This window comes from Natator depressus, chromosome 3 (genome assembly GCF_965152275.1).
Source record: "Natator depressus isolate rNatDep1 chromosome 3, rNatDep2.hap1, whole genome shotgun sequence".
NCBI lineage: Eukaryota > Metazoa > Chordata > Testudines > Cheloniidae > Natator > Natator depressus.
The window spans coordinates 151,279,682-152,400,797 of NC_134236.1; the positions used below are offsets into that span (position 1 = coordinate 151,279,682).

Consider the following 1,121,116-nt stretch of genomic DNA (forward strand, 5'->3'; position numbering starts at 1 on the left):
CTCAAAGCAGGACCAATCCCCAATTAAATCATCCCAGCCAGGGCTTTGTCAAGCCTGACCTTAAAAACTTCTAAGGAAGGAGATTCTACCACCTCCCTAGGTAATGCATTCCAGTGTTTCACCACCCTCCTAGTGAAAAAGTTTTTCCTAATATCCAACCTAAACCTCCCCCACTGCAACTTCAGACCATTACTCCTTGTCCTGTCATCTTCTACCACTGAGAATAGTCTAGAACCATCCTCTTTGGAACCACCTCTCAGGTAGTTGAAAGCAGCTATCAAATCCCCCCTCATTCTTCTCTTCTGCAGACTAAACAATCCCAGTTCCCTCAGCCTCTCCTCGTAAGTCATGTGTTCCAGACCCCTAATCATTTTTGTTGCCCTTCGCTGGACTCTCTCCAATTTATCCACATCCTTCTTGTAGTGTGGGGCCCAAAACTGGACACAGTACTCCAGATGAGGCCTCACCAATGGCGAATAGAGGGGAACGATCACGTCCCTCGATCTGCTCGCTATGCCCCTACTTATACATCCCAAAATGCCATTGGCCTTCTTGGCAACAAGGGCACACTGCTGACTCATATCCAGCTTCTCGTCCACTGTAACCCCTAGGTCCTTTTCCGCAGAACTGCTGCCTCGCCATTCGGTCCCTAGTCTGTAGCTGTGCATTGGGTTCTTCTGTCCTAAGTGCAGGACCCTGCACTTATCCTTATTGAACCTCATCAGGTTTCTTTTGGCCCAATCCTCCAATTTGTCTAGGTCCCTCTGTATCCTATCTCTGCCCTCCAACATATCTACCACTCCTCCCAGTTTAGTATCATCCGCAAATTTGCTAAGAGTGCAATCCACACCATCCTCCAGATCATTTATGAAGATATTGAACAAAACCGGCCCCAGGACCGACCCATGGGGCACTCCACTTGACACCGGCTGCCAACTAGACATGGAGCCATTGATCACTACCCGTTGAGCCCGACAATCTAGCCAACTTTCTACCCACCTTATAGTCCATTCATCCAGCCCATACTTCTTTAACTTGCTGACAAGAATACTGTGGGAGACCGTGTCAAAAGCTTTGCTAAAGTCAAGAAACAATACATCCACTGCTTTCCCTTCATCCACAGAATCAGTAACCTCATCATAGAAGGCGATTAGATTAGTCAGGCATGACCTTCCCTTGGTGAATCCATGTTGACTGTTCCTGATCACTTTACTCTCATGTAAGTGCTCCAGGATTGATTCCTTGAGGACCTGCTCCATGATTTTTCCAGGGACTGAGGTGAGGCTGACTGGCCTGTAGTTCCCAGGATCCTCCTTCTTCCCCTTTTTAAAGATTGGTACTACATTAGCCTTTTTCCAGTCATCTGGGACTTCCCCCGTTCGCCACGAGTTTTCAAAGATAATGGCCAATGGCTCTGCAATCACATCCGCCAATTCCTTTAGCACTCTCGGATGCAACTCGTCCAGCCCCATGGACTTGTGCACGTCCAGCTTTTCTAAATAGTCCCTAACCACCTCTTTCTCCACAGAGGGCTGGCCATCTACTCCCCATGTTGCGATGCCCAGCGCAGCAGTCTGGGAGCTGTCCTTGTTAGTGAAGACAGAGGCAAAAAAAGCATTGAGCACATTAGCTTTTTCCACATCCTCTGTCACTAGGTTGCCTCCCTCATTCAGTAAGGGGCCCACACTTTCCTTGGCTTTCTTCTTGTTGCCAACATACCTGAAGAAACCCTTCTTGTTACTCTTGACATCTCTTGCTAGCTGCAGCTCCAGGTGCGATTTGGCCCTCCTGATTTCATTCCTACATGCCCGAGCAATATTTTTATACTCTTCCCTGGTCATATGTCCAACCTTCCACTTCTTGTAAGCTTCTTTTTTATGTTTAAGATCCGCTAGAATTTCACCATTAAGCCAAGCTGGTCGCCTGCCATATTTACTATTCTTTCGACTCATCGGGATGGTTTGTCCTTGTAACCTCAACAGGGATTCCTTGAAATACAGCCAGCTCTCCTGGACTCCTTTCCCCTTCATGTTAGTCCCCCAGGGGATCCTACCCATCCGCTCCCTGAGGGAGTCAAAGTCTGCTTTCCTGAAGTCCAGGGTCCGTATCCTGCTGCTTGCCTTTCTTCCCTGTGTCAGGATCCTGAACTCGACCATCTCATGGTCACTGCCTCCCAGATTCCCATCCACTTTTGCTTCCCCCACTAATTCTTCCCTGTTTGTGAGCAGTAGGTCAAGAAAAGCTCCCCCCCTGGTTGGCTCGTCTAGCACTTGCACCAGGAAATTGTCCCCTACGCTTTCCAAAAACTTCCTGGATTGTCTATGCACCGCTGTATTGCTCTCCCAGCAAATGTCAGGAAAATTAAAGTCACCCATGAGAACCAGGGCGTGCGATCTAGTAGCTTCTGCGACTTGCCAGAAGAAAGCCTCATCCACCTCATCCCCCTGATCCGGTGGTCTATAGCAGACCCCCACCACTACATCACTCTTATTACTCACACTTCTAAACTTAATCCAGAGACACTCAGGTTTTTCTGCAGTTTCGTACCGGAGCTCTGAGCAGTCATACTGCTCCCTTACATACAGTGCTACTCCCCCACCTTTTCTGCCCTGCCTGTCCTTCCTGAACAGTTTATAACCATCCATGACAGTACTCCAGTCATGTGAGTTATCCCACCAAGTCTCTGTTATTCCAATCACGTCATAATTCCCTGACATCACCAGGACCTCCAGTTCTCCCTGCTTGTTTCCAAGGCTTTGTGCATTCGTATATAAGCACTTGAGAGAACCTGCTGATCGCCCCTCATTCTCAGTATGAGGCAGGAGCCCTCCCATCACAGACGTTCCTGCCTGTGCTTCCTCCCGTGATGCAGGAGGTCACATAACCAGGAAAATTCTAAATACATGGAAGAAGAATTCAAATTGCAAGGAAGAACACTGCATAAAAACAGATTTCTTGTAGCTTATAATATGTATGGAAACAAGTCAGGCGGTGTAAACACTGGCAGACAGCATTTGAATGAGCATAAACACGATTAAATCACTTTACATAGCATTTGTAAACTATAAAGATGAAGCTTTTATAGAACGGGAGCAAAAGTTATGCATAGAAACAAATTTCTGCAGTCTACAGGTTGGCACAGGGGATTTGGAGGGAGGACTTCTGAGTGCCATTCCTGGCTCTTCTCCTGACTTCCTAGGTGATCCGGGACATGTGATTTAACTCTTTTACCTCAGTTTCCCATCTACAGAACGGAGATACTGAACGATACTAATGTTCAGACACCTGTTTAAAGATATTTTACTAGGCTTGTCTGACAGGGGGCTACATTAATTTAACTTTTCAAATGTATTTGAAGTCTTCACAATTTTATTCAAGGCATCACAATCTCATACATTTCAATCACCAAGTGCAAATCATTATTATTTATTAATTGCTTGCCTCACTGCCTGTTGTGCACACCATTACCCAGTTGATATATGCAAATGCCGCTTACAAATGCAGATACAAGGTGCTGAAGGCACACCTAGTGCATGTACATTTGTGGGTCTGAAATCTTTGCACAGTAGCTTTGAAAATGCAGCCCTTAAACTTTCATTACACTTACTGATGTTAGTGCAAGTCAGCATAAACACAAGTTTACCTGTCTTTACTAACAGAGAAAGCTGCAAGTTGTATTGTGAGAAAAAGTCATCTAGCCATTTAAACTGTGGGGCAGAATCATTGAAACCCACAGGCAACACATACATTAGAGAAGGGCATCATTTGCCTACTTGTGTAAATAATAAGTGAAAGATAATGTAGCAGATGGAATAAGTTTTAAAAAGAGCCCCAATAGTTTAGTTCCTATCCACTAACCCCCAAATTAACAGGCACCCTATTGTTCAACCATGTGTGTTGCAAGGAGTCAAGTCTGAGCAAAAGGCAAAAAAATGAAAAATGACAGAAGACAACTAAGAGCTAGATCCACAAAGGAGATTTTGGCATCGCAACGCTTAGCATTGCAACCCCTAACACCTGGGAGCCTTGCTGTCCAATGGAATTCACACCCCTGAGATAGGCACCCAGATTCCCAATACAATTTATGGGGAGAGTTAGATTCTAAGCAATGGATTCACAGAAGTCAGCAAGCAAAGCATGGAACTGCCTAAGCTAGCCAAAAGTGAAATGCAAAGGAAAGTGGCAGATCCACAAAAGGACAGGCACACCTGAATGAAGGGAGATGCCTATCTTCAGTCAGAATTCACAGCTGTGAATCTTCCCCGGGAGTTAAGTACCTAAGCCAGTTCAGCCTTTACTCATGAGGAAGAGAAAAAGAAGAAAAGGCTGGGGGGAGGAGGAGAAAAGAAGAGACAACCCCTCCCCCCAAACACATATCCCATTACAGCCAATGGCCCAGTGGCTAAAGCACTCACCCAAGTTGTGGGAGAATAGTTTTCAAAGTCCTTTTCTGCCCAGAGCAGAGATCTGAACCCAGCTCTCCCACATTGCAAGAAAGTGACCTTATCTGGGCTACTGAATATTCTCAGGTGGGCTTTTCTCAATTCCTCCAGTTAAAGCTGTTCCACTTCGCATACATAATTAAATTTTCACCAGGGCGCCCAGAGAAAAAGCAAAAGATTGAGGGTATGTCTACACTGTCGATGTTAAAGTGCTGCTGTAGTCACAGCTCCAGCACTGGGAGAGAGCTCTCCCAGTGCTGAAATAAAACCACCTCCGCGAGGGGAATAGCTACCAGAGCTGGGAGCGCGGCTCCCAGCACTGGTGCACTGTCTACACTGGCACTTTACAGCGTTGAAACTTGCATTGCTCATGAGGTGTGTTTTTTCACACCCCTGAGTGAAGAAAGTTTCAGCGCTGTAAGTGGCAGTGTAGACAAGGCCTGACTATATACCCAAGTGGTTAGGACACTCACCTGGGATGTGGGACAGTCATGTTCAAGTTCCTGCTCCAATGAATATTTAGTTAGTTAGTTAAATTTTGTATAACTGCTTCAAAAAGAGAGACTCACGCCACAACACCCAATAGTCAGGGCACTCACCTCAAATGAGGGAGACCTGGGTTCATTTCCCTGCTCCAAATCAGGGAAAGAGGATGCAAAGAGTCTCCCACATTCCAGGTGCGTGCTCTAACCACTGGACTACTGGATGGACACATATGGACATAGACACACACGTCATTTGCATGGGGCCTGATTCAGTAGGTTGGTTCAGAGCACGCCTACTGTATCAGGCAAGAAAAGCAGTGGAATGCCTAATTTCAGAAACCCAGTAGGGCATACGCATGAGCTAGGGCACTCAGTTGTTTGATGGCATCCGGACTTAGGTGATTTTGCACATGCCCACCAGCAGAAATTTAAGTGCACACAGGATTAGGTGGCAGCTAAGCAGGTGGTCTGAGGATCTCAGTTATGCCTAAATGTTGGACTTAGGTGCCTATAGTGGCAGTAAGCCACTGAATTCCCTTTGTGGATCTAGCCCGAAGTCCAAAAGTATCTGCTACACCAGAATATAAATGGGTAATTCAGTCTATCATGTCTTTTGCAAGCAAAGACAAAGAGGTACCATAGTTCCTTGCTCTTCATTAGAAGTTAAAGGGAACAGCTAAACACCATCTTTGCAGCCAGGAAAACATTGCAATCCCTCAGAATTAAAACAAACAATTTTTTTTTAAAAATGATCAACTGTTATGAAAGTCATGATTAGAGAAGCAAAGATAACAGATAAGAAATGAACAAATCACAGGGAATGTCTTGTAAATAAATGTAACGACAATGGAATTACTGTCAAATCAAATTATACAAATTACAGGTCGTAAACAGCAGCTCCAAAGCAGCCCAATTGATTACTCAAAATGAAATGAGAAACAACAGGAAGAAATCTCCAGCATACTAAGCACTTTCTTATCCCATAGGCACACTGCATCATCCTTCTGCAGCCAGCACAAGCCAAAAACCACAATCTGTCTTCTGCACAGGAGGTGCCTGCCAATCAACAAGAGCCAGAGAGTCACCCAGAGCAAGAAGCCAGGGTAATGCCCCTGAAGATTATGTCTACACTGCAGCATAAACCTGTGTTTGAGCCCAGCCTCAAGTCTAACTCCCCTTGCGTCTACATTGCAATTGCACTAACCCAGTGCTCGGACCAGGGTCCCAGAACCCTGCAGGGCTGGAGGGTCCGAGCTCAAGTGAAGCCGAGACCCAGGGTCAGAACTCTACTGCTTTGCAGAGTAGCTGCAGCCCTGCTTGACTCAGGTCCTAGGAGTCATCCAGAAGTATCCCACAATTCCATGGGACAACTTCCTTACTCCTCTCTATCCCAGCAATCTGCAATCCACCCTGTTGAAAATAGAAGCCATCCCCCTCCTTGGAGAACAGTAGTAGCTCAGGTCAGTGTTAACCCATTCTCTTCTGATCACCAATCTGCTCAGACAGCCTCCTGAGTTTGCAATGGGTTTGGTGGGCTGTTCAAACTTTTACTTTGACTCAGAGTCTGCAGACTACAGTGTGGAAGCCATAGCTCTGAGTTCGAGCACAGTTATATCTTGGTTTAGATACAGTGTAGACACTCAAGCCCAGGGTACCCTACCACAGGTCAGTTGACTCAAGTCTCACTAACCCTGGGCTTACACCGAAGTATAGACCTACTCATCGACACCCTCAACAACAGAACAAGATAATACACCATTAGCTTACAGAAAAGGTGTTACACTAAGGGCTGACTTACACATGGAAGTTGTAATGCTTTAACTATACCAGTATAGTCAAAGCAGTACAACCTGCACGTTTGGGGACACAGTTATGCTAGTATGAAAGTGCTTACATCGGTATAGCTTATTCCCATATGGGAAGGGAAATAAACTACACCTGTATAAGGCACCTTTACACCAATATCACATCCCCCCAAGGAGCTGTATCAGTATAACTATGTCGGTTAAAAAAAAATCACTCCCCTGACATAGTTAGTGTAAACCAGGCCTATGAGGAAGTGACAGGGCTTCCACTTATTCAAAAATTTGACCATCTTAAAAATTATTAGCCTAACAAGGAAACCTTCTGGAGCCTAAAACAACTATCTGCCCCTTCATCCATCTACAAAAAATGAACATATTTATGGTGATAAATTTTCCTTATGTTCTTTCAAGGTACAAATAACAAGATACACACAAACCCTTGCCAAGCCATAGTGCCCACATTTCTCACTTCCACAGTAAAGACTATTTTAAGAGTCACTAAACTAAACTTGGTCAGTGCTTGGTCAAGGAGCCATTAATATGGAACAGGAGAGAAAAATGTTCGCAAGGTCCATCACGTGAGGGACCAATATAACCAGTCCCTTATCAGCAGGGCTACCGGATCCTCTGGGGCTCTCATCTGACTCATTCTGCAGGCCATTTCAAAAGAGAGACCAACCCAGAGACCATATCCCCAACCTCTTCCAAGTCCCTCATCTTTCCCACCTCCCAAACCCAACCAGCCAATTAAGGTCCTACCTTCTCAGCAGTCCTTGGTTCTCAAACCTTCCATGCTGTGGGTCCGACCACTGGCCATGGCCTGCGAAGCTATGACTGAAGTGTAACATCAGAGAGGTTGCTTGGCTGGAAAGGTTCCCTACTTCCTCCCCATGCCCTCCGTGGCAATTAAAAACACCCCACACAAACTCTGGGCTCTGGGCTGAGGGATTTGGAGTGTGGGAGGGGACTCCAGGCTGGGGCATTTGGGTGCAGAGGGGGGGGGGTGAGGGTTCCGGGACAGAGTTTGGGTACGGGAGGGGGCTCAGGGCTGGGGCAGTGGGTTGGGGTCTTGGAGGGGGTGCGGGCTCCAGGAGGGAGCTTGGGCAGGAGGTTGGGATGCAGGAGGGGGTTTGGGCTCTGGGCGGCACTCACCTCAGGTGGCTCCTGCAAATGGCAACATGTCCCTTCGGCTCCCAGATGCAGGGGCAGCCAGGTGGCTCTGCACGCTACCCGTGGCCGCAGACAGCACTGCGGAACGAGGGCTCAGGGTGGCGCAGGGGCAGTGTGCAGAGCCTCCCGGGCCGCTCCTGTGCCTAGGAGCCAGAGGGACATGTTGCCGCTTCCAGAAGCTGCACAGAGTCAGGTAGGGAGCCTGTCAGCCTTGCCGACCGGACTTTTAACAGCCCGGTCAGCGGTGCTGACCAGAGCTGCCAGGGTCCTTTTTTGACCAGGTGTTCCAGTCAAAAACCGGATGCCTGGAAACCCTATCTGAAAGGACTGAGAGCCTAGAAAGCTGTTCCACATAGATCCTTCTCCCATTTTGCCCTAACACACATTACAAACATATCAGAAGATAGGGATAGAATGAAGTTTGGTACTGGAGAGGAACAACAAGCAAGGGGCCAAAGCCAGCTTGCCTTACTGACAAATCAATAGATCTAGTGACATTATTTATTATTATGTATTTGTTTATGATAGTGACCATGATGTGTTAGGGACTTTCCAGACATTTCAGTGAGCAGGCATGGGATGACATACAGCTGATTAGCTCTCAGAAGAAAAATATTCAGGAAAGGAAATTTTGTGCTGTTGATTTGGATGCCTGCTCCCACCCCTTCCCACCATCTCACTTCTCTCACCCTTCCTTCAGGTAGCTTCCTTTTGATTTGCCCTGCAATTGCTTGATGATATTAATCTAATCTACATAGATATTTCTAATGTGCCCATGAGCTTGGTAATCTGGTAAGAATGGCACCTTCAGCCAGGACAGATACATCACCATTCTTTTTTACAAATACTCGTATGTTGTATTTGAACATCTGTCCTGTCTAATAAAATAATTTGTTTTATTTTTTAATTCTGCCTGTACAAATCACACTGCACTGGTGCTGACAAGACACTAGCTGCTTTGGGGAAAGTGATAACCAAAGGGTAAGATTTAACACAAATACCAAAGGATATCTCACAAACCAGTACTCAGTATAAGCCTGACATAATTAATGGCAAGGAAGGAAATTAACTGGCCTTAGTACATTAGCCACCAGTGGGGAGAAAGAGAAATTGCCCAAAGCACATTTTATAAGAGACTTATTCTGGGCTACGAGGAGTCCTGATCAGGTTCCTTCTCCTTGTTGAGTTGAGGATCAGAGAGCAAAAAAATAACCTTAAGCATGTGATCATATTAAGCTAACAATGACAACCTCAATATATCACCTTGTCGTTTGTCTGGCAGAGAGGATAAAGATCAGAAAGCAGAGATAGTTAAATAATTGGCAGGGTTTGTTTCCCACTCTTTGCTTGCAGTGCACTGGGTCTGCATTTGTTTGTAATGTTCTGCAATAAATTATGTGAAAGGAAGAAAGAAAAACAAACACTTTCTACTTTGACTTCCTTAACAGCGTGAAGTCTGCAGTTCACTTAAATCTCCCTTTGAGTTCTCGGCCGGAAAAAGGTTATTTAACTCACCTCCTTTATTTTTTAATAAAATTGTCTTTAAAATATATGAGGCACATTGAAGGGGACAAGTTGTATGAGGACAGAAAGTGCAGAGTCAGCTGAATAAGCTGCTAAATGCAATAAATAAGTAACAAGATGAAGCAGAGGGCTTGGGAAGACGTGCTCACAAAGATGTGGAGAACGCCCAGAGAGTTGTCTCACAAGGAAGGGAAAGGCTACCACTTTGGTCCCAGACTGACATCCAGTACCGAGAACGTGGAATAGAAATCTGCTACTTTCAGGGCAGGGGCAATAAGGCAAGTCTAACCGCAATCAGTTCTAAGACAACAAATCTTAATGTCCTACACTGGGGAAAGAGAATCAGTTTCAAGACACTACAGTGATAAGCATCATTTGACTGCCCTACACAAATAGATTAGACTCAGATTTTTTAGCCTTATAAAAAGCTTATTGTCCAATGATCACTAGCACCAATTCAAGCAAACCTGGGCCCCTGCAAAGCTATTAAATTAGATCCCCTGGTTGCAAGGTCTGAGTTTCACTATGTGACATTAGCCCATCCTTGCCCCCCACTGCCCCCAGACTCCTATAACAAGCTAGGAGTTTAGACCAACAATGGGAGAGCAAATACTAATGTGTCCAGAACTATGTGTATGTTTGTGGAAAGAAATGAACAGGAGAAGTGGGAGTGCACAAGTCCATGGGGCCGGATGCGTTGCATCCGAGAGTGCTAAAGGAGTTGGTGGATGTGATTGCAGAGCCATTGGCCATTATCTTTGAAAACTCATGGCGATCGGGGGAAGTCCCGGACGACTGGAAAAAGGCTAATGTAGTGCCCATCTTTAAAAAAGGGAAGAAGGAGGATCCTGGGAAGTACAGGCCAGTCAGCCTCACCTCAGTCCCTGGAAAAATCATGGAGCAGGTCCTCAAGGAATCAATTCTGAAGCACTTAGAGGAGAGGAAAGTGATCAGGAACAGTCAGCATGGATTCACCAAGGGCAAGTCATGCCTGACTAATCTAATTGCCTTCTATGACGAGATAACCGGTTCTGTGGATGAAGGGAAAGCAGTGGACATGTTGTTCCTTGACTTTAGCAAAGCTTTTGACACTGTCTCCCACAGTATTCTTGCCAGCAAGTTAAAGAAGTATGGGCTGGATGAATGGACTATAAGGTGGATAGAAAGCTGGCTAGATTGTCGGGCTCAACGGGTAGTGATCAATGGCTCCATGTCTAGTTGGCAGCCGGTGTCAAGTGGAGTGCCCCATGGGTCGGTCCTGGGGCCGGTTTTGTTCAATATCTTCATAAATGATCTGGAGGATGGTGTGGATTGCACTCTTAGCAAATTTGCGGATGATACTAAACTGGGAGGAGTGGTAGATATGTTGGAGGGCAGAGATAGGATACAGAGGGACCTAGACAAATTGGAGGATTGGGCCAAAAGAAACCTGATGAGGTTCAATAAGGATAAGTGCAGGGTCCTGCACTTAGGACGGAAGAACCCAATGCACAGCTACAGACTAGGGACCGAATGGCGAGGCAGCAGTTCTGCGGAAAAGGACCTAGGGGTTACAGTGGACGAGAAGCTGGATATGAGTCAGCAGTGTGCCCTTGTTGCCAAGAAGGCCAATGGCATTTTGGGATGTATAAGTAGGGGCATTTCCAGCAGATCGAGGGACGTGATCGTTCCCCTCTATTCGCCATTGGTGAGGCCTCATCTGGAGTACTGTGTCCAGTTTTGGGCCCCACATTACAAGAAGGATGTGGAAAAATTGGAAAGAGTCCAGCGGAGGGCAACAAAAATGATTAGGGGACTGGAACACATGAGTTATGAGGAGAGGCTGAGGGAACTGGGGATGTTTAGTCTACGGAAGAGAAGAATGAGGGGGGATTTGATAGTTGCTTTCAACTACCTGAAAGGGGGTTCCAAAGAGGATGGCTCTAGACTGTTCTCAGTGGTAGCAGATAACAGAACAAGGAGTAATGGTCTCAAGTTGCAGTGGGGGAGATTTAGGTTGGATATTAGGGAAAACTTTTTCACTAGGAGGGTGGTGAAACACTGGAATGCGTTACCTAGGGAGGTGGTGGAATCTCCTTCCTTAGAAGTTTTTAAGGTCAGGCTTGACAAAGCCCTGACTGGGATGATTTAACTGGGGATCGGTCCTGCTTTGAGCAGGGGGTTGGACTAGATGACCTCCTGAGGTCCCTTCCAACCCTGATATTCTATGATTCTATGATTTGTGACAGGATTCAGCCAGTGTAGTGACCCTGGTCAGCATGAAAGAGCTCATCCACAACACCATACAGCACCAGACTACAACCAGCAAACATCATGGTGTTTTAATCTATAAACTGGGGCATGCATGTGATTAGGTTTGGCAGCACTGCATGAGCTAGTCCTGGTAGTCATACAACACCCTGCAGTTTCAATTTCAGTGATTGAGAGCGTTATTGTAGAAAGCTGTACTACATTTACTGAGACATTGCAGACATTGGGCTAGATCCTCAGCTGGTATAAATCAGTTATTTGGCCTGATATTTTGAAAGAGGAACAAGGTGTGATACAGAGGTCCCTTGGCCCCAGATGGCAAAGGGTTCCCTGTTTTATACCAGCAACTCATAACAGGCCTGACAAACTCACTACACTAGCACACTGCTTTCATAGTGTTTATCTATAAAGAATGTCACGGAAGAACAGAGGAAAGTCAGGATCACACTGGTATTAATATTATTGTGAAATGTATGTACTGACACTATGTAAAGAGTGATGTGTATATATACTGGAAAATATGTTTTAAAGTCTGAATCAAAGCAGGGTTGACAAACAGGTTCTTGCAAGACAAAGGGCATATATTCACCTGTCTATCTCAGTTCCCATTAATATTATGCATTGTAAACCAACTCAGTGGCAGCCCAATTTACATATGAAGTCAAGAAAGGGATGGGAAGACACTGGAGACTAAACCACAGGATACTGTCCTGTCTCTGGGGGCAAAAAAAGAAACTTTGAAGAATGTACAAAGAATGCAAGGAGACATTTTGTTATCCTTTCACTGAGGAAAACCCTTGACGTGCTTCTTGAACACTTGGATCCTGGTTTGTCTGAAACCAGCTAGCTCTGCAAAAAATTGAAGCTTGGGGGAAGAATCTACTTTATTATATAGGAAAAGGAATCATTGATAAGTGTAGACCCAGGTTTGTGTTTTATGATTTTGTTTTATATGTTACCATTTCTGTTTCCATCATTAGCCTTTTTCACTTCTCTTAAATCTTAATCTTTGATAATAAACTTGTGCTTGTTTTCACAATAAATACAGATATATCTCCGTGCTGTGATATTTTATAGGAGTTGATCCTCGGTTGAATCGAACACACTCATGAGTACACTGTCCCCTTGGATATAGCAAACCTGCTACTACTGTGAGTGTTCAGTGGAGAAGGGGTTGGACACTACAGGGGAACTATTTAAAGGGGCTCAGGAACTGGGTTGCATCTATTTTTAACCTGCAATACAAAGTAAGGGCTGGCATTGCCCTAGGGAGATTTTTTGCATGGCTAACACACCAGAGGTGTCAGGGAGCTGACACCCAGTTAAGCACAAGAAATTCTCCCTCTCACTGGAGGCAGGGGAGCAACAAGGTGATTCACAGTCCTGGGCACCCCAAGAACTGTTATACTAGGGCCAAAGTTTTCAAACATGGCCGTCTTAAAGATAGGCAGCTAAATCAAAGTGACCTGATTTTCAGAGGTGCTGAGAATTCTCAATGTCCATCGAAGTAATAAGGGCACTTTTACTTGGGTGCCTAATGATGGAAATAGAACTTTAGGCACCCAAGTTTGAACATTTTGACCTGGATTTTTAAAATGCATCAGTCTGATACACAAGTTTCAAGTGGCATGTGGAGAAAATCCTCACTCATTTCCCCACTAATACTAACAGCAACAATGCTTTGTCTTAGTTCGTCTTTGTTAGCACCACAGGGTGCTCTGGAAATTAATGGGGCTGTTCTGTTATGTTAATACCTGGCTGCTCATTAATAGAGCTGTCCCCTTTCTGTGCAGGGGGACGATTGATAGTTGAAAATTCTGACACTGGCAGTGGAAAGCCCTTTTCTCTGTTCCTCAAGAGGGAAAAGCCTATGAATAGATTTATTTTACCATGAAAACACAAAAGAGCCCATGGTGCATTAATTTTTCATACGGAGAGGATATAAACAGGTTGCATGTTTAAATAATTTACTTAGAGCCCTAGAAGAGGTAACATTTTGTTTTTATCTAACTCATTCATTTTTTTGAGAAATAGGCTACTTCCAGCTCTGGAACTTTTTCCAGTGGGTATACTCCTACAGACTTGGTGGAACCATTTGCCAATAAACTTTAACCAAATATGTGACTGATTAATAAATCATCATCACCATTATCCAGAGCTATGAGTTAGTCATATAGAATAATTCCTTTGTATATAAAAACAAAATGGAGGTGTAATGGACTGAATTCTAATAGTTCTTCTCCTTTGGTCATCATTTTTTGTGGGGAGGAGGTGAACACTGATGAAGGATTCCCAACCCTTGACTGGCTAAGCAATAAGACATGGTTGGATCTGATAATTTCTCTATTATCACTTATAGGATTAGAAATAGGCTAGAGTTAAAAACCGAACAAGAACAGAAAGTCCTTGAAAGGGAAAGAAAAGTTAAATATATAACAACATAAAATGAACAAAGTGGGAGACTTGTTTTATTTGCCCTATGTAACACTGGTCTTTGAACATCCTCCAGGGCAATCCCTTCTTTCAGAAATCTCAGCACAAACAACAATGCCCAGTTCCCAGGAAACATCTCAGTTTCAAGAATTGACTCTAGTTGGAGAGATTAAGGCAGACAACAAACTCTCCTGCTGCTTCCAGTAGGTCCCCCAACAAGAAACAACATCACAAAAGTAACAATGCAGCATCTCTTCCAAGACTGCACATTACTTGCACACTAAGAAAAAGAACTTTGCTTTGTGTAACAGCACCACTTGGTTTCAGAGTAGCAGCCGTGTTAGTCTGTATCCGCAAACAGAAAAGGAGGACTTGTGGCACCTTAGAGACTAACAAATTTATTTGAGCATAAGCTTTTGTGAGCTACAGCTCACTTCACCACTTGGTGACTCCCACCATAATAAGGATAGTAATAGTGAGGCAGCAGGTAGGAACGCGAGTGTCTTCAGCCACACTCTCTTAAATTAGACAGCCTAACCACATACAAAGTGCCTCTGTCTATCCTAACCATAAGACTAAGGGCTTATATCAGTGTCTCTTATTGTTTGCTATAAAATGTCTCGTTTAAAAGAATAGGATAGAAAAATCATGCGGTTTCAAGATCCCTGGCCACAACACCACATGGCAGATGGCACATGGCAGGGTGTGTGGTTATTGTGAGCTAACTGCATCACCTTGGTGAGAAAAGACCCCAGCACCCAGGGAGGGTACTTATCTGTATGCCCACATGCTGTTCTGATGGGGATTTCACAAGTGCAGATTAGACATTAGCTGTGTTCCCAACAATCACATGACCTATTGTGGCCTACCATGTGACTAATGTGCCTAATCAAATAAGCCTGAATTCCAAATAGCAGATATTGCCACACTCTCAACCATAGTTTGTGAGCAATTCCCAGGCTGAAATATGTTCACACAAAACATTCGAGGAGTAATTTCGAACAGCAGACTCATTTGTAAAAATTGTGATCCATTTGCAAGGAATTTACAAACAGAAGACAGGGCTAAACTCAGTGGATAAATAATTTGCTGCAAATACTTTGGCCAGCTCTAATGTGTCAGGCTGGAACAGCTAACATCACCCTCCTGTGTATCCACAGAATACACCTGTAAAGACACCTACAGCAGATCGAGATGCAGCAGAAACAGAAGGTTCAGTGTCCTTGGTACCGAGAAAGTTAATGCAGTGCCTTGTCAACTGATTCAGATATAAGACATGGACCTATGGGCAGGAAACAGAGAGCGATAATAGAACAAAAGGGCAAGCCAAACACTCTACATTTCCAAAAGAACAAGCACATGTATTTATAAACAAATCCGCTGTCCGGCTGGATCTGTTTACCACCTGCCTTATCTCAGAGTCACAGCTGAAATAACAAGGGATTTCAATGCTGGCAGGTAGTTTTAAATATGAGTCATTAAAAGCCAAGGTGACTTGGCAATGGGAAATGTCTGCTGTAAAACACACTAATGCAAGTATCGGAGACTGAAATGTAAAAATGTCCTCCGTTCTGGCTGGTTTGTTGTTCAGTGCTACAGCACTGATTGAGTTTCATGTGCTTAGCCCTGAGGAGGGGCAGAGAGGCAGATGGGAGGAAAGGCGAGGCCAGTATACAAACCCTGTAAGTTAAAGATGGAAAAGATCAGTATTAAGTCATATACTACATCCCCTGTGGGCCAGGACAAGACTGACTCTTGTTGGGGTGTCTGAAAGGAGCTGCAGCTCAGATGCAGGTGGGAGGAAGAACTTGTGCACAACATATCACTCCCCAAATTAAACAAGTACTAGCCTTTTGCATGACTTCATTTTTAGATCCTGATAGATTCAAAGCCCCGGTGCCTGCTTCTCTCCTGCCAACTGTGCCTGATTGAGTCCTGTTCACAGATCCTTGCTGAGAGGGCTGCCACCTGCCTGGCAGAGGTGATTAGTGAGAAAGAAAAGGGAGAATCTCCTCCACTGACCATTGTAGGCAAAGGCTGAAACCTCCACCAGCCCTCAAGGCAAAAAGGGGTAGATGCTGATCAGTGGGGGGGGGGGGGGGCTCACCTCTGACACCAATGATGTACACCCACCCTTCCTGAAGGCTACCATTCTCTTACATCCTCTGAGGAAAACCCACACATCCTCTGGCTCCTGGATTTTGCTTTTTCTCATAAACATAATAGAGCAGATAGATATTCAGTGAGATGGAGGATATTTAGCTATAGCCTGCCTATTGATATTCATTCTAAAACCTTACCCACCAGGGTGAAGTAGCTGGGGGGAAGGAGGGCTATTTCCATTCATTTTTTCTCATATATACAATAATTGACTCTTCAGAGAAGTTGCACTGATACTGAGGTATCAATCTGGTTCCCAGTCTCTAAGGCCTGGTCTACACTACGGGGTTAGGTCAAATTTAGCCACGTTAGGTCGATTTTAAAATGAATGCGTCCACACAACCAACCCCGTTCAGTCGACTTAAAGGGCTCTTAAAATCAGCTTCTGTACTCCTACCCAGCGAGGGGAGTAGTGCTAAAATCGACCTTGCTGGGTCGAATTTGGGGTAGTGCAGATGCAAATCAACGGTATTGGCCTCCAGGAGCTATCCCAGAGTGCTCCAATGTGACCACTCTGGACAGCACTTTGAACTCCGATGCACTAGCCAGGTACACAGGAAAAGCCCCAGGAACTTTTGAATTTCATTTCCTGTTTGGTCAGCGTGTCGAACTCAGCAGCACAGGTGACCATGCAATCCCCCTCAGAATCACTCCAGCATGGACCGAAAGGGAGACACTGGATCTGATTCCTGTATGGGGAGAAGCATCTGTGCAGGCAGAACTCCAATCAAAAAGAAGAAATGCTAATATATTTGCCGAAATCTCACAGGTCATGTTGGAGAGAGGCTACAACAGGGACACACAGCAGTGCCACGTGAAAGTTAAGGAGCTGAGGCAAGCCTACCAAAAGACAAAGGAGGCAAACGGTCGCTCCGGGTCAGAACCCTGTAAATGCCACTTCTATGATCAGCTGCATGCCATTCTAGGAGGGGACCCTACCACTACCCCACCACTGTCCGTGGACACCTGCAAGGGGGGAGTCTCACGCAACAGGGAGGAGGATTTTGTGGAGGAGGAAGAGGAGGAGGAGAATACGCAGCAGGCAAGCGGTGAATCCGTTCTCCCTGACAGCCAGGACCTTTTCATCACCCTGGAGCCAATACCCTCTGAAGGCAGGATCCCCGACTCAGAAGCTGGAGAAGGCACCTCTGGTGAGTGCACATTTGTAACTACACTACAGGGTTTAAAAGCAATAGTGTTTAATGTTTGATTTGCCCTGAAGAATTGGGAAGCATTCGCGGCCAGTACAGCTGCTGGAAAAGTCTGTTCACATATCTGGGGATGGAGCGGGAATCCTCCAGGGACATCTCCATGAAGCTCTCCTGGAGGTACTCTGAAAGTATTCTGGAATCATTGCAGCACAAAGCATGACAGTGAATGGTCCTGGGTTTTGATTGCATTCAAGCAACATTCGGTCTTTATCTTTCTGTGTTAGCCTCAGGAGAGTGATATCATTCATGGTCACCTGGTTGAAATAGGGGAATTTTTGTAAGGGAACAGTAAAAGGACCCCATTCATGCTGGGCTGTTTGCGCTTGGCTAAAATGGATCATCCTGGAGAATAGCCACGCGGTGGGGTGGGGGGAGGTGTGTGCTGCACATCCCTCCAAAAACCGCAGCCCCTCCTTTTAAATGTGAAACCCAACCCATTGCTTACTATGGGAAGGGATGGCGTTGCAGTTTGAAACCATTCCCACATGTTATGCGTAAGAAGCCAACCCCGCGTACCCTTTGCCTTACCATGGCTGCATGGAAACCGAATTCTGTTGCCCAGCCGTGTGTGATGTGTCACCATACCGGCAGGCGCTCAATATAAAAGACAAAATACGACTTTGTACCTAAAGCACATGTGCTGTCTGCTGTGAATTGCTTGATCACTGTGAAAGAGTCACCCTTTTGTTCTCAGAAATGTATCATCTTAAATTTTACTCTCCCTTTTTATCTTCCCCCAGGTGCAAATGTTTCTAGGCTCCCCCTATCATCTCCGTCCCTGAGGTTATCGCAGATTAGAAGGCAAAAAAACGCACTCCCAATGACATGTTTTCCGAGCTCATGCAGTCCTCCTGCACTGATAAGGCACAGCTGAATGCATGGAGGCATTCAGCGTTAGAAGCTAGGAAAGTGAGTGCAAAGAGCAGAGGCAGAAGCGCGAAGAGGGGAGGCAGGAGGCAATGCTAAGGCTAATGGGGGAGCAAACGGACATGATGAAGTGTCTGGTGCAGCTGCAGGAAAGCCAACAAGAGCACAGACCCCTGCTGCATCCATTGTATAACCATCTGACCTCCTCCCCAAGTTCCATATCCTCCTCACCCAGACGCCCAAGAACGCGGCGGGGGAGACTCTGGGCACCCAGCCACTCCACTCCAGAGGATGGCCCAAGCAACAGAAGGCTGGCATTCAAACAGTTTCATTTTTGTTGTTGCTACAATAAGCAATGTGGCCTTGTCCTTCCCTCCTCCCCCACCCCACCCCACCTGGGCTACCTTGTCAGTTATCTGCCTTTTAAAAAAAATAATAAAGAAAGAATGCATGGTTTCAAAACAATGGTTACTTTATTTCGAAGCAGGGAGGGTGGTTGGCTTACAGAGAATTAAAATCAACAAAAGGGGCGGGTTTGCATCAAGGAGAAATACACACAACTGTCACACCGAAGCCTGGCCAGTTATGCAACTGGTTTTGAAAGCCTCTCTGATGCACAGCGCACTTTGCTGTGCTCCTCTAATCGCCCTGGTGTCTGGCTGCTCAAAATCAGATGCCAGGCGATTTGCCTCAACCTCCCACCCCGCCATAAACGTCTCCCCCTTACTCTCACAGATATTGTGGAGCGCACAGCAAGCAGCAATAACTAGGGGAATGTTGGTTGCGCTTAGGTCCGACCTAGTCAGCAAACAGCGCCAGTGATTTTTCAAACGTCCAAAGGCACATTCTACCACCATTCTGCACTTGCTCAGCCTATAGTTGAACTGCTCCTTACTACTGTCCAGGCGCCTGTGTACGGCTTCATGAGCCATGGGAGCAAGGGGTAGACTGGGTCCCAAGGATAACTATTTGCATTTCAATATCCCCAACAGTAATTTTCTGGTCTGGGAAGTCCCTTCTTGCAGCTGCTCGAACAGCCCAGAGTTCCTAAAGATGCAACTGTCATGCACCTTTCCCGGCCATCCCACGTTGATGTCGGTGAAACGTCCCTTGTGATCCACCAGTGCTTGCAGCACCATTGAGAAGTACCCCTTGCAGTTTACATACTGGTTGGCAAGGTGGTCCAGTACCAAGACAGGGATATGCGTTCCGTCTATCACCCCACCACTGTTAGGGAAACCCATTGCAGCAAAGCCATCCACTATGACCTGCACATTTCCCAGAGTCACTACCCTTGATAACAGAACATCAATGATTGCATTGGCTACTTGGATCACAGCAGCCCCTACAGTAGATTTGCGCACTCCAAATTGATTCCCGACTGACCGGTAGCAGTCAGGCGTAGCAAGCTTCCACAGGGCTATCATCACTCACTTCTCAACTGTCAAGGCAGCTCTCATCTTGGTATTCTTGCGCTTCAGGACGGGGGAAAGCAACTCACAGAGTTCCAGGAAAGTGGCCTTACGCATGCGAAAGTTTCGCAGCCCCTGTAAATCATCCCATACCTGCAACACTATGCAGTCCCACCAGTCTGTGCTTGTTTGCCAGGCCCAGAATCAGTGTTCCACTGTATCAACCAGTCCCACTGCCACCATGATGTCCCAACTGCCACATCCCATGATTTCAGGAACGTCTGTGTCCATGTCCTCATCAAAATCGTCCTCGTGCTGGCGTCTCTTAGCCCGGTTCTGCTTATACCCCAGGATAATGCGCGAGGTGTTTACAATGCTCACAACAGCAGCGGTGAGCTGAGTGGGCTCCATGCTTGCCATGGTATGGTGTGTCTGCAGGAGAGCAGAGTTGCAGCGGAAGCGGTGGATGACGACAACATGGAGAAATTTGCTATTGAGACTGAGCTCATTTACAAGAGCAGGAGAGCAGAGTTACAGCGGAAGCAGTGGATGATGATGGTTAGCAGTCGTACTGCACCATCTGCTGACACAACAGCAGTGGTGACGGTGAGTTGAGCTGAGCGGGCTCCATGCTTGCCGTGGTATGACGTCTGCACGTAAAAAAGGCACAAAACGATTGTCTGACGTTGCTTTCACGGAGGGAGGGGCAACTGACGACATGTACCCAAAACTACCCGCGACAATGTTTTTGCCCCATCAGGCATTGGGAGCTTAACTCAGAATTCCAATGGGTGGCGGAGATTGCAGGAACTGTGGGATAGCTACCCACAGTGCACCGCTCCGTAAGTCAATGCTAGCCACGGTAGTGAGGATGCACTCCACCGACTTAATGCGCTTAGTCTAGACATACGCAATTGACTGTATAAAATCGATTTCTAAAAATCGACTTCTATAAAACCGACCTAATTTCATAGCGCAGACATACCCTAACAAACAATAGCGCTGGGGGATGTGTTTACCAAAGTGACCAGAAAGTATATGCCTCTGCCTCATTCTTTGTGTAACAGTAACCAAGCATTTCTGATATCAGATCTGACCTGCTTTTCTCCCTCATGTCTCTCTGAAGCAGAATGTGCATGAGCTGAGCTGCCCAATTCCAGGGTTAAAAGTCAAGTTGAAAATTGAGAATAATGCTTTGCATTTCCAGCCAATCATCTCAAAGCACTTATCAAATATTCATTAATTCAGCCTCACAAACCTCTATGAGATAGGGCAGAACCATTATTCCCATTTTACAGAGAAGAAAACTGAGGCGCAGAGAAGGGAAGTGACTCACACAGTGAGTCAGTGGGAGAAGCAGAAACAGAAAACAGAAATATAGGAATTGCCATACTGGATCAGATTGGTCCACCAAAGCTTGATACTACACTCACTGAATTCAACAGCAAAGCTCCCATTGACTTCAATGCTGCAGAATCAAGGCCCTAGTCCAGTATCCTGTATCTCTGACAGTGGTCATCACCAGGTGCTTCAGAGACAGATGTAAGAAACTCCTCTATGGGCTATTATGGAATAACCTGCTCTCATGGGCAGCTTCTTCCTTGCCCCCTTCAGTTAATGATTTGTTTATGTCCTAAAGTATGAGAGTTTATATCTGTCACAGCTACAGGGCTAAGTGCACCTCTGCCCCTTTCTGATCTCCCTGAATGTACCCCCTCAGACATTGGTCCACCTGCCTTTAAGTCTCTCTGGGTGGCATTTTACAGTTCTGCCACTCTGAGACTCGGTACAACACCCCACCTATGCCAACTGCTTATTACCCTGCAGGCCCAACTGGGTTCAGGCACCTGCAGTTCACCCCTTTGAAAGTCAGCAACCAATGATATATAGTGACCAACAGCCTTCTTAAAACAAAAGCAACAGGAACAGAACTTTAGGGGAAAAGGATTTTAAAACAACAATCTACACGTGTCTCTCCTTAAGTTGTATCATCCCATGTTGATGACCTAGGCAGGCCTAGTTTCTCAAGACCCCCTAGGGGTTCCTGTATCTGAGACAAGTTTCTGTCATAGATTTCCCTCCCCCTACCAGAGTTTTTTGTTCTCCTGTGTCTGGTGGGTCTTCTTGGCCATTTCTGGTCAAGCCAGTTTTGTAGTGTGTCCATAGAAAGAACCATTGAAGCTAATAGTTCTGGCATTGTCCTTTACCAACTCTTAAGTGATAGCTACCTATCAGCAATCTTAAGCAATTCTTTTCCTTTCTGCCTGTATCCAGACAGTCACCTATTGAGTTAAATTATTATATCCATACAGTAAACACCATCCCAATATGGAGGCCAACATACAGTATTCACAAATTATCACAGGGAGCTCTATATCCATCCCAATATCCCAACTAAAGCTGTTATTTATCCTGTTCATTCTGGCTGTGGATGTTCTCATTATCAAAGCCTTTTTGAAAGTCCACATAAAGTTTCTCCCTTATCCATTATTATGTTGACATTCTCAAAAATTCTAGATTAGAGTGGCATCATTTTCCTTTACAGAGGCCACTCTGATTTGTCCTTGTCATATCATGTTCACCTAGGTGTTTAAAAACAGAACTGTAAATTACTCAGGTATCCTGAATTCCGATCTGTGCCTTCACTATAAGACTGTTCTTTTTTTCATGGATTATATTTTGCTTAGTACTGGATTCAGATTCCAAAAATTCTAGAATTTGAATCAGCAGAGCAAGTTTTTGCTAATACACTTAGATGAGCCACGATGACAGTAATAAAATTTAACAAACCTGGTAGAGCAGTTTCTAAATGAGTTTCTAATGGTGTCTGGAGAAACCATTCTCTTCCTTGCGCGGGGTGGGGGGGGGGGAGAGAAGGTACTTTTATTTTTAAGTGAATATTCTTCTCGTGAAAATGATAGACAAATAATCCTGGATGTTAAAGTCCTTTGAAGCAGTATAAGCTCTATTCACGCACTATCACGATCAATTGGCCTCAGCTCTGAATTGCAGGGACATACCTTGGTTTTTTAAAAGACAATTAGTGTTGAATGGGATGGTATTTATTGTGATGCGGATACCTGCCCACCGGGACTGCGACTGAGATTCACCAAGTCATTTCACATAAGCCACCAAACAGCCATCTGAACTAATGACTTTGTGCCTTTGAGGCTGGATTTTTACTCAGGCTTGGTGGTGAAATGTGGTTTATCCTATTCCTAATCTCTCAGCCTTCCAGAAGGCCTCCAGTTTATTATTCAATAGTCTCAGACCACTGATACTGAGGAACTATAGTAGTCTGGGGAGTTAGCCCATTCTATCCTGAATCTCATAGGGAAGGGAAAATGACAGAATTTGACTCTGTGTACATGAAAAGAGGAAACCAACAAAAACAGAGCAATGAAGTCCTACACAGGAGGAGAAGTTATATCTACAGCCTCTCCCTATATACGTTTCCCCATAGCATATCCCCTGGTGCCTAGACTCATTTAATTTTGGATAGTTTAGCTTTGCCCCTAAGAGATAAATTTTTCCAGGTGATGAGTACAAACAATATTCCTCTGCCCTTCACTAAAGTCTTCCATATGAGGATCTTTAAACCTATTAGTGAATTATGCCTGATAGTCTCTCTGAAAGGTAAACCAGTATTATATCTATTTGTAGAGAAGGGGAAAATGAGGCACAGAGAAATGAAACAATTCTGTCAGGGTGGGCAGGGAGAATAAAACCCAAGGGTACTGAGTTCCAGTTCCCACCTGAACATGAGACAACTCTCCCTTAGGTATCAGAGAACAAGGATGGTCTGTTAGCATTGCTGGCGTGAAAACTTTGCTTTCCTTGGCAATATGTAGAATGACAAAGCAGCTGTTTTAGAGATTGATTACTTATTAATTTTAATGGCTTTTCCCTTCCTTCTACAGAACAAGTTCCCTGTTAGTGTTTGTGTTAGCGGAGGAGGGAAACTATTCAGAACACTGTTGTCCCTGTAGTTTGCTATGTTCTCTCACAGAGAGAAATGTATCCTGGAGCAAATTAAATTTAGCTTGGTTCTCTCAAAATATTTGAATACCTTGGTTTTCTCTCTCATGCTTTTTCACTTTGTTGCCTCTAATCCAGGATACATATTTTAGTGTAATGTCTAAGGGGTATATCATACCCTCCCACAGAAAATCCCAATGGAGATGTAGATTTACATATGAAATGCTGCAACTGGGGCAGGTCGGTGGACCCACACATGGGGCTGGGGAGAGGCACTTCAACTGCATCAATGTACCAAGATTGATGGAACTATGGGATATCTGTTGAAGGCCTGCACTTCAATGCTACATCCCAGGACACACTTGTAGCACAGCTCCCTCAGAGGCTAATCTCTCCTATCTCTGCAGAGATGGAATCCACAGAAGTTAACCCTTAGGTTGTTTCCACATGAGTATGCCGGGGGATGATGCTATGTAGACTGGCTCTCCCACATCTTCTGCCCAAAAGGATTTCTGTGCATTGGGAGTGCAGAATATGGGAGCTGAGATCTGAGAATTTTGCCCAAAGATTGTAACTACAGAGCACAAACCACAGCACAAACTTTCTTCACATTTAATTGGCTACATTTCCCACTAGGTAGGGTTATTATGTTTCAAAGAGGACACTGCCAGAGGAAGTGGGAGGAGGGGTACAGTTGCGGAGTGCTGGAGAGGCGCGTGTGTACCTGGGGGGTGCTGGAGGGGCCTCACACTTGAGGTGAGGGGGCACTGTCGCTCCCTGTCACGGTGGCAGGCACAGATATGGGATGCAGAGACAGCTATCAGTCAGCATGGCTCTCCCTCTCCCCCAGGCTAGGAGCTGGGGCCTGGGTGGGAAGGACCTGGCAGCTGTGGGGAACCAATCAGATGAGGAAGCCGGAGTGGGACCAATCGGGGCTCTTTCTGAGCTGGAATGTCTGCTCCACAAAAACCCCAGACATTGCCTCTTATTTGAAAAATCCGCTCTGACAGAGGATCACAAAAGAGGCAATGTCCAGGAAACCCTGGACCCTACCACTAGGGGACTTTCAAGATGAAAAAAATCCTCTGTTACCTCAACTCATGATGAATCATGAACCTTACAGACATGACTCTATCAAACTTCGCTTTGTTCTCTGCACATTTGTCATCTCTGGCGCTTCACTTATTTATACACAAATGAGACAGAGAGTTCCACTCTGGAGTGGAGCCAGTTTTACATTTCTGAGGGGCTTGGAAATGAGCAGGCAAAGAGCCAGCACTGAGAAAGCTACCAGGGTGGCCAAACTGACATAGAGGGAAATGGGCCAGGTCCGTCCAGGGGAGGTTAAATCATTAACTAGAGTTTATAATGAAAATGCATTTCATATACTTTGGATCCTAACTCAATGACTTCAAGGAGACAGTAGCCTGAGGAAGGACTGTAAATCACATACATATAAAGGAAGCATAATACTTTGGAAGGAAATGTCCATAAAATAATTTTTTAAAAGTAACTTACTCTAAATGTCTCGGTTTCTCCACGTTTATTCGGTCATCCTTGTTTCTGAAATGGGCTGCCTCTTTTGCTGTGTGTAGTTTTCCTCTAGCTTATTTTGTTTTTTAATTCTCTTTTACATTCACTTTCTCTCATACTTTTGTATAGCTGCCAAATTGGGCTTCTTTGCTCTTTGCCTTCCTGGCGTTCACTTTTTGCTGCAGCTTCTCATTTTTCTCTTTATTTCCTAATGACACAAAAAATCGAGACCCTGACTGCCTGTGCTCATTAAAAATCCACTTTTTGCAAGAGTTGGATGAAAAAAATGGTTTCCTAGTCAACTTCCAGTTGCCAGTTTCCCTATTTACTTCTCTCCAGATCTCTTCGCCTCACTCTATATTAGGGGTCTATACTGCTCCCCCTCACCATAATCTCTCTCCTTCTTGCATATTTCCCTTTGTCCTTCTCCTCCTCTCTCCTCTCCTTTCTTCTCTCCCTCCCTTCCTAATTCTCCAGCCAGTCCCACAGCATGGCCTAAGAAACCCTTACCCCACAAACATGTTCAGAATGAAGGATCCTCCATCTAGCCATGTTTAGAGTGAAAAACACTCTTCTCCCTCTATCCCAATCATTGGCTGGGTGGCAAAAGTCCCTCTCCATGCCACTTATGATTGTCACTTGCAACAAAAGAGACTAAAGAATGCCTATGGAAGGACACAGCCAGACTTATACAGGGGTTTTTGTTCACAGGTGGGGTCAGCTCCATTATCTGCTGCACTATGACTTTGCTGGGGCTCATAGAAGTGCTAACTGCCCAAACGAATAATCTCAAGACACTGGACTGACCTTTTTAACCAGTCTTTAAATAGCTGCCCTTCCAGTGATGTTTAAATGACTAATTGACAGATAGCTTAGAAAACCAAGATAGATACACAAGCTGCCTTTCACAGATGGCAAAATTCAGGTATGGGGCCAAATTTTCAAAATGGTTCCCTCCCTTTGACAAGTATAATTTGTATCTGCAAAACACGAGCTGGTATTTTTGCATCTGCAATTATATGGAACCCACAAATTGTACTTGACCCTCTAACTACCCTATTGCAAGTACCAGTCTGTAGTTAGACATGCAAATATGTTGCTTTGCTCCTTCAGTTCTCTTTGCAGGTGCTTCTCCTACCAGAGGGGAAGCCTGGGTTCAAACCTTTTGAAAATTTAACTCAGAGAGAGCATCAGTAACCTGCCTGCGCCCGTGCAGTGTTAGTCTATGGCAAAAGTAAGATTAGGATTCAGGACTTCCTGGCTTCAGTTTCTTGGCTTAGACCATCAGACCTTGCTGCCTCTTTCTCAAAGTCCAGATACTTCCACCTATAGGCCCTCATGTTGGTTGGTAGATTAGTTGACCTAACAGAAGATGAAAGAAATACAAAAGGGTGGTATTATGTTCTTGGTTTTTCTAGCTTCAGGCATTAATGAACACTAGCCTCACTGCAGTTATTCCAAGTCCATATTTTTACCAGTTGTTAATAACACTAGCAGTTGCCATCCCATCCTAGCTGTGATGACAGTTACTGTGCTAAGCTCCCTCTTTCTTTTAATGAATGAATGGGCACATTTGCCAGTTATGAATCTTCTTGCAAAGTCTCAGGCAGTCATGAATTTGGTAATTACAGCCCTAAAGTCCTGGTCAGTCAAGTTTCACTGAACAAACTGAGCAATGCTGCTCACGGGAAAATACTTTGCCCTCATCTTGGGATATCGATATTCATTTCTCCTCGATAAATCAGATGGCAGCCATTTTCCTGGGAGAACCTAGTGTCTGGCATATGCTTTGCCAATGGAACAGTTCAACAGATGAAGTGGTTGTGTGTGCAATAAAAGGATCAGCCAGGAGAGCAATGGAAAGGGCCGGGAGTGTGTGGGGGATGTGGGAGCAGAGACGGCAGGAATATACATACAGTATATGCCCTGCTCTGAGCAGCAACACTCTACCCCCGACCCTCTACCTCAGCAGGGTCACACAACACCACAGACATCCCTTACCAGCCTGCTGTTGGCTTCCAGTTCCCATCTCCTGAACAGGGCAGATTTGGGCTGTTTTCTGGGGAAGCATAATCCCAGGCTGAGCATTTCACTCGTGATACAGCCTTACTTTAAATATCTTCATTGTTTCCTTAGCAGAGTCAAAGTCCTGTTGTAGTGGGACATTCTGTTATAAGGGACATTCAGAAGAAACAGAAATTGAACCACCGACATATTATTTGAAAGGCAGCCATCATAATCTGTTTTACCTCTAGATATGAACGAAAAAAAATTCAACATCCCAGCTAAGTAAGCTAAATTGTCAGTGAGCTGAAGAAAATCTGTATGCAGGGCCAACCCAACACTGTGAGGATTGGCTGCTTTCCTTAGATTTAAACTGAAATCATATCAGGATATTATGCAGGGAACTGGTGTTTTTTGTGATTCCTGTTGTCGCCTAAGAGATCTTTCAGTAAGTCATTTAATTTTTGTACAACTCAGTGACCCAGACTGTAACATAGCCTCAAAGACATACATTTATTTTTCATTATTAGTGCTTGTTGACTAACTATGATCTTACTGTTTTCCCCCAATCCTTCCTTCCCTAGCATTTACCTACTACTTTGCTACTCCCTCTATGACCTCATGACTGAGATTAGATTGCAAACTTTTTGAGGCAGGGACATGTAATATGATTTGCGTTGTCCAGGTACTTAGTACACTTTTGGGTGATTTAAAATAAAATAGTAATAATAATAATATGATGAAGATGACGATGGGAAAATTATACTGATTTACAGAATATCACAGGGTTTCATTAATTAATGTTTCTACAGTGGTTTGCTTCTGGTACAAAGGGTTCTGGGGCATGTCTTGGAATTAAAGGTGCTAGGCTGTCAGTGGTTAAACTGTGAGCAATGAAGACCATATTTTTAAGCCACAGTGTTGAGCTTTTAAAGTATTTTTTCTTATGCATTGTTTGTTTTATGCCAATATTTAATTGTATTATATTTTAAAATATTAGTGCAGGACCCCATGCCCATTGGTGGGGGGAGAACAGGAGGTGCTATACAGATGGCATATATACCAGTATTTTTTTACTGAAGGAACAGGGAAAGGTAGAAAACTATGTTCTCTTTCCTGCTTTGATGGCATCTGCTAAGCAGCCACCTCTGTCACCCACCCGTAAAGATTAACCCCCCAGCTGACTGAGTATAATAACCTCAGCTTGTGTCATGGATATTTGAGCACCAGAGTCTCTTGTTCAGCAGTCTCTTCCTACTGTTTCTTTGGTCTTCATTACTTTAAATACCCACCCGGTGGTTTAAGGCTTGCAAGTGGATCTCTACCCACTGCTCCTAGGATCTGAGACCTTTTCTATAAACTGTACATACTCTGCTATATCTGGACCCTGGAACAGTGCAGTTGTGCCTTTTGTCAGGATGGTGGCATTTCCTCCTTTGTTACAGTAGTCTTTATTTTCAAATATTTTGTTTATTTCTACACTATAGACATTTCTGCACTGTGTTGATTCTTCATATCCTTTTAAGTTGCACCCTTATCCCACCTATCAAATCCATCTCCATCTGAGTGCCTTGACAGTAAACCACATAACAGGTTTCACTAAGATTAAATGGAATAGAAACAAAACAATGATGCAGTTTCAATGAGATCAGACGCATCCCTCAAAAGCCCCTGGGACTTCACAATGACTGTTCTGCTCCTCTCATCACTTTTGCCAGGGTTAGTTTCCTGCATGACATGGGGAAACAAAGAGCATGTGGGAGAAATTCTGAGCAATCACTGCCCTCTTCATTTCTGGGCAGTGGCGGCAGCAGCAGTGAGCTGACCTTATCTATCACTGATAGATGCTCCCCATAAATACATACAATGCAGGCAAGCGGCTGATATTGCAACTTCTTTGATAAAACTCCATGATTTAGTGTGTAATACAGTGGAGCTTACTGCGTACCTTTACTATAAAACTCAGGATTTACAATAGATCACATTTGTGCAACTTCACCACCAAACTCTGTGATTTATATGGGGGGACGAATTGTGGGTAAATATAAAGCATGGTCTCTGCTGGTTTGAGCTGCCTTGTTACATCTGTGATAGATATTTTGCCAGTCATCTGTGAGACTTGGGGAGCTGACTCATACAAAGCCCTCTCCCCATAAATTAATTTATTCATACAGCTGTATCCCTACTTGTCAAGAAAGGTGTGTGAAATGTTCCATTTGTACAGGCTTGTATAACAGTGGTGACAAGTGCAATACCTATAACCAACCGAGTATTCCAGAAGAGACCCTCCGATACCGTCTTTCACTAGACCCTTGTTTTTATTTTGTTCTTTTATTCATGTGGTGTTTTAGAAAACGGAAGGACTGACAGAGAAAGTATGGGCTGTGACTATGCAAGTGGCCTAGCTCTGAGGCGATACCTCATTCCTGACCTGCAACACTTGTATACCCACCAACATTCCCAATTTCTGCAGGAGGCTCCTGGTTTATTTGGATGCTATCCCATTCCAGGATTGCCTAGAAAACAACATGCGATGCAAAACAATTTTTCTCATGCTGTCATTTCTTTCTTACGATGTTTTATCATTGCCGATATGCCGTATTGTATTGCCTGACAACCTACATGGTGACCTCTCTCATGGTGCTGTTTGTTGAGATCAGTGATGCCATTATATAAGGCATCAAATGTATTCCCTTTAATAGCTTTAAAAAAAACAGGAGAAATTTTCTAGTCCTCATGCTGGCAACCATATACCCCTGTAATTCCCATCCTGAGCAGATACCTCAAACCATACCATGCTGTATTGTGATATGTCTATTAATTATTTACTGGATGAACCAGTAAACTCATTTTTCATTGTGGTCTAAGTTGGCTTAAACCCTGTTCTCTAGTAGTGAAAAGTCACTGAACTATCTCAATGCTCCCTTCCCATCCGAAGTGCCTTAGTTGGTCTATCTTTCCTTGAATGCCTTTGTCTTGGAACTCATCATCAGTATGAATTGCTGCCTTTATAGGATGCTGCTGTATGCTGCTGGATCAGCTTAAAGCAGGCCTGTGTATGCTCCCTCCTCTACTAGAATAAATAGCATGAGGTCATGTTGTTACAGCATGATCTAGCAAAGAACCATGTGTTCTTCAGGATGGACTCAGTGAGCCAGCAGGCAAATGCCCAGGTTTGTGAAGAGAACTTTTTATTACCATATTACAAGGAATTATATTTGAAATGATGTTTTCCTTTATTAAAAATCTTTTAAGCTCCTAAATTTGACAGTGTACTTTAGATACCCCATTATTTTCATCTTGTGTGGGTGGCACTGTAAATCAATCTCTCAGGTATTTCTAAGGTCTCCATTATAGAATATCTGCACATTATTCTTAAGCGTGTATCATGCTGTAAGTATCCTAAACTAAAAGATTTGCTAGTCACTTCACTGGGGAGCCTTTTTACTATGATTCCCCAAGTTTTGCTGAGGAAATCTGTGCGTGGCAGTGACAAGCTGTCCTGCAGTGGCTCAAGGGCATGAGTATCAACCTCAAGGCAGACTGTTAAGAACTAGGACACAAGCCCCAAATTGGTTGGGAGTGCTATACTTAGATATCACCAATTATCAACTCCTCATGCACTATCGCAGCCATAACATGGAGTCACAGACCGTTCCATTGGGTACTCTGATCTGTTTTGCCACCCAGGTAAGCTTACCTTTGTGATAGATGGTCTCTTACACAAAGGATCACAGCAATATTCATGTTATTCCCAGTCTCAAAGGACCAGTCACTTACCCCAGGTCAATTGCACTTTAGATCTCACACCAAGGACAACGCTTGTAGCCAATCCTATAATAAACTATCTAAAGATGTATTATATAGGAAAAGGAAATAAGAGAATCATTTACAAGGTTTAAGCGGATGAACATGCACACACAAATGACATCTAATCTTAAATTTCAAAAGGTAACAGAAGCTTCTATAATAAGCAATCTCTATATGTCCTTGCTTATGCCTAGGGTGACCAGATAGCAAGTGTGTAAAATCGGAACGGGGGTGGGGAGTAATTGGCACCTATAGAAGAAAAAGCCCCAAATATCAGGACTGTCCCTATAAAATCGGGACATCTGGTCACCCTACTTATGCCTAGAAAACCTTGCCCTTCCAGAGTCCAAGCAGCATAGAGATGCAATTCCTTCTTGTTAGGGGTTTTTATTCCCTTCCCCCTGTGTGCTTTGAGCTGCCAACTCAGCTGATGTGAGTGATTCACTTGCTTGACTTGTTTTCATGGTGGGGAGGGAAGAGTAATCAACAAAGTCTTTTGCCCTCTTTAATGTTCCACAATACTTTGTCTGGTGTTGATGGGTCTTCCCTGTTGGACAGGACGTAACACCATCTGTTGGAGACCGCATTTCACACAGCCAATGTCTCTCTCCTGTCTGGTGATTTACACAGTTACAGAGGCTTACAATATAAATGCTCAAATATTATCACATAACATGAGATACACATGTTGCAAATGAGATGAATGCAATCGTTTAATAAAGACTGAACCCTAAACACATTTTTATAATGCTAATACCTATTTTAACAATACTAACACACAGGTGAGCCAGACTGATTCCAGAGACACATTTGTCAGTGTTCAGTTGAGACATGGGTACAGTGGCATGAGCTGGCACCTGGTCTGCTAGCCTCACAGACAGCTGTATTAATGGGACGACTAAGCAGCCCGTTTGGGATAACTTTGGTTTAGAATGCTCCTGTTCAGTGTTTGATGCCTTCTTTTCATTCTTTGATGTTTCCACAGCTTCTCATTGCTCAAATATTCAACTTTAAAAACTCTTAGCAATTTAACACAGCACCCCAATGCATTTATAACTAGGGGATAATTAAATGAACCAGGCACACAACACTGATTTGCTAAGGATATTCCCTGTGAAAAATGTTTGAAAAGCAAAAGATAAACTCCTGCTGGAATACTCAAAGCAGCAGCTACAAAATACCATATGGGGATTGTGATGTTGAATATATCAGAGAAATCAAGAAAAAATGTATCTCAGAATAAGTCAACATACGGCATGAATCAGCAAGGCTCAGGCAGTTCCCAGCTAGGGCTGTGTGCTTCCTACACAGGTCACAGAATAAATCTTAATGCCAGGAAAAAACAAATATATGGAAGATCAAAGTTTGCATGTGTGCTAAAAGCAACTCAACACGTGGCCACAACAAGTAATCCATGAAACACAATGAACAGCCCACTACAGTCCAGACTGATGCCTCTGTTCCCCAACTGAAACCACAGGAGCACAGTCACCTCAATTCCTCAGACTGCAACCAAGTTTTATGACCACTAATAATTGCAGTTAAGCATGCTAATAAAATGGTCAGCAGAGCTCATGCTTCATGGCATCAATTGATCCCTTGAGGAGGTAAAAGAGGCATTTCTGCTTATTTAATATTTTTATACTATGCCCATCACCATGATATCTATATATCTTAAGCTATATTTAAGTGTAAACACAGATCTCTCTTTGCTCCCCCTATTCTGTAGGGGATTGCCCCTGACATCCCTCCCGCTCATTGGCAGTACTGGAGAATAGGCCAGGTACGTTACAGGAATCTTGCAGGTTCCAGAGTAGCAGCCGTGTTAGTCTGTATTCGCAAAAAGAAAAGGAGTACTTGTGGCACCTTAGAGACTAACAAATTTATTTGAGCATAAGCTTTCGTGAGCTACAGCTCACTTCATCGGATGCATTCAGTGGAAAATACAGTGGGGAGATTTATATACATAGAGAACATGAAACAATGGGTGTTTCTATACACATTGTAACGAGAGCGATCACTTAAGGTGAGATATTACCAGCAGGAGAGCGGGGCGGGGGGGACCTTTTGTAGTGATAATCAAGGTGGGCCATTTCCAGCAGTTGACAAGAACGTCTGAGGAACGGTGGGGGGTGGAATAAATATGGGGAAATAGTTTTACTTTGTGTAATGACCCATCCACTCCCAGTCTCTATTCAAGCCTAAGTTAATTGTATCCAGTTTGCAAATTAATTCCAATTCAGCAGTCTCTCACTGGAGTCTGTTTCTGAAGTATTTTTGTTGAAGAATTGCAACTTTTAGGTCTGTAATCGAGTGACCAAAGAGACTGACGTGTTCTCCAACTGGTTTTTGAATGTTATAATTCTTGATGTCTGATTTGTGTCCATTTATTCTTTTACGTAGAGACTGTCCAGTTTGGCCAATGTACATGGCAGAGGGGCATTGCTGGCACATATCACATTGGTAGATGTGCAGCTCAAAGAGCCTCTAATAGTGTGGCTGATGTGATTAGGCCCTATGATGGTGTCCCCTGAATAGATATGTGGACACAGTTGGCAACGGGCTTTGTTGCAAGGATGCGTTCCTGGGTTAGTGGTTCTGTTGTGTGGTTGCTGGTGAGTATTTGCTTCAGGTTGGGGGGCTGTCTGTAAGCAAGGACTGGCCTGTCTCCCAAGATCTGTGAGAGTGGTGGGTCGTCCTTCAGGATAGGTTGTAGATCCTTGATGATGTGTTGGAGAGGTTTTAGTTGGGGGCTGAAGGTGATGGCTAGTGGCGTTCTGTTATTTTCTTTGTTGTGCCTGTCCTGTAGTAGGTGACTTCTGGGTACTCTTCTGGCTCTCTCAATCTGTTTCTTCACTTCAGCAGGTGGGTATTATAGTTGTAAGAATGCTTGATAGAGATCTTGTAGGTGTTTGTCTCTGTCTGAGGGGTTGGAGCAAATGCGGTTGTATCGTAGAGCTTGGCTGTGGACAATGGATCATGTGGTGTGGTCTGGATGAAAGCTGGATCTTGCACTTTCCTCTGAAGCATCAGGCATTGGTCATTGCCAGAGACAAGATACCAGACTGGTTAGACCAATGGACTGATGTGGTTGGGAAAATCTTATGCTCCTATGAGGCAGCAACTCTGCTCTGTTCTTTCTGGATGCAGTTCTGTAAGTTTATGAACTCGCACCATTTGCTCTGTGATTTGCACCAACCTATCTAACTTACTTCGACCTTAGTCCTTCCTGAGCAAGTGACACATTGGGCAGTCCATTTTTTCCATTTATGATGATCATTTGCTAGTTGTGGTAATTCTTTCTAAGTGATGCTAGCACATTCAATACCCTCTCTCACTGTCTTCTGCCAGTTTTTTCTTGGCCTTCCTCACTTTCAATATGTGCTTAGCATGTCCTCCCATGTTCCATACAAGGTATGTGTCCCAACTACCTGAGCCTTCTTTCTTTGATGATACTTTCTAACATGTTCTGCTCTGTCAACTTCCTTACTCTCACATTTTGTCTTTTCATTAACTGCATAATATCTTCCTCAGGATCTGTGATGGGCAGCCTTCAAATCAATTTGTTAGCCACCGTCATCGGCCAGGTGTTACCTCCAAACAGTAGTGTGCTCACTACAGTCACATGACTGTTAGTTTGGTATGCAGACCGATGTTTGACCAGACGTTGTTCATCCTTCCAGAAGTGGTGTTTGCTTTCCCTAATCTTACATGAATATCTTCAGATGTCATCACACTCCCCACATAGCAGAACTTCTTCTACCTGTTTGAGTTTTTTTCTATCCAGGTATGCCTTTGCACCTTCATAATTTTGGTTTTCTCTGCATTTACTCTCAATCCAATTTTTGCTGCTTCCTGTTCTACCTCTGATGTATCTGATCAACATACCAAGGTGTTTATATGATGGAAGAAGATGTGCAGTAAGATTGGATATAGGCCTGGGTAAGTGGTTCGAAACGGTGACTGGAGTTAGACAAGGGTGTGTATTATCATCAATTACTCTTTGCATTTGCAATAGACTGGGTGATAAAGCAGGCAACAACAGCTTCGTGGATGGTGTAAAATGAGTTAGTGGAGACAAGCTACACAACCTTGACTTTGCAATGACATTGCTTTACCTGCCTATCACTCAGAGAAAATGAATTGGCACTATCCAAGGCAACTCTCCCTCCTCCCCCTGCCAGCAGCTCTGACAGAAGCCCCTGGAAAAATAACCATTAAGCAAACATCTGTGCCTTTCCTTATCAATCATCATCTCAACAGCGCCAATAGTGAGGGCTGACATAAAGGATCTGCCAATTTTACCAGAACCCAAACTTGGAGATGGCAGAGATTAGCGGAAACTCTGACACAAGAGTAATTAAGACCTAGAGATGCACCAAACTGTGTGAAGCAGCAAATTGCAGCACTCCTAAATGCATTATGTGCACCCTGGTACAATATATGTCAATTTTTACAATAAGACTCTCCCTTGAGAAGTTGCTGTAGGATTAGTATTGTCATCTGTCTAGTGTCATCTGTCTGATCATTTTGGCAGATGACAATACTAAGTGAGCTAAAAACCTAAATATTTTAGCTTTCATGATAAAAAAATCCATTACACAAAGGATTTCTTTTTGTTAACAGTGTCTGTGCTGCACTTAAGTCACGTGCCTGTGGAAGAGAAGGGGAAAGAAAGTAGGGACATGGTTGAGCAGGAGACAGGTGAATAAAATTATTCCCCTTGGGAAAACTAGCTAACATTACATGACCTGCCTGTCAGCCTCAAGTCAGAATCACTCAAGAAACATGGGCAATTTAATTTGCACGCAAAGAAAGAAAATTATGGTGAAGGCTGCTGTTCTAGGCTCCCAGAAGTAGAATTCATATGGGGACTGTTGTCTAATGTCTATATAGCGTTTTCTGAGGGACAGAACTCATCAGTAGTAACTTTGCCATAAGATGGAGATGCCACTTAAATTATGGATCTCCCCAAACTCTATCAACGGGAGGCTAAACTGGAAACTTGCTAGGCTTCAGGCGGCTGCTCAGAGTTGGCAAAGTACAACCAGATTGCCGCTACCTCACCTTTCACATGGAGATGGGACCTGTGGGGAATACAAAGCCCAGCATGGAATGTGGGCTCCACATGGCTCCACACAGCAATGAGTGCTGGCACCTGCTGTCTCCAAAATCTTCATTAAAAATGAGTGTTGACATGACCCGAATTTTGCTGCAGGCTGAAGTTTGGTCACATCTGACTGAGACAACAATCTATAATCCAAGATGAACTTGAAAAAAATTTGGACAGTTTGTGCTGGATGCTCAGACAAGAATTTCAAACTGAACAGAACCATCATATCACTTGAGATTTGCTCATCGCTAGTGAGAACAAGCTTATTAAACACAGATCAGTGCAGGGATGCTTGTGTTTCATCAGCTCCTTTCAGCCTTAACTCCCTAACTCAATAAAAGGCCTTTACAACCATCACTAGAGTGTCATTCTGATTATGTATCATGCCAACCTAATCTAAAATGACCAGCCAAGCTCCCTTACAACTCTTCCACATGCAATGAGCTTGGATTCGCAGAAGCTCACAAGACTAAGGGATCATTCTCTGAAGGATGGCAGAGGGTCTTTTCCTCACCATCCCACCTTCTAACAGCCAAGATAAAATAGTTTGTGCCTGTTGGCATAGCTGTTCCCCTGTGATAAGCTACCACAGGGGAGTCATTTTCAAAGTAAATAAGTTAGAAAAGGAAAAAGAAAATATCCTGGCATACAAGTGAACATGAAGCAGGTGTTTATGTGACAGAGGTTGCCAGTATTAATACAGGCATGAATGGAACAGCAATCTCTCTCTGTGAGAAGAGGATTTAATCACTCCAGCCATGTGCAGGGAACCACAACTGCTGGCCCATCATCATCAATGAAACAGATTATTTGTGAACTCAATGTAAAGAGATAAAATTCTTGAACATTAACAGTCAGTCAAACCTCATCTCCACAAATGCCTGAAGAGCACTGGATTTCTTGCAGTGAGTCACAGGGTCTGGGATAGGTCTGAACAGATAAGGAAAAGGTAGTGGGGAATTAGTATTTTAGAGTCTAGGCTCATTTGTTTATGCTTGGGCCATTGCTTCCAAGACCACAAGAGTTGAGGGAATGATGTGCTCACAGATTGGTTTAATTTTGGGGCATTAGCACCACCAGAGTGTAACAGCCACAAAAATCTTCTCTAGCTACCTTTTAAAAAGCTGACCTTCAAGCCTGTATTTAGTCTACTCCATCCTGTTACTTCTGGTGGCCTCCAGTCACAGGGGGATGGGGATGTCTGGGATCAGAGAACAGTACTTCTACTGATGGGAAGTCCTTAGGATGAGGGTTACCATAGCATCCAGAAGAGGACATTTTCCATCCTGTCCAGCTTTCAGTAATACCACTATCCATGGGAGAAAGCTTTTAAGTATGTATAAGCCCCTGAAGAACTGTAAGGACACAATGACAGCAGAAGCTGTGATTTTATGGGGGTTTCCTTCTACCCACACCACTGTGTTCTTCACAATCATCTGAAAAGCACATTTCTTCTAACTGGCTGAGTTGCAGAGACATCACTTCCTTGTATAGAGCGAGCAAGCCAATGCCACAGCATCCTCTCAGTGGATTTCATCTGGAGAAAACTTATGTACCAGCAACAAAAGTATTCATTTCCATTTTCATATTATTTACTTCCAAGTCTACCTAGGGCTATTATTTAATACTGATACCAATAAGCAGGGAAATACAAGTAAGACCATAGTCTAACTTGGACATTTGTGACAGACTCCTATTGATTCCTTACATGGAACCAGGCTAGAATGTGGCCCAATCTCCTTAACATAGTTTTTCCTTTATATTAATAGACTGTTATCAGGAAACATTTACTAAAGGTGAGATATGTTAGGATGTGAAAGTGTCTCCTAAAGGAAGAGGTGTAAGCTCCATTATGTTAGCCATTTCAAACTGTGTGGGGCAAGGCAATGAAAGAAACAATCCTGCACTAGTTCCTCAGGACAGGAGACTAGAAGAGCTGATAGGTCTCTAACTAGTAAAAACAGTTTTCTCCCAGCAGTCTATAATAGAACAATTTTTGTGCAGTATTCCAAAAAAGAGTATTCTGCTAAGAAAAACACAGGCCAGAGGTGCATCTATTTGTGCTATATTACAATTACTTATGGACAGTCTAATATATTTAGATTATGAAGTGGTTAGAAAACAAGACATCTTCCAGTTCCTGACACTGACATGAATTATGTTAATGCATCTCAATGATGCATTGATAGTTTACAGCCTCATTAAACTGAATGGACTTATAAAGCTTCTTAGAGCCTCAGTCTTGCCCTGGGTAGCTTCCCATTCCTCTGTCTGCTAGTTAGGTTCTTATAGAGCACGCATCACTATGGTATGTGCACCTTCTGCTTGCACGCACGCACTCTCACAGACATTGTCTCATGAAATCAGGATGTCTGCTCAGCTGGAAACTTCAGAATGCAGCCTGGGCTCTGCCTTATGTGAAGTACCCAGAACTGGGTGTCTGGGATTACGTGATGATGAAAGACATTTACTTCTATATAGTTGCTTTAGTCCAGTGATGCTGCCATCCTCAACAAAGTTTATAATTTATAAACAACAGGCCAGATATTCAAAGTTCACAGTTGTAGGAATCATCTACGTAATTTAGAAGTCCAAATACCAAAACCACACTCACAACAGACCATATGTGTGTACACCTGATTTGCTCTTGCCCACTTGTGCATGCCAGGTCTGAACAAATGTATGTGTGCACCTGCATATGCTTCACCTTGAAACTTGGCTCTAGACATACAAAGGAATAATTTTTCCCACCACCAAAATGCAGCTACCTCTTCACTGAAAGTGGCCACTGTTTACCAGTTTACAGAAGTACAGCATTCACCTGCACTTCCTCAATGTTGCTTTACACTGCTAAACAGATTCAGTCCTAGGGATAGCTGTATTTCAGTGTTAAGTCAAGCAGCCCCATACGATTTGCCTACCTCACCAAGGTCTTCTGAAGTTTAATATTCAGAGAGCACTTTGAGACTGAAAGGCACTACAGATGTGCAAGGTTCTGTTAATACTTCAGTCAAAGCTTTGATCTGTGTACTGTTGCTGTGCAGGAGTTGTTTCTGCAGGCCAGGAAGAAACCCATGCAGTAGTCAGACATCTTGTGGCTGGTGGAACAGAGAATCTGTGTATTTCTTCTGTTTCTCCCTGAATGTCTCAGTAAAACAAGTAGAAATCAAAAGAAACAAAGAAAAATCTTCTCTGCAGGTTGATACTGTAGTTAATTCTGTATCTGCTAGACATAGGCAACTGCCCAGTGATTGCTTTTCACCCAGAGATATTCCTGTGGTGTGCCTGCTGTTTGTTAAAGGCCCCCTAGGACTCTGCCTCTCTCTATGTCCATGGCACTCTATTGCTGACTTTTAGAAAGTCATGGGGAAGATGGACACGTTTTCTTTTCTGGGAGCACTGTATATTGGGGGGAGGAGAGGGACTCAGGAAAATAGGAGACAGGCTAAGATCTTTATATGGATGGTTTCTTGATCCTGCCTTGAGCTGTGATGCAGCCATAGCCCCTGTTATTGCTCTCCTGAAAGATATTAATTTCTTTAGTACAGCCTACAGGGGTACTTAATCGGCAACTAATAGAGGGTGAGCTACAAAATGAATTTGAAACCAAAAATGTTCCCTGTTTATGTGAATTTTGTTCTATATTGTGAAGGTAAAATTATGTTTCCAACAAGATCTGTACCATTTAGCCTTTCCAAATGGGATTCAAAGGACCTGTCATGATGTTGTTACAAGCTTAAACCACCACTGATTAAAAGAGGTGAGTCTGTCCTTTAGAATTACAATCAAACTTTGGAAGAAGGCTCCAGGCTAGAGTTTCAAAGCTGACCTCTCCACTGTGCTGTCATTTGATAACTTAGCTGCATTTCCCCTGTATTTTCTGTTTGGATCCCTACCAGTAGATGGTGAGACTACTAGAGCAAGCTGGGATCTTCCCAGAGCAGTGAGAAATTAAGTACATTCTCCTCAGCACTGTCCTTCTTTAGGTTTCTTCCTCCTTTCATACTGAAGGATATTTTTGGTACTCTGTCTGCTAATACTCATGTATGCGATACTTGCGATGGGCAGCATTACATTGTATGAGCTGGGTGAAACCTTGTTATGAGTTGCATTAAAACGTTGTTGAGATTGATGGGTGTGAACACAGACTTCAACAAACATAACTGTAAGGATTAATTAATCAAAATCCCCCACCCAAGTCAAGAATGCTGGCTGAAAAGAAGTATGGGCCTGTAAGTTAAGAATCTACTCCTTTTGCTGTTGGTTTCTGCTGCATTTGGAGAAGCAAGACTTCGTACATTCCTTATAAATAAACAAGACTGCACCAAAGAAAATACCAGACTCCATCATCAATTTCTACTCCCAACTGGAACATAAGTGATGTTGGTGGAGCCCTGGTTGTGTGCAGATTTTGGGAGAGTAACATCACTTATCTTTTCCCCCTCAGTCTGAGCCCTGCACTATCTAGGCAACAGGGTTTGCACATTTGTGTACAAGAAGAGAAGATAAAAAACTAGCAAAGCACACCACAACCAGTAAAACTCTTGAGTTCTCCATACACAGAGAGCCACCACTGACATAAGATACATGGAATTAAACACTGATGCTAGAGCATTAGTTGCTATCAGACAAAGGGCACTTTGAAATCCATTCAAAGCACACAAACCAGAATTTTTATATCTGGGGTTGCTAAAGTTAGGCATTTAAAGCCCTGTTTAGGGCTGCAGATTAAACTGGCCTGATTTTCTGAAGTTCTGAACACCCAACAATTTTTACAGTGGTCCAGGATAACTGTCACCTCTGAAAACGCAAACCATTTTTATTTAGGTCCAACATTTAGGTACCCATATTTGAAAATGTTCTCTCTCTCTCTCTCTTTTTTTTTTTGGTAAAATATAGAATATTCTTTTGTAAAATATAGAACATAATCTCAATTTCTTCTGCATTGTTCTCACACATTTTCCCTCCAGAGACAACAACGGTATGTTCTGGCAATAAAAGCAAAAGTGCACTGAGACTGTGTACTACAGCTATTGAACTCAACATTCCCATTGGCTTCAGAGATTCACACTTTGATAACAGAATACTTGTATTTTGTGTTATATGCCAAAACGGGCCTTGCCATTAATTTGGAATTCTGCCCAACTCTGCCCGACTATCTCCATTCACAGAAGCAACATGTAACAGCACCAGATTCTATTTGTCAAAACTGGTCATTATTTTCAAGAAAACTCCAGACGAGAGATTAAGCACAAAAGATCACTTTATTCCTAAAATCACATCCATATCACCTTGTAGGGGTGCACTTCTAGTTTTCAACACTGTAAATATATATCTTTTTTTCTTGTTTAACATATATATTTTAAAGGAAACAAACTAAGAAATAAATACAAAGCATAACAGTTTCAACTTTACATTTGCTTTGAGCATTGTCTGGTCTGGCATTCACTCTGAGGAGTTTTGCTCCTCTTTGAAACACTTAAAAAAAAAAAAAGAAAGAAAGAAAAAAGAAAGAAAGAAAGAAATCCAGAGCTAGCTCTCCAAAATCCTCAGGTAATCAGCTTTTTCATCCTCTTTCAATACAAAACATTCTGGAGCATGCTTGGATTGTCTTATATCAGTTTTACAATTCTAAAATCCTTCATTACTAATACACATGCTTTCTGGGAGACAACGTACAAGGATGTAAATGTTCACAGAAAATTCCAGGTTACAAAATGTTTGTTTGGTAATGTACATGTCCACTGGTGAAGAGTTCCCAAAGCAGCAAGGAAATCAGTACTAAAGAAGTTTGCTGCTTTGATCGATGCGAAACTTACAAGACCAGACAATTCCCAAAGTTATTGATTGCATAACTGCAGGACAATCTGGGACTGGGGCTCTACATCAAATCTAATTAGTCAAAATGGTTAGCAATGCACATAAACTGCAGTATAAAATATGCCACCAAGGTCATCAAAGCATGCTGTGGATGGAATTATTCTTACATGATCGGCACAGCTCACCACAATTGCACAGCTCTTTCTCACAGCCAGGCATCAAGGACTGATACAGCAATTTTTATAAGGGTTTTACAGTTAAAGATGGGCTACAATAGTCAATTGCAGAAAATGTCATGTTCCTTCAAACACAGAGAGGAGATTGGATATGGCAAGCGTTTTGCTAAAGGTTCCACTTGGAATGAGGGACAAGTATGGGACTGAATGGGTGTGGCTCTGAGCTCATCCAGTAAGTACCTCTTTCTGGGGGGCAGTATTCCCAAAAATGAAATCACCGCGTGTTAGGCTGGTATAACTACATCTATATGGGCATCTTAAGAGCACCCAACAGCTCCATCACAGAGCAAGTATTTTAGCATCAGCGCATCTCTGTTCACAACAGGGTGTGAGGTAGTTTAGAACCAAGCTATGGAAGCCTATTCTCAAGAAACCTGGTAAAGGGGGAAAGATGGCAAAGGACGGTTAATGCACAAAACCACCATTATATAGCACAACTGGCAGTCTCTGCTGGGGAGGAATGGGACCAGGGAGTCTGCTGCAGGTCAGGAATGAGGACCATTGACAGATGAGTGGAGAAATTCATAACAGGCCCCACATGCATTAAGCCTGGCCCTAACATTTCTTTCATGAGCTTTGAACCAAGGGCATTAAAATTTACTCCACAAAGAAAACCCAACTATTAAAAAAATTATAATAATAAAGTCAATATAGGAGAGGAACCCAAAATATTACAAGAACCTCGTGTCTCAAGATTCTCAGAGTAAGTTAGTAGAAATTGGGCCCTAAATGAATAGATTAGCTGTATGGGATGTTTGAATCTAAAGATAATTATCTACTTTGTATTTGTTGCTCTGGCAAGACATGCTCAATGGATACTTTCTTTTGCCAGTGCAGCTGACTGAAAATATTCTCACAATACAATAAATGTATCAGTGTATTGTACTGGTGAATTCCAGGAGTGGAGAAATGATGGTAACGGTGCATGATGTAAACTACACAATCCCACACAAAGCCTGATCCTGCACCCCTTGAAGTCAATGGCAATCCCCTCATTGACTTCAGTGGTGAATGATCAGAGCCACAACGCATGCAGACTGTGAAAGCGGGTGCTTCCCTGGTGCCTGGATAGATTGGCTTAAACTTTGCACCTTAATAATTCTCAGCTTTCTACTACTTACAATGAAAGTTTGGATTCTAATGAATTGGGACTTATATACATTACTCAGGTATGGGGCAGAGAGGTGAACAGCTAAGTCCCTTTAGTTCATCATCATTCAGAAAAATATATGTTAGGTGCAGAAAGGAGAAAAAAAACAGGAGCAGTGAGTAGAGACAAAAAAAGAGGAGCTGGTAGGCCTGGGGCATCCCTGTTGAACCCTTCCCCTAGAAACTATTTCTGCATTGTTCCTTACAGTCTATTCTCCATGGCTTTATGTTCACTTTTGTTATAATCCTTTCCATAACAAAATCTAGATTATAAAATTCTTTAAATTAAAAGAAAAAAATATGAACGAGAGTCTAAGTAAAAATAAGACTCAAATGAATTTCAGGATTCTGGTGACATGGATTTATGAAACATCTACATATACTTTCTAAGTTATATGTATGCATATATGTGCATGTTTGCAACTACACGACAATCTCATCATCAGATGGCTCATTATGAGAGCACTCGCTAATATAAGATTGGTATACCTCGACTCTTAACCATGTTAAACCCCATAGTCTTGTTATATAATCTCTCTTCATATCATTTAAAATATTTACTTCCTAATGCCTGTAAATTGCATTTCATCTGTACAACAGTCCCAAATTAGGAAATGTTAATAAAGTCTTTGTTATAAAATGAGTACAAGTGGACAAACACAAATGTCAAAGCAGAATCTTATCAACCCTCTGTATCAGATTAAGAAGTTTTGGATTTCCCAGTCCTCCTACCAGCATTTAGCTTTAATCTGTTACTTGAAGCTCCCTTTGCACCCTAGGCTGCATCTCTGCCCACTTTTAATAATAATCCTATTTTTTCCAGGTCACATCTATATTTTCCTCTTGCACCACATAGTCCTGAAAGGTAGAAAGCAGAAAGAACCTGCTTCAGGTCCTTAGTAATGAAGCCATTTGTGATTCCTTTGAAAGTGTAGTTTCTGCATGTGTCAAATTCCTATGAGAAATTCCTGTGAAGAATTTAGCAGCTGAATTAAACAAAAAGCAATAAACATATGTAGAAGGTGCCAGACAACAGTTCTAGCGGCTGACTGTACTTCCAGGGAAGTACAATATCTAAATGTTTTCATAAAAGGAGAATATTAATTGAAGGGGAACTCTTTATACCATCTATCTATACACATAAAGGTATGTACATGCTAGGTATTTATCATAAATCACCTGCATCACACAGAGACTACAGGTATTTGTATAGTCTCAAAACATTACCAAGAAAAAGAACTACTGTATTTCCTTGTAGGTGTGTAAGTTTACTAGTGTTTGTTTAGAGAGACGCTTCAATAATTGTTATTGAGTTAGATTACATGGTGCACGGTCTCAAGGTGTAGGCACTGGTCTGAATAAGTACAATACAACCCTGCTTATCCAAAGGTTTCAGGAGACATTTGACACCTTCAGATAAACAGCATTTTGTTTGATAGGATATTTAAGTCAGTTCTGTATATGCCCCAGAACCCTCACACGAACATACCATAGAGTGTTGCTGATGTTTCTGCCAGCTTTCATGACTCACCAGACAGCACTGAAAATCCTGGGAAACAAGCTTACCTTCTGTTAACTGGGGTTTGATTCATTGGGATTGCACACAAATAATGCATGGGCTGAGGTGATCAATAAGGAAATAGTTCTAGTGAAAGTTCTGGGGATACATTGTTAGTTTTTATATTGCACCAACAATGCAGTCCCACAGCACTTCCATTGCCTCTACTACAGCTCAGGGCCTGTAGTAACAGTGGGGGGCTCCTGTTTACTCCCTATATGAGGATTTTAGTGGTTTACCTGATGGAGTCTGAACTGCAATTCCCAGCACACTTATGTAAGGGATACAGCTCAATGCTCTGAAAAAAGTTATACTTATCATTCTATTAGACTGGGGGTGAGGAGGTGGGCGAAGAGATAATTCTCTGATTTCGCTAATAATGACTTATGCCAGCAGGGTATTATTACTCTGAGTAAGGTTTGTTATTCAGTTACTGCCACCATTCATATATGTTACAGTAATAAAATGCATGAGTAACTAAACATAAGTGATGTGTAACTCAACTTCCATCAGCTGTAAATTGTAGCCATCCTATGGGAAAATGGCAGGAATTTTCAGTTTCCCCCCATGAGAATCCCATATATCACAGTTGTCATCTTGGATTCCCTTTGTCTAAGATAAGCTACATGGCAATTTCAAAAGTTTAAACTGCTACTGAAGCATTTTAAATCTAAAACAAAGGACCCAATTTTGCCGTAATATGTGGGCACAATTCCTACTCATATCATCAAAGCTTTCTAATGAGTGCTTGTGGATTTCCAACTGACACTCACAAAAATCACGTGTAGGAGAGCTGGCTAAAGTACAGCCTGCACACTTCCACAAACACCCTAATTTTTAATATGGACGTTCACTCCAGGGAGACAACAGGTCACAGCATACAAGGGAGTCAAGTGGGACCTGTAGTGTCTACGGACTGCACTATTGTCCTGAAGATGGATATATGCAATTTGCTCTATTTTATGTGTGTTACTTACAGCCAAATTACAAACATCCCTCAACTGGGAACAACATGAACACCCCGGACTTGAATGTCCACTGTTTCACACCTTGTGTACATCACTTTTAAGTGACCATAAAAAGGGTGTAATATGCTACCAAATTACAATAGTAGCATTTTATACCCAGTTGCACAGGTGCAAGGCCTCATCTAGACCAGAGTACCTGATTCTGTTGTAACTCAAGTTCATCAATTTACCTATTAGCCTAAGTTCACTAACAAAACTTTAAATGCTTGTCTAGCTGCCCCAAGCTTTGGAATACACTGAGAGATCGGGACCAGAAATAAGCATTTGTATCTTAGAACACAGGTTTTTGGAGCATCTAGATTAACTTTTACAACTGTCTAGGCAAGGTGGGTGAGGTAATATCTTTTACTGGACCAGCTTCTGTGGTGAAAGAGACAAGCTTTTGAGCTACACAGAGCTCTTCTTCAGGTAGAGCTCTGTGTAGCTCAAAAACTTGTCTCTTTCACCAACAGAAGTTGGTCCACTAAAAGATATTACCTCACTCATCTTCTCTCTCTAATGTCCCAGGACTACCATGGCTACACCACCACTGCACTTTACAATTCTATTAGTTAATTCAAATTAGCAGGCAATCAATTAACTTACAAGATCAAGACTGTAGCTTAAATAAATCATTAATAGATACACAATTGGGAAGCAGTGGGTAATCAGGCCCTAGACTCTGGAACCTGTAAATTAATATTTCCAAAATATGTCCTTGCACCATGGCAGCTAATTTGACTTTATGCATGCAGAAGATTGTTGTTTTTAACTGGCTTTGATGTTTCCTAATGGCTACAACCATCACTACTATAACTTCCTAAAAACGTATTCCAAACTCACCCCAATGGTATCTGAGCACCTTGCAAAACTTATATAAAGACAACAAATACTTCCTAAAAGGAAAATAATTACAAAATTCCCATTTGCCAGAAAAGTTCAAAAACTGAGTTAGTCTAGTCTCTGATTCCATATTTTATATTCTTGGGTGGGCATCGCATACATTTTGGTCCAACAGAACTAGTAGCTCTATCTAACAATGCAATAATAAACTCTAGTAACTTTACCTTCTAGTCTCTGCACTGACTCTGGCTATGCATAATATTGTTAAATGATCTATAGATATTAAAACTTCATATTTTGTCAATTGAAGAAACCCAGAAAAATCGGTTTCATTTACCTACAGTATTGAATTACCAACATCATGACTAAGGCCCTACTTATATTGCAGACATTGGGGATTCTGCAATATAAGGTTTCCACTGCAATTTTGTCAGTTTGGCAGCTGACAGCAGGAGTCTATCCATGCGCGGGGCTGACAGCGGAACCCGTCCATCAGATGGGCGCTGACAGTGGGAGCCCTGGCCCTCAGCCCCGTGCACGGCTGACAGCAGGAGCCCCGTCCATCAGCCAGGTGGCTGACACTGGGAGCTTCCACTGTCAATCCCATGCACGGCTGACAGAGGGAGCGCATTTTCCAAATTACTGCAAATAATATAGGCCCATTATTACTTTTCCGCAATTTCCCATGTCTTGTCCGCGACTCAACCGCAATTATATGACAATCATCCCACAATTCAAGTAGCACCTTAATCATGACCTTTCACCTTCTTCCTCTATCAGAAGAGCCTACCAACTTGTCAAAGCAGATACAATACAGAAAATTCTCTAATTTAATGTTATAATAATAAAAATACATTAAGGTGAAGATACATTAACTGCATTAAAATTTTCCACAGCACTAATAAGCACTGAACTCCAGTGGGAGTTGTAGTCAGGACAAACATGCAGAATTGATTTCTAAAGAAAGAGAAATAAATGGAGCTCCAGAGGAAGCAAACTGCACTGAAGCACCAAGTTTCCTCTACATGAAAAAGGCTAATTTCACCTCTGTGCTAAACGTCTCACATCAGCCTTGGATTCACTTGTTTTGTTACAGTTCAAACTGAACATGTTACTTTTGCAGAAGATAACGTAAAAATAAAAAGTACACACTGCAAATTCCTGGAAGAAAACAAATTTAATTTTCTTTGCTTTTTACCACATTGCTTCATTGTCAAAAGGAACTTCTTAAATGAAGGCTCATGAAATGGGAAACTGTGCCTCTGCATTATCAAATGTCCCTCCATGGAAAAATAAAAATACTTGCTTCTTTCAGTGGTAGTTTCCTTTGCTAGAGAAAGACAAAATTATATTTTTGTTGCTTTTTAAATTAAAGAAAGTCTAAACTGATCTTTCAGGAGCTTGTTTGTAGGGTTGTTTGACAATGGTTTGGAAAACAGAGCCGAGCAATTTTTGCTCAATTCAAAAACTCATTTTCCCAGAGAAATCAGTTTTAAAATACGGCCTGCTCTTGCTGAAAATATAGTTTGGTTTGGTGCCAGACGTTTCTGGGAATAAAAGTGTTTTTAATGTATTTGGAAGAAAGAGACACTTAATTAAAAAAGGAAACTTTAAAGGTAACTCTGCTGAGCACCACATGAGCTTGATGCTAGTCTAAACTGAAGCTAGCATTGGGAGAAAACAGAGGAAATGAAAAAGAATAGGGAAAAACTGAGGGTGGAGTTTATCGTTTTTAATGTCAAAGTCAATTTAAGTGCTAAATAGAAACAATGTCTCTAGAGTGAGAATATAAACAAATGCTATTAGCATAGAGATCTAACAACAAAACTCCTACAGTCTGACAGGAGACAAGAGAACATCTGGTCAGTCCTGTTCTATCTCAGTCACAGATAAAATATACATGTATGCTATATAGTTCAGAGTACCTGTATATATCCCATCATCCTGAAGGGACACACTTTTTAATGGTACATCTAAGCAGCTCAACTATGCTTTTAGTTCTTTCCATCAAGAAACAAGCTAAAAACTCAGAGCAGGGTTGACAAAAATCATACATGAATACCAGAATTCAATTAAGCAGCAATCCCACAATGAAGAAAATCTATAAAAGAACTGGAAAAAGCTGAGACTTTATACCATTATACCATATACATTTATACCAAAATATAAATTAATCCTCCTGCCTCACCACTGGCACATTATATTGGAAGAGAATGTTCATGGCAGAAGAGCATACCAGGCAATAAATAGATTTTGTGGGTTTTTAAAGACTGAGCAAAAATGAGATGCTCAAAACATACAACTCCAAAACCACCAACAATACTCGTTATACAAGACTAAAAGATCCAAACCACAAAATGGAAAGTGGTGGGGTTATTTTGGCTTGCAAAGGTTTGAAAATTCTGTGCCAACACAGATACAATGACTCACTTCAGAGACAGGTTCAAAACACAAATAATTATCAGAGAGGGGACTAACAGGTGTGTGAAAGTGGCATGATGTGATGGGGAATCATAATGTTAAAAAATTCCTATTTGTTTGTGAGGAAGGATGAGGTAATTTATCTCAGCTGTGGCTGACATACTTTTTTTGGATATTTGAAGTTCTACAGATCCTGTTGCTCTGCACTTTGAGAATCTCTCACATGTACTCTGCTATAGGTTAATCTTTCAAATTCTTCATGTCCCAAAACTGGGGTGAATAGAGGCCTGGGTGGCTAGTAGATGTAATAAGAAATCTAGAATATATAGATATCTTTGATCTATGAAGCCTCAGAGGGCAAGATCAGAGAGAATGCCAGAAGGAAGGGTATAGACTGATGGCTTCTAAAGAGTCTTTTTTTGGCTCAGCAGTATTCTACAAAATAATTGTCCATGTCTGGGAAGTATACATTCAAAACCCTGCATTTTGTCTGTGAGAGTCTAAACCCAGGGACAATTGGTATAGATCTATTTCATTCTTATGTTACAACACTCCCTACAATGGTGGCAATTAGAGCTAACAAAACTGGAAAATGATGTAATTTGTTTATTCACAGTCTGAGAATGGTGAAATTAGTTGTTAATTTATTTGTAGTCTCTTGCCAATGTCAACTCTGATGCTGAAGGATCAACCCAAGAAAGACAAGGCAGGCTCCATGCAACTCAATAGGTCCAGCAAAGATTACAATTGTCAAGGGATTTTTGTTTGTTTCTTTTTAAATAAAAGTTTAGTCTAAAATTTTCTACCTCTGTACTTGAAGTTAATCAAAGAGCTCTGTACCCAATACTTAGTCTGAATTCCACTATGCTAAATAAATGTGGTAATCAGCAGCCAGTGCTAGCTGATAGCTCATGAGCAACATTCCACATGCAGAGCACCTCTATTAAGCACTATGAGGGGTAGCCATGACACCTAATAAAATGTATCACGTAATGTCCATGCATCTCCAATAAGAACCATCTTGATTCAGGCAATGGGGGCAAACGGTTTGGGGAGGGAATACAGGAGCTAACATGAGAAAGACTGAAGATGGGTCTGGCGATAAGGAAAAAAAGATAAAATTGCCAAAGTTATTCAATTTTACAGGAAATATATCAGAAAGAGGAAACATTTCTTTTTTTCTCTGTCAAGTCTCTGCTGTTTTGTAGCCACCATGCTATCTGTTCCTTCATGCTTTCAGCCCAACTGGTATTCAGAAAGAAATTCTTTCAGGTTAAGCAGTGTGATAGATTGATATACAACTCATTATATCATTATGTTCAAGCAGAGGAAAATCATATTTGACTTGACTAACTCTGACTTGTCATCTTGTTTTGCTCTGGCAAAGGTGTATTAGACCAACAGAAAAAAAATTCCAGGTCGATAAACTTGAACAGTAGATGCTCCAAAGATCATGTACTTCAGAAGAAATATCAATCTTTCCTAATTATTTTTGCCAATGACATCAATATTGTGTGTAAAAACAGAACCTCTTCTTCCCACACGGGCAAGCCCAGTGAGATGTGGAGCTTTTGCTAAGTCACATGGACTGGAGATTAGAGGATCCTGGTGATCACAATGTGAAAATGCTCAAGATTAAGAAAAAAAGCAGATAATCTGATCAAGTTACAAAGGACAAGTAGGACAGTTAACACGGAGATGTAAATTACTAAAGCAAGAACCAATGAAGAGTCAGATCAAACTACAATAGTTACATTAATTTTTTTCCATGAAGATTATGAGAAAAGTGTATAAGCGGCTTTTTAAATCCCTAGTTGAACACTGTAGTCTATTATTTTCTTTAAAATATTTTTGACTGCAAATTCTCATTTTTGTATTGCTGAGTCTGATCAGCAGCATGCCAGTGGTCAGCTGTAATTCTGCTTTTCTAAACACAAACACCACATTTGACAAATTACAATAATTTTTGTAGAAATTTAAGTAAAACTTGAAGAATCATCTTTGAATTAAGCAGATAGTTATCTACTTGTCAAATTGGAAGCTTGACTAGGAATTTCCCACTTGGAACATAGATAAGAAATGACAATTTCGTAACTCAACAATTCAAGTAAAGTCAGAATTAAATACAGCATCCATGAATTGATTTGTTTTTATCATGAGGGTTTTTTCCTTGTCATACCAGGTGATACACATGCCTGTTACTTCCCTAATCTATTGTACTGTATGTAATACAGCCGAAAATTAGGGAAAAGTCGGACACCCAGTCAAAATGATTTAGAAAACAGCTTATCATTTACAAAGGAATATGGATTAAGAATAATTTAAAAAAATAAAAATAATCTATTTTCCCTAGTGATGTCATAAAGATCATCATTCTGTTTCCTAATCGGTGCCTTCAGGTAACAAATACTTAATTTATATTCCTTCCAGTCTACGGTTCATATGCCATTTTTGTATTCCAATCTGGCTCTGCCTTTTATTTCCTTCCATTCTCCTTTCCTTGGTTAGATTAAAGAGGTAGGGTGTTAATGGGGGACTTGATATAGATTGAAGATCTATTTTATCCCCCCGGAGACCAGCCTGATTTGAACAAATTGAAGAGAGTGAAGCAGCCCCTTTGTGTCCTTGGAAAGCCTTTTCCATTTCAGCATTTCCAGCTGCCAGGCATGGTCCCCTTTGTTCACTGAGAGAACAAGAAAAAAGGTGCCTGTACAAGAAGGTTGTGAATAATTTCGTATAGCATCATGGAGACTGCAAAAGCTCCTTTACACTCTCCTTTATGGTTGGTGAGCATGTGTACGTGAGGTGGATCCAGTGAGGGAGTGCAGAGAACTGGTGCTTGAGGCTCGAACTGGGCGAGAAACAAGCTGTTGTGTGCCAGTGCCCAGTTCTGCTGTTGCCACTTCCTCGTTACCCTCTTCCTTGTGGGCACTGTTTTGTGCTGGACACTCAAAATGCACACAGTGAAACACCTGGGGAAAAAAATGAAGAGATAAGCAAAACAATTAACAGTAGCGAAAGCGTGAACAGAACTAAACAACACCTTCAGTGAAGCATGCAGGCAACGTGCCAGTGCCAAAGGGCTGATCCAAGCTAGAATGTTTCATCATGGGCTTAACAACCTATGTTCAGAACCCACAACTGTTAGGGTTGAAACAAATGTGAGTAACAGCCATGTAGGGGGAGAAGGCCTTAGCCGATAAGCCTTTATGTCTGGTAGCCTTTAGTTTGAGGTGCTGAGCCTGAATTCAGTCAGATAGATAGTTCTGAGGCATATGGGGACATTTTGGTGATTTGGAAAAATCCTTTAGTTTGCAAAGCAGCACATCTATAACCTAAAAGCTATCAAATGACAATGAAAATGACTTAATTAAACTCCAGAAAGGCTGAACATCTACATTATCTATGAATTAAAGTAACATTGTAATGCAGATGATGCTATCTCATGAGTGCCCTCTACTGTATTCAGCAACACCTCAGCAGATGCAATATTTTGCAGTACACAGAAATACAGGATTTGCCAGGTCCAAGGAGACCATTGCTTCATCAAATGCAGTATTCTGCTTCAAGTAGCAGCCAACAATTGATGTTTCAAGATGTGATCATTGTGCAAGCAGTACATAGGGGAACTCCTTCCAGACCCTGCAGGTGATTATCTTAGGCCCTAAAACAGGAGGATTTCCCTTTCAACATTTTTCACCATATTTCCTAGGTTAGTATAGCTGCTTATAGAACACCTGTTCACATAGCTATTCAGTGGGTCCTTATAAATGCCACTAAACTGTTTGCTTCAATGATTTTTCCATGACAGTCAATTGCACTGGTTTACCACCAACTGTGTAGATAAATCTTTCCTTCTATTAATTTTAAATTTGCTGCCAATCAATTTCATTGAGTGTCCTTTTGTTCTTCTGTCATGGCACAAGCTGAAGAGAGATGCCTGTTTAGTTTTTACTAATCCATTCATTATTTTGTATGCTATCATGCTTCTTCTTATTCTCCTCTTAAACAGTCCAAAACATTTAAATCTCATCTCATAGCCACATAAACTCACTGAAACCTCTTCGAATCTTAGCTGTCCTTTCCCAGGCCTTTTAAGTTCAGCAACATCCTTTTTGAGGTCAGATGACCAAAACCAAACAAAGCACACAAAGTGTAGACAGATCATTGATTTATACAAGACCAGTATAATATTATCTATTATTTTCTACCCTGTCTTTAATACAATCTAGAATCCTATTAGCCTTTTTCACTGTGACTGCACATTGAGCAGACATCTTCATTGAACTGTCTACAGTAACCCCTAGATCTTTTTCCTGAGAGTTGCTAGCTAATTTAGAACCCAACAGCGTGTATGAAACCAAGAGAGCTTTATTCACAGTCATGTTCTCTGTAGCTCTCTTATTATAATTTCTTGTGTCTTTCTTGGTGCCAGAATTCTTGCAATTTTTTTTTGTCGTCTGCTCTGTTATTTTCTCTCCATTTCTAGGTGTGATATATATAATGTTAGCTTCTTTTGTAGAGTCAACTCATCTCTGCATTTGCAATTGCGTTGCTGTGCTGTCTTTCATTAAATAGATTCCTCAAAGACTGTGATTACTTGCTAAGTTTTAAAGTTTTGAAGGTAACAGCCACTGTCATTTTTCTAGCTTCCATTACAAGTATCAGGATTTAAGGAAATGGACTATAGCTGATCAATGCATCTTTATAGTACACTGCTTTCCTAGCAAGGTGGTGTGGTTAAAACGGGTAGGGCACAGGTCTCGAAATCGAGACACTCCATGCTCCCACAATGTCCTATGCAAATAGTGTTTCTCATCTAAAATTTCATCTTCTATTTATATAGTGATACATCTTTTTATACAGTAGCTATTACTAACCATTAGCTGATATCAATCTATAAAATCAGAAAAACTTGGCTCCTAAATTATACCTTTCATTGTTACCATTTCTTTTTCATACCAGGCTGTAATGTTCACCTCAGAAGCTGCCACATTGACACTACTGTGGACTTAAGAGGTGTTTTATTATTGTTTCACTTTAACATATATAAAACAACGCTGCTGAAGGGGAGGAGGATTCAGAAGAACAGTCCTGGATGTATCAATTCCACTCAGTATTTGATTTAGATATGTAACCACAGATAAAGTAAAAACAAACAATGATGCATGTGCTTCTTTATAAAAGCAGGAACCAAGAACTCAGTATTATCCTCTAATCTGAGGATTTCTTGTGCTTCTCTTGGGAAATTTGATGAAGTTCTGGCATCCAAATAAGGAGAGCCAAACTCCCCTACATTTGTTTGAGGACAAGAGGCCTCTTCCAGCAGACATGGCACTGGTCTATCAGGGACATCATCCAAAACTTTCAGTCACAATAAACCAATGACAAAAGACCTGAGGAGAACAAATGTTCTTTTTTCTTATTTATAAAAAAATAGAAAGACTGATAAGTACAAGGAAAAAAGCCAATGAAAACTTTTTGTACTGAAATATACAAAAAACCAATATTTCATCTGAAATTTATGGCTTTCAATTCTGTCAACAAATGGAAAAAACATAGGAATGGACAGAAGAGTTTATAATAATTAAATAAAAACATTTACAAAATGGTTTAATGTCACCTACCAACTACAAAAAACACTCAACCATCCACTGCCATCCTGAGAAAAGTGTGGAAAAAACACAGATTATGCTCTAAAAGTCATAAAATCCAGGCTCTGACAGACCAAGTAGGGAAGTACATCCTAGAGTTGAGGACTCCTCATTGAGAACAGGCTGTCAGCAGCCCATTTTGTTTAAAATTACACTGTTTCAATCAAGAAGTCTACTATTTACGGGCAAATAAATCTGGTCATCTGAAAAAGAATGATACACAAGCGGCATGTGCCCAGATTAATTTCAAAGCATGTGCCCAGATTAATTTCCTATGTAACTGAGACAAAAAATTGTGAAGGAATAAAATGAAAGGAGCAGAATAATTTATGGCTTGAATATAAATATGATAAAGGCAGGAAGTGAATGGTAAGAATTTTCCAAAGAGCATATGATCTGATTGATTAAAAGGATGAGGAAGTCATGTAACAAATCAAAACAAATTTGTGAAAAGAACAGAACAGTAACAACGAGATACTGCTGTGTATCAATAATCTAAACAAACTCGGACACATTAAACAGGGGGAATAAACTGAGTAACACATTTATAGACACTATGATAACAGCAGCTTAGGTGTGGCATGTTATGTAAAGGAAGGAAGTAGGGACTTAATTCTTCTCTCTGTGAAGTCAATGGGAGTTTGGCCATCAGACTTCAAAGGGAAAAGAATACAACCCTTTAAGAAGAGCAGTCATTGACTTCTGCGTAATAAAAGGACATGATAAAAACAGAATAACAAATTTTGGAAGACTGTGGGAAAATGCTGGTGAAATCGGATCAAATAAAAAAAAGGAAAGACCACAGGAGAAATGGGAAGTTTTCAAAAATATATTAATGTATGCCTGCCATCTAGTGATAAGCACAGTAAGAGTAGAAGAAAAATGCTAACATGAATGAACATGGTGGTATAAAATAAAATCAAGACTAAAGGAAGAGAGACAAAGTCGGTGAGATATACGATGTCAAATTCAAAAGAGGATTACAAAGTGAAATTAGGGGAGAGAGGAAAAATGGAGGTAGAGAATACAAGAAACTTTTAATAAGAAGTTAAGATAAATGAATGGAAGAGCAATTCTAAGTACATCAGGAACAAAAGGTCAGTGAAGAAGGTATTAGGGCCTCCAAGAGATAGCATTAGGGGAATTTGACAGAAGTAGTAAATTCTGCTAAAAATTTAATGAATTAATTGCCTTATTGTTCACAAAAGATGAGAACCAGAAGTAGACACACGTTTCCCAGAGGAAGCAGATACAATGCTGAAGGAAATCAGGATCATGCTAAATAGGTAATTAAAACAAAATCTAACGTCCAAAGAGTAAAAAAAAAAAAACAAAAAAACTTTACAGTCACATGCTTATAAAGACCAAAGCTCCAAAGGAAATGGCAAATATTCATGTTCTTCAGACATATCTCAAATCTTTTGGAAACAGGGAAGGTAGTGGCAGATTGGAGAGAAGCTTTGTAATACCTATAATTAAGCAGGAATCAGATTCTTTATCTTTTAAGACACCTTACTCAAAACATACAGGTGGCAGCCTGGCTTGTACCAGGCTGCAATTCAAATTAGAGTATTCTTGAGCTCATAAGAAGTTGCATATCTTTGTATTTGTGCAACATTTTTTTACTTAATGCTTACTAATACATAGCATTTTACATTTTTTAAAAACATTTTATAAGCACTAACTAGGTAATAATCCTTACACTCTTACCTCACAGGTATGTAAGTATTATTCACCCACTTTACAGATGAGGAAAACAGGAAGGAAGAGAGTAACTTGCCCAAAGCCACACAACATGGAAAGGGTAAAGCTAGGATTAGAACACATGGAATGAACTCCCATCCCCACTGAAATCAATGGCAGTTTTACCACTGACTTCCATGGGGCCAGAGTTTCATCTACCAGCTCTCAGCTCCTGTCAGGAACAAGGAATCCCAGCCTGCTCACCTGCTAGGTTAACTCTCAGGCAGTCTAACCAGTGCAGCTGGGCCCTAACAGAGCTGCCTGATTGGCCAAACCACCCAATTGCCTGAGGATATCAGCAGACATGCTCTTAAGACCCACAGCAGCAGCAAGGCACTAGCTGCTCAATGCATCCACTCACGGCTGTGATCGCTCCTTAGCCTGCTTGTTCCCATGTTCTAAACTCAGATCCGGCCCTGCTCCTGCCATGGACTCAGCCTTGCCTCACTCCAGGTAATCTGGCTCTGACCCTCAGCTTCAATTCCTGGCCTGACTCCTGCTCCAACCACTAGATCTGACTCTTGCTGCAACAACCAGCCTTTACTGCCTATTTCCCAGTCCCTAACTGTTTGATCAGTCCACCAAGAGGAACCCATCAGAGGAAAAGGGGTTCAGTTCTCTCTGGCTTAGATCCCACCATGACAAATGTCTTCCCGTCACTGATAGTGGGTGCAGTGTAGGACCTGCAGGCTCAGATTGCTGCCCTGCAGGTGTAGAATGTGGCCTTGCAAACACAAGCTGCACAACTTGCAGCTCTGTCCCCTGCTCCCCATGAACCAAAGATTCCACTGCCAGATAAATTCAACAGTGACTGTAGCAAATTCTGTGGATTTCTGAATCTGTGCTGGCTTCTATTTCTGTTGCAATGAAGAGCACTGACCAAGCCAAAGTAGAATTTATCATCCGCTTGCTGACTGAGGAGGCCCTGGCCTGGGCTTCCCCTGCTCATGGAAAAATCTAGCCCTCTCTTGGGTCAGTTTGAAAACTTTGTGCAAGCCATGGTGGTAATCTTTGATGACCCAAATCACATATGCACAGCAGAGACTGCGCTTCAAGCATTGCGTCATGGGGGCTGATTGGTTGCCAAGTTTGCCACAAATTTTCAGGGCCTGGTAGCAGACACTGAATGGAAAGAGGCTTGCAGTGTTACCACTTCCAGCTTGGCCGCCATGAAAAAACCGAAGATGACCTGGCACAGATGGAGTCCTTGCTTGGCCTGGACAGTATAATCGAACTGTGCATTAAGAGTGATCACCATCTGACGGAGCACTGCCAAGAGTGAAGCTCAGCCTCTTGTGGCCCAGTGGTTTCCCTAACCCCAGTTTGCTAACCACTGGCTTTGTCCCCAACAGACTGCCCATGCCCAGTCCTCCCTTTCCAAGGCTGAAGAAAAAAAAAAGACATAAAAAATGGCAGGTTTATGCCTGTTCTGCAGAGAACCAGGACACTTCGCATTGGGCTGTCCTGCCCCAGCAAATACCATGTCTCAGCCCCAACAACGATGCCTGGGTTGATGTTCTTCCCCTCCCCCGAGTACTTGATATTGATATTTGTCTGCCCGTACTTTGGCAACAGCTAACCAGAACCTGACACATTTCCGACTCTCCCTCTAACTTTGACACCCCACCATATCTGAGGTCCGCCTGGAAGTGCTGGTTGATTTGGGTGCTTCAGTAATTTCATGGACTTGGACTTTGCATGAGCACATGCAATGCCCATCCAGGTGTGAAAGCTCTCCATACTTGGTGGAGTGTATCGAAGGGACACTTCTCTTGTAGGGCCTGGTTACCCACCAGACTGCCCCCTTGGAGGTTACTATCCTCCAGTTTGGGCTCATCCAAGCACCACACTCTCAGATTCTCCTCAGCATGCACTGGCTCGCCACCCACAATCCGCATATCCATTGGCGGGCAGATGCAGTACATTTCAGCTCCCTGCATTGTCAGCAATCATGTCTCCCAATACTCAGCCCTGGACCAGAAGATCTCTGTGCTCACTCTGCCTCCTCAGAAAATCTGAGGCCATTAGTTCACAGGGAATCTCTGTACTCTCCGCATCCCTTCCTGCCACCTCAGTGATACCTGCTGAATACCAAGAGTTTATAAGAAGAATGTGTACACCTTGCCACCCCATCCACTTATGACTGCTCCATTGATCTTTATCTGGAAGTGGAGATCTCTTTTGGTTATACCTACTCTCTTTTTGAAGCTGCCTTCAAAAGAACATTCAAAATGATTTCATTCATCCATCCATATCTCTGGCTGAGGCACTGATCTTCTTTGTAAAAGAGGAGGATGGATCTCTAATGCCCTGTTTGGAATACAGCAAGCTAAACAAAGTTATCAAACAGAATTGGTAACCCCTGTCCCCTATCAGGGAATTCTTTCAATGACTTAGCTCTTCCATGGTCTTCACAAAGTTAGACCTCCATGGAGTTTATAACCTGGTAAGGGTTAGGAAGATTGACGAGTGGAAGTCCACCTTCCATACCTGGTAGAGACATTTCAAATAGCTAGTTATGCCGTTTGGCCTGTGCAATTCCCTGGCAATCTTCTAGCATTTCATCAATGATATCTTCAGGGACATGCTACACCGTTTTGTATTATCTTACTTAATCATAGAATATCAGGGTTGGAAGGGACCTCAGGAGGTCATCTAGTCCAACCCCCTGCTCAAAGCAGGACCAATCCCCAATTAAATCATCCCAGCCAGGGCTTTGTCAAGCCTGACCTTAAAAACTTCTAAGGAAGGAGATTCTACCACCTCCCTAGGTAACGCATTTCAGTGTTTCACCACCCTCCTAGTGAAAAAGTTTTTCCTAATAGCCAACCTAAACCTCCCCCACTGCAACTTGAGACCATTACTCCTTGTCCTGTCATCTTCTACCACTGAGAATAGTCTAGAACCATCCTCTTTGGAACCACCTCTCAGGTAGTTGAAAGCAGCTATCAAATCCCCCCTCATTCTTCTCTTCTGCAGACTAAACAATCCCAGTTCCCTCAGCCTTTCTTCATAAGTCATGTGTTCCAGACCCCTAATCATTTTTGTTGCCCTTCGCTGGACTCTCTCCAATTTTTCCACATCCTTCTTGTAGTGTGGGGCCCAAAACTGGATACAGTACTCCAGATGAGGCCTCACCAATGTCGAATAGAGGGGAACGATCACGTCCCTCGATCTGCTCGCTATGCCCCTACTTATACATCCCAAAATGCCATTGGCCTTCTTGGCAACAAGGGCACACTGTTGACTCATATCCAGCTTCTCGTCCACTGTAACCCCTAGGTCCTTTTCCGCAGAACTGCTGCCTAGCCATTTGGTCCCTAGTCTGTAGCAGTGCATTGGATTCTTCCGTCCTAAGTGCAGGACTCTGCACTTGTCCTTGTTGAATCTCATCAGATTTCTTTTGGCCCAATCCTCCAATTTGTCTAGGTCCCTCTGTATCCTATCCCTACCTGCCACCGTATCTACCACTCCTCCTAGTTTAGTATCATCCGCAAATTTGCTGAGAGTGCAATCCACACCATCCTCCAGATCATTTATGAAGATATTGAACAAACCGGCCCCAGGACCGACCCTTGGGGCACTCCACTTGATACCGGCTGCCATCTAGACATGGAGCCATTGATCACTACCCGTTGAGCCCGACAATCTAGCCAGCTTTCTACCCACCTTATAGTGCATTCATCCAGCCCATACTTCTTTAACTTGCTGACAAGAATACTGTGGGAGACCGTGTCAAAAGCTTTGCTAAAGTCAAGAAACAATACATCCACTGCTTTCCCCTCATCCACAGAACCAGTAATCTCATCATAGAAGGCGATTAGATTCGTCAGGCATGACCTTCCCTTGGTGAATCCATGCTGACTGTTCCTGATCACTTTCCTCTCGTCTAAGTGCTTCAGGATTGATTCCTTGAAGACCTGCTCCATGATTTTTCCGGGGACTGAGGTGAGGCTGACTGGCCTGTAGTTCCCAGGATCCTCCTTCTTCCCTTTTTTAAAGATGGGCACTACATTAGCCTTTTTCCAGTCGTCCGGGACTTCCCCCGATCGCCATGAGTTTTCAAAGATAATGGCCAATGGCTCTGCAATCACACCCGCCAACTCCTTTAGCACTCTCGGATGCAACGCATCCGGCCCCATGGACTTGTGCACGTCCAGCTTTTCTAAATAGTCCCTAACCACTTCTTTCTCCACAGAGGGCTGGCCACCTACTCCTCATGCTGTGTTGCCCAGCGCAGCAGTCTGGGAGCTGACCTTGTTTGTGAAGACAGAGGCAAAAAAAGCATTGAGTACATTAGCTTTTTCCACATCCTCTGTCACTAGGTTGCCTCCCTCATTCAGTAAGGGGCCCACACTTTCCTTGGCTTTCTTCTTGTTGCCAACATACCTGAAGAAACCCTTCTTGTTACTCTTAACATCTCTTGCTAGCTGCAGCTCCAGGTGCAATTTGGCCCTCCTGATCCGCAAGGATTTCACTGTTAAGCCAAGCTGGTCGCCTGCCACATTTACTATTCTTTCGACACATCGGGATGGTTTGTCCCTGTAACCTCAATAGGGATTCTTTGAAATACGGCCAGCTCTCCTGGACTCCTTTCCCCTTCATGTTATTCCCCCAGGGGCTCCTACCCATCAGTTCCCTGAGAGAGTCGAAGTCTGCTTTCCTGAAGTCCAGGGTCCATATTCTGCTGCTTACCTTTCTTCTCTGTGTCAGGATCCTGAACTCGACCAACTCATGGTCACTGCCTCCCAGATTCCCATCCACTTCTGCTTCCCCTACTAATTCTTCCCAGTTTGTGAGCAGCAGGTCAAGAAAAGCTCTCCCCCTAGTTGGCTCCTCCAGCACTTGCACCAGGAAATTGTCCCCTACATTTTCCAAAAACTTCCTGGATTGTCTGTGCACCGCTGTAGTGCTCTCCCAGCAGATATCTAGTAGCTTCTGCGAGTTGCCGGAAGAAAGTCTCGTCCACCTCATCCCCCTGGTCCGGTGGTCTATAGCAGACTCCCACCACTACATCACTCTTGTTGCTCACACTTCTAAACTTAATCCTGAGACACTCAGGTTTTTCTGCAGTTTCATACCGGAGCTCTGAGTAGTCATACTGCTCCCTTACATTCAGTGCTACTCCCCCACCTTTTCTGCCCTGCCTGTCCTTCCTGAACAGTTTATAACCATCCATGACAGTACTCCAGTCATGTGAGTTACCCCACCAAGTCTCTGTTATTCCAATCACGTCATAATTCCTTGCCTTCACCAGGACCTCCAGTTCTCCCTGCTTGTTTCCTCATCTTTTCAGAAAATCAGGCCTTTCACAATCATCACGTATGCAATATCCTAGAGGGACTCTGTCAAAATCGTCTGTATCCTAAGCCTGAGAAGTGAGAGTTTGACCAAGATACAATTGAATTCCTCAGGTATATCATCTGTCCCAAAGGGATAATCATGGACTAAAGATCATGGACTAAAGAGGCCGTAGGCAACTGGGCCTCACCAAAGGACTTCCATGGGGTACAGCAATTTGTGGGCTTTGCCAGTTTTCACAGGAAATTTATCAAGGGCTTTCCTAGTTTAGTCACCCTATGATTGTCCTGCTAAGTAAGGGAGCCTGGTTCACCTGGTCCCTAGAAGCCCAATCCAACTTCAAGCAACTAAAAGAGAGCTTCACTATGGCACCCATACTGACCCCACAAAACCATTTACAGTAGAGGCCAAAGTGTCAAACTTTGCTCTGGATGCAGTGTTGTCCCAGCCAGCAGATGACTGCACCCCCATGCCTTCTAGTCACATAAGCTAATTCATATGGAGAGAAACTTTGATATATGGGAAAAGGAGCTGATAGCCATAAAGGCAGCCTTTGAGGAACGGCACCGTCTTCTAGAAGGGCCCAGGTTCCCTGTACAAGTCCTCAGAGATCACAAGAACCTGGAATACCTTTGGAGAGTCAGGCACCTTAACCAATGAGAGGTCTGCTGGTCCCTCTTGTTTGCCTGGCTCAATTTAATAATTACCTGTCATCCAGTGTCAAAAAACCTGTCCCGCAAGGATGAGTACCTTGACTCTGGCAGGGGAACTCCTTCAACAGTTCTTAAGGTGTCCAATTTTGTTAATGGGACAACAGACAGCAACCTGATGTCTTCCTCTATTCCTTGCAGCCCAATGACCCATTCACAGCTTAGATCCACCCATCACTTGATGATGCCGGTATCCAACCTGTTGCAGAGTTTAGAATACAGGATGATGTCCTCTTCCAGAAAGGCTGTATTCATGTTCTGGGGGGACAGCTTAGGCTTTAAGCCATGAATCACCACTTCTTGGTCACTTTGGCCACTTCAAGACCTGTAACTTGGTGTCAAGGACTTTCTGATGGTTGGGCCTGCACACCTCTGTCAAAAAGTGATAAAACACGCTGCAATCTTGGTGCCTGAACCAAGAGCCCATGCTTGAAACCGCTTGCTCTTCTCCAACCCCATCATATCCACTGTGGATCACCATGTCCATGGACTTCATAGTGGAGCTGCCTTGCTCTCAGGGGTACACAATGATCTTGGTTGTGGCTGATCTTTTCATCAAGATGGCACAAATCATCCCGTTTTGTGCCATCCCTATTGCCCCAGAAATGGCTTGCTTTTTCCTAGAGAGAGTTTTTCATTACCACAGATTGCCAAGAAGACCAGGGACCTCAGTTAATCTCCAGTTTCTGGCAGGAGCGTCTAATGCTCCTGGGCATAGAATCCCTCATCTCATCTATATACCATCTGCACACCAACTAGCAAACAGAATGGGTCAACCAGATCCTTGAACAATACCTTTTCTGCTTTTGAACTATCATCAAGACGACTGGGTTTCCCTTCTTCTCTATGTTGAATTTGTGTATGATAATTCCTCCAACCAACAAAGTCCCTTCTTTCCAATGATGGGTTTCATCTTTGTTTTCACCCAGCTATTCCTGCAAAGTCTCTTGTACCTGCTGCTGCAGATTTAACTTCCCACCTATGTCAAATACACCAAGAATCGAAGGAACACCTGACATCTGCTAAGGAGGCTTAAACCCCATGCCAACCAGGATTGCCAGGCTACTCCCACTCTTGCCATACACTACAAGGTTTGGCTACCCACTTGGAAACTTAGGTCAATGCGCCCATTGGCTAAATTAGACCACCAGTATCTGGGTCCAGTTAAGATTCTGGAACAGGTCAATCCAGTGGCATTCAGGTTACAATTGCCTGAGTCCCTCTGGATCCACACAGAGTTCCATGTCTCCTTCCTCAAGCCTTATATCAAGAACCCATTTCTGCCCTGGTCCACCTCACCACCCCCACCTATCACTGTCCAGGGGCAGGAAAAATATTTGGTTTGACAGATCCTTGACTCCCGACACATCAGAGGGAAACTCCAGTACTTAGTGGACAGGGAGGGTTATGGTCTGGATGAATGATCCTGGGAACAAGTGGAAAATATTCATGCCTTGGGCCCGCTTGCGGGAATTTTACAAAACCTTTCCTGACAGTTCTGGCCCTGATGCCCCTGGGAAATGCCCTTCAAGGAGGGGATACTGTCAGGAATAAGGTCCTGCAGCTACCTGCTAGCTTAACCCTCAGGCCATATAATGAACACAGCTGGGCCCCAAGTGAGCTGCCTGATTGGCCAAACTGCCTGATTGGCTGAGGCGATCACCAGACCTACTCTTAAGACCAGTAGCAGGGTGCTGGCTGCTCAAACATTTGCCCACAGCAGCTATAGCGCCTACACTTGCTTGTTCCCAGACTTGATCCTGCCCTGTTCCTAGCCTTGCTTCACTCCAGCTAACCCAGCTCTGACCCTCAGCTTTGATTCCTGGCCTGACTCCTGCTCAAGCCACTAGACACTACTCCTGCTCCAGCCAATAGGCAAGACTGCCCACATCCTGGTCCCTAACAGTTCCCAGTCTTTTGTTCATTCTACTAGGTCATTCTGCTTCCTTAGTTTGTTGCATTAGTCTTGTACATCCACTTCAACACCATAAAATATAATCATTTTGCCATTTTCACATGTTTTCCAGTAACATGGAGTATGACTGCCACTTCCGACGGTGTCATGTGCAGCAACATGCTGATGAAAACCCTAAACCAGCCCTACTAATAATCTAGGAACTATAGATTTGAAATATTAAGCTTCACAGTGGAGAAAAATAATGGAAATGTGAATCAGAGAGAATATGAGAACACCTGGAAAGGTGTGAATTAATGAAGTGTGCATGCATTCACAGAACGAAGATCACGTCAAACAAATACTATATTGTTTTCAAGAAATGAAATAGCTGATGGGGAAAGGCAAGCAATAAAAATAATTTTTTTTGGTCTTGAAGAAAAGTTTCTGATAGAGTGCAACATGAAAGAGCCAGTTTAGGAAGAAAAGTTCAGAATGTGAGTGCTTAACATTTTCTTTCCTGATTTGTAACCATATGTAAAACACAGTACGTTAGCGGCTTTTATGAACTAAGAGATTAAAATAAAAGAAAAAGGACCTGATTCTCATTTACACTAAGGCCCATTTATATTGGTCTGGGAGCATAAAGTGGCCCTAAAATGGATGTAAATTGTATTTGTGGTCTTAAACTTCGTGTAAATATAATTTACTCCCACTTTAGGGCCACTTTACACTGTCAGAGCAGTGTAATAGAGCTGTAGTGTAAATTAATATTAAGTGCCAACAATTAAGGTATATCCAAAAGGAGACAGTGCAAGGTAGATGGAGGAGGCTATTGGGTTAGAGGAATGATTTTACACACTATACTGTATCTGTGACTTAGACAATTCATTGCATTTCAGTAAATGCAGAGAAATTTAAGATATGAAACTCAGGAGAAAACCAAAAAAGATTACAACCTCAATGATCACTGAGGATGTGGGGTAGTAGACCATAAGACTGTAGATCCTGTTGCATATGGCTTTACAAAAAATAAAACAGCGGGATCAAACACTATATAAATCAGAGGAAACTGCTTTGGTTTTTATTGAAGATACTATTGAGGCTAGCTTTGGAATACTGTGCAATGTTCTGGCCATCTTATTATTTAAGAAACAACAACATAAGGGCTCACAACTTAATACTAGTGAAGAGGCAGGCAATACGGAATTTAGATGGGATTCTTCTGAGCAGTTACTTAATATACAGCAAAACAACCAAGTGGAGTGATAGGTGCAACTCTCATAATATTGCTCTTGTAGAGTTTAACAGAAATAAAATAATTATTTGGAACAAAGTTGACTTTGGAATACAGTTCTTAGTGTCAAAAGAGGGAATGACCTAAATGGGCACCACGGTCTCTTTCCGACCTTTATAATACAAGCTACAGTGTGGAGAGCCAGAATGTGCAATGAATTTGCACAGACAGAAGGAATTTTCACCCCAGGCAATGTGCTCTACATAAACTACTATACAGCTCCTTAGAAATAGCACCAATTTCTACAGAGAATTGCACTAAAAAGCCCCCTGAGCCTCAGGTCTTAACCAACCTTTAGCTATTGGGGGTCAGGATGAAACTTATCCTATGGGCAGAATAGCTCATAAATGCCTACTGCACACTTTCTTGGCCTTCCTCTGAAGTTTCTGATACTGGTTACTGTTGGTGACAGGATACCACCTAAACTGATCTCTGGTTTGATCCAGTACGGCAGCTCCTATGTTCCTAAATTACTGCAAACTTCATTTATGGTTTGCGGAGAATGAAAGTTATCTGCTTGATATTAACCTTCTGAAATGTCAGGAATTAAATCAAAGGAGTCTGTAAAGAATGAAACCCACAGGGAACAACACAATGGCAAAGAGAAGGCTCCTTGAGGAAACAATGGGGGGAATGATGAACTGCAGAATATCCTGTCTGGCTCCATCCAAACTAGAATGGTTTACTCTTTCCAAGGCTGGGCCTAGGATCAGAGGGGATCCTAAACCTCACAAATGTTAGGAAAGAAAGGAGTGGTTACCCAGGTTGTGTCACTGAAAGCTGACAGATGGACTGAGGCACACTGATACATAGCCTGCTGCTGCAGGATTGGCTGCTTTTCCTGCCAGAAAGAGAGTTAGGTGGCCTGAGAGGAATTCATAAAAGATGGCAAGGAAAGCTGAAGGTGTAAGACAGATCCATTTGTGTAGGCCTTTTATTGTTTTTAGCCTTTGCTTTTCTTGCTTTTGTACCTTAAAAGGAATGAAAACATAATGTCTTGTTTTAGGTGCTGTTTCTGTGAACGTACAAACATGCACTATCACATATGCTCCCGAAGAGAAACTCTTGACAGGTACAACACCAAGTTGGACTTGTGTCACTAACATGATTGGGAACCAGGGAGATTCCAGACCAGAAATCCAATCTAAGAGTGGTTGGACTGCATTGTTCCTCCCAGAGTGAGGTGCAAGAAGCCAAGCCTGTCATCTAAAGGGTGCACTCCATGAGGAAAAAAGGGGTTTAAGATGCAGTTTTCCCTGTAGGCAGGATACTGTGCCTTTCATTGAACAGCTTTATATAACGGGACAAAGTATTCAGTGGTGAAAGTGAAATCAGTTAGAAATAAAAACAAGAAACGGGTATTGGAAATGATCATCCAAACTTATGAAATATTCTTTCACTGATACTCAGTCCCAAAACCAGGACATAATCACAGAGTTGATTCACAGCTTTAAAGTAAATTCTGCATCTGTAGCTCATCTATTGCTTTATCACAGGAGCTAGTACAGATGAATTTTGGAGGGAAAGGGAATTGATTTAACTTTTATCACCATTTCAGGTGCAGTCTCCAAGTCCAATGTAGTGTCACATTTATAATGTCCCCAGAATTCTAATGTTATAAGTATATGTATAGGAATAAATCTATATTAGTGATCTTTAGTAAAGAGATGATAACCAAAAGAGACTGACGAGTGTAAATATGACAGTCTACATAAAGCAGAAATGGAATAAGCTTTCATGGTGTACTTTCAACAAATCCATGGGAGGCAGGAAGATATCCTGGCTCCAAATTTCGGAGAACTCACTAATGAAAACTGAGCTTCACAACAAGATGTAGATTTTTAAAACATTTTTAGTGTTTAAAATATTTTTGATCTTTGTTTCCAGGGTGTATTTCTTCCCATTTCAGTCTCTTGCTCATTCTCTTTCCAACCTTCTGCTGAGCGTTGGCAGTGTTGACTGCTGATTCTGAAAGGTATGCATGATAGCAACCATTGCCTCAGCAATTTGTACTGACTTGACTTGTGAAATTTCACTCTATATTCCTTCTGTTGCCTTGCCTAGGACAAACATCCCCATATAGTAAATAAAATCAGAAATCTTGACTTCTAGTACCACTACAGTTGCGAGAGTCCACCTGAAAGTCACATAATACACTTTACTGATTACTTATTATTATTTGAATCACCCCAGGAGCCCGTCACGGACCAGGACTCTATCATGCTTGGCACTGTACAAACACAGAACAAAAAAGACCCAAAGAGCTTACAATGTAAGCACCGGACAAGAGACAACAGATGGATACAGATAATTGGCACAGGAAAACAAGACAATATTGGTCAGCATGATAGGCAGTGGTCTCAGCACACCAGCAGCCTAATCATTGTCAATTTTTTTGAAGGCAACACTGCAAAGGAGAGTTGGAAGGAGGAATCTAAAAAAAAATAATGAAGTGGCTTTGCAGATGTTGACGGGGAGCTCATCCCAAGCATGAGGGGCAGCATGGCAGAAAGCCTGAAAGTGCTTGTTTGAAAATTTAACAAGTAAGTGATAGTGGCTGACATCATGGACTGATTGGAGGCAGGAGTCAACCTTACAATACTAAATAAGAAATGACAGGAAGGGTGGGGAGAGACTGTGAAGGGCCTTGAAAGTGAAGACAAACGGCTTATGTTTGATACAACAGAGAAGAGGGAGTCAGTGAAGGGATTTAAAGAGAAGGGTGAGATGGTCACAATGATGGGATAGGAAAACGATCTTTGCAGCAGCATTCTGAATGGCGATGAGTGCTACAAGATAGCATCTGTCAAGTCCAAAAAACAGAATGTTGCAATAACTGAGACACAAGATGATGAGAGCCTGGATGAGAGCTTAAGCTCTGTGGATAGATAGGAAAGGTTGTATCTTACAAATGTTATACCAAAAACATCTGAAAGACTTAGGCCTTGTCTACACTAAAGGGAAAAGTCGATCTAAGCTATGCAATCTGAGCTATGTGAATAGCAAGTCTTAGAGCCTGGGGATCACGGCATGCCCTGGTGACAAATTGGAGGGTGGGGGTGGGGAGAAAAACGGGGGAGGGGAGGAACCCACCGTAACTGAAATTTATAAGTGAACTAACTATGCTATCCTAACCAACTAGAACTATCTACAGCAAAAACCAAAAGTACTGCTAAGCCACTTGCCGAAGCAGAGCAAGGGGAAGTTCCAGCTATCGTCACTGGTGGTAAGAAGGAATTGAGGGCCCTTTATTGGGTGCCATGAAGGCACAACTCCAGGAGGTGCCCAGGCCGACCCCACGGATGCTGCTAGGTGAAAAATGTTCCAGCTACTGTGCACATGCGCGCGCACACACCTGATTCAGAATTGATATGAACAGGTACTCAAAGAAGAACCGTTTCTTCTTCAAGGAGTGTCCCTATGGGTGCTCCACATTAGGTGGCTACCAAGCAGTTCACTCTAAGGTGGGTGTGGTGCGGGGTGCTTCAGAGTTGATTCCAGTACCAAAGAAAGCACAGCCGAGCTGAACACTCAGAAGGCAAAGTCATGACCTATTGAGTAGTGTTCAGCGAATGTATGTATAGATGCCCTTACATATTTCAATAATGGGCACATTTTTGAGGAATGCTGTAAAGGTGGAAATGGACCTTGTAGAGTAAATACATATGTTCAAAGGTATTTGAATATTACAAGACTCGTAGCAAGAATTAATGCAGAAGGATATCATCTTGGAAAGACTTTGATTAGAGATTACAGACACTTTTAATCTACCAGAAAGCAAGACAAACAATTTCAGGGTCTTTCTATCCAGATAGAAGGCCATAGCTCTTCTGATGTCAAGGGTGTACAACTATGCTTCTTGATTATCGAGGGGAGGCGTAGGGTGGAAGAATGGCAGGTGAAAGAATGGGTTGGTTAGTATGGAACTGGAAGAAATTTTAGGTAAAAACATTTTGGATGGGGTCGCAGCATGACCTTGTCCTTAAAAAATACTGTGAAAGGGGGGCATGCCATAAGGGCCCCCACTTAGCCATCACTTGGAGATCAGGAATGTCGTTTTCACTGACAAATGGAGCAGTGAGCAGGTAGCCATTTGTTCAAATGGGGGTTCTTGTGAGACATTTAGGTATTAGATTAAGGTGCCAAAGAGCAGTAGGGTGCTTGACTGGCAGATCAAGGCTCCTCAGGGAACTCGGAAATCTCTCTGTCATTGGGTGGGCAAAAATGGAATAACCCTCTATCGGAGAGTCGAAAGCCCTGATGGCTGCTAGATGGTCTCTGACCGAGTTCAGTGAGAGTACAGAACTTTTTAGTGTTAGGATATAGTCCGGTATATCTGGCAGTGATGAGGTCATCGTTGGAATATATCTGAGGTCACACCAAAAGAGAAATCTTGTCCATTTTTGAGAGCATGTGCAGCGACCAGGCACTTTCCACCTGTGTAATAGTATATATATATATTTTTTTACACTTCCTCTGATCAGGTGGGTCTCTAATCCCATGAACCATCGACCAACCATGCTTTGAGACAAAACACTGTGAAACTGGAGTGAAGGATCTTCCTGCCTTACTGGGAAAGGAGATGAGGAGCGGCATGAAGAGTGATCGGGGAACAAACGGCCAATTATATTAAGTAAGGAATACATGTTAGTCTGGGCCAGGTCAGAACTATTAAGATGACTCTGACTTTGTCTCTTTTTATTTTGAGGAGAACATTGGCTATTAGAGGAGTCTGTAGGAATACATACAGGAGATCCGACAATCCAATGAAGGTGAATAACATCCCTCAAGGATCAGTGACCCAGTCTGCCTCTCAAGCAAAACTGGGTACATTTCTTGCTTAACTCTGTGGCAAACAAATCTGAGGAGTGCTGCATTGATGGAATATGTGGTGTAATAAGCTGGGGTCTATTTCCCACTCATGGTCTTGGAAAAAGTGCCTGCTAAGTGCATCCACAGTCACATTTTGAACCTCCAGGAGATAGGCTGCTGTGATGATGACCTGGATGCATATGCACCAATTTCAAAGCTTGACATCCTTTGCGCAGACAGGGGGAGGGTTCTTGCTCCTCCTTGCCAATTAATATAAAACATGCATAATATGTTGTCTATCATGATCTTTATGTGTTTGCCCCTGATTAGAGATAAAAATTGGAGACTCGTACCTGACTGCTCTGAATTCTAGGAGGTTGATGTGCAGCGTGGTCTCTTGGAACATCCATTTGCCCAGGGATTTGCAAGCATCTAGGTGTACTCCCCACCCTAGTAGAGAGGCATCTGTCATTATGATGACCACTGGGAGAGGATGTGCAAATGGAACTCCTGTGCACACATTGTGATAATCTTTCCAGCAGTCGAGGGATTGTTTTACTCAGGTGGGTATGGAAAGAAGCACATTTTAACTGTTTGTTTGGTGAATAAACAGCCTGAGCCTAAAGCAGTTCTTGACTGGAGTTTGGGAACTGAGTTGCATTGTACTGGCTATGTTGGAAATGGCCACAAACCTGTGCAGAGGAAAATAGGCTCTTCCTGTTAATGAACTGCGATGAGCCCCTAAGAATTCTAAGTTTTGCACAGGGGTCAAAGTGGACTTTTGAATGTTGAACTGTAGGGCCTATTTGAGGAAGAGATCTATGGCTTTGGAAGTTGTCTATGATGTTCAGGTAAGGGAATACTAAAATACATTTCCTGTAGTGCTGTGCTGCTACTACTGATATGACTTTCGAAAAGACCCTCGGGGCAGATGACAGGCCAAAGCGAAGCACCCGATACTGAAAGTGGTCCTGACTGACAGTGAAACATAGGAATCGTTTGTGGGATGGATGGATCACTATGTGGAAATATGCATCCCAAAGGTCGAGGGCTGAGAACCAATCCCCTTGCTCTAGTGATGGAATTAGTAGCCTCAAATCTAGGATGAGTCTCCAACTGCCATTCTTTGCTGGTACCAGAAAATACCCAGAATAAAATCACTTTCATCTGTGTTGCATGGGAACTGGTTTTATAGCCCCCAAGCATAGGACAGAATCTATTTCTTGATGAAGCAAGCTCTTGTGAGAACGGTCCCTGAAGAGCGATGGGATAGGGGGTTTGTTGGTGGAAGTTTAGAAAGTGGATGGTGTACTCTGTGGAAATAATCTCCAAAACCCACTTCTCTGTATGATTAACTCCCCAGCCCACCTGAAGCAAATGGAGGAAGGCAGGTGAATTGGTGCAGCTGGTAAGGAGAAGGAGAAGGATGGTAATTCAGGCCGTTAACTAGCCTGTCAAAATTGCTGCTTGAAGGTGGAAAGAGAGAGGTGGAAGGCTGAGAGGTGGAAGGTTTCCTTTTCTTGAATCGATGTCTCTTCTGATGCGGTTCATATGACATCTGGAAGGTCAGGCATTAAGCAAGATGGGATCTCCAAGCCATCTGGGACTTGCTGAGCTTTCTCTTGTGGGCAGGTGTATAGATACCAAGAGAATGTCAGGTAGCCCTAGAGTCCTTTAACATTCACAGAGTTTCAACCGTGCTGTCCACAAACAATGCAGACCTATCAAAAGGGATGTCCTCCACCATATTAGAATCATAGAATCATAGAACTGGAAGGGACCTTGAGAGGTCATCTAGTCCAGTCCCCTGCACTCGAGGCAGGATTAAGTCTTATCTAGACCAACCCTGACAGGTGTTTGTCCAACCTGCTCTTAAAAATCCCCAGTGATGGAGATTCCACCACCTCCCTAGGCAATTTATTCCAGTTCTTAACTGCTCTGAGAGTTAGGAAGTTTTTCCTAATGTCCAATCTAAACTGCTCTTGCTGCAATTTAAGCCCATTGCTTCTTGTCCTATCCTCAGAGGTTAAGAACAACAATTTTTCTCCCTCCTCCATGTAACAACCTTTTATGTACTTGAAAACTGTTATCACGTCCCCTCTCAGTCTTCTCTTCTCCAGACTAAACAAACCCAATTTTTTTCAATCGTCCCTCATAGGTCATGTTTTCTAGATCTTTAATCATTTGTGTTGCTCTTCTCTGGACTTTCTCCAATTTGTCCACATCTTTCCTGAAATGTGGTGCCTAGAACTGGACACAATACTCCAGTTGAGGCCTAATCAGCGTGGAATAGAGTGGAAGAATTACTTCTTGTGTCTTGCTTACAATACTCCTGCTAATACATCCCAGAATGATATTTGCCTTTTTTTTTTTTTTTTGCGCAACAGCATTACACTGTTGATTCATATTTAGCTTGTGATCCACTATGACCCCCAGATCCCTTTTAGCAGTACTTTAGCTGATGGCTAGACATCCATGAGCAGATGTTAGAGAGATGGACTGAGATTTTAATTTGGATAGAAGAAGACAGCGTAAACAACAAGCACGAGAGGTGCTACAGATCAATCACAACATCGCTAACATGGTAGGAAATCGCTTTTCATGCTTGAAATACAAGCCATGCCAAGAAGCAGAGCCACAGAGTCTTCATCCAGTTCCACAAAGGCCTTATGAAAAGGTAGGCACTGACTTATTTACCTCGCACTCAAAGGATCATTTAATAGTCACAGATTATTATTCTCTGTATTCAGAAATTTGCACAATGCACAGTACTAATAGTAAGTAAGTGACAGCCAGTGTGAAGGGTATCTTGTCCATACATGGAATTCCAGATGAAGTCTTTACTGATAATGGGCCACAATTTTCTAGTGCAGATTTTAGGCAACTTGCAATACATTGTGATTTTCATCACAGAACATCAAGTCCAAATTACCCCCCAATCAAATGGATTTGTGGAAAGGTATATATGGACAGTAAAGAGCCTTATGAAAAAGACTTCTGACAGCGGGGGTGATTTGTAGAAAGCTTTACTGGTTTACCAAAGTGCACCCCTGGAGAATGACTTTTCTCCAGTACAGCTGTTAATGGGAAGAAGGATCAAATCTAATTTACCAATTACTGATAACTTGCTGAAATCTCAGAACAATGAAACTATAAGGAAGATGAAAGAAAATCAGAAGTTGAAGCAGAAATATTATTTTGACAAAAGTACCCGTGATCTCCCAGGTGATAGAGTGTGCCTGAGGAATCACACATGGAATATTCGGGGCCAAATGGGTACCATTAAAGAACAGCTGTATCCAAGGTCATATGTAGTCCAGACAGAACAGGGGACACATTTCGATGTAATATAAGGGATCGGTGAGTAATCCTAGAAAGTTCCAACACACTGACACTACATGTGGACTCTGCTATTTCCCATCTGACTGATCCTTTATTATCAACACACAAAGGAGAAACTGTCAAGGAACAAGAGAACAACTCAGATTCTAATGAAAGAGTGATATTGAGAAGATCAGAGTGGAGATTAAGCATCCTGAAAGACTCATAGAGACTTGCTAACCTGCCTGGAGAAGTGGTATTTGAGGAAAGTGAGTGGTAAAGACACTCCAGAGTGATGTACTGGTAACCTCTCCTCTCTAGGTAGTTGACAAATTGGGTTTATGGAAATGCACGACATGGGTAGAGAATTTAATGCATGTGTTATTAGATAATTGTTAGCTCTTTTTATATATGTATATAAGAGTTAATTTGTTTTTCTTTAAGATGAAGGATGTAGAGATATGTTTGTAGAAGACTACAATTTAGAGACGTTCCCTCATAAGTGACAATATTATGAACATAGGAATTTGGACATGTGCTCTGGAGGCGGGGATTGAGAACACCACATGGCTGTGTGCAGCAGTTTATCAGAGACACTCTCCAGTTTGTTTTATCAAAGTTTTATTTCTTTCTCATTCACTGGTTTGTTACTTAATGAACCCCACATTGTTAGTGCTGAAGACAGCTGACAGGCCAAGGACGATGAGGATGGGGTACTGATTCTGACACTTGTCTAGAAAAAGATAATTCGAGACTTTGGTGAGAGCGGTTTCAGTGGAATGCAATAGGCAGAAGCCAGACTGGAGAGAATCAAGGATGGAATTGAAAAGGAACTCCAGACAGTGATTGTAGACAACACATTCAATGAGCTTAGAGATGAAAGGGGAAAGGGTAGTTGGAGATAGAAGTGGGGTCAAGGTTGGTTATTTTTTAAGATGGGAGAGATTAAAACATGCTTGGAAAGAACCAGACAAAAGTGAGAGGTTAAGGAGAAGATTAAGGGAGAGGATGAGAGTGGGCACGAGAGTGATCAAGAAATGTGTGGGATGGATTCACAGGGCAAATAGAGGGGTAGGAGCTGGAGAGCAGATAAACTTCTGCATCCGTGACAGTGGAGGAGGAGAGTTGTCCTGGGGAAGGGAAGGGAAACTGAGGGGAGGGGGAAGGTCACATTGTCTTTTCTCTTGAGAGAAATCAGCAAGATCCTGTGCTGAGAGAGAAATGGAGGCAGGAGGAGCGGAGGGTTTGAGGAGTGAGTCAAAGGTGGCAGAAAGGCAGCTGAGATTGTGGGTGTGAGATTCACTTAAATTGAAGTTGTTTACCTAGGAAAATGGCAGAACTGAAGGAGGAGAGAACTAATTTGCAAGGGAGGAAGTCAGCCCAGTCACAGGATTTTCACCAGAGATGCTCTGCAGTGTGAGCACAGGAAGCAGATGTTGGGGGTGGGCTGGGGGTTGACAGAGGAGACCTTGTGATGGCAGAAAGGGGCAAAACAGTCCAGGGTGGAGGAGAGTGAAGCATGGAGAGAATCAAAAACCCCATCAAAGGAAGAAAGGGAAGAGAGGGCTGAGAGCAGATGAGAAGTTATCCACACTGATAGCCTGGAAGTCACAGAAAGACTGAGTGACAGGATGTGGGGAGTAGGGGGACTGATGGGTGATGCTGAAAGAGATCAGACAATGATCGGAGAAGGGGAACTCAGCAACAGGAGATCAGAAAGAGAGTGGTGCTTGGGCAAGAACAAGTAAAACGAATGGCCATTTTCATGAGTGGGACAATTGAACCGGGGCTGCAGGTCAAATGAGGGCTTGAGGGTGTGGAAACGTGTAGCTAAGGGATCAGCAGGATTGTCAACATGGAAGCTGAAGTCATCGATGTGGAGTGTGGGAGACTGAGAGGAAAGAAAGCGAGAGAGAGCAAGGAGTTGAAATCAGAGAGCATGGCTGATGGGGAGGAGTTCGATGGATGGTAGATGACAGTAACATGGAGGGGGACAGGAGAATAGTGTCGGATGCAGTGTTGCTCAAAAAAGGCAAAAGGGTGGAAAGAGGAGGTGTTGGAAGTGGCATGAATGGAAGAGAAGACCAACACCTTCACCATAGTCTGATCCAGGGAGTGTAAAAATCCTCTGTAAGAGAGGGCAGAGGCAGTGTCTGAATTATAGCTGTATTACAATAATGCTGAAAGGGCCATGAACACAAACCACACATTGTGTGGCTCTGCAAACACATAGGAAAACATGGTTCCTGCCCCAAACAGCTTACAATCTAAGACTCTGCTAAGACATACACATGTACTCACTTAACTTTACACATTTTGAGTGGCACCCCAAAGATAATTGCAGAAATAGGGTCTGATTTGAGACAATATGTAATCAGAGTCTCAAACTAGTGGGGAGGAGCAGGGTAACAACAGAAAGATCACATAGTTACATACTGCAGGGTAACTAGTGCACAACTTGATGTTTCTAAATATTCTGAATTAAAAATAAATAAATAAATAAAATCAGCTATCCTGATTACCACACAACATAGTCATTGCTGACTGATTGCTTGGCTCACTGATTTATAAGTAGAATAATCCTATTTATACATGATCCTCTTCTGGAAAATGAGACTTTTTATTATTATTTACAGGGCACCTTAATATTGTGTGATAAAAAAACAAGCAATCAGAGTCTACATTGCTTCCCCAGTGCATTTATAATTGTGTGATCATTCCTAAAAATAAACATTTGTATGCTAAGTATTACTCCTAGCTTACAGCAATGTTCAACAATGCCATGATGAAGGCCAGACAAACATTTTGGGCTGGTCTACACTACAAAATTAGGTCGGCTTAACTTCATCACTCAGGGCTGTGAAAAAATTCACGCCCTGTTGTGATGTAATTAAGATGACCTAAGCCCCAGTGTAGACACTGCTAGGTCGACGGAAGAATTCTTCTGTCAACCTAGCTACCACCTCTCAGAGTGCTACAGTGGTTTTTACATTTGGCTGTAAAGAAACCTGTACAGTCTGGAAAGATAATGACAAAGTGACCAAAATACTCTTCATTACTAGATTGCTAGAGCAGCAATAAACATAGGTACATTTTAGGCAGCATTAGCAGTTTACTATGGAAATAGAATGAAATCTGTATATTCAGCAAGAATATAATAGTTTTTCCTCTCTTAAAAACTGTCCCATACCTCGTTAGCTGTGTTGTGAGTTCCAACTATTCTGATGAAGGATGCAGGTTGTCTGTCAAAAGTTATTGCTTGCCAAGATCTACAAAAGAAAGCAGAGGGACATACTGTATTAGGCAGTCACCATAGGTTGCAGTGAAATACAGAAAGAATCCATTGAAGTGACAAAACTGGCTGGCATTTAATGGGACCAGAAGGGGGACACACTTTTCATAGCCTGAATTTCCAGCAGTCTTGGTTCAGTTTAGATTTTTTAAGTGCCTTGACTCTACTTAGGTGTACTCCACACACAATTCAGTGCAAAAATTCATACAGAGAAGTTAAGCTCTAACTATTGTTAAAGACCTTTAAGAAAAATTGTAATAGAAAAAAATATTGGTCAGAATTCTAAAGCTCCTTTGAATTAATTTCTGACAGTATCAATAATAGAAATATACAGGAGGAAATGGATGTTTGCATTAACTACCTGTAGAGACCAAAGGAATCACCAGGGCTGGATTAAGCCAAATCGGAGCTGTAGGCACATGATGACATGAACTCCCCACCTCCTGCATGGCTCCATCCCGTGGCCTCACCCCCAGTGCTGTGGCCTCATTCCCCACTTCAAATGGCAGTGGTGCCACCCTCCCTTTCTAAAGGCAGCGATATGGGGTCCCCTTCATTCAGCCAGGAGTGACAGGAGCAACTCCTCCCGCTGGGAACAGCAGGCCCCCCACCTTTATCCTCTCAGAGGGGCAGGAGCTGGGGTGTAAACGTTGGGTAGGTGGGGAAAGACTGAGTTCACTGTACTCTTCTCCTGCCACACACACACTCCTCTGTTTTGGAGGGTAGGGAAGAAACTGAGATGCATAGGCTCTCTGCAACCATAAGGGCTAGAAACATTCTTCTGAAGTGATCACATGATTCAAGGTGCTGGGGCCCTAATATTGGTCTTTAGTACCTATGCCTTTATCTGGCCCTGGGAACCACCCAAGTCTTTCAGGGTATGTCTCCACTGCAATTAGACACCTGTGGATGGTCTGTGCCAGCAGACACAAGCAGGCAGGGCTAAGGCTAAAGGGCTGTTTAATTGCAGTGTAGGTGTTCGGGCTGAAGCCCAAGCTCTGGGACCCTCCCACCTCGCAGGATCCTAGAACCTAGGCACCAGCCTGAGCCCGAATGTCTACACCACAGTTAAACAGCCTCTTCACCCAAGTCAGCCCCAGGTTTTTAATTGCAGTGTATATACACTCTTAGTTACTCTTTGCTTGGTTGTTGAAAGTTTCAGTCATTTGTCTGTGCATTTTTAGTGCATCCATGACCATGGTACCTTGGTCCCATAAATCCTTGATTAGTATAATGATTATTGCAGTTTACACAGCATATTTCTAATCAGTATGTTGGCACCCACAACCGTAAAAATCACACAGTATTTTTATCTAAAAGATTTGCAGTCCATAATTAGATTTCTTCCTTCCACATCAGATAGTTGCAGACACATGTTTTTCAGTGATTATTGCTAATTACAAATGAAAGATCAAAAATTATTTATATTTAGATTTATGTCAGTTCATTGTTCTTTGGACCCTTTACTGAATCCTCACTCTATAAAGCAATTTTATAGAAAGAAAAAGACCACTTATTCAACATGTTAACTTAGTACTTATTCTTCATTATAACAAAGTGAAATATATCAGTTATTAAGAAAGGCAAGAGGTAGAAAATCATAGGGTATATCTAAACTGCAGTTGGGAAGTGTGACTGAAGCACACTCACAGATACCGATGCTACCCTCATCTCACTTTCAGGGATCCCACTCATTACAAAATCTGAGAGAGATACAGTTGCCTTAGTATTATGTCAACGGTTTTATATGCAGCAAATTGTGTAAATTGGAACTTTAGTCAATTTATATTTTGTCCTCACTCTTAATCCTGTACTCCAGATGGTTTACTTACAACAATTAATAAAGAAACAATTGCATGCAATAGGACAAATTAGCTCCCATAAGGAAAGAAACTTTGTTTCAATTTTTATGATATACTGTAAAATCATCCCTGCATTGTGATTTTTAAAAAGAAAATTGCTTCCTCAACTTACTGCCTTTGAGTCTGACTTTTACATCATAATCCTTTTCTTGAACAGGAATATTTGATTTGCAAACAGTGTGGGGGTCATAATGTTGTGTAGCAGACTTTGCATGGGATTGTGAAATCTCTACCTCCTAATAAAATAGAGCAGCATTACCCCAATAAACAAGACGCAAAGCACTCTGATTCCCACCATTCCCTCAAGCTCACATATCATGCTAAAAGTGAAAGAGGAGGAACAGGAAAGAATAATACGACCTGAAGGTCTCAGTTTAAGAGCAATCTTCCATTATACTGGATTTTAGAGAGACAAGGTGAGTGAGGTAATATCTTTTATTGGACCAACTTCTGTTGGTGAAAGAAATTTTCGAGCTACACAGAGCTCTTCTTCAGCTCAGCAACACTGCAAACATCATACTGGATTAGCACTTAATTGCATTCAAATTTATTTTCAATAATACAACCTGAATGCTATATACAAAATTAACCTTAATTAAAACTACCGTTACAAAGGGATTTGAATGATAAAAAAGTAATTAATACAATTTGATGAACTTCCCGAAGAGAAAAAAAATCAGACATTTTCCTGAATTTATTCAGAATAACTTCAAATGTTATTCATAGAAGAAACAAGATAGCAACAGAAAAAGTGACAGGCACATCAGAGCCAGTCTGTTATAAAAGCTTTGCTGCTCAGAGGGCCATTTGACTTGAACTAGAGTTTTATCCTGATAGTAAACTTTCGATCTCTTCTTCACAAAGATGGTATTACTGTGTCTAGGTTTTACTAGTTTTATTATCATGAGGTTGTATTCATTTAAAGGAGACTATCAATCTCAATCTGTTCCAACTTACACTAGTTTTACTGCATTGACTTCAGTGGAGTTATTTATGATTTACGTAAGTGAGATATGAATCTGTCACCTCCCCCCCTCCCGAGGTACAACATCTATCTGCACTCATGGCCTGCACATAATGTATTGTTTATTTGTACTCCTTATGGGGTTTGGGTCCCTCCTATTGTAGAGATCTGGCTATCTCTTCATGCTCTAAATCTAAATGAGGGAAGCGGCGCAGGACGTGCAGGCCGCCCTTCCTACAGCCCCCATTGGCCTGGAGCGGCGAACCGCGGCCAGTGGGAGCCGCAATCGGCCAAACCTGCGGACGCTGCAGGTAAACAAACCGGCTCGGCTCGCCAGGGGCTTTCCCTGAACAAGCGGCGTCCCAAGTTTGGGAAACACTGCACTAAATGAACATGAAATCAGATAGGACTCTTTCACTGACTATCCCTATCTTTGTACGTCTATGGGAGTGCAAGTATGTTCTCAGTGGGGTATCCTTGCTTCTTGAGTTTGCTTCCCTTATTAGTCTGACAGAGCCTGAGTCAATTAACGTTCAGGGCCTATTGCAAGTCCTACGTATTCACTTATGCTTTTGTATAGGTGCAAACTGCCAAAGTTGAGTTTCTGTTTTATTTTGGAGAGTTGTGGCACTCTTACTAGTAATAACCCATCACTTCAGTTTGCATTAATGTATGTGCTTGCACATATAGGTATATGCAATTCATGTACTGAAAAATAAATATTTCTTTTTACAGACTGAACACTAAGAGAAGAAAAAATGATCTGGAAAGGCTAAATCTGCCTCTCTCCACAGTGATCTGGAAAATATTCTAAAATTATGCTACGTGAAGGTGTTTAAATTGCTAGGAAAAGTTATTAGGAAGGGGCTATGTCTTTGTGGCTTCCCAAGTTAGGAAACTTGTAGTTCTGGGACCAGGAAAAAGTTAGTTCAGGAATCCTAGTATACAATGTAAGTAGAAATATATCTATTTATAGCAATTCTGAGCACAGGTCAGATAATAGTGCCATCCTTCAATACAGATTCCCCCCAAAATGGGAATAAGTAACACAGACTGTCATCTCTCAGATGAAGTGGAGACAATGGGGCAGACGCATCCACCCAGTCATGCAGCAGTGGGATGTGACTGATATTAAAAGGCATTGAACAAGTGGTAGAAGTCCACTGAAGATCCTTTCAGTGACATTTTATGCAATTGCTTCCTGCAGATACCTCACAACCACTGCCATCACTGGCAGGTAGGAGAATCCTTATTGGCTGCCACAATGCTGTGATTGGAAAAGTACCACAATCACTTCTTTAATCATATTGAAAGATGATGTAACAAATCTGAAGATTTTCTCGAGGATTTGAGATTTGAGGGGAGACAGGGTTTTTAACTTTTTATTAAAGTTGGTCCAGAGCATCTTTACTATTTTTTGGTACATACAACACCTATTTCCATGCTGGTTCAACACTTATTTACAACATTAGAGAATAAATTTCATAGTTATCAAACAACCTCCCAGTATCCACCACCATTTTTCCCCTAACCTACTGACAGACTCTAACACTGTGTGGCTAATTATAACTGGGAGGGCTGGGATAAGGATTCCTCCAAGGTAAGTTACTAATACAGTACAATCACTCAGCAAGATTCAGTTCCAGAACTGATACAAGAATCTGCTGAGCACGTCACCGTGGTGTGTTTCCTCTTTCCTCCTTGTTTTTTAAACTTTATGAAAGCGTTGATCTTTTTTTACCCTCGCAGAGTGTCTGACTGGTTGATTCATTTTATATTTTCTGCTCAAGCTGAGGCAGTCCTGGTCATCACTTTAACAGTAGACATAATCATTACCTCCAGCTGAGGTCTACAGCTTGAAGAAAAGACTAGGGACCAGCAACATACACTGACTTACACTAGGGTCCTCAAGCTGAAAGGCAGCAGTGCAAGTTGCTTGGCCTGCGGAATTCCCCTGGTACCATTTTTAAAAAGCTTCATTTTTAAAAAGAAATTAGCCTTGTTACAGCCCTAAGGTGTTTTATTTAATACTCTACATCTCACCTCAGCCACACACCCCCAACTCTCTCACACTGCCTGACTCCCCTAAGGAGATGCAGTAATTGATAATTAGCATTCCAAAGCCAAGCTTGCATCCTGTGAGCCCGTCATATTTAATTACATTTTAACTATATTCGTCTTCAATAATAGCCCGAACATAATTTAGATAATTATCTCTCACTCTCTTATTCTCTTACTCTGTCTGTCTCACTTAAAGCTCTTTGCAACAAAAATCGCTTCTTCTGCTCAAACACATAAACAGACTCTCAGGCCAAGTGCTTTCATCTCTCCAACAGCAACAGCTGTCACTAGAAAACTCAATGGCTTTGCGCATCCAACAATCGACTCAGGAAAAAAAAATCTTCATGTTTCTTCCTACTTCTTTATTTACTGGGGCAGGTGGGAGAAGAAGAATGGAAGAGGCATTACTATCCAGGCAAATTATAGCCTGTATCTCCTTTATGGCACTTTACCTCTTACAAGGTGTAATGGCTTTTCTCACTGGTTTAAACTCTTGCCTGGTAAGTCATCTGAAAAGGTGCAGTCTTTCTAATATGATTTATTGCACATAAATAATGACCTTTCCCCTTTTTGTGTTTCCCTCCAGAAGAAAGCAAGTTAAGAAAGAGGGAGAAACATATCTGTTACTGAGGTTTTCTAAGGATCCACTGACACTGTGAAGAGCTACTATATGGCAGGATCTACTTACAACACAGTAGTGCTGGACGTGGTTAAAACCCAATTCATTCTTGTAATGTAGAAAGGACTGAACCATACTTCAGAATTATGCTCCAAGCAGGCTAATTCCAAGAGTTTAGCATGACACAAGAACACTTAAAATATGGTTTGGTTCTTGCTACACTGCAAGACCAAACCTATTTTAACTGTGTAAGATACTACCATGTTGTAATGAAGTCTAGCATTATGCTACCTTTCCATAACACAGACAGGGCCCAAGCAACAGCATTAATGCACCTAATTTCTACGGATATCCACTAGCACAAATTCCCCTTTAAAACATGAATGAACACAAATTGAATTTACATCAAACATGGAGTTCTTTCATGGGTCCAGCCTATTTGCAATCTATGGTGCTAAACTGGAAATCCAAATTCTACTTATTCTCATGGAGGCAGGACAGAGGCAAAAGTGCCAGTCGCCAGGCTAGGTAGCAGTAGTGGGGATGGCAGTTTCATATGCTCTTCTAGATGGTCTCTGGGATCACAGGGAACCAGCCTCAAAAATCTGATGAATGAATCAATGATTGTGGCTGAGGTATGTACAAGTAGCTTCTACTGGAGTTGTGGTAATAGGGAGACTTAATGGCAAAAATGGACAATAGGATGAGTAAAAATTTCAAATGGCCTCCTGTCTGTGCACACATAAATCTGATAATTGCATTAACATAAAATTGGCATCAAGCACCCAACTAGTATGTGCAAACTGCCATTTGTAAACACAAAAATGTGTGTACCACACAAAAGACAAGCCCATTGTGTCTACAGCAAGCAATGCAGCATGTTCTGCACAAGTAATATTCATCCTGTATTATAACCAATACTATATCAATTTCTACTATGGAACAACTACAAAATTAATATGGATATGTGTATTAAAAATGCTATGAAAACAGTCATTGCAGTTCAACAGCAGCCAATTTTCAAAGGTTAATAAGTTGGAAGTTTTTCTTTTCCTTTTTAAATACCAAAAGAGACCAAACCATTTTATAGACAAATTGCCTGTAAATTTCCAGTTTATAAAGAAAGCTCATTTTCAGATACAGTGGTGCCAAATAAAATAAAATAAAATAATCCCCAATCTGCCCACCCTGGGAAATCTCTAATTTAGCACTTTAACGTAAGAACAGGGGAGATCCAGCTAGCAGCTGCATGACCACATAAGGCGCCCAAGTTAAGGAACCAGCTCAGTCCTCTTCTCTAGGGGACCAGCAGGGACTGCGTTGGGGCATAGGGAAAGGAGAAAATATTGTAAAGGGACCTGCATAATAAAAGCTAAGGCCATTTTAATTTTATTGTTTTTTCATTAAAGTAAAACTCAGCATCCCTTTTCTCCTCACCTCCCTCAGTTGAGGACTATGAGAGCTTCAGCTCAGATTCCACCCATTTGTGATGTCACCGTTACAGTTTTCCAAAGAGCTTGGCAAAATTCTCCCACAAAAAGAGGACTGTCAAACCTAGCACTTCTAAAGGAGCAATAAGGATGCCAGCTCAAGTAGTTGTTTTCCCTCTGTAACTCTCTTTTCTTAGCCTCTCTTTGGTTAATTTATTTTTAGTAGAGACAAAGCTAAAAGACATCTAATAGTGCATCTTGGTTACATTTATGTTATATTCCTTGATATGATAGTAATGAACAATGAAGAAAAGTAGAGCAAGAGGACTTGAAATGGCAATAGAAGTCTTTGAAGAAAGATACCATGAAATCTCTGAAGTAAATGCAAGAAGAATAAGCACTACACATTAGTCATGGCAATATCTGTCATGTAACTGCAATATGTATTAACAAACAAACATGTTACCCTCTTTATAAGAAGTCCCTTAACTTTAAAATACATAAATACAAATTAATTAAAAACACCAACAAGACTGGCATTCCAGTAAACATTATACATCATTCCTCAGTGGCGCTCCATCCAGGATACCAAAAGATCTATACTCCCTGAAGAGTTACCAATTAGCCTCTCTTTGGATAATTTATTTTTAATACACTTTATCAGACTCATGTATTGAGGCATCTGTCTGTGTTTAAAATACTCTGACAAACAACACAGGAAACAACGTTATTTATAAATGAACATAATATAAAAGCAGTCCACTAATTATCACTGGAGTATCTTTTCATCCAGAGTTCACTATGGCATTGTGAAGTGAATGAGAATTACTTCTGGGGGAATCCTGTGCCAAAAAATTAAAAATTCTGTGCACAATATTTTAAAATTCTGCATATTTTTTGGTCAATATAACACACTATAATCAAGGTGGTTTCAATTATTTTGGTAATTTATTTAAACTACAATACAATGCATGGAGAATGGCAGTGGGGAGCACTGGAAGAAATCCCCAAACTCCCTCTGTCTAATAGTACTGTTGCTAGTTGACCCTTTACTTCTAGTTATTAGTCAACAAATATATGCAGCCATATGCTCAGTGTTAGATCATAGGCAACTGAAGAGCAAGTGAGGGCTGGGGACTCAAAGTCACAATTTATATTGGCTACTGAGCATCTCCAAAAAGGTCAATAACAAACAGTTCATGGAGCACATTTTGATAGGAAATTTTTTCAGTCCAAAAATTTAGACCAGCTCTAATCACTAAAGAACCACAAGTATTTATAAGGCCATACTGTCCTTTACAATAATGCTCCTTTACACCACTCTAGCAATGTAAAGGGGACTTAAAATTTGTACACTTGTTTTATACTCCTGGGGGAATTCACAAAGACAATGGGAACAATTCACTACATTCTGCTCTGCCTGAGGGAACAGAGCCTGCCCCACGCCTACCTCTTCAGAAACACTGCCAAGCCCTGCCCCTACACACTGAGCATGCCGCAATAGTGAGCGAGAGGGACAGTGTCCCTCTCTCTCTCTCTCTCTCACAAGTATGACTGCCCAGCTCCTCCCCCCATGGTGATTTATGTCTCTACCAGCTGCTCTGGGTGCCCAAACTGACCTGCCTGCACTGCCAGGGAAGCGGTACATGACTGCTCTTGTGGCTTCCCTTTGCTTTCCTGTCAGAAGTAATTTTTCTGCGAAACACAGAAATCTGTGGGGACCATGAATTCTACGCACGTGAAGCAGAATTCCCCCAGGAGTAGAGAATGATGTGGGATGAGATGTTAATGCACTCTGGACCTGGCCTAAAAAACTGACAATACTGGACCCACACTTCTTCAAATTTTTACTTTTCTGCACATAGACTTACTGGATCCCAGGATACAAGTGTTGTGTGCTACATTATTTACATTTGAGGCTTCAAAACCAGAGGGTAATCACAAAACAGACAACCTAATTTTGGCATTCTGTCCAATATGAACTGGGCTTTCTAAGATTAAGTTACTGTGAGCATTTCCTTATGGAGAAAAGCTTCTGACAATCCCCCAAAAGGTTTTTATTCTGAATATTTTTCCCCTGTGGAAGACATGCAATCCTGTAAGCATTTGCACACGGATTTGAAGCTATAACTTCTACATGAATTAAACAAAACAAAACAAAAACATCCCCAACTGTTAACAAGGGATCTTTTAATGAACTGATATAAAGTTTTACAATGTGTGATTTATCGTAGTCATAAAACACCAGCTTGATAATGCATATTTATTACAATAAAAAGACTGACTTATGAAAGAGATTTAACGAAGTCTATACTGACTTCCTGACATCTTTAAATGCCGCAAATGAAAAAAATACATCTCTTTTTAACGTAATCTCTCCTTTCACAACTTCAGTGTAATATACAATAAAATAATGAATATTACAATAAAATATTTTTTTAAATGCAGCAAAGAATGTTTTATAAAATAGTCAAAGTAGAGCAACAGTAAAACAGAACCAGGTCACTATGGGGCAGATTTTCAAAGATATTCAGACACCTAAAGATGCTGATAGATGCCTGGTGGGATTTTTCAAAAGTGCCAGTGAGAGTTAGGCACCTAATCTGCTTAGGAGCTTTTAAATATCTAGCCCGGTGTTCATCTGCATCTTTAGACACCTAAATACCTTTGAAAATCTGGCCCTAAAACCTACGGTTCCTGATTATGTAACTTTGTTAAACAAAACACTGGGAGTCAAATTTTCCAATATTGCCTCAAAACTTATGCACACAAAACATACGTATATACACCCACTTGGGTGTCTGCAAACCCAAACATATAGAGTGAGTATCCATCTGATTGGCACACCCCTGGTGCACACAAATTCTTGCAGGCAGAAAATTTGCAAGCACAATTTTGGAGGGTAAGCAGATCCCATATTGAACATTTTGTTGTATATATTTATTTCCACTATTTTGATGGATTGTGTATCTGTAGCCCATGGTTGTTCATGTAACCATTAAAAGTAATGAAGGGCTTTAATAAGATCATAATATATGCAGTAACACAATGAATGAACAGGGTGCTGCTTATGACTTTTCATCCAACCCCCACTGTGTGACCAAATCTTGATTATTTAACTTTTCAGATAACTAGAACAGAAAAGTTGATTGACAGAAAATTAAATAAATAACATTTTGGTGTGTGAGATAGAATCATGTTCCCTATTAATCAGTTCCTTTGTGGTGTGCAGGGTAACATGATATTTATCACTCTATTCTCACACACTCCTTTGGGGTGTCATTTCATGGCCTACCCATAAAAACTTCACATTTACAGGAACTGGCCCTCTATTACTGTCGATAACATCTAATCGACATGTCAAACTCCAAGGAATGTAGTAAATTGTAGCATCACCTCAAAGATGAAAATAAACTGGTAAAAAGGTAAATCAACATCTGTCTCTCTGTAACAACATACAAACATGCTAGAGATTGATAATTAAGGGAGAAAATTCTTCTTCCACTATTCTCACCACACCGAATTAGCTATTAACCTGATCTTTGGAAACAAGGCCACTCAGCTTGTAATTCAGTTTTGTGCAATTTGAACAGCAAAAACACTGACCCAAGTTCATAGTGATTCAAATTTGAACTATTTTAGACATGAAATATGGCTGTCCAAAAAAATGAGTGCAATTTTTGGTTTGCATCATGTCAGAGAGCAGGGAGATGATAGGTTATCTCTGTATGATTCTGGTGAGACTAAACTTTGAATACTCATTCAACTCCCTGCACCTCAACACCAAAAAGATATAGACAAATTGGAGGGAGTTCAGAGAAGATGACAAAAATGATTTAGAGGCTGGAGGGATTGATTTATGAAGAAAGATTAAAAACTAAATATTAGCTAAACTTGTACAACTAAGGTGGTGGGAGAGACAGAATGACTGTCTATAAATATGCTATTTGAAGAGTGTGAAATTCAAGAAAGGAGAGTAATTGTTTAGTGTGATATAGGGGAAGCAATTAAGTGAAATTAGATAGGCACATTCAGACTGAATATCAGGAAGGATTACTAATGGTAGAAATCTACTAAATTGGGGAGTAGTTACCATCAGAAAGGGGTGAAAGCCCTGTCACTTGAGTCATAGGAAATTGTACTGACTGAATATAACTCTAGCAAATATACTGTAGGGAACAATCCTGCAGCAGCCCCCAAGGGATGAACTTGAAGACCTAATAATTCTGCTCCATCTCGTATTTCTATGATTCATGTATTTAATTTTTCCGGTACAAACTTTACTTGGAATGAATCAATAGTTTAATATTGTGAATGCGTTATAACATTTTGTGCCAGCCAGGTGGTGTTTTCAATGCTATAAAAACTACACATGATTTGGTCAGCCAAGGCAAAATTGTGATTTTTCAAGGGTGTAATGAAATTAGATCCTGCATGTCAGCAATCTAATTAGGACAAATCTTTACGGAAGAGAACAGAAATGCCACCTTTAGCAGAAGATACATTAACCTTCGACTTGGTTTGTGTCTGTACAAGTGATTCTAACAGTCACTGTGGTTTAATGGCCACTTCTATAACAAAGGGCAGCTGCAAACACTAGCGGCACCAGGCATTTGAAGAGCAACCTATCACCTAGTTTGTGAACATTCAGACAGTTTCTATTAATTAGATAGCTAAATGACTATCTTATACAACAATCAACTCCACAGCAAATAAACACTACCACCAAATAAAAATTGCAACATTAGGTAGGCCTTCCGTTACACCACAGGGTAATCAACCCTCTCTCATAGGGAATGCCTGATGTTTGGATTATTATTTTGTGGTAACAATTATAATGGCGTTGGTTATGGGGGTATGTGTATTTATTTATATTCAGATGAAAAATATTTATTTTCAGAATACCACAGCTCAGCAAAAGCAGTCTCTCAAGATATGGTTGGCCATGAGATGCCTTACAGATCCAAATTTAGCCAAAATGTCATTATTTAAAATATACAACCACGAAATGGAAGAAGAAAAGAAAAAAGTGTATTCATGAAAAAAGCCAATGATATAAAAAGACTTTTTAGGTCCCATCCAGGCCATTGTCCCAGGGATCAATGCAGGATTGTTTCTATTATATTTTCTAGTGTTTTGTCCAGTGTAGTTTTGAAGATATAAGAGCAGGAACTCCATTCAGTACTTTTCCAAGCATTCAAATATGGGCAGGCAGTCACCAGTACTCTCCAACCCCTGTTCCACCAACTGTGAGTGTGCCCTTGACAAGGGGATGGGAAGCTGTATTAATGGAAATGGTGTGTTCAGGTTTCAGGTGCATAGGTTTCAGTAACACGTAGATTAGTTTAGCAGCCTATTAGTATTTGTTAGGTTCACCAGAGTTGGCAATAGTTGTACAAGGTTTAGCAGACATCTCCAGAGCTGCTCGAGGCTGGGAGCGAAACTGAAATGTGGTATGTTAAAGGTGCAACATACAAGTCAGTAAGATTCATATATTCACAGACTTTAAGGCCACAAGGGTCCACTGGGATTGTTTAGTCTGATCTACTTTATAGCACAGGTCATAGAAGTTCCTTGAATCTCCAGTATGATGTCATGATAAGTCCATGAGTCTAAGTTATTGTAATGTACATACTTAGGGGCCATGTGATGGGGCGCCTGCCCTGCACTGGCCCTGATAGGGTTAAAACCCAGCCTGAAGGGCTGCAAGGAACAGCCAATTAGGGCAGTGGCTAGCACCATGAACAGGGCTGCTAGGGCTTGCAGGCCCAAGGCCCTGGGAGGAGGGTGAAGGAGCCAAAGGCAGGAGCCAAAGGTGCTCGGGCTGTGGGGAAGTGGCCCAGAGAATTGAGACAGACTGCTGGAGAAAGAAAGGAGGGGCAGCGGGAAACTGTTGTTTGCTGGGGCCCAGAGTAGTGGGTGGGCCTGGGCCTTGGTCTCCCCCGCCACCGGTGAAGAAGTGGCCAGGCTATGGACTGCCAAGCCACTGTGAGGAGCGGCTAGACTGTTGCAGAAGGAGTCCCCCGGAAGAGGGGAACCCGGATTGTGACATGGCCGGAGGGCTGTGATACAAAGCAGAGGCAGTGAGACTGGAACTGCAGTGGGTCTGCAAGCGGAGACGAGGACGGGAGAGCCACCACCACTGGAGGGCACACCCGCTGACCAGCGCTAATTCCCGAAATGGCCAGCAGGAGGCGCCAGTGTGGTGAGACAGGCCAGAAGGTGGTATAGGTCCCTGAGGCTCCTTTACAGTATCTTATCCACTATCTCTAGATTTGGTCCTATGACTGTATTAAACAGTAAGGCAGGTGCAAAAAAACATAGCATCGTGGAATATTAAATTGATGGACAGTTGTGCCCTCTACAAAGCAAGCCCTAATCGAAAAAAGAATTTCTATAAAGAAATATTATTTGCACTATAACTACAAACAAGAAATCCTGGACTAATGTACAATTCCATTTATTTTCTTTTTACACACAATTTATTGTAAGAATATTACAAATGTTTGATCAAACTGGAGATTGTCAATCACTAGCTATAGAGAAAAGGAAAACTAGAAAACTTTCTAGTTCAGAAAAATAGATCATGTGAGTCCCACGTAAGAGGAAAGGGTAGCTTAAGTGAAAGGACACCACCACAATAGAGGAAAGTCACAGAGGTATGGTACAGCAAGTCAACTAAGTTATGAAAACCAAGAGTATAGTTTTGAATTGGCTTTGGCTAAGGAGCCATCAACAATGATGGAAGATGGCAAAAATATCTTGTTTCGAGTAATAAGAGAATAATCTGGCTGCCACACTGTGGCATTCCTGAAGTTGGAAAAGTAAGGATTTAAAAAAAACCCCATAATGAGGTAATTGCAATAGTTGAAATGAGAGGTAATTAAGACATGAATATAGATTTCTTGTCAGGACTGAGTAAGGATAAAATCTGGTAATATTCAGGAGATGGCAACAAGCAGACTAAAGCAGGAAAGATACGGAAGTATAAAAAGGGAAAAATCAAGGGTCCAGGGCTGGGTCCAAGTTTTCTAATTTTGGGAGTAAAGTTAAAGTCTGAGGCACAGCAGAATCAGATACACTGAACAAACAGGATACTCTTTCTCCGTAGGAAAAAAAAAAAAAGGCAACACATTTTTTAAAGCCAATTTATCCAGAATAAATGAGTCAAGCATCTAATGGCTTTTAGTCAGAGATGGCCACCATTGGAATAACCACAGAAATTAATGATTTAAAAATGTCTGAGATACTAACTTCCTTACCAAAAAAAAAAATCTTCCATAACAAAAATATAGAAAAGAACATTGACAATGAGGAAGTGATTAGACATTATAAAAATAGCTATTAATAAAATGCAATTAGGAAATATGTAGAAAGTTTGAACACATACAGAACTGATTAATTTACACTAAGGCCCCATTTACACCTCAACTGACAATGAGAATCAGATCCATAAAAGTCTGGGTAGTCTATATCTTAAGCTATTAAGCAAGTTAGCAAATAAACTTACTACACACTGCTAGAAATCAGTTTTGAAAACTAGTGAAAAAACTGGGAAGTACCAAGAAATTGGAGAAAAGCATATCTAGTACTAATCTTCAAAAAAAGAAAGGATTCCAATTTCTGTCTTCAGTAAACAAGGGTAATGGGTGTGGTGGGCAAGGCCCCCTTACTCCCAAATGATTTCTGGGTGTTGAAATGGTCTGTTGGGGCCGCTGACAGCTGATGTAAATTGCCCCATTTTATGTCGGGGAGCATCCTAGTGCCAAAACGTCTCCCCAAGTAGAGGCACGCACAGGTGGCTTAAAACCACCATTTTCCAAATCTCTCAAACTGTGCCAAGTGCTCTTTGGCCACAACTCAGTATTTGGGCCTAAGTGTCCAATTAAAAAAGCTAGAATTTGACATTTCAGTTCATTGAGCCCATACAGAGTATTGTTCATAAACACTCTATAGAACAAGAATTATTCTCCAGAATTATTCAGTGAATATTTCTGAAAAATGATGAATTGAAGATCATAATCTGTTTATGGACAATTTACAAAATGAAGAGACAAAATTCATTTTCTACATTTTTCTATAGCAATTATTCACTCAGATTTCTGATATATTACTCCTAAAAATTAATTCCACTTGGCCTGGAGAAAAACACTATCACACAGATTGGAAACTGGCAAAAAGAAGGTAAACAAACAGTAAATGGCAAAATCTCAAGAATGGAAAAGGTTTCTTATGGAGTACCCCAGGGATCCATGTTTTCTCTGACCTTGTTGATGATCATGGGGTGGGCTTTAACAGCATGTTAAGGAAGCTCACAGATTACATCAGTTTGGGAGGAGATGCCAGTACCAGTGATGATCAATATAATACATCTATGGAAAAAATAATGCCACACATATATGTTTCCTGGGAAGGAACAGTGATACCAAAAGAAAACCAGGGGCTTGTCTACACAGCAAGTTACTGTGCAGAAGCATTTCTTTGCTCTTGAAAATGATTTGGTTGCAATTACAATCCATGTCTTGGTTGCATATAAAGAGATCACATCATATAATGGCTCCACACTGCACACTTTGAATATTGCACTCACTCTGGACACCTTGTTAATAAAGATATACTAGTAAACTGGAGAATGCTTACAGAAGAACAACAAAAATGTGGAGCTGGAGGGTTAGATTTTTGAGGAAAGATTTAAATATGCATAGCCTGCCAGAGATGACTCAACAGTGGAACATGGTAACCGCTAGAAATATCTGAAAGAGAGAGGAGATATTATTTAGTATGATCTATGGGAGTATAACTAGAAGTAATGGAATGAAGTTAAGAAAGTAAAAAACTTACAGAAGGCAAATTGTATTAGATGACAGAAAAGTCTCTGAATGAGAACTAATGAAAATACCAACACTTAAACACATTTAAAGTAAGTTGGCCACTGAAAATAATTCCTACATCTTGAAAGACAAAATCAGTGAAAAATCCTGGGCCATAGTCTGATTTTAGTTTAGTTTTGAAAGACATAATTGCTGCCTGCTCATAAAGTGACCTATGAGTCTAATCTGGCTAGCACCATACCCACGAGACTTAGAAGATGTATTCATAATTTATTGTCATCTTCAAAATACTGAGCTGTACATGCCAAAAAGAGTTACGTATCCCACAAAAAATATGTAAAGCTCTACCTGACTGGGTTTCCCAAATATTAGACTGGCTACAGGCTAATATAAAAGGGAAAGAAGTATTCATGATGCAATTTACAAGAAATGTACAATTCCTTCCACCTCCAGATCACAAAGTACACCTCTATGAATTTCATATTTCTCCACAGGAGTGGTCTGTCCAGGTGGCCATATCAGTTTCTCAACATCTTAATTCTTTAATATCTGCAGAAATGGCCATATATTAAATTTCTCTGCTTTGCACCATTTCTTCAATATCCTTAAATATCTTTACCAAACTAGGCATTAAGATCTTAACTACATTAAACCTCTGAGTAACATCTACAGAATGTTGATTTTAAATATAAGCCTATTCTCTAATGGCCCAGAACTGTGCAATGAGCAATCCTGAGAGTGATAAAGAATTAATCCAGTACTGTAAACCAGAAGAGGTTGAGTGCAGCAACACATTCAGCTGGGAGGGTGAGTCTTTCGCCCTCATTAGCTGATTAAGAAGCAAAATTGAGAGGATTAAATATTGAGGGGAAAGTTTTTAAAAAAAATCTCATACATCTTATTTTCATAACCATGGAAGAAGATCTAAATAATTAGAGTGAGAGCTCATACAGCAAAAAAAGAAAATGATGACTACAATAAGCTCAAAGTATTCTAAAATAGATCATTTCCGTACTCCAGCATTTGTTGCACAGAATATATAATGTTTTGAAAAGCCTGAGAGACTGCTAACAACTAAGTCAGAATCTCTCTGTTTAACGACAGATCAGCTGTACATCTGGCAGTCAGTGCATTAATCTTCCCTTCTCTAATGAACTGTGCATGCCACTGGCCATGATCTCTTGTGTGTCAGCACAAGTCATTTCTGCTTTCATATAGTTCTAACTCTTAGGTTATATTGATAAAATGGGAAGCTGTCTGGCAACAATGTGACATCTATAGCTCCAATGGACATCACTGTGGGAACGCTATATCCATTTCTGCTGAATTTGAACTAGATAAGAATCAGTCAAATATTGGACTGATTAAAACATCAGGATATTTCTTTATTTCTGCAGTAGCTTCTGATGTAAGTTTTTGTAAAATCTAAATTTTAATTCAGAAAAAAATCTACTTTAACCAAATTAAGCAAATTCTAAAAGGGTGTATATGTGTGTGTGTGTGTGTATATATATATATATATATAAACTATTTATTTATTTAGGAATTTTTAACAAGCTTACAAATTCTTGCCATGTAAATATCAAAAACAAAACAATCATTACAACAGTTGTTTTTGTTTAAAGAAACATTATATAGGGATACAGTCATCAGATCTTTCTATTTAATGGGGTGTTACCACATTACAAAGTGAGCACCATTATGACACATATGTCACTTCAGGGATTTTATTGAGTGAAATCTCAATATACACATATTAACAAAGCAGGCATGTCTATCAAATATTATTATTCAAAAAAATTGACAGATGTGTTGGGTTTTTTAAGGTGAATGTACTATGTCTGAGTATTGAATAAAAATAACTAAATATTTAAGTATCAATGTCTGTTTTGCTCGGTACATAGTTAGTGTATTAATTTTTCCATAACCACAACCTCCCATATTTTTTGAACCATTCCTCTATAGTTGTACTATTTTTCTCTTTCCTATGAGAGGCTACCAATAGTTGACCGGTTACTAGCAGATGAAAGTAATTTTTCATTTCCTCGTCACCATTTCCACTAGCAAGCCCAAAGAAGATTACCAAAGGATCATTCGGTAATAAATATCCAACAATTTGTGATATTTGGTTACGGATTGCATCCCAGTACTCTGTAATGACTGGACATTTCCACTATATATGCATTAATTCTCCTCTTTCACCACAATTTCTCCAACATGCATTCCCATTCAATCTCTCTCTCTATATATATATTTAACCTAACTGGTGTGAGGTACCACTGAATCAGAATCTTATTATTTTATTGTGCTATCTATTAAAGTTAGCTTTCCGTATAAAAAAGAAATTTTTTTAGAAATTTCTCTCTCTAGAAAGCTAAGAAATATAATGCCTGACTCAAAAGTACTGGAATCGGCGAGAATGGGCCAGTTGTAGTTAGTTTTGCTCTCTAATTAAGTTGGAAAATTTTCTCTACTGAATAGCTAGTCAACCGTGAGTGCCCATGATTCTCCCAATCTTTGAAGCTTTCTGGTTTGTGATACGGGTTAAGATGTGGATTATTAGCGGTAGGTGTCATTGGCAAAGGAAAAGAACTGATCTTATTTCTATCCCAAACCTACAAAGTAGCCTTTGTTAAAGGATGTGTGTAAATGATGTGTGGGCATGATTTTTTTTATTAATCCATACTAGCATAGTGATATTTACACTGCCACAATTTTCTTGTTCTATGAAGACCCAGTGTTTGGCTGGGTTAGCGCATTCCAACTCCACTTCTGCTTAGAGCTGGCTGGCTTGGTAGTACCATAGAATATTTGGAAAAGCTAGTCCCCCATGTTTAATGGGTCTGTAAAGGGGAGATATTTGTCATTAAATGTGCTATTGTAATGTTACCCAATTACAGAAACAGATTTAATCAGTCGACAAACATATGTGTTTCTATATAGTTTCAGAACAGCCAATATTTTCAGCTGAAATTAGACCACTTTCACCATCTTCCAAAGCTCTGGAAGCTTTACATGTATAACTGAGATTGTTTGATATGATTATGCACTCAAATGTCGAGAAATGTCAATGGTAAGGTTATATTTGCAACTCTAACCATGCCAAAGAGAATCATGGCATACTCATGGTTAACTAGCTATTCGGGAAAGAAACTTTTCTAACTTAATTAGAGAGCAAACTGACTATAACTGGCCCACTCTCCCCTGGTACCAGTATTTTCAAGTCAAGCATTATGTTTCTCAGCTTTCTTGAAAAGCTTTTTTATACAAAAAACTCAAACAAAGCCATATATCCTCCTGAAGTACTTCCAACAGCCTAAGACATACATGAGTAGCATCTTGTAATACCATTCATTCTTGCGTACTTTGCTTTCATTGTCATAATGGTCCAGTGTATCTTTATTGAGTTACACTTAAAATTCTCTTCTCTCTACAGTATTACATTTTAATAATTTACAGTTACAATGTATATGCTTATGCAACCTTAACTACGGCTGCTGCTGCTACATCTGCTAAAATAATCTAATCTAAAGAGAAAACAGGTTAAATCAAGAAGTGAAAAAAAAAAACCCAGTATGAAGAGATATTATGCCCCTTGAAAGGCTTTTTAACATTTTGATCTTCACTGTGGATATTTCAATTTCACAAGCCTCATAATTTACATTGCTTAACATTTACAAATATCAAAAGAACAAAACAGAAGATAAAAGGTTGTAGGCTATATTTTCCAAAAGATCTACTTATATTGCAAATGTAAAAGCATCAATTATACCTTTAAACGGATGTGTGCAAGTTGCATTTAGGAGTGCTTTTAATTCTCTTCAGGTGACATTTAGTAGTAAAACTACTGTAACCCAAAAGAAGAAAGTAGAAATACGTGTGGGGAGGAGAGGCTGGGAACTGTCTATTTAAACAAATTACATATTTCAACCTTTCCCAACTGTGATTAGTCATTGAGTACCCAAATTTAGTTGAGGCTTCTGCATACATAATTATGATTTATTTAAAAGCACTCGTGGTAATAGTTTGTTCTCCATCACCTACGAATGAAGTTACTGAGGGAGACATTTGATTCTGAAATTGGAAAATGTTTTACTCATTATGATATGTAGTAAAGATAATCAGAAGGAGGAGACCCACACCCCCTTTTTTTTTTGCGCTAAGAGGGCAGTCAGACATTGGGTTATTTAAACTTTCAGGAGAAGAAGTTTCATAGACAGAAATTTGGCAAACTATACTTGATAAATATGAAAAGTTAAAAGTTGATTTGGTTGGGGGGGACTGTTTACATTTTGATATCCCTATAATTAACTTATCAGCCTCTGAATTAATAAAATCAGGTTTTCACATTGTACTGATTTTCCTTTAGTCACAGAGACACTTGACTGAGTGAAGCGGACACCAAGCTGTAAAAAGTGCAAAGAGGAGAAGCCAAAGATAATCCTGTGGTTAAAGCACAGAACTAGGAATGAGAAGATCACGGACTTTCTGTGAGAAATGGGGTACGTCAGAACCTCAGGGTACTTCAGCATGCCCATCTATAAAATGCAGATGATAATATTTACATACCTGACAATGATACTGTGAAGCTTAAGTCATTTAACAACTGTAAAGTAACTTGAGGTCTTCAGATGGAAGGTGGTAGAAATGGGCAAGTACTGTGTTCTAGTGAGAGAAGAGCAGTGATCAGGATGCAACTCTCTGTGTTAAGTTTTCTTCATCTATTTCTGGAAAAATCCCCATGTTACTTCACATATGTATCTGAGCACCAAATATGGGGTCATGTTCTTTAGGCTAACAGAAAAGTATGACTATTCTATATACTTGAGATATAGCCAAGAATTTCTGAATTCTTTTCAACATATTTAAAAAATAAAATCACATTGATATGAAAGACTACAGCAGTCAAATAGCTATCTTTCCATAAAAACTGACAAAAGTTAGTTCATTAATAAACATCCATACTTATTTCAGGTCAGTAATAACATAAAACATACTTTTTTTGAGGGAATAAATATAATTTTAAAAATATTCAGGAAGACTCTCCTAGATACCACTTTTGTTAGGGACCAATTAGTGTATGAAACTCATAATTTTATACAGTGAAAGATTAACCTCTTTGCTCTTTTTCAATGAACGATCTTTATTAGCCTCATGTTTGAGAATCTATTGCTCTTTAAAGGAAATGAGACCCTCAAATTTGAGATTTCTTGTTATATCTAAAATTTTCCCAGAATTACAGTTTGTAGATTAAATAAGCCATTTTCTTTGTGATAAAGGGAAAATGTTGCCTGGATGCATCAAGATTCTAACTTCCTCCATAGAAGGCTTTGGCTCTTTCATTTGGCCAAATCCAACAGTCCTTTACCCAGGTCAAGCTCCCAGAGAATTCAAGAGTTTTGCCTGTATAAAGATGGCAGTACTGACAAAGGTTAAAAATCACGGTCCTAACCCTGCAGTGTCTACTCATACAATATTTCAGACTTCTGTGAGCGTTTTGCCTGAGTAAAGATTGGAGAATCAGTCTCCATATTTGTTGAAAATGGACACCTCTTCTGCTCTGTGCCTGCACTGAACATATTTTAATAAAAGATAGTTACCTTTTCCATAACTGGTGTTCTTCGAGTTGTGTTGCTCATGTCTATTCCACAATAGGTGTGCGTGCTCACCACGTGCACTGGTGCCGGAAGTTTTCCCCCTAGCAGTACCCGTGGGGGGGAGTGCCCCAGCAACCCCTGGAGCGGTGCCTCCATGGCGCGGTATAAGGGGAGCTGTGTGCTTCCCCCACCCTCAGTTCTTTCTTGCCAAACAACTCCAACATAGGGGAAGGAGGGTGGGATGTGGAATAGACATGAGCAACACATCTTGAAGAACACCAATTATGGAAAAGGTAACTGTCTTTTCTTCTTCGAGTGATTGCTCATGTCTATTCCACAATAGGTGATTCCAAGCTATATCTGTTGGAGGTGGGTAGGAGTTCACAAAAATTCTCGGGGTGGTGTACAGCCCTGCCGAACCCGGCGTCATCCCTGGTTTGGGAGATGATCGTATAGTGCGAGGTGAACGTGTGAACCGAGGACCACGTGGCAGCCTTACAAATGTCCTGGATGGGGATGTGGGTCAAGAAGGCAGCCGACGAGGCTTGCGCTTGAGTCAAGTGCGCTTTCACAATCGGTGGCAGGGGGATACTTGCCAAATCATAACAGGTACGGATGCATGAAGTGATCCGGTTGGAGAACCACTGAGTGGAGACCGACCGACCTCTCATGCGCTCAGTCGAGGCGATGAATAGTTGCGAGGACTTTCTGAATGGCTTGGTCCGCTCGAGATAGAAAGCCAGCGCCAGTCGCACATCGAACATGTGGAGACGGCACTCCTCACTGAATGCGTGGGGCTTGGGGCAAAGGACCGGTAGAAAAATGTCTTGACCCATGTGATAGGTGGAGACCACCTTCGGGAGGAACGCAGGGTGTGGGCGGAGCTGGACCGTGTCCTTATGAAAAACCGTGTATGGAGGCTCAGAGATCAGGGCCCTGAGCTCCAAGAACCGCCTGGCCGACATGATCCCGCCACCAGGAAGGCCAGCTTCCACGAGAGGTGGGACTAGGAACAAGTGCCTAGCGGCTCAAACGGGGGCCCCGTGAGATGGCCCAACACCAGATTCAGGTCCCACTGCGGGACCCGGGGCCTAACATACAGAAAAAGACGGTCCAACCCTTGAGGAACCGGCCAATCATAGCATGGGAGAATACCATGTGACCCTGCACCAGCGGATGGAAGGCTGATATGGCCGCCAGGTGCACCTTGACTGATGAGGGTGCCAGGCCCTGGGCTCTAAGGTGGAGAAGGTAGTCCAGGATAAGCTGGATTGGGGCGGCCACTGGAGAAACGCCCCGCTCATCCGCCCATCTGGAGAACCGAGACCACTTTGCCAAGTAGGCGCGTTGCGTGGAGGGCTGCCTGCTTTCTAGGAGGACGCGTTGAACTCCTTCTGAGCACGTCCTTTCCTCCCTACCTAACCACTGAGCAGCCATGCCGTGAGGTGGAGAGCTGCTAGGTTGGGGTGGAAGAGGCAGCCCCAGTCCTGGGAGAGCAGGTCCAGGCGAAACGGCAATGGCCACAGTGGAGCAACCGCCAGGCCCACGAGGGTCCCGTACCAATGTTGCCTGGGCCATGCTGGGGCAATCAGGAGGACCCAGGCCTTGTCCATCTTTACTTTCTCCAGTCCTTGCTGATCAGTGGGAATGGGGGTAAGGCATAGAGAAACTGGCCTGACCAGGACAGGAGGAAGGCATCAGAGATAGCGCCCTGTCCCAGTTCCCCCCTGGAGCAGAATCTGGGACAGCGCCGATTCTGCCGAGTCGCGAACAGGTCCACCTGCGGAGTCCCCCACACTCTGAAAAGAAGCCTGTGAGCCACTTCTGGGTGGAGAGACCACTTGTGCTGAGAGAAGTCCCTGCTCAAGCAATCCGCCCGTGCACCCGGTAGATGGAAGGCCTTTAGGCAGATCGCGTCAGCTGTACAGAAATCCCACAGCCTGAGGGCTTCGCAGCAGAGGATCGGGCCCCACCTTGCCTGTTGATATAGAACATCGAGGCTGTGTTGTCCGTGAAGACCCTGACCACTCTGCCCTCTACGCGCGAGTGGAAGGCCACGCACGCCAGCCGTACTGCCCTGAGTTCCTTGACATTTATTTGTAGGGTCAGATCCTGAGCTGACCACAGACCTTGGGTCTGAACGTTCCCCACAAGGGCCCCCCAACCCAGGTCCAGGGCATCGAACACCAGTTCCAGTGACAGGGCCGTGTCCCTGAATGGGACCCCTTGGAGCATGTTGCTTGGGGCGGACCACCACCGTACGGAGGCAATCTCCGAGTCAGGTAAGGTGAGGACTTTGTCCATCCTGTCCCTGGCCTGGGAGAACTCCGAGGCCAACCAGGGCTGGAGGGGCCTCATCCTGAGTCTGGCGTGACAGACCACGTACGTGCACGCCGACATGTGACCCAAGAGCTGGAGGCACGCTCTGGCTGTTGTCACCAGGAACCTTGTGGCCGTGTCAATGAGCCCCTTCAGGGTCTCGAACCTGTCCGGTGGGAGGGAGGCTCTGGCCGACAAGGCATCCAGGAGCGCCCCGATAAACACTATGCGTTGAACCGGGACTAACGTGGACTTGGAGTTGTTTACCAACAGGCCCAAAGCGGTATACGTGGACAGGAGGAGCGTCACATGATCCCTTGCCTGCGGCTGGGAGCTGCCCTTGACCAGCCAATCGTCCAGAGAGGGAAAGATCTGGACCCCCTCGGCACCTGAGGTAGGGCGCTACCACCGACATACATTTTGTAAATACCTTGGAGGCAGTGGACAGGCCAAATGGGAGGACCGTAAATTGGTAGTGTTCCTGCCCCACCACAAAACGGAGGAAGCGTCTGTGCCCCTTGAATATATGAATGTGGAAGTATACGTCCTATAGATCGAGGGCAGTGTACTAGTCCCCGGGATCCAGGGAGCGGATGATGGAGGCCAGGGAGACCATGCGGAACTTGAGCTTCACCATGTACTGGTTCAGACCTCACAGGTCCAGGACAGGCCTGAATCCCCCTTTGGCCTTCGGGATAAGGAAATAGCGGGAGTAGTACCCCTTGTCTTTGAACTCCCTGGGTATCTCTTCCACAGCTCCTAGGCCCAGGAGCCGCCCCACCTCCTGCTCGAGCAGAGCTTTGTGCGAGGGGTCCCCCAGGAGGGACGGGGGCGTGGGATGGTTGGGTGGGGAAGAAGTACACTGGAGGTTGTAGCCCTGGGAGATGGTGTTGAAGACCCATCAGTCCGAGGTCAGCTGCAACCGCTCTGGGAGGAAAGCACACAACGGATTGGAGAAGGGAACTTTATTGAGAGTGCATCCCTGATGAGAACTGGCAGGGCGCCCCCGAGTGTCCTGTCAAAACCGCTTTTTCCCCGCCTGCTTGCCCTGGGAGGACCCAGGTTGGGGGACAGGCTGAGACTGCCTCTGAGGGCGCCTCTTATAGTTCCGCGACTTCTTATAGGCGGCCTTGTATTTCAGGTGGGTGGCCTGAGTGGGAGTCTGCTGCAGCTTTAACTTAGATTTAGCCAGAGCTGGAACACAGAGACCCAGGGTCTGGAGGGTCGTGCGGGAGTCTTTCATGCCATGCAGCCTTGTATCCCTTTGTTCCACAAACAGAGCTTTGCTGTCAAATGGGAAATCCTTCATGGAGGTCTGTGCCTCATTGGACAGCCCAGAGAGCGGGAACCACGACGCCCTTGTCATGGATGCCGCGGAGGTCGTGGACTGCGCAGCCGTGTCTGTTGCATCCAAAGCTGCCTGTAGGGTTGCCCTGGCAGCCACTGTACCCTCCTCCACCAGCGCTTTGAACTCCTTCCTATTGCGCTCCTGGAGTGAGTCCTTGAACTTGGGCAGGGAGCCCCACAGATTGAACTCATACCGGCCCAGGAGAGCCTGGTGGTTTGCCACTCGTACCTGGTGGTTTGCCACTCAAGAATGAATAAATTTTTCTTCCAAAAGAGTCCAGCCTCCATGAGTCTTTATTTTTCGGCGTAGGGGCTGGCTGACCCTGCCGTTCACTGTGGTTGACTGACTCAACCACAAGGGAGTTGGGCGCTGGGTGGGTGTATAAGTACTTGTGTCCCTTGGCAGGTACAAACTAGTTGTGTTCCACCCTCTTAGAGATGGGGGCCAACGAGGCCGGTGTTTGCCACAGGGCATTTGAAATTTTTGCCACCCCCTCATGGAGAGGCAAGGCTACCTTGCCCGGTGCCAAAGAGGACAGCACATTAAACAGGGAGTCCGAGGGCTCCTCCATCTCCTCTGCCTGGAGATGAAGGCTTGATGCCACCCTTTTTAAGAGTTTTTGGTGGGCCCTAAAGTCCTCCTGCGGGAAGGAAGAGGGTGAGGCCATAATCACCTCATCTGGGGAGGCCAAGGAGGCCGGTGCGGTACTCTGGGTGTCCACCGGCACCAGAGGGTCCACCACCTGGTGGGTCTCCAGGCATGGTGCCAGGGATGTACGTCCCACCGACTCCTTCCTCGGAGGTCTGGAGAGGGAGGCCGATGGTTCTTCTGAGGCTCCGGCCACCGGGGGCTGTGTCAGAGGTCACGGTGCCCACTGGTACCATTGGGCCGGCCACTGGGCCTGGTGCCCCTGCACCTGCTGCAGCACCAGCGGAGCCAGTTGTTCAGCCTGGCTGGCATAGCCCATCAATGGACGACTACGAATGGAGGCCGCGCTGACGTACGACCTGCCACTGTCCCTGGACCAGGAGGAGCGGCAATGCCTGAAGCGACGTCGACCACGGAACCATGATCGTGACATGGAGGACTGGTACTGTCGGTAACAGCTGCTCTGCGATTGGCTCTGACGGGTGTACCTGCAACGGCAGGACACCGGCGATCGACGCCCGGGGCTGTGGAGGCGATGCCTTGGCGGGGTCTTGGAGAGGGATTCCGAGTGGGAATGGCGCCAACATCCATGCCATGACTGGCTACAATAACCCCTCTGAGACAAGGACCATTGGCGACGTCTGCCTCGGTCCCGTCGGTATTCGCTCCTTGAGGTGGAGCGGTGCCGGGAGTCTCGGTCAGACGGAACCCAACCAGTCTGGTGGGAGTCGAGGGCAATCCACGTGGACTTTGCCCTGAACGGTCGCTGGGTGGCCAACGAAGTCGGGAACATTCCCTCGACCGAGACCAGTACCGAGCCGGGGTGACTGCTGAGATCCCAGCAGCAGCTTGCCTCTGGAGCGTGGAGCTGACATCGGCAGTGCTCCTGGTAGTGTCATGGACATAACATCCCAGGCAGCCTGCAGGGCCTCAGGCGTGGAGGGCGTCCGGACATCTGGGGAGGCCTGCTCAGAATGGGCCGGGCTACTCCATTCGACCTGAGTCGGAGACCTAGAGGCCGGTGGGGATTGAGGACTGCCCGACATGGGTCTAGCCTCTGTCCTGGGTTTACTTAGGTGCTGCTGCGAAGAAGGCATCCTTCTAGCTTTCTTGGCATGCCCCGTGGATGGGAAGCAGTGTCAACTGGTCGATGGCGCCGGAAGGTCGCTGCGCACTGATACCGTGGTACCCAGTGCCGACTCGGAGAGGCGGGCTGGAGTCGGGGTCAGCGCTGACTCCATCAGAATGGCCCGGAGCCTAATGTCCCCTTCTCTCTTGGTCTGAGGCTTAAACAACTTGCATATCTTGCAACGATCGCTGATATGGGCTTCTCCCAAACAGCGCAGACAGTTCGCATGCGGGTCACTCCTTGGCATAGATCGCCTACAAGTGTTGCACGACTTAAAACCTGGGGTGTGGGGCATGCCCTGGCTCAGGTGCTCTAACTAACTGAACTAACTAAACAGCTAACTAACTACAGGTACCAACACTGAATGAACAAGCAGGGCTGGGGACGAGCTACAGAAAAGCTGGAGCAGAATAGTTCCGACACACCTTCACTGGCGGCAAGAAGGAACTGAGGGTGGGGAGGGCATGCAGCTCCCCTTATTCCACGCCATGGAGGCGTCACTCCAGGGGTCGCTGGGGCGCTCCCCCCTTATGGGTACTCCTAGGGGAAAAACTTCTGGCACCTCTGCACATGGCGAGCACGCACACCTATTGTGGAATACACATGAGCGATCACCTGAAGAAGAACCTAATTTATTTTTCACCATATATATTATATATTGAGATTTATTTTAGTGGTCTCTGTATCTGAGGTCTGAATGACTCAACATCTTGGTCTCTCAGCCTTTCACCTTTGCATTTCTTATCGCAGCCATTGCATAAATCAAAGATATCACAGAATAAGTGAAATGATCTAAAATGCTGAGAAGTCTTCCCTCAGACATACAGCATCAGAAAGCAGGTTGGATAAAATCCAATGACTTTTTTTAAGTGGGGGAAAGCTTTTATAAATTTAAATAGGATTTTTTAGATTGAAGTTAAACACATTTTCTTTGTAAAAATAAACCTATTTAAAATTTAATATGAAATTATGACAATCTATGTTAAGGCATAATTTTACCTCAGTCTATTAAAATTATTTAAATTGAATAAATATGTAAGATTCAAGTAGTACATGTTTGTTGCTGAAGTTTTAAAGAAAGTCAAACCACTGCGCTGGAGGAAGTCATTGTCTAAGCACCTGGAACCAGAGTTTGTTGAAGAGCTAAACCAGCTTTTGACAATAGTAGCTACTTCTACAGTGAAGAGAGAATATTTTTTTCATTTCAGCTCATAGTTGAGAAACCAATTGGGACTAGGCAATAAAGCTTGTTCTTCTCTTTCCATCTATGAATAAAAATGAGGTTTGAGAGGATGCAATCTACTAATTCTAAAATCTTGAAGGACATGGTGACTAGAAATAATCAGTTCAATTCACTATCTACTGATAACGCTTCTTTTGTTTAATAAATCAGTTAGTTTTAAAAGCAAATCATGTTTTGATAAACTTGCTTTTTCCCTCTTATGTATCACACATGTGTAATTTAGTTTTACTTATTTAATTAAAAAAAAGTTTAAAATTCTGTTTTTGTGCATTTTTAATTGAATTTAAATTTCCATCCAAATGCAGCCTGACACAAATCATGATTAAAAAAAATCTAATAAGCAATACATCATTCACCATTTTCTAATATAATAAAAATGTAAAAATCAAGAATCTGAATGAATATATGTTCAGCTATATAATTGCTTAAATAAATGTGTATAGATGTCATGAATCCTTCTGATTCACAAAAAGTAGTACCAATTTAGTATAAAGCCTATATTTAGTTGCAAATCAACATGTTTTAATGGTTATCAACCAGTAAGAATCAATCTTTCTTTTGGAAAATAACTAAAAAGTACAAATGCAAAACAAGATTAAAATTGATTATTTAAATCAATACACCTAATGAGAAAGTAGAAAGAAAATGGAGTGAAGAAGAAGGTGGACATCCTGAAACAACATAGAAAGAGGAGAGTATATAAATTTGCCTAATGTAGATGTGGACAGTATAGCGAGAAGCCTATAATATGGTTGGTATCTTACAGCTACAAACAAGTCTATCTTGTATAAAATCAAAGGCATAAGAAATACAATTGGTGAAGTAGTTTGAAATAAATGCAAATTGCTTATCTTATTTAAGAAAATAGAAGAGAAATCATAAGTCTCATAAAACTAACAAAAAAGCTGTTCTTTAAAAGCACCTGAATTCAGGTGGTCAAAGCAGAACTTTCTGCTGAATTATGAGTTTGAGAGAAAGTATTTAATCCTCACTTCTGTGGACAGTGATTGAGAAAAGTCACTAAGTCTGAAAGGAAGATAATGAGCCGTATACAAAGAAATAATAGAAGGAACAAGTTTGACTCTATAATCCACGATTTTGCTTTAAAAGGTTATCAGCAGAACATGGCCAACTCATACAAATTCAACAGATCAACTACATGTTGGCATAATACTTTTAAAAAGTCACAGGCATCAAAACGGCAGGCAAGAAATCTACAGGAGGGCCATGTACAAGACAGATAAACGACAGCAATGGCTTGTGATGAAAGCACCATGGCATTTCATCTCATCATCATGATTTACAAGACTTACAAGGTAGCACAAAATCAACAATTCTGGCAGCAGCTGGCCTTGTTCAAACCCAATAGGGATAAGTAGTTGCAAAGATGAATATATATACGTGAATGAATGGCTAATGCAGAGTTTCGCTATCTTGTTCTCCAACCCCTGACTATGTCGTAGGGTCTGAGTTGTTTTACAGCTTACCCAAAGACATAACACTCCTTTTCTATTACAGAATAATTCTGTTCGGTGGGAGACAGTTTTTTGCTCAGAAATGCAAAGGGGTGTTTCTTGTTATCCTCCCCAGTTTGCATCAATACAGCTCCAAGATATGTGCTGGGTGCATCAGAACACAAGTCAAACTTTTTCTTCAAATCTGGACTGGCTAAAATGGGTGTCTTTGATCAAATTTGTTTCACTGCATCAAAACCCTTTTGACAGATGTCTAATCAAACCACTTTTTCTGCCTTTGTATTCTGGCATAGGTTTGTGATAGGACCAATGCTGTTAGAGAAACCTCCCACAAATTTTTGATAATAGATCTATGAAAGACTGAACCAGTTTTTAGTTTTGGGCCAATTCACAATAGCTTCCACTTTCAGGAGATCTGGGTAGATTTGGCCTCCACTCACCCAATGACCCTGGTTAAGAGATCTTTGCTGACCCCACCATACATTCTGACACCTTCACTGTGAGGCCTACCTCCTCAAGATTTCTCAATACCTTTCCCCACTTGTGTTTTGTGTTCTTCTCAGGTGTTGCTAAATAGAGCAATATCATCTATGTAATTTATAGCAAAGTCCTGGAACCCACATAATATCTGATTATGCCTATGGAATGTATCCCCTGCATCAGTTAATCCAAAGAGTAGTATCTTAAACTCCAAAAGTCCCAAATCAGTAATGAATGCAGACTTTTTCTGTGACTCAGTATCCAAGGGAACTTGCCAAGATTCCTTGGTTAAATCCACAGCAGTTAAATATTTAGCTAAGTGTATCTAACATATCCACACAAGCATCTGGGACTGTAACAGCATTACATTTTCTATAATCCACACAAAACCCTACTGTACAGTCTTTCTGTGGGACACTAGGATAACAAAGAAAACCCAGGGGGCTGTCTGAGACTGCTACAATTTCCATGTCTAGCATGCTGTGCATCTCCCCCTTGATCTCTTCCCTCATCCCTGTTGTCCTGTAAGCCCTACTGGTTACTGGGTGTGCTTCATTGGTGTTAATCTGATGTTCTCTCACGTGAGTCAGGCTAGATTTGTTAGAAAACACCCCTTTCTGACTTTGTAACACACTCATGACTTCTCTCTTTTCTAGTTGGGTTATCCTTTCACTTCAATTAACACTCTCTAACGGGGTCTCCCCCTTACTCTCAAACATTAAGTCTAAGAGAGGCAATACTCTGCAGCCCTCATCTGCATAGCATATCATGTTTACTATAGCCTCCCTATTATATTTTCAGTATGTTAATGTGAGCAGTTTGGGGTAAGCCCTGACGGTAGGTTTCTGTACATGCACTTAATTTAGTCTCTTTATCACCTCAAAGGATCCTCCCATGAGTTCTGCTCTTTTTCAGGGAATAACACCAGAAACAAATCACCTGCATCAGTGGTTCTCTACCTTTCCTGACTCCTGTACTCCTTTCAGGAGTCTGATTTGTCTTGCGTTCCTCAAGTTTCACCTCACTTAAAAACTACTTGCTTACAAAATCAGACATAAAAATACAAAAGTGTCCCAGCATACTATTACTGAAAAATTGCTTACTTTCTCATTTTTACCAGTAGTGGAAGAAGCAAAGACTTCAGTCCAGAAGTTGACTAATGAAGGCATTTATACTGAATCCTTAAGTGAACAGGACAAGAAGTGTTTGTTAAGACAACTGAAAAAGTACACAGACTTGATTCTTAAAAATCTACAACAGCGACTTCTAGATTCTACTCAACCTCTACGTAGCTTTTACAGATCCCTGTCCTATAAAACACCAACAGTTGAGTGGAGTGAGGCACTACCAACAATGGGGCTGCCATGTGCTCAGGACAGAATAGAGAATTTGAACACAGAGTGGAATATCATACGATGAATGAATGAAGATTTGACTTCAACTTCTTTTTTATCATCACTAGTGGCTTGACCTGATCTTTATGCTATGTTTCCTGGGCTGAAAGAAGTAGGAATTCATCTCTTGCTACTCCCAGTCACAACAGCTACAGCTGAGCGTTCTTTTTCATCATTGAATAGAATTTTGTGTTCTGAAAGAAGTCGCCTTCTGCCTGATCACATGAATGAACTAATGAGCATATCAACTGAAGGAATGGAAGTACCGGACACATGAGAAGGCACCAAAGATGAATGCATTGCATTCAAGAAGTTAATTAACAGAGTTGTGCAAAATTATAACAAGAAACCAAGAAGGATGTAGAGCTTCATAGAAGGCTTGAGTAGCCAACTTGAATTTGTGTGATGATTTTAAAAACTAATAAAATGATCATGAAGCATTTTTCAGTTTTTACTATGGTGCCATACAGCCCACCTTCACCCTCACGGTCTCACCCCTCATCGGCCCTGACCCCCCGGCCTGTAAATTTGAACACCCCCCCCAATTTCAATTCCTGGGGAAAACACTGGGCTGGGGAATACCTTTCTGCTGCTCTAGTACTCAGATCTGTATTTTCTGTGCCTTCATTTGCCGCTTGTATGTTCTCTCTTCTATTTTGATTGCTGCCATTTGTCCTGTCCCTTGTAGTTGGCCTTGGCTGCCTAGGTCGCCTCCATTCACCACTGGTGAACCCGCTCCTCTGCCTCATTGTTGGCTTTGGCTGCCTCGATTATCTCTAAGCACCGTTGGTGAGATTCTGCTACCACTGCAGCTTTTCTTTTTTGTGCTGCAGCTCATGCAATCATCTCTCGGATTGTCATCTTTGCCATCTGCACACACAGGCCTCTGTCTCTGTGGAGCTGCAATTTAGCCAGCTCTACCTGCACAGCTGTCTCCTGCAGGGGTTAATGTCTGGCTGGTTTCCCAACCCTGGGTCACCTTCCTCTTCCTCCTCCTGCTGCTGCTCAAAATACTGGATGAACAAGCTTCTCAAATCCTCTGCTGATCTTTCTTGCTCCAGAAAACCATATTTCAAACATTAGCTCCCAAGCTGCTTTTTATCCATTGTGTCCAAGGAATCTGACTCATTTCCCTCTTTCTGTGTTGTATTTCCCTTAACCCAAAATAAACAAAAGAAAATAATAAGCCATAGTTCGTACTTCGCTTCTTCATTTTTGAATCCATTGGGGTCTGCTTAGCAAGTGTTTGGACTGTGAACCTCAGTAGGCTGATATTGGTGTGCAACTCCTATAATGACTATACCACTGTGACATTTTGGAGATCACCCAGACTGGGAACGGGTTTTCATACAGCCTGCCCTGGAGTTCCTTGGTGCCATGAGGCCACAATTCAACACCCTGACACCAGCAGCCTGTTTACAAGCACAAGGTCTCACCCTGGCTTCCACCAGCCTAGTTACTCCTTGCAAGGTAACACCAACAGCCCTTCCAGCCCCCAGTCTTCCTAAATCCATCCTCCCAGAGTTCTTAACTACCAGATACTTGGACCATTCCCCTCTGGTTCATCATTCCTGACAGTGCAAAATCAGTCCCCCAGTTATCAATTCATTTTGTGTCACATACACACACAACATGCAGTCTGCACATCAGAGACCCGTTTCACATAAAAATAAACAAAAAGTTTATTTAGCAGAAAAACCACAGATCTCCGCTGAAATAGTGAGGGAAAGCAAATATATACATGTTACCCAGAAAATAAACAAAGACGCGACTTCATGCTTTACCACTTTCATATTAGATAAAATCTCTTTTCTATTACAAGTTACTTATTGCCTTAAAACAGTTCCATATTGTACCCACTAGCTATAGGGCAGGATCCAGTGTTCACAGGCAGGGTCCCACTAAGTCTTTGTCTACACCAAGCAGCTTTTAGAGACATGGCTGTACTGCTTATGCCATGCTGCTAAAAGGTGCACAGAGTAGCTGCTGTTTGTCAAGCTCTCCTTCCTACAAAAAACTTCCACCCCCCACGAGCGGCAGCAGCTTTGTCAACAGGAGAGCGCTCCTGCTGACAAAGCGCTGTATAGACCAGCGCTTTTCATTGGTAAAACTTTTGTCGTTCGGGGGTGTGGTTTTATTTTATTTATTTATTTATTTTTTTAACACCCCCGAACGACAAAAGTTTTGCCGACGAAGTTCCAGTGTAGACAAAGCCTTAAAGGCTGTCCCTCAGTTTCTGGATGAAAACTTCACTTTCAAGCCTCCTTTTTAATAGGATTTCTCCAACTGCACCCACTTTTTTTCCTCTCCAGGTATGGTGACTCAAGGTTATTCAGAGTGGGATAAATTCCCTCTTGAGTTGATAGCCAGGATTTCTCAATGTCCTCCCATTCACTTTAATGGCCCACCGTTGTCTTTTTCTGGGTTGTACAATGGATTGCTACTAGAGTGCAGTTTTGTGTAAATATGTGTCATGCGAAGTGCCTCTCCCTGTCTGGCCACTCATTGCCCTGCCTGCAATGAAGTCGAGCCAAAGATTATGGACGCAGTTCTCTAAATACACAAATACAAAAATTCATAACCACAGTGGGTATACATAACTCAAAATGACCTTGAAGTTCAGAACATTACAAGCTTTCATAAAAGACCTTACTTGATATACTTCCATAGTACAATAATATAGCATTCAATCAATCAGTTCAGCTGCTTATTTTTGGGGCCTAAACCTTCTGTTCTCCCTTTGGGACATCTGTACTCTGATCATCACAAAGAGTATGCACCTATAAGTACTGCAGACAGATACCAAAGAGAGCAAGAGAGACAAACCCATGCATATTCAAAACAAGAAAAATAAATTCCTCACTACTCAAACCAAAGCATTATTATGCTTTATGAGCTAATGTCTAATAGGAAGTCAAAAAAGAGAAGAATGAGGGAGAGGAACAGAGAATGCATTTGTGTATGAGCAATACAATTAGGTCAGTATAACTATGTCTCTTAGGGGTGTGAAAAATCCATACCCCAGAATGAAGCAGTTAAATTGACCTAAGCCTCGGTGTAGACTGTGCTAGGTCAATGGAAGAATTCTCCTGTCAACTGAGCTATCGCCTCTCAGGGAGATGGAGTACCTACACCAATGGGAGAACCCTTCCCGTCTGTGTAGGCAGTGCCTTCACTGAAGCAGCGCAGCTGCACCACTATAGTGTTTTAAGTGTAGATAAGCCCTCAGCAGGCGCTAACTGTGGAGAGAGGGAGATAGTTTGTATTTAAGATATAATCTCTTGTAGTAAAATAAAAACATTAACTTGAGAGTTGGCAGTTTTATCATAGTAGCTGTTGAGCTGATCTTCAAGATTCATACTCCATGAGAGGCAGAAAGTCAAAGCCACTAGAGAAAGTTAAAGCTAGTTTAAGAATGTATAAAATGATTTAATTAAAAACATCTCCCCCTGAATATTTTTACTTTGTTTTTAAATGCAAAACTAAGCATTAGACATACTGGACATATTTAAACTTTGCAATTTCTCATCAATCTTTGCAAAACATAGATTTAAAAATTCAAAATATTAGATGAAAAATGCATAAAAATCTGATCTATTTACCACCACGGAAAGCAAGTACAAACCTCTTCTTATCAAAGACAAGTGGAAAACTACCAATTATTCTGCAGTATTACAAACTAAACATCCTGCTTATCCTGTTGCAGGACTAAAACTCATTCAGTTCTTCCGGATTCATGTGGCTAAGGTTATTTTTGAAACAACAAAAGTAACAATAATGGCCCGTGGATTGATTCGATATTGTAAAAGCAATGTTGCCTATTACCACAGAACATTGAGCTGTTAGAGGGGCCCTGGGGGTTTCACTCTTGTGGGTCCAGAGGAGGAACAAATATCCTTTTCCCCAGCCAGTACAGCTGCACTCACCCCAGCATCTTTTTTCAGTGGTGCTGTCCTGGGTAAATAAGTTACATTCTCCTTTCCTCTGGGATATTAACTAACTAAAAGTTTGTTTTTCATCATCAAAATGGAGTCCTTCTAAAAAAAAAAAAAATTCTGTGAATTTCAGTTCATGCACATTCCTTGTCACGAAACATTAAAAAAAAATGCATCCAGCCCACTTTCAGCTGTGATCTTGTCAGATTTTACAAGCTTGTAAGGGTAAGCCCAGGTCAGTGCTTGGGTGAGAGTAAAATCTAATACCTGCAGGAAATTGTATTTCTGATTCAGTCAAGGGCCCTCTTTTCTCTGAGACAATATGGGACCAATACCCCAGCATGGTGCTAGGGTTACTGTGTTGTCTTTCAGAAGAGATATAAAACCAAGGACCTCACTACTTTTAACGGTAATACTTTGCACCTTTATGCTGCCTTTTTATACTGCGCTTGCAGAAAACCCACAAGATTTTTGTAGCTGAACAGCAGCAATCAAGAGTATTGGGTAAAAGCAGGCAATGAAAAAAACAGCATCTGAGACTGACCAGGGACTGGAAAACCTTTTCCGTAGCCTCTCTAGGTCACTGTTAGAGGACACAGAGAAAAAGAGCTAGATATTAACCACAACTGGTTAAAATAAAAGCTATCAAATGCAACTTTAAACACAGAATATTCAGAATTCTGAGTGCCTCCTTAAATACTGAAATGTAATACAGGTCTATTTTTTATCTGTGAAACCTTATTATAGAATACCCTTTCCCTTTAATATACCACGTACTTGAGGCTGGTACTCATTTTCTTTCCTTTTGCTTCCCTGAGAATCCTTTACAGTGTGAACACATTAGCACAAGGAACAGTAGTTCAGTACTCTATTGTTCAAGGATCTTATGTTCAATAATTAAACAAAGTGACCCCTTTATGCCTATCTGACTTGTTTCAACACAAACACTGCCAGTGGTGTAATGAACAGATTAATGAGAAGACTTTTTTATTCTTGTCAAGTGAGACTTGAATGTAAGCTAAGCATTGGGACAATTTCCCAGCTGTCTTGCTATAATTTGTGTTATTTTTTTTTCATTCAACAAACAAGGCTAACAGTGAATCTTCAGAATCTTGGGCAACACATTCTGGAGTACACAATACTGGGGTGAGGATAATTCAATGCAAAAAAGACATAATTATGGTCAAAACCTACAATGTTTGACTCCAGAGGTCCAGGGCAGTTCCTTCTCTCCTGCTCCATTGGACTATAAGCCATATATGAGAATACATAACACACATGCAACACATGACTCTGAAACATGGATATCTGGGCTGTTTGTCTCCCTTTTCTCTGCAGAACAACAGAATTCATCACACCAAGTTATAGATTATAAATGCTTGGCAATTTATTTTTAGAAATTAAATCCAAAATCCAGTTTTCAATAAAAGATATGTAACTAGTAAGTATTTTTTCTTCTTCTAAATATTTGAACAATCTGAAAAAGGCCAAACCATGTTTTTTGAAATATGGTTAAAAATTATGGCTTTTAGCCACTGACCTTTCTGCATTTCTTGACACATGATGATTTATTATATGGGGGAAAGGACAGAAAAGTGGAACACTGTAGATGGACAGATAACTTCATTGGGAAAAGTATACTTAAATCCCACTCTAGAAAATGTAAACTACAAAAATAAGTGGACTTATGAAGTATCCTCCTCCCAACAGATTTTTACATGGGATTCACTGATTCAGTCCTAATGGTGGCAGTACAAATGGCATCTACATAGGAAATGAATGCTGGGAGATGAGCTCAGAATTTGGGAAGTGGAATAGCTACAGTAAGCAGTATGCGCATGTTGTAATAATAAAGAGGTCTGGAAACTTTTGAACATGTACCACCACAAAGCACTCTAGTATGGAAGACAAACAAAAGTCAAGTGGGAAAAAAAGGTAAATAAAGACAATGTGCCTTTAGTTTTGCAATAATGAAACAGTACTTTCCGTTATGAAAAAGATAAAACTGGACTGAAATAGTCACACAGATAATTGGTGTCAAATTTCTAGGAATTGCATATGCATAAGCCATATGTTTGGTCTTATCTACAAAATAATTCCATGGATAGAACTTTCCACTGGGAAACTGAGCACTATAAAATAAGTACCATAGATTAGAATCCATTTCACAATAACAATAAAAAAGAGTACTTCAAAGATCAACATTTCAGGGGATATTAATCTTGGTGATAGTCTGTTTTGTTTTTTTAGTCATGGTACTTATTTTATCAAAAGTAAGAATCATTAACCCAAGGAATGATTCCTTCTGGCCTTTGGTTTCTTTTCTTTTTAATATGAATTTTAGACTTCTTGTCAGTAAATTCTTCTAACAAGTACATGTCTCTATTGTTCAAAACTAACAAACTCAGGCAAACTTGTCACAAATGTCTGCCCTTTAAAAAAAAAAAAAAACAAAAAAACCCCAGAACCTGACTGGTTTTCATTACTGTCATACTGCATAGAGAAAAACAGGGTTTAGTTTGAAAACCGAAAAAATTTGCCTACATAGAGCATCTTTAAAATGACAATTACACAGTCAGTGTGCATTAATTGGCTCCCATTTAAGGACAGCAAGCGTTCCCTGTGAAGATAACAACACCCTGGCTTCTCTTCCTCGATCCTCAGCCTTTTGAGACTGAGTGAGAGAGAAGAGGTTAGGAATAGCCTGTCACTGGAGGCTTTGAGCGCTGAATTACTAATTCAGGCAAAATACTACATTAAAATACCATTACCCTGACCAAAGGCAACACATTCAGAGTTTAAAAGGAATTTTCACACTTGGGTAGACTATCAAATACAGTATATGCTACTTGAACAAAATTCAATTTACTTTCCCTTTGTTTCTTATTATTTTCTTTGACATTCTTACTGATCATCAAAGAAGTTGGCTGAAGTTTGAGTTTTCTACCTTTATAGTTTGTTCTACTCCTCCTGCTGGGAGTCCAGCAGGCTAGTTTGGGGACCTCACAATCACTTTCAAGACAACAGTCTACAAAGGATTAGAATTTCAGTACAGGATTAGGCAGACAGACAAGCCAGGGTGCAAGGGGAAAAGCTCTTATCCAAGCACATCTTTAAGAACAGCAAAAGGGATACAGAATATCTCTAGCAAAGTAAATTGTTTTGTTTTGGTTTAAACATTCACCTTTTTTCCAACTCTGCGAGTGTATCTCTCTCTCTAAAGCTGAATTTCATCCCTAATTCTCCCCATTTTCTTTTGCTATTGTAACATATGCTGCATTGTAAGAGACATCACTCATTTTTCTACAGTTCACAATAGAGAACCGTATTAGCTGTACAACTTGTGCTAAAGACAGTAATTGGAGAATTTCAGACAACCACGAACATTAAACGGTTATATTATATAAAGCTTTCTGTAACTGTTATTCTTTGAGATGTGTTGCACATGTCCATTCCAATGTAGGTCTATATGTGCTCTGAGCACAGCTGCCAGAATTTTTTCCCCTAGAGGTATCTGTCAGGTTGGCTACGGGGCCCTCTGGTGCCGTGTGCTCATAACACTGGTATAAAGGGCCCTGCTGATCCACTCTTCCTCAGTTTCTTCTTACCAACTGACTCCGATAACAGGGGTTGGAGCTTGGGTTTTGGAATGGACATGTACAACATATCTCGAAGAACAGTTACAGAAAGCTTAACAACCATTTTTTCCTCTTCAAGTGCTTGCACATGTCCATTCCAGTGAGGGTGACTCACAAGCAGTTGTACAGGAGGTGGGCTTGAAGTTCAAGGACAGGCTGACTGCAAGACTGCACGGCTGCAGTTGGAGTCATTTCTAGCCTGCCGGGTGATGGCATAGCGCATTGAGAATGTTGCTGATCTGCAGATGTCCTGAATAGGAACTTGCGCTAGGAAAGCGGCCGAGGGGGCCTGTGATCTTGTGAAATGAGCAGTCATGTTAGCGGGGGCCAAGAGTTTGTAACGCCCAGATGCATGAAGTAATCCAGGATGAAATTCTCTGGGAGGAGATGGGAAGGCCCTTCTTTCTCTCTGCAAATGCTATGAACAGCTGAGTCAATCTGTGGAACGGTTTGGTAGTTTATATACAGAAAGCCAGAGCCTGTCTAACATTCAAAGAGTGTAGGCACTGTTCCTCTCTGTTCGCATGCAGTTTAGGATAGAATACTCAGAGGAAGATTGCTTGACTGCAGTGGAATTGCGAAACCACCTTTGAGAGGAACGACAGGTGTGGATTCAGCTGAATCTTATCTTTGAAGAAGATCATACATGGGGGTTCCAATGTAAGGGCCCAGATCTCTGAAACCCTTCTGGCCAGAGAGATGGCTACTAAGAAGGCCACTTTCCAGGAGAGATGTAACAACAAGCATGTTGCTAGTGGCTCAAACGGTGGACCAGTGAGTTTTGACAGGACAAGGTTTAGATCCCAGGGAGGAATGGGTTCTCTAACCTGGGGGTATATCCTCTCCAGGTCTTTAAGAAAACAGATAACCATTTTGTGCGAAAAAATGGATCGGTTGTTGACCTTGGGATGGAAGGCTGAAATGAACCTTAAGTGAACCTTGACTGAAGAGAGGGACAGACCTTGTTGTTTCAGAAGCAGAAGGTATTCCAAAATGAGCTGTAGTGAGGACTGCATAGTTGAATTCTCTGTTGGTAGGACCAGATGGAGAACCACTTCCATTTTGCAAGGTAGGTGGCCCTGGTGGAGGATTTTCTACAGCCCAGTAGGATTCTACAGACTTGCTCCTCATGATTCAGCCATGGAGCTTCCAGGCCATCAGATGAAGAGAGCTAAGTTTCAGATAGGAGCTGCAGGGTTGGTGCATAGGAGCCAGAAAAGGGACACGCCTCTGCTTCTGGGAGCTGCTTGAAGTAAGAGCTGCCTGGAGCCTGCATCCCTGAGCCTCTTCCCGTGCCCTAACCCCATTCCCCCAGCCCTGATCCCCCTCCTGCCCTCCGAACCTCTCGATCCCAGCTCGGAGCATTCCCCTGCACCCCAAACCCCTCATCCCTAGCCCCACTCCAGAGCCCACACCCCCAGCTGGAGCCCGCACCCCTCCCCGCCCCCCAAACCCCTACCCCAGCCCTGATCCCCCTCCTGCCCTCCGAACTCTTTGGTCCCAGCCCAGAGCACCCTTCTACCTCCCAAACTCCTCATCCACAGCCCCACCCCAGAGCCCGCCCCCCACTACTGGAGCCTTCATGCCCTCTCCCCCGCACCCTATTCCCCCACCCCAGCCTGGAGTCCCCTCCCGCACCCTGAACTCCTCATTTCTGGCCCCACCCTGGAGTCCGCACCCCCTCCCACAACCCAACCCCAATTTTGTGAGCATTCATGGCCCACCATACAATTTCTATTCCCAGATGTGGCCCTCTGGTCAAAAAGTTTGCCCACCCCTGCTTTAACTAGTACAAAGTATATGCGCTCTGTATGCTTTGCCGTAGGAGGGAGGGAGGCAGGGGTTTGCCACAGTGCCCTGACTGGGTCCATAATGGTCTTGTTGAGTGGTAGAGCCACCCTAGAGGGACCTGCCGCTGACAACATATCTAGAAGTCTGTGTATTGTCTCCTTGACCACCTCTGCTTGTATACCTGAGTTTGAGGCTCCCGGCTTTACCAAGTCCTGATATGCCTTGGGTTCATCTTGCGGCGGGGAGACCCCTGCTGCCACCATTGCCTCATCTGGGAAGGAGGAGGAAGAGGCGATGACCGGCTTAGGAGCCTCTGTCACTTCCTCAGTGTCAGCCGAGGCCTGCGGGACTTCTTCCTGAAGGTTGGTGTGGATTTGGTACTGGAGTCTGGGTTGGGGTCTCTCAACGCAGTTCTGGGGGTGCCCTGCTCTCTGAAGCCACAGGGTATGATCGCCTTGAGAAGGTGCCCTGGGCCGGGGAAACCCCATGGGTTCCAAAATGGCCATTGCATAGGCACTGGTGCCCATGGACCTGGTGGCCAAGTGTTTGGTGGCACCCCTGTACTTGGGGCCACAGTAGTATAGGATTGGTCCGGGGAGCAGTGCAAGTGGCTGTGACGATAGGGAAAGTAAGACCACAGTTTGGACTCTGATGAAGAGGATGAACTGCAGTGAGGAGACCAAGGCGGTGCCATTCCCTTCAGTGCCGGTGATTGGCATCATGGAGAAGATTGTGCAGGTGCTGCCAAATGGGGTTTCCCCTATAGGGCGGTCACCGTATAGGGCAAAGTCCAGGAGATGGCTCTCTAGCTGCTCAGCAGGTACTGGCACTGCTATGTCTTGAACACACAGGGACACAAATATCAGTAGGGAAAGTAGATCCATGACCACTGCAAATACCTGCGGAGTCGACAGTACCGCGAACTGGCCAATACATTGTCCGCGTGAGGAAGGTGCCAGTGTCAGCGGAGCTTGCAGTGGTACTGAAGCTGAAAGTATCTGTTGCGATGGTGGGGAGGAAGAGCGGTCCGACGTGAGTCTCGCTCTATCCCAGTCCCCTGCCTGCTTGTCTTTGGCACCGGGGATTGGCTCTTCTCCTGGTGCGTCTGGTGTTTCTTCTAAGGCACCAAAGAAGAAGATTGGTGCCCGGACTCTCAACTGGTGAGAAGAGCACCCCGCACCGAAGCTGAGGTGCTTGATGCTGAGTCTGAGCATGGCTCCAAAGCAAGTCTTAGGGCTGCCTCCATGAGAAGCACCTTCACCTCGCTTCCCGGTCCTTCTTGGTGCAGGGTTTGAAGTCTCTGCAAACCTGGCAGTGGTCTTTTCTGTGAGATTCCCCTAAGCACCTGAGGCAACTCAAATATGGGTCACTCAATGGCATTGACTTGCCACAGGAAGCTTGAAGCAGGGCTTGAAGCCTGGCAACCAAGGCATGCCCCAGCACCGAAATGTGAACTGCCTTGCTGACTAAGTGCACAGGCATTCAAAACTATCTATTAAAAATTATTAAACTATTAGAATTAACTACTAACTACTACAGTACAATAACTATTTACACTAAGAGGTAGGAAAAAGTCACTAGGAGAAACTAAGAAGAAGGAACTGAGGGAGAGTGGGGTCGCCAGCATTATGAGCACGTGGCATACACCTGGAATGGACATGTGCAAGCACTCAAAGAAAACCCTGCATTTTGCGCATGCGTTCTCTCTCTCTCTCTGTGTATATATACACACACACACAGATTGTGATAGGGTGCTGGACAAAGAGTTGCAGATTCAGCCCTCTGTCATGCCCGCTCCTCATTAGAGGAACAAATTAGAGTGGGCTGGAGGTAACCTGGCCCTAACTGGGGACAGCAGGAGTAAAGGGAAAAGGCAGGGAATGGAAGCAGGGAGGTAGCTCTCCCCTCCCACCTGCCTGCAGACGGTGAAGAGTGACTTGTACATGGTGAAATGGTGGTGGAAACAAGCCTGAGAATAAAGTGCACCAGTGATTACTAAACCCAGGGTGTCCCAGAAACTTTGTGAACCTAGCAGAGGCAGAAGCAAAGGGGGCCCTGCCACGCTCTGCTACATATGGGGGCTCGTCCGGGATCTCCTGTGCCAGAGCAAGTGTTTGGCAGCCCGGAGATGGAGGAGACTCTGCAATAGATGGTCAAGCAGCAGGAGGTGGTGCAGAAGGCAATGCAAAGTTTTCAACAAGCCCACCATCTGGAGAGACAGGCCTTGCTCACCTGGCAGACAGAACAGCAGAAGAGCCTGCAGGACTTCATTTGGGAGCAGGCCGGCATCCAACAACAGCTCCTGCAGAAAGTGGTGAATGCCACGGCAGGGGATGGTGTTTGGGCGCCAGGCCAAGGACTATGTAAAATGGGCCTGACAGATGATGCCGACGCCTTCCTAGCCGCTGGAGCTGGATGGGACAGGACAACCTGGGCCAGGCAACTGGCTCCCTACATAGCTGGCAAAGCCCAAGCAGCCTACATGTGAACCCAACCCTAAGTGAAGGGCAGGCCAGAAATTATGAAGTAGTGAAGGCAGCCATCCTGGATTGGGTGGGGCTGTCCGCGAAGTACCGGCAGAAGTTCCGGGCAGCGAGGTGAACGGCGGGTTTGCGGTCCCGGGCATTCACCCAAAAGTTAATGGACTGGGCCACCCGCTGGCTGAGGTCGGACACCCAGACTGTGTGGGAGATCACAGACAAGCTCGTCCTAGAGCAGTTCTTACAGGGCCTCCCCGAGAACATAAAGGTGTGGGTGAGGAGGCACCAACCAAATATGGTCGAGGCAGTTGTGAAATGTACAGAGGAGTAGGTGGAGGCATCCTTTCCCAGGAAGGAAGGATGGCCAAGCAGGGATGTGGAGACCAGGAGAAGGCCCAGAGAAACCCCGCCTGGGAAGGACCTGAGAATGAACGGGAGGACACGTGAGGGGCTCTCCTGGGGTCCCGACCGGTGGTCTGCTTGCAGTGTGGACAACCAGAACACAAGAAGGGGGACTGCCCACACATGAATTGTGGGTGGGCGGAGTTGTGTGGCTGGGCAAACACTGGAGGGCAGGGAAAGGGGCAGAAGCTGTCCACCATTCCAGGGATGGTGGGGAGGAAACTCCAGCAAGGGCTGGTGGACTCAGCCTCAGCCTGCTCCTCAGGGTGAAGATGGATATAGAATGTGTCCACAGGGATAGGAGGCAATACACTATGGCCCAGGTGCCCCTTGAGGTTTGGGGCAGGTTTAAGCGGCAACGGGTTGGGGTAGTAAAGGGCCTATCCCATGGTAGCGGGTATGGACTGGGACCCCTTCCCAAGAGGGAAGGTGGGCAGAGGGAGAAGCCCAAGACAGGGAAAAGGGGAGATTCCCCTAAGAAGGGGCTAGAGACCCCCAAGCAGAAAACCTCTAGAGAACAGAGCACGAGAAGGAGAGGGAAGCTATGGGCAAGACATCCACCCTAGGGCCCTTGACTGGAGAGCAAGACCCGGTGGAGGCACTTATTAGCAGACCCCCAAAGGAAGAGACGCCGGCTCTGTTGGACAAGCATGGGGGACAGGAAGCCCTGAGTGTCCAGGAGGGGGTCAGGACCAACCCCGAACCCTGATGGAAAGGAAGGGGGGGAAAACAGGGGAACACCCAAGGGGCTGTGAATTGTGCGAGGACCTGTGGGTCACGGTGGAGCTGTGGGGCCATCCACCCCCATACAATGTAGTTTCTGTGGGTGGGGGATGAAGGAAACCCACACGGAAAGCCCTGGTATTGACCTGAAAGAGGGGAAAAGACCCCCCCCCCATAGAGGGCTCCCCCAGGAGAGGAAGGAGAGGACATGGAAGTGTGAACCTGGCGGTTCGAGAAGGGGAGGAGGTGTGTGACAGAGTGCTGGGCAAAGGGTTGCAGATTCAGCCTGTCATGTCCGCTCCTTGTTAAGGGAACAAATTAGAGTGGGCTGGAGATAACCTGGCCCTAACTGGGGAGAGCAGGAGGAAAGGGAAAAGGCAGGGAATGGAAGCAGGGAGGTAGCTCTCCCCTCCCTCCTGCCTGCCTCCAAGTGACTTTGTGAAGCTAGCAGAGGCAGAAGCCAAGGGGGCCCCACCATGCTCTGCTACAGGGATTTATTTATTTTTAAATATAAATGCTCTTTCAGAATGAGAATTGATATGCCAAGTTTCAACTGAAAGTAAATATTTACATGTAGTTAATAATATAATACACCCTCGCTATAACGCCCACTGGAATCCTAGTCTTTTGTTCGTTAGCGCCAGGGATTCATTATACTGAAAAAAACAATCAAAACGAATGATAAATTACTGGAGTAAGTTAATGAAGTTGCCTTGGATAAAGGCTTTATCATTATTAATTAATTAATTAAGCTAACAATAACCATTTGTGACATGCATCCAGTATTTTGCATTAATTCACTGAAGAACACAGCATAAAAAAACTCAAATCTCAAATCGAAATGGAACATTCAAAACCAGTCAAACATGAAAAATTTAAAAGTGCATCAACAAATTTTCAGTTTTGTTTCAATTCAAAAAAATAAGAATGCCAAATGTTGATTTAAGTCTCAGTTCTAAAAAAATTAATTAATTTTGCTTTCCTGCGCCGGTTGCATGGAAGCGGTACAAGCCAACATCAGCATTTGATGGAGTTGCAGGATTTTTATTGCCTCAACATCCTGTGTTTACATCAATGCAAAAGCAGTCTCTAACTGCGTTACTGCCTCAGATGCAAGTGGGGCAGGGGATGCTGGTTCGTCTGCCTCATCGATTTCATTTTCTTGGGCATCTGACCTCCCAAACACGTTGTTAATGATGTCCTCATCTGTCAGCCTGATGGTAACTGCACACTCATCATCCATGTGAAGCCAGTCATTCACAACAGCTTCAGGATTCTCCACTCCATTTGGCAAATGAAGCGTCTGGACATCCAACAGAAGTTGCTCATTGTTGTCATTTTCTAGTTGGAGCGCTTCTGCATCATGATTGACAGTTGGCAGGGAGGACCCTAATGTCTTGTTCCAAATGTTTATGAAATTTCCTGAATGAATATCGGACCACGTGTCAGCTGCAAGATATATCAAATCTTTCAGAGTGAAGGATGTCAAAAAAGTCAGATAAGCTTGTATTCCTTGTGACTAGGATTTCCCTCAGTAGCCTTTTTATATACTGCTACTTGAATGCTGCAATTATCCCACCATCCATCAGCTTGATTTTTGACGTTGTGTTTTTAGGTAAGTAGACAATTTTTCTGGCAGATGTCACTAACTGGTGTGCAGGGAGTGCGCTGGGCAGTTGTCCAGGAGTAACAGGACTCTTCCATCTTAATGCACTCAACATTAACGTTTCTTAACAGTAGGGACATAGCCCTCAATATACCATGGATTAAAAATTTCCCGTCATCCAGGCTTTTCTGAGTTCTTGTAATTCACTGGAAGTGACTTCATATTAACGTGATGAAAGCATCGTGGCTGTCATGACTTTCCAATGAAAAGTGGGATAATTTTGGAACTTCCACATTTGCATGTTAACAGAACAGAAACATCACCCTTTCCTTCAGAATTCTATTTCCCTGCACCATATCTGTTCTTTGGGACAATGTCCTGTCAGGCACACATGTCCAAAACAACCCTGTTTTATCGGCATTGTATATCTCAGGGGTTCTCAAACTGGGGTCACGAAGTTATTACATGGGGGGTTGTGAGCTGTCAGCCTCAACCCCAAGCCCCGCTTTGCATCCAGCATTTATAATGGTGTTAAATATATTAAAAGTGTTTTTAATTTATAAGGGGGGTCGCACTCAAAGGCTTGCTATGTGAAAGGGGTCACCAATACAAAGGTTTGAGAACCACTGGTATATCTGCTCAAGCATATAACCTCCTTCTAACAAAAGTTGCTTTAGCTTTGGGAGAAAGCTGTCTACAGCCTCATCATTACATGAACGGGACTCACCAACAATTTTCAGTTCCTGAATGCCATGCCTTTTTTGAAATCCCCACAATCAGTCACAAGATTCTTTGAATGTTGTTTCAGGATTAATTTGCTGTGCCACGATGTTTGCTTTTTTGCAAATGATCAGTCCAGATACAGGATTACCATTGCTTCTGCACAGCTGGAACCACAAGACTGCTTCATCTAGTGCATCGTCATCGGATTTTAACTTCTTTTGTGACAGTCCTTCGTCAATCTTGACTTTATGGACAAATGCTTGGAGATTTTTCCGTTTTGTTTTTTTTTAATGTTCCAGTTGTGCTTTTTGACAGACCATACTCACATCAGAGATCTGCCTGCATTGCTCCTTTTTTCAAATGATCAATAATTCCTAGCTTTATTGCAACAGAAATTGATTTTCGCTTTGGAGGCATGGCTCATATTTTAATGACACTTTTGTTTCAGAGGCACAATGTGACACTTCTGTTTTGGAAGCACAGCATGAACATATGGCACTGGATAAAAATTGTGCATGTATGTGCAACATCCTTTTGTTATTTATTTATTTGTTTGTTTACAACACTGTAGTTGGGATCCAGGGACCAGGACTGTTATAGCCGAAGGTTCGTAATTATGAAAGGCATTACAGAGTGTGTACTGTATCTTAATGGTCATCTGCTATTGTAATGTTGTAGTGTACTGTTGGTATAGAAGGCACTGGAATAATATACATAGCCCCAACACCCCCATCTGGTGACAAGTCTCTTATTTTCCTTAACAAAGGAGTGCAAACATACACCAGTTTAACTTGTACATCAGTGAGTAGTTCATTTTCTTCTCTTTGTTAAGATTTCTTTCCCTCATCGAACACTAACACCCTGTCCAAACTAATTTTCAATGAGGACAGCATGTCACTATTTAGTGCATAACTAAATGACTGGGTATTCTCTCAGAAACACTATTCTGCATTCAATGAAATTATTAGGAATTATCAGATAGGAACTAATTCAGTGAAAAACTCTGAATACAATACTAATATCTTTCTGGGGTGTATTAACAGAAGTGTCAGATGTAAGATATGGGATGTAATTGTCCTGCTCTACTTGGTGCTAGTGAGGCCTCAGCTGGAGTACTGTGTCCAATTCTGGGCGCCGCACTTTCAGTGACATGTGGACAAATTGGAGAGATTCCAGAGAAGAACAACAAAAATGATAATAAATGTTTATTTATTAATAAATAAATAAACCTATGAGGAAAAGTTAAGAAACTGTGCATGTTTAGTCTTGTGTATTTACAAGCTTAAGATCTATGCCCTCAAAGTGGGATTTCCAGGAGTAGCTAAGTTACTTAGGCGCACACATTTCAATGAAAGTCATTTCTGCTTTTAAGTCAGCTCGGCACTCTTGAAAAATCCCACTATTTTTTTTTAAATTACTTTAAAGATAATTCAAGGGTTTTTCAGCTCTCCTGTGACTGTCTGCAAAAGAGAACCTGACTAAATGACTGAGTATGCAGGAAAGATAGTGAACATGATTGTACACAACGTCAAATACGAAATAAATTAACCAGAAAAAAAACCCAGAAAAAATATTGCCCCTTCCCCCGCATTTAACTTTTTCCATGTATATTGATGTTAGGAGTTATTTGTAACTATAGTAGGTACAAACATTTCAGACAGAAAGGAGATTTTTCAAGTTGATGGTGTTTCTTTAAATGTTATTAACTCCATTGGATTGTACTGTTTTTGTATCCACTGTGCTTTTGTAAGTTTGAGCTTCAGGGCAGAGACCTTTATTTGTTTAGCACAGATCATTATCAGGGGAGCTGATAGAATTGTCTATACTTAATGTTGCCCAACACTTCCCACTACATGACCTTTTTTTAGTTGATTATACCATTGCCAAACTTAAAATTATTCAGGCTGATATTTTCCATGCCAGGTGTCAGCTTCAGGTTGATGATTTCTTTTGGAAACTTTCAGCAAAAAAGGTTCAGCAGTTTCTGAGCATGAGAGTAGTGAAAAATACCCTGTTTAGCCCACGTTAAAACAATAAATCCATTCTTTGAGAACTTCTAGCACCTCTGTGCTTTGGATCTTGGGCTTGAAATTGAGTGAGGGGGTGCCATGGAAGTGCCATTTGCTATTTCCATGTTAAAAAAAAAATTCCAAATTTGGCCAAGCTATAAACTTTTTTAAAACCTCACTTCAAACATGTTCACTAGAAACTTTGTTCAAGTTTGACAGCTAATATATCTGAAGATTCTGCTTGCTCTGACCATGGTCTTGCACAGTAGTAGTTCTTTCCTTGCAATTGCTCTTTCTGGCTGCTGTAGGGCTGCGTGGTGGTACGCACAGAGAATGAGAGCAGAGAGACTGCTTCTTCTGTGCTCTCAGTCTCTCATTGCTTCCCTTGATGGTGACCAAGCAACATGGAAGATGATGCAGCCTGTCATGAATGCAGAGGGAACAAAAGCCAGGCCTGGTAGTAAAGTTGCCAGTTTGGTTGGATGTAGTCCTGGAGGTTTCATCACGTCATATAATCTTTAATTAATCCTGGTGGGTTGGTAACCCTACCTGAGAGCAACAGGTTGGTGGCAGAGGGAGTAGATTGGGATGAGGTACCTGGGGAAGGAAGGGGGGTGGGTGGGTGATAGGGAATATGGTAGAAGATGGGGGGGGGGGGAGGAGGGGGGAAAGACTGGGACTGAGAGCCAGCAGGGAACTGGGAGTTATGGGTGGGGGGAGGAAGGAGACTGAAATCAGATGTAGAACTGGGGGCACTGGATGAAACTGACTGCGAGTGGCTGTGTCCAAGGGGTGAAAACTGGAATGAGGAGCAAGGAGCAGGACACAGGTCTGGGAGAGGGACAGACTTGAATGGTTTAAGAAAAACAGTATGTGATCATGTAATTAAAGACGATCATAATGCATATGCACAAGGGGAGAAAATTAAGGTTGCAAGAGCTTGACCTAGCAACCTTAATATTCTTTCAATGTAGTTTTAAAAACGTAATTTTGGTAGAACAGTAGCTACACTGTAGTTAAAGTTGTGCTACAAAGTTCAGATTTAATAAAAATTTTCAATCTTTATTTCGTAAAAATTGCAGTGAAATGGCAAAAACCTTAACAGAATATAAACTTTGAGCACTATTTAAATTTTTTATGGTGATTTGATGAAAAATGAATTGATATAGAAAGAATAATAAAAGTTCAAAAATCACCCTTTTTTTTCACTGGATTGTTCTCACTTTCATCCCTTTTAGAGGAAACAACACACACTGGGACTCATCCTTTGGCCACTATGTTGCTCCTCATGTGCTGATTCCAAGAATATCATTTATACATTTTTACCTATCACAGAAAATATGTGAGCCAAGGTGAATCTACCAAATTTTAATTTGATGACAAATTTTCTGTAGCATGAATGCTTGCACCCTCTCTCTCTCTCTCACACACACACACAAAAGTTTCCTGAGCTACAAAAGAGGAGACCAGAAGTTCAGATCTCACTTCTTCTAAATGCTATTCTCATGCAATTCACTACCCTTATTACTGACTACAGCCATAAACTCCAATCTAGAAGACAGGGAAGAGATGCTGATCTCCCTTCCACACCCTTTTTCAAAAATAAATTAGCAAAGATATTATGCAAGATCACCGCAGGCAGAAAACCCAGGTTTCTAAAATGACAGTAACCAATCTAATCCACTACACTAATCTGCCTTTTAGAGGGACTAAACCAGTTTTAGTTATTCTTTCACTAAACATTATAAATCACATCCTCTATCCCAGAGGCAGGCATAGACTCCAGGATTCCTGATCACCAGTATTCTTCTGTTGACTAGTAAATAGTTATGTAACTCACTGTAAAAGTGTGCGTGAAATCCCCCTCCCGTGTTAGGTCTAGAAAGGGTCTAGCAATTACTTGTGTAGCTCAAACAGTAAGGGCCTAAGATAGGGATGTGTAGGTCACGGAATTCAAACCCTACTGCTGATTTATGTGGCGGGATGGTATGGTTGCATGTGATTCACACAGTGAAAAGGCCACTTTCAAACAGGTGTTGTAATTAAGAACCATCACATGACTTGAGCAACATTAAGGCAAAATAATTTCCCAAATGCACGGATTATGGGACAGTCAGATGTGCTGATCTGTTGATATAATTGTTATAAAAACATATGAAGTCACTATCAAGGTGATGCACTAAATTAGATTAAGCTGGGTATGGCATATGTGTATCTGTTGGAGCTAGAAATGAAAGCCTATGGAACATTGGAGTGTATTATTGACAGTGTGTAGGCAATAAGGTAGAAAGGAATGTACCAGTCTATCCCTTTCTTATTTCCATGTGTGACAGATTGTGGATATATCTTTATCAACTTGTAAACTTCAATTTGTTTTGTGAATCCTATTTTGGTTCAGAGGCTCTACTTTGTACTGTAACCTCCTTTGTGTATCCATTTTGTAGCCGGATGTAATGGGGTTTACAAACCCCACAATAGGCCTGAAGGGATTAAAAGGCAATACTGGGCCCAAGTAGACCTGCTCCTCCAGGCCTGCTGAGCATGCTCCTACTGGAGAAGTGGGTTGAAAGGAGCTGAGAAGCCCATGCAAATGGTGATGGGAAGGAGGATGACTCCTCTGGGAAGCCAGACAAAAGACTGCCTGAGAGGGCACACAGATCGGGTAAGGCTCATAGACAGTGCCTTCTCCAACCACCACTCCCTTTGAGGTCCTGCAGAGCCTTGCTCCTTTGGTCTCTTTGTTAACTGATTGACTGGCTCTAGAGGCCATGCCCCAAACTGAAGGGACATATAGGTAGGAAGTAGCTCAGGGCAGTGGACTTAGACTTGCTGCAGCGAGGATCCTGGTCTGGGACCCAGTGGAGTGGGAGGGCCTGGGTCTGGATCCTCCTACCACACCACTTTAAGGTCTGTTGCCCAGATGTGGGTGGAAACCAGGAGATTTCCAGCTTAGAGTCAGGAACCAGGCATCTATACTATCCTGAAAGAGATGCAAGGGGCTGGAGGGCCAATGGCATACCTGCTAGGCTGTCTGGTCTTCCAAGTGACCTATCACACAGGGGCTTGAGACCTTTGTCTGAGAAGCTATGACAGAACAATCAAGGGTCAACAACATAATGACTATTCCCTACTGGGTTTTCTATGGGTAGGGCCCCTGACTCTCAGCCCAGAAGCTGACAGGGGACATGGAGCCTGAAACTTTCCTAGGAAGAAGCACATGGGTAAATGGAGGACACAGGCTGTTTTAAAAGGGTGTTTTTCTAAGCCAGAGGCCAGACCACAATGACAGGCAAGACCACTGGGTTAAGGAGGGCAGAAAGGGCTACCAAGCCTAAGGATGCAGACCAAGCCTCAGACTCATAGGAGGGCATAAGGTCAGGCTTGGGGAGTGTGCTCAGGATTTTGTTGTTTTTCAAAGATCTGTAACTCTCCAGCATGTACTTTATTAAGAAGCAAGTGGTTAAGAAATTCTTTTGCTAGGCCAGTGTTCCTTGCCTTCCTGTACCTGAAGGGCTAACTGAGAAATCAGAGCTCCCACAGCCTGAAGGGATTGTGGGAGAAAGCATCTAATCAAGTGGGAGCTTGGGAGTGTTGTCAGACACAGGGTCTGTTTGTGGGAGTTTGCTGGAGGGACCCAGAGCTAGAAAAGTGATCAGTCACTACCCTGATAAAGGGCTCTTAGAAACTTAAGGGCCCAGAATTTGGGATCCATTACAACAGACTGTGTCCATCCAGAAAGGTAGCCTGGGCCAGGTTAAGACACCTTGCTTGTCAGGTTTTGGGTAGACAGAGTGTGTCCTACTGCAACCTTAACTGTAACTAAACATTGTTTTTGTTTGCTAATAAATATTACATTGGCAAACCAGTCTGGAAAAATGTGGAACTGGCTTGACTGGCAGCATCCACAAAAGTTGGTTTTGGTTTGAAAGAATGGCTCTTGAGCTACACTTGAAGTCTCCACTCCCCAAAATCACATTTGTTGGGGTCTAGTCTCAGTTATTTGCAAGTTATAATGGTATAATTCCAACCAGTGTTAGTGAGACGTAACCATGTAAATCTCTCACAGATCAATGGGTAATAGTTTGCTTAGTTTCTCCCATGGGCAAATAAGCGGAAAAAAATTAAACTCACTTGCAGGAAACTTTTGTTCGATCAGCCACCATCGTCCATTGCTGCTGATTAGTGGAAACCTCAATGTAGTAACTATAGCTCCGATCATCACAGTCCCAGAGAAGTAACCTGGACAGGGAGAAATAGAATACAGAAGTGATCAGTAAAATTACCACTAAACCAAGATGCTCATTATTTTTTTTCAGTCTTTTCTATCTTCTTCTTAATCCTTGTTTAGCTAAACTCTTTGGTCTACAATGTGCCTCTAACAATCAGTGTTCCCTGTTGATACCCTTTTCCTTTCGCACATTATTTCGGGTATTCCTCTGAGTCCCAACTATTCACACTACTTTATGTTAACGCCAACAATCAATCTATAATATATTCCCTATAGTCATTCTACAATATTCATACAGTTTATTTTTAATTTATTTACTAATCTATATATACTCTATTTCAATTGCCAGGTGGAACTGCCAGTGTATCACTGACTTGAAGATCTGTTTGGATAATGTGGCTCTGTACAGAAAGCACAGCTCAAGAGCCAGAAGAAAAATAAAGCAGATCCTGATTGTGTGGAATACTGTCTTCTTGCATATATTCTCTTATTGTGGCGCAAACACAAGGATTACTCACTAACAGAGAACTCAAGGCCTGCATATGAAATGGGAATTTCTCATCTCTATGGATCAAATTGGCAAAGAAAGAAAAAGTAAAACTGGCCTATTCAGGTCAGGTCAGGTCAGCTCTTAAGAAGGACCCCTTCTTCTATTCATACTACCTAATGAGTGTGCTGTCCTTCAGGAAACACATTAAATGCATTGTTAAGGAGCTCCCTTCACCTTATCTTGGTCTTCCTGCAGTGTCCAGGACACAAGGCATCAGGAATATGGTTTAACTAAGCTCCAACTTTATCAAGTGAGACATCTGGGAACTATAAGGCAATAGCTTGTCCAGAGCAGGACAACCTTCCATTGTAACCTGTGCCACCTGGAGGGAGGTGGCCTTCAGCCTCCTACTCCTAAAAGTGTCATATGCTACCTCTGTGATTATTTGTACTGCATTTATGCCTCCTACTCCTCTGTTTCATCTGCTGTAGGGCTGTTGTCAGCTTCCGTTAACCTGTCTCGGAACCATTTCTGGGACTCCACTGCCCTTCCCTCCCAATATGAGGTTTAAAGGAGTGCGAAAGAGAGGGTCGTCTCCTCACTGTACCAAGCCCCCAATTAGAAGCCCCATCCCCATTTCCCACCTTCTTTATGAGATGTGGCTTCCTATTTCTCTTCTAGGTCTGGTTTATTAGGTAACTGAACCTCATGCTCAACAATTACCTGCACTGGGCACCTATGAAAAAAAATAATTTTACAATCTAACCTACCTACTAGGTCCCTGAGCTGTTCACAGGAAGATGAAACCACACCCATCTCAGCCCAATCTGGCAGTGAGATAAATTCTTTTCCAGCACTAAAAAGGCAACTAGCATGATGTCTACAACAAGGTCCACAAGCCCAGACCTACCATAATGCCAAGGGGGATGAGGGGGTGGAGCAGGAGCCCCCCCACCCCGCTGCAGAATGGTACCCTCAGACAGGAGGAAAGATTTATAGACCTTCCCCGTGGGTGCATGGGAGTCAGTAGGCTTATGCTGAGCCCTTGTCCAACCAATAAGCCACAGAGCTCCGCCTCCTTCACTCTTCAAGCCTGAAGGAGCAGAGGGTGTGTGCGCAATCCTTGAAGGAGCCAAGGGTTTTCTTTCCCCTGATATTCCAGACAAAATTTTCCCAAGTCTTGAGGTGGATTCTATGCTACAGGGACTAGTACACCATAGCTATGGCGCCATAGCAATGTCAGCATAACCCTGTAGTGTAGATGCAGGCTACAGGGATGGAAAGGGTTTTTCCATTGCTGTTGGAACACCACCTCCCCAAACAAAGGTACTACGGCTGATGAAAGCATTCTTTCATTGACCTACCTGCGTCTGCATTGGGGATTAGATCGCCATAGCTATGGCCCTCGGAGTGTGCTTTTTTTCACACCCCAAGTACTGTAACTATGTCAACCTAAATTTTAAGTGTAGACCAGGCCTGAGGCTTGGGGGTGGTGGGAGGCAATCTCATTACCTATTTTTCTTTAGAAGCAGTGAAGCATTTTTAAAAATTAATAGATGTGATTTTGTTTATATCGTACATATGTGCCTGGGCTGGCTGCATACCATTGATTAGCAGGGGTTTGGTTTACAACTACTTGCTTTCTTTGCTGTTGTTTTGATACAACACTCAATAGCAAGTATGTTTTCAAAACGCTTATCTTTGCTGCTTGAATTAGGAGTGACTGTAGACAAACTCAACAAACTGCACTTCCCTTTCTTCAAAATAATTGCTCTCTCTTCAGTCTGTGAACCAAGTTTTTAAATGGTAATATTCTAATTGGAAAGCCTGCATTATGCATGTTATGGCAAACTAGGTTATGCTGAATGTGTTTTTTTTTATCTTCTATTCATTTCCTTAAGGGATTAATTCTCTATCAGATTAAGAGTTACAAAGATTGAAGTCCTTTGCTTATTCACTGAACTGGGTGCCCTTTAAAAGCTCATAGAAAGTGCCTGCTCCATATTGTTTATGCAGTATGCCTAAATTTGTGCAATACACTAGTGTAAATATTTAGCCTTTGTGATAATTTGGCTAGCAGATTCTTGTCAGCAAATGTTGCTAACACTAAGGCTGGTGCACACTAGGAACTTATGTTGGTATAACTCTGTGGAAAATCCATACCCCTGAGCAACACAGTTATACCGACCTAATCCCTGGTGTAGACAGTGCTATGTTGACAGACCGCTTCTCCTGTTAATGTAGCTACTGCCTCTCTGGGATGTGAAGTACCTATACAGAAGGGAGAAGCTCTCCTGTTGGCACAGATAGTGTCTTCACTAAGCACTACAGTGTCACAGCTGCACTGGTGTAAGTGCAGACAAGCCCTAACTGTAATGAACATTTGGTATATTTTGATTGCACCTGCTGTCTGCTATGAAATCCAATGGGACCTGTTCCTACCACAATAATCAGAGCACAACTAACCAATCAAAAACAGCTAGAACTACACTGACCATCTAAATCACTATAAGTAGAGCTAAACATACAAGTAAAAAGAAAACTGCGGAATCTAGTTAGCACAATTAACAAAAGGGGCTAGTCCGGGTTCTTTCCTCAACTATGCACAGCAAACCCTTTTCAAACTACAGTGGGTAAGGATTGTTGCCAGTCACTGAAAATATCAAGAAACATCCAAATTGAGCCAGTTAGATTCTAAAAGAAAATAAACTTGGTCACATTTAAACACTTTTCCAGGAGCAAACTATCAAGCTTGTGTGTCTTTAAGGATCTCTTACCAGAATGCTTAAGTCTCATATAATTTCACTTCTCCCCAGTGAGACAATCTTTCTTGCTTTCAGCTGCTACCTCTGCTGTGACAAAAATTACTGTTCAAAAATTATTCCACTCTTCAGAGTTAAACAATGCTGCCGGTAGAGAGGTGAAAATGACCTAGCTGGGAGCTGAACAAAGAGCCCTTTTCCTTATGGGAAAATGCTGTCCATAGCTGAGCCTGCCTTGCTTTAGGAATTCATTTACTAGGAATATATGGGTCCAATCCCTGACCCAAGAATAGTGCTAAGGCCTCATGCTTCCATGATCCTGTGCAAATCAGAACCTGGTAAAACTTTAGGTTTAGCATTATATTTCCTATTTCTCAATCTCAGAAAATTTGGGCTCAGGTAGGCTGAACAAACAGATTTTACAAAGAGACTTCAGAATCTCTCAACTCAATCCCAGACCATTAATATTATTAATAAATAATAATTTAAGACACTAAAATAAAAGGCTTCCAAAAGAAGCCTTTTAGCTCTCATTAGTTCTGTCTATCTGCAAATTAAAAATTCAGAGCTGATTCTGTCAAATTCCCAGAGGCATCTTTTCAGGACTTGGTCAGAAGAAAGATTCAGCTATGAGAAATTCTGCTTCCTCAGATCCTCACTCACCCTGCTTTTCTACAACTGTTAAGGTTGTTTGCCAGCTCAAGACAAGACAGACTTCCTTGTTAAAAGTCTGACAACGTAAGGGTAGAATCCTAGATGTGACGAGTACTTATAAACAACAGATACTGAATCTATTTAACAATTTCTAATTGTAGGCTAAATCTTCTGAAGGATTATAAAGAGGGAAAAAGGCAAAAACATATGTAAATTGTTTTCTTTTAAAAAGGCTGTAAAAAAAGTAGCTAATTACGTTTTTCAATAGATTTCTTTCATTATTGGGGACTCAATGCAGTTTCCTTGTGCCAGGTCTTCAAAGTTTTGATCAGGAGTTTAAAATTCAAATATTTCCAATAGCACAGTGGTAATTATAATTATTCTAACCGCTAAATGCTCTAATTAAAACACAAGTGGTGTGGATTGAGAGCAAAAGACTAAGTGGACATATCTCTTTTTTTGTGAGTTGCTCTCATCTCAGCAGTACTTGGCCCAGGTTAAACTACTTGAAAGAGGACATGGCTTTGGGTTATCATTAACAAACAGCGTATTAATTTAAGCCACTCCCAAAGAGACTTAACATGAATGATAAAAATAGACACTTCCTCCTTTGGGATTTGTGAAAGATGCAAAATAAGAGTTTGGCCTTTGCCTCCACATTTTTTTTTTTTTTTAAGAACAAAGAGAGAAAAGAAATACACCCTGTTTGGAATTTATTCTGCAAGAGCTGTCTTTTCAGAGAAAAAAAGCAAAAGCCTGCCAGGCACTTGCATGAATATTCACCAGTGCACACTGGGCACAAGGGCCACTTTTCATGCCACATGCACTAATCCTTCAAACGTATTCCAGGCAAGTTACTAGGGTAAACTTCTATAGAGGAGCTGTGCTTTGCTGTGATGAATTTGGGATGGCTGAAAGGAGAATGTCTAACTACAGAAGGCAGAGTTGCGTACACAACAGGAATACATCAGTCATAGGCAAAGCTGATGATGATACTGGGGCTTCCCATATTAGAATAAAATGTTACATTAGCTTTCATTAGTAAATCTTGCCCTGTGGGCTGAGAGAGAAATGCTGAGTGACTTGAAGGTTCCTGCAGCTCATTCCTTGCAATAGCAGGAGCATTAAACATTTGTTTCTCTTATATTAACATTCCCAGAAACCCAAGGCTTCCCCTATTATTCACTTAACCACTAGTGTTTATTTAAATTACAAATTTGATAACACACTGCACTTTATAAAGTGCATTTAAAATACAGGTAAATATTTCCATGTTACAGGTGGGGGAACTGAGGCATACACAGATTAAGTGATTTGTCCTAGTCCACGCAGCAAAACCAGGTCAAAGCCTGGCCTAGAATCCAAGTGTCCTCTCTCCTAGCCTTGAGCATAGAGTAACCATGTTGCCTATCACATTTAGTAGCCCTGATATTCACATGCAGCTATATGCAACATTCACTACTGGGTGTCTTAGCAAATGGCATCAGTCTGCTATGCCTTGTCCTCTAGCTCAAGAAATGTATATTGTAAATACAGTTATGCTGGAAGGTGTTAATGGCTGCCACCAAGCAGGTTGTTGATCTACAGACAATCACAGACCTGGTTAAAGCTGGTATATATGCTAAGCACCCTTCTCTCAGGAGCCATAAAAAGAGCAATTAAGCCCATTTATGTAGTGACATAGCTGGAAACAGTAGAAGCTGCCACTCAAGGCAATGGGTCCTATGTTATGGCCTGATACTAAACCTACTAAAGGGTTCCCTGATTGCAATTGTAGAGGTACACACTTAGTAAATAAACAGGATTCCACCAAAGAAATAACTGAGTTGTATCATCAATTTCTCCTCCTAATGGAACAAGCGTGCAAGGCCCCAAATATTGGCTAACTATGCAGGGCAAAAGAGGCAACAATACTTTTTTTCAAAACAGCTAAAAGTGTCATATGCTACCCCTGTGATTATTTGTACTGCATTTATGCCAGTATTTTACATTGCTGCTGCTCAGATTAAAAAAAAGCTGGGCATGTTTAGTCTTGAGAGGAGATGACTGGTGGGAGACCAGATAACAGTCTTCAAATATGTTAAGGGCTGTTATAAAAGGGACGGTGATCAATTACTCTCCGTGTCCACCAAGGGTAGGACAAATAATGGCCTTAATCTGCAGCAAGCGAGATTTAGGTTCGATATTAGCATAAATTTTCTAACTATAAAGATAGTTAAGCACTGGACTAGCCTTCCAAGGGAGGTTTTTAGGAACTGGTTAGACCAGGGGCGGGCAAACTTTTTGGCCTAAGAGCCGCATCGGGTTTCTGAAATTGTATGGAGGGCTGGTTAGGGGAGGCTGTGCCTCCCCAAACAGCCAGGCATGGCCCGGCCCCTGCCCCCTATCTGACCCCCCTGGGACTCCTGCCCCATCCAACACTCCCTGTTCCCTGACAGCTCCCTGTCCCAGTCCCCTCACCACTCCCGGAACCCCTGCCCCTAACTGCCCCCTGCCGCCCCATCCAACCGCCTCCTCCTTCCTGATTGCCCCCCCAGGACCCCTGCCCCACCCAACCACCCCTTCTCCCTGACCGTCCCCAGACCCCTCGCCCCAACTGCCTCCCCATCCCATCCAACGCCCCCCTCTCCTTCCTGAGTGCCCCCCGTCCAGAACCCCTGCCCCCATTCAACCCCCCTGTTCCCTACCCTCTGACCATCCCGACCCCTATCCATGCCCCTGACCACCCCCCGAACTCCCCTGACCTCTATCCAACCCCTGCTCCCTGCCCCCTTACTGCGCAGCCTGGAGCACTGGTGGCTGGCGGCACGGCTGCGCCAGGATGGGCAGCCGCGCCACGCAGCACAGAGCACCAGGTCAGGCCGGGTTCTGCAGCTGCGCTACCCAGAGCATTGCGCCGGCGGTAAGGTGAGGCTGTGGGGGAGGAGGGACAGCAGGGGAGGGGCCGGGGGGCTAGCTTCCCAGGCCAGGAGCCGGGCAGGACGGTCCCACGGGCCAGATGTGGCCTGCGGGCTGTAGTTTGCCCACCTCTGGGTTAGACAAACACCTGTCAGGGATGGTCTAGATATATGTGGTTCTACCTCAGTGCAGGGGGCTGGATTAGGTGACCTCTCAAGATCCTGAGCAGCCCCATAATTCTATGGTCCTATACTTCCAATCTGTCAGCTTTCTGGGGAGGGATTTTTGTTCCCTGAACAGTATGTTCTGAATGTGGTAAATAACTGGGAGCTGAGAAAATACTTAATAATAACGCACCTCACAAGAACATATCCCCTTCTTGAATACCTTAAAGGCAGTTCATGACACACAGATACCAGATTGTAATATGTCCATACAGTATGTGCAGTTTGCTAGAAAACCAGCTGTAGTTCAGAAAATATTCAAGCACAAGGTAACAACACTCTTAAAGAAAAATGTAATGAGCAAGCTTTAATAAACAGAATATTTTCATGGAAAGACACTTAAATTACCTACAGTTTCTGTAATCTCCCTTTCTGTTACTGCATTTATTTGTGTTTGAATAGGTTTTCCTGCAGCCAACCAGTCCCTTTGCTGGATCCTGTAGAGGAGCCATAACCCTGCACACTTGTTTTGTGCTAATATCATCCTTATTTAGACTTATGACTTCACTGCAGGATCAGGAAAGCACAGAAGATTAGCAGAAAGGGAAGAAAGTGATAATTAGCAAAAATTGCATGGGATAATTGGAAATAGAATAGGTGTCTGGGATGATGAAATACAGAGAAAATATTAACAAATTAATTCAAGAACCTTTAATGTTAGAAGATACTTTGAAGATGAAAAGCACCATATATGTGCCTATTACTATTATTAAAGAGGGACAAGTAGTTAATATATGTTTACAGAGGTATAAAATAAGCCTATTTATTTTAACATGAGGAAGAAATTAAGATGCAGGCAAATACCATATACACTGTTACAAATTATGTACTTGTGGATTGTCTTTTCTTCCCCTTTGGGAAACTGTAGAAAAAAATCTATACGGTTATCAGCCAAATATGGAACTATAATATCATTAAAATCTCCAATTCAAGGATTGTTAGAAGAGAGTTACAGCTACTCAGCTGATTTTGATACTGCAGCACTTTCATTACTAAAAACAATTTTAGCAGCTAAATAGGAAGGCACTTGCATTGTGTTTGCCATGTTAAATACACAATTTACCACATTTCTGCTCCTCATGGGATAACTTACTTTTTTTTGTTACTGATAAGGACCAACCAGAGGGGAAAATGTGAAAGACATTTTTAGTCCAAGTAGAAAACAGAGTATGAGAAACTGGCTAAAAGGGATGTTTTATGTTCTGCATCAGCTACCTGCTTCAACTATATTATTATCTGCCACATGTGTGAGCCTTAACTTTTTCTTAGATAAACTTCATAAATGATAATTTTGTATTTTCCTATCCAAAATCTAAAAGATACAAATAAACTCATTTTCTTCTTTAAAAAAAATTCAAAATGTTTACAGGTCTTTTGTTGCAATGGCTGCTTACTATGAAAATATTTCTAAGCTTGTAATATTCATTAGAATTTCTTGCTAAATGTTTACATCTGGGAGTAAAGTGCTTCTCAGTTTATAAAGAATCATTTGAAGGAGACAAATAAATTAAATCTGCAGTAAATCACAAGCACAAAACAGGTTCCTAAACGGTTTAACCTTCTGCATTTCCAATGCAGATGAGTTTCAACAGCCCTTCTGTTGAATTTAGTTGCCATAGTAATTTGCCATAGTAGTTGCCATACTAGTTGCCATGAATTTAGTTGCCATAGTAATACTTTCTAACCCTGAAATATGACTTTAATGGAATTCCTTCCAGTTTCTGTAGACTACAAACATCTACTACTCTTTTTAAAGAATCACTGTTCTTGATCTCTTTGGATTTACCACATAATCTGAATATAGTAATGCTTATGAAACTCAAAACATATTTTCATTCCTAATCAATAGTTTAGGGCCCAGCCCATTGGTCTAGTAACAAATTCAGCTTCTGAAAGGAGGAACAATTCACTCTATATTGACTCTCTATAGCCTACCTAAGAGAAGTGCTGCTGAACTTTGGAAGGATCCTTCTCTCCCAGCTGAAAAAATGGGATCACTCAAAGTGCCTTGAGGGAGGTAGCTAAAGAAGAATAGACAAAGATTATGGAGGATCCTCCATCTTTCTCAAAAAAATGCAGGTTTAAATGAAGGGGAAGCTTAACTGACTGAATTTCTGTACTAAATTCAGCTTAACTCAATTCTGGTTTCTCTTTCAGGGACTCCTGATAATAGCAGCACCTTTGACCTTTCAGGTTTCACACTAAGGGAAGCTACTAGACAGCAATAGCAGCTAAACAATATGAGAACGGACAGCAATAGTGTAATGCTGATGTAGCAGAATGGTAACAGAAGAAGGCCCTCCACAGTCTATGTTTATAGTTATACTATTTGGGGACAAGACACCTTCACTAGTGACCAAGGCAGTATTTTGCTTCTTCAGCATTTGTCTGTGGTTGCCTTGCATTACTTTGGGAGACAGTAATTTTTTTCACACTTGTTTTAAAAAGTCTGATGTTAGGTTTAATGCTGAACATTCATCAAGAGGTTAAAAGGTTTATGAACTGTGAAATAAATGCTGCTGTCCAGGGTGACTGAATGGACATTTCACTGGAGGCTGCTGTTAGGGCTGGTGAATCTTCCTGCAGTAGCAAATGCAATTACATAAGCTAAACCCATATGTATCTGGTTTTAGTTTGGTCTATAAGGAGGCAGTGTCGTTTCTTTTGTCTTTTAAAGGGGGCGGGAAGATGGGAGGGGATATAGGTGGTGTAGCACTACCTCTTTAACGCTACACTACTCGAGGGTTCGCCTCTCTCAGAGGAATCCCTGGATGCCCCTTTAGAGTAGCTTTCCATCTGGTTTGTTCTGTTGCAGCAGCAAAAAGCTGGCAGAGTCCGAGTTGGGAAACTGACCCCATGTTTTCACAGTTCACTCTCATTACAACTGACTAATAATTTTATAATATGGAATAATATAGTTTATATTTTAATTTACGCTATTACACAAACCAATTATATAACCATCATTTTCTGGCCCCAAAAGCTATCATTCATCTAAAACTGTTTAATAATGAGAATTATTAAAATTGGTTCTGCTGGAAGACAATAGAGGGTGGCACAGAGCTTAATTACAGAAAATAGTCAATTTCTTGCACTAACCTGAAAATACTGAAAAGGATATAATGATTAGCCAATTGAAAGATGATAGGCAAAGGAACTATAAACTGAGAAAGTATATAAATTAGTGATTAGTCCCCTAATCTTTTATGTTGTCAGGCTTCTGCAGATTTTTTATTCTTAAATTTTAATGTTTTTTAATTGGTATGAAAATGATGTAATTACTTCTCAATCACCAACTTCTAAGACATTCTGAGTACTGTATTTTTCCTTTTTCTATGTAAGCTGTGATAGTTGGTTGAGGATATAAAAGCCCAAACTGAAGAGTGTGAACTGTTCACTGTACAAAGCTACTGACCGTAATATCATTGCTCATTGAACGTTCACCAGCAACATCTCTGGACTCAAATTCAGTGCAATTTCTATAGCAGTATTATCATAATTGCTAATGTTATGGTTAAGAATCTGTCAGGGTGTCTAACCCCTACACAGCTAACTTCAGTTTTATAACAGACATAATAGTTTTGTAGTTTCAACTTGTAACAGACACAAGTTTATCAGGAGGAAAATAAATATTTCCTGAAATTTATAAGGTGCAGGAGTACTAAACTAAGTGGTTCACCAATTCTGCACTCGTCCAAAAATAGCTCCACTTCTAAAAAATGCAAATGTACAGACAGTTAGTGTATAATGTGAATAAGAGGAGGACAGGACACAAGAGAAAATCCTTAAGTCTCAGACCTTGTCCTTGTGCTTTTACTGATATTTTCCTTCAGGCTGGATCAACGTCCCAAATTTTGTTTTAATTAAAAAAGACAGAAAAAAAGAATCAATTGTTGCAAGGAGTTTGAATCTCACTGGCTAATCAGTCAGGTACCTGTCTTAATAGGGAGAGGGCACAGATCTAGTTTCTAGCAATACATGTCTGACTTTGTAGATCAGCTATTGCTAACCTCTGAGGGTGCCAAGATTTCCAGCTTCATCCACAAGCACTGTAAATATAGAAACCTCTCTTATAAAATGTCATATAAGACACAAATGCAGTTCCTGACAACATACAAGAACACAACCTGATTTTCTTAGGGCTTGTCTATATATTGAATTATTCCAAATAGCTATTCTGGGATAGTTCCATGTGCATACACTCTTATTCCAGAATAAGAGAGCCTTGTTCTAGTTCAGCATAATCCACTTTGAAAGTAGAATAAGAAACAGGAACAAGGCACTCTTATTCCAAAATAATGGAGTTATTCAGGAATAACTATTGCACTTTAAATTCCCACCCTATCTTAATCCAAATTAACTTTCACATGTAGACAATCCCTTCGTGTGAAAACAATCAGCTCAATGGGGTAAATCTACACTGTAGGTAATAGTAAGCCTCCCACCCTGCGTAGACAGAGTCAGGCTAGTGGGGCTTGAGATAGCGTGCTAAAAATAGCAGTATGGACATTGTGGCTTGAGCTGGAGCTCAGGTTCTCTAGCCTAGGGTGTCAGAATCCATCCTAACTCTGCAGTGAAGACATACCCTAAGAGTGGGCATATAATTTTAAGATGACTCTCTCCTTTCTTCAGTTGCTGCTATCATTTTTATCTAATAACATGTGTATTACAGAGCATCTAGCTGCTCCATAGTTAATGTTGAAACTAATTTTCTGTTTTAATACAGTAGACTTTTTTTCTGCTTTTTATAACTTTTTTTAAATCTTACTTTTGTATTTTGGTGCTATCCATACAGATGTACAAGGCAGTCATTTGACATCATGTAACTTTTACTTTTGTTCTGATATTGTATTACTGTATTTTGACATAAAATTTGATAGATGTTGAGAAATTAAACATACTATGTTACATTGGAACAAAAATAAAAAACAAATAGATAAATACTAAAATATCCCCAATGATACAATTACTGACCAGGAAATGTTTCACATTTCAGAGTTGATTTACAAGAAAGCAATTTTATCTGTAAGGCTGCTGAAGCCTCATTGCTACTGGGTCTTTAGAGAAGAAGAATCCCCTTACCGTATTGATCCAATCATGAATGGCTGTGCTAGCTGTACCACAATAGCACCACTGCCTAGCTGATGACACGTGTACCCGGAATCCCAGTCATAATTCTTTGTATCTCCATTCAACAAGGCATTGCGACTTCGACTTACACCCTCAATCACACTGGCACAATCTGCAATTGTTGCAACATTTTCAGCGGGAACTGTAAATTAAAACACAATGAGAGCAAACGTGATCAAATGGACAGCAAATGAGTTATCCAGTGTTAACAATTTTTATTTCTGGTGAAGAATAAAAAATAAGCATAGAATTATCGCTAACACAGGGAGCTATGGATCTGTTTCATGGCATAAATTAAAAACACGTGTGATCTCTGAACCCAAGCAGTAAAATTTTTACAGCACTGATTCCAGCGTAGTCGTGTGACAAAATAAGCATTGATAACTAACATTCGGGGATAACTAACATTTGGGATATCATAGTTGGGACATTAACATTCTGCTTCCTTTCCTGTTGGTGTGAAAGGACCCTGTTGATAGTTTCCGCTAGACAAGCATGCCCAGGCTCAGGCAGCGTGAATGGAATGCCAATAACAGGAGCATTCCCCAACTAATCAAACAGAGGCAGGTAGGGGCAAAAATAAAATCCTGCATAGAAGTTATGTCTCTTGGCAAGGAGAGGAAAAAAGAGACCATATGGACCTTAACTTAATGGGAGTGGAGGAAAAGAGAGTAGACGCTATTTTCCCTCCTGGGGGTAGTGTTGCAGTATTATGAGATTTTTGTTTTCTTTTTTACACGGACTTTTATCCAAAACTCATTTTGGATCATGTGTCCATTTATATGTGACTGCAAAAATACCACTGCACCACTGCTGTCACAAAGTAAAAGAGTTTACTGGAGAATATGGGGCCCAGCTAATACAATAATTATAATTATTAATAAAATACCTATCTCTTATGTAGTAGAACTGCAATTATTTGAATGTCACAGCAACCGTGAATAAGTTCAAAAAATTGAGGAAACCTTCATTGTAATGAATGGATGACTGAGATGACAACAGAGAGTTTCAGATAATCAACGTTAGACTGCAATTCTATAACAAACTAAAAGCTGGAATTAAAATATTTTCTGTAGAGGTTTAGGAAGCTTACAAACTCATTTGTGTCAGAATAAAACAATGTTTGAGTATTAGGGGCATTTTCCTCTGATTCAGGAAAGACATTTTCTTAGAGATTGTTCCTTTGCATGGACTGGTTCTTTTCCTACTCATTCTATTCTGTTTAGGACTGCATGCTCAGTGGACTCCAATCTGTTTCATCCTTCTGAAACAGCTTCCCCACCTTTCCAGAGCAAACACAGCTCATTACAGTAATAGTTTATTTATGGGTAGAGGCCATTTAAGCAATTTCCCCAAAGATCAAAACAATAATAACGTGAAGGCTTTTAACTCCTCTCGGAGCATGTTGACAGGATGGGGTGGGCTTGTGTGTGCACGGGTGCTTTTCTCTACACTGTGTTTTACAAAGTGCTTTCACAAAAAGCTCTTATTTCTTGAATTCCCCAGTATTTACCTTAAGCAACGGTTAAGTGGGTATAGTGCTCTCTTAACTAGTTCCTTTCTATAATTCATTTGGCCTAAAAGCTGCTGTCAAGTTTTCAAACTTCATCTTGACAGTAAAGAGACAAATACATACACTTTTACATTTATAAAAATGGCAGAAATCCCTTCATTAAAGATATACTATTCAAGTCCAGCACCTTCTTAACAGTCGACACATGAGTCTTAAGATATTCCTTCTTTCTTTAGCTAAACCTTTCATATTTTTATCTAACACCACTGCAAATGCAAAAAACAATGTTAAAGGAATGCCTGGATTGCAAAATGAAGCTCTCAAGTTTGGAAATGCAAAAATTAAAGTTGTTTGCTGAACCGTAACCATGACCATTTGCATGTATGTATTATGATACACAGTTTAATTATATGATAATATATTATTTTTGACAGGGCCATTGCCTCCTTTGGTATGCAGATGAGATATTACGCAGTGAATAAAGCAGCTGTTCAGTTTTTTATTTTATATATATTTTATATATATATAGCCTCACTATATAAATAGGTGGTGCCTTGCCTTATTTACTGCACACAAATAACCCTTTCCCTGTTTTGCTACACTCAATCTAACATGTACTGTGAGTCCATATAATCCTGCATCCTTTCATAAGCACCTTCACTTATTATACAGCATGACGCATGCCTCTTTCCATATTCATCTTCATATATTAGTCCTGTCTTCACTGTAGCGTTAGCTCAACTTATCAACACTTGAGAGAACTCCTCTTGAGTTAATCTAGCTCAACTGAGAGTGGTCACACTACAAAACAGCACTCAAGTTGCACAGAGTGTTTAGATTAGCAAACAGAGCAATTGTCAGCAGCTCTCAGCTTTAACCCATACCTTCTGAGAGGCCAGCTAGCTCAAGTTTAAAGCACCACTTAACTCAAACTAGAGATTTTTGTATGTGAAGAGGGGTCAGCTTAGGGGGCAACATACTGAAGATAAACCCACTGTATGGAAAAATGCTGGGCTTCTTCACATCCCTGCTTCATTCCACAAGTACCCTCACAAATCGTATTCCATATGTACATACACATTTAAAATAAAATATCTCCACCTGACTTTCTTACATATTCCTGTGCATAAGCAATTGTTCAGAGATCATGTACTGCCTGAAAATTTTCTAATCTATTTACATACATGTGTATGTGCAGTGCCAATAATAAATAATAGAAAGGATGTGCACATACACAAAATATACTTTGTTAACTCTTACAACTAAAGCAAAGAAAAACTGACTTTTCTCAGACCTCTAAAAGGCACATCATGACCTAATGTCCCATTCAAGTTCCTATTTTTTTTTTTTTTTTTTACCAGCTCATGCTGAAGTACTATACCTATTTAAAAAGGGGGAGAAGGGTGAAATGTTTCATAAATGTTTCATACTTCTTCAGTACTGAAAACAGTTGAACCATTTTTGCTCAGGCCTTCAAAACAAAAATTCAACCCAACCTATCCCCAATTCCTCACACTAGAACTAAGAACAAATGTGCAAAATTTCAGCCCAAAGAGTAAAACCTAAAGTTATGAGCAAATGAAAAAGATCCTTTAGAATTGGACCACTAGTGTAACTATTTTAACACCACAACCTTAACTCTGCCCCACTAGGAATGCCACCTGTTCAGTGCCACCTTTTCCAAATTACCCCCTCCCACCTCAGCCAGAGTACTCCCCTCCTCAACTTTCCCTTCAGCATGCTCCTTTCCCTCAAGTATCAGCTCCAAATATTATTAATTGTGGGTGTTTTGTATAGGGGGTACTGGAAGGTTGGTGTCCCTAAGGAGACAGAGTTAAGATTGTGGCTTGTGATCGGTAGCATATTTTAGCTGTGGTGGTACTAAGATGTGAGCTTCGGGCGGAGGAGTAGAGGTTGGCTATCTTTTCATTTCCTTGCTTTTTTGGTTTTGTGAGGTATATTATGTGTGTAGCAACTGCTTAACAATGAACAGGATCTGGCGAGGCCAAAGTGGCAAGTGTGGATTGTGGTTGGGGATATGAGGAAGGGCAACCCCAAGTATTGCCAAATGCAAGCATTTAACACCATGAAACAGATCCCCCAAAACTCACGAGACTGGATTAAACTGGTAGATGTATATTTATTTATTTTAAATCACATTTTTTGTTTGTTTCCTCTTTTTGAGTCGAGGACTATGTCTTCACTGGAGTGTTAACGCTGGTGGTCAGCACCTGGTCTTAAGTACCCACACTACAAAGCCACAACTGAGTTACTTGTCCTCACTGGTGCTGTGTACACACTTGTATATTGCTAGGATATTTGGGAGGCGTATCCCATGTTACTTTGCACTGCTGCAAGCTCAGCTGCTCTATGATACTTTCCCAGTGAATTGTGGGAGCCTTGTCTGTTTTTCTGGGCACATGAGGAGAATTAAGGGAAGGCAGTGGATGACTATCAGCTCTCAACTGATTTAGCCTGCATCCTCTCTGCAAGGTGGGCATGTTGCCTCACTTGGGCTTTAACTGATAGCCTCAGATGAGCCAGCAAACCCAGGTTGAAAACACCACCAAACTTGGCTGAGAGGGTTTGGTGTGTGGACAGGAGGGGAGGGATCAGTGCAAAACCGAAGTAAAAACCCTGCAGAGAAGACATAGCCTGTAGCGAGAAGTACCCACCCCCAGTGAGTGTGGGATCATTTCAGGCTTAAAAGCCAAGTTTAAATGCATTAACGCAATCCTCCCTGTTGGCTACTGGAAGGGGGATTCAATTTACTGTCTTCTAATTCTGTCCTTCTACATCCCTTGTCCCTATAACTGGTTTCAGAGTAACAGCCGTGTTAGTCTGTATTCGCAAAAAGAAAAGGAGTACTTGTGGCACCTTAGAGACTAACAAATTTATTTGGGCATAAGCTTTCGTGAGCTACAGCTCACTTCATCGGATGCATTCAGTGGAAAATACAGTGGGAAGATTTATATACATAGAGAACATGAAACAGTGGGTGTTACCATACACACTGTAACGAGAGTGATCACTTAAGGTGAGCTATTACCAGCAGGAGAGCGCGGGGGCGGATGGGGGGGATGGACCTTTTGTAGTGATAATCAAGGTGGGCCAAGTTGTCAACTGCTGGAAATGGCCCACCTTGATTATCACTACAAAAGGTTTTTCTCCCCCCCCGCCGCTCTCCTGCTGGTAATAGCTCACCTTAAGTGATCACTTGCGTTACAGTGTGTATGGTAACACCCATTGTTTCATGTTCTATGTGTATATAAATCTCCCCACTGTATTTTCCACTGAATGCATCCGATGAAGTGAGCTGTAGCTCACGAAAGCTTATGCTCAAATAAATTTGTTAGTCTCTAAGGTGCCACAAGTACTCCTTTTCTTTTTGTCCCTATAACTGTCTCCCTTTCACCTGATCCTCCCTGCCCAACCCTTCCTGTCTTTCTCCCTAGTTTATCTCGTCTTCTGTCCCACTCATATGCCCTCACTATGATCTCCCATAATCTCACCTTCCACATTTCTAATATTCATTTACTCTGCAGAGGTGCAAGTTGGATTCACTCCTTTTCAGAAAAATGGAAGGCAGTGACCATCTTAGCTACCTGCAACACAAACTTTCTTCTGCATAGGCTTTAGAGAAACACAACCCTCTGAACGGAGGGCAGCCTGTGGTCTCCGTCCACAGAGAACAATGTGAGATGGTAATCTTGTTGAAAAAGAGCTATTTATTTTATTTTTATTTATTTTAATTTTATAGTTGCAAACCGAGTGAGTGGCGAACAGAGGACAGGCAAACAGAGGGAGTTTGCCTGGGGGTAGTTCCCACAGAGTGTTTTTGCCTTTCAGGCTTCTGTGAGCAGTAAATACAACATCTGAAGAGGCTCTTAGAAGGAAGACATTATGGATAGTGAGTGACCAGCTGTTGTGACCTGCACAGGATGTGCCATGTTTGTCAGAGGATAGAAGCGACTTCGTCTGTACGAAGTGCAAGCTGGTCTCGATAGTGGAAGACAAGATTAAAGGACTAGAGACCCAAGCATCAACCCTGCATTACATCAGAGAAAATGAAGACTTTCTGGATAGAAGCCAGCATTTGGTACTGCAGGCACAACATGCTGAAGAATCAGAGAGGGCAGTGCAGAACGGGGAAGAAAATTGGCAGCATATGACCTCCAGAAGAAGAAAGAGGAGAACCCATGTACTTCAATGAAGATAGAGGTAAGAAACTGTTTTCAGGCTCTCTGCACAGGTACTACGGCGGAGAATGGTTTGGAAGAGTTATCCAAAGGAAGGGATCAGAAGGAGACCCCATTGATCGGAAAGCATGGGATGCATTGTCCTAGGGATGGGGGTTCCACGACCACCACTCTCAAGAGGAGGAGACAGGTGGTGGTGGTCAGGGACTCCCTCCTAAGGGGGACGGAGTCATCCATCTGCAGTCCAGACCAGGAAACTCAAGAAGTGTGCTGCTTGCCTGGAGCTAGAATTCAGGATGTGACAGAGTGTCTGCCGAGACTGATCAAGCCCTCGTACTTCTCCCCCTTCCTACTTCTCCACATGGGCACCAATGATACTGCCAAGAATGACCTTGAGCGGGTCACTGCAGACTACGTGGCTCTGGGAAGAAGGATAAAGGAGTTTGAGGCGCAAGTCATGTTCTTGTCCATCCTCCCTGTTGAAAGAAAAGGCCCAGGTAGGGACCATCGAATTGTGGAAGTAAATGCGTGGTTATGCAGGTGGTGGCGAGCAGAGGGCTTTGGATTCTTTGACCATGGGATGTTGTTCCATGAAGAAGGATTGGGGGAAAGATTGCTAGGAAGAGATGGGATTCACCTAACAAAGACAGGGAAGAGCCTCTTCAAAGGCTTGCTAACCTGGTGAGGAGGGCTTTAAACTAAGTTTGCCAGGAGACGGTGACCTAAGCCCAGAGGTAAGTGGGGAAGTGGGATACCGGGAGGAAACACAAGGAGGAGGGTGCAACAGGGGAGGCCTCCTGATTCATACTGAGAAAGTAGGGCAATCAACTAGTTATCTTAGATGCTTGACACAAGAAGCCTGGGAAAAAAGCAGGAAGAATTGGAAGTCCTCGCACGATCAAGGAACTGTGATTGGAATAACAGAGACTTGGTGGGGTAACTCACATGACTGGAGCACTGTCATGGATGGGTAGAAACTGTTCACGAAGGAGAGGTGGGAGAGAAAAGGAGGAGGAGTTGCACTGTAGGTAAGAGAGCAGTATGATTGCTCAGAGCTCCAGTATGAAACTGGAGAAAAGCCTGTTGAGAGTCTATGGGTTAAGTTTAGAGGCGAGAGCAACAAGTGTGATGTCGTGGTGGGCATCTACTATAGACCACCAGACCAGGAGGATGATGTAAACGAGGCTTTCTTCGGACAACTAACAGAAGTTTCCAGATCGCAGGCCCTGGTTCTCATGGGGGACTTCAATCACCCTGACATCTGCTGGGAGAGCAATGAGCAGTGCAGAGACAATCCAGGAAGTTTTTGGAGAGTGTTGGGGACAACTTCCTGGTGCAAGTGCTGGAGGAACCAACTAGGGGCCATGCTCCTCTTGACCTGCTGCTCACAAACAGGTAAGAATTGATAGGGGAAGTAGAAGTGGGTGGCAACCTGGGCAGCAGTGACCATGAGATGGTCGAGTTCAGGATCCTGACAAAAAGAAGAGAGAAAAGCAGTGGAATACGGACCCAGGACTTCAGAAAAGCAGACTTTGACTTCCTCAGGGAACTGATGGGCAGGATCCCCTGGGAGGCTAATTTGAGGAGGAAAGTAGTCCAGGGTAGCTGCCTGCATTTTAAAGAAGCCCTATTGATGACGCAGGAACAAATCAACAGAATATGCAGAAAGAATAGCAAATATGGCAGGCGACCAGCTTGGCTTAACAGAAAAATCTTCAGTGAGCTTAAACACAAAAAGGAAGCTTACAAGAAGTGGAAACTTGGACAGATGACTAGGGAGGAGTATAAAAATATTGCTCAAGCATGCTGAGGTGTAATCAGGAAGGCCAAAGCAAAATTGAAGTTGCAACTAGCAAGGGATGTGAAGGATAACAGGAAGGGTTTCTACAGGTATGTTAGCAACAAGAAGGTCAGGGAAAGTGTGAGACCCTTACTGAATGGGGGAGGTAAACTAGTGACAGATGATGTGGAAAAAGCTGAAGTACTCAATGCTTTTTTTGCCTTGGTCTTCACAGACAAGGCCAGCTCCCAGACTGCTGGACTGGGCAGTGCAGTGTGGGGAGGAGGTGAAAGAACAAGTTAGGGACTTTAGAAAAGCTGGACATGCACAAGTCCATGGGTCCAGATCTAATGCATCTGAGGGTGCTGAGGGAGTTGGCTGATGTGATTGCAGAGCCATTGGCCATTATCTTTGAAAACTCGTGGCAATCGGGGGAGGTCCCGGACGATTGGAAAAAAGCAAATATAGTGCCCATCTTTAAAAAAGGGAAGAAGGAGAATCCAGGGAACTACAGACCAGGCAGCCTCACCTCAGTCCCTGGAAAAATCATGGAGCAGGTCCTCAAGGAATCCATTTTGAAACCCTTGGAGGCGAGGAAGGTGATCAGGAACAGTCAACATGGATTCACCAAGGGCAAGTCATGCCTGACCAACCTGACTGCCTTCTATGGTGAGATACTGGCTCTGTGGATATGGGGAAAGCGGTGGACATGATATATCTTAACTTTAGCAAAGCTTTTGATATGGTCTCCCACAGTATTCTTGCCAGCAAGTTAAAAAAGTATGGATTGGATGAATGGACTATAAGGTAGATAGAAAGCTGGCTAGATTGTTGGGCTCAGCAGGTAGTGATCAATGGCTCCATGTCTAGTTGGCAGCCGGTATCAAGTGGAGTGCCCCAGGAGTTGGTCCTAGGGCTGGTTTTGTTCAACATCTTCATCAATGATCTGGATGATGGGATGAATTGCACCCTCAGCAAGTTCGCACATGACACTAAGCTGGAGGGAGAGGAAGATACGCTGGAGGGTAGGGATAGGGTCCTGAGTGACCTAGAAAAATTGGAGGATTGGGCCAAAAGAAATCTGATGAGGTTCAACAAGGACAAATGCAGAGTCCTGTACTTATGACCGAAGAATCCCATACATTGCTACAGGCTGGGGACCGACTGGTAAAGCGACAGTTCTTGAGAAAAGGACCTGGGGATTTCAGTGGACGAGAAGCTGGATATGAGTCAACAGTGTGCCCTTGTTGCCAAGAAGGCTAACAGCATATTGGGCTTCATTAGTAGGAGCATTGCGAGCAGATCGAGGGAAGTGATTATTCCCCTCTATTTGGCACTAGTGAGGCTACATCTGGAGTATTGTGTCCAGTTTTGGGCACCCCACTACAGAAAGGATGTGGACAAATTGGAGAGAGTCCAGCAGAGGGCAATGAAAATGATTAAGGGGCTGGGGCACATGATTTATGAGGAGAGGCTGAGGGAACTTGGCTTATTTAGTCTGCAGGGAAAAAGGAGTGGGGGTGGGGGGGATTTGATAGCAGCCTTCAACTAACTGAAGGGGGGTTCCAAAGAGAACGCAGCTAGGCTGTTCTCAGTGGTAGCAGATGACAGAACAAGGAGCAATGGTCTCAAGTTATAGTGGGAGAGGTCTAGGCTGGTTATTAGGAAACACTATTTCACTAGGAGGATGGTGAAGCACTGGAATGCGTTACCTAGGGAGGTGGTGGAATCTCCATCCTTAGAGGTTTTTAAGGCCTGGCTTGACAAAGCCCTGGCTGGGATGACTTAGTTGGGTTGGTCCTGCTTTGAGCAGGGGCTTGGACTAGATGACCTCCTGAGGTCTCTTCCAACCCTAATCTTCTATGATTCTATGATTAATTTATCTGAAATAGAAGATTTTATGTGCCAGCCCCTGATGAAGGACAAACTTTCGGTGACGAAGAGTAATGGCAAAATGTTATCCTTTATGCTAAACATTTATTTTCTGAAACTACCCTCTGCACTAGAGCTACTCAAAATTCATTACTTTACAAATTTTGTGTAGCTGATAGTGGGGGGGGGGCTTGTCCCCCCCCCCAAGAAATCAGTTGACTAAAAGGCTAAATGGTCAAAAATAAATTTCTCTTGGAGACCAATTTCAAACACTTCATATTAAAAATTTGTGAAAAGAAACCAAAGAAGAACTACACAGAAAATTCTGAGGGCATAATAAACTAACACTGAAATTTCACATGGAAAGACCACTAGAAGGAGGTAAAAACAGGAATTTATGCTATTTTAAGACCATGTCAGAACACAAACAATTATAGAGTTGCAACTGCTGCTTCTATAATGTTCTTTTAAAGTACTGCATCGTTTGAAAATGGTTGAAACACAGTCATGTGAAACTTGAGAACTACTCATGAAACTCTTCAGCTCTAAAATATCATTGAGATCAATTTTAAATGAAGAGCATCCCTAGAATACCATTTTTACTATACTGCTCATGGTTTTTGTAAAAAGGAGTGGGAATATGGCTTTTCTTATTGCTGAGACAACCCACCATACTCTGCCGAGACAAAATCAATCCCTATGCCAGAAATGTACTGCACTAACCCTATGGTCCATGACAGAAAGCTACCAAGTACCATCTCATCATGTGCCATATCAAAAGCTACCAAGTGACCATACATGATATCCAAAAAACCATCTGGTCCTTAATGCCTGAAAACAGTTATTCACCAAATTTCTGATTTATAAGTAAAATAAATAAAATTGTGGCAAACATTGGAAATGTTTCAATAGGAAGGACTCAAAATGTGTTACTGTGTATAGACATGACAAAGCCTTGGCTGGGATGATTTAGTTGGTGTTGGTCCTGCTTTGAGCAGGGGATTGGACTAGATGACCTCCTGAGGTCTCTTCCAACCCTCATCTTCTATGATTCTAAGACATGAAATTGTCCTTCCCCCAACAGTAAAAACTGCAAGTGCTGGCACCAAAAAAGAAAGTTCTTTGGCTCTTCTCTCCCCTCCTTGCCTTGCAGACAGAGGAGACTTCCTTGGAATTAAGAAAACATATAGACTGCTGCTTTCAATTTAAGGGGGAAAACTACTGACCTTTAGGTTAGAAAAGGGGTAGTGGGGCAATGCCAGTGTAACAATAATGCTTTCAGTTTGTGGTTTGAGGCTTTATATCCCATTTCTAGACATTTTGTGAACTGTGCAAGACATTAATTTAGCATTGCACACCTCAACTCTATTCAAAAATTTACTTGCACACACCAAGCCCTACCCTCCCTCTGTTACACTGAATGATTTTTGAACTACTCCACAACCTCCTCACTCCTAAAAAACTATTACCTTGCCAAGCTGAACTTCCCAATAATTGCCCAGAAACCTGTCTCACTACACATTGAATGCAATACTGTGGTCCTTTTTACAGTGGTAAATTAAACAGTGACTCTAACTGCAACACACAGAAGGTTTTTGCTCCCAAGGGGAGTCTGCCACTCCCCATTTTGAATGTTCATTATCATCTTTCATACCCGCCTGATAAATTTATTAAAAACACCATCTGGATGGGACTCTGCTCTGTGCAGTATTTTCAGTCTTCTGGCTCTCTTCCTTTTCCCCCCTGGAATTTCTGCCTCAATTTGTGTCATTTTGTTTACAAAAATGCACTGCCAAAAACAACAGTCTAGTTTCTATCTATTTCTGTGTTTCTTTTTCTATGCTTCAGCTATCCAACTATTACAATAACCCAAGCTGCAAGAAAAAGCAAAAGAGGAATGACTACATGGATGGGAATTACTTTTTTCGCCTTCTGTGCACATAGCAATTTTGCTCAGACAAATTTAATTTGCTGTTATGGAATGCAAAGAATGCATGTTAACAAAGTGTGAGCATTCAGTAAGCAAACAAAGTAAAAAATGACTGTGGCAGTGGATAACAGCAAGAAAATACTTATCTAAAAATGATTTTACTGTTCCCCACTCTTATGTTGCAGCATGGAGTGGTCAACAGCTTGCCAGTACATTTAAGGGCAGTGTTATTTCCAGGACATGAGCTGGGGGCCACCTATACCAACTATGTTTAAAAATAAGACTGACATGTTATTTAACTACCTTCCACCTCCGAGAGAAAGTGGTAGAGAAAAATGTCAGTCAGATATGTATATTTTCCCTTCTTTTTTATTTGGAGGTATTCTTTTTTTAAAAAACTATTTTTAACACCCAGTGTTTTCTGTAGGAAAAACTGGTCCCTAAGGTTACAGTTCTACTCTGAAAAGTGACTTTGCAAAAGTAACACTGTGGATTTCCATATTTATATCTCAGTGACTTCCATAGATGAGACTAAAGCTGGGTTCTTTCCATCTCAGGCATCACCACCAGTAATAAAGTCTGTTAAGGCCAAATTCTACCCTCAGTGAAACCAGTGCGTCTTTATTGCCTTCAACTGGCTAGCATGGGTGTAAGCAATTGGTAATTAGCAATGTTGATGAACGAGAAGGAATAGATAGAATTCACCTGATTTTTGTATTGGCTCTCAGGGCTAACAGGAGTAATAAAAACATAATGTGGTTAATAAAATAAGTAGATATGACTCATACCCAGAGAAAGCAGATACATGTAAGAAGGTACCATTTTTATATAATCTATTTTCCTAAGAGAACTCACTTTAAGATACTGCAGACTTTATCTGTTGGACATGTTTCTGATGAAATCTAGACTTTCCTTTCAACTCAACAATCGGGGTTTGAGGCTAAAAAGTTCAGTTAATAGAATGGATCACTCAGATTCCACAGAATTGTGCTGCTGATTTGCAGTCAGGAAGGTACACAAATGCTAGCAGGGGTTTCTCAGAGACAGTACCTGAATACATTTCAACCCATTGCAGATCTATTATTTCAGTTAAAAGAACTGTATGACTTTATTTCTCCACAGATTGGAAGGACAACAATCAACATCCAATCACACTAGAGGAAAGTGTTGCTTTTTTTTAAATGTGAAGTGACCATTCTTTCTCCTTCTGTTGCCTGTCAGACTGCCCATTTACCTTCCCTCATATCAGTGGCAAAATTATATTTTCTCTCTATTCAGCAGTAGGTTAAAGTTTCCTCACTGGCAAACTACACACGTAAACACTTAATGCTGAGGGCAAAGAAAAAGAAAGGAAATTAGGGTTGCTAACTGCTGTAACCAGTTTTGCTCTTTCCTATTATGTTACTTTAATCTTTTTCCACTTGGCAAACATAGGGATTTTTACCAGTATTTTGGGTGGAGATTAAATGAACATCTCTTGTTCATTTTATTAAAAAATAAACAACATTAAGTATCCAGACTGTACATTTAACTACTGTATGAAAACATGTGTTCCTATTGCTGTCACCCCCGTCTTTCCTGACTCCCACAAACAGGATTTTACACCCATCTATTGTTACATCTGGTCCCTATTAAGATCATAAGCTCCTTCAGGCAGGCACTGGATGATATGTTTGTACCTCACCCAGCACAACAGGCTCTGGTTGGCGGCTCCTAGGTGTGGCCCCTGTTGCAACACCACAGTACATAAGAAATTAACATAGTTGGTTTTGATATTTATAATAGTTTATAATATTGTATTAGGCCAAAACATTTTTGAGCATGAAAATCAAAGATGCCAGCAAAGCTCTGGGGAGAGTGTACTTGCTACTTAACCTCTGCTACACAGGAAGCAGAAGGGCTACAATGCATTTTTTTTTTTAAAATGAGCCATACAAAACAATATAGCTATTTGTTTGTTCAGAGTTGTTTTTTGTCTTCTGATGAAGGTGTAGATTTTGTTTTCTTAAACTAGCTACGTAGGGATAGATGGTGGCTTCTGCAACTGCAGCCATAGTGTATGTGTGTGTGTGTGTGTGTGGGGGGGGACGGGACACGCAGCAGTCCCTGGAGGAATTCTGCTTAAAAGCTGTTGTGGCAGATGGAATATATCCAGGACACTGGGAGAAGGTGCTCAGGAACAGCAATGATTACATTCTTTTAAAGGGTGGAGTCTCTATTTTCTCCACCACACACACACTTACTTCTCAGTAATAGCTGATGCAAAAGAGGCCAGGGTGCTGTCCACATTGTACCCAGCCGTACCCCTACTGAGGTGTGATATGCCATTCTAGTCTGCTTCTTCTTTCAGTCCAGGAATGTAAACACCCAAATTACGGCTGCTTCTGAATTAATTAAAAAATCACTTTAGTGTCAATCAACTTGTTCCTAAGAGAAATTTGATGTGGTCCCTAAAGCACACTTGAAACATACCTTGCAACCACACACGAAAGTGTACTCAAGAGGGAACAAATGTTGCAACCAGCATTTAGATTACACTTGCTTAGAGCAAAGTTCAGTACAGTGTGGTCCTCAACTATGCCAGTCTCCATTGTGCAGTGCCAGTGCGGGCAGAGATAGATGGTGTATTAGTCCCAAGAGAGAAGCAGCCAGGAACTTGGGTAACAGAAGGGAGGAACTAGAACTACTGATGCAGGAAGTGAAACCAGATATTACAGGGATAACAGAAACATGGTGGAATAGTAGTCATAACTGGAGTACAAGTATTGAAGGCTATGTACTGCTCAGGAAAGATAGAAATAAAGGTAAAGGTGGTGGAGTAGCATTGTATATTAATGATGAGGCAGACTGTAAAGAAATGAGAAGTGATGGAATGGATAAAACAGATTCAAAATCACTTTGAGGAAGAAAGCTACCAGAGGCTGCCCCAGGAAAATGCTTGAGGTATGCCACAGACTCCCCCCCAGGATCCAATCTGGATATGGATGGAGACCTCTGATGCTTTTAATGAAATAAATACTACTGGGAATTGTGTGATTACGGGAGACTTTCATTTCCCAGATATAGATTGGAGGACATGTGCTACTAATAATGGTAGGGCCCAGATTTTCCTGGATGTGATAGCTGACAGATTTCTTCACCAAACAGTTACCAAATCAACAAGTGATGATGCCATTTCAGATTTGTTACTAGTTAGTAGTGGGGACCTCATAGAAGAGCTGGCTGTAGGGGACAATGTTTGCTAAAGTGATCATGAGCTAATTCACTTACAAACTAAATGAAAGAATAAACAAAAATAGGTCTGCAAAAAGAGCAGACTTAAAAAAATTAAGGGAATTAGTGAACTGGACTAGACTGAAGAACTCATGGATCTGAATGTGGAGGAAGCTTGGAATTACTTCAAGTCAAAGTTGCAGAAACTATCTGAGGCCTGCATCCCAAGCAAGGAGGAAAAAATTCAGAGGAAAGAGTTACAGACCAAACTGGATGAGCACGCAGCTCAAACAGGTTATGAAAAGAAGGCCTACAAAGAATGGAAAATAGGATGCATCAGTAAGGAAAGCTACCCCCTTGGAAGTCAGAAAGTGTACAGAAAAAGTGAGAACTGCCAAAATCAGGCAGAGTTGGACCTTGTAAAGGAAATTAAAACAAATAGTAAAAGGTTCTATAGCTATATAAATAAAAAGAAAACAAGGAAGGAGAAATGGGCCCACTAAGCACGGAGAATGGGGTGATTAAAGATAATTTAGGCGTGACCCAACAACTAAACAAATACTTTGCCTCAGTTTTTAATAACTGTAATGAGGAGTTTAGAGATAGTGGCAGGGTGGCTAATGGAAATGTGGATATGGAAGTAGAAATTACCATAGCTAAAGTGGAAATCAAACTCAAACAGCATAATGGGACCAGATTGGGGGCCCAGATCATCTCTGTCCATTAATATTATAGGAACTGGTATATGAAATTGCAAACCCAAGAGCAAGAATTTTTAATGAATTAATAAACTCAGGGGTCATACTGGAGAATTGCTAATAGAGTGCCTATTTTTAAGGACGGTAAAATAGTGATCTGGAAACTACAGGCCTGTTAGTTTGACCTCAGTTGTATGCAAGGTCTTGGAACAAATTTTGCAAGAGAAAGTAGTTAAGGACATAGAGGTCAATCGTAATTGGGATTGTCATAAATATACAGCTAAGGGTAGCATAAAATCCCTCCTTACCTGTAAAGGGTTAAGAAGCTCAGACAACCTGGTTGGCACCTGACCAGAAGGACCAATGGGGAAACAAGATACTTTCAAATCGGGGAGGGGGAGCTTTGTTTGGTGCTCTGTGTGTGTTCTCCCCAGAGACAATAGGAGAGACCAAGCAAGTAATCCAGCTCCCACTGAAATGATACATCTAATATTACAGAAATAGTAAGTAATAGCAAGGAAATGCATTAGAGTATCTTTTGTTTTAACTTGTGAATTGTCCCTGTGCTAAGAGGGAGGTTTATCCCTGTTTTAATAACTTTAAAGTTTTGCCTGGAGGGGAAATCCTCTGTGTTTTGAATCTTTTTGTTACCCTGTAAAGTTATCTTCCATCCTGATTTTACAGAGGTGATTCTTTTTTTTTTTTTTAAATAAATTCTTCTTTTAAGAACCTGCTTGATTTTTCATTGTTCTTAAGATCCAAGGGTGGGTCTGTGTTCACCTGTACCAATTGGTGAGGATATTATTCCCAAGACTTCCCCAGGAAAGGGGGTGTAGGGCTTGGGGGAATATTTTGGGGGAATACGACTCCAAGTGGTCCTTTCCCTGATTCTTTGTCTTAATCACTTGGTGGTGGCAGCATACTGTTCAAGGACAAGGTGGAGTTTGTGCCTTGGGAAAGTTTTTAACCTAAGCTGGTAAAAATAAGCTTAGGGTGTCTTGCATCTGTACCCCAGAGGTCAGAGTGGGGAAGGAACCCTGACAGGGATAAAATAAAACATGGTTTTATAAGAGGTAGATCATGCCAGACCAACCTGATCTCTTTCTCTGAGAAGATAACTGATTGTTTAGACAAAGGAAATGCAGTAGACCTAATCTACCTGGATCTAAGTAAGGCATTTGATACAGTTTCATATGGGAAATTATTAGTTAACTTGGAGAAGATGGGGATTAATATGAGAACTGAAAGGTGGATAAGGAACTTTTTAAAGGGGAGACTACAAAGTGTCATACTGAATGGTAAACTGTCAGGCTGGAGGGAGGTTACTAGTGGAGTTCCTCAGGGATCAGTCTTGGGACCAATCTTATTCAACATGTTCATTAATGAATTTGGCACAAAAAGTGGCAGTGTGCTAATAAAATGCGTAGATGACACAAAGTTGGGAGGTACTGCTGATATGGAGGAGGATCGGAATTTCATACAAGAAGATCTTGATGACCTTGAAAACTGGAGTAACAGAAACTGGATGAAATTTAATAGTGCAAAGCGGAAGGTGCACTTAGGGACTAACAACAATTTTTTTCTATAAGCTGGGGACTTATCAGTTGGAAGCGACTGATGACAAGACAGACTTGGGTGTACTGGTTGATCACAGGATGACTGTTTCGCCAATATGATGCAGCCAAGAAAAAAGGCTAATTCAATCCTAAAATGCATCAGGTGAGGTACTTCCTGTAGATACAGGGAAGTGTTAGTACCATTACATAAGGCACTGGTGAGACCTCATCTGGAATATTGTGGGCAATTCTGCTCTCCCATGTTTAAGAAAGATGAATTCAAACTGGAGCAGGTGCAGAGAAGGGCTACTAGGATGATCAGAGGAATGGAGAACCAACCTTATGAGAAGAGACTCAAAGAGCTTGGTTGTTTAGCCTAAACAAAGGCTGAGGGGAGATATGATTGTTCTCTATAAATACATCAGAGGGATAAATACCAGGGAGGAAGAGGAGTTATTTACATTAAGGGACTATGTTGACACAAGAACAAATGGATTTAAACTGGCCATCAACAAGTTTAGGCTTGAAATTAGATAAAGGTTTCTACCCATCAGAGGAGTGAGGGTCTGGAACAGCCTTCCAAGGGAAGCAGTGGAAACAAAAAACCTAACTTGACTTCAAGACTGAGTTTGATAAGTTAGTGGAGGAGATGGGATTATGAGACTGCCTAGAATGGCATGTAGCTGAGTTGTGACTGCTAGTAGCAAATATTCCCAATGGCTGGTGCTGGGACACCACATGTGGAGGGTTCTGAGTTACTACAAAGAAGTCTTTCCCTGGTGAATGGCTGTTGGGCCTTGCCGAAATTCTCAGGGTCCAACTGACAGCCATATTTGGGGTCTGGAAGGAATTTTCCCCCAGGTCAGATTGACAAAGACTCTGGGCGGTTTTCACCTTCCTCTGTGGCATGGGTCACTTGGCAGGTTTAAACTAGAGTCAATGGCGGATTCTCCGTAACTGGAAGTCTTTAAATCATGATCTGAGGGCTTCAGTAACTCAGACAGAGGTTAGGGGTCTATTATAGGAGTGGGTGGGTAATGTTCTGTGGCCTACAATGTCCAGGAGGTTGGACTAGATGATCATGATGGTACCGTCTGGCCTTTAAGTCTGAATTTATATCTGTGTAAACTAGATCACACCAATTAAGAGCTCAATGAGACTATTATAAGACACAACCTTTCTTCAGAAGTATCCATTATTACTGAAACCTAGTTTCCTCTAGAGTATTGATAAAGAGGGAGATGTCCAAAAGGCACAAATGGGAGTTTAGGGCCAAGTATCTGATTCCCATTGAATTTCAGTGGGAGTTAGATGCTTAATTCCCATTTATTCCTTAACAAATCTCCCCCCAAAACCTTACACTGCACTTAATAAAAGGCAGTTTCATTTTGTGGACAGAAGACCATACTCGGTGTCAGGAGACGTGGATTTTAAACCCTCAATGTGCCAGTGATTCACTGTGTGACCATGGGCAAGACACTTACTTCTTTGAGCCTGTTTCCTCATCTGTAAAATGATATTTAACCACCTACATAGAGCTCTTTGAGATCCATATTAAGTGCTAATTATTATATTAGCAGTGTTTATTAATACTTAGCATGTATGTAACATAAATCCTCAACACCGTTTGAGATAGGTATGTGTTATTTGCCCCATTTCACATGAGGAAAGACACGGAAAGATTAAGATATTTCTCTAATGTTACTCAGTGAGTAAATGGCAGAATTGGGATTAGAATTCAGGAGATCCTGGCTCTCAGTCTTGTGCTTAAGCCAGTAAATAATGCTGACTTTTTAGATTGCCAACAGTCCTTCCTACCTTTAAATATTGAAAACCCAAGGTCTGACAAATTATCTGCTGTAGATGGCAATTTTTATGTTTACCACGACTAGTAGTTAGACAAGCCAGTCAGCACCCTGGGTATTACATGGGAATGTAAATTTTCCCATACACTCCTACGTAGTGGAATTTGCTACCTGGAAGAAAAGAGGGAGGAAGTTAGAATCAATAAGGTTTCTACTGACCTGAGAAAAACTAGTAACACTTGCTAGCGTTGCATGCAGTTGGCTGGTTTAGAATAACAAAAGAGAAGTCTGCTTTTTCTGGTCAATATCTGCTGGGGCTTGCTGTTTCTGACCCAACGAATCAGATCAAGATCATTCAAGTCATTAGAATGAAACACACTTTTCACTAACACCATAGTGGCTATAGAGCTCTTTCATTAAACAGGAGGCCTTCCTGCAGCCTGCTTTCAGAAACAGCAATTGCTTCAGAAAAACTTAGGAAATGAGCATTGTTTGCTGCAGCATTGGAAACAGGGAAGAAAGAAAACCTAAACCATGGGAACAGATCTTTAGATCTACAGAGAAATGGGCAGCAGTAAATAAAACTAGGCATGTGGCTGGTTTTTTTACTGTAGAGGGAAAAAAATTCCCAGCAGTATTTAGATAATCTTAAAATTTTCATAATTTCCTAAGGGTATGCTTAGTGCAAAGCTGACAGATGTTGCTGGGAAAACCTGTTCAACTTTGAAAAAAAGCTAACCTTTAAAAAGGGGAGCAAGAACAAGATATGACAGCTTTGTGTAGATTTGACATTAAACTGGACAAGAAAACAGCACCTCTCACTGCTTCACCATGGGGGAGAGAGAGTAATATTTCACAAAGCTGAACTGCATTACTAGGAAATTGATTTGGCTATTTTCCCTTTGCTATATGCTTAAATGATTTTTTAAATAACTGCCATTGAGCAAAAGACAAGTGAATGATTATTTATTCCGTTTCTTTCTTTCCTTCCTTTTTTCTTTAAAACAATTTCTCATAAGGTACAGGATGGTCTGCAAATGAGGGTTCACAATGATTCATAAGTTTTGAATAGCATTCCCCAGAGGGTAACCAAGGGCATTCTATTTTTTATATCCATCTCCTACTCTTTACCCATTATTCACTGTTTTCCCCTGGTATGTTATGTAGAAGTAGAAAGATAGGCTGATAAATTGAGACAGGCCTGAAAAGCCAGAGATAAGTACAACATATAATATAGGCTTTTCAGATTGTACTCCCAATGATCGGGACCAGACCTCAAGGTGAGGTGAGAGGTTGCTCATACCCCCATGCTTGCATAGTCCTTGACATTCCCTAAGCAGAAGATGCCAATAGTGCCAGATTTGAGGATTTCAGTAACTCAGCCAGAGGTTAGGGGTCTGTTACAGGAGTGGGTGGGTGAGGTTCTGTGACCTGCAGTGTGCAGGAAGTCAGACTAGATGATCATGATGGTCCCTTCTGGCCTTAAAGTCTATGTGTCTAGTACAGCAGGGATATTATAACACTGACTACTGTCTCCTGGGACTGAGTTTAGGTAATCAAATTCTCTTCACTCCAAAGCAGAGAAGGGCAAAAGGAAGCTCCAAGACAAGAAAAAACAACAAATGTATAAGGAAGCTCCTGACCTTTTGTAGTAGACCCTTGTCACGGTGTAGTTAAAGAACTCTAGCAAGGTCATCACATCGCAGGGTCCTGACTCTGCATCCAAACTAGTAGTTCTGTCATTTGCTAAGACACTGGTATATTGTGCTTTACATTTGTAAATAAAGTCTCAGACATAACGCTGTTCAAAATTTTTGATGGTGAAATTCATGACAGCAATCACTGTGTCTCTTTTTTAAATTTTATGTACTTGTTAAGCAAAATATTTATGTCAATACTATAAGGATGTATGTAGGGCTGCTTAACAAACGTATGCATTTACAGACTAACAACATGCCATAAGGAAAATTAAACCTCAGCCCAAACATCTGCATTGGGGAACAATTTCACAAGATCTCATTCATTTATATCACTTATCTTGTTTATCAGGACAATGAATTATAAATTGGCACTAAAACAAGCAGTGCTAGAAAGAGCAATTCCATCTAGCTTTCCCTTAAAACTGCTAGACAACTGCCATTAGAGCTTTTTGGATATTGATTACAGTACCTGTTTTACATCTCTCTTCTCACATTAACTTTTAAATGTCATATGTTGGGAGCTAATGGTTTTGACATGAAAATGTTGTATGTAAAACACAGTGATATAAAATTGCTATTATCAATCTACTACATGAAATTACACTTCACTTTTATTACTTGTTTGCCAGGCCCCTAATCTCCACTTTACAGCGATGGCCATTATGTAGACACTACACACTTGAAAATAATATGTCTGACAAATGTCCCTCCCTGTATGGAAAGCTACCTGATCCAATTGAATAAGTCTAATAAAGAGATTAAATAACAGACTATATGCAGTTGCAAGAGAACCCCCAAAAAGCCTCTCTCAGTGACCCAATTTTTTGTTATTCCTTTGATTGATGCTTTAAATAAGAGGACCCTTTTGTATCATTCCTGGCAATTGTCCAGGAAGTTGTTAAAGGTCACACAGCTCTTCCTAAAATGGCTGTGTCCCCATGATGGACTAGCCAACATGCATTTTCTTAGTAAAACAGGCTCTTATAATGACTGCATTGTAATCTCTTGTAGAATTTAATGGCTGCCACACTGTCTACACAGTCAATGCAGTAACTGTATCTAAGAGCTAGTCTAAATAAACAGTGCACAGCAAGATGGGATGTAAATCCACAGTGCACTAGCCTGCCGCACACTAATTGTCCATGTGGACACTGCTATCATGCCCTAAAAGTTCCCTAGTGCACTTTGAGCTACTCCCATATTGAAACAGGAGGTCAGTGTGCACTAGGAAACCTAACATGGTGGCAGGGTCCACACAGACAGTTAGTGAACGGCAGGCTAATGCACTGTATATTTACACCCCAGATTGCCATGCATGTCTAGACCAGTGGTCCCCAAACTTTTTACCTCACGCCCCCATTACCCCATCTGCTCTTCTCCCCCGCCCCCAGAGCCGGGGCTGGAGCCAGAAGTGGGGCTGGCAGGGGGGAAGGGGATGCAGACAGAGGTATGGGGTCTGAGGCTGGGGCCATAGCTAGGGGTAGCGGGGGAGTGGAGCCAAGGTCGGCAGCTGGGGCCCCAGGCGTCGAGCTGGCAGCTGGGGCTGAGCCAGGAGTGGAGCTGGGTGGCACTCTGTCCCTGACCAGACCCCAGCTGTAAACCCCCCTCCCCGAAATGTTCCTCTGTGCCCCCCTAGACAAGCCATAACACATTTCTTCTGTAAGATATTTGAGAATGCAAGGTGCTATATGTAACCAAATTCTTTTCTAAACTATCCACTTTTAGCCTTAGTGCCCTCACACAGTTCTCAGAAAATAGTTCTTGTGGGGTCCTTCACACTCTGTGTTACTTGAACACTGCAATATCACTTAGAAAAGTGGGAGGCACTGAGAGATCTTCATTAAGCAGCACAGAAAGAGCTAAATCCTGTGCCAGCCCTCCCACCGGCATCACAAAGGCCTGTATCCACACAGGGACTTAGGCGTTACAATGCTGAGCATCAGGGCACGTAACTTTTAGGTGACTAGAAAATCATTGGAATTCACAAATTTAAAAAGCCTGAGTCAGATGCCCAGGCTTTTATACAATGAACAGGGAGAGATGAGTGCCAAAGAATGTAATGCACGTAAGCCAGCACGCTAGGTGGGGAGATGCCTAAGATAGCCAATGGGAGATGCTGACAAGAGAGATGTGTCCTCAGCCCCTCCCCCTCTGACAGAGTTAGGCACCTAGCTCCAGGATGATGCCTATCTCACTAGTGATCCACAACCAGGAACCCCTACTCTGAAGTCTGGCAGCTTAGGCGCCTAAGCTGTTTCTTGTGAGAATGAGTTAGGCACATGCCTAACTTCACACAAAACACTGGAGGCAGCAGCAGCGACTTCCTTATAACTTCTAGGCCAGTGGTTAGAGCACTCCACTGAAAAGTGGGAGAATCAGATTGAATTTCCACCCCTTCGGCTTGATAGGACGAGAGGAGGCCAAAGGATTTGAACAGGCATCTCGTATCTCTCAAGAGAGTGCTCTAACTAGAGCCCTGCAAATCCGTGGATATCTGCGGACCATTTTTGCAGATAGTGGATCGGATGCAGATAAAACCATGCAAGGCTCTACTCACCAATGGCACCTGGCCCGCGGCATCTGGCTTGGGCAGCCTGGGGAGCACTCGGGGCCAGTGGCTGGGAGGCAGGTTGGAGTCGGGGCTGCCCAGCATCCACTCACCATGCCACTTCCTGGCCAGCAGTTCGGGCCCCTCGGGCAACACCAGTGTCCCCATCCTGGCCGTGCTCCCAGTCCTGGGCCCAGTCTTCCGGCTCCTGGGCAACAAGGCCCACACCCGACCATGGGGATTGGAACACGTGGGGCCCCAGTGCCCCACTCCTCCGCTCCACTGTGATGCAACACATACTGCTGCTGCCGTGTGCTGTCGCTCACAAGCCTCTGGGAGCAGCACAGGATGAGACGCCCCTTCCCCCCAGTTGCCTCCCCCCATGCCGTCCCTTCCCCTCGATACCCTGCCCCCGCGCTTCCCCTTACCTCCAGTCCTCACCCTCGTGCTGCCTCTTCCTGCAAGACCCTACCCCCGCGGTCGCTAGGCTTGTGAGATGGCTTGCTTCTGCGGGGGCGGATACAGGTAAAAGACGGCTAGCGGATCGCAGGTTGGATCATGAGTTGCTACTGGCGGATGTGGATCCACATTTTTGTATCCGTGCAGGGCTCTAGCTCTAACCACTGACCTATGGGATAATTTGATGAGGGTGTTTCTCAGTCTGTGAAAGCTGTTGCACTGTGGATAAATGCCTAAACAGTCATTGGGCCAGAGAGAGAGAGAAAGAGAATGGCTCTCTAGCCTTGTGATTAGGGCAGCTACCTGCAAGGTGCAAGACCCAAAGTCCAGTCCCTCTGCTCCAATCATTCTTTATTTATCAAAAGTGGAATAGCTTCAAAAGGAAAGACTGAGAAAGACCCATATCAGAATATCTCATAGCTCAATGTTCAGAGCATTCTCCTGAGCCATGTGGGAGACCCTGTTCAAAAACTGTTTCCCCTTACCTCAAGCAGAGGGGGAATAGAATCTGGGTTTCCCACATCCCAGGTGAGTGCTCTGACCACTGGGCTAACGGTTATACAGTGGGAAACACCACTTCCTCCTCTGGCCAGATATTGAATGGGGCCTGATCCAGTAGGCAATCTCTGAGCTTGGGGCCCCAGACCCTTCTGAGCCTGGGAGATCATAGACACGACCAGAGGTGGGCTTTTAAATCTGCGATGACATAATCCATGGGCTGTTACCAAGACAGAAGGGGAGCGGGGCAGCTGCAGGGGCAAAGGAAACGGTGTAGTTTCCTCTTCCTCTGCTTCATTTCAAAGGACTGGAAAGCACAATCCAAAAACTTCATAAAATCTGGCCTGTGATTTCTGTAATGAGAAGCAGAGGACACATGATTGGGAAAGCATAAAGGAGCAGAGTCTAAGCCTGTCCCAATGGATGCAGGAGAGATGTATCATCTGCAGAGCCTTCTGACTGAGATCTTACTGAAAATCTAGCCATCTTGAGCTCTGTGTTAAACTTAATTATTAATAAGATGCACAAATAAAAACCATCAAATTGCATTAAGTCACCCAGCTCTACCAAAACACACAACTGAAGTTAGACAGTGAGAGCATGTCCCCACCGTTCCAACAAAGCTTAGAAGAAAGAATATGCAAATATGATTTAAATATTTCTGATTGAAACTTTAACATTTTTCAGTGTTTTGTAATATAATGCATTTCAACAACCCTAAGAGATTCCATGGAAATTTGCAAAACATTAGAACAAATCTCAGGCTTCCTATGGTCAATATAAACATTTACACTTCAATTTATTGCACTTTCAGTTTTGTCTTATAACAGTAACATGGAAAACAAAGTCAATAAAGATCAGGCTAGTTATTCCTGTTATCATCAGGCTAGAATTCAAATACTTTCCTGGCAGAATTCTGTCATTTATATGCTAATTGTATCACAGATAACGGCATGCTTTCGATATACTGTTATTCTTTGCTAAAATCTAACTGTAACTTTAACAGGGTAACTTACCATTTAATGTTGCTATAAAAAAGATATTTAAGTCTTTACAACCTTTAGCAATAGAGATTGCGCAAACCAAGAATCTCCACCACTATATTTAAACTGAAATGCAACTGCTTTTATCAGGCATCCATTGACATGCAACTGCTAAAACAGACAAAGAAAGCAGCAACATGTCACACCAGAACTCTGCTAAAACCAAACCAAGTGTCAGAGAGATATTATCTGAAAGACAAGTGAATTAGGATCTAAGCTCACACGTATACCCACACACCTTGACCCCCTTATTTGTTGGTCTGACAAAGTAGCCTTTAAATATTACAGCTCTCACCTCACAAGTTGAAAACAGACAGTGTTACATGTGCCCTAAACTGTAGATTAAAAAACCCAAAACAGCACCCTAAGTAATTCTTAAAATCCCAGCTCTACTAACACTATAATACACATGTATCTATTACTGATTTGCACACAGTAATAATATGGCTTTATATGAGTAAGTACAAGATTTCTGCACCTTAAATTAGCTAAGACCGTATTTATTTTAAAAATATTTACTCCAACATGCTGGGTACTATTCTCTGTTGAGTAACTGCATACTCTTATTGATATTGCACTTTTTCTTTAAATGCAATTCCTTCCTACACTGCCTGGATACAGTACCTTGCTGACATCAGATATGAGATTATTTTGTGAACTCCTCAGGGCACAGATAAGGTCTTTTTATCTGTATTATGAGGAGCCTTGCACACTCTTGAACCATGTCAAATAAAATTTAGAAAGACTTAACCTGACCTTTCATATATTTTTGTGACTGGCCCCTTTAAGAAAGAGTGGGTGTCCAGTGCACCTGCGACTGATTAGCTGTTACCCAATTGGGTTTAATTAAGTCAAGGCACATGGGCCTGAGGAGACGGAAGACAGGAAGAGGAAAGGGAGAGCTGCCTGGCAGAAGCAAGGAAAGGTGTAGGAAAGAACTGCCTGAGAAATACATAGAGAATAGCAGGTGAGAGCTACCTGGGAGGAGCAAGGGATAGCTGCCTGGGAGAGACAGGAAATTTCTGCAGGTATTACTTGGAAATAGGGAGGAACTGGCTAGGAGACAAGTGGAAAGGTTAGCCTGCTGACCTTCCTGAGCTGGAGAGCCAGTGATAGGAGGCTGAAAAGGGTTCAGTCGTTGGATTGTGTTTGGGCAGAAGTGTCATGAAACTGGTCACTCTCAGGTGGATGGCCAGGAGACTGGAGCTCTGGAACAAGAGCAGAAAAGAACTGGGAACCGAGTGCTGGTGGACTCAGAGGTGGATGATCTAGAAGTAATCTCCCTGAAAATGGGAATGGAAAATTGTAATACATTTCTATGTTTTACTGTGGGTATTGACAGAATGGTTTTAGCATGAGGATTCTATAGATTATTGCATGTATATGTGAATAAAACGTGCCCACAGGTGGGACTCTGAATTGGACAGTGAGAGGAACTGTGCTCTTATTATGGCTAGACCAAGGGGAAACTGAGACAGCCGTACTTGTTCTGCTGCAGCCTGCCGGAAGAGGTCTCCACAGGCAGGGGCTGCCTTCTCACATACTTACAAGCCTAAAAGAAGATTTTAAAAGAGATTTTGTGGTAAATCTCATGAGATGCTGAAGAATGATTGTGAAATTACCTTGTTTCTCCACAGTACATGGCTAAATAGAGGACTGGAAGACTCAGAGACTAGCTCTCCACAGTCAAATCTCACAAAAGTAGTTTAGGAGAGAATTTTTTACCCCTTTTTGAAAACTATTTTTCCTTCACCTTCACTGCTGCATGCATAAAATTTAAAAATTCTGTGAATCCTGAAAGGCCTCCTCTGAATTCTGAATCTTACTATCCTAAGAGGCACTGAAATATACTACAAGAAGCAGTGCTTCTTGTCTGGTATGGAGCATACAAGACGATTCTTCAGATGTTGTCACACAACAGCTACAGGAAGTCTCAAATAATCTTTATAAAAGACTATTTTCTAACAGTTACTCTAGTAATTAAGCATAGTAAGTGTGACACAGAGGCCTACTGGTGATTCATTACTGTGTGTCAGGTCTGACATACTCACTACACTTAACATAGTGTTATCATGATATATACCCAGAAGATGGCATGTGATATATCACTGGAAAACTAATAACTCACTAAGCATTAATATTCCTGCATGATGTATGTATGGGGTGTGTACAAAGAGTTATAAATATGTGCTAGAATTATGTTCCTAATGTGTTTGGCAAGCGATGCATAAGCACAGTTTGCCCTTTAACCAAAGGAACGGATATCTGCTTGTCTGTCTAGCCTTGTCATCAGCCAGACACAATGAAAGTATATTTACATATAAAGTAAACAAAGCTAACAAGCATGGGAGAAGGCAGCAAGGCATCTACATCCCATCAGGAGAGAGAAACTTCATCTAGAGATACACTTCAGAAGAATAAATTTCAAAGGTTTATTGAGTTATAAAGACAGGGCTTTTGAAACGCAACTGATAAGTAATTGAATCAACTGATTGCATACAATATTACTGTATTATAGAAGTGTATTGAGTAAGATCTTTTATGAAAGCCTGTGACACACAGTGAATAATATCGTGAAATGTATGCGTTAACACTATATGAGGAATTATGGATACTAGCTGATATTATGCTTTAAAGTCTGTGACCAAACACAGGGAGAAACAGGTTTTCTCCCAGACAGGAGGGAAGGTAGATATTTACCTGTCTCCAGTGTAAATTAAGCATTATGGAATCAAAACAATGGAACCCCTATTTACATATGAAACTGCAGGGGGATAGGAAGTCAACAGGAAGGGAAGAATAGCAGGTAGCTGTCTCTTGTAACAGGGTCAATGAACTTTGGAAGGTATAAGCAGAAATAGAAAGCCATTGTGGTATCCATCACTTGGGGGATTAAAGGGGCCAGGGTTCCTGAAATCACAGAATGTTGAATCCTTCAGCCAAGAGGCTTGAAGTCTCTGGGAACTGAGTTTAGGTGAGAAACCTGCTTAGGCAAAGATTGTAACTTGCTGAAATTAAGTTTAATGGTAGAAGAGTATTTTTCTTTTGTTTCCTTGTAACTTTCTCTCTTTTCCCTTACACTAAGTATCCCTTAATCTTATGTCCCTTTGTTAAAATAAACTTGTTTTATTTTACTATAAACCAAATCAGTGCTGTGATTGAAATAAGAGCATTTGTCAAACCCCAGTAAAATTAATGAACTACAGTATATTACCTCTTTAAAGGATCAACAAAATTAACTTCAGTAAGTGTTCAGTGAGAGGGATGGACACTGCAGAGAGACATCTCTGAAGAACTCAGAATTTGGGGCTCACTGTTTGTTACCTGCAAGGTAAGGTTTCGACTGGCAGAGTCCTGAAGAATTTGCTGACAAGACAGACAAGCTGGTGTGTCAAGGAGTTGTCACACAGCTTAGCTGTAGCACAACTCTCATTTTCTGAGGCTTGAGAGGGATAACATATGAGATGTTGAACCCCATAATGCTTTATGGGAATATGCTTATGAATATATATATGACATAACTGGAATATGTTTTATGCTACATATGCCATGTAACATATCTCTATAAAGGTTATGATTTACTGAATATATTCATTCTATTTGTATGCATGTATCATTTTTGTATTCAAAGTTATCAATATTGGCTATGTACTTGTTTAATTTTAAGTAGCCTCAGTGAAGCACTTGGTCAGCTTCCTGAGAAAAATCTATTCTCAGTAAGTGCCCAATCAAGAAACACTTAAGCTAACAATGAACTTGGAGATGCCAATCCACATGTGAGTTTTCCCAGGAATGTGGCCTGGCTGGTAAGGAACTCAATCATGCATGGACATGTGACTTGCCCATGTGACTCCAAAACTCCATCTTGGAGCTGAATTCTGGATACGAGAGAGGAGTGGGTCTGCACCCACAAAAGAAAGTCTAGGTAAGCCCCTGGGAGATCCCTCCATTTTGTCTTCAGCTGGCTCAAGAGGTAGCCTCTCCACCCACAAAGGATACCTGAAAGAAACTGGAACAAAGGACAGTAACCACAAGGGTGTGACTGATTGCTGGACGAAGACTAGAAGGAGGCTAGTCTGTAAAAGAAACTTATTGGAACATCTCTGAGGGTGAGATTTCATCTGTAATCACTTTCTTACTGTATTAGGTTTACACTTGCGTGTTTTATTTTATTTTGCTTGGTAATTCGCTTTGTTCTATCTGTTATTACTTGGAACCACTTTAATCCTACTTTTTGTATTTAATAAAATCACTTTTTACTTATTAATTAACCCAGAGTATGTATTAATACTGGGGGGGGGGGCGCGGTGGCAAACAGCTGTGCATATCTCTATCAGTGTTATGGAGGGCAAACAATTTATGAGTTTATCCTGTATAAGCTTTATACAGGGTAAAACGGATTTATTTGGGGTTTGGACCCCACTGGGAGCTGGGCATCTGAGTGTTGGAGACAGGAACACTTCTTAAGCTGTTTTCAGTTAAGCCTGCAGCTTTTAGGTAATGTGGCTCAGACCTGGGGCTGTGTCTGTAGCAGGCTAATGTGCCTGGCTCAAACAAGGCAAGGTTCTGAAGCCCCAAGCTGCCAGAGAAAACAGGCTCAGAGGTAGTCTCGGCACATCATTTAGGGGGTTTCTGTGATCCAACCCATCACAACACAGTAACTCACAATGCTGAGAATCCCAGCAGACAGTCACAGTAAGTCTTTTAGACTTGGCCTCTACTCAAAGCTTGAATGAGCATAGCTATTCTGGGCAGAGGTATGAAAAAAACACACCCCTGACTGACAATTATGGCGACAAAAAGTCCCAGTGTAGACGCAGCCAGAAAAGTGCTTCTGTAAGCACAGACAATGTTCTTTACGGAGGTCATATTCCTACATTCGCAGAAAAATTCCTTCTGTCAATGTATGCTGTGCCTACACAAGGTGGCTATGCAGGCATTGCTATGACACCATAGGCTCTGTAGTGCAGACACATCTTTAAAGTCATGTAGCCAACCTACAATGGAAGCAGACACAGGAATGTTCTTACAAACAAATGGGCTTTGCTTCTACTGGTATGAGTGGAACCCTAGGGTTGCAAAGATGAGTTCAGGCAATGAACCTGAAATGACTGAGAACAAAAGTGTCTTTAGTAATTTACATACAGTAGAGATAACTACAGAATTAAAAAACAGTTGTATTTCTTACCTATAAGACCTTTCTCAAGAGTGAAGGTTTTGTTGGTAAACATGCATTCAAATGCCACAATATGGAAAACTTTGTTCACTGTGTTGTGGGTGCCAACTATTCGGATGTACCTAAGAGAAGAGAGAAAAAACAAGTTAAAGACAATGAAGACCCACTTCCCACGTTACCAATGATTCATTAGGACGCTGTCAGTGCTCTTGCCCTATCAAAGTATTTTGCCCAGCCACAAGAACTGGAGAATTGTTAAGAAGATTATGAATTTGACTACAGATATTGCACCTACTCAGAAATTCTGGCTCCAACAGAGCTTAGAAGAGTTACAGCAAATTTAAGAGCTGTGAAATGTATCAGAATTTTACAGGATTTGGATTAGATTTTATCAAGAAAATCAAAACAAGACATCATCCAGCTCAAACATCAACTGTTTGTCCATAATACAACAACATTTGAGAACTAAAAATAGCTGCCTGATTCTACTAATGGCTACAGAGGCTAATTGACAACTTTCCACCACAATGAAAGATTTCATACACTAAAAACAAACTCAATAAATCAATGTTGCTTCCCTACAGAAGCCATAAATTCTCTTTTATTATAATGCTGCTTTTAATTCCAAATTGCTAAATTAACTCTTGACACATCAGACACCAACTTCTTTCTTGCAATACCTTTTATTAATTCCAGAAAAGTTATTTGAACAGTCAGGCTTCTGGGTTTCACTCTTGGTTATATAGCTTGCACTTCTGAACGCTAACGCAAAGTCACAGGCAGTGGCTGTTGAACAAAGTGGCCTATTCACCCTCTGCATTACCTTGGAGGCTTCACCTTCTACAAACAAGTATTAACCTTGAATCAATCTGCTCCCCTCATTTTCCAAAGGGATCTGACAGTTCAGAGGTTAATGAACAGCTGAAGTCATTATTATGAGTTCTGGAAAATCCCAAATGGGATACTATACGCTGTCTTGGTGGATCTTAAAAAGCAACCAGGAAAATGACTTGAATAGATAGCATTTCTCCAATTATGAATTATCCACACTGAAGGAAGGTGCATATTAAATGAACAGATTTCAATTAAGAGAAAGTAGAAGCTGTAAGACGTCAGCAATATCTTTCCCTCTGCTGTGTAAAATAACCTTTCATTTATCTAATATAATTTTAGTTCTAATCTAATGCCTGTTCGCTAATACAGTAAGCTTGTCTCACGTTCATCATCACTCCAAGTTAACTAGGTAAAGTAAATGATGATTTTTTTTTAGCCCTTAACTAAGAAAGCTTTTTGTACTTAGGGCTATTTTCCCTTCTAGTTTTATTTAGGTCCCATCTACATACCAAAATGATTGTGTTAAAGGAACAATTCTTAAAAACTGCTGTTGATAAATGTTTCAACTAATATGTATTTTTCATTAGTGTAGGCAGAGCGGAATTCTTTAAAATGCTTTTAAATAAGTGGTTTACGAAATTTTTACTACATCCACAAAGGTGGCTAAACTATGTAAGCTGAAAACATTTGAAAGATCAACTTTTAAAATAAATTTCCTAATGTGATTTTATGTTGCAGACAGAATTTTAGTCTATCTTTAGGCAGTCAGCAAATACATTTATTTATTTTGTCTGCTGACTGTTTCAAAGTGTTGACTTACTTAAAATTTATTACTAAATACACTTTTTGGCCAACTTATGTGACATGCTAAATCATACTGAATTTATGAACTTTCTCCAACAGGGAGCTGTAAGCCTCTACCTGCGCTACACATGATGCAAAACATGTAATGTTAACTCTTGTGAGTAACCACAACTTTGGCTCTTGCTGCTGGCAGTCCTGTAATGACAAAAAATTCAGTCATGTGATTTTTGACGGAAAGGAACTCCTTCATACAGGGAAGGTGTACTATACTGCATGCCTAGAGACCAAAGTTCTAGTCCAAGTTCTTTCACTGACTGCTGTTAATATTTCTGAACCCTTCACAATCCTTATAATGAATCAAGGCTTCATGCCACTATGTTGGGGGGAACTATCACTCACCCATTTCACAGATAGATACCTGAGAGTACACACACAGTCATTTCAGGAACAGCTGGGAATAGAATATAACAGAGCCAAATATTATACGCTTTGCCTCACAGCATTTCAGAAGATCTTCTAGTTCTTTAGCTTAAGCGGTAGAAGTTCATGCTTTTACACCTAGCAGTCCCAGGTCTGGTCCTCTCAGATTACCCAGAGGTATTGTTATATTTGACTTTGCTGATGACAACTCTCATATCACACTGCTCCCAGAGCCAGAGCCAGAGCCAGAAACCAAAATACTGTTGCTCAGAATTTTACTGCAGTCTCAAAAATACTTGCAAAGTGTATGTTGTCTCCCTGTATAGACTGGTTCCCATAGAGAATAACAGAATGCTCTTTTCCTCCACCAGTTACTCCTAAAGTATAGTAGGAGAGGTCAGTGCTGTGAATCTGAAGGTTGTCAAACCCTGCTTATGACCCATGTGGAGGTGAAAAAACATATACATATACGTATAAAAGTTAGCGAAACAACCCTGGAGTAACTGCTGGCATGATTTTATATTCCTAAACGTATTTAGAAGTGAATTTGGGTGTTGTATTATTGTTGTATTTCTGGTGTTTGTATCTTTCCCTTTAAGGATAGGGCGTGGTACTCTTCTGTAGAGTCTTTCAGATTGAGACCAAGGGACAAGAGATTTTGCTGGTGAGTCTAGAGAGGGGAAGAACCTGCCTGTGCAAACTCCAAAAAATTCAGAACTTACAATAAACCTATCTTTCAGAAGGCAAGCATTATCATCTAAAGTGTAACATTAGAACTTATGGGGGACTGAATATCTCAGGGCATTGTTAATGAACAAAGCTCTTAGCTGTTGGTATTTACTGATTTTCTCAAAAAAAATTCCGGGTTTTGAAAAAGCCAGTATTTGGGTTTTACTGATTTTCACCCAAATTTTGGCTTTTTTGGAACCCATAAATGTTCAGTGGAAGAAACACACAGGGCTATGCTGAAGGGCCAGGGTTAGGAGGGTAACGGAAGGCTGCACTCCATGAGTACTGATCCCCCACCCATAGACTAAGGCTGACCCCAGCCCTTCGGCACAACCCTGTCCACTTCCCAGGGCCACGCGGAAGGGCTGGGGTCAGGAGTGGGTGCTGTCTGGCAGAGGAAGCAGATGGGCTCCTTGTGGGTGGTCTCTACTGCCAGGACCACCAGGCTCCCTGCCCATCTCGCTCTCCAGTGGTGCAGGTGCAGCAGCCATCAACTGGCAGTTAGCCTACTCTGTGCAGGAAGCCAGCAGGGACTCTGTGAATGGGGAGCTGAAGATAGGACCCTGGAATCTGTGGCAGGATGGTCAATGCTTCTGGCCCTTCAGCACAACCCACTCTGCTTCCTCTGTGTAGTGAGGGAGCGAGAAGAGCAGGGAGCCCATTCCTGGCAACTGAGACCACAACCACATCAGTAACCCCTGCCCCAGGCAACCCTTCTCTGCCCATTGCCCTTTGTTTTAGATTACTTACTTTCTCTGTTTTTAAAATTTAGAATAAACACTAATACATTCCCAGGAAATTTTGAAAAAAAATACCATAAAAATCCAAAACAAAGGGCCTTACTAATGAGCTACCTAGCCTTTCACCTGCAGGTTGTCAGTTTGAATCCTGCTCAGTTCATTAAGGATTAAAAACTGTTCCCATCTATAGATGCTTGGTACCATTTACATGAGATGAGATTGGTGGGTTTCAGTTCCAGCTCCCACATTGCAAACTCACCACTACATTTAATATTAAACTGTAAACTCTTCATTAAGTGCTCATACAGTGCCTAGCTCCCTAATCTCAGCGGAGTCCTTATAAAAGCTCCTGCAGTGGGGGTCAACAATGCATAACTCACTGTACAGTTGCAACAGTTGACAACATTTTAATTGTCAGATACATATTGGGGGTTGGAAGGGGAGTTCAAAAATAAGACAGGCCAAACACATTATTTTATTATTATTTTTATTTCAATCTCATGATTTTGGGGCTAATATCCTGAGTTTTTTGCAGCGTCTGACTCATGATTTTTTAACTTTTGGGGTTAGCAATAACTAACATATCATGCTGTGCTGTGATTGTGCCAGTTCTTACCAGCTAACAGGAACCAGATCAGCATTTGGATGGGATGTTTACAAAGAAAAGCCCAGGTTGCAGGAAATGAAACAGCTGATTTAGTAGGCAACATTCTTCCTTCTGAGTCAGTACTGAGCAAGTCCCCCATCTTGTATGGCTACTAGCACATTGCCTAAGGGAGGTGCTATTTTTAGTATGAACTGTAAAAAAGAATGTTTTGACTACCTACAATTATTAAAAGATCCCATGGAAATATTCCAAGAGGAAGGGTGTTAACTTAGGCATCATGATCAAATTCCAATACAGGCAATTAAATGTTACCTCCTTAAATTCCCCCAACAGTTTCAGCTGGATATGGTATTTTTCTTCACTTCCTGTCCTACACAGTTCTGTACTGATGGTGTGCACTATTAAATAGTCATTGCATTCTACAACAAAAGGTGCTCAAGTGATTATGTATATCTTGTGTATTTATATTCTAAGACAAAACTATGCAGAAATGGCGGTGAAATTGAGGATATATAAGACTAACTTAAGGGTAAAATACTTAAGGGTAAAAATAGAGATGTTGCCATTATCCCCAAACCAAGCATTAGAACACTAGGAAATTCAAAAATACAGCTGCATTGAAAATAAATTCAAACATGTTAAAAGGTATAGAAAGGGAAAGTTGTGGCACCCCAACCATCCTTACTGCTTCCTAGTGATGCCAAGCAATGAACATTTTAGTTTTTGGTTCCAGATTAAACTGATTTTTAAAGATCGCTCTCCCCTCCCCCCAACATATATATATTTTTACCTCCTGATCTATTTACAGGGCAAAGTAAGATTCTCTTGATGCCTTAACTTGGCATTTCCATACCTTAACATGTCTAGATTTCTTTTAAGTGTAATCTTCAGTCTGAATTTTCTAGGTTTGAAATACCTGATTTTGAGATAATTGCAACATTTCCGTAATATTTTTTCACCCCTAAGTTTCTAGCATTTACTTTCAAGCGTAACTCCATTTCATCACAGTTTTCCTGAGTGTCCTTGTTTTTTTTAAAGTTATTAAGTTTCATACATGAACACTAAATAAGAAACTCAAAGATAATATTTCTATACAATATTTCTAATAGCTTGATGATATGTAGTATCAACCTTGAATCATTTTAAAAAGTTTTAACTTTCAAAGGGCAAATTCATTGGTATACCAGAGCACTGCAAAGCAACCAAACTAATTAAGATTTCAGAGTAACAGCCGTGTTAGTCTGTATTCGCAAAAAGAAAAGGAGTACTTGTGGCACCTTAGAGACTAACCAATTTATTTGAGCATAAGCTTTCGTGAGCTACAGCTCACTTCATCGGATGCATCCGATGAAGTAAGCTGTAGCTCACGAAAGCTTATGCTCAGATAAATTGGTTAGTCTCTAAGAAACTAATTAAGCTGGGTTTACAGCTGCTTCGCATCTCTAGAGAGACACAAAGCTACTGAAATCTACTGGTGAATCTGGCCCTTAATTTGCAACTGACTAAATGTTTTAGAGAGCTGTATTACATACACTGATGCTGTGTGAAAGGAAGGTTGCTCGGTGCCTCATCCGTAGGGTCTAATGTCTCTGTGCTTTAAGGGGTAATGTCTCCCTGCTCTCCTGGCTCATTTGTGCTGGCAGTGGACCCAAACTAGCTGGGCCCTGGGGAACCTCCCAGCACTGATGCCCAAGTTACCATGTGGTGAAGGAATCTTTAAAGAGCAATGACAGTTGGACAAGCGAGAACTCTTCTCATCTGTTCTGTCTCCCTCAGATCACTTACTGATTACAACCAAGAGAACTGCTGTGTGCAAATTAGCTGAAGATGAAGGGTGGTGATTGGTTGAGCTACCTCTAATGTCACAAAGATCACACTTAAAAGCTACTTAAGCAGTTCACCTTACCCTTTCTGTAGCTTACTTAAAAGCTTTTAGATAAAAAAATCAACAATAACATGGCTTAATTACAACTACATTTCTTCAAATATAGCCTATGCACAGGATTTCAATTAATTTTAACTAAGTGGAAAGTTTGGAAAGTTTTTATTTCAGTATGAAATAGTGTTTTTTTATGTATGAAAAAACAGTGTCATTATATATATACACACACACATATATACACACACACACACACACAGTTTTTTTAATACATAAAGAAGCTGAATCCCAGCTTTAAATGCAAAACAGAAGTCAACCTTAACTATGGAGTCACAACCGATGCCTCCAGAATATGTATAATATATTATACAAAATTTGGAAAGCACTTGAAAATACTTCAAAATGTAAAGAGATATATAAATGAAAGATATTAAAGTATATTACCTTAAATGCATATTCTTACTACTACACTCACCTATCTTGTGAATATAATACCTATATTGGTCCATGTTTAATTATTCACCTTTAACATTCACTGTAACCTCAGGAAATTAAAATGTAAAATTCACAAAATGACGTATTTTAAAATAACTTCCTCCGTAAAAATAGATAAATACATCATTAATCCTTCACCAGTCGAACTGACCAAATGGAAAGAATATTTTGTAACTTGTCCAGCAGGAGGTGCTACATGAAAAACATCATCTCCATAAAAGATCAATAGCATCCCCACTGAAATATAGCCAGCCTATACAGCTCAGCACCTGAGATGCAAAATTCATGCCAGATCCCAAGCCTTCATCAAAACCTAAGTCTCATTATCCATTTACCCCTGAAATAAACCCTTAGGTAACTCACAGCAATCAATAAAATGGTCTACATTTATTCTTATTATACAATTTACAGTAAAAAGAATGAATATTTTCAAAGCTTTCTGTTCTATGTCATGGCATAGGAACAATGACAACAGATAGCACACTTTCTAGACAATTATTTTTGAATGAAAGCTGGAGGTTTTACTTGTTTCTCTTCCCCTTTCAATGTCATTTATCAAATACATAGGAGGCTGAGATTTAAGCTGATAATAAGGGCACTGCAGATAATTGACTTTATCAAGTCTGTAGAGGGATACTGCTGGAAAAATAGAATGGATGTTCCTCAGTATCTCTAAGGTCCTCTGCAAGAGCTTAGCCAGATGGAAGATAATTAAAACTTAAATAAGGATAGGGAAGATACATATGCAACAAACTGACCACCTCTGATGCAAATGAATGCTAAAGGCATAAATCCTTATCTAGCTATCCAGAATTACATCTTTATCTTCCTCTTCTTTAACTAATTCTACACAATAACTAGGTTCGGTGCACACATGAAGATTAGGGCAGGAAAGGAATACAGTTCAGAGTAGACAAAAAAAGAAAAAAAGAGTGGACAGTACTTGAACTTTCAAGCTAGTTTAAATTAGGAGGGGCAGAACAAAGTGAAAGTTGGAGTATCTAAATCAGAGGTCAATCATCCAAAGACACATGTACTTATACTTCTCGCAGCCATATTAGTGAGTGCCCCTTCCCTCCCTTAACAGAAAGCCTCTATCTATGGTGTGCCATTTTGTAACTTCAGTCTCTGCCTCCTCCATTCATTAGTTTAAGCTCTAACATAAAATGTAGCTTTGCTTATCTAGGATGAAGACTGTGGTTTGGAGCAGCTCATACTTCATTACAGTTCAGATTGTACACAAAGTGAATGGAAAGCAGTGGGCACTCGTACAGATACTGGAAAAGCTTAAGACCCCCTGATCTAAGCACTGGGAGGCCTAGACTACAGGCATCTCTTTGTGAGCCCAACATGCAAGTCCTAATGCAAAGGTTATCATCAAAGTCAACATGGAATTAAAAGTGTGCCTGCCCTGCTCTGCACTCAGTAGTAAGCTTCCCTGTAGTCTGGAGGAACGTTTAGCTCTGGGAGTTGTGTTACATTTCTGCATATTAGCTTGAGCCTCTCTTTGGGGAATTACAGGTGCATGTTTTTTTGTACAACCTTGCAAATCAGTTTCTCTCCCAATTCACAAACACTGACACACCCCTTTACACAGGAAATAAATATTAGGACAATTACTCATGAAAATGACTGCCTATAATAATTTAAGTGTTCTGTATTCACTGAGCACTCAGCTTAGAGTTCAGCAGTATTAGGGCTTCAATGTGGTTGCAGTGCACTATTTAATCAAACACACAGTCTCAGCAATGTCATCTTATAACCTGCAGTCCTGAAGTGAAAATAACTGTACCTACTAAAATGCAATTCAAAATTGTCACATTTTCCATTTAGCTCGTGGAGGGGGAGTAATGCAGCACACTACCAAGCTGAAGATCTAGGTCCAGGGAGTGACCTTGAAATTCTTTTCCCAAAGCCAAATGGAGATTGGTATGTTGCAGCTACATCCAACTCTGTCTGTGGGAAGAATGTGGCAATAGGCAAGAAATGAGGCTTGTACAGAATCCTCTCTAGGCTCATCAACAGAGCATTACTAATTGGGATAATCAGAAACCACAGATTCTGCTCCTCTGTTTTAAGAAATCTGGGAAAGGAAATAAACTAAACTAAAATAAGAGAAAAAGATTACATTGACATGAGATACTGCTTCACATAAGCATGAAAAACCTTATTCTGTTTTAATTTCGTGCTATATAATATTTATCAAGCGATGCCATTAGTCAAACCTGGCAAAGAAAGGGAAAAACAGAGAAATTTCTTGCTCTTTATTTAAAAATATCAACTAAGTACGCAAGAGAACCTCATACAGTATCATGCCACCAACTTTGAAGAGTTTGAGATAGCAGCAGCAGCTTTAATATGACCCAAGAATATTCTATAGAACGTAAAATAAATGGTTTGCAGTGTTCTCATTTGACAAGGGGTAGGAACATATGTTATAATTACACACCAAAGAACGTATCTTATCTTGAATAATAGCTAAAAGTATTTCACACTAGTGATCATCTATAATAAAACCTATTCCATCAGCTATTAACTATATATTTCTATGTTAATCTTCATAGTTAGATTATTTAAATACTATTATCACAAAAGGTACTTACTGTGGTATTACTACAATAAGGAATTAATAATATAAGAACACAGCCTTCCTCCCAATAAATCCTGTATTTTTTTCCCCTCGGGTTTCTCATTAGGTTAAAAAGCAGCACTATTTCCTGCCTTAATCTTGCATTCTTTCATGCGGTAAGAATTTATTCTAGATATAAAATCATTAAATGCACAGCTTTAACAATTTACTCTAGCACCCTGATTTTTAAAATCATATTTTCACCTGAGGGGTATAAATTAATGTCTATGTTTCATTTGATCCAAATGGCAAAAAAATGTCATTGCCTGACACTGGAAACATGATCTCCCTCCAAGCAAAGCAGAACGGATTCAGAATGTCTGGTACATCTTGGTAATGGACAAAATAACTATGTCTGAATGATAAATACCAACAATACACGCTATATTCAATAAACAGATAGGCTTAAAAGCCTCTTATGAACACTTTTCAACCAGTTACACTGAAGAAATTTGCTTTCATATAAGTAATTGTAAACAATTGCCTAAACACTGGAGAGATGGTTCAGAAATACATCAATGATGGTGTGGTAATGCAACCATAGTTAAGGTTTCACAAAGATTTCTATTTTAAGAAGGAAAATTAAATTCTCTAAAATCTATTTAAATCACATTTTATAGTTAAAAACATTATCATCAGTAAATTATGATGCAAGGCAAGAAAATACAGGGGTTTCACATTTTGATCATTTGTCACATTTGGATTGTTCCTGACATACATCATCAGAACTGAAGTTAAGATATATGGTACTGACAACATAAGTTATGATGACAGAATGTCACAGTTCTTTTTCTATAGGACTTGAAAAGATGCACTTGTAACCCACGCTAACACAGTGGTGGTTTTGGTCCTTTAGCTCAAGCAGTAAAGCTTCAAGTGGGGGATAGGGACAGAAGCTGGGATGGAAGGAGGTGTAATAGCAGAGGGGTGTGAGAAGAATAGCTTAAAAGGATGGAGACCCAATATATAATTTTTAAATTTTATATTTCATATGATAGTTTCATCTTGATAAGCTTTAAAGTAACTTTATCAAGATGTAGATGTCAGAAGATAAGATAGAAAGGTTACTGTAATTGCTTTGTTTCCAAGAATAAGAAACTGGAGGTGATGACACTGATCATAAGTTTGAACTTATTTTTAATTTAATTGATGAATGAATATTGAGTGATTGGATGTATTAGGGTTTTTTCCAATTAGCTATTTTTATAGGATTTTAATATTGAACTTTTCATAAACTGGCGACATAACATTATCTTAAGACCTTTCACTCGATAAGACCATACTAGCTTCTTCAAAACTGGTCTCATGTATCTGGAATTTTCATATTTTTGGGAGGTCACAGATAGGGGTGCCCACATTCTAGCGGCACCTTACCTCTCTAACTGTGTGCAACACAAAGGTCAGCTGTAGGCAGGGGGTGCCCTGAAGATGCTGTGCCTAGGGGTGCGTAAGGGGTAAATCCAGCCCTGATGGCACAGTCAATGAAGTCTGCAAACTATAAGGATCAAGGGTAAGGCCAAGAAACTTCACCTACTGGATCAGTGAGCCATGTGAGGGAAAACTGACCTTCTTGAACCTCTAAGGCTAGCCACCTTGTGGAGAAGCAGCCACAACATCAATAAAAAAAGCTCTTGATTTTATTTTTGTGTGTTTTAATAAAAATTATAAAAGAGATACTGAGTTACATTTCTTTCATCAAGCAACATAGGAAATTAAGGGCCTGGCATGAATGCCAGCTGGTCAACCTAAAAGCCAGACCAGCTCCCGCTAATTAGTCTTTGGTGCTTGTAAGCAATCAGAGACAGGCTTGGGGAACAGGGGCAGAACAATCTATAACTGCTAGAACAAACACTCCCCTCCAGGATCTGGAACTGAATTGCGAATTTCCGAGTCTCAACAATCCCCTGCTCTCAGCACATAGCTGTGAAAGCCACCGGAAAATTGTGTCTCTTATCTACCACTAGTGGCTGCTCCACACAGAGGGTGGCAAACTGCTACCAAATACTCCAATAGCTCAAGTGGCAGAGGTCAGTATTGTAGATCTAAAGGCTCCAACTGGGCTGATAATCTATGCTGGGGTCAATATGGCTCCCCACCCTAGAATTTCAGAGGATGGGTCAAGCTTGTTGTTTGAATCTGTGTGTTTTCTTTGTATAATTTCACATGTTATAAGAATATTAATAGGTTTGCAGAGTCAAGCATTCAGGTTAAGAAATAGAAGAATTAAGGTTGCCTATACAACTTAATTGCCCTCGCACCGCGCCCTTGTGCATATGCATTTATGATACAGTCTTTAATTAATTATGTGATCATATATCATTTTTTCACAGAATTCCTGCTTTATTTAGTGCACAGAATGGATGTTGCTCCGAGAATGAAATCAGGGTTGTGTTGTGAAGGAAGCTGTTGTCTGTAAATTGGAAAGCGTGTGGTTAATGGGGCAAGGAACTTTAGGAATAGAAAGTTTGGGTCTTGTGGTTAAGGAACTGGAATGCCATCCTGGAGAACTGGATTCTATCCTTGCTTCTGCCACAAATTCCTTTGTGATGCTGGGCAAATTGTTTACATCAGTGTTTTTTTTTACTGGTGTCCTATAGTTCTGTATCCTTCATTTTCTGGGTGCTCACCTTGAGACATCTGGAGGCAAATTTGCAGAAATGCTGAGTGCTCACAACTGCAACTAAAGTTGATTAGTACTATGCTTTGAAAATATAAGGGGCTATAAAAATGCTAAGTACTCTGAAAAATCAGGCCCTAAGTATCTGCCTCAAGTTGGGTACTCAAAATTAGTGGTCACTTTTGACTATTTTAGCCTTAATCTCAATGTGCCCCTGTTCCCCTTATTCTGTAAAACAGGGATAAAATACCGTCTCTACCTTATAGGTGTGTTATGAAGATAAATTCATTAATGTTTGTGCAGTACTTAGATACTATGTTGGGAACATCACAGAAAAGTCCATGAAGAAAATAATGTTGCATTCAGTGGAAGGATCGGATGGTGAGTGGTAAAATAAGGTCAGGGGCCACACATTGAATGACGTGCATAGAAAGAAATACTGAATGTCGACTACCCATTAGGTGAGCATGGTCCATGCTGTGCGCTGAATGAGGCTAGACGTTCTGTAGGGGAAAACAAGTATGTGATCATATAATTATAGATAGTATCAAAACACATACTCTCAAAAGGGCCCAATTAAGGTTGCACAGGCAACTTTAATTCTGGCATTTATTAATTTTTGAGAGCTTGATTTTAAAACCTTAAAGTTTCTTTTAATGTAGTTTTTTTGTATGTGATATACATATAAGGTATACGACCTAACATTCAAATACACTGTCTTGGAAAGAAAGTTTTTTTTTGCTTAACTTAGTGTTTAGTTTCGGTATTTCATTTATTTTCTCTTTTGTTTATTTTGGTTGTTTTCTGCATGGAGCTTGGAAACAATAGGTGACAAATAAGCAGGGGTGGGAGTGTTGGGGACCAATAACTAATCCCTTTTCTGTATCCATTCTGTGCTATTGACAACAAATCTATCCATGTGGGAATACATTAAATCTTTTTTTATTGTTCAAAATATGTTTGAAACAATCTTACCTATTTTGAAGACTAAAAGTAAAATGTAAAAAGTTCAGTATTTGCGTTTTTTTAAATTAATTACACTTTCACCAACTTAAGTATTCAGAACAAAAAATAGGTTCAACTTTAAACAAGGTAGCCTTCCCCCAGCTTATCAGATACATGTTTGCATTTGTTGTAGAGTTTTGAACTATAAGAAACACTATATTTTTAATTGATGGCATGGTGCCAGAAGTCTGGGACAGGTATCTTTTATCCTGCTTAAATCAACATAAGTTAATAGGTGTATAAATTATCACCTGTATCCATGCAAACTCATTTTTCTGCCATTCCCCATGCTTGATGTGTATCACTGGTTAAAATTTTCTCTCTCTCTTTGTACACAAGATCCTTGCGTAGACTAACTTGTGCATCCTGAATCATATGTTCCTTTAAAAGGTCTGATTCCCAACTGGGGATGGGAGGGAGGGGAATCCTTACACTATGTGCTTGTGTACTCAAGAGTCATGTAAACTTGGGCATAACTGATTTGGTCTATGAGACAGGAATGGTAAAGAATGGAGTGTGCAGCCAAAAACCCGAGGCCGAACTGAATTTGAATGATGTCTCTCTTTTTCAGAGCAATGACAGACACAAACGAGGAGTACAGACACTAAAAACACTACAGGCAGTTTTCCCAATGAAATTAGAAATTGTTCACCTTCCTGTCAGAAATGCAGCATTTACATACAGCACAATTTCTATAAATCTTCTTGTGGTTCAAGGGGAAAAGAACCACAGTTCAAGGACTGTATTAGTTCTCCTGTCAATTAACACTCCCACCCCCATCCCACCCCAAATACAAAGAAAAAATACTTCTTTATAAAAGGAAATCTGTATCACTTTGGCATTTAAAAGATGTTTCTGTAGTGAAGGGAACTGTACTGAACAACTAAATCTTTGCCATTTGACAAAACATTTAATTTTGCGGTTTGATCCTGTTTGAGAATAATGGATACTTCTAGCTGCCTATAAGTTATAAAGGTTTTGCTTGTATTTTTTTCAGACTCCTCTACTCCTAGTTGGTCATGTTCCATTTTTTCCACCAATTGCTATGACAGCAACGCCATGGAGGTCTGCTGTTAAAACTTTCCTTATTTTAATAAAACATTTGTTTCATGTTAATGTGAATACAATAAATAAGATTTTATTTTAATTGCACAGAACAATTAAAGTGGTCTTCTGGCCACTTGGTAGAATATGTATCCATAAACAACTGAATGGACTACATGAACCGATATACACATCAGCAGTAGGAGGACAATCCCCTCAACTTTTACCTCTCACCCAAAAAGTCATCTAACTGCACATGCAACTATCATGACTTGCACACTTTATTGCAGATACAAATGCTTCTGATATTTTCCTAAACAACTGCACTGCATCTTACTTCTGCTGCTTTCATTTGTACAGTTGACCCATTTCATTCCCATAACAGCTGCTGCTGAGTACACTATAGATTAATTTAGCTGTGGATACCCTGGAGGACTTCTAATGCCACACTTCAGTCAGCTGCCTCAGAACAGTACTTGGAAAATGTGTGCTAAGGCACAAAAATGTACCTATTGTAGATCCCCTTTAATCCTTAGAGTAGTAACAGCAGCAATGAAATGGAGACAAACGCGAGTATTGCTTAGGCATAAATTCTAATCCCCTAAAAACAGTGAACAAGACGACAATCTAAAAAGTGGAGAAGGCGTGAATGAGGAATATCGTGCATCAGTATCCCTTTCTAACTTACTGGCTAGTGCACTGAGAGCAGATAAAGTTTTGTTTGCCTTTGACAAAGTGGGTTAATGCCAAAGAAAAATAAATTTGATACAAATAAAAAATAGGTCCAAGTCAATTTCGGGTTTCGTTTTCCATGCGTGGGACAATTTATGGAAGAATGCCACTACCAGGACTACCTAGCTCATATCCCTTATAACTATTTAGGAACAAGTAGCATTCACATTCTGATCATTACCTTTCTTATCTTACAAAGCTCCTGCTTCAGAGGTGCTCTTCAGCTTATATCATGTATAGCCCAGCAGACAAGGGCATTAAAAGGTCATTGTGTGTTTGTTTCTCACTAGAAAAGGAAACAGTGTCATTCACAATCATCTACACTTCTTTTTCTTGGCAACTCTGTCACATGCACAATCCTTCAAACTCACACAGCTGAACCAACAGACTCATGGCAAAGAGATAGAAGAATATGAGGGGGGGGAAAAGGCTTACTAGCCTTAAACAACGTGCAAAATGGGAACATCATACCTTAAAAAGGTATGAAGCCAGAACAAATGTGAAAACAATACACTTGGAACGGAAAATCTTAAAATATACACCAAGTCCATTTTACCTGACTGGAAATCCCTGCTACAAAGATATGAAATAGCTCATAATGGCAGCAAACCACATAAAATGCTTACACAAAACTCAACCATTTAACACTTGCAGGCAAAACATATCTAAACCTGTAAACGTTGTACAGGACCAAATATATTTTCATCAAAACAGCTGATTCAGATACAAGCAGCAGTCTAATAGGTGGTTTCATTAACCTAATGCATTTCTCCTAGTAGATTCACTACACTGTTTACCCCAACCCTTCATATTGCTGCTATTGCCTGGATCAGTTAAGGGAATGAAAACATTGATGCAGTTGTGTGACAGTTACATACAGTGTGTAGTTGCACAAGCAGCTACACACTGCATTTTACTGTCACCACACACTGTGCAACTGATATGGTTCTGGAGATATTTAAACAACTGAGCATCTGCACAGACAGAAGCATAATTAAGAGACAAGAGAGTGGCATGACATAGTTTTCCATTTCCAAGTCAGAATGATGAGCTTGCAGGGAAATAAAATTTTTAAAAGAATTCTTCATTTCTAACTTTAGATTAATTTTCTAAATAGAAAAGAATAAACCTGCCAAATACAAGAGATAAGCCCAAATCATGCAATTTGCTCAAAACTGAACTTCCAAATTGTGTGTGAGAGCGTATGCATTGACATCCAAATCCTCAGATCTGAACCTGTCTCTGGCATTTTAGTTTCAGGTAAGATCCCAAAATGGAATGGACCTGTTCTCCTAATAACCTTTGGATGTGCACCAAAGAAGCAGAAGTCCTGTAACATCAGCTGATCTCATGTGACTTTTACCATTTGGGTGCAGAAATCTTGTAAAAGTGGCTAATAAGATTTTGATGCCATCAAATCTGTACTTGAATCATAGTTCTGGTTCAGCACTAATCCTACATATAAAACCTCCATGACAGGATAAAATCTAACACAAATGCATCGAGAAGATACATATAAGATAGAAGGTTTTATGTGTGCACCAGCACAAAGTTAACGCACACAAAGCGTATACACATTACAAATAAAATTGATGCATAAGAAGTTTATGTGCATGGCATAGAGCACATAAAATTTCTCTGCTGGTAACAGCTGGCACATAAATTTTCAGTTACGACAAATAATGGCTTAAATGACCCAAAATTCAGACATTAAAACCCCCCTACATGTTGCACCATATCTACTGAGGAAACACCTCTCCACTAAATTTTTTCTAATTAGACATTTTTTAAAGATATCAGTAAAAATGGAAGCTTGGATTGCCAAGGACATATTTCAGCCAGAGCCCAATTTTAAAAAAAATCCCATTAAAATTATGAAAGTAATTAAATTAAACCTACAAAAAATTCAAAGGGTACAAAAATTAACACTGTGTGAAATTTCACACTGATTGGCCAGCTAGTGCTGGAGGGGAGAGGGGTGCAGGGAGAGGAACCAACCAACCGAAAAAAACCCAACCCTTCCTAAAAAAATCAAATTCCCCTCCCACTCCCTCCAAAAAACCCACCCAAGAGATTGTACCCTATTTTAAGCCCAGTTTTGAATACATCTTAATGATGAAATTGGTATTAGATTCTATAAAGTTAGGTGTCACTTCACACTAGCCCATATCATGACTGCAAAAAAGACTCAGATTATTATAAATTATATTAAGCAGGCAATAAAATCTCAGGAAACTGTACCATACTGTTAAGTGACTACAGTTATCAACTGTACCAACTAAAGATGGGTCAAAGTCTTACCATGGACTTGGGGGCGAAGGCTCAGCCAAACGCATGCTATGAAGTCACACTTTAAATTTACAAATCCCAGAATTTAGAATAGACAGTTGAAAATGAAGTCCATGCTCTTTGATAGAATAATCTGAATTTCCACTAAATACAACCTATACCCTGATCTCTATAAACTTTTAAAAATGTCATTAATTTATTGTATGCAGTGTAGTTGTAGCTGTGTTGGTCCCAGGATATACAAGGTGGATGAGGTAATATCTTTTATTGCAGTGTTTCCCAAACTCGGGACGTCGCTTGTTCAGGGAAAGCCCTTGGCGGGCCGGGCCGGTTTGTTTACCTGCTGCATCCGCAAGTTCGGCCGATCGTGGCTCCCACTGGCTGCGGTTCGCTGTGCCCGGCCAATGGGGGCTGCGTGAAGCAGCACGGGCTGAGGGACGTATTTGCCGCCGCTTTCCGCAGCCCCCATTGGCCAGATACAGTGAACAGCGACCAGTGGGAGCCGCAATCAGCTGAACTTGCGGACGTGGCAGGTAAACAAACCGGCCGGGCCCGCCACAGGCTTTCCCTGAACGAGCGGCGTCCCAAGTTTGGGAAACACTGTTTTATTGGACCAACTTCTGTTGGTGGGAGCGACCTAAAGAAGAGCTCTGTGTGGCTCAAAAGCTTGTCTCTCTCACCAACATAAGTTGGTCCTCTAAAAGATATTAGCTCACCCACCTTGTCTCTTTTTTGAACTTGTATGAGTTATATAACTGTTCATAAAGTATATTGCTTACTTATTTTCTCATTTTATAAAGCACTCATGTCCAGGGCTCTGTATTTTCATAATCCCTCCCCAAAACTGTGTATGCTAAGAAAACAAAAACAGTAACTGAGTGCTTGTTTACAAACACAGACACACACAAAATTAGCTATATATAATTTATTTTGGTTTTGCTTTTATCTTTTACCTCAGCCTTATTTTACCCAAGTTATTTATAAAAATGTAATACAAATATTAAAACTGCCAAAGTCCTCGTTTCCTATTGGTTGCCATACACCATCTCTGTGATACTGTGTAGTTTAACTCTTTATTGTTTGTTTCTATTTCGTATAGCTATTTTTAAGAGATTGAACTAAAGTTTTCAACTCCTCCAATAACTGCCAGTAAGTACCCTGCTTGATGGCCACTATCTCTTAGTAAAAATTTTTTTTTTAAAAGCCCCAGTGCTGTAACTGAATTTACTTGGGTAAATTCCTATGCCTGTAGAGAGACCCATCATTGAAGTCAACAGGACTCTGCATGAGCACAAAGGTCTACGTGCATGGATCTGATTTTAAGACTAGGGCCTTAGTTTGCATTAGGACAAGAACTGTATCTACCTATGTGTTTGTGCAGCACCCAGCACAATCATTAACCAATCTTGAATGGGCCCTTTGGGAGCTACCTGAATAAATAAATAATAAAATCACAGGGACATAAAATTTGTTATTGGATCAGACCAATGGTGAAACAAGAGGTCTCAGACACAGGCCAGTAACATGAGCAGCAGAAAAAAGTAAAAAACCACTGTTAAGGGCAATTTTGGAGTAACCAGGTCGTAGGGGAAGTTCTTTCCAATGCTGGTCAGTCTGCGGCTGTTTTATACTCTGAAGCACGGAGGTTATATCTATTAAGTCAACACATGGAGGGGTTTTATTCATTTAATGGTGGACCTGTTCTGATGGTGGGGCTGATTATGATTTTTGAAAACTTAAAAAACAGAGAGAGCATGAAATTTGATAACTAACATCTTGAGAGAATGAATTTATGATTTTTTTTTTAATAAACTGGCTTCTTTTATTGTTATCAGATTGGATTTTAGCAGCTTTGTGGAAGAAATATGTAGTTTTATACAGCTCTCCTTCAACAAAGATCTTTTCACATTTGCAGGTGAAAGCTGACAGCAACATGGAGCCACTAAGGAACCTCTTCAGTCACCAGCCTTATTGACACAAGCAGGATGTGACGAGAAATTTTGTCCCAAAAGTGTGTCAAATACATCCTGTGTTTCCTGGATGAGACCAGGGAGCATAAACCCAACATTGGGATTTCTTAGACCAAAACAACTGTGCTGAAGACTATGTCCTGCCTTAAAAGACTTATTTACAAGCCAATATTGTGACATTTTCATTCACAGAAGATGTCTATAATGCAAGTGCTTATGGTATGTTTCCACCAGCTATTATGCGGATTACCCTGTAAGAAGAATTTTTAGGAGAGTCTGACTGAAGTGTTTCTTGCTTCTAAATTGCCTGAGATGAACTCATTGATAGAGCAAGATTGGCCTACTTTTCCATGAGGGGAGTAAATGAATGAATAAAAAAAATAAATAGAAATAAAAAAATAAAAAGCAGAGTCATAATACAAAGATTTCATTGTCTCAAAATAACCTTTCATTCTACATGCAGTTTTAAATTTTCATCTCTGATGTGTTTTTAACTACAGAGTAATCTTTTCTTAGAAGTTCTAAGAGAGAGTATCCTATCCCAGTTTGTGGTTAATAAACAAACCAAAGTCTAGACATTTTGTATGGCCATTTACGGTAACAATGGTAAAGATCTCTGGAAGTTTACAGGGTAGATAGTCATCTAAGATTTTTCTCAATAGATTATTGCTTTGATTTTGTGAACTTTGCTGTAAATGATCATAAATCTTGTACAGACATATTAAAACTTTTTAAAATGAATTTAATACAGACAAATAATTTCACACTTAACGAGCTTCAGTGTCTGGAAAGGCTGATCTTGCTTTCCCCTTTGCAGAACTTGCTGCTTACAGGTCAAACTCTCGCTGAAGGTTTTGGGTTTTTAAAACACAAAACGATCCATTAAAAAAAACAACATACTAACCAGATTAACCAAACTTGATAAATCTGATTTTTTTTTTTTTTAAATACAAGTACTTTAGAAAAGGATTAACAGAGGACTCAAATATATATGGAAGTATACATTACACACTGTATAAAATGGAGGCAAAAGTCATTATAAACTATAAAAAGCATCCTTTTCAGATAAGCCAACCTATCTTTAAACTTCCAGAAGTCCTTAAAAATATATAAAAGAAAATATCAATTAATTGTTCTAGAGCTTTGAACTTCTGTGCCTTATGAAAGAAATTTGGCATTATAGCAATTTGTAAAATCATTGGCTACCTGTCTATAGTTTCTATTCCAGTTAATCAGTAAGTGTTTTGTAGTCTGTATTACTTTCCCAGTACACTCAAGAACTAGCTGCTAATTACTGCGGGTCTGAAAAAAGCAGCGCACAAATGACAAAAGGAATACATTATTTAGGGGGTTATTCATCAGATTCAGACAGTGCATTGGATTCAACCTTGAAAGTGTCATATGACCAGTTATTTTTAAATCAAATTGTATTTTACTGGAAATAATAAAGGTGGCATGGCAAAAGAGCACACTAAATTCACATGAACAGTAGGTCTATATTAATCTGCAACAAACATTTCCAGTTACCTCAGCAAGAGCAGTTCCTTCCCAACCAGAAAGATGGCTGCATCTTAATAGTTTGTGAAGAGCTATATAAAACCCTTCCAAAATCCAACTCCTGGAAAACAAGTTGTGTGTGTTCGTGTGTGTATTATTACACACGAACACATATGTGAACACACACACACACACACACGTGTGCGTGTGTATATATATATAAAATACACACGTACATATTTACGTGTATTAAAGTATTCTTCAGAGCACATATTCAGGAATAACAATTACTTAACATAAAAGACCCTTGTCCTTGCTATTTATTTCTCTCAACTCAAATATCTTTCTTTCTCTGCTGCAATTCCTTTTATCTGTAGAACAAAATCATGTTTATCATCTACAGCTCATCACATTTCTCTTGCTGACTGAATGAAGGGTCAGCAAAAAAAAACTAAGTTGATGAATACACAAAGGGAACAATTGGCACTGCCTCACCAACTTAATGGATTACAATGGGTATTCTTTCATTGAGGGGTTACTCACCAGGCTAAAATAGTTTAGTGTTTTGTGCGTTGTACATGAGATAATTTTCTTTTGCTAAAATTCAACTCTGTCTCTCTACAACTCTAAAATATTCTAGCATTAAAACCATTCTAACAACATGTAGCAGTGAAACACGCAAGCACAGAGGTAGCCGACTCAAGTTCAGGAAGCACCTATTATCATAATCTGTTTGTATTACAGTTGCCAGACTGAGATTGGAACCTCATATTGTGGTAGGTGTTGTATACATTGCAACAGACGACCCCTGTCCCAGTGAGCTACTGATCTAAATAGACAAAACCACCAAGGGGTGGGGGAAAAGTTAGTATCACCCTGGTTTTCCACATAGGGCAATTTACCTAATATCTCTGTTCCTCAAGGTCATATTGGAAATCTATGCAAGAACCAGGAATTAAACCCAGATCTCCTGAGTCCTAGAGCAGTGCCTTAAGCAAAAGATCATCTGCTCTCTCTACAAGCCACACCAATGTTATACCAACTTCACATGGCCAAATATTCTAAGAAAATGTTTTTAATATAATGTCATCAATATTCACTTCAGTGTGAAGGAAGGGAGAGACCAAAAGGACTATTAATCACTGAAAAAAGGGAGAAAGAATTTTTGACCAGAACACTCCTGTTTTGTCTGTAATAGGAAATAAATAAATTTCTTAATTTTCTAATCTTTCTATGATTTGTTCACCTGCAGAATAATTACACTCAGGTTGTCCCACTTCAAATGTAGATTAACATCACCCAGTCATTATCTAAATAAATTGGTATTGAGAATTAGCCAGACAGTTTCAGTCTGTTAAAGACATGTACTATGAATGAGAAGAGCAGAAGCTGTTAGGTTTTTATCAAAATTATGAAAAATTAATGGAATACATACTTTTGGAAGTCAGTTTGCCCTTGTCTGTGTCCTTGGTTGGCATCTCTTATTTTTTAAACTAATCACACACTTCTATTTGGTACAAATCTGTTGTTGGCCACAACTCAGGTGAAGCAAGACTGAGCATCTTTACCCATAGGTGCAATAAAGCATCAGTGAAATAAATTAAAATTTCACATGTAACGCCACATTAACGTAGCCTCCTTCAAACATTTACCAAAAAGCTTTTACTAACTCTGATAATGCATGCAACTCAACCCCTATAAGCCCATCTGTTACCAAAGGTACTTAGAAAAGGGAGCCGAATGAACAATTCCCCTTTCACTGTCTCTAGGCATTAAACCACAGAATTTCTGTTTGATAGTGTCCCTGTACAGCACTCATTTCCACTGGAAAATTGAGAAGTCTGACATTTCACGGAAGTTACAATATAACTTTGTTCCCTGTAAAAGCGGCTGGCTTAAAGAGTGTCACAAATTATCACCCATGTTACCAGAAAAGAATGTGACTCCTTTGGGGCGAATGCAGTAATTTGTCACTTACACAAATGGTTCCCAAACATTTTAGTACTGTGGCTCCCTAACAGCTATTTTAAAACTTGGTGGCTCCCCACAACCAAATGCTGGGTTGTGTTTTTTGTTTTTGTTTTTTTTGTTTTTTTACCAACTCACAACATTAGATTCAGGAGTTCAGAACACCAGAGTTTGGATGGTTTTGCAACTTTATACAACTACATACAGTTTATTAAATTATATAACCCAATGTATTCAGGTTTTTTAAATTATCATTTGAAAATAAGGATTTTTGGCATGTTCAGACACAGTTGAAGATTTTAGTGAGAAGAATGGGCCTGTTTCAAACTGCATAATTGCGCAATGTTTGGTTGAATCTCTGATAGCACCACATGCAAGTTGTTTCCCAAGTTTAAACGATGTCTGTGTTTACAGTTCACAAAATCATTACTGAAAACCAAGACACAGAGATAAATGGAAGCAGCACTTTCATAGTGTCATCACAGAGTTCTTTGTATTTTTCTTTAACAGAAATCCAGAATTCCTGGCTTGTTAGATTTGAAAACTTGGTCTTCAGCATGTGATCAAACTTGGAATAGAGTCAACTCTTTGCCAAGAACGGGTTTTTAATCCAATTGGTACCTGGAAAATCTTGTTCCACTCCAGAAAAAATAGTAATCAAAATAGGAATACAATCCAGACAAATGAATTAATATTTGGTCTTTAACAGCATTTCTATCATTTTCACTCTGTTCTTTTAAAGAGGCTGATTACACTGGAAATATCTCGGTAATTCCCTTTTCAGTGTGGCACCTCCAAAGCCAAAGCTTCTTCATTAATCCCCCGATTCTCTCTTTCATATCTAGTATATTTGTATTCCTACCTTGAAGTTTTACATTCAGCACATTCAGTTTTCTAAGCGTGTCCACCAGGTAAGTTAACATACTCAAGAACTCCACATTACACATGTAATCTGCAAGATCTGTTTCCTCCAGGAATAAATTCTGATTTCATCATACAATACAAAGATGCATTGTAACACTTTCCTACTAGATAACTTTTGCCTGACTTCACTGAGAAACGGAAGCTGAGTTTGATCAGAGCCTATCTGATTGTACAACATGCTAAAACAATGTATTTTCACTGCCTGAGAATTTATAAAACTAACAATTTTAATAACTATGGAGAGGGCCTCATGCACTTCAGATTGCAACTTCTTTAATGCCAAAAATTAGCAAATAGTCATACAGTGTGTCCAAATTGCTGCTGGTGCCATTTTCTTACTTGTGATGCAACCTCACTGATCTTTCTGGTCATGTCTCCTGCCCCTTCAGTGCACAGCCCCACACATGTAGCCCAGGTTAGACCTTCATCTATCATGAAGCTATCAAGGATTTGGTTATTTCCTAACTAGTTGTTTGGGTTGGGATTTCTTTGCAAAATAAGAGTTCTTCAACTATTGTACCTTCTTTGAAAAAATCTCACATAACACAGAAACTGAGCTATGTAGGCTACATCTCTGGACTCATCAAGCTTCGCTACAAAATATTGGCTTTTCCTAACTTGTCTCTCAGCTGGTCCTGGATGTTGTCTGAAGGTCACCTGTGCATTAACAGATGGTATTATTTGACATAGGAATGGTTTTCAGTACCATGGTTACTTGTTTCCCCAGTCATAATTCTATACATTCACTGCTGTTAGAAGTAGAAGGGTCTTACCAATGGTGTGTGCTCACCTGCATTTTGGAATTCACATGGCCACAACCTAAAATGCTTCTAAGGCTTTTTGAGGAACAGCTGGTTCTCTAGGTATGACTCTTTTTTTTTTTTTTTTTGCTGTTATAATTCTTCTGGTTTCTGAAGGAAAAAATTGTGGCTTTTGTTTATGAATTCTGGGTGCTCGATTTCTAATTGTCTCTGCAGATTCCCTGGCTTCACATTTTAATTTACTAACAGCTGAAAACAAATGACACATTGTGGCTTTGGAATTTCTGTAGTAATATCAAAACATGAAAATCCAAACATAATGTAGCTATAATTATTTTGTCTACTTTGCATCCTTTTCTGGTTAACTTTATTACAGTCATCATCTTCTTCAGCTGAACGTTTGCTACATACAGACTTAGCATTTGGTAAAAATCATTCCATTATAAAGATAAGACACACTGGTCTCTTCCTCAGACCCCTTCTCCTAACTCGGCGGTGGTCAAACGTTTTGGACCAAGGGCCATATGGTGGGCCATAAATGCTCATGAAATTGGGGGTTAGGTGCAGGAGGGGGTAAGGGCTCCAGCGGGGGGGTGCAGGCTCTGGGGTGCAGGAGGGTGGGACTGAGGGGTTCGGAGGGGGAAAAGGGGATCAGGGCTGGGACAAGGGGTTTGGGTGCAGGAGAGGGTCGGGGTGCAGGCTCCGGGTGGAACTTACCTCAAGCAGCTCCCAGAAGCAGCATGTCCCCCCTCTGGCTCCTACACGGAGGCACAGCCCAGCAGCTCCACACGCTGCCCTGGCCGCGGGTGCCGCCCCTGCAGCTCCCATTGGCCCCATTGGCTGACCAATGGGAGCTGGAGGGAGGTGCTTGGGGCAGGGGCAGCATGCGGAGCCCCTGGCAGCCCCTACACATAGGAGCCGGAGAGGGGACGTGCCGCTGCTTCTGGGACCTTGCGGAGCAAACCCCCGACCCCAGTCCCCGGCAGGAGCTGAGGGCCGGATGAAAACACCTGAATGGCCCTGGGGCCATAGTTTGCCCACCCCTGTCCTAACTGCTAGTGCTGCCACTGTTGCTACCGGCACTGAGAGGCTCTCTTTGCCCTCTGCACCAGCAGGAGGCTTTCAGCCAACAGACTTTGTGCTTAAAGCTCCTTCTAGCAAGGAGACTCTGAAGGAGTGGAGAGCACAGTCTCCTGGCCCCAGCAGCAGCATAAGACACAGAAGACTTTTAAGCCTCATTTAATAGTCTCTTAATTTTGGGGGGGGGACCCCGAAAACAGCATATTCATTAACAGTTTTTTCTCCAAATACTTATGGCTCCTTGACTTACAGTTAAGGAAGCACTGGCTTACACAATGCCTTTGGGTCGGGTGACCAGATCGCAAGTATGAAAAATTGAGACAGAGTGTGGGGGGTAATAGGCACCTATATAAGAAAAATCCCCAAACGTCGGGACTATCCCTATAAAATCAGGACATCTGGTAATCCTACCTTTAGGTTACCATAGCCTGACATGATATGCCATAGCATTAACAAAATTTTACAAAATATGTTGCAGTGGAGTGCACAATCAATGTGTGAACCTTTAAAAATAAAATATTACTAGAGTACCAAGCCCAGATAAAGGGAATCAAACTGCATATTTGTGTCAATAATATAAAGAGATCCACCTTGAATGATTTCTTTAGTACTGCGTATTTCAACAGTCTAGCTACTCAGTGGCAGAGCCCTATGTAAAATCAAAGAGAACATTAATAAAGAGCCACTACCTGCCTGTACAGAAATATACATACAACTTTAAGGATGATTATGACGACTGCAATGAAATACTTCTGTTTCATGATAACTGAAAATACACAGTAATCATTTCCTTCCTCAGACAGCAGAAACAATTAATTCCAGACAAAAATTATATATCCATTGTGAAAGATATGGCAATTTTGTGCAATATCCTGAAAAAACCTTATTGAATTACATTTAATTCAGTAAGGTTTATTTTAAGTATCTTTGGAATTCATTTTATTAAAAATGCAAATGTTTATGTATTACTGTGGAATTGCATGTAACATGTCGTGCGGGGGAGAATGAGTAATGTAAATACTGGGAAATGTAAATACTGGGAAACGTTGAGTAGGGCACTATCAAATTCACGGTCCATTTTGGTCAATTTCATGGTCACAGGATTTTTAAAATCTTAAATTTCATGTTTCAGCTATTTAAATCTGAAATTTCACAGTGTTGTAATTGTAGGGGTCCTGACCCAAAAAGGAGTTGTGGGGTTGGTGCAAGGTTATTGGGGGGAGGAAGGGGGTTGTGGTACTGCTACCCTTACTTCTGCACTGCTGCTGGTGGTGGCCCTGCCTTCAGAGGTGGGCAGCCGGGGAGCAGCGACTGCTGGCCAGGAGCCCAGCTCTGAAGGCAGAGCCACTGCCAGCAGCAGCACAGATGTAAGGATGGCACGGTAAGGTATTACCACCCTTACTTCTGCGCTGCTGCCTGCAGAGCTGGGCCCTCAGTCAGCAGCCACCACTCTCCGGCTGCCCAGCTCTGAAGGCAGCAGTGCAGAAGTAAGGGTGGCCTGGTATGGTATTGCCACCCTTAGTTCTGTGCTGCTGTTGGCAGAGCGCTGCCTTCACAGCTAGGCACCCAGACAACAGCCACTGCTCTTTAGCTGTCCAGCTCTGAAGGCAGCGCAGAAGTATAGGTGGCAATACCACGATCCCCTAAATTAATCTTGTGACCACCCCCCCCCCCCGCAACTCCCTTTTGGGTCAGGACCCCCAATTTTAGAAATGCTGGTCTCCCCCATGAAGTCTGTATAGTATAGGGTAAAAATCACACAAAAGAACAGATTTCACGGGCCGGGGCTGGAAGGAACTAGATTTCACAGTCCGTGACGTGTTTTTCATGGCCGTGAATTTGGTAGTGCCCTAGTTATGAGCTTCAAAGGATTACTTGAAACAATTTACCAGACAAGAATAAACTTTTAAAGTCAAGTGGGTTTTCCAGAAATGTCTAGTGGGAACTGTATGCAATTGTAACCCCTCTGGTTCTACAAGAATTCAACCTTTTAAAGCTTCACTCTGAGGTGGGGACCTTTCTCTGCTGATCACTTGTTATATGAGGACAAGATCAGAGGCACAAACTGTATAAAGGAGTGACTCTCAGATTCATGAGTGTGCCTGTTCTGAGCAAAAGGTGTTATGAACTCATAAGCACAGAAAACTCCTGCGTAGGGTTTGAAGAACTGATTTCTACCAGAGCACTTGTTGGGGGTTGGGTGATTTCTGATAAGTTTATTAGCATGTGTATAGGTTCTTTTATTGTTTTAGTATGTTTTCTCCTATATTGCTTTCACTTTAAGAATAAATGTTCTTGTTTGAGAAAAGCTGTGTGGTACCTTATAATTGTGGGCAATTACACTATTTATAGCCTCTGAGGAGAAAGCAAAACAGTGCTGCTTAGGTGGCCCAACTTGCTGGGGTATTCACAGTGCAGGCAGTGAACTGTGTAGTTTGGAAAAATCCCAGTCAGCAGGGAGAGAGATGTGTGTCTCTATCCAAGAGAGGTGATGGCTAAGGAGCTTGGATCCTAAAAGTGGGTGCCCTTGCTAGACCACAGGGGGGAAAAACAGGTGCAGTTCCCTTAACTGTGACACCCATCACAAAGAGTTCCAAGCAATCAAACAAATTTTGGCAATAACTTTTTCAGATGTTTGGCTAAGAAAGTAGTAATTTCAAGCAAAAGAGGAATGATTAAATTAACAGTGTTTAATCACTCAATACCCGCAACATTTATGACTCTGGAAATCGATATCCTCAAACGAATTAAATATAAGTTTGTTATGATATGACTACTTTGTTTAAGCAAGTTAAAATAAAAGTAAAAACAGAAATGGCAAGATTCCCCTCAGACAGGCAATGACATCTAATACTGAAAGGATACTTTCGGTAAATTCCTGAGCGGGACAATCTTAAATAGAAAAAAATCAAACCAAACCCTGTTTAACACAAAAGCAGTAATTTGTCTCAGCTCTTTATTTGGAAATCATAGCTGGAATTTTGTCTGGATGCATACTGTCAAGAAAGAGGGATCTGTAAACAAGCACAAATAGCAAAGACAAAAACACTGCATAATGACCACATCCTTACTTGGACACCACCCTCCACAGCACAAACCCAACCCTAACATGATAATCTAGTGGAGATGCACTGTTACAATTGTCTTTAATGTGTGCAATGTCATAGGTACAAATAGAGTGTCTCACTATCCACAAAGAACCCTGGGATACCATGCCTGAAATGGCAGCGCTAATGTCACATAGCAGCAGCAGCAGTATGGACACAAGTATACGCATGAACACAGCATTAGAGCTGTGTCCAGCACAACATAATGTGGGGAGCATGCATGAGCATGTGCATGGTCCAACACTTGAGTATGTGCGCCAGTGCAGACATAGCCTAAAAGACTTATCACAAAGTCTGTGCAAATTTAGAGTCTGTGGACTTCACCTTCATTAACACGTCATGTCTATTTTTCTGAATCTTCTGTATTACTTTTTTATAACCATCCTATTCATTATAGTGAGTGCACAAATTTTAAGTTTGAACTTGGTACTGGTTTATTTCAATATATAGATAAACTGAAGTAGAAGAGTTCTGTGCCTTGTATTCGTGCATATTAATTATCAGAAGACACATTTCAGCGGGCAGCTATTCATTGTTGTTTAATGTTTTTTTCCCAGTGGTAACTGATGTCAGTTATGACAAGAAGACTATTATGAGACTACCACTATCTTTTCCATTGGAATATTGTTCTCAGCCTAATGAAAAAATCCCTCCTATCTGAGTGCAGAGATACTCAATATTATTTATTGTCATATTTTGAATAGCTAACAATTACAGAATAACACTGGATACATTTCAGAGGGGTTATAAAGTTGTGATCAGATTATTCTTTTACTTCAGAAAGTGGGACCACAGCCCTTGTCTTGCTCCATCAGCTTCTTTGGCTTCCTATCTATCTCAGTGCCAGCTCAAAATTTCAGTTTTCATTTTCTGAACTCTGACTCGGTCTACTCTACTCCTCTGAGCTCATATCCAATTCCTCTACCCTTGGCTGGTCACTTATCTCCTATGATCTCCACCCTCTCCTCCCAGAAGGTCAAGTGTAAAGTAACGATCAAGCAAAGTTATCAAGTATCAAGCATAGATGATATGGTCAGAATGAATTATCTCACATCACCACCTTATATTAAATTTTGAGGTCAGTCTGAAGTTAATATTTTACTTGTGTACCTTCACTATAACATTTACTAGACCCATTGCCTCCAAATTCAGCAGTTTCATTCTTGCTATGAAACCAAACCAGTCTAGTGTTCACAACTGTATGATTCTACTGTACCCACCTCCTCCTCAATTACCTAATCATAGAACTCTCTCAATCTCCACCAAATCCCTCTGAGATTATATCCATCAACTCTCTCACTTCCCAATTCCTTTCATCCATGCTTCTAATTTTGTCTCCCTCTATCACCTCCCCATAATGTTTCACATTAGGGTCACTCTCAATTGTACAGTCACATGTGTTTGGGATGCCCCACAATCCTCTGGCCCAAATGAACCAATTTACCTCTTTAAAATGTCACATTAACATCTTCCTATTCCCTTTAGTTTTCAAGATGTTTGTAGAGAGACTCAGTTGCAATCTAGCATATTAAACTATACACAAACAAAAAGCATTGTAATGCATAATATTTTTACTACCCTTCTACTGTATTTAACTTCTAGTACGTTGAACTCCTACGTTCCACATTTTGTATCTTCTGCCTCAATGAACAGTTCCTTGTTATGAAGAATTCAATAAAATAAATATTAAAAAAGATAAAGATTGCTGTCAAATATAAATTCACTTTTATGTTTTCTGCAAACCCATGGCCCTTCACAAACTGTTCTATCTAGTAGTGAACAATCATTCTTTTCCAAGTTACGAATTCTTCATAAGCGATGATACTGGAGTTTCTCTTTGCTAATGAATTAAAATGTGGTTAGGAGTTTTCAAAGTGTGAAATGGCTGTGATCTCATCCAATTTAAAAGGTATAACCTTATAGCCCTTTCTTGATCTAGCTTTTCCTGTAGAAGAGGATCCTGAACATAAATTCCTTTTATTGTCTCTAGAAAATTTATATTCTTCTATCTGAATTGTTGATGGAAACATTTTAAATCTGGTCTAAAGCAAAGATTCTAAAAGATTGATCCATATCTGAAGGGCATATGTCATTGTAAAATTATCTACTCTGCTTGTGAATTCAACAGTACTTGATTTTTCAAGGAGAATCAAGAATTACTTGCGTAGCTGGATCTGGACAAATTTCAACACCAATACCTTTGTATAACTGGAATAGTAACAATCATTTACCCAAAGCATGATTTCTATCTTCTGTAATTATTTCAATTATCACTTTATACAGCAACTACTAAATGAAAATGTTTAAATAAAATCTGATTTAATGGGGTATAGCTGTACGTAAGAAGCTCTTTGGGAAAAAGCATTATCCATTCTGCTGAATGCAAGTAACTAAAGAACTAGTGACTGTAATAGACATGTTATCTATTAAAATATCAGGGAAGGTACCGGTCTTCAAAATTCAAAACAAGGAAAGAGAATACAAAGAAACTGAAGTGTCAGAAAAAGGAAAATCCCACCAAGACTAAGCTTTGTTACTAATCATGTTTGTTATGGTAGTGCCTAAGGGTCAACCAAGAATGTGCTCCCCTTTCACTAGTTACTGTACAATCACAAAGGGGGTAGACAGTCCCTGCCCCAAAGGGCTTACTATCTAAATAGATAGAGGTGGGGAGGAAAGAGTGAAACAAGCAGAGTGAACAATTTGGTGTAATGGACGTCCACAGCATTCCAAATTTCTCAGTGCCTAGGAGCATAGCTTTAATTTTAAAATACTTATGGTTCATATCATCTTGAGTTTATGTACTTGTCCCTTTCTCAGACATCCTTTCTGATAAACATCCAAAAAGGCTTGTGTTTTAAATGAAATATAATCTCAATGTTCAAAAGTCAATCATGGAAAAAATATTTTCCCCTATTTCAAATGAGATCTGATTTTACAGTCCTTCTTTGGAAAAAGTGACATTTTGTTAACATGTTTGGCTTTAAATTTTCATATGTTTACAGAATTTTGTGAAAAAAAGCCTTTCAGCAGAACTGTTTACCTCCTTTGGCACAATGACCTAACATTTCACATTTTATTTGGTTGGAACCCCCGTGCTGCGGGTAAATCACGTATGTAGACATTGAAGGGGCATTCCTATACTTCCTTTATTCCTTATAACATAATAAAAACAGTTGTTTTCCTGAACCAGAAACGGAGTATAATTTGTACAATACCTGGACCAGATGTTAACAGTAATGTTTACCTGAGAAGCACTTTAAATATTTTTCTTATTACTTAGAAAAATCTATAGCTATAGAATGATAATTTGTAACGGGGAAAACCCTATGTTGACACTTTGATTTCTGCACCTACTGTTCCAGTTTTCTGCCATCTTTTCACTGCATTCATAGTGCCCATATATAAATAGAAAAGGAAAAATATACGGAATTCCATATAGTAGGGACATGTGTTTTGGTCCACTATAACTGGAGAACCCTGTAACTGCATCTACACTATGGCTCAAAGCTTATATAGTCTTTTTATATGAAAATGCCTATTCTACCCCTAAAACTTCAACCTTGAAATGATGCAGATTCTCATAAATACTAATCCCAAAGGCATGAGAAATATTTAAAATGGAATTCAGAGTAAAACCTTCCTGACTTTTGAAATATTAAAGCGTCATCATAAAAAATACATTTTAAAAGGGATTACATACGTTTTATTTTATGATGCATCCTGGTGTCCTTTCTAGAGAATGAAATTCCTGTTTTGTATTTTAGTAAAAGGTTTGAACTATAGATGGAACTTGCTTAAACAAAGGCTGAGACTGGTAAATTAATGTTTTCTTTGGCCTGGGAATATACCACTCTTACTGATGTTGGAGGTGCAGTCTGAACTGCTCTCAACTGAGGAAGAGTTCATGCCTGACTAAATTGTCTGTCTCCTATTAAAATTATATAGATTAATACCGGAAAGGCTCCTAAACATATTTTGTACCCATTTTCTCTTGTATTTAGAACAGATTTAAGTAGTACAAGAAGACCACCCTCAAATTCCTCACTATGAAAGCAGAAAGAATAAATTTTATTCCCTTTAATGTAGCCAATTAAATATGCAATGTTTGGCTTTTCATCTGCCACGGGAAATCTGTTTTATATCATTCTTCTCTATGTTAGAATGAATTACTGTTATTGTGATGCCGGCAGACCAGGTGCCTGCCAGGGCCCCTAGGTTTCAACTGAACACTGACCAATACATAGCTGTAGACCCATCTGGCTCACCTTTGTGTTAGCATTGTTAAAATAGATGTTAAGTTTATAAGAATGTGTTCAGTGTTTAGCCTTGATGAAATGCTAGTAGGATGCTGCATGTAGTAATCTGACTTATAACATCTGTACCCCATGTTATAAGGTTATATTGAGTTTTTGCATTGTAAAACTCTAATTGTGAGAGTCATCAAACAGGTCATCAAATGTAAAATGCTGGCTTCCTACAGAAGGTTTAGGTCCTGCCCACCAAGAAGGTCCACTGAAACCAAATGAGCCACTGTGAAACATCAAAGAACAAAGACTTTGCTAGTTGCTCTCTCCCCACATCGATGAAGGGGAGACATACAAGTGAACTCATACCATCAGCTTGAACTCTGGGGAAAGGAATAAAAATCCCTGACAGGAGGAAACTGGATCTCTATGCTGCTTGGACTTCAGGAGGGCAAGATTTCTAAGCACAAACAAGGGATTCCCCTGCTGCTTAGCCTGGGGTAGCCCTAGAGGACATACAGAGCTTGCATATTACAGCAGCGTCTATCATCTTTTGAAACATTATGGCTGACTTAGAACCACGCTTCCTCAGCTCTCATCCCCTAATGCCCCTACTCTACTTGCGCTACATTGATGACATCTTTGTCATCTGGACCCATAGGAAGGAAGCCCTTGAGGAATTCCACCAAGATTTCAACAATTTCCACCCCACCACCAACCTCAGCCTGGACCAGTCCACACAAGAGATCCACTTCCTGGACACTACAGTGCAAATAAGCGATGGTCACATAAACACCACCCTATACCAGAAACCTACTTACCGCTATACTTCCCTACATGCCTCCAGCTTTCATCCAGTCCACATCACACAATCCATTGTCTACAGCCAAGTTCTAAGATACAACTGCATTTGCTCCAATCCCTCAGACAGAGACAAACACCTACAGGATCTCTATCAAGCGTTCTTAAAACTATAATACCCACCTGGTGAAGTGAAGAAACAGACTGACAAAGCCAGAAGGCTATATATATGTGTGCTATATATTCTGCTTATTGTATTTTTCACTACATGCATTTGATGAAGTGGGTTTTAGCCCATGAAAGCTTATGCCCAAATAAATCTGTTAGTCTCTAAGGTTCCGCAAGGACTCCTCGTTGTTTTTGCTGATACAGACTAACAAGGCTACCACTCTGAAACCTGTCATTTGTATTATGTGTTTACCTGCGTTATGCTCGTAAATAACTCTTATTTCTTTTTCTTAGTTAATAAATCTTTAGTTAATTTATTACAGGATTGGCTACATGTGTTGTCTTTGGTATAGGATCTAAGGTGCAACTGACCTGGAGTAAGTGACTGGGAGTAACCCGAATATTATTGCGATTTTTGGTGTAAAGGGACCATCTATCACAAAGGCAAGCTTACCTGGGTGGCAAGATAGAATAGAGTACCCAAGGGGACAGTCTGTGACTCCATGCCAAGGCTGTTATAGTGCTTGAGGAGTTCACACTTGATACTTGGTTGGGGAAATGTAAGTAACACTCATAACCAGTTTGGAGTTTGTGCTCTACTTCTTAATAATCTGTCCTGAGGTTGGTACTCACACTTCTGAGCCACTCCAGGCAGCATGAAAGCCACATCATTAGTTCACAATTAATGCAAATGCTCCAATGTTCTTACTGTATGTCAGATATGGTCTGAGAACTAACATTAAAATAATCCCTCTTCCCACAATACTTGGGTAACTGTACAGACTTATAAATATTGTGTACAGCCTTGGAGGTTAGTGTGATATTACATCTTAAAATGATGTCATTCAGGACATTTTATCACAGTTAGAACTCCACCTTTTAAATAGCAAATTCAGATATTATAATACAAAAATGTCCTTATAAAAGTAATCACATTTGCTATTCTACCTTAAAACAGAACATTTACAGAAGATTAAACATATATAAGCAGAAAGAGAAACAACAGTACATTACAGACTAGACTACAACTGTGGCTCACTGTTGCACAGGGTGCACAAGAGCAGGAAGAAGGCTTCTTAAATTCTTCTCCCTTCGAGAATGTAGATAAACTATAGTCTAGCTGTGACAGGTTTCAATTGGTCCACCCAGCCACTGGGGGGCGGTGGGGAGCTACTGCCTCACTGGCAGGCCTTGGTCACACCTTTCTGTCACTAGGGAATTAGCGGATGCGCCGGGGGAGCACGGGCAAGAGTCAGTGGTGCACCTCACAGGCAGGGGGAGTGCCGGCAAGAGTCTGTAGCGCATCCCTCAGGCAGGGGGAGCACCGGCAAGAGTCAGTGGCGTTGTCGGGATTCTGCTACCGGAGGCGGGTTGGCCGGGGTAGGGGAACGCAGGCCCACCCAACTCCACTGCGTTCCAGCCCAGGGCTCTGACAGTGGTGGGACGAGAGGGTCCCACCACTGGTCAGCGAGGAGCCATCCGCAACACGTTGACCAAATAGACCCACCGCACTGTGCAGTTCTGCCCCTGGGCTTCTTCCGACCCGGTCTCTCGAGAGGGTCCCTTTGGTCCCTCCAGCTCATCAGGGTACTCAGCTGCTGGCAGCTCCATCTCCCCCCTCTGCGTCAGGCTCACGCTGGCCTGGGTTACTGTTTGGCTCCTCCAGTTCCACCGAGTACTCGGCGGCTGGCAGTCCTGGTAGCCCCAGTCCTTCCTCCCGGTCAGGTTTCTCCTGGTCCAGGGCCTCCCCTGGCTCGGCAGCAGGGTCTGAAGGGAACAGCCAGCAGTCTGTCTCTCTCCCTCCCTGATGCTGCCCTGACTGGGTTAAGGCCCCCGCCCTTTGTACTTCCTGTTCCACCCCCTCCCCTTCCGGGGGTCGGAGTAAGCTTGGTCTGGCCCACCCACTCAGGCTGAGAGAGTGGCTCTTTACCCTCTGGTTTGGAGGGAAGCCACCCTGGCTCCCTACAGTAGCCCACAGACAAGTATCCTCATAAACCACTCAGACTTTGCTCTCATGCTAACAGTAAGGTCCTCAGAATCACCAGATATATTTCTAGTCATATTTCACAAAATGTTCCTGAGTTGTGTTTATTTTTGTTTAAATCACACCACTGGAGATTAGTTTCACTGGGCAATAGAATTGGTTTAATATTTTCCTTTTCATTCTGGAAAAGCTTGATTATGCTCAAAGAGGACTTTTCAATCTAAAATAAAAAGCTCCTGTGGCTTTAAAAACCAGTCACAAGGACTTGTAAAAAACAACAACAACAAACCAACAGTCTAAAATCCAAGATGGCATGTGTGAACTACAGTTCCGAACCTCAGGAGTTCAAAGGGGAGTGGTGATATTAGCACACCACTCAACTATGCAGTTTCCATGAAAAATCAAAACATAAGAACGGCCACGCTGAGTCAGACCAATGGTCCAGCTAGCCCAGTAGCCTGTCTTCTGAGAGTGGCCAATGCCAGATGCTTCAGAAGGAATGAACAAAACAGGCAATCGAGTGATCCAGTCCCTGTCATCCACTCCCAGACTCTGGAAAACAGACAGTAGAGACACTCAGAACATGGGGTTGCATCCCTGACCATCTTGGTTAATAGCCATTGATGGACCTATCCTCCATGAACTTATCTAGTTGTTTTTTGAACCCTGTTATAGTTTTGGCCTTCACAACATCCCCGGCAACAAATTCCACAGGTTGACTGTGCATTATGTGAAGAAGTACTTCCTTTCATTTGTTTTAAACCTGCTGCCTATTAATTTCATTGGGTGACCTATGGTTCTTGTGTTATGCGAAGTAAATAACACTTCCTTATTCACTTTCTCCACATCAGTCAAGATTTTATAGACCTCTATCATATCCCCTCTTAGTTGTCTCTTTTGAAAGCTGAAAAGTCCTAATCTTTTTAATTGCTCCTCATATGGAAGCTATTCCATATCCCTAACCAAATTAAAAATGTCATTAAAAAAATGACATTGGGGTCTTAATCTTTCTAAAGACCACATGTACGCTAAAGGACATTGGACACGTACAAAAAAAAATCCTACTGCATAGCTCTGAGGTCCTGGAGGGAACAAGACTATAATTTTCTCCAGTGTCTCCAATGACATTAAATCATCTGACGACATCCTAGTTGTGAAATACAAAATTTTATATTGTTGGTCAGATATTACAGTCAGAGACACATAAGAAATATAGTTAAGATAGTTAGAAATATGGATTACATGCAGGTTTCTCCATAGTTTCTGAAAAAATAAAAATAGGTGGATTCAGAATGCATGAATTTTATCACAGTACAGATGTATTAGTTTCTTCCAAACACACAGGGAGGCATAAACGGCACATCCTTTCATCTGATATTGTGATATAAATGTTATTGCTAACTAATGTCCAAGTTCAATAAATTCTGAAACGGTAGATGATGTACCAGAAGACAAAGTAATCAATCACCTTGAGTTTCACATAAGTTAACTCCATCTTCCCCAAAAATATGTTTTGCCTAGACTGAAATCCCAGAGGAGAAGGATCCCTCCATTTAAAAAGAGCATCAAAACTAACAAAAAAGTTTCCAGATACTCAAGCTCTTTGTCTTCCTTCACTCCCACTCACATCTGAAGTGAAAACTCACATCTGAACATATCACTTCACAGTGAGCCAATTTAAGGACTGTTTGCTAGGATTTTTTTTCAGTTAGATACCTAACAACGAATTGTGTGGTGCAGCTGGACAGTGAGTAAGACTTTAATAGTGTACACCGGGGTGGGCAAACACAGGGCCAGGGCAGGCAGGGAGCCTGCCTTAGCCCCACTGCGCGCTTTTGCCACCCCGAAGCCACTCAAGATAAGCGGCACTGGGCCGGAGCCCGCACCCCTCCTGCACCCCAACCCCCTGCCACACCCTGAACCCCTCCTGCATCTTGCAGCCCAACCCCTTGCCTTGAGCCCCCTGCCATACCCCTCCTGCACCCCAAAACCCTGCCCTAAGCCCCCTCCCGCACTCCTCCCTGCACCCCAACCCCCTGCCCTGAGCCTCCTCCTGCGCCCCAACCCCTTGCCCTGAGCCCCTTCCTGCACACCGCACCCCCTCCCACATCCCGCACTCCCTCCCACACCCCAACCCCCTGCCCCAGCCCTACATGAATGGCCCTGCATGCAATTTCCCCACCCAGATGTGGCCCTTGGGCCAAAAAGTTTGCCCAGCCCTGGTGTACACTGAGATTGATTACTTGGAAAAAAAAAATGTTCTGAAAAAAGCTAGTGTTAAAATTTAAAGCAGACTCAACTCCTCCAAGTACATACAGTATATAGCAATACATGGAAAATCCCTGTCATAGAAGCAGGACCCACTGATTTTCAAATCCAAGGAAAAATAGTAAAGATCTTCTGATTCCTGATCTCATGAACAGAGAACATGATAATGATTGGTTCTTTTCAACTACACTTTTTTTTAAACCCTACCTTCAACATCAATGTTGTTGTTATTCAATTCAAAGTCTCTGGCCTTCCAAAAATAAATAAATAAATAAATCTTTGCACTGCTGAATTTAATTGCCAGAACAGTGTCTGATCCTAACAGGTCAGCATTGATCTCTCTAAACCAATTGGCTCTTTCATTAGACAGAAAATGAAGCAAATAGAAAAGGCAGGTGAGCTCTTGCACATGCAGCTGGACTTCATCTTTTTTTACCCTGATTCTCCCTCATTAACTAGCAGCCAATCGATCAGGAACCTGCTCAGAACCCAGAAAAACTATTCATCACTTCTGACACAGAATGATTTTAACATGTCACTAAAGTAAAGAATATTTGGGGTATCCCAACTCTATCTTTGCAGCCTGCCCCCTTTCACATATTTTTTTAAAGAGAAGTCCAAATTCTACATCCTTTAACAAAGTCCAAATTTAAGCTCAATGTAGCACTCAGAATATGTCCCTATCAGTTAGTTGCCCTAAAACAGGATTTTTTGGAGCAGGGCACCTAATTTGAAATCTTCTGTACAGTGAAAAATTCAGTTCAATCAGGGAGAGAACCACATGGGGAAAGGCAAGAGAGAATATTCCTCCACTAACCCCCAAACTCATCACTGGCCTCACTATTCCTTAGCTCAGTGCTTCCCCACCTGGGGGTCGTGAGCCCCTGGGGGTGGGGGGGCAAAGGACGGGTTTAGGGGTGCCGCAAGTGAAGGATGCAAATTAGGGGGTGGCAAGCAGCAGGGCAACTGCCCCAGGCCCCACATCCAAGGGCCCCTGCTGCCCTGGGCTGAAGCCCAAGCCCAAGCTCCTCCCAGTGCCTGGGGCTAAAGCATGTAACTTAGGTTTGCAGGGACCCCTGTGGCATGGGGCCCTGGGCAATTGCCCTGCCTGCCATCCCTAAGGCTGGCCCTGAATATTACCCATAATTTACTTAATGATAATAAAGGTATGGGGTCTCAATTTTTTCAAGTCTTAGTGTGGGGGGGGAGGGGAGGGGTCCACAATTTTTTTTTAAGTCCAAAGGGGGTCACCAGCACAAAAAGGTTGAAAAACACTGCCTTATCTGATCAAATTCAAGCACCCAATGCTCACCTGCAAGGCTCTTCACAATCTCACTTCTAGCTACACCTCTGCTTTCATATTCCTTACACTACTACTTGCTCCCTAATACTCATCTCCAATTACCTCTCATCACCACTCCGTTGTTGTTCTTCTACTCCCAGCTCCATGGCTTCATTTATTCTGGCCCCATGCTTAGAAGAGTTCCCGGCATTTTATCTGCTAAATGCTCTCTAATTTGTCAAGTCACTCTTTAAAAGCACATTTCTTCCACAGATTTTACCTACACTGGGATCTTCACCATTTAAAGCTCTCCACACGCTTTTACCTAAGCTGTTGTCCCATGCTTTGTCTTCTCTATATCAAACTTTAAGGTCTGCAGAGTGTTTTGTCCCTTTCCTGTGTTCCCTAAAGTGCCATGCATATGCATTTTATGCAGTTCTCAATTCATATTCATACCAGCAAGACCATGAGGAGGGGAAAACAAGGAGACTAAGCATAAGATTGTACAACAGGAAGTAAAAGAATCAGGAAGAAAGAAAACTAAGGAAACAAAAAGTGGAGTAAGAAAAGGAGAAGACAGTAAGGGGGAAAATAAAGGTCAGAACAGACAACAGATAACAAGGAAAAATGGAGTAAGACCACCACAGGAAAGGAATGCTGCTGTGGATTATAAAATATTTCCAGTGAAAAAAATTGACAGTGACTAGACTGGGGAATATAGAAAAAGGAGGAAGAATGAGTAAATAAAACCAAAAGAATGAAAATGGAATAACGCAATGGTTCTCAATTTTTTCTCCCTTTCCACACCAGAACTCCTGCCCTATTTAGCCAGAATATATACACAACAGTCTTCCAATTTAGCAAATAGGAAGGACAGGGTGGTCACGACTCCCTGACACCTGTTCGTCACACTCTACCCCATCCCCAGGTCAAGTGGGAATCTGTAGGATAGAATGGGAAGAAACAGACATGGAAAAGAAAAAGTTATAAATAAAAAAACAAAAGAGAGAGAGAGACGAGACACAAACCATGTAGGGTAACAAATATATTTTTGCTTAGAGTGTTAATGGCTATATTCCATTGTCTGTCTCTGGAATGCTACCCACATAACTCTATTAATTTTGGGGATCCTGGAGGTGAAAGTATGCTGTCAAACTTCTGTCCCAACTGTTTAGCCTGTAACTAAATTTACTGGGTAAATAACTCTCCTCCCTGAATTTTAATCTCTGACAAACACAACAATGGTTTACATCTCATGTGTCTGCAAAGTTCTCTTTTCTGCAATAGAAGCAAAACACAAGAGAGAACAACAGGCCCTTGCTAAAATTACTGAAAGTTCATAATGAAATCAAGCTTTTTACAGTTTTAAAGCCTCCAAGCACTCTGAATGCTGAACATCTGACTGATTTCTGGAAGTAGGCAGCTGATAGCTGGAAACAAGCACAAAGCTGGTACCCATACGCAGCCATGTTTCTTTATTACTATTTTGATCTTCCTTGTTTTTTCCTAACACATCCTCATAATGCACCAAACATTATGAAATGTGCCTTAGAGATCTCTCCAAGGACATATCCACTTTACAGAAAGAAAATGAGAGAGAAGAAAGGGGATGAGGGGAATTGTCCTAAAATGGAGAAGGTAGAAAAAGATGAATTTTCACATATTAACCAGGGTGCAATGATTTCCTTTCACTTTTTGTAATGTTTGCTTGGTATTACATCACTGATCCTTTCCACATGCAAGCCCAAAATGGCAAATTGCTTATCTCTAAGTCTAAGCGTATTTGTGCACAAACACTACATTAAATCCAATACCATAAAAAAAAAACAAACACCCAACAAAACCAAAAACAAACCCACAACACTCTTTTACAGTTTACATGTAAATACAATAAATTCTTCGTCTGTATAGTCTTTCACATAATGGGCCAGCCTGACTGATGCTACCTACTTTAGTTCTGTCCCCAATCACTTATTTTTAATGAGATGTATGTTCTTTTGTTTTGGGCTTTTAAACCTATGAGTGAACCTATGACATAACACTATGTTTAAATAAGTTTAATTCATCCCACTGTGACTCATGTGGATGGCTGAAACATAACAGTGCAATGAATGTGACAGATTTCTAAGCATGAAAAGAGAACTGACTGCTCCAACTAACTCTCAATATTTCTTGTTTGAACAGAGAGTAAGTTATGTTTTCTAAACACAAGGACAGACAGAACTATTGCCATTCACTTTAGCAGAGGTGACGTGTTGGGAGGGGGGCAAGCAGGGTCAAGTGCTCCCCCCCGCAGCTGCTGGCCTGGGCAAGGAACGGAAGGGGCAAGACCAGAGCTGGAGCCGAAGAGGCGGTCCAGAGCCTATTCTGGCCATGCTAGGATGCTGCCCAGTGCAGCGCAGCAGCTGCCTGGGAGAGCGCTGGCCACGGCAGGCTGCCCCCCACCCAGGCTCGGCTTCCTGGCATAGCGGCTGAGCAAGCCAGAGGCTCCCCACCCTCCCAAAATGCTCAGCAACTGTCCCTGGAAGTCAAGCCTGGGCAGAAAGCAGGCTGCCACTGCTGCCCCTCTCCAGCCAGGCTCTCTCCCAAGCAGCTGGCTATGCTGCACAGAGCAACGACCGGGAGCAGCTCTGTCCCACGCCCCTCCTGGGCCTGGTTGCCAGGGAGAGCAGCCGAACATTGGCTCCCAGCCCCTCCCGCCCCCCGCAGATAACATAGGGGGGTAGAGGTGGGAAGAGCACAGAGGACCTGGGTTGGGAAGGTCATGTGTCCTCCCCTTTAGCTGGTGCCCTCCCAGTATGGGGAGAACCAGTCAGCTATGCTGAGTTTAGTATCTATGACACAAGTGGCTAACCAATTTAATTTCACAGTCAAGAATTTAGGAGTTGTTCACAACATACCACAGCAATGGTCCATCAAGTTGAGTATCCCATCTCTAATAAAAAGAACAGGAGTACTTGTGGCACCTTAAAGACTAACAAATTTATTAGAGCATAAGCTTTCGTGGGCTACAGCCCACTTCATCGGATGCACAGAATGGAACATATAGTAAGATAGATATATAGATATATACACACATACAGATAAGTTGGAAGTTACCATACGAACTGTGAGAGGCTAATTAGTTAAGATGAGCTATTATCAGCAGAAGAAAAAAACTTTTGTAGTGATAATCAAGATGGTCTCTTTAGACAGTTGACAAGAAGGTGTGAGGATACTTAACTTAAGGAAATAGAGTCAATATGTGTAATGACCCAGCCACTCCCAGTCTCTATTCAAACCCAAGTTAATGGTATCTAGTTTGCATATTAATTCAAGCTCAGCAGTTTCTCGATGGAGTTTGTTTTTGAAGCTTTTCTGTTGCAAAATTGCCACCCTTAAATCTTTTACTAAGTGGCCAGAGAGGCTGAAGTGTTCTCCTACTGATTTTTGAATGTTACGATTCCTGATGTCAGATTTCTGTCTATTTATTCTTTTGCGTAGAGACTGTCCAGTCTGGCCAACGTACATGGCAGAGGGGCATTGCTGGCACATGATAGCATATATCACATTGGTATATGTGCAGGTGAATGAGCCCCTGATGGCGTGGCTAATGTGATTAGGTCCTATGATGGTGTCACTTGAATAAATATGTGGACAGAGTTGGCATCAGGCTTTGTTGCAAGGATAGGTTCCTGGGTTAGTGTTTTTGTTGTGTGGTGTGTGGTTCCTGGTGAGTATTTGCTTCAGGTTGGGGGGCTGTCTGTAAGCGAGGACTGCCTCCCAAGATCTGTGAGATTGAGGGATCATTTTTCAGGATAGGTTGTAAATCTTTGATGATGTGCTAGAGAGGTTTTAGTTGGGGGCTGACGGTGACAGCTAGTGGCGTTCTGTTATTTTCTTTGTTGGGCCTGTCCTGTAGTAGGTGACTTCTGGCTCCTCTTCTGGCTCTGTCAATCTGTTTTTTCACTTCAGCAGGTGGGTATTGTAGTTTTAAGAATGCTTGATAGAGATCTTGTAGGTGTTTGTCTCTGTCTAAGGGACTGGAGCAAATGCAGTTGTATCTTAGAGCTTGGCTGTAGACAATGGATCGTGTGGTGTGTCCTGGATGGAAGCTGGAGGCATGTAGGTAAGTATAGCGGTCAGTAGGTTTCTGGTATAGGGTGGTGTTTATGTGACCATCGCTTATTAGCACAGTAGTGTCCAGGAAATGGATCGCTTGTGTGGATTGGTCTAGGATGAGGTTGATGGTGGGATGGAAATTGTTGAAATCATGATGGAATTCCTCAAGGGCTTCTTTTCCATGGTTCCAGATGATGAAGATGTCATCAATGTAGCGCAAGTAGAGTAGGGGCGTTAGGGGACGAGAGCTAAGGAAGCGTTGTTCTAAGTCAGCCATAAAAATGTTGGCATGCTGTGGGGCCATGAGGGTACCCATAGCAGTGCCGCTGATTTGAAGGTATATATTGTCCCCAAATGTGAAATAGTTGTGGGTGAGGACAAAGACACAAAGGTCAGCCACCGGGTTTGCCGTGACATTATCGGGGATGCTGTTCCTGACGGCTTGTAGTCCATCTTTGTGTGGAATGTTGATGTAGAAGGCTTCTACATCCACAGTGACCAGGAGGGTGTTTTCAGGAAGATCACCGACGGATTGTAGTTTCCTCAGGAAGTCAGTGGTGTCTCGAAGATAGCTGGGTGTGCTGGTAGCATAGGGCCTGAGGAGAGAGTCCACATAGCCAGACAATCCTGCTGTCAGGGTGCCAATGCCTGAGATGACGGGGCGTCCAGGATTCCCAGGTTTATGGATCTTGGGAAGCAGATCTCTAACATCGGTCAGCAGCCAATCCTTCAGAAGAAGGTTCAAGAAATTTTTCAGGGGATAATTAGAGAATAATTAGCAGCCTACAGGAATAATTCTCTTAACTACATCAGTTAGTAATGGACTTGTGCCCATAGCATGAGGATTTATGGCATATCCGTGTTAAATGTTTAATCCGTCTAATGAAATTGTGGATGTTCTCCCTATGCATCTATATAAAGGTCTCTTTTTAACAACTACATTTTTGGACTACAATATTTAATGGCAATGCATTCTACAGGTTAATTATGCATTGTGCAAAAAATTTTCCTTATGTTGCATTTCAACTTCATTAGCTCTGCATTGTCTGCACTAAATGTCAGCCAGCCAGGCATTATCCCAGAGGAAATGGTTTGGCACTTGGTAAGCAAGAGAACTGGACCAACCAGATCCAATGATATAGAATTTAATTTAATTCATATACTGGTGACAATGCTACCCATATTTCCTCACTGACCCTACTAGTGGCCCCATATACAGTAGAACCTCAGAGTTACAGATACCTTGGGAATGGAAGTTATCCGTAATTCTAAAATGTTCTGTAACTCTGAAGAAGAGGTTATGGGCTTCAGCCACACGGAGAGTTGGTGCTGCAGCCAGGGGAAGCGGGCGGTCAGGGCTCCGGGTGGGAGGGAGTCGGGGCTTCTGACCCTCAGAGTGCCAGGGCTCCAGGCAGGGGGCTCAGGGTTTCTGGCCCGCGGGAGCACTGGGGGACTCAGTGCTTTAGACCTGGGGAAAGTGCTGCGGCTTGGGGCTTCAGGGCCGTGGCTGTGCTCCCAGTTTCAGACTCGTGGGGGTGTCAGGGCTCAGGGCTTTACCTATGGGGGGAGCGCTGGGGCTGAAACCGGGGCTCCCCTTGTAGCAAAAGCCCTGAGCTCCAGCACCCCATGTGGGGCTGAAGCCAGGAACAGAGCCATGGGGCTGAAGCTCCGAGACCAGACGCCCGCACAAGGCTGAAACCGGGACTGGAGCCATGGGGCTGCAGCCCCAAGGCCCAGCACTCCCCCCCGCCTGAAGCCCTGAGCCTTGGTGCTCACAAGGGTAAGAAGCCCCTCACCCCTCACTCACACTCTGCGGCTGCAGCCTTAAGACCTGAGCCTCAGGCCAGTACAGTAATTGCTGCTTTTTTTGTGTGCATGTCTGCACTGCTGCCTGATTCAGGGCTTCTGGTTCCACAGCATGTCCAGTTGACCAGCAAGTCTGTAACTCTGGTGTACACATCTTTGAGGTACTACTATACATGTTGAGGGAGGAGTAACAGAATGGCAACCTGAATGATACACCACCAGAGCAAATGAACAATTGCCCGTGGGTTCTCATAAAAGGAACAGAACTGCTCTAGACGCCATCTACAAATTCATATGCAGATCAACAATACCCCTAGGTCCATAGTAAACAGTACTATAGAAAACTGATAGATCTTAAAAGTAAATAAATAAAAGGTCACCTGATCTTCATTCATCACCACATGAGATCAGGGAATGAAGAGGTATGGAGCAGAGCTGGTAGAAAAACAATTTTGTGGAAAAATTTTAGTAGTTGTTTCTGTTCCACTGGGTTTAAATTTATTCTTTTTCTGTTTTTCATTATTTTTTAAATATCTGTTTTTATATTTTACAAAATATAACATTTAACAAAAACCTGGTTTTCACTAAGAAAATTCATTTTTAGTACATTAAAAATTTCAATAACAATTTAGAAAATGATTGATAAAATTTTAATGCAGATATGAATATGTTGCTGACAGCTTTGTGAAACAGAAAATTTTGATTATGACCATTTTCATTAAAATTTTCATTTTCTTAAAGAAGCCATGTTTCAATAAATCATTTTGTGCTAAAAATTTCAACCAGCTTTAGTAAAGAGGTTTAACAACTTAGTCCAAGTGGAGAAGACTTGGGAATCTTCTCAGTCAACAGAAGACTTAAGAAAGGGGGCAAAATGAGAGCAAGTGGAGCAGCAGAACCTGGTGGCATAATTACTTCAGTTGTAGCTCTTTATAAATGGCCATATCCCCCAAATATGGTTATTGTCTCTCAAGAGAAGAAGAGAACAAATTAATACTGATAATTATTTCAGCATGAACTGAACACACAGGAGTCATGGAGTACAGCAAACAGGAGTACATATCCATATTTTTGTTTTCTACATAATAGACATGAATATAGGAACCATTATTTCATTATTATTTCAGTTCAATGATATTTTCTCTTTTATTTTCTATTTATAGCCATTTACTATCACATCTATTAATTACAAAGTAAAATGAAATTGCTGGAGATGGAGATCTGAACTGATTCTACAAAGTGTTGGTACTTGCTCCCACTTCAATAAACCTCACAGCAGAAGACTAAAATGAAAAATAATAAACATATTAAAAATACTAAATATAGGAAGTTTCAACGGTGAAAATCAATTATAGGTCCTGATTATTTATTTTAACCCTTGAGTAACTGTTGTAGTAACTCTCCTCAATCCATTAGCACATACAAGACTTCTGAAAGGACAACAGCCTTACTCAGAGACCCCACTTCTGCATAACAAAAATGCAGCTTGGTCAAGAAATCTTCCATCTGGAGCCTGCATTTTTCATTTAGCAGTTGGTTATTTATTTTTTATTAAAGAATTGCAGCTGTAATTCAGGCCAGAGTTTAGTACGGAGGAAGGTCACTGTCATGAGATAATTAGGACACATTTCATTGCGCAAAAATGCCAGCACTTGTTTAGGGATATTTTTCATTAAATAAATTAAAACCTAAAAAGCCCAATTTCCTGGAGTTTTCAGTATTTGTCATTACTTCACACTATGACTGTTAGCACTACATTACTGCCCACTTTGAAACGGGCTAGGAGTTTATCCAGATTTTTAAGGAAGAATATAAAAACAATCAACAAGCATCTTGTAGGGTATAAACACCAAGGAGGAACTCCTTAGTGGTTTCCACTGAGGTAGAATCAAGACTAATGGAATGAAATGAAAGAAATGAATATATTACTTCACAAAAGAGTTACTAATGGTAAAATCTATAACACTGTACTAGGATAGTCATGAAAGTCCTATAAATAGTTATTTGAAACTCCACTAGAGAAAATATTGTAGGAACCAATCCTGATTCAGTCTCCCAGGAATGGGCCAGATGACTTAATGGGTCATTTCCAACTTGTGATGTGAAGCTGAGAGGGTGTAGAAAAGAGGAGCATCAGAATAGGTTTTGAGGAAGAAGAGATGCAGGACACAATGTTTACTGACACAGTGATTATTCTTCAGCATGCTGTTACCAGAAATTATCAATTATCAACCTCACACCAAAAAGCTCTGTAGACAATCTACTGTAAGATATGATATCTATTTATTTTTTATGGTCCAAACTAGTTGCTATTATATCTAAATATTAGACCAGATGCTGTTTAATTTCCTGGGACCCAGGTCTATCACTATGTATTTTTTAATTACTATTTTTGCTTGCAAGAAACTGGTGGCTTACACATTCCCTCTCCCATGCCCCTCCCATCTCTACCATCAACAGTTCTTTGTTACTTAATAGTAAGATGCTTATGGAATTTATTCAGAATTTGTAATTTTTAAATTTTATATTATACTATCTAGAAAAATAATTTAATATCAGCTGCAAGTAAATCATGAAATCCCTCTTTGTTCAAGTAAATGCTAAACATGTAAATTAGTATTATTTAGGATCAGAGACTGACAATAGTAAAAGTATACACATTTCAAAACAAATGAGAATGGCTATGCCCTGAAGATTACAATCTAGAAGGCACAAACAGGTATAGAACAGATACCAAGAAGAATACATAAAGTAGCACTGTGGACTATGTTTCTTTTTAGGAGTGACTTGAAGCACTTACTATTGTAAAGGAGACGTTTCAGTGAGAATCTTCTTCAACCTGTGGTAGTAAAACCTGGCTTTATGAGCCAGAGGTCAGAGCAAAGGACAGATCTATTCTAGATCAACCTGAGACCCTGACCTCAATGTGCAAGACTGGTTTGTGTCAAAAAATTCAAGTGCAACCCAAATTAAAAACTGAAGGGGGAGGTGGATGAAGGGGAGAGGACCTTAACTGAAAACTACATACTGCCTTCAAAATATGCTTTCCAGGGAAATATTCCTCCCCACAAAAAGACACAGAGCACTCAGCTATAAATACCAAGAAAAAATTTCTGCCTGTAGCAGTTACCTAATCATTTGAAAAACAGAAATAAGCAAAAACAGACCAATCCTGAAAGTTCACCACACTGGCATGGACTACACAGAACAGTCAATTACAATCATATTCAGCAATGATGTAGGTCAACTGAAAGCTCTGGAAAACTCCACAGACGACCTGTTGGCCTACCTGAAAATATATTTGTAAAGTTTATCCACCATTCATGACAGAGTTCATGTTTTCTGCCTACAGACTTCATTGTAGGGCTATAGAATGCTGTACTGTATTTCAAATAGTCATTTCACACTTTGCACAATGGTGTTGTATGGCACATTATAAAAAGCTTGTAATAATAATACTTATTAAAGGGTGTTATTAAAAAAAGAGAGGAAATTAGTGGTGGAGAAGTAATATCAAACATGCAGTACCCAGAATGAAACCATTTAGCTATGTAACCTTGATTCATTGTAAAAGAAACCAAACAAATTATGGTCTGGGGAAACTGTTCCCCTTGGAAAAGCCAAGGGTTGGGTGGGAAAAAAAGAGGCAAAGATACTTTGTTGTGTTCATTTGCCTCATGCAAATACCCCCATGTTCTTCTCACTGCAATTTCAAAATTCAGGGGCCCAATTGTAAGGAATGAACCCAAATCCTTGGGCTGTGCCAGTATAAGCAATCATTCCTTTTTCTATGCTTTACAACCAAGAATCATGGGAGGCTTCACTTTTATTGATGCCACATAAAAACACATTTAAAACCAGAATGCACTACAACTATTGAGTACCAGCAAATTGACTCTTACATTAAAGTACATCCAAAACATACAAATATATAGCTGTACTCATTTCATGTTAACACATATGTAACATCTGGGAAAGAGAATGGGATGATTTCCAATAATAAAGGCTACGATTTAGTCATAGGTATTTCTAATAAAAGTCAAGGACAGGTCATGGGCAACAAACAAAAATTCACGGCCTGTGACCTGTCCATGACTTGTACTATAAATACTCTTGACTAAATCTTAGCTGGAGGGCCACTGCTGGGAGGAGGGGGCGGGGGGGAGGCGGGTCCCAGTGCGAGCTGCTGCTCCGGGAGGCTGCTACTTGGAGGTGCCCTCAGGGGGCAGCTGCTCTGGGGAGGGTCCAGGAGGCCAGCAGCACCAGCTGCTGGGGCCCACCAAGCAGCAGCTGCTCCAGCCGCCCCCATGTCGCCCACTTGCCATTGCTTCTGCCACCCCGGGGCCAGCTGCCTGGGGCTGCCGAGTAGCAGCTGGCCCTGGGGCAGCTCCAGCAGCGGCCAGTCCATCTGGGTGTGGGGCTGTCCGAATGTCTGGCTGAAGAGCCGCTCCAGCAGTGGCCAGTGTGGCTGTTCCTGGGGCTGCCTGAGCAGCTGTTCCTGGGGCCAGCTGCATGGGGGCCCTGGGCTCAGCCACACTGGCTGCTGCAAAGGTCACGGAGGTTGCAGAAAGTCATGGAGTCCGTGACTTCCATGACAGACATGGATCCCTACCAATAATGCATTTTCAAATATAGTAACTCCTCACTTAAAATTGTCCTGGTTAACGTTGTTACGTTGCTGATCAATTAGGGAACATGCTTGTTTAAAGTTGTGCAATGCTCCCTTAAAGCGTCGTTTGGCAGCTGCCTGCTTTGTCCACTGCTTGCAGGAAGAGCAGCCTGTTGCAGCTAGCTGGTGGGGGCTTGGAACCAGGGTGGACCGGCAGCCACCCTATCAGCTCCCCGCTTCCCTAAGTTCCCTGTGCAGCAGCCACCGAGCAGGCTATCAATTGCCAGCAGTTCAGTTGTCCCTCCCCCTCACTTCCATGTGCTGCTCCTGCCCTCTGCTTTGGAGCTGCTCCCCGGAGCCTCCTGCTTGCTGTGCTGTGTGTGTGTGTGGGGGGGGGGGAGGAGAAGGTAAGGGGGGGAAAAGGGGAGCTAATGTCAGGGTGTCCCCCTCCCCCCTTCCTGCACCCTGCTTACCCCATCTTCAATAGAGCAGGGGGGACACACAACAGAGCTCAGGACGGAGGGAGCTTCCTGGCAGTAGCTGCCTTCTCAGCTTGCTGATTAACTTAAAACGGCAGTGTAGTTAGAGTGGGGTCAGTGTACTTAAAGGAGCAATGCACATCTCTCTCTCACACACAGGATGTGTGTGTGTGTGTGTGTGTGTGTCTGCCATACTGTCTCCCCTCCCTCCATTCGTTCTGCCTTGTAGAGTGTGAGGCTACATTAAAAACGAGTTAACCCTTGAGGGCTCAGCCAGTTGCTAGTTCATCATTTAGCAGTAAGGCATCCCCTGGGAAATATCCCACCCTCTCACCACCACCTCAACCAAGCTTCACAATCATCATCACTGTGTACCAGTATTAAATTGTTTGTTTAAAACTTATACTCTCTCTCTCCCTCTGTGTGTGAGAGTGTATATAATATAGTCTTTTGTCTGGTGAAAAAAATTTCCCTGGAACCTAACCCACCCCCCCATTTACATTAATTCTTATGGGGAAATTGGATTCGCTTAACATTGTTTCGCTTAAAGTCACATTTTTCAGGAACATAACTACAACATTAAGCAAGGAGTTACTGTATATGTGGAAAGAGAAAAACATCCAAATGTCAGGTATTAAAAAGGTTGCATGCGATTTATGGATGCATAGCGTGTACGTTCTCTATTCATTAACTTATTTCAATGCAAAGATAGTCTGACTCTAAATCGTCATGTCTTAAAACATAGGATCATCCTCCAAATCCCTAAAATACTGATAAAAATAACAGAATATCACAGAAATTAAAGTATATACACACAAAGTCTGCATTTGAATGAAGTCAACTTAATTTTTCTATTTACAGTTAGACTTAAGCATGAACATGCCATATGCTCTGTGTCTGCAGAATGTCCATCAACATTTCTAAGCAATAGCAGACACAGAGAAAAGGAAATTACAGTAGCAAGAAACTCTTTTTCATTGTCATTTCTAACGTAACAATCTTTAATATTGCTTTAATAGATACGCAAGATTTATTATGCAACTTTTGCAAAGAAATACTGTACTGTATTTTTTTGTACATAGGTTATCTATATCTGCAAAGCAAAGGCTATAAAAGAGGTAGGCAAACTACGGCCCATGGGCAACATCCGGCCTGCAGGACCGTCCTGCTCGGCCCTTGAGTTGCCGGCCGGGGAGGCAAGCCGACAGCCCCTCCCCTGCTGCTCCCCCTCCCCCGCAGCCTCACCTTGCTGCGCCGCCAGCGCTCTGGCCTGCTGCTCCTGCTGGGCAACGTGGTGGCGTGGCTGGCTCCGGCTGGGCGGCGGGGCTGCAAGCTCCTGCTACTCTGAGCGGCACGGTAAGGGGGTGGGGGGGTTGGATAAAGGGCAGAGGATCCCGGGGGGCAGTCAGGGGACAGGGGGCGGTTGGATGGGGTGGAGGTTCTGGGAGGGGGCGGTCAGGGGATGGGGAACAGGGGGGGTTGGATAGGCATGGGAGTCCGGGGGGGGGGCTGTCAGGGGGCGGGAGGGGGGTGGATAGGGGTCGGGGCAGTCAGGGGACAGGGAGCAGGTGGGGGGTTGGATAGGGGGTGGGGTCCCGGGGGGTTGGTTGGGGCAGAGGGTCCTGGGGAACAGTCAGGGGACAAGGAGCAGGGGGGGTTGGAGGTTCTGAGGGGGGCAGCAGCCAGGCTGTTTGGGGAGGCACAGCCTTTCCTACCCAGCCTTCCATACAGTTGTGCAACCCCGATGTGGCTCTCGGGCCAAAAAGTTTGCCCAACCCTGGGCTATAATAATTTTTAAGAAACTGTAATGTGTGTAGATAGCCTATAATGTGGGAAGAAACAAATAAGCAGGAACATAAGAGGAGTAATTAGAGTGCAACCTGAACTTCGAGTTATAACCATTTGTCAGTTTTCACATAGGATCAGACCAACTATTTTATACTGAGCAGGCTGATAGCCTAATTTTATGTCTGAACATATTCACAAAGTAAATCAAATACTTTTAGGAAGCTTAAAGTGTAATTACTGAATAATTACTTTTTTGAGTAGAACATTTTTTGTTACTATGATAAATAAGATAATTCCATGTTAGAATTATAAAGTTATTTGTGGTGATGATTTGTGTATGATTTATGAATTCGTTGTTATTATGAAGTTATTGCTGTGAAAACTGCTGTGTCATGTAATGCCTTCTGTGTGAATCCACCATGGACTGACAGGACCTAGCATGTTTTCACCAGACTAGGGACAATGGAGGTATTTAACTTTAATGAACACTTTGACCTGTCAATAGATATACTAAGGATATTTGCTGGAACTGGGAGATTTCCCACTTGTCTGCAGGAAGAGGAAAAGGAGTAAGTGGAAAGTTACCAGAAATAGGACAGACAGTGGTGACAACGGAGGGGTTTAAAGAGGGCTTACTAGGGAAAGGCTCAGGGACACACAAAAAACATTAGGCAGGAGAGAAGGGGATGGACCAGTCAAGATCAGAGAAGGTGAGCTGGGCTAGAGAAGGCTCCATGTTTCATAAAAGTCATGCACTGCAGCTGAAGGATCCTGGATGGCTCCAGATGACTCTGATACCACGCCAAAGAATGTGGTGCAGTGGTGAGGAAACTGAGCCAGGAGATAATGTGTGTAGGGTTTAATATTTTTGAAGAGAACTGTGTATTTCTTGTGCTATTAAAGCAAGAGAAATACCGTTGTAGAATTTTGTGTGAAGTGCCTGTGCATTTCATGTGTTACATTATTCATGTGCTCCTTGAAGAAGTAGACTGTAGACCCAGAACACCCCATGGCTGGAATTCTGGGAAAGCATGTGTTTAAGTAGGGGTGGGGGGGAGGAGGAGGGAATAACGGAACCTGAGGACTCAGCACAAGTGCTAGAACTGGGTATGGCGCTGTGTGGTCACAGCTCTCTGCAGGGGGGTACCAGATAGAGGTTCTGCACTCCAAGAGTGTGCCCCGAGGCCCTAAAGACAGTGGGAGTGAGTCGGCTCCATTCAGACGCAGGGGGTTAAAACACACAGGATCCAGCAGAGGGAATCCCCTCACAACAGTCTGGTGAGTGGCCAGAAGAGGTGCTCGGCTGGCTCTTTGACATTTGCACCCAAGAATCCCTAGGTTAATAAAAAAACCCTATATGCAAGATTCTTGACCCAAAACCACCACAAGTGTAAGAGAGACCCAAACCACCAAATATGTAAGATTTTAAGAGAAACAATAAAAGTACACCTAATTGTTCACACATTTAACCAAACACTCTTCAGTGTGTAATATGAAACTCTAATGTCTAGAACTTCAGACATGACATACTGTATGCTTACTGGTAATAACATATGTCACAAATAGCAATATATAAAAAAATTCACAGACTAAGATCTCATCTTTTCTTACATTCCTCAGAAAATGACTAAGTACTCATTAGTAAGTCTTATCTACAAATTACACATCGTATATTGATAGCAATAGTCACAGTAAAAGAAATATCAATGTTTCACTGAATTAATTCCTTCCAACAGGAGGAGTAGTCAATGCTTCTCTTATCTAAAAAGGGTTTCACTCGCTCTGTAATCCTGTTATTTCGTGTTCTCTCCGTCTTCTCTGTCTGGTGCATGAATCTATACATAACTTTCTAGGAACCCAACACAATAGAATGCTATTTCAAAAAATCAGAGATGTAGAAAAAATGTTTAAACATAAAAATATCTGTTTGATCTGATGGCCTAACAGCCATGTCCTATACCATAATGCAGGATATCTGGGTTTGTTTTTCTTGCACTGAAGACCAAGACTGCCATAGAGGCATGGTGTTTAGCCCTTGGGAAGAGGTAAATCTTTACATCAGCATCGCCAAAAATATGACTGAGGAGTAATTTTGAAAGGCTTTGTAGGGTAGCCTGTCTAGTCCTCTTCAGAGGGAAGGATTGTTGGTGAAACACACACTGATGTAGGGTGTGGATTTCAAATGAGAATAAGAGAAGAATATCTTTTAGGTTCCATCAGGATGCAGTGCACTACTCAAAACTAAAACAAATTAAAACATGCAGACAAAACTGTTCATCACCTACTTTATTATCAAGCTAAACCTGATAATCCAAAAAACTCTGGTTTTAAAAAGTAAATTACAAAAATTAAGTTACCATTGACAGAGTTTTAAAATAACTGACTCAAGAGTGGTCACTGCTAGGAACTTCAGCCAATTATTCTTATAATAGTAAGTGGAAAGAACAAGATTAAACACTGTAAACCAAATGTCTCAGGCAAAAGCCAATCAATATTTCTAGCCAATCAATAAACTGCACCAAAGTGATGCCACAGAAAGAGTTCTGCTGACAGATAAACAAGTCAGCGAAATACTTCTCATTAATTCATGGTGTAGAACTTGAGCCAGTCTATATAACATGTTGCTTCAGCTCAGCTACTAGTAACTGGATCAAAGAGCCAAGACTAGGCTCAACGGACTTCTCAATCAAAACTATAACTGGCACCAAAAGGCATCAGAAACAAATAGTTCCAACCAGGGAGGAAACAACTTAAAAGTTATATTCTGGTGTCTGAGCTGATTGAAAGTCCAGTGGTATCCTTATGCCAGTGAAAAGGCATCAGAGGAAGAATAAACAAATGATGTAACAGACCGGAACAAGTTAGTACAGTGCTGGGGGAGTAAGGAATGAAAAATTCAAGGACAACTTTCAGTACAGATTACTTACAATACAGCTCCACTCTGGCACCATCTCGGACAGCTGGGCATCTTTTCCGAGGGGCCAAAGTAACAGGATGAAGGAAAAAACACCATGCAAAACAATGCTGGGAAAAGGAGAAACACTACCGCCCTCCCTCCTCAGAGGGGCATCATTCTGCAAAAATCTCACATTGAGCTGAGATTCTTAGTATTCCAATTCTACTGAGGGTATAATATAAAATTCTGTCAACTGCAAAGGCCAAGAAAGAAGTACAGCACATAAAGCCCAGAACAAAGCATACTGAAGCTCGGGTGGGCTTCACATAACTTTAGTTCAACAGCCCTGAATTTTAAGGTTACCATATTCTATATGTGTTTCATATAATCTTCTACAGAACTCAAATTACTTAAATTTACAGAATTATTCGCATGGAGTTAGCTGCTCCTATCTAGACCATTTACTATGGAAGTGAATTCTAAGCACAGGACACACGTACAATTAGCACCTTCAAGGTTTACACAGTTACTGATAATGAAACTGAGCAAGCAAACAGAAAGAAACAGTCTCTCTTTTCTCTTATTGACTCCTGATCTGTTTACAAGGATCAATTTGCACATATTGTTCACTGTAACAAATTAGACCAAGCATAGACTTCAACATCTTTTATTACAATGGTTCCCAACCTTTTCAGGCAACCATTAATTTACTAGACTAAAACTTTGCTTGTACCAGCCAGCCAGCCAGCAAGAAAATGCTACAATGATATCACTACTAGAGGAAAAGGGGGGGAAAAAAGCTATGTTCACTAATGAGAACTTGGGACTTAAATCAGGCCAAGAGAAAACAGGGCACTGAGTCAGACATGGAATTCCTACATATCTCTGTATAAATGAAATATAGCAGTTCACAGCAACACATGCATTATATTGGGGCTTAGCTGCTAAAGTGACGATGGGCACCCTAGAAATACCATCACTAGATTAGATAAATAAAGATATGTTTCAATTGAACAATGAAGATTCTTGAATATGATGGATCTGCTGGTCACCCCGATACCTGATCATTTTTCTAGATACATAGATCATTTACCATATAAGGAAATATTTTAGTGATGAATACTTAGCTCTAGCATGATGGAGGAGGTTAATTATGGCACACCAGCATCAGATCAGAATACACTTTTGCAGATGGGAAACAGCTGGTTCTTACTTCTCAGATGGCCTTGAGAAACTTCTCAAGTGGCCTTTTTTATTATTTTTTATTCCCAGCTAGCTGTTTCTTGGTGAAATGATGAACTCTTTCCTCTTATCAGAGTTTACTAGTTGACAAGCCAGCTGACGGAGCTAAAGTGAGAGAGACGGTCGAGACCGAAGTCATCAAATGTAGAGACACTCAATCTTCCTGAAATTCTGGAAAACTTAGAAGGACCCTGCTTGTCAATGATGCAGCTACCTCAGACTCCTTTTTCCTTTGATTTAAAGCAACAAAAACTCATGAAGGATTTTATGTAAATTATTAGAAAAGAACCTGCAATGAATCTGTCAGTAGTACACAATCCCTCCCCACCACCTTCCACCTTTCCTTCAGTCATTTTGTTTTATGGGGAAATGAGATAATAATTCAACAACACATGCCACTTTTTTTCTCTCTGAACACACACATGAATTTCTCAAGAGAAATCTTAACATGACACGCCTGAACACATTTTACCACTAAGCATTCTCTACACATTTCATAGTCAAACTTCACTCCTTTTCACATATAACATCAACTGAAGGGGCCTGAATAATACACCAACTGTAACATTTTATAAAATAAAAAACATTAAGTAACAAATTAATACCTTAGAGAAACACTTTCAAATAATCTACTTGACAAAAAGTTTAAAAAGGAAAATCTCTAGAGATGCATTGACATTTTAAGGAACTATTAGTGACACCAACCAAGTCCAGACTATTGAATTAAATGATATAATAAGTCCACTCCCTACATGAGATTCTGAAAAGAACTTTATGAGAGTTCGATGTCAGTGCTAAAATGAAGAAAATTACCTCGCAAATAACTTGGAAACAATACCCAATTAATACATCCTCTACTGGTAATTTCTTCTTCCCCTGCACCAAACAGGGAAACTGAACAAATTCATTAATAGCATATCCAGTATTGGGGTTTAATAGCAATATTACCTTTTTAATCTGGAATAAAGTCTATGGCTTTGATGTGCTAAAAGATAGATCACCAATTAATTTCTCTGGTCTGTACCTATCTTAAAGGTCTCTTTGTAATGTCCATCAAAATATCACCTTACTACTGATGCCTAGACAGAGATAAACCAAAGTGTTAATACAAAGTTCATCACACAACTTTTAGCAATAGTTCCCATTTACTGAGTTCCAGAAACACAGTACTTTGTTAAGAGTTTCCTTTTTAACTGTTCTTTCCAGGGAGGGACAAAAAGAAAGCGGGATTGCACTGCTTTTTTCCAAATACTTCTGTATATGTGAAGCTGATCTTTGATCCTTCTTAGTGTTATGTCCCAAACGAAATTTATTTGTAGCTTCATTGTAGCACATATCTTTAAGCATTTTTATGTGTATTTCACAAGAGATTTCCACCCCCCAAAAACGATCACCTTTTTTTGTGTATATTATTTTGCCTTTACAATAAACCCCTCAATTCTGTGAAGTGCTGCTGACATAATGGAAGTTGCTGGACCACCCTCAAACAGTATTGACTACACTGGGTGAAGGGAGACTCAGTACCTTTCAGAAAGTGCTCAGCTCTTCACAGAATCAAGCCTTTTATGAAAGGCTAAAAGCAACATAAGGATGCATAAGACAAACAAAGGATGCATCCACGATGCTGCTCTACTGAATTACAGTTATAGCCATGAAACTTTGGTAGAGTTTGCACACTAAACAACAGATTAAATACTTACTTGAGATTTACATGTTAAAATAAGAAGAAAAAAGAATTTCTAAACGTTAAACTAAACTGGTTTATTTTCTGAAGGATATACATTTTAAAAAAATCTAATTTCAATGCAGCATTCATATTCATCAGGATATTTCATAAAATACTATGTACCACCAGAATGATGTGAGGTTAATTGGAAAGTCTGTGGAGAAATTCCATATTTTTTAAAAATACAGTTTGTTGTCATAGAATCATAGAAATGTAGGACTGGAAGGGACATCCAGAAGTCATCAAGTCCACCCCCCTGCACTGTGGCAGAACCCAGTAAACCCAGACCATCCCTGACAGGGGTTTATCCAACTTGCTTTTAAAAACTGGTGGGGATTCCACAACCTTCCTAGGAGTCTATTCCAGAATTTAGCTATCCTCATACTTAGAAAGTTTTCCCTAATATCTATCCTAAATCTCCCTTGCTGCAGATTAAGCCAATTACTTCTTGTCCTACCTTCAGTGAACATGGAGAACAATCGATTGCCATCCTCTTTATAACAGCCATTAACATATTTGGAAAGCTGTACTAGGTCCTGTCCCCCACCCCCGTCTTCTTTTCTCAAGACTAAACATGTCTGTTTTTTTAACTTTACCACATAGGTCTGGTTTTCTAAACCTTTTATCATTTTTGTTACTCTCCTCTGGACTCTTCCCAATTTGTCCACATCTTTCTTAAGTGAGGTGCCCAGAATTGGACAAAGACTAGTGCTGAGGCCTTACCAGTGCTCAGTTGAGTGGTACAAGTACCACCCATGTCTTACATATGACACTCCTGTTAATATACCCCAGAAGGATATTTGCCTTTGTCGCAGCTGCATCGCATTGTTGGCTCATGTACAATTTGTGATCCACTATAAACCCCAGATCCTTTTTGGCAGTACTACCAGCTAGCCAGTCATTCCTAATTTTGCAGTTGTGCATTTGATTTTTCCTTCCTAAGTGAACTATGCTGCACATGTCTCCAATGAATTTCATTTTGTTGAATTCACACCAATTCTCCAATTTGTCACGGTCATTTTGAATTCTAGTCCTGCCCTCCAAAATGCTTGCAACCCTTCCCAGCTTGATATCATCTGCAAATTTTAAAAGCATACACTCCACTCCATTATCCAAGTCATTAATACAAATATTGAATAGTACCAGACCCAGGACTGACCCCTGTGAGACCCGACTAGATATGTCCCCCCCAGTTTGACAGTGAAACATGATAACTATTCTTTGTGTATGGCTTTTCAACTGATTGTGCATTCACCTTATAGCAATTTCATCTAGACCACATTTCTCTAGTTCACTGATGAGCATGTCATGTGGAACTGTGTCAAAAGCCTTACTAAAAATCAAGATGTATCACATCTAGTGCTTCTCACCTATATACTAGGCCAGTAACCCTGTCACAAAAGAAATTAAGTTGGTTAGGTAATATTTGTTCTTGATAAATCCATATTGGCTATTCCTTATAACCCTATTATCTTCAAGGTGCTTTCAAATTGATTGTTTAATAATTTGTTCCAGTATCTTTGTCACTAGTGTTCAGTGGATCTGCAGATTATTGTTGATCCTAAGAAAATCTGCCTCATTATATGGGTTATGCTCACTTCTCTGTAAGAAAATGTACATAGAAAGCAGAAATAATATGGTAGTGTGTAACAGAGGGAGGGATCACCCAGCTCACTGAATTATGATCTTTGCTTTTTTTATTTTTAAGATATTTCATCTATTTCTGACCTCTTAATGTCATAATCCTAAAATTGAAGCAAAGAGTTATTATTCATGAGTATGAGTAACAAGGTATGCAATAGGTGTTAAAGAAAATCTATCACTTCCTCACACTGCTCACAAAGAAATTCCGTAAGAGAAGCATTTCTTCTTTGATCTTTGTGGTAACAGCTCCTCGTAAAGTGGAAATAGCCCTTCCTCTCAGAATCTCCTTTGCTATACCATTTGCTGCAAGTGTAAACTTGTATACACTACCTGCATATAACATCTGTTCTTCTTAATGCCAGAGAGAACTAACACTAATTATGAGAACTGTGTCCCCTGCTCCTGTCCCGTGTCCCCCACCCGCCCCCAACAATGCATTGCCTCTGCATACTTGCTACCAGGAGAGTTTACAAGGAGTCTTTAGCTGGATTACCAAAACCAAACTGGTTGTTGTACTTTATGCATGACAAATAACAAAGAGAAGAACCTTGCTGCAAGCCACAATATAAACACTTATCTTGATATTATCCAATAGCCATGGGCTCTCTTTTGATTATCTCTGTACAGAAAAGTTGGCCAGAATGTGGCCCCTGGAATTCCAAAATGCTACTCATACTCCTCCATCATTCATGTTGAAATCTAAACAATAAAGACTAAAATCATAGCAACGTAATCTCCATTTTAGGCTGCACTGCAAGTAGGGACCTGCAGTCTCTATTGCCTCAACAGCCGTATAAAAGTAATCTGCTGTTTTATACAAGTTAGCTGCAATCTTGGCAAATATCAATGATGCCCTTGGTTGAGAAAACTTCAGACATCACTGCTTTAATACTTCTAGAAGGCATGTTTCTTCTACCCTTATACTTCAAACCCTCTTATTCTGCAGCAAGGATGACTAATGTGGCAGAATTGGGTCCACTAGGGAGTCACACGCTTTGTTGCTACTGTAGGCAGAGCTCCTTTCACACACCAGGTGTTCCGTCATCACTCCATTCTCCTCCATAAGCTCCCTGTGAGCCACCACCCCATCTGCTTCTGTTTCAGGGAGTCCCTGCAACCCTGCCCCTCCCCCCACACATTCCAGGTGCTCTGTGTGCCTCCCCATTTCCCTGGTCCCCATTCACCCCCTCATGCCAGGGACTCTCTGTGCCCTAATTTCCCATGTTCCCCATATGAGTGCTCCTATTCCCCCATATGAGAGGGTTCTCTGTGATCCCCACATGCCAGAGTCTGTGTGTGCCACACTTTCCATGTTACCAGGTTTACCATGGTGCCAACACGCTGGGCAGGCCCCCACATTCGGAAGGGGCCCATAAAGAGACATCTCCAGCCCCAGCGTCTTGGCCGTGGGTCCGACCCCCAGCTGCTTCCATCACAGACAGGGCCTCGGCTGACCCCATAGAGAGAGAGAGTCCCCCGCCCCAGACTTCTCCACACACAGCTTCCCGGGGCCCCCCAGCCCAACCATCCCAAAACCCCCACAAGCCCAGCCCCACAGAGACCCACTGCCCCCAGCCTAGCCCCTCAGAGAGAGAGCGAGACTGGTCCCCCCACCCCTTCTCCCCACACACCGCTCCCTGGACTCCCCCAGCACAGCCCCACAGAGACCCGCCCCCCAGTCCTCACCTCCATATAGACCCCCCTCACAATTCCTCCCCCCTTGTGCCCTATTGTCCCTGGCTGGCCCCTTGCTCTGGGAACTGCCTCTGCTCCCCCCAGTGCCATGTCCCATTGCCTCCAGCAGGCCCCTCGACCATGGGGGCCCACAAATATGTTTGGTGCCAGGCCCACAAAAGGTTAATCCAGCCCTGACTTTCCCCCATACCAGGGTAACCCATTCTCCTCTCCATCATGGGCTCTGAATGCCCTCCATCAGAGCTCCATCATTCTTTCCCTCATGCATGCCAGGGCTGTGTGCACCTCAGTTCCCCCCCACCCCCCATCTCCCCAATATAGCTGAAGCAGATAGCTCTGCTAACCAGATGCCATGGGCTTCATGTATTCTCATTTTTCCCCTCTCTTGGCTTTTCCCAAAATCAATATGGTTCTGCCCACTGAGATCTAGAATGATCCCTGAAATTTTTGAATTGTTAGGATACAGCATTCTGAAGTTATGGCATTACACCCAGAGTAATGCCATCAAGTTGAGTGTAAGCCTCGCAAGCTCGACCAAGTACTACAACTCACCATGTTTAAAGTCCAGAACAGACCCTTCCCATTTCTTACTCTTTCAGAAGTAAAAACAACTTCAAAATGCACAGAAAAGGAATTAATGCTCAAAATAGTTGAAAACAGTTTGTAGCTACACTACCTATTCTTTAAAGCTGGCCATACAGAAAGATTGGAAGAGACCTAGTGTCTTACTCTTCTGTCTAGAACACAGAAGACAGTAGTTCCTGTTTTAGTTTGTGCACTTTCAATATTACACAGAAAAATTCATCAAAGAACAGGATGGAGCTATGGGTGATTCTGGATAAATAATTCTACTAATGTAGGGTCAAAGTCAAGCCAATATTAGCATCAAACTGTGCTAAAATGATTCTCCCTCATTTATTTCCTTTTCTCTGAATGGTAGCTCTTCTGAAAAGCTCCTGCCTCAAAAAGACTAACTAAAATGCCAGTGGGTAACAATTTGAAATCCACAGCAGAGAAGTATTACAGTCACATTTAATTATATGATTCACTGCTTCTTCTTTAACATGCAATAAACAAGGCAATAAATTAGAAAATATTTTCTACAGTCTGTTCCATTAAAATTATTTTCTTTTTAAGCTTTGTGTCAACAAAAAAAAATTCATTATTTCTATGGCATTTTAGTACTATTGAAACTTGCAAGAATATTACAAAACAGATTTATCTTTCATTGTTATAAATGTTTAACTGGAAACCAGCTGTGTGGATGTCAGTTTTAAGACTTCAAATTTCTGTATTATAGATTTAAAATAAAAAAACCCTATATTAATAAAATGTTAAGGTTGAAAGTTTAAACATAATGAAGTCTGGAACTTTTAATGTATGGTCCCCACAGTAATCATAACTCATCCCATTGCATATAGTATCAATCTAATTGGGTACTACTTTATTCTGCATAGAACTATAATGTGGCTGAGTTAACACTATTGTGGGAGCCATAACTTACAAATTTCCTAATTTTTGTGTATTTAAATTCTCAACTTCACTCTGGCATCAGCATACTTTTTAGCACTGAACTATCTTTAAAAACAACTATGAACAAGAGAAAAGGTCTAGTATATTAAATGTAAAATGAATTCATATCAAAATGTGTGTTCTCCAGTGCCTCCTTGAGGTTTGTACCTGAGGTTGTAGGCCTAATGGGTTACCTATGTTGAACACTTTACGCAAGGAAGCTTAAATTTCTCAAGTATCATGCATAGTATAGGATCATGTATTTACGCACTGTGTCATAATATATATGAGCAAGACAGTCAAATTATGGTTGCACAAGCAACCTTCATTCTGACATTTTCCAACTTCTGACTTTTTCTGACTTTACTAATTTTCTTTTAACACTGTTTATGTGTTCGTAATTTCCTACGTTTAAAAAAAATCCTAACTGAAAAAAATCAAATTCCATGATGTGGCATCATATTGACACCCACATGGGTCATCAGCAGGACTGGAACCTTTAAATCCATTGCACAGCACTCCACTGCTTGAACTAATGGATTAACTGATAGCAGCAGTAGGTTATCATCATCTATCTGGACCAGCTCTAGAGGCAGATGGGACTGGGAATGCCAGTGAGTTTCACAGATACTTGCCGAGAGCAGAGGAATTGTGAAACTCTGGGATCTTAGGTTTCATTCCAAGTTCTGAAGGGAAATGTCACATCTGCCATTCCCATTAAGCAGGACCTCTTCTGCTCAATCCACTCCACCCTGTCCTTATCCCAGTCTTAGGCCTGGTCTATGGGGTTAGGTCAAATTTAGCTGCATTAGGTCGATTTTAAAATGAATGCGTCCACACAACCAACCCTGTTCCGTTGACTTAAAGGGCTCTTAAAATCAAACTTCTGTACTCCTCCCTGACAAGGGGAGTAGCGCTAAAATCGACCTTGCTGGGTCGAATTTGGGGTAGTGCGGACACAAATCGACGGTATTGGCCTCCAGGAGCTATCCCAGAGTGCTCCATTCTGACCGCTCTGGACAGCGCTTTGAACTCCGATGCACTAACCAGGTAAACAGGAAAAGCCCTGGGAACTTTTGAATTTCATTTCCTGTTTGGTCAGCGTGGCGAACTCAGCAGCACAGGTGACCATGCAGTCCCCCCAGAATCGTAGAACGTTTCTACGCTCTCCCTATCATCTCCGTCCCTGAGGTTATCACAGATTAGAAGGTGAAAAAAACGCACTCGCGATGACATGTTTTCCAACCTCATGCAGTCTTCCCACACTAATAGGGCACAGCTTAATGCATGGAGGCATTCAGTGGCAGAGGCCAGGAAAGAATTAAGTGAGTGTGAAGAGGCAGGACATGATGCTGAGGCTAATGGGGGAGCAAACGGACATGATGAAGCAACTGTTGGGGGAGCACACTGACATGATGAAGAGTCTGTTGGAGCTGCAGGAAAGCCAACAAGAGCACAGACCCCCGCTGCATCCACTGTATAACTGCCTACCCTCCTCCCCATGTTCCATAGCCTCCTCACCCAGACGCCCAAGAACGCAGGGGTGAGGCGGCTCTGGGCACCCAGCCACTCTACTCCAGAGGATGGCCCAAGCAACAAAAGGCTGTCATTTAAACAGTTTCATTTTTATTGTGGCTACAATAGGCAATGTGGCCTTGTCCTTCCCTCCTCCCCCACCCCACCCGGGCTACCTTGTCCGTTATCTCATTTTTTAAAAAATTAATAAAGAAAGAATGCATAGTTTCAAAACAATAGCTACTTTATTTTGAAGGGGGGAGAGTGGTTGGCTTACAGGGAATTGAAATCAACAAAGGGTGAGGGTTTGCATCAAGGAGAAAAACACACAACTGTCACACCGAAGCCTGGCCAGTCATGAAACTGGTTTTCAAAGCCCCTCTGATGCGCAGCGTGCCTTGCTGTGCTCTTCTCATCACTCTGGTGTCTGGCTGCTCAAAATCGGTTGCCAGGCAATTTGCCTCAACCTCCAACCCTGCCACAAATGTCTCCCCCTTACTCTCACAGATATTATGGAGCACACAGCAAGTAGCAATAACTATGGGAATGTTGGTTGCGCTGAGGTCTGACCTAGTCAGCAAACAGCACCAGCGAGCTTTTAAACATCCAAAGGCACATTCTACCACCATTTTGCAATTGCTCAGCCTATAGTTCACAGAATCATAGAATATCAGGGCTGGAAGGGACCTCAGGAGGTCATCTAGTCCAACCCCCTGCTCAAAGCAGGACCAATCCCCAATTTTGGCCCCAGATCCCTAAATGGCCCCCCTCAAGGATTGAACTCACAACCCTGGGTTTAGCAGGCCAATGCTCAAACCACTGAGCTATCCCTCCCCTCAGCTGAACTGCTCCTTACTACTATCCAGGCTTCATGAGCCATGGGAGCAAGGGGTAGGCTTGGGTAGGTGTGACTGTGCGGTGCTGCTGGCTGGGAGAGCAGCCTGAGGCAGAAGCCTCCAGCTCACATGATATTCCAGGCAGGACTGAATCTCCATATGACGAAACTTAAAGAAGAGAATGACCTTGAGCCTCTGGCTCCCATTCGGTGCTCTAAGAGGAGAATAGCCATGTCTGTCCAGGCACCCCTGATCGACCTCACTGAGGTCTGCCAGGAGCACCCAGGAGACATATGACAGCTATCAGTCCTACTGCATCATCTGCCATGAAGGCAAGGAGCTGCTGCTGTGTCTTGCTCCTAGTCTACCTCTCCATGCTCTTTGTTCTGTCTCAGTGTCTCCCTACTTGACCCTGGCTCTTGTCCCAGTCTCTTTGCATAGCCAGTTCCAGTTCTCCACCTAGTACCTAGCTCCTCATCAAACCTGTGTCCCTCCCCACTTACCTTCTTCCCCCATCTGATCTCAGCCTCCCTCCAACCTACTGGCTTCCAATCTCCTCCACTCAGTTTCCCTCTCGGCCACCCAGTCTCCTTGCCCAGCTAGTCCCAGCCTCCTCCACCCTAGGACCCAGTGTCCCCACATCCTTAACATCCAGTCTCTGTTTTCCCCTGTGCCTCATAGACTCCTTGTCCTGATCTTCTTCCCAGACCCCCAGCAGATCTGGCTCTTGTTACCTCTAAATTCAAATCAGGCAGCTTTTTCCTATGTTTTCCTCACTGTCTGAGCCCCCTGCTTTCAGTTCAGACACCCAGACCCAGCATGGGCTGTAGCAACCCACAGCTGCAATTTCATGGAAAGTCCTGCTCAGCCTTGGGCTGGAACATGCCTAGTGTAGACAGAATCTTCAGTGAATTTAGCTGTAAAGTTCTAGCAAGTCTCTACTAAGTATGGGTGGACTGTGCTTTTTCAAAGGTTTATAATTTGGTCAAGCTTGGGCAGATTTGTATGAGAAGAACAAAAAGCATATCGCTGACACAAAGGCCACCCCTCTGCCAAATTGCAAGTCTCTGCTCCAAAGCATAGGAACTCTAGAGCTTCTCAAACAAAGATTACCAGGATAGATATGAGGAAACATGAGGAAAACATATTTTTTTCCTAAACTTGTTCTCAGAAATGACTGAACCATTTTGGCAGAAATTCTCCAAATATTTAGCCTGAAGCAGACACCTAATATGGAATATTTTACCCCAAATGGTTAATTTTCAAAGTTATAAGCAACTGAAAACAAGACCTTATAACTGGAAGTGTTGGGCAACCTTAATATCAGATGGTGCTACCAGCCCCATTTATAACACAGGTCTTTGAATGCAAGAGCTAAAACACGTGTGTCCACATCATTCTGGATAGCCTAAAAGGTCTTACACAAATGGATGGGAGAAATAACCTCATGAATGAAATCCTGGATCGTGTATGTACATTTCTGATATGTCTATATTATTTTATTACATATATGAGGGGTAATCAGCTCTGGAACAGGCTTCCCCACCGTATGAAATAGCACAAGTCTATCGACCACCCAGTGTACACCGAAATCCTATTTACATGGGCTGCTGCAAAGATGGACTTTTGAGAGAAATCAGAATGGTGTGTTCTGAGGGCAGTTTCTTTTTCTAATTTATGGCAGGGATGCCTAGAGCCTTGAGTAGGATCCTTGTTGTTCTCTCTCTAAATCTAAATAAATAAATGAATGAGAAAGATCATACAGTAAGAGATGCTTCCTTTGTAACTTCAGTAAGGTCACTCTTTGTTTTTAGAGGAAATGGTACAAAACTGATTTACAAAACTTCGTGTTATTACAGATTTAGATTCAAAATTACCAAAAACTAAAGTATAAATCTTGATTTTTTTTTTTAATTTTTGTTTTTTAGGCGTTGCTACTGGTAGGGTATTTTATCTGAATTTTACAAAACTGCTAAAGATAAGGTAAAAAATATTGACAATTAAGGTCCTGATCCTGCAAACACTTAAACAGGTATTTAACTTTATTCCTATGAATACTCCCATTGAGTTCAATGGGATTACATATGTATATAAATGTTTGCAGCATCAGGGGCTAAAACTGTATTTTTATTTAAAAACAAAACACTTCTCTCAGTGGCATAAAATTTGGCACCTCAAAACAAAAATGCTTTAATGTTAACAATGAAAATTAGACTTTCAATACATGAACAAAATTACTGTGAACATTTTTAAACAGAACAACATTTTAAAAAATAGGAGCTGAAAATTAGGCCCTTCAGTCCATTTTTAGGCACCTAAGAGTGGGATTTTCAAGGGTACCTATGTGACTCAGGAGCATATATCCTATTGTCTTGAAACTGCTTACCCTGATGCTGGTGTATAGCCTGGTGAAAGCATCACACATTTCTTCACTTCTGGGATTTTAATACATAGGAAGGTGTTGGGTTGTGGTGTTTGCAAATGCAGGCTGGGCTATATGCTTATCAAATTTAGTGCTAAGAGTTTGTGTTTTTCTCATAATAAGGATTCTAAAGAGGGCCTGGATTTGTGTTTTTTCAGCAAAAATGAACATTTTATGTGCAAAACTTCTTAGTAGTAAAAAAACCCTACATAAAATCTGAAATTCTATGAACAATTAAAAACTAATTAAAGAAATAAAGACAAAACATCCATATAATCAGTTTGAGACCATAAAATGGCAAGCAGAGAAATAACATGAAAATAAAAATCTGATTAAATTAAAAAAAACAGATTTATAAAAATAATCTGATTTAAATATGGAATCACAATTTTTAAAAATCAGCTACTTTAAATAAACTTCTGCAGGTTATTAAGGCAAATAAGATTATTTTAAAAAAAACTTAGTAAAAATGTTCATGGAAGTAATAGTCAGCCATGAGAGTAGATGGGATAGAAATCAAAGGGCTATTCATACTTGGGAACATACACTAAACACCAACTGGAGTCAAGAAGAAATTCTCCCCATAGATTATTGCAAAATAAGGAACAATGTATGAAGTTTATGCTTTCTTCTGATGGGCATTCTATAGGTCACTGCCAAAGACAGGACATCTAACTAGACAGACAATTGTCGTGGGGAAGCAACTATGAGGTTCCTGTGAAACAGACAGTAACCCATCACCACTTTTAAGACAATAAAGGAAAATTTTACTAGAATAAAATTGCCTACAAATAGTTACACTGCACTCTAAAGAGTTAAGCTAGGCTTTGATCAGACGGTTTTGCTCCTTTATATTAAAATAAAAGAACAGCAATTAGTACGTTATTTGAATCCTGTTTGCCCTGATACTGTCCACATTACTTGCATTTCATGTCTTGCCAACGTCTTTACAGAGTAAACTCCAATCTTATCAAGAGACTGGCCCGAGGGGAGCTGTGGGGTGCGGGAGAGGAAGCCTTTATGCTGAAAATAATGAAAATAACAAAGGAGCCATTTTACTGCTGCAAACTCTGACAATTTCCTCTTTGCATTAAAAAAGATAATAAGTGTCAAGCCAGTTATTAAAGCATATGACAGCTTTTAGAAAAAGGACAGCATACCCAACTCTGCAGTTATTCAGTGTGGACACATGGGAAAAGAGCAAACAGTTTTTCTAACAGATTTTTTTGCATCAATGCCAATATGGCAACTAATATGAAAATGTTATTACTGTACTTTAATTCTTCTTCCAGCCTTTTTAATAATATTTTTCTCTAATTGATTCTGAGAAGTTACTTTGTGGACAAGCAGAAGTGTTTCTAAAAGATTTGGCATTAAGGACAAGACATGAGGTCAAATTAAGCTGTGACAACTTTTCAGACCCTTAAAGAACAGTTACACTGCTCATGGCATATCCTTGGGTCTCATTTGCAGTCAATGTAGGAAAGCACTATTCTTAGGCTATGGAATGCGCCTCCCTGAGGAAATGCCAACCGATCTTGAAGAAGATGTTGTTCCTCTGCTGCTCTAATGTTTTGGGTTGAACAACAATTACAATCACTCCCACTCAATCCCAAAGTCAGGAGAGGAAATAGTGGCAGCAAGACTATGGCGGCTTCAGGAGATGGTTCTAGAGACTCATTTCTCTCATCAACTCCATCATTATAAAGTTCTGAGCAAGGGAGGGAAGTGAAAGGATGAAGAGAAAGTAGAGGTACTCCACCAGCCTCTTTAACAGAGGGTTTTACAGAAAAGTGAATTAGAGGAATTTCCATTTCCTTTGATAACAAGGCTCCACAGATCTCATCCCAAATTTTATGTTGCTATTGAAATTCTGGGCTAGCTTTTCCAGTGCAACTGGACAAAAAAAAACCCACACCTTCAGAAGCATCAGCAAGTCAAATTCTTCATATGAACTTATATACATCCTCTATATCACAATGAGGGAGAGAAGTTAGAAAATAAAAATGTAATGGGGTTGCCATCCATTGGAGAAAAGCTTGCTATCATTAAAAAAGGACAGTTAATCTGAGTTTTTAAAAAATGGTTATACAAAAAAAATTGACATTTTAAATAGATAGCATACCTGGACACAGAGAGAGAGAGAGAGAGAGAGAGAATGTGTGCGCACACGCATATGCATTTTAAGTTAACGGTTTTTCTGTACACCTGTTTAGAAGGTTCTTTGGGCAGGTATAAGAGAAACACAAAACAACATATTTAAGGCCCACCTTCTCTCCCTTCCCTTTTATCTCTGCACACAACTATCTGTGCTGCTTGTTTAGTTTCAACTCTGCTGCTCCTGTTTCCAGTGAACATCCTCCTTCAGGACCTGGGGAAAGATGTGCATCATCTACAAAATGGTGAAAGTGGATATTCACAAAGGAATAGCAAACATACAAAGTAAACAAAAGCGATGAAAGAAAAAATAAAAATGTTCACATCTATTTCACTTCATAAGGTTTATTTGTAACAACAGGTAGGTGCAAAGTTTTCAGATGGAAATGTGATTTTTTTTTTTAGTTGACTGTATACCTTTAATTAAAAGTAGGGAAAAGTAGATGCTGGACATACACTCACCTCACACACAGCCCCACGCCCCTTGAGACACATAATTCATATATCATGAGAAAAAGAGTCATTGGTCAAGTGCTTCAACAGCTAAAGGTCACTGCTTATTCTCTAGACAAAAAGAACCCAAAGAAGCTAAATTAATTTGGTTGTGTCTTGTGGGGAGGAGGCAGGACTGCAATCTGAAGACATTTTCAGCATGGAAAAGCACAACATTAGTCACCAGTTAGTCAGATATGGAACTGGAAAAGTCATACAGTACAGTGAATGGGCCTGGGAGTTCATCCCAATAGAGAAGACTAGAGAGTATATGTGAATCATGTCATGAATACTCAGGTAGACTCAGTGGGAAGGGGGGAGACAGCAGCAAGAGAGCAGACGCCAATGTGGCATGGCTGTGAAAAAGGCTAATGAAACCCTAGGATGCATGAGGCAAGATATATCCAGTAGAGACAGGGAAATGTTAGTACCATTATACAAGGCACTGGTGAGACCTCATTTGGAATACTGTATGCAATTCTGGTCTCCTATGTTTAAGAATAATTAATTCAAACTGGTACAGGTGCAGAGAATGGCTATAGGATGATCAGAGGAATGGAAAACCTCCTTTATGAGAGGAGACAAAGAGTTTGGCTTGTTTAGCCTAACCAAAAGAAGGTTATGGGGAGAGAAGATTGTTGCCCATAAATACATCAGAGGGATAAACACTAGGGAGGGAGAGGACTTATTTTAGTTAAGGCTGGTGTTGGCACAAGAACAAATTGATATAAACTGGCCACCAGCAAGTTTAGACTTGAAAGTAGATGAAGGTTTCTAACCATGAGAGGAGTGAGGTTCTGGAACAGCCTTCCAACAGGAGTACTGGGGGCAAAAAACCTAACTGGCTTCAAGAGTGAGCTTGATAAGTTTATGGAGAGAGGGGTGGTATGATTGGACAGAGTGACGCTCTGTACCTCGGGGGAACACCTTACACCCCTATGTTCATCTTTATAAAATGATTGTGTGGTATCCAATGCAAAGTTTGTCATGTTGGGTGTCTTTGGAAGGCTCATGATGCACTGAGCATGGTTATTATAGTGATGTTATAGTAATTGTTACAGTAATGTTATAGGTTATAATTCAATGTATGTAGTTATGAGGCTGAAAACGTATCCTCATGGCTTAAAATAAGCCCAGGCAAAAATTCTCCAAGAGCAGAGAGGTAGTTCACATCTCATCAGGGCAGGTATGGGACAAACCTAGCCCAGCAAAACAAAAGATGCTGGCCTAGGCAACAACAAAAGAAACTGTTAGACTCTCCAGTGAGTCACCTCCCTTTCCTTTGGTCAGTTTGGAACTGCGATGAGTTAATGCTCACCTGACTCTGAAGGAGGGGAGGCAAAGCCAAGAGGGAAGAAAGGACATGAAAAAAGGGAGAGACATTTTCCATGCTCTCTCTCTCTTCCACCTACATCTACAGACACCACCACCACCACATGACCGAAGCACTGATCAAAGGGGAGAGAACCTGGCTGAAGAGCAACCAGCCAGCCTGTGGTGAGAAGCATTTAAGTTTGTAAGGGCACTGAAAGTGTTAAGACAACTTAGAATGCGTTTTGCTTTTATTTCATTTGACCAAATCTGACTTGTTATGCTTTGAGTTATAATCACTTAAAATCTATCTTTATAATTAATAAATCTGTTCGTTTATTCTACCTGAAGCAGTGCGTTTGGTTTGAAGCGTGACAGAGACTCCCCTTGGGATAACAAGCCTGGTACATATCAATTTCTTTGTTAAACTGACGAACTCATATAAGCTTACAGTGTCCAGCGGGCATAACTGAGGGAGGAAGGGACTCTGCAGTTAATCAACCTCTTCCTGAAATGGCAGCTGACAGTCCACCGAAACAGAATTAATTAGCAATATAGCAAGGCCTTGGAAAAGGGAAGGGGGAAGGAAGAGAATAATTTATTCAATCAGAAAAAGTTTATTTAAAAAAAATCTTCAAAACACGTTTAACTTCAAACTTTTTACCCAAATAACCTCTCATTAAGAATGATCACAGAACTAAAACCACTGAGATTAGCTACAGTGTTTTAAGTTTAATTAAACACATTAATTAACGCTAAAAACAATGTTAACAGTGTATTATTTTGATCTAGTTAAATAAAGGATTATACACATTTCAGTAAATTATACAACATTAAACATTTAAGTAACTTGCAATGAAGCCATTACTGTCATTCAAATAAGTTTCCACAGTTAAAGGCTGCATGTTATGTATGAACTGATTTGGCATTACAAGAATATAAATCCTTTATTTGCTTAGTGAGAACATGGAATGAAGAGAGAATTTCTGTTCTTGAGTGAGAAGAGGTTTGCAGTTGCACAGCACACTCTAGTGGCCAAAGGTATTCAAGATAACTAAAGTACTGATAACTGAAGTAAAATGAATAATTTGTTCACGTTCAGACTGAAAATATTGTATTATTTCTACTAAAGTAGTACCCAAAATGTGTTAGGTGCTTTTCAAACAGACAGGAAGATACCCTCCCTGCAATGCACCTTTTCTGACCATTTCAATACGAAATTCTCAACATCAGCTTTTGTTTTTCTCGGTGAAGGTTTACTAAATTTTTTAAATATATTTTAAACCATTTTTGCTATTTTCTACCAGGGTGAGTACAGCTTCCCTTTCAAACCCAGCATAAATGGCAGAGCAGAAAGGATTTGTGTTGTTATTAGAGTTCACATTCCTTTTCTTCATCAAGCACAAAGCACATGTACAGGAACCTCACTGAACCACTTGAAGACAGCCATGATTATGAACTGGTCTGTTTCCTTCTGATGCACACACACAGCACTATGAATGAGGTTACAAAAGGTTACAGACTATGAATAAGGAATTGGACACAAATAGGTAACCAACTTCAGCCTTGTAATGTGATTATAGGATCATAGAGTATCAGGGTTGGAAGGGACCTCAAGAGGTCACCTAGTCCAGCCCCCTGCTCAAAGCAGGACCGATCCCCAACTAAATCATCCCAGCCAGGGCTTTGTCAAGACTGATCTTAAAAACTTCAAAGGAAGGAGATTCCACCACCTCCCTAGGTAATGCATTCCAGTGCTTCACCACCCTCCTACTGAAAAAGTTTTTCCTAATACCCAACCTAAACCTCCCCCACTGCAACTTGAGACCATTACTCCTCGTTCTGTCATCTGCTACTACGGAGAACAGTCTAGATCCATCCTCTTTGGAACCCCCTTTCAGGTATTGAAAGCAGCTATCAAATCCCCCTTCATTCTTCTCTTCCACAGACTAAACAACCCCAGTTCCCTCAGCCTCCCCTCATAAGTCATGTGTTCCAGTCCCCCAATCATTTTTGTTGCCCTCCGCTGGACTCTTTCCAATTTTTCCACATCCTTCTTGTAATGTGGGGCCCAAAACTGGACACAGTACTCCAGATGAGGCCTCACCAATATTGAATATAGGGGAACGATCACGTCCCTCGATCTGCTGGCAATGCCCCTACTTACACAGCCCAAAATGCCATTGGCCTTCTTGGCAACAACGGCACACTGGTGACTCATATCCAGCTTCTCATCCACTGTAATCCCCAGGTCCTTTTCTCAAGAACTGCCACTTAGCCAGTCGGTCCCTAGTCTGTAGCGGTGCATGGGATTCTTCCGTCCTAAGTGCAGGACTCTGCACTTGTCCTTGTTGAACCTCATCAGATTTCTTTTGGCCCAATCCTCCAATTTGTCTAGGTCCCTCTGTATCCTATCCCTACCCTCCAACGTATCTAACTCTCCTCCCAGTTTAGTGTCATCTACAAATTTGCTGAGGGTGCAATCCACGCCATCCTCCAGATCATTAATGAAGATATTGAACAAAACCAGCCCCAGGGCCAACCCTTGGGGCACTCCGCTTGATACCGGCTGCCAACTAGACATGGAGCCATTGATCACTACCTGTTGAGCCCGACAATCTAGCTAGCTTTCTATCCACCTTATAGTCTATTCATTCAGCCCATACTACTTTAACTTGCTGGCAAGAATACTGTGATACATGATATTCTGTATGTATATAAAAAAATAGTTATTTCCATTAATCTGCTTGAAAATGCTTTGAGCTATGGAAAGAAGTTTAATTATTAAAACAAATTCAATTTGTTTTAAAGATCATCATTTTTCTTTATTAAAAATCATGCTATTGTTGCTGTACACACGATACACAAAAATTGTTTGCCTCATTTGGGAAATGAGAGATATAACACTGCAAGAAAAATAAGTACATTTTCTGATTTCTGCAGGAATCCAATAGAGGTATCTATTTATCCTCAAATAAAGCCTTGCCTTTTTTTTTTTTTTTTTTTTTTAAAAGGTAGATTTTCAGCTGGTGTGCCTCATCTCTGTCATGAAGCTATTCCATTAAAGATGAGGGCCATACAGATAAAACCCCACATACAGTTTTTAAATGCAAGACCAAACCTCAGTGGCACAATTATGAAATAAATTAAGTCTTGTTCCTTTCAGTCTTTAATTCTACTGCTCTTGAAAATAAGTTTAATATACCTACACAAAACAGAACACACATCACCAGTCTATTATATTCTGTGCTAACTCATTAAATAATGGCCCAAACCTGTTAATTTGCTTAAAGTTTATGGTCAAAAGTTCTCATTTATGATATAATTTTAGCCCAACACAGCAGAATTATACTTGGCTGAAAGAAGCAACTTTTCTGATGGGAAAGCAAAATATTAGGTTTTTTTATTATCATAGTGTAAGAGGGGGGAAGTAGATTTTATACCTGGGTTGACACATTTTCATGACAATTCCACAAAGTTGCTTTAAACCACACTTTAAAATTTCCAGCCATTTAAATAATTTCTTCTAGTGTAATTAAATCACACAATACACTCACTTTAAAAACGTAATTTAAAAAAAATAGAATACCAGACATTGTAAGCTTATCTATCTACCAGTGTGGTGGTGGTGGTATTTATTTTGTTTTTAAGGGGGTGGATTTCTCTTTTGAGCCAAATCATATATATTAAGCTGTATTGTCCATAAAGTTCATGGTACAACAAGAAAACCCAAAAAATATAAATCTGAGCTATGAAGGCTGATGAAGAAAACCTTTCCAATAAGACATCAACAACAAGACATATATTCTGTGGACATATTATCCTTTTCAGAAATTATTTACTGAAAGTGAATGTGTGTATTTATTCTCTTGAAATGCCATTATGACAACAAACAATAAGAAAAAAATTATTTCATTCTCTTTTTTCCAGGGTTGATATGGTAGTTTCATAACTTAATCCTGGAAAATGGTATATTTGTAGTATGGTGATGCTAACTGGACTATTACACTTTAAACTTATATACCGGGAAAATAATTACACATCTTGTGCAATCCAGCATTACTTTTCACTTGTCTTTATAACAAGGTGCATAATTATAGGCCACATTAGAGGACACACTACGGAAATGTGACCTAATGCATATCCTTATCTGTCTAAAATTCTACATATAAAGATACAACTACAAGGTCATGCCACAGATTGACATGAAGATAGGTTATCTTAAACTAGAATTTTAAGACTAGAGCATACAATTGTGCAGGAAAATCCATGGAAGAGGACAAAATTCCCAGGGAACTGCACAGAGTCTTCTCCTAATGCTCTCCATAGGATAAATGACCTGGGAACCACAGAGAGGGAAGAGATGTTGCTTCTTAAACCTCTGAAGACCAGGGACCAGTAATGAAATTTGTTCTCAACCTGTCACCATAGAGCCCTCTCCATCCTGGCAGAAGGGTTCCCTCAAAATCCATACCATGATTGGATTCTGCCCACTTACTGCTGCTTTTACCAACACCGCCTCTTCTTACTGGCCCTCTTCCCATGTTCCCTGCCTCATCTCCATCTATTCAATTACTGTAAGGTGGGTGCATACCAGTTGAAACACTGTACTCGAAGTGGAGATATCAACAGTTCACTGTCATACTTGGGGGACTCACCTATTGGGATCCTGCAGGGGTCTGCGCTGGATCCAATACTATTCAACATTTTCATTAATGATCTGAATAATGAAACGGAGAGCATGCTTATAAAGTCTGCAGGTGACACCAAGCTGGGAGGAGTTGCAAGCACTTTGGAGGACAGGATTAGAATTCAAAATGATCTTGACAAATTGGAGAATTGGTCTGAAATCAACAAAATGAAATTCAGTAACAGAAAATTCAAAGTACTTCACTTAGGAAGGCAAAATCAAATGCACAACTACAAAATGGGGAATAACTGGCTAGGTGGGAGTGCTGCTGAAAAGCATCTGTGAATTATAATCGATCACAAACTGAATATGAGTCAACAATGTGATCCAGCTGCGAGAAAGGCTAGAATCATTCTGGGGTGTATTAACAGGATTGTCATATGTAGGACATGGGAGGTAATGGTCCCACTCTACCAGGCACTGGTAAGGCCTCAGCTGGGAGTACTGTGTCCAATTCTGGGGACCACACTTTAGGGAAGGTGTGGCTAACCTGAAGAGAGAAGAAAGCAACAAAAATAATAAAAGGTTTAGAAAACCTGATCTATGCATAAGTTTTAAAAAAACTGGACATGTTCAGTCTTGAGAAAAGACAGAGGTGGGGACCTAATAACAGTCTTCAAAATACGTTAAAGGCGGTTATAAAGAACATGGTGATCGATTGTTCTCGATGTCCACCGATGTTAGGACAAGAAGTAATGGGCTTAATCTGCAGCAAGGAAGCTGTAGGTTAGATACTAGGAAAAACTTCCTAGCTATAAAGATAGATAAGCTCTGGAATAGGCTCCATGGGAGATTGTGTAATCTCTGTCATTTGAGGTTTTTAAGAACAAGTTAGAAGGCCTAAATATATGTAGTCCTGCGTCAGTGCAGGGGGTGGACTCGATAACCTCTCAAGGTCCGTTCTAGCCCTTCATTCCTATGATTGTATTATTCTATGATTTTATGCTTCCTTCTATTTCCATAGTGGAGAATGTGGATTCTCCTCTGCTTCAGAGTTCTCATTCCTCATATAACAAAATAAATAGACTAAACAATAAACTGACAGCAGACAATGGATTATATCAGTTGCTAATGGACATCTAGGATGCTGAACAACTATCTTGTGCACAGCATTCAAGATTATTATGTAAAATCAGAGCTCCCTACGTTTCTGGAGGTGCATTTTAATCCTTAAACAAATGTTGGCTACAGCATGCACCCAACTGAAGGTCAAAGCAGCAAGTTGTATTGAACACATTTTAATGTTCAGGAGACTGGCAAAATTTGCTGGAAACTATTTTGAGATTAAGGTTTTTTGATTATGATAATTTCAACATTTGATCTTAATTTTGTCAGTTGAAAATATCCTCGAACCTCCCCCCCCACACACACACACACTCTTTAATATCAGAAGATTTGAAAGCACTACAGATTCAACAACTCAGCAATTCTAAATTGTCACTATCACCGTCCACCTTTTGATTATCACAATGTTTAGGAATATATTCTTTTGACAAAATAAAAACTAAGCATCTGACAATCCTTCCTGGAAAAATAGTGGGCTGTGTAATGTACCTATCTTTATTAGCAATTATTTTACACATATTATGCTGAAATATTGAATTTCTCAAGATAACGGATCTCTTCTAAACTGAAACTTTTTCAACATCCTTTTCCCTCCTTATTAACCATTATGATTTTGTATTTTATTGTACTTTCAAATGGTCTTAACATGCAATTTATGCGTCTTCTTTCCAGTCTGAAGCCTCACTTTTCAAACAGACTTAACATTCATCTTTATTACTTGGTCCTTTATCCTTTCTAATACAGATATTAACTGTGTAAACACTGGGATGAAGTTTGCATGAAATCTCTATCCATAGCTTTTTAACAAATCCTATCTTTATAACTTGCATTATCAAAATAGATATTTTTTAAGGGTCAGTATATGTGTGGTACCTGATTAATTAAATTCTCAACATTCTCAATTTTTTCTTAATTTTGTTAAGTAGACTTTTTGGGAAGTGTTTTAGATTAACACACTGCAACGGGTAAAACAAGTTGTTCATTTCACTTCTAAAGGGCCTTTGTTTAGTCTTCCTGAGAATATGTTGAAAAGCCTTATACATTCTTTTTGCTCTCACTGTACATAATGCTCACACATATAGACTATTCTGCATTCACCATAAATATCACACTCTCTTGCCAGAAACAACTATAGGGGAGGGGTGGGGGAAATCAAGAAAAAGAATCAGAATCAATTATGTCAAAATCTTGGGATATTTTAATTCTATGGTCTTTTCTGTAGAACAGTGGTTCTCAACCAGGGGTACACGTACCCTGGAGGTACGCAGAGGTCTTCCTGGGGTACATCAACTCAACTCATCTAGATATTTGCCTCATTTTACAACAGGCTACATAAAAAGCACTAGCAAAGTCAGTACAAACTAAAATTTCATACAATGACTTGTTTCTACTGCTCCATATACTATACACTGAAATGTAAATACAATATTTATATTCCAATTTATTTATTTTATAATTATATGGTAAAAATTAGAAAGCAAGCAATTTTTCAGTATTAATGTGCTCTGACACTTTTGTAGTTTTATGCCTGATTTTGTAAGCAAGTAGTTTTTAAGTGAGGTGAAACTTGGGGGTACGCAAGACAAATCAGACTCCTGAAAAGGGTACAGTAGTCTGAAAAGGTTGAGAGCAACTGCAGGTAAAACACAATATGTTGCCTTTGGAATATTTAAAATTTAAACCTCATTACTGGACTGTACCACACTACACGGGCCAGCAACAAGTCAATGCACAGCGCACTTAACTCCATTTGTCTGCTTATCCATGAGAGAAGTAACCATTTATATTTCACATAAACTGATATTCTACGGTATTTTTATAAATGGAATAAATAACTTTTTTATTCCATTTATCTTCCAAAACACCTTAGTCAGAGTAAGCGTATGCTTGGCCCTGTGCAGGTGCAGCCTCCTGTCTCCTTGCATCATGATGAAAGGTCAGGGACCGACACGGTCCTTGCACTCAGGATTACAAGGACTATATGTAGGGCCCTTCAAAATTCATGGTCCATTTTGGTGAATTTCACCACAGTCACAGGATTTTTAAAATAGCAAATTTCATGATTGCAGGTATTTAAATTTGAAATACCATGGAGTTGTAATTGTAGGGGTCCTGACCCAAAAAGGAGTTGTGGGGTGGTTGACAGATTATTGCAGGGGGGGTTGCAGTACTGCTACCCTTACTTCTGTGCTGCTGCAGGCGGCAGCACTGTCATCAGAGCTGGGCAGTTGGAGAGCGGCAGCTACTGGCCGGGAGCCCAGCTCTGAAGGCAGAGCCGCTGCCCGCAGCAGCGCAGAGCTAAGGATGGCATAGCATGGTATTGCCACCCTTACTTCTGCGCTGCTGCCTGCAGCGCTGGGCCCTGAGTTAGCAGCCGCCACTTTCCCGCTATCCAGCTCTGAAAGCAGCAGCGCAGAAGTAAGGGTGGCCTGGTATTGTATTGCCACCCTTACTTCTGTACTGCTGCTGGCGGGGCGCTGCCTTCAGAGCTGGGCACCTGGCCAACAGCTGCTGCTCTCCAGCCACCCAACTCTGAAGGCAGTACAGAAGCAAGGGTGGCAATACCATGATTCCCCCTAAAATAACCTTGTGACCCTCCTGCAACCTCCCTTTTGGGTCAGGACCCCCAATTTGAGAAATGCTGGTCTCACCCATGAAACCTCTATAGCTTAGGGTAAAATCACACAAAAAAACTCCAGATTTCATGGTGGAAGACTGGATTTCACAGTCCGTGATGTGTTTTTCATGGCCGAGAATTTGGCAGGGCCCTAACTACATGATGCTACCACCAACAGGGATTGAAGTGAGTGAAAAAGAGAGAGGGCAAAAGGGCTAACCCTACTGCTTCCCACCTCATCAGCTAGTGAAGCTCTCTACAGTTCCAGGAAACATTTTTTCAGTGTACTTGCAGCACAATGGCTCCCAAATCTCCTCTTGAGACATTTATAGGCAGTCACAAATGCAAGATTATGCCTTTAAGAGCTCAATCGTGCCTTTATTCATTTTAATTTTATTAGCAAGTATAATAAATTATCACATACACATTCCCTTTTGCTGCAGAAATTCACTGTATACCTACACACTTTACAAACCGTAACAAGTCTTATGACTCTTCTGTAGTCCCATTATATACAGCCTGTATTATTGTGTAGTCTAAAGAATTCCATAGATTACTTCTGCTTGCAGAGATGCTCTTATTTTAATAGGAACAAGAACTTGAAATAGCATGTGATGTCTCAGAAGTCAACATAATATTATATTTACTCACACATCTTTTCCCTACTTTCAAACAAATGGATATGTTACATATGAACTGTCAGAACAACAAAAACTACATCAGTTCTCATGTCTAAACAGCTCTAAAATGGGAATACAGGCATGATGTGACTCTGCAATGTATATTTTTGTATAACACTGAAAGAGTAGCAATTTTTTTATTTGCTATATTCATTTCTAATCAATAAGCAAGTGGTATAAACACAACAGCTTTTATACTCCTAGCCCCTATACTCCTTTCCATGTGACAATGCAAATGGCCCAAGTTCACCAGAAAACAGAAAGGTGTCAAAGAAAAGAGATAGAAGCCCTTTCCTGAGTCCTTAATGAGGTCTCCAGAGCCAAAGGCAAACCAATAACAAATTGCACTTTCTACATAGTGGAGTGGGGGGGGAAGAGGGACGGGAAGGAAAGAAAAAATTAGAGCGAGAGAACCCTGGAGCATGTCATATGAAATTAATTGAACTTAGCCTTGCCAAGAAAACATTGGTAATAAACCCTCCCCACCTAAATTAAGTTTTTACACCAAGAGAAAAATCAAAATTTATGGCAGTAATTTCATCTAGGTTTTTCAAGAAGTGCTTGCTGATTTTCTAGCACTCAGTAGAAAAATCCCAGAGGAGCAATGCAGACAGCAATAAGGCAGACTTCTAAAAAGACACCATTTAATTTCTCACTCCTCCCCTTGCATTATTACCACTACCCCACTTCTTTTTAGCTGACTATTAACTCTCTCACTGCAATATGCTTTCGTCAAGTTTCCAGTCTCATAAAGACTATAACCTCCATGGACTAACAGTTCAAAAAGAAGAAACTATATCTTTGGAGGTTCATCAATCATTCCTGTTATTCCATGAACAGCCAAATTATGCTAGACCTCGGATTAATTTGGGATTAACAAAAGGTGTCATAGACCAAAGGCAGAGACTGAAAATATTCTGTCTCAACATGGGCTAGAGGATTACCTTCTGCAAAACATCCGACACCAGATTTCTTAACTGTTTGTTCCTTACATGCTACAGAAACAAAACCATTTAACATTTGTCAGTTCTCTACTTCCACATCTTCATTCCATTTTTTCTGTCTTGCTTCACCTTTATTTCCTACTTACACAGTATAGCAACCCATACTTGCCACTCTTCTATTTATTACATGGTTTTTTAGCCTTTGTTCATTTGAGTACTAGAAGTGAGAGTCTCCTTGTTTTGACTTGCTTTGTCTTAATCTCAGGCAAGTTAGTATCTTTGTACCTCCATTTTTCCCATCTGCAAAATGGGGATAAAAACAGTTACATACCTTTTCGTAACTATTGTTCTTCAAGATGTGTTGCTTATGTCCATTCCATTCTAGGTGTGTGCACGTCCACATGCACAGTCATTGATGATTTTTGCCTTAGCGGTATCCATAGGGTTGGTTATGGCACCCCATTGAGTGCCATGCTCATGCGCTGATATTAGGTGCCACTGACCCTACGCCCTCTCAGTTCCTTCTTGCCAGCAACTCCAACAGATGGGTAGAAGGGCGGGTAATGGAATGGACATGAGCAACACATCTTGAAGAACAACAGTTACAAAAATGTAGGTAACCATTTTTTCTTTGAGTGCTTGCTCATGTCGATTCCATGCTAGGTGACTCACAAGCAGTATCTCTGGAAGTGGGCTCAGAGTTCACAGCCTAGCAGCTTGCAGCACAGCTCTACCAAAAAGTCAGCATCGTATTGGGCCTGTTGGGTAAGTACGTAATGGGACATGTGGATGAATGACCAGGTAGCTGCCCTACAGATGTCCTGGACTGGCACCTGGGCTAGGAAAGATGCTGAAGAGTTTTGTGCCATGGTTGAGTGAGCAGTGACAATCGCCAGAGGGGGCACCTTTGCCTGATCGTAGCAGCAGCAAATGCAGGCAAATTGATCCAAGAAGAAATTCTTTGAGTGGACACCGGACACCCTTTCATCCTGTCGGCCACCGCAATGAACAATTGCGTCGACTTCCAGAATGGCTTGGTCCTTTCAATGTAGAAGGCTAGTGCCCTCCTGATGCCGAGGGAATGCAACCTACGCTCCTTCTCCGACTTACATGGCTTTGGAAAAAAGACAGGTGAGTAAATGTCCTGGCCTGTATGAAACTGTGAGACCACCTTGGGCAGGAAAGCTGTGGCCACAGCTGGACACTGTCTTTGTAAAAGACAGTACAGGGTGGTTCTGAGGTAAGTACCCTAATCTCAGAGACCCGACAGGCGGATGTTATTGCAACGAGGAACACGATCTTCCAGGAGAGAGCAGGAAGCCAGAGGTTCAAAGGTGGGCTGTAACAGCACAAGATTCAGTTCCCATGGAGAAACAGGGTCCCTGATGTGAGGGTAGAGGCGCTCGGGGCCTTTGAGGAACCTGGCAGTCATGTCCTGAGTGAAAACTGACCTACCCTCGAGCGGCGGGGTGCAAGGCTGAGATAATGTCCAAGTGGACCTTGATAGATGAAAGGGACAGGCCTTGGAGCTTGAAATGCAGAAGGTAGTCCAGAATTAACAGCAACGAGGCCCACTTGGGCTGAATGCCTTTGTCCAAAGTCCAACAAGCAAACCGCTTCCATTCGGCCAGGTAGGTTGCTCAGGTGGAGGACTTTCTACTACTCAACAGGACCTGCTGGACAGTGGCCAACCACTCCTGCTCCTCCACATTTAACCATGCAGCAGGCAAGCCGTCAGATGCAGTGCCACCAGGTTCGGGTGCAGAAGACTCCCGTGGTTTTGGGACAGCAGCTCTGGCCTAAGCGGTTGCTATAATGGAACAGCCACCAAGAGTTCCAGCAGCATGCCGAACCAGTGCTAGCGCGGCCAAGCTGGCACTATGAGGATCACCTTCACCCTATCCTGCTTGATCTTCATGAGGACTCTGAATTAGCGGCACTGGGGGAAGGTGTCCCCGACCATGGGAGCAGAAAAGCATCCAACAGGGAGCCTCCGTCAATCCCCAGAATTGAGCAGAAAACGTGGCATTTCCTGTTCTGCCTGGACGCGAACAGGTCCACCTGGGGAGTCCCCCACCTCTGGAAGATGATGCTGACCACTTCTGGATGGAGGGACCACTCATGGAGAGACGAGAAAGACCTGCTGAGGCGATCCGCCAAAGCATTCCTGGTCCTTGGGGAGGTGTGAGGCTATGAGATGGATGTCGTGTTATACACTGAAGTCCCAGAGCCTGAGGGCTTCCTGGCAAAGGGCAGGCGATCTGGCTCTGCCTTTCTTGTTGATATAGAACATAGCTGCTGTATTGTCCATCACGACCTGGACCACCCTGCTTTTCATGAGAGGTAGAAAGGCTTGGCAGGCCAGGCGAACCGCCCTGAGCTCCCTGAAATTGATGTGTAGGGAGCGAACAGACTTGACCAACGACCTTGTGTGCTGAGACTGCCCAGGTGAGCTCCCCACCCCAGGTCCGAGGGATCACTGACGGGGACAAAGCCGGAACGGGAACTCCCTCCAACAACATGCAGGATTCTACCACCATGTGAGTGACAATAGTACTTGGTCCAGGACCCTGACCAGAGTGTCCATGCTGTGACTGTTGGGGACATAGACCAACGCCAGCCACGCCTGCAGGGGCTTGAGGCGGAGCCGTGTGTGCCGAACACATAAGAGCAGGCTGCCATGTGGCCCAACAATTGCAGGCACTTGAGAGCAGTGGTGAGAGGGTGGGCTTGCATGCACAAGATCAGGTTTGCCATGGCTTGGAACCGAGCCTTGGAGAGGAAGGCTCTAGCCTGAGTTGAGTCAAGGACCGCTCCAATAAACTCTATGCATTGCACTGGAATTAAGGTTGACTTTGTCTCATTTATCAATAGGCTCAGGTCGCGATAGGTGGAGCAAACCAGATCGAGATGCCACCACACAATCCCGGGATCAGCCCTTTATTAATCAGTCATCAAGGTGCAGATAAATTTGCACTCCTTAGCGCCACAGGTAAGCAGCCACTGGTGATATGCACTTCGTAAACACCAAACGGCAGAGCCATGAATTGGAAATGGTGGTGGCCCAACATAAAATAGAGGAAACGCTTATGCCCTGGGAAAATGGAAATATGTGTCATTTAAGTTGAGGGCGGTGTACCAGTCTCCCGGATCCAGGGAAGGAATAATGGAGGCTAGAGAGACCATGCAAAACTTCAACTTTTTAAGAGACTTGTTGAGGTGGCACAGGTCAGGAATGGGTCTGAGGCCCCCTTTTGCTTTTGGGATTAGGAAATAGTAGGAGTAGAACCCTCTCCCCTTCAAATCTGGAGGGATCTCCTCTACCACAGGCATAGGAGGTTCTTGAACTCTTGAATGAGTAGTTGCTCATGAGAAGGGTCCCTGAAGAGGGAGGGGGGAAGGGGGTGTGAGGGAGGGTTGACCACGAATTGCAGGGTGTAGCTTGCAGATATTATGTCAAGAACCCAAAGGTCCAAGGTCAGCCACGACCAGAAGGGGAACAAGGCAGTTGAGGAAAGAGCCGGGGGGACGGGGTGGGTGGATGGATCCTGGGAAGTGACTGGGGCACCATCCTCGGGAGCACCCTCCAAGAACCAGGCTGGGCAGAGGAACAGGAAGATGAAGGGTGACACAGTTTAAATCCTTTGTCTCTGTCCTCCTTCCTGTAGGAGCTGGACCAGGGGACACCCCAGGACCTTGACAGAGGCGGAGGGGGATGGAATGGCTTTTTAGCCTGCTTAGGGGTGTGTAGGCCCAAGGAACGGAGGGTGGCATGGGAGTCTTTAAGGCAATGGAGCTGTGCATCGGTCAGCTCCATAAAGAGCCCTGCTTACTCAAACGGGAGGTCTTGAAGGGTAATCTGCATCTCCTGGGACAGCCCAGAGGACTGTAATCAGGAGCTGTGCCTCATGATCACGGCAGAGGTGACCACCCTGGGCACTGAGTCCGTAGCGTCCCAGGCCATCTGGAGGGTGCCTGTTACCACTGCTTTGCCCTCTTCCACCAAGGTGGCAAACTACTGGGCTCAGTCCTGAGGAAGGCTTCCTTGAACTTGCTGATGGAGTCCCACAGGTTGAAGTTGTACCTGCCTAACTGGACCTGATGGCTAGACATCTGAGCTTGCAGGCTGGCTGTCAAATACATTTTCCTGCCAAACAAGTCGAGCCTCTTGGCATCTTTATTTTGCAGTGTGCTGCTCACCTGGCCCTTTTGTTGACAGTGAACACAAGCAAGGATCCTGCTGGAGGGTGGGGAAACAGGTACTCAAATCCATTTGCCGGCACATAGTACTTCTTTTCCACCTTCTTGTAGGTAGCAGAATGGAAGAGGGGATCTGCCACACAGACTTAGCAATTTTTAGGACCCCTGGGTGGGCGGGCAACGTGACTCAGGCCAGGGTGGAGGAGGGTAAGACATTAAAGAGGTCGTCTGACCAGTCCACTTCCTTAACTAATTCCCTTAATTTTTTAAAATTTTCCCTTTTGAAATCAAGAACCCTAGTTGCAGACCTATTTTTGTTTATCCTTCCATTTAGTTTAAACTGAATTAACTCATGATCACCCAAACCAAGAGTTGTCCTCTTCAACCAGTTCTTCTATGAGGTTCTCGCTACTTACCAATACTAATCTAAAGTGCCTTCACCTCTTGTTGGTTCAGTGACTATTTGGTGGAAAAAAATCTGTCAGCTGTCACATCCAGAAATATCTGGGCCCTAAAACCATTAGTAGCATTTGCCCTACAATCTATATCTGGTAAATTAAAGTCTTCCACAATCACATAACTCCAGGTAGAATTTATTGCATTAAAACAGGGGTCCCCAACACAGTGCCTACGGGCACAATGGCACCCTCTGGGGCAGTTGTGTGCGCCTGCAGGACACCGCGCCGCCAAAATGCCACTATGGAATACGCCCGCCGGAGAACCGCCCACCGAAATGCCGCCGAGAAGCATTGCCGTTTCTCGGCGGCATTTCGGTGGCGACGCTTCTTGCCGCTGCTGCATCTTGGCGGTAGGGTGTCTGGCGCCCACCACAGTCTTCTGGGAATAGGAATATGCTATTCCCACAGAAAGGTTGGGGACCACTGCATTAAAATATTAAAGAAATCTCTATCCATATCCAAATGGGATCCTGGGGTTCTGCAGAAGACCCCAAGGACTATCCCAGTGGAGCCTCTGTTACCCTTCTTCCCCAAAGTGATTCTGACCCAAACAGATTCCATTTTAGCCACCCCATAAATTCTAATTTCTTTATACTCTACCTTGTCATTAATATATAATGCTACTCCACCACCTATACCTTTATTTCTGTCTTTCGTGAACAGTACATACCCTTCAATAGCTGTATTCCAGTCATGACTACCATGCCACCATTTTTCGTTATCCCTATAATGTCTGTTTTCACTTCTTGCACTAGTAATTCTAGTTCCTCTACTTTTTACCCAGACTCCTTACACTGGTATACAGACATCTTAATTGTTTCTGCTTGGCTTCACCCAGATTCTTCACTCGATTAGGTACAGTCATTTTACTGTCAGCATCGCCTACCTGACTGTCAGTAACAGCTGTACTGACAATATCTTTCCTCTTTTTCATTCTCCTACCCTCTGTTGTTCCTTTCTCCATTGCTGCATCTTCTAATCAGTTGTGCCAACCTCCATTCCAGAAGTTTATTTCCCTTCCTACTTAGGTGGAGTCCGTCCCATGAGACCACTCCTCTATCTGTGACTGCCTCCCATGCAATGTTCGACCAACATTTCAAAGCCCTCCTTACAGCACCATTGCCTGAGCCATCTCTTGTCCATCATAATCTTGTCTCACCTTCTCTCTCTTCCTCTAGGAACAGGCAGAATCATACTGAAGTTCACCTGAATCTCTATTTCTTAAAGCATCTTCCCCAGCCTAACAGTCTTCCTTGATGTGTCCAGGCAAGAATATAACATCATCATTTGTTCTCATGTGAAGGACAATCAGAGGATTCTTTCCTGCTTCCATTAGGATCTTCTTCAGTCTCAGGTCCACATCCCATATTTTAGTCCCCAACAGACAACACACTGTTCCATACTCCAGATCAGCTCTAGTGACAGGCATGTCTGTTCTTCTTACTAGGGAGCCCCTAGTCACGGAAACCTGCCTCTTCTTAATAGTGGTGTCATTCTCCGGCCTTCCCGCTTCTGTTTTTTTCTAATTGAAACTCTTCTTGCCTTTTGTTCTCACTTGCAATCTTCTGTGAGTCATCTTCTATCCTCCTGCAGCTCCAAACTCTATCTCCATGTGTCTTCCCCTCTTCTTGTAGGACTAGCTACTCTTCTCATCTTCCTGGCTCACTCATCTTCTGTTACTGCCTGCCTTTCCCCTTCATTTTCAAACTCAGCAAACCTGTTTTTCAGCTCTATTTCTCCTTCCCTAACTGGTCTTTTCCTCTGCCCTTATCTCACAGTCACATGCTTCCACTGGCCCATTTCCTCATCAAGAGGTTTACCCTCACAGTTCTCTGGTCCAGCATGCATCTGCAAGTGTTGGGGTTTCCCTTTAGCCTCTTCTCTTCTTTCCTCCGTCATCTGCTCAAATCCCCTTCGAAACCTAACCATAGTTTCTAGCTGCATTTCCAAACCGCGGATCTTCTTGCCCATCAGATCTATCAGGCAGCACCCGCAAATGAAGCACCTTTCAGGTACCCTCTCCAGAATAATGTACATCCCAGGCCTTCCACATCCAGTCACCTTCACTGTCTCTTCCATTCTTTGGGTCACTACCACTTCTGCCTCTGTAGCTGTCACACCCTTCCCTTCTAACCTCCCGTCAAGAAGGAAAAAACAGAAACAAAAAAACAGCACCCAAAACAGAAAAAAACAAAACAGAAACCCCACATATACCCTACCCCAAACTTCTCCGGTTTTCAGCTCATGTATTACCACAGTGCCTAGGAGGCTCAGTCATAGACTGGGACCTCATTGTGCTAGGTACTGTACAAACAAACAAAGATGGCCCCTGCCTCAAAGAGTTTACAATCTAAGTAGAAGACAAAGACAACAGATGACATAGAGAGGAGTTGGGGGGGCAAGGAAACAATGAGGCAGTACAGGTCAGCATAAATGGCAGTGCTATTAGCGTGTCAGCAACTTAACCATTGTCAAGTTTTTTGTAGGCATCATAGCAAAAGTATTTTAAGGAGGCATTTGAAAGAGGATAATTAGATAGCTCTGCAGATGATTACAGGTAGTTCTTCCCAAGCATGAAGGGCAACATGGAAGAAAGCAAACAGGTGCTGATTTGAAATTTTAATAGGTAGGTGATGGATATAGAGCATTATCAGAACCTCAGTGAACAAAACTCTGACAAAGGCCAATATTGTATTTTCTTCCTCTAGAAATAGCTCTGCCAACCCAGTCTAAGTTAGACTGACTTTACCCAGGAAATGTAGGACATCAATCTGCAGAGGTAGATGGGTGATGGTAGTGATCCCAAATTTGCCCTTTGGAACCAGATAGAGGTTAAACACATGGACTACAGTTTTGGGTGGAGCACCACATATGATATCAAATGCAAATTCAAGTGAGCACCCTCAGTTCTCTAGCCTTCTTTCTGCTCATGGTGAACAAACCACCCAACTGAGGAAAGATGGCTAAAAAAGGAGCCTTCTAAATTTCTAATAATACAATATTCAGGATGATGTGTAAATCATGGATAACTGTTAACAGGGTTACCCAGCCTTGCTCCAAATAGTATGAACTGATGATTATGGTCCTTGACAGTTAATGCCTTGGGCTCTAAAAGCAAAACAACTAGAACTGGGAAATATTAATGACCTGTCTAGAAGATTGTCTCTTTCTACCTGGTCTCTATATGCCTAGTACAGAGACTGAAGAGCCCAAACACCTGAAAATTGTCCCCTAAATCACCATCAAATGTAGCTCCACTCAGTCCTGTCTGCCACTGTACAGTGGATATGAAAATCATGTAGCTGGCAGAGTTTAGCACACAAACAAAGATCCCTTAAGGTAAAGGGAAAAAATATAATTACTATAAATATCAGGAGCCTAACTCATACATTCTACATTGCGACAGGATGATGCAGCCGCTGCCATTTACAGCTCCCTGATTCTCTGCCAGGTTCCAAGGAACTGTTCACCAGCTGTGGATTGCTGAAGTGTATTGTCCTCCAGGCATGCTGCTGACCCCAAACCTCCTTGCCATGACAAATTTCCTGCACCAGAGGGCAGTGGGAAGGATTATATAGGAGTTGGCTCTTTACCCATTGTGGAATCCCCATGTTGGGGGAATCCCAAGCCAAAGGGTTGCAAACACACTCTAATACCTTTGTACTGCTCAGATGACCCAGAAGGACTTATAAGGCAACCAGAAATGTCTTGTTATGTAATTTCCCATTGTACAATGGGATAACGTGGTTTAAGAAGTCTGGAAAAATAAGGGTTTTTTTTAGCAGTAAAACAGTAGTTTTTGTGAAAATGATTGATACTTCACTTTTCCCTGGAAAATTACATGAAAGTGTTGTGCACTCCCATTCTTGACTGTAATTCAGAACTCATGAATATGTTTTTGCCTACTGTTGATGATACAATGTTCTATTACTAACCTACAGTATGTCAATCCAGAGTAAGGGATAAAATACATTTATAGTTTTTAGTTTCAGACAAGAGTGAATTATTTAAATTTCATTCATTTTCACTCCAAAAATAGTATAAATTCGCTGTATTGCAATAATTTGTTCCCCCTTCATTCACACGCTTATCTGTGAAGGTGGAATGAAGTATGGTGTTGGAAAACATCTCCCTTTACAGCCTGTTATGTATGCTTTGTAATTTATTAAAAGTTGAGATCATCAGCAATAATTTCTTCTCGTCCTTCACTCTGTTATACATTCATAGATATTTAGGTCAGAAGGGACCATTATGAACATCTAGTCTGACCTCCTGCACAACGCAGGCCACAGAATTTCACCCACCACTCCTGCAAAAAACCTCACACCTATATCTGTGCTATTGAAATCCTCAAATAGTAGTTTAAATACTTCAAGGAGCAGAGAATCCTCCAGCAAGTGACCCGTGCCCCATGCTACAGAGGAAGGCGGTTGTTTCTATTGTGGTTTTCTAATCAGATTTTACCAAAATATATTATAAATCCTTTTTTCTGCTCTTTATAAGAAAAATGAAATCTGAACAGAAAGTGGTGCTTGTGTGTACACATATATACAACCTCCCACCCCCATGGTAAACTTAGGGCTTGTCTACATGGTATAGCAATGCGCACTAGAGGAGCATGAATTCTAAAGTGCACCAATGTGTTCAATCACTGGCTTGTGTAGACGCTGCTGGTGTCACCTAAAAGTTCCCTAGTGTGCATTGACAAATTAAGAATACTCAAGTGCATTTTTATCAATACGGGGGGGGGGGGGGGGGGGAGAAGACATCAAGGAAGTCCCCACACTGACACTACACTAAATTAACATGCAAAAAAAGGTTAGTTCATAATCCCTCCCCTGCCAACACTATAATGCCCACACACTCAGCTGCCCAACAGATTTGTTCTTCTAATGATACTACAAGGGGAATAAGGTTATTAAAAAAAAATCCAAACAGGTCTTTAAAAATTAGTTTTACCTGGTAACAAACATACTAATACGCACGAAAGCATAACTAGTTATTGCCTGGCACCACCACAGAGCATAGCTAAGGTTGTTTGGGTGCCTTAATACTACATTGCCACACCTTAACATGTTTGGATATGTAAAATTTCAACAGTAATTCCGAATTTCTACAATTTGTAACACTTGTTTTGGGATAATTAAAACACCCCTGTAATTTTTTTTACCTGTATGTTACTCATATATACTCTGAATCTTAACTCCATTTAAAGCAAGGTTTTGTTTTATTTTTGGTTATCTGAGCATATAAAAATAGGACCAAGTTGACTAGGAAGCTAAAATAACTTCCCCCATGTACAAAAATCCTGAAGATTTGGAGAACGAAATGCTGCAAAAATTCCTCTGAGTCTGCATAGAAATCCTCAAATATACTGTCAAAAGTTCCTGCAGATTTCTATTTATCCATGATAAAGCTCTCCACATGACTGGTTACAAATAACCAAGAAAAAGCTTTCCCAGTCTTCAGATGAAAGGATAATAAATACACAGGATTTGAAAGAAAAATAATAACTAACTTCAGAATATTCCATTAATTTTTAAGTGATCTCCCTTGCTAATTAAAAAAGCATACAAAATGTACAGCTCAGGTTTTTAAAGACATTGTTACACAATGTAAGAGGATATATGGATAATCTTAACAGACTGAGGTTGTAGAAAAAATAAAAATCAATAAATCACAGCTCTGTAAAGAACTCCAGAGCATCTACCTTTATAAACAGTGCACTGAATTTATCCGAAGAAATACTCCCAAATCCTGTTTTTTAAAGTTAAACATGGTAAGAGTTGTGCTAAGGCTTCCAGTCTCTTGTAGGTCACATGACCACCTAAGAAACTTCAGTAGCCAAAGCAATTCTTCAGTTTACAGAGCACCATTAGTGCCAGAAGAAAAATGTCATCAGGTCTACACAGACACTATATATCTTGCTTCTAAGTAGCTAGGGAAAGATCTCTTTAGGGCAGCTCATAAAAAAACACTGGGTTTTAAAAATGGTCGTCCAGTTGCTTTTTGTATGTATCATTTAAGAAATGTTTCAACATTAGAATCAATTTGTGAGAGCTATGTTTTTAATTGAGTTTCTATAAGCACACACAGAACAGGAATAAAGATATTTACATTATAGCAAATTGAATATATTAAGGCAGCATTGTACAGGTCTTCCGTCTAACCGATTAACTATTTTAAAGGGAAAATATATTCTAAATCTTATGTCAATAAAGAGTTCATAAGTTAATTAACCTCTCCATCTTACAACATGATAAAATTCCAATGTACAAATTGAATATTTCACGGTTTTGTTTTTATCTTTTTTAAAAAAACACGCCTCTTGAATGAAACAGTGATTTTAATGCCAATGACTAGTAAAAAAATCTTTCATGATCTGCAGTAAAATAAGAGACCAGTGACACACATTGCCACCTAGTGGAAATATTGGTTAACTAAGAACATAGGAGCTGTAGCTCACGAAAGCTTATGCTCAAATAAATTGGTTAGTCTCTAAGATGCCACAAGTACTCCTTTTCTTTTTGCGAATACAGACTAACACGGCTGCTACTCTGAAACCTAAGAACATAGGAACAGCCTTAGAAGATCAGACCAGTGGTTCTATTTAGTCCAGTATCCTGTTTTTAGCAGTGGCAGGTGCCAGATGTTTCAAAGGAAGGTGCAAGAACCCACTTGTGGACAGTTCTAGAATAACCTACCTATAAACAAACTTTCTTCCTCATGTCTTAGTCAGTGGTAGCTTACATCCTTGGAACATGATGGTTTAGATTCCTCCTTTTAAAAAATGTTTATTTACCTCTACCTTATATAAATAATAACATCCACAACTGCATTAAAGTCAAAAACTTTTCTGAATTATTAGCATCTTATATCCTCAATTATATCTGTGGCCCTGAATTCCACAGGTTATTATGCAATGTATTTTTTAAAATCAGTTAATCTTATTGCCATTTAGTTAGCTGAATGTTGTCTTGAACTCATATTCTGAGACATGGCTACTGGAGCACTGATTTATCTTCTCCATGTCTTTCATTATTTTGTACACGGAAGCAAGCAGGCAGCAGCTCACTGGCTGGGAAAGTAGAATAAAGCTCCCAACAACCTCTTCAGCATTCGCAATCCCAAGCATTCAAAAAATCATGTTTTAGGCCCCCCCAAAAAGAGTGGAGACTGGCTTAAAATCAGATTATTATAAATAACAAATCTGGGTTCTTTATATTTGCCTTTAGTTTTGAATTTTTATTACAGACTTGGGTCACATATTCTAGCTTTTCCCTACAACCACAAGGGCTAGAATCATATATACATCCATTTTATGAAAGCTGAAATCATGCAGTAATAGTATTCCAGAAGTCAGTGTTTTAAGAACAACAACAAACATCATGACACACCTCACAAAAAACAGAAGAGCATTGCATCTAGTTCAAGACCCTTTCTTCAGGGCTAGTCTTATTTTCAAACAAAAGCCCAAAACAAGAGCACAAACTCAAAATGCTAGATGATCATAATGGTCCCTTCTGACCTAAGTATCTATGAATCTATTAATCATCTCAGGCTTTCCCAGCTTCCATTAAATGTGAGGAAAAAAAGACATGTTCTCTCCCTGTATTAATCCTTTGTGGCTAACATGGAGACTTCCATATTAAGACTCTGTGATCCCAAGCCTATCTGTTGCTACTGCCCCAGAAGCAAAGAGCCTGATACTTGGTTTCCTATAGATCACGCTGGATCCTACTCAAGTGCCCTGCAACTACAGCTCCAAGTTTTAAAAGAGAGCAAGGCCAAAACAGGCACACAGAGATGTTCACATGCCCTCAAGGCCCACCGCCCTGTTACAGTATCTATCAGATCTTTTTCTTGCATGGTTACACTTAATTTACTGCTTGTCTACATATGGAGCTATTCACGTACCACTATTCCTGAGCAACACTGCGTGTAGACACTCTTATGCTGGAAAAAAAAAAAAGGCTTTGTTCCTGTGTAGATTAAACTAAACAGGATCAAGGCCCCGCTGTTCTAGAATAAGAGTGCCAACAGGCAGAGATATTCAGGAATACCTGTTCCTGAATAACTCCATGTGGCAACAAATCCTCAGAACCCAGTAAAGTATATGAGAAGTTCAAGTTAGTCTTTCCAGTGTGCGTTATGTTGCATGTCACCACTGAATTTCATCTGCCATCGTTCTACCTATTCACTTAGTTATGCTAGGTCCCTCTGAAGTTCCTCACTGCCTTCTTGAGTCTTAACTAGCTTCAATTTTGTTTATTGGCCAATTTTGCCACCTCAGCATTCACCCCCTTTTCCAAGTCATTAATAAATATATTAAAACACCAATCCTGCCGAGCATTTCACTGTTAACCTTTTACCATGTTGAAAGATGACCATTTATTCCTGCTCTGTCTGTCTGTAATCCATGACTGTACTTTATCTCTCACCCCATTATTTTAGTTTACTTTTGTAGATGAATTTTATCAAAGACTTTTTGAAAGTCCAAATTAAGTCAGCCAGGTATTGTTCATCAAGTATATTATTGCCATGCTCAAATAGTACTATCCTAGAGAAGCACAATTTTCCTTTATATAAATTATTTTAATTTGCCTATTCATATAGAATCACAGAACAGGAAGGGACCTCGAGAGGTCATCTAGTTCAGTTCCCTGCACTCATGGCAGGACTAAGTATTATCTAGACCATTCCTGACAGGTTTTTGTCTAACCTGCGTTAAAAATCTCCCATGCTGGAGACTCCACAACCTCCCTAGGCAATTTATTCCAGTGCTTAACCACTGACAGGTAGGAAATTTTTCCTAATGTCCAACCTAAACCTCCTTTGCTGCAATTTAAGTCCATTGCTTCTTGTCCTATCCTCAGAGGTTGAGAAGAACAATTTTTCTTCCTCCTCCTTGTAATAACCTTTTATGTACTTGAAAACTGTCATCATGTCCCCTCTCAGTCTTCTCTTTTCCAGACTAAACAAACGCAATTTTTTCAATCTTCCCTCATAGGTCATGTTTTCTAGACCTTTAATCAGTTTTGTCGCTCTTCTCTGGACTCTCTCCAATTTTCCCATATCCTTTCTGAAATGTGGTGCCCAGAACTGGACACAGTACTCCAGCAGAGGTCTAATCAGCGAATAGTAAAGCGGAAGAATTACTTCTCATGTCTTGCTTACAACACTCCTGCTAATACATCCCAGAATGATGATCTTTTTTTTGCAATAGCATTACACTATTGACTCATATGTAGCTTGTGGTCCATTATGACCCTCAGATCTCTTTCTGCAGTACTCCTTAGGCAGTCATTTCCCATTTTGTATGTGTGCAACTGATTGTTTCTTCCTAAAGGGAGTACTTTGCATTTGTCCTTATTGAATTTCATCCTATTTACTTCAAACCATTTCTCCAGTTTGCTTATTTAAGTATGCTTACTTAAGTATAGCAGAAACCCGTTTATCTGGTCTAATAGGAACAGGGCCAGATCAGATAATCAAAACTCCGGATAAACCGGAGAATAGGAAAATGCAATGCTGCAGCGCCATCCAGCAGCCACAGGAGAGATCACCCGCTCTGGCCCTGGAGTCCTGGTTGTTCAATAAATGCAGAGTTAGGGGAGGGTCAGATAAATGGGATTCTATGATATTTTATAGTTCTATTGCTTCAGCCCATTTTCCTCATATTGAAATAAGGTTCTCTGGTTTCTTTTTCTCAGAATCACTCCTCATGTCCTTTTAAAAGACAAGTACAACTTTTGTGAGACTCCAGTCCTCTGGAATAGTAGTTGATTTTAATGAGAGATTATATATTTTTGCTAGTAGCTCAGCTACTAGCCGCCTTAAGTTTCTTCACAACTCTTGGATGTACCATCCAGACCTTGTGGCCTGTTGCTCTTTAATTTAATCACTTTGTTACAGCACCTCAGTCTCGACAGTGCCTAATCTTTATTACCTGAAAAGAGTTTAGAGAAAATCTCCCAACATTCTCTGTGGCTTTCCATTTGTTTAGGGGTATGCATACTTTCTGTGACCCATCATATACCAAAATGGCTTCTATAACCTCCTGATTTTTAAATATCCTTACTTTTGACTGTTCAGTTTTGACAGAGAACATTTGAGCTAGGGGTTAGCACCCTAGTCTGGAACTTGATAGACATGGGTTCAAGACTGTGAAGCCCCCCACCAAGTGGCACCTTCATGGCGCTCTATATATGGTCCTGCCGACCCGACCCCCCTTCAGTTCCTTCTTGCCGGCTATTCAGACAGAGGGGAAGGAGCGTGGGTATTGGAATGGACGTGAACAACACCTCTCGAAGAACAACAGTTATGAGAAGGTGAATAACCATTTCTTCTTCACGTCGATTCCAATCAGGTGACTCCCAAGCTCCACCCCGGAAGTGGGGATTTAAGGAATAGTTGATTGGAGCACCGCTCTACCGAACGCTGCACCATCTCTGGAGTGTTGGGTGATCGCATAGTGCGAGGTAAACATATGTACTGATGAACACGTTGCTGTCCTGCACATCTCTTGTATTGGTACTTGGGCCAGAAACACTGCTGCTGAGGCTTGTGTCCTTGTGGAATGTGCCTTAATAGCCAGGGCTGAGATCGGTAGACCTTTCATCTGGTCTGCCAATGCCACGAATAGTTGGTTCGACTTCCTGAACAGCTTTATGAGCCTGATATAAAATGCTAGTGCCCAATGAACATCCAATGAGCGTAGCCTCTGCTCTTAGGTACTGTTGAGGCTTAGAATAAAAGATGGGTAGAAAAAGGTCTTGGCTAGTATGCAATTGTGATACTACCTTAGGAAGAAAGGCTGGGTGCGGTCTTAGTTGCACCTTGTCCTTGTGGAAGACCATGTATAGAGGATTGGAGGTAAAGGCCTTTAACTCTGACACCCTCCTAGCTGATATGAGGGCCACCAGGAAGGCTACCTTCCACAACAGATAGAGAAGGGAGCAAGTCACCAATGGTTCGAATGGGGGCCACATTAGTCTGGAGAGGACCAGGTTAAAGTCCCACGCAGGAACAGGCTGTCTAACCTGTAGATATAGCCATTTCAGGACCTTAAGAAAATGTCCTATCAAAGGATTAGCAAATAGAGAATACCCAGACACTCCTGGATGGAAGGCCGAGATGGCCGTGAGGTGTGGATGATGCTGCCAGGCTTTGTTGGTTGAGGTGCAGAAGGTACTCCAGGATGAGTGGTATAGATGCCTGGAGTGGAGGTGTGTGTTGCTGGGCACACCAGTGAGTGAACCTCTTCCACTTGGCTAGATAAGTGGCCCTGGTGGATGGTTTCCTGCTGCCAAGTAGAACCTCCCTTACTGGTTCTGAGCACAGGAGCTCCATGGGGTTTAACCATGAAGCTTCCAGGCCATGAGATGGACGGACTGGAGGTCTGAATGGTGAAGGCAACTGTGGTCCTGAGTGATCAGATTGGGGTAGAGTGGTAACACGATCGGGGTGTCCACTGACAGCTCCAGAAGCGTGATGTTCCAATGTTGACGGGGCCATGCTGGGGCCAGGTGAATTACCTCTGCTTTGCCCCTGCTGGATCTTGAGAAACACCTTGTGCACGAGTGGTACCGTGGGACGGCATACATGAGGTGGTCTCCTCAGGGTAGCAGGAACGCATCCAAGACTGAACCCGGGCTGTGTTTCTGGAAGGAGCAGAACACTGGGCACTTTATGTTGCTCCAGGTAGCAAAAAGATCGACCTGAGGAAACCCCCACCTTTGGAAGATGGAATGAAGGACATCCAGATGGATGGACCACTTGTGGTTGCAAACCGATCTGCTGAGGTGATCCGCTAGTTCGTTCTGCATTCCTGGGAGATAGGACACCTCCAGGTGAATGGGGTGGTCTACGCAGAACTCCGATAGGGGGGAGGAACAGGCTCCACCCTGCTTGTTGATGTAAAACATAGCAGTTGTGTTGTCCGTCATCACTGCCACGCACGGGCCTTGCAGCTGGGACTGGAAAGTTGGGCATGCAAGTCGCACTGCTCTGAGCTCCCCGATATCGATATGGAGGGAGAGCTCGTCCTGCAACCACAGGCCTTGTGTTCAGAGATCTCCCAGTTGCACCCCACAACCCAGAGCTGATGAGTCCATTACTAGGGACAAGGAGGGCTGTGGGCTGCTGAAGGGAACACCTTCACATTCCATCTGAGGGTTGAGCCACCAATGTAGGGGCTTGAGTATGTGTCCTGGCACCATCACTACCAAGTCCAGGCTGTCGCGTTCCAGGCAGTATACAGACGCGAGCCATGCTTTAAGGGGCCTGAGCCTCAGTCTGGCATGCTGGACCATGTAAGCGCAACCTGCCATGTGGCCAAGGAGACTCAGGCATCCCTTTGCAGTAGTGGTCGGGTACCGCCTGAGGCTTTGGATAATGTCTGTCATGGTTTGGAATCGGGTCTCCGTCAGGAATGCCCTTGCCTGTACCAAGTCCAGCACCACTCTGATGAATTCTGTTCTTTGGGTCGGTGATAAGGTTGACTTGTTCATGTTGAGAAGGAGTCCCAAACTCTCGAAAGTGGATCTGACTAAGCGGACCTGAGATTCCACCTGCTCCCTGGTATGCCCCCTGAGCAGCCAGTCATCTAGTTATGAGTATACCTGCATCTGCCTCCTCTGGAAGAAGGTTGCTACAACCAACATGCACTTGGTGAACACTCAGGGGGCTGTCGACAGACCGAAAGGGAGGACCATAAACTGATAGTGTTTGTGGTCAAGTACAAACCGCAGAAATCGTCTGTGCGCAGGCCGAATGGGTATGTGAAAGTATGTGTCTTTCATGTTGAGGGCAGCGTACCAGTCTCCCGGATCCAAGGACAGGATAATAGAGATCAGGGAGACCATGCGGAACTTCAACTTTACCATGATCTGGTTGAATCCTTGCAGGTCTAAAATGGGTGTGAAAACTCCCTTTATCTTGGGGATTAGAAAATAGTGGGAGTAGAATCCCTTGACCCTTCGCTCCCAAGGAACCTCTTCCACTGCCCCTATGGTGAGGAGTGACTGCACCTCCTGGATAAGGAGTTGCACGTGAGAAGGGTCCCTGAAGAGGGACAGGGAAGGCAGGGTGGAAGGGAGGGGGGGAGCAGAATTGGAGAAAATATCCCACTTCTACCATGTGAAGAACCCAGTGGTCCGATGTTGTAAAACCAGGCAAGTTTCTAGATAAGCTAATGTACCCCCGAGAGACCTCTATGTATCCCTGGGGTACGCAGACCCCTGGTTGAGAACCACTGATTTAGAACAAAGAATAGAATATAGCAACTCAGAACACAGGCTTCACAACGTGCTTTTGTTCCACAGAAAACATGAATTGCATAAAATTCTGCAAGCTACACTATGGGAATTCTACGCCTGTCAGAGGACATGTCAGATGAAGAGGAAGGATTGTTCAATGGTTAGGGCACGAGACAGATTCAAAAGACCTGAATTCAACTCACCATGAGCCACAGTTTTCCTGGTGTGATCTTGGGTAAATCATTATTATTAATTATTATTATTAAGTCTTTGTACCTCAGTTTCCAATTTGTAAAATGGGTATACTACAGTGGTCCCCAAACTGTGGGCCTGCCCCCTAGAGGGGCACAGTGGGTCCAGGCCATTCCCATGGGAGGCGGGGAGAGAGTGCCACCCAGATCCACTCTACCCCCAGTTCCGCTCCAGACCCATTCCCAGCAGCCCAGACACAAAAAATCCGGTTACCCACAGTAGGCGAGGCACAATCCAAGTAATAACTGATTCTTTTTGATGAAGTATTTGCCATGTGCTGCTTAGAAAAATATTTACTTCTGAGGTGAGAATGGAGTTTTCAAAAATAATTTCTTTATGTTTTAAGTCCCAGAAAATACACCACACACTTCCCTCTTGATTATGCACTGCTTTTCTTACCACAGAAACACACAGTACAGTAAGCTGCAAAACCTCTGACACCAGTTCAGCTTTTGTATGTTCTCCACACTACAGAAGAGGGTGTGAAAATAAATCAAATTAACATCTGCCAAGAGAAAGAGCCGAGTCAATTTCACAACATAACTGAATACAGCCAGCTGGGAATGGGGGTGGGTTCTATTCTTACCAGTTCTAAAGGCTTTCAAATGCAAAAGTAGGCCACAATGTGAGTGTATACAACTATGGAAGGAGGTGGAAGTGATGAGATTTGTGGGATCTTTCAAACTTAAATCCACACTGAAGCTCTGTATGAAAAGAGAGTGTAATACTCCTGAATAGAATACAGATTTTAAAATAAATATTTAATGCACTTACTGTATGCAGGGGTGTTGAAATGGGCAGGGACAGAGCCTTGTCACCTTTTCAGCAGGGGCCTCGTACCCTTCCCCCCCAAAGGCCCAGCCCTCCTGGCCAGGCCGGCAGCTGGAGCCCGGGCAGCTGTGGGTCACCACACTGCAGACCTTCCACCTGCCTGGGGTCGGGGGGTGGTGAGCAGCCCCAGGCCCATGTCCCAGCCCTGTGGGCCCTGTCCCCGCCCAGGACAGGACAGGACGATCCACGGCTCCCCAATTCTGCCCGGGCGCAGCTTTTACCTGGACCCGGTTCCGCCTGGGGGGCTGCAGCCCAGCCATGGTAAGAGCTGCACGGACAGCTGTGGGGAGCCACGCCGTGGGGGACACAGGCCAGGGACTGCTCTTGACCTCCCCCGCACCCCATTCTGGGTAGGTGGAAGGTCCGCGACATAGCTCTTACCGTGGCTGGGCTGCAGCACCCAGCTGAAGCCAGGCTGGGGTAAGAGCCAAGAACAGTGGTGGGGAGTCACAGATCCTCCTGCCCTGGGCAAAGGGTCCGGGGGGCAGGACATGGGCTGGGGGCTGCTCTTGGCCCCCACCCTGGGCAGGTGGAGGTTCTGTGACTCCCAGCCCGCTGCACCTTCCGCCTTGGCCGGGGATGGGGCCTTGGGCGGGGCCTCAGGCAGACAGGATGGGCGGGGAGCCATGACCCCTGACCCCCCCCACACACACTTTTGGGCAGGCTCTGCTGCCCTTGACTGTATGTAGTTATTCTCTCACGTGAACAATTAAGAATAGTGTACAGTGAAAATTTGTTAAGGTCACTGGTTTAAGTGTTTGCCATAATAATGAAGTGCCTTATAAAAATAAAAGAATGAATTTACCCTCAGAACATCTTTATGAAGTAAGAAATTATTATCCTCACTTTACAGATGGAGAAACAGACACAAAGATTAAATGACTTGAAGGTCACACAGGAAGCGTGGCAAAAACAGAAACTGAACCCAGATTTCTTAAGTCTGAATCCAGTGATTTAACCAAAGATAATCTTTCCACTCCCTAGCAGGATACTGAAAGTACCAAACAAGTTGTTTCCAGTGGTAGCATAGGAAAATGATAAATTGTGCAAGGAAAATTTCATCGCGTTAGCCCCCTCAACCCACCCACCCCCATCTTTAATATTCTATTCCTTTTAGCATTTTTCTGTAACTGAAAGGGTATGTTTTAAGCTAGCCTCGGAGAGGCACTTGCCCAAATCCTCATTATAACTGATTATTTTTGTTAAAGTATTTGCCATGTGTTGCTTAAAAAAATATTTACTTCTGTGGTAAGAATGGCATTTTCAAAACTAATTTCTTTATGTTTTAAGTCCCAGAAAATACACCACACCTGGCCCTCATGATTATGCAGAGCTTTTTTTTTTTTTTAACGACTTCCTATGTTTCCTTTATGTTCTTCCTTCTCTTCCGTTTTCCTTTCCCTCACTAGTTTTCTTCCGTTAGCTGTATACCCCATATATTTTTCATCCCTTTTTTTCCCCATTTCCTAAACACTGTAGAAAGGCAAGTCTTATTGTTTTTTCCATTTTTATTTCTCTATCTTTCGAACCTGCTCCTTTCTCTGACTTTTTCAGTGTTCTTTCCATTTCTCTTCTCCCCGTAAATTTCACCATTCTTCTTTATCGTCTTGCCCCTCAATCCCACCTCCTTTTTCTTCCTCTCCATCATTCCACTCACACTCGTCGTCCTTGCCCCAGGGGACACGCACACATGCATTCCCTCACCCCCATCTTCACAACAAAAGATGAATCCTCCTTCTGCATCTGGAGTGCAGAGACATTCAGTTCAGTTTGCAGGCCAGGTGGACTGATTAGTTCAGTCGGCTATCCCTGGTTTAGTCTGAGACAAGAAAGAGTGAGCCAAACTTCAATTACATGCTCAGCATAGGTTCTGCCAGGACTAGGAGTGGAGGAGAAAGTTGTGGCAGTAATTTAGGGAGCTGCAAGGAGGATATGGCAATAGAGCCAGTGAGAGGGAATTGCAGCAAAGAGTTTTTTATATCCTCTCAGTAAAGCAACCTTAGACAGTCATATGGTCTTGTATAAAGTGGAGATAGCCCTCTAACCCAGGGGTTCTCAAACAGGGGGATCATGACTCCTCAGGGGGCAGCAAGGTGGTTACATGGGGGTCACAAGATGGACAGCCCCGAGCCTAGCCATGTGCAGGGCTGACAGCCCCAAGCCCCCGTTAAATTAAATAAAATTTAAATTAACCCTCCCTTCCCACCATTTTTAATTTAGAAGGGATGTCACACTGAGAGCCTTGCTGTGTGAAAGGGGTCAGCAATATGAAGTTTGAGAACCACTGAGTCTAACCACTACACTATTCTACAAGCGGACATGAAAGAAAGTGACTTGATACTGTGCTAAACCAGACAGCACTACCTAATCTGAACAGAGAAATTTAGAGCAATTGTAGTTTGTCAAATCAGGATTAGACTTCACACAAATGACACTAATGAAATCCTTAGAAGGTTCTGCTTCAAAATCTGTAGCAAGATAATAAACTCATAATCCTGTAGATAGCACTTTTCCAACTTAAACCACTATAATATGATTTTAAAATGCAGCTGATTTTCTATTCAAGGGGAAAACAAACAGTCAAGTTTAAGTTTCTTGGGAGGAAAAAGTTTTGTTGTGTGTTACAATGCATTTAATGTGACACTCCTATTCACCATATTGGTTCTACCTTAAAAACAAAGAAAGGAATATATGTTTATACACAGAATGTGCCCTGACCCTTCCCAACAGGGAACCAAGTTTAAACACAATGGGCCAAATTTACTCCTAGTACTTATATCGTTAACATCAACTGAATTACACAAAAGATGACTCTGGCCCAACGTTAGCTGACAGCTGGCTTTAAAAAACCTGGATCCTGAAACTGAAGAGCAAATCCACATCAATGTATGCCTCTGTTTTTGCACGTAAGATTTGAATATTCATAACAATCCAGAAATGGAATCATTATCTGCTTTGCACTTCAAGTGTGATTTTTAACTGTGGTATAGTTTGTTTTAGATAAACAACAAACCATACCCATCATCTGTTTAGAAATAAGGAAAAGCATGTTTGCTTTAGACACTGACTTTAAACAAATTCAGCAGATGGCCCTTGCTGATCAGCCAACTGAAGTAAACTAGAATACTTATGAATCCAGCAAAACAGATTTCCTTTATAAAATTAATTTTTTTTACAGGAAAAATTTTAACAGAAACATCAAAACCTGTGACATACTGTAGAATTGTTAATAGCTACAAAATGTAAATTAATTCATTGGGTAACTAGAGGTTACTATACAAAAACTGATCATTTGGACCATATCACATTTCTTTTTTGGTTCAAATGGTCTAACAGATGCTACATTTTGAAGACTCCCAATGAATGCACACAATTCCTATGAATATTAGAAATGAAACTCACAGCTTTTCATCATGCAAAATATGTATGGACTACATCATTTATAAGAATAATTATAACTCATTAAAGTATAACCTGAAACATAATCAGCCATAACAGAAAATAGTCCAACTCTATTTCTTTCCTAGATAAGACCCACCAAGAACTCTGCTGGTTTTAATATGATACCTTGGCCAATGGAAGTCAAGTATTTTCACACCAGCAAATCTGTTTACAGACAGTCTTATTTTCACATTGAAAGATTAAAATTTTCAGAAAGCGTACAGCCTGGCACATTGACTAGAGCTTTTGATGATCAATATGCAAATTGGTTTTTGTTCCTCCCCCGAGCTGACCATGTGTCAGTAAGAGCTCCCTCTTCTAAAGTATCAGCATAAGTTATGATTTTGGTTGATAAGGGACCTGACAAAGAAACCCTAAAGAAAGTTCTTGGTGATTGTTTTATTAATTATGATTACAGGCTTCAGAGAAATCTTCTTTTGATACCAGTGAAGTAGAAGCAACTCATTTGGAGCAGAAATTGAAAGACCAAGCCAAAGATCAAATGTACACAAGAAGTCAGATGAACAAAGATTTTGTAATCAGTGAATACTTTCCTAGTCAAGGCTGTAACTTGCTTGAGCTTGTGGGTGTTTGCAGGGAATCACTGTACCAGCTTGAGGACTGAGGCTATGTCATCACTAGGGCTCTGCGTCTGTCATCGAGGTCACAGAAGTCATGATTCTGTGACTTTCCAAGACCTCCAAACTTCTGCAGTGGCCAGTGTGGGTGACCTCAGGGCTGCCCAAGCAGCTAGCTCCTGGGCCAGCTGCTCAGGTGGCCCTGGGGACAGCCACACCAGCCGCTACTGGAGCAGGGCCCCACAGCCAGCTGCACCGACCGCTGCTCAGGCAGCCCGGGCAGCTGGCCCCGGGACTGCCCAAGCAGCGGACGGTGTGGCTGGCCCAGGGGACCACCGAGCAGCAGTCCCAGGGTGGTCTGAGCTGCTGCTGCTCAGCAGTCCGTGGCAGCTGGTGCCATTGGCCTCGCCCCCGCAATCAGTGTCCCCCCGGGCAATATTTGTTTATTGCCCATGACTTGTCCATTACTTTTACTAAAAATACCCATGACTAAACTGTAGCCTTAGTCATCACCTCTGTTTTTCAAACTAGTTTTTGCTTTCTTAATGCTGAGATGGCAGGATGAAAAATAATAAAGTACTTACATAGTAGTCAACACATCCAAAGCACTGAACAAAACATGAATTAGTCTTCAAAACATCCATGTTTAACAAGTAATTCCCATTTCACAGATGCGGATACTGAGTCAAAGATGTACTGCCACCTGTCCAAGGCGAGTCAGTGGAAGAAAGTCAACTTTGGTAAGCCTTTGAAGAAAAGTACAGGATTCCAGTGGCTGGAAAGACTAAGGCAACTGGGAGACGAAGGCAGTTAGCCAGCTGATATCGGGGGACTTATTCTTATTGCTACTGAATTAACTTGGGCAGCAAAAGTCCTATGGACATTAATGACAAGCCTTTGTCATAAAGCTTTTAAAATCCCTTTGGGCTGTTTTGAGGTCTTAGAGAGCGCTCCTTGCCTGAAACTCCATTCCCATGTTTTTCAATCAGATCACAAATCTTCTAGAGAGGTACTATAAATTAAATCAAATCTCTTTTGGAGTGCTGCATACATTTTTCAAGTAAACACCACTTTCTACAGAAACAAATCACTTGCTGAATGTTACTAGTGCTACATCATTTTGTAGTCACTGCCTTCCTCCCCAAATTCCAGGTTTGTTTTTAAATGCTTATAAAAGGTTCTCTAGTCCTGTGGAATTATTAGCATCCCTCAAAATATACTTAACTTGAACCATTTTCTTAATGCCTGTATATAAATTATCACCACTCTGATTATCCACTAGGATCATTGTACTAAAATTATGTTTGCTATACTTAAAGAGTACGAGAGCCCTAGAGATAAGCCTGAAAGTGAAACATAGCTTCTTGAATGATAATTGCTTTGCACTGGCTCCCATAAGTAGAAGGAAAAATGACTGCACTTCACTGCAGTAGTTTCAGAACCTTCTCTGAGGTTGTTTGTCCAAGAACAGAAAGCACAGGGGGAGATTACACTTCCTTTCTGGTCCATTCATAAAAGCCACAGCTTTTCACTGGAGGATCTGCACAGTAGATAAGGAACAATTACCTGGCATCCCAACAGTTATCTGCGTTGCTACATAAGTATTTGCATCCCTTTCTATTTTGTTCTCATCTTTTTTTTCAAGGCCAGGGGAAGATAGAAGATGGTCTTCCACTTAACTCATCTGTTGCAAGGCTGGGGCATAAAATGATTATTGGGGAATAAGCTGTGGAAGCATGAGACAAAAAAATTCTTAGTTCTTGTTGGCCCATTTGTCTCATAATAAGGAAAGGAATGGAATTTCCTGTCCATGGATGGATAGATTCTAATTTTTTAAATTTCAATATTTTAAAATTCAATATTTTGTCAGGTCATTTGCATTGCACTCATTGCCATAGAAGCTAAGTACCTTAATAAGAAAAATAAATCAAGGAGTACTTAATCATATGACATCTCCAAACCATCTGACATTTCAAAAGAAAAATAGCAATATTAAAAGAGATCAAAATCTAAATAAGTTGTCAAAATATGAAACAAGAAAAGCACATTTAAAACTATTTTCTGCAATTATATTATTTTCCACAACTGTCTGCATGCCATCCTTCAGCTTTTGTTTAATAAGGGCTTTAGTTATAGGACAATACCTATATAGAAATAAAGAAAGAATATTTACTTTCAATTTATGATCTGTTAAGCCATGTTTAAAAAAAATCAGGAAAATGCTCAATACAAAAATGACTATTATATGAATAAGGCAATAAAATAGCAACATGATGGGGAGGGGGGAGGAGCAGGGAGACATCTTTCTACTTAACACAAACCTTTTTGCAGAGTCCAGAATTTCTACACAAACTACACTATTTTCTATACTGTAAGTTTGTCCACTAGGACAATTACTTTTTTCCACCTTTTTTTTTCCAGTGTAAACTTTATTAAAACCTCCAAAATAGTGTTGTATTATGTTAAGAGAAGGGTCTGAAATACTTCTGAGGATTTCATGCTGCCCTAATCTTCTGTCTCAGCCCTTTCTAATTTCCAAAGCAAGATGACAAAAACAGAATGATTTTAGAAGGCTCTGAAGTCTAGCAAGGAAGAACCATATACACACAATAGTTTAAATACACTACTACATATAACACATTTCAAAGGTTTCTGATCAAAAACAGTAAAAAGCAAACTACAAGTGAAAGAAAAGGTATACTATAGTGACACCATGTGGCTACATTTTGCTCTGAATTATTTTGGGACATTACTCTCAGTACATTTGTCACTGACTTATAGTTTTCTTTTAAAAATCTAAACCCCAACCAAATTTCTTGCAAATCTGTGTGACAGAACAAACTAAAAAAACTTGCTTACAAAACATAAAAATAGAGATGGATTGAAGAAAATGCAATATCTTAAAAGGTGAAGTGAGTTGCTCTGTTTTAGTCAAATCATCTATCCAAACTCCAATTCTCAAAAAATTTTGGACCACCATATACGGGATTATAGAAGAAAGTGAAAGTACATTAGTGTTCTGTCTATATCTTTTATTATTTTCCATATCTATAACTAGGAGATGATTATCCACCAAAACAACAAATACTTACCCTGTATTTTATCCTGGCCTAAAGCCTTACTGAAAAGGATCCAGGATACTGGCTACTGACACGTGGCACTGGATACTTTTTTGGATAGCTTTACAATTAGCTTACTTAGAAAAAGATATTAGGCAATGTGTAGTAATTTGTGAGGTCTCTGGCATCTAATAATAGTTTTTTTTTAATACTAGTCAACCACTGCACATTGCAGCATGGATAGCAGGTTTTCTTTAAAGGATAAGTTGACAGTTTCTTTGTAGGGGTTACAGGTAACCTCTACTCCCTTTTTCCACCCAGGAAGAACACTGGGTCAGAATCACAGGTGCTGGCCCTTACGGCATCATTGCTTCCATAACTACTGAATGTGAGAAGGCCCTACATTTTTGGAAGAAAGTCATTGCTCCTGGCCCTGTGTTTGGCTTATTGGCCTCACAAGCCAACTCGAATACCCTCAATATAGATCCTCTCTGTGAATGTTGTAACAATTTTTCAAGATGAGATATGAACTGAGCACTGCCAAGAACATGGAGCAGACAAGGACCCTGCCCCAAGGAGCTTCCAGTAGAACCAAAACAGAATTCCTCTTTTTTATGTGAATAGCAGCATTGTTTAGGGTGCTGAATTAGTAATAAGGTGTGTAATAAGAATTTTGAGGAGGGATATGAAGGAGATAATAGAAAAATTAATTTCTCAAGCAGAAAGAATGGATTACAAAAAAGATGCCCACTGCACAAGTCTTCATGCCCTGGGATTTCTGCATTCTTTAACTGTTAGTGGAGGGAACTGTGAAACAGGATATCTGGGTTCTACTCCTAACTCTACCATTGACTCTGTTATATAACTGTGAACAAGTCACTTAACCTGTTTTTCATTTCCCTGTCTTTGTAAAGACCTCACAGATCCGTAGATGAAAATAGCGATGTAAGTGCAAAGTATTATTATGAAACGGAGACAGAGATTGCTTATTCTCAGGGAGAAGGAGATAGATTATTTAAAACAAATATCCCTGTAGTGTATTTCCATTCTTATTTGCTTTTTCTGCACAGTAAATGGTACATCTATACCACCTAAGTGAAGGGGATTGAACAAGTAGCAGTTAAGGGGTCAGAAAAAATATAATTATGGCAAAATGAAAAAAACTCAATGATAGTAAACAAAGAAAGCTTTGTATATTGTGACATTTCCCCCGTGCACAATCTGGATAGGTGAATAGCTGCGTACCCTTAATTCTCTAGCCTGTGGTGCCTTTACACTGCTTTGCTGTCAGAACACCCACCCCTGGCCTGTTCACAAAGCCTTTAGAATGCAAATTCACTCTCAGCAAAACACTGAGCACTCTGACCAGTCACTCATGAATTACATACAGGGAGTAAATTCTTAGTCCTAGCTTTGTCCTTCCAGAAATGTGCATCTTGTACTGCTCAGTACCCTTCTGAATTGTACAAGCTCATAGGAAGTTCATCATTTCATCAAGGGAAAATGATAATGCACGATCCTTGTTATCCCAAATACACTTTCCCACATACTTTAGACCAAACACCCTGGTTAAGATAAAACAAGAACTACAGAAAGATAGATTTTAAGGGATTACAAGTAATAATGCATAAAAGTCAGGATTGGTTACAAAAGAAATTAACGAGTAAAACGCAAGCTAATACCTAACCTAACAAGCTAAGTGAACTTAAAAGCAAAAAGGTTTTCCTCACCATACTCTGCAGTAAATGTCAGAGGCTGGGTCTCTTTCAGCCTGGAACCCTTCCCCTTTACTTCAGTTCTTTGAGAGTCATTAAGGTCATCAGCAGAAATGAAGGGAGAGAGAGGTGAGTTGGAAACCACTGTCTCTCATTCTTATGTTACTCTCCCTTCTTTGAGGATTACCACCAGCTGGGGTGCAGGCAACAAGCAGTTTCTTGTGGACGTGAGATTTAAGCTATCTGTGACACACTGTGCCCCATGTAATGCCCTGTACCCACATATTCACCACTGTAATACGATTATGTTTTGCACAAAGTATGCCTTGTGAAGTATCATTTGAAAAGTCATACTTTGCTAATCAGCAATGTCCTGTTAAAATGTGTGTATTATTGCATATAAAGTTATGAAATTTTGCTATATATTTGTTACTGGAACATGCTGAGAGTCTGGGAAACACCCACAGACTAGCTCCTTAGAAATAACAAAGGAACTATAAACAAAGGACTTACACATCATCCCTAGAGATACCTCAACTAACACGTAAACAGAAGGCGCAAGCAAGAATTTGCAATTCATATGAAGGAAACTTGGCAACTCACATACGCCATGGAACTGCCTGACTCCCATGACCCAGTAGAGACTTTTCCAGTACAAAGGCTCAGAGTATAGAAGTGGGGGAGAGAAGGGTCTCTAAACACCTCTCTCCTCCACCATCTGTACTGAAACAAGATTGCTTGAAAGCCTCTGAACTGGTGAGATTGGTCCCAAGTTGGGAAAGGATCCAGCTTGTGTACTAGAAACTGTGTACTGCCCGTTGCTCAAAAGTCCATCTTGTACCCTGGTGATGTCACACTGTCCCTGTGATGAAATGTAAATTTCTTATTCACACCGTCCCCTTGCTGGAGAATGGCCACTTAAGCAAGTGATAGCTCTTTAACGTCTGGTTGGGGCCTGTGTGTCTTTGCCTCTGAAAAACTGGTTTGTGGGTGTTATCCAGAATTACAGCATATTTCAGTAACAATCATACAGTAGAATCTCATAACTTCACATATAGCATCGCTACACATATGTAGGCATCGTTTACTGGGGGGCCTCTGAACTTAACTGGGAGTGTTCTACTTGGGAAGATCCTTAATGCTGCAATCCAGCCTTCAAGACTACAACTCCCATGTTGCCTTGGGGAAGACAGCGAGAGACTTCCTTTACTAGGGAATGCAGGGAGAGCATGCGATGGGCTCCATTTTGGAGAGGAGCCGAGATTGCTTTATGGAGCTCTGTCCAAACCAGAAGCTGCTGCTAAACTGCTGCTAGAAAGCCAGAAGCTGCTGCTTAGAGTCTGCTAGGGCTTTGATCAGCAGGGAGCCTCAGAGGCTGTTGATGGGCTTCACTGGAGCCAGGGCAGAGACAGTTGCTGTACACAGAGCTGAATGAGTGAAGGCAATATGGGTAACCACCACCTTTGTCTGGGAAAGTACTTGCAGAAAAGAGACTTTAAGGAGTTATCTGAGTCTCAGAAGAGGGAAAGAGGTCTTGTCATCTAACCAGAATCAGGGTTGCTGACATCTGCTTAAAACAACTCCAATCTTCAGAGGGGTTGTGCAGCTTGGAATGATTCCAAATTAGAATTGTTCTGCCCCTTGTTGCCTTGGCTGGACTGATTTACTGGACCAAGAGAATGCTGTCCCCAGCTTCACAATCTTCAAGCACACCCATGCAAGCATTTAGAACTCTGAAATCCAGGGGAGTGTACACTCAGAGGTGGGGTAAATGGTGACACTGTAAATGCAAGTTAAATATGTTTATTAATTGATTTATCCAACTGCCCCCTGCTGATCTAAATTAGTAGCGACATTTAATCTCAGTCTACTATCCCATGTTTCCTTAAATTATTAAGTAAATGTGTGTTAACTCTAATCTAAGTGTATATTGGGTACATATTGTTTATAATTGGTATTTTAGAGTTAGACCCATTGCACAGATTAGTTTAGGTTTATTCCTGGAGTCTCCAAAGGCTCGCCAGTGAGAGTGTACAGGCCCAGCCAGATGGAAGCACTGCTCATTTTAATGTCCTTAACAAGTAAAAGGACTGCAGCAGAGGGGTGGATCGAGGATTCCCACCTATCCAATATCATCACTGGGATACTCAGGATCTCCTTTACTGCCAACAATATCAGGCATCCAGGCACACAGGTGAGCGTTGCTTGCTCCCAAGTAACCCAGGGAGGAAAGGAGTAGGTTATACATATTTCAACAGTATAATGATATTCAGCAGTTTATGACTTTTCAAATGATACTTCACAAGGCATACTTTGTACAAAATTTATCATAGTCTTGCAAAAGTGGTGAACATAACAGTACAGACTGTCACATTATATATATATATATATATATAAAGCTTCCCCTACTAAAAGAGACTATGATTACCTTCCCTTCACATTAAATGAACGTAAACATCTAAGATGGCGATCATATCCCATAAAGCAAGAGTAAAACATAACGTCTCTGTTTGCAAAAGCATAAGCAAGTTTCCCATTGTAATTTCAAAAAAAGTCACACTAGAGGGTTTGTTCACCATAGTTTTATTTTTAGTATATAATCAAGCTTTTCGTCAGGACAAGCAAAATTCTTACAGACCTAGAAAAACACCTACCATACATGCTTGAGGGAAAACATAAGTAGTTAGTGTTGAATCATAAAAGTATCACTGGCCATATTAAGTTACTAAGATGTCAAAGTATAACCAACCAGTTTGGACACCTCAGTGCACTGCCAACTGAGAGGTATTACGCATGAAGTACAACAGCACCCTTAGTTCACAAGTTAATTTGGATATTTTAAAGTGCTATACAAAAATAATTTCAGGCTGTAATAGAGGCTACAATACATTATAAGTAATGTAATGAATGACTGATGAAGGCTGACTGAATTAGTCTATGTTTTTTGTGAAAAATTGTACATTTAAAAATTAACCTAACCAGAATTTGGGGGATGGAACACACATTCACACAGCATGCTTTTCTAAATAAGTTCATAGGAAGCTGGTATTGATACTGACAAACAGATTCATGAGTGAACAGATGCAAACTGAAGATGATGAAAAGTGAGCACAGAATGAAGAAAAATGCAGTTATGTGGAGAACTGGAGAATTTATTCAAACAACATTTATGCATAATGAAAGACTGTATATTTTCTTAAAACTCGGGTGTTTGGTAGTCTCGTCTTGAAGAGCTCTCACTTTGCATGACTGATATTTATATGACAAATAACTCAGACAGACAACTAACCTGGCCAGTATTACAAGGTTAATAGTTTCTTTATAAGCTGCATTTTAACAATTTATCTGGTGTATTAGATACAAACATAATGTCCTTCATCATCAAGCATCGTATCTGTGTTGTTCAATTTTTTTTATTTATATATTTTTTGAGAGTAAAACCATAATAACTGCACCCAATGAACACACAACCCCAATCTCCACTTGTGCTTGGGCTCTTCTCTATCCATCACAAAACATTTTTAGGCAATAGTGTTGTGAAGAGTCTTGATCCAAATTCTCTTTTTTAAACCCATTTCAAGACTGTATTAATAAAAGAGTAATTATTGGAGACCTTGTGCAATTGAACTTTAATCCCTTCTGTTGGGGTCTGATATTGATTTTTTTTTTTCCACTTTAGCGCAAAAGAATACAGAGTCTAACTACTGAGATTTTTAGGTAGCACCATTTAATGCATCAGGAACATCCAGCAGAAGCAGACTGCATTAAAGAAAAACTGCAGGCCTTTAGATAAATACTTAATTAAGGAACAGACTGAGTGTTTAGGTTCACTCTCAGTTGGGAGCAGTGTGCTGCCTAGGTGTCCCTGTCAGGTTCCCTTCGTTTGACCCTTTGGCCCTACTCCTGTCCCTGTTATTTCATTAGTTGTCCCCAGGGGAAAAAAAAACAACAAAGCCCTGGGAACCAATTGCTACTCAGAGTATGATTTACTCTAGAACAGCGTGGGCAGGGGCAGAATAAATTACTGCAGTTCTTACTGACTGACCTCACAGGTGCTCCCCTCTGCAGGAAACTACTCTAACTATTCAATAGGGAGGAGCAGAGCATTCCCCCTGTCTCTTTTAAACTCTTTCCTGTCCACTTGCTTGAAAAGGGGAATATCTAGACAGCAGGGGCTGTATTCTGTACCAGACTCATACCCACATTCTGGGTAAGTCTTACTTGCTGAGCAGAGGAAAGAGCCTTCCTCCCTTGCTTGGCTGTGAAAAACAAGGACATAATCTAGCTCTAAATATACTGCATATTAAGAAATGAATTTCCAACACAGTTTCTGAACATGTCAGTTTTTAAACATTTCCGAAAATATAAATCATCCTAGTGCCCAAGAGTGTTTATTTTACCAATACAACGTCAGACTGGATCCCATGTTGAAAGTATGTGTTAAGAGGTCAGAAAATGCGGCTCACCATTGGAGTGCACAGGAAAGACATATACTTTTTTCAACTCCACCTTCCATATAAGTAAGGATAAGGCCTTTTCCTGTAGCCATATTGTAAGGCCTTTGTCTGCAGCCACATTAGGAGAGCAGCAGCCAACAGCCAAGAAGCAGAAAGTCACATCCTCACATTTCATCTAAATTACACTAAAACAATGTAATATCAGGCTGTTAAGAAGGCAATCCTGTCCTACTAGTACCCATCATCACCAGATAAAGAAACAGATCTTAAGATGCTTAAAGAAAACTTTGTTCGATAGCATTCTAGCATTCTGTCTGGCAAGAAATCACTTAACATTTGTGATTGTTAAATCTGTACTTCTATTATTTTGCCTTTATGGTCCCTACTTCTCTGTTGTTTATCTGTATGGTCGCTGTCTAGTTCTTTGATTGTTTCTGTCTATTGCATAACTAATTTTGGTAGGTGTAAATCAACCATGTTGGTAGGGTATGATTGTTTAAAGAATTGTTTTACAATATGTTAGTATTGGTTAGAAAATTTAGTAATATTTTAGTAAAATGATTGGTTAAGATACTGCTAAGCACAACTCAAATTTCACTCTATAAACTGGAGTCCAAAAGAAAGTTTCTGGGAATCAACTCCAGAACACAGCCCCAAGATCAGAGCTGCCAGATCTCACACCATGCAGAAGCTGGAGTCCCCCAGATGACCTAATCCTGACCGGCCAGCAGGAAAAGTTTGTCTGCCTTATTGGGAGTGGTGAGCATTGTATATTTAGCGTGTGCATTCTGTTTTGGTGATTGTTAATAAATAGAGGTTAAGTCGGATATTACTGTGTAAGTCTCTTTCACTGGTAAAAGACCCCGTAAACCTCCCAAAGATTAAGCCGTGAGGCCCTGAGTCCCCAGGGAATGGGTGTTTGTTCTGAGTCCATAGGGAATTGGTGTTTACCTGTAGCCCACAGAGGGGTAAAGTTAGGTCTCTTTTCCCCGGAGCACTAGTAACTGGGAAAGGGTGGGGATGCCTAAATCAACTGGGTTACGCCTTAAGCCCTAGGAATTAGGTAGAGGTGGAAGCCTTGAGCTCCAGGAACTAGGTAGAGGTAGGCTGTCCTAGAGTGTGCGGGCAACAAATTTAGGGTAAAGCTAGATGCCTTATACCTGGAGCCCTAGGAACTGGGAAAGGGTGGGGGTGCCTAGACTAAAAGGGTTACGCCTTGAGCCCACAGAAGGGTAAAGGTGGGTACCCTAGAGAGAGTGTGTGTAATCTTGAATTTTATGAGGGTAACATATAAACACACTTTGAAGTTTTAAATAACGGTTTAAAAATCAAATAATTATTTTTATAAAAAGTCAGCTTGCACCAAGCTTGAGTTTCTTGTTTTCTTATGCATTCAAACAACAAGCTGTATTTCCTGTTGCTTATCCTAAATGAGACAGTCAAAATGGCACCTCCCTACCTGATGAATGATTTGGTCTCTTACTATGCTTCCATTTCAAACTGTAACCAACCAGTGAGAAAGGGAAGAAGAATAAACTGCACTCAGTGCTACGTCAGCTACTTATCATTTAAGCACTGAGTTCCTCCTTTCATTTTAACGTTTCTGAAGTAACTGCTGCTTTCTGGTTCAAACCCCCCTCCATACCCCTTATCTCCCCCCGCCCCTCAAAAGGACATCAGAGGAGAGGGGGATAAAATACTCTGCTCCCAAAAGAGACTTATGACCCTTCCCGAACACCTCTCAAAACTACATTTCCAGGTTTTATTACTCTACTGTACTTTTTCAAACCTTTTTCATCTGCATCATACAAGAATAGTCATGGGTGCATTTTGGAAACCTGAAATACCTCGGGGGGGGGGGGGGGGAGACCCATGTACTTATAGCAAGAGTGACAGATTCAGAGGAGGAAGAAATTATGCTTTTGAGATCTGAGTTTCTCTCTTTCAGTATCATTGCCTCTATGGTGTTTCCTACTAAATTGTGGGAGAATGCCAAATGGGAAAATTATATTTTCTTTGAATATGATGCAAATATCTGAACAATTAAACAAAAAAAGTATCTGATAGAGGATAAATAATAAAAGGAGTACTTGTGGAATGTTTCAGATGAAGTTTTATTTCATCTGATTCTATATATTTCTAAATTAGAAAAAAATAAACCACTTTTACAGCAGTGTTTTATCTGCTTTATAAGCTGGACATTTATATACCAACCATGTTTATGATAATTACCCAGTTCCTATGCTGGTAAACTATCTAGCTGTTTTTCAGATTGTTCTTTGACCTAATATGTTTAGAGGACTGTGTCTGACAAGCTTCCAAATTGTGATGGGATTTTTTGGTTTTTGTTCTCTATGTTTTCTTTAGAAAGTTATCACTGATGTTTAATTATGAACGTGTAATATAAATAGTGTTAAGCTTTAAAAATTATTTATTGTTTGCAATTAGATGCAGAGATTACAATATATTTTAAACAGCATAACCTCACCAATGACTAGGAGACCCACTACGTTACTGGATCTTGCTAAATAGCAAGTGAACAAACAAAAAAACTAAGATACTTCATCACAAAATGTACTTAGTTCATCAGACAATTGAAGTTTAGCTTTAAATATTAATTATATAATAATAGGAAATGTAGAATTTTTTAAATTAACAAAATCTTTATATAAGGCCTCACTAAAAGTGTGCTGGCTATTAAATCATTATTGAGCAGTGTGGAGAGATTGTTGTTTTGTATACAACAGTTGGAGAGTGTGCGCTAATTAGCAAAGTTCTACTCTATTACATCACAGTTTTGCTTTGAAAGAAAGCTCTTTCATACCTTTATACAAAGCCAATTATTCTTATCCACCTGTTGACAGAGGCAGCTTCTTTGATGGATAAACCACGCAGTCCACTTAAAGCAGTACATCTGCCTTTTGACAGACATGCATAATTCTTATTAACAAAAATGAGTATCATGTGCTGTGAAACAAGAATATACTCAGACTTAGACAGTAACCTTATTTGGTCAAAAGAGGTTCTCTCTGTCCATATTTTGAGTCTGTAGTGAAGAACACTGTTGGCCACACCTCATTCAGATGCCAAAGAACTTATTTATAGTTGAGGATTTATTGTCCATGTTTGTTTACTGCATTGCTCTGGTTGTATGGAGAATTGGTTTAAAAACAGAATTTAAAATGAGAAAAAAAGATGAACAAGGTCTTATCTGTCATATCATCATAGAAGTGCTGAAATTACACAGTAAAGGAATAATCTGCTCCCTCTGCCTGCCAACGCAGGATTGCTCCCTTCATACAGTACATTTACTAGTATAAAGAAAAGGAGTACTTGTGGCACCTTAGAGACTAACCAATTTATTTGAGCATAAGCTTTCGTGAGCTACAGCTCACTTCATCGGATGCATCCGATGAAGTGAGCTGTAGCTCACGAAAGCTTATGCTCAAATAAATTGGTTAGTCTCTAAGGTGCCACAAGTACTCCTTTTCTTTTTGCGAATACAAACTAACATGGCTGTTACTCTGAAACCTGCCATTTACTAGTATAGTGTCCAATCTGTTTTTAAAAGGTCTCAAACAACTGGACTTCCAAGAGAATGTCATGAATTTTACCCCAATATTTAGCTTAAGTTATCCTTTTCTTCTCCCCAAACAAAACAAAGAGAACAGTTATGTGCCTTACAGGAACTGTGGTTTGTGATGTGTTGTCCACAGAGATCCCACTCTTGGAGTTCACGCATCCCGTGCATGCAAGATCAGATTCTTTTGAAAATCATTGTTCATTAGAACCATGCCTGCACCCTGAATGCCCTCTTGCACTCCAGAGCTGCGAGCATAAAGTCTTCACCCTGCTCAAGCCACGCATTCTGTTCCTTCATTGATAAGAATCCCATAGAAGTAGGACTCTGATCAGCAGGGAAGAAACCATTCTCTTCAAGTGAATGTCATGTTGACTAGTCACCACCAAGGAGTTGGGAGTAGGGTGAGAAAAAGGATATTTGGAGCCCTTGGCTGGAATTTTTCTTTTTTTAATTAGCCTTCATACACATGGGTGCGATGGTGACAGGAATCTGCTAAATGTTATGGGCTGATTATAGGACAGCATCATTGACAGGCAGTGCTAGTTTGCCCCGAGATGTGGTGGGGAGGATATCCACTTGGGAGCATTGGAGCTCCTGTATTTCCTCCAAGGGAACCTGTAAGGTCTTGGCTACACTCTTCATCAAGTCCTGAAAAACTTTAAATTCAATTGCATAGGATCGTAGAGAGGGTCTGATAGCTTCATGTAGAGAAGACTAGGATTTGTTGGAAGGAGATACTTCCTCATTAGCTCTTGGCTGCTATTTCTCCTTGAAGTTTTCTTGATAATGGAGGCTGCCTGGAGAAGAGACTCATCTTGATGGGCCCACTTACAAAAAGACACCCCATAGAACTGGTCACCACAGAGAGGCCTAAGGATTCTATAAAGTCCAGCGTGGTGGGACATAAGGGAATGGAGCAGGACCCCAGTACTGCCTGCCAGGGTTGGCAATGACTGGTTCCTGGAATGTCCTCCTCAGGGCTCATAGCTGGGGATGCAGGTTGGAAAGAGAAGGAAATCATGGATAAAGATGCTGGATTCTGAAGACATGTCCTCCACTGCATCCACTGGAGGAGCTCAAGGTGTTGGAACCAGCAGTCAAATCGGTACCAGTGGTCGAATGAGTACTGGCAGTTGGGTAGGCAGTGGCATCTGAATTGATACCAGTGACTGAGCTTTCATGGGCAGGAGCAGCAGTTCTGATTGATATGTTGCGTATATCCATACTGACAACATCATCTTCCCACATGCAACTTATGCTTACAGTCCTCAAAGGGTGGTAAAGATTGGACAAACAGTCCATGTGACTGGAGGGCTCCAAGGGGACACAGTCTGGGGCCTGAAAATTTCTTCTGAGTCCTTGTGACTGGAGGGTTCTGAAGCTCCTGAGAACTGTGCTGAATGGGACTGCCTACCGAGAGACTTCTCGGTATGCAGAATGGTAGCAGACCTTTTTGGCAGTTCCTGGCTCTTAGTAACAAAGGAAACTAAAGCCACAACAGTACACAGAGCAGGATGCAAGATTTCCTTAGATCTTAATCTCTGAGGCAACTTTTCCCTGTGCTTATAGTTCTCATCAGGGGACTGAGCGCCCCCCCATCCCCTTTTTTTTAGACTGTTTGGAGATCTTGGAGGTTGGTCTTAGGTCTTTGCTCACCAGGGCTGAAGCCAAAGATGAGGTGGTCACTGGGGTCCTCTACATGGCAGAGGACATGTGGGACCCCAGAAGTCCAGTAAGCAGAAGCTTAAGTTGTCCTCCGTCAGTTTCTGAGATCTGCTCTTAAATCCGGAGGGACCTTGCACTTTGATGGGATGTGGAACTCTCTGAGGCAGCCAGAATGCCAATGGGAGAGGGGGAAGGACCTATAACAGGTATGAATTCTGGGGTTTGGGGCATAACCTCCAGAAAGGAAGTTACAGTCGAAAAAGGGGCCAATAGATAGGAAGAGCCCAAACCAGGGCTGAAAAATTAAAGAAGGCACAAACTCGCGCTGGGAAAAGATGACAAAATTGCTGGAAAAGGGAATGATACTAAAAGAAAAAAAAAAAAAACACAGAAAAGTAGTGTGTAGCTAGAAAGTCAGCAAACACTGCAATGCTCCATTTCAATCCACAGGTGACTGAGAAGGAAGTGGAATGGTGGCAGGTCCACCCCTCCCTATATATGCTCAGCCCACAGCGTGAGGGAGTCTAGGATGTGAGATTGACCCACATGCACTGCTGAAAAAAAGTCTCCAATCACAGAAACATCGGCACACACACATATAATGTGGAAACAACATCTGGAAGAAGAGCTCTTTTTGTTAACGTCAGCCAGCCAGCACCCAGACTTTCAGGTCCAGGTGCAGGATTCAGCCATTGTTCTGCAGGATAAAATCCAGTAGGACCTGCATATTGACAAGTTCATGTGGTCCAAATACCAAAACTATCTGGCCCATGCTGGAACTATCACAATGATCTGACCCGCAGCCTGCTTGAGGTTCCTCACGACTCTGGGTATTGATGGAAAGGTGTACATCAAACCAGGAGTAGACAAAAATGAGAAAGGTGTCTGAGAGGAAGCCCAGACTCACACCTCACTTGGAGCAGAACCCTGGACAGTTGTCCACCTGTAGGAATCCCAATCTGAAACAGATGTTTAGGAAGACCACGGTGTTGAGGGACCATTTATGCTTTTGGATAAGTCTCTGCTAAGATGGCCTGCCAGTGTGATGTAGAGCTGCTGGAGTAATGTGATGATGAATGAACCAGTCCCAAAGATGTGTAGCTTCCTGGCACAGAGGAGAGGATCTGGTTCCCCCTTGCCTACTGATATAGTGCATCCCTGTGGTGTTGTCCCTAAGCACTTGTATTGTCTAACAGATGAGGGGCAGGAAATCGCTACACGCCAGTCAGATAGCCTGCACTCCAGAATGTTTGTATATAGGAAAGCCTCGTGGGCAGACCACTTCACTTGGATCTTCAAGTGGTTAAGATGGGCTCCCCATCTGAGCACAAGCATCTGTTTCTAGAGTCTTTGTTAGTTAAAGCACTGAAAAGGGTACACAACTGCACACCTGGGTTGGATACATCCACCAATCCAATGAGAATAGGGCTTCCTGAGGAGCTGTGGCCACCTGATCCACGCTGTGCCTATCTAGTAGTTATGTTGATCTCAACCTCAATCTTGAAAGGGCGAAAGGTGAAGTCCAGCATACTGTATGACATATCGACATGCTGACATGTGTCCCCAGAAGTATGAGTCCAGTCCTCAGTAATGTTATCAATGAGTCTGAAGTTTATTATTAGGTTGAACATAATCTGAAACTTGGGTTAAGGGAGGTACACTCTTGCCTACTTGGAATCTAAGAGTGTCCTGATAACTCCACAGTCTGAATTGTGGTCAGTGTGGATTTTTCTCTGCTGACCCGAAGTCCTAATCAACAAAGAGGTTTAGTGTCTTCTGAAGTGAATCGGTCACTTGTCGGGAGATGGGATGGTAGGGGATTTCCCCCATATCAGCCAGTCACCAGGAGGGGGTACACTTGGATTTCTTGTCTTCTCAGATGGGCAGCCATATATCTAACATGTTGGTGATCACCTGTGGGGCTATGGAAAGACCAAAGGGTAGGACTCTATTGATAGTGTGATGTTCCAACCAGGAATCTCAGGTGCTTTCTCTGAGCCAAATGTATTGAAATGTGAAAACAGGCGTCTTGAAGGCTGAGAGCCAAGCACGCTCCATGGAATGAGAAGAGACCATCACTACTGGGGCATTAGTACAGGACTTCACATTAAGACTTCTGGAGAAGTGAGTCTTAGGAGATGCTTTCTATTCTGTCTGGAAAAGGGGAAAAAATAAATTGGTGCTTGCCTTGGTCCAGGGAGCAGTGCTCTTTTTAGGCCCTGTCTAAATGCATCACTGATGCAACTGAGGCACATGTGCACCACATGTGGAATCTGTGAGGACAATCACTCAAAGAAGAAACGTGCCTGTATGTTGAATCCCTTTCCTCCATCACTTTTTAATCTCTCTTTTAGCAATGTATGATATGGCTCCATCAGTATCAAGATGCCACATAATTTAAAAAAATTATCTTCAACACCTCTGTGAGGTAGGGAAGTGCTATTATCTCCATAATACAATAAAATGAGTCAAAAAGAGACTAAGTTACTTCCCTAAAATTCATTCAAGAAATCTGCGCAGAGTAGAGAACTGAACAGAGGTCTCCAAGGTCCCAGACTAGCACCTAGCCACTGGACCATCTTTTTTAGAGGTTGTAAACTCTGACTGAGGGACCATGTCTTTGTAGGTATTTGTACAGCTCCTAACACAATGACCTCTCTCCTGCAGAAAAGCTCTACTTGCAGTAGGGAAAAGGAGGGCGAGAATTTTTTTAATGAGGTTCCCCTGTGCCCAGTGACCTCTTTCCCTCCATTATCAGGGACATCTCACCACTAAGGGCTGTCTCCTGGAGGGGGGGAAAAGAATCTACTTGCCGAAGCATAAGAGTCCTACAAGAAGGGACAGGCCCTTTTTGGGCTATCATTGTTTAGTTTGCTGTATGGTTCCACTACTTTACTTTGCATTTTTATATACAAAAGAGATCATTTATTAAAAAGATTTACAGTGTATATCATGAACATTTTAAAGCATTTCAAATTTCTCAGCAAATCACAGCTGCTGAGTGCTACTTTTATTGAATGAAAAAATACTAAAGAGTCTTACCTCATTGGACTATAACTAGAGGAAGAGAGAAAAGAATACGCAAACTATTGTTCAACTGTGCTGTAAATATATTTAGAGAGAGAGAAGAGCACCAAAGTTTTCAAACATGGTTCCCTAAAGTTCAGCAACTAAATTCATATTTATTTATTTATTATTTATTTATCTGCATCTACAGACCTAGTCTGATATTTGTAGATAAGTGACATCCACAACTTTCATTGAAATTACTATCAGATGTGGGTGCTCAACACCTGTGAAAATCAAGCCACTTATTTAGGTGCCTAAGAATTGGAAAGATACGCATATAGTATTATGCATATAAACTAACCTGCAGACACGGGCAGGAAAATATAGCTTCTGCCAGGACCGACAAAGATATTTAGAATGATCGATCACACGGATCCAGTCTAGCTCATCCATGGACACCTCAATATAGTAGGAATAAGACCTGTGGATTGCCAGAAATAATCATTAGAATAGAAGCAGTCAATACTCGTGAAATAACCTGCTTTCTGGAAGTTGGTGTCTATGTAAAAATATATTTTCACAGAAGGAACCCATATCCAGACTTCTGTGAGGAGACTGCATTGCAAATTGCTTTAAAAATAAATTTTGATGTAATCATATGTTAAAAGATATTTTCAGAACTACATAAAATGGTCAAATTCAGAATTCCCAGTAATAAGATGAGCTAAATTTAAAACCAGCACTGCAATTACTTCTACTGAAACATTAACAAGATATCAGAGAAAATTTAGCAGATCATAAATGTCAGCCTGAAACCCTTAACTGGAAAATGGAAGTTTATTTTGTGTCATGACATCTTTTTCATTGATTTTCTTTATCAGTCTTGACCTAGTTAGGTACAGTTGCCTCTCTTTCCATGTAATTTATCTAATCTTTTTTTGAATTCTACTGTTTTTTTTACTTAGTTGGTTCATATCTTGTTACAATTGGTTATTTATGCATTGACTGAAAAGTATTTCTTTAGAAGCTTTAAATCTGTTGACTTTCGGTGTTTCCAAGGGAGAAAGAAAAAAAACACAAATTCCAGTAGTCCTGAGTTGATGGAACTTTTGCTCAACAATAAAAGTTTAGCTTTTAAACTAACAGATCACGTCTAAAAAAATCAGTATACGTTATTGAAAGAACAATAACTGCACTTGAGATTATAAGTGAGTTTATTTGAAAGAATTAGTAATGTTAATATTTTTTATTCTAAAATAATGAAAGTTGGTTACAAAAATCCAGTGGCAGGGTGACAATTTACTGACTATATATTGTTAAAGACCTGGGAATAGTTTAACACAAGGATGGTCTACACTAGAAAATAATATTGAACCAACTACATCGCTCAGGGTGTGAAAAATCCACACACCTGAGCAATGTAGTTAAGTTGACCTAAGTCCCTATGCAGACAACACTAGGTTGACAGAATCATTTCAATGTAGAAAAGTTCATCATTGTTGTATATAAAATGTAATACTCTGTGAAAAACAAAAAGCATGAAAACTTTCCTCTTGCGTAACAGAATAAAGATATTTGCAAACAGCTGTATGATCTAGAGAACTATTAATAAAATTTAAAAAAAGCCCCTTCCTGATAGCTAGTATTAAATTGATATATTTTTGCTAATAGAAAATAAGGCTTGGAATTTCCAAAGTTATAGTGTCACCCAACTGTTAAACTTGTGTGCAATTTGATTCTTTAAGAACACGAAATAGCAAGAATAAAATATGAGGTAGGGTAGTTATATTAGTTAAGTGGGCAGTGATCATTCAAGTTTCACACATCTCCTTAAACAGGTCCCTAAGAACTATATTCATAACTTGGTAATTACCAATCTGAGCAATTTTATTACACATAAGTTACTGTCACAAACCTAACACAAACAGAAAGGTTTTTCATTAAAATGGTATTATTTTAACCAAAAGGATTCATTTTAAAATTCTCTTGCAGTATTGTGAACTGAAATACAAAAATATCATGTCACTGCAGGAGAACCAGAAAGTGAAATTGACCAGCCCAGTGTCATTATCTAAGTGCAAATGAGAAACGTAGACAGCATAAATGGAGAGAAATGAACCACTTGTTTAAAATGATTTGAATAATTTAAGCAGCTATTAGTAAAAGAAGGAGTTTTATATATTTAAAGCATGTGGATGACTAAAATATTATGCATTTTAATACTGCAAAGTGAACGTGACTTGTTACATAAATAACAAGTATGAAGCAAAAAAACCTCATAAGCCTATTCGAATGTTAAACATTAACATTTAAATTCAAGTTGTCAATGTTATCCCAACCATGATATGCTACTGAAACTGTGCAATTTATAGGCATTTAATAAAAGTTAATAATTCAATATTTTATCATTGAGGCAGGTCAGGTATAATCAGTTTTAATTTCTCTTAAATCAGGGTGACTTGTCACATACCGGCTATCTCTGTCCCAGAGTAGTATTCGTATGTGGTTGACTATCGATGGCTGACCTAGTTTAATTTCAATGCCAGAACGGCAGTCATCATCAATCGGGTGCCGCGAAAAACCATGATCCAAGTCGTAATTCTGTGTGTCCCCATCTAGCAAAGCAGACTTCAGCTCTCCTTTTACAACCTGGGCTCCATATTTCATAGTTGCAATGTTCTCACCTGGTACTAAAAGGGGAGAGAAAGAGTTGCTTACCCGTTATGATTTTACAGCACAAACAAATTAGCAGAGATGATCTGGTGGCTACACAACCCTTCAGGTTGCTTCAGGGCTGTGAGCGCCTAATCCAAAGGCCAACGAAGTTAATGGGAATTTATTGGCTCAATGGTCTTTGAATCAGGGCCTACAACTTGGGCCCCTTGTCTGCCAAAGCAGCAAAATCCAACCTTTTGTGGCCAGAATTGTGCCACAAAATCTAGTCTTATCAACACAGTTGGAGATAATGATCCTTAACTTCATTTGTAAAATACTGAGATATATGGTTGAAAAGTGTTGAGATAAAGTATTGTTTCTTTAAAAAAAATGTTTCTATCCCTTATAATTGCAAAGAAAATGCTGAAAATATGACCTGAATGCAAAATACTGTGTTGTCTTCCTGACTCTATAAACAGGCTGACAATAGCTTTAGGGTGTACATTTTCCCATTCATTTCAATGTGGTGTTAGGTCTAAAACCTAGATAACGTAAGTTAAAATGTTGACATTTTAAACAGTTCATTGACGAACATGTTAGCAGAAACACCCAGCTAAGATGCTGCCCCCATAATTACAAACAGCCTCCGTTGCTTCCACAAATGCCAAAAGTCCCACCTATCTTTTATCCACCTGTCACAACCTCCAGCTGGACCCACCCCACACTAATTTTGTACAACAGACTTTTATTGTCAATACAAATATTTACAAGCATATTGAAGACTAAACATGAGTGGACAGCATAAAAATAAACTGAACTTAGTATAACAGGCTACTGTTTCCAGTATTACTTAAGTTCATATTTAATTTTTCAAACTTGTTAAGATTTAAATGAAGCTGCTGCAGAATCCATGGAGCTTACTGCAAAATTTAGGTCCAGCTTGCTATTGAGTACATGGTGTCTCAGATCATAAGGCTGAAACATAGGTATTTATTGACAGGAGGAAGGCTTGTGTAGAACAAGGCAGCCTCTCCTTTGAGAGAATGTACATGGATCTGTTACAACCGTTGTCTTTCTATCCTGAACTGTTTGTGAAGTTCCTGGAAATCTGCCTATTCTCTGAAAGTAGTAATAATTAAGTGGGCTAACCATACACATTTCATGATGCATTATTTAATACTTTGAAGTGAATAGTTTTCTGATGATAGTTTACAGTTTAATTTGAACTTAGTACTTAAGGAAAAGCTACAGGAATTCAATTCTTAAAATAGCTACATTATTGACAGGGTGAGAAATCATGTGCTTCGGTGCCTGCTATCAAATGTTATCAACATGAATGCAGAGGATCAGTAAGGCCTGTAGTTTCCGAAGTGAAAAATCTGAAGGGACAGCTGCTAAAAAAAGCAGATTCTCATGATGGAAAGCTCATCCCTGCATGATTTAAGAGACCACAATACAGAATATTCTCTAAGAGTATTCAACATTATTCTCAATTGCAGGGTAAATATTCTGTGCTATGTAAGCATTACTTTATAGCACACAAATGTTTTAATAAAACATTTGCCAACTGTAAAAGGTTAAAACCTAATTCACAAATGATACAAATAATCTAGTACAATGGTGGAGACAGGTTCCTATTACAGCAAACACAAGTGAAATGCTTTCCTCTCTTTTCATACCTAAAATGTAAGCTCTCTGGTGCAGGGACTGATTTTCATTTTACACATTAGGTGCGCAAACAATGTAAAGGGGAAAAGAAAAAATCAGATACAGAATATTTTGAAACTAAACAGCAAAACTATTATTTTTATTACAAAATTGGCAATAAAAATCTGACAGATGTCTGCATTAAAGTTTGATTAATTTTTAGATATAAGGTTCGGCAAATGGTTTTTCTTGAGGAAAAATTAAGCATTTTGATAAAAATGCACTCTGCTGTAATTTACATGCTGAAGCAACATCTAGACTATGTGGAGTTAACATATTTTCCTGATTTCCATTTAATGTTTGTCATCACTGCCATTGGAATTCTTCAGAAAAAGAGCAAATGAAAGTTAGGAAACTATTCCAGTTATATTTTTCATTGCTCTTTCTGCCTCCAGGTCAGATAAAAAATTCACTCTCACTTAAAGCAATTTCAGATATTCCCAAGGTGTTGGTTTAGGCATTTTAATTGTATAGGCATTTTCCAATTAGTAATATACCACCCATTTCTACTGGTAAATTATAAATCCATACATAGGGCCCTACCAAACTCACAGTCCATTTTGGTCAATTTCACGGTCATAGGATTTAAAAAATAGTAAATTTCATGATTTCAGCTATTTAAATCTGAAATTTCACAGTGTTATAATTGTAGGGGTCCTGACCCAAAAAAGAGTTGCGGGGGCCGGGGAGGGGGTGGAATTGCAACGTTATTGGGGGGGGGTTACAGTACTTCTATCCTTACCTCTGCACGACTGCTGGCAGTGGTGCTGCCTTCAGTGCTGGGCAGCTGGAGAGCAATGGCTGCTGGCTGGCAGCCCAGCCCTTAAGGGAAAGCCACTGCCAGCAGCAGTGCAGAAGTGAGGATGGCATGGTATGGCATTGCCACCCTTGCTTCTGTGCTGCTGCCTACAGAGCTGGGCCCTCAGTCAGCAGCTGCTGCTCTCCAGCCGCCTAGCTCTTAAGGCAGCAGTGCAGAAGTGAGGGTGGCATGGTATGGTATTGCCATACTTACTTCTGTGCTGCTGTTAGCAGGGCGCTGCCTTCAGAGCTGGGTGCCTGGCCAACAGCCACCACTCTCCAGCCACCCACCTTTGAAGGCAACGCAGAATCAAGGGTGGCAATACCATAACGCCCTTAAAATAATCTTGGGACCCCCTGCAATTCCGTTTTGGGTCAGGACCCCCAATTTGAGAAACACTGGTCTCTCCCATGAAATCTGTATAGTATAGGGTAAAAGCACACAAAAGACCTGATTTCACAGGAGGAAGCCAGATTTCACGGTCCATGACACATTTTTTCATGGCTGTGGATTTGGCAGGGCCCTCGCCACAGAACAGTTGCATTTTGAAAGTCCATCCTCAACAAGTTTAAAAAAATACTGATGCTCACTTAGCATGCCCCTGTAGTTGAGGTCCATGTCCCGACTTTCAGAACGGACTTTAATGGCATCCAGAATGGCATCAGGCGACAGCAATCCAGAAGGTCTTACAACATTTAGTAGCTCTGTCAGACTCATCAGGGGTAAGCGTACTGCCTGCATGATTTCAGCATGATTCTCCTTGGGGTTATGTTTACACCAGTTCATCAAAGCCTGGAAAATATCCTTCTCAGGTGCTGCAAATGAATCCCTCAGCACAACATTTAGAAGAGCAGCCTAAGTAGAGAACATCCAAGAAAATTCATGTCTAAAACATAACAAAAATTAACAGATCTTTAACTAGTAGAGCTATAAAAGTTTTCAAAACTTGATTATACTAGTGGGACAGTGACTCTGCAGACAAACACCATAGCCATTAACTGCCATTAAATAGCTTACATGTAGCCAGGGCATTAAAAAGTACTTAACTGAGAAAAGGAATTTTGGTCAGGATGTTGGTTTAATACCTATCTAGCAGATGGCACCTCTAACAGAGCAACATTCCCAAAGGAGTGAATGCCCTGCACTGTCAGATCAAAGTATAAGCCAAAGTCCTCATACTTGAACCCTAACCTTCTTGGTCAGAGACGAAAACACTACTGGCTCACTATGATACTCTTACTGAGCAGCCTCCCTGGCCTTTCAGTTTTTATTTTGAGTATTGTACTCAGTTATAGCTTCCTTGCTTTTACTCATTTTAATCACTTATGCAAGAATTCTAGGTTTTCTACTTACGTAATGGGTTATGATTGTACCACCACCACCACAACTAGGCTTAGAGTGTGTAAGTGTGTTAAGCCACTCAAATTAATGGTATCTTTAAATTCTCGGTTCTGATGGGTCAAGGAGTAAATAAAGGTGATTTTTAGATTTGGCAGTATAGTGGGCTGCTAAAGTAAAATTTTGGTAGCACACCTCTGAACTTATGATCTAAGCTATATGATCACTGGCGTGAAAATTAGATGCAGGTTTTGTATCACCCACTCCAAGCTCTTTCCCTCCTCCTTTCTTTTTTGGGGCCAAGCTGGTAACTGCAGAAAAGATTCACGTAACTATTTCCTGGACAGAAGCACAAACACGCACCTACTGCAAAATGAAACCAACCAGAATTGAACAACTTTTTGCATTTTCACTTTGCAGACAGTATAAGTAGGAATGAGCCTTAGAACAAGGAAGTCCTCCTGCAGCACTGGTTATCCCACAAACTCCAGTTACTGAAAGGAGGTAGCATGTTTCCTGGTCAATGGAGTCTGCTGATTTGTTCCATTCTACACTGATGTTATCCCCAGTGCATTCTTAGTTGACATATAATATCTGGCATCAAGCAGTTAACAGTGAGGACTTAAGTGTCAAAAGGGAGCGGAAGCAATTATAGTCTCCTTTGTAACAAGATACCAAGTTAGTTAGCTCTGTAAGGTCTCTGGTCCCTATTCGTAGAATAAATGTTCTCATTAAACCTGCCAAAAAAGTCAGTGTATTTTTTACAGTAAAAGGGACTTGAAATATTTTTCATACACATTTTAATATCCCTTTATAAAAACACATTGAAAGCTTGAAACTGAAACTTGCATTCTTACAAAAAAAATTCTGCTACTTCACATGTATGCTGGTTTGAGTGCTGGGTTACTGGTACTGAGTTTTGAGGCAGATGAAACAATATGGGAGCATTTACTGTAGAAGAAAAGACATCTAAGACTAAATCCTCTGGTGCAGTGTAGCCACTTGGCATTGTAACATCGATGTATCCAGCCCAGAAGGCTCACTCTAGTGCAGAGAGAACAGGAGTACTTGTGACACCTTAGAGACTAACCAATTTATTTGAGCATAAGGTTTTGTGGGCTACAACCCACTTCATCGGATGCATGCAGTGGAAAATACAGGACGATTTTATATACACAAAGAATATGAAACAATGGGTATTACCATGCACACTATAATCATAGAATCATAGAATATCAGGGTTGGAAGGGACCTCAGGAGGTCATCTAGTCCAACCCCCTGCTCAAAGCAGGGCCAATCCCCAATTTTTGCCCCAGATCCCTAAATGGCCCCCTCAAGGATTGAACTCACAACCCTGGGTTTAGCAGGCCAATGCTCAAACCTGAGAGTGATCAGTTAAGGTGAGCTATTACCAGCAGGACTGTAGTTTCCTCAGGAAGTCAGTGGTGTCTCAAAGACAGCTAGGAGTGCTGGTAGCGTAGAGCCTGAGGAGGGAGTCTACATAGCCAGACAATCCTGCTGTCAGGGTGCCTGCTCGGGGTTCTAGGGGTGTGTCTGTGCGGATTTGCTCTTGTGCTTTTTCAGGGAGTTTCTTGAGCAGATGGTGTAGTTTCTTTTGGTAACCCTTAGTGGGATCAGAGGGTAATTGCTTGTAGAATGTGGTGTTGGAGAGCTGCCTAGACACACCCCTAGAGCCCCGAGCAGGGGTATTCCATCTGCTACCCAAGATCCATAAATGTGGAAATACTGGACGCTCTGTCATCTCAGGCATCGGCACCCTGACAGCACGATTGTCTGGCTATGTAGACTCCCTCCTCAGGCCCTATGCTACCAGCACTCCTAGCTATCTTCGAACCACCACTGACTTTCTGAGGAAACTACAATCCATAAGTGATCTTCCTGAAAACACTATCCTAGCCACTATGGATGTAGAATCCCTCTACACCAACATTCCATACAAAGATGGACTACAAGCCATCAGGAACAGTATCCCAGATAATGTCACAGCAAACCTGGTGGCTGACCTTTGTGACTTTGTCCTCACCCATAACTATTTCACATTTGGGGACAATGTATATACCTTCAAATCAGCAGCACTGCTATGGGTACCCGCATGGCCCCACAGTATGCCAACATTTTTATGGCTGACTTAGAACAATGCTTCCTCAGCTCTCGTCCCCTAATGCCTCTACTCTACTTGCGCTACATTGATGACATCTTCATCATCTGGACCCATGGAAAAGAAGCCCTTGAGGAATTCCACCAAGATTTCAACAATTTCCATCCCACCATCAACATTAGCCTGGACCAGTCCACACAACAGGTCTACTTCCTGGACACTACGGTGCTAATAAGCGACGGTCACAACCACCACCCTATACCGGAAACCTACTGACCGCTATACTTACCTACATGCCTCCAGCTTTCATCCAGACCACACCACACAATCCATTGTCTACAGCCAAGCTCTACGATACAACCGCATTTGCTCCAACCGCTCAGACAGAGACAAACACCTACAAGATCTCTATCAAGCATTCTTACAACTACAATACCCACCTGCGGAAGTGAAGAAACAGGTTGACAGAGCCAGAAGAGTACCCAGAAGTCACCTACTACAGGACAGGCCCAACAAAGAAAATAACAGAACGCCACTAGCCATCACCTTCAGCCCCCAACTAAAACCTCTCTAGCACATCATCAAAGATTTACAACCTATCCTGAAGGACGACCCATCACTCACACAGATCTTGGGAGACAGGCCAGTCCTTGCTTACAGACAGCCCCCCAACCTGAAGCAAATACTTACCAGCAACCACACACGAAAAACACTAACCCAGGAACCTATCCTTGCAACAAAGCCCATTGCCAACTGTGTCCACATATCTATTCAGGGGACACCATCATAGGGCCTAATCACATCAGCCACATTATCAGAGGCTCCTTCAACTGCACATCTACCAATGTGATATATGCCATCGTGTGCCAGCAATGCCCCTCTGCCATGTACATTGGCCAAACCGGACAGTCTCTATGTAAAAGAATAAATGGACACAAATCAGACGTCAAGAATTATAACATTCAAAAACCTGTCAGAGAACACTTCAATCTCTCTGGTCACTCAATTACAGACCTAAAAGTCACAATATTACAACAACAAAACTTCAAAAACAGACTCCAACGAGAGACTGCTGAATTGGAATTAATCTGCAAATTGGATACCATTAAATTAGGCTTGAATAAAGACTGGGAGTGGTTGTGTCATTACAAAAGTAAAATTATTTCCCCATGTTTATTTCCCCCCCTACTGTTCCTCACACGTTCTTGTCAACTGCTGGAAATGGCCCATCTTGATTATCATTATAAAAGGTTTTTTTTTCTCACCTGCTGGTAATAGCTCACCTTAACTTATCACTCTCATTATAGTGTGCATGGTAACACCCATTGTTTCATGTTCTCTGTGTATATAAAATTGTCCAACTGTATTTTCCACTGCATGCATCTGATGAAGTGGGCTGTACCCCACGAAAGCTTATGCTCAGATAAATTTGTTAGTCTCTAAGGTGCCACAAGTACTCCTGTTCTTTTTGTGGATATAGACTAATACGGCTGCTACTCTGAAATCTAGTGCAGAGGTCGGCAAACTACGGCCCGCGGGCCACATCCGGCCCACAGAACCGTCCTGACCGGCCCTTGAGCTCCCGGCCAGGGAGGCTAGCCCCCTGCCCCTCCCCTGCTGCCTCCCCTTCCCCGCAGCCACGCTGCCACACGGGCAGCGGAACTGGCTCTAGCTGGGCGGCACGGCTGGCAGTCCTGGTGCTCTCAGAGGCATGGTAAGGGAGTGGGGGGGTTGGATAAGGGGCAGGGAATCCCGGGGGGCTGTCAGAGAGCAGGGGGAGGTTGGATGGGGCGGAGGTTTGGGGGGAGCAGTCAGGGGATGGGGAATAGGGGAGGTTGGATAGGTGTGGGAGGCCCGGGGGGCCTGTCAGGGGTCGGGGGTGTGGACAGGGGTCGGGTCAGTCAGGGAACAGGGAGCAGGGGGGGCGTTGAATAAGAGTGAGGTCCGGGGGGGGGGCAGTTATGGGACAAGGAGCGGGGGGGTTGGATGGGTCAGAGGTTCTGGAGGGGGGCAGTCAGGGGACAGGGAGCGGTTGGATAAGCGTGGGAGTCCTGGGGGGCCCTGTCAGGGGTCGGGGAGTTGGATAGGGGGTGGGGAGTCCTGGGAGGAGGCGGTCAGGGGACAAGGAGCTGGGGGGTTGGATGGCTCAAGGGTTCTGAGGGGGCAGGAAGTGGGAGGGGGTGGGGGCCAGGCTGTTTGGGGAGGCACAGCCTTCCCTACCCGGCCCTCCATACAGTTTCGCAAACCCGATGTGGCCCTCGGGCCAAAAAGTTTGCCCACCCCTGTTCTAGTGCATGGGGGAACTCCAGTGGCACAGAGCCACCACAGAGATTCCTACGCACATTCATATACTACATCTAGTACAATGTAGGGGGTGTGACCAGAGGAAGGGACATAACTACACTGCAATAATCCAAAATTGTGGTTTCAGCCCATTGCGACAATTAACAGCTGATGTACATTGCAGCAGCCCAACGGCTGCTCCAACTTGTGCTGGGAGAATGATCCTGAGTATAGGAGCCCTAGGATCAGGAAAATGAACATAAACTGAGTTTTATGCCATCTTTGCAACTCCCTCCTCCAAACCTTTACTGCGTACACTTTGGCCAGATTTCAAACGCCAGACTACTCTGTTTAAAGGACAGTGCAGACTTTACAAATATGTAAGAAAACATACAGAAGAAAAGAAGGTAAATATTTTCCTCCTACCCTTGACAATGTCCTGTTAAGAGTCACGTTTAAGTTTTATAATTGGTCACAACTGACTAGCTCAATAGATATTACATTTAGGAATGATCTTTAGGGTCTCTTTATTACCACAATGTTTATGTTTATAGAATTCTACAAAATATTACTTATTCATCTCATCTTGACTTGAGTAACTCCAGCAATGCAATTTCACTGCTAATTGACCTTACTATTAAAGTCTCTTATTATTTGGCCTATGCTTCTCTTTTCTTCATTTCAGACCACAATTAGCATTTTATCATAGTGTTTTTTGTAGACCACAACCAACATGTCTGAAAGAACTTACAAAGACGCACCTTAGAAAGTGACAGAAAGCCTTCGCTGGAGAGCACCTCTTGAGCATTTCTATCCATAAACATACAGCACATACAAGTCAGTTTAGGGAGTGAGTAGAGACTGGCAACATCAAAGGTCATACAAACATTCTGAATATTAAGTATGGTGCAAAGATATTCAGAGGTGGAATCCTCCAATTCTGGGAATCCATATTTGTGAGCCAGGCTCAGGAAATCCAGGAGTATCTCTTCTTTCTCATCTCTTAATGTAGCACGGCCTGTGTAGATATATTTCAGCAGCATTGTAAATGCTTCTGCAGTGGTATCCTGAAGAGGGATTTCTGCTTCAGGCTGAGATTCTCTCATTCCACCATATAATAATGCTCTAGAGACAGAAAGAAAATGTGAGAAACCTGCACCCTCACAATAGGTGCCTTATTATATATATTTAAACAGTAAAGTAAATAAAGCAAGCATCCAAATGCCAGGTGAAAAAATAAATGAAGGTATACTTGCAATGGCTCCTCAGAAGAGACCACATAAAATGAAAAAGAATGGTCTTGAAAATATGAAATGGAAGCTGTGCAGACAGCTTAAAATTCAGCTCTACTCTGATAGTGTCTACGTAGGAATAGCACTGTGGGAGTCTCTTCATCATTATCTCAATTATTCTACATCAAGTTTAGTCAGTTTACAGGTAAAAAGAATGGGATGTGAAGTGGATTTTGTTTGTTTTTTTAATTTCAGCTCTGAAAATTCACCCTGGAATCTGACAGTTAAGTTAGGTTCTTTCATACTCACACATCACCACCAGCAGTATAGAGTTTTCAGAAAAAAATTATGTCCTTAGTGACACCTGCACAGCCCCACTGAAAGTTGGGGAAGCAGAAGTACAGACAGGTGAAATGACTTGCTAATGCTCTTACTATGAAAGAATAGCAGAACTGACAACAGAACCCAGGAGTATCAATCCCTATTTCCTTGCTCTATCCACTAACTATGGCATAGGACAGCATTGGAGGCCGAGGTGATGAGACTTGAGAAGAATCAAAAAATTTGCAACGTGTTTTCTCTAGATGATAGGTAATTTGTGCATTCTGTACACATACGTCTTAGTTTAATCACTAGCATCTCTGGCATTCATATAAGAGAAGAATTATCTTGAAATTTTACTAGGTACATTTTAAGAATGGTAAGTAGATCTGCTGTGTTAAAATGAGACATGAGTTTCAACCCAATTTTTAAACATACAGTATTTTCCTAGTTCATATTGCAGCAGATAGACTCTTTTAAATGAGCAATTTCAGCAAGAAAGGCTAAAACTAAACATTTTTAATAAATAAGTTGTATACAAAATGGGAAATGACTGCCTAGGAAGGAGGACTGCCTAGGAAGGAAAGGGATCTGGGGGTCAGTGGACCACAAGCTAAATATCAGTCAACAGTGTAATACTTTTGCAAAAAAAAAAGCGGACATCATTATGGGATGTATTAGCGGGAGTGTTGTGAGCAAGACACGAGAAGTAATTCTTCCTCTCTACTCCGTGCTGATTAGGCCTCAACTGGAGTACTGTGTCCAGTTCAGGGCACCACATTTCAGGAAAGATGTGGACAAATTGGAGAAAGTCCAGAGAAGAACAAAAATTATTAAAGGTCTAGAAAACATAACCTATGAGGGAAGATTAAAAAAAATTGGGTTTATTTAGTCTGGAAAAGAGAAGACTGACAGGGGACATGATAACAGTTTTCAAGTACATAAAAGGTTGTTACAAGGAGGAAGGAGAAAAATTGTTCTTCTTAACCTCTGAGGATAGGACAAGAAGAATTGGGCTTAAATTGCAGCAAGGGAGGTTTAGGTTGGACATTAGAATAAACTTCCTACCTGTCAGGGTGGTTAAGCATTGGAATGAATTGCCTAGGGAGGTTGTGGAACCACCATCATTGGAGTTTAAGAGCAGGTTAGACAAATACCTGTCAGGGATGGTCTAGATAATACTTAGTCCTGCCACGAGTGCAGGGGACTGGACTAGATGACCTCTCAAGCTCCCCTCCAGTCCTATGATTCTATGATACAAGCATGTTACCTGTATTTACACTTTTACTTTACAGAGGAAACCATCATCATATTTACATCATCCCATTTGTGTTCTGAAGTTTATTTCTTTTTAATCTGTAAATTGAGAGCCAAATTTAATAAAAGTCTAAAACATTATGATCTCATGGCATTTTCCAGCTTTTTACAGTTGGCCACAGTGCTTTGATGCACTGGGAAGCACTCACACAAGAAAGGTCATGTTCAGTAAATAGTGGATTATGGGAGTATTTCTCTGTGAACTTCCTAATGTATATTTCATACACAAAGTTTCCTTTAAGCCTGACAAGAAGCAATACATCACCTGAAATAATGGCATCTGGCAGCCAGAATCACTCTATGTGCAGGAAAACGTTTCTTTTCTACAATAAAGGTAACATCACTATACTCCTCCCCATTCATCAGAGCACCAACATTCTCTGACAAAATGTGAACATGGTCAATTTCCCCCACAGCTGTGTAAGGACGGAGTGGGTGACTATTACTCATCTTGATGAAGTGATGGTATTGGCAACCTATAGGAAGAAAGAAAAGAACCATAAGCATTTTTAAAACTGGGTACTGAAACTAACTCCAAGTTAGAACAAGTTACAATTACAAAAAAGCTAATGTAGATGGAATTTAGACAATTACAAGGGATAACAATTTAGTGAGGTTTCTGCTAAATCAGTTACAATAGGAACCCACCCAACTTGCTTCAAAAATTATATTTCAGTTTGATTTCAGATATCTCCACCCTACTTTTATTCTGCCAATGCATTTGTTCTAAATCAACAAGATGCCATCAATCAAATCAAAGTAACTGAACGGGCTGTAAAACTTCTGCACTACTAAATGATTCACAAAAGACAAAACTCCGTATAAATTAAAATTAGTTGACTGACCAAGGATAGAGAAATCATCATCTGAGTAAACAGGCTTAGTCTAAATACTGAAATCTATGCTAAAGTGTTTTCATCAGTAATTAGCCAGATTATGGATGTTCATGACATATTCTGATTGGATCCAGATTAACTTTCTAGAACTGAAATAATTAGTGATTCTTAATTACTAACATATGAAGATTGTTCAGGCAGAGATTCCAGTAAATCCTTGAAAGACTTAGAGGAATCCACTGGGAAGCCATCTCCACCAAGTATATTTTCAGACTGAAGAGGCTTTGAGAAAAAAGACCTTCTGCTCTTCAATTGCAGAGTCTAAAAGATCTCGAGCGGAGAAATGGCATTTACAAGGCATGTGGTTTAACTATTCATTTCACTTTGTGTGTGTACCCATGTGGTGTATAATTTGAAATAGCATTCCTTACACTTCAACTATCACTTGGGGAGAGAAATAACATGTTGTCTACATTTACACAGAAAATATACCTCTGAATATTTTCTTCTTACCTAACAGACCAGAAACCTACCCCACTTGATTCTCTAGCCATATGCTTTACCTCTGGAAATCCACAAGCTTAAACAGAACATGCAGACAGCCATAAAGGGTGATATGTCCTTGACTTTAAGAACATTATTATACGAAATTTCAATATTATACCATAAATTAAGTCGGTGATGGCCATTCCATTCTAAGCCTCAATTGTTAGTCTCCTATAACTTCCCCAAAAAACCTGGGGGAGTAAATTTGTTATAAATATTCTCAGTCATTTTTTCAGAGTTTAAAGGTAAAATGCAGAGCAAACCCAGAAATGGAATTAAGCTCAGATTTGTGTGTTGAGCGTCCTCAACCATCAGCCTTCAGGAAGCATTCAGTTCAGAAATTTTGGCTAAGTTATTTTCCCTCTTTGATACTCTCTTAGAATCGCCTTGTTCACTGAAAGTATCCAAGAAAGGGGCAACACAAATACCAGAGTTCTCATTGCAAATAAACACAAGCTGCGATATTTGTGATAACACAGAATGATGTATTCTGGGATACCTTCTGTGAACCAGGAAGTACCAAAATGATTTCACAGAAAGGAAAAGGGAATTTTAAAAATTAAAGTTTATTTCTGTGCAGTCCAGCTTGTGAGGACATGCAATGTAAAATATTGGGGTTTAATATTTATTCTTACATCGCAGTTCACTTAAGAGAAAGTCAGTTCAACGGTTTGACATTAGTGATGCAGATTTTACACTTCAAAAATGTTTTCAGACACTTTTTGTGTTCTAGTAACCAGCTTTATTTAAAATGTTAAATTGGGTGTGTGTGAGAGACAGGGTCGGGCCAGATGGCTATAGGAGAGTAACAGAAGGCAGATATATTAGCTCCAGGCTAAGTAGGTCCATTTTCACTTGGTAAGGTAACAGGGAAGGTTCCAGAACAATCAGGAACCTTCTGGACACAATTAGGACAAGCTGATTAGAACACCTGCAGCCAATCAAGAAGCTGCTAGAATCAATTAAGGCAGGCTAATCAGGGCACCTGGGTTTTAAAAAGGAGCTCACTTCAGTTTCTGGTGTGCATGTGAGGAGCTGGGAGCAAGGGGCACTAGGAGCTGAGAGTGAGAATGTGGACTGTTGGAGAACTGAGGTATACAAGCATTATCAGACACCAGGAGGAAGGTCCTATGGTGAGGATAAAGGTGTCGGGAGGAGGGCATGGGGAAGCAGCCCAGGGAGTTGGAGCTGTCGCACAGTTGTTCCATGAGGCACTCTAGACAGCTGCATTCCACAGGGCCCTGGGCTGGAACCCAGAGTAGAGGGTGGGCCCGGGTTCCCTCCAAATCCTCCCAACTCCTGGTCAGACACAGGAGTCATCGACCTGGACCGTGAATTCAGAAAAACGGCCAAGCTGAGGGCTGCCGTGAAGCTCCAAGGTGAGCAAATCCGCCAATAAGCGCAAGACCCACCAAGGTAGCGCAGGAACTTTGTCACAGTGTGCAATCCTCCATGAAGACAGAAGTAATTAAATTCACATACTGCACATATTCATTTCTGTAATAAAATAGTATGAAGTGTCACAAACTGAATGCATTCTCCTAGCTACGTATGCTTTATGTGCACATTCTAGTAAGTGTGCAGAACGAAAAATACAACTGAGTTTAAATAGAGTATTTCTATTTCAGTACCATCTAGAAGCTCTGAGAACAGGGCCTCACTGTGGTAGATACTGTACAAAAAAGAGAATCCCTGCCCCCAAAAGCTTAAATTTAGACAGGACAGAAAGGGTGAGAGAGGAAAAAGCAGAAGATAGAAGAGGTGACTGACTCAAGGACACACAACAGGTCAGGGTAGCGAGGGGAACAGAACCCAGGTCTCCCATTCTGCCTATTACTTAAATTAGGTGGGTGTTCTTGGTCAAACTCACTGCAAGTATAAGCAGAAACAACTCCACTGATGCCAAATGAATCGCTCCCACTTATGAGAATTATGAATTTGGGACTCTGAGCCTTTACTTAAATGTGTGATCCTATAGGTCCCCTCCATGATACATTAAAGAGGCTATGGTACTTTCAAGAATAATAAATCAAACACCCCCAAAAACAAAGCTCTCTATATAGTAGACTTTACCATAGTATCAATTAACATACCTTTAGCTGCTGAAAATTTGTAGACAAATTAGTCTTTAGGAAAAACCAGATGCATTTTATCATGTAATACCTTTTTACCAAAAGAACAAATAAAAATCTATAAATTACAATTAGGGCTGTTGATTAATCCCAGTTAACTCGCGCAATTAACTCAAAAAAAGTAATCACAATTAATCGCAGTTTTAATCGCACTGTTAAACAATAGAATACCAATTCAAATGTATTAAATATTTTGGATGTTTTTCTACATTTTCAAATATATTGATTTAAATTACAACACAGAAGACAAAAAGTGTACAGTGCTTACTTTATATTATTTTTATTACAAATACTTGCACTGTAAAAATGATAAACAAAAGAAATAGTTTTCAGAGTAACAGCCGTGTTAGTCTGTAGTCGCAAAAAGAAAAGGAGTACTTGTGGCACCTTAGAGACTAACCAATTTATTTGAGCATAAGCTTTCGTGAGCTACAGCTCACTTCATCGGATGCATATTGTGGAAAGTGTAGAAGATCTTTTTATACACACAAAGCATGAAAAAATACCTCCCCCCACCCCACTCTCCTGCTGGTAATAGCTTATCTAAAGTGACCACTCTCCTTACAATGTGTATGATAATCAAGTTGGGCCATTTCCAGCACAAATCCAGGTTCTCTCACCCCCCGCTCCCCCGGCGCGCGCACACACACACAAACCCACTCTCCTGCTGGTAATAGCTTATCTAAAGTGACCACTCTCCTTACAATGTGTATGATAATCAAGGTGGGCCATTTCCAGCACAAATCCAGGGTTTAACAAGAACGTGTGGGGGGGAGGTAGGAAAAAACAAGGGGAAATAGGTTACCTTGCATAATGACTTAGCCACTCCCAGTCTCTATTCAAGCCTAAGTTAATTGTATCCAATTTGCAAATGAATTCCAATTCAACTGTTTTTTTCAATAGTATTTTTCAATTCAGCTCATACAAGTACTGTAGTGCAATCTCTTTATTGTGAAAGTGCAACTTACAAATGTAGATTTTTTTTTTTGGTTACATAACTGCACTCAGAAAAACAATGTAAAACTTTAGAGCCTACAAGGCCACATACTCCTACTTGTTGTTCAGCCAATCATTAAGACAAACAAGATTGTTTACATTTATGGGAGATAATGCTGCCGGCTGCTTATTTACAATGTCACCTGAAAGTGAGAAAAGAAAAGGAGTACTTGTGGCACCTTAGAGACTAACAAATTTATTAGAGCATAAGCTTTCATGAGCTACAGCTCACTTCGAAAGCTTATGCTCTAATAAATTGTTAGTCCTTAAGGTGCCACAAGGACTCTTTTTCTTTTTACGGATACAGACTAACACAGCTGCTACTCTGAAACCTGAAAGTGAGAACAGGCATTCACATGGCACTTTTGTTGCCAGCATTGCAAGGTATTTACATGCCAGATATGCTAAACATTCGTGTGCCGCTTCATGCTTCAATACCATTCCAGAGGATGGGCTTCCATGCTGATGACACTCGTTAAAAAAAATAATGTGTTAATTAAATTTTGACTGAGCTCCTTGGGGTGGGGTGGGGGGGAGAACAGTATGTCTCCTGCTGTTTTACCTGCATTCTGCCATATATTTCATGTTATAGTAGTCTCAGATGATGACCCAGCACATGTTGTTCATTTTAAGAAAACTTTCACTACAGATTTGACTAAATGCAAAGAAGGTACCAATGTGAGATTTCTAAAGATAGCTGCAGGACTCGACCCAAGGGTTAAGAATCTGAAGTGCCTTCCAAAATCTGAGCGGGACGAATGTGGAGCATGCTTTCAGAAGTCTTCAAGAGCAACACGCCCATGTGGAAACTACAGAACCTGAACCACAAAAAAGAAAATCAACCTTCTGCTGGTGGCATCTGACTCAGATGATGAAAGTGAACATGTATTGGTCTGCTGTACTTTGGATCGTTATTGAGCAGAATCCATCATCTGCATCGATGCATGTCCTCTGGAATGATGGTTAAAGCATGAAGGGATATATGAATCTTTAGCGCATCTGGCATGTAAATATCTTGCAACGCCGGCTACAACAATGCCATGCAAACACCTGTTCTCGCTTTCAGGTGACATTGTAAACTAGAAGTGGTTAGCACTATCTCCCGCAAATGTAAACAAATTTGTTTGTCTGAGTGACTGGCTGAGCGAGAAGTAGGACTGAGTGGACCTGTAGGCTCTAAAGGTTTACATTGTTTTATTTTTTAATGCAGTTATTTTTTGTACATTATTCTACATGTGTAAATTCAACTTTCACGATAAAAAGATTGCATTACAGTACTTGTATAAGGTGACTTGAAAAATACTATTTTGGATTGTTTTGTTTTTTTACAGCACATATATTTGTAATAAAAAATAAATATAAAGTGAGCCCTGTACTCTGCATTCTGTGTTGTAATTGAAATCAATATATTTGAAAATGTACAAAACATCCAAAAATATATAAATAAATGGTATTCTATTATTGTTTAACAGTGCGATTAATCGCGTGATTAATTTTTTTAATGGCATGATTAATCACAATTAATTTTTTTAATCGCTTGACAGCCCTAATTATAATGTATCACCTAGTGGCAGATCTAGAATCTATATCCCCATCAGGATTTCCACATCCTACATTTTAGGAGTCCCTGCTTTTCACTTGAATTATGACTCTTAAGAGTAGAGCCAGATGAATCTCACCAGAACTGCCATAGATCTTCCTGCTACTTTCTCATCCTCATGGGAAGCTGGGAGATTCATACATGGCAGTTTATGGTGTAGCAGGATATTCGCTTTTCCCCCCCTATCTATTTACTTCCATGTATCTGCCCTACACTCTGTTACATCCTCCTTTCCTTTTGAGATCAGTGTGTGGAGGGATGTGACCAAACAAACACAATGGGTTAATTTTTCTAGGTGTGTTTGAAATCAAGTTGACAGAAAAGATTCATCTGGCTCTCCACTAACTTTATTTCCAACAGCTGTAGATGCTGCCTACACTGGTAACTGAGTGGGTTAAAGATGAATAGCCTTCATCTCAAGTCAAAACAGGTGAAAAACCTCTGGATTAGCAAGTGGTAGTTTGTATTCCTGCAAGAATCAATGTGTAGCCGTGGTACTCAGACTAAGGCTCACAATCCGCAAGTGGCCCTTTAATGTGTCTTCTGTGGCTCTGTTTAGCACATACTAAAACCCTATGAGATTTAATTACCCAATCTAAGTTATTAACCAATCAGGATGCTTTTACTATGTTATTAACCAATTGCAGTTGATAAAATAACAACACTTGATCATTTTGCTGTGAGAATTTTATATATGTAAGCAAACTAAATATTTCCCATCATATGGTTTAAATATGAATATATAGTACTATAGTAAATGTAACAATAAATTAACACTACTGTGGCTCTTTTGGGTAATGTTGACTGCTAATTTGGCTCCTGAACCACTGAACTCTGATTATCACTGGTGTACAGGATGATAGGTAGAATCTGGTTTGGGGAGTATTTCTGGGAGGCTTCGCCATTTAGACAATAGATGTGATTTGCCCTCTAAAAGGAACAATGTTGTGCTAGTCAAGAGTATGGACTACAACTATGCCGATTGCTGGAGACGTAGAGTTCCAAGAAATGGATTGGTTACTGGTGTGGGAGTTTTTCAAATTCTGTAGCAACAAAGGATTGAGATGACTGATAACTTGATATAGATCAAGTGTTGGGGGTTTAGAATTTACCTTTCAACCTTGACTAGCGCACTGTAGGATATTAAAGCTGGTTTGAAATGGAGGTTCTGGTCACATTCAGTGCATAATCTGTTTGGAATAAGGCCAAGTACCGTCATTATTTAATCATAAATGGCACTGCCTGATCATGCCTGCATTGCAGACACACTGCAGGAAGTTGCCAATGATGCTATATTGGCTGATCACTCCATTAGATATAAATCCAGGCAGGGACAGGGACAATACGTGCCCATACTTTTTAATGTTAAGCTGCAGCGCAGGAGGTGACTCACCCCTGAAAATGAATTTGAATACACCCTAGTATCAAATTAATCTAGAGATCAAGGTGATATACAGGCCACCTTACAACTCTTAAGATTTCTCTCAAAATGATTCAGCTTTGCATTACAGCCATCAAAATTAACAGTCCTAGGAGATGTTACTACCAAGGATGACTCATGTATGCAATTTTGCAATCTCACCACTTGCACAACAGCTACAAGAGTACCCCAAGCAGTTTCAGGCACAAGCTGTATTGGTCAGCACACCTTTAATTTGATATTCAGAATTGGTTTGGAAACTAAGAACATAAGAATGATCGTACTGGGTTAGACCAATGGTCCATTTAGCTCAGTATCCTCTCTTCCTACAGTGGCCAATGCCAGATACTTCAAAGAGAATTAATAGAACAGGACAATCATCAAGTGATTCATTCCGTCATCCACTCCCAGCATCTGCCATTCAAGAGGCTGAGGAACATCCAGAACATAGGGGTGCATCCCTGACCATCTTGTCTAATATCTATTGATGGACCTATCCTCCATGAACTTATCTAGTTCTCTTTTGAATCAAGTTATATTTTGGGCTTCACAATACCCCCTGGCAACAAGTGCCTGCTGCCTATTAATTTCATTGGGTGACCTCTGATTTTTCTGTTATATAAAGGGCTAAAGAACACTTCCTTATTCCCTTTCTCCACACCATTCACAATTTTCATAGACCTCATATTCTCTCCTCTCTCCACCCACCCCCCGTTAGTCGTCTCTTTTCCAAGCTGAACAGTCTCGGTCTTTTTCATCTCTCCTCATACAGAAGCCATTCCATACCCCTAATCATTTTTGTTGCCCTTCTATGTATCTTTTCCAATTCTAATATATCTTTGGGATGGGGCAACCAGAATTGCATGCAGTCTTCAAGGTGTGGGCATGGACTTATACAATGGCATTATGATATTTACGGTCTTATCATCCATCCCTTTCCTAATGGTTCCTGATCCTTTTAGCTTTATTGACTGCTGCTGCACACTGAGCGGATGTTTTCAGAGAATTAACCAGAATTACTCCAAGATCTCTTTCTTGAGTGTTAATAGCCAATTTAGACCCCATCACTTTGTATGTGTATTTGGGATTATGTTTTCCAATATGCATTACTTTGCATGTATCAACATTGAAATTCATCTGCTATTTTGTTGCCTAGTCACCCAGTTTTGTGAAATCCCTTAGTAACTCTTCACTCTTCTGCTTTGAACTTAACTTCTTGAGTAACTTTGTATCATCGGCAAATTTTGCTACCTCACTGTTTAGTCCTTTTCCCAGATCATTTATGAACATTGAACAGCACAGATCCCACTACAAATCCCTGGGGGACCCTGTTATTTACCCCTCTCCATTCTGAAAACTCATCATTTATTCCTTCCCTTTATTTCCTGTCTCTTAACCAGTTAATGATCCATGAGAAGACCTTCCCCCATTTATCCCATGACTGCTTACTCTGCTTAAGAGCCCGATTCGTTCGGTAAAGGACCTTGTTCAAAGGCTTTCTGAAACTCAAAGTATGCTGTATCCACTGGGTCACCCTTGGCCACATTTGTTACCAATCTATTAGAATTCTTTGAGGGTGTCGAGGCATGATTGCCCTTTACAAAAGTCAAGTTGAATCTTTTCCAACAACTCATGCTCATCCACGCATCTGACAATTCTGTTTACCAGTTTTCCTGCTACTGAAGTTAGGTTTACCAATCTGTAAGTGCCAGTATCACCTCTGGAACCTTTTTAAAAATCAGCTTTATATTAATCATTATTTAAATCAGCAAGCAGGAATCCTTGATTTAAATCATTAATTCTGATCTAATTTAATGGTTGGTAACTGTGATGCTTCTTGGGGTATTCAAGGCGGTGAGTCACCTTGTAACCAACTACCTCCAGTGCTAGGGAGTCTTGCCTATGTTAGCTGGGTGTTGGCTGCCTAACACAATTAGTCTGTCAGCCACTCACTCTTCTCTGGGCTACACCAGCTCTGTCTTTGCCTGGCAGGTTGACAATATATTTACCTCAGCCTCCAAGTTCCTTCAAAGTATACCCTTGTGGTGTCCAGCCCCTGATCACTGGATACTGAGAGAAATCCCAGATCATCTCATCCCAAAGGTACAGTGTACCACAGTTTATCTGTTTTACCTTAGACCACTGCTCCTACATCACACACAACACTTGAGTCCAATTATAAACCAAAAGCATATTTCTTTAAGAAAGAACAGAGATTCAGATCAAAACCAGTGTGAGAGATGGGAACAAATGATTACATAATAAAACATCATAACATGCATTCTAAAGACTAAACTAACAAGTTATCAGGTTTCAGAGTAGCAGCCGTGTTAGTCTGTATTCGCAAAAAGAAAAGGAGTACTTGTGGCACCTTAGAGACTAACCAATTTATTTGAGCATAAGCTTTCGTGAGCTACAGCTCACTTCATCAAATGCATAACAAGTTATCGTCGTGTCTAAACCTAAGGAAACTGTCTACAGAAGTTTTTCTCACCCAAAGCTCTCTCCAGCACTTTCAACCAAGCCTTGCCAAGATCCCCTTTTCATGAAGCAAACTTACTGCCAGTTTACTTCCTCGGTGAAGGATACCAGGGTCTATTTTTTCACCCCCAAATATACCAGAACAGATCTTTGATGTTTACGTCAAAAAAGGTACCATCCTCCTCCTCCCCCCTCCCCGCTGTTTACTTTTTCTGTTACTTTTCTTCTGACGTTTCCGCCAGCTCTTCATTAGCATTTGGTTTAGAATTCTAATACAATCCTATTGTATGACATACAATACACAATTGTCCCCACAGGAGATGTGTCTCCCCCACCCCTCTGTCTGGAGGAGTTTGTTTCAAGACACACTACCTTTCAGTGACCTCTTTTTAACTACAGATCTAGAGAACATAACTTTTAGTATAAAACACATAGTTCTGAACATATTTTCCAAACATACATCTCACAGTGGCTATGAGGACCTGTGTGAGACATGCTTTAATTAGACACCTTACACTTTCTTTCGTTGAACCCAGAGGATCCCATACCCCCATACACACCAGTGCCCTCTGCCAGTTGGCATCCAGAGTTTCTAGGGTCAAGTAACCGTTAAAACATGTTGATTCGCATCTAAATATAACTTTTACACTAAAAAAGATACATTTTTGCTCACCAGGACAACATACTATAGCTATACATATTTATGCAGTTATATAGCTTAACACACATTTATTCAGGTTCTTAATTTTTACATGTTTTATGATGTTTGCAAATAGTGAAACCTACCTTTTATTTTTTACTTGTGATTTGTGTCAAGTTGCATTTCGATTGAAATTGGGATTCAATTAAAATGGGCAAAAAATAAGTTTTATTAGTTAAATAAAACTACTTTAAATGTCTGAATATATAAGAAAATAAACTGACCTGATTGTTTCTGGTTACCATATACCTCAATATTTTAGAATTAGTAGATATCATCTTACAGCACATTATATATTGGAAGAGGAAGACAAATTGTCCAGCTTTTTCAACTCCTAATCAGTATGATGGGATAACATGGTTTTGGTAATTAAATATTCATGGTAAATAGGCCCAATGGCCTGTGATGGGATATTAGATGGGGTGGGATCTGAGTTACCCAGGAAAGAATTTTCTGTAGTATCTGGCTGATGAATCTTGCCCATATGCTCAGGGTTTAGCTGATCGCCATATTTGGGGTCGGGAAGGAATTTTCCTCCAGGGCAGATTGGAAGAGACCCTGGAGGTTTTTCGCCTTCCTCTGTAGCATGGGGCACGGGTCACTTGCTGGAGGATTCTCCGCTCCTTGAAGTCTTTAAACTATGATTTGAGGACTTCAATAGCACAGACATAGGTGAGATGTTTTTTGCAGGAGTGGTGGGTGAAATTCTGTGGCCTGCGTTGTGCAGGAGGTCGGACTAGAGGAACGTAATGGTCCCTTCTGACCTAAATATCTATGAATCTATGATATCTTTGGTACCATCTGCAGTCTATATGAAAACCTTATTATAGATTCATAGAATATCAGAGTTGGAAGGGACCTCAGGAGGTCATCTAGTCCAACCCCCTTCTCAAAGCAGGACCAATCCCCAATTTTGCCCCAGAACCCCCTAAATGGCCCCCTCAAGGATTGAACTCACAACCCTGGATTATGAATATAACAAAAATATTGTGTTGGTATACGTGATGTGACACTCCATATTATTTTTAGAAATATGCTTATGATATAAATATGGCAAAACTAAGATATTTTATGCAAGATGGCTCACATAAAATCATCATTGGAAAGGTTATGATTTACTGAATGTGATTATCCAATTTGTATGCATGTATCATTTCTGTATCTGGAGTTAGGAATATTGATTATGTAACAATTACAACTATGGTTATACTTGGAGACGCTAACCAGACAGTAAGCAATCGGCCTCGATAGGTCATTAGAAAAAAATCTTTGAAGATGTGGATGTCCCATCTTCTGGAAGTTCCTTCCTGTGGACATTGCAAATGTAAGCAGAGTCAGGATGAGCTCTACCCTGACATCTGAGAATGAGGGGCGATCAGCAGGTTATCTCAAGTGCTTATATACGAATGCACAAAGCCTTGGAAACAAGCAGGGAGAACTGGAGGTCCTGGTGATGTCAAGGAATTATGATGTGACTGGAATAACAGAGACTTGGTGGGATAACTCACATGACTGGAGTACTGTCATGGATGGTTATAAACTGTTCAGGAAGGACAGGCAGGGCAGAAAAGGTGGGGGAGTAGCACTGTATGTAAGGGAGCAGTATGACTGCTCAGAGCTCCGGTACGAAACTGAGTGTCTATGGATTAAGTTTAGAAGTGTGAGCAACAAGAGTGATGTAGTGGTGTGAGTCTGCTATAGACCACCGGACCAGGGGGATGAGGCTTTCTTCCGGCAACTCGCAGAAGCTACTAGATCGCACGCCCTGGTTCTCATGGGTGACTTTAATTTTCCTGATATTTGCTGGAAGAGCAATACAGAGGTGCATAGACAATCCAGGAAGTTTTTGGAAAGCGTAGGGGACAATTTCCTGGTGCAAGTGCTAGACGAGCCAACTAGGGGGGGAGCTTTTCTTGATCTGCTGCTCACAAACAGGGAAGAATTAGTGGGGGAAGCAAAAGTGGACGGGAATCTGGGAGGCAGTGACCATGAGTTGGTTGAGTTCAGGATCCTGACACAGGGAAGAAAGGTAAGCAGCAGGATACGGACCCTGGACTTCAGGAAAGCAGACTTTGACTCCCTCAGGGAGCGGATGGGTAGGATCCCCTGGGGGACTAACATGAAGGGGAAAGGAGTCCAGGAGAGCTGGCTGTATTTCAAGGAATCCCTGTTGAGGTTACAGGGACAAACCATCCCAATGAGTCGAAAGAATAGTAAATATGGCAGGCGACCAGCTTGGCTTAACGGTGAAATCCTAGCGGATCTTAAACACAAAAAAGAAGCTTACAAGAAGTGGAAGGTTGGACATATGACCAGGGAAGAGTATAACAATATTGCTCGGGCATGTAGGAATGAAATCAGGAGGGCCAAATCGCACCTGGAGCTGCAGCTAGCAAGAGATGTCAAGAGTAACAAGAAGGGTTTCTTCAGGTATGTTGGCAATAAGAAGAAAGCCAAGGAAAGTGTGGGCCCCTTACTGAATGAGGGAGGCAACCTAGTGACAGCGGATGTGGAAAAAGCTAATGTGCTCAATGCTTTTTTTGCCTCTGTCTTCACTAACAAGGACAGCTCCCAGACTGCTGCGCTGGGCATCACAACATGGGGAGTAGATGGCCAGCCCTCTGTGGAGAAAGAGGTGGTTAGGGACTATTTAGAAAAGCTGGACGTGCACAAGTCCATGGGGCCGGACGAGTTGCATCCGAGAGTGCTAAAGGAATTGGCGAATGTGATTGCAGAGCCATTGGCCATTATCTTTGAAAACTCGTGGCGAACGGGGGAAGTCCCAGATGACTGGAAAAAGGCTAATGTAGTGCCAATCTTTAAAAAAGGGAAGAAGGAGGATCCTGGGAACTACAGGCCAGTCAGCCTCACCTCAGTCCCCGGAAAAATCATGGAGCAGGTCCTCAAGGAATCAATCCTGAAGCACTTACACGAGAGGAAAGTGATCAGGAACAGTCAGCATGGATTCACCAAGGGAAGGTCATGCCTGACTAATCTAATCGCCTTCTATGATGAGATTACTGGTTCTGTGGATGAAGGGAAAGCAGTGGATGTATTGTTTCTTGACTTTAGCAAAGCTTTTGACACGGTCTCCCACAGTATTCTTGTCAGCAAGTTAAAGAAGTATGGGCCGGATGAATGCACTATAAGGTGGGTAGAAAGCTGGCTAGATTGTCGGGCTCAACGGGTAGTGATCAATGGCTCCATGTCTAGATGGCAGCCGGTGTCAAGTGGAGTGCCCCAGGGGTCGGTCCTGGGGCCGGTTTTGTTCAATATCTTCATAAATGATCTGGAGGATGGTGCGGATTGCACTCTCAGCAAATTTGCGGATGATACTAAACTGGGAGGAGTGGTAGATACGCTGGAGGGCAGGGATAGGATACAGAGGGACCTAGACAAATTGGAGGATTGGGCCAAAAGAAACCTGATGAGGTTCAATAAGGATAAGTGCAGGGTCCTGCACTTAGGACGGAAGAACCCAATGCACAGCTACAGACTAGGGACCGAATGGCTAGGCAGCAGTTCTGCGGAAAAGGACCTAGGGGTTACAGTGGACGAGAAGCTGGATATGAGTCACCAGTGTGCCATTGTTGCCAAGAAGGCCAATGGCATTTTGGGATGTATAAGTAGGGGCATAGCGAGCAGATCGAGGGATGTGATCATTCCCCTCTATTTGACATTGGTGAGGCCTCATCTGGAGTACTGTGTCAAGTTTTGGGCCCCACACTACAAGAAGGACGTGGATAAATTGGAGAGAGTCCAGCGAAGGGCAACAAAAATGATTAGGGGTCTGGAATACATGACTTATGAGGAGAGGCTGAGGGAACTGGGATTGTTTAGTCTGCAGAAGAGAAGAATGAGGGGGGATTTGATAGCTGCTTTCGACTACCTGAGAGGTGGTTCCAGAGAGGATGGTTCTAGACTATTCTCAGTGGTAGAAGAGGACAGGACAAGGGGTAATGGTCTCAAGTTGCAGTGGGGGAGGTTTAGGTTGGATATTAGGAAAAACTTTTTCACTAGGAGGGTGGTGAAACACTGGAATGCGTTACCTAGGGAGGTGGTAGAATCTCCTTCCTTGGAAGTTTTTAAGGTCAGGCTTGACAAAGCCCTGGCTGGGATGATTTGATTGGGGATTGGTCCTGCTTTGAGCAGGGGGTTGGACTAGATGACCTGCTGAGGTCCCTTCCAACCCTGATATTCTATGATTCTATGATCTGGTGGCGAGTCATGGTAGGTTGTGGAAAAGAACTTCAGGGGCTGATCTCATTTGCATAGGCACACCCACCCTGCCTAGATAGTCACTTTGGCTGCTGTAGGAGCCCCAGTTTCTCTGTTATTGGGGCAGGAATAAACTGTTATCCTGATTATGTGAATCAAGGACAGTGGAACTGTACTTGGCCTTTTGTTATGATGGAGGGACTCACCATCACCTAAGCAGCACTCACTAGGCAAGGGTCATGGGATCCAAAACCCAGTGAATGGAGAGAGGCTGGGGACAGGTATTAATACTTGGTGGTATGGGCCCCCTGGTGAGGGCCTTACATGCTAATTGCACTTCCTCCTCTCACCACTGTGGAATATCAGAGCTAATTTTGATTCCAATAGGAGTCTAGTTACAGATTGCTGAGCCAAATTCACTTTGGGCTAATAGTGCACCAGCACTGAGGCTCCCCTACTACAAGCTGAAATCACAAGAGAGCTAAACTTACTAAGAGCTGAAGTCATTGAGTGTTGTGTTAAGTAGTGGGGGAGCCTGAAGATATACTGGGGAGCAGTTTGCGGGACGGCTGGCAGAGCAGAGCGGCTGGTGGAGCGGAGCAGTTTGTCGGATGCCTGGAGCAGCTCATGGGGGCAGCTGGCAGAGTGAAGCCCCATGGAGAGGTGGGGCAATCAGCTTTGGACCACGTAAGGTACCCCTTAACCCCCTCCATCTCCACCGAGGTTGCGAGGTAAAACTCTGCAGATAAACTTTCAAACTCTGGGGCTGCCCTGACCAGGGACAGAGGCTTTTGGGTTGTTGGACTTTTGGGACTTTGGGTGATTTTGGGTTGCTGGACTCAAGAACCAAAGGGAAAGGACACACCCCAATTTGCTTGGGGTGGGTTTTTTGCTCATGGATTGTGTTATGAATCCTGTTGGTGGTGTTTCCCCAACATAATGCCACATTGTTTCTCTCTGTTATTAAAAGGCTTTTTGCTACACTCCCCCTCTCACAAGCACAGAGTCTAAGTATTGCCTCTTGGTGGCGCCCAGCAGGGATGGTATATATTTGTCCCAGATCACTGGGTGGGGGCTCGAGCCGGTTTTGCATTGTGTTATTGGAATGGAACCCCTAGATACTGAACCCAGCCCTTGTTGCTGCCAACTCTGATGGGCAGAAGGGTTACACAAATAAACCTGGTTTCATGGTTGCTTTGACACTGCAAGGTCAGGTGATGTCACCTGGTACAAGGAACCACCTTGGACACTACTGGTATTTTTCCACTGGAAACAAAGGCTTACTGCCTTATGTAAATTCTATTTAAGGCTGGGGAGTAAGGCAAACAGGCCTCTTCTCCATGCCTTCCTGCCCAAGAAGAAAGACTTCTGAAAGTACCTGAAGAGACAAAGGAACTGAGTTGTGGTAAAGGCAAGGGCTGAGTCCAAACTAAGACAGGAGTCTAGTCTGTAAAGAGAAATAACTGGAACTCTAAGCTACAGAAACTCTGCAACTTGACTAAAACAACATTTAGGGTGAGAAATCAAATTTTGTTACCTGTTTCTTGAGTATATGAAGCTTAGTTTGCATGTTTTGTTTTATTTGCTCAGTAATCTGCTTTGTTATGTTTGCTATGCCTTATAATCACTTAAAATTTATCTTTTGTAGTTAATAAACTTATTTCTTGTTTATAACATAACCCAGTTTGTGCAATTCATATTGGGGGGGAGAGGGAGAAAGAAGCTCTGCATCTCTCTCCATATTGAGGGAGAGGGAGAATTTTTATGAGCCTGCACTGGGTAGATCTTTCTATACAGCGCAAGACAATATTATTTTGGGTGTACTTTCCAGAGGGGAGCTGCACTTGAGTGCTGAGCAATTTCCTAGCTGAATCTTCCCGTAGAGAGCTGCTTGCAGACCCTGTGAGTTTCTACAACTGGTGCGTCCCTACCTGTGTGTGTGTGTGTGTGTGCTGTCAGAAGCTGAAGAGCCTGATTCAGCAAAACAGGGAGAGGGAGCCCAGGCTAGCGGAGCAGGCAGGTTCAATGAAACCCCAGTACATCAGGTGGGCGCTGAAATGGGGGGGGGGGGGTGTCCAACCCGCCACAGTATAATTATAATTTTAATCAACAAGCAGTAAAAACAGATCAGATTATGTCTCTCCATTCTGCATGTACAGCATATAATTTTATCCTGATACATCCCTGCAATTACCATTAAGGTCAATTGGAGCTGTGCATGCATAACTGAGGATGTAACTGGCTCTAGCTAATGACAAGTAGTAAATCAAAGTAATCCATATAGTATGTACATCACAGAAGTTAAGACATTCTGAAATCTCCTGATTTCTGAAAATTAATGTAACAGTGTTACAATTTAAAAAAAAATGTTTTTGTTTGCCTTGCCACCTACTCCCTTCTTGTGGGAGGGGGAAATTAAAGGAAAAAAAGGGATTTGCTCACTATTCTCTCTCCACTAAGCTGCCTTTTGCTGACAAAACTGTGTAGTGTAGACAAGGCCCAAGTGTCCACATGGGGAGTTAATGCGCACTAGTTATTCTGCACTAAATTTACAGCTTACTTTACTCTGCACTAACTTTCCCACATAGATAAGTCCAGAGCAGCTTTTTCTGAGTAGTAGCTATTCCACAATGTACAGTGGTAATAGATACTTAGACCCTGAAAGCACCTGTCAACATTACATTATACACATTGTTATTTATATTCCAGAAGCACTTAAGAGATTCCAACCAATGTTAGGGCTCCACTGTGCTAGGTACTGTACTGAATCACAGTAAGCAGCAATTCTAAAGTGTTTGCATTCTAAACAGACAAAGTGCGGGAGAAAGGAATGCAACATGTAAGCAGAAGTTGGACAACTGAGACACAGAGGTTAAGTGCCAAGAATTGAACTCAAGTCTCCCTTGAGTTCCAGAATCTTTAGACACTATAGTAATTATATTTATACAATTCAAAGGCAAAAAACTACATTAACATGAAGTTGAGGTTGCATGGTGGTATGTTGATAAATGCAAAGTAATGCAAATTGGAAAACATAAATCCAACTATACATACAAAATGACGGAGTCTAAATTCACTGTTCTGCTCAAGAAAGAGCTCTTGGAGTCATTGTGGCTAGTTCTCTGAAAACATCCACTCAGAATGCAGCAGCAGTCAAAAAAGCTAACAACGTTAGGAACCATTAGGAAAGGGATAGATAATAAGACAGAAAATACCATAATGCCTCTATATAAATCCATGGTACAACCCCATCTTGAATACTGCGAGCAGACCTGGTCGCCCTATTTTTAAAAAAATACACTGGAATTGGAAAAGGTACATAGTAGGGCAACAAAAACGATTAGGGGTATGGAACAGCACAATATGAGGAGAGCTTAAAAAGACTGGGACTTGGAAACAAGACAAGTAAGGGGAGATACGATCGAGGTCTATAAAATCTTGACTGGTGTGGAGAAAGTGATTAAGGAAGTGTTATTTACTCCTTCACATAACATGACAACTTGGGGACACCAAATGAAATTAATAATCAGCTGGTTTAAAACAAACAAAAGGAAGTACTTTCTTTACACAATGCACAATCAACCTGTGGAACTCTTTGCCAGGAGATGTTGTGAAGGCCAAAACTATAACAAGGTTAAAAAAAAAGGTTTCAGAGTAGCAGCCGTGTTAGTCTGTATTCGCAAAAAGAAAAGGAGTACTTGTGGCACCTCAGAGACTAACAAATTTATTTGAGCATAAGCTTTCATGAGCTACAGCTCACTTCATTAGATGCATTACAGAGACTAAAATTTATTTGAGCGTAAGCTTTCGTGTATTTTCTACTATATGCATCCGATGAAGTGAGCTGTAGCTCACGAAAGCTTATGCTCAAATAAATTTGTTAGTCTCTAAGGTGCCACAAGTATGTCTCTTCTTTTTGAGAAGAAAAAAAAAAAAAAGAAATTCCTGGAGGAGAGGTCCATCAATGGCTATTAGCCAGGATGAGCAGGGATGCAACACCATGCTCTGAGTGTCCCTAGCCGTGGTTTGCCAGAAGCCAGGAGTGGACGACAGGGGATGGACCACTCAAAGACTGCCTGTTCTGTTTATTCTCTCTGAATCACCTGGCATTGGCTACTGTCGGAAAACCGGATATTAGACTAGCTGGACCATGGGTCTGACCCATTATGGCCATTCTTATGTTGTCCCCCTGCGGGAATGTTCAGTTGAGCAAAACTCAAATGTCTGAAACCAAGGAAATGCACAGTTAAGGCTGCCCATGGAAACTTAACCCTCCCTTCTTGTAGCAATGCCCCAGTAGGTCTCATTAAGATCCATACCTTTGCTCTGCCAGTACCACAGTTGCTGAAATGTACAAGCTCTTCACCTCCTCTTACAACCAATTCACTCTCCCCCACAGGATTCCATCTAACACTTTTAAAGGACATAGAAGTATAAGAAAAAGAAAGGAAAAAAAAGGTTGCCCATGCCATATCCTTCCTGGTCCCTTGGAAATGGCAGTAGCCAATGGGAATTATTTGCATATACTCCAGGTACAATCAGTGTGTCAGACATTATGTGTACCTTCACTAAAGAGTGAAGGCAGTAGTTAGGCCCTGTTGGTAAAGGTGTGTTTGTGATAATAAGGACAGGTGTGGATTATCTTGAGGTGTGAGACAGACCTGTGATTATGCTCTGAAGAGATCTCTGTTTGGCACACTTCAGTGTATATGAGCAAAGAGAAGAGCTGCATGTGCACCTTTGGGATCCATTATGCATTATTTCAATACAGAATTATGTAGGTTATGTAAGTAGCAAGGCATAGGGCTTTTATTACAAGGATCATTGTCGGCAGTGAGGTGGAATATGAAAGGATTTTAATGTTATAATGATGGTATAGTGAAAGTGTAGGTTGAGAAGGTATCCTATGAATAAGTGTAAGGAGGTTGCAAAAGGCTGTGAAGTGGTTCTTAAATTGTACATGGGTGGTACTCTTTCTGCAGAGTTGGTTAAGTGTCTGTGTGAGGTCTGGATCTGGAACCTCCTGAATCTTAAGCGAGGTCAACACTACATACCTATATTGGTATAATTACACCACTCAAGGGTGTGAAAAATCTACATCCCTGAGTGACGTGGTTATACTGACCTAACTCCGCGTGTACAGTGCTATGTCAACGGGATAGCTTCTGCTGTCAACATAGCTCCCACCTCTCAGGGAGGAGGGAATTAACTAAAGTGCTGCAGCCACGCAGCTGTAGTGCTGTATGTGAAGACAAGCCTTTCTAGTGCCAAGGGCTAACGTTACTTGTGTCTATGTGCATACTGAGGCACTGCTTGAAGAGGGTAGAGGGAAGGTGGCATGGGCAACCTTCCTCTTCCTCTCCCACTCCCTTTATATCCTTTAACAGTATTAGATGGAATCCTGTGCGTAAGAATGAATGGGTTGTAAAAGAAGCTGAAACATACATGCTCTTCACCAACTGCTGAAATTGTTCTTAAATACTATTCACTATTTGGGCCACCAAAAACTTAGTAGGTGCCATGCATTACCAAAGGTAAAAATTGACTGAGACCATTTTGACTCACATCACAGCAACAGCTTGATCTCTAGTTCTCCACATACACAAAAAAAACCACCCTAGAAATTTAAAAAAAAAAACCCACAAACAGCTATTTTATTCAGGGATTATATCTCCAGAAACCTTGGCTCAAATGACCTCCCATTTGGGTCACTAATCCTACTCTGCATTCCCACAAGGCCCAGCAAATTAAAAAAAAAAACCATGAAAACAGGTGGATTTTAAAGCATTGTCCTTTAAACAGGACAGATAGAGGGAAAGCGCTCCTCTACACATCCATCTGCAGCATATAAGGCTCTGAAAAGCATGAATAAGAACTTGCCATGGAGATGAATACAACCTGAACTAATAACTCAGGCTTGGTCTACACTGGAACTTCATCGGCAAAACTTTTTGTCATTCGCGGGGGGAGGGGGGGCAGGCGTGTGTGTGGTTTTTTAACACCCCTGAACGACAAAAGTTTTACAGATGAAAAGCACCGATGTGAACAGCACGTTGTCGAAAGCTGCTGCTGCTCGTTGGGGTGGAATTTTTCTGTAGGCAGGAGAGCTCTCTCCGGCCGACAAACAGCAGCTACATTGCTCACCTTTTTGTGGCATGACTGTAGCAGCACAGCCGTGTTGCTAAAAGCTGCATAGCGTAGACAGTCTCAGACATGAGAACCACTTCATTTATCCCAGTGGTTGTTCCCATGTCCCTCCCAAGTGTTTCAGAGCCTGTGATATGCATTAAGAATGCCCATTCTCAGCTCCCAACACAAAGAACAAGGACTTCCCTATATCCTGGCTCATATGGGGACAGGAAGGAGATCAAACTCTCCCAAAAAGTCAAGCTCCCCCCACCCCCAAAACTGGCTCACATGGAGCAGGGTAGGGAGAGGGGTGTCCAACCTCTGTATATGGGCATGGGCCCTGCGGATCTTGGCATACACAGACAGCAAAGAAAGGGGCTCAGTCACCCCAAGAGGAGCAAGCCCCCCTATACCCCTGCTTATATGAGGGGGTAGGGAGGGTAGCTCAGACCCACAGAGAGGGGCAAGAGGTCTCCAGATATGGGAACACACACAGAAGGGGAGAATATGGCGCTGACAGGTACCCCAGCCTCTATTCTACACCAATCCTGCTGGCACTCACCCCCATGTCCCTCTTCCCAGTGTCCCACCCCTCCAAAACCCATAATCCCCAAGCCTCCCTCACCCCTCTTCTACTACTCACCACACTATTTATCCCCATCCATTTGCTAAAGATCCAAACCTCTCTCCCCCTATTCCCTCACTCCTCCATCCCCTAATACCACTCCCAGGAAGCATTCGTGGCTAATTTTTTCCTCCTAAAGACTTTGATTATACCCCTCCAAAAATGAAATTGCCACCACAATTATCCCACTCACAAGTTACACCAACCTTCAATCACTTAACCCATTCACTCCTTTTATCTTACATGGGGATTTGTGATTAACTTATCCTGTTATTAGACAAGGTGGGTGAAGTAATATCTTTGATTTGCTCAACTTCTGTTGATGAGAGACAAACTTTATACAGAAGTCTGAGGAAGAGCTCGAAAGCTTGTCTCTCTCACCAACAGAAGAAGTTGGTCCAATCAAAGATATTACCTCACCCACCTTGTCTCTCTAATATCCTGGGACCTACAAAGCTACAACATTAAGTTATTAAGCAAAGGAAGTTATCCTTAGTTATGTTAATTGAATGATTAGTTCACAGCCCGTCTCAAAGAGGTCAGTGATTCGTTCAGTCATTAGTACCTATCAATTTAGCAGTACAAGGCAACAGAAATCTTTTTTGGGGGGAGGGAGGTTGTAACATTGTAATCCTTGCTCAAATGATCCCAAATTTGGATTACTAATGCTACTTTGCACCCTCATGAGGCACATCAAATTTCAAAGAAATATGAAAAGGAGTACCTGTGGCACCTTAGAGACTCACAAATTTATTTGAGCATAAGCTTTCGTGAGCTACAGCTCACTCACGAAAGCTTATGCTCAAATAAATTTGTTAGTCCTAAGGTGTCACAAGTACTCCTTTTCTTTTTGCGAATACAGACTAACTCGGCTGCTACTCTGAAAGAAATATGAGTAACCCTTTGGATTTCAGAGCACTTTACATGCTGTAAAACTCAACACTTGTAAATAGTGCCATTTTTCTGTACTGGTGTATGCATGCTGTAAAAAAACAAAACAAAACCCCATCTTAAATACTTTCCTCAAATTGGGTTCCCCACAGACTTAGTAGATACCATGCACCAACTTAAGAAAAACTCAGATTGGGACCATTTTGAGCTGCATCACATCAATCGTTTGATCTTTAGCTCCAAGCCAAAAAAAAAAAAAAAAAAAAAAAAGCCACCTAGAGACTCTCAAAAACAGCTACTTTTTTCTAGGCTTATATCGCCACAACCGCTACCTCAACTGACCCCCAAAATTTGAGTCACTAACGCTACCCTGCACTCTCCTCAGGCACACTAAACTCCAAAGAAATCCAACTAAATCCATCAATTTTAGGGTATTTGGAGAGGTCAAGCAGAAGTCATAATGCAACTTTAACTAGACTGGCACTGCCAGGGCACTAAAACAAGTGCTAGTCTCTGAAGTGCCACAAGGACTCCTCGGTTTTTTTGCTGATACAGACTAACACGGCTACCACTGAAACCTGTCATACTATGGACATTGCTTCCCCCGCACCCCTTTCCTGCTCCCCACTACAGGCCATTTCAGGTGCACTCCCTCCCTCGCACAATAACAGGGTTTCTGCAGCGGGCCCCTGTTTGTGCTCCCCAGTGCCGGGGACCACGAATTATCCCCTCACAGCGCTGTGCCGGGGTCGTATTCGCTGGCCCTGACATGGCGGCGGGCGGGTGCCAGCCGCGGCCGGAGGGGAGGCAGCGGCTCGGCCAAGAGCCGGTCGGGACGGAACAGCCTAGACACCGACCGCGGCGTGCAACCCTTGACGCACAGGAGAGCGGGTACCCAGGCGCGGGAGCCGGCCCTAGCGCAGGCCGGGACCCCGAAATCCCCAAAGAGAACGCACGGAAGCCCTCAGGGGGCGGAGGGGCTCGACGGGCCCCGCGGGGGAGGAGCCCGCCCCCCGCTCACACGCGGCGAAGGGTGCTCGCCCCACCACCACCCCTTGGCGGGCGGGGACAGAGGACAGCCCCGGGCGATGCTGCGCCGGGCCAACAACAACCCCCCAGGACTCACCGGCCGGAGCGGCAGTTGCACCCTCCCCCTTCCTCGGCTCGGCACCGCGGCGTCACTACGTCATCCCCCCTGCACGTTGAGCTCCCCTAGCAACGACAGACGTGCCCCTACGTGCTGACGTACATAGCAACAAGGGGGCCGGGGTGACTGGCTCTATAGCTACGGCCTCGGGACGCCCTAGGCTTGGGAGCTGTGTGCCAGCGCTGCGGGCCCGTTCCCATCAGCCCCGGCGCCCCGCTGGGGTCAGTAACGACCTGCGTCATTTAGCCCGGAGTCGCTGAGAACCTTCCCTCTCTGGTACCCAACCCACGGGCAGTGGAAACGAGTGAGATCGTGGAGATGGGTGGGACCTTCTCCTCAGCCCCGCCCCCCAGCTGGGTTCCCCCCCCCCAAAAGAGTTTTTAGTTTGTGTAAAAATTATTTCCCTATAGTAATTTTTCCCCTACTGTTACTCACCCTTCTTGTCAACTGTTTGAAATGGGCCATCCTGATTATCACTACTAAAGTTTTTTTTCCTCCTGCTGCTAATAGCCCACATTAATTAGAACGAGCTGTACTTAGGGCACCTTAGAGACTAACAAATTTATTAGAGCATAAGCTTTCGTGGGCTACAGCTCACTTCATCGGATGCATTCAGTGGGAAATACAGTAGGAAGATACATATACACATACACAGAGAACATGAAAAAATGGGGGTTGCCATACACACTATAACGAGAGTGATGAGTTAAGGTGGGCTATTATCAGCAGGAGGAAAAAATAAAAACCTTTAGTAGTGATAATCAAGCTGGCCCATTTCCAACAGTTGACAAGGAGGTGTAAGTAACAGTAGGGGGAATAAATAAACATGGGGAGATAGTTTTACTTTGTGCAATGACCCATCCACTCCCAGTCTTTATTCAAGCCTAAATTAATTGTATCCACTTTGCAAATTAATTCCAATTCAGCAGTTTCTCGTTGGAGTCTGTTTTTGAAGTTTTTTGCAGTAGTATTGCCATTTTTAGGTCTAATCGTGTGACCAGAGAGATTGAAGTGTCATTACACTAAGTAAAACTATTTCCCCATGCTTATTTTTTCTCCTACTGTTACTCACACCTTCTTGTCAACTGTTGGAAATGGGCCATTTTGATTATCACTGCAAAAGGTTGGGTTGTTGGTTTTTTTTCCAACAATTATTATCCTGCTGATAACAGCTCACCTTAAAGGATCACTCTTGTTATAGTGAGTATGGCAACCCCCATTTTTCATGGTGGGTGTGTGTGTGTGTGTGTGTGTGTCTTCCTACTGTATTTTCTGCTGCATGCATCCGATGAAGTGGGTTTTAGCCCACAAAAGCTTATGCTCAAATAAATTTGTTAGTCTCTAAGGTGCCACAAATACTCCTTGTTCTTTTTGCTGATACAGACTAACAGGGCTACCACTCTGAAACCTGCCACCTTAATTAATTACTCTCGTTAGAGTTGGTATGACAATCCCCATTTTTTCATGTTCTCTGTGTGTGTATATCTATATCTATCTATCTTCCTACTGTATTTTCCACTACATGCATCTTATGAAGTGGGTTTAGGCCACGACAGTTTATGCCCAAATAAATTTGTTAGTCTCTAAGGTGCCACAAGTACTCCTTGTTTTTTAGTGAATACATGTTTTTTATTGGCTTTTGTTAGTTTGTCATGTCAACATGCTTTTGTTAGTTTGTCATGTCAACATTTCAGTTTTAATAATTATTCCCTAAAGGTTTCAATGAGTCCCTGTTAATCTTCAGTAGCTGAGGTGGTATAGGACAAATCAACAACAGTTAGACTTTGCTTCTTTCCATGAAGCAGAGATGAAAGCTCTCTCTCCTTTCTGAAATATTCAAGAGTGTGATCTTGCCATCAGTCACCTCAACTACTATTTTAGTTATATTTTCATTTACACATATATTAGTCACCAAGAAGCCCAAACCACAGCATCTTCCCATGCATTTGCACAGAAACAATTGACTAAATGCATGTTAGTTAAAAATCATATTAACTGTCTCTAAACCCACTTATCTCCCACCTCTGCTCATTCAACCCCTCATGTTGTTAAACACTCAACAAAGCAGAGCAAGAAACTGTCACTCATCCCATTTGTGGAATAAGATATTGTTCAGTCCCTTGACTACAGGACTCCATACAAAATTACTCATTCGCATTTCCAGTCACACATATACTTTGATGTGTAATGCAGTCATCCCTGATGTAATACTACATAAGAACAGTGCATCTACAATGTAAACTGTGCTCATAAGCATCTAATTTTGAAATATTAACAAGATTTGTCATTTTGACCTTGGTTAGGCTTTCCTTTGACTTTCACTTCGGATTTCTTTCTTTAGTACCACAAAAACTATGTAAATTAGTTCACTGTAGAAAACTCCACTCCCACCACTGGTGCAACTAGTGGACTAAATAATCTCCTAATGCAGTGCTACTCAAAGTGGTGGTCCGCGGACCGGTGCCAGTATGTGAGCCATTGGCTGCCGGTCTGTGCGCACATTGGAAAAAAAAGATTGCCGGTCCACCACATCAGATAGCTTGAGAAGCACTGTCCTAATGCACCATGGCAAGCCTGGAGATCTTGGAAATGCAGGAGGAAGAAGCCACAGTTAGCACTCCTACTTCAGTTATTTTACTCAAGACTCATTTAGAGCTGTGTTCTCATCATAGTAACAGTGTGACAGGGTCTCTCTACTTTGTAATCAGATGTGTGACAACAGCTTGCATAGGCATTCCTGTGCTAGCTTTAATCTAGTTAGAGTGGCTAAAAATAGCAGCAAAGATGTGGTGGTGCAGGCTTCACCAGGGGCTGCACAAGCCTCCCTGGAGCCCTGAATACATGCTCACGCTTGCAGCCTGCCCTGGGGTCCATGCTGCCACCTCTTCATTGCTATTTTTAACCATGCTACCTATATTAAAGCTAGTGTGAGTATGCATACACCAGCTGCAATCATACTTTTGGTTGCAGCGTAGACACACCCAGGAACATGAGTGTGCAAAACCACTGAGTGTGACCAGATCATGCTTGTTCTGTTCAAAAAAAAGGACTGAACTTAATTTGACCTTAGGGTGTATATATTTCAAAAGCACCTAACTCCTATTTTCAAAAATGATTCAGTCACTTACAAGCTAAGTCTTATTGAAAGTTAATGGGACTTAGCTGCTTTTGACTTCTGTCCTTCTTATAAAAAGAAAAGGAGTACTAAGGTGCCACAAGTACTCCTTTTCTTTTTGCGAATACAGACTAACACGGCTGCTACTCTGAAACCTATCCTTATTGTGTTACACCCTATCTTGAAGCCCCATTCTTCTGCTTTTCTCAAAACTGTTTCCATGTTGTTTCCTATGCTTGTTACACACTCAGGTCTATTCTGTCAAGACACTCCCATCATTTCAAATTCCTCCTAAAAACCTTCGGTGATGCCTACAAAATGTGAGCCAACAACTACAGGAAAACATGACAACCACCAAAACGTATTTATGCCCAACATGACCAATGCTTCCTCTTATTGCCGTAACCCTTATCCTTCTTGGCTACATCCCATTTCAATTGTTTATTGAACACTCTCTTCCCAAAATGCATCAGCCCACTTCTAAAGTTATTTTGTGAGCTCTTCAAATCAGTGATATCTTTAAGTGTGTAAAGTAGTTAGCAAAATGATGGGTGCTGTAAAAAATAAAGAAGGGAGTTTCAATTAGCACAGGGGAGGGGTAGTAGGATTGTCTTTCCAAATCCTAAATACTTGTTCCCTATGTCAGAGTAATAAGTGTATGACATAAGATGAGGTTGCCTAAGATGCTTGAGTCCTAATGACTGTTTTTAAGAGTTCTCTCAGATTGCCCTTTCTGCATCTCTCAAAATTAATCTAGAGGATTTGCTTTAAACGTGAACTTCGTGGCCACTGAATTGTTTCCTGGTATAAGGATCTAAAAGTTAACCTGTATTTATTTTTGTGAATATTCTTGAGATTGAAAAGGTAGGCATAGGTACAATAGCTTTAATAAAGGATATTTTGCTGCATTAAATTTATTACCTACCATCCTGGAATGGGTAAAAATTATTCCAGGCTATTAAAAACTGGGCACATCTATGTTAGGAGTCACATAGCAATTTGTAATAGAATAAATTCTTCCAGATCTGCTGTCTCAAGGACATGCTGTAATTTTTTATTTTAATTATTTATTTTTGCACCAACAGGGCTTGTTCATGTTCTAACAAGATGAAGTGTAGCTTCTTTCCTCTGTTCCCCACCAGTCCCTGGACAATAATTTTATATTAAAACTTCTAAACCCAGAAAAGTAAAAGTAATATACAATGTTATATTTCTTAAAGTCACCATTTCATTTTTGGCTCTTCTTTCTGTCTCCCACAGTAGAAAGTCACCACACATCTCTGCTTATCTCTTATAAAGCCCATAGTTACCATAGTAGCAGAGAATTGTAGAGAGGGATTTTGAAAGTTTTGCAGACACTGTATTTGGAAATAAATATTTTTATCTGATGCCACAGGGCTATCCAATTTAACAGTCACATCACTCAGGGCTGTTCTGTCCCAACAGGAATTATAAAGTGCTTATAGAAGGCACTAAATACCACGATGGTTTTGTTATGGGTTTTGGGGGGCAGGGGAACGGGATGGTAAAGTGAGTATTTCAGTGCTACTGAAACACTTTAACATGAAACTGGCTCCATGTAGGATTTATAAACTTAAAGTGTTTTCCTGTTATTTACAACTTCAGTGTAACTGCAACCACTATTTTTTAAAAGGCAGATAAAAAGTTGTCATAACAGCAGATAGTCATGGTTTCACAAACTACTAGGATTTTAGTTAAACTCCTATATCAAATTGTAGCTTGATATAAAAGATGTTTTAAATACATTATATTTAGCAGCACCCCAGGCATCACACACAATCACAGATAAGTATATCTGCCAGCTCTCAGCCACTGAACAGGGAATCATGGCATTTTCAGCTACTCCTTAGTTGTAAGCTAATTGCTGCATAGCCCTTGATTTTTAGAATAGATGTTCAGATTCTGTGCTCTTAAGATGCCCACTCTTGAGATCACGTGACAAGTCTGCCAACCTCCTCTGCCTACTTGCAGTCAACAGTCAGAGCTGCTCAAATGCAACACAGACTGAACTCTCTCCGTTGGCCTCGATGTGGCACTGCCATTAAGTTTCTAGTCTTAAGCAGCTTGAGTACCTACAAGTTGCACCTGAAAGTCTACTGCTTACTGACATAACTAAATGTACACACAAAGGTCCCAATCCTGCTTCCACTGAAGTCCAAAGGAATTTTGCCACAGACTTCAGTGTAAGCAAGATGTGGCCCAAAAGTCTAGTTTATAGTGTTTTATCCCCTCTCCAAGTTTAACAAACAAAAAACCTGTCGCTGGTGGTAGACCTACACGATGTAAGACACAGCAATCTTCCTACTCACATATCCCACCCCCAATATACCAGTTCTCAGGCTGGTTCAAACATAGCTATATTGTGCAACCAAAATTTCACTAACTCAATCAGCCCCGAAGGGGAGAATATACTAATTTTTGCATAAATGGTGAATGTGCATGAGTGCATTTTCAGAACACAGATGGTATTATGTTCTAATTAGAAACAGGAAGCAGTGGCATCACAAAAAAGAAAACAAAAGAAGAATACAAGGGGGAATTCAAGCAAGATGAGGTTTTAACAGGATTGGTAAAGAACTATTTGTGGGTGATGTTAATTTCTGTCAATCAAGTATATGTCTCATGAATGGTAGAGTATGTTGTATGTTTTCAGCCTCCTGGAGAAGACTTGTACCTATTGTATAGTATGTTACTTTAAAACTAGATGAGGGTCACCATGTGGTTAGGATTCAAAATTTCAATCCAGTAGCCATCAGGATCCTGAATAAATGCAAGTCCTTTCATTTTACCTACAATAAAAAGATACATATTTTCAGATATAGTTAAGAACAATCTTAATAGTCTTTAAAGATTAAGATGCATATTTTACATTGACAAGAATGACACAGATTTATGGTTGCAAGATTGCCTCGTGTCTTTGCGTGGCAGACAGAGCAGGCAGTTAAAATAATGTGTTCTAGATCATATTTCATCACCAACCCCGAGGATCCAGTTCAGACTTTTAAAGACAGTCAGGGAAGCAGTTTATATGATTAACTTGTGCTTTAAAACTATGGGACAGATAGTATTTGTGCAAGTTATGTCATATCATACTTGACATAACTGAAGTGAACTATAACCCTGTCATGTTGTAGTTCAGCCTAACTGCAAAAGTTGGAACCAATGTTATAAAATTGCCATTTTAAAATTGCTTTTTGCTTCACTGCTATGTCATCAGAGGCCTTTTCCAACCTCCTATACACACAATGAATGTAAAGTCCAAACACTAGCTCTTCCTGGTGGCTGTTGTATTTTTGTGCTTTTGTTTGTTAAAGCCAAAATTCAGCTCACGCTTTTTTCCCAGGCATGGCTGATCCTAGGGTTCCTCCCTGAGGAGTATTAAACTCACATCTAGATTCTCCCTTCCCCACTTTCTTTCTGCCCAGGTGATGGTATTGAGTCACCTATCTCAAAGTGAACAGCACCCACTTAACCCTTTCCTAGCAGCACCAACACCTGCTAACAAGGCAGGACGCTTCAGGTAAATACTGCCAGCATGTTATGTACTTCATGATTTTTTTAAATTTAAGTTTATCAGCAAAGACGTTTAATTGCCATTTGCTTTGACAGAGAAATTGACGAACTAGAAAAAAGGTTATATGAGGTCTCCTTTCAAACTCTTGTTCTTATACTATCCATCAGGGTATTTAAAAAGTTGATTCCCAGCCTCTGCACTATGGTCACACATACCAATGCTAGTTCCAGCGAAAGAACCATAGGGCTTCAGTTACATCACTATGTGTGATTTCAAAAGATCTCTAGCACAGGTAGAGAGGGTCTATTTCTTCCTATGGTGAACAGAAAGTGGGGGTATCACAGAGAAAATAGCGTGCTCTGTGATGTTACACTCCAATTCAGGTAGGAATCAGTGCTCCAAAAGGAGAGCCATTTTCTTCCCCTGTTGGAAAGATGCTATCATGACAAAGTTTTCATGAAAGGCAGTTACTGACAGGAGCAACTAATAGAAGACAGGGAAAGTGAGTTCTGTCTTGGAGCTGTGAGGTCCCTTCATACAGGAATAGGTTTGATAATACAGATTTTTCTTGGTTCCCTGCCAGATTTTTTTTTTTAAAGCCGATTATGCAATGAGATTCTCTCTCAATATAGACCCCAGAGGAATATTTTAACACTCTCTCTACTGCATGAAATATAAAAGATTATACAATTCAAAGGGGAAAAAAAAATACCCCTCAATAGTCCTATTCTATACCACAATAACTAGAAGACTGCTTAGGTTAGTAATGGATAAAAACAAGTTTTCAGAGGATTTAACAGCAGTAAAAAGAAAAGAAAAAAAAAATAACAGAAAGAGGAATACAGTTAATCCAATTTGGTTCAGTCTGCAGTTTTGGTTACACCAATAAGCAGAGGTAGGCACCACCATGTTGCGCAACGAACACTTGACAAAATTACCGGATTTAGTGACAGACATTGGGGGTGGGGAGAGTTATGTCATTCAATCATTCAACCCATAAAATAGCACACATAATTTTCCACACTGAAAAAATACAGTAACCTAGCTAGCTAATAAATAATAAAGTCAACTCATAATTAATGAAAAAATGTGTGTATACAGTATGAGATTACTATATGAGAAATGAAAATGAGCTTGCTTTGGGATTTTACAAGGCACTTACATCATTTAAACACATTTGGTACCCTGAGTAATAATACTACTTCTTGCAAATCACATAAATAGGGAACCCATGGTCTCCTACCCTCACCTTATTGCAAAGACACAGGGGTTATTGCTGCCCTAGGGCTGCAGAAAACCCTATGGGAAGAAGGGGATCAATTTATACAGAGGGCTGAAGGGGGAATAGGGGGACTTCCATAGTGCATTAATTAACACTTAATATATAAATACATTACAGAGATAAGAACCTGGAGTGACAGGCTTAACTTTATGACAAGCTCCAGAGAAAGAAGACCCAGAGAGATTAATGGTAGGGGGAATCCTAGGGAGGCCAAAGGGGCTGATAGCGGGAGCGGACAGAACAAGGGTAGAGGCAGAGTCACTGCTGGGTTGATCCAGGTCTTCTGGATCTCCCCTGTGGGTGGAAACACTGATAAATATCACTATAGGAGGGAACAATAGAATGGAATGCCCAGAAGAACAAATAACTTGAGGACAATTTCCTGAGGGGATCCTTACTCTTGCAGAGCTTTTCTAGCTCAGACATTTAGGCCTTGTCTACACTGCCACTTATAGCACAGAAACTTTCTTCGCTCAGGGGTGTGAAATAACACCCCCTGAGCAATGTGAAAAACACCCTCAGTGCTGTAAAGTGGCAGTGTAGACAGTGCTACAGTGTTGGGAGCTGTGCTCCCAGCGCTGGTAGCTATTCCCCTTGTGGAGGTGGTTTTATTACAGCGCTGGGAGAGCATTAACATCGGCTGTGTAGACATTCCCTTACATTTCCACATAGGGTGGTTTGGCCCACAGAAATAAAAATCTGCACATCTTCCATGTGTTTTTAGACCAATGGAGGGAAAAAACAAACAAACAAACAAAAAAAACAGTGACTACAATTCAAGTGTCTTTTAAAATTGCCGATGAAACTGAGTTAACAAAATAAATGAGGTTATAAACAAGAAAATATACTTCAAGTGAAAAAACTATAAATGGACTTCTTTGCAACGAAATTGTAAGTTTTCTTACAGGAAAAGCCACAAACTGTCTGGAAAGGAAGAGCAGATTGAATTACTTGCCTCAGTGAAGTTAAATTCTCAAACAGAGAATTGGTGTGCCTGTGATGACGACAACCAACCGGGGCTTGCTTACCTGCGGCTTCCCCTCAGAGGTGCGGCCAGGCAGGTCTGCCTCTGCAACTCAGGCACAGCTCCCATTGGCCACTATGGCCAATTGGCTGGGAGGCTCCCAGCCTATGGGCTTGCGAGGGGGGGGGGGAAGGGGAGATTGTAGGGAACTCGGGAGCAGGGGGCAGGAGAGCTGTCTCTGGAGGTACAAAGGGGGGGGTCTCAGGGTTGTGTGGGTCTCTGTGGGGTGGGGGAGGAGTGATGGAGGGAGCCAGCTGCAGCCCGGGTCTGCTCTGCCAGGGGGGAGGGGGAGGGGGAGGGTGTTGCTTTCGCCCATCCAGGAAGTCCTCTCTGTACTCAGTGCCAGCCCTGGGGTGCCCATTGCTGCTCCTTCCCCCACCCAGACTCCATTTGTCTGTCCCCACAACCCCCCAGATATTATATATGTGTGTGTGAGAAAGAGAGACAGAGACAGACTGCTGCTGCTGCTGCTGCGCGCGCTCTCTCTCTCTCTCTCTCCTCCCCTCCCCCCCCCCCCAGGGGCTAGGGCTGAGCTGCTGCCTGCGGCTCTCCCTTGCCCTCCTTTCTGTGGAGGTGCAGCCAGGCAGCTCTGGGAGCCAGGGAGGGGGGACGCAGGCAGTGTGAGCTGCCCTGCCTCTGCAGAGACTCTCTTCCAGAGTCATTATAATCCACTTCCCCTGCAAGGCTGCTGTTGGAGGAAGATCAGACCCAACTCCAGTTACCTCCCCTGGCTGCAGGAAGCGCCAGGGCTGCTGCCTTCCGAGCCCAGCTCGGAAGGCAACACAGAAGTGAGTGTGGCAATCTCGCAACCCCCCTACAACAACTTTATGACCCCCTTTTGGGTTGGAACCCTCACGGTTACACCACCATGAAATTTCAGATGTAAACACCTAAAACCATGAAATTGACTATTATAAAAATCCTATGACCGAGAAATTGATCAAAATGGACCATGAATTTGGTAGGGCCCTAATTATCTAGAATTGATACAGCAGAAAGTAACCAGAATGATACGACGAGTAAAGTTTTTTATTTAAAAAGAGGACAGAGATAGCACATTTGTATCCTTTGGAAGAAAAGACAATTAAGAGGGGACTGTTAGGGTTGCAATGTATGACAAGTTGCGGAACCTTCCCAGTTTTGATGGATAGATCAAAACTGGGAAGGTTCCGCAACTTTTAGGATGTTAAAATGAAACAATACAGATGTTACATGTGAATTTGGCACATAGGACAAACTTTCCCCAATCATAGGATTGCTGCCATACAAAATTCTATATGGAATAGAGGAGATAACACAACATGGTCAATTGAAGTAGCAACAAAAGTGCACAAACTTTAGCCATAGATAGCTGACCAGATTTCCAGAAGTTACTCTGGGGCAGGCCAAATATAAGTTTTTCCTAGTGTATAAAAGAGAGAAACTTTGATTGGCTCTAGCAAAACCTGAGGATGATGAATGAATTCAAGAAGTCAAAGCAGCTATTAAAAACCCATATCACCTAGCCTCCTCCCCTAATAATACAGGAAAGAAAGATGAAGTCACAGTTTACTAGGGAAAAAAAATCATCAAGAATCAAATCATATTGATAAGATGACTTGGTGAAGACTTACCATCATCTGGTCTCTTCACAAATTTCACTCCCAGCTCTTCAAACCTCTTACAAGCTGCAGCTACATCAGGGACTGCAATTCCAATGTGACCTGTGCAACAGAGTAAGCAGAGGCAGAATACACAGTGCATAAATGAGCAAAAATTACAACAAATTGATTGTTGTTACAGTACCAAAATATGACAAGCACTTTACCCTATGCAAAGAGCTTCCAAGTTAGCTCATCTAAAATGCATCTAAATGTGTTAAAATAATTTACTCAAGGAAAGCCCTGTTTTAGTTTCTGGAAAAAAAAAAATGTATTAAGGGTACTATCATTTTTGGCGTTTTTATCTTCTCCCAATAACCTAGCTGTTTCATAGGGTCTCAAAACTTAAAACATTTTGCAGAGTACTCTAGTGACACAGTGATATACACAATAGAATCAGAGTTGAAGGAAAATGAAATTGAAAGGTAAAGGCAAAAGTGTTCATAAAAAACAGTAAGTCCAAGTATCAGGAAGTTTTCTGTATTTACAAAATAGGGTAAGAATTTAAACACTAATATTGTGTTTATAAAGGCAAGTACACTAATCACTTGTTCCCAGGTTCAGGGATCAGTTCAGAAACTCCAAATATCAAATTAAATAGTCTAGTCTAAAAAATGTATTTGATAAATCGTACCAGTGACCTTTCAGACATTCAGAATATCCAGTCACAGAATTCCTCTGCACGTCAGAGCCAAATTTTGCTCTCACCCATATATCTGAGCGAAACTCAATCTTATATTTTAAAAAATTGAATGTTCTTCTAATTACACACAAAGTTCCAACCAAGATCCAAGTTCATGTTCTTTAGCTAAGTCTCAACACTGGGAGCAACCAGAGATAAAATATGATTTTTACTATCTTTTACTAAAATCTTAATGATAAAATTGACTCTTAAAGCAAGTGTATGTACAAACTACAACTGTGGCTTATTATTCTTAAGACAATATATTTACCCACAAGTTCTTATTCCTAATTTTCAAGGGTCTGTATATCGGAAAAACAGAAGTAAAAGTCCAGATTTCAAAATCTCTTCAAGTCTCCAAAATGAGTACTTTTTACTTAAACTAATCCACAATGCTAAGTCACTTCATCCACATAACTGTACAATAAAAATGCTATTAGTGTACAGTTATCAAAACAAAGTAGTAGAACTGTTCCAATAACCTGTACACTTAACTTATTGCTCTATTTTACATATGAACATTTTCTCAATTCAATGGTCCAACGACTTAGAGACAATCAGACACTGAAAAGAAGAAAAATGACTGCAGTGCGTAACTTTCTCTAAAACATACCAAATCCCCGAGGATCTGAATTGCCATTGTGGTAAGACTGATTCTCATCATTTTCAGTGCCCCAATTACTATGAGAGAAAGGGAAAAACATAATTAATATAAAAGGAAGAGCAGCATGCTGTTTAAAAAAAAATTCTGAGAAGAATCAAAGAATATTTAGAAATATATGGCATTACCCACAGCCAAGAATACATTATAGTCTAGATCCCTACAGTTCAGGGACAGCTGTCCTCATTCATAGAATAATGCCTATCAGAATATTCTCCCAAAGTTACAGCATTTAGATACTACAGAAATGGATGAATTCAAAATGCATCTATAGATGGAACTCTGTATGCAATTTCCCCGTGTTTGGAATTTGAACATTGTTTGCAGAAGGATAACTTATATTTCCATGTTCTCATTGTGATGATTTAAAGTGTTCTCTTTTGCCTCATCTACAAGCCACTTTACAGCGCCGCAACTTTCTCATACAGGGGTGTGAAAAAACACCTCCTAGCGTTGCAAGTTTCGTGTAGACAGTGCACCAGCCTTGGGAGGTGTGCTCCTAGCGCTATTCCCCTCATGGAGGTGGGGTGGGTTTTTTTTTCATTTAGTTTAAAAAAAACACAAAACAAAACAAAAAACAAAAAACAGAAAACAAAAACCAGAGCTCTCTCCCAGCACTGATGCCCCGACTACACAGCCATGTTAAAGCGCTGCCACGGCAGCACTTCAACATTGCTAGTGAAGACATACCCTAAGATATTTTTTTTTGAGTTTGTGCAATATATGGACTCACACCTAGGAATTAAAAATTTTATTAACGTTAATGTTTAAAATCAAATTTACACAAGTTAAGGGGGAAGGTACTGTACATCTGGGGTCGGGCTTGGGTTATGGGGGATTGCAAGTATCGGTTACAAGGTTCACGAGGTACAAACATATCACATAAATCCAGATTGGGGTATGGGAGTTTTTAAAAGCGTCAGTGGATAAATGGGCTCGGGTACGCCACCCATGAAATGTATTAAGAGTCCAAGTCAGTACTGGTGTACAGAATAAGTACATGGGTGGGGTACATCCCTTGATTCATCAGAGAAGGAAGGGGTTATTTCCCTGGTTGGCATTCATGGTTACTCAACCTGGTATTGGTGGTGTCCTGTGATGTGTTCTGTGTAGATGTCTCTGGACCACTACACTCATATCAAATAGTATTATATTAATTTAATTATGGTTGTGCCTGAAGACTCCAATCAGAGTTGGGGCCCCATTATATTAAAGTCTGACCAAACACATATTAAGAAACAGATCCTGTACCAAAGAGCTAAACAGTCATAATAGGCAATTCAACAGATGGAAATGGAGAAACAATAATATAAGAGGTCGTACAATTATTCAGTTCTTTCATTTGCAAATCTTGTGGCTCAATACAAATATAAGCTGTAGGATGTTTTATAAGTGTTAACCTTTCACTAATTTTCATTCTATTTCTTCTGGCTCATTAAAACTGAATTCCTGACTGCTTCCTATTACTGAATTTCCCATCTTTCATTGTCATTAGACAACACTCCTGCCAAGAACACTTAAATATATTAAATCCCTTTGCCCTGCCCTCTCTCCACCATTCAACCATAGGCTACCCTCAGCCACTCTTCCAGAGTCACTACAATCCACTCTCCCAGAATAAAATCCCTTCCCTAGCACATGTTTGCAAATTGTTAGTGATGTCATAGGTTGGCAGTAACAGTTCAGGGACTTTGAAGGTGTATTCCCTACACTAGGAGGCAGGCAGACTGAGCCAAGCTTGCTTCCCCACTACTGCTGTGGCTCTAGCAGTGTCTGGATTTTGCTCCTCTCAAGGATTCAGGTTCAGCTCTGGAAGGGTTGGGATGGGGCTCTAACCTCATATAGATTAGGAAGAGGGGGTGTTGCAGGGGTCAGCTCTCAGCTATTCACTGGGTGTGGAAGGAAGAGGGACCTGAAATAGCACAACGGGGGAGTACAAATTTGTTTTATTAAGTTTGTGTACTGGTCTATTTGGGAGGTTCTCTATGTCTCTTCATAAGTTATCATAGCACCTATCATTACCAGCTGTCAAAACATTTCAGATACATTTTATTTCCATGTCAAAACACATGGTGGCACACTGACAAAATAGTTAGTCATTCTGTGTAACAATTGAGACTTCAAGCAAATTTCTCCCATCGCTGTAGTATTACATGATAAAGTGACATTAAAAGAGCCACATGCACTCAAAAAACAAAGACAAAATAATTTTACGTCCCTCTTCTATACCACTTTTAATCCATCAGTCTCAAGTACTCTATGCAGTGAAAGCTTAAATAGACTTTTCTAAGGTCACACAGTGAGTTAATAGCAGCGCTGGGGATAGAATCCAGATCGGACTCCCAACTGTATCCTCAGTCCAGTACACCACAACCGCCTCATAGCTGTTCTCTAAAATTCCTTTCCTAGTACACTGGACCCCTTCATCTTCCTTTTCACTGCTCTCCCTTAATTAACGTTTTCCTCAGGAAGCAGTTTCCCCCTCCTTTATGCTATGTTGGGGCTAGTGAATATTGAGAAAAAGCACAGTGCTACTTGATCAGGTATCCAGCATCCATCTACTTGTCATTTCCAGCATCCAAGCCATACTTTTATGATATAAAAGAGGAAGTATTTTTCCACATTACGTTAATTGTACACAACCATGATCAGATAAAACAAAGTACAATAATATAACCTAGTGCAAAGCACACAGTTGTAACTAATATCCATTAAATATAAGCAGAAGTGAACTGTAAAAAGCTGGAGTTAACACTTACTGTGTTAGTTCAAGTGTAGCCTTTCTAGAGAAAGTCCAAGCTGTTCTCTCTTTTGTATCTTTTGGGATATCATTTTTATCTTCATAAGCCAAAAAATAAAGTGAGAATTTCATAGTGGGAAAGTCACATTTTTGGAGCAATCTAAAAGGCAACAATTTTTAAAAACAAGTGTGTCATAATTGATGGCATTTTTAAAGTTGCAACTAGACTGCAAGTCAACTAAAAAAAAAAACCACAAACAAAAAACAAAACAAACAAACCACCACCCACTTTCTCCCTTTAGAGAATTATGACTATGCTCTTCCCTGCCCTCCCACAGCCCCACAAAAGTGGTTCAGTTTTCAAATGTATGTCATGGAAATATTCTTGAGAGCTACATTCATGAACACGTTTGGAAAATAATCAATTAAAAAAAAACAGCTTATGAACCTCTGAAAACTAGTAACTGTAGGTACACTAGAATAAAAATCTCAAGTCTGAGACTGGTATTCAATGCCTTGTTCATGAGAGTTTCCATAAGGGTGCTTATGTCCATCTTCCTTATTTATTTTTTTCACCGAAGACTTAACAGGCAATAAACTAGTAAGAGTATTTATTTTTTAAAACTCAATACAATTAATCTGTTGAACTCATTGCCACAAGATATCACGGACTCCAGTGCATAGCAGAATTAAAAAAAAAAAAAAAAAACCCCACACCCAACAATAATATACATTTAGATGGATGAGAACGTTCACACTTACATTAGATAGGATAGAAAGATAGAAAAACAACAGGATACAGAACCTTCATATTTCATGGAATAAGCCAGCTGCTAGATGCCTTGGGTTAGGAAAGCCTGCCCATAAAGGAAGCTTTGTTTCTTTATTGGCAGTTACAGATATTCATGCACAGTCCTCTGAGGTATTTGGTATTAGCTATTGTCAGACACAGAATACTGTACTAGGTATAGACTACTAGTCTAATCTGGTATGGCATTTCCTGTGAAAATCCATTAGCTTCAAGAAAATAAATCAAGGTTTGTACTCAGAGAATCCATAATCAATTTTATTTGCCTTCCAGCAATAAAGATGTTTTAATGTCTCACTTTTCATACAATACAAAAAAAGCAGTATAGGAAATACCTGACTCAGTATGCCTGTTCATGTCTGTGATTCAATCTTTTTCAGCCAACACTAAATCTCCTCCAAGGAGACATAGGTCACTCAGACTAATATATACTCTGTTTCAATCACTTCTCACTAAAGTAACAAATACAATTTATATGAAATAGCTCAGTCAGAGATATTCATTCACTTCTCATTTCTGATTAAACCCACTGCTTCTTGAACCTTTCACTCGTGAAAATATTTGGAAAATATTTTCCTTATTAACTTTAGATGGCGCTTTTTCATAGGTCAGAATGTTTCAGATCTACCAGAACTTTGTTTCAGGGCCCTTCTGCTGTGCTTGATGTTTGAAATGAATTTTAAGCACAAACAAAATGCCACTAAAGCCACTGCAGGGCACTAGCCTCCCAGCAACATTCCCCACATGAGTGGGCTGGGATGCCTACCACCTTCTGGGGCAAACACCTAAGAGCCGAGAACACTAGAAAGCTAGGGCAGACAGAGCAGCCCTAGAAACCTTTTAATAGTCCTAAGACTTCAGCTTCTTGTTTATCCTTCAATTAAGTCAGAGTATCATGCTTAGGACAGAATTTTATTACTAAGAAAATTACTGCAATATCACAATTTCTGTATGATTATTTAACTGCAGCATCAGAGAGGAGAAAGCCTATAAGCTTTTATATAAGCAGACTTAGCAGAATTCAATTTTTATTTTTTAAAAAAAATTTTGGTGGATAATATCAAGGTTTGTTTTAAAGTTCCGGCCCCCCCCATATTTATAGATTTAAATGTTCAGAGTCGTGGGAACTAATGGGGCAGAATCACAAAATGACAGAGTCATATAATAATTAATGATAGTTGATGCTGAGATTCAAAAAAGTTAAATCTGGTTTAGCCATTAAAACAAATAGTTAACATCACGTGTTAATATACAATATACAATAAAATAAAATATACAAACAAAAACAAATCCTTAAATCAAACTCTAATAAAAGTTTCCAAGAAGAATTTTTCTTACTTTGCTCATCTAAATTTCGATTAACATAGATAGAAATATTTTTTCCTCAGTTTGTGAGTGTACAGTGAAATTGACATTTACCAACAAAAATCTAATCCTTCCAAGCCTATATAAGCGCAAACAACTTTGGCTATTAGCAAAACTAGCAACAAAAAGCTGATAATTTTCCCAGTATAACATTTGATTTAAAACTATTTTGATTTCACCTTTTTGAATTTAAAATGTAAGAGTACTATAGAAATCCTCAATCACGAAGATTAAGTCAAGTGAGTCACCAAATTGGGCACTAGCTGATTAACATGAACGAGGCTGAATCATCAGATTTAAATGCCAAGGTTTGCTTTGCAGATGAATGGATCATTAAAATATATTTAAGACAAACCTTATCTCATGCAATTTTTACTCACGTCATTCCAAGAACTCTTGTATAAAAATCCAGTGACTTCTTAGGATCTTTTATTCGTAACATTGTCTGCTGCAACAGAAAATCCTAGAGAAAAATTATAGTAGTTATGCTATTCAGGAAAGCACATTAAGATGCCAATACAAATACATGAAGTTGGGCTTTTATTGTGAATCAATAATTTAGAAGGATATTGTCAAGGTCAGTAGGACCAAAAAGTTATAAACATAAATACATACATGGTATGTCTACAAGTCTATTGCCCTGACCCTGCAAACACCTACAGGGCCTACATAATTACTGATAAAAGATTTAGTCTGTAAAGTGCTTTGCAAATTTACAGTACTGTGCAAAGTAATTGCAAAAAGAAAAGGAGTACTTGTGGCACCTTAGAGACTAACCAATTTATTTGAGCATAAGCTTTCGTGAGCTACAGCTCACTTCATCGGATGCATACTGTGGAAAGAGTAGAAGATCTTTTTATACACACAAAGCATGAAAAGATACCTCCCCTGACCCCACTCTCCTGCTAATTGGTTAGTCTCTAAGGTGCCACAAGTACTCCTTTTCTTTTTGCGAATACAGACTAACACGGCTGTTACTCTGAAACCTGCAAAGTAATGGTTTTCCCTCACCAATGATAAATGCTTTGGTATTTTGTTACTTAAATTAAAAACCAAAAAAAGCTAACATACTTTATCTTTGTTTCCATCCCTTTACACATAGTTACTCCATTTGAACCACTCTTGGGGGGGGGGTCAAACTACACCTCTAGATGTATACCTCTTTAAACAGAACGTAAGGACAGAAGGGACCATCAGATCATCTAGTATGACCACCTTTATATCACAGGCCATTAAATTTCACCCTGATAATCCTATATTATGCTCTAAAACAGGGATGGGCAAACTATGGCCTGCAGGCCGGATCCAGCCGTCAGGGCTCTGGATCTGGCCCGCAGGATTGCCACCCCTGTGGCGCCACCTGAAGGCAACACATCCCTCTAGGAGCACGGGGGAGAGAGGAAAGGGGCAGAGGGCTCCGTGTGCTGCCCTCGCCTATAGGCACCGCCCCCCGCCCTCGCCTATAGGCACCGCCCCCCATTGGCTGGGAAAGGGGAACCGCAGCCAATGGGAGCTTACGGGCAGGTACCCACAGGTGAGGGCATGGCGTGGAACCCTCTCCCCTCCCCCAACCCCGCTTTCCCCAGGGGCCGCAAGGACATGGTGCCAGCTGCTTCCAGGAGCAGCACGTAGCCAGGGCGGGCAGACAGGCAGGGAGCTTACCCTGGCCCCGGTGCACGCTACTGCCACCCTGGAGCCCACATCCCAAACGCCTCCTGCACCACAGCTCCCTGCCGTGAACCCCCTGCCGCACCCCAACCCCCTGCCCTGAGCCCCCTGCCACACCCCTACCCCCTGCCCTGAGCCCCCTGCCACACCCCTACCCTGAGCCCCCTTGTACACCCTGCACCCCTCCTCCACCCGAATCCCTTGCCCTGAGCCCCTTCCTGTACACTGCACCGCCTCCCACACCCTGCACCCCCACCCACACCCCAAACCCCTGCCCCAGCCCTACATTCATGGTCCTGCATGCCATTTTCCCACCCAGGTGTGGCCCTCGGGCCAAAAAATTTGCCTACCCCTGCCCTAAGACTTCAGTTAGGCCAAAGCATTTCAGTCCACAAGAGATTTAACTGTTGCATGCCCCAGACATAGAACACGAGAGGCTAAGGTACCACCAATGCCTAAAGCCCCTGCAATAGCACAGAATTGATTAGGTGAGATATGCCCAGATGATCCCACCAGATGAACCATGACCCATGCTACAGAGGAAGGGGGAGGGGGTGGAACCCCAAACCAAGTACCTGCCAATCTGACCTGGGAGAAAATTTCTTCCTGACCCCAAACCTTGTGATTCTCTGTACCACTTCAGTGCCCTGGTCCATTCTATCCCGTTGCCTCTCCAACTGGGACCAATCTCTGATGCTTCAGGGAAAGGTGGCAAAGGGGATCCAAAATCCTTCCTGATCTCTGCAGATAACCACTCAAAGCTCTGAAGCATGAGCTTTGATGTCTGGATAACATAGCAATACCCAGATCCTGCATTTTTCTGTCTCCCTCGGACTCCGTTCTTGCCTCTTAATGCTACTGAGTAGATTGCTTTTTTTTTTTCCCCCTCTCAATTTCTTCTAATTTGCCAATGCTTTATTTTAAGTGTGTTGTCATCAGGCCACAGGGAAATTTCAGTTATTTTGCAGCCATAAGAATTCACTTTTTGATGTAAAATGGAAACAGTCCTCGGGAGTCTAACCCTAACAAACAATTTACAAGATAAAATTCCATATCAAGAATGGTTCAAATATTATTGCATAGTCCCCTCCAAAACAAGGCAATCATGTAAAACTAGTCTATGGAGTTTTCTCCAGCCAATCCTTTTTCAGAATAAAAGATCCTGTGAAGTACTGTGCTAAACTGCAACAAAGATCAAAAATGGAGTTTGTCTTAACTTTTACTCAAGGTCCCCCCCCTCCTCCGTGATTCAAATGCAGCACACTAAGAATATTTGAGCCTTTCTACAGCTGATCCTGTTGCTTTGCTATCAGAACTGATTTATTATTATTATTATTGGCTGCAATTATAAGCTTTAAAATGGGAGGCCGATCCTTTCCGCACTGTCCTTGAGACAAGAAAAGTGACAGGGACCCATGTCTAAAAAGAGAAAGAAAAAAAAAAGTAAAAAAAAAAAAAAAAAAGTAAAATCGGATAGATTTTTCTGTCAAATGGCTCCGATCCAACCCCCGAGAAAAGTTTACACCAGCCTTATCAAATGCAGTGAGTATCAAGGATCGAAGAGTCCCTCTAACAGTGTGCGGGAGACGCCGTCCAACTGTATGCAGACCTAGTTACTCAACTACAGAGAAATCCAGGTGAGAGGGGAAACCACCATGGGGCCTGCATAAGGAGATCCTCCCCTTGCCCCGTTAGGTAAGGGCGCCACAGGAATCTGCACTCTCTGCACTCTCCCCCTGCTCCCTAGAGCGTCTCAGAGGCCAGACTCCCTGTCTCGCTCACTGCACGTTCCCCACTCCCCTATCACTTCACCTTCCTCATTACCACGTTCTTCCTAATCCCCTATCTCCCCAGATTGCCTCTTTCATCAGCAGCTTCGTCCCCCAGTCCCCCGCTTACCTTGGTACTGGGATCCGGGTTGGAGCAGACGTGATAGGCTGCTTCGTCGCTGAGGCCGCTGAGCTCCGGCTGTTCCGACATGTTGGAATTAGAAGTGCTGAGCAAGGACTCGGGGCGATTAAGAAACGTATCTATTAGCACTAACACAACGCACGGGGCGTTTTCTCATCAGCAGCCTCCACCAGAGTAAGAAACAGAGGAGCGTCCCAGCCAGTCACTGCAACCATTGCAAATTAGGGCACGTCAGGATGATGTAATATTTCCATCAGGGTTGTCTCTGACTCTCTCTTACTACAATTCCCAGCATGCAATGTTTAATTTGCGATTAAACCACCTGAATCAGTCCACTTAAACAAAACAGCAAGTCCCACCTTTCAGTGCTTCGTAGTCGTGTGGCTAATACCGAACCGGGATATGCAATGCTACACTGAATAGAGTCTATTTATATGTTGCACAATACATATGTGGAAGAGCTGCACAACCTTTATGGCAGAAGAGAAAGTGAAATCAAGATATTTGTCACTGTCCAAGATACCAAGGAGCGTGAGAAAGATATGTCCTCAAACTGTCAGATAGTATCGGGGTTAGCAACGTGTCCGTACACAGACACAAGCGTCCATGATAAAAATTTTGAGGTCCATGGTAATTTTTCAAAAAATTTAATGACTGAATGATATAACCCCCTTCAATGTCCGTCACTAAGTACTGTAATTTTGTCAAGTGTATTGCACAACATGGTGGTGCTGAGCCCTGGATACTATAAATGATTGTCTATCTAATAAGGAAGAAATCAATCTATATTTAATTCAGGGAGAAAGACAGCAATTTTCATGTGGTCCTCCCTGTTAAACGCTTCAGCAGGACCAATACCATCAATGTGGCCACTGAATGCCACTCAAGCACCTCGCTTGAGTGGCATTCAGTCTAAAAAGCAAGAAGTATCTAAAGCAACTCGGGGAGGAAAGAGAGCATATGAAGCATTATGCTATTTAGTGACCTACCACCAAATAAGAATTGGACAATACTACAAAAGTGACACATGATACAAAATTCCAAGCAATAGTGCAAGACCCTTTCCCAGGAAAGTGTTTTGTGTGTTCTATCTGTCTCTGAAAGGCAACTCTCAGATTTCTTTTCACACATCAGTTGGCTGCCCAGATAGCGAGTGTGAAAAATCGGGACGGGGGTGGGGAGTAACAGGAGCCTATATCAGAAAAAGCCCCAAATATCAGGACTGTCCCTATAAAATCGGGACATCTGGTCACCCTACATGTCAGTGCCTGTATATAGTAGCTTGTTATGACAATAAACATTTGATTTGGAAATGATAGATTCCAGCATGATGGAACATAGTCTAGCCTAGAATTTGTGACTGGAGTTACCACTGTTGTTAGTTGTCCAACACAACAAACTTGTTTCTCATTAAATAATAAACTTGAGGAATCATGATTTATCAGCATATCAAGATGCAACATAAATTGTTGTTCTAAAATGTCATCATATTGAATCAAAATGTCATCACATATCTGAAAAGGATATTTCATGGAATCTGAAAATGGTTAAAAATAGGATAAAGTAGGTTGCATTTTAGAACTCTATGAATAATATTTAACCTATGGGAAATGCTAGTTTTGTCTTGCCCTAGATTGTGGATTTCGGAGAAGTTAAATATTAATGAAGTGAAGAGAAAGTAGAGAGGAACAACCACAACTTTTTTTCTCAAACTGATAGAGAACAAAAGGAAAGCCAAATATTGCACTAGCAGGTAGAACAAAGGCATACTGAAAATCAGTTGAAATTAGAAATGTTGCTCCCTTAACAAACAAACAAACAAACCAAAAAACGGATTACCATATATCTTCCTGCAAAATATTGTAACAGAACAATTAAAGCTCACAGAGTGTAAATTTGTAATGTATGTATATTTTTATTGCAGAAGTTTCCAAGTCACAAGAGAGCTACCATCCAGTGGTACAATCCTTTTACTGTATGAGTGTTACAGAATATATGCTGAGCATGAAGAAAAATTACAATCTTTATAAAACACAAAGTTTGAATATCACTTAAAAATATCCTCATTTCGTCCTGCATATGAACGTAGACCCCAAACCTGCAAACACTCATGCATGAGCTTAACTTTACTATCATGAAAAATTCCTTTGACTTATATGGGACTATTCAGGGCAGTAAAGTTAAGCATGTGTGTAAGCATTTGCTGGATTGGGGTTGCAGAGTATAGTTCACCTGTCTTATCTTGTTATTAAATAAGTGGGAGGAATGGCCCTGCTTCCTTGCCTTTCTTAATTATTGGCAATGCAAAGAATATTATTCAAAACAGATAAGTGAATTAAAAAAAAATAAGGCCATAAGAGCAAAACTGAAAGACAAAATAATTTGGTATGATACAGGTTGCAAATATATATAAATTAAAGAGGAAAAATAAAATGAAACTGTATTAAAAAATTTGAAACCTAGGAAATGTCAAGTTGAGGCAAAATTTAAAAAACAGACACAAAAATTGGAAAGTACTGTTAAGGTATCCCAAGCATTCCATGCTGTGTATTAGATGGGTACCATATTTCCCTACTTTGCTTTTGATAGTTGCCCTGTTTCTCTGACAGGCTTTAGTGGGTGTGCTAGACAGGGGCCATTCTGTGCAGGTGTGCCAGAAAGAGGCAAGAGCAGCAGGAACTTTGTCTCTACTATCTAGTATACTTGCATAGGGGACAGCCTTAATGTGGCTGCCACCACTTCAGAAACTGGGCATGTCTATACTGCCATGCAGTGCAGTGTATGAATAGCCGTGTGCACCAAAGTGCTGTACTATAACTCGCCCCATGTGGATAATGTGGGCATGAGCTGAAAGATCCCTAGTTCACTATATGGTGCTGCTTGCACAGATTTTATTGCAGGTGTGAAGCCCTGGTTAGTTTCCTTTGCTTCATATAGCAGTCAAAGAAAGAAAAATATGATTAAAATAGGAAAATGTGATTTTAAATCCACAAAAACTGACTGGGGACTCATGAGCAAGTATATTACTTGAAAGTACTTTTGACTAATATTTTAAAATTGATTTCAAGTTGACAATGGTCCTTTAATGTTGTTTAGGGACCACTTTTTGACTTCAGGCTTGGGACAAAATGTATGGTTATAGTTAGAATATTTTTGATTTATTTATTAAGCACTGTTACCTTTGATATTCGTACATCACCTTCTGATCTTTGGGTAGGAGGTAGTCCATAAATATTCTTATTTTAAATTATTGTTTTTGGGCCAGACCAGGCCTTAGAGGGCATGTGGAGAGGATGGACCCTACATAATTAAAGGATACTAGGAATGTGAGGGTGCGGTGGTGCTGCACTAAAAAATTGCAGGCAGAGGAAGTATATGATTAAAGCTTACTGCCCTGATTCTGCTTCCTTCCAAAAGTTAGGGAAAGGATCTCTGCAAACCTCTCTATACAAGAGCTGTGAGTGGGGTCTAAAGAAGAAGCATGTTGTGTATGATTTTGCCTGGGGATATAGCTCACACCACATGCCCTATTCCCTCTGTGGGCAGAAACACTAAACAGGGAGAGACTGTGGAGTATAGTAGTTCACAATACAGGAAAGCAGTAATGCTGCCTTTGCAATGACTGTGAAAGTTGCACCTGAGCATTTACTCTGTTGGGCAGAATTTGGTCCATCAAATGTGCACATTTCTGGTGGTTAATTAAAGAGGGATCATTCAACCTGACAACAGAACAAGTCAGAAAATCGGTTGGCCCTGGGCACATGCTTGGCCTGATAAACCCAGGGTTGTAAATTCAATCCTTGAGGGGGCCATTTAGGGATCTGGGGCAAAAATTGGAGATTGGTCCTGCTTTGAGCAGGGGTTGGACTAGATGATCTCCTGAGGTCCCTTCCAACCCTGATATTCTATGATCTAACCCTCAGACAGTGGAGCACCTACAGGCACAGCAGGAGTTTTCCTCATGGGAAGAGAGGGCTTCTAAGGCTATAGGGGCCATGGTTAGGGAGCAAGTTAGGGGAACGGACAGTGACCTGGCTGGGGCGGAGTTGTGGGAAGGGGTCAGTGGCAGAAAATGAGCGTTCAGAGACCAGGTACCGGGCCCTAGTGCGGCAAGTTAGGGCGCTGTGGATCGCCAAGCGGGGTGGCATCAGAGACAGCAGAGCAGCTGCAAGCGCCTACAGCGTGGCTCCCACCCCACCCGATGGGGCCGGGGGCGCGCGAAGACTGCTCTGGCTGGGTCGCGCGCCAACGATTCTCTCCATAACGGTCTAGTCAGCGGTTGCGGCCGCCCCACCCTCTTCCATGTACCCTGCCGCAGCGCTGTCTAGTCCCGGCGCTCGAGCCTGGGAGCAGCGACGGCATCTTCGGGTTTCGGAAGGTGGAGGGATCCGACGGAACTCATTTCTCTCTCGTCTTGGGAGGGAAACCGTCGGCGCTTGGCTGAGGAGGTGAGTGTCCCGTTTCTCTCGAGAGGTCCGGCAAGTTGCTCGGCACAGGGCCGAGCCAGGTCAGTGAAGGGGGCGGCCTGCGGTAGGGGAGGAGAGGCCGTCACCCACCTGCTCCTCCAGAAGGAGGCGCAAGAGACCGGACACCTCCTGAAAGCAAAGGGAGAGAAAGTTAAGAGCCAGTCATACCCTCCCTCCAGAAACCGGCCACCCTCAGTGCCCGGCCCCGGAGGGAGAGTGTGAGACCGACAGCAGGAGGCCGCAAGAGACGCCGTTGTCTGTACGCATCACACCCAAACACAGAGCCCGGTCTGGGCGTGGTGGACAAGGCTGAGGCGCCCGCCCGCTTCTAATATTCGGGCAAGACAGCAAAGCCAACCGTTTTCCTCGGGGAAGGCGGAGAGCGCTTCCGCTCCCCTCAGGAGATGGGGAAAACTAAAGAGAGCCCAACCGAGCTGCAGGGATGAGGGAAAAGGGAGACCCCGACTCCCCCATTGACGGGAGGGGGCCTCCAAGGGGCGGGGAGGAGAGAAACCAACGCATTCGTCTCCGTAGCAATAGAGGGGCCGCCACTCCCTCTAGCTCCAAGGTAGGGAGAGAGTGGATGAAATCCTGTCTCCATTGAAGTCGTCAGGGTTTTGCCACTGACGTCAGTTGGCCAAAGTTTCACCAACTTCCCCAGCCCTGTGGGGAGGGAGGCGCACTAACGCCCTGAATCTAGAGGGAGAGAGAGACTTACCGAAACAGCCGTAGAGAAAGAGAGCAACTGAGAGTCGTACAATTACCCCAGCCACCACTGGAGGTGGAAGAAAAGAGAGATTGATGCCTTCCAGCCCCTGAAAGTGGGCAGGGGGAGATGAAGAGACTGACTCCAACTTCAGTAAGAGAGGGCAAAGGTGGCTTTTTTGCCATATTAGCACTTCAGGGTTTTGGAGTCTGCTAGTGGTTGGTTTGGCCACTTACATATACCAGGGCTGGTCTATTTGATATTCAGGCTGCAACAGACCCCCAAGTAACTGCTTGGCAGCCCAGAATATCAAGAGAACTGATGCTATATCTCTTCCTCCCTCCTCTGACACATCCCTGTGCCAGATGCTGCAAGACTGTGCATGTCCTGGGTGTTGCAATTCATGGGTGGAAAGACCTGGCATTATAGCATAAAAGGAAGAAACAATTCCTTCAGGATTGGAGTCAGACTCCCCACTGTCATGGAAAAGAAATCCTGACCCCCTACTCCCTAAGGAAGAGGCCATCCTGTGATCCCTAAGAAAGAGACTGACCCTAACCCCTGAAGAAGGAAGAGCATGATTGCACCTTTCCCTTGCTCCAGGCAGCATAGGCAGGGCATATACTGACACCCACCCTCAGGGGAGAGGAAGTAAAAATTTCCATTCAGGGGTGCTGGAACAAATTTTTTAGGGGGGGTGCTGAAAGTGATTGTACAAACTGTGCATCCTGTAAATGATGGAAGCCGTGCATCGGGTTGCTATTATTACTTCAAGCCAGGAGGTGTTCCAGGATGTGTTCCATCCCCAGCACCTCCAGTTCCAGCACCCCTACTTCCACTTAGACCCTGTATGTAGTGAGCACACCCATGACCCTGTAGTGAAAGATATATAAATACTCCCCTTCAGGAATAAGGGGAGATAGACCTACCTTCCGGATTCTAGGGTGTAGACAGACTGACCAATCTCAACCCTAGCCTCAAAGAGAAAGAGGGATACTGATGACCCTGGCATTAGGGACAGACAGTGAGACAGTTGCAGGAAGAGAGACAAAAATGTGGCTCTGTGCTCCTTCCTCCTAGCTCAGGGAAGCAATGAAGAGGAGTGACCATCTCCCCTGCACCCTGTTGGGGGTGGGGAGAGATCCATCAATCTCTCTCCCATCTATAGGAGAAAAGAGATCAAATGAGGTTACCCTCCAGTCCTTGCCCAAGTCAGAGAGAGACTGCCGCTCCTCCTCCCTAATATAAGGTGTGGAGGAGGTAGATAGATACGTTGGCTCTTGGGAGTGGGATAGGGAAGAAAGTGAGAGCGTGTGTATAAGAGACCAAACAGTTGATCTGGACCCCAGTGAGAGAGAGACTGATCCTTTGGTTCCAAGGGGACTGATGAGGGAGACTAACCCACTCCTACACATCTGGGCACTAGGGGAAGACACTATCTGAGATCTTCAGCTTCATGGGGAGGGGATAGAGAGAGAAATAAACTAGCTAGTCCATTCTAGTGGCAGGTTCAGGTGAGAAAGATTTAACTCTTATCCAACGACCAGCCTTACACTGAGAAAGATCACTGATCCATTCCCCTCAGATACAGATGAGGTGTACTCCCATCCTTAGACAGGGGGAAAGACTGAAATGGATACATTATCTGAAACATAAGGATAAAGATTGGGTGTGGGGCAAGGAGCTGAACTATAATCATGGGGTTAGGACTTCTCCCTTCTGATTTTTCTGCATCAGGATTTTTTTTTTAAATTTTCCCATCTCAGGATTTTTCTTTCAAGAAAGAAAAACAACTTTGGTTCCGGAGGAGGTGATTGTATGTTAGATTCCATAGAACCTCTCAAGGACTGCTGTGTCAAGATCTTTATTTTCAAATTACTCTCTGTACAATGGCATTCTTCACAAGTTTTTTCTACTGTCTAAAGCCCCCATCACTACAGTATTTAAATGCATCACAATCTTTATTTTGTCACAGCTGCACCTGTATTCCCCCTCTGTTGTCCCTCCAGGGTAACCACTTTAGGCTCCAGCCATCACCTCTCTTGCATAGAGACCTGTAGCTCTCCTCTTCCTGAGTGGGGTTTTTCCAGGCTTCATACTTCCCTGTTTACCCTGATATCCTCAGCAAGCCAGACTGCCTAAACAGGCCGGTGTCTGTGCCTTGCTTTGCTAAGGCTACAAACAGCTGTAATTGCCAACAGTCACAAGTTACCACACAGCTCTTCGTAAGCAAGCACATTTGTTCTTAAGATAAAAGCATCACAGAGAAAATACATTAAACAATAAAAAACGTACAAAGATGCTCATAAAACTTACCAGAGATCATCACTGCCCCCCAGCTCCAACATGGGCTTTGGTAGGAGCCAGTCCTTCAAACCTCACCAAGTGTTCTTTCTATGGTCATCTGCAGCTCAGAACTAGTCTACCCCCCCCCCCGAGGAACAGATAAGTCATTCCTTTGTACAGCTTGGGCCTTTGATTTTGAAACTCTGGGAACAGGTAATTAGCAGACAGTGATCCTCTCCTCAGGGCATAGCTTCAGAAGGCTGGGTTTTTGCATAACCTGAGGTAAGGAATTTGCAGTATTCATGTCCCTCTAGAGCAGTGTTTCCCAAACTTTAACAGCCGGCGAAACCCTTTCACTAAATTAAAAGGAGTACTTGTGGCACCTTAGAGACTAACCAATTTATTTGAGCATAAGCTTTTGTGAGCTACAGCTCACTTCATCGGATGCATACTGTGGAAACTGCAGAAGACATTATATACACAGAGACCATGAAACAATACCTCCTCCCACCCCACTCTCCTGCTGGTAATAGCTTATCTAAAGTGATCACTCTCCTTACAATGTGTATGATAATCAAGTTGGGCCATTTCCAGCACAAATCCAGGTTTTCTCACCCTCCACCTCCCCACACACAAACTCACTCTCCTGCTGGTAATAGCCCATCCAAAGTGACCACTCTCTTTACAATGTGTATGATAATCAAGGTGGGCCATTTCCAGCACAAATCCAGGTTTTCTCACACACCCCCCTTCCAAAAACCACACACACAAACTTACTCTCCTGCTGGTAATAGCTTATCCAAAGTGACCACTCTCCTTACAATGTGTATGAAAATCAAGGTGGGCCATTTCCAGCACAAATCCAGGTTTTCTCACCCCCCCGCCCCACAAACTCACTCTCCTGCTGGTAATAGCTTATCCAAAGTGACCACTCTCCCTACAATGTGCCTAACGCCCCTACTCTACTTGCGCTATATTGATGACATCTCCATCATCTGGACCCATGGAAAAGAAGCCCTTGAGGAATTCCACCATGTTTTCAACAATTTCCATCCCACCATCAACCTCAGCCTGGTCCAGTCCACACAAGAGATCCACTTCCTGGACACTACAGTGCTAATAAACAATGGTCACATAAACACCACCCTATACCGGAAACCTACTGACCGCTATTCCTACCTACATGCCTCCAGCTTTCACCCTGACCACAGCACACGATCCATCGTCTACAGCCAAGCTCTGCGATACAACCGCATTTGCTCCAACCCCTCAGACAGAGACAAACACCTACAAGATCTCTATCAAGCATTCTTACAGCTACAATACCCACCTGCGGAAGTGAAGAAACAGATTGATAGAGCCAGAAGAGTTCCCAGAAGTCACCTACTACAGGACAGGCCTAACAAAGAAAATAACAGAACGCCACAGCCGTCACCTTCAGCCCCCAACTAAAACCCCTCCAACGCATTATTAAGGATCTACAACCTATCCTGAAGGATGACCCAACACTCTTACAAATCTTGGGAGACAGGCCAGTCCTTGCCTATAGACAGCCCCCCAGCCTGAAGCAAATACTCACCAACAACCACGTACCACACAACAGAACCACTAACCCAGGAACCTATCCTTGCAACAAAGCCCGTTGCCAACTGTGCCCACATATCTATTCAGGGGACACCATCACAGGGCCTAATAACATCAGCCACACTATCAGAGGCTCGTTCACCTGCACATCCACCAATGTGATATATGCCATCATGTGCCAGCAATGCCCCTCTGCCATGTACATTGGTCAAACTGGACAGTCTCTACGTAAAAGAATAAATGGACACAAATCAGATGTCAAGAATTATAACATTCATAAACCAGTCGGAGAACACTTCAGTCTCTCTGGTCACGCAATTACAGACATGAAGGTCGCTATCTTACAACAAAAAAACTTCAAATCCAGACTCCAGCGAGAAACTGCTGAATTGGAATTCATTTGCAAATTGGATATTGTTAATTTAGGCTTAAATAGAGACTGGGAGTGGCTAAGTCATTATGCAAGGTAGCCTATTCCCCCTTGTTTTTTCCTAACCTCCCCCCCCCCGACGTTCTGGTTAAACTTGGATTTATGCTGGAAATGGCCCACGTTGATTATCATGCAAATTTAGGGAGAGTGGTCACTTTGGATGAGCTATTACCAGCAGGAGAGTGAGTTTGTGTGTGTATGGGGGTGGGGGAGTGAGAAAACCTGGATTTGTGCTGGAAATGGCCCACCTTGATTTTCATACACATTGTAAGGAGAGTGGTCACTTTGGATAAGCTATTACCAGCAGGAGAGTGAGTTTGTGTGTGTGGTTTTTGGAAGGGGGGGTGTGTGAGAAAACCTGGATTTGTGCTGGAAATGGCCCACCTTGATTATCATACACATTGTAAAGAGAGTGGTCACTTTGGATGGGCTATTACCAGCAGGAGAGTGAGTTTGTGTGTGGGGGGGTGGAGGGTGAGAAAACCTGGATTTGTGCTGGAAATGGCCCACCTTGATTATCATACACATTGTAAAGAGAGTGGTCACTTTGGATGGGCTATTACCAGCAGGAGAGTGAGTTTGTGTGTGGGGGGGCGGAGGGTGAGAAAACCTGGATTTGTGCTGGAAATGGCCCAACTTGATTATTGTAAGGAGAGTGATCACTTTAGATAAGCTATTACCAGCAGGAGAGTGGGGTGGGAGGAGGTATTGTTTCATGGTCTCTGTGTATATAATGTCTTCTGCAGTTTCCACAGTATGCATCCGATGAAGTGAGCTGTAGCTCACGAAAGCTTTTGCTCAAATAAATTGGTTAGTCTCTAGGGTGCCACAAGTACTCCTTTTCTTTTTGCGAATACAGACTAACACGGCTGTTACTCTGAAACCTTTCACTAAATTGTGAAACCTCATGAACCTCCTCCTAAAAATGAATATTTCCAGGGATTTAAGTTTAAATTTCCTCTGCACTTCACACTCCGTGAGGCTCCTGCTGCTGGACCCCATTGAGCTTGGGCTGCAGGTCCTGCTGACTGCTGAGGTTTGGGGTGCCAGCCCCAACTGCCCCGCCCTGCTCTCCCTGGGGTTCAGGCTGCCGGCTCCCCCACTGATGGGGGCAGGGCTCAGGCTGACAGCCCCAACTGCCCGGCCCCGCTGTCTCTGGGGCTCGGGCTGTCTGCCCTGCAATCGGGTCCCACCTGCTGCCTCCAATGCCTGGGGTCCTCTGGCCACCATTAGTGAAATTTTTCTGGCGAACCCCCTGTAATGTTCTGTGAACCCCTAGGGCTTTGCGAACCCCAGTTTGGGAACCACTGCTCTAGAGATTCCCCAGGCAAACCACTGGTTACTGGTTGAGGAAAAAGTCCATTCTCATCTGGCACATTTTCAGTTTAGTACCTTGAAGCTTATAACACTTCCCAGGGTTCACATCACATCTCCTTTCTAGAAAGAGGGGACATACAGTCGTGGCCCACAATAACACATAGTCTTTGCCTTTAATACAGTTCATGCCAAAGAAACTTAATACAATAAATTTATTCAAAGATATTGTGGAGAATTGCAATGTTTGTCACATCTATCCCTCAACACCCTTGTGAGCTGGGGGTTGTGATGGTGCCTCCCATAAGGCTTTATGGAAATATACTTATGAATGTATATATGACATAACTAGAATGTGTTTTATGCTACATATGCCATGTAACGTATCTCTGTAAAGGGTATGATCTACTGAATCTATTAATCATATTTGTATGCATGTATTATTTTTGTATTCAAAGTTATGAATATTAGCTGCATACTTGTTTGATTCTGAGTAGGTTTTAGTGAAGCAGTTGGTCAGCTTCCTGAGAAGACTATTCTCAATAAGTGTCCAACCAAGAAGCCCTTAAGCCAACAATGAACGTGGAGACACCAATCCACATCTGGGGTTTCCCAGGAATGTGGCTTGGCTGGTAAGGAGCTCAGTCATGCATAGACATGTGACTTGCCCAGGTGACTCTAAAACTCCATTTTGTAGCTGGACTTCACATAGGAGGGAGGAGGGGGGTCTCCACCCACAAGAGAAAGTCTATTTAAACCCCTGGGAGACCCTTCCATTTTGTCTTCAGCTGGCTAAAGAAAGGGCCTCTCCACCCTCAAAGATACCTGAAAGAAACTGGAACAAAGGACAGTAACTACAGGGGGTGTGAGTGATTGCTGGACCCAGACTAGAAGGAGATTAGTCTGTAAAGGGAAGCTTTCTGGAACTGGTGAGGTTTTTATCTGTATTCAGTTTGATTAGACATAGACTTCCATGTTTTATTTTATTTTGCTTGGTAATTCACTTTTTTCTGTCTGTTACTACTTGGTACCACTTAGAGTGTATCAAAGCTCTTGACCTTATTCTTGATATTATTTCTGGAAAACATGTAGTGAATGTTCTACCTTTAAACTTTGATTGGACTGTCTTAAAGGGTTCTATTGATAGTGACAGAATAGCTGTGATGGGACACTCTTTTGGTGCTGCCACAGCCATTGAGGCTCTTAGCAAAGAAGCTAGATTCAAGTGTGGCATTGGTTTGGATGCATGGATGCTTCCTCTAGATCAGTGGTTCCCAAAGCCGGTCCGCTGCTTGTTCATGGAAAGCCCCGGTGCGCCGGACCGGTTTGTTTACCTGCCGTGTCCGCAGGTTCAGTTGATCGCGGCTCCCACTGGCCGCGGTTCACCGCTCCAGGCCAATCGGGGCTGCGGGAAGGGTGGCCAGCACGTCCCTTGACCCGCACCAATTCCCGCAGCCCCCATTGGCTTGGAGCGGTGAACCGGAGCCGGTGGGAGCCGCGATCGGCCAAACCTGCGGACGCGGCAGGTAAACAAACCTGTCTAGCGTGCCAGGGGCTTTCCCTGAACAAGCAGTGGACCAGCTTTGAGAACCACTGCTCTAGGTGATGAAGTTTATGCCAAGGTCCACCAGCCATTGTTGTTTATCAACTCAGAAAAATTCCAGTGGGCTTCAAATGTTCTAAAGATGAAGAAACTTTACTCCACTGGCACAGAAAGAAAAATGATCGCTATCAAGGGATCAGTACATCAGAGTTTTCCAGATTTTACCTTCCTGGTTGGTACCTTTGTTGGAAAGATTTTCAAATTAAAGGGAGAAGTAGACCCAAACATAGCTATAGATATAAGCAACAAAACTTCATTGGCCTTCTTGCAGAAACATTTAGGTCTGGAGAAAGGTTTTGATCAGTGGGACGCTCTCGTAGATGGCGAAGGTCATAATGTCATTCCCGGAATCAACATTGATCTATCCTCAACTCGGCATGAATCACTAGAATGAAGAAACTGATAATACCATGCATACTAAAGCACTTCTTAAGTCTTCACCAAGATCTTACTTAGAAGTATAGTACTGGTGGCCAGCTACTTCCCACAGCTACAGCGTATTTTTTTTTCTTACTTATCAAGACAGTTGACTGTGAGGCAGTCTTATTGCACACTGATAAGAGTTGCAGGGGTTTAAATTCATAACAGCCTATAAACTTATTATTTAAAATACTGTAATAAACTTTTACTTTCTACCAATTAAATACTAAATCATTTATTAGATAGATGTCTGGCTCTAAATTAGGAAAGAAGCAGTGTTGCCTAGTGTTTTACATCAGGCGACTTTCATTCTGGCAAGAGTTTGGGCAAAATGTTTAACCTCTCTGCTCTTCAGCATCTCCATTCTTAAATGGAGAGAATACCTAACCAGTGTATCAGATGCTTTGAGCCCTCCAGCTGTAGAGTGCTACATAAGTACTGAAAAAAAAAAAATTACTAGACTGAAGTTAGCCTGTCTTCAAGAATATCAAACGGGAAGCCCTGATTCAGTTTCTTAAGATTCTGATCCCAAATGGAGATATTTTGTAAAATCCATTTCCACCAGCCACCAGCACCACTGGAAGCCTCTTGAGAGCAGTTGTTCTTGGGAGGGTTCCTGTAAGATTTCTGGAAGTTTGGCTCTTCTTGTGAAATTTCAGTTCCATCTTAACTGCAAACTGAAAGAAGGCTCCTTCTAGTTTTGGATTTGACCCAGAACCAAAATTGCAAGGACAGATTAGGATCTAGGGACTTAAATCACAGCCCTGCCTCCCAAACTTCAAACCAGTTTGGATTGTAGGTGCCACATACGGTATTTTTAGTAGTTAATAACTGATTCTGTTTTTTAGAAGCCACAGTGTACAAGCTTAAGCATTCCTGCCATGCTCTAGGAAACTAAAACTGCATACAAATTAGCTGAAATGTTTTCCCTCCATGACAGACAATGGAAGACTAGTAGAATTTCTTGTCAAGATTACAAAGCACATAGAGCACTTGGGTTGGATTTTCCAAAGCACCTAAGTGACACAGGAAGCGCAAGTCCCGTAAAAGTCAATAGGATTTTGCACCTTCTCTATGCAGCTTTTGCCTGCTTTGTAAACATCAGTTGGGGATGAGGCTGATACTGGAGAGAAAATTGAACTCTCAAGGCAATGTAGTCTTCATTTTTAAGAGTAATTCTTTTGTCTTTATATACATTTTCCTGCTTTGTACAAATGCCATCTCAACATATTGTGACATGCGCTATTACATTTAGGGATGCTTTTTTACATGCAAAGAAAAAGAAAAAAAAATCAGGGAGGGATAGCTCAGTGGTTTGAGTATTGGCCTGCTAAACCCAGGGTTTTGAGTTCAATCCTTGAGGGGGCCATTTCGGGATCTGGGGCAAAAATTGGGGATTGGTCCTGCTTTGAGCAGGGGGTTGGACTAGGTGACCTCCTGAGGTCCCTTCCAACCCTGATATTCTATGATTTTACTTAATTAACCCAGAGTATGTATTAATACTTGGGGGGGGGGCAAATAGCTGTGCATATCTATCAATATTATAGAGGGCGAACAATTCATGAGTTTACCCTGTGTAAAGCTTTATACAGGGTAAAACGGATTTATTTAGGGTTTGGACCCCACTGGGAGTTGGGCATCTGAGTGTCAAGGACAGGAACACTTCCTAAGTTGCTTTCAATTAAGCCTACAGCTGTTAGGGGATGTGGTTCAGATCTGGATCTGGGTTTGCAGCAGGCTAGCGGGTCTGGCTCAAACCAGGCAGGGCACTGAAGTCCTAAGCTGACAGGGCAGAAAAGCAGGAGCAGAAGTAGTCTTGGCACATCAGGTGGCAACCCCCATGGGGTTTCTGTGATCCATCCTGTCACAGGGGTAATAGTATTTTCCTGCTTTTACAGATGGGAAACAGAGAGGCTAAGGTATTTAGGTGCCTAACTCCTATTGATCAGTGGGAGTTAGGTGCCTAAGTACACTTGAGGATCCGGGCCTAAGTGACCAAGATCACACAAAAAGAAAAGGAGTACTTGTGGCACCTTAGAGACTAACAAATTTATTTGAGCATAAGCTTTTGTGAGCTACAGCTCACTTCATCGGATGCATTCAGTGGAAAAAACGGTGGGGAGATTTTATATACATAGAGAACATGAAACAATGGGTGTTACCATACACACTGTAACGAGAGTGATCACTTAAGATGAGCTATTACCAGCAGGAGAGCACGGGAGGGAAGGAACCTTTTGTAGTGATAATCAAGGTGGGCCATTTCCAGCAGTTGACAAGAACATGTGAGGAACAGTAGGGGGGGAAATAAACCAGGGGAAATAGTTTCTTTGTGTAATGACCCATCCACTCCCAGTCTCTATTCAAGCCTAAATTAATTGTATCCAGTTTGCAAATTAATTCCAATTCAGCAGTCTCTTGTTGGAGTCTGTTTTTGAAGTTTTTTTGTTGAAGAATTTCCACTTTTAGGTCTGTAATCGAGTGACCAAAGAGATTGAAGTGTTCTCCGACTGGTTTTTGAATGTTCTAATTCTTGACGTCTGATTTGTGTCCATTCTTTTACGTAGAGACTGTCCAGTTTGGCCAATGTACATGACAGAGGGGCATTGCTGGCACATGATGGCATATATCACATTGGTAGATGTGCAGGTGAACGAGCCTCTGATAGTGTGGCTGATGTGATTAGGCCCTATGATGGTGTCCCCTGAATAGATATGTGGACACAGTTGGCAACGGGCTTTGTTGCCAGGATAGGTTCCTGGGTTAGTGTTTTTTGTGGTGTCGTGTGTGGTTGCTGGTGAGTATTTGCTTCAGGTTGGGGGGCTGTCTGTAAGCAAGGACTGGCCTGTCTCCCAAGATCTGTGAGAGTTATGGGTCATCCTTCAGGATAGGTTGAATAAAGACTGGGAGTGGATGTGTCATTACACAAAGTAAAACTATTTCCCCTTGTTTATTTCCCCCCTACTGTTCCTCACACGTTCTTGTCAACTCTGGAAATGGCCCACCTTGATTATCACTACAAAAAGTTCCTTCCCACCCTGGTGCTCTCCTGCTGGTAATAGCTCATTTTAAGTGATCACTCTCGTTACAGTGTGTATGGCAACACCCATTGTTTCATGTTCTCTGTGTATATAAAATCTCCCCACTGTATTTTCCACTGTATGCATCCGATGAAGTGAGCTGTAGCTCATGAAAGCTTATGCTCAAATAAATTTGTTAGTCTCTAAGGTTCCACAAGTACTCCTTTTCTTTTTGCGGATACAGACTAACACGGCTGCTACTCTGAAACAAGATCACACAGAAAGTCTGTGGTGGACCAGAGAATTGAACGCTTGTCTTCCAAGTCATAAGCTAGTGCCCTAATCATTGGACAACTCCTGATGGTTTAAATACTAGCATCAGCCAATTAGTGAGCTGTGAAGGGCGGCCCTTCAGCCCTTGCTGGGAATTATGTCCTGCAGAGCCTAGATTCATAGGGTTCCTCCATGGAAAGCTAGCCAAAGCGTTTAGTGGTTCTAACAAAAAAGGTCAGCAACTCACAATTCCTGTGTTTCTGGGGTCTAGTCTGCCTGGTTGTTACAAAAGTCAAATGAGACTACTTGCGTGCTTATAAGTTAAGCATTTGCATAAGTGTTGGCAAGAGTGGGGTCCAAAAATGTATTTATTCGGAGGCTTAATTGTTTCAGTAAAAATTGGGGAATGTTGTATTTCTGATTTACTGGAAATTAACTTTTAAATCAAATTATAGTATATGTAAGATAGAATTAATCTGCAAAACTGAAACCAACTTGTGTTAAATGTTTTTGCTTTCCTGCATTTATGTTATACAACAACTGTATCAATTTTTTTTTTTTTTTTTTTTTTAGTGACTAGTAGTTTTTATCCCATAAACTATGACTAAGTCTCACTCATGTTAATATAGGTTGCTGGCTCTTCATTCTCCACAGTATTCTTCTGCACTGCTGAAAAAACAAAACGAAATCTGTACATTGAAATCAAATTTGTTTAAGTGCTATATAATAAAAATATACAGTAGGTAAAGGTTGAATAAGTTTCAGTAAACTAAACTGAGAAAGTTTCTAAACTGTATCTTCATCTGCACTTGTTTTTGTGTGTTGATTAGCAAAATAAGACTAGTTTTTTACACGTAGTCATTTTCTTAAATTAGAATGACTAGTACAAGTTTAGAAAAGATTCTCTGTACCTGCAGTAGATATTATAGAAGGAAAAAAGCTGTTTTATTGCTTATGTCAACTATGTACACATGATTGGCCAGTATTTCCATCAGTTCAGTGGTTCAGATTTAGATCTCAATTCTACAAACATACACAACTTCATGCATGAGTAATCTCATTGGAGTCAACAGGACTACTCATGTGCATTGAGTTAAATGTATGTGTGATGCTCTGTACCTCGTGGGAACACCCTACACCCCCATGTTCATCTGTATAAAATGATTGTGTGGTATCCAATGCAAAGTTTGTCATGTTGGGTGTCTTTGGAAGGCTTATAATACACTGAGCATAGTTGTTATAGTAATTGTTACAGTAATGTTATAGGTTATAATTTCATGTATATAGTTATGAGGCTGAAAATGTATCCTCATGGCTTAAAGCAAGCTCATGCAAAAACTCTCCAAGAACAGAGAGGCAGTTCACCCCTCATCAGGCCATGGATGGGACAAACCCAGCCCAGCCTCACAGGAACAATGGATACTGGCTTAGGCAGCAACAGAAGAATCTTAGACCCTTGAGGGAGTTACCTCCTTTCTTTGGGCAGTTTGGGACTGCAATGCGGTAATGCTCACCTGACTCTGAAGGGGGGCAGGGCGCATGCACAAAGCCAAGAAGAAAGATAGGACATGATAAAAGGGAGAGACATTTTGCCATGCTCTCTCTCTCTCCCACCTCCATCTACAGACACCACAACCACCAAGTGACTGAAACGCTGATCAAATGGGAGAGCCTGACTGAAAAGCCAGCCTGTGGTGAGAAGCATCTGAGTTTTTAAGGACATTGAAAGTTAAGATCAGCTTAGAATGGGGGTTGCTTTTATTGCATTTGACCAAATCTGACTTGTTATACTTTGAGTTATAATCACTTAAATCTACCTTTATAGTTAATAAATCTGTTCATTCATTCTACCTGAAGCAGTGCATTTGGTTTGCAGTGTGTTAGAGACTCCCCTTGGGAGAACAAGCCTGGTACATATCAATTTCTTTGTTAAATTGACTAACTTATATAAGCTTGCAGCGTCTAGTGGGCATAACTGGACACTGCAAGATGGAGGTTCCCAGGGTTGTGTCTGGAACTGGAGATATTGGCTAGTGTCATTCACTTGCAAGTAGCTGGGAGCAGCTTACATGCTAGCAGCTGTGCGTGAACAGCCCAGGAGTGGGGGTTCTCACAGCAGAGCAGGGTAAGGCTGGCTTCCAGAGTAAGGATTGGAGAAGCCTAGCAGATCACCGGTTCAGATAACACCAGAGAGGAATGTCATAATGTGCTACATCTGGGAGATTTGTGCATCAAAAAATTAAAAATTCTGCATATTTTGTCAAAATACCACAATATAATCATGCTGGTTTCCAGTTGTTTTGGTCATGTATTTAAACTACAATACAGAAAAAAATAACACACAAAAAAGTTACAACTACTTGGTAACCAATACCCTACCCCTAATTCTGGATTTTCATTTAAATTACATTCCAGAACACCAAGCAGCACAATAAAAATAAAATAGAATGTCATTTTAAATTGCTTACACTTTTACACAAGTCATTTTTGCTAATCATTGTCCTGCATTTCAGTACAATCCAGTATTCTAATTTAAATTATAATACAGAAAACAAAGCCTTTAAGTTTTTCCTCACTTAGTGATTTCCTTTAGCAGAACGGATCAAATTGTACAGTGAAAAACTCTGCATCTTCAGAGTTTGAGACAGCATTTATGCAATTTGAGGCCAGCATTTATGTGACTGCATTTATGCAGTTTGGAATTCTGTCTTTCACTGAAAGCCAAAACACCTGAGGGCTACAAAAATAGCTGCACTTTAAATAGCTTCAGGCACAATTTTTTCCCCTCTACAGTTTTAGCTCCTGTTCAGGTACCTCAGAAAAAGCCAGGTATTGTTTATATCCTGCCATTTTTAAACACGATGAGAATCAAATCTACACGTCTCAGAAAATTCAGATCTTCTTGTCCAAATGAGAAATATTTGTCAATTTTTTCAGAAGATTGATAGCCTCTAAAGAGATCTAGACAGGCAAGTTTTTCCAACAGGAGATAAGTTTTCTGCCTCTCAAAATTTGAAGAACTCTGAGGTGCTTTCTGAAGAAAGGGAGCTCTAGATGTGAACTGAAATATCTGTAGTTCTTCTAGAAGGTAAAATGTGTTAACACTGCAAGGCTTCCTGCTCTCGAATGTCAGATTTAAACTGAGACTTTGTTCACATATCTCTGCTAGAAAAGTGATGTGTACTTTCAACAATGCATACTTAGCTGCGTCATTCAGCATTTTCTGAATAGTTCACACAGAAACTGGAGAGCTGGTGTTGCACTCTTCATTAAAAACTTTTGTAGAATTGAAAGTTCTTAGAGTGATACCAAACAGCATGGAATGAGCTGTTCCCGTGTGTGGGCTAGGAGGCCTGGATGCTTTGCCAGCTGGAGACTCTTGTAGTTTCTGGTTCATGAAATGGAGCTACCTCACTTTTGTACTACCCGAGTTGTAAAGTGCTTCAAAAACATGTTCTATAAATGTTTCTAAATGCTTCACCAATACCTTCAACAATATGTCAAACAGAGGATATGCCCAGAATTCAGAAACAGTATTATCTAAGAAAAAACATAGAATCAAATGCCTTTTTCATGTAAGTAGTATTGTCAGTATCAATTACTACATTTTCATGATCAATCTGGTACTCATTTACAGCTTTGACTACAGCCTGTGAAACAGTTGAGTGATTATCATCACCTAAAAAACACTGTGTCCACCAAAAAAAGTAAACAAGTCAACTGCAATCAGGTTCTAATGGTGCAAGCAGTACATTCAGAACTGATCTCGCCTCGTCACCACAACATTCAAAAATAACAGCAATTTTCTTGTCTTTAAGCTTCAGTTTTCTTTCAGGTACACTTCAAGTATATATGTCTCAATCAGTTGTGTCCAGGAATCGCACACCCCATTCCAGACCCTGCTGTCAAGAAATTCTCTCACAAGTGGATGGTCAGTCTTTGACAAGGGGATGTTGGCACCTGCTAGTGTCTTCACCCATGCTGTACAAATCTGAACGTAGAAGCAGTTAGATAAGTCTTGAATGAGGACAAATGTTTACTGCCCATGTAACATTGTTAATCTAAGATTTATTCATATTATATTTAGTTCCGAATTTCTAGATTTTAATTTAGATTTAAAGTATAGTAAATCATATATGTAAATAAAATATTTGGTGTATGCCTCTAAGGAGAGGCACACTCAATAACAAAAATGCATCATCAAATCAATCAACTAAAATATCACATGAAAGTGCAAGTTATAGTGTAGAGCAGTGGTTTTCAAACTTCTTTTCTGGTGACCCAGTTGAAGAAAATTGTTGATGCCCGTGACCCAGTACTTCCCCCTGCCTAGGAGCCGGACCTGCTGCTGGCTGCTTGTGGGGCGCAGCGTGGTGTCAGAACAGATAGTGACTTGCCTGCCTTAGCTGGGCAGCACTGCCGCTGGGACTTTTAACAGCCTGGTTTAGTGGTGCTGTCTAGAGCCACCCTGACCCAGTGCCTTACATTCCGTGACACAGTACTGGGTCGCAACCCACAGTTTGAAAACGACTGGTGTAGTGTGTATTATTAAAGAGAAAACTGACCATAATCACTTAAAAAAAAAAAGTTAACAGAGCTGTATATTCAAGATCTTATAGCAAGTGAAGAGACCCTATCGCTATAGCTCTTCTAAGCTGCTACTTATATTTCAGTATAAGAACATTTTTTTGTATTTCCATTCACCTTCACATGTTCTTGCTTCGCCTGGGTTTTGTTTCTCCAGTGTACTTGTAATGGTCTTCTGATGTTTGTTTCTGCTTCTCTCCCTTGATTTTTTTTTGGATGCACAATGATCCACAATTGCATACCATCAGTCATGATTGAGAACAACATTGCAGGATGTGCAAAATAAATTGTTCCCATCCACATGCAGTTTTATAGGGATTCTTGAGTATGAGAAGCTGGTGCAGCCATTTGTGATGCATGATGTGAAGGCTGTACAGGTTGTGCAAAAGAATGAATATCCCTTTGGTCACTTCATCTGGACCTGTCTGGCTACTTTGGGAACTGCTTGGTTCTGACTGTCCTGACAGTTTATTGACTGCTTGATACATATTTTATTTTCCCTCAAAGTCTTTTTTTTTTTAAATGGGTAAGTAAAATAGATCCTGAGCTGTAATCTAACCCCATTATGCCACTCTGGCACAGGAGAAAAGCAAGAAAGCACATAGACCTTCTTAGCTGAGGATTCCCTTGGTATGGAAGAGTCCTGACTGTCCTATGCCAATCCCTGTATAGGAAACAAGGAGGGGTGGGGAAAGGAGCACAGTCAGAGCATGCTACACTCTTGCCATTGCGAGTTGAACATGGCCCCCTGGGGACCCACTAGCTGGCATATTTTGTGGTAACAGCTTCCATCCTTGTACTCTTTAACCAACCAACAATAAATGTACTGATTGATTTAAAATCAAGCGCATGCTTGACCAAAAAGGGGACTTGTACCACTCTAAAGGTCAATAAAGTTAAGCTATCAGCAAAAGTGCCTCAGAATGATCTCTGCTATTCTTTGATGGTAAACGGTGAAACAGACAGGGATTCAGGTGAATGCTGAGCTGGACGGAGAATAGGAGTGAGGAGCATTGGAGGCAGTCCCCAAACCTCTTTGTCTAATAGTAATGTAATTAAGTTTGAGCCTTTATTTCTAGTCATTAGTCAACTAAAAATGAAGCCATATGTTCAGTGTGGCATCACAGGCAACTCAAGATTAAGTGAGAGCTGGAGAATCAAACTCCCAGTTTATGTTAGCTACTGACCATCTCTAGAAAGGTCAGTAGTAAACAGTTCATGAAGCACATGGACTGAAAACTTTTTCAGGGGTCTGGGTGTGGCTGGCTCACTACAAAAGCAACTTTCCTTCTCCTGGAATTGACACCTCCTCATCAATTATTGGGAGGGGACTACATCCACCCTGATTGAATTGCCCCTGTCAATACTGGTTCTACACTTGTGAGGTAACTCCTTTTCTTCATGTGTCAGTATAATAATGCCCGCATCTGTAATTTTCACTCCATGCATCTGAAGTGGGGTTTTCCCCGCCATGAAAGCTTATGCCCAAATAAATCTGTTAGTCTTTATGGTGCCACCGGCCTCCTTGTTGTTTTAATAAAAAAAAAAATAGTTTTATTCTCTGATGCTGCAAACTCCTATGCACATGCTTAATTTGACCACTATAAGGTCATGGTCCTGCTTAAATGTGTGCAGGATCAGGTCCTTAATTTCAATATTATTTTTTGCCTATAGCAGTTTTGTAAAATTGAAATAAAATATCCTACCAGTAGTAGAGTGTTTTTAAAAAATAGCATTTATAATTTAGTTATATGTTTTAATCTAAATTTGCAGTGGTGCACACATTCAAATTTAGTTTAACAAGGCCTTAACTGATTTAACTTGCTTGATTTAAATCAGTTTTTTTAAATTACGTTATTTACCCTGTCCTATGTACCTCTTTATGCAGTGTTTCCTGATATTTCTTTCAAGTGTCAGTAATTTCTATTTGTTTGTCCAAAACAATGTGACTAGACTTAAATATAGTCAGTACATCTTCAGTTGTCTTATATTTACTACTTTGGCAGTGATAGTAATATATGTTTTGTCACAAACCGCTTTACTAGTTGTCATTAGGATAGGTTGGGTTATTGTATATCTTGTGGAAGATTAAGTGTTGAACATCCTGTCTTAGGTGAAAATGAGGCAAAGTGGTTATAAACTGAAGTATTTTACAGTTTTCCATTATTCCCGGAGTATCTAATTTAAGTGAAAGATACATGAATACTGCAACATATGTAATGAGTTTCAGATTTGCCTCGTTATTCTGATTTATGAGATTTTTTCTTCCTCTGTCACATTTGTAGCTTTGTAACTAAGTTGTCCATGTGTCATTTGAATTTTTATTCACAGTTATAGGTTTTATCGCTACTTCTGTCAAATACTGATCAGTGAAGACATAGCATTTGTGTGTCAAAAATGTTTATTCCAAACATACAACCTGTAAGGTGGTCATGGTGGGAGACCACACGCCCTTTGCTACAACACTTCCAGAGTGCTTCGGTTCAGGGGAAAATTAGCTCACAGTTAGTGTCCCAGGCGTGCAGTCACACTGAGCAGCGATAAGTCTATAGGCCCAGAGCCCTCAATCAGGGCGAGGCAACACACAGTTAATGGTTCTGGCTTGTGGTCTGGGAGACCAGCAATGAGTCTCTCTGCTCAGGTCCTCAGTCAGGGCAGTAATCCCGTAGGGGCTCTGACCTATGGTGAATCATGCAGAGCAATAGAGAGCCTATTCCCCCAGCCCTCAATCAGGGAAGGGCAGCACTCAGTTCAGGAAAGGGGCTCTGGCCTTCAGTCCAGCAGAGCAACAGTGGGGAGATTAGCTCTCTGGTGTGAGACTCAGCAAACCATCTAGAAAAGGAGTACTTGTGGCACCTTAGAGACTAACCAATTTATTTGAGCATAAGCTTTCGTGAGCTACAGCTCACTTCATCGGATGCATCTGCCATCCTAGTTCAGGCAGGGTCCAGACCAATGCAGGCCTCCTGACTACAAAGTGGGGATGCTGCCACCCCTGACGGTGAGATGGCAGGAGGACACAGGCCCTCCCGCTCCACTACATCCCAGCCCAGTGCCCTAACAGTGGTCCGCCACTGGGTCAGTGGGAAAAATTAAACCGCAACACACTGGTCTGCTTGCAATCAGTCACACAGCCAAACCCTATTTGGCTTCCCTAGGCTCCTTCCTACACTCAGTCCAGGTACCTGGGGTTGTTGTTGGTCTTGCTTGAGTAAACAACCAGCAGCAGCCCAAACAGCTCCTTGGTATCCCTGGCGTCCGGCAGCTCCATCCATCCTTCCAGGTCTCTGTAGTAGCTTCTATCAAGTCAAGGCTCCAGCAGCAGGGGAAAGACATGCTGCTACTCTGCACCAACTGAGCTAGAGGGCCGGCCTTTTATAGTTCCTGTTCCTGCTCTGCCCCTGTGCTTCCGGTGGGGTGGCCATGGGTTTCCCAGTTCTGCCCACCAGAGGGCAGTCACGGTTCTCTCCCGGTCTGTCAGGGAGGAAGGCAATGCCCCCTTGCTACACAGCCATATATTTTGATTTCACATGATTTCCATGATAAATGGAACATTGTGGATATTGCTCCACCAATCAAGACTCAGTAAGAGTTTTCTTCTCCAGGAATAGTGTACATGCTGTTTAATCTCATCATATACTGAATCCAGCAATCTTTCAGTAAATGTGCACATGCTTCATGTTGAGCACAAGAGTAGACCCAGTGCAGTCAGTGGGACTACTCACATGCTTAAATTTAAGTAGAAGCATAAGTTGCAAGATAGGGGCCTAAGTCATCAATGAGGTTGTCACAGTCCTCAATTTAGCTGCAACTCTGATCCTCCTGGTCTCCTCCAGTGCACCCCACTAGGTCTTAGGCCTCCAGCCATCACCTGTCTCAGACTAGGGCCTTAGTTTTCAGATCCCTGCAATTCGTTATGATTTTGCTTGCAGTTCTGATCTCTCAGGGTAGTGACATGGTTATCCAGTGATCAGTCTGTTTTTTTCAGAACCACTTTTTTTAAAAAATCAATAATACTTTGCTTTATGAAAGCAAACAGTTTATATGCATCCTTAGCTTACCAGGTGTTCACCCATCTTCAACATGGAGATCCTGGTAGGGCTAAAATACTTGAAGTCCTCCCACAGAGCTTGTTTTTGTTGATCACAGTCTCGTGCCTGTCAGTTCTGGATGGTGTCTCTCCCTGGATCAGGGCTGTTACTTCTATAAAATTTGAAGTTCCTTTTCTGCTAAGGCCTTTGAAACAGTAAAACCAATATATGTGCTTTTTCCTAAGGGGGTGAAACTTCTGTTGTATGTTTGAATATAATAAGGCATGATGTCAAATAACTAACTCAGTTTAAGTTTTATTAGTAGTTAATACAGTGCTATACAGAAAGGAAAACATGTTACCTACTGTCTGTAATTGGAGAAGTGATGGGAGCTTATTTCAGTTCACTCCTAACTTCCCAAGCTCTTTATATACTAGTTTAGAACACAGAAAACCCTTTCTCGTGTTCTTTTTGTAGGGTGGTTTTGCTGACATTAGTTTATTTTGAATATTTTCTGCTGGTGCTAATCAGTAAATTAATGACAGGTTTCAGAGTAGCAGCCGTGTTAGTCTGTATTCGCAAAAAGAAAAGGAGTACTAGTGGCACCTTAGAGACTAACCAATTTATTAATAAATTAATGACATCTGTAACCATATTTAGCTTTTAATGACTTAGACATCAATCAGTGTTTCCTGTTACATTGATTACAGAATACATCTGCTTTATCAAATATTCCTTGTCCATTTGGTCAATTACTTAATTTGATCAGTTACAGTGTAGTTATGAGTATCCCTTATCAATTACACCATTTTGTCCATTACAGCATACATCTATAACAGGCATTCCTTTATATGCTATGTGTGTTTACAGAAAAGAGATAAAAAATGACCTATTGCCCTATGAAGCTTTTTTTAATGATATCTGCTTTACTTAATTGATATGCTAAAAGCACCTTTTGATAGTTTTTTTAAACTATTATTATTATTATTATTATTATTAATTACAGAAAACACCTGCCCCATATCAGTTACAACTGGTCCCTTTCTGGGCATTTGGACTAGGTCAGTTAAGTCAGAGTAAAAAACAAAGTGGATAATTAAGTACAGTCCTACTGATTACAGACATTTTTGTGAACACTAGTTTAACACAAATCATTAGGGTTAGCTAAAGTTCATTTTAGGTTAATCTTAAATACAAAGAATTATAAACACAAGGCATAGTGGGACTTTGGTTCACCAAGAAAGAATCAAAAGGTTAGGGTAGGTTGAGTCATTTACTGTATTGTTTCAGTACTGGAGATTTGCATTCATTATCCCGCATTTTCAGTAGTTTCTGTAGAAAACATTCTTTATTTTATCCATTTAAGCAGGAATGCAATCACTACTAACAAGCCCATAAAGATACATATCATATTTATAAAATTAAAACAATAGTGTTTAAATATTCAATGATTTCATATCATCTGTCCTAGAGTCAAGACCTTTAACATATATGAAGGAATTTGAAAAATGACAAAAATAAATTTTAATTACAGTAAGCCAACTTGCTTGCTTGTTACTTTACTTCATTTGTCCAACTATACTAGCTCAAATTAATTTAACTTTTTTTATTCGAGATATTAAAGTGCAAAAGGTACTTATTTTATAGTCTGAGCATCTCTACCCATGAATTAAAAATGCAATCAGTATAACAAGAAATACTTCAACAACCCCACAAATTAGAATAGAGCCATACAGCTCAAATGAATACATTAAATTCTTTACCTCACAAGGCAGAATGAATGTAACTGTCAAGTTCAAAGCTTAGCACCCAAATTGGTGTAAAAGGGCTGTCAATCAATATTCTCTGGACATCTCTACATAAATTATGAAACCCAGCCACTCTGCAATATTTGATATATCATTAATGACAAACTTCTAATTTTCACAAGCATTTAAAAATAGACAAATTCAAATGAAATCGATAAACTGCTCTGATTTTCATTGTAACTCAAAAATGAAAGGAAATAGCATTTACGAACAATTAAGGTTAAATATTTTTCCAAATTCAGTGAAAAGTTTAGCATTTCTTACTAAAAGATCCAGAATATTCAAAATGACTGACTGAAACAGCATCTTCAATTTCATCCTTAGTATCAGCAGCACAATTTTCAGAATGTTATTTTAGACTTGCCACCACATCTTTGTTGCACTTTTTACATCATGCATGTAATTCTTTCTTAACATTGCCAGCACTAAAGAGTTTCTTCAAAATATTTCCAGATGAGATCCTTGTTGCAATCAGGAGACACTGTCCATTTTCACACTAAGTATCTAGTACTATAACTTTGTATAATAAAATTGTAAAAATTAAACATTTTTCTGCAAAAATTTATATAAAAAGCAACTTATTCCTAGCTATGCCCTGATCTTGCAAGCACTTATGTATGTGAGTACTCCTATTGACTACAGTGGAGCTACTCTTGCGTAAAGTTACTGACATGCATAAATGCTTGTGGGCGGAGGCCTTTAGGGCCTGGTCCAAAAGCCGATTGAAGTCAATGGGAGTCTTTGATGTGGTCAGCCCATGTGTGTGTGTTATAAACTGATGGATCCCGTTGCTTTCATGGATGAGTGTTCAGCCAGTATTAACTTAAGTTTTAGATTTATTTGTTTTTATGGCTTCTCACATGGGAAGCTCATCCAGTCCTGGATTTGCAGATGCAGTTACATGTCTTGCAAGTGTAGTCTTACTGAGAGAAGGGTCTGAGGCATTGACCTTAACACATGCTCTCTTCTTCTGCAAAGACCTTACACACTACTCTTCAAAAGTGGACATGGCCTCATATTACAGACCTCTCCATATGGATCTGTCCAGAGCAACTTGTTAACCAGGTTTTAATGTCTGTGTTGCATACTTTGAGGCATAGGCGCTGACTCTGTCGGTGCTCTGGGGCTGGAGCACCCAAGGGAAAAAATTGGTGGGTGCTCTGCACCCACCGGCAGCTCCCCACCCTGCCTCCCCAGCTCACCTCTGCTTCCGCTCCGCCTCTGCCTCCTCCCCTGAGTGTGCCGCCGCGTCCTGCTTCTCCCTCCCAGCACTTGTGCTGCGAAACAGGTGTTTAGCGTGGCAAGCACTGGGAGGAGGAGGAGGAACACTGCACACTTGGGGAAGAGGCGGGGGCAGGGATTTGGGGAGGGGTTGAATAGGGTCGGGGGGGGAGTCGGGGCGGGTCTGAGGGTGGGGCTGAGGGCGGGGGGGCATGAGAACCCACCGGCGCCAACGAAAGTTGGTGCCTGTGCTTTGAGGTTGGCCTTCAGTTGTCTTTGTGTCTGAGGATTGATTGACCTTTAGAGTGGGTTCCCATGCTCAGTTGGCTATAGAACACTGCTTTTGGTATATGGGAAAGTCTCCATGCAGACCAAACGTCCTGACCCAGCAAAGCTGAGCACTGATGAGCGTATTCTTGATGCCAGGGGTTTGGCACCTCTCAAGGATTTAAGTGCTGGGGATCCTGTTCTGCTTCTTGATGTTGCAGATGGATCTTAAGCAGCAAAGGTGCCTTTAATTTACAAATTAAAGTAACCAATATAAATTTTAAAAAGCTTCTTTAATTTTTTAAAAAAATGATTGATTTTATTCACCCTGATATTTACAGGTAATTTGATATTGGGTAGAATAAAAGGCTATAATATTATATTTTAATCAATTCCAAATTGTTTAAAATATATGGTAAAACATTATTGAAAAATAAATATAAATAATTGGAAAATACTTTTTAAAATTGTCAATAACCAGATTCATGTAATGTTTGTGTTAAAGAAATTCATATAAGTTCCATAATATGTTATCTTTAACAACTTTGAGAGAACTTGACAGAAATATTAGGATTATGTATTTGGTGAATGAGTTTAGAGGTCTACTACCTTTTTTTCCTACTCTTACTTGAGGATATAATTAAAGGTGTTTCTAAAGCATTGTTACGATACGTGAATTGTTTGTAAATTGCAGGCTTCAAGATGGAGGAGGTGCCAGGGGATCAGATGGAAAGCCCAGACACTAGAAAGGAAGCTGGGCCCAGCCCCGCTCCGCCAGAGGAAGCTGGGCCCGGCCCCGCTCCGCCAGAGGAAGCTGGGCCCGGCCCCGCTCCGCCAGAGGAAGCTGGGCCTCGCCCTGTTGCTCGTGCTCGACAAGTGGCATCTCTCCGTCCTCCCCTAGAGTCGTTTAGCCCTTCTCTGGGTAACCGCAGGATGTCTAAATTTCGTCGGAGTACTAGTGGAGTTCAATCCCTACAAGAAACTTTAAAAGAAAAACAGGTTTAGTATCAACTATTATATCTATAACAATGTAGTTTTCTCTCTCAACGTTCTGTTTCTTTTCTCAATTTATTATATCAATTTTTGTTAGGAAGATCTGCCTATTAGAATGTGGCTGACTTTCTCTTGAAATAGTTTTTTGCAATATTTTCTTTTTTAATTTTAAAGTAATGAATAAAAAAGTGCAAAAAACATTCACAAATAACATATACAGATATATAGTTGCAGTCAAGCTATATTTGACTTTGGTCCTGCAAATATTTATGCATGTGTTTAACTTTATGTACTGTTAGTAATCCCACTGAAGTTACTGGTAAGTGATCTTTCTTTTTTTGTATTGGGACAACAATAATTGAAGTAGTGAATTATGGAAGGAGTGTACTAGTCAAAATATAACACACATATAGTAAAATATTCCGGGAGGTAGGTTGTGGCGTATACTGTCCATTTAAGGGACACTCTGTAGCTTACAGCCAAGACAGCCGGGCTGCAGCGAAGGAATATCCTCCATCACTCTTGGGGCTGGGCAAAATAAACAGGAAAAGGAAGGGAGATGGAATCAGAAGCCACACTGAATTATAGGTTGCAGTCCCCCTCAGCACTAGGGCACTATGACGGGGGCCCTAGAGATTTTGGTTTTCTGATTGTAAGTTGGTTGCTCTGACTTTATGTTCTGAGGACTTAAGAACTTCGTTAAACTCCTCCTTCCTTGGCCTGCTACCTAAAGAGAAAGGAGAAATCCTGCCTGCTTCCTAGAATAATAAGAGAGAACTGGGACTCTGCTGCTGGGGTTGGTTTGGAGGCCTTCTAAAAAGGGGTTGTGATTATTTTTGTTGTTGTTATTAATTTGGTTTTGGCCTTCACCATCTTGGATCTTCTACATGTAGCCTAGCTGACAGGATCTCTTGGGAGCCCCCTTCCTCTTAGAAGGGTCATGAATGAGAACCTCCAATTATTCCTGCAACAACAACAAACAGAGCAACAGAAACCGCTAGTTCCAGGAAGCACAGGTGGCTGCCCAGCAGCACCTAAAGGAAGCACAGGTAGCAGAGAGGAAACACCAATTTCAGGAAGCATGGCTGGTGGCTCAACAGGAGATGCAGATAGCCACCCAGAAATAACAACAGGATATGCTACATGCCAATCAGGAGTGGAACCACCAATTTCAGTCAGACATGGCTAGACTGCTCACCCCGCGGTCTGCAGGGGGAAGGGACCACCCTGGGAGGAGAAACTAGCTGTAGCATACATCTGAGCCTCACCCTGACCAAGCTGAGAGATGGTGATGGTGACCTAGAAGCCTATTTGACCATTGTTGAATGGGTTGATACCCCAGAGGTTCTGCGAGAGAAATACCTAAGTGGTACAGCTGTCCCCGTACATCACCAGGAGGCACAGGTAGCCTACTGCATGCTGAGTGAGGATTAAGCAGGGTCTTATACTGCACTAAAGATGGCTATAATGGATTGGTTCAGCCTTTCCCCAGAGGTATGTCAGTGGAGATACTGGGGCTGAGGCATTTTCCACAAAAGCATTCCCATGTTTTGTGGCCCAATGATTCTAGTATCTGGCCTCGTGGTGGCTGGTTCCAGAGACCCAAGTCTGTGGGGGAACTAATGAACCAATATTTGAACATCCTCCCAGATGTGGTGCAAGCCTGGGTCCAGTGCTTCCTGCTGCCATCTGTAGCAGTGTCTGTGGAAATCACTGAGATGTTCCTGGAGGCCACAGCATCTAGGAAGGAAAGTCCAGTCTCATGATGGCCTGGCCTGGCTAGGAATGGTGGCAGGAGACAACACAGCTAGTGCCCAGCGACATCTGCCACCACAGCCCCAACCAGGACCGTAATTTTATTAAGTTCACAATCTTTACTGCTCCATCTAACACTTAGGAAAGTTCTTCTGGCCATGTTTGTTTTGTCCTTTGACCTTGCTTACAAAATCCTTCACCTTGCCAATCATGGAGGCAGTCCCATCTGTGCCAAACACTGAGATAGTTTTTCCAGTGTAATTCTCCCTCTTCAAGGTAGGGCATTGACACTCTGAAGATTTCCTCCCACATCGTGTGATGTGGCAGTTGTCTACAAAATAAAAAAAATTCTTTTATACAGTTTCCATCAATACCTGACATTAGCCAAGAGTTGAGTATGACTTCTGATATCTGTTGATTCATCAAGATGCAGGGCAGATTTTCTGCTTGATTTGATTTTTTTTATCAGACCACAGTCTCAATGTCAGCTAATGTCATCAATGCAGTGACTTATCATATTATCTGAAAGGGAAACTTTTGCAATTTCATTGACTGCATTTTCACCTAACATTGTTCTCACCATTTCTTTGCATGCTGGTGAAATTAATGTTTCTGCGACTCTATGCAACTTTTTCGTCTTTGCTGCAAACTCAGCGACCAAGTAGCTTGGTTTCAGTGGTTTATCAGAAACTATTACACAATGTTTCATCAGGTGCACTTGTTTTTCATTTTGATCCTTCAAATGCTCAAAAAAATATTTGCCTTTGTTGGCAGGGGACGGATGTTTGCTAGTAAGGTGTCGATTTTACTTACTTGGCACTGCTGCATGGTTTGAGAGTTTCTCCCCACACATAAGACATTGTCAAAAAGAGTAAGATGGTTCACCTATAAATGAAAATCCAAATTGCAAATAACTCTCACAATAGCACTGGCTCACCACTTTGACTTTCTTATGTTCATGTCAGCTTCATCACTGAAAGTAGATGTGGAGGTGCCAGAATCTCTTTTCCTCAAATATTTGTCCATTTTTGAGTCTTCAATTCAAAATTCACTACTGTAACTTAATGGTTGATAAGAAAACACAGCTACCACATAATACCATGTGAACAGCAAGGTCATTTGAGTGTAGTGTGTGTAATGTCTGTCTCACATGTACACTGAAGAGGAACAGCACAAAACGCAATTTGGTTATGACACTAATTAAAATAAAGAAACTTTTCTCCACACAAGTGACTTTTCCAAAATTCTGTGGCACACATGTTCATGCTTGATAGCACACCGATGTGCCGTGGCACACCAATTGGGAAACACTGCTTTAAGGGACAGTTTGGCTCTTACAGACAAATCAGCCTGGGTGCGGTCAAGGAGCATCCTGCCTCCTCTTGGAGCTGGGCTATATAAAAAGGAAAAGGAAGCTGAGTAAGGGAGGTGGGTCAAGAAGCAATGGTGGTAGCTACAGTTGTGGGCTCACTCAGGCACCAGGACACTAGCTTGACCTAGACCTTCAGAGACTTGTTTTTTGACTGAGGACTGGTTTACAGAATAGGATAATGTGCTTTACAGGAGTGTGATTTCTAAAGCACACTAATGTGTTGTGCATTAATTGGTCTGATTAGATCCTTAATAGATCCTGCTAGTACCCTTTAATTTAGTACTGTTTGAAACAATAGTATGTTAAAGTGCAGTAGGGAACCTTGAGTGCACACCAGCAGGGTCTACAAGAATTAATAAATAGGGAACATGTTAGTGAGCTTTAGAAATCACACCCCCCATACAGCGCATTAACTCACTGTGTAGATAAGTCCTAAGTTTGGTTGTTCTGAGGTAAGGGCCTTAGGAATTTGGTTAAGCTGCTCCTTCACTGACATGTTTAGATGCCTAAAGAAAAGGGAGAAAGCCAGCCTGCCTCTTGCAACAATAAGAAAACTAGGAACTCTGCAAGCTGGGGTTGGGTTTGGAGGCCTTCTTAAAGGGGACATGATTTTTTTTTTTGTTGGTTTGGTTTTGCTCTTTCCCTTCTTGGATCCTGTATACAGATATTCTGTGTTTGCTTATCCTTGACATTCCCTCAGAGTTGACTTGTATATTTCAATGGCTATTTTTATTTTGTTCTCCAAGTAGTGTCAGTGTAGGTACTCCACTTCAGGTGTGCATGCATCCCCGTGTGCCTTTGATTGGAGATTTTCTGTGATTCCCATTTGGGCCCATGCATACACTTTACACATCCTCAGGCCCTGTACCAAGGATATATAGAGCTGCATGGGTGAACTACCCTTAATTCCTTCTCAAATGCCTTTGGCCTGAGTTGGGAAGTCGAGCGTATCCGCTTCATTTAGATATAGGCAGTTAGCTAAACGTAGTTTTCTTAGTTGTTTTCTTAGCTCAGTTTAGTTATAGTATTTAGTTTGCGGGTTTGTTTGTTTCCCTGCCTGAAGAATTCTGGACTTTGATGCTTCTGGGTTATGCTGGGATCCCCAGGTTTTAAGCACTGTCTTTCCTACTGGAAAGCTATCCTGGTCAGTGGTGGACACCCATATACCAACCAAGTGTAAGATTTCCTCCTTCAAGAGAAGATCTTGTAAAAACTGGGACCATAACATTTAAATCTGTTAATGGTGAAACAAACCATAAGTCCAGTCTCCAACTCAGGTTCTGAGAACCCTACTGTGGACTGGCCTCTGAGCACACTTAGTGCCCTATGTATGGGTCCTGGTCACCGAAAGCCTTGAGGGATACAGCTTCAGGTACCCCATCTGTCTCTGGGTCTCAGTCACCAAAAACATTGAGGGATACAGCGGTACCAAGAGTAAGACTGTGGGTAATGACAAGAGGAGCAGGAGTGGTTGGTCTGTTATTAAGAAGTCTTGGTCACCGACTGAAAAGAATGTTCTGGAGACCTCAGGTCCTAGTAGGAGTGCTACTGAGTGCTACTCTAGGTGGTTCTGGTACTGTGAGAGTGTCGAAGGCTTCCTATAAGAGTCACTCTTCCACTAAATTGAATTCAGTACCAAAGACTTTGCTGGCATCAGGTGGTCATGTCCATTCTGGTAGACATTTCACTTCAAAGAAGTCTGAACTATCCGACTTTTCTATACCTTTGATACCAACACTGGTATCCCATACTGCTACATCAGTACCACCTGAGTCTGACTTCGGATGTACTCATTCAAAACATTCAGTGTCCACAGCACTGACATTTTCTGGACAGATCTGTGATTTGGTACTGATGCTGGCCTCCACAGGATAGTCCTGGAGGAATTCTGCACCACTGTGCAAGTGCAGAATTAATATCCCCCACAGATTTTACTCTTTCCCCACAGGTAAATTGAATCACATGCCCCTCCTGGGCTGTGGTCCAGGGATATGGCACCTGGTTCAGGCGTCAGGAGCAGCTGGGGGAGATGCATCCAGGGAGGGGCAAGGCTGGGAACAACCTGGCTGGTGGCTCCCACCATGTGGTGGGCTCCAACAGATAGTTGCACTGGGCTGTGGGAGGGATGGGGACAGCACATCCTCTTCCACTACACAGGCTGCTCCCAGGGCCAGGTCAGACCCACTTCCAGGAACCTCCCCCGACTGCAGGAAGCTCTGCACCTCCCTACCCCCGCATCCTGCCCCCATTGCTCCCCAGCAGTAGACGGAGGAGTCACTGTTTGGGGAGTTGCCCCCTCTGTCTGCCCAAACGCCGTGAATCTGGACCCCACCCCAAATCCCCCCTGCTGAGCCCAATCCTCTGCATCCAGACCCCTCACACACCCAGACTCCCCTGCTGAGCCCCAACCCTCTGCACCTAGAACACCCCACTGAGTCCTCTGTATCTGGACCCCCATCCCACTGAGCCCCACACCACCAAGGCCTACTCCCCCAGCACCTGGAGCCCTCTGCTGAGCCCCCTGCACTCAGACCCCTGTGAGCCCAATGCTCCCCCACACCCAGACCGCTCCCTGCCAAGATCCAACCATCTTCTCCTTCACCCTCTGCAGAGTCCCATTCCCCCTGCACCCGGAATCCCCCAATGAGCCCCTGTGCATCCAGATCCCACACGCCCCTAGACCCACCACTGAACCACCCGCAAGGGCTGACAAGGAGGTAACAGCTCACATAAACATTTCCTTGTCATCCATTACCAGGTGAGGCTGTAACGCCTTCACCAGCTTTCATGGCAGATGAATTTAGACAATTTCTGGAGCTGTTGAAGTACATCACAGATATGCCTCAAGTTCCTTTAGAGAAGCTCCAGGACTCTCCTAAGCCCCTGGACGTTTTACATACTTCAGCATCTGCACATGTGGCTTTTCCTGTGAATGGGGCTTTATTAGAGCCTACTACGACCATCTTTGTCATGGATTCAGTTAATGAGCATAGCAGACAATACCATATGAAGTCTACCCCTTACAACAAGAACCATAAGTGACTGTTTCTTTGGCTGCAAGAGTTAGTTGGGGTCTAAATTAGCTGTTACCACTTAAGAAAGAGATCTTGGAGTCATCGTGGATAGTTCTCTGAAAACATCCACTCAGTGTACAGCGGCAGTCAGAAAAGCGAACAGAATGTTGGGAATCATTAAGAAAGGGATAGATAATAAAGCAGAAAATATCATATTGCCGCTATATAAATCCATGGTATGCCCTATCTTGAATACTGCATGCAGATGTGGTCGCCCCATCTCAAAAAAGATATATTGGAATTGGAAAAAGTTCAGAAAAGGGCAACAAAAATGATTAGGGATATGGAATGGCCTCCGTATGAGGAGAGATTAATAAGACTGGGAGTTTTCAGCTTGGAAAAGAGATGACTAAGGGGGGATATGATAGAGGTATATAAAATTATGACTGGTGTGGAGACAGTAAATAAGGAAGCTTATTTACACAAGAACTCGGGGTCACCAAATAAGATTAATAGGCAGCAGGTTTAAAATAAAAGGAAGTGTTTCTTCACACAATGCACAGTCAACCTGTGGAACTCTTTGCCAGGAGATGTTGTGAAGGCCAAAACTATAACAGGGTTCAAAAAAGAACTAGGTAAATTCATGGAGGATAGGTCCATTAATGGCTATTAGCCAGGATGGGCGGGGATTGTGTCCCTAGCCTCTGTTTACCAGAAGCTAGGAATGAGCGACAGGGAATTGATCACTTGATGATTACCTGTTGATTCCCTCTGGGGCACCTGGCATTGGCCACTGTTGGAAGATAGGATACTGGGCTTGATGGACCTTTTAGGCCATTCTTATGTTCTTATTAAAACAGCTTTCTTGGTGGCCATCACTTCGGCTCGGATGGTTTGAGGCCTGCTGACTTTAATGATGGATTCCCCCCTTTACAGTCTTTTGAAAGGACAAAGTCTTGTTACATCCACATCCTAAATTTCAACCTAAAGTGTCTTCTGAATTGCATACTAATCAGATTATTCATCTCTCAGCTGTTTTCCTGAAATCATATCAGACTAGGCAGGAAGCTGCATTCCATACCTTAAATGTCAGAAGGGTATTATCCTTCTATATGGACAGAACCAAACCATTCTGAAAGTCTCCCAGGTTGTTTTTTTTTCAATTGCAGACAGAGGCAAAGGATCCACAGTCTCCTCCCAAAGAGTCTTAAGGTGGATTTCTGGGTGTATTGTCTCATGTTATGAATCTGCAAACATTCAGCCCCCTAGAGTGTTAGCCACAAGGTCTCACTCAGTCTACTTCTATGACATTATTCAAGGATGTTCCAGTTGCTAAAATTTGCAGAGCTGCAACCTGGATTACAGTACATACTTTCTCCAATCACTGTGCTTTGGGTAATGTCTCTAGATCAGATGCTGCAGCTGGCAATGCAGTTCTGTATTCAGTATTAGACTCTGCATCTAAGCTCCTTCCATCCTGGGGGATACTGCTCAGAAGTCACCTGAAGTGGAGCACACATAGGGACCCTATTGGAAAAAGGAGCAGAGGTTACTCACTTTGTGCATTAACTTGAATTCTTCAAGATTTGTATTCCTGTGGGTTCTCCACCATCTGCCCTCTTTCCTGGGATTCCTCTATGGGACTTTGTGGTAGAGAAGGGGTATTTGCCTGCATAGCGTTCAGTATCCTTGGTACAGGGCTTGAGGATATGTAGAACATACCTGTGGGCCAAACAGGTACTGCTACTGAAAATCCCTGCTCAAAGGCACATGGGGGCACACATACACCTGAAGTGGAGCACCCAGAGGGACACACATCTTGGAGAACTCCAATCAAGGGCAGCAGAGCCTACCCCAAAATATGGGGGGGGGAGGCAGAGCCAGGGTCCCCCACACCTCCTCTTCTGCCAAGGCCTCGCCCCTGACCAAACCAGAAGCCGGAGTGGGCCAGGAGCCTTGGACCCTCCACCTGCCTGGGGTGGATGGGTCGAGAGCAGCCCCTGTCTTTTCCCCTCCCCACAGGCTTCCCACCCAGGGCGGGAGGGTCTGTGGCTCCCCACAAGGCCCTGCAAGGCTCTTATCATGGCTGGGCTGCAGCCCCCCAGCCGGAGCTGGGTCCAGGTAAGAGCCACATGTGGCGCGTGGGCAGCTGTGGGAGCCGCGGACCCTCCTGCCCTGGGAAGGACGTCCGGGGGACAGGGACATGGGCCGGGGGCTGCTCTCAACCCCCGCAACCTGGGCAGGTGGAGGGTCCGCAGCATGGCGACTCACAGCTGCCCAGGCTCCCTGGTCCAGCTCCAGCTGCTGGCCTGTCCAGGGTCAGGGGGAGGCCTCAGGGAAGAAGTGGGGTGGGCCCCTGCCAAAAAGTGGGTGGGCCAAGCCTGTCCACTTTCAAAAAGTGGGAGAGCCATGGCCCTCTGCCCACCCACCCCCTATTCCAGCACCACTGACTCGAGTTACTGCACAAGCTGAGTAACCTCCCCTTCTTTTAACCTATGAAAATATAGTTTATTTTTAAGGAGTAATTAGGGGAGTTTCACATAAACAGCAAACTATAATATTAGTTTCATGTTATGGGTCAGGTTAACAAATAATTTTGCAAACACTGCAGTTTTTAGTTTTTTTAAACTTTTTTTTATGTTTCAGGCACGGTATAGAGATGCAAGGGAAAGTCGAAAAATGAAAATAGGTGCTTCATATAGATACATATTTGAAGTCCTAGGGGACAAACTTGGTTTAGATGCAACAACTGTGGAAGATATGATCTTGGATGGCCCTTCAGTAAGTCTGATTTAAACATTTTGTTTGTTATTGTTAATGTAGTTATATGTTGTTACCTAATTTATAGGTAACTTTTTTTTCTTCGAGTGCTTGCTCATGTTGATTACATTCTAGGTATGCACACACCCATGTGTGCAGCTGTCTGAGATTTTTACCTTAGTGGTACCTGTAGGGCCAGCTGTGGCACCCTCTGGAGTGCTGTGCTCATGCCAAGGTATATCAGGTACTGCAGGCCCTAGGCCCTCTCAGTTCCTTCTTACCTCCCATGGTGGTCAGTCGGCGTTCCTTTCTTGCTTAGCAAGAACTAGTAGTTTCTACCATTCTGAACTTCGTGCCTTAAGGCTGTTGTACATAGTTCACCAGATCACCTCGGCGCTACTCTCCGGCATGGGATTGATGCTCCCCTTACTATTACCAGCACCGCTCACTATCTCAACGGTCATCCTCTAGGCATCAGTCCCAATCACTGGCACAGTGGGAACGTTCCCCATCCCAGTACTGGTCTCCCCAGCACTGGTCGCACTGGTACCGCTCTCCACGCTACAGTTACCAGTCAGTTATGCCTAGGCAACAGTCACTGGTAGCCATGACCAGGAAACAAAAACAGGCATTGACGGCTCCTCCCGGGTCACCAGAAGGTGGTTCCTCCGGTATGGAGGGCCAGTTCAGCCCATCGCCAACACTTACTGGTGTGATTGGGCGCTGGAGCCTGCTCCCTCATCTGCGGCACCGCAATGGCAACACGTCCAGTGGCCAGCGCAGTGGCCTTATAGAAGCACGTGAGGTGTACCAGTTGTGACAATGCCTCCTTCGCAGCACTCCTTGGTCACCATGGTGGAGCATTGGGCAGTGACCCCACCAGCACTGGGCCCGGTACCGGAAGCCTGTTCTGAGGTTGGAGCGGAGGAACCTCTGCTGGCTGCAAAACCTCTTTCTCCAATGGTGGTCAAGACCCTAGCACCCGCACTGGTGGTCCAGTTTTCCTTGTCATCCCCAGACGAGGTGATCGCGGGACCTTCCAGAGCTAACTGGCCGGATGACTTTATGGAACATCAAACCCTTCTCTGGTGTGTGGTCGAGAACTTGGGGCTTGAGGTACAGGAGATGGCAGAGCAGGAGGACATCCTCTTCGTCCTCTCGGCCTTTACGCCCGCCTTGGTCACCCTGCCTGTACATGAGGAGGTCCTCAAGATAGCCACAACCTTTTGGCAGACCCCTCCTTCATCCCACCCACCTTGAAATGGGCTGAGAAAAAGTACTTTGTGCCAGCCAAAGGTTTTGAATACCTTTATACCCACCTGCCCCCGGGCTTGCTGGTTGAATCTGTGGCCAATGAAGAAGACAAGCAGGTTCCTACCTCCTCAACTCCCAGAAACAAAGAGGCTAAGAAACTCAATTTATTTGGGAGAAAAATTTATTCAGTCGCTAGCCTGCAATTTTGGGTGGTGAACCAACAGGCCCTGGGGGCCAGTACAATTTTAGTCTCTGGGACAGTCTCAACAAGTTCCAGGAATCCCTCCCTTGGGTTTGGCCCAAGAGTTTGGCACTCTGGTGGAGGAGGGTACTGCGGTGGTGAGATGTTCCCTGCAGATGGCATGGGACATACAGACTCAATGGCAAGGGTGGTCGCAACAGTGGTGATCATGTGATGCAGCTCCTGGCTCCAGGCAGCGGGCCTCTCCCAGGAGATGCAGGCCTCAGTCCAGGACCTCCCTTTTGATGGAGTTGGTCTGTTCTTGGATCAGACAGATGCCAGGCTGCACGGTTGAAGGACAGTAGGGCTACCCTTCGCTCATTGGGCATGCACACACCGCAATCAGCCAGAAAACCCTTCTGGCCTCACCGCCGCCACCAAGAACCTTATAACCTTGTCAGGGATCTACCTGGAAGAAGGGATACCAGTTTTGATCATTGTCACCCTTCTTCCTCCTGATTTCCAGCCCATCCTGGGGCCACCAAACACCCAGGGGGCCAGAAGCAATCCTTTTGAGGGTGCGCCTGAGAGCGATGCTGTAGCAAGGCGGTGTGGCTCCCCGCCACTCCGGAGAGGGTTGAGTCCCTCCAGACACCAGAGTGGGCGGAGCCAGGAAGCTCTGAGCCCGCCCCTCAGAGGGACAGGAGGCGACCTGGAAGTAGAAAGGCACGACCCGGAAGTATAAAGGCGGGCCCTCAGAGCTCACTCGAGGACCAGCCGCAGCCAGCTTAGCCTGTGACTGGGAAAACCCCGCGGCCCCAGGTCCATGCCAAGACTGGCCTGACCTGCCCTGCGCCCGCTATCCAGGGGAGTTACCGGACCTGCCCTGTGCCCACTATCCAGGGGAGTTACTGGACCTGCTGCCTGCCCATTACCCCGAGGAACCCATGGTGCTGGACCCCCCGGAGAACACCGCCGTGACCCAGGTACCAGAAGGAGGGGAGTTAGGAAGCAGCCCGGGGACAGCCGACCCTAGTCTGGCTATAATTCTGCCAGAACCCGTGTCAGTGTGTTGCGGTCAGGATCCTCACTGACCCAGCAGTGGGTCATTCGCCGCTGCTAGGGTCCTGGGCTGGGACGCAGTGGAGTGGGTGGGTCTGCGTCCCCCCTGCCACCCAACTCGTGGGTGGCAGTCTGCCCCTCTTCCAGGTCCTTGGAGGCCTGGGCTAATTCACACATGCTGTGTTGCTCAGCCCTGCCTGAGGGCCTGAGCTATTGACTCTTTGTTGCCCCGCCCTGACCCAGGGCCTGGGCTTGTTACCACTGAACTATTTGCTCAGCCCCTGCTTGAGGGCCTGAGCTACTGACTATTTGTTTCCCCTCCTTGACTCAGGGCCCGGGCCTACAGTACTCATTCCAGTTACCGCAAGGGCTGTCGAGGGAGACTCCAGTGGCCGGAGAAATTCCCTAAAGTCAACTGTGTGTAGCAAGCCGGTGTGGCTCCCCGCCGCCCCGCAGAGGGTTGAGCCCCGGCCTAGCCCCTTTACAGATGCCCTAGTCAGTCGACTGGATCCTACCCATCTTTTCCTCAACTGCCTCTCTCCCTTCTGCTCGGCCTAGTCACGGGTTATGTTGGACTGCTGGGTCCTGGATATAGTAGCTTGGGCTATATCCTGCAGTTCTTAGCCGCCCCTTCTTCCTGCCCTCCCCCCCCATTTTCCCTTCCCTCTTCAGGGACCTTTCTCATGAGCAACTCCTTGTTCAGGAAATAGAGAAGCTCCTGGGCTTGGGAGCTGTGGAGGAGGTTCCTCAGGACATGGAAGGAGGAGGATTCTACTCCTGCTGCTTCCTAATCCCAAATGCCAGAGGGGGCCTCAGACCCATCCAGGACCTGTATGGCCTCAACAAGTCTCTCAAGAAGTTGACATTCTGCATGGTCTCCCTGGCCTGCATCATTCCTTCCCTGGATCTGGGAGACTGGCATGCCGATCTTGACTTAAAGGATGTTTACTTTCATGTCTCCATATTCCCGGGCCACAGGCGTTTCATAGTGGCTGGGTGTCACTTCCAGTTCACAGTGCTACCCTTTGGCCTGTACTTGGCCCCCAGGTTGTTCACAAAATATGTGGCGCCGGTAGCGGCTTACCTGAGATGTTGGGGGGTCCAGATCTTCCCGTATCTCGACGATTGGTTCATCAAGGGCAGCTCTCCGGAGCAGGTGCAACACAGCCTCAGTCTGGTGTGGTCCATCTGCAATGATCTGGGTCTGTTAATAAACACAGAAAAGTCCATGTTAACGCCAGTCTAACGCATAGAGTTTATCGGAATGATTCTTGACTCCACCTGAGTCATGTCCTTCCTTCCAGAAGCATGCGTCAACGCCATGTCAGACTTGATTGCCCACATAAAGAGCCATCCATACACCACAGCCCACACGTGCCTGTGACTAATGGGCCAGATGGCTGCCTGCATGTACGTGGTCAGCCATACCCGAGTTCATCTATGGCCACTGCAGGTGTGGCTGGCCTCAGTCTCTATCCCCAGCAGAGTGGTCATGGTGCTGAGCCACATCCTCTTGTCCTTGGATTTGTGTCTGAATCCAAAATCGGTGCTGCAGGGGGCTCCCTTCATGACCCTGTCTCCGTTGCTTACCCTGATCTCAGATGCTATCTGACCCTTCATATCAATGTCAGGGAGCTCAGAGTGGTTCTTCTGGCCTGCCAGGCGTTCTTGCCCCACCTGAAGGGCAGTGTGGTGTAGGTTTTGATGGACAATACAGCTCCTATGTATTACATCAACAGGTAGGGCGGCGCCAGGTCTTCGGCCCTGTGTTGGGAGGCACTCAGCCTCTTGGACTTTTGTGTGTGGCATGCCATTCATCTAGTGGCTGCCCACCTGCCTACAACCAGAAACTTCCTGGCGGTTCACCTCAGCAAGACCTTGTAGTCTTGACACGAATGGTCCCTTCATCCGGAGCTGGTCAGCCTAATCTTCGGCAGGTGGGGGACTCCCCAAGTGGACCTGTTTGTGTCCAGGCAGAAAAGAAAGTGTCACATGTTCTGTTCTCTGTGGGACAGGGACAAGGGCTCCCTGTTGGGCGCCTTCCTGATTCCATGGTCAGGAGCACTGATGTACGCCTTCCCACTGGTAACGTTGATCCGCAAGGTACTGTGGAAGGTGAAGCAAGACAGAAAGTGAAGCAAGGTTATCCTCATAGCCCCAGTGTAGCCTTGTCAACACTGGTTTGGCATGCTGCTGGGTCTCTTGGCAGCCACCCTGTTGCAGCTACCTCTTCAGCCAGATCTGCTGTTCCAGAACCATGGCAATCTGCTGCACCCGAACCTGGCATCACTGCACTTGACTGCTTGGTTGTTGTGTGTCTGAGTATGGACAAATGGGAGTGCTCTGCTGGTGTCTAACAGGTCCTGATGGGCAGCAGAAAACTGTCCACCAGGGCTACATATGTGGCAAAGTGGAAGCGGTTCATGTGTTGGGCCTTTGACCGACACATTCATGTGGAAGAAGCCCCGCTGCAAGGACACCCTGGACTATTTACTGCACCTTAGGCACCAGGGTCTATCGCTATCTTTGATCAAGGTACACCTGGTGGCCATTTCGGCGTTCTACCCTCCATTTCAAGGCCGGTCGGTCTTTGACCATCCCATGATGGCGTGCTTCCTGAAAGGTTTGGAGCGCCTTTACCTGCATGTCCGAGACCTGGTCCCCCTTTGGGAACTGAATCTTGTGCTATCGAGGCTCATGGGTCCCCCCTTCGAACTCTTGGCTTCCTGCTCCCTCTGGCTTCTCTCCTGGAAGGTCTACTTCTTGGTCGCCGTAACTTTGGACTGTAGGGTATCCGAGATCAGGGCACTCATGTCAGAGGCACCCTATGTGGTCTTCTATAAGGACAAGGTCCAGCTGTGTCCACATCTGGCCTTTCTGCCCAAGGTTGTCTCCCAATTCCAAAGCCTTATGTGACGGATGAGGAGCGCAGGCTGCATACCCTGGACGTCAGATGGCGCTGGCCTTCTACATTGATAGAACAAAGCCGTTATGTAAGTCAACACAGTTGTTCGTTGCTGTCACTGACAGGATGAAAGATTGCCCAGTGTCAGCACAGAGAATCTTGTCTTGGATCATGGCCTGCATCCTCTACTGCTATGAGCTGGCAAAGGTGCTCCCGCTGGCGATCATAATGGCTCATGCGACTAGGGCGCAGGCGTCATCAGCAGCTTTCCTGGTACAGGTGCCAATCCAAGAGATCTGTTGGGCCACAACTTGGTCGTCCTTCCACACATTCATGTTGCAGTACACGCTGACCCAACAGGCTCAAGACAATGCTGGCTTTGGCAGAGCAGTGCTGCAATCTGCAATACTGTGAACTCCGAGCCCACCTCCGTTGATTCTGCTTGTGAGTCACCTAGAATGGAATCGACATGAGCAAGCACTCGAAGAAAAAATGGTTACCTACCTTTTGTAAATATTGTTCTTCAAGATGTGTTGCTCATGTCCGTTCCGTTGCTTGCCCTCCTGCCCTTCCGTCAGAGTTGTCGGCAAGAAGAAACAGAGAGGGCATAGGGCCAGCGGCGCCTGATATACAGCGGTATGAGCGTGGCTCTGCAGAGGACACCACAGCCAGCCCTATGGGTACTGCTAAGGCAAAAATCTCTGATGGCCGCACACGTGGGTGCATGCACACCTAGAATGGAATGGACATGAGCAACACATCTCAAAGAACAACGATTAGGAAAGGTAGGTAACCATTTTTTCTCCATCTTGTCTACTATTTGTGTGTATTATTGAATAGTTGCTGTGGTGATTAGTGCTTTGCAAGTCATTCAATAAGTGAAATAAATTAGTACTTGAAGATGATACTATGGCATAATTCCTGTGAAAATACCAGCAATTGAAGTTTAGGGACTGAAAAAAAAATCTGTTAGGTTACCTAGTTCATCTCCCTGCCAGTGTTGGATAAAGTATTTATCATATCACCAAAACTTTGAACAGATCTCCAATTAAACGCTATATGTTCTTTTAAGACAAATAAAAATGTAGTAATTTGACAGCATTTGATTTACAGTAACTTACTTTTTGATTTAACAGTTACAGGCATTTGATAATTTTTTTGCCAAAGACGGAAGTAGAACTTTGAAATTCTTATATCAAGAAGGAGAAGCACCAGGAGTAGGTACATGCTATTAATTTTTAACAATATTGTTATAGGTGGGGCTTATTGCACTGCCTGTTGTTCAGGTAGTCTATTATAAATCCCTATTTGCAGTTTATAACTTTGCCCAACTTGAACATTTCAGCGCAAATGTTTAATATTGTGTATCTGCCTCAGCCTGAATTGTTTTGGAAACGATCAGTCAAAAACAGTTCAATTGTTTTTGACAATGAGGATTGTGATATATTTGCAGAGGATTGAAGTTTGTATTTAGTTACTAATAGCTTCATAAATTGTTCATGAACATTATTAGTTTTCGCCATAGGAAAAAAAAACTATTTAATGATGTAATTTCACAGTTCCTTTTAACAAATTATGTTCACATACACAAGCACTATTAAGGAAACTATCTGGGTTGTGCCTGACATGCACAAAAGGGAAAAAATAAATAAAATACTGAGTTGCAACTATTTTATTTCACTGTAATAGTTTTAAACATTTTATGATATACATACATTTTAAAATAGTAATGTGCTTAAATTTATTTTCAGAATGTGGTCGAACAATTCCAGGAGTTGTAAAAGGAACTAAAATTATGAGATTATATTTAGACACTGCACCAGAAAAATTCAAAGGACTCTGTTTATTTTTTGTTCGTTATAGGAATGACATCCCTCTAAATGCAAAAAGTATACATGAGGTATTCTCATTTTTTCCTGTTGCTTATATTAGTTTTACTCAAAATAAAAACTAAAAAGTTAAGAAATTGTTAATGTTTTGCAAAGGTTCATATTATTGCCACATTATAATTTCAGTCTTTCATATAAATTTTCCTGAGTGCTAAACTGAAGCACATACCTGTTTTACCATCCTGTTGTTGGGGGGCATTGCACAGTTACAGTGCTCCAAATGAAGCTTCAAAGTGGCATTGTGCCTCAGGAATGTACTATGTCTTTCAGAGTTCAGGTGAGAACAGCAAATGAAACATTGTAAAGGAGGGCAGCATTGTTCTTCCCCCTGTGCTGACCATCTCTTTGCCCCCTCTGCTTTTCTTGAAGAGGTTTAAGCTATTAGCCATGTTAGTGGGATCACTGAAATCTCTGAGTTTAAGGGCTCAACAGTTTGTGTAGCCCATTGCATGCTTTACACAATTATGAAGGTACCAAACACAATCTTGCCCTTAGTAATTCATGTAGAATGCATGTTTCTGTTTTACAATGATTTTAGTGATATAGGGCCCTGATTTTCATTTACATTAAGGCCCATTTATACAGCTCTGGCTCTATTAAGGAGCCTTACTATAAATGAAAATCAGGCCTATACTTTATCTATACAAATCTATTGTGATTTCAAATTCTTAGGACAGGAAATCTGTCATTGCTCTGTTGTAGTGCACTACGATACACACTATGGAGTTACATGAGTAATAAATAGTAATAATTTTGTTCATAAAGTGATAATATTTATACTGTTAGTAAGTTTAGATTCCCAGATATCAAAAGGAATAATGCACCGGTGATGTATAAAATACAGAATCTTAACATGGTTAGTAGTCTCAGTTTTGGACCCAACTATTTTTGGGGGGAATTCCATATTTTGAGTTCTAGAGGGGAAAAGGAAATTTATGGGAAGTTCTTCTAAAAATTGGTAGCTTGAAACTGCTTCAAAAATTACAATGATAAAAGTAGACATAGTTCAGACAGATTAGTGTCAGGGTACAGATGAGATGTTCAAAGCTAGTCAATGGCACTAAGTAAATGTAGTTTATTATTCTCAGACACGGTGTCTTAAATGATATATCTTCAACACATATTGGAGCATTTCCCTAATCTTCTGAATGACAGAGAAATTGCATGAATATAATCTACAACCTTTAAATTAAGTGTTTTCAAATATGTTGAATCACTAGATAATGGCTTCTTGACTACCCTATTTTGTTGGAGAGAAAGTTCAGTAACATTAGTAAGTATTCTCATTGTGTTTTTATTTTATAAATATTCTCAACTTTTCTTAACTAAAGTTCTGCAAGTAGTTTCCCTATGGGTGCTCCAGTATAGGTGTGCACTAGCGCCCCCTGCACCTTTGATTGGAGATTTCTTATAGCAGTGTCCACTTGGCCTGCACATGCATGCCAGTCAACTTTATGCCTCATGCCATTGTTATACAGCACAGTGTGGGGGAACTGCACTCAGTTCTTTCTCAACTGCTTCAGCCTGAGACGGAGCTCTGGCAATTGTTCCTGTTGAGATGTCCTCAACTTTGTTCTCATTTATTATTTTATTAGTTGTAGTTCTTAGTATTAGTGTAATTAATAAGCAGCAGTAGCTTTAGCTGCCTAGTTAAAAATAAATAAAATTCTCATATATATTTAGATAGATATTAGTAGATAAGATAGTTCTTGCCTACTGGGAGGTTATTCCCAGTTCTCCTGATTTCAAATGCTGTCTGTCGTGCCAGGAGGCAATCCCAGTAAACAACAGGAACTCCTGCTGTGTCTGTTGCCTTGGGGAATTGCACATTGTACAGAAGTATAACTTCTGTCTTGTGCTGAAATCCAGAGCCAGAAAAAAAACAGGTAGATAAAACTTTGGCTGCTGCTGATGGACAGCTCTTTACACCCAGCTTCTGACCCCAGCTAAGGGACCATGCCATATGCCACTCTCCAAGCATATCTACAGCCTCCACTATATCTGAGCTGCACTCCTCCAGGGCATATAAGAGGAAGCTGCAAGGCCCCTGTCATAAGTCCTCCAAGGACCATGTTCTGGGATCACCAGGTGGAAAATGTACCTCTAAAAAGCTGAGGTTGTCGGTGTCTTCAGCCACTTCAGCACCATCCACTCTCCAGTTAGGTACCTGTAGTGGGGCAACTGCCCCACTCCTGGAGAACAGGGATTGAAAGCAGCCAAGCTAGGCTGATTGGGGAAGCAGCCACAGCTGTGGCCAGCTCAATCTGGGCCTAGCCAGCCCTTATAAGAGGGCTGGGGGCCAGGAGCTGGAGCAGTCTCACTCTAGGCCTGGAGTGGGAAGAGCTAGCTGCCTGAGAGCAAGGTACCTGAAGCGGAGCAGTGCTGGGGAAGGGCAAAGGGAGCTGGGGAGCTCCAGGCTGGTGAACCCCCAGGCTGCAGGTCTTGGTGAAGGCCTACAAAAGGTACTGGGGCTGTAGAGAAGCAGCCCAGGGATAGGCAAAGGCAGCATCTCAACAGGAACCCCTTGCCAATGATGAGTGGCCATTACATACTGCAGTCTGCCGCAGTGAAAGGGGGCTAGATGATGACCCAGAGTGTGGGAGTATAGAAGGGGAAGAACCCTGAGGTAAAGGGCACTGGGGTCTGGGAGGGACACAGGGCCTGAGGCAAGCGAGACACCGGCCAGCAGAGGGCGGTCTGAGTGCTGAAAGAGCTAATTCCTAAGACAACCAGCAGGAGGCACTGCACCGGTGAGTGGTCGCTCTGCTACAGTACCCAAGAAGCTGCTGGTTTCTCAGGTACCCAGAGCATTGCTAGACTGAAAGATGGCAAAGCCATGGGCCTGGAGAGATCATCGGTATCGTTAGCAGACCAAGATGGCAAAAAAAGCGCATCCTTTGCTTCCTCAGTACCAGAGAAGCCTGCTTGGGCTCCGACTGCACTTTCCTTGGCTCATCCGAGACCCACAGTACTGTCAGTGGCCTCAGCCACCAACACCTCGGTGCAGACCACAGACTCTGTACTCACAGCATGCTCTGCATTGCAGGAATTCTGTTTCCCCTGGGACCTGGCTGTATCAGAGGCTTCCGATTCCTTGCTGCTCGGCTCCGACGTGCTTTCCATATCAAAGACATTGAGAACACCTGAAATGTGCCTGAAACTGATGGTTTCACCTGAAATTTCTCCAGGTGCTCCACTATTCCAGAGAGTTTGTGGAAGAGGAAAGTCTGATTCATAAGCTGCTTAATATCCTTCATTCATTCTCATCTGCTTGCATAGTTAGCTTTGCTGGTCAATGATGCCCTTCTGAACACAGTGAAGATCATCTGGCATGCTCCATCTACTATGCCTGCTACATGAAGAAAGCAGAAAAGAAGTATTATGTTCCTGCAAAAGACTCAGAATTTTTATTTTCTCATCCTCCCCAAATTCCTTGGTAGTCAACACAGTTAACGAACATGGAATGCAACACCACACTAAAACCACACCCCATGAAAAAGACCATAAGCATCTAGACCTACTTGGGAGGAAATCTTATTCGTCAACCTCCTTATAATTTAGAATTGCCAATTACCAGGCACTAATGGCAAAATACAATAATGTAAATTACATCAAACTGAACTGTTTTGTTGACCACCTACGGGCAGAACATAGAGAGCAATTCCAGACAGTCATTGTGGAGGGACAACTACTTGCCGGAACGTCTCTACAAGCCTCCCTTGATGCCGCTGATACTGCTGCCTGTTTGATTGCTATATTGGTAGTAATGAGAAGGGCTTCCTGGCTCCAGCTCTCCAGGTTTCCAAAAGAAGTCCAGAATATGGTGGAGGATCTCCCTTTTGATAGGTCTAAATTGTTTGTGGACAGCACAGTTGAAACATTGTGAATGTGAAACGACTCTAGAGCTACCTGGCATTTGCTTGGTATCTATACACCTGCCTACAAGAGGAAGCTCAGCAAGTCCCATATGGCTCAGAGATCCCATATTGCTTAATTCCTGAGCTTCCAGATGCCATATGAACCGCATCACAAGAGACAGATTCCAGAGAAGGAAACCATCCACCTCTCTCTTTCCACTTTCAAGCAGCAATTTTGACAGGCTAGTTGAGGGCCTGAATTACCATCCTTCTCCTTACCAGCTGCACCAATTCACCTGTCTTCTTCCGTTTGATAACCATCTTTACTGCTTTAGGTGGGCTGGCGAATTAATCACTACAGAGAAGTGGGTTTTGGAGATTATTTCCACAGGGAATACCATCTACTTTACTATGCTTCCACCAACAAACCCCCTATCTCATCGCTCTTCAGGGACTGCTCTCACAAGAGCTTTCTTCGTCAAGAAATAGATTCTCTCCTATGCTTGGGGGCTATAGAACCAATTCTCCTGCAACACAGATAAAATGGATTTTATTCTGGGTATTTTCTGGTACCAACAAAGAATGGCAGTTGGAGACTCATCCTAGATTTGAGGCTACTAATTCCATCACTAGAGCAAGGGGATTGGTTCTCAGCCCTCGACCTTTGGGATACATATTTCCACATAGTGATCCATCCATCCCACAAATGATTCCTATATTTCACTGTCGGTCAGGACCACTTTCAGTACTGGGTGCTCCGCTTTGGCCTGTCATCTGCCCTGAGGGTCTTTTTGAAAGTCATGTCAGTAGCAGCAGCACAACTCTGCAGGAAATGTATTTTAGTATTCCCTTACCTGAACGTCACAGGCAACTTCCAAAGCCATAGATCTCTTCCTCAAATTGGCCCTACGGTTCAACATTCAAAAATTCACTTTGACCCCTGTACAAAACTTAGAATTCATAGGGGCTCATCTAAATTAATTAACAGCGAGGGCCTATTTTCCTCTGCACAGGTTTGCAGCCCTTTCCAACATAGCCAGTATAATGCAACTCAGTTCCCAAACTCCAGTCAAGAACTGCCTTTAGAGGCGGCTCAGGCTGTTTATTCACCAAACAGACAGTTAAAATGTGCTTCTTTCCATATCCACCTGAGTAAAACAATCCCTCAACTGCTGGAAAGACCATTGCAGTAGTCCCCTTTTCACATCCTCTCCCAGTGGTCATCATAATGACAGATGCCTCTGTGCTAGAGTGGGGAGTCCATCTAGATGCTTTCACAGCCCTGGGCAAGTGGATGTCGCAAGAGACCACGATACATATCAATGTCCTGGAATTCAGAGCAGTCAGATATGCCTGTCTCCAATTTTTACCACTAATCAGGGGCAAACACATACAGATCGTGATGGACAACATATTATGCGTGTTTTATATTAATTGGCAAGGAGGAGCAAGATCCCTCCCCCTGTCTGCGCAAAGGATGTCAAGGTTTAAAATTGGTGCATATGCATCCAGGTCATCACCACAGCAGCCTATCTCCTGGAGGTTCAAAATGTGACTGTGGATACACTTAGCAGGCAGTTCTTCCAAGACCATGAGAGAAATAGACCCTAGGTTATTACACCATATATTCCATCAATGAAGCACCCCTCAGATTTGTTCACCACAGAGTTAAGCAAAAAATGTACCCAGTTTTGCTTGAGAGGCGGACTGGGTCACTGATCCTTGAGGGATGCTATTCACCTTCATTGGTTGTCGGATCTCCTGTATACATTCCTACAGACTCCTCTAATAGCCAATGTTCTCCTCAAAACAAAAAGAGACAAAGTCAGAGTCATCTTAATAGTTCTGACCTGGCCCAGACAAACATGTATTCCTTACTTAATATAATTGGCCGTTTGCTCCGCGATCACTCTTCATGCCGCTCCTCATCTCCTCTCCCAGGAAGGCAGGAAGATCCTTCACTCCAGTTTCGCAGTGTTTTGTCTCAAAGCATGGTTGGTTGATGGTTCATGGGATTAGAGACCACCTGATCAGAGGAAGTAAAAAAAGTACTATTACACAGGTGGAAAGTGTCTATTCGCTGCACATACTCCCAAAAATGGACAAGATTTCTCTTTTGGTGTGACCTCAGATATATTTCACCGATGACCTCTTCACTGCCAGATATACTGGACTATATCCTAATACTAAAAAGTTCTGGACTCTTGCTGAACTCTGTCAGATCCATCTAGCAGCCATCAGGGCTTTCCACTCTCCAATAGAGGGTTATTCCATTTTTGCCCACCCAGTGACAGAAATTTCCGAGTTCCCTGAGGAATCTTGATCTGCCAGTCAAGCGCCCTACTACTGTTTGGAACCTTAATCTGGTACCTAAATGCCTCACAAGACCACCATTTGAACAGATGGCTGCCTGCTCACTGCTCTATTTATCAATGAAAACGACATTCCTGATCTCCAAGTGATGGCTAAGTAGAGGCATGCCCCCCTTTCACAGTATTTTTTAAGGAGAAGGTCACGCTGTGATCCCATCCAAAATGTTTATACCTAAAATTTCTTCCTGTTCCATATTAACCAACCCATTCACCAGCCGTCCTTCCACCCTAAGCTTCCCCTCGATAATCAAGAAGCACAGTTGTACACCCTTGACATCAGAAGAGCCCTGGCCTTCTATCTGGATAGAAAGACCCTGAAATTGTTTGTCTTGCTTGCAGGTAGATTAAAAGTGTCTAATCTCTAATCAAAGTCTTTCCAAGAGGATATCCATCTGCATTAATTCTTGCTATGGGTCTTGTAATATTCAAATACCTTTGAACCTATGTATTTACTCTGAGGTCCATTTCCACCTCTACAGCATTTCTCAAAAACGTGCCCATTATTGAAATATGTAAGGGCATCTATAAATACATTCTCTGAACACTACTGAATAACTCAAGACTTTGCTTCTGATAGAGTGTTCAGCTCGGCTGTGCTTTCTTTAGTACTAGACTCAACTCTGAAGCACCCCCCACCACACACAACTTAGAGTAGTGAACTGCTTGGTAGTCACCTAATGTGGAGCACCTATAGGGACACTCCTTGAAGAAGAAATGGTTCTTCTTTGAGTGCTTGTTCATGTCAGTTCCAATCAGATGTGTGCACGTGCACAGTAGCTGGACGATTTTTCCCCTAGCAGCATCCGTGGGGTTGGCCTGGGCGCTCCCTGGAGTCACACCTTCTTACCACCAGTGACAGTAGCTGGAACTTCCCCTTGCTCTTGCTTCAGCAAGTGGTTTAGCAGTACTTTTGGTTTTCGCTGTAGATAGTTGTAGTTGGTTAGTGTCAAGGTGCAGGACTCACCCCTCTGGTGCCTCCTACTGGTCTCTCAGGGAATTAGCTCTTCCAGCCTCCGGAGCACCCTCTGCAGGCTGGTGTCCTGCTTGCCATTGCCCCAGTGTCCCTCCTGGACCCCGGTGCCCCTTTTACCCAGGGTGCTGCCCTTGGCAGTACCCCCACAGATCTCTGTGTCTCCCCTTCCCGGGGAACTCCCACCCACTATCCCCACCTCACCTCAGTCTTTGGCTACTGCCAGTCACCATTGAGCCCCCGCACACTGGGGTGGACTGCAATATATAAGCCAATCATCATAGGCAAGGGGGGTTTGGACCTGCTGCCTCTGCCTACCTGTGGGCTGCCCTGTTGCAACCCCAGTACCCTGTCTTAGGCCATCTGCCAGGCCTGCAGCCTGGGGCTTTTCCAGTCTGGAGCCTCCCAGCTCCTCTGGCCTTCCCCTGCCCTGCCCTGCCCTGCTCCACTCCACTCCACTCCACTCCAGGTACCTTCTCAATCTCCCCAGGAGACAGGCCCATCTCCCTCCACAGCTAGAGGAGACTCTCTGCTCCTGGCCCACTGCCCTCTTATAAGGGCCAGCTAAGCCCTGATTGGGGCATGGCCTCATCTGAGCCTGCTTCCCCCAATCAGCCTAGGAATTGCTTGCTCCCAGCCACAGCCCTCTCCTGGGCTGCTTTAAGCCGTTTAAGGCTGGAGCGGGTGACCACCCCACTACAGTTAGTATAGCGTAATTAGTTCACTTAAAAGTTTCAGTTATGAGGGGTTCCACCCCACTTTTCTCCCCCGGTTATTTGTCACCGGGGCATGCCGCAATCCCCAGGCTTCAAGACTTGCCAGGACTGCACGAAGCGCATGCCTAAAAGTGACCCCCACACCTCCTGTTTACGGTGTCTGGGCGAGGGTCACCAAAAAGACCGCTGCAAGATCTGTTGGGAATTCTGACCAATAACTCTTAAAGCAGTGGCTTAAAATCCTCAGGGAGGCAGTTCTACAACCTCAGTCAGACCTAAGTGCCGGGGATCCCACTCCCAGTACGTCTTCTTCAGTGCAGAGCACTCCAGCACTGTCTTCGAGAGATCTGGCATTGAAGAAAGACACTGCCAAGGAGACTCAGCGCCATCATGGAGCCTCTCGGGGGCATTCCAGCCTTTGACACTGGTCCCAATTGCCGGCACAGAAGAAGATAGAAAGAGTCAGATGGCCCTCAGACCAGCCAACAGTTGCACCTCAGTCGGGCCACAGTTCCAAGGCTCAGAGGGGGCTACATCAACTCCTGCCCAAGTGAGGCAGTCGAGTCCGAGCCCATCGCACTTGCCGAACCCCTTGGAGCACGTGCCACTCCTGTCCACCCCGGAGGCTTTTGAGGCAGTACAGGACCTGCTGAGACTCATGGCGTCGTTCTTATCCCCGAGGCAGGAGGATGTGCTGGCACTGCAGCCTCCATCCTGGCACCCCGTTCAGTCAAAGGGAAAGCCAGCGATGATGTCATGCCAAATCCCATCACCTGTGCACCCCCAGACACCAGTGCCTCCATCCAGGGAGCGCAGTCAGTTCCCAGGCTCCCGATGCTCTGTATGGAGAGGTGCAGCAACGCCCTGGTCCTCCTATGCTGAAACATCAGAAGTGGAGTTGGACTCGTACTGCTCTGACTATAGCAGGAGCAGAAGGTCCAACTCAAGGCACTGGAGGGGATCCTGCCTGATGCAGTGGCCCTCAGAATGACAGAACATGGCTCAGTGGCCCTTTTGGACTCTGTGGGCTTTCTATCAAGGGCAGGGTTGGAGCCAAGGATCCTGCTCGGGAGCTGCATCAGTGGCGTCCGCAACGTTTGTTCCACAATGACCAGCGACTGAGCAGTTACCTCAGGCGTCAACACTGTTGGCGGCAGCACTGTCACCGACATCGGCACTGACAGCAATGCCGCCCTCGACAACACCTTTGGCACCAGAGGCGTCAGTGGCTCAGACTGCTGCTACGGTGCCGGCTGGGCCTTCGGCACCAACGACGCTGGCTGCGACGGCATTGATGAAGACCCCAGTGCAGATACTACACCAGGCATCTACACAGGCACAGGCATGAGACCCAATGTCAACACCAATACCCAATCCCTTCATGCCACTGGGACTGGGCCAACCGACCAAGGTCCCCCCTGGGTCACGAGATCCCTCGGGTGGGGATGGTAGAGAGCAACCACCTCCTCTGGTGGGTGGCGTCCTCCTCCTCTTCACTAGATGAGGCACTGGCGGGCACTTCCATAGCCCCAGCTCTGGAAGACTCCAAGGTGTTGCAGCAGTTGCTGGTGCCGGGTCATCCAGGGTCTGGACATTAAGGTGGAGGAAGTGGTAGATAATGCACACCCTATGGTTGACATCCTGGCCCCCTCTGGCCCTTCCTGTATCACCTTACCATTTGTAAAGACAATTACGGCTATGACTAAGAGGCTGTGGCAGACCCCAGCCTTGCTGCCACCCACTGCCAAGCGTAACGAACACTGGCACTTTGTGCCCTCCAGGAGTTATGAACACCCCCATCCTCACTCTCTGGTGGTGGAAGCTGCTAACCAGTGGAAGAGGCAAGGTTTTCAGGGCCCTTCCCCCAAGAATAGGGATGCTAAAAAACTACACCTATTCGGGCGAAAGGTGTACTCAACGGGGAGACTACAACTCCGAATATCTAATCAGCAGGCCATCGTCCGCAGGTACTCCTACAATACCTGCTCGGCGATGGCTAAATTCATGGAGTTGCTCCCCTCGGACTCCTGTGCAGAATTTTCAGCTTTGGTCGAGAAGGGGAGACTGATCTCCAAGGTGTCCCTGCAGGCTGCACTTGACAGGGCAGATGCTGCCACCAGGGTTATGGCCACAGGAGTAGCTATGAGAAAGGGTTCATGGCTCCAGGTTTCTGGTCTCCCCTATGAGGTCCAGCAGACCATACAAGACCTGCCTTTTGAGCGTGAAATGCTTTTTTTTTTTTTTTTTTTGAGAAAATGGACAAGAGGCTAAACAGCCTAAAGGACTCCAGAGCCACCCTCAGTTCCTGGGCCTCTATACACCGTCAACGCAGCAAAGACACTTCTGTCCGCAGCCTCCTCAGTGGTTCGGTCACCAGAACCGCCAGGTCAGGTCCAGAGGAGAAACAGGACCGGCAGGAGAAGGCCATGTCAACCCTTTGGCCAGGGCTCGGGACAACCAAGCCTTCTGAAGGCATGGTCGAGGACTGTGTACCACACCAAAGAGTGGATCCACCTTGCCTTTCCTCTCATCCCGATTATCCCCTTTCTACTGTGCATGGTCCTGTGTCACCTCAGCCTGCTGGGTGCTCCACGTGGTAGAGAGGGGTTACTCCATCCAATTCTGTGACATCCCACCCTTTCACCCCCCTTCCCCGTCCCTCTTCAGGGACCCGTCTCAAGAGCAACTTCTTATCCAGGAGGTGCAGTCACTCTTGTCTCTAGGAGTAGTGGAGGAGGTTCCTCTGGAGCACAGGTGTAAGGATTTTTATTCCCGGTATTTCCTAATACCGAGAGCCAAAGGCAGCCTCAGGCCCATCGTGGACCTGGGAGAACTCAACAAGTTTGTGAAGAAACTCAAGTTTTACATGATCTCGTGGGCCTCCATCATCCCCTCACTGGATCCAGCAGACTGGTATGCTGCCCTCGACTTGAAGGATGCTTGCTTTCATATTGCAATCACTTAGCCCCGCAGGAAGTCCTTCAGGTTTGTGGTGAACAATACCCACTACCAATTTACAGTCCTTCCGTTCGGCCTGTCAGCAGCACTTCAAGTCTTCACCAAGTGCGTGGCAGTTGTTGCTGCGTTTCTGTGCAGGCACCAGGTATAGGTGTTTCCGTACCTCAACTACTGGCTGATCAAAGGCCACTCCAGGACCCAAGTGGAAACTCAAGTCAAATTCATCAGGGCCACCTTCGACAACCCAGGTCTCCTTCTAAACAAAGCAAAATTGACTCTGTCCCCCATTCAGAGGATAGAGTTTATGGGGCAGTACTGGACTCGACCCAAGCCAGGGCATACTTGCCGGAAGCGAAGTTCCAGACCCTGGCCGGTATCATTCGAGGTCTCAGACAGTTTCCCACCACCACAGCAATAAGCTGCCTGAAGCTTCTGGGATACATGGCTGCCTGTACCTACGTGGTGCAGCATGCCAGACTCAGGCTCTGACCGCTCCAGTCATTGTTAGCATTGCTGTATCGACCAGCCTGGGACAACTTGGACAGAATTGTGACCCTGCCTTGCCCGGTCCTCGACTCCGTCCTGTGGTGGCTCGACCCCGAGGAGGTGTGATCGGGGTGCCCTTCGCCAGTTCACAGCCGTCTCTTTCGCTAGTGACGGACGCATCCGACTTGGGCTGAGGAGCACATCTGGGAGACTGCAGGACAAAGGGTCTCTGGTCTCAGGCGGATCTGGCTCTCCACATCAATATCAGAGAGCTGAGAGAGGTGCACCTGGCTTGCCAGACTTTGTAGGCATACTTAACGGGACAATGTATATCGGTTATGACAGACAACACCATGGCAATGTTCTATATCAACAAATGGGGGGGCACACTCCTCTCCCCTGTGCCAGGAAGACCTCATGCTGTGGAAAGTCTGTGTAGAACATTCAATATGCCTACAAGTGTTGTACCTCCCCAGGGTACAGAACAAGCTGGTGGACCACCTCAGCAGGTCCTTTCACAGCCACAAGTGGTCCCTTCACTCGGACATCACAAATTCATTGTTCCAGAGGAGGGGATTTCCCCAGATAGACCTATTCGCCACGCACCGCAACAGGAAGTGCCAGCAGTTCTGCTCCTTCCAAAATCAGAGCCCGGGCTCCAGCAGACGCCGTGCTCCTCTCATGGGGAGGTAGTCTCCTGTACTCCTTTCCACGCATACTGCTCATTCACAAGGTACTCAAGATCCAGAGGGAACAAGCTCAGGTCATATTGATAACTCCAGCCTGGCCCTGCCAGCACTGGTACACATCTCTCCTAGACATATCCGTGGAAGCTCCAGTTGCCCTGCCGCTCTTCCTGGAGCTTCTGACACAGCATCATGGTCGTCTCCAACATCTGAACCTCGGGTTGCTGCACCTCACAGCATGGAAGCTCTGTGGTTGAACCCGGTGGAGCTTTCCTGTTCAGACCAGGTTAGACAAGTCCCTCCTTGGCAGCTGGAAACCCCCTACAAGAACTACCTACCTTGCCAAGTGGAAGAGCTTTTCAATCTAGTCGGCACAGTGCCATTCGTTCCTGACGCTAGCCTCAGTGCCGCTTATTCTGGACTACCTCCTCCATCTGAAGCAGCAAGGGCTTTCAATGTCATCAATAAGGGTTCACTTGGCTGCCATCTTGGCCTTCCACCTGGGCGTGGAGGGCTGCTCTGTCTTTGCTAACCTGATAGTCAGCCGATTTCTAAAAGATCTCGACAGGCTATACCCTCATGTCTGGCAGCCTGTCCTGGCTTGGGACCACAACCTGGTCCTTTCTAGACTCATGGGACCACCCTTTGAACCCTTGGCATCATGCTCCCTGCTCTACCTCTCTTACAAGGTCGCGTTCCTGGTAGCGATAACCTCGGCCAGGAGCGTGTCTGAACTTAAGGCCCTCACATTAGAGCCCCCTTACACCGTGTTCTATAAGGACAAGGTTCACCTCAGACCTCATCCTGCTTTCCTACCAAAGGTTGTATCACAGTTTCACATCAACCAGGACATCTTTCTCTTGGTATTCTACCCTGAGCTGCATTCCAGGGGCAGAGAGCAGAGACTTCACTCACTGGATGTCCGTAAGGTGCTAGCCTTCTACATTGAGAGAACGAAGCTGTTCAGAAAATTGGTCCAGTTAGTCATAGCAGTGGCGGACAGAAAGAAAGGTCTGCCTGTGTCGTCACAACGCATTTCGTCATGGAACACGTTCTGTATTCGTGAGTGCTACAACCTGGCGGGGGTTCCTGCACCTCTAATCACTGTGCATTCCACCAGGGCACAGCCTTCATCAACAGCATTCCGGGCTCAAGTTCCCACTCATGGTCCTCCATTCATACTTTCTCCACACACTATGCGATTACCCAGCAGGCCAGAAATGATGTGGCCTTCAGACGAGCAGTGCGCCAATCAGTGGACAACTCCGACCCCGCCTCCTGAACTTGGGCTTGAGAGTCATCTGATTGGAACTGACATGAACAAGCACTTGAAGAAGAAAAAACAGTTACTTGCCTTCTCGTAACTGTTGTTCTTCGAGATGTGTTGTTCGTGTCCATTCCAATACTCACCCTCCTACACTTCTTTCGGAGTTGCTGGAAAGAATGAACTGAGGGGGTGGTGGGTTGACAGGGCCCTTTATTGGGTGCCATGAAGGGACAACTCCAGCAGGTGCCCAGGCCGACCCCATGGATGCTGCTAGGGGAAAAATCTTCCGGCTACTGTGCATGTGCGTGTGCACACACCTGATTGGAATGGACATGAACAGCACATCTCGAAGAACAACAGTTACAAGAAGGTTAGTAACCATTTTTTACTCAGTCTGTGCAGTAACTGTGGTTCTTAAACATGTGTGTCCCTACAGTTGCTCCACTATACCTGCCCTCTGCTTCAGAGGTCTCTGTTATGATTCTTCGTGGTTGAGGAGGAACTGAGGGTGGTTGAACTGCGCAGTGCTATATAACAACAGCATGGGGAATGAGGCTGACTAGCATGAATATATGGGCTGAACAGGCATGGCTAAGAGAAATCTCTGAGCAAAGATGCAGGGAGCGATAGTAAATCTAGAGTGGAGCACCCATAGGGGGACACATCTCAAAGAACCACAGTTAATGCACAGGGTGAGTAAACATTTCTTTTTGTACTCAGAAATGTAATGGATCTATATGGAAGATTTGTATGTTCTAAAAATGTGGTCATGTTTTCAGTATAATTGATTGCATTGCTAATAATCATTCTGTTGTTACATTTACAGGACATATACTTTTGTGTACTGGATGCAACGGAAGGGCTCTTACGTGGTACTAGGAACGTGCTAGCAAATATTTTTCTACCAGCTATCCTTGCAACAAATAATTGGGGTGCTTTAAGTCAAACCACACAGGGAACAATTGAAAAACAGAGTTTCATAGAAACCATTAATAGATATCTTTCATTTTTAGACGGTAAGAATCAGATTGAGTAAACAATCAGTCCGCTTAAAAATTACTTTTTAAAAACAGTAGAGTTGTTATAAATATGGGAAAACATTTCTTTGCTTCTACAAGGAAGAATAAAAAGATAAAAACCTCAAGTATAAAAAACAAATATATTTGTATTTATTACATACTTGACAAACTTCAGTTTTAGTGATATAAAATTTTTAATGTAGGGGTCTAATTAGATTTCAGAAAAGCATGGTCTTTTGTGTGTGAGCCAGTAAAATGGCTATTATATTGCAAGACTAATTGTTGGCTTATATTCCCAAAGTGAAGTGGTTCACCTTGGTAGAAACAACTACTGGAGTATGTTCTGTATTTTAATTACTTTATTTTAGGTGCTAGAGTAAGCATAGAGGGAACTGTTGAGTTAAAAAAGATGGATCACATTGACTTTTCTAAACTTCAGTCCTTTGAGGAAGTGACAGCAGCAGCTGCTAATTCTGATACAGTTCATCAACTAGAGGAAGTGCTTATGATATGGTATAAACAGATTGAACAAGTAAGTTGATTTAACATTTATATCCTCTGGTATAGAATTAAGGAAGTGTCTGGAGTCCATTTGTACTAAGTGCTATACAAGCACTTGCTGTCTTTGTCACAATCTAATTAAAAACAAGAGTTTCTCAACAGTGAGTGTAACAAACCAGTAGGAAGGAGGGGACAGTAGGAAAAGAGAAACAGCAAGGAGGACATATGTTAACATAGGCCAGCTATGTCTACAGTCGGATGGCTTCAAATCTTTTAATATCTATCTGTCTGATACTAGTAGTGGAAGTGGATGTAGCTTTGATAATTTACACCCTAAGGATCTGTCCCCTGATATTTATCTCATCTTACTAATATTTTTATAAATGAGAAATATCAAGGAACAGATCTCTATTTATATAAGATATTGGTAACATAAGATACATATCAGAGGGCACATCCTCTGCTGTTATATATTGTCATTGCTCTATTGACTTCAATGGAGCTCTTTTATGATACCAGCTGAAGGTCTTCCCCCTGAAGTCCATATCAGCTATCTACTTAGCCGTTATCAGTTGGCAGCTTACTGCAGGTGAAACAGGTATCGCAGCATCATCAAGCTGCAGTGCTTGCAAATTTCCTTGGTACATGAATGCCTAAATCCACCAGATGAGAGGAACCTTTCAAAAAAGTATTACTAATTAAAACAATCTCTTCCTCATTGTTTTCTCTTAAAATAAAAATAAATGATCAGTTATTTTCAAAACTCATAGTCCCTGATTCAGGAAACCACATAAACACATGCTTTCGTCCATTCTAATTTAGGACAGCACTTAAGCACTTGTTTAAGTCCCATTGACTTCACATCAAACATACGATTAGGTGCTGTCCTGAATAGGGATGCTTTCCTGAATCAGGCCTGTCTGTATGCCATTAGCAGTGTGTGTGGTGTTTTTTTTAGTGTTTGTATTTTTGGAATGTTTGCCTTGGCGCTCTGTGGAATGCCTGATCCAGCCTCTAAAGTAATCATTAGTGTGAAATATAATCTTCAACCTGGCGATGTTTGTGATTCATGCCAGCTGGTAGATGTCTCCATTATGAGAAACCAAATGCATACAAGAAGAGATTTTAATGTTTCAATTTTAACTTTGGAATTAGAGTATCTGTATAAATAATGCTTAATCTTCAGGTGATTGTCCACATGGATTCACTCTTGATGCACGTGACCCATGTGTGCAAGTTCAAATTTGTTTGAATAGAAGTGTCTGTTGCAGCTGTGCCTGTGCCCATTGTGCCATCCTGCTTCCTGCAGCAGAGGGTATAAAAGGCAGAGTGGCTGCAAACCATGCTGAGTTCCCTTTTCCTGCTTCTGGCTACTAGATGAAATCCACAGTATCCACATTCCTTTCTTTGCGAGGAATTAGAAAGTTTTTCAAGTTTAAAGTTTTAGTAGTTAGATTTTCTTTGCTATTTGACTGGTTTTTGTTTGTTTGTTGTTTTTAATCTTAGTTAGAAGTAGAGGTAGGTTTTCTACTCTGTTCTGGGTCTTTCCTTGGCACATACCTCCCTCTATGACAGATTTCTACCTCTCCATGCCCCAGGCACATACTTCCACTGAACAGGGGGCTACCCACCTGTGTATAGCTCAAATGGTAGATCCTAAGTCACTGGGCTTCAAGATCTGGCTGTCTTGTGATGCTGCCATCCCAGTCAATGAGGCCATACTTGGTGTGCCATGGCAAGGGACTTGTTCTGGCACACTGTTCTATCTGTAAGTCCTTTTCAAGGAGGACCCAGAAGGCCAAGGGGTGAAGGTGAAGCTGTTCCTACTGGAATGCTTGATGCAAGAGTCCTTTGACTGGGAAGATCCTCAGAGAAAATACTGACACTGGGTCTGCTGTACATGATCAGGACTCCAATTAGCCGTGATACCATCCTGAGCTCCTGTTCTGCCTCATGGAAGTCTTCTGCATCAGCCACACTGGAGATGGTACTGGAGTGTAGCCACAGGGAATATCACTCTAATGAGCAGAGCCGGTAACGACTCCCTTGCATGGAACAGGGACAGAAAACCTCTCCTAAGACTTGGGCATTGAGAGGTCTTAAGGTTGATACCCATACCAAGTCCTTAGTATCCAAACCAAAGTCAGCACCGACTGGCTCCTCTAAACATAAGGACCATGCTGCCACCAGCACAGAAAGAGGCCCCATGATCTTGGCACTGACTGCCACGTTACCAAGCACTTTGGCCCCAAAGACAACACCAAGTAGTGTGACTGCAGTGAGGATTCTGTACTACCCATCTGGGCACCAATAGAGATATAGGTGAAGACACAATTCTCCTTCACTGTTACTATTGCAATACACCACACCCAAGAGGAGATGTAAGGTGGTGGTGGTTGGGGAGTCCCTTCTGAGGGGGATTGAGGCATCCATCTGCCAACCTGACTGATGTTTCAGTAAGTGTGCTGCCTGCCTGGAGCGCATATCAGAGACATCATAGAGAGGTTGCTGAGGCTTATCCCTCCTCTGACCATTACCCATGCTGCTCATCCATGTGGGTATTAGTGATATTGCCAGGTGTGACCGTGAGCAGATCAGCAGTGACTAGAGGAGTCTGGGAACAAGAGTGAAGGAGTTAGGGATGCAGGTGGTGGTCTTGTCCATTATCCTGGTTGAAGATATGGGCCCAGGCAGGGGGAGACACATCCTGGAGATGAATGCATGGCTGTGCAGATGGGGTTGATGTTATGGCTTTGGATTCCTGGATAATCAGGATGCTGTTCAAGGAACAAGAATCATCACTTGATCATTGGCCTGGTTTGTTCATTCCCTTTGACGCATCTGGCATTGGCCACTGTTGGAAGACAGGATACTGGGTTAGATGGACCATTGGTCTGACCCAATATGGCCATATTCTTATGGGATGCTGTTCCAGGAAGGAGGACTGCTGGGAAGAGATGGGGTCTTCTTGACTAAGAAGGGGAAGAGCCTCTTCTCACACTGACAAGCCAACCTGGTAAAGAGGGCTTTAAACTAGCTTCACAGGGGCAGGTGATGAAAGTCTACAGGTAGGTATAAAAAGGAGAACTTAACAGGGCTAGATGTTTGAGGGGGAATGGAAAATTATGATAGTCATGGGAACAGCAAGAGGGAAAACTGGGGGAATCTGTTAACAACTAGATGTCTGTATGCAGATGCAAGGACTATGGGGAATAGAGATGGAGAACTTGAAGTATAGGTAGACAAGCTAAATTATGACTTAACTGGTATTGCTGAGACTTGGTGGGTTAAATCTCATGTCTTGAATATTGGTATAGAGAAGTATAGCTTGTTCAGGACGGACAGATAGCAAAAAAAGAGGCGATATTGCATTATACATCAAGAATATATACACTTGTTCTTAGGTCCTGAAGGGCGTGGGAGGCAGACCAGTTAAAAATCTGCGTGAAGATAAAAGGGGGGAAAACAGGGTGATGTCATGGTAGGGGTCTACTGTTGACCAGCAAATCAGGAGGAGGAGACATTTGTAGGACAAAGAACAGAAATGTCCAAAACACGAGACCTGTGTTTTAAGGGACTTTAACTACCCAGGCATCTGTAATAAAAATAATACGGCAAGACCCAAAATATCCAGTAAGTTTTTAGAATGTATTTGGGACAACTTCTTATTTAAGAAGGTAGACTGGATAACCAGGGAGGCGGCTATTTTAGAGTTGAGGAAGTTTCTTACAGCCTTACCAACATTGGTCCATGTTAAGAAAATCTAGGGAAAAAGGAGTTCAGGAGTCCTAACAGTTTCTCAAAGAGACAATATTAAAGGCATAATATCCTGATATGAAGGAAAGAGAGGGAGAATAGTAAGAGGCCAATATGACTCTATCTAGAGCTCTTTAATGACCTGAAAATCAAGAAGGCATCCTACCAAAAGTGGAAACAGACAGATTGCTAAGGAGGAGTACAAGAGATTAGTACAAGCACATAGGGGCAAAATTTGTGGGTATGTTTACACAGCACACTAAGCCCGGGCCAAGTTTAAGCCCTAGCCCCCCTTCCATCCACACAGAAATCAGTCTAGGATGACCAGATGTTCTGATATTATTGGGACTGTCCCAATATTAGGGGCCTTGTCTTATATAGGCAACTATCTCCCTTCCCTCCCCCCCCCCCCCCCAAAAAAAAAAAAAGTATCCCGATTTTTCACACTTGCTATCTGGTCATCCTGAATCAGCCTGACTTGGGCCAGTAACCCCTCTGGACTTGGGCCCTTCGATCCTGCTAGGGGGATTGGTCAGAGACCAAGTCCTTCTGTGATGTGGGTCAAAGCCCAGGCATTTTGCAGCATGGGTGCAGCTCAAGTCCGGGTTGGCAGATTCGGGTCTGGAGAGTCTGTCATCACTATCCCATAATCCCCTTAGGTGTGCTTTCCAGCCCTTCCAGCCCAAAACTTCCCACTTGCTTCCCAGGAACTGGAAGCAATTTCTTGATTCAGATATAGCTGCTGGGTCTTTAACTCTTCATTTCCACATGGACTGCTCAATTGGAAACATAGTCAACCCTGACATATATTAGCTATGACCAGCACAAAGATTAAGTCCTGCATGAAGCATGCTACTAGGTGGCCAGAGGGACACAGCTTGTTTCTGGTTAACCTCTGGTGCAAGGTGAGCAAGACATTTGACTTCAGCAAGAACATAAGAAAGGATCGTGTCTTCAAAGCTATATCCAAGTATCTGGAGATGTTGAGGATCGACTGGATAGCAGAACAATGCAGAAAGTGAATGAAGCATCTGAATGTAGACTGCTGCAAAGTTAAGGATGCTAATGGCACTTCTGAGAACTCCCTGTCTTCCTACCTCTTTTATGAGGAATTCAGCTGGGTTCTGGGAACTGTAGTGAGCACTGAGCCCACAGTGGTGCATGACAATCTGCTGAGCAGAGATGGCACTCTTATAGCCCCCCTGCCCTTGGTCACAGGCACTGCTGGAGAAGAGCTAGTCACTGGAGGAAGGGCAAGAAGTGACCCTGATGCTGAGGCTGATAACCAGTGAAGCTATGCTGCTGGGACGGCTACAGCTGGGGAGCAGCTAACTTCAGAACAGGCATCAGAGGAAGAACCTGGTAAGTTTCTGTCACCATGTTCGTTTTTATTAATATATGGATGTGAATGATTTATGGCTTATGGCCCTATGAAGTATTAATACAAGCCGTGGTTTTAGTGTGCTTCTGGTCAAGGAAGAACCTATGACATTCACTAGTACCCCCTTCTCTCTGACACCACATAGGATTCAATATGAACACCACAGAAAGGAAAAGGTTAAGCAGTTATAACATTTTTACTAGTTCCTCACTGTTGGGATTCCTTCTGAGACCTTTTATAGTTGTCTTATCCAGAAATCTTGTCCACTTCTTGGAGAACACTTCATCCAGTTCTCTGGGATCCAAAAAACTCGGACTCCAGATTTCATCACTCAGATTCCTTTATTTGTCATATCGCAAACCTATGCTCAGTTGATCAGACCCAAGCATGGGTGGGTGTAAAATGTGCCACACATCCAACATTACATAGAAAACCTCTTCCTTTTATATACATTTACACATTACATTGTGTTTTATTATACACTGTATCACACATTTTTGGATTGTCTGGATTACTTTGCAGGAAGCAATCCCTGTACAGCATGCTCCATTGCCATCTTCAGCTACAGCCCCACACCTTGAGTCCCCTTCCACGCTATTGTGTCCTGCAGACTATGCAGCCTTTCCTCCATTCGGGGGGTGCTGGACCATGTCACAGGCAATGAACACAGTAGCATATAGAACAGAGAAATGTACCCTGTGAATTCATCCAGTCCAATTGCAGTCCACACATGCAAAACTCACCAGAAAGGCCAAGGAGACCAGGAGGCAGGGGAGACCCAGGAATAGCTGGACATGTCATTTCAGAACATGCACCTTTCACTGTTTTGGCACTGTTTGCTTGTTGTTTGTATGTGTTGTTAGTAGTCAATCTGCCTTTCTGGTTCTTACAGTGATATGTAAATATCTCTATAAAATAAAGCACACAAGGCTACAATAGCAAGTTTTATTATGTGTAATTTAAAAGTGGCACAAATCGTAATGAGTGACATCACATGTACAGTCTCAATAAATTTCATCATAAAAATTTACAAAGCTTCATCACAGCAATCCATAAACTTTGAGTTGCAATACATTGCCAGTGTTCATAAAATACATATCTCCATACATTTCATGAAAGTGTTTACAAAATTCATAATACGTAATACCAATATACTGAAAAAAAATCCCACAGCTGCCATACACCCATCCGCAACACAACCTCAAATACCATTTCATTCCCCCTCATGCACTGGACCATGCAAATCCACTATGTAGGAGCACAAAACATCCCTGATTTCTATTGTGCTTATGGATCTAGCACCAGTCATGAGAGGTGCTCTATCTGGCTGCATGTACCAGTTCAAATTAAAAGATTCCCCCTTGTACTTGCAGACATTGTGCAGACTGCATTGGCAACACTAGCATCCAAATGGTTTTAAAGGCAGCACCTATGGAATTTCAATCTGCCAAATGCACATTTCACCACCATCCTACAGCTACTGAGTGTGTAATTGAACATTCTTTGCCAGCTCTTCTGAAATCAGGATACAGTTTCATAAGCCATGGCAACAGGAGATAAGTGGGGTCCCTTAGAATAACAGTCAGGACAGTAACCCCATTTATAACAATGCCATTCAGTGGAAATAATGTCCTAGCTTGTCCTTAAACATAAAATCCTGATCTGTAGAGCACCTTGCAAGTGCATCTCATGTTAGTGTCCATGATTCTGCTCTGTGGTTGACAAGGGCTTGCATAACAATGGAGTAGAACCCTTTGTGGTTTATATACTCATGCAGTTCTTGTAGAGGCCAAACTATAGTCCTATTAGTGGCTCTGGGGCTGTTTGGAAAGCCCAATCTCTCAAAGCCAGCAATTATTTCAGGACCATTTGTGAAGCTCCCCACCTTTGGATATATCATAATCCTGATCAACTCACAAACCTCTGCCATAACAATCCCCACAGTTGATTTGCTAACTTCAAACTGGTTAGCCACAGACATGTAGCAGTCTGGGGTAGCCAGCTTCTAGATGGCTATAGTGACCTGCTTCTGGACCAGCATGGACTCCCTCATGAAGGTGAGTGTTTTGGTGCAGGATGTTTGATGTAAGCTGATCACAAACCTCCAGGAACGTCTGCTTCTTAATGTGAAAGTTCTATACCCACTGTTGGTCGTACCAGGTCTGGATGATAATGAGATCACATCAGTCTGTGCTTGTAACCCTGCTCTAGAAGCACTGGTTTATGTAGGGGGAATCTGCAGCTAAAACAACAGGCAAGAGCAGTTTCAGCTGTGTCACAGCTGGCATGTCAGCATCCCCCTCCAAGAGATGCCTTTGGCAGTTCAGAAACTGCTGCCGAAATGCCCACCAGCATCTTGCAGGACCTCCACCTGATTTCCAAAATCAGTCTAACAGCATGAGGTGGGGAAGTTATTCAAGTAGTGTCCTAATTTGTGCTCTACTATAGGTGCAGTAGCGTCCCTGTGCCTGGGATCGGAGATCTTTGGTAGCAATGCCTGTTGGGCCGCACATGCACTCCTCCCCATCTGACGCCGTGAGCGGTGTCTATATAGCACTGTGCAGTCCAAGCACTCTCAGTTCCTTCTCAACCACCCTTGGTCTTGGACGGAATCCTGAGAAGAGCCCTTCATACCTCTATAGTACTTTTAGTAATAGTAGTGTTTCCATTATAACTTCGTAGTTATTAGCTGTTTCCCTTATTTTTCTTTTTCCCCCCTTTCATTTTTTTCCCTTTTCTCTTTCCTCTCCATTATTCTTTAGATTAGTGTAGGTTTCCTTATTTCTATGCCCTTCCAAAAAGTTCTCCTTTCTCGGGGGGCTATGCCGAGATCCCCCGGGTTTAAGAGGTACTTCTCATGTTGTGACGCTCATCCCCATAAGCAACAGTCAGTCACTCATGGTGTGTATGTTGCTTGGGTGAGGGGCATGTATCACAAAAGTGCACCCACTGCCTCAAATTGAAAGCGCTGTCCAGAAAGGACCATGAACTGAGACTAAAATTTTTATGAATGGGGAGTTCACTGCGACCAGCCTTAGACCCTGGTCTCAATACCTCTCCTGTGCAGTAGTCACCATTGGCACAGTCATTGGCTGACCCCTACATGCCGCACACCACTAACAGAAAATATATGTTCTCCCGCCCAGATGAGAAGAAAGGGGCCCTGAACTCACCCATCAGGGAGCCACCTCAAAGAAAGGCATCCCTTGTGAGGTTGGTAGCCTTGATATCTTCCAGGGCGAGACTTAGCTCCTACGACCACCCACGCATCTCTGCTACTGGCGCTAGGGAGAGGTCCAAGAGCCCTAAATGTGCAGGACCACATATAGTAACACTGTCACTTGGGAACAAGAAGGACAGTTCAAAGATTTTCAAATCAGCACTGACTGCCTCAACTAAAACGACTTTGAGTGCCTTGACACTGACCAAATAATCAGCACTGACCAAGCCGTTAGCAGTGGCCAAGCTCTCCGCACCAGCCAGGTCCTCAGCACCAACCAAGCCCTCAGCACCAGTGCAGCCCTCGGCACCATCTACTGTTTGCTCTTCTTGGCAGCAGCAATGTCCTCAATCTCTGCACAACCACTGGTACTGATGATGCTCCTACTGGTACCATAGAAGTTTCTATACCCAAGAAACGAGATTGTCCCTGACACTCCAGAGTCACTGCTCCTCTGTACCAAGCTCCCCATGGCTCATACCTCTTCCCTGGAGACACAACACCGTTGTCCTTCACCACCAAGGACCACACAACCATTTCTAGCAAGGAGGAAGAGGTGGAGTACTCCATTGCACCTCGTACCCCACCATCATATCAAGGGCAGCCACACAAAGAATAATCTTTTCATCCTTGATACCCAGTCCCAGAGACCAGAAGTGAACCAGGTTTCTGGTAGGGACCCCCCGTGGATGCAAACCCATATGCCACTTCCCCCACATTGGCCCTATTGGGACCCTTGGGCCGCGTATAAGGCACACTTTCCCAACCTCCCACGAGCAGAGACAGGGACATATACACTCTCCATCCTCATCAGTCTCTAGACTGCCTGGCCCTCAACCAGAATTACTAGAGGAACAGTTTATACCACCAGCCCACTTCTCCTGATGAGGCCATCATGCCACCACCACCAACATCAGCAAATGACTTTAAACAGTTCCAAGAACTGTTCTGCAGGATTGTGGATTGCCTCCAGATCCCCCTGGAGGAAGTCAGAGAGCAACAGCACAAGTTGCTCAACATCTTGCATGCTTGCACATTGGCAAAATTCACACTCCCGATCAACAACGCCTTGTTGGACCCTGCCACCGTGATCTGGCAGACGCCAACATTAATACCACCCATCTGCAAGCCAGCAGAAAAGAAGCACTATGTCCCCACTAAGGACATGGAATTTCTCTTTTCCCACCCTACTCCAAACTTCTTCATTGTCAATGTGGTGCAAAAGAAGGGGCGACAACACCATTCTAGGACTATCCCTTATGACAGGGGCTGGAAGAAGCTAGATTTCTTTGGTCGCAAAGCATACTCCTCAGCAACTCTCCAGTTCTATATTGCTAATTATGAGGCACTGCTAGCCAAATATAATCACATCAGCTATTCCAAGTTTTAGGAATTTAGCCAACACCTTCCAGAGGACAAAAAAGAGCAGCTCCAGGCACTGGTGATGGAAGGACAACTTCTGGTCCACATGGCGCTGCAAGCCTCTCTGGACACCACGGATGTGGTGGCCCACTCTGATGATTAGATGAGCCTCATGGCTTCACCAGAGAGGTGCAGACCACTGTGAAAGATCTGCCCTTTGAAGGATCTAAACTCTTCGCTGAGTGCATGGATGAGTCCCTACATTCTTTAAAAGATTCTAGAGTAATGCTGCATTCACTTGGTATACATGCACCAGCGCCAGAGAAGACGGGAAGATATCAACATACCCCAAGGTCTAACCTCCACATATCACCCCTCAGTAGTAGTATGACACAATGCAGGTGACAGAGACCTCCTCCCACACAGAGACACACACCAGTGCAAGGGACTATGCCCCTCCCCCCATCCAGCTCCAAACAACAATTTTGAAAATTTGGTTGAGGCCCCAAGATGCCTTCCCCTGGTCCAGTTGCTGCAACCATCTCCAATAACCCATCAGTTTGTCTACTCCTTGACCCACTTGTACTCATCATGGCGACAAATCACCATGGACAAGTGGGTTCTGGAAATTGTCAACAAAGGGTATTCCATTCCTCTCTCTCTGCAGCATACCTACTCAGACACCAGAACACCATGGCAGATTCATTAAGCAGGAGATCCTCACAAGTCCATGAGTGGGAGTTAGACACAAGAACCGTACAATACATATTCAACCACTGGGGATTCCCAAGCGGTTGATCTCTTCGCCTTCACAGTTCTGCTCAAGAGTGGGTTTGGGTCACTGATCTCTGGGAGACACCTTCCTCATACATGGGCTGCACCCTTACTCTACACCTTTCCACCCTTTCCCCTACTGCTCATAGTACTTCACAAGATACAGATGGAACAAGCCAGAGTCATTCTCATAGCCCCATCCTGGCCAGGACAGATATGGTATCTTTACCTCATGCGCATGATGGTCTGTCCACCAATCACCCTGCAGTTGACTTCACACCTCCTCTCGCAGGATGCAGGCCAAATCCTCCATGTGAATCGAGAACTTTTCCACCTGAAGGCATGGCTCCTTCATGGTTTCAGGATCCAGAGCTGACCTGTTTGGAAGAGGTAAAGGAGATTCTTTTAAATAGAAGACGTGCTACAACTTGCTATACTTATCTGCATAAATGGAAAAGATTCTGGACTTGGTGCGATACCAACCATATCCCAGCAACGAACCATTCATTCTAGACTATGTTCTAGAACTTAAAAGATCAGGACTGTTCACAAGCTCCGTTCGTGTACATCTGGCTGCCATTACTGCATTCCATCCCAAGATAGAAGTTCATTCCATATTTATCCAACCATTAACAAAAAGATTCCTTAAGGGCCCTCAAAACCTTTACCCTCAAATCCGAGACCCCACCCCACCTTGGGATCCCGGACTAGTTTTGTGCCGTCTCACCAACTCTCTGTTTGGACCCATGGCAACGTGCTCCTACATACACCTATCCATGAAAACAGAATTTCTCATCGCCTTCACTGCTGATTCCTTGCGACTACATTGACTGGTTTGTCAGTTCACAGCATTTAGTTAGTCCTTGCTGTCCTTCTTGGATGAGGTTTAGGATTTTTCCTCTCATTTCATTTGGAAATAAGATGCAGTCACCTTTCATCACAAGTCCACTTGGCTCATTTGTCCACATACTGCAAAGTACTCTTGTCACTTCCTTAATTTCCATTAGATACTTAGGCCACCCACCCCTAATGTAACTTAGAACTTCTTGAAACTGTTTCTGTCAATGTTGCTTATTGTAACTAGTATAGTCTATTTTCTGACACCGGTCTTTATGCATCCACAGCATCCACATAGGCCTGTATGTCATTTTCAAGTTCACGGGTAGTTGAGTGTGATGCTGGGGTCCGTGACAGTCTTTTTGCTACTACCACATTTTCCCCCAGGAATGTATTTAGCAATTGGGTTAAATTACATTAACTTTATCAGTAGACATTGGCATCTTAGAGGTGTTTGATCCAGGTCTTTTGCATTGATGAAGGTTATAAGTGATCTATGGTCTGTTATCAGTGTAAAAGCATTCAATCCACACAGACATCTGTAGAAGTTTTGACATACCTATACACTTGCCACACACTCCTTTTCAATCTATGCATATAGTTTGTCTGCTTGTGTGAGTGTGCAAGAGCAAAATGCAACTGCCTTCTACACAGATCCATGTTATTGCAACAGTACACCAGCTATGCCACAGCCGATTGTTTGGAGAATACTGTAGCTCCTTTCACTTTGAGAAGAAAGTCATGCAGTGTTGGGAGGATGTATTTTTCAGTCACAACTTTTTCATTTAGTCTTTTAAGATCCACACAGATTTGTATTTTTCCATTTTTCTCTATAACTGGTACTATTGGGGCACACCAGGGTGCTGGCTCAGATTTTCTCAATTATGCCAATCCATTCCATTCTCTTTAACTCAGTTTCCACTTTATGAAGTAATGAGAATCCTGTGGTGTATGTACACTGTATGATTTAGCATTGCCTTTTACGGTTATTTGTACTGAGTCTCCTTTCAAAAGTTCACTATCACCAGAATTCCTTTGAATTCTTCCACCTTTCTCACTAGGCCCATCATAGCTGCCATGATGCAGCTGGGAAGGTTGTCAGTCTTTGATCTTTTGATCACATATGCTCTGAATACATAGCTTTTTGTCTTTGTAAATTGTTTCTGTGATGAACTGGCTTGTGCAGTTCAGAATATCTCCAGGGCTAATCAAGGCTGAGTCATGATTTCAGCTCTGGGAGGCATTGAAAGTGATTGTAAGTCCCTTCTGAGATGATGGTCACATCTGCTCCTGAGTCAGTTTTAAAGTCAAATAGTCTCTTCAGTTCACTCTCCAGACAGGTTCTGTGTCATCATGGGTGATAGATTACAGAAACAATGGTTCTTGATTGTAATAAGCTGCAAAAATTATATATTCTATGCATGTTTTCCATATTTTACTTTAGTTGGACACACATCTTGAGCTGTGAACTTTTCTACTTCTTGTGTAATTAGTCTAAAATGCTTTTTGCAGTTTGCCTGAAATCTGCCCCTCTTAGTCTCAGGAGTCTTTTGGTAATTACTCTTAGCATCTACAGCTTCTAAGTGTGACAAAGCTCTGTCCTTGTCTCCATGGGTCCCGCGTTTCCTGGTGGATTTCACAAGCCTCAGAGTCTCACTGTGACCCTCCATGTAGCCCTTCTCTCTCTAGAGGCAAGGGTCACAGCCTACTGAGCCATTTTCATCATAAGCCACAAGGTGAGGTGAGGTGAGGAGAAGCTATCCTCCCTTGCACAGTCTCTGTTGTCTCCCAGTCTCAGTGATTAATTGGCGGGCAAAAGAGGAACCCGGGCCTACCCTCTACTCCGGGCTCCAGCCCAGGGACCCTAATAGTATCAGCTATGGTAGCTGACTTTTTAGAAACAGGACGCATACAATTCCCTGGACCACTTCCCCACAGCAGCCCCCACTTCCTCAAGATCCACTTCACCCTTACCTCAGGGCCTCCTTCCTTATGCCTGATATGGTTTGTACTGCTCAGTCTCTCCAACAGCGTGACTTTCTCCTACAGCTCCTGACACGCGCACCCACTTGATTGGCTTCAGGTGTCCCAAACAGCCTAGCTGTCCTCCCTGCCTTCTGGAAAGATCTTAATTGGCCCCAGGTGTATTAATTTACCTGGAGCAGCTGCCATTTGCTTGTCCTGGTACCAGGGATTTGTTTAGCCTGTGGCTAATATATCTCTCTCCCATTACTTTACTATAGCCATCTGGCCTTGTCCCATCATATAAGTTAGTTTCAGATTTTTCAAGTTTGAGAATTTGCCGTTGGTTTTCTGTTTTACTAGCTCAGACTGCTTTTCTGTTTTCTGTGTGTAGGGCCTGTTTTTAATTGTAGCTGCTGTGAAAGGCTTTTGTCTGATAACCCAATAATCAGCCTATCTCTGATATTTACGTGTATTGCATTCACAGAATGACAGTTTTCAGCCAGTGCATACAGAATTCTTATAAAACATTCAACATTTTCGCCTGGTTCTTGAATTCTCTGGTGAAAGCATGCTCTTTCATAAACTTTATTTCTCGGCGGTATAAAGTATGTGTCAAACATTGCCCAAACTCTTTTATAGTCATCTTTGTCACAGTCTTCAGTAAAGGTGAATGATTTAAAGATATGCTCTGCCTGCTTCCCAATAGCAAAAATTAAAGAGCATACCTTGCTATATGTCCAGTTTCCTTGTGGAGTTTGTTTGCAATGTGAAATCTTGCAAAATATTGCTTTCAGTCTGTCTATTCTGAAGGTTTTGTCAAAACAGAAGTTCTCTGGGGCACTGAAGAGTGGCATGTTGATGAGATCATGCAAACTTTGTTGCTTTTCTTTCCTTCTGTCTGCAATCTGTGTTGATTTGTTCCTTCTGTTTCTGTTCTCCTCTTGCACTACTTTACTTCTGATAGCATATCATGTACACCTTGTACACAGTACTGCAGGTCAAGCTTTTGTACCAGATATGGACTGGCTACAGAGCTTCCTTTCCAGGGTCATACAACATAGATGTGTCCATGATAAGATCTTTAATGTAGTGCCAGGTGTGGCTGAGGTTAGCTTAAATAAGATATGTTACACTCAGTGCTTATAATACTGTTCAGCCTTCCATTTCATCTTGCTCCTGCAGGTATCCAGTGTCACCAGATCTGTGGCTGACCAAGGAGCCCTCTGCAGCTCTGCTGTCACAACCTCACTCTCTCCTTCCCTTGACAACAATGCTGCAGAGGGCTCTCTGAGCTGCTACAAGGCCAGTGACACCTGATCCCTGCAAGTACAAGTATGGGGGGAGGCTACACTTGTGCCTTCTGTTACCTATGGCTGTTTTTTTCATCGATTTCAGTGTTTCAGCTAAAATTGAAGTTTACCGACATCTGTTGATTTAAATTGAAGCCTGCCAAGCCTACCTATGAGAAAAGGTTAAAAAAACTGGGCCTGTTTAATCTTGAGAAAAGAAGGCTGAGGAGGGACCTGATAACAGTCTTCAAATACGTTGAGTACTGTTATAAAAGACGATAGTGATCAGTTATTCTTCATGTCCACTGAAGGTAGAACAAGAAATAATGGGTTTACTGTGCATCAAGGGAGATTTAGTTTATGTGTTAGAAAACTTTACAATTATAACAATAATCAAGCACAGGCATTCAAGGGAGGTTCTGGAACACCCATCGTTGGAGGCTTTTAAGAACAGGTTAGATAAACACTTGTCAGGGGTGCTCTAGGTGTACGTGGTCCTGCCTCAGTGCTGGTGACTGGATTTGAGGACCTCTCAAGGTCTCTTCCAGAACTATATTTCTGTGATTCTATGTCCAGCTCTCTGTCCTGGCTGATTTAAGTTCTCCTTCTGAGGATTCTAATTAGCAAATGAACTAAGAATGGGTTGTGACCTTCCCTGCCCTTTATACTCTCTACTACAGGAAGCAGGAGGGTGCTTAGGGTGTAGGCGAACCTCCAGAGGAAGCTGCCATTCCAAACAATCCAATCTCATGTTCATGGGGTGCATACACACCAAGAGTGGAATCTGTGGGGACAATATATCTTGAAAAAACATAGTTATTATAGGATAAGCAACATTTCTTAACGTAGAGTAAGAAATATCTAAACTAGAGATACAAACTTTGTTTTATATTGTGACAAAGCTCTGTCCTTGTATCCTTGGGTCCCACGCTTCCTGGCAGATTTTACTAGCCACAGAGGTTCACTGTGACCCTCCACGTAGCCCTTCTCTCTCTAAAGGCAAGGGTCACAGCCTACTGAGCCATTTTCATCATAAGCCAGCAAGGGAGGTGAGGAGATGCAACCCTCCCTCGCACAGCCTCTGTTGTCTCCCAGTCTCAGTGATTAATCAGGGAGGGAAGGGGGGAGCCAGGGCCCGCCCTCTACTCTGGGCTCCAGCCCAGGGACCCTAATAGTAGGAACTATGGTAGCTGACTTTTTGGAAATAGGATGTGGACATTTCCCTGGGCCATTATCTCAGGGCCTCCTTCCTTGCGTCTGAAATGGTTTGTACTGCTCAATTCCTCCAACAGGGCAGCTTCCTCCTACAGCTCCTGACACACACACCCAACTGACTAACTGGGAGGCTTTTAACTAGTTTCAGCCAGCCCCTAATTGGCTTCAGGTGTCCCAATCAACCTAGCTATCTTCCCTGCCTTCTGGAAAGATCTTAATTGGCCCCAGGTGTCTTAATTGACCTGGTTTAGCTGCCATTTAGTTATCCTGGTACCAGGGATTTGTTTAGCCTGGGGCTAATATATCTATCTCCCACTACTTTTCTACAGCCATCTGGCCTTGCCCCGTCACAATATTTAAAGTTATTTTATTGATTGCAGGTTCTTATTGAGAGTGAGCAGATGAGAAAAGAAGCCGACGATTCAGGGCCATTGACTGAACTAGAACACTGGAAACGTATGTCTGCTAAATTCAATTTTATTATTGAGCAGATCAAAGGACCAAGTTGCAAAGCTGTCATAAATGTTCTAAATGTTGGACATTCCAAACTATTAAAGGTAATTCTTATTTTGTTCCTTTAAAAACTCCTTTGGTTGCTTTGAGCTAGACTTGCAATATTTATTTTACCTCATGGGTCTTTGAGAGGAGAAGTGGGAGAAGAAAGAGGAAAATATAGGGGAGGAGGTGCAGTTCGTAGTATATGGAGAGAAATAGCACGGGCTATTAGGGAATGTAGAAATAAATTACAATTACTGAAGCTAACTCAAGATAATTTCAGGGCCTGCCTTGACTTTGTTTTTTCTGAATATCATTAAGTTTGAGTGATTGCACATGTCAAATCTACTGTAGATGTGTGTGCTCCCTGTGCACAGAAGTCAGAGATTTTCCCCCTTCAATGGTACCCATTAGGGTGGCTTGAGTGCCTGCTGTCGCTGCGTGCCACTGCATGCTGATATAAGAGAGTGGAGTTGCCTTCCTCCCCCTCAGTTCCTTCCTACTGCCAGTGACAGTTGTTGGAACAATTCCAGACTTGATTAAGTCAAGAACTTCCCTCATTCTTCTTTGCATATATTTGTAAGTTAGTAGTTTTAGTCAATTTTACATAGTTTTAGGGCTAGGTGTCCATTTTTGGTCTCTTTTGACCTTTTTTCTCTTTCGGTACTGGCACCAATACCGGAATGATGCCTCACTTCCTGGGGTTTAAGTCCTGCCAGGCCTGCACAAAGCCTATGCCAGTCAACAACTTGTATCCAGCCTGCCTGAAATGTTTCAGAGACTCTCACATCAGTGACAAATGTCACATTTGTAAAGGTTTCAAGCCTTGATCAGTAAAAGATGGGGTGGCGAGACTTAAGTGTTTGCTTATGGAAGCAGTATTTTGACCCCCCATTGGTGTCGTCACATGGGCAAAGCACACCAACTACATCTACTTTTTTACGGGGTGCATCGCTGGTGATATCTCTGGCTCTTTGGTCCCATTGCCTGATACTGAAGAAAAGACTCAAACCTTCCTCAGATTCTGCTTCTTCATCAGTATCGAAGTAAGACAGAGGCAGACACTCCACAAAGCATTTGGGAGAGAGGCCATCCCTAGAACACTCATCATCTCTCAAGGGGGATTGCAGCCTCCGGAGCTCGTTCCAGGTCTGTTGAGTCTGTCCCCTGAAGGACATTTGTAGAGCCAAGAGATGGTGCCAATCCCAACAACATCAGAGGCATGTGCAACTGCAAGAGACTTGCTTAGCCTCTTGGTACTGGTATCACCGGCAGTGGAAAGCCTGCAGTCAGTGCTGATGCCTGAGACTCATACCTCACCGCTCCGAGATCCTGTAGTACTGTGATCCAAACCTCCTCAGAAGCCTGTTTTGTTGATAGGGAAGCCTCGTGTGATATCCCTGCTACCCCCATCCCTGGGCTTGGGCTATCTCTCACCAGTCCCATTGGGATTGGTCCCTCTTCTGTCAGAGGGATCCTCCTCCTCAGACCCAGAGGTGAGGTCCTCCCTATTATGTCTGGGAGATGGCACATCCCCCCATCAGATTTGTTGGGAGCATGGGCTGTGCAGCACTCCAGCAATGGTCCCTAACTTAACAATCAGTGGCCCTTTTGGTGACCACTGGGGCATTCCCCCTCCAGCCATGTCCTCCTTTCAACCTTCTTGGGTGCAGTCATGGAGGGTGAACCAGAGACACGAGCATCAAGAGAACCATTCCCTGGTATATGGTGCTGAGACCGGTTCCAGGCACCAAGATCACCCTTCTCTGGTACAAAGACTAGTACTGAGCAGCCAGAACTCACTTGGGCAGCCTCAGCCACTACCTCAGATATCAGTTGAATGTCTGTCTTCATAACCAGATGAGGCTACAGAGCCATGAAGTTACTCACTGGAGGACTACAGAGCCCATTGAGGTTTTTAAAAAAAGGCCTCTGTACTTGATTTTCAGGCAGAAGAGTTGTCTGAGAGCTCTCACAAGTTGGTAGACATCCTGGTGTTGGCAACCCTGGCTAGGGAGGCTCTACCAACTAATGAAACCATCATGGAACCAGTCAAGGCTCTTTGGCAGACACCCTCCTCCCTGCCCCCCGCCCCCAGCAAAATGAGCCAAGAGCAAGTACTTTGTCCCTTCTAAAAGTTATGAACATTTTTACTATCATCCATCCCCCTCCGGGTTCTTTTGTGATGGCAGCTGCCAATGAGTGGGAAAGACAGGGATAACAAGCTTCCATACCAGAAAGCAAAGACTCAGGGAGGAGGCACAGATGCCAGCAAACAGACCTGAAAACAGGGGAGTTTGAGTGGGAGTTTGTAAGAGGAGTTTGTGGGGGTGTGTGTGTGGAGAAACAGTGTGTGGTGTTCTGTTTTTGTTTTGTGTATGTGTGATTGGTTTGTTTTTCCTTAATGGGAGCTTAGGAGGGAAGGCTGTGATGGCTACAGAGGCAGCAGTGGTAGTGACCCAAGAAATGGAAGAGACAATGAAGATGGCTGGATGTGGAAATGGCGGGATGTACATTATCCTGGACTGGATATCTGAAAGATGCTTTGTATGAAGTGCTGCCTGATAGATCTGATGGAAGAGACGATCTGAGGTTTGGAGGTGCAGGTAGAAATGATGGTTGAGTTTTGAAGGGGATTTGAACAGATAATGGAGGGAAGGAGAGAGGAGGCTGAAGGGAAAACTCAAATCTTGCAGCTGCAACCTGGACTGGAGAACTGTGAAGGTAGAATGCTGGATGAGGAAAGTGGCCAGTGGAGGCATGTGAGTGCAAGAAGAAGGCAGAGGAAAAGACCAGCTAGTGAAGGAGGAATGGAGCTGAGGAACAGGTTTGCTGAGTTGGAAAATTAAGGGGCTAAGCGGGCAGTAACAGAAGGTGGGAGGACAAGGAAGAAGAGCAGCTCGTCCTACAGGAAGAGGAGAAGAGTAAATCGAGGTAGCCAGAGTTTAGAACCCCAGGATGTTAGAGGATAACTCACAGAAGATTGCAAGTGAAAACAAAAGACAAGAGGACTTACAACCAGAAAGAACAGAAGGATAAAGGCTGGAGAATTGTACCAACAACAGCAAGGTGCAGGTCTACATGACTGGGAACTCCCTATAAGAAGAACAGACATGCTTGTCACCACAGCTGATCCAGAGAACTGCCGGAGGATGTACTGCCAGGAGCGAAGATGGAGTATGTGGATCTGAGTCTGAAGAGGCTCTCTAGCAGAGGCAGGAAAGAATCCACTGATTGTCCTTCACGTGGGAACAAATGATAGTGCTATATTCTTGCTGGAATACATCAAGGGAGACTATTCCTGGCTGGGGAAGATGCTTACAGAAATGGAGGCTCTGGTGATCTTCAGTGGAACTCTACCTGTCCCTAAAGGAGGAGAGTGAAGGTGAGAAGATTATGATGGTCAACAGATGGCTCAGGCAATGGTGCTGTAAGGAGGGTTTTGGAATGTTTGGCCACTGGGAGGCATTCATGGACAGAGAACTGTTTTCATCTGACGGAATCCACCTGAGTAGAGAAGGAAATAGACTTCTGGAATGGAGGTTGGCGCAACTAATTAAAAGAACTTTTAACTAGGAATTTGGGAGAGACAAGTTGGAGATGCTCGTGTAATTGTCACACCTTATTCTAACATTGAGTGGAAGGAAAATCAAGTAAAAGAGGAGACAGCAATGGAGAAAGGAACAACAGAGGGTAGGAGAATGGAAATCAAGATGAAAAATAGTGCTAATACCAATGACACAAAGAGCCAGATAGGTGATACTGGCAGTAAAATGGCTGTACCTAATTGGACAAGAATCTGGGTGAAGCCAAGCAGAAACAAGCAAGATGTCTGTATACTAATGCAAGGAGCCTGGGTAACAAAGTGGAGCAATTAGAGCTATTGGTGCAGGAAATGAAACCAGATATTAGAGGGATAACACAAACATGGTGGAATAGTAGTCATAACTGAACTGCAAGTATTGAAGGGTATGTGCTGTTCAGGAAAGATAGAAATCAAGGCAACGGTAGAGGAGTAGCATTGTATATTAATGATGAAGTAGAGTGTAAATAAATTAGAAGTGATGGAATGGATAAAATGGAATCTGTTTGGACCAAAATCACTTTGGGGAAGAAAGGTAACAGAGGCTCTTCTAGAATAGTGTTTGGGGTATGATACAGACCCCCCATGTTCCAATTTGGCTATGGATAGCGATCTCTTTAATATTTTTGATGAAATAAATACTACCAGGAATTGTGTGATTATGGGAGACTTAAATTTCCCAGATATAGATTGGAAGACAAGTACTACTACTAATGGTTGGGCCCAGATATTCCTGGATGTGGTAGCTGACAGATTTCTTCACCAAATAGTCACCGAATCAACAAGAGTTGATGCCATTTTAGATTTAGTATTGATAAGTCATGAGCATCTCATAGAATAATTGGTTGTAGAGGGCAACCGTGTTTCGAGTGATCATGAATTAATTCAGTTTAAACTAAATGGAAGGATAAATAAAAAGAGTTCTGTCTCTGCCCTTTTGAAATCAAGGACTCTAAACTTTAAATAATTTAAGGGAATTAGTTAGGGAAGTGGACTGGACTGAAGAGTTCAAGGATCTGAATATGAGGAGGCTTGGAATTACTTTGTCAAGTTGCAGAAACTATCTTGATCCTGCATCCCAAGCAAGAGGAAAAATGCATAGGGAAGGGTTGCAAACCAAACTGGATGAACAAGCATCTAAAACAGGTTATTAAGAGAAAGCTGAAAGCCTATAAGGAATGGAAGGTGGGTTGGATCAGCAAAGAAAGCTACCTCTTGGATGTCAGAAAGTGTAAGGAAAAAGTGAGAACTGCCAAAAGCCAAGCATAGTTGGACCTTGTAAAGGAAATTAAAACCAATAGTAAAAGGTGTTTTTAGCCATATAAATGAAAAGAAAAGAAAAAGTGACCCCCCAGGCACTGAGGATGGAGTGGAGATCAAAGATAATTCAGGCATGGCCCAATACCTAAACAAATACTTTGCCTCAGTTTTTAATAAGGATAATGAGGATCTTAGGATTAGTGGCAGGAGGGCTAATGGAAACAAGGATATGAGAGTAGAAATTAACTTATCTGTGATGGAAGCCAAATTCAAACAAATCGGGGGCCATGCACTTAGGGACTAACAACAATAACCTGGGGACTTATTATTTGGAAGTGACAGAGAAGGAGAAAGACCTCGGTGAATTGCTTGATCTTAGGATGACTATGAGATGCCAATGTGATGCAGCCATGAGTGTCAATGTGTTGCAGGTCACATTGGCAGAGGCACTATGGGGTTTTTTTGCCTTTCTCTGCAGCATGGAGCACGGGTCACTTGCTGGCTTAAATTAGAGTAAATGATGGATTCTCTGTAACTTGAAGTCTTTAAATCGTGGTTTGAGGACTTCAGTAACTCAACCAAAAGTTATTGGCCTATTACAGGAGTAGCTGGGTGAGGTTCTGTGGCCTGCGATGTGCAGGAGGTGTGACTGGATGATCATGATGGTCCCTTCTGGCCTTAAAGTCTATGAACCTATTAGGCTGGATATGTTTGCTTGCAAGCTTTATTCTTCAGAAAGTGGGCAACTCAGGATTGCAAACTAGCAGACACGCCTGAGTAGATATCACTTCACCCTTTGGGAGATGTGACAGGGTCAGGCCAGATGGCTACAGGAGAGTGTTAGAAGGCAGATATATTAGTCCCAGATTAAGCAGGTCCATTTTCCCTGGGTAAGGTAACAGGGACAGTTCCAGAACAAGAAGGAACTTGCTGGAACAAATTCAGGCAAGCTAATTAGGACACCTGGAGCCAATTAAGAAGCTGCTAGAATCAATTAGGGCAGGCTGGCTAATCAGGACACCTGAGTTAAAAAGGACCTCACTTCAGTTTCTGGTATGCGTATGAGGAGCTGGGAGCAAGAGGCACTAGGAGCTGAGAGTGAGATGGTGTACTGCTGGAGGACTGAGGAGTACAAGCATATTATCAGACACCAGGAGGAGGATCCTGTGATGAGGATAAAGAAGGTGTTGGGAGGAGGCCATGGGGAAGTAGCCCAGGGAGTTGTAGCTATCACGCAGCTGTTCCAGGAGGCACTCTAGACAGCTGCAGTCCACAGGGCCTTGGGCTGGAAACCAGAGTAGAGGGCAGGCCCGGGTTCCCCCCAAACCTCCCAACTCCTGATCAGACACAGGAGGAGTTGACCTGGACCGTGGGTTCCACCGGAGGGGAAGGTCTCTGGGCTGTTCCCCGACCCACATGGTGGATCAGCAGAGTCTGCGGGGATTGTTCTCCTTCCTTTTTCCCAGGCTGGCCAATGATGAGGTTAGCTGAGTGAACGGCAGGTTTGAGCCACTAGCAAAAGTGGCCAAACTGAGGGCTGCTGTGAACCTCTGAGGCAAGCAAATCCGCCAATAAGCGCAGGACCCACCAAGGCAGAGGAGGAACTTTGTCACAGAGAGCATTAAAAAATTCTACCACAAGTTACCAGAGGACTGTAGACAAGAGTTTTCAGTAAGACTGAAGAGGGTAAGTTGGTCACCAGGACTGCCCTTCAAAACAGTTTGGATAGCACAGATTTAGCTGCTTGAACCATGGTATCAGCCGTTTGTATGAGAAGGTGTTTATGGTTACAGTTTTCTGGGTTACCCTAAGAGGTCCAACAGACTGTCCAAGACCTCCCTTTTGAAAGCCCTTCTCTTTGTTTCAGAGAAGAGGGATGACAGGATTCATAGCCTCATAGATTCCAGAGAGAAACTCAAATTGCTTGGAATCTAAACATTCAGCAATGAAAAGAAAGCAATTTCATACACAGCAGCCATTCAGACACCAAAATTTAGCTTCTCAATTCCAAGATCCACCAGGGGAAAAGGGCAGGGGTTATAGGAGTCTCCCTTCACTGCCATCCTCTTCGGCATCAGTGGGCTCATCCCATCCAACCCTCACTTCCAAAAATACATTTTGAAGGGATAGCTGAGGATAGTGTACCACCTACTTTAGTTTCTTCTGTTCTCCATCTTTTATTTACCATTCACTTATCCCACTTCCTAAGTGCTCGGTCCTACATAACATCAGATCAGTGGATCATAAGCATGGTGGAATGGGGATATGCCATCCAGTTTATTTCTCCACCCCCCCCTTCCCTGTGTCCTCTTCAGGAACCACTCTCATGAGATTGCCGTGCAATGGGAGATCCAATTTTTTCTTCAGGCAGAGGCCATAGATGTTCCATTGTGCCTCATGTTACCAGCTTTGCCTGTTACTTTGGAGTATGCTCATTTATTAGGGTTACTCTTCAGGGAGGAGGGGCGTACTGTATGTTTATCAATGTACTGCTTGTATCATTTGTGTTCTCATATGGAGCTCTACTTCTCCCTGCTGCAAGTTCCCTCCCAATAGAGCTATCCTGCAGGACCTAGGTTCCCCAGGGCTAGGTTCTTCCAGCCCCAGAATCAGACTCACACACATTAACAGAGCGCGTCTGAGAGGACCAGGTTAATCAGCACTTCCAAGCTGACCCCTTAGATGTCCCTGGCCTCAGTAGGCTGGGTCGAACAGAACCTCCAAGCTGATCACACAAGTCAGGGCAGAAGGCTATACTTAGAGAGAGGTGGAGGTAGCTGAGGGTCTGGAGTGCTGGAGACAGGCAGAGCCCCCAGCATAATCAGTCAGGAAAAGATGAAGTCGCAATGGAACTGATTCAGATTTTGGATCCAGGCATCAGAACACTTACTTGAGCATGAATAGTGTTTTTTGCGGAGAAACAACAATGGTTCAAGGGAAAACACTAGATTTGTTTATGTGTAAACAATGGAGTATACCAAAGTTGTTTTGTTCAGGCTAGACATGGGAGCTGATCATTCCTGGCTTTGGGTGGTGTTCCTTGAAGGGAGCTCACAATGCAATTAGGGAGCTTCACTATTTTGATTACCAATAAAGGATTTATTACGAGAATTGGTCTGATAACTACTGAGCTTGGTGTGCAATGCAGTTGAGGTTAGGGGAGTTTCCTTAATTCTGTCATCCTTATCCCAAGGGTTTAGGTGTGTCTCCCACTGCCTTTTCATAGCTTTTTGTAAGTCTTTTTTCTGATTGGTTTTGGTTCAAGCAGAGGCGGGCGGGGTGGGTCCTTTCGTGAGTCAGACAGGCTGGGTACTGTACCCTGGTTCCCCAGGAACACAGAGCTGCTAGGTAACACTCAGAGGAACAGGCTTCTATTCCAGCTGCTTCCTGTTTCCCTAAGTGGTGAATGGTTGCCATTATCAGTTCACAGTGCTCCTGTTCAGTCTGCCAGCTGCTCCTATGATGTTCACAAAGTGCATGGTGGTGGTGGTGGCAGCCTGTCTTCGAAAATTAGGTGTCCATGTGTTTCTGTACTTGGAGGACTGGTGGATCAGAGATTGGTCTAAGGCTCAAGTCCTGTGTAGCCTATCCACTGTCCTGTCCACATTCTGTATTCTGGGTTTCCTAGAAAATCAAGACAAATCCTGAAAACCCTCCTGGTGGTCACAGATGTGTCTTTTCTGGGTTGGGGAGCTCATATGGGGTCCCTACAGATGCAAGGTCTTTGGTCATGTAGGTATCTAGATTCTCACATAAATGTCAGGAAGCTAAAAGTGCTATGCCTAGCCTGCTTGGCCTTCCTTTCCCACATAGTGGGAAAAAAATTGATCAATTCTGACACATAATTCAGTGACCATGTGAAGGGTTCATGTTTAGTTCATCCACCTGGAAACAGTCAGGGCATACCCTGACTGTTGTGTAGGAGCAATGCATACATTGCTCTATCCAAAAACATGGGCCGGACATGGAGCATAAGAAGTCAATTAAAGGACAGTAACCGTGGGAAGCTTCCTTGGCCTGGGCTCAAGGCCTGAGAACTAGAATTATAGTAAATAAAGGCTGGTAAATAAGAATATTAATCAAAGTCATATTTCCTTTGTTGTGTCCTTTTGCGGTTGAAGTATGTAATGCGCAGGGGGGGAAAGATATAATAAAAGGGAAGGTGGAAAGCTGACAGGCAGCAGCCCGTTAGCAGACCAGCTCGCTTGCTTGCTAAAAGCTGTGTTCCGTCTTGTCATTGAACCGCCACAACCATGTTTTCCATAAACAGACAAGGAGGAACACAGTTAAATCAACTCTTCCAGGAAGCAATCCATTTCTGAGATTTTTGTATAATCCCCCGAAGTGTTTTCAAAAACGGTTTTCAAAAAGAAAATGCCATCAGTTCTGTTCCCGGGGAGGGCTCAGCCCAGGCTCACTGACAGATGTTTTTCTCGTGTCCTGGAAGAATTACCTCCTGCAAGCCTTCCCTCTGATTCCTTTACTGCCCAGAGTCTTATTCAAAATAAAATGAGACCATGCTAGCTACATCCTTATAGTACTAGTGTGGCCTCCTCACCGCCTGTATTTGATCCTACTAACCTTGTCGATTGAGCCTCTGTCTCTCCCATTAGATCCAGACATAATCTCCTGCGACCAGGGGCATCTGCTTCATCCCAACCTCCAAGGTCTCTAACACTGTGGATGCTTCATGGCTCATACCCTTTGAAAAGTTCTGCTTGAAGAATGTGCAAAAAGTGCTTCTGAATAACAGAAAACTCTAAGCTAGAAACACTGACCTCACTAAGTGGAAGTGCTTCTCCATTTGGTCTCGTAGGAGAGATGAATCTCCAGAGTAAGCACCCTGCACCTCGTACTGGACTATCTTCCAGGTCTAAAAAAAAGTTTGGCTATTAACTCAATCTGGGTGCATCTGGCAGCTATTTCAGCCTTTCACGTCTGGGTGGATAATAGATCCCTTTTCTTCAACGCCAGCATCACCTGATTCCTAAAGGGTATGGCCAAATTGTACCCTCAAATACGAGACCCCATCCCCTCCTTGGGATCTGATTTTAGTCCTAACAGAATTGATGGTACCTCCCTTCAAACCCCTTGTAACTTACTTTCTCCTCTGTGAAGGTGGCATTTCTGGTGGCAATTACCTCAGCCAGAAGGGTGGGTTAGTTGAGAGCTCAGGTGTCAGAACCCCCCATATACAGTTTTCCATAAAAATAAAGTTTATCTCTGCCTTCACCTGACATTTCTTACAAAAGTAGTCTCTAATTTTTGTGTTAAACAAGCAATCTATGTATCCACATTTTTTTCTGAAATGCCATACACTTAGAGATGAGGAAAAGCTTCACTTCTTGGATGTAAGAAGGGCTTTAAGTTTCTACCTGGAGCATGCTAAATCTCTACAGATCCTCTACACAATTCTTTTTAGCAGTTGCAGAGAGAGGTAGGGGCCCTCCAGATTCCATTTAGACAATCTCATCCTGGATCTCTTGTGCATGGTCATCACTCCACACTTTCATAGAATCATAGACTTTAAGGTCAGAAGGGACCATTATGATCATCTAGTCTGACCTCCTGCACAAGGCAGGCCACGGAATTTCACCCACCAACTCCTGTAACAAACCTCTAACTTATGTCTGAGCTACTGAAGTCCTCAAATCATGGTTTAAAGACTTCAAGATGCAGAGAATCCTCCAACAAGTGACCCGTGCCCCACCCTGCAGAGGAAGGCGAAAACCCCCCAGGGCCTCTGCCAATCTGCCCTGGGGGAAAATTCTTTCCCGATCCCAAATATGGTGATCAGCTAAACCCTTAGCATGTGGGCAAGACTCACCAGCCAGACACCCAGGAAAGAATTCTCTGTAGTAACTCAGATCCCACCCCATCTATCGTCCCATCACAGGCCACAGGCATATCTACTGCTAATAGTCGCAGATCAATTAATTGCCAAAATTAGGCTATCCCATCATATCATCTCCTCCATAAACTTATCGAATTTTGTCTTGAAACCAGATATCTCTTTTGCCCCCACTGCTTCCCTTGGAAGGCTGTTCCAGAGGTTCACTCCTCTGATGGTTAGAAACTTTCATCTAATTTCAAGTCTAAACTTCCTGATGGCCAGTTTATATCCATTTGTTCTTGTGTCCACATTGGTACTGAGTTTAAATAATTCTTCTCCCTCCGTGGTATTTATCCCTCTGATATATTTATAGATAGCAATCATATCTCCTCTCAGCCTTCTTTTAGTTAGGCTAAACAAACCAAGCTCTTTGAGTCTCCTTTCATAAGACAGGTTTTCCATTCCTCGGATCATCCTAGTAGCCCTTCTCTGTACCTGTTCCAGTTTGAATTCATCCTTCTTAAACATGGGAGACCAGAACTGCACCCAATATTCCAGATGAGGTCTCACCAGTGCCTTGTATAACGGTACTAATACCTCCTTATCTCTACTGGAAATACCTCGCCTGATGCATCCCAAGACCGCATTAGCTTTTTTCACGGCCATAGCACATTGGCGGCTCATAGTCATCCTGTGATCAACCAATACTTCGAGGTCCTTCTCCTCCTCTGTTACTTCCAAGTAATGCGTACCCAATTTAAACAGAAATTCTTGTTATTAATCCCTAAATGCATGACCTTGCACTTTTCACTATTAAATTTCATCCTATTACTATTACTCCAGTTTACAAGGTCATCCAGATCTTCCTGTATGATATCCTGGTCCTTCTCTGTATTGGCAATACCTCCCAGCTTTGTGTCATCTGCAAACTTTATTAGCACATTCCCACTTTTTGTGCCAAGGTCAGTAATAAAAAGATTAAATAAGACTGGTCCCAAAACCGATCCCTGAGGAACTCCACTAGTAACCTCCTTCCAGCCTGACAGTTCACCTTTCAGTGTGACCTGCTGTAGTCTCCTCTTTAACCAGTTCCTTATCCACCTTTCAGTTTTCATATTGATCTCCATCTTTTCCAATTTAGCTAATAATTCTCCATGTGGAACTGTATCAAATGCCTTACTGAAATCAAGGTAAATTAGATCCACTGCGTTCCCTTTGTCTAAAAAATCTGTTACCTTCTCAAAGAAGGCGATCAGGTTGAATTGACACGATCTACCTTTTGCAAAGTCATGTTGTATTTTGTCCCAATTACCATTGACCTCAATGTCCTAAACTACTTTCTCCTTCAAATTTTTTTCCAAGACCTTGCATACTACAGATGTCAAACTAACAGGCCTGTAGTTACCCAGATTGTTTTTTTTACCTTTCTTAAAAATAGGAACTATGTTAGCAATTCTCCAGTCATACAGTACAACCCCTGAGTTTACAGATCGATTAAAAATTCTTGCTAATGGGCTTGCAATTTCATGTGCCAATTCCTTTAATATTCTTGGATGAAGATTATCCAGGCCCCCCCGATTTAGTCCCATTAAGCTGTTCGAGTTTGGCTTCTACCTCGGATGTGGTAATATCTACCTCCATATCCTCATTCCCATTTCTCATCCTACCATTATCCCCAAGCTCCTCATTAGCCTCCTTAAAGACTGAGGCAAAGTATTTGTTTAGATATTGGGCCATGCCCAGATTATCCTTAACCTCCACTCCATCCTCAGTGTTAAGCAGTCTCACTTCTTCTTTCTTTGTTTTCTTCTTATTTATACGGCTATAGAACCTTTTACTATTGCTTTTGATTCTCTTTGCAATGTGCAACTCTACATGGCTTTTGGCCTTTCTCATTTTATCCCTACGTGTTCTGACCTCAGTAAGGTAGCTTTCCTTGCTAATCCCTCCCATCTTCCACTCCTTGTAGGCGTTCTGCTTTTTCTTAATCACTTCTTTGAGATACTTGCTCATCCAGCTTGGTCTACAACTCCTGCCTATGAATTTTTTCCCCTTTCTTGGGATACAGGCTTCTGATAGTTTCTGTAACTTTGACTTGAAGTAATTCCAGGCCTCCTCTACCTTTAGATCCACAAGTCTTTCAGTCCAATCCACTTCCCTAACTAATTTCCTTAATTTTTTAAAGTTAGCCTTTTTGAAATAAAAAGCCCTAGTCACAGATCTATTTTTGTTTATCCTTCCATTTAGTTTGAACTGAATTAGCTCATGATCGCTCGAACCAAGCTTATCCTCACTGCTCATGAAAACCAAATCTAAAATGGCATCCCCTCTTGTTGGTTCAGCAACTACTTGATGAAGGAATCCATCAGCTATCGTATCCAGGAAAATCTGAGCCTTATTATTATTACTAGCACTTGTTCTCCAGTCTGTATCTGGGAAGTTAAAGTCTCCCATGATCACACAATTCCCATTACTATTTACTTCTTTAAAAACATTAAAGAGGTCTCTATCCATATCCAAATTGGATCCCGGTGGTCTATAGTAGACCCCAAGCACTATCCCAGGGGAGGCTCTAGTAGCTTTCTTCCCCAATGTGATTTTTGCCCAGACAGACTCTGTCTTATCCATTCCATCACTTCTTATTTCTTTACAGTCTACCTCATCATTGATATAAAATGCTTCTCCACCACCTTTGCCTTTATTTCTGTCTTTCCTAAACAGCACATACCCTTCAATACCCGTACTCCAGTCATGACTACTATTCCACCATGTTTCTGTTATCCCTATAATATCTGGTTTCACTTCCTGCACCAGTAGCTCTAGTTCCTCCATTTTGTTACCTAGGCTCCTCGCATTAGTGTACAAGCGTCTTAATTTTTGTTTATTGGCTTTGCTCACATTCTTTACCCAATTGGGCACAGACATTCTACTGCCAATATTACCTATTAGATTGATATGTACACTGCCTTTCTGCCTTATGTCCATTCTCCAACCCACAGCTGTATCCTTTCTTACTTTGTTTTCTTCCCTCTCAAAGAGAATCTGGCGTGGAGATTACCTGGACATCTCCCAACCATCTCCCCTGAATTCCTAGTTTAAAGCTCTCTTGATCAGTTGTGCCATCCTCTATCCTAGAAGTCTGTTTCTCTTCCTACTCAGGTGAAGTCCGTCCCGAGAGAACAGTCCTCTGTCCATGAACGCTTCCCAGTGGCCATACATCCCAATGCCCTCTTTATAGCACCACTGCCTGAGCCATCTGTTGAGCATCATAATCTTGTCACACCTCTAGGAACAGGTACTATCCCACTGAAGATAACCTGACCCTCGATTTCCTCAAGCATCTTCCCCAGCCTGGCATAGTCTCCCTTGATACATTCCAGAAAGAATCTAGCCGTATCATTTGTTCCCACATGAAGGACAATCAATGGATTCTTTCCCGCTCCTGTTAGGATCCTCTTCAGCCTCAGGTCCATATCCCATATCTTAGCACCTGGCAGACAGCACATCCTTCTGTTCTCTGGGTCAGCTCTTGTTACAGGCCTGTCTATTCTTCTCAGTAATGAGTCCCCAATCACATAGACCTGCCTTTTCCTGGCGATGGTGCGATTCTCCAGTCTATCCCCTGTTCCATCTGGCCGCAAGTCCTCTCGATTTCTATTGTCCCTTGCAATCCTCTGCAACCCATCCCGTATCCTCCTGGGGCTCATATTTGGTGTGGTTATCTCCATTGACTCTTGCCCTCTTCCAGTAGGACTATCTGCTCTACTCTTCTTCCTTGGCCTCTCAACTTCAGTGACCACCTGCTGTGCCCCTTATTCATTTTCCAACTCTGCAGACCTGTTCCTGAGCTCTATTTCTCCTTCACTGGCCTGTCTTTTCCTCTGCCTGGTTCTCTTAGTCACATGCTTCCACTGTCCACCTTCCTCACCCAGCAGTATCCCCTCAGAGTTCTTCAGTCCTGCTTCCATCTGAAAGTCTGAGCTTTTCCCTTCAGCCTCCTCATGTCTTTGGTCCATCATCTGCTCGAACCCCCTTCTAAACTCAGCCAGAGTCTCCACTTGCATCTCCAATCCTCGGATCTTCTCTTCCGCCAACTCTATCAGGTGGCACTTCATGCAGACGAAATTCTTTTCAGGTACCCCCTCCAGGATCATGTACATGCCACAGCTTCTACATCCAGTCATCTTCATTGTGTTTTCCACTACTTGGGTCACTCCTACTACTGCCTCTGTGTCTGTCATAACCTTCTCACCTATATCCTATTAGTCGGGGAAACACAAACCAAACCAAAACACCACCACCCACAGCAAAACAAACCCCCAACGAGCACGAAAACACTGCCAGAACACCACACACTCTCTTCACTAGCCTGTCTGTTCCTTTTCCCGGCTCTTATTCTTCCCCCCAAACTCCCCTTACAGACTCCCACTCAAACTCCCCTGTTTACAGCTCTGATTGCTGGCTCCTGTGCTGCTGCAGCTGTCTGTGCTGCTGCCTGACTGGCTGGCTACCGATATAGGACCCCTCATTATGCCAATTCCCATCAGTCCAGAGACAATGGCAGTTTCAGATGGGATGTCTTGCAATAACTGTTAAGATAGATTCTGAACTCAACTCCCTGTGTGTTTGCTTCTGAGTCACTTACAGTGGAATTGACATGTGCAATCACTTGAAGAAGAAAAACAATTACCTACCTTTCTGTAATGGTTGTTCTTTGAGATGTGTTGCATGTGTGCTTTTCATGACCTACCCAACCTGACCTCTGTTCTGGAGTCTGTCTGATACAAAGGAACTGAGGAGGACAGGAGTGGCTCCACTCTCTTCTATCAGCACGCAATAGTGCACGGCAACAGAGGGCACTCGAGCCACTCCAACAGGTACTGCTGAGGGAAAAAAACCTCCAACTTCTGTGCACAGGGCACACACACCCACCTACAGTGGCATGGACATGTGCAATACATCTTGAAGAACAACAGTTATGGAAAGGTAGATAACCATTTTTTACAAATGTGTACATTCTGCAAATCTATACATTGGCAATAATATATTGATATGTATGAAGTTTTTGTAGTATTTTTCCCTCTAGATGTGGCGAGAGTTGGATGCCAGAATCACAGATACTGCAAATGAATCAAAAGATAATGTGAGATATTTATACACACTTGAAAAAGTATGTCAACCGCTTTATAACTATGATCTTGTAAGTATACCTTTTGTGATTCTCAGTACACAGTTTAAATAGTCATGTAGAATGCATAGAAAAACTTCAGGATAGAAAGTAGTAGATAGTAAACTTTAGGATAGAAGTAATTTTCTTTGTGGGATGTTCTACTTCAGAAAATATATTTTTTCTAAATTTTTGTGTAACTTGTTATTTTTAAACCATTAATATATTGGACTAGATGCAATGAAATATTAATTACTGTACCTTTTTGCATAGAAATTAAGTCTAACTTCCTATAAGGTCCAAACATTTTTTAAATTTGTATTTTATTAACAATTGTGAATGTCCATTTTGTCTTTCTTGGAATAGTTTATACTTTTTAAGGAGCTAAAAGAGAAAAAAATACATTTATGTACACTACAAAGATCATATAATTAAATTTAGTGGTTTTCCTTAAAAATTCAGCATGTGCCAACAATAACCATACAATTGTATCCAAGAAACCACAGTTTCTCTAATACATGATGTGATGGGTTGGATCACAGAAAACCCCTTGGGAACTGCTGACTGATGTGCTGAGACTACTTCCAACCTGTTTTCCTTGCCAGTTTGAGCCAGACATGCTAACCTGTTACAAACCCAGACCCAGGTCTGAACCACGTCCCCCACTGAAAACAGCTTAAGGAGTGTTCCTGTCTCTAACACTCAGATGCCCAGCTCCCAGTAGGGTCCAAACCCCAAATAAATCTGTTTTACCCTGTATAAAGCTTATACAGGATAAACTCATAAATTGTTCGCCCTCCATAACACTGATAGAGAGATATGCACAGCTGTCCCCCACCCCGCCCCGACCCGGTATTAATACATACTCTGGGTTAAATAATAAGTAAAATGTGATTTTATTAAATACAAAGGGTAGGATTTAAGTGGTTCCAAGTAATAACAGACAGAACAAAGTGAATTACCAAGTAAAATAAAATAAAAAACGCAAGTGTAAACCTAATACAGTAAGAAAGTGATTTCAGATGAAATCTCACCCTCAGAGATGTTCCAGTAAGCTTCTTTTACAGACTAACCTCCCTTTAGTCTAGGTCCAGCAATCACTCATGACCCCGTGGTTACTGTCCTTTGTTCCAGTTTCTTTCGGGTATCCTTTGGGGGTGGAGAGGTTATCTCTTGAGCCAGCTGAAGACAAAATGGAGGGGCCTCCAAGGGGCTTAACTAGACTCTCTTGTGTGTGGAGACCCCCTTCTCTCTCCTATCCAGAATTCAGCTCCAAGGTGGAGTTTTGGAGTCACATGGGCAAGTCACATGTCCATGCATGGCTCAGAACTTTACACATGGCAGCCATTGTTCACATGCTACTTTGAACATCCTCAGGTAGACTTCTTATGTGGATTGAAGACTTCCATGATCCATTGTCCATTAAGTGTTTCTTGATTGGGCACTTAACTTGCAAATTTCCTTTCTAAAGAAGCTGACCAAATGCCTTACTAAGGCTACTTAAAATCAAACAAGTACACAGCCAATATTCATAACTTTGAATACAAAAATGATACATGCATACAAATAGAATGAATATATTCAGTAGATCATAATCTTTACAGAGATACGTTACATGGCATATGTAGCATAAAACATATTCCAGTTTTGTCATATATACATTCATAAGCCTATTCCCATAAAGCATTATGGTGTGCAACATCACACATGAAATATCTGTTCATTTGTTAACAAATGTTGCAAGGCTGCCTAAGAGTAGCAAGATAGGGGCAGAAAATGGTCCAAGATGGTATAATTTAAGAGGGAGGTGGAGAATTCATATGTGAGCACATACAATGTAATCATCAGAAGAATATAATTTGAAAAGTACCTTTTTTGTTCCCATTGAATTCCAGATTTCTTTCTACTTTTGCAGATTAGTTAATCTTGTTTCTCATAGTAACTCTTTACAGGTAGCTAATACAGTTCTATGTTTAGAAGAAGAAACAACCTCTGTGCCTGAAACACTTATTTCAATTAACACAGACAAAAAAGAAATAGCAAGTGATTCTAGAGGATCCACAAGCCTGCTACTAAAGAAATATATTCATCATGTTTGATTCAGTCCCATCAGTTAGTCGGGCAATGAATAAGATTCTCACACCCAAGCAATTTTATTAAAATTCACAGCTTTGCCTCTCTGCCTTTATTCCTTTTTGTTCTAGTTGGCAGGATATGTCAGCTAAGGTATTTGTACAGCCCCCATTATTGTCATATTTGAGCACCTCATAATACTTCGGTGAGGTAGGGGAATATCTGCATTGTACAGATTGGAAACTGGCTTGTCTGAAGTAACACAGGAAGTTTTTGGCAGAGTAGGGAACTGAACCTGAGTGTCCAAAGTTGCAGGATCGCATCCTAACCAGTCTTCTTTCTCATACACTTTGTGGTGTCAGGTTTCCCTCTTCCTCAGACAGCAGGCATGGAAGCTGGTCAGTCCATGTATAAAATTCAATTTCTTCCATGCCACTATTAGAGGGGGTTTTGTCCAACTGTTTGTCCCTTGGGCCCAGAACATTCTAGTTTCTTTTGGCCAAGGAGGTATGTGCCCAGATTCTCCTATTCTGAGAAGTAGGAATTTTTCCTCCTGTACTCCCTAATATACTCATACACAAGCCGGATGCAGGGGTTTCTATCCCATTCTTGTCCTCTACTTCAAAAGAGATCTGCCAGTCATGATTTGAGATAGAAACTCCCAGGTCCACACTTCAGGTCATCCCATATCCTCTGTTCAGTGGACCTAAAAGATACACACCTGCCATCATATCCCCATCTGTTAACGTTACCCAGGTCTTTCAGTGTCTACTCTCATTTAGCTCAGGGTCAAAATCAATCACGGATACCTAATCAATTGGGAGACAGACAGCATAAGGAAATAATGCATTTAGGAACATAGATAGCAAGGTCTTTCTTTTTCAAGTTTTATCAAACTCTCTTATCTTCTGTAGCCAGGTGTAAGAGGAATGCAAGTGTTCATAAATTCCTGCTGACTCACTGTGATGTGCAGTTTGTTGACTCTACCCAGGATGTAAAGAAGGTGGGATTGTCTCCTTGGGCGAGGTAACTAGGTCTGGGATTAGAGGCTCTATTGTGAAATTGTTAGAAACAATTTAGCCTGGAGGAGAAGGTTTAAATTGAGCTTTGTTTGGTATTATTTTTATTTCAAGTGACAAAAGACGACATTTAGGAAGAGGGGTGAATTTGGGCATTAATCCAGAGTATGTATGCTCTTTTCTAGAGTGTGGTAAGGACTCAGCTTTTCCTGGCAGGGTCCTTTCCAGTTTCTTCCTCTCCAATCAGGTTGATTTTACAGCTCATGGACTGAGTGAACCTTATCCTGAAGGGTTGTTTTCACCTTTATTTTCTTCAAAGATTCCTCCTTCTTCTGTGGCATTCTTTCTCTCCCTTAGCCTTTCATAAACCAGTTATGTAATGGTGCTGCTCCACTTTGGTTACTATGGTCCTGAGCTTCTTTTCCTACTCATCTGATTGTATCAAAATGATACTCTCATTTTGGTCCCCATCTTCTAATACAAAAAAACATAATGACAGGTTTCAGAGTAACAGCCGTGTTAGTCTGTATTCGCAAAAAGAAAAGGAGTACTTGTGGCACCTTAGAGACTAACCAATTTATTTGAGCATGAGCTTTCGTGAGCTACAGCTCACTTCATCGGATGCATACTGTGGAAATTGCAGAAGACATTATTATATACACAGACACCATGAAACAATACCTCCTCCCACCCCACTCTCCTGCTGGTAATAGCTTATCTAAAGTGATCATCAAGATGAGCCATTTCCAGCACAAATCCAGGTTCTCACCCTCCGCCCCCCCACAGACAAACTCACTCTCTTGCTGGTAATAGCCCATCCAAAGTGACCACTCTCTTCACAATGTGTATGATAATCAAGGTGGGCCATTTCCTGCAGAAATCCAGGTTCTCTCACCCCCTCCAAAAGCCACACACACAAACTCACTCTCCTGCTGGTAATAGCCTATCCAAAGTGACCACTCTCCTTACAACGTGCATGAAAATGAAGGTGGGCCATTTCCAGCACAAATACAGGTTTTCTCACCCCCCCACCCCCAGGGTATGACAATATCTTGGCATGGAACTTTAAAATATATGTCTTTTATATTTGCAAAGCTGTCAACTTGCTTTGTCTGTTGCTGCAGACTCAGTTTGACTATTTGGTTTTCCAAGCCAAGTAGTCAAGCTATCCTTTGGGGTAAAAATGTATGTCCATAAAGACTGTTACCAGGGAGAATGGGAAAAGGAGGCACAACCAGGGAAAGTTACTCACTCTTAATCCTGTTTATCTCTGTTCTCTCATGTGATATCCCTCCTTCCTCCCTGTTCTTTTAAGTAACTTACAGTTTTCCTTCTTTTTAAGTTTTCACTGAGAGGAAGTGGGTGGATTGGGGCTTATATACTATCTATGATAGATAGATCTTTGCCTCCTGTTTGGTGGAGCCATAGTGTTACTATTAAAGGCTGTTGCTGTATTGAATGGGACAAAAGAGGACTGCCGCAAACAGGATTAACAGTGAGCAATCTTCCTTCTGCACCACAGGGAATCACTAAGTGGTGCCAAGTATCTTGCCTTCAAATTCACAGGTACATGTGAACATGAGATTTAGATTGTCACCGGGGTTTCTTCCCCAGGGTGCCCCTTAGGCCCTAGACTTAGCCCCAGCACTCACTCAGGCCTCTGATCTGTGATGGCTGGGTGTTTTCCCATGCCAGGTCCACTCAGAAGGGGTTCAGCCAGAGGGCTGAGCCCCAGATAGTCCACCCCTTCCAGTGTTGTCAGTGAACTGAAGAAGGGGAATTAACACAAATGAATTATCCCATGACTGTGGTAAGATTCTTTTCCTTCAGAGAGCTCTTGTTGAGCTGCAGTCCCCAACTAAGTTCACAGGCAAATATAGAGGAATAGTCACCTCAAAAAATGAATCAGGATCAGACCCTCTCTTCTTTCAAGGAGAGGCTAGTGGGCAGCAGCCATCAGAGGAGCCCCTGCCTTGTCAGCCTTCTCTCCAGGAGCTGAGGACTGGAGGTTTCCTCAGCTTTCCTCCTTGGTCTGCCACCAAATGTGCTGGGATTTCCCCCTTTTGAGCTCTTTCCTCCAGGTCCGACATCTCTCATAGGTGTGGTGGGGTGGAGCCACCTGAGTCCACATTAGCTCATTAACCCTAAATTGCCTAGTGTGGTGTTTTGTATACCGCATTATGCTGTTGTAGAGTAGATTTCAGAATGGTAGCCATGTTAGTCTGTATCAGCAAAAACAATGAGGAGTCCTTGTGGCACCTTAGAGACTAACAAATTTATTTGGGCATAAGCTTTCGTGGGCTAAAATCCACTTCATCAGATGCATGGAGTGAAAAATACAGTAAGCAGTATATAACAGCTCGTGAAAAGATGGGAGTTGCCTTACCAAGTTGGGAGTCAGTGCTAACAAGACCAATTTAATCAAGGTGGAAGTGGCCTATTCTCAACAGTTGACAAGAAGGGGTGAATATCAACAGAGGGAAAATTACTTACCTACATTCTTCCAGCTTTCATCCAGAGCACGTCACACAATCGATTGTCTACAGCCAAGCTCTAAGATACAACCTCATTTGCTTCAATCCCTCAGACAGAGACAAACACCTACAGGATCTCTATCAAGCATTCTTAAAACTACAATACCTACCTGGTGAAGTGAAGAAACAGATTGACAGAGCCAGAAGGGTACCCAGAAGTCACCTACTAAAGGACAGGCCCAACAAAGAAAGTAACAGAATGTCATTAGCCGTCACCTATAGTCCACAAATAAAACCTCTCCAGTGCATCATCAAGGATCTACAACCTATCCTGAAAGACAATCTCTCACTCTCACAGACCTTGGGAGACAGGCCAGTCCTCTCTTACAGACAGTCCCACAACCTGAAGCAAATACTCACCAGCAACTACACACCACACAACAAAAACACTAACCCAGGAACCAATCCCTGCAACAAACCCTGTTGCCAACTCTGTCTGCATATCTATTCAAGGGACACCATCATAGGACCTAACCCCATAAGTCGCACTATCAGGGGCTCGTTCACCTGCACATCCACTGATGTGATATATGCCATCATGTGCCAGCAGTGCCCCTCTGCCATGTATCCGGATAGTCTCTACGCAAAAGAATAAATGGACACAAATTAGATATCAAGAACTGTAACATTCAAAAACCAGTTAAGATAAAAACCTAAGATAACTAGCTGTTTGCCCTGCTTTCTCAGTATGAATCAGGAGGTCTCCTCTGTTGCACCCTCCTCTTTGTGTTTCCTTCCGGTTTCCAACTTCCCCACTTACCTCAGGGCTTAGGTCTCCATCCCCTGGTGAACTTAGTTTAAAGCCCTCCTCACTAGGTTAGCAAGCCTGCCTGCGAAGATGCTCTTCCCTCTCTTCGCTGGGTGGATCCCCTCTCTTCCTAGCAGTCCTCCTTCCTGGAACAACATCCCATGGTCGAAGAATCCAAAGCCCTTTCTCTGACACCACCTGCATAACCATGCATTTACTTCCATAATTCGATGGTTCCTACCTGTGTAGTAGAAGGATTTTATGTTTGTGTTTTGTATAAATTAGAATGAAGGATAAAGATAATAATGTAGCATGTATTAAATGTATTGATTTGACCATATTCTGCCAGCCACCCTTTCTGAAATCAGAAAGGAATGGCCTACTGTGCCGTTGGTAAAGATGCATCAGCCAGAATCTTGTGTCTGAAGTTGATTTCAAGGCAGTAATAGACCTTTAGGGTCACCACTCTGTTATAAGTTTGAAAATTAGCATTTTGAAATAAGTGAAAGAATGCAATGATTGTTTTCTCCTGCATTGCAATTTGATGTTCCTGTTCAAATGTTCTGTGTAAATCAATCCTGTTTTGTGTGTGAATGAGGAATGTGTGTGTTAGAAGATAGGTGTGAAGGCCATCACTGGACCAGATGTTCTAGGGAGGAATCAAGGACAGATGTAAAGGCACCAGGAGATTGCAACACACCCCATTGAGATGTCAGAGGAGGGCAGATTGATGACTCTAAAAGAGAAGGCAGGCACCTATCAGTGGGGACAAGATAGCTGTGATCAAAACCAGCATGGGATAACTCCCTGAGAGACTGATGAAAGAACAAGATAAAGAATAAGAAGAACAATTTAAGAAAACAAGCACTCGTCAAACGGCGATTGATTACAGCATGACAGTGCAAAACTCATTGGTCCCAGTGAAGGAAGATCACTATATAAATAGGGTGCTTTGCCATTAAACTTTGGGTTGGTCCTGCCAAGACTTCCCCAGAGCATCGTGTCGCGACCGACAGAACCCGGCTCCTCCCTATCTGCGATCAACCTAGCTGGCCCCTAGGTTGCTCCTGACTCTGGACTGGTAACTATAACATTGACTGGCGGGATTGTGTGTGTGTGTGTGTGTGTGTGATTGAACATATATGCTAATTGTAGCTCCAATAGACGCGGCATATTGCCTTTTCCACTGAAAAAAGGTCCTGGTGCTGCTTATAAACATAACACCTGGGCCTTTTCCTTCAACAGGGAGGATGGATGAGTGCATGACTTACGTCTCAAACTCCTTTATCCTTCTTCCCAAAGCCACATAGTGTGCAGTGACCCACTCAAGGTCATTCTTGTTAGTATTACTGGTGCCCATGTGGAGTAGTAAGAAGGGGTAGCAGTCCCAGGGCTTGATCAGTTTCAGCAGACAGCCCTTCACATTCTGAATTCTAGCTCCAGGCAAGCACCACACTTCTTGAGTTTCCCGGTCTGAATGGCAGATGACTCTATCCCCCTCAGGAGGGAGTCCCCAACCACAACCACGCATCTCCTCCTTTTGGGAGTGGTGGTCATGGAACCCCCATCCTTAGGACAATGCATCCCATGCCTTCTAGTCGATGGAGTCTCCTTCTGATCCCTTCCCTCAGATGACTCTTCCAAACCATTCTCCATCGTAGTACCTGTGCAGAGAGCCTGAAAATGGTTTCTTACCTCTATCTGCATTGGGGGTATATATAGGATCTCCTCTTTCTTCTTCTGGAGGTCACATGCTGCCAGTTTTCTTCCCCGTTCTGCACTGCCCTCTCTGATTATTCAGAATGCAGTGCCTGCAGTACCAAACGCTGACTTCTGTGCAAGATGTGACAAGTTTTTTAAGACTGATAGACGTGAAGAAAAGTGTAATTTAGAAGTTGTGAATAGGAAACTTGGTAAGGGGAGAGAAGCTCACATAATTTTCTTTAAAATTTCTTTATTTTAGGTGTCTATGGCACATGGAATACAAAATTTGATTAATGCTATAAGAATGATTCACAGTGTTTCAAGGTATTACAATACTTCAGAGAGAATGACATCATTGTTTATAAAGGTAAGCACATTAATATCAAGGCTTCATTTATATAAACTGTGATGAAAGCAAACAGCTCTGAATATGACATTGCAGAAATTCTTGTTTTACTTCAATCAGCAGGATATCTTGGTGAAAAGTGGTAAGGATTTTATAAAGCTGTGATGCCCACTACTAAATATATAACACTTCTGTTGTCATGCTATAAAACAAATCAGGCATAAAGAAAACATCAGGCATTGCAACTGCAATTTATTTCTTATAATATTTTATATAGACTCACAAAGGTCTAGATTATGTCATCTTTATATTTAGTAGTCCCTTGCTCCACAAATACTATTTAACATGCAAAAAGAGAAGGAACTGTAGTGCTTCATGATGGACAAAACAGGTGGCAGGTCCAATCATGAATGCTGTCTACTTCTTATCCTATGGGTCTGCTACTGTCCTCTAACTTCTCTCTCAGAACTTGTCTATGTCTGGCCAAATGATACCCCTTTGTCAGGTTACATTACCCAGCCTCTCCAGGGCTCTTCCCAGGTTCTTTCACAGGGTTATTCCAAAACTTTTCTTAAACTCTTTCTTTGTGGAGACCCAGAGCCCTGGCTTCTAGTCTCTCTAAACAGGTAGCGGCCTAGAATACCCCATCTAGAACTTCTGAGTTTTACTAATGTGGCAAAGCTCCAACCTTGTCTCAGTGAGTCCCACTTTTCCTGGCAGATTAAGATAGCCTCAGAGGCTCACTGTGACCCTCTATGTAGCCCTTCTCCCTCTAGAGGCAGGGGTCACAGCCTACTGAGCCATTTTCATCATTAGCGAGCAAGGGAGGTGAGGAGAAGCCACCCTCCCTCGCAAAGTCTCTGTTGTCTCCCAGTCTCAGTGATTAGTCGGGGAGGGGAGGGGGGAGCCCAGGCCCGCCCTCTACTCTGGGCTCCAGCCCAGGGTCCTGATAGTAGCAGCTCTTGGTAGCTGACTTTTTAGAAACAGGATGAGTATGATTCCCTGGGCCACTTCCCCACAGCAGCCTCTACTTCTTCTTCTGCATCACCCTTACCTTCTTTGTGCCTGATAGGGTTTGTACTGCTCCATTTCTCCAGCAGCCCAGCTTCCTCCTACAACTCCTGACACACACGCCCCCACCTGACTAACTGGGAGGCTTTTAACTAGTTTCAGCCAGCCCCTGGTTGGCTTCAGGTGTCCCAATCAACCTAGCTATCTCCCCTGCTTTCTGGAAGGATCTTAATTGGCCCCAGGTGTCTTAATTGACCTGGAGCAACTGCCATTTTCTTACCCTGGTAACAAGGATTCATTTAGCCTGGGGCTAATATATCTGTCTCCCACTACTTTTCTATAGCCATCTGGCCTTACCCCGTCAAACTAGCTAAAACTCAAATAGAGAAGACACCACATTTGTTTTCTCAGGACATTGCCCTTCACTCACGGATGCGTCCTGCACCCACGGATGGAGCCATTTCTAGTTGGAACACTGGATAGCCTCTGTGTATGTATGTTTAAAACATACAACAAACATGGTGTCTTCTATTCTTGAGTTTCTGCTAGTGACATTCTGTGAGTATCTATATATTTTACACATACGTGTGGGTGTGGGTATGGTGTGTGTAGATAGATAAACACACCTGTAAGAATGATGCATGACTTCTAGTGGAGGTCCTGGCTCACATACTACACAGCTACCACATGAGTATAAATTCTCAGAACTTTGGTAGTTCTGCTTGTCTCATGGTGGGAAACTAAGATCCAGGAGTGAGAATCCTGTTAGAGTGATCTTTTGAGAAGCAGAATTATGAGCGAACATCTTTTCCTTTTATGCCTGAGACTTGTTCATATATTATTTCAGTGTCTAGAAGTATCTAAAATACTGTACTGTACTTAAGTCACATATGTTAGGATATTTAACGTAAATGTGATGGAAAAGTTCCAATTGCAGGTATATAATTTGTTTTTTTCAAGGTGTAATAAAAACAAAGTTTTGGAGATCATTAACAAAGTTTGTTTTTCATTTATATGTACTAGGTTACAAATCAAATGGTTACAGCGTGTAAGGCATATATTACTGATGGTGGTTTATCTCGTGTATGGGACCAGGATACACCTGTAGTAATTAAAAAAATTCAGGTCTGTATAGTGGTATTTTGTTGTTTTCACTGGTTTAGATCACCTTCTGATGTGGGTTCTTATTTCACCTAGTAAGCACCGGCTTGTAGGACTGCACTGAAGTCCATCATTTTTATTAGAAAAGTATGCATTGCTTTGTAATATAAAGTTTTCCAGATTTCATATTAAATAAATTATTCAAAATTATGTTAAAAATAAACATATAACACTATAGGATTTAAAAGAGAGACAGTCCCACTATTTAGAGTGTTCAATCTAAGGTAATCAGTCAAAGAACATAAAAGCAACAGAGAAAGGAAAAAGGATGATATTTAAAACAACTAAAAATAAGTAATTACAGCATAGGGAGCTAATCATATAAATTCTGATATTTTTAAATAGAAGTTGGGAGTAGCACAGAATGTGTAACTATCAGAGCCATGTCAGTCAAGAGGATTTAGAGGGACAGGATGGTATACAGGAGGAGGAATGTTATTCCAGGAATCAGGAGCAGTATGAGATAAGGCACAAAGGCGAGAGTGACAGCAGTGTACTAATGGAGGAATGAAGCAAGAATAGTCAGAGTGCTGGGCTGATAGGTGATAATGAGATGTAGGTAAAGGGAGAGTTTTAAAAATGATGAGGAGTTCCAATTTTATGTAGAAAGAGACAAGGAGCCAGTGAAAGCACATTAGAAAGTGAATTACATGGTAAGAGCAGCAGGAGAGTAAGGTTATTTTTGCTGTTGAATGTTGGGTAGATTGGAGAGGAGATGGTCAATGGTTTTGATGAGAAAACTATATAGCATGAACCAGTGTTTTGTCAGACTAGGGAGAGATTTTGGAAACGCTAGTGGGAGAAGCAAAAGGATTTGGTGAGAACCCGGTGAGGAGAGAAGGAAAGGGAGGAGTCAAAGAATTTAAAGGTTGAGAGAGGGAGTGTGCATATATGTGGGGGTGGAGGGACTGTGTAGGGCACCAAAAATTTAACAACCTGTCAGAAGGTTGAGCTCCCTGCTTCATGGTAATAATGTAAGTTTGTCCTTTGTAGAAAACCAGTTTGCAGGTTAAGACCAGAATTTCCCTTTATCTTCTGTTGATCCCCTTTTCATGATCAGTGATGAGTATTTAATGAGGTGGGACCTAATAGTACTCCACTCCACTTCAATTTGCATTGCTCTTTATCATTACTCTAAATAATCCTAATTCTTCAGCTCGGTTTTACTCTCCTTTGAGTGCCTGTACACGTATACATTCCATTTTAGGTGTATGTGTACTCAATGCACTTTAGTCAGAGACTTTTTCTAGTAGTACCTTTGGGGTAGTGGATGTGGTCTGGTGTGGTGGGGCGGTGCCCCACCCCCATGCCAGATTGGGCTACAACAGGCCAGAGCGGCTGTGCAAGGTGGCAGCGAATCAGGGAGGGCCTGTTAGGGAGCCAATCAGGGCCAGTATTACAGCCAGCCAATCAGGGCTAGTCTAGTACCTATATAAAGGCTGCCCAGGAAGGGAGCAGGCAGTCTCTCCCAGGCCTTCAGAGGGTGAAGGTCTGTCTCCTGTGTGAGGAGACTAGCACCAGGGACAGCGCAGGGCAGGGCAGGGCAGGGCAGGGCAGGGCAGGGCAGGTGGGGGTAGCAGAAGGGAACTCCCGCCCAGTGTCTGCTGGGCCGTGGGCCCTGAGAAAAAGGGCCTAGCCAGTGCAAAGGGGCTGAGGGGGAAACGGCCCAGGGAGAGAGATGGACAAAGAGAGAGAAGGAGGGCAGGCAGGAAGGCTGCCACCAAAGGGTCCCTGGGTTGGGACCCAGAGTAGAGAGCGGGCCTGGGTCTTCCCCCCCTTGCACTTCCACCTGGCTGTTAGGAGTGCCCATCACAGACTGCACCAGACCCCTGCCAAAAGGGGTTAGACTTTGGGGTGTGGTTGGCCATTGTGGCTGGGGCGAAGAGAAGGACTGCTGATAACACCAAACCCCCGGAAGGGGGTGAGACTGGAGCAGTGGGCACTGCCAAAGGGCAGTGTCCTGAAGAAGATGCCGCAAGCTGGGAGCAACGTGGGTCGAGACGCCAACCAAGGGCGGGAGACGGACGGGACACCACTGGCAGAGGGCGCTCTGCATGAACTGAGCTAATTCCCTGACTGAGCAGGAGGAGGTGCTGCAGTGGTGAGTCCCAACCCCGTCACACCTGGATGTCCTTGTGATGCATCAGAGGGCATAAAGGGCAAGGCCACACTGACTCCCTCTCATTCTTTCTTACTGCCCATGGCAAGTACTGGAGATCCCCACTGCTTTTTGAGCTTTGTCATTTCTAGCCAGCTTTACATATTGAAATTGTATATAGTTGTAGAGACTGTTAATAGTTAGTATTAGTTTAGTGTTAATTAATTATATTTTCATTTTTCCTTCTGAGTGTTGCTCCTGGAGTCTCTCTGTTTACAATGACAGGTTTCAGAGTAACAGCCGTGTTAGTCTGTATTCGCAAAAAGAAAAGGAGTACTTGTGGCACCTTAGAGACTAACCAATTTATTTGAGCATAAGCTTTCGTGAGCTACAGCTCACTTCATCGGATGCATACTGTGGAAACTGCAGAAGACATTATTATATACACAGAGACCATGAAACAATACCTCCTCCCACCCCACTCTCCTGCTGGTAATAGCTTATCTAAAGTGATCACTCTCCTTACAATGTGTATGATAATCAAGTTGGGCCATTTCCAGCACAAATCCAGGTTTTCTCACCCTCCGCCCCCCCCACACACACAAACTCACTCTCCTGCTGGTAATAGCCCATCCAAAGTGACCACACTCTTTACAATGTGTAGGATAATCAAGTTGGGCCATCACCTGTTATGTCATTTAGATCTTGCTACTCTCCTGCTCAATCCTCATATAAATGTACTGCAAGGACATGATACTTGGCCACTTCTCCCATGTGCCTTCAGACAAGACTGAGATTCATCTGGAGACTTCTCTGCCTGGTGCTCATCACCTTGGTCTGTGGTTCCCTATAACTTCCCGTCCTGACCCTATTGGGCCACGGGATGCCTCTCAAGATATGAGCTTGGTGTCTGCCTCTTGATCCATATCCAAATCACTGCTCTGCTCCATCTTCTGCTACATAGGAAGCACCTCCCCTGGCTTCTGAGCAGGTGTCCCGCTTAGAGATCTTGGAAGAGGCGAGAGACAGGATGACACCACTGTCTAACTTCCTCTTATCTCATCATCCTCACCAGATGAGGTGATTACACCAGAAACATCCTTGCCACCTAGTGGATTTTAAAACTTTTCAGGATTTGATGAAGTGGTGACATACCCATAATGTGAATGGGCCAAGGTTGTTTAAGATAACCCTCATAAACTCCTGAAAATATTTGAAACCTTGGCTCCAGAATGTGTGGCTCTTCCGATCAATGAAACTCTTCTCAATTCTGCTAAGACTTTATGGCAGAACCTGGCCTCCCTCCTGCTGGTATCAAAAAGGGCTGACAGTTGCTACTAAGTGGCCTCCCAAGAGGGTTATTGTTTTATCACGCATCCTTCCTTGTATTCTCCTGCGCTAATGGCTGTGAATGAACATACCAAAACAGTCACAGACAAAATCTAACCAAAAGATAAAGAATTGATTAAGTTAAACCTGTATGGCACGAAATCCTATACAATAGCCAGTTAGGAAATGGGAGTAGTAGGCTCTTCTGGCAAATATGTTTATTAATTGGAACTCTATCTCAAAATTTGGTGATAAATTGCCTGAGGAACTTAAGGAGCAATTTCTTGCCATCATAGCTACGGGTCACTTAACCACATTGACTCAGCAGTCATGGCTTTTAAATCTATGGCCACAGACATATCTATAAGCCATTCCTCCTGGCTTCAGGCCTCAGGGATTCCTAGAGAATTTCAAAACACAGGTGAAGATCTGCTTTTCAAAGGTCTAAATTGTTTTTGAAGAAAAAACTGCTATGCTTTGCTTACTCCAAAAGACTCTCTAGGGCTACATTATGTTCTTTGGAAGTCTACTCTCTGCCTCTAAAGAGGGACACTGTAAATCTCAGTTTATCTGCTTAGACATGCGTACCCTTGTAGGAGATGCAGTAAGCCTTCGAGGTGCAAGCAACTGCAGGATCTTCTAACCAGATGTCAGCTTCTTTAAAGCAGTCAATTTGATGGGCATATCAATGACAATTGACCAGTCACTATGTACATGTAGTGGGGTGGTCACCTGCTCCAGCCTTAAAGGGCTTAAAACAGCCCAGGAGAGGGCTGTGGCTGGGAGCAAGCAGTTCCCAAGCTGATTGGGGGAAGCAGGCTCAGATGTGGCCATGCCCCAATCAGGGCTTAGCTGGCCCTTATAAGAGGCAGTGGGCCAGGAGCAGACAAAGTCTCCTCTAGCTGTGGAGGGAGACGGGCCTGGCTGCTGGGGAGCGTACCAGGGTACCTGAGGTGAAGCAGGGCTGGGGAAGGCCAGAGGAGCTGGGAGGCTCCAGACTGGAAAAGCCCCAGGCTGTAGGCCTGGCAGATGGCCTAAGACAGGGTACTGGGGTTGCAACAGGGCACCCCACGGGTAGGCAGAGGTAGCAGGTCTAGACCTCCCTTGCCTGTGATGATTGGCTTATACACTGCTGTCCGCCCCAGTGTGCGGGGGCTCAATGGTGACTGGCAGTAGCCAAAGATTGAGGCGAGGTGGGGATAGTGGGTGGAGTTCCCCGGGGAGGGGAGACCCAGGGATCTGTGGGTGTACTGCCAGGGGGCAGCACCCTGGGTAAAAGGGGCACTGGGGTCTGGGAGGGACACTGGGGCAGTGGCAAGCAGGACACTGGCCTGCAGAGGGCGCTCCGGAGGTTGGAAGAGCTAATTCCCTGAGAGACCAGCAGGAGGCACCGCAGGGGTGAGTCCCACAGCATGACAGTATCTTTCACACTAATTCCCTTTGAGAACCATTGGTAAAGATGCATCAACCAGAATCTTGTGCCTGAAGCTGATTTCAAGGCAGTAATATACCTTTAGGGTCACCACTTTGTAGGTTAAAAATTAGCATTTGTCTCTCTTCCTCAGTGCCTGCACCTCCATAACATCAGACAAATGGGTTCTGAGCACTGCTTAAGAAGGATATGTCATACAGTTCCAATCCTTCCTCCACCAACCTTCCCAGGGACCCTTTTCACAAGACTGCTTCAGGAAGTGCAGTCTCCCCTCTGTATGGGAACCATATTGAAAGTACCTCTACAACATGAGGGGTAAAGGGTTTTATTCCCACTACTTCCTCATTCCCAGAACAGGCTGGTGTTCTGATATCCAGGTTTTTCCTTAGCTGGATGACTGGCTGATTTGAGGTCAGTCAAAAGAGCAAGTAGTGAGCAGCATTATTCAAATCCAATTACTGTTTGCTCATCTGGAACTGAGAATAAATGCAGAAAAGTCAACTTTAATCCCAGTCCAAAAGACTGAATTTCTAAAAGCCATCTTCGATACTACTACAGTGACTGCTTACTTATTTCAAGACAGGTTTCGGGCCATTGTCAACTTTTCAAGAACTTCAAAGCCAATCCCAGGACAATGGTATAATCCTGCCCATGACTTCTAGGTCTCATGGCATCATACACATATGCAATTTAGCATGTCAGACTTCACCTCAGGTACATGGAGTCCTGGCTCCATTCCACAACTGAGCAGACACTCTCTGGACATGCTGATTTATGTACTTGTATGAGTGCTTTTATCCCTAGACTGGTGAATGGACCCCAAAAACAGCTGTGTGGGAGTTCCCTTCTCCCCTTCAGAACCAGCAATGACAGTTGGCACAGATGCCTCCACCAAGGCCTGGGGTGTCCACCCAGGGGAGTTTCACTACATATACAACTCATAGAGTTAGGAGATACATTTCATGCAAACAAGTGTTCCTAGCCATAATCAAAAGGCACACAACTCAGGAATTTATGGACAACACCACTGCCATGTTTTACCTGATCAGGCAAGGTAGAGCCAGGTTGGGTCACTTATGTGAAGAATCGATTCATCTCTGAAGTTTTGTGTTCAGAACATTACACTGAAGCCTTCCATCTGCTGGGATGAGAAACACCACAGTGTATTCCTTAAGCAGAAATGTTATTTATCACCAAGAGTCATCCTTGAAGATAAACATATTGGCCATCATGTTCTAGAAATGGGGACCACCCACTGTAGATCTCTTTGCAACAAACCTAAACAAAAAGTGTTAGAGGTGTGTTTCAGGGTGGTTGGAGTCCAGACTCAGTAGCAGATATCTTCCTTCTTCCTTGATCAACCGATCTTCTCTGTGCCTTTCCACTGGTTCACCCTTGGAATCAAAGGATAAGGAAACTAAAATAAGACCACGCTACATTAACACTGATAGCTCTGGCTTGGCTAGGGCAGCATCGCTACATAGATCATCAAGAGCTCACAATCCAATCACCAATAACACTGCCATTTGTTGAAGGATGTTTGTCTCTGAATCAAGATCAGAAACTACATCCGGACCTACAGAATGTGCATCTCATGGCCTGGATGAGATATGGTTGGACTCCTTGGAAAAAACTTGTTCTCAGGAGATCCAAACCATTCTTATTAACAGAAAGGATTCTATGAGATCTACATACTTAGAAAAATCTCTTCCACTTAGCTATCTGGGCTGCTTCTCATCATCTTTGTCCCACTGGAGCCGAAATTCAGGACATCTTGTATACAAGACTTTTCAGTTAGCTCCATTAGAGTTAATTTAGCCACCATCTTGGCCATTCACCCTTCCATTAAAGGCTTGTAAGTTTTTTGTCACACCTGGAGGTAGTGAGGTGTCTTAAAGAGCTTGTTTGTGTATACTGTCCTGTCAGAGATCTAGTTCCATTTTGGGAGCTGAGGGTGTGTGTCTCAACTTCAAGCCTAAGTTGACCTATATTAGGTCAACTACAGCCACCACAGTAATTACTGCAGTGGTTCATGTCCACACTACCCTCCTTGGGTTGATGGTGCATGTCCTCACCAGGAGCACTTGCACTGACCTAAGAGGGGCAGCATGGGGAGCTGAGAGCCCAGTCTCTCAGCTCTGCTGGCAGCTTCCTGCCAGGAACCTGGCTGCCCTATAGGTTCCCGGGTTCCCAGCAGGCTGTGCTCCCCTCTGCTTCCTGTTCCCTGCTGGGAGTGGGGGGGAACCCCCTGGAGCTTCTCCCCCATCGTTCCCTGCCGGGAACGGGGGAAGCCGCCTTGAGGCAAGTCATTTAGAGTGTCTCCTAGACTGTTTGTGCCCTACACAAAAAGAGTGAAGGGGAAAGCAATCTCAGCTCAGATATCTTCTTGCATAAGATCCCGTTACAAATTCACAAATGTAACTTCTCCAACAAAGATAACTACTCACTCTACAAGGGCTCAGGTTACCACAACAGCCTTCCTAAATAATGTACTGATTGTGGATATCTGTAAAGTGGCTACATGGTAATCAATACATACCTTCTCCAGACTATGCCATCAACTCCGGCATTGTGAATGGATGTAGACTTTGGTAAGTCTGTACTTCATTCCCTGTTCAAGTAGGTCCGAAGTCCCACTGCCTGTAAAGAAACCCACAGTGAAATGTACATGTACATAATCATTCAAAGAACTAAAAAACAGTTACTTACCTCTACAGTAGCTGCTGCTCTTCACCATATGTTTGTGCACACATTGAGCTTGTCTTCACTACCGGGGTAAGTCAACTGAAGTTACTCTACTCCAGCTATGTGAATAACATAACTGGAGTCAACATAGCTTAGGTCGACTTACCCCGGTGTCTTCACTGCTCTGCATCAATAGGAGACGCTCTCCAGTCCACTTACCTTACCCTTCTCGGGGAGCTGGAGTACTGGAATTGACCGGAGAGCACTCTACTGTCGAGTTAGCAGGTCTTCACTAGACCCACTAAATCGACACCCGCTGCATCAATTGCAGCAGTGTCGATCTCCCGGTAGAGAAGACAAGCCCATACATTCCATGACCCTCCCTCCTTCTCTTCTAGTTTGGAAGTGTTTTCATATTTCTGATGCAAAGGAACTGAGGATTGTTTTCTTTAATGCCCTTGGCTGCATACACAAGGATATCATAGGTGCATGCAGTGCCCCAACAGTACTACTTATAAAAGTCTCTGACTCAAGTATTTTGGGCACACACATACACCTACAGTGGAATGTATGTATGCCCAACACATCTTGAAGAACAGTGGTTATAGTAGAGGTACGTATCTGTTTCTTTCACATGACAACAATCATATGCAGGTCAGTTTTTAAATTTAGTTTTGTGAGTGACCTTTTTGTAAGAAACATAAATGCTTTACTGAAACCCGAATATTTTGCTATGTTTCCTCCAGCCACAAATTTTGTAATTCTAAGTATACAAATCTGGGACAAAGCTGTCGTGTCAGTCTTGATAATAAAGAAAAAATGTCACAAAGGAAAATTATAATATTGTCTCTTTAAAGGCTCCAGCCTTCATTTTTAACATCCTTTAATGCTGTGGCTTCTTTCTAAGGATATGGACCAGGCTTCCGTCACATTGTTTTCACTAAAAAAGTCTACTGCCACACCCGGGCAGGCTTCTTTTGGACCTTATAAACAAAGACAAGAAATCAAAAAGTCTTATCAGAGGGTCTTTTCAAGCAGAATGCAAACCTCAGGCAGAGACGAAGCAATCTTTTCTTCTGGGAGCACCAACCATTTCCACTTCCTGTTTAAATATCTGTTTTGCTGTCAACATGTGCTAAGATGGCTTGCAATCTGTCTCTTAATAACTAGCTGTATAGTTTTTTTTTTTTTTTTTTAAATAAAATAATGGGAAACCAGGGATGTATTGAAAATGAGGGATCTGTCATGTACCAAAGGACTGGGGGAACCTCCCCCTCCACAAAGGTCTTTTTATATATTTTAAAAAAAGGACGGAAGAGTGGGGAAAGAGGGATTCTGGAAATTACTGATTGGTAAACATATAATGGATTGAAAATAAAGCACAAATATTTTTCCATCTGTAAGCACTTGGAGGATAATGGAACTATGAGAAATAAAGTTATTTCTTCAAATCACGGACTGTATGTTTTGATTGATAACATTGGTGGATGTAGGAATATGTGGACTTAAACACGATATCGTGCCTCACATAAGCTAAATTGAAAACAAATTCAGAATGGCTGTGTTGAAGGCCCCATGACTTGCAAGCTTGGCCTAGATTCTGCAGCTAGATCCTATATTCTGTAGCACTCTGATGAAAATTCTGCAGCTTCTTAAGAACAATTTTAAAAATTGATGATATTTTAGAGAATTAAATATGAAAATGAATAATAAAATTAAAGTAGCTCCTAGGTTAGTTATTTTAATATTAAATTTCCATTTATTTTACATTGCCTCCCCCATTTTCAGTATACTGCAGATTGTTATTTTTTAGGTTTCAGCATTAAGAACACTTTTTAATTTAATGGTGCATTTCAGACATTCTGAGCTATGTTTTCAGGCAGTATGACAACTCAGGAAGACATCAGTACTTCGATTTATATTTGGATCACATTTTCAAGCTTTTCTTTGGGACCACAAAGCCTAGAAACACAATTTTTTTAAAATGAAAGCTGAGATCCTGGAGCAGCTTTCTGCAGAAAGCATGACTTCCATAACAAATTCCATGGAATTCCGGAATACATGGGACTTTGGCCATGTCTACACTACCACTTTTGTCAGTATAACTTATGTCACTCAGGGGTGTGTTTAAAAACAAACAAACAAAAAAAACCCCACCCTCTTGAGCAACATAAGCTACACTAAAAGAAAAGGAGTACTTGTGGCACCTTAGAGACTAACAAATTTATTTGAGCATAAGCTTTCATGAGCTAAGGTGCCACAAGTACTCCTTTTCTTTTTGCAGATACAGACTAACACGGCTGCTACTCTGAAATAAGTTACACTGAGAGACATGCTGGTGTGGACCACGCTATGTAGGTGGGAGAGCTTCTCCTGCTGATATAGCTACCACTGCTCATGGAGGTGGTTTTATTATGTAGATGGGAGAGCTCTCTCTCCTGCCAACACAGAGCAGCTACACAAGTGATCTTACAGTGGCACAGCTGCATTTGTACAGCTGTGTCGCTCTAAGCTCGCTAGCGTAGACATGGCTTTAGACTATGATTTGACTGCTGTCACTTATGGCCCTAAACAAGGGCTACTGATAAGTTTGTTTTTGCTTCTTTAAATTGGGTTGAGATGACCAACAGAGTGCTTTAAGGGTTTGTGTTGATTTAACATAAAGCATCTATTATAAAACATTCTAGAGAATAAAAGCTTGAACATTTTGATTGAAGACTGGTTTGTTTTTTTACATCCGCTGAACTGGTGCATTAATTAAGGTCTCAATTCAACAAACCACTTAAACATGTGCTTGCAGTTCAACATGTACTTACATGGCTTTTCTGTGGAATTCTACTCATGGACAGCCAAGACAGGGTTTTTTACGTTAGGTATAATATTTGAAAGAGCTGCTGCCTAATTGCCGTCAACCTTTTTCGTCTACATTTTAAACTGGAAATGCTCATATTGGCATAGCTAGTTTTAACCATGCTGTGCTAATAGTATGGTTATAGGAAGTACTGTTTTCTGTTTTGGCTTCTTCTTGATACAGCCACTGTGTGTCAGAATCGTTTGTCTCATCTTTCTCCTTTCCCATACAACTTCTTGTCTTGTTCCTCTCTTGTTGAAGTATTTTTGCTAATTATTATTAGGTCAGTAGGTCTCAGAGGCCCCCCAGCCATCCTTAGCACCCCCTTTTGTTAGGTGCTATACAACACATGGTAAAAGCCTCTGCTCTGAAGGGTTTACAATCTAGGGCCTTGATCCTGCAAAGGCTTACACACATGCTTAATTTTAGGGGTAATAATAATATTTGAATAATACTTAATACTTCAGCAAGAGGGAGGGAGAAGTCAGTAGAACTATTCAGTGTGGAAAGTTAAGCGTGCTTAAATTTTTTGCTGGATCAGACCTAAGACAAGACACATCTAGCAAATATAAGAAAAGAAATCTGAAGGATCTGAGATGTTCAAGGGTAACACTGATACGGCATTTGGTAAAGATTAGCTCCCTGCAGCGATAGTTTTGAGTCAATTATTCTTAATCATAAAGTAAGATAAATACAGGAAATCCTTATTGGTCATCCATCTAACATTATCAGTTTGGTTTTTCACATTTTCTCCTCATCACTTTCTTCTTTTTGAAATGAGAATAGTAAGTGCTAAATAAGAGGAATTTCTCCATGTTAGTGCAGGATACAAGGAATAGGTCACAAGTCTGGTTGCAAAATTCTGTTTCAATATCAAAATGATAATGTGGACTAATTACAAAAAATACCATTTTCTAAAATACAGAACAGCCAACAGAAACAACAGATTTTTTTTGTACATAAGAAATATTGCATGTTTCTTTCCATCTGATAGTTATTGCATTTGTTTCTCAACTTTTTTAGGACTGCATTTTTTTATTTAAAGAATATCAAAAATGCTTTCATAAAACAAGGAGACAGATTTTGGAAGCTCTAGGGGAAAAGACATTTGAAGTATCAGAGATGTATATTTTTGGCAAATTCGAAGCGTTTTGTAAAAGGCTAGAAAAAGTAAGTAACATTTAAAAAAAAGGTAATTGTGCATGTCTTTAATGAGAATTTTTGTACATTGACTAAAGAATTGCTTAGTGTACTGTATTCTTAATTCAATATGAAAGATTTTTTTTCTTTAAAATGTGGTTGATGTTTTTGGATAAATACGGCATTTCTCTTGATGTCTTAGACCATCAAATTATTATGACTTTCACAAATAACGAAAGCTGTAGTTAAGAGTTGCAACTCACTTTTTTCATTTGCTCATAGCTTGTTAAAAAATTCCATGTTTGGCTTTCTATGCTTGGTCTCAGCCTAAAATTCAGTTTTTTTAAAAGGGTTCAGAAAAATCAATTAATCTGAACCTAAAGCTTTGTCTACACTATGCAGCTTTTAGCGACATGGCTGTGCCACTACAGCCACGTTGCTAAAAGGAGCGCAGTGTATCTGCTGTTTGTCGGCAGGAGAAAGCTCTCCTGCTGACAAACTTCCACCCCGCTCAAGCAGCAGTGACTTTGTGGGCAGGAGAGCACTCCTACCGACAAAGTGCTGTTCACACCGGTGCTTTTCGTCAGCAAAACTTTTGTCGTTCAGGGTGTGTGGTTTGTTTTTTTTTCCCAACACCCCTGAATGACAAAAGTTGTGCCAATGAAGTTCCAGTGTAGACAAAGCCTAAGTTAGATGGGCAGAGGAAAAAAAATAATAGATTTACATTTTTGCCAAAATACATAAGGCTTTCCCCCCCCAAAGATTATAAAAAGAGAGACCCACCACACACACATTGTACTTCAAATTTTCAAAACATGATGTTTTTATTATTAATTTGTTTATTTATTAAGCTCCCATAGCATTATTTGTGTTGTACATGATAAAAAAATTAAGATAATTATGTATCCTAAAGAGTTTATAATCTATCCAAACCCCATTAAAGTGAATGGAAAGAGTCCTGTTAATTTAATGGGCTTTGGAACAAACTGTAAAAAATAAAAAATGGAGAAGTGAAGAGTAGGAAACCCAAAGGGAGGATTGTTTTAGAGTTGTTGGTTGCTGATGTGGTTTGTTTTTGTTTGTTTTTTTTGTTATTCTCTTCCTGTGGGTTTTGTAGAAGTGACATTTTAGGAGGGATTTGAACATGGAAAGAGAGGGTGGTGGATTAGCTCCATGCAGGTGGCCTGATAACTCTTGACAGCCTTTTGTCTTCAGCGCCCTCTGGCAAACTCTTGTGCATGAGTCTTCAGCATTAATCAGTGCATTTACAAAATCAGTTTAGGATCAGTTCCTCCAAATTGATCCCACTTGCACAGAACAAAATCAGAAAGAAGCATTTAAAGAATTCCCTAAGAAACCCAGGCTGGAGACTTTCATATCCTGGGTCCAAGGGTGTCATAAATATAAAGGGAAGGGTAAACCCTTTAAAATCCCTCCTGGCCAGAGGAAAGATCCTCTCACCTGTAAAGGGTTAAGAAGCTAAAGGTAACCTCGCTGGCACCTGACCAAAATGACCAATGAGGAGACAAGATACTTTCAAAAGCTGGGAGGAGGGAGAAAATTAAAGGGTCTGGGTCTGTCTGTGTGATGCTTTTGCCGGGGACAGAACAGGAATGGAGTCTTAGAACTTAGTAAGTAATCTAGCTAGGTATGTGTTAGTTTATGATTTCTTTAAATGGCTGAGAAAATAGCTGTGCTGAATAGAATGAATATTCCTGTCTGTGTGTCTTTTTTGTAACTTAAGGTTTTGCCTAGAGGGATTCTCTATGTTTTGAATCTAATTACCCTGTAAGGTATTTACCATCCTGATTTTACAGAGGTGATTCTTTTTTACTTCTATTAAGTCTTCTTGTAAGGAAACTGAATGCTTTTTCATTGTTCTAAGATCCAAGGGTTTGGGTCTGTGGTCACCTATGCAAATTGGTGAGGATTTTTACCAAACCTTCCCCAGGAAGTGGGGTGTAAGGGTTGGGAGGATTTTGGGGGGAAAGACGTGTCCAAACTATGTTTTCTCAGGAACCCAGATAAAGTTTGGTGGTGGCAGTGGAAGTCCAAGGGCAGAGGGTAAAAAATAGTTTGTACCTTGGGGAAGTTTTAACCTAAGCTGGTAAAAGTAAGCTTAGGAGGTTTTCATGCAGGTCTCCACATCTGTACCCTAGAGTTCAGAGTGGGGAAGGAACCTTGACAAAGGGCCATGAAGTAACCCGAGGTGGATCAAAGAGATCCTTAATCTCAGATCAATTGATATTCTGTTTGTCTTGAAAGCAAGGCAACTGAGCTGGAAAATCTGGTGAATGGGCTATCTCTATAAGATAATCAGTTGGTGAACTCTTCCTCAGCTTATTTGGGGGTTAGACTGAGCCTTGCAGTCCCTTCTAACCCTATGATTCCACCATCATTGCTACCTGCAAATGTCAGCTGAGATCCTCTGATTAAACCAATAAAGACTCCAGACCCAGATGCTCCCAATATGTTGAAAAGCTAGGCAGTGATTGGATCTAAGCCTCTTGCAACCAAGGAGGACATATTTCTATTCTTCTGTGCAAAGGGGGTAGACATCATTGGGGCATACCTGTCCTTAGAACATCTTGTAAAATGCAGAGATTGGCACTATGATTCTAGAGCACTTCTTCAAAACTTTTCACTTAAAGGGTCACAAAGCCTTTTTGTTAGTACTGTTTTTAAAGCACCGACAACGTGCTTAGTGATGAGCAAGATACAAAATGATTACTAGTCTCTGCCGTGAGGACAGTCCAATCTAAAAAATAAATCAGAGAGCAAAGGATGCCATGGGAAGCCTAGCAAAGTGAGTAACTTGGACTTCTGTCTTTCTGTCTTTCTTTCCATAAACAGATGTAGTGCAATAGATGTGTAACCCAAGGCCATAGGTAAAAGAAACAGAAAGAGGGATGTGGGAAATAGAAACACCTAAATAAAATAGTTGTCTCCTATTATTAAAATAGTGTCTCCTATTACTTAAGAAATATGTACCTCTGTGGAAAATGTTTCTCTACCCTGACCCAATGTCTGAGTATGACTGGAGACTAAAAACTGAAGCCTATCCCAAAAACAAAGAAAAGTTGTCTACCCTACAAAGTTTTGTTGGCAAAAGTTATGCCACTTTAGTTAAAACCGCTGTTGCATGTCTACACTATGCTCCTTGTGTGGGCAGAGTGCATCCACACGAGCAACTCTTGCATTGATAGCCATGCCCTGTGGTATCTATCCTACTATGCAACTGTCCGCAGGGTGCTTTAGGAAGGGTTTGCAGTGCCTCATGGGGCAGATACAGCGTCACATGATGCAGGTTTCTCAATCCCATCATTCCATGGCACCCTAATAGATTGTCAGACACTTTTCAACTGAAGTGGGCAGGGGTGGGGGAGGGAGAGGAGAGTGGTGTGTGTGTGAGGGGGGAGACAGCAGGCTGTCCAACCTATCCTGAGACAGAGGGTGGGGGAACTCCCCCCATCAGCCCCCAGCTCTGCTCAGCACAGCAGTCTCTCCCGAAGCAGCCTGCTCTGCCTGCCTATGGCTCTGTGATTTCCCTAAGAGTTCTCCCACAACCTCCTCAGCTGCCGGAAGCAGGAGCGGCATCCTGCACAGGTCTGTGAGCTCTCCATGCTGAGGAATGTCAAAGCAGCACAGCAGTCCATCCCCTCCCTCCCCCCCACTCCCTGCAGCAGCAGCCTGTCTTCCCCTGTGTTCCTAGTGCAGGGCAGAACAGGAGCATTCCACATTAATGATCTGACAGCTGAGCTTGCAGATGCTTCCCAGAAAGGGGAGGGACTCATGCCTGCAGGGCAGCAGAGATCAAAACAGTGAGCAGAGCCCTCAGGCATTGTGTTTTTTCTTTGGTAATCATACAGTGCATATACTAGTTCTTGTGGTCTGTCTGTTGCGCTTGGAAATTCCTGTTTGTATATCTTAAACATTGATGCTTCAGCTTTTGAGCCATTCGCCACCCTATCACTCAGATATTAAATGTAGTTTAATGTAAAAGTTAACTACAGATAAACCTTCCTCAAGATACCGAGAAAAACAGAGCAAAAATATTGAAACAATTTAGATTAGGTTGAGTGATGGTGAGGGTTGGGGTAAGAAGTTGAGGGAGCAGTGTTTTGTTGTGCGTATTTAGATGAGGAATTCTGAGTGAAATAACCAATCAGAGCAGACTGGCCATTGATCTCAGTCTAGTCTGTTTAGCCCAGGATGTAATTATTCCTTTGTCAACAAGAAGCACCACAAGCAAACTAAATGAATTGAAATAAATTCACAATTTGATCTGAGTGTGAAAAATATTTTTTTATTTCAGATTACAGAGATGATTACTATAGTACAAACATTTTCTGCACTTAGTATGTCTACAATTGAAGGGATAGATATTATGGCAATAAAGTTCAAAAATATCTACCAGAGCGTTCAAAAGAAACAATATGATATTCTTGACCCACGAAAAACTGAATTTGATGTAGATTTTGTAGACTTCATGACAAAAATTGAAAGTTTAGAGGTAAGTAACATTGTTATCTGTAACTTATTCAAGGCCATAATCTCATGATTTTTACATATTCAGAACCCCTTGGACTTCAGTGGGAGCTTTGACTGAAAAAGGACTGTATGATTTGGCTTTATTTGGTGAATGGTAGAGCTTGTTAGGAAAATAATAACAAATTTCACAACTTGTGCAAAGGCTTTTATATTTACCTGATCCTTAAATTTCTTGCCTTTCTTATGGTTATTTACAGATTATTAACTGCAGGAATATACTTGCCTACAGTTTTGTCAATGATATAGGTGTCTGTTTTCCAGATCTTGTGTACTCATAGCTCCCATTAATATTATAGGAGTTATGTTCTCACTTTGGGAAGATGTTTCACAAATGTAAGTTTTGCTATATACTGTGTACAGTGGACACCATTGAAAACGGCACACTTATCCCCTGTGGTAGTTAAATTTACCAAGGTATCTGAGGAAGCATTCTAACTATAGGTAAATATTTCAAACATTGTGATAAAGATAAATATGTGGGTGTTGTAAACATTCCTTATTATTGACACCCACTGATGGGCAAGAGTTGGATCTCTTTCTAGGTTGATCTCTTGCCAGAAAAGAGAGGTTCTTCTTCAAGTGATTGCACATGTCTGTTCTACTTAGGTATGTGAACATTACGTGCACTTGAGTTGGAGAGCTTTCACTAATAGTACCCTGTGCTTACCTGTGTTTTCAGCTGTGGGTTTAAAGGATGGAGCTGCCCTGACCTTCCCTCAGTTCCTTCTCATCTTCCATGGCTAAGAGTTGGAGGTCCCCATGCACTTTGCTTATGGTTTTTCCCGTGAGCTTTTTCACATCTTTTATTTGGTAAATGGTAGTTAGATTAGGATAGTTAGTAAGTAGTTTTGTGTCATTTTGCATTTTTGTCCCTATCTTGGTTTTTCAAGGCCTGAGATGCTTGGTAGAATCATAGAATCATAGAATATCAGGGTTGGAAGGGACCCCAGAAGGTCATCTAGTCCAACCCCCTGCTCGAAGCAGGACCAATTCCCAGTTAAATCATCCCAGCCAGGGCTTTGTCAAGCCTGACCTTAAACCTCTAAGGAAGGAGATTCTACCACCTCCCTAGGTAACGCATTCCAGTGTTTCACCACCCTCTTAGTGAAAAAGTTTTTCCTAATATCCAATCTAAACCTCCCCCATTGCAACTTGAGACCATTACTCCTCGTTCTGTCATCTGCTACCTTTGAGAACAGTCTAGAGCCATCCTCTTTGGAACCCCCTTTCAGGTAGTTGAAAGCAGCTATCAAATCCCCCCTCATTCTTCTCTTCTGCAGACTAAACAATCCCAGCTCCCTCAGCCTCTCCTCAGGTACTGGCTTTAAAAGACAAAAGTCCTCATGCTTTAAACATTGCCCCTCCAGCCAGGTGGCAATGCCAACAAACAACCCACATACTCGCTGACTGTTATGTCAGGATGAGGGATACATCAGAGAAAAATGCAGCATTAGCTGTTTTTTTCTTAAAAGAACACAAACATCCCGGGCAGCATATCTATTCATGCAGTCCCCCCATGCATCTTCTAATGCTGGCCCCTCACAAGTTCTGAGATTTGACTTTATACCAGCGAGGAGTGCTCCCACAGCTTTCTCTATTTCCCACCGTGAGAAGAGGAGGCACTCCCCTTCACCAGGACCTTCTCATAAGATGCCCCAAACTGTGACTACTTCAGATCAGTCTCTAGCTTCAAGACCCAGGAAGGGCTTCTTGAGCTACACAAAGGACCCTGGGGATTATTGTGCCTCAGATAAATCATCTCAGATGCTAACTGTACTAAGGTGAGTGTATGAGCCTTGGCTTGATGTTGCCTGTTAACATCCCAAGAGAGGCTTGACCCACCAGTGATGTTGACTCCATTACTGATTCTGTCAGTGCAGTTTAAATCAGTACCCACTAATCTGTGCATCTCTGCTACCAACAGAAGGACCTGCAGCCCCTACTGGGGATCCGAACTCATTTTCCCAAATCTCGATCAGCTTCAGTAGCCTTCCTAAACAACATACCGATCATGGACGTGTAGAGCAGCTACTTGGATGTCCATACACGTTCACAAAACATTCCACAATAAACAAGGGTTTAAGATTGGACACATTGCTAGGTCTTACAGTGTTATCATCGCTTACACAAGCAATGCTGATGCTCCTTCTGTCCAACGAGAGACACTGCTCAACAGTCACCTGAAGTGGAGCACCCACAGGGACACTCTCTTCAAAGAAGAAGAGAGGGTTACTCACCCTGTGCAGTAACTGAGGTTCCTCGAAATGAGTGTCCCTGTAGGTGCTCCACTACCTCCCTACCTCCCCTCTACTTTGGAGTTCAATTTCTGGACTCTACAGTAGAGAAGGAACTGGGGGGGGGGCTCTGGACACATACGCAAGGTAGGTGCCAACAACAGCACAAGACGGGGACAGCACATGCACGACCCAAATGAGCACTGCTGCTGAAATTCTTCAATCAAAGACACAGGGATGCACATTCACCTGAAGTGGAGCACCCACTGTCTTCACCCATCTTGAAGAATCTCAGTTACTGCACAGGGTGGGGAACTTTCTCTTCCTCATCAAATAAGATCTGGTCACCAGAGACCTCAGGCCCTGAGAGGATTGCTAGTGAGGCTCTGAGCACTTTGGGTACTGTGAAGCAGGTTAAGACTTCAACTAAGTCCCATACCTCAGTGGTAAAGGGCTTAGTATGAAAGACTGCTATGACCAAGAGAAGGGATTCAGTGGAATCTTTTACCCAGTTGGTACCAACATCAGCACCTCACACAATGGCTTCTGTAACATCATCAGTGCTTTTAGCAAGTTCTTTTGTGCTCCTGGGTACTGCAGGAATTCCAGTACCTGAAAGACCTCAGGATACCAAATGAGCTTGAATCTCCAGTCCTTGTGACCTGAGTACTCCTCTCAGGATTGAGGTCAAGAGGGTCGTTGACTGCTCATGTTTTTGTGAGACCTACCTCTTCTCCATCTTCTACTATCCATGAGGAGGGGTTATTACCTCTGATTCAATATGTGGAGGAGCATTCCGACTCAGTGTCTGAACTTCCTGTTCAAGACTCTCCAATTTATTCCAGGAGATGTTGTTATTCCCTAATGTGGCTGCAACAAAGACAGGACACCAGACCCCTGTCTGCTAATACTTGGTATGACCAACATTGGATATCTCCCCACATGCCTTACTGGGATTTATGGGCAATGTACTGCCAGTAATTATGAGAGACCTCAACTCAGTCCTATAGGGAACACAGAAGACTTCATTCCCCAGTACTATTATCCCTTCACTCCACTTTAAGAGTCCAAGAAGACCTTTGAGGAGAAAGAGGCAAGGGTGGACAAGGAGGTTACCCGCCTTACAAACATCTCTTTGTCGTCACCTGATGAGGCAGTAAAACCACCTCTGCCATTGTTAACTAATGACTTTTAAACATTTACAGGATCTGATGCAGTGGGTCGCTGACCCATGAAGGAATGACCCATTCCCCTGAAGGAAATCTGGGTTTTCCATCGCAAGCTCCTGGGCATGGTGCACAGCTCTTCCTCAGCACTGGTTGCACTGCAAATTACTGAATCCCTCCTTGAGCTAGCTTAGTCCATCTGGTAAACCCCACCTATGTCCTCCACATACATGCAAGCAAGCTGATAAAAAATCCTGGCCTTGATTCTCTCACCCAGCACCAAATTATTTTGTTGTCACCCCAGTCAATGAAAGGGGCAGGCAGCATACCCAAAAAGCCATCCCTTATAAGGACCAGAAACCTCTAGACGTTTTTGGTTGTAAGAGCTACTCGTTAGCAACATTACAGTTGAGGAAAGGTAATCACCAGGTGCTGATGTCAAAATATGACTACCTGAACTATGAGAAGTTTAATGCATTTATTGACCATTTGCTACAGGAACATCCAGAACAGTTCTGTGTCATAATAAAGGAGCGTCAGCTCTTGGAAAAAACTTCACTGCAGCCTTCACATGATACTGCAACCAGGTCTATTTACAACAGAGTAGTGAGGAGATGAGCTTCCTTCTTTCCATTGTCTGGTATCCCTGTAAAATTTACTATTCGATGGCCAGAAGCTTTTTGCAGATTCCACAAACGACTCGCTTAATACCCTAAAGGGCTCCATGGCAACAGTTACATCTTTATGGATATACACCCCTGCAAATAATAAGTTTAGCAGGTCTCATTTGGCACAAAGATCCTACCCTACTCACTCTTCCACCTTCCGCAGGCCACTGGAACCACCAGCTAAGAGGCTGAAATTTTCAAAGAAAAAGCTGTCAACAGATTGTCATTCCATCCTTTAACATTGTCCAAGCACCAGTTCTGATGATTCAGATCACCCAATGATCAGGTTTTCTCTGCTGCAATGCACAACCCCCCCTTCCTCAATGTGAGCAATAACTCTCTCTCTTTCATCAAGTATGGGAGGCTATAATATCAGACAGATGGACATTGGAGGCCATTAATTTGGGTTGTATTGTCCAGTTTACCTCCATCCTGCCCTTCCAACCCGCTTCTCTGTCCCCCCTTGGGGATCCCCCTCAGATTCATTTGCTGACACAGGAGATTTCATTACTCCTAAGTCTAAGAGGCATAACACCAGTCCCACTTCAACACAGGGGAAAAGGATTCTATTCGAGATGCTTTCTGATACTCAAGAAAAACAGGGATTGGAAGCTGATATTAGATTTCAGGCAATCGAAGAAGCATGTCAGACATCTAAATTTCAGGGTAGTGTCCCTAGCAGCTATAATTCCCTCCCTGAATCCAGAGACTGGTTTGCCATCCTGAATATCAAAAATGCGTATATCCACATAAACAACAAGCAGTCCTTGTGGCACTTAGAGACTAACAAATTTATTTGGGCATAAGCTTTTGTGGGCTAAAACCCACTTCATCAGATGCATGGAGTGAAAAATACAGAAAGCAGTAAAAATATTACAGCACATGGAAAGATGGGAGTTGCCTTACCGAGTGGGGGGGTCAGTGCTAACGAGGCTAATTCAAATAAGATGGAAGTGGCCTATTCTCAACAATTGACAAGAATGGGTGAATATCAAATGAGGAAAATTACTTTTTTGTAGTGCTAACAAGGCCAGTGCAATCAAGGTGGATGTCACCCATTTCCAACAGTTGAGAAGAAGGTGTGAGTATCAGCAGAAAGGGAAAATTACTTTTTGTAGTGACCCATCCACTCCCAGTCTTTATTCAGGCCTAATTTGATGGTGTTTGCAAATTAATTCCAGTTCTGCAGTTTCTCGTTGGAGTCCGCTTCGTTGAAGAATTGCCACTTTTAAGTCTGAGTGTCCAGGGAGATTAAAGTGTTCTCCTACTGGTTTTTGAATGTTATGATTCTTGATGTCTGATTTGTGTCTATTTATTCTTTTACGTAGAGGCAGTCCGGTTTGGCCAATGTACATGGCAGAGGGGTATTGCTGGCACATGATGGCATATATCACATTGGTAGAGGTGCAGATGAACGAGCCCCAATGGTGTGGCTGATGTGGATATACAGACTCCAAATAAATTTGTTAGTCTCTAAGGTGCCACAAGGACTCCTTGTTGTTTTTGCTGATACAGACTAACACTGCTACCACTCTGAAACCTATATCCACATAGCAATTCATCCTTCTCACAAAAGATTTCTTTGTTTCACATTCAATCACAATCATTACCACTATCAGGTCCTACCCTTCAGTCCCAAAGGTGTTCTCAAAAATCATGGTGGTCGTAGCTCTTACCTCCATTGTCTAGGAATAACTATCTTTCCCTACCTTGATGACTCACTCCCCAGGGGCTGGTTATATCAGGAGGTAGTTCAAACAACAACTTCTCTATGTCAAAGTCTAGGCCTGCAGGTAAATCTTGAGAATTTGATCTTACCCCCTACACAGTAAATTCTGTTTATAGAAGCATTTCTGATATTGATAATAGGTAGAGCTTACCTCCTTCTGGCTCTAAAGGACTTTATGCAAAGAGTACAGCTCCGTCCTCAAGTTCCAGTTAAGAACATGTCTGTAACTGCTGGGATGCATGGCACTTCCGTTTTTGTGGCATAAAATGGCAGGTTGCACCTTCAAAGTTTCCAGGGGTGGCTTAGGACAGTTTATGTAACTAACAAACACAATCTGCACAAATGGGTATCTGTATGAGTAAAGCAGTCACCTGAGTAATGCAGTCACGTGGTGAAGTAATCTGTCCAAGGTTTGTGCAGGATTCCAGTTCAACCAGAATCCCCCTTTGGTCATGTTAACATCAGACACTTCCCACTTGGGCTGGGGAGCAGGTTTTTTGGATCCTCATACAGTCGAGGGCAAATGGTCACAACAGGAACATCAATCTATTGGAGTTAAGAGTGATCAGAATACTTGGCTTCATTTTCTTTCCCTACTCAAAAACAAAGCCATCAAGATCCTGACAGACAACATAGTTTGCATATATTATATCAATTGTCAGGGCAGAGCACATCCCCCCTCACTCTGCACCAAAGCAGATGAATCTTTAGAACTGGGAATTGGTGCAAAGCCAATCAGATAGTCATCTCAACTGCTTACCTCTTGGGTATACAAAACACCCTGGCAAACAACCTCAGCAGACACTTCCCTCTAAATTACAAATGGGAGTTGGACTCCTGAGTCTTCAATAACATACTCCTAGCTTGGGGATTTCCAGAGGTCAACCTTTTTGCCATGGCACAAAGTGGAGGAAATTCTGTTCCAGAGGGGGACTCGATCCCCAGGCTCTGGGAGACGTTTTCTTCATTGCATTGACAAAAGGTCTTTTTAATGCATATCCTCAAACTCCATTGCTCTTAAAGGTTCATATCAAGATCGGACAGGACCAAGCCAAGGTAATTTTGATTGCAGCAACACAGCCAAGACAAGTTTGGTTTCCTCACCACATCAGACTCACCTTTTGCCCTTCATGGTGGCTCCCAATCAAGCCTTGACTGTTGTCTCAGGAGGCAGGTCAGATGCTTCACCCCAGTCTGAACATTCTGCAAGATAAGCGTGGTTTTGCAAAGGTTCTTGGGACTTGAAGCTGCCGGTTCAATGGAAGTACAAATTGTAGATTCCTTTTAGCTGTGGAAAAGTACAAGACATATTTACTTTCAGAAATGGAGAAGATAATCGTTGGTGTAACCAGTGCCATATTTTCTCCTATCCAGTTGTCTCTTTCCACAGTCTTGGATTATTTGTTGGAACTGAAAATTTCAGGCCTTTCTATGAGTTCCATCACGGTTCATTTAGCAGTATAGTTTGTAAAGAGACCACAACTAAAACTCCTAAGTCAGGTGGTTTCTGATTTCCACCTTAATCAGACTTCTGCCTAACTGTTTTCCTAAATCACACATAGAATCATAGACGATTAGAGTTGGAAGAGACCTCAGGAGGTCATCTAGTCCAAACCCCTGCTCAAAGCAGGACCAACCCCAACTAAATCATCCCAGCCAGGGCTTTTTTCAAGCCAGGCCTTAAAAACCTCTAAGGATGGAAATTCCACCACCTCCCTAGGTAACCCATTCCAGTGCTTCACCACCCTCCTAGTGAAATAGTGTTTCCTAATAACCAGCCTAGACCTCTCCCACTGTAACTTGAGACCATTGCTCCTTGTTCTGTCATCTGCTACCACTGAGAACAGCCTAGCTGCATCCCCTTTGGAACCCCCCTTCAGTTAGTTGAAGGCTGCTATCAAATCCCCCCCCACTCCTTTTTCCCCACAGACTAAATAAGCCAAGTTCCCTCAGCCTCTCCTCGTAAGTCATGTGCCCCAGCCCCCTAATCATTTTCGTTGCCCTCTGCTGGACTCTCTCCAATTTGTCCACATCCCTTCTGTAGTGTGGTGCCCAAAACTGGACACAATACTCCAGATGTAGCCTCACTAGTGCCGAATAGAGGGGAATAATCACTTCCCTTGATCTGCTGGCAATGCTCCTACTAATGCAGCCCAATATGCCGATAGCCTTCTTGGTAACAAGGGCACACTGTTGATTCATATCCAGCTTCTCATCCACTGTAATTCCCAGGTCCTTTTCTCAAGAACTGCCACTTAGCCAGTCGGTCCCTAGTCTGTAGCAGTGCATGGGATTCTTCCGTCCTAAGTGCAGGACTCTGCACTTGTCCTTGTTGAACCTCATCAGATTTCTTTTGGCCCAATCCTCCAATTTGTCTAGGTCCCTCTGTATCCTATCCCTACCCTCCAGCCTATCTGCGAACTTGCTGAGGGTGCAATCCATCTCGTTATCCAGATAATTAATGAAGATGAACAAAACCAGCCCCAGAACAAAACCAGCCCCTGGGGCACTCTGCTTGATATCGGCTGCCAACTAGACACTACCCGTTGTGTCTGATGATCTAGCCAGCTTCCTATCCACGTTATAGTCCATTCATTCAATTCATACTTTTTTAATTTGCTGGCAAGAATACTGTGGGAGACCGTATCGGAAGGTTCGCTTAAGTCAAGGTATATCACATCCACCGCTTTCCCCATATTCACAGAGCCAGTTATCTCATCACAGAAGGCAATCAGGTTGGTCAGGCATGACTTGCCCTTGGTGAATCCATATTGACTGTTCCTGATCACCTTCTGTCAAGGTTCCTTCCCCACTCTGAACTCTAGGGTACAGATGTGGGGACCTGCATGAAAGCCTCCTAAGCTTACTTTTACCAGTTTAGGTTAAAATTTCCCCAAGGTACAAACCTATTTTTTACCCTCTGCCCTTGGACTTCCACTGCCACCACCAAACTTTATCTGGGTTCCTGAGAAAACATAGTTTGGACACGTCTTTCCCCCCAAAATCCTCCCAACCCTTACACCCCACTTCCTGGGGAAGGTTTGGTAAAAATCCTCACCAATTTGCATAGGTGACCACAGACCCAAACCCTTGGATCTTAGAACAATGAAAAAGCATTCGGTTTCCTTACAAGAAGACTTAATAGAAGTAAAAAAGAATCACCTCTGTAAAATCAGGATGGTAAATACCTTACAGGGTAATTAGATTCAAAACATAGAGAATCCCTCTAGGCAAAACCTTAAGTTACAAAAAAGACACACAGACAGGAATATTCATTCTATTCAGCACAGCTATTTTCTCAGCCATTTAAAGAAATCATAATCTAACACATACCTAGCTAGATTACTTACTAAGTTCTAAGACTCCATTCCTGTTCCGTCCCCGGCAAAAGCATCACACAGACGGACCCAGACCCTTTGTTTTTCTCCCTCCTCCCAGCTTTTGAAAGTATCTTGTCTCCTCATTGGTCATTTTGGTCAGGTGCCAGCAAGGTTACCTTTAGCTTCTTAACCCTTTACAGGTGAGAGGATTTTTCCTCTGGCCAGGAGGGATTTTAAAGGGGTTTACCCTTCCCTTTATATTTATGACACCTTCCTCTCCTCCGAATGTTTCAAAATGGATTCCTTGAGGACCTATTCCATGATTTTTCCAGGGACTGAGGTGAGGCTGACCGGTCTGTAGTTTCCCAGATTCTCCTTCTTCCCTTTTTAAAAAATGGACACTATATTTGCCATGAATAGGCATGAGAGGAGTCTTCACACACACAACGTCAGATGGGCCATCTCTTTTTACATAGATGGGATGAAGTTCTTTAGAACCGCACCTCAGCTATTTGTATTCTGTGCAGAGAGAATTAAGGCAATATCAGCTCAAAGGCTTTCTAACTGGATAACTGCTTGCATATCTTTCGGTTATGAGGTAGCTTACACCTTACTTCCATGTAAGCTTTCAGTCATTCCATGAGAACCCAGGCTCCTTCAGTGGCTTTCTTAAGAAATGTACCTATATTGGACATCTGCAGAGCAGCAACTTGGTCTTTAGTACATACCTTTGCCAAGCATTATGCCATCACCACTGCCTCCAGAGCTGATTCAGACTTTGGGAAAGCTGAGCTGAAATACTCTTTTAAGTAGACTCCAAGCCCCACCAAAAAGTAATACTTGGGAGTTACCGAAGTAGAATAGACATGTACAATCACTATGCTTTGTGAGCTGTCATTTGAGAAGTCGTGATCTGCTGAACATTGCTATCTTGTTGAATAATGTGTTACCATTGTATGTGAAGTTATGAAGTTTTGCTCTGTGTGTTACTGAAATATGTTTTGAGTCTGAGATCATAGAATCATAGAATATCAGGGTTCGAAGGGACCTTAGAAGGTCATCTAGTCCAACCCCCTGCTCAAAGCAGGACCAATCCCCAACTAAATCATCCCAGCCAAGGCTTTGTCAAGCCTGACCTTAAAAACTTCTAAGGAAGGAGATTCCACCACCTCCCTAGGTAGCGCATTCCAGTGTTTCACCACCCTCCTAGTGAAAAGGTTTCTCCTAATATCCAACCTATCCCCCACTGCAACTTGAGACCATTACTCCTCGTTCTGTCATCTGCTACCACGGAGAACAGTCTAGATCCTTCCTCTTTGGAACCCCCTTTCAGGTAGTTGAAAGCAGCTATCAAATCCCCCCTCATTCTTCTCTTCTAAACAATCCCAGTTCCCTCAGCCTCTCCTCATAAGTCATGTGTTCCAGTCCCCCAGTCATTTTTGTTGCCCTCTGCTGGACGCTTTCCAATTTTTCCACATCCTTCTTGTAGTGTGGGGCCCAAAACTGGACACAGTACTCCAGATGAGGCCTCACCAATGTCGAATAGAGGGGAACAATCACGTCCCTCGATCTGCTGGCAATGCCCCAACTTATACATCCCAAAATGCTATTGGCCTTCTTGGCAACAACAGCACACTGGTGACTCATATCCAGCTTCTCATCCACTGTAATCCCCAGGTCCTTTTCTCAAGAACTGCCACTTAGCCAGTCGGTCCCTAGTCTGTAGCGGTGCATGGGATTCTTCCGTCCTAAGTGCAGGACTCTGCACTTGTCCTTGTTAAACCTCATCAGATTTCTTTTGGCCCAATCCTCTAATTTGTCTAGGTCCCTCTGTATCCTATCCCTACCCTCCAGGTTATCTACCTCTCCTCCCAGTTTAGTGTCATCCGCTAACTTGCTGAGGGTGCAATCCACACCATCCTCCAGATCATTAATGAAGATATTGAACAAAACCGGGCCCAGGACCGACCCTTGGGGCACTCCACTTGATACTGGCTGCCAACTAGACATGGAGCCATTGATCACTACCCGTTGAGCCCAACAATCTAGCCAGCTTTCTATCCACTTTATAGTCCATTCATCCAGCCCATACTTCTTTAACTTACTGGCAAGAATACTGTGGGAGACTGTGTCAAAAGCTTTGCTAAAGTCGAGGAACAACATGTCCACTGCTTTCCCCTCATCCACAGAACCAGTTATCTTGTCATAGAAGGCAATTAGATTAGTCAGGCATGACTTGCCCTTGGTGAATCCATGCTGACTATTCCTGATCACTTCCCTCTCCTCCTAAGTGCTTCAGAATTGATTCCTTGAGAACCTGCTCCATGATTTTTCCGGGGACTGAGGTGAGGCTGACTGGCCTGTAGTTCCCAGGATCCTCCTCCTTCCCTTTTTTAAAGATGGGCACTACACATTAGCCTTTTTCCAGTTGTCTGGGACCTCCCCTGATTGCCATGAGTTTTCAAAGATAATGGCCAATGGCTCTGCAATCACATCCGCCAACTCCTTTTTCACTCTCTGATGCAGCGCATCCAGCCCCATGGACTAGTGCTAATCCAGCTTTTCTAAATAGTCCCAAACCACTTCTTTCTCCACCTCCTCCCCATGCTGTGCTGCCCAGTGCAGCAGTCTGGGAGCTCACCTTGTTCGTGAAGACAGAGGCAAAAAAAGCATTGAGTACATTAGCTTTTTGCACTCTGTCACTAGGTTGCCTCCCTCATTCAGTAAGGGGCCCACGCTTTCCTTGACTTTCTTCTTGTTGCTAACATACCTGAAGAAACCCTTCTTCTTACTCTTAACATCTCTTGCTAGCTGCAACTCCAGGTGTGATTTGGCCTTCCTGATTTCACTCCTGCATGCCCGAGCAATATTTTTATACTCTTCCCTTGTCATTTGTCCAATCTTCCACTCTTTGTAAGTTTCCTTTTTGTGTTTAAGATCAGCAAGGATTTCACTGTTAAGCCAAGCTTTTTGCCTGCCATATTTGCTATTCTTTCTTCACATCGGGATGGTTGTAACCTCAATAAGGATTCTTTAAAATACAGCCAGCTCTCCTGAACTCCTTTCCCCCTCATGTTATTCTCCCAGGGGATCCTGCCCATCAGTTCCCTGAGGGAGTCAGTCTGCTTTTCTGAATTCCAGGGTCCATACTCTGCTGCTCTCCTTTCTTCCCTGTGTCAGGATCCTGAACTTGACCATCTCATGGTCACTGCCTCCCAGATTCCCATCCACTTTTGCTTCCCCTTCTAATTCTTCCTGGTTTGTGAGCAGCAGGTCAAGAAGAGCTCTGCCCCTAGTTGGTTCCTCCAGCACTTGCACCAGGAAATTGTCCCTCGCACTTTCCAAAAACTTCCCAGATTGTCTGTGCACCGCTGTATTGCTGTTTCAGCAGATATCAGGGTGATTGAAGTCTCCCATAAGAACCAGGGCCTGCGATCTAGTAACTTCTGTTAGTGGCCGGAAGAAAGCCTTGTCCACCTCATCCCCCTGGTCCGGTGGTCTATAGCAGACTCCCACCATGACATCACCCTTGTTGCTCACGCTTCTAAACTTAATCCAGAGACACTCAGGTTTTTCTGCAGTTTCATACTTGAGCTCTGAGCAGTCATACTGCTCCCTTACATACAATGCAACTCCCCCACCTTTTCTGCCCTGTCTGTCCCTCCTGAACAGTTTATATCCATCCATGACAGTACTCCAGTCATGTGAGTTATCCCACCAAGTCTCTGTTATTCCAATCACATCATAATTCCTTGACTGTTCCAGGACTTCCAGTTCTCCCTGCTTGTTTCCCAGGCTTCTTGCATTTGTGTATAGGCACTTGAGATAACCTGCTGTTTGTCCTGCTTTCTTAGTATGAGGCAGGAGCCCTCCCCTTTCGCGCTCTCCTGCTCGTGCTTCCTCCCAGTATCCCATGTCCCCACTTACCTCAGGGCTTTGGTCTCCTTCCCCCGGCAAACCTAGTTTAAAGCCCTCCTCACTAGGTTAGCCAACCTGCTTGCGAAGATGCTCTTCCCTCTCTTTGTTAGGTGGAGCCCGTCTCTGCCTAGCACTCCTTCTTGGAACACCATCCCATGGTCAAAGAATCCAAAGCCTTCTCTCCGACACCACCTGCGTAGCCATTCGTTGACTTCCACAATTCGACGGTCTCTACCCAGGCCTTTTCCTTCCACGGGGAGGATTGATGAGAACACCACTTGCACCTCAAACTCCTTTATCCTTCTTCCCAGAGCCACATAGTCTGCAGTGATCCGCTCAAGGTCATTCTTGGCAGGATCATTGGTGCCCACGTGGAGAAGCAGGAAGGGGTAGCGATCCGAGGGCTTGATGAGTCTCGGCAGTCTCTCTGTCACATGCCCATAGGTGGCCTTTTTGGTGGCAACAAAGGAGCAACTAACATCCCTAAGACACATTTACATTAGGACTAACCAGCCAGGGGTTGATGGCCCATTAAGGAAAATCTACTCTCCCACTGGATCCCTTCTGAAGCACATAGACAATGGAGGTCCAGTGTCTCCGCAGGGCACATAGCACATACGACCTCTGACTCCATGTTTGAGACAGTATCTTTCCATGCGCATGGATTGGTGGGTATAAATTGGAGTCTGTAACATTAGCCAGGACCTCTCCCCTCCCACATCTATTCTGAAGGCAACAAAAACGCTGGGAAGAAAATGACTTTGAACTGTGGAGTTTGGTCCCAGACTGAGCAGGGAATTCAGCCTGTGTATTAACTGTGAGTTGCTTAGAACACAGAAAAACTGCTTGATTCAAATCTTGCTTAGTCTGATATAGCAATCTAAATTCTAAACTTTTTTTATTTTTTATTTCTCATGTAACCATCTCTGTCCTTTATGCCTAGCACTCATAATCACTTAAAATCTATCTTTCTGTTGTTAATAAGCTTATTTTAATGTTTTATCCTTACCATTGAGTTTATTTAAAGTGCTTGGGGAATCTGCTCAGATTACGAAGGCTGGTCATGTTCACTATCTTTTGATGAAGGGGTGAAGTAATTAATGAGCTTGCATTGTTCAAGAGAAAGTCTTGAGCTGCGTAAAATGTTATATTTCTGGGGTACAAGGCTTGGGGGTTGGGGGATTTGCTGGTGTCTCTCTCTGTATAGTTCATGAGTGGCTTAGAGAGCATTCATGAAATTTAGGTGGGTATATCCCTGTATGATGTTGGCTGAGTGATCACAGCACTTGGAGAGGTTTATTGCTTATCACAGCAAGTGGTGTTGCTCTGCCCGTCCTTAGGAGGGTTTAATGGCTTTAGAATTCTAGCTAGGAGAATTACCTTAATTGATAGGGTGCCATCTCTTTAAGATCAGGGCAGGTTGGATACCCTCCCCAGGATATATAATAAAGTTACCAGAGTTTTGGTGTATGTAAGACTTATAGGTACTGCAGTAATGGGCTTAATAAGGGAGCTCAGTTTGGATGTAAGGGTTATGTCTCATTTTGCTGCTGTTATTGCTAATAAACTTGGCTTTGTAGCCCTTGAGTCTTAGCAATCTTCAGGATCTGGGGTCCAGAAGACCCTATGTTGCACTTCCAGTCACACATTAGGGGCATGGATACAGGAGTTGAGAACTATTTTATTAATAACTCACCTTTGGAGTATCTGTTGTTACAATTTCTGCTATCAATAAATACTCAGAGAAAATATTCAGAGAAAATTATTTATATGTTGAACGTGCAAATATATATGATTTGAAACTACATAGAAACAGCAATGATTTCTTGTCATGATCTTCCTTGTTTTCTCTTTCTAGATTGTCATAGTGGTCTTTCTGTGCTTTTTTATTACATTAAGAAGGTACATTTATTGTAAAATACTCTTATTAAACATGTAGGAAAGCCATAGTAAATTAATACAGAAATATGTAAATTATTAGTCATTAGTCACATCCATAAAATGTAATATAGCTGGAAATATTCATATTTGTCTTAGGTGCAGATACAGACATTTATGAATACTTGTTTTGGAAGAATTTTGTCTTCACAGCATTCAGTTCAGCTACTTCAAAGGTAATGGCAAATATGCTTCCAAAATATTTTTAAGTAGTAATGTTAATTTAAAAATGAATGACCTAGTCTACTACAATGCATTTGTGTCTTTATGGACTGTGCAAACTTTGAAAGCCCATGGATGAACACTGGTTTTCTAGCATATTTTAACCATTCCTCTGTTTCTTAGTTTAATGGTAATCTCAGACAGGTTTGTCTAGGACTTATCCTTTGGGCAATTTTTTTTGGTCACACTCTAGTTTTTGCACATTGCTCATATAACTTTTATATATCCCAAAGTTTCAGCCTAGATTATTAGATCTGCAGAAACACAGTAAATTAAAGTGTTTTTCCTTTAAATAATATTTGATTATAATCTAATATAGGTTTCAGAAGCTGAATATGCCATGTCTTAAGCAGGAAATAGCACATACTGTTGGTCTTATTCTCCAGCATTATGTAGCAGAACTTGAAGCTACTAAAAAGGTAATTCTTTTTTGTGTAATTAGATATTTGAAATAGTGTGTAAGTATAAAATCTCCAATATTTAAATATATTCTAATCTAAAGAGTTCCTAGTTTATTTTTTAGCCTATTTTATTAGTCTTGATTTATTATACTTCTTCCTGCATCCTACGGAAGAGAACTTCCTGTCTAAATGTGGGCACACTTTTCCTTTCTAGGCACATCTAGGGGAATGCTCCCTCATGAAAATTTTGCAATTTAAAACAAACCAAAACATCATACTATTATTACTTAGGTTGGCAAAATGAAAATATATAATCATTTAGCAATAAACATACCTTGATTTTACACATCAGCTATTAAAACACAAGATCACATTAGATGTCAAACATATTTTGCCTAGGTATAAAGTGATGTTTATAAATCGAACGATCATTTACACAAGGCTGCTTTATACTGTTCTGTAAAGAGCCCTGTGTCACTTTATAGATTAACAGACGTATTGGAGCATAGGCTTTTGTGGGTGAATACCCACTTCTGAAAGTGTAGAAGGACTTTAATTATATTTACATCCCACTTTATATTTACATCTGGCCCCTTTACATGACTAAAGTAGTGCAAATGAGCATCGGGCTGTAGGTGTCTAATTGAGTAAACTACTATCCACTACACAGACTGGTTATAATTATTAAATTAGTGTCACTGGTTAGCAATTTGATTGTTTTAAGGCAAACTATTTATGAATCAAAAAGAGCTTCCCAGTAGAGAATTGGGGGTAGGGAAGTCCATCCCTAGTTTGTCCAAGCCTAGAAAACATAGAATATGATCAAGTAGGGCCAGATTTTACTTATCTGTAATGTAGCCATGCAGGGATTAAGACTTCCCTCCTTCTCTGCTTTGGCACAAAAGAGAGCATGGACTGCATGCGTAGTACTACCCGCAACCAGAAATATGGGAAGTGGTGTGTACAGAGGGCACAGGAGATTTTTGTTATCAGTGCCCATTTGATCAGTGTATGCTTTCTACTAGTACTGTTCTGTGTCTGAGTTAATGATGACTCAAGATTGTCAAATAACAGGCTCAATTGGAATTATTTAATCAAAGATTACTAATCAGAGATTAGTGCAGCACTATACAGAATACACAAAGAACAGATACATTACCACCCTTTGACGTAATAAAGAACTGGATCTGTGTCTCTTCTTCACTGCAATCGGAGGGATCCGCAGTTTCATCCCTCAACTAAATTCTAACACAAGTGTCATTATATAGGGTTTTTAAACAAAGAAAACCTTTTTGCCAAAAGAAACATATATTCTGATATAATTTCTACACATTCTCAATTTACCTGATTTTTGTGTGAAGGCATAATTATTTACAGCTGAGAGGACTTTAAGATAATATCTTTCAGCAGGGTTTTCTTCCCCCCATAATTATTCTTCCCTGTTGATTCTCTAATAGGAAACATGTACAGTAACAAGACTATCTACAGTTCTATAGACATGGAGATGCCATGGATTATTAGATGCAGCCTAACACACAGAATTCCTGAATAGGATTACTTTTTAGTCAAGGACCAGTGTTCTGAGCCTTAGAATTCAATATACTCTTTGTTAATATCATAAAGATTCTAGAGAATAGTGGATATATCCATGAATCAAATATACAGAAAGAAAAGAACTAAAAGAGTTAATATTTACTAACAGATACTAACACTCCCGACTCTGGTACTGGTTTGGTACGTGGTACCTGGAAATGAGGGTTTATAATGAGACTGAATCCCTTTTACTCACAGGGAGATTGCATTTGGTACCAAGGTGAGACAGGATGCCTCTGTCAGTACTGTTCTCTTCCCTAGTACTGTCTGCAAGTTTGGGTAAACCTTAAACTAACTCTTTCCCTACTGCTCCATTTCTAGAGTCAGGGGTATGATATTCTTTCTTTGACTCCCAGCATAGTGGAAATGCATCATCTGAATATTCTCCCAGAGATCAGCCTCCAGAAGGGGCTCAGATAAATTTAAGGCATTATAGTGTTTGAGATTTAGGCCCAGATTTTTAAAGGTATGTAGGTGTGCTGTGCTCAGCATTGCAAAGCCTATCTGATTTAGTAGCCTAAATCTCACTTTCAAAAGGGATTTAGGCATTTATGAGCCAAAATCCCATCAACAGTCAATGGGATTAAGATGCCTAAGTGCCTAAATCCCTTTTCAAAGTGAGATTAAAGATTTGTGTACATGGTGCCACAGACCAGTCCCTAACTCAACTTCTGAGGCATCAATTTGTAGGAGGAATTCCTTGGTGAAGTCTGGGTTGTAGAAAGCAAACTCCCCACAGAGGTGATCCTTTAGGGTCTGAAAGGCCTTCTCACAGGTTTCCATCCAGAAGATCTTTCTCAGGCTGCTGTCGTTGAACAGATTGATGAGAGAGGCTGCAATAGATGAGATGATATCCCTGGCACAAACCAGCGATAGGATCCTGCCAGCCCCAAAACCTGGTAATCAGGGCTGGGGCCTGGGCAGCCTGAACTAGGGGTTAGTGTCAGGCATGGGTCCAGGGACCAGAAGTTAATTACCAGCAATCAGGTTGGGTGGAATGCCAGGAGATCAGAATCAAGGGACCAACTGGAGGGCAGGAGCTAGAAGGCAGTTACCAAGAGTCAGGCCAAGTCAGGATACTAGAAGGTCAGGATCAGAAAGCAGTAGCAGATAAACACTAGACGAGCAGTCCATGGCAGGGTGAAGCCCAGTGTACAAACAACTTCCTGTTTCCTCTTCTGGCTTAAATTCAGAAGCATTAGAGCTCTTCTAATCAGAATGTAGGGCTGGGGCTAGTGTCCCAGTTGGGCTCCATGAATCCCAGTCCCAGCTGCTGTCTGTGAGCTGCTGGGTGGAGGATTGGAGCATGAAGATTTACAGGGCCACTGCGGCCCCGGCTTCAAGACCCCCAGGGCCTGACACTCCTACTTCCTTGAGGTGGCAACAAGGCAGAGCTTCAAGGCCTGTGCCTTGTCTATAAGAAATTGCAGAATGGCCAGATACAATGTATATACCAGATAAGTAGTTTTGTCTATGCCTACACAGCATTTTGTGGGGTTCTCCTTGAGGGACTGGAGTACAGCAGCTACCTGCTTCACAGTGTCCTCCTAATTCTGGCTATAGAAAGCAACATCATTGAGGTAGGCCATCGACATAACTATTGTGTGGCCAGAGGACCTGGTCCGTTAGACACTGGAACATTGGTGGGGCCCCATGTAGCCAAAACAGCATGGTCTGAAACTGATGTAGGCTGTGTGTGTAGAGGGGAAGGCTGTTTTTTCTCGAGACTCTAGAGTTAGTGGAATTTGCCAGTATCCCTTTGTAAGATCTAGGGTGGTAATATATTTGGTCTCACCTGGCTTGTTGACGTGAAGTGGACCTCTTGAACCCTTGTAACAGAGAACCCAGGAGGAGCTCTTCTTCAGGCCATTGACACCCCCAGTCCTACCAGGTTTCCCATTACCTGGAGCCGATTCCTTCATTACAAGGGTTCCTCCATGGATGTTGCTGCATCTGTCCCAGCCACCTTATACCTCTCCATTAATTGGATTGCTTTGGCTACTGTCTTGGGCCAGTGCTGTAAGTCTCAGTCCTTTTTCCACCGGCTGGGTGTAACTGAGTAAATTGTTCAAACAAAATCATTTCAGCCAGTAGAAACCCTGTCCTTGTCTTGGGTTTTAGCCACTGCTGGCACAAGTCCTGCAATTTCTGGGCCCCTGAGGAATATCGTTCTTCATGAAATTGCTGGTGGAACGTTTCTGGGATATCCAATGAGTCTAAAATGGATGCTTTGACTTGGGCATAATCCCATGCCATCACTGGGTCTAGTCCATGATAGGCAGCTTCTGTTCTCCTGGTCAAGTGTGGGGCCAGTAAGTCTGCCTATTGCTACAGTGGTCAGTGTGCTGCTCTTGTCACCCATTCAAAAGTTTCAAGAAAGGCCTCTGGATCATCTTCAGGCCCCATCTTCATGAGTTTGACCAGCACCAGGGGTCCCACTGGGTATAACTCCAGCGAACCCATGGAGGAAGGCCCCCAGCCATTTCTCTTAACAATTTGGGCATTTAATTCCATGCAGAAGCTATATCTGTTCCAAATATATTATTATTTTAGTGAAGAAAGCATTGCTGGAAGCTCCATCATCTCCCTACATTTTGGTTACGGAAGAGATATTAATCTGAAATATTAGAGAAAACCATTTTAATTTTTCAACAATTTTATAGCCTTGCATTTACTAATAGTGAATTTATTTTAGCTTTACCAGGCTCAAAAAGATGACCCTCCTCTTGCCCGAAACATGCCCCCTGTAGCAGGAAAGATACTGTGGGTGAGGCAGCTTTTCCGGCGGATAAGTGAACCAATCAACTTTTTCTATGTAAGTTGATCATTACTGATGTGAGGAAAAATTATAGATTTCATAAACAATCCATACTTGGTTTACTTGTGATCCAGTGACAAGACCACCTCTGGCTCTGAACTTGTCACTTCTCATGTGTGAAGCAACATCGGTATTTGTATGTAAAATTGCTAGGAAAACACTGGTTCCGCAAGAAGCATTTCTGGGGATTCAGGAAGTGGTAGTATTTGACTCACTATTAAACAAGTGCTCCAGCATCGTGGTAGCAGGCATTGAATTATTGGAAATGCAGTCATAAAAACGGAAGAATGGCCATACTGGGACAGACCAATGGTCCACCTAGCCTAGTATCCTGTCTTCTGACAGTTGCTGGTATCAGATGCTTCACAGGGAATGAGCAGAGCAGGGCAGTTGAGTGATCCATCTCCTGTCATCCAGCCCCAGCTTCTGGCAGTCAGAGGCAAAGGGACAGCCAGAGCACTGGGTTATGCCCCTGACCATCTTGGCTAATAGCCATTGATGGACCTATCCTTCAGGAACTTGTCTAATTCTTTATTGAACCCAGTTATACTTTTGGTCTTCACAACATCCCCTAGCAACGAGTTCCACAGGTTGACCATGCATTGTGTGAAGAAGTACTTGCTGTCTATTAACTTCATTGGGTGACCCTCCATGTAGCCAGTGGTTCTTGTGTTATGTGAATAACTCTTCCTCATTCACTTTCTCCACACCACTTATGATTTTATAGACCTCTGATATTCCCTCTTAGTTGTCTCTTTTCCAAGTGTGCAGTCACAGTCTTTTTTATGTCTTCTCATATGGAAGCTGTTCCATATCCCCAATCTTTTTTTTTTTTTTTTTTTGCTCTTCTCTGTCCTTTTCCCAATTCTAATATATTTTGTTGAGGTGCGGTGACCAGAACTGCATGTAGTATTCAAGGTGCGGGAGTACCATGGATTTATATAATGGAATTATGATACGTCGTCTTATCTATTCCTTTCATAATGGTTCCTAACATTCTGTTAACCTTTCGACTGCTGCTACACATTGAGCAGCTGTTTTCAGAGAACCGAGTAAATGTTTTCAGGTCTTTGAATGAAGTATTATTTGAAGATATATTTCATCATTCCAATCAATAGCACCTATGAGGCCGGATGAGACCAGTCAGTAAGGAAGGACTTTATGCTCTGCCCATCATCTAGCAAGGTGCTATCCTGTTTGGTTTTCAAATAATATAATGAAAGTTCTCAATCAAATTAAAAAAACCACAGCACCTTGATATTTGCTTAATAACTTTGTATGTGACATTTTTTGTAATCCAAATTATTTACAATTTGAAAAATTTAATTGCTTTTCATGTAATTATTTAAAGAAATAATAAAAGTGAAATTTGTGTGTGTTTAGCCTCAAAAATCTCCTTTATTCAGATTAATCCAAATCCTGAGTAGTGCCGAGCATCCATTTCAACAGAAGTTATAAGTTCTTTGCACAATAGAGTAAAGTTGTCACTTTTTAATGTAGTCTTTTTAAAAATGCAGAGGTTTTTTTTAATTATTACTTAGGTCAATCTCCTATTGATTTCAGCAGGCCATACATTTGGATCATACTCTACTTGATAGCATGCTTTAAATATAAATTTAATTTGAGATTTAAAGCTTCAAAAATTCATAGTAAATCATTTTAAACAATTTTCATTTGACATCAAGTTAAACTGCTGTTTGATATGTTTATAATTTTAATTTGCAATGTTTTAATAGAAACATTCAGATATCTTGACAAGTCCAGAAGGTAAAGCAGTGGTTCGATTATTCAATAAAATTTCCTATGTATTGGTGGAGTTTGAGGTACTTTATCACATGGCTTGGGTGAAGGAAATTTCACAGCTACAATATGGTGAGTGAGTAGGTATGTAAGACTTCTAATAAATGTGTGTAAGTTTTTCACATCAGCCTTGTTCTGCCTGTTATAATGTTTTATTGCAATTTGTTCTTATATGTTGTTGACAACTGCTAGATTTATAGAAAATCAACTTAAATATGTTTTTAGTATTTTAGCCTTTAAAATGTGCAAATGATAGTCCTGCTCCTGCAAGTATACATGATAGCACAGACCCCTGCCTCTGAATGACTTCAGTGGACCACTGTGTGGGTGAAGAGGTTTGCAATACGGAAGTACTTGCAGGGTGAGGCCAATGATTGATTTATTTGTAAAGCATAATCAGGGCTGGCCTTACCAGGAGGCGAACTGAGGCAGCTGCCTCAGGTGCCAGACTGTTGGGGGGGGGGGCGCCACTAGGACTCAGAGTGTAGAAAATTGTGTCTGCTGCTGGTGCATATGTATTCTCTCTGCTCTAGATGCACAGAGATGGTGGAGTGCTGTGCTGGAGGAAGGAGGGCACAAGAGACATAACAGGCAGGCAGGAGAAAAGGCGAGAGGGAATAACAGAAAGCAGCAGGCAGGGAGAGAGAGGAGGACGAACCTCTTATGTACCTCTCTAGCATCCCCAGGAGCCTGGACTGATTAACACCAGCTTCTCAAGGAGCTTCCTGTTTCCTGCTGCGTCCCTGAACCCACTTGAGGAGAAGAGGCAGTCAACCGAAGTAGTAGGAGCCAGTTAGGCCCTTAAGACACTGATCTCTTCCCTCACTCAGCCCCTGCTACCAGCCTGCTTAATTGTCCCCTTCAACTGAGTGTTGAGAGCCACTGTAGCTGGCACAGAACAGCAGTCATAAGTGAAAGAAGAAAATGCCCCTCTGGGGCAGCATTCAGAAAAAGAAAGAAAGCAAAGGAAGCTTTTCTAGCTAAGCAGGAAGGAGCTCTCCTGAGATACATAGACGCAAATGTTCACGGTGAGCCTTCCGGCCCCAGTGAGGATGTGAGTGGTGAGGAGATCCCTGATCTCCCGGTTAGTCAGAGTGCAGGTGACCTGGCAGCTACTGCAGCATCCATATCTCCATCTCAAATGGATGTAACCATACACACTCCTGAAGAAAAGTGTGTAGATCAGAGAAGAGTGTGGTGGAGGTGCAAGAAACAGCTGCTGCTGAGTTTAGTTCCTTAAGTCTAGATGATCCAGGACTGTGGACCCATTTGAGCAGTAGCCTGAGGGACTTCCTTGTACTGGCTGGGCCACAGCAAGTGAAAAACTTCATGTTCCCCAAGGACAATGAGAATAGACATTTCCATTCAACACATTACTGGCGTGAAATCCCCAATGGTGACAAAGTGGAGAGGCCATGGCTTATGTACTCAAAACCCCAGAATGCTGCATACTGTTTTTGTTGCCAACTCTTCCAGTCTAATGTTCCAGCCACATTGGGTTCTACAGGAACAAAGGACTGGAAAAATCTGGCTAGAAATCTGGCATGCCATGAGAAGGTAGCAAATCACCAGAGAGCATTCCATAGGTGGAAAGAGCTTGAGATGAGACTAAGGTTAAAGGCCACCATAGATGATCCGCCTCAAGAGAAGATTGCATCAGAGTCTCTTTACTGGCAAAATGTTCTGAAAAGGCTCATTGCTCTTGTGAGAATGCTTGCTGCCCAAAACCTAGCACTGCGTGGCACTTCAGATCAGCTGTATGTGCCAAACAAAGGAAACTTCATTAAAATTGTGGAGCTGATGGCTGAGTTTGATGCTGTATTCCAGGAGCATCTAAGAAGAGTCACCACCCACACACCACTACCTTGGAAAAACAATTCAAAATGAGATCATACAGTTACTGGCAACAAAAGTCAAGCAGAAGATTGTGGTAGATCCGAAGGCAGCAAGATATTACTCTGTTCTTCTGGACTGCACACCTGACATCAGCGATAAGGAACAAATGACTTTAATGGTGCGTTTTGTAACAACAAAAGAACCTAGTGAAAATGTCCTGGCAATGGTGACTGTCAGAGAGCATTTTCTAGAATTTATTGACATTGATGATACTACAGGAGCTGGTATGACAAATGAGCTTCCTAAAAAGCTGGAAGATATGGGAATTGCGATAGCGGACATGAGAGGTCAGGGCTACGATAATGGTGCCAACATGAGAGGAAATAACAAAGGAGTGCAGACACGGATCCGAGAGTTAAACCCTCGAGCTTTTTTTGTCCCATGCAGTTCTCATTCATTGAACTTGGTGGTCAATAATGCAGCATCAACTTCTAGTGAGGCTGCTGAATTTTTTAATGTAATTCAAAGCATCTATGTATTTTTCTCTGCATCAACTCATCGATGGCAATTTTTGAAGCAACATCTGGGAACATCCTCTCTGACACTGAAACCACGGAGTGCCACATGATGGGGAAGTCGAGTGGAGGCAACAAAGCCTATCAAACACCAAATTGAGAAGATAGATGATGCCATAGTTGCCATTATGGAGGATAATGCTATAACAGGAACTGTTCGTGGGGGAACAGTGGCAGCAGGAAATGGAATCACCAGAAACATATATAACTTCAAATTTCTGTGTGGCTTAGTGTTGTGGCATGACATACTGTTTGAAATAAATGTTGTAAGCAAGAGACTCCAAGGTGTTGACCTTGATATATCTGGAGCAATGGAACAACTGGACAAAGCAAAGTCATACCTACAGTCTTACGGGTCAGATGAGGGATTTCAAAACGTTTTGAAGAGTGCACAGAAGTTGGGAGAGGAACTTCACACTGAAGCTATTTTCCCACCATTCAAGAATACAAGAATACAAGAGTCACCGAAGAAGACGACATTTTGATTATGAGACACGGAATAATCCCATAAGAGACCCCAAACAACAATTCAAAGTTAAATTTTTTAACCAGGTGCTACATTGTGCAATACAGTCAGTTAAAGAACGTTTCATGCAGTGCAAGGAACACAGCAGTATATTTGAGATGTTGTATAATATTCCAAAACTCCTCACTATACCTGAAGAAGACCTCACCAGCAATGCCGGGCACTAGAGACATTGTTGACACATGATGACGTGCACGATATTGATGCGAGTGATTTAGGTGATGAACTGAAAGCCCTTTCAAGATACATTTCAGCAGGATCAACTCCAAAGGCTGTTCTGGAATATATGTGCACAAATAAGATGATCACCCTCTTTCCAAATGGTTTTGTTGCTCTGCGCATACTTCTAACACTGCCTGTAACAGTTGCCAGTGGAAAATGCAGCTTCTCCAAGCTGAATTTAATAAAAACACATCTACGCTCCACAATGACACAGGAGAGGTTGGTCGGCCTTGCAACCATCTCAACAGAGCATGAGCTGGCCCAGACTGTGGACCTTCAGCAGGAAGCAGTTCAAATCTTTGCAACCAAGAAGGCACAGAAAGCACCACTTTGATTATTCAAACAGATAAAAATGCCAGTGTTTACTATGCAGACACGAAAAGTTATATTTGCTGTTCATGCATTGAAAGTTAAGTGGCAAAGAGTCCCGTGGCACCTTATAGACTAATAGATGTATTGGAGCATAAGCTTTCATGGGTGAATACCCACTTCTTCAGACGCATGTGAAAGTTAAGTGTTACTTCAAATTTTTGAACAATTTTGAGCATTTTAAGTTGTTAGTTCTCCTTTATTGGGGTAGGTAGCAGAGCATACCATGAGAGGAGTAGAACAGGAAGAAGGCAGAATTGAGGCGTTTCAAAGTTTTGGCCCAAGCAAGGGGGCATGGGGGCATCATTTGAGCTCCCCGCCTCAGGTGCCAAAATGTTGTGGGCCGGCCTTGAGCATAATTATCTTAGTATTACATTACATTTTTAGTTATGTAGGTTATATTGAATAGGAATTATAGTACAACTAGCTAAACTAGTAATATGTAAAAGAAAATCTCCCAGATATAAGATAACATGACTTTTTAGCAATTAAAACATTATTATTAATTTGTTTGTTTACCGAGTTTCCAAAAGCGTGTTAGGCACCATAAAACAAACCAGTCATCTCTGAAGAGATTACAATGGAAGGCCCCGATCTTACAAAGTCTTAAGCACGTGCTTAACCAAATGGATCCTGCTCTGAAAAAGCTTACAATCATATTATAGATATGGTGCAACATGAAAGCAACAATTAACTGGGCTTAAATATATGACTATGAATCAGGGCACCTCAACATACTTTAAATGCCTCTAAACCATGTTGAGGTGCCCTGATTCATAGTCATATATTTTAAGCCCAGGAAGGATCATTGTGATCATCTAGCCCAAGTGTTCTCAATCTTCATTGCAGCATGATTTCCTTCTGACAACAAAAATTACTACACGACCCCAGAATGGGGGACTGAAGCCTGAGCTGTCCCGAGCCCTGCAGTCCCAAGACCCACCGCCCCAGGTGGGGGAAAGCCAACACCCGAGCCCCACCACCCTGGGCATGAGCAAAGCTGAAGCCCAAGGGCTTCAGCTTCAGGCAGGGGGCTTGTAACCTGATCCCTGCCACCCAGGGCTGAAGCCCTTGGGCTTTGACCCTCGTTGGTGGGGCTCGTTTTTGGCTTCGGATCTGGGCAGTGGGGCTCAGGCTTCAGCTTTGGCCCCCAGCAAGTCTAATGCCAGCCCTGGTGACCCCATTAAAACAGGGTCATGACCTGCTTTGGGGTCCTGACCAACAATTTGAGAACCTCTGGTCTAGCCTGATCTCCTGCATAGCGCAAACAATAGTGCTTCTCTATATTAATTTCTGCTTCCAGTCCAACAGCTGTGCTTGAACTAGAGCATATATTTTAGAAAAACATCCAATCTTGATTTAAACATTTCTGGTGTAAGCTGTTCCAGTGTTTAATTACCTCACTGTTAAAATGTTGTGCCATATTTCTAGTCTGAATTTATTTAGCTTCAACTTCCAGTCATTGGTTCTTGTTATATCTTTGTCTGCTGGACTGAAGTTCACACTATCATCAACTTTGATCGTACAGGCTGCTATCAGAGACAGAAAATGGAACAAACCACTGGGCTTTAACTCTGAAAATAGATCCAAGCAAGTAGAATTTTGTGCTCACATGGAGCCCACAGAACTCCTCATGGAAAAAAGTGCCCACATGTGTGGTCTGATTGCAGGAATGGATTTTTCTATCCTTACATTTTGGGTTTTATTTGGCTTTGTTTTTCCTTAATCTTCCTATCTCAGTATTATCTTCTTCTTGGACTTGTTCCTGCAAGATATTGAGCAACTCCTGAAGGTGCTCAAGTCCTTGCAGGATTGAGCCCATAACTGCTTCATGCCCAATCATTCACATTTTCTCAAGTCTAATAAGGACTCATTATACAATAGAAACAACCGATAGTTTGTTATGAATATTTATTTTAAAATATACTTTAATTTACTTGCAGCATTACAAGCTACACTACTGGTACGTCATCCTGAAACTGGGAAGTTGCTTGTTAATTTTGATCTCAAAATTCTAGAGATTGTCCGAGAGACTAAGTGTATGATAAAGATGGGTCTGGAAGTACCAGAGCAAGCAAAGAGGGTAGTAAAAATGGAAAATATTCTGAAGACAAACAAATTGTATTTGGAGGTAAGTTAAAAAACCCACCATTTCTTTTTAAAAGAAATAACTATTATTGTCTAGATTATAGTGCCATACTCTGCATACTGGTCTTTTAATACCACATTTTGAGTCCTGACTCTATATCAGTAATGTTAATTAAGAGGAGCCAGATTTTTTTAAAATAGAAAATGGGAAATCTTTCTTTGGCTTATCACCAATTTTCAGGAAAAAGGTTGGTGAATAAGACAGTTTGACAACTTGAGGTGTTTTTGTGTTAAGGGGAAATTTGGTATTTGGAAGGTTTTGTCTGCTTGTGTGAGTGGTAAGATTGGGGATCATATAATTTAATATAGAGAGAATGGATTTGGTGGGACACATGAGTAGGAGGGGGTATTTATCTTCATTCATTGCAGTTTTCCAGAGCCTCTTTCTCCCTCTCCTCTATTTTGGTTGCAGCTCCCTGATCTTTCTTACCTTAATTCTGATCTTGGGCTGAACTTTCTCAGTGTTGGTCCATAGTGCACTAGGCTGTGTCATCTTTCTTTGAATTATCAGAGCACTACTGTACTGTGGATTATGCAATACAATCTGGAAAGCTTTATAATCATTTGTACAGTAGCATATGAAGAACACAGTGAGGAATGCCTGCAGACAGGAAAGCAGTCCATTCAAGTTTCAGCATTAAGACATCTAGATTTTAGGCCTGAATTAAGGTGAGGATAGGAAAAAAGGGAAGAGATAATAGAGAGCTTTTTCATAGGATAAAAGACTGTGGAGAAGTAGGAGAGGATGCCAGATAGCTGATTTTACTGAATATAGGAATTGCCATTCTGGATAAGACCCGTGATTCAGAAGGCTATTTCCAATGGTTTCTAGTAATGGATGCTTCAGAGAAGGTTCAAAGAACCTTGTCCATAGAGAAAGTTTCTTCGTGACTTTGGTTAGAGTTTTCCTTATGCCCTGAAGCAAGTGTGTGTGTATAACCCTTCTAAAAATCTTCTTTTGTTTTGTTTTTAATCCTTACTATTTTAATTATGGGTGTTCTCATTATCCATATAAATGAATAACCTTCTTTTAATCTTGCTAATTTTTTTGCCTCCATGATATCTTATGGCAGTGAGTTCCACTAGCTAATTGAGTACTGTGAAAAATATCTCATTTTATTAATTTTAAATGTGCAGCCTATCAATTTAATTGAATATCCTTCTGTTCCTGAGATTATGAGAAATGATACATAGGCTGGAGAAAATGCCTTCGAGTGAAAGTCTTATGGAGTTCAATCTGTTTAATTTATCAAAAAGAGGATTGAGAGGTGACTTAATTAGTGTTCAAGCTCCTTCATGGGAGGAAAATACTGGGTACTAAAGGGCTCTTTAATCAAGCAGAAGGAGAGATAACAAGAACCAGTGGCTGGAAGATGACACCAGATAAATTAACATTAAAAATTAGGCACACATTTCTAACAATGAGGTTGATTAATCACTAGAACAAACTACCAAGAGAAGTGGAGGGTTCTCCATCTCTTAATGTCATCAAATCAAGACTGGATGCCTTTTTGGAAGCTATCCCTTAGTCAAACACAATTTATTGGGCTCAGTTTTGGGGTAACTAGGTGAAACGTAATGGTCTCTTGTATGCAAGAGATCAGAGTCCCTTCTGACCTTAAGATCTATGAAAATAGAAATGGTCAGTCAATCTTCTCCATACCTTTTTTTGTTTTGTTTTGTGTACGTCCTCATTGTGATGGATATGGAGATGCTATGTAATACTGAAAATACTGAGATGTAATAATTTTATGACTACTGCACATGACTTGTTTAGTGAAGTGAAATTATTGTACATTCACTTCTTCTAGTGGCCTCTACATAGTCCCATTCATGGGATGCACTGACTGGTGCTGCTTTAATGTCAAAAACATAGCTAGCAGTGCCCGTTGGAGCACTTGCGTGCCTTTCTCCTCACTTCTCTGTTCCTAAAAGTTCTACAGGCAAGGCTAAAAAAGAGGTGTGTGTGGTGCTTCACCTGTCAGTTTGTTCCAACTGCTGTCAGTGACTGTTTAGCAAGCTCTCTGGATCATTGGTCCAGATCCTTCTTAGACGAACTAAATGCCAAGTTTTTAACACATCTAGATTTAGTTAGCCTTGTATATAGTTACATAGTTAAGATTTTAGATAGGAACCAATACCAGGAAATGCCTATGTGGAAAATACTTCAATGGCCGATCCGAAGATAAAAAGACCAGGATTTAAGTGTTGCGCTTCCTTCCCAGTAGCCTTCCTAACATCAGATGCACACTCACAAGGCACGTCTACGCTACAAAGTTAAGTTGACTTAATGTAAATTGAGATCCAGCTGCCACAGTAATTAAGTTGGTTATGTATGTCCACACCACGCCCATTGTGTCAATGGGGTGTGTTCTCACTAGCAGCGCTTGCATCAATGCACAGAGCAGTGCACCATGAGTAGCTATGCCGCAGTATAACTAGCTGCAGGTGGTTTTAGGAAGGGCTTGCAACGCCTCATGGTACCAAAATATTGTCGCAGGGGGGAATGGGAATATGGCTTCAGCCTTCCATGATGCAGTTTCCTTCCTCCCTCCCTCTCTCCCTACCCTGATATCAATGGTAAACAACACATACTTTCTCATGCTTTTTTACGAAAGCCTGGCTTAGCCATGCATATGCCATAGCCCGAGAAGCATGGGCCCCACTCAGCTGTGCACTCTTGTGGTGAGCATTACAAACACCTCACACCTTATCCTGCAGTATTTCCAGAGCTGAGACAGGAACCACTGAGTGAAACATTGCAATGTCATTCAAGCAGTCCTGCTGCAAGCCATAGAATTAAACAATTTCCAGTTGCTGCTGGTAGTCGTACAGCAGCTGGACATGGTGGAGTGCCATTTCTGGTTCTGGGAAACAAGCACTGACTGACTGGAATCGCATCATTCTGCAGGTATGGGATAATGAGCAGTGGCTGTAGAACTTTTGAATGCAGAAGGCCACTTTCTAGGAGCTTTGTGAAGAGCTTTCCCCAGCCCTGAAGCAGAGCAACACTAAAAAGAGACTTGCTCTGACAGTGGAGAAGTGAGTGGTGATTGCTCTTTGGAAGTGTGCAATGCCAAACTGCTACCAGTCAGTGGGGAATCAATCTAGAGTTGGTGAATCCAGTGTCGGAACTTTTGTAATCCAAGTATGCAGGGCCATTAATCGACTTCTGCTAAGAAGGGTAGTGACTCTGGATAATGTGCAGTACATAGTGGATGGTTTTGCTGCAATGGAGTTCTCTTAGCTGCAGTAGGACAGGTTTCAGAGTAGCAGCCATGTTAGTCTGTATTCGCAAAAAGAAAAGGAGTACTTGTGGCACCTTAGAGACTAACAAATTTATTTGAGCATGAGCTTTCGTGAGCTACAGTTCACTTCATTGGATGCTCAAATAAATTTGTTAGTCTCTAAGGTGCCACAAGTACTCCTTTTCTCTTAGCTGCAATGAGGCAGTAGATGGCATGCATCTCCCTGTCGCCAGGCCACCTAGCCAAAGAGTACATAAACTGTACTTGTGGCCAGGGTGGCAGAGCACTTCTCTGGCCCTGTGGCAGTGACTGGGACAGATTGCTCCTTTGCCCCCATGGCCAAATCCATGGAAGAGAGTTCCCGCAGGGCTGTGGCTGGCGCAGAGAATTCCTCCAGCCCCGGCTGTGGCTATGGCAGAGGGCTCCTCTGGCCCTGTGGCCAAGGCTGGGGCAGATAGCAACTCGGACCAGTGGTTGTGGCCAGGCCAGAGAGCACCTCAGTCCCACGGCCATGGCCAGAACAGAGAGCTCTCCTGGGGTTGTGGGCAGGGCAGAGCCCTCCTTCATCCCCGGGGCCATGACCATGGGGCCATGGTGGAACAACAGAGAGCTCCTCGGCCCTGGGGCTGCGGGGGCAGGGGGAAGAGAGCTCCTTTGGCCCCAGGGCTGCGGTGCGGTGGCAGAGCACTCCTCCGGCCATGGGGCCACGTTGGGAGGGGGGAATGGGAGCGGGGGGACCACAGAGAGTTCCTAGGGGCTTCAGATGGGGCAGAGAGCTCCTCCAGGGCCATGGCCAGGGTGGTTATAGCACTCCTCTGGCCCTGGGGCTGCGGTGGGGTTACAGAGCACTCCTTCAGCCCTGGGGCTACATTGGGGCGGGACAGAAAGTTTCTTGGGGCTGCAGTGGGGTGACAGAGCGCTCCTCTGGCCCTGGGGCCACGGAGGGTAGACAGCTCCTCCGGTTCTGGGGCCATGGGCAGGGCAGCAGAGCCCTCCTCTGGCCCTGGGGCTGCAGCGGGGGGCAGAGCCTCCTCCAGCCCTGGGGCTGTGGCTGGATTCCGTATTGTTGTTTTGATTCTGCGATTCCATCCACATTCTCATTCATAAGGCTCTATCTATTGGTGCTCCATGACCCATGCTCCTCTCCTCTACTTCAGAGTTCTTAATGTGAGGGCTCCGCGATAGAGAAGAGACTGAGGATGGTTTGCCCATGCAGTGCTAGTTAGCCTTGAGACAGAACACAAGGGGGAGAGAATGCATGTGTGGGGCAAATGGACACTGCTACCAAAGATCTCTGATCAGAAGTACAGGTCGCAGACACACCTACAGTGGAGCACCTATAGGGACATACATATTAAAGAACCATTGTTACTGTACAAGCTGAGTAACTTCTTCTTTTTAAGCATTTTTTTCTATTTAAATTTTCACAGTTGTGGGAAATTATGGGAGGGGTGTCAGATAACCGTATAAGACAGACAATTATTTAATGATAGAAGATGTTAAAATTCAAAAAGTTAAATCTTTGTATCCTTTGAAATACAAATTGTCAACAAAACATGTACAAAATAAATATCTTTGCATCAAACTCTAAGCTCTCAAGCAGCATTTTTCTTACTTTGTATGTATCTGTAAATTTTAATTACTATCAATGGAGATTTTTTTTGTCAGTTCATATGCATATTTTGAACTCAACACTTACTGATAAAAATCTAATCCTTCCAAGCCTCTGTATAACATTTAATGTTAAGAGTTCTGATTTACATTATGGAGTTCTCCCAAATTCAGTCCAGTGCCTCAACCATAAAATCGTTCTTCCTCTCCCTTTTTATTGGCCATGCCCCCTGTGCTGGTAATAGACATGAGGGGAGTAATGCTGGAGTCTGTATTCTGGCTGTGCAGCATCAGAGGATCATCTTTATACTGGGGCCAGATATCCCAGGCTAGTTTTCACTGATTTGGTACTGCATTACAACAGAGTTAAGTCAGTCGAACTCCATTAAAAAACAATCCAGAATGGAGTTGCACTGATGTAAAACTGAAGTAACATAATGCTGAATCAGATCCTAATATCTTAATCTTAACCTGTGTGATAGATAGATAAAGTTGTCCTAAATTTCAGGTTGTTTTCAGGTCCTTGCTTGTTCCAGGTTTTTTTGTTCAGTAGAACTTTACTTAGGAATTTCTGAGTTTCGTAATATTTGTGGGTTGCTTTTAGAAAACTGAAATGTTTAATTTTTTTTGCTGAAAAAAAAATTGGTTCTTTAAACCAGTACTCAAGGTTAATTAATATTTTTGCTTGGGAATTTCCTTAAATATGTTTAAGGTTGTGTAGTGTCAGAATGCCTTGCAGGCCTTTTAGGGACTCCTACAGACCTGACAAACCATGCATAGACTTCACTGGACCTTTCAGGTATGCATGGCCCCTGGTGGATCTTGCTAGCTTCCCAGGAATGAACCCTGTTCTATCCCAGACAACTGCCCATCTCTGCATATTTACTTCCTTCTTCTTGTTTTCCATGTAGACATGCTAATTCCCCATGTAATTTTTCCCCTTTTTATCTCCTTCTAGACTGGATCTGACAGCACTACAAGTGGTTCCCTACCTGACAGTCCTCCCATATGTACAATGCATGCTTTGCAAAACATGCGATAAACAGATGCATGCATTACTATATATATTCTTTAAAAGATACAAGTATATACACCTTCATAAAATACAACTGCCTATACTTTTCGTGGGGTTTTTAAATGTATATATGTGTGTTTTATATTCTGGTGATATTTAAATATCTCTGCAATCTTTTTGTTTACTTTTTCAAAGGCATTTCTACTTGTTAGGGAGTTTTGGAGAAGCAGTTTGGAATTTTTATGTAAATCTGTTTTGGAGATATTGTGAGCCAAAAATGCAATAGGAAAACCTCTGAAAACTAAATGTTGGGGAACCCCTAACTTCTTATGAGATTTGTTTCAAATTTGCCAGAAAACTTCTACCTTTCGGATGAGATGTAGCATGTGAAATTTCATGATTGTTTGTTTTTTGTTGAAGATGGGGACAGGATGGGAGGGTGCTGAAAATTGGATTGATAGCAGGAAGTGAGTTTAACTTTACCTACTATATGTAAGAACTAGGGCCTCTAGATCAGTGTCGGAGAGGGCATGGCCCTGCCTCTCTCTGCTTCCTATGGGGAGGCTACTGCCACTTCTGGTACTAGTCTTGAGCAAGGACTGGTGTTTTGTGCTTCCTAAGCACAAGGACTGGTATTTTGACTGGGACATGTGCATAGGGACTGGATATGTGAGGTGGGAAGTATCCTTTTTTTTCTTTCTTTCTCTTTTGCACTCACACACCTCACACAGGAAAACACAATCTTGCTGTTTTTCATTGATGATAACAAATAGATAAATATTGTAAGTGTTCATGTCAAATTTTGCATTTAGAAATATTCTGGGGGAATATGTTCTGTACCATTGTCCTGTTTTCTTATGTCCATTATAATGATTTGTTTTTATTTCTACTGGTTTGCTTCTATGAAAATCGTCAATAAAGAAAAATATTTTAAAAAATATTGCTAATGAAATTGTCATGTTTTAATATTAACAGAATCTTCTCCAATGTTACGAAGATTTGTGTCAGGAAATACCAACAGCGTTCGTAAATTTGATGGCACCAAAAATGAGAAAGGTTGGTAATGCTAAATATATTTTTATTTGAATATACTGGAAGTTAGTGTAGCTTTAGAATTGTTTGTAATTTTCTTAACATTAAGATTCCAAGTTAAACAGTTCTGCACAGTATAATCTTACTGATTCTCACTAATGCCTGGGAGACCCATCGCAGATTATGTAATGTTGTGATTTAGCAAGTGGATAACACAGTGCGCCAGATTCTCATTTACAGTCAGGCCACTTTATACCACTCTAGCAGTATAAAGATTGCTTACTCCCACTTTGAGGCTTGTTTAGACTGCCAAAGCAGTGTATGTGTTCAGTATAGGAACATAGGCCTGGAAGGGACCTCCTAGGACGTTGAGTCCAGTCCCCTTATATTGCAGGTGAGATGTGTTCCCTCTAAGCTGCCTGGTTGCGCAGCCGCCCAGGAGTGAATCAAGTGACACACACTTGATTAGCAGAGGCATGTACGGTGGCGTGTGTTCAAGTGCCCCTCTCCCCAGCTCTGCAGCCACATTGCTCCTGCCCTCTGCCTTGGAGCTCCTGGCCAGCTGCTACCGGGACCCTCCTGCTTGCTGTGCAGAGTGAGGGGAGATGCTGATGTCAGGGTGTCCCCCCGTCCATGTACCCCATCTCCACAGAGGTGGGCGGGGAGGACAGGGCTCAGGAGCAGGAGAGCTGCTGGCAGCTGCTGTGCTCTGAGCCTTCTGATGAGTGCCTTAAAGAGACAGCTCATAGATGGGGCCCTACCAAATTCACGGCCATGAAAAATGTGTCACGGACCGTGAAATTTGGTCGCCCCCAGTGAAATCTGGTCTTTTGTGTGCTTTTACATTATACTATACAGATTTCACTGGGGAGACTAGCATTTCTCAAATTAGGGATCCTGACCCAAAAGGGAGTTGCAAGGGGGTCACAAAGTTATTTTAGGGGGGGTTATGGTATTACCATCTTTACTTCTGCACTGCCTTCAGAGCTGGGCAGACAGAGAGCGGCAGCTGTTGACTGGGGGCCCAGCTCTGCAGGTAGCAGCACAGAAATAAGGATGGCAATACCATACCATGCCATCCTTACTTCTTTGCAGCTGCTGGTGGCAGCTCTGCCCTCGGAGCTGGGCTCCTGGCCAGCAGCCACCACTCTCCAGCTTTCCAGCTTTTCAGCAGCTGTGCAGAAGTAAGGGTAGCAGTATCGCAACCCCCTTACAATAACCTTGCGACCTCCCCACAACTCCTTTTTTGACCCCTACAGTTACAACACTGTGAAATTTCAGATTTAAATAGTTGAAACCATTAAATTTATGATTTTTAAAATCCTATGACTGTGAAATTGACCAAAATGGACCATGAATTTGGTAGGGCCCTAGTCATAGACTTCCCCAGCAGTCAGCGCGTGCGCGCGCACACACACACAGAGATTGTTTGTTTGTTTGTCCCTCTCCCCACACCTATGTACCCCCACAGAGCCAGGGTTGGGGGTGGGGCAGGGCTCAGGCGCTGGAGAGCTGTTGGCAGTTGCTGCAGTCTGAGCCTTCATACGCTGTCTCTTTAAGGCACTCACCAGATCTCAGACTTCCCCAGCAGCCAGCATATACACACACACACATACACACACACGCACACACACACAGAGTCTCTGACACACTCACGTCACAACCCATACTTGTGGTGGTGTTACTTCTTGGTACTTCCTGCAATGTACATATATTCTCTGTAATTTTATTCTTTCAAAGTGCTGTTATTTTAGTTTTTTGACTGGTCTATGCATTTCATAATTTTATTTCTCTCTTATGCTTATTGAGTTCTAAAATGCTTAACCTGTCCTGATTGGAGTAATTATCCCTATGGTAACTTTTAAAAATATATATCTAGGGTTTTTTTTGTTTCTACTGGTGGCACACATCCGCACATTAACTTGATATTGGTGCACCTAACAAAATTCATTCCTCACATGAATGGAAAAAATTAGCGGGAACATTGCAGGTGACCCTGTCCTATTAATACAGTTCATAAACTGATCAAGCTCCATCTTAAAATTAGTTAGATTGTTTGCCCCCACTACTCCTATTGGGAGGCTGTTCCAGAAGTTCACTCCTCTAATTATTAGGAACCTTATTCTAATTATCAGCCTAAATGTATTCATGACCAATTTATAGCCATTTGTTCTTGTGATAACGTTGTCCTTTAGCTTAAATAGCTTTTCTCCATCCCTGATGTTTGTCCGCCCCCCCACCCATGTTTTCGTAGAGAGCAGCTATTTCTTCTTCGAGTAGTGTCCCAGTGGGTGCTCCACTGTAGTTATGTCTGATTCCCTGCGCTGATGATTGGAGAACTAGCAGTGTCTATTGGACCCAAGCATGCACTGTCTCTCCTTCTCAACCACCTTTGGCTAGAGACAGAACTTTAGCTGTCCATTCGCGGACCATTAACTCCTTTACAGTTGCTAATTTTTAGCTTTCCTTAAAGCCTCTTTTCTTTATTTTCTTCGTTTTTCCATTAGCCGTGCCTTAAAAAAAAAGAGAGAGAGAAAAAGAAAGGACTTTGTTCTTTCATCAACCCTTGGTGTTGGGGGACCCCCTGACCAAGGGTATGCCCCAGCTCCCCGGGCTTCAAGAAGTGCTGCACTTGCAGCGAGGTGATCCCGGTCGCTGACAAGCACCCTCAGTGCATCTGCTGCCTTGGCAAGGGCCATGTCCAACAAAATTGTTCCCTCTGCCAGCAGCTCCAACGGAGATCCCTCAAGAACAGAGAACTGTGCCAAAAAATTATCTTCATGGAGGCAGCTCTTCAATCTCAACCTCCCGGCAGTCGTGAGTCTCCCCCACAACCTTCAACCTTGAAGGGCAGTGAATCAAGGAAGCGGTCTGGGACTCCTCTCACAAGTCCAAAAAAGAGTCAGAAGTCCCCTCAGCGAGCCTAGGGATAGCCGCAAGCAATCACCATCTCGCTCAATATACTCAGCACTGCTGACATTGAGACCACATGGCACCCTCGCCTCATGGTAACCGTCAATATTTAACCAATGGACCCTTTGGGTATGGGCACCAAATCGTCATCACCAAAAGATAAGGGCAAACATCCTAGAAAGATGTTCCCAGTATGCGAGTCGACCTCAGTACTGTCAGCAACAGGAGTCCACCCAGCACCAGAGAGACCAGTGATGATTTCGTCTCCCCTCTGGCAATGACACCGGGATGATTGGTCTGATGGAATTCCACCAGTACCGGAGACCTCTGCATGCTAGAGGCATCCGAGTCTTCGCTCCTCCATACCGACATCATGGCACTGAGTCTTTGCCAGGCACGGGGGATATCCCCACAATCATGCCATGCCCCTCCATTGTCTAGTGAGGGGTTGGACAGTGAGCCAGAGGAGATCTCACAGTACTCTTCCAAAGCTCCATATGAGAACCACTATCAACAGGGTCCAAGAATGTACTTGCAGATGGCACCACCACCATCTTGGTATGGCCACCCACTGACATCTCCACCAGATCCTATACCACCACAATGGCCATACTGGTACCCTTGGATGGCACCCTGACAGTCAGCCTCGCAAGCATCAAGCGTCACCCGACAAGCTTCCTGGCATGCTCCTTCAGCCACAGCATCTAGGGTCTCAAAGCCTCAAGAAATGGAGGAACAAGAAGCTGACACAGAGGAAGACATAACACCTAAGCCCATATCCTCCTCTTTCCTGAACAAAGTGGTCATGCCTTCACCACCATCAATGGCAGATGACTTCTGTCTGTTTCAGGAGCTGGCGAAAAGAGTAGCAGATGCCCTCCACATGCACTACCAGCTCATTGATATCCTCTACTCGTCATACTCCCTGAAGATTGCCTCCCAATTAATGAAGTCATCTTAGACCCAGCTAAAATGGTGTGGCTAACCTCGGCATTGGTAATCTCGATGTACAAGCATGCAGGCAAGAAATATGTCCCCTCAAAGGAATCAGAGTTCCTTTTCTCCCACCCACCACCCAACAACATTGTGATGGATGCCATGAATTTCTGTGGCCAAGAGCACCATTCCAGTTCAATGCCCTACTGCAAAAATTGGAAGTGCCTTGATCTCTTTGGCAGGAAGGCGTATTCTTTGGCCACCTTACAATTCCGTGTTGCCAACTATCAGGCGCTCATGGTAAAATACAATTACATGAATTACAGTAAGTTGAATAACTTTATTGTTAAGCTGCCAGAGAGTCACTGGGAATCCTTCAAGGCCATCATTCAGGAGGGACAACTAGTAGCAAAAACATCACTACAGTTGGCCCTCGATGCCACCAACACGGCAGCCAGATCCATCTCCACTGCTGTGGTGATGATACGGGTGTCATGGCTCCACTTGTCAGCATTCCTGAAGAAGGTGCAGACCACAGTAGAAGATCTCTCTTTTGAGGGTGTGAAGCTCCTTACAGAGAAGACTGATGCCTCCCTTCATAACTTGAGGGATTCCAGGGCCACTCTTCGGTTACTGGGAATCTGTACACTGGGGCAAAAGAGACGCTTTAGCTCCCCCAATCCCAGCACAGGCCATATATGACTCAATTCCCATCACAGTGCCATTATGAGCCACAATGGAAAAAAGGGAAAATTCCCAAAATGCAAGCTGCCCAGTCCACAATCTTTGACCGAGGCCCCTGCCTCTAAGCACCACTTTTGATGGGCAGGTCAAGGTGCCGCAAGACAACTCCCACAAATGACTATGATTATACAGCCATTTGGCCAATATTCTGCAGCGCCAGGGAGTGCATAATGTCATATAAATGGGTCTTAGAGATCGTCCAATCCGAATACTCCATGCACTTCACCTCTCTACCCCCTCCACAACACCCTTTCTCATCCCTCTTTAGGGACCCTTCTCACAAGAGTCTATTATGAAAGGAGATTGCTCCAATTAGGAGCTATAGAGCCAGTACCTCAACATCTGAGGCAAAGGGTTCTTCTCTCATTACTTCCAAATACTCAGAAGAAAGGGAGATTGGGGACCCATACTGGACCTCAGAGCTCTCAACACGTTTATCGAAGCTCGGAAGTTCAAGATGGTTACATTATTGACGATTATGCCATCACTGGAACAGGGAGAATGGTTTTCAGCTCTTGACCTAAGCATGCCTACTTTCACATTTCAATACTACTGAATCACAGATGATTTCTCATAGTCTCTCTGGGACATGACTATTACCAATACAGAGTCCTCCCCTTCAGACTCTCATCGGCCCCGACAGTATTTTCAAGTGTTCTCTCAGCAATAGCCTTTCATTTACACTTGCAAAGGATAATGATCTACCCATACCTGGATGATTGTCTCCTCAGAGCTCAATCGCTCCAAGAGGCTCATCGAGCCATCAACACCACAATGCACTTGTGTACAGAACTGGGCTTTCAGATCAACACCTAGAAGTCAACCGTCACGCCAGTGCCACACCTGGAATTTATAGGGGCTGACCTGGATATTCTACAGGCCAAAGCCTTCCTACCTCAACACATGTTCCTATCCCTGATCTCACTCATAGACACAGCTCAGCATAGTCCACAAATACCAGATAGACGCTGCTGCCTCCAACTGTTGGGGCATATGGTGGTGGGCACGGCCATGATACCATATGCCAGACTCCACATGTGATGCCTCCAACTATGGTTCAGTTCAGTTTAGTTAAGACTGAACAGGGACAGGGTGGAGAAACCTCTGTCACTACCTACCAGGATCAACAACTCCTTAGAGGTTTCAGAGTAGCAGCCGTGTTAGTCTGTATTTGCAAAAAGAAAAGGAGTACTAGTGGCACCTTAGAGACTAACCAATTTATTTGAGCATAAGCTTTCGTGAGCTACAGCTCACTTCATCGGATGCATCCTTAGGCTGGTGGAAGGACCCAGCCACTATGTGCAAAGGGATACCCTTCTTGTGCACGTCACCATTGTTGCTCCTTACTACTGATGCATCACTCATAAGGTGGATCATGCACTTAAACAGCCTCACTACTAAGGCAAATGGTCACTTACAGAGATATCTCTACACATCGATCTCCTTGAACTGAGGGTGGCCAGGAATGGCTATGCCCATTTCTTCCTGCTGATAGCAGCATCACATACAAAGATCTTAACAGACAACATAGCCTGCATGTACTACATCAAACGCTGGGGCATAGGAGGCCGCCCTCCATATGTGTGGAAGGAATGAGGCTATGGAATTGGTGCATCTCTCACAACGTCATTTTGTCAGCAGCTTACCTCCCTGGCATGCAGAACTTAACAGTAGACAACCTCAGTCGCAAATTCCTGCATGACCATCAGTGGGAGATGCACCTGTCAGTACTCCACACTCTGTTCACATGATGGGGAACACTGTCCATAGGCCTGTTCGTCACTTACCAGAACAAGAAGTGTCCGTGCTACTGTTCCAGCGCTCTCTGGGTGATGCTCTTCTCCCCTGGGACAAAGACCTTTTTTACATCTTTCATCTGTTTCCTCCTTTGCTGAAGGCTCTGCTAAAAATAAAAAGGGATGGCGCTCACGTCATCTGATCGCTCCTACTTGGCTGAGTACCCTTATCCGACACAGCTTGCGACATGCCTGACGATCTCTCTTTTGACTCTTCCGCAACTCCTTTCACAGGCTGATAGGCATACCCTACATCCCAATTTAGGGATGCTCTGCCTCAAAGCATGGTTTCTGCATGGTTCCAGCACTAGAAAGTTTATGCTCAAAGGAAGTAGAAGAGGTCCTATTACACAGTAGAAAGTTATCCAGACAACATACTTTACCTGCAGAAATGGTCCAGGTTTCAGATTTGGTCTACGTCCCAATAAATCTCTCCAACATCAATAATTCTTCCACATATTCTGGAATATGCCCTGTGCTTTATAAAAATTGGGATTATCCCTAAACACTCTTAGGGTCCATCTAGCAGCTATCACAGCCTTTCACCAACTCAGAGGGATACTCGGTGCTGTTGCATCCAACCACAAAAAGGTTCCTTAAGGGTATAATAAACCTTTTTCCTCACCTCGACTTCCTACCTCCATGTGGGACCTAAACTTGGTTCTGAAAGGGCGGACTAGGACCCCCTTTGAACCCATGACCACCTGTTCATTAGCATACCTATCAGTGAAAACAGCCTTCCTGATACCAATCACCTTGGCAAGAAGAATAGGGGAGATAGCAGCTCTGATGGTGCATCCTCCTTTACACAGTATTCTTTCCAAACAAGGTTACACTCAGGCTGCATCCAAAATTCATCCCTAAGGTAACCTCCCCATTTCTAATGAAACAGTCAATTCACCTTCCAGTCTTCTACCCCAAGCCTCACTAAGACAATAGGAAGGCTATACTACGTACCCTAGATGTTAGGAGAACCCTGGCCTTCTTCCTTGATAAGACAAAGGCCTTCAGAAAATCCCCTAGATTTTTCCTCTCTGTGGCGGATAGATCCAAGGGCTCACCAATATCAGCCCAAAGACTCTCTAAGTGAGTCTTGAATTGGATCAGACAGTGCTATGACATTTGCAAATTGACCCCTCCAGATTTGATCCATACAAAGTCCACAAGATCAGTCTCCTCATCCGTCGCTTTTTTCAAGGTTGTCCCTATCTCAGAGATCTGCAGAGTGGTGCATGGGCATCAGCTCACACTCTTGCAGAACACTACGCAATCACTGGGGACTCCACCACCAATGCTATCTTCAGCTCCACAGTACTGTCATTTGTAATTGACCCAACTCTGAAGTCCCCACCCTCCAAAAGGGATGCTGCTCAGAAGTTACCTACAGTGGAGCACCCATAGACACACTACTCGAAGAAGGAGAAGAAGAAGTAGTTACTCACCTTGTGCAGTAACAATGGTTCTTCTTCAAGTAGCGTCCCTGTGGGTGCTCCACTTTGGGTGAAAGGCTCTTTTCCTCTAAAACAGATGAGGTCGAACATACAATGAAGGACTCTGGGGCCACATTATGTACCTTAGGCATATACACCCCGCCTAATAAATGATGCCGATACACACCATATCAAAGAACAAGAAACACATCTTTCCACCACCACCAACCACCACCACCACCAACGCGGCATTTTGACCACATGTCATGTTTCTGGTGGCCATCACATCAGCCAGAAGTGTGAGTGAAATACGGGCACCGATGGCTGAACCTCCCTACAACTAAGGAGAAAATCATGCTATGACCACACCCAAATTTTTTGCCGACAATAGCTACATCCTTCCACGTAAACCAAACTATACGCTTACCCACATTTTACCTTAAACCACACAGGGATTCACAAGAGGCTGACCTGCACACACTTGATGTCAGGCGAGCCATAGCGCTCTATTTAGACAGAACCAAACCATTCCGTAAATCACCAAGACTGTTTATCTCCACAACAGAACAATCTAAGGGTCATGTTGTATCGACCCAGAGACTATCTAAATGGATCTCCACCTGTATCCAAACCTGTTACCAACTACACAATAAAGAACCTCCCTCAGGCTTCAGATCTCATTCTACATGTGCTATGCTACATCAATAACCTTCCTTAACAATGTTCCCTTAATAGATATATGTAGAGTTGCCACCTGGGCATCCAAGCACACCTTTGCTAAACATGATGCAATCCCCGAAATGCTATGTCAGATACCATAATTGGCCTTACCGTGCTCTTGACCACTACACACATAACTCCAAAGCCCCTACTATCCACAGTAGGGCACTGCTCTACAGACACCTAAAGTGGAGTACCCACAGGGATACTACTTGAAGAAGAAGTTACTCACCTTGTGCAGTAACAATGGTTCTTCAAGATGTGTGTCCCTGTGTGTGCTCCACTACCCGCCCTCCTTCCCTCTACTTCAGAGTTTTTGCTATCAGACTTCGCAGTAGAGAAGGAACTGAGGGGGTCGGGTCATGCGTGCACTGCAAGAGGCGCCAATGACACTGTGAGACAGCTACTGCATGCGCACTCTCGGACCGAGCACTGCTACCTAAAATCTCTGATCTCCGGTGCAGGAATGCACCGACACCTAAAGTGGAGCACCCACAGGGACACACATCTCAAAGAACCATTATTAATGCACAAGGTGAGTAACTTCTTCTTCTTTGAGATGTGTGTCCCTATGAGTACTCTACAACCTGCCCTCCTCCCCTCTGCTTTGGAGTGCCTGTTATGACCCTGCGATAGGGAAGGAACTGAGGACAGTTAGCCTGTGTGCACCAACTAGCGTTGTGGCGCAGCACAAGGAAAGACAGCACATTTGCGCGCCCAATTGACACTGCTACCAAAGTGTCTGTGATCAGCAGCGCAGGGACACAGACACACCTACGTTGGAGCACCCATAGGGGGACACATCTCGAAGAACCATTGTTACTGCACAAGGTGAGTAACTTCTTTATCTCCTCACTGCCTTCATTTTGCTAGACTAAACAAGCCAAGCTCTTTCAGTCTCCTATGATAAGATAGGTCTCTCCACTCTCCTGGTCACCCTAGAAGCCCTCCTCTGAACCTATTCCAGATTGAATTCATCTTTCTTGAATATGGGTGACCACATTGTGTACAAAATATTCCAGATGAGGACTTACTAGTGCCTTGTACAATGACATTAATACTTTACTATTTCATTGGAAATATCTCATCTCATATATCCCAGGATTGCATTTGTCTTTTTCACAACCACATCACACTGGTGGTTCATAGTCATCCTGTGATTGACTAATACATCCAGGTCTTTCTCCTCAAACCAATTAGCATCCCAGCATATAGCAGAAATTCTTGTTCTTTTTTGAGTAATGTCCCTACAGGTGCTCCACTTCTGGTAAAAGTGCACCCTATGCACCGTTGATCAGAGACTTTTGGTAGCAGTGCTTGTTTGGTCCAACATGCACCCTAGCTATACTTGTGCCTTATACCAAGGGTGTATAGGGCTGTGTTGGATGAATCAGTTCCTTCTCTACTGTGAAGTCCAGCAAGGCAAAGACTCCAGAGCAGAAGGGAAGGAGGATGGATAGTGGAACACCCTATGTGGGACTAACGTCTCAAAGAACTCCAGTTACTGTACAGGATAATTAAATTCTCATTCTGTGAATACTGTCTTCATGGGTGCTCCACTTTGAAGCAATACTCCCCAAAGAAAGTGGGTGCTTTTGAGCCCTATCTAAGACTGCTTGTAGAACTGCAGTACCAAAGGGGGTGACTGCTCTAGAGGCATGTACTACAGCATAATATTTTAAGAAGGTACGGACCAAACCCCACGTGGTAGCTTTGCATATTTATTCAGTGGATGTCTCGCAGTGTCATCAGGGCTATGGAAATAGATTGTGATTTAGTAGAATGCACTTGTAACAGGTCATGCTGTCATCGCCACGGCGCTTCCAGGAATTAGCTCATCCTAGCCTTGGAGCGCCTCCTTCTGGCCGGCATCTCTCCTGCTGTCGCTACTTGTCTTTCCATGATGAATCTTCACCCACTATACCTCAGGCCCCACATCCCTCCTGGCCTGCGATGCCCCTTCTCAGGTACTGCCCCGCGGCAGTACTCCAACACTAAGGGATCCTCCCCTAAGCCCACCTCGTCTCAGTGACCCACTGCCAGTCTTCATCTAGCCCCTTACTTCAGGAGCAAACTGCAGTCTGAAGTGGCCACTCATCATCGGCAAGAAGGTTGAACCTGTTGCCTCTTCCTCCTCTGGCTGCCTCCCCACAGCTCTAACACCTCTTCCGGCCCTGACAGCAAGGCCTCTGCCTGGGGGTTTGCCAGGCTGGAGCTCCCACAGCTCCTCCTGTCCTTCCCCAGCACTACACTGTCCAAGGAACCCTTTTCCTCTTTCAGGCAACCAGGTCCATCTCTCTCCAAGGCTGGAGAAAGACTGACTGCCTTCCGGCCCTGCAGCCCTTTTATAGGGCCCAGCCTGACCGTGATTGACTGCCTCCCAGCCTTCTCTGATTGGCTCTGAGCCCTCTCCAAGGGCTGGCTTTTAACCCCTTGTAAATCAGAGCAGGGTGACTGCCCCGCTACAGCGCTATAACTAAGGCTGCAAGTCCGTCATGGACATCACGGAAGTCACGGATTCTGTGACTTTCCATGACCTCTGTGACTTCTGCAGCAGCTCGTGCTGGTGCAGGGGCTGTCCGGCTTGGGCAGGCCCTGGGCCAGCAGCAGAAGTTTAGGTGTGTGGGAGGGGGCTAGAAGCAGGGATTCGGGGGGTGTGCTTACCTGTCGGGGGAGGGGGGCCCTGCAGCTCCGAGGAGGGGGGGTGGGTCTCCGCACTGCATTCTGCTGGTGCCCACAGGCCCCACCCCCACAGCTCCCATTGGCTGCATTTTCTGGCCAGTGGGAGCTGCGGCAGGCAGCACTTGTGGCAGGAGCAGCGGAAGAGCTCCTGTCCTGGCTCCTGCCTCTGCCGCCTAGAAGCTGCAGGGACATGGAGCCGGGTAGAAAGCCCCTGCCAGCCCCTTCAACCCTCCCTACCCCAGTGCCAGTGGGGGTCCCGGGTCACCTCCCCCAGCACCCATGGTGCCCCCAGATTGCCCCCCCCAGAGCACCCACGACACCCACCCAAGTTTTAGTCACGGCGGATATTTTTAGCAAAAGTCATGGACAGGTCATGGGCCTGTGAATTTTTGTTTACGACCCGTGTCCTGTCCATGACTTTTTTACTAAAAATACCTGTGAATAAAACATAGCCTTAGCTATAACCATAGGAGGGGGCTGAACATTAGCAGTGTTGTGGTAAGAGGGGATACAACCACAAACCCATTTCAGGAGAGCCCTTGGGTCAAAACAGGGGCCACTTTAATTCTGGCCATGAAAGAGACAAACAGCCCTCAAGGCTTTAGTCCTTTCCAAATAGAAATCGAACACTCTCCTGACATCCCAGGTGTGAAGAGCAGCATCTTCCCTAATCAGATGAAATTTAGAATGAAAACTGACAGCTGAATGACCTGATTGATATGAAAGTCTGAGGTTACCTTAGGCAAAAAATAAGGATGTGGCTGGTAAGGAAAGCGAGGATTTTAGAAATAGTATAGGGAGTGCAACAACAAGATTTAGTGAGAAAGTGGATGTGATGAAAAAAGGAAAGGGAAGAGTCAAAAATACCAATTCATATGAGTTCCAGAGATGTGATGTCAATCTGATCACAGTGATGGAGAAGTGCAGCAAAGAACAGGGTTTAGGAGAAAACGTGGACAGTTCATGTTTTGTTTTAGTTAAAGGAAATAACATCCATGAGGAAATGTTAGAGGACCAGCAAGAGATTTGAGACTGGACAGGAAGAGAGAGGTCAGTGGTTGGCAGATACATTTGAGAATTGTCAGCATAGTGGTGAATATGGCTGTGGTACACATAAAAACCTAAATAAACATCGAGTAAATCACTTCAAGGAAAACTGCAGAAACAAAACATAGATGCAAACTAACAGAATCTTTTCTTTCAGTAATGAGCACAGGGCCATTGTTCATTTTTATAATCATCAGTCCTGTTTGTATGTTATATTCCTAACATTTATTTTTTTCTATATTTAGTTATCATCATTTTTGTTTTGTTTGTTTGTTTAGGTAGAATCTGTGTTGAGACAAGGACTTACTATATTAACTTGGTCATCTCTGACATTGGACAGTTTTTTTCAAGAAGTTGATGAAGTTATGAATATGTTTAAGCAGCTTTTGAAAAAGGTATGCATATTTGCCAAATTAATTAAAATGACATTTTTTGAAGAAATTTCAAATACACTTTCATTTGATTTTAGAATATTTCACAGCAAAAAATAACCTGTGCTTTAAACTCAATTAATGATTTGACTTCTATTCACATGTAAGAAACTTCTTAAGGCTTGTCTACATTACCACTGGATCGACGGGCAGCGATCCATCCAGCAGGGGTCGATTTATCATGTCTAATCTAGACATGATAAATTAACCGCTGAGCGCTCTCCCATCAACTCTGGTACTCCACCAGGGCGAGAGGTGCAGGCAGAGTCGATGGGAGAGCATCAGCCGTCGACATACCGCAGTGAAGACAACGTGATAAGTAGATCTAAGTACGTCGACTTCCCCTATATTATTCACATAGTGGAAGTCGCGCAACTTAGGTCGGGCCCTCCCTTCTCCCCAGTGTAGACCAGGCCTTAGTTAAGATTAACATTAAATTCTTAACAACTTTTAGTGATAACGTTTTGCAACATTGAAATATGTCTCTGTTTTTTTTAAAGCAAATGTTGTTGTTCCATGCATTTCTTTTGGAAGAATGATAAGGCCCTGGTAGTTTCTCCATATTTACATCCCTGCTACCACCTTTAAACCCTAGATTTTAACCTCTTTTCTTCAAGTTGAGTTTGTATTAGGCCTCACCATTGTTTGTGACTAGCACTCTGATTTCTTGTCAGAAAGGGTCTCTAATTTTTGTCAGTGCCCTCCCCGTCTGGTTTGAAGAGCAAGGTCAGTATTTCTTATTTCTCAGACCACTACTGGGGTAACCGTGCCTGTCTACAGAGGCAACTGCATAATCCTCCCCAGCCTTTTCTAGGCTACTCCTGCTGAACATGGCCAATACTGCATGACCCCCAGTCATTGCCTCCATTGGTGAATGAGAAGTATCTTCAGCTCTCCTTCTGGAATCCTTTCTTCTCCAAATCCTTTTTCTCCATGCTGAGAATTGCTTTGATAACCTTGCCTAAGGTTCAGGAATTCCAACTTTTGGTCTAAGCCATTAAGAACAACTTGGGAAGCCTGAATGTCCCAGTTGTATTCCAGCAGCTGTTGAAGCTTCCCCCTCTCCAACAACTCTATTCGTTGGCCTTGCCTGCATCCATTATAGAAAAGAAGTCAGTTCAAGTAGGAGAGTGTGCAAAATCACATGACACTATCAGTTCATCAAGTAGTTGCAGATGTGTATTCCACTCAGGTGTGTGTATGTCCAGTGCACAGAAGCCAGAGAATTTTGCTTAGCAATACTTGTAGGGGCGGCACTCATGTCTTCTGGCCACCTAGCCCCTCCTCTGGCTATTTAAGAGCAGCACTGCCCCAACCTTCCTCTGTTCCTTCTCACTGCCCAGGGCTAGAGTTGGAATGCTCAGTGTGCTTCTTACCTTATGCTGTTTCAGAGTTTTTTTGTATATACACCTCTAGCCCGATATAACGCGACCCGATATAACACGAATTTGGATATAAAGTGGTAAAGCAGTGCTTTGGGGGGCGGGGCTGTGTGCTCCGGCAGATCAGCATGTCTGGCTCCGACACGCTGCTCTGAGCGGCGCCGGGCCAGGGCCAAGGGGTTGGATAAGGGGCAGAGGGTCTCAGGGGGTGGTCAGAGGACAGGGAACAGGGGCGTTGAATAGAGCGTGGGAGTCCTGGGGGGCCTGTCAGGGGGCGGGGGTGTTGATAGGGGTCAGGGAGCGGGAGGGGGGTGTTGGATGGGTCGGGGGTTCTGAGGGGTCAGTCAGGGGGCGGGAAGTGACTATTAATAACGGAAATTCTCGAGGCCAAAGCAAGTTCAATATAACGTGGTTTCACCTAACACGGTAAGATTTTTTGGCTCCCAAGGACCACGTTATATCGGGGTAGAGGTGTAGTTGTTAATTGTAGTTAGTTTAGTGGTGCCTATAGGTTTAGTTTTATTAAAAATGGTTGGATAGGATTTTGCCTGGTGTGATGCCCTCGCCAGCATTTGAACACTGCCCATCATGTGGGGTAGTTAGCTCTAATAATGAGAACCGCACACTCAGTGTTTATTTGTGCCTTCGGGAAGGGCCCATTAAAGAAAGGTCCTTCATCTGCAAGTCATTCAAAAAGAGCATGCAGGTGGACAGAGACTTTTATTTGAAGCAGCACCCTCAAGAACAGACCATGAGGCCCGTTTCAGCACTGGGGACCTTCACAGATTGTCAGGCCCCTCAGAGGGCATCTGAGCTGGCACAGGCTGCTGTTAGGCCAAATTCATATTCTTCTCCCCCACAGAAAAAAAGACAGTTCTTCCTCTGGTCCTCCTAGAAAAATTTATCACAAAATGGACTGGGGCCATTCCAGAATTCAGAGAGATTCCTCCTCCCCTTCCAAGAGGAGTGCAGCTCTACATTGTGATTCATCCCGGATGCACGATAGAGCAGGGCTATTTGCTCTCCAATGCCGAGATGAGAGCAACTGGACTCTACCACTGACTCAGGTACCATCCGTGGGGCTTCCTCTGAGTCCAGTACCAACAATTTCAGTGTCAGCATTGACTGTTTCCACACCAGTGGTGTATCAGGCAGCATTGGACTTTCTTTGCCTGGCTGTTCCTGATCCTCCACTAATTGAGGAATGTTCAGCTGTGGAGGCTTCTTTAGTGTCCTTGGTGCTGTCTGGATTGGTTGCAGACCTGCCGTTATTATTGGAATCTTCTTTTGCGCCTCTTCCAATTCAGGGTGCAGAGTTGAGGTCGCCTGCCTTTTCGGTACTGAGGGACTTGTCAACACAGCTACTATCTTCCATGCTAATGATGATCCCAGCACACTGCATCTATGGGTCCAGTGCCAGCTTCGACTTTGGCACCAATGTCTGCTTCAGTACTGAGAGTGAGTATGAGGCCTGTGTTAGTGGTTAAAGCACCAACTGCTTTACTGTTGTCAGTACTGATGCATCCTGTGAGCTGGACTTTGGATAAGGCTGGATGTTTGTTGGATGGGTGGCTCCTTCATTGCCTATGGACTACTCTGAAGGTTCCTCAGGTTTGGGCTCGGAGACCTCTTCCTCCTCTCCCCTGCCTTCTCAGTATCTCTCTCAAAAATTGTTGAGACTTCCTGGGGATCACCAGTGGTACTGAGATTGGCACCACATGCAGAGTGTAATACATATCTGCATTAACATCTCAAAGAACAGCAGTTATCATACAGGTAAGTAACAGTTTTTTTATGTAATAGGGCACTTTTGACTCAACTGCCCCCTCCACGTGTACAGAGAAAGCAGTGGTCTGGGTTGGTCTCTGTGTATTTAATCTTGTGGGATGCTCCCCCTCAGTGCTGCAGAGTTTCAATGACCTTCTGCAAAACTGTCCATTGGGCTTGCTCAGAGAAATACAGATCTCAGCTTTGGAAGGCTTGCCTTGTGAAGGTCATGAACTCTTCAGTTTAAAGACTGACTCTTCATAGTAGCCTGACAGTCCTGGACAAAAAAATCAAAAAGCTGAGGTGGTTTAAATTGATAAAGAATTAAAAGATAGGAATAGAATTATTGCCAGTCAACATAATTATATGGAAAATAAGTCTTGTCAAATAATCCTGATTTCATTTTTTGGATGAGATTACAAGTTTGGTTGATAAAGGTAAGTGCATAGATGTAATATACTTAGACTTGTGTAAGGAATTTGACTTAGTACTGCACAACATTCTTATTAAAATTTAGCACTATACAATATCAGTAAAGCACACATTAAATAGATCAAGAACTGGCTAACTGACAGCTCTTAGAAAGTAGCTGACATTGGGGAACCATCATTAAATTGGGGTGTTCTTTGATTGCATGCATATGTCCATTACACTGTAGGTGAGTGTGTGCCTTGAGGACCAGTGCTGGGGAGTTTTCTCTGATGGTACCTATAAGGGCAGCACTGCTCATTGCCAAGCTCCTTGTGCTGCAAGTGAGAATATAAAGGGCTGAGTCCCTCTTTCAGTTCCTTCTTTCCATCTGTGGTCAGAGCATTTGTGTTCCTTGTGAACAAATACTTGATCTACCTAGTGCTGCTCAAAAGTCTTTGGACTTTTATTTTTTTTATTCATTTTATAGTTCTATTTTTATTTGGCCTTTCTTTTGGGATTTTTCCAGTATTGTGGGTCTCTAGACCCTGCCTGGTACTGAGAAACCTATGCCAAAGTCCCTAGAGTTCAAACTTTCATCGGCTGCAGAAAGCCTCTCCCTGTTAGTGACCCTCATTCATACTGCTGCAAGTGTTTGGGTGAGGGCCAGGTTATAGGTGCTCTCTCTGTTGCAGCTTCAAGACTAGAACTAAGAAGCTGAGGGAGGAGTGCCTCTAATATATCCAGATGGAGGCTGCCCTTAGATCAATGTCAGAGCCTGTCATAAATATAAAGGGAAGGGTAAACCCCTTTAAAATCCCTCCTGGTCAGAGGAAAAATCCTCTCACCTGTAAAGAGTTAAGAAGCTAAAGGTAACCTCGCTGGCACCTGACCAAAATGACCAATGAGGAGACAAGATACTTTCAAAAGCTGGGAGGAGGGAGAAAAACAAAGGGTCTGTGTCTGTCTGTGTGCTGCTTTTGCTGGGGACAGAACAGGAATGGAGTCTTAGAATTTTTAGTAAGTAGTCTAGCTAGGTATGTGTTAGATTATGATTTCTTTAAATGGCTGAGAAAAGAGCTGTGCTGAATAGAATGACTATTCCTGTCTGTGTGTCTTTTTTGTAACTTAAGGTTTTGCCTAGAGGGATTCTCTATGTTTTGAATCTAATTACCCTGTAAGGTATCTACCATCCTGATTTTACAGAGGTGATTCCTTTACTTCTATTAAAAGTCTTCTTGTAAGAAAACTGAATGCTTTTTCATTGTTCTCAGATCCAAGGGTTTGGGTCTGTGGTCACCTATGCAAATTGGTGAGGATTTTTACCAAACCTTCCCCAGGAAGTGGGGTGCAAGGGTTGGGAGGATTTTGGAGGGAAAGAAGTGTCCAAACTACATTTTCCCAGTAAACCCAGATAAAGTTTGGTGGTGGCAGTGGAAAACCAAGGGCAAAGGGTAAAATAATTTTGTACCTTGGGAAAGTTTTAACCTAAGCTGGTAAAAGTAAGCTTAGGAGGTTTTCATGCAGGTCCCCACATCTGTACCCTAGAGTTCAGATTGGGGAAGGAACCTTGACAGAGCCCCTTCAGTCATCTGAGGGAAGGTCTTCGAAGACTCCTTCCCGAAGTGTTCCTTTGGATGTATCAGCTGAAAGAGGCCTCAGAAGATCCCTTTCTCTGGGACTGTCCTTTTTAGGCCCAGGGAATCAGAGTCCCGGCCTCAAAAGCAGAAACAGAAGTTGGCATTCGGTTCCTTGAAGTTTAGGATATGGGTATCTGTGATGTTTCCTGGGGTACCCAGAGTTGCAAGGCAATTCATACCACTCCCCCTTAGCATGAGAAAACCTTGTCTGTGCCTGCCAGGAGGTCATCTTTCCAACGCCACTGGCCACAGTTAACACAAGCTCCCCTGTAGGCCTTTGCAGGCCCTGCTGTTTCTCTACATGTTAGTGACAGGCAGATTACAACTGCTGAGCCCTCTGAACTTCTCCCAAGCGGGTCCAGCCCCTGTTCCACTGGACATTCATATTATTCACAGATCCGCTGCTTCCAAAGAAACAGAACACTCCAGCTGACCAGTTCCACCCCAGATTACCACTCTGCTTAACACACAGCACTTAGACGTGTTTAGGGGAAATCAAGTATAAATTTACTTAACAAAGCATAGAGATTCAAGAAATAGCACACAGAAGTATTGGAAACAAATGCTTATCTATCAGATAAAATAATAATGCATTCTAGAGCTGTGGCGGTTCAATGACAAGATAGAACACAGCTTTTAGCAAGCAAGCAGGCTGGTCTCTGCTAACGGGCTTCTGCCTGTCAGCTTTCCACCTTCCCCTTTATTCTCTCTCTCTCCCCCACGCATTACATTCTCCAACAGATAAAAGGAATACACTGGCTTTGTTTAACTTTCTTATTTACCAATTTCTGTCTACCGCATTCCTTGCTCTCGGGCCTTGAGCCCCGTCCTGAGAGGCTTCCCACGGTTCATATCATCTTGGTGAGATTCCAAGGTTGATGCCCTTGGATGGAGCAGTGTGTGCACTACTCCTACACAACACTCCGGGTGTGCCCTGAATGTTGCCAAGTGCATAAACCTTTATGAATCCTACATCCCCTCCTTTTTTGTTTATTTGTGCTCGGCCATCTCATGGTAGCCATCAATTTGCTTTTGCAAGCCAATTAACTCCCAGACAGACAAGGTCATAACTCGTGGAGCCTGCCAGGGCGGGTCTCGACAAAGCCTTAACAAAGAGGGAATACATTGTACACAGCAGCAGCAAAAAATAAGCTTAAGAAGGTAAAGTGTGATTGGCCGGGCCCCGATTAGCCATGCTAGAGTACTGGGAAGAGAGGTTCGAGTAAGCGGCGAGCATCATCTCATTCCCAATTTCCTCAGGGTGATGACATACTGGAATAAGGCACGTACCTAATAATTCTTCAGCTGCTACAAAATCAAATAAACAAAAGTGGGTAACATTTGCTATTGAAGCCAATCTTTCCCATAGGTTATATGTCATTCGGGCCCATAACGGAGGAAGCGCTCCCGAGTCAACCCCTCCAGGAAATAGCAGGCACAAAAGGCATACAATCAGTACAGAATTAGCAGTAATTTGGGCGAGAATTGCCACAAACAAAGTCTCAGGAGTCTCTGGCTGTTGGTTTGCTGCCAGTCTTTGTTGAGCTGCGGCGACCAATGCTTTTACTGCTCCGCATGTCATGGGCTGGCTTGGGACGCTACGCCTCTTCCGTTTCCGTCCCGCCGTTGTTGACCCGGGAGGCACCGCGTTCTCCTCCAAGGTCAGCTGAAACTCCGGTATGGGGTTCGACAGCCCCTGGTGCCACGCCATGCTGTTTCAGTGCCGGTCGCACACACCGGGCTGGAACCCACAACGGTCCTGCAGGAAGAAACACAGCAGCATATCCCCAACCCCAAGTAATTAAAGGCACTGGGCCCAACCATTGCGGATCGGGCAGCTGACGGTAATAGACACACGGTCTTTCCATTTGTGAAAATGCCGATCCGCGGGGGTCTGCTGATCTGCATTCAGCGTTAAATTATTTAAAGTAAACAAAAGGATATGCAGTTGTTCCTGAATGTCTCCTAAGGTTCGGAGACACAGCTCCCCTTGTTTTAATTGTTTATCGAGCAGGGTTTTTAGCGTGCAATTTGCACGTTCAACAATAGCTTGGCCTGTGGAATTATAAGGGATCCCGTGTTTGAGACGGACGTCCCATTGGGCACAAAAGGTGGAGAGGGCTGTGGAGCAATAGGCTGGGGCATTATCCGTTTTTATCTGGCTCGGGTGACCCATAACAGCAAAACAGGCTAGCAAATGGTGAATAACTTTGGGAGTGGCTTCCCCACACTGTGGGGTTGCCCAGAGGAATCCCAAATAGGTATCAATAAAAACATGTAAAAACGAATAGGGGTGGAATTGTGGCACGTGAGTGACATCCATTTGCCACAGCTGATTCGCTGCGGTACCTCTAGGGTTAACGGCATAAAAAAAGGTAGGGGCAGCAGCGGCACAGTGGGGGCAGGAATGAACAATAGAACGTGCATGATCAGCAGGAATATGAAACTGTCGGGCCAAAACAGAGGCAGACTGATGAAAAAAGGAATGGCTTTCAATGGGGTCAGAAAAAAGGGAATTTACCTGACCACGTAACGCGCGATCGGGGCGCGCATTGCCTTCAGTGAGTAGCCCAAGCAGAGGGGTATGACTGCAAATATGAGCAACAAAATAAGGGAAATTACAAGTGGTGATGAAATACTGTAAGGACAAAAACAGGCGAAGGAGGTCCGCATTGACCTGAGGGGTAATGAGGGCAAGGGGTAAATAATCAATTACCTGATAAACATAATGCGTGTCCACAATCAAATTAAAGGGACAATCAGCAAAAAATTGAAAGGCCAAAATAACAGCAGCTAGTTCCAAGGACTAGTGAAGCTCTCCAAGCGCTGTGCATGCAAATATTGCTGCACAAGCAAATGAAGCGCTTTCAGCTTTTCTAGAGGGAGGGGCCACTGGTCAATCCATATGGGCTCTAAGGATTGCCATACCAATGGTAATGCGGATGGCAAGGTGGGTGAGGGAGGATTTTGGGCCATTATATATTAATATCGAGGGTGGCGTCCAGCTTTCTAAGTAAATCATGGCCCCAAATATTGAGGTGGTCAGGGAGTACAAAAGGGCGGATTGTAGCAAGGGCACAGCCTCCTGGTTTAGAGACCGTGACCCAAGACAAACTTTGGCGCCCGGGTTTGCTACCCCCGATCCCCCACAACTCTTTAGAAGGAACTGTTGGCCAACCGACTGGCCACTCCGGATCACGAATCACCGTAACGTCAGCTCCAGTGTCCACCAACCCTGTAAAAGGAACGTTATTTAAGAGAAGTGTTAACTGAGGTTTCGAGGGGCGGACCGACATTGTTAGAGCAACAAGTGGAGAGGACGTATTGTGAGACGGCGACTGAGACAGCGTCGATCCAAAGCCGCCTCCGCCCTGGGCTCGATCCTCTGCGGCTGGCACCTGATAGGGGACTAAAATCAATTGTGCAATTGACCGTCCACGCGGGAGCGACTGCGGAAGATGGGTCCACACCTGAACCTTAATAACGCCGGTGTAATCGGCATCGATGACTCCTGGGATGACAAAAAAACCCTGTTTCCCAGCGTGTGAGCAAGGGAGAACCAGACCCACAAATCCGGCAGGGAGAGGTCCCGTCACCTGTGTAGGTATGGTGCAAACCTCCCCTGGCAACTGAAAATCAGCGTCCTCCTGCATAATCAAATCAAGCCCTGCACTTCCGGCAGTCGCCGCCCTCATGGAGTCTATGGATTGTAAGGCAGAGGAACAGTTGTCTGAGTGGGAAACACCCCCGTTTGGCCCTCGGTTCGGGGGGGACCCGTCGTGCGGTTTCCCAACCCGCTACGACACTGATTAGCCCAGTGATAGCCCTTCCGACACTTGGGGCACTTCTTTGAGGGGCGGACGGGCACCGTCGATGAGCGGCACTCCCACTGAAAGTGACCCTCCTTACCACAGCGGTAACAACGCTTCCCCTCCTTCCCGCTTTTCCGCAGGGCGGCGGCCAGAACTCCAGCTTTATGTGCTTGGGTTCCGATCTTTTGGCATGCCCGCAGCATGTCCGACAGCTCTAGAATTCCAGAGGCTTGTGCAGCCTGGAGAGCACGGCGGCAATCCTCGTTCTCATTTTCAACTGCCATTTTTAACAGGATCTCCTGAGCTGCCGCAGGGTTATCCACCTGTCGGAGGATAGCCTCCTGCAATCTGTTGGTAAAATCCATAAAGGACTCTGATGCACCCTGACGGATACTGGCAAAGCTTTTGGTAGGCTTGCCTGAATCCAGGACCTTCCGGAAAGCATGCTGAGCGCAGGTGGAAATAATGGGGAAGACGGCCTGAGGGAGTTGAGACTGCAGCTGAACGGTAGCAAACTGGCCCTCCCCTGCCAAGTGCTCATAAATGATACCTTGCTCTCTATATACCTGGGCTTGGCGTTCCGCCATCTGCCGATACTCACTAAGCCAAATAACATACTGACTAGGTGTCAGCATCATGCGCAACAGCGCCTTCCAATCTTCAGGGATCAGGGAGTACCCACTACCTAGCCCTTCAATGAGACCACGCACATACGTGCTAGTCAGGCCGAACTCGCGAATTGCTTTCTTTACCTCTCTGATCACCGAGTAAGGCAAACTGACCCAGTTTGCAACCTGGTTGCCCTGGCCATCATCCTGCCAGGTCACAGGACAAACTGAGACCAGATCAGCCAGCTCCTCTGCTGTAATATCTGAGCGAGTCTTCGCTGCGTGAACCATTTGTTGCACCAGCGAAAGCCCCTGAGCAGATGCAGACGACCCCCCGGGGGGCCCTGGAGCATGGGGCCCCGCGGGCGGAGGGTGATCACACACCAGCTCCGGTGGGGAAGGCCAGGGAGGCGGTGGTAATAGAGGCACTGGGGGCGAAGCAGGGGGAGGGATGGTTGCAGGAGCGGACGGGGGTGGCGGGATCGGCAGCCCCTCTGTTGGCGCGGGAGAGGGTCTTTCTGAGGCGACACACTGTGTCGCATTGTCAGGAGGGGGGATGGCTGCAGGAGCGGATGGGCGTGGCGATATCACCAGCCTCGCGAGGGAGGGCCTGTCCAAGGCGACACGCTGTATCGCGTCGCGGCAGAGGTGCCAGGCATGTAAAGCCTGCACGGACGCCCGAGGCTCTTTGTGCAATGTCTGGCCCAACCGCTCCCAGTCCACTAGCTTAAGGGTTCCAGCTTCAGGGTACCACGGGCACTGGGCACTCACCTCCAGTAGCAGGAGAGTGAGTTCTCGAGTGGGACAATCATGCTGAGCCTTACGCAGCAAATACTGTAGCTCATTGCGGTGTTGCACTTGCAAAGCAGAGAGGGAACTTCCCATACTTACCACGACGAAAAATACTCACCGGGATCCGCGTGGCGGATGAGTGACGCGTCTGAAACCCTTGCCGGGCGAGGTGAGTGCTGAGGGCCCCACGTTTGGGCGCCAGTTGTGGCGGTTCAATGACAAGACAGAACACAGCTTTTAGCAAGCAAGCAGGCTGGTCTCTGCTAACGGGCTTCTGCCTGTCAGCTTTCCACCTTCCCCTTTATTCTCTCTCTCTCCCCCACGCATTACATTCTCCAACAGATAAAAGGAATACACTGGCTTTGTTTAACATTCTTATTTACCAATTTCTATCTACCGCATTCCTTGCTCTCGGGCCTTGAGCCCAGTCCTGAGAGGCTTCCCACGGTTCATATCATCTTGGCGAGATTCCAAGGTTGATGCCCTTGGATGGAGCAGTGTGTGCACTACTCCTACACAACACTCCGGGTGTGCCCTGAATGTTGCCAAGCACATAAACCTTTATGAATCCTACATAGAGCCTAGACTTTTTGTTAACAGGATACTTTCATGTCTAATAAAATATTGCTCACCAGTGCTTTACAATCAGGCTGGCTGTGACCCCCCAACAAACATGCTGTTAGCTTGCCTCCTTAGTGAAGGATCCTGTGTGTTTCTTTGCATTCCCTGGTACACCAGACTAATCTTAATCATAAACAGGTTTTCTCTTGTAGATTTCCCAGTTTTTTGACTGGTATTGGCTTAGTAGGCAAATGGGCATCCATTGTAAGGCCTACAGTACAGAATACACACATAGTCGGACAAAGAGATAAGTGTCTGTTACCATCTGCCTGAAAGGAACTTGGACGAGGTCTGTGTCCTCTTGGTGATCTGTCTTACCTCCCATACTTTAAGAACATACTTTTTCACATAGATACACAATTCCTTAAATATTGTCCATACATACATTTCACAGGCATTATGATGATCATTGGCTTGTTGGCTCTCATTAGAGACCTCACAAGCTACCTACTGATGGACAGTTATTACTCCCTGGGGGAACTTTGTGCCACTGCACAAGTGCAGAATTAATGTCCCCCACAGATTTTACTCTTTCTCAGCAGAATAATTGATTTACATGCCCCTTCTGGGCAGCGGTCCCAACCAGGCGCATCTGGTTCAAGTGTCGGGAGCTGCCGGAGGAGATGTAAATCACTGACTCGGGGCAGGGTGGGGCTGGGCATGAATGTAAGACTCTGTCCCTCTCGCTCACTATTGCAGTGAGCCAGGAGTCTGTGTGGGGTCAGGGCTAAGGATGACCCAGCCAGTGGCTGCTACTGTGTGCCATGCTCCAGCTTCTAGTCCTGGCTGGGCTGGGGAGGACGGGCTTCCTCTTCCTTTGCATGGGCCCTCCTGGGGCTGGGTCAGACCCACCCCCAAGAACCTCCCCCCGGCTGCAGGAAGCTCCGCACCTGCACCCTCCTCTTTCTGTCCCCATCACTCCCCAGCCACAGGGGGAAGGGGTCACTGTACAGGGAGCTGTGCCACTGTCCACCCAAACTCCCCATGCATCCAACCCCCCCACAAACATCTAGATCCCTGCCGAGCCCCACCCCCTGCATCCAGACTTCCCCACCAAACCCCACCCTTTCCACTCCTGTTGTCCTTCTAATCTATTGTCTGCAACAATTTCAGTTCTAGTCCAGTGACTGTATAGTGACATGCTGAGTATTACTTAGCTATGCCAGTGTCAAAGTCAGATTCAGGACTCTCATAATTTGTCAGACCACTCTGTTTATTAGCAAAGCGCTTTGCCAATGCACCCAGATATGTGAGCCCCTCTCTGAGGCTCAAGCTAACTTATTTATACAAATAAGCCAAAGCCAATTTAACATAAGAGACAAAAGGAAGCAGAAACTGACAAATATACATACATATCTTATTTGCATACTAATGTTTACCAATCTCCTAGCTCAGTAGGAGCTCTAAGTTAATTAGTTTGAGGACCCATTGCCTCACACTCCTTAATGTTTCTCTTCCTGACAACTATATTTCAACAAACCCTTCAAGTAGCATTTCTTTAATGAATTATAATTTCAATATAATTCATTCTACTTTCACACCAGTCACTGAGATCCCAATCTGGTAAAGTGTTAGTTTCAGTGGGGACACTCAGGTGCTGAATTTTATGCATATATATAAGTGCTGTGACAGATCATGGGCTAACTTCACTCCTAAGGATGTGCCGCTCATTAGGGTATGTCTACACAGCAAAGAAAAACACATAGCTGGCCTGTTCCAGCCAACTCAGTCTCACAGGGTTTGGGCTGCAGGGCTGATTCATTGCTGTGTAGACTTCTGGACTGGGACTGGAACCCAGGCTCTAAGACCATGCAGAGTGGGAGGGTCCCAGAGCTACAGCTCTAGTCTGAGCCCGGAAGTCTGCACTGCAGTGAAACAACCCCAGCAGGCTGAGCTGTCAGCTTGCATGGGCCCACCATGTTTTTTCTTTGCAGTGTAGACATACCCTTAAAGTCTTCTTTGCTTGACATACATGGAAACATTAGTATTGTCATCTGCTCTGTGGAGACATACAGATGTGCTAATATGCCTAGTAAGGAATCTGTTTGTCAAAAAACATTTCCTGAACGTTTTTTGTTGTTGTCTGTATTGTATTGACATAAACTACCAAAATAATTGAAAATGGCACAATTATATTGTGTTATTTTGACAAATAAAATATGCAGAATTTTGCAGAATTTTTAATTTTTTGGTGCAGAATTCCCTCAAGAGTATATTATGCATATGTCTGATGCAGAGGATCCCTGAAAGATTCCTGTACACCTCCTGTGCCCTCTGCCAGTTGGCACCAAGAAGTCCCAGGGTCATGGACCCCTTCCACAGAGGGTCCATCAGGTAACAAAGGTAAAGCATGCTCTTTGGGCTCATTCAGAGAGACCTTAATCATTAACTCTGGTGCCCTCTCAGGGACTGTCGAGTCTGGCTACTTCTTTGATGGCAACAGAGCAGTCTTTCCTGATCACTGCAAGTCAGCAGCCCATGTTGGTACTGACTACACCAGAGGTTTACACTGTGGGTAGAGACTTAATATACCTGTTTGTACTGCTATCGTCTTTGCCTCAGGGTGAGGAATCTCATCCGGCACTAAAGCAGCCTTCTAGATGGTCTGCACTGGGTTGCTTGACCATAGCATCAAATTCCTCTGAGTTGGTGCTACCACTTTCCACAGGACCAGCTCCAGATCCCCCACACCACATGTTACTGATAGCCAGGAAAATGTCCATGCTGTCCCTGATACCATGCTCACAGCATAGCTCCTGTTCAAGGTCTCCAAGGACCCCTCTCAGCACTGTATCACCCTGGTTCTCTGTGTACTCTGAGTTGTGATCAGATTCTTAAGATGACTCTCCTATTCCCTGGTAGCCTTGGGCTCACTCATGTCATTGCTCTTATTGCGTGTATTTGAGAAGAGTTTGTCTAGGAATTGGAACTCATGGGCCACACAAGCCAGGAGGCTGGTACTCTATCAGTCCCCAGTGGCCCTATCAGTCCCCTGGTTCCCTTGTGGGATGCCTCCAGCACCCACCTGTACACTGCCTTATATGACTAGATCTTTTCCTCCCAGCTCACAGAGGCTGGTAACAGTTCATACCAATCAGACTTCTGACTCCCGTGCATTCAGCTTACCGCTGCTGGCTCTGGAATATCTGCCAGTTCAGCTGGTACCAGTACCAGAAGAACAACCCAGAGAGTCATTTCCCTTGCCTCCATTGCACACCTCTTCTTCATCACCTGATGAGGCCCTGATACCAGAGACATCATCCTGGGGCCCAGTACCAGATGATTTTGAAGGATATCAGGAGTTACTCAGGAGAATGGCAACATCTCTGGACAGCCAAATGGAGTTTGTAGAGGTTAATATACACAAGATCTCCATCTCACTGCAGCAGGGAAGGTAGCCCTGCCTATAAAAGATGCTATCATTCAGACAGCCAAAATGATCTGGCGGACCCCTTCCTCCATTTCTTTGGTGGCCAAATGAATGGAATGGAAATACCAGGTTCCATCCCAGGGTTCTGAGCAATTCTGTCTACATGCCACCCCTGCTCATTGGACGTGGCTGCAGTGAATGAGAGATGTCATCAGGGCAGGAATAAGGCTACCCCAAGGACAAAGATGCTAAAAAGCCTGGTCATTTTGGCAGAAAAGAAAATTATTCCACAGCAAGTCTACGACTCTGGATTGCCAAACATCACACCCTGTTGTCACAGTATGACTTCTCCAGTTGGGAAGCCATATCCCACTTTGTCATCAAGTTGTCTGTTGCTCATGGCTGAGGGATGCCTTGGCTCTTGTTCAGCACTGCAAGCTTCCCTGGACGTGGTGGACTCTGCAGCTAGGGCCATGGTGACAGTTGTAATGATGCACTGAGCTTCCTGGTTGCGTTCCTGGTTGCATACTGTTCAAAACAAAGAAAAATCCTTTCTCATGCTCCATCTTGTTTTGAATCAATAAGTCAATGATATTTGTAACTAATTTATCGCTACTATCACATCTGTGACCACAATTAGGTCTTAATGCTTAAACATCAATCCATACCTAATTGTTTTGCTGACACATTGATTATAGAACACACCTGCTATACCACATGTGCCTTGTCTATTTTGTCATTTATTAAGTTAATCAATTACAGAAAATTTATGGGCATTCCTTATCAGTTACACATTTGGTTCCCTAATACATACACCTATAGTAGTGTAACCGTTCTGTCAGGTGGAGTTGGCAGCAACAAGGGGCAGGTTCAATATCTAGGGCAGGGATCGGCAACGTTTGGCCTGCGGCCCTCTAGGGTAAGGTCCCGGTGGGCCGGTTTGTTTACCTGCTGCATCCACAGGTTCGTCTGATTGCAGCTCCCACTGGCCGCAGTTCACTGCTCCAGGCCAATGGGGGCTGCGGGAAGTGGCATGAGCCGAGGGATGTGCTGGCCGCCGCTTCCTGCAGCCCCCATTGGCCTGGAGCGGCGAACCGCGGCCAGTGGGAACTGTGATCGGCTGAACCTGCAGACGTGCCAGGTAGACAAACTGGCCCAGCCCACCAGGGAGCTTACCCTGGTGGGTGATGTGCCAAAGGTTGCCGATCCCTGATCTAGGGTTTCCTCTTAACAATATAAAACAGAACTGGCTTGAGCCCCTACCCAGTAATTTGGGAAAACTTACCACCACCCCTGGGTTCCTCTGATAAGCAATACTTCCCCACTCACAAACACTGAGTCTGTGTATAACAAAAGAGAAGTTTTATTAAAAGGGAAAGGGAACCCAGCATTAATTTAGGGGAAAAATGGTTACTAACCTTTCCATAGCTCTTGTTCTTTGAGATGTATTGCACATGTGCATTCCAATGTAGATGTGTGTGCGCTCCAAGCACAGTTGCCAGGTATCCATTGTGTCTGCTCAAGGGCCCTCTGGTGCCATGTGTTCATAGTGCCAGCATAAAGGGCTCTGCCAACCCCACTTCCCTTCAGTTTCTTCTTACTGACTGCCTTTGATAAAAGGGGACGGAGGCTGGGTTTTGGAATGGATATGTGCAACACATCTTGAAGAACAACAGTTACGGAAAGGTTAGTATCTGTTTTTCTTCTTCGAGTGATTGCACATGTCCATTCCAAGGTAGGTGTATAGGAGATGGGTTTGGTGTTCAAGGACAGGCCGACTGCAAGACTGCATGTGTACCGACAACAAGGTTGCTGCTCTGAAGATGTCTAAAAAGGGACTTGCACTAGGAAGGCGGCAGAGGAGGCCTGAGATCTTGTGGAATGACCTGTCAGATTAGCTGTGGGCAAGATGTTTGTGAGTTCATAATGTGCTCAGGTGCATGAAGTAATCCAAGATGAAATTCTCTGTGTGAAGATGGGGAGACGCTTTATTCTCTCTGCTATCGCTATGAACAGCTGACTAGATCTGCGGAATGGTTTGGTCCTTTGTATATAGAAAGGTAGGGCCCGTCTAACATCCAAAGAGTGAAAGGGCTGTTCCTCTCTGTTCGCATGTGGTTTAGGGTAGAATACCATCAGGAAGATTGCTTGACTACAGTGGAATTGTGAGGCCATAGTATCTACATGGTGAACAAATTTAATAATGGGCTCTTCAGTCTAGTAGAGAAAGGTATAACATGATTAAATGGATGGAAGTTGAAGCTAGACAAATTCAGACTCAAAATTAGGCATATTTTTTGACAGTATGTGTAATTAATCATTGCAACAATTTATCAGTGGTTGTGGTGGATTCTCCATCACTGACAACATGTAGATCAAGATTGGATATTTTTCTAAAAGATATGCCCTCGGAATTATTTAGGGAAGTTCTGTGGCCTGTGTTATACATCAAGTTAGACAAGATGATCACAATGGTCCCTTCAGATCTTGGAATCTATGACTCTATGAAAGATCTGGTCCATGATTCTTGACCTGATCATCAAACTAGCTGCTTCCTTCCTGATGCAGCAGATGCTGATTCAGATGATAAAGAAAGCCTCTTCCTGGAGTATTGCAGCTTCTTAGGTGGTTTATTAGATCTTTGGTATAGCTTCTGGACCTGAAGGAAGACTTCCTCTTTCTGGCAGATGTGCAAAGTGCAAGGAACTGCAATCTTGTCCTGGAGTCATCTACAGTATTCATAGTTTCATAGAGTTTAAGGCCAGAGGGGACTGTGGTCCCCAAATCTTTTTCAGAGTCACTGCCTCTGAGGATAGAATCCCCAGTCCTGTAAGTATGGCCCAAATGCTTTGTTCCTAGATGTATACATTTACATTTAACCATATTAAAATACATATTGTTTGCTTGTGCTCAGTTTACTAAGCAGTCTGTATCACACTGAATCAGTGTCCTGTTCTCTTCATTATTTACCATTCCTTCAGTTTTTGTGTCATTTTCAAACTTTATCATTGATGATATGTTTTCTTCCAGGTCATTGATAAAAATGTTAAATAGCGTAAGGCCAATCCCTTTGGGACCCCATGAGAAACAGTCGTGCTCGATGATGATTCCCCATTTACAGTTATATTTTGAGACCTATCAGCTAGTCAATTTTTAGTCAATTTAATGTGTGCCAGGTTAATTTTATATCATTCTAGTTTTTTAATCAAAATGTTGTGCATCACCAAGTCAGATGCCTTGCAGAAGTCTATTATGTCAACACTTTTATCTTTATCAATCAAACTTGTAATCTCATCAAGATATTCAAGTTAGTTTGGTGACATCTATTTTCCACAAATGCATGTTGACTTGAATTAATTACATTAGCCTTGTTTAATTCTTTATTAATGAAGTCCCATATCAGCAGCTCCATTATCTTGCCTAGGATCCGCATCTGGCTAAGATGGCATATAATTACCTAGGTCATCTCATTTACCCTTTTTAAGAATTGACACAACAGTAGCTTTCTTTCAGTCTTCTGGAACTTCCCCAATGCTCCAAGACTTATTGAAAATCAACATTAACAATCCAGCATGCACCTTGGCCAGCTCTTTAAAAACTCTTGCAAGTTGTCTGACCCTGCTGATTTAAAAATGTCTAAGTTAAGTAGTTTCTGCTCAACATTCTCCAGAGATACTATTGAAATGAACAGAGTGTTAGTATAATCATTTGATGAGATTATATCATCTGTTTACTCAAATAGAGAACAGAAATATTTAATGAACACTTCTGCCTTTTCTGCATTGTTAGTGATACTGCTACCATTTCCATCCAGAAATGGACCAATACTATTGTCAGGAACTTTTAATTTGTTATAACTCTATAGTCTATTCCTTTAAAAACTCCTTGTCCTTAACTCTGTTGGCCACAGAGTTCTCCTTGTGTCCCTCTTCTTCCCTTATGAATTGTCTATAATTCCTGACCTATGATTTATATTAATTACTATCAACTTCCCGTTTCTTCCAAATATATCTATCTCTGTATATGGCTGCCTTCACTTCCCTTCTAAACCAGGTTGATTTTTTAATGAGCGTAGCCTTCTTCCTCAGTTGTAGGACTGTGGCTTTTTGGGCATCTAGTAAAGTGTTCTTAATTGATGCCCAATTATCATTCCTATTCTTCTGATTAAATTCTTTCTCCCAAGTGATTTGGTTTATAATTGTTTTCAGCTTTATAAAATTAGCCTTATTATAATACCAAGTATATGTATTATTGTTCTGGACTTTATTCTGCTTGCACATGTGATCAAGTAATGATCACTTGTACCTAAGCTACCATTAACTTTTAGTTCTGTGGTCACTTCTTCTGTTTCTGTTAAGACAAGGGCTAATAAGGAATCTCCTGTGGACTGCCTTACTTTTTTGACAAGTACCTTTCTTTATTTCCTTGCTGCATTGAGAGGGATTACCACAACCAGATTCTCAATAAGCAAACAAGATTACACCATCCAATTCCACTCCATGATGTCTTCCATCCCCCTTCATGGTCCCCGTCAGCTGTACTGTGGGTAATGTGGGATGCTCATCTGGGACTCTTAAAGACATAGAGCTGCAGAAAACCTCTACTCCCAAGAATCCCTCTGTAAAAATATCCTGGAGCTCAATGAAATCTGTCTAATTTAGAAGGTATTTTTAAATCAAATGTTGGGCCTCTCTCTTCACAAATCTTGAGAGACAACACCACTATCATATATCATGTCACATAGCAAAGGAGGGCATAGTCAGCTCCTCTCTGCCTTGAAGCCTCAAGATTTTAGAAACAGTAGGTGACAGCTATAGCTCTTATCTACCAAACCTGGACAATGACCTGGCCAGCAACCTCAGCAGACAATCAGCCCACTATGTGTGGACCTCAAAGCATTTCTCAGGAGCACCAGGGGCACTTTTCCCTCAGCCCCCTAGAGAATTAGGCATGTCAGCACCCCACCCACAAATACACCCCAGCTGTTGGAGTAAGTATCTGTTTGGGTCTGTGGTCTGTGCCCATTGTATTCTTCTCTTGCTACACATCAATCTTTGGTGTGGTTTTGCCAGGCCTCCCAGAATAGTGGGTCTCAGAGTAAAACCTCCTTGAGATCTGTGGGAGAGTTCATATGTTTCAGAACTATTATTTCAGGTTATCTGCAGACTCAGGTAGATGTTGCTGTTTTGGTTACTGTGATAGGGAGCACAAACCTCACACTGGCCAGGATAGGTTTATCTTTCAGGGTTGTAGCTGTCTATACTTCTCTTATCCTTAGTTTATTATTATCCCTTGCTGTATTGTCTTATTCAATGCCTGATCCTGCAAGATGCTGAGTATCTCCTGAGAGAAGCTGTGTATTAATTTGGCTCTTATTAAAGTCAATGGGAGTAGAGGGAGTTCAGCATTTCTGAGCACTCAGCCCCTTGTAGGCTCAGCCCTTACATTGTAGATTCGTGGGGGCAAGGAACTGACAGTATTTGTCTGTAAAACCCAGGGTATACTGATGGCATGATATAAATAATAATGGTGCATAAACACTTTAGAGGTATAAATGTAGTGTTAATTACATTTTGCTTTTCTTTAGGTTAATGACTTATGTGAAATGCAGATTGATTTAATAATGAAAGACATATCAAATACTGTTTTAATTGTCCTGCCAGAGGATGGTCCTATCAAAATGGAGGATATGCTGGCACGCAATGAGGTATACATCATTTTACATTCTAAGATTGTGAATCCTTGTGTTTTGTGTACATTCGAAAATAATGATTAAATAATACTTTTTTTTTATCTAGAAGAGGGATTTTCCCTCTCTGGAGCAACACAAAATAATGAATATTGTTATTTTTAATAAGTGTTAACCATACTTGTATTTTCTTTCTGATTAAAATATTTCATTTTGAATAACTTTACCCGTTTTGCAAAGGTAAATATATTCTTTTATAGTTATAGTCCTTGGTCTATGTCTTTGATCTACTGGGATTACAATATTGCATAGAATTTGAATTTATGTAACTATCACTAGTATATGGCATGCATACGCCTATTTTTTATTGAGGTCTACAGCTACTAGCTTTGTCAACTTAATTATTTTTGTCATATGTCTGGTCTTCTCCACCTTACAGTAGAATCCTTACATTAAATATTATTATTTCAGTTATTGAGACACAAAGAGGGGCAAAGTCTTTCAATCAAGTTTTAAAAAACCAGACTTATCACTTTCCCTTTAGTCTTTTTACTTGAGTTCTTTTTTTCTTTACTGTTCTGTAGTTAGATGTGAGAAGAAAAGAAGGCAGATAATAGAAGAAATGGTAACATGAGGCAGTTACAGCTCAGGCATTTTAGCAGTACAGATTATTTCCTTGCTAGATCTGCGGAATCCTGAGTTGTTAACTGGAAGTTCACTGCATTAAACCTCATGTTGCCATTCCTTCTTTATGGCAAACCCACGCTTCAGATTTTGGTGCCTGTGAAAAAGTTGGTGTTGCTGCTACTTGTAATGATGGTTTCTGTGTAGTTGGTGTTGGCATGAGCTCTGGCAGTAAAGGCTCTCTCTTATCTCCACATTGGTGTATCATTCTTCAGGGCCTGCTTGAGATTGAGACACACTCAAATTGGAATGATTAAAACTGATTTTTTTTTTAAAATACGAAAGACACTAAGTATTCATAGATCAGAAAATATCCTTATGGTAAGAGGACAACGAGCATATCTGGCTTCAGTTTCTAGAATGGATCACTAGAGTCACTGGCTTTTCTTTATTCACTGTCAAGTAGTTCCTCCACTGAATATATTTGCAGTGCCTTTGAACCCTGTTCTGGACAGGTTGGTGAAAGAGATATGGCAACATCCTCATTCCATCCTGGACAGAGTAAAGGCAGTTGAAAATAATTATATTTTACCTATAGATACCTCAGCCCCATGAAAATTTAAGAATAGCCCCTTTCTGTGAGGCATTTATGCCTTTCAAGGATAGGCACACTAAGTGCCTTCCATGTCTAGGAGAAGGCCACATTGACAGGTGTTCAATTTGTAAGTCTTTCTCAAAGAGAACACCAAAAGCTAGAGGAGCACACCAGAAGATGTTTTTGATTGAGAAATCAATTCATCCATCTTCAAGCCCTGGAGTCACTGGGGCTGAAAATCTGGAGCAATTGTCTAAAGTGCTCCACATCAGAGGACTGCACTGATGAAGTGACAGGAAGTCATTAAAATAAGCTTCCTCCTCAATTGGTAATGACTCGCGGTGCATGGGAATAAAGAAAAATTCTGACAGCTAGATCTCTTCCCCTAAGTCTCTCTCACAAGACTCTCAAAAAAACTGAGCTCCCGCTTTGGCCTTGGAGAAGGATATCACGAGGCCCAGAAAGGGTCCCTTTGCAACTTACTCAAGCTTTGGACACTGAACCTTCGTACTGGTCTCCTCAGAGTGTAAAAAATTGCCAGGTACCAGTCGTGTGGAACTGAAGCACCTGGTACTGATGCCTTCAGTACTAAATTTTCAGCCAAACCTGCAAATGAGAATTGTCAATTAGCAGGCATTATTGGGCAAATATGACTATTTTAACTATGACAATATCTCCAAATTCACTGATAAAGTCCCACAGGACTGCAGGAAAGAATATTTAATTTCAGAAAGTCAACTAGTAGTACATCCTTCCCTTCAGGCAGCTCTTGATGTGTTGGATATAGCAGTGTTGATCTCCATGGTACAATCATTTGGCTCCAAGCTTCCTGCATTCTTAGGAGATACAGGTTACGGTAGAAGACCTGCTGTCATAAATATAAAGGGAAGGGTAAACACCTTTAAATCCCTCCTGGCTGGAGGGAAAACCCTTTCACCTGTAAAGGGTTAAGAAGCTAGGATAACCTCGCTGGCACCTGACCAAAATGACCAATGAGGAGATGAGATACTTTCAAAAGCTGGAGGGGGGGGAGAAACAAAGGCTCTCTCTGTCTGTGTGATGCTTTTGCCGGGAACAGAAAGGAATGGAGTCTTAGAATTTAGTAAGTAATCTCGCTAGATATGCATTAGATTCTGTTTGTTTAAATGGCTGAGAAAATAAGCTGTGCTGAATGGAATGGATACTCCTGTTTTTGTGTCTTTTTGTAACTTAAGGTTTTGCCTAGAGGGATTCTTTATGTTTTGAATCTACTTACCCTGTAAGGTATTTACCATCCTGATTTTACAGAGGTGATTCTTTTACTTTTTCTTCTATTAAAATTCTTCTTTTAAGAACCTGATTGCTTTTTCATTGTTCTTAAGATCCAAGGGTTTGGGTCTGTGTTCACCTATGCAAATTGGTGAGGATTTTTATCAAGCCTTCCCCAGGAAAGGGGGTGTAGGGTTTGGGGAGAATTTTTGGGGGAAAGACATTTCCAAGCGGGCTCTTTCCCGGTTATATATCTGTTAGACGCTTGGTGGTGGCAGAGATAAAGTCCAAGGGCAAAAGGTAAAATAGTTTGTACCTTGGGGAAGTTTTAACCTAAGCTGGTAAAAATAAGCTTAGGGGGTTTTCATGCAGGTCCCCACATCTGTACCCTAGAGTTCAGAGTGGGGAAGGAACCTTGATACTTGCCTTTTGAGAGATGTAATTTATTCAGTTCCAAGACTGATGAGGCCTTACATTCTTTGAAGGACTCCTGTGCAAGTCTGAGATCCTTGGGAGTATATATTCCTGCTTCAAAGAGGAAGCCAGCTTGACACCACTCTTATCCAAGTGAATCTTATTACCTGCAGCACAGATCTTCTAGCTTTCCAAGAAAACTTCAGAGGTTCTAGAGGAGAAAACCCATCAGCATTCTCTGTGTCATCTGTACATCCAGCTACGTCCTCAAGGCAGGAAATTTGACTTGTCACTCAGGAGTTCTGTGCAACTTTGAGTAGACCTACCTGTTATTTCCCTACCTTTTGGGAACTGCCTTTTTCATTTTCATGGGGTTTGGATTACCATAACGACAGACGGTTGGGTTTTGGAGATAACAGAACTGGGATATTCCATTCAGTTTCACACCTTTCTCACCTCCCACTCCTCTTTCCCATCCCTCTACAAAAGAATCCTATATCAGGAAGTATGATAGCTTCTAGCTCTTGGTACAGTAGAAGTAGTTCCATCAGAATTTAGAGGGGAATGGTTTTACTCCTGTTTTCTGATACCAAAGAAATAGGGGGTCTGGTGCCCAATTCTGGACTTGAGACAGCTTAATGGCTTCATCCACAGACTCAAGTCCAGGTAACTCAGGCTTCAATAATTCTTTCCCTGGATCCACAGGACTGGTACTCTGTTCTCTATCTTCAAGATTTATATTTTCATAGTACTACTTCCATCCTGCCCACAGAAAAGATATCTGAGGTTTCAAGTCAGCAATTCCCATTACCAGTACAAACTTTTGGATTACGCATAGTAATGAGAGTATTCAACAAATGCCTGTAGTAGCATACTACCTAAGAAAGTGAGAAGTCAGTTTATCCATACCTTGGTGACTGGCTCCTCAACGGGTGGTCAACATCATTTAACAGATGCTTAATTTTTTTGTCTCCCTGGGAGTAAGGGTCAACCAGGAAAATTGATTCTAGTCCCCATTCAAAAAATACATTTCATAGGAGCAGTCCTGGATGCAACAGCAGCAAACACTTACCCGCCCCAGGAGAAATTCCATGATTTAGGAGATTTAGTCTTTGGCGAGCAGATGGATCTTAGAGACTGGGCTCTAACCTGAGCCTGAATGTCTACATTGCTATTTTTAGCCCTGTTGCATGAGCCCGGTGAGCCCAAGTCAGTTGACCCAGGCACTGAGACTCACATCCACTAATTTTTTTTTTGTTTGTTTGTTTTTTTTCAGTGTGGGCATATCCTTATGCTTTAAGGGCAGAAGGGACCATTAGATCATCTAGTCTGACCTTATGTATATCACAGGCCACCTGTGTATTAATACCTGTGTATTAATCTCAACAACTGAAATGAGACCAAAGTATTACAACCCACAGGAGACTAGACTATTACGTGCCATAGGCAGATAATAGGAGGTACTGAGGTGCACCAGTGCCCACGGCGCTTGCAGTGGCAGGGAGATTAAGTGAGATACCCAGATAATTCTGGCTGGTGAACTGCACCCACATGCTGCAGAGAGAGGCAACCCGCCACGCTCCCAGGTCACTGCAAATGTGACCTGGAGGAAAATTCCTTCCTGACCACACACATCGTGCTCAGTTACACTCTGAGCATGTGAGCAAGAACCAGCTAGCCAAGCACTTGTTTACCAGGAAAGATCTTAACACAGTCCTTGAATTACAGTAGAGTCCTTTAGAGTAGAATTATAGAGAAAGGTGAGACCAGTAATCAGTGGATCAAAATTGGTGTGTTGGAAACTAGGTTTCACTTGTGAACAAAATAATGAGGGGATAGGCTGTTCCATCTACTACCTGTTTGGGATCCTCAGGAAGAGACTTTGGGGGAAAAGCTGGCTCCACAGTGCTGTCTGTTAGGATCCCAATAAGGGCAGTTAGGGCTAAGGGTCAAAGCAGGGGCAAACCTGAGGCTAGGAGTAGCCGAGGGGTCCATACACAGTTCCAGACCATATACCAAGCATCAGAGTCGAAGTCAGGTTTCAGGGTCTGAGTCTTGAAGCGAAGGCTAAAACAAGCTGAGGTTAAGCTAGGAATTCAAGAGCATAGAATAGGAACAGTCATTGCAGCTACAGAAGCTCCATTCTGTTGTCTGGATGCTTCCTGGAATGCCCCTTGGGTTTATATAGGGCAGGAAGCCAATCAGGGGCCCTGGGGCTGCTCCCCACCAAACCTTTGAAGTGGAACTTCCCATGATCTCTGTCCACAGCAAGTCATGGGATGTAGCACGCAGATTGGGTACAGCTGCTGTTGGTTAGCAGCTTGGAGATGTTAACTGCCTTGTAGCTCTATAAGCCTGGGTCCTAGATCTATGGGGCCTTACACTGGATGGGGAAAGAGTGATCTTTATCATTATATCTGCCACCCCCCACCCATCTTTTGGAACCATCTTAACATTGTTGTGGCTTTATCATTCTGATTCTGACCAAACTGGGCCAGAGAGAGGGGGAACCAGATGACATTGCCATCTCCACTAATGTTGACTAAATTCTGAACAACACTTGGCATGTGAGACTTTGTAACTCACCGTCTGCTCCCAGTGTGTCCTTTCCCCACACCTTATATCTTCTCTTTCCTATCCTTCTCCTTTTGCCTTCTGTCTAATAAGAGTCCGTCTTAGCCAGCCAGGACCTTATATTTTGCAACACTCCTGTAAGCTTCTGACTAGAGAAACACAGCTAAAAGCAATGACCTAAACACCTCAATACTGGAACAAGTTTGCCATGTTTGAGTGGCTAATAAGATCATGTGCCATGCCTGTTTCTCCAGGAGTAAGGTTACAAGTAAGAGTCAACACCAGAAATAGTAGCTGCATTTTCTATCTTTGCTGTTCTTTTCTCTTCCCTCTAGTGTGTATTTGTCTTGTCTTCTAGAAAACAGGATCAGACTTCAACAACAACAGCAATGACAACAGCTCCAGCCCATCTCAACTAACTTCTCTTTCCTTCCCAAAGGACATCTATGACCATCATTAATATAATCTAAGAGACTGTTAAATAAGAGATTTTTTTTCCTTCTAGCTGACTCTTTATAGCTGAAGGGAATGGGAATAAAGAGATACTGTTAAAATGAAAGCCTTACTTAATACTTTACATTTCAAATGCTTTAACTTTTTCCTTTTTTCCCCTATATTTTTAAATATGTTTGCCATGGTACTAAGCAGGCTGAGGTCTCGGTATATCGAACCCCGAACCTTGTTTAGCACTGTTTAATATTGGACAGTAAGAGAGTCATGTTAACACCTTTAATTCTGAGTCCCTATAATCCACATACATTAATACAACTTTTTTGAGAAGTATGCCCTTAGCAGAAATATGTAGGATGACTACTTTGCATTCAATACATATATTTACACAGCCGTAGTAGAAATATTGCAATCTGAAACTTGTTTTGGCCTGGCCATCTTACATCTTTAGGAGGATTAGGTTGCTACTTGTGACTCACCATCAATGAAATACATATATTGGGCAAGCACTCAAAGAAGAAACTGTTACTTACCTTACAGTTACTGTGGTTCTTCAAGATGAGTTGTCCATATATATTAGATGAACCACCTTTTTGCTTGCTACTGTGGAAACTGATTACACCTGAGAGGGTTCAGAGATGAGCCACAGGAAAGATTTGAGAGCTGGAAAAAAAATCTTTACATCAGTGTTTTCTAAACTTTAGAAAGCTGAGAAAATTAAACCAATCACAACCCCTTTTAGCCCTGACGTGGCTTTAATGACATAGCCATATTTTAAGTCTTTGTAATATGATGCATCCTCTTTTTTCTTACATGCTTTGAGCAGGGAAATATAAACAATGTTGATATTTAAAATGTCATCACTGGCACCTAAGTTAGCATTCGTTAAAAGCAATAGGGCATTTCATGCCTCAGAACTATTATTCCAGGCTCTCTGTAAATTCAGGCACACATTGTTGCTTCCTTTACACTCAAGGTCTTGTTTTTAAGGTTTTGTCTGCAACCATAAAAGACACTGAAAAGTGAAACTCTGGAGAATGCATAAGAGGCCTTGTTTGTATATCTTTAGGCAAGTATGCCTAATGCTTTGGGGAGCACTGCATTTCAATTAGATGTTTAAGGAGCACAATTTATTAGTTTATAAAAAGAAGGTCAAGAGGTGACTTTGTCACTGCCTGCAAGTACCTACACAGAAAAAATGTCTGTGTGCATTAACATTAATGTAAAGGATTGTGTGATACATTCAGTTCAGGGATCAGTAATGTATTTATTTATTTATTTTGAGATTAATAACAGCACATGAAATACTGTTTAAGGTGTGATTTTTTTCCAAGGAGCTTAAAGGAATCAGGAGCCCAAATTAAGTTCTTTTAAAAGTCCCAACCAATATTTAGTAGAAATCCTTACATTAAAAGGTGCATATATTACAAGTAACTTTTAGTTCTAGCATATAGTTAGTATTTTATGATGGAATTAAGTTGTTTTGTTATCCAAATTTAATAAAGTATTTCATATTTCAAACAGAACATGCTCTAGTAAATATGAGGATTACATTTCTCCATCCAATCCCTTGATTTCCCCCTCAAACCCTAGGGAGGATCCCTGCAGATCAGGGTCAAGGCACTTGACAGTCAATGAAGAGAAGCTTGCACTGCTATTCATACTTTCTTGTTTTGTAAAAAAAGAAAAAACTCTCCAATCTCTGAGGCTTTCAGTTGGCTAACATTCATTAGCAGTAAATACACTTTTAAAATATTTTCCTATTGCAATAGCACCTTTTAGAAAAGATGATCTGAGAGCAAGATCATTAATTTTGTGTGTTCCTTTACCCTTATTAAATTCATATTCAGTGTACTAAACATATGTCCAAGTAACAATCTGTATTAAGGTAACTGACTGTATATATTTTAACAGACTTACACCAAAGAATGGGCTGAAATATTGAACCACAAAAGTATGCACATAGAAGATGCTGTCCAGGAGCTGATATCTATATTTGAGACGATTTATGAAATTAAAGATTCTAAGAAAACTTTTAAAAAGTATTCATTGCCAGGTACTTATTAGTATGTGTACTTATGTTAAGCAATTTCTACTCTAAGTTTTTGAGAAAAGAGAGAGTATCTGACAGTAGAATTTCTTTCCAGAAAAGAGGGTTATTTTAGACCTCTGCCTTCAACCCCTTCTTCTGTTGCATGGCTTCTCTTCGCATTCCTCACTAATGAGTTAATGTCCCCCACCTATTGAATTCGGATGCAGTCCAACATTTTTGCTCGGACTCCAGGACTAAGCCCCACCTTTCAGTTCAGACTGCCAGTCCTTTCAAAACTGGAAATACTCCAGCAACCTATTATTATCATTAAGACAACAACTTGATATATTAATTAATGTTAAAACAATTATATGTCTAAATCTTCCTTTTGAGAAAAAATTGAATTTGTATTCTGATTATTTACTGAACTACCAGGGTGGGTTGAATGAAGAGAGAAGCTGCTAACAGAATAAGATATTTCTTACTTGATAATTTTCTGTCTGCACAGCTTCTTTCCTCATTCATCATTAATGGGAAGTAGCACTGAATCACAGAGCAGAACCTTGGGCATTTTGCATTTTTTTTTTTGTGAAAAGATCTATTTCTGGGTGCCTCAGACAGCAGGTTTTTTTGTGTCTTTTTTCAGGGACCATTCTTGTATTTCTTCCCCATCCTTGTTGAGATGATCTGCCAAATATTGTCTTTTCCTTCTAGATCAGGGGCGGGCAAACTTTTTGGCCTGAGGGCCACATTGGGTTTCTGAAATTGTATGGAGGGCCGCTTAGGGGAGGCTGTGCCTCCCGAAACAGCCAGGCGTGGCCTGGCCCCTGCCCCCATCTGACCCCTCCCTGCTTCTTGCCCCCTGACAGCCCCCCCCCCCCGGATTCCTACCCCATCCAACCCCCCTCCCCGTTCCCTGTCCCCTGATGGCCCCCCTGGGACCCATCCACCCCCCTTGCTTCCTGTCCCCTGACTGTCCCCGGAACCCCTGCCCCGACTGCCCCCCGCCATCCCATCCAACCCCCCCCCCGACTGCCCCGCTGGGACCCCTGCCCCCATTCAACCCCGTGTTCCCCGCCCTCTGACTGCCCCAACCACTATCCACCCCCCTGCCCCTGACCACCCCTCCGAACTGCCCTGCCCTCTATCCAACACCCCCTGCTCCCTGCCCCCTTACCACGCTGCCTGGAGCACGGGTGGCTGGTGGTGCTACAGCTGTGCTGCCCAGAGCACCAGGACAGGCAGCTGTGCCGCCTGGCTGGAGCCAGCCATGCGACCGCTCTGCAGCTGCACTGCCTGGCAAGAGCTCACAGCCCCACCGCCCAGAGCATTGTGCTGGCGGCGCAGTGAGCTGAGGCTGCAGGGGAGGGGGAACAACAGGGGAGGGGCTGGGGGCTAGCCTCCTGGGCCAGGAGCTCAGGGGCCGGGCAGGAGCGTCCCATGGGCCGGATGTGGCCCAGGGGCCATAGTTTGCCCACCTCTGTTCTAGATGGAATGCTATGCGTAAATGCTGTGATGAATGCACCAGTCCTATTATATAATAGCCTCCTTGCAGAACTGTAAAGAATGAGCTCCTCCCTGTTTGTTTATACAGAACATAGCTACCGCGTTGTCACTTACTACTTCAATTACTAAGTCTTGTAGGTGAGGTAGAAAAGATTTGAGACTTTGTTAGACTGCCCTTTGCCCCACCATGCTGATATGTAGATATTTCTCAAAGTGGTTCCAATGACTGTGTTCGCTGAACTGACCACCCCATCCTAAGTTGAATGCATATGAAGTGATAGTAGCTGATGGAGTGGAGGATTGAATGACACCCTCCTCAGAATGTTGCTTCTCTGTATCCACCATTTAAATGAAAATAGCATTTCTTTTGGAAGAGACAACTTTATGCAAATGACTTGGCTGCTAATTTCTTGCTAGCCAATGCTGTAATAATCTCATTCTGAAGTGAGTGTATAGAGTTACAAATGTTGCTGAAGCCCTGAGGCCCATCAGTCTGAAGAGGAACATATCTATCTGGTTTGAGTCTCTTGGAGGTTCATTGGCAGACTGAATCTTTAGGAAATTTTCTTCTGGAGGGAAGGCTCTTCCAATTTGGGAATCTAAAATTGCTTCAATGAAATGGATCTGCTGTGTAGGAAGAGATGTGACTTCTTCCAACCTATTCTGAGATCTGGTTTCTCAAAAAGAATTAAAGCACAGTCCATGTTGATGGTCAGGGATTCTTTCAATTTAGGAAGAAACAATCAGTTGCACACATACAAAATGGGAAATGACTGCCTAGGAAGGAGTACTGCAGAAAGGGATCTGGGGGGTCATAGTGGATCATAAGCTAAATATGAGTCAACTGTTGCAAAAAAAAGCAAACCTCATTCTGGGATGTATTAGCAGGAGTGTTGTAAGCAAGACCCGAGAAGGAATTCTTCTTCTCTACTCTGCACTGGTTAGGCCTCAACTGGAGTATTGTGTCCAGTTCTGGGCACCACATTTCAGGAAAGATGTGGACAAATTGGAGAAAGTCCAGAGAAAAGCAACAAAAATGATTAAAGGTCTAGAAAACATGACCTCTGAGAGACGATTGAAAAAACTGGGTTTGTTTAGTCTGGAAAAGAGAGGACTGAGAGGGGACAGATTACAGTTTTCAAGTATATAAAAGGTTGTTACAAGGAGGAGGGAGAAAAATTGTTGTTCTTAACCGCTGAGGATAGGACAAGAAGCATTGGTCTTGAATTGCAGCAAGGGAGGTTTAGGTTAGACATTAGGAAAAACTTCCTAACTGTGAGGGTGGTTAAGCGCTGGAATAAATTGCCTAGGGAAGTTGTGGAATCTCCATCATTGGAGATTTTTAAGAGCAGGTTAGACAAATACCTGTCAGGGATGGTCTAGATCAGTGGTTCTCAAAGCCGGTCCACTGCTTGTTCAGGGAAAGCCCCTGGCGGCTGGACTGGTTTGTTCACCTGCCGCGTCTGCAGGTTCGGCCGATCGTGGCTCCCACTGGCTGCAGTTCGCTGCTCCAGGCCAATGGGGGCTGTGGGAAGCGGCGCGGGCCAAGGGATGTGCTGGTTGCCCTTCCCGTAGCCCCCATTGGCCTGGAGCAGCGAACCGTGGCCAGTGGGAGCCGCGATCGGCCGAATCTGCGGACGTGGCAGGTAAACAAACCGGTCCGGCCCTCCAGGAGCTTTCCCTGAACAAGCGGCGGACCGGCTTTGAGAACTACTGGTCTAGATAATACTTAGTCCTGCCATGAGTGCAGGGGACTGGACTAGACAACCTCTCGAGGTCTTCTCCAGTCCTATGATTCTATGAAATGAAGCTATTAGCGAGTCATCCACACAGAGCTATATGTGAATCTTGCAATCTTAAATGCTCTGCCATGACTGAGAGGCATATTGATACCTGACGAGCAGTAGAAAGGTCATAGAGGAGGATCCTGTACTGTTAGCAATCTTCCCCTACCAGGAAACAGAGGTATTTGCGATGTGGAGGTATGATCAATGTATGAATATATGCATATTTGAGGTCAAGACTGCTGAACCAATCTAGGGTGGATAGCGAAGGAATTATGGATGCAAGGGTCACCGTGTGGAATCTGAACTTCATGATGAAGGAATTAAATGTTCTGAGGTCTAAGATGGGCTGGTCTGCCTTCCTTCTTCGTATTAGGACACATATTTGGGCTTTCTGCATTCTAACTTCTTTCCCAGTTTGAGACATATCCATGTTATATCTCTGTTGCAGCGTATCCTGGAAGTAGATCAAACTTCTCTATGAAGGCTCTGGGACTTGGCCACACCATTATCCACCTCCAGACCAGTAAATGAGGTCTCCTTCCTTTCCTTTCCATTTCCCAGCTTTTAAAGCCAAACTCTAGAAGTAGTATGCAGCATCACTCTCTTTGCCTTTTGCCTTTTCTTGAGGCAATTGTTTAAAAAAGATTCTTTACTTGAACAAGGTGGAGTACCTTTCTTCCATTTTCATCACCTTGCTTGGAAGCAAAAGATGATAAGGTGCTCTATCTGTGAGGAGATGAACTCAGGAGCTCCAGTAGGGGAGCTCTGTCACAATTGTTCTCAGCCTATGGACCCTTGCATCGCTGGGACCCTTGCTTAGCTTAGCTCAGAATCTGGAGATTTGTGGAGATCTTTGTGTCTTCCAACACCAGCTGATACTCCTCCCCTGATACTGCCACAAGGACATAACCGTTCTCCTCAAGTTAGGGAGGAGTGTCAAGGCCATCTCCAGTCAGAAATCACTGGGGATTCAATTCCCTGAAAACATTTTTTCCCCTCCACCTTTAAGAGAATAATATCCATAGTCCCTTCTCAAGTTGTTAAGTGGGTATTAAGAATCACATGACAAGGAGCCTGGTCTTCCCCTGTTTCCAGCAGAAGGATTTGGATCGGTTCAGGGGGAAGCCTATAGGTGGGCTTGTTGATGGACACGTAGAAGTACGGTTTGGGGTGAAGGTCATGGTTTCTGTAGTTGACTATGCCTGCATGTATTGCAAAAATAAAAGGTGCCTTTAAGTCTTTGTTATGCAGGAGGTCGGAGTAGATGATCATAGTGGTCCCTTCTGGCCTTAAAATCGATGTCCTTCTGTATTTCATTTCAACAAGGGGCACATTTTAGGGAAGAAGGAGGAAATATTTTGGTGGCAGGTTAATCTTTTAAAAATGGTAGTTGTTTGATGGGATTTGGAATATTAAAATAAGCCCTAAGGAAGAAGTTTAGAAGGCCAAGGGCAGTGAGGCAATCAGAAATTTTTGAAATTGCTCTGTAATTTAGCAAATGGACATCACCTCACTTCAGTGTGTATGCATGTGTGTATATATATGTATATGTTACCCTTAAGCTAACAAAGCACCATGTGCCATAGGTGTGAAGAGAAAATCAAACACCTGTTTCAACTCCCATTAAAGTGAATGGAATGATTTCCATTGACTCCAGCATGCTCTAAAGCAGAATATAATCTTCAAGTTACAAGAAATACAGTTAAATAATTTAATATTTGTTATAACTCTAGTCTGTTTTAGTTTTATTGTCTTCTAATTGTTTTTTATTTACAGTAAAAGGGAAACATGTGGCATTTGGAGGTGATGGAGAGGAGGGAGATACTGATGGTTCTTCAGGTATTCTTAGTGAGGATGCTGAGGACAATGAGAAAGAAGATGAGTTTAGAAAGGTACTTCATTATAAAAAGAGAAAATGTATGAATTTCATAACAAAAGTTTTTAGATCTGAACAGAAAATGCTTAATTTTTAGTAACTGAGTAACTGAAGCCACCACACAACTTCTGACTGTAGTTCATAAGGTTAAAAATGTCTTATCTTTCAAAGAATGTATTATATGCTGCAGCATGGCTTTCATTAATCAGTTTTTCAGTAAGTAAGGGAGCCAGAGATGTACTGATTGGGCAACAGCGCAAGATGTTGTGCTATAATAAGAGGCCATAACAGACAGGCTTCCTCTAGTGCAGGCAAACCCACATTCTCTTCCTCACAGTACAACCAACTACCCATCCTCCTCTTCATTTCCCCACTGCCTCCTTCATTTCAGAAAGTCCACCCCTATATTTTTCTGGCAGACAGTGTAGGAAGGCACCCACCTTCTTTTTCATCTCCCACTGTGAAGGGAGTTGAAGCTTAAGTGCTAACTTAAATGCTAATGATAGTTCCAGGAGTTACAGCTGCTGGGTGCAGGTGAGTGGTAATGTGTTGTGGTGAATGGTGACTGGGTTGTGTACAGGTGCATGGCGCTCATGGGTCCTGTGGATTGAATGATATTTTTCTGTGAACTTCTTTAGTCCAGTACTGTTAGACTTTCCTGCCTTTGTTCCTTTCTTCAGAGATTGACACAAGATTCTTGTGATTTTTATCCCCAAAATGAATGCTGGTTCCTCTTGATGGCATCCTACTTACTGCAATCATATTGGGTATGCCTACACTGCGCATTAAGCCCAGGTCTTTGACATGTGGATTTGGTGTTTCCAAGCCTGCATATGAGCATCCAGACTACTTTGTAAACTGTGTTTTCAGGTGCTGGACACAGGTCTAAGAGCTGTGCTAATGTGTCCATACTGTGCTATGGAGACCTTCTGACTCAGGTCTACTGCTTGACCTGTGTCCAGACTGCAAAGTGACAGTGCTTGGACTTGAATCACAGCAAGACTGAGTTTCTGACTCCCCGCTGCCCTGCAGAGTCCTAGTACCTGGGTTGTGAGTGCTTGCTGACCAGAGTCAGAATGATTTATGTGTGAATGGAAGGGGGGCTTAGGCTCAAAACTGAGTCAGAGCCCAGGCTTAGTGTGCTGGTTAGACATACCCCATTTAGAGCCTGTTCTTATCAAGGCAAACTGAGTTTTCTCGGGATTTATCTTTGTGCCCTCTTCCAAGCAGGGTGGGTGGGTTCTTTCTGTGGGGGTGTGGCGGGGGAGGACTATTTCTCTCCTTCTAGCTCTGGCCTAGCAGCAGTTCTGGAAGGGAGAGGCTATTCTGGAAGGTTTTCAGGAGACCAAGGGAATTCCTAATATTAATGCTTTCTGTAGCCCAGCATCTCCCACTTTTGTGGTACATATGGGCTATTCTTCTTTGACGGTTCACACGTATTCCACTCAAATAAGTGCATGTCCCAGAGCTGGACAGTTTTCTATAGTAATATGCGTCAGTGTGGTGCATGCACTGTGCACTTCCTGGTGGTCCTTACCAAGGCTATTTAAGCACAGCACTGCTTTGACCCCTCTCAGTTCTTTCTCACTTCAAGTGGCCTGAGTCAGAACTCCCCATGCGGTTTACCTCATGGTTACTATGCAGTGAGAAATTCTCTTTCTAAATCTGCTACTGTCATAAATATAAAGGGAAGGCTAACTGCCTTTAAATCCCTCCTGGCCAGAGGAAAAAACCCTTTCACCTGTAAAGGGTTAAGAAGCTTGGATAACCTCACTGGCACCAGACCAAAATGACCAATGAGGAGACAAGATACTTTCAAAAGCTGGGAAGAGGGAGAACATCAAAGGGTCTGTGTCTGTCTGGGTGAGGCTTTTGCCAGGGACAGAACAGGAATGGAGTCTTAGAATTTAGTAAGTAATCTAGCTTGATATGCGTTAGATTATGATTTCTTTAAATGGCTGAGAAAATAAGTTGTGCTGAATAGAATGAATATTCCTGTCTGTGTGTCTTTTTGTAACCTAAGGTTTTGCCTAGAGGGATTCTCTATGTTTTGAATCTAATTATCCTGTAAGGTATTTACCATCCTGATCTTACAGAGGTGATCCTTTTCTTTTTACTGTTTCTTCTATTAAAATGTTTCTTTTCAAGAACTGAATGCTTTTTTTCATTGTTCTAAGATCCAAGGGCTTGGGTCTGTGGTCACCTATGCAAATTGGTGAGGATTTTTACTGAACCTTCCCCAAAAAGTAGGGTGTAAAGGTTGGGAGGATTTTTTGGGGGAAAGATGTTTCCAAACAATGCTTTCTCAGGAACCCAGAGAAACGTTTGGTGGTGGCAGTGGAAAACCAAGGGCAAAGGGTAAAATAATTTGTACCTCGGGGAAGTTTTAACCTAAGCTGGTAAAAGTAAGCTTAGGAGGTTTTCATGCAGGTCCCCACATTTGTACCCTAGAGTTCAAAGTGGGGAAGGAACCTTGACATGGTGGCAGAGTGGTGGGATTAACCTGAAATCATTTTGAGATCAATTTGAGATTTTTTGAACCAGAAGCACAGATTTTTAAAAGGGAATTTTTTTTTCTCTTTTGGGCTGCTGGAAAGGAGGTCCAACTGAAAGCAGCTAGTTTTTTCTTTGCTTTGGGGCCAGAGCAGAGATAAAAGGGAATTATCTTTTGTGAATTGCAGGTTTTCTTTGCCTGGAGGCAGAGTAGTTAACCTCCTACAGGGAAATTCACAAGTCTTCACAGACCTGAAAGTTTTGTGTTTTTTTTTACCTAAGAGTCACTTGAGGGGATTTCTGCCAATTTGCCTGGAGACAAAAGGTGTTAGGTTTTGTGTGTGTTTTTTTTTTAATTATTCTGTAGGCTGACAATCACTATCAGAGAATATAGGTATCCTATTCAGCACAGCAAAATTTTACAAGCCAAGTCTTTGTTTTGTTTTGTTTTTCTCTCTAACTCTCGGGTATAAAGTTAGTTAAAAACAGAGAGGTTAGGATGACAGACTCCACGGTTCAACAAAAGATGGAATTAGCCAGATTTGAGGCTAAGGAAAAACAAAAGGAATATGAAAGACAGATAGAACTCATGCGGATGGAGAAGGATGTAATGGAGGCAAGGGAAAAAGAAATGGAGGCTGCCCACAGGAGGGAGATGGAGGCAAGGGACAAAGAAATAGAGGCAAGGGACAAAGAAATGAAGCATGAAGATGGAGAAGGTAAAGGCTCAGCAGAGTATACCAACAAACCCTAGCAATCCTTCTCCAGGTACCACTCCCCATCCCAGAAAGTTCCGCACCTACAAGGCAGGCGATGATACTGAGGCCTTCTTAGAAAACTTTGAAAGGGCCTGCCTTGGGTACGGCATCTCTACAGACCAATACATGGTAGAGCTGAACCCACAGCTCAGTGGACCCTTAGCTGAGGTGGCGGCTGAAATGCCTAAGGACCACATGAACAAGTATGAACTGTTTTAAAACCAAAGCGAGAGTCAGAATGGGGCTAACACCCGAGCATTCTCGTCGGAGGTTCAGAGCCCTAAGGTGGAAACCAGACATGTCATTTACCCGACATGCCTACCACATTGTGAAACATTGGGGTGCCTGGCTATCAGGAGCAAGTGTTAAATCTCCAGTAGATTTGCCCTTCCTAATGCAAATGGAACAATTCTTACAGGGTGTTCCTGAGGAAATAGAAAGATACATCCTAGATGGGAAGCCCAAAACTGTAATCGAGGCAGGAGAGATTGGAGCCAGATGGGTGGAGGTGGCAGAGAAGAAGAAAAGTGGTCGCAGTTGGAGCGGAGACCAGAAGGGACAACCTCAGACCACACCCTACTACCGGGGGCCGCCCAAGGCCCCACCTACCCCCCAAAGAACCCTCCAGACACCTTATCGTTTCGCCACACCGTTCTCCAGCAACCCACCTCGCCCCAGTGTCCCGTCAGCTGGACGATGTTTTAAATGTAACGAGCCGGGACATGTAAAGGCCAACTGCCCCAAAAACCCCAACAAATTACAGTTCATTGCACCGGAATCACACCAGAGGTCCGCAGGCCCAGATACCTCCCAGATACCCTTGGAGCGGAGGGAAACTGTGAGTGTGGGCGGGAAGAAGGTCACCGCGTGGAGGGACACCGGAGCACAGGTGTTGGCTATCCATGCTTCCTGAGTGGACCCCAATTTAATCAACCCAGAGATCCAAGTGACGATTCAACCCTTCAAGTCCAACTCTTTCAATTTGCCTACAGCCCAGTTGCCTGTCCAGTACCAGGGCTGGTCAGGAACGTGGACTTTTGCAGTCTATGATGATTATCCCATCCCCATGCTGTTGGGGGAAGACTTGGCCAATTACGTGAAGTCAGCCAAGAGGGTGGGAATGGTCACCCACAGCCAGACTAAACCAACCGTCACGCCTAGCGCTGTTCCGGAAACTTCTATCAGGACCCGGTCAGAGGTGATGGACCCGGACCCCAGGCCAATGTCTGCAACAGCAGTAGTGGATCCAGTCCCAGAGACCCAGACAGAGCCAGTCCCAGAACTGTAACCGGCACCAGCACCAGACCCATTGCCAGCAGTGAATCCAGTACTTGCAACCCCAACACCAGAGGGCCCCACCGAACCTGAACCAACAGCAGCCCATAACCCTACACAAGAGGCTCAGCCAGAGCCTGAACCCCAACATAGTGTCCCAGTGGAGAGCGGTTCACAGTCAACAGAAACAGCCCCATCCCCTACATCGCTTCCGGAGGGACCAAGCATAGGACCACAATCCAATGAGGAACTGATGTCTCCAGCATCAAGGGAACAGTTCCAGACCGAACAGGAAGCCGATGAAAGCCTCCAGAGAGCTTGGACGGCGGCACGGAGCAACCCACCGCCTCTCAGCTCTTCTAATTGATCCAGGTTTGTTGTAGAAAGAGGACTTTTATACAAGGAAACTCTTTCTGGTGGACACCAGGAAGACTGGCATCCTCAGAGACAGTTGGTAGTTCCAACTAAATACTGGGCCAAGCTCTTGAGCTTAGCCCACGATCACCCTAGTGGCCATACTGGGGTGAACAGGACCAAAGACCGTTTGTGGCGGTCATTCCACTGGGAGGGAATGGGCAAGGATGTTTCTACCTATGTCCGGTCTTGTGAAGTAAGCCAAAGAGTGGGAAAACCCCAAGACCAGGTCAAAGCCCCTCTCCAGCCACTCCCCATCATTGAAGTTCCATTTCAGCGAGTAGCTGTGGATATTCTGGGTCCTTTTCCAAAAAAGACAGCCAGACGAAAGCAGTACATACTGACTTTCATGGATTTTGCCACCCGATGGCCGGAAGCAGTAGCTCTAAGCAACACCAGGGCTAAAAGTGTGTGCCAGGCACTAACAGACATTTTTGCCAGGGTAGGTTGGCCCTCCGACATCCTCACAGATGCAGGAACTAATTTCCTGGCAGGAACTATGGAAAACCTTTGGGAAGCTCATGGGGTAAATCACTTAGTTGCCATTCCTTACCACCATCAACCAAATGGCATGGTGAAGAAGTTTAATGGAACTTTGGGGGCCATGATACGTAAATTCGTAAATGAGCACTCCAATGATTGGGACCTAGTGTTGCAACAGTTGCTCTTTGCCTACAGAGCTGTACCACACCCCAGTTTAGGGTTTTCCCCATTTGAACTTGTATATGGCCGCGAGGTTAAGGGGCCATTACAGTTGGTGAAGCAGCAATGGGAGGGATTTACACCTTCTCCAGGAACTAACGTTCTGGACTTTGTAACCAACCTACAAAACATCCTCCGAACCTCTTTAGCCCTTGCTAAAGAAAACCTACAGGATGCTCAAAAAGAGCGAAAAGCCTGTTATGATAAACATGCCAGAGAGCGTTCCTTCAAAGTAGGGGACCAGGTCATGGTCTTAAAGGCGCTCCAGGCCCATAAAATGGAAGCATCGTGGGAAGGGCCATTCACGGTCCAGGAGTGCCTGGGAGCCGTTAATTATCTCATAGCATTCCCCACTTCCAACCGAAAGCCTAAGGTGTACCATATTAATTCTCTAAAGTCCTTTTATTCCAGAGAATTAAAGGTTTGTCAGTTTACAGCCCATGGAGGAGACGACGCTGAGTGGCCTGTAGGTGTCTACTACGAAGGGAAAAGTGCTGGTGGTGTGGAAGAGGTGAACCTCTCCATGACCCTTGGGTGTATGCAGCGACAGCAGATCAAGGAGCTGTGCACTAGCTACGCGCCGACGTTCTCAGCCACCCCAGGACTGACTGAACGGGCATACCACTCCATTGACACAGGTAATGCTCACCCAATTAAAGTCCAACCTTTCGGGGTGTCTCCTCAAGCTAAAACTGCTATAGAACGGGAGATCCAGGATATGTTACAGATGGGTGTAATCCGCAGTGCATGGGCATCTCCAGTGGTTCTAGTTCCCAAACCAGATGGGGAGATACGTTTTTGCGTGGACTACCGTAAACTAAATGCTGTAATTCGCCCAGACAACTATCCAATGCCACGCACAGATGAACTATTAGAGAAACTGGGACGGGCCCAGTTCATCTCTACCTTGGACTTAACGAAGAGGTACTGGCAGGTACCGCTAGATGAATCCGCCAAGGAAAGGTCAGCCTTCACCATGCATGTCGGGCCTTATGAATGTAATGTACTCCCTTTCGGGCTGCGGAATGCCCCCGCCACCTTCCAAAGACTTGTAGATGGTCTCCTCGCAGGATTAGGAGAATATGCAGTTGCCTACCTTGACGATGTAGCCATCTTTTTGGATTCCTGGGCAGAACACCTGGAACATCTACAAAAAGTCTTGGAGCGCATAAGGGAGGCAGGACTAACTGTTAAGGCTAAGAAGTGTCAAATAGGCCTAAACAGAGTGACTTGCCTTGGACACCAGGTGGGTCAAGGAACTATCAGCCCCCTACAGGCCAAAGTGGATGCTATCCAAAAGTGGCCTGTCCCAAAGTCAAAGAAACAGGTTCAATCCTTCTTAGGCTTGGCCGGTTATTACAGACGATTTGTACCGCAATACAGCCAAATCGCCGCCCCACTGACAGACCTAACCAAAAAGAAACAGCCAAATGCCGTTCACTGGACTGAAGAGTGTCAGAAGCCCTTTAACCAGCTTAAAGCGACACTCATGTCTGACCCTGTACTAAGGGCCCCAGACTTTGACAAACCGTTCCTAGTAACCACAGATGCGTCCGGGCGAGGTGTGGGAGCAGTTTTAATGCAGAAAGGACCTGATCAAGAATTCCACCCTGTAATGTTTCTTAGCAAAAAACAGTCTGAGAGGGAAAGCAACTGGTCAGTCAGTGAAAAAGAATGTTACGCCATTGTCTACGCTCTGGAAAAGCTACGCCCCTATGTTTGGGGACGGCGTTTCCACCTGCAAACCGACCATGCTGTGCTACGGTGGCTTCATACCGCCACGGGAAATAAGAAAAAAACTTATTCGGTGGAGTTTAGCTCTCCAAGATTTTGATTTCAACATCCAGCACATCTCAGGAGCTTCTAACAAAGTGGCTGATGCACGCTCCCGTGAAAGTTTCCCAGAATCAACTGGTTAAAATCATCCTTGAGATGTGGAAAATATTGTTAGTCTTTATATACTTGGTAGTATATTTAGAGGTGCATGTGTCTTATTAATTCTGTTTTTCTTAGCGCTCCAGAAAGAAATCCCAGCCAGCGTTTCACCCTATCTGTGATTTGGGGGGCGTGTCATAAATATAAAGGGAAGGCTAACTGCCTTTAAATCCCTCCTGGCCAGAGGAAAAAACCTTTCACCTGTAAAGGGTTAAGAAGCTTGGATAACCTCACTGGAACCTGACCAAAATGACCAATGAGGAGACAAGATACTTTCAAAAGCTGGGAAGAGGGAGAACATCAAAGGGTCTGTGTCTGTCTGGGTGAGGCTTTTGCCGGGGACGGAACAGGAATGGAGTCTTAGAATTTAGTAAGTAATCTAGCTAGATATGCATTAGATTATGATTTCTTTAAATGGCTGAGAAAATAAGTTGTGCTGAATAGAATGAATATTCCTGTCTGTGTGTCTTTTTGTAACCTAAGGTTTTGCCTAGAGGGATTCTCTATGTTTTGAATCTAATTTTCCTGTAAGGTATTTACCATCCTGATCTTACAGAGGTGATCCTTTTCTTCTATTAAAATGTTTCTTTTCAAGAACTGAATGCTTTTTTTCATTGTTCTAAGGTCCAAGGGCTTGGGTCTGTGGTCACCTATGCAAATTGGTGAGGATTTTTACCAAACCTTCCCCAAGAAGTAGGGTGCAAGGGTTGGGAGGATTTTTTTTGGGAAAGACGTTTCCAAACAACGCTTTCTCAGGAACCCAGAGAAACGTTTGGTGGTGGCAGTGGAAAACCAAGGGCAAAGGGTAAAATAATTTGTACCTTGGGGAAGTTTTAACCTAAGCTGGTAAAAGTAAGCTTAGGAGGTTTTCATGCAGGTCCCCACATTTGTACCCTAGAGTTCAAAGTGGGGAAGGAACCTTGACAGCTAGTATTGTTAGTTTTTCTAGTTTAGTAATAGTTTATAGTAGTGCATGTAGTTAGTGATAGTTTGGTAACTTTTGTTTTTTAGAAGATAGTGCCTGGCGGCATTCCATCACTGGCTTCAAACATTGCCCATTGTGTGGGGTAGCTATCCCAAACAGTGATCCAGACATGCTCTGTCTCTTATGCCTTGGTGAGGGGCATATCAGAGAGAAGTGCGGTATTTGTTGCTCCTTTAAATGAAGAACACAAATCTCTAGAAACATATGCCTCAAACAGCACCTCAAGGAGCAGGTAGTATGATCTTCTTTGGCACTGAGGCCTATGGCAGGTCATTCAGCCTCACAACTGGCTTCTGAATGGTAACAAGTCTCAGACAGGCCTCTGACTCAGACTCCTCTCCACAGAAGAGAAGGAATCAATCCTCCTCTACAGGTCCTCCATGAAAGAGCTCCCATAAACTAGACAGGAGCGATGCCAAATCCAAGAGACTTTCATTCTACCTGAAAGAGAGATTATTGAACACTGCTAAAATTCCTCTGGTGCATAGGGTAGAGCCCGGCCTTCATCCCATGTCTCCTTGGTTCCAAGATGGAACCATACCAGTACTATACCATCGACTCCGACACTGTTACAGGGATGGCAGTTGAGTCCAGTACCAATAGACATGACTCCAGCACTGGTCCTTTTGGTGCCACTGCCCCCACAGCACTTTCAAGTGGCAACTGGCCTGCTTGGCCTATCCCAAGTTTTCCAATGGCACAAGAGTATAACTTAAGATCTGCCTTCAGCCATTCTGGTTCCATCCAGTTCTGCAACCTCTGCACGCAGTCCACCAATGGTACCAGTACTAGTTTCCACACAGAGAGACAATAAAAATGCTTCCCCGGCACCAACTTCGGTACCACGGTTTACCAGATTGGTACTGTCTCTGACTTTGACTTCTGTGCTGATGCTTTGTCCAGCGCCTCCAGTTTCAGGACCAAATTGGTCATCTGTTTTGATATCAGCACCAATAGAAAGGCTGTTCCTGGCAGTTTCAGGTAATTTGCCACCACTGTTTGTCCCTCCAATCCCACTCCTTCACTATGATTTGCATATGTTTGAGACTCTTGGACCACATGGTCTCATTTATTTATATACTGTTGCATTGAGAGGCTGCATCTGCGCATTCTCCAAAGATGACTGAAGTTGGTCTACCAACTGAATTTCCATTTATTATATAAGTTGACCAGGGTTCCCCAGCTGGCTCTGTTGTCCCCGTGTCACAGCCAAGTCATAGGCAGCCAGACCTAGTGATTAGAGCTGGGGTCCACAGTCATGGGACAGGAATCAAGAATCAGCCAGGTCAGGATACAAACTTGAGAGGAAAACCACAAATTGGTAACTGGAGTCATGCCAGGTCAGGATACCAGGGGTCAGAGGCAGGTGACAAACTGGAGATCAGAATCATGGGCCAAGAGTCAGAATCTGAAGGTTTTTCAGGACCTCATGGGGTTAGCTGATACTTCAGACATCCCATTAGAGATAATCCAGAATAAATAGCACAAGGCGTTGGACATTCTACAACTTGCTCGGTCAGGTAGACTAACCCTATCTATTAATGAAGGGCTGTTGCTCAGACCATATGACACATTTCTGTATCTATCTCTGAGACCTCCAAATGTGCAGGCAGGAGATACCAGGTACTGGTTAAGACTTAGGGATATTTTTTTCAACACTCCACTCACAGAGGTCCTGGGTTGTCCAGGTCATACATGAGAGTCAAAAAACAGCAGACCAGAGAAAAAATTCCAAAGAAACTGGACCTTTTGGGTTGTAAAGTCTACTTCTCATGAGCCTTCAACTTAGAATAATTAATTATCAAGCACTTGCAAAATATGACTTCCTACTGTGGGACAGACTCCCACCCCAATGGACATGTTCCCTAAGGAATATCAAGAGCAAGTAAGATCAACTATGATTGAGGGTCAACTCAACAGCAGAACAACACTCCGGACAGTGATTGATGTCTCAGATATGGTGACAAAGACCACAGCTATGGCTGTGACAATGAGGCGGTCATCCTGGTTCCAGATTTCTGGCATCCCTTGTGAAGTCCAAGTGACTATAAAGGACTTAGCATTTCAGTGGAATGATCTTCTCAACAATATAATTAATGAAGAATTATGTTATCTGAAAAATTCCTGCATGACCCTTTGTTTACTGGATTTCCATGTTCCAGCTCAGAATCACAAGCAATAGCAACAACAGTGGCCTCAGTTCTCATTCAGATACAGACCTCAACAGTTTTAAGAACACCTTTCAGAGCCACTGAGGAAGAGACAATGATTCCACTAAAGGCACTCATTGTTCTGCCCCTCGGCAGCCCCACAACAAGGGCAAGTGCCCAGAAACAGTACTGATGTGATTCTCGAGAGCACAGCTGGAGCATCTATGGATATGTCATCTCCTACTCAGTTTGGCAACTGCTTGTTTTATTTCAAGTAATCTTAAGTTGAGATTACCTTTGGCCAGTGGGTCTTCAAGATTTGTGAACAAGCAGTATCCCATCAAGTTTCAGACTGAGGCCATGTCTTTCTTTCCTCCCTGTCCCAATCTCTCTTCAGGGACACTTTTGCAACAAGAAGTCAACTCCTTACTACAGCTGGGAGCAATAGAGGTGGTACCTCAAGAATTCAGCTGGAAAGACTTTTACTTCCAGATTCTTAACCCCAAAGAAGAAAGGGGGATTTAGATGCATCCTAGACCTTTGATGTCTTAATCTCTTTATTCATAGTTTCAAATTCAGGATGGTTGCCTTAGCCTCTGTTATCCCCTCCTTGGATCCTTTGGACTGGTTCATGGCTCCCATCTTGCAAGATGCCTGTTTTCACAGCTCAATAATTCTGGCACACAGAACATTTCTAGAGTTTATGGTAGAGATATCTGAGTACAAATACAAAGTCCTACCCTTTAGCCTGTCCACCATTCCAAGGGTGCTTACCAAAGTTATCACCATGATTGAAGCCCAGCTAAGAAGGCAAGGAATCCAGATTATTTTACCTGCACAACTGGCTGATATGGGGCACATCCCTGCAGTAGTTCACTGGCTCCATTCAAAAGGCTCTCAGAACCTCTTTGTTACCCTATGTCTTGAGGTCAACAAGGACTAGTGGACACAATTGGATCAGGTATGCACAGATGTTCTGTTCTTCTCATCCCTTCCATCAAAGACCCTAATCATGGATGCCTACACCAACTTCAGGTTCAGTGGAAATGGCTGATGCCCAAGACTTCCCTTCACATCAGTATGCTAGAACTCAGAGCTCTTTGGCTGCCCCTCCTATGGAGACTTACCAAAGCAGTGCCTACAGACAATACCATGGCCGTGCATTACATGAATAGGCGAGGAGGAGCCTGGTTTTGCCCCGCAGTGTAAAGAAACCTTTCCTCTGTGAACTTGAAGTATTCGGCCTCATATCACCCTGACAGCTTTCCATCTTCTGGGTCTTCAGAACACTATGATAGATTGGCTCAGCAGAGACCTCTCAGAAAACCCTAAATGATCCCTCAAATTTTGTTGTCCAAAGTTCATTCCACAGAAGGGAATACCGGGTGATAGTTCTATACATGACATGCCACAACAACAGATGCCAGAGGTTTTGCTCCAGAGGAGGTAAGAGCCCAGGATCCCTCACAGATGCCTTCCTCTTCCCTTGGACTGCAGACCTCATGTATGTTTTTCTAACAATATCCATGATCTCCAAAGTCTTGTGGAAGCTTGGATAAGACTCAGACTGCCAATCTGATAGCCTCATCTTGGGCCAGGCAGCTCTAGTACTCAGACTTGATGAGGCTTTTGATTTAGAAGCCAATCACTTAACTGGCCCTGCTTGACTTACTCTTTCAGGTCTACTGTCAGGTCCTCCATTCAGACCCAGACTCTATATGTTACAGCCTGGGTGCTGACTGATTGATTGACCTCTGCTGAAAGGAATTGCTCAGTGGCAATCCTAAACTTCTTGCTTCAGAGTTGGAAGCCTTCCACAAGACAAATTTACTAATTCAAATAAGACCTTTCTCTGTGTAGTCTGAACAGCAGCACCTACACTTCTGCAAACAATGGTCCCAAATATATTGAACTGTTTACTCCTCACTGAAACAGTCGGGAATGTCTCTTAGCTTGATTAAGGGTCATCTCCCTGCTGGAGGGACACACATTGTTCTCTCAGTCTACTGTACTGAGATTTCTTAAGGGACTGACTTATGCCTTTTCACCAGTCAGAGAACCCCTTGCTCCCTGGGATCTCAGTGTAGTGCCAACTTGCTTAATGGTTCCTCCCTTCAAGCCAATGGCTCCCTTCTGATACTGTCACCTTTCCATGAAGACATCTTTCCTGTTGGCCATAGCATGGGCCAGGAGAAAAGGGGAAATTCAGGCCCTCCTGGCAGAATCCTCCATACAGTCTTTCACAAGGATAAGATCACCCTGAGGTCTCATCCTAAATTCCTGCCTAAGGTTGTCTCAGACTTTCACATTAATCAATCTATTAATCTACCAGCCTTTTTTTCCCCACGGATCTCATTCTTACCTGACCAGAGTAAAACTTCATACACTAGATGTGTTTAGAACATTGTCCTTTTCCATGGCCAAGATTAGATTAGATTAGACCTCACCAAGACTATTTGTTGTATTTGCAAAATGGAAAGGGGACAACCAAGTTTTTCACAGAGACTGTCCAAATTGGTTTTGGACTTTATACATTCTTGCTATGGATTAGTGAAGCAAGATTCACCTGGTCACATAAGGTCTTATTCAACCTGAGTTCAGGCAGCCTCTGCCAGTCTTTGACCAATGTTCCCTTGACTGAGGTTTGTAGAGCGGTAATTTAGAAATCAGTCCATACTTAGACCATTCACTATGCCTTGGTACAGGCCTCTAGATCAGACGCAAGCTTTGGTAGAGTGGTCCTTCAATTGATATTTCAGTAGGACCCCTCTTAGACATGTCCAAGAGCGGTGTACTGCTTGCTAGTCACCAAAAATAGTGCGGATAATCACTCTAGAAGAAAGTACAATTATTTATATCACAGTAACTCTGGTTCTTTGAGATGTATTATCTGCACATTTTCCATTACTTGCCCTCCATCCCTGCTAAATCAGAGTCCTGACACTTGGGATTCTTATTGGCAAAGGAACTGATAGGCAGTTGAGACCACCCTGCCCTTTATATCCTCAGCTGGTCACAAGGGCTGCCAGAGTGCAGGAATGGCCCAAAGTACACTGCTATCTCAAAATAATCGAATCTCACACATGTTGGGTACATCTACATCAAGAGTGGAATCTTATTTTTATTTTGTTTTAAGTGGTTTCGTCTTCATGGACTTTAAAGTAACTTTTTTTTATCAGATGATTCTGGTGATTCATTTTATCAGATGATTTTTTTATCCAGATGATTCTGGACTTCAAGCTCTTTGACTTATAGACGAATTCCCAAATAGAAAAATTACTGTAAATCCCTTGTTTTTGAGAAGGAACTGGAGGTGTTGAAACTAATAACTGATAAGTTTATTCAAACTTACTTTAAATCTTGCTGATGGATGAATGCTGAGTGACTGGTTGTTGCTAGATTTCTTTTTCAATTAGCTATTTTTGTAGGACTTTTATGATGAACATTCTGCAATCTTGTGACCCAATGTCATCTCAGGTCTTTCATTCAGATAAAACAATGCCAGTTTTCTCAAAAGTGGTCTCATGAATTTGTATTTTTGATATTTTTAGGTGTTCACAGACATCAGTCTCTATGGTATTCAAAATACCAAATATTTTTAAATTGCTGATTTAATCAGGACTTTTCCAAATCTAAAGATGACCTAATTTGAATCAGATTAGACCAGCTTGCATGGCTCCAAGATAGCCTTGCACCTGATTAGTTCAAATATCTTGGAGGGAGGTGCTGCAAGGTGGCATAAGCAAAGTTTGCAAGTCATAAGAATCAAGGATTAGGCTGAGAAGTCCAGCCTTTTCGGTCAGTAAGTCACATGAGAGGAGACTGATGTTCCAGAATCTCTGAGATCTTGAGGAGAGGAAGTCACAACATCAACACACAGGCTATGCCAGCCTTTGACCAATCTTCCTGCATCTGAAGAAAGTCTGCTAGTGAGAAGCACTGTGCCAGCAGAACATTACTGTCTGGCTTCTTGACTGCAGTTCTAGCTCTTCCTCTATGAGAGACCGGAAGACTGAGAGAACTGAAGAGGTTGCAACCCCTTATTATCTTAAGTATCTTAATTTTCCTTTTTCTACTTTTATTAGCTAAGAAACAGCCCAGCCATTTTATATTCTTTAATTTTAGGATGTGAAAGTGTAGTATGTACATGCACAGGCCCGCCGACAGCAATTCTGGTCCCCAGGGCAGAACAGTCAGTGGGCACTCTTCCAGCACGGCCAGGGCTTCCACATGCCCACTTGGCTGCCTTCGCTACTGCTGATACCACCCATTGCATGCCTAGGAGCTCTGCAGCCCGCCAGGGCAATTTAAAAGGGCCCAGGGCTCCCGGGCCCTTTTGAATCGTCCAGGCCCCTGGGCAATTGCCCCTTTCCCCCTTCCCCCCGACCCCAACCCCCCGTCAGCAGGCCTGTACATGCATGTATGTCTGAGCACCCATAAAGACCACAAGGGGAAGGCACCAAAAAAGGAAAGATCCCCAAGTTTAAACAGCCCTAAATATTGTCTCATAGACTATATGAATAGTTTTATCTTTAAAAGTCTTGATGATATACTTTAAATTATCTGTAATTTCTGGTAAATAAGAGTTGCCCAACCTTCTGCTTTTCAAGAGTGTTTCATTAAAAATCTGTATTATAATATCTCTGTTGTGGAGAAGGAGGAAAAGGTTAGCCACCACATAAGAATAGAATTCTAGGAAGGAAGCATTATAATTGGCTTCTCGGGTTGTGATTTAGACATTAAACCAGGGGTGGCCAGCCTGTGGCTCTGGAGTCACATGAAGCTCTTCAGAAGTTAATATGTAGCTCCTTGTATAGGCACCAACTCCGGGGCTGGAGCTACAGGCACCAACTTTGCTGTGTGCCGGACGGTGCTCACTGCTCAACCCCTGGCTCTGCCATGGGCCCTGCCCCAACTCCACCCCTTCCCACACCCCTCCCCCATAGCCTGTAGTGCCCTTGCTCTTCCCCCTCTCCCCCAGAGCCTCCTGAACGCAACGAAACAGCTGATCGGGAGGTGCGGGGAGGGAACAGGAGGCTGTGATCGGCCGGGCTGCAGAAGGGTGGGAGGCGCTGGGAGCAGGGTGGGGGAGCTGATGCAGGGGCTGCTGATGTATTACTGTGGCTCTTTGGCAGTGTACATTGTTAAATTCTGGCTCCTTCTCAGGCTCAGGTTGGCCACTCCGCATTAAACCATTTGCTTTCAGTATTAAACTCTTGACCTGCTTTAAACCAAAGATCTGATAGACTTTAGTGTAAAAATCTTTAGTTGGGATTTATAACCAAATATTCAACCACCTTTTTAGAATCCTCTTTAGAATTTATAAGCATTGATTTTGATATTCATTTCATTTAATTAATTTGATGGTTAAATTCCAATCCAATATTGAATCTAATTTATTGATTTGATTTTGATTTAATTGTTGTAATGTTCCATTTTTAGTTTAATATTACTATTAACAGCTTAGCTTTGATTGTTTTGTTGATTTTTCTTTTGTTTAAATTTTTAAATAAAATGATATTGAACCACATTTCTTTCAATAAGCAGTGTCGGTCCAGCACTTTTGAGGATCTTCTTGGGTGTTGGCTAGTTAAACTAAAACCTGACCATAATTTCCCATAATTAGTCATTGATTCTCAGCTGCTGTAAGGGGGGACCGAAATGTCCCATTTCTGGCTGAGGTAACATTTCTTGTGGTATAGGCATTGCAGACGAAATTAAAAATGCAGGTACAATTATTTCAGATCATTAAAATGACAATTTTTTAAAAAAAATGTTACTTCATTGAGTGACTTAGAATAATTTTCTCTCCTTTATTTTACCTTCTCCAATTTACTTCTTTTACATTTCTTTTAACCTTTGGATTATATGAATAAAGGATCTAAATATTTTTATTTGTTGCAGGAATGTAAAGAGATAGTTGCATATTTCAGTCATCAGTTATTAGACAGTCTGTTGAAAGCCACCCGGCTATCTTTGGATACTCTTAAAAAAAGAATGTTTGTTTCAAAGTAAGTTGCAAGTGAAGTAGTACTTCAATAAAACAGCTTAGAGAGTAATACTGAGGTAGTATTATGAAAATCCATTTGGTTTCTTTATCTTTGTTACCAAGAATTTATACGAAAGACTAAGGGGAAAATGCATTTATGTTCATTGATTGTAATTCTTTTCTTCTAGTACCAACAGATGCTACACATCCTTTTTCCATGAACCAAAGCCTTCTACCTTTTTAATATACCTTCCTGTTTTCAATAGACAAAATAAAGGGTTTTGGCAGTGTAACATATTTCAAATTCATTATTTTTTTGTTCATTTTTTCTAGTGGCACTCCCAATACACTAGGTGGTTTCCGGAAATTGGAGAAAGAATTAACCTTGCTTTACATAGCTCACATTCTAACAATGGATAAACAGATTAACAAAGGCTTTTTCCTTCAATCCTTCAACCAAGATTTTCCTTCAATCCTAAAGAAGGTCATCCTGGTGAAGGTTTTGATAGCAGATGTATCTGTGAATGCCATGTGCTTTGACTTTAGAACAGTGAACTCAAACTCTGAAGCCAAGTGCTAGATCTGATTTCATCCACAGATAACGAACAAACACTCTAAGCAAATATCTTGTGCTTCCAAGTTCAAAGAATCCCTACTTTTCTGAGAAAAGATGGTGAAACAATTGTAGCTTACAATGCCCCAACCCAAACAGTTGCTTCCTCTCTCAGCCAACAAACCAAGAAGAGAATAAAAGTTTTCCTCTACGCAGAGTCACTCCTTTTGCTCATACTCAGGGCAAAGGAGAACACTTGCAGTGTGTTCTTGGATTGCAGATGCAATCCTTGGAGTAGAATCTAGGATTCCAAGACTAGAGTTATCTCAGATGCCCCCTAGACATGGCATCAACTATCCACAGAGATTTGGGCCAGTTTTGTAATCAGAGCAGACACTTTGGGGAAACTGTCCTTGCTTAGGAGATTGGTCCTTCCCCACTTCATGCAGCAAAATGTGGGAAATATCCCTTTGGAAGGACTGGAGTTGTTCAGTGAAAAGACACTTAGCACTCTAGAAATTAAAGGATTCCTGATCAATCCTGGTCTGTCTACCAATCTTCCTATGGAAGACCCTTTTCCATTTTCAACGTAAGGGACAACAGTAATAGTAGGCTATGGTTTGGTTCACAGGTTCCTCAATGAGACAGTCGTTTACTAGAAGATAAAGGTCTAGACATTAGAAAAAAAAAGTCTTTATATGGTTCAATTTCTGAATCTTCCTCCAAGATGCAAATCTAAGGACACTCTTGAATTTTCTAAACTTCTGGATTTTAATTTCCCTTCCATTTCTTCTTGAGGAATCATGATTTTTTTCATGATGGCATGGAGTTGTACCTCAGACAAATGGATTTTGGAAATTCTCTGACAAGGCTGTGTAATCCAACTCCTACACATGACATCTGGCCACTGCCTACCTTCAGAGATCTTCCCATTGTAGATATATATAAAGCAGCTACTCTTCACATTTTTACAAAGCATTGTTGCTTGGGTTTGGCTTCAAGTTTCAGGTGTCCCATACCCAAGATTTATTTCCAAGGTAGGGAAGTCCAAATTCTCGCTATAGCCCTACCACCACTGCCAAGAAAATAAAAATTTTCAGGATGCGCTTTTTCTTTATTTGACCAATTTCCTTTCAATATATTTTTTTCTTGCTAATTACTGTCTCCTTCTACAGACTTTAATGTATCTAGTTTCTTGTGTTGGACATTTAAGAGGTGTTCTATCATTGTGCTTATTGCAGCTTTATCAATTTCGGGGGGGGGAGGGGGAGGAATGGGGGACATGATTCATACTTTTGGCTGCAAAGTGAAATCCTGGCCCCATTGCAGTCAATAGGAGTTTTGGCTTTCAGTTCAGTGGAGCCAGAATTTCAGCACAGATATCCTGCACAGATGGAATCTTGAGAGAAGGAAATTACTTAGTAGTTTTTCTGGTTCACTAAATATATCATCTTGCAGAATTCTCACTCACCTAGCCACTGCATTTTAGGATTTGTAAACTGTCTGTTTTAACATGTCCTGATTCTTGCAACTTGTTTTCACTTTTTTTTTCTTTGGGGGTATGTTTTAATCATGTGTTGATCATTTTGTAATGGTGTATCATCCTGGAAATTTCACTTTCCACCCTATTGAAGGACCTGATTGAAATGCTTGGTGAGCAGATTTCATTATTTTGGAGAGCCTTCTGTCACACTTAAACAAGTACTGACTGGAAGGCTCTAAGGGCAGTGGCTAGGTCCAGGGTGACATGTGGCTATCTTTGGTGGGGATGGTGGTGCTCTTGGCTGCTACCACTACCCTTAGACATTAAAAACTTTTAGAACTAGGGGCATTCTGTCTGTCCTGTGTTACAGATCCTGGGGTGAGAATTCTCCAAAATGATTTCAGAGATGCCAAATTTCAAGGGAAGTAATTTCCTTTAATAGTAACTCAAATGATGATGGCATTATAATTGAAAAGTTTTATGGTGAAGTATATATAATGTATTTCAATTTTATTTTCGGCACCAGCACCTTTGGACGAACAGCTTTTTTTGCTCAGGCAAGCAAATCTGAAGAGGTTGTTTCTTTCCTAAAAGCTGAAGTGCATCTTGCTATTCCTAATGTGGTAAGCAATATGTGATATTATATTTAGCAAAGTAAGAAGATGTTATCTAAGAATTACATTTCCATATCCCCACTTTTGAGATGTGTGATACCTGTGCTGACCTTGAAACCTTCTAAAAGAACAGTGACTGCTGGGGCAAGGCAGGTGTCCCCTTGGTAAAATGTGTTCACACCCCGACATCCTCAGTTCCCTCTTACAGTGGCTAGCTGCAGGCGTCAGGACCATTTATAGAGTGTTGTAGTATTGGTCAGCAACTATATTTCATATTTGTTCATTTCTGTTCTTTTTGATTATTGTAGTTGGCTGTTAATTTCTCCCTTATTTTTGGTTTTTGAAATGTTAGATTGGTTCTTTTTTATATTGACTCTTTGGCTGTTTTATGACTTTAGGCCTTGGTGTGGTTATGTGATTGTGTTGATAGTTTTTGTTGTTGTGGTGTTTTTGTCATGGCCACCATCTTTAAAGGCACATCACCTCACTTGTATTACGAACAATGGAAAATGGTGATCATTTGAAAAAGAGAAATTCTTCGTAGGTTTCTCTGAAGTTTTTATGCACCAGCCTGTGCTGACAGATAAACTTTGTTATGAAAATTAATGCCAAAAATTGCCATTAATACTAAATACTTATTTTCAAAAGTAATCCATTTCACCAGATCTATTTAACAGGGAAGGTAGATGAGAGTCGCAAACTAGGGTGTGTGCATGTGGGTTTTTTTAGAGATTCATGAGGAAGGTGGAGACTGGAGTATGAATATATAGGGAAGTTTAAGGAGGTGCAACAGGTAGGGGGAATTTGAAGTAAAGGAGGGAAGGGGTATACTCTCTAGCTGCTTTGCAGTGATCTGGCTAAAGAAAGTGGCTTTAAATCCTGCATAACTGGACAAATATGTTCAGGCTGTTTTATGCTACTCTAGAGTGGCATAAAGCAGCTGGAGCATACTGGTGAATCTAGCCATGAAAATTATATATTTAAAACGTGATTTGAGATTGATACTACTTATCTTAAAATCTCTAGAAATGTCACATGGTAGTATTCTTTGAATTTCTTATGTAGTGTTAATATATGAAAACTGTAATTAAAACCAAAAATTTACATTTTCTGACAAAAACTGTGTTGAGATGGAGTTAAATACATTACAGGGATGTTGTAATTATCCCCAAACCAAATATTGTTCTTTGAGATTTTTTTTTTGCACATGGATCTTACTTCAAGGTGCATGTGTGCTCCATGAACATGAGATTGTGGTTTTTTTGATCAGCGGCGTCCACTGGGGTTGCATCTGCACCCTACATATTGTCCCTCACTTCTTTTTTTTTTATCACCCATGGCAGCTGAGATGGAACTTAGGATATGTCCACCTGCTTCCCCACAATCCTTTATTATAGATTCAGTGTCTTGTGTAGTAGTTAGGTCTTTATTACTAGTTATGCTTATTGTTTTACTTTTATATAGCCAAAACCCACACATTTTTATTAGGTTTTAGTTAGGGCCAGGGCCTTCTCAACACCAAGACCTTTCAGCCTCATGGCAGAAGCTAAGTCCCCATGTTTTAAATCTTGACCACCTTCTTCAGGTGCTTGGCTATATATATTTCACTGTTGGTGTGCATGCGCCCAATGCACCTGAGTTCAGATTCTTTTGGCCAGCAGTGTCCGTTGATTCCAAGATTCTGACTTGTGTCTGTCTATACAGCTGGCTCACAGGAAGTACATGTGATTCCTAGTAGGAAAGACTTACTACCAGTGCAGGTTCACTAAGGGCCTTGCAGTGGTGGCAACACATTTAAGAAGGCGCGGCACACAAATATACCCATGTCTCAATGACTGGTTGATCAGAGAGAAATCACCTCATCAAGTAGCACAGTTCAAACATTCTTCAGTCTGTTCTCACTGGGGTTCAGAATAAACAAGGCCCCCGTTCACTATAACCCTTATCATAGAATACATAGGGATGCTGCTGGATTCAAATTCAGCAAAAGTGTATTTCCCATGGTAAAGATTCCAGACTATAGTGGACTTCATTACCCAATTACAGGTTCACCAAAACATCAATAAGGATGTGCCTCAGGCTTCTGGGAACATGGTCTTCTGAACATACATGACACAGTTTGCTAGACTTCACCTATGTTCCATACAGGGGTAGTTAAAAATCAATGTATTTTCCCAGAAAGAATCACATGGACATGCACGTGACCTTTGCAAATGAAGTTATCTTCTTATTAGACTGGTAGAAAGACCCACATCAAGTGGAAAAGGGGTTCACTTCTCCCGGCTTCTGTCTACCAAGAATCTAGTGACAGATGCCTCCATTCAAGGATGGGAAGCTCACTCAGATTACCGATAAATACAAGACCACTAGTAGTTTTAGCATATTATTTCAATAGAACTACCAGTTTTAGGAAGTCATTTTGGTTATTTGTTTCTTACACTATGACCTTTATGATTCTTAGTATTTCTGCCCAGACTTTTTCCAGGAGTGTTAAACAATGTATCATTTAATGTTATGAGTGAGCAGTAGTCCCTGTGGCACTGTTGTAAGGTTTCATTGTACTAGGGCAGTGGCAGTGTCTTTTGCTTGCCTTAAACATGTTTCTATTGAAGAAATCTGTAAATCTGCTCCTTGGAAGTCAGTCCATATCTTTAATAAATATTATGCTTTGGATTTGCCTTCAAGAGCAGATTTAGATTTGATGATGCGTCAAACTTTATTTAATTAGGACTCTGTTCTACATCCTGAGTTTTCAGCACTGCTTGCCATACTACTCACAAGTGGGAATATGCAGAGCCACTCAAAGAAGAAATGAAGGTTACTTACTTGTAACTAATATTCTTCTAGATGACTCTCCATATTCACCCTTCCCTCCCACCTTCCCCTCTTTCTTAGAGTTATATTATGGTTTCTCTATGTTGGTAGTGGAATGAACTGAGGCAGAAAACAGTGCAGAACCCCTATATAGACTCACCCTCAGAACGTTAAGGTACATTGAGGAGAGAGACAGGAGGGGGCATATGTGTGCTCTAATGGGTGCTGCTTGCAGACAGTTCTACCATTAGCCTGCAGTGGACAGCACATAACCCGTAAGTGTGAATGTGCAGAGTAATTGTGAAGAACTCCAGGTATAAGTAAATAACCTTCATTTACTACAATTTAAGTAACCTCTTTATGAATCCAACAAATTTAATAAATATTAAATTTAAAAGAAATGCAAACATACTGAGATATGGAAATGCACATTTAGGGCACCCAGACTACCTTATCTCTGCCTCATAGTGACACTGTGGTGGGGGGGGGGGAGGAGGAGAAAAATCTGCGTCTTTAAAAAGAAATTTAATCTAATCTGGGACCAAAAACATGAATATGCCTAAATCATAATCATATGATTATTGCATTGTGACACTACAGGACATTTTCAGAAATGGTCTTTGTCAAGGTTCCTTCCCCACTCTGAACTCTAGGGTACAGATGTGGGGACCCGTATGAAAGATCCCCTAAGCTTATTCTTACCAGCTTAGGTTAAAAACTTCCCCAAGGTACAAACTTTGCCTTGTCCTTGAACAATATGCTGCCACCACCAAGTGTTTTAAACAAAGAACAGGGAAAGAGACTACTTAGAGAAGTCTTCCCCAAAATATCCCCCCAAGCCCTACACCTCCTCTCCTGGGGAAGGCTTGATAATGATATCCTCACCAATTGGTACAGGTGAACACAGACCCAAACCGTTGGATCTTAAGAACAATGAAAAATCAATCAGGTTCTTAAAAGAAGAATTTTATTTAAAGAAAAGGTAAAAGAATCACCTCTGTAAAATCAGGATGGTAAATACTTTACAGGGTAATCAGATTCAAAACATAGAGAATCCCTCTAGGCAAAACCTTAAATTACAAAAAGACACAAAAACAGGAATACACATTCCCTCCAACACAGCGAATTTTACAAGTCAAAAAACAAAAGGAAATCTAACGCATTTTCTAGCTAGATTACTTACTGACTTTACAGGAGTTGGAAGGCTTGCATCCTTGATCTGTTCCCGGCAAAGGTATCACTCAGACAGACCAAACTTTTTCCCCCCTTCAGATTTGAAAGTATCTTGTTTCCTCATTGGTCATTTTGGGTCAGGTGCTAGCGAGGTTACCTTAGCTTCTTAACCCTTTACAGGTGAAAGGATTTTGCCTCTGGCCAGGAGGGATTTTATGGCACTATATACAGAAAGGTGGTTACCCTTCCCTTTATATTTATAGGTTTCAGAGTAGCAGCCGTGTTAGTCTGTATTTGCAAAAAGAAAAGGTACACCTTTTCTTTATATTTATGGCAGTCTTGGTCCTGGTAATGATGCTGAGGAAGTTGAGGTCAGCTTTGCAAAGTGAAGTGAAGGTTTTTGAACCTGTATCTGTCTTTGTCAGCTCCTTCAAGGATTCCAGCCAGGAACCTTGGATAATTCAGCTTCTCTCATGGCTTCTCCTGAATTAGAAGGATCTGAAGCCTAGCCTGTCAATCCTTGCAATTCATAGGTGTGAAGGTCTGACAGATCTCACACTGGTTGGGGGGATGAGCTTCCTCAGACAGAATAGTTAGCTGGAGACGGCACCCAACTTCAGAAATATTCCTGGGCAGGAGGTGCAATCCTTTAATTTTGGGGGGAAGGGTCAGCACAAGCAATGGCATTGAGTAGTTGGACACAAGAAAGGTAATATTCTGTGGCTGGCAATGGGGCAATGTCGCACATATCCATCCCTGAGTAAAACAGAGCTCTGGACAATTGTGATTCAGAGGGGTGCTTCTGAGTCACAATTGTTTTGAACTCCTACTGGGCTGGCACAGCTATGCAGCACCCTTAGCAAGGACTATAACGAAAGGCTCAATGTAGCCCTTGGAAAATTAGGTTATGGTGCATTTATTTAAACAACATTTTTTATATTTTGTGCAGGTAATGGTTCCTAGTTTAGATGATATACAGCAAGCCATCAATCGCATGATCCAATTAACACTGGAAGTAAGTCGTGGAGTCGCACACTGGGGACAGCAACACTTACAAAAATCTAGTATATTACTGAACAGAAATGTACCTGTTGTCTCCTCATCACCCAGTATGGTAGCAGGGAAAACAGCCAAAAAAGAAGAAAGTAAGGTTTTTTGCTTACTTTAACTTTTTTCTTCTAATAAAATGTCTTTGCTTCTGAATATTTCATGATTATTCTCATTTGGTTTGAAAGGGACCTAGTGTGTATTCTTTTGGATTATCTTAGCTATTTTTACTTTAATTTAGTCAGTTGTATTTAACAGAAGTGGGTATTTCATGCTCATGAAAGTAGTAGTAAACTACATAATAATCAGATAAACTACTGCATTATGTAAATATTGTCACAGTATAGGTTTCCCCTTGAACTTCAAGCAACATAAACTCGTTAGTGATACCTTTATGTACTGCTCCTACTTTCTTACTACTGAAGAATGTAGTACATCATGTTATTGGATAAAATAAAGAGTTATGCAAACTTCATTCACTGGGTGGTTAACATGGGAAAGAGAGGCAGTGCTGCTGTTAGGATTCAGGATTCACTAACATTACAATTGAAAGATTTCATTATTATCTGTATTCCTAAAGTGGACATATACAGAATTGTCCTATTACCAGCATTATTAAGAGAGAGGAAGGATGCTAGAGTGGTTAGGGCACTGGGTAGTATTTATGAGACCGGGGTTCAGTAACCTGCTCCACCACAAGCTTTCTGTCTGTGCTTCAATTCTGCATCTGTAAATTCAGGACAGCAGTACTTCTGTAACTCACAGGAGTGTAGTAAGGATAAATACATTAAAGATTGTAGGATGCTTGGATGCTGAGGTGATGGTGGCCATATAAGTAACTAAGATAGGTGACTAGATTGTCATTTAAATCACGAGGGGCATATGTTGCACAGAATTTTTAGAGTTCATTTAATATGCCATGATATGAGAGAATGTAGAAATGCATAGAGCATTACTGGTAGGGCTGGCCTTAGGGCAGGGCAATGTGGGCACCCACCCAGGGTGCTGTAGTCGGGGGGCACCGTGGTGCATAGGCCAGGGGCTTGGGCTTCCCCTTGCTGCCTGTGGGGTGCAGCCTGGCATCGCAGGAGTGTTGCGTACACTTCCCTGCTCTTGAGCGAAGGTCACCTGCTCACTGCTCCACGTGGTTTCCCAGCCTGGCTCCAAGTCGTGCCTCCACACTCTGTGACTGTGAGCCAGGCTCTTCCCCGCGTCCTTCCCCCAGATTGTCCCAGTCCAGTGGAAGGTGAGTGGGGTGTCTCAGCCAGCCAATGGGAGCTAGAAGTTGCCAGCCTCTTCCAGGTTGGGATGGGAAGGGAAGGGACTGGGAATTAAAACTGCAGGGCAGAGAGATCAGTAAGTCTTAGGGGGTCCTGACCCCATGTCCCAGGTTCCAGCCCCCCACAGCTCCCAGGGGACCCCCTCTCTATGCCCGCATCTACAAGCCCTTCCATCTCCTGAGGGCCCCTTCCCTGTGCTCCCAGCTCCTAGCTTCCCCCCCCCCCAGCTCCCAGGGGACACCTCCATGTGCCCCCAGCTCCCAGCCCCCCCTCCCCCCAGCTTCCAGGGGCCTTCCCTGTGCCTCAGTGGTCCCAGCCCTCCCAGCTCCCAGGGCTCCCCCCCGTGCCCCAAGAGCCTGGGGTACCCCTCCCTTTGCCCCTAGCTCCCAGCACCCCTCCATGCCCACACATCTTCCAGGAGGCACCTTCTTCTGCCCCACCAATCCCAGCCTCCCAGTTCTCAGCCCCTCCTCGCCCCATTCTCCCCAGTTTTCAGGGGGTCCCTCACATCTTCAGGGTTCCCCTCCTGCATGCCACACTCTGACCTCACAGTTCCCCATGCTCCCCAGCTCTCATGGACTCCCCCTTTTTCTTACTCATCCCAAAGGGAGGTATTAGTGCAGGTGGTTGGGGATATTTCAGGAGCCAATCTTCCGCCATCACCACCCACCCTAGCTACCTTCAGTGGACTGGAGCATTTTAACCTCTCCCTCCCACAATAAGCCACCTTCCCTGGGACTGAGGAGGGGCACTTCAATATTGTGGATGCTCAGTATTGGGGTGGGGAGAGATCTGCCCTTCTGGAGCCCCCATGTCACCACAACATTGTGATTCCATCTGTGCAGCTCCGGTTCCCTCCACCCTTTCTCGGACTCTCAGGTCACCATGCTACTCTGCCAACACCAGCCTTCTGGTGCCCTTCTGTGACTGCGCCTCCCCTTGGGCTGCCAACCCTCTGGGGCTCTGGCAGAGGAGCTGGATGCTGTGCTGAGTGGGAGAGTTTGGGAGGTGCAGGAGAGATACGACTCTGCCCCAGAGCCGCTCACTCTATGAGAATGCGGAAGACTGCCTACTATATTGTCTTGGCTGTCTTGCTCAATGACCAAATGAGGGAATTCCTGTAACACTTGCTGGGGGAGTCAAAATGACTTCTGTGGGGTTTCCTATGATGCCCATCACCATGGCATCCAGATGTGAATCACTGCAAGGCAAGACCGGCCCTACGTGTGGGCAATGTGGGCAGGGGCGGTGCTGTGGTTAAGAGGCAAGAAGCAGGGTGGGCCTGAAGTGTGAGGTCATAGAAGGGAGTTTGGGGCAATGGGGGGGCGGGGGGAGAGGCAGTGGGGGCAGGGGCGATGGGGATGGGGTAGGGAGCCTGGGAAGGCAGCTGGGCCAGAGGCGGCAAAATACAAGTTTGCCCAGGGTACTATTTTCCCTAAGGCCAGCCCTGATTACTTCCTGAAAATATTTTTGACTCTTTTAAAGAAAATGTGAGAAAATAGCATAAAAATAATTGTCAACAAAAATACTGGGAATCACACTTTTAAAAATGTGTTGAATTGTATGTAAATTAGGGCTGCAGATTAATCGGAGTTAATCCATGTGATTAACACAAAACAAATTAACTAGATTAAAAAATAGTTGTGATTAATCACATTTTTAATCATACTCTTAAATAATAATAAAATGCCAATTTAAATTTATTATAAATATTTTTGGACTTTTTTGACATTTTCAAATATATTGATTTCAATTATAACACAGAATACAAAAGTGTATAGTGCTCACTTTATCTTATTGTTTTTGATTACAAATATTTGTACTGTAGTGTAATCTCTTTTTATCATGAAATATCTTACAAATGTAGAATTATTATTTTTTACATAATTGCACTCAAATACAAAACAATGTAAAACTTTAGAGCCTACATGTCCATTCAGTCCTCCCCTTTATTCAGCCAATTGCTAAGACAAACAAGTTTGTTTACATCTATGGGAGATAATGCTGCCCGCTTCTTAATTATAACATCACCTGAAAGTGAGAACAGGCATTCGCATGGCACTGTTGTAGCGGGCGTTGCAAGGTATTTATGTGCCAGACATGCTAAACATTCATATGCCCCTTCATGCTTCGACTTGCAGGCTCTAAATTTTACATTGTTTTGTTTTTTGACTAAGGTTATGTAAAAAAGCCCTACATTTGTAAGTTGCACTTTCACGATAAAGAGATTGCACTACAGTACTTGTATGAAGTGAATTGAAAAATACTGTTCTTTTCTTTATCTTTTTTACAGTGCAAATATTTATAATAAAAAATAACATAAAGTGAGCACTGTACACGTATTCTGAAATCAGTATATTTGAAAAGGTAGAAAAACATCCAAAATACTTATTATAAATTTAAATTGGTATTCTATTATTGTTTCAGTGCAATTAAAACTGCAATTAGTCACTACTATTTTTTTAATCTCACAATTAATTGTAATTCCTTTTTTAAATCATTTGACATCCCTAATGGACTTATATGTACAAACCTCTCACATATAGAAATTGAAGTTAAAATGTGTCTCTTGGGCGACAAGTGACATTTACGGATCCTTAAACTACATATTTTGACTCAATTGGATGTCTGCTTAGAAAAGAGTCTTTCATGGAATAACAAGAGTGTCGCATATAAGAGATAAAATACCTTATACTGTTTGAGAGAACTTGTATGGTTAAATATTTGAAATGTATGGTTTTAACAAACCTAATAAATATCACTTTACATAAAGTAACATCAAAACTGTGCTAGGTGTCCACTCTACAAGAAGAATGAAGACAGAGTCCCTGAAAATTTAAAATGCAAATGGGCAACATATAGATAGAGGAGAGGGGAATGGGATGCAACAACCCAAGCAGTAATGAAGTACAGGTTACAGGTTTTGACACTTCCACAATTTTTGGTTTAACTCTTTTGTCTTCTGTTTTGTTAAAAGTATATTGTGAGATGATTCTAGTTTTATGTTTTTGGAAATCTGAAGGTGGATTTTAATGGTTTGTTAACTTTTATGTAAATTGTTTATTTTACAGAAGTACTCGATGACAGCATTCCTGTAAGAAAGCTAAGAAATTTTTATCCAGGTGTTGCAGAACACAAAGATATTTCTAAATTAGTTGTGCTCCTCTCCTCATCTGTAAATTCCGTAAGAAAAGCAGCTAGTGAAGCACTGCAAGACTTTCAGAAATATAAGGTTCTGTGGACAGAAGACAGAGATGCTAAAGTTCAGGTAAATTTATTGATGAGCATTTCTAGAGGAGTATCATCTATAACAGGGGTACACAAAGGTCTTCCAGGGGGCATGTCAACTCACTGAGATTTTTGCCTAGTTTTACAACAGGCTCTAGAGCCGTGCAGTGGGACAGGGATCCCGCAGGTACCACAGGACCCACTGCCATAATACCAGGAGCAGGATAAAAATTCAACAAACAAGGCGGGAGCGGGTGGAAGTGGGTATTATGGGGTGGAAAGGAAGCAGGATTAAAATAATAATGCTCCCTTGCCACAAACAACTTGAACGCCCCAGCCAGCAACCATTGCTTTCTGGTTGCCCAGTTCTGAAGGCAGTGCCGCTGTCCGGAGCAGCGCAGAAATAAGGGGGGCAATACCATACCACTGCTATCCGGCCGCTGAATGACAAGGCTCACAAGTGAAAAACAGGCTTAATATCACACTGAAATGTAAGTAAAATATTTGTATTTCAGTTGGTTTATTTTATAATTATATGGCAAAAATGAGAAAGTAAGCAATTTTTCAGTAATAATGTTTTTTGACACTTCTGTAATTTTATGTCTGATTTTGTAAGCAAGTAGTTTTTAAGTGAGGTGAAACTTGGGGTACACAAGACAAATCAGACTCCTGAAGGGGATATAGTAGTCTGGAAAGGTTGAGAACCACTTCTCTATAAGTCTCTTCATCTTCTAAAATAAGAAGACAACTGAAGAAGATTGGAGGAAAAGGATGTGGAAATAAATTGAATAACAGCTGAAAGAAATCCTTACAGCAACAGGAGTAAACTATATATACTGTATTTTTCCTAAGCAGGAGCACCCCACAAGTGAGGTTAGGGTATATTTACACTGTGATTAAACCCACCCACGACTGGCTTGCGTCAGCTGACTCGGGCTCACAAGGTTTGGGCTGTAGAGTTGTAAAATTGCGGTATAGATGTTCAAGCTCAGGCTGGAGCCTAGGCTCTGGGACCCTCCCCCTTTGCGGGGTCCCAAAGCTTGGGTTCCAGCCATAGGCGGCAATTTCCCCTCTTCCCCGTGAGTGCTTGATTCCCCTCCCTGCCTCCAGGCCCTGCCCCCACTCCACCCCTGGCAATTTGGCCATCCTGATGGCAATGGGGCAGGCTCATGCTGTGGAATGCCTATTCTGGGCCCGTGAAACAAGCACAGACTGGTGGGACCACATAGTGTTGCAGGTCTGGGATGATTCCCAGTGGCTGCGAAACTTTCGCATGCATAAGGGCACTTTCATGGAACTTTGTGACTTGCTTTCCCCTGCTCTGAAGCACAAGAATACCAAGATGAGAGCAGCCCTCACAGTTCACAAGTGAGTGGCGATAGCCCTCTGGAAGCTTGCAATGCCAGACAGCTACCAGTCAGTCAGGAATCAATTTGGAATGGGCAAATCTATTGTGGGAGCTGCTGTGATCCAAGTAGCCAACACAATCACTGAGCTGCTGCTAGCAAGAGTAGTGACTAGCAAGAGTAGTAGTGGGAAATGTGCAGGTCACAGTGGACGGCTTTGCTGCTACAGGATTCCCTAACTGTGGTGGGGTGATAGATGGAATGCATATCCCTATCTTGGGACCGGACCACCAAGGCAGCCAGTACATAAACTGAAAGGGGTACTTTTCAATAGTGCTGCAAGCACTAGTGGATCACAAGGGATGTTTCACCAACATCAACGTGGGATGGCTGGGAAAGGTACATGACGCTCGCATCTTCAGGAACTCTGGTCTGTTTCAAAAGCTGCAGGAAGGGACTTTATTCCCAGACCAGAAAATAACCGTTGGGGATGTTGAAATGCCTATAGTTATCCTTGGGGACCCAGCCGACCCCTTGCTCATATGGCTCATGAAGCTATACACAGGGAGCCTGGACAGTAGTCAGGAGCTGTTCAACTGTAGGCTGAGCAAGTGCAGAACGGTGGTTGAATGTGCATTTGGATGTTTAAAAGCACGCTGGTGCAGTTTACTGACTCGGGTAGACCTCAGCGAAGCCAATATTCCCATTGTTATTACTGCTTGCTGTGCGCTCCACTACCTGTGAGAGTAAGGGGGAGACATTTATGGCAGGGTGGGAAGTTGAAGCAAATCGCCTGGCTGCTGATTACACGCAGCCAGACACCAGGGCAGTTAGAAGAGCACAGCAGGGCACGCTGCACATCAGAGAAGCTTTGAAAATCAGTTTCATGGCTGAGCAGGCTACTGTGTGACAGTTCTGTTTGTTTCTCCTTGATGAAAACCCGCCCCCTTTGTTCACTCTACTTTCCTGTAAGCCAACAGCCCTCCCCTCCCGCCTTTGATCATTGCTTGCAGAGGCAATAAAGTCATTGTTGTTTCAAATTGATGCATTCTTTATTAATTCATTACACAAATGGGGGGAGAACTGCCAAGGTAGCCCAGGGGGGGTGGGGGAGGAGGGAAGCACAGGGTGAGGTGGGGTGGGAGAGGAGGGAAGGACAAGGCCACACTGCACTTCAAAACTTATTGAATGCCAGCCTTCTGTTGCTTGGGCAGTCCTCTGGGGTGGAGTGGTTGGGTGCCCGGAGGGCCCCCCTCCCCACCGCATTCTTGGGCGTCTGGGTGAGGAGGCTATGGAACTTGGGGAGCAGGCAGTTGATTACACAGGGGCTGCAGTGGCGGTCTGTGCCTTTCCTGCACCTCAACCATACGCTGGAGCATATCAGTTTGATCCTCCAGTATCTTCAGCATTGCATCCTGCCTCCTTTCATCATGCTGCTGCCACCTCTCCTGTTGCTCCAGCCATCTGACCTCATGTTCATTTTGTGCTTTCCTGGACTCTGCTATTGTCTGCCTCCATGCATTCTACTGGGCTCTTTCAGTTGGGTGGACTGCATGAGCTCAGAGAACATTTCATCGCAAGTGCATTTTTTTTTCGCCACCTTATCTGTGCTAGCCTCTGGGATGGAGATGCTAGTTGCAACGTTGAAACATTTGCAGCTGTGGGAGGAAAAAAAGGAAAAAATTGAAAAAGACACATTGGCCATTTAAAAGGAGGGGCTGATGTTTTCGGGTTAATGTGCAGCACAAACCCAACTAACCCCCCCACCCCCAATCCTCTGGGATGATCGCCTGCCCCCCTGCCCCCACCATGTGGCTAATAGCAGGGATGATTTCTTTCCAGCTACAGGCAAACAGCCCAGGAGGAACGGACATCTCTGAACGTCCCCTGAATAAAATTCCCCTATTTCAACAAGGTGACCATGAATGATATCACTCTCCTGAGGATAACACAGAGAGATAAAAAATGGATGTTGCTTGAACGCCAGCAAACACCGGGACCACACGGTGCCATGCTTTCTTATGCAATGATTCCAGACTACGTGCTACTGGCCTGCCATGGTAAAGTGTCCTACCATGGAAGATGCAATAAGGCTACCCTCCCCAGAAACCTTTTGCAAAGACTTTGGGAGTACCTCCAGGAAAGCGTCACTGAGATATCCCTGGAGGATTTCCGCCCCATCCCCAGACACGTTAACAGACTTTTCCAGTAGCTGTACTGGCCACGAATGCATCTCAAGTCTTCAGGGCAAAGTAATCATTAAACACGCTTGTGAGCTGTAGCTCACGAAAGCTTATGCTCAAATAAATTGGTTAGTCTCTAAGGTGCCACAAGTACTCCTTTTCTTTTTGCTTTTAAACCCTGTATTATATTTACAAAGGTACACTCACCAGAGGTGTCTTCTCTGCCTTCAAGGTCCGGGAGCCCGGGTTGGGAGGGTATTGGATCCAGGGTGATAAACAGTTCCTGGCTGTCGGGGAGAACGGTTTCTCCGCTTGCCTAGTGTGTGCTGTCTTCAACATCCCCCTCCTCATCATCTTCCTCGTCCCCAAAATCCTCATCCCTGTTGCGTGAGACTCCCCCCTTGCAGGAGTCCATGTACAGGGGTGGGGCAGTGTTAGGGGCACCCCCTAGAATTGCATGCAGCTCATCATACAAGCAGCATGTCTGGGGCTCTGACCCCGAGTGGGCGTTTGCCTCTTGGGTTTTTTGGTAGGCTTGCCTAGCTCCTTAAGTTTCACGTGGCACTGCAGCGGGTCCCTGTTATAGCCTCTGTCCTTCATGCCCTTGGAAATTTTTTCAAATATTTTGGCATTTTGTCTTTTGGAACGGAGTTCTGATAGCACAGATTTGTCTCCCCCCTACAACAATCAGATCCAGAACCTCCTGTTCGGTCCATGCTGGAGCTCTTTTGCAATTCTGGAACTCCATGGTCACCTCTGCTGATGAGATCTGCACAGTCACCTGTGCTGATCAGCTTGCCACACTGGCCAAACAGGAAATGAAATTCAAAAGTTGCGGGGTTTTTCCTGTCTACTTGGCCAGTGCATCCGAGTTCAGAGTGTTGTCCAGAGCTGTCACAATGGAGCACTGTGGGATAGCTCCCGGAGGCCAATACCATCGAATTGCATCCACACTAACCCAAATTTGACCTAGTGATGTCAATTTCAGCGCTTATCCCCTCATCGGGGAGGAGTACAGAAATCAATTTTCGGAGCCCATTAAGTCGACAAAAATGGCTTCGTTGTGTGTACGGGTGCGGGGTTAAATCGATCTAACGCTGCTAAATTCGACCTAAACTCATAGTGTAGACCAGGGCTGATAATATGGTGAGCAGCACTAAAAAATGGAAATTTACTGCAGCATAATAGTCTTTTACCATGACATTTACTTTTACGGTTGCATTTTCTATTATTTATATTTAGAATTAAAAATACCTCAAATTCTGCAATTAATTAAACTACTCTGAGTAATTAATGTCCAGAATTTTGTGGCACCCAGCATATTTAATGTTAGAGAAGGATGTATATTTCTTGATAAAATAACATTTTATAAGGATGTTTCTTGAAAAAAGCACAAAAGTGGGAGCGGCTAAAGAGAGGGATATAAATTAGACTGAGCTGTTATTGTTTCTACTTTGTGTATTGCGAATATGGGCTCCTACTTAGGGAGACAGATGCTTCCAGGTGCGTTCAGATAGAACTCTGGAAAGTGCAGTGCCCTTTGGAACTATGAATGTACCTAGCCCCAGCTGTCATTTAGTTCCTCCTCACCTCCGTCAACTTAAGGTCAGAAGCTCCAGTCTTCACATTCAATCTTTCATTGGCTTTTCATTTTAAAAATCTCCAAAATAATCATTTATATTGAGCTATTTTTTGTGTTTTCTCTGTTTTTATAATTGGGCTAGATAGATTTAGGTAGTTCCACACTGTTGCATAAGTCTCTGCAGTTGTCTTTGGCTCTATGCCCTGTTATATGCTGGCTTGTTAACCCTATTCTTCAGTTCTTCTTCAAGTGCTGTCTCTGTGGGTGCTCCACTCTAGGTGTCGGTGCATCCCAGCACTGTTGATCGGAGATTTCGGTAGCAGTGCCTGGTCGGGACGCAGGCGCTCAGTTGGTATCTCCCGTCTCATTGGAATCTTCCTGAGCGCCTGCGTCCCGCACCCCCCTCAGTTCCTTCTCAACCGTCCCCGGCTGAAGACGGGACTCGGGGCAGTGCTACTTCTCTTCCCTGGTCTCTGTAGGAAAAAAGTAACAAAGAATATAGAAATAGTTATTAGTTACATCCCAGTTGTTTCCCTTCCTTTAGTGTAGTTACATAGTTAATTAGTTAAAAAACAAAAACAAAAAAACTTTTCGCTTCAGGCTTGTCTCCTGCTGAGACACTCTCCGCTGCCGTTCTAGTTCACAATGCCAGGGGCTTCAGGATACAAAAAGTGTTTCCTGTCAGGACTCCATGCCACAGTCCGATGGGCACTCACATTGTGTGAAGTGTCTCGGGGAAACCCACATTCCCGCAAAGTGCCTCCACTGTACAAGCCTCAAGTCAAGGGCTCGGCGCGACAGGGACCTGCAGCTTAAAGTGCTTCTGGTGGAAAAATCCCTGCAGCCGCTTTCGGAGACAGGGAATGTTAAACCCGCTCCTACACGCTCCCTGGCCAGATCCGAACCAATGGGGAGCATTGCTTCACCCTCTTTGGAACAGAGGCAAGAAGCACAGCAGTCTCATAGGAGAGACTCTGACAAGGGTAAAGGGTCTCCCGTGAGATCCTTACCCTCTGTGCGACAACGCCACAGGCAGGCGCCTCAGCTCTTTCTAAAGCCTCAGCCACAGCTCCTGCAGACCGCAGAGGCAGGACCTGACCTCCCGTACCGGGAAGGTTTCCACAGCACCGAGTGCCTCAGTGCTAAAAATAGCTGCGGTGCTGGCTGTGCACTCTGCCCCAGTGCCGACAAGGACGTCACCACCAACCGCCTCCGCGTTTAAAATAGCCGCAGTGCTGACTGCACGCTCTGCCCCGGTACCGGGAAGAATGTCGGCACCGAGCCTGCCTCCTACCCCAGCACCAGCAGCGGACCCCCTGCAGGGAACCTCCAACAGACCCATGCACCACTGACACTTTCACTTGCTAATGTGCTACAGCACAGTCCAGGCTCAGCGCAGCCCAGGGAGGAGGAGTAACAGTTCCTCACTCAGTGTGACCTCTCAGTGCCACCTGAGCCTAACTCTCCACTCCTGGATACACAAGGCTCACTCTTCTAACAGCCCCTTTCACCACCTGGACTGGCTACCTTCACTGACAGCGAACCCGATATACAGCAGCAGGTGGAGTTCTCCCCACCTGCCTCTCCTCCTCCACCAGACCCTCTTCCACCTCAGGCTATGGTCCACAGCCACCAGCCTCAGTTTCCCTACTTCGCTCCCCCCCCGCCCCGTGGACGGCACCTGGGTTCTCCTACCCTATGCCTTGGCCCCAGTGGTACCCTTGGCCACATCCTCCTACCACTCATCCTCAGACCTCTTCCACGAAACCACTACCTGCTTCTGTGCCTCGATCTCCAGCTCCGTCCACTTCTAGAATACCAGAACCCCTTCCTGAGAATGTAAGCTATGAACCATATCCTGACTCACTGAACCCTAATTCTCCATCTGCTCCAGACGGAGCCCTCTCCCCCTGGCCTCCACAGAACATGGACGACTGTAAACAATTTCAAGAGCTTTTCAAGAGGGTGGCACTCAGTCAAGACATCCCCCTAGAAGAGGTTCAGGAGACACAACACAAACTCCTCAGAATCCTTCAACCCTCTGCACCCTCAAAGATCGCGCTCCCTATAAATGAAGCACTCCTGGAACCAGCTGACACTCCCTGGCAAACTCCAGCTTCATTATTACCTAGCTGCAGAAAGGCTGAACTTAACTACTATGTTCCTGCTAAGGATGCTGACTTCCTATTTTCTCACCCACAACCGAACTGTCTTGTCATAGATGCAGTCACACAAAGGGCGAAACAGCCACAATATCCGCCCATCCTGCAAGACAAGGACCTTAAACGCCTTGACGTCTTGGATCACAAGGTTTACACATCCTCCACTCTACAATTCAGGATTGCAAACTACTCTGCACTCCTCGCCAGCTACGACTTTGATAACTACAATAAACTTTTTGAATTTGCCTCCGACATTCCAGAGGATAGGAGAGCGGACTTTAAATCAATTCTGAGCGAGGGCCAGTTGATTTCCAGAATGGCCCTACAAGCCTCTTTAGACACGGCGGACACAGTAGTCCGTACTACTGCAACTGCTGTGGTTATGCACAGATCTTCATGGCTTTCTACATCTGGCATCCCTAAAGATCTGCAGACCAAAGTGCAGGACCTCCCCTTTGATAAAGACAAACTGTTTTCCAAAAAAACCCGATGAACTACTTCACACTATGAAAGATTCTAGAGCGACACTGCGCACCCTGAGTATTCACCCCTCTCTTCCCAGGAGACGACGATACCAACCTTACCAAAGACCACACACACAACAATATTATCGGCCTCAACCCAAACCATATGATGTAAATAGGAATCGCTCTAGACCCCCTAAGCGCAGACAAAATCAAGCTCAAGCAACCACCTCCCACCCATCCGGGAATAAACAACAATTTTGAAACGTTGGTCGAGGGTCTGCACGACCACCCCTTGATTCCACAGCCTACTTGCCCATTTGGCCACCGCCTCCAGAGTTTCCAACATGCCTGGCAGCATATTACACAGGATCGCTGGGTCCTCGAAATAGTTCAGTCCAGTTACTCTATCCCATTCATATCCTATCCTCCTACTCTTCCCCCTTCCCCGTCCCTCTTCAGGGACCCCTCTCACGAGCACCTACTTCATGTAGAAGTGGTTCATCTTCTCCAGCTAGGCGCAGTGGAACCTGTGCCAACGCAACATCGAGAGAAAGGGTTCTACTCCCATTACTTCCTGACCAGAAAAAGACCGGGGATGGAGGCCTATACTAGATCTACGCCAACTGAACAAATTTTGAGGATACAAAAATTCAAGATGGTCGCACTGGACACAGTAATTCCTGCACTGGATCAAGGGGACTGGTTCACAGCCCTCGACCTACAGGACGCTTATTTTCATATATCAATTCATCCAGCTCACAGATGCTTCTTATGATTCACGATCGGTCATGACCATTTTCAATACGGAGTTCTTCCTTTTGGCCTCTCCACAGCGCCGAGAGTCTTTTCCAAAACTCTAGCCGTGGTCGTGGCTCACCTCCACAAACATGGAGTCACACTTTTCCCCTAACTGGACGGTTACCTCATCAAGGGCAACTGCTATGGCGAGACACTTCAAGCTACCTGTTTCGCCATCTCCCTCTTTCACAGCCGAGGCCTCCAAATAAATATCCAAAAATCCACCCTGACACCTACACAACAGATTGAGTTCATCGGAGCTCATCTCGACTCAATCCAGAGCAGAGCCTCACTCCCGTATCACAGATTCCTTGCTATCATGCAGCTCATACGCACGCTCTCTATTCGTCCCAGGACACAGGCAAGAATCTGTCCACAGCTCCTTGGTCACATGGCAGCCACCACCTTTGTGGTCCAGTATGCCAGGCTACACATGAGATATCTTCAGGGCTGGCTCAATTCCAATTTCAAACGCAACAGAGACACCTTAGGGATGCTGCTAACTCCTCCTCCCAATGTTCTAGCTTCCCTACATGGGTGTACAAGACCAGAAAACCTCTGCACAGGGGTTTCCTTCCAGCAACGATCCCCAACGCTCATGCTCACCACGGACGCTTCCCTAATCGGTTGGAGAGTGCATCTAGGTGGACACAGGGCACAAGGCCGGTGGTCCGCATCAGAGATGCACCGACACATAAATCTCTTAGAGCTCAGAGCAGTGAGGCGAGCATGCCTTCACTTTCTTCCCCTCATAAAGAACAAATCAATTCTGGTCTTAATAGACAACATAGCATGTATGTACTACATCAACAGACAAGGGGGAGCCCAATCACATTCCCTTTGCATGGAAGCCATCAGACTATGGAATTGGTGCATACAACATCAAATACAAATCATCGCTTCCTACCTACTAGACTGCCACAACACTACTGCTGACGCAGACACTTCTCAACAGAACACGAATGGGAACTGCATCCCACAATGCTTCAACAGCTCTTCTCCCTCTGGGGCACCCCATCAATAGACGTCTTTGCCACAATCCAGAATCGAAAATGTTGACTGTTTTGCTCCAGAGCGGGACTCGGGACTGCATCCCTAGGAGATGCGTTCCTCATCCCATGGCACAGCTCTCTCCTCTACGCCTTCCCACCAATCCCTCTGCTACACAGGGTTCTTCGGAAGATCGTAGACGACAAGGCCTGGGTCATCCTTTTTGCCCCAGATTGGCCAAGACAGACGTGGTATCCTTACCTACTCCGCATGTCCTCCCGTCATCCACAGGCTCTCCCCAACAGGCCAGATCTCCTTTCCCAGGACAATGGACGGGTTCTTCACCCCCAACTCCAAAAGCTCCACCTGACAGCCTGGTTCCTTCATGGTTCCAAACCCATGAACTAGCCTGTTCCAAGCAAGTCTGATACGTCCTCCTGCACAGTAGATAAGACTCCACTCATAAAACTTACCTGCAGAAGTGGAAGCGTTTCACCCTCTGGTGCTAACGTAATCACTTAACACCCAATACTGTGACCCTCCCTAACATTCTAGACTACCTCCAGAAACTAAAACAGGACAGACTTTTGCTCAGCTCCATCAAAGTACACCTGGCGGCGCTTACTACCTTCCACGACCTGTTAGAAGGTTATTCACTCTTTACCCACCCCACGATAAAACGATTTCTCACGGGCCTGCAAAATCTCTACCCTGAAATTTACCAAACAGCAGCTACATGGAATCTTAACCTCGTTCTTCACACTCTCATGAAACCTCCATTCAAGCCTTTGGCTACCTCCTCTCTTCTCCATATGTCCATGAAGGTAGCTTTCTTAGTTGCAATAACATCAGCAAGGAGAGTAGGTGAAATAAGCGCCCTGATGGCCCATCCTCCCTATACAATCTTCTCCAAAGACAAAGTCACTCTGAGACTACATCCTAAATTTCTCCCTAAGGTGGTATCCACCTTCCACCTTAACCAACCGATATTCTTGCCTACTTTTTATCCCAAACCGCACAAGACTCAACATGAGGCATCCCTGCATACTCTCGACGTCAGGCGAACAATCGCCTTTTACTTAGACAGGACTAAGCCATTTTATAAATCTCCATGACTCTTTGTCTCCATCACCGAAAGATATGGCTATCTCCAAACAATGTCTGTCCAAATGGATCTCTGACTGCATCAGATCCTCTTACTGTATTCAAAATATTCAGCCTCCCAAAGGCATTAGAACTCATTCCACTCGAGCTATGTCGACATCCGTTGCCTTCCTACATAACGTACCCATTTCTGACATCTGTAGAGCAGCTTCATGGTCATCTGAACACACATTTGCCAAACACTATGCTATCATGCAAGATACCATGGCAGACACCATAGTAGGCCATACAGTACTCTCTACAGTACTCACTGCCGCATCTCCAAAGTCCCACCGAACATAGTGGGAACTGCTGCACATTCACCTAGAGTAGAGCACCCACAGGGAGTGCACTCGAAGAAGAAGGGGGAGGTACTCACCTTGCAGTAACTGAAGTTCTTCGAGATGTGTGTCCCTGTGGGTGCTCCACTCCCCACTCTCCTCCCCTCCACTTTGGAGTACTAGTATAATCGCTCCACGGTAGAGGAGGAACTGGGGGCGGTGTGGGACACAGGCGCTCAGGAAGATTCCAACGAGATGGGAGATACCAACTGAGTGCCTGAGTCCTGACCAGGCACTGCTACTGAAAATCTCTGATCAACAGCGCCGGGATGCACCGACACCTAGAGTGGAGCACCCACAGGGACACACATCTCGAAGAACTTCAGTAACTGCAAGGTGAGTAACTTCCCTTCTGGTTTGTTCATTGATGTAATTAACATTATTAGATTTTAAGGCCAGAAGGATCATTAGATCATCTAGTCTAACTTTCTGTATAATGCAAGTTATCAAACCTTACCCTTCCATCGTGCCAAGTAACTTGTATTTGACTAAAGCATATTTTCCAGAAAGGCATCCAGTCTTGATATGAAGACATCAAAAAATTGAGAATCTACCAGTTGTCTTGGTAGTTTGTTCTAATTGTTAATCCCCCTTACTGTTAAAAATTTGTGCTTTATTTCTAATTTGAATTTGTTTGGCTTTAGCTTCCAGCCATCGGTTCTTCTTATGCCTTTATTTGCTAAATTCAAGAGCCCTTTAGTACACAGTATTTTCTCCCTGTGAAGGTACTTTCACCATAATACATCATAATCAAGTTACCTCTCAGTATTCTTTTTGATAAGCTAAACAGATTGAGGCCTTTACATCTCTCACTGTGAGGCATTTTTTTCCAATCTTTGAATCATTTTTATGAATCTTTTGTGCAGCCTCTTAAATTTTTCAACATCTGTTATAAATGTGGACACCAGAACTGTATGTAATATTCTAGTATCAATATCACCAATGCTTTTTTCAGAGGTAAAATCTCCTCCCTATTCCTATACACTACTCTCCCGTTTATACATCCAAGGATTTCATTAGCTCCTTTTGTCATAGCATCACAGTTGGAGCCCATGTGAAGTTGCTTGTCCACTTCGATCGCTAAATCCTTTTCAGAATCACTGTTGACCAAGATACAGTCCCCCATTCTGTAGGTATAACCTACATTCTTTGGTTCTAGAGGTGTGACCTTGCACTTGTATTAAAATGCATTATGTTTGAATGGACCCAGCTGACCAAGTGATTCAGATTGCTCACTGTATGTAGGACCCTACCAGTTTCACAGTCCATTTTGATCAATTTCACAGCCAGAGGATTTAAAAGTCAGTCAGTTTAATGTTTTCAGATGTTTACATCTGAAATTTCACAGTGTTTTAACCATGGGGGTCCCAATCCAAAAGGTACCTGGAGGTGGTCTGATTCCCCGCCCCCCAGAGGAGCTGTGAAGGGGAAGGACAAGTCCTGTCCCTCCCCAGCCCAGCAGTGACTCACAGTTAGGAGCCCCTGGCTGGGGTCCTCCCAGCAGCAGTGGGAGATCGAACCCACCTCCACAAGCCTCCTCTGGCTGCAGGAACCTCTGGGGCTGCTGCCCAGCCCCAGAGTTTCCTGCAGCAGGGGGAGGCACTATGGGGTGGGTCTGATCTCCCCCTGAGAGAGGCCATGCCACAGAAGGATAAGTCCTGCCCCTCCACAGCCCAGCGGGGACTTGCAGCTAGGAGCCCTCGGCTGGGCGCTCCCAGCAGCATGGCAGGAGATCAGATTTCACAGGGAAGGGCTTATATCACAGTCTGAGACATGTTTTTCACAGCCGTGAAATTGGTAGGGCCCTAACTATATGACTGCCCTGTCCTTTTTATTATTTACCAATTCCGCCAATCTTTGTGTTACCTGCAAATTTTATCAGCAGTGATTTTATATTACTTCCAGATTGTTGAAAATATTGAATAGCAATGGACCTAGTAGCAATTCCTGTGGAACTTCAGTAGAAAAACCCAAATTCCATGATTATTTGCCATTGACAACTACTTTTTGAGATCTGTCAGCTAGCCAGTTCTTAATCCATTTAATATTTTGTGACAGGATCACCCCTGAGCTTGTGGCAAAGCGCTGCTGGGTCCTTGGGCAGATGTACAAGACAAAACTATTTTATTTGACTGTCATGCCCTTCTGGTGGGTACCATCTGCAACAGCTGTACTCAGCAATAGCATGCAAGTCACTAGTCTTAAATCAAAATTATAATTCCGTATGAGTCATACCTTCCCTCAGGGAGGCTCTCACAAGCAGCAGTCCTTCAAGCAATTCTTGACCATACCCAGGCATCTCTCACAGAGTGAGAGCAGGAGGTCTGGTCTCCCTCTCATCCACCTCCCAACTGATCTGGGTTCTCCCCACAAGCCTGACACTTATTGCCGGCATAGTTGGGTTGGGCTGATTGAGTCCACAGAAGTGGCCAGGATGGAAATTTTATATCCCACCACATATGTGCTTAACAGAAATTGTATGGTGCTATGTTTTTAATCAGCATATTATGTGGCACTAAATCAAATGCCTTATCTTAGCAATATTTCTGTCTTTAAATTGTGATTATCATGATGGAGCAAGATGTTGATCATGGATTAACATTCCTAGTATTTGAGTTAAGGTTATTCCATATTGGCACTCATTAGGACCAGTTAGTCAAGGCTTAAACTCCTTCTCTTAGAGAAAGTTTTAATGAAGCTACCTACCGTTAAAAAGCCTATATGTTTAGAGATAGGGTTAATTTAGAGCAACAAGACTATTTTGAAGACTAACTCCAAAAAGTCTTCAGGATTGAAGAAATCCAGAGGCAGTAGAGATGAGCTGAATTCAGCATTAATTACTTCTTCCTTGGTGTTGAAGAGGAAGTATGATCATTGCTCTGAGACTTGTTCAGAAAGCAAGAAAGCCTATGTTTTATAGTAAATTGACTGCTTCACTTTAAAGAGACTCAGTGCTGAACCTCCTTTGCTTTGAGCGGGATTGGGAGCAGAAGTGTGCTTTGATATTGTTCACTTTGGTTTCACCCATCCTAATAGTGTCCTCTTGTTAATGGAGTATCCAGTACCCAATGACTGTGGGTCACTTCCCTTGGAAAACATTCTGACTGTGAGGACAAATCTGATTAGGAAGATGTGGGTGCTGATCCTGTCCCAGATAATTGACTGACATTAATTTGTCAACATCCCTAGATGAGGATGTAGCTATATTCTCAGTTTTTCCATATGATGACCAAAACCAATTTCACTAGATGTCATCTAGGGTGGCAGAATGATTTTAGTGTGTCTCTTCAGGAGAAGACCCATCTTTTACTTGATGTTCTGGGATTCCTAGATTCACAGAATACAAGGTCATAAAGGACCACTATGATCTGACCTCCTGAATAATACAGGCCATCGGACTTCCCTGAATTAATTCCTGTTTGAACTAGAGCACATCTTTTAGAAGAAACGTGCAAACTTAATTTAAAAATTGTCAGTGATAGATAATCCACTACAACCCATGGCAAGTTGTTCCAGTGGTTAATTAACTTAAGTGTTAAAACTTTTCTATTTCCTTTATTTCCAGTTTGACTTTCTCTGGCTTCAACTTCTTCTTTGAGTTACTGTGCCTGTGTGTATTGTATGTGTGGGTAAGTGTGCGCACTGTGTCCCCAAGCCTGGAACTTCTTCATAGCAGTGTCTTTTGATCTGCATATGCACAGTGACTCTCCTTGTGCTCCCAACCGAGGGTATAAGAGGCAGTGGGGGTCAATGTTTCTCTAGTTCTTTCTTACAGCTGGATGGCCTGAGTTGGAATCATGTCATCCTTTGTTATTGCAGAATCTGTAAAATTTAATTGTAAATAGTTTATATCTTACCTTAGGAATTTTAGTTAGTGTATAGTTTAGTATAGAATAGAAAACTCCCCTTCCCCTTTCCCAGTTGAGGTGAAATCTTTCCTGGTCCTGAGAGTATGCCCAGGGTCCTGGGATTCAAGAACTGTGTCTCCTGCCCTCACTCCTTCTCCATCAGTGACGAGCATCACAGGTGCCTATACTCTCTAAGTGAGGCACATATCTTTGAAGTGCAATATCTGTAAATCCTTCTTGCCCAGAGCTAAAGATGCCTGAGAGCTGTGACTGAAAGTCTCTGATGGAAGAAGCTATGAGGCCCTGCTCTGACACAGGCCCAAGAGACCCCCTGTACATCCGCTTCAGCTGACCAGCAGTGCCTCTCCAAGCACAAGCATTGGAGCAGAGCCCTTAACAAACCAAGGGCTCATCACACAGGACTCCCCAAGTGAGTCATAGACACTTGCATGAGCATAAGGACAGAACCCTGCATCGGATTGTCCAGGAGAAATGTGTTTCCTCCCCGAACTGGTCCAGGTTGGGTGAGACATTGTGTATGGAACCCTCAGAAGCAGCTCTGCCGAGACCCTCAGGCTGCAGGGTAAGGTGTGGGAAAAGAGGGATTCAACAGTGACTGACGGTGGCCGGGGCAGAAAGATAAATGCTTTCCAGTCCTATCTATGAGTGCAGGTATCATCTCGTCATTCCAAAGTCCGCCTGGCTCTGTCCCATTAACTGGGCCCTTTAGGCATTTGTACTGGAACTCCTTGGACTCTGGGCCATACAGAGACCTTTGTAATGCTGGAGGATATCTTCCTTCCTTACCTGCAGTCTCCACTCTTTTTGGGCCCTGCCCTCCTGAGAGACGTCCTTACCCTGGAGGAAGAACGGTTGCTGTTGTCTCAGGAGAGGTCTGTTTTCGATCCATTGGGCAGGAACTTCTCAGTACCAGCGGTACCATTGCTACCAATGCAACTGTCCTCAGAATCGGAGGACTGGAGAAGATAGCTGCACTAGTATCTCCGCAAAGGCCGAAGAGTCCTGACAGACAGCCAAGGCATTATTATCCCTCCAGTTATGAACCCCCACCCCGGGACACTTGGTATTGGTTCCTGCGGGGGGGTCCACCATGACCTATGGATTCTTCCTTCTGGCCTTATTGGGGCTCCCTGGTAGGAACTTCTCAGGAGTCATACCGCTTCTCCCCCTCTCATCAGCTGGTTCCATCAATGTGTGAGGAGGAAGAACCAGACCTGGTTCCACTGGTACTGCTGGTTCTGATGGGGGCTTCCTTATAGTCTCTGGATGCTGCAACCACTCCATCATCCTCTCCACTGGATAACCACTGGCAATAGCAGGAGTTGTTGCAAAGGGTCACTAATGATCTACATATCCTGCTAGAGGAGGCTCAGGACCCTCAACATTGATTCCTGGACATTTTATAACCACAGGGACCAACCAGGAGGCCCTTCCAATCAATGAGGCCATATTAGAACCGGCCAGAGCATCTGGTACACACCAGGATCTCGTGCTCCTATGCCAAAAAGAGCCAAAAGATGCTATTTTGTGCTGGCCAAGAGTGCTGACTTCTTGTTTTCCCATCTGCACCTAAGTCGTTGGTGGTACAGGCAGCTATGGAGAGAGCTTGGCCACATTACCAAAAATCTACCCTGCCAAATAAAGGGTCAAAGAGACTGCACCTCCTGGGTAGGAAGGTATTCTCCTTCAGAGGCCTCCAATTTCATATAGCTAATTACCACACTTTATTAGCAAAATACAATTTTAACACCTACAGAATGTTGCAGAATTTAAAGACAAACTGCCCATGGAAGACTGAGCCCAGTTTCTATCCTCTCTGGACAAGGGGAAATTGGTAGCAAAGGTGGCTCTCCAGGCTATGGTAGATGCTACAGATACAACATCCAGATCTTTGGCCAAAGGATCATGTGAAGGGACTTGTGGTTCCAGTCATCCCAAGAGAGGCCCAAAATACTATACAAGACCTCGCCTTTGACGAGTCCAACTTTTTAAATGAAAAGACAGATGAGTCTCTACACTCTGTAAAGGACTCAAGATCCACCCTGCAATCCCTGGGGATTTACACTGCGGCCCACAGGAGAAAACACTAGAAACAGACCTTTAGACCACGAATACCCCTGTTTGCATACCCTGTACTACCAGTGTCCACCTGAACCTCCTCGTACATGACAAAGGATTTAGAGGTCCCATTTCTTAGCTCCCTCCACTGCTACACTCTCCAAATACTCCCAGCAACAGACCAGAGGCCCTTTTTTTGGCATGCAGATCAAGACCCATGTACCACCACTGATGCCACCTACTTCTCCGATCATCTTTCGAGACCATCTTACTTTATTGCCCACCGTTGGAACAAGATCACCATGGACATTTGGTTTCTGGAGATTATCCATGAGGGATACTCTATAGAGTTTGTTTCTTTCCCACCACACAAACCAGCTTCCCAATGCCACTTCAGGGACACCTCTCACCAACTCATTCTGCACAGGAAGTGGAATCCCTGTAATGTCGGGTGTGATAGAGAGTGTCCCACTTCAATACCAGAGGAGAAGGTTCTATTCCCCATATTTCCTAATCCCCAAAAAAGACAGAGGGTGGAGACCCCTCTTGGACCTTCAGCAGTTGAATATCTTTATCCGAAAGCTGAAATTCAGGATGATTACTCTGGCCTCTATAATCCCCTCCTTTCAGAAGGGAGTGTGGTTCACAGCTCTCGACATGAAGGACACATATTTCTGTCAATTAGCCACTTTTTAATCCATTCAAAGTGTGCCATATTTTATATCATTCTAGTTTTTTAATCAAAATGACACATGGTACCAAGTCAAATGCCTTATTGGTTTTCAGTTATCTGGTTTATTCTCCTTTCAGCCTGAGTGTTTGTCTGGAAGGCTACAGATTTGACAGGATGTTTGAGACCCTCAAATCAGCCATTGCTCCTGACCTTCTTATGGTGATCGCCTATCATAGTTTCTTGTATCAGGACATGGAATTAAAGGCTGTTGGGTCCTAGAAACCATGATGTGTGGCTACTCAATCTAGTTCCACTCCCTGCTTCCTCCCAAGATCTCTTTTAAGGGATCCCTCTAATGAGAAAATGTTGAGATCAAGTCTCTCCCTTCCTGAAGATAGTATCTGTAGAAAACATTGCAGAGGAGTACAGAGGGGGAAAAATCTATTCAAGGTACTCTTTTTGCAAAAGGACAATGGTCTTCACCCTAATCATGGACTTTGGAAAGTTAAACAGATACATCAAGAGTTTTAAGTTTCAGATACTCACTTTGTATTTCATAATCCTTTCACTTTCCTTGTAAGATTGATTTGGGATTTTCAGTTTGAAAAATGTTTACTTTCGTATTGCAGTCAGGCCATTCCACTTTCAGTACCTCAGATTTTATAGAGTCATAGAAATGTAGGCTGGAAGGCACCTTGAGAGGGACCCTGTATGTGAAGCTGAACCAAGTATACCTAGACCATCCCCGACAGGTGTATGTCTAACCTGTTCTTAAAAACTTTCTATTATGGGGATTCCACAACCTCCCTTGGAAGCATATTCCAGTGCTTTACTATCCTTATAGTTAGAAAGCTTTTCCTAATAGCTAACTAAATCTCCCTTGCTGCAGATTTTACCCATTACTTCTTCTCCTACCTTCAGGGGACATAGGGAACAGTTGATCATTGTGCTCTTTATAGCAGTCCCTAGCTTAGATGAGTAATGAATTCAGCCATCTTGAAAAGTCTTAAAAGCCTCAGCAGAAGGAACTTGCAACCTATTTCAATCTGTGAATCTCCTCATACATTGAAAAAATTCTCAACAGTCCCATCCCAGGATCTCTTTAATTAGAGCCATTCTGGGCTAGATTCAGGCCAACACCTTCCTTCTGAAGTAAAAGGATTTTGAACCTCTCAGACCATATGTACTCTGTGTTGAAGCAGAACTCATGTCAGACAGTGAAATTTTGCCTTCAGTTGCTGGGTCTCATGGCCTCCATGAAACATCCTTTGCTCAACTTTGGATGAGGCCACTTCAACACTTGCTAGTTCAGAACTTCAGAGCCATTGTGGAATGTCTGTGAGCTTGACAATTACATCAGAAATCCTCTGGGTCTTCTTCAAGTTGGTTGTACATATATATTCCATTTGTGGTGCACATGAGCTGCGTACACTTGGGAGCAAAATCTTTTTGATCTTGCATATGACCTTATGCATTGTATTGAGGTTGTAAAGGGAAGAGTGGGCCCAGCTGCCCCTCAGATCCTTTTTACCATCCATGGCTATGAGATGGAATCCCAGCAGTGTCTTTTGTCTTCATGCACACACTAAATCAGTTGTTGTGTATTTAATTTTAAATACTAATAGTTTATGTCATAAATATAAAGGGAAGGGTAAACCCCTTTAAAATCCCTCCTGGCCAGAGGAAAAATCCTCTCACCTGTAAAGGGTTAAGAAGCTAAAGGTAACCTCGCTGGCACCTGACCAAAATGACCAATGAGGAGACAAGATACTTTCAAAAGCTGGGAGGGGGGAGAGAAACAAAGGGGTCTGTGTCTGTTTGTATGCTGCTTTTGCCAGGGATAGAACAGGAATGGAGTCTTAGAACTTTTAGTAAGTAATCTAGCTAGGTATGTGTTAGATTATGATTTCTTTAAATGGCTGAGAAAGGAACTGTGCTGAATAGAATGACTATTCCTGTCTGTGTGTCTTTTTTGTAACTTAAGGTTTTGCCTAGAGGGATTCTCTATGTTTTGAATCTAATTACCCTGTAAGGTATCTACCATCCTGATTTTACAGAGGTGATTTCTTTACTTCTATTAAAAGTCTTCTTGTAAGAAAACTGAATGCTTTTTCTTTGTTCTCAGATCCAAGGGTTTGGGTCTGTGGTCACCTATGCAAATTGGTGAGGATTTTTACCAAACCTTCCCCAGGAAGTGGGGTGCAAGGGTTGGGAGGATTTTGGAGGGAAAGACGTGTCCAAACTACGTTTCCCAGTAAACCCAGGTAGAGTTTGGTGGTGGCAGTGGAGATCCAGGGACAAAGGATAAAATTAATTTGTACCTTGGGGAAGTTTTAACCTAAGCTGGTGAAAGTAAGCTTAGGAGGTTTTCATGCAGGTCCGCACATCTGTACCCTAGAGTTCAGAGTGGGGGAGGAACCTTGACAGTTTATTTATTCATATCATTAGTGTAGTTTTGCCTGTAGTCCCACAGGTTTACTCCTTACTATTTTTGTTTTTTAATTGTTTTGGTTTGAGAGGAAATATATTTCCCTGGTACCAGGATGTAGGAATGACTGAACCAAAGTCTCCTGTGTTCAATACTTCCCCTTCTGTGGTGAGACTATAATGTTCACAGGAGGATCACATAAGATTCCTCTTTTGTCTCGGAGAGGAGCATATCCCCAATAAATGCTTCATTTGCAAGTTTTTTTCTAAAAGGTAAAGAGAGGCTTGTCTCAAATTATTTCTCTCTCAGAGGGCTATGTGGCTCTCATCAGACCTGACCAAACATGAAAGTCTGAGGCCAGAAGTGCCCTAATGAGCTCTGGATCAGCCGCTAGCTCCATAAACAGATGTAGCCCTGACTATGGACAGTGGTGGATTATCGCACGGGCCAATGGGGCCTGTGCCCAAGGGCCCCGGCCAATTTGGGGGCCCCACAGGAATGGCGAGAACTTTGCCCCCACTGCCCTGCTCCTCATGTCCCCCCTGCCCCGCTTCTCCTCTGTCTTCCCCCTGAGGCCATGCCTCCAGCCCAGCTGGCAGCCTGTGGAATGGCTAGCAATCCATATTTCCTCCACCCCCAGGCAATGCTGGCTGAGCAGCTGAGGTGGCCCGAGTCCATTCCTGTGACGTACTGTGCCACGCTGGACCAAGCCCCATACATCCGACTGAGCATACAGAGAAAATTTCTGAGGAGGAACTTCCTTCTGTGGAGGAATACACTATACCAGCTGTCATCTCATCATTGTCCCAGACGAAGCAGTGGTTTCATGCACACCAATCCAGTTGGATGACTAAGACCTTTGAGGACTTAAACAGTCATATTGAGGAGTCTCTGGAAACACCTGTGGACGTACTAGAAGAGAGCTCCCACACTCTCTTTGATATACTGCATATTTCCATGCCTGGTCAGCTACTGCTAGCTCTTAATGACAAAAACATCTGGCAAACTTTGCAAGTGTTGCACCAACCTCTGAGAAAGAGGAGAAGAGGTACCAGGTGTTGTCCACTGGACTTGTATACCTGTCTGCGCACATATACTTGGTTCCATGGTGGTTGCAGCAGCACAGGAGAGGAACAAACAACATCCAAAAATGACACCATTGAACAAGGAGCCCAAACAGCTGGATTTTTTTTGTGAGGAAGAACTATTCACAGCCACTCTGAAATTAAGAATTGCTAACTATCAAGCACTGTAAGAGAGGTATGATTACTGAAATTGGCATAAGTTCTCAGACTTCATTAACAGACTTCCTCAATAATAACAATATCTACCTCTTATATAGCACTTTTAATCAGTAGATCTTAAAGTGCTTTACAAAGCAGGAGTATTCAAATCTTTGTTTACTGAAGGGCAGCTTATAGCTAAGATGACTCTCTAGGCTTCATTAGACACCTCCACCACTGTGACTCAGTCCATGGCAACCTTGATCACCATGAGGAGAGTATCTTGGCCTCAGTATTCAGGCATCACAAGGGAGGAGAAGTTGAGAATTTAAGACGTCCCTTTTGAGAGTTCTAAACTCATAAGCAGAAAGATGGATGACATTCTGCATTTGTCAAAGGACCCTTCTAGAAACTGTGACAAAGCTCTGTCCTTGTCTCTGCGGGTCCCGCGTTTCCTGGCGGATTTCACTATCCTCAGAGGCTCACTGTGACCCTCCATGTAGCCCTTCTCTCTCTAGAGGCAAGGGTCATAGCTTACTGAGCCATTTTCATCATAAGCCAGCAAGGGAGGTGAGGAGAAGCAACCCTCCCTCACAAAATCCAGGTTTTCCCCCACCCCCCCCAAAACCCACTCTCCTGTTGGTAATAGCTTATCTAAAGTGATCACTCTCCTTACAATGTGTATGATAATCAAGGTGGGCCATTTCCAGCACAAATTGGGGGGGGTGGGGGGAGAAAACCTGGATTTGTGCTGGAAATGGCCCACCTTGATTATCATACACATTGTAAGGAGAGTGATCACTTTAGATAAGCTATTACCAGCAGGAGAGTGGGGTGGGGGGAGAGAACCATTTTTTCATGGTCTGTGTGTATAAAAACATCTTCTGTATTTTCCACAGTATGCATCCGATGAAGTGAGCTGTAGCTCACGAAAGCTTATGCTCAAATAAATTGGTTAGTCTCTAAGGTGCCACAAGTACTTCTTTTCTTTTTGCAAATACAGACTAACACGGCTGTTACTCTGAAACCAGTTACTAAAACAGGTAATAGTGTACTGGATCTCACAGAAATGCAGTCACCCAGAAACAGATTTGTTTGTCATCAATATTTATGTGAAATGTTCAAGAATATGATCGAGGGCGTGATGGACATACATTTTCTCTCAGTAATTTTCCTTTAGAGTTGGAACAAAGCCTTGATTATTCAAGTAATTGGGAAAATAAAACAAAATAAAGCCAGAGTCCTTTTGGATACATCTTCACAGGCTGTGGCAGCCTGCAGCGTTGATCTTGGAAGTCAACAGCAAGCTGGCATGTCAACAGACTCACGAGGGTTGTGCTACAATGCAAAAAATAGCTGTGTAGACAGAGCTTTTAATTTGTGACATGGGCTGGAGCTTGTGCTCTGAAGCCCCCCTCTAACCTTCAGAACCTAAGCTGCAATATCTACACACCTGTTTTTAGCACTTGGAGGCTCACTGCTGCAGCTTGTGTAGACATACCCTTTGATTGCACAAGGTTGGGCCAGACATTCAGTGTTCACAGAACTCCAAAAGCTGTCTTGAGAAATGGCTATATCTCCTTGTATCTCCTGTTGACTTTAGCCTAATTCAACATTCCAATCTCAAATGTCTTCATTTAACTACTAAGACCATGGGAGTCTAATTTCATCTGCCTTGCCTGTTCTGCTAATGTACAGCTTATACTTCTCAGTGTGGAAAATCATCTGTATTAAAATGCTACTTTCAAAAATACAAAATATTCTGGCTCTGATTTTTCAATCCTAGAATATATGCTTTACCTTAAATTGTTAAGTCTTTCCATATTATGAATTCATGTGCTTTTCTCAGCAATTTCTGTGTACTGTTTCCCTGTGGGCTGATGCTGTAAGGGTCATCGTTGATAGAATTTCTTCAAAGAACTGATCAATCTTTCCTCCATTTAAAGTCCCTGTTTTGATCTGGGATCTCAGTCGAATCCTCACGAGGATGAAGAGGGATAATTTGAGCCCTTGGGAGAGATCTCTCTGTGTCACATGTCTCTAAACAAAGCTTTTCTCCTAGCAATTGTATCTGCCAAAAGATTTGAGCGTAGTGCAGGCTGACTAATCTTCCTTTCACGGACTCAGAGCTCACTCCACTAAGGCTAAGGAAGATTCCATGGCCTGCCTTTGTAACATCTCTACTAAAAATAGGTAGGGCTGCTATTTTGAGTTTAATACACGCTTCTACTCTGCACCACTGTCTTGACTTAGGGTATGTCTGCACTGCAATAAAAGACCCACAGCATGACCACAGCTGGCCCAGGTCAGCTGACTTGGGCTCGAGAGGCTTGGGCTGTGGCTCTATAAAATTGCAGTGTAGATGTTCAGGCTTGGGCTGGAGTCTGGGCTCTGAGACCTCGCAAGGGCAGAGTCTCAGAGCCAGCCCTTCTGTCTCAGCCCAAACGTCTACACCAGCAGTCCCCAAACTTTTGAGGGTCATGTCCCCCCTTACCCCATCTATGCCCACCCCAAAGTTGGGCCGGGAGTGGGGCCATGGCTCCAGGGGAATGGGGATGCAGAGGGCTGAGGCTGGGCCCCAGCTGGGAAGTGGATCTGGGGCCAGGAGCACTGCTGTGGCCAGAGGCTGGAAGTGGGCACAGGAGTGGAGCTGCAGCTGGGCTGCTGTGGGGGCTGGTAGCAGGCCCGCAGCCAGGTGTGGCTCCACTCCCAGCTTTGTCCCCAGCCTTGGACCTGGGCCAGGAATGGAGCTATGGCCAGCAGCTGAGGCTGGGGGCTGGCATGGGGCTGGGTGGCACTCCCTCCCGCCCCCACAGGGGCTGGTCCGGCCCCTCTGTGCCCCTCTGGACGTTGGTCCACATCCCCCTAGGGAGGTGTGCCCCACACTTTGGGGACCTTGGGTCTACACTGCAGTTTTATAGCTGTGCAGCCTGAGCCCTGTGAGCCCAAGTCAGCTGACCTGGGCTCTGAAACACAGTGCAATGGATTTTTAATCACAGTGTAGAACATACCCTTAGTTCCCATGATAGATGTTTGTTTTGGGAGGTGAGTTTTTAGTCTCTATTCAACTAGTACTCCTCCACTCACCTCTTCCTGTGGTTTGTACTGCTAGCTAAACTCTCACAAGTAGTGGGCACATGCAGAGGGCGCTATGCAGAAGAAAATGTTAGTTTACACTAGTAACTGGAGTTCTCTGAGAGTGTTGCCTCTGCATATTCACACTACCCACCCATATCCCCGTCTTCCTGACAGTTCTTAGGTGAGATTTGAACTCTGAGATTCAGCAGAAGGAAATGAGATAGTTGGGGACTGCATCTCTTTTATATATAACTTCAGCCCTGGATATTTGGTAACGTGAGAGAGAGTTCATGTAGCACTCAATGGACACTGCTCTTTTAGAAGGTTCAGAAGTCCTGCAGCATCCAAGGACACATCCCACAACTGTGACTGTACAAAGACAACACTCTCAAAAAACTCCAATTATGATTAAATAAACTGTTATTCAAAAGACAGCACCTCTGTTACTTGTGATTGACTATTCTGATTTGAAAACTGAAAACAGAATGGAAGCAGAATGGAAGTGCAGTTAAATTTATATTCCCTTTAAATAAAACTGATACATTCTTTTTCTTTGCTGCAGAACATTTATCCTTATGACACTTTTCAGTTTTAAGTTATTAATTATAATTAAGACTGTTCAGTTTCCTAGAATAGATTGAAGGGAACTCATTACTAGGAAATACAATGAGTTTGGGTTTCTTTCAGTGGCACATTGAGCACAGTTGGGACTGTTGCTAAGAGACAATCCTAACTTGCTTCATATCAATCCTGCTGGGAACCATTCCCGGTTCATGCAGCTTGTCTTCTCAATATGTCCAGCTTCCCCTCACTGCCTGTCCTGTATGCATTCTCATGCAAGGAACCTGCGAAAGAGAGGTGTCAGACATATGGAGAGTGTATTGAGAAAGAGAGGCTGGCATGGAGCCTAAAGTTGGTCTGTACTCAGATAAGAGACTGGGAGTGGAGAGAGGAGCTTTCATTACTTGATACTCAGTTGAGACAGGGGAGGGAAAAGTGGGACACTCAGCAGTGGGAAGGAGTTGGGGCCACTTCAAGAGAAGAGTTGGAGTATGCTTGTCCTCAGGACTCTAAAAGTAAAACCTTTCAAGCAGAACTTTTTGCTCAAATGTGACATAACAGTATGGTGTACAATGGCTAACACTGAGTTATTTTATAGCCTCCCCTTGGTTTTTTTCCTTTTTTTAACAAAACAGTAATTATATGTCCAGCTGCACATCAAAAATTACATCTTTACTCTAAGTTTTATAGTCTAAGAAGAAATATTAGATAATACATCCACAACAACAATGAATATATAATTCGCTATTTTAGTGTACTGAGGGCCAAATTTTCAAAGGCCCGTATAATGATAAAACCAAGCACATAGACAATTGCGGGGAAAAATCCTATAGGTGCATGTACATACTGATACTTGTGCATGGAATTACTCAATTTGTCCATACAGTTGTGGGAAGTACACATATATTTGATGCAGCTCTTTCATGGTGTGGTTATGATGGAGTGTTTATCCCTTACCAGTCCTAAAGGAGTAAAGGGGCCCAATAGGGGCCAATTAAACTAGAAAACTCCACCTGGAGGGACACTTAGGCTTAACTGACAAGCACTAATTGAAGATAGAGCCCATCTGGGCAGGAGTAGGTGAGGCTTGTATAAAGCCAGGAAGTGAGAGCAGAAGAGAGCTTCAATGTGGAAGTCTGCAATCACTTTCTTTGCCTAGTGAGGAGAGAAGAAGAATCTCATGGGGGAGCAGAAACTCTGGGACTCTGACCCTGAGGGATGGGGGTTTACCCAAAGGGGTGGAGAAGGAAAGCCTGAGAAGGTAGGGTAGGAAGAAGCCTACGGAAACAGCTGCCAAAGTCTATACAATCCCCATCTTGGCAGATATTTCCCTGGGCTTCTTTCTATCCTGCTTTCTTAGGGTTTCTTTCCTCACAATTTCTCTGGGGTTGACCCTTCTTCCAAGGCTTGGATCCCAGGGCTTATTTTCCACATTGGGTTTCCTCCTCCCCACCTCTGCTCCTGGAGAATGACTTCAGACTCTCTCCCTGCATCCTCCTTCTATTACAAACCTCCTCTAATCATTTTTCATAGTCTCCCTCAGCTGGATGTCATCTGCAATTAGTAATTATAATTCCCTGAGTCTCCTGTCAGGTGCAACTGTAGAGGTTAAGTGTCCCTTCCTTGACCACCTTAACCCCTTCAGGGCTAATGTGGGGTGAACACCCCATTACAGCAGAGATTTCAAAATTTGGCCTTTTAGGTTAACAACTTTTACACATTAAAAATGTGATATATAATATTAAAGTTGTTTCACTGATGAGATAAAAAAAGACCATTTATTAACTGAGAGTTTAAACTACCCACAGCAATTTCTGGCTAGCAGTCCCTCTCTGACTGAAATCAGAGCAGAAATTCTTCATTATGCTACTTTTGAACAAGAGATTGAGGATTTAAAACCTACTATTATTGTGGGTCCAGTTGAATTACATACAGGTATGAAAATTTCTCTTTTTTCTTTGTACATAATATATGATATAATAAATTAATATAATATTTATATTTAGGGCCCTGCCAAATTCATGGTCCATTTTGGTCAATTTCACAGTCATAGGATTTTAAAAATCATAAATTTCATGATTTCAGCTATTTAAATCTGAAATTTCACAGTGTTATAATTGAAGGGGTCCTGACCCAAAAAGTAGTTAGGGGCGGGGGAGGTCCTCAAGGAGGGATTGTAGTATTGCTACCATTACTTCTGTGCTGCTGCTGGCAGGGCTCCACCTTCAGAGCTGGGTGCCTGGCCAACAGCCACCGCTCTCCAGCCACCCAGCTCTTAAGGCAGTGCAGAAGTAAGAGTAGCAATACCAAAAAAACCAAGGCAAACTCTTAACAGTCATGATACCTGGTTCTCTAGGCTTGAAAAGATGTGACTCCTGCTGTGATGCAATGCCAGTCTCCAATGGCCACTCTATATGTGTCCGATGTTTGGGGGAGACACATATCCTTCAAAAATGTGCCCATTATAGTAACTTGAAAGCCAGGGCATGATGCAACAGAGACCTTCACCTCAAAATGATCCTAATGGAAAAGTCTCTTCAGCCTACTGATATGGGACCAAACCCAACATCAGCAGATGGCTCCCCAGGCAAAACCTCTGCTAAAGAAAGTGCTCAGTCTTCCTAAGTTTCTAGGAAGTGAGCTGCGACCTCCCCTCACAGGGACACGCAATAAAAGAAGAGGTCCCCAATGAGGTCACTGTCCTCGGTGCTGAGCTCAGCTAGAGTTAGCATCTTTGAGGCTCCGGGCACCTCTGGCACTGTCCCTTCATGGACCTCTGCTGAACCCGACCACACCGATAAGGAGTTGAGGCACAGACCTGCCTTCTCTTCTATGGTGCCAACCACCCCAGTGTTTGACATAGTACCGAGACCCGTACCATTGGCAATGCTGCCAGCACCGACGGAGTCATCGGCACTGACTGACAGACTGAGAATGGCACCGACTGTCCTGATGAAGGCTACATGTAAATCTGTCACAACTGACCAAATCTACAACAGTGGCACCGTTGACACCGAAACAGGCAGCTCCGCAACAGTTTCTGCACCACAGAGACATTGCTGTCTCTTCAGTGCCACAATCATCCATGCTCAGCACTGATGGATCTCCAGGCTGAATATTGGAGCAGATACCCTGTTACCTGCTCCCCCACCCATCTCCAGTGATGATGATGATGATGATGATGATGATGATTTTCATGGGAACCCCTTCGCCTCCGAACACTCCTCTCCCATGGAACATAGACCTCCATGGAAAGCCATGAAAACTAAGACCTGTCAGAGTCATGAAATGCAGCAATGGTATGGGCATCCCTGGATCTGTCCATCAATGCCCTTTCCTATGCAGTGGCCCCCCCGGGACTCATGAGTGGTGTATAGGGCTCACTACACCAGACCGCTGACTCCAACCAGGGTGAAATCCGATCACTTCCACCATCCCCAAGCCAGGAGACATCGGAGGCACCAGAGGGCTTAGCAGAAGAGAGGGAAGAAGACACAGACCAAGACAGCATTTCACCTGCCCAAAACTCATCCTCTTTCCCCGATGAAGCAGTAATGCCACTGTCTCCAACCACGGTGAAACAATTCCAGGAGCTCTTTAAAAGAGTAGCCATCAGCCAAGACATACCACTGAAGGAGATGCAAGAAATCCACCACAAGCTGCTGCAAATCCTACACACATCTGCATAATCTAAAATAGCACTACCAATAAATGATGCAATAATGCTACCGGTGGAGAACACTTGGCAGAGGCCTGTGTCATAAATATAAAGGGAAGGGTAAACCCCTTTAAAATCCCTCCTGGCCAGAGGAAAAATCCTCTCACCTGTAAAGGGTTAAGAAGCTAAAGGTAACCTCGCTGGCACCTGACCAAAATGACCAGTGAGGAGACAAGATACTTTCAAAAGCTGGGAGGAGGGAGAAAAACAAAGGGTCTGTGTCTGTCTGTATGCTGCTTTTGCTGGGGACAGAACAGGAATGGAGTCTTAGAACTTTTAGTAAGTAATCTAGCTAGGTATGTGTTAGATTATGATTTCTTTAAATGGCTGAGAAAAGAGCTGTGCTGAATAGAATGACTATTCCTGTTTGTGTGTCTTTTTTGTAACTTAAGGTTTTGCCTAGAGGGATTCTCTATGTTTTGAATCTAATTACCCTGTAAGGTATCTACCATCCTGATATTACAGAGGTGATTCCTTTACTTCTATTAAAAGTCTTCTTGTAAGAAAACTGAATGCTTTTTCATTGTTCTCAGATCCAAGGGTTTGGGTCTGTGGTCACCTATGCAAACTGGTGAGGATTTTTACCAAACCTTCCCCGGGAAGTGGGGTGCAAGGGTTGGGAGGATTTTGGAGGGAAAGACGTGTCCAAACTACGTTTCCCAGTAAACCCAGGTAGAGTTTGGTGGTGGCAGTGGAGATCCAGGGACAAAGGATAAAATTAATTTGTACCTTGGGGAAGTTTTAACCTAAGCTGGTGAAAGTAAGCTTAGGAGGTTTTCATGCAGGTCCGCACATCTGTACCCTAGAGTTCAGAGTGGGGAAGGAACCTTGACAGCCTGCGACAATACTGCCTACCAGCAAAAGAGCAGACAGAAAATACTTTGTCCCAGCTAAAGGGATGGACTTCCTTTTTTCACATCCGCAACCTAATTCCCTAGTTAAGGAAGTCGCCAACCACTGTGGCAAACAACCCCAATATTGATCCACTCCCTAGGACAAAGAACATAACCGTTTAGACCTTTTTAGCCAAAAAATGTACTCATCAGTTATACTACCATTCCAGGTTTCCAATTACTCAGCCCTCCTAGTCAAATATATCTTTAACAATTATGGTAAGCTGCAAGAATTTATTGAGGACTTACCAGAAGAAAAATGACCACAGTTCAAAGCTATAACGACGGAGGGACAGCTAATTGCCTGAAAAGTCCTACAGGCCTCTATGGACTTAGCGGATACAGCTGTGATAATGATGGCCATGGCTGTAGTAATGTGCAGGGCCTCATGGTTGCAGTCCTCAGGTATCCCGAAAGAGTTCCAACTGAAGGTTGAGGATCTACTCTTCGATAGGGAGAAAGTCCTTTCCACAAAAATGGACGACACCCTTCACTCAGTGAAGGACTCACGGGTCCTTGCATATTTTAGGTATATACACGCCACTTACCAGAAGGTGTCAGTACCAACCATACCAAAAGGGCAGGGACACCCAATTCCACAGCCCACAAAAACGACAGTTCAAACCTAGCAGGAACAAATAATGCCTGCAGAGACGCAGGACCCCTCAAAATCAGTCTTCGACTACACAACCAAATAACAGTTTTGAAGTTTTGGTCGAGGGCCTGAACAACCTCCCCCGCAGCATGGTGCTATCAACTACTTCCACCCACCCTTTTGGCCACCACCTGCACCCATTCTACCCTGCCTCGGCAGCATTAACAACAGATCAATGGATATTGGAGATCATAAGATCAGGCTACACCATCCGCTTTCTCTCCTACCCTCCTACCTTACCCTCTTCCCCATCCCTCTTCAGGAACCCTTCTCATGAGCACCTCTTACAACAAGAAATGAACCATCTTCTACAATTGGATGCTGTGGAGCAAGATCCCACGCAATACAGAGAGAAGGGTTTTTACTCCCATTATTTTCTCACCAAAAAGAAAAATGGTGGATGGAGACCCATCTTGGACCTTCGGAAGCTCAACAAATTTGTGTGAATCCATGGTTTGAAAATGGTCACACTGGCCGTGATTATACCAGCGGTAGACAGAGAGGATTGGCTTTCAGCCCTCGACTTCCAAGATGCTTATTTTCATATTACCATACATCTTGCGCATAGGCAATTTCTATGATTCACAGTGGGAACCAATCATTACCAGGACAGAGTGCTACCCTTTTGCCTCTCCACTGCTCCACAGTTTTTTTTCCAAAATCCTTGTAGTAGTGGCAATCCACTTGCGAAAACAGTGGGTAATGATCTTCCCGTACCTTGACGACTGACTACTGAAAGGTACGACTCAGGAAGAAAAGACAAACATAGTGCAGAATACCATCACTTTGTTCCAGACTCTGGAGTTGCAAATAAATGTACAAAAATCAACCCTGACCCTAGTGCAACAACTGGAATTCATTTGAGACCTATCTCGATTCCACACAGGCCAAAGCATCGTTACTCAGCTCCAGATTCTAACACTAAACAACCTCATCACTACAGACACCAGCCCTCAAATGTCTGTCAGAACCTGCCTAGAACTATTAGGTCACATGCGGCCACAACATTTGTGGTAAGACATGTGAGATTGCATATGCATTGCCTATAGGGCTGGCTGAGCTCAGTATAAATCCTCATCAAACACAATCTAAACAAAAGAGTAATGATGCCATCAAGAGTCATATCCCTAAAGTGATGGACGAAACCAGAAAACGTCTGCACAGGGATCCCTTTCCAACAGGATCCACCATCACTAATAATTATGATGGATGCATCACTGGTAGGCTGGGGTGCTCACCTGGACCAGCACACTATACAAGACAGGTGGTCACCAATGAAAGCCCAACTTCACATCAATCTCCTAGAGCTCCTGGTGGTATACAGTGCATGCAAACACTTCTTCCGATCATATGGAATGAGTCAATCCGGATACTGACTGACATGTGTGTTCTATATCAATCACCAAGGAGGAGCTTGCTCCAATTCATTATGCACTGAAGCCATGAAACTATGGAATTGGTGCATACACAACAACATAACCATCTCAGCATCTTACCTCCCTGGGTGCCAAAATATGACAGCGGACATGCTAAGCAGACATTTCTCCAGGAACACGAATGGGAAATACGTGGCAGTGTCAACCAATCGATATTCCAGAACTGGGGCTTTCCATCTGTAGACCTGTTTGCATCAGGAGCAAACCACAAGTGCCCCCTTTATAGCACCCTAGTCACTAGGGGATGCCTTCCTCATCAAATGGGATGCAGCACTCATGTATGCATTCTCACCGATACCTCTAATCTCGCAAGTCATTCACAAAGTATGGACCAAGAGGGCCCATGTCATATTGATTGCTCCAATGTGGCCCAGACAGACTTGGTTCCCTTACCTGATGTGCTTGGCAGTGTGCGCTCCATGAGCTCTTCCCTTGCAGGTGGATTTCCTCTTACAGAACAAAGGCCGGACTCACCAACCAAATCCAGAGAAACTTCACCTCAGAGCATGGCTCCCACATGGTTTCAACACGATGAATTAGCCTGCTTGGAAAGAGTGAAACGTGTTATTAAACAGTAAGAGATCCACTACTTGCAATACTTACTTCCAAAAATGGAAGAGATTCTCACTATGGCACCAACAAAAACAGTTAACTGCAGTCACGGCACCTCTCCCGATTGTAATGGACTACATATTGGAACTTAAAGAATTGGGCTTATCTATAAGCTCAATCAAAGTACACCTAGCGGCCATCTCAGCCTTTCACCATAAGTTGGATGGAACATCAGTCTTTGCACACCCAATCACTAAATGCTTCCTCATTTGTATACAAAATATTTACCTGGAAGTCTGACAACCTACACCCCCATGGGACTTGAACCTTGTACTTAAATGCCTCACCAGAGCCTGTTTTGAATCTTTCATGCCTCATATGTCGATGAAAGTTGCGTTCTTGGTTGCGATCACCTCAGCCAGACGAGTCAGCAAGATTGGGGCACTGATGGCTGAGCCCCCTTACACCGTGTTCGCTAAAGACAAGGTCACGTTGGGACCACATCCAAAATTTTTGCCTAAAATATCGACATCCTTTCACATAAACCAACTCATACACCTTCCCGCGTTTTACCCAAAACCACGCGGGAACTGACAAGAGGTCATCCTACTTATGCTCAATGTCAGTGAGCCATAGCGTTTTACTTAGACAGAACCAAGCCCTTCCAAAAATCTCCAAGGCTGTTTATTTCCACAACAGAACACTCCAAAGGATGCACAACATTAACCCAGAGACTGTTTAAGTGGATCTCTACATGTATCCAACTTTGCTATTGGCTGCATAACAAGGAACCCCCACAAGGGAACCCATCGCACTCCACACATTCCATAGCTACGTCTATAGCCTTCCTGAACAATGTCCCTCTGATAGACATATGCAGGGCTACCACCTGGGCCTCTAAGCACACCTTTGCAAAACACTATGCCATCACCCAGTGTTCTATTTCAGACACTATATTAGGCCTTACTGTGCTCTCTGCAACAACTCATGCGAATCTGAAGCCCCTTCTGTCCACAGTGGGGCACTGCTCTAGAGTCACCAGAAGCAGAGTACCCACAGGGACGCTACTTTGAATCAGAAGAGGAAGTTACTCACCTTGTGCAGTAACGAGGGTTCTTCAGATGTCTGTCCCTGTGGGTGCTTCACTACCCACCCTCCTCTCCTCTACTTCAGAGTTCGCTAATTGAGCTCAGCGGTAGAGAAGGAAATGAAAGGGTTGGATCATGCGTGCACTAGATGAGGCGCCAACGGCACTGCGAGATGACTACTGTGTACATGCGCCCCAACTGAGCACTGCTACAGAAAATCTCCGATCTATGGTGCAGGGATGCTCCAACACCTGAAATAGCACACCCACAGGGATACACATCTCAAAGAACCCTTGTTACTGCACAAGGTATGTAACTTCCTCTTTGGTAGTAATTTGTCATGAAACCTGGCAAGGTTTTACTTCAGTAGACCCTTGAAGAAAGTATTCATACATTCTTATTTTCAAAGCTCACCAGAAGAATCTTGAATTTGCCCTCTGTAAAGAACACTAACAGTATTCCTTTTTTCTGTTCAGCCTTGAAAATGTTCTGGTTGTGTCATGCAGTTGGCTGCTACCCAAGCACCCCTCATGATCAGAGGTCTTTCTGCAGTGCTTTGCCCATGTTGTCTCCTTCACCTGGTATCTTAAACAAATTCAAGACAGTTCAAAGGAAATTAAAATATTCCCCACCTGGGGTCCAATTTATTCACTCTTTAAGTATATGCTGGCTGGGCAGGTCTCGACCCCAGTTCAATGTCTCTCTCCCCTTAACTGGTGGATTCCTAGTCCTCTTTCCCAGAGCTGGGCACAGTTCAAAGTCTCTGCATGTGCTAATCTTGCTCCCTGAAGTCGTGTCTGTTCCAGCCAGCTATAACTTCTCAAGCCTCTGTTCCTGGACATCCCCCAGCATTCTGCAGCAACCTGCTGCCCTTTATAGGGAGTTTCCTGATCCTACTCAGATGGGGCTTAACCTGTCATCAGGGTTGGCTTAGCCCCAGGATCTCTGCCTATGGGGCAAGCTACCCTGTTACATGGTGGCAGCGATAAAACCAAGGCTCAAGTAATCCCATATTTAGATAACTATCTGGTGAAAGGTTCAACGGCCACAACCACTTAGTTTGCAGTATATCAAGTAATTCTTTATCTCTTCTGTATGGGATTCATGATAAACTTAGAATTTACTGAGCCCTTTCCAAAATTTCTCATTTGGGATCCCTCTTCAGCAGTCTCAGGGGGGGAAGTTCATCTGAATCAGAAAAGTATTGAGAAGATAACTATCCCATACAGTATTCAGTTTTGTGGGAAAACTTCAAAGCTTTAATATATTAGCAGTTCTTTAATTTCTAGGGCTAATGTTTATTTGAGCTGGTTGCTTAACTGAGACTGTTTTCCTTGATACTTCTCCATATTTTAAGGTCTTAGTGGGATCAGTTTCCACCCTTTTGCTCATCCCTTTTCTCTTCATATTTTTCTTTTCAATGCTGGGGTAACCAGATCAGCGTATTCACAGGAGCATAACTATGCACAACATGCGTAAACATCAAATGTATAAAGAGAAAATGAAACAAAATGCTGATCAAGTACACAGAGCTTAGAGAACATAACTTTGAAGCTGGAGATCTCGTCTGTGTTGTCAACACAGAAGTGGAAGTAGCCTAGAAGTAGGTTAGAGAGCCATGGGGGAGACACAAGGTTTAGGAATTTTCTGAATCAGAACTTGAATCTGATTCCATTGCTTAAATTGTTGGTGTAATATTTAAATTAAAGAATTCTCTGCAACCTATGACTCTACTTTTTCAGGAGTACTATCATAGATGTCAGTCTGAAAGATGGGGGAGCAACACTGAAAGCATGTTTTGGACACATCATCCAACAGGAACAAGAAGCAGTTTGCTGTGCCCTTTTGTCACTAAGGTCTGGATTCACAAAATCAGTTAAGCATATGCTTAATTTTAAGCATGTGAGTAGTCATATTGAAGACAATCTGCTTAAATGATTTGCTGACTAAAATCCTGAAATTTCTGGACATGATTCAGCCAGCACTATGGTTGTGGCATATGTAAATTTAAGGAAGAGATATTTAGAGAACCCTTGGTTAGAGAGCTGTTCCACAGTCCAGTTAAATAGACAAGCAAGAAAAGCTGAGATTTTTACACCATTGCAGGCAAATATTATTTTAGAGATATTAGGATGCACAAACCAGAAGACAGAAGTCGAAGTCCAGAGGTAATGCCTGAAGAATATGTATCGGAGAAGACAGAAGATGCAACTCTAACAGTCACGCTGCTTTTAATTTTCAAAAAGATCAGATAATATTTTCCAAGGGGCAAAACCCAACCAGCATCTTGGAAATCATTAAGGATAGTCATTAATTCTCTGTGCTGTAACTAATAAATGTCATCTCCTCACATATACTGACCAACCCAGTTAATGGAAAAACAATGAAAGTCCTAATGGTATGTCACTTGTACGTTGTAGCCATAGAAAATGTCTCAGCACTAGTTTTCAGGCATTTATTCTGTTTTTTTTTGTATGCCCAAGAAAAATGTTAAAATACAGTCTGTTCTGGACTTAAAGAAGCTGAACCTGTTCAGTAAAGATCAAACTAAGAATGGAATTATTAACTTTCACCTCTTCTCGTCCCTTGAAGACCTGGACTTCACAGATGATCTCGCTCTCCTGTCACATACCCAACACCATAAACAAGCAAAAAAAAACCTGACTCAATACATTCAGCAAGCAAATCGGGCTGGAAATCAACTGCAATAAGACAAATGTCATGCACTATCACCATCACCAGTATGGATAGAGGATCACGTTTTCACCCAGGTAGAAATATTCACATACTTGTGCAGAACCATCAGCCAGGACGGTAGAACAAGCCAGGATATCCGGAACAGAATCAATAAAGCCTGGAACACCTTCAGGAGCTTAAATATAGTCTGGCAATCATCAACAACACCACCAAAATCAAACTCAAGATTTATCAGAGCTGCATGCTTTCAGCACTATTTTATAGTGCAGAATGCTGGGGAATAACAAAGTATGACATGTCCAGATTGTCTTTATTTCATACAAACTGCCTCAGAAAAATTCTCTGTATCTTTTGGCCCAGAACAATCTCAGACCAAGACCTATGAGCACCATCATTGCCAGGAGCCGTTGGAGATGGATTGGCCATGTGCTTTGGATGGAAACTGATTCCATCATCAGAATAGCAATAAGATGGAAACCTGAAGGCAGTAGGGAAAGAACCTTGCTTAAAGGTTTCTTTCTTCAGTAGGGAAAGAACCTTGCTTAAAAATCAGGTAGTCTTTTCAGGACTTAACTAGAGTTCATAGGGTGAGAGGCAAATTTCTGCCATGGATCAGAAACTGGCTAAGAGAAAGAAAACAAAGAATAGGAATAAATGGTCGATTTTCATCATGGCAAAAGATTCTCTGTGGGGTGCCACAAGGTTCCATATTGGCACTGATGTTTTTAAATATATTTATTAATCTGGGAAACAGGTGAGCAGTGAGGTGGCAAAGTTTGCAGACAACAGAAAATTATTTACGTTTATGAAGACTGAACAAGAATGTGCGGAACTTCTGATGGCATAGGTGAAATTTGCTGTTAAAAAGGGTGAGCTAATTCATAAAATGAGAGAAATAATTTGAACTACATGCATTCTTTGCTTGGTTCTAAATTAAGTGTAACTGTTCAGGAAAAAGACCTGGAAATTGTGGACAGCTTAATGAATCATTCTGCTTATATAATCAGCAGCAGTAAAAAGAACCTAATAAAATATCAGCATACATGAAGAATGGGATGGAAAATAATACTGAAAACTTTACAATGGTGTGTATATATAAGTCAGTGGTAGGCCTCACCTGAAATATGGTCTTGAGTTCTAGTTACTCTACTGAATATATGAGGTGGATGAGATAATATCTTTTATTAGATCAACTTCTGTGAGAGAGACAAGCTTTCCAGCTACACAGTGCTCTTCTTCAGGTTTAGGAAAGGTACTTCGAGCATCACAACTAAATACAAGAGGGAACAGATTGTTTAGCATAAGTAGTTAGCTCATATTCTAAGGACAATTCAAGGTACAGTGGGCTACCTTGTCACTCTAAGGTCCTGGGACCGACACGGCTATAAATACACTACACCATACACACATATATATGTATATAATATAGCAGAAATAGAGGAAGTGAATGATTGGGCAAAAATAATGAATTAGAGACCTGGAAAAAACTTCCATATACAGAGAAATTGAAAAATTAGGTCTGTTCATTTTAAAGAGAAAATGAACAAGAAAGGACAGGAGAAATATATAATGAATGGTTGGAATAGAGAAGGTAGATTGGGCACTTCAATTCATCTTTTTGAATAAGGGACATTCAGTTAAATAGAAAGATAGCAAATATGAACTCATAAAAGAAAATATTTGTTGCACAATGAGCCTGAGGAACTCGTTGTCACAAGATATTATGGAAGTTAATAGCTTGGTAGGATTAAGAAAAACCTGCAATATGTATGGACCATAAGAACATTCAGCATCCTTGGTTCAAAAATGTAAGCCTCTTTCTAGAAGTTTTATCTATGATCATCAACATGCTTTTTCAGTTGTTTAGTGCTCGTATTAAAACATTTTGGCAAACATAATAGAAGAAGTAACTTATGTGCAATTCTTGTTTTATGAACATAATGATTATGTTAGGTTAGCAATTGCTTATGTTCTATCACTAGAGTTCAGAAGTGTTGTTTGTTGAAATTCTTATTTGTTCCAAAAATAACCAGTAATAGAAAGAGTCGTTGGCTCTTCTGCTTCTCTTTTGGGTGTGTGTGTATTATCTGCTTATGATATGATATAACAATTCAAAATTTTAGTTGTGGCATATTCCAGATGCAGTCATGTAAAGGAGTACAGGCCCAAGATGCCAAATTCTCAGATGATGTAAATCAGTTTAGCTCCATTGACTTTAATTAAGCTATACTAATTTTACATGAAAAGAGGATCTTGTCTGTGAATTTGAAATGATGCAGTATAAGTGAATAATTTTCTCCTTTTGTTAGTTGTCTTATACGTTTGTTCTTTTAGTGAGATAAACTTATAAAGATGCTTTAAAGCTGATAAAATTTACAAAGCAACCAGAGATTAAGTGAAATAACTTTTAAATGATTATGAAACAATAGAATTAAGTAATTCAATTCACTTTATATAGTAATTTTTCTGATTATAATTCTATTTTAAAGATATACACATGATTCTTTTGTATAAGTAGTGTAGTTGTCTTCAGAGCATTAAAATTTAGATGCAATTAAGTGTTGGGGTTTTTTAAACCAGGACCATTGAAACTCGCTTTGTCAATTGAAGCCAAAGCATGGAAGATGCTACTCTGTCGTTACTTAAATGAGGAATATAAGAAGAAAATGACAGACATGATATCATTTATAAGTGAATATTTGAAGAAATTATCTCGACCTATTCGTGACTTAGATGATGTCAGATTTGCAATGGAAGCTTTGTCTAGCATACGTGATAATGAAATACAAATGGATATGACCTTAGGACCTATTGAAGTAAGACAGTTCTTAATTTTTATTGTTTTGAAATAAAATAATTTATTTAGAATTTGGGATTTTTAAAATAAACTTGCAGAACCCTAATGATGAGTATATGTTCCTCCAGTCTCCACTTTGAGGGGTGGGAAACAAAATACTTATTTCTCCCCTTTTACCTCCCTGCCGCAACACTTCTGTTGTTCTTGATACTCACCATCCTAGTCCTACCCTTTTTTGTATGCATAGATAGAGCCTTCTGCAATCTTATCTTTCTGCCTTCCAGATTCACTGCACAGAGCCACTTTTCATTTTGTAAGTCACAGTACATTGTCAGAGGTATATGCATAATTTTTCTACTGTAAGTTCTTTTAGTTTTCCCAGTTCTTTTAATTTCTTTTTTTTTTAATTTGTCCATCTTTTGTGGAAGGAGGGAAAAGGCTAAACGCTAACATTCTCCATTCTGAAGACTGGTTATACTACCATGATACCAGAAAGATAGTGGTTAAATATTTCAAATGATTATAAAAGTACAAAAAGAACAAATATAAAGGCAAAGGCATAGTCAGGAAAAGCACATGCCAATGTAACAAAGTTCAATGTGCACCTAGTGGTGTACCTGGTGGTGTAATTTTGTCAGATAAAATAGACTGGATCTTTCTTTCATTGCTTTCTTTGATGTCAGTAGTTCTCTATGTTGGATGTCACTGACATTAAAGAATAAGAGTAATAAGAATTTTCTATTTTAGGGAAATTTGCATTAGCGTAATTGCATAGTTCACAGTGAAAACCTAGTATTGCACCAGTACAGTGTGTCTACACTCGAGGTTTGTACCAATGTAACCATAGTGATGCAGTTACACTGGTGCAAATTTCCCTAATTTAGACAAGCCCCGTTTTTCCTAATTTAGACAAGCTCTGTGTCTGTTTTTCAAATTAGGTATACGAGTGTGTCAAGGTTGAGTCCCCAATCTGACACTTTGAGTGCAGAAGGTGGGGTTCCGCAAGGATTCTAAAAATTAATACTGGCCACTTCAGGCTGCATTAACCTCCCAAGGTTACAGCTTTTCTCTGACCGTGGATGGGTATATGCTGCCACCACCCAAATGCAACCTCAGGAAGGTTATTCTTGATAGAGCACTTGGGAATGCCTTCCTGTGGGGTACCCTCAAGCCCTTTCACCCCCGCTCCGGGGAAGAGCTGAGGAAGAAAACAGAGGAAATTAGCTGTTGCCCCCAGCTAATTAAACATATGCACAAACTTCTTAGGACACCAAAAATCCAATCCTGTTCTTAAAAAAGGTAAATTGTATTAAAAAACAAAAAGAAAGAAAATACATTTGGCACTTAAGCTTTTGCTAGATTTAAAAAACCCACTTACAAAAATTAAACATCAAGAATAACCTTTCTCATTTATCACTGAGTCATTCATTGTCCTTTGTGTCATCTTGGTGGGCCAAGATTCTTACATTCTTTTCTAATGATCCATTATCCATGAGTTCTAATCTATTTCAGATATGGAATTTCTGTTATTATAGCAGCCCAAAACATATCTACTGTGAGAAAAGTTGTCTCATCCACACAGCTCCCTGATGAATTTAAGCTAGCAGCACTAATAGAAGCAGTAAATACCACCAACAGCAAGATTAAAAGAATAGGTAGAGTTTAGACAAGAGAAGTATGTGCACAAGTGGAGACATGGAACAGTATCTTCACCAACAGCAGTAGTTTTAGGAAAGTATAAGCCATCTTGATCCTTAGTGGGAATCTACCATTCACCAACATCCAGTCTACCAGTTCTTGGGATTCTTGTACAATAATAAATTCTGATAGTAGCAGCAGTGTTCAACATATCTTCTAGTATAGCCAATTCATGTTGTTATAGATGTGTAGGGAAAATGTTACTGAATCTGATGAATATTTATTTTATTTTATTTTAATAGCTCCATATGTGTCCTACGTACTTAGAGAGGGGTGTAAGGATAAGGTCCTGACCCAAAGTGTTTACAGTATATACTATAGAGCAGTGGTTCTCAAACTGGGGGTCAAGAGCCCTCAGGGGGTTGCGAGATTATTACATGGGGGGTTGTGAGCTGTCAGCCTCCACCCGCCCCCCCGCTTCGTCTCCAGCATTTATAATAGTGCTAAATATAAAAAAAGTGTTTTATATCTATAGTGGGGGTTTGCTATGTGAAAGGGGTCACCAATATAAAACTTTGAGAACCACTGCTATAGAGTTTCCTAACATGTGAGTTCCACTCATGTCAGTGGGATTACTGACATGAGTACATCACTTTTAAATATAAATATTTTCAGGATTGTGCCCTAAGTGGAAAACATGTAAACCAGGAATGTGATTAAAAACCAGGATATAGAGCAATGATAATTAGCAAGTTACTTGTTAGTTCCATGTTTTTGTTTGATTTTTGTCCCTCTTACGCCCTCATTGATTTAATTAATGCATTGTTGATGGGAGGACTAGTTTTCATAAGCCTTACTGAAGTGTGGGTTAAGGGAATACTTAGAAGAAGAGATGGTGTAGGCTTGGGCTGAGATAGGAAGAGGTTTCCAAGCATAGAGGGTTGCAGGAAAGAAAGAACTATGTATTCACAGGCAGTCGTAAGCTGTAGTGAATACACGCTACAAGTACACAACAGCAGGCAAATGACTTACATACTTCACTCAGCCATTTATCTTAGTTGGTTATAATTTCTCTGCTCAGTTGTGAACCTTAAACTAAACTAATTGTCCCATTTTCTCCTTTAAATAATCTGTGCCCTATTTCTAAAATGGGGGTAGTAAATGAGAGAATATATAAGCCTCAGCATTAACAGAACCAAACTACATAAAAATATCAAGCAATATTAGCTTCATCCTAGCATTATTATATATGAAAGCACTTGATAAATCAGTCTGAACATATTGTAATAATATTCCTTGTAAACAGGGTGATAAGAAAATCTCAGTGTGGTATTGATAATCATCCAGAGTTGGGAACATTTCTCAAAATGTACGTGTATATCTAGATAGTATACAATTAATAATCTACTTTGAAAAAATGTAATTAGCATGAAAAACATGTTATATAATAATACATTTTTAGGCGGTTCTGTGAACATTAACACAGGCAATGTCTAGTGTTTCTAAATTTGCCTCTAATATTTCATATAGCTCTGCTCATTACAACATTAGCTGTATCTGTTGTGCTCAGAGACTGGCTCTTCTTCATCCAAACCCCCTTTTTTTAAAAAAACCAACAAAACGTATATTTTGGGCCTAAACTAAGTTGACTGTATTCTTTTAAAGTATATTTTACAAACTTTGTATTCCTGCAAATAAATTTGAATTGCATCATAATTATTTTTTCTTCTTTTATAGGAAGCCTATAGTATTTTAAATAGATTTGAAGTTGAGGTGACAAAAGAGGAATCAGAAGGAGTTGATACACTTAGATATTCTTTTAACAAATTACAGACCAAAGCTGTAAGTATCTGAAACTGTCCTTTTGCTACTATTTATTAGAAGATAATATGAGTCATTAGGCTTATATGAGAGTAAGGGATTAATACATAAACTGTACTGCTCCAGGAGTAGCCAATGTAGGAATTGGTCACCTCTTACAATGATAGTGAGAGAAGTAAGTTACTTCCTACATTTCATAGTGTCAGAATGCAGCTGAATCCTATCCTTTTGTTTTGTTCTTCCCTAATACTTTTAAAAAAAATCTCTGAATATGAACAATGTCCAGGTTTTGTTGTGTAGCTAGTTAGTTAAGTTTAGTTTGTTTTGACCACTCTGAATTTTCTAAAGATGAGGAAGTTACAGCATCTTGTAAGAGAATAATGCCTTGAAGGTGTTTGGATTTTTTGTTTGGATTTTTTTTAAACACTGTTTTCATATTTAGCTGTCTGAATAAAAAGCTATTTTTTGTCCAATGCTTCTGTAGTTTTTTTAATGTAACAAATCAACTTGATTATATAGAATTGACATCCCTTTCTTTATTACTATTTTTAAAGAAATAACTTTATTTCAATAATTTATTAATAAATGGACATTCATTTATATTTTAGGTCAGTGTTCAAGATGAGTTGGTTCAAGTTCAGCCAAAATTTAAGAGTAATCTGTTAGAGTCCGTTGAAATATTTCGTGAAGATGTGGCAAACTTTGACACATCATATGACACGGTAATTAAGTTATCTATTGGGCTTGTGGTTCAGTTCCTCGGAATATATGGCTTGCAGCAGTTGGGTGCCAAAATTTTGATCTGCTGAGTTGTCTCTGAGTTCCTGAGGGCATGGTAACGCAACAGACCTTCTGTCATAGTTACTAGGGGTCAGCTGTGCTTCAGATCCCTTTTAGTCCTTCTTAAGTGCACCCCTCAGATGATAAACCCGCCTTCATTAATCTCTCTCGAGGGTTGAACCATGCAGTTTTACCACTCTTAATCTTCACCTCTGTGCTGCAGCCCTGCTATTTCTCAATCATGTCTATCTGACAGACCAAACTGAGTTTAGCACCTGTAAGACTTTTCTCTGGGAGCCTGTGACCAACAAGCTGATTAATATGACTCAAAAACAATTTATTCAAAATAAAGTTTTATTTATTCTTTCACCCAAAGATATAAAATAAAAAAGTCCTATATGCATTTTCAGACAGCTCTTGTTCCTGGACACCCACCCGGCTGCTGGGTTTGGGTCCCACATCCCTGGGCCCGTGTGCTTTAAGCTTCCCTTGGTCTGAACATGCTGCAGCACTGCCTCTTTCCTTGGTCTCAATGGCACACTTCCTGTGCATAGACTCTCTGTTATCCCCTCTTGGAAATATATCTTTGCAGCCCAGCTAGCCTCTGCCCCAGGATTACTGTTGTGTCTCCTTTCCTTTCCCACAGATTCCCCAGTAGTTTAACCACACCATCTCCCAGAACTCCAACCTTATGGGCATTCTGGGCTTATAATTTAACTCTTTAGGGACATGTGATAGGTGAAGCATATAACACAGACAAAGGTTTCTAAACACAATTACTCCTTGCTTTAGATAGCAGAAAAGCTATACAGATCCAGTCATAAATAATAAATCCCTACATGCATTTCCTCACTTCATTTTCATTACCACTCGGGAGCATGATCTGGGTTTAGGTCAGAGTTTCTAGGGTGTTCAGAATCCTCTTCCTGCAGTTCATGGCTTCCCCTCCGAATCCTGGAGTCCCTCTGTCTCTCTTCCAGGTCAGCTTCCTTTGATGTTGGCTGGTCCCATACTCAAAAAAGTTCTCTGTTCTATGAAAGCATGCTCAGTTTACTTCTGCTCCTTGCCTCAAGCTTCCTGAGTGTAATCTGTGAGTTCTCCTGGGTATATAAATCCTAGCATTAACATCTGGCTTCTTAATTCTGTTGTTTAGGGATTTTCCAGCCTCCAAGCCCTCTCCCAGACAAACATAGACTAATTGGTTTCCCAGTTCTGGTAATCCTCCTTAGCATACCCATTATTCAGTCAGAGCACAGTTAGATACGTCTTGATGGAACATCTTCCAGAATAACATGAAATGATCGCTAAGGGTATTTTCTCAGCATTCTCTCCAAGCATTTTCTGATGCTTCTGACTCCTTTAGCAAGTTCAGTGGAGACTGCAATTATGCTTCATTTGTGAAGCTATCCTGATTTTCACTAACTAAAGATCAGGCGCTAAACCTTTTATAAATGATTGATCTTAATGATCAGCTCATTTTTTCTCATATTACTGACGGTAACATTTTCAAAAGCACCTAAGTGCCTTAGGAATAGATCACAGTAACATTTTCTGAGATGAAAAATGCAGATCATGGCAATAAAAATGCTTTGTGAATTTGTGTTGAATTTGCTGAATTGTTTTGGTCAGGAAAATAAAATTTGGAAAAAATCAAAACAATTTCTTTTGAAATGTTCTGAATTAAACGTTATGATTTTTTGAAACAAAACTACCTTTGTTTAGAAATTTACTTCAATTTTGTTTTAAAAAGGTTAGAAAAACTTAAAAACAGAATGAAATATTTCATTTTGGATCAAACAAAATGTTTTGCTTGTGGTGAAACAATTTTTTTTTACTACTTTGGTACACTGAAAAATATAAAAAAGATGTTCATTTGGGTCAACCTGAAGCAATTTTTTGTTTTGTTTTTTGATATGACCAACAATGGAAAAGTCAGTTACTCACACATTTCTGTTTAGGGGCCTATGTCCCACTGATTTCATGCAAGGGCTTTTGAAAATTTTATCGTCAGTCTCATGGATGGGTCTCAAAGGAGAAATATAATTCTAGCTCTTTGAATATATTGCCTTCTTTGTTCTCCTTCCAAACTTCAGAGAAGTGGGATTTAAGTAGTGGAAAAAATGAAGGATGTTGTGTCACCAGAGCCCTTTGTTTCTTTGCTTTAAAAGTCATGGGGGATGCTTTCACAGCCCTAATGGGCACTGCTTTTTTTTTTTAAAGTGATTCCAAGCTCTGTGGCACAATGGGTTTGCATCCCATAATGCAGATCTACAGAGTCAATATACTTGAAATACAGTTACTGGTATGTTAATCTTTCTATCTTCCTCCCTTCCACTCCTAACACCTCAAGTTATACTTAACAAGAAATTATGTGCAGTTCTATAAATACCAGTGAAAGTAAGCTCTGTGAAAAGAAAAGCAATGCATGGCAGTTTGGGTATTCTGTAACTTTGATTATACCTTTGATAAAAGTAAAGAGTCGCCTCAAGTCACTTTTTGGGCATTCTCGCTTTATTTTTGACAGGATGAAAATATGTAAAACATGAAAGTATATTATCTACTAATACTAAATTTGATTAGACTACAGAAATTTCTATTTTATCTAAAATATTTTTTCCTTTGATACACTTCTGTAATTCTTTTGGCATTAGTGGGATTTATGGACACACTTCAATGATTCATATACCCCTTACATATATCCCTTGACTATTTAAACAATTTTGTATATGCTGATGGTTTGTAAATATACAATTTGCCTTAACACACTTGAAGAGTTAATATTCACTTTGTTTACAATTTGTTTGCTTTAGGAAGGACCCATGGTTCCAAATACACCACCACAAGAAGCTAGCAACAGGTTACAAATATTCCAGGTACGAAAAAAGTTAGTTTTGAAATGTTAAATTGATTCACAACTATGACTCTCAAAGTGAGTTTAGAAAAAGATCCATTACTATCTATGGAACACGGGAATTGGTGGATAAGCTTGAGCATTACACTGTAAATTACTTAGATCATAAACTCTTCAGAGCAGGGATTGTCTCTTACTATGTGATTATACAGCACCTAGCACTGTGGGCCCTGTGCTCAACTGGGACCTTGAAACAGTGCTGTGATGCAAATAATAACAACAAGAAGAAGAACTTAATTTGTTCAGTGTGTTTTCTACAGACATTTTCTGCATTAGAAACAGAAATTCTCAGGGGATTTTAGGGACGGATTTCTGCAGCAAAGAAACACAGTTGGTATGTACCTTTGCTTCATTCTGTTAGTCACAGTCAAATGGCCGTATGTCTTTTCTTCAAAACCAACACCTCTAGCTCCCTTTAATCTTTTTTTCCTCATTAGACACTTGCTGCTGAGTTTGATAGTTTCCTAAAACCAATTTTTGGTTTATGCAACAGTGTTCCTATCCATGTCTGCTTGAATTATGGTAATTTTGAAACTAATATTTTGAGAAACTGTACCTTATACTCCACTGCCCTGTATTTTGTATAGTCATTTGTATCTGTGAAGAGTGAATGCAAATTGCACATAATGTGCTTCCAGATTGGAAGAGTAATGCTTTATGTTCAGTCTGCACAGATACAAATGACTCTACAAGGTAGAGGCCCACTATATTTAATGCTTTTGTAAAATTCAAGTGTATTATGTTGGCCACTCTTACTTCTTCTGTCTACATTTGTTGTGCTGTCAAATAATGCAATCAAGGCTCAAATATCACAGTGATGGTATCGTACTTACTATAGGTTGAGTGATTTTTGTTTGGCCAAGTTTGTTGTTCATTGGTTATATGCTAAATATTTAACTTTTTTGCCATAATATTGATTCAATTATTTTTCTAAGGAAATAAGTTATAGTTATTGTGATAGTCAGTAGACAGGCTGTCCTTTGTGAGACCCTTTACAAGTCCCTTGATTTATCCCTTTCAAGTGGTAGGCCCATTCATCAACTTCTCTTTAAGGAGGGATCCTGCTAAGCAACCACTCTCTGACTGGCCTCCAGCTTACAACACCCTGGTTGCCAGCTAGGGTTGCCAACTATCTAAAAGCTGAAAACTGAACCTTTGCCCCACCTTTTCTCCTGAGGCCCCGCCCCCACTCACTCTTCTTCTCCCCCCTCTCCCCCATCGCTCGCTTTCCACACACACACACCCTGCTCATTCCCCCGTCTTCTGGGACTCATCTGCTGCCTGCAGAGCCGGGCTGGGAGAAGCTGATGCAGAGCCTGCCCGCCTGCCAAACTGGGGCACAGCGGTCAGACTCTGGCTCAGGAAAGGAGCATAGTTAGTGCATACGCAGCCTTTTAACAGTCCCCTTTCCCATTCTTTCTCTTTCAATGTACAACTGTATTGAGCTTTTCCTGATTTCACTTAATATTCCCCATTGACTTATAATTAAATTAGAGCCTGGTAACATAGTACACAGGAAAATGAAGGTGAGATTTTATTGTTTGATTTGATCTGATCTGAGCAATACCATTTGCATAAACTGTGACAAAGCTCTGTCCTTGCCTCCGTGGGTCCCGCGTTTCCTGGCAGATTTCGCTAGCCTCGGAGGCTCACTGTGACCCTGCACATAACCCTTCTCTCTCTAGAGACAAGGGTCACAGTCTACTAAGCCATTTTCGTCATAAGCCAGCGAGGGAGGTGAGGAGAAGTTATCCTTCTTTGCATGGTCTCTGTTGTCTCCCAGTCTCAGTGATTAATCAGGGGGCAAAGGTTGTGGGGGGGAGCCCGGGCCCACCCTCTACTCCAGGCTCTAGCCCAGGACCCTAATAATATCAGTTATGGTAGCTGACCTTTTAGAAACATAACATGTACAATTCCCTGGGCTACTTTCCCCACAGCAGCCCTCACTTCCTCAAGCTCCACTTCACCCTTACCTCAGGGCCTCCTTCCTTGTGCCTGATATGGTGTGTACTACTCAGCCTCTCCAACAGCGCAACTTCCTCCTACAGCTCCTGACATGCACACCCCCCTGACTAACTGAGAGGCTTTTAACTAGTTTCAGCCAGCCCCTGATTGGCTTCAGGTGTTCCAATCAACCTAGCCTTCTCCCTGCCTTCTGGAAAGTTCTTAATTGGCCCCAGGTGTCTTAATTGACCTGGAGCAGCTGCCATTTCACTTATCCTGGTACCAGGGATTTGTTTAGCCTGGAACTAATATATCTATCTCCCACTACTTTTCTATAGCCATCTGGCCTTGCCCCTCACAAAACCCAAGGTAGAGCATAGAATCATAGAACTGGAAGGGACCTCGAGGTCATCTAGTCCAGTGCCATGCACTCAAGGCAGGACTAAGTATTATCTAGACCATCCCTGACAGGTGTTTGTCCAACCTGCTCTTAAAAATCCCCAATGATGGAGATTCCAGAATCTCCCTAGGCAATTTATTCCAGTGCTTAACCACTCTGACAGTTTGGAATTTTTTCCTAATGTCCAACCTAAACTGCCCTGGCTGCAATTTAAGCCCATTGCTTCTTGTCCTATCCTCAGAGGTTAAGAAGAACAACTTCTCTCCCTCTTCCTTGTAACAACCTTTTATGTACTTGAAAACTGTTATCATGTCCCCTCTCAGTCTTCTCTTCTTCAGACTAAACAAACCCCATTTTTTCAATCTTCCCTCATAGGTCATGTTTTCTAGACCTCTATTCATTTTTGTTGCTCTTCTTTGGACTTTCTTCAGTTTGTCCACATCTTTCCTGAAATGTGGTGCCCAGAACTGGACACAATACTCCAGCTGAGGCCTAATCAGTGTGGAGTAGAGCGGAAGAATTACTTCTCATGTCTTGCTTACAATACTCCTGCTAATACATCCCAGAATGATGTTTGCTTTTTTTGCAACAACGTTACACTGTTGACTCATATTTAGCTTATGATCCACTATGACCCCCAGATCCCTTTCCGCATTACTCCTTCCTAGGCCATCATTTCCCATTTTGTATGTATGCAACTGATAGTTCTTCTTTGAGAGATGTCCCCGTGGGTGCTCCACTGCAGGTGTCAGTGCGCCCCTGCGCCGTCATTCGGAGATTTTTACAGCACCTATACCGGTCGCGCATGCGCAGAGCCCGCCTTACATACCAGTCTTGTCTTAATAGTGCGCATTCACGGCCGATCTCCTCTGTTCCTTCTCTACCATCCCTGGCTGGATTCAGAGCTCAGCAGACTCCTTAAAAACTTTTTCTCTTACTCATTCTACATACTCTTTTCCCTTAGTTTAACACCCTAGTTACTTGATAAGTTCATCCCTAAAAAAAAAAAAAAAAAAGAAGTTCCCTCTTGTTCCTGTCATCCTCCAGCTGATGCTAATATGCCTGGCTCCCCAGGATTTAAGCGGTGCACTACATGCAGGGACGCCATCCCTATCTTGGATGGTCACTCCCAGTGTATAAAATGCCTGGGGGGCCCCTTCATGGTGGCCTCTCCACTGAGGCTGCCTTGGATGGGGCTGGTTTAGGAGGCAATAACAATGGGAATTTTTGCCTCACTAGCAATGGGACTAAGCCCTCCTATTCATTTCCCAGTTCCCTGGGGACCCTCAGAGCTCCACCCAGACTTCTGAGAACCTTACTGGAAAATTGCATGGAGCAAGTGGGCTCTGAGCCATGATCCAGCCACTCGTCACAGTAATGCTTAGCACAGATCTAGTGCTTCGCTGCCAGGGATCTCAAAATACACTGTAAATGGAAGTGGATATTGCCATCCTCATCTTATGGAAGGGGAAACTGAGGCACAGAGCAGCGACATGATTTGCTCAGGGTCACCCAGCAAGTCTGTAACAGAGCTGGGATTAGAACCCAGGAGTCCTATCTCTCAGTCCTTCTGCGGTAACCACTGGCCCAAACTCCCTTTCCAGCACGTGTGTGACCTATGCCCTTCCAAAGTATCCTGCTCCTAGACTGCAATCCTGCTCCCCAGGAAATCAATTCCCTACAGGTGCCTACATGCCATCCTTGGGCTGGGGTCTGCCTTGCAGGGGGCTTTCCCCTGCCTGGTGGCTTGGTCCCTGGGACGCTGAGTGTGGGCACAAAGCAGCCTGGTGAGCACAGGCCCTGTACGGGGCTCAGCCAGCTTTAGGAGCCAAGTGTGCTTGGCCTTTGTGGAGCTATAAATGAGTCAAGGCCACTTTTCGGTGTGGCCCGTGAGCTGAAATATGGTGAGAGGGGGCAGGGCCCACGAGCCATGGGGCTTTCTTGCCAGGTCAGCAAAGCAATCCAACTGCAGAGAGCGGCTGGGCAGCCCAGGCTCTCTGCTGCCTCCTTGCCCCATGTGCAGCTTTGCCTGTTCCCCCCTCCTTGCCCTGTATGTTGCCCGCCTGCTACCGCTGCCCCTCCCCATCTGTTGCTCGCCCCCTTGCTGCCCTGCATGCTGCCGCCCCTCTCCCTGCCCCACCTCTTCTGGAACACCTGTTGCCTGGGCTGTTGCCGCCCTCTCCACCCCTCTTGCAGGTGCCTGGGCTGTTGTCCCCCATCCCTGCTATGAGTACCCCCCCTTTCTTGCTCCGCTTGTTGGAGTCCCGGAATCCAGCTCTCCATCAAGTGACCCAGCCAGGTCACGGCACTCGCATCTCTCCAGACACTGCTGGATCCTCAGCAGGCCTGGGAGCAGAGAGCAGCTCCTCATGGCTCCAGCCACAGCTGCTGCTCTTCCTGCCCCCTCAGTGGAAGAGGCCGGATAGTACAAGTAACCGGACTTTGAGCACAGCTGTCTGGACGCTGCCAGGTTCCCTTTTCGACTGGGCGTTCCAGCTGAAAACCTGATACCTGACTCTATTGCCAACTGTGTTATTTATTAGCAATCCCTGGCACTTTGCAAGAGTTTTCCTTCAGGAGCCTATGGAAAGCAACAATATGCAGTGAGACAGAAGCAGTTTCTTCAAAACAAAGTATGGTTTATTTGCTAAAAGATTCACATCACTCAGAGAAAAAGATTTAAAATAACAGATCTCTGTGTATACTGTGTTACCTGTGCTTGGCATTCCCTTCAAGCCCCTAGGTAGACATGGGTTTGCCTCAGTGTCCGCTCTTCTCTTGAGGACCAAATTACAGTTTGTCTGCTGCAGATCCTTCACTCCCAGTCGGTGTATCTGGGTCAACCTGCAGCTGCTGAAAACTCCCCCCGCCCCTCCTTTTCTGTAGGGCATGTCTTTTAATAGACCAATGTTTTGATGTTCAGATTCTCAGCCTTGGCAAACAGTCACATTGCCAGGGTTGGAGCTGAGAAGTCCCTCTTCATGGCTATAAACGTAACTATTGTGTGTGAGGGGATACTTCTTATCTAGGCTACGGGTTATCCTTTTCTACTTTCCTTCTCTACAGCCCCTCTTGATCTAACTATGCATTCAGGCAGGGTAATATCACCCAGATAAACTGAAAGGTGTATGTTAGTTATAAAAAGTAATACAAATATTTTCCAATTCTCTATACTTGTGGAATGGTAATTGCCAGAATCACTTATCCTTCCTTTTTTAAAATTGATTCTATATTTGCTTTTTACCAATCTTCTGGCAGTACTCTTTGCCTGACAAGTTATATAATTCTGCCTCTATTTAATGGTTTTTTCTAGTTGTGTCCACACCAGCTAATAAAATGTTTAATTTCTCCTGACTGGATAATATAATGTGGCTTTAAGTGCGCATCCTTTTTTATAAAATATTTCTTCAGATCTTTGTTGTGCACATTTTCTCTGTTTAGCTGGAGCATATGTAATATTAAATGAGACAGAGTTTTAAAAAAATCTGTTAAATTGTAATCTGCTGCTATTGTGGCATTCCTTGTTGACACTAGAAAAAACATTCCCCACTGTAGGTAGAAATTGAACAGGATTTAAAATCAAATGTATGTCCTTTGGAGACCAAAAGATGTTACTAGATATTTCTTTGTATACATACTGCAGACTTAAGATAGCTTTATAATTGGACAGCAGTTTATGATAATTAGAGGATCTCTTAGTTACCAAATGTATATCCTGTTCGCATTTTTAAATTTTAATTTGATCAGGCCAATTTTGATGAACTCTGGCGGAAATTTGTCACTTACTCATCTGGTGAACAGCTGTTTGGATTACCTGTCACAGACTATGAAGTTTTACATAAAATCAGGTAATGGAAAATAGAGCTATCTTCAAGAACATGTTAAGTACTTTAGAAATGCTGGAGTGAATTGAAAAAGGGCATTTGTACAAAAGTATATGTACTTATCTCATCATTTCTGGCAGACCTTATGTGGTATAAAAGAGCAGGGTGCCTGCAACTCTTAGCAGAGGGAGGAGAAAAAACTGAGGTATAGGAAGGAAGGTGAAGACCAGCTGTGGTCTGGAATTAGAATGGAGTTGGAACTGCAGAGTCATGGCTGACTGGGTGCTCTGTCCATGAAGTGGGACTAGCTGGAAGTAAAAACTGCAATTGGGCTCTAAAGTGGTAGTGACTGGAGCCAGGAAGTGTGTTTCAGTTGGGGAGTGAGGAATGACCAGCATCTGGAGCCAAGCAGCAGGGACTAGCTGGGGATTCAGAGATGGAGACAATCTGAGGGTTTGAGGTATTGGTATGACTGGGGAAATGATATAAGTATTACATGTACTCCAGGAAAAAAATTTGCATGCCTGTCTCAGAAACAGTTGAACAGTATTCAAGCTTCCTCTGGATGGCTCACAGAGGTTTTTGCAGCTGTAGGCTAAATTAAAAAAAGCAAAACAATCCACAAAGGGAGACTAGAACACAGAATCTTTGTTAACTTGCAGGTAGGATTGCACAATTGAAGAAAAGATACACCGTTAAACATATCTGGAAAACCCCAAAGTATTAAAAAACATAGCAACTGAAAACTAAAGTTACGCAAACAATTCTGCCACTATTTTTAACACTCGGTACATATACACAGACCATTTAACATCGAAACAACTTTAACTTTGGTCCTGTATCAAAATACAGAGGATCAGATCCTCAGCAAGTGTGAATCAGCATAGCTCCTTTGAAAGATCAGGTCCAGAAATTTTAAAAGCTTACCCTTATTCATATAATTGTTCTAAAAAGTTGGCCTTTCATAGAATTCTAATTATAGTATATAATGAGTGAGTATATATATATAGTGAGTATGAACTCACTCATTTCTCTCTGTGTTTGCGTATTTGATATTTGTACAATATTGTATTGTCTTCTATTTACTCATTCCTTTATATTGGAACAATATGAGAGCAAGGTATTTTGTTTTTATTTAGGTTACTCTACCTAGATAAATGTATTGGTATGATATCATTAAAATACTAAATATAAATATTTCAGTCCTCCAGCTTTTTAATATTTTTGTTAATATTCTATGAATTCCATCCAATTTATTGAAAACTTTCTGGTATTGAGACAGCCAGAACTATATACAGTATTCTAACGGTTGTCCAACCTCAGCTATATAAAAAGCAACAATCATTCTGGTCCATGATACAATGCCTATACAAAGGCATCCCAAAATTAATTAGAAATTTTATTAATATAATCTTGCAAACTCATGTCAAACCCATTGTCCCCTGCTAAATCCATTTCTGCTATACCTATTCAAGCATTATTCTGTAATTTGATAGTCTTGGGCATCCCCCTGCCTCTCATATTCCACAGCTTTTTGGTCAGAAGTTCATTTATCTGGCCTTTCTGTACAAACCAGTTAAGCATTTCCTCCAACTTAAACCATTTCAGGAGGGAAATATTAAAAGGCATCTTCAAATAAAAACTAAAATGTGGGCAATACAGGCTTGTCTACACAGGGGGGTTAAACTGGGTTGAGTTGAGCTAATATGGTTTGAAAACACTTTCATGCACAAAATACCATTCATTGTGATGCACTAACTGCATTTATCAAACTCTGGAGTCCTCTTTCAAAGTGAACTAAGTTTGATATGAATTGTGTTAGTTCAGTCTATTGTTTATGTTCATGCATTACAGCTGCGCACTACTTTGGCAGTCCTCCAGTTGCTATCCCACGCTGCTTTGTGGGCGACCATCACTGATTTGTCCATTTACCTGTGTGCCCTCCACTGCTCTGGTGTCAAGTTGACTGGATGTCCCCATTTGCTCCTTAATTCAAAAATATCTGCATTGCTGTGATATTGCCTTACAACATTACTTGAGCAGCTGCCTGGAGCTATACTGAGACGCTCGATCTTATCCACAATCTGGGAAGAAGCATCAATGCAGGAAGCTCTTGTGGCCAGGCACTGGAATAAAGAACATTTTATGTACATTGCTAAGCAGATGTCTGCAAGGCACCAGAACCAGATCACCCACCAGTGCAGAATAAAGACCAACAGCCCAGGAGAATGTACATTAAAACCAAGGATACCAGGAAAAGTCCGGCAGTGGAAATGTGATCTGTCTATTTTTGAGGAGCTGGACACAATTTTGATCCATTACACCAGAAGTCGGCAATCTCCGGCACGCAGCCCATCAGGGTAATTTGCTGGTGGGCCGTGAGACATTATGTGCTGATCACCGCTTCCCGCAGCTCCCATTGGCCGGGAACGGCGAACCGCGGCCACTGGGAGCTGCGTGGGGCTGTGCCTGCGGGTGGTCAATGTAAACAAAATGTCTTGTGGCCCGCCAGCGGATTACCCTGATGGGCCACGTGCCGAAGGTTGCCGACCCCTGCATTACACCACTACTGAAACTTACCTCCCCCTTTGCTGCCCCACTCCAAGGATGAGCAGCAAGAGTCATTGGAGGATGAACATGAGGAGCCTCCTGAAAAGCTGTCCCCAGCAAGCCAAGATGTGTTCAGGAGTCAGAACTTTGTTGCCAGGTAGAAAGTGACCCTGATTCCTGCCATGCAGGAACTGAGCGTGATTCCTAGCCAGTTTCTAGCCTGAAAAACAGGCCAGGGTTGAGGAGGCACATCCTATTGAGGAAAACTTGTCATGTATCTAACTGTTTTTAAAATGTATTATTATTATTATTATGCTATACTGCCATGCTACCTTCTGTTCCGGAAGCCTAATGGCCACAGCCATTTTAGGCAGATATGAACTAGGAGCCTTTCTGAGTCTCCAGCCCCCTCCTCAACTCCCTTCTTCATCCCATACATTTGGCCTCCTCCTGCCCCCCACCAATACATGTTTTCAAAATAGAAACTGCTCATGCCAGAAAACTGACCTGTCTCTTGTTAAAGCCCTGATTATTGACCATTTTGAAGCCCACACCATGACCTATCTACCTATGTTCCTTTCCCCTCCCCACATCTGTCCTGCCTGGTGAACTCATGCCGCAGTATATCAGGTGCCGCCAGCCCATGCGCTCTCAGTTTCTTCTTACCGCTAGAGTGCAGGCATCCTCTGCAGCCTTCCTTGCTCAGGTCCTGATCCAAGAGTTTGTCGGGCCGCCACCTGGTCGTCTGTTCATACGTTTGCATTGCACTACGCACTGATCCAGCAGGCATGAGATGACGCTGGCTTTGGCAGAGCAGTGCTGCAAGCTGCACGACGGTGAACTCCAAGACCATCTCCTTGTGAGTCACCTAGAATGGAATCGACATGAGCAAGCACTCAAAGAAGAAAAAACAGTTATCTGCCTTTTGTAACTGTTGTTCTTTGAGATGTGTTGCTCGTGTCCATTCCATTACCCACCGTGCTGCCCCTCTGTCATAGTTGTCAGCAAGAAGGAACTGAGAGGGCATGGGCCGACTGTGCCTGATATACCACAGCATGATTGCGGCACTCTAGAGGGCACCACAGCTGACCCTACGAGTACCACTAAGGCAAAAATCTCTGACGGCCGCGCATGTGAGCACACACACACACACACACCTAGAATGGAATGGACATGAGCAACACATCTTGAAGAACAACAGTTACAAAAGGTAGTTAGCTGGTTTTTATGCACAGCATCACCTAGTGGCTGAAAAGTAGAGTACAGTTTAGCATTCCATTACAACAACTCCTTAAAGTTTCTACATTCCTATCATTTCCAAAATATATACTTAGGAGAGGCTCATATACCAGAGAAGTGTACCTTCTGTCAAAAATTGAAGGCAAGGACAAGAAAGAGCTGTGAACTGAAGCTGAGGCTCCTGATGATGGAGAGTTCTCTGAGACCAGCCACTGACCCTAGTCCTTGGACTCCCCCAGAGCAACAATCCCTGATGCAACCATCAACGTCCATGGCACATCATACTCTGGTGGCATCAAAGAGGAAATCTACTGATTCCTCTCACAAAGGCTCAGAAAAGAGAGCTATTCTCAGATTGAAGAATTGACTAGGAGAAAGAGATCCCTGGCAAAATCAGTGACCTTGGTACCAACAGAGCCGCAGCGCAGTACCCATGAGACATTTGGCTCCTCAACTACCAGTACCAGCACTAAGCCTAAAAACCAGAGGGGCACAGCTCAGTAGCATCAGTACCATCTGACAAGAGAAGTGGTAGAATACCTCTTCTAAAACGGCACCTCTGGAGACAAGGAAAGCCGTGGTACTGATCACTTCAATCAGAGACCTCTTCTGGCTGATCATCAGACAAAAGACTACAGCTACCACTGACTCCTTGCTACTCATTGGCCATTCTAGACAAACTTTGTTGGTACCAATTACCATGGCAGTACCACAGGAATTTTGTTTCTCCAAGGACCTCTTGGTTTCAGAGAAACTGGAATCGCTGCTGCTTGGTATCGGTGGTGCGGTGCAGTACTGACCACATCTCGGTCTCTGGAATTCCCTGTGGTACTAGGACACTCACCACCAGCCTCTATCAAGTGAAAAGGAAGAGGACAATGATAACTTATCTTCGGTCTAAGTGCAAAGTTTCCCAGGGCAATGTTAAGGGACCAGTCACCTAGAACCATGACAGGACTGACAAGGCCCACCCATTTGGTATGGATATTTTTGTGTACCATCACCCAGGCCCTTCACACTATCCCAGTGGCTGTACCGGGACTCATGGGCAGCCTATAGACACCAGTCCTCTAGGACCTCAAGTGTCTCCCATAGGATTAGAGTAAGATGATCTCCCTCAGCTTCCATTTCTAGACTCCCTGATCCCCAAGAGGAGACCTTTGAGAAGCAAGAGGCAAGGCTCGATCAAGAAATTACTCGAGCAATAAACATTTCATCATCCACTCCAGGTGAAGCTGTGATGCCTCCTCCACCATCTATGGCACATAACTTTGAACAATTTTTAGACCTCACTAGGAGAGTGGCAGAGACACTTCAGATCTGCCTTGAAGAAGTAAAGGAGTTGCAAACAAGATGTTGGACATCCTCCACACATCCTCACCAGCACGTATTGCATTCCTGATCAACAAGGCTCAACTAGACCCAGCCAAGGTCATCTGGCAAACTCTGGCCATGATAACTCCCACATGTAAAAGGGCAGACAAAAATATTATGTCCCCTCTATGATTGTGGACTTCTTATTTTCCCAACCATCCCCAAATTCCCTTATTGTATATACTGTAAACACACATGGCAAACAGCACCATGCTAAATCAACACCCTACTACAAGAACTGGTAATGACTGGTCTTATTTGGCAGGAAGTCATATTCATCAGCAACCCTACAATTTCGGATTGCTAATTACCAGGCTCTATGGTGAAATATTATATCAATTATGGAAAACTTAATGCCTTTATTAAACATCTCCCAAATGATCAAAGAGAACAATTCCAAGCCATCATTGCCAAGAGCCAGTTTCTGGCAAGGACAGCACTACAGACTACATTAGACGCTGGAGACACAGCTGCCTGCTCCATATCAATGGCAGTAGTGATGAGGAGAGCCTCCTGTCTTCACCTTTCCATTCTCCCAAGAGAAGTCCAAATGACCGTGGAGGACCTTCCATTCAAAGAATCCAAACTCTTTGCAGAAAAGACAGATGCCTCACTACACACACTGAAGGACTGAAGAGCCACATTATGCTCTTTGGGGAGCTACACAGCGGCACAAAAAATACAATACAGTAAGTCACAGACATCACAAAGATCCCGACCAGCCCAGTTTCCTCCACCTCAGAGACAATACAAACCCCAGCAGAAGACAACAGGTGCAGAAATGAAAGCTGATGGTTCCCCAAACTTCAACTGTGCAGCCTTCAATGTTGAAACATCAGTTTTGATACTTTGGTTGAGGTCCCAAAGAACCACTGCCATCATCAATTGCTGCAAAACTCGAACCATCTACATCCCTTTGGACACTGCCTTGTTCTTTTTCAACAAAACTGGGAAAAGATAACATCAGACAAATGGGTACTCAATCCATTTTGCCTCCCTCCCTTCTACCCATCCACCCTCCCCACCCTCTTCAGGGACCCTCCTCATGAGAGCCTATTATGTCAGGAAATAAATCATCTCCTAAACCTTGGTGCTATAGAACCAGTTCCACATGAACACAGAGGGAAGGGTTTTTATTACAAATACTTCCGAATATGGGGGAAAAAACAGAGGCTGGAGGCTCATTCTCAATCTGAGAGCACTAAACAAATATGGAAAGGCATAAAGATGGTTACACTACCAGCAATAATTCCATCTCTAGACCAGGGAGACTGCTTCTCAGTCCTTGACCTACAAAGATGCTTATTTTCACATTGTGATTCAACAGAAGGTTCCTCAGGTACACTTTTGGTCAAGACCATTTTCATTACGGGGTACTTCCATTCAGCCTGTCACCTGCACCCAGCGTGTTCTTGAAGGTCCTATCTGTGGTAGCGGCCCACCTTCACAAATCAGGAAACATGATGTACCTGTATCTAGATGACTACCTACTCAAGGCATGATCCTTTGATGACACCCTAGTGGCCACCCAAAAGAATATAGATATATTAACACAATGGGGACTACAGCTGAACACTCAAAAATTGACTTTGACTCCTGGACACCATCTGGAATTCATAGGAGCCTATCTCGATGCAGTGAAGGCCAAAGCCTTCCTCCCACTACACAGATTCAACACTCTAACTGTCTTAATAGACACCATTCAGACCAACTCCCAGATCTCGGCCAGAAATTGCCTTCAACTACTTGGGCACATGGTGGCAGGCACACTTGTGATAAGTCACATGACACTTCACATGCATCGCCTTCAAGCATAGCTCAAAACGGTATACGCACCAAACAGAGACACATTGAATAAACAAACTACTGTCAACAGTCAAAGTCTCTCTCGAGTGGTGGAAAGATCCTCAGAATGTCTGCACAGGGGTCCCCTTCACACAGCCACCTCCAACATTGAAACTGATAACAGACACATCTTTACTGGGCTTGGAAGCTCATCTAGACAGTCACACAATTCAGGGCAAATGGTCCCGCATAGAATCAATGCTCCATATGCACCTATTGGAGCTCAGACTGGTCAGGAATGCTTGTGCACATTTCCTACCATTGATCAATGACGAACATATAAAGGTCATGACAGACAACATAGCATGAATGTTCTACATAAGCACCAGGGAGGAGTGAGATCACCATCCCTTTCTCCAGAGGCAATGAAACTGTGGAATTTATGCATTCGGCACAGCATCATTATATCAGTAGCCTGCTGGGTGTACACCTGCTGGGTGTACAGAATATCTTAGTGGACACCTTTGTTGCTTTTTTTCCCTTCTGTTTGCAACCTTTGCTTTTTTCCTCTTTTTTGTTCTCCTTGGGTACTTGTTTACTTCTGACACCATGTCATGCTCCTCAACCAGAAATAGACTGACTACAGAACTGTCTTCTGAGCAAGATTCACACCAGATACAAGAGCCTTTAATGTTCTGCCTGTATGGCTCAAATAAGGTATGTTGCCACAATGCCACCTAGTGGCCCAACAGTATAATACAGCTTATCATTCCATTACACAAGTGGCCTTTGAATGGCTTCATTAACCAGGGCAGCAGAGGATAAGATGGGTCTTCCAGGGTAACCAGAGCAATCTCCATGCCATTAATGTCCACAGGGAGCAAATTGCCCTTTCTCCGTTAATTTAAATAGTACTGAGTTTCAAAAGATCCTAGCATCATGCATCCTTCCAGACCATCTTGAAATTATGTTTGTAAACCTGCTATGGTGGTCAACCAGCCCTTGGAACACTATGGAGAAATACCCATACATTTCTGTTTATTAATTCTGAGCCTTTGTGTGTGTGTGGCAAATAACAGGCACATGTAAGGCCATCAATTGCCTTACTACACCTTGAGAACTCTATATAGGCAAAGTCATCAATAATCTCTTGATCATTATCATGGGTTTGTAAACCAGTGCAATGGTACCTTATGTATTGCATCACACGCCTTTGTGACAATGGCCCCAACAGTTCACTTTCCTATGTCTATTTGGTTGACTACAGACTGGTAGCATTCAGGGATGGCAAACTTCTATATGGCAGTGGCAACCCACTCTTCCACAGGTAAGGGACATCTCATGTTGGTACAGTGCTGCTACAGTTCTGGTGCTAGTTCAGCACATATCTAAAAAGGGTTGCCTTCACTATCCTGAGATTCTCTTGCCACTGTTAGTCATCCCAGGTCTGCAGAATGATCCATTCCCACCAGTTGATGATGGTTCCCTGAACCCAGAAACGGTGCTGCATGGTGTGAGGCTGCTCCAGGAACAGCTCCTGGAGTAGCAGTTGCTCAGCATTATCCTCTTCTTCCTCATTGTCATTTGGCTTCCTCTGCTGCTGTGGAAGCTCAAGCTTCTGTTGATGCCACATCATCTGCTTGGTGGTGCACTGGGCAAGTCAAAAATCAAAGTTATCCAGCTTCAAAAGCTGAAATACAGCCAAAGCAGCTTTTGCATATTTATAGTTGCCAACATAGTCTTGTGGAGCATTGTTGGATCCGTACTGGCCAACAGCAATTTGAAAATGGTGCTAGCCTACCCAGAAAGGAAGCACGTGATTTTTACAAATGTGAACCTACTGGGCTTCTGCTATGCATCCCACAATGCATAGCAAGGAAAAATCCCAGAATGCACACTGCTGAGCAGCGAAGCAAAGGACCATAAGATATCCTCAGAGAATGCCATGTGTTTAGTACACAGCAAGCTGCTACCATGTGAATGCAATGATACAAATTGAAAGAGGGCACAGCTGACTTGTGTGCATGCTATTAAAGTGTGGCTTGCCTGTTGCATGTGAACTAATGCGCGTCAAATCAGTCTGGTTTGTCCCCCAACATCCCCCCACATAGACAAGCCCCGAATTAGTCTACCTGAAACTTTTGCAATATTGTTATTAATATCAAACAACTTGATTATTGGGCTATTCAGACTAGTACTTCACATTGTTTTATTACTTGATTGCTGTTATTGTTCTCTTCGCTAGAGTACATAGACACAGCTTTCTATCCCCAAAGGCTTGCATTCTAAAAAGATTTTAGTTATTCTTCTGTACTCATAATAAATGAGCAGAAATTATTACACTGTCTTTCAGTAGCTGATTCTAATGGTTGATATGGTTTTTATCTTGTAGGAAGGAGCTTGGCTTGCTTCAGAAATTATATGGATTATATGATACTGTAATGAACAATATCAGTGGGTATTATGAGATACTTTGGACAGATGTAGATATTGAAAAAATTAATGCTGAACTTTTGGACTTTCAAAACAGGTATTTCTCCTAATATGAACTTTTAAACAGGTTAAATTTGAATATAAATAATGATGATTGCATTACAAATAACTTAGTATCTTTAAAGCATCTTGATATATAGATAAATATGGGAAATTTGTTAATAGTGTTTGTCACAGGGTGACTGCCTCCTTTGAGGGGATATGAGTCCCAGCCCCAACTGTTACTAATCAGGTGCCTCTTTGCTGAGGTTGTGGGGCTAGGTTCAGGTGACAACTTGAAGATTACCTGTTCTTTATAAAGGCCAACAGGAGCTTTGTGCTGGAAAACAGTAGGGGAAAGAAGCAAGTTATTAGGTGATTTCTAGACAGATGGCTTAGGGAGTGAACTGTAGGGAGTAGAAAAGCTGCTGCAGAAATCCTTGGCTCAGGGCAAGGATGGGGAGAGACCGAGAGAGGTGAGGGAAAAGCCACTGGGAACAGTAGACAATGTTGGGTGAACTATATATTGGGGTATTTTGCCCAAGTTTTCTGTTTAATCAAAAAACTGTGCCCAGAGACAAGGACCTTCAATAGACTCAGGTGTTACATTGATCCTACCTGGACTAGTGAGCTAGCTCACTGGCTTACAGTATTGACTATAAGATTAAAATTTGAGAATCTCTTGAAACATTGTATACTATTCTTAAAATATATAGGTAACCTAAAATAACTTGAGAAACTGAACACCTTTTACAGTAGGCGTTCCTGTTATATAATTAGTAGGTGTACTACTCCAGTATTCTTGAAAAATTTAAAATATTTTGATACTTTGAAGACTAATGAGTCATAGTTTGCTCACAAAAAAGTTTTCTAATTTTTTTAATTTATTTTATTCTTAGTGCTGTAGAAATTAGCTTCAGTATTATGTGAGGAAATATATAGCATGGAAGATGGGGCTAGGTTTATTGGACAGAAGAGATTTTTTTTTGTTCAGCATAGCTTCTTTCCTCTGTCACCACTAATGGGTTAATGCCCCCCATCTGTGGAATTTGTAGGCAATCCAAAGTTGTTGCTGGAGGCTCCAGGACAACACCTCATCCTTCAGCTCAAGCTACCAGATGTCCAGCCTCTGGTGGCATAATAAATTGGTGGTTCAGTTTCTCCTGTGCACTTTGTTTTATAACTTTAATTTGTATTTGTTGTTGTGCAGCAGTAATTTATAATCTTTCTTCCACGTTCTCTTTCTCCCTTGGATTGGGTATTTGATAGTGTGATGGTTTCAGTCTCCTAGATCTGTCACTGCTGTGCCTCCTTTCTGGGATTCCTCTGCCCGCCCTCCTCACAGGCAGTGCTCTCCCACAAACGTTGGGCTAAATCTAAGTGGTGTTCCCTATGTGAGGCAGCATGTACTGGCACTAGACAGGGCAAATTATAGCCTACCTGTTCATAGCTAGCCAAACCTTGCATAGCCAGGGCACAAGGCTCAGAGTTGAACAGATATGTCAGGACATCACCTTCTCCCAGGAGCTGTGACTCCAATATAGAAAAGCCTGGAGGTTCTGAATATTTTGGGAAGAGGGAGGAGAAGGATGTTATCTGTCTAACCCAGAGAGTAAGTTCAGCATCAGAACTGGGCTGGAGTAGAAAACCTCCTGAAAGGATTCAAAGTCGTATCTCTACTCCACCCCAGTATTGAAGTGGGTACTTAGAAAAAAGCAGGGCTTCTACAAAGCCCTTTTCCTCCCATGATGAATCAGGATTCTTATGATCTTCAGGGGTAAGGTGAAGAAATGGGTTTTCTTCTTCAAGTGTCCTCTGCATATTCCCACTCTGTGGATATGCACCGACTGGTGTGGTTGAATGGTGCAGGCTTCTATTAGTAGTGCCTGATTGTTTATGTGTCTTTCTCCGCCCCCGCCCTCAGCATCTGATCATGTTTTGAGGGCATGGCTGTAAAAGGGGGCATAGCAGTGGTTACCAGTCCCACCTCAGTTCCTTTTAACTGCTGCCTGGATGGATGTGAGCCTTCTTTGGATTCAATAGGTGCCATGTTTATTATTTTTAATAGTTAGATAGTTAGCACTTAGTGTTAGTATTAGTTACTGTTTGTTATTGCAGATCCAAAGATCAAGAAGCATGGTTTTAAAAGATGTGGATTATGCCTGGCAGTTTTTCCAGAGTCAGATGCCCATGCTTGCTCGCTTGGGAGCAGGGCATTCTCCTTGTTGTTGCTTGATGTATGTACTTTCATACCATGAGCTAGGAAGGACAGGCAAAACAGATTCCAAGCTCTCCTTATCAGTTAAAACCTCCAGATCTGAGGTGTCTAAGGTTTCAGATAATAAAAGCAAGAGGCCTGGTTTGGCTCCAAGTCCTTCAAGTTCCACAAAGCCTTTTGTGGTTAAACCATAAGGAGTCCAGTGGCACCTTAAAGACTAACAGATTTATTTAAACCGTCAATCTTGGCAATGAGCTCCAGTTCCAAAGTCCTCTGACCTGGCTGCAAAGAAGGTACCAGAGTCAAGGAAATCAGGTTTGGAAGATAAATGACTTATGCTTGAAAATTCTATGGAACTAGGGCCCTCGGTTCTGAGGAAGAAAAAAGCCAGGTCAGAACACCTTTCCAGAGATTCATTGATTCCCTCAGATCATGAGCATTCAGATCTGAGACACAAGGAAGGGGATTCTAAGAACACTGAGCACTTTCATTGGACTGTTCTAAGGAAATCTACAGCCCAGATGTTATACCAGCACTGATAGCATCTAATGTAGGGTCCCTACAGGTGTCTGAAGAACTGTACTCCTCGGGTCCAGTTGATATTTCTATAGCAAAGAAAGACTTGGATAATGATCTGTCTCCACACACTCTTTCTGAGAAGAAGAGGAACTTAGATGACTCCTTGGTTATGTTGCCTCCACCTCCCAGGACACCTTCTGGCTCTCCTAGAAGAACGATATCTCCCGTGTCAATGTTAAGAATACAATGTTAAGAACAGACTCAGATCCATATTCAGAGGAAGAACTGGCTTCAATGACAGGACCTTTGTTAGACACAGACTATTACAAGCACGTGTACCCCCTGACTCTCACATACTACTGGACTGGACAAATTGGCAGGACTGGCAAGTACCTTCCTGGATTCCTTAGCTTTATTGGTCAGCTCCGGGCCTTCCATACCAACCTTCTTCCAAAGTCATGCCTCTGGTTCAGCATCAAACCAGAGAGGTTTTTGCGGGTCTACAGCATTCAGATCTAAGTTACACAAATTCAAGACACCCAGACTTGAAGAAATATTCTGATCAGAGATGTTTGGATCCTACACTAATGGATCTGAAAATGAGAGAAGTTCCCTATTCTAATTCAAGATGTTTTATATGATGAGGAAGAGGAAGTTGAGGTTCCTGTACAGACAAATATTTTGCACAACCAGGACTTTATGGGCATATCCTCTCCAGAGAAAAACATTTGAATTGCCTAAGCTGCTTCACCATCTGAGGATGCCATTAAATTCCAAGAATTAGTCAGCAGAATGGTTTCTATGTTGAAATTGCCTTCAGTTTCATTGGAGGAAACGTTGCACCCTGTTTTTGACATAATTGAAAATACTTCTTCAAACAAGGTTTCTCTGCCCCTTTTGAATGGTTTATGGCAATCAGCGAAATCAATATGGAATACCCCATCTTCTTCACAGCCAATTGTAAGAAAGGTGGATACGCTTTACGCTTTACCAGATATAAGAAAGGACCAGGAATGGAGAGCAGTACAGCATTGCACAGACCATCCAGGAAGTTTTTGGAGAGTGTTCGGCACAACTTCCTGGTGCAAGTGCTGGAGGAACCAACTAGGGGTCATACTCCTCTTGATCTGCTGCTCACAAACAGGGAAGAATTGGTAGGGGAAGTAGAAGTGGGTGGCAACCTGGACAGCAGTGATCAAGAGAAGTCGAGGTCAGGATCCTAACAAAAGGAGGAAGGGAGAGCAGCAGAATGTGGACCCTGGACTCAAGAAAAGCAGACTTTGACTCCTTTGCGGAACTGATGGGCAGCATCCCCTGGGAGGCTAATATGAGTGGGAAGGGAGTCCAGGATAGCTGGCTTTACAGTAACTCCTCACTTAAAGTCATCCCGGTTAACATTGTATTGTTGTTACATTGCTGATCAATTAGGGAACATGCTCATTTAAAGTTGTGCAATGCTCCACTATTATGTTGTTTGGCTGCCTGCTTTCTCCACAACTGGAAGGCTCCCTATGCCACCCCCCCCACCCCACAGCACCTCCGGCAGACCCCACGGATCAGCGCCATCCCCCTCCTCCCCCCACCTCCTGCCCGTAGCAGTCAGCTGGCTTGCGGCGTTTAGGAGGCCGGAGGGAAGGGGGAGGAGCAAGGACTCGGCGCGCAGGCTCCCCCACCCTCCCCTGTCTGCTGAACCCCACAAACCAGCTGATTGCCCCGGGCAGGAGGTGGTGGGGAAGGGAGTGGGAGCCTGCGTGCCGAGTCCTCACTCTTCCCTCCTGCCTCCTAAACACTGCAAGCCAGCTGATTGCCCCGGGCAGGAGGGAGGGCGGAGGAGCGAGGACTCGGCTTGCCACCCCCTTCCCTCCTGCGGTGGCAATCAGCTGGCTTGCTGCATTCAGAAGGGAGGGGAGAGAGGGGGGAGGAGCGACGATGCAGCGTGCAAATTAAAGGGGGAGCAGGTTGGGGGGGAGAAGAGGAGGGTCAAGGGTAGAGGCTTGGGGGAAGGGGTGGAGTGGGCGGGCTGAGGGTTGAGTGATGACGATTCTGACAGGGAATGCAGCTCCAAAGTGATTAGGGTAGTTGGTCACCTAATGACTTCCTATAAAGAAATTTACCAAGAAAAAAAAGGAAAGCAAAACAACAAACTCTAGATTTGTTTTTTCGAGTTCAGAAAGTTCAGCAAGAGGAGCAGCTGGACAATCCACCCTCTTCCACTGTCTGACTCCACCACCTCAGCCAAGCTTCATACTCAGCAATGATGATTGTAGTGTTAAATTGCTTGTTCAGGAGTCAATGACACGTATGACTGCCAGTGCTGAAAGCCGAAAGGAAGCCACTGGCATGAAGAATGAAGTGCTCAACCCCAAGACAAAAACCAAATTTGTTTTTTGGAACGTACGGACAATGTACGAAACAGGGAAGCTAGCTCAGGTCACAGCAGAGATGAGATGCTACAGCTTACACATCCTGGGTGTCAGCGAGAGCAGATGGACAGGATCAGGAAGATTAACAACTGCCTTGGGAGAAACTTTGCTGTTTTCTGGACGGGATGATGGAGAACACCATGAGGGTGTTGCCATCCTTTTGAAGAAGGGAGTGAAGCATTCCCTGCTTGAATGGAAAGCCATCAGCAGCAGACTTATGAGGGCCAGACTGAAAGGGAAACATAATATCACTCTGATTCAGTGCTATGCTCCTACAAATGACAGTGATAAAGAAGTAAAGGACAAATTCTACCTTACACTATAGGCGAAGTTAGAGAGACTATCATGCCATGACCTAACTATCTTCATGGGAGACCTGAATGCCAAGGTCGGTAAGGACAACACAAACAATGACAGACCAATGGGAAGACATCGGTGTGGCACCATGAATGAAAACAGAGAAAGCGTTGTTGATTTCTGTAACATGAATGACCTAGTCATCAGCGGAACCCTGTTTGAACATTGTGAAATTCACAAGCTCACATGGTGTTCTCCAAACGGCAGAGGTAAGAACCAGATTGATCATATCATGATCAATGGCAAATGGTGACGCTCACTGACAGATGTGAAAGTGAGAAGGGGTGCAGATGTTGGCAGCGACCACCACCTTGTGACAGCCTCCATCAAGCTAAAACTGAGAAGTGTGGGTCCACCAAACAAGGGACATAGACGTTATGATATTGACAAGCTAAAGTCCCTTGAAATACAGAAAGCCTTCGTTCTGCAGTTAACGAACAGGTTTCAAGCACTTGCAGACCTTGATGAGGAGTAGGGGAATGCAGATGAGGAGATTAACAAGAAGTGGGACAAAGTAACAGTAATTTATAAACAGAGCAGTAAAGCCTGTCTAGGCTACAGGCAGAAGAGAAGGAAGGAGTGGATTACACACAGCACATGCAATGCCATAGAAACCAGACGAGCCCTGAAGAAAAAAGTTTTAGACACAAAATCCCAGAAGCTAAAGGATAGCAAGACACATCAGGAGGTCAAATGCCATGTGAGAGCGGACAAACGGCATTATATTGATAATCTGGCAACACAAGCAGAGGATGTAGCTGCTCGTGGTGAGCAAGGAGCTGTCTACAAAATGATGTGGCTTATCAGTGGTAAACGCCAGATGCCAACAAATACTCTCATCAGGAACAGACAAGGACACCTACTAACAACCGAAAAAGAACAGGAAATGTGCTGGACAGAGCATTTCAAAGAATTGCTGAACAGGGAGCCACCTAAAGAGGAAACAAACATCCAGGAGGCAGAAGAAGATCTTGATATCAACATAGACACCCCAACTAAGGAAGAGATCATTCAAGCCATCAAATCCTTAAAAAATGGGAAAGCTCCTGGCAAGGATAACTTGAATGCAGAAATGTTCAAGATAAGTCCTAAATTAGCAGCATCTATCCTGGCCCCTCTATTTACATGAGTCTGGGAAAGGGAAAAAGCGCCAGATGAATGGACCAATGGGGTTATAGCGAAGATACCAAAGAAAGGAACTCTCAGTGATTGTAATAACTGGCATGATATCACACTTTTATCTGTGCCAAGCAAAGTACTGTGTAAGATCATAGTCCAGCGTATATCTGAGGCAGTTGATAGTATTCTTAGAAAAGAGCAAGCTGGTTTTCCGAAAGGGCATGGTTGCACAGACTAGATCTTCACTCTACGAAACATAATAGAACAGTGCTTAGAATGGCAATGGCAACTCTACATAAATTTCATAGACTTTGAGAAGGCTTTTGATAGCATTCACAGGACCAGCCAATGGTGCATTCTGTGTGCATATGGAATTCCTTTCCGTATAATCAATGTCATCAAAAGCTTCTATTTCAACTTTACATTTAGTCTTGATCACAGTGAGCTCGGTTTTGAAGTCAAAACAGGAGTACGTCAGGGGTGTGTCATGTCTGCAATCCTCTTCAATGTTGCTATCGACTGGGTAATGCGGCGTACAACAGAAGACGTTCCAAGAGGCATTAAATGGACACTCTTCTCATTCCTTGAAGACCTGGATTTTGCAGATGATGTTGCTCTCCTATAACATACCCAACACCATATACAAGGAAAAACAACTTGACTCAACGCATTCAGCCAGAAATTGGACTGAAAATCAACCTCAATAAGACAGATATCATGACCTTTAATATTACCTCACCATCACCAGTACGAATAGAGGATTATGTTCTCACCAGTGTAGAAACATTCACATACTTGGGCAGCACCATCAGCCAGGACGGTGGAACAAGCCAGGACATCTGGAACAAAATTAATAAAGCCAGGAACGCTTTCAGGAGCTTAAATACAGACTGGAATTAATCAAAATACAACACAAAACCAAACTTAAGATTTATCAAAGCTGCATACTTTCAACACTACTTTATAGTGCAGAATGCTGCGGAATGATAAAGTATGACATGTCCAAACTGTCTTCATTCCATACAACTTGTCTCAGAAAAATCCTCCATATCTTTTGGCCCAGAACAATCTCAAATCAAGATCTATTGACACCATGTAGCCAAGAGGATCTGAGCACCATCATTGCCAGGAGGCGTTGGAGATGTATCAGTCATGTGCTTTGGATGGAAACTGATTCGATCACCAGAGTAGCAATAAGATGGACACTTGAAGGCAAGCAAAAACGAAGGTGCCCGAAAACAACATGGCGAAAAGCTGTGGAAGCCGAGCTGAAAAACCTGGGACACAGCTGGGGAACCATTGAAAGACTTGCCAGAAATGGACAGGAATGGAGCAGCTTCATCACTGCCCGAAATGCCAGAGGTGTAATAGGAAGATGATGATGATGATGATGATCTGATAAGGGTATGGATCCTCTGTCAGCACCTATTCAGTCTATATTAAGCTATATTTAAAGAATAAAGATTTATCTTTGCACCATTAAAGGGGCATTTAGCTCCAAGAGCAGCTTTTCATGTGCAAATTGATGGTAAATCAGTATTCTCACAGGATGTTGTTAAAGAGGTTTTTTAAAGAGTTACTAAATTTGTATCCCCCAGTAAGAAATTCTATAGTGCCATGGGATCTGAATTTAGTAATATCACAGCTTATGTCTCTACCCTTCGAGCCCTTATCTTCTGTTCCATATTTAATCTGTCATGTAAGACTGCTGTTATTATAGCAATAATATCATACAGGAGGGTTAGTCAATTTCAGCTTTAACGGCTGACCCTCCATTTATGAGTTTTTATAAGGACTATGTAGTTTTTCATCCACATCCAAGATTCATACCAAATGTCATTTCTGACTTCTATGTCAATCAATCCATTATTCTACCCCAGTCTTTTTTGCCAGATCTCATTCAAATAATGGTGAATCAAAATTACACTGTTTGAATGCAAAATAATTTTATCATTCTATTTCAATAAGACTGAGGATTTTAGTTCTTCACAGTAATTTTTTCATATGCAGGTAACTTTAAAAGGAATTCCATTTCTGCATAAAAATTTCCTAAATGGGTCAGAGTATAATTGAAAGTTATAAAAATGCATCATGATCTCCTCCTGTTCAACTGAGAGCACACTCCATTAGAGTATTGGTGGCCTCAGTGACGTTTGGAAAATGTCCCATTAGTAGAAATTTGTAGAGTCACCACATGGATTCTATACATACATTTACAAAACATTATTTGTTAGATTTTGCAACCAAGTAGCATGCCAAGTTTGGTAGATCAGTTCTTCAGTCAATGTTTAGTTAGGACTCCTTTCCCACCATCTGGTTTTCTATATGTACTGCTGATTAAACTATCCCAAGAGTGGGAATATGAAGAGAACACTCAGGTAAGAAATTAAGGTTATTTACCTGTAACCAAAGTTCTTCAGGATAGACTTTGCACATTCATAATCCCTATCCTCTTTCCTCTTTTTTGTGGAGTACTGTCTTCCATTGGCTCGGCATTAGCGATGGAAGGAACTGAGACAATAACAGCTGTCATGCCCTCTTTTATAGCCATGCCCTTAGAATATGTTCAGATGCTGAGGGTGGGGACAGAGAGGGACATATGAACAATTGGTTAGGCACTACTAGTACAAGGCTGCACTGTTCAACAGCACTAATCAACACATATCCAAAAATGAGAATATTCAGAATCCATTTTGAAGAACCTCCATTACAGGTGTGTACGCTTCATTTCTTAGTGGTGCCGAAACCTTTCTGTTCAAAGTATGTTCTTTCCAAAATTCCTGGGAAATAGTTCTCCCTTCATTTGTTTTAGCCCTTGCCATGGATTTACAGGGTCTCTGCTATGCTCTGGCCTTTTAACAGCCTATTGTTAAAGTAACCCCTGTAGTGTACCAGATCCCAAGGGTGCACACTTTCTCACAAGGGCAGGCCACACAACCTCAACTGCTCCTAGACTGGGCCTTTGTGCTCCAGCAACCCCTGTTTCTCACTGTGAGCTCTTACAGTGACTCCACCTTAGTTCAGACTCCTGTGGAGACTTCTATACCTTCAAGAAGCAATGGAAATTGAGTATCTGTAGTGAAGGAGGGCAGCCTTTTCCAAACAAGGTAGCATTTCTTAGTGAACTGGAAGTCCTTAGTTTATCATGGTAAAGCAAAGCTCAAGTCAGAGTTCATATTGGTAGGAGCAATGGCTCCAAGATGCCATGTCTTCTGAGACCCATCTTGGTTCCAAATCAATCTGTGTGAGTCCAGTGGCATCCTTAAAAACAATCCCTTGACAATGTATCCCTTTCTTTCTAGCTGTGGTCTTTTCACCCTGCTTCTGTGCAGAGTGTTAGAGGAAGTAGCTAAACTTACTCTTGGCTGCAGGTCACTAGGTGTTAATGCCCTTGCTGTTGGCTTTGCAGCTGCCAGTGCAGGGACTTCCATTTATATGTATTTATTCTATTCAGTTCATGTAAATATACCTGGTTTCAAACCAGATCTTGTCTACACTATAACTTACTTTGGTATAATTGTGACGTTCCCCTGGTGTTATCTGGACCGGTGATCTGCTAAGTCACCGAAATCCTCGACTCTGAGAGCCAGCCTTACCCTTCTCCGCTGTGAGAACCCCCACTTCTGGGCTGTTCATGCACAGCCTCTGGCATGTCAGCTGCTTGGATTGTGCACCCGAATGCCACTAGCCAATATCTCCGGTCCCAGACACAACCCTAGGAACCTCCATCTTGTAGTGTCCCGTTATGCCCACTGGACGCTGCAAGCTTATGTGAGTTTGTCAGTTTAACAAAGAAATTGATATGTACCAGCCTTGTTATCCCAAGGGGAGTCTCTGACATGCTTCAAACCAAACGCACTGCTTCAGGTACAACAAACAAACAAATTTATTAACTAGAAAGATAGATTTTAAGTGATTATAAGTCAAAGCACAAGTCAAATTTGGTCGAATGAAATAAAAGCAAAACGCATTCTAAGCTGATCTTAACACTTTCAGTGCCCTTACAAACTTAGATGCTTCTCACCACAGACTGGCTGGTTGCCCTTCAGCCAGGCTCTCCCCTTTGGTCAGCACTTCAGTTGCTTGGTTGTGGTGGTGTCTGTAGATGTAGGTAGAAGAGAGAGAAAGAGCATGGCAAACGTCTCTCCATTTTATCATGTTCTTTCTTCCCTTTGGCTTCCCCCCCCCCCAGGGTCAGGTGAGCATTACCTCATCGTAGTCCCTGACTGACCAAAGGAAGAGTGGTGACTCACTGAGAGTCCAACAGATCCTTTTTTGCAGTCTAGGCCAGTGTCCTTTGTTCCTGTGAGGCTGGGCTGGGTGTGTGAACTGCCTCTCTGTTCCTGGAGAGTTTTGCCTGGGCTTGTTTTAAGCTATGAGGACACATTTTCAGCCTCATAACTATGTACGTGAAATTACAACCTATAACATTACTGTAACATTACTATAACAACAATGCTCAGTGCATCACGAGCCTTCCGAAGACACCCGACATGACACACCTTGCATTGGATACCACACAATCACATTATAAGGATGAACATGGGGGTGCAAGGTGTTCCCCCGAGATACAGAGTGTCACAATAATTTAAGTCACTCAGGGATGTGAATAATCCACACCGCTGAGCAATGTGAGTTATACCGACCTAAGCACTGGAGTTGACAACGCTATGTCGGCAGGAGAGCTTCTTCCGCCAACATAGCTACCACCTCTTGTGGGAGGTGGAGCAGTTAAGCTGGCGGGAGAGCTCTCTCCCATCAGCATAGGGCGTCTTCACCAGAAGAACCTCCGTAGCACTTCTAGTGTAGATGTAGGGCCAGATTGCATACATGACACCAGTCATGCCTCCCTCCCTTTTATGCTCAGTGTTATAGAAATACTGTCACAGGGTACCTGGTCCCTGTGAGTAGAGCTGGACTAAGCTCCCTTGTGTCAGAACAGGTGAGCCCAATTCAGACAATTAAAGGTGATTGGGCTATACCTAAAGCTTTAACGGGCAGGAAATGAAGGAGGAGAGGGTGATTGAGATAAGCTGTGCCTGGGAAAGAGAAGCCATAGTGGAGTGGAGCTAACTCCAGTGGTGTGTCTCTGGAGCAAAGAGCCAGGTGGCTGGGGAAGCAGCCCTGGGACTGCTGCTCCATGAAGGGAGGACAGCTGATTAAAACTGAGAAGCTGTCAGGAGCAGGAGTGCCAGAGATCCGTCTGAGGAGTGGCCCTGAAGCCTGAGACAACGGAGAGAGTTAAAAGACGGTTTTCTGTTTGTTTACTTGCCTGTTTTAAGAAAATGAACCATCCTCAAGGAGATTGGGAGTGGCGGTGTGTGCTTGAAAGCTGGGAAGAAGCTCCACCCTGTGACAAATACATAGTGAGCAGCTAAACTAAAGCGAACATATGGATCATTAAAAATATAACCAAAATTCTTACATTGATCACGCACTAACAAATTTAGTCTCTAAGGTGCCACAAATACTCCTTTTCTTTTTGCGAATACAGACTAACACGGCTGCTACTTTGAAACCTGGTTTTATGACCTGTTACAAAAATGTGTATAACATACCCTGCTATCTCCCAACCCCCCATTGTCCTATGACTGCAGAGGTGTTAACTGCCCACTTCAATTTAAACGGGCTCCTACACCATGTGTGAACCCCTGATGCTTAAGAAGTCTGTCCCACTTTGTATTTATCTTGGACGCTCTGATTACCTTTTCCAGGTATGAAGAAGAGCTCTATGAAGTTCAAAAGTTTGTCCTCTCTACCAACAGAAATTGGTCCAATAAAAGATATTATCTCACCCACCTTGTCTCCCTCATATCATGGGACAACACATCTACAACAATAATGTGACACAAATGACATCCCTAGAAAGCTAAAGGTATATCTCAAACATTCAGAGTGCAGACCCTAATTGTTCTCTGCACATATCATTCCATCTAAAATGCCAGGGCCTTAGGGCCAGAAATTGCTTAGGCAAGATGTTAAAATCCTGCACCAGTTGCTATGCTAGATATCTGGGAAATGTTTCTGGAGAAGAAATTGAGACTCCGTCTACAAGTCTCTATTGACATTGTTGGAAATAGTTTGAGGAACACTTGCTAAGTAGGTTTCCATTCTTCTACAGGCCATCCTTTGGTAGGAGGGTATTATTGGGTTGGTTCCCAAATAATTCTTTAAATTCCAAGACTCTGGCTTTATATGGGGGGACACTTCCACTTCTATCTATTATACTAGTCTAATAATTAAAACTGCTTTTTTCTTTTCTACTTATGTGATTCACTGCTCACTACTTCCTATTAGTGAGGCAACAACCTGTTCTGCAGAATGTGAAATCTCTTATCTGCTTTTCTTTCTGCTAGCAGGTTCTCCTCTCATCAATCCATTGTGCTAATCTGGTAAACAACTGGAATACAATTTGTAACAGATTTTTTCTCTAAAGGGAGAATTAGACAGACATATTTGCTTGACAATTAGCTGTAATATACCAAGTATGTCTTAATGCTACTAATAAGTTGCTGAAATGTTTCTACATCTTTGGAAGAATATTACTGATTACCTGAATTGAAGGATTAGGTTTAGTTCTGAAGCATTCAGCAATTATATTGATCTCTCTCCAAATTTCAAATTAACCCATTAGTAATGAATGAGGGTAGAAATGGCTAAGAGAAAATTATCAGATAATAAATCTTGCACTTTCATTAGAAGATTACTTTCTTGGAGTTCTGTTTAATCCACCACCTGTGTGAGAGTGGGATTGAAGGGATAACATTATGCTTTTTAGAACAGTGCTTACAATGATTTTTGCAGGAAAGATAGACACTGATATCACTGGTACACTATTTAAATGAAATTGATATAAGTCAACAGACTAATTGTTCAGCCATTGTTACTGAGAAAATAATTTTGGTGAAACAATGGTGTCTGTTTTAAATCACCTATTTTTTTTCAAATATACATTAAAATATTTCAAGGTCCTTTTTGATAAAATATTAAATCAACAATATAAGAAGTGTACAAATGTATCAATTATTATTATTTACTGAATTAAAGGTGCCGCAAACTTCCCAAAGGACTTAAAAACTGGCAAGCATTTTTAGACCTCAAGAAAAGAATAGATGATTTTAGTGAGTCATGTCCACTGTTGGAAATGATGACTAATAAAGCAATGAAGGAGAGACATTGGAATCGCATTGCTGAAACAACAGGACATCAATTTGATGTGGAATCAGATTCTTTTTGTCTTCGAAACATCATGGAAGCACCACTTCTTAAACATAAGGATGATATTGAGGTAAGTGCATACATTGTTTTTGATCCTTCAATTTATATTTTCAGGAAAGAACAAAATATTAATTGTATAAAAGTTATATTTATGATGCATTTAAGGACTTTTTGACTATGAAATAAAACACTATTCTGAAACAATGCATGGTATGTTAAATAGTTGTTGTCCATTATAGAATCATAGAAATGTAGGGCTGGAAGGGACCTCAAAGGTCATCTAGTCCAATCCCCTCTGTGCTGAAGCAGGTCCAAGTATACCTAGATCATCTCTGACAGGTGTTTGTCTGAGGTGTTCTTAAAAACCTCCAATGACTGGGATTCCACAACCTCCCTTGATAAGCTATTTCAGTACTTAACTATCCTTGTAGTTAGAAAGTTTTTCCTAATGTCTAACCTAAATATCCCTTGCTGCAGATTATACCCATTACTTCTTGACCTACTTTCAGTGGACATTGAGAACAATTGATCACCATCCTCTTTATAACAGCCCTTAACATATTTGAAGACTGTTATCAGGTCCCCCCTCAGTCTTCTTTTTTCAAGACTAAACATACCCAGGTTTTTAAACCTTTCCTGAACCTTTTATCATTTTTGTTGCTCTCCTTTGGACTCTCTCCAGTTTGTCCTCCTCTTTCTTAAAGTGTGGTGCTTAAAATTTGACATACTAATCCATCTGAGGCCTCACCAATGCCAAGTAGAGTGGAATAATTACCGCTTATCTCTTATATGATGCCCTTGTTAATGCACCACAGAATGACATTTGCTTTTTGCACAAATGCATCACATTGTCGACTCCTATTCAGTTTGTGATCCAGTAAAATCCTCAGATCTTTTTCAATAACAATGTTATTAGTGTGCTGCTTTTCCTTTGGTCTGCCTGCCCCTCTAAGGGTGTCTTCCAAAGTGCTAGTTAACACTGTTTTCCTCTGGCAAAAAGGGTTCATGTATACCAACGTTGAGATTGCCTGCTCAGAGCACCATTCCTGGAAAAGGCTCACAAAGCTGCGGTCCCACAGCTCAGATTCTGTTCTGAAGCAACATGTATTTGTCATCACCAAGAGCAGAATGACAACACATGGGTCAATATTACTTCTGGGAATAATCAGATATCAACCTCCACATACGTTTATTTCTGTCAGAGAACAGGATTCAGAAGCTGGTGGCCACAGGGTGCAAAGTCATTCGATCTCCAGTCACATCTGTCAGGGCTCTGTCTGGGATCAGAATGATGGTCACTTGCACCAACATACTGCTGAGTCTTGAGAAATTAAATCTAGCTACATGAGATTTGAGAGGTAATAATTAATATAGGTTATTCAGATGCTTTTATCATATCTTTAGCCTTGAGAAAGTATACCCAGGGCCTGGTCTATATGTAAGGCTGTATATATAGAGAGAAAGAGCTAAGTCATTAACATATAAGGATCCAGTCAAGACAAGGGCAAAGCTTTTATTTCTTTCTATGTTTTTTTAAAAATTTTTAAAGTCTTAATATGAGCCAAAAAAAATTTTTAAAGTCTTAATATGAGCCAAAATCCTCAGACTTTAAAATCCAGATAATAAACATTTCCAGCTCACTAGAAATGCAAGTGGGTGCAGGATGTTCCTCTCTTCCGGACATAAGAATTCTTGGAGCTGCCTCACTTCTAATCTCTACACCAATGAGGAGAATTCCCATTTGGGATTAAAATCTTATATTAAAAATCCAGATGAAGCATCCCTTTGATCCCTTTTCAGAAGTGCCCTTAGACTTTTTAAAAGGCTTATCTCCTTTCAGTCATTTCAGTAAATAGCGTTTTCAGAAGTTAAGGTCTTATTGGGGGACAGCGGCTGTTCACCTCTTCTTGAGGACAAAGATGTACTGAGAGTTAATTCTTTATTCCCAAAATAAACCCAGTTACAAAAAATTATTTTCCCCATCACTTTTGCCCCCTATAAAAAAAACAACCTTTAAAAACAAAACAAAAAATCAAACAAAAAACTTCCACTCTTTTGGCATACTCTTGATGTCAAAGGTCTAAAAATCAACATTGAATGTAGTACCCAATTCAGAAAAATCTCTACTTCTCTTGGTCTGTATACCCATCATAAACAAATGAAAAACAAGCAAAGAAAAACAGAAGAAATATTGCAGTTTTTTTATTAGATGGCTAAGTTGGTGCATTTCAGATGCTTTCAAAGGTAGAAATCTTTTTTTCCCCTTGAAAATTCGTGCTTATTTATTCAAAGTAATTGAAGATTCATATATAACAGAGAGAGATATCCAGTGGCCACCTGGTCGTGTTTCCACACCATCACTAAGATTAACCATTTAAACATGTAGGCTTCATCAGTCTCTGCCATTGGAGGTACGGATTTGCACATTATGCTCCCTTAAAAAAGGGAGACACGTCTACCTCCTCATTCGTTCTTTGTTTCTCTCCCCAATGATTCACTGTTATTGGACATCGCATTGCAGTGGATCTGTGGACTTTCTCTGTGAAGAACAGGAAAACTTAACCCAAAATCTCCTTTATTCTAGCAGGAAAGTCTGGAGAGAGCTAAGCCAACTGACAAAAGAATTATAGTTCTGAGGAAGGCTTAATCTGTCAAATTCGGCTCCATTTTCTTTAGAGGCATGATATATTTGTCCTCCAATATTTGAAGTGAAATTCGAAGTTTTCCCTGCTGGAGGAAGTGTTTTTATATGATTTTTTCTATCTAATAACCTGAGAATTAAAGTTTAAAGGAATTAGCTCTACAAAGCAACTTTGGAAGTATTTCAGACTGAATAATGCAAGTATAGCCGCTTCAAGCTGTGATTAACAGGTCTGGGACCTTCCTCTAAAGAACTGCAGCAAGTGTGAGCCCCATTGTAATAGATCTATGGCCCTTCCCTCTAGAAGAAAGGAAAATTTTCAGGTAAGTTAAAGTTTTCCTCTTCCTTATCTCCCCACAGTAGTCTAAACGAGTGGACAAATTGTTCTTCATTTGATTGGACTAGTCACAAAGCAGAACACTTTTTTCAGCCAAGAGACTCTAATTTCTTTTCTGCTTCCAGCTGTTCCATTGTTTTATGGAAGATGACAAACAGCTTTAATAGCTTCAATCACCACAGCCACAGAAATTTTCTCTCCAGATAGCAAGCTTTTCCTGTTTAGAGGCATGATCAACAGAACCCACAGTACTTGTAATTTCTCTTTGTTCATTCACTTTAATACTTCTGATAGTCATATTGGGGTTAGAAGTCTTTCACAAGTGGTGGCAACTTCAGACTCCAATTTGGAACCACTCAATCAGGTATACTTGGGCCCATAGCCTTTATAGAGGCACAAAGTTGGGCAGTCTCCTTTTAGAAGCCCAATATACTTCTCAGTTGCCAGAAGGGAGAACATTGTGAACTCAGGAGCTATTCAGCTCCAGGGTGAACACTCCCTCAAACTGTCCAGTTCTTCTTTAAGTGATTGCATATGTCCATTCCATTTCTGGTGTGGGCACAACCTGCGCAGTCACTGGAACTTTTTTCCTTCAGTGATACCTGTTGGCACAGCTCAAATGCACTATGCGGCAATCACAGACAACTGGTGCCTCTCCATACTGGAAGCTCTGTAGCCAGCTGCCTGGGAGAGAGACAGGGGCTGACTCTGAGCATGCTGGAGGGAGGAGGGCTCTGGTTCGCTCGGCCACTGTCTCTGGAAGCCGAGCCTGGGCAGGGGGCAGCCCACCACCACTGCAGCCAGGTGCTCTCCCAGGCAACTGCTGTGCTGCACCCCTGGCCCCGCCCCTTCTGCTTCAGCTCTGGCTCTGACCCTTGTGCTCCACACCTAGGTGGCTGCTGGCGTGCACTTGACCCTCCATGCCCCCCGATGCGTCGCCTCTGGCTGCCGTGTGCTGTTGACATCGGTATAAAGGGACCAGCCAACCAAGAGCCCTCTTAGTTTCTTCTTACTGCTTGTAACAGTCACTGGAACTGCTCTTCTTGCGTTTGCAAGTTCTCTGAGCAGACTTTGTTCTCTTGTATTGTAAATAGTTTGTGTTATTAAGGTTATTAGTATTTAGCTAGGGTTTTTTTTTTGTTTGTTTGTTCTTTTACCATCTCAGGGTTTCAGTTGACACCCAGTGCTGAGGGATGCCTCGATCACCGGGCTTCAAGTCCTGCATTTCCTGAAATAAGGCTGTGCTTGTGAGCGACCTGCGCTCAAGTTGCAGTTAAAGTACCTTTGGGAGCTTGTATTGGAGAGAGCTGCCAAATTTGAAGTGACTTTAAGCCTTGCATGAAGAAAGATTGTGAAGCCAGGCTAAAGCTTCTACTCATGAAGGTGGCTTTGAGACCTCCATCTGAGTCAGGTCAGTCAGACTCTGCACTGACTGCCTTGACATCAGTAAGGAGTGTGCCTCCTGCTGTACCTGAGTCCCAATACCACTCACCATCCCCAATGCCTAAAAAGAGGCATAAGACGCAGACGGCTGAAAGGGAGAGATCCGCAGCACCGAAGTCTGCTAGGCATGGAGATAAGAGTAGAGTGCAGTCTAAGGCCTGGTCTACACTAAAGCGTTAGGTCAATGTAAGGCAGCTAATGTCGACCTAATTATGTTAGTGTACATACTACAGCCTTGCTCCTGCCGATTTAAGTGCCATACTACACCGACATATAACTTTACCTCCACGAGAGGCGTAGGGCTTATGTCAGTGTAGTTAGGGCCATGCAGTGTTCCTGTACACACTGTGTTACTTACATCTATTGGCTGTCATTCTTGTAAATTTCACGGCTCTGCTGGAGCCATGAAATTGACAAGAAAGCTGGCTCCCAGTTCCCCAGGCAGATTGCTTCCCGGTTTCCACTTCAGGCAGGGCTGCCACCCAGGCTCCCAGCTCAGGCTGCTGTCAGGGCTCCCTGCTCCCGGGTCCCCACTTCCAGCTGAGCTGCCACCCAGGTTCATAGAATCATAGACTTTACGGTCAGAAGGGACCATTATGATCATCTAGTCTGACCTCCTGCACAACGCAGGCCACAGAATTTCACCCACCAACTCCTGTAACAACCCCCTAACCTATGTCTGAGCTATTGAAGTCCTCAGATCATGGTTTAAAGACTTCAAGGTGCAGAGAATCCTCCAGCAAGTGACCTGTGCCCCATGCTGCAGAGGAAGGCAAAAAAAAACCCAGGGCCTCTGCCAATCTGCCCTGGAGGAAAATTCCTTCCCGACCCCAAATATGGTGATCAGCTAAACCCTGAGCATGTGGGCAAGACTCACCAGCCAGACACCCAGGAAAGAATTCTCTGTAGTAACTCAGATCCCCCCCCCCATCTAGTGTCCCATCACAGGCCATTGGGCATATTTACCTCTGACAGTCAAAGATCAATTAATTGCCAAAATTAGGCTATCCCATCATAGCATCCCCTCCATAAACTTATCAAGCTTATTCTTGAAGCCAGATATGTTTTTTGCCCCCACTGCTCCCCTTGGAAGGCTGTTCCCGAACTTCACTCCTCCGATGGTTAGAAGCCTTCGTCTAATTTCAAGTCTAAACTTCCTGATGGCCAGTTTATATCCATTTGTTCTTGTGTCCACATTGGTACTGAGTTTAAATAATTTGTCTCCCTCCGTGGTATTTATCCCTCTGATATATTTATAGATAGCAATCATATCTCCTCTCCGCCTTCTTTTAGTTAGGCTAAACAAGCCAAGCTCTTTGAGTCTCCTTTGAGGTTTTCCATTCCTCGGATCATCCTAGTAGCCCTTCTCTGTACCTGTTCCAGTTTGAATTCATCCTTCTTAAACATGGGAGACCAGAACTGCACCCAATATTCCAGATGAGGTCTCACCAGTGCCTTGTATAACACCTCCTTATCTCTACTGGAAATACCTCGCCTGATGCATACCAAGACCTCATTAGCTTTTTTCATGGCCATATTGCATTGGCGGCTCATCATCATCCTGTGATCAACCAATACTCCGAGGTTCTTCTCCTCCTCTGTTACTTCCAACTGATGCATCCCCAGCTTATAATAAAAATTCTTGTTATTAATCCCTAAATGCATGACCTTGCACTTTTCACTATTAAATTTCATCCTATTACTATTACTCCAGTTTACAAGGTCATCCAGATCTTCCTTTATGATATCCCGGTCCTTCTCTGTATCGGCAATACCTCCCAGCTTTGTGTCATCCGCAAACTTCATTAGCACATTTCCGCTTTTTGTGCCAAGGTCAGTAATAAAAAGATTGAATAAGACTGGTCTCAAAACCGATCCCTGAGGAACTCCACTAGTGACTCCTTCCAGCCTGACAGTTCACTTTTCAGTACGACCTGTTGTAATCTCCCCTTTAACCAGTACCTTATCCACCTTTCAGTTTTCATATTGATCCCCATCTTTTCCAATTTAGCTAATAATTCCCCATGTGGAACTGTATCAAATGCCTTACTGAAATCGAGGTAAATTAGATCCACTGTGTTTCCTTTGTCTCAAAAGTCTGTTACCTTCTCAAAGAAGGAGATCAGGTTGGTTTGGCACGATCTACCTTTTGTAAAACCGTGTTCTATTTTGTCCCAATTACCATTTACCTCAATGTCCTTAACTACTTTCTCCTTCAAAAATTTTTCCAGATGTCAAACTAACAGGCCTGTAGTTACCTGGGTCACTTTTTTTCCCTTTCTTAAAAATAGGTTCCTAGCTCCCCGCTCCCATCCAGGCTGCTGCTTGGGCTCTCAGATCCCTGCTCCCCTCCAGGAGCCTGGCTGCCCCCCTGGGCTCCCCATTCCCCACTGGGAGCACAGCTGCGCCTGATGGTGAGCTCCACACCCGAAGTCCGCTGCTGTGCTCACAGCGGGGAGTGGGGAACTAAAACCTCGGGGTGGGGAAGGGCAGCCAGGCTCCTGGTGGGGAGATCTGAGCCTAGGGTGGGGGGAGCCAGGCTTCCGGAGGGGAGATCTGCGCCCATTGTCCAGTCGGCTGCCCTGTTCCTGGCGGGGAGTGGGGAGATGAGCGATCGGCGGGGAGCTGTGCACAGAGCTGAGAGCCCTGGCTCTCAGCTCCCCACACTGCTCCTCTTAAGTCAGCGGAAGAGTTTCTGGTGAGGACGCACACCACCAACAGAAAAAGGGCAGTGTGGACATAAACCACTGTAGTAATTATTGCAGTGGCTGTAAATTGACCTAGCATAGGTTGACTTAAGTTTACAGTGTAGACATGCCCTCAGTCTAAGCACTCCTCTGCTTCAGTACCACAGAAGACAGCACCGTTGATTCTGGTCCATAGGCAGGTTCCATCAACTCCAGAGCCAGAAGGAGCTCCTGTCACACCTGTGGCACCTCACCATACCAACACTATCTCAGAACCAATCACACGGGAGGCAACTGTGGCTGCCAGGGCCTTCCTGCATGTTAGGTTGATGTAAGCTACGTTGCTCTGGGCGGGTGATTTTTTGAGACCCCTGAATGACGTAACGTATATCAATTTAATCGTCAGCGTAGACCAGGCCTCAGTCGTCTCTCCTGTGTTAGTGTCATGACCTACAGGCCTCAAACCTGGTCCACAGGCACAGTCTCGCAACACCCCTCTACTGGGCTGCCTGCTAACAACTGCTTACCCAGGACTCATGAAGCCCAGCCTCAGTTTGAGCCTCTACCCCGATGTCCCATTGGCACAGTCCTGGAGCAGCTGATTGGCCCTTTGGCCTTACTTAATCCAGCAACAGGAATAGGAAGCTGTTCAAACAACTGAGATCCTGCTCTGGACTGTGTATCTTGTGCCTCCTGCTCCTCAAGCTTGACTTCCCAGCTTCCTGATGTGGCTTGACTCTGGACCTCTGATTTGTCACCTGCCTCTGTCCTCCTGATATCCTGACTTGGCTTGACTGTGATTACTGTCTTGTGCTTCTGATCTCCAGTCTGTCTCTGGCTCCTGTCCTCCTGGTATCCTGACCCAGCAGATTCCTGACTGTTGACTCCGGCTCTGACCAGTAGGTGTCACTGCCCACTACTCAGACCTCACAGTCAGGAAGCATTTACCTATGGGAATTTTGCATAGCCCATTCACTGAACCTTGAGGCCCGTTACCTTCCAGGGGTACAGAATGAGCTAGCAGATTGCCTGCTCAGGTCTTTCTCCAGTTACCAGTAGTCCCTTTGCTTGGATGTAGCCATATGCATTTTCCAGCAGTGGAGGACTCCCCAAATAGACCTATTTGCAAACAAGTACAACAGAAAATGTCACCAATTCTGCTCCCTACAAGGCTACAGTGCAGATTCCATCACAGATGCTTTCCTGCTACCCTGGATGGGAAATGCTTTTTATTATGCTTGTCCCCCAATCACACTCCTACACAGAGATCCTACTAAAGATCAAGTGGGCCAACGTCTATGTTTTGTTAATATCCTGAGCGTGGCTCCACCAACTGGTTCTCCATTCTACTGGACCTCTCAGTGGTGACTCCAATCTCACTCCTGTTGCATTTGGATTTGATGTCTCAGGATCATGGCTGGCTGCTCCACCCAAACCTGTGATCCCTTCTTTTAACAGCTTGGAAGCTCCAGGAAATCCCAAAGAGCAGGCTTGTTTGGAGCAAGTTTGCCAGATCTTACTAGGTAGCAGAAAGCCCTCCACAAGGGCCACCTATCTGTCAGAATGGAAGCCGTTGTCTCTCTGGGCTTGTCAAACCAGAGTCTCACCAATGCATTTGTCCATCCAACAAATGCTTGACTATCTGGTGTACCTGAAACAGCAAGGCTTACTGACTTCCTACTTCAAGGTTCACCTGTCAGCAGTATCAGCTTTTCACCCTGACGTGGATAACTCTTCTTTTTTTTTCTAATGACATGACAAATTACATTCCTTGAAGGCCTGGAAAGATTGTACCCTCAACTAAAGAAGCACATTTTTCCTTGAGACTTGAACTTAATTTTGTCTAAACTTATGGGACCACCATTTGAGCCTCGAGCAATGTGCTCCTTTCTACACCTTTTGTGGAATATGGTTTTTCTAATTGCTGTTACTTCTACCAGAAGGATCTCTGAACTGTGCACCCTCACATCTGAACCATTGTACACAGTCTTCTTTAAAGATGCAGTGTATTTACACCCTCATCCGAGGTTTCTCTCTAAGTTTCAAATTTTCATATCAATGTACTTATTTTTTTTTACCCAAAGCCACCTGCAAATACAGACAAGCAGTGGCTACACACATTGGATGTTAGACGAGCACTGGTGTTCTACATAGACAGGGCCAAACAGTCCACTCAACTGTCTGTGGCCTGAGGGGACAGAATGAAAAGTCTTCCAATCTCCAGGCAGAAAATTTAATCTTGGATAACTTCTTGTATCCGCATGTTATGATCTGACAGGCTGCCAGACAAACTGACTGACAACTCCGTAAGATTGCAGGTGTCCTCAATGGCATTCCTAGCACAGATTCCTATCCTGGACATTTGCAAAGCAGTAACCTGGTCATCCATGCACACTTTTTCCTCCCATTACACCATAACTCCTGGGGGAGTGGAGCGGGGGAGAGGGGGGAAGGTTTCCAAGTGAAAAATGGCAGGGTTTTCAGGAGTAGGTAACAACCCCCACTCTTCTCCCAGAGCCAGAATAAGAACCTGGGGGTAAGGGTTCCCAACTGTTTCAACCCAAGGAGCCTACTCTTGGCTCAAAGCTAACTATATTCTTTTCTTCTTTTCCTTCTTCTTTCTCTCAGTTTACTTAATTTGCTGCTAGTAGCCTGTACTTTAAACTGACCTCACAGGGTTAATTGGTTTCTTTCCACCTCTTCCCCCTCCACTCCCCCTGCCTTTCCACACTTTTGTTTTTCTAAAGTTTTAATGGAGGGTACTTTGAATACTTATGTAAAATGTTTTTGGTTTTTTGAACAAAGTATGACAGAGGTCTGCTGTATTCCTCTGAAATTTTTTGGAGTAAAAGATCCATGGGCATCCATGGAGACAAATGTTTTACTGCCTTTTTGAACAGTCTCAAGGTAAAGACAGCACAGGTTAAGGCAGCTGTGTGGCAAAAATTGAACTTGGTGGCTAAGTTGTTACAAACAAATTGCACTACCTTAAAGAACTAAATGTAGGAGTAAGTGATTTAAAGAAGTAAGTGAAAAGTTACAAATACCTTTTACAAAAATTGATAATACAGGGTTTGGAGAAAAGTAAACATTTGAAAGTTGTAAAAATGGTAAAAGGTAACTATTGTAAAAATGTTAAAAGGGTAACAGTTGTGGTGTTACAAAAAGGAAGTTTTTGGTTTAATAATAAAATCCAGTTATATAAATGTAACTGTATGTGCAACTCTGTGCAGTCACATTGTGTTGTGTCCAAATACAAGACAGAACAAGGCTTTAAGCAAGCAAGCAGGCTGGTCTGCCGACGGGCTGGTCTGCCTGTCAGCTTTCCACCCTCTCTTTTATTTCTCTCCCTCCTCCTGCGCATTACATACTCCAACAGATAAAAGGAATACACTGGCTTTGTTTAATATTTCTATCTACCGCATTCCTTGCTCTCGGGCCTTGAGCCCAGTCCTGGGAGGCTTCCCACGGTTCATGTCATCTGGGCGAGCTTCCAAGGTTCATGCCCTTGAGAGGAGCCGTGTGTGCACTGCTCCTACACAACACTTAGGGTGTGCCCTGAATGTTGCCAAGTGCATGAACCCTGCATGAATCCTACAACATTGGATGGAAGCTTGGTAATTAAATTATACAAATGGGTCAGGTAGAGTGGCTACTACCACCACTCACTATGCTTCTGTCCCCAGAAGCCTTTACAGCTATTCTGAGGGAAAATGGGCCCTTTTCCCACAGAAATGGTCTTTAAGGGACTGCTGCAGGCAGCAGGCAAAAAAAAATGTGTTCAAAATTATTTAACTATTGGGTAATGTAATCAAAATTACAAAAGGAATGTAAGGGGTTTCTATTAAAACTTAACTTGGCTGCCCCTGGCTGTCTCTAGTTGTACAAGATGGAAGTATAAACGGGGTATAGTTGTGTAAAAAAAAGTAATCGCTGTGCAAGGGATGTTATTCAAAAGAAAATTTTGTATGTGCGTACTGGAAAAAGGGGAACAATGATGGGAACACTGAGCCTTGGGGTGGGTCTTGGGGATCGGACTGTCGCTTTAGTGCGAGTGTGTGAAAACTCTGTGGGCACGGGGGAGGCGGTTACACTTTGTGTAAAATTAATATGGCTAATATAATGTTATGGAGGTTAAACTATGGAAGGAATGTGCATTTTCTCAGGACGTGTGCAGTGTATATTGGAGAAGGGGTAAAAGAAATGCAAACAAAACATGATACTTAATTAAAATCCTATTAGAGCTCCAAAAGGAGCCATGTCCTCTGGAATGCTGGCCGAAACATGAAGGGGCATATGAATGTTTAGCATACCTGGCATGTAGATACCTTGAAATGCTGGCTACAAAAGTGCCATGCGAATGCCTGTTCTCACTTTCAGGTGACATTGTAAATAAGAAGTGGGCATAGAATCATAGAATATCAGGGTTGGAAGGGACCTCAGGAGGTCATCCAGTCCAACCCCCTCCTCAAAGCAGGACCAATCCCCAACTAAATCATCCCAGCCAGGGCTTTGTCAAGCCTGACCTTAAAAACTTCTAAGGAAGGAGATTCCACCACCTCCCTAGGTAACACATTCCAGTGTTTCACCACCCTCGTAGTGAAAAAGTTTTTTCTAATATCCAATCTAAACCTCCCCCACTGCAACTTGAGACCATTATTCCTTGTTCTGTCTGGACCACTGAGAACAGAACCTCTTTGGAACCCCCTTTCAGGTAGTTGAAAGCAGCTATCAAATCCCCCCTCATTCTTCTCTTCCGCAGACTAAACAATCCCAGTTCCCTCAGCCTCTCCTCATAAGTCATGTGTTCCAGTCCCCTAATCATTTGTGTTGCTCTCTGCTGGACTCTTTCCAATTTTTCCACATCCTTCTTGTAGTGTGGGGCCCAAAACTGGACACAGTACTCCAGATGAGGCCTCACCAATGTCGAATAGAGGGGAACGATCACGTCCCTCGATCTGCTGGCAATGCCCCTACTTATACATCTCAAAATGCCATTGGTCTTCTTGGCAACAAGGGCACACCGTTGACTCATATCCAGCTTCTCGTCCACTGTAACCCCTAGGTCCTTTTCTGCAGAACTGCTGCCTAGCCATTCGGTCCCTAGTCTGTAGCGGTGCATGGGATTCTTCCGTCCTAAGTGCAGGACTCTGCACTTGTCCTTGTTGAACCTCATCAGATTTCTTTTGGCCCAATCCTCTAATTTGTCTAGGTCCCTCTGTATCCTATCCCTACCCTCCAGCGTATCTACATCTCCTCCCAGTTTAGTGTCATCTTCAGACTTGCTGAGGGTGCAATCCACACCATCCCCCAGATCATTTATGAAGATATTGAACAAAACCGGCCCAAGGACCAACCCTTGGGGCACTCCATCTGATACCGGCTGCCAACTAGACATGGAACCATTGATCACTACCCGTTGAGCCCGACAATCTAGCCAACTTTCTGTCCACCTTATAGTCCATTCATCCAGCCCATACTTCTTTAACTTGCTGGCAAGAATACTGTGGGAGACAGTGTCAAAAGCTTTGCTAAAGTCAAGGAACAACACATCCACTGCTTTCCCCTCATCCACAGAGCCAGTTATCTCATCATAGAAGGCAATTAGATTAGTCAGGCATGATTTGCCCTTGGTGAATCCATGCTGACTATTCCTGATCACTTCCCTCTCCTCTAAGTGCTTCAGAAATGATTCCTTGAGGACCTGCTCCATGATTTTTCCAGGGACTGAGGTGAGGCTGACTGGCCTGTAGTTCCCCGGATCCTCCTCCTTCCCTTTTTTAAAGATGGGCACTACATTAGCCTTTTTCCAGTCGTCCGGGACTTCCCCCGATCGCCATGAGTTTTCAAAGATAATGGCCCATGGCTCTGCAATCACATCCGCCAACTCCTTTAGCACTCTCGGATGCAGCGCATCCGGCCCCATGGACTTGTGCTTGGCCAGCTTTTCTAAATAGTCCCGAACCACTTCTTTCTCCACAGAGGGCTGGTCACTTCCTCCCCATGCTGTGCTGCCCAGTGCAGTAGTCTGGGAGCTGACCTTGTTCGTGAAGACAGAGGCAAAGCATTGAGTACATTAGCTTTTTCCACATCCTCTGTCACTAGGTTGCCTCCCTCATTCAGTAAGGGGCCCACACTTTCCTTGACTTTCTTCTTGTTGCTAACATACCTGAAGAAAGCCTTCTTGTTACTCTTAACATCTCTTGCTAGCTGCAACTCCAGGTGTGATTTCGCCTTCCTGATTTCACTCCTGCATGCCCGAGCAATATTTTTATACTCTTCCCTGGTCATTTGTCCAGACTTCCACTTCTTGAAAGCTTCTTTTTTGTGTTTAAGATCAGCAAGGATTTCACTATGAAGCCAAGCTGGTTGCCTGCCATATTTACTGTTCTTTCTACACATCGGGATGGTTTGTCCCTGTAATCTCAATAAGGATTCTTTAATTTACAGCTAGCTCTCCTGGACTCCTTTCCCCCTCATGTTATTCTCCCAGGGAATCCTGCCCATCAGTTCCCTGAGGGAGTCAAAGTCTGCTTTTCTGAATTCCAGGGTCCGTATTCTGCTGCTCTCCTTTCTTCCCTGTGTCAGGATCCTGAACTTGACCATCTCATGGTCACTGCCTCCCAGGTTCCCATCCACTTTAGCTTCCCCTACTAATTCTTCCCGATTTGTGAGCAGCAGGTCAAGAAGAGCTCTGCCCCTAGTTGGTTCCTCCAGCACTTGCACCAGGAAATTGTCTCCTACACTTTCCAAAAACTTCCTGGATTGTCTGTGCGCCGCTGTATTGCTCTCCCAGCAGATATCAGGGTGATTGAAGTCTCCCATGAGAACCAGGGCTTGCGATCTAGTAACTTCCATGAGTTGCCGGAACAAAGCCTCGTCCACCTCATCCCCCTGGTCTGGTGGTCTATAGCAGCCTCCCACCACGACATCACCCCTGTTGCTCACACTTCTAAGCTTAATCCAGAGACACTCAGGTTTTTCTACAGTTTCATACTTGAGCTCTGAGCAGTCATACTGCTCCCTTACATACAATGCAATTCCCCCCCCTTTTCTGCCCTGCCTGTCCCTCCTGAACAGTTTATATCCATCCATGACAGTACTCCAGTCATGTGAGTTATCCCACCAAGTCTCTGTTATTCCAATCACATCATAATTCCTTGACTGTGCCAGGACTTCCAGTTCTCCCTGCTTGTTTCCCAGGCTTCTTGCATTTGTGTATAGGCACTTGAGATAACTCGCTGATCGTCCCTCTTTCTCAGTTTGAGGCAGGAGCCCTGCTCTCTCGCGTGCTCCTGCTCATGCTTCCTCCCGGTATCCCACTTCCCCACTTACCTCAGGGCTTTGGTCTCCTTCCCCCAGTGAACCTAGTTTAAAGTCCTCCTCACTAGGTTAGCCAGCCAGCTTGCGAAGATGCTCTTCCCTCTCTTCGTTGGGTGGAGGCCGTCTCTGCCTAGCACTCCTCCTTCTTGGAACACCATCCCATGGTCAAAGAATCAAAAGCCTTCTATCCGACACCACCTGCGTAGCCATTCATTGACTTCCACGATTCGACGGTTTCTACCCAGGCCTTTTCCTTCCACGGGGAGGATGGACGAGAACACCACTTGCACCTCAAACTCCTTTATTCTTCTTCCCAGAGCCACGTAGTCTGCAGTGATCCGCTCAAGGTCATTCTTGGCAGTATCATTGGTGCCCACGTGGAGAAGCAGGAAGGGGTAGTGATCCAAGGGCTTGATGAGTCTCAGCAGTCTCTCTGTCACATCGTGAATCCTAGCTCCTGGCAAGCAGCAGACTTCTCGGTTTTCCTGGTCGGGGCAGCAGATAGATGACTCAGTCCCCCGAGGAGAGAGTCCCCGACCACCACCACCACCCACCTCCTTCTCTTGGGAGCGGTGGTCGTGGAACCCCCAACCCTAGGACAGTGCATCTCATGCCTTCCAATTGGCGGAGTCTCCTTTTGTTCCCTTCCCGTAGATGTATCATCTAGTCCAGTCTCTGCATTAGTACCTGTGGAGAGAACATGAAAATGGTTACTTACCTGTATCTGTATCATTATCTCCTGCAAATGTAAACAAAGTTGTTTGTCTTAGTGATTGGCTGAATGAGAAGAAGGACTGGGTGAACTTGTAGGCTTTAAAATTTTGCATTGTTTGTTTTTTGAGTGCAGTTATGTAACAAAAAAAAATCTACATTTATAAGTTACACTTTCATGAAAAAGAGATTGCACTAGAGTACTCGTGTGAGGTGAACTGAAAAATACTGATTCTTTTATCATTTTTACAGTGCAAATATTTGTATTCTGTGTTGTAATTGAAATCAATATATTTGAAAATGTAGAAAGCATCCAAAAATATTTAATACATTTTCATTGGTTTTCTATTGTTTAACAGTGCGATTAAAACTGTGATTAAATTTTTTTAATTGCAATTAATTTTTTGAGTTAATTCCTTGAGTTAACTGCGATTAATCAACAGCCCTAAGTAGGATTACAGAAGCATGGTGGAATAGCACTCATGACTGGAATACAGGTATTGACGTATATGCTATGTAGGAGAGATTAGCGATAATGATAAAGGTGGTGGGACAGCATTGTACATTGACAAAGTGGTAAACTGTAAAGAAACAAGAAGTGATAGTATGGACAAAACTGGATCTGTTTGGCTCAAAATCACTTTGGAGAAGGATTGTAAAAGAGGTTTTGTTGGGATAGTGTTAGAGGTCTGCTATAGCCCCCAGGGTCAGACTTAGATATGGATAGAGATCTCTTTAATATTATTACTATTGGGAATTGATTTGTAATGGAAGACTTTAACTTCCTGAGTATAGATTGGAGAATAAATGTTACTAATACTGATAGGGCTCAGTTATTCCTGGATGTGATAGATGACAATTTTCTTCATCAAACTGTAACCAAACCAACAAGAGGTGATGCAATTTTAGACTTGGTTTTGGAAAACAGAGAGGACAGCATAGAAGAGCTGGTTGTAGAAAATAACCCTTAGATCAAGTGATCATGAGTTCCTTCATTTTAAATTTAAATGGAAGGATAATCAAAACCAGATTCATCGACTGTGATTCTGGATTTCAAAAAGACAGACTTTGGGAAATTAAGGGCACTAGTTAAACAAGTCAGCTAGACTGAGGAGTTCAAGGACTTAAATATGGAGAAGGCTTGGAATTTCTAATTTGCATCTCAAGCAAGGTGAAGAAACTTGTAGGGAAATGCTCCAAACCCAGCTGGATGAAGAACCATCTCAAAAAGGTTATTCGGAGTAATCATAGAGCCTAAAGGGAATAGAAAAAAGAGTTGATCAGCAGAGAAAACTACATCATGGAGGTTAGAAGATGTAGGAATAAAGTGAGAATTGCTAAAAGTCAAATTGAATTAGCTCTTGGCAAGGAAATTGCAATAAGTAATACAAAATTTTTTTAGTTGTGTAAATAAAAAGAGAATAAAGAAAGATGAGGTTGGGCCATTTTGCAGTGTAGATAGGAAAGAGATTAAAGATAATCTAGGTAGGGACCAAAAATTAAATGATTACTTGTCTTGGTTTTCAATATGGATGATTGTCATAAATATAAAGGGAAGGGTAAACACCTTTAAAATCCCTCCTGGCCAGAGGAAAAACCCTTTCACCTGTAAAGGGTTAAGAAGCTAGGATAACCTCTCTGGCACCTGACCACAATGACCAATGAGGAGACAAGATACTTTCAAAGCTGGAGGGGGGGAGAAACAAAGGGTGTGTGTCTGCCTGTGTGATGCTTTTGCCGGGGACAAAACAGGAATGGAGTCTTAGAACTTAGTAAGTAATCTAGCTAGATATGTGTTAGATTCTGTTTTCTTTAAATTGCTGAGAAAATAAGCTGAGCTGAATGGAATGGATATTCCTGTTTTTGTGTCTTTTTGTAACTTAAGGTTTTGCCTAGAGGGATTCTCTATGTTTTGAATCTAATTACCGTGTAAGGTATTTACCATCCTGATTTTACAGAGGTGATTCTTTTTACTTTCTCTTCTATTAAAATTCTTCTTTTAAGAAACTGAATGCTTTTTCATTGTTCTTAAGATCCAAGGATTTGGGTCTGTGGTCACCTGTGCAAATTGGTGAGGATTTTTATCAAACCTTCTCCAGGAAAGGGGGGTTAAGATTTGGGAGGATTTTGGGGGGAAAGACGTTTCCAAACGAACTCTTTCCTAATAATAATACTGGCTAGATGTTTCGTGGTGGCAGCGAAAGTCCAAGGGAAAAGGTAAAATAGTTTGTACCTTGGGGAAGTTTTAAAGTTTTAAAGTAAGCTTAGGACATTTTCATGCAGGTCCCCACATCTGTACCCTAGCGTTCAGAGTGGGGAAGGAACCTTGACAATGATAATATGGGGATGTGCATCAAGGTAGTATGGCTGATGGAAATGAGTGTCTAGAAGTGGAAATGACCACATCTGGGGTGGATGTAAAACTTAAAAAGCTTAATGCACTCAAATCAGGGGGACCAAATAATTGCCATCGCAGAACACTGAAAGAACTGGCACATGACGTTGCTAGTCCAATAGCAAGGGTTTTTAATACATCTGTCAGGTTTCACAGTAACAGCCGTGTTAGTCTGTATTCGCAAAAAGAAAAGGAGTACTTGTGGCACCTTAGAGACTAACCAATTTATTTGAGCATAAGCTTTCGTGAGCTACAGCTCACTTCATCGGATGCATACTGTGGAAAGTGTAGAAGATCTTTTTATATACACACAAAGCATGAAAAAATACCTCCTCCCACCCCACTCTCCTGCTGGTAATAGCTTATCTAAAGTGAGCACTCTCCTTACAATGTGTATGATAATCAAGGTGGGCCATTTCCAGCAGAAATCCAGGGTTTAACAAGAACGTCTTGGGGGGGGGGGTAGGAAAAAACAAGGGGAAATAGGTTACCTTGCACAATGGAAATGCTGGAAATGGCCCACCTTGATTATCATACACATTGTAAGGAGAGTGCTCACTTTAGATAAGCTATTACCAGCAGGAGAGTGGGTTTGTGTGTGGGGGGGGAGGGTGTGTGAGAAAACCTGGATTTGTGCTGGAAATGGCCCAGCTTGATTATCATACACATTGTAAGGAGAGTGCTCACTTTAGATAAGCTATTACCAGCAGGAGAGTGGGGTGGGAGGAGGTATTTTTTCATGCTTTGTGTGTATATAAAAAGATCTTCTATACTTTCCACAGTATGCATCCGATGAAGTGAGCTGTAGCTCACGAAAACTTATGCTCAAATAAATTGGTTAGTCTCTAAGGTGCCACAAGTACTCCTTTTCTTTTTGCTAATACATCTGTGTTTTCAGTGGTAGTACAATATGACTGAGATTAGCTATCATTTTATCTATATTTAAGAAAAGGGAAAAAAGGTGATCTGGACAATTACAGATCTCTTATTCTGACCTCAGTAGCATACAAGGCTTTAGAACAAACGATGAAGGAAATAAAAATTAAACTTATGGAGGTAATTGGTAAAAGGGATGTAGTGCAACAGAGATTTACCAAAGGTATATCATTTCAGAATAACCTGATTTCTTTCTTTGGGAAAATAATTGATTTTTTAGATATGGGAAGTGTAGTGAATCTAATATATTTGAACTTCAGTAAAGTATTTCACATGGTACCTCATGGGAAATTAACAGTTAAATTAGGGAAGATGTGGATTAATACAGCACTGTAAGGTGGATAAGGAATTTGATAAGTGGGAGAAAGCAATGGGTTATGCTGTAAGTGAATTATCAGACTGGAAGGAGATTACTAGTGTAGTTTCTCAGGGATTGGTCTTGAGACCATTCTTATTCAATCTTTTTATTAATGACCTTGGCACACAGAGTAGGAATGTGCTAATGAAATTTGCCAAGGACAAAAAGTTGGGAGATATTATCAATACAGAAGAGAATTGGAGCATTATACAGGAAGATCTGGATAATCTTGGAGACTGGAGTCACAGAAATGGGATGAAATTCAATAGTACAAAGTGCAAGGTCATGCACTTAGGATCTAATAGGAATTTCTGCTACAAGCTAAGTGCCCATCAGTTGGAAGCTACAGAGGAGGAAAGAGATCTGGCTGTGTGGATGATCAGAGGATGACTGTGAGCTATTAATGAGACGTGGCTGTGAAAAAAGGCACAAGGCACTGGTAAGGTAAGTTCTTGTTTGAATACTGTGTACAATTCTGGTCACCCATGTTCAAGAAAGATGAATTCAAACTGGAACAGGTACAGAGAAAAGCTATGAGGATGACTACGGAATGGATGATCTATGTTATGAGAAGAAACTGGAAGAACTTGGCTTGTTTAGTCTAGCAAAAAGAACACTGAGAGGGGATGTGATTCATTTCTCTCTATAAATACATTAAAGTGTTAAATACCAGGGACAGTGAAGAGCTATTTAAGCTAAAGAATGATGTTGGTACAAAACAAATGGATATAAACTGGCCATGAACAAATTCAGGCTGGAAATTAGAAGGTTTCTAACCATTGGAAGGGTGAGGTTCTGGGAGTTGTGGGGGAAAACAACCTAATTAATTTCAAGAGAGAGCTGGGCAGATTTAGAGTGTGATTGTATGACAGGGTTGCTTGTGATGGTAGGGGGCAGGACTCAGTAGCCTTGGGGCTCAATTTCCATTTATATTGTATGTTCTTTAAGCTCTTGCTTCAGGCTTTCCACCAGCAACCAGCAGGTGTCAGGAAGGGATTCTCCCCAATTTATTCTTTTAATCTCCTTCCTCTGAAGTGGCAGTGATGTCCATGGCTGGAGCTGAAACACTGGGCAGCATGTGCCAGGGCTCTGAGGTGGCACTGAGCATTCTCTATCTCAAGTGCTTGGCTTGTCTAGTTCATGCTCACCTGCTCAGGGTCTAACTGATCACCATATGTAGGGCTAAGAAGGAATGTTCCCAGAGGTGAGATTTTTAGTAACTTTGTGGGTGGGGTTCAACTTCCTGTGCAGCATATGGGTGTGAATCATTTGCTAGGATTATCTGTGTATATCTCATTTAATCATTTCCCTGCCATTGCAGGGACTTTGGGCATTGATGCATCTTGTCTCTCTCCCTCCCCACTCCACCCCCCTTCTCAGATAACACAGCTTTTACTGTATTAGGAAAGGTTTCACATCTGGATAATGAAGATTTAAAAACTGTTTGTTTTTTTTTTACTTTGCAGGATATCTGTATATCTGCTATAAAGGAAAAGGATATTGAAGCTAAATTGTCTCAGATAATTGAAAGTTGGGGAGGCCAGAATTTGAGTTTTTCACCATTTAAAGCGAGAGGAGAGCTACTTTTAAAGGGAGCTGAATCAGCAGAAATTATTACACTTATGGAGGACAGTTTAATGATCTTGGGCTCTTTACTTAGTAACAGGTAATTCTTAAGTGAATTTTTTGTGGATTTGCTAATTTTTGTAAATGTTGATAATAAACACACCATAATTAAATTTTCAACCATGTTATTCGAAGTGGCAAAGAGTCCTATGACACCTTTTAGACTAACAGACATATTGGAGCATAAACTTTCGTGGGTGAATACCCACTTTGTCCGACGAAGTGGGTATTCACCCACGAAAGTTTATGCTCCAGAAGTGGGTATTCACCCACGGAAGCTTATGCTCCAATACGTCTGTTAGTCTATAAGGTGCCACAGGACTCTTTGCCACTTTTACCGATCCAGACTAACACAGCTACCCCTCTGATACATGTTATTAGATTGACACTTAATCAGCAATAAATGTGGATGAAATGTTACTGTATTGTGTAGATGTTGGTACATTAATAATGTTACTACAGATAACTTCTTTCAGCTCACAAACGTATAGCAATCTATTCTCTTGATACATTTGAATAAAATTAAATTTGTTTATTCAAGTTTTTAAGAGATCATTTTTGTTCTCTAATTTATCCATATTTTGTTTCACTCCCTCTATAAATATTTTTCTTTATACTTTAATTTAAAGTTATTCTTATTTTTCATCCCTGGTTTTAGATATAATATACCATTTAAAAAAGATATTCAGAACTGGGTGTACAAACTGAGCACCTCCAGTGATATCATTGAAGAGTGGTTGGTGGTTCAAAACCTATGGGTTTATCTTGAAGCTGTTTTTGTCGGGGGAGATATTGCAAAGCAATTACCTCAGGTAAATCTATAATACTTACTCATATTTATATTGTAAAAACTTAACTAAATACCAGTTTACAAAAGAATGTGTTACCGTGTTGATTTAAATTATGCTTAGGAAGCAAAACGTTTTCAGAACATTGACAAATCATGGATAAAAATAATGCAACGAGCTCACGAGAATCCTAATGTTGTTAACTGTTGTGTTGGAGATGAGACTATGGGACAGCTTCTGCCTCATTTACATGAACAGTTGGAGGTGTGTCAGAAATCACTTACAGGGTAAGAAATTTTTTTGAATACATGATTACGTTATACAGTTATATAAAGTCAGTAATGTTTTATTTTATTTACAAATCAAAGAGCTAAAAGTGTTAAAAGTAGAAGTTATTTTTATAAGGTTGTCACACACATTAATATACTGTAGTCTGTCTCTAGAAGAGCAGTATTGCAATCTTCATTTTATTATTTGTATTCAAAACTCCTTCAGCAATTGGGTGGCTAGATAATCTCCCAAGAATAGGAATCTGTACTAATAACATTCAAAGGAGAAAGTGTTACTACAGTAAGTATAGATATTCAGATAGGTTTAGACACCCAAACTGCCTTCCCGCTTCTTTGAAGTATCATACATAGATTCTGATGTAAGGAACTAAATGAACACAGGACATTAGCTCTTGAAGTCCTGAATTCAGTTTAAATGATTTGCTGCACTGGGCCTGTGATCCTGTTATAAGTATTCTTTGTTGCCAGAAAGGCATGTGTGTGACCCCAGCAGTCATGGGGTATGTCTGTATTTGGAGTTGAAGGCGACATTTCCAACTTGCATAGACATCCTCGCTCTAGATGTCATCGAGCTAGCCCACTAAAAATAGCCTAGCCACTTTATCACAGGCAGCAGTGAGTGGTGACATGGGATAGCCACTCTAAGTGCACATCTGCCTGGACGCGGTAGGTACATACTTGTGGCTAGCCTCTGCCACTGCTCTCTGCCACCCATTCTACCACAGCTGCACTACTATTTTTAACATGCTGACTTGATGAAACCTACTTCTAGGATGTCTACACATCTTCAGAGTCGGATGGGAATCACACCCCTAGCTCCAAGTGTGGACATAGCCACAACTTTCCATATGTTTCTGACTTCAACACAGAGGGTATGTCTACACAGTAATTAAACACCAATGGCTGGCCCGTGTCAGCTGACACAGGGTCTCAGGGCTTGGGCTGTGGGGCTGTAAAATTGTGGTGTAGACATTTGGGTTAGGGCTGGAGCCCATGCTCTGGGACCTGTTGAGAGGTGAAAGTCCCAGAGCCTGGGCTCCAGCCTGAGCCTGAATATCTACACCACAGTTTTACAGCCTGAGCCCACTAGCCCGAATCAGCTGACCCAGGCCAGCTGCAGGTGTTTAACTGCAGTGTAGACATACCCTGATGGTCCAGTTGTGCCCAAGAACAAGAATCTGTACAACAGAATTTACTCAAAGAACTACAGTTATTGGTAAGCATCTTTCTTTCTAGGCATTAGCACAGAGCAGGGTGGAAAAAATTCAATTATGAAAAAAATTAAAATCTTATTTTTAATGGAAACACATTTTTCTTTCTCAAAAACCCATTTAAAATTAAATTTGAAACTGTCAACCTAAATCAAGGCTTAAACTTAATAGATTATAGTAAAAGCATTTACATTGAATAAAAAATAATATTCAAGCAGTATGGGTTAGCTGCTGAAATTTTAAAGAAAGTCAGACCACTGAACTAATGGAAATCACTGACAAAGCACCTGCAAACAGAGTTTGTTGAAGTGTCAAACCAGCTTTTGAGAGAAGCAGCTTCTTCTGTAGGCACAGAGAGAATATTTTCTTTATTTCAGTTTTTTTCAACAAGTTCAGTTCAATGACTAGTTCAAAGATGAGAAACTGATTGGATGTTGAAAAAGCAGGAAAACTTGTTTTTCTCTTCTGAACTGTGCATGAAAGTGTGAGAGTATGAGATCTACTAGTTCTAAAGTCTTGAATGACCGGCTGACCCGAAGGAATCAGTTCAATTCACTTACTACAGATAATACTTCCTTTGTTTAATAAATCAGTTTAAAAAACAAAACATGTTTTGATAACTTACTGGTTTCTAATCTATCTAGCACATTTAAGGTAGTTTTATTCAACTGATAAAAACAATTTTAAATGCTGTCTTTTAAAAAATTAATGGAACTTCAGCTTGCATCCAAACACAGCTTGACACAAATCATGAGTAAAAAATTAATCTAGTAAATAACAAATGTGTCATTTGCCATTTTCTAACATAATAAAAACTGTAAATATTAAGAATCTGAATAAATGTATGTTAAACTCTATAATTGCTAAATAAGTGTATAAAAATATAATATCCTCCTGGTTAGCAAAAAAAAGCACCAATTTAGTGCAAAGGCTGTATTTAGTTGCATATCAACATGTTTTAATGGTTTCCAACCAATAAGAATAATCCTTTCTTTAGGAAAATAACTAAAAAGTAAAAATGCAAAACAGGATTAAAATAAATAATTTAAATCAATATTTCCTAATAGCCAATTTAAATCATGATTATAATTGGTGATTTAAATTACTTTGCTTTAAAACAGTTCACCCTGGCACATAGTATTGTGGCAGTGAGCTATGGCTTTTGATATTTTAAGCCCTGATTTATGAAAGCTGCCCTATTCAGGACAGCACTTAACTATGTGCTTTAAATTAAGCATATGCTTACAGTGCTATCCTGAATAGAGGTATACTCAAGCATTTGCTTAAATCTTTTTCTAAACTGAGTGTTAGAGTGATAGGTTTAGGAAGGATGAAGAAAATGGTGGGTTTTTTTAAATGATGTAATATTTCACAGTCTGATTCACAATTTCATGTAGAATACATTTTGTAATGAAAATCTTGCACAATATTTAAGATATTTAGAGAAGAAAAGGCTACTGTTTCCCAGATTCTTCTTTATCTCTGATCCTGCCCTTCTTGAAATTCTTGGACAAGCAAGTGATTCACACACCATTCAGGTAAGTCTTGAGTGACTATTTTAAAGTTAGTATGCTACCAAAAAAACCTTTGAAAGAAATATTTAAATAAATAAAATATGCAAAAAGCAAAGGCAAAGTAAACTGTAAATGTAACAAATTCTTCTTGAAAACCTCATTCAGAGCAAGATTTTCAGCTGCTTCTCAGACTTTAGATTTTACTGTAAAACAAACACACAGAAAGTAACTTAAAAATTCTACATTTAGTGCATAATGACATGATCCTGCTACATAATCTGTGCAGTATAAAACTCCGTTTGTGAACTTCCTTGCAGGATCAAGTCAATAGTTATTTTTCTTATATGTCTGTTAATATTAAATGTTTACATTCAATTACTTTCTAAATTATCCTTCTAGCCACATATGCCTGCCGTATCTGACAATATAAATGAAGTGGAGTTTCACCCAAAGGATTATGATCGCATAATGGCAGTCATATCAAGAGAAGGAGAGAAAATTCCAGTAATACTGCTAATTTCTTATCAATTTATCATTAATTTTAAATGTTTCATTGTTTATTTTTTCAGTAACCTTATTATATGAGAAGCCATTCTTTTGCTGAATGCACACAAGTAGATGGTTAAACTAAGTTAATTATGAATTAATAGTTAATTACATGATTTCTTTAAAAAAAGATCAGAATAAATTCTACATATTTGGTAATATGTTTATTGATATTTAAAATCAAAACAATAACTATATAACATTTATAACACAGTTATAAATAATAGGGATTTGGTAGCTACATATAATTGTGTACATTTCACTTCTATTAAATTTTTCAGTTAGACACTCCAGTGAATGCAAAAGGACCTGTAGAACTTTGGTTGCTAGATTTGTTGCGCATGCAACAGTCTTCATTACACTGTGTAATTAGGGCAGCATATTATCAAATTAGTGACCCAGGATACCAGCTGCTTAACTTCCTTTATCACTTCCCAGCACAGGTAAGAACGGGGGGGAATATATATGTCTATGTATGCATATATCTATAGATTAGAAGCAGCCTTCTGAGAAAAGCAGAGGTTGTACAATTTGTGGTTGGAATTTTATCTGTTTGTTTCAGGTAGTGCTCAAAATGTGCTTGGTGTGATACAAACATAGTCCCTGACCTCAAAAGTTTATACTCTCAAAAAGTTGAGATGATGATGATGATGGGCGATCACTCGTTACCGGGTATGATCATCTTCCATGGGAGTTATGGGTCCTCAGGTGGCTAATAAAGCCAATCCTTTAATCACAAGTTCTATTACAATGAGGGCAGATGTTTTCAGGCTCAGCAGGAGGCTGTTGATCATGACTGGAAATCAGTCTCTCATTTCTCCTGTGCCTCTTGTCCTCTTCGGCTTGTCGGCGAGCAAGTTCAAAATGCAGGGGACCATCACGTAGGACTTCACTCCATTTTAAGCCATCCTGGGCAAGTGTCTCCCAAGTGTCAATGTCAATATTACACTTTTTAGGTTGTCCTTCAGCAAGTCCTTATAACGCTTCCATTATCCACCCACGTTACGATACCCTTTTTTCAGCTGAGAGAACATGACCTGTTTTGGGAGGCAATGATCTGGATTCCAGACAATGTGACCAGTCCAGGGGAATTGCTGATGGATGATCATTGCCTCGATACTGGTGGTCTTTGCTACTTCCAGAAGACTAATATTGGTGCACCTGTCTTCCCATTTGATCTTCAGAATCTTATGAAGGCAGTGTTGATGGTGCCTCTCAAGGACTTTCAAGTGGTGTCTATAGGTTTTCCAAGTTTTGGACCCATACAACAGTGCTGGGAGAATAACGGCTTGATAAATAAGGAGCTTGGTGTCTGTTCGAATGTTGTGATCTTCAAAAACCCTGTGTCGTAAATGAGAAAAAGCTTACACTGGCACAGCTCAGGCGATGTTGAATTTCTGGATCAATATCTGCCTTGGATGAAAGATGACTTCCAAGATAGAGGAAATGATCAACATTCTCCAGTGCCACCCCATTGATTTTGATAGATGGGGCATGTAATACCTCATTTGGAGAGGGCTGATGGAGCACTTTAGTCTTCTTGATATTAAGAGTGAAACCAAGACATACATAAGCATCGGCAAACACATTCAAGATAGTTTGAAGATCTTCCTCAGAGTGGGCAAAGATTGCGTTGTCATCAGCATACTGAAGTTCTACAATAGATGTTGTGGAAAGCTTACTCTTCGCTTTCAGCCTGCTAAGTCTGAACAGGTTTCCCTCCATTCTGTAAATGATTTCAACGCCCGCTGTAAACTTCCCAGAAATTAGTTAAAGAATGACAGCAGTAAAAACCACAAACATGGTTGGAGCAATGATACAGCCCTGTTTGACTCCTGTTTGTACTTTGAGAGGTTCACTCTGGGAGCCAGTGCTGCTCAGAACAGTCACTTTCATGTTATCATGAAGCAATTTTAGGACATCAATGTATTTATCAGGACATCCAATCTTAGAAAGTACAGTCCAGAGGGCACAACGATTCACTGAATCAAAGGCTTTAGTTAGATCAATAAAAGTCATATATAGTGGTCGGTTTTGCTCCTGACACTTTTCTTGCAGCTGCCGTGCTGTGAAGCACATATTCACAGTTCCACAATATTGTCGGAAACCACTCTTTGACTCCAGTAAGATTTCTTCTGATGGGGCAGAAGGCAGGTTGCAAGGATCTGCGCCAGAACTTTGCCTGCAAAGACTAGGAGGGAGATACCACAATAATTTCCATAATCCACTTTATCCCCTTTCTTGAAGAAGGAGACAATCTCCTCCTTTATCCAGATTTTAAGTATAAGCAGATAAAGCTGCTGAATTAGCTCTGGTCCACCATTTTTAAAGATTTCAGCAGGGATCCCATCTAGACCCACTGCCTTGTCGTTCTTCATCTGCTTGGTGAAATTGCGTACCTCATATAAATTGGGAGGGTCTCCGAGCTCATCCCGAAATGGTCATTGCGGGATTTGCTCAAAGACTTCATCTGCAACCACAGAATTACAGTTAAGGAGGTCTTCAAAATGTTTTTTCCAGTGAGCATTGATGGCTTCATTGTCCTTCAGAAGTGTGGTTCCGTCTTTAGAGTGAAGAGGATTCATACCATGACAAATTGGCCCATAAACAGCTTTCGTGGCACTAAAGAAGCCACATGTATTGTGGATGTCCATGAGATGTTGGAGTTCTTGCGCTTTCTCAGTCTACCATTTGTTCTTTAGTTTTACATTGTATTTCTGCCCTCACCTTGGCATGGGCTTCTCTTTTTATATTACAATTTATGTTGTTCTGCCAAGCGCGAAATGTCATTTTCTTCTCGTTGATGAGTTGCTCAATTTCAGCATCATTCTCGTCAAAACAGTTCTAATATTTTCTGGTTTGGTAGCCTATGGTTTCCTCACAGGCATTAATGATTACTGCTTTCAACTGGCTCCAGTGTTCTTCAGTTTCTTCCGGAAATTCTGATGGGAGCTTTTCTTCTAAGACTGCTTGGAAGTGGTCATGCTTAATAGGGTCCTTCAAATCTTGAACCTTCAACTTGCGCCTGACCTGCTTCTTTTGCAGCATCCATTTGGGAGCAATCTTAATTTTCATTGTGGATCGAATAAGGCGATGATCAGTGAAACAGTCATCAGCACTTGTCATTGTTCTTGTGAGAAGTACGTCACTACAATCTCGGGCATGAACTCTCGAGGAGATGCCAGCGCTTTGACCGTGGGTGTCTCCAAGATGTTTTGAACTTTTCCTTTTGTCGGAAAAGAGTTTTCATAATAATAAGTTCATGTTCAGCACACATGGTCAGGAGTAGAATTCCATTTGAATTGTTTTTGCCAACTCCTTCTTTCCTGATTGTTCCTTTCCACAGGTCTGACTCTCTTCCAATACGTGCACTGAAATCCCCCAGAAGGATGATCTTGTCTTCTGTAGGGGTCTCTCATAAAATAGTTTCCAACTGAGAATAAAAATCTTCCTTTACATTCTCATCGGCATCCAGTGTTGGTGCATAGGTGCTCACAATAGTTGCCTGTTGATTTTTGGTGAGCCTCAGAGTGTCATAAAGTGCTCAAAAAGAAAAGGAGTACTTGTGGCACCTTAGAGACTAACAAATTTATTTGAGCATAAGCTTTCGTGAGCTACAGCTCCATGCGTTTGATGAAGTGAGCTGTAGCTCACGAAGCTTATGCTCAAATAAATTTGTTAGTCTCTAAGGTGCCACAAGTACTCCTTTTCTTTTTGCGAATACAGACTAACACGGCTGCTACTCTGAAAGCTGTCATAAACTGCTCATTGATGCCAGCTGTTACCTCAGAGAGGCACCTTTCAAGCTTGTTCTTTATAGCAAAACCCACTCTATGAAATCGGGGTTCATCTACAGATTTTCCCTTCCAGAAGTAAGTATAGCCTCCTTTTTCCTCCCTCACCTGTCCTTCATCAGCTCTTCTAGTTTCGGACAAAGCAGCAATACTGATGTTAAACCGACTCAATTCACAAGCAATAATGCCTGTACGTCGCTCTGGTTGGTCACTGTTTGAGTTGTCCATCAGGGTATGTACATTCCAAGTTCCAAAGTTGAAAAGTTTCTTTCATTTTCGACCTTTGAGGTGGTAATCCTGCTGGATGCAGCTGTTCAGCCAGGAAAAACAAAGGCAAGACAATTTTTAGGGTACCTTTTCTAACCCCCTCCCGTGTGGGGTGAGCAGAGTGGATCTTAAAAAGGACTTCTCAGTCATGGATGCAGCTGCTGAGATGCTTGACCTGCCTCAATCCTCAAGCAAGATGACTGTATCACACACCCACCTCCTGTGTGTGGGTCTCTGACTAGGAACTTCTGGATTTCACTGTCCTGTCCCATCATCACTTGCCGATCGCCACTGGATTTTTGACTTGTGCAAATGTTATTTTCCCCAAAACTGGAAGGTGCCTGTGTGGGACTTCTTTTAAAGTGGTGAGACTGGTGCACAACAGTCACCACACTATCCTTGACGGATAGAGGACCTGAAACCAATGGCATGGACACCATGACGATTGGAGATCCTCTATCTGCTGCAGCCTTCATCCACTTTCACAGCTGTTGTAACATTACACAACAGTTTCATCTCCATTGTGCAGTTATCCTCCGTCTGCTCTGCTGCTAGGGACTTCTTGGATCACACTCTGTCTGGAATCTCACCCTTGACTGTTCTGCCATGGATGACCCTGAGGGAGTACATGACTCCAGGCAGCATTGTTCTCGGGGTCATTGAGACACACAAGCCTCTCCACCACTACAAGGTGGTGATCCATGGAGAGGGTAGGGAAAAGGGGAAAAAAATAAAGTGAGGTTATAATAGGGTGATCGCTACATCTTAATGACACAACAATTTAATAAAACAATGGTTTTATATATGTAAAATAGATTATGTGTAAAATAGATTATTCAAAACTATGCCTTTATACTTACATACTTCATATTGGAGCTAGTGATCTTATCTCTTGTCATGAATTCTCTCACTCCTTATGTTAATGTTGTGACATGGACATTACAGGGACAGATATTTTCAAACAAAATCTCACCCTAGCTACATGAAGCAGCTTTCTCCATCTGTTTGTATGAAATAATTTTTTGTTGGATCTTGTTCTCGGGGTCATTGAGACACACAAGCCTCTCCACCACTACAAGGTGGTGATCCATGGAGAGGGTAGGGAAAAGGGGAAAAAAATAAAGTGAGGTTATCATAGGGTGGTCGCTACATCTTAATGACATATGGATACTGCTGGCCAAAATACTCCAAATTTGAGTGCATGAAGTGCAAGGACACCTGTCAGCTGTGATGAAACCAGCCTTGTGCAGAAGTTCCACTTCATGCTGTCTATATCACTTCTTAACCTGGCCAACAATTGTTCAAATCAAATTAGCAAGAAAAAGGCAGAGTCTATAAACGTAAAGAAGTCTTCAAAAGGCTCTTGATTATCTGAGCTTTTATCTTCATTTACCCCTTTGCCCCTCCAAGGGGGTTACTAGTCTCTCAGAGGCAGACAGGTAGAAACTTCTTTGGGTGGCTGGTAGAAAACCATTACTCCTTAGCAATCCCTAGTTCTTCTGCTCCTTTTCTTACTGTTTCTCCATCTTTGTAGTTGGGCTTGCCATCATTAGTCATGCAGCTGTGGGTGTCTCTCCATAATTAGCATTTCTCACAGCTGAGCTGGGGTGTAGTTAGTTTGGCAGTCTGCTGGCAGGGAGGGTTCTTAATCCTTTCCTGCCTGTGTTTTGTGTAGGGTCTGTAGATCCCTTCACAGCATCCATTAATGAAATGTGCATATGGGAAACACATATTTAGTCTTGAGAAAAGAGTAGGGGGACCTGATAACAGTCTTCTTCACAATCTAAACAGAGAAAGAGATCCTTCAAACCTTGGATGAAGACTAATGTAATCTTTGTCAAATGTTAGCTCACAGATCTGACATAAGGATTGAGAGGTGCAAATCAATCTGTGATTTACCTGCTTCCTAACCCTTTGAAGACCATTTGTCTCTTTTCTATGGACAGCTGGATTTTAGAGATAATAAAGGAAGGTTATAGCATTCAGTTTGACAACTTTCCTCTTTCCAACCCTCCACCCCTACTTCTCCATTCAGGGACCCCTCTCAAAAAGGGGTGTTAAGAGCAAAAATCCATGTTCTAATACAAGCAGGACAATAGAGGAATTCCTGAGAGAGTTCAGAAGCCATGGTTTTTATTCCTGCTGTCTTCTGATATCAAAGAAAGATGGAGGACTTTGACTGATGTTAGATTCAAGGAAATTAGACACATAGCAGGAAATTCCAGGTCGGAATGTTAACTCTAGCATCTATTATCCCTTCCCTTTCGACTCTAGTTTGGTTTTGCAACCATCAGTCTGAAGGATGTATATTTCTATAATACCATCACATCACAAGTATCTTTGGTTTACACTCAATCAAAACAATTTTCAGTTCAAGGTTCTACCATTTGGTCTTTCCATTGGACACAGGATCTTTATGAAGTGTCTGTCTGCATTAGCAGCCCATTTAGGAAGGCATGGTATTTTCGCCTAACCCTGTGTCTGGAACTGCTTTCGTTGACTGGCACTCCATCATGGTGGGGTGTGAACATAAGAATGGCCATACTGGGTTATACTAGTGGTCCATCTAACCCAGTATCCTGTCTTCCAATAGTGGTCAGAGCCAGATGTTTCAGAGAAAATGAACAGAGCAGGGCAATTATCAAGTGATCCCTGTCGTCCAATCCCTGCTTCTGGCAGTCATAGGTTTAGAGACAACTGAACAGGGGGTTACATCCCTGACCATCTTGGTTAATACCCATTGATGGATCTAGCCACCATGAATTTATATAATTCTTTTTTGAACCCAGTTATCATTTTAGCCTTCACAACATCCCCTGTCAACAAGTTCTGCAGATTGACTGTTCGTTGTGTGAAGAAGTACTTCCTTATATTTGTTTTTAAACTGCTGCCTATTGATTTCATTGGTTCATGTGTTATGCAAAGGGGTAAATAACACTTTCTTACTCACTTTCTCCACAGCATCCATGATTTTATAGACCTTTATCACAATCCCTCCACTAAGTTGTCTCTTTTTATGAAGCTGAACAGTCCCAATCTTTTTCATCTCTCCTCCTAGGAAGCTGTTCTGTACCCCTGAACATTTTCTTTGCCCTTTTCTGTACCTTTTCCAATTCTAATATACCTTTTTTGGGTTGGGGGAACCAGAACTGCACACAGTATTCAAGGTGTGGGCATACCATGGATTTATATAGTGGCATTATGAAATTTCCTGTCTTATCTTCTATCCCTTTCCTAATGATTCCTAGCATTCTGTTAGCTATTTTGACTATCTCTGCACACTGAGCAGGTGTTTTCAGTGAACCATCTAGGATGATTCCAAGATCTCTTTCATGAGTGGTAACAGCTAATTTAGATCCACCATTTTGTATGTATAATTGGGATTATTCTTCCCATGTGCATTATTTTGCACTTATCAACATAGAATTTCATCTGCTATTTTGTTGCCCAGTCACCCAGTTTTATAAGATCCTTTTGTAACTCTTCGCAGTCAACTTTGGACTTAACTATCTTGAGTAATTTTGTATCATCTGCAAATGTTACGACCTCACTGTTCACCTCCTTTTCCAGGTTGTTTATGAATATGTTGAAAAGTACAGATCTTTTGGGAACCCCTCTATTTACCTCTTTCCATTATGAAAATGGATGATTTATTCCTACCCTTTGTGTCCTGTCTTTTAAACAGTTACTGATCCATGAGAGGACTTTCCCTCTTATCTCATGACTATTTACTTTGCTGAAAAGCCTTTGCTGAGGGGACCTTGTTGAATGCTTTTTTAAAGCCCAAGTACACTACACCAGCTAGATCACCTTTGTCCACAGGCTTGTTGACACCCTCAAAGAATTCTAATAGATTGGTGAGGCATGGTTTTCCTTTACAAAAGCTGTGTTGACTCTTCCCCAACATACTGTGTTCATCTGTGTGTCTGATAATTCTGTTCCTTACTGTAATTTAAAACAATTTGCCTGGTATTGAATTTAGAATTACCAGTCTTTAATTGCCAGGATCACCTCTGGAGTGTATTTTTAAATATCAGCATTATATTAGCGATCCTCCAATAATCTGGTAGAGAGGCTGATTTAAGTGCTAGATTACATATCATGGTTAGCAGTTCTACAGTTTCATATGAGTTCAGAACTCCTAGTTGAATGCCATCTGGTCTTGGTGACTTCTTATTACTGTTTAATTTATCAATTTGTTCCAAAAGCTTCTCTATTGACACCTCAGTCTGGGACAGTTCCTCAAATTTGTCACCTAAAAAGAATGTGTCAGATGAGGGAATCTCCCTCACATCATCTGTAGTGAAGACTAAGGCAAAGAATTCATTTAGTTTCTCCGCAGTAGCCTTGTCTTCTTTGAGTGCTTATTGTTTTTGTGTCTTTTGCTAGTTGCTCTTCATATTCTTTTTTAGCGTGCCTAATTATATTTGACTTGCCTGAGTTTATGCTCCTTTTTATTTTCCTTAATAGCAGTTGACTTCCAATTTTTACAGGACACGTTTTTTGTCTCTATCTGCCACCTTTACTCTGCTGTTTATCCATGGCGGTATTTTTTTTGGTCCACTTACTAATTTTGTTTGATTCTGTTATACATCTAGTTAGAGCCTCTGTTATGGTGGTTTTTAAAAGTTTGCAGGCATTTCACTCTTTTGATTGTTCCTTTTAATGTCTGTTTAACTAGCTTCCTAATTGTTGTGAAGTTTCCCTTTTTGAAATTAAATGCTACTGCGGTGGGTTTCTTTGGTATTTTTCCTCCTTGAAAGATGTTAAATTGAATTATGTTATAGTTGCTATTACCAAGCAGTTCAGTTATATTCACCTCTTGGACCAGATCCTGTGCTCCACTTAGGACTAAATCAAGAATTGCCTCTCTCCTTGTGGGTTCCAGGACTAGTTGCTCTAAGAAGCTGTTATTAATGGTGTCTAGAAATCTACCTCTGTATCCTGTATTGAGGTGACATATACCCAGTCAATATGGGAATACTTGAAATCCCCCATTATTACTAGGTTTTCTGCTTTTGTAGCATCTCTAATCGCCCTGAGCATTCACAATCACCATCCTGGTCAGGTGGTCAGTAGTATATTCCTACTGCTATACTCTCATTATTCAGCATGAAATTTCTATGCATAGAGTTTCTATAGTACATTTATAGTACAGTTTGGGCAAGTCTAACTCAGTTTTCCCTTTGTTTGGGGAATCACCATTTAGTCCCTTGTCTGGCAGTTCCTTGCTATGACTCCAACTCTCTGGTTGGTTCATTAGTAGTCTCCCCTCTTGGGGCAGGAAAGAGTCCAGTGGGTCAGGAAGCTGGCAACCATAGCGAAGGGTTGATAGTCTCTGGTCTTTTGGGTTTCAGGCCCCCCTTTTCTCCACAGTCTTTAATAATCCCTCTGCTGGGATTAGTAGGGGAACCCAGGCCCACTCCTCTTGGTTCCAATCCATGAACCCTATATGAAGTAGTTGGAACTACTCCCTATCCTTCCTGCTTCCTACTACACCTCTCTTGTACTCTATTTTGAACTCATGCTCTATGATCCTCTTCATCTGGAGGTCCAGCTACCTAGGCAGCTTCTCGACAATCTGTTGCTGAAGGATCCTGTTCTCAATGGTTTCTCAGATTCCCTGGGAGCCATGGCTCCCTCCTGACCTAGAGCCTTTTTATCTCACTATCTGTTGCAGGGCCACCAGTCCTTCCAAGCTAAGGAGACAGCTCTTCATTTAGCAGCTGGGACACTATGGGGTCTGGTCACCTCATGACACCTTATTTGAATGGTTGACTTCTCAAAGCCAGCTTGGGTCTTATAAAAGACAGAGAGGAGGGCAGCTCAAAGGGGGGCAGCAGAAGCGAGCAGATGGCCATTCTTAGGGGAAGGTACTGCCCAGGAGCTCACTGCTTGAGACCTACCACCACAGACCTTTACAAACATACAAAGGAGAGGCCAGTGACTGAGCATGCGGGTCAGAGACTAAACTGAAATGATTTGCTTTGGGAAGCCAAAGGAAGTTGGGGTAGGAAGTGGTCCTGGAGGCAGAGGCAGCTGCTTCGCATCTCACTGTACCAGTTGGAGCTGCCCAACATTGGACCCTGGACCAGAGCCCAGTGAAGAGGGTGAACCTGGCTTACCTTACCCACTCCAAAAGGACGTTATCAAAAGAGCCTTCACCTAGGGTGAGAGGCCAGCTGGCAAAGGCTTTGACTGTTCAGGGGCCCAGCCCCTCAAATTCCTGTGCTAAAGGGGATGACTGGAAACCCTTAGGGTGGGGTGTTGAAGGACAGCACTGTGTTTCAGCTGGGAGATGACCTGCCAATCTGTTTTTAATTTCCTAGACCACATGCTCATAAACTAGATTACATAGTTTGCATGCTAAAAGGGCATTGTCCTACTACTTGAATAGGAAAAAGGACTTCAGAATGCCTCCTCAAGTGTTAATTTCTTCTGCTGAAAATTGTAAGGGCTGGGCTATTTCTGCTCAGTCATTGTCTACATAGGTCTGACAATGTATAGAGAAGCATTATAAAACTTCAGGTTCTCCCCCTGATAGAATTAAACCACACTCTACCAGAGCAATGGCTGCCACTTTAGCATGTCTTAGACATGTCCTACTTGTTGAAATTTATAGGGCTGCAACTTGGAGATTGAAACTAAACATTACACTATAGATTTGGGATCTGATGCTCATTTTGGGAGAGCAGTACTTCAGTCATTTTTTAATTAGGGCCCTTAGTCCCTCCATCCACTAAAGAATATTGCTCGCCAAACTATCTCAAGTGTGGGAATATACAGAAGACACTTGGAAGAAAAAATGGCAATTACTTACCTGTAACCAGAGTTCTTTGAAATGGACTCTGCATATTCTGCTCCCCATCCACCTTCCCCTCTTCTGTGGAGCCCTAATTAGCTCCTGTGGTTCCTGAGGCTATGAGGGGGACTGCAGGTGGACAGCAGAGGTGGAGTGATGGTGTGTGAACCATGGATGGGGGGTGGGGAGGAGCGTTGGACTTGAGCTAATCACCAGAGTACCAGGAGAAAGTGAGCGATGCACCCTGTGACAGTACCACATCCCCTTCAATAGCCTTGCCCTGAAACATACTCAGATGCTGAGGAGAAGAGGAAAGGCTGGGTGCTTTAATGGGCCCTGCGACCAGAAGCTGCAGTGATTGGCACATCTCAAGCATGTGAATATGCAGAGTCCATCTCAAAGAATCCTGGTTACAGGTAACTAACCTCCATTTTGCTTATACTTGGGATATGAATTAAAGGTGGTTTTAAATCATATAATTCCTTTGTATTCTGAGGCTGTGCAAGGGCCTTTGTTGTAAGTTAGAGCAGCCCTGAGGCTGTAATTTATATTGTTTCCTATGGACTCTTATGGTCCTAGGGAAGAGAAAATAATTGTAGCGCTGTACACTTGAGCCATGCACCCAAGCATCTCCCCAATCCATCCCCTCCACTAGGGGCTGGGAGCAGGTCTGGTGTCAAATCCTTACACTAGATCTGCACTGCCTATGGGATAATTTCACAGTACCATTTCTGCCCATTTTAAAGCCAATTTATGCTTATGCAGCCAGAGCAGCATAAAAGGGCCTTAAATGTAACTGAGAATCATGTCAAATATATCTGTGTACCTCACTATGTGACTGAGATTATGGTAAAATAATGTATACATTTATTTCTGGGTTTCCTTGAATGTTTGTGAAATATGATTTGATAGAAAAGTGCACCCTGGAAACCCTCTGATTGTCTTTCTATTGAAACAGGGAAATCCTTAGTGAGAAATCACTTTGAATCCCTCCAATAAGTTACCCTAAGATATACTTAGAAAGTAGGGTACCAAAGTCTTATAAATCTTGGTTTACAATAAATATTAATTAATGTGTCAGTTTACTTGTTATATTTTATAGGTAGGGTTACTGGGAATTCAGATGTTGTGGACACATGATTCAGAAGAAGCCCTACACAATGCAAAAGATGACAGGAAAATCATGCCAGTAACCAATCAGAAATTTCTGGATATACTAAATACACTTATCAGCCAGACAACACATGATCTTTCCAGCTTTGACAGAGTGAAATTTGAAACCCTGGTTACCATTCATGTGCATCAGAGAGATATTTTTGATGACTTGGTAAAGTACAGATTTTAATTTCTGAAAGCCAAATATAGTTTCTGTCATAATGATACCTAGTGCTTATAATGACTATATAGTGCTTTTATCTGCAGGATCCCAAACTGCATTTGTGTGTGTGTTAATATGGTAACATCATTATTCTCTCTAGAGTTAAGATTGTATTTAGATTTTTGCTTGTGGTGAGACTTTTGCTTAATACAGGACTAAAATCCATCTGTTTTACACTCATTCTAATGATTGAATTTAGTCTCCAAATTTTTATTCTTTCTAAACTATTTGATTCTTCTTCGAGTAGTGTCCCTAATGGTGTGTCCCTAACCTCCACTTTAGGTGTCTGTGTGCCCCTGCACCTCTAATCGGAGTTTTTTGGTAGCAGTGTCCCATTGAGCCCGGGCATGTGCTCTCCCTCCTGCCTCGAGGCTATTTAGCACTGCCTGGGTGGAACCCCCCTCACTTCCTTCTCTACTGCCTTTGGCCTCTGACAGAAGGAGCAGTTGTCCCTTCCTTATCTGTGTCATTAGCATAAGTAGTGTTTGTTTTGTTACATTTGTTCTCCCTAAAAGTACTCAGGCTAGTGTCTATTTTATTTTATTTTATTTTTTATTTTATTTTATTCCTTTGGTTTAAAAAGAGGAAAAGGAAAAGAACTTCACTTTCCTTTTCTGTCTGGGGGCATTCCCTCCTCCCCAGGCATCTAGTAGACTCATAATTATTTTCTTTTTCAGATAAAAAAAAAAAAGTAAAGACGATGTTCTGCATATTCCTCCCTGCTAGAGGATGACAACCCCCTGCCCAGGGGCTTGCCTGGCTCTTTCTGCTCCAAGCGGTGCCTCTCCTGCCAGGAGTAATTTCCTGTAATGGCCAGACACTCACTGTGCCTGGGAGACCCTCACAGAAGTGCTTTACCTGCGACACCTAAAACTGCAGCCTCACAGGAGCTGGGAGCTGAAGTAAAAATTCCTCCCTATAGAGGAGGGAGGGGACTCCAGTGGGTGTTGACCCCGGATCATCCCTGGAGCCTTCACTTCAAAAGGGGTCGAGTGGTGAAGGGGAAGGGGGGGAGGGAAGCCACCAGCAGACTCCCCCTGGAAAGGCTCCTCCGAGCAACTGGCCAGCCAGGGGGGTGTTCCCCAGTGCGGCCATCTCCTCACCGATCCCCGAGCAACTGGCCAGCCAGAGGGGTGTTCCCCAGTGCGGCAATCTTGGCACTGATACCCGAGTAGCTGGCCAGACAGTGGGACTCCCCAGAGCGGCCACATCAGTAGGACAATACCAGCAGAGGAACCTCTTGCTGTGAGCTCAGCTGCCACTCTGGTTTGGCATGGAGCTTCCTGCGGTGACCTCAGCTGCCGCTCCCCTTCCACACGAGGGCTTTCTGCTGTGAGCTCAGCTGCCGCACAGTTCTGCACCTAAGCTCTGGAAGCTGAAACCTGAGAAGGGGCTTTCTGCTCTGAGCTCTGCTCTCCGCACTGACAAGGGGCTTCTGTAAGCTCTGTGCTGCTCTGAGCTGTACTCTGGGCAACTACTGCACCTAGAGGGGATAAAAAGAAAAGGAGGACTTGTGGCACCTTAGAGACTAACAAATTTATTTGAGCATAAGCTTTCGTGAGCTACCGCTCACTTCATCGGATGCATTCAGTGGAAAATACAGTGGGGAGATTTATATACATAGAGAACATGAAACAATGGGTGTTACCATACACACTGTAAGGAGAGTGATCAGGTAAGGTGAGCTATTACCAACAGGAGAGCGGGGGCGGGAAAAAACCTTTTGTAGTGATAATCAAGGTGGGCCATTTCCAGCAGTTGACAAGAACGTCTGAGGAATGGGGGGTGGGGGGAATAAACATGGGGAAATAGTTTTAGTTTGTGTAATGACCCATCCACTCCCAGTCTCTATTCAAGCCTAAGTTAATTGTATCCAGTTTGCAAATTAATTCCAATTCAGCAGTCTCTTGTTGGAGTCTGTTTTTGAAGTTTTTTTGTTGAAGAATTGCCACTTTTAGGTCTGTAATCGAGTGACCAAAGAGATTGAAGTGTTCTCCGACAGGTTTTTGAATGTTATAATTCTTGAGGTCTGATTTGTGTCCATTTATTCTTTTACGTAGAGACTGTCCAGTTTGACCAATGTACATGGCAGAGGGGCATTGGTGACACATGATGGCATATATCACATTGGTAAATGTGCAGGTGAACGAGCCTCTGATAGTGTGGCTGATGTGATTAGGCTGATGTGATGGTGTCCCCTGAATAGATATGTGGACACAGTTGGCAACGGGCTTTGTTGCAAGGATAGGTTCCTGGGTTAGTGGTTCTGTTGTGTGGTTGCTGGTGAGTATTTGCTTCAGGTTGGGGGGCTGTCTGTAAGCAAGGACTGGCCAGTCTCCCAAGATCTGTGAGAGTGATGGGTCGTCCTTCAGGATAGGTTGTAGATCCTTGATGATGTGTTGGAGAGGTTTTAGTTGGAGGCTGAAGGTGATGGCTAGTGGCGTTCTGTTATTTTCTTTGTTGGGCCTGTCCTGTAGTAGGTGACTTCTGGGTACTCTTCTGACTCTGTCAATCTGTTTCTTCACTTCATCAGGTGGGCATTGTGGTTGTAAGAAAGCTTGATAGAGATCTTGTAGGTGTTTGTCTCTGTCTGAGGGGATAGTTACCTTACCATCTCTAAAAGAGAGACACAGAGAAGCCCTGCTGTCAGCTCTGCTTCCTCAGGGAGACACCAGAGGCTTCCACCTGTCATGCTCTGAGGCAACTGTACCATCCCCTAAGGAGAGGGGACAGTTACCATAACATCTGTAAAAGAGCGGCATAGAGAAACCCTTTTGTACCTGATGCAACAAAACTCCCATCTAGGAAGTGTTCTGCACCTTCCCAACCATTGATACTGACTACGGACACTCCTCTGTGGTTCCACATGAGCCTATGCTAACACAGGTGCTCTGATACTCTGGAGACCTGTGGCCTCAGTACCCAGGGAGAGACAATTACTACACCATCTCTAAAAAAGTGGCACCAACAAACTTTTTGTACTGGGCAAAACTCTCATTTAGGTACTGCTCTGCCCAACTATCGGTACTGACAATGTACCATGGACCCTCCTCTGTGGTACCAAATGAACCCATGGTTCTGCATGAGCTCTGGTACCCTGGAGACCTGATGATTGGGGAAGAACCACAATCCTCATTAGTTGGTAGCAGGACCCCGGTATCAAGCACATCCCGGCACCCAGAATTGCTCTTAGCACTGGGCTGTATACTGCCAATAGCCCAGTCAGTGGCACCCTTACACACTGACGAATCTGACACTGGCCAGGAGATCATTCCCTGGCCCCTCATGGTGGCCCACCACCACACTACAAGGGTCATCCCCAATTCCATCATGCCAACCACCCATGCCCGCCTTCCTGCTTCTCCCTCCCAAGGCCATATTGTGACTCTTCAGCGATACATACACACACACGGTGTGACCGTCTCTGGTGTCTCTCAGGGAGAGTCCACCAGATGGTTTGCTACAGCCTGGCACCTGAGCCAGGGCAGGAGAGCACCTGAGCCAGGACAGGAGAAAGCTTTTTCAGAATAGGAAAGAAGCGGGGGGGAATGAAGAGGAAGCTACCTCTTCAGCACACTTCTCCTCATCTCTCCCAGATGAGACTGTGCTGCCCACCCCTCATCACTAGGTGAAGATTTAAGAACTTTCTGGATCTTACCAAGAGGGTGGTAGACAAGCAGCAGATTCCCTTACAGGAGGTGGCAGATACACATCACAAGTTGGTGGAAATTCTGCACACTACCTTCTCATCTAGAACTGTCCTCCCGATTAATGAGCTCTTTCTAGATCCTACCAAAGTCATCTGGCAGAACCAGCCTCCATCGCACCAACCAGCAATGGAGTGTAAACAAAAACAACCCTACATCTCTACCCAAAGAGGCAGACTTTGTTTTCAACATTCGCAACCCAACTCCATCATAGTGGATGTGGTTAATGCATGAAGCAAGCAACATAATGCCAAGTCAACTCCATATGATCAGGCTTCGCAAGATGGTGTATTCATCGACAACATTACTGTTTAGAGTAATAAATTTCCAAACTGTTATGGCCAAAACAATTTTTTTAATCTTGGGAAACCCAGGATGTTTCTGAAACATTACTGGAAACACAAAAAGAACAGATTCAGACCATTCTTAGAGAAGGTCAGTTAATAGCCAGACTGGTCCTAGAGACACCATTGGATGTAGCTATTACAGCTGCGTGCCCAGTCTCCATGACAGTGGTACTGAGGTGGGTTGTGGGTTTGTTTGTTTTTTGTTCGCTCCACCTCTCTAAATTGCCCAAAGAGCTACAGATTTCCAGTTTGAAGGGCCAAACTCTTTGCGGAGAAGACAGATTTTCTCTCCACATCCTGGAGGATTCTTGGACCGCACAATACTCCTTAGGAATCTACGCTGCGGAACAGAAGAGAAGATATACCTCTCAATCACACCACAGATCACAATCTTCTCAATACTCATCATCTCAGTGCTGTTATGAACCATAGTGTAAGAGGTCCAGGGCTCAAAAGTGAGAACAGTCTGCATCCCAGTCCATGACCTCTCAAACTGCCTCTTATAAGCACTTTGATGAGCTGGTCGGGGGCCTGAATAATGGTACCTTACAGCATCAGCTGCCATTTATACACCTATCATGCCACTCAAAAGCCACCTTACCTTACTTCACAGCAGTTAGGACCAGCTCTAGAGTAAAGAGATTGATTTCTAGCCCTGAACCTACAGGGTGCCAACTTCCATATCTCAATACAACCATCGTACAGATTTCCTACTGCTTACCTTTGGGGCAGGATCATTATCGGTACAGACTGCTCCACACAGGGTATTCTCCAAGGTTCACTTCATTGTAGTGGCATACTAACCCCAGTACAGTGACTGGACTTCATCAGCACCAACCTGATGCAGTATGAGCGAGAGCGCTCCTCTCACTACCCACATTCACCACCATGGGACATGTCTCCCTAATATTCTGGGGAGCTCACCTACACAAGAAGATTCAGGACAAATGGTCTTCCACAGAAATGACCTGTATGTTTTGTATAAACTGCCAAGGAGCTGCCAGATCTCCCTCCCTCTACAAGACAGCATTCAGACTTTGGAATTGATGCACCTATCACAGTGTGCTCATCTCAGCTGTCTGTCTACAAGGGATACAGAATGGGATAACCAACAGTTTCAGTTGGAATTTTCTCACGACAGTGAGTGTATACTGAATTCAGAGGTGCTTCAAGATATAGCCAGATATAGTCTTCTTCAAGTTTGGAGAAGGAAGTGGAGTGTCTGAGCTAAATACTAGTCAGACAATTTGTTTTCTTCCCCAGAACTGAAGCAGAGCTCTATCTAGCCTGAAGGTTTGTACCTTCCACCAACAGAAGTTGGTCCAATAAAAGGTCTTATCTCACCTACCTTGTCTCTCTGATATCCTGGGACCAACATGGGTAACCCACTGCAAACAAAGATGTTTGTCAGACTAGGACTGCCGCTTTACATTCCTTATGAAGCTGGTGGGAGCCCTCAAGGGGATGTGGGTGGGGAGGGGGAAAAAGAGAAATGTTGCTTTGGGAGGGGGTTCAGACAGACTTGGCGGTAGGTATAGTCGCTCCACAACACTCCATCGCTCAAGGGCTACTTCTTCCTCTCCCCAATTCAATGACTCTCTTGCTCATTGGCTTCTGAGGGCTTCTCAGCTTTCTGCAGTATTCTGCCAATGAAACAGCAGAGTTCTTGGGCTTATGGAGATGGAAACAACTAAGGGAGCAATAGGGCTGAGAGTGCTGGGAAGAGATTGGGCAAGTGAACCAGGATCTCAGGAGCTGGTGAGCCGAGAGGGAATAGAAACTGGAGGAGTGGAGGAACCAGGGGATGGAAGGAGGGAGACACAAAGGGCTACTTTGCTTGTACCCCTTCCATCAGAGTTCCTGTACTTCCTACTCCCATAAGGCTGCTACTGACGAGGCCAGTCTTATGTATGGTGGTTTGCCAGAAGAGGAGCTCTTCTTTGATGAACTATGGGAAACGTATTCGAGTGGGATTGCTACTTTGTCTTTATAAGGCTAGTGGAAGTTTTGAGGGGATAAGGAGAAAAAACAAGATTGTAGTAGGGGAAAGGAGGAAGAAGAGAAATTGGGTGAGGTGGAAAGGCAGGCTGGGCTACTGGACCCCTGCTCTTGGTGTTCCCTGCCCTACAAAACGAGAGGGCCCATAAGTCTGGAGAGACTGACAGGTAGCCCTCAGAAGCAAGGAAGAGAGTTGACAGTGGACTGAGTGATATGAAGAACCAAGGACACTGGTGACAAGAAAGCTAAGGGTCACAAGAGCTGGTGGGTCAGAAAGGAATAGACAGCGGGGAGGCATAGGAACCAAAGAGGGTTGAGGAGTGGGCAAGAATGAGGTGAAGGAAAAACCTTTAACCATGGAGCCAGTGGCTTAGGTATAGCTATGGAAGACAGGACTCCATGCAGTCCAGCCTGCCTTCCCCACATCACCAGCACCACTTATTTCTCCCCACCGAACACAATACCCAATGATCCTTCCCCTTCCTCCCCAAACTCTCTGGCTTTGCAGTGTGGCTGGTGGTAGACTTACGATCTACAAGGACAACTTATACTGCAAAATGGAAGTGTTTTTGCTTCTGGGTTTGCCAACATAATCTTTCTCCATGAGACATCAATCCCTCATATGCTTGCATATCTATTTTTCGTAACCTCTGGTTTGTCGCTTAGTTCATTAAATACTTACATGGGTGCTATCTCTGCACATCATCCACCAATTCAAGATGGTCACAGGGTGGCTGGCCCCTGTGTTTAAAATAGATCCAGCTCCCTTGTACTAGAGTAGGTGCTTCCAGTTGAGCTAATTGAAAGGGTGGGTCTATACCTATATTATAAAGAGTCAAAGGGAGTTTCAGTGAGGGCAGAGTTAGAAGGGGAACTGTGAAGTGAAGCTTCAGGGGGAGAGAGAGAGCGAGAGAGAGACTCCTGCAGTGGTTCCAAGAAAGGGAGTTGTGATTGAGTAAGAAAACCGAGCTGAAAGTTTGTTTTGTTCTTCCTTTAGGAGAAGGCAAGCAGTCCAGGTCTTTGCATCTTCTCCAGATGCTCAGAGAGCAATAATGGACAGTACCCTTGGGAAGAGGGGCAGTGCCTAACTTAAGGCTGGGTGGAATTTTTTTTGTTTTTGGAACTTTGATAACAAAAAACAGACCCCAAGAAGGGCTGTGATTGGATGAGGGAGACTGTGTGGCATTCTTAAGCGGCCCTGAAGAAGAAATTGAGGCAGGGTGCTGCAGAGCAATCTCTGGTGTCTAGGGGGTGCTCAGGATGCAGCCAGCCATGTTATAAAGACCACAATGTTTTGTTTTTGTTTTTTATTGTTTTTTTTATCTTAAAATGTTTGTGAAAGGTCTTCTGAAAGTTTATTTTCCCCCTCTGATAAGACCACCTTCTCCATATTGGAATCTTAATGTCGTACTTACCAATTTGTTGGGACCTCCACTGGAGCCATTAGCCTCATGCCCATTACTCCAGTTGTCTATGAAGACAGCAGTCCTCATTGCAATTACATTGGCATGCAGGGTTTATGATTTGAAGCTCATATGAACCCTTCATATACAATTTTTCACAGCGATAAAGTTAGTGTGGCCATAAATTACTTTCAGAAGAAATTCAGGGTATGATTTTCATTTAAATCAGTCCATTCACATAGCTTTTCCCCCCAAAGACTCATACAACCAAGATTGAGGCTGTGTTACAAACTCTGAATGTTCTCTGAGCTCTGAATGAGTGAACAATATGCTGCAGTTGTGAAAAAGGCTAATATTCTGGGGTGTATTAACAGGAGTGTCCTATGTAAGACATGGGAGGTAATTGTCCCACTCTACTTGGCACTGGTGAGGCCTCAGCTGGAATACTGTGTCCAATTCTGGGCATCACTCTTTAGGAAAGATGTGGACAAATTGGAGAGAGTCCAAAGGAGAACAAAAATGAGAAAAAGCCTAGAAAACCTGAATTATGAGGAAAGGTTAAAAAAAACGGACATTTGTTTAGCTTTGTGAAAGGAAGACTGAGGGGGGACAGAGGGGACCAGATAACAGTTGTCAAATAAGTTAAGGGCTGTTATAAAGGGAATTGTGAGCAATTGTACTCCATGTCCACCGCAGGTAGGGAAAGAAGTAATGGCCGTAGTCTGTAGCAAGGTTAGATATTAGGAAATAGTTTCTCATTATAAGGATAGTTAAGCTCTGGAATAGGCTTCCAAGGGAGGTTGTGGAATCCTCAATGTTGGAGGTTTTTAAGCAGATTGGACAAACACCTGTCAGGGAGGGTCTAGATTTACTTGGTCCTGCCACAACACAGGGGGCTGGACTTGATGACTTCCGGGTCCCTTCCAGCCCTGCATTTCTATGATTGGTTTTGTGCTAGCCAAAAATAAATAAATAAATAAATAAATAAATAAAATAAAAAATCAGGCAGTCCCTAGGCTATTAACTATGAAGAGATTCAAGGTTAGGCAGCCTCAAATCTTGAATTGGATGTCACAGTCTATAAAGTCATGTGGTGGCCAGTTTAGAACTCCCAGATCATGTTATGTCACATTCTGCCAGAGCACAGGCCTCTTCTGCAGTCTGTTTTAGGGGAATGCCCATAGCTAGTATATGTAGGGCTGCTACTTGAAGTAGAATATATACCTTCACTAGCCATTACTCTCTCGTTTAGGCATCTCATTCAGATGCCCAATTTGGGAGTGCTGTGTTGCAGTCTTTGTTTATTTAGAGGAGGGTACTGCGAGTCTATCTATTACATTCTGCTGGAGAGTCACCAGAAGTAGAACATGTGTAAACAAGCACTTGAAGAAAAAAATACGGTTAGTAAATGGAGTTCTTTGAGATGTGTTGTTTGTGTTCGAAGACCTACCATCCTTTCCTCACATCTGCTGGACTTGATAGTTGCACAGGACCTGATGATTGGTTTGTTGCTCTGTTCCCTTGTGGAGGGAGAGGCTCGAGGACATGAGGGAGCAGGTGCGACCAACAGACACTGCTGGTTAAAGTGTTCTGATCTCCAGTGCATGAGGTGCATGCACACCAGTAGTAGAACACATGTAAACAACACATCTCAAAGAACTCTGGTTACTTAAGGTAAGTAATTTCCTTCTTGATGAGAGAGAAGTGGTGTGTGGCTGGGGGACAGCAGAGAGCGTTCATCACTTGTGCTCTACTCTCTGGCACTGCCAGTCTCATGGGTTCCTACGTTGCATGTTTTGTGGCTCCCCATCCATTGTTTTTCAGATCTCCAGCACTCCCGCTACACATAGAGCAGTGGGGCCCATGGGGATAGGGACAAGGCTGAATGAGGACCATGTGCTGTGCAGGGAAAACAGGAGGCTGAGGAGAGGGAGTACTGGGAACACAGTGGGTTGGAAATCCAGGGGCCACAGGAGCCAATGGACTTGGGGGTTAGCAGAGATGGGAAGCAGAGGACCCCATGGCTTGTGGGGGACAGTGTCCGTTTAAAAAACAAGGAAATTCACACAAAATGTTGGTTCAAAACAGATAAGGCTACCAAAATGATGCATGGCTCCTGAATGCAAATACACAAAAGCATAGAAATATGAAAGTAAGCCCACATACATATTGTATACAAAAACACATATACACATATTCTAGATACTCATTTTTTGAGGAGGATAGTGTAAATAAATCTATTTGAAGGAAAAATGCCAATTTTTAAACAGGGCTAGCACCAAATGAGTGGGGTTAGAAAGTTGAAATTTGAGCATTATTTCATTCAGATTGCATCTGTCTGCTGTGTGAAACAAAGTATTTATACACACAAAGGTCAGTGTCAATAGAATATTGGTATACAATTATTTTAAAAAATTGTATCAGTCTTGTATCCAGGCTAATGTTGCAATAGAGATGTTTTTTAAACGCTTATGTCTGAGACCATAAAAAACCCACACATTTTAACTATCTCTATGCTATGCCAAATGTAAAGTTTTTAATCCCTTCTGCTGAGAACCTAGAACTGTCAATCAATTTTGTTATAATGGCAAAAGTTGGGTTTTTTGCCTTGTGGGGTTTTACATTCTTTTTTTATACCCATAAATGCCTGCACTGTTTATTTTTTTTCAAATTATTGGAACATTGACCGAGGTTTAATTTTTCTGAAACTTTTCACAAAACGATATTTTGGACTAGAATATTTAGGCAATTTGTATATTCTTGTAATATTTACAAGAAAAAGTTTAAAATCACAACCTTAACCATAGGTATCTGTTTGTACTCCACCTGTGTATACACAAAATAAACCTTGATTATCCAAATGTCTCACATGATATCTGAAAACTTTAGACAACCATTTCAGTTTATGAAATAAATATTTGTGATGAAGAAACAAATGTTGGATAATCCAAAATTGAGATAATCAGTCTTCAATAATTGTGGTTTACCTATATATATACTATAGCACTACTAAGAATGTTAATTTTGGAGGATTCCATTTATAAGTAGTCTCTCTTCTAAGACTTGAATAAACTTGCTTAGTAATATTGTTACCCCTTTTTTACCCAAGCATTTAGCTAATTTTCATGATCTAGTCAGTTTCCATTAGGAGGAGAAATTAATGTAGAAGGTATTTTGATGCAATCCTGTTAATTTATAAAGAATATACAAAGTCCTGTTTCCATGAACATAGCAGATATCATACAGGAGATAGTTTCTTTGCTCATATTTCCGTGCCTTTTTCAGCCAGGACTTTACCCAAGAAGTCTCTTAGCATTTGTTCCTCAGTGTCACTTTATCAGGACTTCTCTGGCTGTGTCTGGGGCTTCTTTGCTCTGTATACTTCTCTCTGTTTCTGCTGTTCCTCTCACACACAGATGCAGAGAGCTCAACCAATCAAAACCGCAGCCCCTGTGTTTGCTATATCGGTCACCAGCAAATAGCTTTGGGCCACATGGTTCAGCTTCTACTCAAATTTAGGAATTTCATTGTTTCATTTAAAATGAATGAAAGGCAGCAGTTACACCTACCAGCTTCGGTGAGGTTTTGTCCAACCCTTCCCACCACCAGCATAACAATATGTTGTAAGTCCTCTGTGCCTGTGAGGGCTAGCCTGAAGTATGCTGCTCCTCTGGCATGAACGATTTGTAAACCCATTTTAACCGGCCCACTTACTGAGGAGATTCTGCAGTGGCATGAAGCTGACATAGGGGCTCTTATACCATTTAGGGTGTGTCTGCACTGCAATCCAAAGTGTGGTTGCAGCTACTGAACCTCATACTGCTGCGTCTACACTACTATTTTTATCCATGCTAGCCCAGGTAAAGCCAGGGATGCTGGGTGCAGCAGCACCCCGTGGCTTGAAGTGGTTTCCATCATATACAGGGTTTACAGTTTTGTTCAATGGCTTTCAGCACCCCCACTATAAAAATTGTTCCAATGCCACTTGGTAAAGCTACTGTGTAAGTGTGGCTAAGCGTTCTGCAGCCACACTTTGGATTGCAGTGTAGATATGTCCTTACTGTTATTACTGTGCACATAGCAAGAGGAAGGAAAAAAGCGTCTCTGGAGAAAAGAGGTGTAGGCCAAAACATCCCTGTGTCACACTGACCTCCTGCTATGTTTTGGCCCTTATGGCAGTTGCAGCTTGGCCTTCAGACTGTTCTGAAACAGTGCAAGGGGAATGGACATGCACAGAGGTAATGACAATTTTTTAAGCCAGTTATACACATCAGCTGCTGATTTACGATATCTGCATTTTGTTTGTCCCTCATGGTCTTGCTTTGTGTGTTCCTGTTAAAGCAGTGGGAGCTCTACTGTACGTGAATAATAGGTTTTGTATATGGATTCAAATTATCAGAACATTTTCTGAATTATAAACTTTAAAAATAAGTTCTTTATGCAGTGCAGAAATGTTTTCAGTTTTACTCCTACCAAAGCTTGAAACAGGTGATCATGCAAGTATAGTGAAATGTTCTATCTTTATTATTCTAATGCAGTTACTCGTTATATAAGACATAATACTGGGATACTGTGCATCTGTAATTTATGGCTTATTTTTCTTTTTGTTTAAGGTAAAAATGCATATCAAGTCAGTAACTGATTTTGAATGGCTAAAGCAGAGTCGATTTTATTTTAAGGAAGATGTGGATCAAGTTTGGGTATCCATTACAAATGTTGATTTTATTTACCAAAATGAATTTCTGGGATGCACTGATCGTCTGGTTATAACTCCTCTGACTGATAGGTGAGAAACAATGTTTTTCTTGAGGTTGGGGGAGAAGCCCAAAAAATGTTTAACATGCAGAGTAGCTTCTTTTATATAATATCTCCACAGAGTCATACTCTGGACTGCTGTAAATGTAAAATTGTACATTGTGTTCCAGAACATGTAATGAATGTCTACCTGTGTGTTTAAATAGGCATCCACACCTCTTTTTCATTTAATAAAATAGACTCTCCCTAATCTACATACTTTATAACTCCTACAGAAATATGATGTCTTCACTCTTCTCAACAATGATTTAATTAACAGCAGAAATGTGTTTATATTAGTATAATATGTTATCATTTAGGAAGTATTATATTATATAATGATAACTTGATGGTAGAATTGGTATTTGAGGCCCAAGAGACTCCTGGACTTGGCTCAACAATTTGATGTGAGGGACCTAGAAATCTCTTCTTCTTCCTTCTTGTTACTTCCCTATTCACGATCAGCAATTTTTGTAGCTTTCTTCCAATACTCATGATTGTGCACCTGGCTGTCATGAAAACTGGTCTCTCTCTAAGGTCCACTGATATCTGGTCCATGTACTGAGTCTTTGGCCTCCTCCTTGGTGATTTTCCATCCATGATCATTGCAAGGATCCTCCTACCAATGTAACTTTTGGGTCTTCACTGGATATGTCTATACCAATGTATCCTCATCTCACTCACTTGTCTTCAATTGGGACAATCTGCATTAGGCGCCTCCCAACCTCATTTCATTTTTTATCACAGAACATCGAACCATTTGACCATCTCAACATCTTAATTTCTGTGGTGGATGATTCCTTTTCTGGTGGCTGGCCACGTCTCTGTTCCATACATTAGAGTGGGTTGAATTACAGTTTTACCTTCATGGACATCTCTTTATTACAGAGAACTGGGGTCAGCTCCCACCATTTATACTGTGGCTTTGAAACAATGCTAGGCATCACTTAGGAGGACACCACTGTTACCAACCATTGATCCTAGGTATTTCAGTTCTTTCACTTTTCTAAGCTCTCTGCCTGTAATATCTTTTTATTGTGGGTCCTCCTGCCTAAGCTATCATAGCCTCAGTCTTACCAATACTCACTCTAAATCCTCTCTACTGAAAACTCTGTTGCCACTGTTCAAATTTGATTTGCAGGGTCTAGCAATCTTCTGTGCACATCACTAAGTCATCAAGATAGTTAAGACCAAAGCAGACTGTAAAGAACTTCAAAAAGATCTCACAAAACTAAGTGATTGGGCAACAAAATGGCAAATGAAATTTAATGCGGATAAATGTAAAGTAATGCACATTGGAAAAAATAACCCCAACTATACATACAATATGATGGGGGCTAATTTAGCTACAACTAATCAGGAGAAAGATCTTGGAGTCATCGTGGATAGTTCTCTGAAGACGTCCACACAGTATACAGCGGTCGTCAAAAAAGCAAATGGGATGTTAGGAATCGTTAAAAAGGGGATAGAGAATAAGACAGAGAATATCTTATTGTCCTTTTATAAATCCATGGTATGCCCACATCTTGAATACTGCATACAGATGTGGTCCCCTCATCTCAAAAAAGATATGCTGGCATGAGAAAAGGTTCAGAAAAGGAAAACTAAAATGATTAGGGGTTTGGAACAGGTCCCATATGAGGAGAAATTAAAGAGGCTAGGACTTTTCAGCTTGGAAAAGAGGAGACTAAGGGGGGATATGATAGAGATATATAAAATCACGAGTGGTTTGGAGAAAGTGAATAAGGAAAAGTTATTTACTTGTTCCCATAATGTAAGAACTAGGGGCCACCAAATGAAATTAATGGGTAGCAGGTTTAAAACAAATAAAAGGAAGTTATTCTTCACTCAGCGCACAGTCAACCTGTGGAACTCCTTGCCTGAGGAGGTTGTGAAGGCTAGGACTATAACAGGGTTTAAAAGAGAACTGGATAAATTAATGGAGGTTAAGTCCATTAATGGCTATTAGCCAGGATGGGTAAGGAATGGTGTCCCTAGCTTCTGTTTGTCAGAGGGTGGAGATGGATGGCAGGAGAGAGATCACATGATCATTACCTGTTAGGTTCACTCTCTCTGGCATTGGCCACTGTTGGTAGACAGGATACTGGGCTGGATGGACCTTTGGTCTGACCAGTATGGCCATTCTTATGTTCTTATCAACGCACAACATAGTCCATGGTGGTTTCCTTTGAAGACAACTACAGACAAAAAACCACAATGCTAACCCCTGGGGCAGGCCAATATTGACTGGAAATTCTCTGCTGTAGCTCCATTTGGTTTTGACTACAGTAGTCACCATTATACATATCCTCAATAAGATGGACATTCAGCAAGTTAATTCTTTTGGTACACAATTGTATGCCTTCTCCAAATCCACAAAGACCATGCCCAGTTGCCGTTTCTTTTCTCTGTGCCACTCCATGAGGATTCATACAGCAATTATGGTATCAATTGTACTTCTTCTTGGCACAAATCTAGTCCAATCCCCTGCTCAAAGCAGGACCAATCCCCAACTAAATCATCCCAGCCAGGGCTTTGTCAAGCCTGACCTTTGGGTGGTATGTGTGGTATGTTTCCAATAAAGCACAATTCATTGAAAAACTCCTCTTACCTTTTGATCATCTCCTAACTGTGGTGCATACCCATTTACTGTGTGGATAGTCACTTCTTCTCACCACAGTTTAACACTCATCGGTCATTCTGGTAACGTCTATCACATGCCTCTCCATAGTTTCATCCAAAATAACTCCAACACCATTTCAGGAGGTTGAACTCACTGAATAGTAGATTTTTGTAACCCTCCTCCAGCATCTGAACTTTACAATCTCTCCATTTTGTCTCTTGTTCACATGTCAGATTTACTCTTCTCTAAGACCTCACATAGCTCCAAACTTCTTCCAGTCAGCATTTCCATGTTCCAACTTGCATAGCTCAGCTTACTCACTTCTTTAAATTTAGTGGCCCTAGTCCAGGTTACAAGTCAGGCAAGGCTTTTGTACATCACTTGCAGAGCTCACTCTGAGGTACACTTGACCTGGACATTAGTTCACATGAGCATATCTATTGGACAAGCTTTATGGATCAACTTCCCCTTCTTCTAGCTGAGCTGCCTCCCTAGGTTAGTGAGCTCATCTGCCCCAGCAAGACTTATTTTAAGGTGATCTTTAATCACCTTGATGTCCTTTTCATAGGACCGGTGTGGTATTTCATGGAAGGAGCCACTCCACCAGATACCCAACACATCCTGCTCAGAGATGCCTCCAGTTGTTCTGAGACTCCTTATTTGGATCTTTGTAATTGTCTGGCATATGCAGGGATATTCCCCTAGCTGCCACCCAGGGATGTGCCTGATGGAAGTTGATCACTCCTTCACAGGGTATGGGACATAAAAATCTAAAGGAAAAATACATCTTTTCATTAAGTTAAAGTTTCCAGCTCTTTTGCTTGTGAAGATTACCTTGAAAATGTAAACCAATATGAATTGATATAAACCCCTCACTACAGCTGAAAACTAGTTACTGATTTTTCCTAAGAATCATAAATGTAGGCCTGGAAAGGACCACAGTTAGGTCATTTAGTCCAGTCCCTTGCACAGAGGCAGGAATAAGTATTATCTGGACCATCCCCGACTGGTGCTTGTCTACCTGTTCTTAAAAACCTCCAATGACAGAGATTCCACAACCTCCCTAGGTAATTTTGTTCCAGTGCTTAACTACCATTACAGAAGGAAGTTTTTCCTGTTGTCTAACCTAAATCTCTTACTGCAATTTAAGCCCATTATTTCTTGTCCTGTCCTTGGTGGATACGGAGAACAATTTTTCACCCTCTTCTTGATAACAACCTTTTATGTACAGTTGACTCGTTTAGTTTGTGATCCACTATGACCCCCAGATCCATAGGCGCCAACTCTGTGGGTGCTCCAGGGCTGGAGCCCCCACAGGGAAAAATTAGTGGGTGCTCTGCACCCATTGGCAGCCAAGCTCCCCGCTCCTCCGCCTACCCCAGCTTGCCTCCGCCTCCTCCCCTGAGTGTGCTGCGTCCCCGCTTCTCCTCGCAGTGCTTGCTGCTGCAAAACAGCTGTTTCGCAGCGTAACAAGCTGTGGGAGGGAGAGGGGAGGAGTGGGAACGCAGCGTGCTCAGGGGAGGAGGTGAAGAAGAGGTGGGGCCAGGGCGGGGATTTGGGGAAGGAGTCCAATAAGGGCAGGGAGGGGGTGGAGTTGGGGCAGGGACTTTGGGGAAGGGGTTGAAATAGGGGAGGGGCAGGGGTGGAGTCGGGGTGGAGCCGGGGGTGCGGGGGTTGTCGCCTATGCCCAGATCCTTTGCTACAGTACTCTGTCCTAGGCAGTCATTTTCCATTTTGTATTCGTGCTGTTGATCCTTCCTAAGTGTAGTATTTTGCATTTGTCCTTATTGAATTTAATCCTATTTATTTTAATTGGTTTCTCTGGTTTGTCAATCATCATTTTGAATTCTAATCCTGTCTTCCAAAGTGCTTTCAATTCCTCCCCGCTTGGTATCTGCAAACTTTATAAGTGGACTCTCTATGCCAGTATTCAAATCATATATGAAGATACCAAATAGAACCAGACCCAGGACAGATCCCTGTAGGATCCCGTTTGATGTGGCCTTTCCGCTTGACTCTGTACCATCGATAACTATTCTGAGTATGCTTTTCCAACCAGTTGTGCATCCATCTGAGTGCTATTCTACCATGTTTCTATAATATCCAGTTTGACCTACTGCACTAGTTGTTCCAGTTCCTCCATTTTATTTCCCAGACTCCTTGCATTCGTGTACAAGCATTGAAGTCACTTCCCTTAGTCACAGAGTTTTCCAGCTCTTGGTATTCCATTATCCCTTGCCATATCTTCAATTAACTGATTTTCCTGCTCCTGTGACTTGAAATCAGGCATGAAATACATGTTTCAAATTGTTGGAAAAACTGAGGCCTGTTAGCGCTTAGGTCCATTATATAATCTTACTTTGAACATCCAAATCTGTGAGAGGGCATCTGCACAGCCCCTTCCTGATAAGTGGTTCTGATGGTACCACTCCCAAGAGTGTGAATTTGCAGTCAAGTATTCTCCTGGAACTCCAGGTACATAATTACGAACTAAACCATAAGAAAATTGCACATTGGTGCCAATTTGGGTGGGGAAAAAAATCTCTTCCTGAATTTTAAACAGCTTTGTGTCAACAGATTTATGGTGGATCTTCCTGAAGAGTAACTTAGTGGTAGAACTGAGCCCGTTTAGAGGTTTTATTTGTTTTTCTGGTTAGCTATCAATTTTTGAAAAAATTCCTCATAAGCCGATTTGTTATGTAATGACTTAAGTGAAAGGAAACAAACTTGATTATATTATTCAACACATTGTTCAGTAGTAAGCAAAAAGGAGCATTTTGGTATCATGTTGAAGACATTAATTACAACTCTTTATATACAAAACATGTAATTAATTCCACTCCCCCATCTAAATACTACAAAATTAACAGAAATGTATCTTTCCGTGTTCCTGATGCTTTCTCAATGCTACTAATATTATTGTATGTTCTGCCATAACTACATTGAGTGATGTATCAAGCCCATAATAATGTGAAAGGTTAACCCATTAACAATCCAGTATTCAGCAGCTGACTAGAATGTCCTCTCCATTTGTATCCTCATCTTCGTTATCTGAACTGTCCTCCATACTGTCACATCCATGTTATCACACATTTGCAAAATATGTGCTAGAGAGCATTTGAGTCCATGTGTGAGGCACTGGCAATCAGGTAATTTGCATTCTATGATGCATTTACAAGCTCTCAGCTGCAAGACTACCTCAGGGGCAGGCCAGCCTTTCATCCATTCTGTTGTCAGCTCACCCTTCTACATGAGGCAGTGACCATGAGATGGTTGAGTTCAGGATCCTGACACAAGGAAGAAAGGAGAGCAGCGGAATACAGACCCTGGACTTCAGAAAAGCAGACTTTGACTCCCTCAGGGAATTGATGGGCAGGATCCCTTAGGAGAATAACATGAGGGGGAAAGGAGAGCAGGAGAGCTGGCTATATTATAAAGAATCCTTATTGAGGTTGCAGGAACAAACCATCCTGATGTGTAGAAAGAATAGTAAATATGGCAGGCGACCAGCTTGGCTTAACAGTGAAATCCTTGCTGATCTTAAAAACAAAAAAGAAGCTTACAAGAAGTGGAAGATTGGACAAATGACCAGGGAGGAATATAAAAATATTGCTCAGGCATGCAGGAATGACATCAGGAAGGCCAAATCACACTTCGAGTTGCAGCTAGCAAGGGATGTTAAGAGTAACAAGAAGGGTTTCTTCAGGTATTTTAGCAACCAGAAGAAGGTCAAGGAAAGTGTGGACCCCTTACTGAATGCGGGAGGCAACCTAGTGACAGAGGATGTGGAAAAAGCTAATGTATTAAATGCTTTTTTTGCCTCTGTCTTCACGAACAAGGTCAGCTCCCAGACTACTGCACTGGGCAGCACAGCGTGGGGAGGAGGTGACCAGCCCTCTGTGGAGAAAGAAGTGGTTCCAAACTATTTAAAAAAGCTGGACGAGCACAAGTCCATGGGGCTGGATGCACTGCATCCGAGGGTGCTAAAGGAGTTGGTGGATGTGATTGCAGAGCCATTGGCCATTATCTTTGAAAACTGATAGCGATCGGGGGAGGTCCTGTATGACTGGAAAAAGGCTAATGTGTAGTGCCCATCTTTAAAAAAGGAAAGAATGAGGATCCGGGGAACTACAGGCCAGTCAGCCTCACCTCAGTCCCTGGAAAAATCATGGAGCAGGTCCTCAAGGAATCAATTTTGAAGCACTTAGAGGAGAGGAAAGTGATCAAGAACAGTCAGCATGGATTCACCAAGGGCAAGTCATGCCTTTATAACCTAATTGCCTTCTGTGACGAGATAACTGGCTCTGTGGATGGGGGGAAAGCAGTGGACGTGTTATTCCTTGACTTTAACAAAGCTTTGGATATGGTCTCCCACAGTATTCTTGCCAGCAAGTTAAAGAAGTATGGGCTGGATGTATGGACTATAAGGTGGATAGAAAGCTGGCCAGATCATCGGGCTCAACGGGTAGTGATCAATGGCTCCATGTCTAGTTGGCAGCCGGTATCAAGCGGAGTGCCCCAAGGGTCGGTCCTCAGGCCAGTTTTGTTCAATATCTTCATTAATGATCTGGAGGATGGCGTGGATTGCACCCTCAGCAAGTTTGCAGATGACACTAAACTGGGAGGAGTGGTAGATACGCTGGAGGGTAGGGATAGGATATGGATACAGAGGTACCTAGACAAATTGGAGGATTGGGCCAAAAGAAATCTGATGAGGTTCAACAAGGACAAGTGCAGAGTCCTGCACTTAGGACGGAAGAATCCAATGAACCGCTACAGACTAGGGACCGAGTGGCTGGGCAGCAGTTCTGCAGAAAAGAACTTAGGGGTTACAGTGGACGAGTAGCTGGATATGAGTCAACAGTGTGCCTGTGTTGCCAAGAAGGCTAACAGCATTTTGGGTTGTATAAGTAGGAGCATTGCCAGCAGATCGAGGGACGTGATCATTCCCCTCTATTCGGCATTGATGAGGCCCCATCTGGAGTACTGTGTCCAGTTTTGGGCCCCACACTACAAGAAGGATGTGGAAAAATTGGAAAGAGTCCAGCGGAGGGCAACAAAAATGATTGGGGGCTGGAACACATGACTTATGAGGAGACGCTGCAGGGACTGGGATTATTTAGTCTGCGGCAGAGAAGAATGAGGGGGGATTCGATAGCTGCTTTCAACTACCTGAAAGGGGGTTCCAAAGAGGATGGATCTAGACTGTTCTCAGTGGTAGCAGATGACAGAACAAGGAGTAATGCTCTCAAGTTGCAGTAGGGGATGTTTAGGTTGAATATTAGGAAAAACTTTTTCAGTAGGAGGGTGGTGAAGCACTGGAATGGGTTACCTAGGGAGGTGGTGGAATCTCCTTCCTTAGAGGTTTTTAAAGTCAGGCTTGACAGAGCCCTGGCTGGGATGATTTAGTTGGGGATTAGTCTGCTTTGAGCAGGGGGTTGGACTGGATGACCTCCTGAGGTCCCTTCCAACCCTGATATTCTATGATTCTATGACCCAACCACGCCCCATGGTATGGCTGGTTATGACTGGATACTTCTCCAGGCTCCTACACCAGACAGCAGCCTCATAACTGGCACAAAACATTCAGGTAGAGGCAGTCTTTGCACAGAGGAAGCGGGCCATATTCAACATCTGCCTTCTTAGCTTGGAACAGTTCTGGTATCTTAGCTCATTTAGCTCTGTGATATTTGACTTAGCAACATACATTGTACAGGTGAATTCCTGAAGATGGTGTCGAAAGGTCTTTAGATAAGACCTCTGTTACCCTAACTCTGCCAGTGCTCAGTAAATGTACTCTTTTCTGGTGATTAACTTTACACCAATAACTTTCCCACATCTTGCAAATGTGCTAACAGAATCATACCAGTGAATGCATGCATTCCCAACAGGGCTGAGCAGACTTATTTTCTTAGTGATGTGATGCCAAGCTTGGTTACATCTATATACCTTATTTGATTTTTTATATCAGATCTGGCATAGATTTTTGCCAATGTTTCTGAAGAAAGCAAGGGTAAGAATTGGCACATCAGTGTCCTCAGATACAATAATAACTGATTTCATGGTTCTTTGATGCATGCTTTGCATGTAACATTATCCGTGTGTGTGATTTTTGTGAAGAGGACAAGTCCAGAAAGTTTGGTAAGCTTGTTATACAGTACTCATGGTATGTCATATACATTATCTCACCTGTTTTCTCCAGGAAATAAGGCTTTTTCCATTCATCACATAAGAACTTGATGAAAGAAGTCTTGCAGGTAGAACATTCAAGAAAACACCTCCTGTGTTTGTATCAGGCCAGAAGATCCAATATTCTTCAGTAGAACTTCAGGGCCTGCTCTTTTATTTTCCATCTCTGAATTTTTAATGGAGATGTGTGGTAGGGTTTACAGACTCCACACTAAGATTGAGACAAGAGAAGGACCGGAGCAGGACTGGGCTAGGAAAGTTCATCCCCTCAGGTACTGCTGAGCATCCTCCTGAGGAAAAGACCAGTATAAAGAGAGCTCTGGCAGCCGGGTAGCGGGTGGGGGAGAGAAAATACAGAAGCCGTTTCCTGAAGGAGCACTACTCTGCAGCAGCAGGAGAAGAAACCGCTACTGTGGGGGTTCGGCTATGAGTCTTCCTCCCCACCCCTTGACACTACCCAAGAAGGAGGTAGAATGCGGGGCAAGGGCAACAGGGGGCTGCAGTCATCAGTCCTAGATGGTGGGGGTTCGAGGCAAGGACTGCAACCATATGCCAAACTGAGACACAGGGTGTGGTAGGACGTGGCCAATGGGCCAAATTTTGAGGGGCTGATCTCAGGCCATCCCAAGCTTCAACACTTTTAGGGCCCTGGGCTGGGAACCCTTATACCTGGCCTCCAGAAGGGCAGGGCAAGGGGTTACAGGTAAAGAGGCTGGTCCAGCAGGGACCTCAACCAAAGGGCCCAAGTCATATTGAACTGAGGGAGAGACTGAGGTTGGCAGCCCAGACCACTAAATCTACTGGCTGACTAAACCACCCCACTAAAAGTTGTAATTGAACATGTTGGAGATCACATCTATCCTGTCACTGTCAGTTGTAGTCTTCAAGGCTGACACATTCTCTGACAGATCACCATATGTTTTGTTCTTAATATTTATTTTGTGTACAAGACCCCTATGGTGTAAGCAGATGGGCTAGGGATTATGCCAACTCTTTTCCTCAAGATTCCTTGTCAGGGCTGCTTTATTTGTCTTCCTCATGGTGCCATCAAAGATGGTGAGAGCCTGGGGCAGTGGTCCTAAGGGGTGCTGCAGTACTTCCCTTATGTCCAGATTCCTACTTGATGCATGTGGGATATGTGATCCACCTTTAATACAATCTCCTTATTTGAGACTTTTGTTTTCCTGGATTTCTTTATCACTGAATGTCTTTTGTTTTTGCTTTGGCAGCCTATCACAGGAGTTCTGGGTTGGCTGCACAGTTTCTAGCCTGTTATGTCTGAATGCTATATATGTACCTTCTTTTTTCTCCTTTGCATGTAAGAAATTGTGACAGGGTTGGGGGGAAAAACCCGCCAAGTGCGGGGCGAGTGTGTCCCACACAGCCTCCTAAACCAAAGTCAATATACTCACCCCTAATAGCTGGGCAGTGTGGCCCAATGGCCAAAGTCAGTAGGTTCTCCCCTCTTAGCAGGCAGTAAGGTCCAGTTATCAGTCTATAGTGCTGACCCTCCTAGCGGGGCAGTAAGACCTAGCAGCCACAGTCAGTAAGTTTGCCCCAGGGAGACAGGGGCAATAAGGCCTAGTGGCCAGTCAGTAAATTCACCCTTGTCAGCAGGGAAGTAAGGCCTAGAGGCTAGGGTCAGCCAAGATGGGGGCCACCACGCATAGGAAAGGGGTAGGGGTGGCCTGGGTAGGGCGGTCTGGGCCCTCCCTCTCCACCGGACCCCAGCCCAGGGCCCTGGTCATGGCAGGGGTGCATGCCACTGAGTCGGAGGGGGAGGAGGGGTTTCCAACCAAAACACACTGACTCAAAAATTCCAGTTCACTAATCAGGCCCCTATCCAGGGGCAGCCCTAGACTAGCTGCCAGCAACTGGCGCCTTAGGTGAACCATGCAATCGGCACCCCCCACCCCCAAACCCAAGGGCAGATTTAGGCTGAGGTTTTTAGTAAACTGGGAAATATTTCCCCTTTTTTTCCTTTCAGTGTTTTTTAACCGTTTTTTTTTAAACAGAGGCTTAATTATTCAGTTTGTCCATCCGTCTGTCCAACCAATGTTTCTGAGATCAGATAAAATAGAGACACGACATTTTCAGAATAGATTTGTACACAACAGCTAGATGATATTTCAGTCTGATTTCAAAAAAAAATGCATTAAAATGTTAATTATAATTTTTATTACTACAAATCCAAAATCATCCATTACGCTATCCTGCTTTAACTGCCATTACCACCACATCCAATACAGAAAGAAATAAGAAAACTCTTCAATGAACTTTAACCTGTATTTACAAAACACTCCAAATAAAAAATACTCTGTGCTCTTAAAACATGGCTTTTCTTGCTTTAAGTTTTGAAAATTCAGTCGCTAGTTCTTTTAGATCCAGTTTTCCAGCTATTTCATGCTCTATTGACATTGTGGCAAGTCCAACAAGTCTCTCTTGCACCATTGTTGAACTCAGATATGTTTTTATCAATTTTAACTTTGAGAAGCTACGTTCCCCACTAGCTACGGAAACCGGCAAAGTTAAAAGAATGTGTAGAGCTATAAAAATGTTTTGAAAGCTGTCTATGGGTTTATTTTCACAAACAAACTTCAGTACTTCTTCAGGAGTGGAATGTTCCTTAAGTCATCTTGAAAAAGCCTGAAGCTCACTACACATCTGTAGCATCAATGTCTTTTGAATTTTCATGAGTCAATGCCGACTCCAGTTTTATACAAAATTCTCTTATCTGTTTTGCTGTTTCTTTTGCAAGCTGTGGATATCATATAGAAAGCCAAACACTGACTATCTGCTGCATCTGTTGAAATCTTTCATCAACCGAGTGAATAGCAGTATCAAAGACTGCAAAGTAGAAATTCACTTTGAACCTTTGTTTTGGCTTCTGAATGGGTGTGTCTTGTCCTTCATACAAAAACTGCTGTTTCTTTTGCCGAATGTGAACTGGCTCTGATTCAAATTCTGTCGGAATTCTCTTCAGCAAGCTTGAGAGAATCTACCAGTGTTCTTTCGAACCCTTCATCACTTCTGAGTTCTTCCAGAATATTTTTAGTTTGCTGCAGTTTTTGAATAGCAGAATGTATGTTCAAATTCTTTTCCTGAAGCTGCTTACCAGTGAGATTAATCTCAAAAAGGATATTATACCACAAAATGAGTGAAGTCACAAATTTGAAGTTGGAAAGGCCATTTGAAAGAGCTTATGCATCTGAATGTGACATATTGCCAGATGATCCAGTAAAGGTAGTATGATCAGAAATTTCAGTTAGGGCATCATAAATGTTTCCAAGTTCATAGCGAAGAGGCTACAAAGCATCAATGTGACTCTCCCATCTTGTCTGACCAAGTGGTTTCACAGTTAGAGAATTCACATGGCGAGTCAGAATCTCCCAATGGCATGTTGAGCCTGAGAAAAACACATAAACATGTTGCACCAGGTCAAAGAAACTGCTTGCCTCCAAACAGCATCTAGCAGCATCATTGACAACCAAATTCAGAGAATGCGCACTGCAAGAAACAAAAAAGGCCCTAGGATTGATTTCCATCATTCTCCTTTGCACACCATTGTCTTTACTCTTCATATTACTTCCATTATCATAGCCTTGGCCACGTACGTTTTCAACAGATAATGACGTCGTTTCAAGCTCTTGTAGAATAGTTTTAGTCATAAATGCTCTAGTCGTCTCCTTCAGTGGTATGAAACCCCAAAAATGTTCCTTTATGAGCACTTCAACATTATCTTCATCTGCAGAGTTTCCAAATCAAGAAAATGAATGATCATCGTTATTTCTTCAACATGACTCACATCTGGTGTACAGTCCAGTATTATTGAAAAGTATTTTGCAGAATGGGCAGCTTCTACAATTTTCTTTTTAATGGCATTTGCTAGGATTTGAATCAGTTCATTCTGCATGTTTTTTCCTAAGTAATGAACCTGTGTTCCATGATCAATTATTTTACATAGATGCTCCTTCATGACTGGATCAAACAAAGCTAGGTATTCAACAAATTTTAAAAATTTTCCATTACCTGGAGTGTATAATTTTTCATTTCTACCACAGCCGCGGAATGCTAAATTTTGCACATCGAGAACTCTCACTACAGCAATCAGACACTCTAATATTTGTTGCCAGTATTCTTCTTTTTCCTTGATCACATGTAAATTTTCATTGATAGTTTTTTTCTTTTTTCAATTGTAATTCAAGTTCTTTCCAATTTTGTAAACATTCCACATGTTCTGTACTTCTTTCCTGTGAAGAGAGAATTGAGGATATGTTTTTCCAGTTCTTCGAACCATTTTCAGTAAGTGATATACCAATTGTTTGATTTCTAAACAACTTGCAGCAAAAGCAAAACACAGAGTCCTTCGACACTGAATATTATAACCAGTTTTGATGAATTTCTTCCCCATTAATGAGTTTCCTCTTGTAATGCTAAGCAGAGAATTTTCTTTTATTTCCATCCTCAGGGAAGGGAAATTCATGAACTTGTTCGGGTCCATTTCCACGAGAATTTGCCGCACACTGTCATCACATCTGGGCCATGAAGCTGAGTCCCCATACTGTAACTTGTTCGTAGCTTCCTCATCCTTTCTTCCTTCTACTTCATTTACTTCAATTTCTTCATGTGTCTCTGAAGGTGAATAAATTTTCTCCACTTCCATATCAGTCTGATGCTGTGAGCTGCCTTCATCTAGAAGTAAGTTTCCATCATCTTGAATTTCCAAACTCCTTTTTGTGGATGTGAGCTACCCTCATCTCAAAGTAAAATTCCTTCATCTGGATGCTGTGAACTGCTTCCTTTTTTATTTGGATTAAAGAGAAGATATTTCAGGAAGGATCCCTGCTGTTTTGCTTGGTCCTTTTCCTTCTCAGCCTTTCATTACAGTACTCAGCTTCTGAGGGTTTTCTTTTTCCTGTTTATGCCATGGGGCATTTGAATATTGTTATGTACTGTGCTCCTGACTGCAAGCATTATAGCGTTAAGGATGGCTGACACACCCACCACGTGGTTGGCAATTTAAACCACAGTGCAGCCATCCCAACACGTCTTTTCACTGCTTAAAGTTTCAATGATTGGTAACATACACTCACTTACCTATTAAAACAGTTAGCTACAGCATTTACACAGAAACAAAATGACCTTTTTCTACATTATAACCTGACACCAGTTGTTTGGAAAGTAATCCCCTTCCTCACGGTTACCCGCTTGGACTGTGATGACATCACTTTCGTAGTCTATTAAGCGTTAACGCTGTTACTTTTCTTTTATGGACCTTATTTATTACATGTGAACCAGTTATAACAAAGAAAAGTTCATAATTATACAGTCCGATAATAACGCTAAGGTTTAAGAACACTTAAAGATACTCACTCACATTTTGGATATATAATGCTGAAAGATGTTATTCTTTATTCTTTGGCACCAAGAAACACAATTTTCTACAGTATTCGCTCAATTCTTAACCATCTACCTGTGACGTGTTAAAATGACTGTTTGACATATATCAACTCGCAATATCTCCGTTCTACATGAATTTCCAGCTATGTGACCTTGATGTATATTCGAGTTAGGTGTCACTGGCATTGCAGCTCTTGCCGCTGGCAGATGTGTTTCATTGTGGCTGAGTTATTGCTAATCAAAATTGCAGAGTGGGTCATCTTGACCCTACATCACAAATTGAAAAAAAAATCGGTAAAATATTATTTATTTTTGCAGTAAATAAAAGATCTGACATATTAATAAATTCTCAAATGTAGAGAAATGAATTATAATTCATATTCCCTCTGTATGCACACAGGAATTGAAATAATGAAATCTTTGTTATTTTATTTGTATTTTTTTTCACCTTTTTAATTTTTTTTTAATTTTTTCGCTCAAATTTGGTGTCCCATTTAACCTGGCACCATAGGGGACCACCTAGTTCACCTATATGGACGGGCCGCCCCTGCACCTGTCAAATTCCCCTTGGCTGCTTCCTACCATAGTTCCCACTGTCCTGGTCTGGGCATCTCTGTTATCGCCGGATTCTCTGTCTGTGCTGTCCCTGGTGACTCTGGATGCAATGAAGTCTCCATGGGTACCTTGGTGTCTGCCTGGGTTACGGTGTGTTGGGCTCCCACGGCCTTGGGCATCAGCTGATCCTTGGCAGGAGCCAGCAAAGTACGTCCTTCCTCCCCAGCTGTCAGCCCCAACTGAGGTGAGCTGCTCCCTTTTATACCACTGCACCTGGAGCATGCCTAATAGAGTGAAGTGGGCGTGGTTTCCTCAGCCCACAATGTAGAGTTAACCCTTCAGCATCCAGTGCAGAGTGAGTGAGCCCTGTCACACAGATCCTTGCTAACATCTTCAGGAGCTACAGAACAAGTGAAGAGACGGACTAATTAATTTAGTTCTACAAAGGGATTGACCCAGGTCTTCTCCAGTGTATCTGTCAGTGACTGACATCATTTTCATCTCTCTCTAACCTGGGTGGCTCAAGATCTGCATGAGATATGCCAGGTGTCTGGACCTGTACCGTTTGCCTTAGTTTTCTAAAAATAGGTATCTCTGCACTCCACAGTTAGGTAATACCTATTCACTGCCCCAAACTGAGGACTTAATTCTTTGGTCCCATCTGTTGTCTGTGTGTCCTTATTGACAGTCTCCTGAATGGCCTGATCTACAGGAATTTTTCCAAAGGGTTTCATTACTCCATCTGTACAGAGAAGCTTCCGATTTTGAAATGATCACACACCTCAGGATGTTCTATCTCCAACCATGCCATTTGTATGAAGAACACTAGCAGATATCTTGTTTAATTCTGCTTGTCATCAGCCAAACCACTAAGGTATCATGACTCTGATCATGGTTAGGTGAAGAAACCCAGTCACCTTCTCTGGATGCTTGAGAAAAAGGCCAGGAACCACAACAACCATATCAGTTTAACTCATCCAGAATGTTGATAAGTCGCTGTTTTCATTACTCAAATGGTTCAGGTATGTGTTAGAAAGCTGAAATCCAAACACAGGATGAATGGTTGAGGACATCATTCAACTGGTTTATGTTGCCATATAGCTTCTCCATCCAGATTGTGTCATTGAGGCTTTGTAAATCAATCAAGTGGTGGTCCTCCATCCAGGTATAAATGCCCTTCCTGACTAATCTCATCAGGGCCTCTTACCCTGATTTGAGTAGTCTAACAGCTGAGTGGTGCTTGGGTCCCTCCAGTACCCCCCGATGGAACTTTCAGCAGTAATACTGGACTCCAAGATCATTGGAATCTTTTCCCAGTGATTGACATCATATTGCATATTTTATGAAATGCTCCCATTCTGATAATTATAGATTGGAATTTTATCATTTTTTGTCATTCTTCCACAGTATCTCTGCATACAATGCCTGGTCAAAGACACACACTTTGTAAAATATAAATTGATTTTTTCCCAGTATTTTCAGAGTCTAATTAAGGAGTTTTTAGTCTGTGGACATCTAAAAGATTTTTTAGTCAGTGGTGCATTCATGATTGGCAAATATCCAACCTTGTCCTGAGTCATACTGACCTTGTTGCATGCTTGGATACTGAAGTCAATCCAGGAGCTGATTGGTTATTTACATCTGTTTGCCTGAGCAGAGACCATACTTCATTCTTAACATGAGCATTGTGAATGGCCCCTTCATAGTGTACCTCCACTGGTTCCATCCAGAAGGGCCAACTCAGTTACCAGCATTATAAAGAGTAAGCAGTAGTGATGGAGGAGTGATGCTGTTGTTTTTGACTTTCTCTGCATGTCGAGGCATCTTGGCTTGTCCAGTAGTTCATATCTGAGGCTACACTGCAATACCATTTAATCTTTGATGTCCCTGAATCACTGAGTGTGTCTCCTCAAGTCTGTTGCTGTTATCATATGCCAAAGTTGTAGAGATGCAGGGCAGAATGGTGGATGGTATTGACAAACCTGATTCCTCCTCATTAACCAGCTTCTGCAGACAGAGGTGAGTGTCCACTTCCTCCAGCTGACTATAAGATATCCATGATCTATTAGGTTGAGTGCCTGAAACAACTCCATATTGCTTGTGGGGGATATCCTGTTACCATGGATAGTGAAGTGCTTTGCAGGGTTCTGCAAACTTCCACTAATGTCATATATATAATGTTGGGGAAAAAGACTGCATGAATCTTTGTACTCTCTTTTGTGTCCCCTGTTAACACCTGCAGGAAGTCCATGAGAGATTTTTGGCATTGGTGCGTAATAATTATCAAGCCTCTCTGGCTGTAGATGCCATAGAATCATAGAATAGAATCATAGAATATCAGGGTTGGAAGGGACCTCAGGAGGTCATCTAGTCCAACCCCCTGCTCAAAGCAGGACCCATCCCCAACTAAATCATCCCAGCCAGGGCTTTGTCAAGCCTGACCTTAAAAATATCTAAGGAAGGAGATTCCACCATCTCCCTAGGTAACGCATTCCAGTGTTTCACCACTCTCCTAGTGAAAAAGTTTTTCCTAATATCCAACCTAAACCTCCCCCACTGCAACTTGAGACCATTACTCCTTGTCTGTCATCAGCTACCACTGAGAACAGTCTAGATCCATGGTTAATCAATCTTGGATTCCTTCACATTTAACTGCATGATCATGGCACATTGCTTCGAAACCTGATCAGAGTCTTCTGTCAAAAGTGAATCCAGTTCAGAGGCCATTCTTAGATTCTCATTGACTAACATTGCCTTAGATAAATTTTCTGGTATCACCATAAGTTTGCCATTATCTGATATCTCCAGGCTACGACTGAATTCTGCTTCCAGTGTTCTCCAAATGTTTGAGACTTGATTTTTTTTTCAATACCTAGAGAGCTCATATTGGCCACCAATTTCTCTGGCATGTTCACCACTAATACAATATGAGGCTTTGAAAACAAATTAGGCTATTCAGTTATTCTCACTATCATACGTTTTTTTCTTTCATAAAGTATACACTGTCATCATCTTCACCTTGACAAAACTTCTGCTTTTCTGATGGTCTTGTGTAGGCTCTAACAAGATCTGTGATCGTATGTTTCTGCTGCTACCATCTCCCTTGATGTAACAACCAATATCTTTCTGTCCATCTTCTCTTCTCTTCTCTTCTCTTCTCTTCTCTTCTCTTCTGTACATTCCTGTTTGACCTGAGATCTACTGCTCGCCACGGTGGCTCTCAGGACTTGGTCCCTTTCACATAAATGGATACCTTTGTCATAAAATATACAGACTTTTTTGTATGCTCTGGTGGATGATGCTCCCATTCCCCTTATTGATTTGCATGATTCATGACCAACTTCTTAACTAAGGTTTTGCCTCTTTTTCATGCTGTTGCAGAGTTTTCTTGTGTATAAAGATCTTTCTGCAGTTTAGGTGATAAAATGTTTGTTGCTTCTTTGGTGTCTTTATAGTGCATAATGGTGGCACATTTTTGGATCTCTGTCTCTTAAAAGATTCTTTCATGATTTCAGGTCTCTTGGTTTGGTCAGTCCTGTGAAAGGAGCCTCCACATCACATATCAGACACATGTTTTTAGACCTTTTATTCAGATTGTGAATGCTTTTTGGGAACCTCTGAATCAGATTAAATTGTTCATTCAGTAATCACAATAGCATCACAGTCAAATCTGAAGCAAACAGTACCTTATTGTATACAAAAACTACCAAAAATTGATTTTAAGTTGAGAAATCTGTGTAGAATCAAATCATTTTTCATGTGAAGCATGACCTCCGTTATTAGGTATTTGGTAGTTGCCATGTTAATGATTATGCAAATAAGACAATTTTTCATAGTATTCATTATTGTAATGTAAAAAAAGTAATTACCCAAAATTGGGTGAAGATGTATTCATTTTTAGTCAAAATATTGCCTATACCCATTGTTCACCCAGTGCTTCTGCTTAGTAGTACTGTTACCGTGGAAACAGGCATACCTCCACCTTTAAGATACCATGCAGAAAGGTCCACCACATATTTATGTAATACGTATGCAAGAATATTTTTTAAAATGGGAATTTGCCCACCCAGGTGGTACCAAAAAGTTGTCTGGCTCATGGACTAACACGCCAGTAACCTACTTTTGTCCCTTAATTGTTCAAATGTCCTATATTTTCTTTATCTCAACCCTAGGGAGTTCATGGAATCCTGCTCACTTGGGTTTAGATTAAATTTTTAGTCTTGGCCCTGAGCAAAGGTGATTTATACCTAACTGCTCCTCCATAGGAGTAGTTTTACAAAGGAATTGTGATTCAGAGAGGCACAGTCATTCCCTGGCCTCTGTATAAATTACTGCAGCCCTTGAAAAGGTGCATCTTATTTATTTCTTGTGTATGGACACCTGTTCTGACCTAAGGCTTTGTTCACTCTGTCTCTCTCCACACTTTCCCATCCATTGTCTCACTGGGAGGAATATCCAGAGAACAGGGGTTGTGCTCTACAACAGACCCAAGTCTGAGTAAATCAAGCAGTGGGGTTGGGTGGCCTCCTTACTCCCCGTGAAGTGTAACTTGGCCAAGCAAAGCAAAGTCACAAGTTAGCTTTTTATTAAAAAAAGGTTGGATTGTGTCTTTAACTGCAGTTGTCCCAGGAGGCAGTGTGGCTCAGAGAAATATCTCTGAGGCTCAATTCCCTCCCTGCTCCCCCTTTTCCTGGAAGTGGGGGAAGGGTAGGAGGATAATAATTTACTGTTGTCCTGTACTAGCCACAAATTACACCCCCTGAACTGTGCTGGCTCAGATATGCTGGCTGGCATATTGAAGGGGCTGAGCCAAGACTTTCCATTCCTCACCCATCTGCTTTGGAGGTGGTTCTTAATCCCTTTTTCTCCTCTACATGAGCATTTAGTCAAGTCAATCTAGCCTAATGGGACTATATACCTGTGAGGTACTGCTTAACATGAACAACCATGGCAGAATCTGCTCTTCAAAAACTATCTGCTATGATAATTGATAATGAACATTCTTTATTGTGATACTGCAGGTTGTTTACTGCTTCTTTTTTAGGCAGCATACATTGTACCCCATCTAATACCTATAGTCTGTAGGTGAATCAGGTTAAGATTTATTTATGACATTAACATTTAAAGGCTATATTCTGCCACTCTCACTCATGTAGAGTAGCACCTTATCATGTGGGTAGTACTACTGTTATTATTGGGACTGCTCTCAGAGTAAGGTACAATTCAATGTGAGGGTTATAGCCCATACTTATTTCTTTATTATATGCATGTAGGTTTTATTTCTCAGTTTCATCTATAGTTAATTATACATTTGAATTAACATTTACAGATGCTATATAACCTTAGCTCAGGCTTTGGGAATGAACATGGGAGGAGCTCCAGCAGGACCAGCTGGAACTGGTAAAACAGAAACTACAAAAGACATGGGAAAGGCTCTGGGAAAATATGTAGTAGTATTTAACTGTTCTGATCAAATGGACTTCAGAGGCTTGGGTAGGATTTTCAAAGGTAAGATTTTCCATGTTGCATGTACTGAGAAACAAAGAACAAATTACTTTTTTATTAAATTATAATAGTCAAATAGGATAAAATTTTACAAGCACTTAACCCCCATTTTCAATAGTGCCTTAGGCACTTAGGAGTTCTCCTACTTGCTCCTAAGAGCCTAAATCACTTGAAAATGGGTAGAAGTTCACTACTAACCTGTGACTGCCTCTGAGCATAGGCATTGCTGCCTCCCTGTGGGCATCCAAATCCTACCTCCTGCCTAAGCCCTGGAGTGATTCACAAACCAGGGGAAGATGGGCATTCAGCAGCCTAACTCTTCTGAGGGGCCAGATCCGATAGATGTGTTCAGAGCAGGGGCAGGCAAACTTTTTGGCCTGAGGGCCACATCGGGTTTCCAAAATTGTATGGAGGGCTGGTTAGGGGAGGCTGTGTCTCCCCAAAACAGCAAGGCATGGCCCGGCCCCGGCCTCCTATCCAAACCCCCCACCCCACTTCTTGCCCCCTGACGGCTCCCCCGGGACTCCTGCCCCATCCACCACCCCTGTCCCCTGACGGCCCCCCTGGGACTCCTACCCCATCCACCACCCCCTGCTACCTGTCCCCTGAACACCCCCAGATCCCCCACCTCTGACTGCCCCCTGCCGCCCCATCCAACCCCCCCTCTCATTCCTGACTTACCCTCTGGGACCCCTGCCCCATCCAACCACACCTTCTCCCTGTCCCCTGACCGCCCCCGGAACTCCTGCCCTTGACTGCCCCCTGACACCCCATCTAACCCCCCCTCCTTCCTGACTGCCCCCCCAGGACCTCTGCCCCATCCAACACCCCTATTCCCTGCACTCTGACCATCCCGACCCCTATCCACACCTCCACTCCCTGACCACCACCCCCAATTCCCCTGCCCTTTATCCAACCCCCTCACTCCCTGCCCCCTTACTGTGCTTCCTGGAGCACTGGTGGCTGGCAGCACTACAGCCGCGCCAGCCGGAGCACCGGGTCAGGCTGTGGCTCTGCAACTGTGCTGCCCGGCCTCCCAGAGCATTGTGCCGGCAGTGCAGTAAGCTGAGGCTGAGGGGGAGGGGGAAAAACAGGGGAGGGGCTAGGGACGAGCCTCCCAGGCCAGGAGCTCAGGGGCCGAGCAGGAGGGTCCTGTGGCCTGGTTGTGGCCCGTGGGCCGCAGTTTGCCCACATCTGATTCAGAGCCTGCCTACTGGATCAGGCCCCAGTAGATGAGCTTACACAAAATAGCTGGAGGGGTAGGACCTTTCTCATAACTTTTAGCTCAGTGGTTAGGGTGCTCACTTGGGAGGTGGGAAAGCCCTGGTTCAAGTCCCCTCTTGAACCAGGGATTTGAACCAGGATCTGCTGCCTGTCAGGTGACCGCTCTAACCATTGGGCTATAAGTCTAATATAGGGAGTCCTTCGGTCTCTCCTGTTGAAGCTGTTGCATTGTGGGTAAATAATATATGAATCATTGGAGCAGAGGGATTGGATCCTGGGTGTCCCACATCCTGGGTGACTGCTCTGTCAGGCTATAGAATCAACCTTTTGCTTGTATTCTCATTTTCACTTTCTTAGTCATTTTAAATAGTAATGCCTATCCATACAAATATGCTTTCCTGAGGTAAATACTCATTTAGTCTTTTTCAATAATAGATGTATTACACACAAAGTTAAGAGAACATTATCAGTGTTGCAAAGTCAAGAAATCAAAGCTAAGAAATGCCAGAATTGCCTGTGTTCAGCTCCTTGAGTATGCATTATAATCTTTAATTACATGATCACAAGTTAGCTTATCCCAGTTATTGGTGACCTGAGATAACTGCAGTGAAAACATGCAGTCACAGCCAATCCGAAGAATCTGTACATGTTAATCTTCCAATCCCTTTCCACTAGCCCCCTGAGCATTTAGTCCTGTGTGCCATCTACCCATACTTTGACCCTTGACTGGAAGATGTCTACCTTCATATGCATCTGCTCAGCTCCTTGGTCCCATTGTTTGTGTATTTTCTGTAGCGTCATCCATCAACCACTCTAAGAAGAAAACATGATTACTTAGCCCTATTGCAGTAGTACTTCAAATTATGCTTCACATGTGTATTCCACCACCTACCCTATCTCCCCTCTGCACTGGAGTCTTCAGACACATTTCCAATGTAAAAGAACTGAGGGTGTAAGGGGAGAGGGGACGTTTGGGGTGGTACCACACTGATATAGCCTTAAAAGGGGCCATGAGGAGGTGCAGGATGCCTGTGCCACCTTGGTGGGTGCTCTAACAGAAAGCTCTCTGGCTCCAGCTTGCTGGGGGTGCGCACATTCCTGTGTGGAATACATAAATGAACCACATCTCAAAGAACAACAGTTGTAATACAGGTAAATAACCATTTTATCCTCTTTGCTAGGGCAGTTCTCTAAAAAGCGTAAATGATCGGACCACTCTTGACCTCCAAATCCGAAAAAGAAGACTGCTTCAACTTTCTCAGAGTCCTCAGTGTGAGATTTTTCTGCCCAGAGATTAGCCACTCCAATACCAAAGGAAGAGCAAACCTTTTGGCTTGCCACTCCCTGGTACTACCCCATACTGGCTCTCATAGAGCATGGCCTTTGACTTCTGTACCCATTCCAGGATGATCAAGACTGGCTACTTCATCAGTGGCAACAGTGGATCCACCATCGCTGCTGTTGGTAGGGCAGTGGACATTATTGGTACTGACCATGCCAGAGGCCTATATAGCTGCAAAAAATCCGCTCTTCCTCTTGGTAACACTTCACTGCTCATCCAAACTAACGGCACCTTGTCAGGACTGTCACATGCAGTGCAGACATCAGCACTGACATTGGGGTCTGTTACAGCAACTGTGACCACAGGTCAGATAGAGTCTTCCTCAGTCTCCTTCGCCCAGACTACAGGTTGTGCTTTGCCTCAGTGCACGGTACCAATAGCTTGGAAGCCCCGATGTTGCCACTGGTATCTCAGTCCTATCATATATCACTGTCCTGATCTCTGATGACACCTGCTGATACCATACTACCCTTGCCTTTGGAGCATTCTGACCCTTCTTGGAGTGTGAAGTGGGTTCCTATGTCTCCCTCTTCAGGGAGTTCAGGGCATCCTCCAGGACTTGTTCCTGCTCTCACAAACATCCTGCCCAGAGCAGGCTGAAAGACTAGACTGCCTGGTCTAGGCACAACTGGAGTCTGATACCGTATCAGCCCCATTATTGGCCCTAATGGGTGCCTTGAAGAATGCCTCCAGTGACCAGGTCTGCTTCCTCATTACTCTACAGAAACAAATCGCCGAGAAGGGAGGGTTTCCCACCTGGTACAGAGAAGTCGCTTTCGATCAGTACAAAGCAGCTGTCATACACCCAAGAGTGGGACTTTCCACAACCTGCTTCAGACCTGCCATCTATATTTGTGGTGCAAGATCAGCCTCTGGAGTTTTCTACCCTGCCTTCTTTGAATATCTCATCCTTGTCACTGGATAAGGCTCTGGTGTTGAAGTGTCTTCTCTGGTACCAGATGACATTAAGCTCTATCCAAAGCTCCTGAAAAGGATGGATACTACATCGGTTGGTATCCAGATGGAGCTCATGGAGAAGAATCCTCATAATCTCATGGACATTTTACACCCAGCTATATCAGGGAAAGTAAGTAAGTAAGAAAGACTATAATGCAGCTCATTAAATCCCTATTACAAACCCCTTCATCAGTCATGCTTGTGGCAAAGTGCATAGAACATAAATGCCAAGTTCTGTCCCAGACATACGGACACTTCTATCAACACCTCCATGTCAGGCTCTCTGGTAATGGTAGGTAGTAAATGAAAGACCACGACAAAGGTAGAACAAAAGCTGCCCTCAAAGAAAAGGACACACAAAAATTAATTTTTTAAAAAGGTATTATTCAATTGCAGGGGTACATCTGCATATGGCTACCCATCAGACTCTCTTATCCTGATACAACTATTCAAATTTGGCTGCTATGTTCAAATTCCTAAACAAGCAACCTGAGGACTGTAGGAACAAGTTTCAGTTCCTTCTGATGGAGAGTCGTTTGATCTTCCAGGCTGCTCTTCAGACTTTCCTTGATGCTTCAGACTTAGCTGCAAGGGTCATGGTGACAGCCATAGTCATGCACCATTTGTAGTGGCTTCAGTTGTTGGGGATTCCTGTAGAGGTGCAGCAGACTCTTGAAGACCTCCTCTTCGAAAGCTGTGCTTTATTTTTCTTTAAGACTGATGAGGAAGTATACACACTGAAAGTCTCCGGGGCTGTGCGAAAGTCACTGGTCTTTATATGCCAGCCTGGGAAAGCACTATGTTTCAGTATCAGTTTCAGCTGAAACAGCAGTATTACCCACCCAGACACCTGGACCAGTCCAGGTACAAACACAGACAACTTAGAAGGAGGCCTACTCCATCTACCTCTGTGGTCATTTTCATCCAGACAGCTGCAGGCCTCAAAGGAACTTGTTTGACTCCTCTGTCAAGGATAGCCTACTTGTCAGATCAGATCTCTGTTTCTCCTACTTCCTATGTGCGTAGCAGTCCATCACCTCAAACAAGTGGCTGCTAAGAACAATGGAAAGTGGATATACCCTGAAGTTTCTTTCTTTCCCCTCTTTGGCCCCCCTTCCCTGTCCCTTTTCAGGGACCTATAACCAACTCTGTACTAAGACAAGTGCAAACTCTTTATTCCTTGGGAGCTACAAAGGAATTGACCCCTCAGTACCAGAACAAGAGTTTCTACTCCCACTACTTCCTATAACCAAAACAAAACAAGTCTCAGGCCAATTCTAGATCTTCAGAACTTGAACAAATGCATCAAGAACCTGAGGTTTCTTGTGGTTTTCCTTGTACCTATTATCCCTTCATCAGAGCCAAGTGATTGGTATGCTGACTTTGATTTGTGAGATGCATATTTCCTTGTGGCAGTCTACCCAGGCCACAGAATATTCCTAAGGTGCATAATAGAAAGAGATCACTTCCAGTTCAAAATTCTACCCTTTGGCCTATCATTTGCATTGAGAGCTTTCACTAGATTCATGGTGATAGCAGCTTGTCTCCACTGTTGGGATGTCCAAAGGTATCTGTACCTGGATGATTGGTTGCTGTGGAGTTGTTCCTGTCAACAAGTGGAAGGAAGTATCTATTGGATGCTCTCTCTGTTCCAATACCTAGGGCTGGAAGTGAATAAGAGACATTGATCCTGAAGCTCTCCAGAGAATAGAATTTATTGGGACAGTCCTGGGGATTTCAGCTCCAACCCAGGTTGTTTCTTCTTTGAGACCCCTGTGTGCCATTCAGAAGCAGTCCCCAAATCTCAGTGAGGAACTATCTCAGGCTCCTGGGACCTATGGTAGCATGGACTTGTGACCTCTCCCTCCCCTATTCCAGACTGCATCTCAGAGGCTTGCACACACAGCTCAGATCAGTTACTGCCCTCATATGCACTGTCTGGACAAGCTAGTGTTTATTCCAGGCAAGGGGTTGGTGGATGAATCCTGGCATATAGGGGAGTCCTGTTCTCACCAACTCTCCCCTCTATGATCAGATGATGGATGCTTCTACCACGAGGTGGGGAGTGCATTTGGGTGATCTGAAGGGTCATGGCTTGTGATCTCTCACGAGGTCCAATTACACATAAATGTTCTTGAGTTATGTGCAATATCCAGAGTGTGTTAGTTTCTTCCATGCATACAGGGCAGAATCAAATCAATCATCCTGGTGCTCACTGACAATACCACAGTAGTGTTTTTATGTGTACAAACAGGAGAGTGCCATATCAGGCAACTTGTCTCAAGAGGCAATCAAGCTGTGGGTTTCTACATATGGATATGGGTTTCTACATTGCTAACTCTCAAAGCATCTCACCTGCCAGGAATCCAGAATGCCCTAGCAGACTGCCTGAACAAGTCATTCAACTTGGATCACAAATGGTCTCTCCAGCTGGCTACTCTAAGATAAATTTTTCAAGTAGGGGTTGTTTCTACAGTAGATTTGTTTGCAACTCTCCAGAACTGAAAGTGTTCCTGATTCTGTTCAAGTATAGGTCACAGTCCCAAGTCCATCTCAGATGCATTCCTCTTCCCACTGGACAAGGACCTGCTGTACATGTAGACACCAGTGCCTCTAATCCCCATGGTTATTGTCAAGCTAAAGCAAGAACAAGGCAAAATTATCCTCATTGTTCCAGATTGGCCAAGGACATTGTGGTACTCCAGTCTACACAAGCCTTCAAGAACCTACTTCTAATAAAAAAAATCTGATATCCTAGAATCATGGGCAGGTGTTGCACCTGAATCCTCAGTCGCTGTAGCTCATGGCCTACTTCCTCAGCAATTAAACCCAGAGGAGGTGCACTGCTCAGTAGCAGTTTAGAATGTCCTGCTCCATAGTAGGAAACCACCCAAGAGATCTACTTGCCTTAGTAATTGGAAGTTTCTTCTAACTGGGCAGCTAGTCATGGTGTGTCTCCTACACAATCTACAATTCAAACGATTTTGGATTATTTGTTACACCTTAAAGGTCTGGCAGTCCTCTCCATCAAGCTGCATCTGGCCGCAATACAGGCATAAAATGCTGAAATTGAGGGCAGGACTGTATCTCTAACCCTATGACTACCAGCTTCCTAAAAGCTCTAGAGAAGTTGCTCCCACCATCAGAGATCCTACTCCACTGTGGGACTTGAATTTAGTACTGTCAATTCTTATGGGACCTCTGTTTGAGCCTTTAACCTCCTGCTTGTTGTTACACCTCTCAGCAAAGGCGGCCTTTTTAATAGCCATCTCCACTGCAAAGAGAGTAGGGGAACAGTGTACCCTGACAACGAATCCTCCATTTATACAAGGACAAGGTGCAGCTTAGCTCACACACTAAGTTTCTTTCCAAAGTAGCATCTGATTTCCATCTCAATCAGTCAGTGTACTTATCTGTCATCTTTCCAAAGCCACATGCTCACAAAGATGAACAGAAGCACCACACTTTGGATGTTCGCCGAGCCTTGGCTTATTACTTGAATAAACCAAAGATCTTCCAGGTCTTTTCTAAACTTTTTTTACTTTGTGCAGAATGAATGAGAAGCCATCTTGTCACCAAATGGATCACCAGCTGTGTTGTCATGTGCTATGCTGCCAAGGGTACTGTGCTCTTAAGAAGCTGTTAGAGCAATCGTCCCCAAACTTTTTACCTGTGCCCCCCCATTCCTGTCTGTGCCCCTTCTCCCACCTCCCCCAAGCTGGGGCTGGGAGGGGGGGATGTGGACATGGGTAAGGGGGCCAAGGTTTGGTCCACAGCTGGGGACAGGAGCAGAGTCTTGGCTGGGGGCCAGGGCACCGGGTGTGGAGTCAGCAGCCGGGGCCAGTGGCAGGGGCCAGGAGCAGAGCTGGGTGGCTCTCCTGCCCTCCATGGGGACCCAGGAGGTCCTACCTCCCATGGCCCGGGACCCAGCTGAGCTCCCCGAACATTCATTGGCACCCCTCTGGGGAAGGCGGTGCCCCCCATTTTGGGGACCTCTGTGTTAGAGCATTCATCTAGAGCATGCGCCACCTCCTCAGTGTTTGTGGGGAAAGATCCATATCGTGGACATCTGCAGAGCAGCGACATAGTCCTCAGACCACATATTAGCTAGATGCTGTATAATTATTGAGGCATCAAGGGAAGATGTGAATGTGGGCAAAGTGGTCCTGCAACCCCTCTTCCAATTATACTCCTAGTCCCCACTCCATTGAAAATGGTTTAGGAGTCCCCTACAGTGTAACAGACATATACAATCACTTGAAGAGAAGAGTTACCTTTTTGTGACTATTGTTCTTTGAGATGTGTTCCATATATTCATTACCCAACCCACCTTCCTTCCCCAATGCTTTGGAATCTAATTTCTAAGATTCTGGTATAAAGGAACTGAAGGATGGGCTAGTCGGCTCCACCCTTTATCCCTTCAACTCGGAGGATGTGGGATGCCAGGGCACAGGGTTGGCTGCCCTGCAGGTACTGCTAAGGAAAACTCTCCTGCACATCCCTGTACATATGTACAGTGTAATGAACATATGTAACACATCTCAAAGAACAACACTTATGAAAAGGTGAGTAATCATTTCTTTTCCTTTAACCTTATTCTTGGAAATGGCTGAAATCTTCTTAAATAGTCAGACACCCAGACACCCAGCCTGGAACAATTCAGCCCAAACAATTAAGGTGTGGCAAAGTTGTAAGCAACTGACAACTGGGCCTTTACAGTGTCTGCAACATTAATAATAGGTGGTGCTACCAGCCCTGCCTATAATAATTTTGTTTTGAAAGCTTCATAACTAGGATGCTAGTCAGATTCTTGTCGTTTAATGGAAAAGTGTCAAGATACTGTCTTTTTGGAACTCCGTGAATATTGTAGAGAGAGAGATTAGTAATTTTTTTTTAAATTACAATAGCAAAGGCCAGGAGGAAGTGTGTGAGAGCTGGAGAGAAAACATTCTTGGCTGAGGGGATCTGGGTGTGGAATGAATTTCCACAGGAGATTAGGTGAATCTAAGGTGTTGCCAGCTTTAGGAAATACTGCACAATTTTCCTCTTCCAAAAACCATATCTACTGTAGCAAGAATGACATTCACAACATTGACACCCTCATCTACCCAAACACTCTGCCCACAGAAAAAAAACACCCAACACCCTGAAAGAAACAGATAAATAAAAAAATAAAATGAAAATGTCATAGCCAAAGTAGAGATTTTACCCCCAAAAGAAGAGTCAGACTCCAAGAAGTCCACTAGGAATTTCAATATTGGTATTAATTTAATATGGAAGGTACTTAGATATTGCAGTAATAGGCAGACATATAAAACCCGTAAATAGATAACATACAATTTAAAAAATTTCATTTACAAATCTATATGAAGTTATTCATGGTGAAAGTCTGAAATTTGGGAGCAGTGCTTACAGAAAGGGAAAGTAAGAGGACAGGAATACTAGTAGATACTGAGGAAGAGGGAAGCCATGTAGCTGTAAAAATGTACTGTTCAGTTTCTGAAGTTCTGATCAGAAAAAAGATGCAGAAAGTGTGACTGAGTGATTTTAGAAAGATAGATTACGTATCAGTAATCCTGATTACACAGTCCACTTTTTTATCCTGACAGTTTTATCCTGAGTCTTGCGATTGTGTTCTATTTAAAGTCCCAGATACTGGAGACAAGTGATTACATGAGAATCTTAGCTTTAACTTAAAAAAAAAAAGTAGTAAAAGTTTCTAGACTTCATGGTTGCAGAGGAAAGCTTGAAAGTGTGACCCATGTGCACGCTGAAGACTCAAAAAATAGAAGGCAGATAAAAAGAACCCAAATCTCTTTTTTTTTAAATTAAGAAACTAATCTTTATACTGAATTATGGGTCCAACTGTAGGAAAACCTGTATCCAAGACCTGGCAATTCCCTGAAGAATTAAAAAAATTATTCTGATTGAGTTTCACTGTTAAGAAGTTTGTATACTGAACTGCCTGCAATATTTGCAGGAAGAGAGGTGCCGACCAAATAGCTTAGGCTTGTGGGGGAATCATTTCCAGAAACCGTCATCAGCCACATTTTCCTTTTCCATTGTAGGTCTTGCGCAGTCAGGTTCCTGGGGATGCTTCGATGAATTTAACAGAATTGAATTACCTGTTTTATCAGTTGCAGCACAACAAATTTATATTATTTTAACAGCAAGGAAAGAAAGGAAAAAGCAGTTCATATTTTCTGATGGAGATATTGTAGATTTAAATCCAGAGTTCGGAATTTTTCTTACAATGGTAAATATATGAATGGAAGAGTGTAATTTGGTAATCCTTGATAAGAGAAGACAAATTATACAAGTTAATAACATAGTAACTTGAAAACAATGCATATTGTTAATTACATTGTGGTATGTACATAGTACTGATTTTGCAAACAATAAGTATACAATAACTTACCACCACACTATCTCCTGAAAATGTTGTTTGAACTTTTTTTCAAAACAAAGCCCAGATATTTTTGCCTAAATGAATGCTGCTTCCTTCTGTATAATGAATCATGAATGTGAATTACCTATTAATGTATTAATAGTTTTGTTCCTTATTTCATGATAGTGATGGCTAGTCCTCTAAAAAGATTGCCACAGATCTTGTGGGGGGGTGTGTCTTAATTTTTAATAGTATGCAATAAAATATTCTTGACGTGCTTCTCCATATATATTCTGCTTTTGGCATGCATACATCCCGAAGCACTCAAGATTGGAATAGTTGGGCCAGCAATGTCTGTTGGGCTGTGCATGTGTTTTGAGTGTCCTCATGACCCTTCCTTCTCCACACACACACACACACACACAAACACACACAACCTGAGGGCATAAAGGTCAGAGTGGGGCCAAACAACCCTCAGCTATTTCTTACCTCCCATGGCTGCAAGATGGAACCGTAAGCCAGTGTTTCTTTGTCTTGTGCACGTGCATACAGTAACTCCTCACTTAAAGTCATCCTGGTTAACGTTGTTTCGTTGTTACATTGCTGATCAAGTAGGGAACATGCTCGTTTAAAGTTGTGCAGTGCTCCCTTATAACTTCGTTTGGCAGCCGCCTGCTTTGTCCACTGCTTGCAGAAAGAGCAGCCCGTTGCAGCTAGCTGGTGGGGGCTTGGAACCAGGGTGGACCGGCAGCCTCCCTATCAGCTCCCCGCTTCCCTAAGTTCCCTGTGCAGCAGCCACCCAGCAGGCTATCAATTGCCAGCAGTTTGGCTAACCCTCCTCCCACTGCCAAGTGCTGCTCCTGCCCTCTGCCTTGGAGCTGCTCCCCGAGCCTCCTGCTTGCTGTGCGGGGTATGTGTGTGTGCGCTAATGTCAGGGTGTCCCCCTCCTCCTTGCTCCTGCACCCCGCTTACCCTATCTCCATAGAGCAGGGGGATAAACAACAGGACTCAGGTTGGAGGGAGCTTCCTGGCAGCAGCTGTGGTCTCAGCTTGCTGATTAACTTAACAAGGCAGTGTTCTTAAGAGTGGGTCAGCGTACTTAAAAGGAAAATCCGCATCTCTCTCTCTCTCTCTCTCTCTCTCTCCATTCCTGCTGCCTTCTAGAGTGTGAGGCTACATTAACAACGAGTTAGCCCTTGAGGGCTCAGCCAATTGCTAGTTCATCATTTAGCAGTAAGGCATCCCTTGGGAAATATCCCACCCTCTGACTTCATCACCTCAACCAAGCTTCACAATCATCATTGCTGTGTACAGTATTAAATTGTTTGTTTAAAACTTATACTTTGTGTGTGTGTGTGTGTGTATAGTCTTTTGTCTGGCAAAAAAAAATTTCCCTGGAACCTAACCCCCCCATTTACATTAATTCTTATGGGGAAATTGGATTCGCTTAACATTGTTTCGCGTAAAGTCGCATTTTTCAGGAACATAACTACAACATTAAGTGAGGAGTTACTGTATCTAAAACAAATTCATTGTATATAATTAACACTTTAGAATAGTTTTAGTAGTTTAGGATTACTATAGGTTTATTGGTTTCAGAGTAGCAGCCATGTTAGTCTGTATTCGCAAAAAGAAAAGGAGTACTTGTGGCACCTTAGAGACTCACAAATTTATTTGAGCATAAGCTTTCGTGAGCTGTTACAGGTAAATTTTTTCTGGTTACCTGCTACCAGGCTTCAGCCTTTATGGATGAGCAAAACCTCAAATAATGCCTCTCATGTGAGGCAACTGTATCCCTCAGTGATGGTCATATAAGTTGTCCGTTAGACTTTTTGAGAAAAAAGTTTTATGAGGCCTGTCTCTGATCCACATATGCAGGATAAACCCATATCTGAGCAGTCTTCCTGAAATGCCCTGCAGCCAGCTTCTGGACTCCTGCTCCCATGAAACACACTCCTTGGCTGCTCCTGTTGTTAAGTATTCATCACTGAGTGTTAGTGGTAGGACACGGAATACTTCTTCTAAAGCACAAGGTCTCTAATAAAAGAGGCAGAGTTTGCCTCGTTCCTCCTTAGTCAAGGGTAGTACAAGGCGTAAATTCAATTTTTCAGACGCTCATAAAGACTCTAGTTGCTGTACTTCAATATTAGCCATTGTCTCTGGCACAAGCTTCACAGCTCTCAATACTGACATCGGAGCTCACTCTAGAAGTACCAGCTATATTGTTATCATCATTGTCAGCAACTTCCACTCAGTGCTGTCATCCTCAAAATGTTGTTCACAGTACCAGCTGTCTTGACACTGAAATTCACAGTAGTGGGTGAATCTAGCAGTATCCACCCTTTCTGAGTCACCACTATTGTCTTTGGTACCAGATACAATCCTTGGTACTGACAAGCATTCTTCATCAGGCCCTGGGGCTCCTACCAAATCAGATCCTCCACTGGTAGAGAATTATTACTTTTCCACATCTGCTTCAGACTGCAGTTGTGGGAGAGAGGTCTCCCACATATTCCCCAAGATCTTAATGCATCTCATAGAGATTCCAGAGCACGAGGCTACCCTAGTAGACACAGGAGATATAAGAGGGACATCCTCTTTGGTATCCTACACCACAGTCCCTCGTTCATTTCACTTCTGGCTCCCATGCTTGGCCATACTGGGCACCACAGGGTCTTCAACATGAAAACCCACCTCCTCTGTCCTTTCCAGGGCTAGATCTGCCTCCTCTTAGGGTTCAGCAACAACAATCCCAGATGTCAGTTGCGAATACTTAGCTATTACAAATTTCTGATGAGGAATTCCATCTGCCTATTGAACTCACTCTTGTTGCCATTTCATCATCATCACCTCATGAGGCTGTGGTCCCATCTGCTCCTCACCTCCTGATGGCTGCAGGGCATTTCAAGACCTCCTTTGATGAAGGGCTGTGACATCAGAAAAAACATTTGATGTGGTGCACAACAAATCTCTCAAATTGTTAGCTACCGTGCACTTCTCAATGCCAGCAAGACTGGCTATGCTAATCAATGAAGGACAGTTAGAGCCAGCAGAGCTCTTGTTGAAGAACCCCCATCTATTCCACTGCCTTTGAAAAAGGAAGAGAAAAGGTACCAGACACCATCATCAGGATTTCAGTATTTTTATACTAATCCACACCTAGATCTCTTGTTGTTACCACTGCCCAAGAGCAAGCAAGGCAATACCTAAGAAAAGGGAACTCAAGTGAATGGATCTCTTTGAAAGGAAGAACTACTCACCTGTCAGGCTCTAGCTTAGAATTGCCAACTACCAGGCACTCCTTTCCAAGTATGATTTCTTCAACAGGCACAAGGTATCGGACTTTACTGACTGGTTACAGCAGGAGTCTAGAGAGGAATTAAGTTCCTTGATCTCTGAGGTCTGATTGGAAGTACTGTGTGGCAGGGTTCAGGGAGGGAGCACCACCTTCACCACCTGACTCATCTTAGTAGGCCACACAGCCTGTGGGTCAGTGTCAATATCTGCTGCAGCTGTGCTGATTTCTGCTCCCAGCAGCCTTCGTGCCCAGTGCTGGCTCTGCCTCCAGAGGCTTTGGCCCGTGTCTTCCCCCACCCTGAAAACCCGAGAGGGAAGGGCAGGTATTCTGTCGATTTTTGTCTTGGCTTGGGGTGGGGCCACAACCAAAAATTGTAACTTAAATGGGGGGCTCAGCTCAAAAAGTTTGAAAACCGCTGCTCTAGATATTAGAAGAGCATTGGGTTTTTACCTGGACTGGTCTAGGCCATTTATCTCAACTCTTTGTAACCATTTCAGATAGAGTAACAGGCCAAATGGTCTCCACCCAGAGGATCTCTACCTGGATTTCCAGCTGCATTAATTTATGTTACTAATTGGCCGATGTTACACCTCCAAATAGAATGATGGTGCACTCAAACAGGTTGAGAGCAACTTCTGCAGCCATTCTGGCTAAGATTCCCATTCTGGATATTAGTAATGCAGCTATCTGGTCATTGCTCTATATGTTTGCCTCTGACTATGCCGTCTCTCATCAATCAAGGGACAATGCCAGATTAGGCCAAGTTGTCCTTCAGTCCATGTTCCGGTAGTTCAAATTGGTTGTGGGTCACCTACAGTGGAATGGACACTTCCGATCACTCAAAGAAGGAAAAACGGTTCTTTGAGTGCTTACTCATGTCCATTCCAATGTAAGTGTACACAAGCACGTGCACCGTCGCCAGAAGTTTTTCCCTCGGTGGTGTCCATCGGGTCAGCTCCTGCACCCCCTGGAGTGGCACCCTCATGGCACGGTATATAGGGGCCTGCCGACCATCTGCCCCTTCAATTCCTTTTAACCGCCCATGACAGTCGCTGGAACATTACTGGTCTCTTGGTCATGCAAGTGCTTCCTTCAGTGGACTTTTGTAAATAGAAAATTGTATATAGTTATTACATTAGTTGGTAGTTAGAACAGTAGTTAACTGAGTTAGTATAGGTTTAGTTCCCCGCACACAGGGCTCACCTGCCCCGGCTCCAGGACATGCCTCGATCCCAAGGCTTTAAGCCATGTGCTCCGTGCCACAAACTGGTGCCGGGGAGTGACCCACATGACAGTTGCCTAAAGTGCCTCGGAGAGACACATTCAAGAGAGGTGCTGCATCTGTAAGAACTTTACACGTAGGACCAAGAAGGAGAGGGACAACAGGTTAAAGTTCCTTCTGATTGAAGTGGCACTTCATCCCCATACAGAGCCACAAGGGGAATTGGCACTGACTGCCTCAGGGTCGGTTAAGAGCGCCCTGGCGTCCCTGTGTCACAACTTTGCTTTTCCTCCTCTGCACCAAGGAAGGACACTAAAAAGTACTGCTGGCCCTGTTATTCTCCACCAGTGCACAAGAAGATGATCCCTGCACCAACTCCTCAGCACCGCTCACCATTGCTGGTGCTGAAGAAGAAACAGTGTAAGATGAACCATGGGCACTTGCTGACTCCAAGGCCTGAGGGCCATAGGTGCTCAGAGAGGGTGTAACCCGCACCAGGCCACTATGAGGCAGCAGTAGAGTGCAATATTTCGTTGACTCCAGTGCCAGGAAGGGCATCATTGAGTCCGATGCAAATGCTTTCCCCGCTGAGGGAGAGCCACTGGGGAAACTCAGCTCTGGCTTTACCATCAACACCAAAGGCATTCCACGCAGTGAGGGACTTACTCTTCTTCCCAATGCCACCATCTCCAGTGCGGCGTGAACAATCAACAGCAACCCCAGCACTGAGAGAGGCTACGGCACCAAAGCAAGTGCGTACCAAGGGCAAGCCGGCTATGATGCAATGGCACAGCTCTTCCCCCAAATGGCACCACTCCACCTCGTGGGACCGATACACTTCACAATATTGGTCTATGTCGCAGCAGTGCTCTACCCTGCGACACTGTTCTACTTCCCAGCACCGACCCACTTCGGCACCGCACTGCTCATCGCCCCCACACCTCTGCTCACTGGTGCTGACTGGGACCGCACCACCGTGGTCACCCAGGAATGACTTTCCTGAATCAGACTCAGAGGCTGAATCCTGTGCCTCAAGGGGGAATAAACATGGTTGGGCTACAGACACTGAGTGCTAGACATGGTTTAAGAGGTTGACATTAACACCATGGCCACCACCAACTCAATGGCAAATACCTATGCCATGGCCAATTTGGAACCCGTGGGCATTCCAACAGCTCCAAGGGCCCCATTCAGAACACGCATACTTGGCGACTTTTAAAGGGTGAGCTCCCCCACAGTCCCCCTCGGATCAGCAGTTCCCGGCGCCGAGGTCAGTGCAGAGGCTGATGGTGATGCTGGTACCGAGGAACGAGATACACCTTCACAGGACCCATCTACAGAAGAGACAGTTCCAGGTCTGGTCCCTGTACTGGCTTCGTCATCCTCCTCCCAAGATGAGTCACTAGTGGGGACTGCTGTGGTGCTCACCGAGGATGACTGTAGGGCACATCAGGAGCTTCTACACAGGATGGGCCAAAACTTGGGCATTCAGGCAGAAGTCGCTGAGGCTGCTCACTCCCTTGTGGACATATTGGCACCCTCAGGGCCGTCGTGAGTTGCCTTACTCCTGAATGGGGCTATTCTGGAGCTGATAAAGGATCTTTGGTAAACCCTTATGTTGATACAAGTAAGAGAACAGAGAGGAAGTATTTCGTTCCTCAAAAGGTTTGAGTTCCTATATACTCATCTGCCACTGGGCTCCTTGATTGTCTCTGAGGTGAATGAAAAAGAGAAGCAGGGACAGCAGGGGCCATCCCCAAAAGCCAAGGATGTAAAAAAAATTGGATTTATTTGGAAGGAAAGTCTATTTCATGGGGGGCCTCCAGCTGAGGATAGCCAACCATCAGGCCCTCTTAGGCTGTGTCAAGGTTCCTTCCCCACTCCAAACTTTAGGGTACAGATGTGGGGACATGCATGAAAGACCCCCTAAGCTTATTCTTACCAGCTTAGGTTAAAATCTTCCCCAAGGTACAAACTTTGCCTTGTCCTTGAACAGTATGGCACCACCACCAAGCGTTTTAAACAAAGAACAGGGAAAGAGACCACTTGGAGACGTCTTCCCCCAAAATATCCCCCTCAAACCCTACACCCCCTTTCCTGGGGAAGGCTTGATAATAATCCTCACAAATTGGTACAGGTGAACACAGACCCAAACCGTTGGATCTTAAGAACAATGAAAAATCAATCAGGTTCTTAAAAGAAGAATTTTAATTAAAGAAAAGGTAAAAGAATCACCTCTGTAAAATCAGGATGGTAAATACCTTACGGGGTAATCAGATTCAAAACATAGAGAATCCCTCTAGGCAAAACCTTAAGTTACAAAAAGACACAAAAAGAGGAATATACATTCCCTCCAGCACAGCTTATTTACAAGCCATTAAACAAAAGAAAGTCTAACGCATTTTCTAGCTAGATTACTTACTAACTTTAAAGGAGTTGTAAGGCTTACATTCCTGATCTGTTCCTGACAAAAGCATCACACAGACAGCCCAAACCCTTTGTTCCCCCCGCCTCCAGATTTGAAAGAATCTTGTCCCCTCATTGGCCATTTTGGGTCAAGTGCCAGCGAGGTTACCTTAGCTTCTTAACCCTTTACAGGTGAAAGGATTTTGCCTCTGGCCAGGAGGGATTTTATAGCACTGTATACAGAAAGGTGGTTATCCTTCCATTTATATTTATGGCAGGCTGCTATGGGTTTAATTCCGTGTCTGCCTTGGAAAAGTTCAAGGAGCTCCTGCCTCTAGAATTGAGGGGCGAGTTTGCTGCTTTAGTGGAGGAAGGGAAAGCAGTAACCAAGGCATCCCTCAAGGTGGCTCTGGATGGGGCAGATGTGGCTGCCTGAGTCATGGCCTTGACGTTGGTGATGAAACAATGCTCCTGGTTACAGGCCTTGGGACTTCCATATGAGGTCCAGAAAACCATCCAGGACCTACCATTTGAAGGAGGCTCCCTCTTCTTTGGGCAAATGGCCTTTTGAGGGTACACCTGGGGATGGCGTACCAGGACGTTACCTGGATCATATCTTCCCTTCATTTGTGGACCGGGCATGGTCCCGCATTACCACCGACCATTGGGTGTTGTGCACAGTAGAAGTGGGATATATCCTATAGTTCAGTTGTTCCCCTCCTTTCCACCCATCCTCTTCAGGGATCCTTCTCCCATGAGATTTCTGTCCCAGGAGGTGCAGTCATTTCTAAGGGCAGAAGCAGTGGAGGAGGTTCCTCCAGAGCTAAGGAGCAGAGGTTTTATTCCCATTATTTCCTGATCCCAAAGACCAACAGTGACCTAAGACCAATTTTGGATCTGTGGAACCTCAAGAGCTTCAAGTAAAAGCTTACATTGAGCATGGTCTCATTGGCCTCGATTTATCCCCTCTTTGTATCCAGGGGACTGGTATGCCACCCTCAACCTAAAGCACACATTTTCACACTGTGATATTCTGAGGACACAGAAATATCTACAGTTTGTGGTGGACCACAACCGTTATCAGTTCAGTGCTACCCTTTGGCTTATCAGTAGCACCAAGTGCATGTCAGTTATGGTGGTCTTCCTGTGGAGTTGGGTGCAAGTATACCCCTACCTGGCTGAGTGGCTGATTAGAGGCCAGTCCAGGAACCAAGTCGAAACTCATGTAGAACTGATACAGTTAACGTTTCAAGACTTGGGGCTATTGATAAACAAGTAGAAATCGATATTTTCACCAACCCAGAGAATAGAATTAATTGGCACGGTCCTAGACTCCACCTGACCCAGGGCCTTTCTTCTGGAGAGTCACTTTCAAGCAATAGGGATGCTTATAGAAGATGTGGCAGAACACCCCATTAGTACAGTAAGGATGTCCTTGAAGCTGCTGGGTCACATGGCGTCATGCACTTATGTGGTGCAGCACACAAGGCTGAAGCTAATGCCGCTCCAGTTGTGGCTAGTGTCAGTATACACATCAGGCCACCATCATCTGGACAGGGTGGTCTCCCTTCCCCCACTGATAATTTCAATGCTTCGATGTTGCAGGACCCAGAGAACGTGTGTGCGGTTGTTCCCATCTCAAGACCTGCTCCCATGCTGTCCCTAGTCACGGACGCTTCGAATGTGGGATAGGAAACCCATCTGGGAGCTTCAGGACCAAGGCCTTTGGTCACAAGAAGAGTTGGCTTTGCACATCAATGTGAGGGAGTAAGGGTGGTGCACCTAGCCTGCCTGGCTCTCAGAATTTGTTAGTGGGAAACCAGGCAGCGATCCTCATGGACAACACAACACAACAGACTGACAGGCCCCCCGTTCGAGCCACTGGCAATCCTGCTTGTTAGGATATAGATATTCAGGTCTGTCTGTAAAGGCCTATACTCTAAGAATTTAGGTGTATTCTTATCACTTGGCTAGTTATAGAGATATAAAAGAAAGAATCAAAATCACTGTCTGCCGGTGTAAGGACGTTCTCTTACTGTGACAGTCTGAGGCCCTGTTCTTAGGCTAAGGCCTTTGGCTAAGCAACAGGCAGCCATAAACTGGGAAGCGATCGGTCACATCCTCACATTCCAAACTAGCCACATTGAAAGAAGGTGCTATTGGGCTGTTAGGAATACAGTCCTGTCCTGATAGTGCCTATCACCTCCAGAGAAAGGGAAGTGCCTAGACAATGTAAAAGGAAACTTAGTTTGATAGCATCCTGTCTGGCAAGAACTCACTTATCAATAGCCGGGATGTGAAATCCTCACTTCTGTATTGTTTTGTCATTATAGTTCCCACTTTGCTATTGTTTGTCTGTATAATCTCTGTCTGGTTCTGTCATTGTTCCTGTCTGCTGTATAATTAATTTTGCTGGGTGTAAACTAATTAAGATGGTGGGATATAATTGGTTACATAATCATGTTACAATATGTTAGGATTGGTTAGTTAAATTTCAGGAAAATGGTTGGTTAAGGTATAGCTAAGCAGAACTCAAGTTTTACTATATAGTCTGCAGTCAATCAGGGAGTGGGGGTGGGTGTGTGGGTGGGGGAAATGGGAACAGGGAATGGGGATGGGGAAATTGGAATCACGTTTTGCTAAAGGGGGAAATGGGAACAGGGAATGGGGGTAAGGAAATTGGAATCATGTTTGGCTAAGGGCAGGAATGGGAACAGGGACACAGGTGTAAGGCTCTGTGGTGTCAGAGCTGGGAAGGGGAACACTAAGGAAGGAAACTGGAATCATGCTTGCTGGAAGTTCACCCCAATAAACATTGAATTGTTTGCACCTTTGGACTTCGGGTATTGTTGCTCTCTGTTCATGTGGGAAGGACCAGGGAAGTAAGTGGGTGAAGGAATAAGCCCCCTAACACTGCTCATTACTTTATCTGTCATGGAAGGTGGCATTCTTGGTGGCTATCACCTCAGGTAGAAGGGTCTTGGGGATTCGGGCGTTCACCTCTGAGCCATCATACACAATCTTTTTCAAGGACAAGGTGCAGCTACGACCCCACCTGTCCTTTCTGCTAAAAGTGGTCTCTCAATTCCATAGCCATCGAGATATATTCCTCCCAGTCTTCTACCCAAAGGCCCATGCTAGCAGGGAGAAACCGTGCTCCATTCATTGGACATTTAATGGGCACTCGCCTTCTATTTAGAGAGGACCAAGCCCTTTAGGAAGACCAGGGAACAGTTTGTGGTCATCGCAGACAGAATTAAAGGCAACCCAGTCTCAACACAGAGAATCTGATCGTGAAATCCATACTTGCTATGAGTTGGTGGGGGCCCAGCTCCTAAACTGATGGCACACTCTACAAGGCTACAAGCGTCATCAGCCACATTTGTGGCACAGGTCCCGAAACAGGACATCTGTAGGGCAGCGATATGGTCATTGGTACACATGTTCGTGACACATTATGCTATCACTCAGCAAGCCAGAGATGGTGTGGGCTTTGGCAGAGCAGTACTCCAATCAGCATGTAAATGAACTCCAAGCCCTCCTCCAATGTAACTGCTTGGGAGTCACCTACATTGGAGTGTACATGAGCAACCACTCTAAGAAGAAAAAATTGTTACCTTTTCTGTAACTGTTCTTCGAGATGTGTTGCTCATGTCCATTCCAAAACCCGCCCACCTACCCCTCTGTTGGAGTTGCTGGCACTAAGGAACTGAAGGGGTGGAGGATCAGCGGGTGCCACTCCAGGGTCACAGGAGCTGACCCGACGGATATCACTGAAGGAAAAACTTCTGGCGACAGTGCACACGTGCGCACACACTTACTTTGGAATGGACATGAGCAACACATTTTGAAGAACAACAGTTACAGAAAAGGTTAGAAACCGTTTTTACCTACCTTTCTGTAAATGTTCTTTGAGATGTGTTGCATATGTCCATGCCACAACCCACCCACTTCCCCTCTCTATCGGAGTGTTTTTGGTACTAAGGAACTGAGGAGGGACGGGGGGCAGTGTAGCCCTTTATGCCTGCAGTGGTACAAGGTACCAGAAGGAGCTCACGTTGCCCTGACAGGGACTGGTAAAGGAAAAATCTCCAACAATATGCGGTGGAATGGACGTGTGCAACGCATCTTGAAGATCAACAGTTACGGAAAGGTAGTTACCAGTTTTTTCTCTTTCAAGTTCTCAGGCAAAATTCTGTGACAACATACATTCTTGTGGTATTTTGACACCAGAGGTTCTTGCAACAACTACCCAAAATATTTCAGCACCCTTAAACGTATTTCAAACCGAAGAGGAAGACGTAGGATCTAGATCCATTCCTTTCTTAAGGCATTGCTTCTGATTAGGGCTGTTGATTAACCACAGTTTTAATCTAACAGTTAAACAAGAGACTACCAATTGAAATGTATTAAATATTTTGGATGTTTTCCACATTTTCAATAATAATGATTTCAATTAAACATAGAACACAAAGTGTGTATTATTTTTATTACAAATATTTGCACTGTAAAAATAACAGAAATAGTATTTTTCAATTCACCTCATACAAGTACCATAGTGCAATCTCTTTATCGTGAAAGCACAACTTACAAATGTGATTTTTTTTTTGGTTACATAACTGCACTCAAAAACAAAACAATATAAAACTTCAGAGCCTACAAGTCGACTCAGTCCTACTCCTTGTTCAGTCAATCGCTAAGAGAAACAAGTTTGTTTCTATTTACAGGAGATAATGTTGTCCACTTCTTATTTACAATGTCACCTGAAAGTGAGAACAGACATTCACCTGGCACTTTTGTAGCTGGCATTGCAAGGTATTTACATGCCAGACATGCTAAACATTCATATGCCCCTTCATGCTTTGGCCACCATTCCAGAGGACATGCTTCCATGCTGATGACGCCCATTAAAAAAATAATATATTAATTAAATTTGTGACTCCTTTGGGGAGAACTGTATGTCTCCTGCTCTGTGTTTTACCTGCATTCTGCCATGTATTTCACGTTATAGCAGTCTTGAATGACGACCCAGCATGTGTTGTTCATTTTAAGAACACTTTTACTGCAGATTTGACAAAACGCAAAGAAGGTACCAATGTGAGATTTCTAAAGATAGCTACAGCACTCCACCCAAGATTTAAGAATCTGAAGTGCCTTCCAAAACCTGATTGGGCCGGGGTGTGGAGCATGCTTTCAGAAGTCTTAAAAGAGCAATGCTACGATGCAGAAACTACAGAACCTGAACCACCAAAAAAGAAAATCAACCTTCTGGTGATGGCATCTGACTCAGATGATGAAAATGAACATGAGTTGGTCTGCACTGATTTTGATCATTATCAAGTAGAACCCATCATCAGCATGAACACATGTCCTCTGGAATGGTGGCCAAAGCATGAAGGGGCACCTGAATCTTTAGTGCATCTGGCACATAAATATCTTGCAACGCCAGCTATAACAGTGCCATGCAAATGCCTGTTCTCACTTTCAGATGACATTATAAACAAGAAGTGGGCAGCATTATCTCTAGCAATGGAAACAAACTTGTTTGTCTGAGCAATTGGCTGAACAAGATGTAGGACTGAGTGGTCTGTAGGCTCTAAAGTTTTACATTGTTTTATTTTTGAATGCAGTTATTTTTTGTACATAATTCTACATTTGTAAGTTCAACTTTTATGACACAAGGACTCCTTGCTGTTTTTATGATAAAGAGATTGCACTACAGTACTTGTATTAAGTGAATTGAAAAATACTATTTTTCTTTTTAAAGTGTAAATATTTATAAAAAAAATAAATATAAAGTGAGCACTGTACGCTTTGTATTTTTTAATCACTTGACAGCCCTACTTCTGATGCTTCAGCTTATTTAAGCAGGGTACAGGCACTCTTAGGTTTTCCATAGCAGTATTATATGAGATCAGACTGAGATAAGCTCAGTATATTTATTTATATTAGGGCTGTCAATTAATCACAGTAAATGCAAGCGATTAATGCAAAACAAGTTAATTAGATTTTTAAAAGTTGTGATTAATTGCAGTTTTATGAGTTACTGTTAAAGCAAATGACTGCAGTTTCCATGCAGCATCAGTCAGGTGTACCATGACTCCAAGATAGCTGTCATTGCTCAAGGACGTCCAGTGATCACCAGTCAAAGCAACCACTAGTGCATTTTTCAGAAGCTCCAACTTCGTAATCATGTTGTGATATAGGTCATGTATTTCTGATGTAATGGTTCCTTGGGAGCACAAGGTGTATGACTAACTGGCAGGTGCAGTTTGAATAACATCCCTTAGCCCTCTGTGTTTACAATGTTGAGTGGTCTGCAGTCCATAGCTATCCGCTTTCTAATAGCATTGGTTAAGCTGTTGCACTTAGTTGGATCCATGAGCTTGTAATGATCCTGAAACTCTAAGTGTACTCTGTTGCAGCTGGTGAGATTCATTTGCTGTCAGTGGGTTATCCGAAGCAGAAGAACTAGAGGCAAAAGCATGTTTAGCGCATAGGTGGTACTGCAGACTTGAAGTATTTCAATGGTATTGGAACTCAGCCTCGCAAAAACTACAGATAACCATCTTTTTATCCAGAGAACCATCTGGAAGTTTTTTTAAACTAAACTTCCCATTCAAAAGACCTGAACTTTTGCTGCTTTGCTCCATTAACTTTTTCTGATATTTAATCACTCCAAACCATGAGAACATAATAAAACTGTGCCAGTATCCACCAAGCGATGAAGTACAGTAAGTGAAGAGGGTGAAAACAGAGGTGTATGATTGATGATAGTTTAAAAAACCATTAGTTTGTTTTGTGTTAATCGCTTGCATTAAATGCAATTGACAGCCCTAAAAACATAATTCTACATTTGTAAATTGCACTTTAATGATAAAGAGATTGCAATACAGTACTTGTACGAGGTGAATTGAAAAATACTATATTTTTATCTTTTTTACTGTGCAAATATTTGTAATAAAAAATAATAATATAAAGTGAGCACTGTATACTTTGTATTCTGTGTTGCAATTGAAAACAACATAGTTGAAAATGTAGAAAAAGATCCAAAATATTTAGAGTAAATTTAAATTGGTATTCTAGTATTGTTTAACAGTGCAATTAAAATGACAATTAATCATGACTATTTTTTTAATCTCGTGATTAATTTTGATTATTTTTTAATCGTTTGACAGCCTGAATTTAGATTAATGTCTAGTAATTCAAAAGTTGCTTTATTGCATATATTTGGAGCGCCACAATATAGTACTGTACCTTCTGAACAGCAGGAAAATAAATACAACATGTAAATTTCTCATGCTTTCAAATTCTCTTTTTGAAAATTAAATTTCTCCAAACAAGTAAAGGCATTTGTGTTTTTGGCAACTTAAATATCCATTCTTCAATTATCTAAATGGAAAAAATGAATATTTTCTTACATTAGGAAAAAAGCACCTTTGCAAATTTATAGAACTCAAATATTGGATAGGTTTTTATTAAACTTAACTAAAATATTCTGGAGTAAGGCAAATGAAGAAAAAGTTTGGCCCAATAGATATTTTATTCCATAAAATCGTACGCATTTGAAAACTGGTTTATAATGAAAATGCATTTTCAACCATAACTATAGCAATGCTTTTACAATTGTAGCTGTTGGTCAAAATTTCTTTCATGATATTTAATAATTAAACAATAAACTAACAACTGATTCTGATCTCACCATAATCTACAGTAATCTGGATCAGAATCAGGTCTTAAATATTTAAGTCATCATTAACATTCTTTAAGTAACTGGTCTGAACACTAAAAAAATTTATTGTAGACTACTGTAAGTAAGAATATTGTACAATATATGTTTCATGTATAGAATCCTGGGTATGCCGGCCGTCAGGAGCTACCAGAAAATCTAAAAATTCAATTTAGAACTGTGTCCATGATGGTTCCAGATAGACAGGTAAAATGAATTACTTAGCTAAAGAGAAACAAAATATTTTAAGTTTATTGAGATACATTTTTAAAAAATATGTGCATATTTAAAAAAAATTAGCCCATTTTCCTTTTTTTCCTTTCCTTCCAAAAATTTCAGAAAAATTAATCGAATTCTTAATGCTATGTTATATTTCAGATAATTATGAGAGTTAAGCTTGCAAGCTGTGGGTTTATTGATAATGTGGTCTTAGCTCAAAAATTCTTCGTTCTTTACAAACTTTGCGAGGAGCAGCTCACTAAGCAGGTGTGTTTCGTAGTCTTACAGTATTTACAATACAATTTTTCCTTTAGGTTTTGATCTGAGCACATCTCTATTGAAATATAAATCTTATGTTTCTTTTAAAGTTGAAAGATATTTCAAACAAAAAATCTCTTTATAAAGTGTATAGAACCTTTGAGCAAAGAGCAATCTTATTTTTCACCCCTTTAAACAGATTTATACATATTTTGTAATAATTGTTTATCAGTAATAATTTGTAATAATTTGGGGTCTTCACTCTCCTTAAGTCTCCTGCACAGATTCACACACATGGATTTGATGCTGGATCTGTGCGTGAACCAACAAGAAATTATTAGTATTTTAGGTTAACATCTTTATTACAGTAACACTTAAATGCCTCAGCTAGGTTGGACCCCATGTGCTAGGCATTAAATAAGTATTATAGTGGTGCACCAGTTCTGCTGTGTTTGAGGTTGTCTAGTACGTCCTGTTTAAAGGACAAAGCTTCTAAGTGCCCTGAAATCTGCATGCTTACTCATATTGTGTTGAAATGAGCGCTGCCTTATGTGGCATGGGATAGGGTTAGTGATCTAACTTTGGGATCAGTTGAGCAATGTGTTCCCAAAATAAAGCTCTCCCCAAAAATAGCATTTCATAGGGTGCCCATATTCTACCAATTTGTTTTGCACAAACATGTGGCTCCAACCATGACTGTCATCACAGGACAGGACGGAACCTCGATAGGTCATCTAGTCCAGTCCCCTGCACTTAGCCTGTCTCAATTAGCCCATGCTAAACACTCATGCACCAAACAGATTGCAATGCATATGTCGAGAGAGAATAGCCAAGAGGGTTTCCAGCCGTTAAATTTTCACATGGCCTGGATGGCTCCATACTACTGATCAAGGAGGCTGTTTTCAGCCCTATGAAGCTGCTGTGGCAGACCCCAGCATCCATCTCTCTGACCTGAAAACACAGTGACAAAAAATATTATGTTCCGGCGAAGGATGTGGAATTTCTATTCTTGCACTAAGAAAAGGAGTACTTGTGGCACCTTAGAGACTAACCAATTTATTTGAGCATAAGCTTTCGTGAGCTACAGCTCACTTCATCGGATGCATACTGTGGAAAGTACAGAAGATGTTTTTATACACACAAAGCATGAAAAAATGGGTGTTTACCACTACAAAAGGTTTTCGCTCCCCCCACCCCACTCTCCTGCTGGTAATAGCTTATCTAAAGTGATCACTCTCCTTACAATGTGTATGATAATCAAGGTGGGCCATTTCCAGCACAAATCCAGGGTTTAACAAGAACATCTGGGGGGGGGTAGGAAAAAACAAGGGGAAATAGGTTACCTTGCATAATGACTTAGCCACTCCCAGTCTCTATTCAAGCCTAAGTTAATTGTATCCAATTTGCAAATGAATTCCAATTCAACAGAGGGGCATTGCTCTGCCATATACATTGGTCAAACTGGACAGTCTCTACGTAAAAGAATAAATGGACACAAATCAGATGTCAAGAATTATAACATTCATAAACCAGTTGGAGAACACTTCAATCTCTCTGGTCACGCGATTACAGACATGAAAGTTGCGATATTACAACAAAAAAACTTCAAAACCAGACTCCAGCGAGAGACTGTTGAATTGGAATTCATTTGCAAATTGGATACAATTAACTTAGGCTTGAATAGAGACTGGGAGTGGCTAAGTCATTATGCAAGGTAACCTATTTCCCCTTGTTTTTTCCTACCCCCCCCCCCAAGACGTTCTTGTTAAACCCTGGATTTGTGCTGGAAATGGCCCACCTTGATTATCATACACATTGTAAGGAGAGTGATCACTTTAGATAAGCTTTAACCAGCAGGAGAGTGGGGTGGGGGGAGAGAAAACCTTTTATAGTGATAAACACCCATTTTTTTATGGTTTGTGTGTATAAAAAGATCTTCTGTATTTTCCACAGTATGCATCCGATGAAGTGAGCTGTAGCTCACGAAAGCTTATGCTCAAATAAATTGGTTAGTCTCTAAGGTGCCACAAGTACTCCTTTTCTTTTTGCGAATACAGACTAACACGGCTGTTACTCTGAAACCTATTCTTGCACTCCAGCCCAAATTCTTTGGTGGCCAATGCAGTACAAGAGAGATGCCATCCATACCAATCCTGTGCTAGTCATCCAAACAGATTGGAAACACCTAGACTTATTTGGACACACAGCATATTCATCAGCAATGCTCCAATTTAGAATCTCCAACTACAAAGCTCTCATGGCCAAGTGTAATTACTTAAATTACTCTAAACTGGAGGAATTCTGCCATGACCTGCCGAAGGCTAAGAAAAAGCAATTCCAGTCTTTTATATAGGAAGGACACCTTCAAGTCCGAATAGGCCTATAAGCCTTGTTAGACTCTGCAGACATTGCTGCCCAGTCCATCACGACTGCTGTGGTCATGAGGCAAGCATCATTTTCCTAAAGAGATTTTCCTAAAGAAGTGCAAACCACAGTAGACGATTCTCTACATTCCAATCTCTTGGCATTTACCCACCTGTGCTGAAGAGATGCCTGGGTAAATATCATCTCCCCCCACAATCCTGACCACAGCAGTACATCCCTCAATAACTCTATGACAGTCAGTGCCCAAGACAAAGGCCAGCTACCAAACGTAGACAGCCCACTCCTCGAGGGGCTACCTCTCTCACCCCTCAATGAAGTAACAATTTTGAAGGAGTGATCAAGGACCCAAGAAGCCTCCCCTTATTTCAGTCATTCCCACCATCTTTGACAGTCCAACCATTTGGCGACTGACTAGCTCTGTTTTTCCCATCTTGGAGACTAATCACCTTAGACAGGTGGGTTCTAGAGATAATCAGGGAAGGATACTCCACCCCTTCCTATCCATCCTGCCCTGTGACCCCCTCTCCATGTCCCTCTTCACTGACCCCTTTCATGATTCCATTCTATAGGGAGAAATAAACCATCTTGAGCAACTGGGAGCCATAGAACTGGTTCCTTCTCAGCACATGGGACAGGGTTTCTGCTACCACTGTTTCCGGATCCAGAAGAAATCTGGCAGCTGGCCACCAATCCTGGACCTTTGCAATCTAAAGAAGTTTGTCAAACTGCAACACTTCAAGATGGTTACCCTCTCCAGTATTATCCCAGCACTGGAAGAGGGGACTGATTTTCGGCCCTTGACCTCCAAGATGCATCCTTTCATATTACAATACACCCTGCCCACAGGCGATTTCTCTGATTCATCATGGGTGACAACCACTACCAGTATAAGGTACTGCCTTTTGGACTGTCCATGGCATCTCAGGTGCTCTGCAAGATCCTTGAGGTGTAGTTGCTGCCTACCTAAGGAAACAAGGAGTTCTCATCTTTCCATACTTGAACGACTGTCTCCTCAAGGCCCCATCCGAGACTGATGTTCTCCGAGCTGTCCACATAACAATAGATCTGTTCACAAAGCTAGGCCTCCTTGTGAACCGAGAAAAATCCACTTTTAATGCTGGTACAACAACAAGAATTCATCAGTGCACAGTTGGATGCCATACAAGCCAGAGCCTTCCTACCACCTCACAGATTCTTGGCTATAATACACCTGGTATCCAACATACAAGTCTGCCCCCAGATCTCTGCCAGAACATGCCTCCAACTTTTAAGCCACATGGCAGCAGCCAGTTTCGTGGTCATACATGCAAGACTACACATGTGATATCTTCAGGCATGGCTCTGTACAGTATATCTCCCCCACAAACACAGCCTCCACAAGCTCTTATCCATGCTGATGAGAGTCAAGTACTCACTGCTTTGGTGGACACAGCCCAACAACATCTGTGTCAGAGTTCCTTTCCTCCAACCAACACTGATCATGATCCTAACAACCAATGCCTCTCTAATCAGTTGGGGAGCGCATCTCCATGATCACATAGTGCCGGGCTGATGGTTGTTAACTGAATCTGCCCTACACATCAATCTCCTAGAATTACGCAATGCCTGCTGACATTTCCTCTCTCTGCTCAAACACTACCATCAGAGTCATGATGGACAGTCTTGCCTGAATGTATTACATCAACAGGCAGGGCGGAGTGAGGTCCCACTCTTCATGTTTGGAGGCATTCAAACTATGGAACAGGTGTATCAAACACATCATCACCATTTCAACAGTGTACCTCTCTGGACACCAGAACACCACTGCAGACAGATTGAGCATGAGGTTCTCCCATGAAAACAGGTGGCCACTGGACATGCGAGCACTTCAGCACATCTTTAACTGATAGGAATACCCCACCATAGACCTCTTTGGCACACAGCACAATGTCTGCTGCCCTCAATTCTGTTTCAGAGTGGGACCGGGACACTGATCTATGGGAGACGCATTCCTCATAATGTGGGATGCACCACTTCTTTATGCCTCTCCTCCTTCCTCTCCTATTCTGAGTACTTTGCAAGATACAGGAGGGCCAAGCTCATGTCATGCTTATAACTCCAACATGGCCATGACAATTCTGGTATACTTACCTCCTCCACATGATGGTATACCAACTGATCTCTCTTTCTCAGGATGCATCTTCCATCCCAATCCACAGATGCTCCATCTCAAAGCCTGGCTCATCTGTGGTTCTGGGATTCAGAAATAACCTGTTCAGACACAGTCAAACAGATATTTTTGAATAGTAGGTCTGAAATGACTAGACACACTTACAAATGGACTAGATTTCAATGCTGGTGCACCCCCTTCCAAGTCGATGCAGCACATGCTCTGCTACCACTTATTCTGGGCTATATATGCTACACCTTAAACAATCAGGGTTATCTATCAGCTCCATTTGTGTACACTTGATAGTAATAACTACTTTTCACTGCCACATAGACAGTCATTCTGTCTTCACACATCTGCTCAAAAAACGCTTTCCAAAGGGTCTCCAAAATCTTTATCCCCACGTATGAGACCCAAACCCTGCCTGGGACCTCATCCTCATCCTACTTCCTCTGACTAGACCCCTGTTTGACCAACGGCAACCTGTTCTTACATGCATCTATAATGAAAATGGCCTTCCTTGTTGCCATCACTTCTGCCCGACAAGTTGGTGAAATTGCGGTCCTTATGGCATATCCACTATACATACCCTTCTACAAGGATAAAGTTACACTATGCCCACACCTTTCCATCTCAACCAAACAGTACACCTTCCTTGATTCTTCCCAAAGCCTCACATTAACCAGCAAGAGGCAGCTCTACACACCCTGAATGTGAGACAAGCATTAGCGTTTTACCTGGACAGGACTAAACCTTTCTGAAAATCATCAGTTATTCCTCTCCACTGTCACACCCCCATGTCCCCACCAATCAGAGGGTTCCCTGGGAAGGCAGATCAGCACTGTATGTTGCTAATGCTGTTGTAGGCATTGCAAAGTATTCTGGGAAGGGTGAAAGGTGTGCGTGGGGAGTGGAAGATTCTTTTGCAGGCTGCAAGAGGCCAAAGGGTGAAGGAGAAAGAGAGCAGAGAATGGGTTAACTCAACACTTCAGCTAGCTCGGTCCGAAGATAAGAAGCTGGCTCCAGCTCAAGGCCACAGCACACAACTGACACTCGGTGGCCTGCCAAGAAAGACGGAACGGACCTGGATTCCAACTCAGACCAGCCGCAAAAAAAGAAGATTCAACTGCATAAACCTGCAGCAGCTGCAAAACCGAGTGAGACAGTGAAGGCCAACGAGGGGGAAAACAACTGATGTAGCATCCCTAAAGCCAGAATGTTTGGGGAAAACCAAAGAAGCCACAAAAGGCCGGCACAGACCAGTACAAAGAGCATGGGGGGGCAGAAGTCCCAGACCGTGATGCCCACAAAGAACCCTAAGGTTTAAAACCCTCCCGTGAGCTAAAGCAAATTGGAGTTTGGCAGCGGACCCTGGATGACAACAGAACTCCCGTGCACCCCTCCCCCTCTTCTTCTTCTGTTACATCCAGGCCTGGCCAGCCTCGGCTACTGTGGGTGTGAGTATGAAAGTGGGTTAGGGCTAGGGGCACTAACACTTTCTTCCTTACTCTGAGTTATGTGGGGAGCACCCATCACTCTCTGCTGTTATTTTATTATTTTCTTAATAAAGCTTCATAACTTAGACACTTGGTGTGTTCCATCATCTCCTCCCAAACAATCCTGCGGCCTCAGCCTGATCACCTGATGCCTCAGGCAGGTTGGTAACAGAAATCTGTCACACCACCACCAAAAGATCTAGAAACACAGCCATACCTAAACAACACCTTTTAAAGTGGATTTGGCAGGGTATACATTTATCTTACGAACTCCACAATAGACAACCTCCTACCACAGTCAGAGCACATTCCACACATTCATTATCCACCTTGATAGCATTTCTCAATAATGTCTCTATTGCTAAAATTTGCAAAGTGACCACATGGACATCAACAGACATTTTTTGCCCGTCACTACGCTAGTACACATTATGCCACCGTGGACACTCTCCTCATAGACTCATAGATATTAAGGTCAGAAGGGACCATTATGATCATCTAGTCCAACCTCCCGCACAACGCAGGGCACAGAATCTCACCCACCCACAATAAACCTCTCACCTGCAATAAACCTCTCACCTATGTCTGAGCTATTGAAGTCCTCAAATCATGGTTTAAAAACTTCAAGGCGCAGAGAACCTTCCAACAAGTGACCCGTGCCCCATGCTACAGAGGAAGGCGAAAAACCCCCGGGGCCTCTTCCAATCTGCCCTGGAGGAAAATTCCTTCCCGACCCCAAATATGGCAGTCAGCTGAACCCTGAGCATGTGGGCAAGATTCACCAGCCAGATACCTGCCCCTACTTTTCCTACTGTTGGCAATGCCCTCGATCTGCTGGCAATGCCCCTACTTATACATCCCAAAATGCGATTGGCCTTCTTGGCAACAAGGGCACACTGTTGGCTCATATCCAGCTTCTCGTCCACTGTAACCCCTAGGTCCTTTTCTGCAGAACTGCTGCCAAGCCATTCGGTCCCTAGTCTGTAGTGGTGCATTGGATTCTTCCGTCCTAAGTGCAGGACTCTGCACTTGTCCTTGTTGAACCTCATCAGATTTCTTTTGGCCCAATCCTCCAATTTGTCTAGGTCCCTCTGTATCCTATCCCTACCCTCCAGCATATCTACCTCTCCTCCCAGTTTAGTGTCATCTGCAAACTTGCTGAGGGTGCAATCCACACCATCCTCCAGATCATTTATGAAGATATTGAACAAAACCGGCCCCAGGACCAACCCTTGGGGCACTCCACTTGATACCGGCTGCCAACTAGACATGGAGCCATTGATCACTACCCGTTGAGCCCGACAATCTAGCCAGCTTTCTATGCACCTTATAGTCCATTCATCCAGCCCATACTTCTTTAACTTGCTGGCAAGAATACTGTGGGAGACGGTGTCAAAAGCTTTGCTAAAGTCAAGGAACAACACGTCCACTGCTTTCCCTTCATCCACAGAACCAGTTATCTCATCATAGAAGGCAATTAGATTAGTCAGGCATGACTTGCCCTTGGTGAATCCATGCTGACTGTTCCTGATCACTTTCCTCTCCTCCAGTTCCTTCAAAATGGTTTCCTTGAGGACCTGCTCCATGATTTTTCCAGGGACTGAGGTGAGGTTGACTGGCCTGCAGTTCCCAGGATCATCCTTCTTCCCTTTTTTAAAGATGGGCACTACATTAGCCTTGGGGACTGTAGTTCCCTGGGTTTTCCTTCTTCCCTTTTTTAAAGATGGGCACTATATTTGACTTTTTCCAATCATAGAAACATAGAATATCAGGGTTGGAAGGGACCTCAGGAGGTCATCTAGTCCAACCCCCTGCTCAAAGCAGGACCAATCCCCAATTAAATCATCCCAGCCAGGGCTTTGTCAAGCCTGACCTTAAAAACTTCTAAGGAAGGAGATTCCACCACCTCCCTAGGTAACGCATTCCAGTGTTTCATCACCCTCCTAGTGAAAAAGTTTTTCCTAATATCCAACCTAAATCTCCTGCACTGCAACTTGAGACCATTACTCCTTGTTCTGTCATCTGCTACCACTGAGAACAGTCTAGAGCCATCCTCTTTGGAACCCCCTTTCAGGTAGTTGAAAGTAGCTATCAAATCCCCCCTCATTCTTCTCTTCCGTAGACGAAACAATCCCAGTTCCCTCAGCCTCTCCTCATAAATCATGTGTTCCAGTCCCCTAATCATTTTTGTTCCCCTCCGCTGGACGCTTTCCAATTTATCCACATCCTTCTTGTAGTGTGGGGCCCAAAACTGGACACAGTACTCCAGATGAGGCCTCACCAGTGTCGAATAGAGGGGAACGATCCATCTGCTGGCAATGCCCCTACTTATATTGCCAGGAAAGAATTCTCTGTAGTAACTCATATCCCACCCTATCCAACATCCCATCACAGGCCATTGTGCCTATTTACCATGAATAGTTGAAGATCAATTAATTGCCAAAAACATGTTATCCCATCATACCATCTCCTCCATAAACTTATCAAGTTTAATCTCGGACATGCTGTTCTATCATTGACAGTAAATGTCACTCCAAAGCCCCAGTCTTCCAATTAGGGGCACTGCTTTCTAGTCACCTACAAGTGGAGCACTCATAGGGGCATTACTCAAAGAAGAAGAGAAGGTTACTCACTCTGTGCAGTAACTGAGGTTCTTTGAGATGTGTCCCCCTATAGGTGCTCCACTACCCGCCCTCTTCCCATCTGCTTCATAGGCAAAAAAAGCATACTCTTTGTGGCAGAGAAGGAACTGGAGGCTATTGGACCTACACCGCTATATATACGTCACATGCACTGCGCAAGAGAGGGGAGGTGTTCATGTGTTGTCCGATGTGCATGGCTGATGAAGATCTCCAATCCCAGATGCAGGGGGTACTGCCGCACCTACAACTGGAGCACCCAGAGGCGGACACATCTCGAAGAACCTCAGTTACTTCACAGGTTGAGTAACCTCATTTAATAGACCCAGACCCAGGAATGACCCTGCAGGACCCCACTAGGTATACCCTTCCAATTTGACAGCAAACCATTGATAACTACTCTTTGAGTACAATACTCCCCTATACTAGACTTTGGGGACAGATAAGTGCATCAGAGGGAGCAATCTGAAGTATAATCTCACTGGTGCTCCTCCTGAATGGCATGGTTCTGTCCTGCCCACTAGGCAGGGCTACAGTGTAAGTACCATAGTCTAGCCTTAGAGGTTGTGAACACTGGTGAAATCATTGAAGCGGCACCAATTTACAGCAGAAGAGAACTTTGCTGAGAAGGCCTAATTCTCTTTTTTTAATTATTTAAATGAAATCATTCTTCATTTACACTAATTTCGGTGAGAGTAGACTCATGCTATAGTCATTGTGCATTGACTGAGTCAGATAACACTGGTTTGACTAATTTTTTTAATAGGCCCAGGCCTGCATGGCTTAGCGCAAAACTGAGTATAGATCTATTGAGGAAATAAATCTGGAGACTTCCAGTTATTGGTATGTAAGCTATTTTTTCCCCTTTTTAGGTTCATTATGACTTTGGGCTGAGGAATATCCTTTCCGTATTAAGGACTCTTGGATCTCAAAAGAGGGCCAGACCAGATGATAGTGAATTGAGTACTGTTATGAGAGGACTAAGGGATATGAACCTCTCTAAACTGGTGAGAATCTGTCAGTTTAAGATTTCAGTAGTGTATGGGTGAATGTCCTACCTTTTTTCACAGTTGAAAGTTTTTTATATGGTTTTTTAAAAAATCTCAAACACTCCTAAACTTCATTTTTAAAATTCAGACTGGCAAGTAGCTCAATGAGCAGAATGTGCTTAGCAAATTTGAAAACAATGCTTAAAATGCTTGAGATCATAAACAAAACACTACTGTGCTGTGCATGGGCAGTATGTTGTTTTCCTTACTAAATTAAGTGTGCACAGGGTGATGAACATGGTATAAATGAACAGATTAACTTGAGTGCTCACTTAACTAGATTGCTCTTTATAGTCAGCCTGCTCAATGATGCATACTTGTGTACATGGGTACACATCTAAAATATACATAATTAGGCATACTCAAAAGTTGGTGTGCATCTACTTAAATGATGTTCCTTCTTTTTTGGTAGCCTGAATTTAGGGGCATAATCAGCATGTTATTTTGAAATCAGCTACTAAATTGTTTAATGCTCATTATTGTAACATAATGATTCATTTTGACTTATGAGAAAAGAAAACTTTACTATCCCTAGTTGTGCTTTAAATTTTTTTCATTTTTTCATTTTTCAGGTAGATGAAGATGAGCCCTTATTTCTTAGTCTCATCAATGACCTCTTCCCTGGGCTACAGTTGGACAGTAGTACATATGCTGAACTACAGGCTGCAGTATCCAACCAGGTTGAAGAGACAGGATTGATTAATCATCCACCTTGGAATCTTAAGCTTATTCAGGTAGAGCATCTTATCTCTCAAAGCCTTCAGACAAGCTATAGATTGTAATAGATGCTCTTGAATTCTGTATGTGAATAATCTATTTTTGCACATCGCATTCTCCTCAGTTCATAATGAATGGGATATGCCTCTTCCTTGTGGAATTTGGAAGTAGTCCATAGTTCTTTCTGAGGGCTCTAGGATTAAATTGTGCCTTTCTGATTCTGAGCCTGTGGATTCTCAATCTGTCAGGGAATAGGGATCTGTGTCTCAGAGGTGAGAAGGATCATTGACCTATTTTCATTAACTGAACAGTTGAGCACAAGGAGTATATACTCACAACAGAGCCACAGAAGGGCTCCATTTCAATCTAGTTATACCATAATTGGTTTATACAGAGATAAGTAAGAAATCCTTTTCTGCAGCCCAGCATCTCCAGCACTTCTCAGATATATGGGTCTATTCCCCTCCTGTCTCCTGTTTCCAGGATCAGTTCAACACTGTAACACAGCCCCAGCTGATCACTCCCCCTTCTTTGGTTTATATCCAGATCTTCTGCCTCCACAGCAACAATTCAGTGATATCATGGGCAGCGCATATCGTAGGCTGGGGGAGGCTAAGCTTCCCCAAACAGCCCTGCCCACACTCTGCCCTGAGGCCCCCTCCTGCTTGCTGCTTCCCCCTTGGCCCCAGCCCAGGCAGGCTGCTCCTCTTCCCGGAAGCATGCTGAGGCTGGGGATGGGACAAAGGCAGATGGCTGGGAGCCGGGACTTGGGGTGGCTGGGGCTGCCCAGTGCTGGGGGCCCCCAGGCACTGGGGCTGCACTACCCGGCACTCTGAGGCTGGGGGCGCTGGAGCTGTGCTGCCTGGCTCTCAGGCTGCCCAGCACTGGGGCCGCAGATCCCACTCCTCTGGGGGGCTGGGGCCACAGCAGCCGGCGCTCTGGGGGCTGGGGCTGAGGTGCCCAGTGCTCGGGGGGAGGGTGGGGGATGTGGGTGCTGGGGCTGCCCACCCTTTGCTCAGGGGGCCTAGGGGTGCTGAGGCTGGGGCTGAGGTGCCTGGGTGCTCCAGTGCTTGGGGGGACTGGAGGTGATGGAGCTGTGCCTGGTCTGTGCCTGTGGGGGCTGGGGCTGTGATGCCCTGTGCTTGGCTTGGGGGCTGGGTCCACGGCACCTGGCACTCGGGGGGGTTGGAGGTGCCTGGGCTGTCTGCCCTGTCCTTGGGGATGCTGGGGGCACTGGGGCCGCGGTGCCCGGGGCTCAGGGTGCTGGGGCTGCCAGCCAGGTGCTCGGGCCACCCAGCACTGGGACCTCAGTGTCCAGGGCTGGGGCCGCGGTGCCCTGTGCTCGGGGGGGCTGGGAGGGGCTGGGGCTGCAGTGCCCTGTGCTTGGGGGGCTGGGGCCGTGGAGCACTGTGCTTGGGGGTGGGAAGGGGGCTGGAGGCGCTGGGGCTTCCCGCCCTGTGCTTGTGGGGCTGGGGTGCTTGGGCAGGGCAGCCCAGGGCTGGGGCGGCAGGGCCAGTAGCCATGGGGAGCAGGGAGGGGAGCTGAAGGGGCGAGGAAGGAGGCAGAGGGGTGGCGGGGCCTCTGGCAGAAGCAGAGGGACCGGGGGATAGCCTCCGACAATGGCAGCTCACATGTTGCCCATGAGTGATAGTTTGCTTTGCTCCCAACTATTTCTATGCCAGCTTTGACTTCAATATATTTTTTGGAGTAGTTGTGTGCAGCCATTAAATTTCCGTTTCTCCTCCTCCTCTCCTGGATCATATAAATAGCAGTCTGGTGGTATCAGCCACTCAGATGCATTACTTCAGGACCTCCGTACTGGACTCCTTGCCTCCCCCCGTCTCCCACCCTGGCATGGCATAGCTCTCCTGCAAACACCAGGCTAAATCAAAACAATATTCCATGTGTGAGGCAGGAATTATGGGCTCTTCAGAGGGTGAAATATACTCTGCCTGATCACAGCCGACCAACTCTCACAATGCCAGAGCAGGGTCTTAGAGTCAGATTTGTCGCCTTCCCACAAGGAGCCACAACTCCAGTGCAGAAAAACCTAATCAGGAAATACAGAGCATATCACAGAGACAATCCAAGGATGAGGAGGACACCATCTGGCCAGCTCAGGGGGTATGTCCCAGGGCAGAGGTGAGCTGGAAGAAAAATAACCTTAGGGGGCACCATGTCCACCCTCCCACCAAAGTGAGTACACAGCTCCCTGGGGGAAAAAGCAGGGTTCCTACAGAGCTCCCCTGCTTCCCAGTACAAATCTGGGGACTCAAGTAATGAGATTCCCATCCCCAGGCAGGGAAATGGGACCCTGAGGGGGAGGGCACAGCTGGAGATATATCCAGAAAGATCAAGACACTAAATAAAGAGAGATCCTATGCAGTCACAGCCAAGTGACAACTCCTGCAAAGTAGGTGAAAAAGTCCAAAAATCCCCAAAAAGAATTTTAAAGGGGGGGGGGGGGACAAATCTAGATGGTGTTTATCCTCTGACTCTGGAGCCATCTCCTCTACTGAGGAAGGAGTACTCTAAGATTCTAGCTCTGAGCAGGCCATGGAAAAAAGCTGCAAGGGTTTTTTTCTCCCTGATAAATTTGAGATTATGTACAGAAAGGTTGTATCTGCCATTTAGGCACATGATGACAGGCCTAAGGGTAAATACCTGCCTTCCAAATCTCTGCATGATACAGCCATCTTGCTGCACCCCTCCTTTGTGGGCATAATCAGTGAGGAATGAGAAATACCTAGTGGGATAAACACTTAGATACTATGAAATGTAAGAGCTCAAACAAGCACAGAATAAACCAAAGGTCAATACTGTAGTGACATCTTTAGCAAAAGATATGATAATCCCATCCAAAGCGGGATTTTTTCCCAAAGAAATAACTGCCAAAAAAGTGAGAGCCACCCTGAGGCTTCCTCAGCCACCGTTAGAGCATCCCTGGCCATTACCTGCTTTGCGAGAACCACAGAATTCAAGCTGGATGACCTTAAATCAATGAAAGACAGGGGCCATCCTGACTTCTAGCCTACCCTGAAGAAAATATCCCTAGCAACAGCCTTTGTAGTAAATGCCTCAGTGGATGCAATGAGATTCTCAGTCAGGGCCACAACTTCCAGCTCAGAAGCCAGCAACCTCATTTGGCTACGCCTCCAGACTGCAGACCCCCATGACACTCACATCCTGTGCTCATCCAAATTCAAAGGTGTCATGTTTTGGGGTGCAATTCAGACAAATGAGATGTTGTGTCACTGCTTGTCCTATAACCCTGAGTTCCTTAAAATGATCTGCTGCTGTAGTTCCTTGTCTGGATGCTCACAGCCAGCACACAAGCATACACTGAGGGTACGTCTTCACTACCCGCCAGCTTGGCAGGTAGTGATCGATTTATCAAGGATCGATTTATTGCATCTCGTCTAGATGCGATAAATTGATTCCCGAATCGACGACTGTACTCCACCTCGGCAGGAGGAGTAAGTGGAGTCAACAGGGGAGCCGCCGCGATCAACTTACCTCCGTGAGAACGGCCAGGTAACTTGAACTAAGATACTTCGACTTCAGCTACGCGAATAGCGTAGCGGAAGGTGCGTATCTTAGTTCGAAAACCCTTCCCCGCCCCCAGTGTATCCCAGGCCTAAGTGTCTGTATGTTAAGCAAGCCTGGTTCAGCAAAGCTGACTCCAGCAGCCTGCTTGTTACACCACAACCAAAGTCTGGTCTCCACCAGCCTTTGTTACTGCTAGTCAATTGACCACATCACACCTCTAGTCCCAGATTTCCCCCAGATTGTCTGCCCTGAAATGTCCAGCCCTTTCCTGGAACTTTCAGAGGAGTAATAAGGTCTATTCATCCTTTTAAAGAAACAAAAGCAGTTTATCACTTTAAGTGGAGTTAACAATTACTTCAATTCAAATACAGCACTGCGTTGTTTTAGATCAAAGTTAAAAAAAAGTTTATTAACAAAAAGAGATGGGGCTTTAAGGGAGTACAAGGGATAAAGACAAAATGGTCACAAGCGAACAAAAGTAAAATACACTTTCTAGTGCCTAACACTTTACTCAACAAGCTGCAGCTTGGTTCTAGGTATATTTCTTACCAGTCTCTTTTTTCTTTCTAGCAATGTCTGACTTTCTCTTAGTCAGGTACTTACACAGAAGTATAATGTGCTGGTTTTCCTTGTCTTTCTAAGTGAAAGATATTTGCCTTATCTGGTTTCTCACCTATATTCAGTTCCCAGAGACTTCATCCCTGTAGCTGAAGAATCCATCTTTCTCAGTTTTCAAGAGCTCTGACCCCTTGTGTCTGTTCAGTGATGGATTCCAGGATGATTTCTTCTTCTTGTGTGTGCAATTCAGCACTTCTTCGAGTGCTGTCCCTGTGGGTGCTCCACTCCAGGTGACGGTGTGTCCTTGTGCCACTGATCGGAGATCTTCGGTAGCAGTGCCTGGTCGGGACGCCCGCGCTCAGCTTCTGTCTCACGGTCTCGTTAGGGTCTGCCTGAGCGCATGCGTCCCGCACCCCCCTCAGTTCCTTCTCAACTGGCCTCAGCTGAAGACAGGACTCAGGGCAGTGCTGAACCTCTTCCCTGGTCACTGAAGGAAACAAGTACAAAGACATAGAAATAGTTAGTTAGAAACATCCCAGTTATTTCCCTTCCTTTGAACAGTTACCTATTTGAAAAAAAACAAAAACAAAAAAAACCCCTTTTTTCCTCAAGTTCATCTCTCATTTAGACACACTCCCCTGGCATTCCTAGTGCAATAATACCAGGGTCTTCAGGATTTAAAAAATGTGCCTCCTGTCAAGAGTCTATACCACGGTCCGACAGACACTCACGCTGTGTGGAGTGCCTCACCGAGACACACGTCCCTGCCAAGTGTGTCCATTGTATCAGCCTGAAAACCAGGGCTCGTCGTGACAGGGACCTGTGGCTGAAAATGCTCCTGATGGAGAAATCCCTACAGCCACCTGTGGAGATGGGCATAACAAACCCTCTCCCTCATGCTCCCTGGCCAGGTCTGAACCGATTGGGAGAGCAGCTTCACCCTCTCAAGCAAAGAGGCAGGAAGCCCAACTGTCTCCATCCAGAGACTTTCAAAAGGGTAAAGGATCTCCTGCGAGATCCTTACCCTCAGTGCTGACAGCGCTGAAGGCAGGCGCCTCTGACTGTCCCAGCACCTCAGCCACAGCTCCCGTGGAGTGCAGTGTCAGGGACCCAAATTCCCATAGCAGGAAGGTCTCCTTGGCACCGGTCTCCTCAGCACTGAAAATAGACCCAGTGCTGACAAGAACGTCGGCACTGAGCCTGCCTACCATTCCAGCAGCTGGAGTGAACCTCCCGCAGGGTGCCTACAAACAGCCTGCGGCACCGGCGGAAGCAAAACAGAAGTCAATACGGGCTTCTGAGCACCTATCACGCTCAGCAAGATCACAGCCCAGGGAGCAGCAGCAATTCTTAAATCAGGACATCTCAGTGGCCCCTGAGCCTGACTCTCCGTTCCTTGACACACCGTGTTCACTCTTTGACCAGCTGCTCTCCCCACCTGACCTGGCTACCTTCACTGACAGCAAGCCCGATATGCAGCAGCAGATGGAGTTCTCCCCATCTGCATCTCCTCCTCCACCGGAACCATTTACACCTCAGGTCATGGCTTACAAGCACCAGCCTCAGTTTCCCTACTTTGCTCCCCTGTGGGCAGGACCTCACTTCTCTTATCCCATGCTTTGTCCTCAGTGATACCCTTGGCTGGCTCCTGCTGCCACTCATCCTCATGATTCTTCCACCAGACCACAAACTTTTTCTGCGCCCCTATCTCCAGCTCCGTCTACTTCTAGAGCGCCTGCATGCCCCCCCACCCCCGAAGAGGTGGGCTATGAACCATACCCTGATTCACCAACTCCTAACTCTCCATTAGCTCCAGACGGAGCCCTCATACCTCATGCCACAGAATGTGGACAACTTTAAGCAATTCCAGGAACTTTTCAAGAGGGAGGCACTCAACCAGGACATCCCTTTAGAGGAGGTCCAGGAGACATAGCACAGACTCCTCAAAATCCTCCAACCCTCTGCACCCTCAAAGATTGCGCTCCCCATAAATGAAGCATTCCTAGAACCAGCTGACACCCTCTGGCAGACCCCAGCCTCTATCCCACCAACTTGCAAAAGGCTGAAAGTAAATATTATGTTCCTGCTAAGGATGTAGACTTCTTATTTTCCCATTCACAACTGAATTCTCTTGTAGTGGATGCAGCGACACACAGGACGAAACAGCTGCACTACCGGCCCATGCCGCAAGACAAGGACCTCAAACGCCTTGACCTCTTGGGCTGCAAGGTCTATACCTCTTCCACTTCGCAATTCAGAATTGCAAACTATTCCGCCCTACTTGCAAGCTACAACTTCGACAATTACAATAAGCTTTTTGATTTTACCTCCCATATCCCAGAGGACAGGAGAGCAGACTTTAAGTCCACCCTTGTCGAGGGCCAGTTGGTCTCCAGTATGGCCCTACAAACATCTCTGGACATGGCGGACACAGCAGCCCACACTACTGCAACTGAGGTGGTTATGCACAGATCTTCCTGGCTGTCTACATCCAGTGTCCCCAAAGACCTGCTGAGAAAAGTGGAGGACCTCCCCTTTGATAAATATAAGCTTTTTTTCCAAAAAAATGGACGAAGTCCTTCACACTATGAAAGACTCTAGAGCAACCCTGCGCACCGTGGGCATCTACCTATCACTTCCCAGGAGACAATGGTATCAACCTTATCAGAGTCCACGCACACAACAACATCACCAGCCCCAGCCCAGACCATACGATATAGCCAGGAATTGCGCTAGACCTCCTTGGTGCAGACAAAACCAGGCCCAACCAGCTACCTCCCACCCATCAAGAAACAAACAACAATTTTGAAGTGTTGGTTGAGGGTCTGCGCAACCACCCCTTGACTCCACCACCTATTTGCCCATTTGGCCACCGCCTCCAGGTTTTCCACCATGCCTGGCAGCAGATCACACAGGACCATTGGGTCCTGGAAATAGTTCAGTCCAGTTATTCCATCCCTTTTATATCCTACCCTCCTACCCTTCCCTGTCCCTCTTCAGGGACCCCTCTCACGAGCACCTACTTCACGTAGAAGTGGTTCATCTTCTATAGCTAGGTGCAGTGGAACCTGTGCTGACACAACATCGAGGAAAAGTGTTCTACTCCCACTACTTTCTGACCCAAAAGAAGAGCGGGGGATGGAGACTGAACATATTCATACGTGTACAGAAATTCAAGGTGGTCACAACTGCTCACAATAATACCCACGCTGGAACAAGGGGATTGGTTCACAGCCCTCAACCTACAGGACGCCTATTTTCACATATCCATTCATCCAGCACACAGACACTTCCTGCGATTCACATTCGGACACAACCATTTTCAAAACAGGGTACTCCCTTTTGGACTCTCCACAGCACCGAGAGTATTCTCCAAGACCCTAGCTGTAGTTGTGGCCCACCTCCACAGACACAGAACCATGCTTTTCCCCTACCTAGACGATAGCCTCATCAAAGGCAGCTCATACGATGAGACATTACGAGCTACCTGTTTCGCCATCTCTCTCTTCCACAGCTTAGGTCTGCAAATAAACTTTCAGAAATCCACCCTGACACCCACAGAGCGGATCGATTTCATCGGAGCTCACCTGGACTCGGTTCGAACCAGAGCCTCACTCCCACACAACAGATTCCTTGCTATTACACATCTCATACTCACACTGTCCGTTTGTCCCAGGATACAGGCAAGAATTTGCCTACAGCTTCTTGGCCACATGGCAGCCACCACCTTCGTGGTCAAGTACACCAGGCTGCACATGAGATGTCTTCAGGGTTGGCTCAACTCCAACTTCAAACCCAGCAGACACAGCTTCTGCATGATACTAACTCCTCCAACGAATGTACTAGCTTCCCTACGATGGTGGACAAGACCAGAGAACGTCGCATGGGCATTCCCTTCCAGCAGCACTCCCCAGCACTCATGCTCACCACGGATGCTTCCCTGATCGGATGGAGAGTGCACCTGGGGGGACACACGGCACAGGGCCTCTGGTCCCTGTCAGACGCTTCTGCACATAAATCTCCTCGAGCTCAGAGCAGTCAGACACACCTGCCTTCACTTTCTCCCCCTCATAAAGAACAAATCTATCTGGGTCCTTACGGACAATATAGTATGTATGTTTTACATCAACAGACTGGGGAGCACGATCGAACTCCCTGTGCATGGAGGCCATCCGGTTATGGAATTGGTGCATACAACACCACATAGAAATTACCACTTCATACATACCCTGATGTCACAAAACAACTGCCAACACACTCAGCAGACACTTCTCTGAGGAACACAAATGGGAATTACATCCCACGATACTATGACAGCTCTTCTCCCACTGGGGCACCCCATCGATAGACCTCTTTGCCACAACCCAGAATCGCAAATGCCACCTATTTTGCTCCAGAGCGGGACTCGGGACTGCATCCCTAGGGGACCTGTTCCTCATCCCGTGGAACAACTCCTTCATGTATACCTTTCCATCGATTCCTCTGATACACCGGGTTCTATGCAAGATCAGAGATGACAAGGCCTAGGTCATACTTATTGCCCCGGCTTGGCCAAGACAGACATGGTATCCTTACATGCTACGCATGTCCATCCATCCTCCATGGTCTCTCCCCAACAGACCAGATCTGCTTTCTCAGGACAATGGCCGGCTTCTTCATCCGCAGCTCCAGAAACTCCACCCGACAGCGTGGTTCCTTCATGGTTCCAAACTAGCCTGTTCTGAGCAAGTCCGGAATGTCCTCCTGCACAGTAGAAGAGACTCCACTCATAAAACTTACTTGCAAAAGTGGAAATGCTTCTCCATGTGGTGCTCCCATAAATGCTTGATGCCCCACATCGTGACCCTCCCTAAATCCTAGACTACCTTTTGAAACTAAAACAGGACTGGCTCTTGCTCAGCTCCATCAGAGTACATCTCGTGGCCCTCACCACCTTCCATGATTTGCTGGACGGATAGTCACTCTTTGCCCACCCCACAATAAAACGCTTTCTCACGGGCCTGCAAAATCTCTACCCTGAGATTCATCCATTTGCAGCCGCCTGGAATCTCAGCCTAGTTCTTCACGGTCTTATGAAACCTCCCTTTGAGCCCTTAGCTACCTCATCCCTTCTCCACATGTCTTTGAAGGTAGCTTTCTTGGTTGCCATAACATCAGCAAGGAGAGTAGGGGAAATAAGCACCCTGATGGCCTACCCTCCCTACACAACCTTCTCTAAAGATAAAGTTACCTTGCGACCCCACCCTAAATTTCTCCCTAAGGCGGTGTCCACCTTCCACCTTAACCAACCGATATACTTACCTGCATTCTAGCCCAAACCTCATAAGACTCTGCACAAAGCTGCTCTACATACCCTCGATGTCATACGGGTAATCGCCTTTTATCTAGACAGGACTAAACCGTTTCGTAAATCCCCTTGGCTATTTGTCTCCACTACCGAGAGATCGAAGGGTGCGACTATCTCTAAGCAACAACTTTCCAAGTGGATCTCTGACTGCATCAGATTCTGTTACCGAACTCAGAATGCCCAACCATGTGAGGGCATCAGAACTCATTCTACTCGGGCGATGTCAACATCCGTTGCCTTCCTCCATGACGTACCTATTACTGATATCTGCAAGGTGGCCACATGGACATCTGACCACACATTTTCCAAACATTATGCTATCACACAGGATACCATGGCAGACACCATCGTAGGCCACACAGTACTGTCTACAAGGTCACTGCCGCAACTCCAAAGTCCCACCAGCCATAGTGGGTACTGCTTCACGTTCACCTGGAGTGGAGCACCCACAGGGACACCACTCGAAGAAGAAGACAAGGTTACTCATCTTGCAGTAACTGAGGTTCTTCAAGATGTGTGTCCCTGTGGGTGCTCCACTCCCCACCCTCTTCCCCTCTTCTTTGGAGTACTATTCTGACATCTCCATGGTATAGAAGGAATCGAGGGGGGTGTGGGACTCTAAAGAGACCGCGAGACAGCAGCTAAGCACATGTGTCCTGACCAGGCACTGCTACCGAAGATCTCCTATCAACGGCGCCGGGATGCACCGTCACCTGGAGTGGAGCACCCACAGGGACACACATCTCGAAGAACCTCAGTTACTGTAAGGTGAGTAACCTTCTCTTCTCTCTCCTTATATCTTCCCAAACTCTCTGATTTGTCCCCAGACTCATGACCTCATGCTGTTCTTCCCTTCCTGTAGACTTCCCATTCCCCTGTTGATTTGTATGTAAATGAAGCTTCCATTGTTTTTGATCACACCTTGCTTAATTTAAGTGGAGACAGACAGATAGATAGCTGCCTTCCCTCCTGTCTGGGAGGAAACCTGTTTCTCCCTTTGTTTGATCACAGACTTTATTCCTCACATATGATTAATACATTTTTACAGTAATATTAATCGCAAGTGTGTCATTAGATTTCACAAAAACCTTACCTGATACATTTTTATAATACAGTAATATGGTATATGATCAGTGGATTCAATTTCTTATAATTTGAGGTTCAGATCCCCGCAAAAGGCTAATCTCCCTCACTTGCTAGATTGATAGCTCTGTTTATCATTTCTGTAAATGTGCCTTCTTTTTCTCTGCCTGACAGCAAGCTGGTCAGCCAAGCAAATACACATTCCATTGTCTAGGGCAGACTGGATTTATGTATTGCTTGCTGAACATAATTCTAATGCACATCCATAACTCTTTGGACACACCTCCAACATACATCATGCAAGAATAGTAACAATCAGTGAGTTATTAGTTTTACAATGATATATTACATGCCACCTTTTGGGAATATATCATGACAAGTGTGTTAGGTATAGTGATTATATCAGTACTGGCACAAGTTGCTGACATAGAGTAGTGTCACAAGAGGCTCTCTCCTGTTTGGGGAAAAGTTGTGTAAGATGATGGCAGACAGTGCCAAACTGAAGCAGTGCCTCCACACCCCATGTAGCATATCAAGGAGAGTCTACAAGCTCACTAACACAGAGAAATACTCCTTTTGTCCACCCTCTTCACAAAAGTATCAGAGGAAAGAGAGCAGGTTCTAATTTCACTGGGGAAAACCCTGGAATCGCGGATCAGAAAGCAAAGCCAGAAATGGTACCACCACTGCCTAGGGTTTATTATGAAAAAGAGTGAATGTGCTTCTGCCCAGATCTGAATCTAGGAGGTAGAATTTGCAGCTTCTCAGGAGAATGGTCTGTATTGACCACAGACAAATGGCTGAGAGAGATAATGAGCTGCCAAAGGACAGATTCCAGAAAATCTAGAATCTGATATCTATGTTGGTAAGGAACACAAGGTCATCCATAGCTTAGTTTCTCCAACTACTAGGCCTTCTGGTTTCGTGCATAGGATTCACCCCATGAGCAAGGTCCCATATCCGGTGTCTCCAGGCTTTTATCCTAAAAGTACAGATCCAGTCATTGAAACGTATGCAGTATCAGGTGCTGATCCCAAGCATGGTACTGAACTCTCTCAACTAGTGGTGAATCCCAGAGAATGCCCGCAAGGGTCTCCCCCTGTGCCTTTGACACCCACAGGTACTCAAAACAGGTGCTAGGCTAGTGGGGAGAGGAGCACACCTGAGACACAGAATAGCACAAGGCAATTGAAGCTCCATTGAAAGGAATCAGACCATCAAACTCTAGGAGCACAGAGCTGTCAGGCTAGCCATATGAAGGTTCCAGAGCTACCATAAAGGCCCAGGACATTTTGGCCCAGTCGGACAACTCTACCACTGTGGTATACCTCATCAATCAAGGGGGAACTCAGAGCTCTACTTTGGGTGTAGAAGCAATTGAGATAATGGACTGTGCAGAGAAGAATCCCTCTTCCATAAGGCAATACACATCAAAGGAGAACTGAACCAGAAGGCAGACTGGCTCAGCAAACATGCTGTCAACAATTCAGAATGGTGCCTGAATCAGGAATTCTTCAACCTGATCTCACAGAATTATGGCCTTCTAGTGGTCAACCTGTTTGCCAGTCACAAGAACAGAAAGCTGCCAAAGTATTTCACTGGACAAGCAGATCCCAGATCACTGGGGACAGAGGGTCTCTCTAACAGGGCTTGCTTTATACATTTCCACTTCTTATACTTCTAGAGAAGGTGATTCAGGAAATAAGATGAGAAGAAGGTAAGGGTTTGTCTCCACACTGGCTGAGGAGATCATGTTACTCAGATCTGGTAGACCTGGCAATGGAATCCTCACTGTATCAGTCAGTGAGACTGGACATCCATTACCAAGGTACTATCTTCCATCCAGACTCAAACCATCTCCAGCTAACAGCATGGCTATTGAGAGGTAAGTGTTGATAGCCAAAATAATTGGGACTGTACTGTCTTCCAGATTATTTTTGATGCTAAAGGCGTACTCCTATATCCGGTCTAGGTTTAGCTAAGGGTGTCAAGAAAACAACAAAAATTCTGGTATTCCAGCTATTCTGGATTATCTTTATGATGGTGTGAACAAGGAGCTCCAGCCCAGCACCTTTGCCTGGTGTTGGCCACAAGTAGCATCTTTATATGCAGGGTCCTCTGGTTCCTTGGCAGAGGATCGTCAAATCTCAAGATTTCTCAACTCAATAAGACTGGCTAGACCTGCAGTCAGACCAGTCTTTTCTAAATGGAACCTACAACTGTTTATTGGTTGCTATCATGCCTCCTAGATGAGTTTAGGAGTCGGCAGCTTTATCCATGCAGGAATCTCATTATGTGTACTATGACAAGGAGGTAAGGACTTTCTTGCCAAAAGTGAATGCATCTTTCCATGCCTCTCAGGAGGTCAGGATGACCTTCTCTTATTTTGTCTAAAGCCACAGCATTGTACAGAAAAGCTATGGCATAATCTGGTGTTCTTAGACCACTAAAGATCTATCTTAAGCACATCATCTTGACAAGAAGATTGGGCTTCTTCTTTGCCTTCTTTTATCCAATGTGCCAAGTGCTCTGGATATCCAGACTGTTTCTTTCCTTCCCAACTCACATAATTCACTGCTCACTGCTTTTCATTTGTCACAGATTGTGGGGGATACTATGTGCTAGAGTGGAAATTTTCTTACCCAATAATTTCCTCTCTAGTGGTAACATCCCCCATGATTAAGTAATTGATTCTTTTTTTGGAGTATGAGTTATGTATGTAGGTAAAAGTTAGTTCAATTTTAAGGTTAATAATGTTCTTAACTGACAGGTATATGAGTATCTCTACAGCTTGGGAATAACTCACCAAGAGGCCTTGGGAGCAAAATTGTACCACTGCCAAATTCCACAGGGAAAAGGGATAGCCTATTCATAATGAATTGTGGGAGATGCTGCCACTAGAAAGTAAATTATAGAATAAGTAATTTTCCCTTTCCAGGCTCCTATCGGTAGCTATGATTAAGACTACCTCACAGAGAAAGTCTCCTTCTTGAGATTTTTAGGTAGCCTCTTAAGGAAACAGGCAAAAGGACTTGAGTCCCAAGCAGTTTATGGTGTCTCAGATTCAGTATTTACAATGTGACTATGGCTATGATAAAATACCTTTACTGGCTGTTTAGTTTGACCTTTGGCTCTGAAGTTCAGGCCAGGATTTTGGCTAGGTCTTTAAAAGAGTCTTATTTTAGTACCAAGATGGATGACACATTGTCCTGTCTTAAAAAGATTAGGGCTAAAACTAAGTCTCAAGCAATGAATGTTACTCCACATAGAATATCAAAAGGTAAACAAGTATTCAGTTAATATTGATGATATAAGGGCTAGTATTACCATCACGTGGTATATCCAAATCTTGGAGGGGAGCGGGAGGCGTTTTGGTTAAATCCAACTGTTTTTGCCATTGAAATCTCCCTGTGATAACAGAAATTCCTGTGATCACCAGGATACAAAACTGGAGGTATTCTTTGTTTATGTGTACTTTACACATTTACATTATTTAGAACTGCAATGGTTAACTATTCTCTTGCTATACCTTGTTTGTATTCACATTCATTTTTCTCTGTGAATAGTATTAAATTTCTTTTAAAAATATGTTATAGTAAAGTTATTTTTGAGCTGCTCTGAAGATGTCAGACAGGACTCCCCTCAAGAAACTATGTTTCACAATAAACACATTTGGTTTTCATCAGTTTAGGAGCTACAGGTTAGTCAGTAGCATTACACAAAGAGTAGCAATTACGAATATATTTGACAGGTTTCAGAGTGGTAGCCGTGTTAGTCTGTGTCAGCAAAAAGAACAAGGAGTACTTATGGCACATTTATTTGGGCATAAACTTTCATGCGCTAAAACCCGCTTCATCAGATGCATGCAGTGGAAAATACAGTAGGAAGATATATATATACAGAGAACATGAAAAAATGGAGGTTGCCATACCAACTCTAATGAGACTAATCAATTAAGGCGGGCTATTATCAGTAGGAGAAAAAAAAACTTTTGTAGTGATAATCAGGATGGCCCATTTCAAACAATTGACAAGAAGGTATGAGTAACAGTAGGGGAAAAATTAGCATGGGGAAATAGTTTCCCCATGTGTAATGACTTATCCACTCCCAGTCTTTATTCAAGCCTAATTTAATGGTGTCTAGTTTGCAAATTAATTCCAGTTCCGCAGTTTCTCGTTGGAGTCTGTTTTTGAAGTTTTTTTGTTGAAGAACAGCAACTTTTAGGTCTGTAATTCAGTGTCCAGGGAAGTTGAAGTGTTCTCCGACTGGTTTTTGAATGTTATAATTCTTGACGTCTGATTTGTGTACATTTATTCTTTTGCGTAGTGACTGTCCGGTTTGGCCAATGTACATGGCAGAAGGGCATTGCTGGCACATATCACATTGGTAGATGTGCAGGTGAACGAGCCTCTGATGGTGTGGCTGATGTGATTAGGTCCTATGATAGTATCCCTTGAATAGATAAGCCTTTTAAAATAAGCATGAATTTTTCAAAATTATTCACTTTTTTCTTATTAGTTATATGAAACTTATAAAGTACGCCATGGGCTGATGATACTTGGACCCAGTGGATCTGGAAAAACAACAGTTATAACTATGCTGATGAAGGCAATGACAGAGTGTGGGCGTCCTCATAGAGAAATGCGTATGAACCCAAAAGCTATTACTGCTCCTCAAATGTTTGGCAAACTTGATACTGCAACTAATGACTGGACAGATGGAATCTTTTCTACGCTGTGGAGGAAAACACTAAAAGCTAAAAAGGGTATGCAAATATATTATATGTGATATGATCAAAATATCTCATCCATGCTGTGCTGAAAAAGTATCTAATATTTGCAAATGTGGTAACATACTCTCTCTTGAATGAAGAAATATAGTCATGATGAGGGATTTGAGTTCAGGTCTGTTATTAATAAGAGGTCAAATAATCAGGCTGAATCAATCTTTGATTAATAATCTTTGATAAATATTAATACAGCACAGCACAGAAAGGAAGGCTATAGTTACCAAACCTATCAGGAGACTCGAAAAGTGACTGCAGCTCTGTTCATTCCCAACTTATTCCCAGGAACTCTGCTTTTTATATACTGCATATTCCTATTTATCCGAAACCCTATTATCCGAACCTCTGCATTATCCAAATCCCTTCCTTGTCTCCCAGCATGAGATCCATGAGATCCATGTTGCAGAGGACATGTGGAGGTTGGGATAATAGAGCAGGGGCCTCCAGCTGGCAGTGCGAGGAGGCAGGGGATGAGCCCACCGGCTGCAAGAGAGGCCACTCTGTTGCTGAATAGCTCCTGCAGCAGCACAGGGAACCCTTTGCAGCCCTGTTGACATAGGAATGAGTGAATAGGGTCATGACAATGGAGCTACAGAGGGCTTCAGAGGCCCAGTCACTTCAACTTTCCAGTTCAGCACTGTTAATATGAATTATGCTTTGCTTTTGTAAAATTATAATCAAGATTTGTATGGATTAGTTTTAGTGGCTTTAAAATAACGTATTTTCTATTTTAATGTTAATTACTTTGATAGACTATATGGTTGCAAAATTTCTATTCCTAATAATATGTTTTTTGATCTCTAATTGAAACTATGAAATATTTTTGATGGAGGAAGGGAATCTTAGTTTCTGTATCTTTTGTTTTAAAATTTGGAATTAACGGTGTCTGAGAAAAACACAGTTCTCACTCTTAGGTTGGGTGCAGCAAGTCAGATACACTTTATTATCTCAAGGAATTGCACAGAGGGAGAGAGTGCACAGGGTTTCCCCCACCTAGGCAGGTCTCTCTAAAGATAAACAATTAGAGCAAGCATTTATACCTTTATTACAGACAATAATAAGCAACAGCTGCATATTGTTTATACATATTCCTTCATGATATCTTATTTTTCTCATATAGTCTACATTCTGTTCTTATCTAATACAAGGTCACAACAGCCTCTTTCACAGTTCTTTTCCAGTTGCTTCACACTATCCCCGCTTCTACAGATCTTGCATTATTAAAGCTAGAGTTAGCCTGACTCCTGTTCTTTCCAGAGGCCTGCATCCAAATTCGCTTTATCTACTTTCACAATGGTAATATCATAAACAGAATTACAGGCCAACATTTTCAATCTTGGGTGCCTAAAATTAGGCACCTACAGCCATATATATTCACCTAAATAAAAGTGGTCTGATTTTTTTAGAGTTGCTGTTCACCCACAGCTCTTGTTGACTGAAGTGGAAGCGGTGAGTAATCCACACCTGTAAAAACCAGGCCACTTTTATTTAGCTGCCTAAATGTAGATAGTTTCCCCATTTTAGGCACCCAAGTTTGAAAATTTTGGCCTTTAGAACTATATAGGATATTATATGAAGGCAGATACTTGGTTTTGGGAGAAAAGTGTTTAAATCACTGTTGATTTACAGTAGCTGTGCTTCTCAGCCAAGTTCAGGGAGTTCAGTGCCATCCAGTCTGCTACAATGGAACTGTGGAGGCAATGCCAGGCAGAAGAGAACAAGGTTTCTTACTTACAGTAACTCTTGTTTGCTGATTGTATTCCTTTGGTGAGCCACACTGACCCTTGCTTTTCCTTCCCTTTAACTTCGGAGCCCAACTCCATTGGGCTTCAAGAGGCAGAGAGGAACAGTTAAAAAGTGTGGGTTATTTATAATTGCCTTTGTGATGTGGGGTTAGAAGACATGCATCTATCCCCCAACGGCCAGCTACTGCTTCAAAATTGGTTCCCTGGATAGGTATTCAACTCCTACAGTGGGGCTTTGTCGAGTCAATGCTACTGGAAGACAAGAGTTCTCCTTTTACTGATTGTCCATATGCATATTCCACTTATGGTGTGCATGCATCTCATACATCTGACATTGGAGTCTTTATAGCCATGAGTGCTCCTTGTGGCTGAACATCCACTCCAAGTTTCTTGATGCTCCACACTGAGAACATAACAGGTCAGAGCAGGCCAACCATTATTCAGTTACTCTTACCACCTCCTGGCTTCAAGACAGAGCTGCTCAGTCTGTTACAAGAAAAGGAGTACTTGTGGCACCTTAGAGACTAACAAATTTATTAGAGCATAAGCTTTCGTGAGCTACAGCTCATTTCATCAGTATGCATCCGATGAAGTGAGCTGTAGCTCACGAAAGCTTATGCTCTAATAAATTTGTTAGTCTCTAAGGTGCCACAAGTACTACTTTTCTTTTTACGGATACAGACTAACATGGCTGCTACTCTTAAACCTGTCAGTCTGTTACTTCAGTGAACTCCTATCCCCTTTTCTCTGTCTTTGTATATACATTTTATAATCAGTAGTAGTTAGCTTGTTGACCATTTGGTATGTTATTTGTATTTAGCCTGGGTTATTTTTTAAGGAAATTATCTTTACTCTTGATACTGAGATGGCCTCTTTTAAGTCTCTCAGTTTTAAGTAATGCTCATGAATGATGAACATTGAGAAGCTGGATATGAGTCAACAGTGTGCCCTTGTTGCCAAGAAGGCCAATGGCATTTTGGGATGTATAAGTAGGGGCATAGCCAGCAGATCGAGGGACGTGATCGTTCCCCTCTATTCGACATTGGTGAGGCCTCATCTGGAGTGCTGTGTCCAGTTTTGGGCCCCACACTACAAGAAGGATGTGGATAAATTGGAGAGAGTCCAGCGAAGGGCAACAAAAATGATTAGGGGTCTGGGACACATGACTTATGAGGAGAGGCTGAGGGAACTGGGATTGTTTAGTCTGCAGAAGAGAAGAATGAGGGGGGATTTGATAGCTGCTTTCAACTACCTGAGAGGTGGTACCAAAGAGGATGGTTCTAGACGATTCTCAGTGGTAGAAGATGACAGGACAAGGAGTAATGGTCTCAATTGCAGTGGGGGAGGTTTAGGTTGGATATTAGGAAAAACTTTTTCACTAGGAGGGTGGTGAAACACTGGAATGCGTTACCTAGGGAGGTGGTAGAATCTCCTTCCTTAGAAGTTTTTAAGGTCAGGCTTGACAAAGCCCTGGCTGGGATGATTTAATTGGGGATTGGTCCTGCTTTGAGCAGGGGGTTGGACTAGATGACCTCCTGAGGTCCCTTCCAACCCTGATATTCTATGATTCTAAAATGCTTATTTTGTTTGGGAGAATTGCACATCCCTGGCAACTGTACAATTTGTAGGTCCTTTACTCATAGGAACTGAAAATCTAGGGAGGCTCACCTACAAATATTTTTTAATGGGCAGATCCATGAAACCATCTTCAGAGCTGGGGTCCTTTGACCCTTCTATTTATGACCTGGTAAGTTATAGGAGTGCTCCAGGGAATAAGAGGTCTACAACATCTGAAATCCCATCAGCTGCTTCTTTAGCCCAGAATCTGAGAAAGACTGATAGTGTTCCTGCTGTGAAGAAGGGGCATGGTCAGGAAAATATGAGAGGCAGCTCTCCAATCAGTTTCTCCTCAGAAAAGAAAGTGGCTTCAAATGCACTGTTCCACTCAAGAGAGATTTTGCTGCCCCATGTGGCCTCAGCACTGAAATACCAGGCGAAAACAGTGTCTAGTACAGTGTCATCTCATGTTTCCTTCTCACCGAGCTTGTTACCAACTACTGTAACTCCAGCTCTGGTGCTATCTACTTCTGCTGCTCCAGTACTGCAGCCTTCATCACCTGCTCCAGTACCACTGTTTCTCCTACTGTGCTTTACATTAATAACAATATACCTGGCACTGGAGGATCTACCCATTTTGCAGGAACAGGCTTCTCAATCTGAGATCCTACTATGGAGTTGCCAATCCTTTCTGCTGACTTATTGGGACCTACCATAATGATGTTGTCTTCCTTGGATGAGGCTGTGCTTTCTCCCATTATGCTACAGATAGATGATTTCGAGAGTTTTCAAGACTTGTTAAAATCCATTTGGAAGAGGTTCAGGAGCCCGCTCATAACTCATTGATGTTATCCAATCCTTGTCTGCTGTTTCCAATTAATAAGTTGTAACAGGGAGCCATCTCTGATTAGTATGCTGCCCTCCTTTCCAGGGCTTGTCCTGTTGGCTGGGAGAGAGGAGAGACTTGCTGCACCCTGCAAAACAAGAATCCTGGTCCCAGGCCCTTAAAGGAGCAGAAGCACAGGTTTTTTCCCATACACTAATTGTTCCTCCAGGACCACTTCCTCTCTCCCAGGATCTGATTCTGCCATTTCATAGGCCCTCATATACATCCGTATTCCTGTCATACAATGGAACAGGGGTTCTCTGACACTCTAATCCCTACTACCCTCAAAGGGGATGGACCATCTCTGTTTCATGAGGCCATTATAGACCCTGCAAAAATTGTTTGGCAGATTCCCACTTCAGCAGCTTCAGTGTCCTGAAAATCAGACACATATCACATTCCCTCTAAGAGAGATGAACTCTTTTATTCCTACCTGGTGCATGGTTCCCTGGTGATGACAGCTCAAATGAGAATTCCAGGCAACAATTCAAAACCACGCCGAAAGACTGGGAGCCAAAGCGATGAGATTTCTTTAGTCAAAAATCTTATTAGTTGGCCAGTTTACAGTTTGGGACTGCAGATTGTCAGTTTATGTACTATATGACTGGCAGATAGATAATGTGACACCAATTTTTGAAAAAATCTCGAGAGGTGATCCTGGCAATTACAGACCAGTGAGCCTAATTTCAGTACCAGGCAAATTAGTTGAAACTATAGTAAAAAACAGAATTATCAGACACATGCATCAACATGATGTGTTGAGGAAGAGTCAACACAGCTTTTGTAAAGGGAAATCATTCCTCACCAAACTATTAGAATTCTCTGAGGGGGTCAACAAGCATGTGGACAAGGGTGATCCAGTGGATACAGTGGACTTGGAGTTGCAGAAAGCCTTTGACAAGGTCCCTCACCAGAGGCTCTTAAGCAAAGTAAGCAGTCATGGGATAAGAGGGAAGGTCCTCTCATGGATAAGTAACTGGTTAAAAGACAGGACAAAAAGGGCAGAAGTAAATAGTTTTCAGAATGGAAAGTGATAAATAGTGGTGTCCCCCAGGTATCTGTACTGGGACTAGTGCTGTTCAACATACTCATAAATGATCTGGAAAGAGGGGTAAACAGTGAGGTAGCAAAATTTGCAGATGATACAAAATTACTCAAGATAGTGAAGTCCAAACCTGACTGCAAAGAGTTACAAAGGAATCTCACAAAAATGGGTGACTGGGCAACAAAATGGCAGATGAAATTCAGTGTTGATAAATGCAATGTAATGCACATTGGAAAACGTAATCCCAACTATAAATACAAAATGATGGATCTAAATGATCTGTTACCACTCAAGAAGGAGATCCTGGAGTCATTGTGTATAGTTCGCTGAAAACATCCACTGAGAGTGCAATGGCAGTCAGAAAAGCTAACAGAATGTTAGGAATCATTAGGAAAGGGATAGATAATAATACAGAAAATATCATAATACCACTATATAAATCTATGGTATGCCTACACCTTGAATATTGCATGCAGTTCTAGTCACCCCATCTCAAAAAAGATATATTAGAATTTAAAAAGATACAGAGAAGGGCAACAAAATGATTAAGGGTCTGGAACAGATTCCATATGAGGAGAGATGAAAAACACTGGGACTTTTCAGTTTGGAAAAAAGATGACTAAGAGGGGATATGATAGAGGTCTATAAAATCATGAATTGTGTGGAGAAAGTGAATAAGAAACTGTCATTTCCTCTTTCACATAACACAAGAACTAGGGGTCAACCAATTAAATTAATAGGCAGCAGTTTACAACAAACAAAAAGAAGTACTTCTTCACACAATGCATAGTCAACCTGAAGAACTCATTGCCAGGTGAAGCTGTAAAGGCCAAAACTATAACGGGGTTCATAAAAGAATTAGATAAGTTTCTGGAGGATAGGTCCATCAATGGCTATTAGTCAAGCTGATCAGGGATGCAACCCCATGCTCTGGGTATCCCTAGCTCCTGATTGCCAGAAACTGGGACTGGAGGATAGGGGATGGATCGCTCGATGATTGCCGGTTCTGTTCATTCCCTCTGAAGCACCTGGCAATGGCTACTGTTGAAAGACAGGATAGTGGGCAAGATGGATCATTGGTCTGACCCTATATGGCCAAAATAAAATAACCTAAGGGTCTTCTGACTCAAACACTTCCTCCTCCACTGAGGAAGGGGAGCTCTCAGATTCAGGCTCTGAGCAGACCAAGAAAAAATATGAACCAAAAGTTTTTTCTCTCCAGAAATGTTTGAAACCTGGTGCAAAAATGTTGCATAATCCTGAGGAAGTGGTAAAGGACAAGCCTAAAGGCAAGTACCAGCATTCTAAATCCTCACCTGAGATAGCTGTCCTGCTGCATTTATCCTTCCAGGATGTGAACAGAGAAGAATGTGAAACCTCTGGGAAAGGTAAACGAATAAGCAGATATGCAAGTTGTAAGAGCACACACAGACTACATCTTTGGTGTATGCAGGGCTGGTTATGGTATGTTGCCATCAAGCATCATCTGGATATGCTTCTGTGTGTACCTCCACTAGTACTCTTCTCCCTGAAACTCACAGTCATACCAAAGGTCAATGTCAGGCCTACTCCTCCATCTGGACTAAGTTAACTAATGGAATCAAGAACACAACAAAATTGCTAAGGATCCTGCTATTCCACTTTTTTTTTTTGGACTTTCTTCAGGGAAGCCATAGACCAGGATATTCAGCCCAGCTTCATAGCACCAGTAGTATCCTATTTGCAGGATCCTTCTGGTTCCTTGACAGAGAACCTTGAGGTATCCAGATGTCTCAGAGCAGTCAGACTAACTAAACCTGTGGTTAGATCTATCTTTCCTAGGTGGGACCTACCATTGCTGTTAAAAGCCCTAACCACACACCATTTTAAGCCTCTGACATCAATATCTCCATTCTACCTATCCATCAAAAACTGTTTACTGGTCGCCCTCACACCTGCTAGATGAGTTTCTGAACTGGCAGTTTTATCCATGCAGGAATCCCACTGTGTGTTCCATGATGACAAGGTGATGCTAAAAATCCCAGAATTGTCCTTGCCTAAGATGAATTCACCTTTCCATGCCTCACAGGAGTCGTCCTCCCTTCATTCTGTCCAAAGCCATAGCACCTGACAGAAAAGCTGTGGCACACTTTAGAAGTTTGAAGAGCACTAAAGATCTATATCAAGTGCACCTAAGTGATCAGAATATTGATCTTCTTATTTGGCCACTTTCATCTGAAGTGCCAAGGGCTCAGGTTATCTAAGCTATTGGTAGCTAAATGGATCAAGCCATGCATCATAGAGTCATAGAATGTGTCAGATGCTCTTGTTCCAGACAGCATCAAGGCACACTTCACAAGATCCGTGGAGACTTTGTGGGAAGAAAGAGCTTGTGCTTCCGCCACAAAGACCTGTGGGGCAGCAACATGGTTGTTGGTTTATATCTTTATTACACACTGTACAGTGGACTTTTTGTCCTCTGCAGAGGCCTCCTTTGGCAGGAGGATGCTGCAGGTAGTGGTCTAGTAATAGCATTTCCATTTTAGGCAATTAACTCTGGGGGTCTTTCCTGTCTCATTCCGTTTTTCTTATCCCTCCCTACTTCTTTTCACTGCTCGCTACTTCTCATACATATCAAAATTATGGGAGATGTTGGGCTGCAGAATGGTAAATTTCCTACCCATTAATTTTCTTTCTGCTAACATCATTTCCCACAATTCTACCCTCCCTGGTTGGCTTCCTAGGGACAGTATTTAATTTTGATAGTTTTGCTTTAGTCCATAGCTTACTGTACATAGTTCTCATTGAAATTAATGTTACTAATCATATTCTGTCGGTTTTTACACAGCTTTGGAATGAATCATCTGGCAGCAGGCTGGAGAAGGGGCATGGCTGGCATTAGCTGTGCTACAGCTTTGAATTGCCTCTGGAAGATGTAGACAGGAGGAGAATAGCCCGTATGTATCACAATTGTGGCAGATGTTGCGAGTAGAAATAAAATTACTAAGTAAGAAATTTACCTATCTCACTGTGTGAGAACCTGTTTTGAAGTGGCCAAAGTGGAACCTCCTGCTTCTCTCAGACCTCACTCCACCAGCTCTCAGGCAGTCTCAGCAGCATCTGTGAGGAATATTTTGATTATGCACATATGTAAAGCAGTCACCTGAGGTTTTATTCATACATTTACGATGCATTATACAATCACTGAAACCTCCAGATCAGATGCTGCATTTGGTAAGACTGTTACAATCCCTATTCTCCTAAGACTCTGAGCCTCACCATAAGTAGAATATGCATATGGACAATCACTCAGAAAAGAAAGGAAAGTTACTTACCTGGGTAACTGGAGTTTTTCAAGTTGTGATGTCCATATCAATATTGCATGACCTGCCTTCTATTCCCTTTACCTTGGAGTTCTGTATCACTAGGATTCTGCAGCAGAAAGGAAACTGTGTAGTGATTGACCCATTCTGCTCTTTTATGCCCTTGGTGTGGGGCATGAGGACCCTCGGCATATATGTGTGGCCATAACAGGTACTGCTGGTGAAAAGACTGATCAACAGTGCCTGCACATCATAAGTGGAATATGCATATGGACAGCACATCACAAAGAATTCCAGTTACTGTATAGGTAAATAACTTTACTATAGGTAAGTAACTCCTTTTATACATATAGCTTAGCTATTTAAAATATCCTCCTTTGAATATATTTTGTTCCCATTTTGATGTAAAAATGTGAATTATTTCTGTTTTGATTGTTTCCAGGTGAGAATATCTTTCTGATTTTAGATGGTCCTGTGGATGCAATTTGGATTGAGAATCTAAATTCTGTTTTGGATGATAACAAGACTCTGACTCTAGCTAATGGTGATAGAATTCCTATGTCTCCTACGTGTAAACTGTTATTTGAGGTTCACAACATTGAGAATGCCTCTCCTGCAACAGTTTCTAGAATGGGCATGGTCTACATCAGTTCTTCTGCCCTCAACTGGAGACCAATTTTACAAGTAAGGTTAAGACGGAGGGGAAGGGTATTACTTATTAATTTTATTTTGTTGTACTTTGTATGTAGACAAATTTTATGCTTTTTTATTTTATTTTGCAGGCATGGCTAAAGAAACGTACACCTCAAGAAGCTGATATTTTACAGAATTTATATGACAGAATCTTTGAAGCAGCATATACATACATGAAACTAAACCTTAATCCAAAAATGGAGCTTTTAGAATGTAACTACATTATGCAGGTAGAACAGATATTGCCATCTAAATTATTTTGTGTTTTTGCATGAATTCATTGTTTAAAATCAAGTATGCAGAAACAGCAAAAAGAACATTCACTTCCTTGAGTACTGATTAAAGTGGCAATAAAATTCCATTTCAAAGGAATATACCCTAGGAGCCCCACATGGGCTTCTTCTGTCTGTTGGAGTTGTATCTTCAATAAGTTCAGATGCCCATGACTGTTCTAGAAGGATGTTTTCCCTATTATAACCATGCTTGCCATTCCAGTAATGGGTTTTCTTCTGCACTGTGTCTACAACATGTAGGATCAGACCTATTGATCACACTAAGTAAATTTCACTCCCTCTTTTGAGAAAAGTTCCTGTTCATTCAGCCTGCTGGCAGCTTCAGTATTATTTACATTTGTTGCCCCACGCTACACAGCAAATGAAAACTTTTAAAAGTTCTGAGTCAAAATACTTTTATCTTAAGGCTTTCTCTCCTTTTGGGGTACCAAGATCTCCTGCATGCAACATCTCTTCTCCTGAGCTAAGATCCAGCATGACAGAAAAACCCTAGCAAATGAAGAGGAAAGCTGGAAGATGCCTCCCCAATTCAGTTACCCTCCAGGCTTGCTTAGTGGGGAAAATTTTGCTCCTTCTGCTTTAACAATGATTTTTCTTCATTTGGATTACCAAGTCCTTTGCCAGGGTTGCCACTGCTGCATCAACTGTAGGGAGGATGAACAGAGAATCTTTGGGTTCTAGGATCCTTCTAGAATTTCAAGGTTTCCCAAATTAGCTTCTCTTGTGTCAGGAGTTTCCCATTTATTAAGTTATTTGAAGGGGGAATATAGTAAGACAGCAAATCAAATTCTATTTTAATTTTAGATGGAAGGTATTCCCTTTTGTATTTAGCCTGCTTATTCTCTTTGTTTGACTTGCTGGCTAATGATCTCAGTAGTGGTCACCACATTCTTCACCATGGATTCAAACATGCCTGGAGGAAATAACCTTTCCTGCTCTCTGGCTCAGCATTATGATGATCTAAAACGGAGAGTTCCCGTTGTTCAGGGGAGAAGCTAGAACTCGTGGAACAAGATGGAGACCTAGAAAGGCTTTGGGGTTTTTACCCCGTGTTACTGGGATCCCAGTAGGGGCCAGCTGTGGTCACTCAATTAGGGTGAACTGCAAAGAATGGGGCAGACAATCCCCAAAAAGCTGGTGGATATTCCAATACTTAGATTTACCAAGACAGCATAAAAAGCTTCTGTTTATACCTTACTGGTTACTCAGAAGTCCAAACAACACAGTTCCCTTAAAGTGATCCAGCCTCAGGCCTCCATCCAGGTACCTAAGTCAAATATGATGATTTCTGAAAATCTCATTTCATCATATAAAAGAAAAGGTTCTACCAATCCCAAAAGATCAGACACATTACCTCCCAGGTTAATGAATGTTTCAGATCTTACCCAAATACACGCATACAGTCAATTCTTATTAACTAAACTAAAATTTATTAAAAAACAAAAGAGAGAGAGAGAGAGAGTATAGTTAAAAGATCAATATACATATAGATATGAGTTTAATTCTTGAGGTTCAGATTCATAGCAGAGATGGTGAGCTTTGTAGTTGCAAAGAGTTCCTTTAGAATATAGTTCATAGGTTATGGTCCAACGTCCAATATCATTTCAGGGCATTCCACCTTAGGACTGGGATCTCGGTCCTTATGGCTTAAGCTTCCCCTCTATGAAGCCTCAAGCAGATCTGAGATGACAGAATTAGGACCTTTTACGGTCTTTTATACAGTTTTCTAGCATCCATTTGACCATGCAGTCCTGGGTAAGGAATAGGCTTTTGATGTAACCTTCTGTTTTCTAAACACCACCAGTAATTAGTTACACAAATTAACATAGGGTAATTTATTCATTAGGCAGTCTATTTCAAACTTGAAAGAGAAATATAGACAATGACATTATTTTACCCAAGATTCTTCTAAATGTTAATATTCCCTTTTGATCTCTGAATGAGTAGCTATAGTGACAGACAGGAACTGTCTGTTTACACTCTAAGATACACACAATTAGTATCACTTCTAACTTCTAACAATATAGGTTTGCATTTCAACGTTCTAGCCTATTTAGCATGAATGGCCCTAATTACAATTCCCATACCTTTCTACATGACTTTAAAGGTTGACTTTGGGTCAGCCAGCCTGCAAGCTGTTTAACCCTTTCTGGCCATGAGTTATACTTTGTATAAGATTCGTTGCAATTATATAACAGTGGTAGCAATATGATTTGCATGGTTATATTTTAATCAGACAACGTCACAGCCCAAGTTTTTGGGTTTTTTTTTTTAGCCTTTTGGAAAGAGGGTGGTCATTCCTGTTAGGTGACCAGTCTCTTTTCTTGTCTGGTGTTCCCTTGTGGGTTGTAGCCCGTAGGGCAGAGGGTGAGAGGGTTAGGTGCTCTACATCAAGTAAATCAATTACATACCTGAGAAAGGGATGGAACCTAGGAGCTTTTCCCTATTTGAGGTGCATTGGAACACTGGGCTCAGTGTGAGTTTTGGACTCACACCTGGGAGACTACTTGATTGGTGAGTACTGCCTAGTTTGTGAAGATGTTTGAAGGCTTCTCAGTTGGTGTGGAGGGATGCAGAGACATCAATATGTCATGCAGTCTTCTGGAACTTTTTTGTGTGTGCACGTGCGTACATGTGCGTGCGCACGTGCTTGTGGATGCCTGCATTCTCTCTCAGGTGATTTGGCGCTTTCTCTCTTGTACTTTGGCACGTTTCAATGTATTTTTTTCTTTTAAAGATGGAAGGAGTCCGAGTGTTTTCAAACAGTGTATTGATTTGTTTTTGGCAGAAAAATGTCTGTTACAGATGAGCATTATTTTTTCATCTGCTGCCATAGATTTAAAGACTATGACCTAGGAGATTCACAAAAGGTCTTAGACACCTAACTGCCACGGTGATTCACAAAACCTCCACTCAGCTGCTGCCAAACCCTGTGTGAGCACCTAAACTCACTCAGTGTGCAAATCTTTTGCTGTAAAAGTTCGCTAGGTGCCCATGTTACTGCCTCTGAGCATGCATGCTGCAGCCTCACACCTCTGCCTAACTTGCCTGAGGGACCTGATATAATAAGTATGCTCAGACCTTGCCTAAAAGATCAGTGAGCTTACACAAAATGGCTAGATGATAATGACGGGCCAGGAGTACTTGTGGCACCTTAGAGACTAATTTCAGAGTAACAGCCGTGTTAGTCTGTATTCGCAAAAAGAAAAGGAGTACTTGTGGCACCTTAGAGACGAACCAATTTATTTGAGCATGAGCTTTCGTGAGCTACAGCTCACTTCATCGGATGCATCCGATGAAGTGAGCTGTAGCTCACGAAAGCTCATGCTCAAATAAATTGGTTCGTCTCTAAGGTGCCACAAGTACTCCTTTTCTTTTTTCTTAGAGACTAACACATTTATTTGAGCATAAGCTTTCGTGGGCTACAGCCCACTTCATTGGATGCAAAGAATGGAACATATAGTAAGAAGATATATATATATATACACACATACAGAGAATATGAAAAGGTGGAGTAAGAGGCTAATTAATTAAGATGAGCTATTGTCAGCAGGAGAAAAAAAACTTTTGTAGTGATACTCAAGATGGCCCATTTAGACAGTTGACAAGAAGGTGTGAGGATACTTAACTTAAGGAAATAGATTCAATATGTGTAATGACCCAGCCACTCCCAGTCTCTATTCAAACCCAAGTTAATGGTATCTAGTTCGCATATTAATTCAAGCTCAGCAGTTTCTCGATGGAGTCTGTTTTTGAAGCTTTTCTGTTGCAAAATTGCCACATTTAAGTCTGTTACTGAGTGGCCAGAGAGGTTGAAGTGTTCTCCTACCGGTTTTTGAATGTTATGGTTCCTGATGTCAGATTTGTGTCCGTTTATTCTTTTGCATAGAGACTGTCTGGTTTGGCCAATGTACATGGCAGAGGGGCATTGCTGGCACATGATGGCATATATCACATTGGTAGATGTGCAGGTGAATGAGCCCCTGATGGTGTGGTTAATGTGATTAGGTCCTATGATGGTGTCACTTGAATAAATATGTGGACAGAGTTGGCATCGGGCTTTGTTGCAAGGATAGGTTCCTGGGTTCATGTTTTTGTTGTGTGGTGTGTGGTTACTGGTGAGTATTTGCTTCAGGTTGGGGGGCTGTCTGTCAGTGAGGAGTGCTCTGTCTCCCAAGATCTGTGAGAATAAGGGATTGTTTTTCAGGATAGGTTGTATGGGCCAATAATTCTTTTATTATGTATCCACAGTGGAACAGCTTCAACAGGAAAGAATGGGGGAGCCCTATATCAGAATATCCTATAGCACAATAGTTAGGGCACTCACCTCAAATGAAGCAGATCCTAGTTTAATTCTCTTCTGCCCCTCAGGTAGAGGGGGGACTTGAACAAAGGATCTCTCACATCCCCGCTGAGTACTCTAATCACTGGGTTAAAAGTTATTAGATGGGCATCACTACCACCTCCTCCTCGCCATCTGCCTGGGCTTCTTGCTGAAATGGGGTAGGTGCCTAAAGCCAGAACAGGGTTTACTGCTGAGCATCCCAAGCAGAGGAGGTGCCTTTCTGCAGCCTGACCTTAGGTACCCATCTCCAAGAGAAGGGTGAGGCTTAGCACACACCCTTTAGCTTGGAGTCTCCCACGGCCTGTCTTAGGCACGGAGCTGCATAGCATGCTGGCTTTTGTGAATCCTATTCGGAGATGCCTGTCTCTCCTCATACATTGTATAGGGAGCCTAGGTGCCAAACTCAAGCTGTCATAAATATAAAGGGAAGGGTAAACCCCTTTAAAATCCCTCCTGGCCAGAGGAAAAATCCTCTCACCTGTAAAGGGTTAAGAAGCTAAAGGTAACCTCGCTGGCACCTGACCAAAATGACCAATGAGGAGACAAGATACTTTCAAAAGCTGGGAGGAGGGAGAGAAACAAAGGGTCTGTGTGTCTGTCTATATGCTGCTTTTGCTGGGGATAGAACAGGAATGGAGTCTTAGAACTTTTAGTAAGTAATCTAGCTAGGTATGCGTTAGATTATGATTTCTTTAAATGGCTGAGAAAAGAATTGTGCTGAATAGAATGACTATTTCTGTCTGTGTGTCTTTTTTGTAACTTAAGGTTTTGCCTAGAGGGATTCTCTATGTTTTGAATCTAATTACCCTGTAAGGTATCTACCATCCTGATTTTACAGAGGTGATTCCTTTACTCCTATTTACTTCTATTTCTATTAAAAGTCTTCTTGTAAGAAAACTGAATGCTTTTCATTGTTCTCAGATCTAAGGGTTTGGGTCTGTGGTCACCTATGCAAATTGGTGAGGATTTTTACCAAACCTTTCCCAGGAAGTGGGGTGCAAGGGTTGGGAGGATTTTGGGGGGAAAGACGTGTCCAAACTACGTTTCCCAGTAAACCCAGTTAGAGTTTGGTGGTGGCAGTGGTTATTCCAAGGACAAAGGATAAAATTAATTTGTACCTTGGGGAAGTTTTAACCTAAGCTGGTAAAAGTATGCTTAGGAGGTTTTCATGCAGGTCCCCACATCTTTACCCTAGAGTTCAGAGTGGGGGAGGAACCTTGACACAAGCTTTGTGAATCCCAGTGTTTTTCTAGTCACCTAAAAGTTAGGTGACAACATTTCTTTGTGAATTTAGTCCCCATAAATACCTTTAAAAGTCTAGCTGATTGATTTTCAGGGAGACAGTCACTTTTGAAAATGAGACTTGGGCTCCTAAGTCACTTAGGTTCCTTTGAAAATTTTACCCATGGTTATATATATGGCTTTACTCTGTATTTCCTTGTTATAATTTTGAGTTTGACATTGTCCTTTAGCAACCTTGACTGGTTTTCGAAATGAGTTTTTAATGTCTGAATATATATGAAGCTAAAAACTGACTGTCGTATTTTCTTAATGCTGTTTTTTGTATATTTCCAGTCTATTAATCTTTTGGAGGGTTTGATTCCCTCAAAGGAAGAAGGCGGTATTTCATCTCCAGCACATCTTCATAAATTGTTTGCTTTTGGATTAATGTGGAGTTTAGGTGCTCTTTTGGAGTTGGATAGCAGGGATAAACTGGAAGCCTTCATTCGAGCAAATGATAGCAAATTAGATTTGCCAGAAATCCCTAAAAACACCAATCAAACAATGTATGAGTTTCATGTTACTGATTATGGTAAGAGAAAACACATTGACATTCTTTTTGATAATTAATGACATTTTCAAATAAATAAGGTTGGTTCAAAATATAAAAGTACTCTATAATTACATATTATTTGGTCACATGGTCAGAGCTTTCCTTTCTTGCTAAGACACTATTGGCACACTAATCTTATGGAATCTGAATGCAAGTTACGTATGTGGAGGGGAGGAGTTGAGGTCTTTTTTGGATTAGTAATAATTTTTATACCTCTTGTTTTTAATTTAGTTTTCATGGATTCTTTCTGTTGAGGTACCTTAATTAGTCTACAGTATAGGTAATTTTTGAGCATGTTATTTCTGTTAGATTAATTTTACTTTATCTGTTACATTTTTTCTGAAATAAACATTATTGGTTCTTTGGCTTATTGTGCACATATACATTCCAGTGTAGGTGTATGTGCACCCAATGCATTCGAGTCAAAGACTTTTGCTAGCCGTACTACTAGGCAATGTGTGTGCCACTTCCTCATGCACTGAGATGAGAGTATAAAAGGGGTATGTCCACCCACTCCCTCTCAATTCCTTCACCCCCATGGCAAGAGTTGAAGCCCACCCATAGCATTTGCTTTGATTAACTAGCATTTCAAAATTCCTGTAGCATACATAGTTATAGATAGTATTTAGTGTAGTATAGTTAGGTTAATTGGTCATAGTATTTAGTAGGTAAATCCACCAGGTATTATGGAAAAAATCCCCAGGTTTTCAGCAGTGTGGAACGCATAGGGCTGTTTTCCCTGTTACAGAAAGGCATTAAAGCGGCTTGATTTGCTTTTGTGAGGACCATGTGAGGGACAAATGCTCCCTATGGCGCACCACTCACGGCAGGTGGATGGCGCAGGGCTTCTGAAAGTGTGCTGGGCTTCCTGGGCAGCTCCTTACCACCACCCAGCTTTTGGACAGGCCAGGAGGCAGGGCCATGGTGGGAAGGGGAGGCACAGAGGGTGGGGCCCCATGACAGGGGGGATGTGGAGGGCCCAAATGTTCTTTGTGCGTAGGGCCCCAATAAATCTTAATCCACCTTTAGTAAAGGGGCATATAATTGCTCCATCCATTGAGCCTGAAGGAGGGTGGTTATCACACCCATCAGCTTTTAAGGGGGGTTGTGACCTTCTAGCTGAAAGATCCTCTTGATGGCAGCCATTAACACCTTCATAAAAATACAAAAGGAAACCTGAACATGAGGTCCAATTGGTTAAGCAGATAAACAGTAGATCTGTTGGAATGATTCCTCAACCAGAAAATATTTTATCAGATCTTAGACCAGTTGGGCGATGTGAGGCTCTGTCTATTGGCAACAAATAGAAATACCAAAGAACCAAGAAGCTAGCCAACCCCAGCTGCAAACTCCCATCCCAACAGTGTAGGGAACACATTTAAAAATGTAGCATTTTAAAAGTTATTCCTTTCTCCAATCATAGCTTCAAGTTGCTGCACCAAGAAAGAGTTGGTTAGCTCACCATCTCCTTTTGGTTTGTGGCAGAGACGTGGAATAAATTTGAAGCCTCCCTACATACCCTGCATTTCCTTATCCTCTTGGTAGGAGGCACAGAAGTTAAAGGCTTCTCTTTGAGTCTGACAACTTCACTCCCCAGACAGCTCCTTCTGCTACTGAACTACCTGCTGCTGAGCTGTCTTTGGGTCTACTGCAGAGGGGAGAAAACACAATATTTTGACTAGTGGAGCTACTAAATGCAGACAGAGTATTATTAGGTACTATATTCTCCATTTTTTGCTCTCTTTAGGTGACTGGCAACATTGGAATAAAAGAGTTCAGGAATATGTTTATCCAACAGAAAGTATCCCAGATTATGCATCTATTCTGGTTCCAAATGTAGACAATGTCAGAACTCAGTTTTTGGTAGAAACAATTGCTAAGCAACACAAAGTAAGTACACTATTTCTTATTTAATTGCAAAGCTAATATATATGGTGTAACATAAAGAGGCTTCCTGTCATAAAACAGGGATGTGATAATCCCTCTTTATATTCTCTATCTCTACTCAGATTTGGTCAGGTTGTACATTTATTTAATTGTATTTACATTATTTTTCATTATCTACAAATTTGCCACTCACAAGCGTCTCTTCGTCCACATAAAACACTTAAAATAAAGCTCATTATGTAAAAGATCAATAGAATTAGTCATACACACACAAAAAAAATGTTAAATATAATCCAAATAATCCCTGCCATTTTTTCCTCTCAGGAAAAAGGCTAAAGGAGATTTAACCATCAGTTTCTGAGTATCAACAGACTAGTGCTCTCTTAGATGAATTGGGAAGGTGGATTTCAGAGTCAAGGGACATCCGCTGAAAACACCTTGCCACCACCTTTGGTTATATGAAGTTCTTTCAATGGGAAAGCAATAGCTGATCCCAACTGTCATGAAAGTACAAAGGGAGAGAATGCTTCTCATTTAGTAACAATCTAAACCAGAAAAAACTTTCAAGAGCAAAATCAATACCTTGAACTACACCTAGAAATAAATAAATCTTTGGAGTAGTAATATGGTTTATTTAATTTCAAAGTGTAAAATGCACTTATCGTACACTCTGAGGGTTTGCAATAATAGTACATGCAGTTCATAACAAAAAGATAAACCAGGCATTGATCCAATGCCACTGTGATGGGTTGTTCACTCCACATCAACCCTGTAAGGGTTAAGGAAGCTGAGAAAGGGCCAGTTAGGATAATATGCCACACATGAGTGGCTTAGGGCAGAAAAGCAACCCCTAATTGGAAGATGAAGCTCATCTAAACAGGTGTGGGCTGGGCTAATATAAAGCCAGGAAGCTGGCAACAGAAATGGGGGCAGTGTGGAAATCTGCAGTCATTGTCTGTGCATTAGAGAGGAAAGGAGGAAACCTAGGGAAAGAGTTAGAACCCTGGGAGCATGGCCCTGAGGATAGAGTGTTCCCAGGAGAGAGAAAGATAGAGAAGAAAGCCTGTGGGAGGTAGATAGGAAGCAGCCAAGGAGAGAGCAGCAAAGCTGGGGACTGAGCAGACCTTGGCTGCATGTTGTAGGGTCTCTGGGTTGGAACCTGGAGAAGTGTGTGGGCCTGTGTACTCCTACCAGCCACTGACAGAGTGGCAGTGCCTGGACAGTGAGATTCTACATCTTGGAAGGGGAAACGCCATGGTAACCTGCCCGGAGGTTTGCAGCTCCTGGAGTGAGAAAGGGGCCACAGAGTGACAGAGAGGACAATGAGAGGAGAGACCGCAAGAGGAGGTGTCACACCTGGAAGAGAGCTGTCAAGGTTCCTTCCCCACTCTGAACTCTAGGGTACAGATGTGGGGACCTGCATGAAAACCTCCTAAGCTTACTTTTACCAGCTTAGGTTAAAACTTCCCCAAGGTACAAACTATTTTACCTTTTGCCCTTGGACTTTATCGCTGCCACCACCAAACGTCTAACCTGTATATACCTGGGAAAGAGCCTGTTTGGAAATGTCTTTCCCCCCAAAATCCTCCCACACACACAGGTGGCCAAAATCCTACACCCCCTTTCCTGGGGAACGTTTGATAAAAAATCCTCACCAATTTGCGTAGGTGAACACAGACGCAAACCCTTGAATCTTAAGAACAATGAAAAAACAATCAGATTCTTAAAAGAAGAATTTTAATAGAAGAAAAAGTAAAAAGAATCACCTCTGTAAAATCAGGATGGTAAATACCTTACAGGGTAATTAGATTAAAAACATAGAGAATCCCTCTAGGCAAAACCTTAAGTTACAAAAAGACACAAAAACAGGAATCTACATTCCTTTCAGCACAGACTTATTTTCTCAGCCATTTAAAGAATACAGAATCTAACGCATATCTAGCTAGATTACTTACTAAGTTCTAAGACTCCATTCCTGTTCTGTCCCCGGCAAAACCATCACATAGACAGAAAGAGCCTTTGTTTCTCCCCCCCTCCAGCTTTTGAAAGTATCTTGTCTCCTGATTGGTCATTTTGGTCAGGTGCCAGCAAGGTTATCCTAGCTTCTTAGCCCTTTACAGGTGAAAGGGTTTTTCCTCTGGCCAGGAGGGATTTTAAAGGGGTTTACCCTTCCCTTTATATTTATGACACGCCCCCCAAATCACAGATAGGGTGAAACGCTGGCTGTGATTTCTTCCTGGAGCTCTAGGAAAAAACAGAGTTAATAAGACACATGCACCTCTAAAAATACTACCAAGTATATAAAGACTAACAATATTTTCCACATCTCAAGGACGAATTTAACCAGTTGATTCTGGGAAACTTTCACGGGAGAGTGCATCAGCCACTTTGTTAGAAGCTCCTGAGACGTGTTGGATGTCGAAATCAAAATCTTGGAGAGCTAAACTCCACCGAATAAGTTTTTTCTTATTTCCCGTGGCGGTATGAAGCCACTGTAGCGCAGCATGGTCAGTTTGCAGGTGGAAATGCCATCCCCAAACATATGGGCGTAGCTTTTTCAGAGCGTAGACAATGGCGTAACATTCTTTTTCACTGACTGAGCAGTTGCTTTCCCTCTCAGATAGCTTCTTGCTGAGAAACACTTCAGGGTGGAATTCTTGATCTGGTCCTTTTGCATTAAAACTGCTCCCACACCATGCTCGGACGCATCTGTGGTTACTAGAAATGGTTTGTCAAAGTCTGGGGCCCTTAGTACAGGGTCAGACATGAGTGTCGCTTTAAGCTGGTTAAAGGCCTTCTGACACTCTTCAGTCCACTGAACGGCATTTGGCTGTTTCTTTTTGGTTAGGTCTGTCAGTGGGGCGGCGATTTGGCTGTATTGCGGTACAAATCGTCTGTAATAACCGGTCAAGCCTAAGAAGGATTGAACCTGTTTCTTTGACTTTGGGACAGGCCACTTTTGGATAGCATCCACTTTGGCCTGTAGGGGGTTGATAGTTCCTTGACCGACCTGGTGTCCAAGGTAACTCACTCTGTTTAGGCCTATTTGACACTTCTTAGCCTTAACAGTTAGTCCTGCCTCCCTTATGCGCTCGAAGACTTTTTGTAGATGTTCCACGTGTTCTGCCCAGGAATCCGAAAATATGGCCACATCGTCAAGGTAGGCGACTGCATATTCTCCTAATCCCGCTAGGAGACCATCTACAAGTCTTTGGAAGGTGGCGGGTGCATTCCGCAGCCCGAAAGGGAGTACATTAAATTCATACAGCCCGACATGTGTGGTGAAGGCTGACCTTTCCTTGGCGGATACATCTAGCGGTACCTGCCAGTACCCCTTGGTTAAGTCCAAGGTAGAGATCAACTGGGCCCGTCCCAGTTTCTCTAATAGTTCATCTGTGCGTGGCATTGGATAGTTGTCTGGGCGAGTTACAGCATTTAGCTTACGGTAGTCCATGCAAAAATGTATTTCCCCATCTGGTTTGGGAACTAGAACCACTGGAGATGCCCATGCACTTCCAGAGGGGCGGATTACACCCATCTGTAACATATCCTGGATCTCCCGTTCTATAGCAGTTTTAGCTTGAGGAGACACCCGGTAAGGTTGGACTTTAATTGGGTGAGCATTACCTGTGTCAATGGAGTGGTATGCCCATTCAGTCAGTCCTGGAGTGGCTGAGAACGTCAGCACGTAGCTAGTGCACAGCTCCTTGATCTGCTGTCGCTGCATACACCCAAGGGTCATGGAGAGGTTCACCTCTTCCATGCCACCAGCACTTTTCCCTTTGTAGTAAACACCTTCAGGCCACTCAGGGTCATCTCCTCCCTGGGCTGTAAACTGACAAACCTTTAATTCTCAGGAATAAAAGGGCTTTAGAGAATTAATATGGTACACCTTAGGCTTTCGGTTGGAGGTGGGGAATGCTATGAGATAATTAACAGCTCCCAGGCGCTCTTGGACCGTGAATGGCCCTTCCCACGACGCTTTCATTTTATGGGCCTGGAGCGCCTTTAAGACCATGACCTGGTCCCCTACTTTGAAGGAACGCTCTCTGGCATGTTTATCATAACAGGGTTTTTGTTCTTTTTGAGCATCCTGTAGGTTTTCTTTAGCAAGGGCTAGAGAGGTTCGGAGGGTGTTTTGTAGGTTGGTTATAAAATCCAGAATGTTAGTTCCTGGAGAAGGTGTAAATCCCTCCCATTGCTGCTTCACCAGCTGTAATGGCCCCTTAGCCTCTCGGCCATATACAAGTTCAAATGGTGAAAACCCTAAACTGGGATGTGGTACAGCTCTGTAGGCAAAGAGCAACTGCTGCAACACTAGGTCTCGATCATTGGAGTGCTCATTTACGAATTTACGTATCATGGCCCCCAAAGTCCCATTAAATTTTTCCACCAGGCCATTTGTTTGATGATGGTAAGGGGTGGCAACCAAGTGATTCACCCCATGAGCTTCCCAAAGGCTTTTCATAGTTCCTGCCAGGAAATTAGTCCCTGCATCTGTGAGGATGTCAGAGGGCCAGCCTACCCTGGCAAAAATGTCTGCTAGTGCCTGGCACACACTTTTAGCCCTGGTGTTGCTTAGAGCTACTGCTTCCGGCCATCAGGTGGCAAAATCCATGAAAGTCAGTATGTACTGCTTTCCTCTGGGTGTCTTTTTTGGAAAAGGACCCAGAATATCCACAGCTACTCACTGAAGTGGAACTTCAATGATGGGGAGTGGCTGGAGAGGGGCTTTGACCTGGTCTTGGGGTTTTCCCACTCTTTGGCATACCTCACAAGACCGGACATAGGTAGAAACATCCTTGCCCATTCCCTCCCAGTGGAGTGACCTCCCCAAATGGTCTTTGGTCCTGTTCACCCCAGCATGGCCACTAGGATGATCATGGGCTAAGCTCAAGAGCTTGGCCCGGTACTTAGTTGGAACTACCAACTGTCTCTGAGGATGCCAGTCTTCCTGGTGTCCACCAGAAGGAGTTTCCTTGTATAAAAGTCTTCTTTCTACAACAAACCTGGATCAATTAGAAGAGCTGAGAGGCGGTGGTTGCTCCGTGCCGCCATCCAAGCTCTCTGGATGCTTTCATCTGCTTCCTGTTCGGTCTGGAACTGTTCCCTTGATGCTGGATACATCAGTTCCTCATTGGATTGTGGACCGAGGCTTAGTCCCTCTGGAAGCAATGTAGGGGATGGGGCTGTTTCCGTTGACTGTGAACCGCTCTCCGCTGGTGCACTATGTTGGGGTTCAGGCTCCGGCTGAGCCTCTTGTGTTGGGTTATGGTCTGCTGCCGGTTCAGGTTCGGTGGGGCCCTCTGGTGTTGGGGTTGCAAGTACTGGGTTCAGTGCTGGCAATGGGTCTGGTGCTAGTTGTTCCGCTGTTGAGTTGTGTCCCAGATATGCTCCCTCGCACAGCAGGTTGGCATCTGTTGTATGTACTTCATGATCTGGAGGGCAAATAGGAAGACCCCTGTGGATATTCCCTGGGATTGTCAAACTCAGAGATTTGAGTACCTGGTTTGGAATCAGCACCCGATCTTGCATGTGTTCTGGTGAGTGGTTCCACACAGAATTGCTTGAGATTGATGACTGGATGACCACTTGTCTGTGCTTGAGAGTGGTCACATGTATAGCTAATGGTCCTTAATGGGCCATCAAGCAGGCTAGGCAGAGCTGACACCAACTTGTCTGGGGTGTCACCCAGAAGCATAGCATAAGTTTGGAATACAGACAGTATAGAGCCAATACTTATATCTTTAAATACAAAAATGATACATGCAAACAGATAGCATAATCCTAACCAGCAAACCATAACCTGTCTTAGATACCTTATTTGACCCCCTTTATACAAGATTTGGTGCCACTACAGGACCTTGGTTGCAACAATGTTCTATATGGTCCCAGTTCAAGTCAATAACGTCACACTCCCTCAACACACACACACTGTCTCTCACACACACACAGACGTTGTTGTTGTTGTTACTTCTTGGTACTTCCTGTTGAAATGCACAAGGGATTTATAATCTCTGTAATTTTATTCTTTCAAAGTTCATTAAGGATTACAGTATTGATATTTTAGTGTTTTGACTGGTCTGTGTATTTCATAATTTTATTTCTTGCTTATGCATAAATTTAATTCTTTGAGTAGTGAGTTATAAAATGCCTAACCTGTCCTTGCTGTAGTAATTATCATTATTACTTTTATTGCCATATTGTACTTTGTCATTCATTACTTAAAGCTGTACAATCAAATAATAGTATCCTTTTAGAATGTAAATTTTGCTTGTACTCACCTTAGCAATGCCAGTTTAAAAAATATTAGCTAAATACATAATTTTAGACACTGTGCAGATGAAGGACGCTTATTTTAAAATAGTATTTTTAGTTATATCTGTAAAATAACTTAATATTCGTACAAAAATAAATGTGGTTCTGAGTCTGATACTAATATTAATGATGGAGTCAAATGTTAGTGAGTCACACACATGATTGTGATCAATAAACATAAATGCCAAAATAATTAGATAAATAAATTCCTGTTCTTAATAAAAGAGAAAATAAAACCTTAAATGCATATGTTAAAATTAAGTAAATACATTTTTAGTGGAGTGAAAAACAATTGACTAAAATAAAGTCGGAGTAACACAGATTGTGTCTGTTAGAGAAATTAAGCAGATTTTATTTATTTCTCCTAAATATAGTGTACAAAGTATCAAACTTGTGTTTCTGATATCTATGTTAAAGCTCCAGAATTGATACCTCAAGGTTTGGGATTGGGAATATTTTGCTGTATTATCTCTTGCTTATTCTAAACTTACATATAAACTTAATATAGGGCTTTAATTGGTGTTTCGATATATGTTTTCTTTCTTTATATAGGACTTAGATGCAGTGCTCCTGTCAGCTAATTTCTAAATTATTATCTGCAAAAAAGTCTAGTTTTCAGGTTAAAGTTGCGCCCCCCACCAAATCTGAAATGGTGCTCCTGGTGAGCCAAGAGTTCCCAGAGGGCTGCAGGATGGCCATGGGTTCTGGCAAGATGCAGCCCTCATGTGACAGCACAGAGCCTGCCTTGAGCTGCAGGCTGAGCACCAGGCATCACAAGCCGCAGCAACAGTGTAGAAATAAGAGTGGCAATACATCATATACCATGCTACCCTTACTGCTACGCTGCTGCTGGTGGTGGCGTTGCCTTCAGAGATGGGTGGCTGCCCAGGCCGTGCTTAATTTGTGCTGGAGCTGAGCTCCTGCAACTCCTTCAATATAAATTAAGCACTGGGAGGAGGCAGCAGGGCCAGAGGTGTTGTGTGGGGTAGGGCACCTGAGGAACTTTTGGAGGACAGCGGAGATGGAGGGTAGGGAGCCATGGGGGCACCAATGCGGGCTAGAGGTGTCAAAATATAAGTTTGCCCAGGGTGCCATTTTCCCCAAGGCTGGCCCTGACTGCTTTGACTAATCCAGTGCTGTCCTCCCCACAGCCATTTCTTGGAGGTTGAACTGCCCATTTTAAGGAGACTTTGGCAGTGATCGTATCAGAAAAATGGGATAAACTGAGACTATTGGATAACATTTGTAAAACTTTCTCCAGTACCCTTTTCCCTTCATTCCTTCCCTCTAACAGCCGAACTTCAGTAGTTAATTTGTGTCAGGGAAACCAGAAGGGACAGAAACCTAATAGTCTGTCAATTCATACAGTAGCACAGACAGGCCGCCAGCTTAATTACATTAATAAATCAATACCGAAGTTTATTATTTTTAAATATCCTTTGCTTTAAAATAATTTTCTATACAGTAAGTCATTTAATTAGCAGTTTTATAATATCTGTCTTTCTAAAATTTTTATTACAGGCAGTTTTGCTCACAGGAGAACAGGGAACTGCAAAGACTGTAATGATTAAAGGTTATTTGAAAAAATATGATCCTGAAGAACATTTGTCAAAAAGTTTAAACTTTTCCTCTGCCACAGAACCATTTATGTTTCAGGTAAGATCATAGATCTTACACAGTACTAGTGTATTTTTTTTTGTATAAATATTTAAAATGTACTTTAAAGTTCTGATGATAAAGGCTAGGATTTTCAGAAGCTCCTAAATGATTTAGGAATGACTTATGCTGTAGGAATTATTTTGGGGAAGTTTCTTGGCCTATGTTACGTAGGAGGTCAGACTACATGATCACAATGGTCCCTTCTGTCCTTGGAATCTATGAAAGTCAATGGGTCTTGTTCTCCTAAATCACTTAGGGCTTGTCTACACTACTTGCTGCATCGGCGGGCAGCAGTCGATCCAGCGGGGTTCGATTTATCGTGTCTAGTATAGACGCGATAAATCGACCATTGAGTGCTCTCCCGTTGACTCCTGTACTCCACCAGAACGAGGAGCGCAAGTGGAGTCAACAGGAGAGTGTCAGCTGTCGACTTACCGCAGTGAAGACACCGCGGTAAGTAGATCTAAGTATGTTGACTTCAGCTACGCTATTCATGTAGCCGAAGTTGCTTATCTTAGAGTGACCCTGCACGGTACTGTAGACAAGCCCTTAGGCACTTTAGACAATTCCACACCAAATCACTTTTACAGTAAATTGTTAATTCTGCTGCACAGGTTTCCTCATTCTTCATGAATGGGCTGTGCTTCTTTGCTGTGGAACTCTGAAACCATTTGCTGTTTTCACTAGGCGCTCCAGGACTAAGACCCACAGACCACTAGAAAATCCTATAGAAAAACTTAATGATTTTGTTTCTCCCAACCACTTTGTTTTCTAACTTTATATTTCATTAATTTTTTTACAGTAATGATCTAACTTCAGCCTCTAGCTCTTCTCTCCTTTTCCTCAGTTGAGGAATCATTAGAGCATTGAGACTCAAATCTTCTGGGTCCTCTGGTGCAGCACAGCTCTAGCAGACTCCCTTTGTTCCCAATCATAGCTCCTGATAAACTATGGAAGCATAAAATCAAGTTCAACAGGTACTGTAGGGAGCATTTCAGGTGCTCAAGAGGGCAAGTGCTAGGCAAGCCACTGACACCTGCACTGCCAGGGCAACTGCCAGAGCTGAATTAGTTAGCTGGTGCTGCCGTCTCCTTGCTCAAAGCAGTGACACCATGGTGGAAAGCCTCAAATAGGAGCAAGGATTCCCCTTTGAAGGGTTCTTGAATGGAAGGGGATGCCAAACAGCCTGCTCCAGGGGGTCAGTCTTGCAAACTCCATGGGCTCTGGTCCCAGAAAAGCCAAAATTAAGCACCCTCTTTTAAAGACCTAACTCATAACTTTAATGAGAAAATGGTATAAAAGTCAGGGTTTAGACCTTTTCTTCTTTACTTTCCCATACTGAAGGAATACATATAGGATACTCTCACAGTACTCTGTATCAGGCTCTGTGGCCCTGCAGTCTGTCTGGGTATGTAGAGAAGGCTGTTATTCTGGGAAGTCCTGCCTCAGGTTCTCAGCTCATGGACCCTTGCTTTGCCAGAGAAAGTGGCTCAGATTTCAGGCAGCAGTATAATAGGAATTATGCCTAACTGGTTCTCAGTCCCAAGGACCCTCACTCAGCCAGGGGTTCAGAATCTCAAAGAAGTGAAGGGTCTCCTTACTGCTCTTCCTCCTTTCTGGGAAAATCCCTAAGTGGTACATATACCAAGATTAGCAACATTCTGTGTCCAGGCACATTGGACTTCTCAACTGAATATTCACAGGTGTCAAGATTCATCAGAATGGCCAGATTAGACAAGACTGTGGCCTCTTTTTCTAGCTGACATCCCCTCCAAAAGGCAGGTTTCAGAATTAATACTTCTGTCTAAATAAAAACTCATGTTGCACTTCTAATGAGGAAAAGTTTATCCTTATGCATCTAAAAATCCTTTTGGCTCAAAGTAAATTCTTCTTGCTATGCTTCTTGGAAAATAGTTCTCCTGTCATTTTATCCAATTCCCAAGCATCTTTTGGAAAGACTGGGGCATAACTGAATGTTTGTAGAGCTCTAAAGATATATCTCAAGCATACAGAGTACACATGCTGATCATAACCTGTTTCTTATTCAGTCCAAAATGGCAGGCCCTTTGGGCCTCAAAGTTGCTGCAAGCAAGATGCTAAAATCCTGTGTCATTTGGCTTACTAGACATCTGGGAAATGTTCCAAAGGGAATCCAGGCACCCCCTAGCGTAATGCGCTGGAAATAGAAAATGTGTGAGCCTCAGGGTAAATGTGTAGAGTGGCATCATTATCTTCAGAAAATGCATATATCAAACTCTGCGAAGTAAGTTTCCATTCCTCTGCATAGACATCCTTTGGGAAGAAGATGCTACATGGGTTCCCAAATAATTCCCTAATTTAAAAAGCCTTTGCTTTATAGAGGCATAATTGTATTTCTTCTTCAAGAGATGTTGCTGTGGATGCTCCACTCCAGGTCAAGGTACATCCCTGCGCCTTCGCTCAGAGAGTTTTACAGCAGTGCCTGTACAGGCCGCGCACGAGTGGTGCCTGCCTCGCACACTGTCGGTGCCTCAATAGCGCATGCGCAGGCCAGACTCAGTTCCCTCTCTACCGTCCCCGGCCTGAGACGGAGCTCAACAGTCCTGCTCATTCTTCACTTCTTCGATAGTTACCTTAGACAAATTTGTAGTAATTAACTTAGTTATCTGAGTTAGGGAAGTTTTAGTTCTTATACTTACCTTCCCTGTTTAAAACATAAATCTCCCCTGTTTTACCTCAGAGTCAGTGACCCCATAAAATGCCTGGTTCATCAGGTTTCAGGAGATGCACAATGTGCAGAGAGGCCATTCCCATTTCAGGCGGCCATTTTCAATGTGTCCGGTGTTTGGGGGAATCCCATGTTCCCCAAAAGTGTGCCCACTGTAACAAACTGAAGGCCAGGGCATGCAAGGATAAAGACCTGAGGCTGAAGCTCATCCTCATGGAGAAATCCCTCAGACCCAGGCCAGCAGGCCTCACAGCAGAGTCCACCGCCAAAATCTTCCAAAGACAAGAAACTGACAAAAAAGTGGCCAGCCTCATTGCCTCATAGGGAGCAGATAGCCTTGAAATGATTGCCGACCAGGTCGGTCTCATCAGCGCCGGCCGTTCAGTGGCTCAGCACATACAATGCTCCTGGCACCTCCGGCACCATCTCTGCTTCAGCAGCTGCCGGCATCCACAGCTCAGGTGCCGAGGCTGATGGCGCTGAGTTGCCTGCCTCCACTGTGGCACTATCAGTCATAGCAAAGGATGTGGTGCCAACAACTGCTCCCATGCCCGTGCCACAGATGACCATGACTGCTCCCATTGTGCCAACTCAGGTTACTCCAGCACCAACCCAGCACACAGCGCTGCCCATGTGTTTTGTGCCTCACCCATCGGAACCGATCCAGCACGCAGTGCCTCCGGTGCATTTAGTGCCTCAACAATCGGCCCCGTCAATCTCCACACTGACCCAGTTTATACACCAGAGAGATCTGGTAGTTTCTTCTAGCCAAGAATCTCGTCTACTGGGCACCAACGTTTCACCGAGGCCATCGGTACCATACTGACAGCTGTCCCCAATCCCTTCACACTTCTCCAGTGATGAAGACAATGATGTGGAAGGGTTTTTTTCTCCACACCACTCTTCCCCAGTCAGGATGCCTATTAGTGCTGTGCCACTTAGATCACAGTCCTCATATTCCAGAGACTTACCACCTTGGTATGGCCACCCTTGGAGGGGGCCATCTCTGCCCTTCCTGGGACAATGGCCCTATTGGAGTCCCTGGGGTTCTTACAGAAGACATTACAGAAGTCATCCCAGCCCACGCAAGGAGGATGCTCAGTCTCCTCCTCCACCTTCACACACCGCTATGGCTGTACAGGAGGAACTTACATTTCTACAGGGAGAAGATGTCGCACCCAACACCTCTCTACCCAATAACAATTCATCTTAGTCACCAGACGAGGCTATTATGCCGCTGCCACCAACAACGGCAGATGATTTTACACATTTCCAAGATTTATTTAAAAGAGTCACTAACAAGCTAAAAATCACTCTTGAGAAGGTGCCAGAGACTTAACACGAGCAAACCGACATTTTACAAACCTCTGCTTCTTCCAAGATTGCATTGCCAATCAATGGGGCTATCCTGGAACCCACCAAGACCATATGGCAGACCCCAGCCATGATACCCCCAATGTGCAAGAGAGCTGACCGTAAATACTATGTCCCTTCTAAAGGATTCAAATTCCTTTTTACACACCCAGCACCCAACTCACTGGTAGTTGAAGCGACCAATCAATGAAACAAACAGCAACATTTTTGGTCCACTGCATCAGATAAGGACAGTAAGAGGATGGACTTATTTGGCCACAAAGTTTACTCGTTTTCCATGTTACAAGTTAGAGTGCAGACTATGCAACTCTATTAGCCAAGTATGAGCACAGGAACTATGGAAAATTCATGGAATTATTAATGACATTCCTGAAGAAAAACAACAACAATTCAAAGCTGTGGTCTTTGAGGGGCAGATGATATCTTGTACGGCTCTCCAGGCCACATTTGATTACTGCTGATACAGCCACAAGCTCCACCGCTAAGTCAGTGGTCATGCATCGAACCTCATGGTTGAGCTCCTCCTGATTCCCACGGGAGATACAGAACGCCACAGAAGATCTCCCTTTCAATGGCGAGAAGCTGTTTGCAGCCAAAACTAATGAAGTGCTGCACACCATGAAAGACTCACGTGCTACACTGAGGTGTCGGGGCATCCACACACCTGCCACAAGAAGGAGACAATACAGATATCAGCCTTACTAACACTCACAATATCCAGCACACACACAAAAACATCAAAGGCCATACGACCATCAGCAGCACCAATGCCAGAGAAATAGATCTCAATGGCACCACCCCCCAACACCAGCAGCATCTCAACCTCCTCCTCCTAATAAGCAGATTTGAAGCCTTGGTCGAGGGTATAGAAGAGTGTCACGGGACAACGACTCACCCCTGCGGCGCCTCCTGCTGGCTCTCTGGGAATTAGCTCTTTTTACCAGCTCTGGCGCACCCTCTGCCGGTGTCTTGCCGTCGCTGGCCTCCGTGTCCCTCCCAGACCCCGGTGCCCTTTTACCTGGGGTGTTTCCCCTCCAGGCAATACCCCACAGATCTGGGTCTACCCTCCCCTGGGAACCCCCCAACCTCTATCCCCATCTTGCCTCAGCCTATGGGCTACTGCCAGTCACCATCTAGCCCCCTTTCCCTGGGGCTGACTGCAGTCTGTATAAGCCAGTCATCATAGGCAGGGTGGGTTTGGACCTGCTGCCTCCGCCTATCCTTGGGCTGCACTGTTGCAACCCCAGTACCCTGTCTTAGGTCGTCTGCCAGGCCTGCAGCCTGGGGCTTTTCCAGTCTGGAGCCTCCCAGCTCCTCTGGCCTTCCCCAGCCCTGCTTCACCTCAGGTACCTTCGTATGCTCCCCAGTCAGCCCCGCTTTTCCTTCTCTGCCACAGTCCTCTCCCCGGGCTGTTTTAAGCCTTTTAAGGCAGGAGTGGGTGACCACCCCGCTACAAAGACCTCCCACCCACTCTAGCACTCTTATCAACCATCCACCCCTTTGGGCACTGTCTGCTCCCATTCTGTGCCAACTGGGTAGCTATCACTGCAGATGGATGGGCCCTAGAAGTCATCCGCTCTGGCTATACAATCCCCTTCCTCTCCATACCCCCCGCCCACCCCTATCCCTCTTCAGGGACCGCTCTCACGACCTCTGACAAGAGGTTCAACATTTTCTGCAATTAGGTGCTGTGGAGACAATGCCAGCTCAGCACAGAGGGAAGGGGTTTTACTCCCACTATTTTTGATACAAAAGAAAAGTGGGAGCTGGCGACCCATTCTTGGCCTCAGCCGACTAAACATGTTCGTCAAGAAGCAACAATTCAAGATGGTTGCCCTAACAGCAATAATTCCAGTGCTGGAGCTGGGAGATTGGTTTTCAGCCCTCGACATGCAGGACACTTATTTTCACATCACTATGCACCCTGTCCACAGACGCTTTCTCAGATTTGCCCTGGGCTCAGACCATTACCAGTACAAGGTTTTACCCTTTGGCCTCTCAAAGCACCCCAGGTCTTCTCAAAGGTTCTTGCGGTGGTAACGGCACATCTCAGGAAAAAAAGGGATAATAATCTTTCTATACCTGGATGATTGCCTGCTGAAGTCACACACCTACGAAAAAGCCATCCGATCCATGCAGATGACTATTGACTGCTTCCAGAATCTTGACCTGCAAATAAATATAAACAAATCTACACTACATCCGACCCAACAACTGGAATTCATAGGCACACACCTAGACTTGATAATGGGGTTCGTATCTCTACTGTCAGATTCTACACCATAAAGAATCTTATTGGCCAGTTGAGGATCAGCCCATGGGTGACAGCCGCTGACTGCCTGCAACTTCTAGGCCACATGGCTGCATGTACTTTTGTTGTCAAGAATGCACACCTGTACATGCAGTGCCTACAAGGTTGGTTGGCCACCATCTACAAACCAAATGTGCACAGACTAAACAGACTACTAACTATGCCGCCAAAGGTCAAGTATTCACTAATATGGTGGACTCTACCACACAACATGTGCTCCGGGGTCCTGTTCTCGCAGGATTCTCCCTCACTTATAATCATGACAGACGCCTCCCTCACTGGGTGGGGGGCACACATGGGACATCACACGACTCAGAGCCTATGGTTCTCTACAAAAACCACGCTACATATAAATCTTCTAGAGCTCTGAGTTGTCCGAAATGCCTGTCTCTACTTTCTCCCACTCCTCAAGAAACAAAGGATCAGAGTGATGACCGACAACATCGCATGTACGTTTTACATAAACAGACAAGGGGGAGCTCGATCCCATTCACTATGCACCAAGGCTAGGAAACTTTGGAACTGGTGCCTCCAATACAACGTACATATCTCAGCCTCATACCTGTCTGGGTAGCAGAACACCACAGCAGACAAGCTCAGTCAATCTTTTCCCCTAGACCACGAATGGGAGATAAACAGTACTATCTTACACGGCATCTTCCACAGTTGGGTTATCCTCAACTGGATCTATTTGCAACTGCGACCATCACAAAATGCCCCAGATTCTGCTGCAGAGCGGGTCTGGGAAAGCACTCCATGGGGGACGCGTTCATGATCACATGGACCGACAACTTGTTGAATGCATTCCCACCAATACCACAGGGTGATACAGAAAATATGAACAGACAGGGCCAGGTCATCCTAATAGCTCCTACATGGCCCAGACAGGCATGGTACCCATTTCTAACACAATGTCCGCTTGTGCCCTGATCTCGCTCCCTCCCCTTCCAGACCTATTATCTCAACGCAGGGGCCAATTACACCACCCCAATATAGCGATGCTCAACCTCAAGGCATGGCTCCTCAATGGTTCTCTACTGAACCCAACAAGATTGTTCCCAACAAGTCCGAACGGTGCTGTTACACAGCAGGACACAATCTACACATACTACCTATCTTCATAAATGGACGAGGTTCACCACGTGGTGTTCCACCAGGCACACCTCTCCTGCTTCTGCCCCTCTCTTACTTATACTGGATTGTCTTCTAGAACTTAAATTATCCGGGTTTTCCTTTAGCTCAATAAAAATACATCTAGCAGCAATCACAGTGTTTCACCAAAAGATGGATGACACAGTGATCTTTGCCCACCCTATAACAAAGAGATTCCTCAAGGACATCCAAACCCTGTATCTGGACATTAGACCACCCACTCAGCCAGGGGACTTACACTTGGTCCTCAAAGCCCTGATGCACAAACCTTTTGCACCACTAGCAACCTGCTCCCTACTGCACCTATCCATGAAAGCTGCATTTTTAATGGCAATTACATCCATGGGACAACTTGGAGCACTCATGGCTGAACCTCTGTACACTATCTTTTTGAAAGATAAAGTCACGCTTTGAACTCATCCTAAATTTCTCCCTACGGTGCATTCGTCCTTCCACCTCAACGAACCTATTCATCTACCAACCTTCTTTCCTAAACTGCATGTGAATCCTTTTGAAGCTGCAATGCACACCCTTGATGTTTGCAGGGTGTTATCTTTTTATCTGGATAGAAGTAAGCTGTTGAGAGCTTCCCCTAAACTTTTTATCTCAATATCAGAATACACTAAGGGCAAATCAATATCCACCCAAAGAATATCTAACTGGATATCAGACTACATCCACTTATGCTACCAATTAAAGCACATACAACCTCCAACTTCAGTCAAGGCACACTCTACTAGATCTGTGTCATCCTCTATAGCATTTCTGCATAACATCCCACTTGCAGACATAAGAACATAAGAATGGCCACACTGGGTCAGACCAAAGGCCCATCTAACCCAGTATCCTGTCTTCCGACAGTGGCCAATGTCAGGTGCCCCAGAGGAAATGAACAGAACAGGTAATCATCAAGTTATCCATCCCCTGTCTCCCATTCCCAGCTTCTGGCAAACAGAGGCTAGGGACACCATCCCTGACCATCCTGGCTAATAGCCATTGATGGACCTATCCTCCATGAATTTATCTAGTTCTTTTTTTAACCCTGTTAGAGTCTTGGCCTTCACAACATCTTCTGGCAAGGAGTTCCACAGGTTGGCTATGTGTTGTGTGAAAAAATACTTCCTTTTGTTTGTTTTAAACCTGCTGCCTATTAATTTCATTTGATGACCCCTAGTTCTTGTGTTATGAGAAGGAGTAACTAACACTTCCTTATTTACTTTCTCCACACCAGTCATGATTTTATAGACCATATCCCCCCTTAGTCGTCTTTTTTCCAAGCTGAAAAGTCCCAGTCTTATTCATCTCTCCTCATATGGAAGTCACTCCATATCCCTAATAATTTTTGTTGCCCTTTTCTGCAAGGCTGCCACTTGGGCTTCAGAGCACACCTTTGCCAAAAATTACGCTCTCATACAGGGACCCCTGATGGACACTCGAGTGGGATGAGCTGTGCTGTCAATGGCTTTTTTACCAGATCCCAAGTCCCTACCATCCTCAGAGATGCTGCCTTTAAGTCACCTGGAGTGGAGCACCCACAGGGACATCTCTCAAAGAAGAAGAGGAGGTTACTCGCCTTGTGCAGTAACTGGTGTTCTTCGAGATGAGTGTCCCTGTGGGTGCTCCACTACCCACCCTCCTCCCCTCTACTTCGGAGTCTGGAGCAGGCTCCATTGTAGAGAAGGAACTGAGGAGTCCAGGCTGCACACACGCTATTGAGGCACCAGCAGCACATTGGGCAGGCACTGTGCATGCGCGGCCCGTATGGGCACTGCTGTAAAACTCTCAGAGCGAAGGCACAGGGAGTGGAGTGGAGCACCCACAGGGACACTCATCTCAAAAAACATCAGTTACTGCACAAGGTGAGTAACCTCCTCTTCGGCTTATTATTCTACTGTAATTTATAATTGAAATTCTAGTTTATTCTTTCTCATCTTGCTTTAGTGATTCCTTACTCTTTATTGCCCATTAGTGAATTTTGGGAGGAGAAGCTGTGCACCAGAACTGAAAATGTCTTAGTTGATCATTTTCTTTTTGTTAGCAATTCCTCTCCTCAATCTACCACCCTAGTAGTTTGTTAAATGACCAAAATACAATTCAAAACTAATTGTTTTTTTTTCTCTAAAGGGAGACCTCAACACACCTTAAGGTTCATTAATATAATTTGAGATTATCATCTTAATGCTAATAATCAGTTGTTAGGAGTCTTTTTATGTCTTTGGAAAAATTCTTCTGGTGGCATGAGGTAATGGGGTTTTAGTCCTGAATCCTCCAGGAATAATTCCAGACTACCTTTGAGTTCCATGAGGGAGAGAGACAGCCTATTTGTGAAGAATGAGACAAGAAACTGCTGACAAAAAGAAAATTCTCAGATAAGAAATTTTCCATTATCTCAAGGCAACACGCAGTACATTTTAAAAAAAACCCATTCTAAATATAAATATAAAATGTTTAAAAAATATGCTGGTATTGTAGATACTAAATTCGAACTTTTTCTTTTTTCTTCAGAGGACAATAGAGAGTTATGTGGACAAACGCATGGGAAGTACTTATGGACCACCAGGCGGAAGAAGAATGACCGTGTTTATTGATGACATTAATATGCCAATAATTAATGAATGGGGAGATCAGGTATAGAAGAAAACTTCATATAAGAAGATATGACTAAAATATATTTTGTAGTATTTAACAAAAATATTTGAATCTCAGATTTTATAAGTCAGATTTTTTCTCATATACAGTAAACATTTTACTCCTTTTTACAATGCAATGTTTTTATTAAACTGTAAATCATAGAAAAGTCATATGATTATGGTGTAATTATTAAATAAACATCAGGGAGTAGAATAGATATTCTGAAGATATATCTTGGACTTAGGAGTCGTATTTCATATATTATCCTTAACTTTGTCATATTTTTAAAAGCTCTAATGAAGGCAGTATAATCCCCAAAACAGCATGTTATTCAAATGTTCAGCCTGACATTAAATTGACAGGACCAGTCAGTTTTAGTAAACCATAAATTTCTGCAAAAAAGTTCTGTATTATTTGTGGGAAAGCCATATGGTATCTTGTACACAGACAAAGTAGTTCTTAGTATTGCTCCTAGAGTTATTTAAAATAAGAATATTCCATTCCACATTTCCCTAGATATTGTACCCTCCTCATTCTACTGTGCTTATCCAAAGCCAGTTCACACCACAGAAAACAGATGGCATGACATAGATGTGCAAAGAGCACAATGAATCTGTTTTCCTTGAACACAGCACATAAGAAAGACCCACAGCCTAGTATGTCTCTTGGCACCCGAAAAGCAAAGGAAAGAAGTCATGGAAGTTTCCATAACCAGATACGTAAGATATTGCCTTGTGGAAACATATAGGTGTTAGGAAACTCAGCTCCTGAGGGGATTTAGGACACACTCACTTCCCAAGGTCACCAGTAACCTATTGGATGGATACATTTCCTCATCAATGATTAATGGAGAAATTATGCTGGGGAATACTAAATATACTCATCTAATAATTTCCTTCTATTAATCTTTTCACCAGAACATCCCAACAAATGGGAAGACCAACTGATATAAATATTAGCATGAAGATATTTCATGGGCAGTATATGTAGCTAATTTTACCATTATTGTTTGTATTATGGTAGAGCTTAGGTCTCCAGACAAGTCTGGATCCACTTGCTAAGCACAGTACATTCATATATTTAGAAGCTGTCTTTTCCCAAAGAGCTTATAATCTAAATAGACAAGATAGAGAAAGGTTGGGAGAAAGCAAATAGCAGTATTTTCCCCATTTTTCAAAATGAGAAACTGAGCCATTGAGAAATTAAGTGATTTGCCCAAGGCCACACAGAAGTCTGCTGCAGAGTTAGGAACTGAACCCATCTTCTCTGAGTACCAGTTCAGTGCCTTAACCACAAGATAATACTTCTTTATTTGGTCAAAGTGAGTAAGACAGTGTTTTTATTACATTTAGTAATATCTTAAAGCTCTGAAAAAAAATTTCTGGTGGTTTGCCATGTAGGAGGTGCTGTGGTCTGTATCTAGACTAAAATAAAAACAAATTTCTCTGAGGAGTAGAGGAGAGATTGCAAGAAGAAAGAAAATTAGAAGATGAGCGTATTTCCATTTTCTTCTTTTGAAATGGTAATTAATATTTGTTTTATGATCTTGTAGGTAACCAATGAAATAGTTCGTCAGATGATGGAAATGGAAGGAATGTACAGTTTAGATAAACCTGGAGACTTCACTACAATTGTTGATGTACAGTTAGTAGCAGCTATGATACACCCTGGAGGAGGCCGTAATGATATCCCACAGCGTTTAAAAAGGCAGTTTACTGTGTTTAATTGCACACTACCATCCAATGCATCCATAGACAAAATTTTTGGTATTCATATTTTTTCGTTATTTTGATTTATTTTACTGTAGACTAATACATGTAAAATTTATAAACTTGAGCCTGATTGTCCTCTTACATGAATTTAGATCAGGAGTAACTCCAATGAAGTAATTGGAGTTGTATTAGTATCAAATTGTGCAAGTGGGAGGAGAATTGGGCCTTGCATTAGAATGAGACAGTCAGATTCATTTGATTTGTGACTTAAAGGTGAATTAAATACTACTTCTAATTTTAAATACACAATAAATCTTTTTAAAAGTTTTCCATTCCCAAATCAGTTAGGGTGAAATTTGTCATATTGGAAAGGGCCCATTCAAGCTCCAGTTCACTTCTTAAGTCCCTGGTGAAGACCTGGTGTAGGCCCTCTGAAATTAGGTGAGTTCCACCCTAACAAAATATATGTGTAGGCTTCTGAATTACGAACAAACATATGTTAAGAAAAGTTAACAGTTAATTAATGCTTTCCTCTCTGACCTCACAATACACGACCAATATAATTTCCTCTAAAATAGGTGATGATATTGCTAACATCAAAAGCCATGTAAGGAGCATAGCTCCCTGCACTGGTGCTGTTCACAACAGGCATCTTAGCTCCCAGTGCACTGGATGGATTACCCCCTGTGCGAGGAGTATCACAAGGAATTAAGTTCTTGCTGGTGTTCCACGCAGCCACCTATGCAGGAGGATTCGAGATGCAATTTACTCTTTGGTTTTTTAAACCAGTGGTTCTCAACCAGGGGTACACATACCGCTGAGGGTACACAGAGGTCTTCCAGGGTGTATGTCAACTCATCTTGATATTTGCCTAGTTTACAATAGGCTATGTAAAAATCAATAGCAAAGAAACTAAAATTTCATACAGACAACTTGTTTATACTTCTCTATATACTATACACTGAAATGTAAGTACAATATTTATAATCCAATCAATTTATTTTATAGTTATATGGTAAAAATGAGTAAGTACGCCATTTCTCAGTCTTAGTGTGCTGTGACACTTTTGTATTTTTATGTCTGATTTTTGTAAGCAAGTAGTTTTTAAGTGGGGTGAAACTTGGGGGTATGCAAGACAAATCAGACTCCTGAAAGGGATACAGTAGTCTGGAAAGGTTGAGAGCCACTGTTTTAAACTATTTATTATGGGCCAGATTCTGCCATTTATGCTTATTTTGAGTCATACCTTACTTTGTAATTAGTCTCATTGAAAAAATAAATAATTAAAAAATAGAGAACCCTGAACTCAGGACTTTGCAGGTAAACAGCCTTTTAAGTTAATCTAAATAATTAAATTTGAACCCAGGATTTTAATTGTTAAAGTTTTTAATTCACTAACTCATAATTCAATTTACATCTGAGCATATCATTTTTAAGTTGAGCAATGCCTTTGTCTTTTAGCAAATTATCTGTCCTTTTTCCACTCTTTTCCTTTCCAATTTCTCTCCCAGTCAAATGTCTTCAGCTGAGTTAGAGGGTCTGTACCTATTATTCTCACCAAGTGTCCCTTTTCATAGCTGTCTGGTTTTGGCAGGTATGATCTGGTTGTGTCATTTGTGGAATTTGTTTGGGTAGGATACAGAATAAATTTCAGATCTCAGAATAGAATTTAGAATTACAAAAATGAAAATTGCATGTTAACAAGAAGGATTCTATATTATACTTTTCAAAATCTGTTTATTGAAAATAGACTTGCAAACAGTCATGATTTTCATCTTTCCTTCTGCCCCCATAAATCCCTACTAATTCACATGAATAGTAGAAAAAAACCAGTGGACCCAACATTTCTTAGGATGCAAAGGGAACATAAGGCCAGCTTAACAGGCTACTTGGGAAATCCTCCAGCCTATGGGGGACTCTCTGAATGCAGGTGCATTGGCTCTGCACTTCAACACTGTGCTACGCCCAGCATAGGGGCATGGCTGGGGGTAGAGGGTTTGCAGCTGGAGTGTTTCTATACTTCAGCTGTTTTTGGCTGCCTGAACAGCCCATTGAGGCCATAGATAAATGGGCATAGGTTAGAACAGTCCTGAAGTTGCACTGATTAAGTTAGGATTGAATGGGCCCCAGAGCTGGGGTGCTGCAAAGGTAGTATAAAGCCAGCTTTGCACACTACACTCCTACTCTGTGGGTCATGGGCCAAACTTAGTTCAGTTGGATCCAAGAATCAGGACCAGTGATGTTAGCAAGGCTATTGCTAGACACTTTATTGGGGTATTACAGTCATTCTATTTCTGTGCTCAACACAGCAAAATGTATACTACAAAGACTGCCCACTAGGGCAAAGAAAGTAGCCAGGACAAAAGAGACACTGAGTTCCATTTCTTCCTTCCTCTGCTCTTCCTTGGCTCTGGAAAATTTTACCCTTCAGGGAAGTTACTCCTGCAAGTTCAGCTCCCCCAGCTCTGCTATCTTCTGCTGTGCTTTTATTTGGTGGGCTACTATATTAGCTTATTTTTAACATTAACTCTGTCTCCTTAACATCACTTATCTTCCTCTTTCTTTATGACAACCTTTATGTTCATTATCACTTGAAAGAAACTTAAGGTTTTCCTGTTGCATATATGAATTAAAAATAAGGTAAATAATACATACATACTTGTGGGCATAATTGTAAGCTTGTGATTAGTCCCATTTAGGTCAACAGGACTACTCATGTGCCTAATGTTAGGCATGTATAGAAATATTTGCAAGACTAATGGCTGTGTTTGTACCTATTTTTTCTTCTTCAAGTGATTATCCACATGAATGTCACTTCATGTGTACATGCACCCCATGCTTCTAAGATCAGATTCTTTTGGACAGCAGTGTCCGTCGGGGCTGCACTTGTGCTCTGAGTGCCCTTGCACCCCCCCACACCTGAGCGCATAAAGTGTGGAATGGACCCAACTTTCCCTTAGTTCCCTCTTACCACACATGGCTGTGAGATGGAACTCCTACAATTCCACTCCTCTGCACTCTGAGACTTTACTGATTTTGTGTATATCTATCTGATCAGTCGATACATAGATATAAGTAAATAGTGATATTAGTGCAATTAGTGTAATTGTTTTCTTTTCTATACCTGTTAGCTATACATACATATATAAAAAAGCTTTTTATGAGGGCTAGGAACTTCCTTGGTACTGGAATTTAGCCACTATGATTGAAATGAAGTCCCTGAAGTTCAAAAATTTTCCCTCCTATGATGCGGTTATTTAGCTTAATGATGGGACTTGAAGTGCCATTTTTATCTTGGAGAGGGGCATATCCCTGATAGATGTTCACTCTGTTTCTCCTTCTCCAAGAGAACATAGAAGGTGAGAGAGGCCTATCATATACTTTTTCTTCTGGAGTGCTCAATGAGATCCTCCTCAGAACCAGAGAAAAAAGAGCCTACTGGGCCTGAACAGGCTTCCTTGGCTAGTACTTCTGTGAATTGCAGCTCAACTCCAAGCTCCTTGGCTCAATCAAAGAAACAGTCATTCACTGAGACTGGCAGCACAGCTATGTCCTCCTTCACCCAGTCATCTGAAAAGGGTAGAATGGAACATCATTCCCAGAGTGAGCACAGGCCTAGGTCACCTTTCCTGGGATCCAGTAAAAGGAGCCAGAGATCTCCTTGGGCTACTCAGCCAAATGGTGTTTCATGGCCCAAATCAGGTCCCTCTGATACCCTGATAAAACCCAGTCACCAAACATGCATGGTAGTGTCTCAGGAAGAGGTCTGCACTTACCTGTTACCAGTCTCTTGGTATGAACACACAGTGCCATGATTCTGGTACTTACTGCTGTGGTACAGATGTTTTCAGCACCAACTTTCTGAGCATTGACTTTTTTTTGGTACCCAGTGATCTTACAGTGACTGGACAACCTGAGTCACTTATTATTATCCCCACCTGTGAGAGTGTCCTATATGGCACAAGTAACCAGAACTATTATGATACTGGTCACCTCCCCAGTTCTGGTGGTGGGAGAGATTCAAGCTTACTCCAGGACTCTGGTTAGGGTTGCCCCACCATCAGAGAAGGAGTGCTCTTACTCTTCCTCCCCTTCTGAATTGTAGTAGGGAGGTATCCCCCACCACTCTCCTCATTCCCATTCATATTACCATGCTAGTCTGATTGGAATCTAGGAGCTGTCACTGTCAGCATAGAGACCTATGGACTCTAGGAAAGAACACCTACCCTGGGATTCACCCCATGGCCCCAAGCCCCTCACCCCTGTAATGTGCAATCTTGGCCCTATTGGGCCTCTGAAGGGATGCAACCAGTGAAGAGTTCTACCTCTACAGCTCTCTCTAGGGTTAAATCTCTCCTCCTTTCAAAACTAATACAGTTGCTCAAGAGGAACAGGTGGCACAGACTCTCACTGTATATCAGAAGGACCAAAAAAGTGAGAAAGAACACCTGCAAATGGAGCAATACCTGATATAAGTAGCCATCCCCTCTTCCTCACTAGACGAGGCAGTAATGTCTCCTTCTTCCATTCAACTTGGTGTTTTCAAAATGTTTCAGGAACTTTTGCATCAAATGGCAGATACATTAGAAATGCCTGTGGAGGTAGTGTAAGGGAAATCACATAAGCGTCTAGACCTTCTACGCTTTTCTATGCCCCAAATATTACCCATGTGAATTAATGAGGGGCTATTAGAAGCAATAAGAAATATATGGCAGACCCTGTCATCTGTGACACCTATCTCTACAAAGGCAGATGGGCTCATCAAGTCCCTTAAGTTTGGTATGAATATTTTTACGTGCACCAGTTCTTCTTCGAGTGCTTGTTCATGTCGATTCCAATCAGGTGTGTGCATGCGCATATGCACATTGGCCGGAAGATTTTTCCCTTAGCAGCATCCGTCGGGTTGACCTGGGAGCCCCCTGGAGTCACGCCCTCATGGCGCCTAATATATAGCCCTGCCAACCCTCTACCCCTTCAGTTCCTTCTTGCCGTCAGTGATGGTGGCTAGAACTTCCCTTGGCTCTTGCTCAGCAAGTTTCTTCTCTCTTCCATTGTATATAGTTAGTTATCAGTAGTGTTCCAGTTAATAGTTTAGTGTAGTATAGTGTTGTTGGGGGTTTTCCCCCACTCCGGCCCCAGCGCCGTGGCATGTTGTGGTCCCTGGGCTTCAAGAACTGCATGGCCTGCGCCAAGCACATGCCGAAAAGTGACCTGCACTCGTCGTGTCTTCGGTGCCTGCGGGAGACCCATCAGAAAGATCGTTGTAAGATCTGCTACAAGTTCTGCCCGAGAACACTTAAAGAAAGGGAACAGCAGCTGAAGGTGATCCTCATGGAGGCAGCCCTATGCCCCCACTCCGACCCGGGCTCGAAAGACCCAACCCCTACAGTGTCGTCCTTGACGCGGAGTGCCCTGGTGCTGTCGGCGAGTTCAGCACCAAGGAAGGACTCCTCCACGGATGCCCGGCACCACCACGGCTCCTCACAGGACCCGTCATGGGACCTCTCTGCTCCCACTTGCCGGTGCCTCAAAAGAAGAAAAAGCCGGCAACCGTTCTCCTCCAGCTAAGCCTCGAGATGTGTGACCCCAGGCGGGCCACTCCTCGACATCTCCTTCCGGGGCCATGTCAACTGCTGCCAAGCTGCAGCAGTCAAGTCTGGACCCACCTCGATCACTGGTACCTACGCAGCAGCTGCAGCTCCTGTCCATGCTGGAAGCCTACCAGGCTGCTCGAGACCTCCTCCACCTAACAGCACCATTCTTGCCTGCCAAGGAGGAACCCTCAGTGCTGACGGAGCCGCGTCCTCTGGTGCACTCTAAAGGGAAGCCAGCTATAATGTCGAGGCGCACACCTTCACCTTGTCCATCGGTGCCTACCCGCTCCGACAGAGAGCCTTCCTGCTCCCCGAGTTCTCGACGTTTGAGGCATCAAGGATCAGCTCCTCCGTGGTCTTGTGTCTGAGACCTCAGAGTCAGAGCCCAACTCCTATCGCTCGAGTAGGAGCAGAAGCCGTAGAGAGAGGTCGGGCAGAGACAGAAGGGAACATCATGCGTGGCCTCCGCAGTGGCAGAATCTGCCTCAGTGGCCCTTCTGGACCCCCTGGTCTTATCACCTGAGCCAGGGAGGAACCCAGTGCCTTCAGTCAGTGGCATCTTCAGTGGCCTCCACCACTTTTGTACCGCCTTCCACTGCGCATCTGCCCCCGGCGCCTACGGTCCCGACGCCTTTGCCTCTGGCCCCATCGTCAACCCCGGCACAACCTCCTCAAAGGTTCCAGCAGCAGAACTGCCAGGACAATTCCACATACCTGGCCAAGTGGAAGAGATTTTCAGTCTGGTCAGCTCAGCATTAGCCCCAGTGCCCCAGATTTTGGATTATCTTTTCCACTTGAAGCAAGAAGGTCTCTCCTTGTCTTCTATAAGAGTGCACCTGGCTGCCATCTCGGCTTTCCATCTGGGGGTACAGGGCTGCTCAGTTTTAGCTAACCCCCGGTCACCCGCTTCCTGAAGGGCCTCGACAGGTTGTACCCACCTGTCCGCCAACCGGTTCCTGCTTGGGACCTCAACTTGGTCCTCTCTGGGCTCATGGGGCATCCCTTTGAGCCTCTAGCAACATGCTCCCTGCTCTACCTTTCCTACAAGGTCGCGTTCCTGGTGGTGATAACTTCAGCCCAGAGGGTGTCTGAGCTCAGGGCTCTAACATCGGAGCCGCCCTACACCATATTTTTTAAGGACAAGATTCAGCTCAGACCCCCATCCGGCCTTCCTCCCGAAGGTTGTGTCGCAGTTCCACATAAACCAGGACATTTTCCTCCCAGTTTTCTACCCCAAACCTCATGCAAGTAGCAGGGAGCAGAAGCTCCACACTCTCGACGTCCGCAGAATGCTGGCCTTTTACATCAAGAGGACAAAACCATTCAGGAAGTCGGTTCAGCTCTTTGTCACAGTAGCGGACAGGATGAAGGGTCAGCCTGTTTTGACACAGCGCATTTCATCATGGATTGTGACCTGCATTACTGAGTGCTACAATCTAGCAAGTATCCCAGCACCCCCAATAACGGTGCACTCTACAAGAGAGCAAGCTTCATCAACAGCTTTCCTGGCTCAAGTCCCCACCCAGGAAATCTACAGGGCAGGTGACTTGGTCATCAATACACACTTTCGCTGTACATTATGCGATTACTAGACAGGCCAGAAATGATGCGGCCTTTGGTAGAGCAGTACTCCAATCAGTGGACAGCTCTGACCCCACCTCCTGAATTTGCTTGGGAGTCACCTGATTGGAATCGACATGAACAAGCACTCGAAGAAGAAAAAACGGTTACTCACCTCTCATAACTGTTGTTCTTCAAGATGTGTTGTTCATGTCCATTCCAATACCCACCCTCCCACCCCTCTGTTGGAGTAGCCATCAAGAAGGAACTGAAGAGTTGGCAGGTCGGCAAGGCTATATATTAGGCAACTCTAGGGGGTGCCCAGGCCGACCCAATAGATGCTGCTAAGGGAAAAATCTTCCAGCCAACAGGCACATGCGCACACACACACCTGACTGGAATGGACATGAACAACACATCTTGAAGAACAACAGTTACGAGAGGTGAGTAACTGTTTTTTTCTTGATCTTTGGTAGTAGCGTCAGTGCAAAAAAGGTCATGACAGCAGGGATGCCCAAAAACAACTCCAAAAGATAATGATTTGAAAAAAGATGTATTTAGCAAGAAAAAATACTCATCAAATCTGCAAATTCATATTGCAAATTACCATGAGCTCCTAGAAAAGTTTGATTGTCTTAATAGGGACAAACTATCAGAATTTATTTAAAAACTCCCTCAATAAAATAGGGAGAAACTGAAATCTTTGTAATTGAGGGACAATTGGTGACTCATACATCACTGCATAGCATTAGATATGTTGGCCACTGCAGTACAATCAATGGCTACATCCATCGCCATGTTCAAGATTTCATGGTTACAATCTTCAGGCATACCAAAGGAGCTTGAGATAAGTGAGGACTTCCTATTAAAAAGTTGTTACCAGTCCAGTGCTAGAACCAATGAAGACCTGCACTCTCTGCATGATTTGAGAGCCACTCTCAGTTCCTGGCAGTTTACATGCCAGCCCGTAGAGAGCAGCCAGGTCACAAAGTTACTCTAGATAAAGACCTATTATTACAAACCACTAAAATCATCAAAGCCATTGGGGAAGAAACAGAAGGCCCTCTGTCTCTTCCTCTGCAGCTGCACATCCCATGTCCACCTCACAGCAGCAAGTTTGATGCCAACTTCAAGAGCCATGCGGAGACTTTTGAGTATCTATACCCTTCCTTCTATTTTTTTGACACCAGCTTTTGAATTTTTAGAAAGCCTGGAATTGAATTACCTTAGACAGTTGTGTTTTAGAGGTGATCAGTGTGGGGATTCTATTCAATTTCAGTCTCTTCCTATCTCCTTCCCCTCTTTCCTAGCCTCTTTGAGGGCCCTCTCATGAGATATTATTAAAGTAAGAAACATCTCCCTTCTAAATCTCATCACACTGGAAGACCTGCCTCTGCAGTTCAGAGGGAAAGTATTTTACTCACATTACTTTCTTATCCTGAAGAAGAAGGGGAGCTGGTATCCAATCCTTGATTTGAGGTTTCTCAGCAAGTTCATCTACCATTTTTAATTCAGGAGGGTAACCCTAGGCTCAGTATCCTTAGATTTCTTAGACTGGTTTGTGGTTCTCAGTTTCTAAGAAACATACTTTCACCTATCCATTCACTCAGCACACAGAAAATACTTGAGATTCTAAGTAGGAACTTCCCACCACCAGTATTGACTTCTGCCCTTTGGTCTTTCAGCTGTACATACCAGAGAATTCACCAAGTGCATGGCAGTCATGGTGGCCTATATAAGGACCTAACGGAGTCAGATATATCCAGACCTCCATGATTGCCTTGTTCAAGGAAGTGAATGTTCCATTCACAAAATCCTACATCTTTTCACCACACTGGGTCTCAGGAAAAACAAAAAAAGGTCATTATTGCTGTTGACCCAGAAAAGAGAGTTGATTGAGGTAGTGCTGGTGGATTCCACATCAGCTGAGTTTATCTGCCATAGGGAAGACTCAAGACCATACTAGATCTCATCAGCCAGCTGTAGGCTTACCCACAAATGTCTGTAAGAGTATGCCTTAGACACCTGGTTCATGTGGCCTCTTAAGCATACATTATACAGCATGCTAGACATCACCTACATTCCATGGAAGGGTGGTTGAAATCTGTGTATCTACCCAATAGACATCACATGCACATGAGGGTTCAGGTTCCTCAAAAAGGCTTGTATCATTAAACTGGTGGAAACATACTTTCCAGGTATGCAAGGAGTACTGTTTTCTCCTCCCTCCCTACCAAGAAACTGGTCACAGCTACCTCCATACTTGGGTGGGAAGTTCACCTAGACTCCTCACAGACACAAGAGTTCTGGACTCCTGCAGATACTCACCTTCAAATAAAATTTCTATAACTTAGAGCTATTTGTCTAGTGTGCACAGCATTTCTTCCCATGGTGCATAGACTAACAGTCCAGGTAATGACAGACAACACAAAACAATGTTTTATGTCAACAGACAGGGAAGAGCACATTCATTCCTCCCCCCCCCCACCCACACATACACACTTTGCCAAGAAGTTGTTCATCTCTGGAACTAGTGCATTCGTCACTGAATCGCACAAGTAGCTCTGCAACTACCAGGCTTGCAGAATGTCGTAATGGACCAGCTCAGCAGGCAATTTGCAAATGACTGCAAATGGACTGTCAAAGACACCATCCTACTGAGCAGCTTTGCAGGTGGGGATACCTGACAGTTGACCTGTTTGCTTCAGATTGGAACAAGAAATGCCAAACATTCTGTTCAAAGGAAGGCCTGAGTCCAGGCTTCCTGTTGGATGCTTTGCTTGTCTCATGGTCTGTGTTTATCCACCAATTTCTTATCTACCATCCCTGTTAATACTTAGGGTACTCAGCAGGACTCAGCAGTAGTGATTGTGCTAGCCCCAGCTTGGTCCAGACAGCTAATTAGCCTGTCAACTCACCCTCTGATAACATTACCTGTCTTACTTGATATGATCTGATCTTCCAGAACAAAGGTCAGATCCTTCACCCAAACCCAGCATCACTGCATCTGACAACATAGATATGGGCTGATCAATTACTGTCAAAAGAAGCTGCTCCTGCTGATGTCCATGATACTGATACACAGCAGAAAGGACTCAGCTAGACTGACCTATTCAGCCAAATGGAAGAGATTCTCTCTTTGGCTCTATAATGCCACTTACCTCCCGTAGAAGCCCCATACCTACTATTCTGGGCTGTCTGCTATAACTAAAGCATTTAGGGCTATCCATCAGCTCCATACGTGTATATTTAGCAACAATACCCAGTCACTGTCCTCCACCATATTTTATCACCCTATAATTGCTTAGATTTCTCAAGGGCCTTATTCGTACATTTTCCGCAGTCCAGGGGCCCTCTCCTTCAGGGGACCTTAATGCAGTCTTAGCAGAACAACTTGCTATCTATACTGTCTATCCATGAAAAGGGCCTTTTGTAGCTATAACATCAGCTCAAAGGGTAGGGGAGATTCAGGTCCTCATGGATGGTCCACTTGACATGGTGCTCCTTGAAGACAAAGTGACCCTGAAGCTTAACCCTAAATTTTAACCAAAGATTGTTTTAGATTTTCATCTGAATCAGATGATTCACTGTCCAGTTTTCTTTCCAGGCCTCACTTAAACAAGGGGACGCCAAATTGCACACCCTTGATGGGGTTAGGGCTCTTTCATGTGATCTTGACAGAACAGGACCTTCAGGAACTCTCCCATGCCGTTTGTAGAATTTGCTGATAGGATGAAAGGTCAGACAATATCCACCCAAAGACTATCTAAATGATATCTAACTGTATTAGATCATGCTATGAGTTAGCAAAATTAGCCTAGAGCCCACTCCACCAGGGCTCAGGCAACTTCTGCGGCTTCTTTGGGAAGCATATCAATTTCAGAAATGTTCAGGGCAGCTACATGAGAATCAGTGCACACTTTTATCCAGCACTATTCCTTAGCTGAGACCTCAAGATTTGACGTCCTCTTAGGTAGACCTGTCTTGCAGCCATTATTAAAATAGGACTCCTAGCACTCACCTTCTGATTATGAGGTCCTTGCTTGCTAGTCACTAGAAGTGGAATCCATGTTGACAATCACTCAAAGAAGAAAAAATGATTACTTACCTAACAGTAACTGCAGTTCTTTTAGATGTATTGTTCCCATTGATTCTCTGACACACCTTCCTTCTCTGCTACTTCAGAGTCCTATATCACTTGAATTCTGTAATGGTAAAGGAACTGAAAGATGGTAAGGTCCATTCCACCCTTTATGTCCTTCTGGGGTGTATTTGCAAGGCCATCTAGAGCACAGCCACAGCCCCAATAGACACTGCTGGCCAAAAAAATCCAATCTCACATGAATAGGGGGCCTGTGCACCAGACCAGAAGTGTAATCTATGTAGACAATGTATCTCAATGAACCATGGCGACTGTAAGGTAAATAACCTTTCTTTCTTAGGAAAGAATGAATTATATCTTACAATCATTGTGAACTTGTATATTGCATCTTATTTTTCAGGAATAATTGGCTGTGGATACTTTCATCCATGCAGAAAATTCAATCCTGAAATATGTGACATGATAAAGAAATTAGTTCCAGCAGGCAGAATATTGTGGCAATGGACTAAGGTACAGAATACAGGAAATAATGGAGTTGTATTCACTATTTATTAACAGGGTGGCTATTACCATAAGTTAGGTGCTTATTTCAAAATTTTAAAAACATATGTTTCATAAAACTACCCACAGTGGTTACCCACTGTGATCAGTGGTTAATGAGGTGAGAAAATGTGGGTGATGCTCTTCCAAACTATGCTCAAAAATAAGATCAACCCACATGAGATGCCACTCAGAGTAGATTACGCAAATGTTCCAAATGTGATCAAGAATGCTTGCTGGGCCCTTTGGACTTGGCTTTCCCAAAATGGGATCTGCTTGCTCTGCTGGGCTCTTCGTACTGGGCTTTCCCTTGGTGAAACTAATATGCTCCACTGGGCTTCATGACCATGGCTCCTCTTAGAGGGGTCTCAGATGCTCCACTAGACTGTGCTAGGCTCTTTGGGTTAGGGCAAAGTGGTGGGGGAAAGTGGTGTTACTCCCCAAGTCCAGTCACTCATGGCACCAATGAGCTGTTACTCACAATAGATTATGCAGCTCTTTATAATTTTATCCTTCCTCTTTTTTCTTGGGGCTTCTCCACACACAAAAGTTGTACCATTTTCACTATATTGTCATAGTTAAAGCTGTACAACACCGCTAGTGTGGACACAGTTATATCAATATAAAGGTATTTTACACTGGTATAGCTATTTTGGTTAAAAAAAATTAAGTTATCCCTAACTAAAATCGTGATACTGGTACAAAATTTGTGTAGGCCAGGCCAAAAGTACTGGCTTTCACTGCTTATCAAAGAGAAAGTAAACATTCCTATATTGAGCATCTGAGTTAGCACCCATTGAAATAAATGGGGTAGTTCACACCTCTAAAAGTTATTTCAGATTCTGCAAAAGCAAGTATACATCATTGCATCAGTTATACCCTGTTCACATTTTCAAGACACTCTCAGCAACCAAAAGATCTAGAAACTTACTTTTTTTAAAATTAAAGCTTAGTTCTAGTAAGAGACCAATATTGCTCCCTCAGGAGCTCTTTAATAACCTGAAAATTAAAAAGGAATCATACAAAAAGTGGGAGCAAGGACAAATTGCTAAGGATGAGCATAAAAGAGTGGCACAAGCATGCAGGGACAGAATCAGAAAGGCTAAGGCACAATATAAGTTACAACTGAGAAGGGACATAAAATGCAATAAGAAGAGATTCTATAAATACATTAGAAGTAACAGAAAGATGAAGAAAAGTGTAGGTCCATTACTTAATGGGGATGGAGAGCAAATAATAGATGACACAAAGAAGGCTGACGTCTTGAATACCTTTTTTGCTTCAGTCTTCACTATAAAAGCTAATTGTGATCAGATGCTTAACGTAATTAATATTAACAAGGGGGAAGGAACACAAGCCAGAATAGGGAAAGAACAGGTTAAAGAATATTTAGATAAAATAGATATATTCAAGTTGGCAGGGCCTGATGAAATTCACCTTATAATATCTCTGAACTACTTCACGATTATCTTTAGAACTCAGACAAGTGAGGTTCCAAAGGACTGAAGGAGGGCAAACATAATACCTGTCTTAAAAGGGTGAAAATAGAGGACCAGTGGAATTATAGACCAGTCATCTTAACTTCAATACCTGGAAGGGTATTGAAAAAATTATTAAACAATCCACTTGTAACCATCTAGAGAATAATAAGGTGATAATTAATGGCCAACAAGAACAAATCATGCCAAACCAACCTAATTTCATTCTTGACAGTGTAACCAGACTAGTGGGTAAGGGCAAAGTAGTAGACATGACATACCTTGACCTTAGTACGGCTTTTGACACAGTCCCATTCTGATCTGACATTCTCATAAGCATATAAATACCATTAATATGGTATAGATTAAATTAAACTGGGAGGACATATCAAACAGGGTCACACAGGGGTCTGTCCTGGGTACAGTTCTGTTCAACATTTTGATTAATGACTTGGATAATGGAGTGGAGATTACATTTATAAATTTTGCAGATGCCACCAATCTGGGAGGGATTACAAGATATTTGTAGAACAGGATTAGAATTTAAAATGATTTTGACAAATTAGAGAATTCGTCTGAAATAAATAAGATGAAATTCAATAGGGACAAGTGAAAAGTACTACATTTAGGGAGGAAACCTCAAATGCACAAATACAAAATGGGCAATAACTGGGTAGACAGTGGTACCGCAGAAAAAGATTTGGGTGTTATAGTGACACCCATTGTCACTATATCCCCCACAAAAAGTCACAAATTGAATATGACTCAACAATGTGATACTTCTGTGAAAAAGGTAAATGTCATTCAGGGATGACCTCTAGGGCACTCCTGTGGTGTGAGGAAAGGAGCCTCTCTCATCACAGACTTCCTTCTCTGCTGTCTGGGCTCCGAACCTCATTGTGTCTGAAGAAGCAGGCTGAGCAACTTGGTTTCTAAACAAAAAGGAAAAACAGAGTAAAGTATGTACTTCTGCTTCTCCAGAAGATCCAGCTTGCAGATGTTCTTCAGCCATTCTCCCAGTAAGCAGTCCCTGCTCTCTGAATGCAACCCTTTACTAAACTTGGATCATCCCATCTCTAGGTTTGGCAGGTTTCACATGTATGCCAGGTTGGGATTGACTGTGCCCAGAGGAGCTTTTTACCCTCTTCCTGACTGTGGTGGGAACCCATTAACAACTGTTGTAAGACATGGGATATAATTGTGCCAATCTAGTTGGCACTGGTGAGGCCTCAGCTGGAGCATTATGTCCAGTTTTGGGCACCACACTTTAAGAAAGATGTGTACAAACTGGAGCGAGGCCATAGGAGAGCAACAAAAATGACAAAAAGTTTGGAAAACATGACCTATGTGGAAAAGTTGAAAGAATTGGTCATGTTTAGTTAGAGAAGAAAATGCTGAAGGGGGACTGGATAGCTGTCTTTAAAATATAAAAGATTATTATAAAGAGGATGGTGATCAATTGTTCTCCATGTCCACTGAGGGTAGGCCAAGAAGAATTGGTATAGTAAGCAGCAAGAATGATTTAGGTTAAATAGTAGGAAAAAAACGTTTTTCACTGGAACAGATTATCTAGGGAGATTGTGGAAATTCCCATCATTGGAGGTTTTTAAGAATAGGCTAGATAAACGTCTGTGAGGGATGGTGCAAGTATATGTCAGTGCTGGGGAATGGACTAGATGACCTCTTGAGATCCCTTCTAGCCCTACATTTCTGTAATTCTATAATTCTGAAAGATAAGAAGGCACCATGAAAGAAGGGTCAATATGTGATAGAGGTCGAATCTATGCCCTGATTATGATATACCTTCATCGCCAAGTCATTTCCATTTTCTTTGTGGGCCAGATTCTACTCTCATATGCTTGTACACAGAGTTTTTGAAATACATGACAGTGTGAACTGGAAACATGCATCTGAACTCATTTGAAATACTTTTAATAATAATAATAATAATATTCCTAAATCTTTAATAGATTTTGTGTATGTTTGAAAATCTTTCCCTCTTTCTCACCTGCCAAGATGTGAGTTCAGATTTCTATTTTTCTCCTGTTGGAGCTGATTGGGTTTCAGACATCTGAAGCCTTATAAGGAATGCAGTTGCCTTTTTGTAAATGTGTTTTATATTAACAAACCTTTCAGGAGAAACAGAACCATGAACATGCCACCTTGGCAGTCAGTGAATCTTTGGGCCTATTTCTGATCTTGGTAGTACAAATGTAAATTCTGTAAACAAAAGAGTAATTTAAGAGGGATTCGGTGATTAGATCTGACAACATTCCACCCAACTCTAATACTAAAAAGCAAGACAACAGCAAGTTATGGGACACAGCTTCCACTGAGTAACAGGCAGTATCACAAGGAACTTTCTTCTGCCTCCAAGCCAAATGATAAGGAAGCCCTTCAGATAGCATGTTAATCTCTCTCACAATATAGCACACAACCTTAATTACATCCTCAGCAACTTTAGCAAATATTCAGTATTCACATATGTGCACAAGTTAAGTGTGTAGTGGGTCATGTATTTGTGGGGGCAGCATGAGTTGTGATTAAGGTTTTGCATTATATTGTGAGGGAGATTAATGTGTTCTGTGCAGTGTCTCCCTTATCAGCTGGAGGCAGAAGGAAGTTCCTTATGACAATGTAGAGTTTGTTTTTTATTGTCTTATTTTTTCTTAATGTGGAACTGTGCTGTGTAGGCATTGTGGTACAGGTAAGAGGTGTCTCATAATTTGGTATTTCTTTTTTCTTTTTCTTTTCTTTTTTTTTTTTTTTAAAGATTTGCCTTGTGGGGAAATATGACAGAGTGCTGGGAATCAGCAGCTGAACCAGCACTCTGGTCACTGGTTAACCAGTTAGGCCCCAGCAAGGGCCTAATTAATGAGAGAAGTTACTGATTACCAGATTGGATTGGGACTGGGACGCTAATGGGCTACTTAGCCCTTTAACAAGGAGACTGGATAAAAGAGCACAGGAAGGAAGCCCAAGAGGTTGGGTGGGAGGAAGCAGAAGGAGGTGGGTGGTGGCAGGGAGGGAGGGACTGACAAAAGGGAGTTCTCTGGGCAGAGACACCTTTACTCCCTTTTTTAGGAGAAGGGGTAATGAAGCTGGATAGCATTGTAAATACCATGACTGCCCTGGTATATAAAGGTGGTGGTGTGAACCACTATAAATAAATTGCTTGGTGGTACCTACAAAAGGGAAGATTTCTGAGCCATTTGTGTGAAGCAAAGAGGATGGGAGTGGAGGAATCCTATCACAGGTGGGAGCTTGCCTGGGATCCAGCCTTTATCTGGACAAACAGAGAGTCTGATGGGGAAGCTAGTGTAAAGATTCAGCAGGCTGGGAGATGGAGGAGGCATTGCAGTGGCTGGTTGAACAGCAGAAGGAAATACAGAAGGTTTTCCAGACCTTCCAGCAGTCCCATCACGTGGAGAGAATATTCTTTCTCACCTAAGCTGAGCAACAAGAAAGTCTTCAGGAATTTATAAGGGAGTGAGCCCAGGTACAGCAACAACTATTACAAAATGGTTTGAGCCCTGTGACGGGGAACGGTAATCGGGGTGGAGGGTGGACCTCAGCAGGATTGGCCCTGTGAATAATCCCAATGCATTTTTAGTTACTTTCGAGAGTGGCTGTAGATGCAGATGTAGGGACAAGGGAACCTGGGTCCTACAGCTAGCGCTCTATTTAACAGGGGAGGCTCAGGTGACCTATATGGCTCTCAGCGGCAAGCAAGCAAGGGATTATGAAGTTGTTAAGGCAGCCATCCTAGACTGGGTGGGACTTTCGACAGAAAAGTACAGGCAAAAATGACCAGCTGCAAAATAGACTGGGGGTTAAGGTCCCAGGCATTTGCCCAAAAACTGACAGACTGGGACACTTGTTCACTGAGGCCAGACACTCAAGGTGTGGGCGATATTATGGATGTTGTCATTCTTGAACAGTCCTTCTCTCCCAGAGAATATCTGGGTATGAATCTATCGGCATCAACCCATTACCGTACATGCAACAATTAAACTAATACAAGAGTTTGTAGAGGTGGACTTTGCAACCAGGGTGTGAGGGGGTGGCAGGTTAAGAGGATGGATATAGGGAGGAAGACTGGAGAAATTACATTCGGAAAAGCTGCCAAGAAGAAGGAGCCCAGGGGAACACTGATGGAGTCTCAGGCTCTTGCGTGTTACCAGCATGGGCATCAGGGACATATAAAAAGAGACTGCCCATACTTGGACTGTGGGTTTACAAAATTCTGGGTTTGAGCCAGGACTCCCAAGAAGGGAAAAAGAAGGAAATTACTTACCATTTCTGTAATATTGGGGAGGAGGTATCAAAGGGATCTGGTAGACACTGCCATCTCAGCCTGTTCATTAATCAGATGAGAGCTGGTGAAACCCCCTGGATATTTCCTAGAGCAAGAGTGACACCCGAATGTATACATTGGGATAAGAAACTCTGACCTATGGCACAGGTGCCCCTGGATGTTCACTGGAATTTAAATAGAAGTGGCTTGGGGGGAGTGGATGGGTTGCACCACCCCCTTGTGTAAGGCACTGACTGGAACCCCTTCCCACTAGGTGAGCAAAAGGGGCATCCCAGGGGGAAGGAGTGAAATTCACAGGAAAGGGAGAAGAGCTGTTAAATTTAGAAGGGTTAGAAAATATTATCCAGAAGAACACATGCTAGAGAGAGAATAAAGAAAGGGAAATACCCTGAGAGATTAAGGGAGAAGGAAAAAAGAAAAACAAGGAAATGGTTTCAGGGAATGAAAATAACCCCAAATTTGTTAATAGTGGTCAAGCAGTTTCAGATTTTCTGCTTTAGAATGACAAAGGAAGGGACCCCAAGAGCAGTATGGAGTTGTTGGGAGAACAAGTGACCACAGATAGCCAGGAGGAACAGTAGCACAAGCAGACCCCTCCACAAAATAAAAGGGGCGAGAACGAAAAACCTGGCCCCCCAGGTTACCCCCAGTGCAAGGACCTGTGGGCTGAAATGGAGTTATGAGGGCAATTTCCATCCACCAAATGTGATTTCTGTGGGTGGAGAATGCACACCCCTTACAAGGGGACTCTAGGTGACTATCCTGGGAGCAAAGAAAGATTGAAGCCAAATAGTGCCTCCAGTAAAATGAGGAGAGCGAAGGGAATGAAACACCTTTCCAACAGGCAAGGTGCAGAGGTGTGTGATAGAGTGCTGGGAACCAGCAACTGAATCAGCACTCTGATCACTGTTTAATCAGTTAAGCCCCAGATAGGGCTGATTTAGGAGATTAATTTGTGATTATCTGATCAGATTGGGGTTGAGAAGTTAACGAGCTATCTACTCCATTAACAAGGAGACTGGATAAAAGAGCACAGGAAGGAAGTGCAAAAGGTGGGTGGACAACAGAAAAGAAAGAAAGAAGGAAGAGGTTAGCAATGCATAAGAAAAAGGCGTTCTTTAGGTGGAGATACATTTAACCCCTCCCTCCACCCTTTCAGGAGAAGGGGTAGTGAAACTGGATAACATAAATACCACAGCTGCCCTAGTATGTAAAGGTGGTGGCGTGAACCACTATAAATAAACTGCGTGGGGGTATCTACAAAATGGAAGGTCTCTGAGTAGTCTGAAGCAAAGAGGATAGGAGTGGAGGTGCCCCATCACAGGAAGTCACACTTAACCAACCTTAAACCTTTTAAACAAAGTTTTTGTGTATGGGATTTCCTGCAGTTTTAATACAGCAAGTTTAGGGGTTCATGAAATTGAGAAAGAGATCTCCCCCTACTTTCTCTAAGGTGTGTGAGGATATGAGAGTGTGGGGATGTTTGAGGTAGGAAAAAAGACACAGCAGAATGGAGAGGGAATGGAACGGAGCTAAGTGTTTAGAAGGGCTCAGCAAATCCACATCGGCCCTTAATGACTCCAGTACAATGATGCATTCCTGGGATGAGGGTGCTCTTCAGTGTAGTGTATTTCAACTGAATCAGGTTCCTTGTATGGGGGAAAAGGTGAAGTGAACAATCCCCCTCAAAATATACTTTAGCTGAATTAAACATGCAGTGTGTTGAGAGCCAGGAGACCACGAGTTCAAATCTTACCTGTTCTGCTCACTATTGTTTATATTTCTGTGCACTTCACAGCCTTGATTATTGAGCATACCTATACCTTAAGAGGAGGTCAAATATCAACTACTCCATTTGACACATTTAACTAAGAGGATGCACAAAGTAATTTATAGTAGAACTGGGCATAGATGCCAGCTTGCTTATATGGCCGACACTACACTGGCTCTCAGAAAGAAACTGTCAAACCTCTGTGTTTCTCTATGTAGTCTATAGCTACTGTTCTAACCACTAGACTACACTCCTCTCTGACATCCAAGAACAGAACTCAGGTTGTTCTTCGAGTGATTGTCCATATGTATTATTCCACCTCTGGTGCATGTGCTCCATGTATGCAAGATCACATCCTTTTGGCCAGAAATGCTTGGGGCCATGCTTGCACCCCAAGTAAACACCCCCACCAATTACTCTGTGCCCAACCATTATTCTGTTTCTTCTTACTGCCCATGGCTGTGAGATAGAACCCTTAGCAATGTCTGTTTCTCTTGCAGACTGCGTAACCCAGAAAATGTTTCTGTAATACTTAGTTCTGTAAATTAGGTCTTAATATAATTAGGGTAGTGTTTGTCAGTTAGTTAGTGTAAATAGTGTAGGTATACACATTGGTTTTAACAAAAGAAAGAAAAAACCCTATATGTTTCTTCATAGTTTTAGGGAAATTTTTTCTGATATTGGGATTTAGCCCTTGTGACTCAACCAAGGCCCCCTGGGTTCAAGAATCGCCCATCTTGTGAGGCATTTATGCCACGAAACAACTGTCACTCAAGATGCCTTTTTTGCTGTGGGGAAGGACATATGCTCTATCTGCTGTTTTTTCTCAAAAAGAATGCAGAAAACGAGAAAGGCTCGCCTTAGACTTTTTCTTTTGGACTTTTTTTTTTAGGCCTACCTCAGAGAAAATAACTCCCTGGGCCTGAACAGCCTTTGTGTAGGAATGCTCCTGCTAGTTCTGACTCAACCCCTAGTTCCCAGGCCTTTTCTTCTAAGAAAACCTTGGCCTCAGAGACTAGCAAGACTGCCAAGTCCTCCTTGGCAAAATCTTCTGATCGTCGTAGGAAGGAGCACTGTTCCTCTGTAGAACATAAGTGCAAGTTGCCTTTTCTGGGTCTTAGTGGGGGGAAAAATAGCTCACTTCACCTCACTCCCTCTAAGGCTGGTTCATGGCCTGGAATGTGTCCCACTGACACCCTGATGAAGACTGGTAGCTGACTGACAGTACTATTTCAGGAGAAGTTCCAGGCTGTGCCTGGTACCAGTTCTGTGGTACTGATGTCAATTCACTCTGTATTGATGACCTTCAGCACCCATGACACTGTGCTGATGATCTCTTTTCCACTCCTCTCAATTCTGACCTTCTTGGCACTGAAGTCATTTGTGGTACCAACTGACCTAACAGAGCCAACTATATTGTGCCGTGTAGTAAAGGTTCCTCCTATGGACCAGCGACTGCCATGGTACCCAGCACTTCTTCACCACTGACGAGATCGCTCTTTAGTCCTCCTCCATCCCTGGAGGAGGAATATTCCTTTTCTTCAGTCTCTGAACACAGCAGTGAGGTATCCCCTGTCCACTCACCAAGGTCTCACTCATATTACCTCTGTTGGTCTGTGAGGGAGTCTAGGGCCTGTTATTTTACGTACCGACTTAGGAATATGGATCCTGAAACATTCATGGGCTAGTTTCAATCACTGGGAGTCTACATGCCAGTGCCTAAGAGAAAGCAAGCCAGGCCTCAGAGTTATTCCACAGAGAGTCCCTCTGCATATTAGTACACTCAGCAGAGAGTCTCAGAGCCACCAAGGAAGAGACAAAGATTTCAGAGACAGAGACCTTCTGCCTCTGTGTCCTCTGCTACAAACCCTGCATCCACTTTGAAACAGCAATTTTGATACTGTGGTCAAGAGCCATTCTGTAAAACATCTGGAAGATCTATATTCTTTTTTGCCCCCTTTTGGAGACTGCCTTTGTTATTTTCAGGGAGTCTGGGACCCCATCACCTCAGACGATTGGGTCGTAGAGATTTTCAGATTGGGGTATTCTTTATCATTTCAGATTCCCTACCTTCACTCCACTTCTCTGTCCTTCTTCAGAGACCTCTCTCACAAGAGACCTACTCCAAAAGGTGAACAGACTTCTACCTCTCAGAGCAGTGGAACATGTTCATTTGCAGTTCAATGGGTGGGGTTTTTACTCACTCTATTTTCACAAAGAAAAAAGGGAGATGGTGCCTGATTCTAGAATTGAAGGGGTTCAGTGCCTTCATCAGCAGCTTCAAGTTCAGGGTGGTAATCTTAGCCTCTTGATGAAGGGAATATCTACCTTTGGGTGGAGAGGTTACCTGGATCATCATCAAATATGAGGAACTATGGACCCCTCAGGAATGCCTTTGCATAAAGGTGTCAGAACTCAGAATGATTTGTTTGGTCTGCCCAGCATTTCTTCTGATGATACAAGGACTGACAGTATGGCAGACTCTATGACAGTGATGATCCATGTGAACAGTCAAGGAGAAGCTCAGTTGTCCCCTCTGCCAGGAATCTGTTTGCCTTTGGAACTGGTGTGTTTGGCATCAAGTCATCCTGATAGCTCTGTATCTGCGAGGACTATTCACAACCAAGACATTAATCAATATATTTTAGAAGTTGGATTGAGATGTCTTTTGTAAGTTATCAGTTTTATTTAATGAAAACCAGAAAAATATATGAACTTTTGGTTACATGTGCTAAGTGTTGACATTTTACATACAGGGCTCAATCCTGCTCCCACTGAGATTTTTGCCACTGATTTCACTGGGAGAAGGAGGAGGCCCAGATTGCGATATATGAAAGCAAGTATCATTATTATTTTCAGTGTGTATTACTCTTCTTTCCTTTTAGATGTCTTTGAGTTTGAACAATAACTATATTTTCGGCTTTAGGTAAAGATGCTGCCCACACCATCCAAGTTTCATTATATCTTCAATCTTCGAGACCTTTCCAGAATTTGGCAAGGAATGTTAACTATCAAAGCAGAAGAATGTGAGGATATCACTACCCTTATGGCACTTTTTAAAAATGAGTGCAATAGAGTCATTACTGACAGGTACAATAATTCTATAATTTTGTATGTATTATAATATTTAGTACTATTGGGAGACCATTAATTCTTTTCGCAGAAGCTCTCCATCTGATGTCAAGGAGAGGTCTGCACAGAGATCCATGTTAGAGTATGTCTTTTGTGTTGATTTAATAATTCTGTAATTTTATATGTTTTACAATATTTAGTAGTATTGGGAGACCATTATATTTATGGTCATATACTCTTGCTCTTTCTTCAGGGATGAAAATCAGCAGTATAGGGCCAAGTTTAAAGATGTTTTATTTTTCTGCAACCATCCTGCCTTGTGCTTTTATCCCAACAAATATCAACTTAGGTCTAAATGGGCTAGGTCAGTAATTGGATTGAATAACACCAAAGGGCATATTCTAACTTGGATCTCAGTGCAGACCTCTCCTTGACATCAAAGAGAGGGCTGGTGTGAAAAGAAGGTAGTATGATGACCTAAATTTGTACACTGGCCCACAGATCATAATTTAAAATGTAATTTAGTCCTCTCCACAGAATGAGTTTGACTGCCCTGTGATAAACCAATGGCCCCTTTCCCCCTGGGCATGTTCAAATGATTCATAAAACAGAGGTCTAGTTATTAAAGGTCCCATGGCACTATTTTCAAGAATAGGAGCATTAGCTCAGTATAACAAAGATGTGTGGCCACCCTCAGCGATTGACAATGAGGGACGGCCAGATGCCCCCTGGTGAGTGGAACCAGGAAGGCCACGCTCATCACGCCGGAAGCAGAGGTGCGGGACAGGAACAGGAAGAGTAAAAGGCAGGCCCTGTAGCTCAGCTGGGAAGCAGCTGCCAGAGGAGACGGATGCATTCTTCCCACTGCTGATGCAGAAGACTTCAGTTACCCTGAGGACTCGCACAAGCTACCAGAGCTGCCAGACCCAACCAACACTGAGGAACTGTTGGGGTTGCCACTGGCGGTGTACCCTGAGGAGACACCAGACACTCACCACACTGAAGTACCAAACCTAGGGAGAGTAGGAAGTAGCCCAGGGAAACTAGACAACCCTCTGGTAGAGTGCTGGCCTGATACAAGCTCAGTGTGTTGCAGGTTGATCCCCACTCTTCCACTGTTAGGGCCCTGGGCTGGGACACGGTGGAGTCGGGTGGGCCTGTCTCCCCCTACCCTCTGCCACCCCACCCTTGGAGTGGCAGCCTCCTCACCGTAGACCAGGAGGCCCGTGTCAGTTTACTGCCTGAGTCCTAGACTGTGTTTGGTGCTCACCCCTGCCTAAGGGCCTGGGCCTTGGACTGTTCACTGCTCTACCCTGCCTGTGGGTTGGAGCCCTAGAGACAGCTAATTTCCCCCTTGTACAGACTGCCATTCCAGGTGTGTGACAGCAAAGAAGCGTGGCCTCCCTCAGAGATTGACAGTGAGGGACAGCCATGCACTCCTATGTGCCTACACTCAGGAATCATAGTAAAATTGTAGCTAGAGCAGAGGTGGGCAAACTACGGCCCGCAGGACCATCCTGCCTGGCCCTTGAGCTCCTGGACGGGGAGGCTAGCCCCCGGCCCCTCCCCTGCGGTCCCTCCTCCCCCGCAGCCTCAGGTCGCCACGCTGCCAGTGCTCTGGCCCACTGCTCCTGCCGGGGAGCGCAGCGGTGGGGCTAAGAGCTCCTGCTTCTCTGAGCGGCACGGTAAGGGGACGGGGAGTGGGGGGGGGGTTGGATAAGGGGCTGGAGGTCCCGGGGGCAGTTAGGGGCAGGGGGTCCCAGGGGGCAGTCAGAGGATAGGGAGCAGTTGGATGGAGTGGAGGTTCGGGGAGGCAGTCAGGGGATGTGTGGGAGTCCTGGGGGGCCTGTCAGGGGGTGGGGGCATGGATAGGGGTTGGGGCAGTCAGGGGACAGGGAGCAGTGGGGGTTGGATAGGGGGTGGGGTCCTGGGCAGGTGGTTAGGGGCGGGAGGTCCTGGGAGGGGGCAGTCAGGGGACAAGAAGCAGGGGAGTGGGGGTCAGGCTGTTTGGGGAGGCACAGCCTTCCCTACCTGGCCCTCCATACAGTTTTGCAACCCTGATGTGGCCCTCAGGCCAAAACGTTTGTCCACCCCTGAGCTAGAGTATAGTGATCACAATTAAAAATCAACATTTACCCACAATTACTACTGAGATCTCAGATAATGCAGGTTTCAGAGTAGCAGCCAGTTAGTCTGTTAGTCTGTATCCGCAAAAAGAAAAGGAGTACCTGTGGTGCTGCAAGTACTCCTTTTCAGATAATGCAGTTGTTTCCTATTCTAATTCCCGAGGGAAATTCTTTCACATTTCAAATACCATAGGTTAGTAACTATGAATAAATGTTAACTTTTTATAAACAGTTGTATATATGTTGTATTTCTTCATGTATATATTACAAAGTGAAAGTAGTAATGTTTTGCTACAGACACAACAGGAAACAGTGTGTAATAAAGAATAAACTCTGTCTTGTCTTTCTTTCTAATTAGTCCTAAACTCAGAGGTCTTGAAGTGGTACATGCCCTGTATCTTCTTTTGTACATTTATCAGCCATATTTTCAGATCATATCTTCATAAGATGAATTTATCTATGCTAAAATGTTGGGTATATAAACATTACTATTCAGCACAATAGATTTCACACACTGCTACATATCTACTTCCACTCTGGCAAAGCCAAAAGTATAAAAAATCTATTTCTTTCTCTCTCACACACACTTAGCCTGTGTCAGTGTAAGAGTTTCTGATGTACAAAAAACAAGATTCTTCTTCAAGTAGTGTACCTGTCGGTTCTCCATTTCAGGTGCACATGAGCCCTGAGCCTTTGATCAGAGATTTTTGGTACCAATGCCTATTTGACCTGTGCATGCTCCCTACATGTCCTTGTAGCCTGTAGCTAGGCTGTATAGGGCTGTGAGGGTGAATTGGCCCTCAGTTCCATCTCATCTGCCTTCGGCCAGAGACAGAGTTTAGTGTGTGCCTGTTTACTCTTTATATTAGTAGTAGTTCTTTATTATTAGTAGGTTTAGTACCTTATAGTTATTGGAATGGTTAATTTAATTTTTTTCTTATTTCCCCAAAAAAATTATATACATTTTTTTGTTTTTCCCCTTTGAGGGGTTCAAACAAATTTTCTTCTGTCTGGGATGCCAAGCTCCCTGGGATTTAAAAGGTGGCTCTCTTGTGCAGAAGCTGTGATGAGCATTCCCAGTGCATATGTTTTTTTGGAGACGCTCATCTACTCAGCAAGTTCAAGATATGCACTTCTTTAAAGGGAAGATCCCATAAGAACAGGGAAATAACATACAGGCTCTTAATGACGTAGCAAGCCCTAAGACCAGCTTCAGGTGCAGAGAACCCCCCTCTACAGGGACCCTCCTCTTCTGTCAGTGCCCCGTTGAAGTCAAGGTCATGGTCACCAAGACTTTTCAAGGTAAAGAGAGCAGCAACGTTCTGGTCTCTGATATTTTCCATGAGTCAGGCCGATAACTGCACCAGCAGTACTGAGAGCTTCCCGCTCCAAGTCTAAGAAGGGGGATAAGAGGAGCAGAACAGAGAGTTCCTCCTCAAAGAAAACTCAGTCACTGGAGACCTCAGGCCCTGAGAGAGGTGCTGGTGAGGCTCTATGCACTTTGGGTACTATGAAACACTTTAGGACTTCAACTAAGTCCCATACCTCAACGGTAAAGGGCTCAGTACTGAAGACGACTGTTACCAAGAGAGCGGCTTCAATGGAATCCGCAGTCCCCTTGGTACTGACACCAATGCCCCAGACAACAGCATTGGGAACATCATTGGTGTACATAGCAAGTTCAGTTGTGCTAGTACCACAGGAGTTCCCATATCTGAATGACCTTATGGTACCTAATGAGCCTGAATATCTCCTCCTTGAAACTTCCAGACACCTCTTGATACTAAGGCCTGCTTGGTCACCAATCACTCCTGTTTTGTGAGACCTGTCTCTTTTCCAGCTTCTAGTATCCAGGAAGAGGGATTTTCACCTCCTGTACAATATGTGGAGGAGTAGTCCAGCTCAGACTCAAAACTTTCTGTTCAAGGCTCTCCAGTTTACTCTGGGAGACATTATTCCCTGATGCAGATGCAAGAAAGGCAGAATATCAGATCCCTGCCTATTAAAACTTGAGATGACCAACTCTTGATACCTCCCCCCATGCCTTATGGTCTCCTCATTGGCTGTACTGGAATCCATGGGCAATGTACTGCCAGTAATTTCTCAGGGCCCCAATTAACTCCTATAAGGAATAAAGAAGGCCTCGTTACCCGGTATCATCCATCTCCTCCTGCACTGTGAGTCAGCAGAGGAGACCTTTGAGGAGCAAGAGGCAGGAGTGAATACAGAGGTTATCCCCCTTACAAATATATCCTTCTTCATTACCTGATGAGGCAGTAATGCCACCACCGCCATCAATAGCTGATGACTTTTGCCAGTTCCAGTACTTGATGAAGCAGGTTGTTGAGACCGTGCAAATTCCCTTCAAAGAAGTCCAAGATTCCCATCACAAGCTGCCTGACATATTGCACGCTTCTGCTTCAGCTTGAGTGGCACTGCCAGTTAATGAAGCCCATCTTGACCCAGCCAAGACCATCAGGCAAACTGCAGCAACAGTCCCCACTACATGCAAGCAAGCTGATTAAAAAAAATACTACATCCTGGCCAGGCATTCTGAGTTTTTGTTTTACTCACCCAGCACCAAATTCTCTGGTCATGTGAATTAGGCAGGCAACATACCCAAAAAGTCACCCCATAAGAGCATAAGTGCCATTACAGTTCAGGATAGCTAATCATCAGGCACTGATGTCAAAATATGACTACCTGAACTATGAGTTTAAAGTTTTTATTGACCATTTGCCACAGAAACACCAAGAACAGTTTAGTGCCATAATAAAGGAAGGTCAGCTCTTGGCAAAAACATCTTTGCAGGCTTCACTTGATGTGGCAGACACTGCAGCCAGATATATTTTCACCACAAGAGCAATGAGACAAGTTTCCTGGCTTCAATTGTGTGGTTTTCCATTGGAAGTGCAATCCACGGTGGAAGATTTACCTGTTGAGGGTTACAAGCTCTTCACAGATTTCCTGGATGATTTGCTTCATACCATGAAGGACTCTGGGGCAACACCTGCAAATAAAATTGGCACAATTTTCTGCCTTCCATAGGCCACCAGAACTACCAGCTAAGAGGTCAAGATTTTCTAAAAAGCAGCCTGCAACTACCTTGGCTGCATCATCCCAGCCATCAATATTGTCCAAACTCCAGTTTGGATGGTTTGGTCAAGAGTCCAAACCTCCCAATAATTAAGGTTTCTTGGCTGCATGACACAACTCCCCTTTTTCAATTTGGGCATAGGAGGCTATAATATCAGACAAATGGGTTTTGGAAGCCATTGCATCAGTTTATACTAACCAATTTACATCCATCCTGCCCTCCCACCCCCTATCCCTCTTTAGGGACCCCTCTCAGAATCATTTGCTGTCACAGGAGATCTCAATGCTCCTAAGTCTAGGGGCCATAGAACCAGTTCCACTTCAAGACAGAGGACAAGGATACCACTCAAGATATTTAGTGATACCCAAGAAAAAGAGTGGCAGAGGCCACTATGATATCTCAGACAACTGAACAAACATGTCAGATATCTGAAATTCAGAATGGTGTCCCTAGCAGCTATAATTACCTCCCCAAATCTGGGGCCTGGTCTCTGACCCTCAACCTCAAAGATGCCTACTTCCATGTAGAAATTAATCTCTCTCAGAAAAGATTTATTTGTTTCACATTCAATCACAATCATTACCAATACTTGGTCTGACCCTTTGGTCTGCCTTCTGCCCCAGGGGTGTTCTCAAAAATAATGGCTGTTGTAGCTGCCTATATCCTCATGTAGGAATAACTGTCTTTCTCTACCTGGGCAACTGGCTCCTCAGAGGTTGGTCTTATCAGGAGGTGTGGTTGGCAGTTCTAACAACAACTTCACTATTTCGAAGGCTAGGCCTGCAGATGAATCTCAAGTAATCAATCTTGACCCCTATGCAGAAAATACTCTTTACAGGAGCATTTCAGGATTCAATAACAGGCAGAGCATATCTCCCTCCTGACAGGTTCCTTGCTCTAAAGGATCTTATTCAAAAAGTGTAACTCCGTACTCAAGTTCCAGCAAGGGCATGTCTGCAACTGCTGAGACACATGGCAGCTTGCATTTTTGTGACACAAAACACCAGGTTGCACCTTCAGTGTCTCCAGGAGTGGTCAGGACAGTTTGTGTATGAACAAACACAGTCTATACAAGCAGGTATCTATACCCAGCCAGGTCCTACAGTCACTCACCTGGTGGAAGAATCCTTCCAAGATTTGTGCAGGAGTCCTGTTCAGCCAGAATCCCCCTACCATCGTGTTACATCAGACACTTTCCTTTTGGGATGGGGGGGCTCACTTGGATCCTCACACAGTCCAAGGCAAGTAGTCACAATAGGAACAATGCTGCACATCGATCTGTGGGAGTTAATAGTAGTCAGAAATGCTTGAGACCACTTTCTTTCCCCTGTAAAAAACAAATCCATCAAGATCATGACAGACAACATAGCTTGTGTGTATTATATTAATCGTCAGGGTGGAGCGTGTTCCCCCCCCCCCCCCCGCCCCACTCTGCTTTGAAGGGATAAAACTTTGGAACTGGTTCATAACCAACCAGATAGTCATCTCAGCATCTTACCTCCCAGGTATTCAAAACATCATGGCAGATGACCTCAGCAGAAATATGTCCCTAAATTACATATGGGAGTTGGATTCAAGTCCTCAACAAAATATTTCTATTGTGGAGATTTCCAGAGGTTGACCTTTTTGCCCCAGCAGCCAACACAAAGTGCAGGAAATTCTATTCCAGAGGGGAACTCGATCCCCAGTTTCTAGCAGATGCTTTCCTCATTACATGGACAAAAAGTCTTTTTTATGCATATCCTCCAATTCCTTTGCTTTTAAAGATCTTCATCAAGATCAGACTGGACCAACCCAAAGTAATTTTGATTGCACCAACTTGACCAAGACAAGTTTGGTTTCCTTACCTCATCATACTCACCCCTCACCCTCTGTGGCAGCTCCCCTACCAAACCTCGGCTGTTGTCTTAGGATGCAGGTCAGATGCTTCACCCCAATCTGAACATTCTGCAAATACAAGCATGGTTCCTCAGTGGTTCTTGGGATTAATGGCAGCCTGTTCATCAGGAGTACAACATGTACTTTTAAGTAGCAGAAAGGAATCTACAAGACACACTTACCTTCAGAAATGGAGACTATATCATCTCTGGTATAACCGGCTTCATCTTTCACCTGTCCAGTCATTTTTCCACTGTCTTGGATTAGCTGCTGGAATTGAAAACATCAGGCCTTTCTATGAGTTCCATCAAGGTTAATTTAGGGCCAATAACTATGTGCCTGCTGCTACATCTGTCTCTGAAGATGGATTTTAGTGGCCATTAACCAAACTATTCACCTTTCTGTTTTCTTTCTTAAGCTGCATCAGTCTACACAGGAAACTGCCTTTCATGCATTACATGTTAAGAAGTCATTATCCTTTTACTTGGACAGCACTAGGGCATTCAGGAAGTCTCCTAGACTCTTTATTTGTATTACAGATAGGTCTAAGGGAGCCTCTGACTTCATTTTCTCACTGGATTTCTGGATGCGTTTATTGCCTATTATAGTTTGGCTGAGGTTGCACCTCCTCTACAAGTGATTGCGCATTCTACTAGAGCACAGTCTACAGCATTTCCCTACTTAAGGACATTCAATTGCTGAAATTTGCAGGTCTGCAGCATGATCCTCAGTGCATGCATTTTTCACCCATTATGCTTTGGTTCACCTGCAAGATCACATGCTTCAGTATGCAACACAGTTCTTTCTTTTGTGATAACCTCTCTTCCAAAATTCCCACCTCCGTAAGGGGTTACTGCTATGGAGTCACCTGAAGTAGAACACCCACAGGGACACTACTCAAAGAAGGAGATTACTCATCTTGTGCAGTAACTGGAGTTCTTCAAGATTTGTGTCACTGTGAGTGCTCCACTATCCACCTTTCTTCCTCTCTGTTTCAGGGTTTCCTCTGTGGGACTTTGCAGTAGAGAAGGAACTGAGGGTGGTTTGCCTGCACAGCCCTATATAGCCTCAGTATGGGACACGAGGATATGTAGGGTACAAGTGTGGGTCAAATGGGCATTGCTACCAAAAATCTCTGATCAAAGGCGCAGGGTATCTGACGTGGAGCACCCACAGGAATGCACATCTTGAAGAATGCCAGTTACTGCACAAGGTGAGTAACCTCTCCTTCACAATGCTTGCCTCTGGTAGTCAAGTGGAGGCAGGCTCTAATTTTTATATTCCAATAATCTTCTGGTATAAGGAAGGCGATAAAGTTATAAAAGCTGGAGCTTTCCAAAATACTGACGACAGGCTTCTGGTAATATGGATGAAGCAAAACCAGGCTAAATACACATTGGCATGTAGACTGCAGCAAATGATAGCTAAAACACACACAAAAAAGTTAAAAGTTACACATTGAGCCTATCTTTCCCCCATTCCCTCAGCCTGTTTTCCTTGTGTCCCTATTCACAGAGCCTGTCCCCTTTCTCTCCCCTGGTCCCTCTTGAGTCCACGCACCAGGCTGTCCTTCTGACACCCATCTCTTCTCCCATCCCATTTTCTGAACCTGTTCTCACTTGAACTGATCCCTCTAATCATTTCTATCTAAAGCCCCTTATATAGCAAGCATGCTTCACCATGAATCTCTGTCTCTGCCAGAAATGTCCTGAATCCATTGGCTGCTGCCTCTCCCTTCTCCCTAGGGAGTTCCACACTGTCTGAATGTCAGCAAGGGAGAACTGTGAGTGGAGGAAGGCAGACAGTTTCCCTGAGCTCAGTGGTGGTGCCACAGTAGCTCTTAGGGGGTAGGAGGAATCACTTAGTGGAAAAACCTTCTTAGTTACTCTCGCCCCTCTGGATGCACAAGATTCCAGCAGAGTTGAGGGAGTTCATAGAGGAAATCTAAAATTCTATGCAGCAATTTGCATTTTCTTAATTTTCTTAATTTCAGGATTATAAATGTAACCCTTCTGCCAGGCCAAGTTGATAGCAGCAAGGGCCGGGTTCAGTACGCAGGGGTTCCCTCTCATCAAAGCAAATGCAAAACTGGCTCGAGCCCCCACCCAGTGACCTGGGAAAATCTTACACACCCTCTGGGCACCTCAAAGAGGCAATACTTCACCTCTCGCAAGCACAGAGTCTCGGTGTAGCAGAGAATCTTTAATAACATGAGGTAAACGACATCAGCATTAAATTGAGGAAACATCACAACTAGCGTTCATTAACCAAACCATGAGCAAAGACCCACCCCAACAAATTGGGCCACATCCTTTCCCTCAGGTTCTTGAGTCCCAGAACCCAAACGTCTCTTGAGTCCAGCAATCCACAAATCACCCAAAGTCCAAAAAGTCCAGCCCCAGAGTTCAAAAGTTCATCTGCAGAGTGTTACTCTCCAGTCTGGCTAAAAATGTGCCTGTGGGGGGGGGGGAAGAGGTAAGGGGCACCTTATGTGACCTGAAGCTGACTGCCCCACAGGGCTCCGCTCTGCCGTCTCACGAACAGCTCCGCTCCACTCTGCTCTCTCACGAACGGCTCCACTCTGCACAGCTCCGCTCCGCTCCGCCGTCTCATGAACGGCTCCGCTCTGCACAGCTCCACTCTGCACAGCTCCACTCCGCCGTCTCACAAATGGCTCCGCTCTGCACAGCTCCGCTCCGCCCCGCCGTCTCACGAACGGCTCCGCTCCACTCCACCGTCTCACGAACGGCTCCGCTCTGCACAGCTCCGCTCCACCATCTCACGAACGCTCCGCCAGCCTATCCATGAACAGCACCACTGCACTCTAGATCTTCCGGCTCCCCACTACTTGACACAGTGCTCAGTGACTTCAGCTCATAGTAGTGGGAGCCTTAGTGCTGGTGCACCATAAGGCCAAAGTGAATACAGCACAGTACCTGTAGCAAGACTCTTAATAGACCCAAAATTAGTTTTCTGACATTCCACAGTGGAGAGAGACAGAGGTGCAATTGGTGTTTCACGCCCTCACAAAGGGGCCCACACCACCAGGTACTAATACCTGTCTCAAGCCTCTCTCCCTTCACAGAGTTTTGGAACCCATGACCTTTGCCTAGCGAGTGCTACTTAGTTGATGGTGAGTCCCTCCATCATAACAAAAGGCTGACTCTAGTTCCAAGCACAGTTCCCATAATCAGGGTAATAACAATTTATTCTTCCTGCCCCAATAACAGAGACACTGGGGATCCCACAGCAGCCAAAGTGACCATTTGGGCAGCTATGGCCTCATGCTAGGTGGGGTGGGTGTGCCTATGCAAATGAGATGGGCCCCTGAAGTTGTTTTCCACAACTTGCCATACCTCACCACCAGATGTCAGGGTGGAGCTCATCCTGACACTGCTTACATAAATGAAAGTAAGACAAGAGTTTCCTGCTCCGGCCAGACACTCTCATTGCCCCCATAGTATGAGGAAGACTACTCAACATAAATCAATTGTAGAGTACATTATCTGTTCATAAATTTCTTTGTGCCCTAAATTATGCTTACCACTGCACATTATGAGAAACAAAAGTATATATTTGTACAGACATTAGTGCCTTGTTTAATGGAAAAAGAAAGATGACACTCAATTTGAATTTGAAGTCAGGACCATATCCATTCATAAATGCCATGAAGCTTCAAAATAAAACCCTTTTAGGGAGAGCCAGCTCTAAAGTGAAAGACTTTACATTTGGCATGCAATTTATGTGATATCAGTTTACTGAATATGTTCACATTCTGCATTGATTGGACAATACCAAAGTACATAAAGGGACATGAAAGATGAATGTATTTATATAACGTTCATGTATTGTCTTCTCCTACCCTGCTTTGGGTTCAACACTGCTAGTGTTATGGTGCCATCTGTCAGAATGCTAGTAGACTAATAATGAGATTTAGGGGTTATATACAGGCTGACTCCACCCCTCAATTCTTCAATATTTTTGCCTCCTCGTCCAACAGCACAGAGATGTGCTCACAGCTGTCTGATTTGGGGTTGCCCTGTTCTTTCCACCCCCCAATATTTCATCTCTGAGAAGGAGGAGAAAAGAAGGCTGTGAATATCAGCACATTTAAATATCTGTGATTCAGAGTTGTTCTTAGCTGCCCACTTTTCCCTTTTCTAGAACCTCTCACACTCTTATCTACCACCACCGAGCAGAGTGTTCCTAGCTGTTTCTTAAGAAATCACACTCCCTCTACTAAAGTAACTGCTTGCTAATTCTGTTAGCTTGTTTGAATCCATATGCAGGATAGAATCAAAGGAGAAGGTTTAACTAGGGAAAATTCCTCACCAGTAACTGTATCAGTGTTCTCTGTTTTCTCCCATCCTGCATTCCTCCCTTCCTCTCCTCTGTATTCTTTCTTCTTTGTTTGCCTTTCCTCTGCTATTTGTGGATTTTGGTATAAGAGCAGTCTGAAGGAACAAGTTGTGAAATCAGCCTACACAGGTATATCCCCTCTTCTTTTCACTATTTTTTTGTTTCCTTGCTGTCTGAGAGGTGGCATCATAACTTTAGATGTACTGAATCCCAAAGTAAGAGGGGAGAAAAGGTAGGGCTTTGATTAAGCACAGCTATCAGTGAATCATTTCCCCTTATTTAACTGATAAATTAAATGTTCTGTCCTAACTGGATGAAAGTCAGAAAGCTAAATTATTCTGTATTATAGAGATATGACTAGTGTACTTGTAAAACATAGTGGCACTTAAATTTCAGTGGCTATCATTATCTAATTTGTGTTTCGCTAAAGTTTTACTTGAGTCATTTCAGTGTTTAACTATTTTCATTCCTTTTTAGCTAAAAAGTTTTCCATTCTTTTAAATTGTATTAATCTATGTCTTGTAGATTTGTTAATGATGAAGATGTAGCTTGGTTTGATAAAGCCACTACTAAAGCAATTGAGGAACATGTGGATCCAGGATTAGCATCAATTCTCCAGGCTGAACCATATTTTGTAGATTTTTTACAGGATATGCCTGAACCAACTGGTGATGAACCTGAAGATTTTGTATTTGAAGCACCAAAAGTTTATGAAATGGTATTTTATTTTACACCTTAAAAATTAGGCATTCAAGGGTTTTTTTTTACTTATTAAATGTACTATATTGTTGGGATCATATTGAAAGTTTTATCAAATAAATGCACAAATTTTGGTTTAGGGAATACATTTTTAGGTTGGTCAAATTAGTTTACAGTTAATCATGTAAATCTACATCTTTAAAAAGCAATTTAAAATGTGGTAAACAATCCACCTGATATAAATATAGGTTGTTCATTCTTTTCCACTTCACTCCACTGTTCTCCAGTCTTAATGACATATTTCGGCTACACAGAATTAGTGAAATAGTTTTAAGAACCAACAGGATTGTGTGCTCCTGTGCAGCCCGCAGCATGCCCTTTAAGACAGCACTGAAGAATATCAGTGAAATTTTAAATCCTGAAGGATAAATAGAGGATCTAAAATCACTATTTTCTTTTGGGGTTGGTACAAACAATTTGAGATTCTTCTTTCATGACACACAAGATAATGTTAATTCAGGAAGAGCAGCAGTGGCCGCGTGTTTTACTTCATTTGTAAAGAAAGTCATTGTCAAGGCCAAACAGGAGGTTGGTGTTGAAGAGCGAAGTGAAAGGTACCTTCTCAAGCCTTGAAGCAGTCACTGCAAGACCTAAATAAAAGGATGCTCAGCCTCCTTTCCACCTCAGTTTTACTTTTTTTTTCCTATCTGCCCATGACTTGGAGCTACTTGTGTCTGATGCTTTTTTAATGTGTTATAGTTCAAATGTAACTTTTCTTTGTTGGTTTTAAGTACATTTTAATTGTTAGTATAGTTTATCTGTGTTTGGCAGCAAATTTTCTAGCTGGCATTTTTCCCCCTGCTAGAAAAAATTGACTTAGCAACTTTTTGTGGTAGCTTCCATTAGACAATGTAAGTCAGTTTGAATCATAGAATCATAGAATCATAGACTATCAGGGTTGGAAGGGACCCCAGAAGGTCATCTAGTCCAACCCCCTGCTCGAAGCAGGACCAATTCCCAGTTAAATCATCCCAGCCAGGGCTTTGTCAAGCCTGACCTTAAAAACCTCTAAGGAAGAAGATTCTACCACCTCCCTAGGTAACGCATTCCAGTGTTTCACCACCCTCTTAGTGAAAAAGTTTTTCCTAATATCCAATCTAAACCTCCCCCATTGCAACTTGAGACCATTACTCCTCGTTCTGTCATCTGCTACCATTGAGAACAGTCTAGAGCCATCCTCTTTGGAACCCCCTTTCAGGTAGTTGAAAGCAGCTATCAAATCCCCCCTCATTCTTCTCTTCTGCAGACTAAACAATCCCAGCTCCCTCAGCCTCTCCTCATAAGTCATGTGCTCTAGACCCCTAATCATTTTTGTTGCCCTTCGCTGGACTCTCTCCAATTTATCCACATCCTTCTTGTAGTGTGGGGCCCAAAACTGGACACAGTACTCCAGATGAGGCCTCACCAGTGTCGAATAGAGGGGAACGATCACGTCCCTCGATCTGCTCGCTATGCCCCTACTTATACATCCCAAAATGCCATTGGCCTTCTTGGCAACAAGGGCACACTGCCGACTCATATCCAGCTTCTCGTCCACTGTCACCCCTAGGTCCTTTTCCGCAGAACTGCTGCCTAGCCATTCGGTCCCTAGTCTGTAGCGGTGCATTGGATTCTTCCATCCTAAGTGTAGGACCCTGCACTTATGCTTATTGAACCTCATCAGATTTCTTTTGGCCCAATCCTCCAATTTGTCTAGGTCCTTCTGTATCCTATCCCTCCCCTCCAGCGTATCTACCACTCCTCCCAGTTTAGTATCATCTGCAAACTTGCTGAGAGTGCAATCCACACCATCCTCCAGATCATTTATGAAGATATTGAACAAAACCGGCCCTAGGACCGACCCCTGGGGCACTCCACTTGACACCGGCTGCCAACTAGACATGGAGCCATTGATCACTACCCGTTGAGCCCGACAATCTAGCCAGCTTTCTACCCACCTTATAGTGCATTCATCCAGCCCATACTTCCTTAACTTGCTGACAAGAATACTGTGGGAGACCGTGTCAAAAGCTTTGCTAAAGTCAAGAAACAATACATCCACTGCTTTCCCTTCATCCACAGAACCAGTAATCTCATCATAAAAGGCGATTAGATTAGTCAGATTAGATTAGATTTGAACCTCTATGGGAAATATTTTCACGCAAGGCTGTGTTTTCAAAATAGTGTGCCTGAATGTACAGTAAAATAGGCAATTGTATACCAATTGGGCCCTAAAACTTTTTGATTAAGTGGCATTTAAGAGTGTAAAACCAATCATACACCTAAGTGAAAGGAAAATTACAGGCAGGCCTGAGGGTTGACCATGTATTATATGCACAAATAAATTTTCAACATAATTATGGGCTGAAACTGTGATATTACACTTAGGTGATGGTTTTGCCCATTTAAAGAAGTAATAAAATAAGATCCATTCTGGAAAAATGCAAACATACTACATCTGGGGAAAATAATCCAATACACAGATCCGTGGGGGGAGATTCCTGAAAAACAGTAATGATGAAAGAGACTTGGGTTGACAGTAGACTGCAAATTTACTTGTGAGATGCCAACATAATTTTTAGCAGTATATAAAGAAACCTCATATCTCAAAGCAGGGGAGGCATTTGTCCCTTTCCATGTATGGCTGTTGTAACTGCACCTAAAATATTGTGTTCTGTTTTGGCAAGCTAATTATCATTAAGTTGTTGAAAAAATTGAATCAATGCAGAAAAGAGCACTATAAATGTAGGGATTGATTTATGAGGAAAGATTTAAAAAAAATACATTTGCATATTGTTACTTTGGCCAACAGACAGAGACAATATAGTTGTGCATAAGTATTTGAAGTGTGTAAACCCCAAAGAAGGAGGTGGATTCTTTTGACTCATACAAGGAGATATAATTAGGAATTATAGGTGAAATTAAGCAAAGAAATTTTAGATTGAATTTCTAGCAAATGTCTGATTCCTAACCCTTCTGTAGTGTGAGACATTTTGGTTGTACCTATCTTCCTGAAACTAGTGGACCACTTCTGTGCCAGTGATCTTTCAGCATTCTCCGTATCCTTTGCAATCCTAGCTTTTAATGCTAATGTTGGGGCAGCAACAAGAAAATTATTTCCCCTACTTTCTGTTCTCCTTTAGGGGACAACATTTTTGGGCTTTGTTCTTCAAAGAAGATCCCCCCAACAAGTTATTTTTCTCCATGTATTCTCCCTCCCCCATCATGGTGGAGCAGGTCAAATGGAACAAGCCAAAGGTTCAGAGTTGTTTCATCTATAATGAGACCTTCTCAGAAGCCATGAAAGGGGAATACTGCCATGATTGTTTCAAGCTCATGTTTGCCATTATTTCTAGCCATCAGTCTGCCAGAACAGGGGGTTGAGAGTTTAGATGAGTTGTTGGTCTCTGCATTCCTCTACACCAGCTGAGACCACTCCAGAGACTCCTCCACAAAGACGGGTTAGTCTTCTTCAACTCTGTGACTCAGCAAATTGAGCCCCTAAGATGTTTTAAATTACTTTCAGAACTGTTTCAATCCACAACTGTCCAAGATTCAGGGGAGCTGAAAACATGGCTTTGAGCCACCTTTTCGTCTTACTTTCCTCAATAGTGCAAAGTGTAAATTCAGCACAGCTGAGAATCTGTCCCAATATAAATAAGCCACAAGCAAATAAATCCTGAAGGAACTAATAAGAACACCAGTGTTCTAGATATAAGAATAAGTGAAAAAACCAGGAGCTAAGGGCAGGATTCCTTGTAAAGATGCAGTTTATGTGCCATGTCAGAGCCTGCAAGCCTATTTTACTTCTAAATGCTGTTAACAGTTCCTGACTATATTATGAGACACAATTCTAAAAGAGAGAGTCTATGGATGCAGCAGATGCATTGATCTCAGGTAACTGGGAAGTAAAAGTTTGTCTACATAATTTTATTCAGATAAGTGTTTTTACCTCTGTAGTTACACTAATATGCTAGGACTATCTATAAATATTGTTATTTTTCTTGCTTTTTTCTCTCTCTTTCAGATCCCGAGCTTTGAATTTCTGTGTGAAAAATTGCAAATGTACCAGAGGCAATACAATGAAGCCATTAGGGGATCATTTCTCGATTTGGTGTTTTTTAAAGATGCAATGACACATCTTGTTAAGGTTTTGTTTATACAGCATTGAATAATACATTTAATTTAGATGACTGGACCTCATGAGTCACATGAATAGTAGAACTAAACTGACCATTTGAATTTGGAATTGTCAGGTAGGGGATAGAGGGTAGTTGTGTGTAAAAGCTAAATGTTCTTGGAAGGAAGCAAGGAGTGATGTTCAGAAGGCTTGGTAAGGGGACAGTCTTTTTCAATTTGCACATGTTATGTGGTGGATGGAGCAAGCTGCATAATCTCAAAAATTACCATGCAAAGACAATACAAAGTTAGATGTTAATATAAAGAAAGATCTGAGGAATATACAGAAGGGTTTTAACAGTATAAAGAAATCAGTAAAGAATGGAATATGAAAGCCCCTTTAAATAAATGTAAAACTATGCATTAAGAAGACAATATATATTGACTAACTGTATTAAAGGAAGCACTGAAGGCAGATGTATTATACAATAACAGTGAGTTATGGTTTCATTGTTTGCAAACAGCAAAAATGGCAGTCTTAGGGCTTGTCTATATGGGGAAGCTATTGTGAAATAAGCTAGAGTGTGAATTTAAACCACAATAGCTGTTCCATACTAACTGCCCATGTGTACACTATAGTACTAAGAGTGCCACTTTGGATAAAGCTAAACTGCAAAAAGGCACTCTTAGGCAATATCTCCACTGGCCAGAGCCTTTCCCACTGCCTCCCACCTCCAAAACCTTTTCCCACTGCCTGGAAAGCTACTGGCAGCTCTGCACTGCAGGAGTCTTTTCCTGTGGAAGGGAAAGGTTGATGCTTCAGGGAGTTGCCAGAACTTTTCCTGCTGTTGGAGCCTTTCTCTGCTTTAGGGAAAGACTCCAGCAACAGGGAGGCAGGGGGACACTACATTGCTAAAAATAGCAGTGCAGATGAGGGAGGCACTGCTTTGATGAGTAGGGTACATACCCTGGTATATACCCACAGGATTCAGGCATGTCCTTACTCTACTGACCTAAGCAGTGCCTCACCATCAACACTGTTCCCATGCTAGGGGTGTGGATAGTGTATGTACTCTACATACCACCAAAAGCAGAGTGCAGCATAGATGTACCTTTAGTGTGGAATAAGAGTGTCCACATGGGGAGCTAGTATGGAATAGTTATTGTGAAATAATTATTCTACAATACCTATTCTGGGCTATTTCCCTATGTAGATAAGCCCTTAGGATAGAGTCACAAATTAAAACCTTTTATCATACAGACTAGATGCTACATATTATGTACAAAAGCTTACAAATGGAGAAGCATTACATTAGGAATACATGGACATTTATTTCAACCCACTATGCAGTACAACCTATGTAGATGCAATCTACTGCTACTGGTACACAACCTTAAGTGTGAGCCTGATCTGTTGGGCAAATTTCAATTGAAAATATAGAAAACTATTATAATCACTTGTGAGATACTTTGACAATTAAGAATATGTGATGTGAAAATATTTTATGTTAGTATATTGCAAAATTTTGATATTTACCATTTTTGCCACATGCTAAACAATTTCATTATTTCTGGGGAAAAAAAATATTTGCCCATGCAAAACTAATAATCATCTTTTAATACATTGTCATTTGTTAGCTTTGACCAATAAACACCACATTAAGGTATTGAAATTAACTTAAACAGTACAAACTATAGTCATGGTCATGCTGCAGTGTTTCTGGAACTGTGCAAAAAAATGACACCTTCTCATGTTGGGTACCCTTATTTCACCTCACCTACTGGCTCATGACATCTTTTGGCAGTTCCACATTATACCTCATCTAAATGTACATAATATAAGATTTTAAATTATATATGATGTTGGTGTGTGTAGGGTGGGTACGTTAAACTCCAAAATATGGCCCTTTTTGGAGAATTACCGCACACCTATATTGACAGACTGTAATTCTTGAAAGCTCATAACTTGGTCAAAGGAAAGCGAGTTTTCACCAGAGCACTGAAAGGCTCTTCTTTTCAGTGAAAGATATTTCCATACTCTATTTTCATTTCTCTACCTTTTAATCAAGAGGTGTTTTTAGAAAAAAAATTGCAAACATTTCTATAAGTGTAGAAGTGTGGGTTTTTTCACTCTTCTGCTAATTAAAAGTGGCTTTTGTGGTGTTATTTTTTAAAGTCCCACTCATTAGGAGATTAAGCTTGGAAAATTTCAATCTTAAATCTACAATTAAACACAAATCCTAAACATATTTATTTTAAATCCCACATGCAACTCATAAATTAGAAGCTATGTTCTTAAAATGCAGCCCTTTCACTGAAGTCACATGAATCTCTTCAGATATTATTGCTTTATTTGGAAGAAGGGGCCTTATTTTTCTCTATGGGAAAGGTCTTCAAAAATACCCTCCCAGATAATATTTGGAGTAAAACAGATATTTAACTCTGCTAATCTTTTATAACTAGCTAAACACAGCACAGATTACTTGTATTTTTTCTGTATAGATTTCACGAATAATTCGGACTGCATGTGGAAATGCTTTACTTGTAGGAGTTGGTGGTTCTGGAAAACAGAGTCTTTCAAGATTGGCCTCTTTTATAGCTGGATACAGAATATTTCAGATAACTTTAACCAGGTAACAAATGAAAAAATATTGTGTTATTTGTCTCTCCAAAACTAGAACCTGATGTTTTTGAGGAAATGTAAGTATTTTAATCTTTATTTTAAACACTATCTTTAAAAACAGTAAACAAAAAAATTGTTACACTCTGATTCATTTATGCATCATTGGCTGCTCACTAGGACCCTAATTCAGCAAATCATAACTACCCATCAAAGCTCTGAAGCACGTGCTTAAATGCTTTCCTGAACTGAGCGTGAGTCTTTTGGTTTATTTCACGGGGAGATGGATCTTCCCCTCACTGAAGTGTGTGGATATTATAGTCATGATTTGTTCTACAAATTATATATTAAATATAATTTGAAAAATTGCAAAGATTCTGTATTGTGTATTAAGCAAATTTGTAATTTCTCTTTTTCCTCATAGATCCTATAATGTTTCCAATCTGACAGATGATCTGAAACTTCTATATAGAGTAGCGGGTGCAGAAGGAAAAGGCATCACTTTCATTTTCACTGATAATGAAATAAAAGATGAAGCATTTCTGGAATACCTTAACAATCTGCTATCTTCAGGAGAGGTTAGATCCTCAAAATGGCAGTATACTTTAGCAATAAAAAATTTCAATATTTGCTCTTAACACCTGATTGCCATTGATTTTTGTAATAATTAATGGGGCTAGAAAGGATCTAAATCCCAAATATCTCAAATTTGCGACATTCGGGGCCCCAACTGAATCTCAATATAAATTTCTGGATTTACGTCAGTACTCTTGCAAGAATACCTTTTGATGCTCATAAAAATACAGTATTTCCTCATGCAGCCATGCTCCAATGTGAACTTGATTTGGACAGATTATGTAAGCATTAGGGAGAAAATAAGTGAGGAGGGTATTTAAAAGGCCACCATTACCGAAGGGTGTCCTTGCTAGTTTAGGGCTTTATTTTTCCCTAACATCCATTGTCTTTAATGAAGTTGCTCAGGGTTTTAAATCAGGGAAGAATTTGGCCCTTAGTTCATCTAAATTGTTTCTCTGTGTGTAGAGACAGATAGATGGAAAGATAGATTACAATTATAAAATATATTATCATTCAGTTAAATTAATGCAATTTCTTTTCCTATGCGTTTTGGTTTTGTACAAAGATTTCCAATTTATTTGCTCGGGATGAGCTGGATGAAATTACACAAGGATTAATATCTGTGATGAAAAAAGAGCTGCCTCGATTTCCTCCTACATTTGATAATCTTTATGAGTATTTTATATCACGGTCAAAGAAGAATTTGCATGTTGTTCTCTGCTTTTCTCCAGTGAGTTTTCTTTTTGTAACTATCTTGTTTATTTCTGTGGGTACATTCCCATATAAAACATGATGTGATCATTCAAGGTTTATAATTTGAAGAGTCAGGGCATATATCAAGCAGTGAATGCAGTTTTTCAGTATTTTAGGTTTTATTGAAGTCCTTGATTGTTGCTGGAAAAACAAGAGCCCTCAAAGCAGGTGTGAGTGGATGTCAAGCTTTTAATTGAAATTAATGTACAACTAACTGAAGTTTTAAAACACTCAGTAGCATTCATCTTTAATATGAGTTTTTTTCTAACGTTTTATTAATTTTATTGAGGATATCAAGATAATAAAAAAGAATAGGAGGCAGATATAGGGTAAAAGTTATGCATGATGTTATAATGGTAAAACAGAATGAGAAAAAATGCTTAAATTTTATGTACATGTTAATGTTTTGGATAAAATCAGATATGGTATCACACACACTATATTAAGCATTGTTTTAAAACTGTTACTTTTGTTAGGTTGGTGAGAAGTTCCGCGCACGTTCTTTGAAATTTCCTGGTCTGATATCAGGCTGCACTATGGACTGGTTCAATCGGTGGCCTAAAGAAGCCCTTGTTGCTGTAGCCAGTTACTTCCTTTCAGAATTTAATATTGTTTGTTCTTCTGAAGTTAAAGCACAAGTAGTAGAAACTATGGGCCTCTTTCATGATATAGTTTCTGAGAACTGTGAGAATTATTTCCAAAGGTAACATTTTGTACAAATTTAAAAATTGAGCAACCACAAAAATATTATTACTATTTATGGAATAATGTTTATGGCGTTGTAATATATGAAGAAATAATTGTCTTTTACAGTTTATTAATACAGAAGTGAAGTTTGTATTTGATAAATTCAAAAGCCATCCATAATAATCACAAGTATGTGGCAACTTCATTACCCTATTCCCATTGTAGGATAAGAATAAAAAATGGTACAAGAAACTTTAATATAGCTTGTGTGGATAAGGACAGATGTAATTGCACATAAAAGGTGACATTAAGTATTATCGTTGTAAAGGGATGCTGCATTTTGACTGCATGAAATGCTTCTCTTTCCATATAATATTTGCTGTCTGTGTTTTAAAAAATAATTCAGTTGAAACTGAAGACCTGGACAGTAGTGCGGCTATTTAGATCTCCAATGAATACTATGTGAAAGTTATATATTAAATTATAATTTTCTTAAATTTCTGCCTTTCAGATATCGACGAAGAGCTCATGTTACACCCAAATCTTATCTCTCTTTCATAAATGGTTACAAAGATGTTTATTCTGAAAAGCTAGGAAACATTAATGAACAAGCTGAACGCATGCAAATAGGTAAGATGTATAGGGAATAAAAATAAATATGGTCCCAGATGACCTTTGTTTCATGGTTGGGCTTCTCATTCACAGATCATTTAGGATCACTCCCTTTTTGTATCACAGTCAAATAGCCCAAACCTGAAATGTGTATGTTAAACCTTATAACTCAAGTGATGGTTACTTCAGAGTACTGTATGTGGTAGTAACGTCAATTGGCCAAGTCCCTTTGTATGATAAGAGTGGTACAAATACAGCATTAAAACTAGTTTAATCATCTATCTGAGCATTCCCTCTATTAAACATAAATATTTAATATTCCCAAATTAGCTTTTATAACAGAAAGGGGAAGTTGAAAATGGCTAGAAAGAACACCTGACTGATTGGCTTGAGGGTCGAAGAGGCAGCTCAAAACCACTCCAATCCTTTCTCTGAAGTTTCTGCATTAGCAGTGAGAATTCGGCATAAACTGTCAGTTTGCCTCCTACCCTAGTACAGTGTTGAACGTGGCTGGAGAAGTGGTTGAGACAGGCAGAAGTGTGAGGGAGGTTACATGCTTTTTATGCCTGAAGCTAGTGCTTGTAGTATTTTAAAAAAGAAAAAAGAAAAGCCATAAGTTCATTCAATTGGAGGTTAGACTAGATGATCCTTGAGGTCCCTTCGACCCTATGATTCTACGATTACTGTAGGCAGAATTGGCAGTGCTGCCTACTATTAAGGTCGCCAGACACTTCCCATTATAAGACTGTGTTTTTAGTTTCTTATAACTTTGCCATACTTTAACTGTTTGGGCAGAAATTTTCCATGCTGGGTGTCTGCCTCAGTGTGACGGGGTGCACAGGCCCTGCACTGGACAAGAGGGGTTAACCCCATACTGTGGGCAAAGAAAGCCACCCCCCTCGCCCCTGCTGAACATGCTCCAATTGGAGAGCCAGTATAAAAGGAGGTAACCCAGCTCAGTCAGGAGGGATTGCTGAGGAGAGAGGAGACACATTGCAAGCTCCCACCCAGGAGCTGCCGGAGCCCCAGACCAAGGGGCCTAAGCCTGCTGAGACCTGGGTAGATACCCAGCTACCCGTGGACACCCAGGAGGCATTGGAACGGTCAGAAGCTCCACAGGCTGGAGACCCAGGAGACACATGGACCATACCACTAGAAGACAGGGTAGGAAGTAGACTAGGGGGAGTAGTCATTGATCCAGTTGTAAGACCTAGACAAATTAGACAAATTGTAGGACCTGGACAAATTAGAGGATTGGGCCAAAAGAAATTTGATGGGGTTCAACAAGGACAAGTGCAGAGTCCTGCACATAGGACAGAAGAATCCTATGCACCGCTATAGACTAGGGACCGAATGGCTAGGCAGCAGTTCTGAAGAAAAGGACTTAGGGGTTACAGTGGACCAGAAGCTGGATATGAATCAACAGTGTGCCCTTGTTGCCAAAAAGGCTAATGGCATTTTGGGCTCTATAAGTAGGGACATTGCCAGCAAATCAAGGAACTTGATCATTCCCCTCTATTTGACATTGGTGAGGCCTCATCTGAAGTATTGTGTCCAGTTTTGGGCCCCACAGTACAAGAAGGATGTGGAAAAATTGGAAAGAGTCCAGCAGAGGGCAACAAAAATGATTAGGGGACTGGAACACATGACTTATGAGGAGAGGCTGAGGGAATTGGGATTGTTTAGTCTGCGGAAGAGAAGAATGAGGGGGGATTTGATAGCTGCTTTCAACTACCTGAAAGGGGGTTCCAAAGAGGATGGATCTAGACTGTTCTCAGTGGTAGCAGATGACAGAACAAGGAGTAATGTCTCAAATTGCAGTGGGGGAGGTTTAGGTTGGATATTAGGAAAAACTTTTTCACTAGGAGGGTGGTGAAGCACTGGAATGCGTTACCTAGGGAGGTGGTGGAATCTCCTTCCTTAGAGGTTTTTAAGGTCAGGCTTGACAAAGCCCTGGCTGGGATGATTTAGTTGGGGATTGGTCTTGCTTTGAGCAGGGAGTTGGACTAGATGACCTCCTGAGGTCCCTTCCAACCCTGATATTCTATGATGACCAGGAACTAAGTCAGCGTGTTTCGGTTGGATCCCCGCAGACCCAGTTTTGAGTACACTCACCTCTGACAGGGTCCTAGGCTGGGACTCTACCCCGGCCACACGCCCTCCCCACCCCCGACCATTAGGCCATCCAGCCCGGTGAGAGAGGGCAGCCATACTGAATATGGCCATTTGGCCATCCAGCCCTGCAGGAGAGGGCAGCCATATTGATTCTGGCCATTAGGCCATCCAGCCCTGCAAGAGAGGGCAGCTGTAAGGACTCTGGTCACTAGGCCTTGCAGCACTGCGTAGAAGGGCAGCCATATTGACTCTAGCCATTAGAACATCCAGCTCTGCAAGGAACATCAGCTGTATTGATTCTGGCCATTAGGCCATGCAGCCCTGTGAGGAAGGGCAGCCATATTGACTCTAGCCACTAGGCCATACCGTCCTGAGGCAAAGGGTGGTCTGGTAGAGTCAGCCGCGAGGCTATAATGACCCTTCCTACATCCCAAAGGAGGGACAGAGTGCACTTGCCCTGTGACACTCAGACTGAACTTTTTGAAAAGTTATAGTCAAAATGGGTCCATTGTTTGCAAGAATGAGATTAGAAAAAATAAATTATTTTGCCATATTAAAAAAATTCTTACAACTATTTCATTGAGAAGATCTAGTCCCCCATGCTTTGGAGTAGGGATTTGAAATTCAGCATGTGGAGTTACATTTGTATCAGGGATGTGCCCTTTCCTGTTCCCATGAAAAGTCGCCCAAATTGGGTCAAATTATAACACTTTGAAAAAACATAGTTTGCATATGTTTAATAGGAATTTATTAGAGCTTTGCTGCTAAAATCTCTGAAGATTCCAGTTGCACTAACATGCTCCAGCCTATCTCAGCTCCTGCATGTAACTGAAGTGTGCATTTGCCATCCCTGGGCTACTGGGGGTGAGCAGGACTTTCCCTGCAATTGCAGCTCATGGCTGCTGAGGCTGGGCATTGGAACTGACAGCAGGGAGAGTGTCTCTTCTGTTCTCTCAATGTCACCCCATTGGCATCTAGACAACATGGAGGAGGAAGGTGCCTGACTTGAATGAAGTGGGGACAAGAGCCAGACTGGGGAAAGGTGGGAGGAGCAGATTGAGAAAAAGCCCCTAGTGGGGAGAAGATACTTGAAGTAGAGTCTGGCAGGGTGCAAGAAACTGGGACCTGGGGTTGAAATTGGCTGGGCAAGAAGACATGGACTAGGAGATGGGGGAGGAGAAGAGGGGGCACTAGGACAAGGACCCTGAGAAGAGTGAAGGGAAAGGAGACTAAGATTGGATGAGAAGCCCAGAGTAGGAGACTGTGAGCTAGTGGGCAGGTGAATGAGAGAGGGGAATAATTGGAGGGTGGTTGTGAGGGGGCAGATTGGAGAAGAGTTAGAAATTATCAAAAATATAGCATTATTCTCCACCTTTCTGAACTGCCATGATTATCTTATATTTGATAGGTCTCGCCAAGCTGATGGAAGCCAGTGAATCTGTTGCCAAACTCTCTCTGGAATTGGCAATGAAAGAAAAGGAATTGGCTTTGGCTTCTGTAAAGGCAGATAAAGTACGTACTTATTTGCTAAACATATTTGTGATCTAGATTCACTTTAATGTCCACTGGTGGCAAAAAAAAAAAAATAGTGTGGGAGAACTGTAGTAGTGTAAAAGGTCCACAACATCCTCTTTGTCAAGGAACTTGCAGGAAATGGATGTAACGCAAAACAGCCTGCTCCTGTGCAAGGAGGAGATGTGGCAAGGGCAGCTGTGTATGCTGCTTCAGCACAGGCTCCACAGTAGCCCTGCCAGTGAGGCTCCTGAGGAGCCCCAACGGAGACTAAAGCTGCCCTGGTGGAACCCACTGGGGAGGGAGATGGTGGAAAAACTATATAAATGCCGGGCCTGGCTTTCCCTAGTTTCTTTCCTCTGTAAGCAGCAGGTCTCATTGCTTGTTTCAGTGCTCTTTGTTGTAATACAGCTTGGTTTGAGAGTTATTCATAGTTAATTTTTGGTTAAGTTATATGTATTAAATTAAGATAATTTGTTAATATTCAATAGCTGGACCTTTTTAGTGTTAGTCAATTCTGTTTCATTGTGTGGTTCTTCTCAGCTTTAATATGGGAGGTCCAGAAAGAAAAATAAAAGTTTGAGTGGTTCTTGTTTTGCAACAACAAAGTAAAGAGTCCCTGTGATCTTGCACAATGCTGGTCCAGTGGGTTGTGCATGTAAGCATAATTTTAAAAATGATGCTCAGCAAAGAGACCACAGAGGAGCCTGATTTGACTTTAATGAAAGTGTTTCTATAGGGAATCAAATTATTCTGGCGTAATAGCAGATGTAGCATCTTCTCTTCTCAAGGACACTCCACACTACTTATCAGCCTTGGTGATGGTCTCTTGGAAACTGACGTTAAAGAGGAAGGAGAAGAGGAATATGTTGATGATTCTAAGGCTGTTTCCAAAGCCTAGGCCCTCTTCCTCCACCTCACAAGACAATAGTGTGCTTCCATTGCTTCCATTTAACCACCAGATAATTATAAGATTTGTGGAGTTTGCAGTTCAGGAAAAAAATTGTACAGACTGTTTGACATTTTGGAGTTTAAATGTAATGGCAAAATATTTCTCCCACAAACCAAGGGATACTTGTGGAATTGGCAGTCTTAGATAAATCAGAAAAAGGAACTATTTCTGATCAGTGTCTGGAGACAGAGAATCCAGAAGGTTGGACTATCTAGGATACAAGAACTACTCTTCTGCAGTATGGTCTTCTGTTTATCAAATTAGCCCCATTTTTACCTCTCTGCAGTCATCTTTCTTTACTCCTTGCCTTATTTTCTTCACTGTCTCCTAGCCATAGAACTAGCCATGCACGTGTCTGGGGGGTGGGGATGAGGCATATGTGTGTATAAATAAAAAAAACACCAAACAGAAAACAAAACAAAGCTCTTTGAGCCCAGGACTTCATTTTTTATTTGTCTATAAAGTGATTTGCATATATAAGTATTATAGAAGTAATTAAGATAATAGCACACAATAATGTCCAAGTACAATTTCTACACTTGGGATTAGATCCCTGGAACAGCTGCCTGAAGAAAAACACAAGGTCAGTATGCCTTTCATTTCCTTAGAGAGACACTGTGGGTGAGGTAAAATCTTTTATTGAACCAAATAAAAGATATTACCTGACACCTTTTCTCTCTAATATCCTGGGACCAACATGACTACAACACATTGCATTTCATTGTATAGTCTGATTCTGTTCCTGGGGAAGACCCAGAGCTTGTGAGATTTGTAGATAGAGTCTGGTTAAGGCCAAGCAAAGAACTACTGAGTCCCTATGACAGTTTTGTGAAACATCCGCAAAAGTGGGGCGACTTTTGGGACAGACTGAACTTTATTTGGCATGAGAGGGAAGTGGAACATGAGAGAAAAAGAGAGGAGCTTCCTCAAGACCTCACTCTGCTGCAATATCTGTCCCTCTCCTCAAGCGCTAAACATGTCAGAGTTGATATGACATAATCAAATGCCTCCTTTGGATGCAGACATACTCTGTCTGGATTATGTCAAAAAACAAAAACAAAACCCCAACTCCATTATCCCCCCAAAAAATTTGTTCAAGACTGAGGATAAGATTTACAGCAGTGATCGTCAGACCTCTGCTGTAAATCTTATCCTCAGGTTCAGTAGCAAAATCAGCAATCAACATTCACAAAAGAGCCACAGTAGTGTGAATTCATTGTTTCATTTACTATTTTTATACATATATATATATATTTAGTCTCACAGCAAAGTGACTGACCAAGTATTCTACAATTGGTATAGAAGGTGCAGCTGCCCCACCCCAGGAGAGCAGGGGTTAAAAGCAGCCCTTGGAGAGGGCTGTGGCTGGGACCCAGTTAGACAAGTGATTAAGAGCAGCTGAAAGAGGCTGGCTGAGTAGCTGGCCACAGGTGTAGCTAGCTCAATCAGGGCACAGTGGGCCCTGATATAAGGGCTAAGGGAGGTGCTGGGTCAGTCTCACTCCAGCTTTGGAGTGGGAAGGGCCTAGCTGCCTGGGAGTACAAGGGTACCTGAAGCAGAGCAGCGCTAGAGAAGGGCAAAAGCAGCTCCAGCCTGGCAACTCCCCAGGCTGAGGCCTTGGTAAAAGCCTACAGAGGCTGCAGAAGTGCAGCCCGGGGATAGGTAGAGGCACCTGGTCCAACCCCCTTGCCAATGATGAGTGTCCATTAAAGACTGCAGTCTGCCCCAGGGAAAGTGTCTAGATGATGACTGGCAGTAACCACTGAGGCAAGGTGGGTATAGAGGGTTGGGGGTTCCCCTGGGAGGGGAGACCCATGGTGTGGGGGTACTGCTTTGAGCAGAACCCCAATGTAAAGGGCACCAGGGTCTGGGAGGGAAAGACGGTGAGTCAGCGATCTGCTACAGATCCAAATCCCAAATAAATCCGTTTTACCCTGTATAAAGCTTATACAGGGTAAATTCATAAATTGTCTGCCCTCGATAACACTGATAGAGAGAGATGCACAGGTGTTTGCTTCCCCAGGTATTAATAACTTACTATGGGTTTACTAATAAACAAAAGTGATGTTATTAAGTATAAAAAGCAGGATTTAAAGTAATAACAGACAGAACAAAGTAAGTCGCCAAGCAAAATAAAGCAAAAACACGCAAATCTAAGTCTAATACATTAAGAAACTGATTACATGTAATATCTCACCCTCAGAGGTGTTCCAATAAGCTTCTTTCACAGACTAGACTCCTCCCTAGTCTAGGCCCAATCCTTTCCCCGGTATAGTCCTTGTTAGTTCCAGCAGACATCTCAGGTGGTAAGCAGGGGTTTTCTCATGATTGGCTGCCCCTTTTGTCCTGCTCCAACCCATTTTATAGCTTTGGCACAAGGCAGGAATCTTTTGTCTCTGTGGGTCCCCACCCCTCCTTCTAAATGAAAAAGTACCAGATTTAAGATGGATTTCATTATAAAGTGACATGGTCACATGTCACTGTAAGACCCCTAGTTTCCATTCCCCATGCACTGGCCACACATACACAGGAAGGCTTTCAAGTAACTAAGGCCATTTAGAGCTGATTGTTTCTGGAGCACCCTTAATGGCCTCCACTTAATATGTTTACATCAGTGATACAAGTTTATATCTTATTTTCCTAACTCCAGATCTAGAAATAATACATGCAAACAAATAGGATGAACACACTTATTAGATTACAAGCTTTCTAATGACACCATACAAGGGATATTTAGTGTAAAGCATATTCCAGTTATGTCATATTCATAAGCATATTTCCATAAAGCATATGGACTGCAATGTCACAAATATATACACCTGTTCTGAGGTCCAGAAGGATGTGAGAGGCAGATCAGTTGAAAGTCTCTGGATGAAGATGAGGATAGTTAAACTCTGGAATAGGCTTCCAAGGGAGATTGTGAAGTCCTCATCATTGGGAGGTGGGGGTTAAGAACAGGCTAGGCAGATATCTGTCAGGGATGGTCTTGGTTTACTTGGTCCTGCCTCAGCAGAGGAAGTTGGACTAGACGATCTCTTGAGATCCATTCCAGCCTCACTTTTCTATGATTCTCAGATGGTGGCTGTTATATGGCTGTCACTTGGTGTGACTGTTTTTTACTGTGTACCCTCTCTCTGTTGTTCTTCTGCTTGCCATTTCCCAGTAATTCTCTCCAGATTGTAAGAAGGGCCATTCTATGAAAGTAGATCAAGTTTATCTTACCTGTTAATTGGAATGACCCTCTGCCAATTCAGAACAACCCTCCTTTGTGTGTTTTTCTTAGTTATATTTCATGTATTTTTCCAGCATTGGAAACTTTCTCTGGAAGTTTTAGTGACAAGCTGGCTTTTGTGGACCAGTGGCTGATACCTGGACATAGAAATGTGCATACTCCTGCCTCTAAAAGCAGTTTGGCAGAAGATTCCACTTCGGGTGTGCATGCAACCCAGGCATTTGAGATTAGAATCTTTTGGTCAGCAATGTCTGTTGGGGTAGTGCCTTCTGTGTCCTTGTGCAGCTCCCTCCTCCCCCCACTTCTAGTGCATAGATAGAGCCCTGCACAGATACAAAATTAGGATCCGCATCTATCCGCGAACATAGTCTGCGGATATAAAACGGATATCCACATATTTTCAGGGCTCTATGCATAGAGGGCGGAGCAGGGCCAACTGTTGCTCAGTTCCATTTTTTACCACCAATGGTTATGAGACAGAACTTCTAGCAGTGTTCACTTTCTCTTGTGTATTTTGCAATTTAATCTATCTAGTTGTATATTTGTTAGTATTAGTGTATAGTATATGTGCAGTGTTAGTATTATTCCCATTATTTTCTAATATCCAAGAAAAAAAGGAGGATGGTGCCCAATTCTGGACTTGAGATGGCTCAGTGCCTTTATTTGTTGATTCAAATTCAGAATGGTAACCCTGGTCCCTATAATCCCATACCTAGGTCCACAGGACTGGTTCATATTTCTCAACTGCAGAATGTGTATTTTCATATAACTATCCACCTGGCATACAGGAAATACTTGAGGTTTCAAGTGAGGACCTCCCCTTTTCAATAGAGAGTCCTACTGTTTGATTTGTCCGCAGTACCAAGAACCTTTACCAAATGCCTTGCTGTCATGGTGGCTAATGTAAGACAAGGAATACAAGTTTATCCTTACCTTGGTGATTGGCTCATTTGAGAGAGTTCACCTCAGCAGATGAAAGATTCATTTAATTAGTTCTGTCAGCTTTTCACCATCATCAACAACAAAAATCAACATTAGTGCCAACCCAGAGGATAGAATTCATACAGGCAGTTCTAGACTCTACTACATTACTACAGCAAGAACATACCTACCTCAAGATAGTTTCAAAGTTGTGACAGATCTTGTTATGAATTATAAAACTGTCCTCAAACTCTGGTAAGAATGTGTCTAAAACATTACATGGGCTCTTGCACATATGTAAGACAGCATACCAGACATCACCTTCACTACATGCAAGGGTGGTTGAAATCATCTACCTTCCAGACAAACAGCACATTGACATGACTGGGCAGGTCCCTTGAGAAGTCCTCTTATCATTAAATTGGTGGAAGATCCCAGTCAGATATTACAGGGGAATATCATTTTCGTCACCTCTACCCATGAAATTTTGCTACTTTACATTCCATAGTAAAATTATATATGTACCATGTGTAGCTAATATTAACCAAGAAACAACCCTTTTGTATTCTGATTTCATTATATTTGCAAATGTATTCATTTGTTCTCAGATTTGCATATTTTTACATTTTATTTGTTTATGTATTTATTGTTAATGCTAGGTGCTGGCAGAAGTTACAGTAAGTGCTGAGGCATCAGCTAAAATAAAAAATGAAGTCCAAGGTGTGAAGGACAAAGCACAAAAGATTGTAGATGAAATTGATTCAGAGAAAGTGGTAGCAGAGACCAAACTGGAGGCAGCTAAACCAGCATTAGAAGAAGCAGAAGCTGCATTGAATGTGAGTAAAGTTTGTAGGTTTTCATCAGTCTTGGTGTTGATACCAGGTACCAGGTGTTGTCTTCTATGATTAAAGAATGGCTAATACCAGCCAGACAAGGGTTCACCTCATGTTCATAGCCATCATTTGAGCTTGTCAGTTTTAGTACGCAAGCCTTTTGTTAACAGTTGTGGAGTCCATATTTTACTTCCAAGTGCATCCATATCTCTGCTTTAAGAGAGAGAAATAAATATCCCTTCAGGTCCTGCTTCCATCTAGCCACTTAACAAGTATAAAGGCTTAGATGTAAATCTTCCCAAAAGTTCTTTGAGTGATTGCACATGTGCATTGCACTCTTGATGTGCGCATGCCCCACGCACAGTCAGAATTTTTTCCCTCAGTGGTATCCATTGGGACAGCTCACCCTTTGAGCCTCTAGCAACATGTTCCTCCCTGCAACTAACTCTGAGGGTGGCTTTCCTAGTAGCTATCACTTCAGCCAGATGGGTGGCCAAGCTGTGTATTCTGACATCCAAACCATCTTATACAACCTTCTTTAAGAATAAAGTATACTTTCCCAGTCATCCAAGATTTTTCTCTAATGTGGTGTCTAATTTTCATATTAACTAGTCAATTTACTTACCTACTTTTTACCCAAAACCACACACCAATAGGGAAGAACAATGCCTGCACACCAAAGATATTAGGAGACCTTTAGCGTTCTACATGGACAGGACTAACCAGTTCTGTTTGTTAAGCCAATTATTCGTGGCCATTGTGGACAAGGTGAAGGGTCACCAGGTCTCAACACAAAGAATTTAGTCTTGGATAACTTTCTGCATTCGTATATGTTATGATCTTGCAGCAATGTGACAGCACATTACACAAGATAGCAAACAGCCTCTGCTGTGTTTCTTGCTCATGTCCCAGTCCAGGAAATTTGTATAGCAGCAACCTGGTCTTCCATTCACACCTTTTCATCACATTATGCCATCACTCATTACTCTAGAGACAGTGCTAAATTTGGATGAGTTGTACTCCAGTCTGTGTGTACATGATCTCCGATCCTTCCTCCTACTTTATGACATGTGAGTCACTGAGCGTGAAATGCACATGTGCAATCAATCAACGAAGAAAAATGGTTAGTAACCTTCCATTGTTGTTGTTCAAGATATGTTGCACATGTCCATTACATGACCTGCCCTCCTCTGCATCAAAGTTGTCCAGCAAGAAGGAACTGAGGGAACTCGGGAGTGGCTGGGCCCTTTATACTGTCATGCTGTAATGCATGGCAACAGAGGGCACTCAAGCTGCTCCGATGGCTACTGCTGACGGAAAAATTGCCCACAATTCTGTGGGGGCACACACACACACACCAAGAGTGCAATAGACATGTGCAACACATCTCAAAGAACAGCAGTTATGGAAGGTTAGTAACCATTTTTTTAAAGGTGTCAGTAGAATCTAGAATGCCTTCCAGTCTGACTTGGAAAGTATTCTCTTAGTGTGAGAATAATGGCTTTTCATTATCTTGTTAGATCACTGACATCTTTCCATATTTCCTTAGCAAAAGTGGAGTCTGAAGGATGGATGCTCCCTCTCCCATTAATGGATTTTATGTATATTTTTCTGGAACTAAAGAGAAAGGAACAAAGTAGGTCAGAGGGATCATAAGAAGAGAAGTTAACAAATGACGAAGCATTACTGCATTTCAGATCTTAATTGATTTGTTCTGCTGTACTCTGAACAGTTGTCAAGCAGAGAATCATGGAGAAAGGAGGAAGTGGCGTAGAGAGATAAAAGCATCAGTATGTCTTATTGATTCAATCCATCTCCTGCTCCAGTTACTAATAGTTATACCAAGAGAAGGGTTCAGTCAATCACAAGCAAGAGAAATCAAGCATTATCCACTCAGAAACATTGAAGTCCACATTGGTGATAGGAAGGGCCAGACTTTCAAAACTCTTGCATGCATCTTGAAAATTCCATTTGGTAGATATAATTACCTCTTTGCTTTGCAAATAGCAGCATGCGTATATTTTGTTGGCACAAATTAGGCTGCTGGTTTTGATATGTTGACACAATATTTGTCTAATCACATCACTTCATTTACAGATAAATATTTATTCAAATGAGAAATCTATCTAAGCAGTGGTTTCAAAGTGACACTAATAGAAAGCCAAAGAGCAGCAATACAGGACTTTAATGCCTTCTCAATGACTCCATTTACCAAATGCCCACACAAGCCATTTTCTTGCCTTTCTATATTCTTCTGCCAGGAACCTTACACTTTAAGTTACACCAATTTACAATTCATTTTTCATCACTATTAAATATAACAGCTTAATTCCATAATGCCTGTATTATTTGTATTTAATTTTGATTTTCACAGGGGGATGGAGAAAACAGATAGGTGTTTAGTATATATTTCTTTAAATCAGCTTCAGGGCATAGAACTATAAAGTTTAGTAAAGTAATCCCAATAACTCATATATACTGTATGTTCATAAATCAAACTTCCCTCAAGCACAAAAATGAAAATTGGAATAATAATAATAATTAATAATTAATATGATATTGAATGAAAAAATCTATGAAATGGTACTAAGCAATAAGTCCACTTTCCCTCCCTCCCCCCCCCGATATAGACTATCAAACCAGTGGATATTGCTACGGTTCGGAAACTTGCGAAACCCCCTCATCTAATCATGAGAATTATGGATTGCTGTTTGTTACTGTTCCAAAAAAAAATAGACGCCGTGACACCGGATCCAGAAAAGGCTTGCTGCAAACCATCCTGGGGAGAGTCACTAAAAGTAAGTAGAATGTCCAGGCAGCAAGTCTTGAACATTTTCTAAAACAATAAAAAAAATGAATATCAGTGTTTTATGGTGCTAAATCCTTGTTCAAAATAGGGACATACATCCTTAAAACATGAACACAAATATAAGCTTTTAGAGCAGCATAAATATGCAAACAAATTCTGCTTGATAACACAAATTTTGCTATGTCCTTAGTGAAAAGTGTGTTGCTTAAAGTTTTGATGAACAGACACATAAAGGGCTTTGTTCAATCCTTCAGAGTAAAACGGCAAGAAAGAATAAGTGAGGAAATGTAGTATTTCTGTAGCTCTAATTTTGTCTGACATTGAACCAGTTAGTTAATTTTATTCGGAATTGTAGGTGCTTTGCACCTCTGAAAATCAGGGTATTTTTATTTAGGGCTTGTCTACAGACAAAAGTTGAACTGCTTTAGATGTTCAGGTATAGTTAAACAGGTACAGCCCCCCTAGTGTGAATGCAGTTATACTGGTATAAATGTGTATACTGGTAAAGTTTATTCCCACATGGAAAGAAGCTATACCAATATAAGAAACCTTTATGTTAGTATAACTGCGTCCACATTATGGGTTTTATTGGTATAACTATTTTGGTTAAAAAAATAAATAAAAACCTAACTGACATAGTCAGATCAGTACAAAAACTTTGTGTAGACCAGGTCTAAGGTACCTACATTTGAAAATGTTGGCCAATACCCTTGCCCTGAAAGGCTTACAATATAAAATAGGAATGAAAACAGAACAGGGAGGAGTTTAAACTGGTGTAAACCAGTGTAGCTCTATTGACTTCCATGGAGCTATGCATACCAGATGAAGATTAGGTTTACTGGAAGAACTAAACATCACAAAGCATGGGGGAGGGAATGGATAGTATAGTTGACCTTATGGTTGAGTCATGGAACTGGGAGCTGAGAAATCTGAACTCTGCTCCTACTTATTGAATACATTGGACCAACAGGTTTTTTCATAGCTGTTTGAACATGCTAGACAAAATGACTAGTCATCAGCTTCAAAGATACTGTCTCCTTGTCCAGCTGCACTCCTTCTCAGACTGACTTCTATGCTTTCTTCGGTTTACCTTCTGCCTTGGTGCCTCCTGAAGAGGTCAACCATTTTTATGAGCAAACAGTAACATAGATAATAGAATCATAGAACTGTAGGGCTGGAAGGGACCTCAAGAGTTCATCTAGTCCATCCTCCCCCTGCTGAGGCAGGATTAAGTATGCTTAAACCATCCCTGAAAGGTGTTTGTCTAACCTGTTCTTAAAAACTTCCAAAGATGGGAATTCCACATCCTCTTAACCTGTTGCAGTGCTTAACTATCCTTATAGTTAGAACGTTTTTCCTAATATCTAACCTGAACCTCCCTTGCTGTAAACTTACCCTCAGTGTACATGGAAAACAATTGATCACCATCTCCTTATAGCAACCTTTTACATATTTGAAGACTGTTATTATGTCCTGGCTCAGCCTTTTCTTCTCTAGACTAAACATGTTTTTCCTCAAGTTTTCCAAACTTCTTATCACTTTTGTTGATCTCCTTTGGACTCTCTTCAGTTTGTTCAAATCTCTCTTAAAGTGTCATGCACAAAACTGGACACGCTATTCCAGCTGAGTCCTCACCAGTGCTGAGTAGAGCAGAACAGTTACCTCTCATGTCTTACATATGACACTCCTGCTTATAAATCCTAGAATGATATTTGGCTCACACTGCATCACACTGTTGACTCATATTCATTTTGTGATCGACTATAATTCCCAAATCCTTTTCTGCACTACTGCTGCCTAACCAGTTGTTTGATTTTTCCTTCCTAAGTGTAATATTTTGTAGTTGTTTTTATTGAATTTCATCCTATTTATTTCAGACCAATTCCCTAATTTATCAAGATAATTTGGAATTCTAATAGCTGTGCCCAGATTCTTTCAGTGGTAGACTCATGATGCTAAAATTGTGATGCGTCCAACTCATCCTTGTTCTCTCTCAAGGCTGACAAGAAGCTCCCTTCCCTTTTAAGGCAGGCATAATGGTCTCTTATAGCAAAGTCCATGACAGTGGCACCAGACTGGGAGCACTGTTTCCCCATTGTCTTGGGCTTTAGCTACTGAGTTCATTCCCTTCTGCCCAGCTCGTGATTTGGTCATCATTAGGAGCCCAGGTTTCTGCTCCCTGTTCTCTCAGGGCAGGTACCACTTCTGGCAACTTCTCCTGAGCCTTGTTTAAATGTCCCCATTCTACTGCATAGCATTTCTCCTCATTTCTCACTCATGAGTAATGCCACCCACCTGTGGAATTCAAAGGTGGTACAGGGTTGTTGATAGAGGTTCCTGGACTAAGCTCCATCCTTCATCTCAGTCCACCAGAATTTTCTGCCTCTGGCAGTTGACCAAATTCAAAATTCAGATTCTCATGATCATTTTAATACTTTAAATTGATAATACAGTTTAATACTTTAAATTGTATTAGTTTTCATGCAGTAGTGACTTCATTTTGGCAACTAGCTCTTCTGTTCCTCTCCCAAGGTGAGGAATTGCAGAGTATTGAGGCTCTAACCATCTGGTTTCTCTGGTACAGCCAGAAGCCACCAACCCTTGCTCTTCCAAGGCATGAGATTTGATACCAAGACCTATGTCCTGTTACCATAAGATGCTGATCCTCGCATTGTCAGGGCATGGGGCATTGAATTAGACAGGTGTATAGTGACTTAGCTCCCACCCAAAGCAGAGACTCCACCATGGTAAGGCTGTGGTTTCCAGACCTTCTACAACTATTACAAGGAACCTGTCTCTCCCCAAAACCACAGATCCAGAAGAATGGTCAGATTTCCCACCCAGACCCACAATATCTTCAGGTGACAATATGAGCCATAGGGATCTGACAGACCTGGAAATATCCTTCTAAATGCCAGAAACAGTCAACCCACAGATGCTATGACCTTAAATGGAAAAACTTTTCTGTCTGAGCAAATAATATGTATGCAGTGTTGTTGTAGCTATGTTGGTCCCAGGTAACATAGATCCAGCATTAGTTTCCATCCATTCTATGTTGGAGTATCTGCTTTATTTAAAATCCATAGGACTGTCTATATCACTTGTAAAGGTGCACTTAGCAACTACTTCTGTGCTCCATGTACTGATAACAAGACTATATTCACCCATAACAGAGTTAAGAGATTCATGAAGGTGCTAATGAATGTTTACCCTCCAGTTGAAGAACCAACCAACCAAGCAACATGGGATCTCAACCTTGTACTTACTAAGATCATGAAATTCCTTTCAAAACATTGGGAGAATGTTCCTTATTTCACCTTTCAGTGAAGAAAGCTTTAATTGTGGCCATTACATCTTTTGTAAGAGCAAACAAGCTCTTATGAATGACCCACCGTCTACAGTCTTCCACATAGATAAGGTGGTCCTATGCCCACACCCTACATTTATTCCCAAGGTGGTAACAGAATTCCATCTCAACCAGTCCATTAATTTGTCAGCATTTTTCACAGACTTCAGTCTCATTCAAGTGAAACAAAGTTACACCCTTAGATGCCAAGAGAGCTTTAGCTTTCTTTTTAAATTGGTGCCTGGAATTTAGAAAATCATCAAGATGCTTTATCTCTTATGGGGATAATAATAAAGGACAATCAGTTACATCACAGTGTCTGTCTAAGTGGGTTAGGTTTTGTATAGAGGAAAGTTAGAAACAAAGCTCAGTTCTTGCTTTTACAAAACACTACTCCCTAAGTCTGACATCCAGATTGGCTCTCAGTTTAGTAAGGCACTGTTACAGTAGTTGCTTAACTAGACTCAGGGTCCCACTATCTGGAGACCGGAGTACTGCTTATCACACTATTCCAAGAGTGGTAATGTGCAGAGGCATTGAGGAAGAAATGACTGTTACTCACCATTAATCAGAATTCTTCAAGATGGATTCTGCACATTGACACACCCTGCCCTCCTTGCCTTCTTTCTTAGAGTCCTGTTTGTAACTGTAGATCTGAGGAGGCGATGGAAGGAAAGGAGAGGGCCAGGGCACTTCTACTCCTTTTATAGCCTCTCTCTCAGAACATCCATAGAAATGTAGGACTGGAAGGGACCTTCTGAGTCACTGAGTCCAGCCCCAAGTTTTCACAGTCAATCATATCATATAATCATGTTCATAACCTTATCAAGCTCCATCTAAAAACTACTTATTTTGTTCAGGAACAAGGAGTAGATGGACTGCTCTTGTGCTCCAGCTGTCCAATAGGCACTACTATGAAAAGGTTCTATTGTCCAAGCTGCACCGCCAGTACATTCCCAGAGTGTGACTGTGCAGAGGTCATCTTAAAGAACTCTGGTTATAGGTGAATAACCTTAATTTCTTCAAGAATTACTTCTGTGCATTCACACTTTGCACCCACTGTCTCCTGTACCTTGGAGTTCTTCATATAGACAAATCTCAGTGGCTCAAGAGAAGGAGTTGAGATGATTGAGGCACTGCACTTACTTAAATAGATGGGGGTACCAATCGCTCACTACCATGAGGGATCACTCATGTACCCCCCAAAAGCCATGTCTTTGAAGAGAGCAGTTTGAGCTCATCACCAGCGGCCACTGTCACACAAGCTGGATTGCACAGAGGTGACTCTTGAGGAACAGTTACTGGAAAGTAACCTCTCTTAATTTTAAAACAGTTGAAAGACTAGTTAAATAAAAATGTAGGAGGAGTTAGTACAATAAAGTTTCTCCTCTTCATATTAACTGTAACAGATTGCTCCTTCTGTACTTTAGGGTCATTTTCCAAACATTACTCAATCATGAAAGATTGAACTTTTCAATGTAGAATATCAAATAGTTACTAAAGCTGATTTTTGTTTTGTTTTTGCAGCTTATGAGTGGTCCATTCCTGCAAAGTCTCCAACAATTTGCTAAGGATAGTATCAATGAAGAAACAGTAGAATTACTACAGCCTTATTTTAACATGGAGGACTATACTTTTGAGAATGGTAAAAAGGTCTGTGGTAATGTGGCAGGACTCCTGTCTTGGACACTAGCCATGGCAACATTTTATGGTATTAACAGAGAAGTGTTACCTCTTAAGGTAAAATATAATCTTTGTTTTTTATACTTGCAGTTAGTGAATTAAAATACATATACTGTTTTATTTTGTAGCAGAAATATACTATCAGGGTTGGTCCATTAAAAAATGGCATATCAAGAGTTGTTATGAATAAGAAAAAAACCTTCTAAATTGGCTGAAAATAGTCATGTGTTGAATAAATGGATTTTCACTCTCCCTCCATCAAAGACCCAGAGTAATCTTAACCTCCCGCATGAAATTGTATCTGCTACATGCCAGGGAGGTCTCTGAAATGTTAAAAACTCTAATATCCCACAGGGTCCTAGAGCGCAGGCTCTAGCATGAGCCCGGGATGTCTACACAGCAATGAAACAGCCCTGCAGCCTGAGCCCCATGAGCCTGAGTCAGCTGGCATAGGCCAGCTGCAGGTTTTGCTTTGCTGTGTAGACATACCCTATGAATCTTGGGACTGCTGGATTTTCAAAAAAAAATTGTTTCTTTTCTCCATGTTTCCTTCAAAATAGGAGGAAGGCTTTTTCTTGTTTGTTTCTTAATTTAATTTAACTGAATTTAGTAGTGAGTAGCCAATTTTGTTATTTTAGAAATCTTAATTTCTTCAGACCTATTTGTCTTTAGACCATTATAATTGAAAGTGATAAGAAACCAGGATTTAAAAGGTGCATTTTATGCATGCAAAATTTCCCTGACAAAGAACACAATTTGTGTTTGGGATGCCATGACACTCCCGTAGTGGTGGTTTTCTTTTGGCTTTGAGGGCATTGAGAGAGAAATTTCAAAATCTTCTTTATGAAAGTGACTTTAGGCATGACATTTGTGTGACTGATTTTGCTTTTTCTTGTTTTAATCATGGATCCAAGATCATCTTCAAAAACACCTGAAAAAAGGAAAAGAAGTAATTTGATTCATATCACATTTTTGGCAGAAACTACAGAGCCCTTGTCAGTGGCAATCCTGAACTAATATGCTACTTTAGCATGATCCTTTCCTTGATCAATGGCCTTGATATTTAGCATCAGTTTGCTGAATCAGTTCCATCTCTTTTGAACAATAGGGTTTTCATTTAACTTCCCGCATGGCATAATGTTTGGTCTAGCTTACAGAGGAAAATCATTAGTAACCTTGATCCAATCCAGGCCTCCAGTCAGTCTGCTCGCTAGAAGTCTCTTTCATTGCTGTAACCAGTGGCGCACAGTATCAAGCGCTTCTACTCCAAAAGCTTTAGTATTAAGCACCATCTCAGTAAATTAAATTAAAGTTGCCTGTTTTTACTGTGCTCCAGCTATAATACTAAAGCCAGAAACCCACAAGAGGAATACTTTAAAGCTAGAGACACAAGACAATAATTACAGGTTTCAGAGTAGCAGCCGTGTTAATCTGTATTCGCAAAAAGAAAAGGAGTACTTGTGGCACCTTAGAGACTAACAAATTTATTTGAGCATAACCTTTCGTGAGCTACAGCTTATGCTTATGCTCAAATAAATTTGTTAGTCTCTAAGGTACCACAAGTACTCCTTTTCTTCTTAAGACAATAATTGTAATCAGGCAAAATGGGGGAAAGAATGTCATATATATCAGCAGGGAATTTAAGGAAAGAGTGTTCTTTTTTCCAGGGGTTGAGATAGGCAAGGGAAAAGCTTCTGGTGCCGCAGCCCTCATTGATCAGAGGAGTTACTTTATTTTGATGTTACTCTTGAGTTTTGTGTTTGAAAAATCAATTGTCCCCTGAGGCAAGGACCTGAAATGGACTTGGGTGTGAGACTGGTTCCTTTCTGCGCCAGTGAGATAGCTTACCAGCTTACAGGTCATCTTTTCTAAAAATTCTTTAGAATCTAATATGGAGGGATAACTGCACAGTGATTTCAAAACTTCAGCAGTAATCTTGCAGTCATTGATAGAAATATCATATCCGGAAAGAGCAACAGTATATTGCAGGCTGATAATCTAAAGAAAAATGACCAAAAAGTTTCCCTGTCATTAGTAAAAATATCTACTTGGCCACAATTGAGTGGCTTATTGGCCTACGGCTGTGATTCTCAAGAGTGTCAGGTTATCCGTGACAAATCTCCTAAACTCATGATTAGCTGCCATTGCAGAAAACATGAATTATAAAAATAAAGTAAAACAGAGCTGAACAACAAAGCCCCAGGGATGTTCTCTTTTCCAGGAGCCTGATTGTAATGCTCTTTTCAACATGCCTCTGTCTTGCTCAGTAAGGCATCTGACATCTTCCCAGACCAGAATATTATTTTAAAATTGGCACCCTGGAGCAGGAAGCCAATTTCTTACATTATTATGCTAATACAAATATCATAAGTAGAGATTTAAAAATATGGATTTAAGTGACATTGTTTGGAAAAAGAAATAATTTAAAATACATATTTCATGGTGTTTATTTAATAATGATATTGTGCACAGATTTGTATTCCTGTCCCGGTTGACTAACAATGGAGTAGATTTGAAATAACAGATTTTCTGTTGTATGCCATTATTGTCTAACCATGCTTTATTCTTAGTCTAATTTAGCAAAACAAGAAGGACGTTTGAAAGTAGCTAATGAAGAGTTAGCCACGGCTCAGGCATTATTAGATGAGAAACAAGCTGAACTGGATAAAGTACAGGCAAAATTTGATGCAGCAATGAAGGAGAAAATGGTGAGATAAAAATATTGTATGAACATAAAAAATGGTTTGCACACTGAAACTTTAAAGCGTTATATAGTTTGTGTTTACTGGTTCAATCTTTTCAGAATACAATGAAAGATAAATTGGAGAATAATGTGTAACTACTACAAATGAGCTTCATTTAACCCCTCTTCTTTATGATGCAATGGCTCAGGGACTACTTGCCCTTTATAGAAAAGTGATTTTTAATGCAACAGCATTTTGCTTATCTTAGTTTAATTCTGAAGGTTTTAAAACTTAGCTAGGAAACCTGTTTATTTTAAAAGCCACTAGTGTGAAACACTGGGACCAGGAACCAATAAAAGCTGCATGTTCATTCAGGGCCTAGTGCCTTTTGAAGCTCCAGCAGGGGACTCAGATCTCGACTTCTTCAGTTTTCCTTTTTTTTTTTTGGTTGATCTTTCCATGCATAGGGTAAGTATTCTTGAGAAAAAATAGTTTATAAATTTTGTAAATATAGTAAAGGTCTTTGAATAATAGAATTTGAAAGTTTAATGAGACAGGAAAACTTGTCCAATTTTAGGACCTGTTGAATGATGCAGATGTGTGCAGGAGAAAGATGCAAGCAGCCTCTGCACTTATAGATGGATTGAGTGGAGAGAAAGTTAGATGGACTCAGCAAAGTAAGGAGTTCAAAACGCAGATTAACAGGTATAGTATCTGTTCGACAAAAGAGCAAGATGTCTATAAAATACAAAGACACTGTTTGGCAATAAAATACCCTTCCATAGGTAATTTACAGTGCACAAACTTTGTTAGTTATATCCTGTATATTGCATGGAAATTCCAGGTGTCTGAGTGTTTTCATTCTGAATTAGAGCAAAATCTCAGGCCTTGGAATGTCCCATGAAAGGGAATATTCTGATTCAGGAATGTATTAATGCCACAGCACATCTCAGTCTCCCTGTCCCACAGTGCTGCTCTTTCCTCCTATGTCATAAGATGGGAGGAAGAAAGAAGAAAAACCTTTGGGCTGACAAGGGGGTGGGAGGGAAACTCCTAGGTTAATGATGGAAGAGGATGGGGGTGTAAGGAAACCCCCCCAACGTTGATGATAGGAGTGTGTAGGGGGGAATGGAGGAGGGAAACCTGTGAGTGGTGACAAGGGAAACTCCTGGGCTCTAGACCAGTAGCTCTCAACCTTTCCAGACTACTGGACCCCTTTCATGAATCTGATTTGTCTAGCATACCCCCAAATTACACCTCACTTAAAAACTACTTGCTTACAAAATCAGACATAAAAATACAAAAGTGTCACAGCACACTATTACTGAAAAATTGCTTACTTTCTCATTTTTACCATATAGTTATAAAATAAGTCATCTGGAATATAAATATTGTTCTACATTTCAGTGTATAGTATATAGAGCAGTATAAACAAGTCATTATCCATATGAAATTGTAGTTTGCACTGACTGTTCTAGTGCTTTATATCTAGCCTGTTGTAAAACTAGGCAAATATCTAGATGAATTGATGTACCCGCTGGAAAGCCTCTGTGTATCCCCAGAGGTCTACGTACCCCTGGTTGAGAACCACTGCTTTAGACAGGGGGCTGCCCAGAGAGCCTCAGTGTAGGGAAGCCTGGGAGCAAGGCAGCTTGGCAGTCTGTGAACCAAACAGCCCAGGGAGGCTGGAAGTTTAGTGGACTGAAATAGTGCATGACCATGCAATTAAATATTGCATCATAATGTTGTCTGCTTAGGCAACCTTAATTCTGGCATGTCCTAACTTTTGAGTTCTGATTTTGCAACCTTAATGTACTGTTAAAGTAGTTTTTCTGGATGTAATTTATGTATAGGATACCAAGATACAACGGCAATAGGTACATTCGGAAAGCTTAGATTTAAAATAAATGTGGTGGAGACTTGCTTATAATGGGAAGAGGCTAAGGGAGTGCACGCTAGAACCTTATTGAAATTAAAATTCTCACTGTCTTTCTGGTCAGTACACCAGCAGGCACAGGTATCCAAAGGTTATGAATCTATGGAGAAAATTATTTCTTATGGAAATAAAAAATTTAATCAACTAACTACACAGGATTAAAACTGTTAATGAGTAGCAATAGGCTTATCCCATTTATTTGATATGATCATTCGATTGAGTAATGAAAATCTAAGTCTTGTTCATGACATTATCCTTCCTTTCTCTCTCATGTTATTTTACATAAAACAATTGTAAATAGTTCACAACTAGTTCAGATATTTATGTACAGTATACACTCAGTCTTAGAGTAAATTTTAGAGTTTTTCAGCTGTTTGTTGATCTTTGCTGTTTTGGGGTCTCATTAGACCTTACCTTAAAGTGGTGGTTTCATCTCTGAAAATAGGATATAAGAAGTGTTCCTTTTGTGCAGCTGTGTTCCTTGCTGTAGATGGGCTTGAAAAGTGCCTATTATGCGTTGGGAAGAGGCTCTCGGCTAAAAGTTTTGAAGTATGCTGCTGTACAGCTTCTTTCCTTGTTCATCACTAATGTGTAGTGCCTCCCATCTGTGGAATTCAGAGGTGATCCAATATTGTTGCTGGTGGCCCCAAGATTAAACCACGAGATTTCCTGCCTCTCACAGAAGAACACACTGACAGTTCTTTTTCTCCCAACCATTTTGTTTTTATATTTTTTAATTTTTATTTGTTTCATGCCGTGCTGACTTCACCTTCAAACTTTATTAGATACATGGTTTCCCATAGACACCTCCTTTGAGGACATCGTACGAATTAAATGAGGACTTTTGATTAAAAGCAAATGTTAAATATAAAGAGATTTCATGAGTTTTGGGAGTCTCAGATTGGTGCAGCAGTAGCTCCAACCGTGAAAGATGTAGTCACATCTTCATATTCCCACTTATGGGTATTGCACAGTCTAATGGTGCCTAATGGTAGAACCTTTTCCATGTGGTGTCCATTACAGTGTTCTCATACCCCACTCTCCCCTCAGCACTTCTGAACATAAGGCTATATAAGGGGATGAAGTACCCTCTACCATCTCAATTCCTTCCAAGTGCTTGCCTAGATGGAAGTGAAGCGCTCTGGTCCATTCAGATCCGTGTTTTTTTCCTTCAGTCATAGGGTTGTACTTCAGTAATGAGTTTAGGTTGTTAGATCAGTTCCAGGTTATGGAAGAACCAAAGAAGAAGAAGCTGGGATTCCAGAGATATGCTTCATGCCCTGCTGTCTTCCTGACATCTGATGTCCACATTAGGTGACTCAAGTGCTTGGGAGAGGACAACTCTTTTCTGGGTGTTCCATCTGCTGGACTTTTATGCCCAAAGCTCCCTAGGACAGGCAGAACAGATTACAGGTGCGTCTCCTTAAGGAAGTTCTTGAAGCTAAACCCTTTGGATCTGGGCAGTCATTGGATCCAAGGTCTAGGACGCCAGTTTCAGCTCCTGTGACTTCTTCGGTAAGTCAAAGCAGTTTAAGGGTTCCAGGAAATTGGAACCTTTGTCCGGTCCAGCTGCAGTTCCCACTGCTCCAGCACTCAGGCCTTTGAAGCAGCCTTTGTTGGAACCAAGGGCCACATTGTCATCTCTGGCTCTCTCAGTACCAAAGGAGAAGTTGTCTAGGGAAAAGACAACCACTGTTAGCAGTGCCAGATCCCACAAGTCAGATTTATCAGTTACATCCAATTCTGACAGAACCTCTACAGTCACAAAAACAAGGTTGGTTCTGGTCTCAGTTTCAGGAGTCAATAAGATGGATTTGGTTATTTAATTGGATCCTGTGCCATCCAAAGTCTTTGGCTCTGGCCATAATCCTTGCTCTGGTTCTGGGTCCATCTTCTAGTTCTGAAGAAGACTTTTACTTTAGTAGCTGATGTGCACTGTTCAGCCCTGGGTGTTCCTTGGATCTGAGTGAGAATCCGAGAGTCTTGATAAAGAGATAAGCTTCGCCAGTTCTGAGTTTGGCATCTCCTTTGCCTGAGAAAAGAAGATCAGAAGAGATAGTTAGCCTTTCTCCTGGTTTGCCTGTACCTCGTCCTAAGACTCCTATCGGTTCTCCAAGAAGAGTTTTCTCTGTTTGTTTCTGCCCTCCCCCTGGGTCTGTTGTCTCTTGTGCATTCCGTTGTGGATCTGAGGCCAGATCTGTATCTAGATAGAATAAAAAGATCTGTTTCCTCCTGGTTCAGCACTTCTTTTGATCCTGCACCTGCAGGTTTGTTCCCAAATCCCAGTTGCTGGGAAGACTGGCAATCCTGGAATCCATGATCTTATTAGGGGTCACCACCGGAATTTTTCATATGTCTTCTGTATGGATGGAGAGGTGATGTTTCATCTGTAAAGGATCCAGTGATGGAGAACTCCTAGATCCGATTCCACCAGCTGCATCTGCATCTCAGATAGTGGTGCCTGGTATTCTGTCTGAAGAAGAGGATGAGAAGATAGCGCCTCTTTTTTCGAACAGGAGTATGCTGATGGAGACTATAATCCTGATTTGTCACCAAATGAGCATGTGGGAGTGGCTTCTGCTTCCTCCTGTTCTGGGAACACTCTGCAGTTTCATGATTTAGTGGACCATATGGTGTCCACTTTGGATTTGCATTCAGTGCCTGGAGGAGACATCTCATTTGGTGTTTGACATTCTTTGGGGCTACTTCCAAAAATATGATGTCCTTACCAATGTTTTATCTAGCCTGCTAAGAGGCAGGAGTGGATGAAACAGTCTTATCAGCCTACAGCCAAGAAGGCAGACAAATTATTTCAGATACTCTCTGAGGGGTTTTCATATGTTCATACACACCCTGCACCAATTCACTGGTAGGGATTGGTGCGAGCAGCAGGTCAAGATCTGGACAGGCACATTCTTCCCCTGCAGACAGAGCGGGGAAGATTGATTACATAGGTAGAAAGGTGGTTCTCTTCTTCCTCTCTTGGTATTAGGGTGGCAAATTACCAAGTTATTATGGCTGGCTATCAGTTCCACCTGTCGGAAAAGATGGCACCATTCGTACAGGATTGCCAGATGACAAACAGAATTTGGCAAATGCAGTTCCAGTGGAGGATCAAAATGTGGCAAAGAACTCTCTCTCTAGTTTGTTTGACACCTCAGATTCTTTGCTAGAACACTGGCTTCTGCAGTTACTCTGAGGAGACATGCTCTGCTTCATTCCTCTTCTTTGGCTCTGGATTCTAGAATTAAAGTGGAAGATCTCTTCAAAGGGGATGGTCTTTTCAGTGAAAAGACAGATGAGTTGCTGCTGGACAAGCTAGAGAAGACAAGATTGTTGGCCTGCTTTTTGGGCTTGATTTCTTTTACTGGGAGGAGATCTTCTACCCCTTTCTCTTATCAGAGACAGTATTATCCACAATCTCCTTTGGCTTATTTATTGTCAATTCAAAGGAGTCAATAACAGCCCCAGCAGGCTATGTCATTCCAGAGCCTGCATAAAAAGAGGTCTTTTAAATTGAGGTCTAAATCTAAGCAATCTGATGCCTCCCTGTCATCTTCATTGCACACCAGGCCTCAGATATAATGTGAGAATTGAGAGTCAAGAACCAATCAGGAAGGCCCTTTCCTTTGTCTGCTTTAAGACAAGCTAGCCGATTTATCAGCCAAATTAAGGTTTTTACCTTGGACAATGGGTCCTAGAAATTATAGAAAATGACTGTGCCCTTCAGTTTGAGAAGCTACCTCGTTGGTGCAGAATGTACTGCTTAATTCTAGAAAGCTGACTACCAGGTGGTACCATTTGAAATGGACCAGATTTATGGCTTGCAAAAGGGGAAAATGTGATTCTCCTGTTTCAGTTCTATACCCTGTATTTTAGAATATTTGATACACCTAGAAATTGAGGAGTTATGTAACTCACCTTTGAAAGTTAATTTGGAAGCTATCTCTGCTTGCCACTTTTTATTTAATGTAAAATGCTGTTTGTGCATAATACAGATAAGAAGTCTATGAAAGGGCTATCTAATATGTATCCCCCTTTGAGAAATCCCATCCCTCCTTGGGATCTTAGTTTGGTTTAGGTGCCACCTTTTGAATCTTTGGCTGAGAGTTCTTTATATTATTTATCTTTTATGATGGTATTCATTATTGCTATAACTTCAGCCAGAAATATGACTGAAAAAGACTTTACCCACTAGTAACTGTTGATCTTTGAGAGTCCCCTCTGTGCATTCACATTACCCACATGCCTTCTTTTCTGCCTCAGAGTTTATTAATACATCAGAATTCTGTGCCCAAGTTTGAAGGAACTGAGATGATCAGGGGGTGAACTCACATATAGTGTAGAATGATGATGCCACTCTCATGCAAGACTGTTTATGCACCCTCCAATGGACATGTATTTTCAAAGCAGTTCCTCAGCTCAGTGCCAAGGGAACCATGTCCCAAAAGTGTGAATGCACAGAGGCAGTTCTCGAACAAATTTCTGGTAAGTAACTGTTTTTGATATACACATTTCAAAATGTCGTGGTTTAACTGCATGGTATACAAATGGTACATTATCTCATAATTGTGATTTTATCCCTTTTCTAGACTTGTGGGAGATGTTTTACTCTGCACAGGTTTCCTTTCATACTGTGGCCCTTTTAATCAGATCTTCAGGAACCTTTTGCTTAAAGATTTATGGGAAGTAGAGCTGAAAGTCCGGAAAATCCCTTTTACTGAAAACTTGAACCTGATTTCAATGTTGGTGGATCAACCAACAGTAAGCTTTATACACTGTTGATTTATTTACTACTATAAAAATAAGATTATTCTCAAACCTTGCATGCAAATGGACACGCAGCTTAACATTTTTCTTTGGAATTTTTATGTCCAGTATTGGTACAAATAATTCTTAATGTTGGAGAAAGTGTAGTTAGGACAGAAGTGTAATCACTGATGCTTGTTTCTCTGTTATTGCTCATCAATATGGTACAGCTTGACAAAGTTGTTACTGGTTGTTTCCTCCCATATATCACAGTACTGAGTAAGGTATAGACGGATAAATTAGACAGACCTATATAGTAGACAACTAGAAGTGATAGACATTACTAACAAGTTGGGTATGGGTGCTGTGATGGGATGTTTCCTCCACCCATGCCTTGAAAGTGTGTCTGGGTCATGGGGCAGCTGCCTTTTATGGGGAGTTAGGGCCTAGTCTGCATGTGACTGCCTTATGAAGGCCCTGCATGTGACTGCCTTACCTGGGAGTAATTGACTGCCCCAGGTGTCTGATTAGTAAACTAGCATCTAGGCTGGACCTAATAAAGGTTACCCAAGCTCAATTAGAGGGAACCCCAAAGGTGAGATCGGAAGATCCTGTGGAGAGGAGCTCCTAGGAGAGGCCTGAGCAGGAAGTCTAGAGGATGAGCTCTTTGGGGAACCTATCACAATGGAGAGCCTGAAAGAGGTGGTCCTAGGAAGGAGAGCTTCCTAGATGGGGGCTGGAGTCAGTGGCCATCCAAGAGGGCCTTGTCTGAGCCAGTGGTCTTCCAGACACTGGCCAGAAACCCAGCCTGCTAAGGATCACCTGCTGTTCCTGGAGAAGTGGATGGACATCCCCTGAATCCAGAGAAGGATCTTATTCCAGAAGAGGCAAGAAACCTAACACCAGGGGCAAAGACTGGAATGGAGAAAACCCCTGGGAAGGAGCCTGCGTAGAAACAAACACTTGACTCATTTGGGGGACAGATGAATTAATAATGACCCAGTCACCCAGGTGAAATGTTGGGGTGAAAGTTTTGTTTATGGGCTGCATTGACTTTTCTGTTAATAAATGAGATGCTCCACAAGAATGTGCTCTTTAGAGTCTAACATTCCGTTTGGACTTGTTGGTACCGTGGGTGAAAGAAAAATCAAGTAAGGGCTGATCTGCAACATATGCCTGCCTGCAAATGGGCATGCCAGGGCAGCCTGGAATGATGACAGCCTGAGAGACCAATTAGCCTGCCTTCTCACATTTGGAAGGTGGTCCAGGACTAATTAGAAATAAAGCCCAGCTGGGGGAGAGCAGAGCTTGTTTCCATCAAGAGCTGGGTGAGCCCAGTTGGGAGGAGGAAATCCAGAAAAGAGAGGGTGGGCAGTTCCTTCTTTCTCTGAGAAGCAGCCTGAAAGAAGGTTGAGAAGGAGAAAGGGGAGAACACCAGGGAGGCCTCCAGCTCACAGCTAGCGAAGCCTAACTGGGGTCTCCTGAACCCATGAGTAAGGAGAAGAGTGAGCCAGCCCCTGGATTTTGGGCAGGGTTAAAGCACAGAAGGACAGTCTACCTCAGCAGACTCATGCCTGATGAGATGGTGCTCGCTTGGCTGAAGGCTTGTTTTTTGTACATTTTTTAGTACTTTGGGAAAGGACGTTGAGGCCCTAAAAGAGGCAGGACTCTATAAAGTGTTCTAACCAGAGGGCTACAACACTTCTGTGGCTGGAATAGGCTTAAGGACAGTGAGGGAAAACTGAAGCAAAAGTTGTTGCAATGCCACAGCTAACTAGCAGTGGTTATGTTGGAGTATCAACTTTGCCACAGTCCCATATCATCCTGATGTGAATGTTTCACAGTATCATTCTACTTACAGTATTGTTTTATTGGTAACTTTTGGTCATGACCACATTGTCTGGGTGTGGATTTCTGATCCCAAACCTATATTTAGTACTGGTGATAACATGTCTGTGACCAAATAGTACAAAAAAAAAGTATATTGTGCTGAAATGTCAAGTAATGAAAGTCAACACCCTGTCATTTTTTATTTACAGTGGAACCTCAGAGTTACAAACACCTTGGGAATGGAGGTTGTTCATAACTCTGAAATGTTCGTAACTATGAACAAAACGTTATGGTCATTCTTTCAAAAGTTTGCAACTAAACATTGACTTAATACTGCTTTTAAACTTTACTATGCAAATAAAATTTCTGCTTTCCCAGGGCCAGATTTCCAGTTAGGCACAGTAGGCACATGCCTACGGTGCTGGCGTTCTAGGGGCGCCTAAAAGTAAAAAGTGGGTTAAAAGTTTCATTTTTTAAGAAAACATCAAGGTCAGCTGTAGGCAGCAGGAACACTGAAGATGCTGTGCCTAGGGGCTTGTAAGGTGTAAATCCAGCCCTGTGTTTTCCCTTTATTTTTTATTAGTTTACATTTAACACCGTAGTTTACTGTAATTGGTTTTTTGTTTGTTTGTTTTGTCTCTGCTGCTGCTTCATTGTGTATTTCTGGTTCCAAATGAGGTGTGCAGTTGACTGGTCAGTTCGTAACTTTGGTGTTCATAACTCTGAGGTTCTATTGTACTAGAATTTTCATTACAGGTGCAACATAATTTCATAAGAAAGAGGTTGCATAGTTGTAGTCAGTTTGTGCAAGACAAATTTGTATATGTTTTTCTAATTATAAATTATTTTCACTTAATTCGGTTTGTAATCTTGTTGCAGAAAAATACAGTTTAAAAATTAACTAAAAAGGTGTTTGGGGAGAAAAACTGTGTAAGAGCCCAGTCCTTAGGGTGGAGGAGAAATTATTGCTTATAGTAGTGTGATTGTCTCTGCCCATGTTGGTAATCCATTACTGTTGGGCTTCAAAGTGACCCATGTCCATTACTCTTGGCCACAGATAAAGCAATATCACGTGAGGTCCTTAAAGGATGGATGCAAAGGATTCCCTGTGAAAATGTCCTCATGTCCACTGTGCCTTGAAAACCCAATTTTTTTACATTTAAAGAGCATAATAAAATGTGAAAAATCGTAGCTAAAGTGCAAAGTTTCCCAACAAGCTGATGCTGGTTTGCACATTGAAATGTATATTTTTGTCAGCACTATACGATATCTCTAGGCTAACCCATTATCCCCATATTTGTACATTTGGCCAAAAGTTTCAGAATTAATTACGTTATGTTGATGATTTTCCTTTACCCAGATTAGTGAATGGAATCTGCAAGGGCTGCCAGGAGATGAACTCTCAATTCAGAATGGTATAATTGTTACTAAGGCAACCAGATACCCACTTTTGATAGACCCACAAACTCAAGGAAAAACCTGGATTAAACAGAAAGAAAAGGGTAACGAATTACAAGTAAGTAATAAAGTTTTAAATAAATATAATTGTATCATTCTCCCTCTACCCTTGTCATCTTAGACTGTAAGCTCTTTGGGGCAGGATGTGTATCTCCACATATGTTCGTATGTACATAACATAGAACAGTCAATTTCTGATGGGGCTTCTGAGAACTACAATATAGAATATTGAATAAATACTAAAACAGTCAATGCAGGATAAAATAACTAAGCTTCTAAATATACAGACTGAATATCTCCCTGTTTACTAGGAAAAGATTAGTTGCCCACAAAAATATCTATTCTGGCAGATTCCCACCCTTTATTTCACAAAGCCCCAGTGGGTGCTCCCTGTGCTCAAAGTTCTGGTACATGCTGCTCCTGCTGATGTGTCCAGGCTGCTTACAGTAAGTATTTAGTTAAGCTGGTTCATTTTAAAACAGGAGTTGGAAATAATTGCAGAAGAATCCGGAAATTAAAGAGAAAGTAAAAAGAGCAAATCACAGAAGTCTTAGCTGTCTGGGTAGGAGGGAGGGAGAGTAGTAGTCTATAAGGATGCATATCTTTACAGAACAATGATGGGTAAGCTTCCTTCTTTCAAATATACCTATCTGGGCATATTTTTGGTCTCTTTATTCTTTTCAGAATATCTCTGAAAGGAAAACAAAGACACTGGAACAAGCAGAGAGCAATCAAAAGAGAAAGAAGTGCATGATTTTTAGTTTGTTGATTTTATTTAAATAGTACTATGCTAGACATTATGCAGACAAATATAGACAGAGTAATGGGGGAAAAAACTAATAACAGAAAAGGGGAGAGAGAAAGGGATACACAGATTAATTTACAGGATTACTGGGAAAGCACACTACCAACACCATGTTGATTCCTTTTTTTTAAATAAATAACCTTTTGGGTTTTTTTAATAAGGAGTTAGATGAAGAACTGCAAAAAGGGTAGGTTTTTGAAGATGGATTTGAAGGAGAGGAAGGTTGCATGGTATACAAGATCAGAGAGGTAATTCTATGTTGAGGGGGCAGCATGGTGAAAGGGGTAACAAAGGAGTGTGAGAGAAGCAGTATTGGCAGAGGATAGAGTCTGAACAGAAGCAAGGTAGGCAGCCTTTGAAGAGATATGGGCAGAGGTAGAATTGTGCAGAGCCTTGAAAGTGTAGACAAAATGTTTAAAACTGATGCAGAAAGATTTGGAGCCAGAGAAGGAACTCATAATTAGAGCTGATGTGGTTGGAGTAAGTTGAGGTCAAGGTGATGACGACCAGGCACGCAGGCCAAGGGCCTAGGTAGCCCAAAGTTATTAAAATGTAAGTCCTCAAGCTAAGATGTCAGTTTATCAAAAAACATGAAAAGCAATGTTGATCACAATGACATCAAAGCTTAATATGAAAGAATAGCTAAGCAAAGTAAGCTGAAGTAGCTTGGGTAGGGAAGCCTGTGTTTTTAAAAGGCTTAAGCTAGTGTTGCCAACTCTTACAGTTTATTGAGTCTCCTTATTGTTGCTACACTTGGGGGCTAACGCAGAGAACCTAGTAAGGGGCACAGAATAGTGACGTTGTAGCAGAGATGAAAACAAACAAATGGTTGGGTGAAACATGGTAACAACTTAATTCTTTAATTATCTGCATCAGACTTATATTGGTGACCTAGTAGTGAAAAGAAAAGGAGTACTTGTGGCACCTTAGAGACTAACCAATTTATTTGAGCTAAGCTTTCGTGAGCTACAGCTCACTTCATCGGATGCATGCTGTGGAAAGTACAGAAGATCTTTTTATACACACAAACCATGAAAAAATGGGTGTTTACCACTACAAAAGGTTTTCTCTCCCCCCACCCCACTCTCCTGCTGGTAATAGCTTATCTAAAGTGATCACTCTCCTTACAATGTGTATGATAATCAAGGTGGGCCATTTCCAGCACAAATCCAGGGTTTAACAAGAACGTCGGGGGGCCGAAGGGGGTAGGAAAAAACAAGGGGAAATAGGTTACCTTGCATAATGACTTAGCCATTCCCAGTCTCTATTCAAGCCTAAGTTAATAGTATCCAATTTGCAAATGAATTCCAATTCAATAGTCTCTCGGAGTCTGGTTTTGAAGTTTTTCTGTTGTAATATCGCAACTTTCATGTCTGTAATCGCGTGACCAGAGAGATTGAAGTGTTCTCCGACTGGTTTATGAATGTTATAATTCTTGACATCTGATTTGTGTCCATTTATTCTTTTACGTAGAGACTGTCCAGTTTGACCAATGTACATGGCAGAGGGGCATTGCTGGCACATGATGGCATATATCACAGTGGTGGATGTGCAGGTGAACGAGCCTCTGATAGTGTGGCTGATGTTATTAGGCCCTGTGATGGTGTCCCCTGAATAGCTATGTTGCGATATTACAACAGAAAAACTTCAAAACCAGACTCCAGCGAGAGACTGTTGAATTGGAATTCATTTGCAAATTGGATACTATTAACTTAGGCTTGAATAGAGACTGGGAGTGGCTAAGTCATTATGCAAGGTAACCTATTTCCCCTTGTTTTTTCCTACCCCCCCCTCAGACGTTCTTGTTAAACCCTGGATTTGTGCTGGAAATGGCCCACCTTGATTATCATACACATTGTAAGGAGAGTGATCACTTTAGATAAGCTATTACCAGCAGGAGAGTGGGGTGGGGGGAGAGAAAACCTTTTGTAGTGGTAAACACCCATTTTTTCATGGCTTGTGTGTATAAAAAGATCTTCTGTACTTTCCACAGTATGCATCTGATGAAGTGAACTGTAGCTCACGAAAGCTTATGCTCAAATAAATTAGTTAGTCTCTAAGGTGCCACAAGTACTCCTCTTTTCTTTTTTGCGAATACAGACTAACACTGCTGTTACTCTGAAACCTAGTAGTGAAAAGCTCCATATCCCATTACAACCAATCTCTTGAATCATCTTCATTAATTCAAAGTTGTATTAATACATTTCACTGTATACATGACAAAATATTTCTTACCACAAGAAGACTGATTGCTACACTAAGCCAAATGAACATGTTACTGTCTTTTAAATGCAAAAGCAAGCAAAGCAATTTTGCTAGTAAATCCTGTGGTTTTCGAAAAGAACTTTGAACACATAATTCTGTATTTATAATAATGAACTGTTTCCTTTCAAAGGTGACAACTTTGAACCACAAGTATTTCCGCACGCACTTAGAGGACAGCCTTTCATTGGGAAGATCACTTGTGATTGAGGATATAAGTGAAGAGTTGGATCCAGCACTGGATAATATATTAGAAAAGAATTTCATTAAATCAGGAACCTCTTTCAAGGTTAGTTACCTAACAGAAGAATTATAATAGTGTTTATTTTGTGTTGAATAATATAGTTCTTTATTTAGCTTTCTAAAGCTGTACTAAATGGAACATATTTTATTTTCTATGGGGTAATAAAATTCATTAAAAACAGCAAGCTTAAATAAGAAAATGTCATGTTTGAGATGACATGTTGATTTTAGTAGCAAAGTAACATGATGATGTGTGAGGAATCTGAGTTTAATTAGAGGTCACTCCTGAGGCTTCCAAGTCAGCAGTGAGTTGCATTAATCCTATTGAATGGTGGGTGTGCTTTCTATTGATTTTTAAATGATGCCCAGCTAGCCTCCACTAAGAATAGAATTAACAGGTGTCAGGGTTCCTCCCCACTCTGAACTCTGGGACCCACATGAAAGACCCCCTAAACTTATATTCTACCAGCTTAGGTTAAAACTTCCCCAAGGCACAAATTCCTTTCCTTGTCCTTGGATGGTATTGCTGCCACCACCAAATAATTTACACAAAAATTCAGGGAAGGGTCACTTGGAATCCCTATCCCTCCCAAAATATCCCCGCAAGCCTCTTCACGCCCTTTCCTGGGGAGACTTGAGAATAATATACCAACCAATTGCCTTAGCAACGGGGGCACAGACCAGACCCTTTGTCTTCAGGACACTGAAACCAATCAGGTTCTTAAAAGAAGAACTTTATTTATAAGGAAAAAAATAAAAGGATCACACCTGCAAAATCAGGATGGAAGGTAACTTTACAGAGTAAATAAAAAGATTTAAAACTCAGAGGATTCCCCTCTGGCTCAGCTTCACAGTTACAAAAACAGGAATAAAACTACCTCTGTAGCATAGGAAAATTCACAGCTAAAACAAAAGATAACCTAACGCATTTCCTTGCCCTACTTACAATTTCTGTAATTTTAGATGGAATATTCCAGGTATATTTTCAGGAAATGTTGTACCTGCCTGGCTTCTTCCTGTCCAGAGAGGGAACAAACAAAGAGAACAACAAACAAATCCTTCCCCCCCAGATTTGAAAGTATCTTGTTTCCTCATTGGTCCTTCAGTACAGCTGCCAAGGAGGGATTTTATGCTACTCTTTCCTCTATATTTATGACCACAGGCTTCAGAAGAAATGACATCTAACTATCTTCATCAGTGGGCTGATCATAACGATGCATGACCTTTAACTTTTTGGAGTGTGCTTTACTAGTATTAAGAAATATCTGTCCTCCTCTTGTGTCTTTTTATTCTTGTGCTCAAATGACTCGTGCAGTTCTTTTCCCCTTAATTTAGTTATATAACAGCACACAGAGACAATTTTGATTTCCTAAAGGAAATGAGGGAAGTGTCCATCTACTTTGTTTTAGCATACATTATGGCTACCATTTTTCCTCTGCAGTTCTCCCCACCACTGCGACTTTCTCTAGACCAAAAAAATCACCTTTATAAACTATAAAAGGAGAAAAAACGGAAGAATCCCCAACTAAAATAATTGTATTCTGTTTAATCTTAAATGACCAAAACAATAATTTGTCTTTGGGATATTTTTATCTTTATTAATTTTCATTGTAAGTATGTATAATTACGTTGGAAGCTAAAGACTACTTGGCAGAGGCTGTAGTCCAAATTATTGGTGGTAATGAGAATTGTCTCCTATAAAACTGTTTAAACATTCTTTGCTGCTATTTTGATTGAGTTGCCAGAGCAGGGTAGGCAATAGTGGTGAGGTGGAGATACCTCCTCACTAACCCACTCTCCCCAGGGTTAGTGTTTGAAGTAGCCCAGGTAAGCCTATGTGTGCATGACAAGGGAGCTCATACCCACTGCTTAAACTTTCTTGCACTAGTACACACACATGCAGTTTTTAGGGAATTTTGGAAATGATTTGTGGGTTTAAAACAACTGTGTGGATATGTAACTGATGTATGCAGTACTTTATAAAAGTGATTGAATAAGATATTTATTTTTGCAGAGGTACTTTAAATTCATCTTGTTGTGATAAGGATAAGACAAAACTATTTATTCTACCTCGCTTAATTCATTAATTTCTTCCTATGCTCTGTTTGTGAAAGAAAAATGATTTCTGTAAAGATCAGCATTTTCTTAGCAAATGAGTCTTGAGCTGTGATTAGTTATGTTTGCGTTCAAGATTATAATGATAATGCCCTTGGAGTCACTGAAGCCCCATACTGGAAGTAGTCCCTGCATGTATCTTGAGATTAATACTACTTTTATAATATATCATAACTGCTAATCACTTTTTGTTTCTTGAGCTTTACTTATGGAGCTTGATTTTTTTTTCATAACTTGACCTGTGAAACAAATATACTAACTACAAGCCATCAGGAACAGTGTCCCCGATAATGTCACGGCAGACCTGGTGGCTGAACTTTGTGACTTTGTCCTCACCCACAACTATGTCACATTTGGAGACCATATATACCTTCAAATCAGCAGCACTGCTATGGGTACCCACATGGCCCCACACTATGCCAACATTTTTATGGCTGACTTAGAACAACGCTTCCTCAGCTCTCGTCCCCTAATGCCCATACTCTACTTGCGCTACATTGATGACATCTTCATCATCTGGACCCATGGGAAAGAAGCCCTTGAGGAATTCCACCAGGATTTCAACAGTTTCTACCCCACCATCAACCTCAGCCTGGACCAGTCCACACAAGAGATCCACTTTCTGGACATTACAGTGCAAATAAACCATGGTCACATAAACACCATCCTACACCAGAAACCTACTGACCTCTATACATGCCACCAGCTTTCATCCAGAACACATCACATGATCCGTTGTCTACAGCCAAGCTCTAAGATACAACTGCATTTGCTCCAATCCCTCAGACAGAGACAAACACCTACAGAATCTCTATCAAGCGTTCTTAAAACTACAGTACCCACCTGGTGAAGTGAAGAAACAGATTGACAGAGCCAGAAGAGTACCCAGAAGTCACCTACTACAGGACAGGCCCAACAATGAAAATAACAGAACGCCACTAGCCATCACCTTCAGCCCCCAACTAAAACCTCTCTAGCGCATCATCAAGGATCTATGACCTATCCTGAAGGACGATCCCTCACTCTCACAGACCTTGGGTGACAGACCAGTCCTCACTTACAGACAGCCACCCAACCTGAAGCAAATACTCACCAGCAACTACCACACAACAAAAACACTAACCCAGGAACCTATCCCTACAACAAACCCCGCTGCCAACTCTGTCCACATACCTATTCAAGGGACACCATCATAGGACCTAACCACATCAGCCACACTATTAGAGGCTCGTTCACCTGCACATCTACCAATGTGATATATGCCATCATGTGCCAGCAATGCCCCTCTGCCATGTACATTGGCCAAACCTGACAGTCTCTATGCAAAAGAATAAATGGACACAAATCAGTCATCAAGAATTATAACATTCAAAAACCAGTGGGAGAACACTTCAACCTCCCTGGACACTCAACAACAGACTTAAAAGTGGCAATTCTTCAAAAAAAAAAACCCCTTCAAAAACAGACTCCAGTGAGAAACTGCAGAACTGGAATTAATTTGCAAACTGGACACCATCAAATTAGGCCTGAATAAAGACTGGGAGTGCAAGGGTCACTACAAAAACTAAAAACTAATTTCCCCAGGCTAATTTTCCCCTACTGTTACTCACACCTTCTTGTCAGCTGTTTGAAATGGGCCATCCTGATTAGCACTCCAAAAGTGATTTTCCTCCTGTTGATAATAGCCCACTTTAATTGAATTGTCTCATTAGAACTGACCCCCCACTTGGTGAGGCAACTCCCATCTTTTCACGTACTGTGTATATATATCTTCCTACTGTATGTTCCACTCCATGCATCTGATGAAGTGGGTTTTACCCCACGAAAGCTTATGCCTAAATACATTTGTTAGTCTCTAAGGTGCCACAAGTAGTCCTTGTTGTTTTTGCTGATATAGACTAACATGGCTACTACTCTAAAATATACTAATTGCAATCTTTGTTATTTCAATTATGTAAATGTTTCCATGGTTTGTACACAGTCAGTCAATTAGCTTTACTGGTTAAAACCAAATTCATCTGCTGTCACTTGACACTTGTTAACTTTTTCTTCAGGTGAAAGTTGGTGATAAGGAGGTAGAGGTGATGACTACATTTAAACTGTATATTACTACAAAACTACCCAATCCTGCTTTCACACCTGAGATCAATGCTAAAACATCAGTTATTGATTTCACTGTTACAATGAAGGGACTTGAGAATCAATTACTGAAAAGAGTAATTCTTACTGAGAAACAGGTAAGCTAGCAAGATGAACAAAGAACTGCAATACTAATTGTGCAATAGTGGTACTTGTTTATCTAACTTTAATATATGGGATGAAAAATGCAAGTAGAGAAGGGCAAACTGTCAATCTTTTTTAATGTTTTAGTAAGTTTCAGAAAGGAAACTTCTAAACAGAAATACACAGTTGTGAGTTTTCTCTTAAGAGTGAGAACTTGTGGAAAAGAGGCCTGTCAATGTGCTAGTATCAGCATTAGAAATTGTATACTGCAATTTGGCATTTATTAAGATAATTGAAGCTGGATAAACACAGGAAAAACATGCTACTCAAACAAAGAAATAAAAAACGTTATAGAAATAACATTTATTTAAATGGGGAAAATATAAAATAACTGAAATAAAATATAAGCTCTAGTATGCTGCAGTATGGACAAGTGCTTTTTAAATATGATGCAGTGGTATAGTCAATAAACAATTGTATCATTTTCTTGATTTCTGATACTAGGAGTTGGAGGGAGAGCGAATTAAACTCATGGAAGATGTAACTTTTAATAAGCGGAAGATGAAAGAATTGGAAGACAATCTTCTCTATAAACTAAGCGCAACTAAAGGTTATATATTAATGAATAAAAACAGGGATTTTTGTGGGGAAAATAAAACTAATCAGTGTCAATATGGAAGGGCCTTTATGTGAACCATAAACAAAGCAAGAAGGAGTATATTAAACCACACTTACCTTTTATCAGAAGCTCATCTAAGGAAAGTGGAAGAAGGTGACTAGTCTAGCATTTGAGATGAACCCTCTAGACATGCTTGTCTATATATGTATGGGCATGAAATGGTATAGTTCCACTGGGGAAAAGCCAGATCTGGTGAAGTCACACAGGGGATCTTTACCATTTGCACAGAGTAAAGTTTCATAGAGGTATGGTTTGGTGAAAGGGAATATGAGGGAGGTCAGAGAAGGAGAAATCCAAAGATCTGCCATTGAAGCTGGTGTTGATGCTGTGGAATAGTTTCGGTGTTGAATCCTGCCCCAGAGGCCCTGGAACATCTGTATCTCCACTCCATGGAGATCCTCCTCACCCAAATAAATTAATGAGGCTGTGGAAACTCTTTTGGCTCTGTGTACCATACATGGGGACTAGTTTCCCTTTTTGTCCTATTGTGGGACCTGTTCTCTTTAAGTCTGAAGGAGTGTTACAGCTAAATGAGGATCACCATATCAGAACCCTGACTCCTTATCTGTTGTGCTTCAGTATTGTATGTAGATGAAGAATACAATTAAGTCTCAGTGGTGACTTGGTAGGAACATCAGGAGTGTGTGTGGTGCTTATTATAGGTGTCTCTTTTGAGGGGAGATAGCTCTTCCATAAAGGAAAAAACTGTTTAGCTAGTATGTCACTGCCTCTATTGAAGGAAGAAGTCACTTTATATTGCTCTCATAATCTAAAGGCATCTTAAATGGGGTATAATCACTTACATGCCTTTTAAGGTCCCTTTACATTGCTGGAGAAGTGGGGGTTTAACACCTACAGTGCAGTTATAGCAGGAAGAGAGACAAAACTACTTCAGCCAGGTACTCAGCTCCTGAAACTGGTGTAGCTCTGGAGTTAGTGCAACTAGGCACATTTATACCAGTCCATTGTGCAATAAAAACACAGGATTATGGAGCAGCTTTTTAAAATTTCTTTAAAATACCTGTCCTGATTGGATATAAAAGCCAAAATCATTTTTTAGACTCGCTATGCACATGTATCTTAGTGGATTGACTCTCCTGGGAGTTGCCAGCAGCATGTCCCACTCTCCTGAATCTGAAAAAGAGAACAAAGAGAAAAGGACATTGAGCCCTTGTCTATAGGGGAAAGGATTTTTTAAGTATATCTTCAGATTATTATTTTTTGCATAAACTGCCTTGCATCCAAACACAAATGATATTTTGCATTATCTTGTGTCTTATCCCACTATAATTAATCTTCATGGAAGCAACTTGATTCTAGTTCTAAATGAGACATAGTGCTGAAAACTTCATATAGGTACATCACCATTTCCTAACAGCTGTGCCACTGCAGGTAGTCCTTCTACTGCCCTTCCACATTGCTTTGAGGACCTGGGGAATTACAGACCAGTCAGCCTAACTTCAATACTTGGAAAGATACTGGAACAGATTATTGAACAATCAGTTTGTAAGCATCAAGAGGATAGAGTGGTAACTTATGTCCAAAATGGGTTTGCCAAGAACAAATCAGGCCAAGCCAACATAACTTGCTTTGATAGAGTTACTGCCTAATGAATAGAAGGAGAGCAGTGGACATAATATATTTTGATTTTTGGTAAGGCTTTTGACACAATCTCACATTACATTGTCATAAACAAAATAGGAAAATATGGTCTAAATGAAATTACTGTAAGATGGGTGCACAACTTCTTGAAGAACCTACTCTGAGAATAGTTATCAGTGATTCACTATCAAACTGGGAAGACATATGTAGGGTCTGTCCCTACAATACTTTCATTGGTGGCTTGGATAACAGTGGAGACTATACTTATAAAATTGGCAGATGACATCAAGGTGGGTGGGTTGCAAGATCTTTAGAAGACAGGATTAGAATTCAAAAGGACCTTGATAAATTGGAGAATTGGTCTGAAATCAATCAGATGAAATTCAGTAAAGACTAGTACAAAGTACTACACCTAGGAAGAAAAAAATCAAATGCATAAATACATATAACTGGAATAACTGGTGGGGCAGTAGTAATACTGAACAGGAGTTGTGAGTTATATTGAATCACAAATTAAATATGAGCCAACAATGTGATGCAGTTGTGGAAAAGGCTGATATCATTCTAGAATGTATTAACAGGAATGTTTGTAAGATGTGGGAGATAATTGTTCTACTGTACTCAGTACTGGTAAAACCTCAGCAGGAATACTGTGTCTTAGCCTGGGCATCACACTTTAAGAAAGATGTGGACAAATTGGAGAGAGAGAGAGTGCAAAGGAGAGCAACAAAATGATAAAGGGCTTAGAAAAGCTGACTTATGAGGAAAGGTTTAAATAAACTAGGCATGTTTAGTTTTGAGAAAAGAAAACTGAGGAGGGACCTGATAACAATCTTCAGATATGTTAAGGGCTGTTATAGAGGACAGTGATCAATTGTGCTCCATGTCCAATGAAGGTAGGACAAGAAGTAGTTGGTTTAGTCTGCAGTAATGGAGATTTAGATTAGATACTCAGAAAAATATTGTAGCTATAAAGATAGGTAAGTACTGAATAGGTTACCAAAGGAGATTGTGGAGTCCTCTCATTGGACGTTTTTAAGAACAGGTTGATCCTGCCTCAGCACAGGAGCTCTTGAAGTCCATTCCACCCTTACATTTCTATGCTTCTGTGATTGCTTCTCATTTTGATTGGTCTATTAGGTTACCTGTGCACTCTCTACTGCTTGGGGTCCACTTGACTGGATGTCCCCACTCTTTAAATACCAGCACTCACCTAAGTGCATCTCTTTGCAAATCCAGCTTGTGACAAGTTCACAGACCCCAAAGCCCATTATAGCCATCATGCTTGTGTGTGCTTATATTAGGAGATCCTGCTGTGACCTCTAGAGACAGATAAGGACCAAGTTCAGTCTTTCCAACAGTCATTGGAATACAAAGAGCTACAGGTGTTTAGCAGAGCAAATATACGCGGAATATTCCCAGGACGCATGCTCGTGCTGCATCAAAGACAAGGAGCTAGGGCAGAATTACAAAATCATACCTCTGTAATGCTCCTAGTACACTTATATACTGTGAAATGCTTCTGCAGAATATTGAATCAAATTCAAGGTCTTGGGTCTTATCTTCAAGGTGCTGCATGGCCTGAGCCCAGGATATATAAAAGATTGCCTTAAGCTCTGGGATGAACATTCTGGTTGACACTTCATTTCTCTGACACAATGGAACTTTCTACAATAAGGTTAAACCTTGTCTGTTCAGGAGATGAGAACTTTCTCAGGAGCCACTTCTTTTTCCCTGCCTTCTCTAGTATACATAGATAGTTTTGTGTGTGTGTGTGTGTGCATGCCACATTGCTCACTGCACCAGTGGAAGGCATTCAGCTACTACAATGATAAGTGCAATATAAGAACTAAAATAGAATAGAACAGATTTTTACCCAAGAGGCCACAACAAACTGCTGGTAAATGTTGGACAGTTTGGTCTACAATGAAGCAGTCGCCTTTGGAAACCACACAGGCAACCAGGGATCCCAGCCAGGAGGAAATTCCCCTGGACAGCTACAATCTCTTCAACACTCCTTACAGCCAGTCAGAGACTCAACTGCAGACACCACTAGAGACCTAGCTGGAGAGCCAGGTTGACAATACTGCAGAGAGGACCTCATCCAGTAAGTATTAAGTGCTACATTAAAATAATCTGTCACATTAGCATCTACTGAGGTGGATTTAGAAACTTTCTTCCGGGCACTGGCTGCACATCACCATGTCTGGTAGATATTACTACAACAAGCACCTTTAACACAAGGCAGGTATCTCTCAGGGGTCTTCAGCCTTGTCATGAGATTCCACCATCCTTCTATTCTTCCAAATGCATGCTCTGTAGTCGTTATGCTGCTACTCCAGGTATAGTTGAACAGCTCCTTTCTCTTATACAAGTGTCCCATAAAAGGCTTCATGAGTCAGAGAAGCAGAGGGTAAGCTTGGCCTCCCAGAACAACAGCTGGAACCACCCCAGTAATGTCCATAGTGGTTTGGGAGCAAAAGTTCCATTTTTCATTACATAAAACATAAGTGAATTTCCCCAAATCCCAGCATTATTGACCTTTCCAGACTACGCGCATTAATGTTAGTGAACTTGCTAGGGTGATAAATTTCTAGGGCTTATGTGGAGGAATACCCCTTTCTGTTGATGAACTGCAAGATCTGGTAGGACGATGGCCACATGCTTCTTCATATTTTGGGGAACTTGCATGTTGTTGGTCCAACACTGAAGCTCTGGGGTAAGCTCTGTACAACTTTTCATGAAAGTGACTGTTCAGTGCTAGGCCGCAGGCCTATCAGGAGTGCTCCGAAAGAACGAGGCCTACATGCAGCAAAGCAGTGAGTTATTGGCTTTAATGAAGGTAAGTGACACACCCGCAACGGGGACTCCAAGTGTTGCTGTCATGGAGGCGGGGAACCCAGTGCACCGGAGCTCTGCCTGGAACGGAGTCCAACACGTTCTGGCATTGATATATACGGGCGCGGAAGTCACCATCTTGCACTCCACGCAGACCCAGGGCCGAGCCACTGTCGTAAAAGGCCTCGGAGGAGCGGAGACCCCGGCATATGAGGTTATTGTCACCCTTACCCTGGGGAAGGCTCCTCCGTTCCGGGCCACAGTTCTGGCAGCCGCTATTGGAGAATACATACTGGGCATCGACGTCCTGCGACGTCCTGCGGGGTTGTTCTGTGGATGGTACGGCCTCTTCGCGTTCGGACATCCCCAGTATGTAAGCGTGACTCGAGTCTGGGAGGTACTGGCGTTGACGATCCTACAGGGCGCCCCCCGTTGGGAGCCCGTGGTGTTGCCTCCCCCGACAGCTGTAGTATTAAAACAACAGTATCGCCTCCCTGGAGGGGAGGAGGAGATTACCCAGACGATTAGCGTGCTGTTAGAAGCCAAGATTATCCGGCCCATCTTAAGCCCATACAATAGTTCTCCGTGGCCAGTGCAGAAACCGGATGGGACTTGGCATATGACAGTTGACTATCGCGAGTTGAATAAGGTCACCCCTCCGCTGATGGCTGTCGTGCCAGACATGGTGACCTTAATAGAGCGTATCACGGCAGCTGCCCTGCTCTGGCATGCCATCATAGACCTCGCTAATGCTTTTTTCTCCATCTCCATTGCTCCTGACAGTCAGGAACAGTTTGCGTTCTCGTGGCAGGCTCGCCAGCACACCTTCTGTATTTTGCCGCAGGGCTGGAAGCTCTCCCCAACGATTTGCCATCAGTTGGTGAGTGCAGACCTTGCCCACCTACGGCTGCCAGACGCGACCCGGTGTTATCATTACATTGATGATGTGATGGTATCCGGCCCCTCCCACGAACTGGTGGCGGATGCGTTGCACGCAGTCATTACGGGCCTGGAGGTGCGCGGATGGACTCTGAACCCGCATAAAATCCAGGGCCCCGCGCAGACGGTAGTCTATCTGGGTATCATGTGGGCGGGGCCAGAGCGGCAAATTCCCCGGAAACTACAACAAATGGTGCAGCGTTATCCCCCACCCCAGACAAAGAAAGAGTTGCAAGCCTTCCTTGGTCTACTTGGGTTCTGGCGTGCCTTCATTTCCCATTTAGCCTTCCTTATTTGGCCCTAGCAGGCCGTGGTACGAAAGGCGGCACCCTGGCAATGGAAGCAGAGCCATCAAAGTGCCTTTTGACTTGTGTAAGGAGGCCCTGCACACTCATGCTTGGCTCCACACTCCGCAGCCGGGGGTCCCCTTTGAGCTCGAGGTCACCACGGTGGCAGATGTGGTTTCGTGGGGGTTATGGCAGCAGGTAGGGGCCCAGCAAAAGGAACCTATCGGGTTCTGGTCCTGTACATTGAGGGGAACTGAACCCAGATACACCCCCCTGGAAAAGCAGATCCTGGCAGTGGTCTGGGCGTTGCAAGATACTGAGCGCATAACGGGCTCCACACCGGTCATTGTGCGCACGCCCATTCCTCTGGGACACTGGGTATGGGCAGAGCCGGCCCAAATGCAGACAGGGGTTGCACAGCTCGCAACCCACTTTAAGCAGAAGCATTACTTGCAACAGCGCATGCTGCTGGGCTGGCCCTCCCTCTCCACCCCACATGCCCTGTTATTGGGGGCTGTCACTTTTGAGCATGTACCCTCCCTCACTGATGAGCTGCCCCCAGTGGAAGACCCCGTGCCCTCCTCCCCAATAGGGAAGGCCCCCCCCGGTGGACCACGTGTCCACCGAGGAGCAGGAATATGTATGGTTTACGGATGGATCAGCCTCCTATACAGCTCAGGGAACCCGGCAGTGGTGGGCCATAGCCTATGCCCCCTATGCAGACGTAGTTGCGATGGCTTGGGGAACGGCCAGCTCCAGCCAGTGGGCCAAACTGTGGGCCGCCACCCTTGCGATTGAGGGTGCCCCACCATGGGTTTACCTATATACAGACAGCTGGGTACTGTATAAGGGTCTCCAGACCTGGATAACTGCATGGGAGGCAAAGGGTTGGGAACTCGCAGGCCGGCCCCTATGGGGAGCTCCGCTTTGGCAGCAACTGCTACGCTACGCCCGACAGGCCCCTCTGGCTGTGCGACATGTGGACACCCACACTAAGGCGAAAACCTCCGAGGCCCACTGGAATGCGGCGGCTGACAATATGGCCCGAGGAGAGGTCTTGCAGCTAGCGGAACGGTACCATGTGGAGGGAGGCCACCGAGGAGCCCGAGCAACGTAAATTACAGCCCTCCACCAAGGCGTCTCCCTACCCCTGGTGGCGTGTCGAACTGTCCGTGCCAGTTGTCCGGTCTGCTCCCGCTTGGCGCCCATTGCCCTCCCGGGACCGGCCGGTAAAATTTATCGAGTTACTGGCCCCTGTCAGGATTGGCAAGTGGACTATATCGGCCCCTTGCCTCAAGAGTGACGCCAGCAGTATGCCTTCACAGCTGTCGATACGTATACTTGCCTTTTATTTGTGTATCCTACTGCAACCGCTGCCGCAGCCACCACGTTAGCTGCGCTGCAGCAATTGTGCTCCCGCTACAGGACCCCACGCACTCTGCAGAGTGACCAAGGAACCCACTTCACGGTCCAGGCAGTGCAAACCTGGGCTGCAGACGCAGCAGTGGATTGGCACTACCATCTGCCCTACACGCCGACAGCGAGTGGCCTTATCGAACGTCTGAATGGGCTCTTGAAGGACCAGATCCGTCGTCTTACCCCCACCCATACATTCCGCGGATGGTCTGGGGTGCTGGAACAGGCTGTCTGGCTACTGAACAATCGCTCACTAGGTGGCCAGACGCCCTTCCAGCGGCTGGTTTTTCCCCCTACCGTACCTATCCTCCTACGGGTAAATTTGATACAGGCACCGGGTGTGATTGACCCAACGCAGGGCCTCATAACCCTATATGCACCACACCCCGTACCCTGCAGGCTGGACAAGAGGTGAGCCCTTGGCCCGCCCAAGCGCAGTTACAATGTGAGCCACCATGTCTGGTTTTCCTTACACCCGTTGGTTTCTGGCGTGAGATTCTATCCCCCGTATTGGTTGAGTTCGGATTGCTGGTTAGGCGCCCTCTCGTGCGCCAACGTGGTAACAGAACCAGTGCACTGGGAGCGAGGGGAGGCCCTGTGTAAACTTGTTCCTTTACCTCCCATAGGTCTGGAAACCAGCGTCCCGAGCGAGGCCGACTAGCATGTGGTGGACGTTACCGCAACGTGAACCACAAGCCGCCGTCGTCTTCACCACTGGGGAAGGATGGGCGTACATACTCCCGGAGGGAGAAGACCATCCCTGCATGGTCTAGCTCTCCCGCTTGTCGCAGCGCTTGTTATGAGTAACGCAGCTGGAGGAGCTGCCACCTCAGCCATGAACGCCTGGTTGGTACTAGCCCAAAGTCCTGTGAACGCGACATCGTTTTGTCTACCGCGTACATATGCCATGGGAGCCTTGATGGAGACCTGTTTCATTGGCGTCTGTACCGCACCGGCCCTTGTGCAGCACTACTCCTTACTTAAGACAATTAATAAGACTATTACTTATACGGATTTGTATGCCTTGGGTCCAGCCCAATATGATTTAGATGCGTCCATGTATTCTTTCGCCTTGCCAATGTCACTGTTGCCTCCTCTTGTATGTCCTTTGTGAATGCCAGGCATGTTGCAGCGGAGCATATGAATATGGATTTGATTTGTAATGAACGTATTAATTTTTCATTTGCATATGAGCATATGAAATTGCCAACAGGGTGGTTTCTCTTATGTGGCAAGATCGCTTATACCTACATCCCAGCCAATAGTTCAGGGGGTCCCTGTGCTCTTGGCTGAGTGGCCCCCCTCATCTTTCCACACCCCTCACAGTTCCCTGCCCGCCACAGGAGAGATGCCATCCCCCTTGACTCCACGTGTAAAGCTGATGTAAGGTTATTTTCCGAGGCCGAGGCTGCGGCTCTTGCTTTTTCATTGGTTGTCATTCCTGGGTTGGTGGTGCATAATTATCATGCGGTGGAACACCTTGCTTGTACGGTTGCGAAAGCCATCAACCTGACCTCTACAGTCCTCGCACTCCTTTCACACGAGTTGGGAGAGGTATGTCAGGGAATGCTGCAGAACAGGCTAGCTGTTGATTATTTACTGCTCCAACACGGCCATCCATGCCAGGAGTTTGCTGGCATGTGCTGCTTTAATGTAACGGACACAGGGCCTTCCATTGAAGCCGATTTACAACGCCTCCGGCAGTTGGTGGAGGGCATCCGCCAGCAGCAAGGGGATGCCTGGCTTTGGTCCTGGCTCTCCGCGTTACAGGGTTGGGCCGCCCATCTTGTCCAAGGCCTGCTTCTTGGCCTTATATGCCTCCTTGTATTTTTGCTGTATTTGCGGCTGTAGTCTAGTTTCCCACTGCTGTGCATGGTCTCCCCTCCGCACCGTGTCCTCATGGTCCCTGACGTCGCTCGAGAAAGCGAGGGGAGGAGTGTAAGGGACTGCGGAAGACTTTGTTACAGCCTAGTTAGGGAACTTCTGCTTTCTCGGGGCCGCCAGGTCACTGTAGGACATGGAAAACCGGCTATAACCAGCTTCAGGCCAGTTTTGTCTGCCCTGCATGACCTTTTTGGAAAGTCCCTAATTATATATTCATGAGCTGTTTTTGAGTACTGCTTATTATGGCTCGCTGGTTGCCCCTTCGTCGGACTCCATCCCAGGCAGAGCTCCGGTGCGCTGGGTTCCCCGCCTCCGTGACAGCAATGCTTGGAGTCCCTGTTGCTATGTAATACTGCATCCTGGAATATCTACCCAGAGTGCTGTGTGGATATTTCAGAAAAAAGGAGCACTTTGTCTGTGCTATAACTCACAAGGGATGTAGCTTAAGTCACTTTATACAAACCAGCATGGACCTACTCTTTTGGTTTAGTAATACCTGTATAATTATAGTGAGAAAAACTTTCAAAAAAGTTTTCCAGTGTAGACAAGGCCTTAATTAAATATTACTCTGAATGTATCTGCTCTAGGGACTGCAGGATAAGGGGCAACATTTTAAAAGTGCCTAAGTAATTTAGGAGACTAAGTCTCATTGATTTTTTCAGTGCAACCAATCCAGAGAACCTAAATTCTTTCAATGAGTGCTGTGTGTAGATGTAGTAAACTGTATGCATGTGAAAGCAGACACACTGCACAGTTGTAGCTTGCATGAGTACATTCAAATCTTCATCATCAGCATCAGTGCAGTTCTCTAACATACTAAATACAAAACTAGGTATTTTGACTTTTGTATTTGTTTTGCTCGACCTGCATTTTTTAAAAGTTGTGAAACTCAATAAATCATTTCAGTTTAAGTAAATAACTTCTGTAATTTTCATTTTTGAGTTCTACATATAGGAAATTCTAAAATCTATTCTAAACATATTTCATATTTGCCCTTTTAGGTTCTTTAGTAGATGATGAATCTTTGATTGGTGTACTGCGAATAACTAAGCAAACAGCTGCTGAAGTATCTGAAAAGTTATATGTGGCAGCAGAAACTCAAGTGAAGATTAACACTGCACAAGAGGAATATCGACCTGCTGCTACTCGAGGAAGCATTCTTTATTTTCTTATCACAGAAATGAGCATGGTCAATAACATGTACCAGACTTCACTGGCTCAGTTCCTAAAGTTATTTGATCAGTCCATGGCCAGGTAAGAATATATAGATTTCTCTATCTTTGAAATTTTTCTCTTTCCATTCCAGTTAATATTTATATTAACTACATTATTGCTTTGTATTTTGTTTTCCTGCTTTAGATCTGAAAAGTCTCCTTTGCCGCAGAAAAGAATCTCAAATATTATTGAGTATCTTACATTTGAAACATTTACATATTCTGTCAGAGGCCTTTATGAAGACCACAAATTTCTTTTTACCCTTCTTCTGACACTAAAAATTGATCTTCAGAGAGGGCAGGTCAAAGCCAAAGAGTTCCAAGCACTTATTAAAGGTAAAACATTAAAAAAGGTGTTGTATTTAAAATAATAATAATTTTGAATTTCCTTTGGTGAGTTATTGGGCTTTTAAAACTTATAAATAGTAGAAAGTAAGCTTTGTTTTTATCTTCTGATTTACATTATTTCGAAGTGTGCGCTTAGGTGCACAGCTTCTACCATGATTCTTCACAACTGGGCTTTGCCTGTTCCCTGTGATATTTGAGGTGGTCCCTGGTTGTTGTGAGCAACTCCAAGATTAAGCTCCATCTTCCGTTTTAGGCTATCGGAAGTTATGTCTCTGGAACAAGATGGTAGTTCAGCTCTTCCCAACCAGCTTGTATAGTTTTTATTTGTTCCTCAAGGAGTAGCAATCTCATTTTACCTCTGGCTCCTCTGCCCCTCTTCTCATATAGGAAATTGCCAAAGCATTGAGGCTTTCCTCTACAGTGGCATAGTAATCATGCAAGCATCAAGCAAAGTCTAAGAGGTACTATAATTTTAAGACCATTTTTGAAGAGACCAGGAGTCCTAGGCATAGATGCCCTGTGGCTTAGTCACCAAAAGACTTCCTTTATGCTTTTCCCCAGTGCCTCTCATTGCCAGGGTAATACAGAAAATCAGAAAGGAGGAAGCAGATGTGATCTTGGTGGTCCCACACTGGCCCAGGACACCTTGATTTCTTGATTTTGTGAATATGTCAGTGGAGCCACCATTGTTCCTGAATCCAAGGCCAGATTTGTTATCCCAGGGTCCAGTTCTTCACCAGGATCCAAGCAAGTTAAATCTATCAGTTTGGGATTTGGGAGAAAGTTTCTAGAACCAAAGGGTTACTCTGTTGATCTCATTGAAACTATGTTAGCATGTAGGATTAAAATCAACAAATGGGGCTTACTCAAGGATCTGGTCTAAATTCAAAGCTTGTTGTAGAGACATTCAGCATCATGTAGCCAAAGTACGTCATGTTCTGAAATTTTTACAAGATGGTTTTGACCTCAGTTTGCAGACTAATACCTTAAAAGTACATGTTTCTGCACTGTTTGCAATTTTGAGTGTATCCAGAAAATCTTCCATTTCCCACCAGAAGGACAAACTATTGCATCCTCCTAAGTTGCATATAGCTCCATCTTGGGATTTGAGTATTTTGCTTGATGCCTTTAATGCAGGTGCCCTTTGAACCTGTAAAATCAGTTTCACTGTATTGCTAGACTATCAAAATTATCTTTTTGATCGCTATCGCTTCACCACGAAAAGTGTCAGAGTTGAGCGCTTTGTTAGTTGTTCCATCCTGCTGCATTTTCACAAAGATAAAGTAGTTTTGAGAATGGATCCCATCTTTATTCCAAACGTAAATTTAATTTTTCATCGAGCACAAGAGTTCTCATTGCCTTCTTTTTGTCCGCATCCTTCACACCCAAACAAGCAGCTATGGCATTTACTGGATGTAAGGTGAGCCTTAAAGTGTTATCTGAAAACAAAAGAGAACATAAGAAAAACAGCAGCTTTGCTGGTTGTATTTCAGCCAAAACAAAGATGTACAATGCATCTAAATCATCAGTCTCTCGCTGGACACCTTGATGCATTGCTGAGGTGTATAGAGTAAAAGAACTCAATCCTCCAGAGCTCATTCAGTACGAACAGTGGTTATATCATGGACTGAGAAATGGCAGGCCCCTTACAGATGAATCTGTAAAGCTTCAACTTGATCATCCCTGCATACATTTACCAAGTTCTACAAGATAGTCAGTCATCAGCCACTGCAGCCTTTGGCAAGTGAGTCTTGCACACTGTGGTGATTCCTTAGAGTAAGGGAATCCTTTCTCTGACAGACAGTTTGGTCATTTCTCTGCTGACAAAATCTCACACTGAGGCTTGGTGGACCTAGCTCTGTGAGAGAATGGGAGCATTTGTGGTTGCTTATCTGAGAAGTTTTGCTTTTTCGAAGAGATTAGTCCACAGATCCAGCACTTTCCTGAAAAAGGGAGATCTGTGAAACTTATTTTTGCAAGGTGCTGATGCAGGACAAGAGATTCATTTTGTGTTTCATGGTCCAGAGGGGCTAGCTTTGGAAGCATCTCAAAACTAAGGTGTGGGGGTCTCCAGAAGGTGGGGTCTAGTCCCTCATCAGCTGTTCAGTCAGCTTTGATTCTGCCCCCTATAGCCACAGACGTATCCCTTCAAGGAAAGGAAAATTTGAAGATAAGTAATCATAAATTTTCCCATTCTCGTGGCCTAAAGTGGGGGATAGAGGTAGTTTTGGAGCCCCTGAGCAACAACACTGGAATACCTTCAAAATCTACAGAGAAAAAGCATTGCACATTTATGGAAAATCAAGGAAGAAGCTGCTAACAAAAAGGAAATCATGGTAAGAAATTATATTCTGTATCCTGATCCCTCTCCCAGTCTGTAACAATTGGGTTGTACCACTTTTCCTTCAGTTACATGTCAAATAGCCAGGAAATAATCAACCCTCCTTATCTGGGCCTTATGTTGATCTTCATGCAGGATTAGGCTCTTCAGGATGGTCTTTCTTCTACCTTTGCAAATTTCTTCCTCCTTCCCTGGCTTTCCTGTAAACTCTGATGGATTAGTTGGTTAATGTCTGTACTTTGAACATGTAACCACTGCTGGTGAAGGATTGTTTTTGACATTATAAGATTCCATTTTATCTTTACTTCTATACTAGTCACAAAAAGGACTGTCTTGAGAGAAATTCTTCATAAAGGAATATTTCTCTTCTTACAAGTAAATGCAAAATCTACACTGCATCATCATAGATGAAAGGGAATTTTAATTTATTCAAAGAATTTCCTGTGCACTAAAATAATGTTAGTGCAATAAATCATTTTGTAATAAAATAAATATTCAAAACAGCAGGGTGCAGGGTACCCCTTGTAAAAAATTAAGAAAACTGATGGTAAATTCTAGATCTGAAGGATTGTGACATGGATCTAAGAATATGTCCTATATATGAACAAATATTTCAAGTTAATTATACAAAATTAATATTTAAAACTAAGTCAGTTGTCTTTACAGCTGGTGTCAGCTCTGGCTGTGTACACATATTGTTCTGCTCTGGTTGTGGTAATAGCTACATTATATTGTAGTGAGTATATAATAGTCACTCTTGAAAAATTTCTTTAATTTGAAAGATACTACTTGTTTCAAAGAGCAGTTCCCTTTCTTAACACAGGTGATATCTCAAAACAGAGATAACTTCTTAAGTGCAACCACTATATATTCTTGTTCAAGAGGTTGAACAGGGATAACATTTTTGATTGCTCATCAGTAACAATACATACTTTCTTTAGGACTTAGCAGGAGGTTCTCAGATTTAAGGGCATGAGCTTCCAAAATAAATAATTTCATACTATGTTACCAACATATACTTTCAAACTGAACTGGTGAATATATTAAAGGGATCCCTGCATTCAGAAAGTGAGATATAGAAATTTAATCTGCAAGTGAACATCTTGGAGGAGTGAACATAGCTGCTCACATTTAAAACATTTAGAAATCTTAGACGATATCCTCCTCTTCCAATCTAAAAAGAAGCAGGAGAGATGTGAGCAGAAAAACTCTCCATCCCTTTTTTCCTCCTGCACTGCAATAATAATTCTCTGAGTTCCAAAGCATATTTCAGCACAATAGAACAGAAATATCAAGCATGATTCATGTGTATTTCATCACAACAATATTCTGTTCCAGGAGGTGCAGCGCTGGATCTAAAAGCTTGCCCTCCCAAACCATTCCGGTGGATTCTTGACATGACATGGCTGAATCTGGTGGAACTGAGCAAACTTCCACAATTTGCAGAAATTATGAATCAGGTGGTGGTGGTGTTGTTACAATTATTTATCTTTATTGTATTAATACCCAAAGGTCCCAGTCAGGATTGGGGTCCCATTATCCTAGATGCTGTATAGACACCTAAGACATGATCACTACCCTGAAGAACTTATCTTCTAAAAAGACAAAAATAGAAGAAGGCTGGGGAAAGGGGGCACAACATAGAAGCAAAGTGATATGAATAGTGATGGGCACATTGATTCTGTGTCTTTCCTTTTCAAAAATATTCATTTATTTTTATTTATTTTTAATATTTTGTATATGGGGTGTAAAGTTGGAGTGAGAAGGGATTGGGGGTAAAGGAAGTAATGGAAGGAGGGATATAAGGGATGAATGTCAGAGGAAAGAAGAAGGAGAGGAGGAGGAGGAGGAGGAGGAAGGCAGAGGAGCATGAAGGCAAGAAGTATGAATCTAGCAGTGTAGGGATTATAAGGGAGATGTGGAAGGTGGTTGGGGCAAACAGGAAACGTGGAGAATTCAAATTTTAGAAAACAGTCTGCTACCTTTGCTGATGTCTTCGGGCTGTGAAGATCTGAGGTGGAGATGGAGACCTTTCCCTGTCCTGCTGCTACTGCTCCCATCTGTTTCTGGGAAAGTACCTGCTGTGCCTAGAAGGCTTGCTTCATGCCCAGAATGTCATGCTGAGGCAGGGTGGTGTCTGGTACCATTAGGGGGGATGTCCAGCCCTATAGTTCAAAATTAGGGGAAGCAGGGACCCTGTTCTTTTCCCCACTACTACTACTTCTAGATGTGGCTGAGAAACAACCATGTAATATTTAGTATTACAAACAGAGAGAGATTAATTCAGAGTTCAATTATTTGGTTATAAGATCTGCATTTCTCTGGCTTACATGGCAGTTACATACACACAGAGCTATTTCTGAGCTGTTGTTAAACTTCTGGTTCCAGGCAATGCCAGATTGGGAGGGGCCCCCATAAGGACAAGAGTTATGCACATTTGCTCCTCACTCCTCCTTTAGTCTGTATGAGTTGTGAGTGAGCAAGCTGTGCTCCCCCTGCCTCATGGAGATACAGTACTTCTGAAGTTTGAGACTGTCCAAGGCCTAGTGAGCCAGCCAGACCTTTCTTCATATACAGTATATATACAAGTCTCAGCATGCCTCTTGTTTTCCCTGCATTGATCTTAGAAGCTTTGCTGTAGAAGACTTTACCTCTCAGGCTATGTCTACACTACACACCAGTGTCAGTGGTATGTAGTGTACACGTAGTTACACGATGCAGTGAAAAACAAGCTGTGTGCACATGTCCGTGAAAGACTTCATCAGATCCCTGCTGCTGGAGCCTTTCACTACATTGAGAAAAGTCTCTGGGAGCAGGGATGCAGTGGGGATTTCCCCCCACCCTCACCAGACCCTTTCCCCTCTACTGCTGTCTTTCCCTGTGGTGGAACAGGGCTCTCGCAGTGGGCAGCTGGTGGAGCTTTTCCCCACTGCCTCTTGCTGCCTGAGTCTTTTCCTGCAGTGGAGGAAGGCTCCAGCAGTGGGGAGCTGCCCAAGCTTTTCCCTGCTGTCTCCCCGCCTGTCAGAGTCTTTCCTTGCTGCCAGAATCTTTTCCTTTTACCGGGAAAGACTCCAGCAGGAAGGAAGGAGCAGGACACTACTCTGCTAAAAATAGCAGTGTAGACAGGGAGGCATGGCTTAGATGATTAAAGACATGCCTGAAGGCTGTGGGAATGTACGCAAGTACATAGCTGAGTAGAGAGCCCTGTAGGGTATGTATTTGTGGCATGCTTTACTCTACTTGCCTAAGTTGTGCCTCACTGGCTACACTGCTATGTCCAAATGTACACAACACACTGCCAAAAGAAGCGTGCAGTATAGACGTACATTTAGTCACTCCATTCAGATCCCAATTCTGTCCCTGTTTTTTAGGTTTTTATATAGCGACCATCATCGTGGTCTTACTCTAGCCTTTATATCTCCTGACAGATATTTTAGGAGAGGTCAGACTTATTCTCAGTTGGCATTTCAAAAGCTGCATAATATGCTGGCTGTAGGTTAGCATCAGCTGTTATTTTTGACTTGGGCATCTTTGACCATTTGGCCCATAGTGGCACATGTGACAGTTTTAGCTATTATCTCTTAGTATTTTATTATTAAGAGAGACATATCAATTATAATACTCTTCTTCCTCCATGCTTGTAGCGTAGAATCAGCCTGCTGAACAGATGAACTTCCTAGCTTCCTACATAGAATATAATTCTCTGTTTGGGTAGTAATCTATTCTAAAACAAATTATTTGAAGACTATACCTTAATATCACAATATTTTATTGTAATATCTTAATATTAGATTATCACAGTGATCCTTTCTAGCCCTGCAATCCATTAATATTACAGTATACGATTTGGGAATCTGTCTATACAATTTATGAATTCTGGTTGACATTATGAAGTTATCATGAGTTACTATCAAAACTGCTGTATCATGAATGTCTCTCTCTCTGTATGTGTATCTACTATGCCTTACCTGCCTGAAAAGCATGTCTTCCTCACACTGAGAATGATAGGAAAGTATTTAACTTTAAACAATTGTGCTTTGACCACAGTAGTTATTTGAAAGAGTAACTGCATCCAAATGGAAAAGATACTTCCTCCTTGTCTGAAGGGAGAGGGGAAGAGGAGAGCAGTAGAAAGTTACCAAAAGACAGAATAAAAGAAGCCAGGTGTTAGAAGGAGGCACATAAACTAGGGAAATACACAAGAACAGGGAGCATTAGAGGTTTTGGCCCTTTTGTCTCTAACTCAAGAGGAGAGAGAAGCACTGCAGCATGTAAGGGCCTACATATGGCAGGGACTTTGCCTTCCTTCCTAAGCCAAGATGCTCTCCCAAGGGACACTGCAGTTAAGATGTTCATTGTTTTCTAAATGTTCTGTATTCTCTTGTGCTCAAAAGAGAAATTATGTTAAAATCCTGTGCAAAATATGTATGTGTTATCTGCTTCACAGTTACTACAAAAGTCTCGTGAGAGAGTTAAACAGTAAACAAGAAAATTCACACCTTGAGATGGAGTTCTGTGAGAGGGTGTGTTTAAAATATGGGAGAGTCCGAAGGGTCACCATTGTGTCCAGGGGCTTGGCAGCTGAACAGCAGATTCCAGTTCTCACCTTGGGGTGATAGATAAAGGGTCTGTGCCCCAAGAATGTGTCTAGGGTCCCCAAGATAGGGGTAGTGGCTGGATTCCATTCATGCCTTGTAGGTTTAAAATATCTAGTGATCCAGGGACCCAGAGGCTTGTATTCCCCTCACAGCAGTTTGGTGGATGGTCAGCCAGGGTATGCTCAAACAGATCTGTCACCAACATCTTAATATCACAATACATATATCTCCAGAAGTGCTACAGACATATATATGACATATATTCTACTTAGCATAATAATATGAAGGATATTATTAAAACATAACTTTCTAAAATTACTGTGTACATTTTCTTATGGGCAAAGTTTATTTATGTGTTTACTTATGTAATAAATTTAGATATCCCGTAATGAGAAGGGGTGGAAAAGTTGGTTTGATAAAGATGCTCCTGAAGAAGAAGTTATTCCTGATGGATACAATGACTCACTAGATACCTGTCGCAAACTTTTGCTTATCAGGTGAGAATCATCATAGATTTTGGAGCACTGTTCATTACTGAGATAAGTTTCTTATTGCAGAAAATATCGAAGTGTATCATTGTGCTGTAGTTAATAGAATATGCACTGTATAATGTTTCTATATATGGTATGCAGTAATATTTAACTATTAAGATTCACTGACTTTACAGCCACTCACTGAAAAAGGAAACTCTTTGTTTGGAATCATCTACTAGTATATAGTTAATAGTTTTCCAGAAAATACCTTTCTTCAACTTTACCTTCAATATTAAGGAAGGATCACTGTGCTAAACAGCAATAGGAAGAGAATTCTAGAGCTGGAGAGTACAGCTTATGGAACCCCCCCCCAAAAAAAAATTATTGAAAATGTTAAAATAATTTTCATTGTATATATTTTCAAAATGAAAATTTTTTTTATTTTTGTGGAAATTATCATAATTTTTATTTTTATTTTTTGTTTTCAAAATAACTAATTTTCAAAAATGAAGGGTTTTTTGTTTTTAAAAAGAGATGGGGTTATTAAAAATACCATTATCTGACTACATTGATTAATCAAAACTGCCGATACAAAACATAAACCTAAAAAATAGGGTGGATTGCTTTAAATAAAAGTAATTGAAATCACCAATTTTAATCATGATTTAAATCAGAAAGCAGGAAATCTTGATATAAATAATCGATTTTAATCGTGTTTTGTATTTGTACTTTTTAGTTATTTTTCTAAAGAAAGGTTGATCTCATTAGTTGGTAAGTATTAGAACGTGTTATATTCAAATAAACACAGCCTTTACATTAAATTTTAGTCCTTTTTTGGTAACCAAGGGGATACAATTTATGTATAGACATCTATTTAAGCAATTAGGATCTTAATGTTTATGGTGAATGTTTAGTGGTGAATGATGTACTTCGTATTTACAAAATAATTTTATGTGTATTGTGTCAAGAGCTATTTGGATGGAAATTTAAATTCAATTAAAATGCACTAAAACAGCATTTTAATTGTTTTTAGTTTATAAAACTACCTTAAAAGTGCTGGATACACAAGAAAAAACTTTATCTAAACATTTATCAAAACATGTTTTACATTTAAAATTAACTGATTTATTAAACAAAGGAAGAATTATCGGTAGTTAATTAATCAAACTGATTGTTTCTGATCATCATGTCCTTCAAGATTTTAGAAGGACAGTAGATCTCAACCTCTCACATCTAGTGTGATTAATAGATTGAAAGAGGAAAATAAGCTTTCCTGAGTTTTTTCAACTCCAAATTGGTTTTGTAACTTTGAATGAACTAATTATTGAACGGAATTAGCTGAATAAACTGAATGAAAAAAATACTCTCTGTACCTGCAGAAGAGGCTATTATTGACAAAAGCTGGGTTTAGCACTTCAGCAAACTGGTTCCAGGTGCTTTAAAACTGGGCAGCAAATATGTACTGCTTAATATTATTTTTAATTTAATTTAAATTATTTTAATATATTAGAATAAGCTTAGGCCTTAATATAGTTTGTCAGTTTCATATTTAATTTTAAGTAGGTTTAGTTTTTAAAAATAAAACCATATTTAATTTAAATTAAAAAAAAGATTTAATTTTTTTAAATCTGTTTTTTCTAAAATAATTAATTTGTATCTATCCTATTAAGAAAGAAAGATTGCAACTCAACTCAAAAAATGAAAGGTACAGTGGTAATAAAAGAAGGATTCAGTGAGCAACTCTGTTAAGTTTTATGTACTATTTTATTTGTTCAAAGCACCATATTCCCATTGGCATCAGTTATAGCTGGGAGTGTTCAGCACTTGTGCTCAAGTTGGGCACCCAGAAAATGAACTAACATTTACTGACCACCTGTGAAAAGTTTGGATTAAGTGACTTGTCTTGTAGTACATCGGAGCTCTGTGGCTAAGGGAGGGATAGTATCCATTTCTCTGGGGCAGTATTCAGGTGCTTTAACAATGAATCCAGCCTTTCTCTACATACAATCCACTGCCTCATTCAATACATGCCTTCCAACTTTTGCAGCAGATGGGGCAGGGATCTTATAAACAACAGCATTAATTACACAACCTCTATTCACCCCCAGAGACGGTCCATCCTGTGCAGTGAAGGAGGCAGGGGTGCTGTGGAAAAATAGTATGTGACCATCTAATTGAAGATTGTATCATAATGCATGTGCACAAGGGGCCAAATTAAAGTTGCTCAGGCAACAAACTCTAACAAATCCCTATTGAGCATATGCAAACTTTTTTCAAAGGCTTATACAGTAGAACCTCAGAGTTATGAACACATCGGGAATGGAGGTTGTTCGTAACTCTGAAGTGTTCGTAACTCTGAACAAAACATTATGGTTGTTCTTTCAAAAGTTTACAACTGAACATTGACTTAATACAGCTTTGAAACTTTACTATGCAGAAGAAAATTGCTGCTTTTAACCATCTTAATTTAAATGAAAAAAGCACAGAATGTTTCCTTACCTTGTCAAATCTTTTTTTGAACATTCCCTTTATTTTTTTAGTAGTTTACGTTTAACACAGAACTGCACTGTATTTGCTTTTTTTGTTTTTCGTCTCTGCTGCTGCCTGACTCCATATTTCTGGTTTCAAATGAGGTGTGTGGTTCACCGGTCAATTTGTAACTCTGGTGTTCATAACTCTGAGATCTACTGTAACTTGGCCAGATTAGGATGCTTTTTTTTTTGAGAACAGTAAAAAGCACCTCTGACACAAATAGAAGCTGCTCTACTAAATGTCAAAGCATGCAGGCACTTCAGTTTCTCAGTTAAACAGTTTTAAGATTTGTTTTAATATGAGCAAAACAACTTATTTTCCCCTAATTGTGTTCTTGGACATGGCTGAACTGCTTTTGCTGAAACTTTCAAAAAAAAAAAAAAAAAGTCAGCCTGAGACAGGTACCCAGAATGGAAAATTTCAGTCCATACAGTTAAAGCGTGCAAAGTTATGAGCAACTGAAAACAGGGTCTTAGAATGGAAAGTGGACAACCGTAAGTGTAAGCAGCACTGCCAGCTGTGCCCTGTATAAAAACGTATACATTAAGTAGTATTATATATTATGTAGTATGAGTCTCTACACAATTAAAGTTGCGTTTCTCATTATTAGCGAGTTCTTGACACAGCTGTAGTTTCACAACTGAACCAATCCAACTGATATAGCGTGTAGTAACATGGCTTCAGTATATCTAGTCTGTTTACTATGAATGGAGCAGTGCTCTCTAGTATATCACATTTCTTGTTCCACTTGAACATTGAGGAACTTGTAAATGCAAGTTTAATTGGGGGGGGGGGTGCTAAAAAAAATTTTTTTTACTAATGACTCCTCTGTCGCTGAGTTTGAAAACTTAACCATTTTTAAGGTCTATTAAAGAGAAATAGTTCAAAGTATTTTGGAATAGAATATTTTAAGTTATTTTATTGTCAATGTTTCCTTAACATGTTTTGTCTCCTATATAATCTCACAGTCTCAAATTTCCCTCCATAACCTTGAAATGAAATAAAATAAAGGAAAGAGATACTGAATTTGTAGCTCACTACATATGTGTATTCCCAGGTCTTGGTGCCCAGATCGCACCCTTTCCCAAGCCAGAAAGTATATTGCTGATTCGCTGGAAGAGAAATATACAGAACCAGTCATTTTAAATTTAGAGAAGACTTGGGAAGAAAGTGAGACACGAACACCCCTTATCTGCTTCTTGTCTATGGGGTCTGACCCAACTATTCAGATTGATGCCTTGGCAAGGAAACTTAAACTGGGTATGAACATAGTTATTCATTCTCATCATAAAAAGGAAATATAACTTTGGGGATTTTATTCTAGAAAACTGCTTTGTTAAACCTGCCTTACCATTAGTTGTCCCTGAACTTTCTCCTAGAGATGGAGAAAGAAAGTAATCAATACTTTAAATAAATACTGCAGTGCTGAAGATCATTCTTCAGTAATATGTTCTCAATGTTTACATTGCTTATTAGTTATCTTCCTTCCAATCCATGACATTATTCATTCTTTAATTGTAAGTATTTATGATAGATACCTACTCTGTCTTATGGCTTGTCTACGCAGGATGTTACTGCGCAGCAAACCAGGGTGTGAATGTACATTGCATTAGCTTGATTGCATGATGCAGTAACATCCTGTGTGGACACGGCTGTAGTGCACTTTGATGTCCTATCATTTCAAACAGCAGTATATTAAAGCACGCTATACAGAACTTTTAGTGCGCAATAGCAGTTTCTACACAGGACATTACTGTGTGGCAAGCTAGTGCTCTGTAGATTCACACCTTGGCTTGCTGCGCAGTAACATTGCATGTAGACAAGCCCTTGAGTTTTGCACAGCTGAGAGTGCTGTCTCTTGATTGTACAATTCTAAATATTTCTTGCTGCAGATAGCAAGATAATCCGCCATTTGTTTATTTTCATGAAATTATTTCTGTAACAAAAAGGTACTTTAAAAAAAATTCTAGACTTTGTGCATAGATTGTGTCTACAATATGTGTGATATTGTACATACAAATTGAGTAGTTGCATGGACAAGTGGTTAAATACATTTATGCTAATTAGTCACATTAGAATGTGCAGTTACTTGATTTGTGTGGACAGTTGTAATTTTGCCTGCAAATCTGGTTGCTAGTTGCACATCTAAACTTCTTGAAAATCTTGCTTTGCATGTAATTAGGAGAAACTATTGTGTTCAAATTCCCATTGACAACAGTAATATGAGCCATATTTATTCCATTATAAATACATAGTATGTCTGTTAAATATACAGTTTCAAGTGCTTCATTAGACTTTTAATATTTATAGAAAATTATGCTCATATTGAGAAATAATTAAATATTGAAGGCATACGAACTGAATAAACAGGAACAAAATGTATATATTTGTATGTTAAAATAGTGCTCCATTCCATTTTTCAGGAGTTTTTCCCAATATCACTTTGAACTAATAATTTTAATTTCACTTGTTCTTAGCTGAAGAAGCTAACATATATACATTAATTAACAACATGGTGTTCCATCTGTTGTAGAATGTAGGACTATCTCTATGGGTCAGGGACAAGAAGTTCATGCACGCAAGCTAACTCAGATGTCAATGCAGCAGGTATGAAAGAACACTGAAATGCCAGTTAAGGTTCTGTGTTGCTTTTTCATGCACTTTATACCCGTACCCTTGTATCCTACAGTTTCTGTGTAAAATTGACTCTGGGTTTTACATGCTCATCTCAAGGTCAGAAATATTTAAAAGTCCCACATCAGTTTAGTGTATTTATATCCAATGCTGAAAACGCAGTGCAGCACTAGATACAGAAAATCAGCAATAGCAATAGAAAACTTCTGAAAATCAAACCGGTTTTATCTAGGGAAGGGACCATCTTTTGTGTGTGTGTTTGTATAGTGCCTAGCACAGTGAAGTCCTGGACCATGACTTGGGGTACTAGATGCTACAGTAATACAAATAATAATAATAATTTAGAAGAGTGACAGAGTTTAATTAAGCATCTCCCTCCCAAACTAGTAGAGACTTCTTAAAAGAAAAGAAATATATTTAATTATTTTCACTGTATTTCAGTTGGCCAAAATATATGAAATGGTGATAGAAATATTTTAATTAAATTTATTCATCAAATGTTCATTTGTATGTAAATGAACTAACACAAAATAGCAACTGTAACATTATAAATTACAATAAAACCTATGTAGGTCACTGGAATTAATTTAATAATCTCAGATATTTGTATTAGGCTTCTTTTTCTTCTTAACAAATAACACAGCTGAGGCTGAAAAGACTGATTATTTTAATTCACAAATAGAAGAAATTCATTCCTGTGTAGATGGCCAACCCTTGAAATACAGCTTATGTGGTACTTAAGGGATCCATAGGATTTGGGCAACCTTCTGCACAAGGCTGAATTTCACCCAAATGTTCTTATTGGAGATTAATTTAGGTTATCAGTGAAAATGTTTAATCTTCCCTCATCCTCTCTACAGTAACATTAGACTCTTTAACTTACAGATAATTAAAAAGAAAAGATGTGTGTGTTGGGTTTCAACTGGAATATTTTCACTCTTTGGAGACTTTTTGAACTGATAATGCAGTTGAGCCAATAGAAATTTCTCTGGGTTAAGGAATGCCGGGTTTGGCTTTCTGTTATTTACTTTTGCCACTTGATGGCACTGCTACTTTACTTTTACATTGTGTCCAGTTATTTTGTTTTCTGTCTGAACTATAGCATATGAAAATAACTTCAAATGTATTTTTGCTAGCTGTTACATCTATGTCAATATCCAAATGAAATGATACTGTGTAGCCAAAAAACATACCAAACCTCCACAAACTCAGAGTAATTAGATGTATGTGACCAAATCTGATTCTAACGTAAACATGGTGTTTTTTCTTTTTTTAAAAATCACAAGATGGTTTACTGACTAAAAATTATTTCATAAATTATTTTTATACAGGGGGGCTGGGTGTTACTTCAAAACTGTCACCTAGGCCTGGATTTCATGGATGAACTACTGGAAACAGTTATTACTGCTGAGATTCCTGATGAGACCTTTCGAGTTTGGATAACCACTGAGCCACATGACAAGTTCCCAATTACACTGCTACAGGTTTGTTCAATACTTAGTTAGACCTAATATCATTAAGTGAATTTATCTAAATTAGGTATATGAAAATGAAATAATTAGTCAAACAAAATTTGAAGCTAAAAATATGGCACTGGAATGGAAGTTATGTTGCAAAATCTGAAGCATTCTCAAAAGTCACATGTTAACATTTTGAAAATACTGTACATCCTAGGACTTTAATTTACTGGTTCCAATATACATTCATTTTGTGTAGTTTCTGATCAGCTGAACTCAGCTACACATGTCTTGATTCTATGACTCATAACTTTACAAGTTGCAACATTTTAGATAGACCCTTGTTTTATTTTAAGAAAGTAAATCTAATTGTTTCACCATTTTTACATGACAGATTTCTATAAAGTTCACAAATGAACCTCCCCAGGGTGTACGTGCAGGTTTGAAAAGAACGTTTTCAGGAATTAATCAAGACCTGCTAGATGTCAGCAATATGCCTATGTGGAAACCTCTGCTTTACACTGTAGCTTTCCTACATTCCACTGTCCAGGTATTTCATATAGGTTTTGCATTCAACTTCATGTTAAGTGGAGTCTTTTTCACTGGGGTTCCTGATAAAAAGTAGATATTTGTATCTTTATTGTAATATGAAAGTCTCTTATTTCATGTTCCATGTGCATCCATTTTGCAGGACTGGGGACTCCTTTTCAGATGTACCTTACTGATTTAGTCTCTTTTAAGATGCAGGCAGATTTTATATTCTGAGAATTTAAAACCTTTTTTGCTTTTATTAATGTCAATAGACATTTTCCTCCATTGACTTCAGTGTGAGCAGAACTCAGCCCATGTTGTGTAATTTAAAGATATAGTAGTTGTGAGATTTATATTCTAACGTTTTTCACTTTCTGAGTATAGATCCTTTTATCCACAGATCTCAAAGAACTTTATAAACATGAATTAAACCTTAAGGTCTCTTTTGAAGGCTCATCTACACTTACAGTGCTGCAGCGGTGGAGCTGCTCTGGTGCAGCTGCACCTCTCTACCGTTTAGTGAAGACTCTACCCATTGGTATAGGTACTCCACCACCCTGATAGGCGGTAGCTATGTTGAAGGGAGAAGCCCTCCCGTGGACATAGTGCTGTCTACACTGGGAGTTATGTTGGTGTAACTGCATCCTTCAGGGGTGTGGATTTTCCACACCCCTGAACTACATAGTTATACCAACATAAGTTTGTAGTGTAGAACACAGCTAAGCTGCTGATATTCTTGCTGTGGCACATGGACGCAGTTTTTAAAGGTCCCACCCAGGGAGGCAGGTTTATGCACATATTTGCTCCTCACTCCTCTTCCAGCTCATATGAACGCTGAGTGAGCAAGCTATGCTGCATGCTGCCCCATGGAGATACTGTACCTGTAGTGCTGGAGTATCCCAGGCCTATTCAGCCAGTGGAGCGGGAACTTTTGGTAATACTGTAGCTATTCATCCATCCAGATGAGGTATTTAAAGAGTGTCAGTCACCATACTTATATAGGCACTGGTCTGTATTTAAACTCACTATCCCCTGATCCCACAACGGTTCCATAGATAAGTATACTGTACTCAGTAATTCAGGAAAATTTACAAAGAACCAGTATACTAAATCTTAAAGTATTATGGGTTAATACTGCCTTATTTCCTCATAGTAAATAATATCTGACTTAAGAAGAATAGAAGGAAAATTGTTTGCAACCCCAATTGTTCATTGAAGTTATTTGCGTATTTCACAGTTTCAGTGGTATCTAACTGTTCTTTCAGTCCTTAATTCAAATCATAGAATCATAGAATCATAGAATATCAGGGTTGGAAGGGACCCCAGAAGGTCATCTAGTCCAACCCCCTGCTCGAAGCAGGACCAATTCCCAGTTAAATCATCCCAGCCAGGGCTTTGTCAAGCCTGACCTTAAAAACCTCTAAGGAAGGAGATTCTACCACCTCCCTAGGTAACGCATTCCAGTGTTTCACCACCCTCTTAGTGAAAAAGTTTTTCCTAATATCCAATCTAAACCTCCCCCATTGCAACTTGAGACCATTACTCCTCGTTCTGTCATCTGCTACCATTGAGAACAGTCTAGAGCCATCCTCTTTGGAACCCCCTTTCAGGTAGTTGAAAGCAGCTATCAAATCCCCCCTCATTCTTCTCTTCTGCAGACTAAACAATCCCAGCTCCCTCAGCCTCTCCTCATAAGTCATGTGCTCTAGACCCCTAATCATTTTTGTTGCCCTTCCTTGCAACCTGTCCTTGCAACCTAAAACACAGGGCAAATTCTGCTCTAAGTTACACTGCGTAAATCTGGAGTGACTCTAGTCAATGGACTCATTCTAGATTTACTGAAAGTAGAATTGTAAACAACTATGGAAACCCTTTTTGTGAGGCTTCAACACAAATGTTGATTAGATTAAAATGTGAACATTTTCTCCACAAAACTCCTTTAATTGTTAATATTAAAAATAAGTTTTCAAAAGTGAAACCTCTGAAAGTCACATATATACAATATCAGGATAAAAGAAAATGACTTCTTCTTGCCTGTCAGTTTTTTCAATAAATAGGATTATTTCAAATGAAAGTCTATCACCAAATTATGTGATTTCTAAGACATTCAGAAAAAGCATTAGTCGTTTTAAATAAATCATAACTCAGTAAACAAAAGCATAACTTAAACTTGACTGCTTAATTACGTAACTAATTATGCTGAAAAATGCAGCTATATTTTTTAATAGATTGTCAAACCCCCACCCCCACAAGTTCAGTTTGGTGTTTTGACTTTTCTGGTGCACGTTTCCTCTTCTGCATCTTAAAACAGAAGGTATCCTGACAGACAGTATATCTCCACCTATTAGGAAGCAAGTAGGCAAAAAGAACTGTCAGCCATTGCAAATAAGGATCAACCTTTCAATGTTCTTTCTCCTCAATATTTTGCTCTTTCACATGGAAGCATAGATCAAGTATCTTAGTCCTCCAGTTTTAAGCCTCTCTTTTTCTGTTGCATCGCTTCTCTCCTCATTCATTACTCTCAGGCTAATGCCCCCAACCTGTGGAATTCAGAAGCAGTCCAGTGCTGCTGCGAGAGGCACCAAGATTTTCATTGTCTTTGGGGAACATGAAGTTTTTCACTTGCTGTGGCCCAGCCAGTACAAGGAAGTCGCTCAGGCTACTGCTCAAATGGGTCCACAGTCCTGGATCATCTAGACTTAAGGAACTAAACTCAGCAGCAGCTGTTTCTTGCGCCTCCACCACACTCTTCTCTGATCTACACGCTTTTCTTCAGGAATGTGCATGGTTACATCCATTTGAGATGGAGATATGGATGCTGCAGTAGCTGCCAGGTCACCTGCACTCTGACTAACCAGAAAATCAGGCATCTCCTCACCACTCACATCCTCACTGGAGCCGGAAGGCTCACCGTGAACATTTGTATCTATGTATATCAGGAGAGCTCCTTCCTGCTTAGCTAGAAAAGCTTCTTTCTTTTTCTGAATGCTTTCTTGCTTTCTTTCTTTTTCTGAATGCTGCCCCAGAGGGGCATTTTCTTCTTTCACTCATGACTTCTGTTCTGTGCCAGCTATAGTGGCTCTCAACATTCAGTTGAAGGAGACAAATAAGCAGCTTGGTAGCAGGGCCTGAATGAGGGAAGATATCAGTGTCTTAAGGGCCTAACTGGCTCCTACTACTTCAGTTGACTGCCTGTTCTCCTCAAGTGGGTTCAGGGATGCAGCAAGAAACAGGAAGCTCCCTGAGAAGCTGGTGTTAATCAGTCCAGGCTCCTGGGGGTGCTAGAGAGGTACCTCCTCTCTCTCCCTGCAGCTCCTGCTGCTTTCTGTTATTCCCTCTCGCCTTTTTTCCTGCCTGCCTGTTATGTCTCTTGTGCCCTCCTTCCTCCAGCACAGCACTCCACCATCTCTGTGCACCTAGAGCAGAGAGAATACATATGCACCAGCAGCAGACACAATTTTCTACACTCTGGGTTGTAGTGGCACCCCCCCACAGTCTGGCACCTGAGACGGCCACCTCAGTTCGCCTCATGGTAAGGCCAGCCCTGTCTTTCAATGAAAGTAGCCTTTTTGGTAATGATCATCTCTGTGAGGAGGGGTAGAATTGTGAGCCCTGATAGCTGACCCCATTATACAGTCTTTTACAAAGATCTTACATCCAAAATTTCTGACTTAAGTAGTCTCTCACTTCCACATCAATCAGGCAATACACTTACCAACTTTCTTTCCTAAGCCCCCCATGCTCATAAAGATGAGGAGATGCTCCATACCTGGGATGTCAGGAGAGCCTTAGCTTTTCACTTGGACAGGACTAACACTTTTAGGTCATCCTCACAATTGTTCATGGCAGTTGAGGACAGGATGAAGGATATTCCAGTCTCAACTCAGAGAATTTCATCATGGATTTCCTCCTGCATATATTTTTGCTACGACATTGCCAACACCACTCTGACAGAGTGGTAGGACATTTGTAGAACTGCAATTGGTCATCAGTACATACCTTTGCATCTCATTATGCCATGTCTGAATCTACAGATGACGCCAGATTTGGATGTGTAGTCCTTCAGTCATTGTTCAGTTAAAATCCAATCCCACCTCTGGATTGGACTGCTTGTGATGCACCTGAAGTGCATGTGCAATCTCTCAAAAGAAGAAAAAGTGGTTACTAATCTGTTCCATACCTTTTGTTCTTCCAGATGTGTTGTCCATGTCCATTCCATGACTCACCTTCCTTCCCCTCTATATTGGGGTCTGTCCAGAAGTAGAAACTATGGATGTCAGCGTGGCTTCACCCTTTATACCATTGCTCGGCAGCAGAGAGTGCAGTACTGCTAAGGGGAAAATCTCTGACTCTGGTGCACTGGGCATGCACGTACATGAACTGGAATGGACATAGAATCATAGAATATTAGGGTTGGAAGAGACCTCAGGAAGTCATCTAGTCCAATCCCCTGCTCAAAGCAGGACCAACAGCAACTAAATCATCCCAGCCAAGGCTTTGTCAAGCCGGGCCTTAAAAACCTCTAAGGATGGAGATTCCACCACCTCCCTAGGTAACCCATTCCAGTGCTTCACCACCCTTCTAGTGAAATAGTGTCTCCTAATATCCAACCTAGACCTCCCCCACTGCAACTTGAGACCATTGCTTCTTGTTCTATCATCTGCCACCACTGAGAAAAGCCTAGCTCCATCCTCTTTGAACCCCCTTCAGGTAGTTGAAGGCTGCTATCAAATCGCTCCTCACTCTTCTCTTCTGCAGACTAAATAACCCCAGTTCCCTCAGGCTCGCCTCGTAAGTCATGTGCCCGAGGCCCCTAATAATTTTTGTTGCCCTCCACTGGACTCTCTCCAATTTGTCCACATCCATTCTGCAGTGGGGGGACCAAAACTGGAACAATACTCCAGGTGTGGCCTCACCAGTGCCGAATAGAGGGGAATAATCACTTCCCTCTATCTGCTGGCAATGCTCCTACTAATACAGCCCAATATACTATTGGCCTTCTTGGCAACGAGGGCACACTGCTGACTCATATCCAGCTTCTCGTCCACTGTAATCCCCAGGTCCTTTTCTGCATGTGCGACAAATCTTGAAGAACAGTTACAGAACAGTTAGTGACCATTTTTTCCATGTGTGTCTGAAATGTGCAGGGTCAGACTTCCAGCCAAAGACCCAGCCAGCAGCAAGGTCTAATAAGGCAGATAAACTTTCTTTTTATCACAAATATGCTGTCTCCCTACAAACCCACTGTGTCAGTTGCTTCCTTTTCCACAGCCACTGTGTGTGTCCTCTAGATCAGTGCTTCTCAAGCTATCTGATTTGGGGGACCGGCATTTTTTTTTCCAATGTACGAGAAGACCGGCAGCCGATGGCTCACGGACCGGCATCGGTCTGCGGACCACCACTTTGAGTAGCACTGCTCTAGATTCAGCTATTGCTTCCGCATGCCACTCTCAGCCATCTGACAGTGTCCCTGCTTGCTTTTTTTTTTTTTTTTTTTTTTGCCTTCTTAGATCTGGTATTGGTAGGCTGCCTCAACAAGGCCCTCAGGCCACAGAGGCTAGTCTCCCTCTAAATGTCGTAAGAAAACTAGTGACAGAAGGATGGAAAGAGCCATGATTGGACAGTTGATGAGCTGTAACTTCTGGTTTTCTGCTCAATTCTGTTCATTTTCTTATCGCATCCTCCCACCATTCCCCAATCTATTTGTTTTGACCTCCTGTTGCATCTTCTCTGTTATTTAGATTGTGAGCTCTCTGGGGCAGGGATTGTCTTCTTTATTACGTGTCTGTATAGTGCTTGGTACAGTGAGGCCCTGATCCTTGATTAGAATCCCGAGGTATTATGATAATACAAATAATAATAGTATTATAATAATAACAAGGTATTTCATTTAGGGGGTAGAGAGTCCAGAACATCTCTAAAGCTTCTTTGTCATTTGGTTGAGAAGGCACTGACCATGCAGAAGAAAATTTAAATAAATACATAAATAAATAAATAAATTCATGCCATTTTAACTAATGATTTTGTAGCTGATGTTACAAATACTGTGGACATTTCAAAAAAATTTGTAAGCGGCCTGATCCAACTCCCATTCCAATCCGCTGGAGTCTTTTCATTTATTTTAAGGGAGTTGAATCAGACCCACCATTTGTGTCCAGTGAAGTGGTGGCTCACATAATTCTCTGGCTTTCCCAATGGATTGTCAAGTTTCAGAATAAAGAAAAGGTTCTCTTCCTTGCGTTTTTGGGGAGTTGGACTTTTTGATAATGACTTAGATAAAGCAGTAAGAGGTTTTTTTTCTAACTGGAGTCTTTTTGTCAGCAAAGTAAAGAAAGTCCCAAATTCAACACTTCTGTTCAGAACCAGTGAGCTTCTTCAGACAATCATACCAACATTATACATCTAACATTTGCAGCTCAGGGAACTATATATAAATATCAGCGGGACAGAGGTCAGAAGGCTTTTGGAAGGTCCTCATCCTAGTAAATCCACACTGATTTCCTGCTGCTCTCTGAACCCATTCATTCTTTTGGGGACAGAATTATCCTTTTTTTTCAGAGTGGAAAAACATACCATTAGACAAATGGATTCTGTCATTCTAACTGTTACTATATAGAATATGCCTCACTTCTCAGGAAATGTTATAAAGAGTGATGCTAATATATTTAGCATCTACAAGATATCTATGCTTTTCTTCCTTTCCCTTCAGATGAGCTGAATGAAAGCACTTTCTCTGCTGTTGTTTTTAAGTGCCCAAGCATTCAGAAGACTTCACAGAAATCTTGACTCTCAAATGGCTCAACTGGCTTTTGGAGCATAGCAAATTCAAGAAGGAATTTCTTTAGTGTATAATAGAAGCTGTACAGCAAAGAAAAGTTTTAGTATCCACAGTTGTGCAATACTCATATCTCCATATAAGTACTGCTACATTTGTCAGAAGTATCCAACGTTTAAGATCAACAACCAAAATTTTCAGTACACTGTCCTCCCTTTCAGCCTTGGTATGGCCTCAAAAATTTCCTCAAAGATTCTGATTGCAATAGTGGCTGCCCTGGGATGTTCATGTTTTTCTATATTTAGACGATTGGCTGATAAATGATAAATCTCTTCCAAAAGTTCAGATTGTGGTTACAAATGAATTATTGGGGTTTATCATGAATCTTCAAAAGAGTGTTTTAGAACCATCAAAGATTCTAGTCTATTTGGGATCTTACCTCATTACACAGGAGAGTTATGTGAATTTGTATCAGAAAAGGCTTCAGAGGATTGTTAAGCCAGGGGTCTGTGCAAGACACAGTCAGGGAATAAAAAAGACCTTTATATTAGCATATTGGAAATGGAAGCTGTTTACTTGGCATGTTTACATTTCAAGACAGATTTTTCAGAATCCAGTTTTGTCTGTTCGGACAGTTCTGAGGTGAGGTCTTATCTCAATAATTAATGAGGGACTGAGAACATAGCCATACTCAGAAAGATGGTACCCATCTTGAAATGAACAGGAAAAGAAATGCTTAGTTCCCAGCACAGTCCATATATGAATTTTGGGAAATTCAAAATCATAGCAGGTTGGCTCAGCCACTCCAGTGTGCATCCTAGGGAATGTAGCATTAGCCCAGAAATATTTCATCTGATTTGCATGATATGTGGAGTAATAGGCTTATTTAACACAAGCCACAGCTGCAAATTACTTCTCTTCTACAGTAACAGGGATCTACTAGGAATAGACACAGTCTGTTCCTTGGAATTGCAGAGTTCTCTGTGCCTTCCCTTCTTTCCCCCCTCATTCTCAGAATGCTGTGAAAAGTATGAAGAGAAAAGGCAAAGCTGCATGGTTGTGGAGAAGCTTTCTTGTGGTCTTGACCCTATTAACCTAAGCAAAGCCCATGAACTCTACAGCAACTTGCTGCCAAAAAGTGATTTTTTCACTACCACTAGTAGTCCATACACCTACCTGATTACTATTATTTTAACCAGTTCCACTAGTGTGTTAATTCTAGGCAAATTGCTTTTGGTTCCAATGTGCACTAGCAACATTTTCGTCTAATTCATTTTACTGATGTCATTTGTCTGTCAAAAACAACAAGGAGTCCTGTAGCACCTTAAAGACTAACAGATATATTTGAGCATAAGCTTTCGTGGATAAAAACCTCACTTCTTCAGATGCATGGAGTGAAAGTTACAGATGTAGACATAAATATACTGACACATGAAGAGAAGGGAGTTACCTCACAAGTGGAGAACCAGTGTTGACAGGGCCAATTTGATCAGGGTAGATGTAGTCCACTCCCAACAATAGATGAGGAGGTGTCAATTCTAGGAGAGACAAAGCTGCTTCTGTAATGAGCCAGCCACTCCCAGTCCCTATTCAAACCCAAATTAACAGTGCTAAATTTGCAATGGTGTTAAATTTGCAAATGAATTTTAGTTCTGCTGTTTCTCTTTGAAGTCTGTTTCTGAAGTTTTTTTGTTCAAGTACAGCTACTTTCAAATCTGTTATAGAATGTCCAGGAAGATTGAAGTGTTCTCCCACTGGCTTTTGTGTGTTACCATTCCTGATGTCCGATTTGTGTCCATTTATTCTTTTACATAGGGACTGTCCGGCTTGGCCAATGTACATGGCAGAGGGGCATTGCTGGCACATGATGGCATATATAACATTAGTAGACATGCAGGTGAATGAGCCTCTGATGGTGTGGCTGATGTGTTTGGGTCCTCTGATGGTATCACTAGAGTAGATATGGGGACAGAGTAGGCAATGAGGTTTGCTACAGGGATTGGTTCCTGGGTTAGTGTTTCTGTGGTATGGTGTGTAGTTGCTGGTGAGTATTTGCTTCAGGTTGTGGGGGCTGTCTGTAAGCGAGAACTGGCCTGTTTCCCAAGGTCTGTGAGAGTGAGGGATCGTTTTCCAGGATAGGTTGTAGATCGTTGATAATGTGCTGGAGAGGTTTTAGCTGGGGGCTGTACATGATGGCCAGTGGTGTTCTGTTATTTTCCTTGTGGGACCTGTCCTGTAGTAGGTGATTTCTGGGTACCCATCTTGCTCTGTCAGTCTGTTTCCTCAATTCCCCAGGTGGGTATTGTAGTTTTAAGAATGCTTGATAAAGATCTTGTAGGTGTTTGTCTCTGTCTGAGGGATTGGAGCAAATTCGGTTGTATCTTACGGCTTGGCTGTAGACAATGGATCGTGTGATGTGTCCTGGATAGAAGCTGGAGGCATGTAAGTAAGTATAGTGGTCAGTAGGTTTCTGGTATAGGGTGGTGTTTATGTGACCATCACTTATTTGCACTGTAGTGTCCAGGAAGTGGATCTCTTGTGTGGACTGGTCCAGGCTGAGGTTGATGGTGGGGTGGAAATTGTTGAAATCCAGGTGGAATTCTTCAAGCGCCTCCTTCCCGTGGGTCCATATGATGAAGATGTCATCAATGTAGCGCAAGTAGAGGAGGGGTGCTAGGGGGCAAGAGCTGAGGAAGCGTTGCTCTAAGTCCGCCATAAAGATGTTGGCATACTGTGGGGCCATGCGGGTACCCATAGCAGTGCCATTGACTTGAAGGTATAAGTTGTCCCCAAATCTAAAATAGTTGTGGGTGAGGACAAAGTCACAAAGCTCAGCCACCAGGTGTGCCGTGGCCTCATCAGGGATACTGTTCTTGACAACTTGTAGTCCAGCTTGTCTGTCAATCACCTGTAGAGAGAAGAGAAGCCATTAGTATGGATTAGTGGTCTCTCAGAAATCCATTTCAAGGTAGAGAAAATTCCAGTTAGGTTAATATATATAACTCTCAGTACACATAAGCAGCAGATCTGATAAGTAAGGTACCAATTTTTACATAGTTATTTTTCTGACCATAACCACACTTCAACACATTAGGTGACTGGCATGTTGAAGTCAATAGGAGTTTTGTCCATTAACTTCAGTGTGGCCAGGGTTTTACCCATTTACTGTTGCTAACTGGGAAGTTATGTTGTTTGAGATGCCTAATAAATGTGCTATCTCTGAAACTGATTTTAAAAAATGTAAGTACAGTATTCCACAGCTCCGTCTTTATCTTGTTGTATTTCTTTGCTTCTACATTTTGACAGTTTTTAGAAGGAGCAAAATAGCATGCAACAGCCATTTACAAGGAGGGCACAAATGTACATGTTCATACAAAGGAATAAAAATAACAGACTAATACATATCTGAGATTCCTAGGAGCCACATAAGAAGATTGTCAGCAAATCACAGGCCTACACCACATGAGGAGTTTAAAATGTGGTTGTGAGGGTTGTGAGGCTGTTCAGTGTTTTATAATGCCTTCATTCTAAGGATTACTTCTCCATATTTTAGAGATAACTATTTTTCTTTTTACTGGTAGATTTACACTTACATTTACAAAGAAGCATGCAATGTTAACCTGAAACATTAATAATGAAGGATCTGAGATAACATAAGGGAGGTAGATGGGCAGCCATACCATGTGTAAAAGTGGTAAGAACTTTGAAAGGCATCAGAGAAGGAATTAAGGCAAAAGGGACAAGCTAAGTGCACTTGAGCAACTCAGTGTCATAATATGAAACTGAAAAATTAAAACTACCTTTAGCAAATAGACCGTATGTAGAAAAAAAGAAAAATTATATCCTGATTGGCAGATGTGCTGAGTCTATTGAAGTCAATGGGAACTGCAAGTGCTCATCATGTCTGAAAATTAGGCCAAGTATAGTACTTAACATAACAAACTCTATCATCCTGATCTAGCAATAGAGACATAGGAGATTTTAAAACCCAGGGCTATTAAGATGATTGGGATGGGTAGTGATAAATGTTTTTGTTGTTTTTCCTTCACATGTTGTTCCAATATGCTGCACCTGAAACCCATTTTTAATTAGTAATGCCACAAAGGAATGCATAATGGGGTATTTGGACTGGGTCATTTATTGACTGTAATCTTTAATTCCAGTTTAATTTCACCAGAAATAATAATGAAACAACACAGTGAGTAAATTTAAAGAAAACAGACTGACTATTTATTTTCAATGGTATTCTTAAGGAACGACGCAAGTTTGGCCCTTTGGGTTGGAATATTCCCTATGAATTCAACTCTGCTGACTTTACAGCCAGTGTTCAGTTTATACAGAATCACTTAGATGAATGTGACATCAAGAAAGTGAGTCATATTTATGTGAACAGTATCTATAATTGCTTCTACTTCACATAGTTCTGTTTATGTTGTGAAAAATACTTATTCTTTCTGTCATACGAATAGTGACCAAAATGTCAATTCTGAAGGACAGTCAGTCTAGTACGGACACTATTATCCACATGAAAACTGTAGCAAAAAAAAAAATTAAAATTAATTGAAAAAGCATTAAGTATTTTCTCATCAGTCACTATAGGTCAAATTCTGCAGTTCTTACTCAGCCCATATTCCCATGGACTACAATAGGAGTTCTGGTTAGAGACTTCAGAATTTGATCTTGCAATTTCAGCATTCTATCTAAAATATGACTGCCTTTGAACAACTACTGGTTAATGTTGATTCTGTTTTTAAGTATATTATATTATAGAACATAAAGAAACTATGCAGATAAACTACATGTCTATAGTTACTTGCATTTCAGTCAAATTGGTTCAGTTTGTTCATAATAAAATTAAAAATGGCCATTTAAGACTTCATCAGCTGAGTATTTCTAATATTTCCTTTGATTCATAGTATCCAACTTTTTCATCCGTAAGGCCTAACTTATTGTTTCAAAGAGAGCAAGGGCAACAGTTCAGGGTAGAATCTCTACCATGCTCTGCTCCTTTTGTGATGCTTAGGTAGTGAAACCATCCACAAATCCCCTGCAGGGATTTTCTCTAGCACAGAGGAGTCTCTCGCATGCATAGAGCCAGTGTATTTGTTTCCTACACCTCCCTCTCCACAGTCTCTTGGATAGAAAGGGGGAATAGTTAGAGCACACTGAACTCTGAGTATCCCCAATTTGTATATAGTCTCTTGGGGACTACAGAGAGCCAGTACAAATAAGAGCAATCCTCAGGCTGCTCAAATCTGTGAGGGGATTGGGGCAGAGAATCCAGGAGCTGTAATTGGTTATTATTTCTCATCTTCTCCTATTTTGCCCTCTCCTGGGGTGCTGTGGATGGCTGTGTCAGGGAGGGAAACCATCCTTTGCTGAACATTCCCTTAGGTTCTGACAAAGTCAAACTTCTATCCTGTTCTCCTTAGGCTCCCAAGGTGTAGTGCACAGAAGCAGGTAATGGAACAGCCATCTTCTGCAATGCATCAGGTGGCCAGTGAGAGAGTGGCTGAGAAACAAGGAAGAGACCGCAGCTGTTCAAAGGGCTTCCAAACCACACCATATCTGCTTTTAGGACTACAGAGGAGGTGGTGGGAGGTTTTTGGGGAGGCAAAGCCTCCATGTCATGACAGGACCAATTCTAATACTTGAGTTTAAAAATTATAGGACATGGTTCAGGGAATATATTTGAAATTTGTGATTGACCTTTATCTTCTAAACACAGTCATTCTTGAGGGTCACAATTTAGAGCCTCAGGGACTACCAGGGTCCCCCAAACCTACTGGTTGGACACCACTGCCATAGATGGATATTGATTGTAACTACAGTATTTTATTTTATTTGTATCTAGGGTATATCATGGAGCACAGTACGATACATGATTGGAGAAGTGCAATATGGAGGTCGGGTCACTGATGATTATGATAAGCGTCTTCTTAATTGTTTTGCAAGAGTAAGAGAGCTTGAAAATACAGTTCTTTGTCATTATAAAGAAAATCTGGCAACAGTATCAATATTCATTTTTACTAAAATATATAATGTGATTTGTGATTTTTGCAGTTAGATTTCATGAAGTGAATATTTAAGTCAATATTGCAATTATATTGTATGAAGAGAATCATCTAGAGTGTCAGAACTCTTGTTTCTGGTGGGTTTTTATCTCTTCAGCACTCTACTTTGTAAAAGCCTTGCCTTGTGGGTAAAGTATACAAATTATCCTTCCTAGCCCATGAGATCCTCCTCCTTGAATAGCCCTCTTAAAATAGGAGCATGCACACTTTTTAATAAAGAAAAATAATTTACCCAACTTGAACTCAACTTTTGAAGGAATCACTTTGTAATGACACAGCCTTATTTTTGTTTTAGAGTAAAATGACTGGTTTTAGCCCAACTATAATTCTAACTTCTCAAGAAGACTGAAGAAAATAAATGCAAGGTTGAAATCCCTGTATGAAATGGCAAAGTTATCCAAAGTTTTGATTTCTTTAATTAGTCTTTTCTTTATTTTGCACAGGTGTGGTTCAGTGAAAAGATGTTTGAGAGCACATTTTGTTTCTACACTGGATATAAAATCCCAGTATGCAAAACTCTGGATCAGTATCAGGAGTACATTCAGACCCTCCCTGCCATGGATAGCCCAGAAGTCTTTGGTCTTCACCCAAATGCTGACATCACGTAAGTGGGTCTCAAACATTATGACGCTGAGGATTTTTCTTTTAATTTTTGAAAACAGTCAGAGCCCTATCAAATATATTTGAGTAAAAGCATGCATTTTGCAGGGAAACTCTTGGACCTGCGTGGAGTCCACTGCCTAAGGAAGCTTTTATGGACTCTTTGAAAGCCACAGTTTTCAATTTAAAAAGATCTTTTTCAAAATACCCCCTGTGGTAATGTACATATAGACTGAGAGCAGTCTAGCAGCTTTATGGCATATCTCTGATAACAATTTTACTTATTCTTTTAAAGCAATCACTTCCTTTCAAAAACAATGAAAGTAAAGTCATAGAAGTCTTTTTTGAATTCTGCTAACATTAGCCAACCTGTGTATTGTAAAATTATTCATGTTTATATTAATATATGCATTCACTTACAGATACCATGCAATTCAACAATAAAAAGTTGGTAATGTTTGCATTCTGCTGCTCCATGCTTCCAATTCATACACCTTTTTTGCTCCTATACACATTTTTGCCAAATAATTCTTTGGGTGACACTTTCTTTACAGTATGCCTTTTGATGTAACAGTAACCTTTGTTACCATCTCTCTTGTATATTTCCATAATTCCATTATTTAAAAGTGGCTTTTTGGCATCACTTAGTACCCACTCAGTTTTAATTTTTGTCTTTCACTTATTCCCTTTTTGATTCACAAACAATATATGCAACAGCTTGATTTTTATTTTCTTCAACTAATATCATATGATCTCTAACAAGATATAATGAATCATCATTTTCCCTGCAGTTCCTATAATTCTGTCATGAATTATGTCATTTGCAAGATATTCATACTCATTGTTTCTAGGGCTGTTATAAACTGCTCAAATGTTTCATTTGCATTTTTTAAGAAGTGTTAAACACCTGGTATTCAAATGTGATATAGTTCTATGAACCCAATATTGTCTAGAATTTTTGTTCAGGGCATGGTTTTGCACATTTCTTTATCCTCAGTTTTAAGGTGCAGATTCTTAGCAGATTCTTTGTGCAGTCACTGAAGGCACAAATATGCACTATTGTGATTTTTATATGGTCCCATCACCACAGTATATCACAGTGCCAATATCACAGGAATCCTAGGAGAATGGCACACCACCTTAGAGTCCACTGATCCAGGTACATCTATAGAAGGAAAGGAGCTGGAAGAGAAGCAGCTATCTTCCTCTTCCATTCCTGCTCCAATGCATTCAGACCCCCTACAACTGGATAAATGGTCCACCAAGATGAGTTGTGATTTACTCCAATCCAGAGCTGAAATAAGTCCTGGGGAGAACTACTTTGGATTTGTAATGGGGGAGTTAAAGAGAACTCACTCAGAAAATGAGCGTTGACTCTGGCGCTGCTAGAGGGATTCCTAGAGAGACCTAAGCTGCATATAGCTCTGTTCTGGAATCTTTCACTTCTCCCCAGCACTGGTTTTTATCCTCCTCTTGGTGCATCTTTTTCTTAGAGACTCCAACTAGCAGAGTGAGTGAGCATCAGCCTCTGGTGACTTACCTTGTAAAATTTGGTATATAAAGATGGATAAGGTGATGCTGTGGACCAATCTGATATTTTTCTTCAAGGTGAAGTTGGAGTTCCATCTTAATGAGTTTATTACTTGGCCTGCATTCGTTCTATGCCAGCATGCCCTTCTCCATAATAAAAAGGTCTTTGGGGCTCTCTTTGGGGCAGATTAGAGTCTTTAGAAAGTCCACCCAATTTTTTGTTTCTTATGACACCGATTTGTTGGGCAGTCCCAGCACTGCCCAGCAAATCGGTGTCATAAGAAACAATGGGAGATGTCAAAATAGATGTCAAAATGCATCTCCAATTATTATAACCTGGTCAGCATGAAATAGGGAATGGCCAGTTTAAGGCTTACTCAATCAGAGGCAAGGCTGTCACTAATACTGCATGTCCTAGGGATGTCTCCATTGCAGCAACTGTACAACAGCAATATGGTCCTTTCCTACTAGGAGGCTGTCCTGATTAGTGATGGACAATCTTGGTGTTGCCAGTGTTTGGGAGACACCCATGTGCTGGCCAAGTATAAGATCCATTCCTCACCAACTTCCATGGGACATGAATTGGTACTGCAGGAGTTTAGATATTCAAATGATTTTGTAGTGTCAGATCAGCCAGAATTTTCATTATGTACTGCTTCTACCTTTCCGCATCAAGATCTTCTGGGTCAACCTCCTTCTACCCTGATGTCGACCATTCAGGGTGAACAGTTATCACCCACCCACCCACACCCGGAATTTGATGACAATGAATCTTCTGATTTATAGATCTCAATTCAGGGTTCTCCTGTCTGTTAGGCAAGAAAGCATTCTCCTACCTATTCTGAGAGAATGGAGGACAGATGACATTGTCTCCCATCTACCTGGGGTGACCAACAGTGGATGCCTCCTCCTTTGCCTTATGGGCCACCCTAGTGGTCTTATTGGGACCCCTATGCACCACCAAAAAACCTAAGAGTGCCAAGTCACTCTCACAGGATGCATAGGCAGACCCATTCCTCTGAGCCCTCACTCCCAGTTCGCCAACAAGAGCCAGTGGAGGAGATCTTTGAGAAGCAGGAGGCAAGGGGTGACAGGGAAGTAATAACTCACCCAAGTATTTCCTTGTCATTACCAGGTGAGTCTGTAGTGCCATCACCACCTTCCATAGCAGATGACTTTAGACAATCCCAGGAGCTGATGAAATGTATCACAGATACACTTCAAGTCCCTCTAGAAGAGATCCAGGGCTCTCATCATAAGCTCCTGGACATTTTACATACTTTAGCTCTGCACATGTGGTGCTCCCTGTGAATTAGGTTTTACTAGAGCCTGTTAGGTCCACCAGTTTTGATGGCTTGATTGAGAGCCCGAACCATCCACTCCATAGGAATCTACTGCTGCACTATCCTCCCTCCTTCCTTCCTTTGGATACTATCGTTCCCATTTCCAACCTCCATGGGAGAGAATACAATCTGACAAACATGGTTTGGAGGTCATAACATCTGGTTATTCCATCCTTGTCACTGCCATTCTCCCCCACCCCATCCCTTTTTAGGGACCCTTCGCACAATCGGTTGCTTTTTTCCACATTTACGGATCATAGAACCAGTTTCAGTTCAGCAGAGGGGTCAGGGTTTCTATTCCAAGTACTTTCTGGTCCTCAAAAAGACTGGAGATGGAGACCAGTATTAGAACTCAGACATCTAAACAACTGCATGAAACAGCAGAAATTCAGGATGATGACCCTTGCAGCTATAATTCCCTCCCTAGTTTCCAGGGATTGGTTTATGACTCTTGACCTGCAGGACGTGTATTTTCATGTCACAATTCATACCTCTCACAAGAGACATCTTCATTTTACAGTTAACCGTGATCACTTCAAGTGTCGTATGCTTTGTTTTGGTCTCTGCTCTGCACCAAAGGTATTCTCAAAGATCATGGTGGTTGTTGCTGCCTACCTACGTCAACTCATGATTGTCTTCCTTTATCTCTGTGATTGGTTTCTCAGGGATCAGTCTTACCAAGAGGTCCTATTGGCAGTACAAATGACCTGGTCTCTGTTCCACAGTTTAGGCCTCCGACTCAATGTTAAAAAGTTAAGTTTGACAGCAGTATAGCAGTATTTCACAGGAGCTTCTCTGGATGCTGTGACAATCAGGCATTACCTTGCTACGGACAGGTTCATATCCTTAAAAAAAAATCTCATTTCAAAGAATCAGATAAGTTCTCAAACCTTGACAAGAATTTGTCTTCAACTATTCGGTCATATGGCAGCTTGTACCTTCATAACCCAACATACAAGTTATACCTTCAGTGCTTCCAGGGATGGCTCAGGACAGGTTGTGTACAGAACAAACACAGTCTGGACAAACAGGTGTCCTTGTTGGGTTCTGGAGTCACTCAGTTGGTGGAAGGACCTCTCCAAGGTTTGTATGGGAGTCCCTTTTGTTCAGGCTCCTCCTACCATCATTATAACATCAAATTCATCCCTCTTGGGATGGGGGCTGAGGGCTGATGAATCTTTTTCCACAGATTAGAAAGCCTACTCCAATATTGGACTTAAAACTTGTCCTTAATTGCCTGAAGAAACATCCTTTCAAACCATTAGCTACATGTTTGTTGCTGCACCTATCCAGGAAAACAGCTTTCTTGGTGGCCATCACTTCTGCCTGGTGGATCAGAGAAATGGGGGCTTTAATGACATATCCCCCTTTTTACAAAATTCTTCAAAAAAAAGATCACATTACAACCACATCCTAAGTTTCTACTTAAAGTGTCTTCGGAATTTCATGTTAACTAGACTGTCATCTCCTAGTTTTTTCCTGAAACCACATGAGACTAAGCAGAGAAATGCCCTCCATACCTTGGATATTAGAAAGGCAGTGGCCATTTATCTGTACAGAACCAACCCGTTCCAAAAGTCTCTCAAACTGTTTCAGTTGTGAACAGATCCAAAGCATCCACAGTCTCCACCCAAAGACCTTGGTGGTGGATCTCTGGGTATATTATTTCATGTTATGACTCTGTCAACATTCAACCTCCTTCTAGAGTGTTATCTCATTGGTCTCAATCTACTTTTATGGCATTATTTAAGATGCTCCAGTTGCTGAAATTTTCAGAGCTGCAACCTGGACTCCAATACATATTTTTTCCAAGCATTATGCTTTGATTCATGCCTCTAGATCAGAGGCAGCAGTTGGCAATGCAGTTCTGTCATCAGTGTTAGACTCTCCCTTTCAGCTTCCTCCTCCCTGTGTGGATACTGCTTGGGAGTCATCTAAAGTGAAGCAGCCATACCTTATTTGAAGAAGGAAAGATTGTTCAGTAACTGGAGTTCTACGAGATGTGTTTCCCTGTGTATGCTGCACTACTGGCCTTCCTTCCCCTCTGCTTCAGAGTTTCCTCTGCAGGATTTTGCATTAGAGAAGGAACTGAGGTCGGTTCACCAGTGCAGCCCTATATAGCCTCAGTACAGTACATGAGGATGTTTAAGGCGCATGCGCAGGCCAAACAGGCACCACTACAAAAAATCTCCGATCAAAGACGCATGGAGCTGTCGATCAATGGTGCATGGGAGCACATACACACCTGAAGTGCAGCACCTGTGGGGGACATGTCTCTAATAATTCCAGTTTCTGCACAATGTGAGTAACCTCTCCTTTTGTTTTGATTTGGGGATGGGACATATTTTTATATTTTTTTAATTTTTATATTTGCAATGTATTATATTTTTAAAATATTTTTGAATTGACATCATCAGAGCTTCATCTTCCATGCATGTAAAGGAACTGACTGCAATGTTGGGATAGTGGTACTTATAACCTGTTAGGAATGACATATGACGTCCTGACTCATACGCTAACCTTGTACCACTACCCTTAGGAGTCAGAATTCTTTAAAAACTTGCACTAAGAATCTAAGACACAAAAGTAAGTATTTCTGTCTAAATGATATCTTTAGAAAAGCAGAATAACAAGTAATTTCTCCTAGTTTTTCTGATTTATAGACTTTTTAAATTTTATTCACAAACTGTTTATGCTGAACTGCTATAGCTATTTTCTCCAATGTTATAATTTCTAAAAAAGCTTAGCTGCTTTGAGAGTTCACATACATCCATCTTTCAGCACAATCTTTAGTTTTATTTCTTATATAACTATATATGAGACAAACTAGTGGATGGAGATGGGTGTCATCTGAAGGTGGATAGGCAAAGCTGACATGTAAAGTTATGCTCCGAGTCAGTATACACGTTCATGTGTATTTGACTTGGAGGATAGGCAATGGGAGCCCTGCAACACCAGGACAGACTCCTCTTGGTAATAAACTGGTTTTATTCAGACTTTCTCTTGTACATCCTTATGACTACGTAGCAGTATAACAAAAGTACTTGTGTGACTGTACTGGTGTTGTAGGGCTGGCATTGACTACCTTCTTTTTGGATCAAATATAGCATATATTTATTCACTTCTTTATATTGTCTCAAAGCATAACCTTACACTAGCACTGCACATGCTGTATCTATTCTGTAGATAAGGGATTTTAATCTCCAGTGTTGTAAATCCAGAAATTTTTACCATCAATCCTGTAGTGCCTTGTAAAAGAATGGATTTACTATTTAATAAGGGCCTTTACATCTAGCCTTGTGTAATGGGGACAGTATGCATAGCTCTTCCCCACCTCACTCCCCAAGAAGCAGCCTGTTAAGGTTTCTTCCCCACTCTGAACTCTGGGGTACAGATGTGAGGACCTGCATGAAAGACCCCTAAACTTATTTTTACCAGCTTAGGTTAAAAACTTTTCCAAGGCACAAGGTATGCTGCAGGGAAAAGGACCACGTGGAGTTCCTCTTCCCCCAGCTATCCCCCCAAGCCCTTACACTCCCTTTCCTGGGGAGGCTTGAGAATAAACAAGTTGAGCACAGACCAGCTTGCGCTTCTTAAGACCCTAAGAACCCAATCAGATTTTTTAAAAAACAGAACTTTATTAGAAGAACAAAACAAAGATAAAATAAACACTCTGTAAAATTAGAATGGAAGATAATCTCACAGGCAGTCAGATTTAAAACATTTCTCTAGGCAAAACCTTAAGTTACAAAAAGACACAAAAACAGGAATACACATTCCCTCCAGCACAGCGAATTTACAAGCCAAAACAAAGAAAACCTAATGCATTTTTTAGCTAGATTACTTATTAACTTTACAGGAGTTGAAGGGCTTGCATCCTTAATCTGTTCCCGGCAAAGGTATTACACAAACAAAAGCCTTCCCCCCCAAATTTAAAAGTATCTTGTCCCCTTATTGGTCATTTTGGGTCAGGTGCCAGCGAGGTTTTCTTAGCTTCTTAACCCTTTACAGGTGAAAGGATTTGCCTCTGGCCAGGAGGGATTTTATAGCACTGTATACAAAAAGGTGGTTACCCTTCCCTTTATATTTATAACACAGCCCAATGACAGTAATTCTTGGCCACAAATCCTTCCCTTCTTCAAGCCAGCACATTGAGGGAGAAGATTCAAGGCTTTGCTCTCTCCTTACCCTCTTGTTAACAGAGTGGAATAATATCCCTGTGGAACCTGCTCTTCCTCCTATTCCTTAATTAGAAATCTGAGGTCACACAAAGGTCCCCTACCCTACTGCATGCTCAGTATGCTCAGCACTGGAAAACAATCTCTACCCTGAGGAGTTCACAATCTAGTTGATAACCTAATAGGTGTTTTCCATTTTCTACTTCTATGATTCTACAGAGCATAAAGTTTAGCTGTAAAGAAGCTATGTAATTTATGAAATATTCTTAATGATTTAATATTCCTCTCAGATATCAGAGTAACACCGCAGCCAGTGTACTTAACACCATCACTAATATTCAACCTAAGGAAAGTGGAGGTGGAGCTGGAGAAACTCGTGAAGCCATTGTATACCGATTAGCTGAAGATATGCTGGGCAAACTGCCTCCTGATTATATACCCCATGAGGTAAACTAGTCTGGTTTTTTTTTTATTTCTTCTCCAAGTGATTGCAAATGTGCATTCCATTCTTGGGTGTGCACATGCCCTGCACATCGTCGCTGGAAATTTTTCTCTTAGTGGTACCTGTCTGAGTGGTTCAAGTGCCCTCTGCCATGGGTGGCGAGTTCTATGGGCCTGTGGTGCCTGGGCACCAGGAATATTCCTGACCCGGGGCCCGGCTCCAGCAATGTCTGAGGCCAGGTCTCTCCCTCGGCCCCGTCTTCTGTCCCACGTGTCCCCCGGGCCATTTAAAACAGCCCGGGGCCCTCACTCACCACCAGCAGCGCAGCAGAGCTGAGCTGTGTCCTGCCTGCTCGCTCCACGTGGCTACCGGCCCCGCCCCGCAGCCCCTGGGTGGGGTGGGTCTGTGCCTCGCCCTCAAGTACCCCTGAAGCCAATAGGAAGCTGCGGGGGCGGTGCCTGGGGGTAGCAGCACATGGAGACTCCCAGCTCGCCCTGCCTAGGAGCCCCAAGTAAGTGTCGCACCCCCCCACCTCTGCACCCAAACTCTGTTCCAGAGCCTGCACCCCTCACCCCCTCCTACACCCCCACCCCTTGCCCAAGCCCAGAGCCTACACCCAAACTCCATCCCAGAGTCTACACCCCCCACCCCCTCCTACACCCTCAGAGCCTGCACCCAGCACCCAAACTCCATCCCAGAGCCTGCACCCCAGACCCCCTCCCCCACCAAAACTCCATCCCAGAGACCAACCTCTCACCCGTCCTTCACCCCAAACCCCTGCCCCAGCCCAGGGCCTGCTCCCCAGACCTCCTCCCCCACTCAAACTCCATCCCAGAGCCTGCACCCCCACCTCCTTACCACACACCCTCTCCTGCCCCCAAACTCCTTCCCAGATCCTGCACCCCAGCCCTCCGCACTCTCTCCCAGAACCTGCACCCAAACTCCCTCCCAGAGCCTGCACCCCTGACCCCCTCCTGCATCCCCAGAGCCTTCACCGAGCACCCAAACTCTCACCCGTCCTGCACCCCAATCCCATGCCCCAGCCCAGGGCCTGCACCCCAGACCTCTTCCCCCCACCCAAACTCCCTCCCAGAGCCTTAGGCAGGTGGGGGGCGGACTTTTGGGGGGGCGGGTTCTAAGCACCACCAGAATTTCTACAAACCTGCCACCCCTGCCCTCTGCTGCTGCATGCTGCTGGTGCTGATGTAAAGGGCCCAACCAATCCCGAACCTTCTCAGTTCCTTCATATCACCTGTGACAGTCACTGGAACTGCTCTTCTTGCTTTTGCAAGTGCTCTCAGTGGACTGTGTTCTCCTGTATTTTATTGTAAATAGTTTAGTGTTTGTTTAATTAGTTTAGTTTTTACCCCATCTGAGGATTTCGGTTGATTCCTGGTGCCAAAGGATGCCTTAGTTACCAGGCTTTAAGCCCTGCATTAAGGCTATGTCGAGGAGTGACCTGCACTCAAGTTGCTTGAAGTGCCTCAAGGAAACTCATACTGGGGGAGTGTTGCCAAAGTTGTAGGGACTTTAAGCCGTACACAAAGAGAGACTGTGAAGCCAGGTTAAAGTTTCTACTCATGGAGGTTGCCTTGAGCCCCCCATTTGAGCCAGGTTGGTCAGATTCGGCACCAAGTGCCTCCTATCATGTTTGAGTCCCAGCACTGCTCACCATCCCCAGTGCCTAATAAGAGGCATAAAAAGCAGACTGACAAAAGGGGGAGATTCCTGGCACTGAAGCTAGGCACGGGGACAGGAGTAGATTGTGGTGGTAAAGCACTCCTCTGCTTTGGTACCACCAAAGATGGCACCATTGACTCCAGTGCCTAGGCACGTTCCATTGAGTCTGGAACCAGAAGGAGCTCCTTCCACCTCTGTGGCATCACACCATACTGACACTGTCTCGGTACTGACCATGCTGGAAGTGTTTGAGGCTGCCAGGAACCTCCTGGCTCTGTTAGTGCCTGTATTGCTGGCAGTACAAGAGTCGACGCTATTAGTGCCAGTGCACACAGGAGAACCAGCAGAATCACTACAGCACTCAGAACCATGCCAGCCTCACGTACTCCTGATGGCTCATTCTTCGGTACCATCAAAGGGAAAATCTGTAACGCCTGCTTTCTCTGCAGGCCTCTCTACCAGTCACCAGCACCATCTGGAATGGTGCCTCCAGGGCCAGCGGAAAGAGAATCATTGTCTTCCAAGTCAGAGGTCAGATCCTACATTTCCTGTTCTCAGAGCCACTCTCACTACCACTCCTCCAGAAGTTTCTACCCTTCAATGGATCTGGTCAAAGGAGTACCATCAAGCGGTTGGCCAGGAGGTCATTGGGTGCCTATGCCCTATCCAGTGGCCTTTTGGAATTCAGGGGGCTTTGAGCCTATTTCCAGATCCTATTCCAAGAACTCCTATTTAGTGGCATTGGAATGGCGTGCACACCTACCCACCAGGTAGCAACTGTCCCCGACTTTGGTACCGAGCCAAGTACTGGACAGCAAGAGCCAGCTCAACAGGACCGTGAAGATCAAGAAAGGGAGAAAGGGCATCCACAGGCAGTACTGGCCTCCTCCTCCTCTTCCCTTAAAGAAGCAGTCTCGGGGTGGGGTTGGGGGGAACATGTTGCCTCCCCCACATGACTATAAGATGCACCAGGAATTGTTAGAGGGTTTCCTTAAGGATATACATACAGGCGGAGGAAGTAAAAGAATCCTCTAATTTCCTGGTTGATATTTTAGCCACTGCAGGTCCTTCAAGAGTGGCCACGCCTTTCAATGAGACCATTATGGACTCAGTTAAGGTCTATGGCAGACTCCTGCATCCCTTTCCCCAACTTCAAAAAGGGCCGAGCACAAGTATTATGCACCTGCTCAAAGTTATGAGTTCCTTTACTCTCATCCCTGTACACCTTTCCCTCTTTCCCCCGGTAGTGTCTGCTACCAATGAGAGAGAAAAAGCCTGGGGCATCTGGGCACAACCCTAAAATCAAAAGATTCAAAAAAGTTAGGCATGTTTGATAGGAAAGTTTGTTCTGTTGTGGGATTCCAGCTCAGGATTGCAAACCAGCATGCACTTTTGGGCTGGTATGACTCTAACATATGGAACTCCATGCTAAAATTTAAAAACAAGCCCCGAGAGGATGCTAGGCAGGAGTTCTCCTCACTAGTGGATGACGGAAAGTCAGTGGAAAGGGCCTCGCTATAAGCTTCTGTGGATGTGGTTGGCTCAGCAGCCAGGCTTATGGCTTTCTCAGTGGCCATGCATAGGAGCTCCTGGTTACAGTCCTCTGGGCTCCTGCCGGAGGTCCAACAGACTGGGCAGGACCATCACTTGGAGGGATCCTTGCTCCTTTTGGAGCAGACTGATGCTAAGCTCCATGGGATAAAGGCTTTGAGGGCAATATTAAAGTCCCTTGGGTGCACATCCCAGTCCCTTCCAGGAAGCAATTCAGGTCTCAGCAACCCCTTCAGTATTCTGCTCCAGCTGTGCAACAGGATCTGCAGAAAAAGAAGAGTAGAGGTTATAGGCATAGACTACCTCCTCCTTCTACTTCTGCATCAATGCCTGCCCCTCCTAGACATCCAGTTTGTTCCAAGCAGGCATTTTGATGGAACACTCAGAGATGCTGTACCAGTTCCCAGGATGCCAGACCCCATTCTTCTTTTGTCTGTAAACCACCTTTCCCATTTCCTCAGTGCTTGGTCCCATATGACCATGGATTGTTGGGGGTTAAGCACTGTGGAAGTGGGATAGATCTTCCAGTTTATTTCTATCCCTCCTTCCCAGTCCCTCTTCAGGGACACCTCACACAAAGAATTTCAGGTCCAGAAGGTTCAAACTCTCCTTCAGGTTGAAGACATAGAGGAGTTTCCACAGAATTTAAGAGGGAAGGGTTGCTACTTCCATTATTTCCTAATCCTGAAAGCCAAGGGATCCCTCAGATCTATTTTAGACCTGTGTTGGCTCAACAACTATCTCAAAAAGATAAAGTTTTGCATGGTCACCCTGGCATCCCTTATTCCCTCTCTGGATCCTGTTGACTGATATGCCACCCTTGATTGAAGAGATGCATACTTTCAAGTATCAATATACCATGGGCAAAGAAAGTTTCTAATATTCATAGAGAAACACTGGCATTACCAGTTCTTGATGCTTCCATTCAGCCTGTCAGCAGCACTCGGGTGTTCACAAAACGTATGGCTGTGGTATCGGCATTCCTCAGGAGACTAGGAGTACAGGTCTACCATTACCTGGATGACTGTCTAGTCACGGGTCAATCCAAACCCAAGGTTATATCCAGCATGGCACTGTTACCACATATCTCCAATTACAAGCGCAGGATGTCAAGCCAGCTAAAGTGGAGCACCCACAGGGACAGCCATCTTGAAGAACCTCAGTTACTGCACAAGGTGAATAACCTTCTCTTCAGTCATGGCTTCAGCTATTGGACTGCATGAACCCATGTGCTTCACTGTCTTTGCTTACTTTCACTGTCACAAATGTTCCCCTTCCTCAAATTTCACCAGGGCCTTTTTGCCTAACTTCCTGCTTTGCAGATCTAAGAAACCATATCTTGATGCTAACTCAGCCATCTAAGGAGCTGTTACAAGATCCTTGATTATTTCTTGTCAGAATCTGAATCTCTTAGAAAAAGATGGAGTCAATAAGAATATTTACTGACTTCCCTTGTGTCCCCCTTCCTCCTCCTAAAAATCCCACTGGGTTGTGTTCCCACAATCCCAAATCACAGGCCTATCATTTATTTTTCTCAGTACTAAAAAAGCATTAAACTACCGTATACAACAATACTTGCAAAACTTCAAAATGTAATTGACTTGTTTTCTCTACACTTCCTATATTTTAGGTGAAAGCCCGTTTAATAAAGATGGGACACCTTAATTCTATTAATATTTTTCTTCGTCAAGAAATTGACCGAATGCAAAAGGTTATTACAATACTCCGAAACAGTCTGAATGATCTTAAGTTAGCCATAGAAGGAACCATTATTATGAGTGAGGTGAGTACATGCGTCTTTCTCATAAAAAAGTACTCATTTTATAACTAACACATTTCAGCTGTTACAGGTAATTCATTTATTATTATTTTCACTTTTTCAGAATTTGAGAGATGCACTTGATAATATGTATGATGCTCGAATTCCTCAACTGTGGAAAAGGGTATCTTGGGATTCTTCAACACTTGGATTCTGGTTTACTGAACTCCTGGAAAGAAATACTCAGTTCCATACCTGGATATTTGAAGGGAGACCAAATGTGTTTTGGATGACTGGGTTCTTTAATCCACAAGGTATGTACTGTCAGGATTTTGCTCATGTTTATAGTACAGTGTATTATGTTTAATCACAATTTGATGCATTTCACTACATATGTAATTGAATGTAGTAGATGAAAAATGATGAAATAATGAGTAGTTGTTTTCTTCAATTCAGGAGTCTGGGTTATGGACCTAATGTAACAAAAATTGATAACATAGCTTCCAAAGAAAATATATTTTTATTTCCTGGTTTCCTTATGACTTGTAACGTTTCATCTAATTTTAAACTGCAAGTTGCAAGTACTGGAGAGTTGCATTCTGCCGCAACAGGTAATTTAGCAACTGCACAGTAGCAAAAACAGATATGAGTACATTGTGAGGGAACCAGTTTTGTACATCATAGAGAGATGTTATTTGTTGGCTTGTTTTGTTAATCTAGATCAGATTGGTTCATTATAGGTAGGAGGTGGAACCCTCTCTCTCTCATTCTAAGCTACCACTCTTACAATGTAAACTCTTTGAGTCAGGTAATATATTTTACTCTCTGATTTGTAAAGTGCCACATACATTTGCAATATTACATAAATAAACAGTAGTAATGAAAACCTATTATGTAAATATTCCACTAGGGACAAATCTTTTCTTGACTTCTCAGGGGCTATTGGCACCTTCAACCACTTTATACATCTTGATATCCTGTCCTCTATTGGTCAACTTCTCGCGAGGACATTGTTGCAAGCTTCACTAGATGCCACTGACACAGCTGCCTGCTCCATCTCAACAGCAGCGGTGCTGCAGGGGCTTCCCAGCTTTACCTTTCTGGCTTTCCAAGGGAGGTCCAGTCCACTGTGGAGGACCTTCCTTTCAAAGCATCCAGATTATCTGCAGAAGAGGCAGATGAATCCCTCCATACACTAAAAAAATTCCAGAGCCACTTTGCACTCACTGGAAGTTTACACACTTGCACAAAAAAAGGAGCTATAGTAAATCCCAGATGGCACAGAGATCCCAGCCTCCTCAATTGCCTCGTCCCAGGGGATGTATGTCCCTTCCCCCCTTCTCTCCCCTTGAACACCGCGGTCTCAATTTACACACAATTGCTGGCCTTGTTGGAGACTCGTACTGTTCGAGGGTATATATGTCACATGCCTGATGGGGGGTGCTCTGTCAGGACTTGCAATGTTATGTGCAACGAGGAAGTGGGACCACCAGTTCGCACTGCCTACCGCTCACGTACCCAGCCAGTTCTGGGCTTAACTCACGGCTGTTCGCTTGCTGGTGGTTTGTCCAAGTCCTCCATAACACACCCCTTAGTTAAACAGTATGTAACCCTCTGATACTTGTCTCTGTTCCCAATTGGTACCCCTTTTTAACCCCTATGCTTGGATTACACGTGTCTAGGTTCCTTTTCACTTAAATTTTAAAAAGCGGGAGCAAAATGTGTCTAAAAGGGATGAGAGACTTCTATCCCTAGCCTAATGAGGTGGTAAATTCAACATACTAACCTCTCTTTGGATGTCAGTCTCTGGCTCCCAATCAGTTCACAAACTTGCATCCCATCCTCATCGTCATCTGAAGGAACAGAAATGGACACCGTACAGAGTCAAGCACAAGGGTTTATTCCGCACAGCACTGGCAGAGTGTCACTTTGCTTATCAGGCTCAGCGAGACACTGCTAAACAATTGATTACAATAGATTATATAGGGTGCTTATGGGTGGAGAGAAGAGATGGGGTGGGAGTTCCCGAGCCCCTGGATAGGTTCTAGCAGCAAGACAAGATTAGCACAATAAACCAATAGTCTAAAAGATTACATAATGGCTCCACCCATAGCTCAGGTTAACATGTTGCTAATACACAGGTGTTTTCCCTCAAACTTTTCCTATTGCAATGTGTAGGTTAGATCCTGATTTTTGGGGTCTATTGGAATGAGGTAGTTCTTCTGGTTGGCCAACAGGTACATTCCCGGGGGTTTAAAGCAAAAAGACAGTGAAAAGCACGGGCAATAGATATTATCTTAGGGTTCACCATTTTGTTTCTGAGAACTAGAAGTGGCATCTGTAAGGGAGGATACATCTGTGGAAGGGAGGATGTCATATCTCATACTGACATGTTAGGCCTCTCCCTGAACTCTGGTTGGCATTTGGGGAGTTTGTCTGTATCTCCTTCCTGCACCGGGGAGTAGACTTTGAGGCTCCTCTCAGTGCATTGTGTGCCTGTAACTCATGATAAGGACACCCAATTACTGCTCACCATCTGGTGTTATGCTGACACTGCTTATCTAGTTGAAACAAAGCAAGGTTGCCTCCTGTTCACCCAGGTTTTCTTTAGCCATATATTGTTCATTGTCAGCTAGGCCCCAGGCCTCTGACCAAGCTGTGGAATTTGGGCCTATATGAAAAGTTCTTAACAGAGACTGTGGTTAAGATCTTACATACATATTAATGGGGGTTAGCCCTTCAGATACAATGCTTTAAGATGGTTACTCTGGCAGCAATAATCCCATCTCTAGGCCAGGGGGACTAGTTCTTGGCCCTTGACCTATAAGATGCTTACTTTGATATCACAATCTACTCATCCCACAGAAGGTTTCTAAGAGTCACTCTGGGACAAGACCACTTTCACAACAAGGTGCGCCCATTCTGTCCATCATCTGCACCCAGAGTGTTCTCAAAGGTCTTTTCTGTGGCACTGGTACACGTTTGCAAACAAGTAATTACGATATTCCTATATTTAGCTGATTGCCTGCTCAAAGCACACTCCTTTGATGATGATTTGAGGGTCACACAAAAGACTATGGACCTATTTCTCCAACTGGGACTACAATTAAACATCCAAAAGTCCACATTAACTCCATTTATCCATAGGGGCCTACCTAGATGTAGTAGAGGCCAAAGCTTTCCTTAACTCACACAGGTTCAGTACCTTAGCCAACTTAATCTCAACAGATCAGACCAGACCTCAGCCAGAAACTGTCTTCAACTGCTGGGACACGTGGAAGTGGGCACCTTTTTAATAAGTCACATAAGACTCCACATGCACTGCCTTCAAGGATGGCTCAGAACAGTGTATGTACAAGCATACACAGCTTAAACTTTTATCGATGCCCTTGTCAGTCAACACCTCCCTCGACTGGTGGAAAGACCCTCACAATGTCTGCGCAGATGTTCCCTTCACTCAGCCAACCCCAATGTTAATATTGACAAAAGATACATCCCTATGGGGATAGGGAGCCCACCTGGACACCCATGCTATTTAAGGCAAGTGGTCCCCACTTGAATCCACACTACATATCATTTACTGGAACTCAGAGCAGTCAGGAATGCCTGTACACATTTCCTACCACTGATCAGGGGCAACATATAAAGATTATGGCAAACAACATCTCATATGTTTTACATAAACCACCAGGGAGGAGTAAGATCACCTTCCCTTTGGGCTGAGGCAGTGAAACTCTGGAATTGGTATATCTGCTACCACAGCAACATCTCAGCAGCTTACCTCCTGGACATAGAGAACACTACAGCAGATGCTTTCAGCAGGAAATTTCCCAGGATCATGAATGGGAAATATACTCTACCATTCTTCACAGCATAGTTCTACGTTGGGGAGTCCCAAAGATAGACTTACTCGCTGAAGCCAGAAACAAGAAGTGCTCCCAGTTCTGCTTCAGGGCTGGCCTGAGTCATCACTCTCTTTGAGATGCCTTTCTCCTACACTGGAACACAGGTCTCTTCTATGCCTTTCCACCAATTCCTCTAAAATCCAAGGTCCTTCTCAAGACAAGAAAAGAAAGAGTCAGGGTTATACTTATAGCTCACATGTGTTCAAGACAAACATGGTTTCCATACCTTACTCAACTGGCGACTTGCCTACCAATCACTCTCCAGCCTGTTCCTCATCTCCTTTCTCAGGATGCTGGTTGGATCCAGCACCCCATCTACAGGTTCTCCGACTCCAGGTGTGGCTCCTCGATAGTTCCAAAGGTAGGAAATGACCTGTTCTGAGGATTTAAAAATGGTGCTGCTACATAGCAGGAAACAAACTACTCATCACACGTATATTCAAAAGTGGAAGAGATTCCAACTCTGGTGTGAGTCAAGACACATTACTCCTACATCCTCTCCACTACTGCTTGTGTTAGAGTACATCCTAGAACTAAAAGGGTCAGGATTATTGCTAAACTCCATAAAAGTGCCTCTCACAGCCATCACAACCTTCCATCATAAGATAGATGGTTATTCTGTTTTGGCCCATGCTATAACAAGAAGGTTTCTCAAGGATATGAGTAACCTCTTCCCACAAATCTGGTGCCCTACTCTGGCATGGGACCTCAGCCTTTTCCTCAGGTGTCTTATGAGGCCTCCCTCTTAACTCCTGGCCACCTGCTCTCTTCTACACCTCTCGACAAAAACTGCATTCCTAGTGTCCATTACGTCTGCTCAGAGAGTGGGAGAAATAGGTGCTCTAATAGCAAAGACAAGGTTACATTACGACTGCACCCCAAGTTCCTACCAAAAATATCTTCAGACTTCCATATACATCAGAGTATCCACCTTTCAGACTTTTTTCTGAAACCGCACCGGGACAAAAGGGAGGTGGCTTTACATACACTTGATGGCAGGAGAGCATTAGCCTTCTATTTGGCTAGGAGTAAACCCTTCAGGAAATCTCCCAGATTATTTCTCTCCATTGCAGACAGATCAAAGGGTATGTCTACACTACCCGCTGGATCGGCGGGCAGCAATCGATCCAGCGGGGGGTCGATTTATCGTGTCTAGTCTTGACGCGATAAATCGATCCCCGAGCGCTCTCCTGTCGACTCCTGTACTCCACCACCGCGAGAGGCGCAGGCTGACTCGATGGGGGAGCTGCTGCAGTCGACTCACCGGGGTGAAGACACCATGGTAAGTCGATCTAAGTACGTCGACTTCAGCTACATTATTAACGTAGCTGAAGTTGCGTAACTTAGATCGATTCCCCCCACCCACAGTGTAGACCAGGGCTCAACAAAGACTCTCTAGATGGATATCGGACTGCATTAACCATTGCTATTTCACTCACAACCTTCAACCTCCCTCTAGAGTTTGAACTCACTCCACAAGATCCCTCTCCACTTCCTTAGCCTTCCTCGAGGACATTCCAGTCGCAGAAATATGCAGAGCAGTGACTTGGACTTCTGCTCATACATTTGCTGAACATTATGCAGTCACCCACGACTCAGCATCCGATGCCATATTTGGCTCCACTGTTTTATCCTCAATCCTAGACTTGACTCTGAAGCCCCACCCTCTATTAGGGGCACTGCTGCAGTCACCTAGAGTGGAGCACCCATAGACACACTACTCGAAGAAGAAGAAAAGGTTACTCACCTTGTGCATTAACTCTGGTTTTGCAGATAATGTGTGTCCCCTGTGCATGCTCCACTACCCATCCTCCTCCCGTCTGCTTCAGAGTTATTACCAATGAGCTCTGTGATAGAGAAGGAACTCAGGGTGGATTGCCTGCACAGTGCTATCTAGCCCTGATGAAGGGCATGAGACTGGGAGAGCACATGTGCAGGCCAAATGGATACTGCTCCCTAAAATCTCCAATCTGAGGCACAGGGGGTGCAAATACACCTGGAGTGGAGCACCCATAGAGACACACATCTCAAAGAACCACAGTTACTGTGCAAGGTGAGTAACCTTTTCTTCTGTCTGGGTAATCTTATCCATTCTCATAGGTTTGACTGCTAACTCTAAGCCAGTGATTCACAAATCTATTTTTCTGGACTGTTGAACTTTTCTTCCTTTATTCTGGCTGCATTTCAACCTGCCTCTATGACATCTCCATGTAGCTGTCTCACTGGTAGTATAAACCAAACATGGCTAAAAGTTTTCATCTTTCCTTCCAAACTTTTCCCTGTTCTTCCATTCTTAGTAACCTTTGACAACACTGCCATCCTTTTAGGAACTCAGGGCAACTAACTTGGTAGCTATTAGGATGTCATGATACACCCGTGATAGTGCATCCAGACTTACAGCTGAGGAGTTATTGATGGAAACATTCGAGAAATTAATAGCTGAGACGACAGAGAGGCTTCAACTCTCTCATTGTCAAAGCCATCACAGCAATCCATTGGTTGCTACCAACACCCAGGGTATCCAAGAAGGGACTAAGTACCCTGGTGGGACAGGAGGGGGGAATCTGGAGCAGAAGCTTCCAAGGAAACTAAGATAAATTTTCTATTCTCCCCTCTCCACCCAGAGTCTTAGGTGGCTGGTAGTAGTCACAGTAAGGCACACACTGCCACAACCCAGATTCTGAATCTCCTCCATGTGCATGGCTTTGCAGTAACACAAGGAAAAGCTCCCTGATTCACCTGACAAATGTAATTCACCTGGGAATGGAGACAGACACTTTGGTGACAAAGATCTACCCATCACTAGACTGATTCCAGAAGATCCAGGATCTAATATCAATGCTGGACAAGTGAATGAAGCCAAACATAGCTCAATATCTTTAGACATTAGGCCTTCTGGTCTCATGCATATGAGTCTCCACATGGGTAAGATCACATATCAAGTGTGTTAGGGGGCTTATTCCTTCACCCACTTACTTCCCTGGTCCTTCTTGCATGAACAGAGAGCAACAATAGCTGAAGTCCAAAGGTGCAAACAATTAGATGTTTATTGGGGTGAACTTCCAGCAAGCATGATTCCAGTTTCCTTCCTTAGTGTCCCCCTTCCCAGCTGACACCACAGAGCCTTACCTGTGTCCCTGTTCCCATTCCTGCCCTTATCTAAACATGATTCCAATTTCCCCACCCCCATTCCCTGTTCCCATTTCCCCCCCACTCCCATTCCCTGTTTCCATTCCCCCCCCACACACACATACTTCCTGATTGACTGCAGACTATATAGTAAAACGTGAGTTCTGCTTAGCTATACCTTAACCAATCATTTTACTGAAATTTAACTAACCAATCCTAACATATTGTAACATGATTATTTAACCAATTATATCCCACCACCCTAATTAGTTTATACCCAGCAAAATTAATTATACAGCAGACAGAAACAATCACAGAACCAGAGATTATACAGACAAACAATAGGGAAATGGGGACTACAGTGATAGAACAACGAAGAAATGAGGATTTCACATCCCAGCTATTGATAAGTGAGTTCTTGCCAGACAGGATGCTATCAAACTAAGTTTCCTTTTACATTTTCTAGGCACTTCCCTTTCTCTGGAGGCGATAGGCATTATCAGGACAGGACTGTATTCCTAACAGCACAATAGCACTTTATTTCAATGTGACTAGTTTGGAATGTGAGGATGTGACCGGTCGCTTCCCAGCTTATGGTTGCCTCTGTTGCTTAGCCAAAGGCCTTAGCCTAAGCACAGGGCCTCAAACTGTCACAGTAAGAGAAGGACCTTACACGGCAGACAGTGATTTTGATTCTTTCTTTTATACCTCTATAACTAGCCAAGTGATAAGAATACACCTAAATTCTTAGAGTATAGGCCTTTACAGACAGGCCTGAATATCTATAGCCTAACAAAGTGTGTCCCGGCCGTTCTTCTGACAGTGTGGGACTGTGAGGAGCTGCACTTACCAGTGGTACCAAATCATGATTAGGTGGCTGGATCATGATTCTCCTCCATCTCTAGAGTCCTCTGCAGGTGGTGGCTCTGGCACAGTGGTGGTCTCCTTTCCAGTAGACAGTAACTCAGCCCTCTGGCCAGGTCACAAGTTGAGTCTGCCCCCTTCTGGTGATGGTGGGATAACAGTCCAACAAAATATGTTAGTCCAACATCCCCAACAAAAGAGCCTTCAGCCTACATACGGGGTTCTGGGGGCTGCACACCCTGTCTCAGAGCTTAAAATGTCTCTATCCCCTTTAGCTCAGGGGCCCTTTGCAGGAAGTGAATTGGTAGGGGAGCCCAGGCCATCCCTCCCAACTAGGCTCCAACCCAGGAGCCCTATGAAAGGCAGTGATATCAAACACCCAGGAGTGCTTCAGAACTGCCTCCTTTGGTCACTTCCTGCAGCTTACCCACCGAGTCCAGGTTGTGGTCAGAAAGCCTCACAAATGATTCACCAGACAATGGAGTGAAGGGTTCCGTAGGGCTTAGGGAATGGCTGGTCCTCCCCTAGGGGCTGGGGTAGCTGTTGCCTGTAGACTTCACTCCTGCAGCTGGGCTTCAGCTGGGTCCTTTCTCAGGAATTCCCAAGGTAGGACCTATCCTATCTGCCCCCTTCTGAGCTATCTGCCTGTCTTTTAAGCTCCCCCTCCAACTGAACCAACTCTGCAGGTGTGGCAGGGTGGAGCCACATGGGCCCAAACTGCTCCTTTACCCTTTCTATTCAAGTGTAGGGTTTATATAGCTCATCACAGGAACCATTCCCCGGAGTGAATGCAACACCAGGTGCTGGTTCCCAACCTGATGCTGGATCCCCTAAGATGATGGACAGTTCCACAGAATGTCCCATATGCCTTCCAGGTCTGCAGGTTGTCACAACACACACCAGTCTGAAGGAATGGGGAGCACTTCTGGGACCCAGAACAATGTTGAGTATCTGGAGCTCCAGGAAAGGAACCACAGCATCAAGTTCTTGGAGGTCACAGCTGTCAAACTAGCTCTGCTAAGATTCCAAAGCTGCCTACAGGGCAATCCCATCTTGGTCCAACCAGACAACATGTCCATGGTTGCATACCTAAACAACCAAGGGGGAACAAGGAGCATAGCTCTACATGCAGAAATAGTGGAGACAATGGAATGGGTAAACAAGACTTTCCCTTCCTTAAAGGTGAGACACATAAAGAGAGAGCAGAAACAAAAGGCAGACTGGCTCAGCAGATGCAAAATCAACTACTTGGAGTAATGCCTGAACCAGGAAGTCTTTACTTTGATCTCGCAGACTTTCGGTCTCCCCTATCAACCTTCTTTGCCAAATGCAAGAATGCAAAATGGCCAGAAGTCTTCACCTGGGAAACAAACCCTTAGTCCATGGGGACAAATGCTTCGTTGCACAGATGGCTGCAAGGCCTGCTATATGCCTTCCTGCCCTTCCCTCTCGTAGGGAAGATGATCCAAAATACAAGGTGAGAAAAAGCAAGGGTGATAGTGCTAGCTTCATACTGGCCAAGGAGACCCTGGTTCTCTTATCTGATAGAATTCAAGATGGAACCACAGTTAGATGATAATATCAGACATGTTTTTTCCAAGGCCTGTCCTGCATTCAGTCCCACATTGTCCTGCTATTGAAAGGAAAGTGTTAGTTGTACTTGGCCTATCTTTCAAAGTGATCAGGACTCTGCTCTGATCCAGGAGAATTTCCATGCTAAAAACCTATGGACCAAGTTCAGTCTGTGGTGCCAAGAGAACAACACTGATCCAAGGGATCCTGGAATTCTTGCCACTCTGGACTTTCTTCAGGAAGGTGCAGATAAAGGCCTTCAGCCCAGCACCGTAGCACACCAGGTATTAGCCCTAAGTAGTATACTCTTTGCAGGATCCTTGGGCTTCTTGGTAGAATCCTCAGGTATCCAGATTTCTCAGAGCAATCAGACTGATCTTCCCTAAGAGGGACCTACCACTGATGTTGAAAGTTGTAACCACCCATCCCTTTGACCCTATGACTTCCTTCATTCTGCCCACAGAAACAGCACCCAGCCAAAAAGCAGTGGTGCACCCTAAATATCAAAAAAGCACTGAAGACTTACATCAAGCATACAAAATCCACAAGGAGATCAGGCTCCTTTTTCATTTCCTTTCAGCCTGAGGTGCCAAGGATTTAAAGTATCCAAGCTGTCCAAAGATGCTGTCATTTGAATATGAGACCTATGATTGCCCTTAACTGTGTGCCATCTGTCAACACCTCCAGGAATCCAGGTTGTTTTTCCATAGATCTGTATAGCTCTTGTGCTGTCTAAGAGTAAATTGTGTGTGTTTAGAAATTCCTTTTTAGAATCTGTATGTTATTTGCTCATTCTGTCCAATAATCCCCAAAGAGGGAAATAGTGAACCAAAAGGTCCATAGCTTTGGTGGAACTTTGTGAGCATGCAACAGCTACTGCGGAGGCTTGAGAGAACTGGCACTAGTTTCAAGACCTAGGCAGAGCCTCACTGCCAAGAGGGGTGTCAAACATAGGGTCTGTACCTGATGTGTGTCCCTAAAGGCCCAGAGCCAGTGCCTAAATTCTGCCTAGCCCCAGCAAGCCAAGAGCAGATACCCCACGTTTGGGTCCAATCCAGTAGCCTGGGGAGTGTCCACTAGGTGGACCCCATCCACTTTTTTGTCAGTTTGCTCAGATGAGTTACACTAAATCCTGTGGCTTGACTTTTCAGGATTCCTGACAGCAATGAGACAAGAAGCAACTCGAGCACATAAAGGCTGGGCATTAGATACAGTTACAATACATAATGAAGTTTTAAAGCAATCTAAAGAAGAAATCACAACATCCCCTGCTGTATGTATGACATATGAAGATATTTTTTATTCAATTCTGTATTTAATATATATTTTTTCATACTTAAGGCATTTCAAATGGCTAGAAGAAAAGTTGACACTGTATTCGCCTCACAGTATTTATCCATTTTACAAGTTAAATACAAATCACAGAAAATGTGAGGATTCTTACTTTCTCTTTTGCAGCTTATAAATATAAGTTTTATTAAAGAAATATTCAAATATTCACACTAAGCTACACTAACTATCTCTTGGGTTCTGTGTTCAACTGAAATTGAAAACATCTGTGCTATTTGCTAAAAAATGGGACAAAGGTGCACCTATCAAAATGTATCTATTCTTCAGCCATGGAATAATTATGGCATATATTTTTATCATTTATGTAAAGTACTTCAGAATGAATGTTAGGTAGTATCTTCTATTTGGGGAACTCACTTACTCAACTAACTAATCTCCACTCATTTCAATCACATTATTCTCTGAAGGTTTTTCAAGTTATTTAGTGTTAAATTATAAATTCCCTTTTTTCTTATTGTAGATCCTTCTAACTATAATACACAGGCTTATTTTGAGAGGTTTAAATTAATTATTCATTCTGTAAGTTAAACCAGATAACATATATGCATAACATATATCTGCTCACTCTCCACACAGGAAGGGGTTTATATTTACGGACTGTACTTAGATGGAGCAGGCTGGGACAGACGTAATAGTAAACTCACTGAACCTACACCAAAGATTCTCTTCACAATACTCCCTGTGGTGCACATATTTGCTGTTAACACAACTGGTCCCAAGGATCCCAAACTCTATGTTTGTCCTATTTACAAGAAACCCAGGAGGACGGATCTGACCTACATCACTGTGATCTATTTAAGGACAACCGTATCTTCAGATCACTGGATACTGAGAGGAGTGGCACTCCTGTGTGATATCAAGTAAACCCTGTCCTTCAGACTATGACAGAAACTTTATAGACTTTGGCACATGTAACCAGTTATACCTATCCTAAGCTGCCTTTTTTCTAATGGTTTAATATTTTGCCCATTAGCCCATTATATTAAATCTTTTAAATGAATAATTTAAATGCAAGTTCTAAGAATGATTCTTTTCTCCCTAAGTCTAAAGAAGTAATTGAACTGGTGATAGAAATTATTATTTCACTGGTGATGTTTTTAAAGTCAAGTATCTCAGTAACTGTAACATTTGAGAGTTTGCATAACAATACTTAAAAGCAAGGTAAAGATTGTTTTAAATAATAAAATTAGTGGAAGATGTTATTAAAAAGAAAAACATACAGTTGTTTTCTCATTATTTCTGCTTCCTGTTATTCATATCAGGTTTCAGTGAGATTAGAAGAAAACAGACTGCAATAGAAAACATTACAAAATGAAGCTTTATTTTACTCCAGATACAAGTTTTAAAAGCAACACTGGACAGCGAATCATAAATTTGAATATTAAACATAAAACTCTTATGTCTAATGTAGAGAGAACTTGACCCATACTTTCTGCAGGGATGTTTCATGGTTCATTGCACAGTGCTAAACAATGTAGATGTAGCAAAACTGCACTCTGAGTGTTTGTAAGCGATCCTCATGCATTTCCCTTTGGGCCATTGGACAGTGAACAATATGTCCTGTATTCAGTTTAGCTGATATATATATTGAGAAAAAAGGAGTCCTGATATGTGTAGAAACAAACCTGAAGAATCAGAGTAGAGTGCAGATTGGTTTACTGTCAGTGCTACTGTAACTGAAATACTGGGCCAAATTATGTACAGCTACTGTTACCTCCCTTCCTCCATCCCAGTTTAACACTTTGCTGGTGCATAGACAAGAATGCTTGGAGTGCAGATCACAGTGTTCCCTACACTGCCTGGTGTACATACATGAGTGCAGTTAACACTGAGAGTAAAAAGACCATCAAGATGTCCAATCTAACCAACCCATTTAATAACCTAAGCAGATTTGTGCTTGCCCGTAAGACTTTATTTTGGCTTGCACAGCTTCTTCATTCATCTTCCACAAATGTGCTATATCTCTTCCCTATGGAATTCAGGGGCAATCCAGTGCCATTGCTGGGGGCTCTAGGACTAAGTCCGACTTCTCATAGCAAGCCACCAAAAGTTCTGCCTGCAGTAGTGGAACATTCTGGCAGTTCAGTTTCTCTGGACCAGTTTGTTTTATTGTATTAATTTGGGGGGGGGGGGGTTGACAATGGCAATCTCATTTCAGCTTCTGGCTCCTCTCTCCCTCCAGTCAGCTGAGGAATCACCAGAAAACCGAGGCTCTAATCTTCTGTGCCCTCTAGTGTAGACCCTCTTTTGTAGGCTTCCTATGCCCCACCCCTGCAGTAGCAATGTAGTCCTACAAGCTTTGAACCAAATCCAAGACATGCTATATTTTTAAGGCAGCTTTTCAGGAGCTTCTGAGAATGAGCTATGCACTGTCTGCTGCTAGTCAGCCACCTTTGCTTTGTCACAACACAAGGCTTTGAGTTCAACTGGCATGTTGGGGCCTTGTCTGCTGGGAAAGCTCAACCAGAGGAACCAGAATTCCCAAGGAGAGGACCCTACACAGCCTGTTGGGGGGTAAAATTTGCAAAACTCCATAAATTCTAGGTCTAAAAAGGCAAAAGCAAGCAATCCCTTCTTAAGGAGCTGTTATGTGATTTTATTCAGCTAGTAATATAAAAATCAGGTTTTAAATAATTTCTTCTTTGCCTTCCCACCCTGAAGGGCTGTTTGCTAGGTGTTTTCTCTTGCACAGGGACTTTCTCTTGGTACTGTCAGGTTCTCTGTCTCTCCACAACTGGCAGCATGTCTGGACATCAAACTGTCATCAAACACACACAGTCTACTGAAGACTGTTGTGCCAGCCACAGTGACCACAGTTGATGTAATTGCACCAGGCATCAAGCAGTGAAGTTCCCAGATCTGGCTCAATCCTGCAAATCCATGAATCTCTGGGGTTCCCGGGAGAGTGGTGCCAGGTAAATTCAGGGCATGCGCCCCTTTGAACATCAATGTAGAGTTTCAGAACACAGTATGTTAGGGTGTTCTTCTCTATTTTAGCAACATGGCCAAAGAGCATGTAACACCACTTTTGAGTATAATGAACGACTGAAGGAACGTCAGATCTCTGTGAGACTGAAATTTTGCACAAAGTGAAACCACTTTCTGCTTAGAATTTGTTGCTGACAGCATCGGTGGAATGCCTCTAGCCACTCCAACTCTCCCTGTAAGAGGGATCCATGTTTCTGATCCGTATAGCAATACAGGTTTGAATGATCCTTAACTTTGTCTCAGCACAAAGACATTTTTGCATCATCACCTCCTGCTTGAGGTCCATGTCTTACTTAGGGGCATCAAAGAAGCACTCCAATTTAATGGTTGCTATCTGTGAAGACAAGGCTGATTCAAAGCACTCTTTCTCCACCCATGTCTGTAGCCTAGGTGAACCTACTATAAAGTGGGTGTACAACTGGCTGGAAAAGCATGTTCAGAAAGTACTTATCAATGGCTCACAATCAAGCTGGAAGGGCATATTGAGTGGGCTCCCACAGGGATCTGTCTTGGGTCCGGTTCTGTTCAATATGTTAATAAATGGTTTGGATAATGGCATAGAAAGTATACTTATAAAGTTTGCAGATAATACTAAACTGGGAGGGGTTGCAAGTGCTTTGGAAGACAGGATCAGAATTCACAATGATCTTGACAAACTGGAGAAATGGTCTGAAATAAATAGGATGAAATTCAATAAGGACAAATACAAAATACTACACTTAGGAAGGAATAATCATTTGCACAAATACAAAATGGGAAGTGACTGCCTATGAAAGAGTGCTGCTGCAAAGGATCTGAGGGTTATAGTGGATCACAAAGTAAATATGAGTCAAGTGTGTAATGCTGTTGCAAAGAAAGCAAACATCATTCTGGGATGTATTAGTAGGAGTGTTGTAAGCAAGACACAAGAAGTAATTCTTCCACTCTACTCAGCGCTTATAAGGTCTCAATTGGAGTATTGTGTCCCGTTCTGGGCACCACACTTAGGGAAAGGTGTGGACAAATTGGAGAAAGTCCAGAGGAGAGCAACAGAAATTATTAAAGGTCTAGAAAACATGACCTATGAGAAAAGATTGAAAAAAACAGGTTTGTTTAGTCTGAAGAAAAGACGACTGAGGAGGGACATGATAACATGTCTGCAAGTAGAAGGTTGTTATGAAGAATAGGATGATAAATTGTTCTCCTTAACCACTGAGGACAGGACAAGAAGTCATGGACTGAAATCGCAGCAAGGGAGATTTAGGTAAGACATTAGGAAAAATTTCCTAACTGCAAGGGTAGTTAAGCACGGGAACAAATTATCTAGGGAGGTTGTGGAACCTCCATCACTGGAGATTTTTAAGTATAGGTTAGACGACCAACTGTCGGGGTGGTCTAGATAATACTTAGTTCTGCCTCAGTGCAAGGGACTGGACTAGATGACCTACTGAGGTCCCTTCCAGTCCAACATTTCTATGATTCTATGAAATCCTGGCCCCATTGAGGTCAATGGGAGTTTTCACCCATAGTTCCCATAAATTTTACTTATATAATTTTAAGGTGTTTTTTTTAAATAGATGTGATGCATGGCTAGAAAGGGTTAAACAACTTGCAGGCTGAATGACCCAAAGCCCACCTTTAAAGTCATGTTAGAAAGGTATGCGAATGATAATTAGGGCCATTCATGCTAAATAGGCTAGAACTTTGAAATGCAAACCTATATTGTTAGAAGTAATACTAATTGTGTGTATCTTAGATGCTACCCATAAACAGACAGTTCCTGTCTGTCATTATAACTATTGATTCAGAGATCAAAAGGGAATATTAACATTTGGATGAATCTTGGATAAAATAATGTCATTCTCTATATGTCTCTTTGAAGTTTGTAATAGACTGCCTAATGGATAAATTACCCTATGTTAATTTGTGTAACTAATTACTGGTGGTGTTTAGAAAGCAAAAGGTTACATCAAAAGCCTATTGTTTAACCAGGACTGTGTGGTCAAGTGGATGCTAGAACACTGTATAAAAAGACCCTTGGGTCCTGCTTCTGTCATCTCAGATCTGCTTAGGCTTCATCCGGGGAAGTTTGAGTCGCAAGACTGAGGTCCTATTTATGCTGATATGGCCTGAATATGATATTCGGATATTGGACTATAACCTATGAACTATTTCTGAAAGAACTCTTTGCAACTACAAAGCTCACCATCTATGCTATGAATCTGCACCTCAATGAATTGAACTCATGTCTGTATGTATATTTATCTTTTAACCATACTCTCTCTCTCGTTTTTTAATAAATTTTAGTTTAATTAATAAGAATTGGCTGTAGTGTGTATTTGGGTAACATTTGAAACATTCAATAACCTGGGAGGTAATGTGTCCGATCCTTTGGAATTGGCAGAACCTTTTGTTTTATATGATGAAATAAGATTTACAGAAATTTTCATCATATTTGGTGTGGGTACCTGGATGGAAGCCTGAGGCTGGATCACTTTAAGGGAACTGTGTTGTTTGGACTTCTGAGTAACGAGTAAGGTAATAAAGAAGCTGTTTTATGCTGTCTTGGTAAATCTAAGTATTGGAATATCCACCAGCTTTATGGGGATTGCCTGACCCATTCTTTGCAGTTCACCCTAATTGAGTCGCCATAGCTGGCTCCTCACTAGGACCCTGGTCTCAGCAGATAACCAGGTATTGGAGTGTTTTATAGGTTTGGAAGCACTATTGTGGCTGGCCTGCAGTGAGGGACAGGGCTTAGTCCTGGAGCCTCACAGCACCAACACTAGACTGCCTCCAAATTCCACAAGGAAGAGAACACTCATTTATGCTGAAACAGACGAGATGGTATTAACAAAAAGGACAATTATGTTAAGAATTTTTCTAAACTGTGGTGAAAGCACATTGTTTCCTGTTTTCTTCTGTGTTTGTCCACAACTTTTAATAAGTTTCCATAAATATGTCTAAACATAAGAGTGGCTGTCGTTGGATATCCAGATTATCTTTAGCGTCCAAACCCTCCAGGATAGGAGTGAATGCATTTTTCAAAGTAAGATGACTAAAAATGATTTTTAACAATTTTCTTGTTTCTAAGACAAGGAAATATGAGCTTCATGTTGAAATTAAGTATCTCCTTTGAGCTAAATCTTGTCCTCTATATTGCTATTGCACAGAATAAGTTTCCCAATGTCCACAGGCTACAACACCAGACACAGCCATTCACATTCATTATATAATTTACAAAAGTGTAATATAAAACCTTTATAGTCATTTCTTTTCTCTCATCAAGAAATGCATGGCCAAAAGAGTACAACCCATATTGTCTGACAGTTGGCATTTGAAATTCTAAACCATCCATCTTGCATGAGTACCATTCATTCATTCCTTTGACATATAGAATACTTAACATATTGCCAGGTCCTCTAGAACTTGAGCTGCAAATTATCAACTAATCATGCTCATTCATTCTAAAGTCTGCAACAAGGTTTGTGTGCTCCAGATTATAAAAAAAAAAAAAAAACAGGACGATTTCAGTTCCTGCTACAGCACTGCTACAGTGTGTAGCAACAGATATAAGAACATTTCATCCAAGGATGATAATCTCCACGAAGTGGCTGGATAACTTTATAACTAATAATTCTATTGATAGTTAGGAATATTAAGATAAGGAGTAATGAGATTTCATGCTTCAGGGTATAATGCCATCATGACCAGGATCAGAAAGAAATTTCCCCCACCCCCACCCTAATGCATTTCACAATTGTCCAGTTACTTTAAGGGTTTGCTCCTTCCTTTGCCATTTGAGATATTACCATTGTGTGAGGCAGGGTCAGGAACTTAGGAGTGACATAGGAGACAGGAATCATTGCTTAGAGGGTTTATTATAATCCTTATGTGTTTATTACAGCTGGATTTTAAAAACATAAATATTTTTATCTCCAATGTTTTTGTCTCCAAATGTCATGAATGCTATATAAATAATAGATACCCAAAATAATATGTTGCTAGCTAAATCACAGTTCCCAGAAATCCAACATTTGAAGCTGAAATTCAGACCATTTGGTTTCCAAAGTGGAAACCTCTTCAACTCTGGAAAACTGTAACAACATCCCCTGGAGCACTCCATGGCCCAAAGAAAACAGTCGCACCAGGACCTAAAGACCAATGGGCTTGTAATAATAAAAATTGAAGTTTACTCATTCTATGGGACACTTATTGTATAGTATTGCTATGAGCTACATTTCTCATGCAGATGTACATAAAGATTTGGCTCTGCTGAACTTGTCTCACTTAACAAAATATCAGTAAGAACCAGACAGTCTCCCCAAAACCCAAACCCAGTAATGATGATTCAACAGTAAAATCCTTCTGCTTCAGTTCCTAAATATATATTTCAGTTCTCTAAATGATTTGAATAGCTTCAGTAATGTGCCCCAAATCATAGGCCGTGGCTCCCATATGAGGTGTAATGGCATTTAGGGATCTTTGAGAGAACTGGGCATCATGGGCAGCGGGTGAACCCCTGCTTTGGGGAGGCTAGCCTGATGGCCCTGCCCCTTCTGTCCAAGGCCCCGCCCCCCCGTAAAAGAAGAAGCCCTGACTCTGAGGGGGCCCTGCAATGGATGGATGCACTACAAGGTGGGTAGAAAGTTGGCGAGATTGTCGGGCTCCACGGGTAGTGATCAATGGCTCCATGTCTAGCTGGCAGCCAGTATCTAGCGGAGTGCCCCAAGGGTCGGTCCTGGGGCCAGTATTGTTCAATATCTTCATAAATGATCTGGAGGATGGTGTGGATTGCACCCTCAGCAAGTTTGCGGATGACACTAAACTGGGAGGAGTGGTAGATACGCTGGAGGGTAGGGATAGGATACAGAGGGACCTAGACAAATTGGAGGATTGGGCCAAAAGAACTCTGATGAGGTTCAACAAGGACAAGTGCAGAGTCCTGCACTTAGGACGGAAGAATCCAATGAACCGCTACAGACTAGGGACCGAATGGCTAGGCAGCAATTCTGCAGAGAAGGACCTAGGGGTGACAGTGGACGAGAAGCTGGATATGAGTCAACAGTGTGCCCTTGTTGCCAAGAAGGCCAATGGCATTTTGGGGTGTATAAGTAGGGGTGTTGCCAGCAGATCGAGGGACGTGATCGTTCCCCTCTATTCGACATTGGTGAGGCCTCATTTGGAGTACTGTGTCCAGTTTTGGGCCCCACACTACAAGAAGGATGTGGAGAAGTTGGAGAGAGTCCAGCGAAGGGCAACAAAAATTATTAGGGGTCTAGAACACATGACTTATGAGGAGAGGCTGAGGGAACTAGGATTGTTTAGTCTACGGAAGAGAAGAATAAGGGGGGATTTGATAGCTGCTTTTAACTACCTGAAAGGTGGATCCAAAGAGGATGGATCTAGACTATTCTCAGTGATAGCAGATGACAGGACAAGGAGTAATGGTCTCAAGTTGCAGTGGGGGAGGTTTAGGTTGGATATTAGGAAAAAAATTTTCACTAGGAGGGTGGTGAAACACTGGAATGCGTTACCTAGGGAGGTGGTGGAATCCCCTTCCTTAGAAGTTTTTAAGGTCAGGCTTGACAAAGCCCTGGCTGGGATGATTTAGTTGGGATTGGTCCTGCTCTGGGCAGGGGGTTGGACTAGATGGCCCTTCCAACTCTGTTATTCTATGATTCTATGACTCTATGACCAGAGGAGCCCGAGCCCACCCACCGCAGCCATATCAGGCCGATCTGCTGCTGCCGGCCCCTGCCCCCCCAGCCCCTCCCCGACCACCGCCTCCCTGCCAGAGTCAGGTCGAGCCGCTGGCCTCCCCAAGCATCAGGCCGAGCTGCCGGCCTCCCCCAGCCCCAGGCCAGGCCGAGCTGTCAGCCTCCCCCAGCGCCAGGCCGACCTGCCGTTCTCCTCCAGCACTGGACAAGGCCAAGCCGCCAGCCTCCCCAAGTGGCGGCCTTCCCCAGTGCCAGGCCGAGCCACCAGTCCCCCAGGCATCCGAGCATCTGCTGGGCTGAGCCGCCAGCCCCCTAGTGCCAGCTCCTCCTGCCCCTGAAGACACCCTCCCCATCCACCGAGCCGCCAGCCCCAGCCCCCAGCCAAGTCTGCTCAGTCCACTGGCTGCTGGCACTCCATGTCCCTCCTTTTCCTCTGACTCGAGTAGGAAGGACGCGGTGAGCAGCAGGGGCCAGGGTGAGGGGGGAGTGGAGGAGACAGTGGGGTCTTGGGGAAGGACCGGGGCCACCGCGCCCCAAGTGTCGTGTGGTGGGTCAGCGGCAGGGCCAGGGAGGGAAAGGCCTTCCATGGCCTATTATACCCGCTGCCCATGCTCTGCATGTAGTTCTAGTTGTCTCTGCAAGGAATGAATTGAGCTGAAATTCACAATCATATGATGCTGCCACAGATGCCAATTACAGAGCATGAGATTTTTCTTAATATCAATATGAAAGCAGCTCCTTCTGAAAGCACCAAACAGCTAACACTATTAAAAGCACCTGGGCTACACTTTTAGAGCCACTGCTTGGGACAGCAACTCCCTCACCCCCAAATTAAATCCTTTGGATCTAGATGGCCTGCAGCTTTGCACTCTGCAACCTCAGAAGTATGGATTGTCGGGTTGCGGTGGGCGTGGAGGTGAAGGTGCGGGAAGGGATGTAGTTTAAGAGTTTGATTATCCATTTGTACTGTGGTAACACAGTGGTTCTCAACCAGGGGTACGCGTACCACTGGGAGTATGCAGAGGTCTTCCCGGGGGTACATCAGCTCATCTACATATTTGCCTAGTTTTACAACAGGCTACATAAAAAGCACTAGCGCAGTCAGTAAAAATGAAAATGTCATACAATGACTTGTGTATACTGCTCTATATACAATACACTGAAATGTAAGTATAATATTTGTATTCCAATTGATTTTATAATGATATGGTAAAAATGAGAAAGTAGACAATTTTCAGGAATAGTGTGCTGTGGCACTTTTGTATTTTTAAGTTTGGTTTTGTAAGCAAGTTGTTTTTAACTGCGATAAAACTTGGGGATACACAAGACAAATCAGACTCTTGAAAGGGGTACAGTAGTCTGGAAAGGTTGAGAGCCACTGACCTAGAGGAACTGACTAGGTTGGGACCTCTTTGTGTGAGGCCCCATACAAACATACAGTAAATGAGAAGGTAGTTACAATAGCAAAGACAATGTCATTCTTGCTCCTTTTTTGTTGTAGATATTTTACATGCCACTCAGGAGCATAATATACTTGATTCCTAATGGAAACAAAGAAGGATAATTAGTATGTTATTTGGGGAAATGTCTGCCATCCAGCTAAGGTCATAGTAATGCCATAGTAATGCAGGTTCCCTAACAAAGAGCACTTTCCTTTTTTTAGGAGCTTTTTGGGGTGAATGTGGAGAACTTCCTGTGGAAAAAGTAAGTTGGATAAAATAATTTTCCACTTGTTTGTGAATGCACTGAGGTTAGTGCTCACTCTTATTTCAACTGGTGTTGAGCTTTAGAGCCTGCGAAAGCTCTAGATTCTGTGAAAGCACAGGTTTCAGAGTAACAGCCGTGTTAGTCTGTATTCGCAAAAAGAAAAGGAGTACTTGTGTCTCTGTGTATATAATGTCTTCTGCAGTTTCCACAGTATGCATCCGATGAAGTGAGCTGTAGCTCACGAAAGCTTATGCTCAAATAAATTGGTTAGTCTCTAAGGTGCCACAAGTACTCCTAATCTTTTTAAGCTCTCCTCATTCAGAAGCTGTTCCATATGGTTGCCATACTCTGTACCTTTTCCAATTCTAATATACTTTTTCTGAGATGGGGTGACCAGAACTGCACGCAGTATTCAAGGTGTGGGCATACCATAGATTTTATATAGTTGTATTATGATATTTTCTGCCTTATTTTCTATCCCTTTTGTTATGGGTCCTAACATTCTGTTAGCTTTTTTGACTGCTGCTGCACACTGAGCAGATGTTTTCAGAGAACTATCCACAGTGACTCCAAGAGCTCTTTCTTGAGTGGTAACACCTATTTTAGACCCCATATTTTTGTATGTAATATTGGGATTATGTTTTCCAATGTGCATTACTTTGCATTTATCAACAGTGAATTTCACCTGCCATTTTGCTTCCCAGTCACCCAGTTTAGTGAGATCCCTTTGTAACTCTTCACAGTCTGCTCTGGACTTAACTATCTTGAGTAATTTTGTATCGTCTGCAAAAGGTAAGTTGGAAAAATTAATGTTCCATTTGTTTGTGAATGTGTGGTTCGTGCTCACTCTTATTTCAAGTGGTGTTGAGCTTTAGATCATGTGGAAGTTCTAGATCCTGTGAAAGCACTGTCTCATATTCAAGAGCTTCCCTCTACTAGTCATCAGCTATATTATTCTCATGACACATAGTTGTTGTGGATGCTGAGGCAATTTCTCAGGCAGCAAAAGCTGTTCCTGTGCAGATCTTTGAATATCAGGACTAAAACCTTGAATTGGACTTTGTATTCAATGAGAAGCCATTGCAGAGTAGAGCACTGAGGTGATACTTTCATGGCAACTTGTGTTACTTAGCAGATGGGCAGCTGTGCTTTGTACCAGATACAGCTTTCTCAAGATGTGTAGTTTTATTCAAAATTATAATGAGTTACAGTAATCAAGCCTGAACGTCATTAGTACATGATGTCCAGATCTGTCTTTGAAATGATGGGGCACACTCTTCCGGCTAGTCACAGATGAAACAAAGTGCCGAGTCCATGGGTGCTCCGTGGCTGGAGCACTCATGGGGAAAAATTAGCAGGTGCTTAGCACCCACTGGCAGCCAAACTCCCCCCCGCCCCCTCCTTCCCCGAGCATGCCTCCTCCCCGCTCCTCCACCTACCTCCCAGTGCTTCCTGTGCAGCCACCACCAAACAGCTGTTTGGCAGCACTTTGGACTTTCCGGGAGGGAAGGGGGAGGAGCGGGGAGGAGGCGGAGAAGAGGTGGGGCAGGGGTGGGGACTTGGGGGAAGGGGGTGGAATGGGGGCAGGGATTTTGGGGAAGGGGTGGAATGGAGGCGGGGTGAGGGCAGTGCAGGGGTGGGAAGGGGCGGGACCAGAGGCGGGGTCGAGCACCCACCAGGCAAAGGGGAAGTCAGCGCCTATGTGAAACGGGGAGGTTTTCTTATAGCTATGGCTATCTGAGCATCCAGTAGCAATGAGGAGACCAACATGACCCAGAAGTGTGAAATGTGAGTCTGTGGGCAGAGGTTGATGTTGTAGAGGAAGTGAGTTCATGTAAGCTTTTCCCTCTTTCTACCAACATTGCTCTCGTGATGCTCGGATTCAGATTTAGCCAACTACTCTTCATCCAAGTGCTAATTTTGCCAAGTGTTATTTATGTCTGTGTGACAGGGTATGAGGACACTTGATAGTGCAGACCCTAAAGAGTGAAGGTAGCAACGAATTAAACCTGACATACTGGAGGGAGCAGGGAAATATAAAGGGCTGCCTGGGAGGCAGCTAGGTGAGCTGAAGCCTTGGCCACAGGTCTGTATGGGAAAACGGCTGGTTGCAATTGCTGTTTGTGTTTTGTTTCTGCTGGTTTTTGTTCTCTTTGAATTCTTTATAAGTTCTCAGAAAGATGACCCTGGGAAGAAGGGACCACAACTAATTGAAGGCTGCCTGACTCTTTTATTTCATTGGCTAGGAAATCAGTGCACCAGCATACAGTCTGACATAGAGGCAATGTAGAATAGGCACAGATGACATTTCAGCCTGTGTTTTGTCACCGACTTCCTCAATGGTTTCATGTAAACATTGAATAAGAGAGGGCATGGATTCTCAAACTTTTTCATGTTATGGACCATCAACTTGCCCATTCATAACTGCGTGTACTATCTCCCCTCTTATTCATGATGCCACATCCTCATAGCAATTACAGCAATTGCCTGCATGTAAAAGTAATAGGAACTAGCACCATGTGACAAGCCATCTCTCCACAGCCCATCCCTGAGTTTTTAATGGACTATAAATCTGAGATAGGAGACAGGCCTGAGCCCTGTGGAACTTTAAGGTGGATTCTGTGAAGATGAAAGAACTGTTGTTGACCATCACAGTCGTGGAGGTGCAGTCTGAGTCAAAGGGCTCCAGACATTTGAGGACGTTTCTGCGGCGGTTTTACAGCCAACTGGGTGTTCAGTTTTGTTACTGAATGCAAATGAGGATTTGCTAATTAACGCAGATCTGAACTGGATTCCAGATACTGATCCAAGATCTGATCTCAGAAGGATCAGCAAAGTTTATATCCCTCAGGCATATATATAGGCAAGACCAAACCACCAGATTAAGAACTGCTTTCCTTACAAAGCATAGCTGTCTTGAGTTTTACTCTGTTCTAATTTGAATGTTAGAGATTTTACATTACATGCCACTTTTCCAATACAAACACCTACAACTGCTTTCCAGTTGTTTCTTAACAGAAGACATTAACATATCTATTGTCAGGGCAAAACTGAAGCGATACCCTCCTCCCATCATAAATCTTAAAAATTTTGAACTAACTCAATATTCCACTCAAGAGGGAAAATATTGCATCTGCCCAAAAGACTTCAATTATTAGATCATATTTCTCAGATAAAACTAGGAAAGGGCCACCTCATCATTCATTTGGATATTTTGATCAATCTTCTGTATCATTTTTCCCAGCACAGCACAATGCATCATCTCTAATGCTTCATTTGGATCTCCTCAATAAAGTTATTCTTCTTCCCCTTACAATAATTCTGATGTGGGAGATTAAGTTAAATTTCTAACATTAATAAATCCAAGAATAAATGCAGTGAAGCTCTAACAGAAACATCTACTCCCACCCCTTTAGAGATGTCTTTCATCACTGCCTCCCAAAAGATGTTTATTATTGGACAGGTTCCTTACCATTTGTAGGAAAACACCCTCTGTTGTACCATGGTGATTTAAGATAACTGGATTTGTGCAGTATTCTGAAATTGGATAAGGGTTACTTGACGGACATAATAAAATGTAGCTGTTAGTCTTTAATGTTATAAATAATCCTTTTAGCTATGGTGAGTCAAAACATGTCATCTTTCCTCACACCATCTTCCACATCACTTTCCTATTTTCTCCATATTTTCCTAAAGGATATCCATTATCCAACAATAAATACTCATAAAATTCCTTTCTCTTTCAAATAACTAATTTACGTAGTCTAAATGTTGACAAATGGAAATAAATTTACTGTTTCTCCAGCAACACATACTTTATTTGAAAATGAATTTAATTGTAGAGATTCCTTTTTTCCTAGCTGATGAAAAGATTTTTTTTTCCAAGTACATGCCACATACATCTCCAAGAACAACCAATACCACATTTACCACATCAGAAATTGTATAGCTGGAAAACTGGATTATTCCAAAGTGATCTTTTGATGGATATTTTGATTTATTTTAAATGTGTATATACAACAGCAATTGTTTTGTTATTTATAATTTATTAATTTATCTATGTTTATATTGCTGTAGCACTGAGAAGAATCTGGGCTCCATTATGCAAACAATATTTAGAGTTTCCTTGTGAATTCTATTAGTTTTTGAATGCTCTATTCCTTTTCTTTTAAATACTGTATCTAATCACACCAAACTTGGCTGAGTCAATAATGGTTTCTGCTTCTTCAAGTGGTTGCACCTATGTCCACTTCAGGTATGTGTATGCTCAGAGCACAAAACCAGAGATCTTTTCCCCAAATTGGTACCTGTTGGGGTGGCACATGCACCCTCCACACACTCATCCTGTTAGCCAATAGTCTAAAGAGGTGGAGCTGCCCTGAGTCTCCCTCAGTTTGTTCTCACCGCCCATGGACAATAGTTGGAACCTATGTGCCTACTCGCTCAATCTGTCTTTTCTTCTCTTAGAGAAATTTTATAAAATGTAGTAAATAGATTAGTTGTTTTAGTGTTAGTTTGGATAGCAGTACTCACTTTTTATAATTTTTTGTTTTGATTGTTGGACTTGTACTTAGCATCATCGACCTTCGATACCGGGGCATACCTAAGTCCCTGGGCTTTATACACTGTTCTGGTTGTAATAAGTCTATGCCAGTCAATGACCTTCACTTCCATTGTTTGAAGTGTTTGGGTGAGGCCACATTTGAGAGAAGTGTCCAATTTGCAGGGGGTTCAAGACTAGGACCAAAAAATTTAGAGAGGTGAATCTTCATCATATACGACTGGAAGCTACCTTGTGGCCTCCCTCGGACCTAGCTGCTCAGTGTGCAGACCCATGGGCTCTGCTCCATGAGGGAGCATGTCTGTGGACATTGCTGTTTCCCCATGTCTGAGGGATTCAGAAAGGAGGCATCATTCTTCCTCCACAATACTGCACAAGAGAGAGAAAAAACAAATCATCTACTTGCTTTGAAGTCAAAGAGATCTTCCTCGTCAACAAGCCTTGATCCCCAGTGGATCCTTCCATGAGTAAGTCATGTACAAGAGTAAGGGGCCCAACTCTAGCTAGGCGCTCCCCAATAGCACATACTGCCTTGGCTGCTCAGATAGAGTAGTTCTCTCCAGCACTGTCCTCAGTACAGTTGAGACTGACTCCTTTGCCAGGGCTGTCTATGACATCATCACTCCAGCATGTGGCATATGGCGCTCTTGATACCAACAATGCCGGAAGCATAGGCAGCAGCCAGTACTGGGTTTACCGTGGTGCCAGTGGCACCATGGCACCGGTCCCAGAGTCAGGAGGGGCCCCGGCCAGCCCGATCCCTGGACCCCGCCCCTGCTCCACCCCAGCCCCGCCCCTGCTCACTGGAACTGCCCCGCACCTCTTGGGCTGATGGCCATGGTGTCCACCTGTAGGGTTTCAGGCTCCACTCCGGCCACAGCAGCCATCAGGTGTCCCAAGGGAGCCCAGCTAGCCTAGGGCTGGTGGGTACAGTGGCGGTTTAGGGGGAGGAGAAGCCCCAAACCCTGCAGGAGCTGTGCTGGGCGGGGGGCGGGGGGGAAGGGAGGAGGAGAAGCCCCGACCCCAGCAGAAGCTGCGGCGCTGAAGCCCCCAGCTGCCCTAGTGGCAAAAGCTGCAGAGCTGAAGCCCCGATCTCCCTCTGTGCAGAGTTGGCCTAAGCCCCTCTCTCTCCCATTTCCCCCTCTGTGGAGCTGGCTCTCATTCTCAGGCTGTGGAGAAATTCAGCCCAAATCTACCAACCTTGGTATATTCATTTCTCCCATCATGACACAGCCATGAATGGATTTAGCCGAAGAGGCAGGGTCAGCATTAGCCCCATTTGGCAGGTGGGATCTAGTGCTGGGATCCAGAGGTTAAGTGACTTTCCCAAGGCTAAGCAGTGAGTCTGTGACAGAGAACCAAACCCAGAACACCTGGCCCCCAGGCCTGTGCCTTAACCACCCACTGGCAAAACCAAAAGTCATCACCTACGATGAGATGGGGAAGAGAAGGGGATAGGGGAAACGGGGGCCCAGCATGCGGATTCCCTTGGCAGCAGCTGGGGCTCCCCTCTTAAGCAGGCCTATCAAACCCTCACCCTGACAAGCCCCAACTCCTCTGCATCTATACCACCCTGATGAGCCCCCCCAGATACCTTCCCCACTGAGCCCCAACCACCTACACCTGGACCCCCACCCAAATGAACCCCACCTCTCCTGCACCCAGACACCCTCCCCCCAACCCCCGAGCTCCAACCACTTTCACTTGGCACCACTGCAGACTCCCATTGCCCCTTCACCTGGAACCTCCCTGTGCATCCAGATCCCCCACTGAGCTGCCGCACCTAGACTGCCCCGCACAGAACCCTCTAACCCCCATCTGGATCCCCCTACACTAAGTCCCTCTGCACTTGGATCCTGCTGCCAGGCTGAGCTGCCCTGCCCACATCTGATGTGCCTGGCACAAAAGGAGCAGGGCCCCAGGTGTTTCTGTGGCAGGCATGGCCCTTGTGCTGTATCAGGGTCAGGTTCAGCCTCACTGCCAAGTCCCTGTCCCGGGGGCAGGGGATGCTTCAGGGTATTCTCCCACTGCAATGGCCTGTGCTCCCCACTGCGATGGTGGAGCTTCCACATTTATTTATTGTAAAAAAAAAATGGCAGAATTTTAAAATATTATGCACAGAATTTGATGCAGAATTCCCTCAGGAATATGGGGCACTGTACAGCTGTGGTGGTGGGACTGTGAAGGGGGTCCTGGACAGTAGGGGATCTGTGGGTGGGGGAGCTGGGCAGGGGGTATGGTGTGCAGAGTGCTGTGCAGTTGTGGTGGTGGGGTCAGTGGGAAGGGTCTTTGGGCAGAGGGTGCTGGGCATAGAGGCCTGGGTAGAGACCGTCGAATCGTGGAAGTCAACTAATGGCTACGCAGGTGGTGTCGGAGAGAAGGCTTTGGATTCTTTGACCATGGGATGGTGTTCCAAAGAGGAGGAGTGCTAGGCAGAGATGGGCTCCACCTAACGAAGAGAGGGAAGATCATCTTCGCAAGCAGGCTGGCCAACCTAGTGAGGAGGGCTTTAAACTAGGTTCACCACGGGGGAGGAGACCAAAGCCCTGAGGTAAGTGGGGAAGTGGGATACCAGGAGGAAGCACAAGCAGGAGCGCGCGAGAGGGCAGGGCTCCTGCCTCAAACTGAGAAAGAGGGACGATCAGCGAGTTATCTCAAGTGCCTATACACAAATGCAAGAAGCCTGGGAAACAAGCAGGGAGAACTGGAAGTCCTGGCACAGTCAAGGAATTATGATGTGACTGGAATAACAGAGACTTTGGTGGGATAACTCACATGACTGGAGTACTGTCATGGATGGATATAAACTGTTCAGGAAGGACAGGCAGGGCAGAAAAGGTGGGGGAGTTGCACTGTATGTAAGGGAGCAGTATGACTGCTCAGAGCTCAAGTATGAAACTGTAGAAAAACCAGAGTGTCTCTGGATTAAGTTTAGAAGTGTGAGCAACAAGGGTGATGTCGTGGTGGGAGTCTGCTATAGACCACCGGACCAGGGGGATGAGGTGGACGAGGCTTTCTTCCGGCAACTCACGGAAGTTACTAGATCGCAGGCCCTGATTCTTATGGCAGACTTCAATCACCTGATATCTGCTGGGAGAGCAATACAGCAGTGCACAGACAATCCAGGAAGTTTTTGGAAAGGGTAGGGGACAATTTCCTGGTGCAAGTGCTGGAGGAACCAACTAGGGACAGAGCTCTTCTTGATCTGCTGCTCACAAATTGGGAAGAATTAGTAGGGGAAGCTAAAGTGGATGGGAACCTGGGAGGCAGTGACCATGAGATGGTCGAGTTCAGGATCCTGACACAGGGAAGAAAGGAGAGCAGCAGAATACGGACCCTGGACTTCAGAAAAGCAGACTTTGACTCCCTCAGGGAACTGATGGGCAGGATCCCCTGGAAGAATAACATGAGGGAGAAAGGAGTCCAGGAGAGCTGGCTGTATTTTAAAGAATCCTTATTGAGGTTACAGGGACAAACCATCCCGATGTGTAGAAAGAATAGTAAATATGGCAGGCGACCAGTTTGGCTTAACAGTGAAATCCTTGCTGATCTTAAACACAAAAAAGAAGTTTTCAAGAAGTGGAAGATTGGACAAATGACCAGGGATAAGTATAAAAATATTGCTCGGGCATGCAGGAGTGAAATCAGGAAGGCCAAATCACACCTGGAGTTGCAGCTAGCAAGAGATGTTAAGAGTAACAAGAAGGGTTTCTTCAGGTATGTTAGCAACAAGAAGAAAGTCAAGGAAAGTGTGGGCCCCTTACTGAATGAGGGAGGCAACCTAGTGACAGAGGATGTGGAAAAAGCTAATGTACTCAATGCCTTTTTTGCCTCTGTCTTCATGAACAAGGTCAGTGCCCAGACTACTGCACTGGGCAGCACAGCATGGCGGGGAGGTGACCTCTGTGGAGAAAGAAGTGGTTCGGGACTATTTAGAAAAGCTGGGCGAGCACAAGTCCATGGGGCCGGATGCGCTGCATCCAAGATTGCTAAAGGATTTGTGATTGCAGAGCCATTGGCCATTATCTTTGAAAACTCATGACGATCGGGGGAGGTCCCGGACGACTGGAAAAAGGCTAATGTAGTGCCCATCTTTAAAAAAGGGGAGAAGGAGGATCCTGGGAACTACAGGCCAGTCAGCCTCAGCTCAGTCCCTGGAAAAATCATGGAGCAGGTCCTCAAGGAATCCATTCTGAAGCACTCAGAGGAGAGGAAAGTGATCAGGAACAGTCAGCATGGATTCACCAAGGGCAAGTCATGCCTGACTAATCTAATTGCCTTCTATGACAAGATAACTGGCTCTGTGGATGAGGGGGAAGCGGTGGACGCTTGTTGTTCCTTGACTTTAGCAAAGCTTTTGACATGGTCTCCCACAGTATTCTTGCCAGCAAGTTAAAGAAGTATGGGCTGGATGAATGGACTATAAGGTGGATAGAAAGTTGGCTAGATTGTTGGGCTCAACAGGTAGTGATCAATGGCTCCATGTCTAGTTGGCAGCCGGTATCAAGTGGAGTGCCCCAAGGGTCAGTCCTTGGGCCGGTTTTGTTCAATATCTTCATAAATGATCTGGAGGATGGTGTGGATTGCACCCTCAGCAAGTTTGCAGATGACACTAAACTGGGAGGAGAGGTAGATATGCTGGAGAGTAGGGATAGGATACAGAGAGCCCTAGACAAATTAGAGGATTGGCCCAAAAGAAATCTGATGAGGTTCAACAAGGACAAGTGCAGAGTCCTGCACTTAGGACGGAAGAATCCTATGCACTGCTACAGACTAGGGACCGAATGGCTCGGCAGCAGTTCTGAAGAAAAGGACCAGGGGTTACAGTGGACGAGAAGCTGGATACGAGTCGACAGTGTGCCCTTGTTGCCAAGAAGGCCAATGGCATTTTGGGATGTATATGTCGGGGCATTGCCAGCAGATCGAGGGATGTGATCGTTCCCCTCTATTTGACATTGGTGAGGCCTCATCTGGAGTACTGTGTCCAGTTTTGGGCCCCACACTACAAGAAGGATGTGGAAAAATTGGAAAGAGTCCAGCGGAGGGCAACAAAAATGATTAGGGGACTGGAACACATGACTTATGAGGAGAGGCTGAGGGAACTGGGATTGTTTAGTCTGCAGAAGAGAAGAATGAGGGGGGATTTGATAGCTGCTTTCAACTACCTGAAAGGGGGTTCCAAAGAGGATGGATCTAGACTGTTCTCAGTGGTAGCTGATGACAGAACAAGGAGTAATGGCCTCAAGTTGCAGTGGGGGAGGTTTAGGTTGGATATTGGGAAAAAAATTTTCACTAGGAGGGTGGTGAAACACTGGAATGCGTTACCTAGGGAGGTGGTGGAATCTCCTTCATGTCAAGGTTCCTCCCCCACCCTGAACTCTAGGGTACAGATGTGGAGACCTGCATGAAAACCTCCTAAGCTTACTTTCACCAGCTTAGGTTAAAACTTTCCCAAGGTACAAAATTATTTTATCCTTTGTCCCTGGATCTCCACTGCCACCACCAAACTCTAACTGGGTTTACTGGGAAACGTAGTTTGGACACGTCTTTCCCCGAAAAATCCTCCCAACCCTTGCACCCCACTTCCTGGGGAAGGTTTGGTAAAAATCCTCACCAATTTGCATAGGTGACCACAGACCCAAACCCTTGGATCTGAGAACAATGAAAAAGCATTCAGTTTTCTTACAAGAAGACTTTTAATAGAAGTAAAGGAATCACCTCTGTAAAATCAGGATGGTAGATACCTTACAGGGTAATTAGATACAAAACATAGAGAATCCCTCTAGGCAAAACCTTAAGTTACAAAAAAGACACACAGACAGGAATAGTCATTCTATTCAGCACAGTTCTTTTCTCAGCCATTTAAAGAAATCATAATCTAACACATACCTAGCTAGGTTACTTACTAAAGTTCTAAGACTCCATTCCTGGTCTATCCCCGGCAAAAGCAGCATATAGACAGACAGAGACCCTTTGTTTCTCTCCCTCCTCCCAGCTTTTGAAAGTATCTTGTCTCCTCATTGGTCATTTTGGTCCGGTGCCAGCGAGGTTACCTTTAGCTTCTTAACCCTTTACAGGTGAGAGGATTTTTCCTCTGGCCAGGAGGGATTTTAAAGGGGTTTACCCTTCCCTTTATATTTATGACACCTTCCTTAGAAGTTTTTAAGGTCAGGCTTGACAAAGCCCTGGCTGGGATGATTTAGTTGGGGATTGGTCCTGCTTTGAGCAGGGGGTTGGACTAGATGATCTCCTGAGGTCCCTTTCAACCCTGATATTCTGTGATTCTATGATTCATAGCAGGTCCTGGGGCATTGGGCATAGGGATCTGTGGGGGAAGTCTCTGGGTGAGGGGATTTCTGGGCATACGGGCAGGGCACTGGGCAGGGGGGCAGTGTGGAAGGGGCATGCTGGCCATGCAGGGCTGGGCGGGCCAGTATGTGTCTAGCAGTTGTGAGTTTGTAAACGGTGCCCTTGTGCTGGGCTGAGTGGGGCCACTCCTGCTGTGCTGCGCCTCATTGCTCCCAACCAGCCCCTCGCTCTGTGGACCACCCCCCATCACATGCCCTATTTCCCCAATGGGGGCCCACAAATATGTTTGGCGCCGGGCCCACAAAAAGTTAATCCGGCCCTGGCAGCAGCTAAAGACTTATTTTGCCTTTTAGTCCCAGACTCCCTGATTTTACAGGAGGTTGAGTTATCAGTTCCAGCTACTTCTTCAAAAACTCCAGTACTGTCTACATCTTTGCTGCTGTACCACTCGACTCTGGCTTTGGTGAAGCAAATGTCAGTACCAACAACGAGTAAGACCTATGTGCAGCTGCAACCTAACTGTTTGGTACTCTCCCTGGATAAGCCTCTGATGCTTCTCCCTGTATCCACCACATCTGATTACAGATCTCAATTGCCAATCCGTTCTACATAGCCTGGCACTGCACCTCCATAGCCCTCTGACTATTCCTACTCTTCTTTGGAGTCAGAGTTGGGATCATACACAACCCAGTCCTGTTATAGGAAGTCTCATAATTCACCGTCCCCCTCGTGGAGATCTAGATCTTGGTACTGATGCTCTATCAGGAGCAAGTCTAGAGACAAGGGCCCATAGGATATTTTTAACTAGGATCCAGTACCTTATCAGTGGACATTCTGGAACCCATGTGGGGCATGTCACCAGCTTCCCATGTTTCCCTAGTACCTTGCTTGGCTAAGTTACCCCTGAGGAAAGGAGGGATGCCGATCGAATTCCAGAGCTCTTATGGCCGGATCCAGGCCCAGCTGACTAAGACTCATTGCACTCACCTGCTTAACAGGGGAGCCCCAGCTGCTGCCAAGGGGATCCGCATGCTGGGCCCCAGCTTCCCCTATCCCCTTCTCTTCTTCATCCTCTCTGCAACAGGGTCAAATTGTCATTTTCAATTCAGGATGATTATAAGACATACTGTAAATGGGGTGAGCTACCCTTATGCCCCTCCTCATGGCCAGGTGTGGCCCTGTCTTTTCAGAGAATATCCTTCTGGATTACATCCTGTATCTTCTTATGCTATGAGACTGCTAAGGTTTCCTCAAACTGAAGAGTTTCAGAACATTTTACAAGAACACAAACATTCTGGGTTAGGTGATGTTTTCAGGGCTGTAACCTGGTCATTGGTACATACTTTCACTAACAACGTGCTATCTCCCAAGCAGGGGCAGCTCTACCAATTTTGCCGCCCCAAGCAGTCGCCGCCGAATTGCCGCTGGCCCGGAAGAGTGGCGGAGCTGCCGCCGAATTGCCACTGCGGGACACAGGCTGCTGCCCCATTCTCAGTGCCGCCCCAAGCACCTGCTTGGAAAGCTGGTGCCTGGAGCTGACCCTGCTCCCAAGCCTCAAGAGATTATGCCAGATTTGGGAGATCTGTCTTGCAGTCCTTGTGCAGGTAGACTCTGAAACCGTCCACCTTGTCAAATTGCTTGGGAGCCACCTGAAGGGGAATGGATGTGTGCAGCACATCTCAAAGAACAACAGTTACAGCACAGGGTTTTTCTGTCTTCTCAGTCAATGCAAACTGAAAAGGTAAGGACAAAAATTCAAACAGAATGGGCAGGAAAGTTAGACCACCCTTCTGCTAGGTAACTAAACTCTCAAGTCTGCAAAGACATACACTGGGACTACTCATGTACTTAAAGTTTAGTCTGTGCCTGAGACTTTGTAGGATCAGAACCCTAGGTCAGGATACAAGTATAATTCCAGTAGTGCAGATAATAAACCAGTAATCACATATACCGTAAAAAATTCAGACCTAACAGCTGTAATGTGATGACCGACAAATGAAGGCGCCCAATCTAGCCAAGGCAAGGGCAGAGTTTCTGAACAGAGGGAGGAGATTTGTTTTTACAAGGTGAAGGGGAAACAGTAATAATTTATGCTGATGTTTTACAGTCAAACGATCCCTCTGCTTAACGAAACGACCCGCCCGGCTCTGCTACGCTCCACCCACGAACTCCACGCTCCGGCTTCGCGCTGGGGAGCCCACGCGAATAAAACCAAGCGCCTCGTTTCGGCCTCCCCAGACTATTGGATGGACTCGCGGTCTCAGCCCAGTGCGCCCCTCCCCTTCATTCAGCAGAGTCGCCACCCGGCAGACCCCGCGCCGCTCGGTGCGTGGGCTGGGGCAAGCACCCGCCGTCCGGGACGAGCCCTGCTCCACAGCCGGCGCCGAGGGGCGAGCTGCGGGCTCCCTCTCTGGGCTCGCCCCAGCAAAGGCTCCCCGCGCTCTCGCTCCAGCAGCCGCTGAAGTTCAATCCAACTCTGCGGAGCGCGGCCGGCCCCGGCGCCCCTCGCCGGGTGGGCTCCCTCTGCAGGCGCGCCGCCCCGGTCGCCTACTCCCCGGCGGCCCCCTGCAAGGGAGCGGGTGCTGCCGCGGTCCTCCCTCCACCCCCAGTCTCTCCTCAGCCCGGCCCGGCCAGGCTGGCTGCTGCGGGACATGAGCCTCTCCTCGGCGCCGGCTCCTTTCGCCTTCGCTTTCGTGCTGTGCTTGGCCGCGGGGCAGTCGGTCCCCATGAGACAGGTGGGTCCGTCCGCGCTCCGGGCCAGGCGCCTCCACCGGCTGGGGCAGGGGGCGCGGGGTTAGCTGCAGGGCAGGACCTGGGGGGGAGGGGGGCGGCTGCAGGGGCTCTCGGCGCTCGCGCGCCCGCCCCCTTCCCCCCGGGGTATTCGGGGACCCAGCTCGTGGGGGAGTCGCGTAGTTACAGTTTCTTCCCTGTTCCTTTTGTGGCCCCCGCCTCAGAGCAGCCACTTGCTGGGGGGATGTGGTGCGTCAGCGGGAACGGGCTGGGGGGGGGGGGGCGCTCTGCTTTCAGTCCCATCCCTTTGCTAAACTGCCTGAGTGTACACAAGGAGTCAAGGGTCTTTCCCTGCATCCCCGCCCAGGGCTGGCCCTAGACCAAATGGTGCCACTGCCCCCCCCCCCGATTTGTTAAACTTTTGAATACCTTATTTTTATTGCATTCATGACTTTGATGCACGCTTTACATGCATGTTTTAGCCCTGTCATATAAGATGATACATTTCCCTTTTGTCGCTAACAACAAAAACAGCACCCCGAGCCCAGTATCCCAGATGGTCGCCTGCCCCTAAATCCAACCCTGTCCCAGCTGCTTGGTGCCCCCTGGTTCAAGAGAAGAAACCACATCGTTTCCTTCAGCCATTGGATGGCAAGGAAACCCGACCCCTCTGCTTCTTAGCTTCGTTCTGACTTATTCACCACTCCCTTGGTTTACCCAAAGCTAGCTTTCCATCAAGTTTTGTACATTCTTCCTTGTGACTGTGTGCATTGGGATGTGCCTGGGCTCAGTGTCCACAGACCTAAGCCTGGCTACTAAGGAACGACTGGGAGGTGGAAGGGAAGGTGAGTGTAGAGTATTCTGCCTTGTTATCCAGTGGAGGAAAACTTTTAGCGGTCTCTTGGGGCTTGTCTTGCAAATTGGAGTTGAAACAACTAAATAAATTGTAATTCACACCTCTAGTTATTTTGGTGCTAGTCTCCCTGAGGACACTCTTATTTCACATTAAGAATGCTAGCCGTTTTTCGATGTAACTTAAGTAGATAACAAAATTGATTTAAATTATATTTAGGCTTGGAAGGATAAGATTTTTATCATCTGTGGTGTTCTAGATATGTTGGTCCCAGGATAGTAGGGCTAGTCTACACTGGCAATGCTAAAGTGCTGCTGTGGTAGCGGGTTAGCGTGCCTTGTGTGGTCGCGGCGCAGCATTGGGAGAGAGGTCTCCCAGCGCTCTTTTAAAAAAACAAAAAAACTCCACCTCAACAAGGGGCGTAGCTCCCAGCGCTGGGGCACTGTTTACCCTGGCGCTTTACAGCGCTGCAACTTGCTGTGCTCAGGAGGGTGTTTTTTCACACCCTTGAGCGAGAAGGTTGCAGCGCTGTTAATTTCCAGTGTAGACAAGCCCTTAGACTTTATCTACACTGCCAATTGAACGACACAACTTTTGTTGTTCACAGTGCTTAAAAAAGCCCCCCCCTCCCCCCCAAGACACAAGTTTTGCTGTGGCAAGGGGGCAGTGTAAATGGCTTGTTGTCGGCAGGAGTGCTCTCCTATCGACAACGCAAACCCCACTCGTTGGAGGTGGAAGTATTTTGTCTGAAAAAGTGCCGACAAACCACATTTACACTGCCTGACTTTTAATGACGCGGTCATGTCACTAAAAGCTGTGTAGTGTAGACAAACCCTTAGTTTCCCAGACCTGAAGGAAGCTTGTCTCTCTCACCAGCACAAATTTTTCCAATAAAAGATATTACCTCACCCACCTTATCTCTAAGATTTTTACCAGTAAGCTTCAGTAAATATCAACTTCACCGTACACGTGTACGTGTGTGTACGCGCGCGCACACACACACAGACTGATGAAAATATATTTAATTATCAATGTACAGATAAGAAATAAATTAAAAAATGTAGCTTGAGAAGTTATTAGTTTGATTTAAGGCTATTTACTTTGCCAATGTCACATGCCAAAATACATAAATTTGTGTTGTAATGGTTATAAAGCTTTAACTTTTTAAATGTTATCATCCATCGCACTACTGTCTGGCTCCACAAAAAATTTTTAACCGTGAAAATGTAAATAGATAAAAATGCTTAAACATAAGCATTGATATTATCCATTGAAATTATAAAAGAAATCAAATTCTGTTAAGTCTAATTATATTGTAATAGGTCACTCTTAATCTGATATACAAGTGCCCAAACACAGATTTGCACCAAAATAACTAGAGGTATGAATTGCAACCGATTTAATTGTTTCAGTTCTAGGTTACATGTAGATAAATCCTTAATCCATCTTTATAGCCATAGTATAGTACTCCTATTGTGACATAATTGAAAAATAGCTCCTGTTCAGATTGTAAAGAGGCAGGATCGGAACACAGGATAGGAACAAGTGATATTATTACCTTATTTGCACAGTCCCAATGGTGTATTTTACAGATAAAGAAAAAGAAGATCCAGGTCCTGACAAGCTTGCAATCTAAATGGGGTGAAAGAGATGTAACAGAGAAGTAAAATGACCGAGTTAAAATCTTGTTAGTCCCAGGGTAACTCTTTATTCCACCCTACTCCTGGATTAAATATATGTTTATGTTGTGATATGAGCTAAATTAAACCATTAGCAGGTGATGCATGAGAGCAGGGCTGGATTGTTAGCGGTGGAAGGTCCTGAAAGAAATGAGTTTTACAGAGCGATGTGGTGGAGAATGAGACTGCTTGAGATACTGAAGGGTTTGGAAAATGCGAGTAGGAAACTCTCTCCCTAATGGTGAGGGGTGGCTGTGGCACTGGGCCTGTGACTGATATGTATCTCAAATATTTTTCTTTTAGAAAAGAAAGTGTAGCCATTATGTTAGAGACCTGACAATTGACCTGATGCAATGCTGTCTTCCTGAGTCTCCAGTCAAATTACTCTAGCTCGTCTTCTGGCAACAGCAAAGTGAAGTGGGTGAAGTTCTGTTTGGTTTTGCTGCTGATGTTTAGAACCCTATGTGCAGCTGTGAAAATGACGATCATGTTAATCTCTGTTCCGTGGAACAGCTCTGAACAGTAGTTGGGGCGGGCTCTGGAGCTCGATACGGTGGTAACCCGGTGTAGGCAGGACCTGTGATATGCGGAACTCTGAAAGTATGGATGAGGAATTAATAAAATGAGGCAAGTGGTGGGACAAGAGAGCAGGAAATAGAGGGTGATATTATTGAAGTGATGGACAGAATAAATTACTGCAGCATGTTGAAGGGACGACAGAGCGGGGAGGAGAGGCTGGGGAGAAGAAGGCTTCAGTAATTCAGATGGCAGAATGAGGGCATGTTAGCAGTAGGAACATAAGGGATACAGCTGGTAAGAGGTTGGATGGGCGGAAGAGGAAATGAAGATGAGATTGTGAGCATTCATGGTAGGGAAGAGTGGAGAAGAATAGAAGTAAGGAAGATGCTTTGGGGTGGAAGATGTATGCATTTACTGCAGCTACTCAAACTAAGTATGGGGCTTTTCTTCAAAGCAGAAACTGAAGGCTCTGTGGAAAACAACTCTCTCGCCACCCCAGCAATTGGATTGTCCTGTCCATTATTTAAGGCTTTCCCCCTAATGAAAGGCTGTATATAAACACACCGTGTATTACAACTTTTCTCTGTAATCTGTAGTAGCAACTGAACTTCAGTTTTCCTCTCTAGTCCTCCTACATCCTGATACAGTACTTGGCTGCTGCCAGCATGTAGTACAGGATGAGGGAATTTAGTGCATAACTACAATACTCCGAGAAATGGGAGAACTCATAATGCCACAGGGCAAGACTGAGCTTGTGAGCAGGACATAGATGGTAGAGAGGCAAAGTGAAATGTGTGGTTCCTGCAGAATGAGTCAGAACAAATTCTCGTTGGGCTGGAAAGAAATGGGGTTGGTGTGGGAAACCAGGTATCACTGGTTTCCTCTTGGTTGCCCTTCAGTTTTAAGGTTAGTAACGTTGTCTGTCAAAACATGCATGTTAAAAACTTAAGCCCTATTGGGTTCCATCTGCTCTGACCCAAGGGCAATGCAGGATATTTCCTGTTGTACACTTCCTCATGCTGTATCCAGTTTTAATGTCCACAACTGTGTGGCTTTCACAATTTTCTTTGGCAGACAGTTCCACTACCTAAGATTCATGGCAGCAAAATCTTTCCTGATTGATATTCAGTGGAAATGTTCCCTTTAACTCCATCCCATTACTCAGTTATTTTATTTTGGTAGTGCCTAAGGACTGACTGAGAAGAGGTGTCTGAGAGCTAGACATTGTACAGACAGAGTAGTAGGCAGTGCCAGTCCCAAAGAGCTTACAATCTAAATAGACAAGATAGACACAGGACAGGGAGACTGAGCAATTTGATGGTGCAATCATCATGGCAGTGTCTGTTTGTTTTTTAAGCTCTTCTTGGTTGGGGTTTTGTTAGGAGGGGATCGGCTAAATGGCAAGATGAGAGAGGAGGGAACAAGGGGGATAGTACAGTGGAGAACAGAGAGGAAGCCTGTCCGCTACCCTAAACACTTTCTCGCCATCTTATTCTTGAGACCTGTTTACTTTTTTTCTGTGGCATTGAATGTAGTGAAACAGTAAGGAGCTGGTACTGAGCTTCTACTGTGAGTGGCCACTTTGCTATCACGTACAATCCTGCATCACCTGCAGATCATTGCTGTCTGAGCAGATTAGATTCATAAAGTCACAAATAGTTTGTGTCCTGAGTCCTTCAAAGACCACCTTCTCTCCCCAGGTAAAACCAGGTGAAGACAATGGCCCTTTAGGGGCAGGGCATCTTCAGGGAAGTGTCTTTGACTCTGGCACACACTTACCTGTAGATTCACTAGAGTCCAGATCGGGGGTGGGGGGCTGGGAACAGGGCAGGAGGGCTATACTGCAAAACCAGGCTTTTTTAGGGATGGGTGGTAGACTGGGTGGGTCTCGGACCTGGACACTAGTTTCCATTTGTATGTATTTGACAGATGCTCTCTCGGTTCTGGGCAGGGATAGATCAGATAAAGTGAGAATATTAAGCAAATGTCTTGAGGAAGCAGAAGGGGAAACTGTGGCACTAACATTAATCCTTTCCGTCATCCTTTTCAGTGAGTGATTCTGTGCTTCAACCCATCCTGGCATCTGTATTTGTAACATTTAAATGTGTTTGTAAACTCCTGGAGAGATGCATGTAAACACACAGTATAGTTCAAGTGAAAGGTTACAAATCTTGTTCTCTTCTCTGCTCTTATTCCTGAGGCTCCTTATGCTGAAACAGACAGGCATGCTGCGTTAGTATCAAGCTCCACATTGCCTTAGTAAGTCAAAACTGTGCACATGGTACCTGTTGTTCTGCAGCTCCTGGGATTTCTAAGCCTGATGTCTGGTTTGGAGGACTGAGCAGCACCTGTTCAGCACCAGTATGGCTCCAGGAAGCGACTGATAGTGGGTGCAGAAGTAGTTAGTGCTTGCCACTCATTCCCTTCCCCCCCCCCCCAAAGACCACCATTTAAACTATGATCCAGCAGCTTGCTAACCCACTGAGCACCATCCATCTCTGCTTTAACTGCAGCGTAGGTTTCTAGTTGCAGGTAGGTTTTATGAACATCCCCTCTCTAAATCTTGACATTCCACTGGCAGAGATGCAGCTTTTAATGAAGCTATTTAAAAGTTGCATTGGGATTTGATTTGGGCAACACTTGATGCAAAAATCCCAGTTGTACACTTGCATGAGTTCCTGAGTTCTGTCACATTGACATTTACCTTCCCTCCCCGAGATCTGGATAAGGAGTCTTCCCTTCTCCCTGTGGATAAGTAAACTTCTCTGATTGCAAGACACACTCCTGCCTGCTGCTGGTTCCTGGATGGATGGATGAGCTGGTCAAAAACCAGTAACAGGGAGTTGGAGTGCATGGGCTGGAGATGGGGGAGGGTTTTCAGGAGCAGGAACAAAGTGCAAGACTTGCTCCCAGCAAGAGCCTTGACCAACCCTGTCTCCCCCTTGGCCAGAAACACTCTACACTAGTAGTTTTCTTCAACTCCCACACTGCAGCCTCACTAGTGCTAGTGTACACTGGTAACCAGTGCCTTAATTATTGGGGACTGGTCTACAACAGTGCCCCCCTAGTTACTACCACCAGTAGAGCCACATGCTGGCAGTGGGGCAGTTTTGAAGAAAAAAGCTAGGGTGAACCCGGCAGGGTGGATAAAAATTAATAATTTTAAAAATGTATTTTTTAATTTTAAATTTGAATTTTTTGGTTAAAATTTAAATACAAGTTTATTTTTAAAAAATAAACCTTATATAAAGGCCTACATTTACTATCATCTATTAAAATCCCTTCAATTAAATACAAAAATAATATTAAGCAGTATATGTTTGCTGCCAAGTAATAAAGAAAGTCAGACCACTGAACTGATGGAAGTCACTGACTAAGCACCTGGAACCAGCGTTTGTTGAAGTGATAAATCAGCTTTTGGTATCGGTAGAGAATTATGCAGGTACAGGGTATATTTTCTTCATTTCAGTTTATTCAGCTAGTTCAGTTCAATGGCTGGATCATTCAAAATAAGAAACCAATTAAGAGTTGAAAAAGCAGGAAAACTTGTTATCCTCTTCCAATCTATGAATAAAAACTAGGCGTGAGAGGATGAGGTATACTAATTCTCAATCTTGAAGGACATGGTGACCAGAAACCATCCAATCAATTAACGAATTACAGATAATACTACTTTTGTTTAATAAATCAATTAGTTTTAAATGCAAAATGTTTTGATAAACATACTTTTTTCTTGTGTCCAGCACACTTAAGGTATTTTAATTTTTATTAATTGTAATTAATTTAAACGTGTTTTGTGAATATGTAATTGAATTTAAATATACAAATCCAGCTTGAGACAAATCACAATTTAATCATCATCTAGCAAATAAGAAATGCATCATTTACCATTTTCCAACGCAGTACAAAAATTTAAAAATTAAGAATCTGAATAAATGTAAGCAAAGCTATATAATTGTCCAAATAACTGAATATGATTATAGTGTTTCCTCCTAGCTAGTGAAAAGAAGCTAAAGTTTAGTGTAAAGGCTATTTTAGTTACAAACCAATAGTTTTTAATGGTTACCAACCACAGAGAATCCGCCTTTCTTTAGGAAAATAACTACAAGTACAGATACAAAATGCTATTAAAATCAGTTATTTAATTCAGTGTTTCAAGGTCTCTGATACTCTCATGTCCTGTTTCTTACTTATCTATATCTAAAGAGCCAGTTCCTGGTTGATGTTCCTCCTTGGAACAAGGCACTTTCTTGGGAGTTAAACATTCTTTCACATTAAAGTATTTATATAACCCTTTTAGTCAGTATTAATCTGATGGTACTGTTACTTACAAATGACAAATCCACATATGAGTTAATGCATGGCATCCTGAAAGAGGGTTAACTGAAACCTTTATGCTGAACCTTAATGTATTCTTTATCTCACATTTTACAGAAACTATATTTTAGTGATGTTTTGGAGAATTTACAAAAAATTACCAACAGCATATTTGTGCCATGAAGCCAGGTGCTTAAGAACCACAAATTCAATTTGTGTAGGCCTCAAAGAGAAATTATAACTTAATGTTTTAGAAATTTCTGAAATTGCCTGATATAGTTTTTCTATTGTAACTTTTTAAAAAGAAACTCCTGATATCTTGGGTCCTACAAGGATTAGAAGCAAGTGCAGTGTTTCCTGTAGGAGATCTTGAAATTGCCCCATTCTGTTGCTATCTCCCATTTGTAGTCCTAATGAGTAGCAAGTTATTGTACTCTAAATCTGTCACAGGATCAGACCTGTATTTCCCATCCTGCTACTTGAATCTGTGTAATGAGTGAAAGAAGTAGCAAATGCTTTGTATGTAAATTGGCAGGTTCTTAAAGCTGTTCAGAAGTTGGACATGTTAGAAGTAGTCCTGTTTTGAGATGAACTGGTGGGCAAAGTACAGGTGATAAATGTATGTTCTGCAATGGATTACATGGATATTTCCCTCCTTTATATAGGAGGTATGTATTTTGGGGAAGGGGTTCTTTCTGAATGACTGTGGAAATGAAGTTTTGATGGATTGAAACCTCCTGCTCTGGGAAGAAGCTATCGGTTCAGCTGCTGTATAGTTTGGCTAACCAAACTGAGTCTGAGTTACTGGACACGTATAAGGGTTGGTTACTAATGGCTGATTAAGTTTTAAATGGTCCTGTATCACGTCCTGTTCCTGTGAGCCAGATTAGCTAAATGAAGCTTTAATTTGCTGTGTTGATGTTATGTCCTCCAAATAGCTGGCTATTCAGTAGGAGCTGTTATCTCTGACATCACGGCATCTTTATTTGTTTATTGCTCAGGGCAGTCCTTGGAAAAGGGAATGTTTCCTTCTGCAATGTCCTAGGTTGCCAACCTAATGAATTAAAGTATTCCATCTTTTTGTGTTCAGTGTTTATAAACATATAATGGTTTAATAGAGACGGGGGTATGGAAACTTTATTAATAGGGTTGTCTCCATGCGTGTTATCTTGAGGCAAGGTATTAGTTCCATTAGTCTTAGGCTTAATGCAGGTAACTTTACACAGTGGCAAATACCTTGTTGCTAGAGGGAAAAGGTGGATGAGGTAATATCTTTTATTGAACCAAAATCTGTTGGACTAAAATCTGTTGAGAGAAACACGCTTTCAAGCTACACAGAACTCTTCTTCCTACCTGGGAAAGGTACTAAGGGTATGTCTATGCAGCAAAGGAAAAACCCATGGCTGGCCCATGCCAGCCGACTTGGGTTTGTGGGGCTCGGGCTACAGGGCTATTTCATTGCTGTGTAGACTTCTGGGCTCCAAGCTCTAGGACCATGTGTGGTGGGGGGGTCTGAGAGAATGGGCTCCAGCCTGAGACCAGAAGTCTACACTGCAATGAAACAGCCCTGCAATCCCAAGTCGGCTGGCATGGGCCAGTTGCAGGTTTTTCTTTGCTGCGTAGACATACCCTAAGAGCATCACAGCTACATACAAGATTGAACAGATAGAATATGTGCTAACTACTTAGTATAAGGGACCATTCAAGGTGAAGTGGCCTGTTAACACCCCAGTAGTTTAGGGCAAAAAGAGGGTTAGTGGGTTACAGAAGTCTGTAATAGAAACACTGGATTTATGGCTTAAGACTGTGACTTTTAGTATCTAGCGAAGTTATGAATTTACGCTCCCAGGCTCATCTTTTGAAAGTATTGTGCAGGTTTCCTTTGAGGATGTGGACTGGTAGGTCAGAGATAGAGCGATCCCTTTGTCAAAAGTGTTCACCCACAGGTGATAGTGGTGTTTTTTTTGTGTGTGTTTTTTTTTTTAAATCATTGCTAGGAAAACTAACCCAGTCAAAAGCTAACAAAAACTGCCTCTCAGAGACATCCTGCATTACCTGTTAGCGAGTGGTGCTGAGCTACAGCATCCAGTAGCACAGTGTTAAATTCAGCAGCTTAACCCTAACTCTGCTGCCCAGGGAAAGGTCTAACCTCAAGACTTGCATTCCAGATGCTCTCTGCATATCCCACTTCTAATGTCTTCAGTGACCGTATAAGAACACGCAAACTTTGCCCAGTCAAGTACTGAAGGTGCTTCTTGCCACAAGCCAGAGGTCACACTTAATTTGCATGCAATGGAGTAGGTTGCAGCTACCCTCATTTTAAATACGGATTTTCAGCCTGAGATGAGGATAGGTCCTGATGTGGTACTCCATCTTGATTGGAACAGCCTCTGCTCAGCACATGTGTCAGAAACTGTAGGTTATACATCCAGGTGTAAGTGAGGGAAAATGCAGACTGCACTATAAAACTCTGAGCTACATTTGGCTCCTAGCTGCACTGTAGCCATCCCTGATGTAAATATACAGGACAGGATATAAAGAGTATCATGAATTTTTAACAGATGAAAATAAAATTATAGAATATGGGTTTGGTACCTTTTTTTGAATGCACACTGGTTGGGTTGCCTTGCTCTGTATTTCACGTACCTAGGTTTGGAAAGCTTTGCTTTCACATACCCTGAACAAGGAAATTAGGTGACCCCACTTTCAAATGTGCCCCGGGTGTCTTGGTCTGAATCTCCCTGGTTTTTGTCTCACTAGCAAAAGAAAAAAGAAACCTCCACCCAACTCTGAGGAAAATGTCCAGTATTCAATAGCTTGATGAAAATGGAGCAACCCATAAAGGTATTGCTTTGAAAGACCAATTCTTGTGCTGCAGGTATTCTCCCCGGTAAAGGCAAGCTGATGCTTATCAATTCTCCATTCTCTGGGGTTACTCTCATGGTTATTTTCTTTCCATCTAGCTGAAGTTTGGTAAGTCCTGATGCAACTCCCTATTAGTGTGTGTGTTTTGTCTCCATGGAAGTTTCTAAGATGTTACATTTTGAAGTATAGAGCAGCAGCAGACACCTAATACAGACTTTTCATTCAAATAGAGCTTACTAGGATGGCCTTGTGATCTACCCCCCAAGTTTAATCTGTCACTTACATGAAGGCCCTCTGGTTAGGGATAGCGGTTGCACAATGTAACACAAGTTTAGTTCCGAACAGTGTAGTGAGTACAAACAGAGCTAAATAATGGTGGATAGAGAAACTGTAAGTTGCAAATGTGGGAAAGGAAAGATCCATTAGCTATTTATTGCCGTTTGAGTACAGTCTTACTGCAATTGACGATTGATTTTTTTTTTTTTTGCCTGTTCACTTCTCTTTGCTATAAATTGACTCCTATCTCCTTGCTATTGATTACATTTCATTGCTACTATTTATCCCACACTCATACACAATCTGCCTCTTAGTTTTCCCACTTGAGTCTAGACCTCCCTGTTCTTTGCTGCCTCTGAACTGCCACAAGACTTTCACTTCCAAACACGTCCCAAACTGATTTAGGCATTGCAATGTTGAGCTCTGTTAATGCAATTATATTGCTCTGCTACATGAGACGTACAGAATGTGGCTTACGGCTGAGGACCGAGAAGTGCAGCTAAGCCAGGAGGAAGCTCGCTTCCTGGAGCTGCTGTTGGCTGAGCCGGGGGGCCTCTGGTGTGGTTATTGTACTGGATGTGTCCCAGAAGGAGTTGGTCCGCTTCATGAAGGACTCCACTGCAGAGTGAGCCTGGATGCTTGGTGCCTGGGTGAGAGCTACCACACTGCAAAGCCGTACCAGAGTTCCTGTCTCGCTCGTGCTGCACTTGCCTGTGTATGTTACTGGGACTTCTGGGGGCACACCTCATAGTTCTTAGTGCTGCAGTAAGATGAACTGCTCTAATTCTTTCCCACAGAATTGTGGGAGAACTTGTCTGTCTCCTGGGCATGTGGTGGCTGGAGGGAGGAAATGTGGGAAGGGAATGGAGGGCTATCAGCACTGAGTGATTTAGCCTGTGTGCACACTGCAAAGTGGGTGAGTGTCATTCAGGCTAGTAACTGGAACCTGGGCTCTAACATGTTTCCCTAGCTGTGCCAGCTAGCCTGGGTTGAGAGGGATTTTTTTGGATGGGGGTGGGGGGGAGGAAGGGGCAACACCTGAGTATGAGCCCGGGCTAACTCTGCACTGTAGACACTGACATATCCTAAAGGGTGATAGTTGTCTGGAGAATCTGGCCTCCTGCTGGCAAAGATGCCCTATACAATGAAGTGCAGTTTTCTGTTACATGATCGTTATGGGGGCAGTTGTGCCTGGCTCTGGCATGTTTCAGTGTGGCTTTGATTGCTTCATGCTGTTCTGCTCAGGTAGCACAGCGTCAGGTGGTATACTCATTCCTTGCGTTATGTTCCAGTCTGGACCTGAAGCTGCCTCTCTTACTATACCACATATTGCTTTATTTAATTTCAATCAGATTAGTTTAAATTAATCAAATTGTAAATGTAGCCTGAGAATTGTACTGTTTGCTGTCCTGAAAAACAAGATTTTCATTTACGCTCACAACCCCCAAACCCTAACTTGGCTGATCACACTCACAGCAAATGCTACAATGTTCTGAGCGTAAATAACCTTGGACTCTGCAATGACACTGTGACCAGGGTCCGGGGGTGGGAGGCACACTCAGGTTACTCAATTAGGTCAAACTGCAAAGAATGGAGCAGACAATCCCCAAAGCTGGTGGTTACTCCAATACTTAGATCTACCCAGTTAGCCACAAAACAGTTTCTGTAATACCTTATTGGTTATACAGAAGCCAAAACACAGCTCCCTTAAAAGCAACCCAGTCTTTGGGCTCCCTCCCAGACAGCCAAGTCAAATATGAAAGTTCTACCAATCCCAAAGGATTGGACACATTACCTCCCAATTTAATGAATATTCCAGATTTTACCAAATACCTGCTTACAGCCAATTCTTATTAACTAAACTAAAATTTATTTAAAAAAAGAAAGTATTGGTTAAAAGATCAATATACATACAGACATGTGTACAGTTCTGAGGTCAGTTTCATAGTAGAGCTGGTGAGCTTTGTAGTTGCAAAGAGTTATTTCAGAATTAGTCCATAGGTTATAGTCCAATGTTCATATCCAGGGTGATCCAGATGGGACTGGAGATCTGTCTTATGACTCAAGCTTCCCCTGCATCAAGCAGATCTGAGATAAAAAGGATCAGGACCCAAGCAACCTTTATACAGTTCCAGGCCTTGTCTTGACAGCACAAAGTCCTTAGGCGAACAATAGGTAATCATCTAGTCTTTGAAGTAGACCTATTTCTTAAGCATCATCAGTAATCAGCTACACGGATTAACAAGAGGCTTTTGCCTGTTTTCCACCATTTGCAGGTGATCTGCTATATACTTCAAAGAGAAATCAATACAGTGATATCACTAAATTTACAGTTCATTTAAATGTTAAGATCTCCTTTTGGTCTCTGAATTAACAGAATACAGCAGAGACAGGAACTGTTTGATTACATTGTCCATCTCTAACACATTATATATAAACAACACACACAAACACAAATGACCTAAATTCAAACTTTAGAGACATATTGGTAGAGGTTTATCATGCAGGATGCTTAACCCTTTCTGGCCATGTGTCACAGACACTGGTAAGTTGTTCGGGACAATTACTGAAGTATTGTAGCATATACTTATAAGGAAGGGGATGGAAATATGTAACTCTAGACATTAAAGTATATCCTGACGTTTTAGTCACTATGACTGGCTGGGCTAGGCCCAGAGGCCCTTTGCTGGAGGACTCAGGGTTCTGCCACACTTATCCCAGGAAAGGAGTAGTGGACCTAAGTCCTCCAAGCAGCCTAAAGAGACTGTGAAGGAACCAGCCAATCAGAGGGTTGCAGGCTAGTATAAAAGGAGCAGCAGTGCAGACCAGAGTCAGAAGATTGCAGGTGGTGCTCCTGGCTGGCCAAAGGAAACTGTAGCACCATGGACTGTTCAGCACTGGCAGGGTCTGGGGGGGAGAGAGCTCCTGGCTGGCTGCTGGGCCTGATTACAGAAGAGTCCTGAGCCCAGCTTCTGCCCTCTGAGAGAAGGGGAAAGAATGTAATAGAGCATCCTAAGAGACAGCTGCTAAAGCTCTTCCCAGAGCTCCTGAGTAGGAAGATGGATGAAGACCTGTAACTCTTATACATGGTTCAGATGTTTAGTAAGAGAGGTGGGATAACCAAAGAAGCAGCTGCCTAGGGTTCCATCTAAGTGGCTCCTCAGTAACACTGGGGCCATCAGGGCTGTTTCCTTATAAGACAATTTGAAAATCTCTCCTGTTTCCAGCAGCTTCTATCTAACTGGTTTCACCCCCATCCCATCACTGCCCTCAACCGAGCAGATGGGGATGTCTTTTCAGGAGGAGGAGATGGTAAGAGAGAGGAAGGAAGCAGAGCATGACTGGAGGATTTGTGCGCATGCCAAGTCTCCATCTAATGCCCCAGTTTGCCAGGGGCTGGGTCTCATGAGAACACCACTGGAACAACAATCCTATAATGGCAAAAAACTTCAAAGGAGAGGCTCAAGATCCATCCTTGCTCTGCCTGAACTTCCCGGTACAATGGGATCCGGAGAGTCATATGCTGTTCCATGACCTTTGCCTAACCTGGCCAAAATTAACAATGTTTTAGCAATAGCTGTTTCCTCATGTTAGAGGGTATGTGTTAGACACTTAAAACATATGCACACACTCAAGGTGACATTATCACTGCTCCTTCCCTGGTTGGGCGAGGGAGTATGTTGTTTTCTGTTTTTAATGCTGGAGAGAAAAATAAGGAGGGATTGTGGGGACAGAGGACCAAAATAGAGCGTGTGTGTGTGAGAGAAAATGTGGAAATTATGGTGCACTGAAGACAGGATAGTACCTTTACGATGGTGGTGTTATGCACATTATATAACTGTTCAGTGCTTAGCTACCAAGGTGACAGGTGCCTTAGAAACACCTGATAGCTAGAGCGAGGAAAGCAGAGAGCACTGGGCCCTCTTGCTGAGTCAGAGCAGAAAGAGCCCCTGGCTTGTTTTCTGACCCTGCTCCCAACACCAGACACTGTAAAGCCAAGCAACTAGTGAGTCAACAGACCTCCAAATCCATCCTCGGGAAGCAGCTCTGCATATTTCACTGTCCCATACAGCATTCAGTGGCACTTTTTTAGTGCAAACCCCTAAACAAGGAAACAACTAATTGTTAGGCACTTTGTAGTTCAGAATGTAAATCCTCTACTGTTGTCTTCACCTCTCTTTTTCCTGTTTTATCCCTTGGCTGTGGATTTTGTTGCAGAGTTCTGCATCTTATCTCATGTGGTGGCTCTCTTCTCTGCACTATAGTGTCTAGCTCAGTGGTTCTCAAACTTTTGTATTGGTGATCCCTTTCACCCAGCAAACCTCTGAGTGCGTCTCCCCCCCCCCACAAATTAAAAACACTTTTAAATATGTTTGCCTCCAGCATTTATAATGGTGTTAAAGCAGGGTTTGAGGTGGAGACTGACAGCTCATGACCCCCTGAGGGGTCCCGACCCCCCAGTTTGAGAACCACTGGTTTAGCTCAGTGTTTCTCAAATGTGGCCACCAGGGGCTTTGTGTGGACACAACAGCCTTCTGGGCAGTGATTGGGAGGGAGGGGGGAAGCAGCAGCCCCGCCCTCCTTGTTGCTCCTGGGTGTGACACCCTGTACCACCTCTGGGCCACCAAAAAATTTGTTGAGAACCCCTCTAGCTATCATTTTCAATCTGTCTGGAACAATGTAAGCATGCGACAGCTTGTGATCTAGCCCAGAAGCATTCCTTCCAGTCCTCTTTACTCTAGGATCTCCCATTCTGTCTGGATTGCTTTGTGTAATACTTCGCTTAAAAAAGAAAAATCGGAGCACCTAAAAGCACTTTATAGAGAATGAGCCTCCAGCCCTCTGAGGTAGGTACATAGATATCATACTAACTTTATGGCTAAATGATATATCTACTAATCCTTGGCCGAGCTGGGAAAAGTACTTGGGAATTCTGACCTGTCTCAGAAGAGAATGTGATCTAGTGCTTGCTCAAGCTGCACCCAGGCAAGATGGTCATTTCCTTAGTGATGCTATTAGGTGCCTTGCACCGTGGGATTTTGGTCCTGGAGTAGGGACCCTGGGCTTTAGAGTAATATAAATAATGAGAGGAATAATAGGTGGCCTTTGTGTATGCTTTATAACTACATCCTGACTTAGCTCTTCTCTCCCCCTGCTCCTTGCTGAAATTTTTGGAGGAAAAGCAGCTGTTGGAAAGTGAACGCAACAGTAGTTTTTGTTACACTGTTGAGATTGTGTGCCTGCTCCGTGAACTGGGATCACCACAGAGGAAAACGTTTTAGTCCTGATTGGAGAAACTGCTGCCTACTGGGTTCTGAGAAGATCTGAAAGTTGCTGCTACAAACCCTGTTCAGTGTCTGAACACTGTCAAGTACATATTGGTAGGAACTGAAATGCTTGGGTTCCAACTATAGCATTAAATCAGCTGCATGGTGCATACTGTATGTTTTATGGTGCAAACTGGAAATCTATCCTTTCAACCAGGATTGGAAAGCATTACTGTGTGATCTTGGGCAAGCCACTGTACCTTTCTGTGATTCCTGTTTTTTCTCCTCCCATCCTTTTTCTGCCTTATTTATTTAGGGTACAGCTGGTCATAAACTTTCCAAAAACTTCCAGACTGAAAATAAGGTGTAAATTTTTGACAGTGTGGGTAACTAACCATTGGCACAATTTACCAAGGGTTGTGATGGAGTCTCCATCACTGACTATTTTTGAAATCAAGATTGGATGTTTTCCTAAAAGCTCAGCTCTGGGAATTACTTTGGGTAAGTTCTGTAGCCTGTGCTATACAGGAGGTCAGACGTGAGGATCATAATAGTTCCTTCTGGCCTTGGAATCTATGAACAGAGTCACAGAAGCATGGGCTTAGAAGGGGCCGCAAGGGTCATGTAGTCTAACCCCCCCCCCCCACCAAGATGCAGGTTTGACCCTTTATTTCTGGTTAATAGTCCACAAATATATGCAGCCATATGCTCAGTGTTACATCATAGGCAACTGAAGAGCAAGTGAGGACTGAAGAATAAAACTCACAATTTATATTGGCTATTGACCATCTCCAGAAAGGTAAATATCAAACAGTTCATGGAGCACATTTTGATAGGAATTTTTTTCAGTCCAAAAATTTAGGCCAGTTCTAATCACTAAAGTACCATAAGAATTTATATGGTCATACTGTCCTTTACACCAGTGATTTTCAAACTGCGGGTCGTGACCAGTACTGGGCCATGGAATGTAAGGCACTGGGTCACGGCAGCTCTGGTCAGCACAGCTGACCAGGCTGTTAAAAGTCCTGTCGGTGATGCTGCCCAGTTAAGGCGGGCTAGTCCCTACCTGTTCTGACACAGTGCAGTGCTCCGGAAGCAGCCAGCAGCAGGTCTGGCTTCTAGGTGGGGGGCCATGGGGCTCCATGCGCTGTCCCCACCCCAAGCACCGGCTCTGCATTCCCATTGGCCGGTTCCTGGCCAATGGAGCTGGGGGGCTGGTGCCTCTGGGCGAGAGCCATGTGGAGCCGCTTGCGCATGCCTCCACCTAGGAGCTGTACCTGCTGCTTGTCACTTCTGGGGCGCAGCGCAGTCTGTCGTGCTAGGACAGACAGGAAGCCTGCCTTAGCACCCCTACTACGCTGCTGACCAAGAGCCACCCAAGGTAAGCCTGTGCCCCAATCCCCAGCCCTGAGGCCCTACGAACCCAGAGCCCCTTCCTGCACCCCAAACCCTTCATCACTGGCCCCACCCCAGAGCCAGCACTCTCAGCCCAGATCCCTGACCCCCCCCCCGCATCCCAAACCCCGTAGCCCTTGCCCCTGCCCCCCAACCCTCTGCCCCATCCCTGAGCCCCTCCCAAACCCCTCATCCCCAGCTCCATTGGGTTGCGGGCATCAACAATTTTCTTCAGCTGTGTCTCTAGAAAAAAAAAGTTTGAAAACCACTGCTTTACACTACTCTGGCAACATAAAGGAACCTTAAAACTTTTACACCTGTCTTATAGTCCTGGGAGAATTCACAAAGAGAATGGAAACAATTCACTAAGGCAGGCTGGCTGCTACATTCTGCTATGCCACACGCCTACCTCCTCAGAAACACCCCAAAGCCCTGCCTCTCCATACCAAGCATGCTGCAATAGTGAGCAAGAGAGTCTCTTGACTGCTCAGCCCCTCCCACCCTATCCCAGTGGAGATTTATGTCTCTACTGGCTGCTCCAGGTGCCCGAAGCAATCTGCCTGTGTTGCTGGGGAGGGGCACGTGACCCCTGCTCTTGTGGGCTTCCCTTTGTTTCCCCATCAGAAGTCATTTTTCTGCGGGGAACATTAATTCTGCGCATGTGCAGAGACACAGAATTCCCCAAGGAGTATGAAACCAAATTGCATTTGCTTCTCTTTTTGCAACAGCATCTTGTTAACTTATGTTGAGGTTGTGATCCACCACAATTCCCAAACCCTTCTCAGCAGTGCTGCTGCCAAGCTAGTTATTCCCCCTTCTGTATTTGTGCATTTGGTTTTTTCTTCCCTAGGTGTAGCACCTTACATTTGTCTTTGGTGAATTTTTTTGTTTTGTTGTCTATAGCCTAGTTTTCCAATTTATCAAGATCCCTTTGAATTTTAGTTCTATCCCCCAAAGTAGTTGCAATTTCCCCCACACCCCCAGCTTTGTATCATTTGCAAATTTGATCAGTATGCTCTCATTCCCACATCTAGGTAATTAATAAAGATGTTAAATAACATTGACTCAGAACAGATGGCTGTAGAACCCCACTTGAGGCCTCCTTCCAGTCTGACATCATTCCATTAATAGTCACTCTTTCTTTGCAGTTGTTTAACTAATTATGTATCCACTTAATGGTAGTTCTACTGAGCTTGTATTTCTCCAGGTTACTTATTAAAATGTTATGTGGAACTGTCAAAAGCCTTGCTAAAGTCCAGGTATATTATGTCCATCGCATTTCCCCAAGACACAAACCAGTTACCTTGTCAAAGAATGATATCAAGCTGGTTTGGCAGGATTTGTTCTTAGTAAATCCATGCTGTCCAGGAGTGATCACCCCTTCATCCTCCAGGTATTTGCAAATTGAATATTTTATACATTGCTCTAGTAACTTCCCAGCTATCAAAGTCAGGCTGACTGGTCTGTAGCTCCCAGGCTCTTCCTTTCCCCCCCTTTTTTTTTAAAGGGAGTTGGTTCTCTGTTTGCTTAGTTACCAGAATAGAAAGTCTTTTATTCTGTTAAAAATTGAAACTTTCAGCCAGCCACTAGGCAGGGTGCCTGAGCTTCCCCATCAGCAGGCCAGCTCCCTGCCTGGAATATTTTGAAAGACTCCAATTCTGTGGGAAACTTCATATTTCTGATTTTTTGTTGTTGTTGTTGCTATTTTGGAATGAAAAACACTTCAGAAACGTTACATTTCGTGCATAAAAGAAAGTCCTGTTCCCACACATATGTAACTTAGATATAAGATTTTAGGGTAGGGACTGATGCTTACGAGTTTGTACAGTGCCTAACTGTGATGGTATCAAGGTTGAGATCTTGCTACCACCTGCCCTGACACAAGGAAGCTTTGTCTGTGCCTGCCACAAGTCCGCTCCCCAACTCCACCCCATGGGCAACACAATGTAGAGACCAAACCCAAATGATCCCTGTGCCCTTTGCCAGTTGACACCAAGAGGTCCCTGGCTCATGCTTGCACAATGAGGTCCTGATCTCAGGGCCTCTAGGCCCGACTGTAATAGTTGTTGTTGTTAATAATGAACCATATCCGTGGTGTGGAAGATTCAAACAGTGGCGTTAACTTAGCATCTTTTCACTTCCAGGTCTTAACTATGCGACCTTATTGTTGCGGTGACATTTTTTGTTCATTTAATAAATGATCGTCGTTATGCTCTGTTACTGCTGATATTCTACCAGGATGATCGGAAGAGGGGCTTTTCCGTTCAGGGGTTGGAAGCACATCTTGCCTTTTCTCCCACCTGTTGCTTCCATTGTACATTGTGAACTGGGCTGTAGACTCTGAGGCTCTTGATCACATCTTTGTCTCCTGTGCTTGAGGTCTCCTGTAATGTTATCCAAATGCTATAAGGAACATTCAGGGTGTGAAGGAGGATTCCATGCAGGGGCCTTTGTGTGTTTCCTTGGAAATATCGGCTCCTTTGTGAATAGTAGGTTGGGTGGTTTTGGTCAGTCTTCTCCCCCCCCCCCCACTACGTGTGTTTCATTCTTAGTGGAATTAGGACTGGTCCATTAAGTTCGGGACGTCTGTATCTGAATTGCCCCAAAGTTGGTGTGGGTTGGTCCAGATAACCAAATGGTTTCATCTCAAAATATTAATTCATATAAGCTATTATTATTAAAGCCTTCCCAGGATGAAATGCTTGGGATTTTTCCTTCAAGTGTTAAAGAGATCAAGCATTACAAATAAGTCTGGGAATATTCCTGGCTACCTCTCAGGCTGAAAGCAAAAGTTTGGGCTCAGTGAGACCGAGTAATGAGAGGCAGAGAGAAGCTGTACAAGTGAATAACTTAAAATAAAGCAAACAAAATCTCTTTCAATCATATTGCAAGGACATCTCCCAGACAGCACAGTAGGGATCAGTCTTGAGGCCAGAGTTGGAGAGTGTCTGTTTAGGACTAGAACAAGTGGCCCGTGTTTCTGTATATGATGCTTATGGAAAAAGTTCTCTCTCTCAAAATAGTATATGTTGTATGTCTATAGCACTCATAAAGGATCTCCACGCACTTTACAATAACCAGTGAAATACTCATCATAACACATGCTAAATATTATTCCCAATGTCACAGGTATGTATGGAGGAAATGAGGCAGGGGATGTAACTTTATAAGGGTCACACAGTGAATGAGTGATAGAAGTCCTGGCAGACTTCCAGCCCGATGATGGAACTAGTTTCTCAGTGTTAATGCTTTTGTGTGAATAAAGCTAATGGCCTCTGCTGTTGTTAGGGTGAATAAAACATATTTGGTAATTTGGCAGTTTAAGTCCCGGAAGTGCCTTGCTGTGCTGGCTAGCAGGAATACCAAATAGAACTTTCTGATTAAATCAGCAATAGCTCTAAAAGTATGAAACGGAATCTGCCATTTTTCTGTGGGCAAGAGGGGCTGATTGTCTTGTATTCTCCGGGTGAAAAGAGGGGGATAGGGACTAGAACATCAATGGTGGGAAAACCTGGGCTGAGGCAGAGAGAAGTGCAAAGAATTTCTCCAAGTCTATATTGCAGCTGTTACAAGCGGAGACTCCCCTCCACCCGCATCGGGACCGCCAAAATGTGCCCAAAGGTGGAAAAGTGCTTTACGTTCTAGATTGCCTACTGTCTACCACTGAACAGGACACCCCTAACTATGAGGACTTGTCATTCAACTTGCTGAGAAGATCACCTAATCCATGGAAGTTTAGAGGTCTGGACTCACAGATCATATGTAGGGCCAGTATCACAACAGTGTCCTTTATAGAATTTCCTTTATTCACATAATAGAAAGTACTGAATATACTGAAGGAAACACAAGCCATGAGCTGATGATGTAAAACTGAAGGAAGAAAATTAGTGAAATTGAATGGGAGGAAAAATTTTAATATAAAACTGTCAATAATTAGGCACTGTTATAAGAATGCAGAATTCTGGGGCATCTAATAAAGCAATCTCATAAGAAGGCTTCTTAGGTTAAAAACAAAAAATGCACTTTCATTTTTTTTATTTTTATATTGTGACAAAGTTCCTCCTCTACCTTGGTGGGTCTCGTGCTTATTGGTGGATTTGCTCGTCTTGGAGCTTCACAGCAGCCCTCAGTTTGGCCGTTTTCATGAATCCACAGTCCAGGTCAACTCCTCCTGTGTCTGACCAGGAGTTGGGAGGTTTGGGGGGATCCTGGGCCTGCCCTCTATTCTGGGTTCCAGCCCAGGGCCCTGTGGAATGCAGCTCTTTAGAGTGCCTCCTGGAACAGCTGTGCGACAGCTACAACTCCCTGGGCTACTTCCCCATGGCCTCCTCCCGACACCTTCTTTATCCTCACCATAGGACCTTCCTCCTAGTGTCTGATGATGCTTGTACTCCTCAGTCCTCCAACAGTATGCGTTCTCACTCTCAGCTCCTAGTGCCTCTTGCTCCCAGCTCCTCACATGCACACCACAAACTGAAGTGAGCTCCTTTTTAAACCCAGGTGCCCTGATTAGCCTGCCTTAATTGATTTTAGCAGCTTCTTGATTGGCTGCAGGTGTTCTAATCTGCCTGTCAGTCTTAATTGTCTCCAGAAGGTTCCTGATTGTTCTGGAACCTTCCCTGTTACCTTACCCAGGGAAAAGGGACCTACTTAACCTGGGGCTAATATATCTGCCTTCTGTCACTCTCCTGTAGCCATCTGGCCTGACCCTGTCACAATACACACACACACACACACACATATATATATATATTAAATTTTAAAAAAGGATTTCCAGATTAAGCGGGGAAGTGAAAGTAGCAACTAAAATAATTTTACAAACCCAATATATAACATGTTGGCTCTCAGGAGTCTGATTTGTCTTGCGTACCCCCCAAGTTATACCTCACTTTAAAAACTACTTGTGTACAAAATCAGACATAAAATTACAAAAGTGTTGCAGCACACTATTAGTAGAAAAATTGCTTACTTTCTCATTTTACCGTATAATTATAAAATAAATCAATTGGAATATAAATATTGTACTTACATTTCAGTGTATAGTATATAGAGCGGTATAAACAAGTCATTGTCTGTGTGACATTTTAGTTTGTACTTTTTTAGCTAGTGCTTTTTTATGTAAGCTGTTGTAAAACCAGACAAATATCTAGATGAGTTGATGTACCCGTTTAACACTTCTGCATACCCCAGGGGTATGTGTACCACTGGCTGAGAAACATTGATACAACAGTGGAAAGATGGGGAAGTTGATAGTAATGAGTACTAATTGGCAGTTAAGAAATGAAGACAATTGATGGCAAAATTATCAATGGTGATACAGAAAAGGAAAAAGTATTTTAATATTTCTGTATTTGGAAAGAAGCAGGATGATGTATTCATATCTTACTGTGACAAGATTCTATTCCATCAGTAACTACAGAAGTTTAATATCCTTCTAAAGTGTCAGAATCGGATAACTTGCACTCAATCCCTGCACAATATCCACATGCTTCACACAGTAGTTGCCAAATCAGATTTAACCTTGCATTGTTCCTTAATAAAGGGACACTTTTCCCCTTGATCCGACTTTGTATTGCAGTTTCCTCAGTTGTGTGATTACTGAGAGAGGCAGGAGGACATAGGAGCATGGCAAGGGTTCTGGACTCTACTTTGCAGGAATCAATCTGCAGTGTCTCAGTAGACATTATCATTGGGTGGTGATGCAACTTGTGCATTGATTGCCAGGATTACTTGACAGGACAGAAATAGCCAGTAATGTCTGTCTATTGTATATGCATGTCTATGGTGCAATTGTGGTGATTGGTCACTGGGGTAACATCACACAGGAGATTTTTGGGAGTTGGGTTTGCGGGGTAGCCAGCTAACTTTCATACAGTATACTGACAACTGGGGTGTACCTTTTTGCTGGATTTACACCTCAAAATGAAAGATTTGAGGGGCACTTGTTGCAGAACATGTTGACTCAGGCGTTTGTAGCTGGGATCGATGATATGAGAACTATAGACTTATTGCATACGACCGCACTGCACAGAAAAACCTGCAGTGTCAATTGGCTTGTGGCTCATGTGGCTCAGGCTGCAGGGTTAAAAATAGTGTTTGTAGACATTTTGGGCTTGGGGGGAGTCCAGGCTTTTGAGCCTGGCAAGGAGGAGGGGTTATGGAGTCCGGGCTCTAGCCTGAGCCTGAATGTCTACACTGCTATGTTTAGCTCTGTGAGCCTGAATCAGTTGACCTGGGCTCTGCTATTTGGTGCTGCGGGGGTGGTATTTGTGGGTTTTTGTTTTTTTTGTTTTTTTTTTTTGTGTAGACATACCCATTAGGGGCAGCTAGTCGGGCTTTTAGGTTGAGCAGATGGTATCCTCCACCCCAGGCCCTCAGAGGCTCTAGACCCACATTGCTTATTTGAAAAAAACATTACTTCACTAAATGTCAACAAAATTTACTAAAACTCTTCTTAATTTGATTTTATGGGTTTTTTTTAAGAAAATATATTACCAAAGCTAAATTAATATTCAACTAAAAATAAAGCCTTGTCAAATGGGAATCTAATCAAGATCAAAACAAACAGGTGAGTCTCAATATTAGATTGGAGTTAAATCATCCAATTAAATACTCAAATTTAATTAAACTGTCAAACTAATACAAAAATAATCCATCCTTAAATTCTTAGATGCATTCTAAAAAGGTGGCTGGCTGTTTGGTAAAACTCTTTTTTGACTTTGGTTGTAAATCCCAACTAATCAACTCTATAACTTAGGAAACTATCTGAATATTGAAACAGAACGATATCTAGTTTCCTATTTTTGAACTAGACTACAGATCAAAAACAGATTCCAAGAGAAGCTATCTTGATAGAAAAGTTTTATTTTAAGGCTTATCATTTGAAACCAAGTATTTTAAATATTCTTTAAGCTCTATATATACATAGAAGTTTTTCTTCTACAAGTGACTTCAGGGAATTGATGTTGCATTTATCTCTTAAGGAACACACACAAAATAACGGTTTGGGAGTCAGAATTCCCAGATTCCATTCCCCCTTCTGCCACTTACTGTGTGACCTTTGGCAATTCCCTTAATGTTTCTGGGCCTTAATTTAGCCCTCTATGAAATTAGATAAATATTATTCCTATCTGACAAAGGTATTGTGAGGCTTCTGTTTGTAAAATGCCTTGAGATAGGAATTCTGACAAGTCCTAAAAGCCCAAGTGGTCCCCGTTGTGATGCTGCTGCCCAACACTTGCTGCACGTAAAGTCCCAGGGTGAAGAAAGCCTGTGGGTCCATTCTGACTTGTCTATCCTTCCTCTAAGCCACTTCATGCAGCGAGAGGCGCTCTAAGGGTATGTCTACACTATGAAATTTGGTCAAATTTATAGAAGTCGGTTTTTAGAAATCGGTTTTATATAGTCGATTGTGTCCCCACACAAAATGCTTTCAGTGCATTAACTCGGCGGAGTGCTTCCACAGTACCGAGGCTAACGTCGACTTCTGGAGTGTTGCACTGTGGGTAGCTATCCCACAGTTCCCACAGTCTCCACTGCCCATTGGAATTCTGGGTTGAGATCCCAATGCCGGATGGGGCAAAAAACATTGTTCCGGGTGGTTCTGGGTACATGTCATCAGGCCCTCCTTCCCTCCTGCTGTGAAAACAACAGCAGACAATCCTTTTGCGCCTTTTTTCCTGAGTTACCTGTGCAGATGCCATACCACGGCAAGCATGGAGCCCGCTCAGCTCACTGTCACTGTATGTCTCCTGGGTGTTGGCAGACGCGGTACTGCATTGCTACACAGCAGCAACAACCCATGGCTTTGTGGCAGCAGACGGTGCAATAGGCCTGAAAACCATCCTCATAGTGTCCGAAGTGCTCCTGGCCTCCACGGTAAGGTCGGTCAGGAGCACCTGGGCAGACATGGGTGCAGGGACTAAATTAGGAGTGACTTGACCAGGTCATTCTCTTTAGCCCTGCAGGCAGTCCTATTGCACCATCTTACGGTGAGCAGGCAGGAGATTAGGATGGCTTGCAGTCCTACTGCACCGTCTGCTGCCAGCCAAAGATGTAAAAGATAGATGGAGTGGATAAAAACAAGAAATAGACTAGATTTATTTTGTATTCATTTGCTCCCCCCCCCGTGAAATCAACGGCCGACCATTGTTTTGTTGAGGTCTCTTAGGGGCACCTTGAAAACTTTAATGGAGATTCAGTCCTGCCTGAAATACCAGAGGGAGGGATAGCTTAGTGGGTTGAGCATTGGCCTGCTAAACCCAGGGTTTTGAGTTCAATCCTTGAGGGGGCCATTCTGTGTGACAGTTGTTTTTGTTTCTCCTTGATGTAAAGCCACCCCCTTCATTGATTTTTAAGTCCCTGTAAGCCATGTCGTCAGTCGCCCCTCCCTCCGTCAGAGCAACGGCAGACAATCGTTCCACGCCTTTTTTCCATGCAGGCGCCATACCACGGCAAGCATGGAGCCCGCTCAGATCACTTTGGCAGTTAAGAGCACATTAAACACCACTCACATTATCCAGCAGTATATGCAGCACCAGAACCTGGCAAAGCGAAACTGCGCGAGTAGGCGACGTCTGCGCAGTGACGAGAGTGATGAGGACATGGACACAGACTTCTCTCAAAGCACGGGCCCTGGCAATGCGGGCAGCATGGTGCAAATGGGGCAGGTTCATGCGGTGGAACGCCGATTCTGGGCCCGGGAAACAAGCACAGACTGGTGGGACCGCATAGTCTTGCAGGTCTGGGACGATTCCCAGTGGCTGCAAAACTTTCGCATGCGTAAAGGCACTTCCATGGAACTTCTTTTCCCCTGCCCTGAAGCGCATGAATACCAAGATGAGAGCAGCCCTCACAGTTGAGAAGCGAGTGGCGATAGCCCTGTGGAAGCTTGCAATGCAAGACAGCTACCGGTCAGTCGGGAATCAATTTGGAGTGGGCAAATCTACTGTGGGGGCTGCACAGTATCCTAATTTAGTCCCTGCACCCACGTCTGCCCAGGTGCTCCTGACCGACCTTATCGTGGAGGCCAGGAGCACGTCGGACACTATGAGGATGGTTTTCAGGCCTATTGCACCGTCTGCTGCCACAAAGCAATGGGTTGCTGCTGCTGTGTAGCAATGCAGTACCGCGTCTGCCAACACCCAGGAGACATACAGTGACAGTGAGCTGAGCGGGCTCCATGCTTGCTGTGGTATGGCATCCAAGTAGCCAACACAAAGATCTGCTGATATCAAGGGTAGTTACCCTGGGAAATGTGCAGGACATAGTGGATGGCTTTGCTGCAATGGGATTCCCTAACTGTGGTGGGGCCATAGACGGAACCCATATCCCTATCTTGGCACCGGAGCACCAAGCCGGCGAGTACATAAACCGCAAGGGGTACTTTTTTCAATAGTGCTGCAAGCACTGGTGGATCACAAGGGACGTTTCACCAACATCAACGTGGGATGGCCGGGAAAGGTACATGACACTAACATTTTCAGGAACTCTGAACCAAGAGTTTTTAGATGAGTGTAGTTTGGAGAGTTCTGGTCCTGCGGGCTCAATTCTCAAGTCTCAATTCTACTCTGAAACAAGTCTGTCTTGTAATTATGTTCTTGGCTGAAAATTTACAAAGCCACTGCATATAGACAGTCTTGGGAGAGGGATGGTTAACAGGGTGTGATACAGGAGGGCCAGGGAGTAGTGGTAGAGTGCTAGAGGGGAAATATATAAGCCCAGGGCTATTTAAGGCTTGGTTCCCTGTAGACTAGGGAGGGTGGCTACTGGTTAATTGGAGCACGTGTAGTCAATTAAGGCCCTGTCAGGAAATCTAATAAAACCCCATGCTTCAGGCAATCAGGAGGAAGGAGAGAAGACTGGAGCTTGGAGGTGTGCTGTGAGACTTGAAAGATCAGAGAATTGAAGTAAGGGAGACCCTGCCCCAGCAGGGGAGGGAGACTCCCTCCCCTAGCGTCTAAGGACCAAAGGTACCCCACCCAAGGGGGAAGAGGGTAAGAACCCACAGGGGTTGAGAGGGGCTGGGGCTCAGAGTGAGGAGCAAACCCAGACCCCTCCCCCGCTTTCCTCCTCTACCACCTTCCAGGGCCACTAGCGGGGACCTCGGTGGCCCAGGGGCAAGGGGTGGTATCTTAGCCCCCCGCCAAGAAAAGCGCAGGACCCACCATATTAACATCAGCCATCTTGTCACAAGGAAAAGATCAATACAGCAGATAACTGGACAGTGGACCTTGAATATGGTGACAATGAGCTGCTAACGAGTTACACTATTGGTTAATTAAAACAGAAGTAACTAGTTTCCCTGAGTTGGAACGCTAAAAACTATAGAGGTAATCACATTCTTCTCTTGAATTCAGTTATGATTAGGAAATGCAGGAGCCATGAAATTATGTATCAGAGATTTCTTGAATAGCTTTGTGATTATTTTACTGTCTCAAATCACTTGTTTATATTGGAGACTAAGTTCATATCAGTGTATCTGAGCACACAGCAACAACAGAGGTAGAATAAAGTGTTCCTATCAAAACTGGTGACTCAGCTTTGAAGATTCACTCTTGTTTTTAAGACAAATGTGGCGGTGTATATTTAGGATGGTGGAGGGGTGTTTTTTTTGTTTTGTGGCTTTTTTTTAATCTTTTATCACTAGGGATATAACTGTCTAGAAATACCAGTAAAAGGCTGAGACCTGGTTTCTGTTCCTGGTTCTGCTGCTACAATCTTGGGCAAATCACTTAACCTCTGTGCATCCCTTTCCTCTGTCTGTCTAAATGGGGATATTGCTTATCTTACAATGGTGTTTGTGAGACTTAGCTAACTGATGGTTTGTTAGACTGTTTGAGACTCTTGGATGCAAAGAGCTAGCAAAGGGCAAAGAGTTAATAAATTGAGGACCCTTGTTCTGTTAAATCACCTTAGGCATCTGCTGCGTGGCCTCAAGGTGTCAGTTCTTGGAACTGAGATGCATGTTGTCTCCTAAAGGAGACGCTCTTTTATTCTTGAATCTTAAAGATCTTCAAGGAATCTTCCCTGCCCCACACCCGGTGTCCCAGTTTCATAACTACAGGGGTTGGTCTGCGGCACATCATTCTATATTCCTTATCTGTTCTTGTTTTGCCTATTCCCTGATGGCCGGCCTGCTCGCCTGTGTCACTTTACAAATGAACTAATCGGCATAGAGCTTTTCTATGTCCATGAGTGAGGTGCTTTAAATGTACCTGGTTCAGTAGGTATTGGGTTAGATATTTCCCTGGTGTATGTTCATGGAAGTCATCCGGGGTTAATTTGACTCACCGCATTTTTAAACCACAGCAAAAAGAAACAAAAATCCTACTTGATTAGGTGAATCCTTCCCTCTCTGTATCACGTGAAGCTGCTGACCTCTACGTCACAGATCTCTGCACTTCACAGCACCTCTGATGACCATATGAGGTGCATCGATCTTTTCCCTTTCTCCCTCTTCCCTTCCTCACCCCTTGAAAGATTCCATGTTATAACACCCCTTGTTCTGATAGAGGGCTGGGTTCACCTCCCTCTGGTGTGTTTGTGTGAGAGAGACTTAAATTATAGCTCTCCCAACCTCTGACAGCCCTGTCAAGTGAATTGGAGTAGAGGTCTGATTTCTCCCCATCTTCTTCCACAGTTTTGCTAGCTGTACTGCCTTGGGCCAGCAAAACTGTGCAACTCATTTAAAATAAGAATTACAGTGCTGGTAAAAAGAAAAGGAGTACTTATGACACCTTAGTTTGTTAGTCTCTAAGGTGCCACAAGTACTCCTTTTCTTTTTGCGAATACCGACTAACACGGCTGCTACTCTGAAACCTGTCGTAGTGCTGGTAAAGTACTCCATAAACCTTGTCTGTGGATAGCATTACTGAGCTGCACGTGGCAGTATAATCTAACTTATTTTTATACAGAGTCTGTATCATCTTGGTCTCTCCCCCTTTTGAGAGGAGTGCCACAGAATTGTCCAGCACTCTGCTAGAATCATGGGGCTACTTCCTGATTTGGAGTTCTTTTATAGCTGTGGCTGCATTTTTTATTTATTTATTTTTTTAAACTGAGCCTTTTTGTCACCAGAGTCCCCCAAGAAAGGGGGTTTTTCTTTGTGCCTTTGCTTAGGAGCATAGTTTTCTCGTGTTGGATTTGTAACTGACCCAGGCAGTAAGTCCTGCGCAGGAACATTTGTCAGAACAGATGAAAGAAGCTGTAATGAAAAGAAGATTTGATAACAATGGCTGTCAAACTAAATCTGTGTCCACTTGAGCTGGAAGCATGTTGACTATTGGTTCCCACAATGACCAGTGGGCAGAGCTCCATCCCAACCTAAATGCTGGAGGACATTTCAAGGAGCAGGAGTAAAGACTGCTGGTAATTCTTCTCCATCCCATCCCTATCTGTCACTGAGGACAGGTGCAATAGAAAATGCCACTTCCCCAGTACAAAGCCACATAGGAGAGGAAAGCCTTTTTACAGCATCTGACCTACCAGAGGAGAAGCATTCCATGCATCGATTGCTAGAGGATCTCTCTTAATTCTAGACACTGCTGAAACTGAAAGTGCAGTTAATAAGATAATGCTTTACTAATGTGCCATTCCCGCTATGGCCCAGCAAACTAGTTCAGGTAAAATAAGAATGATGCTGAAAACTGAAACTGAATGTTGGTTGGTTTGGTTTTTGTTTTGTTGAGAGTCTTGGCATTCCAGATGTGTTGTCCCTGATCCACCAACTAATCTGGGACCAGGAGATAGATCCCATGGCAAAGGATACCTCATGGAGGCCCGGTGTGCTAGGGGAGGGAATAAAAGACTAAATGCTGGAGAAATGGTGAGCAGCTGCTGCTGCTCAGAGAGAGGCCAAATGGCAGGTGTGTGCAGGAAGCTGCTGCAGAAATCTCTCAGTAACTCCTGCAGTGCTTTCCCTCCATGTGTTCATCAGTTACTGCTCCCAACGAGAGAAGGGAGGAAACTTAAAAAGGGAGAACGTGGGGGGGGAATTTAGCTCTCCAGCCTGTTGAGTAATTTTTTCTTCGTTACTAACGAACCAGAAATGTTGTGTAAAACGTTCTTGAAAGCTGGCAGTAAAGACTTTTCTCTGAAATGAAAGGCTGCTCTGATTCAGTGTTTGCCATTTCCGAGGGGTTTGTCCAGAATGACCCAGCTGCCAACCAAGTAACTTGTAAAATATGAGTTGGGAGGCATAATTAAGGCGAGCTCATTTGATCAGTGAAGCAGTTGCCAAGGCAGGGTAATAATAATTACTTCATCTCAGAGGGGCACTGCGGCTTGCCTAAATCAAGAAGACCACGCTAAATTGGAGTGAAAATTGAAATTGGGCATCATAACTCCAAGTGGGGGAAAAAAACTGAAGGAAAGTCATAACTTGGGGAAGAAGGGGAAATAATAAACAGTGGAAAACTGTTTCTAAAATGAAAATATGCTTTAAAAGCATATGAAAGCATGGAAAACCACAGTTAGTCTCACAAATGCCCTTGACTCTGCCCTGTATCATCACCCAAAATGAAGAGACAACGTAGTCCTCCGACAAACCAGCTCTTCAACATACAAAATAAGAGCTACAGGACTGCACTTTATCAATGGAGTGTCCCATAGTGGATTTATTATCTGTGTCTATAGGGCACCCTGTGATTCACCTTCCATCTGCAAAAGGAATGTGAAATTTGGCATATAACAAGTCCCATGAATGAGAGCAAAGTGGTCAAAGTATTGCCCTCCCCAATACCACTTCCAGAAATTCATAGATTCCCAGACCAGAAGAGATCATTGTGATCATCTGGTATGGCACAAGCCATAGAACTTCCCCAAAAATAATTCCTGGAAAAACATCCAATCTTGATTTTAAAAATTCAGTGATGGAGAATCCACCGCGACCCTTGGTAGATTGGTCCAATGGTTTATTTCTGTCACTGTTCACAATTTACACCAGATTTCCAATCTGAATTTATCTAGCTTCAACTTTCAGCAATTGGATTGTGTTGTACCTTTCTCTACTAGATTGAAGAGCCCATTATTAAATATTTGTTCCCCGTGTAGATACTTATAGACACTAATCAAGTCACCACTTAACCTTCTCTTTGTTAAGTTAAATTGTTCCTAGATGAATACATTTACGTTTAGCTATATTAAAATGCATATTGTTTGCTTGACCCAGTTTACCAAGTGATCTAGATCTCTCTGAATCAGTGACCTGTCCTCTTCATTATTTACTACTCCCCCAATTTTTGTATCTGCAGACTTTATCTCTGAAGATTTTATGTTTCTTCCATGTCATTGCCTCTTTTGGTTTTTCTCAGACTTTCAAGACCTATTATACCCTGGCAGAGGAGCACCCTAACCAATTCTCAGGGATTCTGGGTACCTTTTCATGAAAGGTAAAGATGTGGAGGCAAAATCTGCCTTATTACTGAAATTGGAGGTCAGCCTTACCTATGCTGTCACTACAGTGTCTGCAGAAAACACCACTGCCACCTTGATTTCTCTTTCAGATAAATTTTAAAAATCTTGAGAGAAAAATAATAATCTTCAGGTCTATATGGGACAACACCACATTAGAGAGAAACTGAGAACTGGGTCAGAGGCTGACTCAGGGAACTAATAATGGCATGCTGACACTCTTGCTTTCAAACCACTGGATTCAATCCATTATATCCCAGTAGTGACTAAAAGCTGTTGTTATTGGCTGGAGGTTGTTTGGTGCTCTGTGTGAAATGAGTTGGGGGAGTGAGGAGGGATGTCAATCCATGTCCTGGGCAGACAGACACAACAAAATTCCACCACAAGATGGATGCTTACTGTGACCGTTATCTGAGAAGCCATAGACAGAAAAGAACCAGAGGATGAATCACTTCCATGCTCAAAGAAGCAGTGTCTACATCTGGGCTGAGGCATATTGTTGGATGCGGAGCACTTTGAGGGAAGTTTGCGCTAATGCTGATGTGTCTGAGCCTGGTCTGTGGCTTGAGGGACTGTCACCACCAAATTCACTTAAACTTGAGAACTAAAATGAAATCTGAGAACTGCCCTCCCCAGAGAGAGGAGATTCTCACCCCTTGTGGATACAAGGTGATAGTTGTTTACAGAGGACTTTCTGGGGTTTCAGTGCTGTACCCTGCTCCTTTAGGGCTATGATCAGAGGACAAAGCTCAGTGTTGTAAATTCAAGCCTATATCTGTTGTTCATGGAATCAAATTGCCCATCCCGGGGAGTGGAAGCTTCTCTAATGCAGACACTTAGTTTAGAGACCCTTTCGTTAGACTCTTCATTCTGGCCCATCATTCTTTGCCTCTTTTTAAAAACCTAACTAGTAATAGGCCAATCTCTAAAAGGCTTTCAGATAAGATCCTCAGTCTCCCCAAGCCTGGGATTCTGATCCAGAGCAAAATAGCCTGGAAATTAGGCATTGCTGGGAACCAATTTTCCTGACCGTTTTCCTGGAAGGATAGTCATATTACTACTGATTTATAATTAGCACTTCACATCTACAAAGAACTGTAGGAGCGTAATCCTATATGGATCTACACAACCCCACAGTGATGTAAGTACGATAGAGAAACTGAAGCAGGAAAGTGAAGTTACTTGCCAGAGTCATCTGGGGAGTCACTTTGGGAGTTGGAATTAGAATTTGGCAGTTCCTAGATCCTAGTCTTTGTCATCACAGTTGATTAGATTTCCAGATCATAAGGGACCAGTGTGATAATTTAGTCTGACTTCCTACATAAAACAGGCCATAGAACCTACCCACAATAATTCCTAGAGCAGATCTTTTGGGAAAACATCCAATCTTGATTTTAAAATTGTCAGTGATGGAGAATCCACAATGATCCTTGGTAAGTTGTTCCTATGGCTAATTACATTGTTAAAATTGTACACTTTATTTCCAGTCCAAGTGTGTCTAGTTTCAGCTTCCAGCCATTGGATCATGTTATAGCAATTGAGTCCTTAGTGATAAACTGGGGACATTACATATTCTGGAATGGGACACAGCTGAATGGATTGGGCAAGCTGAGGCCAATGTAGAAGGAGAACTTTTGTTTTCACACACAAGGCTGGGGCAGGGAATGCATGGACAAGAAGGGAGGTAGCTCAATAGGGTTCTGAGAAACAGCCACATTTTTCCAAGCTGTATCAGAGACTGGGAGAGAACTTGCCCCATCCTGCAAGATGCCACGTGAGTTCTGTGAAGTTCTGAGCAGCCTCCGCTTCCATTGACCTCCATGAGAAATGAGGTGGTTGAGCACCTTGCAGTTTCAGGCTCTCGTGCCATGGAACAGCACTTGGGGAGCAAGGATTGTGTTGGGGTCAAATAGATTAAATTACCTGGTATTACAGGAGTAGCCTCCAGGATATAGGAAAATGATAAAAGTGCTTTTTTTGTGCAGTGAAAACTGCTAAGATAGTGTGAGATCATGGTAAGGATTTCATATGAAGGTGTCACTGATTTCTAAAGAATTCTTTCCTCAGACTTTCTGAATGGGATAATTTATCACCAGAGATTAATTGCACTTAATTATATTACTACAATGAATGGCTCACTGCACTTGTCTCTTTTAATTCTCCTGAATCCATTTTGGGCCACCCAAGCTGCATCACTGCTTGCCTCCTTTTGTGCTTCTCCCACTTGTGCCTCATGCAGCCCCTCGTATACCTTGAAATCCCACCACCTCAACCTAATTTGCCATGCCTCCGTCTTTCCTTAGTACACATCTCTCCTGCAGGGAGGCTATTTACCTTTTAGTGCGTCTCCTCTCACTGCTCAGTACTTAGCAAAGAACTGAAAATAATCATTGCAAGATGGCAACAAACTAGTGATGAAAATCATGATACTTACAAGACGTGCTTAACTACACTATTTGTTTGAGTTACTTGTTGCCTTCCGCAGTGCCGCCTCCTGCCTATGGATCGTCCATTTAGGTGTAAGCCCTCGGAAGCAGGGGCCTTGTCATGTTTACCTGTCTATAAAGTGTCTAGCATACGGACACTATACAAATAGTAGTAATCTATTCACTAACTTAGTGTCTGTAGTTTGAGTAATTAATTACATTGCCCATCTATAGTGCTATATAAATCATATTGATTATTGTTCACCTGGTATTAAATCCCTTCGTAAATGGGTAGGTGGAATGTATAAAGTGTACATCGATGACTAATTTGGTATTCACCTGAGCAACAAGAAATGGTATTCAGATTAATCAGATTATAAACTGCTGAGTGCATAGAGCAATAAAGATACTGTACAATCGATTATGGGTTTTTGTTTTTTTGCAGCAGGATATTGGTGGTAAAAAAAAAAAAATAAATAATCCCCCAAATGAGTCGTCTTCACTAAAGAGAACATGTCTGATTATTTTCCTAATAATAGTTTGCTGCTAACTGTATTACAGTTGCCTTAGCACAGGATGAGAAATCATTGCAGATAGAACATCTACTTCTGATTAAACAGGTGGACAGAGATTTCAGTTTTCCCAGTCATTATTAAAGGCGGTTATTCCTATATGGCGATTTAAATCTAGTCAGGAAAAAAGACACCTTTTTTCTTTTTCCAAATTTTTTTTTTTAAACTAGTGTATTCTGGAAAATCTAATGACCTTAATGTGAATAATCTTGGGTTTATATAATTGACTACAGCTAGTTTTTAATTAAAAAATGACTTGCACATGTTTTTCAATACAGTATAAAGGGGTGAATTTGGTTTGCTGTGATTTGGGGGGCTCATGTTTACTAAATATTCCATGGAAAATATTTGTGAATCCAAATTTAGGGCAAAGGATTATTGTCCAAAAGCTTATCCTGGACGTGCTACTTTTTTTTACTGTTTCTAAAACGTTTCCCATGCAGTTGGAAAGAGATGAAACAATACCGTGTGACTTAAGTGGCCAGCATACAAGAAGAATAGTGACTGGTTACAATGAACAACCTGTAAACAACCTATAGTCTGAAAATGACTCGTTCAGCTGGTTATATGGTGAATATTCAGGAACAATTAATCCAATTGAAGAAAATGAGCGCTGGCTTGTGAATGACTTTCTAACCTAATAAAGGAGAAGGCTAGATTTTTTTGACTTTAGGCACCCAAATAAGTGGTTTGATTATCTTTTTCCAGACATCAGGAGCATGTAAGCTCCCTACAGGCTTCTGTGTGTTTATAGACACCTGTATAAAATATGATTGAATTCTAGTCCTTCAGTCCGGACTATGGGTGAAATCTGACTGGCAACGCAGCCCTAGTTGTCAAGATGCAGACCAGAGTGCTTTGTATCAACTAGACAAAGACTGTAACTGCTATTAAAATCTACACTTAAATACAGGCACTTAATAAATGTCCATGTTGTGTTTTAGGCAAGTCGGGCCCACTCCTCATTAGGCCTCCCGAGAGCATCTTTATGAATGAACATGATGATGATAGTGTTACTTGCTGCTCATTTGGGCTTCTGGGACATTTGTCACAGGAGAGTAACTCATTTGCTCGTCATCAGAAGCTCAGCCTGATCAGCATTTTGCTGGTTTTTGTCGTGAGCTCTGATCTTCACAAACCTTACTAATACGTTAGTCAAGAGCAGAGGAGCACCTGGAAGCATGCATTGGCCAATAAGGTCTGCAGGCCCTCACATAGCTCATGTTTGTGAGAGCAATATTGTCATGCTTGTATGTCTGAGCATGGTTGTGATGTGCTCCCATTAGTGACCCCTATTTTGGGTGGGTTAGTTGCTCAAGGCAGAGGCTTGATGTGCAGATTTTTCTTCACAAACATTTTAAATGTTTCAAATTATTGGAAGGAGTACAGTGCTGGCAGGGGGACCCTTAAAGCTCCGTGTTAAAGAAATGTAGGGTCTAATTCTGTTCATGCTTACATTCGTGTAAAATGCACGGCAATTGCATGGGCTTCAGTTGAGTCACGTTGATGTAATGGAAAGAATCCAGCCCAGTTTTCTTTAAACTCTTGTATAATTAAAAACGGCTTCATTTTTTTAAATTTTTTTTGCCAGTTTAAAATGATACTTTGTAGGCCCTTGGCTTCCCCCCACCCCCACAAAAAGGATTTAGGTATGTGAAGGGATAAAAAACAAAAGGGGCAGTTAAAGCAGCCAGGATAAAATTACAAGGGTTATTTAATCCTCATGCTTCAAAGCATAAACTGATCAACAGCTGGGGTTAGATGACGTTTTCCCCCACCGCATGTTAGAGTATTGCACAATTAGGTTCATGCTGCTGGTTTTATGCCTTCTGAAGCATCCATGCTGGGCCATTCTGAGACAGGATGCTGGGCTAGATGGACCATTGGTCACTTACAGGATGGTAATTCTTATGTTCATAATTCAGCTTTTGTTAGTTTGATGTTTTTAAAAGACCACAAGGGAAAATGCAGGCAACAAGATGGGCCTGTTGGAGCCACCTAGGATGCCTACTGCTTAATTCACTTGGCTTCACTATGGTCACATTAATCATCAGTGACCAGATGTAGAAACTTTTTCTCTTCCTGAAACTCTGAGTAGCTGGCAGTAAGCGTCTGTGCAATGTGCAGAGGCAGATCCTTACCTTCTCCCACCCCCCCTCCCTCCCCCCCACGAGAAGTGTGCTAGATGTTGGAGCAGCTGCCACCCACAAGAGGCAGTTAACAAGGGGAAAGTTCAGTCCCTGCTTTGGAGGAACACTTGGACCGTGTCAGCTGAATGCGCTGGGTTTTCTTGGCCTCAATTTTGGGATCACAGAAGTTGCTGTTGGCTAGAAGTCCTTTTCCAAGGAAGCTCACTGATGTCCCTGCTCATTGAAAAGGTTTGTTTGGAGGTAGTGAATCGGATAATGAGCATCACTCGTGACCATGACCTTTTCATGGAAAATCTCCATACCATGTCAGACAGGTTGTGTGTTTTGCATTGGCCACGTCCTTGGTTGTCCTGAGACAAGCATGCAACATATGCTCTTTATGATCATGAAACTCTATTTCCTTCTCCCTCTTTATAGGGGGTCTTGACAGGGCTGTTCTAGTACTTGCAGCTGTAGCCCAGTTAGATCTACCCTGTGTTTTTATTCATCTAGGGTGTCTGTGAAGCAGCTGGTTTGGCTCTTAAAGTACCTGAGACCTTTCTCTTGCAGAGTGCATATGGGTCCCTCGCTGAAGTGATGCAGAAGTGGAAAGAATATCAGCTCCAGTGCCTGAAGTATCTCTATGAGACGCCCCCTCTTGTGGCAGGTAAGCCTGCTCGGCAGGAATGGGATAGCTACTTTTATAAAACATCTGCTAACTGTGGCAAGGAACTCTTATGGGCTTGAAAGTCCTCCCTCTCCATAACTCCATTTCCATTCTCTCCAGTTCACTGCTTGTGTTGGGCTGCTTCCTGGGCTAACCGCTTTCCATGCAGGCAGTGGGAGAGGAGATTACATGGAATGGATCAGCTATAAAATCATTCATCTCTATGGCCCAAAATATCTTGCAGTGCCATGGGTCATCTTTGGTTCTAAGGCAGGTGGTATCGTCAGTGCAGCCTGCAGGATGAATGCCACCCACGGAGTTCTGCAATGTGCCCTGCAGCCTTTAATGTGGAGGAGCAGCCTGAGGGAGACTATAGGTCCTAGCAAGGAGGGTTCTACAGGGGTCTTCAAGGAGAGTCCTGTATTCAACATATAAGTCCATATACACTCGGTCCCTTTTAATTTACACCCATTTTAAGGGCCCTTTATCTGTCAGAGTGGTGTAAAGGGGCCTTAGTGTAAATGAGAATGCAGTTCATGGTCTCTATAGTCTGAAATCTTCTGTTTGAAGATAAGGCCAGCTGCAATCTGTTCAGAGTTATGCTTGGCAAATTGCTGAGACTTGCTGACAATGCAGCCCACAATTGGACACAGCCTGGGACCTCCTAGAGTGCCTCTGTGCTACAGTAAAGCTCTGAAACGGACCACACAGGTCTCAAATTACTTTTATAAAACACTTTTTAAAAATGTTATTTGTTTCCCCATAGCTGCCTCTTGTTAGTTGATTGCTACAATGGAGTGTATAGTGATAGCAGTAGTGGGAGGGAGACATTAATCTCCTTTTGTGCCATTATGCACAGAATGACACCCTCCAAGACTGACGGTTTAATAAATGTGAAGCTGTAGCATTAGCACATTTATGGTCATTGTGTGGGTATATTAGCAATGTATCAATGTATTTAGAATTCACAATGTCATGACAGCAACCAGTTCTCAGGGAAAGATTATCTACAGCATTCATAACAAGAATGAGCTGCTGAGAACCAACATGAGCGACTGGGCTACAGAAAGGCAGAGAGATGAGAAGGATACCTGGCACCAGGGCAGGATGGAAGCCTCTGGCTGCAGGTATTGTGGCATCATGGCATAAGATCTTTGCAATGTCAGCTCTGCAATCATCCTGCCCATTTGTTCAGTCAGTGAGAGAGCAGCCTGGCAGGTTCAGTCCCTTTCCTTTATTCTTGTAAGGGGTGAGGATAAATGGTATATTTTTCCCCTTCCTAAAATAAAACAAAACCTTTTACAGTTATGTGGTGCAGTTGCTTCACCTTCATTCCTCCTGTTTTCCGATGGTTGCTCTTCACAGTCATCATGGTTCAAGGGCAATGCTTGATCCCATTCTCCATCTCTCTGCAGAAGGCAAGTTCTGCAGCAGGACATTAGATGACTATGCCTGCTGGCCTGATGGGCTACCTGGGACCTATGTGAATGTAAGCTGCCCTTGGTATCTTCCTTGGGCCAGCACAGGTAAGAGCCTGTCCTTTCTGGGCAAATCCAACCCCAAATGTGAGATGTTTGTCTCTCAGCAGCCTGTTTAAACTTACACAGCCATTGCATGGCACTGGGACTGTGTTGTGGTCACCCTGTGATAACTTTTATGGCTGCTAGGAGCCAAGGTATGGCTGGCTGCAGCGCGCACACACAGATAAGAGTGACTTATATGCTGGAGGCTGTTTGTGAGGAGCAAGGCATTGTAAAGGGCACCCCAGGTTACAGGGCAGGGGTAACACAGCTACTCATTACTCTGGATTGTACCCTGGTATGCCACAGCAACCCACTACATGGCAACAAAAATAATTTGCAACTCTGGGCTGTTCAGGCAAATGGAATGGAATCTGATCACATCTCCCCACCCCTCTTCTGGACAGTACGAATATGTTAAATCCGTTATTCCTATAAGGGTATAATATGTGGTTACCCCAAAGGGAGTTACCCAGATATTTCAGCTTGAACGTACTCTATTTGATTAAAACAAGTTTTAAAATCTCTTTGTAGTTGTTAATTAGTACAAGTAAAGAGGTATAAATGTCAGAAATGGTTATAAGAAAAAATAAAGAGAATGCTTACTGGTGCCTAATTTAACAAACTATATTTAGAGTCAAAGCAAAGTTTTCTCACCACATGCTTTCAGCAGTGTTATTGACCAAATTCTTTGTCAGGACCCCTCCCCCAAAGTCCAACACCTTCCTTTGTCTCTTCAGGTGCAGTGAATGTGATAGGAAGGGGTGGGGGGATCCCTTGGAGTGTTCGTCCTTCCTTTTTATAGTGTCCGTTCCCCTTGTAGAAAAACATTTCTAGCTGAGAACAAGGAGTCAGAGTCTATGTAGAAGGATATTCCCTGCTGTTTTTTTTTTTCCACCTGTTTGAACTTCCGTTTGTGTTCCCTTCCTGCTTGATGATGACCGTGTTACTGCTTAAATGCAAATTAAGCAGAGCACACATTCCTTTGTTTAGGGACAGACCTGTTTGCCAGCTTCTGTTTGGGCAGGACTGTGGGGTTTGGAACATGTGGTGTTAACACCATAAAGGTGAATCTTAGAACTTCACATACAGTGTTGCCACACCTATTTTACAGGACAATACTGATCAGCAAATTGAGTTTTCAGATGATACCTTAAAAGGCATACCTTATACCAAGATTATTACAGTAGAGGTATATTCTGTCACAGCTGCTCACTCCTTTTTCCCTTGCTGTCTGGAATGACCCTTACACTTTTCACATTACTCCTTTACCAGTACCTTGCTCACACTAAATACCCATGTTGGAGATAATTTTTTCCAAGATGTATGTTTTGCATTTGTCCAAGGTGAATAACATTTTTCTTACTCTCTGTCTATATTTCACTTTTGTATTATTTCTCTGCTGTTGGTAGCAACTGTCAACTTGATATCATCTGTGAATTAATATTCTTTGTTTATCCCCTCCAGATCATTAATAAAGATATTAAATCTTTCAAGCTATTTAAAAATTTTCTCTTACTAATGCACAAATGTATTTTACCTTCCAATTACTTGACCTAAAAGCCCATCAGATGCTCCAGAACTCTTTCCAATAACTCTAATCTTTTTGGATATCTAATCCTGTAAGTAGGTTATTAAACTCCTTCCCTCCAGCAAACCCATTTATTTTCAGTCTTTAAGACTCTACGTGCAGTCATTTGACTGCTAACAACACTTGAAACCATCACTGCAAGAGAGAGTCAGAATTTAACGCAATACTGTGGGGTACTAAGTTATCAGAATGTGCAATATCTTTCATATACTTTTGCAAATAAGTAAAAAATGAATTGCCCTGAAAGCAGAGTATTTGAGTGAAAATAATAGCAATGCTTTGGACTTCTATAGAGTATTGCCCAGGAGGATTGCAAAAGCAGTTTAGACACAAATTAAGCCTCACAATCTCCTTTCCTCTTCATTTCTGGTTAGACCCTATATTGTTCCTATTTGACATAAGGGAGTTGGGGGAAGGAAGGGAACAAAGAAATGAAGTGATTTGCTGAAGATAACACACAAAGTTACTGTGAGAGCTGGAAATGTAACCCAGGAGTCTGAATTTCCGTGGCCTGACTCATCACTGCACTGCACCTTGTGGAGTCATTTACACCACTGCCAAGTGGGTATAAAATGCTGCCAGACTAGATGAGTTGCATCCTTACACTGTCTTTTCCCTGGAGGAAAAATGTTTAAAAGATGGAGTACAGCAGTGAATTAAGCCTCCAATTCCCTTCTATAACCACACTCACGTTGTTTGTGTTCTTACATAGCAATGCATTCCCATAAATCCAAAATAGGCTCTGGCACTACTGGGTGTGGACCCCTAATTTTGTCTCCCTTTTCAGCATGTGTAGACTAGAAAGTTACGAATGAGGCTTTGTTCAGGAAGTATCTCGAAAGGCTCTTTGAGGTCTGATGTTACTGAGTGGGAAGTGCAACAGTTAAACGTAGCTTGAGAAGTGTGACTCTTAAGCTATGTCTTCACTAGAAATGCTGCCGTGGCACAGCTGTAGCGCTGCAGCTGTGCCCCTGTAGTACTTCAGTGTAGACACTCACTACAGTGGTGGGAGGCGTTTTCCCATTGCTATAGTTGATCCACCTTCCCAAGAGGTGGTAGCTCGGTCAACAGAATTCTTCCATTAACCTAGCACTGTCTGCACTGGGGGTAAAGTCCAGCTTAAGTACATTGCTCCGGAGTATGGATTTTCACACCCCTGAGTAACATACCTGGGTTGACCTAATTTTTTAGTGTAGATCCGGCCTTAAGAATATGCTTGACTTTATGCCTGGGGGTCATCCCATTGATAGAGGTTAGGATATGCCTACACTTAAAATGCTACAGTGTCACAGCTGTGGTGCTTCAGTGTAGGCACTCACTACAAGGACAGAAGGGGTTCTCCCATCGCTGTAGTTAATCCACCTCCGTGAGAGGTAGTAGCTAGGATGGAAGAATTCTTCCTTCGATCTAGCCCTGTCTACACTGTGGGTTAAGTCAGCTTAATTAAGTCTCTAGCCTGTGATTTTTTTTTTTCACACCCTGTGAGATATAGCAATGCCGATGTAACTTTTCAGTGTCAGCCGCCCCTTATGAAGTAACTTCTCTTGTCAACAGGTCAGTCAACTGCAGGATTTTCTGCATCTTCCTCTCAACATCTGCTATTGGCTATTGATCTGGTGTAGCAATTCCTGTGTTCCCAATTTGTGCAGTGAGGCTGTAGCCATTGCAGATGCTGTGGAGAGTGTGACCTGCTGCTCCTGCTGGGGGTAGAACATAGGTTTTTTCCATTTACTTTGCTTTCTGTTGTACTGTTTGGCCTGGATAGTTATCACATTAGGGCTTGGGATAGATGGTGTGTGTGTGTGTGTGGTTTTTTTTTTTCTTCCCCCAAGTAATTGCTTAATATGATCATTTTGTGTTAAAAGGTAATCAGATTCCATTTAGCCAGTTACATTAACAAGCCTGAACTGGTGCCAGTTGGATTAGAGGGCTGGAAAAAGAGCCCATACTGTGAGTGCTTGCAGTGAGAGATTTTGTAATGCAGGAACTCTTCTTGTTCATACTGCAGACTTGGCCAGCTTTGTATTTGAGCAGCTACTCTGTCTTTCTCATTCACAGGTCTCGTTCTCCCTCACTCTATTCTGATGGGCTATCAGTCTTAGCACCAGCCTGACTCATGGCTTTGCTGACACATGTAGCTCCGCAGGGTGACTAGCAGGACAGGAAGTTGAAAATGATGTGAAGATTGTTTTTTCATCCACTTAGCCATTAGTCCAATCCCTGATGCTGTCAGCAGTCTCCCCTTCTCTCTGTCTGCAGCCACCGACTTTTCTCAGGGAGGTATAACTGTGTCCCACAGTGTGGTAGCTTCTGAAACTCTGCCTGCATCAAACTGGTAGCCTATGCTTTAGTGCCCTGACCAAGGAGGGTCTGAACAGGCTACTGTCCTATTCTAGAGTAAATGGGAGAATTTTCTCTTACTCCCCCTATCTTTGAGGGGAGGCAAAGGCCGCATTTTCAGATCCATGTGCTTAAAATTAAGCACTTAAATCCATATTTAGGCATCAAGTCAGGAACTTTTGAAGGAGCTGAAGAGAACTAGGAACCCAGTTCCAGTGAATTAAATAACAATGACCTGAATCTGAGAAGTGCTAAGTCATACTTCATATCAGCTTTTTGCAATCTGCCAGACTTAGACGAGCTGTCTGGGCTGACACGTCTGTTGATCAGCTAAGGTCCTGGTTGAATCTGCTGTAACCAATAGCAGGGGGTTTGTCACTCATGAGCCTGAGACCAGAGGAAGCACTAGCCCTTAGGGTTTAGTGCTAGTCAGGGACTTGGGAGACCTGGGCTCTAGTCTGTATTCAACTACAGACTTCCTGTGTCACTTTAAGCAAAGTCATGCAGGCTTGGATCCACAAAGGGACTTAAGTGTTGTGACACCCAGTGTTGCAGTGCCTAGAAGATCACTGGTACAGTACTGTAATCTGCAAAGCCTGAGGTTCCCATACAATGAGTGGGGAGAAATTGGCACCTGAAAATGCAGTCTACTGTAGCCAGCATGCTAGGCGGGAAGTCACCTAAGCTAGCCAATAGAAGATGCCAACAAGAGGGGTATGTCCCAAGCCTTGGACCTCTCAGGGTTTGGCATCTATCTTTGCTTTCAATCCCCAACCAGAAACCTCTCTCCTGGAGTCAAGTGGCTTAGGTGTCTAGTTTCTTGGGAGAAGGAGTGAGGCACCTGTGTCATGCCACACTAAATGGGAGGGGGTTATTGATGCTTGCCTTGTGACTGTTAGCCCAGTGCTTAGCACACTCACCTGGGATGGTGGTGAATCCAGGTTCAATTCCCCACTGTCTGCAGAAGTGAGAGAAAGGGTTTGAACAAGAGTCTCCCACACCTGTAACAAGAGCACTTCAATTACTGAACTATGGGATACTCTGAGGTGGGAGGCTTATGTTAGACATTAGGAAAAACTTCCTAACTGTCAGGGTGGTTAAGCACTAGAATAAATTGCCTAGGGAGGTTGTGGAATCTCCATCATTGGAGATTTTTAAGAGCAGGTTAGACAAACACCTGTCATGAATGGTCTAGATAATTAGTCCTGCCACGGGTGCAGGGGACTGGACTAGATGACCTCTCGAGGTGCCTTCCAGTTCTGATTCTATGTGGCGCTCCCTCAGTCTCTCTTGTTGAAGCTGCTCCACTTTGGACAAATAATTAATCACTGGACCAGACAGCGTGCAAATGACTCTCTAGCTTGGTCGTTAGGACCTAGGAGGTGGGAGACCCAGGGTCCAATTCCTCTGCTCCAGGAACTGTTTAATTATTGATACACAGTGGAACAACTTAAACAAGACAGTTTGAGGGACCCTGTGTCAGAGTATCCCATAGCTCAGTTGATTAGGGCACTCTCCTGAGAGGTGTGGGCTTCTCCTCTTTGCGTCCTTTCTCCCTTTCAGGCAGAAGGGGAACTGAACTTAGATCTCCCACATCCTACCTGAGTGATCTAACCACTGGGCTACAAGTAACAAGGAGGGAACTACCATCACCTCCTCTGGCTCAGGCTGCATTTTGAATGGCCCTGACCCAGTAGGTGCTCAGGGCTCACTTACCAGACCAGTTCCCCCAGGAAATGTAGGCATTTGCCTGCCTATCTTCCCCTGGTTTGTGCATAGCTCTTGAGCTTAGGTGGGAGATAAGTGTCTAGATGCCTAGAGTGAAGCAGCAGTGCACATGTGCATGCTCAGAGGCAGAAACTTAGGCACCTAGGGAATTTCTACAGCTGGAATTTAGGTGCCAAGTGAGGGTAGGCACCTACAGGCTTAGTTGGCAGGTGAGCAGGGGCATACTGGATCACAGTGGAGCCTAAAACTGGAACTTAGATACCTAAGTACCTTTGTGAATCTGGGCTGTAGTGTTTCTATACCTGTTTCCTATTGGTAACATGGGGATAGTAGTGCTGCGCTACCTCCCAGGAGGCTTGTGAGGATTAAATGCATTAGATTGTGAGGGGGTCAGATATGGTGACGGAAGCCATACAAGTTGTCAAGGTTCCTTCCCCACTCTGAATGCTGGGGTGCAGATGTGGGGACCTGCATGAAACCTCCTAAGTTTACTTTTACCAGCTTAGGTTAAAACTTCCCCAAGGTACAAACTATTTTACCTTTTGCTCTTGGACTTTCGCTGCCACCACCAAACGTCTAACCGGTATTTTTTTATTAGGAAAGAGCCCGTTCGGAAACGTCTTTCCCCCCAAAATCCTCACCAAAACCTTGCACCCCCCTTCCTGGGGAAGGTTTGATAAAAATCCTCACCAATTTGCATAGGTGAACACAGACCGAAACCCTTGAATTTTAAGAACAATGAAAAAACTATCGGTTTCTTAAAAGAAGAATATTAATAGAAGAAAAAGTAAAAAGAATCACCTCTGTAAAATCAGGATGGTAAATACCTTACAGGGTAATTAGATTCAAAACATAGAGAATCCCTCTAGGCAAAACCTTAAGTTACAGAAAGACACAAAGACAGGAATATCCATTCCATTCAGCACAGCTTATTTTCCTCAGCCATTTAAACAAACAGAATCTAATGCATATCTAGCTAGATTACTTACTAAGTTCTAAGACTCCATTCCTGTTCTGTCCCCGGCAAAAGCATCACACAGACAGACCCAGACCCTTTGTTTCTTCCCCCCCTCCAGCTTTGAAAGTATCTTGTCTCCTCATTGGTCATTGTGGTCAGGTGCCAGCGAGGTTATCCTAGCTTCTTAACCCTTTACAGGTGAGAGGATTTTTCCTCTGGCCAGGTGGGATTTTAAAGGGCTTTACCCTTCCCTTTATATTTATGACACAAGTACCTTAGCTAGACAGACTGTGGTTTAGAGCAGTTCATTCTTCGCTGCATGTTGAGTGGGAGGTGAGCAGCTGCTGTGCACCACATCCCAGCAGAGAGGCTCAGCATCACAGTAGGGATGAGCAGGCCAGCGTACCAGTCACTAAAGTACTACCTTATTCCCGTCTTCATTATATGAGGTACCAAACATTTGCGTCCCCTGGTACTTCAGCACAAGCTGGCACTGTGTGTGTACTGCAGTTGTTTAGATAATGTTTCCAGGACTGCATCTGGCAATGACAGCAAGACATACTTTGGAGGATGCTTACCTGTTTTCTATTCTTTTTGTGGGCAAGTCTCGGGGCATTCTGCTATGGGGAGCATTTGCTGATTGCAGCATTTCAGTCAAAATACTTTAAAGATGATGTGAAAATTATTTTTTCCTGTTGAGGCTGTGTAGCAAATGTGATTTGATTCACATGAAGCAGGCCTTTTATATTCCTGCTGCATGAAGTTCAGATTGGGGAACCTGACACCATATTGAAGTCCTTCTACCTAACTGTTTAGTTGCTTTGATAACCCAGAACCATTTCCATTGCCTCTCTGCCTTAGGTACTTATATGTGCTCCATCACCACAGCAGCTGAGCACCTCGTGATCTCTAAGGGATTTATCCTCACAATACTGCTGTGCCCCAGGGAAATACTATTATCCCCATCTTACACATGAGGAACTGAGGAGAAGCCAAGGTCACACACAGTCTATAGCAGAGCAGGAAATTGAATCTAGGTACCTCAAGTCCCAGCCTAACATCCTAACTGCTGGACTTCATTTTCAGTGCTCGTGAACATGACCTGTTCGTCTTTTCAGGAGCCCAGTAACACAGTGCTTAGCGAGCCACTTCAGATAAAATAAAGCCTAACCTGAACTGGTGCTCAAAACTTAATCTTCAAAGTCTGAGGACACTGAGGTAAATGTTTGTTGTTTTTTACTTTCATAGTAGCCTCTGCATCTCCTGGTCTCAGACAAGGCTGTGTTGGAAATGTTGGACAAATGTGAAACAGTTCTGTTGTGGTTTTCCTTAGTCCTGACAGATGTTCTAGAGGACCTGTTCCCATGAAGTTTCCAGCCCACTTTTAGACCAACTCTAAAGCCCAGAGAAGCCAACATAAAGGCTTTCAGTGACTCCAGTAGGCTTTGGATCAGGTCTTTTGTGAACACAAAGGCTTCAGAGGAACTTCTGCCTTTCTGCCTGAGCCAAAGATTTTGAGATTTGCTCACTAGTAAAACTACAGTGTGACGTTTTGCACTCAGTTACGTACAAGTAACCCTGTGGAAATCTGGTAACCATAAAATATGGCTGAAGATATTGTGACTTTTTGTATGCACTGAAGTCAGTGTATTTAAATGGGTGCAATTGAGGGCAACTATGTACCTCGATGTACCATCAGTTAGCAATATTAAAGGAAAATAGCAGTGCCCCTTTGAGAGAAAGCATCCAGTTACTGTCACTGGCTATGCATCTCAGTATTGTTACTTTTTTAAAATTTAAGGCCAGTTGCCAATAATTCTGTGTGGACCTGGAAAGCTTGGAGCAGCTAGTACAATTCATTTTACACTTATGTCCTTTGGGGTTCTGATAGTTTATTGTTTAATGGCACTAAATCCTCCTAAATAGAAAATCTTCCAGAGATAGTGGTTCCAAACACGACGTATGTGCACAGTAACCACATCAGTTGTTTTTATGTATACTGGGGCATATAAAGGTTAGCTGCAGCCTGGTGGAGCATAGCCATAGCTCAGTACCCTATGACAGCTAATATGTTCCCTCTCTTCTTATTGTTTCAGGTAGCTCGGAAGTTAGTGGCTGTGGGGGGTGTGCGTCTGTTGATTTAAATTACATTATTTGAAACATAAGCATTAAGTAGATTATAATGAAACACCATATCCAAGATCTTTGGTTGCTACTGATACCCACATTTAGTAGCTATAAATAGAGATGACACCAGCTCACAAAATTCAGATCTGGCGCCAAACTCACCTGAAGTTTTGTGGATGTTTGTGTCCAGGGTTTTGGTTCAGGATCCATCCCTAGCTGAGGTACCTGCTGTCTGATTCAGCTGGCCTCCTAATCCACTATGATCCTGGATAACTTTCACTTAATTCAGTGGGCTGCCCAGTAGCAGCGGGCTGTGCAGTGGCCTTGTAACCAGTCAAGACAGTGGTCCCCAAACTACTTCTGTCACGCTCCCCCGCCCCGCCCCCAGTAATAGAATCTATCGATGCCCTCCCCCTTCCCCCGTGAGCTGGGAGCCGAGCCACAGCCATGCTCAGGACCTAGGGCATGGAGCTGGGCCGCGGTCCGGGCTGGGAATCAGGCACCCAGGTTAGGGAGGGGGCATAGCAGGGCTGGGTGGTACTCCGTTCCCACCTGCCATTGGGGCTGGCCTCACCCCCCTGAATGTTCCTCTGTTCCTCCCCCCCAGGTGGGGCGCACCACAGTTTGGGGATCTCTGAGTCAAGATGATGCCATAAAAACAGAACTCTCACACAGTCCCTGTTAGGTCTCTACTGCATAAAAACGTTCTAACAGATTCCAAATTGTGGGATTGAAAGGAGCAGGGTAATTCCCCCAGAAGTTTCTTTGGTTTAGGCCTCCACAGCAGTAAGATCTCCTTCTTTATTATATAAACACCCTCTAAAAGGAGTTTCATTTAAAATATGGTATAAAGTAAAAGTGGGCAAGAGGGTTCACTACACTTTCTTTCCCTCTTACACCAAAATTAAAAGTTTGTAGTAGGCTTTCAAATATGTTAACTTGATCTTGAAAGGGGCCAGATTATCTCCCCAGAAGAGATGTTAATTTGCATTTGCCAACCCCATTAAAGCAATTCAAATTTTAAGTTTCCTTCCCTGGACTAAAAGTTGTCTCAATCTAATCAACAAATTCACTTTGCAAATAATATGAAAACTCACTCACTGACAGGAAGTTTACCTCTGACTTTATCAGCCTACATCTGTTTATAAGATGGTAAACTCTAGAACATATGCCACTCTTGTTTCAAGGACAAAAATATGGACTGTTGGAATAAACAGTCAGAAATTTCATTAGGAGATACACAATGGAGGTATATATGTGTCAAGCTCAGGGCAACTGCCCCAGCTTGGTGTGTGTAGGGCGTGGGGAGGTGTTGAAATGTCAATACTTGGTAGGACTGTGTTGTTATCTAGGATTGATTGATTGATTTTTTGGTCAAAGTGGCCTTTCCAGTTAACTATAATATATTTGTATTTATTTTATTATATTCTATAGAAGTACAACTCCCCACCGAGATGTTTTTTCATTAGAAGTCTCAGGTGAAGAAATATATAGCATCTCATTACAGGGGACTTTACATCTTTTAATAGAAACAAAGTATACTCTTGCTAGGTATTGATGAAAGAGAATGTTAATCCAGTCATTAGTTAGTAACTAAAGTTCTGAATTAAGCATTAATCTTGTATAGCAAGTGTTTTGCTGAAAAGGGACTAAGGCTATTATCTGAAAGTTACCAGCTAGTTGGAAGATTCACATTCCAAGCCCCAAAGACTGGATTTTTTTTTAATTTAGGTAAATTTAGTATTTATCAGCAGTGTTTCAGTTTACACTATTGAATTCTAAGAGTTTGTCTTCCTCTGAGTCAGACAGACAGAGACACACACATTTTAATTCTGATCTCTTTGGTGTAAATCAGAAGTACTGCCATTGAAATCAGGCAGAGTTACATACATGTAAGAGCAGAATCAGACCCCCTGTGAATATAGATTGCCAGGATTGAATGAGTTTGGAACTCTTTGCCTTTTTTATTTATTGTGGTGTTCATCTTAATTTTTGGATCCCTTACATATTAGTATATAATATTTATTGAAAAATACAAAGATTTTCTGAGACCAAATTTTTCTTTTCATAGAAAGATGTACACAGACTTATATGTATGGACAGTCTAGGACATTCTAGTAATAGTTTTATTTTATATAATATATATATTTTAAAAATCCATCCCCCTTTCATTTCAAAACAGTTTCACAAACAGTTTTAACTTTAAAAGTGCTAGGCTGTGCAAAATGGCTGCAGTTTTCCTTTAATCTCACACACAGACTCTCTTGTTTATCTGCATTGTTACCCTTTCCCTCTAATTTGTTGAGGTGCACTTCCCCCTGAGAGTTTTCTGTGATAGCCAAATGCTCCACCTCTCACCCTCCAAGAGATCCTGTCGCTTATTCTGGAATTATGGCAAATAAAAACTCATCCTCAAACACGCTCCAAATGTTGACTTTTAGAATTTGTATTCATTACTGTCATAAATATAAAGGGAAGGATAAACCCCTTTAAAATCCCTCCTGGCCAGAGGAAATCTCCTCTCACCTGTAAAGGGTTAAGAAGCTAAAGGTAACCTCGCTGGCACCTGACCAAAATGACCAATGAGGAGACAAGATACTTTCAAAAGCTGGGAGGAGGGAGAGAAACAAAGGGTTTGTGTGTCTGTCTATATTTTGTCTTTGCTGGAGATAGACCAGGAATGGAGCCTTAGAACTTTTAGTAAGTAATCTAGCTAGGTACGTGTTAGATTATGATTTCTTTAAATGGCTGAGAAAAGAATTGTGCTGAATAGAATAATTATTTCTGTCTGTGTATCTTTTTTGTAACTTAAGGTTTTTGCCTAGAGGGGTTCTCTATGTTTTGAATCTAATTACCCTGTAAGGTATCTACCATCCTGACTTTACGGGGGGGGTTTTTTTTTTTATTTCTATTTACTTCTATTTCTATTAAAAGTCTTTTTGTAAGAAAACTGAATGCTTTTTCATTGTTCTCAGATCCAAGGGTTTGGGTCTGTGGTCACCTATGCAAATTGGTGAGGCTTTTTACCAAACCTTGTCCAGGAAGTGGGGTGCAAGGTTTTGGGAAGTATTTTGGGGGGAAAGACGTATCCAAACAGCTCTTCCCCAGTAACCAGTATTTGTTTGGTGGTGGTAGCGGCCAATCCAAGGACAAAAGGGTGGAATATTTTGTACCTTGGGGAAGTTTTGACCTAAGCTGGTAAAGATAAGCTTAGGAGGTTTTTCATGCAGGTCCCCACATCTGTACCCTAGAGTTCAGAGTGGGGGAGGAACCTTGACAATCACCTTAAATTTTGTTTGAAAAAGAAGGAAGTCCTTATGGGTGGCATGTTTATGAGAAAATCCAGTTTTATGGCTCCTTCCATGAAGATAATGACCATGGTGCTGGCTTGTTGCCAGCCTCATTTTCCCTTTCTGGAGCTAATTTATTCTGCTTTCTGACAATCAGAATAACAAGAGGTGAGTTAGGGAAGAACAGGAGCAAGTGTTCAATCAGCATAATTGGTCCTACAGGAAAAACTGACTTGCATACACAAAACCTGCTTGATGACTGTCCCTAGAGCTTAGTGAAGTGGGGCAACAATCGCTGTCAAGTGAATACAAATGGAGAGACTCCTGTGAGATTGTCCTCACCCTCACTGTGGATGAGTGACAAAGGGCCCTTCCAAGTTTATACACATGAGCAGTCAATTAGCTGTGGATTTTGATGTTTAAAGAGAGGATTTTAACCTCAGCAGGAGAAGAGGAGCTCTCAAACCCATAAAGAGACTAGTTACTTACAGACAGTGAAGAACACGTGAGAGGAAAGGCAGAGAATGTGGGATACACTGACTATAGAATCTTTTAGGAGAATCCAATCTTAGGATTAGGATATAGGATGGAAAACTTCAGTGAGATAGGTTTGAGTGTAGTAAAGTTGGGTTGGAAATTAAGTTTGTAATGGATGTGTTAGTACCTGTCCATAACTGTAGTCAGCCAAGGTAGCAATACCTACAGTTAAAGTTGCTTGATGCTTCCTAAGATCCGATATTCAATTTTTTCTAACTTTGCCAAACTTTAACTGTTTGAGCTGAAATTTTCCATGCTGAGAGGCTGCATAAAACTGAATTATTTTTTGGAAGTTTTAGCCAAAAAGCTTCTGCTTCTTTCCATATTGAGATTAAGGAAAATGGTGTTTTGCCCCTATTTAAAAAAAATAAAAATCTGTACAAACTTTTTGGTCAGAAGCTTTAGCATCTCCCTGCTTTAGAGGATGGAGTTGAAATTTGGAAAGGGGTATTTGTCCTGTCGTCAGATGTGCTTTTTGCTGATCCTGTGACAGACCATGAGACCTCTGCCTGCTTCAGCGCGCATGATGGATGGTATTCTGGGAATTAAATCAGGCTTGTGTAGTGAAGGAGACTGTGTTTGTAGGACCCTACCTTGTTTACTGCAGAAGTTGGAAGGTGACTAATGAATGAGGCAGGGGAGTGCTGTAAGAGAGAGGACAATCTCATGGTTTAGGCAGTTGAATGCTGCAGTGGAGAACTATCTCTACCACAGAGTTCCTAGGTGATGCTGGCAAGTCACTTCAGCCAAAATGTTCACAGGTGACTGTTCATTTTCTGGGTACCTGAATGGGGATGAAGATAATGCAACCTCACTTCACTGGGGTATTGTGAAGGTTAATGCATTGGTCTTTGTATAGAACTAAGATACTAAATGAGAGCACCATAAACAAGTCCATGAGGAAATTACTAATTCTGTGTTCAGTGCAGAGGTTGTATGGGGAGGTTAAATAAGGCCTAGAGCCACACACTGAGTTGTAAGGATAAAAGAAATATGGAATAGCGACCTATTTTGTGAGCACTATTCATCCTGGGCACTGAATGAGGCAGGGAGGGCCTTGTGGAAAAATAGTGAATGATCGTGTAATTAAAAATTGTATGATGATGATATATGGACAAGGGGGCTGAATTAAAACTTTGCATTGGCAATCTTAATGCTGGCATTTCCTAACTTTGAAGTGCTTGACTTTCTACCTTTAATGTTCTTAATGTAGTTTTTGAGTATAATAATAAATATTGTCTGCAGATATAAAATACAAGATCCACTGAGGAACCAAAACTGCATCCTGACATAAAGGGAGTCTGATGTGCCATTTATGGGGAACAGGGTTAGTACAGTTAGAAGCTTACATAGAACAGAGAACGTTCCAGCATGGAGCTCCACGAAACTGTGGAGGAGGCACTGCTACCTTTTATCCACAGCAACCTCCTCTTGATTATGCAGCACGATTCCTTTCTGCCTGTCACCCTCCCCTTCAGAGCAGAACTTTACAATACACAGACAGAATAAACAGAATACAAGATTCAGGGGAAAACAAATGCTTACTGGATATTTAAAGCCAGAAATATGTGATGGGGGAATTCCTGATAGGTTATATGATCAGTTGCACCTCTGTTGACCAGCGGAAGATTGTTCCTCCGCATCTGTTCAGCCCAGTTTTAAATATCCCTGGTGCAGGAGCTAAGAATATAATTTAGGATACTGTGGTGATGAACCTACTGTAAATATATAGCTGGGTAAATAGGTTTGCAGTAAAAGCTGGAACCCCTCTTCCCCAACAAGTTGAGACTGCTCATGGGTTTCATGGTGCCAGCTGCAGTTTGTACTTCAAAGCCAAACGTAAGATTCCTGGACTTAGTACATGTTTGTTGCAAAGAAAACCAAGTATGGGAGTGAGACATTTAAACATTAACTTCCCCAGCAAAGAACTGACCGCATAATCCAGCGAGCTATGTGCTCAGGCCACATTGAATGATAAACTCAGCTAGGAATGAGCTGAGATGAGCTCTTCAGAGGAGGAGAAACTCCTCCATTAAAATGCATTGTCTTCCCCATTGAAGGTCAAGTCACTTGATCAGGGAACACGTCAATCTGTGGCAGCAAATCATTCTGTTGGTACTCATTCACTACAGAGTCACTGCTGCCTTCAAGAGAAAACTGTTACCTTTTCCAGAACATTGGGAATTAATGAAACTGGGTAATTCTAGAATGTTACATTCTTAATGGGGGTTTAAATAATGAAAGCCCTACTCTGCAGTTCAGAAGTGTGATTCTCAACCTGGGTAGGCAGATTCACATGAGCTCTGCTTGAGCTAGTATGCTAACATTAGTGTGTACGTTGTGGTATGAGTGGCCGATCAAGGTAGCCTCCTGAGTTTGGATTCAGAGGTTTGCATGAGCTTGGATGCAGGCAATTAGCCCATGCCACCACCAGTGCCACAAATGTCCACACTGCTATTTTTTAGTGTGTTCCCGGCTGCAATGTAGACGTACCCTTATTGATCTTAAACTCTATATAATTAATTATAGTACAAAAAAAAGGATCCTGAAGAAGCAATAAGGGACTGTCATTTAGATCTAGCTTTTTTTAAAAGACAGTATATTTCGCTTTGGGTCAAGGCTGATCATTACAGGCCAGGTCTCATAGTCTCTGCATCCCCCAGCGTGTGGTATTAAAAACAAGAAGCACCTGGGCCTCTTTGTTGGACTCCTTAGCCTCCTTTGGCCTGTGGATGCGTCTTGGTCACCCCACATTTTAACTCCTCATCTTGTAAATGGTTTGGGTAGAGAGTTTTACAATAAGCCAGTGAAGTAGACACACTGCAGCTGAAGTATGAAGGGTCGTATGGTCCAGATTGGCTTATTGCTGCATTTTGTTTTGTAATATTTTAAAGATGAACTTGTAGCATCTTAAAGGTGAACTGCTAAGCTGGCCTTTCATTTCAGTCCAAGGTTACTAACACGTTCTGGGTAGATTTCAAAGCTTTCCTTTATTTCCGTCATTATTCTGACTTCTGGAGTAGATTTAGTGGCTCTAACATTAATGTTCTCTGCAGCAATTCAGCTGCCTAATGTGTCATCCACTAAATCTTGAGGAAAATTAACCCTTTATGTTCACTACTGTTCACCTAACAAGCAATCTCTGGCAATGCAGCAACATCCTCTACAGTTTTCACAGGTTATAAATAAAGGGAGTGAATGATGAAGCATTCAAACAAAGTGGTTAATGAATATGAAATATATTATATGCACAGGCCTCCTCTCTTTCTTTCTTTCGTAGTCACAGAGAGAGAGAGACACACTTACTGAAGAAAATTCTCTACTAGCTTATAATTTTATAGAATAATATAACTGTAATACTAAAAACAAAGTACTAAACCAATAACCTATTATGGAACACCAATTACCAACAAGCAAACCAGTTACCAATTTCACTACCAGTTGTTAGGGGGCTTATTCCTTTACCCACTCAGTTCCCTGGTCCTTCTTGCATGAACAGAGCCACAATACCCGAAGTCCAAAGGTGCAAACAATTCGATATTTATTGGGGTGAACTTCCAGCAAGCATGATTCCAGTTTCCTTCCTTAGTGTCCCCCTTCCCAGCTATGAGACCACAGAGCCTTAACTGTGTCCCTGTTCCCATTTCCCCCCCCCCTTAGCAAAACATGATTCCAATTTCCCCACCCACACACTTCCTGATTGACTGCAGACTATATAGTAAAACTTGAGTTCTGCTTAGCTATACCTTAACCAATCCTAACATATTGTAACATGATTATTTAACCAAGTATATCCCACCGCCTTAATTAGTTTACACCCAGCAAAATTAATTATACAGCAGACAGAAACAGACAGAGATTATACAGACAAACAATGGGAAATGGGGACTACAATGATAGAACAATACAGAAATGAGGATTTCACATCCCAGCTATTGATAAGTGAGTTCTTGCCAGACAGGATGCTATCAAACTAAGTTTCCTTTTACATTTTCTAGGCACCTCCCTTTCTCTGGAGGTGATAGGCGTTATCAGGACAGGAGTGTATTTCTAATAGCCGAATAGCACCTTATTTCAATGTGACTAGTTTGGAATATAAAGATGTGACCGTTTGCTTCCCAGCTTATGGCTGCCTCTGCTGCTTAGCCAGAGGCCTTAGCCTAAGAACAGGGCCTCAGACTGTCACAGTAAGAGAAGGCCCTTACACCGGCAGACAGTGATTTTGATTTTTTTTTTTTATACCTCTATAACTAGCTAAGTGATAAGAATACACCTAAATTCTTAGGAGGCTAGGCCTTTACAGACAGGCCTGAATATCTATATCCTAACACCAGTTATAATACCAAATGCCAATTAGAATACCAATTTCCAATTACAATACTTATTACAATACCAGTTACCAAGGCAATTACGAGTTACAGTGCAATCACTAATTATATTATTTTGTATTATAAGTTTTAAATTTTTAAAACCTAATTTTAAAATCAAATTGAAAACTGAAACATTTTGGTTTTATCAGAACGCTTTGATTAACCCCAAATGATTTGTTTTTGTTTTACAGAAAATGTTGACTTTATTTTCCAATTTGGAACTTAACTTTCTTTTTTTAAATGTCAGAATTTCCCACAGTACAGAAATTTAGAGTTTCGATCCGCTCGAATTTGTAGTAAGCAGGAAACTGGTTGGCTTGGTATATTAGCAACAGGATATAGGTTCAATCTGGATCAAATTGATAGTGAAAGCTGTAATAAAAAGACTCTTTGACTTATGTAAAATGAATTAATGCTCTCAGGTCAGTTTCTAGTGGGTATGTGTCCATGTCACACTGCTGTCTCAGCAAAGGGCAGGAGCTGAATTGGCCATGGTGATCAAACTATGGTACCTTCTCAACCAAGAGGTGGTTTAGATTGAGGCTGAGGCATGTTAGCAAGCTACAGTGTTTGGGAAGCAGTTTGCACTGCTGCTGTACCTGTTTTGTGGATAAGTGTTGAGTCTCCAGCATGTTTACATACCATAATGAGAGAGTATATTCTAAATACATGGATAAGACTTTTACCAGCACAAAGTTCCCTGTACTACAATGTATCTGAAAGCTCCCCACTCTGCCTACTTTTATTTTGCTGGTTCAGTATAGTTCTATTTTATGCCTTTTAATCTTTTCTCTTTTCATAGCACTAGACTTCTAACAGCCTCTAAAGGGCTCTTGATTTGTTGTTGTTTTTACTCTTTGTGTGAGTAAAAAATGTGTGGGAAGCTTAGAGAGATTTGTGCTCAATTTTTAGAGCAGAGGTTTGGCCAAGCATACACATTTTTGTGTGCTCATCTTTGTATATCCTTCTTGAGTGTTCCCTGTTACCACTCTTACTAATTTTGGGACTAGTATAGGCAAAGAGAGGAGGGTATATGTGGTCTTTGTGTTCCTCCATCTCCTGAGCAAATATGGGTATTTGCTTACATTCCTGGTAAGGCAACTTTGCCTTTTGTAATGGCTCAGCTTACAAGGAGACTTTGGCAGGAACCTGCACATATGCATACCTCCTACAGATGGGCTTAAGTCACAAAGTTTCAGGATCAAACTTTCCTAAAGTTCTGGGGTGTTTGAATCTGGGCATTCAGTTTAGATCCATTTCTTCTCCTAACAAAATACATGCAGTTTTCTCACTAAACAGAGGTTTGTTTTCAGCCACAAACTCTGTGGGTTTTTGCTGCTGCTGCTGAACAGTTGGAGTGCTCTTTGGAGTACTTTTTGTAATGTTGTTCTTGGAAGCCATACACAGTTGGCTGTGAGAATGAATGAACTGAAGTGTTTGTTACAGGAAAGGAGCAAGCTGAAGAACAGCTGTAATAAGGTGACAGGTGAGGGGAGAGGTTAGGCTAAGCTTCGCAGTTGTCCTGTTCTTCTCCCCTGTAAGTCTGTGTTCTTTCCCTCCTTGTCGTTGGCAGTGCTCCATGGACAAGTTTACCGCTTCTGCACTCCTGAGGGCACTTGGCTGCTGAAGGAGAATTCCACCCTGCCATGGAAGAACATTTCTGAATGTGAGGCATCAGATGGGGTAAGGGGAAGAGGTTTTGCCTATAAAAAACTGTAATAAGTCAACACTTAAATATTATTCCTACTGAAATCAGCCTTTTCAACCTGATCTCTCTAACTGGCCCCAGTGAGAATTCGTATTTTTTTAAAGAGACGTTATTAAGGGCACAAAAAGCAAATGATACCAATGCATAGGAAAGTTAAGAAGTATGGTGAGAGGCCACCTTGGCTTAACCAGGAGACCTTCAGTGACCTGAAACTAAAAAGAGTCATACAAAAAATGGAAACTAGGTCCAAGGATGAATATAAAAAAAACACAAGCATGTAGGGGCAATATTAGAAAGACCAAGGCAAAAAAATAGATTAAACTAGCTAGGGATATAAAGAGTAAGAAGAAAACATTTTACAAATACATGAGAAGCAAGAGGAAGACCAAGGACAGGGTAGGCCCATTATTTAATAAGGAAAGAAAGAGAACAGAAAACATAGCAATGGCCAAATGCCTTTGTTTTCACTAAAAAAGTTAGCAATGATTGGATGACAAATATAGCAACATCAGGGAGGTGGTGGAATCTCCTTCCTTATAAGTTTTTAAGGTCAGGCTTGACAAAGCCCTGGCTGGGATGATTTAGTTGGGGATTGGTCCTGCTTTGAGCAGGGGGTTGGACTAGATGACCACCTGAGGTCCCTTCCAACCCTGATATTCTATGATTCTATGATTATGATCAGTGTAAATGGGGTAGGATCTGAGGCTAAAATAGGAAGTGAACAAGTGAAGAAATACTTAGATAAATTAGATGTCTTCAAGCTGGCAGGGCCTGATGAAGTACATGCTAGACTACTTAAGGAACTGGCTGAAGAGATCTCTGAGCCATTAGCTGTTATCTTTGAGAACTTGTGGAGGATGGGAGAGATCCCAGGGGACTAGAAAAGGGCAAATCTAGTATCTATCTATTAAAAAAAAAAGGGAATAAGGACAACCCAGGGAATTATAAACTGGTAAGTTTAACTTTGGTACCCAGAATGGTAATGGAGCAAATAATCAATCTGTAAGCACCTAGAAGAAAATAAAGAAATAACAGTCAACATGGATTTCTCAAGAACAAATCATGTCAAATTAACCTAATATCCTTCTCTGACAGGGTATCAAGCCTTGTGGATAGGAGGGAAGCAGTAGATGTGATATATCTCAACTTTAGTAAGCCTTTGATACTGTCTCACATGACCATCTTGTAAACAAACTAGAGAATCCTAGCTTAGATGAACCACTATAAGGTTGGTGAACAACTAGCTGGAAAACTGTACTCAGAGAGTAGTTATCAATGAGCCACAATCGAGGTAGAAGAGCATATTGAGTGGGTCTTGCAGGGATCTGTCCTAGGTCTCCTTCTATTCAACATCTTCATAAATGATTTGGATAACAGCATAGATAGAGAATGCTCTTATAAAGTTGGCAGATGGTACCAAGCTGGAAGGGGTTGCAAGCACTTTGGAGGACAGGATTAGAATTCAGAATGACCCTGGCAAACTGGAGAAAATGTCTGAATTCAATAAGGACAAGTGCAAAGTATTACACTTAGGAAGGAATAATCAGTTTTACAAATACAAAATGGAAAATGACTGCCTAGAAAGGAGTACTGCACAAAAGGAGTTGGGAATTATAGTGGCTCACAAACTAAATATGAGTCAACAATGTAATACTGTTGCAAAAAACCCACGCATCATTCTGGGATGTATTAGCAGGAATATTGTAAGCAAGACATGAGAAGTAATTCTTCCACCTTTATTCAGCACTGATAAGGCCTCCACTGGAGTATTGTGTCCAGTTCTGGGTGCCACACATCAGGAAAGATGTGGACAAATTGGAGAAAGTCCAGAAGAGAGCAACAAAAATGAGTAAAGGTCTAGAAAACATGACGTACAAGGAAAGATGGAAAAAAACTGGGTTTGTTTAGTCTGGAGAAGGGAAGACTGAGGGGGGACATAACACTCTTCAAGCATGTAAAAGGTTGTTACAGAGAGGAAGGTGATAAATTTTTCTCCACTGAGGACAGGACAAGAAGTAATGGGCTTAAATTGAGATTTAGGATTGACATTAGGAAAAACTTCTTCTGTAAAGTTAGTTAACAAATTGCCTAGGGAGGCTGTGGAATCTCCATGGTTTTTAAGAACAAATTAGACAAACAACTGTCTGGGATGGTCTGATAATACTTGTTCCTGCCTCAATGCAGGGGACTGGACTCGATGAACTATTGAGGTCCCTTCCAGTCCTACATTTCTATGATTTATGCTCTTTGTCTACTTTAGCTGAACTTGGTCAGCAAAGTTAGACTGGTCAAATTTCACTTCCTGGCTGTAATGCACTAGACCTTGGGAGAAGTTAAGAGCTCTCAACATGCTATAGGACTAGCCCTTTGCCTCTGACCTATTTATTGAGTGCACAGTCCCTGTCTCAAGGAGCTCTGTGCTCTAGTATAGACATGGACAAACGATTCAGATATAGGAGATGCCCAAAACTGTCAGGGGTTCCTGTTCTCCTAGAATTCCCTGTTCTGCAATGCCACAACCCTTCATAGGGAGCAGGAAGATTGTAAATTGGAAAGGGCTATTGTCATAAATATAAAGGGAAGGGTAAACCCCTTTAAAATCCCTCCTGGCCAGAGGAAAAATCCTCTCACCTGTAAAGGGTTAAGAAGCTAAAGGTAACCTTGCTGGCACCTGACCAAAATGACCAATGAGGAGACAAGATACTTTCAAAAGCTGGGAGGAGGGAGAGAAACAAAGGGTCTGTGTGTCTGTCTATATGCTGCTTTTGCTGGGGATAGACCAGGAATGGAGTCTTAGAACTTTAGTAAGTAATCTAGCTAGGTATGTGTTAGATTATGATTTCTTTAAATGGCTGAGAAAAGAATTGTGCTGAATAGAATGACTATTTCTGTCTGTGTGTCTTTTTTGTAACTTAAGGTTTTGCCTAGAGGGATTCTCTATGTTTTGAATCTAATTACCCTGTAAGGTATCTACCATCCTGATTTTACAGGGGTGATTCCTTTACTTTTATTTACTTCTATTTCTATTAAAAGTCTTCTTGTAAGAAAACTGAATGCTTTTTCATTGTTCTCAGATCCAAGGGTTTGGGTCTGTGGTCACCTATGCAAATTGGTGAGGATTTTTACCAAACCTTTCCCAGGAAGTGGGGTGCAAAGGTTGGGAGGATTTTGGGGGGGGAAAGACGTGTCCAAACTGCATTTCCCAGTAAACCCAGTTAGAGTTTGGTGGTGGCAGTGGATATTCCAAGGATAAAGGATAAAATTAATTTGTACCTTGGGGAAGTTTTAACCTAAGCTGGTAAAAGTAAGCTTAGGAGGTTTTCATGTAGGTCCCCACATCTGTACCCTAGAATTCAGAGTGGGGGAGGAACCTTGACAGCTGTGAAAGGGAAGAAGAGAAATTCAACACATCTGAAGGAAAGTTTAGGAAATGTAAGCGGTCCCCTAACTTGCAGCCCCATCCCTTGCCCCACTCCTTCAAAGCTCTGTGGCATCAAGAGAGCTTTAGCCTAACACAGACTGCATGCCTGGTCATTTTTTATTCCACTTGCAGTTTAAGGCTTCTTCCTTAACTATATGTTGAGAGCTGCTAAGCAGACAAATGCCTTTTGGCAGCACTTGGCCATTTGATACATATCTCGTTTCCATAAAATACAGTGCTTCGGGGGGCAATTATGTTAAACCCTAAATACACTGTGTCACCTCCTGATATGGAAATTGCTTGCCATGTTTATTTCTATTTTCCACTTTAGCAGATGCAGAACTCCTAATTGCCTGCTTTTCAGATATGTTTATGCATTTGTATTAATGTAGATGGAATATATGGGCTAAAGGTGTTAACCCAGTCAATGTCCAACATTAAACTGTGTTAAAGAAGGTGTGGGTTTGGCTTACAGAGACCTCAGTCTGCTTAATACCCTGGCAAACACATAATTAAAAATCATTTTAACCTTTTATTGAAGATAAAGAGAAGAAGGAAGAGCAATTAAGGCATTTGAAATGTAACGTATTAAGTAAGACTTTTATTTTAACAACATCCCTTGTTCCCTTTCTCTGTAGCTGGAGAGTGTTTAGAAGGAAAAACCCTCTTGTTTGACACTCTTAGAGGGTATCAGAGATTGTAATAACAGTCCTTCTGGGGAAAAGAGAAGAAGTTAGTTGAGATGGGCTGGAGCTGCTGCTGCTGTTGTTGGGAATCCTTAAGAAAGGGATAGATAATAAGACAGAAAATATCATAGGGTCTCTGTATAAATCCATGGTACGCCCACATCTTGAATACTATGTGCAGATGTGGTCACCCCATCTCAAAAAAAGATATAATGGAACTGGAAAAGGTTCAGAAAAGGGCAACAAAAATGATCAGGGGTATGGAACAGCTTCCATATGAGGAGAGATTAAAAAGACTGGGACTTTTCAGCTTGGAAAGGAGGCAACTAAGGGGGGATATGATAGAGGGCTATAAAATCATGACGGGTGTGGAGAAAGTAAATAAGGAAGTGTTATTTACTCCTTCTCATAACACATGAACTAGTGGTTACCAAATGAAATTAATAGGCAGCAGATTTAAACAAACAAAAGGAAGTATTTCTTCATACAACGCATGGTCAACCTGTAGAACTTCTTGGCAGAGAATGTTGTGAAGGCCAAGACTATAACAAGGTTCAAAAAAGAACTAGATATAAGTTCATGGAGGATAGGTCCACTAGTGACTTTTAGCCAGGATGGGCAGGGATGGTGTCCCTAGCCTCAGTTTTGCCAGAAGCTGGGAATGGGTGACAAGGGATGGATTATTTGATGATTACCTGTTCTGTTCATTCCCTCTGAAGCATCTGGCATTGGCCAATACTGGGCTAGATGGACCTTTGGTCTGACCCAATATGGCCTTTCTTATGGTCTTATGTTAAAGTCCGATCCTATTTCATATCAGATGGTGTTTGGGACTCAGCTGGAGCTGGTAAGGGTGGCAGTGTCATCTGAGTCTTTCTCTGAAACCCAGTCTGGTCAGGATATCTCTCAGGATCAGGAGGATGAAGGCATGGGGTCCCAGGAGGTGGTGAGGGTGATGGTGAAGCTCACTCCAGTAGCTCATTTTTCTTCCCAAAGTCTCTTTCTTTAGGACCCCACCAAGGAAATGGTGGGTGGAATAGCCTATCCCCTCATTATTTTGTCCACGAATTAGGCATAGTTTCTGAAACATGAGTTTTGGTTCAGATTTTTGGTTCCATGCTTTTCTGGTTTACCAGGTATGATCTTAACACAATCCTTGAGTTATATTGGTATGCTTTTTTTGTTTGGACTAATTCAGTTTGTCTCCCTTTGGTACCTTTTCCCATCAGTACGTGGTGTTATAGGTTATTGTGACATCTTATGAACTTTTATGTTCTTTTTACAGTTGAGCTCACAATTAGGTTAAATGTTTAGGCCCAATTATCACAACATGTATCCAACCACAGGGGGTTTAGTTTGAGTAAAAATAACTGTGTCGTGTTGTGGGCATCCCCCCCAAACACAAACCCGCTAGGAATGTCAGAGGGAGGCTCTGCACAAAGATCACAAGGAAATAGTGTTTTGCCATCACCCTAAGGTTTGTTTTAATGTAACATCCTCCAAGATGAGAGAGGAGGCATCGTGTCCTTTAAACATTAAACGTCAGTTTGGGCTGCGTTGATGTTTCAAACTGTTGAGTCTCAGAAGTTGTGCCAGGCTGTGACCCTGACAGTCTCTCCTCCTGGACTAAGCAGTCTTCAAATCCTTCCTTTTAAAACACTATTATTCCACAAAACCTGTCAGCGATGGCCTCTGCACTCAGTCTGAACCCTCACATGCTGTGCTGTGTGCCTCTGAATGGTTTTACCTATTTCTGAAGCTGGGAGAGTGTCGTCTTTGGTATAGCACAGTGCACATTGCTCAGTAATTGTAGTGTCATCAATCCAAAGTGAAAAAATAAAATGGATGAGTTTTGGAAATAGATTTGTGATTAGAGGTGAGCCAGAATCAGAATGCAAGATCTAAATCCTGCCCCACAACCCAAACATCATGTTTCAGGCCTATCTCTTATCTATTCATAGAATCATAGAATATCAGGGTTGGAAGGGACCCCAGAAGGTCATCTAGTCCAACCCCCTGCTCGAAGCAGGACCAATTCCCAGTTAAATCATCCCAGCCAGGGCTTTGTCAAGCCTGACCTTAAAAACCTCTAAGGAAGGAGATTCTACCACCTCCCTAGGTAACGCATTCCAGTGTTTCACCACCCTCTTAGTGAAAAAGTTTTTCCTAATATCCAATCTAAACCTCCCCCATTGCAACTTGAGACCATTACTCCTCGTTCTGTCATCTGCTACCATTGAGAACAGTCTAGAGCCATCCTCTTTGGAACCCCCTTTCAGGTAGTTGAAAGCAGCTATCAAATCCCCCCTCATTCTTCTCTTCTGCAGACTAAACAATCCCAGCTCCCTCAGCCTCTCGTCATAAGTCATGTGCTCTAGACCCCTAATCATTTTTGTTGCCCTTCGCTGGACTCTCTCCAATTTATCCACATCCTTCTTGTAGTGTGGGGCCCAAAACTGGACACAGTACTCCAGATGAGGCCTCACCAGTGTCGAATAGAGGGGAACGATCACGTCCCTCGATCTGCTCGCTACAAACTATTGTATGTTCTAGAAAAATCTTTTCTCCCCAAGATATGTACCAAAATTTTCAAACTTGGGTATGAAAGGAGCCACTAAATATGGCATTAAGGAATATAGCTTTAGGCATCCCCGGTTGAAAATGCTGGCTTCAGAAATTTTATCTGCTATTGCAGAACTGATGTGTCTGTCTGTATGGCAATCTAGATAGGAAGGACAGTGTTCCTTGCATTTGGAATTCACTCCTTTCTCCACTCCTTTCAGCCTTGTTCTGCAATAGCCCCATTTTATTGACTTTCTGGGCTTGCTTCAAAGCCGTTGTATTTGAATGGGAAGTTGGGGTGGGATTTTTGTTTGTTTGAGGAATGTGAAAAGTGGAAGATTCTGATTTGTAATGTGGGCCTCTGAGCACCTAATAAAGGGGTGGGAAAATAGTAGGTGTCATCAAAGTAGGGTTGGCGGGAAGGTGATGGGGAGATGGGAGAAGAGAAACAGGTCCAACGAGTGCTGTCTTTTCTTTCCTTCTATGCTGTCAGGACGCACCAGAGGAACAACTCCTCTACGTGTCAGTCATCTACACCATTGGATATGCTCTTTCATTCTCTGCCCTGGTAATAGCGACTGCCATCCTTCTTGGATTCAGGTAATCCTGGTGCAGTTCAAAGCAGAGTGGAAGCAGCCATGCTGTTCTCCCAGTCTAAATAGCATCAGACTTTGAAACATTCAGCTTCTCCCATCTACCATCTCCCCGTTCTACTCCTTTCATCATCTCACCCTTCCCTGCTCCCTTCTTGCACCTTATCTCTCCCAAACATATTTAGCTTCGAAACTACTAGGAGCGCTAGTTGAAATATTTTTGACAAAATGAAAATTTGTCAAACTTTGCTGTTTCACTGAAGCTGAAATGCTTTGTGGAGGTGTATTGGTTTGACAAAATTTTCATTGGAAGGCAGGGAGAGGACAGACTGACTCTATCATATGCTAGGGTGGTGAGGGCATTGGCATAGGAGGTAGGAAACCCATGTTCAAGTCCCTGTTCTGCCTGATTCAGAGAAGAGTTTCTCATCCCAGATCAAAATGAGATCAGAATCAGGGACTCGAACCTGCCAGATCAGCCTCCCCACGTGAACACCTCAAGGTTTTGATCTGAAGATAGATACTTTAAAGCAATTCCATTTTTGCCAAAATATTTGAAAGATTTTTGTTCTACTATGGAACAATTCCCCCACCCCCCAAAAAAAAACCAAAAAAAAAACCAAACTGCTAACAATGCCATGAACAGAATTGCCATCCTCCGGTCAGCTCTCTCTATTAGTTCCTTCTAGGTATGACTCCATCAAATTCTGTGGAAGGGCATAGAAATTAACAGAGTCTGGCGACTGAGAAGCCATTGAAAGGACCCTGGAACATACGTTAGATTGCTTAGATTTGGTCAAAAATGCTGGCAGCCTGATCTAGAGCATACATCTTTGCATAAATGCACCATACATGCCTGCTACAATTTAATTGATTCTAGCCTGGTTTGTCTGAATTTTGGGGATTCTGAGCACAGCAGGTGCAAATATGGGGGCATTCAGAATGACATCTAGAAAGTGCAGGAAATGCAGAGATGTGATCCTGGTCTACTGTATTTTATCTTTTTTCAGCTGAGAAACATGGGACCAGTGACTACTCTTTGCATGCCAGAGAGGACTTACAATGATTACAGCTGAGTTGAAATTTGTGGGAAACCTAGAAAGACAAGATCTGCCTCCGTCAATGCCATGGGAGTATTATGATGATTCACATGTTTAGGCATTAGTACAGTTTAGGGATTCAGAGTCACTGCTCTCTGGCTACCACTAAATCACCCCTGCCAGAGATGGCTTCTCCCCAGAATTCATAAAAATACTCCTGAGGAGCAATTTATTTTGCTGTGGAAATGGCGCAGATTGAGACAAAATGGCAGGTGTTTTCAAAAACTTCCTGGAGGAAGATGTCCAAAACTCCCAACCACAGTTCAAATCCCTGCAGCTGAGCACCGTGTTCGGCTGTCAATCCAAGAACAAATAACTTTAGTATCAAAAAAACAGTTAAGGTGTTAAGTGACAAATGTATTTGCCTTTTGCCTAATTTATAAAACCTGAGCACTGTAACATAAGAAAATGAAAAATTGAATAGCATCAATGTTAGAGGTTTCACAAAAACATCAAAAAGGAGCCATTTTAAAGTCTTTTAATTTCAAAAAATGTTCGACTTATTCATAATTATCAGGACAAATTCTAGTTGTCAGAAGGACTTAACCCTAAACGTTTGGAAGCATGATTTTTCTTTTTCCTTGTAGTTAACATCTGCATTGTAGTTGGACTCTAGCCATTCGCAAGTAATGAGTTTCCAGTGACTCATCTGCATGGGTATCCACTGATTTTGAAAAGAATCTATCAATTTCAGTCTCATTGATACCCGTGGTATCATTGCAGCCTACACGCACTCACTGACTCAGGCTTTTCTTTCTTGTTACAGGCATCTGCACTGCACTAGGAATTACATTCATCTGAATCTCTTCACTTCTTTTATCCTACGTGCTGTATCTGTCTTCATTAAGGACTCTGTGGTGAAGTGGATGTACAAAACAGCTACGCCTGAGCACCAGTGGGAAGGACTCATCTCCTACCAGGTAGGGGCAGGAGTCATGCTGCTTCTGAGGTCAGTGGTCCATCAGCTGCATGTAACTCTGCAGTTTCACTTTCTACTGGGGTTTGTCCAAAATATTTTCTTCACTTCCACAGGGTTTTCCTTTGAGTCCCTTGGCACACTTTATAAAGTTCTAGTCATGCAATCCCAGTCTTGTTACCTATGAATAACTGCTACCCCATTTAAAAGAAAAGGAGTACTTGTGGCACCTGAGAGACTAACCAATTTATTTGAGCATAAGCTTTCGTGAGCTACATTCGATGAAGTGAGCTGTAGCTCACGAAAGCTTATGCTCAGATAAATTGGTTAGTCTCTCAGGTGCCACAAGTACTCCTTTTCTTTTTGCGGATACAGACTAACACGGCTGCTACCCTGAAACCTGCTACCCCATTGTGTTTCTTGTTCTATTGGAGGTTTGTCCCCATGGGGCAAAGAAAACATCAAGAAGAGGGGGGTTTTTCCCCCTGCATGTTGGTAAATGCTCAATACCTCTCCCCCTCACTACACACTCGCCATTTCCAGTCATGACAACAGAATATTCTGACAGATGTTCCACTGCAACAGGTGACATTGTCCAGCCAGTCAGGTGATCCAGTGAGCTGGTCATTCTTGGGGTACTTTATAGTCCTGCTAACTATGGTGATTTGATTTGAATGCAAGTCCAAATCTGGAAGGAGCTCTACAGTAACATGTCACTTAGTCTTTAGTCTGAATATAGAAAGTATGCAAATATTCTGTGACGATGCTGAAACCAGAGAACTGCTTTCTCTCCCCCCTTGAGTGCTGTTATGTAAAATGTAACCAAGTTGTGGGAGACAGTGATTTGGAAATTTAAATGGGAGTAGATACTTATCTGCTGTGATTCTAGGTGATATGCAGGGGGTTAAAGGCACTGGAAAATGTAAAAATCAGGAAGGCTTTTTAATCTGTCTTTGAGCACTGTGATAGGAACCTTAGGCATTTTTCACCTTCCACTGAAAGGGGATCACCTGTTGGGACCAGATGGGTGCATCCCGCATGATGATCAGTTTCTTGTAACATGCAGACTTCAGGGTGCACCAACAAGCTGATATAAAATCATAAATGTGAGGATTGGCAATGACCTCCTGGATTGTCAGTCAGTCCCTTCTGTCAAGCAGGGAGGGCTGAGTACTTCTGCATAGTGTGTAAACGGTGCTGTGTAGTTCAGATTTGTTTCATGATTTGATGGGCAAATGAATTAGTTAATTGTATTTGTTTAGATTCCTGATTGCTTGTAAAATTCAGAGAAATGGCCAAGAGGGTTTTGCAGTCGGATATGATGCATCAGGGCAATAATGCTCTGGTATCACACATCACTTGCCTTTGAAGAATTGGCAGCATTGTGGCATCAACTGTGTGTTCTGGAGTAGTGGAGTTCTTGTCTGTAGAATACAGTATCTGTGGACCTGAAATTTTTCAGTGGCTGATTTCAGTAACTGGAGACGATCTTGTAGCTACTCTACTGTTCCCTTCTCCTCCTATACTGTACAGGCAAACTACCACTTAAGGTGTACACGGGGGAATATACAGAGCAGTAGATGTGTAAAGAAACGAGGGAAAATGTTCTTTTATACAGTTCTCTGCTTTGGAATTCACATGCTGTGTTTTTGAAGTACAGTAGCTGATCCTTTGTTATCCCAATGGTTAGGTGTGATCCGTTTAGTCGAGATATTTTTTGACTGGTAATAGGGGCGTACAGTTAATTCTGTTCGTGTTACTAGAACTTCTGTGGGTTTTTTTTTGGTCTCCCTTTTTCACCACCTCTGCTACATTCACTGACCTGTATTTTTGCTCTCTCAGGAGTCACTCAGCTGCCGCCTGGTTTTTGTGTTGATGCAGTATTGTGTGGCTGCAAACTACTACTGGCTGTTGGTGGAAGGCATGTACCTGTACACGCTGCTGGTCCTGTCAGTCTTTTCCGAACAGAGAATTTTTCGGCTTTATCTCTGCATTGGCTGGGGTAAGTCAGTCTCCTGTTTTCTTTCTCATATTATCTACAGGTTGCTGAGTGCATTTGCCTGCACAGTCACTGTGGTGACTACCCTATCTCATGCTTTGGGACAGGTGAAATAAGAAAAACTGTCTGTTTAAGCATATTCTCTTCTGTAACTGTTGAATTCAAGTCCTGCTTCCCGTTCCTTTTCTGTTCTTAATATCTGACCCAATGCTTTTAAAATCCTTTATAGATCTTACGCTATTTTAGTTTCTTATATGAGAGCCTTTAGCTGAAAACAATGACTATGCATAAATCTCATAAATTCATACATTAGGCTCCATGGGACATCTGTATAACTCCATAAACTCACCGAGACCCTGCAAAATATACTAACACCCACAAACTTTTGTAAACTGGATGACGGGCACACAGTGCTTTACCACTGTATGTTAGTTGCTTGATGTGAAAGACCTTTGCGCTATATAAGTGTAATAAAATGGAACAGGGCAATCCAAGAATAGCCCTCATGTCAAGCATCTCACTTTACATAACAGCTGTTTATCATCTGAAAACAGCAGCACCTACAGGAGGAAATGCTAGCCACTCCTGGGTGCAAATGAGTGTATTTCCTTGTACGTACAACGCGGGGTTATAGATGTTGATTGCATGAGCTATGTGGAATATTACTGGGACTGCTAAATGAAGGTAATGATAGGTCAGCTCTACCGTATGGGCAGAACAATTGGTTATCTTCTGGAGAGCGATGGAATGTTCAGTGACTATTGTGCATGTGCGTGAGAGAGATTAGGGGTTGTGATGGGTTGGATAAGTTTCAGTCCCTTGAGTCTGAGCTGTCTGTAGTAGAAATGCTAAAGCTCTGAATCTCTCTCTCCAACTAAGCTTCTTTTTGTTAAACTAAATAGATTGAGCTCCTTGTGTCTGGCACTGGTAAGGCATGTTTTCTAATCCTTTAACCATTCTTGTGGCTCTTCTGTGAATCCTCTCCAATTTATCAACAGCTTTGATTGTATTACATAGGAACAAAGGACTGGAAGGGATCTCCTGGGTCACTGAGTCCAGTTCAGTCCTCTGCTATCACAAGCAGCCCCATCATGTACTCCTGTTCATAAATTTATCAAGCTCCGTCTGAAAACTAATTAGGTTGTTTGCTCCCACAACTGCTGTTGAAAGACACTGTTCTTCCCCATTTTCTGCATTTGCCTTCTGTGAGTATGCTAGCAAATATGTTTACTGATGAGATTCATATAAATGATCCATTGCAAATTACTAACTCACCTGTATTGAATATGTAGTGAGATATGAAAGGTGAAAGAGTTCTGATGTGTTGATGGGAATAAATAAATGAGGAATAACAAATCTCTGCTGGAATGTGCTGGCCAAAAAAGTGCTGCTGTAACCCTTTCTCTATCATCTTAGTGTGCATAGCAACAGCAGCTACATGCTGTGTAATCCTTATTAAAATCATACATAGCTCAAATCCTATCAGCAGTCCTGGCCCTCATAAAACTTATAAGGCATCCAACTCACCAGGGAGCAAAACAGAACAGAAATAAAAACACAATTATATTCCGCAAAATGCCAAAATTCCTGTATAAGAAATAGTGGAGAGGGATGGTATTTTGTCCGAAAAATGTCTGCTTGCAGTTCAGCCTCTGGTAAGAACAAAAGATAAAATGATGAAGAAAAATGACACAGTCCTGTTTGTTCTCCCTCATCTTTCAAGTTTTACTACTGTCAATTTATTTAATTTTTGAGTTTGTGAAAATGACTGGCAATGCCAGAGTTTGGCATGCCCTGTCTAGGCGTCATCCACACTTCCTGCCAGTACTGTTGACTCCTGACCTGCGAAGTCCCTTACTATTCCAACCCTGAGTACTTGCACAAAACACTGCCAATGCACCTTCATTCTCAAATACAGCAGCCGCTACGACTCCTATCCTGGGAAGTGCCCTCAAAAGTGTTCATAACTCATTCCTACATCAGACTTAATGATTGTGAATGTAACTACTGGCAAAATGAAGTAAGAATAGCTTTTCTTCCTGTCTCTCTGTCTTGCTCATTATTCTTTCTTCGTGAATATGTAACCCTGGTTCAGATCTCTTTATGCCATGAATGCTCAGAAGGTCTTCTGAATAGACTGATTTTTCTCAATGTAATGTTCATGTTTGCTCCAACGAAACAAGATGCTCCTGTTCTAGGTGAAAGAGTTCTGTAGCTTGAAATAGTTTATCAGTTGTTAAAAGATCACCCTAGCAACAGAAAGGAACTAGTGGATTGAAAAAAAAACAAAACACAGAAATGACGTGTTCAGTTACTAGTCCCTCATGTCATCCATCTAACAATGGGAAGTTATGGACATGGGTCATGGACAGGCAAAGGCCTTGAGGACAAAGATCTCAAAGGTTGCCATTATCTAGCAGTACAGTGCACATTGCATATGATGAATCACACCTGATAAAGCTGGTTTTTACCAGAGCTGGCTGAATAATTGATTTGACTTCCACTAATTTGTTCACCACTTGCTATTGTTCAATGAATGTTTTTACATCAAATTTTGGTTTGTTTTTGTTAACTACTTCTCCCTTTTCTTTTGTTATAATTATAATTGAGCCATTTGATTGGTCATAGAAGCCTCACGGTATTGTTTCTGCTTCCTGGCTGGATAACACTAATTTTTCTATGTGTGATCACATGTATATGGGTTTGAGCTTCTCCCAGACATCCACAGGAACAGAACCATTGGAGTGTTTATGAGCAACCACTGTATCCAGCTTGCTGGTTTTGTTCCCCTGAATGTTTGCAAATACTCGTTTTTGCAACATTTACCCTGCTGTAGTTGTTGTGCTTGGCAGGTGCTGTGCATGAAGTCACAGAACAAGTAAGAGCTAAATAGGCTAGGCCAAATTCATCCTCAAGCATATGAAAATAAAGGAATTTACACCCTAGATAAATTTTACTGGCAATTTAGGGGCCAATCCTCAGCTATTGTAAATGGTTGTAGTGGATCTGGCCCAGATTTTAGGCCTAAATGCTGAGCTTTGTTAAAATTTGTCATAAGGTGGGCAGCAGCAGCTAACAAACACACATTGTTCCCAGAGATGTACTGACATGAGTCAGCGAGGATGATTTGAAACCCATGCAATTTCTGGGTGATAATATAAAGAGGTGGTTGTTAAATCAAAACTACCATGTTCGTTTAGTTTCTATTCAAAACCTGGGGGGTGAAACTGCTTTTTTTCACCCCATTTGGAAAGCGGTCTCATTGGGGTGTTTCTCTGTTGTGTCTCTTGGCAACATTAACATATAACAGGGAGTAAAATGCTAAATTACAAAATATTTTAAAAGAATTTTCCAAGTACATTTTAGCTAAAGATTAATAATTGACTATTATGTAGATGGATTATTATTGTTACTATTTCTATTTATTAGGATGTACTCCATTCATGTCAGTGCACATTTGAGTTTATTTTTCTTTTGCAGTAGAAATAAATAATTGATTTTTAAAAATTCTGTTCAGTTTATTTTTATAAAAGAAATACCCATGTAGCAAAACTGGAAAAAATGTAAAAACCTTTCCTGAATGATGTACATAAATTAATGTAGGGCAAAATTTCACCCCGTTTCACAAATCAGGAGTCATTTATGTGAACATCAGTTTTATATTCACAGGATTCCACAAGCATCCCTGGATTTTTTGGTCAGGAATCTCCATTTTTTTTCTGGCTACATCCTTGTAGAAAATATTGGGGAAAGTGGAATATGTGGAGAAGGCAGTGTTATATTTTTGCTTGTTTCAAAGAATTATTATTATCCGGGTTACCTTAGCACCAAGGAGCCCCAGTCATGGACCAGAACAAGGTGCTGTACAAACACAGAACAAAAGACAGTCCTGACCCCAACGGGCTTACAGTCTGAGTTGTGCAAAAGGTTTTGTGATTTCACACAGGCACGCACGTAATGTATTGTGCATGCTATGTAAACCAAAGCCCACATCTTCCCTTGTCGCCAGCATTTGCAAAGCTGCTAGAAAAATTATACTGTATCCAGAACAGAAACAGCGGCAACAACAAAAGAGGCCATATTGGGCAAATGGAAGGGCAGGTAGATGAGTTACTCCCTTCAGTCTAGAGTAGCTAAGCAGAATATTGACTCAGAAGGAGTGGGCTCATTTGCAGTGGAAAAGAGAATGTTGTTGCTATTTATTTCTTATACTGCCCACAATGAGCTGAATGCTCCACAGACGTTAGAGCCCCAAAGCACTCTTGCTCCACAAGAGACAAAACAGACATGGAATGCAGGGGGAAAGGAACACCACATGTAAAGTGGTCATGGTGATAAGACATTGGTGTGTTTTGTTTCTTAAAATACATAGATTATTCCTAGTTACAGCATTCAAGGCAGCAAGGCATTGTTCTTTTAGTCCGAGTCTGAGAGAGCAGGCACTGAACCCAACTCACCCCAACTAACTACATCAGCACTGTATAAAATAGTCTAGTCTATGAGAACAGCAGATTACACTTCAACCCATCCATACGCCCACCAGCAGCTACTGGAACAGGGAACTTTTTACATTCTGAAGAGGAGGAAAATGATGATGTTTGAGCAACATCCCACAATTGCAGTGTGCAGGGAGAATGACACAACCGGGCAATGAGCCGCACTCAAGACTAACAGGAATATATTAATAAAAAGCCAGACCGATTCTCTGAGCTCCTACAGCAATTTTACACCCAGCTGCGCTCACAGTGGCGAAGCTGCCATTCAGAAAAACTGACAGCCCAAACCTCCTCCAAGGAAGAAAGAGCTGCAGGAATGAAGCTATCAGTGTCTAAAGCCAGATTGCAAGGAAGATCCAGGAAGAACACTTTCTTTCAAAGTCTTGTATAGACTCAGTGTAGCAATTAGATGTGTTCGTTCCATTAGCCATTTCCTTTTTAACTTGCTTCTTCAAGTAAAAGTCTTTGTTAGAACCAGGGATATCAAGAGCCTTACTAAAAATACTGCAGCATTCTACACTAGTGGCCGCAAGCCCTGCAGTACATACCGCTGTTGCAAGCTGCTGCGTTTTGGACCATTCCTCTTGTTGCTTCAGACTTTCCAAACAGATATGGGGATTGAGACACATTGAAGTTGTGTGTGTCTAAATCCCCTGGTTGAGTTTGAAACTCTCAGCCACTGGCTGTTGTTTTTTCTCTACCCAGAGTAATTGGAAACTTTTGTCTCAGAAGGGCCTTTGTTTTAGATTAAGGGCATGTCTACACTGACCAGGGATGGCCAGGGATGAGGTGCTATGGCAGAACTGTGTGTGGAGCCCAGGAATAGAATAGCTGGGGTCGGTGGGAATGTCAGGCTGAAAGTGGGTTGGTGGAAGTGTGCGTAAGAAGCTTTCATAGCTGAAAGCGCTTAGCACAATGGCACCTGATCTATTACTGGGGTTCCTAGGCTACATGGTAATATAAATAAATAACAATAATACTCAACCCTGTGCTATGAACCCCTGTTTCATGAGCACCAAATTGATGGAAACAGTTCAGAAAGAAAAATTAACTGTGTCAAATGTGGTGGTTAAATTATGAGGTCTATTTTGGGAGAAAAACTTTTGTCTGTAGCAATGCAGATGTCAATGTAAAGTGTAACCATGAATCTAATAAAAGATACCATTGACCTTGTTATCTCCTTTTTTAATATAATTTGCTGTCATCTTATCCTGTGGCTGCCACTTAAAAAGTCATAACATTAGAGATACCATAGTTTTTCCTCTGAATTGAGAATAGATGGTTGGTAAATGTTGATTTGCTGTCATGGCGTACTGTGATGCATATAATCTTAGAAATGTGTGGATAGAATTAAAGATCTGCAATTTTTAGATCCCTGATCCCAATGGATATTGCGGGAAAAGGAGAGGGAGAAAAAGATATGTTCCCTGTGTTAATACATTACCAAACCCTGAACTCACTTTGACATCTTTTCTTAGTTTAGCCAAACCACTATACATACACCAAAATACATCATGGGTTTGTTTGACAAGGAAAACCTCTCCATTGGGTAAGGTTTCTAAATCATGTGAAGTTATGGTTTCCCTCCTATGAACATGCTCTCTTGGTACAGTACACACAAGTTACCCTAGACTGAGTCTTAGAGCAAACCACGCATGCTTGGGGTGTGTCTAGACTAACATTCACAATCATGTAAATTAACTCAAGTTAATTAGCAATCAAGACCAGGATCACAAACTCTTGACCAGATCTTTGTGATCTTTGAAAACTAAATCATTTAGGAGATGCTGGAGACATTGCTGTTTTTTTGTGCTATAAATCACGAGAGACATTACTTCAGATTATACAGTCCATTGTAAACAGGATTTATGTGGATTAAGTAATGTCGTGGGGACATACCCTGACTAGATTCCTGACCAGAACGTTGGAACAAGAGACTCTATCCCTCATAGCCCCGCTACCCTGAGAGTCTGTCCTAGATTATATACTGAGCCTAGCACCTCCTGGAACAGAACTTTTGAAGTTTGGTCGGTGCTACATGTATATTCACGCAGTACAGACTATATCAATTAAAACTCATAAATTTCCACAATGCTGTCAAGTCTCAGGGCCTTGGATTAAAGTGCAGTGACATGGGACGTGACTGATGTAGCAGCGCAGGCACTGGATAGCAACTGGGAGGAGGAGACGCCAGTCACCATGTTACCGTTAATTCATGTAGTACTTTCTAATCAGAATACTGAAGTTGTTCAGTAATGACAGGCTTTGTCTAGTTTGGCCCTTTTAAAATATATCACTAATAATTTGAATCTCACTGAATCAAAAAATCAAGTAATGCAATTAAATATGGAGAGATTGCTGATGTATCCAGGCTATGGAGATCTCCACAAATCATAGCACTTATCTCTCTAAACATCTGTTCCTTTCCTGAAATATATCGTGTTCATGTTTCATCTTGTAAATTTCGTATTAGGGTGACTTTTAATCCAGCCTTAATTCCCTGCAAAGTCAAGAAGGGAAAAATTCAAAGTCTAATTTAATAGCTTCCATGAATCAAAGACTCATTTGGGATTGAAAGTGATCTGCAGTAGGTCGCCTAAGACACTTCCTAGGCGTCCTAGCACAACTGGGAGCTTGTCTACCTGGCCCTGCAGTTCGGACGGTGTGAGTGTTAATTGCATCATACACTAGGGTGCATCACTGTAACTCCCCGATGTGAATGCTGTGGGTGCAAACGAACAGGTACCTAGCTTACATTAATGCAGTCCTGTTTGAAGAGGACTACGTTAATGCAAACCAGGTATCTTGAGTTTGTGCCCGCAGCATCCATAAGGGGAAGTTACAGGACAACACTTCAGTGCACACTGTAATTCACCCCCCAGTTGTCTGGGAGGTGCTCTGTAGCCCAAACTGTGGGGCCACATAGACAGTTCTAACTAGCCCATTTTGATAGATGGCTGCGCGATCTGAGGATTGAATACCTCCAGTGAGGGTGATTTGGCAACCTCCCCCTGACTGGCTCACTCCATTGTCCTTATGAATAGTTATAAAACACTTCAGAAAGTTTCCTTGCTGTTGCTGCCTGTTACTTTTCATTCTGTCCTTACTGACGAGGGAGGATAACCGACCCTTTGTCTCTTTGTAACAGCCTGCTCTCCTGGGTGGCTGGGAAAGAATACAATACAACAAAACTGAAAGTTATTACAGCATAATTCAAATTGCAGATACTGTTTTGAGATTTCCAGACCACTGCAGATCATAACACTTTTATTACTCTCACCCCACTCCCCCACACCCCTTTAAATACACTCCATGGATTGTACACCACCTTACTTGGCACTGATGTGGGTAAAGAACCTGAAAGGGTGTGCAGGGAGGGACAGATTCACAGAGAAATTATGGAAATGTGACACCTTGTTTGTTCTTGGGACAATATTTCATCCCGCTCTAATGAAACATTCCCCCCTTTGCATTGTTTCTGGACATTTCCAGCACTATCAGTTGACAGATGCACTTTTTAAGCGTAGATTTAAATGTGGGCGAACGTAATGCAAGTGAAGGATGTTGGATTGATGGACTTGAGTCTGAATAACAACAGAACTGCAAGCTTCCCCAACATAACACCTCCCACTCCTCCATCACTGTGACCTAGCGGGAGCTCCCGAATTCGGTCTCCGTGGCCCATTCAATGAAAGCTGCCAACAAGAGGTTCAATTAGTGCCAGTTTTGGAGGTGGTTTTTGTCACATGAACACCTATCCACTTGGAACTAGACTGATCCCCGTAACTCATTTTATATAGGCCACTAAAGGATGGTAACTTAGCAGCATTGTTGACCTGGAACCGTGTTTGGTAGGTACACTAGATGGGAGCTGCAACCCTGTCACTGGATGGCTATGTTGCTCTTAGTCATATGATGTTTTAGTCCTTCCTGCTTTTCCTTGTTTCTGATTGTCAGTATCTATCTTGTCTCCTCTCTTCTCAGGTGTACCATTGCTGTTTGTTATCCCCTGGGGAATTGTCAAGTACCTTTATGAAGATGAGGGGTTGGTTCAGTTCTAATATCTAGCTGATATTTCATTTGTGGTGCGTGTGTGTTGGGGGGTCATTTTTGTTTGGTTTGATTGCTTTGGCAATGGCTGATGTGCTGAAATCCTATGTAGTTGCTTGTGTTGTGTATGATGCTCTTGCATAACATTTCTGAAAGGCACACAAGCTCATTCCTGGTCAGAATTTTCCATATGTCTAAGTTTATCTGTTCCTCTGCAGGTCAAAGAGAGGTACATTTGTATCTGTTTTTCAGCAGCTACCATATCCGTTGTAGAGGTTGTCATACCTTATCAGACTATCTTTGATAGTCTGCCTCTGGCAATAGCCTCTCCAGGATTCTTCAGAGGAAGACACAAACCTCCCGCAATGTTCTCTGTTTGTGTTATTCCTTCTTGACCTCTGTTGTGATCATCTTATGCCTTGCAGCAGAGATCTGATTATCGATTCTTGTCTTAGCTTCCATTATTCAGTCCTTTATAAAATACAGCCATGTTCTCTGTCTGGCTGTCCTTGCATTGCAGAGGATTGCACAGGTTGACTGCATTGCATAAGGAAATGCTATAGAACTTGAAATACTTGTTTTCTGTTAACTTCCACCATAGTGGCTGATTTGAAAAATCAGTGGCATCATTTAATTTTACCAAAGATTATTTCTAGCAACAGGCTAGTAGCAGCTTTCCCCTAATAGGGACTGGCTGGGAGCATGGAAATAATGTAATGCATGGCCAACATCCTTTGCGCTGATAAACAATTCTACGCTATTTATTTTTTATTCTGTTTACCACCAATTGGGCCCTATTGCCACTCAGCGTACACACCCTGCTGGCACCTTCCTAGAAAACCCTGTTTAAACACAGTCCTTTGCTAGACAGGTACCAATATGGTGTGAAAATTCACGTAGTTGGGCCCAACATTGTATCAACTCTCCCCTTGACAGAGTAATCAAAGGATGGGATATCAGGAATCAGTTTTTATTTGTGTCTTTCATAATACAAAATGGTTTGCTCAAGTCTTCTTCTTTCCAGGCTAAAATAATCCTAGGGTTTTCTGACTGTTCTGTCCAGGTCTGTCTCAACTATATTCTGTAATAAGTAAGACCTTGGCTTATCTGTTGCAAGTTTTGTCCAGATGATCACTATAGCTTTAAAGAACTTGAATAGTCAGCGCTCCACAGGCCTATCTTTCCCTTGGTGTGGAAAATGTATTCAAAGTGCTCTCCCCCAGCCTTCTGCATTATGCAATGCTCAGAGCTGACTTATGATTTCTATTAAAGAAAACTGTTCCTTGCTGCCTTCAGCAGACCCTAAAAGGGGCAATTTTGCATCTTATTAGGTTTTCTAAATCTTGTATAAATATTTGTAAAATACTGTAATAAATCACCTTGTGCAGCTTCCTCTCTGAAGGGCAAGATTTCTATGCCTCGGGCCTCGGGATGGCATTTGTTAGTGCGTCTAGGGATATCTTTCATGCCATTTGCCATAGTGCTGCCGCTGTGGATGTGCAGAAGGCTGTAAATTTCATTTGTGACTCAACTATCTCCCCAGTTATGAGGCATAACTAGAAATAAATAAGGTCAGGGCTACAATGGCTCAATGTTCTAGGCAATCCTGAGAATGTAACCACTCAGAATCAAGGATTGTAGCCTGCAAGGACAGGAGGTCTACTTGCAAACTGTCTCCTTCCTGCCTGACCAGGATTGCCACAATTGTGGCTTCAACTGTGAAGTTCCCCTAAAAACTGCCATTCATTAAAAAGAATTGATGTATTACAAGAAGACCTTTTCAGCTCCCCTGTTTTTTAAAATCTCTCTCTCCATTTGTCGGTCCAATTATATATGGGTGGAAGTGAAGACAGATTATGTTTCTTAATTATAGGAATGCACCCACAAGTCTGGTACTAACATTCATCCCCCACACTCACATTTGCACCATCAGTTAATTGCAGATGCAAAATGCAGGGACTGGGTTGCAGCTTTTTTTTTAAAATCAGACTGTTCAGTTGCACCAAACCAAGACAGAAGTGCACTGAAGATGATTTTTTTTTTTAAAGGAATACAAACTTGGGATGAAAAAGCAGAGTTTTTACAGCGGTATTTGGTTAGTTGGATAACTTCCCCACTAGGGACCGAATGCTGGGAATTGCTAAACATGGTCTGAGAGGCAGTGAGCATACTCAGTTGCCAGTGAATAGATCCAAGTCACAATAGATGTTGATGTTTCTATTACTGTAACAACTCCAGAAAGTACAAATAGACAAGAAATCACGTACCGATGTCAGTTTTATTTTTTGGACACTTTAATTGTGCTGGTACACCAATTGCATTGTAATGGTGTTGTATAAATTTAAAAATAGTTAAAGCTGATCTGTGCTGTGGAAACCAATTAATGCACGTATAAATGTAGCAGAGTTAATGTAAAGAACCATTTCTCAGTCTTTGTCATTACTAGGAACTTTAAAAATTGTCTCTGTTTCTACTGCAGCTACTCGGAGAAATTAAAACTCTGCTTCTAGTCATGTCTCAGAAGTATCCACACAAAATTAATTTTAAAGGCTACATGAAGTTGGTTCCCAGTCACTCATGCCAGTGAAGTGGTTCTCCTGTTAATACCGTGTTTTCATCTGTTGGGTTTGATAAGAACTGGTGCCTTTGAATAATGTTGAATGGCTTGATAGGAGATAAACTGGAATTAATAACTTTATTAATGCAAGTGTTAGGAATCCTGCATGCTACTTGCTCATAACTTTTTTTCTTTAAAATTTCTTTGGGACTGAAACCTACATATATATTGAAAGAACTGGATATGCCCTTTGTCCTGATCTCCGTTAAATAGCCCAGGTTGGAGTGAGTGAACAGGTGCTTTTAAAATATAGATGCTTAATCTTAACACTGAGTGGGGGGGGAAGTGAGAGAGAGGCTGGAAATCTGACCAACACAATGCAGTTTCCTTCTATAGCAGCAGTTCTCAAACTTTAGCAACTCGAAGGCCCACATTTTTATTTAAATTTTTTCAGGGACCCCTAAGCCCCCCACCTATGCTCAGCTCCAGGCCCCACCCTCAGTCCACCTCTTCACACCCCTGCTCACTCCATCCCCCCTCCCTCTGTCACTTTCTCTCACCCACCCTCACTTACTTTCACCAGCCTGGGGCAGGGGGTTGGGTGAGGGACAGGGTGTGGGCTCTGGGAGGGAGTTTGGGTAAGGGATGGGGTGTGCGGTGCAGGCTCTAGGAGGGAGTTTGTGTGAGCTCTGGGCAGGGGGTTGGGGTGTGGGTTCTGGCTGGGTGGCGCTTACCTCGGGCAGCTTCCAAAAGCCACCAGCAAATCTATCTGGCAACGGTTCCTAGGCGGGGGGGGTTCAGGGGGTTTCCGCACACTGCCCCTGCCTACAGGCACCGCTCCTGCAGCTCCCAATGGCTGCTATTCCTGGCCAACGGGAGCTGTGGAGTTGGCACTCGGGGTGCAGGCAGTGCACAGAGACACCCCCCCCCCACAAAGGGCTGCAGGGATGTGCCAGTCTCTTCTGGGAGCCACGCAGAGCCAGGGCAGGCAGGAAGCCTGCCTTAGCCCCGCTGTGCCGTTGGACTTTTAGCGCCTAAAATCTCTGTTTGGCTTCAGTAGCCTTTGGGAGATAGAGGGAGGAGGAGAAGGAGTTGAGGGAAGGAGAGGAGTTGATCAGCAGGGCCTGTGGACCCCAGTTTGAGAAACGCTGTTCTATAGGATATTCATAAACAGCCAAGTAACAAGATTTGACTTCGGCACTTTTAAGATTTAATAAAAAAAGTTGAATAGAAAGATTAGGGTAGCTACCATGCGGCAAAATATTTGATTTTTTTTTTTTAACGAATTCCTGCTCAGCCAGATGACATATTTGGACCGTTGATTCAATTCTGTAAATCTTCACAATGATAGAAAATTATGTAGGGGGATTAGTCATCAGATTGCAAGAGAGACAGGCTAACAGCATCCAGTTGGGTGCTGTAATTTAGAATGAGGCATTCAAATGTTTCTAAAAACCACAAGTAGCAGCATCTGTTTCCATGTCAGCATGATGTGCTTTTCTGGTATCTAGTTCTCATCATCTGCATTGCCGAGACACGTGATGAGAGAGAAGAGACTTCATGCATAGTCTTAGCTTTTTGTTTTGTGTTTCACCTCTCTGCTGCCTCCCCAGTTGCTGGACCAGAAACCAAAACATGAATTACTGGCTGATCATCAGACTGCCCATTCTAATCGCCATTGGGGTGAGTGACCAGGAGCAGATACAGGGATTCAGCATACATGTAATGAGACAGATGGAGAGACCAGAGCAGTCAATGCTGGAGAATATACTTTTGCTTAACAAAGCTATCATACAGCAGCTCTGCTCTTCACATGTAACAATGGGGAGAAAACTACAAGGGGAGTTTGGGAGCCAAAGCTGAGAGACTGCATGGTGGATGAGTTAATGGTAGAGACAGAATGTGAGAGTCAGTATGAAAGATGTAATGGTGATGGCCACTGTCCTATAGGAAAACTGGGGAGTTCCTGGTCTTCACTTGAGTTCAGAAAAATGATCATGTGAAATCAATTCTGTTTCTGGCAGAAAAAACAATGCCAGACACCTGGCTACAGCAAAATGACAAATTCCATGGTATTTTAGAAAAATGCCAGATTCCTGAGTCACAGAATTGTGGAGACCACAGGGCACCAATTGGGATGAATAGGACCATTTTTACTACTCAGAACTCCTGATTCCAGTTGTCTGCAGACTCAGGCAGGCATCACTTCGTTGATTTATGCTCAATTTACCTATTAAAGGTGAACTATCCAATCGTAAAAGCTAGAAACAGGTTCTGGAGCATGATTCTGTGGCAAGAGCTGAATTCCATAGCAAATTCTGCACCTGCAGAAACGTGGAATACACAGGGCCCTGTCTATAAACACCTTGACACAATATATGTTCATCCATATGTCTTGTCTTACAAATATACTTCCTGATGATTATATCAGCTACTTCTTTCTTTTCTCCAGGTGAATTTCCTGATCTTTATCAGAGTTATATGCATCATCATTTCCAAGCTGCAAGCAAATCTGATGTGCAAAACTGATACAAAATGCAGGTAAGTTATTTGGTGAGCTAGCACTCGCTGTGCTCTTTGAAAAGGGAGACACAAGCAGGAGTGGCGTGCCATAGGAGATTAAAGATTTCAGGCACTGGGTGGTATGTAGGAGGCATTGCACATAACTATGATAGTCCAGAACAACTGACCACAGATGAAGCCCGCTGGTGGGTACAGAGCTTATGGTAAACCTGCCATATCAATGCCTTTGTTGTACCTGTTCTATGGATTAAATGGAGGTCTTGGTCTTCTGGGGCTGTCAATCCAGAATTTACCATGAGCACTGAAACAAAAAATCCATTAGGCAATTATTTTTAAGAAACAGGGAGAAAAACACTGTTGTCCTTGTTTCCATCACTGGTCTTACTTCCCCTCTCCACTAGTTACTGTGCTCTCTTATCATTACCGATGTGTCCTAAGTTTTCTGAGCATATTTATGTGACTCTTTGTTTGGTACAGTATGTGAGGCTTACTGCATGAGTCTAATTTTTACCTTGCAGACTTCTTTGCATGTGGACTGTTCGTGGCTCACCTGGACAGCTGTTCACACCACCAACATTCATGGGCATATTCTTCATCCCTTGATTTCTCTGTCTTTGGGGCTTTAAGATCCTTCTCCCAGATTAATCTTGGGCGACACACGAAGTTGTCCCACCTAATGCTGTGCATATCGTGACGCTGCATTGGTGCATGACAGCTTGGGTCATCACAATACCCTGTGACCCACTGTCTTCATGTTTTGGTGGAACAGTATGATGCCTTGATTCAAGGGCCCAAAACAAGGACCCACTAGTCTGGATTTGCTCCAGTATGTCACAGACACCTTAACGTAAGACCCTCACCTCCACTTACAGAGGACTCTCTAAATGTTGGTATGATGGGTAGCTAAGTCTAGGACCAAGGGAACATTAAAACCTTGCCATTGTTAATCACATTTTGTTCTGTCTGTTATAACAAATTCACCATAGCAATCGCTAATCTCTGCCTGTCTTTGCACATGAAATAATGGCTGTCTAATGGGTATTTAGTGCTCAGCATGGGAGAAGGGGGCTCCTTTTGGAGGGTTGAGAGAGATAAGATGGATGTGGGTCCACTTTATCTCTCGCTATCACAACCTCTGTGACCCTCATGATAGGGAGGTTTATGGATCCTGAACTTTGATACAGCGGAGCCCTCTCTGAGTAGTGATTGGTTTTGTGGCAACACACCCCAAAAAGCTTCACTATAAGCAGAGTTTCACTCTAACAGGAGAAGACTTGCCTGGCAAAAGATCCTCTCCTTTTCACCGAGGAATACTGAAGTCCTGTAACCTATCCCTGCAGCTCGAAGGGCATTGACAGTTGTTAGGTGGGAGCCCTGAAAAGTTCCATCTTCACTCCACTCCAAGAGCCTAGAAAGATCAGGCTGGCTCCTGTGATGAGAACAAAACTGGAGGCCAGGGATTCCTCTCCACTCTTTTCCAAGAAGTTAGTGGTAACTTCTCCTTTCTGATGTTTCCTGAGGAGGTGGGGAGTGAGTGAAAGGCATTGATGCAGTTCGAAAGGTCTCAAGCTTTTGCTGTGTTCTTTATAGCTGTTGTTTGGTAGTTAAATACACCAACGCTAGGTGCCCTAGAAATGCACTGGATTAGATTCAAGAGTATTTGGAAAGCAATTGAGCCGATCTGTGCTGGTGTCAGGCAGGATAGGTTCTCCTTATCCCTCTCAGTACTTTCTCTCTTGTTGATGGAGATCTTGATGGCACCAAATCCCTTTTCCTGTGTGGAGGAGCTGAGGTTGTTGGGAAACTTCTTGCCTGCCTCAGAGAATTTTATCTTGGGAGACTGGCCCTTTATTCCCCACAGGGGTATTTCTCCCACTTTTGCAAGACCTTCTAGCTGAGTAGAGCCATGTTGGGACTCCCTTCTGAACCCATTAGCACTGTTGATATGCCAACCAGAGGGGCTCTACACAGCCACACGAGGTGCCTCTCCCTTTCCCCCATGAGTGTCCCCAGAGCAAGTTGAGCTTCTGCTATGTGAGGAAGCAAGAGGCTGACCCTGGCTTCCTCAGGTGGCAGTGGAGAGCGCTAATTGCAAGGCAAGTGTGGCTGCTAGATTTCCTTTTTAAACCACCCTCTCAGCCACTCCATGGAATCCCCTGCCTAGGTCCATTGGTGATTCTGCATCTCCCACTTGCCTGTAAGTGCACACTGATGTAAATAGCTGCTTTGGTTCTCCATCTCTCTGCTTGCATATCACTTTGAAACACAGCATCTAGGGTGCCAAGCTAATCAAGAGCCTGCATTCAGTAGACTTTGAGAGCCTTGAGACTCCATTGGAGCCTCTGCTTCCCATTTACTGGAGGAACAACTTGTATCTTGTCTGCAAATGACAACTCCTCACGAGATGCTGATAACATGTTAGCAGGTTCTCTGGCCCCAGGCAGCCTAGGAATTCCCATCTTAGGGATCTGGCATCTTTCATTACCAGGTTGTGTTGCTCAGTGCCTTACTCCTCTCATCAGTGTTAAGAACCTTTGTTTTGGGAAGCATTCTTCTTCTCCTCCTGTGTATTCATATCTCTGCTCATTGCTCTTGCACTGGGTTTTGCCCTCACTACCCAGGTCCCTGGTCTTTGGAGCTTGCCTTGAAAACATCAGCAATCATTCTCTTTTACTTTACATTCACATCTCTCATTTGACAAAGCTCAGTGACTTACAGTTAATGTTAGCTATAGTGCTTTGAAGATGTAATGTGCTATGTAAGTGCTAAGGAATACTCAATAATCCTTTGGCCTTTGCTGGCGCTTTCAGTCCAGTGATCTCAAAGCGCTGTACAGTCAGCACTCCTCTTTATACAGTAATTTATAGTATTCTGCATGCCTACAGTGCCTTTGAGCCAGCAATCTGAATGTGCTTTACAAACATTATTGAATTAATCCTCACAACCCCATATTGTCATGTGGAAACATTATCCCCCTGCTGTCCATGGGGAAACTCAGACACACTGTGGCAAAATAACGTGCCTGAGGTCACCCGATGACTCCGTGAGTCAGAAACAGAACTAAGGAGTCCTAACTTCCAGATTTCTGTGCTAAATCAGTAGCCGCTATACTGCCTGCTATGACTTCCCTTTCTTTATTACTTTAGATTGGCCAAGTCTACACTGACTCTGATCCCGCTGCTGGGGACCCATGAGGTCATCTTTGCCTTTGTTACTGATGAGCATGCCAGAGGAACGCTACGCTTTGTGAAGCTCTTTTGTGAACTGTCCTTCAACTCCTTCCAGGTAACACACATTCAAGCCAGTTTGTATGTTAAATGCTGCTGGAAACCAGTTTGTCTTTCATGGCAGGTACCCTAAATTTCTTTCCTAATTCAGCTCTTGATGTTAGAGGATTATGAACCTAGGAAAAGTAGGGTAGCCAGAGTGCTAAAATCAGGTGGCCAGTCCTGGTCCTGGCATGCCACACACTCTCCTTTTTAGTGCTTCCTAGATCTCCAGCAGTGATCTGGCTCTTACATCTGCATGTTAATTTCTGTTTTATGTGCAAAACCTAAAAACAAAAATTGTCCATGGTCTCCTGGGAAACTATAATGGTGTCACCCAGGGCAAATTATATGGCTTCTACGATGCTTTTTTGGAAATCTGACCCTTGAAAGGCACATCTGTAGGACTATAACTGTGCATGTGGGGAGGTAGTTAAGGAGTATGGATAGAAAGGATGTGGAGGATTCTGTAATGATTCTTTTTCAGTTGTTGTCTCACGTGACCTCTTTTATAGGAATTTCCCCATTTGTGGTGGGTGACCATTATTCTTCTAAACTTCCCACAGGCATTTCAGCCTGCATTTCAATGTCCCCAATGAATTGCTGATGTATGGAGTAATGATAGGCCATGGTCAGGGAAAGGGGAGAGTTTTAAGGCGCAAGGGTTGGCGGAACCTAAAAACGTTTGTGTCCTGTGGGAGCTGTTTGGGGTCATGTCATCAAGATTTTTCTCCACAGAGAGGAATATAAACTCATCCACTTTTCTGTTTCTTCCTCTAACTATGGAGCATTCCATGTTGGAATGAGATTCTCCTCCCCCTGCAAGTTTGACTAGCAAAACTTGGAGCATTTCTGTGGGCTGTTTTTCTGACTGTTGTTCTGTTGTCTTGGTGGATTTCAGGGACTCATGGTGGCAATTCTCTACTGCTTCATCAACAACGAGGTAAGAGAGACACCAAAGCAGCTCCAGCTTGCCGTATCACCATTCACTGCAGAAAAAGAAATCGAAAATGGTCTCGAACTATTAATTGTATCAGTTCAGGTTTGTTCTAGGGTTCCTGCATACAGTAATGACCCACTGGAGGAAATTAGAGGGTGATTTCTCATCACACAGACTATGGGAAAGGATTCAGGCTGCATAATTCAGGGATAGCTGCAGGCAGAGTCCTGCGAGTTTCTTTGATGCGACCTTTTCATAGATTCCAAGGCCAAAAGGGACCACTGTGATCATCTAGTCTGAACTCCTGTATAACATAGGCCATAGAACTTCCCCTAAAACAATTCCCAGAGCAGATCTTTTAAAAAAACATCCAGTCTTGGTTTAAAAATTGTCAGTGATGGTGACTCCACCACGACCATTGGTAAATTGTTCCAGTGGTTAATTTCTGTCACTGTTAAAAATGTATGCCTTATTTCCAATCTGAATTTGTCTAGCTTCAACTGCCAGCCATTCGATTGTGTTGTACTTGTCTCTGCTCAGTTGAAGAGCCCATTGTTAAATATTTGTTTCCCATGCAGTTACTTAAACTGTAATCAAGTCACCCCTAAACCTTCTCTTTGTTAAGGTACATAGATTGAGCTCCTTGAATCTATAACTATGGAGAACGTTTTCTAATACTTTAATCATTCTTGTGGCTCTTCTCGGAATTCATCAGTATCTTTCTTGAAATTGTGGACACCAGAACTGAATGCAGGATTCCAGCAGTGGTTGCACCAGTGCCAAATATAACCTGTCTACACCTACTTGAGATTCCTGTTTATGCATTCAAGGATCACATTAGCCCGTTTTACCAGTGTCACACTGGGGAGCTCATGGTCAGCTGATTATTTGCCATGACCCCCAAATCTTTTTCAGTCACTGCTTCCCTGGATAGTGTCTCCCATCCTGTAAGTATGATCTACATTCTTTGTTCCTAGATGTGTAGTTTTACATTGTTTGCTTGCACCCAGCTCACCAAGCAATCAAGATTGCTCTGTATCAGTGACCTGTCCTCTTCATTATTTGCAGCTTTCCCAATTTTTGTGTCATTTGCAAACTTTAGCAGTGATGATTTTGTTTTCTTCAACATTATTGAGAAAATGTTAAATAGCGTAGGGCCAAGAACCAATCCCTGCAGGATCCCCTAGAAATACAACTACTCAATGGTCATTCACCTTTTACAATGACATTTTGAAACTTATCAGTTAGCCTATTTTTAATCCATTTAATATGTGGCTTGTTAACTTTATATTGTTCTAGTTTTTTAATCAAAATGTCTTGTGGCACCAAGTCATACACTTTACAGAAGTCTTGATATATTACATTGACACTGTTACTTTTATCAATCATATATTTTTTGATAACATTACAGGTACTGTTTGACATGATCTTTTTTCCATAACCCCATGTTGATTGGCATTAATTGTATTACTGTCCTTTAATTTTTTATTAATTGAGTCTCATATCAGCGGCCCCATTATCTTGCCCAGGATCAATGTCAGTCCGACAGGCCTATAATTATCTGGAACGTCCTGTTTACCCTTTTTAAATATTGGCACATGAGCTTTCTTCCAGGGTTCTGGAACCCAGTGTTCCAAAACTTATTGAAAGTCAGCATTAATGGTCCAGCATGCTCCTCGGACACTCTTTTTTTTAAAACTCTTGGATGTAGTTATCTAGACCTGCTGATTTTTAAATATCTAACTTTAGTAGCTGCTGTTTAACATCCTCCTGAGATACTAGTGAAATTGAAACAGTGTTATATGGTATGATCACATTGTGTTTTTTCCCCTCAAATACAGAACAGAAATATTTATTGAACACTTCTGCATCATTGTTGATACTTTTCTGCATCATTTTCATCTAGTAATGGACCAATATCATTGTTAGGATTCTTTTTGTTCCTAATATATTTAAGGACTATAAGGATGTTTTTAATTATGCTGACTGTAGATTTCTCCTTGTGTTTCTTTGCTTCCCTTATCGATTTTTCTACAATTCCTAGCTTCTGATTTATTATTCATTACTATCAACTTCCCCTTTCTTCCATTTGTTATATAATGGAAATAAACTGGCCATCACGAAGTTTAGACTTGAAATTAGATGAAGGTTTCTAACCATCAGAGGAGTAAAGTTCTGGAATAGCCTTCCAAGGGGAGCAGTGAAGGCAAAAGACACATCTGGCTTCAAAACTAAGCTTGATAAATTTATGGAGGGGATGATATGATGGGATAGTCTAATTTTGGCAATTAATTGATCTTTGACAATTAGCAGTAAATATGCCCAATGGCCTTTGATGGGACACTAGATAGGGTGGGATCTGAGTTACAACAGAGAATTCTTTCCTGGGTGTCTGGCTGGTGAGTCTTGCCCACATGCTCAGGGTTTAGCTGATCGCCATATTTGGGGTCAGGAAGGAATTGTCCTCCAGGACAGATTGGCAGAGGCCCTGGGGGTTTTTTGCCTTCCTCTGCAGCTTGGGACATGGGCCACTTGCTGGAGGATTCTCTGCAGCTTGAAGTCTTTAAACCATGAGTTGAGGACTTCAATAGCTCAGACATAGGTCAGAGGTTTGTTACAGGAGTGGGTGGGTGAGATTCTGTGGCCTGCCTTGTGCAGGAGGTCAGACTAGAAGATCATAATGATCCCTTCTGACCTTAAAGTCCTATGAGGCCCCATCAGTTTTCCTTAAACGGTGTCTCTGCTTTATTTTGAGGAATTTGGAAGCAGAACCATACAAACTTATGTCAGTGTAACTACATTGCTCAGGGGTGTGGAAAATCCACATTGTTATACCTACCAAACTCCCTGTGTCGACAATGGACTTCTCCCGTCGACACAGCTACTGCCTCTCAGGGAGGTGCAGTACCTACACCAAGCAAGACGCTCTCCCATCAGCATAGGTAGTCTGCACTAAGCGCTACAGCGGCGCTGTAAGGGTAGACAAGACTGTGGACACTTTGGCTGTGTTTGCATTAGGAAAATGTATTTATTGCTGACAATGGGTATGTGCAACAGTTGCTGCTGAATTGGTGCTAAAAACTAACTGCAAGTACAGACAGGGCCAGACTATATTTAGAACAGTTTCAAAACTGCAGCTGAGCACTGCTTGGAGCAAGGTAATACAGACTAGGCTTGCTGGTGCCGGCTGCATAGCATAAACAGGTTTATTTATAGAGATAAGAGTAAGTGCTGTCATTATTTTGCTTATGAAATAATGGTGTGATGGACCAAAAAGGTAATTAGGGAGACTATTTGAAGCAATAATAAGGGAGCCTTAAAACCTTGCCAGTGTCCTTCAGTGTGATACGTTATATTTTTTTCCTGTCCCAAAATGGGATTATTTCAAGACTTGATTATTTCCTTATTAAATGCCTTTGTTTCCTCCTTTGCTCGTGTAAGGTTCAGACAGAGTTTCGGAAAAGCTGGGAACGCTGGAGACTGGAACACTTTTATGTCCAGAGAGACAGCAGTATGAAACCACTGAAATGTCCAGCCAACAGCCTAAGCAGTGGAGGCACAGTGGGCAGCAGTGTCTATGCTGCCACTTGCCAAGCCACATTCAGCTAGGATTTCTACAGATGAAAATAGAGATGAGCCAGATTGCCCAAACTGAACTGTAGGAGGCACCTGAAGACCCTCAAGTACCCAGGCACGCAGCTTAAAAATGTTTGCTGGACCCAGAGACTTAACCTTCTATTGCTCGTTGCTGGAGGCAGCTGGACAAGGCTTTCTAAGGAAAGCAGTCTGCTAATGTAATCAACACATCAGAAGATAAATTGAGCATGTCTAAAGTAAGTTTTAAGAGTGAGTTCCTGTTAATACACGAGGCCTCCAGGTGTCCAAAACTTAAGCAGTGCATTGATCCAGTCGCAAACCACAGGGTCAATGGCTTATTATTGTAGGTGGGCGAGCTGAGATCCACTGATTAAATTACAAGAATACAGAACATGACTATTGACAATAAACCATGTTTGTACTTTTACTGGGAAAGGTGAGGCTGATATTCACTATTTTTAGAAAGAGACATTAGTGGAGTTTGAACATATTTCTTTGTGACACAGTCACTGGGCCACAACAGTTAAATGGAAAGAGCATCCCAAAATCAAGGCTGGAGGTCTGCTTAACTGCTTGATGCGAAGGGGCAAATATGGGGCATTCATAAAACCTATAACTGGAAACAGTAATGTGCACACTCCTGATTTTTTTTTTTTTCCAAAGCTTCATTTGGAGAAGTATGTTCTGTGTGTATCAGGGGCCTATCCTCCTGCTAATGAGTATGGGTTCTTTGGGTTAAGGCCGATAGTGTAACACCTGAACATTAATCTTTTACACAGCACTCTGCACTGTCAGTTGGCTGCACAAATATTAATATGGATGGAAGTAATGAGTTGCACCTCAGAGTAAGTGGCTGACCGTGGATAATGTTTTCTGTGGGTGGTATGCTCCGTTTCTTGGGTGTACAAACATGCAAAAGTTATACTGTGGCCATTACACATCTTGCAAAATTTTCTTCACTTTGAAATAACAGAATTCTTGGAGTTCGCTCGTGTACTCGCTCAATTTCCTTGTCTCTTGCCTTGTTTTTTTTCTTTTGGCATGATGTATCTTCAAGGCTCTTTTCTCATGATGCCAGGAACTAAAATATTGTTCTTTGAGTTTATTTAGTAACTACACTTTTAGCACTGAGGACAGCTCCCTGCTGTACTTTCTCTTCTGTGCTGGAGCTATTTAAATGTACACTCTTAATGAGCCTTTAAAATGTCACCATTTACAATGTTGCAAGATGAAAGGAAATATTTATGTAAACTCAAAAGTTTTTTCTAAAAATGAGTGAATCCAGTCCAGAGGACCACTCAAGGTGCTAATTGCCCTCAACTCCTGCTGAAATCTACAGGAGCTGAGTGCGCTCAGCATTGTGAAGGGCAGAGCCTACATAATAAGAGTAAGAGAAGCTATATACCCCTTGCTCCAGTTGCTTGGGCCAGAGCTACACTACACACTTCAGTATAACTACCTTGCTCAGGCGTATCAAACCTCTGAACAACGTATTTATTATAACAACCTTAACCCCCCAACCCTCCCATGTAGACAGCACTATGTCAGCAGCAGATCTTCTCCTGCTGACATAGCTACTGCCTCTTACAGACGTGGAGTAATTAAGCTGACAGGAGACCTCTCTCCCGTCGGCTTAGAGCATCTTCACCAGAAGTGCTACAGCACTGATGCACCTGCACCAATGCAAGTTTGTAATGTAGACCTGCCCTTAATGTGAAAGGACTTACTCCTGTGGTCCTTATTCAGGCAAACTGCCCAGTGAAGTCTGAGAACTTTGTGTAAGGACCAAAGGATCAGGCCCACTGTTTATAGGATTCAAATAGTCTAATGACTTATTTCACACTGTATTGCTGGCAAAAAACTCTTCCTCTCCCTACATACCACTCTGATTGGTATTTCTCTGTCTCTTTGGGTGTAAATAAGCTTTGGTTGTATTGGTTAAGACCAAAACTTTGACTCCTAGTTACCTTAGAGGCCTGCCTCTCTTCTCATGTTGTTTACTCCTAGTGGAGTTCAGCCAAGGTACTCAACCTAATACCTATCTGGTGTAAATGTCCTGCAGGGCCTTCTCAATCTTTGAGCTAGAGTCACAAGGGGAAAAGTAGTAATAGTAATAGAACCAGCCCCCCATAGTTTTTATTGCAGTGGTTAGAGCTCCTAGGATGCTGGAGACCCAGGTTCAAGTCCATTCTGCCTAATTGTGGAACTGAGTCTCCAACTTCCCAGGAGAGTGCCTTAGCCACTGGGCTACAGAGTCATTTTCTCTTTGGTTCAATGACTATTTATTTAAAAAGTGGAACAGCTTCAACAAGACAAGTTCAGTGGTTAGGGTACTCAGGGTGGGAGACTCAAATTCAAATCTCTACTCCACATCAGGTGGGGGAAATCAACTCTAGGTCTCCCACAGCCCATTAGTAGCCTGGGAGCATGTGGGGTAGCTAGGCTCCCAGCAAGAAGCTGCCAGCGGAGCTGAGAGACCAGGCTTTCAGCTCCCTGCACTGGCCCTCTTAGGCCGATGAAAACGCTCCTGGTGAGGACTTGCACCACGGAGGGTATTATGGGCATGCACCACTGCAGTAATTACTGAGGTGGTTGTAAGTCGACCTAATATAGGTTGACTTACGTTTTTAGTGTAGACATACCCTCTGTCTCTCTGGTTGAAGCGGTTCCACTGTGTATAAATACTCAAATATTCATTGAGCCAGAGAGAAAGAAAAAGTGAGAGAATGAATTTGTAGGCTGGTGGTTGGTTAAGCCATGTTCCTGGCATATAGGAGAGTCTGCTTTAAGACCCTGTTCCAATAAATATTTAATTAATAATATGAAATAGAACAGCTTCAGCAGGAGAGATTGAGAGAGACCCATCCCAGGATATCCAACAGCCTTGTGGTTAGGACACGTACCTACAATATTGGAGACCTGCATTCAAGTCCTTGCTTCAAATCAATCAGGCAGAACAGGGATTCAGAGCTGGGTCTCCCACCTCCTTGTCCATTGGTCTGTTTAGTATAATGACACACAAATATGCCTGGCAGCCACAACAATGCTTTGAACTGTTGACTCTTTTTTTATGCAAGGCCTGAACACCTGGTAGGCATGCACCTAATTTGAGAATCCCACCAGAATTAGGCATGAGCCAGAGTGTCAAGCAGCTTAGCTGTGTCATGATGGGGGGGGGAGGGGAGGTTTGTACATGCTCACTGGTAGTACCTACATTTCTCTGGGAATTTAGGCACTTAGATAGCAGCTGGTTTGTGAATACCACTGGGACCTAAAGTAGCAGTTAGACACCTATGTCCTTTGTGAATCTAGCCCTTAGACTCTGCTTTCTCTCTCCCTCTGCTTGTCTGCAAACCAGAGTCTGTTGAGCTCAGGACATGCTTGGACTTTTTCCTGAGGTGGGAGTAGTTCAAGGAAGTGGAGGTCTCTACTGTGGTGAAGATTTTACCAAGTCCTGTCATGCAGTTTATAAATGAACATGAATCAAATTGTTATGATTTAACTATATTTCAATTTCAGACCCATAGCTGATAAGTACTCTTTATATGTCCAAATAATTCAGTGATTTAAGTCATCTACAACCATGCAGTGAAAAAATAAAATATAGCAAATTTCCAAGAAAAGTTTTAGGTTGAGCTGCAACTGTCTCCCTTTACATAGTGACTGTTACTTCCTGTGACTAACAGATTTTTGAAATATGTTTTAACATAATGGAAATTTGTATGTACTTTATTAATACACATTTGTTTACATACATATGGGGAATTCTCATCCTGAAAGAAGAGAATGGACCCTATTTTCACCATGATAAAAGGTTAACAGTGGGATGCTACACATTTCCATGTTCGGACCTGTGTTTAATATATTTACCCATGAGCTGAAAAAGAGAGGTGGTAACAATATGTTGCAGTAATGCAATTGTTTGGGTTAGTCAAGATAAAGGAATTACTATGTCAGATCAGACCATTGGTCCAGTACAAGCCAATACTAGATGCTCCAGATAAAAGTGCAAGAAACCTCATATCAAACAACTAAAGAATAACTTCCCCACAGGGGAAGTTTCTTCAGGTTAGCTTCACAAATCTTACTTTTAGATGCCTACAAAAACGTAGGAATGACACTGCAATTCGCAGAGTTAGGTGCTTAGGCTTGCTATACAATGAATGGGGTGAGAGAGGCACCTCAGACTACAATTCATAAATAAGTTAGCAGGTAGGGAGCAGCCTATCTAATAGATGCTGATGACAAGGGTGTGGCCTAACTCTCGCTCCTCTCGCTATTAGGCACCTAAGTCTAGGCTGCAGTGAGGCACTTATCTCAGCTAGCGAGCCACAGGCAGAACTCCTCTCCTGGAGTCAGGCGTGCTTAAGGTGTTTCCTGTGAGAATGAGCCAACTACTAGCTGTGGGACAGGCATGTAGGGACAAGGGAGGGTGTCTCTGGTTAAAACTGTTCTGCTGTGGATAAATGAGTGTCATTGATGAGAGAGCTTGGAAGAATGACTCCGTATCCTGGCAATTAAGACATCCACCTAAGGTGGTAGAAGACCCAAAGTCTAGTCCCTCCACTCCAATGACATTCTTTATCCATAGTGAAACAGCTTCCACCAAAGAAATCAAGGGATCTGTATCCCCTTTTCCCCCACCCCACTACATTGGAATATAGCCTAGCTCAGTTGACTAGGGCACTCTCCTGAGAGGTGTGGGAGACCCCGTATTTAAATGCTTTATTTCAAGCAGATGAGGAATTGAGTCTCCCACGTACCAGGTTAGTACGCTAACCACTGGGCTAAAAGTTAAAAGTTTGGCTGCTCTTCCTGTTCAGATTCTGAATGGGACCTGATCTGGTAGGCAGCCTCTGAGCACATGTACTGAATCAGGCCCTGCATATGACTAATTTGGCCAGATATTTGCCTGCCTTGGTTTGTAAATTGTTCTGGTGCTTAGCTGGGGAGTTAGGCATCTGGACACCTAGAAGAAAGCAGCAGTATGCCCGCCCTGAGGCTGAACCTTAGGTGCCTAAGGAACTTCTAACAGGTACATACCAAATGAAGGTATGACAGTGTTTGGTGGCTTGCACTGGAACCAAAACTGGGCCTTAGGCACCTAAGTCTCACATTTAGGCACTTAACTATACCTTTGTGAATCTAGCCCTTCCTAATTCCTTTCACATAGGTATTAGCTTACACCATGTGGTAATAGGATATATAAACCTTTTTTAAAAATCTTATCCAATGTAATTGGTTATTCCTATAAAAGCTCAATAGTATCTTGTGAGCATCAGTGTCAGAGATTAATTATTCACTATCCGTTTTAAATTTGTTGCCTTTCTGTGTTACTGCTCTTGTATTGAAAGGGTAAATACAAGCACCCACTCTACCTACTGTATACCTCTGTCATGTCCCCTCTTATTTTAATTCTCTGAAAAGTGGGGGATTGTTTAGTTTTGAATCTCTCCTCATATGGAAGGCCCACCGTGCCTTATTTTCATCACCCACTCTAAAAGCCCTGTGAGGAACCTTAGAGACCTAACAAAAGCTCTAATTCAACAAAGTGCTTGCTTAAGTGCTTTGATAAACAGGAACGGATTGACATGAAGGCCGTAGGATACCAGTGAATGGGCAGCATCACAATAGGTAAAATTCATGATCAGCTGTGCAGTATCTTGCATTTGTCAAAGGGATAATTTACCTACTCTCAGCCATGGCTGGGTTCTAATTTAACTTATGTCTCATGACAAAACTTGGCTATTATTATGGACAGCTCAATGAAGACTTGAGCACATTGTACAGAAGCCATTTAAAAAAAAAAGTTGGGACATTTACAGAGTAGGGTAGAAAAATTGTAGTAAAAAAGTTATAATGCCATGATCTAATTCAATAGCTGGTCAGCCGCCTTGAAAAATACATAGCAAAACTGGAAAGGGTCCAGAGATGGGTGATGAAAGTGATTATACGCATGCAGAGATTTGTGTTTAGCCCAAAAGGATAACAGACAGTTGGAAGAAATGTGCTTCATCAATTAAGGGTTGAAAGTTTCACAGATACTTCTCTTCCTGTTGCCATTAAAGGGAGCACTCCAAAAACCCCAGGAATACCAGAAAGCATGCCTAATACTTCTATGGTAAAACACAAACAAGAAAAATTAATTTTGGAGGAAACTTTCAAGCATCCTCTTATTTGTCATAAAGTTGTAAAGAAAAATACAAGTTCTCTATCCTTCACCTCTTGCGCAGATCATCTTTCAGAGAAAAAAAATCACTTTGATTAGATACATGAAGTTAGTTTTGTGAGAAGCTGCTGGTAAAACAAATTACAATGAAAAAAAATCCTGGTTCTCAGTGACCCACCATGTCAAAATATTTAGGCTAATTTATTCGATCCTGCCTTTGGAAAAAATAAACATTTTTCAGACAGGGCCTAGAAGACAGTTTTCACACATTTGATCAGCATCTTCAATAAATCCTTTTTGCTGTCTGTTTGACTGCTAACTATGCTTCAGAATTTGCAGTATCTTTTTAACCTGCATTTGTGAATGTGTATTTTTGTGCCTTGTAGCAACATGCTCACTCACTGTGCTAATTTATTTCAAAGTGTTTGGAGCCAGACTTTAAATGCACACATAGCGATTATGTAACTAAGGGGTTTTAGTGAGTGAAAACTTTGCCTATTTTTGCTGCTACAAAGAATATGTACTCTCATGAATGTTTAAATGTTAATATGTATTTGAATGTGATTTCTTTGCATGTAAAAAGAAACAGGCAGCTATAGAAGATGTATATGTAGACCATATATGCTCCCTGTATCCATTAAATGGATGTGTAGTTTCCTTATTTCTCCTTGGAATGTAATTCCCTTGACACATAAATCTGTTGTTACTGGTGTGGTTTGTTTCTTCTGGCTACTTTTTACAGTTCTTGGTGGAATATTTTCAAGGAGACTTAAGTGACAAGTTATGATTCACTCAAAGAAACAGAAAAGCCTTTATGGAGTGGATATTAAATCATTTATGAGTTTGTCCTCAAGCAGTCTGCCTAAAAACCATCTTCTACTTCTGCAGTGTTAGCAACTTTCTTGATCACCCTCATAGCAACAGCTACTCCATTAGAATACCTGGTGAACAGTAGGACCCCCACTAGAATCAGACTGGGTATCTAAATTAGTGTTTTGAACAGATGACTGTCCAAATCAGAAAAGATGTTTTACTTGGTATGTGTTAATTCTTCCTAAGAGACTGAGGTACCACTAAAATTTCATGCAAATCTAATCAGTCTTTAATTATCAAAGCAAACCATCTAAAGCTAGAAGGCTAATCCCTAGCTGGAGAGCTGCATAAGTATGATTGATATCCTTACTAATATTGTCCTTTCACTTTGATTAAGTCAGTGAGAGCATCTCACTATCTGAAGCACTTCTCCTCTATCTAGTCCCTTCCCACTTTATGCTGGTAACTTGGACTGCAAAGTGTCATTTATACTATATATCATGTTACACAAAGGGAATAAATTACAATCACACTAAAAACATTTGATTTTTTTTTTTATGGGTATGGTCCCATCATGATACAATACATTTGAGGAAAACCTAACAACATTAGTCAGTATTGAAAAGCCATGGCACAAATTATTGGAGTAAACCCTTCCATGGAGACTTGTACTAGAGAAACCTCTCACAGTTTAAAGTATAGCACCTGCCAGAGGCAAGAACCTCCAACAATTCAAGTTGAATACCCAATGATGATAAAAGTTGTCTGTCCAGCCAGAAACCAAAATGATTTCTTGGAATGGGAGTTAATTATACATATTCAATAACCAGGACAAAATAGCATTGTATTTTTTCTTGTATTAGATCTCACCCATCTACAGCTGTGAACAGTTCAATAACTATAAAGAGATCACTGCTCATTAAGTAGGCAGACTTGGCAGAGTTTGAAGCTCTAATGATTATTTTTCATCTCCTGAAGCCTACATTTTACTTTGAAACCGGAAGTAACTCTTGGACTGGATTCTAAAGCAGGATAATTATTTTATAATAAATCACATTCCCATAAGGATTAAGTAAGAAGATGGAAAATCAAACCTTACATTACAGGCTGTAAACTTAACTTGGCTGAGTGCAGACTATAACCCATCCTCCATGCAGCATTACAAAGGAGTTCACAGGACCTGTGGGGTGCTGGGCTCAATACCTCTTCTGTTGAAGAGTTTATTTCTTAATCCGCATAATTAGGAATATTATGAGAAAATTATGGATTCCAAGTCAGCTGACTTTCCCTCACCATCTCCAGTTCTCTGCCTCATTTATCACCATCATCCCTTTATAAATGGCAGGACTAGCAGCCTGCCAAAGTGCAATTACAGTGATAAGGGTGAGGAGAAACAGTTATTAATCATACTATTAAAAGCCTCACTCGAGCTAAATAAATGTCTATTGTTATTGACAAGGAGGGCACTGTTTGAGATTCTCCAGCAGCTAAACTTACCTGTTGCTGCAAAACTTGTGTTCCCAAATTTCAACTTTCATTTAAAAAAAAAAGATTTGGTTTTGGCAGAAAGAACCTTGAAAACATAAACTGAATGTAGCTCAGAGGTGTAAAATACCCTATTCATTACAATCAGGGCCCTGGGGACTCTGCAGTCCTGTAATTTGGAATTTTTCCCCAATATATACCACTCAGCATTTTTCCTGTGGAATTTGGTTTGCTGTTGCAGCCAGGTGCCCATAGGACATGCCTGCAGCTTCCTCTTGATCTTCAGCTTTCCCCACAACAGAGAAGTAACTGGATTATAGTCCATGTTCCCTGCACTGTCCCATAGAGTCGAATGCGCTCAGTCCATGAAGCACTGTTGGTTTTGAAGTGCCAGGAGAATACAGTTCACACCTGGCTTGAGGAGTGCGCCTAAGGCAGCGAGCAGGGGCAGGACAGGGGAAGCGCAGCCAAAGCAGCCTGAGGTGGCCCCAGCTCCCGGAGCGGGAGGCGCGCCCACAGCTACTGCGAGGCAGGCTGCGCCCCCAGGTCCCTGGCGCCAGCCGCTACCTCCCGGCCGCGGGTCCGTAGTGTAACTCTCGCTCCAGCTGCTCCGCGGTGAGCGTGCCCTGGATGGGCTGGCAGCCCGGGTTGAAGACGGAGTAGGCGCTTCTCTCCCCCGGCCGCCTCTCGCCGGGGCCGCGCGTGCCGGCGTAGAGCCAGTAGAACAGCGACAGGACGAAGCAGGGCAGCCCGAACTGCAGCTCCGCGGCCAGCCCCAGCAGCACCAGCCACAGCAGGAACTTCAGCAGGGCCGTGTGGGCCAGGAGAGCCCGGGCGCCCCAGGGGGCGGCGGCACCGGCAGCCACGTCCCGCGGGGGTCCCGGCCTGCGCGCCGCTTCCTGAGGGGCAAGAGCAGACGGGGTGTGTGGGGGAGGGGCCCTGCGCCGGGCTGCCCCGCTCCTCCGGAACCCCCCCCCCCGGCGGCCTCCCAGACACCGCCCGCCCCCGCGGCGCTGGGCCCGCGCCGCCTCTGACCGGCGGCGGGTACGGGGGTCAAGGTTCACCCCGCTGGAGGTCCCCAGGAGCACGAGCCGCGGCACGTGGTACCGGCAGCAGCGCTGGGGTCCCGGCGCCACCCCGCGAGGGGCGGCGCGGGGCAGGGCAAGTCTAGGCCCGAACCCCCTCCCCCACTCACCTGGGCGGGGCGGTCCCGCGGGCCGAGGGCGGCCTCCGGCCCTGCTCGCTGCTCGCTAGCTGGAGCCGCCACCGCCTTTGCCGGGGCCGCTGTGGGCTGGGGGGCGCGGCGCGCGGCTCGGAACTGCGCCAGCCTCCGCTCCATGGAGACCAACGGCCCCGGTCCGGCCCGGCCCGGCCCGACCCGACCCGCGCCGCGGCTGCACGTCCTGACGCAACCAGACCCTTCCCCCACGGGGCCCCTACGTCACTGAGCGCTCGGAGGAGGAGCCACCCGCCGCCCCGCCCCCAGCCGTAGGGGGCGGGGCTAGGATTCCTCTCCTCTAGCCCCTTCACGCTAGGGGGCGGAACCCAGCACCCGAGGGGGAGCCCGCCCACTCACTGGGGGCCAGGGCCAAGGGCTGTTGCCTCAATCGAGGCCTATTTAAGGTCCAGCCACAGACTGGCAGGGCCCAAGTGCCCTGATGCACAGGGGTGGCACAGATGAAGGACCCTCCCGAGGGGAGGCGGATGGATGTGACCAGAGGTGGGGCCCATCCCCTTCTTCTGCAGGGGCCTGGCTGGCGCTCAGCCCCACACGTTTGCAAGGGGGACGGGGCACCTGCAGCTCTGATCAGGGTTTGAGTTGAACTAAGCTGTTTGCCAGAGGGCGAGCGACAAGGACTTGCCTGGATTAGGCTGATTCCTTTGATGGGTTTTACAGTTGTTGCCTTTCGCTGATAGGCCCCTGGCTTTATGGTATGAGACAAGGCATAGGGGAGGTTAGCCAAAGCCTTTCTTTTTGTGAGGACTAACCTTACAAACTTCATTTCAGGGGGAGGGGAGTGGGGATGTTTATACAAACTCCATTTTCTTTTAGTAGTTCTAGTTTTGCTGCATACATTGTTACACATAAAAATATTAAAATAATTGTGTACTTACATTGTTAAAAAGATCCTCCTCGTTCTCTCTATCCTCAGTGGTTTCTGTTGCCTCTGTTGTGATACATTCCCATGCTGAACAGTTGAAGCATAGCCTGGTATGGGACAAAAAATTGGAGCATAGGCTATGTACAGTGGGCAGGCCAGAAAGTTCACAAATTTTGGTGTGTTTTCTTAATTGACAGAGTGGGGATAGGAGGATTCTAAAATGCTAAAGATGCACATGTACATTGACCCTCCCGTCAATCACTAAAAATACTCCTACAGCCATTTTTAAACTATAACTTTGTGTTCAAGGCACCTATGACAAAAAAACCCCACCCAAATAGGCGACCTCCAAATAAAACAATCCTTCGCCTCAAAATATTAAAGCGGCTTTAAAAAAACAAGCCCAATTCAACTGGACTTTGTCTTGGAAGAGGGCAGATGCTCATGGGATGCAGCCTTCTGCTCCTCTCCTGCTCCAGTAGGGAACGGAAGGCTTCTTCGACTTCCTCATAGTGCGTACCTTCCTCCCAGTGCTCCCACAGATACTGCATCCTTCCAGCCCAGGCCTCCTTAGAAAGAGCGGGGGCATGCAGGGGACATGAATCTCCAAAGGGGCTGAACAAAAAAAAGTTTGGAAACCACCAATCTAATGAGAAGTGCCCCTTAAATGACTGGAAGTGATCACAGCAAAGGGAGAGAGAAAGACAGTAAGGTATAGATGTTAATTTAATAGCAGTGGTGGATACTGGAACAACTGAAAACAACACTTGTAGTAATAGCTGTTAAAGAGAGGCCCTTTAAATACTTCAGAAACAGAGTTTGAAACACAGCTTTTAAGATAGAAAGCAGCGTGTAGGCATGGGCAGCAGGTATAGGCCAGGGGAGGCTAAGCCTCCACAAACAGGATGCGGCGCACCTCCCTTTGGAGGCACACCACCAGCCTGCCGCCTTTGGAGCACCACTGCCGAAAAGGCGCCTGTGGCCTTGCCCACGTTCCGCCCCAAAACCCCGCTCCTCCCTGGTAGCCCTGCCCACACTGCTCCTCTTCCCACCCCGTCTGCCTCTTCCCCCCGAGGCCCTGCACTCACTCCACCTATTCCCCTATACCCCCCCACCCACCCGTGCTTCTTCGCCAATTAACTCCACGGCCCCCTGCTCCCACCTCTTTGCCCCTTGAGAGACAGAGAGGTGTGGATGGTGGGGGGGGGGCCACTCGGGGGAGGGAGCAGAGATGCGGCAGGTGCGGGGGGGGGGGGGGGACAAGCGGGAGTGGGGCCTAAGATGGAGTGTGAGCAGGGCCTCATGGGGAGGAGGCAAAGCGGGGGCAGGCCTCAGGGCAGAGCAGGGGGCAGGACCACAGTCTGGGCCCTGGTGGCCGCCCCTACTTCTAGGGAGCTTCAGGCCCTCAGGCCCAGCCTCCTCAAATGCAAGAGTCACGCACTGCCCATGCATACAGGTTACGCATAAATGGCAGCAAAACTATTTTAACGGACGGAAGCCTATGGGATTACAAGACCAATTAACACTGTCTACAAACTGACTTTTTAGACCTAGTAAAATTGAGCTAGCCTTTTTTTTTTTTTTTTTTTAATACAACTTAACAGCATGGAAAGCTGGGTCAGTCATTATTTCAACTTTCTGCTGCTGTCATTACACCTCTGAAATACAAACTAGCTTATAGTAGGTGGCTGTGGGTTTATTATCACTTTGGCAGTAATGCTCTGGTTACAATGAGATGTAACTACCATGCTATTCTGTAATTTCCAGTTCCTTATAGCTCTTTCAGAAATGATCTGGGGGGGGGGAGGGAAGGGCTGAAAATTTCTCATGCTCAGTGTTTGGAAAATTAAATACAAATCCATGGTGCTGTTTTTGAGTTATTTTAGGGTGGCAACATTTTTTATTTTTCAACTAAGACAGTTCTCAGCTGCATATTTTACACTCAATTACAGATCAACTTTATTTTAAACTTTAAGCGTCACACCTGTGCCATGCCGAATCAAAATGTTTGCCGTGTTTAAATAAACGTGGTCTGGAAATAACATTCCAAATGTTTTAAAATAGCATGCATAGGACATTGGTTTGCTGCCTGACGTATCTAGTATGCGGGATAAAATGCCCTTCTGGTGCTGATGAACATATCAAATAGAGCACACTTGAAGCACTGATGTTTGGACAAAACCACAAGCACTTAAAGAGATGAGTCCACACATACATCAGCAGTAAGTGGTTAGTATGAGAAAGACACATAGTAAAGATTAATTATATCTGTACATATGACTTATGAGTTTGGTATTGAACTTATAATCCTGCCTGTCAAATTCTTCTCAAAGTCTATATAGTATATTTGTTATGCTGTGTTCTGTTGGTATGAGGCAACCCACTTTTCTGACTGTTAAGGGCAGAGGTAAGGGTGCTATGAGAACCTTAACTTTGAATGTCTTAACTTTTGTGCAATTGTAACTTCATTCTTAACTGTATATTACAAACACACAGACTTAATTCAATCCGTACGAGTGTCCACCCACGCTAAGTGACCATCCCAAAGTAGCTCTTCAATGTGCCCAACAACTGCTTAAAAATAGTCCCCATGGCAAAACAACCTGGGCCACTTCTATCCACAGTTATAATGACCATATGGCCTGTGCAGCCCAACAAGCCCTAACACTGGATCCTCAGGCAGGTTCATTTAAAGCAAGAAGCTGATATGTAGACTTGCCAGAAGCTGGAGCATTGTTGCCGGGAGCTTTTCAGTTTCCATTTAAAGTCCAACATGTTTATAAACATAATCTGATTAGCTGTTCAAAGTAAACTAAGCATTTTTAAAAGGCTACTCCTTTAAGAGACTTAAGAATAGTTGCTTAATATCGTTTTCAAAGTATGCTTATGCTATACACACACACACACACACACGCAAGCATGGCAAGATATGATCAGGCTATGTCAGATTTAGTTCAATGTGAATCTCTTATTCTTGCTGCAATCAAAGGATCTGCTTTTAACTTAGTTTCTTGGCTCCTGTTCCTTCCTTATATCTTTGGCATGTCATTCTTAATAGCTACCGTCACATGGACAGACCAGTTCAGGCCATCGCTATAGGCCAATTCATTTATATGTGAATATCAAAGGAGTTAAATGTATTAGTATATGTTCAGGCCAATTCACTTGTGTGTTAATAACAGCTCAAAGGAGACGTTAACTGTATTGTTTTCACCTATCTATAGCCTGTTGTTTACTATTACATTATATTTACATTATGCATGCCTGGTAATTTAATAGTGTGTGTTAATGTAAGAGTGTATTCAGGTGTCAGAACTTCATGAAAACTAATGGAACGTTACTTGTGTTGTTTTCACTTATCTATTCCTATTATAATGTAATGGTAGTCATTTATATTATGTATATCCCTGTGATTACATAACTCATCAAATGGAAATGAAGAGGAGTGCTAAATGCAAAGCAATTGACCATTGTGTAAGTACAGACACTTGTCAGTTTGTTGTCTGTGAAAAGCAGCTAGAAGTACTGGTTCAAAGAGATCCTTTATCTCTGGACTGTTTGGATTCTAACAGGACAAAATAACTGAACAAGAAAACAGAGATCCCAAAGTTATTCTGGGTAGCCCTGAAAAGACTTTGGGGAAACTGGCAGATTACTAAATCTCTGCTGCCATTTTGGACTTACAAACCTTGACTTACCTGTTAACGTACCTGCTTTAACCTCTCAATAACTCTAATTTCTTTTTCTTGGTTAATAAACCTTTAGTTTACTAGAGAATTGGCTGCCAGCATTGTCTTTGGTGTGAGATCCAGAGTACTAATTGATTTGAGGGTAAGTGACTGGTCCTTTGGGACTGGGAGAAAGCTGATGTGGTGTGATTTTTGGTTTATGTGACCATTATCACTAAGTCCAGTTTGTCTGTGTGGCAGGATGGGCTGGAGAGTCTAAGGGGACTTTATGGTAAAACTAGTATAGTGATCCAGGAGTGCAAATTTGTTACTGGCATGGTGAAATCTAATTATAAATTATACCACCAGATGGGGGTGTCTGCCCTGTTTCCTGGTGAGATACTGCAGACAGCGTGACAGCTACAATAATATATGACAGTCCATCTGCGTTCAAAAACAGCAGATCATTGTAAGAATTTGGATTTTACTTAGCTTTATGCCAAACCATGACTGCTGTGTCCTATAAATGCAAAGCAGCACAGTTACTGATTTATTTTTGTCCAGGCAAAAAACAAGTGAAATAGAGGAGACTCTCTTATTCTTCAGACATTTTCAACGCTCAGAAATTCTGCAGGATACCTATGCCCTTAACCAAGTGTGAACATCTTCATACCTATGATATAAAATAATCTTTACAAAATCAGAGTCACATAGGTCATTAGAACAGGTGGGAAACTGGCTGCATTTTGCTTCATTTTCCCTCTTCAAGAACTTCTAAAACTAGCACCATGCGTGGCTTTGGACATCATATACAATCTGCAAAACAGCAGGAATAAATTCCGTGATGTAAAGATTGACAAAATAAAAATCTACTCCAATTTGTGTCCAAAATGTAAAATGAATCTTTAAGTGATTGCACAAGGGTCATTTATTTTTTCATTTTCACAAGTCTGCATTTTTTAGTTCCTTCTGGAAGCAGAAGGGCTAGAAAACGAGTTGAAAGGCTATTCTTGAGGTATTTTGAGATGACTGGAAGGAGGAAGCAATAGAAATTTCACCAGAAAACCTCTTCCTAAAAAATTTGTATCCTAATTTAGCTGACCTAAATGCATGGAGAAACATTCAACCCCCTAGGCACATATTAGATGTGATCTTTCTGAAATTGGCACATCACTCAAACAGGACCACCACACCACAGCACCAGCAACCCATTTCTTCAATAATAAAGCCTTAATCAGAGCTTTTGTCCAGTAGAAGTCAAATTTTAATGGAAATGCTGCTCCAAAGCTCTTTCAGCCTCACAAAGTGTCCATTCTATCCATTTTTGTGCATGCCATACTATTCTGAAATAATATTGATGATCAAATTCCATTAATTCTCTTGAGTACAGATGTATTCCTCTAATTAATTGATAGGAACTTTCTCTTTCACGACATTAACATCCACTCATGCGGACTAGCTAAGTGCCATTAATTCAGGCAAAGGCAACTGATTATTAATATAATGATCTGACTTCATTAGTTCTATGGAGCTGAGGGAGAAAAGTCTGCAGTAGCTTTAGTTTTTGAGAATGTGTATTAAATGGAATGGAGTGGGTAGACTTGGACTTGTCTACTTCCTTACAGAGGTTTTTGCATAGGTTATTTAGCGTTGATTAGTAAATGGAGAGAAGAGACACTTGTTTTGTAAAACTTGTAATTTAGATTAATTTTTCCTCCTAAAATTCTAACATTGGAGAATTAACTTTTAAAGACACAGAGTGAATATTGGTTCCTTTTTATTAGATTAGAACAGAGGTCTCAAACTCCCGGCCCGTGGGCCATCTGTGGCCCGAGAACCTTCCCAATGTGGCCCGCGGGGCTCCAGCAATTTTGGGCAGGGTCTCTCCTTTGGCCCCGCCTGCCGCCCCTGGACGCTCCCCACCACGTGCGTCCCCCAGGCAATTTACAATGGCCTGCTCACGCCACATGTCTGCCGACCCCTCCCTGCAGCCTCAGGGCGGGGCAGGGCAGTGCCTCCACGCACTGCCCCCACCCCGAGTGCTCCTGCAGCCAATGGGCAGCTGTGGGGGCGGTCTGTGGGGGCAGCAGCATGCGGATGCAGCCTGGCTTGGCCCGCCCCACCTTGGAGCCTCAGGTAAGTGCCACACACCCTGACCCTCTCCCAGAGCCTGCACCCCAATCCCCTCCCCCCAATCTCTCTCCTAGAGCCTGCATCCCCTTCCCACACAGCCCCTCCTGCCCCAAATTCCCTCCCAGAGCCTGCACCCCTCTCCCTTTCTCCCTCCCAGAGCCTGCACCCAGCACCTAAACTCCATCCCATAGCCTGCACCCCCAGACTCCCTCCCCGACCAAACTCCATCCCAGAGCCCAACCTCTCACCCCTTCTGTACCCAAACTCCTTCCCAGAGCCTGAAGCCCAATCCCCTACCCCAGACCTCCTCACCCACCTAAACTCCTTCCCAGAGCCTTAGGCAGGTGGGGGGGAGGCAATATATTCATGTAATGTTTAAGAAAAGTTTTGTAAATGAGTTCCAATAGTTCATGGATTAGGGACCCAATCGTATGGGATTCTACAGGCTTCTGTATAGATTATTTAGGTTAATCTTTCTATCTACCCAATGGGACTCAGTGCTCAGTCTAGAAGATACCATCAGAGATGCTTAGTTTTGCAGTTCTCAAACTGTGGATTTGTGTCTCCAGAGGTAACATGCTTGTTAACAGCAAAAATATTTCAATAAATAATATATAGAGGTGAAAAATAACAGACCTCAACTCTATTGTCCCTTTGCAAATTTGTGTACATAGAGTCAATCCCCTACCTCTCTCTAAAAGTGAAAAGTTTCAGAAAGTTCAATGAATAGAAGATTGTTGGGGGCGGAACAGATCTGGACAAGGAGAAGAAGTCTGGAGATAAATGTGAGAAGCGAGGGCTATATGCTTTTTTGTTAAAATATTATGTTTGCTGTTGAAGAAAAAAATCCAGAATACTTAACGTTGTTGTTTTAGTTAAATAAAACAATTTAAATGTCTGTCTGGTGGTGATCTCCTCCTAATACAGCCTGGCAAGAAAATCATCCAAATATTAATGATTAACCTGTTAAACTGGAGATAGTTCACCTCCCAATGACTTCATAAATATCTGCTTTAATTGTCTTTGGTAAATGAAGTAACCAAACAATCATTCATTTTCTGATATAGCTGTAAAACTCATCTGAAAAGTTTTCAGAATAAATCACCTTTAAAAAATGTATAGTGTGTACCTTCTAAAAATGAAGCCTACATCTATCTCTGAGTTGTGAAGAATATGTATTAAGGTTATAATAACCAACAAGATTGCACTTTTATGTAGAAAACCATGATTAAATCGAGTCTTCCTGATGAGTGATTTAAATCAAATCTACCCTACCTGCTCTGCTCTTGCCCCTGGCACCTTCATTCCCCAGGGGGGCCCACAAATACGTTTGGCTCCAGGCCCACAAAAAGTTAATCTGGCCCTGAGTATGGCAATAGTAAAAAGAACAAGATCAGGGCCAAGCTGAGTTTCTTCCTAGCCAAGTCAGCAACAGCTGTGTAAAGTCTTATACAGAAAAGAAACTCTTTGAAAGTAAACCTCTGTAGATGGTTTTCCTGCCATTTAGTTCTAACATCCCACCTATGTACGACAAAATACAGATCTCTCAGATGCTACAATATGTATGTCCACAAGGTGGCAGTGGTGGAGTATTATTGGCAAGGAAAGTCTGGTTAAGAGTATTTCACAGAATTTCAGAGCCTGTTCACCAGACGGAGAAAAAAAAAAGTTGCTTACCTTCTCATAACTGTTGTTCTTCAAGACGTGTTGCTCATATTCATTCCAATTAGGTGTGTGCACACCGCGTGCACAGTTGCCGGAAGGTTTTTCCCTCGCACAGGGGTGGGCAAATTATGGCACGTGGGCCGGAGCCATTTTAAGCCGGCCTGCGATCTCCTGCTGGGGAGCGGGGTCAGGGGCTGCACCATGCAGCTCGGCCCCACTCCTGCCAGGGAAGCACTCGGCCGGGGCACTGGGTTGGGGCCGCGCCACAGGGCTCCCAGAAACCGCAGCATGGCCCCGCTCCGGCTCCTACGTGCTCCAATGCCCCCTCCAGCACTCCAATGGGAGTTACAGGGGCGGTGCCTGTGGATGGGGCAGCGTGTAGAGCCTCCTGGCTGTGCCTCTGTGTAGGAGCCGTAGAAGGGACATGTCGCTGCTTCTGAGAGCCGCTTGAGGTAAGCGCTGGTCGGAGCCTGCACCCCTGAGCCTCTCCCCCTGCCCCAACACCCTGCCCCAGCCCTGATCCCCCTCCCGCTCTCCAAACCCCTCAATCCCAGCCTGGAACGCCCTCCTACACCCCAAACTCCTCATCCCCAGCCCCACCCCAGGACCTGCACCCCCAACCAGAGCCCTCACCCCATCCCACACCCCAACTGCAATTTTGTGAGCATTCATGGCCCACCATACAATTTCTTTTCCCCGATGTGGCTCTCAGACCAAAAGGTTTGCCCACCCCTGCCCTAGCAGCACCTGTCGGGTCAGCTGGGAGCCCCCTGGAGTTGCACCTTCATGGTGCCACATATAAGGCCCTCCAGTTCCTCCTTGTGGGATACTCCGACAGAGGAGAAGGCAGGTTTGGAATGGATATGAGCAACACATCTCTAAGAACAACAGTTATGAGAAAGTAGGTAACCGTTTTTTCTTCTTCGAGGGCTTGCTCATACTGATTCCAATTAGGTGACTCCCAAGCCTTACCTAGGAGGTAGGGTCAGAGTTCATAGAATCACTGACTGAAGCACAGCCCTGCCGAACACTGCATCATCCCTGGCATGCTGAGTGATGGCATAATGGAAAGTGAAGGTGTGAACCAAGGACCACATTGCCGGTCTACATATCTCCTGGATCAGGACGTGAGCCAGGAAGGCTGCTGAGGATGCCTGAGCTCTGGTGGAGTGCGTAGTCAGAACGGGGACAGGGACCTTTGCCAGGTTGTAACTTGCCTGGGTACAGGACGTGATCCATGATGATATCCTTTGCGTGGACACCGGGGCGCCCTTCATCCTGTCTGCCACCACAACAAACAGCTGGTTCAACTTGCAGAATGGCTTAGTTCATTCAATATAAAAAGCCAGTGCATGCCGCACGGCCAGGGAGTGGAGTCTCTGCTCGCGGCTATAGGCATGAGGCTTTGGGAAAGAGACTGAAGGGAATAGGTCTTGCTTGGCATGGAAATGTGAGACCACCTTCGGGTGGAATGCCAGGTGAGGTTTCAGCTGCACCTTGTTCTTGTAAAAGGTGGTATATGGAGGATCAGATGTGAGGGCCTTGAGGTCGGACACCCTCCTGCCTGACATTACTGCAACCAAGAAAGCCACCTTATAGGGGAGAAAGAGAGAGAGATGGAGAGAGTGAGCATGTCGCTAGGAGCTTGGACGGGGGTCCCCATCAGCCTCGAGACTACCAGGTTAAGGTCCCAAGCTAGGGTGGGCCACCGGCTCTGAGGATACAGTCTGTCCAACCCTTTGAGGAACTGTTGCACCATTTCGTTAGTGAAGATGGAGTGGCCATGTTCTCCTGGGTGAAAAGCTGAGATGGTAGCCAGGTGAACCTTTATCGAGGAGTGAGACAAGCCCTGCTGTTCCAAGTTTAGGAGCCCTGATCCCCCTCCCAAGATAAAGGGAACGGATGATTGTGTTGGAGGGATACGGCTCTGCGAGCACCAAACAACAAATCTTTTCCACTTGGCCAGGTAAGTAGCTCTGGTTGATGGTTTTCTGCTACCCAAAAGAACCTCCCTAATGGGGTCTGCGCATGAGAGCTCTAGTGGGTTTAACCACGCAGCTTCCAAGCCGTGAGGTGGAGAGATTAGAGATTGGGATGTTGAAGATGGCTGTGATGTTGAGTGATGAGGTCTGGAACTAAATTGTAGAGTGATTGGAGTATCCGCTGACATCTCCAGTAGCATGGTATACCAGTGCTGATGTGGCCAGGCTGGTGCCACCAGGATCATAGAGGTTCTGTTGCTCTGGATCTTGAGAAGGACCTTGTGAACCAGCGGAATAGGAGGGAATGCGTAGAAGAGGTTGTCCTTTCATGGAAGAAGAAACACATCTGCAAATGAGCCCGGGCTGTGGTTCAGGAAGGAGCAGAATTGCAGGCATTTCCTGTTGCCCCTTGTGGTGAACAGATTGATCTGGGGAATGCCACAGCATTGGAAGATATTGCTTATGTCTGGGCGAATAGACCACTCATGATCGTGAAAAGACCTGCTGAGAAGGTCTGCTAGCTGGTTCTGAGACCCAGGACAATAGGATGCTTCCAAGAGTATCTAGTGTGCTATGCAGAACTCCCAGAGCTTGAAGGCTCCCTGACATCTGTTGATATAAAACATTGCTGTTGTATTGTCTGTCTGGACTTATACCCTCCAGAAAAGGCCAAAAAATCTGACATGCGAGCAGGACTGCCCTGAGCTCCCTGATGTTGATGTGACACATCAGTTCCTCCGGAGACCAGAGGCCCTGAGTTCTGTGCTCTCCAAAGTGCATCCCCCACTCCATGGCCAAGGTATCGGTGGTCAGACATAGTGAGGGGTGGGGTTTGGAAAATGCGATCCCTGAACACATCAAGTGCGGGTTGAGCCACCACTGAAGAGACTTGAGAACCCCCAGTAGAAGGGTAACTACCTTGTCTAGTCTGTGCCTGCTCGGTCGATACACAGATGCTAACCAAGCCTTGAGAGGTCTAAGTCTGACCCTTGCGTGTTGCACTACATACATGCAAGATGCCACGTGTCCTAGGGGTTTCAAGCAACTCCGTACCATGGTTATAGGTTCATCTGAGGTCCTGTATGACGTCGTGAATGGCCGGGAAGCGGGACTGAGGTAGGAACGCTCTGGCCTGTCTCGAGTCTAGCACCACCCCTATGAACTCTATTCTCGGTAGTAGGGGTGAGGGTTGATTTTTGAATGTTTAGGAGAAGGCCCAATGCATCTACAGTGCATCTTATGAGGGTGACCTGTTAATCCACTTGTGTCCTGAAGCGGCCCTTGACTAGCTAGTCGTCTAGGTATGGGAATACCTAAACCTGCCTTTTCTGCAGAATGGCGGCCATGACCGACATACATTTGGTGAACACCTGACGTGCTGATGATAGGCCGAACGGCAGCACTGTAAATTGGTAGTAGGCGCTTCCTAAGGTTTGTAGTTGGGGGCACCCGTGGGGCAGGAATATGGAAATGTGGAAATATGTGTCCTTCAAGTCGAGGGCGGCATACCAATCTCCTGGATCCAGGGAAGGGTTAATAGTGGCCAAAGAGACCATATGAAACTTTAGTTTCTTCATGAACCTGTTGAGATTGCGCAGGTCCAAGATGGGTCTGAGGCCCCCTTTTGCGTTCGGTATTAGGAAATACTGGGAGTAAAACCCCTTTCCCCTGAGCTCCAATGGAACCTCCTCCCCAGCCCCCATTGATAGGAGGATTTGTACCTCCTGGATTAGACGTGAAAAGGGTCCCTGAAGAGGGACCGAGAAGGGGGATGGAAGGAGGGGGCGCAAAGAGAATTAAAGGGAATATCCCATTTCTACCATGAGGAGGCCCCAACACGTTGAGGTGATTTGGGACCACGCCCAGTAGAAATGGGATAGACATGCCGAAAAGGGGAAAGAAGGATCCAGTTGGTAGGTTGGTATAAATGCCCTTGGGCACATCCTCAAAAGGTTTGCCTAGGACCCGGTGGTTGCCTGGACGACGCAGCTCACCGGTTGTTCAGGGGTTGGGGTTGGCGATGGCTGTTTTGATTTCTGGGTCGTCTGCAGTTCTGGTCCTGTCCAGACTGCCCCTGATATAGTTGGGATGTGGGCTGAGGCCTAAATTGTCTATGCTGGGTGGCAGGAGTGTGCAGCTCCAGCGATCTCAGAGTGGCTCAAGGGTCTGTCAAACTGTGGAGTCTCAAGTCAGTTTTCTCAGAAAATAATGTGGTGCCCTCGAACGGGAGATCCTGGATAGACTGTTGGACCTCCCCGGGGACAACCTGGCCTGCAGCCATGAGCAACGGTGCATTGCGATGCCTGAAGACATAGCTCGCATTGCAGAGTCCACCGAGTCTAACACCATTTGCAGTGATGTCCTGGCGACTGTCTTGCCCTTATCCATGAGAGCTGAGAATTGCGGCTTAGAGTCTGGCAGGACAAGGTCTGAAAATGTGGATATTGCATCCCATGATTTAAAGTTATATCAGCTAAGGATCACCTACTGGTTTCCAATCTGAAGCCGGAGCTCTCCGTTGGAGTACATCTTCCTCCTGAAGAGATCCAGCTTCTTCACATCCTTAGCTCGAGGGGTAGGCCCTTGCTGCCCTTGCCTCTCCCTCTGACAGCTGCACCCACCAACGAATCTGGAGCCAACCTGGTGGGTCCTGCTGGGGATAAAATGTCCACCATTGGGTCTGACACCTTGGTGACCTCTTCCATCTGTATCCCAAGGTTCTGAGCGACCTGCCTCAGGAGTTGAAGGTGGGAGGTCTGTGCCAGATGCCATGCTGGTCCTGCTGTCAGTGGCAGGCATGGTACCGATGGTGACGCTAGCGGCGGTACCAGTGGCTGATGCTCAAAAGAGATCCCTGGCCCTGGACGCAGTCCTTCTCTCGGAGGCGACCGAGAAGGAGCATCCCGAGACAGACCCCTGGGACTAATGGTAAGCCCATTGGGTCCAGAAGGGCCACTGTGCTGGCATCTGGGCTGGTACCTGCCATTATGCTGGGCATGGCACCGGGGGAAAGGTCTGCATCATCCCCATAGTCTGTGAGTGTCAGCAGCTACAGTGCCAGTTCTCTGAGACACATGGGAATCCATCTCTGATTCAGACTCCGAGGAGTCTGCGCGTGGAGACAATGGCAGCGCTGTGCCAGTCAGTGCTGGGGAGATGGAGATCAGTGCCGAGTCATAGCTTGCTTTCCCCTGGACTGCATAGATGGCCTCTGTGTTGCCTGGATCCTCGGCCGGTGCACTGTCACTGTGATCGGAAGAGTGCAGACCTGTCAGAGTTATCAGGTCCTGGGCCACCTCGTAAGTCTCAGGTGTGAAGGAAGGTCTAAATACTCCACCTGGGTCTCCTCCGGTGGTACCAGACTCAACGGCCCCTCCTGTGAGTCCGGAGTCGACAGCGCTGGCTGTTGAGCAGGAGGGGAGGTGTGGTACTGCACAGGTCACCCTCCCTTGGGCAGCTCTCATTCCGCTGTTTGGGACAGGGAGCGCCCCCTGTCTGTCTTCCTGTGCTTCTTCCTTGGCACAGGAGACTGTGATCAGTGCCGTGACTGCTCCCATGCTGTGGTCTTCGGTGCCAGAGCCGAGGGTCTCTTACCTCAGAGTCCTTCCTTGGCACCTCCTGGATCAAAGCTGGTGCACTGCGCACCAATGCCGAGGAAGCATCCAGGCCAAAGTCCTTTTACAAATTTTCAAAGGATGGAACAATAAAGTATTTTTGGAATGTAAAAGTGATTGTTTAGGTCTACCAGGGTCAAATGCTCCTTTTGCTGGGAAAAGTTTACACAAGGGAAAGTTACAGCAGAAGTTGTGCATCTTAAGAACTTCCAAATTTCTGCCAAGAAGGGGACTCCTTCCTTGGGAAAGGAGTAGTTCAAAGGCCATGGCAGGGACAATGAAAAGTGTCTTTTTTAACTAGAGACGTCTTAAAATCCACCAGGAGACCCTTTCATACCGCTCTTTTAGCCCCTTTCTCCCCTATCAGTCCAGTTCCCTAGGTACATTGTTAGATGTACTGAAAGGGGCTGTTCCTGTAACAGGCCCCAGTGTTTTGGGGGGCCTCTGGCCTCACAAAGGGTAAAATCAGCCCTATGAGGCATTTTGGAAAAGGTTAATGAAAAGAGCAGGACTGAGCCAGTTCATGTTGCTCTAGAGGCCCCACGGTTTCTGCAGAATTTAAGCTTTCATTTTAAAATAGTTAGTTTCTAGTCCTTGTGAGTATGAAGATCTTGCTCTGAATTGGACAAGTGACTAGCCTGAACCTGCAGATAGGAACAAAACCTCTAAAGAGCTCTTGGCTCATCAAAATGGCCATGATTCAACTGTGCAGCACGGGCAGGCAGTGCAGGGGGATTCCGAGGAGTTTGGTGCACAGTTGTCAACTTTCACGCGGTAAATAAGCACCCCGACTTTCACAATAAGCCAAAAATCAAGCTAATCGCATTTCAAAACAAGGCCAAAACAAGCCAGTCCCTTAGATCCCCCCAGCATGCAGTCTGGGACTGTGGTGGGCCCGCTGTGCACCCTTGACTCTCTCCCGCCTTGGCCCTGCTTCCCGTTTGCTCCCCCGCCTTGCCGGGAGACAATCAAAAAAAAAAAAAAAAAAAGAAGCAGCAGCAGCAACAAGCTACAACAAGCAACAAGCCAAAAACTAGCCAACAAGCAACTCACAAGCCAATTAAGCCAAAAACAAGCTCAATTTCTGCATTTTTTTCACGAGTTTGGCATGTCTGGTTTGGTGGCATGGTAAGGGCAGTGCTAAGGAGTGCCTAGTTGATCCACCGCTACGTGGATCCACAAACCTGATCCACATACTTAACCCTCCCCGCCACCTCCAATACCACCTGGGGCATAGTAAAATCCCAGCTACTATTAAAGCTCAATAGAAGCGGTAGTATGCCAAGCTGCTAGGTTACAAATAGGTTGGTGTAATTCACACCCATGCTTCAGCCCCTTAGTGTGTAAATTACATCATCAAGTTGGACTTTTTTAGACCATCTTACCAATTTGCAACTTACACCCCATATAACCCATCTCTGAATTTGGCCCTTATAGTTTATCAGAGGGCGAAAGGGGTGGGGGGTAATTGTTAAGAACAAAATATGGTTGGTTCAAAAGCAAAACATTCAGAAACTGTCCTAAGCCACCAGATACGGCAATCCAAATGACACCTTCCCTCCCAGAGGCCGTTTGAACATTTGCCTTACAGGCAAGGCAGAAATCACACACTTTCGCTGACCTTATCGGGGTAGTATTTTCATAAGGATAAACTGTTCTTGAACAATTTCTCCAGTGTATAACCACAAACAGGCCTCTCTTGAGCGTCAGGCATTCCAGGCTTTCTTCACATATTTACTTTTTGAACAAACCCATTTTATCTGGCCTATGCAAAAAAAATCTCTGGTTCTTTATGCCCCTTCTGCAAATAGGTACATTTTGCTGCATGTGCCTTTCCCCAGATAAATAATGTAAAGAAGACACTCTCAAACACCAGTCTCTGTAGCAGTCCCACTTCCCTGCTATAGGATCTGTAGTCATTCATCACTGCTCCCTCTCACTTTGGTTATTAACCCAGCTCTTTCTCCATTTTAAGATTTCACCATCAAGAGCATGATGTAATTAACCTCTAATACATTTATATGGTGCTATGTCAAAAGGCTTCCTGATGTCTAATAAAAGTGAGTCTTCTCTGGTCACCTCTTCAAAACTAGTGTCATTTGTTATATACAAGTTCTCCCTGGGAAGACAGGTAATAGGGTATGGAGCTTTTAACCTCTAACATGCTGGTTTGACTCTAGCCTTCTTCAGTTGCTACAATCTGATGGCTGTTTGACCATCTAGCCACCAGCCCAACAGGAACTAGCAGGTCCCCTTGTTAGCAATCTCAACACAGAGACCAAGTAACTGGAGACTGAAGATAGATGAATTCAGACTAGAAATAAGGTGCACAATTTTTAACAGCAAGCATAACCTTTGTAACAACTTACCTATGGATGTAGTGGGTCCTCTCTCACTTGAAGTCTTTAAATCAAAATTTGATGTCTTTCTAAAAGACATGCTCCAACTTAACCAGATGGAGAGGTTACTTACCTTACAGTAACTTGAGTTCTTCAAAATGTTTTGTTCCCGAGGGTGCTCCACTGTAGGATGCACATGGACCTATGTGCTTTTGACTAGAGATTGCAAAGTAGCATTCACGGGCCTGCACAGAACAGCACCTCACCTCAATGTTCTGAACAAGGGCATATAGGAAGGTGGAAGCCCGCCGCCACTCAGTTTCCTCTCGACCATGAAGCCTAACTGCACAGCAAAGTAGTAAGTAATATCTCCTTTGAGTATACATCCCGATGGATGCTCCACTGTAGGAGACCCCCGAGCAGTAACTCAGTGAAGAGGTGGATGCTGAGGAAGTAAGACCTGGACAGTTCGAAGGATTACATTACCAAAGGCAATAAAATCTCTGGAAGCAGGTAAGATGGCATAGCATTTGGCAAAGGTAGGGATTGAAAACCAAGTAGCAAACCTACAGATCTCTGCTATGGGAACATCTTGTGGACTGAGCTCTAGTAGAATGTGCTGTCACTCCTTGACGGGGGTGTATCCCTGCATTCTTGTAACAAGTCCTGTTACAACCCAAAACCCACCTGGGACAGCCTTTGTGTGGAAATCAGTTGGCCCTTCATCCTATGTGTGATTGATACAAATAGTATAGGAGAGGCACGGAATGGTTTAGTCCTGTCCAGGTAGAAGGCAAGGGCCCTCCTGACATCCAAAGAATGAAGGCTTGATTCTTCTCTGGAGGCATGGATGTTTTGGGTAAAAAACTGGTAGGTGAATTTTGTGGTTAATGTTATGTTCCAAGGAGACCTTTGAGAAAAAATGAGGATAGGTACAAATTATAGCCTTGTCTTTGTAGAAAGTGGGTATATGTTGTGGGTCTACCATAAGTGCTCCCAGCTCCTACATTTGCCTTGCTGAGGTGATGGCAATTAGAAAAGAAATTTTGAGGGAGAGGTGGAGGAGGGAGGTGATCACCGTCAGTTTGAAGGGGGGTTTCCTTTGGGTGTTCAAAACAAGGTTATGGTCTTACTGAGGGGCCAGTTGTCGAATAGAAGGAAACAGGTTGTATTGTCTGGAAGATGTTGCAGAAGATGGAGTCCTGGAGCTCCCATTCATGAACCAAAAGACATAATCTGTGATAGTGCCATGGAAAAAAAGCACCCATTATTGGGTGAAAAGCATGTCACCCTTTGGTCTCATCAAGAGGGTGCACTCTTTGAAGGGGCAAGGGACTAAAACAATTGAGGAAGCTTTTGAGGACATCTTCCGGGGCATAGAGTAGCTCTTGTCAGAGTATAGAATAGAGCTGAAAAGCCCAACTGTCTCCAAACCATGCCCCTAGGAAAGTTTCCCTCCTGTTAAGGCAATGGCTAAAAGAGGTGCTGGATAGGTTCATTGGTCTGGGAATAAAAGTGGAAGAACCAACACAGTACACTCATTGGACATTGTATGTGTGGGTGGAATGCTTCCTTTATGTATAGGCCCAAAAGAAATTAATATGTAAAAAGAGAACATTTTCCACTACCACTAAGGGAGACATTTTTGGGGAGATGGCTGATGCAAAATATAGCAGCTCAGCAGGGCCGGTATAGTTAAGGTTGCAACATGACTTCTGTTTAAAGGCTGACCTTTCTAAGTCCTCTAAAATTGACATGCTTAGTTGGATTCCTTTGAAATTCGATGTGCCTCAGAAGGGTGCAGGGTAAGGTTAGTGACCCAATTTGGGGTGACTTGATGCAGAGGTTGGAAAGATATAAGCCCAGAAAAAATTGATTTTTTTTCCAAAGAGTTTCGAGATTTCATTTTATTTTATTTTTGCAAAGAGCTAGAGGTCGAACTATTGATGTGACATGGGTCAAAATGGTCTCAATCTGTCAAGTTTTACCCAAGATAGTCCATGGCACCAAATAAATCTTTGGGGGACCCACATTGAGAATGGTATTTAAGAAAACGTAAATTTTACAGTGTTTATGTGCTGATATAGAAAAATGGCCAAAAAGTTTCCATTCTCACCATTTTATATGCTTTTAAAGCTTGACTCTTGTAAATGCTCTAAAATCTAAATGGTTAATTGGATTTCTTTGAAATTTAGCGTGCCTCATGGGATAGCATTAGTGATCTACATTTTGGGTCATTTGACCAAGGGGTTCCTGAGTTACAGGCCTCCACCCCAAACTATTAACCTGAGAGGTACCAAAGACTGGATGAATCAGATTGATGGCGGTGACCTCACCCGTCTAGTAACATAACTAAGGATAAGTTATCACAAACTCCCATCTAAAGCAAAAGGAGTTTTGGACATAAATTGTTGGAAGTTGTTAAAATTTGTGAGTCATGGATGGCAATTTTATGGGGGTGGGGGGATTATAAATGTAATCAAAGTTTTGGGGAGAAAAAATTTAGACATCTGAATGTTTCCTGAGAGGAGGGGTTTGGGACAGTAGCAAGGAGAGAGGGATTGTGGGGATGAATGGAAGGGGTGGGAGGCTTTGCACATCCAGCTCTGCCTGTGCACACCAATCCCCTGCACCTCCCAGTTCTGCCTGTGCATGCCAACCTTCCTGCACACCACAGCTCTACCAGTGTGCACCCCAAGCCCCCTGAACTCCCACCTTCCTGTACCTCACAGCTCTGCCAGTGCACCCCAACTCATGCACAAACCCTGCTCCCATCCACCAATTCACTTGGTTGTGTGCTCTTTGGGGCAGGGACTGCACCACTGTAGTTAAGTTTGTATCACAACTTCTGTGTAAAGGCTCATGCAACTGTACCTCTGCCCTCTTTCAGCAATGCCCCAATATGTCTCAAACACACACACCTTCACTCTGCCAATCCCATAGTTGCCGAAAGGCACAAGCTTTCCACCTCCTTTTACATCCCATTCCCTCTTGCCCATAGGATTCCATCTAACATTATTAAAGGAGAAAAAGGCGGGGAAAGATTGCCCATGCCACCTTCCCTCTGCCCTCTTCAAACATTGTCTCAGTGTGCACATAATCACATTGGCCCTTGGCACTATAAGATTCAGGAGGTTCCAGATCCTGACGTATACTCCCTGACCCACTTAGCCAACTCCCCAGAAAGAATACCACGTGTACAATTTAAGAACCACTTCACAGCCTTTACAACCCCCTTGCACTTATTTAAAGGATACCATCTCAGCCCTACATTTTCACTTAACCATCATTAGAGGATTAGAATCCTCTCATATTCCACCTCACTGCTGACAACAACCTTTGTAATAAAAGCTCTGTGCCCTGCTACCAACATAGCCTACACAATTCTGCATTTAGAAATTATGCTTACTGCATACTGAAAGTACATGTGCATCTCTTCTTTTCTGTCACATGTGAAGTGCAAAACATAGATCTCCTCAGATCACAGTCACAGCCCTGTCACATACCTCAAAGTAATCCACAGATCTTGCAAACACACCTCCACCAAGCAGAGCTAACCACTGCCTCCACTACTCAGTACCTGACACAGAACACACTCACTTTACCTGGACTGCATGCAGACAATAAATGACCCTTACTTCTGCACGGCTGCTAGTGGTAGCACTCTCCACAGAGCCGGGGAGCTGGCTAGCAGCTGCCGCTCTGTGGCCACCCAGCTCTGAAGGCAGAGCCACCACCACCAGCAGCACAGAAATAAGGATGGCCTGGTATGGGGGGGTGGAGGTCATCATGGGCTTTACATGTTTATATTTTGCCATTTTTAAATACATATTTATGCTTTGTTACAACACCCAAGAAATTTGTTATTTAAATATCAGAAACCATGAAATTCAACATTTTTAAAATGCTATGACTGAAATTTATGAAAATGGACTGTGAATTTGCTACGGCCACGCTCATATCAAAGACACCTTTACCAAACAGTCCCAACTACTGCCTCCTCCATTTAGTGTAGGTACACCTAACACACTGACTGCACCTGGAGTGTATGCAGATGGTTCCCATTGGCTACTGCCAGCTCCAGGGGACCCGAGGAAAGGGGGCATGGGCAACCTTTTTCCCCACTCCCCTATTCTGTCCTTGAATAATATTGGATGGAATTGTATGGGTGAGTGTGAATGGGCTATAAAAGGATGTGAAGGGCTTGTACATTTCCATACCTGTGGGGTTGGCAGAGTAAAGGTATGTGTGTGTACTAATGGGATGTACTGGGGCATTGCTGAAAGAGGGAATCCTTAACTGTGCATTTCCTGGTTTTCAGAAGTTTGAGTTTTTCTCAGCTCAGTGTTTTGCAAGGGGACAACATACCACCAAGTCACCTCAACTCTGCGATACTATAGTTTTTTGCCATTGAATTTTCTATGCTTGATGCATCAGCAGGGGCCTGGCAGGTGCCAGGCTCAAAAAAATCCAGAGCACACATTTATACACATTCAACGTGCCCTTTTGGAGACACTATTTCTACACACTGCTATTTAGGTTGTGTTTGCTACTTAAGGTTTCACTGGAAAAATACAACAGACTTTGGATGGTATAGAGGATGCTAAAGTTTACATTGATGACTTTTTGATCTGGGGAAAAATAGTAGGAGACTAATACCAGTGGCTCCGGGCTGGAAAGTTTTGGAATGCTTAAATAAAAATGAAAATTCTGTGCAATGCAAATACCATATCTGGGAGACAAGTTAACACTGCAAGTTGTACAGGAAGATCACAGTAAGGTTAATGTCATCACCAGGATGTCTGCCCCAAAAGACTAGCAAAGAATACAAAGATTCCTTGGAATGGTGACCGATGTAGGGAAATCTGTGCCTAATCTAGCTGTCCAAACAAGCAACCCAAGAGCACTACTATGCAAAGATGTCCAAAGGACAGGGGATACTAAAAAGTTTGAGAAACTGAAGGAGTTAAAGAGGCCTCAATCCAGAGGTACTATGGGGGAGATTTGGGGGGTTGCAGACACACTCTAGAGCATTTAAGGAGTCCAGAGCTACATTTTGTACATATTAATCTGAGGAAAAAACTGTCTGGTCTCAGATGAAATGTATACTGTGATTGCCAGAGCTGCTGCTCAGGATGAGACCCTATAGAAAGTAATGAAGGCTTTTAGCATAGGGTGGCTGTGACAGGTTCGGTCACAGAGACCCCCTTGGGACTGTCATCGAACATGCTGAGATTACCTCTAAACCCATTTTTCCTGCCAATTTAGGACTCCAGAACCCTGTCTTGTTGAGCCAGACATGCTAGCCTGCTGCAACACAGACCCAGGTCTGGTCCACGCCCCCAAAGCTGCAGCCTTTAACTAAAAACTGCTCAGCAGGTTTCCTATCTCCAGCACCCAGACACCCAGCCACCAATGGGATAAACACCTCAAATAAATCCGTTTTACTCTGTATAAAGCTTATACAGGGTAAACTCAAATTGTCCTCTCTCTATAACACTAATAGAGAGATATGCACAGCTGTTTGCTCCCCCAGATATTAATCACTTACTCTGGGTTCATTAATAAACGAAAGTGATTTTATTAAGTATAAAAAGTAGAATTCAAGTGGTTTCAAGTAATAACAGACAGAACAAAGTAAGTCACCAAGCAAAATAAAGCAAAAACAAGTCTAAGGCTAATACATTAAGAAACTGATTACAGGTAAAATCTTACCCTCAGAAATGTTCCAATAAGCTTCTTTCACAGACTAGACTCCTTCCTAGTCTGGGCCCAATCCTTTCCCCTGGTACAGTCCTTGTTAATTCCAGCAGATATCTTAGGTGGAAAGCAGGGGTGTGCTCATGGCTGGCCACCCCCTTTGTTCTGGTCCACCCCCTTTTATAGTTTTGGTACAAGGCAAGAATCTCATGTGTCTCTGGGTCCCCACCCCTCCTTGTAAACAGAAAAGTACCAGATTTAAGACGGATTCCAGTATCAAGAGACATGATCACATGTCCTGTGAGATCCCAGCCTCCATTCTTCCTGGGCTGGCCCACACGTACACAGGAAGGTTTGCAAGTAAACAGAGTCATTTACAACCAATTGTCCTAGTCAATGGGAGCCATCAAAATTCTAAATCACCATTAACGGCCCACACTTTGCATAATTACAATAGGACCTCAGAGTTATACTTCATATTTCTAGCTTCAGATACAAGATGATATATGCATACAAATAGGATAAACACAGTTAGTAGATTATAAGCTTTGTAATTATACCTTACAAGAGACCTTTTGCATAAAGCATATTTCAGTTACATCATATTCACATTCATAAGCATATTTTCATAAAGCATATGGAGTGCAACATCAGTGGCTGAGACAGCATATTCCCAGCTCCTATTATCAATTTAAGGGGGATGTTAAAAAAGGATACATGAACGTCATTAAGAATTGAAAAATTATTAAGAGAAGGGCCAAGATGTTTTATACTGGTCTCAAATGAACAGTGACATTGAGGAAGTGACATGGTTGTTTTATATGCCAAAAATAAGTCAAATGAAAGAGCCCATGCTGGAGGCACAGGAAAAATTGGCCCCCAGAAGCAAAGCAGCCATAGATTTGTTTATACTGGCTGGAACAAAACCATGTGCTTGTCCTAGACTATTATTCTCACTTTCCTGAGATAGCCCTATTAGAAGGTACTGCAGCTAAACAGGTAATTGTGCATATCAAATCTATTTTTGCTAGATATGGTACACCTGACATAGTGATGTCTGACAATGGGCCACAGTTTAGTGGGCATGCGTTTAAGCAGTTTGCAGTGAAGAACAGGTTTAGACATGTAACTGCTAGTCTCCATTATCCCCAATCCAATAGGTTGGTAGAAAAACTGTCAAAATAATAAAACACCTACTGCAAAAGGCTGCAGAGTCAGAGCCTGCTCCATATTTAGCACTGTTAAATTGCAGAACAGCACCAATGAAACATGGGTTGTCACCTGCTGACATTTTGTTCAACAGAAAACTGAAAACACAAGATTGCCTGCACGATCAGAAACCGATGTTGGAGTCATTGGGGACTCACAGGTGTATAAAGGGACAGATAAAGCAAAATAAAAAAAACATAATTTGGGGTCCCAGGAGCTGCCACCACTTCATGAAAATGAAGCTGTGTACCTCTCTGATGGGAAAAAATGGTTGTTAACAGCAGTGGTGTCACAAGAGGTTGCCCTGCGGCCATATGAGGCTCTCACCCCAGACAGAGTCATACTATGGAGGAATAGGTGACAACTTCTCCATATCACAGAAGGGAAGGAGATAAGGAGCACTGAGTCTGCTGTTTTGCCTGAGAGGGTCTCAGACAAGCAACCACTACAGCAGGTTGAGGTAATGGAGGGACATGGAACCACGAAAATAAGTGGACTCGCTGCGTCCTGACAGCAGTAGTGCTGAGGTTCCAGGGGAGCCCTCCAGGTCCAAACGATAGCTCAGGGCACCTCAAAGGCTCATAGAATGTTGTTAGTGAATTTAGTGATTGGGCTGGTTATAAAAGTGTTTGTAATTATGTGCTATATGAATATGGGGTTGTAAGTGTTTTTGTTATTAATGTTTGGCTTGGAAGGGAAGATGTGATATTGGGGACTTTGCCTTTAAAGGCTGAGCTTCCCAGACAGAGTCTGGGCAGGGCGCTGTGAAGCTCCTATTATTATGCACAGCAAGCTGGAACAGGACACAGGATAAACCAGATCTCTCGCATGCTCCCTGAGCACTGAGTGATCATATGACAGGACTGGCTGCAACAACAGGATGCCCCAGGAAGCCCCTGCCAGTCTTATGTTCTGTGTTCCTAAAGGTGATCTCTCCAAATCAGGGCTGAGGCATATAGGTGGAGTGGTGTAGCTGCGGGGGGGAGGATGCAGGGAGGGGAGATTGCTTTGTTATTGCCTGTACTGTACCTGTTCTGTGTTAAATAGAGGATTTTATTCTCCAGGGCTACCAAAATCCAGTACCTTTTCTTCAGCAGCAATAAATTCACATGCATTCTCCAGGACTGCATCCCTCTCCCTCATGATAAATCTGCAACTGACAGGTCTGTACCTCCAGCTGTCCCTTGTTCTTGTCATTAATGCTGTCTGCCCTTTCCCACTACGCAGGGCAGGAGTACAGGTTTGTAACTGCAAGGTTGTCCTTATAAATGCAATGCAACCTTGATCAGCTGACGCCTGAAGCTTTTGGCTAAACAAGGATTTGGAAGAATAGAGGCTGGCTCTGAGTGCAGAATTCGAGATCTGCAGAGCCTGCTCAATTAACTGAGCAGAACCAAGCAAGCTTTCTAAACAAAGGAGGAGAGGAAACAGAAGGATCTAACATTGATTAAAGGCCTTTAAGGGTTTAGTACAAAACAGGAGAGGACAACAGTTGAGCCAGGTGGTGCCCTCTGCTCCCCCATGTATGAAGTTATAGATCTCTTCTCTTGGTTTCTTCGTTTGCCATCTCTTTTAGGCCTGTGGGATGCAGGCCATGTTCTATGGGAATTCTCTCTCACTAGTTGCTCTGATGTCTTTTTCACCTGCTGTGGGTAGGACCCTTAGTTTTAGTAATTCATTTTCTGTCCTAGGAAAATGTTTTTGATTCTGGCAAGTTTCCCCTACTCTTCCTAGTGAACTTTGAGGCAAAGAAATTTCAGTTTCCCAGCATTATCTGCTTCTTCCATGACCAGCTTCCTCTCTTTTCCCCTTGGCTCTAGCAGTCTCCCACAGACCTTTTGTTCCAGCATAATTGTAAAATCCTTTGTTTGTCTTCACATGTTTTGTTGCCCTTCCATCATTTTTGCTCGTGGCTTTGCTGATTGTTCTCTGCCCCCTCCTACCTCAATGCTTTTTTTTTATATATATATAAACACACACACACTCTTCTCTAACTTTGTGCTTTGATCCGGTTCCTGTTGTTCATATATTTTACTGTGTCTTTGTGTTAACTCCCCACTCAACCCCCACCCTCCCAAGGTAATTGGTCATTTTTTGCTTGCCCAACATTTCCATCTTGATAGTAAACATCTTGAGCTCCATGTAATTTACCTTTTCAATGTTTTCCATTCATTCCAGTTGCACAATGTGTTGCACACAATAAGGCCTGAAACCTACTCTCAAAAATCAGAGTAATGTTTGTGTATCTGAAGGCAGAATTTGGCAGCTTTACATTCATTTTCCATAGTACTTTGTGGAAGCATTAGCTCTTTGTATTTCTATTGTGAGGACTTTGCCTGAACCTAATTTTAACTATAATTAGATTAAGGACACTTATTATTTTAGTGACATGGGATTTTCTATTTATTCAGATTATTGAAAATTCCAAAATACTTATTTTCTTGTGAAATCAAATCCTGCTTGCATTGAAGTCAATGAGATTTTTACTAGGAAGATTTAGGGGGTGGTGGTTTGAGAATTTTGCACACTGCTATCTTGAATATCTGATCTTGTCTCCCTTAGCAACATTCTGATCTTTAGTGCAACACTAGATACTCAGAGATATACTGAGACATTCAATATTTTACCTTAGAGCACATAATTAAAATCTTACCTGCATTTTTACATGAATGACAACATTTTGTTTTAAAAAGGCAAATTGTCTAGTGACAAGGACTGGAATTAGGGGTTCTGGATCCTGATTCTGGCAACACCTCAATGTGTGACACTCGGAACACTTTAGAAATGTGAAAGATTAGTTTGTAAAGTGCTTTGAGATCCTCAGATAGCCTGTCTCTGCATCAGACCTTCCATCTGAAGAACATGGGGAAAATCTGTATTATTTTTATGAAAAATAGGCATGACTCAGTTTCACCCACTAACTTTTGTATTGTTACCTACTGGGATTGAAGGAAGGGGTGCTGGAACAGGGGCTAGAGGGGCATGGCCCCATCACTTTTTACCGGCCGTAAGGGCGAATGGAGGCGGAGAGGAGTGGGAGAGGGGAGCTGGTGTGAGAGCAGGGCCTGAGGGAGAAGGGGTGCCGTGGGTGGACAGGGACATGGTTCGGCCACCACTGGCCCCCCACTTTCAGAGAGCTTCCGTTGTTCCTGATTGAAGGGTTTAATGTATTTCCTGGGATGGGGAAATAAGAGGGGTTTTGGTCAGATAGTTCATACCAACTCAGACATGCCTATCAAGAACATGTACATGGAGGTACCTTGAAGAGACAATGGAAGACTAAGGACTGGTCACTAATGACTGCCAGCCAAGAGAGACGGAATGTGTGAAACCAGAGCGACTGCTACTTGAAATAAAGAACTGAAGCATGAGCAGACTTTTCAATCCTAGACATTTTGGGGCAAAAGAGGCAGGTTGGTTTGCCAGTATGTACAGACATGTAAGCTTTCTTTTTCCATTCTAAGCAGAGAAACCTACATACTGTATTCCAGTTGACTAAAATAAATGCTGTCGACTTTACAAAGACTGTTCTCTATCACAGCAAACATCGGCTGATTGCATTGTTTCTAAAGAGGTAAAGTCTCCAAGAGGGATTCAAGCTCTTTTATACTCACTGAAGGAGCCATGGTGAGAAACAAACAGGAGTGCTGAAGCCAGAGGTCCAGTCTCAGAGTAGTGAGCACAGACTCCCCCTTGCAAAAAAGTGCAGGCCTCAGGCCTATGACTAAAAGGGGTGCCCCCCAGAAAGGCTGTCAGAGGCAAGTTCATCCTGTGTATCGGTGACAGGCTGCCATTTTCTTTTCAGTTTAGACTAGACTCTCAGGAGAGACATATACTGTGCTCTCTCCTCAAGCTTTACTTTTGCATTTTCTTGTTTTGCTGTTCTCTAGTTGATTTTGTTTCTGTTCAGACTTTACTCAGTTTCACTTGCAAGTTCTCATGTATAGAAGGGTGGACTCATCACTGGCATGCTACCTCATAGCTGGGCACGGCCTAGCAGCCCCTCTCTCTTGCACCTCCTGCAGACGGTCCATCCAATCCCATGGTGGTATGACTTGGCCCTTGGGCCCTTCGAGGGTAACAGAAAGTCCAACCAATAATTTGATGTCCATACAAAAGATCTTTCACCCCAATTCTGACCTCATGGACTTCACCCCCTTCTCAGGGTCTTCATGCCACCTTGCCAGTGGGTGTTAGGGGAACCCAGGCCCACCGTCTGCATTGAATTCCAGACTAGCGACTGCAGGATAAGCAGTCAAGGTTCACTCCACCAGACTCCTTGCTACTACTTTCCTGTTCTCCTTTCTAACAAGCCTGTGAACGGCCCTCTCCAACAGACTCCAAGTTCACCCTTCTTTCAGGGCTAGGGCACATGGGGCTCACTCTGGGAATCCCCTAATAAATCCCAAATCAAAAGGGTAACCTTAAACCAATTTATGCCCCCCTCAGGCTTGCTATTTCATCCCTTTCTATTCCTCAGCTGAATGTCTCCCAGAGCTCTCTCCACCCTGGTGGCTCCTCTGTGACGCTCCTGGCTTCTTACCAGACTTTGCTACGCAGGAGAGGATTCCAGGGCCAACTTTACCCAGGCTTCTTCTTTGACACCAGTCTCTCCACATACTAGTCCTAGAGCATGACTGTAAAATTCTTCCCTCACCCCCTTCTGCCCCAGACTCCCTGCCTTTATAGCAACCACACAGCTCTTCTCCCAGCTGGGACTCATCTTTAATTGGGGCTGATCCGTATTCCAGGTTTAACCAGATGGGTTAATTGGCCTCTCAGCCCACATTAACCCCTTTTAAAGCCAGGATGGGGGTATATACCTCATCAGATAACCCAATATTGCCACGCTTGGGTTCCAAATACTGCAGGGGATATTGATTTTTTTTTTAAATAAAAGTTTGTTGGAATGAAAAAAACCCAAACATTCCTATTAGTTTTAGGTTTTGTAAAATCTTGTTTTTACAAAACCAAAATGTTGCTACCTAGTGTGACCTGACAGAGTCACATAACCAAGTATCTGTGACTGCTTTGGTTTCTTGTAGAGCTCAGTAGTTATTGTATTTCTATAATATTCTTTTCTGGGACTCCTTGAAACACATGCTAGGTCAAGTTACTAAGAAACACCTCAACAAAATACAACAACCTTATTTTTAGGTGAAGTATTATTTGCCCATCCAGTAAAGACAAACAACATTGGAATGTACACAAACCTGGAGTGAAATGTTCTTATCTACCCTGTACTGTGACCAGAATTTATATTTAGAAACAAGAAATCATGACTGAGATTACAGAAAGTGCTTCAGAATTGTGACAACATCCCACAGAACATGTACAAAGCCTTAGTCCTACTTGAAAGAAATGTGCTAATGATCGGGGTCAAATTCTCCCTTGCACAGGAAAAACCTGAATAGGGGACAGGAAACTCCATGAGCTTCAATTCAGAGGCTTCCACCTTACCTTTTTATTGGAGAGGGTGAAGACACTTCTTTGCCCTCTATCTACGGATCTTGGGACACTGGGCCTGTACCTCATAATTGCTTCAGGAGGCATGCTCTCATGTGGTCCCTAACAGCCACTGCCCCCAGTTTGCTCTTCAGGTGGATTTACTTAGAATAGGATACAATACAAGTAAATGTTGGATGGGTCAACATGATCTTATGTAAATTACCCCCACAGAGCTAAGGCCAGGGGTGAAGGTGAGGAATAATGTCTCAGAGAGCAGCCATCCCCGCACCCTTGGAATTTGAAATCTGCAATGCATTCTTAGAGGAGTTTCCAGAGGATTACAGAGTAAGTATTCCTCTCTTCCACACAGCTCAGATGTGCCAGGTCTGGGTTCTGTCCACTCACAGAAACACAGGAAACACTCAGGCCCCAGCTTTTTGTAAAACATGGCACAGAAAAGCTACTAAAAACGTGCACTGTAATGGTAAGGAGGTTTCTATTTGGGGTTTCAAAAAGCTTGCAAACAGTTGAGACACAGTTTTCAGGAAAACTACTTTCAGCAGCACAACCCTATGTGCAGGATATTATGATAGCGAGGGGAAATCATTCCATGCCTAGTGTCCTAAAATGGTATCATGCGGTGCTTTTTAGCCTGTAGTCCATGGACCCCCAGGAGTCCGTAGACTATTTCTAAGGAGTCCGTGAAAGGTTGTTGTTACCATAGAACAGTGGTTTTCAACCTGTAGTCTGCAGACCTCTGGAGGTCCATAGACTATATCTAAGATTTCCAAAGGGGCCCATACCTCCATCTGAAATTTTTTGAGAGTCCACAAATGAAAAAAGGTTGAAAAGCACGAGTATAATGCAATATTTTAATGTATTCTGGGATACCTTTCCATCACTGAAAATGACTGAGATCCAGTGAGATATTAGCCAAACGTCCTAAGCGTATTAGTCAATACTGAGGAACAGTTCAGTCAGCCACATTTTTACAGACTGCTCTGTTAACTATCATGAAGGCAGCAAGAGGTATTTGAATGACAGGATCCCACTTCTGAATCTTTTTGAATGAACAAAACTTCTTTGTATATGAACATTTTTTCCCCAAAGACTCCAGATGTTTTCCCGGGTTGTTTATGGGAATGGGTAAAAGGTCAAGTTTGTGTTGACAAAGAGTCTTGCTTGTTTTCTCCCAAATTGCCACTTCTTCAGTTCACAAGCAGCAGTAATATTTTAAGGGAACTCAGTTTGTTTTGCATTACATAGGGCTTGCTTACACAGGGGATTTTTGCACCAGTGTACTACATCACTGTGGCTACACTAGTGCAACCTTGAGTGTAAATGCACTGCTCCGGTGTAATAAGTCACTTGCACTGGTATGACTTACCCATACAAGTCACTTTTTACACAAGTGCAGGGCATCAATGCTAGGGGGTTGCGCTGATGCAGCTATGTTAGTGTAGTACGCTGGTGAAAAAATCCCCAGTGTGGACAAGCCCTTGGAGCAGGTTGGGCTCATACATTGCTTGGAGGGTTGATGAAGTTTGAGGAGCTAGTTGTGGATTTACCATGACGCTGGGCTTCAAAAAGCTTGTTCTTTCCTCTGTTATTCCCCACTCCCAAGCCTCTCCTGAATCTCGTTGCTGATTTCCAGCTTGCCTTTACAGATCTCTGTCTGAAGAGGCAGAGATTAACTTAAACCTATGGACCTAAAATCCCCAGACCTTTGGTGAATTTTGGACCCAGATCCAAATCCAAACATTGCAAGCTCTGGCCCATTTTTACTGGAAAAAAAAATAGCAAAAAACAGTGGCACCAGAGATCTCTTAATAAAGATCAGCACTGCAACCCAACTTTGTAAAATTTAACCGTTTTCCCATAGCGTATGCAACACAAACACTGCCACATGGTGCTATGCCTGAAGAACCAGAAAGTGGAACTGACTAGTTATACTGCCCAGCTAAGTGAAAGGCAGAATGCCAACAAACAGCACAAAATGGTGAAAATGAAATCATTTTCTAAACTTCAATAATCTCAGATATGAATAGCACGTTGCTACTAGGCCTTGACAACTCACCCTCTGTGCCTACCATGTCCACTGGAACTTCAGGGTGAATAGAATTCAGATCCGCCTGTTCAAAACAAACCAATCATATACACCAAAACCCAATTCATAACACTTAAGCAAAAAGAGACTCCCCATTCGCTATTTGCAGTACAGCGGCTGACATTTATGTAGTTCTGAATCTAGCCCAAAGAGGGCAGCCACTCACTATTAGTTCATTACGATATAAATATGATTTATAAACTCTGCTCCTAGCATTAATGAGATACTGATTTTAAATGTAATTTTAAAACCTTGTTTCCTTGATATGCCAAAGAAAGTAGGCTTCTAAACATACATTGTTCCAAATAAAGACAAAAACCAAAGAGAATCTTGTCATCCCCAGGGAGGAACTCAGGAGATTAGACTAATTGAGTAAGGTCTCATTTTTCACTTAGCCTTTCACTGGAGACAGCTGTTTTCCTCACTACAACCTCAGTTACCCTCTGTGCTCATCATTTACTTCTGAAGCTGTTAGGAAAAATAGGCAAAAGCACCAGACAAATTGCTCCCCCTAGCAGGAGACTGAGCATCTCCCCATGACAACATGAAGTCCCACAGGCTGAAACTAAGCAAGAAGACAAAGGAAGGCTAAACGGGGTGGGGATCTACCATAATTTCAGACCCTTCCTCAAAATTTCACCCCCGGAGAGATTTTCCCTCCTCGTAACCCCAGACCTATGAGGACCCTCGTTTAGGATGACCAGATAGCAAGTGTGAAAAATCGGGACAGGCGGTGGCGAGGCGGGGGGTAATAGGAGCCTATATAAGAAAAAGCCCCAAATATCAGGACTGTCCCTATAAAATCGGGACATCTGGTCACCCTATCCTTGTTATCCTTCCATTCCTAAATCCTCAATCTTCCTTCCATGTGAATCAGCCCACTCATTCTGCCCCTGGCAGCCAAACAGCCTGCTGCAATCTCTGCTGCCTGATAATCAGTCTCTGACTCAGTGCTCACTCCAGGGCCCCTCTAACCTTGAGGCCTGGATCCCAAGGATCCTACTTCAATCTGCCCTTACTCTCAGGATTGCTTCCACTCATTGTGCATCCGAGTGCTTTTCTTGGACAACAGTTGGAACTCCAAGCCTCAGGGACTCATCACTGATGTAATCTCTGAAAATATCTGCAAAACGCCAGAGATGTTTTGAATTCTTGGTGCCTGAGCAATCCAACAGCTATTGAACCATCTGTGCAGAAGTATCTGCCTAGGATGGCTCAAGCTTTAATATATTGATAGAACCACAGTAGGTTTATTATTATTTGTATTAGAGTAGCATGTAGAGTTCCCCAGATGAAACCCCATGTGCGAGGTCCTGTACATAACACATTAAGAGTCAGTCCCGACCCCAAAGAATTTACAGTCTAAACAGACAATAGTTGGGAGTGGAAACTGAGAGGAAGGGACTTGCCTAAGGCCACATAGCACATTCGTGGCACAGCTGGGAATAGAACCCCTATTTTCTGAGTTCCAGCCCAGTGCCTTATCCACTAGACTATGCTGCCTGTCCATGCATTTACTAATATATCAAGCGGACTGGCAACGTGACTGTCATGGCAGAGTGAGGAAGCGGATTTGGTGAGCTCCCACTCTCCCCTTCCTTCATCACCTGCCAGATTTACAATGAAGCCCCCAGCTAGACCCTACTCCTCCAACTAGACTCTGTTGTGGTATCCCTGAAGAGAAGAAAGCTGGTAAGAATAAGGCAGAGGGGCAGGAGCAGAGAAGCTGTTGAGAGCCTCCCACCCACTCTGAGTACAATGTCAGAAGCAGGCTGGCTGAGAGGCCCATTTGCCTCAACACTGGTGTATACATAGCAGTATTGCCAACCCCAAAGGCTGAAAACTCATGAAAGTAAAAAAAAGAAAAAAGGAACCAAACACAAAAAATAATCTTATCTTTTGATGTTTGAACTCCCCCTGTCCATCCCAGTGTATGCATGTGGCCATTAGCGTTGCCAATGCTCCCAAATTTGTTAAAGTGATTTTGGCCTCCACTGCAGGAGATCTCACCCTCATATCTGCCTATTCTCTCACTCTCCACATCAGTTCTGCTCCCACAGCCTCACCTGTGCTCTTGCAGCTCCAGGGGCTCTTCACCCCTCTTTTCAAAGCCTGCAGGGATGGGATTGTAGGCAGTGTTGCCAATGTCAAAGCTTGAGTTTTGGCAAATTGCATGAGGAAAATAGCTGCTAAAGTAGCCAAATGACAGATATGGTGAAAATTTGGGCTTTTTGAACCATTCACAATCTTTGCGTTCCAGACACTATCCAGCAGGAGGGTGTTCATTTGTGTAAAGTAAAATAGTGATATTAGAAATTTAAAAATAAAAAACAACAGGAATATTTCTATCTGCCTCAGGTTTTATAAATATCTTTCTTTTATGAAATGTAAGTTTGGAGGCAAATGTAACCTGACAGGGCAGCCATTTAAATCATAGCTACTGACAAACTCAGGGTCTGCCTCATCATGGTGAAGGCCCCGGGCAGGGGGCTGCAGTGGGAGGAAGGGAAAGGGGCCAACTGATCTGTGCTTCTTTTCAACTCCTGGCACTGGGTGAGGGGAGTCCCTTGTCCTTGCACTTCCGAAAATAACTCCCCAGCAGCACCCCCACAAATGCTCTTTAACCCCCAGCATACCCACCCTTGTTCCCCGCTTCCCCAGCAGGGCCCCCCTGCCCCACACCAACCCCCAAGTAGGGGTCCCCACTTGTACTTCAGCAGCTCCCACATCCCCTCCCAACAGCGAGCTATGGCTGCTCCCCGATGCCAGCCCTCAACAGGGTGCCCCGACTGTCACCCCACTATCCCTTGCCAGGCACCAGATGGCATATGGAGTTTGAGCCCCCTCATATCAGCAGGGTGTGGTCCACAGGAAGGGTTACCCCCAGATCACATGATGAAACCCCTTAAAGAGCCAGTGCAGGATCTCATAGAGGAGGGGGGTGCGATACCCACCATGTACCCCTGGAGCTCATTCGCTGTTTCCGGCTTTGCCGCCCCACCTCTCGTCATCACCACAGAGACAACGCACACTGCTCACTTCTGCTCTCTGCTCCATCCTCTCAGACACGGCCCAAGCCTGGCTGCACTCTAAGATGGTGCTGCACGGTATCTGCCCCCTATAGACCCTGCTGGTGTGCTGTAAAGGAATCTGTTACAGTCATGTGAACGTGGTCCCTTAATAGCACACCAGCAGGGTCTATACGGGGCAGTTACAGAGCAGCTGCACATTAGGGAGGGGCACGTAGAGTGGTCTGACACACAGCCACTTTGTTGCCACGCTGCTGTGTAGACAAGCCTTAAAAATTGCCCTAATTTTGGCAGAGGCAACAATTTTCGCCCCCAAAAGTCACCTGTTGCTGATTCCAGAGATTTTCTTGCTGAAGCCTTCAAAAAGCAGTCTAACTGTCAAAAATCACCAAAGGTTGCAGGGATGAGGGAGGAGCAGAACAGCCATACCTGTTGGTCTTGGGAGGAAAAGTGCAGCTGCCCTGAGTAACTGGGCTTTTTCTGCTCCCTCTTCCCCCATTCCCTCCTGTGACAATAGGGTCAGCTCCCGAGGGGAGGGATAGAGCTCTGCCTGATTGCTGCAGTAACTCTGGTTGGCTGCTCTTCCCCAGGAGGCCAGACAGTAGGGAAAGCAGCTAATCAGAGGGGTCTCTCTCCCAGGCAGGTCTGAAATTTGCCAGAAGGCTGGAGCCTCTCGCATCATTGGGAGCTTGACTCCAACCCCTCCTGAAATCCTGCGACTCACAAAGAAATCAGCAGAGCTGCTAGCACTGATACAGTGAAAGGCAGTGGTTTTACACACACACTTCCTTCCTGCTCTGCCTCCCTGAATGCACTGTCAATGTGGCAGCAGGAGATTGACTATGCTTTTGACACAGGCAGAAAATTGAAAGAAATAAGAGTGGAGAACAACCAAAGTATTCTCATGTTAGATTGCTTTATAGGTGTACAGAGGAGAAGGGCTGAACTGCAGAAGTCCACAAGCAGCTCCACAGGAAAGAGATACTTTCATTTGCACAAATATTCCCAGTACTGCTACAAATATATCAGACAATTCAAGCCACTTTTTCTACATGCTGGGGGAAACTCAGACGTACCTGACTTCAGTACTTGAACCAAAACTAAGTAAACCAAGAAGTAGTTAGACTGATGAGACTCAGACCTGAGAGCTAATTAAGTATCAGGGAAGGGGAATGAAAATACAGTGATTATTTGTTGTAAGACAAATGCTGCCTCAGCAGAAGTTTAAACAATCATTTTTTTTGTTAAGTCTATGAAGATATTGCTAAGCAATAGTTTTCAACAAATCATGGTACATGATAATACATGTTAAAGTCTGTCTATTAATAAAGGATATCAGAAAATATAGTACAAAGTATAAGGAGAAAGTGAAAATTAGAATGTTTACAATGGTTTAAAGTTTTATGTTATAATTAGAGATGATATTGAATATAATTGTAGGGAAGCTGAAAAATACTGTATAGATTCAAATATCTGGGGGGCTGTGAAACATATCACATGGTAAAGACAATACTAAATATTCTAAGAAATGGGTGAAAAAAAAGAGAACCAAGAACAATCTCGTGCTCCTGGAACATCTGGGTTGTGTCAACATAGCATTTTGGAGTGAGTCTCCTAGCCTGGGTCGACAGAAGTGGGCTAGCCGGGTATACTAGCGCTCTAAAATCAGCTGTATAGACAGTGCTTTGAAGTCATGACTCAGGCTGGAGCTCAGGCTCTGAAGTCCATCCTCCTCTATAGGCTTGAGAGTCAAAGTTCCAGCCCAAGCTGCAACTTCAAAGGACTGTTTATATCGCTGTTTTTAGAGTGCTAGCACGAGTCTGGGAGGTTCACTCCAGAAAGCGGTGTAGACATACTCTAGGGGACTACACCACCCAATAAAACTGCTTTAAAAAAAAAAAAAAAAAAAGGAGAAGGTATCAATGGCAATGCTTCAGGAAACCTAAAACAAAACAAAAATCCAACTTAAAAGGGAATGGGCATCCCATGTGTACAGAACGTCTTTCAGTTCCCATAAGAGGAGTGTCTGTATACTAATAAGAAAACAAGTAGCAGGATAAGGTAGAAGGATCAAAAGAGATTTAGAGGGCTTACTGGTTTGTTGCAGGGATGTACAAGTCTGTTATACTACATGACATATGCCCCAAATGAGAAGGATACCCTTTTCTTCAATAATATTTTTTGAATGATTGCAGAGGTCCAGAACTCATGGGTAACCGTGGCAAGTCACTTAATCTGCTGTAGGATGGTCTACCAGAGAGGCAAGAAGCTCCAGGTTATTAAAAAAAAAAAAAAAAAAAAAAAAAAAAAAAGCTCAAAATACTGGAATCAGCAAATACAGAACAGGAGATGATGGCTATTTGGAGGTTTGCTACACTCTATTGGGAGGGACTTCACTTTTTAACCCAATCTGCCAAAACATGTCATAGAATAGTTGCTACAGTAATACAACAAAAACAGATTTTTAAATCAAGAGCCTTCTACACAAAATCCTTAATGTAGGAATTGAAATAATACATATCTCTGACTGTGCACTTATATTCATGAAAATATAGTCCAATTCAGGATGAAGACAGAGAAGCTGGAGATTTGGTAATATATTGCTAGAAGACAAATATTTTGTGAATAAAATGGAAAAAAATATTGATGATTATATTAAGGACAATCCCTTATAGGATATATCCCAGGGAACTAGGTGGGAGGCCTTTAAAGCAGTATCAAAGGAACATTATCTCATACAATGGTTATTTGGGGGGGCAAGGGAGGAACCAAAGGCAAAAACCAGGCAGACTTAGAGGAACTAACTTATGGTTTGCAGAAGCAATACAACATGACTAATAATGTAGATCTGCTCCAAGAGATTAAGAATGTGAAAAGAGCATTAGAGCCACTGATAACAGAATAACACAGCCAGCTCTCCTATTTGCCAAAGGAAGGTTGTACCAAGGGTTGTGATGGATTCTCCATTAATTTTTAAATCAAGATTAAATCTTCTTCTAAAAGATCTGCTCTAGGAATTATTTTGGGGAAGTTCTATGGCCTGTGTTAGACGGGAGGTCAGGCTAGATGATCATAATGGGTCCCTTCTGGCCTTGGAGTCTATGAATCAAATGGGGGCACAAGTCGGGCAGATTACTAACCAGACTGATTTCTAATAGAAGACCCAGAACAGCCATGGGCTACTCAAAAAACCAACCCAAAAAACCCCCAAAAACAACAACAAAAACACAAAAAACCAAACAAAAAAACCAAACAAAAGAGTTTACAAGATACTAACTAAATAATTTTCAGAAGATATATAATTAGCTGATATGTAAACACAGAATACTGTACTGCAGGATCTTAAACTGTCCAGACTCACACATAATGACAGAGAGCTACTAGGTGGCCCATCAATACAAGAAGAAATAGAGATAGCGATTTCATTATTGAAATCAGGGAGCAGTCCTGGACAAGATGGATACATCTATGAATTCTGTGAAGTATTTAAAACATAGGTAACTCCCTCATTAGTGAGTGCACTTCAGTTTGAGGCAACAGAGTGCTTATGGGACAGCTTATCAGGCAGCTGTAGGTTTGCCACCTAAACCAAATAAGGATTTACCAGTTCCAACATCTTATAGGCCTCTCTCTTTAATAAATATAGATAGTAAGGTTCTGACTAAAATACTGGCATCCAGATTAGTGACAATATGCCTAAATTGATGAATCAAAATCAAACTGGCTTTATAAAAGGAAGAAGCCCCTTAAGTAGTATAAGAAAACTTCTACAATGTGGTAAGCACTCCAGGAGCACTAATAACAAGACCTACATTCTAAGCATGGATACAGAAATGGCTCTTGATTCAGGAGAACACCCATTTCTATTCAGAATGTTGGAGAAATATGATTTTGGGGAACACGTTCAGAAGTGGATCAAGTAATCTATAGAAATCCTAATGCATGTAGCTGGAAAAATGTTGCAAAGAACTGAGCTGATACCACTTTGCAGAGCAACAAGACAAGCATGTCCCATATTACCTTTGTTATTTGTTTTGAATTATTGAACCATTATCACAAAAGATCAGAGACACTGAAAACATTCAATGAATAGGTGTATTGGAAATAGAAAACAAAGTATCCTTTTATGTTGACAACCTTCTGCTTTTTATACAAGATATACATAAAATATGGCCATTATTACAAGAAATAATTGAAGTTTGGTCAGGAATCAATGTACAGACTAAACTACTCTGAAATCAGATACTATGGCTCAGCTCCAAAAGATACTTATAAGATGACAAATGCCTACTGAAAGTAATGGATAATAAAATTAGGTACTTAGGCATTAACGTATCACCTGTAATGGGTGAGCTGTTTAAATTAAATATTGAGCCATTAATGAAAGCTATTTACAATGACTGAGACAGGAGGACATTATTGCCCTTAGAAAGACATGGGTGAGGTAATATCTTTTATTGGACCAACTTCTGTTAGCGAGAGAGACAAACTTTCGGGCTACACAGAGCTCTTCTTCAGATCTGGGGAAGGTACTCAGACTGTCTCAGCTAAATAATTTAGCGTATCTGTTTGATCTTGTATTGGGACTGACACAGCAACAATAACGCTGAATACATTATTACCATTGACATCAATTAGTAGTACTTAATTAATGTCCTGCCCAGGTTCTCTGTCCTTTCCTTATGATTCCCTTGGCGCCAACTTTCAAGAAATTTAAAACAAGTATTCAAAGATTCCTATGGTCAAATTGGAAACCAAGAATCAAAACAGAGTGGCTGTAACATCCAGTTGAGATGGGAGATAGGCACTACCAGATTTCAAGAGATACTATAGCATGGCACAAATCATACAAGTACTAGAATGGATCACTAATAGAGAAAAGCCATTGTGCATAGAGAGAGAATAGAAATTGGCAAACCCAATTATGTAATTATGCAGTTAAATGTATGTTAAACCCATATTCCACAATTCTGGACTCTGTGAAACATCACATGTTACTTACAACTGCAATTATTAATTAGACATATGCGGGGCACTCAACCAAAAAAAAAATCTCAATAATTTCAAAAATAAGAAATAATAGTGCTTTCATACCTGGGCTAAATAAGGACTTATTAAGATGTAAGGGCAAATACCACTATAATAAGTGGAAGGAAGGTTGGAAAATCTTAAAACAAAGCAGATGTCAGCAATATATTAAAAGAAAAGTATAAGCTTATATTGCACAGATTGCTTATTTTACTTAAACAAGCTTCCAGAAAAGAAACAAAACCACCTGCATTAAAAAACATTATACAAGGGTTTGAAGTTTCAGCAATAAAGATTGTGTCTAGAGTGTATAATTTCATGGCTCTCTTTTTAAAAGACAAACTGCATAAAGCTATTAAGTTATAGTGTAGAGACTGTAAATATGAAAACAACAAAAGATTGCTGAGCTGTTCTGTCTCGTTCACAGAATGTATGTTTCTCCATTTCTGTATCATGAAAATACATATCGCCCAAATGTTTGTATAAAATGCAACACATCCAGATCCTCTTTCATGCTGGATGGTAGAAACATTTTGGAAATCCCTCCTAAAAGAAATAAAAAGCACTAGAGATAGAACTTGAACAAGACTTAAAACCAAGGGTATTGGGCGTTGGTCTATTAAAAAGATCTGAGCCGGGAATAAGGAAGCTACTTTTATTCTTGCTCTTTATAGGGGTGGGGAGGGGAGGGAGGGAAAACGAACAGCACTCCTAAAGCTGTGGACCCAGGCAACACTTTTTACTCTAGCTCCTGGAAAAAACTGTTAGTGGACTATTCAGTAATGAAAGACAACATATTTTGTGAGAAAAATGCCAGACAAACTTCACCCTACCCTCTCCACGCTCCAAAAGGGATAAAAGTAATAGTGTACCCTGCACAGGAAAACACCAAAATAGAAATCCTGAAGTCATTGAAATGCTTTGATATGGGCACAATAATTGAGAAGGGCATACAGAGAGGACATCAAAGAAGGAGGAGGATATAATTCAGTTATGTTTTCATACTTCCTATCTTCCCCTGAAAATGGTAAGCTTCACAATAAAGATTTTAAAAAGTGATTGTGACTGTTTAAATATACATATAATCAAATT

General features: G+C 42.9%; 6 protein-coding genes, 1 long non-coding RNA gene and 1 pseudogene across 8 annotated transcripts; 4 read left to right on the forward strand and 4 right to left on the reverse strand.

Moving 5' to 3' along the window:
- Nucleotides 1-41,465: 41,465 nt before the first annotated feature.
- Nucleotides 41,466-331,490, reverse strand: BTBD9 (BTB domain containing 9). Of its 2 annotated transcripts, none has more exons than XM_074949106.1 (11): nucleotides 331,425-331,490; nucleotides 307,990-308,200; nucleotides 305,616-305,979; nucleotides 299,705-299,969; nucleotides 296,424-296,643; nucleotides 294,315-294,434; nucleotides 172,351-172,460; nucleotides 142,301-142,490; nucleotides 130,094-130,201; nucleotides 77,154-77,232; nucleotides 41,466-52,203 (listed from the first exon to the last, which is right to left on the reverse strand). In XM_074949106.1, the coding sequence occupies exons 2-11, from the start codon at nucleotides 308,172-308,174 to the stop codon at nucleotides 52,009-52,011; spliced, it is 1,836 nt and encodes a 611-aa protein (XP_074805207.1). In that variant the 5' UTR covers nucleotides 308,175-308,200; nucleotides 331,425-331,490; the 3' UTR covers nucleotides 41,466-52,008. The 2 variants fall into 2 exon arrangements, with proteins under 2 accessions (XP_074805207.1, XP_074805209.1); XM_074949108.1 differs by lacking the exon at nucleotides 331,425-331,490 and adding an exon at nucleotides 310,519-310,549.
- LOC141985202 (uncharacterized) lies at nucleotides 71,078-130,651 on the forward strand. Its single transcript, XR_012638888.1, has 3 exons — nucleotides 71,078-71,205; nucleotides 97,392-97,524; nucleotides 130,540-130,651. It is a non-coding gene; the product is annotated as an uncharacterized LOC141985202 (long non-coding RNA).
- On the reverse strand, nucleotides 214,646-217,563 carry LOC141985201 (uncharacterized). Its single transcript, XM_074949109.1, has 2 exons — nucleotides 217,507-217,563; nucleotides 214,646-216,047 (listed from the first exon to the last, which is right to left on the reverse strand). The coding sequence occupies exons 1-2, from the start codon at nucleotides 217,519-217,521 to the stop codon at nucleotides 215,043-215,045; spliced, it is 1,020 nt and encodes a 339-aa protein (XP_074805210.1). The 5' UTR covers nucleotides 217,522-217,563; the 3' UTR covers nucleotides 214,646-215,042.
- Nucleotides 331,491-335,815: 4,325 nt separating the features above from the next.
- GLO1 (glyoxalase I) lies at nucleotides 335,816-352,149 on the reverse strand. Its single transcript, XM_074949110.1, has 6 exons — nucleotides 351,865-352,149; nucleotides 348,678-348,760; nucleotides 346,144-346,284; nucleotides 343,337-343,404; nucleotides 342,015-342,104; nucleotides 335,816-337,370 (listed from the first exon to the last, which is right to left on the reverse strand). The coding sequence occupies exons 1-6, from the start codon at nucleotides 351,943-351,945 to the stop codon at nucleotides 337,282-337,284; spliced, it is 552 nt and encodes a 183-aa protein (XP_074805211.1). The 5' UTR covers nucleotides 351,946-352,149; the 3' UTR covers nucleotides 335,816-337,281.
- A 161-nt stretch (nucleotides 352,150-352,310) lies between these two features.
- LOC141984542 (platelet-activating factor acetylhydrolase pseudogene) lies at nucleotides 352,311-364,659 on the forward strand (annotated as a pseudogene).
- Nucleotides 364,660-380,594: 15,935 nt separating this feature from the next.
- DNAH8 (dynein axonemal heavy chain 8) lies at nucleotides 380,595-958,151 on the forward strand. Its single transcript, XM_074949111.1, has 92 exons — nucleotides 380,595-380,891; nucleotides 389,673-389,807; nucleotides 396,325-396,409; nucleotides 396,940-397,088; nucleotides 411,216-411,405; nucleotides 411,777-411,940; nucleotides 428,089-428,265; nucleotides 443,966-444,079; nucleotides 452,384-452,491; nucleotides 454,505-454,606; nucleotides 466,061-466,207; nucleotides 470,493-470,690; nucleotides 485,801-485,877; nucleotides 486,243-486,342; nucleotides 490,613-490,732; nucleotides 492,472-492,607; nucleotides 498,007-498,194; nucleotides 505,061-505,141; nucleotides 517,664-517,780; nucleotides 537,804-537,923; nucleotides 545,725-545,866; nucleotides 550,912-551,027; nucleotides 567,628-567,734; nucleotides 570,269-570,371; nucleotides 575,299-575,494; nucleotides 579,748-579,944; nucleotides 606,615-606,741; nucleotides 618,426-618,661; nucleotides 622,018-622,122; nucleotides 622,710-622,823; nucleotides 625,692-625,754; nucleotides 631,884-631,984; nucleotides 641,301-641,438; nucleotides 655,064-655,304; nucleotides 675,532-675,731; nucleotides 676,350-676,503; nucleotides 676,603-676,766; nucleotides 679,416-679,518; nucleotides 679,894-679,998; nucleotides 680,322-680,483; nucleotides 692,006-692,230; nucleotides 704,350-704,522; nucleotides 724,627-724,805; nucleotides 734,394-734,581; nucleotides 749,489-749,575; nucleotides 749,747-749,854; nucleotides 759,387-759,521; nucleotides 760,136-760,297; nucleotides 775,336-775,582; nucleotides 784,581-784,822; nucleotides 784,921-785,061; nucleotides 791,045-791,282; nucleotides 793,051-793,193; nucleotides 801,030-801,164; nucleotides 811,217-811,339; nucleotides 812,895-813,108; nucleotides 824,711-824,820; nucleotides 835,344-835,507; nucleotides 847,475-847,667; nucleotides 851,715-851,837; nucleotides 854,309-854,439; nucleotides 854,851-855,004; nucleotides 855,568-855,732; nucleotides 856,232-856,458; nucleotides 856,954-857,072; nucleotides 860,578-860,681; nucleotides 866,446-866,622; nucleotides 869,250-869,417; nucleotides 874,302-874,514; nucleotides 877,028-877,165; nucleotides 877,719-877,846; nucleotides 883,670-883,841; nucleotides 887,017-887,172; nucleotides 890,315-890,470; nucleotides 894,594-894,776; nucleotides 895,267-895,372; nucleotides 905,409-905,661; nucleotides 905,767-905,957; nucleotides 909,649-909,770; nucleotides 913,287-913,405; nucleotides 916,971-917,173; nucleotides 918,447-918,520; nucleotides 919,879-920,031; nucleotides 920,399-920,554; nucleotides 931,564-931,680; nucleotides 933,165-933,266; nucleotides 933,828-933,988; nucleotides 941,326-941,482; nucleotides 946,339-946,491; nucleotides 946,592-946,781; nucleotides 957,089-957,210; nucleotides 957,864-958,151. The coding sequence occupies exons 1-92, from the start codon at nucleotides 380,595-380,597 to the stop codon at nucleotides 958,149-958,151; spliced, it is 14,067 nt and encodes a 4,688-aa protein (XP_074805212.1).
- Nucleotides 958,152-992,256: 34,105 nt separating this feature from the next.
- Nucleotides 992,257-1,072,453, forward strand: GLP1R (glucagon like peptide 1 receptor). The gene is made up of 14 exons (XM_074947618.1): nucleotides 992,257-992,440; nucleotides 1,016,807-1,016,979; nucleotides 1,018,505-1,018,658; nucleotides 1,020,074-1,020,184; nucleotides 1,038,693-1,038,802; nucleotides 1,045,990-1,046,096; nucleotides 1,047,956-1,048,109; nucleotides 1,049,948-1,050,107; nucleotides 1,058,585-1,058,645; nucleotides 1,062,821-1,062,890; nucleotides 1,063,660-1,063,748; nucleotides 1,066,877-1,067,015; nucleotides 1,067,898-1,067,939; nucleotides 1,071,378-1,072,453. The coding sequence occupies exons 1-14, from the start codon at nucleotides 992,257-992,259 to the stop codon at nucleotides 1,071,543-1,071,545; spliced, it is 1,722 nt and encodes a 573-aa protein (XP_074803719.1). The 3' UTR covers nucleotides 1,071,546-1,072,453.
- A 2,625-nt stretch (nucleotides 1,072,454-1,075,078) lies between these two features.
- SAYSD1 (SAYSVFN motif domain containing 1) lies at nucleotides 1,075,079-1,081,339 on the reverse strand. The gene is made up of 2 exons (XM_074949112.1): nucleotides 1,081,196-1,081,339; nucleotides 1,075,079-1,080,899 (listed from the first exon to the last, which is right to left on the reverse strand). The coding sequence occupies exons 1-2, from the start codon at nucleotides 1,081,337-1,081,339 to the stop codon at nucleotides 1,080,564-1,080,566; spliced, it is 480 nt and encodes a 159-aa protein (XP_074805213.1). The 3' UTR covers nucleotides 1,075,079-1,080,563.
- Between the last annotated feature and the right edge of the window lie 39,777 nt (nucleotides 1,081,340-1,121,116).

Excerpts from the sequence above, each read along its gene's own strand:
- BTBD9 (XM_074949106.1), bottom strand. The coding sequence starts at position 308,174 with ATGAGTAATAGTCACCCACTCCGTCCTTACACAGCTGTGGGGGAAATT. Across the intron at positions 172,461-294,314 it reads TTTCCTGCCCGTGTCTGCAG|GTACATCCGAATAGTTGGCA; the intron begins GTTAGTTTATAT and ends CTCTTCTCTTAG. Across the intron at positions 130,202-142,300 it reads TTCATGATTGGATCAATACG|GTTACTTCTCTGGGACTGTG; the intron begins GTAAGGGGATTC and ends CTCCCTGTCCAG.
- GLO1 (XM_074949110.1), bottom strand. The coding sequence starts at position 351,945 with ATGTCGGAACAGCCGGAGCTCAGCGGCCTCAGCGACGAAGCAGCCTAT. Across the intron at positions 348,761-351,864 it reads ACCCGGATCCCAGTACCAAG|GATTTTCTGTTGCAGCAGAC; the intron begins GTAAGCGGGGGA and ends ATTTTTCTCTAG. Across the intron at positions 342,105-343,336 it reads TTCAGATCCTCGGGGATTTG|GTCACATTGGAATTGCAGTC; the intron begins GTATGTTTTAGA and ends TCTGTTGCACAG.
- DNAH8 (XM_074949111.1), top strand. The coding sequence starts at position 380,595 with ATGGAGGAGGTGCCAGGGGATCAGATGGAAAGCCCAGACACTAGAAAG. Across the intron at positions 411,941-428,088 it reads GGTATAAACAGATTGAACAA|GTTCTTATTGAGAGTGAGCA; the intron begins GTAAGTTGATTT and ends TATTGATTGCAG. Across the intron at positions 877,847-883,669 it reads TTCAAAACGCAGATTAACAG|ACTTGTGGGAGATGTTTTAC; the intron begins GTATAGTATCTG and ends TCCCTTTTCTAG.
- GLP1R (XM_074947618.1), top strand. The coding sequence starts at position 992,257 with ATGTGGCTTACGGCTGAGGACCGAGAAGTGCAGCTAAGCCAGGAGGAA. Across the intron at positions 1,050,108-1,058,584 it reads TTATCTCTGCATTGGCTGGG|GTGTACCATTGCTGTTTGTT; the intron begins GTAAGTCAGTCT and ends CTCTCTTCTCAG. Across the intron at positions 1,067,016-1,067,897 it reads TGTCCTTCAACTCCTTCCAG|GGACTCATGGTGGCAATTCT; the intron begins GTAACACACATT and ends GGTGGATTTCAG.
- SAYSD1 (XM_074949112.1), bottom strand. The coding sequence starts at position 1,081,339 with ATGGAGCGGAGGCTGGCGCAGTTCCGAGCCGCGCGCCGCGCCCCCCAG. Across the intron at positions 1,080,900-1,081,195 it reads CGCGGGACCGCCCCGCCCAG|GAAGCGGCGCGCAGGCCGGG; the intron begins GTGAGTGGGGGA and ends CTTGCCCCTCAG.